Raw genomic sequence first — 1,153,433 nt, 5'->3', positions numbered from 1 at the left:
TAATGGAAATTTAAATCAAAACAAATACTGAAATAATTCGAACAATTTTTTTAACAATATAAAATGTCTACCTCCTCCATCTTTATTAGAGATACTCTAAGGGCCAGTTTGCTTTCAGAACCTCCGACCTTTAAGCCCGGTATATGGTTTTGGAGCCCATGGGCCACCCTCACATACCAGCTGGCCAACCCTTAGACATCAAAGTCCTGGTTGGCTACCAGCCGCAGCCCCTGACACTCTGGCTGCTTGCCTGGACCCTGACAGTCTGGCTGGAGGCCTGGAGGCCGAGCTGACAGCCTTCTCTGCAGTCTGATGAATGGTTTCTGGCAATGGATGGCTACCTTCTAACTGGCTGCAAGAGCACTGCTCCACCAAAACAATGAGAAAGCGCACACTGCCTCTCCCAGCCTGCCTGCGCCAGAAGTGCCTGGTGCTTCTGACTTTTTATACCCCAGAGGGGTCTTTATCTTCTTTTATAATTCTCACGCCCCCATCTTTGTCAGGGTATGAGGGGTTGGTGACAAAAAGGGTGCTCACATCAGCATTAAAGGGAATCAGCTTCCTGGGTACCCTCTGGTAAAGATTTGTTGCTGCCTATGGTTTGTGGCTCTATCCCGTGCTTCAGTTACGTAGGGCTAAGTCTTCCCATGACATTGACATGGTAGGAAGGAGCACAGAGGCAGAAAAACAGGCACATTCTTCAACTAGATGCTCATTTCCTGGTTCCCCAGAAGGATTTGTGTGGGATCCTTGGTTTACCCACATCTTGTTCTCTTGTTTTGAAATGGTCTTCAGTTTAGCAAGACTCCATCAGCACCGGGTCATGGATACATGGCCTTGCAGGAGGGCTGCCTTCCATTTTCTGACACGCGGATTTTGCTGGGATTATCAAGAAGCTTAAGGAGAAATTACTGTACTAAAACCTTCAATTATTAAAAAGTAGCAACAGTAAGTTGCTTTTGAAGCAAATTCCTGCTTGCCTTAGCCTTAGGATGAAGTTTTAGAAACAAGAATATCTAATAATAATTCTCATGCTGACTAAATATATTAATAAAAAAGGCTTATGGCAACATAAATGAAAATATATATATTTTCTGATTAGGCACATGATCCAAGCACATTTTTTTCCTCTGCCATTCATGAAAAGTTGCCAGGAATATCACTGAAGCCAAAGGAATGTACGTGGATCCCAGAAGAATGGAGAAAAATCCATAAGGTCAATCCACTCTGCCCAGAATTTCGCTGGTGTGGTTGATCAAAGACACATGATTACATTGATACGAGAGGCATATCCTTGTCTTGGTAGAAACTTAGATAAGAGAATCTCAGAACTGGAGTCTACACCTTAAGACAGTCTGGTCCCTGGCCTTGGCCTTTCTAAAGATGGGAAGAAAGAGGTTCCTCAAAGAGCCATGTTAAGATTCATTTTCCTGCTCAAGTGAGGCTCAGTCTGGTTTTAACTTCCAGTGTAATTTTGGGGGATGAGGTGGGATCTTGGCCAGGAACTGTTGGACACTGACACTTTAATAAAAAGTTCCACTCCTAGATTACCTTCTCTGTGCATCTTACAGGGTAACAGCTAATGTTTCCAGCTCATTTTTTTGTACTTAAGTTCTTTTCCTACATTGTGGTCAAGGCCTAACAATTATTGAAAGGCACTGGTTTGCAACATGTGATATGGAGAACCTGCTTTAGCTTGAGGATGCTTGAGAAAGTCCTGAGATATTTATTAGGAGTCTTTTCCATCTTTTATTCCTAGTAGCTTCCCAACCAATTTCAGCTATGAAATGATGCCTAGAATTTAAAGAGAAAGCTCTCATGGAGTTTTGAGAGGTAAAATAAACCCCCAAATAATAGCAGCAACAATTTACCTAACATAGCTGGTGAATGGTAAAGATGAGATATGTACTTAGGTAGGGTAGCTCCAGAGTTCACACCCTTAACTACAATTCTACACTATAGTTCTTTGTCATACTGGTCATTTGAACCCTAACTCTGTTTGAAATTTACTAACAATGATGCTAAAAATGAAAAGAACACTTTTTGTGGACCTACCATGCTTCATACTCTATTTCACACTATTGTCTCATGCTGGTCTCAAAACCTCTCAGGAAGGATGATATTTGTGTTTCTATTTAATGGATGGGCACAGTGAGACTTGGGGAGTAAGTGAACTTATTCTCAAGTCATATAACCCATAAATGAGAGAGTCAAGCCTGAGTCTGAAATTCACAATACTTAGTAATTTTTTCCCTCTACTACTGGAGAGAAGGGACTGATTTGTTAAAATGAAACCTCCCACAAGGAATGCTCATTGATCACAGCTGCAGAAGAGAAGGCTGTATTTTTTTTTTTAATCCAAGGAGAATGGGTTCTTGGACTAGTTGCATTCAGGATTCTGAGAGCCAGGTCTCCCCTCTGTTTACATGAATAATTGGATAATGACCACATAGTGTTAAGAAGCAGTATATATGCTGGTTTCTTACAATAATAGTGTATGTAGTGTGCACACTAGGTGGCATCAGAAGCTGCCTCTAGAGGCCATGGACATCCATCACCTATTCACTCAACCCATTTATTGAGCCCCTATTAAGAGCCAGGTACTTCCCAAAGAGCTGATACCATGGTGAGCAAGACAGAGAAAAAATGGTGGCTGGCCTCTTGCAGCTTATATCCTAATGGAGAGAGATTCTCAACTAATCTGGATAAAGGTCATTAAGAAAACTGGAACAAAAAGAATAACAGCCCACTACCAGCAAGACCCTCTAGCACAGATACATTTTCTCTCTTTCACCCTGTTTCCATCTAGATAAAGGGAATATTTTCAGCTTCGTGTTGTGTGTTGTCTCTGTTCTGGGCAATCCCTGCATACGTGGACTTATGTGTTTGAGAGTAGGTAAAACAAATAAGCAAAGAAAAAGAATTATAAAATGTGTTGAATCTATGGCATAGGGCTCAGCAGAATTTTTTAGTAAAGGGTCAGAGAGCAATATTTTTGGCTTTGCAGATTATTGTAGGGTCTCTGTCACAACTATTCAACTCTCATTGGAGGGTGAAAGCTACCACAGACTATGTAAGTGAAGTGACATGGCTGTGTTCTAATAAAACTTTATTTATAAAAGCAGGAACCCTGCCAGATTTGACCCTTGGGACATAATTATCTAATCCCCATTCTAGAAAATAACAAGATAAAAAGTGCACAAGATGATCTCCAGGGATGTGTTTTCTGTGGAGATTGGCATTTAAGTAGAGAGCTAAAGGAAGAGAAGTTGGTCATGGGAATACATTTCAGACAGAGGAATCATAGGCACCAAGATGCTGAGGTGGGACTGAGAATGAGTTTTAAAGAGTGGGAGAGACAGTTGTCTTAGAGGTATTGGAAAAAAAGAGGTGTAAAATGGATGGAATAGGTATGTAAGAGCCCCAGTGGTTTTATAGATCCTACATCAAAGACAGAGGCCTCTCATCTGTCTATTTTGATTGGGAGATAGGTATGGTCTCCTCCTTCTAGAGCAGGGGTTCCCCAGGAAGGTAGTCTGTCCACCTGTGGTTGGAAGGGACACATTCCCTTTCTTGGAAGGGTGATGTTAAGGGAGACTATGTCTTAGGGTCATCTGAATGAAGCTGATATTGCCTATAAATCCTCACAAAACTCCACAAAAACTGGTTATTTAGAGCTGATAATTGTGGGCAGATATTATTACCTGGAAAGAGGAAACATAGCAATTCACAAGCGCAGCTCATGTAAGTAATTTAATGTTTGGCTCCCTCATGAGCCAACATTATACTCTTGTCTTCCCACCTCCCCTCACAGCCATGTACTGGGCTACAAATCTCTTGGCCTCAGAACATTTATAGGGCAATTCCACCTTCACCAAATACCTGCCCTCTTCCTTCCACAACACTGGTTATCATTAGTATTTCTCTAAGATCTCACATGGCTTGGTCCCCACCTGGATTGCTCTGAAGCAGAGTTTCATACTATGGGGGAATATATCTAATCACTGGATCATTAGGATAGCAACAGACAAGCTTTCAGATCCTCAAGAACTTCGTTTCCTTCCCTAGAAAACACTGGGATCTTGCTTGCTTTCCTGCCCTTTATGATATTTCAGGGGATAGAGAAGATGGACTTGCTTAGCAAACATTTTCCAACCTCACATGTCCCATGTTCGTGACATCTGTCTCCTGTTGCCTGGTTATATTTTTTCTGGATTGAATAAAAATTTTGAACAAAGATTCCTGTTTTTATTTCCGGAGTTTTTGTGCGTCACTGTAAATCATATGTAATTATGTGTATAAGAACTAAAAAAAGAAATATTTGGGTTGGAACTCTGAATCTTTGATTTGGCTACTTTAACCAGTTAGAGCCAATTGAATGGAGTCATTTTCAATATCCACCAAAAGGTAGTTAAGTAATCGTAATGGAGCTTTACCAAGGGGCTTGAGGGAAAGAGTAAGGTTCATTAAGGAAACAAACTAGTTATCTTTAATGAATGGGTTGGTTCATGACAACATGATGTGAAAACCTTCTTGTATTTGACAAAACAGCAGAAGTAGCTCTCAAATGTTTATGTAGAAATGTTTTCATGTGAGTCAGCTTTTAAACTGTTTGTATGGAAACATCCCACGAACTAGGCAGGTGACATTGAGGCACAGTTAGATACCATCTGGCAGGAGGTTGTGTTTCCCCAGAAGGCACAACTGTGCACCCATAGGAGATGGGTTTTCACTACTGACTGGGTTAGTTCCCAGCTTCATGCTCTTGCTTGCAGTGATTGGAACCATGTCAGTGAAAGTGGAACTGGAGCATGCAGAGATCTTTTCTCCCTGAAGTACCTCTTGGTTGAAGTATTGCCTGCTAGCAAGAGAAACTGATTTGGGCTAACTGAAGTGTTGGGAAATTCATTAGGAGGCTATTTAGTAGATCTCCCAGAGGGAGGAAGGGGAGGCTGGAAAAGTGGCCAGTGTGAGAGCCAGGAAGACAAGAGGAGGAAGGGCAGGGAAGCAAAGCCAATAGCCCAGGCCAGACTCATCAAACAGTATTGCTGCTGCTTGAGAATCTTATCTCTTGCCCTTGAACACTAAGACCAAAGCCCAAAGTCCCAGGGTAGAGCCCTGCTCTGTTAATAATGATCTGTGAGAGACAGGTCAAGTTCTAACTCTGTCACAGAGAAAGTTACAGGAATTGTTACAGGAGTTGCACTCCCTCCAAGGCTATTCAAAATGGTGTCTGAAAAGAGGTTACTTTCTGGTATGATACCAGAGTAATTAGGAAATTTTAAAAATTGGAATAAAATGAATAAGTAGGCAGGGGTGGGAAGTTAAGAATTACTCAGCTAGTGTTACTGCAATGAAGTACCAGAGGTAGTTACCTTATACAGGAATTTGCTCAGTTTTGGAGGATCTCAGAACAAGATTGGGCAGCCCCATTGGTTTAGCCTCTGGTGAGAGTAGTGGATGGTGGGACATCCCAACAAGAGCATTTGAGAGCAAGTAGTCACATTTTGAGGCCACACCCTTGAGAAAGAGGATTGGGTGTAAGGCAGGGTGGCTCCTTTTATACCAGTCCTCTGTAGATAATGCAAGGGGTCATATGAAAAATACCTTGCAGCCCCAATGACCTACAGACCTCTCACTAGGCTCTGCCCCCCAAAGGCTCCACCACCTCCTAAACAGTGCCAACCTAAATACCAAGCCTTCAATCAAAATGAACCCCTGATGTATATAATAGCTATATTCAAACCATAGCAGAGAAAGTAAGAGAGTGAGAATAAAGGACAGATGGAGGAGATCTTTTGTATGAAGTCTTTATTGGAAGGACAAATGCTCATTTTTTGTACACCTTTATTATTTTATTTATTTTTTTTATGTGGTTCTAAGGATCAAACCCAGTGTCTTACATGTGCTAGTGAGTGCTCTACCACTGAGCACAATCTCAGTCCAAGGTAGAGGCTTTCTTGACTCAACACGCTGCGTCTCTACCAGACTACATTCCAAGTTCTAAGTTTCACAGTTTCTTTGTCACTCAGGGGTTTCCTATTCTACCTTTCCAATGGTTGAGGTTGGGATTAGGGAATTAGAAGGAAAGACTAAGGGAACGCAGATGAGAGTAATTTGTTCATTAATTTCTCAGACAATAATTCATTTTTTTGCTAAAACAAATAGTGTTTCCACCTTAAGTTCACTCTATTTTTTTCATGATTCTCTCTGGTCAACATAAATGAAAATGTTTTCATGTCTCATTTATTATTCAATAGTAATTTTATTTTCTATGAAACATTTCTTGACTACTGACTGCATAAAAGGCAACCTTCTAATATTCTTGACAAAGGAGCCATTAAGAATCCATGAGTTCACCTCCTTGAGGAGACATCAGATCTCCAATCAGCCATGATGAAAGGAGAGTGTAAGAAACAGCATACTACAGGGACACAGCCACATCAATGTTTATAGCAGCAGAATTCACAATAGCTAAACTGTGGAACCAACCTAGATGCCCTTCAATAGATGAATGGATAAAAAAAATGTGGCATATATACACAATGGAATATTACTCAGTAATAAAAGAGAATAAAATCATGGCACTTGCAAGTAAATGGATGGAGTTAGAGGAGAGAAGATAATGCTAAGGGAAGTTAGCCAATCCCCCAAAACCAAATGCAGAATATTTTCTCTGATATAAGGAGGCTGATTCATAGTGGGATAGGGAGAGGGAGCATGGGAGGAACAGACGAACTCTAGATAGGGCAGGGGAGTTGGAGGGGAAGGGAGGGGGCATGGGGTTAGAAATAATGGTGGAATGTGATGATCATTATTATGCAAAGTTCATGTATGAAGACACAAATTGGTGTGAATATACTTTGTATACAACCAGAGATATGAAAAATTGTGCTCTATATGTGTAATAAGAATTGTAATGCATTCCACTGTCATATATAAATAAAAAAATTTAAAAGGAGAGTGTGAGAAAAGAAAGAATGGAAGTAGGAGAAATCATGCCCTTTGCTCTTTTTGGAGAAAATCATGGAGGCTTCTCAGGGGAGGTAGGATTAGAAACAGGCTTTGGATAATAAATAAATCCACTCTTCAACCAGACTGGATGCCTATGCTGCCATGATGGAGATGTGTGTGTGTAACTCTACGTACTCAGGTCCATACATGCTTTTAGGGAGGGTGATAGTCAACACTTTAAAAATAGGACAGCAAACATACTCTGGTCACTGACCAAGTAGAACTTTCACTGGCTAGTCTAGCATACTGATGTGTAACAACTAAGCCAGCTCTACCTATGTGGTTAAGAGCACAATCTCTCTTCTGCATGCTGAGCTTGGCTAAATGGAGCCAAGCCCACCTGGATCAATTTTAAGACTCATTCCCTTCAATTGGGTTATGCTTTGGCATGAGATGAGAAATGGGAATGTGATGTTTCCTTCTTCTGTCTTCGTTCCCTAGTACATCTCCTAGTGTAAGCATCTGCCTAAGTTGAGAGCCATTCTGCTACTTAAAATTTTAGTGTTTAGGGCTGGGGATGTGACTCTGTGGTAGAGTGCTTGCCTAGCATGTTATGAGACTCTGGGTTTGATCTCCAGCCTGATAAAAACAAATTAAGGAAATTTATGGTGTTTGGAAAATATGCCTAATATATTCAAACCAGGAACTTCCCCAGGTATTCCACTGAAGGTACAGGGATCTCTTTCCTTACTGGTGGAAGAATTTGCTGTGTGGCACTTATGAATGAAGGTGTCTCTATACTCCACTTAATGGACAGTTTCAGGTATTTTTCAGGAAAAGTTCAACTCTTGGCAAGTTTTGCCTTGTTGACTTTAGAACCACACTCCTCCAATGTGAGCTTGACTGCACAGTCTGACACAGACATGCAGGTAGAATAACAATGGGTCATGAATATATACTAGAACTGTCTGCAATTTATGTGCCCCCAGTGGACACATTGATTGTGCATCATCTTGAACTTTCCAGCTATAGCTGGGTGCAATTACATGGCATCTTCCATTTGTCTCCTCACTCCTTACCACCTGGAACCATCTCTTTATCTCCACCCAGATCCTCTTCCTTATGTGACCTTATGTGACCCTAATGCTGATGGTGGACGAAGAAGAGAAATTGGCCTTTCATGGCCTTTTCAGGCCAGGTTTACAGCAACCTCTGGTTCTCTTAACCTCTGTACCTTATAGCTTCCTCTCAAACTCTGCATCCCATCACCTGGGTCAGGTATTAGTAAAAGAAATGCAAATGTCAGTCAAGATCTCTTATACAGTATGTATGTTTGATTATTCACAAGTGTGTTTGTTTTCTTTGTTCATTGCTGAATAAAGTCAAGTGGTCAGAGTTTAGACTCAGGAGTGAGATGTGAACCCTGGTTCCAAACTTTACTGGCGGTATGATCATAAGCAAACTAAGAGGGGGGAAAAAAACCACTCTGTGTCCCAGTTTCCTCGTTAGTGAATAGAGTGGAATAGTGGCACTTACCTAATAGGATTGATGTAAGGATTAAATATCAGTGTGTGTGAAGTGCTTGAAATGCTGCTGGTACAGAGCCCATGCTAACTGTGAGTTCTTGGTTTTATTGGTTTTATAAGTCATGGTGGCATTCACTGCCAATGATAGGGAAATAGGGGAGCTATTTGCCCCAGAGGTTCTGGGCAGAGTGTTTCTGGCACCACTATAGCAAGAAAAGATTCACCCTAAAAGAATCAGTGAATTTTCCCAAGAAGATGTTGTAACATGTGGAGGTAAGGTGCTAACCCTTTCCACCCATCAGCATTATAGCAATAAAGATCAGGGACCTAGGGTGGGGGCTGTAGCTCAGTGGCAGAGTGCTTACCTAGCATGTGTGAGGCACTGGGTTTGATTCCCAGCACCACATAAAAATAAACAAATAAAGGCATTCTGTCTGTTTACAACTACCAAAAAAAAAAAAAATTCAGAAACCTAAACAATCCTGGCCATTTCCTTCTGGGGGAAGATGTATTTAAAACATAGCTCTGTCAATCTACCAAGTGAGACATACTTGAACTTATGAATTCTATCTGGGGAGGTGATTTCAGGGACCCAGAACCAGGGTAGATAGATAACCTGACTCTATAACCCTGTACAGCGTCTAGGAATTGGTATTAGATGGTCCATGGATCCACTGAAATTTGTAAGCAATTATTTGTATATTTGGGTTGATTATCTTAAAAATAATTAAAAACTTTTTTTTTTAATAAGGAACTCTGTAAATTTAAGGTAAGGCCGCCTTTGGAGGCATTCTTTTAAACATAGTGAACAGCATTCTTTTTGTTTGTTTTCAAATGGCAAAATAACCTTGACTTATTCTCACCAAGCAGTGGTATTTTAATCAAAATTTTAGCTAAAATATAATAATACCAAAAAAATGTATAGCTGATATGGTGATGCTGATATGGTGATGTGGGAGGCTGAGGCAGGAGGATTGCAAATTTAAAGCCAACTTTAGCAACTTAGTGATGTCCTAAAAAATTTAGTGATACCCTGTTTCAAAATTAAAAATAACAATAATAATAAAAAGGGCTGGGGATGTGGTTCAGTGGTTAAGTGCCCCAGAGTTCAATCCCCAGTACTAAAAACAACAAAAAGTCTATATTCTTATTTTAAAAATTAGATAAGTACCATTCCAGTATTATTCAGGCTATAATACGTTGCTCTCCAATCTGAGTACAAGATAGCATATTTTTTTCTTGGCATGAAAACAATCATTGTCAGTTTCTGTGTTGCAATTTCTTATGGAATTCATCTTTACAAAGCACACATTTATCTTATTCAACTATTAGCACCAATCCATAAAATATCTTCCTTTATCTGCCTCCCTTCTACAGTCCTAGTTATCACCTCCACAAACACATACATATCTAAAGCTGAACTGCTGAATCAACATGTACAAAAATGTCTGGGAATTAAGGGTCATTTTATCTGCAAGCTTTCCCCATTGCTATTTGAACATTTCTTACTCTCTGATTATTACATTTAGTGGTTGTTTTAAATGACAAACAGATCACGAGAATTCGAGTAATTGCCTACACAAGAAAAGATCAGAAATCATTAGAAGGTTTCAAATTTCATTTGTACGCATGCAATTGAGTGAAGTCATACAAAAACAGGGACTAATTGTATGTCCTTTGCCCCTCAGTGTGAACATAGCTCTGGTTTCCAAATAGAAAATTCTTGCTTCAGAAATCACTCAATGGTTTCATAAATACTTGATTCAGAAGCTCAGTTTGAACCTCAAAGGGATCAAGTGTACAGAATAGTTTTGATTGATCCAAGAGGCCTCCAGGTCATTGGAAGGACGGAGGAATGGGAAGAGGAGGCTGACCAGTAGGCTTTCCAAATGCAGCTCCCCTTTCTCTTTGTGAGAAACCTGGCATGACTGTGCGCTCCAAATAGTATTCCCTTTCTGAAATGCAAATTCACACTCTTATTTCAAATCCAGGTGAAGACTCAGCACATCAAATGGCTTGTTTCAAGGCCAGGCATAGAGTAGCGACCTATCAAGTGATGACAATTTTTAGATGTATTGGGCCCTGAAAAGGTGTCTGAAACAAGAATCAAATTAAAAAATGAGTGGTTACACATGTGTAACCGACTCCATCACAAGCCATTATGTTGGAATGTGTGGAGGCGGCCATTTGCCTCCATTCCAGGGACCTGCTCGCTGTGAGCATGAAGGGACACCCAGTCATTTTCATGGCCGTTTGGAATGGGTAGTGTTCTGTTTGAATTGGGGGCAGGACTCACCTTGGGATTCAAGTCCAGGGTTCCTATTTGTGAGAAACATGATCGCAGAGGTAATTATTTGCCTGCTGAAACATTACTTTTCAAACTTGAGCCTCCCCTCCCCCCACCTCCTCTCTTTTTAACAAAGTCTGTATCTATTTTATCTAAACCAGCAGTAGTCATAACAGCCATCTCTCTTCTCAGGGAGAAATGAGCTATCAGTTTGTCTAGGGCTTGAGCATTCTCCCACCTGTCCTCAATTTAATGCACAAATGAAAGCCCATAAATCTTTGTGACATTTTGGCATAAAAGTACCTACTTCAGATGACTCCTTTAGGAAACTCTGAACCCAGGTGTTTGGTTTTTGCATAAACTCTGTGAAATGAGAATTGTAACACGACTGTGTGTACACACACGTGTGCATGCGCACACCCACACGCCCCTCCCACAGGGGGTGGTTGCATGTGAAATGTGGGCAGCCAAAGGGCTGTGGGTGGGGGGTTGGTGAATAACATGTGTGCAAACTTAATATATCTTTTCCTCACCTTAAGTTGGGCCCAGACAGTTAAATTATAATTACAGGCCCATCTGGAGGGGGAGAAAGTATAGTACTCAAGCACTCCACACCGCTTGGCCATGGGTACTTTCTCAGGTAAAATAAACACATGTCCCATTTTCAGCCTGGGGTCAAACTCAACAAAAGCCACACAACAGGAGACACTCATTAAGAACAAGGTTGTGAAATGGTCCAAGTGGCAGCAACAACAGGAAGCACAGGTAGAATGGTTGGTTACTTTTCCTGAGGCAAGTGGCTTAGGAAGGCTGCCCAGGGCTTTCCTGAAAGGAAGACAGGTCCTCAGTCAAACTCCTGGCGGATAGGTGCGGCTGCCTCTGTTGGTGTGGGAATAGGAAGGAGCCCTTCCCTGGCCAGAGAAATGGTTCTGAGAAGACCAGTGACCCAGGGTGAGCCACGGCTATTCCTTGAGTGTTTTAATGGGATCATCTTCTCCTGTCATGATGAAGTGAATCTGTAAAACTAGATAAACCTGGTGACCACATACCCTGCCTATGAAAGGAGCCAATCCTGGTTGTCTGAGGGAATAAAGGTGACATAAAGAAGAGCAGACAGGGGAGAGACAGAGAGGTCCTGGGTTGTTTGGATTCCTGGCTGCCATCATTCTTGAAAACAACTCAGGCCACTGTTTCCACAATTTGGTTAGAAAGACCAGTTAATTCTCTCTTTTTGCTAATCTATCTCTGAGTTTCCTTCTCTTGCTATTCACATGAGCTCAGTCTGGGCCTTCAATGCCAAAATGAAATTTGTGAATGAGTTAGGTTTGTTGAACCAATAGTATCAAATCTAGTAATAGTAGCTGCTAACACTTATTTAGGGTTTATTATGTTCTAAGCCCTATCCTAAGATTTATGTGTGTGTGTATGTGTGTGTGTGTGTGTCTTTTTTTATTGAATCCTCAAAACTCCATAAGGTAGGAGTAATTATGAAGAAATTGAGGCACAATAAATGTTAAGAGACTTGCCTAAGTCTCCACAGCTAATAAGGAGAAAACAGATTTCAAATCCAGGGCAAGAGTGCATTCTTTTAAGTAATCCTCTATAGCCTATATGCAAATCACAATGATGAACAGACATCATTCCAATCCACTTAAGTTTCTGATAAGCATCCTCCAGTGAGAAAGGGGAGGAGCTGAAATTCACGTGTCTGAAAATTAGATCTAAGTCTGTAAGATTTTTTCCTATGTTGCTACCCAAACTGACTTTTCTGACATGCTTTCAGTAGTTAGAGATTTAAGATTATTGTAACCTTTTATTTCCCCATAACTTTTTGCTTTTAATTCTTTGAAACTGTCTTAGGTGAAAGTATTATGTATGTGAGCACTGTATAGCATATGTATTCCAAGAAGATAGAGAAATTATGGCATTTGCATGAAAATGGATGGAACTAAAGTCCATTATTTTAAACGAAATAAGCCAAACTCAGAAGGAAAGGGTCACATGTTTTCTCTCATATTTGGAAGCTATAGAGGAAAAAGGAAAAGAAAATTGGGGGTTAGTGATCTCATGAATCAAAGGGAGATCCATTAGTAGAGGAAAGGACCTAGGGGGTGGCAGGAGAGGATGAGTCTGGGGAATGATATATAAAGTTATATAGTTATATTGTGTATATGTATGAATATGCAACAACAAATTCTATCATCTTGTACAACCATAATCAATCAATAAGAATGTGGAAAAAAGATAGGTTATGAATGGATGAATAGATAGATGGATAGCTAGGTAAAAATTGACCCTCAGTACTCTTCTCGGTGATTCTCACTGGTGATTTTACCAGTACCTTCTGGGGAACAAATTAAAGCAAGCATTGCTGTATTTCTGATTTGGTTGCTGAGATAATGGGACTAAACCGGGTTTAGAGAAATTGTATCTCCAAGTATGGAGAAATCCATGCTGCTGGTCTGGGTGCTACACGTTGAGAATTGTTGCTCTGTGGCACCTGCAGCTGACTGCTTTGCAAATGCACTTGAACAATTTAGCCAATTCTATAAAACAAATCAGCCAATTTGATTACCTGGTTCTGTTGCTTATAGTTTGGCCTAACCAGTGTATGTTCCCAAATGGCCACACCAGCTAGTCATAGTTCAAGAATACTAAGATTTATAAAATGGCATGTAAAGATATTTGGACATTTTCGTATAAAAGAAAATATTAAGTGACTATCTTTTTATGTAATTGTGTGTTACATGAAAATAACTTGAGATGGTATGTTGTGATTTGTTGTTTAATGGAATCACATTTCTTCATCAAGATGTGGTGCCAAAAGGTTACACAAATCTTTTGTATACACATATGTCCTAACATGTGATTGTGGACATATTTTCACTTGCAACTCATTACAAAAATACAATAAGGAGTGATCTCAACGTTGTCATCAGTTATGTTAACAGATATTTGCCATGCACACACGTTGTGGTAAGTGGGCTGAGGTCATTTTACTCTCTAAATTTTAATTGTTTTCTTTAAATGGACTGAAATATGGGTTTGATCAAAAAAGGAATTAGAGTTAATTTTGTTCTAGAGACACCAGCATATTCTTTGGGGGTATCTGGAAACCATAGGTACCTTATCTTTCATGCATGAATTTTAAAAATATGTTTTAACGAAAGATTTTTGATTTGAAAAAAAATCTCCTTTCCTGAAAGTTTTCTTTGAATAATCATCACACATGTGCTTACATTTTAACTTTACTGAACAAAATAGACTGAAGCAAAGGAATATCTTAAGAAATATTTGGGGTTTTGTTCAAGAAATTATTATTCCTTTTAGTTTGTTTATGAGAGAAACTGTTTTGTAGTTTGCTGGTAATAGTTTTATCATGTTTTGTTGTCAGGGTTATGCTGACCTCATAAAATGAGCTTAAAAATGTTGCTTTTCTTTAAACTCTGAAAGAGTTTATATAAGATGGCTATGATTTCTTCTTCAATGTTTGGAAAACTTCACTCATGAAACCATTTGGGCCTAGAGTTTTCTTTGTGGGAACGTTTCTAATTAAAATTTTGATTTCTTTAACAGATTTCTTATTTCTTCTTGTCATTGTTTTGGTAAATTGTTCTTTTCTTTTTTAACCAGGGATTTATCCATTTCATCTAAATTGTTGAATTTGTTGGCAAAATGTTACTCAAAATATGCCATTATAATTCCTTTTTTGGGGGGAAGAGGGTACCAGGGATTGAATTCAGGGGCATTCAACCACCGAGTCGTATCCCCAGCCCTATTTTGTTTTATTTAGGGACAGGGTCTCACTAAGTTGCTTAGGGCCTCACTAAGTTGCTGAGGCTGGGCTTTGAACTTGCAATTCTCCTGCCTCAGCCCCATGCACTGCTGGGATTACAGGTGTGCCCCACTGCACCCAGCCATTATAATCCTTTTAATGTCAATATGAACTGCAGTGGTGGGGGCCTCTTTAGATCCTAATAATGATGATGCTCCCCCTACCTGTTATGGCACTGGAGATCAAGCCCAGGGCCTCGCCCATGCTAGGCAAGAACTCTATCACTGAACCACATTCCCAGTTCTCTTAATTAGTTTTGTTAGGGGTTTATCAACTTACTCATCTTTTCAAAGAGCCAGCTCTTATTTTCACTGAGGTTTCCTCATTGAATTTCTGTTTCAATCTTTTCTTCTTTTTCTTTTTTTTGCTTCTGCTCTACTCGGTGTTATCTGCTTTTAATTTTCTTTGAGTTTAATTTGTCCATCTGTTGGGAGTTTATTGAGATGGAAGCATAGGTCAATCATGTTTACTCTTTCTTCTTTGCTAATATATGTAGTGAAAGCTACACATTTGCCTCTAAATACCCCTTGAGCTGTCTTCCGTACATTTTGATGTCTTATTTTTATTATTATCTTATCAGTTCAAAGTGTTTCTAATTTCCATTTTAATTATTCTTCAATTCATAGGTTATGTAGGTTACTTAATTCTAAACATTTAGAGATTTTCTAGTTATCTTTCTATGAATGATTTCTAGTTTAATTTCACTAAAACTTAAAAAAAATTCCTTTGAAATTTGATGAGATTTGCCATTTGTTCCAGCATATGGTAAATGTTCCATAGATGTATTTAAATAAATGTGTGTTTGCTCATTATGGCCCTAAGGATTCTAAATATGTTCCATTAGTTAAATTGAGAGAAAATGAGTATTTTCCAAAGTCCTATGGGTAAGGGAAGAGTCACACTTCTGAGTGTTGACTCCTGGAAATCTGACATCAAACTTTTCGGTATTAAGTCATGGCTATCTGCTTCCACCTGAATGCCCAGAATCTCTGCCTAAATGGGTAATGAGCATTTCAAATGAACATACCCCCAGTGGAGCTCCTCACCTTCCTTTCAGATCTACTTCTTTCTTGGTAAGTCCAGTAAGTGAACTCCAGGTGCTCAAGCTAAAAACAGAAGGAATACCCCAATTTTCTTTCCCTCATTTCATATTTTCTCTTTTAGGGAGTTGGTTTCTTCTTCCTTAATATATAGTGACACAGCCACATCAATGTTTATAGCAGCTCAATTCACAATAGCTAGAACAACCTAGGAACCAACCTAGGTGTCCCTCAATAGATGAAAGGATAAAGAAAATGTGGGATAGATACTCAATGGAATATTAGTCAGCTTTAAAGAAAAGTGAAATTATGGCATTTGCCAGTAAATGGTTGGAGTTGGAGAAGATCATGCTAAGCAAAATATGCCAATCCCACAAAACCAAAGGCTGAATGTTTTCTCTAATATGCAGATGCTAATTCACAATAAGGCAGGGGGCGCTAGGGAAGAATAGTATTACCTTAGATTAGGCAGAGGGAAGTGATGGGAAGGGAAGGGAGAGGATATGGGGATAGGAAAGATAGTAGAATAAAACAGACATTATTACTGTATGTATATATGTGACTACATGACCAATATGATTCTGCAGCATGTACACTCAGAAAAATGAGAAATTATATCCCATCTATGTATGACATATCAAAGAGCATAAATGCATTCCACTGTCATGTATAACATGACAAATAAAAAATTTTAAAAAATATTTAAAACCTAGTCTAACTACTCCCAATCCCCCTACTTCTGCCCTGGTCAAAGCCCCCGCAGTTTCTATCAAGGTTGCTATTATAGTAACTTCCTATAAAGAAACCTTGGTTTCTTTCTCCTCTCACTTTTCATGTCCAGACCCTCAATATCCTGAAACCCTGGAGGCACAAAATTCCATTTCTCCCATAATAATTAAGATTACCTTTTAAAAGAAAATCAGAGCAGTTACCTAATACACAAGGGCCTTTGGGTTTCATCTCCACCACTGCAGATAAACAAATGAGCAAACAAAGAAAAGTCAGGACTCATCACTCATTACTAAAAAATAAACAAATGCATAAAACTCAAAGGCTTCTCATCACACTTGGAATAAACTATAAAATTCTTACTATGGCCCATGAATCCCTAGGTTGTCTGGTTCTACCTCTCTCTTCAATCTCATTTTCCACCACTGTCCCTCTTGCTCCAATTGGGATGGCCCCTTGCTATTCCTAGGCAATGGCTAGCTCACCCTCACCTCAGAGCCCTGGCGCTTGCTGTTCCCTTTTCTAGAATGTTCTTACCCCAGATATTTGTACAACTCTGTTTTGTTTCATCTGTATCTTGACTGGCACATCACCTCCTTAGATAGGAAGATCCTGATCATACTTTCATCTCCTGAATTATCACCCTATCTCCTGAGTTATCACCTTTTCTCCACTTATCCTGGATAAAATTTCTTCATAATATTGTTATACTTCAAGTTATTTAAAAATTCATTTGTTTATTTGTGTTTATCTTCTAAACTAGAATAACATTCCATGAGGTCAATCACAGTGTTGTTTGGTTTGGGGTTGGATCCCAACCATGTGAACCAGCGGCTGGCAGTTGGCTTTCAGTCTGGTGGTTGGATAGATGTATAGATGGATAAATAGAAGATGCATATTTAGCTTAAAAATTAATTGTTTTACATCCATTTGTATGTATCAATCAAACTCATCCTTTTCTAGGTAGCAGTAGGTTATCCTAGTTTTAATTTGAAAGTTTGGTTACACAGCATAAGGCCAAACTTCTTAAAATAATCCAGATTATAATGTCACTAATTCAAGTTGAGGTTGTCATCAATGATTTTGAGTAGATCATCTTTACCAATGCAGAAGCCTCAAGGTTTCAAGAGACCACATATTCAGGCATTCATTTTGAAATAGAATTATATATGATAGAGACTCCTGAAAAGATCTATAGCATATATAACCAATCTTTGAGTAGACTGAACTGTGGGCATTTGGTACTGATGGATTAGGAGTTCGAGATAATTCTGGGAAAGATGAAGGGAAATCATCCTTAGATACTACTTTGGTTTTGCTTTTTAGCAGAAGTATTATATCTTTTTGAATTTTCATATAACACTATATATATACCTCTTGTCACCAATGAGATGGGCTAGGCCTTTATAAACATTATCATTAATAATTTCACCACAACTCTTCTAACCAGACATGGCCATTTCCATTTTCCAAAGGTGGAAACTGGCACTCAAGAAACAGGAAATACCAGATAAGTGGCTGGGATACCACAGAGTCAAGACTTTGCCTGTCATCTCCCTGTCCTCAAAGTTGATGCATCTTCCTACTGGAACACATACTGCTCTCATTTTCTGTTGACTATAAAAATTAATTCAATAAATAATATTCACATGTTCTCATAGACTGAATGTGCATGTCCCTCTAAAACCCATGTTGAATCCTTATCATCAATGGGATGATATTTAGAGATTGGGCCTTTTGGAGGTGAACAGGTCATGAGGTGTAGCCTTCACAGATGATAAGTACCCTTATAAAAGGGACTCCAGTAATGATACAGTGAGAAGACGGCCATCAGTGATCCAGGAGGTGGGTTCTCAGTGGCCACCAAATCAACCAGAGACTTGATCTTAGACTTCTCAGCCTCTGAAAGTATGAGAAATAATTTTTTGTTATGGACAAGTCACTTCATTTATGGTATTTGTGTTACAGCATCCCAAATAGACGAAGATGGCAGTTAAGGGCAAAGGATTTAGGGGTCTTATGTAATAACTTACCCACAGCTACTTGTTATAACCAGGCAGGTGTAGATGTTTCAGAATTTCCCCCCTTCGTAAGTCTTATGCCTCCTGGTTTTCTGTGTACCTCACTAAATTCTTGCCAGCCCAGTGGAAGAAATAAGATGTTTCCAGTTATTTTCAGCATTCTCATATAGTGGTGCAATCAACCGATCTTGCCTGGTGGTTTTTGTGTCACCGTGTGATGCTGCTTCAGACCAGAAAGCTCTTCAGAGGCTCCTCAGATGTTCCTGGCCCCTATCACTACACAGCTCTTAATTTGTTTGTTCCAATGTTTCCCCACAGAGAAGCCTTCCTGAAAACCCTTCCCTTGGTGCTTTATTTATTTTCTCACCTTACTTTGTTTGCCTTCATGTCTCTTATCACTAACTGATCGATCTCTCTCTCTCTCTCTCTCTCTCTCTTTCTCTTTAGAGTGGAAAGTAGAAGCTTTATTAAAGGACAGCAGAAAAGACTTCTCCCCGAGGAAGAAGGGGACCCAAAAGGTAAATCCCTAACTGATCTCTTAATACATTAAAAAAATAATAACTTTCTTTTCCACAAGAGTGAAATAATGGCCCTGAGAGCAGAAACTTGGTCTTATTGCCAGGGAGGCAAGGTTACACTGACTCCCTCTGAGAGATGGAAAGTGGAGGTCCTTGACTGTGGGACATTGCACATGATGTGGGATCACTTCTTGTTATACCTTCATGCTGTGGTCATTAATTGGTCTTTGTTGGTCAAGTTGAGGAGGAAGTCCCCTAATTTGATTTGCATTCTAAGCATAAATTCTCAACAATGTCAGAATAGATGAGGCCAATAATTCCCAAACCTTGCTTCAGTCCGTTGCTGGTATTAAATACAAATGGACCTAAGAAATGCTAATAAATTGTCATCTCTAAAATTGTATAGTGGTGGTCTTCTCCCAAAGTACATGATCAAATGGTAATGCACCAAAGACTTTTTAAAAACTACTGAGTGTTCCCTTTGCCCATAATTTCCTTTTAAAATCTGCAATACTGTCTACCTCACAAGCAGATTCAATAGTAGCTAACGAATTCACTGAAAGAACTCTGAAATGACCTGGTACACTGTTTTGGCCATATGTTGCTTCTGAGGATGTTTATTCAGGCCCTGGGAAGAAGCAGTGAATAAGACCCAGCCCTAGTCCTCGTAGAGATTGTTTTATTCTCGTGGGAGTAAAAGATTTTTTAAAAAGGTATAGTATTCACAATTGAGTTATTGACGTACATACTCATAAAAGAGCCATAGTTTTAGCTATAAAAGTTGTTGCTAGGTCATGTGCTGGGAAAAAAAATGTTATCAGTATTTCCTGGGGTTCTGCAGAGAAAACAAAACCTCCAAACGTTCCACCCCTGAGTGTGTCAAGGAGCCCTTGGGCTAGAAAATGGTCTTCAACCCTGGGGGCTCTGATCTAAGCCTGGTGGTTAGGATCCATGACATAGACCCAGCCATGGGTATTTTAGTTAGAAATGCATCCAACCCCCTGTTGCATCTATTTGTTTTCCCAGCCCGTAATAAATAGCTTCATCCACAGAGATTCCTTCTGAATACAAACAGTCCCAGCCTTAGAAGACTCTCCAACAAAGCTCTCTGAGCATGTGTGTTTGGGGGGGTAATCATCCCCAGGCGACACTGGTCCGCCCTAGAACTTGTCATTGCTGTCATCTTCCTGTGAAATTCTTCATCCTTTCTGAATGCTCATAAACGGGCATTTCCATACAGACTTCATCATTTTGAATTGAATTTCAATAACTCTTCTGGTGGCTGCCTGCCAGCCTGGAAATGTCCATGCTTGTGAAATGAGCCTCAGTGAGTCTCTTTGGAAGCAGCCTGGCTTTAGTTTCAGCAACAGACTAGGCCGAGTCCAGAAAATATTGTATGATATTTATTTTTATAGCATCAATGAGCAAAACATTCAAGAAAGTGCTGATGGGGGCTCTAATTCTCAAACTCTAGCTTAGAAAATAGAAATTCAGTTCTCTGTTCTGCCCCCTCTGCCAGCCCCACCCCATTCTCCACTTTTTCCAATGGGGGCTAATTTTTGCAGACTTTGGCAGAAGCAGGGATGTGTTGAAATGCTGTAAATTACAGTTAATGTGATATGATTCTGCTTATCCTTGTCCAACAGTGTTGAACCTACCAATTTTTCCCTTTTGGCTTCCCATGAATTAAGGCAACCAGAGAATAGCCAGTTGGGTGACTGGATCATTTTCTTTTTCAGTCAGAGTAAAAGAAAGGCACAAATGATGAATGCCAGCCCTAAAGAAAAGGTTTTTTGACTTTGATGAGACATTCAGAAAAAGCCCAAAACACTGCCCTATTTACTCGTGGAGAAAAAGGATTATGTTCTGGGATGTAAGGAATTGAAAGCATGATTCAATTTCCTAGACAAGATTCACACTAATAAAACTGAAATGGAAAATGCCAACAATCTCCTAGCTATGAGCTGAGAGCTAAATAGACAGTTTCCATGTTTGAATTTCTGAATCAGAACCGAGAGGATTACGCCAAGCAGAAAGTTCCTGATGGGGGTCTCACTGTTAATACCTGACTCATGTAAGAGCATTGTACGTTCATAGCAAACCGCTTGAATGCAAGTGACTCAGCTGCTCTGGTTGTCACAGTGCTAAATGACTAGTGTGACTAATTATTTAAATGCCAATCATTGGGTTTCTTGGGCAAGTGTGGTATTTTAGTCAGCTCTGTGACCCTGTGGCCAATATTCCCAACAAGAACAACTTAGGGGAAGAAAAGTTTATTTTGACTCACATTTTTAGAGGTTCAGTTCATGGTCAGACAGCTCCGTAGCTCTGATGAGGCAGAAACATCATGGTGGAAGGGCATGGTGGAGGAAAGCTGTTCAATACATGGCATCCGGGAAGCAGAAAGAGCTCTGCTCACCAAGGACAAAATATAAATCCAAAAATTATGGCCCCAGTGATCTACTTCCTTCAGCCATACCCTGCTGCCTACAGTTACCACCCAGTTAATGCATTCCAGTGGATTAATCCACTAACTAGGTTAAAATTCTTTTAATCCAGTCACTTTGCCTTTGAACATTCTTACAGTGTCTCAAATGTGAGCTTTGGGGGGACACCACGTATCCAAACCATAGTAGTTTCCCAAATGCTGTCCCAAGCACTTTCCAACTAGTCAGCCACCATAACCCTCATGACCAGTCTATGAGTTAGGTATTCATATTTTTGCTTTCCACAGATAAGGAAACAGAAGCATGCAGGTTTTAAATAACTTCATTCATTCATTTTAACATTTGTTGATTCACCCCATGCCATTATGAAGCACAGATTTCATACAAGGAGCTGGAGAAACAACAGGAGTTGAGGAGTTGGCCTTAGTCTCTATTTGGGGTATTTTTGGAATGGTAGAGATGTCAGACATCTAAAGAACTCATAACAGGAAATGGTAAGAGGGATGAAACTTTAGAAAAATTCCACTCTTATCCTCACTTTTAAGTTTTCATGGTTTCAGTTACCCACAGTCAACCACAATCTGAAAATATTAAATGAAAATTTTCAGAATATTCATCAAATTTTAAATATTGTGCTATTCCGAGTAGCGTGATAAATATCTAGACACCGTGTACCATCCTGCCTGGCACGTGAAAGCATCTCTTTGTCCAGCATATCCACACTGTATATGCCATCTCCCTGTTATTTACTCCATAATCATCCTTATTATCAAATTGACTGTCATGGCACCTTGGTGCTTGTGTTCAGTTAACCATTATTTTACTGAATAACTCCACAATGCAAGAATAGTGACATTGGAAATTCATATATGCCAAAGAAGAGCTACAAAGTACTCCTTGTAGGTGAAAAGATGAAAGTTCTCCACTTAAAAAATTATATAATGAGTTTGCTAAGATCTATAGTACAATAAGATATTGTAGGAGAGATCACATTCACGTAAGTTTTATTACAGTATAATTGTTATATTTTGTTCTATTTTATTACATTATTATTGCTAATCTATTTCCTAATGTACAAATTCAACTTTATTTTATATACACACATGTATAGGATAAAACTTAGTGTGAATAAGGTTAAGTTGTATCCAAGGTTTCAAGTGTCCTAGGATGTATCCTCTGAGGATAAGAGGGGTCTTCTGCCATGAATCATTAGCCTCAAGTGCCTTGTAGCCTCTGTGCCAGAGCCACCTCATGCATGATCTCATTTCATCCCAACACTGGTTCCATGGGTTATTCATTCTTATAACACAGTACTAGGACCAGCACTGTGACCACAGTTTTGAGATTAGATTCTTGTCATAGATACTGAAATTTATCAAAAAAAAAATACAAATGAGATGGTACAATGGTAAGTGATATTAAAGAAAAGACATGGAGCTAAAGGAGGGTACTGGGTTGGGGGGGGGATTCAAACTCACCAGAAAAGTCAGGAAGCTTCTGTAGCTGTAAATGCATGTCAGATAAAGAGGAGTTAAGCAGGTGAGCTAGGGAAAGGATCCCCAGAGCAAGGTGGTGGGTGGAGTTAGATGAACTCACTAAGCAAGTCAGGGGAGTGCAGTGTGAGGCTAGAAAGGAAAGTCAGGCCCACAAGGACCTTTCCTTATAAGCCACATAGGAGGAAGCTGTCCTCATCAAGCCACCCAGGAGCCATTGAGTGTGCAGCAGCTGGCAGCGCCAGTGTTGACTGGCACTTCTTGAAATAACTTTGGCTATGTTGTCGAAAGTGCATGACAAAGAGCATGAAAGTAGAATCTGAAAAACTAGATGGTTCTCCAGGAGGGATACTTGAGTGTTAACTGTGAAGATGTCCAGAAGGGAGGATCTGAGAGATAATTTGGGAGAGTTAAACTAACACATTTGCATATGGGGAAACTGGAACATTTTACAGGTGAGAAGTCAATAGACAGGTTGATTAACTCTCCCAAGGATACTCAGCTGGTAAGAGAATCATTCTTCATTAGAGCCCTTGAACTGCTAATCAAGTATTTTTACTTCCTGTTATGGTTTGGATGTGAGGTGTCCCCCAAAACTCTTGTATAAGACAATGCAGGAAGGTTTAGAGAAGAAATGATTGGGTTATGAGAATCCTAACCTAATCAGTGAATTTATCCCCTGGTGGGATTAACTGAGTGGTAATTAAAGGAGGGTAGGCTATGGCTGCAGGAGGTGGGCATTGGGGGTGCGCCTTTGAGGTATATATTTCATGTCTGGCAAATGGACTGTCTTTGCTTTCTGATGGTCATATGGGCTTCTTCCCTCTGCCACACTCTTCTGCCATGATGTTCTGCCTCACCTGGATCCCTGAGGAATGGAGCCAGCTGTCTATGAACTGAGACCTCTGAAACCATGAGCCATAAACTTTTCTTCTTCTGAAATTGTTTTGTTCAGATCTTTTAGTCACAGCTGACTAAAATGCTCCTTGTCTAGAGAAAAAATAAGAAGAAACCATTGCCTTTTGTTGAGGAAAATGAAAAGAGTTCTAAGAAGGAACAAATATTCTATCAGGATTTTGCAGAATGGTAGGTTGGGAAGCAAGCAGGAAATAAAGGGCATTTTGGAAGAGGAAATTACTATAAAGCAAGATAAGGAGACTTTCAGGGATGAAGGAAAGGGTAGTCTTGATTGTGATGGTAGTTATTAGAGTTTACACGTTCATCCAAACTCACTAAACCACACTTAAAATGGGCCCATTTTAATGAGCACATCTGGTGCCCACATCTGTGTCTCTAATGCTTTCACCTGTTATAAAGAACCAGGCTCCACAGAACAATGGGAAGGTGGGTTTGGGGCGAGCCTGGAGCATTTTGTTGTTCTAGAAAATAAAGAAGTGATAAAAGAAAGAGGGAAGGAAAGGAAAGAATTGAAGAAGGGAGAAAGAGAAAGAGAAAATCAGGCACATCACAAGGAAACGATAGCCAACTTGGATGAGTTCTTTTCTGGTCAAATCTCAGAAACTTTGTGCATCAAAATGATGAATCATATTAATTATTTAATTAGTTAGTATATTATATATAATTAGTAAATTGTTAACCATTCAGTAATGAGTTTCGGCCATTGAGAAAACCAGGAAACTGTGAGTCCATTCAAACAAAAAATAAATGAGGGAATAAGAGACGATTTTATCCACAGATAAGGCTGCATATGGACTGGTAAATGGAGAGAGTGTGCTGGAATTCAAATATTATCATTTTTCATTCATCACGAAGTTTTATTTGAGTAAGAATTATCAAAGGATGCTAAATTTTAATGAGTGGATATTTTAATGATCTCAAAGAGTATTCCCATGAATTGCTTAGAATTTATAAGGGAAAAAACAGTAAATGCACAGTTGAGAAATTGGGTAATCCTTGGAGTGACTGATGTTAGGGTAACCAGTGGAAAAGATGGCCATCCTGAGCCTTTGGAAATAATGCCCAGATTTATCCTTTCAGCTGTTCATTTGGAATAGAAATGAAAGAAAAGTGTTATAGTTCCTATGGTTTGGAGGAGAAATGGTTGGGGGCACAGCCTTAATCTAATCAGTGAATTGATTCCCTGATGGGATTAACTTGGCAGGGACTGGAGGTAGGTGGGGTGTGGCTGCAAGAAGTGGTTCATTGGGGGCGTGGCTTGGGATCTGTATTTGTATCTGGTGAATGAAGTCTCTCTCTGCTTTCTGATCTTCATGAGAGCAGCCTCTCTCTGACACACTCTTTTGCCATGATGTTCTGCCTGACCTTGAACCCTGAGGAATGGAGCCTGCTGTCTGTGGATTGAGACCTCTGAAACCATGAGCTCCCAAATAAACATTTCCTCCTCTATGATTGTTCTGGTAGGATCTTTTAGTCACAGAGGCGAGAAAGCTGACTAAAACAAAAGGTTATCAAGAGGCAGGTCTCAGCAGCAGAAAAATATGATCAATGGATTCGTTTATTGATTTATTTTTTAAAAGCTCACCTTAGTAATCAGGAAAATGCAATCAAAGCAAGGTGGCATTGATTTTTAAATTTTTCTTAGAGTCAAATTAATTAAATTATTAAATTTCTCATCCTACTTTCATTTTGCAAGGGCAAAGGAGAGAAGGAGGAACTTCCATACTGTTTGCATGATTGTAACCTGCTAAATAATTTTAGAGGGCACAGTAAGTGTAATTTATGTTAAATATCCTGGCTCTTGCTCTGAGTAATGCAGATGGAGGAGTTGATCCTAGAATACCGCCTGATCATATTCAGTGGTTCCAATGTTGCTCCTGATAGGAAGCAGTTGACAGCTGAGTCAGTCATCTGTTGTTACTTATTAAATTTCCACAAACTTAGGAGCTTAAAAAAACACATATTTAGCATCTCAATTTTCATGGCTGGAAATCTAGATGTAGCTCCTCTGGGTCCTCCACTTCAGGATCTCTCAGGGCTGCCATCAAGGTATTGGCCAGGACTCAGGACTCATCATCGATGCTGATGGGGAGGGATATACTTCCAAACTCACATGGTTTTGGCAGGATTTGGTTGCTTGTAGACAGTGAGGCAGAGGCTGCTCTTACTTCCTTGCCACATGGACCTTTCTATAAACTAGCAAGTGAGAGTCTGCTAACAAGAGGCAAGTTCTGATCTTTTGCAACCTGGTCTCAGAAGTGACATCTCATTGTCTTTGCTTTATTGATTAGAAGCAAGTCACTAAACCAGCCCACACTCGGGGAGGTAATTACAATATCAGGAAGGTATCACTGGTGGCTATCTTAGAATCTGCACCCCCACCCCCACCCCACAAACCAAATGTGCATCAAAAGAACAAGGTTAAATAGATTTTGGTAGCATCACAGCATAAAAATTTCTTCCATAGTTAATTTTAAAAAATGATGTCAATATATGTATTCCAGACTTGGCCAGATTTTATAAATCTATTGTTTTTTTAATAAATATTTTTTTACTTGCTGATGGACCTGTATTTTATTCATTTACATGTGGTGCTGAGAATTGAGCCCAGTGCCTCACACATGTGAGGCAAGTGCTCTACCACTGAGCCACAACCCCAGCCCTCTAAATCTATTGTTAGCTGAATAAAGCAAGCCAAGTATTTTGCAAACAATGCACACGTTGTGATACCATTTGTGTGGAAACAAAAGAGTTTTCTGAATGAACCATGTTTATATGCACATAAATATGCATTTAAATGCAAAGGAGAAAGATTGGGAGGAGACCTGTCCACTGCTTTGATCCCAGTTACCACTAGAAGGAGATGTGGATTTCGACTAGAGGTGGGGAATGATGAGCACCTTTCTCATTCTATTCTTCATATGGATTAATTTTTTTTAATAGTGGGAATATTTTTGTATACTATATTTTTTATTCTAAAAACAACTGAAACTGGGAAAGTGGGACTTGGATCCAACAGTGTTAGCTTTCAAAAGTATCACCTGCTATCCATAAATGTGTCCTGACAGTACCCATTCATTGTGCAGATGCTACAGGTTTGCTTGGTCTTCTGTCTCAGCTTTATCTCAGATGTTTCCAACTAGATTTGGAGCAAGGAGACCAATAAGGGCTCTGTTGTCTCAGACTCAGGCTGCAGGGAGCTGGCAGCTGGATACTATCGAACACCCCCCTTTCCCAGACACACAAGAAGAACCACAGTAGCCACCCAGAGTGAATCTTGTGCTGTGGGGCACTTCTGGGAGGCCACAGGAAGGGATGTGGGACAAATGGTCCTTTTTGTGGTGTGTCTTTTTGTTAGTTTCGTGACCTACTTTATCATCAGAAGATGAGCCCAGATTCCCACAGTGGAGGCGTACTTCAAGAGGCACTGCCCGCTGGTGACTTCGGGTGGGCTGCTTCCTCCCTCTGTGCTCCAGTCTACAGAATGGTGATGACTGTCATATCGCTGTTATAGGTTGGCTGCAAGGATTAAATGAGCTGATACAAATGAAGTACTTGGCTTAGTGCCCAGCACACAGTAAGCACTTCAGGAAGATTAGCAGCTGCTGCTGAAGTTCATGTTGTCTCTCTATCCAGGAAGGTTGGTGTTTACTCAAACCTTGCCAACTTCCTGTTCCCAGATCTGTGCTACATACTAATGTCCATTATCTTGTTGAATCCACCCACTTTGGTAGCTACTCTTAATCTTCCCAGTTTACAGACAGGAACTCTGAGGCTCAGAGAGGTTTGGTTGCCTGCCCAAGTTCACGAACTGGGAAATGATGCTGCTGACATTTTTACTTGGATCTAAGTGTCTCTGAAGCCATATCCTGTTGTTCCTAGTCCTTGACACCACATCACTTTGCTCTGAGACCAGAATTTCTACTGTTGCAATCATGGTAGGCAGAGCCTGTTTGTATTACAGCACTTTTGTGTGGATGTGTGGTGCTGGGAATTGAACCCAAGGCCTTGTGCATGTGAGGCAAGCACTCTACCAACTGAGCTCTATCCCCAGCCGTGTCACAGGGCTCCTTCAGCTCCATGGCAGGCAATGCCTGCTAGAACTGCTAGATTGTCCACTCTTGAGAATTGTAGTGGGCTAGATCTGTTTGGGTTACAGTTCCTCTTGGTTCCAAAGCCAGCAACACCTGCTAGGGTTGCAGCTTAGTAGTTCACAGTAGTAGTTCACAGCTTAGTAGATCACAGTAGTTCCTTTCTATGGTCTTGTCTCATGAACTTGAAAAATTAAAGCCATGGACGACAGAGAACGAGTGCAAAGAGTGGGATTTATTCAAGTGAGAAGAATTCCTTCTTTCATTCCTTCCTTCAAATTTGTGTCCTGAAACAAAGCTTTAGACTAAGAATTACGAAAAGCAGTCAAGGACAGTCACTGAGCGAAAGAGATCCTCATAGCAGGTTGCCATGCAAGTGTCCTACTCTAGGGTTTATGTGGTTGCCGGGAAGGGGCACTGCTCAACATTTATGTTAAACAGGTATTGGGAAAATGCCAAGGCTATTGGTCAGGAATGAGACATTTTGATTGTTTGTGTCCCTTAGTGGTTGAGTTTGAAATTGTCCATACTCTTTACTCAGGTCTGTCCTACTTTTTCTTTCACTTACCTGTCTGGGAAAAAGGAGCTTTTTTTTTTTTTTTTTTTTTTTTTGTCTTTCTAGGATAAAGGAGTCAGTTGGGATGTTTATAATGTTTCTGCAAAGCAGTCCATTTTTTTGGAGCAGACTGTACTTTCCATCTTACGGAGAGAAGCTTCTTTGCAAGCCCAACCCTTTAATTGTCTGCCTATTTTTTTTTTTTTTAATCTGACTAGCCTACCCATTCATCAAGATGTTGGGAAAGCACCATGAGGCATTAGAGGACTTGGGAATAAGCAGAGCACTTGGGATGGAACTCACCGGGGAGTGCTGTTGTAAAGGTATGACAGAAACACAAAGAAAAAGAGATGCATGAATAGTGTGGCAAACTGTGCTCAGCCTCCTCAGAAACCAACCAGTCGAGGAGATCACACGGTGCATAAAGAGAAATTGGATTTGACTTACACAGTGAACTCACTTCATGAGTGTGTGATTGTATAAATTTCTTTGTGCTCAACAAAGAACACTCATTCTTGTCACACAGGTAGAATAATTACAGAGATTGACCGAGACTTCCTTTTCCTCTGGTGGTGCACCTAGGGGCCCTGCACCAGAGCTACAGGACTGCAGGAGAATCATTCAGAAAGAAATTTCTGGAGTGCCCAGAGTGTTCCATGTGAATTGCTAGATATGTTCACAAACGTGTCCTGTTGGGTAGTAATAAAAAATGGAAATACCATTGAGAAGAATGGTATTTCTGAAAATGGAAATACCCATGAGAGCCCCAAGTTGGACAGGTGACGCTGAAGGGGACCATTTGCAATGCAGGGCACTGACATGGAGACCACTGGGCCTGAGCTGAGGCTCAGCAGCTCTTTTCTTCTGATGCACCTGGCCTTTTCCAGAGTCAGGGGTTTAATGAGAGGATTAGGAGGAAAAAGTGTCTTGAAGTAATTTTTCCAGGTTCCATTCCTTCCTTCAAATTTGTGTCCTGAAACAAAGCTTCAGACTAAGAATTACGAAAAGCAGTCAAGGACAGATGTTAATGAGGATGTGCAGAAACTTAAACCCTCTTTCCTTGCTGGTGGGAATGTATAATGGTGTAGCAGCTTTGGAAAGCAGTTTGGCAGTCCCTCACGATCTTTAACTCACTATATGACCCAGCAATTCTCTTCTAAGTATCTACCCATGACAACTAAAAACATATGTCCATCTAAAAACTTGTACATGAATTTCCTCTGCAGCATCCCTCATAAGTACAAACAAATGCCCATCTGCTGATAAACGGATAAAAAGGTATTATACCCATACAATGTATAAGACAGGATGAAATACTGATACCTATTTAAAAATGGGTGAACCTTGAAAACATTATTCTAAGTGAAAGAAGCCCATCCCAAAATGCAACACATTCTGTAATTCTATATAGAGAAAATGTTCAGAACAGAAAAAATCCACAGAGATCGAAAGTAGATTGGTGGTTGCCTAGGATTTGGGGTGGGTGGTATGGAAGTGACTGATAATGAGTACTCTGTATGGGGCTTCTCTGTGGGGCAATGGAAATGTTGTAGAATTAGATTATGGTGATGGCTAGACAACTATGAATACATTAAAAACCACTGAATTGTTCACTTTGGGCAAACTTTTATGGTATGTGAATTAAAACTCAATAAAGATAATACAAAAAAACAGAAGTTTCATTTCAGGATGCTCTACTTTTACAAACTGGGTGAAGGAATATCTGAAATTTGCTATGTCCTTTTCCACGTGCAAGTGTGGGTACCTGGGGGAGAAGACCTCCAGGAGGGAAATCAGTGAAGGTTGATGGCCATGGAATGTGCCTTAAAAATGAAATCAACCTGCTCCTAATAGAAGAAAATGTAGGCCCAACTCTCCATCATGTCAGCTTAGGAACTGACTTCCTCATGACTTTAGGAGATTCCTAAAGTGCAAGAAGTAAAAAAAAAAAACAAAAAACAAAAAACAAAAAAAACCGGGATGGTATCAAACTAAAAAAGCTTCTTCACAGCAAAAGGAAACAAATCATGAATGTTAAGAGAGAGCTTAGAGAATGGGAGAAAATCTTTGCCACCTGCACCTCAGATAAAGCATTAATTTCAGGTTATACAAAGAACTCAAAAAAACCTAACATCAGAATAAAACAACCCAATCAATAAATGGGCAAAGGAACTAAGAACTGAATAGACATTTCACAGAAGAAGAAATATAATTGATCAACAAATATATGAAAAAAATTGCAACATCTCTAGCAATTACAGAATAAAGATCAAAACTACACTGTGATTTCATTTCACTCCAGTCAGTATGACAATCATCAAGAATAAAGTAACAATAAATGTTGGCAAGGGTGTGGGGGAAAAGGCACATTCATACATTGCTTGTGGGACTGCAAATTGGTGCAACCACTATGGATAGCAGTATGGATAATACTCAGAAAACTTGAAATGAAACCACAATTTGACCCCATCATCCCACTGCAAGGTTTATAAAGCAAAGGACTTAAAATGAGCATACTATAGTGACACAGCCATATCAACGTTTATAGCAGCTCAATTCACAATAACTAAGCTATGGAACCAATCTAAGTGCCCTTCAACAGATGAATGGATAAAGAAAATGTTGTACATACATATTACTCAGCCATAAAAAGTAATGAAATGATGGCATTTGCTGGTAAATGAATGGAACTGGAGACTATCAAGCTAAGTGAAATAAGACAATCCCAAAAAACCAAATGTTGAATGTTCTCTCTGGTATGTGATGTTAACACACAATAAGAGGAGAGGGATGGAAGAATAGAAGTTCATTGTATTAGACAAAGGGAATTGAAGGGAAAGGAGGAAAGACAGGTATAGGAAAGACAGTAGAATGAATTGAACATAACTTTTCTATATTCATGTATGAATACACTACCACTGTATATGATATGAACATGATGTTGTACATCATGTTCAACCACAAGAACGGGATCCTAATCAGGATGTTGTACTCCAAGTATGCATAATATGTCAAAATATACTCTACTGTCAATGTATATCTAAAAAGAATAAATAAAGTAAAAATAAACAATGAAGGTGACTAAGGCATACAAGGAACAATGATATTCTACATGAGAGGAATCTTGTGAACAAATCTTCAGAAGTGAAAAGGCATGAATGGAAAACATTGACCAACCCCACCCTCCATAATTCATTGAATTAAATAAAGAAAACATATTGCATTTTAAAGCCACACTTAACTAAAATACTCATAGATGTGACTGTCTTTTAGCTGATTTTATATTGGAAGTCAAAGGACAAAATCCAAGAGACTTAACAGCAATTTACTTTGTAAGAAATGCTGGCAGGTGATCTTTACTCTTTCAAGCAAACTGTATCTGTAAAGACTTCCATTAAGAAATTTAAAATGGATCTGCACTTGCTAGTAACACTTTTAAAACTTTAACTGCAGAAAAACAATTTAATATCAGCACATACATTTCTGGTAATCATCTGACTGAAAGAAAGATGTCTTCCTCTTTGGTTAGATGTCTGATTCAGGGCGGTCACAGGCCAGAAAAGCTCAGCCCCATAAGGAGGCACCATTTTACTTCTCAAGGAAGACATTTGCCCTCAGAAATGAACCTACACAGGGCAGGTAGCTGAGTAGTGATGGGTTATTTGTTTGCTTTTATGTTTTTGTGTACTGGGGAGTGAACTCAGGGGCACTTAACCACTGAGCCACATCCCCAGCCCCATTTTGTATTTTATCTAGAGACAGGGTCTCCCTGAGTTGCCTAGGGCCTTGCTAAGTTGCTGAGGCTATCTTTTAGCTGATTTTATATTGGAAGTCAAAGGACAAAATTGCAATCCTCCTGCCTCAGCCTCCCAAGCTGCTGGGATTACAGGCGTGCGCCACTGAAAAACTTAAGTGGAAACAATTCATTCTAAGTCCAGGGCAAGCCAGCAGTCCTAGAATAGGAAGATACGTCAATAGGTTTGTGGGTCTTTCTCCTCCAAAGATGTCTCAGCAAGCTGAATATCCTTTTCATTTTCTACTTTTTGAGTCTGTGCTCAAAAATTCTAGGATGCTTTGTGTTGATCAACTAAACGCCTTTAATTGAGGAATGGGAAGTCTTAAAATCTCATTGCTTTCTTACCTTTCCATAGAACTGCAGAAAGCTCAGTAAGTAAAGATGAGTCCTGCCCCTTCAGAGGCTAAATCAAGAGAGAAAGGGGTCATTATTTTAAATTTTAAGAAGCTTGCAGGAACTGAAATCTAAGCTAATGATGATTATCTAATATTTAACGATGATAAACTTCAAACCTGCAGATCCTTCAAACCTGTGCAAACAGAGGAGTTTATGGGTGCTCAGGTGCCCAGACAAAGGCAGAATCAAGGGAGCAGGGGCACTCAGTAGACAAAGGCTGGGGATAGTCATAATGCCTCTCTCTGTCATTCTTTGTGAGAGTAGAGATTTTAGTTTCTCTGATCAGAGGCAGGGGCCAGGAAGGTATTTCAGGAAATTCTTGACCAGCCAAGAATTTGAAAAGGAATAAGAGGTACTATAGAGTTAAGATGATGTTCCCTGATGCCTGAGTTCTGCTTAGGGAACCAACACCCCATGCCCCTCCCACAGAAAACAGAGAGGGGGACTCACGGGGGAGACAACAGAGATTGACTCAGGTTTTAGATACTTATCTAGAATTTTGATATCAGAAAATGATATTTAAATTTGTACTATGGATTTCTTTTGTATAGCCCACACATGTGTACATACAGATATGGAGGTTGTGCTCATAGGTGTGTGGGTGTCTGTGTCTGTGGGCGAGTGTGTGGGCAGGAGTTAGACATCTGGGCGTGAGCATATCACATAATGCATGTGGATGGGTGTGTGAGCACACAGGTGTGTGTGGTCATGTGTGTGTTGGCATGTGCATAGGTATTTGCAGGTATGTGTAGGCATGTGTGTACTCATGTTGCAAATGTATCTGACAGAGTGTGTGTGTGTGTGTGTGTGTGCACGCGCGCACGCATGCGTGTGCACATAAAGGTCATAGAGCATGGTATACCTTTACTGCTCCAGTTGCTTAAGTCACAGTCTTGCCTGATGCCCTGCATTGGTGCTTCTGTGTGATTACCATCATGACTCAAGGTACTACCACTTACAGTGGTAAATTCCATTGCTTTCACACATCCTCTCTGAACTTTGTCACAGGCTCTGGATGAGGTTGGCTGTAGTAATTCCAACTCACAGCTAAGGAGCAGGAGGTCTATGGTCCCCTGGAGCCACCAAAGCCTTGCTTCCTTCATGGAACCAGGACACAAGGATAAATGACTTTATTGAGATCATTTGTGGAGGAGGAGAGAAGAGGACCTTGAAGTTGGAGGATACCCTGGCCAGAAACCAGCGGCCACGCAACTTTGCTTTGTTTTTTCTCTTCCAGGCCTGAGTTGCCTAGCTGGGCGGTGGATATGAAAGTGAGCTGTTCACCAGTAGCCCAGCGGCCCCAGTGCATGGAAGAAAGCGAAGAAGGATGGGGGTGGGGAGTAGAGTCCTCCTCCATCAAACCAGAGAAAGATGATTTTCTCCTGCTCCTGCAGACAGGTTCCTGGGGCTATCTGAGAAGGGGGCCTCCAGGCTGCTGATCTGAAATGCTTCCAAATGGATATCATGCTTCAAAGAGTCGGCCCCTGGGGCAGAAGCTGAACCCTACTGAGGAAAGGGACAAGAAGGGTAGAATTCAGGCCTTGCTCCCCATCCCCCAAGCCCGGGAGGGTTTGTTTAACCCCTCAGGGGTGCTGTGTGCCTTCCTGGTTGAGGTGGTTTGTGGCTTAGTGAAGCGATATTTATAGAGTGCTCTGTGATTCTTGGGTGAACATTCGTTTTATAAATGAATGATCAAATTTATTAGCAATGAGTAACTAACCTGTCTACATTTATTTTGTTGATAATACAAATTTACAAGGTTTTAATTGCCAGTTTTAAAACCCCCAAAACCCATACATAAATACATGGGTAATAAAATATCTTCTCACTGTGCCCTTGACTTCTGTCGTTACATGAGGGCTCACGGGAAGGTCGAAGGAGGTTTCGGATGGAATCACAAAACTTAACACACAGGGACTGAGGGCCAGAAGCAGTCTAATTCAAATCTGGCTGGTGGTAATTTCATGGGTTTTTTAAAAAAATGCTACTACTGATGATAATTATTAATCATTTGCTTTATCATGCTTATTAATGTTAATATATTCTCCTTTTATTCATATCGTTATCTCATTTACTGACTTCTGACCTTGCTGCTCCCCGTGAGGTTCCCCAGACCATAGGATCACCTGAGAGCTTAGTAAGATGGCAGGGTTTCAGGCCTGTGGAGCCTGAGCCTTCAATGAAAGTAATGACATTCCCAGGCGATTCGTGTGCACATCAAGTTTTCCATCTGATGCATTCAGAGGTAGTTTATTCTTCTCCCATTTCACAGTCAAAGAGACTGAGCCCCAGAGAAGTTCATTACCCTGCCCACGGACACAAGTCAAGCTGTATTTGGATCTGGTCTGTTGTAGTCAAAGCGTTCAACCAAAAGCCAGATGCTGCAGGTGCATGGAGTCCACCACAAGAGTCCAGAAACATGGACTTGTGAGGACAGTGATGACAGTCCTGGGCCCCCAAAGTAGTGACTTCACTGGGCTCTGGTCCAGGAATTGTATACTCAGCTGTTTGTACCTTCATCCTTTGGACCTGGTGTGGGGGAGACTCATGACTTCCTATCTCTACACCACACACCTCAGAGAGACCAAGGGATGCCTTGAAGTTGTGATTAATGGTGGTCTCATAATGTCTTCCTTTTAGGGTTGAAATAATGGTCTGTTTACTGCTAAGGAAGAGAATCACCTATTAGATTTGTGCTCTGAGTCCCAGAAAGTAAGAAAATGTCTGAGGCCAAAGTAAAGTAGTAACTTGAGCATCCCTATTACTAGCAACAAATATTTGGCGAGTATCTACAACATGCCAAGCATTGTCCTAAAGGCTGAAAATAGAATGGGGGTACAAAAGGAAGCCCCTGCTCACAAAGAGGAAGAAAGTCTAACAAGTAAAGATGATTTCAACCATCCCTGTGTTCTCCATCAAACTTCAAAGGAAGTTAGCTCAAATCTTGACCTACGGTATTGAATTGATTGATGCCAATGTCAAATGGAGCAGGGCTCATGCAAATTACACAAACTACCTACCTCCCTATTTCTCTCTCTATGGTGGTCTTAACCTGTTCTCACTCTGAAGGCCACCTGCTTTTTCCAGTATATGCACAAGAGATCTCCATTTGTCAAACTCAGCATTTTCTATGTCATGGCCAATTTCTAAGTGTGAAGAGAAAGAAGGGACCTTCAGACAGGGGGAACCTAGATTGTTGGGCATCTCTTCTAAAGGCCCCCTTCCAGCATCACACTCAGCAAAACCCAGTTTTCTCATGTATCAAGTGGGTGGGTAAGTGGTAACATCTCTACTAATGCAAAGGAATGTGTGATTTAGGCTACCCGAAAATATATAGGTGTTTAACAGGTAAATTGGCCTATATTCCTACACAGACTGCTCTCCTTTTTCTGAACTCTTTGGTAGAACTTTTTAAAACTAGTATCCACCCCCTCCCCTCCTTTTTTTTTTTTTTTTTACTTTGTTGAAAACACTGAGAATCTTCTGAGACCAGGGCCTTCTAAATTTATGATCTGCCATCTGGAACTTTCCTCTAAGAGGAAAAGTTCCTGCACCCTCTATCGAGGGCCATTTTCAAAGGGGCCTGGGGGAAGGGAGACAGACTCTTCTAGTGGAACCACAAACAATGGAATTTCCATGAGCCAAACCTCATCCAAGGCTCTATAAACTACTCCTGGAGGCTCCCCGAGGAGGGGGACAGACAGACAAAAACTCTGCACAATTGCCCTTTGTTTCTAATTTTATTAGAAATTATTGTGGAATTATTGAATGAACAGGAATTAAGGGATATGGTTTCATCTTTCTGGGTGTCCCTTTAATAGATTTCTGCATCCTCGCCCAACCCAGGCCACCCAATAAACAAGGCTTAGATTCTTGGGTCACTAACTGGCTCTGTTTTCTTTACTTTTCTTTCTTTTTTTTTTTTTTAATGGATTCAAGCAACATTATGGAGCTGACTTCAGTTTCAGTTGCTGAACTAAAAAGTGGGCAACTCTAATGGGATACCTGCCCTCAAGATGTCTTGAATAAGACCACTGATGACAAATAACCGACTCAGACATTAAGGTGGGCAGCATCCCCAAGGTGGAAACACGACATTCTGTGTACCTTTGTATAAAGGCTTTATCCTGAATGCCAGTTTCCTGGGGAAGGGCATTTTTTTTTTCCTGGTGAGACACATTTCCTAAAAGGTGTCTATACATATGACTTAGAATTTCTTACTGTACAGAGTGAAGGGATTTTTTAAAAATCATTTTCTTTTTTCTAGTATTACATTATCCCCATTCTAAGTAGAGATTCCCACACATTGGCTAAGAGGCATAAAACCAAAGCAAAATAAAACAAACACCAAAAAACTCAACATAACATTGCAAAATATGTATACCTAGAAATGGCCAAGGTACTGTTTCCATGGGTATTGTCTCTTTTATTGAACATTGTATCCTTCACATGTGGAGAACCCCCAAGTAAGCCCAAATCCCAGAGAAAGGGAAAGTCAGTGATTGGGGCTTCGGGCTGATACAGAAGAAGGAGATTGAGTAATTCAAGACTTCAACAGGGCATTTTGGTTGTTACCTGCAGAATCAGAATTGAGCTGAGGAAGTCACAGGGTAAATAAGAAAATGTGCAAAAGCCCTAAGTGGTGTCAGAAGCTGGTTGTTTTCTGAGAACAGCAAGATCAGTGCAGCTACAATTGCTGGCAGCAATTGTAGACCATCAGCAAGTCACCCGTGTGATCTGTCTCAGCATCAGCCCTTGTTGGTTGCATGAGGAACCACCTTAGGGACTGGTGTGGAAGCATAGTAGCACATAAGTAAGAAGTTTTCTGAATAGTTGAGATCAAAGATGCCCAGGCCATAATAGTGGAACTGAAGAGAAGCAATTCAAAATGTATTTGGGGTATTATAGTTAATAGGATTTGTTGATTGATGAGATGCTGGATGATGAGTCAAGGATGCTGCTGGGTTTTTAGTTTGAGGTCTTAGGTGAACGTGTGGATCAGTTAACTAAGATGAACTAAGTAAGATGGCAGGAGAAACTGCCCTGAGCTGAGGGTGGAGGAAGATGGAGCCCATGCTGGGAATTTGCTATCCCTGCCCTAGCAAATGTAGGACAGTGCCTGGATCTAGAACTTGGTGTGTTAGTGAATGTTGCATCAAGGCTTTCTCTTGCCCCACATTATTCTAGACCCTGTCAGGGTGTGTAGCGAGACTCATTGACAAAAGCTAATTGAAAGATTTCCTTCAGGTTTTAGTATAAGCATCAGAGCCCTGGGTTTGTTTCAGAGGGTAAGCATGCGGTGTGTGGTGACGATACCACCATCCCTGAGTGGGAAGGCTCAGGCCCACTCAAACGACTTTCAGGAGAAAGGAATAACCGTGAGAATTCTCAACCATGGGATAAAAATTCTATCCACAAATCTTCTTTACTATTTTAATACTTGACTAAAAGGAGTCATGGGTTTAGCACTTTGCAGGTTTCAGCTTTGGACTGCTAAGGCTGAGACTCTTTGAATGGGAAGAGGACCTCAGTCCAGAGTTCATTACCAATAGCACTAGGTCCAACACCAGGCGCCGAGTGTCATTGGCCGGTCACACCACACCGAGAATGCCCATTACAAACATGTCTTTATTGCATTTTTATCTTTTTAAAGCAGCAACATTTTTTTGGCAGCTGGAACGGCCTTCTCTGGATCCAGTTAGTGGCTATAAAGGAGGCTCAGGTTTCTGGCAGTCAATCAGAACACAGGTGGAGGCGGCCTGTGGACCCCAACAGCCTCTTGGCCTAGGCTAAATAGGGATTTAGTGGACCTCCTTGGGATTTGTCAGGGAAAAAAAAAATCACATTTCCAGTGGGAAGAAAGTAAATTCAGAATCCAGGAAGGGAGAGGCAGCTTATAATAATAGTCTCTTACCTCTGTGCTGGGATTTACATTTCACAAAGTATATCCATTATTCAATGTGCTTCTCTGACTCCCTAACCCCCCGCCCCTCCCACCGCCCCATATCCTGTGAATTAGACATTATTATCCTCATTTTGCAGATTTGGAAACCAAGGCTTACAAAGCAAAGGTGATTGACCAGAGACACAGACTAACAAATGGAACTTCAGTGCAGGTCTGATTGCAAGGCTAACCTTCAAAGGCAAGCTTCAAGGGAAGTAGAAAGGAATTAAAATTTATTGCATTTTATCTTGTGCCAAGGCACAGTGCAGGGCTGAGGGGCAGAAAGGAGAATTAAATATTGCTGACAACCTCATTTGTCATATCTGGCACCCCTCAAGAGAAGGCATGAGATTTCAAACAAACAAACAGATACATATAAACCCATGTCACAGGGATTGAAATGGAGCTGGAATTTACATGTGGCCTCCATATCTCAATGTGTTTGGTGAAAATGTGGGAATGATTTAGAGCAGGGGTCAGCAAACTATGGCCCACAGGCCAAACCTGGTCTGCCACCTATTTCTGTAAAATATAGCTCAATGGAGCCACCATGTTTGTTCATTTATGTATTGTCCACAGGGCTGACTAGGTTGAGATAGAGACTGAGGTACCCACGAAGCCTAAAATATTTGCTTTATTGACCTTTAGAGAAAAATGCCCCGGCCCCTGATTTTGAGACGATTTCTCATGTTGACTGGGAACATGGGTTTGTTCTTCAAGGTTTTTAAAAGTAGGAAGTGTAGTGAAGCTAAATTACAAATTGACTACAGATCTTTATTTAGTACATAAAGTCCTTGGAAAAGATCCCTGAGGTCCTTAGAGATGGTGAAGGTAGAATTGTTGAGCCATGGCATAAATGTTGATGAATAACGTAGGGAGAATTTTATCTGCAAGGTATTTATTAGAGTCACCTATTATGATGGATAATGGGGCAAAAGGGTGTGTGGTTCAGGGCTGGTTAACTAGAAACGATGCTCTTTTTCTGGCTCATATCACAGTCCACTTGGGACCAGCACTGCGATCCATGAAGTCATTCAGGGACCCAGGCACCTTCCTGGTGTGGCTTTACCATCTTTCAAAGTCTTGAGACCTCTGCTGGATCCCTTGTATCTAACCAGCAGTGGAGGGGTGGAGCTGGAGATTTTCGGGGTCATTCCTGTAGCAATAACTTTCTGAGAGCAATATAAGTCATGTGTCCTTGTTTATGTGTGAGGAGGCTTGGAAATGCACTTTAGAAACATGCCAAAGATGAAAGAAACAAGTCTTAGCTATACATGTCCCTGTCTCAGGTGTCTTCTCCCTCCTTCTGTGCTTCTTCCCTCCTTTTATTCATCTTTTAAATTTCTTGCTTCTCTGTCTTCCTTCCTTCTTCCTCCCCTCCCTAAATCTTTTCTGATCTGTGTATGGTTAATCTTGTCTGCTCCTTGGTCAAAAAGCCTTCAAGTAATTGCTAAGGTCTGGTCCCTGTTCTGTGATCTCTGTATATAGTTTCAGCTAAATTGATAGAGGAAAAAAAAATTTAGGGAAAAAGAATGGAATTTTTCTTCTACCATAGCAGCAACTAAAGAAAGGAAGCTTGGGCACTATGCTGTAACGCTGAACGGATTGGGAACGCTTGGCTTATGTATGTGTAAATTTAAAGCAGTATTTAATTAAAAAATTGTAAACTCAGGGAACAAAGGATTTTGTTCGGCTCTCCCTCATACAATCCCAGTTTCTAGGAAACAATAACTTGTGATTTATGGGTTCTCTTTTTGCAGAAGTATGGAAATTATATGTAGTCCATGTTTGAATGAGAAAAAAATAAAATTCCCTGATGGGAACTCATTATCTGTCTGGCTAACAGAGGACAAAGGACAAATCCTGGAACATCTTTCTTTGCCATTTTGTATTTATGACACATCCTGTTGGTTAAACATTATTCTCAAGGCAAGCTCTGGAATTTATTATTATTTTTTTCTCTTCTCATTCTTCATGACTCCATCGTTTTAAAAAAAAATGCTGGACCAGATGGAAGCTTTCTTCCTTTTGGGTCATCAGTGGAAAAGACTGTGTGAAATCATGGATGGTTTTATTCTGTGAAGTGCTTTTTAGATTTATATACATATATGTATACACATATATACATATGTGAGAGTATATATATATATATATATATATATATATATATATATATATATATTCATTTTGTGGTGCTGAGGGTCAAATCTGGGCCTCATTGATGCCAAGACATAGTCTACCACTGAGCTCCACCTCTGGTCCCTGAAGCATTTTTAAGAGGAAGATGGTCCTCTTAAAAATTTTTAAGAGGAAGATGGTCACATCTCTTTGTGGGTTTGATGTGGCCTATTGGAGCTTATTCTTAAGGAATGTTCTGTTTGGGAATACAGATTGTTTTAAAGGCGCTCTCTGCTTCTCTGAGAATCCTTCTTAGTCTCCTGGACATTTCACCATCTGGAATTATTTTTAGTTACACTGGTCAGTGTGTTTCATCTGTCTGCCCCAGAAAGCCTGCAAATACAGTAAGGGCAGGAGGAGCCATGTCCAGCTGCGCTGTCATTGTCTCCTGCATGTCTGCAGCAGGATTTGGCCTGAACTCTAACCATGAGGGAGAGGAGAAGTGGGTGAAGGAGTGAATGGTGGCAAAGAGTAGATGGCTGGCTCCCTCAAGTCCTCACACCCTGGGTATGTGTGAAATGGACCCTGAGACTTTGTGTCTCCCCTCGCTCGAGAACAGTCACTTCCCATGATTGATCGTGGTCTGTGAATTTGTCATCATTAAATCACCCTGTCACGTCTCCTCTAGAATGTAGGTGACAAAATGGTGCTCCATTGACTGACTCTGATGAGGACAAAAATCAATCCTGCCTCATTTGTCCCTGGATAAGAAGGGGACAGGACTGTTCATTTGGGGACCTTTATTGCTACAATTCAACTCTAGGCTAAGGACATTGGATAAGAAAAAAATTCTGTGGGGAAGGACATGTTTTTAAAAAGATATTTTTTAAAAATATACTTGTTCTTCCACATTTTAGTTATGACATTTCCATTTTAGTAGGAACCAGATCAGTGAGAAGTCTGAGAATGAGCATTTCTCTTTGCCCCATCCACCCCAACGCTGGCCTTTATACATCCACTGATTGGAGTCTACCCCACACTGATAAAGCCCCAGGACTCAGACAAGCAATCAAAATCTCTTCTTGTTCCTGTGAAGTGGGAGGCTCTGCATTTCATTCCTAGAGTCAGCAAGATATGGGTTGCCATCATCATTCATGGTAGAGGCCTCCTGGCTGGAATCTTAATCCTCAACACCTACCAGCTGTGAGACTTTGGCAAGACTCTTATCCTCTGATATCAGGTTTCTCATTTAGAAAATGGTGATCATGATGGTGGCTCTTCCCAAAGAAGCTCCATCTGACCCAATCCTCATATCTTGTCCTGTGAAACTCTTAGATAATGCATTAGGTAATAGTTTGCGAAGTATTAAGCATGACATGAGCACATAGTAGGACCTTAACTCATATTATTGAATGTTGCCATATTTGTTATTATTCTAGTACCATGGCAAGGCTGAGGATGGCTGAGTACATATAGAAGGTTACAGACGGGATTAAAATATCACATCACAGGTCAAACTAGACAGACTAGGATATCATCATTGCATCGAATCTATGTCCTTTACGTGTCTCTGACTTTCTGTCCCACTTTACAAAGGGTTTTGCTGAAAATTAGGCAATGTAAAATCTTCTTCTCCTAGTACATCTGAACAATCGTGAACTGTGGTATAATAAAAATAAATATTTGGTCTTTGTCCCTGGTTCCTAGCATTGTAGATCATGAATCCCTTGGGATTCCCAAAGGGAGTGCATCGTTTTGCTTTTGTTTCTGTTGTTTGGTGCCAGGAATTGAACCCAGGAGTGCTTAACTGCTGAATCACATTCCCAGCCCCCCCCTTTTTTTTTTGTTTTGAGACAGGGTCTCACTAAATTGCTTAGGACCCTCCAAGTTGCTGAGGCTGGCTTTGAATTTCTGATCCTCCTGCCTCAGCCTCCTGAGCTTCTGGGATTATAGGCCTACACCTGGCTGGCATATGGGTGTATTTTGTATGATGATGAATGACTGGTGGCTGGGGGTGGCTGGGTAGCTTCAGGACAAGAACTGATCGACCAAAAGACTAAACTATCTGATCGGAGGATTGGAACTTTCAGTACCACCAGTCTCCCAACTCTCCAGGGATGGAAGAGGGACCTGGATACTGAGTTCAGTCACCAATGACCAATGATTCCCTTAGTCATGCCCATAGAATGGAGCATGAAGTTTCTAAATGGGGGGTACAGATTGTTGGGCTGGTGAACCCAGTGAGGTACTGGAAGCAGGGCACTCCTGGAGAAGTCACAGGTGCTCCAACTGGCCCATCCATCATACCTTGTCCCAAGAAACTCTTCTTGTCTGGCCCTGAGTTTTCTCTTTTATAATAAATGAGTAAATGTAAGTAGGGAGTCTTTTTGAATTCTGTGAGCCATTCAAATAAATCATCCAACCTGAGGAGAGGCTGGGTCTGAATCACTCAGAAGGTTGGGTGACCTGGGGCTTGGAATTGGCGTCTGGAGTGGGGGCAGTCCTGTGAGTCTGAGCACTTAACGTCTCAGGTATTTGCTAACTGTGAGTAGAGTCAAATTTGAATTGAATTTTTAAACTTTTCTTTTAAAATTTTTATATGTTCTTTTTAGTTAAACATGACACTGAAGTGTATTTTTGACATATTATACATATATATAGTGTAACTTCCCATTCTTGTGGTTGCACATGATGTGAAGTTACACTGGTCATGTATTCGTTTATGAACATAGGAAAGTTATGTCCTATTCACTCTACTGTCTTTCCTATTCCCATCCCTTTTCCCTTCCTTTCATTCTTTTTTGTTTAATCCAATGAACTTGTATTCTTCCTTCCCCTCACCTTATTTTGTGTTAGCATCCACATATCAGAACATTCAACCTTTGCTTTTTTGGGATTGGCTTATTTCACTTAGCATGATAGTCTCCAATTCCATCCATTTACTGGTAAACGCCCTAATTTCTTTCTTCTTTTTGGCTGTGTAATATTCTGTTGTGTATATATACCACATTTTCTTTATTCATTCATCTGTTGCAGGGCATCTATGTTGGTTCCATAGCTTAGTCATTGTGAATTGAGCTGCTCTGAACATTGATGTGGCTGTGTCACTGTAGTATGCTGACTTAAAGTCCTTTGGGTATAAAGTAAGGAGTGGGATAACTGGGTCCAAGCTATCTGAGGAATCTCCATATTGCTTTGCACCAATTTGCAGTCCCACCAGCAATGTGTGAATGTAATTCCCCCTCCCCCACATCTTTGCCAATGTTTATTGTTACTTGTATTCCTGATAATTGCCATTCTGACTGGAATGAGATTGAATCTTAGTGTAGTTTTAAATTGCATCTCTGTAATTGCTAGAGATGTTGAACATTTTTCATTTATTTGTTGACCAATCATATTTCTTTTTCTATGAAGTGCCTGTTCAGTTCCTTTGCCCATTTATTGGCTGGGTTATTGTTATTATTTTTTTTAGTGTTAAGGTTTTTGAGTTCTTTATATATCTTGGAGATGAATGCTCTATCTGAGGTGCAGGTGGCAAAGATTTCCTGCCATTCTCTAGACTCCCTCTTCATGCTCTTGATTGTTTCCTTTGCTGTGAAGAAACTCTTTAGTTGGATACCATCCCATTTATTGATTCTTGATTTTACTTCTTGTGCTTTAGGAGTCTAGTTGAGAAAGTCAGGTCCTAAGCTGACATGATGGAGAGTTGGGCTGACTTTTTCTTCTAGTGGCCACAGGGTTTCTGGTCTAATCCCTGTGTCCTCAGTCCACTTTGAGTTGAGTTTGTGCAGGGTGAAAGATAGGGGTTTAATTTCATTTTGCTACACAAGGATTTCCAGTTTTCCCAGCACCATTTGCTGAAGAGGCTATCTTTTGTCCAATATATGTTTATGATGCCTTTGTCTAGTATGAGATAACTGTATTTATACTACAGAACTGTAGTAACAAAAACAGCATGATATTGGCATCATAACAGACATGAAGACTAGTGGTACAGAATTGAAGACACAAAGACAAACCCACATGAGTGGAATTTTTGAGCACCCAGTTGGTGCCTGCAGAGAATTCTGAAATTGGTGTTAGGAGGAACAAATGCCTGTCATTTGATGTCAGAAGTGTTTGTTAAAAGTAAAAACAGCACACTGCCTGTCATGCCTATTATACCTGATGGTATTGTCATATATCTCAGTGATTAGAGTGGCATCCTGTGAAAAGGGGGTAACAGATCTGAACATCGGCTGATGCCCGCACATCTAAAACATAAAGCAGACATTACTAATCAGTCAGACCACTTTTTCTGCCAAGCCCAGACACAGTTAAAAAAAAAAAAACCCTCAAAACCAAACCCAATCAATAAACGGGCAAAAGAGCTAAACAGACATTTCTCAAAAGAAGATATGCAAATGGCCAACAAATATATCAAAAAAATTCAACATCTCTAGCAATAAGGAAATGAAACTCAAAACTACACTGAGATATAATCTCACTCTAGTGAGAGTGATAATCATTAAGAACACAGATCATAATAAATGCTAGCAAGGATGGGGCAGGAAAGGTACCCTCATCCATTATTGATAGGACTGCATATTAGTAGAACCAATTTGGAAAGTGATGTGTAGACTCCTAAAAAGACTAGAAATGCAACCACCATATGACCCAGCTATTCCACTCCTCAATATTTATCCAAAAGACCTAAAATCAGCATACCTTTGTGATACAGGCACATAAATGTTTATAGCATAATTCATAATAGCTGAACTATGTAACCAGCCCAGGTGGCCTTCAATAGAAGAATGGATAAAGAAAACATGGCATGTACACAAATGAAATTTCACTCAGCCATAAAGAAGAATAAAATTATGGCTTTTGGTGATAAATGGGTGGAACTGCTAAGTGATTTAAGTCAGACTCAGAAAGTCAAGGACTGAATGTTTTCTCTCAAATGCAGAAGTTAGAGAAAAATAAGATTAAAAATGGGTGGTGGTGGGAGAATCCCACAAAATAGAAGGGAGACCGGTAGAAAAGAGGAAGGAGATTCACACCAGCATATGTATACATAATGTTAACAATGTTACCAAAATTCTCCTTAGGGAAGAGACTCACTTCTAAGATAAGGTACCCCTGGAGTATAAAAAGAGGCACTGGGTCAGGATCAGGAGAAACAGAGTGGGTGTAGAAGAAAGCTGTATTTCAGGTAGGAAGAATCTTGAGTTTTGTTGAGGGGGAGGGACAAGATTCTGGAAAAGGGATGATCTGCAGATGAAATTGAGCAAATTATGCTATGTGCGTATCTGAATATACCACAGCGAATGTCACCTTTATATTTATATCTATAAAACATCAATTTTTAAAAAAAACTACATAGAAGGAAACCCAGTATAGTAGAAGAGGAGAAGGAGGAGGGAAGGGAAATAGGAAATACTAGACACTGAAAATGAACCAATTAAATTTCATGCATGTATGATTATGTCAAAATGAACCCCACTATTATATATAACTATAATGCACTAATAAAATATTTTTTAAACAATGAACTCAAAGTGGGTTAAAGACTAACCATAAGCACTGAAACTGTAACACTAGAGGAAGAAAAAGGGAGGAAGCTCCATGCCTTTTGTCTGGGCAATGACTTTTTTGATAGGAATCCCAAAGTATAGGCAGCAAAAATAAAAATAGATGCACAGGGTTACATACCATTAAGAAGCTTCGGCACAGCCAAGGACCCAACGGAGTAAAGAAATAACCTATGAAGTGATCCTGACCCAGTGCCTCTTTTTATACTCCAGGGGTACCTTATCTTAGTAGTGAGTCTCTTCCCTAAGGAGAATTTTGGTAACATTGTTAACATTGTTAACATTATGTATACCTGTGCAGGTGTGGATCTATCTACCTGTGATCTCCTAATATCCATTCTCCATTTTTACTCTTAAATAAGGACCGGATTTTTACTCAGCACCTCACCACTTGGTTAAAACAATTGCTTTCCCTAGCCTATCTTGTAACTAGATCCAATCAAGTAACTGAATGGAGATTTAGACAGAAGTATTGCGCAGAATTTAAGGGAAAAGGGAAAGGTGGTCTTCTGCTCCTTCCTTCATTCTGCTGTCTGGAATGCTAGGAGATGTCTTGAACTTTGGCATCCATCTTGTATCAGGAGGGTCCTATTCAGCAGTGATGAAATTGATGGTGCCGACTTGTCTGCCTAGACTCTCTCTAATATCTTACTGGTTTGAAAATAAAATGTCTATCTTATTTAAGCTCTTTTTTTTTTTTCCCAGGATGAACTATGGTAAAAGATGACAGTTCATTATTTTCAAAACTTGCATTCTCAATCTTCTTTCTAGTTTTACTCTAGAGAACCTACAAGATGCATCCCTTTTTATTTCTACAGTTGAGTAGAGAAAGCCTCTCCTGAGACTTAACAAACAACTGGGGTGAACATGAGCTCTTTTGTCTCAAAGGTTAGAATAGAGGTCCTCTGGCAAGACACAAGAGTTCGGGTATTGGTGCAAAACTTGTGCCCTGTGGTAAACCTCTGACCCAGGCCACGAAGGTTCAGATGACTTCCAGAAGCAGTAATAGGCAGGGCACTGTAACACCAAGGTCACCCTTATAAAGAAGACAAATGAATGTGGTTCTGGGGAAGGCAGTGAACCCCAGTATTCCCATGATGGGCTTCTGGGAAAGCCGCAGACAGTTTTGTGGCTGGTATGACAGACATCACCCCAAAGTTGAGGAGTTCACATCAACTGAAGTACACATTTATGAATAATCAAAACATAAAACAGATGTCGGTATCAAAATTCTGAGTGGGTATTTCCAGAATTAAAGTCAAACATGAAAAATAAGTTGACCTAAAGCATCCATTCTTTCCTTTTTCAAATATTTTACTGCTTTTTCAAATGGAAATAGGGAACTTTTCTAGGAACTTGCCAGTATCCTGGAGAACCCACCAACATCTGAAGTCACACAGGATTCTGCTGTTGACTCTTTAATCTCATTCAGAGATACTTTGACTATTTTATGCCTCATTAGAGCTGCAATCAATTGATTATTTTTATTTGTCATTGTATGACAGGGATTCAGGTGCCTTCCGGATTTGCTGCATCCAGACATGATCATTTTTTTTGTGTGTGTGAGATTTCATTGTGTGTTTATATGGAAAAACATATTGCTCTTATTTAAAATTTTATTAATCACAATAATAAATTTGATTAATAATGATTCATAATGATATGGAGAATAATAGGAAATACTTCAATCTGAATAAATGCAAAGGCTTTCTTTTCTAGCACTTCTCAAATACAAATTCACTATGCCCTCTATCACAAATAATTTCTATACCTCTCAATACCTTTTGCATAATTCAAAAATTAAATATGTACATTTTTAAAACTTTAAAACAGTAAAAAGAGGGATGATGAAGAAAATAGAATGACCCAAAATCCTATTAAGTACAGAGAACTACAGTTCATCCCTGGCACCCATCACCCTAGGTGTGTGTTACCTGATCCCTTTGCTTGATGCTTTGCTTCTAGCCTCTTTGAGGGCAGGAACTTTCTCTCTCTCTGGTTTATCCCTACTTCCTGCGAGGCCTGATTGGGTGTCTGGCACATATGTATTCAAATACTTGGTTTTGGATTTATAATTTCACATTGTACATGCTTCTGGACATCTTTTCAAGTCAATAAGTGTAAATTTACATAATTTATAAGTGGCATGTATTAAATATTAGGTTTTGCTGTGTATACTACATGAGTGTGTTGTATCTTCTTAGAATCTCTCCTCATGAGTGCGGTTATTAGGTCACAGATCACACGCACTCATAAGTTTGTCAGAAGTTTGACATCAGCTGCCCTCTGGAAAGTCTTTACTGATTTTCATTTTCACCGTGAATTCAAGAGAAGGCTCATGGCTTCTCATTCTCCCTACCTGGATAGTGACAATGTTGTTGCCCATTTTGTGGCTAAAATATTATCTCAATGTTGGTTTGAGGTTTTTTTTTTTTTTTTGGTGGGGGGGAGTACCGGGGATTGAACTCAGGGGCACTCGACCACTGAGCCACATCCCCAGCCCCATTTTGTATTTTATTTACAGACAGGGTCTCACTGAGTTGCTTAGGCCCTCTCTTTTGCTGAGGCTGGCTTTGAACTCGCATTCCTCATGCCTCAGCCTCCTAAACCACTGAGATTATAGGTGTGTACCATCATACCCAGATTATTAGTTTTAATAGTTTAAATTTGTGTTATGTTTTGAGTATTGAGTTAGTTCTCCTTTGCTCATTGACTGGTTGGCTATCGGCTGATATATTTTTATGGGTTTATAAATAATGGGTTCTAAAGTCATGCATATCTTTCATAGTTTTCTGTTTTTCTATGCTATCAATTTGGTTTACCTTTATTAATCCCTCCTTTATATATCTTTACTTATTTTTATGATTCCTATATATTTGAGGGAATTCTTATCTTGCTATTTTTACAGTTTCATTTTATTAACAAATGTATGTGAGGATGAATTTTTCCCTTATTAGGTTTTGCAATTGCCTATAGAATTTTGGCAGAAATGTTCTTATTTTGTTTTCCATAGGCTTTGTATTTGTGGTACTTATGTTCTCTTTAATTTAGAGATGTAGAGATTCAGTTTTTTAACTTTCATTTGTTGGGCAGGGGTTTGTTGTTGGTTATCATTTGTTCTTTTGTATATTTTGTATTTTGTTTCATGTGATAAAAACTGTGACCTGTACTATCTTTCAGTTTTGGAATTTTTAAAATGTAATTTTAAATACTTTAGAAATTATTTTGAGTTCACCAGTGTGTATTCTTCATTGGGGGCATAGTATAAACAATAGAAAGAAAAACAGATATATAGATGGATATCTTGGTTTTATATCTATATATGTGAAATGAAACTCTTAATAAGCATAATACATAATATACTAATACTATATATAAATAAATAATACATAGATATATATGCATAATATAAGGCTATTAATGATATATAACTATATAATATATAAAATATAATAATATAATATATAACTATATATAATATATACAAATATTTATATATATATATATATATATATATATATAAACTCTTTATATGTGTGTGTATTGAATTAGTATAACCAAGAGATTTTTCATATAGACTATTGGATATATATATATATATATATATATATATATATATATATATATATATATACAAATATATATAAACGTGATATATACAAATATATCTATGAATATGTTTATATATATTTATATGTATAAATATATGTAAATCCAATAGTATATATGAAAATTCTGGATTTATATATAGAAAATTATGTATATAAGCATATATATGTAATATAGAGAGAGTGTGTATGAAAAATCTCTTGGTTACACCTTTTCAATCCACATCTGCCTTATCCACTTGTTTTCTGCTTGACCTGATAAATACAAGAGAGATACATTCAAGACACTCTCCCTGTGATATTTTAGTTTTGCCTCCTATTTCCAGCAGTTTGTATTCTGTATGTTTTGCTGCCTCTAGAGTAATGTCCTTGACTGTACTTTTAAAAAGATTTTTAACTTGTTCTAATTAGTATATATGACAGTGGAATGCATTTTGACACATACATAGATGGAGTATAAATTCTTAGTCTTCTGGTGGTACATGATGCAGAGTTACACAGGTCATGTAATCATACATGCATATAGGTAATAATATTCCATTCATTCCACTATCATTCCTACCCCCATGCCCTCCACTCTGCTTAATCCAAAGTACCTCTATTTGTCTCTAGCCACCCCCCCCCCTTTTTGTGAATTAGCATCGGCATATCAGAGAAGACATTCCATCTTTGGTTCTTTGGGATTGGCTTATTTTATTTAGCATATTCTCCAGCTCTATTCATTTACTACCAAATGCCATAATTTCATTCTTCTTTATGGCTGAATAATATTCCATTGTGTATATATACCACATTTTCTTTATCCATTCGTCTGTTGAAAGGTACTTAGGTTGATTCCATAGTTTAGCTATTGTGAATTGAGCTGCTATGAACATTGATAAGGCTGTGTCTTTGACTAGTATTCTGTCTTGTTCCTGTTCCTGACTTCTCTGGAGCTGGAAAGTCTGTGGTGGCTGATTTTATGACACTCATGTTTGATTTCACATGGGGAGCCCAAGAAGCAGCATGTTCAGGTCACCTGGCATTCATGCACAATCACGTGGTAAGTGAGCAGGCAGCCCAGAGTGCCCTTCCCTGAGGCCTGGTCCTTAGCATTCACACGTCATTTTTTCCCATGGCTGATTCTTACTAGAGATCTATCCAGGCCTCTTTTTGTTTCTGAAGCAACTTGTCTGGTCTACACGTATTTTTTTTTGAGTAATTCTTTATCATGTAAGCACATGGTTTTGTTTATTTTAGTTTCTCAACATCAACTGCTCTAATTTGGATCTTAGATCTTCCTCAAAGGGCTGTGCTGAAGGCTTGCTCTCTAAGGGGGCACCGATGGGATGTGGTGAGACCTTTAAGAGGTGGGGCCTAGTAGGAGGGCTTTGTGTCATAAGGGTGTGCTCTTGAAGGGGATGGGGGAACTGCAGTCCCTCATTCTCTCTTGTTTTCATTTCCCTGTCCATGAAGTGAGCAGTTTCTGCTCTACCATTTACTCCTACCATGACATGCTGTGCACTCCCATCCTGCCTAAAAGCAATAGGTCCACCCAGTCCTAGATGCAATCTCTGAAACCATGATCCAAAGTAAGCTTTTTCTCCTCAGTATATATCTGAAGGAGTTAAAGTCAACATTCTACAATGACACCGCCACATCAATACTCAATTCACAATCGCTAAGCTAGGGAACCAACCTAGGTGTCCTTCAATAGATGAATGGATAAAGAAAATGTGGTATATATACACAATGAAGTATTACTCAGCCATAAAGGAGAAGAAATTATGGTGTTTGCTGATAAATGAATTGATCTAGAGACTATCTGCTAAGTGAATAAGCCAATCCCAAAAAAGCAAAGGCCAAATGTTCTCTTTGATATGCAGATGCTGACTGACAATGAGGGGATAGGAGGGAAGAATAAAAGTTTATTGTATTAGACAAAGGGAAATGAAGGGAAGGGAGGGAGGATGGGAATAGGGAAAGCAGTAGAATGAATCAGACATCACTTCCCTATGTTCATGTATGAATACATGACCAGTGTAACTCCACATCATATACAACCACAAGCCTGGGATCCTAATTGGAATAAGATATACAACACGCTTGTATAAATATGTTGAAATAGACTCTTTTGTCATCTATAACTAAAAAGAACAAAAAAGTAAGCCTTTTAGCTTCATAAGCTTTGATTATCCAAGTTATTTGTTCTAATAGTAGAAACCTAACTAATTCAATATTGATCACTTTTTCCAAGGCTTATGAGTTCTTTCAATGTGCAAATTCCAGTTAATATATTAAATATGAAATATATACCTAATATACAGAATATTTGTATGTGCATGTGTATGTGTTTTCTTTGCCTCCAAATCTGCCTTTTTTTCCTTTAAAACTTTTACATTTATTTGTCCTTTTATGCTGCATTTCACATATTTTTCAAAACCTCTTCCCTATGGCAATAGTTACGCTTCCTGCTTTGATGGAAAGCAAGTTTAGGTCCTATAAAAGCATGACTTTTCTCCTCAGTGTCTTTCCCAAGCTCTGACAAGTTATAATTCATCATCTTATATTATTTTATTTATTCAAAGAAATATTATATTCGAAATGACCACATTTTGGCCATATTTCATCCATGGACTTAAACATTTATTTGTGAATTCAGGCTTGTCATCATTTATTTTTCATTTTCAATTGAAAGTCTCCTATAGTAATCCCCCTGCCTCTTTATGCTGCTATATTCTTTTACTTCTTTATGGAGAGGGGGATATAGACTGAGACATATCTTTCTTAGGTACGGAACAGGACCAGTTTTCTCTTTTCTTTCATTATTTTTCTTTTTTTTTAATTTTAATCTTTAGAATAGCAAATACTCTCTCCATTTTGCCCCCCAAACAATGTCCCCTTCAAATGTGTGAACCCTTCTTTTATGACATGAAATTTGGAGCTATATATTGGAAGTTCATCAGCTTCCCAGAAAAGGTGGCCGGTGCTATGGGTGACCTTGATTCCTTTGATTTCACCCCTGGTCTTGCTGAAACTCCTGCACCAGGAAGGCCCTCCCTGAGGAGGGTGGGATTCCCCCCATGGAGTGGGCATTCCAGCCATTTCACATTTTCCCCCCTGTGATGTGTGTGGGCTCCTTTATGGAGTTTGAGTTTCAGAGGAAACCTGTAGCTATTAGGCATTTGATTTGGTGTAGTCACAGGCTTTGTTCTCTTCTTAAAATTTCCCTTTGCTGCCAGGCCTTGCTGGAAACTCTTGCAGCTAAGATGTTATTACTCACTTGGCTTCTACCACCTCACAGACCATTACGGAGTTTACCTACTCCTGCAGCTCCACCCCTGAGGCCTCAGAACTTTTTATTGGTGCATTATAATTATACATAATAATGGGATTCATGAGGCCAGATTCATACATGCACATAACATAATTTGCTCAGTCTCTTTCCCCAGTATCTTTCTTTCCCCTCTCCGCCCCCTCCTCTTGATTTACTGGCTCTATTGATCTCCTGTCTATTATTATTATTAATCAGTGCATTATATATCTGTATTAAATATACATATAATACATATTATATATGTACTTACACACACACATATATATATATACATATATATAATTTCTTATGGCATACAAGGACAGTAAAATCGAGTAAATTTCAATATTGTTTATAGTGTGAATAAAGGAGCTACAGAAGGCACATTGAATAGCTCACCATAAAACCTTTCCCTATTCCCAGTCCCAATCGTTCATAGGTTTTTGGTTTTTTTTTAATTTTCTTGCTTGTTTCTAACCATTCGATTTATTCCTTCCAGAAGAAAACTCTGTTCTTATTTCCAGAATCTTTCTTACATTTTGTCCTGATAGTTTCATACCTAAAAGTTATATTAGAATATGTATAGCATCATATCGGGACCATTTCTACTATTAGTGTGAATGATAATTTCTTTGTTAATTTTTTAAAATATCTTTTTAGTTGTAGATGGACACAATGCCTTTATGTTATATTATTTATTTTTATGTGGTGCTAAGGATTGAACCCAGCACCTCGACACATAAAAATAACATAAAGGTATATGCAAAGAATTGAAGTTAAGCTCTTGACTAGGTGAGTGCTCTGTCGGTGAGCCATGACCCCAGCCCCTTCTTTGTTAATTTTACTTCTTCTAGTTAAATTGTATGAAGCTTGGGAAAGGGAAATTTTGCAACTTCCTAGGGTATCTTGTACCTCTCCCCCTGTTTTCCTTAGACTCTTTTTCCCCTTCTATAGCATTTACCCTTTTTAGCTTTATTTTTGACTGCCTTGCATTTTGGACCTATGCATATTAGACGAAGGATGCTCAAACTGTCTATGGTTAAGGATAAGTTGTTGTTACTTTCATTCTAATCCATTGTAGGCCCTTACATTTATAAAGTACATTAAGTATTAAATTTGTAGAAAATTAAGTGTAAACAGGACATAAAATGCAAAACTGAAATTTTCGATTCAACCCATGTAACATTCTTGTGGTTCAAGTTTCTAAATGATTACCTCCAATTTTCTCATTGTGGATGAGCCTTAAACAACCCACACACCAGGCACAGTCCCTTAAGCCCCTTTTAAGCAGCATCACTAACAGCCCCTCAAGGGTAAAAGATTACCCTCCAGGGTAATCTGCATGTTACCCATAGTGCCTACCTACCACTCCACAAAGAGCATCTGCTGAAACATAACTGTTGACTATATTGGCAACACAATAATAATCCAAGTAGCAAGTGCCTCTGAGGTCAGAACCCTGAAGTTTATTGTTGACCTTCACAACTTCCTTTTGCACAGGAAAAACGCAGGTGCTATAATTTGGATTTGCAGCCAAGACCCAGAGAAGAGTAGGTCTACACACACGAGGGCTTTTCATCTGTGCTGTTTTATTTGACCCAAGATATTTTCCCTCATATGCTGTTTCATGTCTCTTTGGGGAGTACCGAGCATAGTGTGAAAGACGAGGCAGGATATTAACCGGACCAGGGCCTGGGCCAGGTGTGAGCATTCTGTCTTCTGTCTGTCACTATATTTATCATCTTTCTCTGAGGACCTCTTGAGTGTCCTCTAACTCCCAGTCACACTCCTGCTTTTAAGAAGCGTGCTAAAGTGAAGCCCTTGTAGGGGGTAATACTGCCCCAGAACTAGGAAGTAACAATCAGGCCTGGATATTCTGGTTTTGTCCCCTCCAGGACATTGGTTTACCATCTTGGAGAGAGTGGCTCAGGAAGCATCCCTGTGTAAGACGTTAGCCCAGCGGAGTCCAACATCTTTAGTGGAGAAATCACAAAGATTCTGAGGGGCCTTCCTTACTGGTTGAATGGGTGAAGCTCTTGGACCAGGTGTCAGTGATATGCAAAGAATTGAAGTTAAGCTCTTGACTGGTAGGGAAGAAAAATCTGAAGGAAGCCCAAGATCAGGTCATGGCAGACTTCTAACCAAAGTTCTAGGATGATCCCTGCACTAGAGAAGGAGCATGGTGATAAGTAGGCAGAAAGAGGAGAAGGTAACTTAGAGCAAAAAGGACTACTTCATCGATTATTAAGCTATACTGCCACCCTAAGTTGTAGGTATGAGTGCAAAATATTTTATCTGTTGGCTCTTGACTTCTTAACATTCCTCTGCTATCCCAGGTAGTAGTCACATTTTTTGTGTATTTTTTCCTTATTTCTCATGATGACATTTGCAGCTTCCTTGCTGATGAAGTTGTTAATATAGACTTTTGATCAGCTTTGTGTTTGGCATACGTGAGATGCATGGAGGAGAACCTGGCCAAGCGTAGGCATTCAATGGATAGTTTTTCCCCTGCTCCTGGCTCTCCAGGAGATCTAGCTCTGTGGGCAAAGGCTGTCAATGAATGTCAAGTTGAGCTCCTGTTGATACGGAGATGAGAAAGCAAAACCCTGAACAGACAGACAGGTGATTTGAGCCCAAGAAGAGTTGACCAAATTGCCCAGAAACAGTATAGAAGAGTTGAGGTTTGGGCAGTTAAAAAATATTGTTAACATTTTTCCTTCTCTTGAGAGAGGAAAAAGGGACTTTGTTTCTGAGATGCTTAGGGTCAATCTTTTCCAAACCCCTTTAATCCCATATTGTTTGATAAACATTTTGTTGATTTCATGAATGAGCCTGACAAAGGCATTCTCATGTATGTCAACTTTGCTCCCAGAGGTCATTGGATCTGTTGGAACCTCAGAAATAATTTAGAAGGATTTGGTGAGCCTGCACCAGGGAAAAGTGTTAATGGATTCAGAGTCTTTTGAAAGCAAACTCGATTGGCAATAATCAGGGTGGCTCTGACTACTTTGGGTCAACTTTTACTCTAGGTTTTATTTCATAGCTGGACATGACCAGGGGTTCTCATATAGGGACACTTTTGAACATTTAATGATACCTGGAGATATTTTTGGTTATCCCCACCAGGGGGTGGGGGTGCTACTGGCAGCAGGTAGAATGATAAGATACTTAGAATCTTTAGAGTATACTAAATGTCTTACAATAGAGTGGCCTGTATCTTTAGTAGTTCCTGTGCTGAGTGGTGATGTGGTAAGGCAGAATATGAGATACTGAATACCTCTGGATACTAAATGCCATTAGATATTAAATATAATACACAGGACAGTTCCTACAACAAAGCATTATCTTGCCCCACATATCAATAGGACAAAGTTTGAAAAACTCTGTGCTAGACAATTTCCTAAAGAGTGTAGCTCTAGGGAAGTATTCCTTAAAGACTGAGAACTTAACAGTGATCAGCTCAAAGGCCCTTTTTGGACTCAATTTCCTATGTGACAGATGACCCTGGGTCTTTAAAACTATCTCTGTTGCTATGGTTACAGATTTTCAGGCTCCAGGTCATGTGTCCCCACTTCTACCCCCAACCCAGGTGTAAAGCAGGTGCAGGCCAGGTTGTTTACATCCTGTGCTTTGTTTAGATGTTGCCAAGTCTCAGACATTGTCACATCATAGGGCACTTAGGCACTGTATGGCAACAAGGGCAGTGACCTGAGTGGTCCCTATGCTGGGGGTGTGGTGTAAGGCAGACTGGTGGCATAGGCATTGTACATGAGGAGTGTGTAGGCTACCAACAAACAGCTCAGCTCTCTTCCCACCTTTCTTTCTGCCATGTGCTCCACGATCACACCCAGGGATTCTATTATACTGCAACTCCAGGCCGCTGAGGTTTCGTTCTCACAAACCTAAGGAGAGTGCCTGGCTTAGCAGACCAGTTTCATGTGGTCCTTTGCAGGTAGAAGCTGACTTCCAAACCATCCCTGAGATGCATGCTTCATTCAATTCTTCTCTAACTGAACCATTGTATAAAGCAGCTAGCATAAGGAAGGCTTTTACACCTGCAACTCAGAGTGCTAATCTCCAGAATATATAAAGAACTCAAAAAACTTAACACCAAAAAAACAAACAACCCAATCAATAAGTGGGCTAAGGAACTGATTTGTTAACCATTCATATTATACAGAAGTAATAATATGAATGGTTAACAAATATATGAAAAAACATTCAATGTCTCTAGCAATTAGAGAAATGCAAACTAAAACTATATTGAGTTTCCATGTCCTTCCCATCACAATGGCAATTATCAAGAATACAAGTAACAATAAATGTTGGCAAGAATGTTGGGGAAATGTACACTCATGCATTGCAGGTTGGACTGCATATTGGTACGACAACTCTGGGAAACAGTGTGGAGATTCCTCAGAAAACTTTGAATTTGACCCAGTTATTCCACTCCTTGGCATACACCCAAAGGACTTAAAATGAGCATACTACAGTGACACAGCCATATCAATGTTTACAATAGCTCCGTTCACAATAGCTAAGCTATGGAACCAACCACCATTTAACAGATGAATGGATAAAGAAAATGGATGGAACTGGAGACTATCATGCTAAATGAAATAAACCAATCACAAAACCCAAAAGCCAAATATTCTTTCTTATGTGCAGATGCTAATCACACAATAAGGGGCATGGAGGGAAGAATAGAAGTTCATTGGATTAGACAAAGTGAATGAAGGAAAGGGAAGGGGTTGGGACTAGGAAAGACAGTGGAATGAATCAGACATAACTTTCCTCTGTTCATAACATGAAACTCCACAACATGCACAACCTCAAGAATGGGATCCTGATTAGAATAAGTTATACTCTATGTATGTATAATATGTCAAAATACACTCTATTGTCATGTATATCTGAAAAAGACAACAACAAAAATTTAAAAAGAAATGGCTGAAGACTTAAATCCTAGATAATCAAACTTCAATTATTTATAAAGTAACAACTCCAGTCCAGTGAAATAATTTATTAACTCAGACAATGTTCCATCCAGAGACTTTTTGATCAAGGAGAGGAGTAATATAAGTACATTCATATTATTATCAATAACTACAACACCAGCACTGACCACGGGCCAGACCCTAAGGAGACATCTCAGAGATATCCTTATTGTCACCCCACTCTTCATGATGGACCTGACATGTCTGTTTTATCAATGAATTTTAATAAAGCCTGAGAGATTAGGGATAGAAAAGAATTGAATAGATAATTAAGTAGATATTGATCCTGAATGATCTGGAGCATTTTATTAGCTATAAGCATTTATAAGATAACAATTATGATACATTTATTTGAAGCTTTGAGGATGAATGCCATTGAGAAAGAAAAAATTTGGTAACAATTAAGCTATAATTATAACCCCCATAAACCACATATTTTGCATGTAAAAGCTTGGCGTATCTCATCCATCTAGTTACTTCAAAAACTCTGTTTATAGTCCAAGGAAAAAGGAGAGAGGAGATAAAAAAGAGTCATAAAACAAAGATTACAGTAGCCATAGTGGGTGGATGAAATTTTTCCTGTAGAGTTTTTCAATATAATCAACTGATCTTGGGTCCCACAGCCAGTGTTTGCCCTTGAAATTGAACTTACAGGAAATGGAAACATGTTAATAGTCACTATGTAGTCATTACTATTTCATTAATTACTCTTGTTATTAATTATTATCCACTCTGAGATTTGGGAGAGGTCACCTAATTTTATAAGTCTCCTTGCCTTACTTAAAAGACATTTAGAGGGCTGGGGTTGTGGCTCAGTGGCAGAGCGCTTGCCTTGCACATGTGAGGCACTGGGTTTGGTCCTCAGCACCACATTAAAAAATGAATAAACAGAATAAATATATGGTGTCCATGTATAACTAAAAGCTATATATTAAAAAAAGACCTTTAGAGTAAAATGATAACTACCTCAGTAAACGATAGGTATTCTGACTGAAACCTATCTATGTCGAGCTTGGCCAAGCCAAGACAAATGGATCCTCTCTCTCCTGTCTAACGCAGTGGAGTCTTCCTTTTCTTTCAGAAAGGGAAACATCTTAAAATTCTAAGTTCTATTTTGCTATATATTTGGGACAGCCCTCCCCTGCCCATAGACATTCAGATCCATTCCTAATATTTACTAAAGCAGTTATTTCTGGTCACTAATCTCAGTGCCTGGCTTTTCACATCCTCCTTCCTGGTCTCTCCTAGAGTCTTCATTCCCCTCTTCTAGCTCCTTAACCTCACAAGTGTGCTCTGATTTTTACCCGAACCCTACCCCTATTCAGATATGCAAATCTGTTACTGTTTGAAGTGGTGTGGAATCTTTTATTTTCTCCCCAAAGAAAATCTTATGCTGAGGACTTTGAAGATGGGGGGATGTGATCCCACATCCCACATGGATAGGGATCCACTTTATTCTCCTCTGCATCCCAGGGGGACTCAGAGGTATTCTTTAAAAAACATCTTAGAATTTCTTTGAACCCATCTTCGGAGCCACTGATCCACATGAATGAGATAACAGTGTTTGCTTCCCTCAGGACCCACAAGAAATGCGTGAGATGAAGTTCCCTGGTTTAGATCTGGCTGTAGGTGGAGTCAGAATATGCAGTTCAAGCACCCGTGTGTCTCAAATATTTGACGTGTCAGTATTGTGACATCCCTGCCATGGTCCAACCACACAACCTGCTTCACCCAGTGGAAGGCACATTTTCCATCGCCGTGTGTTGGTACTCTTGATTTCCTCCTCCTTCAATCATCTCCATACCTCCATTTCTGCCTGGCTGGCTGACTCGCCCATCCTCCATGGCCTTCTCCATGGGTTCTTCCTGCGGTCAGAGTTCTTTTCTCTTGTGTCTCTGTTCATTCTTGCCTCCTCCTTGTCTTCTGTCTCCCTCACATTTCCAGTCTACCTGTGGTAGTACAGTGCACACAGCAGCAAGACAAGTGCTCACCGAATCTGACTGACTGGGTGCTGTGTGGATCAAGCCTTGGGTCAGTGGCTTGCGTTTTTCCCTTGGAATCACTTCACGCGACAGGAACACTCCAGGGTAAGTCAAATCAGGAAAGGATCATTTAAAAAAAAAAAGTTTTCATTTCTAATTTTCTTCTATTTGGGTGTCAAGAGGAAATGGAACAAGATCTAATCATTCAGTTTACTTCTACAATTGCCTTATTTTTTTTTTTAAATCTTGATTCTTAACTTCACTTAGAGACTGTAAAATATCTTCTTGGAGGGAATCAATTTTCATGTCAATCCCCAGGGATAATAATGAATTGCTGATCAACTCTTTTTTCTTCTTCTTTCTTTCTTTTTTTTTGGGGGGGTATGTGTGTGTCGGGGGGTGAATACCAGGGATTGAACCCATGGACACTCAATCACTGAGCCACATACCCAGCCCTTTTTATTTTTTTAATTTTGAAACAGGGTCTCACTAAGTTGCTTAGGCCTTGCTAAGTTGCTGAGGCTGGTTCTGAACTCATGATCCTACTGCCTCAGCCTCCCAAGTTGCTGGGATTAGGGATGTGTGCCACCATGCCCAGGTCTTTTTTTTTTTTTTTTTCCTTGAAAGTCAAGTTATGATATGGTTTGGGTACCTCCTATCCATGATTCAGCAGATATTTTTAAATAACCCATTATATTTTCTGGGCAAACACTTTATTTTGGATATTTTGTTATCTCTTTCCCTGGCCATTGAAAAACTGTTATTTTATTCAAGTGTAGTGCTCATGGAGACTATTTTAATGGGACAAATTGTATCTACAAATATTTATTGAGAACTAACTGTACCACATCCTGTGCTGAATAATAAGACAAGAGCAAAGATAAATACCATGATCTAACAAAGGAGACAGAGCGCCTCTCCTCTTGATTAGCAGTTCAAGGCAAGAGAGGCTGGCACCACACTGACTAGAACCATTCTTTCGCTGTGTATTTCAAGCTTTGCATTAGGAATTTGTGGCATCTTATAAAGAAGCATATAATACAGGGAGAAAAAAAAAAGATGTAAAAATGAGCAAGAAAATGAAGGGCAAAGGGAACACCAAGATAACTAAAGACAAAATTGTGTCTGGTTTGTAAAATGTACTCCCCTGGATACTGTTGGAAAACAAAGGCCATTCCTGTAGTGCATAGAGAAACCCCCTGTGAGTGATAGGGTGACCTGCACAAAATAGACACCCAGTGGACAGTGGATGGAACAAGTACTGCAACTCCACTGAGGACACCAAGACCATGTTTGGAGAATCCAAACTTTGGGGCCATGTCCTCTGAGCCAGACCACATTGAAAACCTGGATGTTGGAGATCTTGCTGCCATACCTTCATGCTGGATGAATGTATTCTGTTTGAAGAAAGAGATTGGGGGAATACATATTGCAATTTTACTGTACTAGTTTTGTGACTATTATTTTTCTAATGTATTTCTCTTGAATTACATCCTTATTACATTTTATTTTGGTAATAGGTTTTCCCCCCCTCTCTCTGTTTATGGTTTTCTTTTTTCTACCTCAATGCACAGAGATGAAGTTATTCTTCATCCTTGCAACATTTTCTGCTTCTTGAGTATATAGCATGATAGTGGGCACTTAATAATGACTTCAGATTTCTTCTTCTAACATTAACAAGTGCTAATTCAGTTTGGTTGGGACTATATTATGCAAAACAAGAATGATATGACACAAAGCCTTATTTCTGACAGCTGAGAGGTTTCAAGAAGCCAGAGTGGCAGGGCATGGTGGCACACACCTGTCATCCCAGTGGCTTGGGAGCTGAAGCTGGAGGATCACTAGTTCAAAGCCAGCCTCAGCAACTTAGAGAGGCCCTAAGCACCTCAGTGAGACCCTGTCTCTAAATAAAATACAAAATAGGGGTTGGGATGTGGCTCAGTAGTCAAACAAACACCCCTAAGTTCAATCCCCAGTACAAAAAAAAGCCAGTGTGAATAAAAATATATCTATGTGAACTTGTATATTTGTCTTATTTATTTTACCAAGCACAGTTCATTCTTTGGCTGACTGCTTGTAGGTTTTGGAGATCCTGAGTATGAGTACAGAAAAAATAAGATGGGGGGTGGGGTGTAACTCACAAGGCCAGGACTGAGTGGATGGGCTGAGTGGGTTGTTGGATGTAGGTTCAATAGAGACTAGAGAAAGCAGCTTTTGAAAGGCCAGAAGTAAAAAGGAATAGAAGAAGCAGGGGAATTTTTAAAAGTAATAGCATGGATTCACATTGGGTCTTTAAAACAGACTCTTTTAAGAGACAAGTAAAGTTAAACATATGTTTTTAAAGCCACTATTAATCGTGGCTCCTGTTGCTACATTTGTTGAAATGAGAAACACACTAGTACCACGTTGTGTGTGACCAGGGAATTATCTAGGTCACAAGTGATCTATTTCTTCTTTAAAATGTACTCTGGGTCAGAGCAGTCCTAATTACTCACATAGTGAATTAGTAAATATATTGAATATCACTTAGTGAGACATTCAGGGAGAAGCAGAACAGAGCAAAACTCTTCTTGCACTATCTTGATTTTAAAAATAGAAAGTCATTTTTGTTTTTTGGTGGGGCTGCTGGGGATGGAACCCAAGAGCACTTAACCACTGAGCCACATCCCCAGCCCTTTTTAATGTTTTATTTAGAGACAGGGTCTTGTTGAGTTGCTTAGAACTTCACTCACTGAGTCCAGCTTTGAACTCACAGTCCTTATGCCTCAGCTTCCTGGCCACGGGGATTATAGGAATGCACAACTACACCCACCAAAAATAGGAAGTAATTTGAAAGCCTAAAAAGTGACATGTGACATATTTTGTCAGTCAATTAAAAAACAATGAGGTACTATTTTAACCTAACAAATTAGCAAACATCTTGGAAAATATTGGCATGTGATAAATTCTGTTGCATGTTTTTAATGCCCGACCAAAAACTGTTTAAAGCCTATACATTACTGGTAGGATTATAAATTGATTCAGAATTTTTGGAAAATGCTCTGTTTAATAATCTAAAGCCATATGTATGGTACAGTAATTATCTAAAGGAATAATGATGACATGATATGGAATATTATATAGTCATTAAAATCAGATTTTAATAAATATGTAAGATAAGTAAATATCAATATATGCATATGTATATGTGTACATACATGTGAACATATATAAAATAGGAATTCCACTTTGTGAAATTATGCATAGTCATTCATAAAAAAAGGATGGAAAGAATATCTCCAAACGACAGCTTTTACTGAACTGTTAGAATTATGGATGAGGTATTTTTCCTCCTGTTTCTAAAATAAAATTTGTATGGATGGGTATGGTTTTAATAATGTTATAAAAACTAAATATTTGGGGGGAAATAAAGAAACCAGTTCATAACCTAAGTCAGTCTCATTCACTTTGCCTAACAAAGGATTCTGTTAAATTTCTTACCAAAAAAATTCAACGTGCAGACCTATCAAATAGATTTGTCACTGTCTCTTCAAAGGAGGAAATTCTGTTTCAAATTCATCCTTAGCCCAAAGCAGCTAATTTGATTTTATCAGTCATCAGCAAAACCCTTACATTAAATAATTTATGCATTTTTTTTAGCTCCATCCCTACAGGGCAAGATTCAGTACTTAATAGAAACCATCACACTGTTAGCCCACTAGAGCTCATCTAATGTCATGGCTCTGAGAAGCCCCAAGCCTGAAGGACGGAGTGGTGATCTAGAGCCAGTGTGTTTGACCTGACAGCATTAGACTGCGCTCAAGAGAATGGAGATGCAGAAACGAGATGTGCATTCAGTAGCCCTGGGACAGTGGGCACCCAGATGAGATCTCGGGGCCCCAGGGGCAAATGCAGGTGCAAAGATGATTGATTCTACAGTGGATTTCCATGGATGATATATTTTCATTAAAAAATTATCTAATTGCCAATGCCAGAGTACCTCCTGGTTGCAAGATATCCCCGGAACACCCTCTTCTGGGCATCTGATGTCTAGGAAAGCCTGTTAATATCTGTTTCTCATTAATAGCCTACTTCCTCTCCAGTCTCATCTGAAAATCCTACCTGTGCTCACTCTTCCGTGCCTTTCAACTTGTCTTAACTTCTGTGACTGGCATTAGAACTTAATTCAGTTTGTTGATCGTTAAGAGTTTTTCCATCGCTACATTTTTTTTTCCAGGAAGTTCTGTTAAGTAGGTTTGAAGCATCCTGGGATGGGGCTTGTCAAGTGCTTTGAAAATCAATCTGGCCGTAAGGGAGTTGCTATGAATGGGCATCTTTGGCTCTGATGCAGGAACTGGTGTGGTTCTGAAACAGGTAGCCCAAGTGGGAGCCATTTTAGTTTTAGAAATATCATCTTGGTTTCATGCCTATTAGGAAGAGTGATCTAAGTAAATGTGCCGCAGGAACACCTTTCAAAGCCCAAGGGATGCCCTTGGGGACTGAGTCTGGCAACAGTCGTGTTTTAAGAGAGATTTTTGAGATGCTGGGATAACATACCTTTCTACAGAGCTGGTAGGAAGGGAAAGGCCCATTAGATTCCATCAAGAGTCATCTCTTGGGTCATCTGCATCTACTTTTTGCCACTTTGCCAAGAAGTATAAAAATAAAGAAGGTAAAACACAGTGTTCCACATCCTTGCTAGGTGAAGTGCAGAGGGCAGAGACCACAGCCGCCACCGCCCCCAGCAGCCTGTGACTGTTACCCTGCACCAGAAGCCACCTGTGCAATGAAACACATCATACAAATAAAACATATCATTGAAATATCAAACATAGAAATCATATCATATAAATTCTCAAATATCTGGAATCATTACAGAAATTCCTTCGATTGACAGACAGCCCATCCAGACTTTCCTTTGGCTCATCCACTGGTGATGGGACATGCTCCACCATATCTACATGGTTCTACAGCTTCCTCCAGGGAGACCAGCCCAGGAGCCCATGCTGTCAGCTAACACAATGTCTTCTTCATTAGTTCATTCACTTGTTTAGGGTAGGATTAAAAGGACAGGAGATATTACATTATTGTTGTTGTTGTTCTTGTTAGTGTTTCTCTTCCTCCTCCTTCTCCTTGTCCTCTACTACTTCTCCTACCTCCTTAAATGTGCCATGGATCTAGGCCAGGTAAATGTGATCCCTAGGTTCCCCAGTGAGCCAAGCCTCCATCTACCACAGCCATGGCCATGTGTGGGTAACACTCCATTACTATGATCCTGAACAGAATCTTCTCTACTGTGCATCTGGCCCAATGGTGACCTGTTCATAATGGTCTGATGTGGGGCCCTGGGGTCTGACTTCTAACAAGATTCCCAGGTGATTCTGATGCACCAAGTCCATGATTCACTCTGGAACCTAGGCATGGTGGTTGGTGACTTTCCAATCAAAGAACAAGGAATTCATTTTCCATTATTCTATTTGGTTCCAAAAGCATCTCACACCTGCCTATCTTGGGTGACTGTGTTCCACTCATCCTTTGGTGATGTTTTTATGCAATCACTACTCTCCTCAGACCCCAGGAAAAACTCATGGCCTTTCCTCCACCTGCACATGAACATTTAACAGGCACTGTGCCCTGCATGATGTTTCTGTTACACCATAGCACTTGGAATTTCTTATATTAAGCTGAAGAAAAGTAGGAACAGAAAGTTCTGACTTCAAAACTCAGATCTTCACAGGGCATGATGTTGCATGCCTGTAATCCCAGAGGCTCAAGAGGTTGAGACAAAAGAATCACAAGTTCAAAGCCAGCTTCAGCAACTTAGTGAGGCCCTAGAGCAACTCGGTGAGACCCTGTCTCTAAATAAAATATTTTAAAAGGCTGAGGATATGGCTCAGTGGTTAAGTGCCCCTGGGTTCAGTTCCTGGCACACACACACAAAAGGCCAAAACAAACAAAAATACAAAAACCAACCAAACAAACATAAAATCCTCAGTCTTTTCTCTTGTTAAAAGTCAGACCCCAGGTCCCCACATCAGACCAATTTGAACAAGCTGCCATTGGGCCAGATGCATTTGGGCAAGTCTCTTACATGTCTGTAAAATGGGAATTTGCAACATTATTTACCTCTTAGATTTATGGAGAAATATAAAAGCTAGTATATTCTCATAGTGGTTCAATGAATAAAAATCTAACCTAGTGAAGAAATTAAAATATGTTCATGAATTACTCTCAACTGTTGTTTAATGCAGTAGTATCTATTTAGCTTTTGCTGTGTTCATGATTGCTTTTGAATCACCCATTAGGGTAATTTTGTTTTTCCTTCTCTTCCCAGACAGAAGGTCTGCATTCACATTTCCTCTCTGCCTTCTTTGTCTCCCTTTGGATCATTAAAAATTGTTCTCATTTTTTTCTTCTATTTTTTTTCTTTTTCTTCCCCCTTCTAACCAGCATTTCCCAGTTTTTTTCCACAGGTGCAAGGAAGAGAACAGCAACCTTTAATAGGAAAGCAAGTGACGGGTGCAGAGTCCCTGCCATCCTTTCAGTCACAAGGTGTCCTTCTAATAGGGAGGGAGGTTGGCCACATACATGGGAGAGAAATGCATAGTTCTCTTTAGATTCTAGTTGAATTTTCTCTCCCCCAGTTTCACAGATGTTGTCTGCCACTTTCTATTTTGTTATCTTGTGCTTATGTAATCCCCATCCCCCTTTTTTCACCTTTACCTTCTCTATTGATTTAAATTAAGCTTGGTTGGTATTTCTTTGAAAAGAAAACACATGCTTGCTGGTTTGGGAGGTTTATCCAAGGCCTCTCTGCCCTAGTAAAATCCTACATACGTAGGTCCTGCAAACCAACATTATTTTTGCTGTAAAAACACCACGTGCATGTTCTGAGACCTGAGCCCTCTGTGCAAGATCCCTTCACACATGCGAACACAGCTGACATTTCAGCACTTCCACAGAGTGAAAGGAAAAGGATCCTGGTTCAGAAAGGTCAGGGCTGCCCTACAGGGTCTGTTACATGGCTTACCTTGACCTTCATCTCCAACATGAACCACATGCTTGCAAGTGCTCTGGTTTTATACTTTCCCAAACAAAAGCCTATTCCCAAAGATTCACCTCAAGTTTTGTATTTCCCCAATGGAATAATGTATTAGCTTTTCTACTTTTATGTAGTGCAATTACACAAACTTAGAGCTTAAAACATCACAAACGTAGCATCTCCCTGTTTTGTGGGTTAAGAGTTCAGGCATGGATCAGCTGTAGAGTCTCAGGGAATAGAGGGGAGGCTGTGGTCTCAGCTGAGGCTTGAGTGGGCAAGGATCCAATTGGAAGATTAGTTGATTGTTGCAATGTTGTTAAGTTGCTTTTTTTTTTTTTTTTTTTGGTACCAGGGATTGAACTCAGGGGTACTTAAGTACTGAAACACATCCCCAGCATTTTTCATATTTTATTTAGAGACAGGGTCTCACCGAGTTGCTTAGAGCCTCCCTAAGTTGCTGAGGATGGCTTTTGAAATCATGATCCTCCTGCCTCAGCCTCCACTGGGATTACAGGTCAGTTCCTTTAAATTGTAGGATGGGGGCTTTCTGCTGGCTGACAGTCAGGGGTGTCACCTGCTTTTATAGGGTGCCCTATAAATCCTTGCCACATGGAGTTCCCCAGAATGGCCTCTGGATTCCTCAGAGATAGGAATAAAGGGAGGAAAGGAGAGACGGAGAAAGAGAGCAAAACAAGTGTTACTATCTAATGTCACATAATCACACAATCATGCACACCTAGTGACATTCATCCTGTCACCTTTGCCATAGAAGCAAATCACAAGTCCTACTCAGAGTCAAGGATAGGGGTGCTGCTACAAGAGTCTATTTGTCAGATAAATGAACATGTTTCTTCTCTCTTTTTTTTTTTAGAGAGAGAGAATTTTTTAATATTTATTATTTAGTTTTTGGTGGACACAACATCTTTATTTTATTTTTTATGTGGTGCTAAGGATCGAACCCAGCGCCCCACGCATGCCAGGCAAGCACGTTACCGCTTGAGCCACATCCCCAGCCCCATGTTTCTCCTTTATTCTTATCATTATTATTAAAAAGATGATGAAGAAGAAGATCACCACATGCTAGAACTTTCCTAGACATGGCCTAAAGATTTGGAAGATAGATTTAAGTCTCATCAATTTCTCCTTTCCAAAACAGTACAAATACCTTCTTCTCAAATGCTTCACTCAACATTGACCTAATGAAACAAAATGCAGATCTTGGGGTGTAGGTCTTTGCCCACATAATTGAGACATTTTATCTATTCCATATGCTCAAGTTCATTTTAAAGTAACTAAGTGTCAGACCTAGAGTCTTTTTCTAAGGAAGGGAGTTGGTAAGTGATCCTGGATTTCCTGCTGAGTTCCCAAAAGGATATAGCAAAAAGATTACCAGTACACACAGTGTCACAGGACTTCTGCTCTCTTGGGATTTTTGCCCCTTTATGAGTGAACTGATACTTAATTTTTGTCCACATAATCAGTCAATAAGCAATACTGAGCTTATATTAGATATAAAGCACTCTGTTGAATATGTGGCACTGTACCAAAAGGAAAATGCATGCTGTGGCCTTTAGAGAGCTTACCTGAGTTTGATGAAATATAACACAATGGCATATGGTGGTCCGTAAAGCATAGTAGGCTCTGGAGTCAGACCGCCTAGGTTAAAAATTTAAATTAGTACAACTACTGTTATGGTTTAGGTATGAGTTGTTTTTCAAAAGTGCATGTATGAGACAATGCAAGAAGGTTTAAATGATTGGGTTATGAGAGTCTTAACCTAATCAGTGCATTAATCCCATGATAGGGATTAATTGGGTGGTAACTGCAGGCAGGTAGGATGTGGCTGGAGGAGGTGGGTCACTGGGCATGTGCTCTTGGATCTATATTTTGTTCATGCTGAGGGGAGCACTCTGTCTCTCCTTACTGGTTTCTATGTCCACAGCTGCTTTTCTCCTCTACAGTTTTCTGCCATTTTGTTCTTTCTCATCTTGGTCCCAAAACAACAGAATTACCATCTATGGGCTGAGACCTCTATTACTGTGAGCCCAAAATAAACTTTTCCTTATCTAAAATTGTTCTCATCAGGTCCTTTAATCACAGTGGCAAAAAAGCTGACTAAACAACCACTATGGAGATTAATCTGGGGTTCCTGAAAAAAAAAAAAAAACTAGAAATGGAACCATCATGTGACCTAACTATACCACTCCTTGGTATCTGTTCAAAGAATAAAGTCAACCTACTACAGTGGTGCTTATATACTCATGTTTACAGCAATACTATTCACCATAATCAAGTTCTAGCATCTACCTAGGTGTCCATCAACAGATGAATAGATAAAGAAAATATATGTACATAAGGGAATATTTCTCAGCCATAACAAAGAACAAAATTGTGCCATTTGCAGGAAAATAGATGGAACTGGAGAGCATCAGACAGAAAGTCAAGGGTCAGATGTTTTCCATGTGGACACCAGAGGAGGGGAAAAAAGGGATTTCATAAAAACAGAAGGGAGACCAGTCAAGTAGAGAGAAGAGAAAGGAGAGGCACAGGAAAATTCAATAGATCAACTTATGCTATGTGCATGTATGAATATATTACAATGAACCCCACTATTATGTAGCAGCAAAAAAAATTTTAAATGTGGTTCTATTGCATAATCATTACAGAACTTTGGGAAAGTTAGCTAAGCTCACCAAATCTTAGTTTCTGTTTAAAATACGTGTACTGATCATACCTCTACCCCAGATTGCTATAAAGATCACATGAGAAGATCCATGTTAAGTGCTTATCAGAAGGCTCAGCAATGTGCCCATGTGACCAAGTCATAGGAAGCCTCATTCACATGCAGTGGAATGTGGGTGGTCTCCTTCAGGGTTGTGCAATAGGGAAGCCATGAGTAGGTGCCTAATGCCTGTTCTTGGCTGTTGCCCACGTTAAAATTATTTCAAGGAAAATAGTAAACTCAGATATAATTGTATACAAGAAGTAAACTTGTATACAATTAATTGTCACTACTTTGCTTTTCTCCTGGTTGTTTGAACCCATAAGCTCCTTCCACATTATGGTCTTTGTGCTCCTTGTCTATGTATTGCAACCCCCGCCTCCACTTTAGTCCTGGGGGTCACTGCTGCTTCATCCTGCAGTCTCTTTTCAAATGGCCCTTCCCCACAAGGACTTCCCTGACTTCCACCTGAAGTCAGACCCCTTCCCAACACTCACTTTCTAGCAGATCACTCTGGTTTATATTCGCCCTTGAACTTCTGTCTCATGCTGTTAATGTTTGTAACTTTTCTTGTCTGTTTCTAACTAGAACTCAGGCTACATGACAGTGGGGCACTTGTCTCAAACATGGAACATTTTCATTTTGTAGCTTAGGGATGGGAACATTGTAAATATTTCAGAAAAATAGGAGGGAAAAAGGGAGAGAGAGAGTGGAAAAGGGAGAAGAGGAGATTTGGGTAGAGAGGGAGGGAGGGAGAAAGTAAGTTATGTGATAACAAAGCAGGGAAGGTGTTTGAGGAGCAAAGCCTGGGCTGTTGTCTCCAATAACAGATTCTGAGCCAGGAGGAACTTTGAGGATTTATCCTATTCTATCTGACATGCATTATCTAAGATGTATACCTGCTTTACAGATTAAAAGATAATAATGCCTGGCTTTGGGGGTTTTGGGGATAAATAATAAGGTAACTGAAAGTTTTTGTAAACTCTATAAATCACTTTCAGAATAAAAGTACTAAAGTTATTTCCATGCTTAGAGATCAGATGGAATATAATTTATAGCTTGGGCAAGGTGGTACATACCTGTAATCCCAGTGGCTTGAAGGCTGAGGCAGGAGGATTGCAAGTTCAAAGCCAGCCTCAGCAACTTAGTGAGATCCTGTGTCTAAATAAAATATTAAAAAATGTTTGAGGATGTGGCTTGGTGTTCAAGTGGCCCTGCGTTTAACCCCCAATACCAAAAAACAAACAAACAAAAAGGACTTCTATGTAAAGGAAGGAATATTTTAATCTACCTAAAAATATAGAAATTCAATTCAATTCAATCATTCTCGGATTCTCTAGAGAAATTTACAGTTCTCTTGACAATTATTTGCAGTCCTAGCCCTTCCACAGAGGTAAACAATGTGGCCATAGAGTTGTATGATTTTTTTTAACCTTTAAAATTTTTTGTGCATTTATTTGCAGATTTCTATAAATATATCTAAGAAATATTTCTAAAACCTGCATAAAAAAGTAACCAAGAACAGTTCCCAGAATTTCCTATGCTTTCTGTCATTGCAGTCTGAGTTAATTAATTTAATATTAGCCCCTTTAAATAAATATTAGGCTTCTCCATGAGAATGTAGCATAATGTGTTCCTTAATAAAATAATGATGTACTTCCACCAAAAAAGAATGGAAAACCTCTGCTTTCTCATTCAGAATTTAAGAGCCGTTGGGCAAATTAAAAATAATAATGAAAAAGATAAATAAATAAAATACTGATTTTAGGGTCCCTGTGAAACTTTGGGAGTTTATCCTGAGGAAATAATTTTGAAGGCATCAAAAATTTATGCATAAGTATACCTTTCACAGCATTATTTATTATGATGAAATATTAAAGCAATGCAAATATCCAACAAATAAATTAATCATTAAATAATTAAGCAACTACAAAATTAGAACATTGCCAAGCTACTGAAACTGGTATCTTTAAGATTTGTTTTAATATATGGGAAAGTGTATAATATAATGTTAAATATTAAAAGAAACTGAATGACTTGAAAGCTTTTTGATTTCATCAGGTTTATTAAATCAATAAGGATATAGAGGTTCTGAGAAATCCTTGAAATGAAGGAAACTATAAACCAAATTAAAAACTCAATATTCAGCATTACCAACAGATTAGATCACTTGGGAGACAGAACCTTAGACAATGAAGACAAAATTTTTAATCTTGAAAATAAAGTTGACCACAGAGTGAAGATGATAAGAAATCATGAGCAGAACATTCAAGAATTATGGGATAAAATAAAAAGACCAAATTTAAGAATTATTTGGATAGAGGAAGGTATAAAGGTACAAACCAAAGGAATAAACAATCTATTCAATGAAATAATATCAGAAAATTTTTCATATGTGAAGAATGAATTGGAACAAATTCTCCTCAAGTTCAAGAATCAAATAGACCACAACACAATAATTATGGGTGACTTCAACACACCTCTCTCACCATTGGACAGATCCTCCAAATAAAAGTTGAATAAAGAAACTATAGAACTCAATATCACAATCAATAACCTAGACTTAACTGACATTTATAGAATATATCAACCATCATCAAGTGGATATACTTTTTTCTCAGCAGCACATGGATCCTTCTCAAAAATAGACCATATATTATGCCATAGGGCAACCCTCAGTAAATATAAAGGGGTGGAGATAATACCATGCATTTTATCTGATCATAATGGAATGAAACTGGAAATCAATGATAAAAGAAGGAAGGAAAAATCCTACATCACATGGAAAATGAACAATATGTTACTGAATGATCAATGGGTTACAGAAGACATAAAGGAGGAAATCAAAAAATTCTTAGAGATAAATGAAAATACAGACACAACTTATCGGAATCTAAGGGACACAATGAAAGCAGTTTTAAGAGGGAAATTCATCGCCTGGAGGTCATTCCTGAAAAAAAGAAAAAAACAACAAATAAATGAGCTCACACTTCATCTCAAAGCCCTAGAAAAGGAAGAGCAAAACAACAGCAAATGTAGCAGAAGGCAAGAAATAATTAAAATCAGAACGGAAATCAATGAAATTGAAAAAAAAGAAACTATTGAAAAAATTAACAAAACTTAAAGTTGGTTCTTTGAAAAAATAAGTAAGATCAACAGACCCTTAGCCATGCTAACGAAGAGAAGAAGAGAGAGAACTCAAATTACTAACATACGGGACGAAAAAGGCAATATCACAACAGATGCTACAGAAATACAGAAGACAATTAGAAATTATTTTGAAAACCTATATTCCAATAAAATAGAAGATAATGAAGACATCGATAAATTTCTTAAGTCATATGATTTGCCCAGACTGAGTCAGGAGGATACACACAATTTGAACAGACCAATATCAATGGATGAAATAGAGGAAGCAATCAAAAAACTACCAACCAAGAAAAGCCCAGGACCAGATGGGTATACAGAGGAGTTTTACAAAACCTTTAAAGAAGAATTAATACCAATACTTTTCAAGTTATTTCAGGAAATAGAAAAAGAGGGAGCTCTTCCAAATTCATTCTATGAGGCCAACATCACCCTGATTCCGAAACCAGACAAAGACACCTCAAAGAAAGAAAACTACACACCAATATCTCTAATGAACCTAGATGCAAAAATCCTCAATAAAATTCTGGCGAATCGGATACAAAAACACATCAAAAAAATTGTGCACCGTGGTCAAGTAGGATTCCTCCCTGGGATGCAAGGATGGTTAAATATATGGAAATTCAATAAATGTTATTCACCACATCAATAGACTTAAAGATAAGAACCACATGATCATCTCGATAGACGCAGAAAAAGCATTCGACAAAGTACAGCATCCCTTTATGTTCAAAACATTAGAAAAACTAGGGATAACAGGAACTTACCTCAACATTGTAAAAGCTATCTATGCTAAACCTCAGGCTAGCATCATTCTGAATGGAGAAAAATAGAAGGCATTCCCTCTAAAATCTGGAACAAGACAGAGATGCCCTCTATCACCACTTCTATTCAGTATAGTTCTCGAAACACTGGCCAGAGCAATTAGACAGACAAAAGAAATTAAAGGCATAAAAATAGGAAAAGAAGAACTTAAATTATCACTATTTGCGGATGACATGATTCTATACCTAGAAGACCCAAAAAGGTCTACAAAAAAACTACTAGAACTAATAAATGAATTCAGCAAAGTGGCAGGATATAAAATCAACACGCATAAATCAAAGGCATTTCTGTATATCAGCGACAAAACTTCTGAAATGGAAATGAGGAAAACCATTCCATTCACATTATCCTCAAAAAAAAAAAAAAAATACTTGGGAATCAACCTAACAAAAGAGGTGAAAGATTTATACAATGAAAACTACAGAACCCTAAAGAGAGAGATAGAAGAAGATCTTAGAAGATGGAAAAATATATCCTGTTCATGGATAGGCAGAACTAACATCATCAAAATGGTGATATTACCAAAAGTTTTCTATAGGTTTAATGCAATGCCAATCAAAATCCCAATGGCATTTCTTGTAGAAATAGAGAAAGCAATCATGAAATTCATATGGAAAAATAAAAGACCTGGAATAGCAAAAGCAATTCTAATCAGGAAGTGTGAATCAGGCAGTATAGTGATACCAGATTTAAAACTATATTACAGAGCAATAGTAACAAAAACAGCATGGTACTGGTACCAAAACAGGCGGGTGGACCAATGGTACAGAATAGAGGACACAGAGACTAATCCACAAAGTTACAACTATCTTATATTTGATAAAGGGGCTAAAAGCATGCAATGGAGGAAGGATAGCATCTTCAACAAATGGTGTTGGGAAAACTGGAAATCCATATGCAACAAAATGAAACTGAATCCCCTCCTCTTGCCATGCACAAAAGTTAACTCAAAATGGATCAAGGAGCTTGATATCAAATCAGAGACTCTGCGTCTGATAGAAGAAAAAGTTGGCTCTGATCTACATATTGTGGGGTCGGGCTCCAAATTCCTTAATAGGACACCCATAGCACAAGAGTTAATAACAAGAATCAACAAATGGGACTTACTTAAACGAAAAAGTTTTTTGTCAGCAAGAGAAACAATAAGAGAGGTAAATAGGGAGCCTACATCCTGGGAACAAATCTTTACTCCTCACACTTCAGACAGAGCCCTAATATCCAGAGTATACAAAGAACTCAAAAAATTAGACAATAAGATAACAAATAACCCAATCAACAAATGGGCCAAGGACCTGAACAGACACTTCTCAGAGGAGGACATACAATCAATCAACAAGTACATGAAAAAATGCTCACCATCTCTAGCAGTCAGAGAAATGCAAATCAAAACCACCCTAAGATACCATCTCACTCCAGTAAGATTGGCAGCCATTCTGAAGTCAAACAACAACAAGTGCTGGCGAGGATGTGGGGAAAAGGGTACTCTTCTACATTGCTGGTGGGACTGCAAATTGGTGCGGCCAATTTGGAAAGCAGTATGGAGATTCCTGGGAAAGCTGGGAATGGAACCACCATTTGACCCAGTTATTGACCTTCTCGGACTATTCCCTGAAGACCTTAAAAAAGCGTACTACAGGGATATTGCCACATCGATGTTCATAGCAGCACAATTCACAATAGCTAGACTGTGGAACCAACCCAGATGCCCTTCAATAGATGAATGGATAAAAAAAAAATGTGGCATTTATACACCATGGAGTATTACGCAGCACTAAAAAATGACAAAATCATGGAATTTGCAGGGAAATGGATGGCACTAGAGCAGATTATGCTAAGTGATGCTAGCCAATCCCTAGAAAACAAATGCCAAATGTCTTCTTTGATATAATGAGAGCAACTAAGAACAGAGCAGGGAGGAAGAGCAGGAGGTAAAGATTAACATTAAACAGAGAATGAGGTGGGAGGGAAAGGGAGAGAAAAGGGAAACTGCATGGAAATGGAAGGATACCCTCATTGTTATACAAAATTATATATAAGAGGTTGTGAGGGGAATGGGAAAATAAACAAGGAGAGAAATGAATTACAGTAGATGGGGTAGAGAGAGAAGATGGGAGGGGAGGGGAGGGGGGATAGTAGAGGATAGGAAAGGTAGCAGAATACAACAGTTACTAATATGGCAGTATGTAAAAATGTGGATGTGTAACCGATGTGATTCTGCAATCTGTATTTGGGGTAAAAATGGGAGTTCGTAACCCACTTGAATCTAATGTATGAAATATGATATGTCAAGAGCTTTGTAATGTTTTGAACAACCAATTAAAAAAAATGAATGAATTGGAAAATTAAATCAAGAGGCTTACAAGACGCCAATTGTACAAAATCACAACAGATCTATACAAAGGCACATTATAATGAAAATGCCAAGCATACAGAATAAGAAGAGAATTTTAAAAGCCACAGGAGAAAGAAATCAGTTTAGATATAGGAGGAAACCAATTAGGATCTCTACAGATTTTTCAACCCAGACCCTGAAAGCTAGAAGATACCGGAACAATGTACACCAAGCTCTGAAAGAAAATGCATTCCAACCCAGAATCTTATATCCAGCAAAATTAAACCTTAGATTTGATGACAAAATTAAAACATGATAAACAAAAGTTAAAAGAATTTACAATTTGAAAGCCTTCACTACAGGACATCCTTGGCAAAATATTCCATAAGGAGGAAATGAAGAATCAGAAAAACCAATCAAAGGAGAAATCAAGTCAAGTTAAATTACCAAAAATAAACAAAAATGACTGGGAATACAAATCATGTCTCAATAAAAACTCTGAATGTTAATGGCCTAAACCAGCAATCAAAAGACATAGACTGGAAGATTGGACTAAAAACAAAAAAGACCCAATAATATGCTGTCTTTAGAGACTCATAGGAAAAGACATTCACAGACTGAAGGTGAAAGGTTGGGAAATAGCATACTATTCACATGGACTGCAAAAACAAGCAGAGGTATCTAGCTCCATCAAATAAAGTAGACTTTAAGCCAAAGTTAATCAAAAGGGATTAAAAAGGATATTACATACTGCTTAAGGGAACTATATATCAACAAGGCATAACAATTATAAATGTATATGCCCCAAATAATGGGGCATCTATGTTCATCAAACAAACTCTTCTCAAGTTCAAGCGTCAAACAGACCACAACACAATAATTCTGGGTGACTTTCACCACTGGATAGATCTTCCAAACAAAAGCTGAACAAAAGAAGTAAGGAACTCAATAATACAATCAATAACTTAGACTTAACAGACATATATAGAATATTTCATCCATCACCTAGTGAAAATACTTTCTTCTCAGTAGCACATGTATTCTTCTCTAAAATAGACCATATATTATGCCACAAAGCAATTCTTAGGAAATTCAAAAAAATAGAGATACTACCTTGCATTCTATCAGATCATAATGGAATAAAGTTAGAAATCAATGATAAAATAAGGAATAGAAGCTACACTAACACTTGGTGTAGACCAAATAATATGCTAATGAATGAACAATGGATTACAGAAGACTAATTAAAGAGGAGATTAAAAAACTCTTAGAGGTAAGTGAGAACACTGATACAACATATTAAAATATCTGTGACACTATGAAGGCAGTATTAAGAGGAAAGTTCATTGAATGGAGTTTATTCCTTAAAGAAGAAAATGTCAACAAAAAATGATCTTACATTACATCTCAAAGCCTTAGAAAAATAACAGATTAACACCAAAAGCAGTAGAAGACAGGAAATAATTAAAATTGAAGTTGAACTCAATGAAATTGAAACAAAAGAAACAATGTAAACAATTGATAAAACAAAAAGTTGGTTCTTTAAAAAAAAATAAACAAAATTTGATTAACCTTAGCCATGCTAATGAAGAGAAGGAGAGAGAAAATTCAAATCACTAACATTCATGATGAAGAAGGAAATATCATGATGGACACTACAGAAATACAGAAGATAATTAGAAATTATTTGAAAATCTATAGTCCATTAAAATAGAAAATATGGAAGGAATTAGCAAATTTCTAGAGTCATATGATTTGCTCAAACTGAATCAGGATGATATGCACAAGCAATGAAATAGAAGATACCATCAGAAGCCTACCAACCAAGAAAAGCCCAGGACCAGATGGATATACAGCTGAGTTCTATAAGACTTTCAAGGAAGAACTAATACCAATACTCCTCAAATTATTCCATGAAATATAAAAAGAGGGAACACTTCCAAACTCATTCTATGAGGCCAGTATCACCCTGATTCCAAAACCAGGCAAAGACACATCAAAGAAAGAAAACTTCAGATCAATATTTCTAATGAATATAAATAGAAAAATTCTCAATAAAATTCTAGCAAATCAAATAGAAAACATATCAAAAAGATAGTGCACCATGATCAAATGGGGTTCATCCCAGGGATACAAGTTTGGTTCAACATATGGAAATCAATAAATGTAATTCATCATATCAATAGACTTAAAGATAAGAATCATATGATCATCTCAATAGATGCAGAAAAAGCATTCAACAAAATATACCACACCTTCATGTCCAAAACACTACAAAAACTAGGGATAACATATCTCAATATTGTAAAAGGTATCTATGCTAAGCCCAAGGCCACCATCATTCTAAATGGAGAAAACTTGAAAGCATTCCTTCTAAAAACTGTAAAAAGACAAGGATGCCCTCTTTCATCACTCCTACTTAACATAGTTCTTGAAACTAGCCAGACAATTAGACAGATGAAAGAAATTAAAGGGACATGGATAGGAAAAGAAGAATTCAGACTATCACTATTTGCCAGTGACATGATTCTATAACTAGAGGATCCAATAAATTCCACCAGAAAACTTCTAGAACTAATAAATGAGTTCAGCAATATCAATGTTTTTAGCAGCACAATTTACGAGAGCTAAATTGAGGAACCAACCTAGATGCCCTTCAATAAATTAATGAATGAATAATCCGTGTTATATATACACAATGGAATATTTTTTTTAAAGAGAGAGAGAGAGAAAGAGAGAGAGACGGAGGGAGGGAGAGAGAGAGAGAATTTTTTAATATTTATTTTTTAGTTTTCGGCGGACACACATCTTTGTATGTGGTGCTGAGGATCAAACCCAGGCCGCACGCATGCCAGGCGAGTGCGCTACCACTTGAGCCACATTCCCAGCCCCACAATGGAATATTACTCAACATTAAAAGAGAATAAAATCATGGCATTCACAGAGAAACGGATGGAGTTGAAGAATATCATGCTAATGGAAGCAAGCCAATCTCAAAAAACCAAAGACTGAATAGTTTCTCTGATATGTTAATGCTGATCCATAGTGGGGGTAGAGGGGGAACATGGGAGGAATGGCAGAACTTTACATAGGGCAAAGGGGAGGGAGTGTCCATGAGGGGATATGGGGGGTAGGAAAGATGGTGGAATGAGATGGACATCATTATCCTAAGTACATGTATGAAAACATGAATGGTGTGACTCTAGTTTGTGTACAACCAGAGACATGAAAAAATGTACTCTATATGTGTACTATGAATGGAAATGCATTCTGCTGTCATGTATAACAAATTGGAATAAATAAATAAATTTTTCAAAAGTTTATTTAAAAATTAAAAAACTAGAAGATTATATTTGAGTACTAACAGTGGTAATATCTGATAATAAGTTGTAGGTAATTTTTGTTATAATTTTACACTGTATTCTCCAAATGTTTTCAATAAGTATGCAATAGGTTTGCACTTTAATGTTTTTAGTCAAAATCATAGTTGCATAGTTTATAAAATTAAATGGCATCACAAAGCTTTAAGTTAAAGGTGGCAGTTTCCTACAGTTCTCTTCTTCTTCCTTGAATCTGACTTCTAATAAAAACTATCTCTTCTGGTGTTCTAAATAATATTAATATAGTGATATTTCTTGATTTTTATGTTTTATATATTATTGATTAACTTTCTAGAATGAAATCAGTGATTCTCCTTCCCTTCTTACTCTATACTATGTATGTAATTTTTCCTCTTTTCAACACTCCAATATAGTAATATAAATATGGTTTAATAAATTTTTATTATTATAGTTGTAAATGCTGTTCATTGATGACTATATGTGATTATATGATGATTTTATACAACTTTTTGGTTTTCCTGGAGTTGATGCTCACCCCACTTTTTCCTATTGTTAGATTTTTATTCAACTAGCAAGAATTTATTCTTAAAACTTTTCAAGAGAAATATTTACTTTCTTTCAACATACTCATGCAATTTAGCAATGCTAAATTGTAGTCTAGTCCTCCTTTCTGCTTTTAGAAAACCAATGCCATTCTTACTACTGATTTTTTATTGAAAACTTTTCTTCTCTATGTAATTTTAGGATGCTTTCTTTGTTGTAGTGTTCTGAAACATCATGGAGATGTACCTAAGAAACACCAACAGACATTCAGGAATACAGGATATAATCATGTCGATTCCACATTGTCACTAAATGTCCCTGGATACTGTGTATCCTGACATCATTTTGTATTCATTTTGCTGGACACTTGGCGTCCCTGTAAGTCTGAAAACTCATTGCCTACACACCTAAGAAATTGTTCTTGTTATTGTTTGAAATTTTTATTCTCTCATTTCTATTAACTGACAAGGCTTTAGGGGTTTTTGTTAGGTTGATTAATTTAGTTTAGCTTTGCTTTACTTTTACATGGTACAATGAACATCTGTGGATATACTTTTTTGTGATCATTTATAAAATTTTCTATACCATAAATACCATACAGTCATTACTTAAATGCAAAGTAGAATTGCTACATCATAGAATTTGTGTAGTTTCAAATTTCATGCATGAAATGCTTTATTCTGATGTGTGTGGGGGGGAAGGGGTCCTAATATAAGTATATTGTTTTTCAGTGCTTAATCACAATATATACACACCTCAGTGACACATTTACCTTTGATAACATTCACTACTTCATTTTTAACACTGTCCTCCCCAGCCTGTTTCTGACTTTTTCTTCTATGGACTAAGAGATTATCGTATGATCTCCATTTCCTCATCCATTTGGAGTAAGGCAGCAATGCCTTCTAGACAGTTGAGTGTGTGGGACATACAGCAGGTATCACATAAATGCTTTAGTGATAGTCTGGCTTGGTGAAGGTAAGTTATTCTACCTCCTTTCCTTCCTCTTTCTCTTTGTGATATTGATTGACATGGTGATGCTTCCAAGGAGCATCACCATCTGTCCCATGCCACCATTAGGGAATGAAGTAGAGAGAGCATGGTGGCATCATTGCCTGTGTTTATGCTTTAATCTCTCCATCTTTCTCTGGACTTTTCCACCCTATCATGTTCACATGGCAACTGGCAAAGAAACCAGCTACCCTCTCCCTAGTTACATCTATAGTACTATCATTTATCCTCTTGTGCCAAAGTCATCCCTTCTGACATCCACAAGCCAATCCAGAGAACTTACTGTAGGAGTTCTGGAGAGGTCACAGGTCAGGATACACAGTATAGAGGGACATTTAGTGACAATGTAGAATTGACATGATTATATCCTGTATTCCTGAATGTCTGTTGGTGTTTCTTAGCCTAACAAACCTATTAGCATAACTTTACTATTTACATTGGGTATTTCAGAAAAAAAGTTGAAAAATAACTTAGTAAGTGAAGTTGAGTCTTAGCTCAGATCCTTCTATATTCTGAGTGAGTCATCACTTGAAAAAAATGATTGAGCAGCTACTCTGTGTCAGGCATTGTGTACAGAGCAGGGATCCTTAGCCCCTGGAACTCAGTCCTCCCTGATTCCCCTCCCAATCTCATAGTTAGTCCTATTTTTATTGCCATGTTAAGATTTATATTCTAGTATATGAAATAGTTAAAGATATCTGTTGAGCACTTATGATATTCCTGACACTATGCCAACCGCTTTGCCTACTGAATGTCTATTATCTCATTTAATCCTCATTTCAGCCCCTCAGGGCAGATACTTTCATTATCTCTATGTTAACTGGTGCAGAAGCTAAAGTGCAGAGTGGTTAAGTAACTTGCCCACAGCCACACAGGTAGGAAGCAGCAAGGTCAAGGTGGGATCCAGAATTTCTGCTTGTACTCTGTGCTTCTAGCTACTGCTTGACTCTCTCCTGCCTCATAAACACCCCAAGTCAGGGATCCTATTTCCCTTCAGCATTATTGACATTATAAGGATCTTACTTAACCTTAGGGATTCTCGCCTCTTTCCAGATTCTATGTGAGAGACACACTTCTCTCAGAATCCCTCTTCACGTGGCAACAACCTTATCCAGGTCGCCTCTCCTGTCCCAAGCTACTGCCTTCCTGCAAATGTGGTCTAAGGCCCATCTCTCACTTCCCCAAAACACAGCTAAGACCAGACCATGAGGCTTAACAAGAGATTATTAAAGTCCCTAGAGGGGATTAGAGTGCATTCACTAGAGCCCCTCCATAGATTCCTCACACTGACTTCTCCAAGCCACTGTGCTGAAGGGGCTGGCTCATCTCAACTATTGAGAACCCCCTAGCAGGCACATCTACCCTGGGCCCGTTCCTTGATACCTAGATCAAACCAACCTAACACAAAATCTTCTCTGGAAAGGAAGCCTAATCTACCACTGTGACTCCAAGGAAAGAATCGCATTTTGATCCAGAGCCCTGTATCTCCAGAGAGACTCCAAACATCTCACATCAGAAGTGGGGCTCAGGCTTCTGTTGCAGAACCTAAATGCCTTTTAAACTATTGTGTACCTCCCCTCCTGACCCAGATAAAGATGAATTTATTCCTGCTGTCTCTGGACTTAGAAGGGATCCAGCCTGAGCTCTAAAATAGACCAATTTCCCCCCTTTTTACTTATCAAGTGAAGAAAAACAAAAATGCCTGAACTTATTCATGAAGTGTTGGCCACTTTAAAAAACCACTGGCTGGAGTTGTGGCTCAGCGGTAGAGTGCTCTTCTAGCACGTGCAAGGCCGTGGGTTATATCCTCAGCACCACATAAAAATAAAATCAAGATATTGTGTCCAACTACAACTAAAATAAAATAAAAAATAAAAAACCATTTCCCATCCATTATCTCCTTGTATCTCAGAGATTATTTCTCATGCCTGGGGAGAACATTCAGAACTTTCCCTGTGTTGATACTAAGTTCAGAGTATGGGCTAGGACCTGTTTCCATGTTCCTGGGTATTTTCCTGGACTCTTTTCCCATCTGGAGTTATTTCTACTCCAAACCTCCTTGGTAAAGCAGGATGTTAGGCTGGGTTTTGGTGACTCAAGGAGATTCTTACTCCTAACAAAAACCAAGATGGTTCTTTATATAGGATTTCCAGGAACTGACCAACATCCTTTTGGTAATAAACTTTTTGACCACGACTGTTTCTGTGCAGGTGTGCATTTTTAAACAATGCACTGATAGTTTGAAATGGGTTTGAAACAACTCCCTCCCCCCCCAAGCAAGCATGATTTTACACACATCAAGATCTTGCTTGTTGTCTCTCCTCTTTGCTTTGTGTTGAATGAAAAGGCATTCGATAAATCACCCTCACACAAAGGGATGGCAATTAAAAATCACTCTGGTTCCTCTTGACCCTTTACTTCTTTTCAGGCAAAGAAAGGGAGAAAAGGAGGAGGAAACACATCACTGTGGGTTCATTAGTTTGTTTTAAGGGCTGTGAGTGGAAAGGCTTATCTCATCGATATGGGTAGGACAGAATGAAATCTGAAGTGTGATCTTCAGTCTGATCAAATGTCACACAGGAGCACATTATCCCCTCCTGAAGGAAAAATGTGTGCCCACCCTAAAAATGCACAGGATCTCTCAGGACGAATGTATTTTACAAAATATTTTATAAAGATCTATTTTTTTCCTCTTGAATGTGGGCCTGACTTTAAAAAGAAACAAAGCACATGCAAACAAAAGAACTAGTCATAGTTTAGAAGTGGTCCCAGCTCCATTTATCTATGGGATGGATTGAAGATGAGCTTGCCTTACTTATATACAGGATACTGGTTGTTGGTCTGAATTACAAATGCAGGGGGTTTTGTTGTTGGTGGTGGTGTTTGTTTATTTATCTATTTTTTATATCTGTTTTTTGTTTGTTTGTTTGTAGCACTGGGGATTGAATCCACGGGCACTTCACCATTATGACACATCCCCAGCCCTTTTAATTTTATTTTTTTATTTTGAGAAAGGGTCTTTCTAAGGTGTTAGGGTCTCACTAAGTTGCTGAGGCTGGCTTTGCACTTATGATCCTCCTGCTTCAGCCTCCTGAGCAGTTGGGATTATTATTAGGAATCCCTTAGCAAGCACCCGACTACAAATGCAGTTTTAACGTATTTGCCCATGACCATGGAGCCTGCCACTCTCTCTAAGAGCCTCTGTCTCACAGGAGACCCCATTTTCTACTTTTGAAAGAATAGATGTAGTCTTTGGAAATTAGCAACATAATAGGGTTTCCAAAGAGGATGTGAGTGTATACACACACACACACACACATGCATGCACAGATGTGTGCATGAATGAAAACGATTCTTTTCATCTAATAGCATAGCATCTTGGTCTAATGTTACCCATGTAGGGAAACAGGAAAGAAATTAATGGATGAATTTATTATCACAGTTATTATCAAGTAACCGCAAGCCCAGGTCTCATTTCATGACTAGCACTAAATCTGCACTTGGCAGAGTTTCATCACCAATAGGAAACCTGACAAGCAGAAAAACCAATAGGATTTTTAAATGTTTTTTGAATTACCCTTTCCTATTCAAAACCCAGTATATCCAAAACAGCAAATCTTATCTTCTGTATAAACTTGTACTCTCGACTTATTTCCTATGCACTTGGTAGATGAGCAAAACATGCTCAGAATTTACTGACCTTTAATAAAAATAAATTCTCCAGGGAGATGGGAGCCAGCTCTCCTTTTTAAATCCAGTCCTGGATTTCTTCTGGCCTGGGATCAAACTGGGTGCCTCTCACATTTACATGCTGTTGTATGTGAGGGCTGCTAATCGAGAAAATAAATCAAAGAAGGAAGTTTTGTAACAGTGTATAGAGAACCTGGAATTAGCATAATGCTGTACTGGTTAGAAAAGGAAAGCACATTTTTCCTAATTTTCTTCTTCTTTCATTATAATTTTTTCCCCCTAACCAAGTCTGGCTAAAAGATCTTCTTACACATTAAGTGAATCCTGTGGGGAATTAGTCTGGCTGGAATGCTTGCTGGAGTTTTGATAATGAAACCACGGCTGTGGCTATATTTTGTGAGTTTGAAGTTGCAACAAACTCAGTCACCTAAGGAAATACCTTTGGGCTAGCAATGCTCTATAAGCAAAGCACCTCACAAAACGGATCAGAGCTTGACATTTGCAGAATGCATTTGCAGTTGTTTATTTGAGTTTCTTGTCAATTCTCTGATGTAGATGCCCCAGGATTTGTTCTCCATGTTTTACAAGGGGAGACACTGACAGAAAGCAAGCGAGTGACTTGTTATAGCCCCACTGTACCAGTGGTGTGAGAATCACAGTGAGGACCTTGATCTTTCATCACAGATGCTTTGAACACACACAAGAGGCCTTGGGAATCCAGCAAGAAGGAACAACCATCTGTTTAATTCATCTTGGTATCCCCAGCTCCTAGTCTGGGATAGGTGCTCAGAAAACAGTTGCTAAGGAAATGCAAGCCCCAGCAAATTGAAAAAAAGGAAAATTAACTGGTCATGGCCTTAGTGTGCCACAGTCTTAGTTTTCGCCTCAGTCTATAGCATTCCAACCCTCTCCACCCACATGGCCAGTTTCAGAAAAGCATGAAGTGTTGTGGACTTTGTCACCAGAGACAGGCCTGCTGTTTCTAGACTTCCTTCCATGGAGTCCAATTCTCAGGCTTAGGGGTCTGTTCATTCATGTGTACTACATGTGAACCAAGAGTGACATGGACAGAGCTGGAAGCTGTAATTCTCATTAGCAGTACTTGGACAGCATTTGCATTCAGCCAAACAGAAGTGCTAAAACACATTTGCACCTAAATGACCATGGGTCCATTGGTTTAATGTCAACAGGAAGTATCAGATAGGGATTAACGTATTACCAACTCTAAGCCAAAAATTGTTCAGATTTCTTGAGGCTTTACCATGGAAGAGACAACAGCTATATAGATAGTTCCTAACTTATGATGGATTGACTTCTGATTTTTTTGACTGTATGATGGGACAAAAGTGTATGTATGCAACCAGATTCTGTTTTTTGCTTTCAGTGCAGTAGTCAACATTTTATATAAGATTCAATACTTTTATAAAGTGAGGTCTCTGTTAGATTTCACCCCACTGTGGGTTTATGTAAGAAGTTGAGCATGCCTAAGTAGGCTGGGCTAAGCTATGCTGGATGTATTAAAATTACTAAATGAACCAATAATTTTCCACTTATGATATTTCCAACTTACTTTATCATGGCGTAGTCCCATTGTAAGTTGAGGCACATCTGTACTCTGTTCTTACTTATTGTTCAACAGGATATGAGAAATGGTCTCATTTCTTGAAAGGGTCACAAGTCAATCACTCTGAAAACTGAACTTTGTACAGTAGATACTGTACTTGGCTGGGATTTTCCTCCTTAGTGCATTTCGTGTGGCAGGATGGACATCTAAAGGTTTTTACCTGATGTTGGTACCATTTTCATGAGTATGATTCTAACCCCATTAGCTAAGGGTAATGCTATTAGGTAATGAGCCATAAGTTGAAGGTGGGTTGTACAAATAAAGCAAGCTATCTAGAAGAACCATCCTACGTTTAAATACAAATTGAAACAATTTATTCCTTTTCTAAACCTGTAGACCACAGTCAAATTTTTTTAAAGTGGCTCATAACAAAAATTATTTGAAATACACATGTTCTTGTGCAAAGTCTAAAGCTTGGGCCATGCCACCCATGTATATGAATGCCCTGGATTCCAAGCATGAGCTAAGAATATTATAACACACACAAACCTCTGCCTTGCCCACTATTAGAATTTTAAGTCCCAGGTTAAGACCAGGTCTCTAGTTGAGTACAAATTTCAGTGGGATTTGGAAAAATCCTTTAAATAGATTTTTATTGGTTTTTAAGAACAGGGTTATTGTGTTAATAATGGGCATACATTAGGCTTTAGATAATTGCTTTATGTAACTTAGAGTTTTGGCTTTCAGCTAAATAAACACTCTGTGTGTTCACAGGTGTATTGTCCTCAAGGGCACTCTGCTTTTAAGGGTGGCAGCTGTTGCCAAGGTGTTGCTGATACAGTTCTGCGTATAATTTATTGGAAACAGGTGCTGGCTCATGATGAAGATAGACAGGAAACTAAAGCAGACAACATGTTTAACCACCATTAAAAAAAGTTCAGGTTCAGAGAGACAATGTGTCTGAGATGTTTGGGGGATGTTGCCAGCATCCCAGCGCAAGTTTAAAAGTTCCTGCAGATCCCCATAAGGAAGAAATTGTACATGAATTTCAAGCAGCCCAGCCTAATGAGTGCCTGATGCTATGCTGCCAGATTTAATTGATTACATGAAAATTTTTTAGTTTGTGTAAGGCTAGCAAAAAATCATAAAATACTTTTCTAAGCTAATTGTTAAAAATGACTTTCAAATGAGGTAATAACTGTTAGCTTTCAATGATCTGGACAGTGGATTATAATGTGTTTTCTTTATACTCAAAGTACTTGCTGCAGATTCTGTCTCAGGGTCCTTGGGTGCTGGGAAGAGCCCAGCATGAGTGTCCGCAAGGCACCGGTGCAGGTTAAAATGATGAGGCAGGAGATGAAACCTAGGTACAAGCTGCCTGGCTATTCCCGTCTCCCCACTGATATGGGAGATGGCTCTGCTGTGGAAGTGGGCAGCAGGCTCAGACGTGGCTGTTGGTTTCCATGTTTTCTGGGGCAAGGAGAAGTGAAAACAGGTTGGGACTGCTTCTTTCACTGGCCTCTCAACCTCACTCACCCTCAATCCCCAGTACAAACTCCCCAGTACAAACGAGGAGACCTATCAGCTCCTATGTTGACATTGCTAGGCATCCCCCTCCCTGTGAAAAGGCATTTGTATATTTTCCCAACTAATCTTGAGTTTAATCAGCATGCCACAGAATACACATGTGCAATAAATATGCATACTAAATACAGCTGAAAAAGAAGTTGTTAAAAGTGCGTGCACAGTTTTTCAACCTCAAAAACCTAAATATCTTGGCCATTTACATGTTTAAAAAATACCCAAAGGCATTAGACCACATGACGGACTAATGGCCTGCCAAATTTCATTTTTTGGGAAAAGAATCCACATTGGAGTTATAACACACGAATGTAAAAAAAAGCAACTGAAACAGCAAAATTGGGTTAAGAAACATTTTTGGACCCCAAGGCTCAGATACCGTGTGCCAAAAATGTTGACAAAACTTTGTACCAATACCAGCGGGCATGAACAGTTTAATATCTGCTTTATGTGAAAAATCATTGACAATTGAATGCCTGCATTAATTTGAAAGTATTTTATGCAGTAGGTAGAAACTTTTACATTACCATTCCTAATCTCTACCAGCCGTCCTGCTTCTCTTCCTCAAAGGGAAAGTGACTGACAGGGCTGAAAATACCCAATCTGCAGAAGGCCGGGTCGCAGCTGTCTTTATCACCCTTCCCATAGCCCCATCCTGGCCTGAAACGCAGGAATTTGGTTTGTGTGCTGCTCAGAGCCTTCAGCAGAGGGTTAGCATAGGAAAGCAAATAGCTGGTGTAAAAATAAACCTTTTATTTAAAAAAAAAAACTTTATAAGGCCCCTTTATTTAGAGGGAGACTCACTCAAATAAATACACCGTTAACAAACTTATATAATGAATAATAATATATACTGTAACAAGTGATGAAATGGAATCCCACAATACAAGTGCTGAAATCTGATGATTGATTATCAAACTTATAGGATAAATAAACCTTCTCCAATTAATAGCTAGTCATAGGGATGAGTTGCTAGAGAATTTCCCCATGATGAAAACCACCAATGGCAGAGGTTCAGGGAGAGTCAAATTCTGAATTTAGCTTAAACACAGACCTCTTTCCAGGGTGGTGATGAACTTGGGGGTCACAGCAAGATGAGTCCAATGTATCGAGGCAGCAATGTGCTTTCTCCAGCTGAGCAAATGGATTATCTGGGCCTTTTGGGATCCACATGTTTAAGAATCAGAAGAAGCTATTTTTAATTTATTAAAACGGGAATTGAGAACCAACCTGGTTTCCTTGGATGCGTTTCTTGCCAACAAACCAATGAAAGCAGCCATTCAGAGATTTTTTTTCTTTTCTAGCTTCAGTTTGCATCCTTATTCTTCTCTCTGAGTTGATGTGGATAGGCTGGTCAAAGGTTTCTTATTGATTTTGGAAGAGAGCTGACTTCATGTTTGCAACCAGCCACCCTCTGATGTCGGAGCGGCAGAGTTATGGGGAAAAACAACTAATGGGAAATCCCAGATGGTCAGCTGCATGCTTGCAACTCTCCCTGCACATCATTTAGCAAGATCTTCATTTTGAAGCAATGGAAGAAATAGTCTGTCTAGAGTCCCATGAATGCTGCTTTGTGACTGCTTTGTCCCTGTCTTGAAATAGAGAAGCTTCCATTGAAGCAACCATACCTGTTAGAGTTGTACTAGCTACATCTGAGAGAATAAGGTTTATATGTTCGTCGACTGATCCATCCATCCATCCATCCATCCATCATCCATCTGTCCATCATCATCTGCCCATCATCATTAATCCTAGTTGTGTACTGTTTTTCTTAGTTTCTCCTTGGAAGAACACCATACTTCTATTATCTTGAAAGTTGGTGTGTCCAGCATGTGCTGTATTTTGATGCATTGACCTCTTGGGGTCTTGCTGACATGGGAAAGGACTCCTGGAATTAGCTAATTCTCAGATAACAAAAATCTCCCTCTGGAAATGCAAGCCAAGAATAGGAAATTGTGCCTTAACTAACTTCTTTATCAGGTTCATATGTGAGGTCATTATCCTCTCACCCAATCACTTCAGAGCTGAGTACCAGACAACTGAGGGATAGATACTTCTGTCATCTCAGAGCCCACTGAAATGATTCAAACTAGCCAACCCAAGTCCTGCTTAGCCTGCTCACCCATTCCCACTTCACCCATTCCTTCTTGTGAGAGCCACAATAAAAGTTCCTGCCCACCCTGTCCCCTCACTCCTGTCTCCTGGCAAACTCTGGCGCCTTACCATGTGGCCTCGTGCAGCTTGGTGTGGTCCCTCTTCTTAAGATCTTCAAATAACAAACCATCTTTTCAGTGGTGACTGACTCCTGATCTGTTGGTCTCACCATACCAATGATGATAAAACCTATATTTTAAAATAGGCAGAATTTAAAAAAATAACCTTCCTTTTGAGACTCAAAGCAGTTCTGGTATCCCTGAAGTTGGAGGTCAAGGAATGTAGTCCACATGGCCAAAACTTTGCATCTTGCTAATGTTAAATTTCCACTTCCCTGAACATACACTGTTCCTATTTTATTGGATAGTTATAAAGGTCACATGAGTTGGAAATAACCGAGCATGCACTAGGAACAGAGTTAAATCTGTACCATCCTGCACTCATCTCCTCCTTCCTTCCTCACATTTTTTAAACACCACTGTAGGACACCTGTCCTCTGAGTAACCTCCACTGGGCTGGTGGAGACCATAGGGTGGGCCAATTTCAAGCTCAGTTTGAATAATATTGTGGAGGGTCGTTGCCAAGGAAACAAAAGTGGAGTTGGATTTCTTGGAGAGACTGTACTACTCAACTGTCTGGGCGGTCATAGGAAAATTATTTCATGTATCCTGCTGTATAAAATAGTGATGTTTCCCTACTTCATAGAATGGCTTTGAAGATGCAACAAGTAACAACTTTGGCAAATAGTGGGTGTTCTTTGAACATGAAAGAGTAGGAATAGTGGTAGGTGGAGTATTGGCAGTACCACGGGTGGATTCCCACAGGCTCCCTCCTGTGCTTCTCATGACTACCCATGTCTAGGTGCCATCTTGAAGTTGACAGGATACCATCTTTCTGGCCAGTGCCTGGTGGAGGATGGGGAGGCTACTTTCCCCCTAATCATACCTCTTAACTAAATCTCAAACAGGAATTCAAATATGCTGATGGAAATTCAAAATTATTTTACTGTTATGAATGAGATTTTTACAATCAGTACCAAATGCTGCAAGTTTATGGACTGTCTACCCTGAAACATCTGAACAGATTGTTACCAGCCCTGAGTTCTATCTGATTTCATGTAAGTTTACTTTGAGCCATGGGATTCAAGTGTCATGCCAATCCATTGGAGGTCAGAAAGGACAAGAGCAGAACTTCTGCTTCATTGCCTGGCTCTTAATTCTATTTCCCTTCCAGAAACTTTCTCCTGATGGATGTTTTCAGATCATGAGGGACAGTAATCGTAAGTCATTTTTTTAAATACTGGAATAATAACCAATTGTTAGATGATTAAAAGATATAAATGGGATGTAGCAGAAACCCAGGGACATAGGAGTCAGACTGACTTGCATTTGAATTTAATCTGGTTCTTGCACATAGCAGTTGTCTTTTCTGAACTGTATATGCCCATCGGTAGGATGAGAGTGACAGGTTGACTTTGTGGGGTTATAAACACTGGCAACATAGCAACGGTAACTATAATAATAGTAACCAATGGACCACTTTCCCCAGCTAGGTGACAAACCCACAATGTGATTCCTAGGATCACAACTTACAGATGAAGATGCCGAGGCACAGAGAAGTAAAGGGATGGTGGGAGCCAGGATTTGAACCCAAGACACCTGGTCTGAAGTTTGCATGTTTAACCACTATATCATGTGGTCTCCCAAGAATATTACCTCAGAGTTCTCAATGCACTTTTTCTTTATAATTTTAGTTTGCTTTGAGGTCTTTGGGACAAGGAATGTCAAGAATCCTCTCCCAGCTCAACTGCCCACCCACCCTGACCACCAAGCCCCTCTGTCACCAGCTCATATCTCTGCAAACACAAACTCCCTCTGCTGCTAAATTCAGTCTTCAGGAGCTGGTGGAAATGGGGACCAGGCCTCCGTGAGAAGGGGCCCATAAGGAAGCTTGGAAGCAAAGCTCACGAGTCAATCAGTCAGTATATTTATTTCATGCTAGGCAGCTCAGGGACTACAGGGAAATTATAAGACACCATCCAGTCCCTGGCTGGATTTCTGGTGATATTTTCATAAGAACCAGGCCTGGAGCTGGGGCCTGCCCAGCCCATGAAGACTGCCACAGCTTGAGAGACTGGCTGCCCACCCTTTGTGCAGAGTGGCAGGGAGTGGTGGGTAAGAAAAGGAACTGGGAACAGGCAGGATAAGTCCATGTCACACACCACCAGTGAATCCTACCCACTGCTCTGAAATTCGGTTTACCCAAATGTACAATGAGGACCTTACCAGCTGGTACATGGCCTGGTATTAGCCCAGGGCCTGGTATGCAGCATGCCCAACAATTGTTGGTTTTTATTAAGAAGCCTTGAATCCCAGTGGCTCAGGAGGCTGAGGCAGGAGGATTACAAGTTCAAAGTGAGCCTCAGCAATGGTGAGGTGCTAAGCAACTCAGTGAGACCTTGTCTCTAAATAAAAAATAGGACTGGGGATGTGGCTCAGTGGTTGAATGCTCCTGAGTTTAATCCCTGGTACAAAAAAAAAAAAAAAGAAAAGAAAAGAAAAGAAAAAGAAGCATTGATTGTGTCAGATGGCATAAGGAAGTATATTCTGTAAACCCTTGGTGTCCTATTTTGAATTCTCTTGAGTATGTTTTTCTGGAGCAGCTATTCAACATAGGCATATCCCAGAACCTCTCCCATTTGGCCCTGGATCTTCTGAGATAAGGGGTGGGGTGGGTGGGGGAGCTTTTGTAAATTCCCTTCATGAACTTTGGAGTGGGAGAGATGGGAAATAGAAAAAAACTCTTACCAGTAGGGAACAGAGCTGTGGGATACCTACTCCTCTTCTGTACTTCAGACAATTTATTTCCATTTTTATTTTTTTTAAGTACCAGGAATTGAACCCAGGGTTGCTTAACCACGGAGTCACATCCTCAGTCCTTTTAAATATTTTACTTAGAGAGAGGGTCTCACTGAGTTGCTTTAGGACCTCACTAATTTGCTGAGGTGGCTATGAACTAGTGATCCTCCTGCCTCAGCCTCCTGAGCTGCTGGGATTACAGGCATGCACCATTGTGCTGGGCTCAGGCAGAGAATTCTGAGGTGCGTTCTGTAGTACTCCTAAGAAGGAAGGTCTGTCTAGATGGAATGGAGCCCTCCTGTGCACACACCCTCTCTCCCTGTCACACCCCTCACTCTTTCCTAAGACTACTCCCCAAAATGAACTCCCATGATAAAAGTGTAAAGTGTCTGACACCTCTGTTTCATCATCAGTGAAATGGGGACACTTCCTGGTGGGCCCCATGTGTTTGCTTTGAAGATTAAAGGAAGCAATGCTTAGTCTACGCCTGGTAGAGAGTTTGGTTCTGCCCAAGCAGAACCTGAGAACAGGATTCATGTGAAAATGACTTATTGGAAGGGAATCCCAGGAAAAGCCAGAGGAAAGGGAAAGAAGCTAAGCCAGGACCACAAGCAGGTTACACCAAGGATAACTCTGACGAAATCTCCCAGAGGAGGCCTGGAAACAATATGGACATACCTCAAAGAAGTATGTAGACCCCTTGGGGCTTAGTGCATTCAGGCATGGTAGGTTCCAGAAGGCTGAGGACTTCTGCAAATGGAGACTTAGGTTCAGGCTGATGGTAACTCAGCTATGGTAGTTCAAACACTAAACTGTATGCAAGAAATGCTGAATGGGGCCAGGAATGGTGGTGCATACCTGTAATCCCAGCAACTTGAGAGGCTGAGGCAGGAGGATCTCAAGTTCAAAGCCAGCCTCAGCAATGGTGAGGTGCTAAGCAACTCAGTGAGACTCTGTATCTAAATAAAATACACACACACACACACACACACACACACACAAAGGGGGTGGGGCTGGGGAGGTGGCTTAGTTGTTGAGTGCCCCTGACTAGACAGGGCACTGACTATGGTATTCACAGCATTGTGATATTCCTATCCTGTGACATTCTTTTTTTTTTTTTTTTTTTATTGACAGACATACACATCTGTATAACCACTGCTGTAACATTCTTAAAAAAAAAAAAAGCCTTCTGTAATAAAAGAAAACCTAGTTTAAAGCATTCAAAGCATGAATTTGCCCAACTCCCTTGGGCCTTTCCTTCCTGGACCTATCTTGACTACATGTCCCATGGTAATGGCCTTTCTTCTACAAACCAACCTCCTGACATAAGCCTCCTGCCAGCAGCTCAGGGATTTCCCAGTCCCCCAGAGCCATCAGGAAAGCTGCCCCGTGGTGCCCTGAGTCATATGTGCACACTCTCTGAAGGTTCCAGATTTTCTTCATGTGTCTGGTGGAGTGGATTGGAGGAAGGGGTACAAGAAGGGCCTGGGAGAGGACAGGCTAGAGTTGGGTTGAGTGGAGTCTTTCCGTTGAGAGGCACCAGCAAGATGAAGAGTGTCCATGAGGCGGATCTGAGAGCTATTTGATGGCATGTTGGATATGGAAGCGGAAGCAGGGGACAGTGGGGAGGCCCAGCTGTCTCCCACTTGGACAAATGAGCGGCTGCCGATGACACGTGCTGGTTTGGGAAGGCGGAAAAGTAGTTCATGGTGAAAGGCAATCCCAGTTTGGGGCCTTTTCTGTGTGAAACTCAGGAGGAACAGGGAAATAAACCTGTCACTAGGCAGAAGCTCTCTGAGCCTGTAGATCAGTCCAGACACCTTGGTGGCTGAAGCTATAGACCAGAGCTCTGCTTTAGAAGAAGCTAAGCTAGGACCAGCACCAAGGAGGAGCTGCCCCATGGTACCATCAGGCTCAACGGTTAGAAGTTGAGGAATGAGCTCATGGAAAAGATGGCTTAGACTTATGTCTCTGTGGTCTAGAGCCTGCGCTTGTTCTCAGTGTGTTCTCTCCACTGTCCTTTCATCAGTCTTAATGCTCCTGGAAATGCAGTGTTTAAAACATTTTGTTGAAAGGGCTGCAGGGAAATCTGTGAATGTTGAGCTCCATCCACACTCCCTCATCTTCATCACTCAAAACGCACAGATCTAACTTCCAGTGGTCCACACCTGCGTTCCCTGGCCCGGGGAATATTCCAAGAGCAACTTTTAACCAATGGCTGAAGGTAGTTGGTGTTTAGCTACCGGGCTCCCTTGCTCTTTGGGTGGGATCCTCCTCAGCTGTGTGTCTGCCTCTGTCTCCTCCAGTTCCTCTGTTAGAGAGAGGTGCCATTGAATTCTTGCTTTGCAGTATGTTCAGAGGTTCCTGCTGGAGAATTTTAAGGTCCACCCTTCCTCAGGTAGCATGATGACTTCTCAGTAGCTTTGAATGTGGATAGTTGGCGCCCATCCACTGCTCAGCTGTCAGAGCCTCAGGGATCTTTAATTATGGAAAACATGGACATCATGGGAGATGTTTTCTAAGCCTTTCAAACTGTAGGTCCCATCTGGAAAATCTCAAAAAAGGTTGGCCATGTGGTACGTCCCACGTTACATAACCCATGCTTAACACTCTGCTCGTGTTCCCAGACGCTCTTCAAAAAAATTTAAAAAAAAAAAAAAAAGTTATTTATTTATTTATTTATTTTAGGGCATTTTTTTACCCCAAAGTATCTGGAGTCCTTATGGAGAGCCTTCTCCAAGTGTTCGTGTTTATGCCCAGTTGCAACATGTGAACCTTTTCCTCTTCGAACTTTCACGTGGGAATAGGATTTTTGTGTTCTCTGAAGATTCCTTTACTCTTTGGCCTGCCCCCATGTCAGGTGGTAATCGCCACTTTAAAACACTGAGATTAGTGCAGTAAAAAAGATTTATGAATATTAATTCTTTTTATAGCAGGTCATAATGTGAGCTGGAGAACAGAGTACGGTTTCATTCCAGTGCTTTACTGCAAACAAGAATGGGGTTTGCGTGTTGTGGAAAATATTAGTCGGAGATGCTGGTTTGAAAACCAATTTGTTTAGAATGGCTTTGGTCATAACTCGCCAGACACCCTGAATTTGTAGAGAGTCTGTTCTGGAGAATAAGGACCATGAATTTTATAGCTGTCATGTTATTCCTAATCAGCAGCATTATCCAAAGAATTTTCAAAAAATATAGTTAAAATGCAAACCACAAAATGCTGAAGTGGCTAGTCTTAAGAAGGAGTAATCCTTTTCAGACTTTCTAGGGCTAAAGTTTAAAAATGACAGAGCCTTCTCACTGGCTGGTCACTATTCTGCAGGCTTCTGTCTTAGCCCCTTCCCTGAAATGGTGTTTTCAGAAATCACAGGGGTGCTAAATCCACTAGCTTCTCCTTACCACCTTTGTAGAGTTTGATGTACTGGAGTCCTTAATGGACACTCTTCCCTTGGCATAAGCAAGAAAAATCCTGGAGGGCTTTATAGCTAACATTAAGGGGAAAGACTGACTTCATCCAGGTTATCAATGTTTCCACCCCAGCTCTGCCCCTTGCCTGCTGTGTTACTTTAGACAAGTTAATTAACCTCAGGGTCCTCATCTGTAAAGTGAGGTATCAATATCACTTACCCCTGGGCTGGATGTGAGGAGTGAATGAGTCAATGGACATCGAGTATTTGCAACAGGGCCTATGGCATAATAACTGCTCAATTAACACGTGATTTAATCAATCATTGCACAACCAAGAGGAAGTCAGCCTGTGCTTGTTAACTTTGAGTTTAGTGTACTTTTGAGAGCTGATGCTTAATTTCATACCTGAGCTGAGCCACCAGTTTTTCTCTTTAGACTTTATGTTGTAGAATATGATTAAGATTCCTATCCCAAAGTCATAAAGACATTGTCCATGTTTTCTTCATTAATTCCATACTTTAACCTTGACATTTTACTTTTATTTCATATGGAGTTAACTAAACACAACTTGACTTACCCTGGGATAATGTCCTGATAAATGAATATTGCAAATCAAAAAATGTACAAAATACATCTATCCTACTGAACACCTAATATTGTGCTAGAACATTTATATTAGCCTCCAATTAAGCATCATCAGAGAGTATTGTTCTACATATTGCTATCCCAGGAAAAGATCAAAATCCAAAGCACAGTTTCTATTGAGTGGGTGTTGCTTTCCCACTATTGTAAAGTCTAAAAAGTATAAGTTGAACCATCCTAAGCCAGGGACCATCTGCATTTTTATTTGGTGTGAGTTAGCAATTTAATTTTAATTTTCCATAGCGTGAATCCATTTACCAAATAGTCAGCTCTTTTCCCAGTGACTAGTGGTGTCTTCTCTATAGTATGCCAAGTTCCCAGAGGCACCCAGGAGTCTATTCGGCTTCTGCTGTTCATTGTCCTTCTCCTTCCACATTGTCTTAATTCCTACTGCTATTTAATGTCTTCACACTAGTAAGAAGAATCTCCCCGTCCTTCTCTTTCAAAGTATTTTTTGCTATCCATGGACCTTCATTCATTTATATGTATTTTAGGATCCATTTCCAGTAGGAAAATTATGCTTGAATTTTAATTGGAATTGCATTCAGTGTTAACTTAATTGGGGTATATTGATATTATTCTGAGGTTAAATTTGCCCCCAATCTTGGGAATGACATATATGTAAATCTTCTTTCATGTCCTAGAAAAAATTTTTTAAAAACTTCTGTCAATATCCTGTAGAGTCTTTATTAAATTACCTAATAAAAACCCATAGTATTTATTGCTATTATAAATTTTCTCATTTTGTTAATATACTTTCTAATAGAAATTTGCTTTAGTAGAAAATTGTTGTTGATTTCTAAGACTCATGATTCTTTGTGGTAGGCTTGCTGAGTTCTCTATTTCTAAAGGTTTCCCTTCAGCTGGGCATGATGGAGCATGCTTGTAATCCCAGCAGCTTGGGAGGTTGAGGCAAGAGGATTGCAAGTTCAAAGCCAGCCTCAGCAACGGCGAGTGCTAAGCAACTCAGCAAGAACCTGTCTCTAAATAAAATAAAAAATAGATCTGGGGATGTGGCTCAGTGGTTAAGTGCTCCTAAATTCAATCCCAGTACCAAAAAAAAAAAAAAAAAAAAAAAAAAAAAAAAAAAAAGCTAAAGGTTTCACTTCTTCTGGATTTCTGCATGATGAATATTTTATAAATTCCATTCCAATTCAATATTTTTTTCTTCACTTTTCTCATCTTATTGCTTTTCTAAATATTCCAAATAGTGTGATAGGGGTAATTCTTGCCTTAATCCTGACCTAACAGAAAACACTTCTAAAATATTTTATAAGATAAAGAAAAATGTCTTACATTAACTAATTTTCTAAGAAGTTCACTGCCCCCAACCTAGAAATGGATGTTGAACTTTATCATATGCTCTATTTCTATTAGGACCCTGAAATCTTTTAGTTTTAAGAGTTCAATCATATCACTAGGTTTTCCTATGTTGAACCATAAATAGGAAATACATATATAATATCTCATTTTAAACTTTAAAAATTAAGTTCAGAATTTAACTTGATATGCTATTATTTTTTGTCATGTTATATACTATTTCCTTGTGGTTTAGTTTTTAAATTATATCAGCCTCACAAAATGAACTGCCAAGGGTTCCCTCATTTTGGACTTTTTAGGACAACATGTACAAGATATGAATTGCACATTCCTTGCCTTCTCTATAAAACCGTTTATGCCTCTCATATTGGGGGTAGGAGCAAGTGATTGTCATTTCAGTTTCTTTAAAGTATACAGATTTATGCACATTTTTTACTTTTTTCTATAAACATTCATTTTTCAAATATATTGGCATATGATTGATAGTTTTTAATTTGTTCCCATTTTTTTAAATTTTATTTTTTCATCTTCTTGTTTTATGTATTTTTTTACATATTACCAGAGATAATTATTTTTAGTCTTCTTAAAAATATGATTTTTAGCTGGGCACTGTGGCACACACCTATAATCTAGCAACTCAGGAGGCTGAGGCAAGAGGATCACAAGTTCAAAGCGACCCTCAACAACTTAGTGGGAACCTCAACAACTTAGTGAGACTCTATCTCAAAATAAAGAAAAGAAAAGAAAAGAAAAGAAAAGAAATGGCTGGGGATGTGGATCAGTGGTAAAGCACCTTTGGGTTCAATCCCTGGTACCAAAAATAAATAAGTAAGTAAATAAATAAATAACGATTTTTATTTTGTCAAACATCCTTATTTTATCGTTATTATGTTTTTCTCTATTTCATTGACTTATGACTTTATTTTCATATCACCATGTTTCTTGTATATCTGACTTTCCCCTATCATCATATTCCTACCATCTTTAGACAACCATTTACCTTATTTATTTTTAGTCTTCTTTATTTTTAGAATGTATTTGAAGCTACACATTATCCTCGAGGTACAGAGTTATCTACATCCAGCAAATGCTGAAAAAAAAAAAAATGCTTTTGTTGTCCTTAAACTGTAAGAATAAAATTAATTAAACTATAATTTCCCCTCTCACTTTTTTTCTATTTTGCCCAAGGTCTACCTGGTAGTAGTAGATTTTGTTTTATTTTGTTTTCTTAATTTGTAGATATATGAATTTTTTTCTAACTAAACTCAATTTTACAAATTTTAGATTTTGTTATATTGAAGTCAGGGAATATTGTCTAATGTTGAAACTTAGAAATGTGTTGATAGTTTCTTCACATCTCTAATGTATGATCTGTTTTTGTGACTGACAAATGTTCTTCTAGGGAAAAAAGTGCATATTGTATGCTTGTATGCAAAATTTTATATAAATTTGCATGTATAACATTAATTATTGCATTGCCATCTCCCATATAGTCAAATTTATCTCACTCAATTTAGTAAATCGGTTTCTAAGAGCAATGATTTAAAATCTCCAAATCTTTTTGCTTTTCCCTTCCTTTCATTTCTATCATCAGTTGCTTTATGTAACTTGCTTTTAGGATTGTGATTGCTTATGGATTCTTATTTTATTTTTTAAATCTAAACTCAATATCTCTTTATTTCCTATGATTTTTTAATCTTACATATATCCAATTATCTTCTGACTTTTAGTTTTTCAATATATCTTCTTCTGTTCTTTATTTTCCTTGAATTTTATCTTTTTCAAAGATTATGTTATAGAGTCTCATTTTGGGTTTTTATTTTATTTTATTTTATTTTTGAGTCTCCGTCTTTTGATTGTGTTTAATGTATTCTATTTATATTCATTAAAATGTTGAGTAGATTGAGGTATATTGCTGGCACTTAAGATTGTTAATTTTAAATTTACTATCCCTGTATTCTGTGATCATTTTCTATTTTTCATTAACAAGTTTGTTAAATTATTAATTCTGCTTTTATCTTTTTCTACTGGTATGCCTCAAACATTTTGGGTTCATGTTTTTGCTTATTTTTTCTTATGCTTTCAGGTTGTGAATATTTATATCTTTTTAACAAAATTATTGCCATGCAGGAGTTTGAACCCAAGGCCTTGTGCATGCTAGATAATTGCTGTACCACTGAGCCACATATGCAGCCATATTCGTGCCCTCTTCTACTAGAAGCTAACGCAGTCTCACCTACATCCTTTTTGGAAGAAGAAATATTCAAATGAAAGAACAGCACCAGAACCCAGCTACATAAATCCCAGGTTGCAATTCACATCTCAGAATTAAAAACTGTCCTTTTACAATTAGCTATCAGGACTCAGAAACAAAGTTCTAAATAGTGGCTCCCTTTTAAAAAAAATTATTTGTTTTGGTTAGTTATACATGACAGTAGAATGCATTTATGCTCTTTGATGTATCATACATATATGGGATATAATTTCTCATTTTTCTGAGTGTATATGTTACAGAATCATATTGGTCATGTAGTCACATATAAACATACAGTAATAATATCTGTTTCATTCTACTATCTTTCTTATCCCCACATCCTGTCCCTCTCCTCCCATCACTTCTCTCTATCTAATCTAAGGTAATGCCATTCTTCCCTAGTGCCCGCTACCTTATTGTGAATTAGCATCTGCATATTAGAGAGAACATTCAGACTTTGGTTTTGTGGAATTGGCATATTTCATTTAGCATGATGTTCTCCAACTCCAACCATTTACTGGCAAATGCCATAATTTCACTCTTCTTTAAAGCTGAGTAATATTCCATTGAATATATATTCCACATTTTCTTTATTCATTCATCTATTGAGGGACACCTAGGTTGGTTCCATAGACTAGCTATTGTGTATTATGCTATTATAAACATTGATGTGGCTACATCACTATAGTATGCTGATTTTAAGTTCTTTGGGTATAAACCAAGGAGTGGGTTAGCTGGGTCAAATGGTTTTCCCAGTTTTCTGAGGAATCTCCATACTGCTTTCCAGAGTGGTTGTACCAATTTGCAGTCCCACCGGCAATGTATGAGTGTATCTTTTCCCCACATCCTCACCAACATTTATTGTTACCTATATTCTTGGTGATTGCCATTCTGACTGGAGTGAGATGAAATCTTAGAGGAGGTTTGACTTGCATTTCTCTAATTGCCAGAGATGTTGAACACTTTTTCATATAAATATATGAAAGGCAAAATGCTGTAAAAGTGACAGCCAGCCTAGCAAGACAGACCACTTCTAGACAATAACTGCTCTAGCCAAACATCACAAGGGCAGACAGAGGAGACCCAAGCCCATTCATGCCAGCAAAGACTGAGTAATTTCCCTAAATGCTTATAGGGCATAATAAGATACCTCAAAATTCCTGCTGGATGATGTCAGAGAATCCTAAGTAGAGAGCCAAAACTTGTGCTGATTCCTCTTGCTATCAGAAGAAACCATACACTGAGACACCATTACCTCTTACTACTAGAGTCATGTCAGAGGAGGCCTCCGAGAGAGCCAGATGATCAATTGTATTTCTTCTTCTGTGAAGTGTCTCTTCAGTTCCTTGTCCCATTTATTGATTAGGTTATTTGGTTTTTTGGTGTTAAATTTTTTTGAGTTCTTTATATATCCTAGAGATTAATGCTTTATTAGAGGTGCATGTGGTAAAGATATTCTCCCAGTCTGTAAGCTCTCTCTTCACATTGTTGTTTCCTTTGCTGAGAAGAAGCTTTTTAATTGTAATCCATCCAATTTAGTGATTCTTGATTTTACATCTTGTGCTTCAGGAGTCTTGTTAAGGAAGTCAGATCCTAGGCCGACATGGTGCAGATTTAGGCCTATTTTTTTTCTTCTATTAGCCACATAGTCTCTGTTCTATTGCTTAAGTCTTTGATCTGCTTTGAGTTGTTTTGTGTGTATTGTGATAGAGGTTTAATTTCATTTTGCTGCATATGGATTTCTAGTTTCCCAGCACCATTTGTTGAATAGGCTATCTTTTCTCCAGTGAATGTTTTTGGCACCTTTGTCTAGTATAAGATAACTGTATTTGTGTGGGATTTTGTCTCTGTGTCCTCTATTCTGTACCATTGGTCTACAAGTCTATTTTGGTGCCAATACCATGCTGTTTTTATTACTATAGTAGTATAGGTTAAGGTTTGGTATTGTGATGCCTCCTGCTTCACTTTTCTTGCTAAGGACTGCTTTAGCTATTCCGAGTCTTTTTTTTTTTTTTTTTTTTTAAGAGAGAGAGAGAGAGAGAATTTTAATATTTATTTTTTAGTTTTCGGCGGACACAACATCTTTGTTTTGAATGTGGTGCTGAGGATCGAACCCGGGCTGCGTGCATGCCAGGCGAGCGCACTACCACTTGAGCCACATCCCTAGCCCCTGAGTCTCTTATTTTTCCAAATAAATTTCATGATTGCTTTTTCTATTTCTATGAAGAATGTCATTGAGACTTTAATAAGAACTGCATTAAATCTGTATAAAGCTTTTGGTAGGATGGCCATTTTGACAATGTTAATTCTGCCTATCCAGGGGCATGGGAGATCTTTCCATCTACTGAGGTTTTCTTCAATTTCTTTCTTTGGTGTTCTGTTGTTTTCATTGTAGAGTTCTTTCACATCTTTTGTCAGATTGATTCCCAGTTTTGTTTTGAGGCTATTGTGAATGGAGTAGTTTTCCTAATTTCTTTTCAGTGGATTCATCACTGATGTATAGGAATGCATATTGTTGATTTTATATCTTGCTACTTTGCTGAATTCATTTATTTAGTTCTAGATTTTTTTCTGGTGGAATTTTTTGGATCTTCTTGATATAGAATCATGTCATCAACAAATAGTGATAGTTTCAGTTTTCCGCCTATTTTTGCTGCCTATTTGCAAAATAAGCCGAGAATATTCAAGCTTACAAAATCATCTGACAGGTGCGGTTTCGTTCAACTCAATTTTCTTTTTTCCCCTCTAGTTTTATCCAACTTAGTTTGAACATCTCTGTTGAAATGACCCATTTATTTGGTAAAGCAAATATGTCTCTTAAAACAAAAGCAGGACTTATATTTCCAAAAAGAGAGAATATAATGATCTTTTTACTATTTCTTCCATTGAGTACAAATAAGAACTCTAAAAATTACGTATAAAGCTAATATAAGGTGAAAAATAAAAAATAAGACCCTCCCCCGCAAAAAGCAGCTAGGAACCTGGAGTCCAAGGAATGACAGGATACTGTTTCCCCTGAGTTATCCCTTCGCCTTATACATCCCAGAGTTGAAGCTAAAGAATAAGAACCCTGGAAATATCAATAGGCACAGATTTTGAATAAAGTCCTAAACAAATGCTTGCTTTTTCAAGACAAAATGCAGTGAAAGTGACAGCTAGCCTAGTAAGACAGAACACTTTTAGACAATAACTGCTCTAGCCAAACAACACAGGGGCAGAGAGAGGTGACCCAAGCCCATTCATGCCAGCAAAGACTGAGTAATTTCCCTAAATGCTTATAGGGCATAACAAGATACCTCAAAATTCCTGCAGGATGCTATCGAAGAATCCTAAGTAGAGAGCCAGAACTTGTGCTGATTCCTCTTGCTATTAGAAGAAACCATACACTGAGGCACCATTACCCCTTACTACTAGAGTCGTGTAAGAGGAGGCCTCCTAGAGAGCCAGATGCTCATCACTGCTCAACAGTAATGAGGCCACTGGTCCCTGATGTCAGCAAACACTGCATGGTGAGCAGTGGTGACATCCTTCTGCTTCTCCCACCCAGGTACTATCAGCAGAGACCTAATGGGGAACCAAGACTACCTTATACCCCTTGCAGTAATGAGGATCATATCCCTTCCTCAGGTATCAACAGAGGCCAAGTAGGATTTTAGATTTCCACTCTCAGCTGACACTAACAAGGCAGTGCTTTTACTTCTACAGGAGAGGTGTTGCTGAAAACCAGCTAAAGCAGGAAGTATAAATAATATTGAAAGTCACATAATGTAATAACCTGGTTTCAATTAAAAATTATTCACATACCAAGAACCCAAAATATCCCAACTTGGAAAGACAATCAACAGATACCACTGTAGATCTGACTGAGATGTTAGAAAAGGTTATTATATAACAAAGGTTTTAAAGCAGCCATCATAAAAATGTTTCAAAGAGTAGTAACAAATACTCTTGAAAAAAATTTTCAAAAATAATATGAAAAGTCTCAATAAAGAAAGTCTCAGAAAAGAAATTCAAAATATAAAGAATGAAATAGGAGTTTTAGGACTGAAAAAATGTTATACCTGAGATTTTTAAAGAACAACTCAGTGAATGGGCTCAATGGCAGACTTGAGGACATAGTTGGAAGAACCAACCAACGTCACAATGAAAGAATAGAAATTGCCCATTCTGGAGAGTTGAGAGAAAATATGCTTAAAACAGAGGAGTCAGACTTCAGGAATCTGTTGGATTATAATTAAAGATCTAACATTAATGCCATCAGAATATCAAAAGAAGAATAGAACAGTGCTGAAGAAGTACTCAAAGAAATAATGACCAGTAGCTTCCTAAATTTGACATAAGACATAGGACTATAGGTTCAAGAAACTGAAAGAATGCCAAAAATAAAAATAAATAAATAAAAAGAAATTTACACTAGACACATGAAAGTTCTGAAAACTAAGACAAAATCTTTAAGGCCACAAACAACAGCAACAAACACTTTACCATTGATATAAAAACCATTCTTATGATTATAAGTTCCTCATCAGAATTCATGGAGGATATAGAAAAGTAGTACAACATACTCCAAGTTCAGAAAGCAAAGGTTGTAAACCTGTAATTCTACAACCAGCAAAAACCAATTTTTATGATTAGAATATGAGGTGTCCTCCAAAAGCTCATGTGTGAGACAGTGCAAGAATGTTCAGAGGGGAAACAATTATGATATTTGTAATCTAATCAGTGGATTCATCAATTGATAGATTGATAGATTAATAAATTTGAATGTATTAAAGAATATATATATATATATATATATATATATATATATCTTTTTTACCTCTCCTGTTTATAATCATCTTAATATAAGTATTTTAAACAATCCTTAACATATACTTAGAATCACATTGGATGATATTATAATTTTTCCTTTTTTGTAAATATAATTCATAAATCCAAGAGGATTTATGCTCCAAACTGCTCCAACCTATTGACTCAGCTGTAAGAGTCCTCAGCGAGTCACTCAGACTGGAGAGCATTCTGAATGAGACCTCTGCCCCGTTATGACTCAGTCTAACCCACTTAAATTAAGGGAATTAAGGAAGCTGACATAATCCAGTCTTATCAATTTGAAATGGCAAGTCATGCCATCTTTGATCAAGTAAAAGTACAGAAAACCATTAGTTTAAAAAGTCAAGGATATGAAAGACTAATAAAATGAAGAGAAGAATGTGAAAACAGTAATAATTCATTAAAAGGTATACTGGTGAGATCTTGACATCTGAAATTCTCCATTGGAGTTGAGAAACTTTCAGGAGCATTTATACAGAGCAGCCATTTGCAGCTGGAAAAAGAGGGCTATGTGAAATGTGCTAGATCTTCTTTGGATGCCTACCCAGCCTACCTTCTGAACTTAGCACCATGGGTCTCCTACCAATTCTTTATTGTTTCAAACCCATTTTGCAGGTATAAGTGTGAGGCCCTTTTAATGCAGTATTTGTTTTGGAGTCTTGCTCCTGGACAATGGGCCAGGTATGGGTTACCAGTACCCCTGAGTGTTCTGTCTTTATCTCTATGATCAAGTGACCCCTATGGCATGATAACAATTGGCTATTAAATCTAATGGCAAAATTTTCTCAACCACACTACCACATTTTGAGTTCCTGTAAGTAAAAGTTAACTTTGAAGGGCTGGGGAGATCAATTCAAAATAGTCAGATCATTTTGTGAACCCATGAGAGAGAGCAGTCAGGAAATTTAGAAAAACTTAAAGATATTTTGGAGGGTAGAACTGATACCCTGGGCCAGACCACTGGGAATTCTGATTGTAGTCATTTGGAAGTTAGACACACATATAACCCCGTTTTAACATCCCTGACTGTTCCGATCTTGGGCTTGATATTAAAGAACATGGATATTCTGCAGAAGTATGGGCATCACACACCTTAAATCTCACTTAGAAGTTGACAGATGAGGTAGAGGGGAGTGAAGGGAGGGGAGGGGGTATGGAGGTAGGAAGGATAGTAGAATGAATCGGACATTATTACCCGATGTGCATGTATGATTACATAACTGGTGTGATTCTACATCATGAAAACTAGAAGAATGAGAAGTTATACTCCATTTATGTATGATGTGTCAAAATGCATTCTACTGTCATGTAAAACTAATTAGAGCAAATTTTTTAAAAAAAGAAATTGATGGGACCAGTTTGCCCCCAAGGGAGGAGGGGAGAAACATGAGAAGAGGAGTTTCCTAAGGGTGGTGATGCTCCAGGAGGGAGAGAAATCCACATCTGTCCACTCCATCTTCCTAGCAAAAGAGAAGTGACATATCAGCTGGGGAATGACTGAGAAAGATTGCAGTAAACCCAAGCAGAAGCTTCACTTCTGGGGCAATAATTCATTGCAATTCTCTGCAGAGCCATGAACCCAAGAAACTCAGGTTATCATCTCTTTGACATGAAGAGATAACAAAGCCATTGCTTCCTGGATGTGACACCTGAAACCAATCTCCAAATGCCTACCCCTTCCTGCCTCTGACCAGAAAACAAAAAACAAAAAATAAAACAGGTCTTACTGATGGGTAACGAACGAGATTGTCAATTACAAGGACACTGATTCTAATCTATCTTGCCAGCTCAACCCAGACCAATTTCTTACTAAAATGGTTGCTCAGAAAATTGATTTCTTAAACAACTCCCCTAAAAGAATGATACAAAGAGTAGAGAACGAGGACCCCTCTTGCTAGTTTCAAGAGGGGAAGATTAGGCTGGGTGACATGTACTGTCTATCGCCAACCTAGAAGTGGCAAAATTCATTTAGCTTGAAATAAACGGTTACCATTTATAATTAAACTTTCAAAGGGTTGCCCACTGATTGAAAAACATTATCCCCTGCTCTTGTTTCAGCTGTATTTGGAGCTGATTGGCTCATTTAGAGGCAATACGCCTTTGATATTTGAGTCTGGCATTCACTTTAACTTTAAACAGACATGCTGGGAAGAGGAAGTTGGGCTGGTGATGTGCTAATTCTTGTTTGCGATTTACCCCCGAGGAACTATAAGAAACCTGCAACTTATTGTACATGAAGCATTGAAACTGGAGACGGCCACATCTGGTTTGTTGGTTGGTCCCCCTCCCCTTTTAAAAAAGAAGGCAACAACCAAAAATGCTTAGGCAAGATAGTTTGATTATAACGGTTAATTTATCAGGGATAAAAGGTTGGAGTCTAATGCACCCCAGAGAGAGAAGTTGAGGAGCTTTACAAGAGGGTTATAAGCATCCGTAAGTAAAGGGTAATTTTTAAGTATATTATATAAAATTTCAGAGACATTGTTCACTAATGCAAAGCTTTTAAAATGCATGCAAGTTTTTTTTCAGTTGGAAAGCCAAGTGCTCTGAACTGCTATAGGGCTGGCTTATTGATGGTATTTGGCCTCTCATGGGGCCCCTGGTCCTGAGGAGGAAGAACATGGAGTGGGCCATGTTGAGATAGGAAATAATCATCTTAAATAATGGCAGCACCAGGATCTTTGTGATCCTGCTGTCCCTTAAAAAAATTCAAATTTATATTTTATTAGGATTTAACATTATATATAAAGACATTTTAATCAATCCAGCCATCAAAATTAATATTTTTTTTTCCTTTTGGTACCAGGGATTGAACTCAGGAGGACTTGACCAATGAGCCACATCTTCAGTCCTATTTTGTACTTTATTTAGAGACAGGGTCTCACTGAGTTGCTTAGTGCCTTAATTTTACTGAGACTGGCTTTAAACTCATGATCTACTTGCCTCAGCCTCTGAGCCACTGGAATCACAGGCATATGCAACAGCACCCAGCCAAAATTAATAATATTTTAATGCACTATTTGGAAGGAGTAAAGATTTATGCAAAAACATCTTCAATGAACAAAATATCAACATTTTAAATCAAGGCATAGTCAGCTGTATGTCAAGCTTTCTGAACTCCCCTGCAGTTTCCTAAGGCTTCAGGGAACACAAAGAGAGAAGCATGTAAGGAGGAGACAGAGTCGGAGGCCTGAGTCCTGATTTCTAGTCCTGCCTCTTGCTTCGCCACTCAAAAGTGCAGGCGGGTTCAGATCATTTTGTACCTCATTACCAAGGTTGGTGACAGAGTAGCATAGTCTTCCTTATTGGCGGAGCCCGAAAGTTGCTTTTACATGGTGCACAGATGAATATTTTAAATTTGTATTTCATCACTCTGAATTTATTTCAATGTGTATTTAGCTTGCTGTAATTGTATTATGGTTGAAGATAAAAGTAAAAATAGAAAAAAAAAGTGGGTTAAATAATTAACCAGTCAATATCTATTTAAAAAAATAAATAACTGCTGCCAGAGATTCCCAAAGTGGTCTTCTAATATCTTCCAGGTAAGGCCACCTGAGATAGGGCAATGATTGAGGAAAGCAGAGAAGTTTGTGCAGGCTTCCTCGTCCAGCTCCTCCTCTCAAACTGCCTGGTCTCAGGCATGTCACTTAGCCTGGGTAAGCCTCAGTGTCCTCATATGTAAGGAGGTCTTTAATGACTGAATGAAGTTGTAGGACGAAATGAAACCAGGCCTGCAGTTCATGCTGCCCAGATGCTGATGGAGTAAGAGCACCATCATTGAAAGATCTATTGTTCTCATTTGCACCAACTTATGTATGATTTGATTTTTCTCCTGTGAGCATGCCTTGCCCATGTAGGGAGAAATAGAAATAAAGTTATTTTTGACTCCTTCTACCCCGAACAATTGAAATCCATAAATGGTCATTCAAGGCAGCAGGGATGAACTGGAAAGAACATGGGCTTTGGGATCAGATATGGTGGATAGGGTTTGGTCTTGGCTCTGCCATTTGCCAGCAAGGGACCTTAGATGAGACAGATTTCATCTCTAGCCTCAGTGACCATGTGGAAGTTAGGAAGAGTAGCAGTGCCTTCAGGAAGAGCTATTTTGTGCCGGTGAAAAAACAAATTCATCTCCCAGATTTCCTCTGGTCCTCTCTCTTCTACCTGCTCTACTCATCCTCTCCCATTCTCTCTCCTGCCTTCCCCTTCTTCTCCACTCCTTTCTGTACTTTTTTTTTTTTAATTTTTGGCTTTGTCTTTTCCTAACATTCTCCACGGTCTCTTATCCCAGCCACCCCAAATGCCTGCCTGTTCTTTTTTTTTTTTTTTTTCCCCTTGCCTTTGAGATGTTCCTTTGACTTTAATTAAACTCAAGAATCTGGAAAACTTATTCCATCCGGTCTTTAAAAAAAGTAGACAAGCATAATTTCCAGGCATCTCCTCTTTCTCAGTTCCTACACTCTTTGTAAGCTCTCAATGACTGTAACCTCTTCTTTCACACTGACTTTTCTTTTCCCATAGTTAACCAACTTGGCCTCAAGTCAATGAGACATTGATTTTTTTTTTTTTTTTGTAATGTTATGGATAACGAGGCTAGCTGAATGAAAAGGATCCAGTGGCAATTGAAATGCATGCCCCGACATTTTGAGCCCTTCTGAAAATGATTTTTCATTTAAGGGATGCTTTTGACACTAGTCCAGATCCAAACAAAGCAGAGTTAAAATTTCCTGAGAATTACAATAGAGTGAAGCCTGGGATTTGTCGGGGAAAATCTTTCATGATGAGATTTCCAGTTCATATTTCCAGGTGTGGGAAGTGTTTTCCCAGAAGTTTAATGAGAGCGCCAACAGGGTAGGTGCTTGCCTGATCCAAACAGGTAAAGAGATTTTGTGGTCTCTCATCACACGTGGGTTTCATTGAGTCTACTGTCGTTAGTGATGTGGGATTAGGAAGATGTTGAAATGAACTCACCATGCACGGGTCGCAGAGAGAAAATCCATGACTCACATGGATGAGTCTTAGTGAGTGAGCTTGGCTATAACGTACGTCTCCTGGGAACTTCAGAGCTTGGAAAAGAAGCTATTCCTAAAGAATAGGGGCAAAATCATTTATGAAAACTCTGGCCATGATTTAGGAGTATATGAGAAGATGGTAAGAAAATAATGAGATCCAGATGAAATGCCAAAGGAGGAAGTTACTTTTTTTTTTTTTTTTTGAGCTTCTACTGAGTCCTGGATACATCACCAGTGGCATTTCATTTCACTCTCTTGAGAGACCTGGCGGAAAGCTCTTCTCCCTGAGCATCCCCACTGCAACCTCTGCCCATTTTACAGATGATAAAACAAAGGTGGAAAGTCTAAACAACATGCCTTGGTTGCATACAGTTGGTCTGTGACCTCTCTGGCATGAGTTCAAGCTAGTTCTTCTAGCTCTTCCTTTTTGAAATTTAAGAGTAGAAGCCATTCATATTAGGCCTCTCAGCAAACTGATGTTCTATTTAAAAGGAGAAATGTTAACATTTTGTTGGAGACTCAGGGGCTGCTGTGGATGGTATGAAGCCTGGAGGGGTGGGCAAAGGGCATGCCCACAGCGTGGAGCCTGCTTCCCGCCGTGTGCTTTGGGAATTACACATGGCTCCTCCAGGCTCAGTGTTACAATGGTCACAGCACAGTCCTTTAAGGTGACTTAATATAACCATGACATTTCTGTGCATCCCTCCTTAATCAAAAGTAAATAGGAGGAAATTATTAAATATTACAATATCACATATGTTGTGTCTGATTTAGAATTCACCAAAGACTCAAATTGCTGTTTACGAAAATATTGTCTGGGTGCCAGGTACTTTCAATAAGATTCCCTACATAGAGGAAAAACACAATAAGCATGTTTTTCATTTGAATGCCAAAACTTGGGAGAGGTTACCTTATTAAAAATCCCAGTTCCCTTGTTTATATAAATGCCAGGTGTTTATAAAATATCATAGTTCATAAATATTGTTCCCCTTCAGATCATCATCTACTCAGCTTAGGTCTTCAACATGGTACCAGGAAAAGTGTCAGAACTTGCAAAACCACTTTGAATACAAGAAGAAAGTGTGGGTATTAAAAAAAAAAAAATCAATGTATAAACCCTCGAGAAAAATGGAGACAAGCCAAAGCCAAAGAAATGGACTTGACTTTTTAGGAGCTTCCAGTGAGGAGAAAAATCCTCCAGAGAGACTTCAGGCTGCATTACAAAAAAAAAAAAAAAAAAAAAAAAAATGGAAGCAAAGTTTAATTGCTTCTGCAGGAGGGAGGCCAGGCCTGGAAGATAAATGGAGTTGGTTTTTGAGTTGGAGCATCTCTACCAGAGGACTCTCATGATGTAGTATGGTGTGGTCCTCTTCCCACCTGGAATGTTTCCCGTTCCTGTATCTCACAAACTAATGCATCTGTAGGGAAGGGGAACATCTCTCTATTAAGCTTTGGGCCCATAAAGGAAATTGTACAAGAATAGGGTTATTCTGGGTTTAATTCCTGAAAAACCAACAAAGTAAGTTAAATTCTGTCGGCCAGAGGAGAGAAAAATTTGCTGATATGGAAATGATTCCATCATTCTCAAAGTGTGGGCCCCAGACCAGCAACTTCAACATCCTGTGAGAATTCTCAGGTCCCACCTCAGACCTACTGAATCAGAGACTCCTGGATAGAGCCTAGCAAGCTGTGCTGTATCAAACTTGCAGTTGATGCTGCTGCTGGTGCTGATGCTGATGCTAATGGACATGCATATCTAAGTTTGAGAACCACTGACCTCGTTCATTGGGTTATGGTGATGCACAGAATTTTTCCTTACTGATCTTATGCTCCCATTTATTGAACTCTTATTTATGTACAGTATTTAACTTAATCCTTGCAACAACTTTTTGAGGTTGACACTCATATTTTTCATTGCCTCATTTTGCAAATGAGGAACAGATATTCACAGAAGTTAGAAAGATTACTCAAGATCCCTCAGCTACCAAGTGTGAGAGTAAGGTTTAAGTTTATATCTACCTGATAATCCTCTTTATATGCATGATGCATGTCACCATTGGAACTCCTGTCCTACCAGAAATATCCTCCTCAAAGAAGGCAACCACATGAATAAATTAGAACTAACAGAATCTCAAACACCCTCTATGGCATGACCTGAGCAGGCTAAATAGATGCTGCAAATCCCCAGGCCTCAGTACAGATCCTCTGCCTAAACATCTGCCATCTACATCTCTTTCTTCAAGAATGACATCATGTCTCACTCCTAACAAAGTCACTGATAACTTGCAGAGCCAAGGTGAGGAGGACTTCTAAGTCTATGACTCAGAGCCCAGAGACTTCCCACTGAATTGGCATCGTTATTTGGCAATAGATCCTCCTTCCTTTAAAGGTCTCGTGGTGATATTGAATCCCTATCTCCTTTCCTTCTGCCTCTTTTGAGACACATGTCCTTCTGTGTTCTGGACCTCTCTAAACTAAGTAAATTGATACTTTCTAATTTAATGCTCTCTGTATTCACCCTCAGTGTTGGCATAGAAATCAAATTAAGCTTAGGACAAGGAATATAGCATAACGATTGATCTGTGATTGAAACCATGGTCAGTCCAGGATAAAAGGGGACTGGAGTTGTTGTTTCTTATTATTCATCTCTGTCATGTCTTTCTTCCATAGCTAGTTGCTCAGGAGATGGGGGGATAGGTCAGCTAACTTTTTCTGTGGATATCCTTGACAGTAAAGAATTGAGGTTTTATGGGTCATATAGTTTCTTTAGAAATGACTCAACACTGCTGTCACAGTGCAGAGACATCATAGGGAACATATAAACAAAGGTGATGTTTGTGTTTCAAAGAGCTTTGTTTATGAAAACAGGCTAGGGGCTGACTTTGGCCTTCAGGTGGTAAGTTGCCAACTCCTTTCTAGGATTTCACTTGGAGATGACTGTTGGCTTTGGGAACTCCGAACTCCTGGTATCCATGCTTCTTGGCGTCACGTCTGACAGATAGACAGGAATCCCTGGCACTATGATCATCTGACTTTTAGTTTTGCCAGATGGATCTCTGGGTTATTTGTGGGAAACTCTGCAGGTGTCCAGGAAGAATGACTCCAGTCAGCCAAGAAAATCTGTCCTCTTGAGAAATGTCTTGGTGGTGACAAAGTCAGTTTGCGGGAAAAGGAAAGGAAACTTGCCCAGTCAGTTGAAATGATGAAGATTAGTTCCCACAGCAAATGGCACATTAGAAGAGGTTATAACAAGTAGCAGTTTGTAAGAAGGAAGAAATCACATGTAGCTTGCTGGGTTTTCTGAATGGCTCTAAATTCTATTAACTGGGATTCATTTGTAGCCCAAAACCAAATACAGAAGCTGAATCAAATTGGGATTTAATATTAGTGTCCTAATGGGCTGTCTATATATAGCAAGAGGTTGGTAGTTGGTCAAGATTTCAAAGAACTTGGCTTCTCCTAGCTTCCTGTCCTGTGATCCATAGAGTGTAGCTCATGCTTTCATAGTCGCAAGATGGCAGCTCTGATTCCTTCCCAGAAATAGAGACTTCAGACTCAAACAAGGAAGAGAAGCAAAGCAGAAAGGGCCTTGCCAGAGATATCTGACCAAGGAGGCTTATACAGCAGACTTTCACTTGCATTTCCTTGGATTAAAGAGGGTCTCTTGGCTACCCTTAGCTGCAAGGGAGTCTGGGAAAATTAGTGTTTTTAACTAGACTCACTCAGACCTGAAACAAATCTTGGATTCCTTTGCTAAAAAGAGGAGGGTAGATTTAGTGAAACCAATAAAAATGTCTGCTATATTGTCCAAAATGGCAACTTGGTACTGCATGGTCATTGAGGGCAGGGCTCTAAAACTGGGCTGACCCAGCCAGGTTCCTTCATTTCTAAAGGAGGATCATATAACCTCTCTCATAGGGCTGTTCTTGGGGGTAAACTAATCCATGCAAAAGATCAGATGTTAATAGAAATCATTATTGTTATTTACTGCTGCTTCTCTTCCTATCCCCCTATCTCTGAAAGCTGCATTTTTCATTGAAGTAAATTATCTGATTCTGAAACAGCCACTTATGAACTCACCTAGGAAGGAGGCATTGCTGGCCTCACCTAAGCTCTTAATAATCATTACATTCCTATGAGAACAACAGAAAATGCTTGGAAGATTTGAATAATTCTGTCTGAAGCACCCAAGGGGATCCCTGAGTTTTTTTTTTTTTTTTTTTTAATGGATAAAAAGAACATCCGAAAGGACATTACAGAAAAGGGAACAACATATGTAAAAGCTTGGCATCCAGGAAGACCCTCCAGCCTCACTATGTCACCTAGTGGCAACTGGTGCTAACTGCAGGAATGCTGGTGGGATTTTTTTTTTTCCAAGGGTCCCACAGAAACACTGACCGTTCCACCATTGCAGGGGCTCCACAATCAAAGCAAGCTCTTTGTGAAACATTTATGTTTGCCAAATGGAGATAACAGGAAGGTTGGGGCTACCTGTTTGAAAGTTTCTGGACTGCATTTTATCTGGACTTGATATTCCTGTCCTGGAATATCATATTCACTGTTGGGGTGCCCCATTCTGATAGCTTTATGAAGTAAGTGTTATAATCCCCACATCATCTGTGAGCACACAGGAATTCAGGCAGGTTGAATCATTGTTCAAGTTCACCCAAGCAAGAACATTTGAACCTGCGCCCATTCTCTTAACCACGAATCTGTCATCTCTCTAGGCAAGCCGCTCAATCCTCAGTCTTTATTTCATCTTTATGTAGGAGATAATGGCCCTGTCTCTTGAGACTTAGAATTCTAAGGCTAGCAGGGCCTAGAGCTGTGCAGTTCAATACAGTGACAACTAGCCACATGTGACCACTCACCCTTGAACCATGGCTGTATGGCTAGTATAACTGATGCACTGAATTTTGAATTTTATTTAATTTTTATTTAAAAATTGACTTTAGTTTAAAAGCTGATACTAAATTCAGATACAGAAAAATTTTACATATATATAGAATAACTAGGATTTGAGAATATACTCTTGTCTATAAATTTTATAAAATCTAAGTATAGATCAATTATGTTTGATAAAAATTTAGCATCTGAATTGAGATGTCCTTAGAAGTAAGGATATACCCTGGATTTTGAAAATAGTACAAAAGAAAAAATGTGCAATGTTATTAATACATTTTTATATTGATTCCATGTTGAAAGAGTTTTGATATATTGGGGGAATGGAAGATATTATTAAAATTAATTTCTACCTATTCCTCCTTCTTTTTTAAAATGTGACTATTGGGAAATTTGAAACTAATGATGGGAACAACATTATATTTCTACTTAGTAGTATTGTTGAAGAGAACACATCTTACTTTTCAGATGAGGACATCTGGCTTCTCTTTGTCTTAGAGAGAACTTGACCACTGACTGGGGACAGACCCCATTTATTTTTTTTATCCCAAATGGCATGACCTTGGGAAAATCATTACATTTTCATGGTTCAGAGAAACTGGGCAGAATTCTTTCACCCATTCTATGATCCCACTAACATCTTCAGAGTTGCCAAAGATATTAATCATTATAGATATGTATGAAGAGGAAAATTGGACATTTAGTATGTAATAGAGCAAAATTGTCTGGTTATGAGTTGGGCTACTTTAATAACATTATATATTTGATTCAAAAGCTAATTAAGTTAATAATTATATCTAAGGATAAGATGTAAGTATGTGAGAGTATGTGTGTAGATGGCCCCCAATTTATATTGTTTTGATTTATGATTATTTTTCATTTTACCACGGTGTGAGAGTGTACCCATACAATCATTTGTTTTTCACATTCAGTACAGTATTCAATTACATGAGATAAATAGTCAGTACTTCATTACAAAATAGGCTTTGTGTTAAATGATCTTGCCTAACTGAAGGCTGATATGTGTTCTCAGCACATACAAAGTAGACTAGGCCATACTATCATGTTCGGAGAATTAAGTGTGCTAAATACATCTTCCAATTAGATATTTTCAACCAGTGATGAATTTATTAGGATGCAATGTCATCAGAAGTCGAGGAACATCTGTACGCATACACTTACACACAAATAAACATACAAATATACAACATATTCATACATATACTTATTTATAGGTACACACAAGATAGTTTTTTGGGTTTTTGTTTTGTTTTGATTTTGGTGGTGGTGGGGGTATTGGTACTAAGAATTAAACCCAGGGGCACTTAATCACTGAGCCACATCCCCAGCCTTTTTAAATTTTGAGACAGGGTCTCACTGAGTTGTAAGCAACTCTATGAGTTGCTGAGGTTGGCTTTGAACTTGCAGTCCTCCTGCCTCAGCATCCCAAGCCACTGGGCATGCGTTACCATGCTCAGCATAAGATACTATGCTCATATCCTTATTTAGTAGAGAAATGGATTAAATAACCTACCCAAAGTCACTTAGCTAGTAGGGGTGAAGCTGGAACTTAAGCTGGACTCATACCCACTCGCCTATAATGTCAGTGCTCAGAGGTTCTCTGATGGCAAGCCCCTTCAAAGTGCCCTTTTTAGTGGTCAGCTCTATGCATGGGCTAGTACTAGATCTGTATTAAAATGGGAAGCAATTCAAAATCTGGGTGCCTTGACATCTGCAAAAACTTCAAGAAACTTCTAGGTGGGAGGTTATGAATTAGCCTCCCAGACCAAAGGGAGTGCCTCCATTCATTAATTTGATTTTGTTTAGGTTACTGTACTATGATTCATCCTTAATTGCATTGTTTCAAATGACTAAATAGTCTAAGTATTAGCTAGTTGCTAAGTCGTTGCCCAGCCTTGGTTAAGTAGGACATCTTCAGTTTAGGAGTCATTAAAAAGAAAACACCACCGGGCCTCTGCTGGGGATGAGGTCATCTACCCATTGGCTGATGGTCCTGGGCCTGGCGGAACTCCAGCAAATGAGGAATGTACCCCTGTGTCCCTTGTGTTGCTGGGTGGGAATCGGACCCCACTTCCTGTGGGGTTGAACGTTCCCAGAGATGGAATGCCCCAGGAAAGACTAGGCTGATTCAACACACAGATCTTCCTCCTGACTGTGGATCTTGCATTGTGCACCAGAAATGTTTAGAAACATGATAAAGCATAGGAAGACTTCCAGGTTAATAGTGTTATTCTTAGAACATATTCCAATGGGACTCATATTCTTTATCTATCAAGTAATAGTAAAAATCTTAACTCTGCCTTTTACTCCACCAAGTATGTGAGCAGAGAAAAAAAAATGAGATGATGTCTCATAATGGGCTTTGGAAATGTTTTTAAAACAGCTTATCAAAATGTATAAGATGCTTGATCAAATGTTAGTCATTTTCTGCACATTCATGGCTGTTGTTAGAGTTTGAACATGGGGTGTATTTAGGTTTAACTCCATATCCCTTTTCTAGCCCTGTCTTTGAAATCAATAACACCAAAATATCCCAGCAGCTGTAAACAACTGTCAGAGGGCTGAGACAGGTTGTGAACTTGGGTTCCACTCAAAGTTTCCAAAGTTTTCCAAAGTTTCCAAGTTTCCAGAGATTTTCATGGGGTCATGCCTTTACCAAGTCAATGGGCAAACTTGATTTTAGCTATAATTTGGAGGTTCAGCATATCCCACATCCTAGACCAATGGGAAAACACAGATCCCTAGTCCCAATACCTGCAGACTCTAATTCAGCAGCTAGAGAAAGTGCATTTTTAACCCAATCCTTGTTGATATTGATGCTGGTGGCCCACAGGCCTCACTTTGAAAGAATCCTGTATCTGATCACAGCTAGTAGGACCATTCTAACCAGACCTAGACTCTCAGTATATCTGGACAACTTGCTAGTGCCTCCAAGAAACTCCCTCATCCAAGCAATAGCCCAACCCCAAACTCTCTATCTTTCCCATTCATCCCCAATGCATGCAATGATCCCTTGCGTATTCTCCCTGTCTTTGAATGATCATAGGACAACACATAAATTTGCTTAAAAATAAACATAGGCACAAACATGCAAGAATCCACTTACCATGAAGACTGACAGACTTCAAGATTATGTCCTTGTCCTACAAAGACCCCTTCCGCAGGATAGACTGTGGAGGATGTAGAGGTTGGATAAGTACATTTGCGAGTGAGAAGGTGAGAAAGGCATAGTTACTGTAGCCCTGCTCACAATCCTTTGCCTGCTCATTGGGAAAGGGGTATTGAGAGGGTACCCGTGAAAACATTTCTTTGACTCCACACTGAGCTTCCTGAGTCAGGCTAGCGAGATACAGACACATGAACCTTCTTTCAGACACAACATCTGTACAGGACCATAAAGAGATGGCCATGTATACTGGTGGCCTGCTACAGTTGTCTGCATGCCATGAAGATATTCCTTTCTGAAGCATCAGAGTAGTGAAATGTGCTCAATTTTCACATACTGAGAAATGTGCTCAAATTTCAGTCTGTAAACAGGTAAAATGTATTTGGTTTAAGGGAACAACATGATGACCTGCCACTGAGGGACTATGAAGGTAGGAGAATCTGATGAGGAAGGTGTTTGAACATTGGGGTTCATGGTTGGTGGAGATTTATTTGGCTATGATATGCATTAATTCACCAAAGTACTAATATGCACATCTGAGTTCATTCACACCCTGGATTAGTGCAGTATCTTATTAGTCTAATGTAGTATAAGCCTAATTTTAATATGCAAGTATTAACTCAGGAGATCTCTTTCATGAGAAGGTATTATTTCTATAGTAATTTAATGTTGTATTGGTCTAAGACAAGCAGTGTCAATTTGCTTCCCCTCCGTTAATCATATAGTTACCTTCTCCCTTTTCTTTATGGCTGGTATTTACTGAACTTCTACTAGAAGCCCTGGGGTGGGGGTCAGCTTCTATTGTAAAAGTTGATTTTTTTTCTGTTGTTTTAGAAGCCTCCAGAAACTAGGTAGGACCGAGTTTGAGCCAAAATCTGAGACATTCTTGTATTTGCATGATCCACCTGGATTGCCTTTAATGCTAACATAACTCAGCTCAAAGTCCAGTTCAGTCACTGGTGAAGGCTAAGGACCTCATTAGGGCTCAGGTCCAATTTTATGAGGTTGACCTAGAACCCATGAACACCACTGTTCAAAACTCCAAAATATTTAGGGTGGGTAGCGGAGAAGTTCTCTCCTGTGATGTGAAACTACCAGGTGTCTAACAATGCAAGGTGCCATATTTGGGAAAAGTTTTCTTATCTTTTCCAAAATTTTACCTCCATAGGTAGAAAGACCCAGTGATATTAAGGAGCCATGATACCAACATAGATGTATTCAAACTCCTCAAATCAGGGGTCCTGACAGTGCTGACCTGTTAAATCTTGTTGTCTCCGAAATTCTCTGTAAAGCCAAATCCTTTCCAGGTCCCACAACATGATCAAGGTCAAAATGAGATATTTCCCTAGATAGAGTGTTTTATTTTTTTTAAGTCACTTTCTATGACACCAGGAATAGAAGATTCTAGAGAATTGTTTCCCCTTACTTTGGCAAACTTAACAACCATTAAGTCAAACTAACAGGAATTGTGTTTTGATAGCATGAACTCTGACATCCATATTTATTGACACCACTCAGACCAGATGCTGCTGCGTGTGCTGGAGTCCTTGCAGTGATTCACCCTTGAAAAGTCTCAGTCCACCAAGAACTTCTCTCCACCCTGTGAATACATGCTGCAAGAGACATTCACATTCAGGATTTCCAGGAATGGGAAAAGAAGGCTGGTTTTGATGCTGTTTCAGTGAACAAAATGATAAGCCTGCTCCAATTCTATTTTTCACTGATGTGAAGTTGAACTTGCTCTACATAACCTAGCGTGACTCCTGCCCTCCTCACTTCTCCTTGCAGAATCTTGGACATCATAGAGTGGCTGTACTTTCTACCATGTGCAAATCATCTCCTCTGTTACCCTCTCTCCCATAAACCCGGTGTGTGAGCCCTCTGTGTGAGCCCTTCTGTGCTCTTCCTTAAACAGAGCCCCTCCTGTGGATGGATGTAATGGTTGCAATTCTATCCACAGTGTATTGCTAGTACATTATACTTGCTTAATAAATTCTTACTGGGTAAATGATCTGAATGAAGCTATTTAGAGAAAATCTTATAGAGGAGGAAAAAATAAAACTGAAGATCATCAAATTATCACTCAATTCCATTTCCCTGTAAAAGAAGAACAAAGAGCACAACACAGAAAAGACAAGAAATAAACACAGAAATTCTTCTTTACGTCATGTTCCTTTGGAAAGTTACTGGATGGAGCTGAATCTGCCGCCCTGGGTCAAAATCATCCTTTTGTCTTATGCATTTGTCTCATTTTCTGGACCAGGTTGTGTGTTCCTCAAAGTCAGGAATCAAGTGCTTCATTTCACCCACCGCACCCTCCCCAGGAGCAGGACCCCAAGTCTCCTTGCTACGGATTTCTTGCCCCCATCCGCTCTCCACCAACTCTCTCTGCACAAATAAAATGTGAATATTCAGTGCTTTGGCTGGGTTGACTGCGTGGTGCCAGGCAAATGACTTAGTGGTTTTTCAGTTTGGTTTGCCTTTTGTTCTCTGAATTTAGCATCATGTGAAGACAGAGCGTAGCCTCAAGGTGTACTTAAGTGTCGTCCTGTTTCTGAGCTTACTCAGACAGGCAATAGAAAATGGTATCCTTGATAATTAATGCCCTTAAAGAAATTCAGCCCAGGCGAGCAACTGTAAACCATTGGTTATTAGTCAGGGGAGCTGTTTGCAACATTGAACTTGGAAATTCCCCATGGGTCTTCTCAGGGCATGAAAGGAACAGCTCAGGATGCTCTGGCTAATTTCGTTACCATCTTTGCCTGGCCATTTTATACATAAGCAGACTGTTCATCACCATCACCCCAACCTCTCCTGCTAGCTTGAAGTACTCTTAATTCATTTATAAAAGAAAATTAGAGGGCTGACTGCAACCTGTAAAAGAAGTCTACATCTTTGTTTCATTATCGATTCTATATAAACTATTTTAGCATTACCGAAGGTATACAAAGGAGGAATAAAAAAAAGATTATGATCCTGTTAAAATGTCAACTAAAAACAAACGACAATTTTTTAAATGCACATTCATATCACAGTAAGAAAGTGGGTTTAAAACTCTGAAAAACATGAATGTTTTTTAAGAATGAGGCCCTGTGTGTTGCAGAAAGAACAAAATCAAACTGGTTGAACATAAGACATGAGTGGTTGAAATATGGTTTAATTTTTTTTCCTTCTGACTCTTTTCCCCTTTGGAAACTGATAAAAGATTTAATTTTTTTTAAAAAAATTGATCTCATTTTTAGTTTATTTTCTAAAACCAGAGATGTCTTTACATATGTTTGAAAGTATGTCTGTCAAACCTTTAGAGGACTTTTTCAGATGGAAGAAACCTACAATGCGTATCTTACTAAATCGTTTGGGGATTTTCCGCTTTTATGTGTTTGGGCATTTTTCCCTCTTAAACATCAAAACCTAATAATCGTGGCAGAAGGTTAAATATTTTCCATACTTTGTTTCTGAAATTTGTTCCTTACAAAGAGCAAGCATATGGGGGAAAGAAATTTACACACCCAATCTATTACCAAAGGTTCCCTCAGGGGTTAGGATATAGGACCTTGGCGTGGGGCTGGGGTTGTGGGGGGGCACACATTTCATTTTTCTCCATTTTTTGTAACAATAAAAGTGAACTCCTGTGTTGTTTGTAAAACTTTTATATGTACTTAATTAAAGAAAAAATTCATTTAGAGAAAAATATCCATTTGGTTAGTTTTAAAAGTTCGATAGTATTGCTAGTTTGAACTTTGCAAGTAGGATTGCCTGGGGAAGGAATAGGGAGGAATTATTATGTATTCTTCTGACAAATAGGGGAAAGGGGAAAATGAAGAATTTTTTTAAAAAATATTTATTTTTTAGTTGTAGTTGGACATGATACCTTTATTTTCTTTATATGGTGCTGAGGATTGAACCCAGGGCTTTGCACATGCTAGGCAAGCGCTCTACCACTGAGCCACAACCCAGCCCCCAAAATGAAGAATTTGATAGAATTTGATACACAGAATGAAAGGCTTCTATTGAGAAAAGTTTTAGAAATTAACAGTTTGATTCCTTATATCAATCACATTGAATTCAGTTTTCCTAATCCCAGTTGGCTTTACCTTAACATACTTTAAAAAAAAACAACTGTGCCCTCATGACATAATCAGTCTCTGCATCATTTCTTGGGGTTTTCCAATAGAAACTTAACATTTACATGTAACAATTAAATTCAAGAAAGCACCTGAAATAATTTGCTCTCTTTCCATTGAAACCCACAATCATTGCTTATGAAGTCTCAATCCCACCAGCCCACTCATCCCTAGCTTTCAGAATTAGAAGCTGATTTGAAGAATAAAGTCCAGTTTGCATCCCAGACCCTGGGCTCCATACATCCCATGCAGAATTGGTTCAGGATCAAGGCATCTCTGTCATTTTAGCTTCCAAATGTGGAAAGTGGAAGTTGAATGGGGTGGAGTTTCTATAATATATATATATATATATATATATATATATATATATATATATATATATATACATACACACACACACACACACACATATACACACACACACACATACATGTATATATATACACATGTAAAGCAAGGTGTGTGTGTGTGTGTGTGTGTGTGTGAGAGAGAGAGAGAGAGAGAGAGAGAGAGAGAGAGAGAGAAAGGAAAGAAATCCAATGAGTCCTGTCCAGAGCAAGACCTAAGTTTTACTCCATGAAAGGAAATACAATTGGTTCCACTCTCTGAGTACATCAAGAGGATCACTGGTCACTCACTTCTGGTGACCCCTGCTGGAGGCATGATGAAGCCCAGGAGAGGTGGTCCTTCCATAGGCCTGGGATGGGGCCTGGCTGGGCCAGGGAAAGCTCACACCTCCATACCCCCTTACCCCTGGAAGTCTTCCTGGATTCTGTCAGTGTTTGAATTCTGTCTTTCCCACTTTGAGGAGGATATGCGATGTCTCTCCAGGTCTTGCAGTCTGGGTTTGATTAAGTAATTATAAACTCTGAGCAGCAGATCTATCATTTATGTCCCTAGACATGCCAGTATGTGTCTTTTGTGGCCATGCCAGCCAATGATAAACCGCTCTCACTGCTATCCATGAGAACACAGAGGTTCGATGTTTGCGCTGGTTCCTGGATTTTGGCGATAGAAGACTGCCCAATATTTGCTGTGGGTGCCAGCATCACTACAGAACTTCAAAATAAATCCTTTCTGTATTTACTCAGCCCACCACTGTGTCGCTGAGATTGCCTTTTACAAGCTTTTGATCAGAGGCTCCCATTTTCCACTTTCCAGCACAGGGTGATTATATATTTTAACAGAAAAGACATCAAGACGTGCAGCAGGGCACAGTGACTGCGGGCCAGGGGAAGGCTGGGGATCAGGGGTCCAAGAGGGCCGACCTTTTATCCCACACAAAGCAAGCACAGAGGTGAGCCCTCTAATCCACTTGGTTAAATGCTTAAAAATTTCCACTTCCTCTACAGCAAAAGCCCAAAATAAAGTTGTCAAAATAAAGCAGTAATATTTCATATTAATATGTTGTGTCTTATAAATGCCCAGAAGGGAGAAGAAGGGGGATAAAGGGACACCATCTAATTGAGTTCAAAGAACATTTAGAGATATTTTTGGTTTGGGCCTTAATCAGGCCACAAATGATCTCTACATTGTCCCCACTTAAAGTGTATAATATCCATCATGACTTGGAAAATAACTGAAACTCCTGAATGAGAAGTCTTTTTATATATATATATATTTTTGTGTGTGTGTGTACAAGAATAGTCTCCCTAATAATCATTTACATGATTATGGAACTACTAATAACACAAGAAGAAACATGTAGACATGGAGACATATAGAAATTTAGCAATGAAATATGAACTATGTTTTAGAAAGAGAAAATGTGTCCTTTTTTTAAATTTTTTTATTTTTCATAGTTCTGTACAAAAGAGTTTGGAAAAAGAAGAGTGCATATGGTGTATGTGTGTTTTCATTTTCAAAAAAATGATCAAAGTCTCTCATCTATTGAAAGGATTACAATGAAATGAGATAATAAGAGTCAGTGAAAATAAACCCTATAAACTGGGCTCAGAGTATTAGAGTCCCAAAACAAAACACATCCATCAATTACTTTTCGTGTGCTACAAAGTTATTTCAGTCTGTAGTTGAGGTGTGAATCTTTTTTTTAATTTAAACTCACAGTCTTATTTTTTAAATACCTTTATTTAATTCTTTTTATGCAGTGCTAAGTGAAATGTAACTAGTGAAAGAAAATTTACTTCACACAAAGCTGAAGCTGACTGAGGATTGTGTGTGTTGATTTTAATTTCTCCTTTAAAAGGATCACAAAAATGTTTCCATAATGTAGAAAAGTTAATATTCTATCATTACAGAAAAAGCCTTCAGATGCTACATTTTATTTTTAAGAAAATGGATTTGAAAAGAATCAGCATAAAGGATATTAAAAGTATATAAAATTTGACATCATATTCCTGAATGAAAAATGAAAAAGCTTTTTAAAAATGTATAAATTGAATCATTGTTGCTTTGTTTTTAAGATTTGAGAAACAACTTCTTTTGGTATTATAGTGTCAGGTGACTCATCCCAACAACACTCAAATACTATTTTCGTGGTTCTGAAAACGAAGTCCGTTATTCTTTTCAATAAACCTATATTTAGCATAAGTCATTTCTAAATGGATCAACCCAAAGCTATGGTACCATTCCAGTGAGAATAAATCAAACAGGGAGAAAATGGATAATAAAGACGTTCCCGTGCCAAATGTGCTGTAATATATAATGACAGGTTCTTGGGGCGGGGGTGTTGTTAGGGGAAAATGGTTAGGAAAAAGAAAAGCCTTAAAATAGACCAAGTAGAAACAGAGAAGACAGTCTTGTTCTAACAAGAAAACAAGGGAAGTTATTGGTCACTGGCCACTAGGGGGCCTTCATATGGGGTCATTTTTATAAATGACAATGAAAGTGATTAATAACCAACTACAAAGATGGACCCCAATATTTTGTATCACACACATAGAATGAGGTGGTTAGGAATGGACAAAAATCCTGTCATGTGGTTATTCAGATAATATGAAACTATTGATGGATTTTTTTTTCTTCTTCACGGAGCAGATCTTTTAAAATTTTTTTTTAAATCAACTTCTAATATTTGGGGGTTTGCTTTTTAGCTCAAATAACAGTTGTTTTATCTACTTTTTAAGAACTCTTGTTTTAGTGCCCATATAGAGGAATAAGGAATTTAACTTAATCCAATGAGTGCACCGATTCATCTTGGAGGGAAAATCTGGAGCTCATGCTTGTCTCTTTGGACAGCAGCTATCAAAGTGTGCTAGCACTGAGAGCCAGTTGTGTCATGGTGGAGATTCTAAAAATGAGAAAATGGGTTTTAGAAGAAATAAATATCAACTAAAGATTTTTTAACGTGTAAGTAAATATAAATTTAAAAGACATTTGTGTATATTTATACATAACAGTTGGCATCAGCAGCGACAGCAAACCTTTATTGAGCATTTGCCATCTCCTTTAATGCTGTGCTTAGTGATGGGCTATAGCTGGAAAGCAGCTAGGGTAGCAGCCCTAGGAGAGACAGCAAGATGCAAGGTGAGCTGGACCATGGGTGCCAGGATGTTGATAGTATCAAGGAAGTTATTGGGCAGATTCCTGAGTGGTACCAGGATGGAAGTCATGAGAGGTGGAGATTCAGCAGGTAAGGTACAGGATTTATAATCAGGAAGCCTGGGATCAGCTCCTGCCTCCTTTATACACCTGCTGAGCATGAATTTGGTGAGTCCATGGGCATTCCCTGACAGAAATGTGTTCCTTTAAGATTTGGTTTTAAATAGAATAAGCAGCTCTTCCAAATGGCTCTGATTCTGCATTTACTGCTCATGAGGGTGAATTCTGCCAATTTATACCATCTTCTAGAGCACATATTTACAATATGGTGCATTTGAGAAGTGTTGCCAATGTTTTGTTGTCTCCATGACTTTGGTTTTAAGAGTCATTTTGTGCATCTCCACCTTGGTTTCATAAACTATGCAAATTTGACTTACCTACTTATTTTCTTTTTCATAGCTGCTTTCCTAGTGCATCTGTATTCAGAGATAGATCCCTAAAGGAGCAAATGGTCTGGGGTTGCTTTTTCTTTCAAACAACAAAATTGGTCTCCTATTGTAAGTGATGTCTCATGCTTTCTTTTCCTTAAGATCTCTTAGCAATGGTGGCTGAATAAGGCCATTCTCTTAAGGATTGTGGTAAGGGGGATGCCCCAGCTTCCTTCCTCTGTTCCTTCCATGTCAAGTGCCTACATTCCTCAATCTCTTGGCTTGGCCGATAAGAACTGTTAAAAAGGACCAAGTGTTGGGGTATGTCCAAGGATCTTCTGTTTTGGTTTGGTTGGAATGGGACAGTATGTACCAGCAGTGTCACTGCCCTCTGCCTCTGAGAAGTGGGCTGCTGATGGGATTCAGTGATGGTTCTGGCTTCTCTGGGTCCTAGTAAATAGAAGAACAAAAACCCAATCACAGGGAACAAGCCAGGAAGAGCTTCAAAAATTCTTATCTGTCTTCAACTAACACTGGGTGTTTTAATCATCTCATGTCACTGTGACCAAAGTTCCTGACAAGAACAACTTAGATTAAAAAAAAAGTTTACTTGTCCACAGACAGCCAAGTCCATGATTCTGGGCCCAAGGGGAGGCAAAACATCATGGTGGAAAGGCCTAGCAAGGGAAAGCTGCTCCGCTCATGGGGAACTCAGAAAGGAGAGAGAATGAAAGAAGGAGATATAGAAAGAGAGAGAAAGCAGTCACAGGAAGAACAACTCATCCACAGCATACCCCTGGACTCTAGCCATGCCCCATCTGCCCACCCCAGACTCTAGCCATGCCCCATCTGCCTACAGTTACCACCCCATCAGTCCATTCAAACTAGGATGGACTGGTTAGGTTATGGCTCTCATAATATAATCACTTCAACTCTGAACATTCTTGCATTGTCTCATATATGAGCTTTTGGGGGACACCACAAATCCAAAGTGTAACACTGAACTTCAATAGAACAATGATTGGAACATAGAGTTTTCTCTCAATGAAGGCAATTTCAATAGATCTAACTATCAAAGATATAAAAAGATAATATTTGACAAAAGATGTATCCAAAATGGCTGAAGTGGACTAGCTTAAGAAGAATGTCTATTTCCCTTATTAAGCTTCTTTTATATACAAGGAGATGAGTTAAAAAATAAACAAAACCCTGATACATCAGGAACTGATTATTGACATCATGGACAGATCTCCCATGAGCTGATTTAAAATGCAATATCTTACCTACATCCTTGTATTTTAATTTTTTTAAAAGTTTTCCCTTTTTGGTTTTAGGGAAAAAAGATTTTATTTAGGATTCTTGAATCATAAAATTAAAGAGCCTCATGTTCATACATCTGAAACCTCCCAGATAATATTTAGGGATTTAAAAGGATATCCTAATAGTACCAGTAATTTAAGATACTTTGTTTAAAAAAAAGTCAAATAATAAAAATAATGTAAAATTCATCACTGACAGTAAAAATTTTTTATTTTGTTTTATTTTTAAAATTTCTATAAGTTAGCAATATTTTAAATCAATGTAATACAGTTTGTATGCACAGTTGTACTTGCTTTCTATCCCAAAAACTTAGGAAATATTAATAAAAATTATGCTTTGGAGCTTGTGGAGACTATCATTTTTGAGTGCAGAAATTATATACATGTATTGTCAGTCTTCAGACTTTTCACACATAATATGTCTTATCAAAATAAAATATTCTGATTATTAACAATAGCATTTTTTATTTTAAAATCAGATGATATTTATAAAATTTATGCAAAAGACCATCTCTGAAATTTTATTTGATGAGAAAACAATTCTTTGAGCCAGAAAACTTTTGCCAAAAATAAGGTCAGATAATTTTTTTAAAAAAAATATGGGTTTTCTTTTGGACATCAATCAAAAAAGACCAAAATATATAAAGATATTGGCTTGATTTTTTTTAGTATCTCTTGCATTCTACATATTACACAATGAATTACTTATTTATAAGATACAGCCTTGGAGCAATTTATAGTTCAATTACGAATTTATTCCCCAAAATTAAAAATAGGGTTTCCTCTCATTTGGGCTCATCTGACCTCCCTACAGTTCCTAATTGTGTAATCTGGAGTTTGGGGACACATCTCCAGACCCTTGATTTGCCAAACTTGAGTTTCAGTCCCCTGGGGATTTGTATGTCACAGAGAATGCCTGCAGAACCCTGTCCTCACAGTGAGCTGAAGACACACGTGCTGAGCCATAGCCCACGCCAAGCTGCCCTTGACAGAGGAGGCTTAATGCAGGATGCCAAAGGCAGGATGGAAGGAAGAATCTGGAAAATGCTTTAGAAATGGCAACGTAGCGGACACAGATTCTAATTTTCTGTGTTTGTAGTGAAGGCCAAGTATCAGACAGGATGTAATCTGACATTTAGATTTAATTCTGCGCATGATTTGCGGATTTGAGAACATATTTCCTATAGGGTCCAATGCCATTGGGAACTGGCTCTACCTAGGAGTGGTACTTGCTTCAAAGAAATGAACTGTGGAACTAGTTTGCTATGCTTTCACACTTGGAGCTTCAAACTATCTCTCATCCACAGGAGAAAAGGCAGACCAACCTGGACTTTGTATCTACCGATGATGAATGAACTATGTAACCTAGGACAGGGGACCTAAACTCTCTAGTCCTGTTTTTCTCAACTCAAAATAAGCCTAATAAAAATAACAGTTATATTTATGAAGGATGTAGTTGAGCTTGGCATTGTTGTAGAAATAATTTTTTTTTTAATCTAAAAATCACTCTTCTCTTCTTTGTCCAGTTGAGAAAAGTGAAGTTGGATGGGTTAAGTGTCTCCAGCCTTCCAGCCAGATAGTACAAGGCCAAATTTCAGATCAAAATATCCATACAAGAGAATATTCTCCAACCCACAACACATGAGAGACAGAGGGACACAGCCTTTCTGGGTCCCCTTCAGGCCTTCATTACTGCAGGTTATACAAGCTTACCAAGCTATGAAGACTCTGTGCTTTACATTCTCACCATAAACGGGTGATAATAATGGAATCTGGCTCACAACATTGCTGCAAATATTAAACAAGTCAATGTTTGTTAAAAACTCAGAACATTTCTTGGTAAGAACTAGGTCAGTATTTAAATATGCTGTTATAATTATATTAGAACTCGTACACTTCAGTGATAGGGGTTGGGACAAAGATTAATGTGCATCAACTACACACTTATACATAGTAACTACCCAATAAATGATCCTTCCAGAAGACTGGGTATCAACTGTGAGGCATGATTTAGATGCAGGGGAGATCACAGTCCATGGAGCACCTACCATGGAGTGCACAGTCCAGTGGGGACAAGAGGAGCCATTTTAGTTTTCTCTTCTCCAGGAGATCAGAATGTTCTATCTTTAGCAGCTCAACACACAGTTATGCAACACATAATGACTTTTGGATCAACAACCACCAGCCCATAGGATGAAATGTCCTAGCAATGCATTTCTCAGACCAAATCCACATCATGAAGTGAAGCACAACCGGACATGATTTCTTGCCTGCCTATAATAATAGCTTGTGAAAGGGGATAAATGGATTGTGGGACATTCACCCAACCATCTCCTTCCCCAGCTGAGTGGAGAGAATCTCATGAGCAGATGCTCTGTATCTATTCCTTAGGCACTCAGTATCTGTGGAGGACCAAATCTGACTTACAGGTTGGAAGTGACTGCCAATTCTCTAATAGAACATCAAGTAAGAGGAATGAGGAGAGAGAAAAAGGCCATCCATCATCAGAACACAGTGGGGCGTGTATGTACATGTGCATGAATATGTTTTCTTGAGTGGGCTGGATGTGAGTGTATTGGGGACTGAGGGGTTCAGTGTGGCTGCATTATCTAGGGTACGTCTAAGAAAAGAAATAGGATTGAATGAAGCAGATAAAGTACCAGCATCTTTTTCCCTATCAAAATCCGGGAGCAAAGGAACTCCAGTTCATTCTTATGACTCTGAGTCACTAATTGTGTTTGTGCAAATTGTACTCCTTGGAGAGCAACCAGCCATGTGGTCTTGCAGAGTAAGGAACGCTTACAATTTGCTAGGCTCATTCATTCAATAAGTGCTGGCAACTTCTACCTGCCATTGCTATGTCCCCATAGCAAATGCAGTTCCAAACTTGGTTCAGTCTTGGGGTGTTCAGCCACCAGGTTGTTTGTGTCCTTTGTTGTAGGGATCCTGTGAGCTTTCACTGTGCTACGCACATGCTTCCTTCTTCAGTCTTGGATCATGGTGGCCAACATGTAGTAAGAACTGTTGATATCCTAGGCGACACACTATAGAAATACTAACACATAACCCAAGCACTAATGAGGAAGCACTGATCCCTGGACTTACTGAAGCCAAAATTTCAGGGGAAGGATCTGGAAATCTGGATTTCTAACAAGCATTGCATATGATTTTTCTCAGTCAAGACTAGACAATGCTTCTAGATGTTTCCAGTTTTGCAGTTGCACCCTACTCCATGTAGGAGAAGATGCTAAGTATCATTCATGGCTGGTGTGCTGGCCTCTTGTTAACCAAAGTTAAGGATGAGAGTTGAAGGCTCCTCTGAAGCAGCTGGAGAGAGAGAGCCCCTCTTCAATACCAATTGAGCAGCATCAGAAATTAGTATCTTTGAGGCCACAGTTAGTTCAGGCAAAGCAAAGTCACGCTGTAGATATGGATCTAGGGCAGAAGTTTCCAGTTTGCCCTCTCTCACCTCTTTCTCTGAACCACCCACCTGCTGCTTCTGGACTCACTAACCTTTTGAACTTCTGAGTTTGGGATATGATCTCTCAAAGTCACCAGGTGAGCTCAAAAATTTCCCAACAAAACATCTGAGTATCCTGGGAGGGGCTAGAGGATCAGAGTTAGGCCTTCTACACAGAGTGAATGGGGATTCCCTGCCTAGGTCTCTGGACTTCCCTTTAACTGTCTATCAGGCATGGCTACTGTACCGTTCTTTGGCCACCTAGAACAATGTGACCTTCATTCAGACATTATCTTCCAGGAGTGTGCCAAGAACCTGGGACTCTTCTTTGTATTTTTAATTGAAAATTATTGTGTGGTTTTAATCATTTTCTATTGCTGTGTAGCATTTTACTGCAAACCTAGCAGATCAAACAGCACACATTTATTGTCTCGAGATTTCTTTAGGTCACAAGTATAGACATAACTTAGCTGGATTTTCTGCCAGGATTCCACAAGGCTGCAGGCAGAAATTTGGACTGGGGTTGTGGTCTCTTCTGAGGCTTGTCAGGGGAAGAATCTGTTTCCTAGCTTACTCAAGTTGTTGATAGAATTCAGTTTCTTGCAGGTATAGGACTGAGGACTTCAGGTCTTTTGATGGTTGCTGTCAGAGGCTACCCTAAGTCCCTTGGTATGTAGGGTCTCCCAACAAGACCACCTGCTACCTTAAAGCAAACAAGAGAGAGAGAGACTCCAGCAAGATGGATGCTATATCTTACATTATATAACCATACCTATCATGCTCTCTTGGCCACATTATATTGTTTAAAAGCAAATCACTTTCCTCATCACAGGCCATGAACACCAGTAGATGAAGACTGTGGAGATAACCTTCTGATTCTGTCTGCCAAAGGAGTATTCACCAATTCAAGTGTATGCTCAATTCCCAAACAACACTCTTTCTCCAAGAACTGGGTTGGTTCTGGCAGCATGTGCTGGGGACCCCACATCCTGACCAGAGCTGACTAAGGAGCAGGTAGAGACCCATACCAAAGTCAAGCAGTCAAATTCTGCCTTCCAGGATCTTACAGGGGATAGATAGTTATTCTGGGCTACTTCCTTTCAAGGATGAGAAGATAACCATTGTTGAGTGACTTTTTCCCAATATGTGCATGTGCAACTGAGAAAATAAAGTTGATCTACAGAAAAACAATGGAGATTAGAGATGGAGAAAAAGTTCACCTGGATTTCCAACATCTCTCCATCCAGTTGCTCCTTCTGGTTTCTGATGCAACCCATAACCAGTCTTACATAAGATTTTCAAGTTCCATAGCTCTTTTGTGTCCTGAGAGTAAATCCTCTCTTTAGCTTAAGCCTGCTCAAATTGGCTGCTGTAACTTATCAGCATTAGGAAACCTGACAGAGTTGAGAAGTTACAGTGGGTCTTATTTGTTCTTCACATATAGCCTCTCTATCATCCATCCACCATGTATCAGTCTAACTAAAAAAAAAAATCTCAGTTCCCTGTGATGGTCCCAGCACTGTCCTGGATGCTGGGATATAATAACAAGCAAGACCCTTACCAACTCACAGTCTGTGGAAGTATTAGGCAGGTAAGCAGAGGTGGAGGTGGAAGAGAAGTCCTAAGGAGCACTGTAAAGGGAGTGGACCTGGTCCCAGGAAGAAGCCTACCAGGAATGCTTCCTAGAGGAAATGATAGTGACACAGCTGATAGCTACAGCATCATGGCTGGAGGAAGTGGGTCACTGGGGACATGCACTGGGGGATTGGAGTATTCTTGCCTCCTTGCATTCAAGCTCCCTCTCTGCTTTTGGCCACCAAGAGCTGAGCTGCTTTCCTTCATCACATCTTTCGGCCATGATGTTCTGCCTCATCTTGGGCCCAGCATTATGGAATTAGCAGACCATAGACTGAACCTCTGAAACCATGAACCAAAATAAACTTTTCCACTTTAAGTCATTCCTGTCAGATCTTTTGGTCACAGTAATGAAAAGATGGCCAACACAAGATATTCGAGTTTGTCATTTCGTGCTCATAAAGAGATCGACTCAGTTCTCACACCTTATTTCCCAAGAATTGGGCTCTTTGCTGAAAGGATGGAACAGAAAACTAGGATTATCTCTGGGGCACATCTGCCTTTCCTAGCCTTTTACTGTGGGGCTAAAAGCATGTGTTTCCTGGAGCCAATAAAATGTACCTTGTTCTCTAGACATGTTAGGACAGCTGGCCTCCAGGTCCTGTGATTGTTACATCTTTTCTGAGAAGTATCTGTTAATTCTTTTTAATCATCTTGATTTGACCATGAAGGTCATTATTTCTACACTGACAAATTGGGGAGTATTTTCATGTTGCTTTATTCCTGTGGTGTGGTGTAACTTTCTTTGTCATCAATACATATGTCAAAGCAGGCTAACCAGAGCATTTCCCCCAGCCAGAGCATATGGTTGGGTCATGCAAACAACCATCGTAAATCCTCCTTGACAGTGGCCCAAAATGATATCGTGACCTGGTCCCCATGGAATCCAGATTTATGAAGATCTGAATGTGAGAACTGAGTGTTAGGCACATGGGTTTTTAAAAATGTGCCACGTGAATACATCTGTCTCTTTCTATGGCTACTTGCCTCCATCTGTGGCAAATGAATGAAAAATATGTGCAGAGGTATTTGAAAAATTCCTGAGGTGCCTCAATAAGCTGCCTGTGATCCTGAAACAGAATAAGCACCCAATAAATATTCGTTGAGTGAGTGAGTGAGTGAATGGACAGATGAATGAAGTGGAACTCGGGTGAGTTATAAAGTCATCTCATTTTTCTAGAAAAGAACTCACTGCTTGTTTGAACGGTGCACTTGTCTTTCATATTACCTCTCTCCCATTTCTATTTCTGAATGCATGCCCAATTTTAGTCAGGAAACTTCTCTATCCTCAGTCCCAGGGGTAAATCTTACTTAGTCCAAGCCAATCAGAACTTGGCATTTTTTCATGGTGATTATGATTGGCCTGGGAAGAGGTATGGAATCTCAGATGGTCCAATCAGATTGAGATGAGTTCCTGGCTGGGCGAAATACTTTCAGCTTATTCCTAGGGAGGTAGGCAAGAAAGCGTGGCACCACCTTTTCTGCTCCAGGGCTTTCGCCCTCCATGCTGACAAGATCCCACCTGGGCTGCCCCCACTTAACCTGATGTTTTGAGGGGAACCAGCTTTGGTGTGAGGCTGGTGCTGTGCAAAACAGACAGCAGGAAAGAATCCTCTCTTTAATGACATTGTTGAGCTCCTGCACATTCCTAGAGAGCACCCAGATTATGGACCAGATTCCTTTCCTGCTCTGTAAAAGAGTAATTTCCTTGTCTAAATATCTAGAGTTGGAATTTCCATCGCTTTCCCATAAAAACAAAAAGCTTAAAGTAAAATTTGAAGCTAAGAAGAGCAATAAGAAAGACAGAAGAAGGTCTCATGGTGGTCTTGTGCTGTTAATTCATTAAGGGACGGGAGTCACCCAAACATCACTCTCAGATGGACCTGCACCCTAGGGAGACAAGGGCTGCCCTGATGGTTTTCATTCACCTTCTTCAGGTGCACATTGTCCATCTAGAAAAGAAATCCTCTTCCTGTCTTGCTAGAGTGAATATTTTTCTTCCCCTTGTTGACTTTTGCCCGGGTTCCCCTGGCAACACAGAGAAAAAGAGGTTTCTATTGCCAAGTTCTCTTTAGTCTTCTCATGTTTTCAGCCATCAGTCAGACCATTGTGACTCTCACGAGTCCATAAAATTTAGAAACCACCTTAGCAAACTTCCCTTTTGCAGTTACTATAAGCAGAGTGCCACCCAAGTTAGACAAAGAAATATGAAACGACTCTTGCCCTCAGAGATCGTAACCTCTAGTTGGAATGACAGGGTGCAGCATATTCAATAGTGATAGAGACTTGAACGAATAGAAAATCAAAACTGTGCTCACCATCAAAAAGTAGCGTGTCATTCATTCTTGGATGAAAGGAACATAATAACAACTCCCAATTCCAAACATTGGTTTTATCCCTTCTGCCATCATCTTCTTTTTGCCTGAGGACTGAAATGCTTCCAGATCTATCTGCTGCTGCCTTGCTTAGTGTCACCACACTAAAACTAAGGAAATTTGGTGAAGAAGCAAAGCCGACCATGCCACTCCTCTGCTCATCCTCCCTGTTGGGCCGACACTGCTTGGGCTGATCTCATGGCTATGTCCCATCCTCTTCTTTTTGTTCTTTCTCTTTGAAAAGTGTTGGTCCTACTCAGCCAAAGCCTTTGTGTGTGCTGTTCCCCTCCCTGGAACACCTTTCCTTCTCCTCTTTTAACTATTCAATACCTCCTTATCCTCCTAATCTCTCCTCCAGCACCTTATCCTCAGGAAAGCCTTTTCTCACTTCCCTGAGTAGGATAAAACCTACCTTAGACTCTCATAGCACTGAAGATCTTTCCTTTTGGTTTTTTCCAGTTGTAGTTCTCCAATTATTAGGTCATCATTAGAAATTTCACCTGTATCCCCCATGGCCACAAGATGGTCAGGAATTTTATCTGTGTTTAGTCATCCTTGCCTCTCCAGAGCTCAACAAAGTATCTGGCATATGGTAAATGCTAAGTAAATATTTATTGAAAGAAAGAACAAGGATATTAACATGTAATCCACAGTCACTTTGAGCCAGGCACCATGCTAGGAACCTAACCCCCTTGTCTTTCACTCCTTAGAACTCTTTAGTTCCTCTCTCTAAGAGAGGTGCTGTTGCTACTGCCCCATGTTATAGTTGGGTACACTGAGGCTTAAAGAGATGAAATAATATGTCTAAGGTTCCAGGCCAGGTAAGTGATAGAGCTTGAATTCCAGCTGGGCACATGGCTTCAAATTCCCTACTTTTTTTTTAAATTATTTTTTAGGTGGATACAATATCTTTATTTTATTTGTATGTGGTGCTGAAGATGGAATCCAGTGCCTCACAGGTGCTAGGCGAGCACTCTACTACTTGAGCCACAACCCCAGCCCGAAATTCCCTACTCTTAACTTCTGGCCTCTGCCAAATCTCACAGAGGAAAGAAAGTTCTGTCCAAGATTGCAACCACTAACCTCACAAGGCTATTTAAATTTAAATGAATTAAAGTTAAACACAATAAGATTTTTTCTCAATCATCCCATTCACTTTTTAAAAAATGTTTTAATTATAGATGGACAGCATACCTTTATTTTATTTATTTACTTTTATGCAGTGTTGAGGATCAAACCCAGTGCTTCACACATGCTAGGCAAGTTCCAAGGAAGGAGAAACTTTGTAAGAAAAGAGGAGTCTGGGCTTATCCCAAAAGACAAGATGGCTTTGTCTAGAATAAGGAGTAAGAAGGAGGGCAGATGCACGGGGACACTCCTTACATGAAGGCACCTTTCAAGGCTCCCCTTCTGAGTGGGTGAATTAGAAAAAGTCGGCCATTGCTCCCCAAGGAGGCAGACTCACACCAGGACACAGAAGTTGGGGAGCCAAGTGCTGGCTCAACTTCAGCTTCAACTTTAACCCTCGTCTGGGCCATTTTGGCACACAAATCACACCCAGATGCAGCATCCCACAGGAGCACAGGCCTAGAGGCAAAAATAAATAAATAAATAAAAGTGAAAAAATCCATTTGGCTAGAGTTGATGCCTTTGAAGGGAAATGCTAAGCACCTAACACTTGCTCTGTCCAAGATTGCAACCACTAACCTCACAAGGCTATTTAAATTTAAATGAATTAAAGTTAAACACAATAAGATTTTTTCTCAATCATCCCATTCACTTTTTAAAAATATTTTAGTTTTAGATGGACAGCATACTTTTATTTTATTTATTTACTTTTATGCAGTGTTGAGGATCGAACCCAGTGCCTCACACATGCTAGGCAAGCACTCTACCACTGAGCCACATCCCCAGCCCCCATTCACTTTCCAGGTGCTCAATAGCTACCTGTAGCCAATGGTTACATACTGGATAGTGCAAATAGAGACCATTTACATTACTGCAAAAGGTTCAATTGGACAGCTCTGGTCTGGCGAGCAAGCCACAGCCATGGTCTGTTAAAAAAAAAAAAAAAAATTCCTCAGGCTTTATGCCATAGACCATGAAAGGGTATGAGTTGAAATGGGCTGGGCACAGTGGTGCACATCTGTAATCCTCCACTTGGGAGGCTGAGGTAGGAGAATTACAAGTTCAAAGCCAGTCTCAGCAACTTATCGAAGCCCTAAGCAACTCCAGTGAGACCCTGTCTCTAAATAAAATATTTTTTAAAAAGGACTGGGGGCGCTGGGGATGTGGCTCAAGTGGTAGCGCGCTCGCCTGGCATGCGTGCGGCCCGGGTTCGATTCTCAGCACCACATACAAACAAAGATGTTGTGTCCGCCGATAACTAAAAAATAAATATTAAAAAATCTCTCTCTCTCTCTCTCTCTCTCTCTCTCTCTCTCTCTCTCTCTCTCTCCTCTCTCACTCTCTCTTTAAAAAAAAAAAAAAAAGGACTGGGGATGTGGCTCGATAGTTGAGTGCCCCTAGGTTCAATCCCTGGCTAAAAAAAAAAAAAATAGCTGAAATGGTGTGATTGAAGAATAGTCCTGAGAGTAGTAATAATTACCATTTTTGAGGGATTTTTGATGTATCAGGTAGTATGCAAATACTTCACAATATGATCTCATATAAAAAGCCTACAAGAAGCCAGATGTGGTGCCACATGCTTATAATTTCAGCTTCTCGAGGGGCTGAGACAGGAGGATCACGAGTTCAAAATCAGCTTTGGCAACTTGGACCAGGTTTCAATTTATAGGGGAAAAAAAAAAAAAGGAGGAGGGCCCACAAGGTAGGTGCTATTCTTACCCCCATCCCATAGGTGAGAAACAGAGACCCAATAAGGTTAAACAGCTCCTACTGCTCCAAGTCAGCCTGACTCCAGAAGGCTGTGTTTTAAACCGTGCTTCTACTCTGTATCCAAACTCGCATGGTGATGGGAATGAATTATTCAGCAATACAGACTGAGGTCACGGAGGCCCATTTGGCAGCCCCAGGAGAATTCTAGGCCTGAAATGATCATGGCTTCAAACAAGGGGGTCACGAGCTTCCTTTGTAGCAAGTTTCAGATGTGCCTCCTTCTTTGTTCCTGGCCTATAGTTTCTCTGTCTCCCTCCCTTCCTCCCTAACCATTAATCGCAATCGCCTGCATTTTCTTTGGACTCATCTTTGCTTATCCTTCTACTCCTCGTGTTGGTGTTTCTAGAGAAGATTGTGTTTGTATTAGGTTTTAACCTAATAAATTTTTATTCCAGGGAGGACGTCTCCCGCCTCATCCTGCTGTTAGGCCTCCCCTCTTGAGCTCCCTGGACACAGCTGGAGAGCTTGTGTGGGCCCCACCATGAGCCAAGCCTGCAAAGACCATCTGGAAATGTGCGTGGCAGAAGTCTTGTCTCTCCTCTCAGTTCCCCTGGTGAAGGGAATTGCACCAATGGATCCTGCTTCCTGCTGGGGGGCAAGTCAGATCTCTTTTGTTTCTCTGACCTCCAGGGGTTTGTAGGTAAACTTCCCTGTGGAGAAGCTTTATCTTTCCAGTATGTTCCAGCCGACTTTTAGTCTGTGAATATTTGGGGTTTGGGCAAAGTGGGACAAGCACCGAGGATGGACTGGTCCTCTGGCAAAGGAAACTGGCTTCCAGTATTTAGTTTCATAGATTTATGGACAAGTAGATTTGCATTAACCACCATGCCCCTACCCAGCCAAGGAAACGGTTGAATATCAACTTATGTGTGACAGCTGGGGAAACTGAGGTAAAGGAGGATGGAGAGGATTCCACATGCGTCAGAATGAAAGACGTAAGGAAGAAAACCATGACATCCAGGTTGGCTGGTCATGCTTTAACCACAACCCACACTTGCCTATTTAGTTACAACAAACACAAAAGAGATAAACATAGATGTAAGTTAGTCTAAACACCAAATTTTAGAAGTTTTTCCTCTGATGTCTAGTCAGCCATCCTGACCTTTATTGGAGGATAAACCAACTTGCAACAACAGCTGGGGACAATTATTTACTGTAAGTCAGAGACCAAAGGGCTTGGATAATGAAGTAAATTCAGCATTAGAAGGAGGGAAACGTGCCTGGTACCAGAAAAGTTAGCTGTTTGGTTGATTCCTGAATTTGAAAAAATAATAAAGAAAAAAAAATCAAGAGATGTCAAGTTTATGGCACAAAGAGATGCTAGAAAAATTGAGGCCAGGCTGAGTGGCGGGCGGGCTTTGCTCCCATGTGAGGGGTTTACAAAAATGCACCGTCACACCTGGACCTTCCTCAGCCAGGAGTCATCCAAGAAGATACTTTGTACAGATGCTACTGAGATGACACATCCCTTGCTGTCTATAAAATTGATCCACAGCTGGCTACGGAGTCACCCCAACATCTTGGTCACTCAATAAGAAACAGGTTTGGACTTCCTCACTCAGGCTGTCAGCTTTTACAGAGGCTGATGGTCTCTGGCAGTGTGGCCTCTCAGCAAGACACAGCTGAAGGAGGGGGCTCGGGAACCTTTGGCAGTCAAGGGAGTGACTAGGCTTTGCATAGTTCCTGGGTTGAGTTCAAAGCCAATAGCATTTAAATTCCCTCCCAGGTAAGCATTTGAAAAGCCAGTGAGGTGCCTTTCAGTCAATAAAGTGTTGTTACCTGTAAGCCCGTCCCTTTTGCCCTTCGATAACAAGGGATGTTTTAAAGGCTTTAAAATGCCAGCCACAATGTAAAACAAGATGTGTCGCCTCCACACTTTGAGCTGACCGAAAGCAAAGGAACCTTTGCTTGAAGATGATGCATTTCATTACAGTCAGACAACCCCGCAAGACCCCTAACACACACACACACACACTCTCTCTCTCTCTCTCTCTCTCTCTCTCCCTTACCCTCTCCCTTATCTTCATCTGGCTGCAAAATAATGGAATCTGGCCACCCAAAGTGTGCCAAAAATTTCTGAGCAACAAGGCTAATGAATTTCCTCTCTAGGGGGGCCTCCTGCCTACAGGCCAGCCCACAGGACAGGGGAAATTTTGCTATAAACACTCCCATGCTTTGAATGGGGTTCAACCCCCAGGATGTCTTCCAGAGCAAGGCCTCTGCGGAGGACTCCATGTTCTAGAATTTTAATTAAAAAGACCACAAAACCCACTAGCTCCCAAGTTGAATCCTGAGTCTGAATCTGAGAACAACTGCCGTTCTTAAAATATAAATGACAGCAAGCAGGGAAATGTCATCATTGTCCTGGGCAAATGAGTTGAGCACAGCCTAGAGACAGATTAGGATAAAAATTTAAAGGCACAGAGTCTAGGGCCAGACAGCTTGGGTTCAAATTCTGACTTTGCTGTTCCCTTGTTGTGTGACCCTTGGGCCTGTTTTAACTTGTGCAGTTGGTGAATCCTTGCAAGTTGGAAAAATGACTTAGAACTGGAGGTAATGCTGGAGACCATTATGTTTAACCATTAGACATGCATGTGATGATTCAATAAGAAGCCTCCAGAATTCCCAGGTCTCAACCTTTCACTGTTTTCCATGAGAGTGAACCAGGAGGGCATCCGCATGGCAGAGAGAAGAAAGGCAGGGAGATCTACTGCATCTTGTGCCAAACACGTTGGCCTAAAATGGAAAATATTTGAGGGTTTGCTGGATGAACAACAGAACTTCAAGCTTCCTGTGAACTCTCAGGAGGTCAATAGACAGCTAAGAAACACCTTCTTATCCCTCTCTCTCCAGGACCTACCCCTTCATTTCTGGACTGAGTCTGCCATACTGCATTCCATTGTTTCCTGTATGAGGCTTGGAGTTCACCCTGAAAAGATGATCCTTTCCCAACTGCCCTACCCTGCTTGTCCAGTCTCAACTCTCACCCCATGTATCATCTGCCCCCTAATTATGCTTCAATTAATGATGGACTATTATGATTTGGATGTGAGTGCCCTCCAAAAGCTCCTGTGTGAGACAATGCAAGAAGGTTTGGAGGAGAAATGATTAAGCTATAGCCTTAATCTAATCGGTGAATTGATCGCCAATGGAATTAACTGAGTGGCAACTGAATGAAAGCAGGTGGGGTATGGCTGGAGGAACTGGTTCATTGGGGGCATGGCTATGGGGTATATATTTTGTATATGGAGAGTGGAGTCTCTCTTTCTCTCTCTGTTCCTGAGTCTCATGTGAACTACTTCCCTCTGCCACACTCTTCCTCCATGATGTTCTGCCTCACCTTGAGCCCTGAGGAATGGAGCCAGCTCTCTATGGACTAAGACCTCTGAAACCGTGAGTCCTTCAATAAACTTTTCCTCATTTACTGTTGTCCTGGTCTGGTCTTTTAGTCGCAGCAGCAAAATAGCTGACTAAAACATGGACCTCATATGCACAGAGGCTCCCCTAAGACAATATTGCCTGGTGACGCAGTGGCCATCTTGGTTGTATAAGTGCACTCTACGGTTGCACAAGGACAAAGTTGCCTCAGTGCGTTTCTCAGAACATATATATTCCCATTGCAACATGATGCATAACTGCTGTGACCACACTGACCATCATTTGCTGCCTAACGTCACACACATGCATGACTCCAAGTTGAGACACGCTGTTCCTCCCCACCTCCCTTTTCAAATCCTTACCCATTCTCTAAGATCAAGGCCAATGTTAACTCATCTGTGAGACTTTCCCAGACATTATCACTGATTTTAATGATAGAAAAGTTGAGCACTGTGCCCAAAGCTCTTCATGATTGTCTCATTTCATTCCCTTAATCCTCACTATAATCCTATGAAGTAGATACTATTATGAGCCTTATTTTATGATGAAATGAAGGTTCACCAGAGTTTAGTAACTTGCCCAAGGTCACACAGCAGTTAGTGGGAAAGCTACTTTCATGTTCAGGCCCATCTGATTCTAGAAGGAAGTTCTTCCCCCAGGCTCCATACTGACTCTCTTAGTTTCCCTTTGTTAGGCTTTGTTTGTCTTATTTTCCTGATTTAACTCTATATCTTTCCTATCCTTTCTAAATTAAAAGTCAAATTGTGTATTATTCTCTTTTTCATCTCTAATATTTAGCACACTGCTTAGGCCATGATAGCTGCTTAACATAAATGCAAATAAATGTGCTGAATGGAGAAATATATTGATGCATGAATGGATGAAAGGAAGAAATCAAAGAAGAAATATCTGCTTCTTTAAGGTGCACACTATAAAATGAGCTAGCCTCTTCAAGTGCACCAAATATGGTGTTCCAAATAAAATGCTAATGCTGCTTGAAAAATGTAACTCGTTATCCAATACATATTTTATATTGACTCTGGCCCTTATTAATAGCAGGAAATTCAAAAGAATGTCAAGCCTATACTCCTATGGCCAGAGATGAGGAGCCTAAAAATGTTGGACAAAGCAGAGAACATCTGGTCCTGGTCATAACCTTTTAAAAATGAAGATATTATGCTTTCTGAGCTCAGTCTTCTTGCTTGAAAACAAAACATTCAAAAACTACCTTCTCATGTTTGGTACTTCACCTATGCTATGTCCTCCCTAAAGAACTTGCATTCATGGACTTCAAATAAGCTTGCAGCTGCTACAAATTCAGATATTTAGACTACATCAACTTGCTTTCTATAACAAATTGCTTATTAAGGATGCTAAAACATATCTAGAAAAAAAATGAGGATGGAACTTAGCTTCAGGCAAAAATATATAAGTTACTAAGTTGAGAAATCAGTATTTGTGGTTAAAGATTCAAACTGGACTGGCCAGAGCACAGGCCTCCTCCCAGAGCATATGGGTCAGGGCAGTTGCCAATCAGTGTATGCAAAGTGTATAGGTGCCACCTGAGAGACAAATGCCTGAATTTCCAGCAGGCACAGAGGACAAACCAGAAGCGACAGTGACATATTCAAATATAGTCTCTTGGTCTGCAAAGCCCCAATGCTTTGAAGCAGCATTGTTTCCAGAGCTTCTATGGGGCAGCCATGACTAGCTATAAATTGGTTCCTGTCTGGTCTTTGACAAGAGAACAGTTCAGTGCTTTGCCTCAGTTTGTTCTTGCTTTGGAGTCTGGTTGTTTTTTTTTTTTTTTTTTGCCTGATGGGAAAGCATTCAGGGGTGGGGGTTGGAAGCTGGATTCATTAGCAGCTGCTGACATCTGTCTTCAACCCTAGAGGTGCTAAGTTCAGACCAAGTCTTATGAAGAATCCCACAATCTAAGTTTAACAACACCTATGAACATATCAATAAATACTCTGGTCCTAAGCGTATCCCCTTGCTTTCTACCTTGATTTTCTTCAGTTTCATTTAAAAGAAGAGACTTAATAAATTATGCTAGTTTGAGAAATAATCATTACTTCCAGTTACAGAATGTTAATTATGTGAGAGATTCTGCCAAGTGCCTGATAGATGACATTGTCTCATTTAATCCTCACAAGGACTTGAGAGAAGAGGTACTTGCTTATCAGTTTTATGGAGGGAATAAAGAAACTTAGCCAGAAACAAGACTTCTCCTCAAGCCTTGCTTTAAAACCAAACTCCAAGACTGGCGTGGTGATGCCTCTATAATCCCAGAGGCTTGGGAGGCTGAGGCAGAAGGATTGTGAGTTCAAAGCCAGCCTCAGCAATTCAGCAAGGCCCTAAGCAACTTAGTGAGACCCTGTCTCTAAATAAAATATTTTAAAAAGGGCTGGGATGTGGCTTACTGGTAAAAAGGCCCCTGGATTAATCCCTGGTACCAATATATATACCAAACTCCACATTTATTCTTGCCACCATGCAATACTCCCCAGAATTTACTTGTATTCAAGTATTCCCTGGGTTCTTGATGACCAGGATTGTGTTGTACCCTTCTGTGGGCATCATAAAGCACCATTTATATACCAACAGTCAAATAGGTTGATGATTACCTTTTTTTTTAATGTAAAGGACTAATACTGAGGTTTTTAGAAGGTGAGTGTGATCCGTGCATGGAATCACACAGAAATGAATCAAGAGAGGAGAATGTCCACACAAGAGTGAACGACTCCTGGCTGCACTTGTGGTTGAAGGCACCATCTTATATTAAAGATTCTGTGTCCCTGGGAGCCAGACAAAGGGTACTTGTTGCTAGAGGATTGATGTTCTCTTCACTCTCGAATCGAGACCACTTCAAAAGAGATCATTTGTTGGTGGAGTGGGAAACTGTTGCCAAGGTGAAGAGTCCCTATGTCCCAACTGCCCATAAACATATCTCCAAACAGCAGGAAGGAGCCGCACTGAATGGCCCTAGTAGCCAGAGCAGGGGCCGGAGGTTCAGGAAGTGGATGTGTCTCCCTCAGTAGCACTGACGGAGCCAGGAAGGGTTCCACATCCTGACTGGCCAAGACAAACACAGCCCAGTGCTGACGGAGAGGCAGCCATCAGGGAACAGCTGAACCACCACAGTCACCCAGACTCCCAAAAGATTGTCACCGCAAGAGTGAAACCAGGACCTGTGGTTTCCTGCTGTCCTCTCTGGTACGAAGCTCGGGCTTCCAATGACTCATGGCCAATGGCGTGCCAAGATTTCACGTCCCATCTGCAATGGAGCCCAACCTGTGCAGAACCATGGCCCTTCCCACTACTTCCTCCTCAAGGAGCTTAGTGAGAGGATTAACGATAACCAGGATGTGAGTAGACATCTTCCCAAGAGCAGCCTGGCTGTAAAACTGGCTGAGACAGGCATGCCAGGACAAAGCAGGGGATCAGGAATCATCAGTCACTCAAGCCAATGCTTCTGGGTCTTAAGTCTGCTGGTTGTGTGGGGAGGAGGAAAGGAAACTAACATTTATTAACCTCAGGCCTCTCGAGAGATGGCACAGCTCAGTGGTGAGGAGTGTAGGTGTCGGATTGCATCTGGGCTGCCACTCACTGAGTGATCTTGGGAAATTATTTAGCCTCTTTGAGCCTAAATATTCTCAGCCAGAAAGAGGAAATAATAGTGGAATCTATCCTATCAGGTAGATTCTGAAGATCAAAGGAAGATTATAAATGTAAAGTTTGGTGAATGTTAGTTGTGATTCTTATTGTTTTTACTATCACTGATGATCAAGTTTAGGTGGGTAAGAGCTTAAGAGTAAGAGCTAAAGAATTGGGGAAATTATCTCTAAGGGGATTTGTGCCCATCAGAGAGTAGATCCTTTGCAGAAATTGAACACTGGACTCCAGTTACAAATTGGAAGAAAGCTTTGATGCTAATATATGCAGCATTCTGTGGATTAGGAAGCCTGAAGACCCTTTGGGATCCTTGTGTACCTCAAAAGTGGACTGACCAGGGGATGCATTGGCCTTTTCACCTGGTACCCTTATTAATCATCGAAACCCAATCACACACAAGCCTGCTCTTCAACTCTACTAAAGCTAATTGAAGGCTTGTCACATGCTACGTATAAAACTAGGCACCAGTGTGGAGGGTGGGGAATAGAACAGAGAGGAGCAAAACATCACGGCTCTTTTCTCCATGATGAGACAGACACATGTACCTTCAATTTAAAAGGGCAGACACGTCATTGCTCCAGTGCTGAGAAAAACTACAAGCAAGCTACATTGGAAGAGACGACCGGTTGAGTGGGGCTCCCTGGGAAGTGCTCTTGGGGAGTACTTGTTTTGAGATGGGCCTCCAAAGTGAATGTGAAGGAGGGAACAGGGGAGATAAAGGGGTCATCTTTTGCAAAAGCAGTAGTCTGAAGTGCAAGGGAGGGATACATTGGAAAATAAAGTTACTAAAAGTGGGAGAAGACCGTATTTTATAGTTTTGACAGTCAGGCTGAAAGATTCGGATTGTGTTATTTATGTTGGGAGGCAAGCTGCGTTGGGAGCTCAGGCGTCGACACTGACGTGAATTTGAGTCATGGCTCCACTTTGTGCACATGGACCTTGGAAGACAACTTCACTCTTCTCACTCTAAGTGGGGATCACCGCAGTGACTAACTCGGGGCCAGGGACGTGCAGACTGCTCAGCACTTAGCCCAAGACAGTAGACTCATAAAAATTCAGCTATCGTTATTATCATCAGCCCTTAGGGAGAAATGATGAGCACCTGGACCAGGACACTGGAAAGCAAAAGGAAGGGATCTGTGTGCCTTTCAAAGGCTGGATTGGGCAGTCAACAGCCTACTGGGTAAGAGAAGTGCAAAAGGAGTGTCAACAATAGTTTATGCGTTGGATCCCAGGAGACTAGGAGTCTGAGACGGTGTTACCCACAAGGTGGGATCATGGAGAATGACCTCAGTTTGAGGTGTACTGAATCAAAGGTGGGGTTGACCTGTGAATTCAAATGCAAAGGTTAAACTTTTAGTAAAATTTTTAAGAAAAAAGTTTAAATTAGAGGCTCACAACTAACATTCACCAATGGATGTATATATGAAAGTCAAACCTTTGGAAGTAGGTGGTCCTGAAAGGGTCTGTAAGAGAAATAACTTTGCTGGGAAATGGACATTACAAAATTTCCGTTTGTAAGAGAGGACAGGAGAAGGGAAAGAGCAGAACCAGGTAGTTATTGTGTTACAGGCGTCAAATGATGGCTTTTCCAACAGACCATGGGGGTCAGCTCAGCAGACAGGGATGGGGTGTAATGCAATGATGTTTTCCATGAGCACCTCAGAAAAACAGAGAGGTAGACAGGTTCTAAGGCATTAAGGAGAAAATAACTGGGAGATTGTGATGGGTGTGTTTCATTTGTAGTTCAGAAGTTGAATTTAAGAGAGAGTTTTTCCAAGGAAGTTAAAACACATCTGGCACAAGGCAGAAGTGTGTGTTTGGGGTGGAAACTATGTGAACACTTTGTAGAGTAGAAGAATATCCACTGGAGAAAAATTAAAAATGCATGAGAGGAAAAAAAGTTATTTTTGACCTAAGGAGAGCAAGGAGGCGTGTGAAATATGGCCTCAGAGGGATGCTGATTTTAGAGCAACCAAGAACCACATCTCACATGGATTTCAGAGGAAGGAAGAAAAGCTTTAATTCAAAGAATAATTATTTGGGTGATTGATGGAATTCAGGTTGGTGTGCCTTTATTTTCTAAAAAAATGATAGATTTTCATTTAAAGATTTCATGATAGGATTTTTTTTTTTTAAGCATGGAGTGGGATTTTTGTTCTGTTAATTCTCTTGAGAAAAGACTGAGTAGTGGTAGAGCAGGGATAACTTCACAAGAGTCGATTTGACATTAGCCATCCAGGACAGACCTACATCACTAAAACTCAGCAGTCTAATCTGCAAAAGGAGATTGTTCACTTAGAGGACAGACTGGGCTTCAAAGGAGATGACACACCTGTCTCTCTTTGTCACACTGACCTGGAATCCACTAGTTTGTTGTTTTAATTGATCACATTTATCTCAGTTTGTTCTCGAGACTGTTTTGGGAAGAATGTGTTCGTGATTTGAAGAGATGATGATGCCTGGTGCAAGAGCAAAATGGAAAGCTTGTGGTACTCCTTCCTAGGGCCCTAAGTGCGTGTGCAGCGGAAAGCATGGCATATCTGGAAGCCAGTCCCCGTCAAGTACTCCGAAAAATGTGCCACTACAGCATTGCAGGGGGTGGGACATGGAATTTCCACTAAGACAGGTCCCTTTTCCCCAAACGTTTTTCCAATGACGTCTCCAGCATGGTTTTGAGTGATTCAGGCTTTGGGATGCCACCACTTCCCTTGTGATGCATGTTTGACATTTCCCAGATTTCCTCACTAGGACATTTCCTGAAATCCAGTTCAACGTGTTCCTTTTTTTTTTTTTTTTTTTCGGATTTCAAAAGGGATTCTGTTTCAAGCTTCAGCTGTCAAGCGGGGAACCCAACTGTGAACAGTAGCGCATTTGATGGTGACATCAGAGTTTCCAATGGGAACCTGTCTTTCTACCCGGAGATCCAAGGTTCTCTTTGATTCGAGATTTAAAAATAATGCAGAAATTTCTCCAGACCTCACTGACATGCTGTGGTTGGAGCCAATAGCAGCAGGACCCCAAATCGCCTTTGAGGTTGGCAGTCTACAAGGACTGTCTGCCAAGAATCCCCTTGGAACCTCATCACCTTTCCAAGACCCCATTTTTAAACAGATCAAAGTATTTTCCTCATGCTGGTGAAAAGCAGAGGTTCAGGTCAAAGTGAATGAGTGTGGGATTCTGAAAGAAGCTGGCAGAAGATCAAAGGACATTTGGGTGGACCTGAGCCCTCTCCTTGAAAACTCTTTTCCATTGTTTCCAACCTTTTTCAGTCTGACACATCATTGAACTTGCCCCTCCGCTCCCACCCTGGTCTCCACAACCCCTATTCAGCTGCCGATTAATTCAATCATTTGATGCTCAAATTTCTTACCACATGTACATGTCCCAAAGCAAGTGAATATACAGATGGACTATCCTATGAATAAATGCACATGTCTAACCACACTTACCAACCTTCTTATCTTAAGCCTTGAACTTAACTTTCTTTCCTTTTAATCTGAAAGGACTTTGTTTATCTCTCATGATACTTAATATATCAGCACCTCTTGCACCAGATTATACACTCCCTGAGGGCAGAAACATAACAGGAATTCCTCAGGCCAGCACAGAGACTTCTGTGCTTGAAAAGTTTAATAAGTAGTTAGTGATCACTACAAATATTCTTCAACATCCTCCTTATTTTAACAAGTATCCTTCAGACCACAACAAGGACTTTTTTGGGAATTGAATTGTCACTCTTGGGGGCTCAGGAAAAAAAAGTACATACATATATGTGTGTGTGTGTATATATATATATATATATATATATATATATATATATATATATATATATATATAAACATACATACATACATACATATATATACATATATGTATTTTTATATAAATATATATAATATTTAAAGTCATGGTCATTGCTTTTTAATTTAGATGAATTCAAAACCAAATCTATATGAATATTATAAATATATAATGATAGTCATCCTAAATAATGATCATTAAACACCTGCTAGGTGTCATAGTTGTGCAACCTGTGCTTGGTCATGTGTCATCCTTTCTGATTCTTCACAATGGAGAACCCTGGGCTCAGTCCTTGTCCTCCATCTCTTCTCCATCTCTGTTCCTCTTGGTGATCCCATGTGATCTGTATGCCAGCAGCTCCCAGTTATATCAGACAAGACCTCTCCAAACACCAGACCCATACCCATGTCTTCCACCAGGATATCTAACAGATATGACAAATTCATTCTGTCCAAAACTCACTCCTAATCTGCCTTAAAAAGCTGCTGTACCTGCCAGCTTCCCCGACTCAGTCAGTGTCAACTCTGTGCTTTCAGTGGCTGAAGCCAAAATCTTGGAATCTTCTAAATTCTACTCCTTCTCTCTCATATCCCACATCAGACCTATAGGAAATTCTGCTGCCTTTCTCTGAAAGATAGATCCTGAATTCAGCCATTCTTACCTATTCCCAGGCATATGTGTGTGTATATATATATATATATATATATATATATATATATATATATATATATATAAAATTACTGGTATATTGTACTATTTGGTTATCTTTCTTTCCCTTGAATAATGCAAGCTACAGGAGAGTTCAATCCTTATCTCTTTGGCTGGGAAGTGAGTCTGGCTCCCATCGTAGGCACTCAGTAAACATTGCTGAACCAGTGCTTAAGAAGTAACAGATGCCCCTTGGAATCAAGATCCTCAGGCTCCAGGTCTCAGAGATCCAAGTGCCCTTAACACCCCAAGTGTCAGCACATTCTCACAGTCCCCATGCTCCATTTCAGACTCTGTCCACCCCCACCCCCCACCCCCCACCCCTCAGCCCCTGTCCTTTAAGTCCCATTTGGACAGCTATGACCTTTGCCTTGAGAAATTGCGCCGTCTGCAGAGAGTGACAGGACATCACGGTTATCCTGAGACAGACCCAATTACAGATGGGAGACTTCGTTGTCACTTAAGGCTGCTTGGTGGGAGGAAGCTTATAAAATACAGCCAGCACTGGCAGCTCTCCTGGTAACCTGTCCCTTCGGGAGAGAATTACAGCCTGTCACTGCTCCCGTGGAGCGATTTTTCTCTCCTGCCCTTGATGCTCTCTGAGGAGGAGGCTGGGCGTGGACTGTCAAAATTGCAAGGATGGCGATGAAAACAGGAGGCTTATTTGGGGATAAATGGGAGTGTTTTGCTTTTGTCAGGACAGGCACTGCTTCCTGTTTCATTAAGTACATCTTCATTAATTGGCCATGGTCTTTTGTAGAGATCTATGATAAGTAATATGAACTCGACTCAAAGATTTTAAACTTCTTCAGGATCAGTCTTCTGGTAAATTTCCCCTGTCATCGAGTGAAATTAGCATCTGAATTTCAAGATTAAAGAAGTGTCAGGGTGCAAATGGCAAACTCTCCGGCTCCTCCCCCTACTCCCACCTGAGCAGTTGCCGTTATCACCCCAATATCTTTCTTGAGCTTTGACAGAAGAGACTTGCTTATTAAGTAGCCTTAAGAAGAAGGACCACAGAACCCTGAGGAGAGTAGACCTGATCCTTGACACTTTTATCAGGAACTCCAAGGACGAATGAATTGACAAAGTGAGTTCATGGCACCAGGAGGGCCTAAGGTGGAGCGTCTTTCCCATACACACATACCCGGATGTCCAGATTTTCTATTTCTTCATATTCACTTATTTTATTAGTTCTCCTGGGCCGTTATAACAAAATACCGTAAACTGGGTAGTTTTTAAACAACAGAAATTTATTTCTCACAGTTCTAGAGACTGGGAACTCCAAGATCAAGGCACTGGCAGATTGGATTCCATGCCTGGTGAGGACCCTGTTTCTGGTTCACAGCTGGTGCTTTCTTACACCGGGAAAGAGAAGAAGCAAGTCCTCTGCGGACTCCCATAAAGGCAGGAATCCTGCTCATAAGGGTGCTACCTCTAATCCTCGGCACTTCCCAAAGACCCTGCCTATGAGTGCCATTACACTAGGGGATAGGTTTTCAATGTATGACTTTGAGGAGGGGACACAGCATTCAGTCAATGACACTTGTGTGTTGATGCTTGGTAGCAGCCCAGCTCTACAGGGTATGGGATAAATATTGGTTCCATCAAATCACTTTCTACCTAAAAGCAAGTTGTTTGTTGCAATCGTACTTTACATGCCCACTTTCTCTCTCCCACTTCTTCCTCCTCCTCCTTCTCCACCACTACCAGTACTTCTTCTTCCTCTTTCTCTTCTTCTCCTCCTCCTCCTCCTTCCCATACATAGTCCACTGGCTAGAAACTTAGATCTATTCTATAAGGCATCTTTGTCTCTTCCTTGACTATTTTTTAAAAAATGATACAACACACATATGTTTTTGGAGGGTGGGAATTATTTAAGGAAGGGGGGCATGAGGGACTTGCATACAAATTTCTCTTCTGTCTCTACAGGACCCTTTAATTGTAGGGTACTTACCACCTCTACACCTCAATGCTGGCCTCCTATATGTCTGATCTGCACATAATAACCAGAATAACATTTTCAAATTCAGCTATGCTTATGTCACCCCCATTGCTTAAAACTCTTTAAAGATGCCCACTGTTCCCATCCTCAAGGTCAATATATCTGATGCGTCCTCCATGGCTCTGGCCTGACACCTGATCTCATAACTCTCACCACCTTCATGTTTAGATTCATGAAGAATCCATGCTGTGGACCCTACAAGGCCTTTGCTAGGAACTTGACCTGTCTAATTCTCTATGTCTTCATCCTTCTTTTCTACATCCTTACCTAGCTGACTCATCTTAAGATTTCAACTTAGGCATCACCTTCTCTGGGACTCCTTCACCCACTGAGACCCTACTTTCCCCACCCACTACGAAGGCATTGTCTGATTGGGTACCATCTTGCTGTCAGGCCCTGCACCCTTGAAGCAATGCTTTCTACACTGTATTACATTCTTCTTTTCCCTGTAGACGCTGAGTTGTAACAAGTGTTTTTTTTTCACTGTTATATCCTCAGCCTAGGCTGTCCCTAAGAACATACCAGTAGGTGCTTAATAATAACTACTGAACAAATGAATTAATAAACAGGTGAATGAATAAGCAAAAATCTCACTGTTATGTCTTATTTCACAATTTAAGTTAAATGCGATCAGCATTGACCTTGTAAATGAGCAAATAATCTATAATAGTCTTCCCTTACCCATAGGGGACATACTTCATACTTAAAATCCCCAGCTAATGGCTAAAACCTGAGATATTACAAAACCCTATATATATACTATGTTTTTTACCTATAAATATATGTCTATAATATATGTTTTAATTCATAAATTAGGCACAGGAAGATATTAACAATAACAAATATCCAATATATAATATTAACAATAACTGATAGAACAATTATAACACTATACTATAATACAAGCCGTGTGAATAAAGTCTCTCTCAAAATATCTTATGTACTGTGCTCACCTTCCTTGTGCTGATGTGAGATGACATAATACCTACATGAGGAGATGAAGTGAGGTGAATTTATAGGCCTAGAGATTTAGTATTAGGCCACAAGGTGAGGGTTACTTGAACATAAGCACTGCCACACCATGACAATAGACCTGATAACAAAGACAGCTACTAAATGACTAATGGGAGGGTAATGTATACAGCTTGGATATGCTGTACAAAGGAGATGGTTTATGTTCCAGGCAGGAAGGAGTAGGAAGTTGTTAAGTTTTTTCAATATACTACTCAAAATGGAGAGCGATGTAAAATTTACGCATTATTTATTTCCGAAATTTTTCTATTGAATATTGAAACCATGGTTGATCAGGGGTAATGTAACTGATATCATGGAAAGCGAAACTGCAGATTAGGAAGAGGGAACTTCCATAGTAATATACTAGGCTAAGTTATGTTACAGTAAGGAACAACCCCCAAATTTTATGGCTGAGAACAATAAAGTTCTGTTGGGAATGTAGAACGGTACAGCAAGGTAGTTTCTTAAAAAAACTAAATGTGTACTTACCATATGTCTCAGCAATTGCACTTCTGGGCATTTACCTTCAGAAATGGAAACTTATATTCTCACTTGTGCGACTGTCTCCTTTGGTATGACTGGAGATTCTAGTCCATGTAGGTCACACAGCCTCTTAGCCTCCATATATATCTAGAATGTCACCAGTAACCTCATCAAGGAAAGGGGACTTGGCAAATTGCTCTTTCACTGTTGTAGGCTTCTACATGAAATTGACACATATTACCTCTATTCACCAATGAAAATTGGCCAAAGCAAGTTCTCTGGCTGTCCCACTTCCTCCATGAGGTGGGGAAGTTCAGTCTTGACATGTGTCTGGAATTGGGATCATCAAAATATTGGTACAACATCGTGATCAAAGCTGTTAGTTAAAATTATAAAGATTGTTAAATATTCATAATATATTTTGAACTTGTTCCATTGCTATGTGGCCAATAGAGTAATTGCCTTCCATTTAGCAATCCAAATCTAAATATAGGGAAACACAAAAATGAGTACAGCAGGTCCCCCTCCCCAATTCACAGGGGATACATTCTAAGACCTCCCCAGTGGATGCCCAAAGCCCATGGATAATACAGAATCCTATATATATATAGGGGAGAGTGTATATATATATATATATATATATATATATATATATATAAATAAATATATGTATGTATATATATATACTCTCCCACACATACATACCTATGATAAAGTTTAATATATAAATTAGGCACAATAAGAGATTAACAAAAATAATAACAAAATAGAACAATTATAACAATGTATTGAAATAATAGTTGTTCAAAACTTATAAATTATTTATTTGTGGAATATTTTATTTAATATTTTAAGGTCATGGTTTACCACAGGTACAGGAAGCCCCAAAATGAAAAGTTATGAAAAGTTTTATCATTGCAAATAAAACTTCCATTGAATCTGAGTTTCACTTTTCTGAAAAAGTGAATATTTTTTAAAGTATCATGAAAAGGTAACCATGCAACAAAAGAATTTCTCCTTGGCTTTTGCTCTTAGTTCCAAATGCATGTGGAAAATAACTGCTTGTTACCACTTCACAGAAGTGACCTGTAACCTTTCAGCATGAAGGCACAAGTAATTGAATTTACAATGCATCTCAGGTGTGCATTAAAGTTTCTAAATGTTCAGGGAAGCCACAGAGAAGGCATCAGGAAAAATAGACACAAGTGGATCAGACTGATGAATTTCAGAAGAGGTAAACATGAAAACATATTAGAATGGCAAGAAATTTGCTAAAAATAGAGAAACATGACCTCACTCATCAACAAATAACCAGAATGCTCTGGAAGTGACTAAATCTTGTGCATGGTAAAAATTAAATCAGATATCTTTCCATTAGGAAATATATCTGATATTTTATTTTAAACTTATACTTTGTCCAAATACAATCTTATTGATAATCTATATTGCTTCGGATAGGGGGCAAAGAGAAACCTGCTCTTAACAAGCATCCCTTGTATGCTTCTCGATTCTATGCCAGACAACTCTAAACTGCACCATTATTATGCCCTTATTTTAGAAATGCCTGAGAAGTCAGAGAAGTGAAGGTATATGTCCAGAGCTGCTATTTGTACCCAGGACTATCTAACTGCAGAGTCTGGATCTCTCTGGCGGACTGTGCCTTTTGTTCATTATCCCTTGGGGTGGGACTATGAACAAGGCCATCATGACTGGGCTTCAGGCTCCTTTTCCAGATTCTGTGCAGCTGCTTCCATGGCCCCTAAGCTCACCTATAAGACACATCTCTCATCCCCAAAGTTCAGCCTTCAAAATCCAACCTGTATATAGCTCTTGCAAATGCTAATTCTCCTGCCCTTCCTTCCTTATCTCTGTACCCCAAATCTTACTGCAGATACTAGCTAGCACATTGTCTCCTCCAAGTCTTCCTATGTCATTGCCTTAAAATATTTCAGATACAAGGCAAGAGATGAATGAATCCATGAACAGATGGACAAATGATGTCATCCCCTAAAATTGATGTTCTGTTCCTTCCTTCTCCCTATAGCATTTGGTTATTATGTTCTATTGGGGTTAAGTAGCTATTTCAACTCAATTCAGAACACATTCACTGAGTTCTTTCTATTGCCAAGTTCAATGCTGAGTAGGACAGAGAAGCTCAATGTTGAGTAAGATCCTGCCCAGCCTCTTTCGGTGTTCATAAACCCTTTCTTGTGAAATGCACTCTAACAATGAAACACTCCTGCCAGACTCTCAGATTCTTGAATGAGGAAGTGTATTTGCAGAGCAGGGACACAACCTCAAGCCTTTTCTAAGAGAAGTCTGACTCACATCATCCACATCCTTCATCACAAGGAAAGCCCAGTGCAGAGTGATCCCATTCCTGGCCAAGTCAAGACCCACCAGGCTCCAGGATATCCTCATTGCTCAGGATCGCAAATAGCCTATTGCGGCTTCAGCTGGTCCAAAATGATAAGGTTAGAAAACCAAACAATATTGTCCTGAGTGTTCATAAAAATAAGCAGAAATCAGAGAAGTCTGAGCATTCTGGAGAGTTATCATTTATTATCATAACCTTGTTCATTTCAAGAGGGATCCTGGAACATTTTTAAAAATTACAATAAAATAAGATGGCAACATAATACTACCATTTAAAATAAAATCCTAGATTAATACCAGAAAACTCCAGACTATTCCATTTAACTTCATGTAGAGGAGTCTTTGAAATTAAGTTAAGTGGCTCCAGGCTTTTTATTTATAGAAACAACTTGGATGTTGGTCTGTCTGAGAAGTGAGATATCCAAGTTTTCAAATAAACTCGAGTCACAGAGAATTGTAAATAATGAAGAGCCATGTGGATGCAAAGTAAACCTGTTAAATGCCCTCTCTAATTGATAGGAAAAGCATTTCATATTAGATAAAACCCAATAAAAAGATTTAAAGACAGGATATAAAAGTTACATATGTATATACAAATATAATCACAAAACCTGCACCACCATTCTGTACCCTGAGGGAAAAGAAGAAAAGAAAATGGGAAAGAAAGTTGTATTGCTAGTTTTTAAAAAAATAAAAGAGAAAAGAAAAGAAAATTCCATCCTCTCTTCACAAGAGGAACCATAGAGATGAAGTGTGGGGTGCCACCTGGCTGAGGGCCAAGGGAGTCAATGGTGCTCCTCAGTTTGAATTAGCAGAAGGCGCCCCCTCCGTGTGGATGCAGCTCTTTGAATACATAGCTTGGTATCTGAAAAGGCTGCTAAGAAAAGGAGTCTGGGACTCCCAGGAAATACAGCCTACCCAGGTGCTGGGCCTCAGCTCCACCCTCGGCTATAGAGTGTGAATTTCATAACTGACCCCACCTGCCCAACAGCATTCTGAGGGAAAGGTCTGGGGGAAAGGCACTAGATTGTAGTTTCCACTCTAATTTCAGAACTACATTTGGCCTTTCTGGGCTTAGTTTCTTTCCCTCCAGAATGCAAAGGCAATGCCCACTCAGACCTCTTCCCCTGGGACGGATCAGATGTGCTTGTCTCTTGGGAAAGCCTGGGTTTAATCGTCCATCATCGTGAAGGAATGAAACTCTCCTTAAGAAATATGCTGAGTGTCATTTACCTTTCAGGGAATCAAATGTTTTCTCTTTTTATCTCCTAATGCATATTTATTTATTTATTTATTATTTATTTTTCTATCTATCTATTTGTACTTGGGATTGAACCCAGGAGCGCTTAACCACTGAACCATATCCTCAGCCCTTTTAAAATATATTTTATTTAGAGACAGGGTCTTGTTGAGTTGCTTAGGGACTTGCTAAGGTGCTGAAGCTGGCTTTGAACTTGCGATCCTTCTGCCTCAGCCTCCTGAGCTACTGGGATTACAGGCATGTGCCACCCGCCCAGCCCTAATGGATTCTTATTTTGACTTTTTAAAGACAATTCATATTCTTATTTATCTTGATTCGGATGTTTCTTTAAGTAAAATCATACTACTAAAGGTGATAAAATGATAATATGCCAGAACACAATAATGATCAGTTACTGGCCACTTTCCCACACAGCAGACATTGTTGTGCCATACACTTTCTGCATCTTTGTGGTCTCCCATCATCCTCAGAAGCTCAGACTGTCATTTCCTCCATTGCACAGATGGAAAAACGGAGACCCCAATATGAAGTAACAAAATATAGCATGAGCAGGATTTAGATCTACATCGTTGGAAATCCAGAGCTTCTCCCAACAAATGTCTTGAGATCTGTACATGGCAGAGAATTTGAAACAGAAATGAACAAAGAAGAACATAATCGTTGCCTGAATCCCACATCCTCACTGTTCACACGATGCTGTTTATTCTCTTGGAATCATTCCAGCATTATAGGTGTGGGATGATCCCTTTTGATTACAGAGTTGAAAGAAGAGAGAGAATTTTTTTTACAGTTGAAGATTCAGTTATTAATAGCCAGCTTCCAATTTAGGAGGAAGGGAGAAAGACTAATATTGTCTACATGATAATTGTTTTCTTTTCACTTCTGAACACTGTCATTATTGTAATTCCTAACATCATTCCTAGAGTCATTTATTCGTGTTAATAATTGCAGTAATAACAATTCAGAATCTCTGCAGCGTTGGCAAAGGCTGTCGAGAAAATATAGGCTGTATTTAATTAAGTCTCTATTGAGAATAGTAGAAGGTGCTTAATCATGTGAGTCTGGAACTGCTCTCTTATCAGAGACTCCACTCAGGAGGCCTGTAGCTCCTTACAACTGACAGGCTACAAATCACACCCTGGATGTCACCACGGCTTCCTTTGAGAAATAGTACCAGGGACTTGTGCACCGCATGCCTCCAAACCTTAGACTCTCTTTATGGGATGCACTGTGGACAGATCATTCAGATGTCAGAAACCTTCCCAGTGGTCAGAATTCTCTATGGGCATCCCTCTTGGATTCAAAATGTTTGATTCTCATAGAGGTGAGCAATGTCAAGAGTTGCTTATTACAAAGCTCAGTTGCTACATCGGGTTTTTAGCTTGGTGATAACCCAGAGTCATTTTAAGACTTTACTATGCTCCAGGTAATGGACTGGGTAATTAAGAATTACTTTTTAATGTTCAAGAACAATCCAATGAAGTAGTTAATAGCCTCATTTAACGAACAGGCAATTGATCTTGCAATGATTAAGTATTTGTTCTATTTTTTTCAGATCACATAAGATTCGTGGTTGGTTTGACTCTAGTACATTTTTAACCATTAAGCAATACTAAGGTCAAGGCTTCAAGAGAATACCATGGCAGAGTCCCTGCTCCGTCACACTCTTCTCCCTTCTGCTGTGTCCAGTGAGTACAGCCTTCTTGGTTCTGTCTCAAAAAGAGCCAAAATCAGTCTATTGTTCAGAACCACATTTTGGTAGTTTACCATACTAGACCCAAGCCACAATCCACTCCTCCATACTATGTTCTGGAAACATTTCAGGAAGCAAGAAAGGATTCACAGAGCAACTACAATCAGCCCAACATGGCTTGTTGAATAAATGAAACAGCCTGGAAATCATAAGTGTATTTCCTTCTCCTCTTTATGGTTATGCACATCTCGGGAACAGCACCACAGAGGAAAATGGTCCCCAGCAGCAGTTTTCACCCCTGTACATCAGGGTAAGTTCCCATGGCACATGCACTTGAGCTAATCTCAAAGAGGACCCATCACTGGGGATTTTTAAATCATGTTTGCCTGGTATTTCAGCCACACCAGCAGCAAGCAGTGAATGGGTCCCTGTGGAAATTAAAGAGTTGGCAATGCCAGAAGTACAATAGATGTCATTCTCATTTTGTCTTCCACTAGCATGGGGTGGCTGAAGAAATACGACAGGGCCAGGTGTGGTGGCGCACACCTGTAATCTTAGTGGCTCAGGAGGCTGAGGCAGGAGGATCTAGAGTTCAAAGCCAGAGTCAGCAATTTAGTGAGACCTTAAGCAACTCAGCAAGACCCTGTTTCTAAATAAGATATATACAAAAAGAGCTGGGGATGTGGCTCAGTGGTAAATCACCTCTGGGTTCAATCCCTGGTACAAAAAAAAAAAAAAAAAACTACATTTGTCATCCTTAATTTCAAGAAAAAAAAATTATATTACAAGGCTATCTGTCATTTTGCAACATTTTCTCAGCGAAGGGAGAAGAAGATATGTTGAAAGACATAGCTGCCTGTGGACAGCTGAGTAAATTTTGGCCAGTTTGGTGTAGGCATGAAATGCTCCAAATATATGTATTTTTTTTAACTTGTTCAAGGAGGAGGGGAACAGTTCTGTACTCCATTCACAGGGGAAGTGCTGGACTTGACAGGAAAGAATGAAATCTACTCTTACTGCCATGCTCTAAAGTGTTTCCAGAAGCCCAAATTTCTGAGTGGTTACAAGTAATTTGCTTCAACTTAATTTCTTTCATTCAAATTTACAGGGGAGGGGGAGGTCTGTCATAGGCAATGGAAAATAATTAAGACATTAGCCCAGTGTTGGAATATTCAGGCGGCAAAGCCCCATTAGCCTACGTGTGCGCATTGAATAACGAAATTGCCAAATTCACAGGAGCGACAGAAGTTCTAGGAACGAGATGACCAAATGATCCCTGGTCCTATGCCATTCCTCGACCCCTGGCCTTTCTGCCCTGGCCTTCATCTTCTCCAGCACTCGGCTGCTATCTCCTGAACGCATTGGTTTTTGCCAACTTGGAGGATCCTCCTTGGTAATCTCTTCAATATGTGCATTCCCTTTGGAAGAAATACAGTAGCCTTGTGTGCGTTCCCTATCTGCTCCTCATTTCCTATACTGTGAATTATGTCATCTAGTGTCTGCACTGTTGCCAGGGGGAAAAGACTGTCGAGATCAATTTTGTCAGACGGCCTCATACCCCCAGGAACACCAATTAGATCACCACAAAGCTGACTCGCGCCCAGGAAGACCCACCCCACGTCCTCTGCTGGTCCTTGTTATTTAAAGCACTTAACCTTAGGAAGGCTCTTGGATGTATCACTTGACCCGCAGTGCTTCTGCCAAAACCCAGTCCCATGCTGGGGCAGGTTTGCGTGCATCCTGTGAAAGCCACAGAAATACACGGAGATACTAAATCTAGGAAGAGGTGGATTTTGACTGTGGAAGGTGGATTTTGAATTTGTGAAATGAGATTTTTTTTTTTTCTTGGTTCTCACCCTCCTGAGTTTCATCAGGGCTGCTTCAGAGCAAGTGGGAAACTCTCATGATTTACAGGCTGAAGTCATTAAGTTAGGATGGGAGGGGTACTGTAACACCCGTGTCTACACAGCCCATAAGGAGTAAAATTAACTTCTTGTCAAATTACCTGGATAATTATTTCCATTACTCAGATTGATGCCCATTGGGGAAAGCATGTAAATTGAATCTTCAGTGGGGTATTTTAATCTAACCTTGTTCTATTAGAAGAATCCATTTGAGGGGCAATTGGTCTCCCAAGGCCAACTCTGGACCTAAGATCCTGAGAAGCCTTGTTTATAATCTTTTCACACCATTCAGAAGATACCCCAGGCACAGGTAAGTTACATGAAATGTTCAAACATAGCTTTGCCTATGAAAGGTGTTCCCTAATCTTTGTCTCCCCTACCCTGCCAATCACATGATGAACCGATACAGGTCCAAAAGGATTTGGAGTTGTATTTAGAAATTGTTGAAAAGGAAAGGAGAGATATTTGTTTGTGGAGCAGGTCTCTGTGGAAGCTGGGACCTATCTGGAAAGGGGGGGTCACAAATGTGACTTCTTTATGTAAAGATAAATAGCCAGCATCCCGTACACCTCTGGGTCCCAGTGCCCCAGTACCAAGATCCTGGAGAATTCTATTCCTGGACACAGACTGCAGAAGGTCATGTCGTTGGCCTGGCTTGTGAAGGCAAATGGAACCAGAGATGAACAACTATAGCCTCATTCTTTAAAGACAAGTGTCTGTTTTCCTTTCCAATCTGATGGACTTCAGCTGCAATTGCAAGGAGAAAAAGGCATTTGTTCCTATATTATGTTCCTGGATATAATGCCAAAGAGCTGGATTATTTGGTTTGATTTGTCCCAAACACCTGATTTTAAGCATGCCGTGCTCTGGCTTTCATAGTCTCTTTGCTGCCTAACTTGGGATTTATAGCATTTGTTGGTTAAAGTATAATAAATTAAATTAAAGAACTATCACAGGTAAGTAGCTATCTGCATATTCCATATACCCAGAGAAGGGGAGGTGTCTAGAAAAACATTATTACCATGGTTTTGTTTATGCAATTTGTATAAATAAACAGGAGGTTTCTCAGCTCCATCCCCCAAGGTCAAATACCCAGGTAGAAACATTTCTGTGGATCACAGAAGTAGTAAGTTCCTAGAAACCCATAAATTGGTATATTCTTTTACATCAGGACATGATAGTGTGTGTTTTTGTTGTTACAATGGCATTATACATTGTATCAATTGATGCAAGCACATATAATACACAATTGAGACTTTCTTCACACTACTGGTCTCCCTAAAAACATGAATTTCCTTTCTTCTCAGGAAATAGTTGCTGTTAGTAGTTTGGGACATATCCTTCTAGAATGTTTTCAGTTAAGTCAAATAATTACCCATTTGTTTTTCTGTTTTGCATAGGTTTAGTTTACATATAACAGGTTAGCTTTTTTAAAATTAATATCTTTGGAGACTTTTCCATGTCAGCATGTATAAATTTTACTCCCTTAATAATCAGGAATCTACCTCCCTAATCTGTTTCCTAATATCAGGAGAAATGTTTCCAATATGGAGCAGTTAATAGCATGTCTCCCACTGGTATTCCTAGATTTTAAAAAATTCAATTAAGGAATTTGCCTTCTCTTTTTAGTTTGCAATTAGTTTTTAACATGAATAGACAAATACTTTTTTCATGCATCTATTGAGATGATTTAGTTAGTTCTTTGCTTTTTTGTTTATATCCTGAATTACATTGATTTATTTTCAAATGTCAAAACAATCTTGCACACTTAAAATACACCCCACTTGGTCATGCTACCTTATCCTTTTCACATACTACTGGATTCTATTTGTTAAAATTTTATAAAATTTTCACACTTATGCACATGAGAGAGGTTGTTATATATGTTTTCCTTCTTGTCAATCCATAGATTTTAGAACAAGCTTATTCTGGCCTCATAAAAAAGGTTTAGGCACGATTCTCTATTTTTTTTCTTTTTATAGAAGCATCTCTATAAGATTGATTTATATTTTCCCAAATTTTTGGAAGAAATTCACCAGTAAATTTAACTGTGCTTGGAATTTTGTTTATGGAGTTTTTAATAATGAATTCAATTCCCTTAATAGAAACTAAATAGTTCACATTTTATTTCTTCTTTTTTCTGTTTCCATAACATATACTACATTGCACATATTTATGTCATTCACATCTCCAAGTGCATTGGATACAGCTGTTTGATATCACACTTTTGGCTTTTTACAATTTGTAGGATTTATAGCAAAAAAAATCCCTTTCCTATTAGTTTCCCCTTTTTTCTTTCCTTGTTTAAAAAATTCCTTCTTGGTAAGGATTTACCAATTTTTTTTCATCATCTTGAGGAAATTTCTTAGAATTTGTTTATTCTATTGCATTTGGGTTTTTATTTCACTGATTTATCATATCATTTTGTGGGGAGGAAAGGGAAGTACCAGGGATTGAACCCAGGGGCACTTATCCATCGAGCCACATCCTTTGCCCTTTTTAATTTTCTATTTTGAGACAGGGTCTCTCTAAATTGCTGAGGCTGGCTTTGGAGTTGTAATCCTACTGCCTCAGCTTCCTGGGCCACTAGGATTACAGGTGTGCACCATTGTGCCTGACTAACATACCATTTTTAGAATAGAAAATCTTTTGACTTTTTAAACACAAAGAAATAATCAAACAACTCAAGAATATACAAAATCTATACACAGAGATTTTTAAAACAGAGATTTTATATATATATTTTTTCCAAACAGCATGAGCAGAAAAAAAATGAAAGCTATTTTCTTAGCTCTCTAAGTATTTCTCTCCAAATAAAACAAATTTTAAAATATTTCTTGAGATTCCATTCAGAAACTCAAAAATATTCTATATGTATATACCTTTACAGTATATGTGTGTGTGTGTGCGTGTGTGTGTGCATTCATGTGTACTGGATTCAATCAAAGTTGTGTGTTTATTAATTATTGTTTCTCTTGAGTTTCTTTTGATGTCCTGGGCCCTCACTACCACCCTTACTTCACTCTCCCAAGATGTTCAAACTCATTAAGAAGACCAGAATGCTATTGTCTTATAGACTGTCACACCTCCTGGATTTGTTTAATTGGTTCCTCGTGTGGTTAATAGACTTGTTCCTCTGGGCTTCTCTCCTATTTCCTCTAAACTGAAGGTTAGATCTAAAGGTTTTCTTAGAATCCCTTGAGTGCGTTTGATAGAAATAGTTTGTAAGTGATGCCAGGTACTTCCTACTGCATCCTCTTCAGGGACATGTCATGTTTGGTGACCCCCATGGTGACATATGTCAAGATGGATTTCTACTTTAGACAATGACAGCAATAGGTTATTCTTTTAAGAGCAGCAGGTGTCTGTAGAATAATAAAGTGACACCACGTGGGTATTTAGTTACGTCTGAAGATTTTTTTATATCCACTATTATTTTTTAATCCATTTTTTACCTTTATTTGTTTAGGACTATATCATAAGGGTGGCAAAATTTGATCCAGAGATGGCTCATGTCATGGGATTCATCAATTATTTTGCTTGGGGAACTAACTAATCTTGCTTCTAGTCCTGCTTCTCTGGGTGTTGTCTGGAAGGGGAATGTTCAAGGTTGCCAGGCCTCCTGTCCTTTCTTATAGCCCATGCACAGGCACACGCATGCCTAGCCAACAACTGAGCTTGTCTGTCGATCATTGACCGAGTCGTAGGCGTGAAGCCAGCTTCCAAGAGCAGAAGGTCTCCAAGGTGGCAGGAAGCACGGGGCCCCATGAGGCCTCCTCTCACACCCATGGCCCTGTCACGAGGGTAGTCAATTGCCCATCTCCTGTTTATTTTATGGGGATCACCCAGCCGAGGAGCAGTGGTAGGTAGGAGATTCTCGTGGTCCTTAGGTCACAAGTGAGGCAGAAAGTCCCCATTTGGCTCACCAGAGAATTCTTATGGCAACTGAAGATATTTCCAGGGAAAGGCAAAGAAAACCGAACCAATGGGTGGTTCGTGATATCCTCTGTGCCCTAGAGAGGTGGCTGCCTCCTCCTCCCGAGGAAGGCTCCCGGCAGAGATGCCCAGCACTCTCCCGGTGAATGGAGACTCTGTTAATTAAATACCACTATGTTTCCAGGAGCCATTTTCTAGGCAATTATTGATTCCAATTCAGCTTGGAGGAAGAGTTCCCCACATTCTGGAGAGAACACCCTGAGATTATACTCTTTCCCCAATCTTCTTTTTTTTTCTTTTACTGTTTTTTTTTTTTTTTAAACTTTCCTTGTACATTTGGAAATTGTACAATCCTCTAATAAAACCCAAATGAAAATCATTGGGTTCCTTGGTGGAGGCAAGCATTTGTTCATTTCCAAGAGTGGAGATGTTTTATCATTTTGGTTGCTTTTATCCCCTCTGTAAATTTAGATTGGATACCTACTGGCTGTTATTTTCACCAATCTGCCAACCGCTAAACAGCCACAAATACAGAGGATGCAGTTCAGGGGGCTTTCATGTGGCTCCTTCCTCTGGAAAACCACTGGCTTGGCCTCCTTTGGCTCAGCATGTTGGTCTGATGTTCTGTCTGCAAAGGTAACATTGTGGTTTAGCAAAGGCAAGAAAAAAAAATAGAGGGAAGGAAAATGGAATGCCAAAACTTCCGTGTAAAAGACTTGTTTTGAAAATCATTAGGGATACATCAAGGTTCCTGGGCGTCTTTGCTTTCAGGACTATGAACGGGGGTCCGATGGCTCACAAGCCCCTAAACATCATAAGCACTGTTTTGTGGGTGTTTGCCCTTGTGCGTTTTAGTGGAGAGAAGGGTTGTGACTTTCACCAGATCCTTAAAGGGGTCTGTGACCCAGCAAACTAATGTGATTTTCAGTGCTCAGGAAGGCACAGAAAGACACATCAAGTGAAAAAGAACTAAAAAGCAAATACACCCTGCTATATGACCTCCTCCGATGGTAGCCCTTACCCTGCATCCTGTATGAATAACGCCTCCTTTTACTCTCAAAAGGGTCCTCCCCAGGATGGTCTCTCTATTTATAACCCCTATTCTGCTCTGCTGGCCAAAGGTTCCTCCTACCACCTCTGCAATTTGCCAAACACCATTCTTCTCCCAATCTGTCTGCTTAGTGGGACTTTCTACCAAACACAGAGCATGTCTTTTTGGCTAAAGCTGTCTTAGAAATTGTGATAACACTCCAAATTATCAGATGATAAAATCTTGCAGGTAAATCACTCTCAGGACTTGAATCCTATGCAAGGCTCAGGGAAGACTGTTCCACAGGTTTTCCTGCTCTGGAACTCCCGATGGTAGAGTTCAAATCGGTGTCCCCAACATCCGTCGTGTGATAGGTAAGGGAGAGTGGGGCACAGAGGAGAATGAGGACATTAGCTTAGGCCTCGTAATCACAAAGACTCAGGTTTAGAGCTTTGCTACCACCATACTCAAATACAACCTCGGGGAAGGGGAGGTGGGTGCAAGCTGGATGAGAAGTCCTTAGGTACCTCGACACACTTCCTCCATCTACACAAGGAGTCCGAAAAATGAAAATATTACAGGTTGCTCTCAATCTCTGGAAAACCCTGGACCCAAGATACTTCTCCCGTCCATCAGTCGACCAATATTATCAAGCACCTATTATATGCCAAGCCTGGGGGAAAATTCGTGAGCAGAGGAGATGTTAGAACCTGCCCTCCTAGAACTCCAGGTGTGGATTGGTGCAGGGCTAAAAAGAGATGCTTCAGAGAAACTGCTGGATGCTAAGCCGCCAGCACATGGTAGCTCCTCCATAACAGTCATTGTTAATATTATACATTTCTGATATGAGCACAGACTGACTCTTTACTTTAGACTGGCTTAATTTTTTTTTTTTTTGCAACAAATAAACAATAGTTAATTGCCGATGTCAGAGAATTACAGTATGACTTTTGCTTTTGCTAAAATGATGCATTTAATAGATTGATTTCTGTCCTGTCAATATTCAGATAGATAATTGGGAATTAAGGAATATCTGTTAGCTTATTGTTTGGAATTGTATATGAATATACTATGTATTACCCAAAAAGTCTACTAACACACACTCACACACATACAAATAATAGATTAAAGGATAAATACACAAACATATTTTGCATGAATAATATTAACAGTAAAGTCTGTTTTGTTATTTTTTGTTTGTTTTTGGTAAGGGGGATTGAACCCAGGGGTGCTTAACCACTGAACTACATCCCCAGCCCTTTTTATTTTCTTATTTGGAGACAGGGTCTTGCTAAGTTCCCAAGGCTGGCTTTGAACTAGCAAACATCCTGCCTCAGGCCCCTGAAACCACTGGGATTATAGTCATTACCACCACCATGGGCTGCAGTCAGTTTTTCTTATTGAACATTACCATTCATGGACTTAACAATTACTATCATGGATTTAATTCATAGATTTCATTTGATTTTGTTAATAGTCAACAGGGTGTCATGGGTTTATTGTTTTGGTGGTACTAGGAATCAAACCCAGGGCCTTGCTTATGGTGGGCAAGGACTGAACCTCTAAACTATATTCCCCAGCTCCAGGGCCTTGCTTATGATGGGCAAGAGCTGGACCACTAAGCTATATCCCCCAGCTCCTGTGGTTTAGATCTTAAATGTCCCCCAAAGGCACATATGCTCATGGCCTGGCGGGCCAGTCAGCCTGTGGTGCTTTGGGAGGTGGCGGTACCTTTAGTAGGTGGAGCTTCCTTGGGGGAAGCATGTCACTGGGGGTGGGCCCTTGGAGGGAATATTTGAACCCTGGCCCCTTCCCCTCTCTACTTCCTGGCCCTCTGAGTTGGGTGGCTCTTCAGCTACCTTTTCTCTCACCCCGGTGGGCTCTGCCACATGCCACCACAGGCCCAGAGCAACAAGGAAAGCATTGATGAACTGAAACCTCTAAAACCGTGAGTCAAAAGAAGTCTTTCCTCCTGTAAGTTGTATATCTTAGTTATTTTGTCACAGCAACTGAAAGCCATCTAACACATTGGGGCCGCTTCATTAATTCTTCCCTCTAAAACCAGAAGAGTCATTTTGAAAAATGGAGGGAAAAAATTGGGGGGGGGGGCGGATATGTTCTTCTCCACCATGTGTCTTTCTCTTGGGTACCTAGTCACTTCCATAATAAACCCCAGCTGAAATGCGTCGTCCGTCTGTCCGCAGTTGGTGGAAAGCACTTTGGGGGTCGCAGATTTCACAACTCTCTAATCTCTGCAAACTGCCAGGTCTTTCCCCAGCTCAGTGTGATAAATCAAATTAACGTCTCCAATTACAGCCCAGGAAAACAAGAGACAATTGGTTGGGAATGAGCTGACCACTTTACAAATCACAACCTTTTTTATTTATTATATATATCAAGCCTGCCTCGTTAGGCATTTTTATTTGAGGTGTCTGTAATTAATGATATGGTTCATTAGTTGGAGAACAGCTCATGCAGCTCCGCGGCACAGTAGTTAACAGCATCGTGGGCTTAACTGATTCCACATGGCCCCAAATAGTTCCTAATAGTGCTTTAGTGGGAATATTTTGATGTGTACATAGCAAATGACATATTTCCAACCAAGAGCACAGAGTGGAGGTGTGGATACTGGACGCTGTTATTTTTGGCTGATGTGTAATTAAGATCACAAGCTGCTTCTAGGACTTCGCCTTTTACCTGCTTCCACTTTCATCAAACTCAAATGTTAGTATTTTCGGCTATTGATTAGAATGTTTGTGGTGTTGCACTGGGGTGGGGCTCAGTGGTAGAGTGCTTGCCTAGCATGCGTGAGGCATTGGGTTTGATCCTCAGCACCACATAAACAAATAAAAATATTGTGTCCACCCAAAACTAAAAAATAAATATTAAAAAAGAAAAAGAATGTTTGTGGTGGAGTTCCTGAAAATAAACAGAACACCCACATCAGTGTGAGAAGTGTAAAGTTAATCCTTTTCCTTTGTATTAAATGCAGCCCATGCTAGTTAGTCAGTTAGCCCTGACTAACCCAGGCCCCGTGCTGCAAGAGATCAGGTTTTTCTCAGTGGCTTAGGCTATACAGGAGAATCACCTGGAAATTGCTTTTAAAAAAAAACAAAGAAAACCTGGAGGGGTTGGATGTGTAGCTCAGGGGTAAAGAGCTTGCCTAGCATCCATAAGACCCTGGGTTTATCTCCAGATTTCCAGCTTCATCCAAAAAAAAAAAAAAAAATCTCAGGATTGAAAACCTCTGAGGTATCTTGTCTCCAGACACATCTTTCAAAACCTTCAGTTGTATCAGGGATTCCTTTTGTGTTTACATAGCCCCTAAGACCCTGAATGACTCCTGACTTGTCTCCTTGCCTCACTACCCAGGCTGAATTATTTATATTGTCACTTCAAGTCCCAGGCTCTCCTCTGCCTCCTATGCTCTTCTACCCTCTTGGCCTGACTTTTTTTTTCTTTTTTCTTGTTCTCATCCCAGCCTAAATATTACCTGGAAAGGATGACCTCTCCTCTCTCTCTCCTCTCTATCTAAACTATGTCTCCATGGGGCTCCTTGCAGCTGGTGACCACCCTCCTCACAATCTGCATTTGCTTTGATGGTTTCCTTTTTGTCCATGTCCCCTCTAGACCTGCGTTGTTCAATATGGTCACCACCAGTCCCTTGGGGCTTTTGTGGAAATGGCTTTCATGTGGAAATGTGACTGGTCCAGAAAAGGATGTGATACCAGTGTGAAATACACAATGGATTTTGCCACATTAAAAATTCTTATATTGATGACATACTGAAATCATAGTATTTTGGGTATTTGGGAGTAATAAAAGATACTGTTAAAATGAATTTCATCAGTTTCTTCTCACCTTATAAAATTCAGTATTGAATATGTAGCTTGCATTTTTGGATGCAGTTATTTCTATTGTCCTGTGTTGGTCTATAAGGCAAGCTGGATGGGGTTGGAGACTGGAGTCTTGTCTATACTATTTTTTTGCACATCAATTCGTACACATTTGTAAGTTCTAAAACACACTAGGGCCTGATATGTCTTATGCCTTCCATCTCCAAAACAAATATTCTGTTGATTAAAAAAAAAATTAACCACATCAACAGCCTTGTAAAATTCCTATGTGAGTCTAAATCTAAAAAGTATAAGCTTTTTTTTTTTAGAACAATTTATTTAGAAGATGTAGAATTTTTTAAAGTTTGTGTAGAGTGGCACCTATGGGGTTACCAACTGTCAAAGGCCTCTTCTGTGACACCAGAGAGCATGCATCCATGGTGACATTCAGAGAACAACCAGAAAACAAACAGCTTCCAGGCTCCCTGGATACTTGTCTACGCTCTTCTGAAAGTAGCCACAGGAGACTGAGAGAGTTAAGTTCTTGCTGTGGTCCCACTATGTATAATCTGGGAGTCTTGATAGGCTCTTTCTGGGCTAGTATCATAAACTACCAGCAAGAAGAACTGATTCTTTTACTTACTTTTTTATTCCTCTGACTTGAGGCCACAGCAAGCCACTTACCCTTCATGTGTTCTTCTTTCCTACTCCATAAAGGACATAGAAAAATATTTCAGCTGAATCCTTTATTAGGTTATTGTCAAACTCTAGTGAAGTGGTAACCAGGGTAAGGATATTTAAAAGTAACCAACATTCTCAGAAAATCAGTGAAAAAACCAAGGCAAGCTACCCAATTTCTTCAGTACTTAAAACCTTTTTTACACATGGAGAGTATATACAAAAGTTTTTCTCGGGTTTTCTCAAAACTTCTTCCTTTAAGGAATTATGCTTATTGTGGTTTATTTTCCCCATGATTCTAAGAAAATGCATTTGAAGTTAATTGTGTCAGAGATACCACCAGTAGCTCCAATGGACACTTTTCAGGAAAAGAGTTAGCTGGTATTGCTGTAGATGAGACAGTAGAAGAACCATGTGTTCTAGCTCCTTGCCAAAATGACTAGCCCCAGGTGGAAGCCACCAGGTGATTTGGATCTTGAGTCCTCAACCTTCAGCTTATTATACATATTCTTAATAGAATCCAGCTGTGTTTAACAAACAAGACAATTCACTGCTTTGAGGTTTGTGCTTTATAGTTCATTTCAAACACATCATGATATGAATGCATGAGAAAATATTGTGTTTGATTTTTGAGCCCTCAGATTTTTTGAATGAAAATTCATCCATGAAGATTGGTGTGCTTTCCCTGTGTACTCATGTTAAATTTGGCAGTAGATGCTCTTTCCAAGATCTTTAACGTATGTGACAAATTTTCAAGTTCCAAAGCCAAATAAAAATACATATGAAATATATATGAAATTTATATGAAAATGTGTGAATATATATGAAATATATGTGAATGCATATTATTCATATATATGAATATGTGAATGTATATTAATATATGTGTATATGAATATATAAATATATGTGTGGTATGTATATATGTATATCATACATGCACATATTTATATATTCATATACACATATTTTACATATATTTCCATATTGTATTTTCAAATCTGTACATGTATGTATATGTATGTAGTCACATAATATTCATCTGTATATGTTTATAAGTATGAGTCAGTACATATACACATACATACATGCAATTCTTTCCATCATGCAGATATTTTTTGCTCCAATTATTTTTGTTGATGAAGGTCTAATTTGCCCAAATATTCCATGAAAGAACACTGTATTTTCATAACCTTGATGAAGTATTTGCTCTTTACCTCCCAGTATCTGCACCGTCCTAAGTCTTCTCTTCAGTGAGAGTAGGAAGTATCTTTCCTCAGAATCTATAGCTGTGTTAAATGCAAAGGGAGTCCAGGCATTTTTTCATCTTGGATCAGAAGTTTGCTTGGTTGATTTATACTGGTGGAATTTCACTTAAAATCCTTGAGTGATTGTCAAAGTTATCTTTGGCAGTTAAGGATGTTGGAATAGCAGTGATAATGTGTTGGAGTGTCTCATTCAGGCACCTAAAACATCTGACTCTGATCGTTTCAATGGTTTAAGATTCTGTCAGACCCATTTCTTCAGGACATGGCTTTAAATGATATGTATTGATTGTATATATTCATAGAGTTCAATGTGATATTTCCATACTTGAATATACAGAATGTGCTAATCAAATCTAGCCTCCTTTCATTCACCCATTCTCCTCCACCCTTCCCAACCTCTAGTTATCACTATTCTACATTCAGGGTGACTTACTTTAGCTTCCACATATGAGAGAGAACATGCGGTACTTGTCTCTCTGCATCTGCTTTTCTAGCGTCCCCCAGTTTTTTTCATGTTGCCACAAATGATAGGATTTTGCCCATTTTTATGGCTGAATGATATTCCATTTCGATATATACCACATTTTGATTATCCATTCATTGGTGCAAATATAGGTTGATTTCATATCTTAGCTATTGTTTTATGAGAGCACTAATTTTAATTTTTGATACTTTTAAATTTTTTTTAAATTTATGACAACAGAATACACTATAATTCTTGTTTTTTTGTGTTTTATTACTTTATTATAACTACATAAAATAATTGGTTTAATTGTGACCTATTCAAACATGCACACAGTAAAATTTGCTCAATTTCATTCTCCAGTATTTCTTTTTTTTAATTGATTTCATTTTTAAAATACACAACAGCAGAATGCTTTACAATTCTTATTACACATATAGAGCACAATTTTTCATCTTTGTATATGAAGTTTGTTCATGCCAATTCATGTCTTCATACATGTACTCTTTTTTTTGCATTCCAATTCTTATTACACATATATACCACAATTTTTCATATCTTTGTTTATAAAGTATGTTGACACCAAATTCACATCTTCATACATGTACATTGGATAATGATGTCCATCACATTCCACCATCCTTGCTAATCCACTCCCCCTCCCTTTCCCTCCCACCCCTCTTTCCTATCTAGAATTCATCTATTCCTCCCATGCTCCCCCTCCCTATCCCAGCATGAGTCAGCCTCCTTACATTAGAGAAAACATTCGGCATTTGTTTTTGGGGAATTGGCTAACTTCACTTAGCATTATCTTCTCCAACACTGTCCATTTCCCTGCAAATGCCATGATTTTATTCTCTTTTATTGCTGAGTAAAACTCCATTGTGTATATATGCCACATTTTTTTTTATCCATTCATCCACTGAAAGGCATCTAGATTGGTTGCACAGTTTAGCTATTGTGAATTGTGTTGCTATAAACATTGATGTGGCTGTGTTCCTGTAGTATGCTTTTTAAAAGTCCTTTGGATATAGTCCTAGGAGAGGGATAGCTGGGTCAAATGGTAGTTTCAGTTCCACTTTTCCAAGGAATCTCCATTCTGCTTTCCATATTGGCTGCACCAATTTGCAGTCCCACCAGCAGTGTATGAGTGTACCTTTTCCCCACATCCTTGCCAACACTTATTGTTGTTTGTCTTCATAATAGCTGCCATTCTGACTAGAGTGAGATGATATCTTAGAGTAGTTTTGACTTGCATTTTTCTGATTGCTAGAGATGCTGAGCATTTTTTCATATATTTGTTGATTGACTGTATATCCTCTTCTGAGAAGTATCTGTTCAGGTCCTTGGCCCAATTGTTAATTGGGTTATTTGTTTTGTTCAGTGCTTAACTTTTTGAGTTCTTTATATACCTCAGAGATTAGTGCTCTATCTGATGTGTGAGGGGTAAAAACTTGCTCTCAGGATGTAGGCTCTCTGTTCACCTCACAGATTGTTTCTTTTGCTGAGAAGAAACTTTTTAGTTTGATTCCATCCCATTTATTGATTCTTGGTTTTAATTCTTGCACTATAGGAGTCTTATTAAGAAAGTTGGGGCCTAATCTCACATGACGAAGATTAGGACCTATCTTTTCTGCTATTAGATGAAGAGTCTCTGGTTTAATTCCTAAGTCATTGATCCATTTCAAGTTAAGTTTTGTGCATGGTGAGAGATAGGGGTTTAGTTTCATTTTGTTGCATATGGATTTCCAGTTTTTCCAGCACCATTTGTTGAAGATGCTATCTTTTCTCCAGTGCATGTTTTTGGCACCTTTGTCTAATATAAGATAATTGTAATTTGGTGGGTTAGTCTCTGTGTCCTCTATTCTGTACCATTGGTCAACCAGTCTTTTTGGTGCCAATACCATGCTGTTTTTGTTACTATTGCTCATTACAATTCTTATTACATATATAGAGCACAATTTTTTTTATATCTCTAGTTGTATACAAAGTATATTCATTCCAATTTGTGTCTTCATACATGTACTTGGGATAATAATGTCCATCACATTCCACCACCATTTCTAACCCTCTGCCCCCTCCATTCCATTCCCACCCCTCTGCCCTATCTAGAGTTTGTCTATACTCCTTTGCTCCCCCTCCATACCCTTCTATGAATTGGCCTCCGTATATCAGAAAACATTTGGCATTTGATTTTTTGGGATTGGCTAACTTTACTTAGCATTATCTTCTCTTACTCCATCCATTTACCTGGAAATGCCATAATTTTATTCTCTTTTATTGCTAAGTAATAATCCATTGTGTATATATGCCACATTTTTTTATCCATTCATCTATTGAAGGGCATCTAGGTTGGTTCCACAGTTTAGCTATTGTGAATTGATGAGGCTATGTCCCTGTAGTGTGCTGTTTTTAAGTCCTTTGGATATAGATCAAGGAAAGGGATACCTGGGTCAAATGGTAGCTCCAGTCCCAATTTTCCAAGAAATGCCCATATTGCTTTCCATATTGGCTGTACTAATTTGCAGCCCCACCCAAAGTATATGAGCTTACCTTTTTCCCCACATCCTTGCCAACACTTATTGTTGTTTGTCTTCATAATAGCTGCCATCCTGACTGGAGTGAGATGATATCTTAGAGAAGTTTTGATTTCCTTTTTTCTAATTGCTAATGATTGGGTTATTTGGGGTTTTTTTGGTGTTTAGCTTTTTGAGTTCTTTATATACCCTGGGGATTAGTGCTCTATCTGATGTGTGGGGTGTAAAGATTTGCTCCCAAGATGCTCTCTATTCACCTCACAGATTGTTTTGATTCTTGATTTTAATTCTTGCACCAAAGGAGTCTTATATCTTAGCTGTTTTGAATACTACCGTAAGAAATATGGGCATGCAGGTATCTCTTTTGTATATTGATTTCATTTCCTTTGGATTTTATACCCAGAAATGGGGCAACTGGATTATATGGTAGTGCCGCAGTCCGGCTGCAGCAGAATAAGCGGGGGGGGGGGGGGGGGGGGGGGGGGGGTGTGACGAATGACTTGTGTACGTTGATGCAGCAGGAATGGGAGCCGTTTATTGTAGGACAACCGAGGTATTTATACATTTTACACAGCTTATCTTAATTAGCATAAACTAGATACAGCAGTCAACCAATAAGGAATCTCCACACTTAATGGCTTGCTTTTGTTACTTCACAAACCACTCCCTCTGGCATTTGGCCAGGCGCCATCTAGACTTGTTTACAGACTAACATTTCTCTGGCAAAATAACAGGTGCCAATCTGACTTGTTTACATACCTTAGCATGGTAGATATATTTTTAAGTTTTCTCAGAAAACTCCATACTTTTCTCCATAATGCCATTATACTATTTACATTCCCACCAGCAGTATATGAGAATTCCTTTTTCACCACATCTCACCAGTATTTTTTTTCTTTTTTGATAATTACCACTCTAATTGTAATGAAATGATATCTCCTTGTGGTCCTTGTATTGATGTGCATTTCCCTAGTGGCTAATGATTGAGCATTTCTTTCATGTATTTGTGGGCCATTTGTATATCTTCTTTTCAGAAGTGCTTAAAATCTTTTTCCCATCATTTAATTGGATTACTTGATTTTTGTTAAGTTCTGCAGAGGCTTTAATAAATCTTAATGATTCTAAAATAATTGATATAATCCAAAACATACATTTCAAATCAGAGGAGCATGTGTCAGGATCAGACTTGGAAATTCTTCAAGTCTCTATGGTGAAGAGATGGTAAATGAACGTTTTATAATGCAAAAAATTTATGTTTGCTAAGTGGTATATGGATAATGTGCACTAGAAATTACAATAGGAATGAATATTTGGGGGCAATATAAAACTCAAATAAATTGACTTCAGGTTTTTTGTCCTTTGTTGCTACAGTTGCATTGTTCTTTGTATAAAAATGTATACAAATGCTAGAAATGGCTTAGTAAATACTTAATGAGTGAATATAAATGTATTACCCTTCCTCAGAATTGATATCAGACACCAGTATAGTACTGACCTCACGTTATACTTTATTTATTTTTATGTGGTGCTGAGGATCGAACCAGTGCCTCACATGTGCTAGGCAAGCGCTCTACCACTGAGCCACAACCCCAGTTCCCTGACCTCACACTATATAGTCACTGTGTTTTGAACAAGTGATCAAGAGGCTCCGATCATCTCCAACTGTGGAAAAAATGAGCATCTCTAAATCTGTGGGCATTTGTTCCAGGCAGATGACTCCACTGTTAGCTCTCCTGTGACCTTCACTTTCCAGTTTTGAAATCTGGATCTCTGCTTGCTCTTGCCTTAGCACAATAAATAGGATTTTTTTTTTCTCCTATACCCCAGTTTTCATGATGTTCCCAAATCTGGACCTGAGTCATGCTTTCTGTTTACACTTTCCTCTTGGCTATTTCATGGTAATTCCAAGGCTGCTTTTTTTTTTTTAAGACATTTTTACTGTCAATTAACTGCCATGAACCCCCATGTCATTTTTGACCCATTGACCCGAGCCAAGTCTCATTAATTCTTGGTCCTCCCTTTTCAGAGAACAGTGTTGCCTGCATTCCCTTTGGGGGTGGCTGCATAAACATGTGAGAAAGCTAGTTTTCTCTTAACCTTTACTTTGGAGGCTTTCTCTTTAGGTGACAGTCGTCCTATGATGAATATGCTCCTATTGCTGATGAAAGCTGGCTTCTGGATGAGGAACATTTGTCTCTGTTTCAAGGTTTCACACCCCTTTGCAGTAGCCTTTTCCAACTGAATTGGCAATGTTCTTATCGTCAATGAAAACAATAAAGATTAATCATTGGTCCCTTCATGGTCCTCGGTCCATCATTCATCAACTAGGGTTCTGCATTGTGTAGCATCGTTGGGCCCGACCCGACCGTTTCCAAGGGACAGATCAATCATTACTGCGTGGTGAGAGCACACTCAGTGTTTGCCAACAGCATGATCTACTTAGCCATCTGCCCAGGGCCTAACTATAATCTGAACAGTTTCTTTCATAGGAACTTTCGGCATAAAATAGAAAATACATACTTTAGTAAAGAATTAATGATACATACTCAATAGTGTTCAGCACCTGCTAATCTAATCTGCAACTGAATTAGGCTGTGTTTTATCGGTACTTTGAACGCAAATCCACTTGGCTTTAGGCCAATTCTATTCATTGCTAATAAGAGTGAAAAGAGTTTGTACTAATGGAAGGCTATGCCTTGGTCTTATGTACACATGTTGCATTTACAGTGTTTTTCTTTCTTTTGCTTCACAGTAGTCCTGTGGGGTGTTGGTGTTATCATTGTGCCCATTTTGAAGATAAGAAAGTTAGAAAGATAGAACAAAGTGATATGCTGAAGATCACTGTGCTCAAGTACCTGTGGCCAGTGTCATACCTGGGTACATTGAAAAAATAGCAGTGCACAAAGAAATTACAACTGACAGTGGATCTCCCGTGGACGAACCTACGTGATTAAGGCAGTCATGTCCCTCTCATCCAATCCTGCCCTCGATGCCCACCTTCCACTTTGAAATTCATAGGCATGGATTTTTATTCCTCCCATTAGTCTTGCTGGATATCCTACTTCTCAGCCAAGGATACAAAGCCAAATAACTCCAAGCCACCTGCTCTTTCAATTTTATCTATTGCATTAGCCAGAGAACTCATGTGCTACTGTTTCTCAGGACTCAGAATTTCACAGAATGCAATAAGTTCCGAGATCCCTTTAGAGCCCCTAATCCCAGTCATTCATGTACAATGAACATTGGCAATATCCAGCCCATGGGTGCAGCAAACTCAAGATGTCCCATGGGTTTCTTTCCTACTCATAAAAGATTTCATCTTTGATTATTTTAATATTGTAAATTTTTTTTCTTTTTCAAAGTAGAACTGGTAATAAAAAGCTAAAATGTCATCTAGACAAAATACTTTTGGGCTAGTCTTCAAAACCACCCAATAAGTTAAAGAAATAGTTAATGTATTAAACAGTAAACAGGAAGTGGACATAAATTAACTAAGTGTACTTTTATTTTTTTTTTAACTTTACTGAGTAAGTAAAGTAAAAAACCACATTATTACTGAGGCTGTGAGCACCCAGGAAAGAAAACAGCCTGATGGGATTCATTCCCCTTCACTCTAAGAGACCCCGTGACCCAGGAGAACTTAATTAAAGTATCTTGGGTTATTTCACATGTGCCAATGTCCCCCTGGCTCTGTTGAGAGAAGTTCTGCCCCAGTGATGGGTCAAGGCATGAGCAGGCATAAATTAAATGGTAAGCCAGCAGTAGCACCAGGGTGGAATGGGCCCTTGGCCCAGGTATGCCTCTCACCCTTGAGAATCCCAAGGACCATTCTGAGCCTCTCCTGCCTCTGATCCAGGAACTGGAGTCCAAGTGAGAGCAAGAAGAACATGAGAAGCCATGTACAAAGTTGAGCCATGGCCACTTCCAGCAGGCAGCCCAGGGGCTGTGTGCGGGAAAGGAGAGACATCCTTTTCAATGATAGCTTCTGAAAGTCATTGATGTCCCCTGAAAGGTGAGATATGGTCACAATAATGCCTTCTGAATTGCTGTTGTTTGGGCAAATCACTTTACCTCTCCATTTAACTCAACCTGGTGGAAACCCAGGTAGACTTCCTTTGCCCAAGGAAGACACCTGAAGCCACCTTAGAAGAACCTCTTTGGAGACAATTCCTGAAACTTATTTTAAAATTTTCTTTCTTTTTACTTATTTATACATTTAAATTAACTTTATTTCTATTTTATGTGTTTATATTTGTGTTGACTCTATTTCATGAATAATGCTCATTATGGAAAATTAGGAAGCTCCAATTAACAAAGTACATGAATACTCACCTCAGGTGCCACTGTCTCGTGGATAACCTCTTCCAGCCTTCAGTTGAATGTCTTTCATATCTCTTCGTTTTTAAATGGACAGGAAAGACACATCCACAACACACACACATGCACTCCCACACCCCTCTTTGCATACAAATTGGATCACAACCTTCAGATCTTTGTTTCTTTAATATATCTTAGAATGTCTCTTCATGTCGTTCAATATAGTTTTCTTCTAATTTTCATTCAGATGAAATTAGAAGGAGTGTTTGTGGACCTGAAGCTTGGTTTAAAAAGAGTACGAATGAAGGTTGACATAGCATATGTCTAAATGTTTTAAAGTTATAAAGCTGCCTATATAATGTTAAGTGATAAATACATTTTCAAAGTTATAAAGCTGCCTATATAATGTTAAGTGAGAAATATATTTTCATCTAACCATGATAAATATGACTTTATTACAACCTAGAGAACCAGGATCAAGTTTAGACTCCTTGAGTCTCTTGAGTGTCATGCTGGAACATGGTGATACAAGGTGACCTGGCCTCAGTACCCCTCTTCCCATCTTCAGCACTTTCTGCTAAATAAGGGGCTTCTCATGCATGGGGCAGGGGTTCCAGCCTATGTGCTCACAGTCTGTCTATACCACCTGCCAGAAGCTACCTCTCAGACCTATAAATAGGTACACTGCCATTCCGGTTGCCCTCAGGATATGGACCTGGGAGCTCAGAGCCACTTGCAAGTGCTATGCACCAGGAGCATGAGCCAGAGGAAGGGCTGCAGGTTATAGCACCCCCTTGGCGTGAGACTCATTGTCAAAAAGGGAAAACCTAGCTGGAGGCGGGCCTGGAAGGGACCTCTAGAGCAGGAGGCTCCAGGGAGTACAGGTGATCAGCACTCCTGTGCTGATTCGTTTACACTTACCTGGTTGTTTCCACAGGTTAAAAGTTCACTAGCTCAATCAAAATGTTTGACCACTTTAAGACTTTGGAACCCTAATTGTGAATGGCTTTTCTTAATATTGGAGCGGGCCTGGGATTGTGGCTCAGTGGTAGAGTACTTGCCTAGCACCTGTGAGGCTCTAGTTTCAATTCTCAGCACCACATAAAAAAAATAAAAAAAACAAAGATTGGAAAAAAAATATTGGAGTTACTTTATATCACATCAACAGTACAAGGTTCATGCCTAATAACAAATGCCATAAGCATGTCTGTGTGGAATAACCTAATTTTTCTTATTTATCTCCAATCTGGTGGATAAAAATGGCCTATTGCTGATTGAATTCACATCTCATTTAATATGAAAAGATCCCTTTGTCACATGAGTTTGGCTATTTGTACTGCATCTTCTATGATTTAACCACGTCCTTTAGCTTTCTATTAGGTGGGTTAATTTGTTCTCTATCAGTTCTTGGTCCATTAACGTTTTAGTGCTTTGGCATATCCATAAAAACCTTTATTCTCAATTAGATAAAAAAAAATTATTGTTACTTGTATGTTTTTATGGATCCTTTAACTCTCAAGAGAAATGTTCCCAAAATGGAACATTTTGAGAAATCAATAGTACTAAACTCAATGATCTATACATTCAGGTCAATTTGATTCAACAAATATTTGTTCATCACCTATTTGTGTTAGTCAGAAGGACAGATGGATCCCAACATTTGCATCTAAAATTACTGAGGTTCAATATTAAAATGGGATGAAATTAATGTTACAGGCACAGGAGACACTTCATAATGCTCCACCTACTTAGAAACAGAATGTATGTCTACATTTATGGAAATAGAAATCACAAAAAAATTATACTTCCTGTTTGGTATCCAAAGCCATGTGTGCCAAGGACTGTATACATGCATATTTATTTTAATTGGGAATAAAAATAGTTTCCCCCCTTATACTCATTTAAATTGTAATTCTATTGAAAACCCTTTTTTAATTGAGACAAAATATTTGTACATCTTATGGGATGCATTATGGTAATTCAGTACAAGTATACAATATGTAATAAATCAGGGTAATAAATACTTCCACCTCTTCAATCATTAATCATTTTTATGTGTTGGGAGTTTTATACTCTTCTAGACATTAGAAATATACCACAGGTTGTTTTAACGGATGATCACCCCGCTGTGCTTTAGAAAAAGTGAAATGAACCCCTCCTGTTTTTGATGCCTCCCCTTGCCTGCTAGTCTCTAGTGACGACTATTCCTTTACATTCTTCTATGAGATACTTTTTGGCCTCCACACATGAGCAAGAACATGTGCTATTTGTCTTTCTGAGTCTGGCTTATTTCACTTAATGTGGTGACCTCCAGTCCCATCCATGTTGGTACAAATGAGAAGATTTTACTCTTCCATGGCTGAATAATACTCTGTATACCCTGTTTTCTTTATCCATTCATGCCCATCTTGATGGGCATCTAGGTTGGTCTTATATTTTAGCTATTGTGAATACGGTGCTACAAAAAATATACAGTATAAGTATCTTTTTGGAATGATTTTTTTCTCCTTTGTCTATATAGACCCCATAGTAGAATTGCTAGGTCATATGGTAGTTTTTATGTTTCTGAGAAATATCTGTAATGTTTTCCATAATAGCTATACTAATTCATATTTTTAGCACAATATATAATAGTTCCCCTTTCTTCACCTCCTCACCAACACTTGTTATTTTTTTGTGGGATTTTTTTTTTTTTTTGGTGCCAGGGATTGAACTCAGGGGCACTTAACCACTGAGCCACATCAGCAGCCCTTTTTTTGTATTTGATTTATAAACAGGGTCTCACTGAGTTGCTTAGTACCTTGCTAAATTGCTGAGACTGAATTTGAACTTGGAATCCTCCTGCCTCAGCTTCCCTAGCCACTGGGATTATAGGCATGCACCACTGTGCCAGGTCCATTTTTTTGTTTTTGGTGATATCCATTCTAACTGGGTTGAGATGCTGTCTCACTATAGGTTTGATTTTCATTTCTCTGGTGATTAGTGAGATGGCTTTGTGTGTGTGTGTGTGGGGGGGTGCGTACCAGGGATTGAACTCAGAGGCACTGGACCATTGAACCACATCCCCAACCCTATTTTGTATTTTATTTAGAGACAGGGTCTCACTGAGTTGCTTAGCAGCCTTGCTATTGCTGAGGTTGACTTTAAACCTGCGATCCTCCTGCCTCATTCTCCTGAGCCACTGGGATTGTAGGCATGTGCCACCACACCCAGTTAGACTGCATTTTTTCATGTATTTGTTGCTTGTTGGCCATTTATATTTCTCCTTTTGAGACATGTCTACTTTCCTCTTTAGCCTATTTTTCAATTGGATTATTATTATTATCTTTTTTAAAGTGTTCAACTTCTGCATTACTTACATATGTACATATGCTAACTATCAATCCCTGGTTAGATGAAGAGCTTGCGGGTATCTTCTCCAATTTGGTAGGTGGACTCTTTAACTCTGTTGATTATTTCCTATGCTGTTCAGAAGCTTCTTAATGTGATATAATCCTATTTGTTTATTGTTACTTTTGTGCCCTGTGCCTTTGAGGTTTTTGTCTTAAAAAATCAATACCTACACCAAAATTGTCAAGTGTGTCTCCTATGTTTTCTTGTAGTGATTCATATTTTCAGTTTTAATATTTAGGTCTTTTAACCATATTGAGTTGATTTTGTGTATGGCAAGAAGAGATATGATTTCATTTTTCTGCTTTTGTGTATCCAATTTTGTAAGCACCATTTATTGAAGAGATTGTCTTTTCACCATTGTATGTTCCTGGTACCTTTGTGAAAAATCAGCTGGAAGCCGGATGTGGTGGTACACACCTGTAATGCCAGCAATTCAGCAGGCCGAGGCAGGAGGGTCTCAGTTTAATGCTGGTCTCAGAAACTTAACAAGGCCCTAAGCATGTCTGCTGGTGATGCTTTCCATTGAAGTTTTAAATTTGGTTCATTGATGCTTTCATTTTGAGGATTTCTGCCCCAGAATCTTTCTCTTTCTGAATGTGATCTTTCACTTCCTGTATTGTCTCTCTGATTTCACTCCTTACATCATCCTTTATCTCAGATTAGTTTAACTATGAACATTCTAAACTCCTTCTCTGACATTTCTTGCACTGGTGGTGTCAGTGGACTCTGTTATTGAAGCATCTTGGTTTATTTGGAGTGATTTGTTCCCTTGATTTTTCATATTGTTTGTGTGACTACCCATCTAACAGTTTGGATCTGAGGCAGTTGAGTTTCTACCCTGTAGACTTAGAGTGTCCCTGAAGTTTTCCAGTACCTCACCAGTTAGGGGGAGATAAATAATAACAATAAGCAATTCAAACAATTTGCAGCATTAAGCCAAATGTCTCCTGCTATGGCATCTACATGTTAATTATCACAATAAACAGAAATGACGTGATCGGTTATGGCCCACAGTAGTATCAGTAATCTTACAAAAGGGCTTGCAATTTCAAATAGTGGGCAGGGAAAGAATATAAATGATGTAAGACATGATGATTATGAGAGAGGAGGAGAGAAAAAATAGAAATAAAAAATTAAAACATGAAAGAGAGCACAATAGATTGCCTGTTAGCAGAAGAGAAAAAAAAAGGGAAACAGATAAGTGTGAGAAAATATATATACAGAAAAAAATTTTAAATTAAAAATAAAAGAATGCAAAACAAAATAGAAATATACTAATCAAACATCCCAGTCCTTACAATGCTGGTCCCTGAAAAATAACTGGCTTCAAAAATGCTGGAAATGAGAAAAAAAAAAATGTGAATATGTCTACATGTCCATGAAACATTCAGATCTTAGTTAAATAGAGAAATGAAAAAGGAAAAATTAAAAATGAATATATATAAATAAAGTTAAAGAATTGTTTCTGTTAGAGTTCAAATGATTCTTAGCTTCCTTTCTCAACAGTGTAACAGTGTCAGGTTGTGTGGCCTGGAGTGTGATGCCTGTTCCACCCTCAGGCTAGGGATTACTGGAGTGTAAGAGGAAATCTGATAGGCAGAACTCCTGGAGGCAGGGTTTAGGCTTAGGTAGTGTCTAGGTGTTTCCTTGAATGGTGATTGGTTTGAAGAGTTTATATCAGTTCACCTCCAGGGCCCAGCAGTTACTGGTCCACCCTGGAGACTGGACCCCAGGGATCTCCCCTGGGTTCCACTTATACGGTGGAGGAGCTGATTCTTAGTTCCCTCCCACCTGCAGACCCTATGTTTCCTTGTCTTTTGGGTTAAGTCAGTCTCCAAACTCAATCTCTCCTGCTCCTGCCCTTTCAAATCCCTGGCCAGTTTCATCTCTCCCAGCTGATCCTGCAAATGGCCAGATTTTAGGGGGAGAGGAGAAGCTGTGTGAGTTTCCATGACTGGTGTTCCCCTGTATGAACCCCTCTCCACATTTGATTTTCCCTTGGTCACTTAGGCACCCTCTATGTCATGCAGTGTGGGTTTACCAAGCCTGTATTGGAGGCCAAACTCGGGTTTCACAGGGATTACCTCTGCCAGCCCCCGTGCCACGTCTGTGAAATGGTTCTTTCCTCTATCCTCTGCATACAAACTGGAGAGATGTGGTTTGTTTCCCACATAAAGATATTGTGTAGTTTACTTTTTAGTTAGTCAGGCAGTGTCTTTGATCTCTCCATACCCAGACACACCTCAGGCCTCCTAGAAATGCAGGTTCCTTTAATTCCCTTATCCTTCCACTGTACTCATGGAGGGACCACTCTGGCTTCAGCAGCAATGGTCATGCTGGGAATTTCTTATTTTGCTCTTTCTTATTCTTGGTCTTACACCATGGAGCTGCCAGGAAAGCGACCTTCTCTATTTCACCATCTTGAAAAATCACATCTGATTTTATTTATTTCAGTCATTTTTTTTTCTTGGTTAGTCTAGCAAAAAGCCTGTCAGTTTTGCTTATTCTTTTATAAGACCAGCTCTTTCTTTCATTGACCTTTTGTATTTTTTTTCTTTCGTTTTGATTTTATTTATTTCTGCTCTAATCTTCATTACTGTTTTGTTTCTACTAACTTGGGGTTTGGTTTGATCTTCCTTTTTTAAATTCTTGAGTCATGTTGTAGATTGAGATGTTTTAAATGTATGCATTTATTACAATAAATTTCCCTCTTAGTACTGCTTTTGGTAAATCCCATGGATTTTGATTCGTTGTCATTTTCATTTGCTTCTAGAAAAAAATTGTGAATTTTTCTTTTAATTTATTCAATTACTTATTGGTCATTTAGGAGCATGTTTTTCAATTTCTATGTATTTTTATAATTTCCATTCTTCTTGTTGATTTATAGTCTTACTCCATCATGGTCTAAGAAGGTGCATGATATGATTTTTAGAAATTCATTGAGATTGATTTGTGGCCTATTACATGATTTATGCTGGAGAACATTTGTCTGCTAATGTGAAGAATGTGTATTGTGCTGATGTTGGATGAAATATTTTGTAAATATTTTTTAGTTCCATTTTTCTACACTATAGTTCAACTCAGATATTTCTTTGTTGAACTTCTATCTGAACGAGCTGTTCATTTTGGAAAGTGGAGTGTTGAAGACATCAAATATTATCTTATTGAAGTCTGTCCCTCCCTTTATAGCTTCAAATATTTTTATATTTTGGTAGTCTTGTGTTGGAGAGACATACACACACTCACACTCACACACACACAAAATTGTTATATCTTCTTGTCGCATATTCAAAAATATATTTCTAATTTGGTTCCCAAATGCATGTATATATACTATGGATTCTATACATGCATATTTATTTTACCTAAAAATAAAAATAGCCTTTCTCTTCCACTCAAATTTTCATCCTTTATCTTGTGACTGTGCATTTTCCATGATACACAAAAAAAAAGTGTAGAAGAGAACAGTACTAATGGGTATCCCAATCTTCTCAGAGGAAAATCTTTTAATAATTTGCTATTGATGATAATATACTTTATATGTTTTATGTAGATTCTTTGATTAGATGAAAGAAATTACTTTTTTTGTACTGAGGATTGGACCCAAGGGTACTTAACCACTGAGCCACATCTTCACTGTTTTGTTTTTGTTTTTTTTTTTTTTTTTCGTTTGTTTTTTGAGTATTTTTGAGACTGGGTCTCCAATCTGCTTAGGGTCTTGCTAAGTTGCTGAGGCTGGCTTTGAACTCACAAACCTCCTGCCTTAGCCTTCTGAGTCACTGGAGATTACAGGTGTGTGCCACCATGCCTGGCCATAAATTACATTCTATTTCTAGATTTCTAAAAATTCATGAATGAACATTGAAATTTATTCAGCATTTTTCCTACATATATTACAATACTCATTTTTCCCTTTATTTATTCAGTTAATACAATAACTATCATTGACTGATCTTCAAATGTTAAGACAGCCAAGAATTCTTGAAATAAACCAAGGTTGGCTGTGAATGTTATACTGCACATAAATCAGTAGCTTTGCTTTAGTAATGCTTTACTTGGGATTCTTATGTTTATGTTCATTAGAGAGACTGGCCTGTAATTTTCTTTTTAGTGCTGATACTAAAATTATTCTGTCCTGTTCTGTGAGTTATAAAGCATTCTAATAGTTTTCATTCTTTTTTTCAGTATCATGCTAACTATCTCAGGAAGCCTAACTTCCACCTCACTTTTCAGTTGTGTCTAAGATGCTATCAAACTCCTCTTTTCACTTGGTCTCTGGTTCATTTATCTCTATTTTATAATTGCCTATTTTCCACTGAAATTTCCAGCATTACCATCTTGAGCAAGACTGTGTCTGGGAATCCCTTTCCCTAATGCTCTCTGGATTTCTTTCTATGGTCTAATGCTTCTCTTGGCTTTTATTTTTACTATCCTGTCCCCTGCCTGGATAGACAGAGCAAGTCCCAACACCAGCCCTGATTCATGATGTGGAGAACTAGAGTCTATTGCTTGATGGAAAGAATGTAGTCACCTTATAACGAGAAAGGGTACAGGAAAGGGAAAATCAGTCTACCTCTTGAATTGGTTAATTTTAACTTGTGTTATGACTGGGTCCCTATTATTCACTCTCATATTACCCTCTGCATCTTCCTTGTAAGCACTTATCTCCATTACAAACTGTAGATATTTGTGGGTGAGTCATTGGTTAATATGCATCTTCAGCATCATCTCATACATTAACAGCATCCTTAATAAATTGTAAGGCATAAGAAAGCAGAGGCTGGACTAGGTTGCCTATCCTGTGTCCCCTCTCCTAGATCAGTGCTTGGTGTGTGTATAATAAATATTAATGGAGTGAAAAATAGAGCTGAATAGCCAGTTATATTATAAAGGTTCTACTACCTATTCCCATTTTTCAGATGATAAAATGAAAGCTCAGGGAGATAGCAGAGCTGTCACCAACCATCTTTATTATCTGATTGTAAAATCAGTGCTCTTGCTCTCTATATTTGATGAACCCAGATTCCACATGGGTTCTGTGTTTGGTAACACACACAGCAGGCATTTTTCACATCATGCTTAGGGTGACTTGGATCTTTATGGGACATGAGAGAGTTGCACTGTTGCTGGTCTTCCAACACAAGCCATTGAAATGCTTGGCTTTGTTTTTGCTAGGCAATACCAGCTGAGAGATAAATCAGATCTATTACTTTTGGGCACAGTGGCAGAAAATGGTCAACTTATCATCTATTTCCTCTTCTAGACTCCCAAATGATAGCATATGGCTGCTGGTGGTTAACATTTAGGAATTTCTCTTCCACACCTGCCAGGCCATTTTCTCAGGGTCATTCACCTCTACAGACCTCTACTATACACAGAACTGGCTCTTCATGCACTTTGTTCATAGGATAAAGTAAGGAAGAGGAAAGATGCCACTGTGTGGCCCAGTAGAGCAATCAGAAGATGACAGAGCAGCTGCCTGGTCCAGGCTTGATCCTAAGGAGGTCTGTGCTAGCTGGAAAGCAACCTTGACTGAAATACTTTTTTCACTGAGGTTTGGCTTTAGAGTAGAAAAAACAAGTGTGACCTATTAATTCATTTTTCTGAAGCTTCATTTTGTTATCTGCGAAGTAGGGAAGGATGGCGTACGTAATCGCAGACGATGAAGGAAGGTTCTTGGTCTAGAGGAGTGCTGCCTTAGCCAGACCAGTGTCAATTCCATCTTCTCTGGGGAACAACACCCCATCCTTTCTTTGGAAAAACTACCCCTTGACACTTAGACTATGGTTTCAGGTTGGCCTCCATTCATGGTTGCAGAATTAGAACATATGATTTAGGTCTGACCAGGTTTGTGATCAAATATAATTAGAATGATGCCTGGAGTTGAGCGCAGAAGGAACCTGTATGGAGTCATCATGTGGAACCCGACACAAAGTTGGCTGAGATGACAAAGAACCTGAAGATGGATAGCACCAAGTTCCGGGAATGTGCCACTTCTGAAGGCTATACCTGGATTGTTCTATCACTTAACCAACCAAATACCCATTTTTAGTTAAGCAGTTCCAGCTAAATACTTTTTTAAAATTTAATTGATTTTATTTTTTAAATACTTGACAGTGGAATGCATTATAATTCTTATTACATGTATAGAGCACAATTTTTCATATCTTTGCATATAAAGTACTTTCACACCAATTCATGTCTTTATACCTGTACTTTTTTTGCATTACAATTCTTATTACACATATATACCACAATTTTTTATGACTTTGTATATAGGTAGGCTGACACCCAATTCATGTCTTCCTACATGTACTTTGGATAATGATGTCCATCACATTCCACCATCCTTGCTAATCCCCTGACCCCCCTTTTCCCTCCCACCCCTCTTCCCTAACTAGAATCCATCTATTTCTCCCATGCTCCCCCTCCCTACCCCACTATGAGTCAGCCTCCTTATATCAGAGAAAACATTTGGCATTTGTTTTTTGGGGATTGGCTAACTTCACTTAGCATTATCTTCTCCAACGCCATCCGTTTCCCTAAAATGCCATGATTTTATTCTCTTTTATTGTTGAGTAAAATTTCATTGTGTATATATGCCACATTTTTTTTATCCATCCATCCACTGAAGGGCATCTAGGTTGGCTCTACAGTTTGCCTATTGTGAATTGTGCTGCTATAAACATTGATGTGGCTGTGTCCCTGTAGTATGCTGTTTTTAAGTCCTTTGGGTATAGTCGGAGGAGAGGGATAGTTGGGTCAAATTGTTATTCCATTCCCAGATTTCCAAGGAATCTCCATTCTGCTTTCCATATTGGCTGCACCAATTTTCAGTCCCACCAGCAGTGTATGAGCGTACATTTCCCCCCATATCCTCGCCAATATTGTTTGTCTTCATAATAGCTGCCATTCTGACTGGAGTGAGATGGTATCTTGAAGTAGTTTGGATTTGCTAGAGATGCTGAGCATTTTTTCATATATTTGTTGATTGACTGTATATCCTCTTCTGAGAAGTATCTGTTCAGGTCCTTGGCCCATTTGTTAATTGGGTTATTTGTTTTGTTCAGTGCTTAGCTTTTTGAGTTCTTTATATACCTCAGAGATTAGTGCTCTATCTGATGTGTGAGGGGTAAAAACTTGCTCCCAGAATGTAGGCTCTCTGTTCACCTCACAGATTGTTTCTTTTGCTGAGAAGAAACTTTTTAGTTTGATTCCATCTCATTTATTGATTCTTGGTTTTAATTCTTGCACTACAGGTGTCTTATTAAGGAAGTTGGGGCCTAGTACCACATGATAAAGATTAGGACCTACTTTTTCTTCTATTAGATGAAGAGTGTCTGGTTTAATTCCTAGTTCATTGATCCATTTCAAGTTAAGTTTTGTGCATGGTGAGAGATAGGGGTTTAATTTCATTTTGTTGCATGTGGATTTCCAGTTTTCCCAGCACCATTTGTTGAAGATGCTATCTTTTTCTCCAGTGCATGTTTTTGGCACCTTTGTCTAATATAAGATAATTGTAATTTGGTGGGTTAGTCTCTGTGTCCTCTATTCTGTTCCATTGGTCTACCAGTCTTTTTGGTGCCAATATCATGCTGTTTTTGTTACTATTGCTCTGCAGTATAGTTTAAGGTCTGCCATAGCAATGCCACCTGCTTCGCTCTTCCTGCTAAGGATAGCTTTAGCTTTTCTCGGTCTCTTATTTCTCCAGATGAATTTCTTGATTGCTTTTTCTATTTCTATGAGGAATGCCATTGGGATTTTGATCGGAATTGAATTAAATCTGTATAGTGCTTTTGGTAGTATGGTCATTTTGATAATATTAATTCTGCCTATCCAAGAGCAAGGTAGATCTTTCCATCTTTTAAGGTGGTCTTTGATTTCTCTCTGTAGGGTTCTGTAGTTTTCATTGTATAGATCTTTCACCTCTTTTGTTGATTCCAAAGTATCTTTTTTTTTTTTTTTGAGGTTATTGTGAATGTGGTAGTTTTTCTCATTTCCTTCTCAGTGGCTTTGTCACTGATATACACAAATGCCTTTGATTTATGGGTGTTGATTTTATATCCTGCTACTTTGCTGGATTCATTTACTAGTTCTAGAAGTTTCTGGTGGTTTTTTTTTTTTTCGTCTTCTAGATATAGAATCATATTGTCAGAAAATAGTGCTAATTTAAGTTCTTCTTTTTCTATACATATCCCTTTGATTTATTTCGTCTAATTGCTCTGACCAGTGTTTCAAGAACTATGTTGAATAGAAGTGGTGAAATAGGGCATCCCTGTCTTGTTCCAGTTTTTAGAGAGAATGCCTTCAATTTTTCTCCTTTTAGAATGATGTTGGCCTGAGGCTAAGTATAGATAGCCTTTATGATGTTGAGATATGTTCCTGTTATCCTTAGTTTTCCTAGTGTTTCGAACTTAAAGGGGAGCTGTATTTTGTCAAATGCTTTTTCTGCATCTATTGAGATGATCATATGATTCTTATCTTTAAGTCTATTGATGTGATGATGGATTACATTTATTGATTTCCATATGTTGAACTAATCTTGCATCCCTGGGATGAATCCCACTTGATCATGGTGTGCAATCTTTTTGATATGTTTTTGTATTCGATTTGCCAGAATTTCATTGAGAATTTTTGCATCTATGTTCATTAGAGATATTGGTCTGAAGTTTTCTTTCTTTGATGTGTCTTTGCCTGGTTTTAGGATTAGGGTGATATTGACCTCATAGAATGAGTTTGGAGTTATTGCCTCTTTTTCTATTTTCTGAAATAAATTGAAGAGTATTAGTATTAGTTGTTCTTTAAAGGTCTTGTAGAACTTGGCTGTGTATCCATCCAGTCCTGGGCTTTTCTTGGCAATCTTTTGATGGCTTCTTCTATTTCCTCACTTGATGTTGGTCTGTTTAAATTGTGTATATTTTCCTGACTCAATCTGGGCAAATTGTATGACTTAAGAAATTTGTCTGCCTTCAATGTCTTCTATTTTATTGGAGTATAAGATTTCAAAATAATTTCTAATTATTCTCTGTATTTCTGTAGTGTCTGTTGTGATATTACATTTTTCATCACGTATGCTGGTAATTTGAGTTCTCTCTCTCCTTCTCTTCATTAGTGTGGCTAAGGATCTGTCAATTTTATTTACTTTTTCAAAGAACCAGCTTTTTGTTTTGTCAATTTTTTCATTTGTTTCTTTTGTTTTGATTTCATTGATTTCAGCTCTAGTTTTAATTATTTCTTGCCTTTTACTGCTTTTATTGCTGGTTTGTTGTTCTTCTAGGAATTTGAGATATAGTGTGAGGTCATTTATTTATTGACTTTCTCTTTTAAGGAATGAACTCCATACAATAAATTTTCCTGTTAGTACTGCTTTTATAGTGTCTCAGAGATTTCGATATGTTGTGTCTATGTTCTCATTTACCTCTAATAATTTTTTAATCTCCTCCTTGATATCTTCTGTGACCCATTGTTCATTCAGTAGCATATTGTTTAGTCTCCAGGTGATGGAGAAATTTTTATTTCTTATTTTGTCATTGATTTCCAATTTCTTTCCATTATGATCTGATAAAATGCATGGTAATATCTCTACTTTTTTGTATTTGCTAAGAGTTGCTTTGTGGCATAGTATATGGTCTGTTTTAGAGAAGGATCCATGTGCTGCTAAGAAGAAAGTGTATCCACTTGATGTGGTTTGAAATATTGAATATATGTCAGTTAAGTCTAAGTTATTGATTGTGTTTTGAGTTATATAGTTATATAGTTTCTTTTTTTTTCTTTTTTTTATATAGTTTCTTTATTCAACTTTTGTTTGGAAGATTTATCCAGTGGTGAGAGAGGTGTGTTACCCATGATTATTGTGTTGTGGTCAATTTGACTCTTGAACTTGAGAAAAGTTTGTTTCAACACAGATGCATCATTGTTCAGGGCATATATATTTATGATTGTTATGTCTTGTTGGTGTATGGTTCCCTTGAGCAGTATGTAACGTCCATCTTTATCTCTTTTGATTAACCTTGGCTTGAAGTCTACTTTATTTGATATGAGTATGGAAATCCCTGCTTGCTTCCACAGTCCATGTGAGTGGTATGATTTTCCCCAACCTTTCATCTTTGGTCTGTGTATGTCTTTACCTATCAAATGAGTCTCCTGGAGGTAGAATATTGTTGGGTCTTTTTTTTTTTAATTTTTATTATTGGTTGTTCAAAATATTACATAGTTCTTGATATATCATATTTCACACATTTGATTCAAGTGGGTTATGAACTCCCATTTTTACCCCGTATACAGATTGCAGAATCACATCGGTTACACATCCACTGTTTTACATATTGCCATACTAGTGTATGTTGTATTCTGCTGCCTTTCCTATCCTCTAATATCCCCCCTCCCCTTCCCTCCCCTCCCATCTTCTCTCTCTACCCCATATACTGTAATTCATTTCTCCCCCTTGTTTTTTTTTTCCCTTTTGTTGGGTCTTTTTTAAAAAATCCAATCTGCTAGCCTATGTCTTTTGATTATTGAGTTTAAACCATTAACATTTAGGGTTACTATTGAGACATGGTTTGTATTTCCAGCCATATTTGTTTATTTTTGTTATTTTACTTGAATTGGTTTTCCTCTGATTAGTTTTTCCTTTAGTATACTACTTCCCTCTGCTGATTTTCATTGCTGTTTTTCATTTCCTCTTCATGAAATAGTTTTCCAAGGATGTTTGTAGTGCTAGTTTTCCAGGTATAAATTCTTTTAATTTCTGTTTATCATGGAAGGTTTTTATTTCATCTTCAAATCTAAAGCTTAATTTTGCTGGATACAAGATTCTTGGTTGGCACCCATTATCTTTCAGAGCTTGATATATGTTGTTCCAGGATCTTCTAGCTTTCAGGATCTGTGTTGAAAAATCTGCCATAATCCTAATTGGTTTTCCCCTATGTGTAATCTGATTCCATTCTCTTGTGGCTTTTAAAATTCTCCCCTTATCTTGTATGTTGAGCATTTTCGTTATAATGTGCCTTGGTGTGGATCTGTTGTGATTTTGTACATTCAGTGTCCTGTAAGCCTCTTGTATTTGGATTTCCAATTAATTCTTCATGTTTGGAAAGTTTTCTGATATTATTTCATTGAATAGATTGTTCATTCCTTTGGTTTGGACCTGTATGCCTTCCTCTATCCCAATAACTCTTTAATTTGGTCTTTTTATGCTATCTCCTATTTCTTGAATGTTCTGCTCATGGTTTCTTATCATTTTTGCTATGTGATCTATGTTCTTTTCAAGATGATTTATTTTATATTCATTGTCTGATGTCCTATTTTCTAAGTGGTCTACTCTGTTGGTGAGGTTTTCATTTCAGTTTTTAATTTGGTTTATTATTTCTTTCATTTCAAGGATTTCTTTTTTTTTTTTTAAAGAATCTCTGTCTCCCCGTTGGTGATCTTTTGCTTCTTGGATTTGTTTATGTAGGTCATTGTCGAAGTGGTCTTTCGCTGCCTGTATTTGTTCTCTTATGTCTTCTTTGAGATCCCAAAACATTTAACCATGTATATCCTAAAATCTTGCTCTGTCATTTTTCAGCTGTAGCTGCCAATACTTCTTCTAATGATGTGTTGTCTTGATTTGTTTGTGTTAGTTTCTTCCCTTGTCTTTTCATGTTGCTCATGTATCTTCCTTTCCAGCTCTGTGGATCAGGTGTGTTCTTGTTTTTACCCTATAGATTTGTAGTGCCCTTTTGGGTTCAAAGATCTCTCCTTTGTGGGAAGGACAATGTTAACAGATCCCAATATCAACAATGCATCACCTATGAATAAATTGTTATTAAGACATTTACAGTTTAGTCTCAATGTCCAGAAATGTTGTATTCAATTATTATTTAAAATATAATCAGTTTCATAAAAAGTTTATAGTTTCTGGTGGTGGACAAGAACTGGGGATCAGGCATAGGAAGATAGGCTGCTCAAATGGCAATCCAATCTGATAGCCACGCCCACCAAAAAGTGGTGGGGAAGATTTTCCAAAATGGAGTCAGTCTGCTGCCAGTGCCAGGGTGTCTGGTGAGATGTGGGGAGCTGGGCGATGGCCTTGTACCATGGATAGGTAGCAGCCAGGTGGCCTGCGGGGGAGCTTGGCCGTAGTCTGGAGCTCTGCAGAGGTGTTGATAGGTGGTTCTACTAAGCCACTTGTGAGCTGTGCATGAGCTAGAACTGTGGGCTTTGGTTCCAGAGTCCAGAGACTTACTCTATCCCAGAGGCTCCGATTTCTGTGCGGGTGGTCATAACACTGGTGATTTCTGCGAAAATCCACTGTATAGGGGTCTTCTCACATTCTCTGAGATTTTGTATTCCGTCTAGGCGAGACCTTGTGGAGAAGCTGCCTGTCTGCCTTCTTGGTTTCATGCCACAGAGCAGCCAGAAACAGGACTTCCTCTATTCCGCCATCTTCCCGCCTTATACCCTCTGTATCATACTCCCAGCTAAATACTTTTAAAGGAGATTCTTCCTATAGTATCCACATTTACAGATGAGAAGCTGAGATGTCATGACGTCCCTAAGCACTTAGTGAAATGTAAGTGGCTTGCAGAATCCTGGACTTAGCCATGGAAGGCCCTCTTCTCTTTCTGAACCCGCGCTTGCAAACGTTCCCCTTCCTTAAGTCCTTTTCCCTTTGTTCTTTCTGGTAAAATCTATCTTCCAACTTTGGCTCAAGACCCCTTCTCTCAGAATGCCTGACTTTGCCTCATGGCATGTCTCACGCAGAGAAGCCTGTTGCCACGAAGATACAACTTTCTCTCTGGCCTGTTCTGTCTCAGAAAGATGCCCAAGTCGCTCATGGGTACAAAAGTGATCTGACCATGGAGAGTCCTTTCTTTCTAATAGATGGAACTATATCAGTCACCCTTATTAAACTGATTTTTGACAAAAATAGTTGATTAAAAGTTAATTTATAGGGGCTAGGGTTGTGGCTTAGTGGTAGAGCGCTCACCTGGGTTCGATCCTCAGCACCACGTAAATGTAAAACAAAGATATTGTGTCCACCTAAAACTTAAGAATAAATATTTTTTAAAAAGTTAATCATAAAGAGCACAAACTCTTAGCACCATAGGGAGATAACATGTTCCTTCTGGTCTCTTTTCTACTATCATCATGATAGTTTCTCTTTCTTCTACCAGAGAAAGAGAAAATTGGACTTTGTTATGCCTTTTTTGACCCATAATTCCATAGAATTATAAAGTTTCTTTGTACTTTTAGAAAATATTAATGGCAAAATAAGATCCAGATGAATTAAAGTATAAAATGGAAAAAAAAAAACTATAAAAACATTTGGAAGAAATAAAGGTGATTTGACTTTGGGCTGAGGGACTTCTGCAACTTAGAGGGGGGATACACAAATCATGAAGACAACTGTATACCTAATCAGTTGCAAAAAGATATGTATATTAAATTGGTACATAAAAAATCATTATAAGCGGAAGCAAATGACAAAGACAGACATGTGACCAGTGAAGATAACTTTCCATGCAACCAGTTATTTTACCAATAGAAAATAAGGAAAAGACTTGAAAAAGGAATTACTTTGAAGGAGGCTGTTGATGGCCAATCCACAAAATATGTTCATCTCCATGGGGTCTGGATAAGCCCATTAGAACAACACCGTGTAGTCACTATTTGCCCATAACTGGTTTTTAAAATACATTAAAGTGATAGCTTATGGGTAACAAAATGCAAAGGAAAAAGCACCCAGAAATATTCCTGCTACCAAATATGCCTAGAGATTTCACAGTAAATGTTAACATCAGAAATGTGCGTTCCTTTATATCCTACTTTCTACCTGTAGAAGTTTATTCTGAGAAAATACTCAGATTCCTACCTGGGGGAATTTTTTTTTTAATCTTAGTCCTTGAAAATACTATAAAGTGAAAAGTATCCAATAATTGCACATTGATTAAACTATAATAGATTACATATCTACTTGATAGAATTATGAAAAACCATCATTTAGATCTAAGTCATGACTTAGATCAGGAAAATCACCATACAGATCTAAATCCATTGATTTAGAAATATGTTAACAATATAATATGACAAGTGAAATACAAGAAGCTACAAAATCTATAAAATCTCAAGTTTTTAAAAATATGCTTGTACTAAGTACCTAAAGAATGATGAACACAGATAATATGTTGGTTTCTGGATTGCCAGGATCATGGGCAATTTTTCTTGGTTTTTGCTTTCCCTTTGTTTACAAATTTCCATAATAATGTTTCTTTTTAAAATTATATGTATTTTAAAAATGTTAGCAGCATGGCCAGCACTTATTGCATCTGATGTCTGTGTCCCATAGGGAACATTCAATAAGGATTTATGTATCGCCATATAAATTATACATCATTGTATAAAATACTGCTTGTTTTACAAGAGTCACAAGTGATTCACCACCCAGCATATGGATCACTTGGACCTCCTTTTCTCTTTTTAAACCAGGGGACTGGTATTTTAAAACAGAGATTTACTTACACCCACTCCATCTATCCATCAATGGTCACGGGCACCATAAACATTGTCATTTCCAAAATGGAAGAAGGTACAGCTTTGAAGAGCAGAGTCTTTAATCAGACAAAACATCTCACTTTGCCCTAGTCATTAAACTGACTTCAGAGACAAAGGCCCAAGGCTTTGCAAGGCTTTGCATCTGTTTAGTTTGTATAAAGACAGTCAGCTGATGCGGAACTCTGGGAATACTGGGTGTTTATATTAGGAGTAATGAACTGAAAGCCGAGCATCTAACCCTTTCCTTAGCCAGGAGGTACTTGCAACATTTTAAAAGTCTTTTTTTAAAAAAAAAAAAAAAAAAAAAAAGAGTAATAGAACTTTATAAGCATATTGGTCCTTTCATCTCCCAGAAAGTATACTCAAGGCATAATTCAGACCTTTACATTAGATCGTATTAAGCCTAATTTGGTGCTGCAGCTCAGCAGAGCCCGGGGGTCTTCAGGAAGTCATAAGAGCCCTAGACGTTAAAGGACCTGACTTTTTAAACAAACATGCATCTTTCCCTTATGATAATGAGTGTGTTGAAGGTACTGCCTGGGGGGGTCTCGCCAACAGGCAGGAGGTTTCACCTCAAAGAAGAGTAGGTAATTCCAGCAACAAAGTGGTGTGAGGATAATTGCATAACCTGGCTGGTGTCTCCCGGTAGATTTCCGTTTTACCAGAAGATCTCATCTTCCCCCTTTGAAGTTTAACAGAAGTCATGCCGTGGTTGCCTCCGTGGAGTCAAGAATAGGTGGCAATGGATGGGCCCCCAAGTTCCCAGTGGGATTGCACCAGGGACCCAGCATTTGACTCCTAAACCAGGAGAACTTTCATCATTGTTTCATCCATTTCTGAGACTTCAGATGATAGTGGGGATTTGATTCTTTAAAAGAAAATTTCGTTGGCATAAACCTCACATCCTGTAGGCCAATGTGGCATAGTTAATTTATCAGTCAAGTTTTCAGTAGGAGAGTCTGGAAGAGTGGCCATGGGCCAGTCACAGAGGTGCCCAGATGGCAGGCTGGAAGCATCTTGGAGTGCCTTGCAAGTCTGTTGTTTGGAATCAGTTTCGAAAGCTCCTGTTAACTGTGTGCCTTGTTAATAACCTATAGAGTTTTGTTGTGACGACTGTTGCTTAAGTTCACAAAATCTGGCTGTTCTCTGGGACGGGGAATACTTTGCAGAGAGATTCTGTTGGCTTAATGGGATCCTCTGAAGGGACCGTGGCCAGCAGCCACCCCTGCCCGCCTCCCTTCCCCTGGCTGACTGCATCTCTTTGCATGAAAAATGGGCAGTTGATTGGGCTTCTATCATGTGTGAGTTGGCTGAGCTGAATGCAGATCATTTGTCTAGTGCACAGATTCCCCAAGCCAAGGGAGGGTTGCCGTTTTGTTTTGCGGTGAGGTCATCCTCCATGTCTGTAGCCTTGACATCCAGCTAACCAGGGGTCTCACCACAGGCTGCACATTCACAGATAAAATAGCCTTTCTTCCAGGAGTGACGGCCAACTTCGGGGTTTCCTTCTCTTTCCTTTTTTTCTGCTCTCTTGTGCTATGATTTCTGCTCTGGCTGGGTCAATGAGACCATTACGGCTCCAATGGAGGCACCTCTCTTGGCCCTGAGATGATCTTCCAAACCCAGGCCAAGGGGCACAGTTTTCTTTATAACTCATCTTGTTGCTATTTTTCATGTGGCATGGCCCAAGGAACACTTTTTTTTTGTTTTTTATTTCCATCAATGGAGATGCTTATGAGCTCTCAAATGTAAACACAAGATTTGCTCAAAAGCAGTGGTCAGCTATGGGCTCTCTGTTCACACCACATTCAGAAACCCAAATGTTCCTGAACCACTAAGACAGTAAAGCCTGGGATGTCGGGGTCTCTGAAATACCTAGTACTGACCCTACTGTTCTAACTCCCACGTCGAGGGCAGATTTATTGTCTTCCTACCAAGCCACCTTGTGTAATGCTGATCTGTAAATTTCACAGCCACCCCATGTGTGGGAGTTCTTTTTTCCCACTTTGAGGAACCTAAAGCCCATAAAAGAGAAGAAGCTTGCCTAAGGATATACAGCCAGAGACTATGGTGCCAGATGGACAGAGCCTCGTGACCCACACTGCTTTCAAACATTGTTAGGTTGCTCATTTATTCAGTCAGTTAACATCCACTGCGTGTTCTATGACCTGCATACACCCACATCCTAGGGGGAAAGCACTGAACATAAGAGGTCAATTCCTGCAGAAATGTACGGGCAGACAAATTCATATACATTTCATTTGGTGGTCTGGATATCAAAGCTCCTATAATAAGGTGATTTGATAGAAAAGAATGATGAAGTAGAGCAGCTTCTTTTGTGGGTATCAGGTGAGGGGGTCAAGGATACCTATGCCCAAGACAGAATAGTTGTTTGGAGTCTTCCTGAGAACTCCCCGGGCCTTTCAAACATGGCAGCGGGCAAATTGCCAGTGGGTGGCTAGAACTCCCCGGGCCTTTCCGATAAGGAGCCCCTAATACAACATGGTGGCAGGCAAGTTGCCAGGGGGCGGATAACAAGTTGTTTTGAAAATTTTCTAATTGGCCCTCCCGTCTTCTGCGCTCGTGGACAGTCCGTGCCCCCCATGAATCTTATGCAGGGCGGACGTGCGTGCACCATAAGTGACCTGACCTTTACTGTGATTGGCCCCGGGAGCTTCCTGGTTTAAGATAACTGACTCTCACTCTCTATATAAACTAGCACCAGCTTGCAGTAAAGTGCTTCATCTTTGTCACTGCTATCTGTGTGTGCATTTTAATCTCCGACGACGAACCTTGGCCTTTCAATAGTGAGAACAGAGCCATGTCACTTCTCGAGAGAAAGTCCAGTTAGTGTAGGCAAAGAACCAGGACAGGATAGATGATCTGTAGCAGGACCCAGTGGGAAGACATATATTTGGAAAAGTGAGCAAAGAGGCTGCATCATGGTCCTCTGGTCTACCATCAGGCGTTTCCATTTTATTTTGAATGGGATAGAGCACCATCTCGGGACTTTGGGTAGAAGACACTCTCTCATTTGGAAGAGCACTCCATCCATTCTCTGTAGGGACAGTGGCTCCAAATACACAGAGAAAAATAGAAAGGCAAGTGAGGGGTTTGCTGAAACAATTAACCAAAGCTTTTACACCTCATTTAATTTCACATTTGTGAAGCGATTTTGCTCTAAATATGGACATATATTTCTCTAATTTGGCTCAGTTCTTGGAATCTGTGTTAGTACATGAGTTTAACTCAGTAGTTATTTTAGTCAGCTTTTTCACTGCTGTGACTAAAAGACCTGACAAGAACAATTTTAGGGGAGGAAAAGTTTATTTAGGGGCTCACGGATTCCGAGGTCTGAGTTCATTGAAGACTAGCTGGCTCCATTCCTCAGGGTCTGAGGTGAGGCAGAACATCATGGCGGAAGAGAATGGTCGAGGAAAATGGCTCACATGATGATTAGGAAGCAGATACAAAATATATACTCTAAAGGTCCACACCCAGGGACCCACCTCCTCAGCGACACCCAACCTGACTTCAGCCGCCACAGTTAATCCCACCAGGGGATTAATTCGCTGATTGGGTTAAGGCTCTCATAACACAATCATCTTTCCTCTAATCTTTCTTGCATTGACTCTCACATGAGCTTTCGGGAGACGCCCAATATCTAAACCATAACACATTGGAGAAGGGAATGCCTGACTTCAAACATTCTCTCCGGACATAGAGGGTCACAGCTGAGCAAGGTGAGGATGGTGTCCTCATGTTGGGGTTGTCTGTAGAGAGAGGTCAGCATGCTGCTTTGATGCAGAGGACATCTGCACAGAGGGTAGCATGGTGTGAGCTGCTAGCACCTGCATCATCAGGGGATTGTCTAATGTGGCACGTGAGAGCATGGGCTTCTGAGAAAGGCCTTCACATGGAAGGACAGCTTGATTCTAGTGTCCATGCCTGAGCAAGTGAGGAGCGTGTCCTCATGGGTCAGCTTGGAGCAGAGCCCTGATGGGGTGAGGAGAGCAAGTGCATCAAGTAGGAGAGGACAGAGGCAGGAGACATGGGACATTGGCTCCACTAGGGATTAAATCAGAGAAGGGGGTCTCTGTCAAAGGAAGTTAGAAATGAGGAGGGGAGAGAACTCTAGGTTTCTAGAACCATGAACTCTGAGACAGTAGGTAGTAACTGAAGATACGAGAAGTATCAATTTATAAATTCCAACATAAAGAGGTAGATATAGAGGAAAAACTACATGTACATGCTTTCTTTATATGTATATGTATGTTCAAGCATCTGTAAATTATACATGTGTGCATAAGTGTATACATATGTGTCTGTATATACATGTATACACATGCATTCATATGCCTGCATTTAGTCCTTAGCTCTGACCACTGAGAGGTCCTGACAGCAACATCCCAATGAGCACACCTTGCACATAGATCTTGGCTTCTACATACCCTTCTCCCCTAAGAAGAATAGAGATCCTTGGAAAAATGATCAATTCATGGGTCTGGTCCAAGAAAATTTAAGATGACATTTGGACATTTCATTAGGCCAAAAAGTTTTTTAAAAAAAGAAAGATGGAGAAGGCCAAATGGAAACTGAACCAAACTTGAACTAGACAACTTTTAGGCAATTTGTATGTGAAAATAAGTAATCATTAGTAATTATAACCCATGAAGTTAAATAAGAGGCCATTATTCTATGCTGATAAAAATAAATGAATGCATTCAAAATTTGTTGAGAATTAGGCTCTTTACACAATTGTAGTATACCCTCTTACAAAATATTTATTAATTGAATATAATGGATAAATTGTTACCCTAATCAAGTAATCAATGTGAAATTTTTAAAACCTTTTTGTTATTTTAGTTATACATGAGAGTAGAATCTATTTTGATATATTTGTACAAGCATGGAATCTATCTTATTCCAATTAAGATCCTTGTCTTGTGGATGTACAAAATGTTGAGATTCACTGTGGTGTATTCATGTATGTACATAGGAAAGTTACATCGGATTCATTCCACTGTCTTTCCCATTCCTGTCTCCCCTCCTTCTCCTTCATTTCTCTTAGTCTAATACACTGAACTTCCAATCTTCCCTCACCCTCTTGTTGTGAGTTGGCATCCACATATCAAAAAAAACCATTTGGCTTTTGGTTTTCTGGAACTGGCTTATCTCATTTAGCAGAGTAGTCTCCAAGTCCGTCGATTCACTGGTGAAAATCATAAAGTCATTCTTCTTTATAGCTGAGTAATATTCCATTGTGTCTACTGAAAACAAGGCAAATAGAAATTGTGTGCCATCTGATAGGATGGATGAAGAATGTAGCCAAGATGTGTGACCTGCCAAAGATGTGTGACCTGAATCTGATCCTGATAGACCCACATTGAGGATATCTTAACATGTGGCTAGCCTGTGATCTTCAAAAGTGTCAGGGTCATGAAGACTGAAAGATTGAGCAGGTTTCCAGATAATTAAATTAACTCATGATGCTTAAGTCTGCATTAAATCTAAAGTAATCCTGAAATGCTTGTCTTCAATGTCATCGTTGGGGCCATTGGTGAAACTCAAGTGGGATCTGAAGATTGAATGGTAGTGGTTTATCCTTGTTAATCTCCTGCTTTCGGTGGCTTTATCGTGGTAATATAGGAAAACAACCTCAATTGTAGGAAAGATGCCACAGAGCAATGGGACATGAGGTTGGCAACATTCCCTCACCTGGTTCAGGGGACACACTTTACTGTACCTTATTTGTAACTCTTATTCAACTTAGAATTCAAAATTAGGAGGCTGAGGTGGGAGGATCACAGGTTTGATAGAAGCCAGCCTCAGCAACTTAGTGAGGTCCTAAGCAACTTAATGAGACCCTGTCTCAAAATAAGAAAAAATGAAAAGGGCTGTGGATGTGGCTCAGTGGTTGAGTGCCCCAGGTTCAATCCCCAGTTACCACCAAAAATAAATAAGTAAATAAATAAATAATGTAGTTCTCATTTCCTCAGATCCAAAAGCAAGCTGAATCTTAAACTCACTGATTGGAGAGTCTCAGTGGTCTTTCCCCTTTACGTAAGCTGGGCTGTTTTGACTTGGTTTTTGATGGAGGATGGTCACTGTAGGAGCACCTACTTGCCATTTTTCTATGGTTTTTACCTTATTAATAAAATAGAACTCAACTTATGTCCAAGGTAAGATAAAACCTAGAAAAGAAATTCTACAAGAAGTCAAAATGAGGATTACATTCCACAGGAAAAAAGCCAAGAACATGTATTATTAAATAGTAACATTTAGGCAAAAAAGAAAAAAAAATTGTAGCTTTCTAAACCAATCGGAACTCACTCCAGGAATGTGGACTAAAAGCCCTGGAGAGAGAGATTCTGACTTTTGTAGACTTGGAGAGGATTTCCTATGGGAAGGAAAATAATAATTGTCTTGGGACATCTGTATAAATGTGAGAATTATATGCTCAGTCTCTTGATAATTGTGGATTTTGAAAAGTTACAAAGAGAATTTTGAACAATATTTATGAGCTGGCTATCCCTAATTGAAAAAGAAAAGCACAATTAATTGCTTCCCTCTGTAAGTTAAAAACAACAGTCGGGAAGAGATGTGTTCTGACATTTTCAACTTCACCCTCCTGATAACTATTGCTAACTTTAGGCATTTTTATAAATAATTTAAAAATGGCATTAATCATGTTAAATTATTTATATTCGTTGAGTGCATATCCCCGTAAAATAGCAAACTTAACACACATGTTTGGATGTTTCTGTAAAAGATTATTTGGTCTATGGATCCCCAGATTTTAAGATTTCATGGATGAGAAATAATTCGGCAATTTAAGTGGAAGAGAACTACAGAAAGTTTGCAAGTGTTAATTTTGCCAATTAAGAGCAAAAATACAAGAACGAGTCAGCTGGGGTCCCTACAGCTCTGCCATCTCACCAAGGGCGGTCCTTTAAATAAAATAAATTGGACTTTATGAAAATACGAGAAGGGCCTTATTTTTCTTTCAGAATTGAGGACTGATCGATGTGTATTCGTTGACCACGGTGGTCTGCCTGACTAGAGTTTGGAAAAATCCTGTTCTGCCTCAGCTACTTCATTTTCCAGATGCAGGATTCAGTGTGGGGAAGGACTTGCTCAAACTAATGCTTCCATTTAAGGAAAGACCAGGGCCTTTAAACCAGGATGTTTGTCACTCTACCTAGCAGTTGGCTTTAACTAGCTCTGTCAGTTACATTTCTTTAGGCTACAATCAACAGAAAACTAACTTAAATTGGATTAAACAATAAAAGGAATTTATTGGCTCAGGTAATGGAAAAGTCCAAAGTATAGCTTCAGGCAAGGCTTAATCCAGGTGCCAAAGAATGTCATTCTCTAGGATCTCACTTCCTTTATATTTTTATAAGCCACAGTGGCCCTCTTAGCCATTTCTAGAGAGTCCTCATGTGGCGGCAAATAATTCCTGACCTCTTGTCGTTATGCCTTGAAGTCCTGGGGAATAGACATTGTCTTTGAGCCTTGCTCCTCCATATCCTGGAGACACTCTTTGCATTGTTAAAGCACACGCTTGTCCTTCAGTCCATCGTTGGCACTAGCATGAGTGCAGGAGATTGATGCTTACGCCAGTCAAGGCTTGTTCAGGCTGCTAGAACTAAATACACTGGACCAGGTAGCTTTTACATCTCAGAAGTTTATTTCTCACAGTTCTAAAGCTGGGAAGTCAGTACGTGATGAGGTTCCTGCCTCTGGTTTATAGATGGTGCCTTCTCTCTGTGTCCTCACAGGGTGGAAAGGGAGGCACCTCTCAGAGGCCTCCCTACTTGATTCTGTCCCATTAGGGACAGGGTTTCAACATGAGACTCTGGGGAGGGGGAGACAGGGACATTCAGACCTTCACACTGCCCAAGGTCAGACTACCCAGTTGACAATGGGATAGAAATGGCTTCTGAAGGAGACATTAGGATGCTGTTTGCATAGAAGAAGGGTGAACAGGTGCTAGATAGGTGAGACCCTAAACCTAGGTGTATATTGCCACACTCCAAGACTTCACTGCATTAAAAACTGCTTTACCCCAAAGGGCATGGGCTCCATCCAGCTTGTCTATGGCTGTGTCTTCTGTCCCTGAAGTATCATTGGCATGTAGGCCTTAAATAAAAATGATGGGCAAAATTATAAAATGAGGACAGAAGACAAAAAAAATGCAATATACCAAACTATGTTCAGAGTCCCATAGTCTCCAGAAATAATTACTTAAAATGTCAGTATAGTTCCTTTCTTGTTTGCTTCCTCTATAAAGATACATATAGTTCTTCACAATTGGAAAATATGTGTAGTTGATTGAATCTTGCTTTTATTTCTCCACTTAATATACCATACCCAATTCTCAATTTCAAAAAAAAATATGAAAACACAATTTTTAACAACTGTGTAAAGGATTTAGTATAATTTATTCAAACAATCCTTGATTGAGAGGCATTTAGTTTGTTTCTGACTTTTCACTATTATACATGATGCTGCAAGAACACATGCCTCCTAAATCTTTGTGTCTTTTTATTTTTATTTTTTGGGAGCTACTGGGGGGGTGAACTCGGGGGCACTCAACCTCTCAGCCACATCCCCAGCCCTATTTTTGGTATTTTATTTAGAGACAGGGTCTCATTGAGTTGCTTAGCACCTCGCCATTGCTGAGGCTGCCTTTGAACTCTTGATCCTCCTGCCTCAGCCTCTGGAGCCTCTGGGATTACAGGCATGCACCACTGTGCCCAGCCTTTATGTGTCTTTTTTTTTTTTTAAAACTGTGAATGTCAGGCATACTTTCTGTAGAGCATTCATAGTTTTTTCCTCCACCCACCTAAAAAATGAAAACACAAGGTTGTGGGGAGAGAGATTTGGGTGTGAGACTTATCCCTGAGGAAAATTCATGGTAAGTTTTGCTGTATATGACCGGGAGCAGTCCCCCTGTGCCATTTCTCCACGGAGTTTCAGAAAAGCAACACATCACAATCCAGTAGATTTTGGAGGTGGATGTGTTTTTCTTTTAGAATCCCGATTTTTACAGGAGATGAGGAAAGTGATGAGAGAAGCCCTCCCAGACCTCCTTCAGATGTTCTTAGAAAATGCTGTAGGAGTTGAATTATCAATTCAAAAAACCATGCACCTTTCCAAAGTTATTGTGACAACCAGAAAGTTGTAGAAATTTACCCTTCCACAAGCAAAGAATTAAAGATGCTATGTATGCTCTTTCGGAAGAAGCTGTTAATGTTTGGGGAAAACAAATGTCCATGTGAATTTCTTCCCAGGGATTTTGGTGTGGAGGAGGATGGACTTCATAGACAGATGGCAAATTCTGAAGTGGGGCCTCAGATGTTCTGGTGGGTCTTGCCCATCTTAGTTTGGGCCAAGATCAAGATGGACTGTCAAGAACATATTATGGTTTCCATAGTTGAGCCGAGTCTGGGCGACACCACTTTTGGTCGGTTGCATTCAACTAATTTTTATTTCCTTGGGACCTTTGGGATGATCTTCCTGGGAAGAACGGTATTATAGCAGCATCGGGGAAGTTTCTAGATGCAGTATGATATGTCCTGCCATCTGTTCCCACCATTAGGATGGAGGGAGGTGGGTGGCGTAGAGATTGTCCACCTGCTTGCTCTTCTAAGATCTAGAAGCACCATCTCTTGAGCATGCTCATGCCTTTGAAATGCAGGGAACCCCAGAGACCTACGGAAAGTTCACCTGGTCTCATTGTTCTGTTCCTTCCATGACCTGGTCTTTAGGAAACCCCAATACATCCCCGCTGGCCCAGGGGGCTCATGGAATCTCCTGTATTATTTTGAAAAAGGCCAAAGCAGGACAATGTGTTCTCCTTAGCAGCTTAGAACATCTGAGTCATTAAAGCTTTTTCTAAAGCAAAACTCCGAGGAGGAATGTGTGCCCCTTCTAATGTGAAACAGTCCCCGCCTCGAGGCGTCCATCTTGAGACAAAATGCTTTGGTGCTCCTGAAGCTCTTGGCCAGGGTTCTCCCCGAGACTGCTTCTGAACCTTGCTCGCTGCTCAGCGATTCTTGTAAAATACGGTAAATGGGGGGCCTCGGAAAATGCTTTGCTTAGGGGAGGGAAGAAGAAAGAGTTGTGCAAGATAGACAGCTGAGCACACCAAATGATTACCATATGGCAAAGAATTTCAAGCCTTTCAGATGGACTTGGGCAGTGCTTTGCTAAGTGTTCCCATAAAACAAGCGCTTTTATGGGTTTCTGAGGTCTTAGCAATGGAAAACACGGATTCCTGATCTTTCTCTATCTTGTTTGGCTTTCCCGCTCCTTTGTTCCAAGGACTTAGGGGGCTCTCTGTCTTTGGCACTCACCAGAACCTACTCTGGACCACGCAGTGTGGCTCAGGAGCTGCAGGGAAACATTTTTTACTTATGATATCCCCCCAATTTTATTTCCAGTTAAGAAAAGATGGGGAGATTTTTTTTTCAGTAAATCTTGGAATCCCCCGGAGTAGAAGCTGACAGAAATCATGACCAAATGAGTCCCTGTCCCACTTCGTCCTTTGTCTTCCCCTTAAGCAAGATGAACAGGTAATGATGATGAGTCAAAAAATCGTAGATGGGAGGGATGGACGTTTCCTTCGTCTCTACTCCTTAATCCTAAAAAAATTCCTGGTGAAACCTTTCTGATGCTATAAAATGTCTCAGCTGCTATATCTTAGGGAAGCAAAGATTCTTTCAGTGGTCCTGAGGAAGAGATTTCATGGAATTCCCTCAATCAGGGCAAGTGAATAAATGTTCTTTGTAAACTGTAGCTTTTCATCCAACAATGACTAGGACAGATTTTGCCTGGTATTTTACTGGAACTGGGGATTGAACGCAGAGGCACTTTACCACTGAGCCACCTCCTAGTCCCATTTATTTTTTTATTTAGAGACAGGGTCTAAGTTGCTGAGGGCCTTGTTAAATTGCTGAGGCTGGCCTCCAATTTGGGATTCTCCTGCCTCAGCCTCCTGAGTAGCTGAGATTCCAGGTGTGTGTCAGCATGCCCCGCAGCAGACTTTACATGTTTAAAGGAGAATCTTATCCTTCAGAAACATTGTTTCCCGGACTCAGAGGCAGAAATAAGAAAATGGAGACAAACAGAAAGATAGGCCAAGGAGTGACTGAAGTGGGGGTTTGCTCTTGAGGTGGCATGCTAAGCAGAGATCTCTCCAAGAACCTGGTGCCAAACTAAATCCGGAAAGGTGAGAATTGGCGATGGGAATGGCATTCAGGATAGAAGGAAGAGCAAGGATGGAATTCCAGAAGCCAGGAAGGGTTTGGCAGGGAATACAGAAGACCAGTGTGGCTGAAGCAGAGTGGGAGAGGAGAGGGAGAGTGAATATAAAGAATGACAGAGCTTCCAGCAGGTGAGAGCCTGCAGGGTCTTATTGGTCATGGAAAAAGTTTGAATTTCAGCAAACTATGCAAAGGAAAGCTTTCAGTGTAACCTGAGTTTGGAGTAAATCATGGTGCCTGGCATTCGGGAAGTCTTATGCCAATAAAAGGAGATTCACATCATGAGAAATACCGTAACTGTGAGTTTGCATAAGGAAGACCTAGCATAAAGATCATCACCATTAAAAATCATCTTCTCTTGTGTGACGTGTGACCATCTTTGATTAGCAGCATTTCCTATCCCAAGCCAACCGGTGAATATCTTTATTGTCCTGCCTCATGGTGATCGTGCAATGTCAGCATCAGACTGAACAACACAAATGGCAGGTCAACTGCAAATGAAATCGCGAACTCTGCAAAGGGTGTCAGAGCTCTTAAAGGTCCCTGAAAGTTGAAGAATCTAGTTAACAAGATCAAAGCCATGACCCAGGGAGGTTAGGACAGGGTTAAACCAGAAAGAGCAAATCGACTGGATTGAGGATGGAATGAGAGCTCTAAAAGGGAATGATTTGAATGGCGAAGATATAGAGGGGACTCGGGAAAATTTGTGAAATCCTTGAATAATGTTGAGGAAGAGTCAGACTTCCTGATTGTGCTGCAAAAGTTCAAGAGAAATCAAATTTTGCTATTTAATTTTGTCAAAGCAGAAACAAGTCATGCCATGTGCTTTCTAACAGGGCAACGTTTCAGTGGATCCCTGTATGGGTTAAATATGAAGTAAAATGAGCTGCTTATCACATTTGCCAGCCTTCATTATTTTAAAAGTTAAAGCCCAAGTCACTGGGTTTGGCTATTATTATTATTATTATTATTATTATTATTAGTTAACAGCTTATTTTGAAAATGGATTCGTGTTAAGTAGCATTTCTTTCAGCACCAAGTATCTTAGGATAATGAGGACCCCCTGTGTTCGCTCGGAGGCCTGAGCCGCCTCTGCCCGTGAAGATGGGAGTCCTGAGTCGCCCATGTGGGCACCTAGTTGCTTCTCAATGAGGGAGGTGATTGTAAGGAGCACTCTCTGCCTGGTCCCTCACCATGTGTGAGGGGCTGTCTGGGAAAGGAATAAAGCCTTAAACTGCATGGATTAAGTGGCCATCGTCCCTCCTGCAAAGGGACAAAAAGGACTACCCCCTAAGGAGAACTATTCTGCTGAGCAAGACCTTTCAGAAACTATATTCAAAATTTCCTGGTCCCAGGAATTTTCAGAGGTTTGGGTAACGATGTGAGGACTTCCCAGATGGAAGATGTATTCTGTTCAGGAATTATAAACATGAAATAAGCACTTGAAATTCCTTCCCAGACTGACTTTGAGGATGTCTGTCTGTGGACACCTCTTCAGAAACTTCTAGAGGCAGAGCCAAGAGCTTAGGACTCTGTGTCCAAGAGATTTGGGACCGTGTCCAGGTTTCTCCTCTGCCTGATTATGTGATCTTGGACAATAGACTTACCCTCTCATTTATCTCAACTATGAAGTGGGAGAATAGCAACATTAATCTCCTTCTAAGGCAGTTGTAAGAATAAGGGTCAGCAGTGCATACAAAGTGCTCAGCCCTGATGGTCAAGAGTAAGCCCAGGATGCGTATGGGCAGTGGCAGTGTAGCAACTGTGTGTGGACGGAAGTCATACCTGACACTTCTAAACTCAGTGTTACCATTTGGAAATGTGAAGCCTTATAAACGCTGCAAGGATTTTGTGGTCACGGTAGCATCTTTTCAACTTACATTGAAGATCATGGCGTAACTTACGTACCAAACCATACATTTCCACTTGATTTCATAGGATTAAAAAAAAAAAGTCCTTGGAAAAGTTTTTAATTAGTTCTAAAAAATAACTCTACTAATATGAGCTAACATTTACTGAGTGTTTATCTTCTGCCAGGCACCATTCGCATCACTTTTCATGTGATAATTTGTTTAATCCCCACACAGCCCCTAAAATGTTCATCCCTCCTTTTAAAACAGGAAGTTGAGAAGGAGGCTAAGTGGCGGAGCCAAGACCGAGCTAAGGAAGTATATAGTTTCAGTACCAGGGCTTGTAACCTTCAGCGTCCCCTGGGGATGCCATTACTGGGTTTGTATTTACAGAAGCAAGGGCATAAGTTGGGCTGTTGCAAGATTTCAGAAGAGAGGAGGAAGACATGGCCTAGGCTTTTCTGGAGTGGCGCAACATCAAAGACCTGAATGCAGGTAGAACAGATCATTCCTCAGTGCCTGGCAGAGCCTGGGGGCAGAAGGCACTGAGAACACAGAAATAGGAGGAGTTCATTGCTGTCTTGGTGGGCCAGTGGGCCAAGTAGGAAAGATTTATAGAGAGGCAGATCTGGCATAGTGGAAGGACGATGGGAAGGCCAGTTATAGAGGGGTCCAGATTTCTTGGAAATATCCACAGAGAAACATTAGGGAGATGCTGGGAATACTAGGAGGAAGCAACAAAGTTTAACCATTAAAAAAAAAAAAATCCAGAAATCCCACCAGAATGGGATTAAGTATTTGTAAATTACAAATCTAAGAAGGGGCTCGTAACTAGGATGTGTAAGGAACTGCTATGGTTCAACAACAAAGGCAAGTAAATATTTTTAAATGGCCAAAGAATATGGCCAGACATTTCTCCAAAGACAATGCACACACGGTCAAGCAAGCACGTGATGAGAAGCTCAACATCTTGAGTTATTAGGGGAATGAATATCAAAGTCACACTGAAATATTAGTTCATGCCCACTAGTGTGGCTATAATGAAAAGGAAAGGTAACCGCAGGTTTTGGCAAGGATGTAGAGAAACTTCAATATACACACAGTGCAGGTGGGAATGCTTTCCACTTTAGAAAAATGTTTCCTATTTCCTCAGAGTATTAATTATGGTGTACCCGTAAGATCTTCCCTAGGTGTCTACCCAAGAGAATTGAAATCATCTTTCCACATACAAACTTGCCCATGGATGTTCATAGAAGGATCATTCATGGTAGTTAGAAAGCGGCAATAAATCAAATGTGCATGACCTGCTAAATGTAGTTGTCATACATACAATGGAGTATTATTTAGCAATAAAAAGGAAAGAAGTACTGATAAAAACACAGCATGAATGAATCATGGAAACATTATGGTAAGTTAAAGAAACCAGGCATAAAAGACCATATATTTTGTGATTTCATTTATATGAAGTATTCAGAATAAGCGAATCTATAGAGATGCAAAGTAGATTGGGGGGTGCCTGGGGCTGGGAACTGGGGATGAGTGCAGGGGTGAAATGGGACATTTGAAATGACTGCTAATGGGTACAGTGTTGTTTTTTTTTTTGGGGGGGTGGTGATAATGGTCTGGAATTAGATTGTGATGAGCGTTTCTCAACTTTAAGAATATACAGAAGAAGCTATTGAAATAGATTTTGAGTGAGTGAGTTGAATGGTGTGTGAATTATATCTCAGTTGAGCTGCTTATAAAAATCAACCAGGTATAATAGAACCATGTATACCAGCCTGCATCTATAACTCAATTATGGTGTGTAGACTTGGATATTGAATACATTAAGAACAAACTATTTTCACCCTTTTTTGTCCCCCATCTGTATTATCACTTACCACCAATGTTTTCAGCAATGGATTACACTGAGTTCTACCCTATATTTTTTTTCAAATGAATTATGTAGACATAGGTGGAGTGTGTCTATAATCCCAGCAGCTCCAGAGGCTGAAGGAGGAGGATCGCGGGTTCAAAGCCAGCCTCCACAACTTAGTGAGGCCCTACGCAACTTGGTGAAACCCTGTTTTAAATAAAATATTTTTTTAAAAGGGCTGGGATGTGGCTCAGTGGTTGAGCATCCCGGGGTTCAATCCCCAGTACCAAATAAATGAATAAATAAATAAAACCGCATGAGTTGGTATATATGATTACAGAAAAACCTCCAACTCCCCAAAGTCACTGGCAACCAGCAAGCAAACTGATTTAAATTAATGTTAAACTAGCAATTTCAAATATTTACAAAATCTGTCCTTTAATTCCCCTTGTGTTTGGAAGTGGGGTTCTGAAGGACTTACCGAGTCATGATTGCATAAGAGATCCAAGCGTTGGGTTACTGTTAACTGGAGAGCACTCAATTCAAATTAATTCTAAAACCCCAGTCTTTGGAGTTTACAAATAAAGGTTGCACCGTAATTCCAGTGGGTTTTCAAGTTTTCTCCCAAAGGCCCTGTCCTTTCAAGGGTAATCACTGACACCTATCACCTTCCCCATGCCAGTTCCCTCACTGTTGTCAGATCTCACAATATTGTCATTCTTTCAAAAACCAAAAGGCAGTCCCAGCTCCAAACTGCGATTCATTAGGAGCGTTCCGTGGTGTTGGTCATGTTCCACTGAAGTCTGTGGGGCGATGGCCTGCATCCACTTAACGTGCCCACCATGTGGTTGGGAATTTCTGTTTGCGATCTGGAAGAAGCAATGTGAGGCTCCAGGGAGGACCTCTGTGCTCTCCCTGCAGAGTGTGGGATGCACTGACGGGAAGCCTGAGAGTGGCACGGCGGGAACCCCACTGGAAGGTGCTCTGGTGTGACCTCGAGCCAAGGTTTTTGGAGCTTCATTTGGTGGACATAGAGACCTCGAGGTGGCCAAAGAGAAAAGTGGAATCCCCCAAGAGGGTTCATTAGTCAATTCCTTTCAATCATATGGGACCTCCAACAGGACTTCAAATAGTGGGTTTTATTTGCAAGCACTTCCCGTGTGCCAGGCCTCATTCTTGACCCTGTGACCTCATTTACTGCCTATCGTCATCCTGTAAAGAGAACTTTTGTTGCCCCTGTAGACGGGAAAAGAACGCACTTCAGATATGGCAAGGAGTGGACACAAAACTTCTCAGTTAATACACTGCGCAGCCAGGGCTCAAATTCCCATCGATCCCAACACAAAGATGAACCCCAACACCCTTCCTACCCCAGGGGACCAGCTGTCCCTCCAGCAGGAAGCCATAAAGGCTCGGAACAGACATAGATGGTATCTGAGGGGCCAGCAGAGGGAGGGACAGAACTGGGTGATGGGTTAAGGGCCCCTGGGGTCTTTCTGTCTAGCCACCATCAGAGCCACAGGAATACAGAACTGGGGGTCTTCGCCTGCCCTCCAGGGACTTCCTGTCTAGCATAATCGGACAACATCAGAGCTGCATTCTCTTCATGCTCCCCGAAATGGCTGGGGGTGATGATGAAAAACTGGAAGAGTGAGTCACATTTTCTCTGGAAACTCGGTGTGAGGGGGGTAGATGGTGTTTTTTTTTTTGTTTTTGGTTTTCAGTTGTAGACCCATAGAATACCTTTATTTATTTATTTATTTTTCTGTGGTGCTGAGGCTCAACTCCAGTGCCTCTTGTGCGCTAGGCGAGCGCTCTACCCCTGAGCCACAACCCAGCTCCCCTGATGGTGGGTTTTGAAGTGAGACCAAGTGCTTCATGCCCTGCCCTTCCCACTGTTATCAGCCATTGCAAACCGTCAGTGTGTTTAATGACATCTCAGGCACACCGTTAACACCCAAGAGGTTTCGTCACTTGGTGTTATTCTCATGACTCCTGTCACTCTTCATACTCACTGGCCTGGGCAGATGTGCTTTTCATCGGTCTTGATTCCAAGCTGTCTTCCCAAACTTTCAGAAGCACTGGATCCTGGGAGGGAAGAGACTTCCTTTCAAACCTTACCTTGGAGACACAGGGAAGTTGTTTTGGATGTTTCCATTTTTTTTTCTGAGCCTTCATAGTATAGATTGTATAGATGGGTTAAAAAACAATACCAGGCGTGATTCTAAGAAAGGAGTAAACTGGCCGGGCAAGGCCAATGGTGAGGACCAAGATGGTGCAAATAAGACCCTGGGAGGAGGCAGAGCGCTCACACGTGCCTAGCACATGCTCTTGCACTCTTCCATGCTGACGGCACAGCACAGTTGGTGGCTGAGTGAGGAAGGGCCCTTCTAGACTAAGGATAAAGCAGAGCAGGCTCTGCTGCTGACTGGCCGGGGGGCCTCAGGCTCTGACTGCACTTCCATATGCCTTACTATTTCTCTTCAAGAAAATGGGAATAAAACTAACCTCACTGGGGCCTTTTGAGGCTAAGGTGGTAGACCCTGGCATGGTGCCTGGAGTATCATCAGTGTGGAACCAACAGAAACCAGGAAGATAAGCCGTTGTGAATGCAAGCCCTGCAGTGGCTCAGTCATGATGTAGCTATGGGGTGTGGACAGCCTTGTGAAGGAGCAAGGAGATGGAGACGGGAGGCTAAGCTGCTTGTGTCTGAGAATGTCCCCACTTATCTCACCGTGGGGACTCTTGTGGCAGTTATTGACTCTCAGGTGTGTGACAAGTGCTGGAGCCCAAGAGGAAGAGAAACCCAATTCCTATTTTTTTGTTAGCTGTTGTTTGTGTATAGAACAATCTAGAATGATTCATTTTTATTTAAGAAAAATTCAAATATCAGATTTTTTTCAGTAAATGATAGTAACTTCCATTCTTCTTGTGGAACCCTTCAAGATTTGTTCCTTCCTGACAATTCAAGATCCCTAGAACTATTAGCAAATAGATCGTCACACATTTTACATTTTCGGAGAGTCCTATCTAGAAATATACATGTGCGTTCATCCCAATGCATTCCTTTTTTTATTTGTTCTTTTTAGAAACATGACAGTAGAGCATATTTTGACATATTATACATGCACGGAGTACAACTTATTCTAATGAGGCTCCCATTCTTGTGGTTGTACATGATGTGGAGTTTGAAACTCCACTTCCTGTTTTTTACAAAACATTCTTTCTCGTTGGTGACAACAGACAATGAAGAAGTCAGGACAATGCCAGTGGCGGCCAGGGCCTTGGTGTGTATGAAACAGGGTCATGTGATAGGAAGTGACTTAGAGTGGCCCAGAAAGGTGTGGTCACATATCAGCCAAGCCCCAAGCAACAAAAGGGTACCAGGCAGGAGGAGATCCTGGGGAAGGGCATCCCAGGCAGAACAGCAGCCTCCAGGTCCTGGGGCAGGAACAAGGCCTGTGTGCTGAAGGACGGAGGGAAGCCCTTGGGGGGCGGCAGGGGGTAGGTGGGTGGGAAGGTAGAAGACATGGATTTTCAGAGCCCAAGGAAAGAGCTTGATTTTTTTTTCTTTGAGTATGCTGAAAAAATTTGTGTTTTTTGTTTTGTTTTTGTTTATGGTTTTTTGTTGTTGTTTTTGTACTGAGAATTGAACCCAGAGGCAATTTACCACTGAGCTCCATCTCCAGCCCTTGTTTGTTTGTTTAAATTTTGAGACAGTCTCATTAAGTTGCTTAGGTCCTCACTAAGTGGTTGACAAAGTCTGGCCTTGAGCCTGTGATCCTCCTGCCTCAGCCTCCTGAGTCAATGAGTGCTGACTATGTGCGCAGCTGGCTTATGCCACTCCATGATGGTACTAGGGTTGGTGAGGCTGTTTCCTGGGATGAGAAAAGACAAAGCAGGGTCAGAGATAAAAAAAAAGATATCTCTTTGGGGCATAATAAAATGGAGATACTTGAAGACATCTAAGTGGGTAAATCAGGAAACAACTGAGTCTGGGCTCCTGGCACTCAGCGGAGGAGTTGGGTCAGAGAGGTGAACCTGGGTGTCATGAGCATGTAGGTGGCTGAACAACGGAATGAGAGGACCTAGGGAGGGGGAGGGTAAATGGGGAGGAGCCGGCATCTCAGGAGCAAGTGCTGGGACATGCCAAAGTGCCAGGTGTACTTGGTGAGGAAGAGCAACAACCAGCTGCAGAAAGGGGAAGAGAACCTGAGGGGAAGAGGAACCCTGAAAGGCAGGTGCCAGGGGAGCGGGGCGAAGAAAGGGCCATGAGAACTCCTGGCTGAGGGGATGAGTAAGATGGGAATGGGCAAGAGGACACTGGACCTCCACGGAAGCCACGAGGTCCTGGTGCCCCAAGAAGAAGGATCTCGGGTGAGGAGAATGAAGTCACCTGGAATAGGATGAGGAAAGAATGCCACCAGAAATCAGAGATGGGAAGTCCTGAACGGTAGTCATAGAGGTTTCACGGTGCAGAAGAACCCAAATGGGGCCTGATTGGAGGAGGAGGAAGAGGGTCTTTTAGGAGCGTGGAGGCTGGCTGTGTGCCTGGGGATGACCCCAAGGACAGGAAGGCACTGTTGCCTCAAGAGAGGGAGATGTAAACTCAGGAGCAAAGTCCTTGAGCAGGTGAGAGAGGGTGGGATGTGGGCAGGCCTAGAAGGACTGCCTTTGATAATACAGGGACCCTTTGTGGTGGCCTCTGAGGAAGGGGCAGAGAAAATACCCAGCAGGGGAGTGGGCTGTTGGGTGGGAAGATGGCGGCATCCCCAATTGATGCTTGGGCTGTTCCTCCAGAGAGCTGAGCATATGAGTTAGGAAGTTGTGTGGTGGTGTTTTCGAGGCCAGAAAAGCCAGTGCCCAGGCGTATATGGAGGTCATCGTGTCGCGGGCAGTGCCATTATGTTGCCATGAATTTTGAAGTGGGACTGGTGAACTGGTTGTGTGTTTTGTTCAGCTGGTTGGAGAAAGGCAGAGAGTAAACTCAAATCCATGATCTCCCCAGAAGCTGGGGCTTACTCATGTGGGTATGAAGAAGTACAAGAAGGGAATTTGTGCATGATTTAATATAGTAGCAAGGGACCGCGGAAGATCGCCCCTGTGTGATCCTAGTTGACAAGTGGCTCTCACAAAAGAGACTTAAGCAGAGCTGGGGCTTCCCTTCCTTGAATTGCTGGTACCTATGTTGGGCAAGCCACATGGGAGGCCCGATCCTTACAGATTGTCATTCTTCCCTGTGAATGGACACTTGGAAATCCTCCCAAACTATTTTGTCCAAGCAGATCCAGAAAGTTCCTTTCCCCTCTGTAGCTAAGACTGGTGGGAAGGGTCAACCCAGCCCACCCACACGGTAGGAAAGGCATCGCCTCCTATCTAGGAGAAGTGGGACTCTGTTATGAAGATCATGGCAGCTTCCCAGCTCTCCAGGTGATTGCCACGGGCTCCTTGGGATTTTGCACCCCCTGAATAGGAAAGCTGCAGAATGTGCACACCCTCGCGGTAGCGTGCTGGAATACTGTTTGGCATTCAAAGGATGCGATGCCATTTTAATGGCTAATTGTGTGAGAAGCCAGTTGGATTGATGGATTATTTGTGTTTTTTCCTTTGCAAAATGGGAATTAATCTGCTCAGCATGGAGGGATGAGTTAAGTATGGTATGAGATGCAGACATTTGGATCAAGAACCCTGACATCATATTGTCCAGGTCTGGCCTTTGGATTGCAAATAATTGGACAAAATGAAGGCAAAAGTCTTATTCTTTGTGCAATTGAGATAATAGTAGCGTCTTCTAGGAAAGGGTTGCAATAATTAGGTGCATTGACTTAGCACTTGTCTTTAGCCTGTATTAACCTCTCAATAGTATTGTCCCCCCTCCTCTTTATCATCACTGATATTATTTTGATTATCATTGAATTGATAGTACACTAGCATCAAAGTAACTCTGATATAATTGACAGATGCACAGGCACAATTATATTGGGAAAACAAATTGTCCAAGGGGACTGACCTTACCAAATGGAGTTTGGGAAGATTTCTTAAGTGTGTAGAGGTAAAGGAGAATCCTCAGATGAAGGACAGCTCTTGGTGATAAAAGGTGTCATGGGCTGAATGTCTGTGTCTCCCTCCTCACAGAATTCATAGGTGGAATCCCTATGCCCCTGTGTGATAATCTTGGAGATAGGGCCTTTGAGGAGGAGATTAAAATCAAATAGGGTCATAAGGTTGGTGCTCTGATCTGATAGAACTGGTGTCCTGAGACAAGAGGAAGAAACATCAGAGATTGCCGTCTCTCTGCACACAAAGATGCAATGAGAGCATGGCCTTCTGCAAGCCTGGAGAAGGCCCTTCCCAGAACCCATACTGCTGGGCCTTAACCCAGGGATCTTAGCCAGAACTGGGAGCAAATAAATTTCTATTGTTGAAGCCACCTAGTCTTTGGTGTTTGTTGTGGCAGCCACAAAGATGAAGAGGGTCTCCTCAATGTCCATGCCAGGTTCTCTCCTCACCCTTCATGGGATAGATGTCCAAATATGGAAAGGGAGGCATGTGGCTGTGTTGTGTAAATGATGTATTGGCACCCCCAGGGAACACTTTCAGAATGTAGTTGTGATATATGGTAATGAGATCTATATTATTCATTGTGCTAACTAAGACCGAACCTACCCTTCGTTCAGTCCACTCCAAGTGGTGTGATTTTGGTACTGGAGAATGAACGCAGGGACATTTAACCAGTGAGTCACATCCCCAGGCCTTTTTATATTTTATGTAGAGATGGGTCTTGCTAAGTTGCTGAGATGGGGTTTGAACTTGTGATCTTCCTGCCTCAGCCTCCTGAGCTGCTGGGACTCCAGGCGTGGGCCACCATGCCCGGCTTTGATGTGGTGTTCTAAGAGTTGAAGCTGCTGGTGTTCTAAGAGGTGAATCACAGCTTCCCCTCTGCAGTCTTTACAACTGATTGTGTCTCTTTAGCTCAATGTTTATGGATTCGTTGGCTAATAACTTGTGCCCAATTTCGTCTTCATGCATTTTGCCTTCAATTCAACCTCAGCCTTGTGTATTCCTAGTGTTGTGCCTCAGCCATCTTCTTTTCCTTCTCTCTCCCTCCCCGCTTCTCACTTTTGCATTATCCCGCTTTGTTTTTCGATTGCTGGAAGATGTGCTTTCCTGTCCTAGCTATCTGCAGTCGGGTATTGTCAAGATATAATTTCAAGGAGGCCCTTCGTGAGGCCCACACAGACCAGAGGTGACCTGAAGGGCCCGCTTGGCTTCTGGATCATCAGCTGTGCCTCTTTCCCAGGTTGCTTAACCCCTTGAGACTCAGTGGTTTGTTTGTTTGTTTTTTTTTTTTCTTTTTTTTTTTTTTTTTGTTGTTGTTGTTGTTATCTTTGAGATGAAGTAATGGCAGGATCCTAAATTCATTGGGAGAACTCTTTTGATTTCACAAGGAGAGCGAGACTCCTGGTGACCAACAGAAGTGATGGATATTATGTGGTCTTAAGGAAATGCCCACCTATCTAGGAAGTACGATTTCCCTTTATTACAGAAATATTGTTTAACCTAAAGTATTTGCACATATGCATTAGTTTGATTCATCTCTCCATCATTCAAGAAAACGTGGAAAAATTGAAACCATATGCCAGATCAAGGTTACTTATGATAAAAGAAAATAAGTGTCTTAAAGAACTTGACAGTTGTAAAAGGGAACCTCCGTCTGTCCTCAGAGTTGTGGATTAACTGAGAACTTTATAAACCATGCCTACTTCTTCCTTGACTTCCCCTGGTTGATTGTGGCTGTGTCACCTCTTACCCACTAAACTCTTACTCTAATGAAACTCACTCAGCCCTGGGGCAGTGTGATTCAGTAGATTGGGGGTGAGGCTGAGAAATGTTGTTTTCTTAGAAGGTTGTACAGATGTTCTTGAAGTTCTGTTGCAAAAAATATGTCTTGTGTTTCTGGAGAGCTACAGCTTTCATGAAACTCTTCATGGGGTGCTCTACCCCAAGAGGGTTAAGAACACTTGTTGAAAGTCACTTGTTCTCCAACTTTACAGAACCTTTGGTTGCATCAAAACAGAAGAGAATGGGGGGAGTCAGTGCATCATGTGATGATATAGTATCTTGGCTTTTACAAAATTGGTGTAAGTAACTTAACTAGTAGCATATTGTATAGTGTTAGTATTTATAAGTAGTTTGGTCATACATGTATCATTGTTACCAGAATGAGGATAAGGTATTAACATGATAGCCAAAATAACGAACACAGTGCCAGCCAATAATTATTGAGCTTACCATACACGGCATCCTGTACAGCCTGAGATTTAGAAGATATTATGATTTAGATACGAAGTGTCCCTGAAAGCTCATGTGTGAAGCAAGAATTTTCCGGAGTGGTGAGAGCCTTAACCTAATTCAGTGCATTGATCCACAGCTATGGATTAACTCTTGGTAACTGGAGGCAGATAGCATGTGGCTGGAGGAGTTAGGTCACTGGAGGTGTGTCCTTGGGGTTTTCATGTTATCACTGGTTAGTGGACTTTTCTCTCTCCCACCCCCTCTGCCTTCTCCTGAGCTGCTTTCTTCCTCCATGATGTCCTGTCTCTCCTTGGGTACAGAGCTATAAAGTCAGCTGCCTGTGAGCTGAGACCTCTGAAACCATAATCCAAATAAACTTTTTTCTTCTCTACATTGTTCTTGTCAGGTCTTTTGATCACAGGGAGGCCAAACTGATTAAAACAGATATACTGTCTTATTTCTACCTTGGCAACCCTGTGAAATGGGTTCCATCATGAATTGCATCATATGGATGAGAAAAATTAGGCTTGAAACCATTAGGCTTTGACAAAATCATACAAGGAGAAAGTCTTAAAGCTGTGATTCAAACCAATGTAATCTGCCTTCAAAGAACCTTGCATCATATAATATTCATTATATTCTTTTTGGTAGTGTCAGAATAATACATTAATGTAACATACTATAGAGTAGCAATACCAAACTCAAATGATACTAATGAGAAATGAAATGTTACAATTACTGCTACAAATTAAGGAAAGTTCTGTGTTATATTTAGTGTCTATTGTTTGGGAACCAAATGATGCTAAAAAATGATATAGCTCCATTGAATATAATTGTTGCTATTCATTTTGGAGACAGCAATTTATTGTGGTATCATTGTTTCTAAAATTACAGCAATCAAAAAAAGCATAGTACATATTACTGTTTACCTTGGTACTAGAGGAAATATTTTCTAGTGGAGCTTTACAATGTTCTTCCTAATAATGTAAATGATGTTGCCATCTTAGCCCAATGTGCTATTCATGTATTATTGTAGTCATTATGAACTATATAACCTTTTGCATGATATTTATATATATATGTGTGTGTGTGTGTATATATATATATACACACACACTCCATATATAGTAAAAAAATATGATTGATGGTGTATAGTATATGATACGGGTAAATTTATAAATTCCAAATATTGAGACTTTTCTAATATATGAAGTCAGAGAATTGCTACACTAAACTAAAAATCATTATGGCATGTCAATACATTACATATTTTAATGGTGACTACTTGCTCTATAATATACAGCATAAGACAGGCATAGTGGCACATGCCTGTAATCCCAGCAGCTCAGGGTCTGAGGTAGGAGAATTGCAAGTTCAAAGCCAGCCTCAGCAACTTAGCAAGACCCTAAGAAACTCGGCGAGACCCTGTCTCTAAATAAAATACAAAAGAAAGCCTGGGTATGTGGCTTGGTGGATAAGCGCTTCTGGATTCAATCCTCTGTGCCTAAATAAATAAATATGTGACAATAAAGAGTCATAGTCCATAGTCATAGTTCACATTGCTTTTGAACAGCAATGATTCTTTATGTCACAGTGACACTCCAGTCACAAATGTGGTTTCTCAAGCATAGGATGGACTGTGACCTAGACCATCGGGCTCCGTATTAGCGCTTTTATTGTTGCTATGGGAACAGTGGGAGGCTTAGTGCCTGAGTTCTCATCAAGGAGTAAAGTAGGGCTGTGTGTAGAGAGGGCAGCATGAGTGTTAGGAAAACACATGCAGTGTAATGAGACTGTCGCTACCCAACTTGATGAGAGGTGGCATTGGTGTATCAGGCTGTGTGTGAGTAACGTCGCCAGGCTCTGTGAAACCAGCATATGGAATGCCAGAGTTGGAGGGCTGGTGCCAGCAGTTAGACTGAACAGTGCGTCCAGTACGTCTGAGTGGAATGCCTCTTCCCTGAGACTTAATAACAGTATGTGCATGGAAAGAAAGTGACATGGTGAAATCTGACATGGTGGCAAATTGAACAGAACACGGGCTCTGGGATCCATTCAGCTGGCTTCATCCATCACTGTCTGTGACTTGGCCAGGTCCTACAGTCTCTCTGAATCTTGGATCAGTCATTGACATATGCCTTCTCGTGGCTCCTGCCTGCTCTTATTGTGAGGAATAGGTAAAGATACTGCTGTGAAGTGCTTTCCACAGCCAGTGTTATGGTTCAGATGTGAGGTGCCCCCAACAGCTCATATGTGAGACAATGCAAGAAGCTTAGAGGAGAATGATCGGATTATGGGAACCTTAACCCAATCAGTGGATCAATCTCCTGATGGGATTAACTGAATGATGGCTAGAGGCAGGTAGGGTGTGGCTGGAGGAGGTGGGTCACTGGGGACAAGCTTTGGGGGTATATATTTTATATCTGGTGAGTAGAATCTGTCTCTGCTTTCTGATCAGCACAGGAGTCACTTTCCTCTGCCACTCTCTTCTGCCATGGTGTCCTGCCTTAATTCAAGTCCCGAGGAACGAAGTTCTCTATCCATGGACTAAGACCTCTGAAACTGTGAGCCCCCAAATAAACCTTTCCTCCCCTATAATTGTTATGGACTGTGCCTTTTAATCAGAGCAGTGAAAAAGCTGACAATCAATCGATGTCCCATCCCTAGCCCATGATGCTGTCTCCAGCCTGAAGATTTGTGCTGGCCTCGCTGAATAGTGCACTTTCTAATATGAAGACGTTGATAACTAGGACAGGAGGACTATTGAGACCACTGGTGAGAGATGCCCCTTAAATACTTCTTGCTCTTGACTGATTTATTAACCACTTGCAACTAGGATAATTAAAATATGGTGTCTTGCGTAAGATCTTGTGGATTTCTTAAGGTTCTCACGGCCTCGCTTGGTGGCATATAGCAACGATACGACACATGGTATTAGAGTGGAGGGCTGCGTGGCACAGCACAGGCTGAGAGGAGCAATTGTGCTTTGAGTTTGCCAGTGCTGGCAGCAACACTGTGATTGCATGCCTCAATTTATTACATATAATTGAGGAGAAAGAAATGATGATATACTGTGCTGAAGTGCATCGTATCAGCCTGTTGACATGCCTTGCAACTCGAGGCTAGCATGCTGAAATGAACTGTGTTTTTTATATCTGTAGTTATGTGGATATAAGGACATTAGGTTATACTAAGGTCCTTACAGAGTCTGAAATGATACTAGTTTATAGGCTGTTAAAGGAAAAATTGGGCAACCACAGTTATACTGTAGAAGCTGCCATACCCACAGCACCGACACTATTCTAGTGTGTGTATAGTGTCGCTAGGATATTCCTAATTCGTCATAATATGAGAGCTTCAAAAATTGGCAGCAACAACATTCAAAATGAGGGAGTTGAGACTAGGGCTCACACGTCCCATCTGGCCTGCTGCCTGTCCTGCACACTTGGTAGGCTAAGAGTGGTGTTGATATTTTTAAATGTTTGGGGGAAGGGAGGAGAATATTTTTTGACATGTGAAAATATGTGAAGTTCAGATTTCATTGTCCTTAAAGTGTTATTGGAACACAACTGCTTGTGGGAGACAACAGCAGAATCAGCTTTAATAGAGACTAAGGCCTGCAGAGTCTGAACTGGGTACTCTGGATCTTTATAGGAAGTTGGCTGACCTGTAGTGTAAGCCACCCAGCGTTGCCTGTCGTGTGTATGAGAAGACAGGACTGCTGTTGATGTCTTTCAGAGACACAAAGATTTATTTAGGAAAGCAAAGGCACATTCAAGGCAGACTGTGGGCCATCTCTAGAAGGCAGAGAAAGCCAAGAACTCTCTTTTGAATGTAGGAAAAATGTCGGCACTGGGCCACATTACAACATGCTGTGTCTAATCATAGCTAACAAAAGTATCTCTGTAATCTGCTGTTGCATATAGCCTTTGATGTGTGTGAGTGCTGCTGAATTATAACATCCTAAGCTAGAAAGTATTGTCATCTTGACTGACTTACTTACAGAGGGGACTGGTGTCTGCTGTGTTGTGGAACTATGGATTGTGGCCACACATTGCAACAGCCAAGGGGAAAAGGGGTGGAGTTGGGCCCTGTTTCATGCTCAGCAGAGCACCTTTGTGTTACCCAGTCAGCGAGCCTCAGGCTCCTCATCTGGTAAATGGAAATGATAGATAGGAGGTGGGTCACAGGCGGTCTCAAGATGAATGTGAAATGATGATATACAGTGCTCTGAGCGTCCCTTGCAAGTAAGTGGCTTTGGTCAATAGCATCGTGGGGTGTCTTATTCATTCGTTATTCAGTAAGCACTTCCTGGGTGACATTGGAGAGCTATTCCAAGCACTAATGGTATGGCAGCAAACACGGACAGGGTCCTACCTGTAAGAGTGTAAGGAGGGGACTCTGATAGTTAAGAAGAAAATGTCAGATTCTTATCAGTACTATGGTCTGAATCAAACAGCAGGCAGTGACAGGGTAATCCTGGGTGTTAGTGGAAGACTGAGGCTTGATGAAACGAAATTAGGCTGCCATCTGAGTATTTTAGGGAATAATGTATGGCTGTTGTTTTATTGAAATTGTAGTTCCCTATCTTTCTTTCATTTTGGGTTTTTTTTTTCTTGTTGTTTTTGTACCAGAGATTGAACCCAGGGTGCTTAACCACTGAGCCACATCCCCAGCCCATTTTACTTGTATTTTGAAAGAGGGCCTCACCAAGTTGCTTAGGACCTTACTAAGTTGTTGAGGCTGGTCTTGAACTTAGGGTCTTCCTGCCTCAGCCTCCTGAGCTACTGGGATTACGGGCGTGCACCACCGTGCCCATTTTAATTCAGCAACTTACACTCGTAAGGGATCTCTAGTGTCACTGCAGTCTACAAAATTCCTACAGGGGGCTTTGCAGGCACCATTTTCCTCTAACCCAGCAGTTACAAACTCTACATAGCATCTACTACAAGTTAGATCCTATGAGGCGAAGATTTGTGGCATCTACTGTTAATTCAGGAGACAAAATCTGTAATGATTACTAAAATATTAGAGCAGGGTTTCTCAATTTTGTCATTATGGAAACTTTTGGCTCATCAATTCTTGTGGCAGGGGAAGCTATCTGAGGCGTCGTAAGATGTCAGCAGCATATCTGGCCTCTGCCCATTCCATGCCAGTAGCACCGTCTCTCCCATGAAACTGTGACAATCAAAAATGTCACCAGCCACTGCCAAGTGTTTCCTGTGGGGCAAAGTTGTCCAGAATTTGTAACTACTAGGTTAGAGGAAATGGTGCCTGCACAGCCCCCTGCAGGAATTTTATTTGCTATGTGCTGGATGTCTGTGATGAAGTCACGCTGGTGGAAATGCCTCCAACAGGGCATATCTGTGCCAATTAGAGGCATCTCCACAAGGCTCCCAAATTGCAGACACAGGAGATGGCTCTCAAGGGTCCGTCACATTATTATGACCTCCAGTAGTGATGGTAATACAACTGTACCCTTCTGTCCGTAATTTTAATATATTCCTAAACTATAGTTGTCTATAACAAGAGCCATATCATCCTCTGCAGGACTGTACTCATAATTTAAATAATAATGCTACATTTCCTCATCCTCCACTACTTTACAGAGTAAATAGAGTTTTGTTACCATTATATTTTAGCATACTATGTTGTTCTACTACTATGTTCCCATTCAATGCTGATAAGAAAATATAGCACATGGAGCTTTGCAGTCTTTAAATTTAGGACAAATAAAGGTATCACATTATGTTGTTTATGGTGTGCTTGCTATTCTAACCTCAGTAAATATTGCAGTTGTATATTTTTGTAAACTTTGACTCATATCTATATGTGAAATGAATTTTATATAAATATGTATATATAGATACATATTAGGTATTCTACATTTTAGGGAGAAAAATTGCTGCAATGTACACTGTGATGAGCTACAGGTGCCTTCTAAAGTCATTAGTGATCAGATTGTAGGTCACAATGTGTTGCTTTTAGTATCTAATTGTGCTATATGATATACTAAATGACATCATAGTTAGTTTGTTAATTAGCGATAAGCTATACATGTTAAAGGCCTGTCTAATGGGATCCCTTTAGGTGTAGTTGTATTGATCATGTTAACATTGCCAACAGAAATCTACTTCAAATCCTAGCAAAGACAGTATAATATGGAATGTCCTTTGCCCTCGGCAGCCGGGGCGATTCCTGCAGCGCACCACAGGCTAGATGCATTTGCTCCATGGTGGCTGGTGGTGCGGCTCTTCCTACTACTTCAATGTTTATTGAGGGTCTGCTCTAAGATTCCTCTCACAGCTGGAAAGAGAGGAGGGATAGAACCAAAGTCCTTCTCTTCTCTGTGCTTCTATTTGACTGAGGAGAGAAATAGTAAACAATTCCAAAATAATTGCTGTGCAGCGAAACCTATCAGGGCAGGGGCGGGGGCGGGGGGGGGGGGAGGCATGTGGAAATTGCATTTGTAAAAAAGGGTTTAGGGAGCTGCTTGGGAACAGAGGACTGGAAGTGGGTGAGGGAATGAGGCACATGGGTGTGTGGAGGAAGACTGGCCCAGGCAGAGAATGGCAGGTGCAAAGGCCCTGCACTAGGCACCCTCCTACAATATTTGAGGAGTAGGAAGCTCATGTAATTTGAGTGCAAGGAGGAGCACGTGATAGCGTCAGAGAAGGGACAAGGAGAGAGTAGGTTGTATAGGGCCTTGTAGGTCATGGTCAAGTCAGTTCATTCATTATGATATTGTATTTTCCCAAAAGCATTTAGAAAATCGACACTTTATAAAATTTTTGCCCTGTTGCCTCACACTTTATTCAAGTCTTGCTTTTGTAGTGCTCTGAAGTGTGTGATTTGCAATAGTGGCAAATGGCCTGACTTCGAATTCTAGCTCTGCCACTTTCTAGCCATATGACCTTGGGAATAGGAGTCTCCCTCTGTGCCTGCATTTCTGCATCTGTGCAGTGGAGATGCTTCTCACATCTTCTCTCTGGGTCTATGAGCAGGATCACATGGGTTGAATGAGGAAGGAAGGTACTGCCTATAGCACCAGGCAGTCAATCTCAGCAGGGATCAGCTGCTAGGTTTGTCCTTGGTGGTGGTTTTATTTGTATTCTGTGTGCCGAGGAGCTGGTGATAAAGGCACAAAAGGTGTCAGAAAAGTCCTTGGTGTCATGGAGTTGCAGGAGAGTAGTCCCACCTGAAAATGGAATCATTCCAGATGCTGGGATAAGGGGAAAATCAAGCCAGAGTAGTGGAGCTGTGGGGGAAGAGCTGTTCCCAGGCTACCCCTGAGGAAGGGATATTTGAGTGGAGTCCAACGGTGGCTAGAAGGAGTAGCCATTTGAAGGGTCTGGGGCCTTTCGGTCTGGGGGCGTAGGAAGAAGAAAGGCCCTAGGGTGTGCAGCTGGCATTTTCAAGGGACAGAAGAGCAGTGCAAGGAGCCTGGATCAGATCAGCGCACAGCGGGATGGGAAGGGAGCAAAAGCCCACACAGGCCCTTGGTTCTCAAACTGGGCTTCCCAACAGTGTCACCCAGGAGGCCTGAAAAATGTACAAATGTCTGGGTCCTGGCCCTAGACACTCAAGATTTTTGGACGTTCCTGAGATGACTAACAGAAGACTTTGAGAAGCACCGCGGTGGCCTCTGTGTGTTCCGCTTGTCTTGTGCTAGGGTATGACTGGATGTTTTAAAAAAAATCGCTATGGCTGCTGCATGGAGCGTGGAGCTGGGGAGGTGTCACTGACAGTGGGAGTGACCACTGAGGATGTCGTCTGGGCTGGATTCAGTGACAATGGTTTGAAAGTAGATGGCCGCAGTGAGGGGATGGTGAGAAGTGATGGTCAGGTTTGGTGTGTGGAGGACAAAGCTGGTGAGACCAGCGGGCTGAGGGGGAAAGTGAGTGGGAAGCTAAGGGCTTGTTGAAAGGTGGGTAGACAGTCTACTTAAGACCCCTTAAGTTGGAGAAAATGATTCACCATCCTGGAGCTCCGTGGTATGGCCAGTTGCCTGGCGACATCTTGGTACTGAGAATATGAGGTCCCTGGTGCGTCATTCACAGGAAGGCAATGAGATCCTTACCGTGTGACCTCCATCATAATGCAATAAAAAGAATGCCATTCCACTGTCCAGAATGGGATAAGGACATTATATATTTTACATTTGATTATGGGCCATTGAATGGAATATACTTATTTTCAGTTCTTTAGAATTATCACATGACCCATCATTTCTCCATTATATTTTTGTTTAAAAAAAAAATCACCATTGCTCAGTGTAAATATGCCTTTTTTTTTTTGCTTGTGTAACAAATCCAGTTATTCGTATACTGATGTTCAGATGTGAACAATAGCAGTTCTGGAACCCCCTGGTTATTAAAAATCTGACCCTTAACCATCCTTTTACATGTTAATGTGGAAAACAGCACTAGAGGTTTAGTAAAGAAGGTGAAAAATGTAGTATTGTGATCCTATAAGTACTGAAATTCAGTGATTGAGCAGTAGGACAATTTTTCTGAAACATCGACAGGATAATGGGCCCCTTTTTTTTTTTGAGCTTAAGGGCCATTCACTGGGCGACTTCTGGAAGTGAGGCCTTCACCTAAGCATGGAAATGATTCCATTTTATTTGGTAACCACGAGCCAATGGAATCTGTATTTGGTTCAGGATCTGACCTTTTTGGAATGTTTACAGGTCTGGGGAGTATCACATTTTGTAATTTTTGAGATCTAATTTCATCTATTATTTATGCGGAAAGCCAAATGCTCCAGCAGTACGCCTGAAAGTCTTTCTTCTCATCCTCCTTCAAGTCTTTCAGAATAAATTCCTAGGATTTATGACTGCTTTATTTCTACTCTTAAATAGTTCCGCACTTGAATATCATGCATGCTTGTGTTCTCATCCAAATTATGATTTCTATGGAAGTTCCAGGATTCCATGTAATAAACTCTCCCCATGCAGATATTTTGATTTACTTGTATAAATATTTTTAAAACTGAGTGGACTATCTAGGCAAATATTTAATAATTGTCTAGAATCGGTGACTTTTCCCCATGCATTTTTTAAAGTCTGTAGTCTGAGCAATAAAATCCAAACAAGGAGATTATGATTTTAATATACTTTATTTAAAAAGTACAGTTTTAAATTGGTTTCAATGGGTTTCAAGCAGAAGGGACAGTGCCTGCCTACCACTTGCAGTCCCGTTTCTGATGAAGGATGATTATTGTGGGGCAAACTCACATTGGCATGACTGGCAAAGTAAAAAGAAATTTTTTTGTCAACATATCTTTGAGTTTATATCACGCACAGTTTAAAATCATGAGATGCTGATGGTTGGACTATATTTTATGTCTCCTATGTCGCACCATATTTGGGTTCACAGTTTATCCATGATTTTTAGCATGCCAAGAGAACATCTCAGTCAGTGTCACCTCAAGAAGTGTATCGAAAGCAGAGGGAGCAGGAGGGCTGTCTGGGCCTGGAGACTTGGTGCACCCCCACACTCCCTTGCATTCTCCTATGGGGAAAAGAGGGGGTTGGTTAGACCAAGAAATGCATTCCGGGACCTGGATTCATCGAAATTTCATCAAGTCAGAAGAATTTGATCCTCACTGAGAATTCATTACTCTTCAAGAATGTAAGTAAATGATCACTATTGAAAGGGTCTGATTATTTCAGGCACTCAAGAGTTTTGGGTGTAGGGGAGACCCTACTTTACCAAAGTGAAATAATTTCATTTGCTTTTTTCTAGAAATCTATTAACTGATGTAAATTGCACCATGATTCTAGTTCTTTCCTTAGTGATGGGCATTCATTTTGTGTTCTTTTCTGCTGCAAAGAGTGCTCAATGGAGGTCCTTATCAGTCAGTGGTCTTTGCCCCGGATGGCTTGTCATTTCCTATTAGTCCTTGGTTTATTTTTATTCATGGTTGCTTAAGTTATCAATTTAAAAGAGCTCTTTATTATTGATGTTTTTTCAAGTTCTATAAATTAGCTATTGACTAAGTTTTCTCCTAGATGAGTTACAAGTTTTGTGTAGGTAAATGGATCTGTTTTCTTCCATACCATTCGGGTCTTGGAGGCCTCTCTCATCCCTAGAGAGACTATTATTTTACCATGTAAGACTAATCTACATTCTCTTTGAATTGAACCTTTGTAGTAAATTTTTTATTCTGTTCCATTGACCTCATTTCACTATTCTAGAAACGTAAAACTACCGATTTTTGTATGTTTATCTTATATCCAATTACCCAAGCAAATCATCTTATTAACTACAGTAGTTTTTACTCTAATGACTTGATTGTCTAAGTATGTAGTTCCTGGTTTTAAGTGAAGAAGTTTCAGGGATTTTGGACTATTGTCTGTATTTGCATTTTTTTTATATATGGCTTTTGAGGTTGTGTCTTTTTAGCATACTGCTGTTAAATTATCCTTTGAATACAGAAGCAAACATTCTTAATACAATAAGAACTTGGTTAAATTCCAAGTTATTTGCTATTTAAAGGTGAAGCGAATGTGGATTTGGCTACAGTGACATTTTGAAGAGTAGATATACTTCCTATATAGTAATTTTCTTCAGTGGGGGGGGGATAGGTGTCAATTTTCTAAGTTAAACTTTTTTTTTTTGGCCTACAGCATTGCAGGAGATACTCCTACTTGTATCTGTGATAATCCTGAAAAGGTAAATTTATTTTTCCAGTTCCTTGGGTATAAGTAGAGTGACTTCAGGTGGCTGGAGCATTAAAAGGCTAACACTATACAGGGACATCAATTTAAAATAAGTACATGTGTAATAGATCAGATAGTAAAAAGTTTTTAAAAATCTGAACGAACATCCAGGGCCACTAGCCTTTTTCAGTTTTCTGAAAGGTTTTTTTTTTTTTTTCTCTTAAGTAAAATGTTCAGCTGTATAGTTCTTTGCCCTCAGTCACAATAAGAATCTCAAAATGGTCAAACGAAAACAATTCTCAGACTTACCTCAGGGTGGAAGCCATGGCAAGATTCCGGACGCCTTCTAATCTTCTGAGCCTTTAGCCGTTCACACTTCAGGGATTCATTATGTTGACTGTAGTTAAGGCAGGTTTCCAAGACTGACCTCTCCTACTGAATTTCAGAGGTCCAAACTTGGCATTAGACACCGTTAACCACTTCCCTCTCTCCAACAGTTGGAAGTAACTAACTTTCCTGATACTTCTCCCCCATGTGTCCTTACTACATTTAGATGAGATATATCCACAAAAACTCATGGGAGACAATGCAAGTGTGTTCAGAGAGAAATGATTAATTCACCCATTGGATTATAATTCTCAAACTGGGTAGTAGGGTGGAAAGTAGGTCACTGGAGTCTTGCCTTTAGTTTGGTGAGGAGAGCCCTTCTGCTGCCCCTTGGGCCCAGTTGGCTGCCTGAACCTCTGAAACCATGAGCCAAAATAACTTTTCCTCCTCTGCATTGTTCTTGCAGATCTTTTGGTCACAGCACTGAAAAACCTGGCTCAACTACTGTTGATCCCTCTTACCAGTTTCAGCAGTAGTGGCTGGACCCATACATAAAAGGATATACCTGATTTCAATGGGTGCCATGGTAATGGGGGCCACAGACTCACACAGGCAGCTGCTGTCTACCACCACCATGAACAGATTGCTGCTTGGGATTTGCTGGATAACAAAGGATCTGTTGGGACAAGACAATGAAAGGTAATGTACCATCCCTCAGTTGAGGAACTAAGAGAAAACCTTTTCTTCCAGGGGCACCAACTAATACTATTTCATAAAACAAGATTCAGAAACTGCTTTATGAGTCAAGATGCCACATTCTTTGAGGCTTTTTACTTACAAATACCAAGCTTTACTAATACAGTAACAACTTCATGCAGGTAATACAACTCACTTTGGAGAGAGTGGGATGTTATATGTACCCAATACAGTTCGTTATGTTTAGAAGGTTAGGATTTCCTGCTTCCAGAGCCTGATTATCCCAGGTTGCATTTGATGTCCCCTTGAGGTACAGTTTTCTTCCTCAAAGAGACTAAAACTAGCCTACAGAGAGCAAAAGATGTAAGGAACTTCCTTGACCTGTCCCCGAGTCGCTTTGCAAATTGATGTGCCCAGAAGAGAGGAAAGATGGTTTGAATGAAATCTATGCTAGGCATTAGGGAAGTTCCATCCACTTCAGATCCCAAGTTCTTGATAGAACAAAGATTGTACAGCAGCTCTGGTTGTACTGACGGATTTAGAAGGTCAAACTAAACTTGATGCTGTTACCATCTCGTAACCTGAAGGTCTTAAAGAAGCCATATTAAAGATCCTGCAGTCTGCTTGACCCAAACTGACTAGCACATCACAATTGTGGAATGTTATAGGTTGAGAACCAAAATCATCTTGGGCCATTGGAGGCCCCTTAACTTTTGTATTTGACCTAATGAGACTCGTAGGGAAACTACTCAGAGTGTGACACTAAGATGAGCAGAGCAAGCTTTCTCCAACCCTAAAGTTAAGAATGTTAATATCTGAAACCTGTCTATAGGAAAATGTCCTTAGCTTTACGGTAGCCCACCTACTTGATATATGCCTATCACAGTTTTTGTAACCTCTTCCATGTTAGAAGAAGTCATTCAGGTTACTTTGAATCCTTGTTCCAAGGACATAGTGATTGATATTTGACTCAAATTTATTTTCTAATTTATTTTAAAGCATAGTCATTGTTTTATGTAGACAGTTTTGGCACGCAATGTGGGGCCCCAGAGATGATCCACTTGCACCGAAGGAGCTGCTCAATGCCAGGTATAGCACTGCCCTCCTCTTCCACCATGATGCTTCCTTGAGTGGATGTTGGTGAGTTTTTCATGAAACTTTTTTCTTTTGGTCAACAATCCTTTGAGCTGGTTGCTGTATTTTAATAGCCTCTCAGTGTTGCAGAACACTTATTAGAACTTGGGTTTACTGGTACTCCTGCCTTTTTCCTTGCCCAATAAAGGAATTCTACAAGCACTAAGTCATAAAGATGCCACAGAGGAGAGATACTTATTCCCCCACAGGCTGCAAAAAAATAATCTCTTATAGAGATGTCAGGGGCGTCCCCAGGATGTGGTTAAGTCCGAAGGAACTTTATTAGCTCATGTAGGAAGACACACATCAGGGGTAATTACCCAGTGTTTTGGGCTCCCACATGTTCCATAATCATGTAAGATAAACCCAAGATGGAGAAGAATTGAGCTTGGTGTAGAAACTGAGGAAGCTATCCAATAGAAGCACAGGATCAGGTTAGATCCAAAACACAAATCCCATCAGTCAGCATCGATGGTTGCAATTTTGGGGAGAAGCCTCTGTGATAATTATGACATCTCAACTTGCAAGTATTTCGAAAAATAGGAAAGTTTAAGGATGAGTTGTATTTACATTTCCCTCAATGGAGTATACTTGGTTTTCCTGCCAGAGAGAAAAGGTTTCAAAATCTGGTTCTAGCTGCAATGAACTAAGTAGCACAATGGGAAATGCTCATTCTATCTCTAAGGACAGTCAATTAGGTTACTTTTTCTACAATTTGGAAACTTTTAGCTATAAGTTCATGAGAAAAAAAAAAAGATTTTCTTGGATGTAAAATGGGTCCTAGAGACATCAGCAGTGATAAGGTGAGCTGCCCAACTTGCTTGGCAAGGATTTCTCCCGTACTCTTTCTAAGGTAGTTAAGGCCAAAAGATGTTATCATGAACTCTTCTTGTGAATATCTCTATAATCAGCATTTAAGAATTATCCTCAAGTTAGCAATATAAAGATGACTTCTATTAGCTGGGACAGGCTGATAGAACAAAACTAAGAGGCAAATATCTAAATTTAGAGGCCCCAGATCCATTTGAATTAGGAAAAAAGGCTTTAAACCAAACAGTTTATATGGAACCTGTTTTGCCTGAAAAAAAAAAAAAAAAAAGTTCTTAGCTTACCCATGACTTACTCCATTTTATCCCTGATAGAATGCCTGATAAACCTATCACCATCTTGGTCTGTCTTGAAGCTCTCCTGCCACCACAGAGCTCCTTGAATCTTCCATAGTATGCTCTGAGGAGTCACAGGAGATCTTTTTTCCTTACTAATGCGGGCAGACATCTGGCTACTCTTTTCAGTTCCAGCAGTGTACGATAGCCTCCTTGGGTGATGGAGGAGATAATTGGATCAATAAAAGGGCAAAAATAATCTTTTTGGAAAGTGATGAACCTATAAAATCTTTATTTTCTGAGCACATTTTAATGTGTTGGGTGTTATGTCTGACTTAGAAATATATGTAGTACTTGCAAATTAAATAAGATGAACCCAAATACTTTTTAAGGTTTAGATGACTGGACAAAATCTTAAGCAGTTACAACTTAATAGTGTAGATGTAATAAAATGCAGCTGTGTCTTCTAATCAACAAACTACCAATGGCTTTAACTTTATAGAGCTCTTGCTTAACAGGTCCCCTTCTCATAAAAATGGTTAGCTAGCTTAAAAAAAAAGATTGTTTTAGTCATTATCTATGCAGGAGCTACGAACTGATAACCAACCCTAAACAAGGGAAATGACTAAAAAAAATACAGAATCTGCTCAGGGAAAAAGGTAAATGGGTGTGGTTTGAACATGGTGAGAAAGTTGTAAAAGGGTTTTGAGAAGGACTGGAACTGTGGAAGATTTTATGCATGGTCAGGTTGACAAAAACTATTTATAGGTTTTTCTAGAGGGTGGCCAAAGGTTTGTTGGTGCAAAGGCTAAAGTATGATTCCCTGCAGTTAAATGGCAGAGTTTTCCTGAAGCACTGATGTGTTCTTAGTAGCAAATGGTGAGAGGCTACTCAACTGCCTTCACAACAAAATCCAAAACTGCATATTCTATTACTTGGGCTTTAGGTCCTCCAAAAACCTTTTGGGAGGCTGAGATTATCAAACAGAAGTGACAGGAACCCTAAAGGACAGTCAGTAGGAAAACAACTCACAGCCTGGTCCAGGGAACTGATCTTGCAAGCACAAGGATCAATATGATCAGGGTTACTGACACTTTCACATCAGCAGGCCATGGTTCTATGTTAGTTTCAGTGCAATTTTGGGAGCTGACTGGTTCAAAAGTGATCCTGGATCACAGATAGAAAAGTCATAAGCCTCAGTACCACCCCATAAGACCTAAGCACTAAATATGGTACTTACTTTGGGTAGAAGCTTGTGCTTGACTGAAAACAGCCCTCTCTGCAGCCTCAGGACCAGCAGGTGCCCTGCCAAAGCCACAGGAGTGATAGCCACAAGGGCTAAGTTCTGCTCTCCAGCCCACAAACTTTCAAGTACAGCTACTGTTGCTAAATCCCAGATTCACCTTCAGGGGATCTCCTTCCCAGCACCAGAACTACTTAAGCCTCATCACCACCACATCTTGCCCTGTGAGATCTAGGGACATAAACCCAAATGTTACCAACGTATGTCCCAGAAGACCCATAGAACATCTCCGTAGATCATAACTGTTGGAGCCCAAACCTTGGAGACTGGAGAAGGAACATCCGGGTCTCTGTTCCACACAAATGGCCAAGAGTCCTCAGAAGCAATGACAATCACCTCAAAGGACCCAGGAGAGGTCCTATTTGTGTTCCAAAATCTTGAATCCAGTTACTGGTGTCGCTTATGCTTGCTCTGAGGGAGCTAGGGACAGTCTTTTCTATACCACTGAGATTTTTGCAGCTGTCACACACAGTAAGCCCAGTACCATCAGGGCTCAACTCTGTACCTTTGGAAGCCTAGGTCCAGTGCCATTTTTACAACTACTTTCCTGAACTTCTGCAAACTAGATTGATGTTAGCTATGTCTATCAAAAACAAAGCGGGAGAGAAGGAAAGATGGCAGATTGGAAGAAGGGTATGTTTTCTAATTATTCCATGGCTCAGTATTCAAGCAGAAGTCCATTTTCTCAGCAAGGTGGGTAAAGAGGAATTCACTGAGATTCAATATCAGACTGTAAGGGAACTATAGAGAAGGAAATTTTGGGTACATTGGAGTCTGACCAGAGGCACCAGTTTACCTCAGAAGGTAATAAAGACGCATGGGAGAACCTGTGGAACAGAAAGTCACTCTTAACAAGGTGGAATTTGAAAGGCCCTCCTTGTTTCTCAGCTGGAAAATGGAGAACAGAGGTAGGGTGCTACTTGAAGCAACTGTGCTGCACCTTTCTGCTGCAAGAGCCTGGGAGTTCATAACAAGCATTAGCAGACTTTCCCAGGAAGTGCTGCCTTAGGACCTAGAGTGGTCTGGGAGGAGCATGATTGACAGGCGCATTCTACCTGGGGCATTCAGGTTGGGGAGATGGAAGAAAGTATAAAGTGTTTTCCCTTTGGGCTGGCAGCTCATGGATCTCTCGATAATACCAATGTAAATGGTCATCAAATCTCCATTTAAAATGTGTTCATTGGCAGAATGGATTAAATAGACTCTCAACCATAGGCTGTCTGCAAGACACTTAGACTGTAGATGTCTTTGCTTGTAAGATGCAAATGGAGACCAAATCAAGCAGGAGTAGCTATTCTCATATCAGACAAAACAGATTTGAAGCAAAAATTAACAGAAAAGACAAGGTCATTACTTACATTTGGGGAATATTTACTAATTACATAAACAAATCACTTCTTGACATTAAGTCATGCTTTATAGTATTATTTAGGTCACAAGATGGAAAATTTAAGTAAATTAAAAATAAATATCATGGTTGCAAAATGCACATGTATCAAAAAGTAGATGAATCAACAAAAACCAATTTCTAATGAAATCAAGAAATATAAAACCCTTTAGTACATGGAAATTGAACAATTCACTTTCAAATGAGGAATATATCTAAAAATCAGAGGAGAAATAGTGTCCCACTGATTTTGGAATGTTGTATCACACTACCAAGACAGTTCTGAGAGGAAAGTATAAGTGCCTACATTAAAAACAGATTTCAAATAAACAATCTAATGCTCTCTCTCTAGGCCCTCAAAAAAGCAAGACTAATTCCAAAACTAGAAGAAGACAGGAAAGAATTAAGATCAGAGCTGAAATTAATGGAATTGAAAAGATTGGTTAGTTTGGCTAAGAACTTAGTGAAGACCCAAAAGAATGAAGTTAGATGTTGCTGAGGTCCAGAAGATTATTTTAAATAGTCCAATAAATTAAAATCTAGAAGAAATAAACAAATTTCTAGACACATGTGACTACATGACTTGATTCTGCAATATATACACTCAGAAATTACATCCCAGCTATGTATGATATATCAAAGTCCATAAATGCATTCTACTGCCATGTATGAAAAAAAAAAAGCCTTTCAGTCAGGCATAGTGGTACACACCTATAATTCCAGTGGCTCAGGAAGCTGAGACTGGGGGATTGCAAGTTCAAAGCCAGCACTAAAACTCAATAAGACCCTGTCTCTAAATAAAATACAAAATAGGGATGTGGCTCAGTGCCCCCAAGTGCAATCCCTGGTACCAAAAAGTTTTTTTTTTTTTTTTAAGGTTTAGTGGAATTCTGCTAACACCAATCCTCTTCAAATTATTCTGTGAAATACAAAGGGAGGAAAACACTGCCATTCTGTGAAGCCAGTTATGACCCTGATAACCAAAACCAAATAAAGACACATTAAGGAAAGAAAACTACAGACCAATATCGCTGATGAAGTTAGATGCCCAAAATACTTGATAAAATATTAGCAATTTGCATTCAAAGGCACATTTACATGATTGTGCACCATGATGAAGTTGGATTCATCCTGGAGATGTAGCATTGAATTAACTGTATACATGAATTAAATCAAGGACAAAAAAATGATTTTCTCAATATATGCAGAAGAAGCCTCTGAACTTACCTCAAACATTATAAGACCTCTGATGAACACAAGAAAAATTAAAGCATTTCTTCTAAAATCAGGATGTCCACTCTCACCACTCATTCAATATAGCTCTTGAAACTCTGACCAGAGCTTTAGTCAAGAAAATGAAACCAACCATTCAAATATTCTTACATTGATAGGAGCTCTGGGGAGATGCCTTATATACAGGCCATAACACTTAGATTTATTCCCAACTAAGGAGGGGAAAGACCTCCATTGAATAGATAGAATATTTTCAAAATGGCCATATCACCAAAAGTAGTTTACAGATTCAATGCAATCCCCATTAAACACCAGTGACACTCTTCAGAGAAAAAGATACAGAATAGACAAAGCAATCATGACCATTAAGAGTCCACATAATGCCTGATCTTAAATTATACTATGAAGCTATAGTAACTAAAACATCATGGCCCTGGCATAGAAATGCACTACAGTGATCAATGGAACAGAAGAGAGAACCCAGAAATGAATTCACATTCATACAACCTCATACAACCAACTGAATTTTGACCAAGGCACCAAGAACATATAGCAAAGTCATGACAGTCTCCTCAAAAAATTGTGCTTGCAAAATTGGGCATACATATGTAGAAGATACTGTACATACCCCAACTTAACATTGATGGAAAACCTAAATGTTAAACCTGAAACAATGAATTACTACAACAAAGGAAACGTATCAAGACACTAGTGTTGGAAATTGTTTTTTTCAGATAGAACCTGAAAGGAACAGACAATAGTGAAAATAGAATCATATAAAACCAAGGAAAATACAAAGGAAATAAATAATCCCCAAAAATACAGAATAAGAACATATTTGCAAACTATTCGTCTAACAAGGATTAATATCCACCCTATTTTAGGAATTAAAAAAGCCAAACATAAATAAGCAATAATCCAGTTTTAAAATGGTGTCAAGAACTAAAGAGACAGAAGAAGGCATACAACTGTCCAAAAGGTATGACAAAAATGCAGCATTATCAGGAAAATGGAAATCAAAATCATGGTGAGATACCATCTCACCCCAATTAGAATGGCTTTCAGCAAAAATTCTGGTGCTAATGTGTAGAAAGGATAACTATTATGAAATCTTGGCAGGAATGTGAATTAGTACAGCCATTATGGAAACCAATGTGGAAAGTCCTTAAGACATTAAAAATAGAACTACCACATGATTCAGAATTCAACTATCTATATCCAAAGGAAATCTCACTAGAAGCATATTTATACTTCCATGTTTTCTTCAGTACTTTTCACAGTAGTTAAAATACGGAAGTAACCCAGATGCCCTTCAGTGAATGAATGGAGAAAATGGGATGTATATGCACAGTGGAATATTACTCAGCCATACAAAGAATAAAATCATTTGCAGCAATATAGATGTAACCTCAGGCCACCATGTTAAGTGAAATAAGCCAGACACAGAAAGACAAATACCACATGTTCTCACTCATTTGTGGGAGTTAAAAAGTCAACATCATAGAAGGATGGGAAATTGAATAATACTCACTAGAGACCAGGAAGATGGAAAGAAGTTCAACAAGGGGCACCAAAACACAGAAGAGGGATTAAGTCTGGTTTTTTTCTATAGCACAGTAGGGGAATTATTGGTTTAAACAATTGATGATGTATTTCAAATTTCCAACACATAAAAATGATTAATGTTCTATAAAACAACCAAAAAACTATTTAAAATAAAGAATGTTTTGATGAGATGTAAAGGATTATTAGCCTGATTTGATTATTACACATTGTATACATGCATTGAATTATAATGTACCCCAAAAGATGTATAAATATTATGTCTCAATAAGTGAAGAGTGTAAATACATTGTGATTTATCAGAGAGCACACTACTGATAAAATGAAGTAACAATGTACACTGTAAAACAGATGACTCTCAAAACACCCTAGTGGTGCAAGCTAGACAAAGCGCACATTCATATATATTTCATGATTCCATTTATGTAAAAATTCTTGAAAATGCAAATTTAGTCTGTTGGCATAGAAAATAAAGCAAGGTTTTGTAGGAAAGGCAGAGGAACTAGGAGGGCAATGAGGGAAGTATTGGCAAAAGGACACAGACTCTCAAGAGTGACAGATATGCTTATTATTATTCTTGGTACCAAGGAATAAACCCAGGGGCATTTAAACACTGAGTCACATCCTCAGCCCCTTTTTATATTTTAAGACAGTCTCATTAAGTTATTTAGGGCCTAAGTACTGAGGCTGGGTTTGAACCCCTGATCCTCCTGTGTTGCTGGGATTATAGGCACGCGCCACCACACCCAGCATGTTTATTTTTATTGTGGTTTATGCATGTTTACGTATGTCAACATTATCAAATAGTATACTTAAAACATTTGCACTGTTATATCAATTTAATAAATCTATCACCTTGGTTTCATTTCATTATGACCCATTTAATTGTTTTAAATTTTTTATACACTTGAGAAATTCTAAAATTAAGTCTTTCTTGTAGAGAACTGTTATGGTAATAGATAGGAGGTATCTCCCAAAAGTTCATGTGGGAGACAATGCAAGAATCTTCAGAGATGAAATGATTAGATTATGTGACTTGTATCCTGATGGTGGATTAATCCACGGTTATGGATTAACTGGGCTGTACCTACAGGCAGGATTTTCTCTGGTAACTGGTTTTACTACAAATATATATATATATATATATATACACACACACACACACACACACACACTTCTTGCTTCAAAACCATGATAAAACTGGATTTGCTTTGTTATTATTGACTTTTATATTTCTACAGAAGTAGAACTCCTATATCTAGAGACAAAGAAGGTCACTGGGGTTGTGCCTTTGGGTTTTTTTGTTTGTTTTAAACCCAGGGATTGAACCCCAGGGCACTTGACCACTGACCCTGGCATAGAAACGCACTACAGAGATCCCCAACCCTTTTTAAAAAATAATAATAATTAATTTAGAGACAGTGTCTTGCTAAGTTCCTTTGGGCCTTACTAAATTGCTGAGGCTGGCTGTAATGACCTCATGTCCCCAAAACTCCTGCCTCAGCCTCCTGAGCCCCTTGGATTACAGGCTTCCACCACTGCCTAGCTGCCTTCAGGGTTTTTATTTTGTACTTGGCGAGTAGATCTCTCCTGTTTCCAGTTATCATTTAACTTTACAATTATGATAACATAATTATCATTATGACCTCCCTTCCTCTACCATGTACTTCTGCCATAATGTTCTCCCTCACACGGGGCTCAGAGCTATAAAATGGGCTAAATATTGACCGACCCCCTGAAACCGTGAGCCACAGTACTTTTCCTGGTCTACCTTGTTCTCATCAAGTATATAGGTCACCATTACAAAAAAAACACAAAAACAAAATCTTTGAGATTTTAAGAGGGCCTTGAGAGGGCCAAGGGACATATTTTTTACTTACATTTATATAAATGAATTATTAATGTTTCAGTTATTTAATATTCCTAGAAATCTGATACATCTTGATATTTGTTATCAGAGTTCTAATGTTAAATACAACCAACCAAATTACTTTGAGAATGATCATTAGGTCTTTAACCTTGGCAATTCTCAGTCTTTTGGATTCCTCTGTTCTTTTTTTGGTTAGGGGGAGGAACCAGAGATTGAACTCAGGAGTACTCGACCCCTAGAGCCACATCCCCAGGCCTATTTTGCATTTTATTTAGAGATAGGGTCTCACCGAGTGGTTTAGTAACTCGCTTTTGTCGAGGCTGGCTTTGAACTAGCAATCTTGCCACCTCAGCCTCCGGAGCCGATAGGATTACAGGCATGTGCTACAGTGCCCCTGCCAGAAACCACTGTTCTCTTAAATACAGTTTTCTGATAAAACTAAATTTCTTTTGCAAACAAACTGGTTTTTCTTTGATTTTCCCTGGTAACTGGTTTTACATTTCCTCAGAAGTACAACTCCTAACAACAATGCCGGCCTCGTGCTTTAGGATGACACCCATTGCATACAGAACAGATAAAACTGAACTGAACTACAGACTCCACATTTTCTCTGCAGTGAGCTCCCAGGAAAGAAAGAACAGATGACTAGGAGCTACAGCCTGGTGACTTTGTCTACTGGAAGAGACACTACATCAAGGACTGTCTTCAGCCTCAATGAAAAGCATCCCATCAGGAACAATGACCTCATGTCACCAAAACTTCAGAGGGTAAATGCTTGGTATCACATCTCTCACCTCAAATGGGTACCAGCTCCTACTGATGACACACCACTTAGACTTCATAAAAACTGGGTGATACTTGCCTTCCCCCATGTTGACAATTGAGAACCCACCAAGTAAAGGAACCCCCAATCCCTTCTACCCACTCTTTTACTGAATCATTATAGAACATTTTCTATTGACCTAAGTATGTTTAGAGAGATCTCTTAGAAATTGAGATATTTAGAATTTGCTTGATGTTTCTTCTTAAAAGAAAGTAATACCAAACTTGATTTTAGTGAAACTAAGAATGATGAGATTATGTCCTCTCATTAATCATTTTTGCTATGATGACTGCTTATCCAGACCTTGATCCAAACTGAATCCTCCTTCAGATTTTACACTGCCCCCAGAAAATAATTCTCTTATTCTTTGGTACAATTTAGGTAAAGAAAAACTCCAGGTTCCAGATTGGAAGAGTCTGATTTTAAACCTACTGAAGAAACCTACTTTTATTTCATATCCAAACCCCTGTAGCCAAAACAACAGAGGTTGTTGTTTTATAAGAGATAAAGGAAGAATATTAACCCAGTCCAACCAGGTAGACTACTATGTTTGCTACTGATAGTGGAGACAATAAGATTTCTCAAATTCCTGGATATATGGGTCAATTTGTTGCAGCTATTCTGACAAACATCTGCTCTGTGAGTGTGGCTGGGACCTGACCATATCATATGATCTCCATGAATTCAGATGATATAAATGCTCCTACCAGGCCCAGGAGACTATTTAGAATTCTACCTACTTTGGAGTCACTTCCATGCTGCAGACCCTTGTATAGGATGTCAAAAATTTTGGTTTGACTCTTCATATCCAAATTGTACAAAAGTGATTTGTTTCCAATGGCAAAAATAGTCATGGTGGATTGATCAAAATTGGCCAGAGACCTCACTGGTGATGTAGATACTTGACCAAAAATTTAAGGGCAAGCTAAACTGGCTATAAACAAAGACATTCTTTAGAAGAGAATATGCTTTCAAGATAATAGTACATGTAGTGTGAAAAGGATTGGAAATTTTTAAAAGAAAAGTATGTATTACAAAAAATGTACCAAAAATATTAAGCCATTTATACAGGACTGTTCCTGAACCCAAAGATGGGAAACAGCCTATGCTTCAACTCAACAGGGTTATTGACAATGTTAGTAGAGGCAGAATCTAAAGCAGCTATGAGAAAATGGTCAACACCTGTCAGTGCAAAGGTTAGGGTTAATGATTTATGGAAATATTGTACAAAGGATCAATTAGGTTATAAGTCCTGTTATTTTCCATAACACTGTACCTTAAAAGCTCATGTTCCATGAGTCTTTAAAATACCCATAGCTAGCACTGGAAAAATATTAAACCATACCATATTCTACCAATGGGAAGTAGATAGGTCTCAGTCAGAATTCTAATGTATCATTTTGTAATATTACCTAAGAAATGAGGTTGCTTATGCTCACAAGTCTAGCCTTTTGTCCCTACTATTACTAAAATATGTGGTACATGGGAAAGGAACAGTTTTGATGAGAAGCAAATAAAATTTCCTGACTTCTGCTGTAATGCGACTGCCCGCGGATTTCACCAAGATAATATGACAAATCAAATTATTTGCAAAAATAAGAGTTGCAACAATGTGACATTGAGGACCAATCTTTCTTTGAATTAGCTATTCCACACAAGGTAAATCTATGAGGTCAAACTGTCCATAAAAATTTGAATTGATATTTCATAAAGTACACATGACTGTAGACACAGGGGGAAGACATTATTATGATTAAAGGTATGATGCATGCAGAAGACTTTTTTTTTCCCCCTTAGTTGGGACACCTAGTTCCCTCATTACTATTCTCCTTCAGCTTGGTAGGATGATGGAGGTGGAGTTCAGGACAGGAGTCAAGTAATCACAATCCTCTTTGCCTTACGTCCCACTACCATGGCAACTCCTACCACAGGTTGGGTGTTCTAATTAGGTATCATAAAGTAACCAATGGGAGCAAAGTGGGCAATATTATAATTAGGTATCAAAGTTACCAGTGGAAAAAATGAGGCAGGGTCTTCAATCAGGTCCATAGGATGGAGGGAAACACCTCACAACTGTAAGACAAGAATCACCCAACATTGAGGCCTGGACCCTTTCTCTGCCTGCTCCACTTAATGGAGCATACTTGTCCTACTTCAATGACTTATTTTCTCCTTTACTAAATCTGTGCTTTGTCACTTCTGTGCATCTTGCTCAATTCTTTGTTCTGGAAGCCTTACCAGTAACAAGGCCACACTATGCTCTTGGTTCTTTTAACTTCAGGGATAATAGTGATATGTCATATGTAACTGTTATATCTGATACAAAGGACGGGAAAAGAAGCACACTCAAAATGAGTTCATGATGATTCCTGATACTAATAAAGCCTCATGACGTCTTCCTTAATGGCTTTGATAACTCATGCCTTCTTCTAAAGACTACCTTCTTACCTATTCAGCCTCTTCTTCACGAGCTTGTGAGAGTGAGCCTTCCTAGCTCCATAAGACACAAAACATTTAGCTTCTGAACACACAGGACATGGTGCTTGGCCAGTGGGGGAACCAGGAATTGAAGTTCTCTGAAGAAGCCACACTGATATTGAAGGTTCTGCATATTGTTTGAGGAGAGAGTCAGCATTGTAGACTGAGCGCCAAAATTCTCAGGGGCCATCTTAGGCCCATCAACTAGTCATTTAACTTTCGTATGTGACTTAACATTTTTGTTAACTAGTAGGGAAACTTCTTGGAATGTGACGCTAATCTTAGTAAACCTCTAACCTCTACCAACCCTAAAACTAAGAATACCATAAAATCATATCTAAAACCCACTTGCAACTTTCTTTTGTTCTCTATGAAAGTTCATGCGACCCCTTCTGTGGAGGAACCAGTCAGTCAGGGTTAACTTGAATTCACATTCCTGGGCTATGGTCACCCTATTGGCTAAGAATAAATCATTTTCAATTTTTCTTCAAACAGAGTTTTTAATTTATATCACTAATGTTATTACCCAACCCAGTGAAGTGACAGTTTCATTAAATCCAGTTACTGGAATGAAATAGAATTTAGCCTGACCAAATTGTCAATTTCTCCATAAGTTTTACATTAATTCACATTTCTTGTAATAAATTCGTTTATTCTGCAGAATGTGTTACCATGGTAAATTAAATTTATACAGTGATGAATTCTTCTGCTTTTTGGGCAATTAAAAAGAAAGAAATGATTTTTAACTATCTGTTATCATCTCTTATGTTGAATTATCCAACTATGTCTCTGATATTGCAATACAACCGACCTCCTTTCTACAAATGCCCACTCATTAGATGTGGATGAAGAAAAAGGGCATATTTGTTGGCTATAACAGGGGACCAGGCATGCCACTGCTCAAAGATTTCCTTGTTGCCAGAACTATGATCACGTATTTTGGAACACCAATCTCTTCTCCAGAACTAATCCCGAGTTCAGAAAACAAGCCATTTTATAAAATTCTCTTTGCTTGACCTCCTCCCTTTAGCACTAGATCCAATCTCATCTAGGCTAGAACATTATTGTTCCTATTAGTCTCTTTGTATTGGACCATGTTTACCAGCATAAAAATACCCCCCACCCCAAGATCACTGTTGATCGACAGTCTGAGAAGGGAAAAAAGTCAAAAACCAAGACCACATAAACTTTCTAAAAACAAATGGTTGAATCTACCAACTGCTTGATAAAGACAAATGCATAGAAGAACTTAAGGGAGAAAATATTTTTGGAATTAACCAAAACACTTCTTCATTGAAAGGGCACAATCAAGCTTGAGTGAAACTTGAGGCTATCAAAATATATATCAATTCTAAAGACTTCTCTAGAAGTAAAGGACTTTAAAAAGAATGACAATGAAATTAACTTCTCAACCCAAGTAGTGAGGATAGAGAAACAGAGCAACATAAAGTTTTGAGGAAATAGGCATAAGGAAGGCAAAGGCATAGCAGTGTCTGTAGAAAAATAGACTCTGAGCAACTATAAGCATTAACAGATGATTACTGAAAAAAATGATAACCCAATCAACACAAGAGAGCATGGTAAATTAAGCAGACACATGGATACCACTGTAAACTTAAAATTATTTCCATTCACTATAAATGTGAGGTTGCGAGATTCACAAATCAAAAGGCAGAAACTCTTCAATGGGGTTAGGAAAGTACTAGCATTAAACTATTTGCCACTGGCACTCCGAAAGCAGGATAACTTGGGAGGAGGAAAAAAACACATGAGAAAAAATGCTAACAAAAAAGAGACTAGTAATATTACTCAAATAGTCAGAGGAAAGTGTAATAGTTCATACTGGAAAATAGTATAAGGTGCTAAGAAGATATACAATGAGTTTTTTAAGAGTTTTTTTTTTTTCCCTCCATAGATGGACACAACAAATGCCTTTATTTTTTACGTGGTGCTGAGAATCGAACCAGGGTCCCGCCCGTGCTAGGTGAGCACTCTACCACTGAGCCACAATCCCAGCCCCAACATGATTTTTAATGTATCTAATGATCATAATAAACAAATACCAAAAAGGACTGGTTAGCACAAGATCTACTAAAAAAATGGAATGGAAACTCTTCCGACCTGAACAATTCACAATATATTTTCAAACACATGAGACTGCGATGCATTCCTAAGAGCAGAAAGCATCAATTACATGTTCTTTCATAGTAGAGTACAAATTAATAGCAAAAATATGTAAATGGTAAGGATTTAGAAATCCACATTTCTTCCATTCTTAAGAATTTGACAACAGCCCAGGCTCAAATTTGTGCAGTGTGACACATTCAACATTTTGAATGGAGGGGTGGGAGTGGAGGTGGAGGGGACAACCCTAAAAACCAAAGAAAGAGATTTTCCAGTAATTGACCCAGGTTTTCAAAGCAAGAAGCTTTGCCTCTATGGTGGTCTTCCCCCTTATTACAGGATGGAGCATCCGTGCCCCTCTCTAAAGCCCATCCCTCTGCTTCCTGCAGGGAGGCGACTGATGGAAGAGAAGACACAGATGAACACCACAGAAATAGTTCAACTCCTCTAGCAACCATTCCCTTCAGTGGAGAGAGATGCTGTCACATCTCCTGTGTCAGGAAAAACAACTCTCCTTGGGCTTACCTGCAGCTACCTTCTCCTGTAGTGTAACTCCTAAAAATACATATTAATTCTCTCTCCCTCTCTTTCCTCATGCCTCCCCCCTTTTCACAAGTGCACCCCAATAATACTGCAGTCCTTACTGCTCTAACTGGATCAGGACCTGCCTGGGACTAAAGAGCTCAGCTCTGTTACTTGCTCCCCTTTTTCCTGGCTGGCCCAGTTTCCATGGGAACAGGCTGCATTCCGACAGCCACATTCCCCCTCATCTCCAGCATGGGGCTGTGCCTGGGATGGTGCAGATTCCCAGTAAATATTTGTCAACTCAATGGCAGAATTTTTAACAATAAAAGCAGAAGACTAAAATGTAAATAAAACAGTGAAGAGACTAGCGGCAGAATCAAACTGATTTAAAGGAATATTGATAGAATCAACTTCTGGCACTCCAGATCAGGAAAGAAGTGATGAGGTAATTTAAAAACCCCAAACAAGAGGCATTTTAAGCATCTTCATTGACTATTATATATACCACTGTAAACGATTTGAAAACTTAGAGAAAACGCACCTTCCCAGATAAGTATAAAATATCTATGTTTGCACAAGCTATTAAAAAAATTATATATATGCAGACCAACTGCCATTAACAAAACTGAAATGTTCATTGAGAATCTACCCCCAGGTGAATACTACCAAATCACCCCAAGAACAGATATGGCTGTGTTCATAGAAAACCCACTGACCAACTATTAGAACTAATGAAAGAACTCAGCAAGCTGACTGGTTATATAGTCAGCATATAAAACCATAGTCTAACACTGTCAATAACCAATAAAAACCATTTGTGGAATAAGGGGCCATTGACAGTGTCAGTAATCACTATAAAATGCCCAAGAACAAGTCTAGTAAAGCATGTGCCTTTTATGCAAAAGATCACACTTGACTGAAAAATATAAAAAAGACAAACTAAACATTGGAGGGAAGAACAATGGCTGTAGACATAAACACTTGTATTTCAAAGGTGTCACCTTCCCCTTAAAATTATAATATTACTTTGAATTCCAAGTTTATCAAAATGGATTCTACTGTCATGTATAACTAAGAAGAACTGATAAAAGTTAAAATCACATTTGACACTTTTTGGAAATGTCATAAAAATTTGAGGGATTATTATGAAGTTTGCTGAGTAAGCTCTAACATTCTAAGATAATTTGTAATTATCTTGCTCAATATTATATATATAATATTATATATATATATTGATTTGATAAACTGGTTACCCAGTTTATTGAATTTTCATGAGACTGTAGCATATCTGAGACACAGGAGTGGGAAAATAACATTGTCAAACCCTACACAAAGTATGAGCAAGCATATTTACGAATATTCACTTAATATTTAATTCTGCCATAGAGAACAAGAAAAATAAATGGGATGGGTAAAATACCAGATGTATTTACATGGCAAATACATGATTCACGATTTATGTTAGACAAAGAAGGAACAGACTAAAGTAGAGCATTTGAGGACTTAAATAAGGTGTATGTATCTTCTAACAGATAAGAAGGAATGAAAAAAACAAGTAAAATTATTCCTAAGGCACAGACTGTCTCTGGACCCATAGATTTCACCCATCTCATTCTTGAGTCAACCCACTGGTAATGCCCGTTTCCGCCTGGGATGCCCAGATCAACACCAGGGCTGCTCAGCAGGTTACGGGCCAAACTTGCCCTTGCATTTCTCCAATCAAGCAAGTGTGCATTTCAAGCACTTTCTGCCTGCTGAGCCCCGATTCCCAGCCCTCAAGTCTGGTACTCCTCAGCACACCATCAGTGGGAGACGGGGAGAGGGTGGGGGAACCAAAATGAAGGAAGGAGAGAAGATGGGCAAGAGCAGAGATCACGTGAGCATTACAGCGTAACAGTGATAAGAGTGGAGTTCCCTCTTTCCTCTTGCTTCTAGCCATATCCTTTACATGAATTAGACAAAGCCACCCAAGATGGGCCTCTTGTCTGAGTCTGATTGCTCTGGAAAGTCTAGGGTGACTTTCCTGGTAAGTGAAATGAGGCCAAAATACGATACATTTCCTTACTTTCTTCCTCTAAGATATGCAACGGTACAAAATAAAAATCAGGAAGAGTAACCACCAAACCAACCACAGTGGCTACCTCAGGAAAGGAGGAAGAGGAAGAGGATGAGGAAGGAGGATCAAGGAACATTTGCTGTGAATCATCTACTTGAACTTACATTGAGGATCTTTATAAGGAAAATGTATTCATGCGTTCTTAAACTGTTTATAAAATGGCTGTTAACCAGGGGAGCAGCGAATACCGATTTTCTCATTTTCACGAGAGAGAATGAATTCAAGAACATATGTCACCTCTTATACTTTATAGTAACAGCATAAGATAAAATCCTACCCATTTTAGAGACAGGTAAACAAGAGGCTAAGTAACTTCCCAAAGTAACTGAGGCTGAGCTGGTAATGCATATATAAATCAAAACCAGAGCTGCAGACCTTCCAGGTTTGCGTGGCAATACTATACTACTGGGGGCAGCAAATTTTCCATCTTGGGTTACAATATTAGGGCTCAAGCAACTTGGGGGCAGATCCAGTGAGATCACCCAATACAGACACTTAATGACAGCAAATACAAGATATCGGTGTCTTTAACACAGTTCCTGGGAAGCCCTATGGCAAATTCCCCTCTTCCTTTCCCAAATCCTAGGAGATGAAAAGCCTGCACACAGCTACATTGAAGTAGAGGAAAACCACCCCCTACAAAGGCTTTGCTAGCGGAAAGATTAACTACTTTTCCATATTTTAAAGACTTACTGTCTGCTTATTAACATGGTGCCTTGGAGGGGCCTGGGCAATGTTAACTGTACATTTATGTGTACAAAGTGTATTTATGGCCCAGGGTGCAGGGTTGAGCTGCATAAAGAACACCTCCATCCAGCTGGGCCCAGCGGCCGGCTGACATCATAGTGCAGAGGAGCTGCGGCCTGGTGGCTCTGGGGGGGAGCCAGAAAGCTGAAGAAGGAAATGCTTCAATAGAGAATCACAGGGAGGGTTCTAAGCAGAGATAGGCCAAGATGCGTGAAATAAATTAGGTCCTCAAGGGAGAGGGAGTTGGGAAGAGAGAAGCAATTTTGATATGTCCATTGCTGGAACTGAAACAACCCAGTCCTCCTTTCCCACTCACTGCAGGCCGAGACAGAACTGCAGGAAAAGATGATACAATTTCAAGACCGCCTCAGAGAACCATCTGCCACACACCATCTTCTAAGAGGGGCTTTGCTGACCAAGTGACGGAGGGGATCACAATGCTTCTTGCCTTGAACAGACATGCAGGACGGGGAGGAAGCCAGGGATAAGATTCCCAGAGCAGCACAGGATTGCACATTTGGAGAATCCCGACAGCTTGCTTTTCATTAAATGGGTTCAGAACCAGGGCTTGAGAGAGAATTGATAGACTCTTAAAATGTTTGAAAGACTCCTCCTACAAAAGTCTTTTGCCCTTTGTAGATTGTTACCCTTTATAGACTGTCTTTCATCTTCTTGGTGGATAAAACCTAGACGATGAGTAAGTCATAGGGAACTCTTTGGATCTGGCACAGGTCCTCGTCTAGGTCGTACTACTTTCAGTTGGGCTGGATGTGTTAACTCTGGATTTCATACCAGTTCCTATTCTCTACCTGTGCCCCCAACCCCAACCCTCAGCATGCAGCAAAATGCCTCCCCCTGACCCAGGCCAGTAAATTGTGGAGAGCAAACATTTGTTGACCTCTAAAGTTAAAGCTAAAAATTAAACATGGCAGACATGTTCTGGAATAACTCTATAGTCACTGTGTGGAGAATGTTGGGAAGAGGGGAGCGGGAAAAGGAAAAGCCAGCACCTCTCCAAACTCAGCCCAAAGTACAGAATGGAGAGCACTGACTCACAAGATTACCCCAAAAGTGGGGAGCCCCATAATTTTATTGTTGAATCATCTTAGCATGTCAAGGCACAGATCACTCTAAAATATTTAAACTCTTTCAGAGCACAATGAGAAGGAAATGCCTTGGATTCCTTTTATGAAGAACAGATACAGATTCCCCAAAACTATCCCCCCCAAACTATAAATAATCTCTCCTTCTGATTACTGATATGTTGATCTTTAATAAAATGCAATAACTAGGCTGCAGGAGGACATTGAAAGTAATACAGAATTCTCCAGAGGATTAATTAGACATGCAAATCAACTAACATTATTCCCTTTGTGTTCAGCTCCACTCTTTTGAACTCCTGCTTTCTCGTGTCTAATGAGAATTTTATAGAAATTCCATGACCTTCTGATTACTTTAAGTACATAAAATGAGTTCAGTCCATTGAAATACCATTTCACAACTAGCACAAAGCTCTCTGCTGTTCTTCTGGGTTCTAGCTTCTTCTGTAGCTTGGGATCAGACAAATAGTAGCAAAATGGCAAGCATTTTCTACTCATTGGATCAAGGGTCACGACTTGCTTGTTTGTACCAACAGGCCTTTGGTGCCTGCTGTCCGGCCCAGCATGCAATGAAGGCTCTTCTGTGTTGTTCTCAGGGATAACCTGGAGCTGCTCACCATGGCCCCGACGTGACACCCGTGCAGCTCCTATCATGAGAAGTTACTCTCCCTTCTCTTGACACTGGAGTGGCCTTCACCTGAAAGCAGCCCTCTTGTTGGGTTTAAGCAAGATGGTGTGGGGTCAGCTATCTTCCATAAGGTCCCCTGGTAAGCACATGCATCTGTGGCTGACCCTGACAGATTGCACTGGTGTCACACCTCCTCAAGTCTTGTCCTCTTCCTCCACTCCTCTTTCCCCAGCCTGGAGAGGCATCTATTGCCCAGCAGGCAACCCACCAGTTCTGGGCTTCTCATCCAGTACACCCCAAGGGATCTCTTGGGGGCATTCCCCCATAGCCCATCAGGATTCCAGCAGGAAAAAGCATCTCCTGGATGCTTTCTTATGAGCACTGATGTTCTCATAGGGTCCTTATCTGTCTTTGCACGATACACTAGAGGGACTCAACTAAAGCTTGTGGGTGGGGCTGGGGAGGGCTTCCAACTCTAAATTAGGGCCAGATTAATGGCTGTTCTTTTCCTAACCCATGGTGCTCAGTGCCACTGTGTTCTCTTTCCTAAATCTGGGACTACAGGAAAATTCCCCACTTGACATCCAGTTTGCATCCTCCCAGTAAATTTATTCATGTAAGATACCCTGCACAGCATTGGAAAAGAGCCCATGCTGTGGGATCTGCTCATATGGTGTCTAAAAGACATTTGACAGAAATCCCATCTCCAAAAACAATCCTTGAAAGAAGAGGAATAGTGTGTGAATTAAATTTAACATCATGCTTCAGCATAAAACACTCAGCAGTTGGAAGAAGGCAAAGAGACTTATTCCCCCCTCTTTTATTCTTGTTCTGAAAGGGCCAGCCTATGCGATTAAACCAGAAAAAAAAAGGATTAAATATTGGACTAAAGAAACTATTCACAGTATCTGAAACCTGCCCCAGTCCCCAATCCCCAGAATTATTTTCCTATATAGTAGTTCCCCCTTATCTATGTGGGGTATATTCTAAGACACCAAGTGGATGCCTGAAACTGAAACTAGTACCAAACCTTACCTACAAGGACTAGGATGCCATTATAGTTGATCTGGTAATCGAGCTGGCCACAAAGTGACTAATGGACAGGTAGTATATACAGAGTGGATACACTAGACAAAGGGAGGATTTACATTCCAGGAGGAACAGAATGGAATGGCATAAGATCTGGCAAACAACCCAGAATGGAACACAACCTAAAATTTACGAACTGTTTCTGGACATTTCACTTTAATATTTTCAAACTATTATTGACCACAGCTAAGAAATTGTAGAAAGTCAAAGCATAGGTAAGGAGACACTACTGAATCTCTTAATGATATTACCATTTATCCTGTCACGCAGCCAGAGATGATGACATAATTCTCAAGACTCATCTCTGAACATAACCAGTCCCTGATTTGCTCATCTGCTCTATTTTTCTCAAACCCACACTCCTAGGGCCAGTCTTAGGGGCATATGACCTGCATATTTACACAGAGATTGGCACTCAAAAGTTTTTCATTTGGAGTTTACTGCTTGAAATTTTTATTTTATCTTCAAAACTTATGTTTTGGCTGGGCATGGTGATGCAAGACCCTGTATTAAAATAAAGGTCTCAGTGGTAGAGTGCCTCCAGGTTTTATCCCCAGTATCATACACAAAATTACATTTTATAAGTGATATCCACAGGACGGTGGAGCAGGCACAGAGGTGAGGAATGGTTAGTCAGAACCTCCTTTCATGAGCAGTCCCACCCGCTACTACCTCTCCTGGCAGAGTATGGGGACAGTACAGGCTTGGTGGTGGCTGGCAAGTACCACTGCACATTTGGTGACTGACTTAGCAGCATTGAACCTCTTGCCAAATCCAATCCAGTATAAACCCAGAAATCATAAATGATGTTAAAATAAAAGACAGTTTTCATTGGGTACAGAATAGATTTGCAAATCATGGAGCACAAGTTCAGTTAGAAACCAAACAAGTGGTCCATCAGGGGAAGGAAGATTTTTAAAGGGAAACAATGGAGTAAAGTAACTTGTGAACCATTTTTGATTGGCTTTGTTAGTTACTCAAGATGTTTTGAACAAATTTAGATGGTGCTGAAGGTCTGCTCCTACATTCAGCTACCCATGCTTGGTTGCCAGGAGCCATCTCCAGGGGCTCATCTGTAAGCACTAAGTCATTTGAGACAGCAAATCATTAGGAATCCCATGGGTGCAAACTGTCCCAATCTGGGATCTTATAAGCATGTTTCTTTCCAAACAGCATTCTTTATCCTGAAGTTAAAGATTGAGAACTTGTGTCTGAGGATCACAAAGAAATTCTGCTCTCTTGAACAAAGTGCAATCATCTTAATTTTTATGTGTATAGCAAGTATCAAATATTTCCTGGTACAAAGGCTTAAATTCCTAGGGGATTAGCTCTCCACCATAAGTATGGGGAGTGAGTTCCTGGGAAGGGAAGATCAAGTCCCCACCCCCATCCAGGACACTAGCACCTCCCTCTCCAGTGACTAGAAGGAAGGAGAAACCAGCAGCTGGTGAACCAAGCAACCCACCAAGTAACCTGTGCAGGACCCTGGGAGATGAGCAAGGGTCAGTACCTAACCAGTGAGTATCCTGCATGCAAGAGAACACAGTACCAAATAGCAAATTACAAAATCATGAGAGAGAAGATGATTACAAAAAGAAGGGGTAAAGTTTCCTTGGTAATTCTTCTAATGATACACCTTCCTCCTCTTGCCTTTTGAGCATGCAACTCATATTTTCATTTTTTACCGGGTCTAGAAAATGACATCATAGCCTGCCATGCTAACTGATCTCAACTTTGGCATGCCTTCCAGCCAGTCTCCCTGCCATGGCCCATCTTGAGGTGGTATAGAGTGTCCCAAGCACATCCCTTTTTTAATATTTTCCCACAGCCCTTAACATCTGCCCACTTGTCTATACTTAAAGGAAACAAAGGAAGTTCTTTATGATCCACCTGGCCCTTCCTCCAGTGGCACATCTGAACCCATAAGCCCTTTTCCTATACAATATCCAGGGATGAGTCCCAGAATGCACTATGCTTCTCCCACAGTGCCAGGATTCTGTTTCTTAGACTTCTCATTAAAGTCACTTGGGAAATTTTTGAATTGTTTTGACTTTTTTTTTCTTTTTTCTTCCAATTGATATCTGGGCTATACCTAAAACAAATTACTTTGGAATACCTGGGAAAAGAACCAAGGCATAAAATTTTTTTTAAAGGTTGAATAGCCAGGTATGCTATTGCACGCCTGTAATCCCAATAGCTCAGGAGGCTGAGGGAGGAGGACCATGAGTTCAAAGCCAGTCTCAGCTACTTAGTGAGGCCCTAAGCAACTCAGTGAAACCCCATCTCTAAATGCAATATAAAAAGGGCTAGAGATGTGGCTCAGTGGTTAAGGTCCCCCGAGTTCAATCCCCCGTACCAATAAATAGAAATATAAATAAAATGAAGGTTGTTGAGTGATTGCAACACACTGCCTAGGCAGAGACCAGTGGGTCTGCAATTGTGTTTCTCAAACTTGACATGTTTATCAACTGACCTGAGGACCTTGCTGACCTGCAAGTTTTGTTCGGTCCATCTCCCCTGCTCCCAAGTAATGCTGATGCTGCCGTCTCAGGGACCAGCAAAGTTCCAAGTTTGGACAGCATCTCCTTCCCATGCCCTTGGATGAGCTCAATTCAGTTCTTAGACACTTATTAAATATTGCTGTCTCCATGCAGCTCTCCCCCAGAGAAAGGCAAGTCCCATGGCTATTTATTTATTTATTTATTTATTTTGGTGCCAAGGATTGAACCCAGGGGTGCTTAACCACTGAGCCACATTCCCAGCCCTTGTTATATTTTGAGACAGGGCCTACCTTGCTGAGGCTGGCCTCAGACTCCTGAGCCCCTGGGATCACAGGCGTGCACCACCACGCCTGGGTCTGATGACAGTTTGTAAGTGTGTACCTGTGTTACCTATAAAAATTATACACGTTTTCAGGTACATGTGGAATCCAACGCTCGGGGCTGTTTTACTCTCCTTGTACCACTACACTGGAAGTGGCTGGAAGGACAGACACCAGCACCACAAGCCACCTTGAGGATGGTCTAAAAACTAAGCTTCAGACAAGGTAGAAAATTCTTTTTTTAATAATCCTGGGGAGCCTTGGGAGAGCAGCCCAAAGTGGGGTTTAACAAGAATCCTCTGTGGGTGTCAGATGGGAGACAGCACAGATCACATACATTCAGAAGCCATCAACCAAAGAAAATCAGTAACAGTGCTTGTCCACGTAGGAGCGCCAACCAACAGTCAGGAGGGCAGAGGAGCGCAATGGCCGCCATGCAGCTCCCCCTGAGCCTGTGTGGCTTACTCTGCAGGTGTGTGGCATTAGGACTTGACTTATTTAATAGCATAATACAGTTGATAAGAGCCTCTTCCCTCCCGTCACCTTTCCATAGATAACTAAAAAAAAAAAAAAAAAGTCAAGGCTGGCTGTCAATGGACCTGCATTGGTTATTTATATGTGGTGCTGAGAATCGAACCCAGTACCTCACACATGCTAGGAAAGCACTCTGCCACTGAGCCACAACCCCAGCCCCCAGACATGACTTTTTTAATGGGTGGGGGGTAATTTTGTCTCCTCGACTTCTGAAATCCAGGTCCAAGAACATGGCACAGACTTCCCTTATTTTTGTTTTCAATGCATCAGCTCAGTACTAAAGCTTATCGAAGAGCAATGGAAAAATTAAAAAAAAAATAAAAGCCAGGCGCAGTGGCACACACCTATAATCCCAGTGGTACGGGAGGCTGAGGCAGGAGGATTGCAAGTTCAAAGCCAGCCTCAGCAAAAGTGAGGCCCTAAGCAACTCGGGGAGACCCTGTCTCTAAGTAAAATACAGAATGGGGCTGGGGAGGTGGCTCAGGGGTCAAGTGACCCCGTGTTCAATCCCTGGTACCCCCACCTCCAAAAACATATATATAATTCAAACCAACATGAGTTCTCTAGCAAATGAGTTTTATAGAATACAGTACAAGATTTAAGCAGCCCAGAATTTTTCATTATTCTCACAACTTTTCCAGATCTAAAAACCTCTTTGCTCCTGGTTGATTTCCAAAAACGAGGTCCTGTCTAGAGAGTTCCCCACTGGGATTCTATCTCCTATCTTTTGGTACCAATATCCTACTTTTTGTGCAGAAATCTATCTTTCCTTCAGGCAGCCCCGTTGCTCTCAGGAGCTGGCCCTGTCCAGGCATGTCATCGATGTGGCCCTAACCTGAGAAGCACAATTCCTTCTCCTGGAAAAAGCTATATGGGTTCAGAGATGGGCTACACTAAACTAAACCTAAGTTAACTGCAATCAGACTTAAACTCGGGACTCTCATCTCTACTACTACAAAGAAGAATGAGGAAGATTTGAGACACCAGAAACCACTCTGTGCTCAAGAATAGGAAGCCTGCTGAGCAAAGCAAGGAGAAAACTTGGGCCTTGCTTGGTTCCGACTTCTTGGAAGCTGGAGTAAGCCTTACCTGAAGGCTACCTCTCAACTTTTCCCTTCATTGCTTAAGCTTGTCCGAGTTGAAACTTTTGTCATTTGTAAATGAAAGGGTACTAGGTGATATGCTCCTTAATTCCACATGATGGCCACTGCATTGCCTGCTAATCACCCTGCAGTTGAAAAACTTAAGTCCTAGGGAGCTAGGAACCACAAGCAGAGATTCTCACAGGAGTAACTTGGATAGTCTGCTACGAAACAGCCTGGTACAGGCCTCTCCTCCATTTCCCTAGTATGGGAGATAGGCCATATTTTGGGTTAAGTACTAAGATTAAATAGAACCAAATATATTCTCTTTGTTATACTTATTAAAAATTGTATACATTGGTGATATTATGGCATTCCATTTGAGACTTGCTGACAAGAAAGGGAAAAAAATTCCAGAATGATGTTCCTTCTGTATAGCAGTGTCCCATGGTGGTATTTATTATACTGCACACAAAACACACAAATAAGAGCCATCATGGGCTGGGGGTCTAGCTCAGTGGTAGAATGTCTGACTTGCATGCAGGAGGCCCTGGGTTCAATCCACAGTACTAGGGGGGTGGCTTCCATTCACTCATTCTTGGCCCACCAAGAATTTGAGATTTATGGTGTTCACCCAGAGCTTGGAAATAACTTGGGCATGAAAGTCTTTGGCATTATCAGTCCTAGGCTGGGAGTGAGGAATGGTATTGTGTGTTTGAAATAGGGGGGAAGCCCCCTAGAATGGAAAGAGGGATCCAGCGTTCTTCTCTCATTCCAGAGGAAAGGAATACCCCAGAAGAGTTGACAAGAAGAAGATATTTTCAAAACTTGGCTATTATTTTAGCTTTCCAAAATTCCTCCCTCCCCTTTCATTCCCTCCCCCTTTAGTACTAGGGTCGTTGGTAAATCCTCTTAATTATGATATGAATCATTTTCTTCTAATCCCTTAAGAAGGCTGAGGAATTTGTTAAATATTTTCACTGGTGCTATTAGCGTCTTTTCTTATAAATAATGACAATAATAGCTAACATTTATGGAGTGTTTACTTAGTGCCAAGCACTTTTATAAGAAGTTTTCCTTTAATCTTCACACCAACTCAAAGAAATATCATTATCTCCATAATTTATAGATGAAAACATTTAAGCTTTGAAAAGCTAAACAACTTTCCGAAATTAAAAAGAAAAAAAAAAGTCAAGTATTGAGGCAAGAATACAAAGCCAGGCCTGCTGAACTCTAAACCTTTGTTTCAGCGACTGCCCTTGATAATCTCTAATCACCATCAACACCACCTCCACCAGACCACCATCCCTGTCACTCTCATCTGCCACTCGCTGATCAGTCACCCTATGCAGGCATCATGGGCCAGTCTTTTACCTAAAACTGATTCATCTCACAACTCAATGGGGCAGGAAATATTATTCCTAAGATACAGAAGAGGTACCTGAGGTTGAAAGAAGTTAATGAATTAGGCCTCATCTTGGTTTAACACAGGTAACAGGTATCAGGATTGATCCAAGCTGTCAGACTTTAGAGCCTACCTCTTACCCATCATTCAGCAAAATCTCAGGAGGAAACTTGGGTGGAAGATAGCAATACAAATGACTCTGATAAGCCGAGACCAGAGAATCTGCGCCTAGATCAAAGGGGCAAAGTGGCATTATCTGGGACTCAGTTGTACTCTCTAGGTTTAGATCATCTTCTGCAGTCTCCAAGTAGATGGCCGAGTTTATTTAATAAAACAAAATAGAATCACGCTGAACCCAGGAGGTTGGAAGCCTGTGTACACTCAAAAGTAGAAAGTAGGGGCACACAACCTGTAATTCCAGTGGCTTAGGAGGCTGAGGCAGGAGGATCCCAAATTCAAAGCCAGCCTTAGCAACTTAGTGAGTTCCTATGTAACTGTAACTGAGACCCTGTCTTGACATTAAAAAAAAATTTAAAAAGGCTGGGGATTTGGCTCAGAGATTCAATGCCTGGTACCAATAAATAAATGATTGATAAATAAATAAATAAACAAACAAACAAACCAACCACTGGGAAGTTAAGCATCTACTTTTAAGTGATCTGACACAAGTCAAATTCTGGTCATCAATATATCTCATAGTACATGAAGAAAGCAATTTTTTTCCAGTATAATGTATTAAGGGCAAGACAACTATTGGGCTAAGTATGAGGCCAGTTTTTTCATAGAGAAAAAAAAAAGAAATTAGAAGTAGAGCAGAATTTAAATACTTCTATTATCCCCATTTACAGAAACTAGGTAACTTGTCCAAAGTTAGAGAATAAGACATTGAACTGAACATCAAACCTAGGCCATTGGGCTATGGAGCTTGAACATGCAACTTTTTCTGCCTCTTACTTCTGATTGATGGCATGGTTTTTACTTCATTCTTCAAACCTATTTTTCAGTTTCCTTCAGTGAGCAGGAATTACATACTAATAAGAATCTTGGAATAATTCATTCCTGTTTTTTTTATATTTTATACATATAGATTTAGAAAGCTAGATCATTCATGGAAAGAACTGGAATTACTTCCTTAATGGTCTTCCAAGTGCTCAATTTGATTGCCTGTCCTTTAAATGAGTCCCTCTGGAAAGTCCCTCTGAGGCTTCCTATAATAGAAAGCTGCACCACTGCCCAGTCTATAGTCAGAGCTCAACACGATTTTTTAAAAAATATTTATTTATTTAGTTATTGGTGGACACAACATCTTTGTCTGTATGTGGTGCTGAGGATGGAACCCGGGCCACACGCATGACAGGCGAGCGCGCTACCACTTGAGCCACATCCCCAGCCCGCTCAACACGATTTTGCTGTTTGAAATAAAAGTGAATGTTTTACTTCCTACTTTGATTCTAAGCTTCCTGAATATCTTCCGTGTTCCTCGGAATTGATGACCCCGGGGAAAGAGTCAGGATAATCACGTGGTTTGCTGTGTTTGTGGATCCAACTTCTGAAACCAATGTTGCTTACAGTTCCCACCCCTATTTAACAGTCCCTTATCACATAAGAGAAAGATCATTCACTTTGACTAGTGTAAGTACCAAGATTAAGACAGAGACAGCTATGGCAAAATTTCAAGAGAAAGACGTATTCCAGAGACCCGGGAATGAAAGGCAACATTTCAGGTTTTTCAAGTTAGGGTTCTCAGGTTTTTGTGAGAACTGGAAATATACTCCAACATAGGGGGGTGGGGGGGAACCAACAAGTATCAGAACTCTTCTCCCATTCTGTATGAATTTTATCTACAGAGATACTATGAATATAGATTAAAGGGGAAGGATAAGACAGGAGGTGGGAGAAGAGAGAGGTTCTGAACAAACTGCACCAGAAGTCAGATGGAGTTGAATCAAGCCCCAGGGAAACGATTGGGCAAAACTTTGAGAAGTGTCCTGTTCTCTCTCACAGCCTTTGTCTCCCCTCGTTCAGTGATTTCTCAGGTCCCTTCTCAACATAACATCTGAAAATGCTTGGGTTTTTCATCACCACTTCCTCACACAAAATTCCCAAATTTCTCCAGGCTGAGATAATAGGTAGGTGTATATTGGCTTCTCCTTCCTTCAGATCCCTCCATCGCCAACCCTTATGATTCATCATTTTTCACCTATTAACAACAACATCAAGGGAGAAAGGGAAGATGGCCACGAAGGGAGTGCAGTAACTCCGAGTACTGCGTCACTGTGAGGGAAAATGATGAGTTAGAACGGCTAAAAGCTATCTGGTTAGGAATTTCCAGCAAAATTGGGGTGCTCCAAAACCTAGTGGAAGGATTTTCATCGCACGAGGATCAGCTTCAGGGGCTCAAAAGCGAGCGATTTGTCCGTACGGAGCGCTTATTGTTCGGCAGATCGCCCTGCGGCTGGAGTCTGCGGAGCGCACTGGGAAACGACGGGCTGGTGGCGCAGAGATACAGCGATGCTGATTCTGCGGGCTCCTGCCAGCTAGGCATTTGCTGAGCTCGGAGCTGAATTCTGGGTTGGAGACGGGGAAGGAAACGGTCCAGTTCGGTTCTCCACACCGGTCAGACCACGGAGGAAGCCAGCGGCCACCATCTTGGAGAGCTGACGTCACCATCCTTGTTTTTGACTGATTGCAGCTCTTTCAGCTATAGAACAGGTAATTTCAGGCTGACAATTGTCTGCGTCTCACAGACAAATTGCTCAGACTTAGTGCTAAATAACACGCGGAAACTGCTTCTTGGAGCCTGCTCCTATCAGAACACGCACCGAGCCCGGAGCGGCTGAGCTCCGGCTACCTGAGCTGCTCTGGCCCAGGGCTATAGAACCCGCGGAAACTGCTTCTTGGAGCCTGCTCCTGTCGGAGCATGCACCAAGTCCGGAGAGGCCGAATTCTGGCTCCCGGAACTGCTCTGGCCCAGGGATAAAGAACCCGCGGAAACTGTCTCTCGGTCCGGGTCCTGCTGAATACTGTGAAGGCCAGAGGGGCGGAGCAGAGCCGCCGCCAGAGCCCGGAACAGGCACAGCGACCCGCCGGCGTGGTGTCGCGTCACTCTGGCTAGAGCAGGGGCCGAACAGAGCCGCCGCCAGAGCCCGGAACAGGCACAGCGACCCGCCGGCGTGGTGTCGCGTCACTCCGGCTAGAGCAGGGGCCGAACAGAGCCGCCGCCAGAGCCCGGAACAGGCACAGCGACCCGCCGGCGTGGTGTCGCGTCACTCCGGCTAGAGCAGGGGCCGAACAGAGCCGCCGCCAGAGCCCGGAACAGGCACAGCGACCCGCCGGCGTGGTGTCGCGTCGCTCCGGCTAGAGCAGGGGCCGAACAGAGCCGCCGCCAGAGCCCGGAACAGGCACAGCGACCCGCCGGCGTGGTGTCGCGTCGCTCCGGCTAGAGCAGGGGCCGAACAGAGCCGCCGCCAGAGCCCGGAACAGGCACAGCAATCCGCCGGCGTGGTGTCGCGTCGCTCCGGCTAGAGCAGGGGCCGAACAGAGCCGCCGCCAGAGCCCGGAACAGGCACAGCGATCCGCCGGCGTGGTGTCGCGTCGCTCCGGCTAGAGCAGGGGCCGAACAGAGCCGCCGCCAGAGCCCGGAACAGGCACAGCGACCCGCCGGCGTGGTGTCGCGTCACTCTGGCTAGAGCAGGGGCCAAACAGAGCCGCCGCCAGGGCCCGGAGCAGGCCCAGCGACCCGCCGGCGTGGTGTCACGTCGCTCCGGCTGGAGCGGGGGCCGATCAGAGCCACCGCCTGTGCCCGGAACAGGTCCAGCGACCCGCCGGCGTGGTGTCTCGTCGCTCCAGCTAGAGCGGGGGCCGAACAGAGCCGCCGCCAGAGCCCGGAACAGGCCCAGCGACCCGCCGGCGTGGTGTCGCGTCGCTCCGGCTAGAGCGGGGGCCGAACAGAGCCGCCGCCTGCGCCCGGAGCAGGTCCAGAGACCCGCCGGCGTGGTGTCGCATCGCTCCGGCTCGAGCAGGGGCCGAACAGAGCCGCTGCCAGAGCCCGGAATAGGCCCAGCGACCCGCCGGCGTGGTTGTCAAGAATCCCCAATTGGAGTAGGGGGAAAGCAGATCCTCCACCCGCGTCCGCAAGGTAGGCAGGCCTGTGACAGTCTGGCAGAACAGCCCCAGCGGCCTGCCGGCGTGGTAGACACGTCACACCACTTGGGGGAGGGGCAGAGCAGAGCCGCTCCCCGAGCCTGGATCAGGCCCAGCGGCCCGCCAGCGTGGCAGTCACATCACTCCATTTGGAGTAGGGGCAGAGCAGAGCCGCAGCCCGCGCACAGAACAGGCACAGCGACCTGCCGGGGTGGTAGTCACGACAACCCAATTGGAGAAGGGGCAGAGCAGAGCCGCCGCCCACGCCTGCAAGGTAGTCAGATCCGCGACTAACTGGTGGAACAGGCCCAGGGGTTCACGGACGTGGTGACGTGGTAGACACGTCACACCAATAGGAGGAAGGGCAGAGCAGAGCCGCTTCCCGCGCCTCCAAGGTAGGCAGACCTGCGACCGACCGGCAGAACAGTCCCAGCGGCCCACCAGCGTGGTAGACAGATCACCCCAATTGGAGGAGGAGCAGAGCTGCCGCCCGCCCCTGCAAGGGAGACTTTTCAACTATACAAGAGCAATATAAATATATAGGGGGAAAAATTTCAAAAACACAATAGTTTCACTAAGCAGAAAGAAACACGAGCAATATGAAAAGACAAGGAAAGAAAGGACCACAAGCAATGCAGGTCAACTCAACTTTAGAAGAGGTTATAGCTGCAGCAGATGGAATGTCAGATAAAGAATTCAGGATATACATGCTGCAAATGATCTGGAGTCTCAAGGAAGACATTAGACAGCAAAATCAGACAATGAAAGATCATTTCGACCACTTCGACAATGTATTACATAAACAAATCCAAGAAGCAAAAGATCAACTATACAGGGAGATAGAGGTAATAAAAAACAAACAAACAGAAATCCTAGAAATTCAGGAAGCAATAAACCAACTTAAAAACTCAATTGAGAATACTACCAGCAGAGTAGAACACTTAGAAGATAGAACATCAGACAATGAAGACAAAGTATTTCAACTTGAAAAGAATATAGATAGCTCAGCAAAACTGTTAAGAAACCATGAGCAGAACATCCAAGAAATATGGGATAATATAAAGAGACCAAACTTAAGAGTCATTGGGATACAGGAAGGTATAGAGGTCCAAACCAAAGGAATGAACCACCTATTCAATGAAATAATACGAGAAAACTTCCCAGACTTGAAGAATGAGACAGAATCCCAAATCCTAGAAGCATACAGGACGCCGAATGTGCAAAATCATAAGAGATCCACACCTAGACACATTATAATGAAGATGCCCAACATACAGAATAAGGAGAGAATTTTAAAAGCTACAAGAGAAAGGAAGCAGATTACATTTAGGGGTAAACCAATCAGGATAACAGCTGATCTTTCAACACAGACTCTGAAAGCTAGAAGATCCTGGAATCACATATTTCAAAAACTGAAAGAAAATGGGTTCCAACCAAGAATCATGTATCCAGCGAAATTAAGCTTCAGGATGGAAGATGAAATTAAAACCTTCCACGATAAACAAAAGTTAAAAGAATTTGCAGCTAGAAAACCATGTCTTCAAAACATCCTCGGCAAAACATTACAGGAAGAGGAAATGGAAAATAACAATGAATACCAACAGTGGGAGGTAGGACAGTAAAGGGGGGGAAAATAATCAAAAAAGGAAAACAAACCATGTTTAGTAACATAAATAAACAATTATGGCTGGAAGAACAACCCATATCTCAATAATAACCCTAAATGTTAATGGCTTAAACTCACCAATCAAGAGACACAGACTAGTAGAATGGATCACAAAACAAGACCCAACAATATGCTGCCTACAGGAGACGCATTTGATAGGAAAAGACATACATAGACTGAAGGTGAAAGGTTGGGAAAAATCATATCACTCATATGGACTTAGGAAACAAGCAGGAGTGTCCATACTCATATCAAATAAAATAGATTTCAAGCCAAAGTTAATCAAAAGGGATAAAGAGGGACACTACATACTGCTCAAGGGAACCATACACCAACAAGACATAACTATCATAAATATATATGCCCCAAACAATGGTGCAGCTATGTTCATCAAACAAACTCTTCTTAAGTTTAAGAGTCTAATAGACCAACATACAATAATCATGGGAGACTTCAACACACCTCTCTCACCACTAGACAGATCTTCCAAACAAAAGTTGAATAAGGAAACTATAGAACTCAATAACACAATTAATAACCTAGACATAATTGATATATATAGAATATACCACCCAACATCAAGCAGTTACACTTTTTTCTCGCAGCACATGGATCCTTCTCAAAAATAGATCATATATTATGTCACAGGGCAACTCTTAGACAATATAAAGGAGTGGAGATAATACCATGCATCTTATCTGATCATAATGGAATGAAACTGAAAATCAACGATAAAAGAAGGAAGGAAAAAACATGCATCACTTGGAGAATGAACAATTGGTTACTAAATGATCAATGGGTTATAGAAGACATCAAGGAGGAAATTAAAAAATTCTTAGAGATAAATGAAAGCACAGACACAACATATCGGAATCTATGGGACACATTAAAAGCAGTTCTAAGAGGAAAATTCATTGCTTGGAGTTCATTCCTTAAAAAAAGAAAAAACCAACAAATAAATGATGTCATACTCCATCTCAAAATCCTAGAAAAAGAAGAGCAAAACAACAGCAAAAGAAGTAGAAGGCAAGAAATTATTAAAATCAGAGCTGAAATTAATGAAATCGAAACAAAAGAAACAATTGAAAAGATTGACAAAACTAAAAGTTGGTTCTTTTAAAAAATAAATAAAATCGACAGACCCTTAGCCATGCTAACGAAGAGAAGAAGAGAGAGAAATCAAATTACTAGCATACGGGATGAAAAAGGCAATATCACAACAGACACTTCAGAAATACAGAAGATAATCAGAAACTATTTTGAATCCTTATACTCCAATAAAATAGAAGATAGTGAAGGCATCGATAAATTTCTTAAGTCATATGATCTGCCCAGATTAAGGCAGGAGGATATAGACAACCTAAACAGACCAATATCAATTGAGGAAATAGAAGAAACCATCAAAAGACTACCAACTAAGAAAAGCCCAGGACCGGATGGGTATACAGCAGAGTTTTACAAAACCTTTAAAGAGGAACTAACACCAATACTTTTCAAGCTATTTCAGGAAATAGAAAAAGAGGGAGAACTTCCAAATTCTTTCTACGAGGCCAACATCACCCTGATTCCTAAACCAGACAAAGACACTTCAAAGAAAGAAAACTACAGACCAATATCTCTAATGAACCTAGATGCAAAAATCCTCAATAAAATTTTGGCAAATCGGATTCAAAAACATATCAAAAAAATTGTGCACCATGATCAAGTAGGATTCATCCCTGGGATGCAAGGCTGGTTCAATATACGGAAATCAATTAATGTTATTCACCACATCAATAGACTTAAAAATAAGAACCATATGATCATCTCGATAGATGCAGAAAAAGCATTCGACAAAGTACAGCATCCCTTTATGTTCAAAAGGCTAGAAAAACTAGGGATAACAGGAACTTACCTCAACATTGTAAAAGCAATCTATGCTAAACCTCAGGCTAGCATCATTCTGAATGGAGAAAAATTGAAGGCATTCCCTCTAAAATCTGGAACAAGACAGGGATGCCCTCTCTCACCACTTCTGTTCAACATAGTTCTCGAATCACTGGCCAGAGCAATTAGACAGACGAAAGAAATTAAAGGCATAAAAATAGGAAAAGAAGAACTTAAATTATCACTATTTGCAGATGACATGATTCTATACCTAGCAGACTCAAAAGGGTCTACAAAGAAACTATTAGAGCTAATAAATGAATTCAGTAAAGTGGCAGGATATAAAATCAACACACATAAATCAAAGGCATTCCTGTATATCAGCGACAAATCCTCTGAAATGGAAATGAGGACAACCACTCCATTCACAATATCCCCCCAAAAAATAAAATACTTAGGAATCAACCTAACAAAAGAGGTGAAAGACTTATACAATGAAAACTACAGAACCCTAAAGAGAGAAATAGAAGAGGATCTTAGAAGATGGAAAAATATACCCTGTTCATGGATAGGCAGAACTAACATCATCAAAATGACAATATTACCAAAAGTTCTCTATAGGTTTAATGCAATACCAATCAAAATCCCAATGGCATTTCTTATAGAAATAGAGAAAGCAATCATGAAATTCATATGGAAAAATAAAAGACCCAGAATAGCAAAAACAATGCTAAGCAGGAAGGGTGAATCAGGTGGTATAGCGATACCAGACTTCAAACTATACTACAGAGCAATAGTAACAAAAACAGCATGGTACTGGTACCAAAACAGGCGGGTGGACCAATGGTACAGAATAGAGGACACAGAAACCAACCCACAAAACTACAACTATCTTATATTTGATAAAGGGGCTAAAAGCATGCAATGGAGGAAGGATAGCATCTTCAACAAATGGTGCTGGGAAAACTGGAAATCCATATGCAACAAAATGAAACTGAATCCCTTTCTCTCGCCATGCACTAAAGTTAACTCAAAATGGATCAAGGAGCTTGATATCAAATCAGAGACACGGCGTCTGATAGAAGAAAAAGTCGGCTACGATCTACATACTGTGGGGTCGGGCTCCAAATTCCTCAATAGGACACCCATAGCACAACAGTTAATAACTAGAATCAACAAATGGGACTTACTCAAACTAAAAAGTTTTTTCTCAGTAAAAGAAACAACAAGAGAGGTAAATAGGGAGCCTACATCCTGGGAACAAATCTTTACTCCTCACACTTCAGATAGAGCCCTAATATCCAGAGTATACAAAGAACTCAAAAAATTAGACAACAAGATAACAAATAACCCAATCAACAAATGGGCCAAAGACATGAACAGACACTTCTCAGAGGAGGACATACAATCAATCAACAAGTACATGAAAAAATGCTCACCATCCCTAGCAGTCAGAGAAATGCAAATCAAAACCACCCTAAGATACCATCTCACTCCAGTAAGATTGGCAGCCATTAGGAAGTCAAACAACAACAAGTGCTGGCGAGGATGTGGGGAAAAGGGTACACTTGTTCATTGTTGGTGGGACTGCAAATTGGTGCAGCCAATCTGGAAAGCAGTATGGAGATTTCTTGGAAAGTTGGGAATGGAACCACCATTTGACCCAACTATTCCCCTTCTCGGTCTATTCCCTAAAGACCTAAATAGAGCATGCTACAGGGACACTGCTACATCGATGTTCATAGCAGCACAGTTCACAATAGCAAGACTGTGGAACCAACCTAGATGCCCTTCAATAGACGAATGGATAAAAAAAATGTGGCATTTATACACAATGGAATATTACTCTGCATTAAGAAATGACAAAATCATAGAATTTGGAGGGAAATGGATGGCATTAGAGCAGATTATGCTGAGTGAAGCCAGCCAATCCCTAAAAAACAAATGCCAAATGTCTTCTTTGATATAAGGAGAGTAACTAAGAACAGAGTAGGGACGAAGAGCATGAGAAGAAGATTAACATTAAACAGGGACGAGAGGTGGGAGGGAAAGGGAGGGAGAAGGGAAATTGCATGGAAATGGAAGGAGACCCTCAGGGTTATACAAAATTACATACAAGAGGTAACGAGGGGAAAGGGAAAAATAATACAAGGGGGAGATATGAACTGCAGTAGAGTGGGTAGAGAGAGAAGAGGGGAGGGGAGGGGAGGGGAGGGGGGTAGTAACGGATAGGAAAGGCAGCAGAATACAACAGACCCTAGTATGGCAATATATAAATCAATGGAAGTGTAACTGATGTGATTCTGCAATTTGTAAACGGAGTAAAAATGGGAGTTCATAACCCACTTGAATCAAAGTGTGAAATATGATATATCAAGAACTATGTAATGTTTTGAACAACAATAAAAAAAAAAGAAAAAAAAAAAAGAAATTGGTACAATTAGCAGTCACTCACTTAATAGATTTAAATAAAGCCTTTTGCTTAAACTTTCCCCAAAAGGAGCAAGTGATAGGTTCTGAAAGCAGATATCAGGTGTTATCTTACTCTTTGGCCTAGCAAATTGAGTGGCTATCTGATCATTAGGTTGTCAGCTGATGGATAACCAATCAAAACTTGAATTTGGGACATGTAATCAAGAGAGGACTCAAATATTTGAGTGATGCTGCCATAATAAAACTGCTTCAAGTTCCATCTAAAAAAAAAAAAAAACAACAACAACAACAACATCAAGAAAGAATTGCTTAGACTCTGAAAGTTAAAATTCAAAATTTCACGAAAGATAAATGAACCTAAGGCAACACATACCATTGAGAGCTAGTGCAGAGAAATTCTATAAATGGTCAAGCACAGAAGTTTTAAGGATTTTAAGTCCTACATCCCAGAGTCAAAAATTAAATTTTCTTTCCAAACCCTAAAAATCAAGCTGCCAAAAGTGCAAAATGACTCACTGATAATTCAGATGGCTACTATAATAAAATGTAACATTCTCCAGAGGAATATAACAAGAGTCCTGGAAATCTATGATAAACTATTCACAATGGTCAGTGTATGAAAATTAGTACACATGTGAAGAAACAGTACAATATGACAAAATAGTCAAGAGAAAAATCAGTCACTAAAAACAGACCAACATATGTCCAGATGTTTCAATGAATATATAAGTATATATTAAATATTTATGTTACTGAGCCCAAAAACACATTGAGCTAAGAGTAATGGGAATTTCAGCAGAAATATGGAAATCATATAAAAGAACCAAAGGCAAATCCTAAAACAGAGGTCTGAAATTCTTTGATACCAGAAATTCATTGAATGGTATGTCAGATTGGACACAAAATATGAAAGGTCAGCAATGTATAAAAAGAACAAATCATGATCAAGTTGTTGCATGTATGTAAGGATGGCTCAACATTCAAAATATGAGAGGCTGGGAATTTAGCTTAGTGGGTTTGCACTTGCCTAGAATATTCAAGGCCATGTTTTTAATTCATAGCACTGAAAAACAATTTTTAAAAAATTAAATTTTGATGTAATATGCCATATCAAAAGATTAAAGTAGGAAAACCATACAGTAATTTTAAATAAAAATATTTCATCAACTCTAATGCCCTTTAATGATAAAATAAAATCTTAAAAAATTAGGTATACAGAGGAACTTCTATTACCTGACCAACTTTAAGTTCATATGTTACCTAATAAAAAAAATTCTAAAAGCTTTCCTTATGACTTTATCATTGGGAATATGACAAGAATCTGTTTGCAGTTTCCTATCCACAATCGATCTGGAGATCCTCATCAGTGAAATAAGTCAGGAAAACCATAAAACATTGAAAATTAAATATTATCTCAATTCACACACAATATGATTGGTCTACAAAGAAAATCCTAAGAAAGCTACAAAAAACAAAAGAACTAATAAATTGCTTTAGCAAGCTCCATGGATACAAGATCAATGTGCCCTCCCCCCAAAAATCATTTCTACATACTAGCAATGAACAATTGGTAATTGACATGAGAAAGTATCACTTATAATAGCACCAAAGAAACAGCAAACATGAAGGTATAATTCTGCCAAAATATTTGAGAAATCTATATGCTACAACAACAAGGAAAGAAATCAAAAGGCCTAAATAAGTGGAAAGACAGGCCATGGGTTGAAGACTCAACAATGTTAAGACATCAACTCTTTCCAAGCTAAGCTGTATAGCAACCTGATTCAAACAAAATTGCAGCATGTTTTTAAAAATAATAAATTACAACCTTTCAAAATTCATAAGGAAAGGCAAATGTATTAGAATACCAAAGGCATTTGATAAATAAAAATAAATGATTCTTGTTACCCAGTTTCAATACTTAATACAATGCCTCAACAAACAAGATAGCTTTAAATTAGAGAAATGATAAACATAGACCAACTAACTGGTAAGGAGTCCAACACATACATATAAAATTATTTTAATTCCTACAAAATACAGAGGCAATTTAGTAGAGGAAAAGTTTGGTTTTTTTAAATAAATAGTTGGATAACCATATGTAAATAATAAATAAGAATCTCAAGTTGTACCTTACATCATATATAAAATTCAAAATAAATCACAGATCTAAATGTAAAGCTAAAGAGAATAAAGTTTTTAGAGGAAAAGTATAGGGGAAGATCTTTGTGATCTCTGGTTTGGCAAAGATTTCTTAGATACAATCTGTTAAAAAGCCAGCCAATATGATTTCGATAAACTTCTTTCTGCTTTGTGAAAGCTAGTCCTAAGAAAATAAAAAGGCAAGCCATAGACCAGAAAAAAATATCTTCAAATACCTATTTGTACAAAAACACTTATGTCTACAATATACCAAAAAAATTTCAATACTCAAAATGCTCAGCACAAATAAAACTCAGTTTAAAAATTTATCTGACACACAACATATTTGTGGTGATGTTTTGCAAATTTCCCAATCTAAAAGGTAACCCAAAACATTTGAACAGAAATTTCATTTTCTAATATGTGGATGGCAAATCAGCAACTAAAAGGAGCTTAAAATCATTGTTACAGAAACACAAAACCACAACGAGATGCACTATGCTACTCTTTGGCTAAGATAACAACAAATACAAATGGCAATATTAATAACTGAAGAACAACTGGACTTCTCTATGCTGACAAGGCGGCAAAATGGTCCAGGCCCCAAGTAAAGCAGCTGGCAGTTTATACAATTTATACAGCTATCCCTCTTTTAGGTGTTCATTCAAGTGAAATGACAACTTCTGCTTTCACGAAAAACTGTTATGTGACTGTTTAGAGTGGTTTATTAACAATCACCAAAATTTCCTAATTTCCCAAAGGTCTCTCAGTTGGAAAACGAATAAACAGCCTTGATACACCCATACAATAGGATGCTATTTAATACTAAAATAATAATGGATACATCCATACAATAGGATGCTATTTAATACTAAAATAATAACAAGAACATGTCTTGTTAAAATAAGTTTGCCTAAAATACTCTATGTGGATAGTAGCATTAAACATATAAGCATAAGCATTTGTCCAAACTCTCAGAAGTCAAAGAGCAAACTTTATAAGTCAATTTAAAACGTGAACAAAAAATAGAGTATATACTCAAAGCAACAACAACTTAAAAGCAAAACTAAAGCATATCCTTTTTCCAAGAGAAATACTTAGACATTAAAAAGCAAAAGAAGTAGGGGGTTAAAATATTAGAGGAAGGAGACCAGTGGGCAGAAGGAGGGGAGGGAAGGAACAGTATTGAGGACTGACATGGAGAAAGATGTCTTATATGCCCATATGAATATATGAAAATGAGCTTCGCTATTATGTATATCTATAGAGTACTGAAAATGAATTTAAAAAACGGAAACTATGCACCATGTGAATGAGTGCCAAGAATAAATGTAGGTTGACTACACTAATATCATGGACAAGGACAGTAACCAGAAGTAAAGATGCCCACTTTCTATTCACAAAAATAAGGCAGCTAATCATGATTTAAAGACCCTTACTGTGCATGCACCTGGGAGCAGAATCTCAAAATGAAATAAAATTTACAAACCAAAGGAGAGTTACATGAATCCACAATCACAGTGGGAGATATCAAACTTCTCTCAGTACTGAATACCACAATTAGACCACAAATCAACCAGGATATAGAAGATTTCAAAACCCAATGTCTTGACCCAACTGATGTTGACAGAATACCCTAATCATAATTGCCAAATGCACATTCTTTTGAAGTGCATATTTGAATGTTTATCAAAAAAGCAATATACTCAGCAGTACAATGGACCTAAATAAACAGAAAGTATGCAGAAATGTTTTCTAATCACAATAAAATTGATGTAGGAAAATAGAGATATTAATATAACTGTACATATTGGAAAAAATAGATATTAATATAACTGAACATCTATATTTGGTACATCTATGTGTATATGTAGATAAAGATATGTACATATCTGTATAGATATACCAACTATCTTATTTTGTAATCCCTGGTGCTGTCTACAATGTCTGTTTTCCATATTGCACAGGGAAAAATAATTGGATAAATGCATATTTAATAATACATAAACACATGTGGAGCACTTTTCATACCTGTCAATGCATAGTCAAATGTGCACACACAGCATTTCCTGTCCTACCTGTGACAGTGTGGTGAATATATGGACTTGGAACACTTCTTAAATGTGATTGGCTCTTTGCCCTACTTATGCGGGACATTTTGCAGAATTACTGATCCATTAAAAAAAATTCAGACACACAATACCTCGAGAATCCAATCTAGGTTTTTGATATAAAAATTGTGATATCAAAGAAGGGTTAACTGGTGTGGCACATTAATAATCTAAGCCGGAGGGAATAAAAGGTCTAAAACAAAATTGGCACACTCGTGGACCTTAGTATAAATTTGAATGTTTATTCCAGTTACCATGGCCAAATTTTCCAACCATAATGGAAATTGGTTTCTTGAGGTTTTCGTGTTTTTTGGATAAAGTAGCACAACATCTAGAAGCAACTGCTTTATCATAAATGTGAGAGGACAGGAGAGTCCTAGATTTTGGAGGAAATAAATTGATAGGGGGATGCTTCCAGAAAGGCCTTAGATCTAGATCACAAACTCCAGAACAAGAAGCCAGTTAATCTAATTTGTAATCACTGATGATCATGACTGCCCGTCTCATGTGTACAGAGAATAGATAATTGCATAAATGGATATAATGAATAAATATATTTACTTTCGGTTAATGCTGTTAATGACTCCTTTAAAAAAAAAATTACTGAGATGGTAATCTGAAGAAATCCAGGCCTGTTTGCTTTATTCCTTGTCTAACTTGATAGCAAGGATTGGCTTACTGCATTCTGGCTTCAGTTATACTAGAGCTCACCAAGTCTTACTTGTTCTAAGCCCTAGAATACCAAATATGAAATCCCCGCTTCCAAAAGTGCCAGGGATGTCAGGAGTCTGTTCAGATATTCCCCAAAGCCCCCAACTCACAGTTCTGTTAGCATTATGCTTTTTAAATGCCACTCATTTTGCATGAACTCAGTTTTCAATGCCAGGTGGTCAGCCATCTTTCTCAGCCCACTTGTGCTCCTGGATACACAGCAGGGAAGCATCACTATGAGTGCCTTCTGAGTCTTTGGGGAGGGCGAGGAGCAAAGGAAACTATATTTGGTCTATCTATACTTAAAAAGGAAAAAGAAAGAAACTAGCTTTTGATAATGATGTTCAGGAAAGCCATGTCCTGTCATGTCCTAGAGATCCTGGACAATTCCTTGCATGGGTGTTCATCAGAGTCATCGCAAGAATGGCCAAGGTGAAAATTTTCTGCCCCACCTGCTGCTGCCCAAGATTGAGGCCCAGGAGTACACATCTTTACAGGTACCCAAGATAATTCTGATGGGCCTACTATTAGTCTGAGAGAAATTTGGGAACTACTGGTATATATTCTGGGGAAAAAAATAGATCAATGGCACTTTAAAAAGTAAAAAAAAAAAAAAAAAAAATATTTTGCTCATAGTATCTTAAAAATAAGAAACAAGCCAGGTACGGTGTGCACACCTGAATCTCAGTGGCTCAGGAGGTTGAGGCAGGAGGATCATAAGTTCAAAGCCAGCCTCAGCAAAAAGCAAGGCACTAAGCAACTCAGTGAGATCCTGTCTCTAAATAAAATTCAAAATAGGGCTGGGGATGTGGTTCAGTGGTTGAGTGCCCCTGAGTGCAATCCCCAGTACCAGAAAGAAAATAAATAAATTAAAAAAAAAAATAAAAAGCACAAGGGTATTCTAGTACTATGAGATGTGAGAGAATCTCAACCATGTAATTAGCCAGCTAGCCATGCTAACAACCAGTGCCAAGTGCTTTAATGAAACCATCTACAGGGAAAGAACTGCTATTACTTTTACCCTGTCAGTTTTCTTTTTCAAAATGACTTCAGGCCACTGTTTGGGAAATACGTGATATGATCAATGCTATCTACACAGCAAAGTGAAGGGAACTCAAGTTCAAGTGCATTCAAGACCTTTTTCTTCATCTTGATCACTAGGGTAAACATAATTTAACCCCCCCCCAGTCATCCATGAATTATCAGACGATTGTGCAAAATCATCACTTCATATAACGTGTACACACAAATTATTATTAGACATATCCTAAATGCCTGGAGCATTCAACACTTTGTCTTCTAGTCTGTTCAGAGTTTCTGAACTCAAGAAACAAGGTTGTGGGCTAGGGATGTGGCTCAGTGGTAGGGTGCTTGCCTAGCATGTGAGAGACACTGGGTTCGATCCTCAGCACCACATAAAAATAAAGGCATTCTGTTCACCTACAACTCCAAAAATAACTTTTAAAAAGAAACAAGGTTGTATATTATCTCTCTCTCCTTTCTTAAAAACCAATTCAATTTTTAGAGCGTGGTAGGCACACCTTTGGAATCCAAATCCTTTATAACAGAGAAGTGGCATAAGAATAAATGTGTAGGCCAGTCAGGAAATGGGTGGAACCAATAGTATTAGCATAATTCATTTGAGAGATTTATTGGCTAACTGAAATAACTGCTCTGGAGCACGCAGGCTTGCTTGGAACTGTGAGACTTTCAACACCCTGGGCACTTTATCCTGTTTTAATCAGAGTTCATTTATCTCAACAGTTTTTCACATTGCTTTAATTTTCCCGATTAGCTGTACTTATAACTGTGCTCACACATTCAAAACGTGTTTCTGAAGCTCATTTTTCTACAACCCCTCAACAAGCCTGTGTAATGTCAGCTCAATGTTGCTTATTATTAAGTTGAAATAATTAACTTGGCACCCTACTAGAAGCCAACCCCTTCTGTTAACATGGGACTTTTTTTTTTTTTTAAACAATAGGAGGAGGTTTATAAATAATTACCAACAAAAACATTAAATATATAAACCTGTCTGTAACTACTGTATTTTCTGTTTTGCTTACTGCCTTCAGCGGAATTACAAACAGGCTTCTTCTGTCCCCTGATATAGTTTATATCACTTAGATTCCACTCTTAGCTGGCACTCAATTTTTGAAAAATTATTTCAACCTAATATCTGTTCTTCATAAAAGTCACATCTCATCTCCCCAGATCGGCAACAGGGAAAGGAATCAGAAGAACCATAAGATGCTAAGATCTATACCACATAACTAATTTGTTTAGATTTATCTTAACCAAGAATAGTTCTAAACTATATGCACAGTTATACAAAAAGACATTCATTTATGATGGCATTGCTTATGTAGCAAAACATTAAACACAGCCAACATGGTGTTGGTTAAAGAAGCTAGTAAATCCACATACTGTGTTTAATTAAGTTGCAGAAATATTTGAAGGCAAAGAAATAGACTTTATAAGTTTTTTGAAAAAGCATGTTATCAAATAGTATTTGCAATATTATTCTATTTCTGGGGGGAAAATAACAAAAAATGAATAGAAGTATGACAAAGCTTTGTTCATTTTACTTTCGGGCGCTGAAACTATGGAAAATGCCCTCCATTGCTAGGTGTTTTGTAATGATAAAATAATTATGATAAGCTATGTTTCAATGCAGTACATAGGAAAATAGTTCATATTTTTACTACATAAGCTAAATTAAAGTACAAAAAAAGGTAGTCTTACACTTTCAAAGAAAAGACTAATAATGTAAGACTAACAACTGAAGTTGAGAAAATGAGTTAAGGACAATTAAAGTGAATGCAGAAAGGGAAATATAAGTGACTTTAAAACATCACATGTACTCAACATTGGTCAAAAAAGTTCAGACGATATTCCATTTTTTGCCTCTCCGATTGGCAAAAGGTAAACCATCTTGAAAAACACATGCATGTTGATAATAGTATAATTCACATATTATAAATTGAGAGAAATAAGGATTTAACATCTCTAGGTGCATTTTTTCAGAATCTATCAAAATTATAAATATGCATACCCTTCAACCCATCAATTCCTAGAGTTATTAATCAGAGATAAATTACAAATTAAACAAAATAAAACAATATTTTAGTGTAAACAGTCATAGTTTTGGAACAGCCCCAACATCCAATTCAAGTTAAATAAAAACTTCCACCAAAACTGAATTTCAGGTAATCATTAAACAAACAAAATCTAAATAATGAGGATAGTTTCAGATAATAGCAAATGAAAAACAGTAGTATTGTACGAGATCACAGCAGGAAAAAAAAAAAAAGTTTGAGACATACAGTGGACATTTGTGCTGTATTTCTATGAGCCACTCCAGGACAGAGGGGGGACCTAGGACCAGTGGCTATTTCTCTAGGGGGGAAGAACTCAGAGGGTTGAGAGACTTCACTCTCACTGCATGTCCCTATGTTCTATTTTGATTCCTGAACTTGTTTGCAGGTCCCACTTTTTAAAATTATGTATTCAGTTACTTGAAAGTGATCAGCGATGCAAAAGCAGCAAGAATATAAAGATTTCCTGAGGGTGGGCTGGAGACAGGGCTTCTGGGCAGCATCCTCAAGTCTCCTCTTCATTGGAACTCAGGCAGCCTCCTCCCTTCTTGGGACCACCTTCATCCACTACTAACGAAATCATAAAGCTCTTTCAGTTCTTAGGTATCTGAGCTTCTAGCTGTTTTCAAAACAGATACTTGTTTTTGAATATCAAATAAAATAACAGGTGTCTCAGCTACTAGAATTTACACTCACCCCCCCTTCATTCCCATCCCCTTTGGTCATACTTCTCAGGACTATTCTTTGGAGAAAATTAGTTTCCACCAATGGTTTTCTGGATAATAGTGTATATGCAAGGTCCTATGCCAAGTGCTATAAATCTAGGAATCACCATGACAATTCCACATTTCTAGTGAATTCAGTGTAAGACCTTCCAGCTATGGAACACCAATTAAATGCCAAGATAGCTGAAGCAATTTATGTAATTATACCTTGTAATAGTCCCACCAACCCACTGGAAGCACATTAGTATCCTCATTTCACATATAAGCAGAAGGGGATAAATTGCATGCTGACAGAGATCACCCACTTAGGAAATTATGGCATTAAAAAAAACAGACCTAAGCAACAGATAGGTGAAAAATGCTCAACATCTTTAGTAATTAGAGAAATGCAAATCAAAACTACACCAAGATTTCATCTCACTCCAGTCAGAATGGCAATTATCAAGAATAAAGTAACAATAAATGTTGGTGAGGATTCAGGGGAAAAAAGGTATACTCATGTGTAGCTGGTGGGACTGCAAATTGGTGCAACCACTCTGGAAAGCAATATGGAGATTCCTCAGAAAACTTGGAATGGAACCACAATTTGACCCAGTTATCCCACTCCTTGGCATATACCCAAAGGACTTAAAAACCAACATACTACAGTGATGCAGCCACATCATTGTTTACAGCAGCTCAATTCACAATAGCTAAGCTATGGAACCAACCTAGGTATCCTTCAACAAAGGAATAGATAAAGAAAATGTGGTACATATACACAATAGAAACTTTCTCAGCTGTAAGAAGAATGAAATGATGGCATTTGGCAGCAAATAGATGAAACTGGAGACTTTCATGCTAAGTGAAATAAGCCAATCCCAAAAAACCAAAAGCTGAACATTCCGATATTCGAATGCTAACATAAAGTAAGGGGGAGGGCATAATTGAAATTCACCGGATTATAGAAAAGGGAGTGAAGGAAAGGGCCAGGGCATGGGAATAGAAAAGACAGCAGAATAAATTGGACATAACTTTCCTATGTTCATATACACATAGGCATACACAACCAATGTAACCCTACATCACATATACCCACAAAAATCGGAAGTTAAACCCCCTGTATGTCAAAATACATCCTACCGTTATGTATAAGTAAAAAGAATTTTTTAAAAAAAGACCTAAGTTTTCATGACATCAATCCCCCCCCCACCTCAGTTTGGTGAGAAGGAAGACAGAGCTGATTAAACAGCAATACTGTGAGCACTGTGCAAATCCCCCAGGTATGTCTAATAGAGATTTCCAAGCAAATGGCATCCAGAAGAGTAGGGTTCTTGTCAAGTAAGTGTTTATAAGTTTCTTCCACAGAAGTAGTGACTCACAGGATTGTCAGTTACCAGGGCAAACTCTGCTGTTGAGGTGCACTCAATCCTACATGTGACTACAGAGATGACCATGCACCATGACAGAGGCATCCACCTGAAAGTCCATGGGAATTCCCTGTCAACCACCAGAGGCCACCAGAGCAGGACTAAGTCAACTCCAACACTGAGGTCTCAGGTCCCTCTTGGGGAAATATAGATCAAATGAAAAAATAGAAAGAGGGGCTGGGGTTGTAGCTCAGTGGTAGAACGCTTGCCTGGCACGTGCAAGGCCCTGGGTTTGATCCTCAGCACCACATAAAAAAAAAATTATCATTGTGTCCAACTACACCTAAAAAATAAATTTAAAAAAATAGAAAAAATAAATGTGGAAATGGACCCAAACTTTGTATTCATGAATTCTCAGATGCTTAGATCTACTGATATAACCCAGGATTCCACGGACATTTTAATACAAAAGGAACTTGAATCAGACATAACTTTCCTATGTTCATGTATGAATTCACAACCTGTGGAACTCCACATCATGTACAATCATAAGAAATGAAGTTATAATCCAAGTATGTATAATATGTCAAAATACACTCTACTGTCATGTATAAAAATGATAAAAATTAAAAAAAAACAATTTTTAATCCAAAAAAGAAATTATTTGTGAATTACAGACTTTGTTTTCTAAAAGTCAGTGTAAAAGTATTTTGTTTGAGAAGCATCTGATAATTCTAACCCAGTAATTTCTCCCATCTCCTTCTGTCTGTGATCTACACCTCTAATTATTCCAGATCATGGGGAGTCTGATCCTCATCTGGTACCCTCTCCACCCATTTTCTCCCAAATGCATTTGATCGCTAGCCAGTAACTGAAGTATTCATTAAGGTTCTTGAACTACATCTTCCTAGGTATGACAAACATATTGAAATCAATGCTTTCTTCTACCCTCGCTTGCCAAGAGGTCTTCTTGTCAAAATCTAGTGAGGTCCTCAAAAAGGTCAGAATGGAGGTCACCTGAAGAAAAGGGAAAATTCCATATCCCAAAGGAAGATTGATCAACAAAAAAAAAAAAAAAAAAAAAAAAGAACTCCCTTCCCAGGTATTACAGAACATCCCTTGAAAAAGTGGTTTGTGTCTAGAAATTATGTGTCTATATTCAACGCACTGCATTTCAAGCAACATTTCTGCTTTGATCCTTTGAGCTCCTTTAATACATCAGATGCGTTTTTAATACCCATAGGAATATATAAACTCTTTCCAAGCTAAACAAACGGAGGGCAAGCTGGAAGAGTCTATAAACACACATCTATAGGGTTTTGGCAACGTGCTAAGCCACTTCAGGTGCAGTACTGGGCAGACTGAGGTGGGAACACAGACCGCTCTTTGAGGTGGGGACGGCAGGAATCACAGCACAAACTACCACTAGGACAGAGACAATGCAGAAATACAGCTCCTCCATTCCACATGCAAATAAACATTCTAAAAATATTCCTTGGCTCTGCTGGCCTTCTACCCTCCGGCATGGAAGGGTAAAACCTCCCCGTCTTGTAAGCCCAGCCAAACTTCCATGTGCTCCCACCCCTCTTTCCCACACATTAAGAAATGCACAAATGGGAAATTGTGAGACTAATTCATGTCAGGTAGAGACCTGCCTAGTCATTATAGCCATGTGCCCCTCTTATTTTGCATCATGAACTCGGAAGGGAAAACAGTAATTTACTACGTTTCCTGTACTAAAACCTCTCCAAACACAACGTATCAAAGAGCAAGTAAAGATAGTGACACCTACACAACAACGTCTGTACTATCTGGATCTACAAAGTTGTAATCATCTGAAAACAGGGCGGGTTTCTCCCCACACTTCCCCCACACACACCTTTGAGCATCTGAGAAAGAGAATCAGTGAAGCCCTGTCCCTGGTTACATGCTTCACTGAACTGAAAGTCAGCAGGACTGGTAGGAAAAAAAAAATTGACCAGAAGTTTGAATCCTAAGTTTTAGAATACCTTTGGACCTCATTTTCTTCTTATGGCAATATTTCAACAATTCAAAATAAAGTTCCCAAGATCAGCATTTACCTCCTCCTCCCTTTGCTGAAAGTTTAAAGCCAAGACGTTTTTAGCAACCACAAGCATACAGCACTAACTAGGTTTTTCATTGTAAGAGCTGGCGTTGACTTATTCAAACTTGGCCCCAGTCCCATAATATAAAACGAAGGCAGACTTTTATTCAGGGTTGAGTGGCACAGCCTCAATATTATCTGACAAATTGTTGAAAAAGTTTTGGATTTGACAGAGTTGTGTTTTTTAATCTTATGATGAAAAGCCTTTTTTTTTTTTTTTTTTTTTAAACCAAGGATTGGACCCAGGGGCACTCGACCACTGAGCCACATCCTCAGCCTTTTGTTATATTTTATTTAGAGACAGAGTCTCACTAAGCTGCTTAGGCTGAAGTTTCTAAGGCTGACTTTGAACTCGCCAACCTATCTTAGCCTCCTGAGCTGCTGAGATTACAGGCATGCACCACTGTACTCAGCAAAGCCATCGTCTTTTTAAGATCAAGAAGTTACTCCTACCATATTTCTGAGATGCAGAACAGAAATAAGATGGAGAACAAGGAGGTGGCTTCTTCTCTACCAAATAGGTGTTATAGTGTAAAATTCAGAGAGGGGGAAAAAGTTTTATTTGGGTCCTGACTGCTCTGCACATTACCACTCAACATGGGAAGATATAAGAGAGCCAATAGCACCCAGGGTTAACATAGGGCAGACTAATATATCTATGCCTTGGTCCCCATAGGGAAGAATCTGACTGCTGGTACTAGTCCCCCTGCAGAGTGGGAGTGAACTCGTCTAGAAATTAAAGTCAGCCCGTTTGAAAAGGCCACTTCAATTGCATGGGAAATTGAGTCACATTGATTTATTCGGTTTCAACAAGATCTGAGTACAGTAATTTGGCAAGAATCTAGAGGGCAGGAGATACCAAAATATTTCAACAAATTAGCAGATGCTTGCAAATTAAGTGGTTAAAAACTGTTACACTTTAACGCCTACAAATCATATTATTCATGACACTAATGTACTCCCACTGGCAAAGTCTGAATCTAATTTGGGTAATGAAGTATCTGATCACTACACTGAATATGCATAGTCTCAAATTTCCAAATTTTTTTTTTTTTTAAATAAACCAAGAGCTCAGGAAGGGGCAAAAATCCAAGAGTCACTCTAGATAGAGTGATAGGACAATCTCAGAGCAAAACCCTCACCATCTACTTTTCCTGATTGAAACTATTTTACCTCTGGGTTGAGAAAGTGGAATCAGAACCTGACTGGAGTGCTCTGGTTTTCCTGCATCCCTCTCAACACAGACATTTGGTGGATTGTGCTCTATAAAAAGATCTCCCATGAATAAAGCATTTGCTCAATACTAGGTACTGTGCTAGGTATGAGGGTGGTAATTTAAAAAATTTTTTTTTGTAAATCCACAAACAGATCCCAAGAGTAAGATATTATGCCCCCCCATGGAGATGAGCAAACCACATCCTGAAATACCTGGCTAGCTGATTAGATCTCTGCACTATCAAATGTGGTTGCCCAGACAATAGTTTGGTCCCAGAGCCCATCCTCTCAGCCCTTCATTGAAGGAAAATGTCAGGTTCCCATTGTGAGATGGGTCTATTTATAGGTTTCCAGATGTCATGGTTGGTAGGATCACCTTCAGTGTTCTCAGAAGAGCCTGGTGCCAAAATAATATTTTCCCATTCACCATGAGACCTCACCCATTGAAGTCCTTTGTAAGAAAGTAGAACCCCTGAATTATGGTTTTCTGAACTGTCACCCATGAAACATGACAATATGGCTTTGAACCCAATTTCTTTCGATTTAGTGGATAAAGAAAAGGTATGTGGGGAAAAAATGAGAAGACCAGTGTAGCCACAGCTTTGGGGGGCTTCCAGGAAGATAAGCAGACCTTGAATACCAATCCCAAAATGAAATTGATAGCAACATGATTTTTATGAAAAGTGACACTATCAAAAAGAAAAAGCAAAAAAATATATAAACAAAGCCTAATTCACCTTAGAAGTTACCATCTTAGCCAGATGGGGTGGCACCTGCCTGTAATCCCAGCAGCTTAGAAGGCTGAGGCAGGAGGATCATGAATTCAAAGACAGCCTCAGCAACTCAGTGAGACCCTGTCTCTAAATAAAATACAAAATCAGGCTAGGGATGTGGCTCAGTGGCCGAGTGCCCCTTGGTTCAATCCCCAGTATCCTTCCAAAAAAATTAAAATGGGCTGGGATGTGGCTTAGTGATTAAAGTACCCCCAGGTTCAATCCCTGTACGAAAAAGAAAAAAAAAAGAAAAAAAATTACTATCTTGACAACAGTGAAATATGACAAAATCTTAAAGCTCTGGCCATGCACATTACCTGTTTTTTTTTTTAATTTTACTTTTGATGAATTATTTTTAACTGGCTATAGGTACTTAAGTTTGCAACTGATTCATCTACCAAGGATATCTGTGGATCCCTTTCTCAGCAAAAGAGGGAGGGAGAGGTTATCAAGAGGTCAAGAAACCTACTGGAAAATAGGGAAACATTACATTCTCTTTAGGCATTCGCTTTTGTAAACTTGTTGACAGTCATAAATGCCCAGAAAATATGGGCTGAGTTGTTTTCGATCACTGTTTGAATAACAGATTAATTTAATAATCAGTGGGATACTGAATGACAAAAATTATCGGTTAGAACCGCCAAACCTCTAACCCTAATGACATTCTTATGTAAATTCTTATTTTCTTTTAGGCTCCTGCATTCTTAATAAACCCTATATTTTTGAAAATCCTTTTTTAAACACTGCATACTGTCCCTCTATGCTATAATATATAATATATCTGTCTACGCTATAGGCAGATAAATGTCCACTTTTGGAGTTGCCAATTCGAAGGTTCTATTTAGAGCAACTGAGTCACCCACCGCTGGGTGAACTTTCCATATAACACCAACTAAGTGTTTCTACAAACAAAATTCAGAAATGCAATCAGGAGCAACCCCATCATCAGAGATCAGCGAAGACCAAGAAGACCACTACTCTATAGCTAGAGCCACCTGACATGGCTTCCCAGGTCAAGATGTTTATATAACCGGGTCATCTGATCTAAGAGATGACAGATCATTAATCACAGTCCCAGGGCAAATGGCAGCTGAAGCAAGTTCCCGTGGGAAGGCCACAGTTCTTTGAGATTGCTCTCTACAGTTTGCTATTGCTTATAGAAGAATAACTTCTGCCTTCAGACTGGTTTGTAATGGACACAGATTTGTATGTTCCATTGCGGAAGGCGAGATGTTTTTCTATGAAAAAAGATCTTAGTGCATAATTTCTGAAATACTATAATTTTCACCAAACTCAGTTTCCAGCTTACTCCTGGCCAAAGGCTGTAGAATTGTGTTATTTTTGAATGTCATTACTCCTGACCTGAAGTTACCTAGAAAGCTGGTCAAAAATTAGTAATTATCTTAGAGAAGTAGACCTAAAAAACAGTTTCTTTCCAAAGGTTGATAACAGTCCTATGTTAATTACATATAAAGCCTATGAGCAAATTCAGACTTCCATTTGCTATCAACAATATTGGTCATTGTATTGAACTAGCTATGGACCATCAAGAAAGGAAAGATCACAAAAAAATCAAACAGCATCATTTTCCTCCTTAACGTATTGCATTCTGGGAATGCAATGCTCAAACATATGTGAAATGACAATTCTGTTAATATTTTGATAATGACTCAGATCTATATCCTGTTAAAGTCTATTTCATAGAATAGAGCAAAAAAGGACAGAGAAAAGGATATGCAGAGAATAAAAGATCTCAGCTCATCAAAAGCATCCAAAAAGACCATTTAAGTCTACTTTTATTTTTTATAAGCATTTTGCTTTTTTTTTTGTGGGGACCGGGGGGTGGGGAGTTTACCAGGAATTGAACTCGGGGGCACTCGGCCACTGAGCCACATCCCCAGCTATATCTTGTATTTTATTTAAATACACGGTCTCACTGAGTTGCTTAGCCCCTCACCATTGCTGAGGCTGACTTTGAACTTGTGATCCTCCTGCCTCAGCCTCCTGAGCCACTGGGATGACAGACATGCTTGTCCAGGTTATGCTCCTGCGTATCCTCCATTCTCTAAACACAGAGCATTGAAACACGCCCAGCAGCATTCTGCTATCATTTTATAACAAAGCATCACAAAGATTTTTGTGTTAGGAAAAAAAGTCATGAATTGATTTTTCATTTAACTAGTTATCTGGCAATCTTGATTCTAATCCCTAAAAAGAGGGGGATGAGAAACAAAGTTTTGTGTGCTACCATGTGTGTGCTAGGGATGTAGGGGACAGAGGTGGGGCAAGTAGCCTGTCTGAATCAGGGGTTTCTCTTTCTAGAGCTCAGCAATATCACTGCCACTACTGTCACATTTCCCATCATTTGGATCTTTGGTATCAGGTCAGCATCTGAAGTCCTTTGAAGATTATCTCTCCTTGACAAGGTCCACGAGACAAAAGGATTTGACCCCTGCTCATTCCTCGTTTTCTGTGCCGTCTCTCCTCACCCCTAATCCTATGTTCCATCTTCTCTGAACTTCCAACGGTTTGTTGAAGCATCTGCAGTCTCTCTCCTCTCAATGCTCCCCCTTCTGCCTAGCTCTTTCTCCTGGTGGTCTTGCTTTATGTGCCACTTTTCCCCAGGGAGCCTTGCTTGTCCAAGCTGTACTCCCAGGTATCCTCCACTCTCTAACCAAGGTTCCAACCACCGAGCATTGAAACCACTGGTTAGTTGTCTGCAAACCCCCACAAAAGGCAGGAATCACGCAAGCCACATTTGTGGCCATCTCCTGAAAATGTAACCTGGTATCTAGGATATAACACACAATCGAGGAATATTGCTAAAACCTTGAGCTCTCATTTAATATGTTCCAAAGTCCCTATTTTAGGGCTAACTCCTTAAAAATCTGCTCCAATGTCATTTATCTATCAGTCTTCACACCTTGTTAATTGCCATCTCCCAAAGATGTAACACAGGCCAAACAAGTCCAGAATGATAGAAATGGAGACAGTGTCTACCTTATGGTATGCAGAGGGTAGGCCAGGGGCTACCAAACAGTTTGAGATGTTCTCTCATTTCTTAACCTGAATGCTGGCTACACAAATGTGTTCATGCTGTAAAAATTAAGCTGCAAACTTATGGTCTGGATGCTTTTCTGCATGTGCTACATGTCGAACAAAAGTTTCCTAAAACAATGCAGGTATGGTGGCATATGCCTGTAATTCCAGTGGCTTGGGAGGGTGAGGCAGGAGGATCGCAAGTTCAAAGCCAGCCTCAGCAAAATTGAGGTGCTAAGCAACTCAGGGAGACCCTCTCTCTAAATAAAATACAGAATAGGGCTGGGGATGGGGCTCAGTGGTTGAGTGCCCCCGAGTTCAATCCCCGATACCAACCTCCTGAAAAAAAAGTTTACTAAAAATGAAAGGAAAAAAAAAATCACAAGTTTTAGTTCCTCTGCCACTCAGACCTCCAAGTCTTTGTTTTTTTTACCTCTGCTGTGTGTCACTGAGTGGCTGGATGGTGCTCTTGAAAGAAAGCTTTGAAAGGAAAAAAAAATATATCTTCTAAAGCTTGGAGTATCTTTTCCCTGTTGCCAGCAAATTCTGAAGATCTCAATTCCCCAAATCTGAGTTTGCAAGCTATTCAAGATCTGAAACAGATGACTGCTGGGGATACCTTCAGCTCTGTATCTGTCTCTTCCATCTTTGAATTCCCTGAAGCATTAGCATAGTTTCTGAACCAAAGCAGGAAAAAAAAAAAAAAAAAAAATCAATGACCTCTTTCTTGAGTGAAAGGCAATCACATCTTTGCTTTGAAACCTTCAGGTCGTTTAACTAAACTGCATCCTTGGTTCCTAATTACAAGTCAGTCAGGGAAAAAAATCCAGCTTGACCTAGCAGTCCCCAATCTTACCCTACCACCTATGATCACCCATCATTTGCTATGAGATATTGGTCACGGAGTTTGTAGTCATGACGATGGAGCTTATGGTAACCCAGGGGCCAAAAAAAGATTTCTCAAGTCATTTTGAAATTGGTGGTGTCCATTTCACACAACCACAGAGCTATGAATGGTCAGCAACTTCTAAGTCATATATGATGGGTGATCTTCTTGTGTATCATTCTTCTCTCCTTGGGAAATGGTATAGAAGTGAAGTGATATTAGACTATGAAAAGTAAAAATCTGCATTTTTGACCCAATTTGAATGGGTTAATGCTTTGGAAATGTGGTATTATGTATCTCAGTTCATTTGGGCCACTTAACTGAATTCCTCAGACTGGGTCCTGTATAAACAAGAGAAATTTGTTGCTCATAGTTTTGGAGGCTGGGAGTCAGATCAAGATGGCACCAGAGTCAGTATCTTCAGGGGGCTACTCCCTGTGGCCAAAATGTCTCCTTAACTTGGTCCACACATGATGTCAAGCACAGACAACCTCAAGCTTCTTTGTAAGGGTGCTGATCCCACTATGGGGGCGCCTAACTTTCATGACCTAATCACCACCTCCTCTATTAAGACCATCTATCACATTGGGCATGAAGTTCTGACATAGGAATCGGGGGTAGGAAGACATAAACATTCTGACCACAGCATCCTGCATGCATCAAATGTGGCTGTTTGCTGAGTATTTACTTTGTTCCAGGCCTTGTGCTAAATTCACAGCACAAATAGTCTCGTTTAATTTTCACAATAGCCCCATGATAGTATTACTAGCCCCCAAGTAACCCAGAAAGAAGCTGAAATTCAGAGAGTTAAATTTCTCACCCAGTCTAGTAATTAATAAATCGGGACTCACAATATGCTTCCAACGCCCCCCCCCACTAAGCCTCTATTTCTTAGTGCTTTGTTGTGGTGACCCTAAGAGGTCCCCAGGCAGAAGAGTACACTATGACATGACATACGGGGCAAACATGAAAGCCATCCTGCTCTAAACAGACACGCTGGATGAAACAGAAAAATAAAACAAACATGTTTAAAATACAAGAGAGCTGACAAGGGAAAAAAACAACAAAAAACGAAACACTAAAAGCCAACTTGGACATTTACAGCCAAGTATAAAAAGCTGATAATCTGGCACTTTCTGAGGCTCTGACCAGGAAAAACAATATTGCCCATGAGAAATCCAACTTTAAGCCTAAACTACAAGCTACTTAGAGAAAATATTTACTATAATTATATGATGCAAAAACCCCTAAATATAAAAACTTATGTAACAATTATTCTCAGGGAGTCAAGACAATAAGGATACGTGAGAGAAGCCCCAATGCAAATCTACTGTGAAGAGAAACTCAAGTTCTAGTCTGTTTCTACAGAAATATTAATAGAAAAGATTAGTTTTTGGATAAAAGGAAAATTAACGTTAATAATCTATCATGAAAGAAAGAAGATGAAGATGACTGGCACCCTTCCCCAATTTAAACTACTAGAACAATCTCAAAAGACCTTTATGATTAATACAGAGCCTAAGAAGCCTCTGTATTTAAAAAAAAAAATCTGTATATTCTTTCAAAGAATCAAATAAAACCTGCAGAATGAAAGTCATTCATTATTAAAAACCCAATGCAGCTGGGTGTGGTGGCACAGGCCTGCCTGTAACCCAGCAGCTTGGGAGGCTGAAGCAGGAGGATCGAGAGTTCAAAGCCAGCCTCAGCAAAAGTGAGACCCTGTCTCCAAACAAAATACAAAATAGGACTGGGGGTGTGGCTTAGTGGTCGAGTTTAATCCTCGGCACCCACCCCTCCACCCCCCAAAAAACCCAGTGGATTTTTTTTAAAGTGGTAGGTGATACAGAAAAATGTCCATGAGTAAACTACAGTGAGTTTAAAGGTGTTGCACAGAATGCAGCGCATAAGTAAAGATAAATTTATATCTAGGATTGCTTTATTGAAACTTCAGAACCTTAGAGAGTGAATATGGTAAAAGCCATCAGAGAAGGGGAAAGCCAGGCTACTTACAGAGGTATAGAGCTGAAACTCAGTTGACAGTGGGATAATACCTTCACAATATTCCAGGTGAGATTCTGTGAAGTCATTGTTGCAGAGTTCATAGTACATCAAATCGGTCATTTTAGACAAAGAACGAGAACATCTGCAACTCCTAGGTCATTCCCGAAGAAACTTCTAAAATACTGTAATGTTTTTTCAAAGCAATGGTAAGCAAATATGATAGTGGAGATACCTATGTGATTTACTATATTCAACAGTAAAATTTTAGTTTCTGTTATAAGGGATTAAACCCAGGTGGGTGCTTAACCACGGAGCCACATTCACGCCCCCTTCTACTATTTTGAGACAGGGTATCATTAAGTTGCTTAGGGCCTCACTAAGTTGGTGAGGCTGGCCTCCAACTTGTGATCTTCCCGTCTCCTCCAAAGTCACTGGGATAAAGGCATGGGGCCACCATGTCTGGCTCAAACACACTAAATTTTAAAAGACTAGCAGATGATGGAGATAGTAAAAGTTTCAAATCCAACTATGTTCTATTTATAAAGCAAAATCCTAATGCAAAAAATTACAAGAGTTAAAAACAAAACAAAGGAAACTATTACCAAAGAAGAGCTACTGTACTTATGTGATTAGCAAATGAAACAGATGCTAGGGCATAAAGCACTTTCATGTATAAAGAGGGTTATTACCTTGTGATTAAAGGAAAGATTATTAGGAATCTGTTAGTCTTCACAGGGATGTCCATGGTAACATAATTTCAAAATATGGGAAGCAAAATGAATTGAATCATGAGGTAGTTGAAAAACCCATATTTCTGGTAAGAGATAAACTGACATCTAAAATAGACCAAAAAGATAATGAAAAGGGGAGGTCTGGAATACTATCAATACACTGGCCCAATGGAATGATAGGGAGCTCTACCCACCTATTAGAGAATGGAACTTGCACTTAGAAACACATGGATAAATACTATAATAAAAAGTGATTTCTGCAAATTCTAAAAAGCACGTGTTATACACGTCATAATGCCATTTAATTAGACATCAATAAGTTTAAAAAAGATAATCTCAGTGGGTACAATAGCACACACATGCCTATAATCCCAGCTACTGGGAAAGCTGAGGCAGGGAGATCACAAGTTCACAGCCAGCCTCAACAACTTAACAGGCCTCATCTCAAAACAAGGGTTTAGGGGTAAAATGCCTCCTGGGTTCAAATCCCTGTATTGGGTAAATGGAAGAGAGGTGTTCCCAAAATCCAGTTAAGAAATTGAGAACACTTTAACATTTACAGATCAAAAAGGTGGCAAAAATTAGAAAAATATTAAGAGTTAACAATGAAAACCTGCATGTTAAATTGAAGGAGATAGGCTGGAATGCAGAGAGAAATGTGCATGTGCGCACACACACACACACACACACACACACACACACACACAAAAGCTAAACATCAAACAAAATGCAAAAACCCAGTAAACTCAAAACATAGGAGACAGACAAAACAAATCTCTTTGGCATTCCTGAGAGGTACAGTGGGAAGGGAGGGAAGAAGACAGAAAGAAATGATTAAAAAATTGCAAACTTAAAAAGAGGGCAATGTACTGTATATTTTTTTTCTCAAAAAGACTAGAAGGATTTTTAATGTTTTTACCACAAAGAAATGTTAAATATTTGAGGAGATAGATGCATTTATCCTAATTTGAACATTATACAATTTATGCATGTATTAAAACATCACAGGATAGGCCCCAAATATTTACAATTTTTATGTATCGTTTACAATTTTTTTAAAAAAGGATAAAAGTCACAAAAATGCTAGCATTTTAAAACAAAAGTAAACACCATGTATAATGGCATGCAATAAACTTGGAAAGGAGGATGATGTAGACAATGTACTAAAATATTATCACATACCAAAAAAATCATTTTAAAAAGAAACAAAACCCAGAGATATATAACTGCACAAGAAACTAATTTGGTAGTTGTAAATTTACACATACACACAAATCCTATCAGTCACTGGTAGTTTTACAGGTCTTATCAAACCTACAGGAAACTAATATTCTATCTTACAAGAAATGTCGCAGATATCAGGGAATAAGGGAAACTCCCCAAGTAATTTCGTGAAAATAAAATGCCTTAGCAATAATGTCAAATGGTAACATAAGAAAAAATATAGCCACTCTTCTATTTGACCATAGATACAAAAGTTCACAGTACAATATGAATATGAACAAAACAAATTTAGTGACATGATTTTGCTATTCTTTAGTAATCATGACAATGTCAGTTTCATCCTGGAAAAGCAACTATGTTTTCACATTTGGCAACCTGTCTACTATCAAAGGTACTCATAGCATGTACACACACACGCACGCACACACACACACGGTCATGCATTTTTTAACACATATTAAAACATGTTCTGAGAAGCCTGGGCACAGTAATGCATACCTATAATCCCAGCAGCTCAAGGCTGAGCAGGAGGGTCATGAGTTCAAAGCCAACCTCAGCAACTTAGTGAGGCCCTAAGCAACTCAGCAGGACCCCGCCTCAAAATATATATTTAAAAAAAAAAAAAAACACTGGGGATGTGGCTCAGGGGTTAAGCACCCCTAGGTTCAATCCCTGATACCCCCCAAAATGAAAAAAAATAAAATGTTGCGAGAATTATTTCAGGTGATTTCTTTGTTGTGTGAACATCACAAAACATACTCTTAAATAAGATAGTTATGTCATCGTATAGTTGGTGCATCAACTACAGTGTCATTATGCAGCACACGACTGCATAAATGTGTGTGTTGTATGCAGCTTATTTTAATCATGACATGCACACATTTTGTGATAAAAATTTTAATTTCATCAATGTAACTCAATACATTGAAATATTAGAAGACATTATTTTAATAATGGATATAGAGGGCTGGGAAGGCAGTTCAGTGAGCACTTGCCCAGCACATCAAGGCCCTCAGTTCAATCTCTAGCACCACAATAAAATAAAAGTGAATGTAGACCAGGTGCATGGAGCATGCGTATAATCCCAGTGATTCAGGAGGCTGAGGTAGGAGGATTGTGAGTTCAGAGCCAGCCTCCACAATTCAGCAAGACCCTGTTTCTAAATAAAATACATAAAAAGGGGGCTGGAGATGTACTTCAGTGGTTAAGTGTCTCTGGGTTCAATCCCTTGTACCTGCCCCCTCCCCCCAAAAAATGAATGTAGAAAACATTTTTGATAAAATTCAACATCCAATTGGGCTTCAAGCAATAGCCATGATAACAAAAAGTCTGATAAAAGGTTTTTTTAACCCAATAAATGGCTAACTACCAAAAGCCATAGCAGTTACAGATGCACCTGCATTGTACACTTAAAAACAGGTAAAATAGTAATCTCATTTATATTTCACCATAATTAAAAAAAAAAACTAAGAAACATCCTACCTAATAGAACTTATTACAAGCAATTTCTTTACATTTGGAATGAGTCATAGTCACCTACTCTGATTGCTTCTATGAAACAACATATCATAAGTCTAGTGCAGTAAAACACCAAGTAATAATTAACATCAAGATATGTGTAATAAGAATTGTAATGCATTCTGCTGTCATATATAAATAAAAAAATATTAATACCTTTGGAAAAAAGATTATACAGGAAACTTTTTACAAATATTACTGTTCATGTTAAAAGCCCAACAGAATTCACACAAACTACTGGATCTACAGTGCATTTAGCAATCTGTTGGCAAGAAATCAATGATGCACAGAAATCAATGATGTTCTCAATCAATGAGTCGAGCATTATACACAAAGAGTTTTAAATATATTCCAATACAAAAACTAGATTTAAAATTTTATTTATATTAGATTTATAAGTGTACTAAAAGGCACAGAAAAAGATATAAATGTGCTTAGTTTATGAATGGGAAATTCCAGTATCATAAAAGTAGCGATTGTCTTTAATTTTCTCTATAAGCTACAGCAATTTTAATGAAAACCCTAGCAGAATTCAAGGAAATCTGCAAGCCGATTCTAAAACTAATATGGAAGAATAAAGAACCAAGAATGGCCAAGACTAGAAGAGGAATAAGGAAAGGTATGTATTCTCTTATAAAGCCATAATAATTAAGAAGTTATATGTACATAGTATTGGGAAACCATAAAATCTGGAAACACATGTATATAGAAGGGACATAGATGTCATTACAAACTGAAGGGAAAATAAAGACTATTCAACAAAAAGTGCAAGTTAAAAGAATACTTTCATAATATGTTGGAGCTGCTGGGTTCAATGTTTAGCAATGTGTACATGGGCGCACACACACAATGCAGGTTAACAGGTTGATTACATGACAAAGAAATGAATCAAAACCCTTCCTCATGCCACACACGGAATTCCAGAGGGACTTCAAGTTCATGTGAAAAAACATCACATTCAAGTCTTAAGAATAAAAATATAAGAATGTAATTTTGATATTAGAGCAGAGAAGAATTTAGGGCATGAAATGCACAAATCATAGAAGAAATTAGTGTTATAATACAAGAAAAATGCATCAAAAGACATTCATAGCACCCCATCATAATGCCCACCCACAAAAATGGAATCCTAATTAGAATAAGATATATCCTATGCTTGTATGATTTCATCAAATAATTTCTATTGTCATGTATAAATAAGAGAAACCAATAATTTTTTTAAAGTGATGAGTCAGACTAAGGAATAGGAAAGACATATGTACAAGCTACATAACTGTAAAGAAATGGTATCTGTTACATAGGAAGCACCCAAATCAATAAGAATGGATCCAACCACCCAGTAGGGAACTCAACAGGAATGAGAAGGTCAAAACTCCTAAATGACCAATAAAACTGTTAAAAGACACCCACTTTCATTAGCAGATGAAAATGCACACTAAACCCTGAAAAAAACATTTTCGTCACAGATGTGGTCTATCTCAGCCTGGAGCCTTCAATAAAGGCACCCCAAAACATTCCTCCAACTAGCAGCTGAAATTGCCAACTCTCCTTTGGGAAAACATCAATTAGGACCTTTTCCCCAACATCAACAAACTGGACCAAAAAAATCTCCCATATTCCAGGATGTTTTGTCACACACTTTGAATGTGTCTCAACCTCAAAATGATCTAACAAAACCGAATGGCATTTCTTCCAAGCTGATAGAAATACATCCCTCAGAGAAGAGAGCAGCCATATTGCCTGCTCAGTGTAACTGGATCTGTGCATCTCATTGGCCCATCCTAGAAAGTCCTAGACACTTACAGTAGATAGGGAAAGGGGTGCAGAGGAGGAGAAGTAGAGCTGGGTATAGCTTACTTGGAGCAGTCTTCACAAACAATATTCCCAGTAGTCTCCTTGATAGTTCGCTCAGAGACAAATGCTGGATATTCAGTATCACAAGGCTCCAAGGTCTGTTTTAATTTCTGGGCTGTAAAGGAGAAGGGGAACAGGAAAAAAAAATTAAGAATGCAATGCACAGACTCAATATTGTGACTGGCAGCCCACAGCAATTCAGAAGGCAGTTCCGTCTCTGCTGCTCTGTGATTTTTCTAGGCACAGCATAATGCATTATTTTCTAATTAGTCAGGCGATTTCATCTGCCAAGCAACTCTATAAGCTATAATTCCTCAAGCCGTTGTGTTGGCTTGATCAGCTATCATTTATGCATCCCAAGAATTCTACTTACTGGGACAGCATCACTCCCTGGGTCTCTGACCTCAGACTCAAACTTAGCAACACCACATATGTAGATCTGAACAAATATATAAAATGTAAGTTATACCATATTATTTAGGGTGAGACAAAGGTCATGATACAATTGCATGGCTTTACTATAGAAAGAAAATTGAAATATGAAATAATAAAATACGTAATGTCTTTGAAGCGCAGCCATGAACCAAATCCTACTATTATAAAGTCCCCCGTCCAATAATATACCATGTTAGTTTTAAAGTACTAAATAGCCCTGGTACATGGATGAACACATAGGAGTTCTGCAAAGGTTTGATGGCCGATTGAATTATTTAGACAAATTATGTCCAGTGGACAAGATCCAAACTCTTAAGTCTTGGTTTTCTTATTTGTTTTTTTTTTTAATTGGTTATTCAAAACATTACAAAGATTGCAGAATCACATCGGTTACACATCCACATTTTTACATAATACCATAATAGTAACTGTTGTATTGGTTTTCTTATTTGTAAACTAGAGATAATAAAATTCTCTCTGAGGCCGAGGTCAGAAGTAAATCAAACAGTACATGTTGAGTTTGTAATACAGCACCTTGAACTTAAGTGCTAAGTAAATGTCATGATAATAACAAGACAAAGATACGCATTCTAATGAAGCCACTGTGACATTCAAACAATGTCAATTGATACCGTAGCATAGTGGTTAAGAGTGATAGCTCTTGCATAAAAGCTTAGAACAAATCCCTACTCTGCTGCTTTTTAGGAAATCTTCAGTATTCTCATCTATAAAATGGGGATGCTAGTAGCTCTTGTATAAAAGCTTAGGAGAACAAATCCCTACTCTGCTGCTTTTTAGGAAATCTTCAGTATTCTCATCTATAAAATGGGGACGCTAGTGTCTGGAAGCATCATTGGAGGTCAAGCCATCAGCATTTTTCCCAAATAGATTCTTGTAGGTCTCCAATAACCAACCTTTGTACAGAGTTTTTGGCTGGTGCATACACAGAAAAAGTATTTATTTGTAATTTCAGATCGCAATATGATTTTAACAAAGCCATATGCAGAATACAACATCTCAAGTTATATTCCAAGTGCACCTGGTGGATGTCAGAACCACTATACTGTCCACTTGGGCTGCTACAGACTCAGAGCCATCCATGTGATCACCTGTAAAACCACTAGTCACCACCAACTAGATAACTGGTTGACCAGGAAACTGTTCCACCTCCTTGTTCTATCGAGTGTATGGTGCTGGTGGCTGCTACTATCCTGAAGGACAACAAGTCCCAGACACTATTTCCCTATGCCCTGCAGTGCTGGCCCAGTGAAGGGTCACTAAATGCTTGCTGAACACCCTCACAGGATTGTTTCTTGCAATAGGCTTTTTCACCGAGCTTTGCTTAACATAAGGAAATTGTTGGGAGCTCACGCACCGTACATTGTAATTTTTCTTATCTTAAGAAAGAGAAGTAGACTTATTCAGTTGCTTTGTCCAAGATGTGTGATTTCAGGAGCCAATCACCAACATGAAGAGGAGATGCCTATAGCAACATCACAGGCTCATTCTAAGGAGTAAGTATGTATCATTCTTATGAGACTCACCCACTTTGACACACAGCCTTCTTGAAATGCTAGTCATTAGCAAGTGTTACCCTCTCCATGCCAGAAGCTGGGATAATTGTGTAGTAGCTAAGGGCACAGACTCCAGGGGTTGTGAATCCTGCCACTGCTGCACAGCACCAAGCAGATTTTTTTTTTTTTTGTTTTGTAGATGGAAACAATACCTTTTATTTATTTTATGTGGTGCTGAGGATCAAACCTAGTGCTTCACACATGCCAGATGAGTGTGCTACCACTGAGCCACAACCCCAGCCCCCCCAAGCAGAGTTTTTAAAACTTTCTATACCTTAGTGCCCTCATCTATAAAATGGGAATAACAGCATTTATTAACATGATTGTTTGCAAACCAGAGAATACAGGGAAAGCAGACAGCACATCGCAGATGCTATTTATGAGTACGTGCTTCATGAAAACATGCTCCTAAAGCAAAACTCATAACGGCAAATGCCCTTTAGAATGGTGGGAAACTCAAAGCCTGGTATGCAAACAGGTCTGTGAAAATGGTTAAGTGAAAGAGTCGTTTTGATCATTGAGCTTTCTTAAAAGGTTTTATTAGCTTATTATTTCTTATACTCAAGCTAGTCAAAATTTTGGTTCCAACCTTTCTGAGCCCCCTTTATGGTTAGACATTTCAAGCAGGTGGTGCCTCCCCATTCCATTGGGTGTACAGTTCTGGTGGCTGCTACTCTTCTGAGGGTAACAAGTCCCAGACAAGTCTCCCTGTGCCCTGCAGAGCTGGCCCACTGAAATTGCTTTAAATGCTTGCTGAACATGTTGATTCTCCCGAATGGGCTTTTTCAAGCCATAAAATGGACAAAGAAAATGTAAGGATTTCAGTCCCCTGTGACAACAGCCTGCCTTTCAAATGAAAGGTGATGGGACTTTCCGCAGCCTAGGCCCATGTCACCCCCCAGAAGTTCTAGGTGGGAACCTCATTTTTCTCAGTTCCTTCTTCAATGCCCCCGTTTCATGGAGAGCACCATTGCTGGATACTAGGGTTCCCCCACCTTCTTAAGACCACCTTTAACTTTCATTTCTCCTCACCTTCCAATTAAGGGAAGCCAAATGCCAACTTCATAATATTTGTCTATGATTGGATAATCTTTTCTTTTCAGTTCATTCTAAATATGAACTTCTCTGTGAAAATATTCTGACTTTTCATTTAGGGTGCTTCCTTTTTAAAGTCTTTGATATTTCTAAAAATTTGAAGTATTTTAACTTTAGTTAAAACAATGAGGGGAAAGGGGTGTTATCATATATATGACTACATGACCTATGTGATTCTACGTGAAGAGTGAGAAATTATACTCCATTTATGTATGATATGTCAAAATGCATTCTATGTATAATTAATTAGAATGAATTTAAACATTAAAAAATGGGAAAAAATGAGGTGAAGATTAAGTACACCATAAAATAGATTACAAGTGGACAGGGCACCCGTCTGCCAGTGGCATAGAAACACCTCATAATATCTTAAGTTTATTCTAAAGTTGCTCTGTGCTGGATATTGTTCTGCTTTGTATGTATTGATTAATTTAACAGTAAAACATGGCAAAATTAAAAAAATAAACTGAGTTCAACAATTTTTATCTATGCTTATAGATCATAAATGGAGGCAAGACAATTAGACTAAATTGCCCAAGTTTACCTACTAAGTACGTAGCAGAGCCAGAACTTAAACTTGGTCTGGCTGCAGCATGTACCCCTTGCACTGCTTTGTGAAGTCGGGCCAGTGAAAGAAAGGACCTTGGGGGCAGGCAGGGATAGGCAGCATACGTGATTTAAATAAGCCTGGTAATTTCACCATCTCTCATCCTAATTGTCTGGGCCCAGTTACAATGGAATGATTCCAACACACTCAGTGGCAAAGCCCATTTGTCTCCAATTCTTTTTGGAGATTAAATTTTTTGTCCTTTGACAGTTGTAGGGTACCCATACTGATGTGATATACTGCTGAATCTGTTTGCAGCATGGACTACAGATTGGCTAACAATTATTTGGATGTGCTTTTGGGAACTGTGCAAGTTATCATATAAAACCATGCCCACATTTACTCTAAATAACACGAACCCCTTTTTGCCTAGAGTACCATGGAAAACAACACCTCTTTGCCAGGCACTACAGCTTATTCATCTGTGGAATTTCAAACCAATAACCAAGGCTGCCAGCCATCTCTTGGGTACCATTTTCACTCTCTGCATTGAAAACTCATAATACATAAGGATCACAGTGCTCAGCGAGGCTAGTTACTTCTTTTCCCAGAAGGGTCCACTGAGGTTTGGAAACCACACACAGCCTATTTCAAGTCCCAGAGAGCAACTCACCATGATCATCACTTAACATTTTTCTTCTCAGTGCTGGGGATGGAACCCAGGGCCTCACGCATGCTAGGTTAAGGCTCTACCACTGAGCTACGCCCGCCCCCAATCCACCATCATTTACTTAACTGCCAATTCCTTCACAGCCATTACTAAGCACTTACTACGTGCCAAAGACTGTGCTAGCCCATTTGTATGAATGAATCCTCATCACTACAGAGGGAGGAAGACTCTGTTGCTATCCCATTTTGCAAATGAAAAAAATTCAAGCTTGGAGAAATTAAGGTGCTCACCCAAGTCACAATGTCTTGCATGGCAGACTCCAGCTGTAAGCCTGAGCAGTCAACTCCTAGAGCCAACTCTTTGCCATCACACTCCTCTGCCTCCCACCCCTGTATGGCTATGTATCTAAAGATGACCTACTACTCACTCCCACTGGTACATCCAATAGAACATCCACACAATTGAATTTCTTTAATTTTCCCTTAGCAACAAATGTCCCCCGATGAGAACAACTGACTCTGGTTCACAGTAATTATGTGCCCACAATTGGGAATGAATAGATTTGCCATTTGAATAAGCCTTCCTCTTCTTTTGTCTCTGTGAATGCATCGCCATTCATAACTGGGTGCCAGCAAGCCCCATCCTTTGTACAACTTCACCCAAATGATACCTTTGTGATAATCGAGCAGAAATGGGCTTCCACAGTCCCCTTCATTAAGGAAATGAAGCAGATAAACAGTATAATTATGGATTCTATTTTTAGCGAAGGCAAAGATGTACGTCTCAGCTCGGGGTCTTTATCTAGTGAAAGAATCGGGAATTTAGAAGGAAGAAATCATGCAAGTCAATATCGTTAGTGTGCCTGAAACCTCTCCCTACACTGGGTTTAGGATTTATGTTTACTTTGAATAAGATATTCTGAAAGAAGCCTTGCAGATGGAAAAACTGATATTTGTGCCTAGCAGAGGTCAATGGGACTGACGAGTCAAATCATGTGCAGTACTTGGCTCATCCCTGGGCTCAAAGGAGGGAAGATGTGGTTCTCATTATCCAGGTTGCAGGCTTGGCTTAGGTCGCAGTCCCCTAGGTATCTGTCATTTATGTATTCATCTGTATGACTTAGGCGTTTCAGAAAGGTTTGGTGATAAATTCTAGCAGTGTCCACATCTCAGGTATGTTGAAGGGGTTTGAAGGTAATTTGAAAGGTGTTTCCAGCTCTGGAAAGGCTCATGCACTCTGTATCCCATATGACAGTCATGTCATTACTAGATAAGGTCTTTCTAGTCTATGGGAAGAAGGTCTCATGGACTGGTAGTGAAGTAAGATGATCTGTTAAGGGTCTCATTTAAAAGCTTCCCAAAAATAGGGAAAAAAAAAAAAAAAAGAACTAAAGAATCCCATTATTCCTCTTAACACCACCTCTCTCATCTTTTTTTCCCAAATTATGGGCAATTTTAAACAAAGGCACATTCATACTATAGGTAAAAATTTGAGAAATGGGAATCATCCTAACTCATTTGGACTCTCCGTATTTACTAAACTAATTACTGACCCCATTTTAACATCACATTCTCCTTCCTACCACCATTAGACAACTTTTTGATGTATACAGTTTTGATCCTTGGTTTTTGTTACATTACTTGATTTTGTGACTTTTGGGGGAAAGGTACAGGGGAACAGGGTCTTATTTTATCCAGGTTGGCCTTGAAATTCTGTGTTCAAATCATCCATTTGCCTCAGTCTCCTAATTATCCAGGACTACAGGTGAGCATTATGGTGCCTAGCTACATAAGCATTTTACTTAAAAGAAGTTTGTAGCCTGGGTGCAGTGGCACACACCTGTAATCCCAGCAGCTAGGGAGACTGAGACAGGAGGATCCTAAGTTCAAAGCCAGCCTCAGCAACTTAGTGAGGCCCTAAGCAACTTAGCAAGACCTTATCTCAAAATACAAAAGGGGGGGGGGGAGGGGCCTAGGGATGTAGCTCAGTGGTTAAGCACTTTGGGTTTTCTCCCCCTGCCCCCCCCCAAAAAAAAGAAGTTTTCAGAAATGGCACAATGTGTCTTTCTGTGGATGGATTGTAATTTATTTTAAAATACCCTTACTGTTAAATATTAAAGAATTAGGGGCTGGGGTTGTGGCTCAGTGTTAACGTGCTTGCCCAGCACGTGTGAGGTACTGAGTTTGATTCTCAGCACCACATACAAATAAATAAAGGTCCATCAACAATATATATATATATATAATAAATATATAAAACAAAGAATCACCATCACTTGCAATCAAATCTCCTGTTGTTGATCATCCTATCATAGGAACCTTGGTTACTAACCCATTTCCTTAGACTCAATTCCTAGCAGTGGGATTATGGGAACTCACTGCTTTCAAACTGGCACCAGCCCAGCAGGGAGTGGCAAGGGCCTTCGAGGGTCATCCCTGGCACGAAAAAGATGTGAGGGTCTTGAATGGCAAAGATTAAGTACCCACTATGAACAGCTTGTTACAGAGTGCTGGTTTTGTAGATAATCATCTATCAGAAACTGCAACTATCACATTATATTCCAGTTACTGTGGTCTGCCTACATGATTTTTTTCCTTCATCTTTCATTGATTTTATTATTTTTTTTAAATACACAATAGTGGAATGCATTACAATTCTTATTACACATTTAGAGCACAATTTTTCATATCTATGTATATAAAGTATGTTCACTCCAATTCATGCCTTTATACATGTACTTTGTTTTTTGCATTACAATTCTTAATACACATATATACCACTTATTAAATACACAATTTGCATGCTCCCCCCAAAAATCAATGTTATTCTTCCCATTGTGCTTACTATGAAACAATTGAGCCTTGAGATCAGGTGATTTGCCAAACGCCAGCCTCTACCCTTGCAAGCCTAACTCTACAGGGCATGCCTTCGGAAGTTCTCTGTTAACTACTACCCAAATCAAATGCCTTTTTTTTTTTTTTTTTTTTAAGCAGGGAGAATAGTGCAATGCTATTGAAATTTGATGAGGGTAGTGATAAAAATAGGATGGTTATCAATTCATTCAGCCTGGGACACAGGCGATGGATCTATTTCCCTAAGATTTTGGTCCCATCTACAAGCTTTCTGAAAATTTTACCTCTGCAATGTGTGACTTGGAAAGATCCAAGCCCAGGCAGCATGAAGCCCGTCCATGTGGCCAAATGGACAGCGCAGCACTCAGCACAAAGAATGGCTTTTTGCTGCCAGCTGAAAAAATTGTCACTGTGTCCCGGGTAGTTTCATGTGAGCCAGCCTGTCCCTGATGAAAAGTAACCAGTGAACCCAGGAAACTTTGCCCAGGAAATAGAAACCAGTTGTGGCTTACCTTTAGCTGTCATATCCGAATGCCACCAACTGCAGAGGTTAAATTCCACCAGAAACCTAGACAGATGGAGGAAAAGCCCAGAGTTACTTGGTCACTGGTCCTCTGATTACAACAGTTACATTCTGGTATTTAACATTGCTTACCTCGTTTGAAAGAATACCACCACCCTTGGGAGACATCTACAGGGCTGATGGAATGCCCACTGCATTCCCACCTGGCTCTTACTATGAAAGGCTACTTTATCCTCATTGCCAGCCTGACCCTGAGGCAGGTTTACCTAGACACAAGACTTCTAATTGAGAAATCCTGCTTTGTGGACAAGCAATATTTGTCTGGTTATTATCAACTTATTATTCACTTTTCTTTCCACATTTTTATTGGTGCATTATAGTTGTACATAACTGGTGGGACTTGTTCATTTTACATGCACACAGTATACCAATATAATTTGGTAACACTTACTTAGTATTTCCCCTTTCTCTTCCCTTCCCTGGTCCCTTTTCTCTATTGTACCAATTGATCTTCCTTCAATTTTCACCATCTAGTTTGATTCCACAATAAACAGTCAATTTCTAAAAGTTCTGCCCTGTCTAGATTCAGAAATATAAATATTCTCTACCCTGACAATAGTCTGCAGTAATGAAGGATGTTTTCAATATTTATACAGCAACTCGAACTTGTGTAACCAATGCCTGGGAATGGGGGCTGGGGTCCTTCTTGAAACTATGCCACAGTCCAACTTTAGGAAAAAAAAAAAAAAAAACAAAACTTGGACTGCTATTAACGAATGGAAAAATAATATTAATCTTCCTCCAAATGAATAGAGATGGACCAAATCCAGTTATTTTTCAGGTTCATGGCTAACATCTCTTCCAGCTTCCATTCAAAATCCTATTAGCTGTTAGTGTGCTTTCTGTCTCTTATCAATATAGAGAACATATTGCCTATTTTAATTTATAAGCTTTGTTAAATTAATATAGGTTACATTAAAGCAAAAAAAAAAAAAAAAAAAAAAAAGACATGTCTACTTATTCAATCACAAGGAATCTACCTTAACCTCACAGAATCAAAACCTTGGGCTGGGGAAAAGAGGAGTTGGTGTAACAGTTGATCTGGTTGAAATGCTTATCCATGAAATTCTTCCTATATGTGCGATAGTGTTCCAGTAATGTGTCCAATATCAGGTCTGTAAGTCAAGTCCTTCATCTTGACTTCCAGCCATTTCAAGACTGACTAAAGTCACAAAAGCATCCAGCATCCTCCAAAGAGGACCATAATTTGGCAAGATAAACAATTAAATTGCACCTGAGAAAAGCCCCAGCCCTGGCTGATGCCCACACCAGCCCCGACTCCCACATGAACGGAGACACCCGAGTAGCAGTGGACAGCCGCAGCAGTGTGTTCTGACCACAGCCCACCCAGGCTGCATTAAAAACAGCCAGACATCCATGTTAAATTTAATAGTAACCACAATAAATAAATTCAGTTTGTGTACTGCAAGCTGTTACTCTGCTAAACAATGACCTAAGGGGCAAAAGGAGTGATCCTGTATAACTTAATGAAAGGTGATTTGGGGGAGGTCTTGATATTCAATATTTTGAAATGTTTGATGAACCTATGTCAGTTTCGTGAATCTAATGATTATTGAAAGTGAAAATCCAATGAATGCAATTCATAAACCCCCAAAATAATACTTTTCCCCAAATTCAGCACCTTGTACTTACAAGACAAGTTCAGTCATTATCCATTTCACAGCAGAGAGGAAAGCATGATAAGGCTGAAAGGAAGAATTCAGTCCATTTAAAACAATATATCAAAGTTTGACGTTTAACTTCAGGCTTTACATAAAGACAATGTTATTCTTCCAGAGAGATTGATATGGTGTTAAACAGTGATGGTCTAGCTAAAGCAAGAAAATGGTTGGATACTGTATCCCAAAACTAACATGCTAAAACTTTGAACTCCCCTGTAGCGAGATGTGATTTACAAGTAAAACAAACAGGGAATATACAAGGGTTATCACTGGGAGGAAAGAGGAAGTTTAGGAAAAGATGCTTAAATCTTTACCCTCTGGAGGCTAATATTTCGCAGCCTAATGCTGAGGGGCTGAGGGCTGGAATCATAACTAATTTTAAATGGTAATTCACAGACCTCCCTTTTGGGAAGGTGCCTCTCCCTGTTCTCCATCACTGTCCGTCATTCATTGAAATCAGCACAAATTGCACACAATTGATTTTAATGCCTTCCATGAATTCTGTAGGATTTGAGCTGCCTTTTCTCACACTTACATATTTAGACTTGGAAAAATACATAACCATATAAACATGTGATTTTTATCCTTGCAGAAAATTCCTGTCACTTTATAAAAGAAGGCATTGACAGCCTAATCTTTATTTCAGAATATTTTAATTAAAAAAAGCAGTCGGATTGTTTACTCTGTGATATTTCCTATGTGGATAATTCAATTTCCTGTATTCTGGAAAATACCAAGTCTCCCCCTCAGTTGGTTCTTTGTACCTAGGTATGCTAGATATGTGAGCGGTGGGTGAACTTGAGAGACAGGCAGTGACATTGGCAAAGCCTGGGCCCCAGATGTCAGGTCCAGAAAAATCTCAGAACCTTTTGTGGTTGTCTGTAGGTATCACAGAATTAAAGTGCCTGCCAAATCTTGCTTTCTGAGGTGATTGCTACTTAATCCTACTTTCTGAGCACTTTAATTAGAAGAACTAGAACTGGGACTAGGGGAATTATCCAATTTTAAACAAGAACACAACACAGTTTTACTCCTCTAACTATTGTTGAAACTTTCCTATACCAGACCAGAATGTAAATGAGAACAAAACTAAACAAAACATCACCCCCAGCCTATACACATACACACACCAAACCACCATCCCATTGAAGTTATTCCCAGCCCATCCAGATTTCAGACTTTTGTGCATCTCTTGCTTTGATTTGACTGAGTGCTTCAACATCATTCCTGAAATAGAGGGCCTCGGAGACCCCAGGATTGGGGTCAGATATGTACTTTTAACTATTTCCTAAAACCAAATGCAACCTTGTAACTTCATGTTTTGTTTTTACATATTATGGCGGGGTGGGGGGGTGGGAATGTGAAATCATCTTTCTTTCAAAAAAAAGATCCAGATGGTCAGACCCTGGGACAATTCTGTATCTTTGTCCCTGCTGGGATGGGCTGAGTGTTTCAGAGGGGAGAGGCTGAATAAAGGGATTAGGAAGCCTTGGAGGTTTGGCACAGGGGCCAATCACCCAGAGGCCAGGGGGACAGGCCCTCAAACATTCAGGCACTGGTTCAATTGGAGTCAACAAAGGGATTATGCAAATATGGGATTATAACATTTAAATGCACATTATCAATCAAAAGGATAACACCGTGGCGCTTTTAAGCCTAATGATGAAACCATATCTAGGGAAGACTATGTCTAAAAATATTCTGGTTAAGGCTAGGGAAGTTGGGTTTAGGAAGAGTCTCACACTAAAGAGCAACATTTTTGCCCCCCCCAACCCACACCAAAAGTCCAATATCTAGTTGCCCCTCAGAAATTTTCCAGTTCTGCATCATGGTGGGGGTGGGGGGGAAGATCAGCAGCAGGATGACCAGGAGAGATGATCTGCCATTAAAATCTGAATTTCATTCATGGGCTAAGAGTTTTCTTGCAAACAAAGAAAAAATTTTTGTTGAGCAAGACCAAATCTTTTCTGTAAAAGTGAGAATCAGCCAAACAGCTCCCCTTTGCTATCAAAAAAAAAAAAAAAAAAAAAAAAAAAAAAAAAAAAAAAAAAAAAAGGTGCTACTGCATTCATCCAAAGACTCTGAACCCGTTTCTCATTCATATCACTAGATTTGGGTTTAAACAGAAGCAGGGTTTGTTTGTTTTAAATAATGCAGCAAGTCAGGAAATAGCTTTAAACATCTATGGTTTTGAGAAGAGATCGACTCGATTACTCCAAAGATGGAGATATGTGCTCAGAGACAAAAAACGTGCAACTGTTCCAAGGGATCACATTGGACTTACATCCAGGAGGCCATGGGCTCCATCACTGCTCTCCTTGTTGGCTCTACACATGGCTTGGTAGTCATAAAGCGTGATTCTACAGGAAAGAATGGAAAGGCACTTAGTTGTTAACTAACAACAAAATGTGGGAACCCAATGATGCTAATAGCAAGGTGAGCCGTCATTACTGTCAATTGTGACCATCGTAATCAATGGGTGCCTAATAGGGAGTGACAAATTGAGGAGCATGGCAGAGTCATTTATTGGAGAAAGTCGTGTTACCTCTTGTAACTTGCAGATCAAGGGGAATGAAGGTATTGGGAAGGGCAGAGGAGATGAGAACCCTCCTATTTGGGTCTTAAAACTAGGATGGTTCAATGTGGACCAATGCATGCCAAAAGGAATTTGCTGTTCTGAACCAATTTGGGACACTGGATGGAATCTACTGGACAAATGAAGGGGACCTTCCTGATCTCATCTAAGAAATGACAGAACCAGGGTAGGTCAGGGGTAGAGCACTTGCCTAGATTGTGTGAGGCACTAGGTTCAATTCTCAGCACCACGTATAAATAAAGGTCAGTTGACAACCACAACTAAATATATATATATATATATAACAAGAAAAAAAAAGAAAAGGAATAGCAGAACCACTGGTCTCTTTTGAGAAGAGATCGACTCGATCACCACCATAGTAGTGAGTTTATTAAAAAAATAAATAAAAAATAAATAAAAGAATAAAGTGGAGAGGAAACTCAGTTTTTAAAGTGAATGCATGAATGATCAACCCGCTACACAAATCTTATGATATATAACTGAGACAGAAGTGGTTGACTGCAAAGCACGACAGGAAGACTTTCTTATCCAGACAATAAGTTAGAGACATCACAGACACATGAGCCATCTACAGGCACCAAGTAGAAAAACTGGTCACATTTGACCAAACTGTAATAAAAGGCAGCTCCTCATGAGAATTCCTTGGGCAGCAAATCCCAAGGGTGCACCAGGGACAGTCTCTTCAAGGCCCCAAGGCCTCTCCTTAATCAAAAAATTTCTTCCCATGTCTGGTTTGTTTTCCTGATGCAGATCAAGAAAGTCACTTTGCTTATGGAAACAGACCAAACCAGACAAGCAATTAGTCTCATCCCCATAAAAACTTAACAGCAATGCCCGTCACTGTCACAACCTTGACACTCTCCAGTTGCTAGATGGGCCACAAAATCAATTGTGGACACAGTGAGCAACTTAAGTGGTCCCTGACCGAGCCCCTCTGCCACCATTCTGATGGTCACCCAGGGGACTCCTTAGAGGTGCCTCTGCAAGGGCCACCCAACTCCGTCTCTACGGCTATGCCTCATGCCAAAGCCAGGCGAGGGGAGCGTGGGGCTGAGAGGAATGTGCATTGGGAGCCTGGCAGTTATAGATGCAGGATGGTGTTGCAGTTAGAAGTTGGTACTGCTGCCATGTTCTAGGGGTGCAATGCCGAGCAGGTAGGTTGCTTATTTTCTTCTGTGGCTTCACTTTCTCACTTGTCAGATGAGTCAGAGAATTCTAAATACCAGGCTGTGAAGCATGCTGACCTCAGTAAAATACTGCAAAAAGCTTGATGTCATTCCTCATTAGTTTGGGATCTTAAAGTTTCACCGTTTGCAAAGGCCCAAGAGAAGCCACACTTTAAATGCCAAATCTGAAGTTAACACCCTGTGCTCAAATCCTAACCCATCATTGTTTTGTGACCCTCGGGTTCCTCCTTTTCCCATCTGGGAAACAGTGAGAATAATGGTGGTCATGAGAACTCAAGGAAGTTATCGGTGCTACATTTAGTCCTGTGCCTGGTACAGAGGATGCATTTAATAAAAGACAGGCTGGCGAGGCGCAGGGGCGCATGTATGTAATACCAAGGGCTCGGGAGGCTGAGACAGAAGGATCGTGAGTTCAAAGACTGCCTCAGCAGTGGTGAGGTGCAAGCAACTTAGTGAGACCCTGTCTCTAAAATACAAACTAGGGCTGGGGATGTGGCTCAGTGGCAGAATGCCCCCCCGAGTTCAATCCCTGGTACCCCAAAATAAATAAATAAAAATAAATAAGCAAAAGGCAGACTGCAAGTACTATCGTTACTAAGGTTTTCATTGTCACAATGAATTCATGGGATGATGTTTAACACAATGGGAACCAACCCAGGTTTTACCCACCTAACTGGGGGATGGAAAAATCTATTTTCTTTGCTCATCAGCAAATGCAACAGAGCAAAATTCAGATTCGTCTCTACAAAGCACCCTCAGAACCTGCAAAGTTTCTCTAGGAAATGTACAGGAACTTCTGTCTGTGGGCTTCTTAGTCAAAGACCATGATTAAAACCAGCTGATGTATGTAAGCAAGGTCTTCTGAACACACCCTTACAAGATAAATTTCAAGTCATCCTCATTTTACAGACAGGCAAACCAAGTCTCAGCTACTCAAAATAACATGGCCAGGTTCACATAGTTAACCAGGGGGAGAACCAGAAGGACTTGGGACCAAGCTGAATCTGCCTCACCTGCTTTCTATTCAGAATTTGGCTCTGGAAGATTCTCACAAATTCTTATCCAGACCTGTGCCCTATTCTAAGGTACGAATTGGAATGTTACAGGAAATTCTGCCCCAGAGAAGGAAGGGCTCACAACCAATGTCAGAAATCAACTTGTAACTCAAGCAAAGAGGCTGCTGGGTGCTCCCATCAGGCTGAACACAAGACCACCCTGCCAGGATTGTTGTGTGCACATTGCCATGGTAACCACCTGACAGAAGATGTCCGGAAACCCAGGATTCTCCTTGGATCATTTCCAAAAAGAACTAAATTGCTCTGGGGCAGTCCCGGGCCGGAGTTTCCATCTTTCATTTCCAAAAGAGGTTTTCTGACACTATTGCCACCAAGGAGGTTACAAAGCAAGCCCCCACGGTCGTCTCCACACTAGACAGGTTTAACTAGATGTTGCAGAAAGAGACTTCCAGATTATTACCCTTTGCAAAGTGATTTTGTTAGTTTTAAATAACTCCATTTTGTGGCTACCTGTATCCTGTTCAGCTGATTATAGTTAAAGAACATGATAATTACCTGCTTTCATTTGGCTCTAAAATAAGCCCCGAGAATCATGCCCAGCCCTAGTGTCGTGCAGTAGGAATTTATTCTCATTACAGATAGCATGTCTTAATCCCCATGACATCACCACCAGGCCACTTCAGCTGTGGTCGGTCTGCTGGGGAGACCTTATCATTAGCATCGCTGTGTTCCCCAGACAGTTTTCTTTGAAACCTTGACAGAAGGCAGATTTGGTCTCTGAAGCAGCAGCCATAAGCCATACAAACAAAGCCTGGACAGCCCTATGTGCCCCCGTGTTGGGGAGAACTTTGGCTCACAAGCTCATGATATTGGGACTTGTTTATAATCATTTTGCTGATATTATTTTTTTTCCCCAAATAGACAAAAGTCACTTTTTTCCCCCCCAAATTAGGCTGAGTTTTAAAGGCCTAAGCTCATCTCATTTAAGCAGGTTAGCAACTGTGGGGACCAATATTTATTAAATACCTACTGTGTGCCATGAGGCTGAGTCATTTACCTGTAATGACTCATTGGATAATCTCACTTTAACAAATGATTAGCCTAAAGCCAATCTTAAAACAGTTGCATATTTGCAAATACACACCCAGAAGCAGAACAAGGGAGGCATCTTGACATAAAGACTCACCCTTGGGACATAATTAAGCAATTGTGAATCTAAAAGCCTGAGAAGCCAAATGACTCACTGAGGTAGCATGTAAAAATATGCATTCTTTGAGGAGCTATAAAATATGTTCTCCGGGGGCATCTTTAACTCGAGAAATATAAGGGCCTACAGCAGGAACACAGGAAATTCTTAACAAAGGATAGTCGCCATGGGAAGTCCTAACTCTTACTTACATCTCAGAAAGCCAAAACTCTGGAAAGCACCACTGCGAACAGAGGACCGCATCTCTCGCGCTCCTCTTGGTCGATACTTTCTCCCATTGCAAACACCCCCACCCAAGAAAGCACTGTGCTCTCAGATCAGCCAGCATGGCCCAGGCAGGGAATTTATAGCATCCTGGCCCAGGTGCCTTTGATTCTTCTCAATGGAAATTAGTAAAAACAAGTTTAGTTGATGAGCCCCTATTACCCATCATTACTAGGGAATAAGCTTCATCTGGGTGCATAGGCCAAGCAGCGAGCCTATCAGCAACAAGCAACAAGGTCTTCGAATTGACAAATGCTGATGATACAATAAGAAACAAAGCTACAGTTGCTGGTCACATCAACATCTCACCCAGATGACATTCAGGAGATCTAGAGCAAACAAAGAAAAGGGACCAGGGGGAGGGAGGAGGTGAGGGGAAGGGAAATACCTGGGAGTGATTTGGGCCAAATCTTATTGTGTAACATTTTGTGCATGTATGAATAAATAACAAATCCCACCATTAGGTACAGTCATGATGCACCAATAAAAAATCAGAAAAAAAGAAATGATTATTTTCCATAAGAAATCGCCAATGTCAGGGGCATGGTGACATTAATAGGAGAGGAAACTAAGACTCAGTAAGGTGAGATCATGGCTCAAGGTTATTGCGATTCTAGACAGTAGGGAGGCTAGGTTGTCAACCCTGGTCTCTGGTACACTCATTTAATTTTTTTTTTCAGTGCTGGGGATCAAACTCAGGGTCTCACATATGCTAGACAAGTGCTGAACCACCGAACTACACCCCTGGTCCCTCCCATACTTTTAAAGCTGCACATCTAAACTGCTTCCCAGCTGTGGATTCCCGAGAGCTATTATGCTCCTGAAAGATCTCATGCGAATGGGAGCCTCATCAGAAGAATCTGGAATGCCTAGGCTCTCCCTAGGCATTCCTAGTCTCAATTCCTAAGGCCGTTTGTGAGTATGCAGGTTGGCGTTAGTTTAAAACACTGGTTCTCAATCATGGCTGCCCTGTAGAATCATGGGGGGGGGAAGTAAAATATATACTGGGGCATCACCTGCCCCTCCCAGGATTTCACTGCTTGGGGCTGAAGACCTGGTACTGATTAATTTTTTCAGTTGCTCAAAGAATGCTAATGACAAGCAGGGCTGGAACCCTGGATTTGAGAGTGTGGTGCCCTCCGCTGGCATTTCCTCATGGGTTGGTTTTTTCCCTCCCTCTTTAACTAGAAAGGACTGGACATATTTAGGAGCAATTCTTTGACCCATCAAACAGATGGGTGCCACCTGAGGACCTCTCCATCCTCCCCAGGGAGCAGCCCTGATTTGGTAAACAAGTGTGAGTGCCCCAGAACCCAGAGTGAATCATCAGAAGGAACGTGACCCTGAGAGTCTAGCCACCTGCCAGTATCACAACAGTCCCTGTCCCACTCAAAGCACTCTGCTGGCCTCCTCATCTGCTTCCCTGTGGATCAAATTCATTGGTGTCCAGAAAAGCTGTGAACCCAGATGTTGACTCAAGTGCCTCTTCACCTGGCTCTTCCATTGAAATTTACCTTTCCTTGTGAAACTGAAGGGGAAAATGGAATCACAGTTAATCCCACAGAGAAAATATCAATTTTCCTTTGCCTCTTTAAGTAGGCAATAGAAGGAAACAGAAGAAAATAGCTGAATTCTGCTTCGGGAATGAGTTAATGGGAAACTCAGGAAATGGGGAAGGATGCTGGGGAAGCATCCTTGGGCTTGGCCACATTCCTGAAGCCACATCTATACTTCATGACAACTATACCACAATTACGTGCTGTCTTTAGCACACTTCAGGCACGTCACTGAGGGGCAGTAATCATCAATGCCTGGGAGTGTTGGTGTTTTTCAGTGGGCATGGTGGTGCGCCTGAGCTCAGGCAGCACTTGGACAAGTGACTTAGTTGGTATCTATGACCATTTGTGTTCGAGACGAGACTGCAGAGGGTATGCAGGTTGTCGGGGAGACTATAAGCTGTGAACACAGCCCCATCTCTTGAGGATTTCTGAAATGGGTATCACAAGAAAGCAGGTTTGATATTTAGAGGAGGGTGGGGCAGGCAGGGTGTTGTAGAGACTATAGCAGCCTCCCAATATCTGTTCTTCTCTTCTGGCAAGCAGAATCCTGACTTTTAAATATGTACCTTGCTTGGTTTCTCTTTGTAGGAGATGAAGCAGTGATTAAGCATAAGTATTTTAAGAGTCTACTTAGTAAATTTACAAATTTATTAAAATAAATTTTCATCAATAAATTTGATATTTAGTCTTTTGGATCTCTTTGAATCCCCCTTCTGCCAGCCAGGATTGCAGAGATGATGGCTAGATCCCAGTAGCTATCTTGGACTATTAAGTAACCTTGAGTTTAAAAGCCTGCTTGGAGGAAGATAGGAGGAAAAAAAAAATTGTGGCCCTGGGTCTGTGAGGATTAAGAGAAATCCCCCAAGTTAGTATTTTCAAACTTCTTTCTCATAAGAATAGGACTCCTATATTCTTGAAGCTCTTGTTATTTTGGATTTTTTTTTGCTCATAGCAGAAATAATTCCAGATATATCAGACTCCAAGTTTGATGGAAAGATTCTCTCTTGAGGCAGTACATGCATGAATGTGAAGAAATACCTCTACAGAAAATTTGTTTTTAGAGGGAGGGTGATACAAGGTTATTGCGATTCTAGACAGCAGGGAGGCTAGGAACACTGGACCACTGAACCACACCCGCAGCCCTATTTTATATTTAGAGACAGGGTCTCACTGAGTTGCTTAGCACCTGGCTATTGCTGAGGCTGGTTTTGAGCTCGTGATCCTCCTGCCTCAGGCTCCCAAGTGGCTGGGAGCTCCCAAGTGGCGCACACCTGGAAGAAAATATTTTTGTCTGTTCCAACCATGGAAACAGATCCGTGGTGATAAGGAGAATATGCTCCAGAATCCAAGAGACACGAGTTCCAAATTCCACCCTCCTTACTCAGTCCAGTGGAGGGACCCTGACAAGGTATCAAAATGCTTGGAGCCCCCCAGTTCAGTTCCAGTTTTTGCCCAAATGGAAATAATGATAGTAGTTACTTCGTGGAGTGGTTGTGGGGATTCATTAGGGTAATGCATGCTAGCTGCCTGGAATCGGGCCTTCCCTGTGGTGAGTATTGAATAAATGAATAGCCCTGCCGTCATGATGGAGAGGAGGGCAGCCTCTGGGATGGCTGTAATCAGAATTCTCCAGCAGGAGCTTTAGGGTTTTACTGAGTGTTCCATTGGAATCTCCGTGTCTCTGCATTCCAGAAAGTTTGGCCCCGAAACACACTTGTCCAAGCCAATCCGTCTCCTTGTTCCCTTCAACGCCACCTCTGACAAAGCATACTTCTGTAGAAACAGTCAGGTCAACAGGAAGCCATTACAGTCATTACATGAGCTGCTGGGTATTAGACTGGGGTGGGGCGGTCGGCATTAAAGGAGAGCAGCCCTCCAAACATAACAGGCTTCTCCTTTAACACTCTCTAGACTCCAAGGCCAGGGCATTTGCTGAAATGTAATGTGATTACTCAAGACAGGAAAGCTCCCAGTCCCACCACAGAGACCGGGGTAGAAATGGTCCAAGTCTTGAATTCTACCTGGATGTGTCACCTTTGAGAAAGGTAATGTAAGCAGCAGAAGGATGTGCCACAAGGAACTTCACACAAGCCAGCCCTGTTAATGAACATGTGGGGCAGGGTGACGAGGACATTTTCCAGGCCCCTCAGGGAAAATATGGATGGCCTTGGAGGGGTGAAAGACCAGGCATGTCGCACCAACTCAAAGCAAAGCACAAAAACCAAAACACACATAGGCCCAAATGACAATTACAGGGCTATGTGTGCTTTGGTTTTTGTGAAGGGGACAATAGCCAAAAGACAGAGGTACTATTCATAGCCCCAGAGCAAAAACAAATTTTTAGCGATCAGTCCATTTCTCTGCAACCCACATTGGCCAGGTGTGCTCGGTTGGTCTTTCTGTCCTCATGAATAATTAATTATACAAAAGAATAAAGGAAGACCTCTGGCCTTCCCAGAAACCACAAGAACAACCCAGGGCAAACCCTCAAGTTCTGGGTATTTGATAAAAGCAATAGCATTCTTTGATCCTTTGTGAGGATTTATTTCTTTGCCTGTTTTCTGAAGGCCATTGACCTTTGTTGGGCGCCATATTGAACTCATTTCCAAGTTCTATCAACTTGGCTCAGAGGTCCTAAAAGCCATGCTTGTCCTTCTCATCTAACAACTGGAACTTTCTATCCAGACTGGGAGCCTGACTGAGTGGAACTCAGGTGGTGTCCTGTTGCTTAAAGGTGGGAAGGGTAGAGATGAAGCAGGAAGAGAGTGGGAGATCCACTGGTTTTCCAGAAGTCTGCTGAGCACTGTGCTCTAGCAGGATACCCTTCCTGAGACAGAAAGTGAGAACTGTTCTCGCTGTTTATATACCTGTTGTGTTCTAATATGGGTGGTGCCAGAGAATGCCCCTAGGTCTCCAGGAGGGTAAACCATCTCCCAGGGGTGGTTCTCCTCCCACCGTCTCCTAAGGGAGGAGGCAGGTGCTGGAAGGTAATCCAAAATGCAAACCTCAGCAGGATGGGCTGGGGGCCCTTCTGACTTGAAGGGGATCAGTTCGATTTTGTCTGCTTGAAAGTCTAAAAAGAGGCTGGAGAACAGAGGAAACAGAAGGAGGCAGATGTCCAGGGTCAGAGACTTGTCATGCATGAGCCCCCAGTTTTTGACCCAGCATGTCAGCTGATTGTGTCTTGCAAAGATTCTCCCCTACGTTCACACTTGGAGGTACCCTCCTTGTGCTCAGGAGGAGAGGCCACAGCATGCATGTACCCCCAAGATGGGGACACCAAAGATACATATGCTTCCATCTGACCCGTACTTGCCAAGTACATGAATATATTTTGGTCTTATTTTGCTATAGAAAAAATTAAAAGATAGTGAGTTGAAGTTGCCCCAGTTACTCCTAAGGGGACAGCAGCTAGACTGGAACCTAAGTGCTTTTAACTTACTTTTTCTTGATGCTGGCTGCATTTGAGAATGACATGGAAGCTTTTAAAATGTACCAATGCCTGGGCTCCATCCCCACACCCATTTAAATCTTCCTGAGGTGCAGCCTGAGCACAGGTGTGTTTTATTTAATTAATTTATTTAGTAGGTGGGCATGTGGTACTGGGAATTGAAACCTTGAGAGCTCTACCATGGAGCTACATCCCTAGCCCTTTTTAATTTTTATTTTGAGGTAGGGTCTAGCTAAGTTGCCCAGGCTGGACTTGAACTTGTAATCCTCCTGTCTAAAGCCTCCCGAGTAGCTGGCATTACAGGGATGCAGCACTGCACATGTGTATTTTAATCCCCCTCTAGGAGACGCCAATGCAGATGCACAATAGAGTCCAGACCCGCTTGTCAATCCAGATGGTAATGCGGTAACTTTGGGGCCATAACCATTTTCTGGATCATTAGTGATAAAACACGGGGAAAGGGAACCAAAAGGTCTCAGACATTTATAATCTTTATCCACAAATCTTATCTCCTGTTGACAATAATTTCTCAATTTTAAAATAATTTTTACATATTTTATAGACAATTCTAAGGTCTCTATTTCAGTGAAGAAGTAACGGGAATCAGAGAGGCTGAGAAATCTGTCTGAAACCATAGGGTTGCAAATCTGATGCTTAACCTGACTTTTATTTCAAAACCAGAGTAGGACAGAGGCCCAGCAGGAAACCTCCATCACTTCCCTGTGACTGGCTGCAATTGTTCCCTCTTCTCCTCAGGGGTCTCTGATGATACTGACTTTGCATCATGGGGAGTTAAGGTTGGGGAACAAATGGATCCTAACAAAAGGATTTGGAAATGGGATTTTCTCTCCAGAGCTGCAAGAGGGACAATGTCACAGTCAATGTCATAGAGTGTGGATTCTGAAAATAAAAATAAGTAATAAGTAAATAAATAAATAAATTCAAGAATTTTCCTAGATGTGAACAGGAGTGAAAAAGGAAAGTAGTTAGAAGGAAAAACCCTTAGTGAGTCACTACTCGGGGAATCTACTTTCAGTGATAAAAATGAAGAAGGTTCTCTATTTAATACACACAAAGCTGACCAAATGAGAAAAGAAGTGAAGTTGGGGGCCGGGGCGTGGGGGTGGTGATGTTGGTTAATAATTTGTCAACTTTAAGGAAAAAAATATCTGAGCAATCTTCTCACTCAGTGGGTCTCCCTTCTGGAAATTCTGCTACCCAGATGAGACGCTGCTGAACCAACACCTTCCTCAGCCCTCTGTCACCTGTCACACACAGTTGAAGGATCTCTCCACATCCAGGACTTAACTGTACCTAACACTAGAAAAGGGCAGGAGTTGCAAACTTCCATGTTCCAACTGCAGGATACTGGAGTCCAGTTCTGCTATGCAGAGATTTAGGGCAAGATCTTTCTAAGCCTTATTATTTCTGTTTGCAAAATGGGTACATTTATGTAGTCTGTTCATACCCAAGACTGGCTTTGGAGGGTGTGGCCTATACTTAAAAGAGCCCCAGTTGGTTTAATGTTCTGTTGTCAGTGTCTTGGAATTCTTGAGACTCTCTGAGCAAAGAGAGTCTCAGGGTTGTTGGTATACCTATAAGACTAGGCCTGTGCTCACACTGGAGGTATCCTCCTTGGGTCCCGCAATTCAGCCGCCTGGCCTGTGGTCAGGGGAAGCTCACGGGAGGTGGCATGGTCTTTATTTTCCCATTGCTGAAGCTCCTGCTCTTTATTTGGCTCCTGGACACCAGGCTATAAGTAAGCTGGGTGGACAGAGCCAGGCCCAGCTCAGCTTAACTGTCCAAGAGTGGCCTGCTTTGCCTCGTAGGCAGTTTTACGTGCTGCTGAAGGACTTTCTCAAAACTATCCTGACTTGCTTCTTTGTTCACAAGATTCAGTGATTTCCTCCCACCTGACACTGCAGATCTGGAAGTGGATGCTCTTTCCCTCCGATGGCACTGCCTGGTAGAACAGCCATCAGGCCACTGAGTGGTCAGAACAATCGGGGAAAAGGTCCACTGCCACATAGGAAAGTGTCCCTCACTTCCCTGCAGAGAGGACAGCAAAGACACAGCAGGTGAAGAGAGACTGTTGGGAGCTTAATGGAGGGAGATGCTGCTCTCTTTTTTGATCTCTTTTTTTTTTTTTTTTTTTTGCGAAGATGACTCTAGGACGCTTTCACATGAAACTTGTTTCTTTAAGACAGATGATAAGCTGACCAAATCAAGACATAATGGTAGTTGGCATGGTCCTAGATGCTGAGATGTCAACTCAGTGAACTGATCCCAAGCTACCTGGACTAACCGCACCTCCAAAGCAGCTCAGCCTCCAGGTACCCTGTGTTTGGGGATGTGGTTCATTTTAATGTGGCATGTGGCTTCTGTCCCAGAGTGCAGTTACTTCCAGCTACGTCTTTTCAGTGTTTCTGAAATACATCTCAGAAGGGACAGACTGTCAACCTTGTGCTCTCTGCAACACTGTATGTGTGACAGGGTAAGGCATGTGTACCCCCTCTCCACAACTACAGTCCTTCAACACTGGAGACCTATCACCAGATGTCATGGGTATGAGAACACAGAAGCCTCACCTGGTGCTAAGCAGAAAACAAAACTATGATTGTGCATAGATCCATGACAAAATTCACAGCAGCAGCTAGCAATTATTGAGCTCCCAATGTATGCCAGGCACTGTGCTAAGAAATGTATGCATGTTATTTCTCATTACCTGTAACAGCAATCTTCAGAAGTTGTTGTTATTAGAATCATCTTCATTTTGCACATAGGAACAAAGCTTGGGGAGGTAATGTGACTTATTTTAAGTCATGCTACTAGTAAACGTTGGAGCCTGGACTTGTTCTCTGTCTGACTCCCACACTTCAATCCACATTGCTTTCCTGGGTCCAGTGAGGGGACCCTTCAAAGAAACCTAGGAGACTTGTCAACTAGCCCCTGCATGATGGCAATTTCTGAGATAATTAAGTAAAGCCCCTGGTCTTTTCCTATTCTCAAATATGTTGGCTTGTTTTGTCATAAAAGAAAGTTCTAGATTCATGCCAACCATACTTTACCCATATGAAAGAGAGACTAGAAGTCTAAAATTCCATTACAACGCAACCTCTTTCTTCTTTCTACCATACAGTTCAAAAACAGTATCCAAGAGGGAATGGGGAAAAAAAATGGGTTTGTTAAAGGTTGTTGAAAAATACACTTTTGAATGAGAAACATGTGTGTGATGATTCTACATCTTTTGTCTCCTCCCCCCACCCTGTTGAAAACAAGTTAACATGGTACAAATGTACACATCCACCTTAAGACAGGCAAAAAGTCAATGGTGCCCTGGCTGGCAGACCCTCTGGGAGCTGCTGTCAGAAGCTTGAAGAAGTCAAAGTCAACCCCAGGGTAGCCCAAGGCCAGGTCCAAGCAGGGTTCTCGAGTGTGAGAATAAGGGTTCCTGGCAGAGAAGAAAACTGTACTTGGATTTTTAAAAGGGAAGGGGGCAGGGTAAATAATCTGCTACAATCTGGCCTGAGAGTAAGCCTGGGTGTCAGAGATTGCAGAAGGGATGGCCGCATGCCAGTTTTTTATATCATATCTCCCTCCTTCCCTCCCTTCCCCCTATCCCCCTCCTCTCCCCCCCACCCCCTCCCTCTCTCTCCTCTTTCTGGCACAAACAAGCTATGGAATTTCGAAAACTGGGTCATCATTTTTTAATTCCCTGCTTTCAGCACAGCACTCAGTTGGTCTTGTTGACGGGCTTAAAAGTCTGATTTCCTGAGCTCACACTTCCTAGCCATTCAGCTGCAGGGGAGTAATAAACCCGGGGGCCGCCTTTCCCCTGCAGCGGATGTGCAATACCTCTCACAGGCAAGCTGGAGGTCCATCCTTGCATTTCCTGCTCTTATATATTTAACAACATCAAATGTGCCCATTAAAGCTCCATTTCAAAGGCTGCCATTCTTCCTGGGAGGCCAAGGGAAGGGAGACAGCACTGACCTTCCTGGGAGACCTACTGACACCCTGATTTCAGGGGGTGATGGCTTTTCCCATGGGCTTTGGTGTTTCCAAGAGCAAGGCTGGCCTGCCCGGTAGGGATGGGGGACCAGGAGGAAGTGGTCCTCAGGAGCTTTATTTAGGGTCCAGGGCAGTTCTCACAAGCAGGTGAACAGTCCCTGCCGCCTAGGAAATTGGGTAGCATCTGAGTTTCCTTCCAATAGTGACTTTCATTTATCTCCGCCCGGAGAAACTTTGGAGCACTTTTCCTTGATTTTCTAAGTGAATATCAATAAGTTCCTAATGTCTTCCATGCCTGAGTTCCAGAGTCCTAGAACGCTTCCCTGCTTTGTCAGTGAGAGCAAATAATTCCTTCCTCCTTCTAGACCAGGTGGAAACTTTTCCTCCTTCTTCCCAGAGACTTTGGCGTAGGCCTGAGAGAATCCTGTGAGCTGCAGACTCCTACATCAGTATTGGCCTCCCATCCATTCCTCGCTGGGCGAACAGGAAACTCATTGTGAGCTGAGTTTCTAAGACTCTTAACACTCATGCGCGAGGCATCGAATTTCAGCAAGATCTTCCGGAGCATGAACACAAGTGGAAACCAGCTTTGGGGTCAAGTCTGGGCTTGCTTTATTTGACCTTGGTTTGTTTTATTTTATTTAGGTAAACTTCTTGGGGGGGGGGACCCTGGGGGGGCCATAAAATCCTTACCTTTTAAAGGAGCCCATTGTTAGCAATTTGTTCATCACGGCCCCCTCCACCTCGCCAAAAAAGTCTCCAGTCTGTGGGGAAGAAAAGAAGATAAACTAGGAAGAGTAGATCCATAAGGCAGCCACAGAGCAGAGAAGGAATGAAAACAGACGCTGTCTGTTTCCTGGAACTGACAGGAACCAAAGGTGGATTTTCAGGACCACAGTTACATAAAAGTGAGAGTCATTACTAGGCCTTATAGGGGTTACAGTGAGCAGATAGAAATATCTTCACAATACAGAGGGGGAGGGTCTGCATAACACATGCTGATTGCAGAAATGAAAACAGACACACACACACACACACACACACACACACACACCCCATTACCCTTGGAGACAGCAGGCATTAATCTGCACGTAATCCCTTGTGATTAAAATGCTACTTCATACAGGCAGAATGAGGCTGCAAAAGGGCTTCTTATGCAATAATGAAAAGAATTGTCTATAATTCCTAGGTGACCTATTTAGAAAAATATAGCTATGCTCTTCCTTGGCCCTGAAGATTTCCAGCAGTTGAGAACCTATCCTTTCTCCAGATCACTTTCTGGGGAACCCTCTCATTTTGTCCATAGGTTGTTAATGTGTTGACGGAGATTAAGATGGTCCAACCCCTTGTGGAGACTGAAGGGCCAATCAAATGCTTTAATGGCCTATCCCTGCCTCTCAGCTGTCTTCAGTTCATGGCTGGGCAGAAGCTTTTGCAAGTCTAGCTCTGGCTGCTGGCTGAGATTTCCAAACTTTGCATGGTGGAATGCAGGACAGATATCCTCATGCGTGCTCTCCAGAACTACTATGATGGAGAGGTCCCACGGGGCAGGGTGTATGTAACTGCAGAGGAACAAAGCTTGTGACAACAGCCACCTTCTGCCAACACCCTGGGATGAGCATAAGAGAACCGGCATCTGGACTCTGGGTACTCTGGGGACTTATAGCTTGGGAGTGGGGGCCAGGGGTGGGGTAGAGGCCATTACAACAAGAGTCTAAGTCACACAGTTTCCTTAGGCATTGTATTAACTCAACCCTAATTCTCTGGTGACCTGCTGAGTGACCTCAACCCCACTCCTGAGTTGTCAAGGCAGGGAGAAGGCATGGAGCAAGACTTCTGCAAAAAAAAGTCAGGACAAAGAGGAGGAAAAAGGAAACACCGTTTCTCTGACTGAATGTCAAGCACTTCCTTTTTCACTAGAAGGAAACTTCTGCAACCTCTGTGGGCGGGCATGTGCTGCTGCTAGGAGCAAGAAGGACATTTGTATTTTGTGTGTGTAAATATGCCAGTGTCAATGGAAGTGGTTGTTAGATGAAGAAGAATTATCCTAATTGGGGTGCAGGAGGCCACACGACATCAAACAAGCCCAGGCCGATTGGGGCTGGCAGGCTCCCTGGGCAATGCTGCAGGTCTGTTACAGCCAGAGATACAGCAGGGCGCCTGCGGGCCATGGCTCTGTTAGAGGATCTAGCTCCTGTTCGGCGATGTGTTGGTTATTCCTGTTCTCGACCCTGGAAAATATCCACTCTGTCTTTACTGCACCCCCAAGGTCAGGGTTCTATCTCAGTCATTTGTGGGTATGGCGGGAAGACAGAGCCCCACCTCCCAGAACATTAATCTCTGGAGATTCTTCTATTTCTCAGTGTTCCTCTTTCAAACCAACTGGGCATATTACCGTAGGCTGATGACCCTTTCTGTTGCCTTGGAGACTGGCCTTGTTTCAGGGACTCCTATCTTATGTCCACCAACTGTCCAATATGCAGTCATGTCTAGCATTGGAGGAGATGGTGTGGGGGCCTTTTGAGACTTAAAGGTACAGTTAAAATCTTGCCACATTCTCATGGATAAGAGGAGAAGTGGAAGCACAAATTCCTCAAGTCTCCCGAATTCAGTATGTACAAAGTAGCCAACCATCGGCTCAGATCTTAAAGAGCCACACTTAAGAATATTTTAACTTATTTATTAAGCATTAATGGACCTATCATATTAATGACTCCTAAAGAACTTGAAATTATTTAATAGAGTTCATTTTTTAAATATTTGTATCCTCAAATACAGAGTTGTAGGAAACACTTTGAACAAGACTCATTTTATAGAGCCTATAGGGAGGCTCATACAGGTTAAATAATGTGTCGATGATCCCAAAACTAGTTAGAGGAAGACAACTAGCACCAGAAAATCATTTGCCTTTCCTGCTAATATTAATTTGGGGGATGGGGGGGTTCTGGGGAGACACTGGGGATTGGACCCAGGGGTGCTTAACCACTGAGCCACAATCTCTACCCCTTTTTCCTTTTTTTTTGTATTTTGTTTAGAGACAGGATCTTCCTAGTTGCTTAGGGCCTAATTTGATGAGGCTGGCCTCAAACTTGCAATCCTCCTGCTTCAGCCTCCCAAATCCTTAGGATTGCAAGCATGCACCACAGTACCCATCTTAATATTAATTTATCATGCAGTACCACTACACTTGTCTGCACTGGACCGGATTTTAATATGCTCACTGGATTTTTAATTGCAGGACAAATTTGAAGGCAGAAAGTTTGAATGGAAATCCCTGTTCCTCTATTACAGTGCTGTTGACTTTAACTCTCATTCTGATTTCCAAATGCAGCGTTCAAACTCACAGCTTGCCTACCTACCGTCTGTCCCTCTTCCTCCTGCTCTCACACTGCGCAAAGGCTTTATCAAATAAACAATACATTTTTTTTTTTCTATTTCTGGATCCTGTTCTCTCAGAGTTGAGAGCTGAAGTTATTTTATCTTTGAACTTAGATGACTGATTTTTCGACAGCAACACCCAGATCAAAAGCCATATCCAACCACTATGCAGGAGTATGTGTGTGTGCGTGTGTGTGTATAACTAAAATATCCATAAAGTTGCCCAAACCCTTTAAGGTACTTCCACCCTTGAGGCAAAAATTCTTTCAGAGGCTCAGACCACTCCTCGGCTGAGTTCTATAAATTGAACATTTTATGAGTAAGAGAACAGACCCTGGGCTCTCTGCACCCCCACACCCACCCCACCCCATCAGGAGGCAAAGACTCTTTGGGGCCTGCTGGGAAGTAGACTGTGACATTCTTCAAAATCAGGTCTTATAATCTCCTGCTATTACCTCTTACTTAGAGATCACCATCGCTAAGTTTTAACACCATAATTTGTTCGCCCTGACCCAACTTATTCTAAGCTGCTCGTTTTGAGTTGATTGGAATTTTTCGCTTACCTGTGTGTAGTCTTCAGACACCAGAATAAACCCGTTATTGTCTATGAGGTAACAGTTCACAGTCTAGAAAATAAAAGGTTGGGGGGGGGGGGGAAAGGCACAATTTCAACTCTGGGTCCTCGGACTGCTTTTATATCAAATGGCGTGACTTCATCCTGAGGGAAACCCATTTTGGGGGGTGGGGAGTTAAATTCAGGGGATTGAGACAAAAAAGAGTATGTGTTAAAAAAGCGATGAGTTACAGTTAGTCTTGTTTTCTTGATTGGATTTGTTTTGTTTTGTTTTCTTTATGAGGCCTGAATATTTCCCAGGAACAAAGTGCTCAGAGGTCCCCAAGCCCATATATATATATATATTTTTTTTTTTGGTGGCCAAAGTGCTGGCTGTTTTGAAAGCGAAATGCCAGCACAATGTCATTACTCTAATGATGTATTAATGAAAACATGGTGTCAGCTCCGAGGACCATCAGGGGACCAGGTAATATTTTTAATTTGTTCATAGACTGAGGCAGGGGGGAAGGGGCAGCCTTCTGTTAAAGGGGCCCCTCAGGCCTCCTAAAGGTTTTCAAACTGTGTTTTTAATTGGGAGCTGCACTTGGGGGCAGGGCTGTTAGCTTTTGGTAGCTCAGACTTATAAATTGTAGAAAGCAAGGTAAACCCCAACCTCTGCTTCTCCACCCTCCTTTAATCTCAAGTGAATGATTTGCTACAGGCTAAGTTTTAATTACAGTGCTGTGGAGTTTAAACTTAAGGCTTAATTCTGTCCTTGATGTAACTCAGCTTCTATTTATTGCAGCTCTACATACCGACTGAAACATTTAATTTGTAACATATCTTTACCCTGAGCTAAATTCCGCATAGCTCCAGGCCACCGCAGGGTGGTGGTTTCTGGGACACTGGCCTCTGCATGGGGTTGGTTTTAGTCGGGTACCAAAGGACAGCAGTGCCTTGGTCAGAAAGGTCTGACCTTTATTTCTAGACAGTGATAGTATGGAATCGACAGAAAATTAAAAGCCTGGTTGGCACTTTTTATAGAAGAGTAGTTGCCTCAGAGCTACTCAGTGATATTATAACAGAGCTGTCTCAGTGATTCAGAGGGGACAGATGAATGACTTAGGAAACCTGTTCTTGCTCTTGCTGTTTGGAGAAGCTCTTGGCTTCAGGGACACGACTGGGGTCCTAAGGGGAGTCTTAATGGACTTCCTGCATCTTCAAGAGACAGCATTATGGAAGTGATCTTGCAGAGCTATGCTTTCAATATGGTACCCACTGGCTGTATGGAGATTTATATCTAATTTTAACTTGATTAGAATGAAAGACAACTAAAAATTCAGTCCCTGGGATCCACATGCCATCTCAAGAGTACCACATCTATCCGGGGTAAAGGATAGGCTTTTGGACACGTTCATGGTGGCAGAAAGACATTTTTGGACAGCAATGTTTTTGATTACACTAGGACCCCAAAGAGAGCTAACTCAGTCTATAATAGGAAGATCACCTTGGGTCAAATTAGGTAGATCTGTATCCTTACTGATTTGAATGTCATGATGTTCATTTTGTAGATACAGACACTAAGGCAAAGCTCTTGCCCTCTGTTCAATCAATACAGACATGTTGAGTATTGGAGGGACTTTCCATATTCAGATATTGACCATCTTATTGTTCCCTGTTGCATAGGGATTCAAGAGCCCTCATAGCCTCCTCCTCAAATTCCTAATTTTAAAATTAGTTCCTATGCAAACACATCTAATCAATTAGTATACTCTTGCAATGAGACCTATGTCTTTGGACAACAGCTATTTATCTGATGTAAGTATTGGGCAATTCAATGCAGGTACAGGGAAAATGAAAATCTTGATAAAGGTAAGATTTCATGAAATCCAAAAAAGTGATAGTAGAAGACAGCTCCAATCACACAGGAAGCCATTGGCACATTAAAATCAGTTAGCAGTAGATGTCTAAAGAAGGAAAAAATAGCCACAGATCAGACAGAAGTGTTTCCAAAGAGACTGATTTCAAAGCACAGGATGGAGACAAGCCCCTGGGAAAATCAAACAGAACTTTTACTCTATTTGACACTCTTTGGGATCACTCTGAGAAAATAAAATGTAAAGGATTCTGTATTGTGCTATATTTAATTTTATTAGAAGTAGAATTCCTAGCCCCCAAATCCCACTTTCCCTTGTTGGAAATTTATAGTATAGGATCTGGGCGCTGTGGCACATGTCTGTAACCCAATGGCTTGGGAGGATGGAGTAGGAGGATTGCAAGTTCAAAAACAGCCTCAGCAATTTAGCCAGGCCCTAAGTAACTCAGTTGGACCCTGTCTCTAAATAAAATATAAAAAAAGGGATGTGGCTCAGTGATTGAGCACCCCTGAGTTTAATTCCTGGTACCAAAAAAAAAAAAAAAAAAAAAAAGAAAGAAAGAAAGAAAAGAAAAAAGCAAACTCTTAACCCTTAGAAAACTAAGGATAGAAGTTGTAGCCACATGTTACCAAAAGATACTACAATGAATAGCAGAAAAGCCACCCAGACTGGTCAATTCACCAATTGTGCCAGGTATTCTCTATATGGCTAGAAACAAGCCAAAAGAAAAAAGAAAAAAAAAATAGCAAACTCAGAGTGACTAGTATTTGGGGTAGTCTGGCCAGATACTACTGACCCCAAGTATAGGTTTCTGGCTTCCTTGAGCATAAAAATTTCTTAAGCTAATATATGAAGCCAAGAGACTTCATCAGATGTCACTTGTGGGGGTTCTATGTATCCAACATGCAGCAAAGAAGAAAACAATAAGGCTAGTAAAGACTTGAAGTTAAGGCTGCCCTGGATGAGCCACTTATTTTGGTCTGATTCCTTTACATCCTAACTGGATGGTGATGGAAACAGAAATAAAAAGGGCTGCCAAGGATCACAGGGACAAATGAGCCTAGGTTTCCACTCCCCCCAGGGTGCCTTGCCTGTGCCCAGCATCATGGGTGAGCCGGGAACAGCATTTGTTTCTTCTACTGGCATTGATTTCTTGGACCACGCATCTAGTTAGTGTTTTCAAACTTCACCTTCTCCCCCTTCTGTTACCATTTCAGGACAGGAACAGGTTGCTGAGAAGAGGCCTTACTACACAGCACTTTGTGGCTATATTTGAATTCCAAGGTTATGCTGAGTATAAAAAGATGCAGTCACCTTTATAAGCAAGCAAGTAACAAGTAGTGACGACATTGGGATTGACAAATCACTGAGACAGTCATAGGTCAAAAGCAGGGTGTCCTGTCACGGATGTAGTTCACAGGTCACTGAATCTGAAAGGTGTCATTAAGTTTTCATGGAAAATACCGTGTCGCCTACCTGAGAACACCGAAAGGCACATGTCGTGGCCAGATGACTTCCTAAACACATGTCACTATCACCAACCCCTTGGATTAAATGATTGCTAATAAGTGCCAAGGAGGAAGTCTGCTAGATTAGGGGACAGAGAGCTGGTGCACAGTCAGGACAGAATTAGCCAGCATCCAGTCTGACCAATTGCTTTCTCTGTGACACTTCACAATATGTAATATTCCAGTAACATTCTTAGACTCCCTCATAATGGAAAAGGAGATATTTCCCCAGCTTTTCTTCCTTGTGCTATCCCACCCCCACCCCAATGAAGCCCAGCATCTTGAAAGACCCCTACTCCAACAGGTGCTCTAACAGGCTGAAGGACTTGAAGAAATAAACAGCTTCATGACATACTCTTAAGTGCCTATTCCACAGCCACCCTTGGCAAATCATCTCAGGTTGAGGTTGTTCTTCAAATGCAGAGATAAACTGGGTGTGGTGGCACACACCTGTAATCCCAGTGGCTCCTGAGGCTGAGGCAGGAGGATCATGAGTTCAAAGCGAGTGTCAGCAAGTCAGCAAGACCCTAAGCAACTTAGTTAGACCTTGTCTCTAAATAAAATATATTTAAAAAAAGACTAGGGATATGGCTCCATTGTTAAGCGCCCCTGGGCTTAATCCCTGGTACCAAAAAAAAAAAATGCAGAGATAAGCAATGGAGAGAGGCACAAAGAAGTTGACTAAAAAAAAAAGAAAAGAAAGAAATCTTTCTGCAATGATTTTATAGCTCAAGTTTTGCTTAGGGAAGTCTCATTCTGGTTCAAAAAGGTAGATTCCTGAAATTAAAGTTCCAAAGTCAGGCCTTGGAACTGGGTAGTCACTTAATGCAGAAGAAGGTGCTTGGTCACAGGGCCTATGCTGGTGTTGATTAGAGGGCAAATGAGCTACCCGCTTTAGAATGGAAACTCTGATGTTTGCTGTCAGTGTAGCCTTTGTGGCCTTGAGCAAAGTCTTGGGCATTCTTAAGTCTCAGTTTCCACCTTGGAAGGGTGGAGATAGCAAGGGCTGTTCACAGGTTTACTGAGAAGATTCAAAGGGAGGGTGGACATTATATGCTGAGCAATTGCACCCAGTGCCCCATAAGTCCCCAAAGAACACCAGCTCAGTCAACATCTGCAAAGCCAACGTTCATCTCTGATGTCATTTTATAAGCATCTTAATGCTAAAACTCTATAGTTTCTCAGAAAGGGAAATTGGTATGTATCTCTTAACAGGAAATCTTGGAGGTCCACTGTCTGAGCTTTGTTGCTTTTTGTCTTGCCTTGTGTTTTAGGGGGTGGCTTTTGTTTGTTTTGATGGATGAAACAACTCACTTAGGAATTCAGTATTTTGCTGAACATTGTCTTCATTTCAATGAGAGAGACCGAGGTTGCTGGGTTCTTTCATTGGGGTATGACACATCTCAGGAACATGAAAGTGACACTTCTATTTTTTTTTTTTCTCCAGGTTTTCCAACCCGATCCCTAATATAATAATTATAGAACAGAGTGATCCTTCCTGCGCATCAATTGCTCTATCTTTTCAAGACAGATCAACGGTCATATCAAAATAGTGGTTTATTTATTTATTTGAAAGCATGCATTGCAGAGGAGTCACTTTGGAAAGATGTGCTTGGTAGGAGTCACACGTGTCCCTCCCACAGTGGCATTCAAATGACCCTTCAACCTACTCACTGGCTGGGCTCAGTGCTTCCAAACATGGAGGTCCCCACCGGCTCCTAGCCCTGTCATAATTAAGGAGTCTTTCAAATGCTGAAGGAAATACCTACGGGAACTCAAATGTCTTAGAGATCAATAGCTATTGGTCATCTCTATTTCTTTAGAACAAGAGAGAGCCGAACTGAATCTGTTATGAAGTTTTTGATCTTTCTGCTTCCTCCAAATGCCTCAGTAGGGGATCACCCCCTCGTCTTCCACGGTCTTTGCAAGGGTGGCACTCTCAACAGGATATGGTGGTTGCCAGGCAGGTGAGTGGAAACAGAGGAAAGGACAGCTGGGTCAGGCTGAGATCAGAGGTAGGCCTGGCCTTCCTTCTTCCTCTCCTTGTCCTGAGTGGTGTTCTCTGCCAATAATGTGCTTCCCATGCTCCAGGCATTGTCTGCAATGTCATTTCCATCTCCATCTTCCACTGACTTCCTCAGAGAAGCCATCCCTGGCCTGCATGTTAGTTACTCCACAGCACTTGTCACAGTTGATCATATCTGCTGATCTCCTGAGCCACCTAGTGAGCTCCAGGAGTGAGCTGGGGCCATTTCTAACTCTCCTTCCCACTTGGTCCCTTGTGGTCAGCTAGGCACCTAAGAAGGCTCAGTAAACATATCTGGAAGGAATATCTGAGTGTATGAACCGTTAGCTCATGGGTCATGAAGTTGACATTTGCCTTGGGGACAACAGAGCTCCTTAAAAAATCTTCAGCCAGCCTCATGGCCAGGATCTTCAACCCGCATGGTGGATGGAGGCCCTGACTTGGATGTTCTCCTGCAAGATGGGAGGGCATCCTGCCTCACTGATCCCACCCACTGGCCCAGGGCACTCCTGCCAAGGCCCAGTTGGGGAGACAAAGGGGCAAGAGGGGACCTAAGGCAAAGCTTCTTTGATCAGTCTGAGAGGCTAGGCCAGCTCTTTAGGGCTGTGGAGAATCCAGAAGCACTGAACTTAATAGGCCCCCACAGCTGTTTGTGAATGGGGACCTGATCATTTGAGGGCAGCTGGGGAAGAGGAAGGACATGGTCTCACAGGAGAATGACACACGGAAAGAAGTCTGCTGAAAGACTGGCAATGTGCCTGGGTGAGGAAGCAGGGCTGGCTTTTCCATTTAAAACAATGTCAAGCCAGAGCAGTGGCACATGCCCAGCTACTGGGGAGGCTGAAGCAGAAGGATTGCAAGTTCAAGTCCTGCTTGTGCAACTTGGTGAGACCCTGTCTCAAAACAAACAGAAAAGGGCTGGGGATGAGGCTCAGTGGTACAGGGCTATGGGTTCAATCCCCAATGCCACAAAAAAAACCAAAACCCAAACCAAACCACAACAATAAAACAATTCAATTAGGCACCAAAATTTAAGGGTCAAAGAGGAAAGGGGATGATAGTTTCAAATTGCAAATTGAGGACATTTGAGCATCATTGCAAGTTCAAAAATCAGGGCCAATTCAAATCTTAATTTTCAAAGTAGGAACCTTTAAATGACATTCAAATGGGGATCATCCCAATGGCTGCTGAAGAAGGATCCCTGGAGAGAGGAGGGGACCACTGAGCTTACAAAGTCCCAGTGGACATGCCATTGTCATCTGAGGTTTCAGACCCAGGTGAACCGCTACTGAGGAAAGAAAAAGTCCTGACATTGTTGGTTTAGAGTTATCATTTTTATATTTATCATTTGGCGGAAGCCACGCCATGGATTTCTTCATACCTCTTCTCATTTGTTCTTCTTCCTCCATGAGGTGGATATTTCTCTTTCCATTGTATAGTTGAGGAAACAGAGGCACAGAGAGGCTCAGAAAATTGTCCAAGATTACTCATCTTATTATTGTCAGTGTCACAGTCTGAAGTTGGTCAGTCTAACTGCATAGCCTGTGCCTTTAGTCACATGCTATACCACCTGTGAAATCAGTCACTGAAGCAAGGTACACTCTACGTAGGGATCCATTTTTATGTTTTTATGTGAGGATGCACCGAGGCACTGTGAGGAAGATTGTAGGACAGTTATTCCCTCTGGCCTTTACTCATTAAATTATTTAAGCACTTATCCATCTACCTCACTAGTCAACCAACTAAACAACCATCCAACCAACCAAGCAACCATTAACTGACCAACTAATTAATCAACAATCCACTACTCAAATCATCATCCATCTCACCAGCCAACTAATCAACCAACATCCTCCATTACTGTAAATTGAGATTAGTGGTACAGGGCTACTGGTACCCTCAATTACTAAGGAAAGAACTTAACTCAGGGCCTCATGATACTGATTGATTGACATCATCCTTGAGTTGCATGTAAGTACAGCATTCCAGTGTGGCAATGCATGTCTTAAAGACAGAGGGCAGGTTTGAGGCCTCTGTGGCTGTCCTGTGGAAGTTACCCCTGGACTTACTGAAAGGGCATTGATCAGCAAACTTCATAGAGTGCTCTTTCCTAAAAGAAACCACTTTTGATCTAATGATCAGAAAAACTTGGGCTTCCACTGAAAACCTGATGGATTGGCTTTTACTCTGCATACTGAAACTTGAACAATGTTTGTGATTATGATTAATAATTTTGAGGTGCTGGGTATGTTGGCCCAGGCTTGTAATCCCAGTGACTTGGGAGGCTGAGACATGAGGATCACGAGTTCAAAGGCAGCCTCAGCAACCAAGTGGCACAACCAAGACCCTAAACATCTCAGCGAGACCCTTTCTCTAAATAAAATATAAAAAGGGTTGGGGATGTGGCTAAGTGGTTAAGGGCCCCTGGGTTTAAAATCCAGTACTAAAATAATAAAAAATTCAAAAAGAATTTTCATTTAAAGTTGCAGGTAGACCCTTGGGGACAAAGTGTATTGTTTTAATTTCATCCTTTATTTATTTATTTTCTTTTCTTTTTGGTACCGGGAATTGAACCCAGAGGCACTCCACCACTAAGCCACATCCCCAGCCTTTTTAAAAAATGTTTTAGTATTTTACTTAGAGTCAGGGTCTCACTGAGTTGCTTAAGGCCTCACTCAATTGCTGAGGCTGGCTTTGAACTCATGACCCTCCTGCCTCAGCTCCCCAAACAACTCGGATTACAGGCAGGTGCCATCGTGCCCAGCCTTGAATACTTTTTTGAAGTCTACTTCTAATCTATGTTTTCTGGGTTGAAATTATGTTTGGTTAGAATTTCTTATGTCCTTGTGGTAACCAGAAGGAAAATGAACATGATTATTTATAAAGTTCAGTTTATGTATTGATAATGTTTAGCTAATACAGGGAAAGAAGAAGCTACCTAAGTGTAAGCAGGAGGCCACCATGATTCTCCTTGCTCTAAAGCATGGGCTGGAGGGTGTACTAGTGGATTCTGTAAAAAATGTAAATTTGATGGACAGGCTCAGGGCAGCGGCACTTTTTTTCTTTCATATCTGATGGGTGGGATCTAAATCTCCTTCTTTTCTCCAAAAGAAGGAGAGAGAGAGGAAGAGGATTTGGGGACAAAAGCACTATTCTGGAAAGAAAAATTCTGAATTTCAGAGTTTTCAAATCCATATTTTGGGTTATGCTTATTGCATGAAATTAACTGAATCACTTAACTATTCCTAGCCTTTGGTTTTCTCTTCTGCAAAAGGGGTCCATAATTCCTACTTATTTCACTGAGCAGTTATGAGAATGGAAAGAAGAGAGGTCTGAGGGGAAAATCTTGAGAATGGTAATATGTGCTTCACAGAGTAGTCCTAATGGATATTATTTCCTACAAATAAAATGTCCAAATTCTAACAGTGCTGTCCATGGTATATTTAAAGTCCATTCCCCCAGCCCTTATAAACAAACTATCTGATTGGAGGGGGGAAATGGAAAAAACGAAAAAGAAAATATCTGCCCCCCGCCCCTCCTTTTGCTTGAGACTGCTCCAGAGTGACATGTCAGAACTGGCTTTGTTGATAGTGGCATTCTCTCTGTTAGAAACTGCCATCTATCACCTTTGCTTGGCCAGAAACAAGAGAAGGCCAGGGGTGCATCTTACCTCATCATCGCAGCTAATGGAGCATTTGCCATCCAGAGAGGCACACTGTATGGGGCAAGAACAAGGGAGACTGTGTTATTGGGATGTCCCTGCATCTGCTGTGGCTGCCACTTAGCTATTAAATTCAAAGCCTCTGATGCAAATCACCAAATTTCATCCAAAGAGAAGACTTCAAGATGAGACTTGGCTCCCCTCCCCAGAATCAATATCAACTCCAAACAGTCATAAAAGAGACATATAAAGCAGTCTGGGGAGGGCTGGCTTTTTTCCCATCTATTTTATGTTGTCATTCAATATGGATGATATCTTTTAAAGATATCAAATCTTTTGGTAACAAGACGTAATTATGTAATTATTTAATTTTAAATCAGTTTCCTATGATTTACCAAAATTCTTGTCTGTGTTCTTAGCATTGCAGTTTTTAAAGTATTTTAACTTAAGAAATGATATACCATACCATCTTCTTATCCATTCATCTGTTGAGGAACATCTAGTTGAATTCCACATCTTAGCTCTTGTGATAACACCCAAGGAACATGGGACTGAAAGTATCTCTTAGATATGCTGATATCATTTCCTTCAGATATATACTTTCAACATTTAGAATTGGGTGGGCAGAGGCAGTTTATCAGTATATCACTTGCCATTTGTGCTCTAAGCAAATATCATTAAGAATCCTTAGCAAAAAGAGGGGAAAGAATGTACCCAGATTCTCCAAGCAGAATAGCTCAGAGAAGTCCATTGACCAAAATAGGCAGATACATTAAAAAGAAGAAGAAGAAGAAAGAGAGAGAGAGAGAGAGAGAGAGAGAGAGAGAGAGAAAGGAAGGAAGAAAGGAAGAAAAAAACAAAACAAATTGGGCACAGTGGTGCATGCCTGTTATTCCAGTGGCTGGGGAAGCTGGGGCAGGAGGATCACAAGTTCAAAGCCAGCCTCAACAAAAGTGAGGCCCTAAGCAACTTAGTGAGACCCTGTCTCTAAATAAAATACAAAATGTGGCTCAGTGGTCGAGTGCCCCTGAGTTCAATCCCCAGTAAAAACGAGTCATGTGAGGGTCTTCTTTTTTTTTAAAGAGAGAGAGAGAATTTTTTAATATTTTTTTAGTTTTCGGTGGACACAATATCTTTATTTTACTTTTTATGTGGTGCTGAGGATCGAACCCAGCGCCCCGCGCATGCCAGGTGAGGACGGTACCGCTTGAGCCACCTCCCCAACCCCCATGTGAGGGTCTTCTTAATTGCAATAAAGAACTCTCAACTAACCAGGCATCACAACAAGATTAGGAGGAAGTCACTATGAAAGCCTAATATTAAAAGTTCCCAATAGTAAAAGAAAAACTTCTTACAGAAAGTTGGTATCTTGACCTTATAATTCAAACTGTTCCTAAGAGCAAATTCCCTACTTTGCTCAGCACATGGTGTCTAACATGTTGACAGCCCTTTATTTTGCAGTGAAATGAATGGATATCTGAGTAGCTGACAGTTTATTTTACATTCATCAGTAAACTGGCACTTTTAGTCTCCGGGTACCCAAATGTGAACACCTGTATAATAACAGTGTCGCTAATGCTTCAAGATGGTGATTATACCTTACCTGTCTGCTGGCAGTCCAGAACTTCCTTTGGAAAAACTCAAGTTTCATCTGAATGCCTACAGCTGGAACAAATTATAAATAAGACAGAGCATCAGAGATCCCTTTACATAATTATTTAAGATTATCCCTGAAAATTACCCATCAGGGCAAGATGCTGATACAAGCATATCCGAAAAAAAAAAAAAAAAATTTACAGGGATGCACACAACTTATTCTTCCAGATAAGAAATTCTCAAGGTTACCTCTACATACAGAACTCTTGCTAAGAACAAATAGAATACAATGCAGATGACTCTTTGGAGATACGTTACTTTAATGTTTCCAAAATTTATTCATATACTTGCTATAAAAATCCTCCAAACACAAGCTGTAATTAGATTTTTTTTAAAAAAGCATATTCTAAAGATAAGTACAGAAGGAAATTGATCAAATTATGCAATATATGTGTGTGTGTGTGTATGAATATACCACAATGAATCTATAAAGCAAAGATTAAAAAAACAATAAATGAATAGAAGGAAGACCAGTAAAACAGAGAAAGAGGAACAGAGGAGGGAGGAGGGGAGGGAAAGAAGAAGTACTAGGGATTGAAATGGAGCAAATTATATTGCATGTATGTATGATGGTGTCAAAAGGAACCCCACTACTATGAACAGCTATAATGCACTAATACAAACATTTTGAAAAAGATCAGTACTTCTTCAGGTCCACTTTCAGCTATGACTTGCTCTGTGGCTTTGGATATCTAAAACATGCATTTTGCCTGCCCTTTTGAGATATGACATTTGAAAAGCACTTAACACCAGGTTGGTATTTAGCAGGGAGTCACTTTGCTACGATGGGACTGAGCTTCACTGGCCCCCTAGTGTCCACATCTCAATACTCTTCTCTCCCCAGGAACTCTGGTGAGATTATATAACTCTGTGTCTGTGAAAAGCTCCCTAAAGCAATGGTGCATAGCCGCTCTTGTGATTGAAAGACACCAAAAGTGATCTGAAACCTGGGGAGGTAGAATGTAGCGAACTTCGGAACTCAAACATGAACAAGCTCATCATACGTCATCAGCCCACCAAGTCCATTTAAGCCAGAATTTCCAGGAGTGAGGGTCTCAGTCTCCGTGTTTCTTAAAGGTCCCTGGGTGAGTCTACTGTTCAGTAAGGGTTGAGGAGGTCAAGGTTGGTTGCTCTGTAAATTGTCTGCCATGGACCCACTAAGCACGATGTGAGCCACCTGGTCTGAATACATCTTGAGCTGTTCTTCCAGGCTTGAAGAAAATTTCTGTGAATACTTGAAGGATTTGGGAGTATGAGGGCTGTGTATGGTGCTTCCAATAAAGCTGGTCTCCATTACGTCGGACCAGATAACAAGGTGAGAACCAGGGTGCAGGCTGGGATTTCCTTAAAGGCACCAGCAACAGAGGTGAGTGCCCTGTGCTGAAGATGGGCTTGGAACAAGTAGCTCTGTTTTTTTAAAAAAAAGGACAGGGAGGGAGTTGGGCATGATGGCATATGCCTGTAACATCAGCTCCTCAGGGGGCTGACAATGGTTCCCTGAGAGAGTCCCTCCACCGTAGTCTTTCCCTGGTGTTTCCAGCTCTGACAGTCCACAGCTGCCCCTGGCTAACCTCTTACCTCTGAAGTTCTTCCATTAGTTTCCCAGGCCCTTTCTGAGCGCCCCCTTCCCATTCTTTGACGGGGCCCTTATTTTCACCTCCCTAACGAAGCTGGCTGCTGGCTCCAGGGTGTTTATCCATCTCACATACTTGGAGCCTGCTATCATCTGCCCCTGTTGGTCCTGTGCCCCAGCTCCTCAGGGCGCCGTGATCTTCCCTCATGACTCAGTCCTCTGTCCCATTAATCACTCAGGCCAGGTCTCTCTGATCTTTCTCCAGTAGGCTGCATCCTCTCCCTGATTCTGATGCCCTAACCTAGACACCACTTCCCCCACTTTTTCATTCACTCCCTGTCTGGGCCATGGGGTTGCTGAGCGAGGGCTCCCACGTAGATCTAACTGCAACTGGTCTGTTCCATTTCCACCTGGCTGTGTTCCTGCTGGCTGGCCCCAGGCCTCCTCCAGCAACGGTGGCCCTGGCTTCCCAGCACGCATTGGGGTTTGCAAGATTGTTCACCTACAAGTTAACACACTTTTTTTGTGATTAAGAGACTCACAGTTCCATTGGTGGGTCAGTGGCCTTCTCTGTGCTAAGCTGTCTTCTGGGTACTAATGGAAGGGAGACCCCACCATCCCTTGAAGTCTAGTTCAGAAGGAACTAAATGATAAAAATCTATATTAGAGCCATAAGTATAGAACTGTGGAGTATAGACAGGCTGACTTGGCCTCGGGGAGCTGGTGAGATCTTTGGTAGAACACAGAGCTCCAACTCATAGCAACATTAAGAACAAGGAGAGGATGGTGACCCCACAGGAGGAACCGTGTATTCTGGGGCCTGAGAAGAATGAGGACCTGCTTGTGTAAGCTGAGGTCAAATGGTAAGTGGTCTTAGATGTCTGGCCAAAGCATCTGAAGAGGATGTAGCAAGCCAGGGATTAACGTATTTTCTCTGGCTAAATCCAGCCTACTTTTATAAAAATTTCATTGAAACGCAGTGACAACCTTTAGTTTACATACTGCCTGTGCCTTCAATGACAAAATTGAGTCGTTGCAACAGAGACAGAATGGTTCACAAAACCTGAACCCGTTTACTATCTGGCCTGTAGAGAAAAAAATAAGCTGAAATCTACTTTACAGAAGTAGTAGAATCTGATTTCCGCTTCGTTTGCTTCTGAGGTCCTACGGATTGAATCTGGAGCCTTATGCACGCTAGGCAAGCCCTGAGCTCCATCCCAAGCCCTTCTGATTTCCAGACAGGGTCTTGTTAACATTTCCCAGGCTGGCCTTGAAATTGTGATCCTCCTTCCTCAGCCTCCCTAGTGGCTGACTGTATGTGCCACTGTGCCCAGCTCAGATTTTTTTATTTTAGAACGTCCAGTCTGAAAGCTTACAGAGGAAGTTCTAGGCAAAGGGCCCGGACAGTGGGAGACTGAGAATGAAATGTGTTTGCCACTGGTGCAGGCATTGAGCTTTGTTATTTCCTTAAGCATGAAAATGATTTAAACTACAATAAAACAAAACAAAACAAAAAAAAACAATAAAATTAAGAACAAAATCCCATCTCAAACACCACTATTTTCCTTTATTTGGTTCCACGTGGTTTTTGTTTTTGTTTTTAACCTTTATCAGAGAACACATTTTAACATCAGTGAGTGCCCCTCCTTGCCCCTCCCCCACAACCTAAATGGAACCTGAGCTATCTGTCATGCCTGGCTCTTCTGTCCTTTCCACAACATGTCAGGCCATAACACTGTATTCTGCTTCAAGTCAGTCTTGCTAATTTAATAAGGAAAACAAGGACAGAAAATGCTTTAGTGAAACCCAAGTCCCAAGGAGAGGGCAGAAAATAAAAACGCCATTCCTGGGGTTTGACATTTTTTAGACAGTCCAGAAAATCATGCACATATTTTCCCCAGAGTCTGCGGTCCTCCTCACTTCCATTATGAAAGCTCCAGGGCTCCCTGTGGGGAACCTCTACCGCAGGGCAGAGACCGAGTCTCCTTCTCATAACGGTATTTGGTGGAACCTTATCACCTCCTCGGAGCAGAACAGAACTCAATGAAATGATTCCATAGGTTCCCTCCCAATGTTTGACTATAAGGGAAGAGCCTCCCAGACCAATGACACCCCCCCACACACAAACACACACCCCTCGCCAAGATACTGGGATGGCCTTTGGAAGTCAGCAAAACAGCAGAATCACTGTTAAGAGAATTGCTATTGTTAAGAGAATTTTACTGGGGGCTGGGGCTGTAGCTCAATGGTACAGTACTTGCCAAGAATGTGTGAGGCACTGGGTTCGATCCTCAGCACCACATAAAAATAAACAAATAAAATAAAAGAATTCTGTCCATCGACAACTACGAAAAATAAAAATAAATGAGAATTTCACTGACCCAATTTCTCCTAGGGTTTAAATTATTCAGGTGACTGTTCTTGCAACTCATGTCAATATGCCAAGAAGGTCTGAGATTACATTCGGCTTAGGAACACATTTCACAGAACTTCAAGGGAGTGTCTTCAGATATCCTCTTTTCCCAACCTTCTAACTTTGTTATCTTTTTCTTCTCTTGTTCCATCCCTTTTCCCCGGGTTCATTGGAACCCCAGTGCCAGGTGGTATGTTGCAGTGACCAAGACAAGAGCCAGGGGCTACAGCCTGGGGAGGGCAGGTCAGCTGCTACAGGGGGTCACACTTCGGCATTCTTAGACTGAGAGGACATCACAGGGCACTGACCAAGCCCAAAACATACAGACTATTTGATTTTCACTCAGATTAAGGTGCATAAAGCTGAAACTTCCAGTGCTCTGAATTGGGGCTGTCCAAATTGGTGGCCATTAACTCCGTGTGGCTATGAAAGGTAACATTCAATAAAATTCACAGTTTAGTTCTTTAGTTGCACTAATCACATTTCAAGAGTTCAATGGCCACACAAAGATAGAGGCTACTGATCTGGACCATGCCAACTTAGACCATTTCCTTCACTGCAGAGTTCTATTGGACAGTGGTCAGTAATCACATGCGGGATTCCAGAAAAGAACTGAAGGAATAGTCCTTGAAGGAGTGAAAGTAAGGCTCTTTACAGATCAACAGTACCATCACTCCTAGAGGTGGATGGAATGAGGCTGACCCTAACACCAAGGGTTTGGAGAGCTTAGATTAGATTGAACTGCCACAGTGTGAGACAATTTGTCTCTGCAAAAGAAAGTCACTAGTTTGAGAGAACCCCAAAGAAATCAATCCAGTATGCTCCATGTGGCTACCGCCCCCCAAGATTTATTTATTTTGCTTTATAAAATTTGAGAATACAAATTACATTTCCAGTGCTATTATATTCAAATGCATTCAAGATGAAATCATGCATGCATCTCATATCACGTTAATAGACATGCCTTCAAGTGTAATCCGAAACTCACGAAATAACAATGTTACATGTAAAATTAGAAATAGAATAACTTTTTCATATTGTATTCATTTAGAAATAATTTTCTGTGGGCTTGGCCTCAACTTGCAACATACCCTTAGGAGCACAAATCCGGTTTGTAAAATAGCCCTCACTATGCCTGGCACGCAAGCTCACAATAACACCCCTACTTCCAATCTTGCCTAGTCCTCCAGTCCTACAACACATTCAGATATGCAAGGAGAACTCATTTGAGATGGAGAAAATCAATCTTGCCACCATGAAGGAATTCTAACCAGATTTTTTTTTTTTTAAATTGGGACACCAGGCTGTGAATCCTGTCCCCATTATTGCTGATATGCAATCTATCACTACTTTGTCTTCCTAAAGAGAGTCCCACAAGCTCTGGCTTCTGAGCAGAATTTTTGTGAAACAAGGATCCATGAGACTAATGAGCACGATGTGCAAATCATTCACATTATGATTTGCTTCTAGAACTTCCTATTCTTGCAGTTCACAGCCAATACACCTTTTATGCCAATGTGTTAAGACCAAGCAGAAAACACATCCATGATAGATCCAAACGGTTCACAGCTGGAAATGTTCTTTAGGGTAGGAGATATAAGTAAGTAAATGCTTTATAAAATCATGATGTCAACTAGCAAGCTCTTAAAATGAATCTATTCCCTTCAGAATTAATGAAAGGGGTGCTCCACTATTGAAACTCTCCCCCTTTCTGGAATTTTGATCATTTTTGCACTCTCAGGACAAGGCTAGACATGCCAGGGTACAGAGTGGAAGAGTACTGTCCCTGACATTGGTGCTATCAGGTCCACATCTCCTTGGCCACAAAGTGTGGTTCCATGGCCTGGCACTCGCAGGCAGAATGTGGACAAAGACCATTTGTTTCTGGTGCAAAGGCAGAAAGTCGCTTCCCGGAGTCTCTCTGCACTGACCTGTCCACAAACAGGAGAGTTTCCTTCTAGTAGATTCCATCCCATTGATAGAGCCTACAGTAGAAAACTATCCCTTTATTAGGGAAGACAAAACTACAGTAAGTAAGTAATAAATGCAATACCCGCTGAGGATTTCTCATGCATTTGCTTTCTTAGGAGTAGAACATTCTTTCAAATCCAAATTCTGTGAATAAATGCCCATCTGGGTTTTCTTCTCCAGAGAAAGACTGCTGGCTGGTCATATTTCTCAAGCAGGCTAGTGGTTATTTTTACAGAGCAAGGTAAATATCTCACACTGAGTCTCTTAGAGATGGTCTCTCTGAATTTTTATTTCTTGGTGCACAATGGCAAAGAATAAGCATAACAAAATGTGGCACATTTGGTTTCCAACTTGCCTCAATTAACAGTCAACCATAATAGCTGTTTGCCAAGCCACATTTGTTGAAATATTTTCTTCTGTTTGTTTTCAAAATACTTAATTGTTAAGTAGAACTAACAACACATCTGAATGTCACTTCTTTGGACTATTTTACAATTAACCCCCGGTTTGGAACCAAGTCACGGTTCTGGAGTGTTGAAGGAAAGATCCCTTCACCTCTCCTCACATCCAATGTGAGCCCATCCCAGAGGTCTGCTGATGTCCGGGAGAAAAGGACTTACCACGTGAATAACGATTTAAACCCGTCATGTGAATTATGACATAACTCATCTGTTAAATATTTCATGTGAAGATTTTAATGAATTGCAATGATGGAATGTTGGACCCAAAAAAAGGCAACTGAAATCCTGGGACTAATTTGGGTGAAACTGAGAACAGAGGATCCTCACAAAGATGAGTGGGGGAGAAAAGCAGTTGTCTTCCTGTCCCCCCTGGGTGTCAGGCTGGCAAAACCAAAAGCTTTCTTAAAAGAGGATAAATGGAGAGAAATCAAGCAGGGACAACCTCTAGAAAGATATTCAGAACAAAGAAATACATATGCGTGCCAGGCGCAGTGGCATACTCCTATAATCCCTGTAAGCAACTCAGGAGGCTGAGGCAGGAGTCTTGTGAGTTCAAAGTCAGCCTCAGCAACAGGGAGGCACTAAGCAACTCAGTGAGACCCTGTCTCTAAATAAAATTCAAAATAGGGCTGGGAATGGGGCTCAGTGGTTGAGTGTCCCTGAGTTAAATCCCTGGTATCCCCCCCCAAATAAAAAAAGAAATACATGTTTGTTATAATCTTGATAAAGCCTGGATGGTATTATTCCAGAAATTGGAGTGGGGGAGGGGGGGACCAATGCTCACAGCAGCAGACACACCTCATAATTCAACTGACGCGGAGAGAAGAATTCTGATGATAAAAGGGAACAGATATTTTAAATATAACACCCCCCCCCCCCGCCAACTGGTTGCATATTTTGCTTCTGAAGTATTTATTTCCTGTGGTAGGGGTGGGGGTGGTAATCTTTCTTATATGTACGCGCTTTTAATAACGAAGAGCTACATGATGTATGCTGTAGTGAGAGGGAGGGTGGAGAAGCAGGGCTCCCATTATCACCGAATTGACAAGGCCCTAGCGGGGAATTTTCCTTGAAGATGCATAGCTCTGGAGGCCTATTTTAATCTGGAAGCATCCCTACCTATTTTCTGTGCCTGGCTTCTGCGGACAATGTGGAGGAAGACCTGAGCCATTTGCTCACATATTTCTCTCAGGTTCACTTCAGCTATGTCCTGTCCCATCAGAGTTTCTTGGGAACAGTCACCTTGGGTAAAAGTCGAATCAATGACAATTAGACCTGTTTCCTCCATTTGGGGTTCTAATTACTTGACTGGATCAATGCTAAAAAGAAGGAGCAGAGCTGCGGAATGGAATAATAATTTTCTTTGGGCCCCTGAGGTATTTTGGAAACCGTTTTCTAGACCTCATCTGAAGAAACCTATAGTCCCCCAGCTTCCCCAGGCCGCTGGAGCTGGCAGAGAATAGGTTTTGTCAGATCATTTTATGCTCACAAAACTCTTCAAATAATATTATTTCAATAAATTTTCAAGCCAATACATTTTTAGAGTCCATTCGCACCCTTTCAACTTTTCAGAATGAAACACTTAAGCCTTGGGTTTCATTGTATTTTAATCAGGGCTGTACAAATCAATGTCCATTAAGAAAATTATAAGCTTTCCGATCATAGCTCCCTAGTTAATAATGTCTTATGAGGTCACTAGCTAATAACATTTACCAAAGAGATTATAACCAAACTGGGGGTCAAATGTCTAAAGGTTTCGAAACCCATAGTAGAATGGCCGCATGTGTTTGCCAAGCACCTCTGAGCTGGATGTTTGTGTTTATTTAATACCAAACAGCAGTAAAATATTTTCGTGGGCCGGTCACTCACAGAGCAGAGGGATGCCCCCAGTCCTTTGATCCTCAGACTTATGTTACTGGGCACCGCGAAAAAAAGGGACTTGACCAAGCGCACCCAGCTCACTGGAGGGACCCTGAGTTCATTTCAAAGCTGCCAGACTCAAATTCCTTCCAGAACTGGGTGGCAATGGTGGTGAATTCAGGATCCCCCAAGTCCAGCGCCAGCTAGAATATGATCTGGATACTCCAAGTTATTTGACACTGCAACAGAAGCAGAAATCTAGACAATAATATACAGAAAACTCAATGGAGGGGCTAGGGAGGTGGCTCAGGGGTAGAGCCTAGCATGTGTGAGGCATTGAGTCCGATTCTCGGCACTGCATATAAATAAATGAAATAAAGGTTCATTGGAAAATAAATAAATTAAAAATTTTTAAAAAAGGAAAGAAAAATAAAGGTCCATTGACAACTAAAAAATATTAAAAAAAAAAAAAAAGAAAATTCAACTGAAAAAATTTATAGGAATTGCCAGAGAAAATATTTTTGATTAGTTAAATGAGGCAACCTCTGGCTGTGGGTCACAGTGCACCATGACCCAGAGGGACCTCTGCTGCACACTCAGCCCTGGGAGGGCTAAAGTCTGCATCTGTAGCGTAATTCAGGCTGGGAACCAAGGCCACCTCCATCAGCTTTTCTGTTATGACTTCACAATGTGTTCCAGAAAGATCATGTCAGTAAAAATAGTTCATGAGAAATTTATTCCAAACATCGATATTTCTGAACAGGTCTGATCAAATAATTCTCCTTATTAGGATAAAATGGATCAAATAGGGAAACTGCCTATTAAATAATCAATGTTCAGCCTAGATTCAGGACAAGTCCACCAGTCTTAAAGGAGCCCAATTCCAAGCAGATCCCCACATTGTAAGACCACGGGAACGCCAAAGCCCTGTGAATACTTGACTTGCCTGGAGTCCTCTTATGGGGAGGCACACTGCGTGAGTCACTGCAGTCTGATGCTGTGCTCACTATGACGTCAATTATTTCTCTCTGGAGAACAACTTTTTCCACTGAGGTGGTATGGACCTTATCTTGAGAGCAGTGGAGAGCTAGGAAAATATTCTCTGTTAGGGGAAGGAAGGGTGTTCATATCTCACGATATGAACAGATCTGTGCTTTGGAAATGCCTAGGTGGCAGCCACAGGGTCCATATAAGGGGAACTGGGCAGGAGTGGAGAGCAGCTAGCCCACTGGGTACGAGCTGCTGCAAAGGTTTGATCCTGTTTCTGGCCCATCCTGATGGAAGGCAGATGGGAACTTCTGAATTTTGCCACAGCATGTCCAGCTCATGGACTTTGGGACAGACGCATCCCCTCCCCCACCCCACCCCAGCACACACACCAACCTCAAAGACTTCGTCCTTCTAGCATGGGAATTCATCATGCTTTTACTTTCAAATAAATTAATTCACAAAATGTTTTTCCCTGCTCGATAGACATGTCTCCTCATTATATAAGACCTAGTCCATAAGGAAAATTATTTTTTAGATTGGATGGTAGAAATGACGTCATGTAAAAATAATGGCAGGAGTTAGGACAATCATTAATACCATTTATGAAGCTCCTGCTATGTGCCAGGTATCCACTAGAGGCTTCAGATACTTTACTGCTAATTCTCACCACTCCCAGACACACTTGATACCTGAAGAGACCAAGGATCACAGGTGTCTGCTGTGGATCCAAACCTCCTGTTTGGAAATGACCTTCACTCTGGATTTCAACCTACACAGCCAAGCCAAGAGGCTTTCAGAACTGAGTCTGAGCGTGCGCTCAGTACTTTATTGCCGAGATAAAGTGCACACTTGGGGTTGCAGGATAAGTCACCAGCCATTCTCCATCCAAACAATCCAGAATATTGTCTCTGATTATCTGAATATTTCATTTTGGTCTGTCTTTTCCAGATAATGTGGACTGATTGACTTAGGTGACCCTAGTTACCTGAAGATGATTCCAAGAACTGCTCATCTAACCAGGAGGTACACTTAGGGAACTCTTCATTAAAGAGATAGGACATGTAGGATGAGAAGGAATTCACGAGAAGCTCATGATCAGAAAGAGGCAAAGAGATGGGGTTGAAAGAGCATATTAGCCCATGTGTAAATCCCAGGCTGGAGATGCGATTAAAGAGACTGAGAACTTCTAGAACATCAGTGTGGCGGATATATAAGTCAGAAAACTGAACTTCCCCACTCTTTATAAGATAAGGACCAGGACTTCACAAGCAAGTTAATTGAAACTGGTGATTATAAGGTCCTTATTAGCGTCTGAGTAGCCATCTTCAGTGATAGATGCCATTTTAAGGAAAAAGTTTCACTTTCTGGCCCAAGGGCCTTTCTGAGAAAGGCTCACATACCAACCCAACCCTTAACCACCCACATTAGGACCTGCCCAGCTCTGATTCCTGAGTCTTCCCCATAAAAAGTCCCAGAACTCAAGCCTGTCTTGCCTCTCTCTCCTCTAGAGAGATGGCCTTGATTTGTCACTTCTGACAAATAAATACAGGTGTGTATCTCTGCCTGGTCTCCGTCTTTCATTTCTCTCTTACCCTTCTCTCGTTCCTCTCTTTCCCTTCGGTGATCACTCTGGAGAATGCTCCCCAAACCCAGAGCAAAACTGCCCTCTGGGAGTGGGTCAATGAGATCCCCCTTTCCTATCTTTAACCATCACATTGAACATGGCAAGGGTGACTGTCAGAAAGAGCCAAGGGAAGAACATACACTTATGAACTGGGCCTGTTCCCTCTGGCCATCCAGATACTCCAAAGCGAAACACCTGGATGACAGATGTGTCCAGCTGTAGCAGAACATCTGTACACAAGGTGATTATGAGCGGGGAAGGAGGAGGGAACAGGGAAGAATTAATGAGAGAGGGGCAGACAGCGCTCTGGAGCAATCAAGCACATTGTTTTTTTCCAACCTCCTGGAATCTCAGTACCTTGGAATATTTGGGAATCAGCCCTGGAGTGAAGGATACCAGTTTTGTCCCAGAGTTTAATCAGGCAGATGCCGAGGCTTGGAAAAAGCCATCTTCTGTCATTACGTGATTGTTTCAAACACATGCTTGGCAGTACCTAAGACTCTCATCTGGGTTCCAGAACAGACGAGGCTGGTCAGATCTCTCAAGGGTGGACCGTGAGACAGGACAGGCCCTTCCTTTTTGATTTGGCATGCAAGTTCAGGTCCTTCTCAGCAGGACTCATGCCCAGGAGCCCACGCAGCCAACAGAGGCTTCAGTGATTAGCAGCTGCCTGGTCTCAATGTCCCTCAACTCAGAGCCTCCCCCATTCCTAGGGATCCCCTAAGCATTCTTGGTGCCCAGGAGTGGTGTTAAATAAAAACCGAATGGCTCAAGGGACAAGCACATGCACTGTACTCCAGACACTAGGCAGTTAATCGGCTGTCTCTCCAGCTTTCTTTGGAGGATAAGTTTGAAACACAGTTGTTACCAACATTCTTCTTCCCAGAGTTTCCTGGCACCCCCTGGCTCTTCTCCATTCCCTAAACTAAAGCATTCCAGGCTTATGGCCTCAGGGAAGGGAGGACACAGAGGAATTCAGAGAACAAAGGGGTAAAAATCAGGATTTTTGAGTTTCTAAAGCTGGAGCCCTAAGAAATGTCAGGGCAGGAAAGAAAATAGGGGAACTTTCTGGGTTAGTTCATTTTCCTCTACTTTACCTCCAGGCCCCTAATCAGATCACAGGGGAAGATGATCTGGATTGGAAAAGGAAGAGACTCCTAAGGCAAGTCAAGGTATTGGCAGCTCTGAGGGAAGGACACGCGTCATGATGGCTGGGCAGGGGTCACCTCCTCCCCTGGGTTGGTCCTAAGGGTTGGGTAGGGCTCCCAGAACAGATGACCTTACACCTATCTCTACTAGCACTGGAGAGTGTGGGGACCCTGGGTTCTCCTCCTCCATCCTCCCAGAGGCCAGAGGCACTGTAACTGAGCAGGAGGAGCCTCTAGCTTGTCAGGGCTAGGCCCAGGAGCTTCCAACTGACTCCAAGGTGACCTTCCTTTGGAATGAGGAAGGCATGGCACTGACCTGTGTAAGGACTGATGACAGAAGACCAGATGGCCCTGGGTGACTCAGGAAATGCCTGCATGATTACATGATTAAATGCCACCCCTCCCCCTCTTCAGCCTGAGATAAACCCTGGAAGAAAGCAAAGAGAGAAGCTAATAAATTCATTGAAAGTTCACACCCATCTAGACAATGGAGGCTCCTGATTCAGTTTCAAGTAAAGCTGCACTGATTCCCACATGGGAAATGTGAGTGTGGCCCAAAGCTCAGTCCTTGTCCCCAATACCAATCCAATAACAAGGACACAGTTTTGAGAACAGGGAGAAAGGAGGTTTACTGCTTTGCTAGCAAAAGATAAACACAGGGGCCTCCTGTCCCAAAGGCTGTGATTCTACCATCTGGAGGAATAGGGGACTTTTAAAGATGTCATTCAAAGGCTACATTCCACGGTTCTCTGTTGAAGTCATAATTCACTTGTTAATTTGGGAGACAGACATTTCTGAGATCTTTTGGTGCCATCCCCCAAGTCTGGATTACTTGGTTCCTATGGTGGGCGTGTGCTCAAGGACAGATAAACTTGTTTCCCCTGAGATTAAGGAGTATCAGGGAGAGAGGAAGAGAAACATGTCCATTTTTAAAATCAGTTGCAGTGTCAGAGCAGCCAGGGCTATATTCAAAGCATAACATGTTACATTAGGACTGAAATTTGTGGCCTTTACTTGTTTATGTCCAAAGAACTTAAACAGTGTAGCATTTAATGAAAACAGATGGCCCCAGGAGCATCCTCAGGCAAGACCTGGGCCTTTCCCATGTCCACTCAAGACTCATTCTGAAAAAGATCCCAGGCAGTGGAACCTGAGTTCTAGTTCCCACCAAAAAGTGACTCACATTGGTGCAGAGGACTCCTGCACTGGTGATACAGGCAGGTCCCTGAGGCTGGCCCAAGAGTCCATAAGCAAGGAGAACAACTGATCTATCAGCTTCACTCTTGCTTCGTTTGGCTGCTGCTTTTGTAGAAACTGGACCTTTTGACATGGACAAAAGGCTTCAAATAGAAAGAATCCTGGATGTCTGTGTTAGTCAGCTTTCCATCACTGTGACAAGATGCCTGACATAAACAACTTTAAAGAGGAAAATTTATTTGGGCTTACAAGTTCAGAGGGTTCAGTCCATTTGGTTCACTTGGCTCAGTTGTTTCTGGATTTGTGGTGAGGCAGAACATCATGGCAGAAGTATGTAGTAGAAGAAAGCTGTTCACTTTATGGTAGCCAGGAAGCAAGGGGGGTGGGTAGGTAGGGGAGGGAGGGCTGGGCTTCCAATAGACCTTTCAAGGGCATGCTTCCAATGGCCTTCTTCTTCCATACCAGCTGGGGACCAAGCCTTTAACACATGAGCCTTTGGGAAATATTTAAAATTCAAACCATAACAGATGTCCAAATCTGGCTTTGTAAGAACGGGACCTTCTGAGAGACCCATTGTAATGACTGGTGCTTTTTCTCTACTTAAAGCTTGGACCATCTGACCACTATGTGCTGAATCTTCAACTATCTCCTGTGATATTGGTACAACTTGAGTGTTCTAGGGGTGGGGAATTTGATGAGTCCTAATTCTTCTTCAAGTGAGAAGCCTTCACAATGTTATCAGGCCTCATAACTTGATCAGTGTCTTTGTTTCCATCTGTGTCTGTTTCCTTGTAGTTAGGTCCAAACTGGAAAACATCAACTGAGCATGGGTCTGAGTTCTGCCCATCTCATATATAAGCTGGATACCTTCAGGGTGGGTTTCCTCATCTGCACAATGGGTGTAGGAATCATGCACACCTTATGGATTTGTTGTGAGGCTTAAATGAGCTAACATATGCCAGGAGACTAGCACAGTGTCAGGCACCGAGTAAATATCCAATAAATCTCACATGTACATGTGCTTACATAGTAACAGCTATGCACATTTAATTTGTGCATTATTTTATACAATCCATATCCTGTTTTCCTCCCTGTAGCTGAATTTCCACTGATTTACCCCAAACTGAAAAACTGATATGGGTCACCAGTCTACATGCTAAAGACCTGAGGTCCTTCTACCAGAGTCCCTGCATTAGTCAGCTTTCCTTTGCTGTGACAAAATAGTTGAGGAAATCAACTTTGAAGAGGAAGGTATTAATTGGGCTCAGAGTTTCAGAAATTTCAGTCTATGATTTGTAGGCTTTGGGGTCTGTGGCAAGGCTGGGGATGCATGTCAGAACAAAGCTGCAAATCTCATGGCTGCCAGGAAGCAAGAAGAAAAAGAGGAAGAGACTAGGATCTCAAAATCTCCTTCAAGAACACTCCCCCAATGACCTAACTTCCTTTCATTAGGCTCCACCTCCTAAAGGTTTCATTACCTCCCAGTAGCACCACCAGCTGGGAACCAAGTCTTTAGCATATGGGCCTCTGCAGGACACTTAAGATCCAAACCCTAAGACTGGGGTTGTGGCTCAGTGGTAGAGTGCTTGCCTAGCACGTGTGAGGCACTGGGTTTGATCCCCAGCACCACATAAGAATAAATAAATAAAATAAAGTCATTAAGTCCATCTATAATTTAAAATATTTTTAAAAAATAGAAACCATAATATTCATCAAATCTGCTGGCTGGGGCCTTTCTCGGCTCTTTAGGAGCATTTTCAGATCTCACCCTCTGTTATAAGGCAAATGAGTTGGAACTAAGACCAGTTCCCAACACTGAACTCTGCTGAGAGTTTGTAAAACCTAAAGAGCCACCTCAATCCTCACAGGTAGGTGCCACCTCTGTTCTACAACTGAGAAGGTGGAGGTGTCTGAGGGGCTGAGCTGAAGGATGGGTAATTGCTGGGAGGGACCCTGCTGATACCAGAATTTGGAACTAGGTCTTACTGACTTCAAAGCAGAAGCAGATAACCAGTGTCTAAAAGGAATGAGCCTGCGAAGAGCCACCTAAAATTTCTTAGCGTATGTATTTACTGAAGCCAGCCCTGTAGGAAGAACTAACATCCATCTGCTTATTATGAGACTGACAATTCTGCATGCTTCCTGACAACTTTTTTTAAAAAACTTTATGTTTGATTCTTTATTTTTTTTCCCAGTGACTGTGAATTGATTCATTTTGTAGAGGCCAAAAATAGTTCTGAAGATGTTCACAGCACCTTACAAAGCCCTTCTGGCCCTCTGCGCTTGCCTTCTTATTCTACAGAAAGAAGATGAGGGAGGAGGCTCCTAGGAAACCTCAAGGGAGATTGAAAGCTTCAGGTGATGTGTTTCTGGGAACCCTGTGACCATAAGAGCACTGTAGAGCACAAACATCAGTCCTTGATCTCCAAGAAGGCAGGCTACACTGGCAAGAAATGGCCCAGGAGGCAGTTAATAAACATGGCAGGTCCTGATGGCAGGAAGCAGCAATAATTGAGGACCTACTATGGGCTGGGCACTGACCTGCATTAATTATATCATTCAACCTATCAGCAATCCCATAAGGGGGAAGATTTTTCTCTGTTTTAAATAAAAGGTGCAAGCTAGTTTGGTCGTCCCAGAGTCTTGGCGGGGCTGGGGTTTTGGCCTATAAATGCAATTCCCACGCCTGTTGCCCCTTGGCTCCTGTTCCCATGTGGTTCTCAGCGGGGCTGCATCACCCCCGACCCCAATCCCCCCAGGGAGCTGTTTGAGAGGTTTGCAGTGATGTTCTTCTGATTGTGACAATAACTGAATGTCCTACAACTCCTGGGCCAGCCAGCCCTCGACAATAAGCGATTCCATGTGCCTCACTGCCTTCAAGCCCTCTTCCTGGGATGGATGTGCTTGGAATCACGATCCACATCCATATCTACTTCACATCTAGATACAAAATATGTCTTGCACATGGAATTCTCTAGAAATGCAACTACGGTCCTGGGAGAGTGACAGAGGTGAATATATTTTGTTTTGTCTTTGTCCTCACCATCGAGGTGGCTGGATTCATGGACACAGCATTCAGAGGGCAGCCAGAGTCTATTCTCCAAGTGAAGCACAGGTTTCTGGAGACCTCATTCTGACTTCTCTAGCAGTTCCACCCAAGACATTTACATATGAAGACGCCCATTATCCTATCATAAACTACTCTTCTTTCTTTTTGGGGGGGGGCGGGGGGGGGGGGGAGGGTACTCCAAATTGAACTCAGGGTCACTCACTGGACCACTGAGCCACATCTTCAGCCTTAGTTTGCATTTTGTTTAGAGACAGGATCTCACTGAGTTGCCTAGGGTCTCACTTTTGCTGAGGCTGGCTTTGAACTTGATCCTCTTGCCTCAGCGTCCCAGGCCACTGGGATTATAGGCGTGTACCACAGTACCCGGTTTATTCTTATTTCTTGATGTTATAGTAGCTTTCCCTAGAATCTTGAGGGCAGCACATAGAAAAACAGGCTATATTTTCCATGAATTTCATTTTGAGATGATAAAGGAGATATTAAAAGGGGACCTTGCATGAGATAGAACTGAGTATGCTCCAGGCCTGAGATTCAGCCGGCATCCTCCTCTTTCTCCTCCCACCTCCCTTTTGTCCATGGCTCCTGCCTTGAAAACATTGATTTGGCTCAGGCCAACCTCGCATGTCGCCATGGCTTCCTCTGTGCTTCCCTTCCCGTTTGTTTTGGCCCCGATCAAGGTGCAAGCTATTGGTATCTGAGTCTCAGTTCAACTGATGGATTTCCCATCTCAGAGCTGGGCCGTGAAGGAACGGGATCCTTTTGTGCGAAGAGAACCCAGGTGTGCATAAGGAACCGCTTTGCTGGGGCTGCTTCATGGTGCGGTGCTGTGCGGGTCAGGGCGCTGTTCTTTTCTCCTATTGAGCAGGGCTGTCTCTGAATTGCAGGGGCAGGCTGGGAAAGGCTATGGAGCCCTGCAAACTGCTTTTTCCTGTACCAAGCATCTTCATTATAATTATCGTCAGCACTTAGGTCATTGCCTTGGGAGATGAAATGGGAAGGAGGGAATACTTTGCAGTTTCACAGCACACACCAGTTCCCCTGAAACCAGGAGGCGGGGAGACCAGAGTAAAGGAGCAAGAAACAGAGCCCCCAGTAGATTAAAAGGGGCCTTTGTAGTGGCTGCATCTGTACATTAAAATAAATCTCCCCTAGCACTAAAATAACATCTACATTCATTTGGGCCGGTGCCACGTTCAGCATTTCAGAAATTTGACAAAACCTTGCTGGAGCATGTTGGAGTTTGCCAGCTTCACAACAGAACAAGAAAGCCACCTCAGCCGCATGGAAATACTTCTCCCGGTTCCCCGCTTTTGCCACGACTCCCATTTTCCGGCTGCACTTGAAAGAAAAAAAGATATTGCCCTTTTTTCAGGTGCCAAGCACTTTGACGGCCCCAGAATGGGCAGCAAATTGCCCTTGGAGGTGGTAAGACTTCAAGAGGAATCTTTTTCTTTTCCCCCTAAAGGAAACTGCTAGAGACTCCGAAGGCCTGATAAAGCCTTTAATAGTTGGAGAAACATTATTTGTGGTGGCCCTTAGGTAGACTAGACATGAATAATACCTCGTAAAAATAATTACTTCTATCCAGAGCACACACACGGCATGAGTTTGGGGGGTGGGGGTGGGGGCTTGTTTGCAAGAGAATGGCAGGCAGATGAAATCTTCCATCCGGGCTCCAACAGGGTGGGGCAGGGCCCATGCTCAGGGCTGTGGAGCATGCACACCCCTTCAAAAGCAGCCCTGAAATTTTCAGAGACCTGGACTAAGAATGTTGGGAAGTTTGTCAGGCTGCTGTCCACTGCTTTGGAGCACAGCTAGGTCGGAAATAAGTTCACGTCTGCTTGCTGCGAATTTGATGCTAGGCCAGTGGATTTGGTTGTAGCATGGGCGGGGAGAACAGGGATGGCAAAGTGGGCCAGGGAACCCAACCTGTGCACTTCAGGAGCCTGTAACTAGAGGTCCAAAGGGGTTAAAGCGACTTGCCTGGGATGATGCCCAGTTGGCCTGGATCAATCTAACTCCAGCTGTGGGAATTCTGCACAGATGTTAACTTTGCCAGTGAGGCAATCATGTCTCCTTTATGGGTGAGGAGAGTCTCTTCTCTTACCCATACCCCCTTTAGGGAGCTGTCCTACCTCAAGTTGCAGTCCATATGATTGGCATAGGGCTAACTGCCCAGCTCCCACACTCCTCCCAGGATCAGGGATGCATCCTCCCATTTCTCATCATAGTGACAGGAACTGACTTAAGCTATTATAGGAACAAGCCCTATGAAACTTTGGGAGATGAAATGGAAGGACAGGAACCCTTCCTGCTGGATGAAGAGGGTTTGCTTAATAACAGGCCTGTCACCAAGAAAAGTAAGATAAGGGCCTGGGGCTATCGCTCAGTAGTTGTGTGAGGCATTGGGTTTGATTCTCAGCACCACATATAAATACATAAGTAAATAATAGAGGTATAAAAAAATACAACAACATTATAAAAAATAAGAAAGAAAGAAAAGTAAAACAAGAGAACCTTGGTGATTTCAGTTGAGGTCTAGATCCAACTGTACCTGAAGAAAGAGATGACACTGGACTTTTTATTTTATTTGTTAATTTTTATGTGGTGCTGAGGATCGAACGACACTGGACTTTTTAGTTACAGGAGACAGTTTCCACTTGCCTCAAACAATTCAATAATTAGCTTCCTTTCTTTGACTGACTTTGCTGAAACCAATTTGAGTTTTGGTTTGTGTTGCCTGCAATGGAAGGCATCCTGGCATCCTGACAGATGCAAATGTGGTCTGGGTAGGTGGCTCCTTCCTTATCTTCCTGTACAGAGTTCCACCCCCAAAGCTCTTCCTCTCTGCCCAGTATGGTGGCCGACAGCAGCACTGGTGTGGGGGGCAACTCTGGGCCCTTTCCTTCCTCATGTCAAGGGTCACTGAAGAATCCTGGTACTTCTCCCTAGGGGACCTCACCATCCTCCCAACACAAGACACCAGACAACTGTGGCTGTGTCCTTGGCACCCGGTTAGCTGACCACAAAGTTGTGCTCAGGGAGAAACACACATGGGCTCCTTCACTGTTCTAAGCAACTTAGTTCTGGCAAGAAAGCAAACATGGACATCCTCATGAAGGGCCTGGTTGCTGGGAGTATTTTTATTTCTTCCCAGAGACAATCATCTTGGCAATCTTCCCATTTTGACCGACATAAGGAGTGAGATGGTGCTGTGAGGAATCACTTAGTTTAATGGGCTCTCAAGAGGTCACTTCACCTGGAACATGGGGTCACACCACACCCAAACTTTTCTAGGCGTGGAAGTTTTCTATCTCATTCTCTAGCCAAGACAACAGGGTGGTGGATGAGAAGGAAGAGAATGCCATTGTGGCCTCAGGTCACCGGAGGGTCTAGGGCACTTGATGGGTGGTATTCAACTTGGCAGGACCACGTCCTCCATGGGAGTTCTGCCTGGCACTGAAGAGGAGAAGCCAGGACTACAGGTTAGAGCTGGCCAGGGAAGGGCCAGTACTAAACATAGAAGGCAGCAAAGAGACAGAAGCTGTGTTGCTTTGGAGACAGTTGCAAGTGGATGTGTTGGTAGAGCTGGGGTTTGAAGCAACTCCCAAGTGCGTTATTAAGAATTGCTTGCATAGATGCTTCCTAACTCACTTTTCAATGGCAGTCCAAGTTCCTACTTCCCCAAGCCTTTCCTCTGTGGAGTATAGACAAGCTTCTTTTCCCTGGACCAAGTCCTAACTGATAGAAGCAGGACCACTTAAGGGTATAGCCAAGGCAAAGATGTCCTTTGCCTCTTCCTAAATCTCAACTAGGTCCACATTGTAAGCCAGCCTACTCCAGGTACCAGGTGACAGTTGGTGGCGGGGAATGGGGATAGGGGGGCTTGTGCTTGGAATGTTCTGGATCTGTGCTGCTAGGCCATAGGCTCGGGATAAGCATCCAGCGCTCCCACTTACCTGCCACAGAAAAAATTTTGGCAAGTTATTTAATCTCCTGAGTCTCAAATTTAAAGCTGTGATGATAAAGTTAGATCAAGCTGAGTGTGTTGCACACAATTAAAGCTCAATAATTGATATCTTGGATATTATAGTATTTTCCTGGAATGGAAGGTCACTTTCTTCACAGGGTTCCAGAAAAAAATAATAATAACAATGACAAGCTGGGCATGGTGTTGCACACCTGTAATCCCAATGTCTCAGGAGGCTGAGGCAGGAGAATCCCAAGTTGGAGGGCAGGCTCAGCAACTTAGTGAGACCAAAAGCAACTTGGCAAGTCCCTTTCTCTAAATTAAAAAAAAAAAAAATCAATAAAGAAAAGGGCTGGGATGTGGCTCAATGGTTAAGCACCCCTGGTTTCAATCCCCAGTGCAAAAAACAAATAAAAACAAATTAACTAATGATGACCCTCTTCCAGCAAGGAATTTCTCAATTTCCTTTTCCCATCCCAATGAAATGTTCTCAACAGAAAGATCCTCTTAGAACAATACCTGTGTAGTTACAGATCTGTAGCTAGGTTGGTTCAACTTGCTTTCTCTTAACGTCTGCTCACGGCAGTCAACAGCAAAGAGTAGCCAATCTCCCGCCTCATGATTTGCAGGCAACTTTAACCATCTTAAACACAGGATGGACATAGGCAGTTTAATTTTTTTTGCAATGCAGATTAATTTTTAGCGACACAGTGTTATCATCACTGATAAAGGTCACTCATGCTAAATCTGTGTTTTAGAGAAATCTGAGTCAAGGGCTGGGATCGTTGGTCTCAGGGATTTTTAAAATAAACTGCATCTACTTCCAATGCTGCATTTCCTACTTTAAAAATTATTTTCCTCTGCTTCAAGTATTTAAGAAAGGACTGGGTTCGTCTCATCCAGTGGAGAAGAAAGCAAAGCAGCATGCTTTATCCATGTTGGGCAAAACATTTGTTCCCTACAGGCTCAGAGCCAGCTCCCATGAAGGCCCACCATCCCAGCCATTATTTAGCATTCTAGAACAAGCCATGGTGGGGGGGGGGGCAAGTGAACCTCCTTTTCCTCTTTGTTAGATCAGTCTTTCGATTTTTCCTACCCAGTGGAGGGGTTATTTTTAAGAAACCTCCCTCTCTGTTAGTGGCTCCCCTTGTTGCCTCTGCTTTTCTCTCCCTTCCTCCTCTCTATTCTCCCCAACCAATGAGGATTTTCTGAGCAGGGGACACAGCAAAGGATGTGACTGCTCACGTGTTCCCAGGGCCTACTCTCTTCAAGCACACAGGTAGTGTGCAATCAATGATTTCTGTAAGTGGTTAGAAAAACATGTGCGGGATGCTATGGGAAGATGAAAGGAGAACCCCAACCAAGTCCTGGGGGTTATGGGGGAAACAGCTTTGAATTTGTAGCCTGGAGCCAGGGTAGGAGCCTTAACAAGCAAAACAAAGTGGGGAAAGAACATTCGAGATTGCAACCCCGAGAAGGAGGTTGGCAGAACCGAGAGGCATTCGGTACACAGACTCCTGGGTGGATTGCTTTTTTAATTCTTTAGAAGCTTTGCTTCTACTTGTGGCGTCTTAGAATCAAGAGAATGTCAGCATGAGATAAGGGTTCAAGTTTTCCTGCTGTGTAGAAAGAACTGAGTGAGTGGGTGTGGTAAAAACCTTGTGAGTGTGCAGCAGGGGTTGGGGCAGGGCCAGGCCTCTCGATAGTACCAATGAGGGGGACCAGCCGGCTCCCTCCGGGCACCCTGGTACTACCCACCTGTGCTGCATTGCCCATTGACTGCAGCAAAGTAGCTTCTCTACACACTGCACACCCTTCTCAGGCCCTGTCTGATCCCCCCAATCCTCATAACCCCAGCACACCTGTAACCTTGAGAAAAGGGGAGGGTGGCTGGAGACACTTGGTGGGGTGTTGATATATTTGCATTTGATGAAAATGATACAAATGCATTTCACACCTGCAGTTGGTGGTGGAGATGGGAGGTGAGCATCCTGGAAGAACTTGAGCTTTGCTGTGGTTTTGGATATATGGTATCTCCTAAGAGCTCATGTGTAAGACAATGAAGAATGTTAAGAGGTAGATATTAGATTATCAGAGATGTAACTCAATCATTGGATTAATCCATTTGAATGGATTAATTGAGTGGTAACTGGGAAGTAGCTCACCGGGGCTGTACTTTTGGGGCCCATATTATGTCCCTGGCATCTCACTCTTTCTCTCTCTCTTTGCTTCCTGGATGCCATCTCCTGAGCTGCTTGCCTCTGTCATGATGTTCTGCTTCATCTCATGCCCAGAGAAACGGAGTTAACCAATGATGGACTGAACCTCTGAAATCATGAGCCAAAATAAACTTTCCCTCCTCTAAGTTTTTCTTCTTGGGTCCTTTGGTTCACAGAACACAGAGATGACTAAAATAAGGTTCTATTGCACTGGGCTAAGAGCAACACTGAAGTTTGGAGATGTTAAATAATTTGCCTCAGGTCACAGTGCTATTAAGTGGGAGAGCCTGGACTGGACTCTGGGCCTCCTTAAAAACTCTGTTTCAATCATTGCATACCCAAAAGACACAGTTTATGCTCTGAGACACCACAAGCACCCAGGAGAAAGAGAGATACACCTGAACTGGCACATGATAAAGGGGGTCAAAAAGAGAATATGTTAGGAGACAGGGACAATTGGCTCCATATGGCCATTTTCAAGATCAAGATTCCACAGAGTGATGCTTAGAGAGCCAGATTCACAGATAATTCTAATTACTGTCATGGCTAGGTTAAAGGGCACAGGACAAGTAGCCACAAACATCATGGATTCTCCTGCACATGTCACAAATAGTAGCTGAGATATTCCTGAAAAATGCTGTAGTCTGTTAGTGCCTCATTCTTAAATAGAACAAGGCAGCACATCTTTTCAGAGAGACTTCAACATAAAAGCAAAAGACAAAACTAACAAAAAATTAGTTAGTTATTGGATACAGACAGCAAAAGAAATCTCTATGATCAATGTACTCAGGAATACATTGTATCCTTGAAACAAGAACAGACTGCTGTAGAAAAAGAATCCTGGAAATTTAAAATAAAAGAGTCAAAACAAATAATTTTAAGAGTAAAAAGATACACATTTTCAGAAATGTGTATCTTATAAAACAAAATATCTGGAATTTTTTTAAGAAAATGCTCGAGAACTGGAAGACATGCATTTTTCTTTCATCAAAATACTCAGCATTACAGGGGCTGGGGTTGTGGCTCAGTGGTAGAGGGCTTGCCTTGCATGTGCAAGGCACTGGGTTAGATCCTCAGCACAACATAAAAATAAATAAATAAAGACAGTGCCTCCATCTAGAGCTAAAAATATTTTTAAAAAACACTCAGCATTATAAATGAAGATGACCCATAACAAGCTGGAATTTCTAAACACTAGAGACAATGAGCATACCCTGAAAGCTTTTTAGAATGTAGTATCATTTCAAAGGATGTGAAAATAGAATACTATCAGACGTTTAAGCAACAATACTGGAAGTCAAAATGTAGCCATGCCTTCAAAAGTCTAAGGGAAACTGATTTCCAGGCTAAAATTCTAGCCCCCTGCCAAATGATCACCAAGTCAAAGAGTAGAATCATGACATTTTCAGAACTGCAAGAATTGGAAAATTTTTCTTTCTCTTTCTGAGAAAACTACAGGAAAACAGTTTTCAGAGAAACAAGGAAGTAGGACAAAGGTGGGTTTGGAATTAGGAGAAAGTGGGATATGATGGAGGAAAAGGATGAAGGAAATCTTAGGAGCCCAGCTCCCCAGCAGGCTAGAGAACAACCAGTCCAGATGAAACAGGACCACACAGGGGGCAGGACAGAGTCGTCTCCACAGCATGAAGAAGTGGGTAGAAATATTGAACACTTAGAAAATCATAGTAGACTTTCAAGATATCTGATGAAACACATGGGGGGACAGTTAGGGATGAGTAGAAGAAAAAGTATGCAAATAAAAGGACAATGGGACGTTTCATTCCAGGAGAAGAATAGCATAAAAAAGGCAATACAAAATAGCAGACTATTTAACACAGTAGGGAATACACGTGGAATTGCCTTATCAAATAATCTCAGTCTAATTAGTCAAAACTATGAATTGGGCATACAGCTGGGTTGGTGGATGAGGGAGAAGACAAACTGCTGTAGAATGCCCAAAGCATCTTGTATTAAAGAAAGTAAATAAGTAAGGTCTAAAAGTAACTAAAAAGTAACAATCTCAACTTGCCAATGAGAAACAGAGATGCTAAGGGAATTAGAAGCAGTTGACTTGCTTTTTTTTTTTTTTTTTTTGCTTGTTTGTTTATAATTTTATTTAACACTCGTTTTTTAAAACCATGATCATATATTACTTTACTATGAAACCAATTCATATAGAAAGGGTTATTCAGAGGAGAAAGCACTCAGCAGACTCAAGTCCTGTTCACCAAGTCTGGTCTGAACCTGTTTCTCTTTGCATATTCCTCTTACACCGAGTTAGCAGGTGGCCTTAACTGGAGGGTGCAGTCCCCGTGGGAGGCAGACAGGAGACCATGGAGTTGGGGGTGGACATCAGTCCCTACTTCTTGAATCAGAGTTTGGCTCTCTGAGTTTTGTCTGACTCTACCTGTCGAGAAAGTGGGACTGAGCCACACTCTGTCCTTTAGGGTACCACAGGATGGTATGAGAAGCATGGACATACCTGCAGGTATGAAGCTGGTATGAAGTCAATCTACTGATGCTCTAAGATGCCAGGACCAAGGTAAAATGATGGTCTGGCTTGGGTGAATAATCACTTAATACTTTTTTTTTTTTTTTAAAGGAAACTGATACTCTGAGTACCACCTATGATCATCCCTGGGTGGATGCCTTCCAAATTAATGAAGAAAGTTTCCTGGAAGACAGCTGTCTTTGCCATTTATCAGGCTAAAGTTTATCCCATGGTGAGCAGTTCCCATTTTTACTACCACCCAGACAGGTGCAAACTGAGCTAAGAGCCAGGTGAAGGGAGGAGACCAGTGCATATGCCTGAAGCTTCTTGTCCCAGAGCTGAGGGACACCCAGCCCACCCTTGGAGGTCAGAGATGTCCCACGGTTAGAATCCCATTAGCAGGAAGACATGATGACCTGAATAAAACGTACCCGTGTAAGGTCCCACCAGCCATTAAATATTACGGTTCCTCTTCTCTTGTCGCCAAAGGCAATGAAAACAATATGGGGTGTTGTGTGGGGAGCGATGATAGATACTGGAAAACTGAAATGTCATCAAGACTATATTTACTGCTCACCCGCATAATCCCAGCATTATAAAAAAAAAAAAAAGGAACAATGAATGAAGGGGGGAGGAAAAAAAAAAAAAAAAACAGACAAAACCGGAGTCTCAAACTCCGTCCCTGTGCCAATAAGTAGTTTGAAAATAGCGTCCATCAGGATCCATATGTTTTCTGCATGTGCAAGAATACTCTTACACAGGGGGCTCACTTCATAACTGAGATTCTTTTTCATTTAATTCAGTCATATTAGATTATGGGGCTGATTATGATCATATCCACAAATCAGTGTTTTAACAGAGTTTCCATGGAAACACTATATGCCCTGTTTTTTAAGTTTTTGGACAAGGCTTTGCCTGTTTAACAACTTGAACAAGTTTGACGAGGACAACATGTTTTGTTTAAGTTACATTAACTGGGGCCAATATTTCCTAATTGCATTACCAGGAGAAACATTCATGGCATTACCCATACCGTGGAAAACCTTCCCGGTCCGGCGTAAGATTTGCTTTAATCACTGGACAGGAAACATACGAGGATTGCCTTGTCTTATCAAGTTTTAAATGTGTTAACTGGTTTTAAGTCGATGAAATAATCTCCCTTATTAAATGACAAAGTTAGTCTTGTTAAGAGGATCGGTATAGACGGTATAGACGGCTGTATCCATTTATCTCTCAAAATGCAAATAGATAAGTACCTTTGATTCCTGTGCCAGACGTAAATGCTTTTTTTTTTGCACAGGGGTTTCAGAGGGATTCCACCAAAAAAAAAAAAAAAAAAAAAAAAGAATCCCAATTGTCTCCCCTATAAAAAAGAAAATCCCTCAAATATCAAACACACATACACACACACACACACACACTCACACACACACACACACACACACACACACGTAAAAGGGATGTCCAGGGAACAGACTTTTCCTAGGGCAACATTTTTGTTTGTTTGTCTTTTTAGAGATTCACACTCACACACTAGAGACGTGTATTTCCAAGACTCCACAATTTGGAAGTAGCCTGAAGCAACCTTTTTGAAAATGCTGCACTATAGAAAGATATGGGGGTTGGGGTTTTACAGACTGATGTCAGAGTTCACCCTGACAGCATATAAAACATATGGCCTGAAGCTCTGTGAGATGTCTGTGTCTGAAATGCTGGTGGAGCTTAATAAAATATCGGCAAGGAATAGTTTAATTTTACAGCATTAGGCACCGAGGCAGTAATATGAGTGGGTCGAGCTGTATTTTAATACATCAAAGTATACTATACTACAGGGAAGTCGAATATATTTTTAAAAGACATATATTCAGAACTACTTGACTTAAAATCCTTCCTTTCTGACGGAGGATAAGTCAAAAACAGTCCCAGTCTCCCCGGAGCTACTTGTCTTCCTTTTTAAACTAGGCACATATCTCAAAAGTGAGTTCCTCTGTTTCCAGGCAGTGTCTTTTACTAGGGGAACAAGGAGGTGGATGCAGACAGGAAAGCTAGATGTGGCCACTAGCTCAGGTGTGGCCACTTTCTGTGCCATCCAGCAGGGATGTTATAAGGCCAGTTTCACCCTCTGCATCTTCTGTCCCTAATCTGAGTCCCAGATCTGAGTCCCGGCATCCTTCCCTCTGCATGGAGACCTGGACTTCATCAGGGTGGAGGGGACAGTGCTTGTCTCCTGTCTTCTGGGCATGCTCTGTTTAAGAACCTGCATGCTCTAAAGCAAACGTGGCCAATGGGCTTTGTTCCAGTGGTCCTTCAAACAATCATCTGGGTGGAGGAGCAGATGGAGGTCCACGGAATGCCCTGCTTCCCCTGCTACTGGTCTACAGATCAAAGGGAGCTCTCTCCTTCCTGCCTAGCAATGAAGAGAGTGTGGGCCTGTCGGGGAAGCTTCTGAACAGGGGAGCAGCCATGACCAATGCGTCCGAGATCTGACTGATAGCACCAATCTGGGGAATGGACTAGATTAGTGCTAATGCTCTCCAGCAAAGGCCCATGCTTTCTTCACCTCCGGTCCCAGAATGCTCTTCCCAACCCATGGCCACAGCAGACAGACAGCACCTTTCCTTTTCTCCCTGTGGTTCTTGGTCAGGGAAGCAAGAGACTCTGCAAGAACATCAGGGTGGATGTCCTCTGGGAGACATGTGCGTGGGTTATTCCACCAAGTCCTCTTGGCCTGGGTCAAATTTTTCTTTTAGGGCTGTTTTTGCTTTCCCCCAAATGCAAGGGGAAGATTTGGTGGAAATAATGTGTGAGAGAAAAGAACATAATAGTTCAAAGGCTTGGAAGTGAGGCAGATGTAGGTTCAAATCCCAGCACTGCCATACACAAAATTGCAATCTGAAGGGGAATCAACCTCACCTAGAATCCTTTTTTTCCTTCAGTAAGTAGTAAGTTGCAGAAGATAGACAGGGACAGTGGCACATACCTGTAATCCCAGTAGCTCTGGAGGCTGAGGCAGGAGGATTGCAAGTTTGAGGCTAACATCAGCAAGAAGGTTAGCAGGGCCCTAAGCAACTTAGCGAGGCTGTGTCTCAAAATAAAAGGGCTGGGGAAGTGGCTCTGTGGTTAAGCACCACTGGGTTCAATCCTCAGTACCAAAAAGAAAAAAAGAAAAAGAAAAAGAAAAAGAAAGAAAGAATAAGATACAGAAGACCAAGACCATGGTTTCTCTATGGCATCACAGAGGAGAGACAGGTTGGGCTTAGAGTAAAGCCCTCTGTATCCAGTCTAAGACCTGATTTTTCTGTAAGTCTTAGATGTTGTGATTTAACCCTGAGAATTGAAGGACTCACAGTGTCAGAGCAGAGTGAACTTCTAAAGAGAAGAACTCACCAAAGAATCAGCTGCTATTAACAGAGCCCCGTGGCCCAACACGGGAGCAAGTCTGCCGGGTGCTTTTGGTGCCAGCTCCCTATCTGACATTTGTTATCCCTTTGGATCAGCTTCCTCTGCTCTGGGCACTTCATTTCTCAGGCTGAGGGCCATGTAGTATTAGGAGAGGCAGCACAGATGAGACTCACAGCTGATCTGTCACCCTCCGCAACCCCCTGGCTAAACACAGGGATTGTCCTCATAACCCAAACTCAAAAGCACAGCATGCCTGGGCCATACCTGGGCTTTCTGTAACCACATTTCTAGTGCAAGTGCCAATCCATGAACCATACTTATTTTTCAACATGCTCTGGATTGAAGGCAATTTTGAAAAATAAAGAATTAGAAAAAATTTTTTTTTTCCCTCCAAAGGACAAGGACAAAGCAGCAAATTTACAGCTCCATGTAGAAAGTGGGGTGGGGGCAAGTGACCTAGATCAGTTGCTTCCAAGGGCTTGATTCCAATTATTCCCTCAGCAACATGGCAGTTAGCTTTGGATAATGGATTCTAGGGAAATGTAGAGTCAGACTCGAAAATGGTAAGGATGAAGGTCAGGAATGGCCCCTAGCATTGTTAGCATGGTACCCATGGCTGTCTGATATTGTCGGCTCAGCCACTAACTGGAGGGACTTCAAAGCCATGCATGGTTGGCCTCATGGGGCTCCTGAGTGAGGCTTTGATGAATCCACGCAGCAGGTAGCTGTGTGGCACGGGACCTCTGGGAATCACTTCTGCAATAACATAGGCAGGAACTCACGGGAGGAAAAGTTCCATTCCACCAGGGTAGCCTCGGGGACCAACAAAGCTAGCTCTTCTTCAAGCCCAAGGGACTCCAATACCCATGTGCCTAGGTGAGCAGCTCCTTTGTTCAGTACCCACAACTGCAAACTGTAGGTCAAATCTTGGAATCTGGTAGTCAGGTACTGAGATTCCCCTAAGGCAAAGTCATCATCTGCTCTACCCCCACCAAGAAGTGTTCAGAAGATGGTAAGATGATGTGGAACTGCCTAAGGACACCATGGGTGAAGTCACAGCACCCCTAAGGTAACTTATGGGACTCTAAGCCTGACCCAAACGCCACACAGCCTTGCAGACATGTGCATGGGAGACAAAGCTTTTCAGTATTAATTGCAATGCAAGACGGAGGGGGCAGCTCACGACCAGCTCCTACAATTCTTCTCAGTATCCAGTTGTCCAACCGTTTCCCTTGCCCTGTGCGCTGTGACCACACTGGCCTTCTGGCAGCCCCTAGGACATAGTACCTTCTTTTTGGCCCTTCGGCCTCACACACACCATATCTTTACTTGGAGGGGCCTTTTCCCTCCTGCTCTCTGTACTAAATTCTAGTTCATACAGAACATCCACAGAAATGCCTTCCCCCACTTCCCTTGTTAAATTTCATGGCTGCATTCTTTTTTTTGGTGTGTGTGAGGAGGGTACTGGTAAGTGAACCCAGAGGCACTTAACCACTGAGTCACATCCCCAGCCCTTTTTATATTTTATTTGGAGCCTGGGTCTCACTGAGTTAGTTAGGGCCTCACTAAGTTGCTCAGGCTGGCTTTAAACTTCTTATCCTCCTGCCTCAGCCTTCTGAGCCCCTGGGACATGGTTGCATTCTTACAGTACCACTTAACCCCTCTCCCCAGCAGGTTTAATGGCTGCGTAACAAATATCTGTTTCTGTTCCACACTCTATTGGTCATCTGGACTGTAAGTCTATTTATTTTCTCCCAAACCCAGAGCTTAACAGGCTAGGAGCTCTCAAGAGATGCCTCTTTAATGAAGAAATAGCATGCAATAAAAGGTCCAGAATCCAAGCCTCCTGGGTGCACCTGATTTGTATATAAGGGTGTTTTCACCTTCAGCAGAAATGCAAGACACTCATGAACAAACAGTCTCTGAGAGGTAAGCACCTGTGTTGCTTGTGCTCAAAAATGTCTCTGTAGGTCTATCTCAGCTCTTCCTCACACAGCAGGGTGCACAGGCTGCATTTCAAAGGTCTCCGTGGTAGAAGTAACTGAAGACCATGAGTAGAAACTTAAAAACATCAGCTGGAGCAGCAAGAGCTGTACATGAGTTTATTTTCTCCTCAGCCCTCATCAGAATCACAAATGAAATGTTGACAACATATGAAGGAGCCTGCTTGTCGAACACAAATGTTTCCACTCCTATCAACCTCCAAACTCTGATAGTCATGCTTCACGATGAAAGCTCAACAGCCCTGGGGAGATGACTACATGCATCCTCTAATTACACAGGGATGCAGAAAAGGGCCTCTCCGAACCCAGGATCCACTGCAGGAGAGATCAGCAGGGAAACTTTAACAAATAACAGTGTGAGCACAGAGGTGGTGGCCCAGCACGGGATTCTCAAATTAAGCGCAAGGACAAGAATGTTACTACTGTATCAGAACAGGAAGCTGGATGAAGGTGGCTGTAGCCAAGTCAGGGCAGGCCCTTTATTTTGCCAGCAAAAGTCCCACACAAATCCTCAGCATGCACGCGCGTACACACATGTTCTGCACGAAGATCGTGCTGGTGGTAGTTGCAAGATACCAACAACCTGCTTCCCTTTGTGGGGCTATTATGATGACAGGCAGAGAGATGTAGGACACAAATGCACCAAGTCTGCAACTGATTCTAGGCAAACACAAGTATGCATGTGCTTTACAATCTCTTCCCAGGGAAATGCTCCTTTGCACTGAACTTGCTTTTGTTCTAAGCAGATTAGTCAGGCAGACATAGCCCAAGTGCATAGTTGGTACGTGTCATACAGACATGATAATAAAGATACTAGATAATCTATATTACCAAATGTGAAGGTGTATTTTGTTAAGAGTCTTATATTAAAAATTTATTTAGGGATGGTAGCTCAGTGGTAAAGGCCCTGCCTAGCATGCACGAGGCCAGGGGTTCAATCCCTAGTACTACACACACACACACACACACACACACACACACACGATTGATTTGTGCTGGGTGTGATGGCACATACATGTAATACCAATGACTTAGAAGGCTGAGGCAGTAGGATTCACTCCCCAGTACTGCAAAAATAAAAATAAATAAATAATACTTAAATGTTCCCTACAAATCTGTGAGGTGGGTCCAGGTGATGAGACTGAAGATCAGAGAGGTTAAATAACTCAGAGTCACACAGCCAGTTAATGTCAGACTAGCATTTAAATCTACATGGTTTCACTCCAGATTCCATGTTTATAACAGGGACCCTCTTCTGAAATGAAATAGTAAGACAGATGAAGCTGGGTCATCACAAGGGACACCTAAAGTTCAGGATGTGTCATTGATGGGTTACAACATAAATCCTCCTTGAGACAACTGTGCTTTCTGGAACATGTTCCAGCTCTGGGTATCAAAGACCTAACAGAGTACATTTCAAAGAGGAAAAAGCAAGACACGGATTCATGAGAGCATCACAATGTACATACACTAAGCTCTGACTTAAAAATATGAAACACACATCATAATCTATTACAGAAACTGGACTATCATGTTATTAAAAAGAAAGCACCAAAGACAATAAAAATGCACCAAGAAGAATTGCATAAAACACTCATTTTATGTGTAACATGAGTAAACAATCAGACGTGAACATGAACTTGATTCCAATTTATATTCCTGGGGCAGGGACAAGAGTAGCCAGTCAAAAGATCTAAGTAAAACAACGTGTCAATGTGAGGCCCTGGCCAGGCTTCCTAAGCTGCTGTGTTTCTTGATCTTCTCGTTTCTTTCATTAGCTTTACGTCCACAGGCATCTGTCTGTGTTTACTGTACCAGCCACATGAGCTCACTAATTACCTTTAATCATACTTATCTGAAATGCATCTTTACCTTCACAGACGTCTTGTGTACAGGAAAAGTGCTGGAAGGCTGTGGTTGGGAAGATCTTGGGATGGAAAGTCTGTGTTTTCTCTAACCCTGACAGTGCAGGGAGGATGGGCTCCCCCCACTTCCAATAATGCATTTAGTTTGACCTTGGCTACCATCTTAGGATCCCCCAGAAAGGACTTAGGAGAGGTGGTTCTCTTAAGAGTTGGACATTCCGTATTACTCAGCCCTCAAGAAGAAAGAAATCATGGCATTTGCTGGTCAATGGCTGGAATTAGAGACTATCATGGTAAGTGAAATAAGCCAATCCCCGCCCCCCCCCCCATTAAAGGTCTCTCAGATATGGGGAAGTTAACACATAGTAAAAGGGGAGGAGGGAAGAATAGAAGTTCACTGGATTAGACAAAGGGGAATGAAGAAAAGGGACGAGGGATGGGAATTGGAAAGACAGTGGAATGAATGGGACAGAACTTTCCCGTGTTCATATATGAACACACGACCAGTGAAACTCCACATCATGTCCAACCACAAGAATGGGAAGTTATACTCCATGTATGTATAACATGTCAAAATACATTCCACTGTCATGTACAACTAGAAATAACAATAAAAAATTTTAAAAAGAGTTGTACATACCAACAAAATTATAAGCAGTCTTCCTGTGGGTAGCAGGTACAAACAAGGTGAGGAGATCAGTATCAACTCTCATGAAATGACTAAGCATTGCTAAATAGCACACACTGGTAAGTACTCTGAAGGCCCAGAGCCAGGTTACTATGTCTTTCCTAGACCCTGCAGCCCTTTAGCTCCACCTGGGACCCTGGGGACAAGTGGATGTTGAAAAGTAACCACTGACCAACATTACAGACGCTGCTTTCCTTAGCTTGAGGGAGAAGAGAGGTATGCATTTCACATGCAGGACTCTAATGACTTTTTTTTTCAGGTCCACTAATATGCTATTTTATCAGATAGCTCCAGGTCTGCTAAAGGGGGCTTAAACTCTATAGATATTCCTATGAAGGAAACTGAAAGAATCTTAGTATTTCTTGAGTCTAAATCTTCACCTTGTCAAAAGAGCAAGAAAAAAAAAAAACAGTGAGTGAACATCTCCTTCCACCTTCTCACTAGAGAAACCAAGTGGCAGCCTTGATTCTCCCCTGAACAGCTCAAAAGTAACTGTGTTCTCATCCTCTGACTCAGAATTTTGCAAGATCATTAAACCTGCAGCTTACTACCAAAAGAGTGTGTAGTACCCCCAAAGGCTTCAGATTTATAAGGAAGAAAATTATTGGTTCTATAAATATTGGACCAGACGTGGGTACTCATAGTCCATGTGACTGCCATAAATATATTAGAGACCCTGGGCAAGTGAGTTAATTTCTCTGAGCCTTAGTTTTGTCATCAATAATGAAAGTAATAGTAACATTCATTCATTCATTCATTCAGCATTTTTATAATGAGCTTGTGTGGGTACTGTAGAAACAAAGGGCAGAAGGAAAGAGTCATCTGAAGCTTAGGAGACCAGTGGGCTGTGCTCACCTTTAAGTGAGATTATGCAAACAAAATGGGGTGGAGTGGGGGTACAGATTGCTGCTAATGACCTCCAACAGTGATGTCTCCTCTTCTAAAGCACATAGCTAGACTACATTTCCCAGATTCCCTTGCTGCTAGATATGGGCACCTGATTTCATCCTGGCTAATGGAATATGAATAGATGTGGTAAGTGCCTTTTCCAAGCCTGGCCCACATCTTCATTTTCTTCCCCCATCAGCCAAACTGATAGAGAGGACTCTCAGAACCAGGAGGAGGGTACAGCCACTAGATGGAAGAAGCCTGGGTCCATGAAGACTGCGTGGACTCTATCAATCTGAATTAAACTATAATAAATGCAAAAAGATAAGTTGTTCTGTTAAGCCACCAAGAGTTGGGGGTCTATTTATCATAGCAGCTAGCATCTAGCATGTCTTTAATACAATCTGTAGCACTCTCTGGCCCACTGTGAGCACTAAATACATGACTGATAGGCTTGTCACTTAGAAATATATTCCTAGTTCCCTTGCCATATGCCTTAGGGACTAAATCCAAAGAGAGAAGGGACACAAACACATACACATATACACAGAAAATCGGGAAGGAGGAAGGAAGGAATAAAGGAAAGAAAGGAGGGAGAGCAGGAGGAAGGAATCCAGCAAGCAATACTGAAGCTCTGGGTAAACGTTCTACTTTAGTGCGTTTGGTCATCCACAATTCCTAGGGAAATATTTTCACTATTATCCACACGCCTCCAGATACCAAGTTGCCTCCATAGCCAAATGAAATTGCTGCATGGATATGTGGTACCAAGGGCCTCCTTCCCATTCTGGGTTGCAGCTGTCCCTGGACCTGGCTGCCGTCCCCCAGCATCAGATCACCAAGGCACGTACTCTGGATGGGGATCCTGTTGACAGGAATGGAGGAGACCTTTGCCATGATTTACTGAAGCAGACGTTAAACCGGGAGAAATGCTCACGATCGTTATAAGGTCTTGTCACAGGCAGAGACCCCTGGGCACAGAAAGACAGATGAGTCCTCTGGGGCTGATCCTCTTGGAGTGAGAGGAGGTAACTGGCAAGGCATGCTGGATGTACCCTTACAACTCAGTCCCTAGAGATATTGCCATCTGGATAGTCCAGTAAATGGAATGTGCCTTGAGTGCACCTACTGGACAAAAATGTCAGCTCTTCTCCTTTGCAGCTTTTTAATTACAGACGTGATACATGTTTGTTGTAGCAAGTTAAATATATGCAAAGGTATAAAGAAAAAGAGGTACGACAGAAAAAGTTAAGCTCCCTCTCTTCTTAAACTAGACCCCTGTCCTGTCAAATAATCAGTATTACCAGTTTGGTGCCTGCTTGAAACACCAATACACACTACAGGGTTTATTTCTCCACCTTTAACTTTTTTTTCTCAGCCTTGGGGATTGAACCCAGGGGTATTTTACCACTGAGCCACCTGTTTAGCACTTTCAATTGTTTTTTTTTTAGATAGGGGTATGGGGATTGAGCTCAGGGGCACTTGATCACTGAGCCACAACCCCAGCCCTTTTTATTTTTTATTTTAAAATGGAGTCTCATTAAATTGCTTAGGGCCTCACTAAGTTTCTGAGGCTGGCTTTGAAGTCATGATCCTCCTGCCTCAGCCTCCTAAGCTTCTGGGATTCCAGGCATGTGCCACTGTGTTGGCCTTTAATTAAAAAAAAAAAAAAAAAAAAAAAACACAAATAAAATTATATAACATACATTCCTATTCAAATTGCTTTACTTCACCTAACAACTTATTATGAATCTTTTCTGAGATGGACTTATTTAGTGCTCATTTATTTTCTTTTAGAGATAATATTCCTTGGAAGAAAGTTATTACATGCTGGATTTTAAAGCATCAACTTTAAGGGTTAATAATGGCTGTCGATTTTTGTTGTGGATGTTGTTTTTTCAGAAGAATGTGAAATGGTAACTCGACCTATTTATTTAGAAACCATTCTGACTTAAATTGGGCCACTGAGTGGGTCTCGGAAGGTAGGGAATTCTTGAAACCTTAGTGTGACAATAACCCCAATATTTATTCCAAGGGTGAATCTGCAGTTTGATTCTATGCAGGAAGCTGGAGTCTGGCTGGGTCTTGGTCTGGGGAAACCTCCTCTCTAAGGAGTGCATTTGGCCTGTGCTGACGTGTGACATCTCTCCTCGGTGACTCTGCATGCACAGTTGTTGCCACCTCTGAAAGCTGGCTCACCAAGGGAGGGAGGGAGGGGGGGAGCTGTGGGCATTAGCATGCGGGTCACGCACCCTCTCTTTGTTCTCTTGGCTGAGGTCGGATGGAATAAATCAATCAGCCTCCACATCCAAAGTCCTTCAGCGTGTCCTGGAGCCTTCTATCCGTGTGTGCACTGCCCATCTTTTAATGACCTGTTGGAGTCAGCAGGAACAAATAGAACCAAGAGCCTCCTGGGGCAGCAAGCAGCTGCTCCTGGGAATCTATCCTCTGTGGGATTCTCTGTGTGTTCCCAGTTTAGATGAGAACAGCCAGCTCAGACTCTTCTGAGGTCTGAGAACACGCACTGCTAAGAGGAGATACGGCTGTTGATTGACCAGATCTGTGCTATGCACCGGACAAATAGCACTTCATCTGTCCTGTCCCCTAGGAGGTAGGTACTATCCATACTCTACAGATGCAAAGCAAGACTCAGAAAAGTTGTGATTTGACCCAAACCACACAGCGTTAGGATCAATGCAACATAAAAATGGGCATCCTCATTAAGCCACACAGCCCAGTTGTAACTGGAGGTGTTCTTGGTCCTCTGAAGTTCCCTGCAAGTGTCCTGGCCTCCCATGCCCAATCATGCTCTCAGTGGATTCATCTTTCTCAGGCCTCTGAGTCTAAGAGATTCAGATTCTATTTGGGTTCTGCAAGACATGGCTAAATAGCTCCACTATAACCCAAAGAGATACACGCTCAAATTTTAGGTCCAACAACCCCTAAAGTTGGTGAGTACAGTGCCTTTGAAGCTCACTCCTGATTTTTGACCAGCATGACAAGGTTTTAGACATAAGCAAGCCCCAAAGATCATCCTATATTTTATGGAAGAGGAGAGAGGACAGAAAATGGATATGCCTGGTTGGGAGGTGGGAGTTGGGGGTGGATGACAGGTGGTGAGGTGACAGCAGTGGCTAGAGGGTGAGATAGAGCAGGGTTTGCAAACCATAGCCCACCGGCTCATCAGGCCCTTTACCTGTTTTTGTAAATAAAGTTGTATTGGAGCAAAGGCACACATATCCATTAAGGATCATCTCTGGCTATTTTTGTACTACGACAGTAGAAGAAGCTTGCATCAGAGACCAGAGGGCCCTCAGTGTTTAACATATTTACTGCCTGACCCTCCACGAAAATGTTTTCTGACCCCAAGGAAAGAGAGAGTCACATAGGTAGAGGGGTAACTTCCAAGTTCTTAAAGGGAACTTAATGTTCATAGGTGTTTTTTATGCTCTTATGAATTAATGACTATGTTACAGGTGAGCCACTGATGGTCATGTATCATGGAAAAGTGATTACTAGCTGGGCATGGTGGCACACGCCTGTAATTTCAGCAGTTTGGGAGGCTGAGGCAGGAGGATCACGAGTTCAAAGCCAGCCTCAGTAATGGCAAGGCCCTAAGCAACTCAGTGAGACTCTGTCTCTAAATAAAATACAGAATAGGGCTGGGATGTGGCTCAGTGGTTGAGTTCCCCTGAGTTCAATCTTGGTACCCTCAACCCCCCAGAATGGGCATCCTTATTTAGCCACACAGCATGGTTGTGGGAAGGGGCTTGGAGACAATAGTCCCCAAGGAATAGGCTATTAAGAATAGTCACTATCCAATCCTGTTCAGAGGGAGCTTCCTGCCTTTGTAGCACCAGGCAGGCTTCAGGGCCGGTCCCTGTCAAGACCAGGAGCTGGGAAGTGTTGCAAAGCACTCTTGCGGGTACTGGTCAATACTCATGATCATACTCTAGGTTGTGACATGTATTGCTTTAGGTAATTCTGATTACAATCTTGTGAAATAAAAACTACCATTATCCCCATGTTATAGATGAGATCCTGAGCCGACTAGCCAAATCCTGGCCCATCTGATTCCCAAATTCACATGCAAAGGCTCCACTTCACAGCTTTTGGGGCCAGAGATTCCAGTTCTTATGGCCTCCATGAAAGGCGTCCCCGAGCGCACTCAGAACATGTTGGGGTGTTGTAGGAGAGCCACCTCGAGCATCAAAACCCCACCTCGACAAGTGGCAGGGGAGTTGCACATTCAGAGACAAGAGTTCCTGTCCCTGGTGGGAAAGTTCCCAGCAGCTTCAGTTAGAGAACGTCACAGTTCATTGATGTCTGATGCGCACAGGAGGCTTTATTGTTTCACATGTGAAAAATGAGGAAAGGGCCAGACCCTTGGCATCAGGGAAACGGTGAAAGATTGAGATTTCCAAAGTCATGCTAACCAAAAGGTCAATTCAACTGGGGGCTGGGGTGGGGGGGCCGGGACGAGGGAGCCAGCAGGCAGCTGAGAAGTATTTGTGGCATCGGAGGGGTGGGGGAAGAGGTTGCGATGTCCACGCAAGGAAACCATGGCTATGAATTTCAGGGCATCAAGATCCTGTCAACACAGCTAATCCCTACGGATGTTGGCTGAATAAGCCTCCGATGACCAAAGAAACGCACTGTGGAAACCATGTCAGCCTCCAGCAGGCCAATTTGTCCTCATATTACACACTCTGCTGGCTCTGTTGCCAGACCCCCAGATCGAGCGTTTCCCCCCACCGCCAACCCGATGAGGTGGACACAGCATGGTTAATAAGTCAACAGAATTCAGAAGCCACGACCGGATTAAGGAGGCCGTTTTTATTTTGGTGCCCTGGACTCCAAGCAGATTAAATAATCAAAAAGGCCGAGCCATGGGGTCATGTTTGAATGCTACAGCTGTTCACCGGGATTTGACAAACATTCTTTACGCGCGGCTCTCGGTCTGAATGGGAAAGGCAGGGATGATCTCGGGGAGGTCGACACTTTAAGAAAGAAGAAGGGGACACAATCAAAAGATCCTTTTATGGAAACCGATCCCAGCCAGATGGAGACAAGGGGACAGGCTGCTTAAAGAAGTGGTCTTGTGAAAGCGACAACTGTTCTCAGCATCGAAGAAAAAAGCCCAAGCAGGATTCAGAAGAAGCGAGTGAAAACTCCTCCGAGTCCTGCCATGCCCTCGGCTTGTGGATCTGCACATTAATAAGGGTGGGCTGCGTCATCGACAAGGACCCTGGCCCCGTGGAGGCGCAGCCATGAGAGGTGAGCCGTGATGGATGAGTCCTGTCTCCCCTGGGAGGAGTTTTCCAATGGAGGGAGGGAGGGAGTGGATCCCCTCAGAAGGGTGTCCAGTGAAATCTATTTTCAAGTCGTCTTCCTTAAAAGGTGGGACATATGTAAAAAATATCTCCGAAGGGGAAGATTTATGTTTTCACCACGTTGGGTGCAGAGGAAGGGACTGGAGACAAAATTATGCGGCCATGATGTGAGTGTGCGCTGGGCAGGCCACGGGTCATTTCACAGAAAACATGGCGCCGGCAGTTGGAGTTCATATATTATTCCCTTTGGGGGAGAGGGTGGGAGCCAAAGGAAGAATGAACCAACTGGCTCCAATCTCAGAAAGACAAGCCCTTCATTAACGGCTCAGCAGATTCCGTGGAAAACATATTCTCTTATTTAAGAATTGATTTCCTGCAGCTAAGTCATGTTTGAGCCCCTCAGTTCCAGGGAGGGGTTTCTCACGGGAAGATCTTTTGGCTTGGAAAGGAGTCATTTCGTTTACCTGCAAAATTGGTGAAAGGAGAACAAGGGTTTTGGGCTTTTATGTTTGGGAAAGGGGAAGAGAATGGTGACATCCCACCTCTCTTGAATTAAGTTAAACAGAGCAGCTTCTCCTTCCCAGGGCCTCCTTCTTATGGGCCTGCAGCACTGTTAGCTCCAGAGAGAGGATTCAGAAGAAGGGAGCAGGCTGCAGAGCCTGGGAAGGCCACATTGTATATTTCCTTAGTTAAGCCTTCAAACAAACAAACAACCTCCATCAAGAACTTTCAATAGGAGTAGATCACTCTTTTTTAAGTTTCGAATATCATCATGTGGCCTTGTGAATTCCTCTACCAATTTGACAAAATGCCCTTGACAGATGTTTGCCATATTTTGAAATTTGAGTCTCAAAAAAAAAAAAAAAAACCCAAAAAGTGTTATAGCAACTTTGTAGAAGGATCTAAGAGAATCTAAGAAGAATATAAACTGGCATCCTCTCTCCCCTTCAAAGGACCCTCTCCCACATTCCCATATAGCCAAGGAGGGCTGAGGCAAGGATGCTTTTTGCAGCATTGTTTGTAATGAAAGGGGAACAAAAAATATCGCAGCCGCTCAATTGCCCCTCAGTAAAGGGATGAGTAAATATTGAATTTGAAACGATCTCACCATGGAATTCTCGATAGCAGTTAAAAGGAATGGATTATCTCTCTAGGTATCCTAGTGGCTAGATTAGCATGGAGGAAGAGGACAGACTTCAGTATGAGTCAGACTGATGATTCCATTTATGTGAATATTTAGAAACCACAAGGCAAAATGAGTGTGGGTGCATGAAACAGTATTTGACAGGCACTGGAGTGGAGCAGATAAGAACCCTCACACTTTGCAGGCAGATTGTCTGGGTTCAAATCATGGCTCCATTACTTACTGTCTGTGTGATCCTGGGTAAGCGATTTGGTGTCTCTGTGACTCAGTTTCCTCACTTTTAAAATGATGAAATTAGTACAACCATACTTAAAGATGTTACAGGAGCGAATTGATGTATATAAAGCATATGGAATGATGGTTGGCCCCAGATATCTGCCATTGTTAAATATTAATATTAAATATTTATAATTATTAAATATTGTTTTTTAACATTCCTGGAGTTATATATCAGTAATGGTGGGGGAAGGATAAAGTAAGTATGAAAATCTAAATGACAGGCACAACTGTTACGGGAACATGGATGTTTATGATACTATAATTTTTTTTGGTGCAAGGAGTGGGGTGGGAACCAGGGTTTGAACCCACGGGTGCTTAACCACTGAGCCACATCCCCAACCCTATTTTATTTTATTTATAGACAGGATTTCATGAGTTGCGTAAGGCCTCACGACATTGTTGAGGCTGGCTTTGAACTCATGATCCTCCTGTCTCAGCCTCCTGAGCCGCTGGGATTACAGGCATGTATCATTGCGCCCGGCCTGATTATGATATTATTCTTAATGCTTCTCTGTATTTTGAAAATCTCCTGAATACAAAAAGAGCAGAGATGATCACTCAGGATTACACTTGCCATGACGAACGTCAGTCTGGAAGAATGCTTTAGACCTGCCCTGCCCAACACAGTAACTACTAGCCATGGGGCACAATTTAAAAATTAATTAAAATGAAATAAAAATGATATTCAGTTCCTTGGATGCAGTGGCCTGTCACTCTTCTCCACATCTGGCCCCACATGATGCAGCTGTGTCCTACAAAAGGCATGTGTAACCAAAAGATTCTTTTTCACCTTTCTGTCTTTCCACCATTTGGGTACTGAAGCACTTGGAAAGTATCTTTCTCAAGGCTGCTGACAATAATTAGCAAGGTGTGAAATAGGATGTACTCAGCCTGTCCCGACCCTACTCAAAAGGTGAGTGACACAGCCTGTCATCTAGGTTGCAGGAGGTGTTATCTGGCTCAGAATCACATTACCTGTGAATCCAAAAAGGGACATACATGCAGATCTCTCTCCTTACACTAGCCCAGAGCCCACTTTCTTTCTGTTTGTCCTAGGTGAGCTGCTACTGCTTTTGAGTGTGATTTTCCCACCCCAGGGCGTGTGCGGCTGCCCAGAGAAGTGCTTCTGTCACTCATCTTCAAACTCTGTAGACTGTAGTCACCGGGGTCTGGCTGAAATCCCTCCTGATCTGCCTCCTCAGACTCTAACGCTGCTCTTGCAAGATAACCAGCTCCGCCAGCTTCCTGCTCACGCGTTTAGGTCAGTTCCTCGGCTCATGACCTTAAACTTGTCCAACAATTCTCTCTCACATCTGGCCCCTGAAGTTTTCCATGGACTTCGGCACTTGCGCATTTTAAACCTAACTCACAACTCCCTGCTTTCCCTGGAAAGCAGACTTTTCCATTCCCTCCCGCAGCTGAGGGAGCTCGATGTGTCATTCAACAACATCAGCCACCTTCCCACTTCGCTGGCGGAGCCTTGGGAGAACCTAACCTTGTTCGCAGTGCGACAGAACCAGCTCCACTATCTCGATCGCAGGCTCCTAGAATCCATGCCCAGACTGAGGCTGTTATTTCTCAAGGACAACCTCTGGAAATGCAATTGCCACTTGCTGGGTCTTAAACTCTGGCTGGAGAAATTTATCTATGCAGGTCAGTAATGTCTGTTTGGAAAGCCCCATCTGTGTGTCACCAGCCTGGGATGAACCTCATCTGTTCTCTGCATTAGCAGATACATTGAGGAGGGGGCAAGGCACAGTTTTAAGCTTTTTTTTTTTTTTTTTTTTCACATTGATGTCATTTCATGGTTTGGCAAAAAGGTAGTTGAGTCATTAGAGGGTATTTAAATTCAGGTTATTTATATTCATCTGCAAATATAGTGCACAGAGACAACGTTCCACTTCTCTGATTAATATAACATGAAGTTACCTCTCTGGCAGGTATGCCCATAGGAAGGAGGGACTTGAACTGCCACCTGAGTGACTGCTTCACCCCAAAGTGGCACTAAACTCTTATCTTCAAGTATGATCCAATTGGAGACAGGGTTATCACTCTTTGGGATATTTTCCCCTCTTTGTTTGCTTCTCCCCATTTGACAGGTGAAAATATTCCCTAAAAGAATCTCTTTCTGCTTTAGCAAATACAACTGTTATTGAACTTGGGTGCAATATGACCTCTTTCTAAAGTTATTCATTATTTCTTTAACCAGATGTCAAAAAGCAAAGCAAGAGATCCCAGAATATTAAAGATGGAGGGGGGGGCTATGGAAATGACCCAAGGGTTAGCAAACCACAGCCCTAAGGCCAGATTCAGTCCCTCTTCTCTTTGTGTAAATGCAGTTTTGTCAGCCACCATCCATGTCTATTCATCACGTACTGAGCAGCTGTTTTGCACTCTAAGGGCAAGTTTAAGTGGTCATGACAGACTGTTTGGTAAAGCTGATATTTATTATCTGGCTCTTAATAGAAGTTTGGCAAATCCCTGGTACCGATGGGAAACAGAGGCCCAGAGAGGTTCCGTGATTTGCCCAAGATCACAGAGCAGAAGCACAGAGGAAAACAGAAAGCTTGACTTTGGTTCTTGACCCTACATTCTTTTTTTTTTTTTTTTTGAGAGAGAGAGAGAGAGAGAAATTATTAATATTTATTTTTTAGTTTTCGGCAGACACAACATCTTTGTTTGTATGTGGTGCTGAGGATCGAACCCGGGCTGCACGCATGCCAGGCGAGCGTGCTACCGCTTGAGCCACATCCCCAGCCCATTGACCCTACATTCTTCTCTGTACCCCAATAGTGCGTCTCTGAACATCATTCATTGATTCCCACACTTCAATGCTTTTTATGTCCCAGGCACTGTTCTGGGCTCTGAGAAAAGGGCCGTGAACAAGAATATCTAGAGTAGTATCTAGAGTATCTAGAGTATCTAGAGTAGTATGAATGAATGTTAATTAAGACCATGAGTAACGATGCATGCTCAGGCGGCAGTGCTAAGACGACAATGAGGCAGGGGGAGCACAGGGAGCGTGAGGGGAGGGGGCCCCCTTTTAGACTGAACGGGCAGGGAAGACCTTTCCAAGGAGGTGACGTGGGTGAGAAGAATCAGAACAAGGAGGAATGAGCCAGGAGATGACTAGGCGAAGGACATCAAGTTTGGTGACAAGGAGAACCAGAGAGTAGCTAGAACAGAGGCAGGCTGTGACAGAGAAGAGGCAACGCATGTCCTCAGAGACCATGTCATGCAGGACTGTGCAGACCTCGGGCCTGGGATTTTATTTTAGGTCAGATGGAAAGCCCTTGCATTTTATTCAGGGGAACAATATGATCTGATTACAACTTAAAAGGTTACTCTGGTGAGTCTTGGAAGAGCAATCCAAAAGCTGCAGAAGAAGAGCCAGAGAGATATAAAAAAGAAGATGAATCCTGTTTGCCAGGGAGAGGATGATAGTGGCCCCTAACAGAGTGGTAAGAAGGCAAGGCTTTGGGAGACACCTGGAAAATTAAACTGCTAGCAATGGCTAATGAGGTTGAGTGATAGATGAAGAAAAGAGTCTAATGATGGGAAATTCTATTTCATTTTGTCATGTAGGGGTAGCCAAAGAAATGGTGATGCCTTTAGCAAATTGGGAGTCCGGGAAGTGAGGAAGGGGGAGGCATAGAGTCAAGAGTTTGTTTTGGGGCATGTTGGAGACACCCATTCCAAATCCAAGGGGAGCTCAAGATTTGAGCCCTTGCTCAAGAAAATATAAATCCTACAGACATGAATTAGAGAATCAATAGCATCTGGATTGCACAGACAAAGGCAACTTAGAAAGCAGCTTGAGTTCAAATATACAATACCGAATTAAGAAGCGTCTCAACAGTAAAATAGCAAATCACATCTCACTCACCAGCCAACATTCCAGTTAACTGACAACAGGAGCTAGAGCATGTGCCAACCTCCTTCTGATAGGAGGCTTCAAATACAACTAATTACAGCTGGGGGTAAGGAGCTTGAGCTATTGTATTCTGGATTAAATCGTAGGCATATACCAGACCATCACACAAGAGAGTTTTCATCAAAGACGAATATTTCTTGATTAGACTATAGAGTTCCCAGGCCCAAGATGTTAGAAGCAATGTGGGATGGAATGAAGTTCTCCTTACTCAACCACAAAACTTGCTGGTGGTCTTTGGGAAAATGAATATTGTTCCCTAGTGCTCAGTGTCACCAGATGAAAAGTGATAGTAGCAAGGCCCATGATGGTCCTCAGAAGCAGTGAGGCAGTTCGCCCTCCCTCGTGACAGAGCACAGGATTGCAGATATCAGCCTTGCATCAGAGGAAGGGAAAATCAACTGGGGGCACCGGAAATCTGGATGTCCCCAAATAACTAGAAACAAATCATATTGATACTAAATATGAAAGTCATATAATGAATGCATTGAATAAAGACAAAATAAAGGAAAAGATATTAATCAATATCCTTATAAACCAAAGCAATTCCAGAGGAATTAATTGATTTAACAGACATCCCCAGACTGTAGTCATTTATGCAAGAAAATGTCTGTTGCTCACTCATTTTAGGGTTCAAGAGAACTGGGAACTTGGTCTGCCTTCCATGCCTTGTTCAGGGATATAAGCCCCTCTTAGGTTGTGATGTGGCCAACTTCACCACACAATCTCCAACACCACCACCCTAAGGGACGAAACCCACGTTAGACCACGCTGGAGATGTCATCTCCTGGAAAGGGCATTCATGGGTTCCATTGGGCAGTTCTCAGTCACCTGGCCCCAAAATCACCCCAAAGAGTGCAAAAATTGAGTCTTCCTACGGGCCTAAGGGCAAAAGAGGTATGTTGGTGAATACCTAACCATATCTCCTCCACAGAAACGTGCACATAGATTCTACACTGACTATTCCTCTTTATTTACGAGTAAGCAAACCATCTTGGTGCTCATCACTGACTTTATTAAACACTGACTCTGGACTAGGTATGGTGCTAAATGCTTGACATGGTTTATCCAACTGAACCCACAGAGCAGTCGTGGGAAGCGAATTTCATCATTCGCCCCGTCTCTCACTTTTCAGAAGCACAGGTGGAGGCACGACATGGTCAAAGACCTTTTGGGGTTGTATAACTAAGTCATGTGCAGATTCGAGATCTGAAACCAAATTTTTTCCAAGACAGAGGTTAAGAGCCACTAGTGGTCGGGTGGGGGACAGCGTGCTCATGGCAAGCTGGAGCTTCTTGCCTTGTCGACTTATATAAACCTAGAAGCGGGTGAGCTCCTCGTGCTGTAGTCAGTTGTCTCTGACGTCATGGCCTCCGAGATAGGGGTGGCAGGGTGCGAGGGGGATCCTGGCTGGGGATATAGCTGCACAGGAGGCCATGTAGCTGTTGGGAGTCACGGCCCCTTCCACAGCCCCAGGCTCTAGTCTATGTATTCCCTTGCCTCCGTGTCCCAAGATGTGGATCCCATTCTAACACTGAACATCGAGAAGGCTGAAGCTGGGGAAAACCAGTTGTGGAGTCATTAAATAAATTACCTTGGTCTAGGTCTAAGTTCACTGATGGAATTGCTCTTGGCAGGAGACCTTTGTCCCCTGGTGGAAGTATCGGTGCTCTTTGGCCAGGTTAAATGTACTTAGTACTTCTCAGAGCCTTGCTCTTCATTTCTCTCTCTCTCTCTCTCTCTCTGGCCTTCTTCCTTGCAACAATCTCCCAGGGAGAGACTCTAATGGCCAGGTGCACAGAAATGCCATGATCTCTATGGCAAGACTTCAATGACAGTGCAGCTGGATGACACCTTGGGCCGCTACCCCGTACCTCTGGCCTCCCGAGAACCAACAGCTTGGAAAAAGAAGAAATTCCTCTTTTTACCTTTTTAGCTTTAGAGTCTCAACTCTTGCCTCAAGGGATCACAGAAGAAGCCTGGTGGCGGGGGTGGGTGGCAGGGGAGGCTAGAGACATCCTGGCGGTAGGTGATTCAGGTTTAAGCAATGGCAGCAGCAGAAAGGGCATAGGCTGAATTTTGCCATTGCCACCCACCCTGGTGTGCCTGGGCCACGTGACAACTCTTGCACTGTGGAGTGGTCCTATGTACTTACAGGGCCACTTAGGGCTTGCATTAAAAGGCTTAGGTAGGATGGATAGGAAAGCCTTCCCAAACTCTGAAGGGCTGTGTGATGGCAGGTGCTAATAAGTTGAAGTAATGACCTCCATGTGTGTAGGTCTGCTATAATTTCACAATCCACCAACCATCTGTGCGAAGAATCTTCCATCTAATTTGGCTAAGAGAGTCCTCCCGGGAGAGGTGTTTATAGCAGGCTGGGTAAACTGAGTCACAGATCACAGGAGAGTTTTGCCCCGTCCAAGGGCTTTATGAGGATTCTCCTGCCCACTGCCCTGGCCTCAGGATTCTCCAGAGAGGAAGAAGTAGAGCAGGACAGTGAGAGGGGTGGGGGAAACTTGAGAACGATGGGCAAGGACTGAGTTTAGATGTTGATTTGTCAGCTCAGGACCTGCATGAGTTTGCTTAAGAATTTCCTCTCTTAGCAGAGCGTAAGGACCCATCTGTTCTTTGTAAACTAACAAGTCGGATACAAATCTGATGCTTTTACGGTAGAGAATTTCGTCAAAAAAGTTCTTTTTCAGTAAATCAGTGATCAACCTCGTCCAGAAGGAAGTGTGTGAACCCAGCAATCTCTCTAGAGAATTCCTGAGCAATGGAACCCCACAAATGTCAGAAGTCTACACACCCGAGGAAATCAACTGCCTCGTGGGGAATGGAAAGTGCACTTAATAACCCTTTGGAAAATCCGGTACTCAAAGTAGTAAACTGTTTCGAGGCCTGAGGAGACAGGTTAATTATGCTTAATCCCACGAACGAAACCAATCGTATTGGCAAATTCCGAGATACACAAACCACTGAAAGGACCTTGCCACCACTGCCCTTGGCATCACTGAGGAGAGTTGGGAGACACCTGGCATCTCAGTGATCAACACACAGCCTCAAAACAATGCACATTTGTTCTGTGGTTGTTTTTTGGTTTTTTTTTTTTAGGTTTACAATAGGAATCTGGCACAAAGGATTTCTTGTGTGGCAGGGCTCGGGCTCGTTAGGGGATTGGCCGCAGGAATGCCGAGGGCTATGGCACCCTTGGTGTCGGGCCCCCGGAGTCCTTTCTTGTCAGCTTTGGAATTGTCTTTCCCCGTCAGCATTTATATGATGTAAAGGTGACTTGGCTTCTGATGAATTCTGGGTCATAAGTAATTGCCAGTTTAGTGTGTGGCATTTTTAGTATTTAGCTAATTTAGAAATCCTAAAATCATAAAGTATGATTGTTAAAATCTTTGACTCCAGGAAAAAAAAAAGTTTATAAAGATACTTTATAAATTCCATCTGCCTACCTTTTTTTTTTTTTTTTTTAAGGTAAAGATTTTGGACCACAGTTGTATCTGGGTTCTGTTATCATTCTCTGCTTTTGTTTTTTAAAGGGGGAGTAATGGATGGTGTCATCTGCGGGTCACCTGATATGTGGAAGGGGAAGGACCTCCTTAGGATTCCTCACGAGCTGTACCAGCCCTGTCCTCTTCCTGTTCCACATCTGGCACCCTCACAGGGTCAGCAGCATGGCACTGCCCACGGGGAGGTCCCCAAGCCTCCTGGGAACCGGATCTCTGGGGAGCGAGACCCTGTGACGTGTGAGGTCAAACCCAAGCCAAGGCCCACCAACCTGCGCCACGCCTTGGCCACCGTTGTCATCACGGGGGTTGTATGTGGAATCGTGTGTCTCATGATGTTGGCGGCCGCCATCTATGGCTGCACCTATGCGGCTATTACAGCCCAGGGCCATCGGGGCCCCTTGGTTCAAACCAGTGACTCTGGGAAGATGGGAGGAAAAGAGGTATTTGACCACTCACTGGCCTGAGAGCTTTCATCTGAAAGAGGATTGATCGCTGTAGACCAGGTGTCCGAGTGAGCCTATGTGTTCACTGTTACGGTCTGATTTTGCTTTTTCCAACAGAAACAGTAAGATGTGTTTGTAAAAAAAAAAAAAAAAAAAAAAAAAAAAAATATATATATATATATATATATATATATATATATATATATTTATTCCTGGGAAGAAATTTAGGTTGGAAATTTTTAAAATAGAGATGTTACTTGTACTCTGTGTCTGCAAAGTTATGACGGTGATTCTAGGCATTGGAAGACCATGCACACAGAAAGGGAAGATACCATCTCTTTCAGGTGCCCTTCCCTGGATTAAGTTGCTTTTGCAGAACAAAAAAAAAAAAAAAAAGTTCCAACATGTGAGCCAGTCAGCATTCCTAGGAGCTTTAGGGTCCACTGGAGAACTGCCCAAGTCTGAGTGCTTGGGACGAGGCTGGTGATCCTACCCGAGGGGCACTGAATGCCTCTATAATTCAAGTTCATGCTAGATCGGTGGATACTTTTAGATGTTGTGTATGTTATACATTTAATGGGAGCGTCTGTTGGTTGGGAATTTCGTAGCTTGCCACAAGAGTCAGATTATATTTAATTTTCTAAATCAGAAAACCATTTGGGGCTTTGTAGGGCGATGCAGAGGAAGAGGAGGGTTCCACATCTGGGTAATGCGACTCAGGCCCAGTGTCTGGGGAAGTTTCTTTTCTTTTCCTTTCTTTTTTTTTTTTTTTTTGGATGCAAAGGTAAAGAACACATAAGCAAATTCAGGGCAGAGATTACCAGAAGGCCCTATCCACCAGGAGACTAGAAGCTTCCATTTATAACTCTCACAGCAGGAATGAATTTAGGTTGGTCGGAAAGCGAGGGTAATGACTTTTGTGTATCTGCATCTGCCTGCGTGGTGCACAGAGGGCACAGGCTTGCACAACCACACGCAACCACACCCGTGCATAGACAGGACGTGAATGCATCTCTTCCCCCCCCTAATGAAATGCAGCCCCGTCAGGGTGGAAGCCAGCAGCTCTTGATCACCACCCAGATCGTCTCTCAACACTCTGGGAGAGGAAGTCAGAAGGAAGTCTTGAAGAGAGTGGGAATTTCCAAGAGGCTCCAGATAAGCGGGGGCAGCCATCCTGAACATTATTTAGGCCGTGGCTTCAAAAATAAAATAAAATAAAATAAAATCAGGTATAAGGCTGGCTTAGCTCACAGACGTGGTCCTGAAGAACTGCATGCAACGTGAATTTTTGTAAATTGAATCATCATTTTAATGCAGTAGGGGACCTCGCTATTTAAAGGAACCTTTCATGGAATCTTTCTGTAATGGAAATAATTGGCTCCAGATTTATGCCTTTTGTATATTTGCATTTTCTCCATGCTAGGTTTTCTTAAAGTGAAATGTACCTGTTCTCTCTCAGCTCCTACTTAGAGTCGCTTTTTAGGAGTAAGTTTATTTTACACAGGAAAAGAGTGCAGAGGAGTTAGGGACACGTTAAAGGCAGAAAACGGCATATATATATATATATGGCAAGCAGTCCCTGCAGAGGCCATGACAGACATTGATAATCAATCCCAGCACTCCTCCCAGCTGAGCCCCAATGAGCCACAGATGGTTTCTTAAGACAGCACTGTAGGCAACCAGAACTAATCAATTGGAATTGGTTCAAAGGATAAAGCACATTTGCCATTCAGAATACTGGCTCTACATTCACTCCTTAAGGCCATGTAAAAATTAGTTTGGATCCTAAGTTCACAGTCCATTCCTTAGCTGGAATGTGATGGAAGGTTTGCATATGAGCAGGATGGACAGACAGATATAGCCCCAGTCTTGCTGGACAGTGCCAAGAAGACAGGGAAACAGATGGATGAACCTACTGTATCATATGTGCAGGGGTCACGGGATGAATCTGTAATCAACTCAGAGGCAATCTACAACTGCCCCTGGTGTGCTCTATCTAGTATGAGCCCTGCTTACCCTCAAGCTAAAGATGGGCCATCTTTTGAAGCAGCGATTTTGCTGGTAGAAAACTTTTAAACTGGGAAGGTAAGGGTTTTTATATTTTTTTCTTTATCTGACTATTAAGATAAACCTGGTGAGACCCTGTCTCAAAATAAAAAATAAAAAGGGCTGGGGATGTGGCTCAATGATTAAGTGCCCCTGGGTTCAATCTCACCAGCAGGGAAGACCTGCTGTCTGGGCTCTATCCCAGGTTGTGGCATCTCCTCTCCACTTTGCCATATGCCAGCCATTCCAGTGGGCAAGACTGAGCACCCTGCTGTAAGGATACAGCAACTTCTTTCCAGGTAAAGAAAAAAAGAAAAACAACAACAAAAACACTGTCTTTTCATTGTCCTGGACTGTGAATTCTTAGCCAATCTGAGAAAGGAAGTTTAGAAGACCTTTTTATTCCTCATTCCAATTCTTACCAATGTTGTAAGAGCTAATGCTGCTTATCAGGCATGGTGTAAAGTGGTTCTTGTCAACATTCTACATGGAATCCTGACACCCACCCTATGAGATACTCGAATAGACACCACATAAGCTGGAAATACTGAGGCCAATAATGTGTGCTTCTTCTAACTGTGGTGACTGAAGACTGGAAGCATACTGTGCCCTGCCCAAGGTTTGGTGACACTGCAAGCCAGCCCTATCCCCTCCCTCACAGAGAACTTCTGCAGAAAACCCTAAACATAGCTAGCATCCTCACATGTCAACACCCCTATTCTATTCAATTTCTAAGTACAGATGTTAACTCAGACAAGCTGACTTCCGGCTTTACAGATAGTCTTTAAGAAAAAAAAAAAAAAAAGGATGTACATTCTGATTTCTATCTTTTGCCTACCATTACCACAAACAGCAGTTGGCAAGGAAAATAATTACTTACCCTGAAATGTCAACAGCTTCTCAGCACAGAAAAAAATATAAATCAAATTGTTTAGATTAACAAATGCAGAGTTATCATTTGTTAATATGAGAAATGAAATGTTTTAACTGTAAAAATCATTGCAGATGAAAGACCCAATTTGCAGGGTATTCTGCAAGAACCACAAATTATCTTTCACAACCACTGCAGCTCATGAGGGGTAATTTGCAAACGCCTCATAGATTATTTTCAGCTGTTTATTGCTGCTGTCCTATTCATAGATTCCCCTATAAAAATGTCTGTCCATCATAGGGCCATGCTGAAGGTACATTGAGGACAAAATTCATAATTCTTGTTGGTTATTTCTGAGAAAGCCACATAAAATATTATTTTTCATCATATTTAGTAGAACAGCATGACTATAGACAGGTTATTTTTTGCTTTGCCAGAGATCAAAAATTCATAAACAGATATTATAGCTGTCGGCAGTGATGCATAGAGGGAAAGGGTGGGGGAGGCAAGCTGCCAGAGAGACTCTGGAGCAAAAGATCTAATATCAAATCCGTATCTGAAAAGCTTTTATAATGAAGGCCAATTGCCCTGACCCTGCAGGAAGAATCTCGTGCTTCTGTTCATAAAATGCCAGTGGGTGACTGAAGGTCTTATTTTTCCTTACAAAAAAAAAAAAAAAAAAAATGTCAGACCAAAAAATGATTCATACGTGGGTTTGTTCCTGAAGCTTGATGAAACCTCAAACCTCATTGCTTAAATCAACCAAGTACCCATGAAAAACAGACACCTTTGTCTTAGACCTTAAATATCCAAAGAAGTAGCTAAATCAATTTCCAAAATAATCTGTCTGCAGCACACATTCATATAATTATACAACAGCTGCTAGAAACCTATAACTTTCTATTGTAGGTCAGGAAATTACTGTTTCCAGTTTGGTAAAACCCATCCTCCGTGTGTTCGCTGCTAAATGTTATTGACTGAAGTCTACCAGAAACTCATACTCCAAACCCACCTGGCATTGCTGGTCTGTTTTTCCTTTTGATGGAAATGCTTTATTTATTTATTTTTTTTTAATGTGCAAATTGCCATGAGGCCTCAAAGAAACCCTTGTCCCATTCAGAGAAGATAACCTATCCATAACCTATCACCCTCTTCTGGCATCTTTGACTGGACTGGGCACACCTACTTTCACTCTAATGATATTGAATATACATTTAGATGGATAAGATGTCTAGCCCTCAAAACTCAAATCAAGAAGACCCAAGGGGGTGGGGGGAAATCAAAGGATTTAGAAGCAAAGAAAAGCACTGAAGAACATTGAGTCCAGGCCTGGAAAATTTCAAAATAGCAGCCACCAGACTCTCTCTCTCTCCATTACAGGCATTGCTAATAGATCATGGCAAACTTATCTGCTGAGCCTCCATAAGGCCGCAGAATCCTTTAAAATCTGTTTTCCAGGTACCCACGACCGGTCAGTTGGGGTTGACATGAGAGATTAAACCTATTTGCTACCCTGACATAGTCCAGTGCCCTTATTTTACAGATAGGAAATAGAAGCAGGAAAAAGGAAAGGAACTTTTCAAAAGTCACACACATAAATTAACTGTATGCCTGATAAACTCAGTTGCATGGGGTTAGCATGAATGATACAACCTGCCTTAGCCAGCTTTTCTGCTGCTACAACAAAAAAAAAATGCAACTAGAAAAATTGTAAAGGAGGAAAAGTTTATTTGAGGGCTCATGGTCTCAGAGGTCTCAGTCCACAGACAGCCAGCTCCATTCTTCAGGGCTCGAGGTGAGGCAGAACATCATGGCGGAGAGTGTGGTGGAGGGGAGAGGCTCACATGGTGATCAGAAAGCAGAGAGAGACAGAGAGACTCCACTCTTTATATAAAAAAATATATATATATCCCAAAGCCACGCCCCCAAAGATCCATCTCCTCCAGCCACACCCCACCTGCCTCCAGTTACCACTCAGTTCATCCCACTGGCATTTAATTCACTCACTGGGTTCAGGATCTCATAACCCAATCATTTCTCCTCTTTACCCTCCTGCATTGCTTCACACATGAGCTTCTGGGGGACATTTCACATCCAAATCCTAACACAACCTGATGCCCACAATCCTTCATTCATTCCGTGGAGAACTGCAATATCTAGACTATGACATTATTATTCTAATTATTAGGAAAATGACAATTACAGCATAACCTTCAACCTTTATCGAGCACCCAATTTTGTGCCAGGTGTTTTCTGCATAATAATTGATTTTCTGTTGGCCTGATGTTGGCCAAGACTTGTGGGTATTTTACTGCCATGTTACGGGAGAAAGGACATGGTCAGAAAGCTCGGGTCATTTACCTAAAGTCACACCACCAGTAAATGGTAGAGTAGGAATTTGGATTCCGGTCTTCCCAGGTTCAAAACCTGGACACTTTTCAGGATGTCTGAAGAACTCAGGGTGAGGATCCTTTCCTGGCACTGCCAACGCTTACCACAAAACATGGCAGAGAAAAGGAATCTGGCCACCAACCAGTATGTCACTGCCATTAACTCAGGTTCCACCATTAATAGGAGGACAGCCGAAGGGGTCAAGGCAAAATGGAAAACTAGGCCTTTCACCGCCTGTGACTTGGATGGGCTGGAAGAGACACTCTTAGAAGGGAAGGGAAGAGACCCAAACTCTCTTGTGTTATTTGAGAAAATGATAAAATTAGACTTCAGATGAAGATGCTGGCCAATAAGTAGGAGTTTTCATTGTAATGCTCATTAATACACAGAAAAGGGAAAAACATAGAGCCCTAGAAATTAGGAAGACTGCTCATTGACATGCAAGTCTCCAGGCGGAACATCAAAGCAGAGCTATGACCCTGAGCCAGATATTGTTAGTCCACTGAGACACTGGGCTGAAAACTCAGAGGGAAACCATCCCCTTCTATACGTAGGGTATTTGAGAACAATTGTCTTCAATACCTCCCATTGAGACCTTGCTGGTTTCAACCATGAGGGATGAAGCCTCTCAATAATGTAGCATTTAGTGTGAAAAAAAAGAAGGAAAGATATTAAAATAAAAATAATCCAGAAGCTGTAGTTTTAATCTACTATATTAATTCCGTGTTGCTTTTAATATAATGAAATGCCTTAGACAGGCAACTTTACAAATAAAATAGTTTCACTAGACTCACAAATACCATGGCACAGGCTCTAGTGAGGGCCTCCCTCTGGCTGCACCACCTCACAGTGGATGGAAATGTTGGGAGGGTGTGTGCGAGCAAGACAGGAAGCCATAGAGCCTGGGTGGGGATGGGGAGCAGGCTCAGGCTTTGGGAACAATCCTCTTGCGAAAATAACCAGGTCCCAGGTACCTTTCAACAGATGAATGAATAAATAAAATGTGGCATATGTACACAATGGAATATTATTCAACCATAAAGAAGAATGAGATTGTGGCATTTGCTGGTAGATGGATAGAGTTGGAAACTATTATGCTAAGTGAAATAAACCAGTCTCCAAATAAATCATATTAGAATAAGTTATACTCTGTATATGTATGTCAAAATATACTCTCATGTATATGTAAAAAGAACAAATTAAAAAAAAAAACGGGTCCTATGAGAAGTGCCTTAATCTTTTCTGATGGCACGATTTGAGTGACCTAAAACCCTCCCAATAGGGTTCCCTGTAAAAGGTCCCACTCACCTCCCAGCAGCACCACCCTGGGGACCAAGCTTCCCACACATGAACTCTGGGGACACACAATAGCCATTTCATAGCACCTGCTGTTGCTTCCAAGAAATGAAAACGACAGACTACTTTGATTCATCTGAGTCATCAGACAACACAGCAACAGGAGGTAGCGACCCCAAACCCATCCTGTAGTACTGCAGTGATGGAAGCCATCTGATCATTGGACACTTGATTAGTGGCTGTACATATCAACTAACCCGCCACCTTAATCCCTCCAAGAGATCCTATAGAGGAAGCCATCTACCCTGCTCCTGGGCAAATCCCCTATATTTTAAGAATGATGAAACTGAAGAGAAAACTTGGCATCCCCTACAAGAGTGTTAAAAAAAAAAAAAAAAAAAGAAGGCAGACCTGCTCTCAAGATGCAAAGGAAACATGAAAGTAAATTCTAGAACATGTCCTAAAACAATTTTTAAAGTTTCTGGTGGAATTTCACGTGCTGTATGTTTGGTGTGTGTATGTGTATATTTTAACATACCTTTCATTGGCAAAAATCATGTCACATGGCCAAGTTCAGAGTTACTGAGGAGGCATACAGATCTGGCAGGATGGCACTGTGGGTGGCCTGGCCATGGGCGAGGACATGCAATCCCTTATAGGGACTAAAAGAGTGAATAATTGCAAATAATAAAAAGCAACGAGCTGGGCACAGTGGTGCACACCTGAAATCCAAGTGGCTCAGGAGGTTGAGACAGGAGGATGCGTAAAGACTCAGAGACCCCTATAAATTCCTTTTGAGGAAAACTCAAGACATTCATTGACAGAGGAATGGCTTAAAATGCAGGAGAGAAGGCATGGAGCCAAAGAATGTGGCAATGGCATAAAGATACCAGTGATCAGCCATAGAATCGGCTAAAGTCAGAGTTAAGTCTCCATGGTTTGGCTAACATGGTTACAAAACCATGCAGTTGGCCATTTAACAAATTTCTAAACACTTGCTGCAATATTTTCTAAATATCAAAGTTAAAAGAGTGAAAAATGAAGCACATGCCTCACAAAATGGGACATCTAGCCGAGGGAGAAGACAGAGGAATAAAAAGTATAACAGATGGTACAAAAGCAGTAGTGATAGAGAGTGCTGGGGATAGGGTGGAGGAAGGATTTCTATTTTGTATTTGGTGATAGGAAAGGCTTCCTTGAGAAAACATTCGAACAGAGACCTGAAGGAGATGGTGGGTCCAGTGGTGAAGATACTGGCAGGAAAGTGACCCAAAGAAAAGACATAGCAGTTGCAAAGGCCCTGAGGTACCAGCAGGTGTGGTGTGTTTGAAGAACAACCAGGAAGCAGTTGCTGTGGTTGAGTGGGCAAAGAGGGAACTGGAAGGAGATGAGATTAGAGACTGTCTAGGAGTCATATCATCTGGGATCCTACAGGTTGTAAGAGGTAGCTTTTAAGATGACTTGCATTGATTCCCTTGTTTAATTGCCTCTGCTTGGTGGCAGAGTGGATCCGGTGAATTGCTTCTAACAAAATGTAGCAAAACTGATAGAACATATTACTTCCAAGATTAAGGTACAAAAAGCTGTGGCTTTTTATCTTGCACACCCTGTCTTGCTCGTTCCGATGGAAGTCAACTAGCACACTGTGAACTGCCCAGTGGAGAAACCCACGTGACAAGATCCCAAGAGGAATCTCTGGCCAGTATCCAGGGAGGAATGGAGATCTTCAACCCAACAACACAGGGATCTGAACCCTGCTGGTAATCTGCATGCCTTTGAATGCACTTCCTTTGTCTGCTGAGCCTTTGGCCCCACCTCCGCCAAAGACTCACAGGCCATCCTGGGCCAAACCTTGATTGTGGCCTTTGTGAGCCTGTGCAGCCAGCTAAGGTACACCCACACTCCCTGGCTCCTAGAAGCTGTGGGAGAGTGAAAGCTTACAGCCTTACACCATTGGCTGTTGGCATAACTTGTTATGCATCAGCAGATAACATATGGTGTGAGAATTTTAGCTTTTAACTCTGAGAAAATTGGGAAGTCAGTGGAAAGATCTAATGGAGGAAAGACACGCCATTACTGGTCTTTTTAATTAATTTATTTATTTATTTATTTTTGGTATCAGGGATTGAACCCCAAGGTGCTTAACCACTGAGCCACATCCTCAGCCCTTTTCCCTAGGAGATGAGTGAAATCACCAAAGGACCCCCAGGAAGGGTGGGCATCAAGATAGGCAAAGAACCAAGAAAGCAATCAACATGGTCAAGCCTTGCTGGTGGACCAAGATAAAATGAACACGTGAAGTTCAATTCTGCATTCAGTAGGCTTGAAATTATTGCTGACCTTGATGAGAAATGTTTCACTGTGGATGAAATGGGATGGCAGTAGGTTCCAGAGAGAATAGAAGAGGGGATGGGAGAGAAGCATACAGCATAAAATAATGATAAAGAATCTAAATAAAATAATGCAATCATAAAATAATTTTGTCTTAAAGACTAGATCAGATAGATCAGATAAAATCTGGAGGCTGAGAGAAGAAGGCTAGAGAAGAAAATATACAAAACGATCATGCACTATATTTTCATTCCAAAATTTCTTTTTATTTCTAATTGATGGCCCATTCACCCCTGCCTGAGCTGGGTGAATCAATTGGCCTTGCAGAGGGAATGACATTCAGACGTGGATCCTGACCCCATTCAGATCCGTTCACCCAGAATAGATCCCAGGAGCTCTTGGTGACGCAATGGGAGTAAAAAGCCTTTGATCAGCACTGTCCTGGTCCCACCATAACCTGGCCAAAGCATTTGCATGGGCAACTGTGATCAGGAACTCAGAGTCAAAGCACTGACTCCCCTACCACAAACTCCACTCCCATCTGTCCCCTCTTCCCAGGGAGGTGAAATTAACATCCGCCATTAATCCTCTGCACACCCTTTACTTAGCATGACTCATATGTATTTCCATCTCAACCGAGATCAAAATCCCAACGAGGTCACTAGGAGATTTATTTGGATAAAGGCAGTTAAACAAATCCCCAAATCTCTTATGAGCCATGTTGGAAAACTAAAATCCCATAAACTGTTTTCCACCAAAGCATGTGAGGGCATTTCCAACACTGTACCAAGCATTATGCTGATTACACTGTTCAGAGGTTTATAAACTAGAGGGAAGATTAAGTAAATCGCTGTCTTGACTGACAATGAGAACGTGTAGTTTTAGAAAGCTTAGGATCTTTGATTGGGGTTTCTGTGTAACCACACATATGAAAATGTTAGGCACAATTGATGCACAAGTTGTGATACATGAAACTCTCTTCCACATCCCATTTGCATAACCTCTGATTTAAATATGTATTTTAGTTTTATAAGAACAAATCAGGTAAGTGAACAAATCTATGGTATTTTTTTCTGTTTTAAATACACAGGGTGACATATTTTCATCTAAATCTTTCTGTAAATGGCCAGGTAGTAAATATTTTTGCACTGTAGTCTATAAGGTTTCGATTCAGTTACTTAGTTTGCCATTTTAGCAGGAAGGCAGAACTAATAGTTGGACAATATGGGTATCACTGCATTCCAAGGCAGCAGAGATCCAACAAGGTACTTATTTCTAGAATATATAAAGAACTCTCACAAATCAACAATAAGACAGATAACCTAATTTAAATATGGCAAAGGATCTAGACAGATATTTCTCTAGGGATCTTATACAAATTGCAAGTGAGTGCATAATAAGATGCACTGCACAGTAAGTCATCAGGGAAATACAAATCATCTCATATCCACAAACATGCTAAAATTAAAAAGGCAGATAATAATAAATTTTGGCAAGGGTGTGGAAGAATTGGAATCTCCATTCATTGCAGGTGGATTGTAAAATGGCAAAACATGTTGGACAACAGTTTTGCAAAGTCTTCAAAATATCAAACGCAAAGATACTATAAGAAACTACAATTCCACTCCTAGGGATCTATCCCCTCAAAGTGAAAACATGTCCACACAACAACTAGTACATGAATGTTCATATCAACATTATTAATAATAGTTCAAAGTAGGAACAACCCAAATGCCTATTATTTGGTTAAATAAAGTGTATATCTATACAATGGAATTTTATTTGGCAATAGAAAAAAAAAGTAGAGATCCATGTTACATTGATGATCCTTGAAAATATTATATTAAGTGAAAGAAGTTGGTCATGAAGGGCCACACAGTATATGACTCAAATCATTGATCTGATTATATTAAATCTGGGCAAATCCATTGAGAAAGTAGATTTGTGGTCCTGGGGCCAGGGTGAGGTCTCAAGAATGGGAAGGGAGAATGTATATCATGGGTTCTTTTGGGAAAGTTGAAATAGTTCTAAAATTAGATTGTGGTGATGGTTGTCCAACTCTAACACACTATACTAGAAGCCAGTGAACTATATGCTTTAAATTGTTGAATTTTATTGGATATGAAATACATCTTAATAAAACTATGGGGGAAAAAAAAAGGTGGCAGGCTAGATTTGGTCCTGTGGACTGTAGTTTTCTAAACTCTGTTCTCAGGCATTGGTACATGAAAATGTAGTGTGTAGTTTTAATATGAGCCAGGTGCAGTGGCTCATGCCTGTAATCCCAGCAGCTAGGGAGGCTGACACAGGAGGATTGTGAGTTCAAAGCCAGCCTCAGCAACTTAGTGATACCCTAAGCAACTCAGCAAGACCCTGTTTAAAATAAAATACAAAGCAGGGCTGGGGATGTGGCTCAGTGGTTAAGTGCCCATGGGTTCAATCCCTGGTTAAAAAAAAGAAAAAGTTTTAATATGAAACATGTCAGGATACTATAATGATACTGCCACATATAAGGTTTTATAGAGAACAAAGAATTGGGAAAAGCACTGGCCTGTGAGTGGTTGATGAGTGTGACCTATAATAATTATTAACAATTGCTTACCAGCTAGGGGTTATTGAGCCACTTGACCGCAAGCATTTACCGAGCACCATATATACCAGCCCCATCCTTTGGAATTGATGAGTATTCTTCTCAACAGTAATCAGTGGGATCCCTCCAAACAGACTGAATTTGGGTGTCAGAGATGCTCCCGTACTGGTTAATAGCATTCCTTTTCTGGGGTGATGAAATTAATTTCCATCTTCAAAACACTAGGCTGTTAGAAATCCAACTTCAATACCAAACCGCCTTGATTTACGAATGTGAACGCTAAGGTCTAGGTGGGTTCAGGAGAGGGACAGGCCCTGGGCTCACTTTAAATACTTAGTTCACATTGACTTTCATGTCCAAATCCCACAACGACCTCAAAAAAGGTGGTTCGACTTGTCAGTTCAGAGACTGCAAGCCATGTGGTAGACAGAACCTGTAACCCTGAAATTCCGCTACAGATTTGGGACTGGAGGATGTGCTGTGGCTTCTGATGAGGTTTAATAAAGGGATGGTGACTCTTGGGAATGAGTGGCCCTGGAGAGCTAGCATAGAGGATCCAGTTTCTCAAAACTCTGGGCTATTTTTATTTTTGGAGCAGTAATCCTCCACATTCCCTGGTCACTGGCTACTGTGACTTGCATAGCAGCTGTGTTAATGGCCAGTTCTAACCCTTGATTTCTGTTACAGATATTAAATACAGCTCATGGGTAACTACATCACGAATCCATTTTCAAAATATTTCCTGTTGTCAGTTCTTTTGGTTTAAATCTGCTTGGTCTCAGCATCATACCCTTTTATCCATTAAAAAAAAAAAAAGTCAAACACAAAAAGCTTCTTCTCATAGCTGATCATTTAAGGCAAAGACTTGATTTGGATTCCCCACTTTCCCCTGTGTCATCTATCTATGGTCCATCAGCTCTGCTTTTAGATCCTGGTAAATGTCCCCCCAACCAAGAGACTCACATTTAGGTCTCGGAGTACTCATCTGGTACAAGAACACATGTATGAGGAATCCCATTCCAGATTCATTCAAAGTTTTAGACAGCTAGTTCCCTCTTCCTGGAATGATCTTCCCCCAGATATGCATGAGATGGATGCATCTCATCACTTCTGTTTCAACTCATTCCACTCCATTAGGGAGGCCTTCCCCATGACAGCCAACTTGGAAAGGCGTTGCCCTGCCACAAACCCATGCACACGTGTAGGGACTGAGAGACCATCTTTCCTGTCTACCTTGCTAACCACACTTCATCTCTTCATCTTGCTTTGTGTTCTAGGGAGCATTAGCCGCTACTGAAATGCCTTCCTTCCTCCCATTCATGCCAAACTTGGAGTTGTCTGGATTTCTAGAACAAATGAATGCTCCCTATTGGCAGCAGGTTGGCCATGCTCAGGGTTCTCAGCGGTGCAGCATCAGCTGAGTGGAAGGATTCTTCCTTGGGCAGCTGTCACTCCAGCCTCTGGGTTTGGATGGCAACAGCACCCTCATCTTGACATCAACCAACAACCCCCTTAACACACTCCACAGTGCCTTCTGGGGTACTTGTTCATTGGTGTATGCTCAGCGCTAGGTACATACTATATATAAAAATATATATTCATCAAATGGTTAATGATGATGCAAAGTTGTTTTTGCAATTAGCCTAAAAGTGGCAACAATGAATTGGAAAATGCCAAGAACTGAAGTTTGCCTGTGAGTTTAACCCAGGGTCTCTCAACCTTGCCACTGCTGACATCTTGACTAGATAATTCTTTGTCATGGGGGCTATTCTATGTCCTGCAGAATGTGTGGCACTGTCCTGATCTCTACCCACTAGATGCCAGTAGCAACCCTCCTAACCAGTGGTGACAATCGAAAATGTTTCCAGATATTGCCAAATACCTCCAAAGGGCAAAACTGTCTCCGGTTGGAAACCACTCATTTAGTTCATAAGCAGTAATTTTTGTAAAGATAAAATAGTTCCTTGACTCGGACTTAACAAACTAGATGTTTATCCATGCAGACTTGACACATAATTCCTGACACATGTATACCAAATATGTGTGATCTGACCAAAGGAATGTCATCAAGCTGAATGCCTGTCTGTAACACTTTGTCAACATTAGTCGCTGAACTCAAAGGCAGGGCCCATGTTAAACACTATACTTAGTTGAAATAGCACGTACCTGACAATGTACGGTCAATGATGTTAATTAATCACTTTCCTAATTAGCTGGTTAAAATAAAATCTTCTCCTTCATTTCACTGCCTGAAATTATGCAAACAAGAGCACATAACTCAGATTTTCAAATTTCCTCCCTGAATGGATCCAATATGATCTGTGTACTTTGCAAAGAAGCAAGTAGACAAATCAGGAACCCCTACACCAAAATTTCACAAAAAGTCATAATGATTTAAAATCAGTGAATTTTTGGCATGTCAATCACACTTCTGTAAGGCTGTTGGAAAAAGAGCTATTTCTATAAGAAACTAATGCTCTCGTGTCCATAATATTTTTCCCCCCCGAGGATGATCAGATTAGCTATTCCAAGCATAACATTAGATGTTCTGAACTCAGAAATGACTTTTAATGACAGAGATAATGCCTGGTTCAACACAGTTGCCATTGGAATGTAATATTAAAAAATTATTTTATTCCTTGAAATAACCCCCATATTATTATGTTATGGGCTGAAGTTAAGCTGCTGAGCACATCTCAGAGTTTTAGTCAAGTACAGTATTTCTATGACTGGGTCAGTGAATTTTGTGAGCTTTTGTCCCTGTATATAGCAAGTCTCAAGGAAGCCAATCCACCATGAATCAGTCATTTAAATGATATTTCTTTCATACTCACCATGCATTAGCCCTTGTACTTGGCACTGGGTATTAAAGGATAATGGAGAGAGTTCTTGACCATGGAGTGTTTACAATTATTTAAAAATCAAATTGGAACATCATTAGTTGCCATTTTAGATTCTGATACGTTAAATGTTCATTTTAAAGCCAATGCCACTAATATGTATTATTTTAAAAATCCAGAAGACTGAACTCTTTTTTTTAACAGAAGTTGAGATAAGGTATCTTGTGTGAATAAAAGGGAATCTAAAAGATGAGTCAGTTTCCATGAGTTCCATTCGATTGGTAAAAATCTTATTGAAGGTCAATTCACCAGAGTCCACACATAGAACTAACTACGCTGTGAGGGGCAGAAGGTAAAATGAACAAGATCCGTGACCTTAAGGACCTGCCAGACAGTCATTCAGCTCTTTAATTCACTGGTGCTTTAGAAACACAGCTTTAAAGATAGCTATGTTAGAGACCTGTGTGGGGAAGGAAAGGATATCAGTTTCTGATCCTGGTTATTTATTCATTTTTCCAGGTACTTCCTAGAGTACCTGGGAAAAGCGAGAGCTCATAGACTATTTGCTGAATGAGTGAATGAATCCAACTTGAAGATAAAAGTGGGTTACCCCTAAATCCTAGCATTTTTTGTATTTCTTTCTACACAGATGTTTCCTTGTTTGTTCTCTTCTATTATCTCTGAGTTGACACAGGCAAGGAAGCTAATAATCTCACCCCTATTTAAGTGGACCTGGAGACACTCCAAACCACATATAAGCAGAAAACCTATATGGGTTTTACAGATCAAGGTTTGCATTTTCAATAATAATAGGAAAAAAAAAAAAAAGGTTCAGGAGCCTCGTACACATAGAAGATTCCAGGGCTCTGGAGAGGTTGGGTAGGGAAAGTCCTGCCACTTCTTCCTTGGCAGTGGAAGCAAAAATAAATTTAAGCAAAAATAAATCTTGCTTAGTTAAATGATCTTGTCCCCCCCTTTCCTCAATGGAAAAGAAGTTGGGAAAATGCAGTGTGCTGGTGGCCACTAAGTGCTGGCAGGGTGACTCTCAAAGAGGACTGGGTGCCCAAGATGGATGGAACCTGTTTATGCACTGTGGCTGACCACCTTTGACTGGCCAAAGGACAAGCTGTACACCTTTTCTTTCAGACAGGTTTCCCTTTAACACAAGGATTTCACTGCGACCCCAAATTACTGCCCGTCAGCTGTGTCCCATCTGCTGTCTGAGGAACAAGCCCGCTCACACACTCATCTTCATCTGCCAAAACAAGGCTTCTTCCCCAATTAAAATGGCCTTTTGAATTTCAGAGCCGTAAACAATGTCTACTTAGTTTGAGGAAAAGACACCGAGGAATGTAACCCAACCTAATCACACCGTGACATGAGGGTTGAGTCAGTCAATGACACCTGGGGGACGTGCTGAGGAGGCTGCTCTGCTCTGGGAGAGACACAGGTCCTCTTTCGGTCACTGCCTTCATGGGGCTGCATCCATGGCAGCCTTCAAGATCAAAGCCAAGAAATTCTGTTGTATCTCATGTCTACCAGACGCAGTTGGAAGAAGAAGGGTTCAACCTCGAGACAGCTGCTTGAGGACTTTGCTTCTTGGTCTTGCTCCGTAATTACCTTCTGAAGTTGGGGACCAGTAGTGGACACAGTCTTAGAAGCAACAAATAGGAGGAGCCTGTCTTACACATTCAACGTGAGCCAAATCATCATGTCACATGACCTGCCTGAGGTCTATTGGCCACCTACGTAACTTAGTAAGACCAGCAAGCCATTTGGACAACGCACATTCTTCTCTAGGCTGGACACCCAGTGCTCTGGCTGACTCCACGTTTCACTGGTGCTCAGCCAAATAGACATTTATGAAGTGGAAGGCATTTGGCAACATTTGAGCATAGTTTGTAAACTTGTACAAAGGCCGCTGAGGTAAACACAGTAACTTTTGGGGTATACTCAGAGCATCCTTTATGATGACTGAATGAAACACCCATGGAAAGGGTTTTAAAGAGAAATTCTGTATCCGATAGACAGCTTTGGCCTGATCTGTCCTTGACAGCTGTTGCATGTGGCCCCAGCTCCTGGGAGATAACATGCCTCTGGAATTAGCTGGCTGGGACAGCCTGGAGGTAAGCAAGCCTGACCTCCTTTAAGCAAAAATAAATCTTGCTGAGTTAAATGATCCTGTCTCCCGCTTTCCTCAAGGAACGGGGGAGACACTAAGTGACAAAATTTGAAGACAGCAACTGTGAGTCCTTAGAGCCCATATCGCCTGGCTGATTAATTATAGGTCTGCCTAGTTTAAGATAAGCTGCAGGTCAGACACATAAGACTGTCTTCTTTGTCATATCCAATACCCCAAGAATCACTAGAGTGACTATCCCCAGATCTTTCAGTCCCTACTGACACAGTTATGATTCATAGGCTGAGTCAGAAATAAAAGTGGAGGGAAAGACAGGATTTCCCAGCCAAAGAACAACCACTTCAAACGGGTCTGCTCCATCTGCTACATTCGCATTCCTTTCCACAAATTATCACAGTGTGCAAAGATGTTGACGTTCAAAGTCACCCTAAAGTACAACTTAATGAGGGAGGCTGCCCCAAAACAAATGACTCCCTTTGGTAAACCTAGCCAGTATCAGGATAGAGCTTGAGTATATCACCCATCCATCAACCAATGGATCCAATAATTATATATCAGAAATAGACTATATGCCAGACATGCTCTCAGACCCTGCTTTTGTCAACAGCCATCCTCAAGGGAGGACTGGTGGCAGTTTCCAAGCCTTTCAGCCACTAATGAAGCCCCCAGCCAGCCATAGTCATCTACTCACACTTGTGAGAGATGAGATAAATGGGGAAAGCTAGAGACGGGGCTTTTTTTGGACAATTCAAGACTCACTGTTGTAAAATGCTTTGGCTTTCCCCCCCGGACCCAAACCCAGCACCTGCAGATACGTCTAACTCTAATTCCCCAGGGGGATTAGGGCGATGAAAATCTCAGTGTCTCTGGAAAAGGGCACATTTCAGCTGGTGTTTGCCTAAAACAGACCTATAATTTTCTTGTGTGCCCACTGTTATCCTAATGATATAAAAATCAGAGGTGTGGAATTTACTTTAAATGAGCCTGCTACCTGCTGTCAAGACATTCTCCATGACACATACCAAAGATGTCTTCCTGGCTCAGAGTTTAATAGAAACCCTTGAGAAAGCTTTCTGTTTTTGCATCAAACACCACCTGCTATTAGTCTTAATTTGGAGGAAATGAAACCAAGCTGAGGAATAAGTAATTTTCCATTTTTTTTCCTCCTTTGGAAACCTACTTTTTGGAGAAAAAAAAAAAAAGCCACACAGAAGCAGTTGACCAGTCAGGTGAATGGATGCCATAGTCACCGAAATCCATTGTTTACCTGCCACCACAGGGGATTTCCGCTCATCCAGGAGCTGGATGGAGGTACTTGCTGTCACTACGTTGCTTTTGTTGACTGTCCCTGTGCAAAGAAAAATCACCAGGAGAAAAATGGAGATAGTTAGAGTGTGCACATTCAGAGAATAATCATATTGGCCCATAGCCACCAATTCTGCAAATGATTCTGGGGCTCTGTTCCCAGAATCCAGAGTCCTTTGGGCTGTGGACACTCTGCCTGTTCTGTCAGGCCATTTGTGCTGTAATCAGTATACTGAGCCCTGAGCACCTGCACTGGTGAATGGCCAGCTCTTCACATCAAAATCAATGGCCACCACGGAGGGACCACATGTTTAAGTCATCTGTGGTTACTAATTGCAGTGTTTACTTGTGTCCGTGGTCATATTTATACCACCTCTCTGATCAGAGCCATGAAGAGCTACGTGAAACCGAATTTTGGAGTTATTTTACAATAAGTTGGCAACTGTAGCTCTGATTCATTAGATAAATCTTAACTGATCTACAAGATTCTAATTTTAATCTCAGTGTTTCTGAGAAGAAGCGTTCTAAACAGAGATAGAACTGGAGTGATATCTATACTCCAAGCCCTTTATTAGTGCCGTAACAACACGGCATTAGTATTAGGAGGTTTTCTATTCCTAACGGTGGTTCCAATACTAATGAATTCAAAGATGTGGAGCACTCATAGGTAATAACTGTTAGTCTAGCGCCCCCCTCAGGAAAGGTGCTCAATGTGTGTGCATTGAATGGAATCCAGTTGAATCCAGAAGCTGGGAAGGCAAACCTCAACTTGAATACACTCATGACCAAAGCAATTATGAGTTTTCTTCCTGACCCAGCCCAAGCAGTGATAAAAAAAAAAAAATCGAAACAACAACAACAAAACCAGCTTCTTTTCAGTATTCAACACACCGAAGAAATGAGGAGAAAGACAGTACTTGGCCATAATGACTTGTGCTTGGTCATTATTTTAAAGATTTCCCTTGTCCACAGAAGCCACGAACACATTAAATTCCTTTTCATTAGATGATTTATGTTAAAAGTTCAGAGAAAACTGTAGTTTACAAAGACCAATGCCACAACAGTTTTAATTAATCTATTTTTTGTGTTTGTTCATTTGGGTACCGGGGATTGAACCAAGTGGCACTCAACCACTGAGCCACATCCTCAGCCCTATTTTGTATTTTATTTAGAGTCAGGGTCTCACTGAGTTGTGTAAGGTGTGGCTAAATTGTTGAGGCTGGCTTTGAACTTGCAATCCTCCTGCCTCAGTCTCCTGAGCCTCTGGGATTAAAGGTGTGTGCCATTGTGCCAGGGTCAGTTTGTTTATCTCACACATGATTCTTTTAGGACAAACAGTGAATTACAAAGCAAACTGGCACTAGGGTCTATCACAGTCAATTCTATGTATCCAGAAACCAGTGAACAACTCCATAGTCCCTCCCTGTACAGTGTCAAGCAAAAGCCACTCTGTCACAGAATGCACTCCATGGTCAGAACAGCAAACTCAATTTTACTTTTTTCTTTTGGGGACTGTGAAAAAGGAAGTCTCCTGAGAGAGAAAATGTTGTTATTGTTGCTAGGTGTATAGCAAGATGAGAAAGTTCACTATGTCTTAGTTCATACAGAACTTCAGACACTTGAAAATTTACATATGGGGAAGCATGCATAGGAGCATCTGTCCACAGAGGACTTAAGCCAAAGGGCACAGATTCAAAGAATCTCAGACAGGAAAGGAACCCAACAGATGATGTAGCCTGAAGTCTCACCCAGAGAGAGAATCCCAGGAAGGAGAGTTTCCCTTAGGGTGGAGTTAGGAATGCTTGGAAAGGATTAACATAAAAGGGCCTGATGTAAAATATAACTATCAACTGAACTTTCCAGAGCAATGCAAGTGTAGAACTAAGTCTCATTCATCTCTGAAGCTTCTAGAACATTCCATATAGAGCCTTACTCAATGAGCATCAAAAGACAATGGATGCAGGACATAACTTAAAAGCATTTCAGCATGTCTTGTTTCTAAAACAGCTTTCCATTGTTTCTGGGGGGAAGTGATTTTCTGTCCCCCCATATTATCCTAACATGTCAGGACTGGTAAAAACCATCAGCGACAGGCCTCTCGTTGGTCACTGCAGGCCTAAGTCAGGAAAGCCGCAGCTATCCAATGTCTTGGTTCTTGCTTTTGCATATCAGTTTAGATCAGTTCAATTCTGAGAGGGAACGGTGAACCTTTGAAGTGATATGACTCATTGAAGGTTCTGGAGAAGTTTTCTTTCTTTAAAATGGAGCCACAGTGACATTAAAAACAAATCAAGAAAGAAATCTTCACTCAAGTTCCAGAAAATACCAGGCCTGCTTCCTGAAATGTCCTTTGGACACTGATTAAGGAAAGCCTTCATTTTATTTGGGGCTATTTCTCTTATGGAGCACATCACTGGTTCGGGGCTGGCCCGGTCATCTGCTTGGGCTCTGCAGGTTGAAGTTGGCTCCCCTCAGCATTCAGGCAGCTAGCTCCCCTACACTGTCTGCCCAATGCTCTGGCCAGCAGGGACAGACAGAGCCCCGTCTCCCTCCAACAGGGACACCTACCTGTGCTGAATGGGATAGAGTAGACGAAACTCCCTGGAATCTGCTCAGCAGCTCTTCGGTACCAGAGAGGGAAATGGTCAGCATTAAAAATGTTCTCTTTGTCTCCAGCTTTCAGGAAGTCCCTGAAGAGGAATAAGAAGAGCAACACCCACTCAGCTAGGTCCAGAAGAACATGGTGTAGCCACCGACCTTTATCAGGTAAAACCAGGATTATCCTTTAGAATCCTCACTTGTCATCTTGAGTACAAAGGGGTCCCAAGTCAACACTGTGCACCCCACATCTCTCAAAAATATCTTGTAGGGCTGAATGCAGTGATGCATGTCTGTAATCCCAGAGGCTCAGGAGGGCAGGAGGATTTCAAGTTCAAAGCCAGCCTCAGCAACTTAGCAAGACCCTATGCAACTCAGTGAGACCCTGTCTCTTTCTAAAATATTTTTAAAAAGGGCTGGGGATGTGGCTCAGTGGTTAAGCACCTCTGAGTTCAATCCCCAGTACTAAAAATATATATATATATATATATATATATATTTTGCAGTGCTCTGATAGTCATATTAAAAGAGGGAAAATAATTTTTCCTAGTATATCCAGCGAACTAATCTGACAAGGGTAAAGGAGGTAAGTCACTCTTCTTAGGAAAAGTGGGGAGTAAACATGGGCCCATACCAGGACTCTGCATCCTCCTTCCCTCACCCGGTCTTCAGGCAGACCAGGGACTGCCCACCTCATTCTGGATCCCTCCCCTCCTGGCCTCCCTGCCTCCTGCCCACAGTCTGCACTTTAACCAGAAATCCCCCTGCGTTTTCCTCCCCACTGAGGCCCTAAGCAACTCAGTGAGCAGCTCAGTGAGATCCTGTCTCTAAATAAAACATACAAAAGGAGCTGGGGTGTGGCTCAGTAATTTAGACTCCTGGGTACCAAAAGAACAAACAAACAAACAAACTATTCTTTTAACAATTTTGAAATATACAATACAGTACAAAGTGCTCATCCACATACCACCCACCTCATGAATCCACAGCAAGTACAAGCTCTCACCCCACTCCAGGTCCCCACAGCCTACCTCACTGTCACACAGCCTCCTTTTCCTAGACCTTATCCACACAATGGTCATGTCCCTTCCCCAAACTTTTCAAGATCTCTGTGGACAGCAGCTTTGCTCACATTGTGCATCCCTCCATGGAGCCTTAAACACACAGGAGTCTTTCCTTATCTGTAGTTTTGCTTTCTATGGTTCAGAATCTGGTAGTCAACCACAGCCCCAAAACACTGAATGAAAAATTGCAGGAAAAAAAAAAATTCATGTTGGAAATCGTGTGCTGTTCTGAGTATGGTGATGAAATCTCTTGCAGCATTCCATGACAAAGAATCACTTTGTCAGCGTATCCATGCTACCTATGTTACCTGCCCATTAGGCGCTCAGTAGTCACTCAGTCATCAGCTCCACTGGGGTGGTGCTGCAGTGCTTGTGTCCAAGTGACCCTTGCACAGCAGCCTGATGCTTTGTCCCCATGCCTATGCATTCCCTTCACTTCATCTCATCACCAAGGCATTGTGTCATCTCACAGCACCACACAAGAATGGCGTGTGTGGTACAATAAGGTATTTTGAGAGAGAAAGCACATTCATGTAATTTCTATTATAATGTGTCGCTGTGATTGTTCTGTTTGCTATTATTGTTAATCTCCTACTGTGTGTGTTTCATTAATCAGACTTTATCACACGGATGTATGCATAGAAAAAAGTAGTGTATAGGGCTTGGTATTCTCCAGGGTTTCAGGCATCCACTGAGGGTCTGGGACTTATACCCTCAGGACCAGGGGCACTGACATACCGAAGTCCCGATGAGTGTTTTCTGACGTGACTCACCTCCAGAGAGCCACATTTACTCCCCAGCAGCCTTATCTTGGTTGATAGGGCACAACTCAAGGGGAGGAAATGACTGCCTGGTTATTCCAGCCTGTGCAGGGAACTTTCAGAAAAGGAGACCAATCAGGGAACAATGTGTAGGTAGGAGAAAGGCCCTCAGTTGGACCAAAAATGGGATGACTTTCAACACAGCAGTTTTTAGCATGGAGTTGGATCATGTGGATCAAGGAGAGAAATTTTTAAGCCAAGTTTAAATTAGTTGGTTTCATAAACTTGGTATCTAATTTAGAATAGCATTCTGTAGTTTTAGGGTGTTATCTGGACCTTAACCAAAGAAGTAGAACTCACTTCTACAAGAGGAAGCCTATGTCTTTGGAGTTCACCCTCAAAATTCTCAGAGAGCTCGGAAGTCTGTCACCTTGCAAAAGTTACATTAGATTGCCTAATTCTTTCCTGAGGGCAAAGACTTTATTCTTCTCCTTGGGGTAAGGCACTCAATATATGTTGAGTGATCACAGGATACATAAACTTAAGATCCAGATAAGAGCTCCTCAAACATTCGAGACAATCTCCTATATCTCTTCTGTATAATAGTTTCTATTTTTTTTTCCAAATCCCCTCAGCAGCCTGGCCACCTTCCTATGTAAATGGTCTTCTGTGTTAATAATGCCACAAAATTTTATGCTATTAGAGCTGGCGGTAGCAAACCAAAAATGGTATGATAGACCAGAGCTTCTCCCGTTCATTCACAGCCCTCCCTAGCAAGCTTCCTCTCCAGAGGAAACCGGAACCTTTTTTTAAAGTTGGTAAAGGTGCTCTCCTCTTATTCAGAAGACCGATTTTGGAGTCCAGAGCAAGACTGAGAAGGTGCTCAGATCCCGGTGCTGTGCAGAATGCTGTATTTACAGACTTCCAGGCTCAGCGTAATAGGTGAACCCTTCCAGGCACTGCTTCATTCAGTGGTAAAATCATCAGGTTTAACAAATATTGACATTTCATCCCTTTTATTTCTCCCTTAGACATGAGATTCTTCATGAACCTGACTTGGATGACTGGAGGGAGGGCTTCTGTTGTCCAGCCCACAGCAGGTCCAAACAGCTGCCATCCACGTCAGACTAAGGGCCCAGCCACGGCTGAGCAGAAAGTGTGTACACTCCCCCCGGGCCCGTGTGACGGCGAAATGCACATCGCCACAGGTGGCAGGTGCCCTTTTCATGCAGCAGTGGGGGCTTTTTCCAGAGTCATGGAAGATGGGATAAAAAGCGTGGTTAGAAGGTGTGATGGTGACAGTCGGCCTTGGGGGAGGCAAGGAGACAGGTCTGGAAAGCTGCACCCAGCTCAGCAAGCAGGAGCCCAGAGGTCTCAGCCAGCTCTGGTATTCCTTGGGAAATCTGGGAGGTGCTGGCCAACTCCAAGCAGTGATTCAAGAGGAAGCAGAGATCCGATTTTGCAGAATCCCACCATTATTCTTCAGAAGGAAATATCCTTCTAAGTAAAGGGAAATACTCCTCCTGGATTCCAAGGGCGATTGTGGAGCTGTATTAAGGCAGGTCTAGTTCTAGGCAGAGCCCAGTGACTTTGGGTGAGTAACTGAGTCTCTGAGCCTTTGTTTATTCATTACAGAATGGGAATGATAGTGACGCTCCGCTTCCCAGGACACTGAAAGCACAGTGTGAATGCCATGAGTGAAAGGGCTGGGACCCGGAAATGAGCGCAGAGCATGTATGAAGCTCTTAAAGCCCAAGGGTTCCTTTTTTTCTCTGTGGTTCAAGTGGAAAGGGTGAAGCAGTCCTCTGTTAAACTTCAGGCTGTGGAGGAGACTGATAACTACACCACGAAGGAGAACGTCATGAGATGCTGTGTGCTTGGTGATATGAGAGGTCATCTGAAGGCACAGAATATACTGTTAATGTTAGGGTTGATGGCCGGGTCACAGAGGCCACGAACATAACCCACCCACTTCCAAATGTAGGAGGCGGGGCCAGGAGTTGTGGTCTTAGTGCCCCGACTGATAGTGGTGCAAGTTAATTCCAGGCTGGGAACTTTGTAAGATTCAGTCCTCTGTCCAGTATTTTAAGAACTTTCTTTCATGCCCTTGTCAAAAGCAGAAACAAAATCTAGAAATTCTAAAATCTTTCCAGCCATGGTTTAGAGAATATATCCAAGTCACTGAATCTCAATGAATACCATTATATGGGGAGGGACAGGCAGGTAAAAGACCCTAAGACAATAGATGTCAAGGTGCCTCCATATGAAACAGTGATGAGTTTCTTGAAGACAGAAGAGTCATTCACCCACCCGGACAATTGCCGAGCTTACATTCTGGGTCCCAGCCATGCCACAGAGAATAGACCTTATAGTTGTAAGTACTGTTCGCTTCCTAAAGCAGTTGTCTAGCCACAGTCCGTCTGCCCACCTGCCCTTCCTTCCTCCCTTCCTCCCTTCCTTCCTTCCTTCCTTCCTTCCTTCCTTCCTTCCTTCCTTCCTCCCTCCCTCCCTTCCTTCCTTCCTTCTTTCTTGCTTTTGGCACTGGGATTGAACCCAGGAGTGCTTTATCACTGAGCTACATGCCCAGCCCTTTTTATTTTTTATTTTGAGAAAGGGTTTCAGTAAATTGCTGAGGATGGTCTTGAACTTGCCATCCTCCTGTCTTAGCCTCCTGAGCTGCTGGGATTACGGGCGTGCAGCACTATGTTGGGGGTCCAGCCATAATTTTTTTTTAAATCTTCACAATAATCATAGGAAATCATAACCTTACTTTTCAGAAAGAAAGCACAAGAAGCAAGATGGGTCAGATGCACATTCCAGATTCCCAAGTGTGATCCTGTCATCTTTCAAATCCAGCAAAAGAGTGCAGCTATCAGACCTATAAGGTACCATGTTTTGTTTCTGCTATTGGTTTTTGTTTTGTTTTTTGGTAATGGGGATTAAACCAGTGCTTAACCACTGAGCCACATACCCAACCCTTTTTTATATTTTATTTAGAGACAGGGTCTTGCTGAGATGCTAAGTGCCTGGCTAAGTTGCTAAACCTGGATTTGAACTTACGATCCTTCTGCCTCAGCCTCCCAAGTCACTGGGATTAGAGGCATGTGCCACCACACCTGGCTGTTACTGTTTTTCTATTAGCTTGTTGTCATCTTGGTACCAGAAACAGCCTTGTGAGCATGAGATAATCTGGTCCTGTGTCTCCCTTTGCTCTCTGAATCCTAACAATATGATATGTGGCTCCCTCTGCCTTTAATCATTCTTAGAAACTGATCCTCTGGAAAAAGACTTGTGCAGGGGTCAAACAAGCTAAAGAGGCATTTTTAAAAATCAAGTCACAATGATAGTGAACTTCATAAATGATAAACATCAGATACTGAGAGAGAAAATTCTTGGATTGGGAGTTCAAAGGTGGCTTTCCAAAACATTTAAAAATTGATCCGTCTGCTATTTGACCAGATTTAGTCCTATAGGTAAGATTCTCTGGTTGGTGTCAGGGTCTCATCTAACAGAGGTGCGTTCAGTGCTGTTGAACTGAGGCTGGAGGGGTAGGGAGCATCTCCTCCTTGGGCCCCTGATGGGTCAACCCTTCTCAATGGTCAGGGTGTGTGGGGTTTCTTGGCAACCTCTGAGCTCACACACTTATTTTACTCCACCTTTCTGAATCTTGGGCTCCATTTGTCCCTGGCCTAATAATGCCTCTCCTATGGAGAAAAGAAAGTGGGAGAATTTATTAATGGGATCAAAATCGATGTCAGATTATCTACTGGCTCTGGTAGAACGCCCATTTGGTGACTGAAGGGCCCTTGGCTCTCTGAAGACACAGGGGCTGAAGAGTGGACTCAGCCACTCTCAATCCACTGTCCCTTGGGATCTTCTTAGAAGTGCAAGGAGAGATCGTCAACCCCAGTGCCTCTAGAAAGTCCACCGCCGGCTGTGCGGCTCTGCAGACCCTCATGCTAAGCACAGAGGCTCAGAGGTTTCTTAAAACATAAACCAACCAACAAACAACAGATTTGAGGTACAGGCAGGAATTCCTCCCCATCTCTGCAGAACAGCTGAAGGCCCAGGAGCCACTCCTGAGGAGACCAGCGCTTCCCCCCTCTAGCTGATTCCGACAGCAGCAGCAGCGGCAGCAGCATCTCACATTTTCTAAAATGACTCACCAGGCAGGAGAGAACTGCAGATGGTGGACAGAAGCCAACAAGCACGAGGAACAAAGTGTCGTAGAAAGGCCAGCCGGCAGGTGAACACATGCACTGAGGCCCCCATGGTAGAACAGAGAGGAGAAATAGTAGCGGGCGCAGGGGGGGCCTGAACTTTGTTTCTATCAGTGGTAGAAGCAAGAATCGAAAGAAGCTTCCCCTTGAATTTTGCATTTCAGGAGCTCACTGGGCATCTGCAAAGGAGTCCTCCTACTTACTGATTGGTGAGCTGCTCAGCCCCAACGAACAGGTTGATTCTTGAGAGGCCCGTGCGGGTGCCTAGGAAAGCCACCTCTACGCCCTTGTCGGAATTCCTGAAAGAGAACAGCCGACGTTAGAGAGTTGCTTCTGGATAGTGAGGAGATAATGGCTTTTGCATTTCAAGACTCACAGAATGTTTTACAAAATAGCAGCTCTGAAACCTGAACTTTCAAAGAACTAATAGACTCACACATAGGCGTGCCCACATACATGTACCAAGTACAGAATGCGATCTATGATCCCTTACAAAAGGCTTCATGGTGATACCTGCAGGATAAATGAAGAACTTCCTGTCAACATAAGGTGCCTAAGAAAAAATGTGCTTCTGTTCATAAACACAAAGTTCTGGGTCCAAGCCGAGTGCTGGGTGTACACTTGTAATCTCAGAAGCTCAGGAGGCTGAGGCAGGAGGATCACTAGTTCAAAGTCAGCCTCAGCAAAATCAAGGTGCTAAGCAACTCAATGAGACCCTGTCTCTAAATAAAATACAAAATAGGGATAGGGAGTGTGGCTCAGTGGTCTAGTGCACCTGAGTTCAATCCCTGGTTCCCACCCCCTCCAAAAGAAAAGTTCTGGGTCCTGGTTCAGAAAGAGAAGCCTGACGGTGAGAAAGCTTTAGGAAAGAAAAAAATGTTGAGGGATAGATTTGTTGCCTCAATGCTACCAAGTGTATTCTTGGTCTTGAGACCATTAGTGGAATCTGCCATGAGAGAGAATTAACAATTAATAGAGCCACCGAACCCAGTTTGCAGCATCCCACAGCTGGAAATCCTACATGGTAGGAATAGGCTCTGACTTCTGCGGAATTTTGGCAGCACCAACTTATAACTTCGGCCAGAGCATGGGTCTTCTTCTTGCCACCAACCCAGAAGTGATAAATAAAAGAATGACTTCTTCCAATGGCCTTGTGGGGTGCTATATAGCTTCAACAAGGAAAAGTAATGTGCTGAACACAATGTTTCAACTTCCAAGGTCAACTTCATGTTGGAGCAGGGTCTTCAGGAGATTTGCAATGTTCATTTTTTTCCAATGAAAAAAAGCAAATGGCTTTTCTCTACCAACAGAATTTTATCCTACACTCAAAGTGTGACGAGAATGCCAATCTTTGAGTTTGCTTCTCTGTCCCAGCAGCTGGTAGCAATTTGATTCAGAGCACTATCCATGTTGTCTTTAGTATGAGATCATTTGGTCACTTGGGAGTAGTCGAGGTGGCCAATACCTGTAGGTATCTAAGGGGTGAATAAAAACCAACACAGTACATTTGTTTCTGCCTATAGCCTACTTTAATTTGGAAAGCTGGGCTGTCCAACCAGACACAGATGTGGACTACAGAGTGAGCTACCATTTTAGAAATCTTTAGCATGTGTTAGAAATGAATCAGCCGTCTTTACTCAAGATTTTAAGTTTCATGAAAGTCTGAAAGAAGCACTTCCACATTATTCAGAGGGGGAACAAATATCTTTGGAAATCTTCATTTTCTTCTAAACCTCCAGGATCCATGCAGGTAAGCAAGACATTCCAAATTACAATGGAAATGGCTGTCTGTCCTTGGAGATCCAGACTCACGTGTTAAATTTCCTGCCTGATATCTCTGCTTGGGACACTTCCAGCTATCTTGAATGTTCATGCCTAGAAGGGACCCTGGCCACAGGGAGCCCAAGCCTGCTCCTCGTTCTGTGTCTTCTGTTCCAGCCACAGCACCATCTTCCCAGGCACTGGGGATGTAGACCTAGGAATGAACTTGAAGGCTCAGCTTTCCTCCTTTCAAACAACAAACCCACCTTCGTGTCCTTGGGGTCCTCCTTTGACGCAGGCCACAGGTGGCCCTCTTCTGTCTGTGTCCACTGTTCTGTCCAAGTGGTAAATTCCTGGGACTCCTATAGGAACCTGTACTAGGGTTCTTACCTTATTACACTCTGGTCTCCGTATAGCAGTGAGAGATTTATTTATTTATTTATTTGTTTGTTTGTTTCTTTAATTTGGTAGCAGGGATTGAACCCAGGGGCACTTAACCACAGAGCCACATCCCTAATCTTATATATATATATTATTTTTTTTTTAATTTAGAAACAGGGCTTTGCCAAGTTGCTGAGGCTGGCTTTGAACTCACAGTCCTTCTGCTTCAGCAATTGCAGGCGTGCCCCACTGTGCCCAGCTGAGAGACCCTTTTTAAAAAAATGCATTTCTGATCCTATTCTTCCCTTTCTTAAATCCCTTCAGTGATTTTTCCAATACTTGGAATATAAAATCCACAATCCTGAACTCTCCCCCATCCCTGAAGTCCTGAACTCCTTGGTCTTTCTGCAGCCTCATCCTTTAACATCGTCCCTCCTGCCCTCCACATTTTAACTCTGTTGACCTTCCTTAAATTCCTCAACTGTGTGGAGTATTCTCTCACCTCAGGGCCTTTGCATCTCCTGGAATGCAGACCAATTCATGAACTAGTATGCGTTTCCCCCTGGCACTCTAGGTCTTGTTACTATCTACATAGACTTACTTTTCCTTCAAAGCAGTTATTGCAGTTCTTAATCATACAGCACACCATAGACACCTAGGTACCATGATGGCAAATGTTCCTATCTGGTCACCTCCACTTCTCTGATACCTGGTACAGTGCACACCATAGGTGCACCCTCCTGATAAGTAAATGAATGAAGGAAGGAGTGAAAGTGAGAACAGAATGAATGGCAGTCGGGGTAGAAGGGAAGTTCAAACAAAGGAAGAAACTAATGAAGAATAAGAAAATGGGAGAACCAAAGAATGCATCCCACCCTAAGGAAAAAGGAGTGACTTTTCCTCTTATTTCTACTCTTTAGTGGGCTATTTAAAATAATAGTAAAAAAATTAAGAAAATAATAAGAAGCTGGTAACGCAGTTCTCACCCCAGTCTTTGATGTCAACTACCATTGACTTCCCTCCCGCCCTTTCCCTATCCTCTACTTCAAACTTAAAACCACCGGGTTATATCTGACACCCCACTGAAATAGAGCCCTCCTTTCCCTGTCCGACTCACAACCTAGCCTGGCCCAGATCCCAAGTTCTCTCAAGTCTGTGAAGTTGAGGGAGCCCAGGCAAAGGCAGGAAACGGATGCCCCTTTCACCCCCGCCTCCTCGGAAGTGTCACCCTACCTCAGCAGACCGAATTTCATGTAATGTTAAGACTCAAACAAATTACACTTCAAACCCAGGAGCTCGCCCGTCCAAGCCCCTGCCACTAATCTCCTCTAGCTCTTGTGGTTTGCAGCTTTGGGGAAAATTAAAGAACTTTAACACCAGGCTCCTCAAACAGTTTAGTTCTTTAAACCATAACCATATTTTGGAGACATCGGGTGAGGAAATGGCCATGAAAGGGGGACACGTGTAGCCACTTACTCAGATTTGTTGAGGGCCAGGCTGGTCCAGTAGGCTTCAATGGGGGCACTCACCACTGCATCAAAAAGGACTTCTTGGATCAATTCTTTATCACCTGTAGGAGGGACGGAAGAGAAGATGGCTTTGGCCAGGTCCCCAAGAGGGGCACAGAGGGTACTCAATAGTCTTTTGGTTTGTTTGTTTGTTTGTTTTTGTATCATAAATTGAATTCAGGGGCCCTTGACCACTCAGCCACATCCCCAGCCCTATTTTGTATTTTATTTAGAAACAGGGTCTCACTGAGTTGCTTTTGCTGAGGCTGGCTTTGAACTTGTGATGCTTCTGCCTCAGCCTCTTGAGTTGCTGAGATTCCAGGTGTGTGCCACTGTGCCTGGCTCCATAGCTCATTTTGCAGTATCCATAGCTACTTTTTAGTACTCACACTGTGGGTGCATTGCTTTACGAGTTAACTTCCCACCAGCTGAAAATATAAAATGGTTCAGACACCTGATCAGGCAGAAATACGGGGGCCCGTGAAACATTTGGACTGGATGTTTTTAAGTTGAGAGGCTGCGTGGTCTCACACTGCAGGTTCTACTGTCTCTCCCCATCTCAGAGTTCATGCCATGGACCAGCATGCTGACTCCCAGACTTGGAGACCAGAAGCCGGTGCTCCTTGGAAAGTTGGCTCTCGTCATCCCTAATCTGTCTTCTACTACAGCCTGCCATTTTTGACCATCCTGCTCTCAGACAATTGGAAGATGGGAAAAGAATACCATGACTTCAAGCTATAGGGACTCTATTTTTTTTTAACTCCATCCATTTAAGACTGTTAAAGGAGGCTGTCTATCCCCCTCCAAAGGAAGAGCTCTGGGAAAGAGGTCAAGGAGTAAAGGGAGATCATGAGTCTGGGAGGGGGTGTTCTAGAACTCTCTGATCCCTCTGCAAAGGACAGCACCCAATAATCTCAGGGGGCCGGCAGTCTTCGTCAAGGCTGGGAGCCAAAAAGATAAAGGAGCTGTGCTTTAAAACAAAAATCGGAATCAACTTCAATCATCATCTAAAAGACAATGGATAAATTGTACAGTTATGTAATGGATTTCCACACAATAATTAAAAAAAAAAGAATAGAGATAAAAGAGCAACATGAATAAATTTTAAAAACATGATGCATAGAAGCAAATATATGTATTATAACTGTATGTAGTGATTCATAGAATATCATACCATATACTATAGATACAGATGAAATATCACTTGTCTGAAATGATTGGCACCAGAAGTGTTTCAGATTCCAGATTTGGGGAGATTTTAAAATATTTGTGTGTATATTATGAGATATCTTGGGAACAGAACCCAAGTGGAATCATAAAATTTATTTATCTTTCATGTGTACCTCATACAAATAATCTGGATATCATTTTATGTCACATCTTTAACAAACTTGGGAATGAAACCAAGTTCCACAACGTTATTTTCCACTTGTGGCGCATCACATGGGTGCTCGAAAAGCTTCAGGTTTAGAGCATTTGGGATTTTAGATCTGTATAAATGTTTAATGTGAAAAATAATGAAAATAGTATATGTTACTTATGAACATCTTTCTGTGTACTAAGAGCATAAAGTACATGAAAATGATGAACAGGTATGGAAAAGCCATTGTTTCTGGGAGGGAAACAGGACAGGGCAGGGAAGGGTTATACAGGGGCTTCAATAATTGGTGATGTTTCATTCCTGAAGTATCTCAACTTTCCTGTGTTCATATATGAATACAGGACAAGTGTATCTCTACATCATGTACAACCACAAGAATAGGAAGTTAGACTCCATGTTTGTATAATATGTCAGAATACACTTGACGGTCATATCATCTTAAAAGGAAAAATTTTAAAAATCCTACATCAAGCAAATATGGCAAATTATTAAGAAAATGACTGGCAACTAAAAATTGTACTTTCCACATTATCTTGATGCTTTTGGTTTTGAAGAATATATCATTAAAAATTAGAATGAAATGAAAAACTGAACTTATCCGAGGTTCATCTGGTCCTTTCCCTCCCAGAGCACATCCCCCCAAATAAACCCATTCCATCCCATGTGGTTTAGTGTCTGGAATTGCTGTGGGGATCGCCTAAGATGACATGTCATGCACTTTTCATTATTGAATAAAGGATGTTTGTGAGAGGGGAACAGGTGCCATGCTTATTTGGGGCCGGGTGGGGGTGGCTTCTCCACCCACATTGCAGCTGCTGGGGCTATCTTGTGATTGTACAGTGTCTACTCCTGTCTTGGGGGAGCATCCAGACCTGCTGCTTCTCCCCTCTGCCTCTGGGCACAGCCATTGGCCACCTCTTACCCACCCACCCAGCTCCCCAGGGGACACCTGGTGGAGGAGAAGAAGGAGAGCGTCTAGCTGTCATGACAAGCAACACGGGTGGGTTGTAGCTGCCCTCTCAAGAGAGCAGGAGACCTAGATTATGGATTTACAGGAAATAATCCTATTTCCTGCCTTGGTTTCTCATTTATAAACTAAGACAACTGGCTGAGCACCCCAACCCCACCCAACGTCTGTCTGTCTGTCTCTCTGTGGTACCCTGTATTTAACTCAGGGGCCCTCAACCACTGAGCCACATCCTCAGCCCCTTTTTTGTATTTTATTTAGAGACAGGGTCTCACTGAGTTGCTTAGCAGCTAGCTAAGTTTCTGAGGCTGGCTTTGAACTCGAGATCCTCCTGCCTCAGCCTCCTGAGCCCCTGGGATTACAGGCGTGCACCATCGTGCCGGGGCAGCTGAGTTGATCTGATCGTCCCCTCCCGGGTGTGATATTTCCATCCCATTCAATTGTGGAGACAAACTTCATGCAAAGAGTCAAACCAGGATTAGGAACTATGCCACCTTCATTAAACTATAGTTTTCCTCCTGCTCCTACAGAAAGCAGATACCTGGCTGGGTTTAATGTGACTGGGAGTCCATGCCAAAGCACAGCTTCGCTGACAACTGAGGCAAGCCATGGTTTTGAGTTCAGACCCCATCCCCTCGCACCCATCCATGCGCGTAGTGGGTGTTTTGAATGCGCACTCACATTGCAGCAGCGGCTCTTTGCCTTTGAGGTAGAGCTTGATAGCTTCTAGTTGAGACAGGTGGCGGTGCTCCGGGTGCAGGTCTGTGTTGCAGTAGGACCTGAGAACATGAACAAGCGCACAGGAATAGTCACTGCTTCTTCCTTTGGCTCTGAACCAGGACAAAAAAAAACTAGAAATCAAAGAAAGCAACAGATAACAGTTGCCCAATGAAGAGGAAGGACTGTTGAATTCTCACCATTCATCTGCCAAGGACACATCGGGGTGTTCCAAGTCATGAAGGCCTGGAAGTCAAGGAGAAAGGGCTAGTGAACAAGCCAAGTCCCCTCTCATCTTCCTGTGTGCTTCAAATATTTTAAGGGTAAGGCTATGGGGTGGGGTCAAGGGTAGACATCAACTCCCAAAAGTGTCTGGGAATGGGGATTCCAGACAAAGGGGTCAAGTTAGAGAACTTGTCCAGGCAGCTCTCTCTCCCAGTCTCCACATTGCTCTGCCAGTACTGCCACCTTCCCTGGTCACACACCCCAGGGAAACCTTAAGGCCTTAAAGTGAGTCCCAGGAGGGAAGCTTGACAGGCCAGCTTAGAGTCACCAACCCTGGAGTCCCAGGCAGTCCCAGGAGGGAAGCTTGACAGGCCGCAGCTTAGAGACACCAACCCTGGAGTCCCAGGCAGTCCGAGATGGGAACTGGCTTCCGCCACTTCATTCCTCTGTGATGTTAGCAGGTGACTGTATTTCAGTAAATGTTCGTTTCATCATGTGCAAAACAGGAATGATAATAGTCCCTCGCTGATGGCTACCCGTGAGGGTGAAATTATAGGTTGAACCACATGAAATGGTCACTACTCAACTGCTTTTGACCAGCAAAAAATTGCTAGTTGTGACAGAATCCTAAGTAGAAGTGAGTCATATGTCTAGGAAGGTAGTTAGGGGTGTTGGGGTTTTCAGGGAATCCGGAAGGTTTTATAGAATGTTCCAGACCACCTTAACTCTGTGCTATGGTTTGTCCCCCGGAAGGTGCATGTGTTGGAAGCTTGGTCCCCAGTGCACTGATAATGAGAGGTGGGGTCTCGTGGAATGTGATTAGATCATTTGAACACACCCTCAGAGGGATTATAATGTAGTTCTTGAAGGACTGGGTTAGTTCCCACAGGAGCAAAGACTGAGCTTGATCCCTCCTCCTTCTCTTGCTTCTTCAAGTGCACAGGTGCCCTGACTGCATGTGTGATTCCCCTTTCTGCTACTCGGCCATTTTATTTCACAGCCAGAAGGCCCTCATCAAAGGAGACCACCCAATCTTGGACTTTCAGTCTCCAAAACTGTGAACTAATAAAACGTGTTACTTCAAAAAGAGCACCCAGCCTCAGGTATTCTGTTATAGCAACATGAAATGGACTAGGATGACACATTGTGAAGTCCCTGGTTTTATCTGCATCTTCATGGGCCTTGATTTCAATGGGCTATCAGCAGACTTGTACTTCTGAGTGACACCCTCAGGCACTTCTACGATGCTTATAGCCTGTTTGAGGAAGCCCATTTCCCAAATGACCAATAGTATCTCACCGCTCTCAGGTCTCCAATTTCCTTCTCAAATATATATGCAGAAAATAAATAGTGAAATACTTGACCTATCACTGTACAATCCCACTTGATATTTTCGAGATTTACTTTTTTTTATTTTAAATACTCTGTTTTTACAAATTAATTGTCAATTATTTCCCACTTGATTTTAAGGAAGTGGATAATAATAAGATGGAACATCAGGCTTTAACACAAACCTTGGAAATGTCATATCAACTCTGATTTATATCAACTACACGTCACAGGTAATATCACGTAACTCATGAACTCCACAAGACAGTTGAATGGGACAATAGTGGATCCCAAGGACAATCCAGCCATCCAGATATCTTTTCTTCCCTCTCTGGTATCCTTCTCTCCTTTTCTTTCTTCCTTCTTTTCTTCAATATTTTTACACCAGATACTATTCTAGGCCCTGAGAATCTATCATGGAATGAAACAAAAATCACTACCTTAATGATATTTAAAATTTAGTGACAGAAAAAAAGATAAGTAGATAAAATTGAGATTAAAATATACAGCAAGTCAGCTGGTAGAGTCAGGGATATGAAGGAAAAGAGTGTATGGGATAAGATAAGAAGGGCCACGGGTTGACAAGGTTAAAAGAGAGTGAGTTCCTTTTTTGATTGTGGTGACCATGGAAGGCTTCCCAGAGTAAGTGACTTTCAAGCAAAATCTGAAGAAGGAGAGAGAAAGACATATGCAGACATCAAGAAGACAAGAAGAATGCTTCTTAAAGGAATAACAGGTGCAAAGGCCCTGAGGTAGATCTATTCCTTCCTGGAATATTTCTTTTTCTTTCTTTTTTTTTTTTTCCTTTTGGTACCAGGGATTCAACTCAGGAACACTTTATTTTATTGCTTTTCCTCTGAGTTCCTAGGCACCAAAGAAATGTAATTGTTCTCTAATTCCCTCACTTCTGGCTTCAGTCCTTCTGACAACATCATATCTGCTGATGATTGCTACTATCAACCGTAACGGCATAAGCTGTAATTTGTTAAAAACACTTTTTGTGTATAATGCACATAAAAGATTTTTAAAAAGTGTTCAAGGAGATCCAGAAGAGACCCTGTTACCACAGGTGGATCCCAGTGCGCAGCTTCAGGCATGGTCATGACCCCACAGACTTTTGAGCCAAGTCCACCAAGGCACCATCTTGGTGGAATCTGGCCTTGGCAAGGCACATGGAAAATTCCTACATTCTACGGGGAAGCGTGCCTTATGGAAGAACCTGTTCCACTGTGGTTGCCATGTCCAGAGAACTCCTTCCCTTTCCAAGAACAGAAGAGAACACTGGTCATGCCATGGCTCTTGGAGATTATGAGACCCTCTCCTAGTTCGCCTGAGGGGAAGCAGCTCTCTTGGAGTCTGTTACTCAGCCAAGTTGGCAGGGTTGTGCGTCCTGTATTTACAGAGGACCAACAGAGAGAGGAAGATCTATCCTCATTTGTGTGGATAACCACTCTCCCCCTTGCTGAGGAGCGTTCATGCACTAATTTCTTGCATGGTGGTTAGAGTTAGCTCTGAAATCCTCTCTGTGTGTCCACACAGCTGAACAGCCATGGAACATACAGGAACAAGATAGTGACCCCCCAAAATGATCCAAAAGACAATGCAAAACAACTGTGTCTGGGGGGGCATGGGGGAAGGAGAGAGAGGATGAGAGACCGGGAAAGGACTGGAGAGGAAGGGAGAGAAAACAGAGAAAGGAAGGGAGGGACGGGACAGGTCCACATTTTTCAGAGTGACTAAGGGGACATTTAAGATCCACGTCATCCGTTAGCGACCTCTCCTGTAGTTCCGACTGCGAGTTCTCTCTGTTTTACCTCGGATGGCTCAGATATGAATTTTTGTGTTTGTTGGGTAGTGAATGTCCACAGAGCCACACAACTCATAAAGCCAGAAAATTCCAAAAGTTAAAATATACGCTTCCTATAGGGTATCTTGCCCAAATGACAAAGTTGCCTGTTTCTTCTCCGGAGTCTCTGGGAAGAGAGGTGTTATGGTTTGGATGTGAGAAGTTCCCAAAAAGCTCATGTGTGAGACAATGCAAGAAGGCTTAGAGGGAAAATGACTGAGTTAAGAGATTCTTAATTCAGTGAATTAATTCAGGGAGTTAATCCCTGATGGGATTAACTGAGTGGTAGCTGAAGACAAGTAGGGTATGGCTAAAGGAGGTGGGTCATGGGAGACATGGCTTTAGGGTATGCTTGTAGCTGGAGAGTGGAGTCTCTCTCTGCTTCTGATCATCCTGTGAACCGCTTCCCTCCACCACACTCTTCCGCCATGATGTTCAGCCTCATCTCAAGTCCCAAGGAATGGAGCCGGCTGTCTATGGATTGAGACCTCTGAAACAGTGAGACCCCAAACAAACTTTTCCTCCTCTACAGTGGTGCTGGTCAGTTCTGTTACACACAGTAGTGGAAAAGCTGACTAAAACAAGAGGCCACATAATTATCTCTGTGGTGGGCACAAACTGGGTTCTGCCCCGTGGGCTCCTCTACTCTGGAATTTTCACTCTGTAAGATCTCATGATCACCAGGGAGACAAAACCCAACACCTGGGAACGTTTCGGGGACAATCGGCAGGAAACCAGAAAGCCACCTATGGAATTTGGTGTCTTGGGGACCCCCATCTTCCCTACTCCCTGCTCCATCCATCGTCTGAATGAGAAATTTACTGCACTCATTTGCATGCAGTTCTAACCAATGCAAACCTGGCTTGGACCTGACCTTCCTATTCCTAGCCTCCCCTGGAACCCCCAGAAACCTTGTTGGTCTAGTCCGAATCCTTCTCCATGAAGATTCAAGGTCTAATGCTCACGCTGGGCAAGTGACTCACTCAGGGTCCCTCAGGGAGCAGAGTCCTCCAGAGCCCATGTCCAGCCCTCCCCACATGCTCATGATCATGGGAAGGTAAACTTTTTTGAACTCGTGGGTAGTTGGGAGATGAAAAGGACAGTATGCACGTGGCAGCGATTTTACAGTTTACAGAGCTGCGACAGCTGCTACTGTTTACCGGAGTCACTGTGCACTAAGGCTTCATGGAGACGGGAAGCTCAGAGAACCACAAGGTGCTACTTCCTCTCTCTGCATCTGTAAATCATTCCAATGGTCACATTGGCCTTTGGGCCAGGGCTGCCATGAAACTCAAGTGAAATCTGTGGCTTAACTGCATACACCTCTGTTCTCATGCCCCCACACCCGCCAATCAGGGCTTGAGTTTTTGCATTAATTTCTATTGCTCCTGGCACTGATCTTTAGGGAAAATATAGCTGGTGAACAATCCTTGTGAGTTGCCCTCACAACTTTGTGAATTCAAATAGAACCTAGATCAATTGCTAATGGGCAGGAAGGCCACCCCTCTATGGGGTTCCCGCCCATTCTGAAATCGAGGAGATTTTGGCAACAATGGCAGAGCAACCAGTGAGCAAAGGTTTGAGTCAAACGCATAAGGGATGAGGCAGAGGTTTGAACCATGAACAAGTTCCTCAGCTAACTTGTAGCTGGCTCCCGACCCTCCCTCCCTCCCACACCACGGAATAAGGCCAGCCAAGGCAGTAGTAGCACATTACCTTCCTCGATGGTCACGTTCCCCCGAAAGAAATACTTCCCATGGCCTCTGGAGAGCGCCACACCTAAACTGTGCAGAGAAACAAAGCAGACCTTGAAGTCCATGGCATGGACCGGAATAGACTTGCGGGCTAACATTTTTTTTTTTTTTCTCTCTCTCTTTTTTAATTTTTTAAATTTTCCATTTTCACGTTTCCATTTCATGTTCTGTAAACAATTTTTCCAACAGTTTACTTTCAAAAACCTCACTGATTATAGTGGGTGTTGGTTTTTCTTAGGTTGGAGCAACTGCTTCAAAGACATTTCTGATTGGAAATGCCAGCAGCCATTGGCCGCCTGGTATTTTCAAAACGTGTGGCCAGCAGCTCACCCCTGGGGCAAGTCCTTCTCTGGGATGTCCTCCCAAGGGCCACGCAAGGGCCACGTACCCTGCTCCTTGCTACCACCTTATACTCCCAGGCCCTACGTGCAGCCAGAGATGGGTCTTTCCAGCACCTGGAAGTTTGGGACTAGAAAAGATCAACCCTTTCTCAAGGACAAAAAGAAAAGTCCTTGTTATTGCTAATGGGCAGCCACATGATTGGGCTGTGGGCTTCTGTTCCCAGGCCTCCCTCTGGGCCATAAGCTTTCCACACTCTCCTTGGCTCGATTTAAGCAACTTTCTGTTTTTTGCCTAAAGTCAGAGACTCTGTTTCAGAAACACAGTCTCTTCCTTTGGCACACTCGCTTAGCGGCTCATGAGTTCCCTGATTGCTCTAGTTCCACATGGAACCCGCCCTTGATCCTGGGCAGCCTGTGACAGTGATGCTGGAACTTACTTTTCAGATTACTCTATAGAGTCAGTAAACTCTTTCTCTCCTTAGCTCTGCCACATACCAGTGCAGGAAAAAGGAAAGAGCACGGGTGAAATGACTTTTTTTTTTTTTTCTTTTTACAAACTATGTCACAACACCAAGTTAATAGTGGCGGACGACTTTAGACTTTAGAAGGCTTACATATGCATCTGAAAGCAGGCAATGAGGCAAAACCAATTTTTTTTTTTTTTTCAGGACTGTTACAGAGGGACAACAGGAATCAAAGGTAGACGAGCAACAGGGGGACAGTTCAGAGAAGTCAAAACAGAAGCACAACATGTACGGATGAGATGCTACCTCTGGGTTTGAAGGATTGTCTTTGAGTCATGAGAATGGAAGGCAAAATTGGACCCAGGAGGCAGCGAGTTAGATGGTGGAGGACGTTGATAACCCCTCTGAACTGGTCTCCACCCTTCATGGGAAACCCCAAAGCTTTTTTACTTTTTTTTTTTTTCTTGCTCAGTAATGAAATGCAAAGCCATGACCAATCGAATGTGCTCTCCTGGGTGAGCCTGAACCATCTTCCCCCTTCTGGAACATAAAGACCAAGCAGCCTGGGAAAAGCCCCTTCCTCACTCTTTCCAGCCTTTCGGCAGGGTGTTTGTTATCTTCAGATGATGAGCTCTGAGAGCGTCAGCAGGTTTTGTACAAACACACTGATGGGTCTGATGGAATGTCCATGTATTATGGTCAGCTCTACCTGAAAGGGGTACCCTTGATGTCTGTATAATAGTAGTCATTTGTCATCACCAAAACCCGTTTCTAGATTGAAAGAAAACAAAAAAAAAAAAGTCGTAGAGAAAAGAAAAACACGGTTAGTCAGCTAGGTGACGGTTTTTTTTTTTTTCAGAAATCAATAAAAATAAATGGACACGCTATGATCAGGTTAACGGTACTACATGAATCTCATCTGAGATAAGTAAAGACAAGAGAAAAATGATCTCGGCGAAAGATATTTATTCCAGATAGAGCTTTCAAAGCTATTTTTTTTTCCACAGCGGTTTGTTTTAAATTAAGCAGCAAGAATGTTTGAGAAAAATGTACCCCTTTGTCCACTGTCTTCTTCACCTCCATGGAAAACTTGCCCGTCTTTCGATTCACCATGGCGTTTCTTAACTAAGAGGATAAAAGGAAATCTGGGTGTTAGTTCTTCCCTGGGTTGTGCACACCTCGAATCCTTAGTTTGAGCACTTTTGATGGCGTGTGCAAAACAGAGATGAGATTCCCACTCTACCTGGGGTGCTTCTGCCGATCTTTAAAACAGGACAAACACCCTTGTACTGCCAGAGAGTGGCCAAAATCAACGAATAAATGACTTTCAACTTCAATTTGGGGTCCTGGAGGGAACCTCAGGATAGGGAAAAAAGAGCCCCTGCCAGGCAGGTTCATCCCAAGAGAGCCAAAGAATGGACTCCCAGCAATCTGCTAAAACACTCATGCAAGAGCATCCCTGGGGACAAGTCCCATTTTCACAAAGGGTACTGAATAGTCATGAAGAAATCATTTTTTTTTCCAAAGATAATCAAGTTAAAGACATTTTCCTACCCAGTAGTTTAAGGGAAAAATAAAAACAAAAGACCCATCATTTGGAAGACAGGGATTAGCTTTTTATAGCATGAATCATGTTCAAAAGCTGGCTGAGAAATCCCAGTCAATTAATGGCCTCGCTGACAGCGCAGTGAATGGGGGTGGGGGGGCAACCCCGTCTGTGATTTTTGGAGGTCCCATCTAGGAACAGAGAGCCAGGTTGTCCTCCCCCACCCCTGGCTGACCTCACCTAATTACGTGTGGCCCTTCCAGGAGTTCAGAGGAGGACAGCAGACGCCAGGATGAAAGATGTGCCGTCGTGGGCACCAACGGGACCCGACAGGCAAGGCCATTTAATGGGACAGGAGCAAAAACTGACAAGCCACAGCCCGCCAGGAAAACCTCTTTCCTAGCATAAGTCTCAGTCCTTTATCCTTTTCCCCTCTTTTCTCCTTTGAGGAGCTTGAGTTAAGATCTGGCCGATAGAAAACTGCGACGTTTGCAAGACACCTAAATTGGATTCGGGGCTGTCTAGATTTGGGTTCACATTCCCCCCCATCTTCTGTGTGAAAGAGTAAAAGCATAATTTTTCGCTGGAGGCATGTATAAAATAAAACATATATTTGACTCTAGATATTTTTTTTTTTTTAACGACACATAATGGGCATTTCTGGAAATATTTTCCCATTTTTAACTTTTTGTGGTTTTGGATGGGGAGAGCTGGTCCTAATTAAGTCTACTTTCTAACTTTTTAAGAATGCCTCGATTTATCTTTAACATGGTTTTCATTTCTTCTCTTTCTTGGTGCCTGCCTAAAGCCATTTGGGACCTTCCCCTCTCAACATTCCCCAGGCGAGTTAGAGATTAGGTAAGCCCCTCTCTCTGTACAGCCCCAGCCCCCCCACTCCCAGTAGCACAGAACAATTGGCAGGCGGCCTAGGAGGGCCCAAGGTCAGGGTCACAGTCCCGCTCTTGTAAAAAACAATCATGAAAGCAGGTTATCCTTATTGAATATGTAGTTGTGAGACACGATTGCACTGTAGCTTAGAAATGGACCGTGCAGCCAGAACTTTATGATCTTGGGCAAATTACTTACCTTGTCTGTGCCTCAGTTTCCCCTTCTGAAAAATGGAACACAATGACAGCACCCATCCCATTATGTTATAGGGAGGATTAGATGGGTTGGTATTTAGAAGAGTTCCTGGTAACATGCTAAGCGATCAATAGATAGTAACTACTCTCCATCATCATCATCACCACCATGACCAGCAGATACCTTTGCCTTCTTCCTTTAAGTCATCATCCTCCTCACTCTCCCCGTGTGGTGTTAGACCCCTTGCCATAGCTTAAAGAATAGGATTCAAGCACCCGTTTGATTGGCACAGACACCCAAGCTCTAACCCAATGCTTTTTAAACTTTTGTGACAAGACCCTATAAGAAATACATCCACGATGCCCTCTGCATCTCCTGTTTCAGCAGGTTCCATTGTTTTTCTCTGCTGCTGCTCAGTAACCACTAAATGGATTTGGTGACCTCATCCCTAACTCCCCAGGTTGAAAACGGCTGCTCTTGGCCACCTGGGAGTTGACACAGACTGAGAAGGAGAGAGCCAACCCAGAATAGCAAGGTTCAAGTTTTGCCACTGACACATCCCAGCTGTCCTCTGACCTCTCTACGGCTCAGTTTCTTCAGCTATCCTTCATTCTGTCAAAGGTGTCCCTGAGCGAAGATTCCCAGACCACAGGGATCCTAGGGTTCTCTTAAAAGCTGTGGTCATCAGATTCTCATGGAGCACATGTTACTGAGAGAGACTACTTCCTGAGATCTATGTGTTGGGTTCCATTTTTAAAACTTGCAAAATTGTCTTAATTATTATCCCTATTTGACATGGGGGGAACCTGAGACTTGGGTTAAGAAACTTGGCCCAAACTTTGAGCCCAAACTTGTAACCTCTGCTTCTCAAATCGGGAGAAAAAGTACTTAGGGAAAATTACATATTTTGACGTTAATATAAAAAGTATCTTATTGTTCCTAGATTTTTTTTTTAATCAAAGAAAAGTTTTAAAAATTGATCATTCCCTAGTCTGTGGTTTTAACTTCCCAGTAGGCTCTTCCATATGCTCCAAGTCCTGTGGATCCAGGACTGCTGGGAAAGTGCTTTTCTTTCCTTATTGCCAGAGGAGGAAAGCGGGGTTGGCAGATTTTCAACAGACTGCCTGTGAAAATATAGCATTGTGAGATTGGAACATTCTAGAAATGTCCCTTTTCTATCTGAGGGTGCTGGGGCTTGAGAAGAGGACCAGTTGGCCCAGAATTCCATGGTCAGTCAGTGGAATCCCTGTATTCCAAGAGGGCTCTGGCTCCCAGGGGGCAGGCAAGAGTGATGGAGAACATCAACACAGTCCATCCTCACTAAGGGGAAGAAAAGCACAATTAATGGTGCTACTCAGGGTTGTCTGAATATCCTTTGAACTTTCCACTACCTGGATCTTCAACAGGGCACAACTGGAAAAATCAAATGTCCTGGCAGAAGAAAATTGCCAAACGAATTTTGGTGTGTCCATATGTTAGCATACTATACAGTCATTAAAAAATCACATGCACAGATGTTCAACTTCACATATAGTCAAAAAAAAAAAAAAAAAAAAAGGCAAATGAGGGCGTTAGTGATACCGGGTAGCTTCATTTTTCCCTGTCAGGCATCAATCACCAAGTGTGATGACACAGTGGATGTTGAAGCATCTTTTGCCACAGTGTGGTCACCGTTAAAACCTCCTCCAGAATGGCAAACTACCTGCATGGTCAGCTTCCTCAGTCTGGGCCCCCCACCTTTGTTATCCAGTTCTGATGTCCTTCTCTAGAGCCCCTGGGGAATCTTCGTCTCCATCAGACTCCAAACCCATCACAGCACCCATTTTTCCTTGCAGCACGTTACAGATGCAGGCTGCACTCGGGTTCCAGTGTGAGCCTTCTGCCCTTACCTCCCAGGCAGAGCTCATTAGGGGAGCTTCCCTTGGAGAGCCAATGGCCACCTTAGGTTGTGTGTGTAATTACATAATGATAGCTCCTTTTCCTAATGGTGGCTCCTGGTCCACATTAGAACAGGGGCCTCACCCTTCCCAGTGCACAGGCAGCCTGCACTTCCAAGCCCCTAATGACATGCCCCCCCTGGCCAGGCCGATAGATTAAAGGGAAGGGAGATGCAGTGGATAAATAGCTCTGTCATTCTCAAGTAAGTATTCAGCCAGCACATGGACACATACATGGATGGGCATGGGGCGCCTCAACCACAGAATTGCCCCATCCTGTATCAACCTGGGTTCTTAGGGTGGGCTTTGGTTTGGGTGTCTAGGGCTCAAACATGAACCGCAGAGACACTGGAGAAAGTGTGTAGATAAATGCAATATGCCCCGGAAATATGCCTCGGAAATATGCCCCAAGAGAAGAGGTTTAAGGGACTTTGGGGGGAAAAAAAAAAGAAAAACTTTCCATGAGAGCCATCATGGTAAGAAGAAGTGTGGGTTGACTGGGGAGTAGGAGGAAAAGGCTTACGACTCAACTGAAGGGACTTCAGGCAGAATCTGTGGGGCAGAATTCACAAAACCATGTGGACACACATTGTCTAACAGCCACAATGTGCAAGGTCCCATATTCTCTGCATTAATCAGGGGACAAAAACCCATCTGCCATGAGGTACTGAAACACAAAGACTCAAGACTCAAGGGCTCTGTCTATGGTGCAGTCATGTCAACAGCACAACTTTGAGGGCTGAACTGCCTGAGCTGGAATCCATGTCACGTCCCCTGGGACCACTGCACCAATTGTCTGTCTCGGGTTCCTTACCTGTCAGATGGAGATAGCAAAAACACCTACTTCCTAGAATTGCTATGAGAAATACATGTGTTCGTGCATCCATGGTACTTAGAACACCACTGGCCCATAGCTATATATGAGTATTCTCTATTTATAGAAATGATCATGTTCACTGTGGAAATGTTGGTAATGACTAAAATGTAATGCAGGGAAGTGGGGACACCAAACCCATCCTTAATTTCTTCAGCCATGACTGGGAATTTATAACCAAGGATAAACACCAAAGATAATTTTTCTTTCCAGAGGTGATCTGCACTGGTGATTCAGACTGGAACATGCATGTCTCAAGGTCCCCTGCTGACTCATTGGGTCCCCCAAAGATCTGTCCTACTTACTGTATCGTTAACCCAGCACCTGACTCATCCTGTGAACTGGGACAGAAGTCCCGTTCATACCATTCTGCATGGGCTTTTCTTTTTTTCTCTTCTTTTATTATTTTAATTTTAGCCAGTCTACTTTGCACATGCTTAACAGTACATGTGATCTTACATCATTTTTGGAAGTATGCAGGATCTATGCTTAAATGTGGTCATTAAACTCAACAAGAGCCTAGTTGTCCAAGAGGAGTATAATTCTCCTTCCAGGTTCTCTGCAGCTGGGCAGTCTCTGCTGCTTCTTCCTCAATGGGCTCTGCTTATATGCCTTTTCAGATCTAGGCCAGCAGACACATGAGGGATTCTGTGAAGACTTCCCAAAGATGCTTCCTATAGATTCCAAATTTCCCCAATCATCAGGGTGCAAATTCCCAAGGGAGAAATGTTGGCTTGGGTTCTCCCAAGTCAAGCTTTCTGAGAACAAAGGAATTCACATTACAAATGTACCATGTTCCCAAGATGACAAGACACAAGGCCCGAACCAAAGAGTTAATTAAAGATCCGTTTATGCACAGAGAAAACCCTGGGCTGGCTTGAGGTGTGGGCACTCTGAGAACAGGCCATTGAGAAACTGACGCTTGCAGTTCCAATGAGAAAGGAAATTGGAATGAGGAGATCAAAAGCTCTCTGAACCGTGATTAGAGAAGGGAGATATTAGCTCACTGACATTTTTCTGGAGTATGTAGGTGATTACAGCAAGCCCAGTCAAGTGTGGGACTCTGAAGCAAGCATAAGAATAATCAAGTTTGCCTTCTTTATTGACTAAAATGGAAAAGAAGACAGGATGGGGGCAGCATGCTGATAAGATTCAAGCCTCCTGGGAAAAGAAAGCAAAAGGATCCACTGAGGTCAAAACAAACCCAAACTAAAGCAAAGGCAAAAGTAAAGATAGAAGGAAAACACACACACACACACACACACACACACACACACACACAATGGACAGTATTCTTCAAAGACTCACGAGACAAGAAGTTAGGAAGTGTAAGTCCACAGAACAATGTGGACTTACACTTGATTCATGCGAGGGTCACAAGAGAGTTAATGAACAGGATGAGGATATTACCAACCATGGTGGCTGCTCAGAATGCTCACCTATCCATGTAGCAGGGTAAGCACATTTATATCTTCCAAAATGGTAGTAGAGATTATCATCATCATCTCATTTTCTTGGGGATAATTCCACAATGAACAAGAATAACCCTGAAGGGCTGAGGTCATAGTCACTCACTGGAGACAAACAGCAGCAGAGGTGAGCAGACGCCTAGCAGCCTGCATCCTCCGCACTGCTGAAGCAGGGTGTGCACACTTGGATGCAGTATGATCCAGAGAACCTGCCGGCATCCTGGTAGCCATGTTTAAGAAACAAGAAGATCTCAAACTCTACTAGGTCTCTGAACTGACATGATGTCAGAGCCCTGGCATGTTACTCTGTCTGAATGTGGAAACTAGATTTAGTATAGATGGAGAAGAAAATGGGTTAAATTTCTAAAACAGACACGACTTACATTCTAGAGGGGAGAAAGAAAACCGGGCATCCATGCTAGCTGAGGTGGTTTAGGGAACAGAGGATGTAAAAAGACAGAGAGCCACAGCAAGAGAGATGTGAGGCTGGCCCGGCTTCCAGGCAGCGTAAGAACCCCGCCTGGGATTTCAAAGGGTTCTCCTCCACATTGCAACGGAAGGCAGAGTGGGAGAAGGACTGGATGCTAAGTCAATGATGAGGCTTAAGGAAGGACCCCACACAAATCTGGGACGGTAGGACAGAGAAAAGAGACACCATATGAAACAGGGAAGCGGGGAAGGCTTCAGATGGTGACACCTGGGAGATGATGATTGAATTAAAGAGAGTCGGCCTGGATTCACACCAAGGCAGCTGCGTCTAGCACATCTGATTTATTGAGAAAGTAACAAGAAGACTTGACGGGGTTAAGGCAGAGGCATAAGGGAAACTTTTGATCCAGTACCAGGCTGTCTGTGTGTGGGGAGGAAGCACTGTGTGCTGTTGCAGTGTATCTGCTGAGAGCAGGGAGAGAGGCCAGGGAGGCTTGGGAAAAGGGGGGGCGGGGGCAACCACGCAGGAGGAAAGCAGGCCTGCAAAACCCTGGGCTGCTCTTCAAAGAGAAGGACTGAACCCATGAAGTCCTGACAGATGGATTCTGGCGGCCTAGGAGCCTGCCTGCTTGGCCGTAAGCATCCTGATTTTGTAGCGGGCAAGGTCTCCTGTTGCTCAGCCAGGCCTTGCCTGAGATGGCAGGTGTCATCAAGTGCCCTGGGCAGAAGACTGGATTTATCAGCAGCAGAGGGGAACAGAGTCCAGCAGGAAATAGTGTCCGCAGACTGCTCAAGCAGGTGGGTGGCTGACCTGTCTGCCGTTGGTCCAACGAACCAGCAGGAAAGTTCTAGGACCCCAAACATGATAAAAAGGATCCACGGTCTCCACATCTCTCTGATGGCCAGGTATCCCTCTGGTGAGTCTCTTGTCCAGCTTCTGGGATAGCCTCAAGTCAACAGAGCTCCCTCCCCCGGTGGCTTCAAAACAGATCACTTACCACATCATCTCGGTCTTCCCACTCCACCTCAGAGAGGTCCACACTACTGTAATTAGGTTTCCTTCGCTTTTTGCCTTCTTCATACTAGCATTGGGAAGAAGAGGGAAAAAAAAATCTCCATGAAATCTTTAGCCAGGGCAAACTTTATCTTCCCAGCTCTGTTGCCTAGATGGGGACGATGAGTGAACAGGTGTCACAGGGAAGCCTTGCAGGGTAACAGGACTCAGGGTGTAGTGGCAGGAATGCCAAGCTCAGATGACTCTGAATATTTCCTTCAAGCCAGGGAATAAAAAAACCAACTCTTAGATATGAATTTACCTAGCAGACTCCTTTGTTCCCAAAATGCCAGAGGCAAAGGAAAGTTCATCCCTCCTTGGATGGGGTACGTAGGGAATGGAGAGACACTTCCCCTCTATTCCAAAGCTTATAAAACGACCCAGGAAAGGACTTACAAACATCCATCCAAAATCTAGTGCTACCACTTATGTTTTATAATCCTGCCGTCTCAAACCTATCTCCAAACTCCCTGGGTGGGAAGAAAAGACACCAATCCTCACAGCAGGAGTTGGACTCCCCATCCTGGTGATATTTTGCAGACACACCAAACCTTCCATTTGCTATCACCCAGGCCACCACGGTGCTGAACTAAGCGTGGCTACTTTGCCTGGAATAGATGTGGGTATTGGGAATCGCTGCCAGATTTAATGGTCATTAGGGAATTTCTCTGGAAAACCTGACGAGTGCATTAATAACCGGGGAAGTGGTTTTTGTCTCCCCCTGCTAAATCACTAGTGTTAGTCACCCTGCCAGCCTACCATTTTATCGACCGGACATGCTTGTGTCTGGACCTTCATGCTGTCTCGAGGCCTTTAATGTTGGTTGTTGGGGTGATTATAAGGTAGCAAAGTCTGCCCTCTGCTGCAGGCTATGTATAAGCAACCCCTTTACAAGTTCAGATGATAGGACTAACGGTGTACTGGAAAAAATATATATACATTTTTTTTTTTTTGTGGGGAATACTGTTTTCTTTTTTGTTCTTGTTTCTGTCTCCAGATTGGTTATTTTTTTGATTGAATGGCAACACTCTGAGATGCAGAGTTAGTCTAAGTATTTTAGGACCCCAAAGCCACAGGCTGCCTGATTTTGGACACTGATTGGCTACTGTGGGTACACTTGCTGAAGGCACCCAAGCAGGAAGGGGAAAGTATCGCCAATATATAGAACTGAACAAGTCTAACCCGGCCCAGAGCGGAATGTAAGGGACAGTGGCCAGAAAGGGGGCTCTCGAGACACTGTAGCACTAACAGGGCCAAATGTTTTCCCACATTCTTCTTCCCTGTCACTGCATTTCAGGAACTCTGAGCCATCTTTGGAGGGTCAGAAAGGGGGTTGCCCTACTTGCCCTACCTGCCTCATAGGGCTCTCACCACCCCAGCAACCACACTTCCAGTCTCCTCTCTAAAGTGTCCAGTGAACACATGTTCATGGTCGCCATAATGACATCAGATCCACTCCAGATGAAGAGGAAGGGAAATGGCTTCACTGTAAATGATAACAGCAGTAGATCCTGTTATGGAAAGTTCTGGTGTGAATGGAAGCCCTGGCCGTTGGAGAGCTAGGCTTGCTTTCCCTCTCTGAGGAGGAATGGGAGGTCACTGAGAAGAGCTGGCCTGGGTAGGAGTGATGACGGAGGGCAGCTAGAGTCAGTCAGTCATTCTGGACCTCTGCTGTCACCTGTGCCAATGGCTCCCATTTTCCCATGTAGTCAGAAGTATTTCTGACAGCTATTGGGCACCTCAGAAGTGCCCACAGCCCATAGCTTGAACGTTGAAGGCAGAACTTTCACGGTTCCTTGGGTAGCCAACTGCTGGATCTCCAATGTTCATTTATTCATTCATTTTGATGGAGAGTTCTTCCTTTGGCCATTTCAAAGTCTCCTTTGTTCAATACACATTTATTGGAAAGCTCAAAGTGCTAGACACTACGCCTATAAAGTCAATTAAACAGTGCTCCGCTCCTTCCCAAGGACTTATTTGCAGTTTATCATCCTTAATTTTGCCTTTGTTCTTGCCCATTATTCATATGGGGAAAAGGGATCTAGCAAACTAAATAAGATCCTATAGCCAGTATGAAGACACCTCGCCCATCACTAGCCCATGGCTAAATTTTCATGTCTAAGCCTCAAGTGATTCTAATCCTGGTTCAGGAAATTTAAAAACACCCCAAGATCTAGAACACCAAGTGTGCCTTTGTCCTCAGAGAAAGCACAGACAAGTTTTCGTGAGAAGAAAAGAGTATGGGGGCCCCATCACTTCACATTGCCCATGTCATACTGCGAGTGGGACCCTAAGCAAGGTGCCAAGCTCCTCTAAGCTCCCTTCCTCAGTTGCAAAGTGGGGAAAAATAACAGGACCTCCGCAGCAAAAATAGGAACGTGAGGGTGAAATGAGATATTGTGTGTAAAATGGCAACGCGTTCCCAGGGACAAAATAAACTCTTAACATGTGGCTAGCACGATTGGTGAGAACCAGGCGCTTCTTGGGAAGACACAGGCTCCTTGCAGAGTCATGGCTAAGATCACATTTCCGTGGAAGGGGGAGGCAATTTGCTAATTCTACAAGCCACTCTTCTGCAAAACAGACAGGCAGGGGATGTTTGTAGGAGAGGATGTGTCGGGCAATCACAATCATCTGTGTCCTCCTGGTGTATATATTACAGGTTGAGACTTAAGACTCTCCTGGCAGAAATCCGGACCGTGCTAAAACACCCAGCACCTTTTAGATGGCATTTGGCAAAAGCCAGTTGCAGAATCTTGACTTCTGACCATTCCCAAATGTCTGTATTTATTCTTTTTAAAACCATTCAAGAAATGCAATACATTACACCAAAAAGTTAGTCTAGAAACTTGAGGTGATTAGAGAGGGATGGAATAAAACATTTCCCAGCTCTCTTGTCCGGGAGCCACCAACGCCTGCAAGTCTCTGTAATTTCATTTCACTGACCTTCCACACTGTCTGTTTAACCAGTATGCACAATGGGTCTGAAACACTTTCCATCTGGGTCTTAATTAACAGCTGGGCTCCTTTAGACTATACACATTAATGAAGCAGAGTGATTAATTTGGGGAGAGAAGAAAATTCAGTGGACTATTGTATAGATAAAACAGACCAAGGCCTGTGAGCAAACTGTAGCATTCTGAGTGTAGATCTGCCTAGATAATTTTCCCTCTAGCAAAGCATACTGATCCTGGATCTGCCTAAATCTTTTCCCTGTAACACACCATATTGAGCCTGGATCTGCCTAGATCTTTTCTGCGTTTAGAAGAAGACCAGGAGGAGGAGGAGGAGGAGGAGGAGGAGGAGGAGGAGGAGGAGGAGGAGGAGGAGGAGGAGGAGAACTTAACCCAAGCCAATTCCAATGAGACTCAAGATACAACTGGGATGCTTTGCTGGACTGATCTGGGGGAAAGGGGTTCTCCATCCATGGGCACAGCTAAGGTAGTTGTATGTGAGCCTGGAACACTTTATGGCCATTTCTATCACAACTTGGAGACCGTGTTTCCAAAAATGAAGCCAGTACAGAGAAAGCAAAGAAAAGATATGAAAAAGTCCTGAAAATAAGGTGTGCACACCTGGATCAAGCTATGCCTGACCTGAAATCTTTATACCCATGGATATTACATGTATCAATACATCCTCCCCATGTTATCCCCTTTTATTTTTAAAATATATTTTTTAAAGGGAGGTGGGGCTGGGAATATGGCTCAGTGGTAGAGTGCTTGCCCAGCATGCATGAGGCCTAAGTTCAATACCCAGCACCACACACGTACACACAAGCTGGCTTGTGTTTTAAGCATTAAGAACTCAACAGAGTTCCAACTTGTATATATTAAATTCCTCTATTGATTTTCTTTTTAAATAAACTGATTTTAAAGTCCATTTTATGTGCAGTATTCACAAACTTGGGTATTTTAATGATTATTTGGGAACATGTGATTTACAAAACACCCTCGGCTCCCCTGGATACACTACCGTGTCTGAGTTGAGCTGATCTCCTCTATGTCCTTCCCACCCCCAGGTGACAAGAAAAAGAACTAACTCAACTCTCAACTCTCCAACTCCCAGGCCAGCTCTCCCCTCTCCCAGGCAGCTTTGGCCTGGGACAAATCCCAGGTCCCCTAACTCCACAACTCCCACGTCTTCCGCGTAAGGAGCTCGTTATAGGGTTGAGGCATTGTGTATGGCAATTGTTAGTGTATCTATAATCTGTAACTTCCTTTGAAAATGTGATTAACGAATTGCAAACGGTTTCCAAAGGTTTATAAACAGACTTTGAGAGCCACAGGTAGGTTTGTAGTTTTGGGGGCCTGTTTTTATGAAAAAAATATGTAGAAGAGAATTTAATAAGGAAAGATATTCTGTGCTATGAAGTACTGGGAGGTGGAGTTTCAAATAAAGGCCAGATGTGGCGAACACACAAACAAGCCCGTGGCCTAGCAGGATGGGGGAGAGAAGGCACCCAAGCTGGAACCCCCCTGAGGGTTTGCCCGATATGCCAGAACATTCTTAGCAGTATTTAATGGTCTGAATACAAGTACACTTCGGTGTCACTTGCAGACGGACTTTGGGAGGACAATGGAGATGAGCCAAGGTGATGGTCACATTGACTTTAGAAAATAACAAAGCCCTTGCTTCCCCTGTGTTCCGTCAGAAAGGCCAGGGTGGTGGTGTCATTTGCACACATGCCTGTGCTCTCTGGAACAAATTTATGTGTGCTCCTCCTTGATAAACTGTGCGTGCCCATTCTATGCCACCAACAGGAAGGAAGGAGATGGTGGGGGCGGAGGGCACGGCTAGAGAGGAAGAAACCTCACCCATGGTAGTGCCATCTGGAGGAGGGGAGGCTGAAGCCCAGGCCCAGGATGGTCTGGGAAGATGCTTCTCTTCCCAGGTAGCCATGGGCCTCCTCCAAAGCCCTAGTCTCCTCTTCTCTCTAAGCTTGAGGGACCATTTCATAAGGGACATACGTGATCTTCTCTCCTGTACACTCAGGGGATAGGACCTGAGAGCTATTAGCCCTTCATTCCTTCACTCAGTCATCTACTCATTCCCTGTTCATTTGTGCATCCCCAAATCTTACTGAACACTAAACACTTTTCAGACCCTGCGCCAGGCTCAGGCAAGCTTTGGCAAAGGCATGGAGAATCCACTCTGGAAAGATCATCTCCCAGTCCTCAAGTCCCTGATGGTGATTTACTACCAGTGCTTCACGGCTGGCTCAGGGGAGGCCAAAAAAGAGGGTGGTTCAAATGTAGGGTCCAGATTCTAATCAGGTTTATGTGCTGGGTGCTTTAGGGCTTGCTTTGTATTTCTCTGATTTTTATTTTCCTCTTCAGTTGAAGCTAACAGTGCTCAGCTCAGAGGAGAAGTAAATAGGAATAAACACCGTTGAGTTTAGAGTCCACCAACTCGTAAGTCCTAAAAACCACGGCCAGAGAATCTGCCCACTCGGCCAGTTCTAATGACTGCTGCTAAAGTCCCCAAGATATGAAATGTGGCCACACCTGCCTCTCGGAACTCATCATCAGGGAGAAATTAAGTTCAAAGGATAAAATGATTCTGAATAGCATTGCCCTTTATGAATAATCTTCTTCCTTTAAAGCAGCCAGACTCATAGCAGGATGGTGCTCCAGACACTAAAATCTGAAAGTTGGATTCCATTTTGCCAGTGGTAATTAAAGGTCTCTGTGACAGATCCAGAGGAGGTGGCCCTTGGGGGGAAGGGTGTCCCTTAGACTCCAATCAGCCCCTGATCTCCTACTGATCAGCAGCAGGGGCTATAAGTATCACAATCAAAACGACTTTGGTCATTTTTTTTTAATCCCCCCACCCCACTCCCCGATTATTCATGTAGAAAATCTGGAAAATGATAAAAAGCACAAAAAATGAAAAGGATATTGCTGTCACTACCACCACACAGCAATCACCGCCTGGCACTCGGCTGTCTTTCTCAAAGTAAAAGTACTTTGAAGCAATTACCGCTTCCAGTTTTCAAAGTTCCTTGCTTCTCCACTAAGGAATTTATAAAATGTAGCAACTGATCTGCTCTGTTTTCCAAATGACTGCCTTTAGGGAGAATATAAATGAAATAAAGCACATTTTTTTTTCCTCCTTGCTGGCCAGCTTCCCACTTACCTCTTTCCATGCTTCAGTGTTCTTGCTAAGCACTGGATGCACCTTGTTGGATGCTCACAGCACCAAGTGAGGGAGAAGCTTTCAAGGATGGGCACATGCAAAGCCCAGAGATGTAGGTCCTGGGGTGACATGGCTAATGAGCAGTGGAACCGAGATCCAGGCCCACTCTGCCTGCTTTCTGAGCTGCCTTGAAGTGGTCTCTTCTCTAATTCAGGCCCTCCGTTCAGATGACAAGAAACGGCCCGGACTTGGACACAGCGGTGCCCTACATAGCAGGCCTATTCATGGTGGTTGCAGAACCAGGCTGGTAGTCACATCCAGAAACCAGTCATGTTTTACTAACATAACTCTTTGGGGCTGTCCTGAAACTGACCCTGACAGCTAAGGATGGGAGAATCCGTTTGAGGTTAGGATCCACTGTTCAGACGGTAGACCAGGGGGGCATGGCGGAAGGCTAAGGATGATGCCCCAGGCCCGGTGTGCGACAGCCTATTTCCACCAAAATTGTGCTTGGCTCTTCTTGGCTGTGATTCCACAGCCACCCAGACTCTTCTAGAAAAGACTCATGCCTGGGTGACACTGACAATACGCCCAGAGAAAAATTCCGATGAGTCTGTGTTCGAGAAGAAATCCCACATGTCATGAGAAGATGAGAAGCCCAGATACACCGCAGGGAAACAGGGCCACGGGGGTGTGCCCCAAACCAGTAAGAAGGTGGGAGAGGAACAGCGGGGCATGTCGAGACAACCTGCTTTTTCCTTTTTTCTAAAAGGTATCCTGCTCTTATTAATTAATGTTTTTAAAGTAGTCTCAGAGATGAAAAGTTCTATGGGCTTTCCTGGTATGATTACAAAATCCTTTTGATCGCTGTCAAAGTCAAACAGCTTGGGTCTTAAAAAAACAACAACAACAACAACAATTAACAGGCCACTTTGAGAACCCAAATGACCTTTATCTTCATTAGTGTCCTCTGAGGGGCTGTGAGTCACATACTGTGTGTGGGGGGAGGGAGGAGGTGGCCTGGCCCTATCATCGTTTTAGTAGGTCAATTGTGGCCTGGGACACCCGAGCTGGCTTTAAACTCTGATTTTCAAGATGCCGGTCTGTTTTGTAATAGCCAGTTAGTGATAGAAGTTAAAATCGTGCCGAATGGCTGGGGACAAGGAGGAGCCTTTCATCCTAGCAAAGGGACTGGGAACATAGGCAGCAGGGGGCAGCGGCAATGCCAGGTCTACTGACCAGGTAGAGGGCAGTGCTGAGAAAAGATTGCTGTTCAGTGGGGGAAAAAGAGGACCGCACAAGGGTAGCATCCCAAAGAGAGATGTACTTGGACCCCATTCCTGTAAGTTAGAAGCCTGGACACAAAAACCCAGTCCGAAGTCCCATGGACAAAAGTTAGATACAATGCAGCCTTCAGAATGAATTTGAAAAAACTTCAAATAGAGTTGCCCTGAGTTCCTGGGCATGGATACCTGCTTCATCTCCCAAAGCCAATTTCATACAAGGTCTAGATACCACCGTGTCATGAGGAGATAATATCTCAGATGAAAGAAAGCCTCTGTAATTTAAAAGTTTATCAGAGATATCTGCCAAGCAACCTGTGGTTTTTTTTTTTTTTCCTTTAAATTTACAGAACTTTATTTGGCATTATTGCATTGCTCAATTAACTGGACCAGGCAACCCGAGGGTACGTGCCACCGTCAGACCCTTTTAAATAGGGGGTACAATCAGGCATGACAAATTGATTCTGGTTTTGAAGCTGCACAGACAATGGGTTTCCTTATTCATTCAAGTGAATCTGAAAACAGTATCAATCCACACTACAGCAAAATGCGCTAGCTGTCAAAAGAGGTTGCTATGAGCCCTCTGTCTGTGGAAAGTCAGATCTCTGTGCTGTTGGTTTCCCTCCTGTGATCATACCCTGTCACCCCCATTCCCAAAGCCTTTCCCCAGCTCCTTCACTGGGAAGGGAACTCTAGTCTTAGCATCTCAGCATGGGAGGGAAGGCAGTAAACCTTCCAGAGAAGAAACAGAGGGCTGCTGAAAAAAGAGAAAGGAATCCCTCCTTCCAGACCAGCCACCTCACCTGATACCTACAGCCTATATCAGCACGCTGAGCCTCTGTCAAATGTATACATATGTAGACATATGTGTGCTTGTGTGATTTTTGTTGTTGTTATTGACACTGGGGATTGAACCTAGTGGCATTTAACCACTGAGCCACATCCCCAGCCTTTTTTTATATTTGTTTTAGAGACAGGGTATTGCTGAGTTACTTGGCACCTTGATTTTGCTGAAGCTGGCTTTGAATTCACAATCCTCCTGCCTCAGCCTCCCTAGCTGCTGGGATTTCAGGCATGTGCCACAGTGCCCAGCTGCCTGTATGATTTTATTTATCCATGCAGTCCACTGGATTGGTGACTCAGTAAAATATTTAGTATGGTGTGTTTTTTTTTTTTTTTTTTTGGTGTGTGTGTGTGTGTGTGTGTGATTTCCAATTAGAGTGATGTATCTTTTAAAAAATGTTTCTACATGCACGGTGGTCTGAATATAACCCCAAGGGACTTTTGAGGTGATCCATGACTCACGGGAAAACCCAAGGACCCCTGTAAGGTTGACTGAGTTCTCTTAGTCTGATTGTTGCTGTGGCCATGGAAATGTGGGCAAGGGCTGGGATGGGTGAATATAACCAGAGAAGGGGCCAGTGGGCCAGCAGAGCAACCGGGGCCCAGCAAACTGCCCCATCTATTGATTGCTTCTATTTCTAACTGTCTCGAAATTGAATCACATCAGTCTTGCCACTAGCTTGGTGTCACTCTCCATGATACCTGTCCCCTGGAAAGCAATCTCCCCAGCTTCCCACCTGAACTCTGCGACCTCCAGCCCACTGTCCTGCATCCAGCCAGAGAGATTCTTCTACAACCCAGATCAGACCACAATCACCCCTTGGCCTGAAGTCCTCGTGGTTCTTCAAGCACTCTAGGAAGATGGCCAGAATTCCACAAGTCCCATCTCTTGGCCTCTGCTTGCTGTTCTGACCTCTCTCTCACCACTTCCTGTCTATTACTGCTCTCTCCAGATAAACTGAGCTGGCTGCTAAAAATGTCATCTTCATTTTTGTTGTTGGGCCTCTCTGCATAGGCCACCTCAACTGCTCTTAACATCCTTCTCCTCATCTCAGGGTCAAGAGGCCAATCAATCCCTCTGACCCCTCTACACTCAGCCGAGACATCAGCTGCTCTGGCCTGCCCAGGTCGGGCCAGCCCAGGGCCCGTTCTCCTCAGACTCCCCTGGTGGCTTCATCTCCCCACAGCAGTGCATATTCGTGGCTTTCTTGACTGCTTTCTACACTAGCTCCTGAGCATCTTGGAGAAAGAAGCTATTTCTTGTTTCTCATCAGACCTGCCGAGCCCAGGATAGTGCCTGGCCAAAGAGGCTGTTCCTCATGAATAAGTAATGAACCAATTAGCATATGCATTCATTTCATCGAAATGCACAAAATAGGAACTATGTGCCTGACCTGGTTTGGCATCCTGTGAGCATTTACTCATTTAGTCCTTATCAAAGTCTCCTGCAGTAAGGCACCATTTTTCTGTCCTTTGTTCGGTGGAGGGAAACCAAGGGAGATTCAGTAATTTGTCTGAGATCACACAGTTTATAGTGACTGAGCGGAGGTTTGACCCCAGACATCTCCGAGGCCTCAGAATCAGCTCAGCTCCATTTGGACCTCATGATGACCAAACTACTCTGTAGTTAAACTGTTCTGGAACTGCCAGGTGCCTGCCTGTGCTGTGTCCTGAGGCCACAGGAAGGACCTAAAGGCAACATGCCCTATGGCCATCTGTCATAGCCCTAGAATTGAGCAGGGTTGAGTTTCAAATGATCAACTCTCAAAGGAACCTTTCCCTTAAATATATAAGAACATAATACATTTATATATGAGTGTCGGTGAGCAAGGACTCCATGTAAGGGGCCTCCAGACCTCATGAGTATCAAACCTGCTGCAGCTCTGGGTGTCAGAGAATGCTGTCACATCTCCCTATCACCTCCAGATCCTCTTTCTGGGGTGTCACCAACAAGTCTGAGGCTCCAGGAGAGCCCTCCGGGGAGAATTCCAATAGCTTAACTGATTCTGATATATTCAGAAGACATTTCTGAAATCCCTACATTTCTCTGATGGGGAGAGACAGTGATATTTGCTGATGGTTTTGTGTTTTAAATAAATACCCTGGTCTGATCTCTCTCTTCTTTTTATCTGTTTATACTTCCCATCCCTGAGGAATTAAGCTGAGCTCGTTGGGCAATCCTCTCTGTTCAGGCACAGTTCTGCCAAGCCAAGTCCTGCCTCAATTTAAATCTGCCTTGAACATTCTTTAGCGGAGGGGTTCCTGGGCTTTTGATGTAATTTGGAATTGTGTGTGTGTGTGTGTGTGTGTGTGTGTGTGAGAGAGAGAGAGAGAGAGAGAGAGAGAGAGCCTTCCTTCCAGCTGATATTCTAGATTTAGTACTTGCTGAGTGGGATTCAGCTCATCCTGCTCTGAATTGTGTCCCTTGAGATGGACTTTAGTTTGGTCATCATGAGGTCCAAATGGAAAACGCTGTGTGACTATGCTAACTATCCCCTTGGCTTGCTCCTCAGCCTCCCCTCACCCTTCCAGGGAGAAACAGGCACAGAAACCACTGGATTTGGGACCCAAACTCAGAGCCCCCAGGGTTGGACTGGCAGTCCAGTTCATTTGAGATTTTTGTCATTGGACAGATGGTGCACAGATGTAAGCAATCCAATGAAATCTATAGCTACAGGCCAAAGAAATGCCACCAGGTATAATCCTATCATGCCACCTAATGGAGGAAGGGGGTCACTGGGACAAGGATAGGGGCAGACTCCATTCCAAGAACAACTTTCAGCAAACGCTCTGCCTGGTGTGGCCAAACTGCTTTCTTACCTCAATAATCTAAATGATTTGGCAAACATCCATACATAATGTGGAAATGGCACCTGAGACATGTGTTTGGAAGTATATTTGCTTATCACGCATTAACAGAAGCTGAGAATAGAGCATAACAGCAAGAACTCAAAGAGGTGTGGTGGTCAGTCCTGTAGTATGATGGGAATAAAATTATTCTGCCCAAAAGCCCATGGTCTTGACATTTTTATTTGCATTCTTCAGGTCTTATCATTCAGGATTATGTAAAAATGACAGCTGCTCATAATTATTTGGGGGTTTGAGCTGCAATAATTAAAAACATCTGCCTTTATCTTACCGCTACCAGACTTAACCCTGCGAGGGCTGGGTCTCCTGAACTTCAAAGAGGGAAGCAAGAAATAAAAGAAACTCCACACATTACTAACAAATTTCTAGTGATTCATTTAAATGTATAACCAGTTATTCCAACAGCCTTCAAACCCTTCATTATCTTTTAAATATATATAATTTGGTACTGCTAATTAGATAGCAATTTAATGCTCTCATGGGGATTCAGATGCAAGGTCTTTCAAAAATGTAAACTCAGAAGACTAATCATTGGCATTCAAATGATTGAATTCTTCAGTTATTCAAATGAGTGTGGGCATTCACACAGTTGGGATATTGAATATTCTGCTGTGAGCCCCAGCTGTAGGATTTCACAGGACCCTTTGGTTATCTTCTAGTTCATGTTCACCTCCCTGGACAGAAGCAAGATCCTCTTAGAGACCTATGGCTCCATTTCCTATTCCCTTCCTTCCTTCCTTCCTTCCTTCCTTCCTTCCTTCCTTCCTTCCTTCCTTCCTTCCTTCCTCTCTCTCTCTCTCTCTCTCTCTCTCTCTCTCTCTCTCTCTCTCTCTCTTTCTCTCTCTCTCTTTTACCAGGAATTGAACTCAGGGGCACTCGACCACTGAGCCACATCCCCAGCCCTACTTTGTATTTTATTTGGTTGGGGGGTAGAAACGGCAATGGTTGCAGGGGGTAAATAAATGATTACTAATAGGGAAGAGCAGAGAGGAGAAGAAACAATACTTTTTTAAAAGTTATACACAGCAAAAGCAATATGATTGGCATAATTTCATCTGGGTAAGAGTATACATTTTAGGTGGACAAATGCATTAAAAGATGCCTGAAAGTATGGAGAAAATGTTAACAGTGTTACATAATTCAGATAATCTTTACTTTCATACTTACATAAATTGCTGGACTTTTTCACAATGAATATTTGCTATTTTTATAACCAGACAGGTAAAAAAGTCATTGGTATTCTTGATATCTTCCAGATCCTGGCAGTGAGTCTTGCTGATTTATTTGTGTTTTTGGTTTTGTTTTTGTTTTTTTGGCATGTGTGTTGGTGTTTTGACCTAGCATCCATGAAGAAGGTAAAATCCCTCCGTGACTCTTCTTCCAAAATGTCAAAATCTGACCCTGACAAACTGGCCACCATCCGAATAACAGACAGCCCAGAGGAGATAGTGCAGAAATTCCGCAAGGCTGTGACGGACTTCACCTCAGCGGTCACCTACGACCCTGCCAGCCGAGAGGGCGTCTCCAACATGGTCTCGATTCATGTTGCGGTGACAGAGCTCACCACGGAGGAGGTGGTCCGCCGCAGCACAGGCATCGATACTGCCCGCTACAAACTGTGATTGAGAAATTTGCTCCAATTCAAAATGAAATTGAAAAACTAAAGATGGACAAGGAATATTTAGAGAAGGTTTTACAAGCTGGGTCAGCAAAAGCCCAAGAATTAGCCTATCCTGTCCTCCAGGAAGTGAAGAAATTGGTGGGAATTCTATAGGAAGTTTGAACCAATCACAAAAGGCTTTTGTATCTTACAGTCCGTGCATTTCAACAAAGGCAGCTTTCTTTCTAACAAAAATAATTAATTAATATAAATTATAGTTTGGGATATTTAATTTGATATAACTGATTATTGTCTTCATTTGATGACGATGCTTTGTAGCCCTCAAATAGAGCAATGTTCCAAATCCCAACAACAAAATGCTGTGATCAGAAAAACAAAAACAGCAAATCGTGAAAGGAGGTATAGCAGTCTGAATCCCCAGCTATTTGAAGCACACTCCTTGGACTGAAATATCTGAACAAATGTGATTGAGGTGAGCAATAACCTGGGAAATGAGATGATTTGTGCTCTTGAAATTTACTGTAACAAGTGTTCATCCCAACCCTTTTAAAAAGCAGCACATAAAGGCCTTAGATTTATAATCCTTCAGATGCCAATTGATACAGTTTGTATACAGGGTCTCATAAAAGTAGGTTGATTATTATTATTAATCTTTTTAATTTTTTTTCTTTTTCACTACTGTACTGGGCATTGAACCCCAGGCCTCCCACATGCCAGGCAAGTGCTCTACTTCTGAGCTACACTCCCAGCTCCTGAATTAAGTTATTAATAAGTCCCCTCTTTTTTTTTTTTTTTTTTGCATTCCTTGGAATTAGACTCATCAACCCCCTATGAAATGTATAGGAAAGGAATTGCCATTTTACACATGAGGAAAATGAGGCCCAGAGAATACAATAAACTCATACAGTATTACTCAGAAAGAAGCAAATCCAAGAGTAAAACCTTTTATAAATTTTAAAATAAAAGAGTAAAACCTTTAAAAAAAAAAAAAAAAGATAGGGTCTTACTGAGTTGCTTAGCGCCTTGCTTTTGCTAAGGTTGGCTTTGAACTCGAGATCCTCCCCTCTCAGCCTCCCAAGCTGCTGGGATGATAGGAGTGCACCACCCCACCTTGCTCCTATTTTAAGGAGGAGCAAAGTTTCTTGGAATTTGCAGTTACAGACACCTTAGTGCTTGCTTCTCAGGTTTTCTCTTGTTGGTCTGCTTGTTATCGTCTGGGTAGTTAACATTCTAATTAATAACTCTCCCCCAAAAGCCTGCTGCAGATGGAGGAGGTGAAGAGTCTCATTCTGCCTTGAGCTTCCCCTTCCTGTATATTCCCACCCCCATCGCGATGGCCCTTTAAATTATATAAAGATGTGCATCGCATGGAGAAAAGCAATTGATCAATGAGATGACACTGGGCAATGACAGAAGCCAGCACTCATGGCTCAGCCTCGCAGTCTGGTTAGGATTTGCATTCCTGAGCCCGGGCTAGTAGCTAGCAGCTGAGGCTCATTTCCCCGAAGCGGGGAGGGAGGGGAGGTGCCGACAAATCTATAGGAATTTTTAAGAGATCATTATTCAACACATTGCCTGTAATTACATTTTGATGAGCTTTTTATTGCTAATTCATCATCCAAGATGGGGCATTCTAGATATGAAATTAATCTAGTAAAACAAGGGGTCAGAGTGGGTCCAGAGAAAAGGAAAGCTGTTCTCATCCAATCCTTTCGCCAAACAATAAAGCGACAGAGTATTCCTATCTCTAAACCAAACATCCTTGCAAAACGCCTACTCTGGATCAAGAACAGCAGAAAGCCATGCTTCCCGGTGGTCCTCAGCACAGATGTGGATTCTCCTCCGAGCAGCCCAGTGTGACAGAGATGCACACGCAGGGGCCGGAAACTGAAGGGAAAGTGAGCCTGATGCCATCATGTTAAAGTCAATGTCTATGTGGGTGCACTCACGGCTGTTTGAAAGCCTAGTCTAGAGCAAACCATTTTGCAGAGAAATAGTAGTCCAGCTCTCTCAGAAGCAGGTCCCATGACCCAAATGCCAGTGCAAGGTTTTTATCAGAGAGGGGTTCCCAGGACAGACTTGCAGACACATGGCATCCCAGGGATGGGAAGGCAGAGAAGAGAGGATGCATCATCACGCATACTGCCACTGCAGGCAACTGGAGCTTCCACCCACCGGGAAAGCTCCCAGAGAAGGTCACACGCCTGGGAAATAGCCCACCTGAGAGGCGGCAGCACTCATCAGTCTTTGGTGGATGGATGCTAATTCCTTGGCGCATCTGGTGGCTGCATGCCTGGGAAGAGGGACTCCAGAGCCTGAGCCAGGGGCTGGCAGCTTTGAACCAGGCTGCACTTGCAGGGGTGGTGGGGGCTGAGAGGAGGGGAGAGCGAGCATCAGCAGTGACTGCTTTGCTGAGTGCAGTACGAGCAGAGGCTTGTCAATAAAATTCCTTCTTTGAAGGTCTTGTCCTAAATCTACGGGCAGATTCCCGCGCTTGGCATAGTGAACATCTTCAGGCCCCAGGGCTTTGCACAAACTGTTCCCCCACCCTGGACCAGTCTCCATAATCTGCACAGAGATTTTTTTTTTCTTTCTTCTCATCCTTCAGGGCTCAGTTGAAACCACCACTCCTCGAAAGGGCTCTCCCTGAACATTCAACTACAGGAAGTGCCACTTCTTACTTTTTGTTTTCTCATATCCTTTTGGAGAGCTTATCCATAGTATGTCATGCTTTTTATTTATCCATTTATTTATGAACTTAAAAAGAATAACATAACAGGTGCAGTGGCGCACACCTGTAATCCCAGTGTCTCAGGGGGCTGAGGCAGGAGGATCATGAGTTCAAAGGCAGCCTCAGCAACTTAGTGAGGCACTAAGCAACTCAGTGAGACCCTGTCTCAAAATAAAATACAAAAAAAGGGCTGGGGTTGTGGCTCAGTGCTAAAGTGCCTCTGAGTTCAATCCCTGACACCAAAAAAAAAAAAAAAAAAAAAAAGGAAATGAGCAATTTACTCATCCAGGTCCCCTGTCTGTGTTCCCAAATATGCTAGACTGTATCAGAAGTCATGACCTCAGGCTTATAGGAGGTAAACCAGCATGCAGCAGGGTTCCCAAGCCACATGGTACACAGTTAGACACCAAGTGCTTTTATAAATTCTACTTCTTGCCAGTACTTCCATCCATGGAGCCTGATAACATGGTATTTCATGGTGCACTCAATTTCTTATAAGTGGGTCTTCTCTCCCCATTCATCTGTCATTGTACCTCCTTCACACCAGGCCCTGGATATGCAAGAGTGAGCAAAATGCAACCTGACCTGCATCTACAGGTTCCTTGCAGCACGGGGAAAGACCAGTTCTGCAGTGTACTAGGGAGCCCAAATTCAAAGGCTGGAGTGAGAATCCTGGTGGGACAGGGGCATATTTCTCTGGGGCTGACATAGGGCCAGGCAGGGGAACAAGGAAAGAAATTTTTGCAGAAAAGGAGTGGGTTGGGGATGTTGGGCTGTGAGCTTCCTGAGTGGAGGGATCACAGTCATGCCCAGCCGTGGTTCCCAGACTGTGGGATTCCGTCGCTGAATCTGTCAGGTTGTTTTTGTTGTAAGCCATAGATACCAACTCTTAATCACTGAACAAAAGAGGAATGGGTTGGAAGGGTATATGGAAATTCTCCACTGTTCAGACAATGGCTGCAAATAAATGAATTATTGAATGAATAAGCAAAGGAACTCCCTCTTTCCATTTTCCGTTTCCTTCCTTCCATCCTTCTTTCTTTCTCCGTGCTCTCTTCCTTTCCTGGCAGAGTAATGACTGAAGAGAAATAAACCTCCCGTCTCCTCCTACCTTGGTTTTAGTCCGAACCCCAGCAGGAAGTTCATGGCACAGTCAAGCTGGTTAATTGAGGAGGATTTAAGAAAGAAGCCAACGTGAAGTTATGGGTAGGAGGCAGAAAACTACAAAAATGGTGCAGTACCCCGAAGCTGGACGCAGTGGGGACCTTTTCTCCCACTCTGCAGGAAGGGACAGAGGAGGGGCAGATGCGTGAACCAGAGCAAGAAGGCCACAGAGACAGGCAGGCTTATGTGACTTTAGGTTGGGAGCAGCCTGTCCCCGAGGACAGGAGGATGAACACATGTCCTAACCCTCATCCTCTCTCCATTTCTTGTGGGTGTCCCCACAAACCCTGCCCACAGTCAGACTGAGGAGCTGCACCCCAGGTTGCATGCAGATCAGGATCCAGGAGCAAGGGGAGAGGTTTGCAGAGGCTGAGGGAGGCCCCCACCTCAGAGGCACGTCCTCGGAGAGCCTGAGAACTCAGAACTGGGGCAACTTCTTTCCACTGAATAAGTTAATAAGTTAAATTACATGTAAAACCACTTTGTCAATGTCTTTCTTTCTTTCTTTCTTTTTTTTTTTTTTTTTTTGGTGAAGAATGGCCCACATCTACTTTATGACAAACACATTCATTGACTAAAGCATCAGGTACCTTTTCTGCCCCTTCCTTTATACATATACCTATTTAATTTAATTAAAAAACATATTGTCTATGGACCAGATAAGCACTCACTCACGTACAGGATGCTATGACAACATACAAGACATAGCATGGTAGGGTGCTCAGCACAGAGCCAGTCCCTTAACACCATGGGTAGCAAATGCATTGTCATTGCTGATCCCCTACACACCATGTCCAGCACCCAGAGGATATCAGTAAAGTACACTGAATGAACGGAACTGGCTCTCCTAGTCCATCTGTTATTCCCAGAGAGTCCAAGCACACACCTCCTTACAAAACACAGAGGCATGGCTTTCTGAGGTTTGCAGAACCCAACATACATACTGCCGACAGAATTCCAAGCACCTACTGACTTCCCTAGTCCTCAAGAACAGGAGGTGTCACTTCCCTTCCCAGAGCTGACATGCTGTCACTCAAGGGTCCAAACTGGGCAGTTCACACAGTGCTGTCAACAATTTCAGCAAGAAGGCTGCATTCAGGGCTCTTGGCTAAATGACGTATTTTAAAATTTACAGGCTCATTCCAATGGGGTCACACCATCTTATTTATTTTTCCTCAGCGAACACACTCCCCTGAAAGATACACTTATTAAATATCACTTAATTCTTTTTAAACAACGGGATGGATTCAGATCAGACCTAGGCAGGGTCACCTGGGCAGTTCAGAGGCTGCATGAGGGCTGGCCAGTCGCCGGCTGGCTGCCCGGGACCCGTGCGTGGCGGTACCTGTGCGCCACCTACTGGGCAGTTTCTTTCAGTTCATTAGCAACCTGAGAGCTGAGGGCGAGGAGGCCGAGAAGGGATTCCAGTAATTGGGAACCTCTGGCATCAGGTCCCACCCCATACTCCCTGACAGAATGCGGAACACATGGTTCTGAGACAAGAGACAAAGTGTACCTGGTCCCATCTGAGGTCCACAGTCCTAGGTAAGTAAGAGTGTGGAATCTTTGATGAATGAGAAGACACATCTCCAAAGTAGATGGCCCGAGCAGCCCTCCTCCACCTTCCCTGGGAAGCCTCCTGTGTTTCTGGGCACCCTTCCTTGAGAATGGCAGATGCTTCTTCGGTGAGACCACTGCTCTTCCTGGCCCACCTCGGGGAAGGCTGGCTTTGTGCAATGAGCTTCTTTTAAACAGAGACTTCCTCTACCTGCCTGTAGGTCTCTGTTAGCTAGCACGGTGCTTGAGGCAAGGAACCACCTGATGAATGTTTGCAGGCAAGCAGGAGGGTGGCAGGCGGGGAGGGGGACAGAAAGAAAGGTGCCCCTGACATAGCAAGAGCTCCATATATCTTCGATGAAAGAATGTGTGGCACCTGCACCTCTTATGTATTGGAGGAACTTGGCACCCAGGCTCTAATCGTCAGGTCCAGTAAACACCATTGACATAATTCTAGTATTTACTGACTACCCGCTTTGCATAGTGAAGTCCCACAGCGTGTAACAGGGAGAAGTTAAGCACCTAGGAGTGATGAGTGACCCAAGGAAATTACAGCAGGGGACATGCCAGAGGGTGATGAGGATAGAGCATCGCTACTCTAAGGTGACAATTGAGCTGGGAAAAGACAAGCAAAATGCAGTCATGGTGCATCTTCTAGAGGAGAGCCAGCACAAGTATTCGAAGCAGGAGACAGCTGAGAAAGGGGACAAAAGGGCCACCGTGGAGGATATCATAATTATACAAAGATCCCATTCAGACCTCAAATCTAAAAAAAAAAAAAAAAAAAAATTGGGGGGGGTGAATTATATAGAATCTGTTAACATGACCCACTGTTCAAACTAAGTCACCTTGATTAGGCAAGAATTCAGACAGTGCCCCTACCTTTTAAATTCCTATTGGTGTTTGATAAGCAGTCTCTGATTATGATTCAACAGATATTTACATAGACCCATGGGAATGTGAACTTAGTGCCACATGAGAGGACTGAAGCATGGTATGAGTATATTTCCATTGATTAGCATGTCCATGTGTCAATCAATGTATTTGATAATCTTCTACAGGGCCCATCTATAACCAATGTAGCAAATGGGGCACAGAAAAACAAAGATCAACGATATGTACAAGAACAAAGAAGTAGAATTAATATATAGGGGCAATCAAGGAGTGATGTAGAGAAGGGTCAGTGGTGGCTGGAACAGCAGAAGCATAGGTAGATGCTCCAATGGGTTCGGAAGATGACACCATTATCTGCAGATAATGGCCTCGTTAGAGAGTTCGCTTGAATTTTCCAGAACGTCAGACATGGCTTTGATGTCTGAGGATCCTGATCTAGAGGACTTGAGAACTCAGACTTCCCCTGGCTAATGCTTCCCACCTGTTGGCCTCTGAGGTCCAGTTTGTTTAGGAGTTGAACCTGGCCAGGAGTGGTGGTGCACGCCTGTAATCCCAGAGGCCTCAGAGGCTGAGGCAAGAAGATCGCAATTTCAAAGCCAACCTTAGCAGCTTAGCAAAGTCCTAAGCAACTTGGGGAGACCCTGTCTCTAAATAAAAATGCCAAAAAAGGTTGGGGAATGTGGCTTAGTGGTTAAACATCCTTGGGTTCAATCCCCTGTACCAAAAAAAAAAAAAAGACGGATCTGTTTTATAAGAGAACCCACATGACTGAAGTGGCCCGAGCTTCCCAGTCAAACTTGGAAGCCCATCTGCCTTGATCAGGAAACCAGTTTCACTTCAATTGGAGACAACCTCTCATTCTATCCCTTGGGGCTGGAGAGGCCACAGCATGGAAGGGGGCAGTAGCCACAGAGGAGGAGGTTGACTGACCACAGACTATTAGTACAGACTTCCGGGATAACATAAGTGACGGGGCAGCAGTGGTGTTAGTAGAGTTTATCCTACTACACTCTAAGGAAAAAGAGGTCCTGTTATCTATTTTATCTAGAAAGATCCAAAGTGTCTGGTCACAATCTAGATCTGTGTTGTCCCTTACATAGAGCACAGCCACATGTGGCACCTGAGAACCTGAAATACTAGTCTGAGTTGATGTGTTGTATTTCCACCAGACTTCAAAGATTGGTATGAAAGGAATGCAAAATATCAGTCAGGCATGGTGCATACCTGTAATCCCAGTAGCTCGGGAGGCTGAGGCAGGAGGATAGCGAGTTCAAAGCCAGCCTCAGCAACTTGGCGAGACACCATCTCTAAATAAACTATGAAAAAGGTCTGGAGATGTAGTTTACCGGTTAAATGTCTCTGGGTTCAATATTTGGTACACACAAAAAAAGAGTAAAATATCATATTAATAATTTGTATATTGATTATATTTTGAAGACCAATATTTTGTACACCAATATTTTATACAGAATAAAATATATTCTTAAACTCAATTTCACCTGTTTTTTTTTTTGTTGTTTTTTTTTTGTTTTGTTTTTTTTACTCTTTTAGATGTGGCTACTAGGAAATTTTTAAATTACACAGGCAGCTCAAGTTTGTGGCTTCCACTGTGTTCTCACTGGACAGTGCTAAGTCTAGACAGATTCTAACTATAACCATCCCAGGATTGTCCTGGTCCTCAGCCATATGGCTGCACAGACCAGGCATCTGGGTGGCCCCCACCCTTCCACCACTCTCCTTCCCACTTTCTAAAGAGCCAGCATAGCAGAGTGAATTTAAGATGTCTCAACTGATCTGGGTGAGGGCTCCTGGTTCTGGTATTTTACAGCTGTGGGATTTATAGAGGTCACATTTTCATTCTGTGCTTCGGCTTCCTGTCTGTAACATACTGACCTTGCTTGGAGCACCCCAGGTCCTTAGCTTGGCACTCACAGTTATCTGAGCTGCCTCCTAGATGGGGCTCCTCCCATGCCTCCCTTCCCTCTGTCCTTCCCTGAGCCGCTGGACTTTTCTGAGGCACCTGCAACCTAGGTTTCCATTAGTTAATGACGCAAAGCATTAAAATACGGACAACACTCAGTGGCTGTCCCATGAAAAGGGGTCAAGGAAGGTTTGAAAAACATAACAAGATCCACAGCAGTGACGAAAAAAAAACAAAACTGCATCTCCTTAAACTCTTAAACTCTTATCTTATGCATTCCTTTCGTTTTTTACTTCTTTGGGGGCACATCTATATAACCTCTGTGGGCAGCCTGCCCAGGCCCAGAGCAAAGTGAACACTCAATGAATGTCAAAGGAAGGACTATAAATCCCCTCGCTGTCATTGCCACCTCCCATCTCATCACACAGTGGCCCATGTGACTGTCAGACTTTCATTTCAAATGGAATCCCTCCAGCATCTTTCGCCGTCTCCTGGGCTTGCAGGCACAGAGAAGACAGCTTTGGGCAGATTTCAATGTGGGCTTTGTGGAAATGAGTCCTAGATTTTGACTGTCCAAGGATCCCAGTGGAACCCCGTGACAGCTGGAAGGGAATCTGCTTTGTATTCTCCTGGGGAGTTTGACCAGGTCCACATTTCTGGCCTCCTTATTGGGAAAGACCTCAACGTAGATGTCTTTTTGTTGTAAAAGGGAGGGGCAGATAGAACATCAAACAAACAAAAATGTAGGTCATGATAAAAGTGGCACCTTCCTAGTCCTCCCCACCACTTCCCCAGGCCCCGTTGGGCAAAAGAAAAAGACACATTCAGGGCTCTTTGAAAAACTCATAACGCTCCAAAAGATGAAGGATAAACAAAGACCAAGAAAATGAGGTGTACACAGTCACCATACCCTGAAATATCTTTAGCCTGACTGTTAGAGAATGGTACAGATGAAGAAAAAATTTCCAGGTGCGTCATAACTACTGTTAATGGTTTGGATGTGAGGTGTCCCCCAAAAGTTCATGTGTGAGACAATGCAAGAAGGTTCAGAGAAGAAATGATTGGGCAGTAAGAGTCTTAACCCAATCAGTGATTTAATCCCTTAATAGGGATTAACTAAGGGATAACTGAAGTAATAGGGGGTGGCTGGAGGAGGTGGGAATTTGGGCATGTTATCTGGCAAGTGGAGTCTCTCTCTCTCTGCTTCCTGACCATGATGTGAGCTGCCACCCTCCATCACACTGTCCTGCCATAATGTTCAGCCTCACCTCAAGAGCCCTGAGGAATGGAACCGGCCTTCTATGGTCTAAGACCCCTGAAATTGTGAGCCCTCAAATGAACCTTTTCTCCTCTCTAATTGTGCTGGTCAGATCCTGTTAGTCACAGCAGCAAAAAAGCTAAGTGTTCGCTTCAGAAGCACGTTATGCTAAAATTTGAACGATTCAGAGAAGATTAGCATGGCCCCCATGCAAGGATGACACACAAATTCCTGAAGCGTTCCATATTTTTGAAATACAGATCAAAACTACTCTAAGATTTCATCTCACTCCATTCAGAATGCAGCTATTCAGACTACAAACAATAATGTGTGTTGGCGAGGATGTGGGGGGAAAAGGCACACTCATACATTGCTGGTGGGACTGCAAATTGGTGCAGCCAATATGGAAAGCAGTATGGAGATTCCTTGGAAAACTGGGAATGGAACCACCATTTGACCCAGCTATCCCACTCTTGAGTCTATACCCAAAGGAACTTAAAAACAGCATACTACAGGGGATTTTTTTTTTTTTTTATAGCAGCACAATTCACAATAGCTAAACTATGGAACTAACCTAGATGCCCTTCAGTGGATGAATGGGTAGGGAAACTCTGGCATATATACACAATGGAATATTATTCAGCATGAAAAGAGAATAAAATCATGGCATTTGCAGGTAAATGGATGGAGTTCGAGAATATCATGCTAGGTAAAGTTAGCCAATCCCCAAAACCAAATGCCAAATGTTCTCTCTGATTTAAGGATGCCGATTCATAATGTGGTGGTGGGGCATGGGAGGATTAGATGAACTCTAGACAGGGCACAGGGGAAAGGGGGAGGGAGGGGAAGGGAGGAGAAATGGGGGTAGGAAAGACGGTGGAATGAGATGGACATCGTTCCCCTAAGTACATGTATGAAGACATGAATGGTGTGACTCTACTTTGTGAACAGAGAAATGAAAAAATTCTGCTCTATATGTGTACTATGAATTGTAATGCATTATGCTGTCATACATAACAAATTAAAAAAAAAAAAAAGCTGACCAAAACAACTATACAAGAAAGTTTCCTCGAGGTGTAACTTTGATCCCACTTGCTATGCTAAGGTTCCATTCCCCATCCAGAGAAAAAGTGCCAGCCCCTGTTCATGGAAGGGCTTCCTAGCCCACCAGAAAAGGGCTCAGCTGCCTCAGCCCTGAGTCTAACACAGAACTGCTCACATCAGGACATTCAATAGCTCATTGAATGGACACGGGTGGATCTATCAGAAAGTCAGAAACTGGTGGCAAGGACAGAGTGACTGGGAAAGAGTTGGAGCAGGACTATGCAGAGGCTGGTTACCCCAGGAAAGTGGTCCTTGAGCAACTTTGCGGTTTAAACCAGAGTGGGTCTGCTGAGTAAGGTTCTCATGTCTGAGCTGTTTTTGGAGACACTTCATGATTCACACCCAAGTCATACAAGACGAAAGAAAATCCTGGAAGAAATCAAGCCAAACATTAAGTTTTGGGGAAAGATTTTTATTGGACAAATTAGAAAAATATTGGTATTGTGCTTCAGAGAAACCCACTTCTTTCCTCTGGCTGCAGGGGCAGAAACAACTTCAGTGGCAGATGGAGAGGGAACATGAGTTGTTTGAAGTGAGCTTGCTCCATCCTCCCCAGGCTGGCCGCAACCCCATGCTCACACCCACCGTGCTAATCTGGCAGCCTCGGCCAGAACCAAGGGGAACGTCCATTGGTAGCAAGGATTCGATTATATGGCTGAGCTATGGAAGAGGCAAGCGGGACTTGAATGGAGACTCAGGGAAGCTGCCTGCAGTTAGCTGTTCACAGCTGAGCTCCAGAGTTTGGCCACAGTGGATTTATGCCCCTTGTAGATATCATCTGCTAGAGGAAGCCCAGAAGGTACTACCACCCTCCAGACGAAGCCAAAGTGACCGTGTGTTCCAGTCAGCTTTTTCACTGCTGTGACGAAAGGACATGACCAGCACGATTGTAGAGGAGGAAAGGTTTATTTAAGGGCTTACAGTTTCAGAGGTCTCAGTCCATAGACAGCTGGCTTTCTTCCTCAGGTCTCCAGGTGAGGCTGAACAACATGGCGGAAGAATGTGGCAGAGGGAAGCAGCTCACATGGTGATCAGGAAGCAGAGAGAGATACCTCCACTAGTCCAAATACAAATATATACCCCAAAGCCACACCTCCAGTGCCCCACCTCCTCCAGCCGTACCCCACCTGCCTTCAATGACAACTCAATTAATCCCATCAAGTGATTATTTCACTGATTGGGTTAAAGCTTTCATAGCCCAATCATTTCTCCTCTAATCCTTCTTGCATTGTCTCATACATGAGCTTTTGGGGGACACCTCATATCCAAACCAGAAAACAGTGAAAACAGCGAATCTGAAGGAGCCCTTCAATTGTTCATCTTCTGAGTCCCTAACAGGTGCTGAGTGGATTAGCAGAAAGGGAAGAGGGGGAAAGTAGAAATAAGTGATGAATATAGGTACAAATTAGCAGCATGTCCATCCATGCTAGGACCTGGAGGAGTATCCATGCAAACTTAGTCTTTTTTTTTTTTTTTTTTTTGCTACAGGGGATTGAACTCGGGGCACTCCACCACTGAGCTATATCCCCAGCCCTATTTTGTATTTTATTTAGAGACAGGGTCTCACTGAGGTGCTTAGTGCCTTGCTTTTTCTGAGGCTGGCTTTGAACTTGTGATTCTCCTGCCTCAGCCTCCTGAGCCGTCACTGGGATTATAGGCATGGGTCACTGTGCCCAGTGCAAACTGACCCTTAAGCATCAACATTATTCTTCAGTTTCTATGGCTATTCTAATTATTCTAAAACAAACAAACAAATAAACAAAAAAACCAATTGTTTCTTCACATAGCAAGGCTCCCATGGAGCATCATAGTACAGATGTCTATTAGTGGACCGGAGTGGGCCAAGATTATTATAGAACCACACCTGAGACAGAGATATGGGAAAGCCAGGCTTAGACATAGTCACAAAAGACCAAGATTATTTGCTTAGGGCAAACCATGTGACTCTAGAGACTCTGTATCTACACACATGTGTATATGCACACATACCCATGAGGCCCTTGCCAACGCTTATTATAGCACTCTACACCAACTGAAAAATCCAAATGTGTCCTTTAGAGGTTCCCTAAGCATCCTTCACCACCACGTCCTCCCAAGCTTTAGAGTGACTGAATACCGTTCAATACAACCAGGATAACACACACACAACGTGCCCGAATAACCGCCACTGACCCCGAGGTGTCTTGGGGTCTGCTTTGCTACCCCAGATTCTTGGCTTGCATTATTCCATTTATTCTAATAACCAAGCAATGAAACATACATTCTGATTATGGCAGGTTTATCAGGGACAAATGATGCTCAGAGAGACTGTGTAACTTGCCTGAAGTCATAGAGCGGGGATATATCAGAACTAGAGATTAAGGATGACCAATGTGACATTAAAGTTGAGTTCCTTCCACTTTGCTAAAGTCTTTTGCTTAAGAGGAAGATGCAAAACTTGGAACAGAGTCAAATTACACTTATTGATCATATTCAAGTGGGCTAATTCATATAATCCCTGTGGCTGATATCTCTCCCTAAACACCTGGTGGCTCAGAGTAGAGAGGGTCCAGATGAATGGGATAGATGGTCCATTGGCCTGGCCATTCCTTATCTTCTTGTCATGGATCAACTGCAACAGGTTCATCCTGTCATCTCACTAGTGAGATGTGGGGCATTTTCTTGGGCCTCCCCTCCCCATATATGGCACCTTGACCCTGGGTATCATTTTTGGTGAAGCCACTCAGGTCAGTGTATGAACAGTAATAAGAACTGAAATGACTTGAATGTGCATTTCTACTATCAAGAGATGAATAGTATCAGTTGAATGGCCTGCTTTTTAAGGGACCTTTCAGAATCCCCTTAGTCGTCACAACTCTGGAAAGCAAACCAGCTGGTCTAGCGATAAAAAGCCATTTGCTTCATGACCAGAAGATGGAGATACAAAGACTAGACAGACAGTGTGAATAGGCCGTGCAGGGGGCAGCCGACCATTTCCATTGCTGCAGAGAGAGGGAGCTACCTGGGTGACTTCTGACATCTGGTTCCATTTCATTCCCTCTTTAAAAGACAATAAATAGGAAGTCAATTCTTCACTGGAGAAGCTTCAGGTTTGATTATTTCTTTAACTCGGTTTCATTCCAACTTAGAGTTTAAAAGCCTGGGAGCCCATGCTTAGCTCACCAAACACGTAACTCCTAAACAACCCCAAAAAGGCAGCCTAGACATGGGTCATGTACCAAGCTGTTTAGATACAAATATGACTTTAGATTTATATGTGATTTAAAAATCGTCGGTCCTTTCCATCAGACTTTTTAATAATTCTAAGTTACATTTGAAATGAGCTAAGGAGTTAATTCAGTCTTTTTCTGATAAAAAAAAAAAAAGACTGTTGCAATTAAATGTTACCATAAGACCCGTCGAGAAGCATGCATATGGGATCCACATGATGTGGTCATGACTCCATTAATACCAGCGCGATTAGAGCAAAGTTGGATGATGATGGAGCTCTCACATGAACTGTTTCTAAACAATGATGCAAGCGAGAAGCGCATTGGTCCCCAGAACACTTTGCCAACAGATATTTGCATAGCAGGCTCTGCTGCTATTTTCTAATTCTGATGAAAGGGGGAAAGACGTGGGATGAACAGTATGTGTGCATTTATGAACATGCGTGTATGTGTCTTTGCTAAAGAAAATGACTCACACCTTCTTTAAATCACTGTTCACTGTATTACTCTTCATACTTTTAGATCTTCTTTAAAATTAAATACACATACACAAAACCAGAGGGATGTCCTTTTTGCAACACATTGTACCTAGTCCCAGGATGGCAAGCCGATGGCACCCTTGCTGCCAATGTCCCTCCAGAGTCCAGAGGAGATCCTGCCAGTGGATCTGACCCCTTCCCTACAAGCTGAGCTACTGTCTGACATTTTACTATCTTCAATTCAGGGATCTAGGGAGCCTCTATCCAGGGACCAGGGTTGCTGTCCATGGGCTAACCTAAATTTGGCCTAACCCTGCTCTCAGAGAAACTGAAAAAGATGTGAGAGAAAGAAAGTGGTTTATATACCAGGTCACCAAACAATGCTACTAGGCACGATAACTTAGGAAGGAAATGGAGAACATCTTGCTTTCAACACAAAAGGTGTTAAATAGCTTCTATGAATGAGGCATTGGGTTTAAACAATGTAATTTGGAATGAACTTTTAGGAATCCTGAGGTCCAATTTGTTGTATTAAGTGCGACTTATAATAGTGGGTCTGAGGCTTGAGTATGAGAGTCCATTTATTGTATAAAGAGTACCTATAATAATGGATTTCAAGCTGTCTAGGGTTAAACAAAAATTTCCAGATATTCACAGATCATTATTGAAATAAATACATAAATGCACTTAGATAGATGTGGCTTTATAGATAAAAAGATAATAGGGAAAATACTTATCCTACGTTATTGACATGTGTCAAAATACTAGTTATAAACTATTAACCTTTACAATATTATGAATCGAGTAGTTTTAAAGGGAAAATTGCCGTAAAGCACCATCATCGTAGAACTGAAGAAAGTCTCGTAAAATCACAAAAGGGAGAAATGCAGACACGAGTATTTCTCTTACCAGAGGCCTGAGTTCTGGATGTGTCAGGATATATCCATTATTTGTGATTGCAAAGGCATAACCGTGAATCCCCAACTGTAAAGAGGAAGCGAGAGAGAAACCTTCATTAGCTTGCTCCCTGGCGAATTCACAAAGCAGAAAGCAGCCCGACATTTAGTAATTTACAGCTTAAACTTGGCATTCATAACCCTTATCAGCACAATATTTCATTAAAATGAATGCAAGGCACTGATCCTTGACATTTGGTGGAAATGAAGACCTGTCACAGGATAAGCTCCGTAAATAGCACAATTTAAAATGTCACAGTCCCACGTTGGCATCCGAGGGCTTGATTTTGATTTATTTAAAACAAAAACAATTACTTTTTTTTTTTGTTAACAACCAACTGGCTAATGTTTCTGGAAAGACCCTAGGTCCAAAGTGAACAGCGCTTTTTCAATCCAGCATTTTTTTTCTCTACATAAAATAAAGAAGGGGTCCTCACCCTGCCTCACTTTTGGGTTTCCTAAAATCCCAGACCCTTAGGAGCCATCTCAAACACACTCTCCCCTGGGCTGTCATTTTCCCTAATTCTTCAAGGATAAAAGTGTCCCCACCAGCCTCTATAGGAGTCTGCCAACCCCTTTATATCCTTTCGTCTTTAAATTGTGTGACTGCCAACTCTTTCTTGCATGCTTCGACCCTCACAAAGCCTGGGTAATTTTCTATGCAGAGCCTCACTTAATTTATGTTTTCTGACTAAATGGGACTATGGGAAATAGTTTGTGAGCAATGAAATGTTTTATTAGCTTAAAAAAGTATGTAATCAAATTTAACACTGCACTTATTTAAATAATAATCCCGGCTTTTTGACAATATTTCTATTACACAGTTGACTGCACCCATTGGCTACAATAAATTTACCTACAAATCATTCATGTATTAAAATGGCCTCTGGCATAAAACCCATACTGATCTCTCTCTCCAATAAAAGAAAATGTAACCCGCTTTTTCCAGAGCAGTTTAAAGGGAGAGGAAAATAAAAATTTCTCTCTCTCTCTCTCTCTCTCTCTCTCTTTTTCCCCCCAAGGAGAAAATCTGAGCCCTCACTATTATTTTGCTTTAAATTCTCTGCCACTCATATTCTTGGATATGATACTATTTAAATGATCCAGACAACAGAGTTTAAAAGCCAGGAGTGACCCTGTCTGCTTGTTAGCTTAACGTCAAGGTGATGTGAAATTAACTTCAGAGAATTTAACACTGCCAATTAAAAGTTTCCGTTGCATTACATAAAGCAAACATGCACGTGGTTGTCAAGGGCGACAGACGTTTTTTTCTCCTGGAGTTACCTTGCACGGCAAGTCTTAATAAGATTCTACTTGACTCTAATGATAAAAGTATATTTCATTATGCTGTGAAAGATAAACTAGAGATTTCCTATCCTTTGAGATGTATATCGTCTCTTTTCATCTTGTCTCTTGGAAAAATGTCAGACACAGTCAACACTGCATTAATTACCATGATTATATTCTAGTTTAATATGGGCTGGGAGGGTCAAAAAGGACTCTTTTGAGAGTTTGGCTTTTTCCATTCAAGGTAAAGGTGGTACTTGATTGGAAATTCAAAACTCAACATCAGACCAAACAAATGGTATTTTACAGTCAGCTTATGTATTCCGTGTGTCCTCCTGTTCGTGACTCTGGCTCTTGTTTTGCTGGTGAGAAGGTGGAATCCTCACCCATGGTCTGTACTTTTCTCATATAGCATTTATCAGAATGATCGTAATCCATTATTCGCGAGGTTGATCTTAAGTAATCAAGGCATCAGTCAAGGTCTTCAATGGCTTAATACCCGCCTTCTTCTGCCAGAATCAAGTTCCATGAGGGCAAGGTCTTACCATGTGGTGAAAATATATATTTTGATATATATGGAGGAGAGGTTGGGATGGAGGGAAGTGGAATAGGACTTCCCTAGGAGAAAAGAAAAAAAAAAAAAAAGGGAACAAGCCTCAAACGTAGCACCAATTCTACAAGGTGAAGCTCCACCGTTCCCTCTCTGGAGTGTAGAAGAGCCGACCTTCCTGCCTCATGTCCCCAACTCGCTGTCTCACTTCCATCTCTGCTTCCTCAACACCCTTTCAGGCCTCAAGCTACTACACCTGCCTCTGCACCCCTGCCAACCCTCAAGATGCCACCCAAACTCCTCTCTCTTCAGTGGCCAGGGGCCTCCTAACTGTCTAACCCTACAGCACATTTTTCCAGAATCTTCCTCCCTGACACTGTTCCCTGAGCTTCCAGTCCCACCCTTCTCCTCTTGTAGGATCTTCTCTGTCCCTTCCTGAAACTCATTCTCCCTCAGTTTCTGTCCCCAGGGCTTTCCTCTGTCTTACTCTGTACCTGTACAGGTACAGAAAAGCTCCCGTCACCCATAGGCTGCTACCTCCCGTTCTCTTCTGCCTCCCTTGTCTCCTGCTGGGTGTTGGAGCTCTGTTCCTGGCCATCCCTTGGGCACCTGGGTTCACCCAGAAGGACAGAGGCTCCTTCCCCTTCCGGTCCGGTCGCTGGCCCTACCACCCACCCAGATTCCCCAGCCTCTTTTTGCTCTTTCATCTCCAACCCCTTATTCCAAATAACCACTGAATGTTTCTACTTTTTCCTTCTAGATATTCTTCAGATTCACTCCTGGCACCACAATGTTAATTCAATTGATTTCTACAATGGGTCTCACTCCTCTTCCTGCCTGAAACACTAAGTAACTCTGACCATGTGGCTCACCTGGGCAAAGCCCACAAAAGTCTCTTTTGTATGTCAGGTAGTCTCTGTGGGTCTGTCTATCGGGTATCCCTGGAGTCTGTCCCTTACCTGGGTAACCAAACTGCCTCTCAGGGCACACAGCAGTGACACCACCTGCAGTTACTTCTCCCACCAAGACCTGTTCTCACAGCTGCCCACATTCTCACCATGCCACCTGCTTAGCCCCAGATCCATGTTCCATGAAAAGTCTCTCCTGACCCTCTCGGCTCTCTCCTTTCTATACCTTGTTCCCATAAAACCCTGAACAAATTCTCATTACTACCTTTACCCTGTTGTATAAAAATGCTGGACTTTCTTTCTTGCTTCCCAACCCTAGCTACTTCTCCTTCCTTCCTCTGGCTTGTTCTAGAAAGCACCCAAGGACAAACCTCTTCTTTGTAAAAGTAAGCCACTTCTTTCATCTTGGATGTCTACAGCCCCTAACACAATGGCAAGCATGTGGCAGGTGCTCAGTTAAAGTCTGCATGTATTGTAGACATTTATCACATCAGTCAAATCTTATCTCTTTCATCTTGGAAAGTTCAAACTGGAAGTCAGCATTCAAAAGGAAGCCAAGGAAGCTGATCTGCTCTGGCACATGCAGAGCCAGACCTTCTCCACCTTGTACCTGAGAGTCTTGCTGACATTTAAAACCATCCAGTTAAAATCCTTCCCAGAACATTCTGAGAAAATGGCATCAGAATGTTCTGTCTGTGGGTTGGTGGCACTGAGGTGTTATCTGATGTAGGTGTTAAGAAGAGAAACTCTGCAAACCTCTGTATGCATTCTGTGGATGAATCTGTCCCAGAATCAAAAAAGCTCATAATATGACAATGGCCAACCCTTGGGTTTGGCCACAAATCAATACGTTGATGAAATCCCAAACTGATGTTTCATCCAAAATAGAGCCAGTCTTCCTGTCCATTCTCATGTGCAGTCCCGTGGAGTAATAGAGAACAGATTGGACACAAGGCCTTCCAGCACAGGGGGCTGCCAAATGGGCCCTGAACCTGAGGCCCGCTCCCCTGGAGGCCGGGAGCCGCCCAGACCCCAGCCCAAGGAAAGGAGCATTTCCCTTCCAAGAGGAGGGCCTTTGGGCTAATGAAGTGAACCCAATTATAAAATGGCTCGTTATGGTAACAGAGGCCGTGGTGTCTGGAAATTATTGCTGGGGTGTCTGGAATTCTTAATAAAAATTACAGGAAGTCTGATCGCTTGTGGGAAAATCTATGAAGTTGAGGGAGAAAGAAAGAATTCTATCTTCTGGGAAAACCCCAAGAGCCAAGAACTGACTCATCTTTACAAGGTGTTAATGAGAAGGGCAAGGTCCAGACCAAACGCTGCTCCCTGGAGCTCTCCTCTCCTGGCTATCCCTGGTGGACATGCACACCTTTCCCAAGGCTCTCCACGGTAACCACAGGAGGGAAGGATGTCTTAGGTCCATGCAGGCTATTTCTGGGTCTGATTTCGAGCCTGGCCCTTGGGAAAGCATAAAACTCAAGTGCTTGGCATTTCAAACCCTGCCGGTTAATTTCCTGTAGTGAACCTTCCCCTATTCTCTTGGTATGCTTTGTTTCATTCATCTTTTACTAGGTGGGCAATGTTAAAAAAGTCATTTCAAGTATCTTCAAATAAAAAGGAGACCAAATGGTACCCACTTCATGGAAGTGGAATAAGGATTCAAATGGGAATAATTCATAGAAAGTACTTTGGACAACACCCACTTTGCAGAAAGAAGTTCAATAAATGTTCTATTTTACTTCCTGCTACAATTTTATTTTAACTTTTTAACTATTGTTCTAACCATCACAATTATTAATGTTCTTACTTTTCTTAGTGGCACCGGGGTTTTTAGAGGCTAAAATCATGCATGGCTTTTCCACCTGCAAGCTGCAAAACTTGGCAAGGTATTGAAGATTTCTATGCCTTAGTTTCTTTAGCTGTAAAATGGGGGTAAAATAATATCTACCTATTATGAAGACCTAATGCTATAAAGAGCTTAACACATTGCCTGGTATTGGAAGCTTTGAAAAACTGACCCACAAAGTAATTGCTAATGTTTCCATATTATATTTATTCTTCCTTGATTTATCAGGCACAAAACAAGGTGAGTCTACAGTCTTTAAAGGTAACTGAGTCTCCCCTCCTCCCACCCCTGGCTTTTAGTTTCTGGGTACCTACTGTTTCTGACACTGGATGATGTAGGTTTTGATCAACCAGAAGTCTTACATGCATCTGGAAACTTAACTCCAACTTTAAAAGTCTCAGTAGATGAAACTGGCTGTCACTGTTTGACAGAAGGAAAACAAAGAGTTTGTGGGAGTTGTCTCTACCACTGCATCCACAATAAATCTGGGAAATCTCCAGAGTTGCCACTGTCTTCCTCTACCTGAAGACCAGAAAGGCTGATGGGCCTCACTACTAAGATGAAATCAGGTCTCAGCAAATAAGGCAAGATGGCTTAGGAAGGAGCCCCTGGCAGCCAACAGTCCCAGATTCCTGGCCGTTCTCCAAATGGAGGCAAAAGGAACTCTCACTAATCTGTGAGTGGGCCCCAGATGGGGATAGGCCAGCTGGTCATCTTGGTGCTGGGGGAGGAGGGAATACATGTGCTTTCAACTGGTGTCCCTGAGTCAGTGCCACTCAGCCCATGAGCACTGGGGGTTGTGCTCTGACCCCTCTCACACTCCCATACTGGGACATCTGTGCCAACCACACCCATACTTAGAGGGCCCTAGGGCAGTCCTAAGTGCCTGGATTCCACCTTAAGGGAACGCTCCTTCCCGCTTGTTGATCGGCTTCCCTCTCCACTAAGGGATTGACAGAGTTCTCTGCATGGGATCCAGGAACTCTGGGCTGTCTTTTTGCAAAGCAAACCAGTCACGTCAATACCGTGTGTATGCGAGAAAAATACAAGAGTGTGTGTTGGGGTGGCCATGGTTGATGTTTGATCTGAGATGCTGCCCTTCTTGGCTAGCAACATTTTATGATTTCACATTGATTTGTTAATACGAGGTTAAAGGAGGTAATAAGGAAAAATAGGGGCATTTTGACTTAAAAAAAAAAATACTGGTTAAGTAACTTTGCAGTTGGTCCAAGGTCAAGGCAATTGGTTATGATGGTGGCAAGAACATACTTGAAAGGGAACTTTGGAGCCTTACTTCTGTGGACAGGAGGCTCCTGGCCCCTCGTGGCTCTAATTTCCTTAGTTAGGTTGTGCGTTACCTTATATTTGGGGATGGTCTTCAGCAGCTCTTTCACTGGGACATCTGTGCCAACCACACCCAGAAGAATGCCCTTGGATCTCTGTGGAAAACATGGAACAACAATAACAGCAAGTTAACTTGGCAAGAGAAAAAAGGACCTTGTGACGAGACCCTTGCCATGGATCGCTGTCCAGCATCTCAGATCAAACATCAACCATGGCCACCCCAACACACACTCGTACCAAGATGCTCTGTCCCCTCCCTTTCCTCCCTCCTGAAAATGAGAAGTTGACGTGAAGAGGCACCCCCGGATCATCGGTTAGAAACTCTCATCACGAACTGGTTTCCCTTACGAAAGCTTTTTATGACACAGACATGATGGCGGTAACTGCTTTTTCAATTTACACTGCCATCTGGTGCCTCGGAGAAAGATGCTCAATGGCCTGGGAGAGATATAATAACCCCAAAGATTTTATCAGCAAGTTGAAACCGAGGACTGAGGTGAAGGAATAGGCCTCCAGGGTCCTAGCTTGGAAGGCCGGGAGCTGCAAGTGATTTGCTGGAATGTCCAATGTCGGAAGGGCCATCAGGAAGAATAAGTAAATTGCTGTTGCCCATTCTTAGACAGGGTCTCGCTGAATGGCGTAGGGCCTCAATTAGTTGCTAAGGCTGGCTTTCAACTGGCAATCCTCCTACCTCAGCTTCCCAGGCTGCTGGGATTAGAGGCGTGCACCACCACACCTGGCCTATTCTTTCTTCTAAGGGTTGAAGTGATTTGAAGAGTGCCCCCATAAGTTCAGCCTCTCTTAGAACTTCAGAATGGAATGCTATTTGGAAATGGGTCATTTGCAGATGTAACAGTTAAGGATCTCAAGATGAAATCATCCGGGGATTTAGGGTGGATCCTCAATCTCATACCTGGGTAACTGGTCTCTTTATAGGAGAGAGGAGACAGAGACACGTGAAAGATGGCCACTTGAAAACAGGCAGAGTGGAAAGAAGCTACCACAAGCTAAGGGCACCAGGGCCCACGAGCGGGAAGACACGAGGAAACAGGTTTCCCTAGAACCTTCGGGAGAACATGGCCCTGCTAACACTTGATTTCAGATTTCTAGAGTCCAGAACTGTGTGAGAATAAATTTCTATTCTGTATACCACCCCAGCTAGTGGCACTTCATTTCCACAGCCCTAGGAAATTAATACGAAGTTGTTGACTATACATCCAAGAGAAGTCAGTCCATCATAATCCAGGGTCCTTCTGGGCTTCTCCTCCTCTGGTCTTTTAACACATTTTGGGGAAGGGGCTGAGGTGCTACCAACACTAAGCTGATAGCTACTCCAATTCCTCAGGGATGTTGGATTTAGAAGTTCTCCGGGTAGGATGAAACATTAAGAAACAGTTGTATACCCTCTATCCTTAGAGGGGGAAAAAATCACCAGAGCTTGACTGAGAAGTCAACCTTCTTAGCAGCAAGCGGAAAGGAGGGCCACCATACTCACGGTTTCATTCTGCTTACTAAACACGGGCATGGCCACTGTGGTCATCAGGACGAGACCCTGATCATCAGCAAGCTGGACGGAGAGAGAAAAGGTGGTTACTGAGAATCTTCTGGAAACCTCAGTGTTGGAGGCCATCCTGTGACCATCACATCCTGCCCTGACCAGAGGCTGTTGAGAACGGGCCAGCGCCCACCTGAGTCTTAAATAGAGAGAGAGGACAGCATCTTCCTGCCTGATTTGCAGATGAGAGGCTGGCCCCCCCACCTGGGGCATGGCGTCAGTCACTCCAGCCGATCTGTTGTTCTCTGAGTTCCGCCATTTTGGTTCAAACAAAGCCTTGTCTGAATCACAGTGATCTGTTTTGTTACAACAGATTGATTTTACTGTCTTACTTCCCATATGTTTATGTTCGATATGTGTGTCAACAATGCTTCTCTTTAATCTAAAAATCAAGGATCAGAAATCACAAGCTGAAAGGGTCTTATAAGCTGCCCTTGCTGGAAACCACAGATTCTGTAAGCATTAATTCTCTCCAAGGTAGGTGGGTCAATGTCCTTTTATCTCTATAGAATCCCAGTCCCAGATGGAAAACAAACAAAATAAAAAGATTACTTTATCATACAACCCTGACACTCATGACTAAGAAGCTAAACACACCTGGATGAATGACCCATGAGATACGGCACATGATACGTGTCTGTCACCCTGTGAACTGTGTGCAGGCATGTACTGTGAGGTGGCATGTACTTTTCACACTGTGTTGGGTGGCAGGGAGGGAAGAACATCTCCTATGCCCCAGTAACAAATAGGGAAATGGAGTCAAACGTGGTTCTAATTCTCAGCTTTGAACCTTTCTTAAATGCACTAGCTAAGCCTCATGGAATAATGCCCATGATTCCCCAGCATCATCCTCCTGAAGATAAAACACAAAGCCACCCAGCAGGGTACCTAGCACATGGAGGTGCTCACAAGTCCTGCTCTCCTTTCCCCGCCTTCAAGGTCACACAGTTAGTAAGAGGCAAAGTCACTGCTCACAGGTAGAGATTGGCCTGCTAAGTCCAATAGGAGAGAAATGCTTTCTGGTTTCAACAGCCTGCCCAAGCCCCCAAAGGGAAGCACTCCATGAAGTAAATCCATCATCTTTAGTCTAGAGGGTTTCTGATGCTTCTCAATTCTTCCATAATTTTAGAACCATGGGATAATCAGGTATTGCTCTCTCAAACTTCTTGGGAAGAGGTATCATAAATAATAGATCCTGAAATCTAAATGATTGATCCTGCCTGGATGGGGCTGGTTTCTTAAGTAGAAGTCATTAGACTCTGCTCATTTTCTCCCGTGTTCTTCTAATGCATTCTTGAAGTTACAGGACATCATCACTTGCAGTGTGGTGCATGGGACAGCAATACCTGAGTGCTTGTTAAAAATGCATAATCCCAGCCCCCATTCTATACCCTCTGAATGTGAATCATTATTTTTAGCCTATTAAAGCTTGAGAAGCATTGTTTTAGGGCAATCATTTCTACTTCATCTCCATCAGTAATCGTGATAGCTAAAGAAAAGCTAATAGGTGTTGGGGAAAAAACATCCCAAGAAGAAAGGAAGGAACCTTGTTTTATTTTATTATACATTAATATCTAGATGGGTCTACCCTCCTTTGTGAAAAGCAAGATGAGGGAAATCTCATTGTCCCTAAAGACCAGGAACTCAAGGAGTCATGGTTAATTCTATGCTTATCTGGGATAGGTCACGGTGTTTACTCATCTGATCAACCACTGTGCTAGGTAGTTGCTGGGAAGGTCTTTTTTTTTTTTTTAAATATCACAGAAATTTAAACTAGCACACTTCAAGTAAAGTAATGCATGTAGGTCTCACCCAGTCAGTTGAAATTCCTAAGAGAAAAGACAGGGCCCAAAGAAAGAGGAATTCTGCCTCCAGTTTGCCTTCAAACTCAAAATGGCAACATCAACTCTTGCTGGGGTTTCCAGCTTGCGAGCCTGCCTTACAGATTTCAGAATTGTCAGACTCCACAATCACAAAAGCCAATTCTTGAATACAAGTCCATCTGTCTGTTTCTCCCTATAAATATATATACACATATAAGTGCATATGCACAGACATACATGTACATATATACACATAATACAGAGGTTCTACATACATATATACATATGCATACATATGTTTCTCTCTCTCTCTCTCTCTCTCTCACACACACACACACACACTTTCTCTGACTAACCCTGATTAATATATACAATAATCATATGCATGATTACAATAATCATTAGACCAGATAAAGAAATTTACCTTATCAATATTATCAAATATTACCTTGTCAAGAATGTTAACTATGAGAGAATGTTATTGTTGCTAGAAACCAATACCTATAGTAAATATCAGTTTATGGAAACACAGTTCCAACATCTTGCTAAAAATACATAAAGTATACTATGGCCACCATTGGAGGTAGGAAAGGCCCTTTTTCAAAGGCAGAATCAACTCATAACAAACAGCTCTCTTAGAATTAAAAGTCCTCCCATATTCTGACTCCTTGATTAATCCTTAATGCTATACAGAAAACTGATTTGAGCTGATCCATAACCCTGGACAACTTCCACTTTGCATCCTAAATCAAAATTTCAACCAATGCCAACATGTATCATGGATGAAGTCAAAACATACCATTGACAATAATGAAAAATGAAGCTTTTTTCCTGCAACCAGTAAAAAATCAGTTATAAATCACTAGTAATTGTCCTGGCACAAATGCAAGATCATGGGAAATGAACTTCCAAATATTAAGCCAGAATATAGTATCAACTTCACTCAGGGGCTAATTCCAAGTGTAATTACTACATCATTACTTAAGAAAGAATTCCTATAATATTGCATTTGTACTGGAACCATTCATTTGTAACCAGCCCCAGGTAAACAAAGGAAATGCAGTGAGTCCAGTCTGGCCAGAGTTCACATGCGGAACTATAATCTCACGCAGTCCTCTCCTAGGGGCAGTTCTGGCCCATATTGGAACGGGCCAGAACCTTAACCTGCAGGTTTCCCACATATACCAGCTCATCACACGGCCACAAGGGCTGGCAAGAGCCCAGAAACAGCACTTGCACAACATTAATACCCTCGTCTGCACCCACCAGCTCCATCATCCCCACTCTCCACAGGTCTGTACTCTGTGAATCTTAAACATTTCACGGAGAAGGAAATCAATTTGAAAGTTCATTTGCACCGTAAGCACTTTATGATCAAAAGGCATTCTGTCCTCCTGCATTAGGAAATAGCAGCTAGTGGCAAGAGTTTTTTTCCCAGACCACCAAGCAGAAGTCATGCAGCCAACCATGGCCAGACGCTCTCTGTCCCCTCACACACACTAGGGGACCCCTTGCTTTTCTGTGGTCCCCAACCTATAGCTGCTTCTGAGGCAAGAGCACCACTTAGGATTGATTCATGCATGTGGCTTCCAAGAAAAATGCAGACATAGAGTCAACATTCATTTTCCAAAGGGTAGAAGCAGGAGATGGGGGTCACCATGGTCCATCTGGGCAAAATCCCATTAACTTACGTCCAAGTGGGAACGTTAAAATGAATGGCTGTTCAATTACACTCGCACGGGCTTTGAACAGGCCCCTGAAAGGCTTGGTTGTGGTGTTCTGTTGTATAATAAGTGTATATTATTCCATATCCTTCATTTCCTATGCTACATAATGGGGACCGTTCTGGTATCAAAGGAAATGATGAATAATAATACTGAACATCTGGTTTATAAAACACAAACTTGCTCAACAGATCGACTGCTTCCTGTCAGCTCCCCGAGTTAATCACGCATGGGGGCTTATATGAATATGCATTCGGACTCATGTGTGAGGCTTGTGCAGTCACCTCGGGCCTTCACTCTTAATGCTGGATCAGTTTCCCACTGATGACACTGGTGGGCCATGCCACCGGCCCTTAGGTGTGGCCCCAGATAGTATAGAAACAACAGACGGCGGGGGGCTGGTACACTGGCTCTCATCTGTGAGCACAGAAGCCACCTTCTTCAGGTCTAACTTGAACTAAAGTAAAAATGTCTGGCATTTGTTGATAGCTGTCAGTCATCAAATGACAGATTCAGAATGTTCCGACAAGCAATTTTAACAACCAGGAAGAAGTTCACTGCTTCATGCTGTAAGCTTTATAGTGAAGATATTTACAAATGAAACCATGTAAAGGTAGACTTTTTTTTTTTAATGCCCAGTGTCTTTCCTTTTCTTCTTCTGCAAACAACTGTCCCTTCCTTCAAAGATAGCCTCATCATCTCCTCCAATCACAATGTTTTCCTAGCAGCTAACTCCCCCAATCTTGAATGCATGACTAGATTTCCAACCCAAGCTTAACCAACCAGAGGGCTTCACACTCACGTGCACAAAGGCACACCTCCTCTCGGCCACATGATTTTGGCACATGATTCAAGCTAGATTATCTGGGATTTGTTTATTTCTTGAGCTGATAGCAAAGATTCCCCCCACTTTGTGGATGGTTTTAAGAATATAATCTTGTGTGTGTGTGTGTGTGTGTGTGTGTCTGTGTGTGTTGTTGCTGGGGATTGTACCCAGGGCCTTGTGCATGCAAGGCAAGCACTCTACCAACTGAGCTATAGCCCCAGCTTAGAACACAATCTTGATGGTCATGTTCCCTCATAATTAGAAACATAATTAGGCTAAAAAAATAAAGAACCTCACTGAGGTGTGTGTGTGTGTGTGTGTGTGTGTGTGTGTGCGCGTGTGTGTGTTGAAGAGGAAGTGAAGAGGTAGGGAGAGGAAGGGAGGGACCAGTCTCTGGATGCCTTCATCCCTGCTGTCAACTCCAACAATACTTTTTTTCATTATTGGGTTACTCCAACCAATACGTGTTTTCTCTCTCTCTCTCTCTCCCTCTCTCTCTCTCTCTCTCTCTCTCTCTCCCTCCCTCTCTCTCTCTCTCTCTCTCTCTCTCTCTCTCTCTCTCCCCCCCCCCCCACCCAAATGAGCATGAGTTGGATTTGTATGGCTCAGACAAGCCCTGAATCACACAGGTGACTGGTCCATAAATGACTTAAGCAGCTCTAGATACCTATTGAAGTGACCCCAAGGGCCACATACAACCCAGAGAGACGAATTTCTTTGGCTAGGAAAGTCAAAGGGAAAATGGTCCCAACATTCTCAAGAGGGATGGTTGTCTGTCTTTCCCGCAAGGGAAGAAATTTCGGTACCCCCAAAGTAGCCAGATACTGAGTGGTAAGAGGCAGAATTTGGGAAAATGACCATTTCTTAGGATGCTGTAAAAACCTGCTGTCATTGGGACTTTTTTGAAAAAATCTTTATAATGAAATAACAAAAGTTTGCCTGCTTTGAAAAAGGAGTCTGTGTGAGAAGTTGTAGAATCAGTGTCAACCTTTGGCCTTACCAGGATAGAGATGTGAACACCCACAGGTGAAGAGGACAGGCCTGGAGACAGGTGGAAGGCACATGCCAGTCCTCCACAGGGGGCCTTGGACTGGGAATAGTGATGGCTACCGTGCTGCCTGGATAGGCTCCACTTTGGAAGGACATCTGTTTTACTTGCCTTCTTCACATCTCCATTCAGAGGAAGCTTGCCAGGGCTAGCGGCAGGATCCACTGTTTCTCCTGCAGCTGGGAGCCCTGGGGGGTGAATGCCAAGTCCCAGAGAAAGGAGGCAAGCTGGGCCTGGCCCAGAGAAGGCATTCAAGCGAATTAAGGGCAGCACGCTTGGCAAACCATTAGAGGGCTGCCAGGTGGTTTTCAGTAGAGTCTGCTGCCAGATCTGCTCAGCCCTGGAGGCTTGGGCTCAAAGGGAAGGTTGTGCACAAATGGTGAACTCTGCTGGGGAAGACTGGCTGTAATCCAAGAACAAAGGCTAATTCACTACCGCTCCTCAAATATCGCTTTTCTGCTATACTTTGCTTTTCTTATGTTTGTATGTTTTTCTTTTCTTACTAAAGTTGATCACCATATTGACTATATTAATGGAGTACATAATACCAATGGATAATGCTATAGCATATAAATAGCCTCTCTGTGTATATAATTTGTAAGTATGCAGCTGCATTTCCGTTGTGTTTTCCTTTCAAGCCTGCAATGAACTTCAACCTGCACTCCACGGAATGGCACTATCGCCATCTGGTGGAATCCAGGGTGAATTGCAGGCACAATGCCCTGGGAGATAAAAAGTCATTTTCTTGACTAAGAGTTTTTCCAGTAAAAATGTATTTAGGTGGCAGCCAAAGTCACTTAGATACGTAACCATTTGAAGCACAGGCTGTTTTTCAACTATTAGTTCTGTCAATAACCTTTGCCTTGACAGAAAAATGAATAATGATAAAAGGTAGACGAACGTAGAATAACAGATGAGACATTTTGAAAGGAGAACCACTGATTCTTTATGATGTGCGGGATCTGGAAATGTGATTGGAGAGTACATGAAGGACGACGTCCTTTCAAACCCACTTTCTTAAGTGCTGCTGGAGCCGAAAGAAGCCAGATCCTTGGCATCCCCTCCTCTGCCCATGAAGTCTACACGAATAACCTCAGAATTCCCAAAAGCCACAATAAGGAGTACTGGGGACAGGAAGCACATATCATCTTTGTCCTCCATGTGATACTACTCTGTGTCAAGGGAAGAGCAAGGTGGTACTGGAGTAACCCCCTGTATAAATTAGTTAGAAAAGCAGTAAGAGGAAAACACAGATCCAGAAAAAAGGAACCTGAGCAGAATACATGGCTATGTGGAGATACTTTAGACCCTAAATACCTTAAACTTTCCCTCTCACCTCCAGCCAACCAAACCATCTGTACCTAACCTTTTTCAATGGCCATCTACCCTTCAAAATAGCCCTCCTTCTCACACCAGAACATCCATGACCCTTAGTACTAAGCAGAGATATCAGGGGAAGATTCTAGTAAAGGTACACTGAGGTATGAGTAGCAAGCTGATTTCAGGACAGACACACCCCTTACTGACTTGATCTTCACATGACAACATGAATAAATCTCAACCTTTGGAGAAAATAAAGCAAGTTGCAGACGTACACATGTAGGGTGAAGTTCTTTAGGCAAAAATTTAAACAACAACAACAAAAAAAACACAATGTTGTCTGGTGGGGTATAGGTACATACACCTGTTTGTAAAATTTCATTAACATGGGATACAAACTCTTAGCTATCAGGTTCCCATGTTAATCAAACAATATGCTCAACATGAGTGATCTGAGGAAAGTTTAATTAGGGGATTATTTGCAAAGATGCAACCCACCCCCAAAGAGGCAGTGCAGTGCCTGGGTCCTAGGAATAGGGGCAGTACTCCTACACAGCAGTGGGGAGCAAGGAGCAGTTATGCACCACCTGCTGACAGCAGTCAACTCCCATGGGATGACAATCAGTCCACACAGCCCTGTCAAAATGCAAAATGTGCAGTGTTTCACTTCATAAAAAAATCATTTGAAAAAACCTGAAGTGCATATAATAGAATATTTATATTACTTAAATCTGGATGATAGGTGTATGGGTTTTTTTGTTTGTTTGTTTCTTTTCTACATAACTGAAACTTAAAAAGAAGACTGTCTCCATAAATTCTCATCTGTAGAAAGCAGGTTATAAATGAAACCACCTAATAGCAGACACTTGCAATGAAGACGAATGCTTGAAACCAAAAATAAATGTAAAAATAATCACAATAATAGTTATACATTTTTTAAAAAGTTTTCTTTAAGAATATTTTTTAGTTGTTGATGGACCTTTATTTTATATTTGTATGTGGTGCTGAGAATTGAACCCAGTGCCTCATGCATGCTAACACTGAGACACAACCCCAGCCCCAATAATTATACATTTTAAATATCCCTTTTTACATATAGATAAAATAGTCCTTTGAAAAAGCCATGGTCATGCACTAATATTTAACAAAAAATCCCACTATTTTATACACCTATAATGCACCAATAAAAGATGGGGGTGGGGAGCCCTGGTAATACTTAGACATTGCAAATCCTACCTGAGTAAAATTTTTACATTCTGAGTTACACATATTTGAATACCAGTATTTGGGGTTTTCTTCATAGTGAAGAATTTAGAAAGAACAGGCATTATTTTTAATTGAAAAGCTGATTCTTTCATGAAAGCAACAGGAATGATCTTTTAAGACATTGTTGAGATGAAATGCTTCCCTTTAAAAATCTAGGCTAATTTAACACCAATCATTGTTTGGATGTGTATTGTGCACTGGAATTTTTCAACATTTTTCAAGGTGCCTGAAATCTAAATAATATAAGTCTCCAAGAAAATGGCAGTGGACCATGAGAATAAGAAGTAAGAATAAATACTCCTTTTAAGAAATGTTTGCTCTTATTGTGCCTTTGATCATCCTGATAAAGTATAGTCACTCAATCCAAGAGAACGCTACATAAATGATATTTTGCTTTTGAACAAGCCATTTTCTCTTATTCATACAGAATCATTATTACTTGCATCTGAGATTTGGAAATCCTGAATTCTTATGAGCCTTTTTCTGCATTTTAAGTTGTTTACATAGAAAAGCAGACAGAGTTTCCTCTTTGAACTTTAACTGCATCGTGCAGAAACTGGATTGTTGAATTTGTTTGTTTTCTCTTTTTAACAACCTGAAGACAACTTGGTGAATGATAATGCTGGCTCAAGTTGGAACATCTATATGAAAATCTAAAAACAGCTTTCTTCTAATAAAACAGTTATTATTTAGGGAAAAAGTTAATGTTTCCCTTTTTTTCCAGTGATTGTAAGATATAAGTCATTAAGCAAGGAACAGAGCTGATGGGTAAACATCTCTCTAGAGCAGGAGAAGTGTCTTCAACTAGGAACACATATGCACATAAATCCAAGGTCAAGAGAATATTACTAATAAACATAATATTTCTGATTAACATATCAGAAACCCATCTCGGAAGTGCTTTGCTTATTAATGTACCACCTGCTTTGTTGATTAAGGTAAAACCTACATTTTAAGAATGCCCAGTAATAATCACAATGAGAATTACCAGGAGACGCTGGATTTGGACCAATACTCACGATGAGCTCTGTCACATAACTGACCCCCTGTTGTGGCCGAACATTCATATTTTCACAAACATTGTTTAAACACCTCCCAAAGAGGTGCCTGAAAACACAGCCAACTGTCAGAACCGGAGCTTCAGGGGCCTTGGGACAAAAACCTTCCCCTTGTTTAAAGACCCCCTGAAATGCTGCTTCCTCCACAAAACCTTCCTTAACTAAGTGGAAATGGGAACCAGATGTTCTCAAACTTCACTACAAAGATAATCATATTTACTCTACAACCAAAGATACCATCTAGGCCCAAATTTGTGCAAACTGTTAATGCAGCAAAGTTACTGAACACTGTGGCTGAAAGAAATGCTGGAAATTGGGCCGAGCCTGTAAACTCCAAGGGCAGAATCTAAGAATGAGTCCTCTTTTTAATCCAGAGCATTTAGCACAGAGCCTGGTCCATGGGAAGTGCCCAGTAAATGATCCTAGAATGATTTTACTCCAATACCATCCTTTTATTTATTTTATGAAGGAGGCCCAGAGAAGAAAGGAGAGGCAGAGAATTGGTACCAGAACTCAGACAAGACTCTGGAGCTCCTTCTCTTCATGCCCTTGCATATCGTGCCTCCATCACTGTGGTTAGCCTGAGACTGGAAGGAATTTCTGAGAAGCTAGTGCCTACGTGCTCCTGTTGCTAATAGGGGGACAAGGTTCATGATGTCCAGCCAATGTCACAGCGATAAGGAAAAGGGACTGACTGTCTTTTAAACAGCTTAGTTGAACGCTGTGACTTCCAGCAAATAGACCCAAATTAACATCGCAGCAGATTCAACAAACTTGGTCAGTTGTTTTTATTCATCCATCCACCCTTCCTTCCACCCATCCTTCCTTCCATCTACTCAGCTCTATATCTACTATGCATATCCACTGCCAAGCATGCTTTGCTATTACCCAACAATGCTTGAAATGTTTCACATTTACGTAGCCTTGCATCTAACCCTGGCACAGACCTTGTGAATGGTCTTTGTCCACTTAACAGGTAAAAGGATTAAAGATAAAGGGGCAAAGTACCTTGCTCTAAGTCACAGAAGGCAGTAACATGGAAATTTGAGCCTCAGCCTACCCTAATGAATGCCAGAGTCTGTGTGCAAATCATTATGTCCTCAGTCTCCTGTTTTGAAATGCAAGGACAAATGTCACTTTCTGCCTTAGGTAGCTTAGCATGCAATCCAAGAGGCAACAAAGTAAATCACCCTTAAATTAAGAATAGCCCTGTCAGGCATGGTGATGAATGCCTGTAATCCCAGTGGCTCAGGAGGCTGAGGCAGGAGGATTGTAAGTTCAAGTTCAGCCTCAGCAACTTAGCAAGACCCTCAGCAAGACCCTGTCTCTAAGTAAAATATACAAAAAAGGGCTGGGGAATGTGGCTCAGTGGTTAAGTGCTCCTTGGTGAATCCTGGGTTACAAAACAAAACAAAACCAAAAAAAAAAGGAATACCCCCAAGAGTACTTGGAACAAGTGGAATTATTGGGAAAAATACCTCATATAGTGCCTGGAAAATCTGAGAGAGGCAATCAATCTCATAGGGATGGTTCCAGTATAAGGTATGGTCCTCTGGGCTTCTTTCCGGTCCACTCATTACCAAGTTTGAAGTTCATCAGTCCCTCCATCTGACTCACATAAACATAAAAATATTTTTCCTTCGTCCTATGAGAGACCATTGTGGCCTTCACAAATGTGTTTCAGAAAACAGTCAGGATAGTTAATCATAACTGTAGCATCTTATTAAAAGAGGCTGGGGACACATAGCAAAGGAAGCTGTTATGGAGGAAGAGAATCAGGAAGAAGGGACAGAAGCTTCAGCAGTGCCCAGTCTCCAAATCACCTAATGGGTTCCAGGCCTGGGTTAGTAGGGACCGGTCCAATCCAAGCACACAGAGCTCATGATTCAGCAAGTGGTTCACTTCTATGAGTCATTTCTGGAAAAAAAGAGAATCCATACCATGGCATTAGGCCTTGCCTGACATTTTTCTACCTCATGAAACTTAGTTGGGTTTTCCAAAATCCTTCTAGTTAATTAGAAGGGATAAACATCTAACTTTCTGTTTTTGAACTTCTTCGCAGCATCGCCATACAGGATTGCACAACTGCTCCAGTTTACCCCAGAGGGTCATTTCAGTTGGATCCTGTGGCAAGATCACGTCTGGTGGGTCACAGAGCCATCGATTCAGTTCTCAGGGACCTGGGGCACATGGAGGTTTTCCATGAACATATACACACTAACTAAAGTACATCTAGTGGGTGGGGGTCTAACATGTGAATAGGATGACAGAAAAAAGGACCAGGCAGCTGGAACTAGGACCAGACCAATAAGTATATGACTCAATTTAGCGATTAAAAACTGAAAGGTGGTTGTTTCGTTAAAATGATGAATTCTCCAATGTTAATGTGCAGAAACCATTTAGGCAGATAAATTCTGTCAATGAAAATGAGCCTTGTTGTGTATCAAAAAAATTTTGTTGCTGGGTGTGGTGGCGCCACACCTGTAATCCCAGCCACTTGGGAGGCTGAGACAAGTTCAAATCCAGCCTCGGCAACTTAGCAAGGCCCTAGGGAACTCAGCAAGATCCTGTCTCTAAATAAAATATAAAAAAGGACTGGGGATGTGGCTCAGTGTTTAAGCACCCCTGGATTCAACCCCTGGTACCCCCAAAAATTATGTCAAAAAAAGTAAAGAAAGAGATGCCTATGAGTTTATAGTGCATGGGTGTTTTGGACACTTATCAGTTTTAGCTCTCACACAGGAAATCCCTTCCTATGAGGACCAGTAAAGTGAGATTAAAATCACTGATGGTGATTTGACATCAATTTGATACATGATTGATTACATTTATATCTGGACAAAGGTTTTTTTTTTTTTTTTTTTTGATCCTGGAGTTGAACCCAGGGGCATTTAACCTCTGAGCCACATCTCCAGCTCTTTGAAAACATTTTATTTAGACAGGGTCTTGTTGAGTTGCTTAGTGCCTCACTATTTGCTGAGGATGACTTTGAACACACGATCTTCCTGCCTCAGCCTTCTGAGCTGCTGGGCATGTGCCACCATGCCTGGCTCTGGAAAAAGATTTGATTTTCAAACTAGTCACTGAATTGTACTGATTTTGATTTGCTCCTGTGTAGGAATGGCTGTCTTTATATGTTCTCTCTCTCTCTCTCTCTCTCTCTCTCTCTCTCTCTCTCTCTCGCTCCCTCTGTCTTGCAATTTAAAAAATGGATGTCTGACTTAAGTCGATGTATTTGGGGGTATTTGATTTTTAAAATTTCATTGCAATATTGTGTTTTAATTGTCATGTAAAAGACATATCTTTCAGATCCAGGATTATAAAATTGTAGACTTGCAAACTGTTTATCAGATAACACATCTAGTGTATCAAGCAAGGGATACAGGTGTCCTAAGTCCACCATGAAATACAAAAAAAGACCTTGAAATGGCAATCCAGTGCTTTGAGTTCAAGATCATCTTTGGGCCAATAAATATGACTTGCAGAACTGCATCTTGAAGCAAGGGAATCAGAAATTTGGGTGTCCTGAGATGTCCCCTTCAATATTGTCCCCAAGCTCAATATTGATTATGATAACATCAAGACCATGACATCCTGATTCACTGAGCTTTTGGAAAAAAATTTTCTCTGTCCTCTTCCTTCTTTTCTATACAGAAGAAGGGCCCTTGTATTCCTCTGGGATATAAGGAGATGAAAATAATTTTTAAAATTCTGTTGTTTTTATTGTTTAGACTTTCTAAAGGAAAGGCAGTTTCTCTTTAGCAATGTTATGAGTTGTCTGAATTGTTTCAACACCTCAGGAGAGCCATATTTTATAATCGGCTTGATTTAAATAAATAGAAAACATTCATGTATCTTGAATAAATGAGAATTTTTTTGAAAGGAGATTTTTGAGTTCCTAAGACATTAAAAGTTAAGTCTGGGACGAGGCAGCCTTGAGACATTAGAGGTTTTAAAGTCAATCCTTGGTTTACAGCTTTATAAATACCTAGTTCTTTTGCCTACTTTTTTTTTTAATATCAGATTATATCAGTGTTTCAAAACCACTTCTCTCTTTGCTTTATAAAATTTGTCTGTGTTCAATAAGGTGCAATCAGGAAGGTCAGTGCTCTTGCCACAGATCACTAACAGAATAGCTGGTACGCCATGCTCTGGACAAGCCCTGCTCCCATGTCTCCTCAGAGTCCTGTACAGGATGCTTCCACTCCAGTAGGACAATGAGAAAGCCAGGGTCCAGAGTAAAGGTCCTCTACACCCGAGGGGACAAGGGCAAGACAGGGCCTCCGTTCTTATCTCCAGCTGAATTGGAAGTTGATCTTTGCAACCTCTGGGCTGTCTGTCTTGCCCCTACTGTGGGACAACACCTCCCTCCTAAACCATTCAGTTTAACACTCTCCAAACAGAACCCTGGTTCCAAACAGAGCTCCATGTCCCCATTAGCCCTCATGGGGACTGAGCTGGAAAAGCTTCTGCTGCTTGCTGGGAGTCCTACATCAGTAAGTCATGCACTTCAAATCTGAGGATCTCACATTTATTTATTGGTCAAATTCCAATCCTCACCCTGTTTTTTTTTTTTTTTCTCACCTTTCAGCCAAGGTAGCCCTTCCTTCCACCCAGAGGTGTAAGACAGGCAGCCCTTACCAACTGAGACACACACGGGCAGTGGACCCCAGAGTTGAACCACACACCTATCAATGTTGTCTATTTTCCAGACTCAGATCAATGCTACTCTAAGCAACCTGACATGGACTGGGCCTTTGATTAAAAGTACAAATGGCCTCTCTTGCTATAGGAAATAAAGATTATTCAGAAATAAAGGTCTTTTAGACTTGTCCTGTGCAAGACAATCTGCTATTTATAAATCTTCACCTTTCTGAGTATTGCTATCTGTATGAAGAATCAATGCAGATATATATATATATATATATATATATATATATATATATATATATGTATGTATTTGCACAACTAAGTTTGGATTTCTATTTTATTTGTTTCTGGGGAAAGTTAGTCTGAGCAAACAACTATTAGGGGAACCCTTTTTAGTCTGTTCCATTGAATGCAATTATGGGTAATACAATTAGTTCATTAGTATAATTACCTATAAAATGATATATGCTCATTATATAGAATTTGAATGATGCAGAAATGTATTAAAAGAGAGAACAAAATAAATACTTTTTCTCCTACCATTAGGAAATAGTCACTATTAAACATGCCTATTCACTTCTTTCCAGTGGTTTTCTGTTTTTGTTTTATTTTGTTTTTTGTTTCAGTGTTGGGGCTTGAACTCAGGACCTCATGCATGCCAGGCAAATGCTCTATCACTGAGCCATATCTCCAGCTCCCTCTAGTACATCTGTTTGCTAACACATTTACATATGCAAATGCATGTGCTTGCGCGTGCAAGCGCGCGCACACACACACACACAGCATAATCTTCATAGAATGTTATAGTCTGATTTTTAAACCTACTTTATTTTCTTACATTATTAAATATGCTTTTGACCCTTAATTTTTAATGATTTTCTAATATTGTGTCTTGAAATTCTAGTGACTTTTTGCAACCACTTTTCTATTTCTTACTATTTGGTTGTTGTGAATCACTGACTCGTTTAAGCTAGATTCTGCAAAAGAGATATCAGGTCAAAGCGTGCAAGTGTAAAAGTTCAAGATTTGCACCAGCAATGGTTCCTTGAAAGTTTGAAACAATTTTCATGCATTACAGTATAAAACTTTATTTTTTCATAATTAAATTGCATCTCCTGATTTTACTTTGCTTCTCAATTATAAAAATAGTAAATTAATACTTCCAATGTTCCAATAAATATAAAAATGGATAAAGTCACAAATAGACCCACATTATGAGGTTGTTTAAAAGTAATTTTTTTTTTTTCAATAAGAAATGGAGGTAGCATCCTGGTTCCAAACAGAGCTCTGTGTCCCCTGTTAGCTCTCATAGGGATTCAGCTGGTGTGCCTTCTGCTGTTCTGCTGGGGGTCCTGCATCAGGAAGTCATACACTTTGAATCTGAGTATCTTTCATTCATTTATTTATGGTCTCACACACAGGATTTTTAGATGGGAGCATGGAAAACAGGTAGCCAAGACTCACTTAGGCATGAAACATACTAAATTCACCTGCTTTCTCAGCAGCACAGCCTATCTGGTTGCCATAGACACACTCAGACAGAACTATGGCAGACATTTGGTTATGTGACTATCATTATGGTTGAAGGACATGCCATCACTCAGATTTCCATGGAGCCCGTCACACTGGCCACAGGAAGAGCTAAAATGATTGGCCTTGTTCTTATTTCCACGTCCCCTGCCTTACTCACAAAATAGATTTAATAATTCAAATTTAAATCCACTGTGTTGCTACCAAATTTCATACTGTGAGTATATTAATCTTAGCAGCCCTAGCTTGGGGATGCATACGATAGGGGGCTGTGTATGTTCCTATAAAATAATAAGTGATAGGGAAAAGACAAAAACATCCAAATAAAAAATAATAGTTTATATACACAGCAGGTAGAGGTAAAAGCAAACCAGTCACAAATCAGAACCAAATGCAAATAGTTATCACCTCTCAGCTTTCAGTTCATTTGCATCAATTTAGCTGGTTATGTAACTGTAATGAAACACGAAAATCACTAGAGCTGCAGTTCTAGGAAAACAGTAGCTTTGCAGGCTTTCAATTTTCTCTTTTCAATGACAGTTAATCCAACGGTTCAAACTACAGAAGTTAACCGAGGTGAAGAATGATAGATGATGTCCCACAATTGCTGATATCTGATTACACTGAGATAAGAGAGGCCAAATTCTACTTGCAAGAGTTGGTACCTAAAGAACAAGATGGAAAAAGAGAAAGAAATGGGGGGGGGGAAGAAAAGGAAGGCGGGCATTTCTATATACTTCAGATATAGAAATGCTTCCATTATTCCCTCAAAATATAACATGAACAATGAAACAAAGAAAATGCAAATAGATTCAGGACCCTATTTACACTGGGCTAGGGGGAGATTAATAAAACAGTCTCTCCTGCAAGCAGCACCAAAGATCGACCTCAGTTTAAGAAGTGAATTTATGTGGTCCTCCGTTTAAGAAGTGAATTTATGTGGTCCTGAGTCCTCATACAAGTTAAGCAGCACTGCATATCGCAGCAGGCATAGAACAACAGATCTTGAACCCTGCTGTGTTTGCTCAAGAAGGCAAGTTAAGCTATTCCTAACAGGAAACAAAATACGCGGTCGGGCTATTAAACAGGGATCATTGCCATACTGTGCAACCCTGAACACATCAATTGCTGCTCCAAACAGGATTAGAGATGTGGTTTGCTTTAACTATGGTTTTGAGAAAAATGCTTCTGCCTTCTCAGAATGCTCAGGCTGATTTTAACTAATCGGATGCCAGGCCAGGCATGGAGCAGCGAGGAAACTGTCAAAAAAAGGGGCCTTTGGCAAATTCCAAAGTTGTGTGAATACAGCTAGAAATGAAGGGATAGAGTACCAGCATCTGCACAAGGTAGCCCAGGCAACTAGTCAGATCCAAAATTCCCCGAAAGGTATTCCTGACTAAATATCCAAGGCTCACTTCTCATGGATTCAATCTACATCGATGGAATTAACCCCGCAGTAAACAAAGGAAGCCTAGTTCCTATAAACAGAAACTACGTGAGAAAAAAATGCAGCTAAAACATAGACTCCTATATTCAATAGTCAGCATTTGTAAATGGCTTTGGGTAACGTGGCTGGCTTATCCTTCTAAAATGAAATCTCTTTTGTAGAAGTCAAGAACTGCCATGTAAAAGAAAAAGAAGAAAACCTTTCTTACATATGGGCATCGCTTCCTTGAATGCAAGGACAATCAATCCACTACGGAAATCAGTTCAATTTCCACTGAAAAGAATGTGCTTGTGGGCTGGGGTTGGGGCTCAGTGGTAGATGGCTTGCCTGGCATGTGTGAGGTCCTGGGTTCAATCCTCAGCACCACATAAAAATAAATAAATAAATAAAATAAAGGTATTAAAAAATGTGTTTGTGATGACTTGAAGGCATGGGGACTGAGTTGCTGTGTGGTTTTTTAGCCAAGAATTCAGGACACTGCAGCTAGTGTCACACCAATATTATATCAAGGGTTGAAATCGATAGAGCCTAGGGATTATCTCAGAGATGCTCTCTCTCTAATATTAATATATATATATATATATATATATATATATATATATATATATATATATATATATATATTTTAGAATCATGAAAACCATAACTTATAGACAACAATCATTAATGTCTGCTGTGCATAAGAAGGACACCCAAGTGGGACATTTTTAGTTGTAGATCAGCCAAGAGATTAAAATGAGCATGTTTGCAGAGACATAACCATTTAAAATATTTATAGAGAAAACAGTTGCAGATGATACAAACACAGATTCCAACAAAAACACAAATGCAGACACCATATGGTCCAATGTATGCGCTCATGACCTCATGTGAAAAGTAGGCCAGAGACACAGCAGCTGCGGATGCCTCCCTTTTACCCCCAGAAAAGCAAACTCTTGGGTTTAGAAGGAACTCATTATAATCATGTCCACGGATGGCCGAAATCCATGGGTAATGTCAAAGGCACTGGGAAGAAATCTTTCAAAACAATTGTCCTTCAAAGTCTTTGCTTTGTTGGGGTTTCAAGTCCAGGCTCAGCTTCTTTCTGACATCATGGATCTGGTGGGGTCAGTTAAGGCAGAGTGACTCAAGAAATAGGCGGAGTACCACCTACCTGCCAGGCTCTTTGGTCATCTCTCAATTATTTGTTAGGTTTCAGTCAAAGCCACAAAACACTGAGCAGAAGTTTTGGACCCCCCACCCTCCGCAGCCACATGACTGCTCCTTTGATCTGCTCTGGAGCATCGAGGCACCGCCAAGCCAAATGCTCAGTGGAATTCTACATTTGGAGACTGTCCAGCATAAGTCAGGCTCTGTGCTAGGCACAGGACAGAGAAATAATTCTCAGAGATGGAAAGGTAGTTTTTTTCATTCTCATTAAATAAATATGAGCCCTCCAGGCTCAGAGGTTAAGTGACTTACTCATGGTCACAAAAGGAAAAAGGCCAAGAAGGAATCTACCGTGGTTCTTCATTGTTGAACGGCAGGACAGGCTACTTGAGGGGAAACTGGGACTTGTGAGAACCTTATCCTTCTAACAAAGGCCTCTACAAGTGTCAGTAAGGGACCGGGGGGAAGGACAGTGAGGGGAAGGGATGCTGACACATCACCAAATGGAGACTTGGAGTTCTAGAGGAGGTCATCTTCAATCTGCAGTGTCCCTCTCCTCAATGCCCCTTGCTTTTCGGCCCAGATACCTGAGGTTCACATTCAAACTCCTTCTCTAGAGCTGAACTGCCCAGAAGCTACCCACAAAGGCTTGTATTTCTTTCTCTTTTTATTTTTTTTTGGAGGTAGGATCTTGCTAAATTGCTGAGGCTGGAACCTGTGATCTTCCTGCCTCAGCCTCTCAAGCCACTGGGATTACAGGCATGCACCACTGCACCTGGCTCCCTAAAGGATTCTGAAACCACATGGGGATCTTCATATTTTTAAGGTTAAGTATCTTCTCTATTTTAATAGGAAAAAGAAAGTTGTAGACATGATAGGAACTGGAGGCAGAGCTCTTCCTTGTTACACAGAGTTACAGATTAACTCCCTTAGACTTTGAGACATCTTCTGGAGACCAGGAAATAATTAGGAAACCAACGGAGGATGCTTATTTGACTCTGGATTTGCTATGACCATAGGAACCTGCTCCACATTGCAGGATGAGTGACATGAACCCACTCCATGAGGATAGACAGAAAAAACGCAATGAGGTAAGGGCTTTTGGAGAGTCACACATTTCCAGCAGCATCTGTTCTTACCCATCTTCTGACTTGGTTTGTTTTGGAGTTTGTTTTAAAATTCCATGGCTGACAGCACCTCCAATTCATGAAGAATCTTCAACAACAGGAATGCTTTTGTATATGGATCAGTGGAAATTTGATGAATAAATGCCAGTAAGTTACAGACCCAACCAGTCCATGTGGGAGACTCGATTTGTTAAGTCTCTTCACCAAAAAAAAAAAAAAAAAAAAAAATTCCCCCCCCCCCAAAATTTCAAACATGGGCAATTAAGAAAGTATGTCCTATCAAAGACATCTAGCCTTCCAAACAATCTGGAATTCTGACCATATATTTACCCTGGACGATGTTGCTATCTTCGAATATTTTAACTTTTAATGAAGTGTTCAGCCCTCTTGTGATGGCATTGAAGTGTAATCAAACATTACCACAAGCCAAGTCACAGACTAGTGCGTCTCGCCTTGTTTAAATATCTCGAATATATTTGAGTAATTGTGTAATGATTTTGAGGCCTCTGGTTGTCCATATGGAATGAACAGACTGTCTTTTGTAGAGCAGTTGTACTCTCTCTCTCTCTTAACGAGAAGGAACCAAATCATCCCTGAAGTGGAAAGCCAAAGAGATGGCTGCTTAAATTTCAGGGTGGCGTCATACCTTTGCTCTTGAAATGAAACTAACTCACATCTGGCCCCCAGAAATTGCGGTGTAGTCCAGAAGTCTTGCTTATGTTTGGAAAATATACGATAATAATACATGAGGCATAGCGTGACTTTTTTTTTTTTTTAAGCATAACTGCCCTTAGGAGACAATGATATGTCATGGGGACAACACAGCAAAGCCGCCATTGCAACCACATGGAGTCTTTCTGTATAGAAAACATTCTAGATGGTGGAGCCAGATCATCTCAGATGGACAATGAGGACCAGTGAAAGGGTCCGGCTGTTGGCAAGAACTCTGCTCTAAGGTTATCTGGGTGACAAGACAAACCAAGGGGCTGCTGGCTTTTAAATTAATGAAACCAAAGGGGAGTTTCAGAGATCTGGATTAGGAAGCCAGGATTTTAAACATGGTCACTAGGACTTACTAGCTCTTCACATTATCGGTGAGACTATTCCAGGGAAGGCCTGAAATGTCTTGTGTGAAGAAACGTGCCGAATTTACTCTTGATCTGTTATTTGAGAATTTTCAGGAAAATGGCTGGGCAAGGAGTTGCCCCTCTGTCACTGGTCATTACAGGGTTCTCTGATGGCACTCACATGGCAGGGGACAGGAGACACTGAGTCTACGGACTGCTGTGTTCCTGCCCTACCTCAAGTTTCTGAAACAGGGAGAGGAAAACCATTTCACTGGTCATGAATGGGGACAAATGCACAACACCATGGAGTCATGCATGATCGTAGGTTCAGACAATGACTGGGATGTGATGGATAAGAGTTTACCTTTTGAGCCTGAGGGAGCTAAAAAAAAAAATAAGGGGAAAAGGAAAAAAAAAAAGAAAGAAAAGAAAAAAAATACAATCATTATATAAGAAGTTAAGGTTAGCCATAAAACTTCATTTTGCTGCCATTGTCAAATGCAAAAACCAGAATGAGGAGAAAAAGAATGAACTAAAAATTCAACCCAAGTCATTTTTCTACATAAAGCTACAGTGTGGCTGATTCAACCTGCTGTTGGAATTTATGGTCTTGACAGATACACTGAGAGCTTTCTTGCAGGTGTTTTGGGAATCACTGTGCCCAGAGCAGTTTGGTAATATCATGCAAAGTTGGACCCGAAGTTCTTCTGTTCAGTGGCCCCTAGAGCACAGCTCCATGACCCAGTTCCTTCTTCCTTCAGTCCAGCAGTTCTCAGCTGGAGGAGGGCACTCTAGAGGCACTCAGACTTGTCACAACTGGCAGGGGATAGGAAGAAACCTATTGACATCAAAACATCCTACAACCCACAGGACATCTCCCACAACAATGTTATATACATTATGTCCCATATAACAGCTTTCCCAATGCCACACAAAAAACTGAAATTAAGATGTAGGTGGAATAAAAGATGAACATTTATGAGACATATTTGTTTGTCTATGTTGAGACTATTAGGCTATCACTTAATGCCACTGTGCTGTCATTGCCATTGTACATACAGGGCATTGAAAGGTATTTCTCTAATCTGGAAAGGATTTAACATTATCCATGTATTCAATACTCAATCTAGGAATTACGTCATTAGGAAGACCTGATTTCTCATCATAACACCTAACATTTAACGAGGGAGAACTTGCCACCAGGCTGTGACAAAGTAACTACTGTGTATCCACTGGGTTAAAATCCTTTATTCCCAATATTCCATTAAATCACAGTAGTGTAATGCTAGGTACACTCCATTTGACGGACGAAAAACAAAATGGAACTTAGAAGTTAAGTCATGATACAACAGCCCATAGGTAATAAGTTGTAGTTCTGGGTTACCTGACTTTAAGATGTGCAGATTCAACTCAGCCCCTAAGAAATTAAGGCTGCAAACATTTGGGAATTGTGACTGCAGACATCCTCCCCTCCCACTACTGCTCAAGGTCTTCTGAATTCAGAAGGGTTAGAAGATGCAAGACAACTAAATAAGATAGCCTTGGGCCCCCAGTTGGATCTTCTGCCTTTTCCATCCTTTTCGTTGTGGGAAGAATGCTCTTTTTCATATGAGCAAAGATCAGGGCTCCCATAGCCTGTCTCAAGCCCTGGTCCCTGTGCCTACCAGAGAGTAGAAGGGAAAATCCAAAATAGTAAAAAGTCTTAAATTTCAAAGTTATCACCAAAATGGTATTGAGAATGTCCATGAAAAGCGATTCCAGTTTCTCCACACTCCAAATATTTTTATTCCAAAGAGGTCTCCCCATCTAAGAAGAAAGGGCCCAAGCATATTTATTTATTTATTTTTTTCTGATTCTTTCCTTCTGGTTATAGCTACGACTATTCAAAATGGAACTTCACAAGATCCTCCAGATTTCACTCAAGAGTTCAGAAAAAAAAATGTATGTAGAGGTTAGGAACTGAGCCTGAACCCAGCATTCACTTAAAGAAAAGTTCCTGAAATATACAACATTTTTTTTTCATACAACAGAGAAGATACACTGGACGCACAAATGATGTAGAATTAAAAAAAAAAAAAAGTCTGTTTTCTTAGAAAAGCTTTTGTGTTGAGCCATGGTCACGTGAAATGTATAGGGGACCATTGAGAATTCCAAATGTTTGATGAACTGCAAAATAAATAGCTAAGTTAAGCCTTGCACAAACTGCCAAAGGAGAGCCATCCATGGCCCTTCTGTCTCTCTTTCTTTCTTGAAGTCTCATCTTGGTTGGTCAGGAAACAAGGCTCAAAAAGACTTCCCCATTTAAGCACACAAGAAGAAATTCTAGGCAGGAAAATAAGAGGCTAGGCCTTTGTGGTGATGTCCTCAGTTTAAAACTGGCCTCAAACTCTCCACAAAACATGTACTTTCCTCAAGAAGCCACTCATGAGAAGAAAGAGCAACTTTCCTATTGGAGCTCTGAGATCATGTAAATTACAGCTTACAGCACTCTAAACAGGTTGGCCCTCGAGAAGGAGCCTCAGAATAGAACATAACAAATTTAGATCAGATCATCTGCAGCCCACAGATGCTACTGCTTGGGAGTAGGCTTCCCCATACATTATTCCCTCAATATTTATGAATGGTGTGCAGAGTCCTGAACTGGAAGCCAGACTATCCCTGTGAATGGAGCCCATCTTAGCCTCTGGATGGAGTCCTAAGGCACATGTCTTCCAGCCTTTGCCTCACCATACTCATGCATAAAAAGAAAGGGTAGAGGGAGAGCTGAAGAACAGGCCAGATCCTGGATGGTTTTCGAATTGAGAAACAACTCTTCTTGATTAGTAATGGTTGCCCCCAGACCGTGTTGATAAGAATTCTAAAGTTTTATCTGATTTCATTAGAAAAAAAAATGTAATATCTAATTAGCAACATTTGCTGTGGGCTAAAACATAAGGAAAAACATCCCTGAACATGATGATCTCCCAAGGTCTTATTTTTCTTTGTAGTTCTGAGCACATCCATTACTACTATGTAGTTTATTTGCTTAATCTCTCTCTCCTCTACTAGGTTACAAATTCCATGAGAGCAGAATAGTTCTCTGCCTTATAGGTATATCTGACATTTTTTAGTCTAGTACTGGTGCCTTCCTGGTTAAATCAGGTAACCGCATTACTAGAGTGCAGTAGATTGAGGCCAAGGAAAGACAACTGGGGTAACTGCCTTGAATCTGCATTCTTCCCACCCCACTTCACACATCATGCAGATAACCCAAGCTGATGTTTTTCAATAGGAAAATATCTCTGGTAGGAAAGATATGAAAGTCTTGGATTCCCATATGACAGGTATAGACTTCTGTATATGTGTGATTGTCTCACTGACTTGTGAATGTGCATAAAATCCAGCCTTGGAGCTTCACTTCTGTTATAGTTTGAACCTGGAATGTCCCCCAAAAGCTCTTGTGTTAAAGGCTTAGTTCTCAGTGAAGCAAGGCCCTACAGGTGGGCTTTTGGAAAGTGAGTAGATCATGAGAAATGTAACCTCAAGAGTGGATTAATCCATTTGATGGATTAATGATTTGAGTGGACTGCTGGGTGGTAATAGATCGGTCAGGCATGGTAGGAGGAAGTAGAAAACAGGGGGCATTCTTTGGAAGGGTTTGTCTTTCCTCTGGCTCCTCCCTCCCACTCTCTCCTCTCTCCTCTGCTTCCTGGCTACCATGAGCTAAGAAGCTTTCCTCCACCCTGATATGTCTGACTTGAAGCCAGCCAACCATGGACTGAATGAAGCCTCTGAAACCATAAGATAAAATAAATCTTTCCTCTTCTAAGTTGTTATTCTCAGGTATTTTGGTCACAGCAATGAGAAGCTAACATATCATCATCACTGGGCCTGAGGTGAGGTGACTTCTCTTTCTTCCCACACAGTGGAAACCTTTTCTTCTTCAAAGTCACTCTGTCAGGCATGGTCAGCCAGATGCCACTTTCCTGAATCTATTTCCTCACCTACAACCTGAGAGTCTCAATGGGCAACCTTGGGTCCCTTCCAGGTCTAACACCCTAGATTGTATGATTCTAAATACAACGGTGTATAGACATTTTCAAGTCATTTTTCTAAAGAAAAGATAAAGAAGGAAAGAAGTTATGATTTGCTGTGAGCTTTTCCCAGGGAAAATCTGGATGCAGGATGCACTTCATGTGAAACATCATGTTTGAATAAAGAAAGAATGAGCTGGGCATGGTGGTGAATTCCTGTAGCCTGTAATATCAGAGGCTCAATAGGCTGAGACAGGAGGATTGTGAGGTCAAGGCCAGCCTCCGAAACTTAGTGAGGCCTTATGCAATTCAGTGAGACTCTGTCTCAAAATAAAAAATAAAAAGGGGCTGGAGATGTGGCTCAGTGGCTGTACCCTGGGCTCAATCCCCAGTACCAAAAAAAAAAAAAAGAAAGAAAGAAAGAAAGAATGTGTCAATATATCATTCAAGAGATTAAAGGAGAAGAAAGGGATAAAAATGGGGTGACAGCAAAAAAATGGAAATAATTAGTGCATACTGAACATTCCATGGATCAAGTACTTGGCTGAATGCCATCTGTGGCTCTTGAGTCCTCATATTGCATCTCTGAGTCAGAGGTCGATATCATTCTCAGTTTCCAGATCAGGAAGAAGAAAATATTTAGAATGGCCAAGTGTCTCATCCAAGTCACCCAGACAAGGAGTGTTCAAGTTCAGATCAAAGTCAAGTCTCTCTGTCACCCATGTCCACTTCAACACTAGGGTCCACTTCAAGCTAGGCTCACAGTGTTGCTTCTCATGCAGAGGAAGTGGTACTAGTACCTACACAAGCCCCTGAAGGTTTGGGAAACCTCATGGGCCAATTCACATGAGTATCACCCATCAGCAAAAAGAGGAGTGAGGAATCCTGGCAGCACTTGTTACACAAGAGCCTCGACCTAGACCAGCGTGCTTCTCATCATGTGGCATATGAGGTCCAGGGCAGCATGCGTATATCCATGCTCTCTCCTGTCATGAAAATTTGTACTTGCTGTCCCCTCATCCTAGAACTCTTTCTCAGACCCTCCCTCCTTTCCAGGAAAATACTTACTCCTTCAGTCAGTTGTCTCCGTCTTCAAGAAGGCTTGTCTAACTTCTCATGCCATATGCCCCCATCACACCAACCACCTCCCATTCATATCCTCATTGCTGTCAGCTGCATTAGCCAACATTCTGCCCTTCTGTTTTAGTAACTCAAACTCCATCTTTAGCCAGATTTAGCTAAGAGATAGACAAGGCTACACAAATTCAGATACGGTCAGCAAGAAGTGCTTGGATGGTTTTTCTCCCTCTGTTCTGCTGCTGGGAAGATAGACATGATGGGAAGAGCCCCAGCAGGCATTCTGACCTCTGTAGTTACCTTGAGGATGGAAAAACATGTGCTAGGATGTGCAGGGCAGCAGTAATGATGGGTGATTACAATGGCTATGATATGTTATCTGCCACTCAAAACTACCTGACCTAGGTGAACTTACTGAAAACTCACAGCAAATGTATTAGGTAAGGGCATGATTACCCTGATTTTGTAGAGGATGAAACTATGAGGTCACACAGCCAGAGAGAAGCAAGGGCAGAACGTGTGAAGTGGGATGTGGGGGTGGGGCAGCCAGGTGGATGCTGCATGATCTAGATGAAAGCTGCTTGAGTCTGGACCAGGGTGCTAGGAATGAAGATGTCAGGCTGTGGTCTGGCCCCAGGTTGGAGAATAGAGATAATGAACGGATGATGATGCCGCAGTCTCTGGCTGGGCACAAATCACGAGTCTCCACACAGCTTGTAGATTCAAACAGCAATTCTTTATTCCCGAACTCACACCGGCCGTCTACAAACACGTTCTAGGGGAATCCACGTTCTCTGCCCAAATCCACTCCGTTCTCTGCCCAAATCCTCTCCTGCCTAAATCCCCACCGCATGGGCTTCTGTCTCTCAAAAAATACTGTCTGACCCTAAGCACTCAAGAGGAACTCAGCAGCAGGATACGCCCTATTCCAAAAGAGGAACACCCTAATCTCCTATTACTAAACTGCCCTATTCTAAAGGGGAAACACCCTACTCTCCTATTATGCTAAACTGCCCTATTCTAAAGGGGAAACACCCTACTCTCCTATTATGCTAAACTGCCCTATTCTAAAGGGGGAACACCCTAAACACGGATCCTGCCCTGGTCCTTGAGCAAGGTCACCTTTCAGAAGTCCTTCCACTAGACAGCATGGGAGTAAGCTGGCAAGGAATTTGTCATACCTACTTGGCTGATGGCTCCCAGCATGATGATATGAAAGAAGAGGTATCAAGAATGCATCCAGGGGCTGGGGTTGTGGCTCAGTGGTAGAGCACTTGCCTAGCACCTGTGAGTTTTCTGTGGTTTGATCCTCAGCACCACAGAAAAAAAAAATAAATAAATAAAGGTATTGTATCCATCTACAACTAAAAAAAAAAAAAAAATTAAAGAGAGAATGCATCTAAAGTTTTGGAACTATATAAATATAAAACTGGAACCACCATTTACTGAGATGATGATGACTGTGATAAGTTTATTAAGATGTCTCTCAGACTTGCAGGCTGAGGTAGAGGTAGGCGGCTGGATGTGTGGAGCTTGGCTACCACCAGCATATGCATGAAGTCACCTCACATAGGCAGAGGACTGGATGTCAGGGCTGTCCACCAGTTAGAGACCTGCGTGACTAAGGGGATTCAGTGAGAGGAGGGGCACAGGGGAGGGAGTTGGAGCTCGGAATCAGTGGATATAAGCGGAGTCCCTCTGCTATGATAATGAGAGTGTTTCCAAAAGAGACACTTTGTGTCCCAAGGGATGGGAGTTGTTCAGTCTCTCCTCATTGACTTCATATCTATGTCAGCATTTCACTCAGAGCCACAGGGGTGACTGAAGGAACATCTACTGCTCCAGCTCCATGAAGTCCCAGAGCCAAGTGACCAATTTTTCAAAAAAAAAAATCAAAGTCCAATTAAAGATCTATTGATCAAAACAACACATTTCCCTATAAAATATGTAAAACCCAAGTAGGAAATAAAGCATTTTCCTGCCAACTGTGTAAAACAAAACAAAACCAAAAAGCCTGGCCCACATATGCTTATCCCATTTGTAGACCTGGCCCTGTGCCTCAGGCTTTATGAATGGAGAGCCACAATCCCTGCTATTTGCAAAGGATCCTTGTGTTCATTTTATTTCCTTATGGATATTCACCTTTATAGTCTTCCATCATTCTTCATGAAACAAGGTGGATAAAGATTCCCCGCTCCACAGAGAAGGTTCTGTAGCCCAAACTCCAAGCCCAGGCCAAGGTGGGAAAGGTGTCCCAGGAGCTAGGATTCAGGGAGGGAGGTCCTGTCCCACTTCTTTCCACTCAGGTCAACCCCCTGCTGCTGTTCATCTGCATTCCTTCCCCCCCACCCCAATCCCATCTCTTCTCTGCATCCAGAATGATCCATAAGTATCAGTAAGGCGTTGGGTAAGCTTGTTGTTCATGCCTTACAGTCTTCGTGTACCTCTTTCTTAGTGTGGCTGAGCTGTGTCCCATGCCCATGTCAGTTCCTGGACGCCTGCTTGAGTGGCCCCCGTCCCTCTGTCAGCCTTTGGCTCTCCCTGCCCCACTTGGGACAGGATGCCCCATCTTCCCCCCAAGTGTCCTTCTAGAGCATCACTTGCTTGCTCGTGCCTTAGCATGTACTGCCTTCTGTTCCCTCACTCACTTTCCCATGACCTCTGCACCTAAGGGTTCATGATCCATCCAGGGGCCATCTTCCTCCTCTTCATCCTCATAGCACTAGGGACTCAACCTGTGCCTGCCCCCCCCCCCCCCCCCCCCCCCGGGGAAGATTCAGTGCATTCCTTTCTTAGAGGAAGGCAAGGGCAAAGGAAAAGAGGAAGAAAAACTGTGGGAAAGAGGGAGGAAGAAAAGAAGGAAGGAAGAGAAACAAAGGAAGAAATGCAGGAAGGGAGGGAGAGAGAAAGGAAGAAAGAAAAAAAGAATGAATAAAAACAGAAAGATTGCCAGCCACGACATCTTGGGCAACAATAGGTTGTCTCTGAGCTCCGGATTTGTCATCTATAAGACCATAGTAATAATGCTGTTTCATGGGATGAATTTGAGAATTAAATGGAATAATACATACTGAGTCTGTACAAAAGAAACTGGCCCTTGATGGCTGCTGTTTTATAACACCATTTTGACTTTGTAACCTCCCACAGCATTTTGACCTGTAACCTCCCAAAGTCTCAACCTGATGGTGTGTGAGAAGTTACCATAGTAACCCTCTACCTTAGATAATCGCATCGACCTGGACCACGTGAACTACAGCATCCCAGGTTATCATGCATGAGGCCATCACTTCTTGATAGAGGGTTAAGTGAAGAAGTGACGACACCTGAACAAGGCACATCCATCAATGGGTGACCCTTGTGGTGGATACATGTCACCCTGTGCCAAACCCTTTCTTTCATAATGTCCCCATGTTCTAGGTAAGAGGTCAAGCCCCCTGATGTGAACAGCCACCAGCTTAACCCAAACAACTCAGCAACTTCCCCTGGCCACAGCAATTGGCTCTGGGTGGCTATGTGACCTGAAGTCATCTAATCAAGATTTTTATAGAAATAACCAAGAATGAACTTCTATTCTTCCCCTCCCCCACCCTCCCTTGTTGTGGGTTAGCATACTCATAACAGAAAGAAAATCCAGCCTTTGATTTCTTGGTACTGGCTTATTTCACTTAGCACAATATTCCTCAGTTCCATCCATTGACAGGTAGATGCCATAATTTCATTCTTATTTATGGCTGAGTAATATATTCTATTATGTATATATACCACACTTTCTTTATCCATTCATCTGTTGAAAGGCACCACTACATTGCTTCCATACCTTGGCCCTTGTTAATTGAGCTGCTATCAACAAAGGGGGAAGGAGAAAAAGGAAGAGGAGGGGAATAGAAAGGGCAGTAGAATAGTCAGAGATAACTTTCCTATCCTTGTATTTGAATACACTACTAGGGTAACTCTGCATCATGTACAATGACAAGAATAGGATCTTAATTGGAATCAGACTCCATGTATGTATAATATGCCAAAAAACACTCCACTGTCATGAATATCTAAAAAGAACAAATAAAAACATTTTTTTAAAAGTAACCAAGCATGAAAACCCTCTCCCTTCCTCCCCTTCCTTCTCTCCACTAGAATGTGAGAGGATCAATCACACAGGCCCAAGAGGGATGCCAATAACTTGAAAAGCACAGCAGTCAGACAGACAGAACTCAGTGCCCCTGATGTCATGTGAGCTCACAGCTGTCCACTGGGACTTAGCTTCTAGGGGCTTCTATCTGAGTTTGAGCCCTCAGGGCCACCTAAGAGAACTGTTTTCCCCGTTCTTCCCATAGGAACTTGCAGCTAGTCATCTCTAGGTACATACCATGACAGATCATGTTAGATTTTACTTTCACACATCAAAGGATTCATCAAAATACTTCCATTAGCTCTTGGTCAGCTTCAAAAATACTCAGGGGGTAATTTCCTCAAAAGATTTCCAATGCTATGCATGAAATTTCCTTACAAACACATGGGGCATCATATTTCTCCAAAGTCTGGAAGCTATCCTGGTCTTTATGATAATTCTGGATAAGTCATTAGGCAAAAGGGTATCCTTCTGAGCACTCTGCTGCTTGGAATGGCCACCCTCTCCTCCTCTGATTTCACATCTTCTTCCTCTACCCCATGTCTGTTCTCTAGCTTCTTAGCTGTGGGCAGCCCATTGCTGGTTCTACAGACTCTGATTAAGGTGACTCCCCCTGCATGGCTTCAAGTAACCCCTTGTCATGTGTTAAGGAGGAAGAGGAGGGAAGAGGAAGACAGATAACACTGCATAGGCGAAGATAAAAATAAAAATAGGGTCCATAGAAGAAAACAAATACAGCTAACCTTATGCTTTAAAATTATTCAAGTCTCCATTCCAATTTCTGGCTGCTTATCTCTAAGTCCTTCAAACACTGTTGGAAAGACTTGTGGGGGAAATGGGAACTATGTACTTCAAATGTTCCTGCTTTTCTGAGTTTGGGTAATATCTTACCAGACCATATATAATTTAATAGTGACTTCTCAACATACAGTTCAGGGCTCAGATGGAATGTCATTTCTTTTTCTGCTGCTATGTTTAAAAGCAATAACAAAATGGACAGAAGGATCCTTCTAAGCTACATATAGATTTTTTTTAGAGTGAATCTTTGTAAGAATCTCAGCAATGCATGTTCCTTGGAGAAAACAAGGTGTGAAAGATGGGCAAAAGAAGACCGTTAAAGCCATGGATGATGTCAACATCCATTGTTGATTTCAATTTCATAGTAAATGACTGCACAGTGTTTAAATCACTTAAATATAAAATAAATTACTTACTTAAATAACTAATATACTATTGTTTTTTTTCTCCTGTTTATTTTTTCTCTTTCTTCCTTTCTTATTTTTGATGAGTTCGTTGCAATGTATGAGATATATATATATATATATATCCCTTATTATTGGTTATTTGGGCTGTTTGACATGAATGACACTGCAATAAACATCTTTGTAGTCAAATTGCTACTCACACTCCACTTTTCAAAAACTTGTTCTCTTGATGGAGGGGAATTGATGCACATTTCAGGCTAACTGATAACCAGAAAAGTGGTCCAGATTCATTATGACCAAAGTTCTCTCTTTCACCACCCACAAGTCAATATTATGTATCACCTTTAAAAATCTTCCTGCAATTTTTAAAATACAGATTAAATTCAGGAGTCTTCCTCATGTCCCAAATGAGTTAAAGACAGAATATTTAACTTTCAAACTCCCAATGGCCAACTGGCTAGCTCTGCTGTAGGGCTACAGAGGAGACCACGCTGCCCACCATAAAGAGCCATACCTGCTTATTTAGAAGAAAAGAAGTGGACTGATCACTGAAGGTCAGATTTTTTTCAAACAAATTTCAGATGAAAAGATTTAGGGGTTTTGTTCTAGGAGTGAAGTCCCGCCTAGATGAAAGGAAAGACTGCATAAATTATTCATTTGATTGAAGACATTTTGAGGGATGCTGGAAAATGTGGATTATTAATGGGCAGACCAGAAAAATTCTCACATTACATTTAGCCAGGACTATCAGCAAGGGGAAAACCCCAGACATTTTGCTCATTATATTGTTCTGAAAATTCTCACAATAAGAAATCATTTCTCATCAGGCTTGAACTCTGCATTTTATCAGGAAAATAAGGTTCCAATTAAAATTGTCATTCTTCTGCTTTCTTTTGGGTGGTCAGTCATTCTGCTGAAAAGTGATCTGAATCGGAGTCTGGCAATGCGGGGGAGCTCAAGGTCCTGCCAGTGCTTTGTGAGAACAAGGGTCCATAGAACCAAATGGAAATTTGTCAAAGTTCAGAGAAAACTAACCGCCATGATACATTAGCATTTCCCGCTTGGAAATCATAGTGGTCTACTCAGCAGTCAAGGGGTTAGTAGGCAAGAAGACATCAGTGGAAGACAGCAGTAGGGACAGAGAAGGGTCTGGGAGGGAAGGAAGCTCTTTTCTGCAGCTTTCAGTTTGGAATAATCCAAACAGGATACAAACCCACCCAGACCTTGTCCTGACTCCCACCCGACCAGTGTCACTTTTCAGCATTGTGACTGCTTCCAGTTGGATGCTCAGAGCTGCTGGTTTTAATTAAAACTTAATTTGCAAAAATGTCTCATAATTTATGCATGTCATGTAATTCCTCCGAGATGATGAACCTGGAGCCAACTCAGGGCCATATAAGGAGACACTGTGCAAGAAGATTAGGGGAGGAACCGTGTGGAGCAAGACAAGAACCAACATGGGCGCAGCCGAGGAAGGCACTGATACTTTCTTTCAGCCTCCTGTCACTGGGATCTGCAGCCACCTGGGAAAGACATGCGCTTTGTTGTCTGAAAGCAGAGAGCCCATTTGGCAGGCCATGTATACATGGAGAAGCAGAAGGGTCAGCAATAGCCAGAATGGCTCCCCAAGGAAAGACTAACCAAGGTGTAGGGGAGCCAAAAAACTTGAAACCCTGCAAAATAGATGAATGGGTTCCCTTCCTCCCTCCCTCCCTCACACACACACACACACACACACACACACACACACACAAAAAAAAAACTCTCAGAGGAAAATCAATAAAAACTCAAGAGTCTGCACCAAAATCATTTCTTTGCTCAACAGATGTCCTCAAGAGAGACTGTGCAGAGATCTGCCTAACTGTTGAACCACAGAGAAGTCTGTGTAGCAACTTAACTAGATATACTGGCTCCTTAACAAAGGTGACCAGAAAGACACCCCTACCCCAACTCATCCACTCTGTTAATTGTAAGGTGAATGAATCTCCAATTATCTTCCATGTTCACAGTGGGAAGGATATAGAAGACAGTATTTGTCACAGAACAAAAGTCAAAGGGGAAGTTAAGGGAAAAACTACTCAGTCTCAAAGGCTGGGACACAACATCGGTGCCTTTGCTCAGGGGAAAATCAATGAAAACTCAAGAGTTGGCCCTGAAATCATTGTTTCGCTCAATAGTTGTCTTTAAGAGAGATGGTGCAAGGATCTGCCCAATTGTTGAACCACAGAGAAGTCTGTGTAGCAACTTAACTAGAAATACTAGGTCTTAACACTTTATAACTTTATTATATAGCATTTGAAGTGAGCAATATTATTTAAGATATTATTGTCATATTTCATGAAATTTTCAAAGTTGGGAGGCACCTTGCAAATGTTCGGGAACTGACAGAATGAACTAGGTCTACAAAGCAGACTAGGGGTTAGGAGGCAAGAAGATTTCTGTGGAAGACAGTAGTGTGGACAGAAAGGGGTCTGGTAGGAAAAATAGCTCATTTCTGCAGCTTTCAATTTAGAATAATCCCTACAAGATGCAAACCCAGAACCTCATCCTGAACTCCCACCCAACCAGTGTCACTTTTCAGCATTGTGACTACTTCCAGTTGGATGCTCAGAACTGCTGGTTTAAAAAGCAGACCTTCCAGATTTCTCAAACAACCTGTGGGAGTCTATGTTTGCATCCTTATTTGGGTTATTCATTATTCATTTTTGTTTCTTAATAAGAAAGCTCAAAAACCCACTTGATGTTTCCTTCTTTCCAACAACTCTGAATGCTATTATCACATAATGACTGAATTAAAGCATTTTAATTAGCTTTTTTTTTAGTCACTGTGCCCAAAACACACACCAGGAACAACTCATAGGAGTGAAAGTTTATTTGTAGCTCATGGTTTCAGAGGTCTCAGTCCATAGAGGGTAAACTCCATTGCTCTGGGCCCATGGTGAGGCAGCACATCATGGAGGAAGGGTCCAGGGGAGGAAAGCTGCTCAGCTATGGTGGAATCAAGAAGGAGAGAGAGAAGGGTGGGGAAGGGGCTTCAGGGAAGATGCACCCTTTTATGGCATGCCCCCAGTGGCCCACTTTCTCTAGCCATGCCCCACCTGCCTACATTCACCCCCGACAGTCCATTCAAACTAGGATGAGCTGATGATATAGCTCTTATGATTTAATCATTTCACCTCTCAATCATTTCATCCTGCATTAACAGGATCTTTTAGGGGACACCTCACATCCAACCACAACTGTAGGCTTCTTAAAAATAGTGGCCTTGAGAGGCTTCTCTGAAGATAGTCAATCACAGTGACATAGTCTTCTACTACCTACTGACAGAGCACAACAGAGGCCAGACACAGCAGGGGTAAATGCCAAGTTCATCACTGTGTTCTTCCTTGTCCTTGGTCACAGAATCACTGTTACAACATTCCTGGATACAGAGAGATCCGTTCCTGGGAAACACTGTTCTAGTACATTAAAAAAAAAAAAGGAAAAAAAAAAAAGACTTCCTTATGTCTCATATTGTTCTAGGACTTTCCCCCTAGAAGTCAAAGAAGCAAAGCACTTTAGCTAATTTCGGTATGACACCAAGGGCTGCTTTCATGATAGACAGTATCATTTAGCAGTCTTTGAAGGGGCAGATAACAATAGCCCATCTCCTAAGGTCATCAGAAAGATGGCCTTAACGAATCCCATGTTAGAAGCCTGGTTGCTATACCACAGAATACTTTGGGGCAAATTCAGAAGACGGCTCTGGAGGAGTGTTTCCAGAATGGCTTTTATGATGCTCTGGAAATAGCCAATGAAATGATGTTTTCACTGAGCAGGGGGGTTAGCCATGAAGAGTGGATCTACCTCCAGTTCTATCTACCTCATCTCTATCTCTAAGTCAAAGGTTCAACATGGTCCTTGCACTTCCTGCCTCCTCCGAAATAAACAAACAAACAAACAAATAAATAAAATCAAGTGACTATGAAGTTCTTTCATCACCTCCTCCCAAGCCTGTATCTGCCATATGTGAACACATTATTCAGACAGTGGAGGGTAGCAGTGTGAGCTCTGGGTTCCAATCTTCTATTTCTGTTCTTTATTAGGAAATTTTTCTGGAAACTCTCACATTAGTGATTCTAGTTTGAAAAAGCTGTGATCATAGTTTAACAAGCTATTTTCTATATTTTTTTAAAAAAATCTATGAACATTTCTTTCTCTTACATGTTGTTTTTATTTTGGACCATCAGTGAATATATTTTGTGTTCACTTGGAGAAAAAACTACCAAAGCCATGTGTTGCATAATGTTAGCTCTCTTTTACATTTAAGAACTTCCCAAGTAAAGACTGGATCAAGGCAGGCCTGGAGCTATGAGTTCTGAATACATCCTCAAGAGAGAGCCCCAAGACAGTTTTATGGTTCAAATGTTATCAGAAGATAACATTTGTTATGTACATGTGTTAGTCAGCTTTTGGTCACTATGACAAAACACCCGAGATAAACAGCTTAAAAGGAATAAAGATTTGTTTTTTCTCACAGGTTCAGAGGTTTTAATCCATGGTTATCTGTCTCCATAACTTTGGGCCTGAGGAGAGACAGAACATCATGGTGGTAAAAGTGTGGTAGAAGAGTCAGCTCATCTCATGTCAGGAAGAAGAGAGAAAGAGAAAGAGAGAGGAAAAGGGAGAGGAAGGGGGTAGAGAGAGAAAGAGGGAGGAAGGGGCCAGAGACAAGATGTACTCTTGCAGCTCATGCCCCCTGTGACCTACCTCTTCCAACAAGGCCCCACCTCTGACAATTTCTACCACCTCCTAGTAGCACCACCATCTGGGGACCAAGCCTTAAACACATGTTCCTTGGGGAGATTTTCCAAGTCCAATTGTAACTATGTCCACGAGAAAACTGTGACTGACTCCAAAGTCTGTTTTCTGACCTGATAGCACAAACAAGTTAAATGATACAACTAGTCTTTTCTAAAAAGCTTTAGAGCAACCTGGTAGTGGATAATAAAGGGACTACAAAGGAAAAATAAAAACAAAGTGGTCGGCTTGCCTGTAGACTAGAAGAGAACTTTGTCATCTCTGGCCTGCTGACCCACTGACTACCATATTACTTGAGGCTTAGTTTGGTGGTGCTTGGAAAGGAGTCTGTTAATATGCTGGGACTGTTGATTCTCTCAAACTATGTTTAACTCCCTGTAAGGCTGGGGTTTGGCCATCCTCAAGCACCCTTTGCCAAACACATGTTCCCGTAATTCTGAAGTCTATGTGTATTTTCAGTGGAATTTTTCTTATGGTCATGATTAATTTAATCACGAAACAGAATGACTCTTATCAAATATTTATATTTCCTGATGTCTTATTGCCATTTTCAAGAGTGTTTTCTCTTAATATAGAAAACCAAGTCTTCTCAGTGGCACTTGGGCCTAAACCTCAAACAGGCAGATTTGCTTCTGAACTTCACATTGAAGGACTAGAGGAATTCCAATGCCAGGAATTGAGCAGGAACAAACTCTCACTTTTTAAATAAAATACATGTTAGGCAACATGGGATGGGTCTCTCTCCAATAAAATTAATCTACACTCAATGTGTTCTATTACCTTGCACATAAATGAACAAATGGAACCATTTGATTAGATCATCTTTAAGCATAATAATGATAGACTATAATCTTGAGATTTCTTCTTATGGTCACGGTGGAGTGAATACTACTACATTAGCTCTCTGGACACAAACAGCTACTAAACTAGATGGGATACAAAACACAAAAGTTCACTGGCCAACAATTAGCACTGACAGTGATTCCCAAAAGAAGGGGGAAACCTTGGTGGGTGAAGTGATGCACACCTGTAATCTCAGTTGCTCAGGTGGTTGAGGCAGGAGGATTGCTCGTTCCAGGCCAACCTGGGCAACTAGTGAGACCCTGTCTAAAAAAAAAAAAAATATATATATATATATAAAGGTCTAGGGGTATAGCTCAGTGGTAGAATATATTGAATTCAGGAAGAATTAATAAGAGTTCATAGGAGCTGAGGCAGCTGGAATTTATAAGGTAGATAATGAAGGAAAAAAAGCCATACAGAGAAAGATCCTCAAAACTTACAAAGAGTTCTTCTTAAGTTTTTGATTTAATAATAACATAAAGCATGGGTAGAGTGAGACTCCATAAGGCCAGGCCAAGCACGATTTTTGGAGGGAGGAGGGAAGGATATTTAGTAAAGCTGTAAGCTGGAAATAAAAAGGAATGAGTGTTGGACCTCAAACAATTGAATTTACAAGTTTCAACCAGCCAGAGTAGAATACTTTGTTAACCACCTGGTATATTCAGAATGAACCTGAGAAAGGCCTTGATTTAGAACTAAAGTATCTCTGGAGTGAAATATTTATCATACTTTCCTAATCAAAGCTTACAAACAAGTTTTGAAAGGGCAAGCTGATAATAGATAAATTGACTGTCAGATCAAAGCTCTGCACGCCTTAACAAAGAAAATGAAAACATTCAAAATAATAATGCCCAACATCATGTCATTTTTCTCATCGTGCACTACAGATCACTAAATATGGAAACAGGAAAATGTAACTCATCAGAGGGAAAAACAATTACTAAGGTATAGATACACTCAGAAGTGATACAATTAGCAAGCATGGACTTTAAAATAGCTATAAAGAACAGAATAAAAGATTTAAAGAAAAACATGAACACAGCAAAGAAATAAATAACTGAAACCAAAATCAAAACTCAATAAAAAAGAAAACAAAACAGGACTCCTAGAATTAAAATATATATATATAAGATACTCAAAAATTTTAATGGACTTAACAGCAGATTAGACATTGCAGAAGAAGTGATCAATGAATCCAAAGACATAAGAGCAATACAAGCAGTACACCTTGAAGCAAACAGAGGAAAAAAAATTTTTGAATAAGAACTTCAGTAACTAGTAGGATAATTTGAAGCAGATGAATTGATATATGCTTGAAATTACAGAACAGCCTAGGAGCATGATTTCTTCAGAAAATATATCTGAAGTTAAAATATCTGATGAAATGACTGAACAATTCAAATTTGATAAAACTATAACAATCCCAAACACTTAACAAACCTCAGACAAAATAATGAAAACAACACAATACTAAGGCACTTCACAATAATATTACTGGAAAACAAACATAAAACAATAAAAATCTCAAGTGTAGCCAATGAAATAAAGGCACAAAGATATAGGGGACCAAGGGTAATAAATGTCACTGACTTCTCATCAGAAACAATGCAAGGCAGATGATAATAGAACAACGGCTCCAAAGGGGGAAAAAAAAATTCTAAGCCTAGAATTCTGTATCCAGTAAAAGTATCCCTGCAGAGGAAGGCAAAATTAAAATGTTTCAGACCAAAAGAAAAAGATTTCTTTTTTTTTTTTTTTTTTTGCGACAACTCTCTGAGCTGCACTGTAGGAAAGATTAAAGGAAGTTCTTCGTGCCGAAGAAAAATGATTCCAGATGGAAGCCTGAATCTATACAAAAGAACAAATAGCACCAGAAATGGAAAATATGTGTATAAATAAGAACTTTTCCCATTTTTGAATTAACTGTTTTAAACAAAATAAAAAACAATGTATTGCAGGGTTTATGACATATGTGGAAGCAAAAGACATGAGAGCAATGACACAGAAAGGCAGGGGCATGTGCAGGTACCCTGCTGCAGTTTCCCTCCTTAAGAGGAAGGCAAAGGGGAGATGTTAAGGACACAGTTAAGAGAACAGCACTTGAAAGACTCAGAAGAGATAGAGCCAACAGACCTGTGGTGGAGGTAAAATGGAACAAAAGTCACTCATTTCAAAAGAAGGCAGAAAAATAAAAGGACGGAATACATAGATGAGTGTGTGTGTGCGTGCACACGTGTGTGTAAGTCTGTTATCTGTATGTGATATATATATGTGACTGGTTATTTTACACACCATTTATATATATGTATAAATACATACATACACATACATTCACATATATAGTTGTAACAATATGGTAAAGTTAAACAAAAAGAAAAATAACAGAACAAAATATATATGTGTATATATACATATATAGATTTAATATGTATATGTATATACAGATATATTTGATATATACATAAATTTAATAATTACATATGTAAAATCTGTTCTATGATATATATATAATTTATAAATAGATATATTTTTATATAAGAATATATAGTTACCTATAATACTATGATAAAATAAAGAACAGAGCACATACACACACACACACATACACATATATATCTTTTATAACAGTATTATAGACTTAAAACCAAGCAATGTAACTGCATTAAAATTTAGATGGATAAACACACTATGTGGTAAAGATTTTCAGCCTGAATAGAAAGAAAAAGAAGATTCATCTATATTTTGTTCCCAAAAGTACATCTTAAATAAAAATATAAATAGGCTAAAAGTAAAAGAATAGAAAACATAGATGGGAGAAGAATAATCATAAAAATGTCAGGGTAGCTATATTAATATCAAGTAAAATAGACTTCAAGACAAAATACACATTAAAATAAGAAATGTGAAAAAATAAAAAAGTCACTTCAAAAAGAGAGGATGATCTTCAATCCTGTGTGTTCTAACAGGGCTTCAAAATGCATAATATAAAAGTTGGCAGAATCAAAACAAGAGATTTATAAATTTAGAATTTTGGGGCTGGGGATATGGCTCAAGCGGTAACACGCTTGCCTGGCATGCACGGGGTGCTGGGTTCGATCCTCAGCACCACATAAAATAAAATAAAGATGTTGTGTCCACCGAAAACTGAAAAATAAATATTAAAAAAATTCTCTCTCTCTCTCTCACGGAAAAAAAAAAAAAGAGAGGATGATCTTCAATCCTATGTGTTCTAATAGGGCTTCAAAATGCATAATATAAAAAGTTGGCAGAATCAAAACATGAGATTTATAAATTTAGAATTTTAGTTGGTGTCAACAGTTTCTCACGGCAATTGGAAAAACAACTACACAAAAAAATTAGTGAAGATACAAAAGATTTGAATGTTATCACCCATTTTTAACTAATTGACATTTATAAAACAATATACTCAGTAACTAAAAAATACACATTCTTTTCAAATACATATGAAATATTTACCAGGGAAGTTCACATGTTGAGTCATGAAACAATTCTAAAATGACTGAAATCATATAAGGTTTAATTCTGAACACTAGAGTCTAATAAAAAGTCGGTAACAACAAAATACCTAGTAAAATCTACGAATATTTGGAAAATGATACACTTCTAAATAACCTACATGTTAGAGAGTAGTCGAATCATAACGGACATTAGAAAACATTTTGAATGGAATGAGAATGAAAACATATCAAAAGTTAGGAAGTATAGCAGAAGCAGTCCTAAGGGGGAAAAAAAAGCATGGCTTTAAATGCTTATAACAGCAAAGGAGAAAGGCTTAATATTAATAGCCAAAACTTTACCTTAGGAGGTTAGAGAAAGGACCAAATATAAGCAGAGGGAATTAAAAATTAAGAAAAAGCTATGCAACAGAAAATAGACAAACAAGAGTCGGAATACTGAAATCAAAAGCTGGTTCTTTGAAAATATCAATAAAATTGAAAAATGTAATAGACTAATCACAAATTGCCCATCTCAGGAAAGAAAGAAAGAACATCAACATAGATCAAAAAAACATTAAGGATAATAAAAGAATATCATGAACAGCTTTAGATCAATAAACGCAACAGCTAAGATGAAGTGGACAAATTCCTGATTGCACAAATCAGCAAAAAAGATAGAAGAAAAATAAAATCTAAATAGTTCTATATCTATAAAAGAAAATGAATTTGGAATTAGAAACTTCCCCATCAAGAATGCTCCAGGCCCAAATGGTTTCATTTGTGAATTCTAACAAATATCAAGGAGAAATATAGAGATCTTACAAAAAACTTTTTAGAAAGTAAAGGAAAAAGAAACTCATTTTATTGGACCAACATTATTAAATCCTGACAAACAAATTACAAGAAACAAAAGTACAGACTGACATCTCTGAGAAGCAGAGAAGAAAAATCCTTAATAAAAATGTTTGAAAATGGAATTCAGCAATATGTAAAAAGAAAAATACATCATGGCCCTAAACTGTTTATTGCAGGAAAGTAGGGTATTATAAGATTTTTATAATTGATATCCATTGGTACAATTTGCCACATAGGATGGACTGCATTTTCCAAAGTTGGCAACGATTATATTTCCCATGCCATGTGTTTTAGCAATGCAATATTGACTCTCGAACAAAGTATTGGGGTCTCTGTCCCCTGCCCTTCAAGTTGGGAACATCTTTGTAATTCCCTCAATCTACAGAATTTGGGGAAAGTGGTACCATGTGACTTCCAGAGACAGATTACAAAAATGTCATGTACTTCTGTCTTGTTTTTGGAATCTGACTGTTGGGCAAAGCAAAACCTAGCCCACATGGAAAGACTATGGATATGTGGCCAATGTGGGCATCCTGATGATATTTCACCTGAGGTCCTTGTCAATAGCTGGTATCAAACACCTGTCAGGTGAGTAAGCAAAATGCTTCCAGGTGATGCCAGTGCCTAACCATCAAGTCACCCAGACTTTAGCACAGGACCCCAGACATGGCAGAGCAGAGGCAAGCCATCCTCAATATTCTTTGTCTAAATTCCTGCTGTAGCATTTATGAATGTGCTGAATCGGTTGCTTCACATCCACATGCTTTGCAGCAACAGTAATCATTAACTAGCAATATTAATTAAAGGGAGATCTCATGGTCTTTGTTTTACATTGGGGGAAACTGTAGCTCATGAGAATGACTCGTGTAAGGTGGTGTGGGTGCCAAGTAGTAGCTCACTCTGCAAAGAAATAGACAGAGAGTCCTGGGTGTGGTCTAGCTCAGAGCTGTAAGAATCTTCCACCCAACTGTCGACAAGAGTGAATCGGGCTCTAACTTGTCTCCCCGTTGCTCCATTTCTTTCTAGAAGACACTTGAGGTCAAGATTTAAAAAAAAAAAAAATGCCTGGGTCACAGCATCAAAACCATTTAACTATTAAACCTTTAGCACACAGATATCCCCCATGTCTACATTTACAAAGCTCATGTAGCTCAATTGGCCATGAATTCTGGGCACTCAAACAAAAAAAGTTGGTTGAAACATAAGCTTCAGTAACTGTTGCCAAACAGTTACGAAAAGCAGGGAAGTCAAGGAATAAAAGGAGATTTTGTCTTGGCTCCCATTTCATAGCATCACAGGAACTATCAGGTGGTGAACCAGTGAGTATTTGTGATACCAGGATAAACATAATTTATTCCTTCCCTTCCTAGAAAGACGACCAACCTCAGGGTAGGTGAGAATAGTTTGGCATTTTCTCTTTTCTGTTGTTTTCTCCTCTACTGTCCCTCACTTCCTAATATTTCCCCCCTTTTTACAAACTTTAGTTTTATTCTCTAAGAGGTAAAAGCCTCCTCCACCAGGTTTGAACAAAATCTTCACAGGTACAGAAGAAAAGTGGGAGGATTTGTGTAGATTCATAGGCTGTTATATCTTGAAGGGAGCAGTAAAGAACAGCTGTCTCTCCTTTTGGCAATAGCTTTTTGATTAGATTCTGAGGCAAAAATCCATCCCAGATGTGGTGGGTGGACTGGGGATGATTTTGCCCTCCTGTTAGTCCAAGGGGAGACACGTGACTCCCACTGGCCAATCAGAATTCTTCATCCTTTGGCCAATGAAATTGCTTCAAGTAGAGGAGCAAGCAGTAGAAACCCAAATCATCAGTACCAGCAGTTTAGCCAGAACCATAAGGAAGGAGAATATTTTTCTTTCAGGAGCAGGGGCTCCATTGGCAGAATTGGAGCTGTTGGTGACTGAATTGCCAAGACAATATATTATCAATTATCTATACCAGTGGGGTTCATGACTTTGCTCTTTGGAGGAAAAAAAAATTTATGTAGCATAGATAAATCAAAGATTGAGTGGGCCCTCTGACCCAGTTCCATCACAGCCACTGTGCAGGAGGGTCCAACGTGGACCTCAGGCATCAGTTGCCTGCTTGCTCTTCGGTGCAGAGATACACACCTGCTGTACCCTAGGAAAACACATGGGTATCACACTCCCTAGACAGCATCACAAACCATGGACGTTCAGGGAATCGACCAGTAACCCAGACAATAACTTCCCAAGAATGTGGTGGGCCTCACTCCAAGAGCCTTTTTAACATCATGAATGGTATCACCTCCAAGAGTATCACACTGAAGCATCCTTTATAGACCACAGTACCATGTTGCTTTGCTGAGAGTCATCTCTTGGTTAAGGGCTGGGCTCAGGAGGAAGTCCCCCACTGTTGCTGTCTGCCAGAGAACACACTTATTTCTGTACCAACTGCCTGTCAGAGTCAAGGTCAGAACTTCTTTGCAATCTCTAAAATAGTGGTTTAGTTTTTGAAAAGATGTTTGGAGTCCATTCTCCTTAAAATTAGGAGGGAAAAAAAAAAAGAAAGAAAGAAAGCAAAATCTGGTTACTTTTGCGACAAGTTAATTAAGTCCCATCTGTCTCAATGTGACTGCCCTCTATTTTGAAGTGGAAAAAAAAACAGAGAATCCAAACTGGCAATAATGTCCTTTTAATTGAATAAACCAACAGTTTTCTCATTCTAATGAGCATAAACTGTTTACAGAAAAGATTTTATTTAAATTACCCAGAGTGATTATTTTAAATGCACAGTTTGGTTAAAAGCTACAGTCATAAATAATTAATTTTTCTCTTTAAAAGATTTATGCAAATGTAAGCCATGAGGCTAAAAACGGAAAGTGTCTAATCCCATATGAATGGAGTTTGCATTTCTCTTCCTTGCTACTTCATCTCCATATTTCTGTTTTTGCACCTACCCTATATACAAACCATATCTGCCCTGACTTGCCCTGGTCTGGCCTAGTGTCATCATGATCCCCACTAATTCTTACTGAACACTTTTTCCCCCTAATTTTAAGAACAAGAAATAATTCTTAAATGGTTAAAACAATAAACAGTTTTTTTTTTTTTAAGTCTCCAAATAATGCCACATTGCATGTGAATGTTAGCAAACTCTTGGCGATGGAAGACAGATTCCATCAATCAGGCCATGGGCAGGCATTCTGCGGAGTAAGCAGAGCTCATAGAAACAAACCCATTGGGAAATGTTATGGTTTGGATGTGAGGGGTCCCCAAAAAACTCATATGTAAGATAATACTAGGAGGCTAGAGGAAATGATTGGGTTGTGAGAGCCTTCACCCAATCAGTGAATTAATCACCTGAAGGGATTAATCACCTGAGAACTGAAGGCAGGTAGCGTGCATTTAGAGGAGGTGGGTCCCTTAGTGTGTCTTTGGGATATATATTTTGTATCTAATAAGTGGAGTGTCTTTCTGCTTCCTGATCTTCATGTGAGCTACTTCCTTCCATTATACTCTTTCACCATGTTGTTCCGCCTCACCTGGAGCCTGGAGGAATGGAGCCGGCCGTCTATGAACTGAGACCTCTGAAACGGTGAGCCATCAAATAAAATTTGTTTCCTCTAAAATAGTTCTGATTGGTATTTTAGTCATGGCAGCAGAAAAGTTCACTAAAACAGGGAATTTCCCCTGACTGTCCGTAACAGAGAGATAAATAAAACTACAAAGGAGGTCGTACATGACAACACAGGCAAAACTTCAGGCAGCCTAGTCCAGCAGGCTGGTTAGTGGTAGACAGCAAGAGACACCACAAAGCCAGGATTTCTGATGGTGGAGGTGGGAGCATTTCAGGACAGACTCAAGCTGAAATTCCACAATTGCTTTCACAAGAAAGCATCAGAGATACCCCCAAGCACAGCCATATAGGAGAAGCCCCTTCTAGATGATGGGCTGTTGCCAGGGATACAAGGGCATGCAGAAGCAGTGCCAGCTCAGTGACCCTGGGAACCCAGGGTCACAGAGACCATGAACCTGAAGGGCATGCTCTAAGTAGAGACTGCTATGGTTTTAGCTGCTGGAAATCCCAGGTACAGGAAGAGAGGTGAACAGGGATAAATAATTTAAGAAAGAAGAGGATTCAGAAGGACAGAACATGAAGGGGCAAAGGAAAAGTTGTGCATGGAATAAGGAGTCCCTAGCCCTTGGCAGATGATGCCTGCACACTGTCACTTGGCCTTGAGGTGTTTGTAAAGTGAGAGTAATGAATCCCAGTAGATGGTGCATGCATGCTTGGTGGAGATCTCCATAGCTCCCCTCCCCTCCAGTCCCTATGTTCTCAAACCCAGTCTTCTTCCACATTTGCACTGCTGGCCTGCACACATTTCACTCTGACATGGAAGATGAACAATATGCAGATGTTAGATTGTTACCTAGCAGCAGCAGCTGGCAACCCTACCCTACTTCAGCAGCCACAGAACCAGGGGATGAGAGGGGAGAAGGCAGGTCCCGGAGGCAGGATGCTACATCAGTTACTCTGACAACAGCCCAGCTAGGCAGAGCTATCATGATCCCCGCTTTCACATATGATGAAATAGAGGCCCAGGAGTGCTTAGCCAGCAGTTCCAGCTCGGATAGCTGCTCACTGACAAATTGAATATTCAAACCCAAGTGTCTGACTCCAGAACCTGTGCTCTTAACTAGCACAGGACATCCTTTCCAACTTCATTAATGGTATAAACACCATTATGGGAAGAAAAGAGAAATCACTCCTCATTATTTAGAAAAATTTTTTGATTCTTTAAGACTTACATATTGCAATTTTGGGGGGTGACCAAGAGGTGGATCTCAAGACAGAGAAATGGATTCTGGCCCCGGAGATGGCCTATGCCAGCTGAACTTGCTTGGCCTAACAGTACCTGGCCTGAGGTACTATTAAGCCCCGGCTCACTTTGAGCTTGGGCTCACTTTAGATGTGAGTGGAACTGGCCTCACTGATGCTGCCATAATCCACATCTGCTTTAGAGGTGCTTTGGAGAGAGCTTTAACAGCTCATGCACCTTGGACTAAAGCAGTTCAATGGGTAATGAGCAAATGAATCAGAAGCCCAGATTAAATGTGCATCCAAATAACCACAGGGTCCACCAATAAGAGGGCAGAGGGCACTCAGCAAAAGAGTCTGATTTTGGCCTTGATCCCATAGACTTTCCTAGAAGACTTACTGAATATGAAATAATTCACTGGTTTGATTTTTTTTTTGGGGGGGGGGACAGTGTTTATCAAGGATTGAAATCAGGGGCACTTGATCACTAAGCCTCATCCCCAGACCTATTTTGTATTTTATTTACAGACAGGGTCTCACTGAGTTGCTTAGCATCTCATTTTTGCTGAGGCTGGCTTTGAACTCGTGATCCTCCTCCCTCAGTCTCCCAAACTGCTGGGATTATAGGCATGTGCCACCATGCCCGGCACTGGTTTGATTTTTAAACATTTATATTTTACTGCAGAAAAGATATTGTTTGTTTGTTTTAAGCAAATTCCTTGAATGGATATTTTGAGAGTTACTCAATGCCTCAGTTTTATCATCTGCAAACAGATGTTTATACTTTTTAAAAATATTTATTTTTAAGTTTTAGGTGGTCACAATATCTTTATTTTACATTTATGTGGTGCTGAGGATCGAACCCAGTGCCTCGTGCATGCTAGGTGAGCACTCTACCACTGAGCCACAACTCCAGCCCTGTTTATACTTAATGATAATTTAATTTTCTATTTAAATAAAATGTTCATGTTACATTTACTTAGAAATATGTTTGGAACTGTTCCTGGATAATAGTAAATATTGAATAAATCAATAATTGTGATTATTATTATTATTATTATTTTGAGTTACTTAATTAGTAATATGGACCCAGAGACAGGTATGTTTTCTTCACTCAAGAAAAGCTATTAATGTCTCCTGCATACTAGATGCTGAAAATTGATGGAGAAATCTTTTAGAACTGAATAGGTGGGGATACCTGCTCTGGGAAAATTCAGATGAGTTATGACTGCCATGGTTATTGTAACACAGGTATTTTTAATGCTCCATAGTATGACCACCTTAATTTGAGTTGTCCATTACAGTTTAGGATCTGATCTGATAAGAAAGGGAAACTGAGGCCTAGAAAAGAGTAGATGGCTAGTACAGGGCAGAGCAAGGAGATGCAACACATTTTTCAAGCTTCCTTTCTCAATGAATGTTCATTCAGTTCTAGGGCCATACTGAGAAGCAGTGCTTGAGGAGGTCAAAGGTCAGTCTCTTCGTGTTCCCAGGATCCCCATTCCTCTCCTTTGGGGTGTTTACAATGTGATATTTGCTTCTCCAAATGGATACTAAGAAGAAGGCAGTTACCACCAAGAGACAACAGGAGGAGGCTTGAGGACACTAAAGTGTCTGGCTACCCTGTTGGGTTTCCCTGATGCTTGGCCACTGAGCACTTGGGCCATGGTAGGACCTTCCTGAACAATCAGGCCAGAGATATCAAGAAAAACCAGCTGGGGAAAGCAGTCAAACGTGTTCGCCTCAACAGATGGTGGAGGAGTGGTAGAGAATGAATCACAAAACTGAGAAGCCACCTTTCTTAAAATCACCCATGTCCAATATTGGTGCAAAACAATAACAGCGTCTCTAAAACCACAGCTGTGTGGTGACTGACAGACGAATGATGGTTAAAAGAAGAAAATATGAAGTCCCATAATATAGCAGGATGCCAACAGAAGCCAACAGTAGAAAAAAAAGGAAGAAAATAAAAAGTAAAGGGGTTCAGAAAATGCTACCCCCAAATGCATCACTTTGGTCTATGGATTATTTTGAGCTGAAGACAACATGGACTTGGGTCTCTTTAGCAAACCTTACTAAATAGCCCTGGTCACTCACTAGTTTCCCCCATATATTCACATCTTCACAATTAATCACCCCCTTTTCTTTGTTCTGTCACTTCTATGAGGCCCCCATATGCATATGAAATAAACCTTTTCCCATTAATCTGTTTTTTTAAAATCAGTTAATTCACACGCCCCAGTTAATAACCTAAGAGAGTAGATGAAATGATTTTTTTTTCCTTCACTACAATAGCTACCTTCCAGTTTAATGCATAGAAATCAATTGTGCTTGTGGCTCATATTTTTAAGAGAAAAGGAAAGGTTCATAGTGATCTAGATTAAAAAAGAAAGAAAGCAAAGAAGATCCCAGCAGTGCCCTGAGTTAATATATGATAGGGCTTTGAAAGGTTTTATGAAGCAATGAGTCTGAGCAGATAAGATGGCTTAAACCAACAGAATCAGTCTGCATTGTTACCTTGATGGCTTGTTATCCATATCCAACTCAAATGAGCTGTTTCGGAATTCAATTGCTCGGAAACTCAAGGCAATTGTCATTAAATGTGTTGTGAATACTGCAAATGCACTCAAGTCTCTGTGTACAGGGAAACACCCACCAGAAGACAGAAGTTCTGAAATGTGTGGGCATGCAAAATTTGGTTGTTTTCATCTTTCCTTTTTGTTGCTAAGTGAAATTATTGAGTAACCACTACGGAGTCCTTCGTAGCTTCCATATCTGCATGATGGACAATGTGAAAATCAAACATAATAAAAGAGAGCAAGTTTAAGCCATACATTCATAAACTTATTCACTCAGTCACACGATGAATTTGAGTCTTGAATATGTAGGCCACATGCAAAGATAAATCAGATACAGACTCTGGGAGGTGTCACTATATGTGTTCCCTTTTTCCAAATTCCACATGTAAAATTGGTTGCTTTTTTTTTTCTTTTTAAATCATGGATGAATCAGATGGATGTGAAATTCTACACTGTCAACTTGGTAAACTCATGGCATTCATATTTTTTCCAGTTTTAAACCTATTAGAACTAATAATATCATTCTTTGCTATTAAAATTTAGATACTAAATATCTAAACCATTGTCCTCTGGGCTAGGCAAGAGTTGTAGACATAAGAGACTTGTGCATGACTGTCCTGGAATGCTGCAAAACTGGAGAGACACAGGGTAAAGATAATCATTGAATATGATAACTGGGCCATAGAAACAAAGCAGTGCAAGGTCCCCAAAGAAGACAGTACTTAAAAGACTTGAAGGAACATTTAAATACTAAGCAAATCAATGCAACTATAGAAGAATAAAATAATAATTGGCCAAGTGGAGACTGTTTTACCATTCATTCATTCATTCTGCTATTTGTGTGTATGACGTTGTGTGTACCATGTTGGGAATATCATGATTTAAATAAATACAGCCATCGGTGTGCAAAACTTAGAAACATGATTTTAAAAGGAGGCCAAGAGATATGTGATAATAAGCTGTAATGGAGAACAAGACATGGTTCTAGGAAAGGGTGACAGGTGATCCTTTTTTATTTGGAGATTCAGGGAGGAGATTTTTAATTTGATAAAGGGGGTGGATGGTACAGTGCAAATGACAAGAAGGGAAAAGATTGGAGATGTATTTTGAAACTGGAATTAATAGGACTTGTGTTTCCAACCCAATGGTGTAGGTGTCTCACAAGCAGGGTTCTGGGTTACTCTTCCTTGGTACCAACCATGGCTGTCTTCAGTGGGCCTGTCTTTCTGTTAAGTCACAGGACATCTTTGATGTACAATAAGATAGGCAGTGTAGGATCTGCATGTGGGCTTGCTTGCTTCTGAAAGTTCCGATCGCCAATGATGTATGTGTTTTGCTTGTCAAAGGTAGGTGACGAGAAGCAGTTTACAGCACAACAAAAAGACAAGCCAGGCCCACAAAGCTAGACTAAACCTAAGAGATCTAGACCAGTCCTTCATAATATTTTGGGGAATGGTGGGCTCCTCTATCAAGGAAATTCATATTCATGCATAAACAATTGTTTTTTTTCCCCCCTGGTCTGAAATCAAATTTATTGATCCATTACAGATGTTAGCCAGAAAAAAGGACCACTCATGGGACAAATTCCAGAAGCTTCCAACAGTGAAGCTAGGAGGCGTAGGAAAAAAGTTTATCAGATCTAAAAAGCTGGAGTATCTTAGAATGAAAATTGGAAGACTGGAAGGTATAAGTTTTTTTGACATCGAACCTATTTTGGCTACAGACCAGAGGGACAGGATTACACCAACGGGTGAAGGCTTGGAAGAGAGCCTTGCCCTTCCAAGAAGGATACCAAAGCACCTAAAGGGTCTGGGTAGAATTCATTTATTAATTTTTCTTTGTTTTTTTTCCTGCTTCTTAAGAAATTTGCTCTTTTTAGTTATACATGACAGTAGAGTGTGTTTTGACATATCACACACACATGGAGTCTAACTCCCCATTCTTGTGGTTGTACATGATGTGGAGTTTCACTGGTCCTGTGTTCATATATGAACAGAGGAAAGTTCTGTCCCATTCATTCTCCCATGATCAAGTTTTGATGGGAGAAATCACAGGCTCCTTGAAGTGCACACATGGCTGGTGCATTTCATAGACTTGTACATCTCCCCATCTACACTAACCCTTCCATTCTTCATTGGGAGAAGCCAAGGAGCAGATGTTATGTAACACAGTAGAAGAGGAAACCCAAACTGACATCTCCTGATGCTTTTTCCACATTTGAAAATTTATTCCACTTCTAGTAGAAACACGTTTTTTTTTGGCCAGGATATTCTGACAGTGAGACTGAACTGTAATCAACCCACCCCACGCAGAAGGAAGCTCCACGGTTCTGCTGGTGGCTTCGGGGACTCTGGGGAAGGATGGTGCTTTCAGGCCTCCAGCCAGCCTCGGTTCTGCTCTTGCTGAAATTTGTTCTGCTCCTGAACGTCTTCAACATCCTAAACGCACACTTACAACTCCCTGCCCAAGAATGCAGAGATGTACAGAACTAGAGCTTTCCCAGGCTTCCCCCCCTCCCCCCCCCCAAAAAAAAAAAAAAAACACTCTTCAAGGACTTTGGGAAAATGTAGTGGACTTTTGGCAAGATGCAGGTGTTTCCATTGTAGCAGAGCAAATAGCAAAAACTGAATAAGAACTCACTCAGTCTTGAAAACGTGCTGCCACATTGTCATCCCCTAGTTGCTTGGTTTGCTGTTCCTTCTTCTCTCAGGGGGGAAATCTGCATTTTTCCATTGGTCCCATACTCTTCACAGAGCAATTCCATTCTGTTCTCTTGTTCTGCATCCTAACAGCCCCAAATCATTTCCCTGAGGAATTCCAGCAGGTAGTCTTGAATACAGGGCTGATTTAGAGACGAACATTTGAAAATGATTGAGCACAAGAGAAGAGATTAAATTTTCCCATCTTTTCTTAGCAATGATAACCTAAAGTTCATAATGTGAGGGGAAAACAGAGGACAGTCATCCAGGTGTAGAGTGTATGCATATAATCCCAGTGGCTCAGGAGGCTGAGGCAGTAGGATTGTGTTCAAAGCCAGCCTCAGCAACTTAGTCAGGCCCTAAATAACTCAGTGAAACCCTATCTCTAAATAGAATACAAAACAGGGCTGGGGATGGGGCTAAGTGGTTAAGTGCCCCTGGGTTTAGTCCCTGGTACCCCCCGAAAAAAATAAACAAGCCAGAGTTTAGTTAAGAAATGTCTAAGAATGTCACTGTTTCCTACAGATCCCATTTGAAGCATCATATACAAAGGTGCCCCCCAGATGAACTGGACAATGTCCTGGGACATGGGTGAGCCCCAGATACCAGCATTAATGTATGAGGCAAGGATTTCCTAACTGCTCATCCTGATCCAGTTCTGAGGTTTTTCTACTACTACTACTACTACTACTACTTTTTAAATTCATTTTAAACTTAGTATTAAAACTGGACATATCAATGGAATACTGTATGATATTTGAGACATGTATTTATCATGTAATGTTTAGATCAGGTTAAACATTACTTTTTTCTCATACATTCATCAATTCTTTATGGCAAAAGTTTCAAAATCCTTTCTTCTAGCTTTCTGAAATATACAATACCTTATCACTATCTGAGTCACCCTGCTATACTACAGCACACCAGAACTTCTTGTTCCTCTATAATTATGACCTAGTACCCATTTCTCAACCTTTCCCCCCTCACTACTGTCCTCTCCCCAGCCTCTGGTAACCACCATGCTACTCTTCAATTACTATATGATCAACGTTTTTATATTCCACATATGAGCGAGATTATGTGCTACTTGTCTTTGTATGCCTGTCTCATTTCATTTAACATGATGATCTCAAGTTCCATCCATCTTTTCATGACTAGATTTCATTCTTTTTCGTGGCTGAATAGTATCTCATGATGTAGACATACCACATTTTCTTTATTCATTCATCATTTAATAGATACGTGGGTTGTTTCCATTTCTTGGCTCTTGTGAATAGTACTGCAATGAACACCGGAGTGCAGATATTACTTCAACTTACTGGTTTCATTTCCTTTGGATATCTACCCCCACAGTAGGATTGCTGCATCATATAATTCTATTTTTAACTTTCTAAGGAATCTCCATACTGTTTTCCATAATGGCTCTAGTAATTTACATTCCCACCAACAGCACACACGGGCTCCCTTTTCTTTATATCTTCGCCAATCCTTGTTATGGTTCGTCTATTTGACAACAACCATTTTAGCTCAAAAGAGTGAAATCTCATCATGGTTTTGAATTGTATGTCCCTGATGATTAGTGACATTGAGCATTTTTTCATGAACCTGGTCTTATTTTGAGAAATGTCTACGTAGGTCTTTTTTATCTTCCTGTCCTGGCCTGTCTTCAGGTCACCTTGGGCTTGTTCAACTGAGCCTCTGAAGTCTTGACCAACTTGTTGACCCCCTGCTTGACTTGTCTGACTGCTCATGGAGGTAGCCAGACTTACCATAAAAAGTCATTAAAAAGCCCCTAGTAAGTTAGATTCAGGATCCTCAATTTCCTTCAGAAAAGAAACTATGTGTATCAGGAATAGCATATGATTTCTGACATAGTGACAGCAGTTGGAGTTATACAAATTATAGGATGTGATTACAGTGTTTGCTGTGATAACACCATCAAAATCCTTTTGTGATGTCTAACACATTCAAAATGCAAATTCCAGGATATTTAAAGGCCCATCAAATAGAATTGTTATGACTTGAGATTTAAACCCAGGAATGCTGGGGTTTCTTTTACAAGTGTGATGAGCCGAGTTTTCCTTCTGTCATTTAATATAGCACAGAGAATGCTCCATGTAAGAGATCCATGCTGCCAAATTTAACGTTTCCTATCTTGGGTTGCCAATGCTATGGGGAACATAATTCAGGACAAGTTGGGCTCCAGTGTCTTCGTCTCTTAAAGCAGGCACTGTGGGAGTTTTTCAAAATTAAGTAGAAATGATATCACTCAGGCTTGTGAGAATAGAAACCACATTTCTAAGCTCCCCCAGCAATCTGGCATTCTCCAGACTATGCACCTCCAGTAAGCAGTGTATGTCTGGGTTTACTCCCTATCAGAGCAAACCTGTGTATGTGGGAGACCCGCCAATTGTGACATCAAATCCAAGAGCAGTCTCACACTCATGCAGATGACCTGGAATTGAGTTCCATTGGTGCCACTCATTACCCCAACTCCTTGGACAAATTCCTCAGTCTCCCTAAGCTTCTGCTATATCATTTGTAAAGTGAACTTAATAGGACCCACCCTTAAAGAGCACCCACCCTGGGGTGCACTTTACCTAGTCCATGATGGTAGCTCTTAGCACCCCAGTTATCCTAACGATGCTGTTCAGGCAGGGCCCACCTGACTGCACTGGTGGGGAAGGATGCTTCTGAAGAGCACCAGCGATTTCCACAGCTCGGCTTTTCCTCCAAAGCCTCCTGGTTCCAACCTTCTGGTCCCAGCCCAAGACTAGGAGCACAAAATTAAAACTACACTGAGATTTTATCTCACTCCTGTCCTAATGGCAATTATCAAGAATACAAGTAACAATAAATGTTGGCAAGGATGTGGGGGAAAATGTTCATTCGTATATCACTCATGGGACTGCAAATTGGTGCAACCATTCTGGAAAGCAGTATGGAAATTCCTCAGGAAACTCGGAATGGAACCACCATTTGACCCAGTTGTCTCACTCTTTGGCATATACCCAAAGGACTTAGAGTCAGCACACTAAGTGTCACAGCCATGACAATATTTATAGCAGATCAACTCACAATAGATAAACTATAGAACCAACCTAGGTTGCCCTTCAATAAATGAATGGATAAAGAAAATATGGTATATATATACACAATGGAATGTTACTGAGCCCTAAGGAAGAATGAAATTACGGCATTTGCCAGTAAATAGATAGAACCAGAGACTATGGTGTTAAGTGAAATAAGCCAGTCCCCCAAAACCAAAAGCTAAGTATTCTCTCTGATATTCAGATGCTGATTTACATTAAAGGGATGGGAGGAGTGGGAGGAAGGAAGGGAGGATGGGAGTGGGAAAGAAAGTAGAATGAATCGGACATGATTGTCCTATGTTCATATATAAATACACAGCCAGTGAAACTCTGCATCATGTACAACCACAAGAATGGGAAGGTATATTCCATGTATGTATGATATGTCAACATACATTCCACTGTCATTCTAATACATTCTGGCATTGTAATTACTCCATACTGTAGTCATTTCCAAATGTATAGCCATAATGACTCCCAAGATAACAAGGGGCGATGACATCCTTAAACCTTTGTTTGATGTTTACTTTTTCTTCAATCCTGAGCCTGGCATGGAACTTGCAGGCAGCTAAAGGTAGACACACCCCCTGGATCAGAGGCCTTCAGGGGCCAAGAGGGAAGGTGACTCTGGATGACTTTCTGCCTGGGAAGTAAGACACATACATGGTCCAATCTTTTTCCTTTTCTTTTGGAGAGTGTCAGAATTTGGCCTGTCTAAAGTAAAAGAAATGCAGAATTCCTTCCCCAAGACTCTGTGTATGAAACAACAAAATCACATTGTTATTCCGGATTGTTAGTTGATAATGATTAGCATTTATCAAGAGCTTGCTACGTGCTGGGCAGGATGCTGAGCAACATTATCTTTCTTAAATCTTCACAACTCAATGAGATCAGCACCATTATTATTCCCACTTTACACACAACAAAAGAAATCTTGAGAGTACATAATAGCACTGATATTGGTATGCAATTTATTGTAGAATGCTTCAGTATAGACAGTGTGATAGAAAAGTAGGTGCTAATTTTAATCTTTATCTCAGAGGTGGTCTATTGCCCTCATCAGGAATACCCTTTACGACTACTATTTAATCAAAAGGCTTCATTTCTGACCAACACCAGAGGTTGTTAACAACCAAAACAGACAGTAGAAATGGATTCCAATGGGTAAAATTGGAGGTGTCCAATCTATATGGGTTCAATATATTGCAGGGGTCTTGCCTTTCTCTGAATGAACCTACATAAGGACTTTGGGAGCTCTCTCTTTGAAAATAGTGCCCCAGCCTGATTTTTAAATAATGTTGCCTTCAGCTGTTGACTCAGGCCTGTAGGTCACTTGAGTCCAAATAGAAGGTAAACACACTGCTGCCAATAATCCATCTGCTCTGATGCAAGGTGTCATCAGAACCCTGAATAGAAGAAAGGACTGGGATTTGGGAATTTTCAGAGCATGTGGCTTTTGTGTATGCTTGCTCATACATGTCTGTATTGATGGCAGAATTGGCCTGGGACTTCTTTCCTGATGGCCTGGTAATAAGATTGTAAGGGGAATAATTAGAGCCTTGTAGCTAAATGCTGGCTGATGCAAAGAATGGCCCCAAATTACTTAACAATTATAAATTATCTAATTGGCTTTGATTGATCACTGCAGGAACTTCAGCTGTATTTTTAAAAACTGAAAATTATGACACCCTAGTGCCCACTATAGGGACTGATCCTGAGCATAATAGATATCTGGTCAATAGATAACAAGGTCATCCTACATCTGGTTCCACAAAGGCCACTAAAACAATGATGGCTAAAGAGTAGGCACACTGGTTGGCTGCCCAGCTGGCAGAGAGGGAATATAGTCTATCTCCATAAGAGAACCACAGAGTCCGAACATTCAGCCTTATGTTGGTTTATCATCGCAAGAGAAATGGGAAATTGACAAATTCAATCTAGATTCCATGAAGTCTGGGGAAATCACTAGACCTTACAAAAATGTACATCTCTGCCAGTATAGCAGAGGCTGCCGTGAATGTGTGTACTGTGTCCAAGGCACAGCCCTCTCTCAATGTGTTTCTGCATTCCCAGCCACCAATTTTCCTTTCCAAGTTTGTTCTTGTTTGCATTCTGTTGTTCTTGGTTGAAAAATCTGTTCTTAATCATATTAATAGCTAAAATTAAGATTATTTTAACCTTTAAATAACTTGTGTTTAACAAAACCACAGTTCTTTCTAAAAAAAAAAAACCCACACATTTTAATAACAAAATAGTCAGTAATCTCATTTTTCCAAGTTTATTTTTAACACAATACAGTTTTGTTTCCTATGCATTGTCATGCAGTGATCGATATTTCCTAACTTGAGAATTCTATGCTTTACATAACAGAAAACTAAATAAGAAGCAGATTGTCAAGTGCTAAGATGGCAGACAGCTGCCAAAATTCTATGATTTCACCCTAGCGTGGGTCCCTTAGTATTCTGTTGCAAAAATCAAAATATTAATTCATTAAGGATTGCTTAGCATCTTCTTCAGGAAACGCACTACCATTCTATCATAATATCAGACTTTATGGGAATTTTCCTTTCCAATCTGACCCAGCGTAATTGGCTTGGCCTGAATAAGGACGGTAATTAGAAGCAGATAGCATTTATATTTTTTGGTGGAGAACTGAGTGCTAATGTTAAAGAAGCTTCATGGATCTAAATATTTTTCCTGGCCTCTCCCAATATCAAGTTTCTTTGGAGTCTACGTAAATTACGATGATGCCCTACCAGGAAAAAAAAAAAATCACATTCCACACTTCATCCATAAACCATATCTTTAGCAAGAAAACCACTGTTAGGAACTTTTCCATCAGCCCCAAGTACTATAGCATAAACAATATGCCTTAAGCAATCAACCATTTCCCAACATATTGCATATAACAATAATGCATAGAGAAAGAGTGTTGCAGATATCTGGTTCATTCCTAAAGTTTTCCCTGTTTTTCCATCTAACATCAGTGACTGCTACTCAGTGGATAAAGCTGGCAACCATACAAATCAGTTGCTTCAGACCTGAACTTGATCACTCAGCTAAGTTTATAAAAGGAAGGACAAACATGACAAGATTTTGGACACTGTTCTTGGTGCCATGATTGGCCTCATAGCCAGTATTCTTGGTTACTTCTCTGATTCTTGGGTCTTGTTGTATAATTGTAGGAAAAGTGTAAAGGGAGAGCAGGAGAAATAAACCTTAGAAAGTAGCTATCAGAGACAGAAGGTGAGGTGAAGCCTGGGTTGCTTGCTTAGCTTCTGTGAGTTCACACTAAGTACCAACCATGTGGCAGACACAGTTTTAGGTTCTAGGGTTACAACAAGACTTCGCCTTACATTATAACAGCTTCTATTATTCTTGGTAAGAAATAAACAAGAAAATAATTTTTAAAGAGGGGGAAGGCACTTAATTAAAATAATGGTAAATGATCATGATTCCTGCAAAGGAAACTCACAGAGATCTGAGACAGAAAGTCAAGGGGCACAAAAAGGGTTGCACTTTAGCTGCAATGTAGAACATGGGCAATAGCCTCTCCCCAATATAGGAGGAGGGCATCAAAGTAGTCATTCCAACTGAGAAGGAGAGGCCTGTAGAAGAGCCCAGAGAGCCCAGGGAAAGGGAAAAAGTATGGGGTGTTGAAGCAACTAAGAAATTACCAGTATGGTATGGGGTGAGGTGGCACTATAATCCCAGCAGCTCTGGAGGCTGAGGCAGAAAGATCACAAGTTCAAAGGCAGCCTCAGCAAAAGCAAGGGGCTAAGCAACCCAGTGAGTCCCTGTCTCTAAATAAAATACAAAATAGGGCTGGGGGTGTGGCTCAGTGGCTGAGTGCCCCCTGAGTTCAATCCCCATACCTATTCCCCCTCAAAAAAATTACCAACATGGCTGAAGTTCTGAGAGCAAGGCAGACTGGATGGTGATGGTGGGGTTCTGTTGACCATGGTAAGACCCTTGGAAGCAATACACAAAAAAAGTACATCAAAAGCCAGGAAATGCAAAACCTATATAAAGATTAATTTCAAGGATTCCCTAAATGTCCATTATGTATCCAAAACCAGGTATGATTCCAACAATGCCAAACCCTTTGAAAACTTTCCCTTATAGTTAACAATGGACAAAAGTATGATTAATTTTATCTTAACAATGACATGGTCGGTATGAAGTCACCTTTGCTCTTTAGAATGCCACTATCTAGCTCCTCAAAGCATGGACACATGAATTCAGGCCTTCTTAATAGTAGCCAATGCTTCCTGAGGTTAGTGGTGATGGGCACTTGAAAGAGTAGTACTGTCACATGGAGAAGAGGAATCCACTGACTGCGCATGTAAGAAAGAAGGCCTTGAGCAATGTGTGTGATATGTTGGAGACGATGCTACTCTTACCTAACAGCTACAAAGTGCAGATATTTTCAGATGCTCTTGAACTTTAAGATCTCAATTCTATGAAAGTTCATACATCCAAATATATAGGTACACCTACCATGGTGCCTGGCTCTGTATTGCAGATGCTACATTTGAAAACATGTTCCCTTTCCCCTCTGTATTGCAGACACCATCCTCCTCAAGGAGTTCATAGTTCAGTGGGATAAACAATACATGCAGATTTCTTGATAGAATACAGAAGTTCTAGGATGGTGCTCAATGTTAGGAAGCCGCGTGAGGGCTCCATTATAGATTTGGGGTCCATCTGAGGAAGTCAGGAAGCATCTGTGTGGAGATGATAATGACATGGAGAGCATAGGATAAGCATAGAGCCTTCCAGATGGGATGAGAGGAAGACGCTGTTTCTCGCAGCGGGAACAGCATGTGCAGTGGTCTGAGTAAGAGAGAACATCAGGCTGGTTCTTGAGACCACATGAATATGTGACTAGGGCCAAGCTGAATGGGAGCATGGAATGAAGAAAGGCCATGTTGAAAGAAGCAATGTGGAGCCTGGTTATCAACTGCTTCAAATGCTTGGGACTTAGGACCCCCTGGAAGGTTTTGACCCAGTGGTTATCATACCATACTTTAATTATCCTCTAATTTATAAGTTGACATTAAAAATAACTCAACTGGAGGGAGCAGTGGTGCATGCCTGTAATCTCAGTAGCTAGGGAGGCTGAAGCAGGAGGATCACAAGTTCAAAGCCAGCCTCAGCAACTTAGCAAGGCCCTGAGCAACTCAGTAAAACTTTGTCTCTAAATTATATATAAAAGGGGCTGGGGATGTGGCTCAGTGATCAAGTGTCCCTGGGTTCAATCCCCAATACTCCACTCCCCCCAAAAATAGTTCAAGTGTTTATAAAGCTCTTTCAAACTAGGTTTTCTAAAGCTTTTCAGAGTCAGAGAGAAAAAAAAAATCATTTAACTTGATCTCACCATGACCCTGCCCTGATAAAGTACAAGGACAGTGCTTCCCATTGATTTGATTCCGTCCATTGGAATACCAGGGGAGATTCACTGATAAAAGGTAAGTTTGAACCCTGTCTTTCTTAAAGGAAGGACCCTTCATGTGGAAGCAAATGCTGCTTTAACAGTGGGCTCAGACAGAGAGAAGCAGGCTGTGGGGTGAATACCCTATCCTTGCTTCACCTCGGGTCACTTTTCATTTGATCCTTCAGAGAAACAATCAATGACAAGAGTATTTAATAGTCTGTTCCAACACCGAAAAGATGTTGCTATTCCAGGTTCTCTCATTAAACATAATGGACATTGATTTGAAAACATATTCCCTTTCCCCGAATAAACTGCTGTCCACATTTTTCCTCTTTTTGTTCAGAACAAGAGAGAATTTTCCCTGAGGAACTGGCACTGAGCATCATGTTTGGTTTGGACATCTAATGGGAGTGCACATCACCAGCAGAAAATGGTTAGAAGGTGCCTATGATTGCCATACCATACACGAGTGGCTTTGAAAGCCACCAAGACAAGAGCAGGCAAAGGAAACTTGTAAAAAGAAGCAGGTTAAGACCCTAAGGCAGGTGAAACAGTCTTGTCCACAACATCTTTGAGCTTTGGCCTCCGAGATGATACACTTATACTTGGCACATCAATTCTTTTGGAATAAAAGACTTGAATATTTCACATGGAGAAAAATCTTGTGTACCACAAGAGAGGAGAAACTGGCAGCTTCCATCAAACCACAGGCTGATTCTCTGGGATTATTTTAATTGTTCTTCATGCTGGTAATAAGAGGAATGAATGTGTTCATTTCGATCAAAACCATGTCAAAGCATGAGAATCAGCTCTGAGAATCTAAGCTGCCCAAATATCTGGGCCATGAAGAGGGAAAAAAGCAATACAGATTTGGTTGTAGATACCTCCCTTAATTTTCCAAAGGCACTGGGAGAGGGGTTCCTGCCACCCATGCAGCCAGGATAGTATATGTAGGAAAGTCAAGGCGGGTAGAGGAATGGACTGGGGTCAGGGGCTCACTTGTTGCGAAAACTTGGGCTAAAAAGAGGCTTTGACCTCAGAGAACAGGTGAGAAGATATGCTCCTGAAGATTAATGCTAGAGCCTATTTGGGATGGAACTTGCAGAAGCTTGCCCAGAAAAACAAAGGTCTAGAAATGCCAGCTCCTTCAGATTCCAAGCATTGTCTCTTATCCATACATCTTTCTTACAGAAACTGTTATGGACCTTCCTGTCTGATCTATTTCTATCACATGATCCTTCCTGAAACACAGCTGATTAGATAAGAAGTAGACTTCAGGGGCCTCAGTGGAATCATGGGCCATAGTATATGATGCAATTTGCTCAGAAATGTAAATTCATATATAGAGAGTTCATCTCTGTCGTGTTTGAACCAGACATCATGAAAGGCCAGGGCCTGGAGGAAATCTTTTTTTTTTTTTGCACCAGGGATTGAACCCAGGGGGTGCCTAACCACTAAGCCACATCCCCAGATCTGTTTTTGTATTTTATTTGGAGATAGGGCCTCGCTGAGTTGCTGAGGGCTTCACTGAGTTGCTGAGGTTGGCTTTGAACTTGTGATCCTTCTGCCTCAGCCTCTTGAATACCACCGAGGGATTACAGGTGTGTGCCACTGCACCTGGCTAGGAAACCATGTTTTACACACGACTGACCTGTTTCGTAAAGAATTTAAAAATCACAGCAGATGCTTGAGACAATGTGGCTCCAGAAAGAAAGAACAAAGAGAGGGATCATTTGCTCTTAGCAAATGCCTACTCCTTCTATTCCCTCTCCCTGCTGAGGTGCCTCTGTATCTGCCCAATCAATCTCTCCTAGTTTGAGTGGGTTCCTTTTCCTAGAGCTTGTGTTTTCTAGGATATAAGTACATTTTGAATGACCTGAAGCAGTAGTGAAATACAAGGCAGAGATATTATAAAACACTAACACAGCCAGGTGTGGTGGCACATGCTTGTAATCCCAGCAGTTTGGTAGGCTGAGGCAGGAGGATGGAGAGTTCAAACCAGCTTCAGCAACTTATCTAGGCCTTAAGCAATTAATTGAGAATCTGTTTCTAAATAAAATATGAAAAAGGGCTGGGGATGTGGCTCAGTGGTTGAGTGCCCATTGGTTCAATCCCCAGTAAATAATAATAATAATAAATAATAATAATAATATGATTATTAGAGTAGCCTTTTGAACCTGGCTTTCTAATATAGCCAGTGACATAAGCTCCAAACTTCCACAATTATCTTTCCTAACTGGACCCAACCTTGATGTAAACACAAGGGTAAAGCAGACAAATCCCAGTAGCACAGACCCACACTGCCATTAAGAGAGATTGACATGTGATGTCGCAGAATACCACCAAGGATCTGCAGTGACAAGAAGGAGCCAAGAAGTGCTTCAGAGCCTCCCTGGGCCCTCAGGAGGTAGTGAAGCAAATGGGATTCCATGATCCCTTTCCCCAATATCTACCACGATAGTTCTGCTTCTCTGAATTTTATGCACTAAGGATCCATGGAAACATTTGACCAGAAAACGGAATCATTTGCTTGAAAATATGATAGCATAATGAACACTGTGCTGGCATGACACATGATCTCTTGGGCATGGATGGTTCGACTTCTACAGACAAGTTCTGTAAAGGACTCTACTTCTCAATTCTCCCTGCATCAATTTCCTTGAGGACCGGTTTTGTCCTACTTAGTGAGAATCAGTCCGTCAATTAGTATCTCCATCTCACCTCTCAGTGTGGGGATGTGAACCAAACAGTCCTCTCTATCATCAACTTGGTATACACGCTGAAAGATAAAGGGCTTATAAACATAAATGAAAATCAGGGGACAGTAGAGGCAATATAAAGAGCGCCTGCCTGGAAATAAAGTCAACTAGTAACAAGGAACAAGTCAAAAAAATATGGAATCAAGCTGGGTGCAGTGCATACCTGTAATCCCAAAGGCTTGGGAGGCTGAGGCAGGAGGATCACGAGTTCAAAACCAGCCTCAGAAACTTTGCAAGGCCCTAAGCAACTTAGTGAGATCTGGTGTCTAAATAAATTTTATTTTAAAAAGGGCTGGGAATGTGGTTAAGTGGTTAATCACCCTGGGTTCAATCTTTGGTATCAATAAAATAAGAAGTATGGAATTAAGTCTAGCCTTGCCTCAAGACATAACTACAAAGACATCCTGGTTCTAAGAGTCAACACATACTCTTTTTGACTTTTGCTACTTTGAGTTGGGAGTTACCCCTTGTAGACAAAGAATACTGAACAATCCAGGGCTTATGGGTCTCACCCAATTCTTTATGGCAGAGAACAGAATCTGGTCTTTAATTCATTAGAGACCATTGCAAGTCACAGAAACACAAAAGTGGAAACAATAATCCCCAAATCCCTAAATCTCTTTCATATTTAGCCCTAAGCTTTTGCACTAGTACACAGTCATCCATATAGAGTGTTAGAACATCGTTTCTATTGATAGTATTTTTATACCATTGGTTTGTAGTTTTGTAACACCAACACTGAGGAGAATAGAAAAAAAGGTTGAGCTCAGAATTTTAAAAAATCATTTAATAAAGAAATCTAGCAGCAAATGGAAGAGGAAAATATTTGCATGAATGTAACTAGTACCCCAAATCAGGAAGACACTCATATTTTTAGCATCAGCCTCTCCTGGCAAAATATAAGTAATTATAATAGTAATCTGTTTCAATGGAAATAAAGTACTGTAATATTTATAGTCTGTGCCAGAGTTATAATGACTGTGGGGCCAGAAGTGAAGTGTCACAGCATGCTCCACATGTTTTTAACACGGTTTCTAAAGGCTCTGGAGGCTATTAAATTTAATGAACCCATCTGCTATGAAATAGAGGTCCCAACATAATCAGTTTCTGCCATGCCATGTAATGCCGATGGCATTATCTGTTCCAAACCCAGCAGGACTGTTTGTGTTTCTCTTTACGTGTGTCTTTTTGTTTTGAAGATGGCAACTTCTTTGATATGCAGCGGTGTCTAGGGAAAATACTGTACATTCAGTTTCCAAGCTCCAGCAACATTGCTTACCAGGCCTTCAGCCCCCCTGAGTAATTGCTTCTAGGCTGTATGAGGTTGTAGCTTAACACAATCACCCAAATGACTCCTAAATGGCCCAGGTGCCATGCCTGGATGGGAAACCCAAGCAAATGTACCATTTATCAAATGCAAAGCATTTTCTCCAAGTTTAGACTTGGTGGGGGGTGAGGAGGAGGGAATACACGTCCAATTTGCAAATGCAACTAAATTGGTTTGGAAGTTCCTACAAATTGCCTTCCGAAATGCATTACTAGCAAATGGGAGGGGCAGCAGGGCTTGGTAATGAATTCTCATTATTTTAAATGGTCACATTCCTACTGTTTCTAAAAGATTTCTTTGCTTCCCTTCTGTGTGTCACTGTGGTTTGTGCAAACCTCCCCTGGAGGGGGTTGATCAGGCTGTGGATGCTTCCTGGGTTAGATACTGCTTGTACCCTGCAAAGCAAGTCGGGGTAGCAATCCCAAGCTGATTGAATCCCAACCGCCACAGCACAAGTCATTTGCTTACCAAATGGAACAAATTCCATTGTTAATGATTTCTATTGCTCTGCACCTAAGAGATAATGACTGTGCATGACTTGTATTCAGATAAGAAGCCTATGAATTTCAGAATTCTGGTGTTTGCTGTTTTGTCAATTAATACATGAGATCTTATTAGGTTAAACATAATTAATGTTGTTAACATTAATTCATTTATTTGGTCTTCACCAGGAAAGCAAATTGAATAGAACAGGCAAGCCAGAAACAGAATATTCTAACAGACTGGTAGCAATAGGCCAGGAGGATGGTCCCTAAAAGGAAGTTTTGTCTGCCTGATTCTAGAACCAGGCTTGATCCAAAGCAGCTTGTGACTCTCATGTGCAAGAATCCAAATTCAGCTTCTGTTCACAATTCAGCTTTTTGTTGAACTTGTCCAGACCTAGAACAGTATGAATCATTATATAATTAATAAAAAAAAAAGTGCTGTACTCATAGGTCCTTTTAATCTATTCATTGAAGTCTTAAATCAATTACATGATTATATTTGTTGCTGCTAGATTCAACGATAATAACTGATGAGTCAAACAAGCAGGAATCCCTTTTGCCTTAACTACCCAGATAATTAAGGATAATGAAGACTTTACATCATATTAAGCAAACTTAAGGGATCAAGTGTTCTACTTCCTTAGTATTTGGTAGAAAGAAATCAGTAGCATCATAGGTCTTCTGATTCTGAAGAAATAAAAAACAATTTCAGACTATAATGTAAGGAAGAGATCCAGACTTCTGAAAACATCAGGGATGAGCAGAAATATTATGAGCTAGTATGGACACAGATGCTCTAAAACTTTATCTGAACTTTATTTTATTGTTGTTGTTTTCTCTCTTTTTGTTTGGTTTTCATACCAGTGATTGAGGCCAGGGAGACTTAACCACTGAACCAAATCACCCAGCCCCTTTTTGTATTTTGTTTAGAGATGGGGTCTCACTGAGTTGCTTATCAGCTTGCTAAATTGCTGAGGCTGACTTTGAACTCGCAATCCTCCTTCCTCAGTCTCCCGAGCCACTGGGATTACAGGCATGCACCACTGTACCCGGCATTATTTCTTATTTTGAAACAGGGTCTTGCTATGTTGCTTAGGACCTCACTGAGGCCCTAAGTTGCTGAGGCTGGTTTTCAACTTGTGATCTGCCACTGCATCCAACTGGACAGAGAGTTTGCAGGAGGAGGTATGGGTGCATCTTCTTCTGGTATTATCTCTCTTAACCAGAGCACAGGGACAGAAGCTGTTGTAGTACGCAGCATTCTAAAATGGCCATCACTATTTCTGCTCCAACAGGTACATTCCCATAAAATCCCTTCCCCTTCAGTGTACATAGGATACTGCTCCCATAATTAGATTACTAATCAGCTGACTGCAAGTTAATGAAAAGAGAGATTAGGCCAGGTAGGTCTCACCTGATGGAAGAAACCTTTAAAAGGAGGTGAATCACCCTAGAGAGACACTCTGGCTAGTCTAGAAAGCAAACAGCATTTCATGACTATGTCTAGGGACCACACAGTAAGGAAATGCAGGTAATCTCTGAAAGTGGTTCCCAGTGAGTAAGAAAATGAGACCTTGGTCCTCAACCTCAGGGAACTGAATTCTGCCAACAATCTAAGGGAGCTGGGAAGAGAATTCTGTACTGCAGAGGAAACCTGCAGGTGTTGTGGTATGAACTGATCAATACAATCAGTTATAGGTATAGGTTATAGACCATAGGAATAAGATTTTGATAAGTGAGATAACAGAAATGATAGATAAATATGGGTGTGTAGGCCATAAGTTAACTAGAGTCTTAAGTAAGCATTAAATAAGTTACTAATACTGGTTTTGTAAAGCAATTGCTGTGGCAACACTACCTGATCACTTGTAACAGTTCCCTCCTTGCTGGAGTAGAAAGGATGGAGTCACTATGGCTACATGAGCAAACAGGTATGGCCATAGGGACTCCATCTCAGCTGTTCTAGACTCCACCTTAGTTTTTCTGTTACTGTCCTGTGAAGAGACAGCTGCAGGACCCATTTCTGAGAAAACAAGATGAAAACTGTTTGCTGCTAAATTCAAAAAAATATATTGTCTTCTGTACTTTGTACCCCACAAAATGTACTCAACCCAGGATATGGTGGTTTTGGTGACCTATATGACTTTGAAGTAGATTCTTGCCCCAGATGACCACTTGCTTGACAGTTGTGTAACAGCTGCTTAACCCAAGATGCAGGGGCTGGGGATATAGCTCAGTTGGTAGAGTGTTTGCCTTGTATCCCCAGCACCACAAAAAAAAAAAAAAAAAAAAAGAAGAAAAAGAAAGAAAGAAAAAGAAAGAAAGAAAGAAAGAAAACCAAGATGTGGCCAGGAAATACTGCTCTCCCACAGAGCATCATTTTCTAGGGGTGACAGTCCCTGGCCAGGTAAATAAAGCTCTCTACTTTGTTTCAAATTCGGACTCTGAGAGTTTTCTGCGTGGTCTCCCTATAAAACAAGGAGTCAACCTATAACGACCTGCAAGTCACTAGCTAAGGTTCAGCCATCCATACTGAGACTCTAGACACTCTGTGTTGTCTAGAGCAGGGCCGACTGGTTAACTGGCCATGGAGAATAAACACAGCTCTCTGGTGATGGTGAGTGTGTCTGTGGTCCTAGCTAAAAATCACAACTCTCAGATCCAATAGTGGCCCTCCATGTGGTGTCTGGGAAGACCATTTTCCCTCCTGGAGCATAGAGCTCTGGGAAGCTACAAAGAAACAACAGGACAGGAAACAGATACTAATTCCAAAAAAGGAGAGTCTGTTTAAAAACTACCCATAGCCAAGAACATAAATTCACGCTAGATTTCCAGAAGGAAATAATGATAGGTAGCATTTATTGCTTTATCACCATTTATAGGTGTTCGGCTCTTTGAGGCAATTCTGGAAGGCAGGTTTCATCCCGATTTTATAATGCAGAGAACAACACAGATGTGAAGTGACTAGCTTCAGGTGACAGAGCTGACATGGAATAGATGTGCATCTCAAACCTAGGCTTTTGTTTTAACTCTAAAATCAGTACTGTTAGCTCACAATCTAAGGTAGGTGTCTAAATATATATATAAAAAAAAATCCAGCATTACCAATAACACCAGATTATTAAAATGAAGTTTGTTTTACTCAGCTTTTTCACTCCTGTGACTAAAAGACCTAATGACCGGAACAATTATAGAGGGGGAAGAGTTTATCTGGGGGCTCACGGTTTCAGAGGTCTCTGTCCATAGACAGCAGGCTCCTTTCCTAGGGGCTCGAGGTGAGGCAGAACATCATGGCAAAAGAGTGTGGCAGAGGGAAGCAGCTTACATGAAGATCAAGAAGCAGAGAGAGACTCTAGACTCTCCAGATATAAAATATATACCCCAAAGGAATGTCCTCAATGCCCTATCTCCTCCAACCACATCCCACCTGCCTTCAATTACCACTCGATTAATCCAATCAGGCGGTTAATTCACTGAATGGGTTAAGGCTTTCATAACCCAATCATTTCTCCTCCAAATCTTCTTGCATTGTCTCGCACTGAGCCTTTAGGGAGGAACCTCACATCCAAACCATAACAAGATTGGCCACCAGCTTCAGTGTTAGGCACTCCAATCTCTTCTTATTGCAAGATGGGTCACACTAGGGCAAAGCTTGTTTGGGACAATCCTGTATGAGTCAGGACAGTGACAAGCTCAAGTCTTAGTCTTCTATTCTGACCCCAAACCGGTTGATGATAGATAGGTGGAGGGGTCCTGTAGAACCTAGGCCCAGAGGGGGACTTTGTAGAGATTGTGGCTTCCTGGTGAGAAGCAGCCATTGGAGCAGCCTTCTCCTGGGTACAGAGGAGGAAGGACCTTCACACATCCCCATGAACCCAATGCGCTTCTCAGCTTTACTGAAATGAGAAAGACTCTCAGGAAATTCTACCCAGGGACTTATCTGTCAGTTCTGTTTGCCAAGAGACAACAACAGATGCTTGGAATGCACAGCGACCATGCTATTTTGGGGGTAACCAGAATCTGAGGTTTAACCTTTATGAACATCAAAGGGTTCTTGGAGAGGCAAGATAAATGAGCTTTGTCACCTTGGCTTACCAACTGTACTCAATAAGGAGCCCCTTAAAACATTATTTTATCTTAAAGTAAGTAAAGGTGATTATGACATAGACTATAAATTTCACATAAAGGTTTTACCAAAACACAAGAGCTCAGAGGCAGCTCTTATGACCCCTGACCATTGGCCTCGACTCTTGCTGTCAGAGACTGTTTAGTGGAAAAGCTTGAGTGGTGGTGGTTTCTCCCTCTCTAATAATTGCCCCCATATAAACCCAGGCCTGTATAGAATTAAATCAATACAATAATTGAGTTCAGTGATTAACATAATCTCAAGCAAGACACTGAATTAATATGAAGCTTTACTTCCTTATGAGCTTATGTTCAGCAGGAGCCTCAGGTCCTATCTCTTTAGCCAGAATATCATCTATGAATGACAGACACATCCTTCTCTGCAGGTGTAGGATGGCATCTGCTTCTCATTACTGATGCTAATTTCGATGACCTGCTCAAGATGTTGTCAGGATTCTCCCACTATATACTATGCTAGACAGTGTAGACAGGATCCTACTGTACACCCACACCCCCACAGTTAACACAAAATCTCTAGGAAAGCTCTTTGAGATCCCCCAAAATATCCTGCTCATCATCAAATGCTCCCCCTAGATTTACCATCCATTGATAACCTTTGCCCTAAATTAGATTTTGCTAAAATGGTTACAAAATGGTGATTTTCTAACTCTTGATTTTCTAACTCTGGATGGCATGTCACACCCTGTTCTTTCCCACCCAATTCTCCATTAAGTTCATCTTTTTTTGAGTTTTATTTACCTATTATCAGTAAGAGCACATCCATTTCTATTTTATTCAACAGGTTATAATCCATTGTTGTCATTCTTCATTACGAGGTATAGCTTGTCCCAGATTTGATCAGCGAGAGACCCTTTATGATGATTCCTCTGTCGGCCATGTCCTTTTGAACATGACCACATTATTTTCAGGATATCCTTAGCTTCTGCTGCAAAATACTCCAGTCTTTTTTCTTATTTTTTGTGGGGGCAGGTTGCACTTTACCTAGTCAAGCCCTGGCATTAGTAGTTTCTCTGAAGAATCCTGATTCCCTTTAGGGAAGGATAATCTGGGTCTCGGATGAGTTAATTGCTACTTGGGTGCCATGGCTTCTGGCTCCTTCCAACGGACAGAGTTGGGATTTCACTCTAAAACCTTCAATCCAGTCTAATCTCATGGGAACCATCTGCCCTGTCTTTACCCATTTCCACAGTTGTTCAATCTCAAAATGCTCATGAAAGAGGATTCAGAATTGCTAAACCCATATTACTACAAACGAAGCCAAAAGAAGTTTAAATTTATTTGCAGTTTGTTTTGTCCTCCATTGATTGAGGGGTAGTCAGTGGATGTATTGTGTTCAAGATGTCTGAGATATCGGAATTTAATATTGTTTATTATTACATATCAAAGATTAATTCCAAAAGTTAGTTTCTTGTTTTGTTTTCTCTTTTTCCCCCTTTTTCTGGATAACTTTGTTATTCAATTGAAATATAGTGGCATTTGTGGTCTTATTTGCATTTAATTTTTAGATTTTCCTTGATTCTTGCTATCTAATTTTAATTTTTGAATGCACAGAACACATGCTTTCAAATGTCAAAGCTAAGCCAGACATAGGAGTACACATGTGTAATCCCAGAAACCCAGGAGATTGAGGTAGGCAGATCACAAATTTAAGGTCTCAGCAACTTAGCAAGAACCTCAGCAACTTGGTGAGACACTGCCTCAAAATTTTAAAAGGACTAGGAATTTAACTCAGTGGTTCAGTGCCTCTGGACTCAATTTCCATTACACTCCCCCACAATAATGGCAAAAAGTACATTCAGACCTGTGTCAATTCTTTCCCAATTCCTTTCCTTCTGTACCACTCCTTCTTCTTCTTCTTCTTCCTTTTTTTTTTTTTTTTTTTTTTTTTTGTCCCAGGGATTGAATGCAGAGGTTCTTAACCACTGAGCCACATTCCCAGCCCTTTTTAAAATATTTTATTTGGAGATAGGGTCTCCTGAGTTTCTGAGGCTGGCTTTGAACTCGCAAACCTCCTACCTCAACTTCCTGAGTTTCTGGGATTACAGGTGTGCACCACCACACTCAGCTCCCTACTACATCTTGTATGTGACTAATTCTTTTGGTTTCTGATTTATCCTGCCTATCTTTCTGAGAAAACAAGCAGATACATATACAACTTCTTATGTACTCCTCTTTCTTATAAAAAAGGTAGCCTGCTATACTTATTCGGGCATTTTACTCCATCTACTTAGCAATGTATCCTGGAAATCATTCCTTATGAACCAATGGAGGCCATTCTCACTCTTGGTTTTAACACTGACTCCGCTAGGGGTAGGTTTCAGTTTATGTAATCCATCTTATATGTTTGAACACTTAGGTAGCTTCCAATATGTGGAAATGACAAGCAATTCTTCAATGAACAAATCTGTCTGTATGTATGTTTTATATTGTTAGAGGTTCATTGTCAAGGTTAATTCTGAGTGGAATTTTCTGGGACAAGGGCAAATTAAAATCCTCCCTCCCCCAAAATGCCCCATTCTATACTATAGCACGTACTAAAGCCTCTCTACCCCACAGCCTCACCAACACAATGCATCAATAAGTTTTTAATTTCTGCCAGTCTGAAGGGTGAGAAATAGTATTTTACTATAGTGTAATTTTTATTTTTCTTACTGTGAATGAAGTTATGTAGTTTTTCAAATGTTTAAATGCCATTTTTATTATCTTTTGTGAATTGTCTTTTTGTGTCTTTTGCTCATTTTTTCTATGGTAATATTTGGGGTTTCCCATCAATTTTTTAAAGTTATTTATATAATAGGATTTTTAATTCTTCCATGTTGCAAATATGTTCTCCCTTTTCACTTTGCTTCGATACCCTAGGGCATGTTTTGACTTGCCAAAGTTGCTTTTATGTTTCGTTTTGTTTTTGTTTTAAGTAGTCAAAATTAATCCTTCTTCTTCTTGCCTCTAGATTCAGAAATCTTGGTTAGAAGCCTTTTCCCAAATTGAGGGCACAAAGGAATTCACCCAGGTTTTCTTCTGGTGCTTGTATGGTTTAATTTTTTACCATTTATCTCAGGATTTCTTTCCTGGATAAGCTGTGAATATTAGAATTAATTTTCTTTTTCTCTAATGGCTACCCAATTTCTACAAAGACATTTATTTATTGCAAAGCCCTTCATAGCCCCATTGATCTGAGATGCTGCCTTTATCATACACTAAATCCCTGTATGTAGTTCCGTCAGTGTTTGGACCTTCTATTCTACTGATCTGTCTCTCTAGATCCTAGTACCAGAATGCTTGTTTACATCATGTTATAACATAAAATATTTATATTGATAAATAGAATGACCAATCTGACACTGGGTTTACATATAAAAACCAATGAGCAATTCAGTTGCTTCAGTACTGGTCAGCTGTACTCCTCTTCCTTCCGGATTTTTATGGCTCACTTGATCACAGCAAACAAGAGGAAAAACTATCACTGCTGTTGTTATTGTCACTATCAGTAATACAGGGCCACCACAAATGGGACAGCTTAGCTATTTTGTTTCTATGATTCAAAATCAAACTAGGATTAGACTCTCAAACTGATATGAGTTCAAGGAATCCCCAGTTACCAAAGGGGTACTCTGCATTTACCTGTGGCCAGGTGCCTCTCCTTGGGGAAGGGGTGCATCTTCTTGACCAGGAGATACCCTTAGCTTGGAGGTCCTACTGTGTGTCTGAGGTAGCTAAGCTGCTGTGGCCTGGCTGGGGTCGAGGTGTCCCCAACATGGGTTCCCATACACTGTTCCTGCCCTTGATTTGTCTGCAGCTATCAGAAACGTGGCAGGAACACAACATCCCAGGGAGAGAAAAGCTGGTCCCTGGCAGCCATCAAGATCCCTCCAAGGACAGCTGTGTCTGGGTTACAGTGATTAATGTGATGTTAATCCCAACAAAAATGACAGCAGAGGGGTCCTGCCAGAAGGTTTACAATCAGCAATTGAAAAACGCCTCTCCCATCTGACTCATCATCCCTGTGAAAAAATCACCCTGAAATACCAAGAAGAGTGGCCAAGGAGCAAAGCCCCTCACGTTAAGCTCCTTTAGCCTCTTCCATCTTCTGCCTGGAATTCAGCTTTTGAATGAGCCCCTGATCAGAGCTCACACGGCGATGCTTCATCTCAGGAAGAAGACGCGACTTCAACCTCTGTGGTAGCTCTGATTTATTTTTGGAACCAACTGCATTCGCCTTCCAATTGAGACCTAAAGATGCATTGCCAGGCCTGGGCCTCACATGTAATGAGGGCTGAATCTAAGAACGTGCTTCGAATCTTTGCAGAAAGGAGGGGGATTGGTGAACAAGAAAGGACACATGCCAAAAAGTGACTTGTCTGAGCTGATCAGACACCTTTAGAAGCACATGTCACATTCTCAAGACATTGGTCACCAACCTTTCTTGCCAAGGCAAACAACACAAACCGTGCATCCAAACGTGGAAGATGTCATCAAACCCCATAATTGAGGAAGAATGATACAATAGCTCTTCTCTGAAATGAACACAGGGAAACTCTCTAATTGTGAGATGAAGGCCAACCCCAGCCTCATTCCCAGGGCCCAAGAACTCACGGTGCTGTCGATGTAAGCTTCGGTCCACACCACGTCATGCTCTTGGTCTATGACTTTGGGCCTGCTGAGCACATGGAGGTACTCCATGACATTTTCCTGCACATCAGCCAAGGTGGAGATCTGGGTAAAAAATCCTGCCAAAATCCAAGGGAGGACATATTTAGTACCACATAGGAAAGCCTGCAACAGGGAGCATGCATATGGGGTGCCTTCATGCCCTCTGGCTAAGTTTTTCCTTTTTAAAGTGCTAAATCTCCATATCCACCATCAATCCATTCAGGAGTAGTATGTTCATGTTAAAAAGTGTAATCAAGCTGGGTGTGGTGGTACACACTTTGTAATCCTCGCTACTGGGAAGGCCAAGGCAGGAGGGATTGCAAGTTTGAGGCCAGCCTCAGCAGTTTAGAAAGACTCTGTCTCAAAATTAAAAAAATAAAAAGAGCTCAGGATGTAATTTAGTGGTAGAGGCCCTCTGGGTTCCAACCCCAGCACTGAAAAAGAAAAGAAAAAAAGGAAAATATGGTCAAGCAAAGAGAATAAAATAAATCCACCAGAAATCCACCTCTCAGAGGTGGGGGCACTCTCCAAATACCATTTTGTAACCTTTTTTTTTTTTTCTTCATATTAGTGAACTCATTTCCCAGCCACAAGTATTCAAGACTATCTCATTTTTTGTAATTTTAACAAAAATAGTTATGATAAATTTTTGAGTGCTTACTAAATGTCACAACATTTGCTAAACACTCATTGATATACTTTGTCTTATTTATTTTATTTTTTTGTGGGAGGCGGGGAACTGGGTATTGAACTCAGGGGCACTCGACCAGTGAACCACATCCCCAGCCCTATTTTTTATTTTATTTAGAGACACAGTCTCACCGAGTTGCTGAGCGCCTCATTAAGTTGCTGAGGCTGGCTTTGAACTTGAGATTCTCCTGCCTCAGCTTCCCAAGCTACTGGGATCACAGGTGTGCACCAGCGCTGCCGGCTTCATTTATTCTTGATGACATGACATAGCAGAGATGACTGAGCCCATGATAAGGGTAAGATGACTGCGGTAGATGGCAAAGGATATGTCTTTGGCCCATGTTTCACCAGCGTCAAGCAGCAAAATACAAAAAGTGAACACAGGCCTAAGAGTGGCTTCATCTTTACCCTTTTATTTCTAGGAATTTTGCCCCTTGTATGTTTGAGGCTGAAATTCCTGCTCGAACCCTGATGGTCAGACTTGCCCTTGAATATGCTGGGTAGACAAGGTTTCTAGTCTGAAGAGAGTTCTCGTCCTGCAGAAGAAAATGTCACTGGGCTCCCGAGTGACGGGGCCCTGCTACATGCCTCTTAAGCTTGGAGTTCTATGGGCTTTTGCTGTGGGATAGGAAATGTTATAAAGGAGAGGAAGAACTGAGCACAGGCCTGGATCCCTGGGAGGGATCAAGCTTTTATGGAATATTTTCTCCAGCCTAACACTGGAGGAGGGGGGAGTAACAAGATGAGCAAGGTCCCTGCCTTCTTGGGGCCTGGCAGATCTGCCTAAGCAGTAACAAAATAGAACAGCACACATTAAACTAATGCACACAGCAGGGAGAGCCCATTGAATTCGGTTACCCTGAGCCAGGGTCAGTGTAGCTGAGAGCTGAGGAATGAGGACCAGTGAGGTAGAAGAGGGACTAAGGAGAAACCAGGAGAGCCAAACCAGAGAGGTCAGGCCCTTTCTGGAAACTGTTTTTAGCTCAGAATAGCTGGGGCAAAAGAGCTCAACAGAGGGTGGAAACAGGGTGTTTCTACATCAAAAAATGAGCAAGGGATTGGCATGTCCGAGCTTGGGGAAGAGTTGAGACTGTGTCCTAAAGGCACGTGATCATGAAAGGACTTTCAGCTGGGGACACCAGATGAACACAGATTCACGTTTCCTCCTCATGCAGCTAAATAAGGACCATACCTGCTCCTGCTTACCAAGTTAATCAGAAAGAGTACATGTTGCTGTGAAGCCAGATCTGTCACCGCACTTTGCTACAACATTTACAGAATCTCTTTGTGACTAAAACAAGACCCCGAGTAAGGAAACACCAGTCCTTCTGTTGTCCAGGAAGGGTCGAGACCCTCCCGGAGTATTTCCAAACAAAAGCCAGCTGGTTCGAATTGAGTGTGCCAACCCCAAACAGGTTGGGACCATGTGGCTTCAGGGTTCCTGCTGACAACTCTGCACAGTGCTCATCAGCATGCATTATCACTCCTCCCCGCCCCACCCTCCTGCACGGCCTGAGCCTGGCCCATTGCAGGGAAAAGGAGGCCCCCAAGGAAGACTCTCTGAGCGCCTGTTCTAGTTGGAGACCTGGAGGGAGTGAGGCCTATGAGTGCCCTTCTTGGGGCTCCCACAGTGCTCCTCTCTGGTCTCTCTTATAGGCCTGGGGAGAAGGTTTTTCAAGGGAGGAGAGGTAACCAGTCACACCCACAGGGGTCATCTTTCCATGCACAGCAGCTGCAATCAGTATTTGAATAAGAAAGAAAATATTTTGCCTCTTCTTTAGTAGGGAAACCTTGGGCTCTAAGCGAAGAGTCCTGACACAGAGGACAAGCTAAGTTGGTAAGAGGAGGAGGTGGTTCCATAGTTTTGGAGGAGGGGGCTTGGAGGCACATTCCACATGGTGGAATCCCATTCCTGTTTGGGATTCCACACCAAGGGTGCCGTGAAAGCAGCATCTCTTAGATGTTTGTCCTGGTGGTCTCTGCTTTTATATCTAATCCTCAAAGCCCACAGTAAAACTCTCGGATGCAGGTTTTCCAAAACAAGACCGAGAGAAAAAAGGGGATGGGAATAAGAAGGAGAATGGGAGGGACAGATCATTGGCAGAGAGAGACAGTGGGGAGGCAAAGCAATCAGACATTTGGAAGGCAATGGACTTGAGAAATCATTCTTACCAAGCTTTCTTCATCTTAGTCAAAGTTCTGAAAAAAAGTTACAGAAAGCTGAATTCCCAGAGCTACAGACCCTTAACCAAATGAGTTCCTGACCCTCCACGGGGATCACAGGAATCTCAAACTGACACATTCAAAAGCAACTCAAGGCTATCCCTCTCTGAGTTGGTCTTCCCCACCTCAGCAATGGCACCACTGCCCAGATAGATGAAAAGCATAAAAAATTACCTTGATATCCATCATGTCCTCAACCTGCCCCCTATCTCATTGACCAGTATGCTTCTTGGGTCCCATCTCTAACACGTATCCAAAACTCACTTCCCTCTCTCTCTTTCCACCACTTTCTCCCTACTCAGATTCCACTGTGCCTCACCTGGAGCCCAACAAAGCCATAGTCCCTCCCTGAACCATTTCCTTGTCTAAGCTCCTCAGAGGAGAGAGGGATCCTCTGAGAGTACAAAGCAGATCACTATCTCTGGCTATCCTCCTCCAATGACTTTTATTTAGAGTTAGAATAAAATCCAAATGACATGCTCCGACCTCCAGGACCCTCCCTCAATGAGCCCCTGCTTACCTGGGAGGACTCAACGCCTCCCTCCCTCCCCCTTATTCATGGTTTCAGCTTGTTTCCCATATTTTTTGTTCCTCTCATTTGCTAAGATCATTTCCCCACACAGGGTTTTGGCACTCACGGTACCTGCCGCCCAGAAGAGCCTTTATCCAGCGTTTTCTGAGGATGGTTTCTTTTTATTACTGCAGATGCAGTTCAGAGAGGCTCTGCCTGACCATCCTGGCTGAGCTCACTTCTTCTCACTTCACCCTGCCTCCTTTTCTTCAGAATGTCCATTCGTCGGTTGCTAGACTCGGACTTGCTTGCTTACTGTGTTCTCTGTCACTGGAATATTAGCTCCGTGAAATGTTATGAACAGCTGGTGCTACTCTTATATTCCCAGAATGGGGGCTTTGGGTACGGGGTGGGGGGCTCTAGAGTAATGCAGGAAGCTTCACGCAGGTCTTCCTGGGATTCACCTCGCCTATTTGCACTGGGATCTCATAACTGCACAACTCACTGTACTCAATGTATAAGGGAGGAAAGAAAAGCTCAGTGAGTTAGTAATGTATCTCAGGTTCAATTTGAACCCAGGTTCTTGGCTTCCAGAGCCACCACTGAAGGCACTGGCTCTTCCCATGATGAGAGAAGATGGCACCTAAGAGTGCCTCCTTCCCCAGGAGGGCGCCTCTCGTGGGCTATTTGTGTACTGCAGCTGGAAAGAGTTGAGGATAGATATGAGAAAACAGTTGTTGTCTGGGTTTCCTTAGTGATGTACAATAGTTAGCACCAAAGGTCTACTCCAAGTCCAGGACATAGACCATGGGTGCAGATGTATAAAAGGTAGGAAAAGCTGAAGCTATAAAAATGATATTAATAACATATGCTGCAAAGCTTACACAAATTTGATCCTGATGCATTAAAATGTAAAATGTTTCTGAAAGAGTCCCTATTTTTTTGTTTTTAAATGTTTTCATATAAGTTTTAGTTAACCAATGTATGGATGTAGTTAACGAATGATGGATAATAGGAAATCGCTAAGGGTTGGAATCTTTGGCTGTAACCATATACACTTCCCTTGTTTTCTCTGTGTGTTCTCTGAGTTGGCCCCTTTCCTCCTCTTTCCTTTCTTCTTCTTCTTCTTCTTTTTTTTCCTGTTAAATACTAGCTCTTGAATGTTTATTCTCTTCTCTAATGTGCCTTTTTGGACATCATATATCATGTAAGAAAATAGAATCAGCAATTGTTCGGTAATTACCAAGGAGTAATTAATGCTGAAATTAGCCACCTATTACAAATGGTCTACTCATTTTTCTACATAACATCAATTTATTTACCTTATTCCCTTGCAGAGTTCTTTCGGTGAACTCTGGGTTACAACGACTCCATGTGATAAACCATATGCAGCCTGAGACTCTGATGGCTGAGAATCCACCACCCTGACTTCAACATTTCTTGAGACCCTTGCCTAAAAGCTGCTTTGGCGTGGGATGCCCTGTCAACACATCGTTTGATACTCCGCTTTGAAATGACAACAGATTTGAGGACTCCCAGAGTCTGTCTGTCCTCAGCGAGTAGATCCTGCTGTCTACTCACATGGCAAGGCCCTCATTCTACCTCTGGTGTGAGGGATAGAGCTCCCTTTGAATGCTTGCAGAGACTTTTCCCCTTCTTGAGCAAGGCAGGCTGAAAACCAGAGAGCCTGTGTGCAGATCTCAGCCTCAGGGCCCCGAGATGGAAATGACATCCACAGGGACAGTGGAGGTAATACTGTGATTTTGCTGGTTTGTATCCTCTACAGTACTCTTGAAGGACTGTCCCACTGTTACTTTTCCTCTCCTTTCTCTCTGTTAGCATCACACACACTTATGACTGAAAAGCACTTCTTTGCTTAGAAAGATGGGCTATTAGTAAACAGCTTTCCACCTCCATATATTTTTTGATCTTCATAAAGAACAATCAAGGCCTTTTACATCTTGGGAGCCAAGGACCCCAAGTCCATGTTTTTGGAAAGAAGAAAGCAAGGAGAGAGTGATAGCTAGGCAGAGAATCTTGTGGTCTCCATGGGAGAAAGAACTGGACTCCTGAGTAAAGCTATCAGAATCAACTGGAGCTCAGATCTGGGCACAAGTCTTTCCCTTTGTGAATATTATTACATTGTAATCTCTAATTACTCGGTAGAAATGATATTAAAAGATAAAAAGAAAAAGTCAATACTTGAGAAGTTCTGTTGGACAAGTTCTCTAACTGTATCTCCTCCTTAAAATGGACACATTTTCATATATTTTTCTGATATCAAAGTTAATTATATAAAACATATATACAAGCATTAAAGAATAATCAATGGATGTACAATTCCCACATTCAAAAATAGAAGAAGGAGGTGGAGAAAGAGAAGGGGTGGGGGTGGGGAGAAGAAACAAGCAATCTAAGGTACATGCTTGGGGAGCTAGCAAGGTGGGCTTATTCCTATAGCTCTGTGGCTGTGCCTCCGTCACCTTAATATTTCCAATTGTCAAATGTTCAGAACTGAACAACAGCAATGCAAGGTGAGGCCATGCCAATTCCAGAACACACCAGCTGGGGATAAATCCCAGCTCTGACTTTATTAACAATGGCATGTCAAAGTCTTTCTCCCCCACTAGTTTTGTTTTCTTAGATTTTCCCTAATTAGGGGAAATCACCTAAGAGTCCTCTGTAAATCACAACATCTTTTTCTCCAAGGAAAGGCAGCCTCACCTTCTGGCTAAGAATTCAGGCTGAGGCTTTGGGTTGCCTAGGCCTGAATCCTCACTCTGTTCCCTGCTCGTTGCTAACCTGGAGCAACTGAGGTCCACTGAGGTCCACTGGCTAGTCTCCCGTGGCCTCACTTTCCATCTCTTTATATAGAGATGATTCTAAAGTGCACTTCATAGAGCTTTTACAAGGCCTAAGGAGACATGACACAAAGGTACTTTGTACCCTGTCTGGCACTTAGTAAGCAGGTTGTCATCCTTAGTTACCATTAACAACAATAACAGAACCATCTTCATCCCATTCAAATTCCCACGTTCTAAGGAACATAGACAAAGAACTGCTCAAATGTATCTGAATAGCTGCCATTTTTGCCTTCATCCACCAGTTCTGAAATAGCTACCACTTTTCTTCTACCCTCACCTACAACCATTCTGTCCTCAAAAAATTTGGAGTTATCTTTCAAGGAATGTTACACTTAGTGTGATTAAATATATATATATATATATAAAGGTTGGGGACCTGGACTTTCAAGGATGGCTCAGACCACCAGTTCTCTTTCAAATAAGGACAGAGTGACCTCTAACCCATCGAAAAGGAATAAATAAGCTCAGCAGACAACGAAAAGAGACTCGTGCACCATTTCCACTGGACCTATGATGACTGATTGGTTGAGAACCCAAACACAGAGCACCTTCTTTATTTGCACAGCTGGAAAACACTCTATTAACTGTGATTTTTGAAGGAGGATCAGCCAGTGCTTGTTTAAAATCTTGGCACACTGAACATTAGAGAAGGTCATCATGGCTTTATGAAATATATGGTCTAGTTGGCCCCTCTTTTCTGTTTTCCCAGTTCCCTAGCTTATGCAATGGTATGGATGCAGCACTTTAAATTCCACAAGCCATTCTACAGTGACAGGGATTATTTTAACATATTTAAAAGATCATGCTGTTTTGCCTCATTTGGGTTGGTTCCCTCAAGATAGAACCGACTTAATGCATAAAATGAAACAAACAGTTGAGCTCCAGGCCTCTCTGGATTTTGCTAGCGGATCAGAGGAGGCAGAAAACTCCTGTTAGGGGTCTGAAGGCCCCCCCCCCCAGATGCCCATTTCCACAGGAAAGCATCTAAGTCCGCTGGCTGGCTAATGATGTTTCCATGGTTACCAGAGTTCCAAGAAAGAAATTCTGCACAGACAGCAGGTCCTTGACCACTGATCCAGGGATGCCACAATGGCTCTAACCACTCTTGCTCCTTCCCAGGGTCGTTCTGTGGTCAGGAAGCTCAATCAGTCAACAGGTTTCTACGTGGCCTCTGCTCTGGTCCCTGAATGCTGATGCTTCATTTTGCTGAAGACCATGACTGAGTCAGGGGGAAACTATGCGAGGGATGGGGCTCTGGACCTCATGTCACTTGAGATGAAAAATGTTATGCTGCCTCTGTACTCTAACAATCTGAGACTATAAACAATGACTTAATTAATGACCAGGGGCGAATACTTGCTTACCGATGTTACGTGGACAAAACCCCATAACTGATAGAACGTGAAGCCAGGGTTTACACGGGCACAGATGACTGGAACCGAATATTTGGACGGCAAGTGCCACTTTGAAGAGAGTCAGACAATGACATTCTATTCCCAACACCCTTTAGAAGGAAAGCAGAGTAGGGAAGGTGAAAAGATTGAGAGGGACTGAGTCTAGGAGGGAAGGAAATAACTGGATTTGGACTGGAAGAAGGGACTCGTTGGAATTCAATGGCCCATCCAGCCAAGCAGTTACTATTACTTCCTTGGATTTTCCAAGGCTGTCCTCAGAGCTTATGAATCTTAAAGGCTATATTCTATAGCCAGGCCTTGAGTTGGCTGAATCGTCTTCAAAAGGATGCTTCGAAGATTCTTATAAACAATGACTAAAACTAAATTGTGGTGTAATATTAGTTGATTAAGACAAGACTTCAATTTGAATAATTCTCATCAGCCTGACATAGGCAGTGGTAAAAACAACAGCCCATGACTGACTAAATGCAAACCAGTTGATGAGAAGGGTTGCAATCTGGTGTGGCAGGAATAACAACAAAATTTTTCAAAATTAAAAAAAAAAATGGAAAGGAACCTTTTTTTTTTTTTTTCTCTCCCAAGACCACAGAATCAAGGAAAACTATGGGGGAAAGTGTAGCTCACTCAAGGTTTTCAAATGCCAAAGTTCCCCAGTTCACACGAGGGCCTTGTCACCCAAAAGAACTCTGGGATCTACCCAGTCTCTCCATCCCTTGTCTGTGCTCCTCCTATAATTCCCCCTGACCTGAAGCCAAACACATTACTCTCAGACAAACAGAATTGTTGATACCTTTCCTGGAGCAAAGCAACTAATAAAATAAAATAATTGTAGAGTGTGTTATCTTAGAGCTCCAGGGAAACATTAATAACCTTCTATGCAGTCCTTTGTTTTTAAGATGAGGAAATCCAGACGTGCTCAAAAGACTGTTCCAAATAGATGCAGAAAATTAAAGATAAAGCCAAGCGAAAGGCAAGATGGGCACAGGTTGACTCACCTGGCTCTGCACCTGCTTTCTGAGAACTTCCCACCCACCCCATCCATAGTGCTGAGCCCCTCAAGCACCTGAGGTTTTTCTCTGTGAGTTTACCATTGCCCTCACCAGATGTGAACTGGCCCAGGCTGGGAGATATTATCATTTTTGAGGGTGAAGAGGGAGACTTGAAGTCAAAACTTAGATTCGCTGGTCAATCTGAAGTGAAGGAAACATCAATTCTCCTTTCTAACAGTATGCCCTGTCCATGTGTGTCGCATATAGGATGGGTATGTACAACATAGGGTGACCATTTCTGGCTGCCCATGTGTCAAAGTAGGCAAGGCTTATCTACAGAGAAGAAGAAGAAAAGTCAAGAGGGAAAAGAAAAACAAATACATCCTCCTTGTCCTTCCTGAGACCAGAGTTTCTCTTCCCACTCAGGGTTCTGAGCCACTCCCTTCTCTTTCCAAAATATTCTTTTTTTTTTTTTTTTTTTTTTTGTAATTGTAGGGAGCAATTTGGGTTGCTTGAAACTAAAATAACCTTTTCTTAAGTCACATCTGGAGCTGAGATCTGCAAACTCTTTGCCCCTAAGTCTCTTTCTTCTACTAAAGTTCAACACTAAAACTTTCATGAAGGATGGTTTAGGAGACCTATACAAGACTATGTAAATGCAACAGGACATGTTCACCTTTATTAATAATCATCATCAATTTACTTATTTTGCAAACATCAAAGGAGCACCTGCTGTGAGAAATGTATGAGGCCAAGCTCTGTCAGAGCACACAAGGTAAAATTAGAATCAAAGGCTTCTCTCATGGAGCCTGTAGTCTCAGAGGGAGAGAAGACAGGTCCACAGATCTTACAAAGCAAGGGAATTCTTGGGGACACTCAGATACCAAGCACTGCCTACTCGCTTCACTTGCAGGGTCTGATTTCATGCCTCCAACATGTGTATTGATAGGACAGGATTCAGATCACAACTTATATATATCTGGTAGATGGCAGAGGCTAGATTTGAAATCCAAGAGTCTGGACTCTACTGCCATTTAGCCTGTCGTGCTTTGCCTACAATAAGAAATGAAAAGAAGTCCTTACTACACCATGAAGCCCTGTTAATTCTCCCCATAATCCCCAAATATTATTTCTGACACACCATAGGGAACTCATAAATATAAAACTCTTAACAGTGGTCATTGGGCACTTATGACTCTGTATTGAAGTAGGTTATTAAATTAACCCTTAGTTAATTTAATAAGAACCAAAAGAAGAACTGGATACAAAATTTTAGTCAAACAGAAGGAATCTATTTAAGAGATCTATTGTAGAACATAGTAATTATAATTAGTAAAAATAAAAATGGACTGTATACTTGAAAATTCTTGAAAATTGCTGAGAATAGGGTTTTTGTTTATTTGTTTTGTTTTTTGTTTTTATTTATTTATTTATTTATTTATTTTTGCTACAAGGGATTGAATCAGGGATGCTTAACCACTGAGCCACATCCCCAGCCCATTTCATTTTTTTACTTTGAGACAGGGCCTCACTAAGTTGCTCAAATTGGCTTTGAACTTGTGATCCTCCTGCCTCAGATTTCTGAGCCACTGGGATTACAGGCATGTGCCACTATGCCCAGCTGAGAATAGATTTTAAGTGTTTCCTCCACAAATAAAGGATATGTGTGTGAGATGATACATATATTAATCACCTTGATTTAGCCACTCCACAATTTATACATATTTCAAAACACCAGAGTGTATACCATAGGCATATACGATTTTTATTTGTTAATTCAAAAAATCTAAGAAAAATTATTAACGCATCTATATTTCCAGTATGAGAACACCAAGGCATGTTAAAATTAATTAATTTATTCATGTAGGCAGTTATGCCATAAGAATATATCTGACTATAAATCTGAATGACTCAACAAAAGTTTCATTTGTCACATATACTGTATGTCTAAGGTACTCTGGTAGGTAGCAAGGGCTAGGGGGAAAGGGCACCTGCTCCATGTGATCATTCAGGGATCCAGTCTGATCCACCTCTTAAATCCTTCAGCCAGAAATGGCTTGGGTTGGTTTCCCTCACAGCCCCCCAAATTGTCCAGAACCAGTTTTGAGCTCGCAACTCACAGGGCTGGGAATGATGAAAGGACTCAGGGGTATAGGATGTCTCTGCTATAGTGATTCACCCACAGTTACTCAACATAGTGAGTGAGGAGGCTGAACCACTCCACTCAACTATCTTCAAAATCCATCAACTATTTTGGGAGAAGTTGTTCTACATCTATTAATAATTAGAAACACCCAGAACTTAACCTAAATCTGCCTTCTTATATAATTTCATATGTAGAAGCTGAAATAGTCTATTTTATAGAGATGGGGTTATAAAATAGTCTATTTTATAGAATAGTGATTATCAGAGGCTGGGAAGGGTAAAGGGGCATGCAAAAAGGTTGGTTAACAGGCACAAAAATATAATTAAAGCCAGGTATGGTGGTGCATGCCTGTAATCCCAGTGATTTGGGAGGGTGAGAGAGGAGGATGGCAAGTTCAAAGTCAGCCTCAGTGATTCATTCAGGCCTTCAGCAACTTAGGAAGACCTGTCTTAAAATAAAATATTAAAAAATGGCTCGGGATGTGGCTCAGTGGTTAAGCGCTGCTGGGTTCAATCCCTGGTTACCCCCCCCAAAAAAAAAAGAAAGAAAGAAAGAAAGAAAGAAAGAAAAACAAAAAGAAAAAAAATAATGTTTTATATATATATACATATACACAAATATATATATATGTAAAATTAGATTGGTGGACTAAATTGTAGTGTTCTGTAGCACAGTAAGTTGACTAGACTATACTTAACAAAAATCTAATTTACCTTTTAAAACAGTAGGAAACAAGATTTCAAATGTCCCCAACACAAAGAAATGATAGATGTTTGAAGCAACAGATATGCTAATATCCCCAATTCGATCACTGCATGTTGCATACATGTGCCAAAACACACGCTGTACCCCGCAAATATGTGCAATGATTATTTGTCAATTTGAAAAATTGCAGCCTTGTCTGAGAATTCGCTCCTTTCTCTAGTGTGCTGCACATCCACAGGGAGGTGATCCAGAGCGCGGCCCGGCGGGGAGACCCACCTTTGTTGGCGCAGGCCATCCACTTGAGATTGTCTGCAAAGGCGGCCTCTCGTCCAATGAGGTAGGTGAAGATGCGAACCTGAAGGGAAGACAGACACACAGGGCTGAGCGCCACTCGCTTCTCGCCATCCTGTTTAGGCCGCGCGCACGCCGCACACACATGGGGCTCACCTCTTTAATACTCCACGCTTCCCATCTGTGGGAACATATTTAAGACATTTGAAGTACAGTCCATTAGAAATACATTCAGAACTGGGGCCTTTGATCTTTTGAGCCATATGGCACTGGTGGTAGTTGTGTTTTTCTGCGTGCAGCTCACGGCAGAGGAGAAGGGCTTGAGAGGAGAGACAGGCAGTGTCACAGATCCGGGTTTCCTCCACATGTGGACAAGGATCATGTGGGTCTGGAACGCATCCTCAGTCACTTTCCTCCTTCCCATAGGAAACTCAGGGCGTGCCCTTCTCGGGAATAGGGAGGACACTGAAAAAACCTTGACGTTTCCCCTCAATGGGGAGCACGAACTGCAGGCACCCTCCAACCATCTGTGGTCCTTGGCCTGATTTTAGAAGGTAATTAACTGGGGGCAAGAGTCTCAGTCTGTGGCCAGAAGATGGATGGTGACTCTCTTTAGTCCCTTTATCCTTTGGCTTCCAAAGAACCAATGTAAACCCCTGGACTCTTGTTTTCTAAACTCTCTCTCTCTCCCGAGGCTAGAAGTCTTTGGAGGGGATTCTGCCTGTCTTGGAAACAAGGCAAAGCAAAGATCCTACCTCATACAGACAAAACTGGTTGCCACAGGCTGCCCCCTTAGCTAGAGTTATTCGCTTTCCCTGTCTGGCTATTGTCTATATTCTGCTGGGCAACTCTGACTTAGGGGAAAACTGAGACCCAGTTCAGTAAAGTGATTTGTTAAGATGCATCAAGGTTTGATCTCAAGACCGAGGTTTTCTGAGATCCAAGGATAGTGTTGGGGCCTCCTCTAAACCTCCCGGAGACACTGGCTCTTTCAGTATAGATGATCCCAATCAGTTCCAATTCCCCGGGGACAGCATTCACAGAAGCCAGGAACTGAGTCCAATCTCTCAAGATCAGGCCCAGACTTTTTCATAAATCTTTTTTTGTAAATCTCAAAATGAAGCTCTTTAAAGGGAAAAATACTAGACTGATAAAACTTGCATCCCTCCTGGCTCTTAGCCAATGCAAGAAAGCATAAGAAATAGTTCTTATGAAATGAAATTAAGAGTCTATCTCTGTAGGCAAAGACCCAAGATAAAGTAGCCCATTTGTTTCTGAGTAAAGGTAGCTGTATGTGCCAGCCTCCTCTGCTGTCCAGATGAGGAGCCTTAGCATAAACTGAGATCTCTCTTGGAGACACAGTTAAAACCCCAGAAAATGCTTTGAATCACTGGCAAAACTTCTACAATTCTTGATTTAAAAGATGGCAACCTACTTGGAAAACCAGAAGGAATGCGCCAAACTTCAGATCAGACACGATTGCTCAAGAATAATTGGGCTAACAAAACCCACAATAATGAAAACCAGCACCATGACCCCCTACCATTATGACTATTATGGCTTCTACAATCAGTGCCATCCCGTGGGTCAGGTACCAGGCTAAGAGATTTATAGGCATTATGTTTATTTTGTTGGTTTGAGTTTCATTTTATTACATTTGAAGGAAGATCAGGATCATGCTTAATATTTCCATTTATGTACATTCCAAGTCTTCCAGTGGACTGACCTCCTTATCTGAATAGAAATGGTGTGGAAATGACTTGTTGCATCTCTGCCTATAAAATAAACATAATCAAACAGAACTGCATTTGTGCCCTGCGTTTTCCACAATAATGCCTTTCAACTGACCACAAAAGAAAAGGGATTTTTTTTTTTTTTACTTCAAAGTGGAAAATATTTGGGAGAGCAATTGAACAAAATCTATAGCATTCTATATTTTTAAAGTTTTGACCCAGAAATTCTAGTTCTAGCCATTTATCTGTAGCTGGGATTACAAAGAGCCTATGAAAACCCTTATGGTTTGGATCTGAAGTATATGCTCAACAGCCCGTGTGTTGAAAGCATGGTCCCCAGTGCTCAGATGAAGCTTTTAGACAATGATTGGACCAGGAGGGCTCTGACCTCGTCAGTGGATTGATCCACTCCATAACTGAATGAACTACTGGGAGATGGGACCTAGCTGGAGGAAGCAGGTCACCAAAGACATGCCCTAGAAGGGTTTATATTCTCCCTTAACCCTTTCTTTCTCTCTCTGCTTCCTGTCTGCCATGAGGTGAGCAGTTTTTCTCCACCATGTCTTTCAGCCATGATATTCTGCCTTGGAGCCAGCTACCATGGACTGAGACCTCTGAAATTGTGAGCCAAAATAAATTTGTCCTCCTCTAAGTTTTTCTTGTCTTTTCTATTTTGGTCACAACAATGAAAAGACAACAGAGACTAACCGATGTCAAAGATGACATGAGGTGGTACAAATATTGGAAAATGCATGACTTCTGGAAGCCCTAGAGTTCATATTTTAACATTTTTGCAAATACACAATGAATAAATCTGTAAGGACATAGGATGAACACATGTAGGAGTTAAAACCAAGCCCATAAGAGATGATAAAAGTATTAGGGTGTTTCTTAATAGCTTATTGGCTAAAAATTTAAGGTGCATTCAGGTGGTGCAATATCATGTAACCCTCTGTTTCCCCCATTATGAATTGGCAAGGGGAAAAAGGAAAGTTATAAGATATTGTATAGCAGAGAATTTTATTCTTTTTCTTAAAGGGCATTTACACTATTTATAATCTTTTATATTATTTGAGAGATCGGTCTTACAAATATATAAGCATTGCTTTAATGATGAAAGCTCATTTTAAGTGAAAAGAAAGCAATGGCCCTGCAATTTCCTGAATAAATCTGTCAGGACCTAGGAAGAACACATGTAAGAGTTAAAACCAAACCCAGAAAGAGATGAAGATGTAGAGATGAAGTCCTGGCCTTTCCCATTCTAACAAATGAGAAAACCTCTATGAGTAATACAAATGGCTCCCCGTTTCCCTCATTAACAGATTCTGTAACCTGATGGATTTTATTTCCAACCATTGAGGTTTCTTTCCTAAGAAGTGCCACCAAACCAACTTTCAATGGTTTGCCTTGAGGCTAACTGCTTTTCTTCTGTGGCAAGGAGGCTTAGCAGAGCCTGACATGGAGGAGTCCTGAAAACAAAGGTGCACAGCACAGACAAGTATGGGCAAGAGCCTCAGCACAGTTCAGGCCAAGACAGACATCGGAACACAGGAAAGCACCCCAAGAACCAGCCAGATCTTTGTACTCTTCATCCGCAGCCCCGCAAGGCACCACATTCATTAAACGTTGCTCAAAGGCAGGGATGAAAAATGTCTGCATCCACCTAATTAGTTCATTTCAATCTTCCATTTTGGTTTGGATGGTCTTTCTGTGTTCTACAAACCCAATTAAGCTTAATAAAATGTTGGGATGTAGACTTTCAAAGTTCAAAGTCATTTACTTTAATCTATTTAGGATAAAATTTCCCAAATGAGACAAACAAAAAACTCAATCCAGTTTTCTCCAAAAAGCAGATTACGCTGCTTATTAAAGTAGAGGCAGTTCCCATCAGAAACATAGAGGGGCACCATTCCCCTCAACCTATAGTGAACACAGAGGATGAGCTTCCCAAGTTAAAGAATCAGAGTCTCTCCTTTTTGCAGCCATTAGAATAGGCAAGGGAAGCAGGGTGCGTGTCCCATGCCTGTAATCCCAGCAGCTCAGGAAGCTGAGACAGGAGGATGGTAAGTTCAAAGCCAGCTTCAGCAATTTAGGGAGGCCCTAAGCAACTCAGTGAGATCCTTGTCTCTAAATAAAATACAAAAAAGGGTCTGAGGATGTGGTTCAGTGGTTAAGCACCCCTGGGTTGTTCAATCCCTGGTACCAAAAAAAAAAAAAAAGAATAGGGAGAGGGAAGTGGCCTTGAATGGGATTATAATAGGACAAATGCTTGGTCAAGGGAAAGGTGTTGTGGTCCAGGTGGCTGCCTTCCACAAGGAAGATAAAATCTGTGAAAGGGAGGAGCTGGGATCTGATCAACTAACAATGCAGGGGAAGTCACCAGTGAAGAGGAGGAGCCTCCCATCAACTGTCTGTCCAATGTCACTTCTGAGTGCCACATTAGGGACCATTCCATGAGGACAAATAGATTCTATCCTCATGGAGTTCATATTTTCTTGGGAGTGAAACAGGAATAAATGGCAAATTCATATTCAATATTTATGTGTTGTACTAAAAGCTTATGAAGAAAACAAAGCAAGAAAAGGTAATGAAGACTGGGTTGAGTTGGGGGAGTGGGGGTGCTGCTCTTTTAGAAGAGAAGAAATGAAGGCCTTCCTGACAAGGTGATGTTTGAGCAGGGATCTGGAAAGAAGCAGGGTGGGGAAGAGGGGATACACCATACTGGGAAAGAGCATTTCAGGGGAACAAAAGGAATGCTTGAAGTAGAAGTGAGGGTGCCATTGTGAATGGAGAGGGGTCGCCTAGGAGAGGCTGTGGGGTCTGCAGGCCACTAGTAAAGCATGGAGTAGAAACACAGAAGGGACTGAGCAGAGCCTGGCATGGGCTGACACATGACATAAAAGGGTCACTCTAATTGCACTGGGAGGCAGAGGCCATGGAAAATTGTGCTCAGCTAGCAGGCCACTAGATTTCCCTGATGTTCTTATAATTCTGACCATCTAGGTCCTGGTCAAGAACATTTTCATCAGAACTTCTAGAGGCAGGGCTCAACCTTTAATCTCCCAATGGAGATTCCACCATGCTGCCTGCCATGTTTGAGAACTGCAGTCAGAAAGACAAGGATTGAAACAGAGATACCAAATAGGAGGTCACTGCAGTGTTCTTGGCAAGAGAGGACAGTGGCCCAGGCCAGAGCAATGGGATGAGGAGTCTCTGGGCGTCAGAATCACCAGAAGTCTCAAATCACAGGTTACAAATGGAATCCCAGGGACCAGCCCTCCAGAAATTCAGAATAAGTAGGTCCAGGCACTTATACTCCACCTCCATTTTTTTTTTTTTTTTTTTTTAAGAATTGTTTTGGTTGTAGATGGACACAATATATTTATTTATTTATTTTTATGTGGGGCTGAGGATTGAACCCAGTGCCTCACATGTGCAAGGTAGGCACTCCACCACTGAGCCCCAGCCCCAGCCCCACCTCCATTTTTTTAAATTGCGCATACATAGTGAATGGGCAATTAAGACCACCTTAGAACACAGGTGGTCTAAGCCCAGCATTTTGAAGATGAGTCCTGAACAAAGGGAAGTGGGCCTGAGAATTTAAAAAAAAAAAAAAAATCACTGAAGTTATTTCCCCAGAAAGCTGTTTCTATAGATACTTAGAATTGAGGCAAAACTTTAAGAAATTTATAATCTAGTGGGTGGTTAAAAAAAATAGCCAAGCTGGAACAAGATGACATTTTTAAAGAAGCTGTGTCAATCTAAGAAGTCAGGAACATCAGACACAAGCCAAATTTGGCAAGTAGGGTCGGCTAATTGCACTTTTTTCTTTCCCAAAGAAAGGGCAGATCTACCCCCAGCGCTCTGCAGCTGCTAAACTAGGTCCTCACACCTGCAGTAGCTGTAGTTTCTCCCTAAAATGTCTATAACCCGTCCTTCTCCCAGATGCAGGGGAAACTGCTAGGGACAGGACTCTCAGGAGATTTCATACATGGTCTATGCTTTTAAACAAAAAAGAAGGCAGTGGGGTGTGGTGGTATGTGCCTGTAATCCTAGAGACTCAAAGAGGCTGAGGCAGAAGGATCGTGATTTCAAAGCCAGCCTCGGGAACTTAGAAAGGCCCTAAGCAACTTGGCAAGACCCTGTCTCAAAATAAAGCATAAAGAGGGCTGGGGATGTGGCTCGGTGGTTAAGCACCCTGGATCCAATTCCTAGTACCAAAAAAAAAAAGCAATCTTTTACTTTAAAACATAACTCCAAATTCATTATTTCCATGCTTTAAAACATGAAGTTTATATGGATTATATGTGCAAATGACAATTGCCATAAGAATCCTCTTGTACCCCTGGGTGCTCCCACACATGGGTTCTAAAGTTTAATTCAGTGAAGAGGAAGCCTCTGCATTAGGCATGTGGAATTGCCCTCAGGTCTACTCACCTGCTCAAGTCTTTGGACTCACTCTCCAGCTCCATTTATTCCCTAAAATACCTCCAGGATTTCTCAAAGCAATGAATGAGTTCGGTTGAAAGAAAGAGGTCCCCTGACATCTTTCTGTCTTAAAGTCAACTCAGTGCTACTGAATACGTTTTTCATCTATATCTCCCCGAAAGACATTCCTAATGAACTTCTATCGTCATTTGGCTGTTTCTATGATTTCTGGTGCAGGAAAGCATTGCAGAATAAAATCTTTAATCTCTAAGCAGAAGTGGAGGCCTGAAACCTGATTATTCACACACACACACACACACACACACACACACAAAATGCTTCATAAATCACTGCCAATTCTTATCTTCATGAAAATGCCAGAAGAGCAGAGATGGGCTCAGAGAAGGTTGACTCCACAGGAAACTGTTTTATTGAGCAGGCTGCTTTAATCTAGCAGCCATCATGCTCATAATAAAAGAAGAAACATCCTTATCCAGAAGGATGAGAGAGACAACGAAGGTAACACAGCCCTGAGCAGCAATAAACTGGGATGAATTGAATTAGATTACAAAAGTAATAAAGTTTCAACCAATGAATATCATAGATCATTATGAGAAATGAACTGTCATTTTGGGGATGCTCCATGAGTCTGTAGAATCTTTTTCCTCTCAAGCAAAAATGCCTGGTAGCTCATGTGTGGTATTGAAAATATCCCATTTCTGAAAAAATAAAATTGTCATTTGTAATCTTCTGGCCAGAGGGAAGACAGTTTAGTTTCCTGGCTTTGGGTTTTGTCAGGTTTTGTGAAGGAGATAGGTGTCTCTTGGCCACCCAGAGGCAATGCCCTGGGGTTGATAGAGAATAGGTGAATAGCTTCAGAGGTGAGTGATACACTTTATTGATTGCATTCCTGGGGCAGAGACAGAGTAGTCACCGTTTTAAATTTTTCTGTATTTTTAGTGCTCTGATATCTGGGTCCTTGCTGATCTTGAAAGAAATGCTCTTCCCAGAGTGGGCTAATTCCCAGAGAGAGTAGACAACTTGCCTACAAGTGCACCTTTGAAAGGCTAAATCCTCCACCATTCCTGCTCCCAACCAGTCATTGCATCAGACTCACAGTAGTGGCCATTACCCACTGCCTAACCACCCCAGAGCCAGGATCCGACAAGGAGACAGCCCCTGTACCCTGGGGCTGACATTACTCAGACAAGCCAATCCTCAAACTGCTCTCCTTGGTTCATCTTTCTCTTCCCTTGGAAACCACAATAAAGTCACCAGTCTTCTAGTTTCCTGCCCACTCATCTTGTCTCTGTGCTTCATGTGTGACCCTTCATGGTCTGACTTGACTTCTGTTCTTGGAAGCTATGAACATAATAAACTGCTTCCTTATGGCAGTCCTTTGTGCTTTACTGGCCCTGATTAAACACATTCTAGATACCCCTGAAACAAGCAGCAATCGGGAGTCCAGGACTCCAGGTGGGTCCGATGCTGCATTTACTTGCTAGGTGATCTTGAGAGAGTCATTTAAGCCTTTTGAGCTGTGCTTTCAGCACCCCTAATGTGGATCACCCACTGTAATCAACAGCAACTAAGATATAAGGGGTGAAAGGACAGCTCAGAGCAGTGAATGTCAGTAAGCTAGTGGCATCCCACCTGTGTATCAGGCAACCTGCTGCAGCAAAACTAAACCAAAAGTCATCTATCCATAGACACCTTTCTCACTCTAGCCAGAAGTATGGTTGAAAAGGAAATTGACTCTTGAAGGCAAAGAAGGGGATTTTTCCCAAGAGGAGGGGTTAGCACTGATGTTTGCCATTATCAGGGACAACGGGATTATTATTATTCCTAACACAGAGCAGCACTGCCGTTATAATGATCACGACTTTTATTAACCTCTGGAGAGTCCCAAAATCCAATGAGATTTTGGCTGAAGCTACAGATCCCTTCTTCCTCTCTGAAAATTCTCAAGGTTACACACAATTTCAGATGATTCATGAGGTTTGAGGTCCTCTTCCACCAAAGCCCAGCCCTACATTCTCTAGAAACTCTGGATCCCAGACTAAGAATCCTTATGTCTCTTATATCATACTATAAATTCCTCAAAAATAAGTTGTGTTCTTTGAACAATCAAGATGGGCTCTCCCCCTACAGAATGGGAGAAAATCTTTGCCACCTGCATTTCAGATAGAAAATTAATTTCCAGGATATATAAAGAACTCAAAATTTTAACACCAAAAAAAAAAAAAACCCAAATAATCCAACCAATAAATGGGCAAAGAAACTGAGCAGACACTTCCAGAAGAAGAAATATGATTGGTCAATAAATATATGAAAAAATGTTCAATATCACTAGCAATTAGAGAAATGTAAATTAAAACTGCACTGAAGATTTCATCTTATTCCAGTCAGAATGGCAATTTTCAAGAATACAAGTAACAATAAATGTTGTCTAGGATGTAGGGGAAAAGGTACACTCATACATTGCTGGTAGAAATGGAAATTGGTGCAACCAGTCTGGAAAGCAGTATTGGGATTTCTCAGGAAACTTGGAATGGAACCACCATTTGACCAAGTTTTTCCACTCTTCAGCACATACCCAACGGACTTAAAATCAGTATACTACAGTGACACAGCCACATCAATGTTTAAAGCAGATCAATTCACAATAGCTAAACTATGGAGCCAAACTAGGTGCCCTTCAACAGATGAATGGATAAAGAAAATGTGATAGATATACACAATGACATATTACTCAGCCATAAAGAAGAATGAAAATATGGCATTTGTTAGTAAATGAATGGAACTGAAGACTATCATGTTAAGTGAAATAAGCCAATCCAAAAACAACAACAACAACAACAACAACAACAACAACAACAAAAACAAAGGCAGAATGTTCTCTCTGATAAGCAGATGCTAACATGCAAGTGGGAGGGCTGGGGGGAGAGGGAAGAACATAATATTCATTGGATTAGATAAAGGGGAATGAAGGGAAGGTAAGAGGAATGGGAATAGAAAAGACTGTAGAATGAATTGGCCATAACTTCCCTACATGCATAAATGAATATACCACCAATGTAACTCTATATCATATACAACCACAGAATGGGATACTATACTCCATGTTTGTATAATGTGTCAAAATATACTCTACTGACATGTATAAGTATAAAGGACAAATAAAAAAATAAAAAGTTTTAAAAAGATGGGCTCTATCATGGAAAGTGTTCATTGAATTAAGAAAGAAGTTCATTTTTTAAATTTACGTGACCATTCTGTGATGATTAAGAGACTACCAGATATTGTTTACCCATGATCAGATCCATGAAAATCACATTGGCAATGAGTACTCAAAAAGGAGGTGATGTCAGGAGCCTTGAAACATGATTGTAGGATGTACATCACATCAAAGGGTTTTTGTGTGACCACATTAATGGAGCAGGGATGGAATGGACAGGACTCCCATCTCGTTCATTTTTGAAATTCACAGAATCCAGCACACAGTTTGGCTCAGAGACAGCATTCAAACTCTTGTTAATGTCTCAACAAGCCAATCAAATTCTCCTTCTGTTGATACTAGCGATTCGGAAACATCCTCCATTTCCAACCTTCATCAGCTACTCATGACCAGCCTAGGATCTGTATGGCTAGGAAACCTCAGAAGATCAAGCGACAACAGTTCTCTGTTCAAAGATATGCCCCTTCTTCCACAGAGGCTTACAGATTCAAACCCCTGAAGCTTGCATGTACAAAGTGATCAAAGTAAGCAAAAGAGATCAGAAAGTTCCTTTATATAAAAGGGAAACTCATTAATCCACAAACTTGGATGTCAACAGTTCTCTTCATGAGACATCATGGGATCCTGTCACTCCTGGTTAGAACCCTCCATTGCTTTCCCATTACACTCGGAATATATACTGTGTTCCATTCTCCCAACCATAGCTGAGATGCTCTGGGACACCCAGAAACATGACAGACCTGCTGCTTTGCAGTCACCTTTCCCACTATCTGGAATGTTCTTTGCCTACAGTTGTGCGTGACCAACTCTCTTCCATCCCAGTCACCTCATCCTCCTCATTTCTATTTTGTTTCCTTCACCTTCATGACACTCAATATATTTAGAAGTTATTTTAATGATTTGTTTGACTATCTGAGTTACATCTATGTCTCCTTCTCAACAGAATCACAGGTGTGGTGCAGGCAGAAGAAGCACACTATGCTCAATTCAGTACCCAATATGTAGCAGGTTCATTTTGGGGGGGTACCAGGGATTGAGCCCAGAGGCACTTAACCATTGAGACATATCCTCTGCCTTTTACATGTATTTTATTATTATTATTTTGAGAGAGAGTCTCGCTAAATTGCTTAGGGCCTCACTATGTTGCTGAGGCTGACTTGGAACTTGCAATCCTTCTGTCTCAGTATCCCTTGGCATGTAGTAGATTCTTAATAAGTATTAATTATGCATATTGACTCCATTTCTTTTCACAAACTTGGAAAGTTAAAAAGAAGTCAGCATGGAACACACTTGAATTTGTAAACACTGGAGCTCTTTCCTTCATTACCAACTCCATTTAATTAATACCTTCCTGTTTTTCCATGCTGATCTGCTATTAATCAGCTAGTTTTACCTTCCTGAATCTCAGGTTCCTTAGGGATTTTTTTAAACAGATTTTATATATACTTTAATTTTATTTATTCATTTTTATGGGGTGCTGAGGATCAAACCCAGTGCCTTGCACATGCTAGGCAAGTGCTCTACTCCTGAGCCACAACTGCAGCCTGGATTTTTTTTTTTTAATAGTGATGGAAAGTGATAAAATATGAAGAAATCTCTGGCCTTTGCTTTTGTCTATCTCATATCAACAGTCCAGAAAAAGGGTGTCTTAACCAAGGCCTCCCATAGTGAATGATGAGTTTTATAATATATTTCTTCCTGGAGTCTTCCCTTGATTCTAGATGGAAGCTATACAAAGATTGAAGCAAATTATATTTTAAATAACTGCTTCTTTCAGGGATTACCCAGTAAAGATCAGACACTACACTCGAAGCCAAGCTCTTGTCCTGGAGCTGAAAAGCAGTTACCCGCCAAGCAAGTGTGAGCTTTAGCACTGCAGCCCTGAATCTCCAGGCATTCATTGTCTGTCCACCTGGATCTTCTGGGAAGCTGGGAGATTACAGGCCAGATTGAGAAAAAAGAAGTGGGGCAAACCTGAATGGAAGTTCAGGCTCAAGGGTCAACCAATTGCATTAGTGCTCTCCCAAATCCTGATGAACATAAATTTGTACCAATAGCGTTGACCCAAGTGCTATATAAACCCAAAGAGGAGCACACTCAAGCAACAACCTGCTACCTGGTCACCTCTCACCTGTGGGAGTTCTGTTTCTATTCATACTTGAGTAATTCCTATTCTTCCACTTACTCATTCTCGTCTGTGAATTTCACTCTTAAGAATTCAGAAAGAAGAAATTGCCAATGAGCTGCTGTGGTTTGCTGCAACACTGAAGGGCACAGCCCACCGTTAGGAGCTGTAACACATTTCTTGGATTCAGAGGGCTGCAGTTCATGCAGACGCACCTGCCAGCAGAAGAGGAGAAACTCCAGTTTCAATGATACTCTTGCTATTCCAAGGGACTTTCACTGGAAGTCTCTCCCTTTGCCCCTATACTTTGTAACAGCGGATAGATGTCACCGTTTCATGGGAACATGGGATGAGACGGTGAATAGGTACGCAGAATGCAGGGTTACAAAACATGATTGAGAATTGGATGCACCTATTGTCAGAACAGAGAACTTTTCCCAAATGAGCTATGGGGCCTTGGGCAAGTGACTTGACCTCTCTTCATCTTGTTTTCCTTTCCTGGAAATTGTTTAATGTCATAGAACTCAAATATAAGAGCTGTTGTTAAACTCATCAAATAAAGTAAAATGTTAGGGGTTGGGAGGATTAGTGCCACAATAAGGAAATAGTTCTTTCTAAGAGAAGATCTCTGAAGGCTGCTCCTAAGAGAGAAAAATGAAATTGGGAAATGACTTAAGGGAGGCTTTTTTTTGGGGGGGGGGGGTACTGGGTATTGAACCCAGGGGTTACTAACCACTGAGCCACATCCACAGTTCTTTTTGTATTTTGTTTAGATACAGGGTATCACTGAGTTGCTGAGGGCCTTGCTAAGTGGCTGAGGTTGGCTTTGAACTCCTGATTCTCCTCCCTCAGCCTCCTGAGCTCTGGAATTAAAGGCACGTACCACTGCACCAGGCTGGGGAGTGAGTCTTGAACTTGGGTGGATTACTCTGAACTTCAGAGGAAAGCTCCTCTTTAACATTCTTCTCTCCCTGTGTTCGTCTCCCAAATTGGGGTACAGGATCAAGACCCATGTGACTATTGGTGCAAATGGCATCCTGGTGAGCCTTCTATTGGGATTTTTGGGAGATGAGCACAGCAGCAGGGTACAGGTCAAAGATTTAGGAGGCTGGAATTCTTCCCAAATCATTCTCAAACTCATGAAAACCAACAACTGTTGTGAATTCTAAGATCGCACAGTTGCTCTCTCCCAAGGTTCTTGTCATTTCTATTTTCCCAACTGATCCTTCCTGTCACTAAGAATTAGTCTAAAATAGCAATTTCTGCTGTCACCTCACCTACGGCCTTCTGGGACTTACTGTCAGTAAGAAAAGTCAAGGATTTGTCAGCTGATCTCAAGGATATTGTTGAGGACAGTGTGCATGCCATTTTACCAGTGACACTCCAAAAGGTGAACAGGTAGGGACACAGCTCTTTGTGGAGGGGGCAGGGAGAACTGGGGTTTTGGCAAGCTGTACATGCTTATTATCTAACCTCTTCCTCCTCTGAGAGTCTCCCAAGACTCCCAGTTCCCACTATGGCTCACTGTAGAAAGCTGCTACTTTGACATCAGTGAGCAGTGGTCTCAGGTGGATGGAGCAGGAAAGAGGTCAATGCTCCTAAGTTTGGAGTGGGGGCATGATGTTAATTTTGAGAAATCTCAGGGAAATTTAGTTTTTACCCTCCATCAGTCAAAGATAAATTTTATCCTAAGCAATTCATATTTTACTTCTGTAGACCATGGGTCTTACAGCTGTCCAGGGTTTCCTCTTGTATTAGCAGAGTGGCTCAATCAGAAGACTCAAACATCCTATGCAAAGACCAGGTGTTTCATGGCTCCCTTGACTTTGGTCCCACCCCCACCTTGTCCTTCCTATTGACTTCTAATTTGCATTATTATTTCTATTGGATGTTTTCCACCTGTTTACCCTCCCACCCTTCCTTCCATCAAGTATTAACTGGATGCCTGCTTTATACAATCATTTTCCTGCAGGCTGAGGTGGAACAACCCATGTGGTCTGAGAAAGGCAAAGTGATATAAAAAATTAGACATTATATATAAACATATTATATACACTATATATATAAAATCAAGATATAGAGAGAGATATAGATATATATCCATATGTAGGTATAGATATTTAGAGAGATGCCTATCTCTCTATATATAGATAAATATGAAAGATATATAAAAAAGATACATATAAAAGATAAAGGTAGAGAGTATATATATATACAAAGAGAGTGGGGGGAGAAGAGAAAGATCTAACTTTGTCATTTGCACTGGGACATGCACCTGTTCTCTCTTGGCTCAAGAAGCCTCTGATGAAGCTCAGAGTATCATCTTCTAGAACTGTGTCACCACTACACTCACTACCCACACGACATAGCTTGGTTTCCCATAGATGACAAATGCATTCTTGGGCTCTATGACCCCAACTCCAGTTGATAAGGAGGGTCCTATAATTGCAAAGTCATTCTGTTCCTTCTCAAAGCTTCGTGCATTGTGATACAAACATTTGAAAACAAAAGAATACTTCCTGATCTTTTCCCCAAATCTTTATTCCACCAAATGGTCCTGTGGGCGATCTCCTCAATGCCCTTTCCCCTGATCCCAAGATTATAAAAGTACAAAAAGGTTAAGTGGTATTGGTCATATAAATAAGTTGGTAGAAAAGGCACAGTGTAATGGTTAATTTATATTATCGACTTGATTGGATTAAGAGATGCCAAGTATTAAGAAAATTATGGGTGTGTTGATGAGGGTGTCAAGGAATAATTGACATGTGGAATAACCAACTGAAATGGAGATCTTCCCTAAGTGTGGGCAGCATTGACCAATAGGATGATGACTTGGATGGAATAAAAAGTTGGAAGAACAAAGAAGCAGCAGCAGATGCAAGCTCAATTCTTCTTGAATGGGTTCTTGACTGCTGCTGAGATCACTTGAGGATATCGGATTCTTGTTTCTTCATTTTTCCAAAGCAGACTCTGACAGTGATTCTCCAGAGGGCTTAGGTCTCCGACTAGGGTAGCACCATTGATCTCTCTTGTTCTGGGGCTTCAGCCTCTTGGACTGTGCAGCTAGTGGTTCTCCCAACTCTCCACTCTGCAGACTGTCATTGTGGACTATCCAGCTTCTGGTCATGTAAACCAATAAGAAGTCCTCCTTTTGTAATTATACCTCCTGATGATTCTGTTCCTCTAGAGAAACCTGACTAAATCACACAGTAACAAAGAAGTACTGTGGAAGATGAGGTCACATATAACAATAAATCATCCCTGACCACCAGGAGTCTTGCATCCAGTGGAAAAACTATGTAAGAAGAATTTATATGAAATTCACAGGGATGGTGGGAAAGGATTTCACGGGAGGCAGCAAACAGATTGGGGAAATGCAAACCAAGAAGAGGAAAAACATAAATTACAATCCACTCCACAGTCTACAGGTAGTCTCTCTCTTGTTTCTTTACACTCATGGTTTTCTTCACTTGGTAATAGTTTTTTCTAGAGTCAGGATTTTTATGGTGATAAAGAGAAGGGATAGATGGCTACTGAGCATTGGAGTTGAGCTGACTTTTTCAAAATGTTTCCCTCCATTGGGACCCTGGAGATGGGTCAAAGTCATTGGGCCTAGTGGTTGCAGGAAGTTCACATTCTCCCAATGGAAACATCATTTGCTGGGAGATTGGAGCTTTTCTTGGAGGAATAAGCTTGAGCACATGTCTCTGGTACCCCACAGCACTAGAGGGGAGGAGTCAGAGCATTAGCCACAGCCTGGAAATGCACTGTTTCAAACCCACTCTGGGGGGACTTCCAATGGCAGCACGTGGGAAAAGCCATCCTACCTAATGGCACGGGGAGGGAAGGAAATAACTTATTGGGAAGCTTCCTGCCAAATCAATTCTGGTGATTTTCATCTCCTCCACCAATACCATGGGACAAGCCACCACAGCTTTTCACCTGTATGACCAGCTGGGTCTCCTACCTAGAGCACTTTCATTATTATCCAGCCCCAGAGGGACCCTTTCACAGGGGGAATCAGAGAGCATCCCTCCTTTCCTCAAAGGCCTTCCCCTTCTTTAGGACAAAAGTCTTAAGCTCCCCATGCTCCGACTCTTGAGCTGTTCTACAATCCCATCTCAAGTTGAACCATCTACCTCACCCCAAATGCCAAATTCCCACTTGCATCCTACCTTTCTCAGCTGGCTCTTTCCTAATCCCTCTAAAACCTGAAGCTCTCTCCCACCACAGGGTCTTTGTACATGCTACTCACACTGCACTGAAACATGTTACCATGGCTACCTCCTTTTCATCCATTAAGTGTGTTCATAGAACTTTCTACCTCCAAAAGGCCCTCTTCTTTTAGATCCCCACCCCCCGCTTTTTTTTTTTTTCTATCTTGGTCCCTATTGGCTTTTTGCACAGCACTTGGTAAAATTTAGAGTTTGTCACACACAGAGAATATAAGCTTCCTGATGCACATATGATATCAGTTTTGTTCATTGTTTTTTCCCACCAAAATCTGAATCCAGTACCTGACCCATGGGAGATACCTTCAACTATTTGTCAGATAGGTAAACTAATTTGGTTAGTGCAGACAACTTAAAATTATAAACATGGCTGAGAGGGGATAATACATTGTGATATATGGAGTAAAAACGGGCTAAAAGAAATAGAAGGATTAAATGAGCACTGAGTATTAGAAGGATGTTGAGCATTGTTAGTCCCATGTCAAATATGATTGCCTTGAGGAGTGAACAGTTGAACCAACTGAGGTTTGGCAAGAGTGGGAACCTATTGTCGGTCCCACAACAGGTAAGTGATAACTACTGAACTCTTTTAAGGCATGTGAAATTTCAAAACTCCTATTTTTCATTCCTGAACTATGACATGAGAACACTTGTAACAGGCAAAAGACATGAACCAGCAGAATACAGAAGAAGAAATATGCACAGCAACAAAAAACAATACAGAGAAAAGTGTTCATCATCACTCTGAAGCACAAATATAAATAATAAGAGTTTGGGGTATTTTTTTTATCAAATTGAAAATGACTTCATAACAATGAGAATGTTGGGAAATAGTTTTTCTGCTGGTGGGAATATAAATTGGCAGAAACTTTCTGAAAATAACTTGGCCATATTTAGCAAATATTGAAAATGCAGATAGCCTCTGACAGCAATCCCACTTCTACAAAACCAAACCAAGGAAGCAATCTGTAACGAATCAAAGATTTAACTTAAAGGATATGTGTTGCAGTAATTTTCATATTAGAAAAAGTTGCAAGGACCTACACACACCACAGAAGATGATGACGTTCATTCACAAACTTTCATAAAACCCCTACAATTAATGGAAAAGTTGATCACTTGAAGACTTGGAAAGACAACACTAAGTAAACAAAATAAGTTCCAAAATGCCATACACAGCTTGATCCCACTCACTAACTAATATATCTATATGCATGAAAAATAAAGAAAAGATAAATGCAATAGTGTCCAATGCCGTAATCTTCAGAGGCTGGATAAAGGTGAGACTTCTTCCCCATAATCTGCACTTTTATAAATTTTCTACAATTAATATATAATACACTTTTTATAAGGAAAATGGTTTTAATTAAAAAAATTTCCATTCAATTCCACTCAACAAATATTTCCAGAATATCTGCTGTTTGTCAGGCTCTGGGCAAATCATTAGGGATCCAATGGTGACCTAATCACTGATTCCACACAGTGACATGCATATTGGAAGTTGCACCACTTAGGGCTTAAGTATAGATTGTTAAGAATAGAAGCACAGACTATAGAAATGCTATGATATGAAACACATGTGTTTGAGTCAGCTTTTTCACTACTGCAACTAAAAGACCCAACCAGAACAACTGCAGAGGAGAAAGTTTATTTGGGGATTCACAGATTCAGAGGTCTCAGTCCAAAGACAGCTATCTCCATTCCTCAGGGCTTGAGGTAATGCTTAATACTATGGTGGAAGAGTGAGGCAAAGGGAAGTGGTTCACATGGTGATCAGGAAACACAGAGATTCCACTTGGCGGATACAAAATACATACCCGAAAGTCATGCCCCCGATGCCCACCTCCTCCAGCCACACCCCACCTGCCTTCAATTTCCACCTAGTTAATCCCATCAGGGGATTAATTCACTGATTGGGTTCAGGCTCTCATAACCCCATCATTTCTCATTGAAGCCTTCTTGCATTGTCTCACACATGAGCTTTTGGGAAACACCTCACATCCAAACCATAACAACTTCTCATGTTCTACTGAAAATTCATTAGAAGCAGGGCCATCCCATAGTTCATTGACAATGGATTAGGCCAATAGCTCTGCATGGAGGATCACCTTGGGTTAATGAGAAGTGTCAAATTCCCATTTATCTGTATGCTTGTTGCTGAAAGCTTTTTTTCCATGGGACTTCAAACTTCAATTCATTTCCTGCTTCTCTACTTTGGAAAGCTTCTGGCCTGAAAGATGTTCTGAGATCAATGTGATGGGTCAATCCTAAGAATAAATGAGGATGTTTGAGATGTTGTGACTGATTTTCTCAGTGGCCATACCTCCTGTAGGGTCATCATGCACCTCTATTGTCCTATGAGAGCTAAAGAACAAAATGTAGACTCACAGGAAGTGTTGGAAGGATCCATCAAATTCTATGCTTATAGAAGATAGGCCGAGTCTGGTCTGCCATTAAGAAATCTAGAAAATGATTAAACCCACTGTAAGACAACTTTGATGCAGACTCTGGTTCATTCAGTCTATCTTGATCCTCTTCAGAGGTGATAGAACAAAGAAGAATGACACTGTGCTACCTGTAGGTCTCCATGCTAAGGCAGAGAGGAACTGGAGGTAGTGACTTAATGGTTTCAACTCCAGCCTTGCCTCCCAGGACTGAGGCCAGCCTCCTGACTTAGCAGATAATGAGTTTGGCAATCTCAGATAGTCTTTTCTGGATGTTAATCCCCATCACAGAACTTCTATAATGCTTGATATAATTTAATACACCTGACAGACTCATCATGAGTTTGTTCTTTTGTTATGTAATAGCCCAAAGTGAAGTCGAGGGTGGTTAATGCTCTGACAATCAGCCATTATCCTCAATAGCAGGCATTCTCAAAGGATTATTGCCATCAGAAACCATTTCGTAATAACTGGCAACTGGAAGCCCATGAAGTAAAGTAAGATGGTCTCTGAGAGTTACCATTTACTTTGCACAGATCTGTAAAGATGCTTTGAGAATCCCCAAATGAAACACTTGGAGTGCTGAGGTATTCATGAGCCTTGATAATCATGTTTGAGCTACCCCGTAGAGTCTTCCTATTTTTATAAGGCTTTTCGTCTTCTTGCCTCATCCTTGCTTTTTATATTATTCTAGCTCTTAAAAGCCAGCTTCCAGGTGAGTTCTCCTAGTCCCGGGAGCTCTCCTGTGAACAGATTTCACTGTAACCATGCTCATTCTGTAAAGCCCCAGCGGGAAGGAAGAGCCCTTAGGAGACTGAATCTGAGGAATTTCTTTTCTGATATGCATGTCCTGGCTTAACTGAATTCCCCTTTAGGAAGATGATTTGAGTTGGGTATGACAAGAGAAAAATGACTTATTGTCCTCTGCATGCAGGAGTCTAGCATCAGTCTACGGCAAAGGCAGATTTGGTTCGAGGCAGTGCTACCTATTAGTGAGTCAGCCCAGCCTCCCGGTGGGGAGATCTCTTTCCAGGGAGCAGTTTTGTTAGACACAAATCCTCTCTTTAAAAACAGCCTATGAATGAAATATCTCTTTAGGATACTTCTCAGAAAAGCAATCGTGCCATCCAAACTCAAACTCCAAATTCTGAGACATCAAGAAGGTAACACTTTTTTTATGTCGCCGCTCTGATAAAAATCATGGGGTTCTTTGTACTTCATGCAGATTGCATAAATCCCAGCTGTTTGAACTCGGGCAACGTGTTCACTGATGAAATTAAATTGACATCATCTTCCTTTATCTTGACAGTTCAGATGACTGCAGGCAATTGCTGCTCTGGTGGTTGGGTTAGGATAGTCAGTGCTAAAATTATTATACTGCCTTTAAGTTTATCTTTGATTAAAAATTAAATTTAACTTCCCTTTATCATTCTCCATACTCCAACAACACGCATGTCTTCTCCAAGTTAAATCAAGATGGACTAAATATTTAAAACCCTGTTCTAATTAGCTACAACTGTTACCTGATTTCTCTCTGTAAATGAATGTGAAAGGGCCCGGGAGGCCTAACGTTAACCTTCATCCACTCTCGTTATAGGAGAGAAATTACAGACTCTAATTAGATGCTTCGAATTGCAAAGAAATAGAATTTTCATAACCAGCTTATTAAAATCCTAGGGCCCCTTTGGGATAGGGCAAATTGCTTCTACCCTGAGCTGCTTATCCTGGTACAACACCATACAGAAGACTCCCGTTGTCTGCCTGACACAGCTCAGATTTCTCCCAAATTAATGAGTACGCAAATTATTCCAGCTGCCCTCTTGGCACAAGGAAAAATTGAAAATCTATGACTGCCAAGTGACGTGGGAAACTCAGCTGCTAAATAAAATCCGCTTACGGGGACACAGCTGCTAAGGTTCCTATTTACATTAAAATTACTAAATCCATGAACACAGAACAAATGTCCCAAGATAGTTAAGCAACAGTCAACACTCAGGTTAACCCTTTTCGTGTTCCAAGGCCCTGAAGGCACAAGTGTCTCACACAGTAAGCCAGAAGCATGAGGATTTTACCAAATCATCTCTTTAAAAACAGCCTAGGAATGAAATAGCTCTTTCGGATACTTCTCAGAAAAGTGGCATTTCCCCACTCCCTAAGCATCAGAGTGGGAGAGCCTATGGGGATAGGTCACCAGTCGGTCCCCAGTCTGGAAATTTCTGATCAGTTTTACTTCCACTGATATCTTAGCATCGGGCAGTTGAAGCTTTCATTCTTACTGAGATGAAACATGGATGTTTGATTGGAGTTGGACCTTACATGGATCTTCTGCAGGATTCTATCTTAGGGACCCTGACCTCTTGTTCTTCCAGGGTCTGCATAAAACTCTTGACAACTTAGATGTGGAAGCCTCAGGAGATGGTGCCCTACAGGTCAGCAGTCAATGAATGGTGTCTGAAACAGAAGCACTTGGCCATTTGGTGGGGCTTCTTAAGGAGACCCCTGAATAGCCCCTTCAGATGGAGAGTGTGGAGAATAAAGAATAAGAGCCAGGAGGCATTGGGGAAATGGCCCAAGAATATAGTTACCCCTTTAACACTCATTAACATGAAATTAATATGATCTTCAATTTCCCCAAATTCCAAATGTTAAGAAATTTTGTTCAAATAATTCTGAAATCCCAGATTCTTATCAACGACCTTGTCCAGATCAAAATTCTTAACCCAAAACACAAAGGCTGAACTCCCATCTAGACTCATGTCTTAGGCACATGCAAGAAATGAAACCACCAAACTTATTTCAGAGTCAGTCAAAGAAAGTGTCAGCAAGGACCATCTTTTCTTGCAGGATCTGTACGTGAATTTAAAAAAAAAAAAAAAAAGAAATCATGAGTTATAGCCTGGATTCTCAGGCTAATCACAAAAACCTGTTTTGTTTGCCATCCTGAACATCCTGCATTGTCCAAATCATGTAGAATTAGAGAATGATGTCATCCAATAGATCAGGCTCAGGAGAAACAGATGACGACTCTATAAACACTTTTCACCCTTCAACACATAGCCTAAACAGAATACTTCCTCCCTCAGCAAGAGAAAGATGGCAACAAATGAGATTTAAAAAACAGAATGGGGACGTGTGACCATCAACCCACAAACATTTGAAGATGATTAAGGAAGTACAGACATAAATGAAGATAAGAGGCAAAACTCTGGTCTCAAAATGGAAAAAAAAAAAAAAAGGGACCTTGACATTGAAGGAAACCAGTACAAAGTCAATTTCAATTACACGGTGATGCTGGTGATCCACGCCATTGCCCTCCACATTTCGGCTTGCATTCAAGTGTCTGTCTAAATACCTGAGTGGAAATATCAGCTCCCTTTCAGCAGTGCTGCCTGGTTTAAAATCTTAGGACTCAGATATTTTAACATCTAATCTTGGAATTCTGGGTCCTGCTGAAAACCCCCAATTTTAAAGAGGTGGGATTTGTAGGTGTTTCTCAAAGAGGTATGTCCTATTGTCCCAAGAAAGACAGAATTCTCCCAAATCTTTGCCTATCATTTTCATCATGACCCTTCTGAATCTTCTAGGACCAATAGGAGCCATGGGCAGGTTCTGGATCAAAAGCAAAATTAGTATAATGTGCTCTTGAACAAAGAGTGGAAGATGTAAATGACCATGACCTGGAAAAAGCATGTTCACATTTTATCTTGCCTTTGACAATTGGAGACATAAACACAAGTGGTCTTCAATAGCATTGGGGGTTACACAGTCTTTAAAAAAATAACACTAATATGTGGGGTCAGGAGAAACTATTGGATAATAAGCACAGAATCAAATACCAATTATCCATTCTAATAAGAATAGTTATATGGTGCATATAAAACATCAAAGAATCTTGCTATCCATTTCAGAAGGTGGTGTGAGTTTGCATGATGGCAAATCTTTCCTAATCTTTTAGAAGCAATGTTAGTCTGGAAATGTAAAAAAAAAAAAAAAAAAAAAAAGTATATACAGACCCACACCCCCCCACCACACACACATATTTACCTTAGATAATAACCACATAAAATCAAAAGACAGAGTCACATGCAATCACTGACTGACTCTCTGGATTCTTTTAATAACCAACCTAGCCGTGTATAGTAGATCAAATAGGCTGACAGTCTTTAAAGCATAGTTCCCTATCTCTCATTGTAATGACATTAGTACTTGATCTCTTGACAGTTTAAATTTAGAAAATCAACCCCAAAGATGTGTTTCAAGACAATTTTAATTAATTTTTTTCGGTAATGAAGCGATTCTTTTCAAAAGGTGTGACAGTGCACAGCCAAGAGTCAGCCTCACTCGGGGTATATTAAATAGTCTTTTTCAATCTAGTTTATTCCCAAGAGAAGGTGAAATATTCTATAAGGACCGCTCCCATTAGGCATGCCCTCCTATTGACATGGTCTAGCTAGCCTTTTGAACAATCGGTGACCACTGGAAGCAGAGTTAAGACCCAGCGGCTCCAAAGATACAAATCTAACTCAGGGTCACACAAATCTAATTCAGGGTCTCACAAATACATTTTCTGTGCATGGTCACAGCTGTTATTGATGTGGATTCCATGGGCAATTTCAGTGCCCCCAAAGGATGTTTCCTATCTTGTTCATCACTAAGCTCTCAGCACCTAAAGAGCAAAGTTGAACATGTGTGGAAGATACTGATCTAGGTCTTTAATATGGTAATATTGTGGAGTATTCATTTTTTTGGGGGGGGAGGGAATGAAGACTAAGGCTTTCTAAGCTTCCCACATATGTAAGTAAAAAAAAAAAGATGAAATCAAAAGCCTCTATGGACACTAATTTTTAAAACACAGATCACCTTTAAAATTTAGCATTTATGGAACTACACACTCTGGGAAGAAATACTTCATGACTGTACTGAGATAGAGGTGGTACTCCTATTGATTACACTTGAATGGAGGAGAGTTGGCCTTTCTGGGCTATGCATTTTATCAACAAAGCTATATCTCAATGCCAACTACCACATGGTGACTTCAGCAGAGGGCAATGGCAGATGGAGTCCAAAGTCCAGAATAAAACAACTTTTATAGCAAAGTTAAAAAGTGCTACCTGGAGAAATTCTAGATACAGTGGGTTTAGCTATGGTCAGATGAATCCTAACATCGAAAACATCTATCATCATTACCTTTTAAGTCTAGATAAACTACATATGCACATATTCTCTCTCTCTCTCTCACACACACACACACACACACACACACTCACACACACACAGAGAGCGTCAGACAATCACTGTGGCAACCAGTAATTAAGGCATTGTTTTTGAGAGTTTTTTTCACTTCTGTGACCAAAAGATCTGCCAAGAGCAATTTTAGAAGAAACATTTATTTAGTGCTCATGGTTTCAGAAGTCTCAGTCCATAGATGGCCAGCTCCATTGCTCTGGGCCCAATTGAGACAGAACATCATGGTAGAAGGGAGTGGAGAATGAAAGCCGCTCAGAACATGGTAATCAGAAAGCAGAGAGAGAATTCTGGCTCACAAAGGTCAAAACGTAAATGCAAGAGGCACACCCCCCAGTGATCTACCTCCTACAGCCACCTTACCTGCCTAGAGTTACCACCCAGTTAATCCCTATCAAGGGATCAATCCACTAATTAGGCTACTGCTATCATCATCTCATCATTTCAACTCTGAACCTTTTTGCATTGTCTCACACATGAGCTTTTGAGGGACACCTTACATCCAAAGTGTAATAACAGGCACCAAGTCCTAGTGTGAAGAGAATTACAAGGAGCAAAGACCTATACCCATCATAGCCTTTGCCAGTATATGAAAACTAAAAAGAAAACAGTAATATAGAGTTGGTAGCAGTCTTAGTAGGGGAGGGAGACAAAAACTGGGTTTGGGGATACAGAGAAAATCAAAATACCTGATCCCCCAACAACATCATCAAAAAAAGAGTGTGTGTGGTGGTATGGGGCGGGGGAATCTAGAGAACTCAGTCCCTATTTTGCAGGCAGTTCTCTTAAGGCATTTAGTAATGCCCAAGTTGTGCCTGTGTTAGGTTAAGTCTTCATCAAACTGTGCAGAAAGCAGCTGTTTGAGATTGAAAAGGAACTGGCTTATTTCACTCAGCAAGATAGTCTCCAGATCCATCCATTTGCTGGCAAATGTTCTATAATCATTCTTCTTTATGGCTGAGTAATCCTCCATTGTGTATATACACCATATTTTCCTTATCCATTCATCTGTTGAAGGACACCTAGGTTGGTTGTGAATCCCACTATCAGGTATGTCCATCATAATGGGATTCTAACTTGAATAAGATATATTCCATGCTTGTATAATTACCTCAAAATGGATTCTGCTGTTATGTATAACTAAAAAGAATAAATAATAATAATAATAATAATAATAATAGAATGAAATGTTGAACAGAGAATCTGATAGTCACAAAATGCTTGAAGGCAAAATTTGAAGTTAAGGGATCACCAAAGAGGAGGAAACAAAGAAACTCTGGGCTTTTGACTGAAATTTCTTGAAATGCTTATGTGTTAACAGGAAGGACACATTATAAACAAGTTGTCATTGGATCAAGACACTCTGCTTGTACTCTATCTCCTGTCACCAAATTTCTTTCTTTCAAAAGGAAGATAAGAAAATCCAAATCCTGAACAATTCTTCATATGGATCCTCAGGTAAATGATCAAGAATTGCCAGGCACCAAAAAATAGAGGGAAATCCAAGAAGGAAATAAATCGAAGTGACAATAGGTTTACAGGCAATCCAGGTATTATAGTAATTCAGCATGAACTCTAAAATAACGACGATTACAATACCACAGAAAACAAATAAAACACAACTAATGTTAAAGAATTGAATGGAATTCGTAGAATTGAAAATAGTAACTATAATTAAGAAGTCAACATAGAGAATACAGAGAATGCTATAGAAGAGAATATTAATGAACTGAAGGAGAAATTAGAAAATATTTAGATTGAACTGTAGAGAGGAAACAATGGAGAATAAAAAAATGAAAAAAAAAATGTGACCCAATCAAAAAATCTGATATGTAATTGGGATTCCAAAGAAATTAGAGAAAAGAATGGAGCAAGGGCAATATCTGAAGCCAAACTTTTTATGTAACTGATGATAATCATCCAACCACAGATTCTAGAAGATATACAAACTTCTAATAGAATAAATTTTAAAACCACCTACATATAGCATAACAAAAATTCTAAAACTAAGGGAAAAAATCTCATAAAGACAACAAAATTTAAAAAAAAAAAGATAGGCCTCATTAATAAGCAAAAATAACACTGATGACTGAACTTATCAATAGAAATAGTAAAAGGCAAGAGGCAATCCGTGGGCTGAAAGAGCATCAGTCCCAACACAGAATTTGATACCTAGTAATTAACAAATTAGTATCTTTTTATTTTTTTAATTTATTTTTTAAATTTATATATGACAGAGGAATGCATTACAATTCATATTACACATACAGAGCACAATTTTTCATATATCTGGTTATATACATAGTGTATTTACACCAATTTGTGTCTTCATACATGTACTTTGCATAATAATGGCCATCACATTCCACCATCATTTCTAACCCCATGCTCCCTCCTTTCCCCTCCCACCCCTCTGCCCTATCTAGAGTTCCTCTATTCCTCCCATGCTCCCCCTCCCTACCCCACTATGAATCAGCCTCCTTATATCAGAGAAAACATTTGGCATTTGGTTTTTTGGGATTGGTTAACTTCACTTAGCATTATCTCCTCCAACTCCATCCATTTACCTGCAAATGACACAATTTTATTCTCTTTTATTGCTGAAATTCCATTGTGTATAAATGCCTCAGTTTTTTAATCCATTTATCTATGAAGGGCATCTAGATTGTTTCCAGTTTAGCTATTGTGAATTATGCTGCTTTAAACATTGATGTGGCTGTGTCCCTGTAGTATGCTGTTTTTAAGTCCTTTGGGTATAGTCAGAGGAGAGGGATAGCTGGGTCAAATGGTGGTTCCATTCCCAGTTTTCCAAGGAATCTCCATACTGTTTTCCATATTGACTGCACCAATTTGCAGTCCCACCAGCAGTGTATGAGTGTACCTTTTTCCCCACATCCTCGCCAACATATATTGTTGTTTGTCTTCATAATAGCTGCCATTCTGACTGGAGTGAGATGATATCTTAGAGTAGTTTTGATTTGCATTTCTCTGATTGCTAGAGATGATGAACATTTTTTTATATATTTGTTGATTGATTGTATATCCTCTTCTGACAAGTGTCTGTTCAGGTCCTTGGCCCATATATTGACTGGGTTATTTGTTTTTTTGGTGCTTAGCTTTTTGAGTTCTTTATATACCCTAGAGATTAGTGCTCAATCTGATGTGTGAGGGGTGAAAATTTGCTGCCAAGATGTAGGCTCTCTATTCACCTCATAGATTGTTTCTTTTGCTGAAAGAAACTTTTTAGTTTGAGTTCACCCCATTTATTCTTTATTTTAATTCTTGAGCTACAGGAGTTTTATTAAGGAAATTGGGGCCTAATCCCACATGATGAAGATTAGGGCCTACTTTTTTTTTTTTTCTATTAGACACAGGGTCTCTGGTTTAATTCCTAAGTCCTTGATCCATTTTGAGTTGAGTTTTGTGCATGGTGAGAGATAGGGGTTTAATTTCATTTTGTTGCGTGTGTATTTCCAGTTTTCCCAGCACCATTTGTTTTTCCAGTGCATGTTTTTGGCACTTTTGTCTAATATAAGATAATTGTAATTTTACGGGTTAGTCTCTGTGTCCTCCATTCTGTATCATTGGTCTACCAGTCTGTTTTGGTGCCAATACCAGGCTGTTTTTGTTACTATTACTCTGTAGTATAGTTTAAGGTCTGGTATAATGATGCCACCAGCTTCACTCTTCCTGATAAGGATTGCTTTTGCAATTATGGGCCTCTTATTTTTCCAGATGAATTTCATAATTGCTTTTTTATTTCTATGAAGAATGTGATGGAATTTTATTGGAATTGCATTAAATCTGTATAGTGCTTTTGGAAGTATGGCCATTTTGATAATATTAATTCTGCCTATCCAAGAGCAAGGTAGATCTTTCCATCTTCTAAGGTCTTCTTCGACTTCTTTCACCAGGGTTCTGTAATTTTCATTATATAGATCTTTCACCTCTTTCATTAAGTTGATTCCCAAGTATTTAATTAATTAATTTATTTATTTATTTATTGAGGCTATTATAAATGGGTTAGTTTTCCTCGTTTCCCTTTCTGAGGATTTGTCACTGATATACAGAAATGCCTTTGATTTATGGATGTTGATTTTATATCATGCTACTTTGCTAAATTCGTTTACTAGTTCTAGAAGTTTCTGGTGGAACTCATAGGGTGTTCTAGGTACACAATCATATCATCAGCAAATAGTGCCAGTTTGATTTCTTCTTTTCCTATGTGTATCCCTTTAGTTTCTTTCATCTGTCTAATTGCTCTGGCCAGTGTTTCAAGAACTATGTTAAGTAGAAGTAGTGAAAGAGGGCATCTCTGTCTTGTTCCAGTTTTTAGAGGGAATGCCTTCAATTTTTCTCCGTTTAGAATGATGTTGGCCTGGGACTTAGCATAGACAGACTTTATGAGGTTGAGATATGTTCCTGTTATCCCTAATTTTTCTAGTGTTTTTAATATAAAGGGGTGCTGTATTTTGTCAAATGCTTTTTTTGTGTCTATTGAGATAATCATATGATTCTTATCTTTAAGTCTATTGATTTTATGAATTACATTTATTAATTTCCATATGTTGAACCACCCTTACATCACTGGGATGAATCCCACTTGATAGTGGTGCACTATCTTTTTGTTATGTTTTTGTGTTCAATTTGCCAGAATTTTGGCATCTATGTTCAGTAGAAGTATTGGTCTAAAGTTTTCTTTTTTTTGATGTGTCTTTGCTTGGTTTTGGAATCAGGATGATATTGGCCTCATAGAATGAGTTTGGAAGTGCTGCCTCTTTTTCTCTTTCCCAAAATAAATTGAAGAATGTTGGTATTAGTTCTTGTTTAAAGATCTTGTAGAACTTGGCTGTGTATCCATCTGGTCCTGGGCTTTTCTTGGTTGGTAGGCTTCTGATGACATCTTCTATTTTGTCACTTGAAATTGATCTCTTTAAATTGTGTATATCATCCTAATTCAATTTGGGCAAATCATATGACTCTAGAAATTTGGCGATGCCTTCAGTATTTTCTATTTTATTGGAGTACAAGTTTTCAAAATAATTTTTAATTATCTTTTGTATTCCTGTAATGTCTGTTGTGATATTTCCTTTTTCATCATGTATGTTAGTAATTTGAGTTTTCTCTCTCCTTCTCTTTGTTAGCATGGCTAAGGGTCTGTCAATTTTATTTATATTTTCAAACAACCAACTTTTTGTTCTGTCAATTTTTTCAATTGTTTCTTTTGTTTAAATTTCACTGATTTCAGCTCTGATTTTAATTATTTCCTTTCTTCTACTGCTTTTGGTGTAGATTTGTTCTTCTTTTTTCTAGGGCTTTGAGATGTAATATTAAGTCATTTATTTGTTGACTTTTTCTTCTCTCAAGGAATGAACTCCAGGCAATGAACTTTCCTCTTAGAAGTGCCTTCATAGTGTCTCAGAAATTTGGAAAGTTGTATCAGTGTTCTCATTCACCTCTAAAAAATTTTTAATCTCCTCCTTGATGTCTTCTGCAACCCATTATTTATTCAGTAGCATATTATTTAGTCTCCAGGTGTTGGAGTAGCTTCTATTTCTTATTTTATCATTGATTTCTAATTTCATTCCATTATTATCTGATAGAATGCAGGGTAGTATCTCTACTTTTTAATATTTGCTAAGAATTGCTTTGTGGCATAATATGTGGCCTATTTTTGAGAAGGACCCATGTGCTGCTGAGAAGAAAGTCTACTCACTTGTTGAAGGATGAAATATTCTATCTATGTCAGTTAAGTCTAAGTTATTGATTGTGTTGTTGAGTTCTATAATTTCTTTATTCATCTTTTGTTTGGAATATCTATCTAGTGATGAAAGAGGTGTGTTAAAGTCACCCAAAATAATTATGTTGTGGTCTATTTGACTCTTGAACTTGAGAAGAGTTTGTTTGATGAACATAGATGCTCCAGTGTTTAGGGCATATGTATTTATAATTGTCAAGTCTTATTGGTGTATGGTTCCCTTGAGCAGTATGTAGTGTCCTTCTTTATCCCCTTTGATTAACTTATCTTGAAGTCTACTTTATTTGATATTTGATGGAAACCCCTTGCTTCTGTAGTCCATGTGAGTGGTATGATTTTTTTCCCAACCCTTCACCTTCAGTCTGTGGATGTCTTTTCTGAGATGATTCTCTTGGAGGCAGCATATTGTTGGCTTTTTTTAAAATCCAATCTGCTAATCTGTGTCTTTTGATTGATGAGTATAGGCCATTAACATTCAGGGTTATTATTGAGACATGATTTGTATTCATTCATCAACTGCAAAATGCACTGTGTTCACAGGTACTCAAGGATCATTACCTGAAGCATACCCCATACTCATCTATAAAGCAAGTACCTGGAAGGATGGAGATTGCACAGAAAATATTCACTATCACAGTGCAATACCCTAAACATCGTAATAAAATATGAGCTAGAAAGTTTGGAATCTCAACTGCTTCACAATTAAATCACACACCTTAAGCAATGTGCTGGAGGAGGAAAGTCCACAATGAAAATTCAAAAACCATTGGTGATGGGATTCAGCTGTGAGGTGACCCCCAAAAGCTAACATGTGACACAATGCAAGAAGGTCCAGAAGATAAATGATTGGGTTGTGAGAACCTTCACCTAATGGGATTAATTGAGAGGTAATTGAAAGTAGGTGGGGTGTGGCTGGAGGAGGTGGGCATTGGGGACATACCTTTGGGGTATATATTTTGTATCTGGCAAGTACAGTCTCTCTTTCTCTCTCTCTGCTTCCTGATCATCAGGTGAACTACTTCCCTCCACCATACTCTTCCACCATGATGTCCAGTCCTACCTCCAGCCCCAAGGAATGGAGAAAGTCTATGGACTGAGACCTCTACAACTGTGAGCCCCCCAAATAAATTTCCTCCTATACAGTTGTGCTAGTTGGGTCTTTTAGTCACAGTGGCAAAAAAGCTGACTAAAACAGTTGGTGTTCAATGATAATGACAGTATGATATCTAAATGTGAGCCTCCACAAAAGCAACTAGAGGGAAAATGGTACTTCTGACTTATATGATACAAAAGACGGAAGAGGGAAAATCAGTGATCTGAGGTTTAATTTTTACAAGACAGAAAATGTCAAATTTAACCCTAAGGAAAGGAAAGGATGGAAATAAAAAAATAAGAACAGAAATCAATGACAGGAAACAGATGTGCAATGTCAAAAATTAGTTTTTGAAAAATCCATAAAATTGATAAATCCTTAGCAAGATGAATCTGGGGGAAAAAAATGAGAGAAAATACAAATTAACCATTTTAGGAATGAAAAAGAGGACAGCCCTACAGAATTTTTACATATAAAAAAGAAGATAAGGGGACTTTAAAAACAACTTTTGGAAAATAAATATGAGAATTTATAAGAGCAGGACACATTCCTCAGAAAGTACAATTTACCAAAACTGATTCAAGAAGAAATGTAAAATCAGTATAGTCTTCCGTCTATTAGAATAATTGAACTTATAGTAAAAAAAAAAAAAGAAGACTTCTCCAAAAGTAAACTATAGTCCCATCTTACATGAATCCATCCAGAGAATGTAAAAAGAAGAAACACTGCCCAAATCATTTGGAGGCCAGCATACTCTAATAAAAAGCCTGAAAAAGGCTTTACAAAAAGAAAAATTCAGACCATGTTATCTCTTTTGACATAGACATAAAGATCTTTAAATCACAGCAAATTAAATGTGGTGAAACGTGGAAGTTTAATATATTATGAAAAAAATGGGATCTGTGCCATAAATTCAAGGTTATTTCATTTGAAAATGAAACAATGTAATCTCTGGCAATAAAAGAAAGAAAAATTATATGATAATCTTAATAAATGCAAAAGCAGTTGATCAAATTCCAACACCCACGCCACAAAATTCTTTCCATACTAGGAATAGAATTGCACTTCCTTAACTTTAGAAAGGATATGCATAAAGTGTTAGACATAAAAACCTAGAGTAGGACAAGGCTTAATGGTAAATCTGCTTAAGGACTTGATCCTGAGGTCAAGAATGAGTTATCTATTAAACCCTCCCATGCAGCATTGCCCTGGGCACAACAAAGTGAAAAAAAAGAAAAAAAAAAAGAAGCAAAGGATATGCAAATTGGAATAGAAGAAATAAAAGTGTCATCATATGATTATTTACATAAAACATAAAACATATGCATGTTGTGAACAGTTATTATAAGTAAACTGAGCAAAATCACTGGACGCAACCCTAACATAAAAAGTCGGGGGGCTGGGGTTGTGGCTCAGCGGCAGAGCGCTTGCCTAGCACGTGTGAGGCACTGAGTTCAATCCTCAGGACCACATACAAATAAATAAATAAATGAAATAATGGTATTGTGTCCATCTATAACTAATAATATATTTTTTAAAATCTATAGTTTTCATATATTAACAAACAGAAAATTAAAAATTTAAGGGATGGACTCAGTTCATGGATTAGAAGACCCATGACTGTAAAGACATGTCAGTTCTCCTCCAGTCAATTTTTATGTTCAATTCTGTTCCAAAGCCCCAGCAGATTATTCTGTAGAAATCAACAAACTGATTCTAATATTTTATGGAAATGCAAAGGATTGTGCAAAAAGCACAATTTTGAAGAACAAAAATAATGATGCAGGATGAATTGTACCAGATAGCAAGACTTAAAAACTCAAAGAATTGAAACAGAGCGAAATTGAAACAATGTAATCCGTATAGACAAATAACACCAACAGTGTAACATCAGAGTATCTAGAGGGAAAAAATACTACACTTATTTGTAAAAAGTACCATTATATACAATGAGAAAAGAGTATATCCTTTTATAAGTGGAGCTGGATCAACTGACTATTCATGTAAGGAAAGAATAAGCCATAATTAATTCCAGATGGATTTAATAATAAATCTTAACAGTAAAGCTTCATAATAGAGCCTTGAAAAGACAGTGTTGGAGATTCTGCTTCTGGCTATGGAAATAGGTCTTGAACCATACATAAAAGAGTATTATCCATAAAGAAAAAACAATACATTAAACTTCAATAAAATTAAAAGTCTTCTGTTTATCAAGATATAGAATTAAAACATAAAGGCAAGCCACAAGATGGAAGAAGACGTTTGCAGTATATATATCCAATAAAGGACTAGTATCTATAATTAATTTAAAAACTATTATAAATCAATAAGATTAAAAAACCCTCATACCATCAAATATGTTCAATGGGCAAAATACTTGACACTTCACAAAAATGGATTTCCTAATAGCCAAAGGACATAGAAAAAGCAGTTTAATACTAATCATAGTGAAAATGCAAATTAAAATGACAGATACTATCTGGGTGTGGTGGCTCATGCTTATAATCCCAGGAACTTGGGAGACTGGGGCAGTACAATCACAGGTTCAAGGCCAGCCTCAGCAATTTAGCAAGGCCCTAAAGCCACTTAGCGAAAACCTGTCTCAAAAAATAAATAAATAAATAAATAAATAAATAAGATTTTTAAAAAAAAGATAATCATAGAAGTATACACTTAAGCTTTGCATACCTATCATCACACATATTGGTGAAACTTTCAATAAAAAAGGTCTTTAAAAAGTAAATTAACCGTACTGGGGCTGTGCTCAGTGGTAGAGTGCTTGCCTAGCATATGTGAGGCACTGAGTTCGATTCTCAGCACCACATAGAAATAAACAAATAAAATAAAGGTACTGTGCCCATCTACAACTACAAACATATTTTAAAAAGTAAACAAACTATGCTTATATAATATTGTATCACTAGGATAAAGTTGGGAAAAATTACAAAGAATACTAAATTATTTTTGCTCTTATTGTGAGCCTAAAATTATTTCAATTTAAATTTTATTTTTAATTTAAAATATTTAACTGACAAACATTGTATATATTCAAAGTATACAAGGTGATGACTTTATGATTTGATAGACATATATATTGTGTAATGAGTATTGTGATCAAATGAACATATCCCTAATAACCCATGATATACATTAAGATTCCCCAGAACATGTTCATCTCATAACTGAAAGTTTCCACCTTTTGACTCACATGTCCTCATTTTTCCTACTTCCCTGTTCCCTGGCAACCAACATTATACTCTTTGCTTCTATGAGTCTGACATTTTTAGATTTCACCCGAGTGAAATCTAAGAGATCTCACAATGCCATTTTGTGTCTAGTTTAGGATAACATCCTCCAGCTTCATCCATATTGTCATGAATTGCAGGATTATCTTACTTTTTATGACAAAATAATATTCCATAAACACACACACACACACACACACACACACAAGTACACAACTTACAATATCATTATCCATTCATCTATTTGTTGATGGACACTTAGGTAGTTTCCTCATCTTGCTATTATGAACAGAGCAGCAAAATGAACATAGGAGTCCAGGTATCTCTTCACACTGCTGATCTGATTTATTTAACCCAATGTTACCCTAACCTTATGACTGTGTGCAAACAACCCACAGGTAAGGAGAAACTGTGATCAAAATATTCTTGCCAAGAGTGTGAATGTCTCAGTTGACTTGCAAGATTGGCACTGGTAAAACATCACTGATGTCACTGGTCAACCCACAAATCCAGCCTCCTCCCCATCAAGACGATTCAGAAGTTATTATCATCTATGTAAAACTCTAGGTAAAATCTACTGACCTTACCAATGTCCATTCTCGAAGCATGACCATTGCTCTCACTAAGGATAATCTAAAGAATCTTGGATTATATCAACCCCTGAAGGAACCCCAAGGGTTCCTATAAGGCAGAAAAAGGTAAATGGACAGGGTTATTCCTGAGAAGATGGCTGGCTCTGAAGGATGCCTTGACCACGCAGCACAGCTCCACCCTGCACCACCTCAGAGTCAGTACAACGTGCTTGATAAACAAAAGAGCTTCTGCTTTCATGACTTCCTTATGAACTGTAATCTCGAATAAATTAATGCCATTCCTATTCTCCCACAGATGAACAAAGGCTGTCTGCAAACAATAGCACCCTTGTTTCCAGACTCAGGGACATTAAAATATCATCTTGTCTTTCATCATCTTTGTCTTTATCTCTAGTTATTCCCACTGTGGGATGAAAACAACCCAAGACAAGATTATTTCGCCTGCTGAGTCCAAGACCTGCCACATATTTCTTTCCAACAAAGAAATCACAGTTCTCCACTGCCTGTCCCTTGGTGCACGAGCCTCAACCACCTCAACCAACAGATCCAGCCTCCTCCTCACCAAGAAGATTCAGAACCCATTATCACTTATGTAAGTCTTGAACAATGGCTGCATTCTCCAACATTTTCATGTAATGATTACATATGATGCAACCTGGAGGGAAATTTAATGGAATAAACATTCACTCCAAGATTTAACCACACAAGAATAGGATTTGAAGATGTGCACATACTCTCTGGCCCGAGACGAGCAGGAGCATGGCTCTCTTCAACTGTAATTATTTTCTATGAGGACCTTAATGGGTACCAAACATCCCAGAGCTGTCCCTGACCCAGCACTTCCTGCCAGGCCCCCCCTGTGCCAAGAACTTCAGCAGGGTTAACTCATCTAGTGCTCACCTCCCGTTGAGACAGATACTGTATTTATCCAGACCTGACAAATGGGGGAAACTAAGACTTGAGTTCACTCCGTTGATGAAAAGAGAAGAGAAGGAACTCAAGCCCCAGAATCTATTATCTTTTCTACACCCTGAACTCCTTCTCTTACATGAACTTATAAAATGGGATCCAGGGAAGAGTGGCTTGTAACTTCTTTCTATTGGCCATTTTTTCCACGAAGGTAATGGTATCTGCTTGGATCCTGCCCAGTTTGTTTCATTCTTGTGACTCATACTTTGCACAAACCACATGTTTGCTGTGGAGGATCAGATAATTCCAAAGGCATCTCAGACCTTGAGCTTTGGCTTCAGAAAGGAAGGAGGAATTGGCTCTGACTTATCTGGATCCTTTTATCATCAGTTCTAGGAGTAAGCAGGGTAGTGTCAGGTTCTTCCTCAAGACAGAACTTTCAGTGGCCCCCTGCAAACCAAGCCTATGGAATGGCAAGACATAAGAGGGTCACGGTGGACACTTAATTGAGCATTTGCTTATGCAACCGGCAATGTCATTATAGGAGTCATCTCATGGCATTCCGACAGAGTAGTATGGTAGGTGAAAATAATGCATCTCAATCCCCAGTGCCCTGTCTAGAAATTTGTGATTATATGGTTCATGACAAAGGAGCGTTGAGATTGCAGATTAAATTAAGATTATTAATTAGATGATCTTAAAATAGGACCAATAATTCTTCTGGACTACTGCAACCATAGGGTTATATAAAGTAGAAGAGGATTTAAGAGTCAAAATATTGCATGTGAGAAAGACTCATCCTGCTGGCTTTGCAGATGGGTGGGGCCGTGAGCCAGGAACTGCAGCTAGCCTCTTGAAGCTGGGAAGAGCTAGGAAACAAATTGTCACCTGGAGTCTCCAGGAACCATTATGGCCCTGCTCATACCTTGCTTCTAAGTCAGTGAGATCCACAGCAGATGTCCAATCTGTATAACTGTAATAGGATAAATCTGAGTTCTTTTAAGTCACTACATGTGTGGCAGTTTGTTAGAACAGAAATAGGAAATGAATACAGGTAGATTTTATTAAGATGAAGATCCCCAACTTAAAGATGGAAAAATGGATGCATTGAGAGTTCTGAAACTTTTCCTGAGGTCTCCTTACTAGGAAGTGGTAGGGTCAGAATTTGAACCATGCTCTCCAAAACCCTTGCTCTTATTATATGTTCCTAAGAAGGCAGATATTCCTCCTCTTACTCGTTGCCGTCAGGTCTTTCATTAAAACAAAGGTTCCATTGTCTAAGTTACTATTCACTTGTAGCATTGGAAGGGGAGGGAGGAGAGGGAGACAAAAAAATATATAAAGCACACTTTTTCTGAGTCAGGTGCTTTATATTTCTCTGAACATACCTCTGAGGGAGTTCTCAAGTGGCAGTCCTGTCATGAGAGTTTAGGTGGATTGGCACTATCAGGTGAAGAGAGCCAGACTCCTGACTTTCCACCCGACATCCTTCCCTATCTCTTCTGGCTGCCAGCTGATGCTCCCTCCCAGGTTCTAGTGAGGAATCATGATTGTTCTTAGTCAATCATGGGAATTCCATTTCTTTTGCCAGTCATTGGCTCTGGAATGAATATGTGACCTGTTTCAGGCCAATGAGATCTACAGCAGTGCTTTCTTTATTCATTCATCCATTGGTAGACATCTAGACCAGATCCATAACTTGGTTATTGTGAACCGTGCTGCCATAAACATGAGCATACATGTATCATTCTAAGTACATACAGCTGGGGCTACAGCTCAGTGGCACAGTGCTTGCCTAGCGTGTGTGAATCACTGGGTTAGATCCTTAGCACTGCATAAAAATAAACAAAGTAATTCTGTCCATCTACAAACACACACACACACACACACACACACACAAAAGAGCTATATAGGAGGTGTCTGTTGGTGGCTCCTCCAACTGCTGCCACCACCTAAGTCTATGATGCTGTCACTATTTATATGCTGAGAATGGTGGAGAGAACATCAGCTATAAAGATTCCTCTGAGCTGTGGAATTAGCTAGCTGCAGAATTGCTTTGTTTCCAGATGACAAACCTTTATTTTTCCTTTGTACCTGGGATTGATGCCAGAGGAGCTCAACCACTGAGCCACATCCCCAGATCTTTTTATTTTTTATTTAGAGACAGAGTCTCGCTAAGTTGCTTAGAGCCTTGCTAAGTTGCTGAGGCTGGCTTTGAACTTGTGATCCTCCTGTCTCAGTCTCCTGAACCACTGAGATTACAGGTGTGTGCCAACATGCCTGGCTCCAGATGTCAAACTTTTAAGGTTAGTTCATCCTACCTGGAGCGTTAGGTCTTTCTTGTGGGTGCTTATTACTTTGTTACTTACTGAGCCAAGTACCCAGTGAACAGTAGCAATTATTACTCACAGGCTGATTAAAAATCCAATATGTACTATGTGGGTATGTTTAATCTCCTTCTTGACACAATTATGAGAAACTCATTTTGAAGTTGGGGCTGCCAGGGACAGAAGGAGGCTGGATCTTCACCTCCACCTACCTCACCTTGTGATGTAAGAAGAAATAAAATACAATGGAATGGATCCAACATGACTTTCCTTTGTACGCAGATGAATACATGACAGTGAATCTCCATATCATGTACATCCACAAGACTGGGATCTTAATTAGAATAAGTCATACTTCCAAAAAAAAATAAGTCATACTTTCTGTTTGTATAAATATGCCAAAATATAGTAGACTGTCATGTATAACTAAAAAGAACATATTTTTAAAAACCCTTTGTTTGTGTTAATTCATTAAATGTGCTCTTTGTCACTGTAACTGTTAGTGCAATGTAGCTCAGCCAAGCCTCATTAATACAAGTCTTTCTTCAGGAAATGACTTTTCTTTCATCACACTAAAACAATTTGCTATTAAATATTTCATTTGGAGTTGTCTTATTCATTCCCTGACTCCCCAGTAACTACTGTTCACCTATGTTATCGATCGGCACTTACTCAGTGCCTGGTACACAATAGATACCCCACAAATCCTTGTTTGATGCAGGAATAAATGGAAGCTTACAAAATGAATGAATTCCCTCTTGTGTTTCTGTTTCCCAAGTCTCTGCCTATTTTTCTATTCTTTCTTTCTTTTCTTTTGTGTGTGTGTGTGTGAAAGTCAGACATATTTTCTTCTTAGAAAACACAGGTGGTAGGCATTGGGTTTTTCTTTAAAGATAAGATTTTGAACAGTCTGCAATCAGTTTTAAAATCAGGATGGGTGTAGAGTCAGATTTTAGAGTTAATGAACAGATGTAAAGAATAGTTATTTAAAATTGGTCTCACCTCATCATACCCATGTCCTGGAGGAAATTCTAGGGTCTCTTAGGATTGGGGCATTTAAATTATGGTTTAACTTACAAACCTGCAGCAACAGCATTCTCCTCTAAAAGATCTAGTTATTTCTTTCCCAATAGCCCCAGTCTTCTACCTCCCACATCCTTATGCCAAGGTGGGAGTATTCTGTGCTAAGATTTAGCTTTCATGCATCTCTGCTCAATTAACATGTCCAGTTTGGCAGTAATCCCAAGATCTCCAATCAAGAGGATCTTGTTCAATTCCATCCTTTCAAAGAAGCATTTGGGTTATTTTTCCATCTCTTTGTCTTTGGAATCTCTACAGAGTGAGACATACATGATCTGGACCTCAGAACTTATCTCACAGAATGGAAACATCCACACTTTATTAGGACATGGAAGCAAAACCATGATGGCGGCCTTCTATCAGATTAAATAACACCGTTGGGTATAAAAAGTGATACCATCCAGCTCCTTCTCCTTCTCAGAAGTAAGATCAGAACCAGGCACTGTAGCTCGTGTCTATAATTCCAGTAATGTAAGAGGCTGAGGCAAAGAAGATCTCCGTAAATTAGCAAGACCCTAAGCAATTCAGCAAGACCCTGTCTCAAAATAAAATGAAAAAAGGGCTAGGGATGTAGCTCAGTGGTAAAGCACCTCTGGGTTCAATTCTAATTAAAAAAAAAAAAAAAAAAAAAGATTACAATCCATGAACAGGAATCGGATATTCAGTTACAAATCTAAAAATGTTTCCCGGATGATTTTATATGTTTTTCGTTTAACTAAAGACCAGGAATATAAATTCCCTGGATTTCTCTTTCTGTGTGTGTGTAGTAGGTTAAGGGGGGGGGGGGGGGGCTGGGGATTGAATCCAGGGATGCTTCACCACTGAACTTCATCTCCAGACCTTTTATTTATTATGTTTTATTTGAGGCAGGGTCTTGCTAAATTACCCAGGCTGACCTTGAACTTGCAATCTTCCTGCCTCAGCCTCCAGAGTCACTGGGATTATAGGTGTGCACTGCCCCATCTGGTGTATGTCATCTACGTCTCTGAATTTGGGTGTTAAATAAAGAAGCCTTGTTATCCCATAACCCTGTGTCCATTGTCCAACATGGGCAATACCTCAAAAATCCCAACAGCGCATATCCACGACTCCTCTGAGAATGCACTGGACATGAAGTCACATATCCAAGACTTGATTATTATAATCATGATTGAGCTCCAACAGGAAAAAGGCGATGGAAACAGGTTTTGGAAGATCCTCCCCACTAGATGAACAGATCTCCTTATGGGCAAATAGAATATGCCATTCACTTTCCATTTCTCTGATGAATTGGGATTAGGCAAGCATGTGCTTCATAATCTCCCCATCCCTCCAGCAGTGAAATTCTGGAGTGGGCAGATCATGGAAATTCAACCATTAGCAAGAGCCTATGGACCACCTGCCTTCCATAGGGCTTCTCCTGCTGTGGGCTTCTCAGTAAACTTTGGAGATATTAGCCCCACCCTGGTGCTAATACTGCAAAGAAAATTCTACAGAGGAAAGGCAGAGAGTCAGGATCCTCTTCCAACCAACAAAACCAATGTCAATCCTAAGCCATCACTCAGGATCCTTTTTCTATTCACAACCCAGGTTACTCTGTGAACCCTTCTCATATCAGAACAAGGGTATAGATACGTTTGTCATGGAAGCATTGGACTGATGGCAGGAGGAACCAAAGTTGGCCAATTTATCTGACCTTTGTCTCCAAATTAAAAGGCAATGGGCATTTCCAATGCATGCAATGCACACACTTGAATCGAACATGCAGGAAACATACACGACGAGCTTTAAATCAAACTTCTCCTCTGACCTTGAAAACACCAAGAACGCCCCTCAGAACTGAACTGGACCACAGCCAACTAGGTCTGAATTCCTCACATACATTTTGGGGGATGGAGCTCTTGTCTGCACGCACCCTAATGAACAGTTCGGCCTCCATGGAAGTGCTATAATGACAATAATTTTCAGGAAGTTGCTGTTTCTTGCTTTCTTTCATTTGCTACCCCTTAATACACCTTCTATGCATTACTTAGATTAAGGATTTTGTAAAGGAGGCCTTTGTAAGTGAAATAACTCGGGCAACAGTGCATCAGAGCATGAAATTCCAATCTGGATGGTTGGCTGCTTTGTAAAATTTGTCCAGGAACAGAGAAGCCAAAAACAGAGGTAGGGAACAGAGTGGCGGAGTTCACAGTAGCTGATGGAAAGTTTCCCAACCATATCATGACAGTTGGCCTATGCAGGGCTCCGAATGAAATCCATTATGTTGCCCACAGAGCATGGGATTCTGGCACAGTCAGTGCAAAAATGTTTCCCTCTGTGAGCTTTAAAAGTTATCAAACAGCCTCCCACTGCTCCTCACCCTGAGAGAAAGGGCCTGAAGCTGGAGAGCATCCATTCCCACAGAGACCCTGACAACCAGTTACAAGATCATGTTTTTGAAGGGAGACAAACACATAGTACTCTAGTGAAAGGTATGATCTACAGAGGCATTGCCTCTCAAGGACAGCTGATGGCAACATGCTACTCATGAAAGTTTAAGCACCCAAGTCAGAGAATAGATACCATTCGTGGTAAATATAGATTCTAATTGTACTGCTAATAATGGGACCCTACCCACATTCATCCCGAAGGATGTTCCTAAATTAAAGGGAAAGGAGTAACTGGAGCGTAACTCGGCCTCATGCATTGCTTCTTTCGTTATAGACAGCATTAGAGAACTGCCACTACTCTGGAAACCCAATGTCCTCGGTAGGGGTAAAAGCACCCTATAGTTAAACTTCTGTTAAATTTCAGGAACAGAATCGATGGGGCCTTTCTCAAACTCCATCTTGATGAAGAAAATGCAGAAAGGTATCTATTTATGTTAAAAGTTGGTGCTACCTGGATAAGACAAAAGAGCTCATTTCTGGGTCTCCAGGGGTAGGCATCTAATCATAGGAATGCTGGGGCTGTGGAATCCCATGTGGGGATGAGGCTCTAGCTGATGGGCTTTATCGTGTTGGAACAAGATGGTTACTAACATGTGTGAGCTAGCTATCTTACAGGAGGCAGAGAAACCAGAACAGATTTGTCTATCCCTTTATAAGAACAAATATCATCTCCAGCACCACTTTATGAGAGATGAGCTTTAGTATTACTGAAGAGTTTACTGGGGACAAGCCCATTTTCAGGTATGTAGGAGACTAGGCTTGAGACACACAGCTTTATACCAAATAGAAATTCATTAGGTTAGGATCAGCACAGCATTTGAAGCCACTACATAGTCTTCTAACCAGGAACATACTCTATTATTTTATAAATACATCTGATAATGCAAATGAGGTTAATTCAAAGGTTTTGGTTATGAAAAGGCTGTTTGAGGGGCTCAGACTGTTGAATGAAATGACTGTATAATCCTGTGCAAAAATACTCATTAAAAACATTGGTCATCAATGAGAGCAAGAGACTGTCAAAATGTTGTCTAAAACCCTTGAGTGCTTTGATTTTTCTACTAGGGAGCCATGCACTCACTCAAAACAAACAATAATAACAACAATAAAAAATTTAAAAAAGACTTCCTTGAGTTTTGCAGTAGTGCTAGTCATATCACCGGGCCTGGGGACAACCTCTTATAAAAGGCAAAGTTGGTGTTCTCAAAAAGTGGGGACTCTAAAGGGGGCGATAGGTAAGTTACCTTAAAACTCTAGTTTGATAATATCACTTCTAAGACACAGAGACCAACAGCAGCATTTGGAAACACGGAGAGCTAACTCTGCTTGGGGAAGAAAATCATGTGACCCCCAAGAGAAAGAAAAAAGCAACAAGAACTTAGAACAAAGCCAAAGAGTCGAAATAAATATGACAAGATGTGAATACTAGCTAATACCAGAGAGTGGGTATTTGGTGCTTGAGATTTGGTATTTGAGATATTCCAAAACTTAAAACAATACGTTTCATCTTTAAGAGATTGAGCCGTTTTTAGAAATAATCAAGTAAGAAGGCCCATACAGAGGATAGTGCTAGGCCACTGTCTTTTTTTCTTTCTTTCTTTTTTTTTTTGGTAACAGAGAAAGAACTCAGAGGCACTTGCCCACTGAGTCACATCCCCAGCCCTTTTTTACATTTTATTTAGAGACAGAATCTCACTGAGTTGCTTAGGGCCTTGCTAAGTTGCTGAGGCTGGCTTTGAACTCAGGATCCTCCTGCCTCAGCCTCCTTAGCTGCTGGGATTATAGGTGTGTACCACCACGTCCAGCCACCAACTGCACTTTTGGAGTCCCTGGTGACCCTGTGCCCCACAGAGCTCAAAGAACACAAGAAGCCACAAGAAATGTTTGTAGTTTCACTTCAATTCACTCTCCATTCCCTATACTGATGTTTCTCATTTTGGTCAAAGAAGAAAAAAAATGTACAGGCCTGGGGCTACGGGGGTGGGAAACTGCTGTTCGCACGCACATTAATAACTGGACTTGCATCCTGCTTTTCAAAAGATAAAGAAGCCCTGGGTTCAAGTCCCAGCTCCCCAGAAAGGGAGTCTCACATTTGGGTCACTGCCCTACATGAGGTGGGTTTTGTTTACATCTCTTAGCTAAAAGGTCACTTGTGAAAGGAGTTCCGCCCCAGAACAACCACATGCTACTTCTGATCACCAACATCTGAGTGAGGAAGAAGGCCGTTCTCCACCACGTCAAAACAGAAAATAATTAGCTCAACAAATTTTTATCAAGACACACAGCTCTCGCAGGTCCCTGAGTCTGTAGTAATCAACAGGAGGCAAAGGCAAAAATCCATTTGCCAGTAAGGAAAAAAAAGAAAAAAAAAAAAATGGAAACTATGTATGGACTGGGGAATCCAGTGTCCCCCCAGTGGGAGATTTTAGCTGTCCTTACAAAAGTCAGTTAAAAAATGTTTAAGGAACATACTTGGACTGCAGCATTTCTAATGCGGCTGTCACACTACATTTAATGCAGAAAAGATGTATTTTTAAATGATCCGGTTACTCCGAGGGCTTTGGCTTATAAAAGCCTTTTTTATTGAGATTCTAAATTCCAGTCTGAATAACCTTTCAATTTGTTCCAGTCATTTCCCCCCCCCCTCCTGCATTTGCATTGGCAATATAGCTGGAGTCATTTCAAAGTGGGGCCCTGAGCACTGAGCCCTTAGTACCAAGTCTCCCCCCTTCAGCAGAAGACTGTGGGTGCCAGATTTGACATTTCTATGAAGCTGTTTGCACAAGAAAAACCACTTGCTTTTCAAAGATCAAGATTAAAGAGAGCTTAGGAGAAAAAAAAAAAAAAAAGAGCATGTAGCATTTTTCCTCACTCCTGTGATTACCTGAGGGTTGAGGGAGGGGTTTGAACTGAGAATTAAGTCACTTCAGAATTCCTCGAGTAGTTAAAAGACCGGCACAACACCAACAAGGCTCTCTGTTCATATCTTTGGTCTACATCCCAAGTTGCCTGTTTCATTGTCTCTCTGTCACTTTTTCTTTGTGCTCTCCCGTGAGCTGACTACATTTTCCAGCCTGCCACTTTGGGGAAACTCACTACAGAACACAGGAACAAGGGACAAAGGACCACTTTTCACAAAGCATGTTCTCCCTAAACACTGACAGGGAAAAATACTTTGCCAAGATGGGAGAAAGAGGGGCATCAGGTCACCTCGATAGGATGTCAGCAAATGTTTATTAAGCTTCTACTACATGGCCAGCATGGAACAAGATGCTCTCAGGAATACTATTTGTTTTTGAAAGCATTCTCTCTCTCTCTCTCTCTTTTTTTTTTTTTTTTAGCCATTTATTTTTGTTTGTTTATATGTGGTGCTGAGGATTAAACCTGGTACCTCATATGTGCTAAGGCAAGTGCTCTATCACTGAACTACCATCCTAAACCCCAGGAATACTTTTGTCCAAAACAGAACATCTGATAAACAAAAATTAGCCACCAATCCAATTATTAGGACACTGTTTATGCTAAAGAAAATCTGATAGCATCCAAGGATCTGGAAACTACTTTTAGATTTAGTTTTTTGAGTAGGATTAGGCCTGTACATTTTTTTTTGTTCTGTTGTTTTGTTTTGGTTTGGTTTTTGTGATGGTGTCTCGCAATGTTGTCCACTCTGGCCTCCAACTCATGAGTTCAGTTGATCTATCAGCCTCAGCCCCCCCCACCCCCAGTAGCTGGGACATCAGGCATGCACCACCACATCTGGCTGGGCCTGTGAAATTCTTATAGGTTAATTCTTAAATTCTTCTAGTCCCAAATAGCTAAAATGAATCTCATGTAGGTTTTGAGCAATGTCGTCTTCATGGCACTTTGTTCAACCTAAAACTTTTATAGGGAACAAACATTTACAACAGATGTTGGTATCTTTTAAGACATCTTTGTGAGCAGGAGCCAGGAATACCAGATTCAGAGAGCTAGGGGAGAGACTGCTGATAGAATTCCTGAAATTCTATACAAGTAGCTTCTGGGCGTCCAGCACATAATAGGGCTCCTTTGATTTTCATGAGCATCACTGGTTTTCCAAGCTCTAATGACAAACTAGTTTCTCATATAATTTGTTTCTGATGCTTTTTTTTTTTCCTTTTCTTTCTTTTTTTCTTTTTCTTCTTGTACCAGGGATTGAACTCAGAGACATTTAACTACTGAGCCACATCCCCAGCTTTTTTTAAAAAAATATTTTATTTAGAGACAGGGTCTTGCTGAGTTGCTTATTATTTCAACTCATGATCTTTCTGCTTCAGCCTCCCAAACCTCTGAGATTGCAGACATGTGCCACCTCACCCAATTGTTTCTGATGCATCTTTAAATGTCTCTTTTGATGGCCCCTCTTAACTGGTAGAAACTAAGACAACTTAGGACCAGGGATGATTTTTAGATGCTTAGAAGAAAATTTCAGTAGAGGCCAAATTTTTCTTTTAGGATTCAGAGGCACGTGACAAGCACTAAGAACAGAATCTGACTTCTTTCATCCAATATGGCCCAATTCCATTCAAATTCAGAACAGAGAACTCTGCTGCCTCTGTTTTTAGAATAATTACTGGTAGCTCATCCTTTGAGGGACCATGCTGGGCTCTTGGGGGAAGAAGTACAGTGACTAAGGGCCTTGACTGTGGAGTCCAGTGCACTGGTATTAGGTCTTTGTTTCTTTACAGAACACTTCTGACACATGGGCAAGAGACTTTCCCAACCCTGCAAAATGGGTCATTCATGAGAGTGCTGACCTCACAGGGCGGCTAAGAGAATTACAGAAGTCAACTCATGGAGCCCAACACGTAAGACAAAGTCCTCTAAATAAAATTTTATTTTATGTTTTTACTAGTATAACTATTTGCTAAAACTAATCATATAACTAACTTCTACCAACTGGCTCTTTATGCAATGTCTCATACATTATAAAATACTAAGGGTATAACAATAAGCATTTAGCATCTTGACTATTAACTTATTTTAGGAATTCTCTGGAATACCCCTGGTCAACAGGACTTTCTGCAACAATGAGAACATCCTTGTGTTAGTAGGGCAGCCATGAGCTAAATGGATGTGTGAAATAGAGCCAGTGCAACTAAGGAATGGAATTTTTGATTTTATCTAATTTTAAATAAATGTAAATTAGAATGGCCACATGTGGCTTATGGCCACCATATTGGACAGCACAGTCAGCTCTGGAGTGAGAGAAAAATTACTTAGAGAGCCAAAGTAAATAAATAGATGTTGATAGAAAAGCCATTTATAGATGAAAACAATTATCCAGTCCTCATCCAGCAAATATTTGAGATTTCGTACAGAGATCTGAACATGAGGTTGAGTTAACAGTGAGATTGTCCTGAGTTTGAATTCTGCATCCCTCACTTACGATCTGTGTGAACCTGGGTGAATTCACTAGCTTCTCTGAGCCTTCATTGCCTGGATTAGGTCATGCCTGTGACTATTAGAAGCTAGGAATGGTTTCTGCTCCTTACAGAAACCATTAGTGATCACCTTGTGTGCACCTGAGCCACATGCAGGTCACAGACACGCAAGCATCCACACAAATACATAATTTGAGCTCATTGTTCATCAGGGGCTTGGGTTGGCATATTTTGGGTCATTCATTCAATGAAGATATCAACTGTCAAATAAATACCCTTGCTGTGTGGTGGGACCTAAAGGGATGAAGAAAAAACTAAACTCCCATTATTGAGCACATACTAAGCACTTTCCCTACACCCTGTCCTTTAATCTCATAGCAGCCCAAGATGCAGTCAATACTATTATCCTCATTTTATGTAGATGACAAACTGAGACACTAGGTGGCTAAATAGCTCACCCAAGGGAATGCACAGGAGCAGGAACCCAAATCCTGCTTGATCAAGTCCCAAATCAGAAAAAGCTCTCCGGAGAAAAGCAACATGAAAGAGACCATGCCCTGAGAATAAAATGCTACTAGTCGAAAAGGGAGAGTGGAACTTAAACACACAGCAGCCCGACATGAAGAAAAACACCATCAAAGTGAAGTGGAGAGGTGACGTGGTCAAAAGGAAATGCTGACTTCTGAGCAATTTGTTAGTGGCTGTGGGGGCTAGCAGTTTGCTCTCCACAGGAGGGAAAGATGCTGGTTAATAAGGACAATGTGGGGCGCTCTTCTGCACCATTCAAGGAGGAGCTTGCCTGCTCTCCCCCTGCTGAGACTGGAGAGACCTCAGCCCTGTCTCCCTCATTCCTCCAGCATCCTGCCCAGGATGAAGAAAAACACCTCTCTTGCCTGCTCCTTTCTACCACGCAGCCTATCAGAGACTGGCTAGCATGAACTCAAAGCAAAAAAACAGGCTGGGCACAGAGAAGCATGCTTACAATCCTAGTGGCTTGGGGGGCTGAAGCAGGAAGATGGGTGAGTTCAAAGCCAGCCTCAGCAACTTAGCAAGGCACTAAACAACTCAGCGAGACCCTGTCTATAAAGAAAATAAATAAATAAATAAATAAAAGGGCTGGGGATGTGACTCAGTGGTGATGGGTCCCTGGGTTCAAATCCTGGTGCCAAAAAAAAAGCAATCAAAGAGCAGTTTTCAAGATGCCACCAGTTATCTCCATCTCCTTAGAGTTACTTTTTTATACCACTGAGTTTTGTCGTTCCTGATTCTTACTTTAATCTTTTAGGCAAGTTATTGGGTCTTCTTCCATGTTCCCAATGAAGCATACTGTCAGCCCTTGGTAATTACTAAATAACAGCTGTAATTATACCCTCCTGACCTAAATGCCTCCTACGATTTCAATAATCGTCCACTCCAGTTAAAATGCTGGTTGCGTCTCATGCGTTTATGCGGTTGTTCATGGTTTGTACAAGCATTTTTTTCTCACTTTCCCAGAAATCCCCATACTCTTAGCAATGGTAATATTTTTTTTAAAAGAGAGAGAGAGAGAGAGAGAGAGAGAAAGAGAGAGAGAGAGAGAAGAGAAGAGAGAGAGAATTTTTTAAATATTCATTCTTTTTTAGTTTTTGGCGGACACAACATCTCTGTTTGCATGTGGTGCTGAGGATCAAACCCAGGCCGCACGCATGCCAGGCGAGCGCGCCACCGCTTGAGCCACATCCCCAGCCCCATCAATGGTAATATTTTTGGGGAAAAACACATGGGTGGGAGAAATATATATATGCAGACCTTTGCCTGTGCCTCAATTTATAAAACGTGTCACAGGAGATGAAATGTGGCAGGGAAATGTACTTATTATTTCTGTGTTGTTCACATCTCCCTCGGTCACATCGCATCTTCTTCTGCGAACATCCTCGTCATGTTTTCTTCTGACTGTACAATTCTGCTACAAGAACATTCTCATCTCTTCAAAGACAGTCATGGGTGGGAGGCATCCAGTCTGAATCCTCCGCTGGCCCTCCCTGAATGTCAAGTATTTGTGTTCAGCATTTTCAACATCAGTAAGGAACCCAAAACCTATCAAAATGAATATCAGATTGTTCAGAGCCGAATCTTAAACATGCCTCATGTTTTGCTAAGGCGAGTTTTAAAAAACAAGACTGGCAACAAAGCAAGCGGAAAGTTTATGAAAACAGACAACTCGGGCTGTCTTCGATTTCCCTTTGTCTGGAAGCCAGTTCTTTTGAAAGAGTTCAAAGGAACACTAACTGGGATTCCTCTTCTAAACAAACAACACGGTCCCTGCACGTCACACAGAGTCCCTCCATCCCCCGGATCCTGATGTCCAAACCCACTCCCTGCAAATTTGCCATCCACATTCCTGACACTGTGCCTTGGTAACAACGATGCTGTGGGTGCTATTAAATTCTGTATCCACAGGCAGTTTCCCCGGGAAGCACCCATGAGTAATCAATTGTCGCTGCGATCTGACAATAGCTTGAAAATATTATTTGGATTGTGTGCAGTGGGTTGTTTTAAATGAAAGTAAGGAGAGACAGCTGCAAAAAAAAAAAAAAAAAAAGAGAGAGAGAGAGAGAGCGGAGAGCTCAAGAAAGGGACAATGAAGATTATTTTCTGTTTGCAGGAAGTGTCGCTAGGATAATGTGTGGTGAGTAATTTAAAAAATAAGACTGAATGACAGGCCAACCATGTAGATTGCCATGCCCACTGGCAAAGCAAAACTGGACGAAAGAAAGAAAAAAAAAAGTCTGGCTAAGGGAAAATGGAATTAACTGCTCCATCTTAAAAATATTTAGCAAAGATTCTTGCTTCTTCCCTCCCCCCGCCCTTCCCAGCAGTGGATTTGGCATCTATTAACATGGATGATTTGAATTCATGGAAGGTAGTGAGGGAGGACTGAAAGTATCTGCCTACAGCACTCTTGCTCCAACTCCCTCTCTCTGGAATGCATGAAAAATACGTTAAGTGTGCACACTCCCTTCCAGGCCACAGGAGTGGGGGCACCTAGCAGCCAGGAGGGGAAAGAAATGGGAAAGGGGCCGACCAAAGGTGGTGACCATGTATTACTATGAAAAGTCTCATTCAGAATGGCCAGGCAGAGAACCTTCCCCACAAACTAGGATTTTTTTTATTTTTATTTTTTATTTTTTTGCTTGTCCCTGGTACCTGGTGGGTAGGTGTAGGTGAGGCTACTGCTCCCCAAGAACCTGGGGAGAGAAGAATGTTCTCAATCCTGTAGAGCAGAAGGAAATTCAACGGAGGCCATGAGTTTCCTGAAAGCCCAGAAATTCCCTGTTCCTCTTGGAATCTTGAGAGGGATTCATGAAGATTCCAAGGCATTTGGGCTCCCACGTGAGGCACCTCAGTACTTGTTAAAATCAGAGCCCATCTCTCTGTGAAGCTATCTCTGTACCTGTGTCCCTCATCCCTGGGGCTCAGCCCAGTTCACGTGGAGAAGGTGAGAGTAGAACTGCACTGGCCAACAAGGTTGAACCAGTTCGTTTAGGGGAACTGGCCCTTGAGTTTGCTCCACATACCCTAAATGCTGAAAAGAAGCCTAAAGGGAAGAAGATTGAGACTGAGAAATTACCACACTGCCCAACCCTCCTTCCCTGGTGAGCTTGTATCCTTAGACCCTCGTCACCCAGGATGCCACGTATCACCCATCCTCTCCAAGAGGGCTTTCTAACTGGGAAGCAGTGGTGCCACACAGAAGCCTCAGAGTGAGACAGACCTCCTGAGTCTGAAGAGGTTGGAGGGAGACACTGGAGGTTCAGGTGGGGGAGTCCTGTCTTTGCTCATTGTTTTAATCAGTTAGCTTTTTTACTACAGTGACTAAAGGACCTGACCCAAACAATTGTAGAGGAGGAAATGTTTATTTGGGGGCTCATGGTTTCAGAGGTCTCAGTCCATAGACAGTTGGCTTCATTCCTTGGGGCCAGAGGTGAATCTGGACATCATGGTGGAAGAGTGTAGTGGAGGGAAGTGGCTCACATGATGATCAGAAAGCAAAGAGACTCCACTTATATATGCCAAAGCCATATCCCCAGTGCCCCACCTCCTCCAGCAACACACCACCTGCCTAATGTTACCACTCAGTTATCCCTGTGAGTAGATTAATTCACTGGTTGGGTTTAAGGCTCTCATAACCTAATCATTTCACCTCTGAATGTTCGTGCATTGTCTCACACGTGAGTTTTTGGGGGACACCTCACATTCAAACCATAAACATAGTCCCCAACTGTGAGCCAATGAGGATGAAAACCACCCTCTAAAAGCAGCTTAGCCAAGAAAAGAGGATTCTATAAGGCAGGGATCTAGGATAGTGCTGTGGACAATGACCTTAGGTGCCTAATAACATGCAGATGGCCAGGACTGATCCCAGAACCAGAGTTAGAAACTGTGGGGATCAGGTCAGCAACCTGATATGAGATCCTGGAGTCTCCAGAGCTGATGGCCTTAGAAACAGTGCTTCTCACCACTGCCCTCCCTGGACACAAGAACTCTGTGCACATTCTGGGAGCTGCAGGAAGTAGGTCAAGAGACATGGAAAGAAATGGTGATTGTGTGTGTGGCGGGGAGCCGGGGTGGGGGGGGGGTAGTACTAGGAACTGAACCAAGGGGCATTCTGTCACTGAGATGCATCCGCAGCCTTTTTATTTTTTATTTTGAGACAGGGTCTTGCTATGTTACCAAAGCTGGCCTCAAATTTGTGATCCTCTTGCCTCAGCATCCTAAATTGCTGGGATTATAGCATATGCCACCATGCCAGGTAAGAAAGAATCATTTCTGATATCATATTTCCAACTGATTTACAAGAAAACCTCATTTTAGCATCCTTTGACATGTCTTCTGGAGTATTTAGTGATAGGGTAGAAAATAGGGTCTTTGATGAAGTGGAGCTGTAGGGAGAGGGGGGTCTGCTAAGGAACATTGTGACAATGGATACATATTCAGCCACTGGCCATAAGAAAGAAGAAGGGCATGTGGGGACAGTGGAGCTAAGCCCCAGTCACTTGCCACCCCAAAACTCCCTTTCTGCACACCTCTCTGAGGATACTATCCTGCACAAGAGCCTACTAGGTGGGTCCTACTGAAGATGCCAAAGCCTCTCCTAAGGATGCCTTTTAGGGAAGGAAGACAAATATCATGGATCACAACATCAGCTCATGCATGGCAGAGAGCAGCATGTCTCACAAACACTTGAAAATCATTTCTTAATGCCAGTGCATCAGGAGCAGACTCCTCCTCCCCTGCCACATGGAATGTCACTGCTGCTGGATGGGGACCTGCTAGTCAGCTACCTCAAGATGAAATGTGAAGGCTGCAGATCCCTCCCCAAGCTGATGACTTAGGGAGGCACTGGCCCAAAGCAGGGATAACACCAGTAATTATTTGTGAAGTTACAGCTGTCAGCAGCTATAATTGAACCTACTAAGAAGATTTTTATCTGGTTATAATGATAGAGGTAGTAGAAGATAGATGAGAACACATCCCACTTCATGACCTTGGCCATGCTTCCCCTAGCCCTTGGATCACAGTGGGGAGAAAGTGGAGAAAGAAAAGACAGAGAGATGCAGAAGGAAGGGGAAATATGAAAGCAAAGACCTTTTCAGAAACAAAACCCAGACAGGATTTAACCGATCATCTGACTTGAGAAAAATTTCAAAATTTTGACACATCAAAAACTACCATTAAAAAAAAATCAATACGTGGGCTGGGGTGGAGACTCAGTGGTAGAGTGCTCGCCTCGCATGTCTGAAGCACTGGGTTCCATCCTCAGCACCACATAAAAATTAATAAGTAAAATAAAGATATTGTGTCCATCTACATCTAAAAAAACTTTTTTTAAAAAAAAATTAATTCAATAGGCAAAACAAACAAAAAATTACCACCCCCTCCAAAAAGTAAAATGTTTATGGACCATAAGAAAAGTTAATATCCTCATATAAAAAGATCTTTTACAAATCAAGGATAAATGTGTATTCCTGGATTTAAAAACAAAAAGAAGCAAAGGGTTTGATACTCATTCACAGGGAAAGAAATAGGAATAATGACCCAATCTGACCAAATCTGACCAGGGATCAAAGAATTGCAAGGAGGGTGCCTGCACTCTGCAATCACAAGGGCTGAGGTTTTGCAAAGTTCATCTCCAGGGACAGCTAACAGGAAATGGTTGTAATAACAGAGTTGGTGGAAGTCAGATGGGAACAGCCCATTCCCTGTCTGGCTCCCACTAACTCTAGCAACGCAGCTGGTGGGGATGGGCTCAGGCGGGCACCCCCTTGCAGGTTGCAGGAACAGGTGTGCACAGCCTTAAATGTCCTTTGCTTTAGATGAAGTCATGGGCTTCTAAGTATTTATCCTAGACACAACTGGAGACTCTGTCATTGAAACGGCTTTTTCCCACAATATTTCATGGCATGACAAAGTTGTAATGACACAACAGAAAGAGAGGAGGGGTCAAGATTCAAAATTATTTAGTAGGATCCTCATTTCACAAAAATCATGCATAGAAAAAAAAAAGCTAAGATTTTCGCTATGGATCCCTTAAGAGGTACTTTTACAGAGTAGTTTTATTTTTTATTTTTCTCTGTATATTTTCCCAGAGCAAAAGAAAATTTTAACAATACCAAAATAAGGAAGGAAGGAAGATATAGAAGCAGGTGGGCAGTATGGACCGTTAAAAGATATTTTGAGAGAAAGGCCACATTCACATAAGTTTTGTTATAACATATTGTTATAATTGTTCTTTTTACTATTAATTATTGGTTTTGATCTCTTACTAAGCCTGACTTCTAAATTCAGTTTTATTATGGGTATACATGTGGCTCTAGTTTGCATATAAGGTATCCCCCCAAAAGCTCAGAAGACAGTGTTACAATATGTTCAGAGGTGAAATGATTAGGAGAGCTGTAACCTCATCAGTGGATTAATCCATTTGGTGGATTAATAATTTGAAAGGACGCTGTACTGGATGATTAACTGTAGGCAGTCAGGGCATGGCTGGAGGAAGTAGATCACTAGGGGTGTGAACTTTGCAGTTTATATTTTGTCCCTGATGCCTTGCTCATTCTGTTTCCCAACTACTATGAGCTGAGCTGCATTGTTTCTGTCAGGATGTTCTGCCCAGAGCAATGGCACTGGTTGGCCATGGTTGGCTATGAACTGAGTCCTCTGAAACTATGAGACAAAATAAACTTTTTTCTCCTCTAAGTAGTTCTTACCAGGTATCTTGATCACAGCATACATGAATTGGAGAAAAGAGTACATATGGGGTTGGTACTATCTGTGGTTTCAGGTGTCTACAGAGGCCCTGGACAAGGGAAACTAGTCCATTTGAATTTCAGTATTTGGAGTATGTTGACCACAAAGCATTCCCCAACTGTCTTATCATTGGATATGAATAGTAGGCTGGGTGGACCAAATGCTCTTGTTAACTGATTGAGAGGCCATCAAATGTGATCAGGCAGAACAGTCAACCTAGAAGAGCATGTCCTCACCAGTCGAAGCAGAAATGAGGACAATAACAGGAGTGTGCCGTGTATTTATTCAAAGGATCATCTTTTATTCTAAGATAGTAATCTTTCTTCATTTTAATGTTAAGACGTCCAGGACTGGGGCTGTGGCTCAGCAGTAGAGTGCTCACCTGGCACGTGCGAGACCCTGGGTTTGATCCTCAGCACCACATAAAAATAAATGAACAGAATAAAGATATATATATATATATATATATATATATATATATATATAATGTCTACTCTTCTGTAAAATGAGAAGATAGTGGATCATAGTTGTTCTGTTTGATGTTCTTAACATCCTGAGTAAGCAAACTACAAACCTGCCAACTCCTGCTATTGAAAATATATATGTATGTGTGTGTGTATATATATATATATATATATATATATATATATATATATATATATATATATATATCTTTTCTTGTCCATGAAATATAGCTCTCTGATAGTCAATTCTACAATCCATAAGCCCAAATTAAGGAGTTCACCATTTCATGAATAGGAGCAAATGTAAATTTATTTTTTATTTTATTTTTTTTAATTCTTTGGGCCCTTTCTAGGTAAATTCTCAGAAGAGGATGAAAGATAACTGGTTTGAGAGGAACAGCTGAGTCATCTGTAGGGTAAAAGCACTCTTTTCAAAACTACAGAGGACATGCAAATCTACCTGCAGAGAGAAAGAACCCCGAGCCTGGGAGCAGCCCTTACTGCTCCTGGTGAGCTGAAACCCATAGTGGGGCTGGAATCCACCCTGTTTGCTGATGAGTTGGGTCCCCAGAGCGGAGGCTTGGGAGTTGCTAAGAAATGATAGTAGAACCCAGAGCTGAAACAGAAGCTCCCTTCTAACTGCTATCTGCAGAGTCCTCTGACTGTGACATGGAAGAAAGCAGGCAATGGGCAGCCAGCCTGTGGCCTGAGGCCGGGTCCACAGGTCACATGTCTGGCACAGATGCCCAGCAGACCCTGCTCCCTCTGTAGGCACAGGTCCCAGCCGTGTTGCAGACTCACCTTCCAAGATGTTCTCCCGGCTGGAAGGTGCTTGATTTACAAGGAATTCTTAGAAGGAATTCTTAGAGGAGAAGAAAAAGAAATAAAAACAAATCTAACCACAGGATCAACTGGAATTGATATGCCTAATGTCTTTAACCAGTTATCAGTCACTTGTGAGGAATGGTATTATGGTCATTTGTGGTCATTTGTGGGCTATTCATAGAGTCAGAATAAGATAAAGAAAGATTAATGGAGACCTCCATTAGGATTTTCAATCCTAAATCAGCTCTTGAGCAGGGAGGAGAAAAAAAAAAACAACCCACAACCCTGCAAACGTGAACATCTTATTAAGCACCCAGTAAATAACTCAAGAATTATGTCCTGTAGGAAAACGGGGCTGCTCATGCCCACTCACGCAGGCCCTGGAGCTGCCTGCCGGCCCTCCCCACTGGGTCTGAAGGAATTGAGCAATTGCTCATTTTCATGTTAATAAACTAAAGACTTTGAGTTGGAGATTACTATAATTACTTTTCTTCCTAAACCTACTGCTGGGAATACTCTTCAAGTCTTTCTTTGGCATTCTGATAACCTCTGACGGGTGAGCCATCTAAATGTGGCCAGGCTTCCTCCACACACCCTTCTCCTCCTACGAACCGGACAACGTGGGGGGCAGTGGATCAGGTGGGTCCCTCAACACGTTGCCTTTCTGATTCTACACATTGGACTGTTGGTGTGGAGCGGGAGAGCCATTGGAAAGCCACCTGGCGGCAAAACACACAGCACAGCTGCTGCTGGAGTCTGGTCAGGGTACTCTGGGGTGGGGGACAGAGGAGGAACCGAGATCCTGGTGGGATCATGTGGTCAGGCAGGGAGGAAGCTGTTTCTGTGGTCTGACATTTATTTACTTATGAGCATCTCAAATGCTCTGTGACCCTGTGGCATCACAGGTGGCCGAGGGCTGTGCTGGCTGGAATTCTGTTCTCTTCCTAGGAGCTGACAAAGCTCAACCCCATCAGAGTAGAGGGCTAAAATCTTAGTAAAGACATCTTCAAACATATACAAAGGAAAGAAGAAAGGGAGGGAGGGAGGAAGAGAGAAGAAATGCAATTTGGATGTTGAATGTCCTCCAAAAGCCTGTGTTAAAGACTTGGTCTGCAGGGTGGCACTTTTAAGAGGTAGTGGAACCTTTTGAGATAGGACCTACCCAGAAGGGCTTAAGTCACTTGTACTGTGCCCTCAGAGAGGACTCTGTGACTCTGGCCTCTTTTCTTTCTCTTGTTCCTTACCATGAGGTGAGCAGTTTGTTCTACCACTTGTTCCCTGACTCATCTCAGGCCCAGAGCAATGGATCTGCCTAATTTTGAATTGGAACCTCTGAAACCATGAGCCAAGCTAAGCCTTTTCTCTTTATAAGTTAATTATCTCAGGTATTTTGCTATAGTGACAAAAAATGACTAATAGGGGAAAAAAAAAGCGGGAGAAAAGCTCAAGTGACAAACTTTATCCTTTCTTTGTAGGCCATGAAGCATAACATAGAATAATAAATCTTAGATTGAGAAAGAAGCATAATCCTCATTTGAGTGGGACTTCATTACATTATCCTGGAATGATAAGTTTTATCCAGAAGAGCAGCTAAATTGCCTGCCAGGCACAAGAACAAAAGAATTTTCTTCATGCTCTCCTGTGTTATGGTTTAGATATGAGATGAACCTCAAAAGCTTGTCTGTGAGACATGGAAGAGGATTCAGAGGTGAAATGATTAGATTGAGAACTTTAATCTAGTAAGTGAATTAATCCACCAGTATGGATTAATGAGTAGTAACTGTAGGCAAGCGGGGTGTGGCTGGAGCGGGTAGGTCACTGGGGGCATGTCTTTGGGGTTTACATTTCATTCCTGGTGATGAAGCCCTCTTTTTCTCTTCCTGGTGGCCAAGTCCTGAACTGCTTTCCTCTGCCATGCCCTTGCACCATGACCACCTCACCTCGGGCCCAGGGCAACAGAGTTGGCCATTTACGGAAGGAGGCTGGAACCATGAGCCCTAAATAAACTTTTCCTCCTCTCTATTGTCCTTGCTGGGTCTTTTGGTCTTTGGGTCTTCAGCTGACTAAAATACTGTAGAAATGAGGAGGGGGGGATTATAAAGGAGAATAACACAAAATTTTTCACCGTATCTTGGCAAATATATGACATTGATGAAATAATACTTTTCCAAGTTCCTTGATTCATACCTCTTCTTCATTCAAATACAGCTGTGCTATCCAGTCATGGGACACAAAAAGAAAAATGTTACTCAGTTTAATGAACTGTTCAAAAATAATAACCATTCAATATTAATATCGCTAGCTGTATATCATTCTCCATAGAATGTTCGGCCAGAAGGAACCTTCACATTAGTGAGATGCTACTGCTGTTGCTACTGATGATAAAGATGGTGGTGATTCATTCTACATATATTTATGTAACAGTTATTACGTGCTGGGCATTCAGGATTCACCAGTGAATAAGTTACAAAGATCCCCATCCCTGTAACATTAATATTGTATGGCAAAGGGCCACACAATTTACATTAAAAATAAATAAAGTCTAAAGTATGTGAGAAAGTAATAAGTAAAAAATACTACGGGGATTAACTAAACCAAATCAAGAGGTCTTGAGAGTTTTTCGGATAGAGTCCCTATGGAGATGCAATATTAAATAAGTGGTCATGGCAGGGTTTCTGGAGAAAGTGACATTTGGGCAAAGACTGAAGGGAGGTAGGAAACTTAGTTGCCTGGGAGAAAAGCATCCCAGGAAGAGGGCACAATCAGCGGGGGCAAGTAAAGAGGTTGTTCAGTCTGGAGGCACATGAACAAAAGAACAAATGATAGAAGTCAGCCATAAAATAGGTGAGTGAAGCAGGGTAAGTAGAGATGAGGGTACAATATGTAGAATTGTTTTTTTCTATAAGAAAGTGGGGGAACATCAGAAGACTGGGGGCGGAGGAGAAATGGGAACTGGCATGTGAAAAGAATCACTCTGGCTATTGGATTAAGTGGAAAGGGTAAACAGGAGTGGAGAGATGAGTTGGGAGGCTACTGTAGGGGCTCAGATGACTGGCTGGGCTGGCCAGGGCAGTAGCAGTGGAGGCGGAGTGTGTGCGTGAGAACAGCATGGCTGAAGGCAGAAGCCTCAGAATTCCCTGGCTGACTAAAGGACGGGTAGGAGAGCTGAGCTAGGGAGGCATCTAGTCTGACCCCAAGCTTCCTACTTGTGCATCCAGAAGGATGGTGTTATCAACAGACCTGATGGGGATGGGGAGCAGGCTGGGGAGGGGGATGAGAAGCTGAGCTCGGATGCCTCTGAGAAGTCCAACGTGCCCATTAGACATGCAGGTAGAGATGTGGGGGAGCAGCTGGGTGAAAAAGTCTGAGCTTCAGGAACGAAGTCTACCAGGAAACGCATACGTGCTTGGAAGGCGTCAGAGTGCAATTGAAATTGAAAGATATGCACCTGGTAAAGTCACCATCCAAGGAAGTGAGTTTTTGTAGACAGTGGAGGGAGAGGAGCAGCACCCAGCACTACACCTGAAGAAAATGCTCAACAAAATGGGAGGGAACCAGAAGGAGAAACTGAGAAGGTGGAGGGAGAGGCAAAACTAAGACCCTGGCAGCCAAGTAAAGAAAACACCTCAAGGAAGGAAGAGAGCAAAAGAGAGAGACTATGTCAAATGCTGCTGCTAAAACAAGCAAACCCACTGCTACATTCAGCAACCATCTCTGTCATCATGGGCATTCATAACAGCAGCAATGGCTTTTGAGCTCTTCTCTGTGATCAGAAGTACGTCAAGTACTTTATGTATATGACCACGTTCCATCTTTACAACCAGCCAGGGAGCCCGTTCTATAGTCTTCCATAAAACAGAGCTGAAAACTGAGGTTTGGAGAAGGACAGTGTACTCAGCAAAGCACAAGGAAACAGATGCAAACGTCAACCCCACTGAATCCACCCAGCTGCTCTTGACGGCCATGCACCCTGCCTTCCTCCCTCCCGTCCTGCCGTGACATTCATAGAAAAGTCGACAGAAGGAAAGGAAAATGTGAAAAAGGCAATCCATCAAAAATGAATATGGAAAGAGGGACAAAGGAAGAAAATAAATAAGGTTTGCCTTATGGATACAAATGGCTTCTATTTGGGCTAACATCAGCAGGTAATTGGGATGACACAGGATATTTTTCATGAATATCTGACCAATTAATACGAAGGGAGGAAGACGAACTCCAGCTCTTGGGGACCAAGAGTCACATTTACAACTCATTAAGGATTCACCTGCTAATCCTTTTCTTCTGCTTTTCAAGGCTTTTAAATAAAATCGGAAACAGATGACGTTGCTTGCACAACAGGAACGGTAATAATACTGGGAGAGGGAAATCAATGTGGATCATGGAGCATGAACATTCTGGTTAATGGTGATGCAGAGGCAAACCGATTTGCAGTTTTTCCCACGGATTACAAAGAAATCCATTGGCAAGGTGTCAAGACAAAGGGTACCTGGAGCGGGTCCGCACCTAGAAGAGTCATTCTCAGCAAGAAAGGGACTCTGATAATTATGTGTGTGCACACTGTGAGTTTTTTGTTTTTTTTTTTTTTTTCAGAGAGAACAGTTTGCGAAGTGTTGCACTGCAAACCTGAAAATCAAATTCAGCCAGGTACAAGGGTTTTGAAAGCCAAGTCACTTTGTCAATAGGATTCCCATAGTGATTCCTGCAATCCCAAGCCTCTCTTTGCAGTGTCCGATCTCTAACACCCAGCATTTAATTGATATTTACTGCAGTAGCTGTACCGGATGGCTTCTTTTGGTTTAGATACCCCATTCCAAAACTCCTCCACGTATCAACCACCTAGGATTGAGATGACGCATTTCCCATCTAACAGAATTTTTATTTCCTTACAAAAAAAATAACTTGGGAAAAAATTCTCCCCACTCCCAAAATAAAGATAAGTCCTATTTGGACATCAGAATATATTGAGTGATTCTTGGCACTCAGATACACCACCTGCAAAGACCAGAGCATCCAAGACTTTCTCACAATGACACTGGACCAAAAGAAACACCAAACAGCCCCTTTTATTAAGTCATTGTGTCCTAACAACTTCTTAGGTATCTGAAAAACTAATATCATGTGTCATTCTTAAACAACCATATTTACACCTGGTGGGCCAGGCACAAGTTCTTAAGCCTTGAAATCAGAATGGATACTAACCCTCATTTCCTATTCCTCATTGATTTTCACAGGATATCTGTTTTTTAAATCCAAGCAACTTTGAAAAGATGTGATGTTACTTAAGAGTCTGATCCACTGAAGCTATGAGTTGCAGGCACTGTTAAACAGTGTTGGAAATTTTAAATGCAGGAAAGATATAAAGGGCTCATGATTTTGCAGCCACACCCTAGGGTGCCATGTGCAGTTTGGAAACTACAGCCATATACTTGAACCCTTTAATAGAAAATTTCCTCTATTTCTTTTAAGTTTGAGGATTAATTTTTTTCCACAAGGGATTGAACCTGGGGGTACTTAACCAATGAGCCATTCCCCATCCTTTTATTTTATGTTATTTTATTTTGAGACAGGGTCTTGCTAAATTGCTTAGGGGCTCACTAAGTTGCTGAGGCTGGCTTTGAACTTGTAATCCTCCTGCTTCAGCCTCTCAGGTAGGGGGATTACAGGTATGAGCCACCATGCCTGGCTTGTAGATTCAATCTTTTTTTTGGGGGGTGGGTGGAGGAGATGGTGCTGGGGATAGAACCCAGGGTCTTGTGCATGCACGGCACTCTACCAACTGAGCTATAGCCCCAGCCCTAGATTCAATCTTAAAATTACTTTAACATTTGACCATGAATCGTGGGACAGACTGACAACTTTATACTTTTTCTACATGGGATATGGAAACATCTGCAGCTATGACAGTGTTAGAATACTATTGAAGAGTTTAGTACAGGATACAACCAATGTTTTCTATAAATATTTAGGCTTTGTGGGACATATGATCTCTCTGGCAACTATTCAACTCAGCCACTTGTTGAGAAAGTAGCCATAGACAACAGTTGAATGAATGAGCATGGCTGTGTTCCAATAAAACTTTATTTAGAAGAACAAGGAACAGGCTGGGTTTGGCCCATAGATTACACTTTGGCAAACCCTGGTCCAGCTAGTTAGGGAGATTGCTCTATTTGATGATTTGAATGAACACAGTCCTGTATAAGAAACGGGAAAATTCAAAACATGACACTAGAAAGCATTTCCGTAATAGCCAGGTAATCTAGCAAGCAAGCACTGATCACTGTTTGGGGCAGATGATGGGGTGGGGTACCTAGACATAGGACAGCCTTTGCCCATTAGCACCCCACAGTCTACAAGGAAGCACATGTAAAAGTTAGGAATTATCGTCTAACTGCACAGAAGAGAGAGTAATGGTTTTCACCTGATGAGACAAGGAAGGAATCAGGTAACAGCATTTAAAAAACAACAAAACCCAGAAACCAATAAAATAAATGAGCAGGAATGCCTCTATGAAGAAGTTTTCCTGCCATTGTCTGTAGTAATAGCTAACAGCCAATAGCTGTTATGTAAATACCTGTGAGTGGACCCCATGCTAAGCACATTTAATGTATTGTGGAATTTTCTCAGGTGAGAAAATAGAGGTCAAGGTTATGTTGCTAGTCAAGAGAAGCAGAGGAATTTGAAGTCAAATGTTCTTGCTCCAGAATCTGGCCATTAATGTACATTTCAGCCTTTTTTTAAAAAAGGAAATCAGAAGAAAAACAATAAGATTGAGTGATTCATTCCAGGAGTTAACAAATGGTGGCCCCAAAGCCAAAGTTGGCTCCATGCTGTTCTTGCCAATAAAGTTTTATTGGAACATGGCCCTGTTTACATATTGTCTATGGCTGCTATCATGCTGCCATAGCAGGGTTCAGTAGCTGAGACAGAGACTTCAGTGGTCTGTAGAGTCTAAAACATTTACAGTCTTGCACTTTGCAGAAAATCTTTGGGGACGAATCCTGATTGGTTCATTCAATTAAAGGGTTTTTCATTTTTTTCAATTGTTTTTGATCTTTCTTTTTCAGAGCCTGTCCATGATCTCCTGGCCTCCAAAAATCCATCCCTCTGTACTTTAAGCTGCTGAGTGGTCCTCAGAGACACACTTCTCAGGACTTTGTCCTCTTAAATATTGTCACTTCCCATATTTGGCCTGGCCACCAAGATGCACATGCAGGCATTGACAGATTATAACATGACATTTCAGAGTTCTCAAGTCTTGCTGAACTTGAAGGTAATCAGATGTCTCTCCAGAATCCTGCAATCCAAGCAATGGGATGCTTGCGCCAAGCAAAAAGAAGGACCTGAAGGACCAGGAGACTTTGTGGTTCCTCCTCTTATCATGCTGAGATTCCCACTACCAACACTTGCCCCATCACACTGGACCTCATGGGCTGCTCTCACCAGTTCTGTGATCAGCTGTAAGTTTCTAAATACACAGAAGATTTTTGTGAACATGACAAACATTTAATAATGGTTTTCATTTTGATGTGCCATCTTCTGGGCCTCAGGGCGAAATGAGAAGGGTAAGAGGATCTCCTGCCATCTGATCTGATATCTGTAATATCTATTCAAACCACGAACTGTGTGGACAGAAACAAAGACAGGAGAGGTCCAGTGAAGTGACCAGGCAAATGTTAGCACTGTTGGCCATGTCCAGGCAGGGGTGCAGAGAAGACATGGCAGGGCAAGGCAGGTGACCTCAGGTGTGGTCCTGATCTAGGATAAGAACAGGACTTCCTCTGACCTAAAATAAAGGTGGTGCTTATTGTGAGTTGGGTTGCATCCCCTTCTCACCAAATGATGAAGTCCTAACCCCAGGACCTTTAAATGTGGCTTTAGTTGAAGGCAGAGTCTCTGCGTATGTAATCTAGGTAAGATGAGAATATACTGGATTAGAGTGGTCCCCTAACCCAATGGCTGGCACCCTTAGAAGACAGAAAGTTAGGCACAGATGCATGGAAGGAAGACAGTCACACGAAAGGAGGTACCTGTTGAGGTTATACTGCCCCAAACCACAGATCACCAAGGATTGTTAGAAGGTAGGACCAAGGCATGAAGCCAATCTTCTAGTACATTCAGAGAGGGCATAGCCCCGCCAACCCTTGGATTTCAGACTTCCAGCCTCCCAAGCTATGAGAGAAAATAAGTCTATTGTTTTAGGCCACCCAGTTTGTGGGACTGTTGAGGTCAGCCCTAGGAAACTAAAAGCATCCAGGGTGGTGGTCATCAAATAAGACAAAGAGGAAGAACAGTGGCAGACACAGAGGGATAGCTTTCCACGTCCCAAGCACCATGCTAGGTGCTTGTGTGTGCGTGGTTTTAAGGCCCACCATCTTTAAGTATTGGTAATTTCCATTTCCATTTTATAGTTGAAGAAACTGCTTCAGGGGAGCTTGTTCAACACCATAGGCCCAATTAAAAGCAAGGTCTGGATTCAAAGGTTGGTACATTGCACCCCTAATCCATGCTTGTAACCAATGCTTCATACCATTTGAGCCCATATTGAAGGATTTTGTGTGTATGCTATTTTTTTTCCTCCCAAATCTAACAAGCTAATACATAAAGAGAAACAGCTTGGAGGACAGATGACTTAGAGCTAGTTATTGGAGCCACCACCTTGGACAGGTTTTCTCGAAGTAACTTGAGGTTGGACGAGGCAGGTGGAGCTGAGGAGGCTCTCGAGGCCTGAGATTCTGAATGTTTCATTTCAGAGACACATTTTCAGTTCCCTCTCTCCCCTTCTTATTCCTGTCAGTGAGAATCACTATGAAGGGAGTATGAATGAAGGCCAAGAGGACACAATCTATACGGATTTGTTTATAAGAACCTTTATCTCGTCGCCTTGCAAGATAACCAGAATTCAATTTCTACTTTTCACATTTTCACTGCACCATTTTGTCATAAATTTAATCAACTCACAAGCTAAAATTAATAACTCAGCTTCAAAAATGTCATTGTGGTGGACTAGAACAGCTTCAGGGAAGGCGATGGGTCTTGGGGGTGGTAAGGAAACATTCAGCCTAGCCTCTACTCTCCCCATGCAGTGTCCGGGCTGAGCCTGCTGCTCTGGAATCCCCATTGATGACCTGTAAAAAGAGGAAGCCTGTATTTTCAGGTCTTCCAGACATATTTATGAAAAGAGGGTATTATGGTTTAGATATGAGGTACCCCCCAAAAGCTCATGTGTGATTAAGAATTGTCAGAGGTGAATGATTGGAAATGATTAGATTATGATTACTATAACCTAATAGGTGGATTAATCCACTTGAACGGATTGACTGGGTGGTAACCGTGGGCAGGCTGATTGTGGCTGGAGGAGGTAGGTCACTTGGGCATGGCTTTAGAGTTTACATTTTGTCCCTGGTGACACAGCCCTCTCTTTTCTCTCTCACTGCTTCCTGGCTGGCATAGCCTGAGCTGCTTCCCTCCACCTTGCCCTTCCAGCATGATGCTCTGCCTCACCTTGGGCCCAGAGCTATGGAGTCAGCTGACTGAGGACTGAACCTCTGAAACCATGAGCCAAAATACTTTTCTTCCTCTCTGTTGTTCTCATGAGGCCCTTTGGAAACAGCAATGAAAAAGCTGACTGCAACAGAGCCTATGGTGAAAGACGTTCAGAAAGCACAGGTCACGATCACGTTTTGAACTTCTTCAACTCTGTCCCTTATTGATTTTATTATTAATGCCCTAACAACATAAAATAGAATAACTTTGATCCTATGCTTAATTATGCATCTCTATTTCCTTCTTATATTTATGTTTAAACATTCTTCTTTGCTATTACAAAAGTATTAGGGTTGGGGGGTTTTGTGTGTGTGTGTGTGTGTGTGTGTGTGTGTGTGTGTGTGTGTATGTGTGATGTTTTTGTTTTGTATAAATGAGACATAATAGGAGACAAAATGACATAGTAGAAACCTTAAGACTTGCAATCACGCCAGTGTGGATTTAAATTCCAAGTTTCCCACATATTAGTTCTCTGAGCCCAAGTCACTCAACAAGAAAAGCTTGGAACATACAGACATTGAAATGTTAAAACACTGTCCCTAGGCTGGGGTTGTAGCTCAGTGGTTGAGTGCTTGCCTTGCCTGTATGAGGCCCTGGGTTCGATCCTCAGCACCACATTTAAAAATAAATAAATAAAATAAAGATATTGTGTCCATCTACAACTAAAAAATATTTTTAAAAAAAACACACTCTGTCCCACTGAGCCAACCTTCCATCTTCTCCAATAGTCATCGCTTTGACCTCTGTGTAGTAAGTTAATCAGCATTTCTGTCCATACATAGGATGATATGGTCTCATAGACTTCACATACATGTCACCAGTAGTTGGATTTTTTTTTGTCTGTCCTCCCCCAACCTTAGATAGTTTTTTTATACTAAAATAGAAAGGAACACTTTAAAGATAGAAAAACTCCATATAGTACAAGATTTTAGAAAATAGAAATCATTAGATAATAATTGAAGATCTGTTCTCTCTTGATAGCAGAGTTCTCACACCTAGAAGCTACCCTCCATGGATCAGGTGTCCCCATCTCCCCATGCAACATCAGCCACTCTGCTCCCCCAGCCTCCCCTGGGTCAGCCAGCACTAGGCACATGACAGCGAGTACTCACTACATGCTTGGGGGAATGACTGGCCCAAAGAAAGAATGCTGTCACTTCTTTCCCTATTATTATTGTATATGTCATAGCTCCAGTTTAAAATGTAACAAAATAATAGTAACTCCAAAAAAACTCCCAAGTTTCAAAGGGTTATAAAGTCAATTTGGAAATGAAAAAAATATTCTTCATAAAAGATAGTGCAATGGGATTGCTCGTGGAGGACCACCTCTACGGAGTCAATTCTTTTCTTTTCTTGTGGTACTAGTGATTAAACCCAGGGTTACTCTACCACTGAGCTATATCCCTCTATTTTTTTAATTAATTTTTTTAGTTGTAAATGGATACAGTACCTTTATTTTATTTGTTTATTTTTATGTGGTGCCGGGGATCAAACCCAGGGCCTCACGCATGCAAGGCAAGCACTTTACCACTGAGCCACAACCTCCTAACTCTTTTATAAATTTTTATTTTGAGACAAGGTCTCACTAAGTTTCCCAGGCTGGCCTCCAACTTGTGATCCTCCTGTCTCAGCCTCCCAAGTAGCTGGGATTACATGCTTGCACCACTGCACGCAGACTCTACTGGGTCAATTCTTGTCAGGGAAGGAAATAACCATCAAAAGAGTCCAGCATCTCATGGTCCAGTCAGTTTACAAATGTCTTTTTTTCCCCTTTTGCAATATTTTAATTGTAGTATAATTATAAGGGAAACCTGAAGATACTCAGAAAGTAGAGTAAGTTTCCTTAGTCAAGACCCAGGCTGGGGGTGGGGGCAAGTTAAGAAGCTTAAGCACATTTTTACTATCTGAAAGCTACATATAAATTCAATAAAAACTCCATTCATCAGCACAGCCTCAGAAACTTGCAAACATATAAACACACTCAGAAAAATCAAAAACATCTGGGAAGTCAACAGAACAAAACCTTTTTAATAAAAAGTAAATACTGAGCTGGGCAAGATTATCAGCTTCTCCTTTTCCACAATTATGTTAGTACATATCTTTGGAAGTATCTACACTTTTGGTCCAGGGACATAATTGGTGATTTTTTCCCCTCCTAGTAAACAAATTTTTAGTCCCTAAATGAATTTGGAAATATTCTAAAATTCCAACTTCTCCCAACCACCTCTATAATTCATTCTTAGATAATTTCCTGCATGAGGAAATTATCTTTTGTTCCTATGTGAAAGATAAAGAACTGAAAGCATCTCTTTCCACTGTTAGTTTTCATGAAATATAGACTTTAAAAGTTAAAGTAACAGTGCCAAAAAAAAAAAAAAAAAGTTCAGATTTATCACACTGGTTTAGTGTCAGACAAGAAATAAATGATTGTCTTTTACATTTTAAACATTCCCAACTTTTAGTCCAAATTTGGCAATTGCCAAAAAATGTAATTTTATTCACTAAAGGAGATATTTTATGGTAGGTCTGTCATCTTATTTAACAGTGAGATGTGGTTTCTCCATTGAAAACGATTCGCCCATTCAATGCTGATTTGGTCTCACATTTTTGTAGACCTTAGACCTCATGTAAAGGGTTATTTTTGAAGTTTGGTCTGCAGGGAAGTCTGAATCCATTTCCTAAGTTAGCAACCACTAAAGACAAAGGCACTTCTGGAGCACAGCTTGGAAGGGTGAACAGGAGTCTGACAGAAAGACCAGGAAGCATCCTAGGCAGAGGATCTGGCAGTGAGCAAAGTCATGGAGCCATGTCACATTTTGAGAACCTATAAGGGACATGGCCATGGGTGGACCTCTCTCCTCTCCAGTTTCTTCAGGGACTGATTCCCATAGAAAGTCTGGTTCTGGAGTCCTCAGTCTCTGGATCAAAGCTCCTAAACATCTTCCAATTTCAGGACTTCTTGTATACCCTCTTTTTCCAATTAACTTCTTCCTCTTCTTGCACTCTTCAATTCATGTGTCCCTTCTTGGCACCTTCTTCTACATGGGCAGCAAACTTGAACTCACACAGTCACTGATTCTTGAGCAGAAGATACTTGATCCCTGCCGTGGCTGGACCACTTCATCCTTAGAAACCTCTGGCTGAACCAGAAAAGCCCACCTAGGACAGACTGTGTGAGCATTAGCTCAGCTTCCTGTATCCCTCCCCAGAATCGGAGTCCCTAGAACTTTCTCTGGAACCCATGGACACAGAAGTCTTCAAAAATGAGATCTATTTATGGCACCTCCATCCACCTTTTGTACCTTTTAAAAAAAAAAAAATTGGCATTTTGCCCTGTGAAATGTTCACCTCTTGCTAAATTTACTTCTCTCTCATCACAAATTTCTCACTTAAGTTCCAAAGGTAACTCAACATTCCCTTCTAAATAGCATCATGGCCCATTGCCCTTTCTCTGTCTCTGATGAAATTGTGTTTTTGAGACTAAAATTCCTCTCTCTTTGTCTCCTCCTTCTGTGGCCTCATCAATCAAACTGCACTTCTATGGTCTCTATAAGAGGATTCCAAAATTCTCTTTGGTTTAGAAATTTGACGTTTTCCCCACCTACATAATGAATAGACTGAGGTAAAAACCACAATATTTTATAATAATGAAACACGATCTGTAACATATTCCTGGAACAGAAGAGTAGAAGAGAACATGCTTTGGCCTTGAAAGACAACTCTAAATATCATGAATTTAAATGTTTTAAACTATTAGTTGACTTTTCATCTACTCACTCTACACTACCCATAATTAACACATTGTTTTTGAAATTATGTCAAATCCCAAAGCTATTTGGAAGAGAATTTCAATCTGCTTGTCTTAAAATGGAGGCTGAGTCTTTTTATGGAAGAGTACCATTTGCGAACTCAGGTGATGAGAGCTAATTTTTTCCTTTGTTCAAATATCAACACCATCTTGCCATTTTTAACTCTTAGGTCATGAAAGAAAGCAAACTTGGAAGGCATCACAGATGTTCAGGTCTGCCGTTCATTTTTAGAATGACCAAAATAGACTTCCTTGCATCAAACAAGCTGGCTGAGTTTACCTTCTGGGAAGTGGCTGTAAGTCCTAGGGTACCAAGTACTGTCACCTAAAGACACACGATATCACAATGGTTTTAAGTTTCAGATGCAAAGTTATGTGTTGGGAAGACACACATACACACACACACACACACACACACACACACCACAAAAGGTTAAAAGCAAATCAGATAAATGTTGTTATTAAGACAATATCTGTTTATTTAACTGGGGAACTATACTCAAGGATATGTTTATATCAACTCCGTTTTCATTCTCAAATATCACACACTTCATTCATGTTTAAACAGAGAGGAGAAAAATGCACTAATTACCAATTCCCTAAATGTGCTAAAGCAATATGGATATCCCACTGTCTACCTAATACTAAAAAAAAATTAAAAAAAAAAATTTTTAAAAATCTCTAGTTTCAATCACTTCAGGGATCAAAGTTGAATGAAAAAAAAATATGGCCTCAAAATTCTCAGGCCTGGCCAATCCATCTTCCCTCTGCCTACAAGAGCAATTCCAATCGAGGTTTCCTTTTTGGTTTCATTAATCCCCTCTTCCCTCTCTCTGGCAGGCATCCTGCAACCCCCTTCTGACCCTCCTTGGCTAACAGCCTCAGGAGTGCTCTGTGGAGAAAGCAGGTTGGTTCTCTCCATTGACAGTCCAGTCAGCCCATGAGCCCATGGGAAGGATAGTCCTCATGACCTAGGGAAGAAGATGCAGCAGAAGGGATTTTTCTTCCAGATTCCAACCATCTAACTCTTCTGTCTAGACCCTTCTATCTTTAAATATCCCATCAGTGCCCCCCACGCACCACTAGACACCATTCCACAATATCTGTCTTGAGCAACCCAACAGTACTCAAGTACATAGTCAGGTTATATTAGGGTCCTGTCAAGACTCAGACATGGTAGAGATCACTCATCTTGTGCAAATATAAGCTGACAATGAACCAACACATCCACATTCCAGACGCCCATTTACTATTCTCTCAATCAGTTCTGTCATATGTAAAATGCATGGTTCCTTCAGCAGACAGAGTTTGCAATTTCAGTTTCAACGTCCAGATATGCAAAGAGCTGCTGCTGGGAAAAGGAGAGGATGGGGACTAATGCTTACTGAGGAGCTACTATAAGCTAGGCATCATGTCACGTCTTTCACATGTGTCAATATACAATTCCCACAACCACCTGTGCAGCTGATGCTACTACAGGTGAGGAACTAGAATCTCAGGGAGGTAAGGGATGGGCAGCTGGTGGTCACACTGGGATAAAAACCCAGAGCTTCCAAAAGCATGTTCCACAGAAGGCTATTTCTGCTGAATATCAGTAGAGTTCTTTAGAACAAAGGAAAAGTGACCCAAAGTCTAAGCTATAACCATAGGACTAAGTGGTTGAAGTGGGATATGGACAACATGATTGAGAAGGAAGATGTTTGGAAAATGTGGAGGTAAACGGACCTAAGTGGGTATGCCCACTGGGGGACTCTCAGAGTCTTTATTTTTTCAGTCACCAGAGGGGCACACTAGAGATAGCGTCTCCTAAACTTCCTTGACCTTTATCTCAAGCAGGATGTGCCCAGGAATAAGAAACACAAGGGCTTGATACTGTGGGGCTCCTTCCTCTGCCTCAGGACTGCACTGAGCAGAATTTAAAGGCACTTACAGAGTCCCAGCCTCACCCCTAACCACTAATTAAGCCACAAATTTTAAAAATATTCTCTGAAGAGGAGTGACTGTCCACCTTTCCCCAAGAAAGAGCCACTCATCACTGTTCTCAGTCACCAGGAAAGGCCAAGGCCTCAAGTTAGACCTCATCGCTCAGATCCTTAACTCCACATGGTTTCCTTGTCCATTCTTTGCTTGGCCAAGTCTACCCTCTCGGCTACCCAAACTTCTTGTCTGTGCCTTCTGCAACTCTTGGTCTAATATCAGCAAAATGCTCCTTGTCCTCAAGTTCTTCTCTCAACATTTCCTTCACCTTGGTGCTCCATCTGTCTGTCTCTCTGAATCTTCTTCCTCCTACTACTGAATAATGGCTCTGTATCTCTTATACTTTGCATACCATGAGGCCTAGAAGTTTAGTAGGGCATCCTCCTGGTTACTTGTTACCAAATCCCAAAATGTCTCCTTCCACTCAAAAAAGCCCACATCCTTTGATGCACTTCCTGTCAGGTAATGCCATTCACTTCTTCATGTTGCTGCTATCTACTGATACCCTAATCATTCATAAGTACCATTGGGCTTACTCTTCACCACCACCATTTTTTTCTTGTTGTCACTTTTGGTGATGTAGACATCCTGGCCTCTGAATTCCTTAATACCACCCTTTCCAACAATGACCTCCTCCCATGGTTACAACCTGGTCTTTGTCATTGTCTGTATTAGGCTCTCACAAAATCTTGGAATGTGGAATGCGAAATGTGGATCAACTAGCAGATCACCAGTTACTTCCCCCCATTGTGACCTCAGAAGAGATTCTTCTCCACTGTCACTTCCCTCTAATTCTCACTTCCTTCCTTACCTACCTCAGAATCCAGGGCTCATTCCCTTTGAATCCACTCTCAATTCTATTAACTCCCTTCCATCCAATTTCATATTCCCAGCCCTAATTAAACCCAGATTTCCATTTTCTCTGTGCTTATACCTCATCAACTGTATTATACATGGCTGGAGGAAAACATAGCACCTATAGTGGCCAGTCCCACTTTAAATATAGAATTAAATTTCTCAAGTAACCACCTCAACAACCTCCCCGTGGCTGGACATCCTTTTACTGTTCCCCAGTTAATTTTCTCTACAACTCTTCTGAGACAACAATTACACCATTTCTTTCCTCAAACCTCCCCAATCCTTCCCCTTCTCACTCCTGACCTCCAACACTCTCTTCTCCCTTTAACTCACTTGCTGATGAGAAAATGAGTGAGTTGGGCCCATGCTCTGTAGGATTTCTTTGGATTAAAAAAAAATGTTTTATATCACACATTAAAAAAGAAGAACACTGAGGATCGCATCCACATTCCAAGCATGTTCTATGCTTTCAAAACTGGTTAAAATAAAATCCTAGTTACTAAAGTAATTTTAGGACATCATTGCTATCAAAAAACTGGTTTCAACAAGCTTCAGAGGTGACGACTAAAAAGCCAAGTGAAGAGGTATCTATTAATCACAAGTGAGAAATCAACACAGGCCTTTAGGTTTCCAATACCATCTTTGCTGCTTCTCTTGCTCTTTCTCCTCTGCCATGAACACACAGACAGAGGCAGGACAAGTGCAAGGATAAGCTGGGCTTTCCTTTTCCTCTTCAGCAGCTTTGACAGTCTAACAGGTGACTAGAGTCTAAGGAGGAGAGGAAAGAGTGAAGTGCCCACATATCCCAGGTCCTAAGGTGCAGACAGTAAGGAGGAGGCTCTGTCCCCAAAGAGTGAGTCAAACCATCAACCATCTGCCACTGAAGCTGGCATGTGAAATGAAGGGATTATTAGAAATGCTCAGGATTCATGTTTTACCAAATGTTATCTTCCATAGTTTTCAAAATTGTTCTAAAAAAAGAAGATATGTCAAGAGCTTTGTAATGTTTTGAACAACCAATAAAAAACAAAAACAAAAACAAAAACAAAGAAGAATCATCATTTTAAGTGTGACCTTTAGGAGTTCCATTTTTGATAAGCTGTGAAAAGTTCACAGTGAGGAGGGGCATTCACCAAATGAGCTGAGCTTCTGAGACTCATAGATTTTGAGAATTGAGAGAGGAAAAAAAAATGGACCTTGGGAATTATCAAACTTCTCAAAGTCCTTCTGTGCAGCATTCGTCTCACAAGTTGCTCTTTGAAAACAAGCAACCAGGCAAGTTTGGGGAGAAGGATATGTTTTCCTCATGGAATTTTCAAACACATTAACACATGCTGTAGAGTCCTACAATGAAGAAGCCTCTTATTGGCAAAATTCTGTTGTTATATCATGTGCACATATGAATATGTAACAAGAAATCCAATGATAATGCACCAATAAAGAATGTGGGAAAATTAAATTTACAAAATTAAATTTACAAAAGAAACCTGCCTTGACTTGTTAAATTATTTGCTACATTTCTAAATCTCATAAAATCATCTTTTTTGTTTGTTTGTTTGTTTTTGTACCAGTGTTTGTAACCCAGGTGCACTTAACAACTGAGCCACATTCCAGATCCTTTTATATTTTATTTTGAGACAGGGTCTCACTCAGTGGCTTAGGGCCTCACTAAGCTACTGAGGCTGGCTTTGAACTTGTAATCCTCCTGACTCAACCTCCCAAGATGCTAGAATTAGAGGCATGTACCCGTGCCCAGCTAAAATAATCTCTTCTACCTCTACCTCTAACGATGTCAAAGATTCAGCTGAATACATCTAAGAAAACGGATTTGTCCCAACTTTCTTACTTAGTGAGTTTTAAAAAATAGATTCTATAAATAGGTGGATTCATCCTGGATTATGCAAGTGTTTAGGATGGAAGTAACACTAAAGGGATGATAGACACACGGTGCAGGTGCCATCACCTTTGGTTCTTTCTCTGAAGGCAGATATACCCATTTGATACTAGGGCTCTCTCATGCATTCAGATGTGGTCCAAAATCCTGCTCAATACAGCATCCCTTCCAGAGAGGTTGGCAGGTGAGACTAACTTTACATTACATCCCGAAACTAGCTTCCACATGTTGTGACTATGGGTTCCCAAAGTGACAATGTCACCATCATTACTATCACAGCTGTCCTTTATTGAGCACTCATGCCAGCCACCAGGCTAAGGGTTGACATGCATTCTGCTCTCACCCCTGCAACAAACCTAAGAGAGCTCATTTGGCTGTCCCTAGTGCATCTTGCCCAAGGGTCTCCCAGTTTGCAATTTTGGCTTAGCCGTCATGTTGGCAAAGGCAACATGATGCTGAGTTAAACACCCAGCATGCCCAGGCCTGCCTGAGCACAGGCTATTTCCAACAAACCCATTTTGTCTTAGTTTTATTCTGGAAATGACCCATAAGATGAGGCCAGAGTTCCCATCAGTGCATGTTAGAGAACAGAAATGTGGATATAAGAACAAGGTCTGAGGTCTACCCAGGAGGATCTCAAGAGGGAGGGAAAGGCCTAAATGGGGTGAGGACTTGCACTGTAAAGTTAGAACACCGCCCTGGGTGGATGAGAGCACTCAGAGCCTTGGCTTGTTTTCTCAGCTGGTGTCATGCCCTAAGACACACAGCATTCCTGCTCCTCTCTGGACTCTCCTTCCAAGGACCTTAAAGCCGCCAGTCTGATTAAGAAACTCTAACCCATAAAAGCACCTCAGGCTCCAACTGCAAAGGTGCTAATTATCTGCTGTGGCTCAGCCAGTTTCAAATGGAAACCTTAAAAAAGCAGCCATGTGCGTTCAACATCCTGTACCAAATGAGGTCTCCAGATACTCACTCACCTGCTCTACCCCAGAGCAAAAGTTCCAAGCAGGGCAGGTGTCTCCTTTAGTTCTGGTATCTTGATAATGCGGGACAATGAGAGGACTTTCCGAGTTTACTTGAAAAGTCCCTATGAAGGGTAGACTCATTTTTCCCTTGGCAGAGCACAATCATCTCCGTGAACACATTATTGTCCTTTGGTGACCCCATCAAGTCTCTCTGACTTCTCCATTACAGCAGGGGCAGACGGGCAGACGGGCAGACCCACTTGTGGTCCATTACTAACTTCTCCAGGATGTGACTTTCTCCTGGAATCTTGGGGTGCCGGGTCCTTTGCAACTCCCAATTTGCAAGCGGCAACTGGCTTTGAGTCTATATTTCCAGAGCTGCTTCAGCCAGCAAGTGGCTCTTCCCTCCCACTGGCCGTGGACTGCTGCATAATTCTGCAGCAGTCTAAAAGATTCTGGGACAGAGCCTAAAAGATTCCCAAGTCAGCTGGAGCAGCTGGATTTCCCTGCAGCTCACCTGGCCATCTGCTGGGGAAAACACTGGAAGGAGAGATGCTATGCAAATAGGAGTAACTGAGGGATGGTTCTCCCTGTCACTCCTCATCAGTTGCTCATTCCCTTACTCCCTCACTCTTCTGCCTTCCCAGCAGCACAGTGATTATGGACAAGACACCAGTCAAGATTTTATGCAAAAGAAATAGGCCCATCTACTTTCCAAGCCCCCCACCCCCACACCTCTGGGTGAACACAGACAAGCAGTCCAGGCACCTCCAAAGCGCCTCCACAACCCTGCAAAGGGCAGGGGCACAGAGCAGCCAACCTGCAAAAGGACAGAATCAAGACCTAGCATCTCAGCCTCGCTAGATACAAAACTTTCCCCAATGCCAGGAGAACCCAGCTACTAAACAAAAAGAAACTAATCTATAACTGCTGACTTTCAAAACAGGGTGTGAGCTTTCTGGCAAAAATGCATGAAGCACCCCAAAACAAACTCTTTGATTATCTCTAGGTGCTGTTTTTAAAAAGCACCCTCTGATTTTTTTTTTTTTTTTAAATAATGGTCAATCTGCACCAGAGACAAATTGATTTCTTAGTCAAAGTAATTCATTTCTGTTCATCAGCACATCATTAATAAGAATTTCCATATTTATTGGACTTTGATTATACATTTTTCCTTTTTTTTTTTTTTTGCTTTTGCTCTGGTCAGGGAAGGTAGGGAGAGAGGGGTGATCTGGGGTGGATGGACCGAATCCCTCTCACTCTGCTAAGCAACTGTTCTCAGTTAGCTGAGAGTGGGTCTCCTCGTGGCAATGGAAACTAGTGCAAATCAAAGTGAACAGATTTACACCCCATGCCGAGAGCGTGTGTCCGCTCACACTGCTGCGAGACAGCAAACGGTTCTGAAAATTAAACGTGAAAAATCCCAAGACCAAAGACCGTAGCCCATCACAGGATGAGAGAACAAGCCCCTGACAGTCCAACTAATGCCTATAATCACAGTGATAAAGGCTCATAAATGGCTTCATTCCACCCTGTCACTCACAGCCCTGGCTGCCCCCCTTATTCCTGCTACCTACAATGACCTCTGTGATGCTTGAGAAAACAGCTTCCTGCTGTGAGTTCTCCCTCACAGAGGGGCCAGATGGGGAGGTTTTGCTCCATTATTTGCGCCTGTAAAGGGAAAATGCCAACAGAAAGATTCATTACGATGCAGCCCATCTCTGCAAAGCTTCTCTGATTTATTAGGGCATAAACTGCTGTACAGGCTGTAATGAGACATAAATGTTCTGGAAGGCCTATGAACTCCAGGAGGAAACGCCTAGCCATCACACTTCTGTGCACCTAATTTATTAACAGCTTGAGCAGGCACAGCCTGGAAACTCCTGCCAACTTCACAACCTGCAGGCGGCAGTCACCTTTGCAGTGGGCCAGGGGAGGGTGGGAAAACCTGTCCAACGCAGAAAAATGGCAGAAAACTTATGGGCATGCTGCATAAAAACTGTGGAAGTTGCAAGTTTCTGTATGTGCTCCACAGCAGGCATTTGGCTATGCTTGCTGCGGTGGAGAGTAAGGGTCCCCAGTTACGTGACAGGAGAATCAAACTGGACTTTTTGTCGTTTCAGTGTTCCCTTGGACTTGAACGAATACAGGTGAGAGAGTTGGTACTACTTCAGAAAAGTCCCAATCACTGTCTAACTCCCTCTCTCTTTTGAAAGACATTTTCAGGATCCCACGCAGTGGTTACCCTAACTCATTACAACAATCTTGGTGGGACAATGAACATTTTTGCCTTTCAGTTCTAAATATAGAACAGAAAAATTAACAACAGACTGGTTCATTTTTATACTTCCTGGAGTTAGCAACCCATTCTTTTTCTTAGATCATACTATGCATGTCTCTCGGATTCGATTTTGGTGGCGTTGGCCAAACTTCATGAAAAGAACGAGAACAGATCGTCAACTGCTAGGAAAATATATAACATCTTGACCTGATATTATGTATTAGCCATTTTCCACTTCATGCACTAATGAAAAGAGATTACCTTTTGTGACTGAGCCTTTCATTCCCACAAGGCCTCTTGAGCACATTGTGTGTGCTGGAGATCTAACTAGCAACAGAGCTGTGCCTTAACCTAGAATGGACTACGTGATTTGTGGTGCAAAGTGGAACTGTGAAAAGTATTAAGGATTTCAAGATGAAAATGGCAGAGCGTCATGTCAAGCACTGTTATGGTATGAATTGATCAATACAATCAATAAGTTATAGGTATAGGCATAGGTTATAGACTATAAGAATAAGATTTAGATAAGATAACAGAAATAAGCAATTGTAAGACATAGAATTTAAGCCATAGGCAATAAGTCATAAGGAAGAAGGGAATAGTCTGCAGGTGTAGCCACAGTGACTCCGTCTCAGCTGTTCTAGATTCTACCTTAGTTTTTTTGTTACTGCTCTTGTGAAAAGACAGCTGCAGGTCCCATTTCGAGAAAACAAAATGAAAACTGTTTTCTGATAAGTTCAAAAAAATATATTGTCTTCTGTATTTCGTACCCTACAAAACGAACTCAACTCGGGTTATGGTGGTCTTGGTCACCTATATGACTTTAAGTAGAATTTCACCTCCGCTAACTACCTGCTCAACGTTGTCCAACCCCTGCTGGGACCCAAGATACAGTCAGTTGAGTTGCTCAGCTAACAGCCTTTTTGCTTCTGTAACTTGCTTGCTTGCTAACCAAAAAATTCCATAGGATGTGGTTTTCCTCCTTAAATAGCTGATTTCTCTCAGAGGGGGGCTGCTGTTCTTTCAGAGAACCACTTGGACTCTGTCAGACACAGCCCCTGCCCAGGTATCATTGGCAAAACAGGTAAATAAAAATTCTTTAATTTGTTCAAATTCGGCCTTGGTGTGTTTTCTGAGTGGTCTCCCCACAACAGCACGGAGTCTTTCTGAGCATGGAGCTGTGTAACTGCCCAGTGGCATGACCATGCCAGCCCTGATGGAGCTTACAGCTCAATGAAGGAGTCGAGCAATAAGACTACACCATTAACGAGAATGTAAGAAATAGAGGTAAATGCTCAAAAGGCAAGGAAGCTGGTCCATATGAACCTGTGCCAAGGAAAGAGGATGGTGTCCTGCAGGCAGGGAAGGTGTGTCCAGGAGAGTCTGGCAAGGGATGGAGCAGTTTATGCAAATGACCTCTGGGGAAGAAAGCCAGTGTCCTGGTGTCAAAAAAGCCCGGGTTTGAGGCAAAGCATGAAAGGCGCTAGAAGCCACAATTCTGCAGGGCCTTGCAGCTGCATGTGGATTACAGGCCTGAAGCAATGTCTGCAGCCAGCGCGGTTTATCAGTTACATCCCTATCCCTCCTACAGCTCTTCTTCTAGGATCCTGGCTCCAGGAGTCAAACAGCTGAAGCACAAACCCATTTACCACTAGAGCCATCCACCGCAGGTTTGGGGAAGATATTTACACTGTAACACCAGAAGGAACAGAATGAATTTGTTTTTAATTTAAAAGACTAAGAATTCCCGGTGTTGCAAAGCAAATGCCAAGAGTGGGCTCTGTGTGCATTCCACACCTGAGCAATAAGCCTGTGTCAACAGCGACGGAGATACTGTCGCTGTGATCAAACACGGAGAAAGGCCAAGGAGGCTTCTTGGAACAATGATGGGGCCTCACTCACACATTAACTACGTGGCTCCTGGTCCCCAGAGTACTGGACCCATCCTCCTGACAGCCCTTCTCTTGGCAGATCCTGACCTCCTGGACTCTGCCAAGCAGTTTGTACTTGATGAAATGTTATTGTGTAAATGGAGAAAGAAGGTTAGGGTCTTTCACCTCTCAGCCACATGCTAATGACAGTTTGGAAAAATAAAAGGCCTTCAAGGCATTTTATGGTTGATTGGTCCGCTTCTTTTCATTAGACCTGATTTATTACTAATATTTAAGGCACTGTCTCCCTGCTCAGAGCATTTGATGTTTTTTTTTTTTTTTTTAATTTCTTCCCTAAGGTCTACCAATGATATTTGTTCTTAAAACACAAGCTCTCTTTAAACACAGCAATGTTTATTAAAAAAAATTCTATTATCATTTTCTGCCATCTCAAGTTGATACAAAATCAAATCTGAAAATGTCTATTTTGACTTTTTTAACATGTGATCCAACTATTTTTCACCTTTCAACAAATGATTCTATATCCATGTAACTCAGACAAAAAAGGGTCCATGTGATGGTAGGGAGGCTGTTTTTAAATAGAAATAAATTTAAAATATGTTTGTGGTGAAGCAAAATGGGAACGTTAGCAGTTTAGGAGCTGGAAGACTGGGATTCTGCTCACGGACACACAGAAGGTCTGCTTACTGACATTTAGCCATAGAGGCTTGCAGTGGCCAACAGGTAACGTGAAAAAGATAACCACAGTAGTAGAAGTAGAAAACAATGGGACACAACAATCCGCCTTTAGGTTTGGAGCAGTAAAACCCTAATCTGCACGATCTAAGGGTCCCTAGGCTGTTGACAAGTTTGTGCCTATGTAAGGAATGTATAATGCACCCTCCAAAAGAATTGCACCAATTCCCTTGCCTTGATGTGTTGAGAGCCACAGCAGAAGGGGCCCCAGCAAACTTCCAGCTGCCAGCTGATGATTGGCTCACAGCGGCCCCAGCAAACTTCTAGCTGCCAACTGATTGGCTCCTCTGCGGTGATGCTCATTGGGCTAATGAATGCCGTTCTTAAACGACCATAGAGGGTACTCCATTATCAAAAAACGAACAAGGACCAGGTGTTTATCCACGATATCTTGGAGAAAGGCATCAGGCTCCGTTGCCAAAAAAATGGACAGGGGGGCCCAATGCTCCGGGGCCCAAGACCACAAATATACGGAGCACTGGAGGAACCCAGCAACCCCACCAAGGTAGTGCCCAGGACACATTGTCCATTAGATCTCTCATCAGACAAACCAGAGGGAGCGCAGGGTTGGACATCTGCGCCTCCGCCAGAGTAGTACTAACTCCAGAGATAGGAGTTCAAATCATTCCCACAGGGGTAAAAAGACCTCTTCCCAAAGGAACAGTAGGCTTATTATTGGGACGCAGTTCTTCTACTCTAAAAGAACTTATGATAAGTCCTGGGGCAATTGATCCCGATTATGAAGGTGAAATAAAAATTATAGCCAGTTCTCCAAAGGGTATATCAGTAATTTCACCAGGAGATAGAACAGCACAGTTACTAATAATACCCAGCCTACATGATAAATTTTCCAGTCGTACTGTAGAAAGAGGTTCCAAGAGATTAGGCTCCACAGGTGTAAATTGGGCTATGCTTTCTTTAAATTTAGATTCTCACCCAATGCTAAAACTAAATATTCAAGGACATGAATTTAATGGGCTACTGGATACAGGTGCAGACCTTAGCATCATCTCTCATCAAGAATGGCCAAAACATTGGCCATTACAACAAGCCACTCAAATGCTTCGAGGCCTAGGAGTGGCGACTAATCCCCATAGAAGTGCAATGGTATTAGATTGGAAGGATCCTGAAGGATGTGAAGGAACTATACAGCCATATGTATTGGATCATCTTCCCGTAAATTTATGGGGACGAGATGTCCTAGATCAATTAGGTTTGACATTAACAAATAACATCAATCAAAATGCACCCACTATTATGACTAGACAAGGTTTTAGGAAAGGAAAAAGATTAGAAAAACAAGAACAAGGTATAGCAGCACCAATACAAATAGATCAAGAAACAGACAGACATGGGTTGGATTTTCAGAAGGGACCACTGAGACAATAAAAATTACTTGGAAATCAGAAAGACCAGTATGGGTTCTTCAGTGGCCCCTGACTAAAGAAAAGATACAAGCAGCCCATGACCTGGTCAAACAACAATTAGCAGAAGGACATATACAACCTTCTGTATCTCCCCATAATACTCGCATTTTTGTCATCACAAAGAAATCTGGTAAATGGAGATTATTGCAAGATTTAAGAGCCATTAATAATTAGATGGTTATTATGGGACCTGCTCAATCGGGGATTCCTCAATTGTCTGCTTTGCCAAAAACCTGGTATGTTTTAGTTATAGATATTAAAGATTGTTTTTTTTTCAATTCCAATTCATCCTGACAATAGTCCACGTTTTGCATTTACTATCCCTGCACTGAATCATGAAGGTCCTGATCAGAGATATGAATGGAAAGTACTCCCTCAAGGGATGGCTAACAGCCCAACTATGTGTCAAATTTATGTTAACAAAGTAATCCAGCCACTTAGAAATCAAAATCCTGAACTACAAATATTTCACTATATGGATGATGTATTATTAGCACACAAAGCTAAAAACACATTGCTAGAATGTTATGCCACACTTACAAACTTATTAAAAAATTATAATCTAGAGATAGCAATAGATAAAGTACAATTAAATTTTCCAATTAATTATTTAGGAGTTCTATTATCCTCAACCATGGTCCGTCCACCAAAAATTCAAATACGAGTAGATCAACTCAAATCACTTAACGACTTTCAAAAGTTATTAGGAACATAAATTGGATAAGGCCTTATCTAGGTATACCAACAGGAGAGTTGGGACCTTTATTTGATATCCTAAAAGGTCCATCAGATCCAAATTCACCCCGAATGTTAGCACCTGAAGCAAGAAAGGCATTAAAAATCATTGAAACATATATGGAAAATATGCATTTGGATAGAATTGATATAAGTTTGCCTTTATTATTTATTGTACTACCAACAAAAAATATTCCTACAGGAGTATTTTGGCAAGAAGGTACATTATTGTGGATACATTTATCTTATTCTCCTAACACTATTCTTACTAGGTATCCTGAGGCTGTAGGACAATTAATACTCAAAGGAATAAAAGCAGCAAAGGGAGTGTTTGGAATTTCTCCCAATAAAATTATTACTCCATATACTATGAATCAAATTGATGAGTTAGCTAATGAGTTGAATACTTGGGCAATAATCATGTGCAAATCTAATGTTTCATTTGATAACCACTTACCATCTAATCCTTTATTGTCTTTTTGGTCATTGCATCCTGTAATTTTTCCAAAAATGACAAGAAAAACACCTATCATGAATGCTCCGAATATATTCACTGATGGGTCAAATAATGGTACAGCAGCAATAGTTACACCTGATCGAACTTTTACATTTTTAGTACCCAAACAATCAGCTCAAAAGGTAGAGCTTAATGCAGTATTACAAGCTTTTGTGATGTTTAAAGATTCTGTATTTAATTTATTTTCCAATAATCAGTATATAGTTAATGCTATAGTATCCCTTGAAGATGCTGGTAGGATTTCTCCTTCCTCTACTGTTTTCTCTTTGCTTTCCACTATACAAAGTCTAATCTGGGACAGAAAAGATCCATTCTTTATAGGACATATCAGGGCACATACAGGATTGCCTGGAGCCCTTAGTTTGGGCAATGATTTAGCAGATAAAACTACACATGACATACATATTTTCTCTACACTAGAAGAAGCTACAAATTTTCATAAAAAGTTCCATGTCAATGCTAATACTTTACAAAAGCATTTTAAAATAACTAAGGAACAAACTAGACAAATAATAAAACAATGTCAAAATTGTATGACCTTTTTACCACAAGTTAATCTTGGAATCAATCCTAGAGGACTGATACCTAACCATATTTGGCAGATGGACGTCACACACTTGCCAGAATTTGGAAAATTAAGATATTTGCATGTTACAGTTGATACTTCGTCCGGATTTTTGATGGGCTCCTTCATGCCGGAGAAAAAACTAAAGATATTATAGCTCATTGCTTACAAAATTTTGTCACTGTGGGTGTTCCAAAACAGTTAAAAACAGATAATGCCCCTGGTTATACTTCTACCTCTTTTAAACAATTTTGCTCATCATTTGGCATTACTCATATAACATGAATCCCACACAATCCACAGGAACAAGGCATAGTTGAAAGAGCTCATCAAACTATTAAAATGTACTTATTAAAGCAAAAAGAGGGAATTGGGAAGGAATATATATTCCCCAAAGATAAACTTAAAATAACCCTTTTTACTCTAAACTTTTTAAATTTGGATTCATCAGGACTTAGTGCTGTGGAAAGGCATATGTGTCCAAAAAATGTACATAAGCCCAAGGTACTTTGGAAGGATATTCTAACAGGACAATGGAAAGGTCCTGACCCAGTAATTGTCTGGAGTCGGGGGTCTGTTTGTGGGTTTCCACAGGGAGAACAGCAGCCGATTTGGATTCCAGAGAGATTAACTAAAGCGATTTCTACAGACCAAAAAGAAGATGATTTGGCTCAAATCCATAACAGCTGATATTCAGAACTCCGGTTTGGCTACCTTTACATCTGCGACAGAACCAGATATCTATTTTATTATTACCCTTTCCCACATCATGAAGTTCTATTTTGTTTTTTGAGCTCATACAGACCTAGGTTAATGTTTTGCTGATCAGTTCTATTTTTTGACTATAGAGTTCTTAAACATTGCAATGGAGATTTCACCTGTAAAAAGTTATAAGGCCTTTACTATTATGTTATGTTTTGTATGTATTATATTATGTGTGCACACTTGTGTTTTATGTTGTATGTTTGTATGTACATATGTCCATATATCATATATGATGAACGCTCATGAAAAAATGGATCCAAATATTTTTTTTATTCACGTGATTTAAATGGTTTAATTTAAATTGGGTAAACAGCTGTTGAGGATTGTTTTAATATGTGAACAAAAAGAAGGTTAACAGATCTGTTTGTTTACTTTCACCTTTCCTTTTCATTATATTTAATAATTCTGTTCAAGATAATGTAAATTGTTCAGAAAATTGTTTTCTTTTAATGCCTTCTGGAATGTTACATAATTTTTTCTTTAGCCACTATTGCCAGAATTCCTATCTTCATCCCAGTGCTGGTGAAGACAAAGATAAAACCAATCTACAGCTTCTGCAATAGCTATCACTGAACTGCTTGCAGAACTTGCCTGGACTATGTATCACTTGTATGCATTGTGAACTCACTTGTATGCATTGTGAACTACCTGTTGGTGCAGTGACTTGTGGTAGTGTTGGGGTATTTTTGCTGATGGTGTCATCAGTGGTACAATTTTTCCAAAAGGAGCCGTCAGTTGGCTTGGTGTATCTTCCTCACTTCTGCTTGTCATGGTCGTTCAGCTAAAATTTGGGGGCCAACAGAGGTGAGGCAAAGAACCTTACCCCCCCCCCCCGCTGGTACAAAGACCTATCCACAGGTGTGGCTGTATGCTGGACCTGTAGTCAATGACGGGTAAGATCCAATTGCAATGGTACCAACCTAACACAGGAGGCTGACGCCTTGAGGTCATGGGTAAGGACCATATGTAGTATTGGACAACCTAAGGCAGGCACGGTCCCTAAGCCACATGCTTGTTGTTTAAACAGAGAGGGGGAGATGTTGAGAGCCACAGCCAAAGGGGCCCCAGCAAACTTCCAGCTGCCAGCAAACTTCCAGCTGCCAGCTGATGATTGGCTCACAGCGGCTCCAGCAAACTTCTAGCTGCCAACTGATTGCTCCTCTGTGGTGATGCTCATTGGGCTGTTTCCCCGCCCTTTCAGACCACAGAGCTGCTCATTGGGGGACTTTTTTTTGGCTCTGCCCACACGACCCAGCCAATCAGCCTCAAGAGCAGGAGGAGTGGGGGAGGTTGAGAGGCTTGTGGGAAGCCGGTGGTGGCAGTTGGGCTCTGAGGGTTTTTCCTGAGGAGCTGTGTGGTGCGGTGTGTGTGTTCTAAAAATAAAGTTTGTTTCTTTTGACAAGTGGCTCCTGAATTGTGCCCAGCCAGACTGTGGCATTAATGTACCCAAAACTCACTTATGTATAAAAGTAAAAGCCCTGCTGTGTTTGGGGCTCAGACTTTGGGAATTATCCCTCTGGGCCATGGCACCACTACTAAAGTGTTTCTTCCAGACCTCGGTGCCCTGACCCTCATTTCCCACTACATGTTATTTTAACCACTCCAAGTGGCCTCTGGTTTACTACTACTACTACTACTACTACTACTCCTCCTCTTCTTCTTCTTCTTCTTCTTCTTCTTCTTCTTCTTCTTCTTTTTTAATTTGTTCTAATTAGTTATTCATGATGATAGAATGCATTTTGACACATACATAAATGGAGTGTAACTGCTCATTCTTCTTGTTGTGCAAGATGTAGAATCACACCGGTTGTGTAATCACATACGTACACAGGATAATAATGCCTGATTCATTCTACTATTCTTCCTACTCGCATACCCACTCCCCTCCTTTCATTCCACTCTGCCTAATTCAAAATACCTCTATTCTTTCCTAGCCCCTCCTCTTTACTGTGAATTAGCATCTGCATATCAAAGAAAAATTTGGCCTTTGGTTTTGGGGGATTGACTTATTTTGCCTAGCATGACTTTCTCATGCTTCATCCATTCCTGAAAATGGCATTTAAAAAAAATTTTTTTTAAGTTTTATGTGGATACAATATCTTTAATTTTTTTTAAAGTGGTGCTGAGGATCGAACCCAGTGCCTCATACAGGCTAGGTGAGCACTCTACCACTGAGACACAACTTCAGCCACCCAAAATGCCATTTTTTCATTCTTATTTAAGGCTGAGTAATATTCCATTGTGTATATATACCACATTTTCTTTATCCATTCATCTGTTGAAGGGCTTCTGTTACCACTTCACTCTAGCCTCTGTTTTAGATGATGGTTACTGATAATGCATTTGACCAGCACAAAACAAAAGTGACCAGCAGATTTCATAACCTAGTCTCAAAAAGACCAATTCATGTAATTTCACTCTTTTAAGGTACCTTCAAATCGTGAGGTTCAAGGATTTCAACTTTATGTTTGAAAAACAGTTCAAGGGAGGGTCCCTTTTCTGTATCTTTTCTAATCAGGATGTTTTGGGAACAGTGCACATGCAATAATTATGTGCACCAGCCAGAATGCAGATGAGTGACTCACAGGAGGGGACCTGATCTGGCAGTTGAAGCTAGAGTAGGCTGCTTCTGCTAAAAACAAGAATAAACTAACCCTTCGTCAATCCAGTGTGTGAACAGCTCTTTTAATGGGAGGAAAATCCACCCCTAGAGCCAAAGAATTGCGTGCAGATGCTCCACTGGATTTCACCCACCAAATACAAAGACAGGTTCTCATAAGGATTCTGTTGCTGCAAGTACTGGGCCAGACAGAAGGTGTTTGGTGGCACCTGGCATTTCCACCCCATGGGGATAATGCTATTTCTAGACTCCCTTCGTACCACCAGGTAATCCTCTAGGCACCCTGAGTCACATGGCACAAAACAAGACTGACCTTCTGTCTTGGGAAACTTGGTTTAACATCTTTCTAACCTTTTCCTTCTGTATATATTTCAAGGGATAAATTTGGAAAGAAGGTAACTTCACAGCAAAAATTACTTTACTATCTGCAGCCATTGGAAGGGATTCAGGAGACCTTGTGTAGGAGGACAGAAATGAGCAGGCACCCCTGACTTTCTTAACTGTTGTGTTAGCAACAGAGTGGGGAGCTCTCCCCCTCACGTGGAGCATCTGTGTTGGTGGATAGAGAAATCGAGGCAGCCACACTCCATAAATGTCACTCTGAACAGCTCCTTCTTGGCTTGGCTTCCATTCGCTCATATATTAAGGAACAACCTACTTCTAAGGGAAATACAAGCTTAGCTTTGTTCTGATGTTACTTGGTTACCAATGACTTATTCATAAAGAATATATTTTATCTTCTATTTTATACTATTAGAATATAAGACTCTCTCTGACCTGTTTTTTCTCAAACACATGTTCCTCTAACACAAATTTCCCTCTCCCTTTATAGTTACCTTTCAGCACTATCTATTGAGAAATTGAGTCTTAAATTTCCCTTTAATAAATAAGGAATTATTAAAAGGAAAAAAAAAGAGAACTTTTCCTCAACATTTTCTCCAGCAATAAAATACAGAATAACATATCAAAGGTAGATTTTTCTGAGTTTTAGATCTCTTCTATCTATAGTCTTCCCTGACTAAATATCCATCCATTCATTCAAATATCCAGCCTCAGTCCCATCCAACCATCTACTCACCCACACATCCATCCATCCATCCCTCCCTCCATCTAAGTACTAACTAGTTACAGTTTATGAAATTCAGTGTCGAAGAACTCATTCCCTTTGGTCTTTGCCCATAATCTCATTCTATTCCTGGCAGTTTTGTGGTATTGAGGGTCTTACTAGTGCATTGCGGGGGTAATCTGGTCATTTTGGGATCAGTACAGCTAACTTTACACTTGGGTACTCACACAGCATGCGAAGCTCAGGAAAAGCGGTTTTCTTAGAGGGAATACAAAAAAAGAAGTACATCATAAAATAATTTTGTATTTCATTTCCAAGTTCTGCAACTGTAAATAAAGCTTTGCTCGTTGAGCTAGAAGGCGAGCCCCCGAGGACTGCCTCGGAGCTCCGAGCTAAGTGACAGACGGAGCACGAGGGAGATGAATGCATTTCATTACCTCCAGCTGATACCATAGGCATAATTAGAACTCCTCTGAGAAGTCAACTAATTATGGAATATCCAGCAAAGGATGTGAGGATTTCATTTTGGCATTAAACAGAATCGATCAAGCTCCCTTTTAATGTATGATTCCCGAAGGGGACCGAATGGACAAGCGGTTTCCACGGCGATGGTTTCCAATTAGAACCGATGGCTCACATAAAGGTAGAGTATGGATCATCACCTCAGGGCTGGGGAAAAGGCAGCTTAGATCAGCTCAGTATATTATTAGATGTCCCTAGAATCAAGGCTGTGGGCATATTATTTCTGAATGGGACAGTGGTAATGCAAAAAAACCAACAGAGGCAGCAAATGTACAACCTTTACTACCTGGCTGTGGTCCCTTCTCGACACTGCCTAGGTGGAGCAGGGCCACCTGGTCCCCACATCAGAGGTTGCAGCTGAAGCCCTGGTGTTCCAACTCACCGTGACACCTCCATCTGCAGCCGCTGAAGGCTCCGGGCTTCTCCCTCCTTGCAGAACTTCTAAGTAGACCAGGCACTTCCTTCACCTTGCATACCTCCTGCTGAAAACACGAGTCTCTGGACCCTCCCACTCTGCCCCTTCCATCTCCAGTGAGTTTCACCTCCCAGTCTAGGCCTTGGAAATGGCCTTGGTGCTTTCCAAAGAATTTATCCAGTGTGTGCCAACAAAGACCAAAGAAATGGAGGAACAAAGGCATTCTTCATCCAGAGGAAGTGAGAGGCACAACCAGGCAGCTTTGTGCACAGGCAACTTGTAAAACAAATGGTGACATTCCCTTCACAAACCCCAAATTACTCTTGGATGAATGCGCCTCCAATGATGCTTCAGAAAACCAGTGAGGAACGAAGCAATGCAGCTGCTTGCTCTCTGTCTACCCAGTGGTCAAGAAAATGGTACAACGTTTTTTTTTTAACATCTTGAGCGACAGAATATGTTGGCACATGTAACTGTGCATTTCTGAGTTCAGAAAGATAAGGTCGGGCCTTTGGGATAAGAGAAAACCTTGCAGGGGGACAGAGGGTTATGAACCTGTGGCACCAGGGCCACCACAGGCTTTGCTGGCCAGGGCAGATTCTGCTCTCACTGGTTCGTTTTCCAACTACACTGGCCCTCCAAAGCTTTCCCAAGGGAGTGCTCCAGAGAGCCAGGTCCAGAGGCCTGAAGCTGGTCCTTGGGATGAAACCTTATCTTCTCAGATTGGGTGCAGCCCAGCTGGAGGTAATGAAAGAGTTGATAACGATTTTCCACTCTCCCCATTTGCTTGGAGGGATACTGGTGAGAACGGGGCTGGCTCAAGTCATCTTGATAGAATGGAAAAAATCTTAACTCCATACGCCAGAAGGGCAGCACAGAAAGGAATCTTGGAGGGGAATGATGGACAGGCTGAACGTGACTGTACCATCAACCGCAGGAAGGCGAAACACAGGCTCAAGGAGGACAAGAGGATGTCAGGAGGCAGCCATCGTCCTGGCTGCATGAGGATGACCCCCTTGCTCACTTGTCCAGACCCCCATCCTTAGGGTGCAAGGCTCTGGGACTGGTGTGCACATGGCAAGGAAGGGGCTCGGCCCCTGTTCCCTTATGCATCTCACAGATGTGTCAGCTGGTATGAGTTAGGCCAGCAGGGACCACATTTTGGGGAGAAATCATCCATTGATTTATCACCAGGGGCATAAATCATAAATGCATTTAGTTGTCTTCATCGCCTTTCTTGTCATCCTGCCCCTCTGAAGTGAAATTAAGAGGCAGATGTCTTATCTGGGATCAATTCCAGATTCCATTTGTGTTTTTAAAAAAGAAAACCAGGAAGGGTTTCACACAAGCCTTCTGCCACAGGTTGATCAAAGTCTCGGTGCCTTGAAGACCAAGTCACCATGCAGATAACCTGAGAGGCCCAGGGATGACACTTCAGTTCACATGGTCCTTGGGGTTCCCAGATGAGGATAACAGGAGGTCCCACATGGGCTCTAAAACAAGCCAACTAGAGGCCCACAAGACACCAAGGCCCGCAGAGCTTCCTGCACATATGGGAAGGTCCCAAAGGCCGTGTGAGAACAAAGCCTGGCCAGCCACGGCTGTAAATTTTAAAATTTAAAATCAGCCACGGCCAGGACAGAGAGAGAGAGATCCTTCCAGAAAGTTCTCGAGAGTCCTTCTTAAACATTTTCATATTCTCAGGGTGTTACTGGAGATTCTAATTCATTCATCCTGTTCTCTGGCCTCAAGATTTTCTTCCCATTCCCTTTCTGGTCGGTGGATCAAATGGTACTACCACATGCTTTTGTTTTTCTTGCAACAGAACTGGGAAGGATGTATTAGCAAGGCCATTTAACAAGTCAGAAGTTTAGAGACAACGGAGTGGCTTGATCATACAGTTGAAGGCTAAATTGCACAACACACTCTGCTTTTGTCTCTTCAAACTTCAGACTCTAATTCTTGGTTACTCCTATTAGGTTTTCACTTTGGAAGGAACAATGAGAAATTATTTCCTCTGTCCCGTCTCTTCTAAATACTCTTGCACATTCTGCCACAGACATCAGTCCGGTGGCAATGGAGGAGAGAAGAAAGTGTGGCAAGCTCCTGGCCTTGAAGCTACAAGGCAAGAGAAGCAGTGCCCACGCTGGCCTGAGCCTGAGGGTGCAGGAGGGCCTGAGCCATGGCTGGAAGAGGTGTCTAGAGGATGAGGTCCAGAAAGGGATGCCAACCCCTAAGGGAACTCTTAGCTTTCTGTCTAAGAGGCCTTCCTAAGCCCTTCACATCTGTTCCAGGTAAGCACTTAGTGCCTAAACCCTGCTGGATATCATGCATGGCATTTAGGCTATTAGCAGACTCCCTTTACATTCTTCTTTGTTCTGGTCAATAAGCCTAGCCTCTGGGGATCACAGGTGAGCCAATCAAGGGGATGTCAGGCCCCACACATGATGGTTTGAGTCTTTTCAACCCTAAAAGCACATGTTTTGTGTTCAGTATTCAGTGGTACAGAGAATTCATCTCATTCCCATATCCCCCCATCCACTTATCCACACCCTACTCCTCATTCATGCATTTACACACACATGCATGTGCATGCACACAGGCACACACAGACACACACACACCCATTCATACACACACATGCAGACATGCAGTTTCGTATTAAGCAGCTACTAAGTGCTAACAGCTAAATGCAGAGTATATATTGATGAATGAGAGGGACATGTGTGCATACGGTGCACAAAGAGTTAATAACTGGGAGAAACTTCAAGTGAATATCTGACTTTAAACATAAATGATGGTGTCTTTAAGGAAAATAGCAGGTGGAGCAGGGCGCGTGGTAGCGCATGCCTATAATCCCAGCCACTCGGGAGGCTAAGCTGGGGGAATTGCAAGTTCGAGGCCAGCCTTAGCAACTTAGAGAAACCCTGTCTCAAAATAAAACATTAAAAAAAGGGGGGTGGGTGGGGATGTAGCTCAGTTAGCTCAGTAGTAAATTGCCCCTGGATTCCATCCCTCATATCAGGGGGAAAAAAATAGCAGGTATGATAAAAGTCTATGGCAAGAAGAGAAACTGTGGTCAGGGGATACTTTGCTGATGATATATATACACATATGTATTATAAGTATCTTAGTATTGTGGGAATATATATGTGAATATGTACATATATCTTAAACATACATGAATATGTTAATATATACATATTTCTAAAGATATGTGAATATGAATATATATTAAAAACATACTGTGCAGGTCCAAACTTTGATCTGTGAGACAACTCTGTGAGCCAAACAGCTGATCCTTTGGGAATGTCCTGGAGGCTTGGATGGACCACTATGTCGGCTCTTTACTTGTGGTAGTGAATCTGTAGCACCAGTTCAGGGATCTCTAGGCATTCTGTCTACAAGCGGCAGAAGCAGAAACCTGTACCTTACAATCTTAACTCCATCCCTTTCTCCTTCTCTCAGGGATCCAGCTGTCAAACCCTAGCTTCACAGGACTCCCTGGATTGTTTTTGTTTTTTTCTTTTTCTTTAAGGAGGCTGGAACTTTCATTTAATAAGGAAAAGCTCATTAAAAAAAAAAAAAAAAAAAAACCTTTCCTAAGTCAAGAGGAAGGGAGGGAACTGATACTCTAGGAGACAGGGTAATTATTCTGCAGGGAGAAAACACATTTCAATTCGTGTCTCCTTGGCTTACATAGACATCCTTCTGTTCTGAGTTCTGATACAGAACAGTGTCCTTTGAAATTCTAAATTCATCACTTTCTTTCTCTGTCCTATTGAGGCTCAAAACAAATCACGTGAAAGCAAAAAAACGGAAGCAATCCAAATCTTAAAAACCTTGCAGTTTCCATGAGTTCGAGGGTCAGACTCATAGAAGCAAGAGTCAAGAGGGCCAAAACTTCAGGCTTCTGACCCTAAGGGCTCCAGATGCCGGCCTCCAGCCAGGCTAGCATTCCCTGGATCAGAAGGCACTTTGAAAATCTGTTCCCCGGCTCTGAGGGGGCCCCCCCGGGAGGCTTCCTGGCCATTAGCTAAACCTCCCTCGACAGCTCACTTTAGGTTCACATTCCAGCGCGGATTTCCATGCGGGCCTCTATTCTTTCCAAATACGCACGTCAGGCTGCAAAATTCATGTCTGACAGTGAACATGCGGCTCATAAGAGTCTCCCCTAAAGAGGCCCATTAGTCACTGCCCTCTGCTGTTTTCTTTTCTAGATAGGAATCCCCAAGGAGGGAAGAGAATAGAATAAAATCTATTTTTATGTTATGGAAGAGTGAACAATGAACCAAACTCAACTTGTATGTGAAGATCCCAGGAGAGGGCGTAAAGGCTCTTGTGGGAGGCTCTGGGCTGAGCAAAGGGTCTGAAAGGAGCCAGGCACAGAGTGCCGGGCTGCAGTAATAGAACACACTCACAGAGCCCTATAAATCTGTTCCCTTCATAGTTTTTATAGAAATGATCGAGGTAAGAGTAGCCGGCTGCATAACAGGTTGATAACCAAAATATTTGGCATCAGGAGCCTTAGGTTTATACCCAGATGTTTCAAGAGGGAATACAAGGGTCAGTCTATGGAGGGTATCAGATTTCTCAGAATCTACTAGAAGAAGGAGCTTCATTTATGAGGCATAAAGGTAATTTCTCTATCAAAAATGTTAGCTGAGGAAGTAGAAGTCTCCTCTGGGATGAAGATCTCACAATGTGGAAAAAGCATTAAGTACCAAGAGACACAAGGCTCATGGTCAGGCTTTGGGATTGGGAATCCTTCCTGATGCACTGCTGGAATCTGGTTCAAAAGATAAATCCTATCTCTCTGTGCATATAGCATTCATTCACTGCAGCAAGGATGCAGAAACTGTCCCTTGACCCAAATCTACTTGTTCTTCCTTGCTTCCATAAATGTTTACTAAGCACCCCTACTATGTGTCAGACACAGGGCTAGGTATTATGTTTTGTGGGGGAAAAAAAAATCAGGAACCCATCCTTGGTGAGTACCAGGGAAGACAAATGCTGCAGAGATTATGATACCAATCATCCGTCACCACCATGATCTGTGCTATTAGAGGTGGTAAGGTGCTGGGAAATCCCCTCCCTGGAAGACTTTACTGTCCAAGATCATTCTGTCCAACCATGGCAGTGGTCCTAAAAATTAGTCCACCACCATTTAGAACTCAAAACACACTTCTTGGCACTTGTCATCCTGTCCCTGGGCACTCTGCATATCCCCAAGAGAGCTCAACAGGGAAACCCCAGGCAGGCCCTGTCCACCCCAGGGTCTCAGACAGCAGAGGAGCTGGGGATCAGGCTATAATACCAGGGCTTTGGGAGTCAAGTCGATTAACCTGCTCTCAACTCCCTTTTCTCGCCTATAAAAGGGACAGACTGTAAATATTTAAGTCATAAAAGTGCTGCCAGGATCAATGAGGTGATGCTAGCACGGAGCTCAGCAAAGTACTCAGCTGCCATTCAGGAAGGCTCCCTGAGGCTCCCTGTGTCCCTGGTCTGTTGGGTCACAGGAATAGACAAAGCAGAAACCCTGCCCTGCTCTCAGGATTCTGCTTCTGGTGGATGAGAGGACAATCACAACGTAGTTCTTTAAGATCTCTACCTAACACGCTACAGGTGAAAAGGGCCATCAATAACTGGAAAGCTGGGAGACAGCTGAGGCCGGGAGCAGGGGGGACCTTAAATCAGTCAGTTGGGAAAGAAGTCACTGGAAAGGCAGCATCTGAACCAGGGCATGAAGGAAATGAGGAGTGAGTCAATGGAGAAACCTACAAAATCCAGGTAGAAGGAACAGGAAAGCAAATGCCCCAAAGTAGCCATGACAACTGCGGGCTAAGCAGAGGGCAGGACAGCGCTGAGAGACAATTCAGATAAACCAGCACCCATGGAGCTAGGCCCTGTTGACCAGAGATGGGACTTTGCCCTGAACTCAGCACAGAGTGGGGAGCCAGGGCAGGATATGAGAGGGGAGGATTCATTGGTACCATCTGCTTTCAGTTTCCAAAGGGTCTCTCTCCAGGTCCATAGCTGGCTTTGTCATTTATTGATTGTTTTCCTTTTGGTACCAGGGATTAAACCTAGGGGTGCTTAACCACTGAGCCACATCCCCACCCGGTATTTTATATGTGATTTAGAGACAGGGTCTCCCTAAGTTGCTTAGGACCTCCATAAATTGCTGAGGCTGGCTTTGAATTCATGATCCTCCTGCCTCAGCCTCCCAAGTCACTGGGATTACAGAGGTGTGCCCAGCACCTGGCTGGTTGTTTTATATGTTGTAACAAAAGCTTTTTAGTTTGATGTAGAACTACTTATGCAGGTACTACTATTTATATTTTTATTGCTTCTAATTTTGGTGTCATATCTAAGAAAATCCAAACCATATCTATTTTTTAAGAGAGAGAGAGAGAGAGAGAGAGAGAGAGAATTTTTTTAAAAATATTTTTTAGTTTCAGTGGACCCAACATCTTTATTAAATTTTTATGTGGTGCTGAGGATGGAACCCAGTGCCCCGCGCATGCCAGGCGAGTGCATTACCACTTGAGCCATATCCCCAGCCCCTCCAAACCATATCTACATGACAAACAAGCCACATATCTGATAAGGGTTTAATTTTCAAAATATTATCATGAACTAAAAAAACTCAATATCAAATAATATTCTTATTAATATAATAATAAAAGCAATCAGGAAAATGAGAAATTATACCCTATACATATATATATGATATATCAAAGTGCATAAATGCATTCTACAGTCATGTATAACTAATTAAAACAAATTTTTAAATTAATAATAATAATACTAAACTTAATTAAGAAGTAGGCAAAGGACTGGAACACACATTTCTCCAAAGAAGACATATTCAATGGCCAAAAGGTGTAGAGATTGCTAATCATCAGAAAAATGCCAAACCCCACAATGAGATATCACCCTATACTTGTTAGGATAGCTACTATTAAAAATGAAATGGGAAATGGATGTTTTCAAGAAAAGAGAACACTTGCCCAGTGATGGTAGGATTGTAAACTAGTACAGTCATCATGGAGAAGCAGTATGGCAATCCCATTTCTAGATATATATCCACAGGGATCGAAATCAGGATTTTTTTTGGGGGGGGTACTGGGGATTGAACCCAGGGTTTCTTAACCACTGAGCCACATCCCCAGCACTTTTTATGTTTTTTATTTAGAAACAGGGTCTTGCTGAGTTGCTTAAGGCCTCGCTAAATTGCTGAGCCTGGCTTTGAATTCGAAATCCTCCTGCCTCAGCCTCCAGAGCTACTGGGATGAGAGGTGCACGCCACTGCACCAGCTGAAATCAGGATTTCTAAGAGATGGCTGCACTCCCAAGTTTGGTTCAATATCATTCACAGTAACCAAGATACAGAAACAACCCAAATAACCACAGGCAGAAGAATGGACAAAAAGAAAATGTAATCTATACACACAAGGGACTATTATCCAGCCTTGAAAAGAAGGAAATCCTACTATTTGCAACAACTCCAAAGGACCAGGAAAACAAGTGAGATTTGTTCCAGAAGAACAAAGACGGCATGATTCCTTCTACATGTGGCATCTGAAATAGCCAAAGGTATAGAAGGAGACAATAAAATGGGTGTTACCAGGGGCTGGTAGAGGGTGTGACTGGGGAATTTTGAATGGGTTTAAACTTGTGGTCAACACAAGAAGAGTTGATTGCAGGAATGTCCTGCACAATGTAGTGCTTCTCTAGTTATAACAGTAAGGTTTTGGGCACTTAAAATTTGGCAAGAAGGTGTATCTCAAGAAACTTTTGGTGGAAATGAATGTTTCTTACCTGGTTTGTGGTCATGATAATGTAAGTGTATACATATGCCCAAATACACCAAATTAGGTCTCTGACTGCTGTGTGGGGAAGGGGGCCACGAGGTGCCTGCTTCTGGCAAAACACATCTGAGAATAGGGCAAGAATGGGGTTTGGCTGCAACATCAGCTGGGTGTGGCTGGGTGGAGAAACTCAGCCGGCTGCCAGGCCTATGGGCCTCTGACTCCCCCCACACCAGGCATGTTCCTGACAGCCTGTGTGTGTCAGGGAGGGGTTCTTCCCTCACTTGCATCCTACTCTCTAGCCTGTCCTACCAAGGAAGTGGGCAACTAGTCAACTGATAAGATAATGAACACAAATGATGGCATAAATGAGGTGGCTGCCAGCACTCCTGGGTGGTTGCTGGTTCATTTCTGGCTCCCCAAAGCAAGGCGTCTCTGGAAGAGCAGATCTCCTTGACTTGGGTCCAGCAAGTTCATAGTCCATGTTCTCTCGCTAGGTGAGGCTTTCTGTCCACCTAGGGGAGAGCTTTGCCAGCAGAGCAAATGAGGTAAGAAAACAGTGTCAAGCAGCTTAAACCAGTTACCTGCTTTGAAACTCACCAAGTGTCTCACTCACATGTCCTAACCTCTTGTGCCCAGTGTGCACAGAAGACATCCTGTTTCCACAGCTGCACAGGTGATGAGGCATTTTACTCAGATGTACCTGCTGAGCTTGGTCCAGGATCCTGCAGATCATAATCCTCTTCTCTAAGGACTTGTACATGTGCACCCCCCAAGACCCCTAAGAGAGTGCCAGGGTTCTTACTCCCCAACCCACTTTCTCGATGAGGAAACTTCAGCCCAAGGAGATTAAATCACTAATCCAATGCCCCAAACTCAGAAATGGTAAAGCTTGGATAGACACCCAGGCAATCTGAGCCTTGACCACCTCTCTAGAAAAGTGATAAGTGACACAGACACGATACTCCATGTCACATATCCTTTTTATATTTCACTAATCCCAAAGGCTCATCTTCCCCACCACTCTTCCAAATTGATGAACATTAGGTACTATTTATCATAATTCGTAATACTTGAATGGTCAAATATTTCCCACTATATTTTGCCGAGTGCCAGAAGTTTAGATAAAAAGGTTACTGCAAGTATTTTTTTTTTTTAATTCATGTAACAGGTATAAGGAAAATCCTGGAAATGTTTTGAAAATGCAGCTGAATACTTTAATCTTCTTATAAGTCAACCAAGACACCACATAAGATTAATCCATATTCAGGGATAAAAGAGTACTTTCTATTGCCCACATCTGAAAAAATATTGCTACACCATCTTGAATTCATCTAGTAAAATAGCATTTTAACTATAACAGAGGGGGGTTGAGCAATGAAAGTAGCTAAAAATCATAGTAATAACACCGAACGATACAGCCATTGCATATTGTTCATCATGTGTCTATTACTGAGCTTGGTAACACACCATCTTATTTAATCTTTTTTTAAACTTTTATCTTTCCTTTTTAATTTTTTTTTTTTTAGTTGTAGGTGGACGCAATACCTTTAATCAATGTATTATTTTATGTGGTGTTGAGGATCGAACCCAGTGCCTCATAGGTGCTAGGCAAGCATTCTACCACTGTGCCACAACTCCAGTCCCTGTCTTGCTTAATCTTAACAAATCTGCAAAGTGTGCATAATTACCCCCATTTTATAGATGGAGAAATGTGTCCACCCTTTTTCCATTAGGTAGCACTGCCCTGTCACCCCCACCCATACCGAAAGAAGCCTACTTAATAGTCCAAGAGGAATAAAAACCCAGGAAATAAGAACTTGACATATGATTGGCTCACAAATATTGCAGAACTTATTTGGCAAGCCTCTAGCTATTATTGGGTGTGCCAGCTAATAAGCTATTGTGTTTTGGCACCAAATCCTGCAGTCTTTGTAAGGTGGGGCTGGGGCCAGGGTTGTGTGAACCACATTTCTGCTTGGCCAGCTATTTCTGGCTAGGATCTGCCCCAGGGTCTGACCAATGGTTGGGGGGCGGGTTTGCATTCATGGAGGAAGGCACTCCCTGTTGGCTCCTTTGCTCTAGCAAACTCGGAGAATGAATCCAGGTGGTAGTTATCATGACATGCACAGAATCAGATCCATTGCATTCTTCTCAAAGACCCAGCACTCTCATCTCAAAAGTGTGGTTTTTCAGTCTCAAAGGACCCTCTTCTGAGCTCAGATACCTCAGCACTTACTGGCTACCAGGCTCTCCTTAGAAGTCTGTGCCCCAGAACCACAGCCATCTTCTCTTGGCATCCAAATGTACTTAATGACCTCTTCCCTTCATCTTTCCTGTAGGCACTGTTCCCTGCAGTTGCTGCTTCACAACATCTAGAGTCCCCTAGTGCCCCTGCAGTCCTCAACACCTGCTTAACAATGCTTAACGTTGAACTCTCTGTGCTCAAATAATGGGTGGCTGTCTGCCCCTGACTGGGCCCTGCCTGACATAACTTCCCAGTGGCCTTTCTCAGGTACTTCAGCTTGACCAGATGCTCCTTGCTGAGCCATAGAGGGGACGCTACAGCCTGCATTAACTCGGGAAATATACTTTAGGAGCCACCTATTAGCATTCAGATTTCAGGATTCTGACTGCAAGGAATGGAACCCAAGAAACATTCTTAGAAAGTTCCCCCAATCACCAATCCCCGGGGGAACTCCGATGGGTGGCAATGTGAGAACACAGGGCACAGACTCCCTGGTCTCATGCTCTGGGCTCTGGGGCTCATTCTTTCACCTGTACCATGGGAGTAGCCATGGCAATGGAAGTGCTGCCCACAGGGTGGAGCTGAGTCATAATGGATTGTGAGCTAAGAGGGTGTGACTCTTCCCCTAGTGCAGGGAGGCTATTTGCACAGGCATTTTCTGGACGATGATGGAGGTGACCTGGTGGGAAGGTGCACCGTTCCATCACCTGCTTTCTGAAGACAGTAGCACCTGGCTGGAGGCCAAGGTCCCAGCAACCAAGTCCAGGAAGAGAAACAGCAGCTGTCGCAGCAGGGAAGGTGCCAGTCAGCTGTCTCCAGCCCCTGCCTCCATGTGATCTTTCAGTAGCTGGCAGCGGCCACGCCTCAGTGGGCCTCATTTCGAAACTTGTCTTGTCATGTTCTTCTTGCTGGAGTCACAGGATGTCTAATATCGCAGAAGTAATTAAAAATGAACCAGGAGACAATGAACCATTTCCACTCTCTCCTCAGCTGCCGGAGCTCTTCCCACGGTGACTGAGAATGCCTTCTCCCTGTCACACCGTTGACTGACCATGAGAAATGAATGTTCTCCATGTTTTCCCTAAGACGGCTTTAGGATTTATCACTCTTGGAAAAAAAAAAAAAATCAAGTAACAGCAAGGACTCACCCCAAACTCGTAGATCAGAATGTGCTTCCCAGTCAGGGAGAAGGAAAGAGGGAGTGGAAGGGAAGGAAAACAAGAACAGAGAAAAATCATCTATCTATCTATCTATCCATCCATCTATCTATCTATTTATTTTGGGTACTGGATATTGAACCCAGGCTCCAGGGGTAATTCACTACTAATCTATATTCTATGTACAATTAAATTTTTTTTTTTTTAATTTGAAGACGGTGTCTTGCTATCTTGTTGAGGCTGGCTTCGAACTCACAAACCTCCTGCCTCAGCCTCCTGAGACGGTAGGATTACAGGCATGTAATCCCAAGCCTGGAAATAAAATAGCCACTAGAAACAGCAGCGCCCCGGGAGAGTGACTGGAAGTAAGAATCTATGACCTAGGCCACCACCCAGCCTGAAGTCAGAGAGGAAGATGGTTAGGACTAAAACCATATGGCCCAGTCCTAATCTCACTGACTGATTCTCCACACAAAGGCCAGAAAGAACTTCTGAAATTCACATCTCTCCCCCATTCAACAGCTATCCCCTGGATCACCATTATCCCTGGATCACAATCCCAGCTCTTTACTGTGCCCACCGAAGTCCAGAGGAGGTAGTCCCTGCCTGTCTTCCTAATCTCCCAGGCTCCAGCCACCTGCTCATCATCCAGCTCCTTACTCCTGACTTCTCCTCATCCCCCCTAGCAGAACACTGTCTGCACTGGGGTCCCTTCATTCATATATGCCACCCCCCGCCCCAAGAGACTTTCTTGGTCACCCTATCCATAACAGGTGCCACCACAGCACTCCCTGATTCACACTCACATTTGTCTCATTCCGATTTATCATAGCAGGGTGTACTGGCACATGCCTGTAATCCTAGCATCTCAGGAGGCTGAGGCAGAAGGTTTGTGAGTTCGAAGCCAGCCTCAACAAGACAGCAAGACACTGTCTTCAAATTTAAATTTTTTTTTAAATTACATAGAATGTAGATTAGTGGTGAATTGCCCCTGGAGCCTGGGTTCAATATCTAGTACCCCAAATAGATAGATAGATAGATAGATAGATAGATAGATAGATAGATAGATAAATGATTTATTGTAATTTCTAGTTAACTGGCCTTGTCACTTGTCAATTACTAGTATTCTGTTATTTCTTTTTGGTCTCTTTGGAGGTGTTTTATTAACCTCACACTCCTGGGCTCTGTTACAATAGCCTGAAACACAATGACACCCCAATAAATCCCTGTTGCGTGACTTAACTACCTGCATGATGATCCCCTTCCCTCTATTTCCTCAGCCAACAGCCCCTGCCATCCTTTATTCTCTATATTCATGTGGTTCTATGTGATGAACAATAGACACAGTCAATGGGGGAGTATGGGAGGGGCATTTTGAGTACACACACACAAGCACACACTATCTTAACTCCTTCTCAAATTGCCTGTGGTCTTGGGCTAGTCCCTTGTCCTCTCAATCTGCTCAAAGGAAAGCAAAAAAAGAAAAAAAAATGATTTGTGAAGAGAACAATGTAGTTGGGGTCAGGGGCAGGGGACCCTTCCAAATTGCTTAAGATTGTTTAAGGATTGGGTTCTTAAAAGGATAAGCCCCAACCCAGCTCAGAAACTCTGCTTTCTAGGATGGCAGAGTTGGAAAGACGAGGAAACAGGATTCCTAGGCTTTGCAAAACCACCTCAAAGGCTCTGAGGCAGAGCTAACCTTTCAGCACCATGAAGGCCACTGGGCCAGAGCTGCCTTGGCCTTGAGGCTTTATCTTTACAATTATGTCAAGGGAGAGGCCTGCCTGGGCAAACCCCCAGGAGAGCCCATCTAAGAGATATACAGGACATAACTCAAAGTTCCACCATTCCCAATGGGGTTTTCAAAAGTGCTCCAAAGCCACAACCCCCAAACCATGCTATGACCAGGGGCTTCCCTTTATTTCCAAACCAAGAGCTGCTTTTGTCCCCTCCTTGCAGGCCCCACCAGGTGACCAAGGATCTTCCAAGAACCCTGAGCCCTGGCATGCTCTAGAAGGACCCCTTGGCTACCATCATCTTCAGAAAATTGATAATAAAACACAGCACACATAGCTGAAGTAACTTCCACCTTTGAAGTTCCTGTCCTTTTAGAAGAGGGAAATCACACCATGTCTGGTCCTGAGGCCATGCAATTTGCTCTGTGCCTGCAGCATTGATGGGGTCCTAGATCACAGAGTCCTAGACTCTGATCATCCTGTACTTGGGAGCAAGAAGGCCAAGGAAATGTACCTATTGCAGCAATATATACCACACGGACACTCTGACCTATGATTATTTTATTTCACTTCACTCTCAAGATGTGCACATCCTGCTTTAAGACACAGGCTCAGCATTTGGCTGTGGAGACCTTTTTGCCCAGTTCCTCCCAATACACAGGGTGGAACTCTGAATCAGGTATGAAGACTCCTGGGGCCTCAGTTCCCTCTTCTGGTAAAAAGAAAAGAGAGAGAAAGAAAGGGAGGGATAATAATAGTTCCCATCTCATGTGGTTTCTATGAGAATTAAATACACATAAAGCATTTAAAATAGTACCTGACTCTCAGCATCCAGAGTTAGTTGTTATTAGTCTATTTCATAAATTTAGGATATAAAAAAATAAGCTTAAGCCAGGTGTGGTGGCACACGCCTGTAATCCCAATGGCTTGGGAAACTGAGGCAGAAGGATGGCAAGTTCAAAGGCAGCCTCAGCAACTTAGTGAGGCCCTAAGCAACTCAGTGAGACTCTGTCTGTAAATAAAATATTAAAAAGGGCTGAGGATATGGCTCAGTGATTAAGTGCCCCTGGGTTCAATCCCTGGCACCAATAATAATAATAATAATAATAAGCTTAAAATATTATCTTATTGAACAATTTCAGGAGAATGGAGAGGATGAAAACAGAACATTCTAAATTGCCTCTCTTGCTCTTCATAGAACCACATGAAGGTTGGATTGTGTGGTGATCTCTAGGAGGTACAAATGGGTCATAATCCACACCACACATCAGACAGTGTGTATCCCCAATTTACCTACAGTAGAAACGAGTTAATATGCCATCTGTTAAATTGAGAGTTACAGGTCAAATCTTACCCCCTGAAGGGTAATGCAAACCAAAATGAAGTTTATTAATCCATGGGTAAGTTGATCCTGCCCCCACAGTAATAGGAATTACAGAGATTTTGATTTATTTGTGTTCAGGGAGTGTTATAGACTGAATGTCTGCATCCTCCCCATATCCAGGTGCTGAAATCCTAGCCTGCAATGTTGACAATATTAGGAGTTTGGGCCTCTGGGAGGCGATTAGGGTAAGATGATGTCATAAAGATGGAGTCTTCAAAAATGGGATCAGTGCCCTTTACAGAGCCACAAGAGAGCCTTCCCCTTCTGTTTTCCACCACGTGAGGATGCACGAGGTCAATAGTGTGCACACCGGAAGTGGACCCTTAACAAAACTCAGCAATGCTGATGCCCCGATCTCAAGCTTCCAGCCTCCAGAACCATGAGCAAAAATTTCTGTTAGTAACAAACCACTCAGTCAGAGGTATTTTGTCATAGCAGCCCAAATTAAGATTGGGAATCTCTGGTTTCCTGGGTCTTGCAAAGAGGCTGACTGATTCTCTCCAGGGTTTTCCCTCTGTTCGCCCCGTGACTGATGCCTATGACATTCTGCCATGCACCCAGGCCACTATCAAGTTCAAAGGGCAATCAAGTTTAACATGTATAAAGATCCTATCTCAGGCCCTGGGTTCCAGCTCAAGGCTTGGGAGCCTGCAGCCCTCTCCTCTCCTACACCCATCACCCAGCCCTGAGGGGTCTGAAGGAGACAAGAGGGGAAGGGAAGACTCAGTACAGAAAAAGTAGCAAAAGTCACTAAGCACTTGGGGGAGAGTAGCCCCAGCATAAACAGAACTATTTGCATGGATCATCCACCCCTCCACCACTTACTCTGTGGCTAGTGCAGTTCAATCACATAGAAGAGATGGAAAGAGAAATAGAAATTGTCACTGCTCTCTTCCAGTACATTCAGCTGATGCATAAAATACTGCAGGTGATTCAATGACCTTCAGCCACACACGGGTTGGTCTACACTTCTTCAACAATCCCTTTAGAACAGGAGTTGGCAATATCCTTAAAGGGTTGATAGTAAATATTTCAGGCTTAGCAGGCTAGGCAGCCTCAGTCACAGCCCCGCCATCAGCCACAAGACAATACAGAAACAAATGGATGAGGGCAACGGTGCTAAAATAACATTATTTATAGACACTGAAATTTGAATTTCACATAATTTTTTTGTGTCATGAAATCTTCTTCTTCTTCTTCTTCTTTTTTCCATTTAAAAATGTACAAATCCTTCACAGTCCACGGGCAACAAAAACAAGTAAAGGTCATATTTGGCCCATAGGCCATAGTTTGCCAATACCTTTTGTTGTTGTTGTTGTTGTTTTGGAACCAGACATTGAATCCAGAGTGCTTAACCACTGAGCCACATCCCCAGCTCTTTTTATTTTTTTATTTTGGATCAGGATCTTGCTAAGTTGCTTAGGGCCTCGCTAAGTGGCTGAGGTTGGCTTTGAACTTGTGATCCTCCTGCCTTAGCCTCCCAAGCCACTGGGATTACAGGTGTGTGCCACCATGCTAGGCCCCAAATCACTTCTTCACATCACGTGATTGATTACTTTCTTACCTATCTATCCAGCACGTGTCTCTTATGCACATTAGAGGGGAGGAAATAAGTAGTAAGTAATTCCATGACTTTCTTCTTTCTAAATTAGAAGAGTAACTGTATGGTGGCAGGTACAGTCATTTTCCTTATTTAAATATATGCAGCTTTCATTCTTGAGCAGATCCTGGAATAAGCGCCTTTCACATAGAGGAGTTCATATTTTATTCCGAATGTGTAAGAGCTACCGTTAAGCCCCTAACCAAAATGGATATTAAGCAAAAGTAAATGGTATCCCATAAATGAATAAAGAGCTCCTCACTTCTGCTCTCAGAAATGAAATGCTGGCAAGGGACACATTGCACAATCACGAGGCCGCCTTCATAGACTTGTGATCATGCATTTCCTCTTCCAGCTCACTCTAAAATGTTTTATTAAGCATTTGCCTTCAGCAAGGCCCTGGTTAGGAGTTTTTAAATATGACACTCACAAGTGCTCCTCCGGCCTGATTCCCTGACTTCCGTCTATTTTTCCTTTCCTGGAGCCCAGCTGCCTTAGTATAAGGAACCCAGGCCACTGTACTAAGGGCTGGACACAGCATTGTCCTGAAGAATTAGAGGCCACATGGAGAAAAGGCCAGTCCAAGGAGAGGGAGGCAGCCTGGCCAAGTTCCCACCTAACACAGCTTCACCTTCAACCTCCCCTGATGCCTCATGGACCAGAACCACCACCCAGTTAACCCAGAGAATCACAAGCAATAATACATTATTGTTATTTAACCCAGTGAATTGGGGATATTTTATAGCATTGCTAAGTGTTTTTCTTTCCTTGCTTCTTATACTAGTTTTTTTTTTTAATGGCTATTTAACAAATTACCAAACAGGTAGTGCTTCAAAACAATGCGCATGCGTTATTGCACTGTTTCTGTGCGTCATGAATCCAGACACAGCTTAGCTGGGCCCTCTGCTTGCGGTCTTAGGAGGCTGCAAGCGAGATGTTGATAGGGTTGTCTTTTCATCTGGAGGACCCACTGGCAAAGACTCCATCTCCAAGCTCACTTAGATTGTTGGAGGAATTCATTTCCTTGTGGCTGGAAGACTGAGGGCCCAGGTGTCTTTCTGGCAGTTGGCTGGAGGCCACCCTCAGGTTCTGGGGCTACCTGTAGGTCCTTGCCACATGAGCTTCTCCAAACAACTGTGACTTCATCACCAGCAAAGAAAGTGTGTCTGTCCTCGGGGAGACTCCAGCCTCTCTTTCAAGGGTATGAGATTAAAGATCACACTGGACACATACCCTATGGGGGCAGGAGTCATGAATCACCCATGCTGGCTGAGTCAGAAGCCCCAGGGTGGGTGGGACCCAGCAAGCTGTATGGGAACATTTATTATATAATTACAATATTCCTTTTCATTAGTCAAGGATCAACTACCAGGGAGAAAAATTCCCTCACCTTCACAAGATTTTATTGGTTAGATGTAAATCACAGGTTCTGCCTACACTCCTACAGGGCAGGAGTCATGAATCTTCCCAAGGCTTTCTACACCACTCCTTGGCAGGGCTGGGATGAGTTGCAAGGTGTGGGAATTGTTTAGAAAGAGGGAACCTATCACAGATTCACGAAGAAGAAGAGGAGGAGGAGGAGGAGGAGGAGGAGGAGGGGGAGGAGGAGGAGGAGGGGGAGGAGGAGGAGGATCATCAGAGTCAGGCCCAGAAGCACTGACAGTATTGGATACAAAGTTATACCTCCCTTAAGACAATTCCTAGGGAGTCTGCAGTTTGGGATTGGGGCAAGAATATGGCAGGTTCTGGCAGGAGGAGAAGAGGGAAGACTCAGGGCCAATGTAAGAGAAGGGAGCAAATCTTTGGTGCCTAGAAACACATGCCCTGCTTGCAAAATGGTAAGTACCTGTTAATCAAGAGCACTGTTCAGGGACTTCACACCTATGGGCAGGTAAAGCACGTGAGTGACATAGGCTGAGAGGAAATGATGGGGAGACATGAGGATCAGGACCACAAAGAGTGGTGCATTGGCTGTCAAAGGGGAACAGCTGTTTCTCAGCTCCAGTTACTGGTTGCTTTAGGGAATGTAAACCTCAAAGTGCCAGCTGTACCCCATTATGAGAGAAACTAAGACATTAAATTTTTATATAGTATCTTCAGGTTTGTAAATGTTGACCAGCAATTGACAGTATTCTAAACAGAGTGTGGGCCAAGAAACGCACACCAGTGCCCTAGGTTCGACCATGGGAACAGGTCTTTGCAATGGTTAACAGAGCGAAGCAAGAATGGCAAACCCCATGCAAGACCCAAACCAGATTCCTTGGGCTATTTCTTCTGGCAGTGGTTCTCCAAGTGTGGTTCCCCTATCAGCAGCATCGAAGTCTCCCAGAGACTTATTAGGAACCCAGATTCTCAGCCCCACCCATGCTGGCTGAGTCAGAAGCTCCAGGGTGGGTGGGACCCAGCAAGCTGTATGGGAACAAGCCCTCCAGGTGATTACCAAGGCTCATTCAAGTTTCAGAACCACTGTCTGATGGGAATCAGATTCCATCCTTAGAAGCTCTTTTTTTTCCCTCCCCTGAACCCATTTCCTGTTTTTACTTTACAATCTTGAGATTGCCAACTACAGCATGTCAGACACGACCCCCTACTAAACTGCTAACATTCAACATAATGGAGAAAGATGACTGCCTGGGCAATCCCCATCATCTCACTTTATCACAGTGCTAAATCATATTGGGTTTTTATGCAAATTTATTGCCTATGCCCTCATGGGGAAGTTCATAAAGAAGAGAATGGAAGTGTATATGAATGTCATGGAACTCTCCAGGATGGGGCAGAAGGGAAGGAAGCATGCTATCCATTTATAATAATAATAAAAAAAGAACCTCTTGCTACAGAAAGAAACCTATTTCTGCTTCATAATATTTTATAAGCAATGAAACGGCTTCATTTCTAGAACCCTCGCTCCACTTAATCCAAGAACAAACTTGGCCTAAAGTCAATATTGTTCATCTGGAAAGACTTCCTGAAATTTGTGTTTCATCTAAAGATTTAGAACTCTGCATCCCCCAGTCTATGCCTTTCTACAAGAACAGAATGTTTAAAGAGCAACATTTGTGGGAGATGCTGTCCATCCAGTATTATCAAATGGGAGAGATTCATGGAATAGGCATGTGAGATATGTGTGATATAACACATTTGTTGTTAAATGAATTGTTTATTAAAAGGTCTCTTCAATTATTGTTCCCCCCCCCCAATATAGTCCTAAATGATGCAAAAGACCTTCACTGTGCTGTGAGATGTCATGTTACCTGTGAACATTCTATTTTGGCTGCAAAATGTCCACAGCCCTCTTTTTGCTTTCTAGTATCAGGGTCTCTCACCTAGTCTCCTCAGTCACTAGGCCACCCCACAAAGCTGCATATTAGAATCTGCCACAAACCTGGAACTGTGTTATGAGGTGCAGGAATGCATGTGTATCCAGCATCATTCTCCCTTCACATCACAAATGCTTATCAGGAATTAATTCTCGCCCCTGACTGTCCCTGGGGATCATCATTCAAGATGCTGCCAGCATTTAAAATCACCTTGTCCAAGAGTGAACCTCCACCTTATCCAAGGTCTGTGTCCTACACTTAGTGCTCATGGAGGGCCACATTTAATCCTGGTTGTCCTTTGGGCAGATGCCAGGTCAACATCCTGAAGACGTTTCAGTAAGCTCAGCCTAGCCACATTCCCTCCAGCTTCAGAGACAGTGGCCATTTCTAAAGTTAAACACCAGGAGAAGGAGCTGGATCTATTTGGGGACCATTTCGTACAAAATATATATAGTTCTAATCACCAGACTTGCTTATAGTATTGGATACAAACATGCTTTTGTGTTCTGTGTTATCAGAGACATGTGTATCAAGAATGACTAAGGGAATAAGGAGCCACATCTTCCATCTCATGTTCCCTGGATACAGCTGGGGTGCAGCTATCATTTGTCTTCTGTTTCTTTTTGGACAAATGTGTATGGTTAGGTCAATTCTCAGAAAATAAATATGCAAAATAGACAAAGCAGAATATGCTTGACCTGGACTGAAATAGTCAGAAAAATGGTAATATCTCATGGCACAGAAAAATGCACTAGTGATACCCCAGAATGACATCCATGCTGCCTGGTCTCTTCCCTCTGTTAAAATTCCACCATTTAAGTGAAACAGTGATGACCAATTGCCAACTGACTGGCCTGTGCCTACTGGTGGAACTCATTAAAACAAGGATTACAGCATCTCATCTCCAGAGATAATAGTTCCACAAGTGTGGGGTAAGAGCCAGACCTTCATAATGGTAGACATTTCCTCAGGCAGCTCAGACAAGCTGACAGCTTAAGGAACCTCTGAATTAGGGCACTCGGAAATATGACTATCATCCAGGGGTACCATGTCATGTTACCCCAGATAAATAAATATGTCCACTTGGAAACCAAAGAAAGATTAGAACAGAGAGCAGAAGAGTTTTGTAAAGAGGCAGAGGTGGCCTTGAGAGATGGAGAGGAGGTTCCATCTAGGTGGTCCTGGGGGTGGAGGAAGGAACGATAGAAACACGATTCATAAAGGAGACATTTTCAGGATCATCAGGCCGATGTCACCATTCTGTAGGTTCAGGGTCAAGCAAGCAAGCAGTTCCGCTTGCTTGAGAAGGGCTGCCCGATTTGAACAAAGCATTCTTCACAGTGAATCTTTTCACTGAACATGTTAAGCATAATTTTACGGGTTTCTTCTCTCTTCCCAAACAGTTTCATTTTGAAAACAAGGAAAGCTATAGTATTCTGCGTTGGTCAACCAAAAAATGCAGGGCTGAGAAACCAGAGGCCATTATGAGATTAAGCCTACAAGGGACACTCATCTGAAGACAATCAGAAGGTAATGATAAAGACTCCACCCTGGAGATGGCGCTGGCATCCACTTACCTTCCGGTCCGGCCAGTTGTATTTTGCAAAGATGGTATCATAGGTGTCCACTGCCCCATCAGTTATGAGCATGATGGCCTGACTGCAGATACTTCCTTGTCCCGTGTGGTTGAACTGCAAACAGAAATAAGCTCAAAATAAAATACACATCAGAGTTGTGGGTACCTTCAAGACTTCAGGGGCACAAGGAGGGTTTGGGAAACCTCTCAGTGCAAGAGCTGGTTGTGCACCACCCAGAAGGACCCACAGGATAAACTTTTTGGTATGGACCACCATGGTTGCTCTGACAGATTGGAACTAAAGGCAGACCATGGAAAGATTTCTGAAAAATTGTAGCCCGGATAAATTCTCATATCTTCAAGCATGGACCACTTTTCAGAAAACAAGCCCAAAGGAGTTGGCACAAGGAGATTTAAGGGCATATTCTGTAGGCAGTAGGATGTCAGAGAGGCAACATATCTTCCAAAATCTAAAGGAGGCTCTTTAGAGTTGGTCTGACGGGTAGACAACATGCCATAAAATAACATCAAGAACAAATAGAAAACAAATTCAGGAATAGAACGATTTATATGAGAAGCTTTAGCACTCCTTATTTAAGGGGTTGTTAATGATATATGTTATTCTTATGTAACATTTTGTATTAGTTCACTTATTGGTATGTATGGGATGCTGAAATTCCAAGATTGTGCAATGGTGTGCAAAACCCTAAAACTTCCACCTTTCCCTAGTGTCTTAAAAGTTCCTCATTTTTTTGAAGAGGATCCAGAGTGACCAAACATAGCTGGCTGAGTAATGTGTCCCTCCCTTGAATCCGAGGTGAAAAATTCCTTTAATGAATGCTTTTAGTGGTGCAATTCAAAGTAACACCATGTCCTTTAAAACCCTACAATTACATGATAACGCTGAGGCCTGGGGAACACAGAGGAAATCCTAAACCTTCAGGAGTGAAACTCCCTTCTTTATAACCCGAAAATTTTATTTATTTGTTCTAAAAGGATTTGCTAAGTGCCCACATAGGGCTGGGGATAAAACACACACAAACACCTCTTCTCTCCTGCAGCTTCATATTCTCTTTGGAGAGTCATACAAGAAACAAGATTAATAAATAAACCATGTTGTATGTTTGATAACAATGACACTAAGGAGGTAAAAGGGGGGAAAGCAGAGGGAGATAGGAAAGGGGAAGGGGGAAATTTTTTAAAAAGTAGTCAGGGAAGAGCTAGGGTTGTGGCTCAGTGGTGGAGCGCTTGCCTAGCATGTGTGAGGTACTGGATTAAATTCTTAGCATCACATAGTAAATAAATTAATAAAATAAAGGTCCATCAACTATATATATAAACAATTTTTTAAAATAAGTAGTCAGGGAAGACTTCACTGAGAAGGTGACATTTGAATAATTCCTAAAGGAAGTGCCTACATGGGAGAAGTGGGAAGGAAAGAGGTCAAACTCTTAAGTGCAGAGGTATCAAGGGGGAGTATGACCAGTGTCTCAAGAGAACAAACTGTAAGAGTGAGCATGACCTTTAGTCTTGCTCTGGCTTCCAGTTTCAAGATGCCATCTTGAAACTGTACAATCTTTTGGTCATGACACAGTGGAAAGACGGAATGTACTCTTGGCCTTGCTGGCTGGCCACTAGTAAACCAGAGAGGGGGGAAAAAAGCATTATGAGTTGAAGTTATTAGCACCCAGTGTTCATGCACTTAGAAGTCTGATGTGGAGTTGGACTATGAATAACTAAGTAATTAGATGGGTAGGTGGGCGGGTAGATGGATGGGTGAATGAGTGGATGAATGGATGGGTGGGTGGGTAGATGAATGGATGAATGGATGGGTGGATGGGTGGATGGATGGGTGGTGATTGGGTGGGTGACTGGTGGGTGGATGGAAGGACAGATGGATGAATGGATAGGTGGATGAATGAATGGGTGGGTGGGTGGGTGGATGGATACATGAAACTGCCTCAGGACAGAGCAAACATGCATGGTGTGTCATGGTATAATGAAAAGCACACAGTTGTGTGCCTAGCATAAGATCTTGAGTGTTCATTTCTTCATTTATAAGATGAGAATATCATCCCTATGTGGCTGTGACAACACAGGTTAAATGCTCCCTATATGCTGGGCTACAAGTATGAACTCAATCCTTACTATAGTCTCCGAGATGGGTACTTTCATCATCCCCACTTACCTGTGGGGGAAGCTGAGGCACAGAGAGATTAACAAACCTGCTCAAGGGTGCACAACTCCCACCCAACATAGCTGGGATCTGAATTCAGGCAGACTGGCTCTAGCAGACTTTCCAGCTCAGCACTTTACAGACTTTCAGCAATGGCATGAGGTCTTTGAGCAATGGTGTTGCTGTGATTTGGATTTGGTTTGAGTGTGTCCCTCAAGGATTCCAGTGTTGGAGGTTCAGCCTCCAGTGTGGCTATGTTGGGAGTGATATGGATCTAAGAGGTGGTGTCAAGTGGGAGGTCCTTAGGTCATTCGTTGAGGGTCTGCTCTCAGTCAAGAGGCTAAGGCAGTTCTCAAGAGAACAAATTGTAAGAGTGAGCATGACCTTTAGTCTTACTCTGGCTTCCAGTTTCAAGATACCATCTCTTGTTCTCACACTTTTGCCATGATGCCATCATCTGTCATTAGACTTTCAACAAAGACCAATCCAATGAGGCCCCTAGATCTTAGACTTTGGGTCTTCCTAACTGTAAGGTAAATAAAACTCTTTTCTATATAAAGTTACCCTGCCTCAGGTATTTTGTTATAATAACAAAAAAGAGACTAATGTGGTGTGCTTGGTAGGGCTCCACAAATGTTAATTTCCTTCTCCTGCCTCTTCCTCTCTCCATCCTTTCCAGAGTTCCGGAGTCATGTGTCAGTACTATGGCTACAACCTTGACAGTGACTACTCCTTCAATTCTATGTATTAGGCACTTGCTTCACTTTAGTCCTGGCCATAAGAGCCACTGCTATGACTTATACCAAACATATACCCTGAATTATCAGCACACAAGGCTTATGATGCCACCATGTTAGTAGATAAAAATACCTGGAAACCAAAGCCATCACTTGACAGAGTTGGCCAATGACTTCCATCTACTGTCTTTATCACCATGTCTTACTATTCCACAAAGCTCTTCCCTGGAAGATAGAAGTTGCAAATAGCTGCCCTGCTTATTCCAGGAAGTTCCTGAGAAATGTATCAACTCTTTGACAGAAAGCAGCAAAGGAAATTTACATCCTGAGACACCTTGAATCCCTACACTCAAAATCTTCCCGTGTGTCCACCAATCCTCCACAGTAATATTACAGGGCTTTTGTTTTGTTTCATTTTGGGGGTACCAGGGATTGAACTCAGGGGCACTTGACCACTGAGTCACATTCCCAGCCTTATTTTGTAGTTTATTTAGCGACAGGGTCTCACTGAGTTGCTTAGCGCCTCGCCATTGCTGAGGCTGGCTTTGGACTCCAATCCTCCTGCCTCAGCCTCCCAAGCAGCTGGGATTACAGGCATGCACCACTGCACCTGGAACCTCATCAAGACTCTGCCCTCCCCTCCACACTACAAGATCCACCTTCAAGCAGATGTCCAAGTGTCAATAAACATCCCACCTTCCTTTCCATGAAGACTCTTGTGGTAATGCATTTTATTTCTTACTGCAGTAAGAAAAAGCCACCTTGTAACCCGGCCTTGGGAACAGGTTATTCTGGAAAATGTTTGGGGAGGCTTCACATCACACAGGCTTCACAGCAGGGAATAAGCCCCACAGCAAGTTACTGAAGATAAGTGATGTATGCTCCAGGTTATATACCTCAGGAGGAATGAAAATCAGAATGCCCTTCAGCTGTTGTTCATACAACTCATTTGAGAACATTCCGGAAAAACTTTCCCAAACAAAGGGAAAGAAAGAGAGAGAAATGAAGATATCTGAATAATGCAGAATAGAAGAAAGGGGCTGCCAGGAGCTATTTACTTTAAAACATTACTGTCCTCTCTGGCTGGTCCCTGGTATTTTCTGCTGCAATCTGTAGCTGGAGAATTTTGAAGAATGCAATTAAATTCAAATGCTTTGATGAGTAATATCTCTTCTCTTCATATTTGTCTAGAACTTTTTTTTTTATTGAATAGCGAGAGTGATGAAAGTGTTTTCCATAATAATAACAATGACAAGGGCCTGATGATGAACTACAATTAGCTCAGTGATTCATCAGTTAGCAGGGAAAATTTCAATGCATCCTGACATTTAGAGCATTTGGTTGTGATTAACAGTCTTTGAAATGTCACCGAATTTTATTTAATTGGCTAAGAAAAATTTTTTAAAAGGTAATCACTGCAAAGATCACATTCATCGCCAAAAAAGATAATTGCAGTTGTCACATGACAAGGTAGATGCTAACTGCTGTTAGCAAACTGGCTCTGTGTTCTCACAGCATCTAATGAATGCAGAGGAGATCAATAGCTGGAAGGGGCTTAGAAGTTTATTTGAATGCTCCTTTCAAAGCCACTGGTATCAACAACTGCAAGCCTTTAAGTCTTGTGAGCAAATACCAAAACTGAAATGTAGGTAATTGTAAGACAGAATTAACTCCATTTAATTATCGTAACCTCTGAACCATTCTAAACCTCAGCCACAGTCACAATAGCAATTCTCTCTGTGTGTGTGTGTGTGTGTGTGTGTGTGTGTGTGCACGCACGCACACATTTTGCAAAATAGCTTTCTTTCTTGCTTTTTAATTTCATACTGGCTTGCAGAGGCAGACATAATACACAGGAAGAGAGTTATATCACTTAAAGGTCACACTGATGAAGTGGAAAATAGATAAAGTGTCATTTTCATGGGAGATTAACCATCCCCATGTTTGTTGAAGAATTTGACTATTAAAAGCCCAGTGGCAAGAGATGGGATGGAAATGTTTCTCTCTCTGGGATCAATGTGCGCTCAGAAGAACATGGTGCCAGCTGGCACCTGTATCAAGAGGGACCTTTTATAACCTTTACTGATGCCTCAGTTTCTTGCTGTTCAGAATTTACGCCTCAGCCCATCTGGGTTTCTGATTTGGCAGACTCCACACAGGTTTTTACACATGAAGGCAGAGCAGATAGATATGTGGAGGGTTTCTGTTCAAAAGCACTTCTTCCCACACCAGGATTCAAGGGGGAAAAAAAATCCACTCGTTATTGGTGGTTTCTTTGGTCTAGGTGGTCTCTGTGGGAGTGTGACTATGACATCTTGGAAGATACACAGAATACCCCACCTGACGTGTGCCCAGTGAGCCATGGCTCCTACCAGATGTCAAAACTGAGTTTATGATAATTATATAAAGTGTTCCTGAGCCAGTATGTGTGAGTACTGGTATAAATACTTTTTTGCAAGGTCTGCTCCCTCCAGAACTTCTCAAGGTCTTTAATACATGGGAGTGCACCCTGAACCAAGACAAGGGAGGCATCTCCTGCCTTGCCCTCAAACCCCACGGTGGAGATCTTGGCCAATCAGCATTCACCTGGGTATGTCACTGGCTTAGGGTGTCCAAAAGCACAACTGAGGAATGGAAGGAATGGACAAAGAAAAAGAAAAGAGAGCAGGGTAAAGTGAGGGTAAAGCGAGTTAGGGAAGGAGATATTCACAGACATGGGTATAGAGTAAAGCATCTGGGAGTGGGCGCTGCCTCTAGAGCAGAGTCGAGGATGAGAGTCGAGGATGGGTGGAGTTGTGTCTAGAGCTAATGAGAGTAGCGGCTGCCTCCTGTCTCGGTGGTCACTGTGATGGCACACCCAGACCACACAACTCTGCTAAAAGCAACCAGGTATGACGTCATCACACCGAACTCTCACCCCCTTCACACAAAGGGTCTCCCAAGATGGGCTTTGCAGGCACACATTGAGCACAACTGCCCACGCTACAGCCACACGTAGCTCCATACCTGATGTGACACTCTGTCTTAAAACTCTTTGTGAACCAGGGTCCCTGTGTTTTCATTTTACACCGCGCCTCACAATTCCTGTTGGCCAGTGCTGGGTCTAATCCTGTCCCCATTCTACACTTGAGGAAAATAAGGGTGAGACTGAGAATCATTTTCTCAAGGTCACACAGCGAGCCTTGACTCTCAGCTCAGCAAGCCTGACCCCAGAGGCCACAAGCTTAACCCCACATAATCTTCAACCCACTCCTCCATCGCTGAGGCCAGACAGCAGGAAAACAAAAACCCACTGCAGGACAGACTTCCAAAAATAGATCCTCCAGTTCAGAGTAAACTCCCCCTGCCCTGGCCACTAGGTTTTTGAGATAAAAAATTGGGTGAACTTTCAAAATTGTGATAAGGTTTTTCAACATTACCATGTGGGAAGAGTCTGCTAAGATTCAGAGCTCCGCACCCCCAGGAAGGCACTCTCCTAGTGTTCAAACAGGAATTTAAAGGGGCAGCCTGGTCCCCTGCCTCATCCAGCTATGTTCTAAACCACTAATATTCTCTTACCAGAGATGTCCAAATACAAATCCAGCATAAATGTTAATCACCTTGGAGGAAGGCAAGAGGGAACAGCCTTAGGTTTACACTAAGGGGACTGATTGTGGCCCCTGCCTTTCTAGTTTTCCTCTTTTCCTCTGTAGTGATACTGGCTCAGGATGGAGGTGGAACTGGCCTTCATTGGGCCAACAGATGCGAATAAAAGAGACTCTAGAAATTAAAAATCCCAAGATGGGCTTTGGAAGTCAGCCGTAATTACCTATCACACACTGAGTGAGAGACTCATCCACCCTGAGCCTCAGTTTGCTCACCTGCAAAATGGCACCAGCCTTCCCTGCACAGCTACCTGGGTTCTAGCTGCAAAAGGGCCTGAATAACCTCTGGCTGGTTCTCCAGCTCCGGCTCAACCCCTGCCATGGATGTCACTCCATGTGTGTGCCTGTTTATACTCAGAACACCCCCAGGGCTTATAGTAACAGCAATACACAGTTACTCTTTCAGAGATGAGAAAAGCAAATCAAAGAGGAGCTTACATCACTGAGAATGTTGAAGGCCTCGTTCAGAGCTATATCCAGCATTCCAATTCCTTTGGCAAAAAGCTTGTCCAGATGCTCCCTGAAGTGCTGAAACAACAAGGCAGAAAAGCCATTAGTGTCCATCCTGTCACATGAAATGCCAGCCTTGAGTGGACAGGCACATGTCACAAGACCGATGACACTTAGACCCACACAATCAGAGCTGTTTTTTTCCTTCTACATTCAAAACATAGGAATGCATTGGATATAACATTTATCTTTAATATTCACATTTTAGCTTTGAATATAGTTTAGGGAAAACACGGAATCTCGTGAATTTCCAAATTAACTCTCCAGTTCCATCTCCTGGGACTCTTGACCCATCCTGACCACTTTAGGACTTGGCACATGCCCATCCTCTGGCTCCCCTGCCAAGCTCTTTCTCACCCACTTTTGGGGTCTCAGTATGGTCATCACCTGCTTCCTGCCCCAGGAGGCATTCCCAGACCAGTCATCCCTTAGAATACTTCCCCCCATGCTACGCAGATCCACCTTGCACTTTGTTTCTCCTCCACAACCTGAACCAAATCAACAGCCTGGTCTTTGGGACTGCATGTAACCCTCAGCCCACTCTTCTACAAAACTAGCTCTTGCCTTCCAGAGAACTATTTCCCATGATGTGACTTCCACCAAGAAACTTCCACACTGTCCAAAATGGAAGCCATGAGCCAACTATAGCTATTTACATTTAAATTCAGTGCAATTACCCTACATTAAAAATTCTGTTTCTCAATAGCACTGGCCACATTTCAAGTGGTCATTGGCCACATGTGACCAGAGGATACTGCACTGGACAGCGCGGATGAAAGAACACCACCATTATCATCGTTGCAGAAAGTCCTGAATAGCACTGACCCATAGATGCATTAGTCATTTCTCCTCCTCATGCCAGTGACTAACGATGAGTCAGAGGAAGGACTAAGGCCTGTACCAAGTGGATACGTGGGATTCTTGCCTGGTACCCATTCCCCTTCTGATTTTCCTTCTGTCCTCCTTGCTCTACACAGTCGGGATGAGTTTAATCTTTCTCCCTTCCGGATGAATGGGTGGGTCCATTTATCAGGCCTGTCCGATCTGTGAATTCTACCCTAAGGGCCAGTCACAGTCACACAAAGAAACTGACCCCATCTCTGGACTTTTCCTGGAATACAAGAGAAAATTCTCTTTCCAGCTGAATTGCTGAGGAGTCAGGGAGGGAGCAGGGGTGTCCGCAATCACCTGCTCACACTGCAGGGAAAGAGCTCACCTAGATGAAGGTGGTAGCCAAGGACGGTAGAGCCCACAGTGCAGGGGCTGAGATGGGATCTTATAATGACATGACCTGAGCCCCTCCATCCAGGCCTAGCTTCTTCAGATGAGGTAATCAGTAAATTTGCTCTTTTGCTTAAACCAGTTTTAGGTGGATTTGAGCCTCTTAATTGAAAACATCCCTGCAGTTCCTCTGCAGGTAAGTGAATCAGTAAATTTGCCCTTTGGCTTAACCAATTTTAGCTGGATTTGGGCCTCTTAATTGAAAGGGTCCCTACAGTTATCTAAAACATCAGGAAGATCCTGGATGGTGAGACACCATCTCTGATGAGCTTTCCCATATAAAAATGATCCTCCTCATCTCACCTCTGCACCCTTCTCCTCTTCTTTGTTCACTGGCATGGTGGCATGGCACTGTGTGGCTCACTGAGGGCCTGGGCCAGCCACAGCCAGGCGCTTCCTGCACAGCAGGCTCTCGGTGTTCACGTGCCTAATGGCTTAGCAACCACTGCTTTGGCTGCCAACAGCCAGGAATCATCTGTGATGATGCTAAAAGTGAATCCTAGCCACGGGCACCTGAAGGGCAGTTCCTGGAAGGAAAAAGAGCCACCTGCTGACTGCCCTGCATCTCTCGCCACACCACTGATTTCTTCTCCTCTACTCCCAATTGTTGCCACTGTGAGATTCAGAAATTGTTGTATTTTCAGCAGCTTGGGAGGCTGAGGTAGGAGGATCGAAAGTTCAAAGTCAGCCTCAGCAACTTAGTGAGACCCTGTCTCCAGGTAAAATATTTTTAAAAGGGCTGGGGATGTGGATCAGTGGTTAAGTGCCCTTGAGTCCAATCCCCAGTACAAAAAAAAAAAAAAAATTACATTTAATGCCATCTCATTATCATTGTTGTAGATAAGCAACTGGCAGAAAGACCCTGTGGGGTCTGAAAAAAGAAAAAGAAAGAAAGAAACCGAGCTAGGAGTCAGGAACTGAGTTCTAGTCTTAGCTATCCCATCCACCTGCTGTGCCCCATGGCAGGCAGCATGAGCTCCAACCAGGGTTTTGCCCTGGGGAGTGGGTGTGGGTAGCACCACCTTAGGAGTGGAACAGCAGGTAAGAAATGATTCCCAATCCCCCTCTACCTTTCCAAAGCCTGAAGGAGACACCTCCCTTGTCTGCACCCTCAATTCCCTCTTAATGCATAAGGGTATGGAGCAGGAAAAAGCCGCCATCCAAGAGAACTGAGTGAAAGAGAAAGATGAGGCTGTTTTCATTTCACATTTCACACTGAAAGAAAAGACTGTTCCCCCAGGGTTCATGGCAGAGAAGGAAATCAGTGTCAGAGCAGCAACTGAGTAGTCACCACAGGGAAAGTGAGAGTGGCGGGTGCTAGCCATCTTCAGAATATTTAGTTAGGGTCCCATTTGATACATGTAGAAGTGATTAGAAGAAAACTAGGGTTTTGCAGATGGGGGCTCTGCCCAGGTAACATCACCCATTATATTGGTGAGTCTGTTACTGTCTCATGTCCACACTCTCTGGCTTTTGTCTCAACCTGTATCATTGCCTCAAACTCCGTTATACATACACGATACCATATAGGTGTATCTCCAAGTTCACTAACTCATTAAGCCCCAAGTTTTCAATTCTGCAGATCCATCAATGAAATTGATACAGATGCATTAAAATAGGTTGGCAGTTATCGCCTAGAATTTACTAAAATTTGTTATCATTCCTAATATTAATACTATCAATAATATGAATCAATATTACCACTAATCATGTACCTATTCCTTTTCTCAAAAAAAAAATAGAACTCTAAAAAAAACACAAATATGTATTTCGAAGTTATCATGAATGATGCATTCAGTGCGCAAGTTGTTTTAGATGTTCCATGTATGGGATGATGAGACATCCTGGGTTAAAAAGTTTTAAGCCTTCCACAAAAGAGAAAGGAGGAGGGAGGGAGGAACTGTCTTCAGTATTTGAATACTAAAAAAAAAATAAATAAATAAAATAAAAACCTAGAAAGCTTTATTCTTCAGACATCTAGGTCAACTTCCTGATTTGCAACTATATAATCTCACACAACCTGGAAAATGACTTACTTTGCCCTTCAAGGGTCAGGTTGTCCAAGTGGATAGGAACAAGGCTGATTGCACTGACTCCAAGCCCCGAGTGTCCTCAAGAGGCCAGCTCCAGGACAGAAGGCTCAGGACTGGTAAGGGGGAGCTGCTCAACAACGCTGCGCCAGAAGGTGGCCAGTTTTCACCATCTTTCTGAATTAAAATCAACAGTTTACTGGAAATGGTGACAGTTCCATTTTATTCTGAAACCTCCATAACAGAAGAAGAGGGTGGCTTTTTATCTTTGCTCCAGGCGACTCATGCAACATATGCTGCTGCCCAGGAAAAGGCCTTGCTTCCAAAGCAATTAGTGTAGCTTAACGCCTCGGGAGATGAACCCGCACGCGACATGGCTGCCTGTGCCCAGGAGCCAGCAGGCACCGCAGAGCCCGCTTATCTCTGCCAAACAGTCGCCACATCCAGGCCAGTGCAGGATCCCGGGGAAGTCACCTCTCCTTCCACCACCAGCATTTGATTTAGTTGAATGATACTGATCCCTCTTTCTGTGACAACAGTGCTTATATTTTCTCCCTATGTGATTATAATAAATGTCTGAGTCCTCCCGATCCAAAATGGGGGAGTCGAGTCCAATGTGGACATCAGGAGACAAAACAACCCCTGCTGTCCCCAGATCCCTTATAGCCCATGGTCCTAGCTGTGGTGTACAGACAGATTTAGTGGGAATGAGAGCTAATGGCCACCTATCTGTGATACCCATCAGGGTCGCTCAAGAACTGCAGACCTTAGGAATGAAATTCATACCCATTAGGACACTTGGCCACGGGAAGGTTTCTGAAATTGCCTCACCACGTCCTCCAACACCAGCCAACCCTAGCATTGTGACCACCTGCATGCCAGGCACTGTGTGTTTTTAATACGGTATTTCACCTGATCCTGCTAACACCCCTAAAAGAAAGGTCACAGTCCTATTTTATACATAGGCTAAAGGAGACTCAGTTTGGAGAAATCATTTGCCCAAGATGGCACAGCAAGTATAAAGCTGAGTGGGTTTCAAAGTACCAAGCCCCATACCTACAGCCCTGTGCAATAGAGCCCCCCTTAACACACACAAGACACAGCTGTCCCTTTCCATGAAAAAGTGAAGCATACAGTAAAACCATGATCCTGTCCAGGGCTGATTCCATGAGTATGTGACCTACTCAGTGACCCAGAACCCATGCTGAGAAGGACCCCATGTGCGGTTGCATGCTCTGCTGCTGCTGTTTTGAAACTGTTAATAAATTTACCTTTGAATGTGCTGTCTGTAAGTGAAACCCAATGGAACAATGGAGCAAATATGTGATCCATGGAGATACGTCGCCTGGGTGCCCACTACGCCATTCACATACGGCATTTTTAATGTCCCAGAAACATGGACTTCTGTTGGGCAGCTCCAGGGAAGGTATTTTTTTTTCTCAAATGCACTTGACTCCAGTGAATAACTGTGCCCTGTGACTGTCAGGTGGCTCAAGGTATGCATTCATTGACAAACTAAAATTAAGGCATTATAAGAGAGCCCTTCACAGCCTCTCCAATTTCCAGCTCTATCAGAGCTGGACAGTACCAGACGTGGTACCATCTGCCTTTCCTAAAAGAGGAATGTGGTTTCCACGAGTCAGGTCAGGCTGTGTAGATGAGCAGCGTCCCAATGATCATTGTCTCTTTCATGCCAACCTCCTTGGCAAGATTTCCAAGTAAGCCTTCTGATAGTTCTGCAGTGCAAACTTAGAGTGCAAAATCCACTCATCAGAGACCCAGAAGGTGCCCACACCTGTCTTCCAATCTGACTCGGACACCATTGCCATGAGATTATTTAATGTAAATATGGGCTCCTTGTCCTGATGTAATTCCTTCTGACAAAACACCCCACAACCCTTCCCACGATTTCCCCCATGTTCCCATTTAGCCCGTGAAATCCTGAGGCTGAATTTTGCAGCCTTTTCTTAGCAATTGCTAAGGTGTAGGGCCCTGCACAGTCAGTGCCTTGTACAGGAAAGGCACCATCTTGTGCTCTGGTCACCTCCAAGCTCGGCCTCCCATAAATCAGACTGCCACTTGATTCCAGTGGGGTCGTGGTGTTTCTCGAAGTTGAAAAACAGAATGTCCCAAGAAAGCTGGCAGGAGAGAGTTAGGACCAACCAGCTGTTTGCAATTTGGGGGAGAAAGTACAGACACTGATAGAACCGTGTAGAAGCCATTCCCCATTTCTCCTTCCCGTTGTGTAGAACAAATTGAAGTGTCTGAAGGGAGCAGCTGTTTAATGGCAGAGCCAAATTAGAGACAAGATAGAAATCCTGGATGTGAACAATGAATGTTATTTCATACCAGGTACATCAGACAGATTAGCTCCAACTTCATTTCAATGGCAAAAGCACCAATTATTCCATGCAAGATGATGGTAGTGAGCTCAGAATTGGGGATCCTGTACAACTGGGAACTCTCCAAAGCAGAACGGTACCCCACCTAGGTAATCCACATGCCCACAGAACTGCTAAGAGGGTCATGCTAGTGACGATGTCCAGAGCAAGACTGCAGCCTTTCATGAGCTCATGGTCCTCCTTATGGGGTCACCTGTACTTAGAAGAGCACCTCAGGATCCAGGCTCTGTGAACCTGCAAGAGATGGAGGAAAGCCACACCCCATAGGTTTCCTGGGACAGCAGCACCTGCTTTGTCTCAGCAAGGTACCGTGGTGTGTGTGTAAACAGCACGTCTTTCTGACATTTCCAAAGGTCCAAGTTCATCCTTCATAAACTTCATGAAAACCTTGATTTGATTTGAATTTGTTTCTCAGGAAGAATGCCCTCATCAGCTGTGGTGTGCGAGAGCTGACAGAAGTCAGAGTTTCAGTTAATTCCAAACATGGTGCCCAGCTCTGCGGATGCCTCTGCTCTGAAGCAATGTGTTTACAGCCGGCATCCAGGGAGCATGTGAAGCAGATGCGGCTCTGTGGATGCCAATAGCTCATCCTCACCAAACCATCCCATACTGTCATGCTGACCGCCCTCTGCACCAAACTCAGAGCTGCTGCCCAACGAGGCAGGCGGGTGGGTGCAAAGACCCAGGGCAGAGCCGCACTTGCTCCTGGAACGGTGGCAACATTCATTTCTGGGGCATATTTTGGCACAGACAAGTGACCCCAGGAGACAATTAAATTAAAAGCCTTTGGGGTATAATCACTTGGTAGACTTGTGTAGCTTTACAAAACTTATATTCAATTAAAACATGTTTGTTTCAATGATCCCTCTATTTTGTCAAACTTAATGGGAGTATTAAACTTAATTTTCTCAATCCCTTCCATTCTCATTCAAGTCTGAGAATAAACAAATAGCTTGTATGACACTGTACTTTTTAGGGACATAAAACATTTATTAGCCTAGGCCCCGACTGAGTATTTAGGTTCCTAGGATTTGGGTTTTTTCAACCATTACTGTGGTGAACGCCTTTGTGCCCACATCATAGTAAATATGTGTAGTAATAATAGTTTGGCCACTTCGTAGTTTGGCCACTTCGTATATACACACACACACACACACACACAGAGCTACTGTGGCATTTAATAAGGTAATGAAAAGTACTTAATGCTAAGTACTGTAGGCATTTAATAAAATAATACAGAGTACTGTGGGTATTTATTGAGGTAATACAAAGTACTTAATGCAGAGTGAGCATATAGCAAGCACCCAGTAAGTGCAAGGTCTCATGAGTAGGACCCTATGACTTCAGAAGACTGGAGCCCCCACCAACATGTTGATGCAACCTCATGAGAGACCCTGAGCCGGAACAACCCAGATAAGCTACACCTGGACTCCTGACCCCTGAAACTATATGATAGCATTGCATTTTGAGTGAGGCTTTTTAGCCCCCAAATCAAAACCCTAAAAAGGAACAACAAATGTCACCACCCTCCTCCCTGCCAACTTTTCCTACAGAAGGAAAGTCACCAGCTGATATAATGGGAAGTGCAGGAGAGCAGTCACCTCAGCACAGGGCCTCAACGATGCTCTCGGGCCTGCGTCCCTACTCCGTCTTCTGGCTCCCCTTGGTTTCGTTCTGCAGCCCACATGGCCCATCTCACACTCTCCTAGCCTAGCCTGCCTATGATGCCCAGATAAAATAGAGAATGCCCTTTTGAGGTTCAGATAACACCGTATCTATCTACTATATCAACAAATAATGCTGTATCTTCAGTTTATCTGAAATTCAAAGTGAACTGTGTGCCTTGTTTATGTGTTTTGTCACAGTCTGGCAACTCTACCTAAGACCAAATGAAGCAATAGTTCTAAAAGAAAGTCCCTAGAAATAAATACTCATGAGCTCAGTTGTCTGAGCCCATCAGGAAGCCAGAGAATGGGACCCCTGAGGTCTCCAAGCCTGGATCACGTGCTCTTTTCAGAACCTAGGGTGACAGTCCAAAAAGTGGGGAAGAGTCTCACCCAGATTTCACCAAAGGGGTTTTCTAAGGACAGAAGGATTTCATGGGGATAGGTGGGGAGACAGGATGCTGAACAGATAAGAACACTCAACTTTTAAGCAGTTTCCTGGGGACACAGGACACATGGTCCACATTCTCAGAGCATCAGCACTGGTAATACAAAGTACTTAATGCAGAGTGGCAAAGCCATGGTGTAGCTTATCTGGGTTGTAGAGGACAAAGCCATGGCCAAACACACCTCCACACTGAGACATGCTGTCCACTGCAGCAGCCTGAGGAGGGGGCTGCCCACGGGGAGGAAACAAGAAGGAAATTGTAGGGAAAATCACAAACTTCTAGGAAATAGGTGGTCCTGGGATGGGCTGAGGCTTCGCAGAGTGTCGGAGACTGAAGAGAAGATGATATTGCCAACAACTAATATATATTGGGTGTCCTGTGCACCCTAGTCCAGCTCTGAATACTCATGAGTTGTTTCTCCTTCAAGCCTCATGATGAACCCAAGAGATAAGGAAGGTGCTCTTATGACCATCCTTTACGTAAGGGGAAAACCACCACAGCACTTGAGTAGGTCTCAAAGCTACTGCATGGCAGAGCTGGAACTGAAGTCCAAGCATTCTTACTTTAAAATACAAATGTGATCCCCAGAAACCTTTTATAAGATAAAATGTGTCTTATCAACTCATGACAATCTTGTCCTATCCCTATTCCACCACCCTCTACTTCCATCTCCCCCATGGTAGCCAGTCCTCTAGATGGCCTCCAACGATGCTCACCTCCTGGTATTCACACCCTGGTGGAGGGCCTGCCCACATTGCACCAGGGTGGGACCCTGTGACCTACAGAATACAGCAGAGGTGACAGTATGCCACTTGCAAGATTAGGTTGTAAGTGACACTAGTTCTTTCATTCTGCTTGGTCTTGTGATCTCTGTTGGATAATTCTTTCTGAGGCAGATGAAATGCTGTGTTGGCAAAAGCCCTATGGAGGTACCTCTGGAATGAGAAACTGAAGCTATCAAGGAACTGAAATCACTTGCCATATCCATAGGAATGAACTTGGAAATGGAGCTTCCATTACAGCCAACCTTCAGAAGACTGGAGCCCCCGCCAACATCTTGATGCAACCTCATGAGAGACCCTGAGCCAGAACAACCCAGATAAGCTACACCTGGACTCCTGATCCCTGAAACTATATGATAGTAAGTGTTCATTGTTTTGAACTATTAAATTTGTGAGTGTTATGTGCCACAACCATAGATAACTAATACACCCCCACCTAGTTTATTTTGATACACATTATATTAGTTCATCTATAACTATTCCACTGCAATTTATGTGTCTGAAATAAAAAGACTTTAACAAACAAGACCTTAATACACATGTTATATAATGTCAATCAGAGTCACATAGTTTGAATCAGGATCCAAATGAGGTCTGTATCATTGTGATCAGTTCAGAGAGGTCTCTTATGCTAGGGTTACTTCCTCCGTTATTTCTCCTCTGATTTTGTTGTTGTTGTTGAACAAATCAGGTTGTTGGTCATGGAGAATATTCCAGAGTTCCTATTTTACTGATTGTTTCCTTGAAGTGTCATTTAACAGATTGTTAGATTTAGCAGCTTGATCAGGTTGCAGTTGGGCCATTTATTTATTTGATATTGAACGTCACTCGTGGTACTGATGTTTCCTCAGACAAGTATTTGGTGGCCTCCCTGCATTGATGGAAGCCACTGATGCCTGCTGCCTAGATTCGTGAATGCATTAGGGGTGTGACATGGTGGGGTATTTTAATTCCATCACCCCTCCTCATTTATTAGATGAAAAATTTGCAGAAAAAGAAGCTTCCCTCTTGAGCTATTTAGTTATCTGACAAATCACTTGGCTGGGGGTGTGGCTCCGTAGTAGAGCACTTGCCTGGCAGGTGTAAGGCCCTGGTGTACCCTGGGTATACCCTGGGCTCAGAGATCCAGGAAGGGAACAACTCTGTTGGAACTTATAGGCATTTAGAGTTCATGTTCAATAAATTGTGAGCCAGAATGGTTGTTTAAGGATCAAGAGGCCTTCGGATTCAGAACAAAGATTGAATATCAGGTTGTGTGGTTCATGATATGGGACAGATGTGCTGATCTCAGAGACCCTCAGATAAGCAGCAGGTGGGCCATAAATTAAACAGGAACACGGACCTCAAAACACAGGGCCATTTACATGCTATAAACAAAACAGTGGTAATCCACAGGAAATTCAACCACAGGACATGAAATCCACAAAGAGCTTTATAGACAACATGCATGCTCCTATTCCAGAAAATTAAGATTTAATCACTGGTGAGGGAAATAACAACTGAATAATCTCTCCCAGAAGGAATCTTATGACATGATGATAAAGGAAAAAAACAATTTCTGTCTTTTGAACTCATTCTTGAAAGATTAAAGGTATAGTTCTTTTAAATATTCAAGTTGTTTTTCCAAAGCAAAACACCTGGTTGTAATTATGCAGTCGACCTGACAGGTAGACATATAAATTAATAAATACAATGTACCCTCTAGAGGCCTCACGGCTCAACTAAATATCCACTGTGCTAAGTTCTGCAGCACGGGTCCTCTTTGTGGGGAAGCCTCATGACATTTAGAATTTCTGCCCATCTGAGAATGCTGTTCATGTAGCGCTTCTTCTTGTCCCCGGGGGGTGGTCCATTTTCACAGTGGTCCACTAAGACCTCTGCCTCTCAGATCCAGTAGGACCAGGGGCCCCTCCTCTGAACACAGGTCACTTATCCCAGCAAGGCGGGATTAGGAGCAACGAGGGGTCAGGTCTTGTCTGCCACTGTGGATTGGGCCATTTTAGCTGGTTCACAAATCAAGTTCTCATTTGGTGCTGAATAGCCTGGCAACGTCAGACTAAGAAACAGGACGTTTCCCTTCCCAGAGTTTGGGCATCTTCCCAATGCTCTGGAGGTTATCTGTGTTTCAGCTCGGAAGGAAGGGGTTTCATGTGTTTAATTAACACATCTCTTCCAAACTCTTAATTGAGGTGAAAAGGACTTCAGAAAGAAAAGAAGAGAAGAGAAGAAGAAGAAGAAGAGAAGATTTGTGGCCCAACAAAGCTTAGAAAGGACAGATTTCACAAATCTTAAAATTTTTTGCGGCAGAACTTCTCAGAACCTTAAAAAGCTCACAAGCTCATTAAGACCCTGTGTCTAAATAAAATATAAAAAGGGGCTGGGGATGTGAATCAGTGGTTAAGTGGCCCTAGGTTCAATCCCAGGTACCAGAAAAGCAAAAAAGAATAAGAAGCTCATAAGAGGAATGTGCTGGTTGTTGTTATGCGGCCAATGAATGGAAAATATTAAATGAAATAAAGAAAAGAGAAGGAAGGGTGGGAGCTACAGGAAATGGACAAGTAAGAATAGCAGCTGATCCTTAGACAACTTGATAAACCCCTTCTCACAATTTGTGCTGTGATTTTGCCTTCAAATAAAGATAAGGAGTGGCTGGGTGCAGGGGTGCACTCCTATAATCCCAGCAGCTCAGGAGGCTCAGGCAGGAGGATCACAAGTTCAAAGCCAGCCTCAGCAACTTAGTGAGGTCCTGAGCAACTCAGTGAGACTCTGTCTCTAAATAAAACATAAAAAGGGCTGGGGATGTGGCTCAGTGGCTAAGCACCTCTGGGTTCAATCCCAAATACCAATACATACATATATACATACATGCAAAGAGGACTAGGTGACTTCAGCTAGAGACCTGGGCCAGACTCAGGTCTCATCTCATTTTAGAATTAAGATGCACTTTATTCTGCTAGGAGAGGATTCTGCATCTTAGTCTAAAGTCACTGCAGAAGACAGGGTCACTCAAATTGAGCTACAATAAAGTTTCACCCAGTTCGGATAAAATGGCTTCTACTGCACAACTCACGATTCTAATTCTGATGGGCTGGGATTCACCAGTGTTCACTGCAATGCTGACACTGTCCTGAGATCTTCACATACATTTATGAGCATCTGGATAGGCACTGAGAGAAACAAACGAGGTCTGGGGCCTCTTGGAACTTATTTCCTATTGGGCAGGGGGTGGGGCAAGATAATAAAAGAATGAATGAATGAATGAATGAATGTTGAAGGTGCAGGAGCTTGTAGCAAGTGCTCTGGATAATGGGTTTGGTGAAAAAGAATGATATAGAGAGCCTGGGGTCCCTTGGTTGGATGGTCACTAAAATGTGAGTATTCAAGGCATAGAGGGGCAAGTACTAGGACTGGAAGGACCACTGCGCATCTGAAACGGTGGCCCGTGGCCCTCTGAACAACAGAGGCTGGCTTGCAGTGGGGTTAGAAGGTGAGTCCACAATAGGACAAAGGCCACATCACTCATGCATGGCAAGAAACTGGAAATTTCTCATAACCATCATAAGCAAGTAGGTTTTGACCTGCGATATAGGTTGAATTGTGGCCTAGAAAAAGGATGCACCGAAGCCCTTACCCTCTGACCTCAGAAGGTATCCTTGTTTCGAAGGGTCCTTATAGATGTAATTATTTGAAGTAAGATGAAATCCTACTGGAGTCTGGTGGACCTCTAATCTAATAGGATGGTTTTGCTTATAAGCAGACAACCAGGGGAAGAGAGACACCACCACAGGATTGGAGCGATACATCTATAAGCTAAGGGACACTAAGGTTGGTGGCAAGCCACCAGAACCTAGAGGGAGAAGAGGAAAGTTCCTCCTAGCCATTTTCAGTGGAAGCAAACCTTAGTGAATTCTTGCCTCTAATGCTGTGAGACAATATATTTCTGCTGTCTTCTGCCACCCAGGCTATGGGACATTACTGTAGCATCCCCAGCATGGCTCAGGCTGCACAGTTTTCAAGGTCTTGGTGAATTCTGCCAACACCACAGGCTTAGACTCCCCGGGACTGCGAAAATCATACAGTTTGCAACAACCCTGTCACATTCCTTAGCAGTCATCTCCTAGTTTAGACCATGAGAGGCACAGGTCACCCTTATTATCCAGGAACCTCACATTCATGAACCCAATAATAATTCTGGGCAAGGAGCCAGAGCCCGTCTCTCTCCCCTCCAAGAAGCCATGCAGATAAGAGCCACACTCTTACTGAAAACCTTGCAGATTTCTAACTTATGAAAACATTCTTTTGCCCAGGAATCAGCATTTCTTTGGTTACAAGCAGCAAAAATGCAGTGTAGCTTGCCATCCGATGAGTTTTCAAGTCAATGGCAAGATTCGGGGCACCAGCTGCAGGCAGGTGCCATAACTGGAATGAACAGGCCTCTCGCAGCTCTTCCCTGTCTTGGATTCTCAGAGTCCTCAACAGTCAGTCTTCGCTGACCTTTTTTGTGAGGGGCACAGAGGACCTTGATTTATTAACTAATGGTCTCATCAAGATTGTTAGTAGTAAAGGTGCTACTAGCAATAAAAGACAGAGATGGGTGTAGGTCAGCCCAGCATCCATAAGCAACCAAGATGCAGACTGTGACACTATAACACAAGCCATGTGACAGACTGAGTCTCTATGGCTGGTGCTCTATACACAACAGACTCTGATAATGCCATTTTTGGGGGGGGGGGGGCACCTAGAGGTGCTTAACCACTGAGCCACATGCCCAGTGCCCAGTGCCCCTGCCCCTTTGATGTTTGACTTAGAGACGGGGTTTTATTGAGTTGCTTAGTGCCTTGTTTTTGCTGAGGCTGGCTTTGAATTCACCATCCTCCTGCCTCAGCCTCCTGAGATGCTGGGATTACAGCTGAAACTAGTTTTGAACTCACAATCCTCCTGCCTCAGTCTCACAAGTTGCTGGGATTGCAGGAATGCACCACCATGCCCAGCCTGTTACTTATTCTTAAAGTTCAAAACTCAACTGAGTAAAACATATTCTTAAGATTGCCCTCTCCTGATGCCATCCTAGACCTTCAACATCCCATCTCTTCTCTTCTTCTGAACAAATATTATGAGTCCTTCTGTAGGGGACTCTCCTTGTTTTCAGGTCTCTCCTGATTGCTCCTCCACTCCCAGGAACTGCCCTTGTTGCCTAAAGTGGATACCTTAGACCACTTCAGAACCCATGTGACTAGCCTTCCTGGGAAGAAACCAGGAACCCATTCAGGGCAGCCAAGTTCCGGGGCTAATCTACTTACCATGACATTAGTCAGTATGTAGTCACATGGTACCTTGCATCTATAGCATATCCTCATGTAGCATATGTGTGCTGTGTAGTGTCTATCCATGCAGGATACACACATGGACATGGGCACTCGCACATGCCACCACCAAATTAGCACTTATCCCTCTGAAGAGTACATAATTTCTTTCCCTCATTATCCAAATTCAATGCACCATCAAGACCTACCATGTCTATTTCCAAACATGCCCTAGACCCATTCACTGTTAGCCATCTCCATTGTACCATCCTAGCCCAAGCCGCTGTTCTCTCATACACCTGGACTCTGAGAAGGACCCAGATCTGTGGTCACAGCTCCTAATCTGACCTTATGTGCTCCATTCTCCTCGTAGCACTCAAAGGATTTTTTAAAATGCAAATCACATCATGCCAATCCTCAATAGGAGGTATTCTGATGACTTTGAAAAGTTTTTCACATAGAGCATGACCGCTTCAGAATGGCCCAAGATGTGCCCTCGGCCCACCTCTGACCAGGCCCTGAACAAGGCAAGCTTGCCTCCTGCAGGTCTCCTTCCATCTGGCACCTGCTCAAAGAGGTCTTCTGGAACAGTCAACCCGCCCCACCAAGTTGCTCTCTGCCAACTAAACTCAGTTTTACTCTTTAAAAACTCAGCTCTTTCTTCCAATCTGTTGGATTCCCTCAACAAGCATTTACTGAGTACCTGTTAGGAGCCCTCCTGGAGGTCATATTCCAACGAGTGAGGAAGCCCATAAATGACAGAGGACAGGACATCACTCAGCGTGATAAGCATATGAGACAAATGTCACACAGGGAGAGGATGGGGAGGCTACAGTTTTCAATGGAAAGCTCAGTGACAGCACCTCTGAAGTGGTGGCATCTGGTCAGAGAGACCTAAGGTAGTGAGAGAGCCAGATCCCTCCACGCAGAAGGAACACAAGTGTCAAGAACCTGGACTGGGGCAAATTCTGTGGTTTCAAAAGATGGATGGAAGGCGGCATGGCGGCAGCCCCGTGAGCAGGAGGCAATGGGCAGGGGTAAGACCTACATTCATACAAATGCTAAATTTCTTTTGGCCCAATTTTAATTCCATACATTTATCCTAAGGAATTCATAAAAAAAAAAAAAATACGTACATAAAGATGCTCATCCCAGCCACTGTTTATAAAAGCAAACCCAGTTGAAAGTAAGCTACCTTTTCAACAATAAGGAGGTGGGAATGAGGTGTAGTCATCTAAAACGTTGCAGAATGTTCCAGGTCTATAAAGGTGATCATAACTTCCTGTTACTTTTAAAAGGCACATACACTTATGTAAGTTACAATTCAAATTTTCCTTTTTAAAGCACAAGAGCATCATATATTATGACCTTCCAAATAAACACAGAAATATTGTCGTTGGTTCATTTTCATCATAGAACTACATGTAACTTACAATTCTATTCCTTTTGCTTGTTCATATTCTTTTATTCTTGGCTATTTTGTGGATATTTTTTCTTTGTTCGTATGTGGTGCTGAGGATCGAACCCGGGCCGCACGCATGCCAGGTGAGCACGCTACCACTTGCGCCACATCCCCAGCCCCAAACACTAGTTTTTAAAGTGACTATTTTTAAACTATCAACACTTGGGCATGGTGGCTCACGCTTGCAATCCCAGCAGCTCAAGAGGCTGAGGCAGGAGGATCTTGAGTTCAAGCCAGTCTCAGCAAGTTAGTGAGGCCCTCAGCAACTTAGTGAGACTCTGTCTCTAAATTAATTAATTAATTAATTAATTAAAAATAAAAAGGATAATAAAAATTGGGCACCTTAAACCTCAGTCTCTTTACCTTAAAACAAAAAATAGAAAACTTTACTATGATTTAAAACTCTCTTCTTCCATTATTATTTAACTATTTTTCCAAAGGCTCCTCTTAAACAGGTAGGAAAGAAGAAATAATTTATTATCAGAGCTACTAAAATTGAGTCCAAACCCAGGACAGGGTTGGCACCATGGCAGTGTGACTTGTGTAGTAACAGGCACCCTGTGCTCAGAAGGGCACCTCATTGAATTCATGGCCTGCTCTTGCTCTGCTGATATTCTTAAAAGTTGTTAAACAAGAAGTTTTACATTTCAGTTTATATTGGGTTCTTTTCTTAGTCTGTTTTCTGTGGCTCTAACAAAATACCTGCACCTAGGTAACTTATAAAGTAAAGGAGTGTATTTGGACTCACAGTTCTGGAAGTCCAAGCACATGGTGCTGGTATCTGTTCAGCTTCTGGTAAGGAACTGGAATGGCTCCGTGCATGTTGGAAAAGCAAGCAGGCAGGTGTGTGCAGACCAGAGGCACATGTAAAAGAGGGGACATGCCAGCTCACTGTAACGACCTGCTCTCTCAAGAACCAGTCAATCCCATTCATTTATCCAGTCTTTCTAGAAAGACACCAAACCTTCTCAAAAGGTCCCGTCACCTCTCAACACCATCACCCTGGGGCCAAAGTTCAACGTGGAATTTTAATGGAGAAAAAAATATATTCCAATCATAGCATGGTTGCAGGCACTCCTGATGGCACTGGGGCTTAGCGTAGACAGGGACAGGAACTGGGCACCTCAGCAGAGCACTGCTCCTTTTTATGCTTTTTTTTTTTTTTTTTGTCTCTGCACAAATGCCTACCAGTGTTCATCCATACCCAGTTTTATTTACTAGTGTCCTAAAAGGCTAAAATGAAGAAAGAGTATTTTTCTTTTCTTAGCTGATAACTGGGCAAAGAAATCTTCACATGTGTTAGATTAACATGCCAATGATTTAAAACTAGCCAGTGTTAAAGAACAGGCGGAAATGAATATATTTAGAAGGCAACCCCTAACCATGAAACATATTTATTTATTTAAATTTTTTGGTACTGGGGATTGAGCCACATTCCCAACCCTTTTTATTTTGAGACAGGGTCTCACAAAGTTGCCGAGGCCGCCTTGGAACTTGAGATCCTCCTGCTTCAGTCTCTGGAGTTGCTGGGATTATAGGCACGTACCATTTTGCTTGGCAGTGTATTTAATACTGTAACTCTCTAAGTGAGTCAGACATTTCAATCTGTCTGACAGTAATAATAAGAGACCAGAAATGCGTGGAACTTCCGCATTCAAACAAATCTAAGGAAGAATGCTAGAGTTTCTTGTAGAGTCGCTTGAGTCTTCGATTTGGAGTTGTGCTGGACCGCAGTGGTGGCTAACAGTATGTTGATGAACAGACTGTCAGGACTTCCTGGAAGCTAATGAAAACATCAGAGGGCTCCAGGCTGAGGGGTTCTGATCCAGTGAGCTTCATATGGACCCAGACATCTATATTTTTTTAAATGCTGTTCATGGAATTCTTAGGCCCAGCAAGTATTGGTCATTAGAATGCCCAAGTCTAGATGCAGATAATCAAATGTGCCCAAGTCTCATGCAGCATGACCTGTCTACAGTGAAAATGTGGTAAGTGTGTAGTCTTGGGCAATCACTTAGGATCATGCAATTCCTTGTGCAAGACTTTGGACACATGATCCAGATGGCGTGCGTGCGCGCACACACACACACACTCTCTCTCTCTCTCTCTCTCTCTCTCTCTCTCTCTCTCTCACACACACACACACACACACACACAAATGGATTTCTATGAAAACACATCAGAAGTGAAGAAATCTCGGGGCAGGGAGATGAAGCTTAGGTTCAGGGAACGTAATGACAGGGAGGCTCCAGTCTTCAGCTCCAGGCTGTACTCGGGGGAACTGCTCCATCAAATACCCACATCTTCCACTCTCGGCTCATTAGACACATACACAATGAAGCCCAACGTAGGGGGCTCTTCACAACTGGGGAGGAACAGAAGCCAAAAACAAGGACAGCAGGAGGCTGGATTTATAAGTCAGCTCCCTCGTGCCTCACAGCACACCACATCATCTTGGTTACTCTGCAGCTGGCAGATCCCAAAACTGGTCCTTTCACAAAAGCTGGGTTTGGGGCTTCTGACCCCTGCCGTGGAATGATAATGAGAAACCAGCTCCCACCAGGGCGAGCTGATGTGTGTAGGATGCGCCCCTTCAAGACTCAGCTGGCTGCTAAATGAGGTCAATCCAGCTCGACCCAGCAAGAGTTTGAAGTAAATACCCATGAAAGCTGCTAGACTTCCGACAAATCTTTTAAGTATTACCAACAGAAGAACATCTCTCTCTAAAGATAAGAAAGACAGCTACCCAAGTGGAAATACCTTCTGTTTGTGCAGCGGGCATGTTTAATGGAGAAGAGGCTCCTGAATTAGCAGCTTGGCCCAAACACAGAGCCAGGGATGCTCCGAGGTTTTAGGAGAGAGAGAGCAAAATCCCAGGTGGTCTTTTCCATTGTTCCAAGGCCCTACCCCAGGAGGTGACAGGCAGCATCACTGGTACCTTATTGGTGAGAAAACAGCTCCTTCCTGGGAAATGCTTTCAGGACCAACTACGGATCCTGAAGTGCTTCAGGCTGCTATGTGACTGACCATTTGGGGGCCATGCCCAGCTTGTGCCAGCAGCACAGGGTCTGAGCCTGGCATCTGGACAGTCTTCCCCAGGTTCAGTGATCACAGCTGAGGCAGAGACCCTGGCAGTGCCCCTCCTACCCACAGGCTCTGCCATGTGACTGGGGGGCCGAGATGGGAGGATGAACCAGACCTGAGGACCTGACCCAGACCTGAGGATAAGCACAGAGTGAAATCACTCAGCACTGAAAGCTTCAGTGATTTCTCATAGCTCATTTCAAGCAGGATTGGCAACAGGCTTAATTCTGCAGAAATAATTATCAAATTAGAAGACAGGCCACAAGGTTGTTTTTCAGCCTTGACGGAATAATCTGCATATGAAAGCCTATTGTTTGGGCTGCCAACTTCTTTTTTTCTTATTAACAAGTTACTTTATTTACTTGAAGCACCAGGAAGGAAAAAAACAAAAACAAAAAAAGACTCATGTACATGCACATACAGCTCCCTACTAATGGAATCCACAGCACGATCAATCCAATTGTGTTCCACATGATATCACCTCCCATGATACAGAGTAGCCATAGCCACATCAAATAGAAACCCTGAACTTGCAGGCTGCTCTCACATGAAATTGCTGACATTTGACCATTCTGGGATCTGCAAAAATAGCAACTTCATATGCTCCCTCCTAACACCTTTGTATTCTGAGCAAGTCACCCTGGATTCATTTCATCCATTATCAAATATGAGCTCCAAGGGTCTGATTTCCTCTCCCACAGAGTCTGTGATGAACAAATGAAAGGAGAGATAAGAAGAGGCTTTGGAAAGCAAGGAGCTGCACCCCAAGTGTAAGGGGATGGCATGCGTGTACTCCTGTTATCCTCATCGCATTTGCAATGTTCTTGACGGTTATAAATAGAACAGCCAAGGCAGCTGCACCTGCAAAGTTAACTCCATGGGGCAGATTTCAAAATGCACGGGAGGGCACCTCTTGCCCATCGCACTTTCTTTGATGTCTTCCTATCAATGACAGCTGCCAGATAGCTAACATACAAGAGCAGAGTTTCTGACATTGGATGCTGGCCACTAAAACCCAGAGCCTCCTGACCACAGGGGCAGCCCCTGTTCTGCTACAAGTCCCTGGTGTGATCTGTGGAGGGGGATGGGTGCTGTGCATCCTGCAGCCACATTCTGCTCAGAGATGGGTATGTTTACTGATGGCCAAGGGCATATTTGTGAATCAAAGTGCTGAGCTATTTCTGTGCCACTTTGTAAGGTGAAGATCCACTTTATCCTTAGCTAAGTACTTGGGAAATCATGAAAAGCCTGTGTTGCCTAGTAGAATGGATGTTTCCATTATATCTGTCAAAAGGTAGACGACTCGTCTCCATGGGAAGGATGCCCTAGGAAGTGCTTGTCTGGGAACCTGCAGCTTGTTTGTTTGTGCCGTAAACCCAGGGCCTTATGCACGCAAGGCAAGCACTCTACCAACTGAGCTCTATCTACAGCCCCTGCAGCTTGTTTTTTTATACATTCTCTCTTTCTATACCTTAGCCATTTGGGGGTAAAAAATACCTTTTAAGAAGGCACTAATAGGTCTGGGGTTGGGGCTCAGCGGTAGAGTGCTCGCCTTGCACGTGCGAGACCCTGGGTTTGATCCTCAGCACCACATAAAATAAATAAGTGAAATAAAGGTATATATATAAAAAAGAAGGCACTAATAATCATTATGGCTTAAGTTCATAACTGATCCCTGGAATTCATTAAGTTGCAAGGAACTGGGAAAAACACTTCTAAAGCTGATATCTCATGATTCCCCAGAACCCCTGTGTGATGGATATAAAGGTGAGGTATACCGATCTTCATCCTGTGGATGGGAAAGGCTTGCAGAGGCTCAGAGTGACATACTACTTGCCTCAGAGCTGCTCACCGTAGCCAAGACTCCAAGCTACACGAACCTGATGGTAGGCACTTTCACTTCTAAAATTACTCACCTCCTCCTTCCAAAATAGGACCTACTGATGAGAATTTAAATTCATCCCTAAAGACTCAAAATTGTCAGGCTGAACTGGAACTCCAATGGGATACGCATATGTCACTATAACTTAACTCACAAGCCTAGAAATGCAGGCTCTAGGGCTCTGAGTTTTCTTTGGTAATTTTATCTAAACATTTTTTCCTCTCCCAGCCTCAAACATGAGGCTACTAGCCCCCATTCTTTCAGCTCCCAGCTTGCCAACATCTTGTTCTTCCTTTGGTCTTCAAGATCATTTTAAACAGTAGCAGGATAAGAAGCCCATTCACTCACCCTATGCAGTCAGTGCTGTCTGTCTACCTGGAGGTCAGGAATGTAGGCATCTCTGCCGGAAGGCCACTTCCCCAGAGATGCAGGGGAAGACCACCATGATGGGAAATGGGGAGGGGACAGCTGGAGCCAAAATGAGGGGAGAGGTCAGAGACCATGGAGGAGGAAAAATCAGTGGGACCTGGACACTGAGGGAGAGACCCAAGATGGCATGCAGGTTTAGGTTTTGGGTATCTAGGTAAGTGGAAGCACCCATTCTTGAGATGACAGTGCTGAAAAGTGTACTTATTGTGTACTTATTGCCCCCCACCCCCCCCACTCTCCACCCAGTTGCTCTCCCATCATAGTTAATAGCCAAATTGGTTAAAATCATGTATCAGGTAAGAGTAATCCTCACTGAGGGAGGGTTCAAAGGCTCCATCTCGAGTAAATAGCTTTGCTCGCCCATGGTAGTCCAGGCAGTGAATGGCGGCATGAGCTCTGGGTAAAGAGGCATCAGCCTTTATAAGGAATGTTGAGTGTCTCTGGGAAAATGACTACTCCCTGGGGTCTCAAGTTCTGAGCAGTTCCATCAGTGCTACCTCGACATGCCATAGACATTGAGACATCAAGACAGGGCAGAAACCCTGGGAAGAGGGCAGTTTGTGTGTTTGGCCAGATGCCGAGGTGAAGCTCAGGCAAGCAGCTGTCCCAGGACACACCAAAGCATGGTCACTGGAAGCCTGGGGACCGGAGGCAGTCTCCATCATGTTTCCTGGCTTGAAACAGGAAAATGGCAAGAGTACATCAGATTTCAGCCAGGCAATTCTAAGATAGATTTTTGCTTGAGAAGTCTCCGCTTTTACTGAGTGGTAGAACCAAGGAGGACCACATACCCACCCACATCCACAACCACACACACACACACACACACACACACACACACACACACACAGAGAGAGAGAGAGAGAGAGAGAAGGAGAGAGAAAGAACTTGCCAGAGATCTGTCCATGTGCAGACCTAGAGAAGTCCAAGTTCAAAAAATCTCAATGAATTCTCATATAAGTGGAAATGCATAATGATCAATATTCTATGTTATTCTTCACTTTAAGTTTCATGCAAACGACAATTGTTCTATCAAGGTTGTATAAAGATACTGTAGCACATAAATACCCCCCGTCACATCCTATTTGAATGTTACTCTTTTAACACATAAGTTTGAATTAGGGTTTACTCAATGGGGCATAACTTTAGAAGACTAGGAGAGTATCAAACCATGTCAGAAAGAAAATGCTGCTTGCTCAGAGGGCTAGGCCAATAGGAGAGTATTTGGAATCTTAAGATTAGTGTTAGGGATGTAGTTCGACACCTGCTGATTATTTTTACTTGCATAGATCATTTAAGCATTTCCATGTATCCTTTCATCTGCCGATTAGCTGAGACCAGGACTTCAAATGTATAAGTTAGAAATCATACTGGTAATCATGAGTATCGAATCAAGAGGTATTTTCTCAATTGTAAAATGCTATCTTTATTACTGACATTATTTCTCATATCTACTTCTATTGACAACATATATCCATGTCTTCTTGCCTGCCAGTTAAATTCAGATGAACAGAGAAATCATAAATCAATTAACTGGTAAATTTATTACAGATAGATAGAAATTCAAATCCGAGGTCAAAGTCCAACCCAAATCTTCATTTGCCAAGAGTTAAAAGAGTGAAGGAATATTACCCAACCTAGTCATACTCTCAAATACTGATTTCTGTGTGCACTTTTATGAAAGATAGTAACCAAAGGCTGATGTAAATACTTTATTTAATAACAGACTTCTAATCTTTTCTGCAGTCTGGACAAATGATTGGCAAATTGTGGCTCATGGGCTATTTTTGGCCCACTGCCTGTTTTTGTGAATAAAGTTTTATGGGAAGGTGGCCTTGCCCATTCATTGATGTGCTATCTATGGCTGCTGTTTGGCTATTATTATAAATTGAGTAGTTACAGCAGAGACTTCATGGCCCATAAGTCTAAAATATTTACTACTGACTTTCAACAAAAAAAGTTTGCTGACATCTAGTCTAGACTCAGAGAAGGAATCACACTTATCACACTAAAGTGAACTGCAGATTAAAAAAAAAAGAATCTGCACCATATTGATGGTTTTAATACAAACTATACATTGTCACATACTGGCTAATCTACTGACTAATCTAGATAGTTCTCCAATCGAAGCTTGGCTATGGTCCATTAAGTGAAATTTATCAAGTGAGTATAAAGAGATAATACAATATAAAGAAGGCAGTAAGTGAACAGAGTTCCTGGGACATATCTCTCATAGAAACAATCCCCCAAACAATCATTTTGATAACTTAAACTCAGCAAAGCTATCCTTCAGGAATTAGCAAATATTTTGCATTGTGTGTCATTCAAATCGCTATAAGGTAGTAGCAGTTTAATTAATTTAAGCCCACGGATGAAATGAATTTAAAATGTGGCCATCTCTCTTAACCTTTTTAAGCAGAAATCAGCTGTTTTGCAAATGGAAAAACCTATCTGAAAATTAGTAGAAAGGACACCCTCTGTATCACAGAGAAACCACTGGGTTTATGTTTACAGTCCTACAGAAAAAGTTTATTTTATTGTGGTATTTGCTGGTGAATGGATGGAACTAAAGACTATCATGCTAAGTGAAATAAGCCCATTCCCCCAAACCAACCTACTCATACTACATTCTCTCTGATATGCAGATGCTCACATACAGTAAGGGAGTTGGGAAGGTAAAAATAGAAGCTCATTGGATTAGACAAAGGAGAATGAAGGGAAGGGAGGGGGAATGGATATGGGAAAGACAATAGAATGAACTGGACATAACTTTCCTATGTTCATATATGAATACCAGTGAAACTCTACATCATGTATGACCACAAGAATGGGATCCTAATTAGAATAAATTAGACTCCATGTATGTATAATATATCAAAATACATGATACGGTCATGTTAGGTCTAAATAGAATAAATTTTAAAAAGTGAAAAAAAAGAAATACTTTATTTTAAATATTTGTTTTATTTTCAGTAATAAGAACTAATTATTCAATATTTTATTTCCCATTGCAAACGGATTTTGGGCTCAGAGCAGACATTCTAAGAATGCAGAAATATATCATGTGTACCTAGTGAATTGTCATCTTCATTCCTTCCTTCCTCTTTCCTTTCCTCTCCCCTTTCTTTTTCTTTCCTTCTATCTTAAAGCAAGTAAAATAGAAACTACAAAGAATACTAATTGCGATTTAGTTTTATTCTAACCCAACTAAACACCATTGTTACTCTTTCATAGAGATAAATATGTATATATGTGTATGTAAACACACACACACCCTTCATTTCCTTATTTTTGCTTAGAACTATATTATGTTAAATTATTTAAATTATTTCAAATCTAGAATTTATTTTGGTTTTTCTTCACTTTTCTCTGTGTAATTTATTTCTTACACAACATTTAAAAAGCAATGCAATTTTTACTACCGTTTATTAGTTTTGAATTGAATAAAGTGGGTTAGCATTTGATCCTACCACATACTTTTTCTCCCCTGCTCTTGGAGCCCAAAATGCTTCCTGCTATGCAGAAGGCCTACTTTCTGCTTATGGCTCATAAAACACCCCTTTATTGTTGGCAAACCACATTGTATGTCCTTATGGATATGTAAGGCAGACCTTTTACAACCTCGATCGCCTCCTCTGACAAACTCAGGCTGAAAGAAACAATACTGGGGAAAATCCAGGAACTCTGATGTACTTTTGTTAGTCCATGAACTTCCGCGTCTCCTGGTCTCACAGGAAAAGATCAAAACTACCAAGGAAAATGAGAGTTACATGGGTCTCTAGGATCGGCGGGGTTGGCAACAAATATTCACAAATGAATCCTAAACAGAGCCAGGAAATTCAGTGGATTTCAGAACATCTTCATTACAAAACCAGAGAAAAACCATATCACTCTCTTTCCTGCCCCTTCCCCACTCTGCTCCCTGCAGAGAGACCACAGGAGGTTCATTTTAAGGTCTGATGAATGGTTCAGAAGGTCTGAAGTAGATTACAAGGAGAGTTTACTCATTTGGATTCTATATTTGAACTCCAGGCTCACCCAATTTGTCATGGTTTCTTTTTTCCTTAAAGAAAAGAAAGTCAGTTGTTTGGTATATAAATCAGCAAAGCAAAATTCTCTCCAGACAGTAAACAATATCTTGAAAAGACAAAACCCAAAACTTCATAGAACCAAAGGATCCTTTGTCCAGGGATGAGTTGCTGTGGGCCATTTCAAGATAAGTAACAGGGAACCTGTGACCCAGCACAACCCAATTTGACCAAGACCACCATTTTTAGTCTCACCTTGTCTTCTATATTATACTGAGATCCTCTCACTCCCTTTCCACGTTTTGAAAATGAATTTTATAGAATGTTGTTTTAATTAATATGACCTAGCTTCAGTCTTTCAGGGGTTACCTGAAAGATTGGTGAAACCAGAGTTGGGTGTCACTTGTCCAAAGGTACACGACATAATCGTCTCAGATCTCCCTTTCTTAAAGTCCCTTTCACGCCTGTTATGGTTTAGATGTGGTGCCCCCAAAACTCACGTATGAGACAAGGCAAGAAAGATCAGAGAAGAAATGATTGGGTTGTGACAGTCTTAACCCAATCAATGGATGAATACCCTAATGAGATTAACTGAATGATGACTAGAGGCAGGTGAGGTGTGGCTGGAGGAGGTGGGCATTGGGGGCATGTCTTTGAAGTATGTATTTTGTCTCTGGAGAGTGAAGTCTCGCTCTGCTTCCTGATCATCATGTGAGCTGCTTCCCTCTGCCACACTCTTCCTCCATGATGTTCTGCCTCATTTCAACCCCTAAAGAATGGAGACCTCTGAAACCATGAGCCCTCAAATAAACTTTTCCTCCTAAAATTGTTCTGGTCAGATCTTCTAGTCACATCAGCAGAAAAGCTGGCTGAAACAATTCCCCTTCAGTAACTCGAAAAAAACTGTACGGGACCACCAATCATAAAATAAAAAGTATGGGTGGAAAGAATCTTGTATATTGACTGCCATTAGAACGTGTCAGGTCACACATTAAAGTTTTGATTAAAGAGTGAAACATCCGGAAGAATTTGGCACATTCTATTCAAAATTACTTAACTCAGAGGATGGAAGGCTAACACCTACCGTCACATGGTCAGTTCTGTATCAGTTTCTACAGAATTTCATAATCCTCCATCCCCATCACACGAATGCAAAAGAGTGGCCTCAAAAACTGTCATTTAGGGTAACTGGCCAGAAATAGATCAGAGAAGACTGCCAACCCTATAACCAGATAATTTCACCCACAATCTCATTCAAATTGTCTTGATTATATTAAAATGTGTTGGGTTTCATGCATTCATTTTCAATGTTTTGTGGATCTTTTATTGGAATGAAAGAAAAGAAACTTTTTTTTTTCCAACTCTAAGCCTCTCTCAGATGGTTCATCTATTTGGCCATTCATTGGTGTTCCTACGGACCATCTACCTCAGAGGCCCTGGCCTGGTTTCACACAATCTTTTCTTCCTGGATAACCAGATAGTCTGCCAATACAGGCCTGTCTCCTAGGTACAGGCACAGACAGCTGAAAGGCATGGAAAGGCAGGCTGCTGACTGGGCTGCCCTACTCCTCACACAATGAGGCACCTGCCTTAGCAGAATCAGAATTTATGGCAGACACATAGGAAAGATACTTAGGAAAAGGAACAACTCCTGACATCAGGTCAGAAGCCCTAGGTATGGGTCTTCTCCACCAGGAAACTGCAGTTAGGAAAGCATATCTAAATCTGAATTTTTCTTTTTATGGATTTGAAGATCTCTGTTATGTTCCACCGAGTAAGTGCGGAATATATATTCCCTACCATCAAATTGTTGATAAAAATGGAAATCAGTTCAGGTGAACCAATGGAGCTCACCTTTATTTTAAAATGGCTCTGAGACACCAAAGAAAAAGAAGTGCTTTGTGTGCTGAGATTTTTCTGCAAATAAAGATACCCACAAGTTCAAACATAGAAACTTGTTGCCACTGGAAAACGAAATACATTCAATACCTTTAAATTACAACTAACACATATTACACAACTGTTCACTTTAATTTGATATAATTTCTTTTAAAAGAGTTCTTCTCATACTTCTGATTATTTTTTAATTATACTTTGTATTTGGAAGTGATTATAGATTCACATGTAATTGTGAGAAATAATGAAGAGAGATGCCACATAGACTTTACATGGTATTTTCTAATGGCATGTTGCAAACTATAGTACAATGTCATAACCTGTGTATCAGCATTGATATGGTCAAGATACAAAGCAGTTGCTCTTTTATAGCCACACTAACCTGTCCTTACCCTCTCCCTGACCCTAACAACCACTAATCTGTTCTCTATTTCTATAATTCTGTCACTCAAAAAAAGTTGTATGAATGGAATCATACAGCATATTTTTAGGATTGGCTTTTTTCACTCACAAAACTCCCCAAAGCTTCACTCAAAGTGGGGTGTATCAATAGTTTGTTCTTTTTTAAATTGGCAAATCACATTCCATGGTATGGATATAACATAGTTTGTTTAACCATTCACCCACTGAAGGATAACTCAACTGTTTCTAGTTTTGGGGAGCTATTGTGGTAAAACTGCTATGAACATTTTCATATATAGGAATCTGGAAGAAGATTATGGTTGAAAAAATGTTTTTTTGTTCTTTATTTCAATGGAAGGTCCATGAAACGTTGAAAATAAATGTTCACAAATGTACCAATAAGTTTTAATTTCTCTGAGATAAATGTCCAAGATTCCAATTGCTGAATCATATGACAATTGCATACTTCATTTTGAAAGAAATGGCCAGACTATTTTCCAGAAGGGCTGTCCATTTTACATTTCCACCAGCAACGTAAGAATGATTCCATTTCTCCATTACTTCATCATTATTTGGTGTTTACTGTTTTATTCATTTTATATTCGATTACAGCCATTCTGTTAAGTGTTCGTCGTGGTTTTAATTTGCATATCCCTAGGGATGTTGAATATCTTCTCATGTACTTAATTTCCATCAGCATATCCTCTTCGGTAAAATTTTTCTTTGTGGTTTTTGTCCATTTTCCAATTGGGTTGCTTATTTTTACAGTTGATTTTTGAGACTATCTTCTATATTATAAATTTGTTCTTTACCAGATATGTGGTTTGCAGATATTTTGCCGCAATCAATAGCTTGTCTTTTCATCCTCGTAGCAAAGTGTTTCACAGGCCAAAAGTTTTAATTTTTTAAACAATCTTTTTCAAATTTTCCTTTTATGAGTTGAAAGTTTGGTGTCAGGCCTAAGCATTCTTTGCCTACCACTAGATCCTGAAAATATTCTTCTTTGTTTTTCCAGAGAGTGTAATAGTTCTGTGTGTGTGTGTGTGTGTGTGTGTGTGTGTGTAAACATATATACTTTTTACATTTCATTTAGGTCTCTAATCCATTTGAGTTAAATTTTGTTCAAATTGTAAGATTTAGATCAATGTTACTTTTTATTTTTGTTGATTTGTTTTTATCTGTGTATTTTCAATTGCTCCATTGACTTTTAGTGGAAAGGATATCCTTCCTCCCTTTAATTGTTTTTGCACATTTGTCAAAAATCCTTTGGGCATATTTGTGTGAATGTTGGGTCTGTATTCTCTGTTCTAGTCCATTGATCTACACTTATATTCCTCCACTAATGCACATTAACTTGGTTACTGTGATTATATAATAGGCTTTATCATTGAGTGTTTTTTTTTTTTTTTTTTTACTTCTTTATTTTTCTTCTTCTAGATAATTTTACTTTCTAGGGTCTATACCTTTCTATGCCAATTTTAAAATGTTATTTTCCATGTCTACAGAAAATTCTGGGATTTTGACAGCAATTGCATTAAGCTCACAGATCAATTTGAAGAGAACTGATGTCTTTACAATAATGAGTGCTCCCATCCATGAACATGGTCTGTCTATTTATTTAGGTCTTTGATTGCTTTCATGAGCATTTTGTAATTTTCAGAATACACAGCCTATGCATGTTTGTCTATTACATTATAGTGACAGTAAATAGGACTGCATTTTAAATTTTGGTATCCTTGTGTTCACTGTTAGAACAGGTTAAGTGTTCCTAATGCAAAAATGTGAAATTCAGAATTCTTCAAAATTAGACTTTTTTTGAGATTTTGGAGCATTTAGGATTTTGAATCTCAATTTAGAGATGCTCAACCAACAAACTTATGTAAATATTTTAAAATCTAAAAAAGTACAAAATCTGCAATACTTCAGTCCCAAGCATTTCAGATAAGAGATATTTGACTTATATATGGAAATATGATTGGATTTTCTGTATTAACCTTCTACATAAGGCTTTGCTGAACTTACCTATCAGTTCTTAGGAGATGTGTGTGTGTGTGTGTGTGTGTGTGTAGGGTGTTTGAAATTTTCCATATATACATCACATTGCCTGAAAATATAGATAATTTTAATTCTTCTTTTCTGAACTGCATGCCTTCTATTTCTTTTCTTAGAACAGCTAAAACTTGCATATTGAATGAGAGTATGAGTGCAAATAACCTTACCTGTTCCCAGTCTTAAGAGAAAAAGCTTTTAAACTGTCACCAAGTTTGATATAAGATGTAGGTTTTTGTAGATATTTATCAATTTCAGGAAGTTTCTGTCAATTCCTACTTAGAGATGTTTTTTTTTTTAAATCATAAATGCATGAGTGTATACTAGAATTTTTATGAATTTTTTTCTGAATCAATGATATGATCATATAATTTTTCATTTTTAGCCTGTTGATACAGTTAATTACATTGATTGATTGACTTGCCACTGATATTAAACTGGCCTTGCATATCTGGAATAAGCCATACTGGTGATGGTGAATTACTCTTTATATACATCATGGGATTTTATGTGCTAATATTCTGTTATGGATTCTTGCATGTAAGTTCATGAGGAATATTGGTCACTAGTTTTCTTTTTCTGTACTGTCTTTGGTTTTATCAGAAAAATACTAGCCTTATAAAAGGATGCATGTGGGGGAGAGAATTCCATCTTCTATTTTCCTGGAAGACATATACAAGAGTGGTATTAATTTTTTTTAAAAAATGCTTGGTAAAAATTTTCCATGACACCATCTGGGCCTAGAAATTTGGTGGGCGGGGGGTGGTTGCAGGGGAGCTTTAAAATTATGAATTAAACTTATTTTAATAGTTATAAAACTATTTCAGTTATCTATTTCATCTTGGTTTGATTTTGGTAGCTTGTGGTCTTTGAAGAAATGGTTCATTTCTTCTAAGTTACTGAATTCATGAATATAAAGTTGTTTATAATATCCCCTTATTATCTTGTTCATGGCTGCAGGACTATATTGATCCTCATTTCTTTTCTGATATTAGTTGTCTTCTTTTTATTTTTGTCAGTCTTGCTTGAGGTTTATCAGTTTTATTAATTATTTTTTTAGGGAGCAGTTTTTGGTGTTATTAATCTTTCCTCTACCATTTTTCTGGTTTTGAAATTAATTTATTTCTGCTCTTATGATTTTCCTTCTGTTTGCCTTGGTTTTATTTTGTTCTCCCTTTCCTAATTTCTTGAGGTAGGAACTTAGATTATTAATTTTAGAACCTTTTTCTTTTTAATGTAAGTATTTAATGCTATGAATTTATCCCTCAACATTGCTATAGCTTTGCTCCACAATTTTTGGGGGGCGGGGGGAGGATTGGACTCAGGGGCATTCAACCACTGAGCCACAACCCCAGCCTCACTATTGCTCAGTCTGGCTTTGATCTCATGATTCTCCTGCCTCAGGCACCCGAGTGCCTGTGATTAAGTCTTATGCCACCGCACTCGGCTATGTTCCAGAATTTCTGATATCTGGTCTTTTGTTTATCATTCAGCTTTATACTTTTTAAACTTCCTCTTTGACCCTTAAATTATTTATTAGTTTATTGTTTAATTTCTAAGTGGAGATTTTTCTGCTGTCTTTGGTGTGGACTTTTAGTTTGATTTCACTATTATTAGAATAGATACAGTGTACAATTGCAAATCTTTTAAGTGTTAGAGGTTTGTATTATGAACCAGGATATTTCTTGTCTTGGTTAACTCCATGGGTGCTGGAAAGGAGTCTGCTTTGGGGGAAGGTATTCTTCAAAATGTCATTGGATCTTATTGGTTGATGGTGTTCAGATTTCCTATATCCTTGATGACTTTCTGTCAGGTAGTTTACCAAATGCTGGCTGTGGAATTCACAAGTCACCGATTATAACATACATTTGTCCATTTCTACCCTCAACTCTATTAGTTTTTGCTTCCTGTGGTTTGCAACCCTGTATTTTGATTCAAGCACATTTAGGTTTGTTGTGTTTTCATAAGGAATCGATCCTCTTATCATTATGGATTGCTCCTCTTTGTCAATAGCAAATTTCTTTGCTCTGAAGACTAACTGGTATTAACATAATTGCTCCTGCTTTTTAAATAATTAATGTTTATATGGTACATTTTCTCTTCCTTTAACTTTCAACATACTATGTTACTGTAATCTCAAGTGAGTTTCTTGTAGTTCAGCATATGATTGGATCATGTTTATTTGTTTGCATTTTTTCTAAACCACTCAATAAATCTCACTCTGCCTTTTCACTAGTATATTTAGACAATTCACATTTAAGGAAATTAATGATGTATTAAGATTTAAATCTTCATTTTTTTCCTATTTATCCTGTTTCTTATTCCTCTGTTTCTCTTTTCTGACATTCCTATAAATTAGTATTTAGATATACTTCTTTGTATTGTTTCTTAGTGATTTCTCTAGGTATTACAATATAAATATGCAATTTATCTTAGCATACTGTTGTCAGCATTTTCTACTTCCATTTACATGTAGAAACCTCACTTCTATTTTGTTCCCTTTAACCCCACTCTTTTAAAATATAACTGTCTGAATTATTTCCCCAACAGAGATTGGCACCATATCAGTGTTATTTGCTTCAACAATCAAATGTGATTGGAGAATCTCCTGAGACTTATCATTCTCTATTTTAAGTTTCCTTGTTTTTTTTTTTTCTTATTCTACTATTCTTTCTAAAGTTCCAAGCCTTCTTCTGTTATTTTCTTTCTGTTTCAAGTACTTACTCTAGACATTTTTTTAAGGGTAAATCTGTAGGCAACAAATTCTCATAGTTTTCCTTGGTTTGAAGATAGTTTTAACTCACCTTCATTTCTGAAGAAGAATTAAATAATTAATTTGAAAGACAGCTAAGAATTAATTCATTCTTTAATTAACTTGTTATTAATTATTTAATATTATTAATTAATTTGTTATTACCCAGTGACAGATAGTGCCACTGGTACAGAAACCTGGATTGGTCATTCTTTTCTTTTGGAACTTGAAAAATACTACACTTCTTCATTCTGATCTTCATGATTTCATATAAGAAATCTTCTGTTATTCAAATTGGTGTTTCATATAAACAATGTGTCCTTCCTGTCTGGCTACTTTCAAGACTTTTTGTCTAATTATATTTATGATGTGTGTTGGCATGGATTTACCTGGGTTTATCCTACATGGAGTTTGCTTAACCTCTTGAATATGTATATTTATGCCTTTCACCAATTTGGGGGAGTTTTCAGCTAATATATCCTTAAATTCTTAATCAGTCCTATTCTCTGATCTCTTAGGACTCTGATATTATGAAGGTTAACTATTTTGTTATTGTCTCACATGTCTCTGAGACTGTTCATTTTTTCCCAGTCTATTTCCTTTCTGTTGTTCAGTTTGGGTAATTCCCACTGATCTTTCATGAAGTTCATTGATTCTGTCTACTGTCATCTTCACCACTACCAAGCTGATCCAAGGGTTTTTCATGTTGGTGTTTAAACTTTCCATTCAATAATATTCATTTAGTTTTGTATTGCTTAGATATTCTGTATTTTCATTTGTTTCAAGAGAATTCATAATTGGTCTTGAAGTAATTTTATAATCCCAACATCTGATTCATGTTGATATGGGCTTCTGTTACAATTCTCTTTTCTCATTTATGTCATGATTTTCCTGATTCTTGGGATGACTAGCAATCCTCCTCCTCCTCCTCCTCCTCCTCCTTCTCTTTTGTGTTTCTGAGCATTATGGATTATGTACTATGCAACTCTGGATCCTATTGAGTATTTTTTCTTAGTCAATCTGTTGAGGTACAGCACAAGGACCAAGGACCAAGTGTGTGTGTGTGTGTGTGTGTGTGTGTGTGTGTGTGTGAGCCAAAGATCGATTTGCTGTTCAGTCCCACAGAAACCAAGGAGAGTTGATCTATGGTTGTTAACTGGTATTTGGCTAGAGTGTGGAAGGTATTGTCACAAAGATTTTTGTGGTCCTTTAGCTAGGGGAAACAGGATTTTCTTGGAGGTTTTTGTTTTTTGTTTTGTTTTCGACTATGCCTGGTATTGATCCACATGGGGGGGGGGGTGTCTCTAGAATGTTCTATTTAGGATATGTGGAGGTCAATAAGGAAATCAGGGAACTCACTTGCATGTTTTTAAGTCCAAAGGCCCCTAGATAGATCATCTTCTCTTTTCCATCTTTCGGAGTCTTTCCATACTTGTTTGTGGCATTATGCCCAGGGTTTTACTGTTATAAAGGGAAGGACCTGATTGACATATGGCTGTCCCACATTGGCAGAAGCAGAACTCTGGATTATTTTTTACATCCAGTACTCCAGTGCACAATAACTATAAACTCAAAGGAGATTTTAAATAAAATCTTCTCACTTCCTCTAACAAATTGCTTAAATTAATAACACTTCATACCACCAAATATCACACTACCTTTAGTTCTTCGAGGAAGCTCCCTGAAGAAGGCTTGGATCAATTAAGTGTCTTTTCTGTTTAATTTTGAAAACAGTGTTTAAAACATTGGAAAACGGGTCCTTACCCAGGCAATGGCCAAATAACAGAAAAGTCTCTACAGAAACCTGATTTTTCCTACCTAAATCTAGAAAAAAACTACAAATCAACATTCCCAGGATATACTTGTTCTTTGAACAACTATGCCCTTGTTTCTGCCTCCTAAAAGTAAAATTTTCAGGTGTCCCCCCCATAAAAAAAATTGAAGCTCAGATGTTGACTCTCACTCTGTGTCCAAACTAAAATGAATTTCTCCTAATTCTCCTTTGTTCACTTCCTTAAGAGATGCCCAAAATAAGAGCTTACAGCTAAGATAGCACCAATGCTATCCCTCAATTAAGCCAGGGGTTCTCTCCAGTGCCCCACAGAAGCCTACCTCAGTCAATGCCCTCAGCCCCCACATGAATGGGGAGAAAAACCCTATGTAGAAAGTCCAGTGAAATAATAAAGATAATGGCAGAAGTGAGTTCCATGAAGTCTCATAGGTTACAGCCACAACTATACACCCCACCCAAACTCAGTTGGCCCGGTAGAGGCGGTTCAGTGGGGCTGTAATTGCTATACTGGTAGATTTAAATGTGGTTGAAGGGAAAAAGGATTTATTTCATAGAAATGGATGTTAGGAATTTTTTCTGGAATGCTCTTAACGGCAAGAGAAACTCCTATCCCATTTCTTAAGATTCTCTTCTAACATATCTTGCTTTTGTAACACATATTTATAGAACACAGGATTCACTGAGGACACAAGTAGTACCATCCTTTTTCTTGTAAAGCTTACCCCTAATCAAGGTGAGTTACTCCAACAACTAGCCCAATGATGACTTAATCAATTGTAACAAGTACAACCATGGAAATAACAAGTAAGTTTGATTTTCTTTGAAATCTTAGCAAGAATTATACTTTTTCAAGGGTGTCATCATTGGTGTCAAGGAGACATTGCATGTGCCTGGAGCAAGAGCAAGTATATAGGTGCAATTGTTCCCAAACTAGCAAAGGTCTGAACTCAATGTAATTATTTTAGCACCATTATTTTTTTTAGTAAATACTCTTAGTAAATACTCTACATCCTAGAGCTCCAAAGGCCACAATGATTGGGTAACACATTGATGAGATTTCTAAATTAAGCCAGATCTATTGGAAACAATCCCTGTTGTTCCCAGTGAGGAGACAGGGGTGTTCAGTCCCCTGATGTTCCTGCCCAGTAGCAGCCCCTACCTCCTTGTTTGTCCTGTCGGCTTGCACCAAAGTTCCATTCAGGCAAGGTTCCACGTAGTGAAGCTCCTTGTTATACTGCGAAGGAAAGAAACAGCCAAGAGAAAACATTTAATTAAGGAATCAAAGGGTCCCAGTTAATAATTGAAGGACACACCAACACCAAAAAAGAGCAGCCCAATTTATTCACATAAAATGACTTTCCCATGGGCACCCCATGTAACTTACGGGCTCCAAACAAACATCTTTCTTTGCTTATTTGAGGAAGAAGCTTCTAGAGCCCATGCGAGAGTATGGGAGGTTCAGGATGTACGCTGTTAAACTGACCATCTTCCTAGGGTGGCCCCAGACCCTGGAAGTTCCCTGGGCATGGCTGACAGGTGGGATTTAAAGACCACTCCAAAGCTGGCCAATACAGCTCTAACTCCTGTCTTTGGCTTCATGGAACAAAAGGACACATGCATGGGTCACACATAAGTGGGGACAGAATAGAGGAAAGGAGAGGCCGTGAAGTTCTCCTGTTGCTCTAGAAGAGCATGAAAGCATTGGTCATGGCATGGCTTTTGAACAGTGGTGCCCCCTACCCTGCCTTGCCAACCTGCCTTCCCAGCTTTTTTGACTCCGGACTCCCTAAAATATGAATCCTTTATTTCTGTCTAAACATTACAACTGGGAGGCAGAAATTGAAGTGTTCTTATCTTTATTTCTTTAATCAAGCTTCATTCTCTGCACTGTAGCTAAGACGGTCCTTCTGATAGATGGATCTGCTCATGTCACCTCTTGTCAAACCCATTCATAGCTTCCCCATACCCTGCAGATGAACCTTCCTAGGGCCTTGAAGATCATTATAGCATCTTTATTCCTTAGCTCTTCCCCCAAACATATTCTGATCAGCCCTAATTCCCTTCCTATCCTATGACAAGTCCTATCCTTTCCTTCTGACCTTCCAGCACAGGGCCCTCTGCTTGGAGCCCTGTCTCTGACATCATCCCTCTCTGACTAACTCCTGATCATTCTCTGGGTCAGCTTATTCTCACCTCCTCTGGTCAGACACTGGTTTAGGCCCTTCTCCTATATACTCCCTATAAATTCAAATTTCCTGTTGCCTGCATTCCCTACCAAAAGGTGGTACCACATCCTGAGGGTCCATATTTGGTCCCTCGGTGTGTTCCCTGTGGCACAGAGAGGGCTGGTCCCACAGGAGGAGCCCACAGACCATTTGTTTAATGACAATATCATAGCATTTCTACTTTATGGGCTAACAGAACCCAGAGGGCCTGAAGGAAGAGGCCAAACCATCTCTCATAGGCCCAGCTCTTGAACTAAGTCTGGCTAAGGAACTTGGCTTTTTGGACTATGGTCAGCAAGGATCATGGTGGGGCTGTAAATAGGAGTTTGTAAAATAAAGGGTGAGCTTGGGTGACATGACAGACAAATTTGATTGCAACAGCCGCTGGGATCATTGGCTTCACGTACAGAGGATTCCTAAGCCAATAAGAGCAGGGACAGCATAGGGAATAAGGAAAGGGTAGAGTCCAGATTTGAGTCCAGGTGCAAGTCCAGGCAGTCTGACCCATAGGATCTCAAAGCCCAACATTTCCCCTTTATCCTTCCAGTCTCTGTATTTCCCCATCCATTTGATTTTTACACCCTTTCTAATTTTTGTTTCTGGTTATATGAAAGCAATTTAAAATTTTCATCTAAGTCTTAGGGCTTAAGTATCCTTTTATGAAGCATAGAGGAAAAACATGTATTTATGCAGCTGAGTGTGGTAGCACACACCTTTAATCCTAGCCACTTGTGAGGCAGAGACAGGAAGATTCCAAGTTCGAGTCAAGTCTGGGCAACTTAGTGAGACCCTGACTCAAAAAATAAAAAAATAAAAAGACTGTAGCCAGGTGCCATGGTGCACACCTGTAATCCCAGCAGCTTGGGAGACTGAGACAGGAGGATCGTGAGTTCAAAGCCTGCCTCAGCAACTTAGCGAGTCCCTGTCTCTAAATAAAATATAAAGAAGGTCTGGGGATGTGGCTCAGTGGTTGAGTGCTCCAGGGTTCTGAAGCCAGAATTAGATAGGGAGTCAGTATACATAGGTAAATCTAGTCAGGTTGGATCAAGGAGGCCAATTTGAGGAAGTTGGAGACTGCCCCCTGAGGGATTGAAATGCCTTCAGAGCCCTTCCTCCAGCCTTATCAAGATAACCTGCCCCTGCTCCAACCTGTTGCTAAGGAAACCTGCCCAGGAATTGTCCCTCCCGACAGGGAGTTGTAAAAGTTGTTAATGAATGTGTCCTGGGCTGCTGCATCCAGCTTTTACCCCTGACCATCTGCTTCACACCTTTTGGCCATCCCACCTGAACATCTCCTGATCTAGTCATGTATGCAGAAAGGAGAGAGAACAGGGGGAAGAGAGGAGGAGAACAAAGAAAATCTAGGACTTATAAAAGAGACAGAAGACTTTCACTTCTTGGGATACGGGGATACTAGCTATGGCCCCCTTCTCTCTCCTGGGAAATGTTACCTCTTTTCAAATAAACTGCTGAACTGCTTTATATGCTTCCCTCGTCATGCTTCTCTCATGTTATACTTCAACATGTGAGGGAGCAGAACTTGTCACCAGTAAACTGTGGTATCAGTTTCATCCCCAATATTAAAAAAGAAAATACTGGGGCTATAGGTCAGTGGTAAAAATATCTTGGGTTCAATCCTAAGTCCTGCCCCTGCCCCCCGCATTGCATATATTTATGCAATTCTGAAGTTTGCCATTGAGAAGTGAGAGTTGTCCAATAAATGGAATGTCATCGCAGGTTCCCAGAAGCATTTGTGCAGATCAACGTGAAGGAGAACTTCTCCACAGTTCTTATCCATATCAGACATACACTGGGAGTTGTGAAGAACCAACCGTTCCCCTGTCCTCCATCTCTTTTGCTGACTGATTTGGTTCAGGGTAATGGTACGCCCTTTCCTAAAGGCCTGAAGCATCAACTGATTCAGCCAATTGTCTGTCTGTAGGTCAGGCTTCCTGGACTTGAACCTGGACATCACCAGCTATCTGTTCAGGTGACAGGATCCCAGCCAGTGAGACATCAGGGGAAATTTTCTGGGTGCTTTCAATCAAACTTTGTCCTACTGTTAAAGAAAAACATATATATTCCTGCCCCTTCTTTCCTCCTTGATACACTATTGTGAAATTGCAGCAGCCATTTAGCAAAATGAGGTGGCAGGAATGAAAATTAAAGCCCAGGGAGGAAGCCAGAAGGTGGAGCCAGCAGGAGTCCTTGATGACACCACCGAACCACTGTACGAAGACTGAAATTGCTTCCTCCAGGCTCCTTACACGAGATTATTAGATGCTCGCATGCTGAAGCAAACTCTGTCCAGCTGCTCTGTACCTTAGTGCCGTAACTTTCTTAATGGAGATTTCCTCTTTGATTCTCCCTCCTCTTATTCTTCCATTTTTTCCAGACAAATTTTAAAACCTCACCATATTCTATCTAGCACACACTCTCAAAGTTGACCTGTGCAGTTGTACACTCCGAGTTGGGGGCTTAGGATACCTGGGTCCAAGTCCTTCCCCAGCCATGTGGCCTTGGGGGAGTCACTAAACCTCTCTGATCCCAGAGAAGGTGTCAAGTCATTTTCTGGTTAGCCCCTTAGGGCCCCTGCAGGGATCCATGGAGACATCAGATCTGAAAGGACTTTGCTAATGCAGATGTCTGTATATATGGGGGAATCACAGAAGGGGGTTAGAAGCAAAGAGGACTGAGAGGTTCTTGCCCTCATCAGGGAAGTACATGTGAGGTAATCAAAACCAGGCTTGCTGTCACTGAGCACACCATGGCCACAGGAGAGGAATCTGCTCTTCTGAACCCCAGCCAGCTTGTTAGTGGCACCATCGAAGCTTGCAGTTTCACTAATTTCCCTGGACTGCATGGGGAGAAAGCTATGCCGAGCAATCTGGTCTGTTTCAGCAAAGGGAGCAGGGCTCCGCCACGGGTAGAAGAGAGCCCTGAGCACCAGGCAGCTGCATCTCAGAGGCCGGCTGAGCATGCACATCACACTGCCCCTCCCTAAGGGACACCAAGAATGCCCTGCAGGTGAAGCTGCTTCCAGATCCCTAGCCACTCACCATTTGGAAACCTTTGAGCTTGTCCATTTTGATGAATGTTGCCCCAGATTTCTATTTGGTGAAATACTGATACAATGGCTATCTCAATATACAACTAAAGAGGGCTCACCTCTAGCCCGAAGACACATAGGCCTTCTAAACAAGACTCTTTCATTCCTACTTAAGTAATCTGATATGAGTAGTCTCAGGAAGAAGAAGCCTCAGTGGACGTCCCCACTGGCTAGATGCACTTTCTTCTGTGATTTTCTTTTACTTCCCTCCCACTGAGCCTAAAGAAGCACTCAACCTTCTCCTCCCACCCCCACCAAGGTAGTTAGTTAGTCCTTCCTGCATATTTCTGGGAAATAGGGAAAGTCTTTTGGCAGGCAAGACAGGAGAGGGTCCAGACAGCCCTGGAGAAGGTCCAGCCCAACGCACCAGCCACGTGCTGAGGGTATAAACAAAGAGCTTCCACCACTTACAGAGCTTGGGAACTGCCACCTGACACACAAGGCCTGGGCCCAGGGTCAGCTTTCTTCCCCCAAGCCCCGGTTGGATTTCCTCTTCTGACTCACACAAGGGTAGCACAGTTGAGCTAAAGCAACTGAGGCAGACAGGCCCGGTTCCAGCCCTGGTGTTGCCTGCCACCCACTGGCTGGGCGACCAGGGTCAAAGCATCTCAGCTCTTTGCACGTCAATGTTTTTGTGCTGGGGAAACATGGATTCTCATTGTTCCTGCGTCAAGTGAAGATGAGATGAGATCATTTGATAGTCGGCATAGGACCCACCTGTAGGGAAGAGAAAGAAGGCCACCAACTGTGCACACAGGGTGCTCAGAAAAAGAGACTAGGTGGATATGTGAGCCGTGTGTGTAAAGAGAGAAAGGCTGATAGATGACACCCTCCAATGCTAAGGAAGAAGCAGGAGGGGTGGATAGTGGTAAAGTGACCCACTTTGGGGAACATGGGGTCACATGCCTCCTCTGGAGGAAGAGACAAGGTGCTGCTCTGTTGGGCACAAGTGACAGTCTAAATGCCTGAGGCAGGAACCCAGGGTGCCTGGGGCACAGGGTCCTTCCCAGGGATCAGGTCTCTAGCAGAGGGTTTGCTTCCAAACCCCCCTCCCAGGAAGGAATCTGCCTTTATCTATTCACTGAATATTAACGAATCACCTACTATGTACCAGGGAAGAAAAACACTGGCTAACTTTGCTCATGATCCTCATCATGGAGTGATTATAAACCAATTTTTTTTTCTAACTTTCATTAACAAATCAATATGCTCATTGCATCTGAAGGTAATATCTGTTTTTTTTTCTTTTCATGATTTAAAAAAAGGGCTTATCTGGGATATCTACTGAGGAGTAAAACCAGGCTTGATTCAAACCCATGGTGCTCCTGGGTTTTAGACTACATTCCACGACCCTCTTCTTTAGGGAACTCTCACTCTCCTCCCATCAACTATCAAACTCTGTGATCACAAGGAACCCATCTCCAGATTCCTTTTCCCCACTCCTGCCCACGACTTCAAACAGTCCCTGCATCTCCTCTTTTATGAACACAGCAAAATCCTCAGTGAGGAGGTCAAGGATGATTTAAAAGAACAACGGCAAGTTCTAACTTTCATTCAATGACTAGCCTGACTATCCTGGAGCCCAAAGACAGGACAGTGAAGGACAGGGACGGGATGTTGGATTTGGGATGCTACTGAGGAATCTGAGCCCTGCATAATGACACATGCTGGACTTGATGGGTGAAAACAATTCAGCTTTCAGGCTGAACAGAAAATCATCAGTCCCCTAGAAAGACCCAGCTAGGAAGGGAGAGACCGCCAGGAGGGTCTTAACACATCACCCTGAAGCTGACGCCTCCACGTGCCTCCATGGACCCCAGATGGTGCCCCAGTTCCTCCTTGCGGTGGACCAGACTTGTCTGATAACCTGACTCTCAGTCCAGTCTCACTTTTTTTTTACCATTACCCCTAGGACCCCCTACCCCATCCACATTCACCTCTACCCCAATATGCTCCAGACACAAGGCACTTCTTCAAAAGGAAGTAGAGATGGGAGTTCCTACAACCTGCAAATGGCCTCTGGCTCCTCAATCCCTGACCCTTTCTGCTTCCCTTCCTGACCTAGGTCATTGAACAGGCCTAATACCTACTTAGTTTGAAGTGTGCACTTGGTCAACACTTCTTCCAAAAACCCACTGTTGAGTTCCCAGCTGGTTGCATGCTCTGTCTCTCTGTCCCCTTCCACCCTCTCTCAGAGACTGCACTGGCCACACTGCATCTCCATGAGCACCTGCTTCCTGGCCTGGCTGCAACAGCACCTGATACCCCCACCCACCCACCCACAAAACCCCCAAGGGCCATGAGAGTCAACCCAGCTTCACCATTTACAAGGGCAGCCCCAGAATACTTCACACAGACTACTCAACAGCATTTGTTGAATGAATCAATTAGACTAAAGAAACAAAAGGGCGGCTCAGGAGGCCAAGGCAGGAGGATCGCAAGTTCAAAGCCAGCCTCAGCAAAAGTGAGGCACTAAGCAATTCCATGAGACCCTGTCTCTAAATAAAATACAAAATAGGGCTGGAGATGCAGCTCAGTGGTCAAGTGCCCCTGCGTTCAATCCCCAGTACCAAAAAAAGAAAAAAAAAAAAAAAAAAGAAATGACAGGGGACAATTGTAGAAAAGATCACTAATGGGAAAGACTAGGAACAAAGCCAGGAAAAAAATAAAAGTTGGCACAGAGACAAAAAATAATATGAGAATCTCTACCCCTTTCAAAAAACAGATAAATAAACAAGAAGAAAGTAGGTACGTTATAGAGAATCCAAAGTTCCACAAAAACCCCATGTTCTTAAAATGTTGGCATGCTCGTGTAATGTAAGAAACTGATGCAAAATGGCTGGGACTCCATTAAATATTTTTATGGTTTTACTGGTGCACTTTTGATTAAATAACCTTTAGAAGGAAAATGTGTAGGGATTATGTAATGAAGCAGATGAGCCCACACCATGCTCACCAACACAAGGCATGCTGGGGATCTTTTTGCATTACAAAAGCTTCTTATGTAATTTGAAACATGACTGGACGTAATTAGTAGAACAAATGAGCACTGAAAGAAAATACCATCCGCATACTTTCAATACGGAATCGATTACTTTAAAAGGCAAATCCACAGCAGGCGAAGCACTGGAGAAACAGTTCTAAAGAAAATTCTGCAAATTAAAACCAGGGCACCAGAAAGTTCCGGGATGAACTAACAAATCATGCTCTTCTCTCTTCCACTCTGCACAGGCGCGGGCTGCAGGAGGCATTTCAATTGATTTCACGATATCAGCCCAGTTAATACTGTGTTCATTTAATGCACGGCTTAGGCTTCTATGAAATCATTTTCCAAGTGTCAGTATCAGAATTAGCACCCTCATTTTTATGATAATATTGTTCATTTAATGCATGGCTTGGAGTTGGACTTCAAAGTGAATCAGAAAAATATGCCTTTTCTCTTGTCAGAGACATCTCTTTTCATGCACCAGTGGTTTGACCTGAAATCTTAACTTCGGACAAAATCGCTCTCACATTTCACCTATTCTTTTGCAAGTTCAATATGCAGTCAGTTCAATAGCTTTAGATGGATTTTTGTAATACCCTGCCCATCAAAACTAAAACAATTTTTAATATTATCCTTTTTATGTTTATTCTCTGGAAAGATCTGGATCAGAAGATTTTCGGCGTAATATATAAGAGGGGCTTCACGATGAACTTAACAAAATGCAAAACTGAAAGTCTTTCCCTGCCATTTAAATCTCCCTCTGGCCTCCTGCCTTATGACAATGAATATCAAATGACAATGACAAATTTGATTTGTACAAACAAAAATCTACAGTGCACGGGGGCTTTTGACACTGAAACCTGATTGCTGTCTTTACTTTTATCCTAAAACACTGAAATGTCTCCTCAAACATCTACCAGCAAGCAAGGGAAGATTGAAGGGATAATGAAAAGCGAAGTGATGATGTCCCCTCCTGTGAATGGAACCTAGCCCACAAGAACAATGCACTCAAAGAGATTTGCAGGGCATTTGGGATGAAACTGCAAATGTTCCATCCTTGAGCGCCTGCAAGAACCTGCAGTGGGGTCAAGCTTTGGACAGGAAGTGGGTGACCATGTTAAGCAGATGGAATCATGATCCTCCTGTCTCAGCCTCCCCAGCTACTGGGATTACATACCATTCTATGAGAGTGGTTATGCACGGTAGAAACAGGAGGAAGTAGGGGAGGAAAATAATAGAAGGAAAAAGGGGTGAGAGGCACTGAGGGTTGGGGGAGATAATAGGAGGGAATATAAATGAAAACTTGCTAAGTAGGAATCTACTCTTATTTAGGACCCTCTAACTGCTGGAAAGTGTGTAGGCATTACACCCTGCTGATGAACATTCTGGTAAACTTCAGGGCATACCCTTTGATGCAGCAATGTCACTTCTAGAGTTTATTCCATAGAAGAACCCTCAAAAATATATGCATTCCAGGGGGTCGGGTGTGGTGGTGCAGGCTTATAATCCCAGTTGCTCAGGAGGCTGAGGCAGGAGGATCTGAAGTTCAAAGCCAGCCTCAGCAACTGAGTGAAGTGTTAAACAACTCAGTGAGACCCTGTATCTAAATAAAATATCAAACAGGGCTGGGGATGTGGCCCAGTGATGGAGTGCTCCTGAGTTCAATCCCTGGTACCAAAAAGAAAAAAAAAAGTACACACACACACACACACACACACACACACATTCCATTCAGTGCATTCAAATAATGAAAAATCTGTGTACTGCAGCTCCCTTGCTTAGAAAATAGATCCATTACAGCACAATGTTCAGCAAAGGCGGGCTGGTTCGTCATATGATGCCCTGTATATGTGATGAAATGCCTTGCTATTCAGACACATTTAATTGCTGTAAGAGTATAGAGGCAATTTGCAGCATATTCTCTAAAGTATAAATCAATTTTTGAAGAAAAATGTGGGTTTATATATAGAGAAAAATTGGGAAGAAGCTGTGCCAAATGGAAGGGAATTAAAAACATTTCTGACTTGTTTAAAATTTTTTACATATGGCGGGGCGCAATGGAGCCTGTAATCCCAACGGCTGGGGAGGCTGAGGCAGGAGGATCATGACTTCAAAGCCAGCCTTAGCAACTTAGCCAGGCCCTAAATAATTTAGTGAGGCCCTGTCCCTAAATAAAATAAAATTTAAAAAAATAAAAGGACCAGGGATGTGGCTCAGTGGTTAAGTGCCCCTTTTTTACATATGTTACCTACATCAAAAAGCAAACCATGTGAAAAGTTACTACAAATTAATGGTTCCTTTATGACCTTGGCCTTCTAATCTAAATTCACTAAGATTATCAGGTCCTTTTCCTTTCACATTAGAGGACAATGTTTATGATTCTACTAGTGATGCTTCAAATAAAAGAGTTCAGAGTGTCTTTTGGTTGTCACAATAATTATGCGAACAGTCTTAAATTGATTACTTATGTTGAAAACCAACAGATGCACTGTGAAGGTTAATGGGACCTCCAAAGAGTTTCTTTCTTTAAAGGGCAATTCGGGGTAGAGTAAAAAAATAAAATAGAAAATTTCTTAAGTGTTAGCAAATGACTGGCATGTCTACTTTTAATTATCTTAATCACCCTCTCTTCATTATTGAGTTGACACTGTTTGTATATCTTAATGAACTTACATAGATTATTTCAATCGATTGGTTTTGTTAACGGAACAATAAATCTTGACTGATAAAGGGTGCCCAATGTAATTAGTTAACTCTTCTTATTACATGAATTTCTGATATTTCTGTAATGAGTAATTAAAGATTAATAAGAAAGATAGTTTCAAATTAGCTGCTTCTTATCAGTAAATGCTTCAGGATGTGTGGGAATCAGACCACATTTGCATATTCGCCAGGCTGGCAAATAAAGTCACTTTTCCTGATTAGAAAACCCAATATTCTCACTACCTGAAAATCTTCTTCCCAGAAACTATTTCCTGGGACATATCCCTTCCTAGTAAGATGCCCACAAGGACCAGCCACATCCTTTTACTTCTGCACATGAGGCAGTACCCCATAAAGCCACGGCTTAACTATGCTACTTTTTCTGGCTGTGTGACCTCGAGACAGTCATCTCTGCTTCTTCATGCCTCTGTGTCCATGCCATGCAGACATAGCTGGGTGAAGAGTCAATTAAAAAAAACTGCAGAGGACCCTTGGCAACAGGTTTTGCACAGTGGACACTCTGGGGAAGGCACCTACTGTTATTTAATCTACAGATATGGAAACTCCTAAAAACTGTTCACCAGGCACCTCCTACGTGCTAGAAGTACATCCACTAGTGAACAAGACTAACCTCTACACCCAAGGAATACAATATTCTTCTCTTTCTTTTCCATTTCCTCCCGAGGGTTTTTTAAAATCTGAAGCTGAACCAGTAGCAGTGGCGCACTCCTGTAGCCCCAGAGGCTGAGGCAGGAGGATCGCAAGTTCAAAGCCAGCCTCAGCAACTTAGGGAGACCCTATCTCCAAAGAAACCATTAAAAGGTCTGGGGATGTGGTTCAGTGGTTGAGCACCCCTGGGTTCAATCCCCAGTACCTAAAAAAAAAATAAAATAAACCTGAAGCTGTAAATCCTGCTGCCCTATGGCTGTGCCCTTTTGTTCTGAGAGTCTTATTAGAAGAGAAATGTAGGCAACCCCTCTACAACTTTAATGTCACTTCAATACCTGAGCCCTCTACCTAGAGAATACAGATGGGTGCCATGCCCATGCAGGAAGCTGTCCTGACATTGGTTCCATGATGACACACTCTGCTCAAGGATCTACCGTACAGACTATGGGAGCAATGTTCCCAGAACACCCCATCCATCCTATCCTACGGTTGGCAGAGAGTCCTGTGCAACAGTCTGATACAGGCTCACAGGCTAAGGCAATCCCAACAGCACCCCGCCCCCGGCAATGTGAGTATACTCACTTCACAGGGGAGGAGCGCATGCTCAGACTAAAGCTGTATGTCCAGAAACACACAGCTGTATACAGCAGATCTGCATTCCAAACTCAGCTTTGACTCCAAAGCAAAGCTCTGTACCCCTCACCATGATGCCTCCATTACCTCCTGCCGCCACTCCATGTCCCAAACAGGCCATGACAAAGCACAAGTACCAGCCACACACGAACACCCAGTTAGGTACAGAAGGAAAAGAATAAAGCTCTCTGGATAGAGAGAGGGAGGGACATAAGGGACATGACAAGAATGGCACCAAATAATGGGCGAGAAGAAGAAAACAGAGCTGTGAATATCAATCTAGGTAAGAGCTCCTTCCCAGGCTGGTGTTACCGCCCGGCCTTGGTTTGCTTCCTGCATCTTTGATTTCCCAGCACTGGGACCACAGACAAGGTACCAACCCAGCTTCATCAGCATCTCTATTTGAGAATGTGCCAAACGCAGCCCCTCCCTCCCAGCATTGGGGAGGGGAGCGAAGACAATGCAACTATAAGAGGAAGGCACAAGCAGGCACTTCATAAATGCCACCTTTGTTTCACAAGCTGAGATAAAGTGCTGCGAGCTGGAAACTGCTCTCCACATTCTAGTCAATTCTTCCTCGCTTTTATTACTCTCATTGTCATCAGGCTAATCCGGCTTAAAGCTCATTTCCATGAAAGAAATTCTAGCAGTGCAAGAAAGATCTTGCTAGGTCCCTTCCCCAAGGTTCTGGAAAGGCTGGCTCCTCAGGAGCACCCGATCTGAGATGAATATTGGGCTGGAACAGGGGACGTGCTCAACTTCATTCCCTGTCTCTGAAAGCCACTCTGTCCATGATTCAGCCAGCGCACAGGGGACTAACCAGCCCTCATTTTCTAATCTCTGAGGCACTGTATATACAACAGGGATAATGAGGTCACTTTCTTGCTGCTAAAAGAGCTGGTGAGGACTGGGGATATAGCTCAGTTGGTACAGTGCTTGCCTCGCATGAACAAGGTCCTGGGTTCAATGTCCAGCAACACACACACACACACCAAAGCAGGTGAACCCCAACTGCAAAGAAAATATAAAACATCTGGGTGCAGTGGTACATGCCTAAAATCCCAGGGACATGGGAGGCTGAGGCAGGAGGATCACTGGTTCAAAGCCAGCCTCAGCAACTTAGTGAGACCCGTCTCTAAATAAAATATACAAAAAGGTGTGGGATGTGGCTCAGTTGTTAAGTGTCCCTGGATTCAATCCACATACCAAAAAGATAAAAAATAAAAACTCACAGCAATGATGTTGAAGAAGTCATCATCCCCCAGGGTATCCAAGATGGATGAAACCGTTTGCTTCGCGATTGTGAGACGGAGTCCTTTCATGCTGCCACTGACATCAACCAAGATGACCACGTCTTTTGGAGAAGTTGCCGCCTGTATGTACCTAGGGCAGGGAAAAATTAAGGACCAATAAATCCTGACTTCTCTACAAGTGTTCCTCTAAAACAATAAGAGATTGACCGTTGCCTACCATTTCCGGTTCCTGCAGTCAAAGGCAATGACGCCATTCTCATCTGGTTCCCATTTAATCCCTAGAAGAAAAACGGGGTCATCAGAAACTTCAGATTTATTCTTTGTATTTCGAGGCTGCTCTGACTTTACTGTGTGAATGGACAGGGTGAAAAAAATCACAAGCAAAGACCAACACTGGGGTTCATCCTATGCCACACAATCAACTTTGGGAGAGCACCCCACCCTTTGCCTGAGACCTTATAGAGACACAATCCAAGTTCAGTTGCTACAGAAACCTGCTGGAGAGTGGAGACATCTTTACTGCCATGCTGACCATCAAGAGAGGCTGTGACTCCAGATGTGACCTTGATAATGGTACTCAAGGTCATTTGTCACTGTCTAGCAAGTTGTTGGAGCTGGTGGCATCATTCATAGATCCCTAGGCAAATCTAGTCCCCATCCCCGGACACAGGTGAGGTAATGTCTATAGCATGGGGGTAGAAATCATACGATACAATGTTTCCATCTTAGAATATACACAGGTCTGTTCCCCTCCTTATTCCTGTTTTTAAAATCAAGAATGTTGGCCTGACTTTCCACACTGAAATGAAATAAAATGGCTCTAATTATGCCACATCATAGAGTTTGAATTTCAGGTCCTGCAGCCTAAGGAATTTTCTCCATGAGTAAAACCAGATCCAACATCCTTAGTCTTGTGGTTTGCAACTAGCTCAGGATGTATCCAAGGGTGACAGCATTCTTTATTTGCAACTTATTTTTTTTTTTTTCAAAATAGAAGTTTATTTAAAAAGAAGGCATTTGCTTCAGCGAACACTCTGCCGGACAGTGGGCACACAGAAGTAACAGAGAAAGATGGACCTGGCTCCTGCCTGCCTTCGGGGAGCCTCACATCTAGCAGGAAACAGACACAGGCACTGGAGGGGTCATGAACAAGAAGTGCTGGATGCTATGTTAGTGTTTAAAAGGTGAGTCTAATTCCTGATGGGAGGAGGCATCCTGGAGCCATGACAGAATGATAGTGAGCTACTTTGCTGCCACAATAACAGACGATGGGCTGGGTGGTGTGCACCTCTTGTTTTTTGTTTGCTTTGTTTTTGTTTTGTTTTTGGTACCAGAAAATGAACCCAGGGATGCTTAACCACTGAGCCACACCCCCAGCCCTTTTTAAAAATAGCCAGAGACAGGGTCTCGATAAGTTTGTAGGGCCTTGCTAAGTTGCTGAGGCTGGCTTTGAACTTGGGATCATCCTGCTTCAGCTTCCCAAGCCACTAGGAATATAGGCAAATGCCACGGCACTTGTTGGGTGTACACTTCTTAACAGAAAAGTATTTCTCTCAGTTCTGGAGGTGAAATATCCCAAATCAGGTTGTCCATGGGGTTATGCCTCCATTAAAGGCTCTAAGGAAAACTCTTTCCTTGCCTCTTTCCTAGCTTCCTGTGGGATCCCAACAATTGTCAGTGCCCTTGACTTGAGATGGAGTCTGCCTCCATCTTCACATGGTCATCTTCCCTCTGAGTTGAGGTATCCTCTCCTCAACTTACAAAGACACCAATGATATTGGATTCAGGACCAACCTAATCAAATGTTGATCTTATCTTGATTTAACTAATTTCCATTGCTAAGACTCCATTTCCAAGAAAGGTCACCTTTGGAGGCTCCAGGTTGACCTGAATGAGGAGGGACACTATTCAACCACCACGTACAGGTAGGACCTCTTAAGCAAGAATGGGGGATGTTCCATAGAGAGGAACATCCCAGGAGGGAAGCACAGATGTGTGTAGGTCCTGAGGCTGAGAAGAACATGCAATGTTCAAGGAACAGAAGGAATACTGGCATGGCTGCGCTTAGAGAAAGCCCATGCCAGAGAAGAGATGTGCAGCAGAAAAAGCACAAGACCCAGGCCTCTTGCCATCAGGACACGAGGTATGCATGAAGTGTAAGTGAAGACAGTACCTCCAGGCAGTTCCAGGCACAGCTACCCTCACTGTAACAATTAACATCATGCCATGACCTCAAATCAGGGCTGGCTGAGTCCCATTGGGTCACCCTATCCAAACCTGACGTTTGAGCTGAAATCTTCCAGTTTTCCTAATGTGTTCAGATAGGACAAGACCTGGTCACCTCACTCCAATGCCATCATTCTCTTCCTGACATCAGCACTTCCATGAGGTGTGTTCCATGAGAAGTTGTGCATGAGTTCAGTGGATAAAAGCAAAACTGGTTTCTGCTTCATGGGACAGTCATCTGAGGACCTTCCATCATCGCTCAAATGCATTCTGAATCTCCATGACAGGGACATCGGTGGCAGCATCAACAAAGAACATTTCCACCATCACATAAATTTCTTTGGGACAGCATAAATGAGTTATCATATGTCCATATGGACTTGTAGAAGCCTACATGTGAATCCCTGCCCTCCGTCAAATTCTAAGCCAATCTTTCAATTCCAATGCCAGAATTCTTTTGCCTCCAACCCAGAAGCTGGGATTGGTGCTCCTCTCAGTACTCCTCTAGTACCTTTTATTTCTGCATCTTAGTATGAAACACACTGCACCATGATAATCTATTCATCTCTCTTATCTCCTGATGGTGGCCAATATGACCCCTTCTTTGACGATCCACTCTAGACAAGGCATCTAGAGTGGATGCCTTGTCATCCTGACAGGTCTCCATGGTTTTAGATGGCTCAAGCTATCCACTATCCAGTCCCATGGCTTCAGTGGTGGGCATGTCACCCTTACCAGGCAAATCCTTGGACTTTAGTCCAACCTATTGGGACATGTGCTCTGTCTTCTCCTGGGACACTCCTTGAGAAATCCTGCAAGTCTACAACCAGTGTTCCCTCCCCATCCCTAGTGAAATGCAGCAGTGCTCCAAAACAGCACTGAATTTCAAGTCCCATGAGCCAATACACATGTTTCTTGCTGGAACTAACTGGCACTGGGTTTCTTTCACTTGCAACCAGAATCCATTATAAGTCGTATTTATCTTTATTTGGCTTCCCAAGAACAGAGGCCTAGGAACTAGACCTGAGATTTATTCTGCTTAAAAACATGCGGATCTACCACCAATTCATACTATTATACTATTCTAAAAATGAAAAGAAGCATCCTGATTTAAAAAAAAAAAAAGAATTCTTGACAGGTGTGGTGGTGCCTGCCAGTAATCCCAGCTACTTGGGAGGCTGAAGCAGCAGGATGGCAAGTTCAAGGCCAGCCTCAGCAACTTGGCGAAGTCCTAATCAATTTAGTGAGACCCTGTCTCTAAATAAAAAGAGATATGGATGTATGGATGTGGGTCAGTGGTTAAGTGTCACAGGGCTTAATCTCTGGTTCCAAAACAAAAAAAGAAAGAAAAAAATGCAGGAAGGAAGGAAGAATTCATAGCAAAACATGTTCATGGTCACTCTTTCTAAGCATGTTATATTGAGGAGGTGTGCTCTGTGTTTAGAATGAAGCACAGAGTTGAGTAACCACCTGACGTTTATCACGACAACAGAATACCTTTGTAAGACTGTGCCCCATGCTGACTAATACAGTAAAGATGCAAAGTCAAAATCTTGCCAAAAAGTTCATAAACAAAAAAACTACAAGCATTTTTGACTCAACTGCTCTGATAACATCCTTATACATAAATTAATCTCTCCCATAACATAAACCAAGGTACATAAACAAAGGAATCATTTTGTTTTCCAATGTCTTCCAAAGTCTTCTTCTTTAAAGACTTTTTGCTGGTGGAGGGAACAGATGATTTGTAGTTGCTACGATCTGTTTCCCCCTTAGCCAAATGCCACAGGGTCAGATGGCTATGTGTCCATTGGCTTGCTGGGCAGGCCAGCCTCCCCTCCATGCACCAGTCTCACAAGATTTGCATCAAATTTGCTCTCTGTTGAGTGCATCGAGGCAGATTGCAATTTGCCAACACTGAAACTTTAATAGTCCACTGTTTATTATAATGTTATCTTTAATAGGATGCTTATTGCTTAAATTTCCACACGTTCCAGGAGGAAGTGTGTATTCCCTGCTGAACACAGCTCTCAGGAAATGTCGACTAATCTGGCAAAGCAGACACCCCGGCAGGCAAGTCTTGGGGCACAGATGCTGTGTGCAGGGCTAACAGCTCCTGGCGGCGAAAGCTGATCATCTCTGTGCCACAGAGTGGGAAGCCATCAGGTGCCTAGTCTTACTTAATGAAAACATAAAAGACTCCACTTAATTGCTCCAAGATTATGCAGGGTGTTTTTTTTTTTTTCTATTTCTTTCTTTTTCTTTCCTTCTTTTAGGTTGAGCTTGTTAATTTCTACAGCTGTGATGTTGGCACAATTGCAGCCCCGAGTCCTGCTTTCACAACTTGTAAGCAAAATTAAAACTTTCCGTTTTAATTAAAATTCAAACCAAGCCAGAATTAAAAATCCTATTGCAAAGCAGAAGCCTGGGAGAACCCCCGGAAGGAACACCTGTTACACAGGCGTGAGGGACAAATGCTCACACACGCACTGCTCGGGGGTGTCATTGGGGGGCCTTCCGGGAGGGGTTGCAGCCATCTGTGGTGCTTTGACCATTTCAACCTCTTCTTCCAAGGGAACCAGCTCTGGGGTGGGGAAAGCCAAATTCAAGTTCAATCTCTGACACCTTTTACTCAGAATTCGATTCTGCCCAGGAATGACTTGCTCTTTCCCTTAATAACAATTATCATCATAATGGCCCCAAACACTTACTCAGGATGATTAAACATGGTACATTTCACCCCCCATCTCTGTGACCTGAAGTTGTGTCTGTTTTGTTTTGTTGCCACACTAGGGATGAAACCCAAGGCTGCATGCCTACCAGGCCAGGGCTGGACCACTGAGTCACACCTCCCAGCCTGGGTGGCAATTCTATGAATTACTCTGTTCAGAAAGATGCTAAAGCCACCTACACCCACTGATGTCACCTTATCATTCCTATCCCAAACCCTGACAACAGAACTTAACTCTTTCATTTTCTTTAAGGGGAGGGAGAGAAATTTTAACCCAGATTGGGGAAGAAAAAAAAAAAAGTATTACAGGATCATTCATCAGAAATCATAATTATCAACACAGCAATACTCACCAGGATACTGTCTAAAGAAGCCCTTTGCACTTCCAAAGTACTGCCATATGAGAGATGGGTCACGGTCAAAGTTATCGACAAACACTTTGTTTAGGGACTCCGACCAGTAAACCCCATTGACAATGGCAGGATCTGAAAAGAAAACAGAGAGGATTGTTAGCAACCACAGTGAGGGAGAAGCCCTGGCATCCCAGGTCCTGTGGCAGCGGCTCACAGGCCCACCTTGCAGGTGGCTGCAAAGAAAGTCCAGTCTCCTGAGAGACTTATGTCCTGGGAATCCCGGACTATCAGGTTTCTCCTCCTGAGTGAGCTGTGAGCTCTACTCTTAGCTGCTTGCTGGAAATGTATGTCCCTTTATTTCTAACTTCCAATTTCATATAAACCATTGCTCTTAAAAATACAAAAAGAAACTTTCTTAGCAATCTTTCTTGCTTTTCACCCAGAACTTTTAGCATTAAAAACAGGAAAAATGTGTTTTCTCTCACGGTAACAACCTCAGCCAACACAGCCCTGTCTTCATTCTCTCCGCCTCTAATGTGGAAGTTTGCTCTATATAAATAAGTGAATTGGGATGATGTAACTGAACCTCTCCACTCTTATTCAGAGGAGAGTACGCTCCACCCAGGCAGAGACCACCTCTAACGATCATCTTCTGTACTTTTGGACCAGCACATGGCAGAAATCCCAAAATTTGTATGGCTGGATGGAGGGCAGGATGGAGGGATGCACAAAGAAAAGTCAGGTCTCCAGAAACCAGACAATCATTTTCTCTTCTGCATTCTGATCCCATTAGCAAATCTCTTTTCCTCACCCTTGGCAGCTCAGAGATAACATTTTACCTTTTGTTCATGGATTTTAAAAAATAATAAAGACCAAAAGAGAGGGAGAGAATCAATATTTCTGGCATACTAGGCAGAAGCAAGGTGATTGCTGAGGATGCTCCATGACCGTCTACCTTTTATTGGTTTATTTTTACCTCTGAAGACCCTGCTTCAAACTGATGCCACATTTAGCCACGTTCTGTTCTACGAGGGCAGAAAAGTGTCAAGTCCCAAGATGACAGGGGTGAAAAAGACAGCAGGATGAGCATATTAATCATCTGGAAGAGAAGGCAGAGACCCTCATTGAGCCCTCCTGCAGTGGGGGCACCCTACTCACTTCTTTTCCTGTCACTTATAACAGAACACCTGTCCTCAGAGCACCCAACCAGAGAGCGAGAGGCAAAGTCTCTGATGGTACTTCGCTTATGTGCAAAAGAAGGATAAAAAGACCCGCTCTACAGATCTATGTGGAAAGTTCAACAAATTCAATAGGAAAGAGTTACCAGCAAAAGGCATCCACAGAGCCAGTGAAGGAGGTATTCCGTTGGCCAGGTGTTCAGACCCCTCAGTACTACATACACAGGGAGCACGAGGACAGATTCCGTCACTCCAACCCTCAAGTTGCATTGTCAATCAAAAGAGAAAAAACAACACTAGAAATGCCCATAAAAGCAGGTGTGCAGACAAGAAAACTATTGGTCCCTCCATGCCTCGATACACACTTGTCCTCCCCTCCGACATACGGCCGCCCTCCTGATGTCACCTCCTGATGTCCACCAAATGGCACCTGACCCAACTACTGGACATGGGTCTTGTCTGACATCCTGCCTTATTTTATTTTTTTAGATTACTTAGGCCACCAGGATTCTGACTTCCATCTCAAGGGTAAATGCTCTAACTCTTGACAACTATAATCAACCACATCATAGCCCGGGAGAGTGAAAATGACCAATTCAACCTTGTACCGCAGAGTAATTTTGAGAAAGACCTTATCCTCCCAATCCTGGAAAATGGAACCCTTGATTGTTCTTGTCCAAGTTTGACAGTAATTATTGTGACTCACTCCTACCTGCAAAGCCACTTAAATAAATCCACAAAGATGCAAATACAATAATAACGATGAAAAATCCATGGTTCTTGGCCTCCTGTGAGGCCTTATTATGTCGGCCTCATATAAAAACCTTCCAGGATGAGAGGCGAAAATTCCATTTTACTAGCTCACTGCCTTAACATGCTAAAGAATCCAGGGGTTTTCAATTAAACTATTCTTTTTTATTCAGTGTGGTTACTGGGATTGGTCCAGTTAGACAATTCTGATTCCTTTGGGAGCAAAAAAAAAAAAAATAATAATAATAAAGCTGCCCATCCTTCTAGGGGATCCTAAAATCCAAAGATTTAACCTGTGGAACTGTGCGCTCCTTCAGAAACACAAAAGGAACCGTGTGGTCTGAGGACATTTTCACCCACTTTAACTGGACTCCAAATCTGAAATTAAGCTTCTTCAAGAAAAGGAGGTTTTCAGTTTTCCAAGGTCATGGTGAACAGAGAGAAGCTAATCACTAAAAGATACAATCTACTTAGCATGGGGGCTGTGTTCCACACACCCATTGGATCAAATATTTGAAATAACACTTCCCCTGACTTGTAAAATAATCACAGCGTATTGATTTCACAAGCTTGCTTAGCAAGCACATTTAATGAAAGGGAAAAATCTTGAATGGCAGCCTATTGTTATTGTCATTTAAGAGAAAAAGATAGGAAAATTACATGGGCATTCATCTAAGTAAAAAAAAGGTATTAAGTTAAAAATAGTTTCCCAACATTATCGACAGACGCTAGAAGTCAAATATGCAAAAGGTGAATCGACACTTCCTATCTCCCTACTCACCCAGGACTCAAGCCCCTTCCACCATCCAAATAGGAGGAGGCAACACCATGCTGAGGCTGAACCATCACAACAGCTGGCTGCTTCCTCTACAGTAGTGATCTTGCACAATCACCTGAAAAAATGACAGCATCTTGCCAAGCAGCAAGTCTAGCCTTTTCTTGTTTGTGCTTTCTTTCAAAAATAGTTCCAAAGCTCCCTTTGACTGAAAATTGACACAACCACTCCAAAAAGTAGTATGGCAATTTCTCAGAAAACTTAAAATGGAACCACCATTTAACCCAATTATCCCTCTCCTTGGTATATAACCAATGGAATTCAAAGCAGCATATTAAAATGACTCAGCTACATCATTATTTATAGCAGCTCAAATCACAATAGCTAAGCTATGAAACCAACCTAGGTGCCCTTAGACAGATGAATGGATAAAGAAAATGTTGTATATATACACAATGGAATATTACTCAGTCATATAGAAGAATGAAATAATGGCATTTGCATGTAAATGGATGGAACTGGAGACTATCATGCTAAGTGAAATAAGCCAATCCCCCAAAACCAAAGGCTGAATGTTCTCTCTGATATGCAGAGGCTAATACTCAATAGGAGGTGGGGGAGGGAAGAACAGAAGTTCATTGGACTACACAAAGTGAAATGAAGAGAAGGGATGGGGAATGGGAATAGGAAAGACGGTAGGATGAATCGGGCATAACTTTCCTGTGTGCATATATGAATACACCACCAGTAAAATTTCACATCACGTCTAACCACAGAATGGGTTATAATATAATGGGTTATTCTAATTAGAATAAGTCATACTCCATGTATGTATAATATGTCAAAATACACTCTACTGTTATGTATATCTAAAAAAGAACAAATAAAAATAAGAAAAAAAAAAGCTCCCTTTGTTTCATTTAGGCTAGTTTGGGCTTCCATCTCCACCTCTGATCTTTTTACAGTCTTTATATCTGCCTCCTGTGAGTGCTATGACAAATTACCACAAACTGGATGGTCTAAGCAACAGAAATTGATGCTCTCGAAGTTTTGGAAAATTCCATATTCAGGTGTCATCAGGGCTGACTCGTTCTGGAGACTCTGAGGGAAAGACCATTCCATGCCTCTCCCCTACCTTCTGGTGCTTTCTGGCAACCCTTGTCATTTCATGGCTTGGAGACTCATGACTTCAATCTCTGCCTCCATCTTCACATGACCTTCCTTTCTATGTTTCTCTGCACCAGATCTCCCTCTATTTTCTCTCCTAAGAACAACAGTAGTTGGATTTAGGGTCCATCCTAGATGCAAGATGACCTTGTCTAAGGTCCTTAAAGACCCTATTTCCAAATAAGGTCACATTTTCAGGTACTGAAGATTAGGGTTCCAACATATTTTCTTGGGGCCAGTCGTCAACCCAGTACACATACAGTCTTAATTATTCTGATATAGTATACTCATATTTCATGGTTTGTACATATTCTTTTGTTTTGTTTTGGTGATGCTGGGGATTAAACCCAGGACCTTGGACTTACAAGGCAAGCACTCTATCAACTGAGCTATATCCTGAGCCCTTGTACATATTCTTTTAAAGTTTGATAAGTACAGGACTTCTCCCTCATGAAGGAGCTTTAAAAGTCTTCACGCTTTTCTTCTTTATGGGAAGAATTCAGATAAGAATCTGCATATTCTGTCATGGAGAACATGCATATGATATATTCTGTCATAGAGATCTGCCTGTAAGGCACTACAATGGATTAAAATTATTTTTCTCAATATCTAGAGTGTCAATAATCCCAGCCTGCGGTCAATGAAATCAACTCCCAGACAACGTGGTCATTTCCCAACTGTTCCTGTGTAATCCACATTAACTGAGTATCCATATTGGTTCCCAAGAAGCCCAGGAATAGCAATGATATTGTTCCCTCTATCTTCTGAGCCATTATCCCAATACCAGTCAAGAATTTATCAGGTAATTTAGCTTTTACTAAAACAGACCACTAGCAGATGTTTAGAGAATAAGAGTCCCGCACCACTATTGTGATACATTCACAATTTGTATCCAAAGAGCATCTTGTACATCCCTGGGCTCTCTTTGTAACATATCACATAATCCAAGAACAAATAGCTTTTGTCATCCCCATCCTTTGATTTCCATTCAAATAACTGCTCTCTCCCAAGCTTTCCCCTCAGATTTGCATTCTGCTGCGTGGGTCTCCTGTGTGACAGGTGGCTACACACTCTTGCCCACCTTTTCACTTTAGTTCCACATCTTTGGATGATGGCCCCAGTTAAGGCCACCTTTCAATCATGAGTTCCATCCTCCTGAATCCTGCCTCAGAAGGTCAGCCTCCTTGGGTCCCAGCCAAATAACGCACATAAAGCACTTAGCACACCAATTGGGAATCACAAAAGGATTCATGAATATTGGCTGTTACTTACTCTGACCATGAGAAAAAAATAAATGAATAAGGTCCAAGAAAAGCTCCCAGCGTTCACCCCTATTGTCTGCATGGAGTGTTGCTGGGTAGCACAGTGGAAGGGTCTAGAACGTGGGCTTTGGTGTAGGGTCCCAGGTAGAGATCTCACTTGGCTCTTGTTAGTCTTGGATTTGTGACTTAACACCCCAAAGCCATGGCCTCTTCCTCTGTGGAAGAGAGATGACAGCAGTCCTTCCCCAGAGGCTGGGGGAGAACACCAGACATCACTCAGGTACATCAGTAGTGTCTGTACTGCAGTGAGTCCACAATTCCCCACCCGGAGGAGTTTGGCTGTCCTTAGACGATCCAGGTAAGACTTTAACAAGGTCTCGTTCTCCTTTCCTTATATTAGCAGTGCAAGACACTCTGATGACTCTCATTCATTTGTTCATTCAACAGGTATTTATTGAGCATCTACTCTATCGGGCATGCAACAGTGAACCAGACAATGAGCCAGGCATTCCAGTCTGAGGAAGAGAGTCACCAGGGATGATTGAATGAGAATTCCCAATAGAAATAGTGTGATTTAAAAAAAAGAAAAAAAAAGTAAAATCCGGGTGTGTTGACCCACGATGTAATCCCAGTGCTGGGGAGAATCAGGAGGATCTCGAGTTCAAAGCCAGCCTCAGCAAAAGCGAAGCACTCAGCAACTCAGTGAAACCCTGTCTCTAAATAAAATGCAAAATAGGGCTGGGGATGTGGCTCAGTGATCGAGTGCCCCTGAGTTCAATTCCCAGTACCAAAAAGTAAAATGGGATTGATCAGAAAGTCACGGTGTAAGGGGGAAGGGAGTTTCTTACTTTGGGTGGTCAGAGAGTGTCCCACCTCTGGGACACTAAGCCAGCAAAAGCTTCACAGGGGAAGAAACAGCAAGTTCAAAATCCCTGAGCTGCTAAGAAACAACGTCTCAGTGACTACCAAGGAAGCCGGGGTTGCTGGGGCTAGTGAGGGGAGAGGGAGGTACCCGAGGAGGCTGGAGGGGTAGGCAGAGTCCGGTAAGGACTTTAGCAGATCAGCAGTTCCCTGCCAAGCATGCGTTTTTCTCATGGACCGGACCTGTACTCTACTGGCACCAAGGCCCATCATACCTTTATGCATGGTTCCAAAATCTAATTTCTTTTGTGCAATCTGTAGCAAGCACAGTGACTTCCTCTTCCTGGAACAAGTCATCAGACTCCTCATGGCTGTCTTAGGACTTGAGTTTCCTCTCCAGGCCTCAAAGTTCTCTGACACACTCAATTTTTTGTTGTTGTTTCAATATCGTTTATTCTCCAGAGAATGAGTGGAACTGAATGAATCTAAACTTTCCATTTTCTTCCACAGAATTTGTGTCCATTTCTTGGGGATGTGAGTGGATATGAACAATTATAAGCACATCTAGAATTACAAATTACCATTCCCCCAAAACCATTGTTGGAAGGGAAAGGCCTGAGCTCAGACTCCACGCACGGGTTGTTTAAAGTGTGGAAGTGCAAGGAAGAAGGTATTTCCTGCCTTGATCAGGACTGGAGGGAGGAGCTCAGGCTTTCCTGAAGGTCTCCAAGGCTGCGAACCTCCCAGATGTGAAATCACAGGGGGCTCAGGAAGCCGAAAGGGCGGGGCCGTGTGGAGTCCACACTCAGGCTCCCTTCAGAGCCACGTGCTGGACGAGATTGAGAACAGCTGGAGAGTTTTCCTGTCTCCCATTTCAGCAAGTAAATGACATCTCCTCCATTCAGTCTAAATAGATCACAGATTAAATAATGGAGAGTTTCGATGCTAATCATCAAGCACTTATATCTACTGGAGAACACAACTTAATGCGTGATGAATTATAAAATAGGTTTATTTGCCAAACATTTACCCTCCCTTGAAACTAGAAATACGTTCAATATTAAATGCAGGTTGCTTTTCACTCACACACACACGCACACACACAAAAAAAAATTAGAGCTAATTTCTGGCAGTCCTGGGACCAGTGGGACAGGAAGATGTTTGTGGCCCAATGCAGAGCCAGTCTGCATGGAGGTGAGAAGCAAATCACTTGGCTAATCCCAGAGAAGTCTCCAGATTCTCTGTGCCTGCTGCCTGCCTGTGCTGCACTTCAAGGATACTTCCTCAAGGAGAATTCATTTCAATGATTAGATTTCTGTTTTTTCCTCTCTTCACATATTTTCCATTTTGTGGAGAAGCTTGTATTCCCTCCCCGTCTTCTCTGGGCATAAGCCATTCACAAGACTTTGTCAGAGATATTAAGAAAGATTGCAGGATAGAAATCAAAATGATGGTGATGGTGATGTTGATGACTATGAGGATGCTGGCAGCAGAGAGGGGCATTCACAGACCACTCACCACGTGCCACACACTATGGACATAAATATCTTTCCTACCCTTCCTAGCCCCATTTTATACACGAGGAAACGGATCCTCCAAGGTTTGAAGTCCATTGCCCCAGTACATCCCATTACCCAAGGTAGAAGTTGGCAGAGGTAGTTCCTTTTACAAACTGCTGAGTTCGTGGATTGAACAAACACTTGAATGCCTACTGCATGCCAACATGTGCTAGGATTGGGGGATAAAGTGGTGGGCAAAACCAGACATAATCTTTAAAGCAGCAGAGACACAGTCTAGTGGGAGAATTGGAATTTGCAGAATGAACAGGTACTTGATGGTGAGGGGTGAGTATGCAGAGTGTTCCTGGCAGAGCCAAAGCAAGTTTAAGTGCCTAGAATTTAGGAGACTGGGTAGTAGGAAGTGGGGAGGGGAGCCAAGGGGGCTTTGAAGATTCCAACCTGCAGTCTGGTCACATCTCAAAGCAGTGGAGGCTCCTGGAGTGTTTGGAGTGAAGGTAGGTACACACCTTGGCCATTCAGGAATAAGCAAGCTTGAACTGGTATGTGTCGGGAGGTGGGGCAGGGGAGTGCTTAGAGGCTCCTGCACTGGGGCTGCAGAATCAGAGAAGCCAGTCCAGAGAGGACATGCTCATTGAACAAATGATGTTCCAGCAGTTGAAGAGCTCTTCTGCCTCATCCCAGGATCCAAGCAGGAAGTGCCCAGGAGTGGGAAGGTTTAACATCACCATACTGCAGAGGAGTTACACTGTGGGAAAAGGCCCAGGGAGCTGGCATGCTCCCTACATCACAAACAAATGGGAGATTCTATTGACTGTGGCCAGGGTGACTTTGTTCCCAAACAGCTGGACTGTCACAGATTTTTCAGACTAAAACTGATTTCTCTGTGAGAACAGTCCTAGGAATGCAGAGCAAGCCACTCTTCTAGGGCTTCTCCAATTGGCATAAGTTAATCATAAGCATCATGAAAGAATGGGAACGATAAGGAAGCCTAGACCACCCACACTGGGGCATGGGAACCCCTCATGGAGCCTCTCTGGGTGGGTGCCGCTATGTGCTCACAGGACATGGGCTGCCCTAACCTGCAGCCACCATGCTCTCACAGGTCCTGGGAAGACCTGTACCATTTCTAAGAATGCCACTAGGTGGATGGAACTGGAGAATAAAATGCTTAGTGAAATAAGCCAGTGCCAAAAAAACCAAAAGCATATCTCATTCTCTGCTATGTGGATACTAATCCATAACAAGGGAGGGAAGATTAGAAGTTCATTGGATTAGACAAAGGGGAATGACGGGAAGGGAGGGGGAGTGGGAATAGGAAAGACGGTAGAATGAACTGGACATAACTTTCCTATGTTCATATATGAATGCACAACCAGTGAAACTCCACATCATCTATGACCACCAGAATGGGATCCTAATTAGAATAAGTTAGACTAATTCTCTGTATGTATAATATGTCAAATTATACTGTCATGTATATATAGAAAGAACAAATAAGCAAAAAGAAGAAAAAAGAAAGAATGAGGGAAATTCTGGAAAGGGCATTGCCACACAGCCTGTGAGGAACTTGGACTCTCCTTTCATGTTCCCTTCAATGGAGGACCATGTGGGAGACAGGGATGGAGGATAGGGTGGGGCTTCAAGCCATTTAACCCTTGACCTCTGTCCTATCCTTTCTCCCCAAAGTAAAGTCAAATAAACTTTTACCCATTCAGTCAACAAGGGCTTAAAAAATATCTATAGTATTTGAAGCCCTGTCCTACATCCCAAGGGCAGTGGAGGGAGGGTACAAAAGAAACAACCGCAGAAAGAATTGATGTTCTGGACAACATCCAGTTAGAGAGTATATAGCTGTCATCATTTAGTAAGAACCCATTTCTGATATTCACTCAGAAAGTCTCCTCTCATTTTATTTAACCTTTTGGAAGAGAAAAAGAAATTCAGACCTTCCTTCCATCTTCCAGACAGGCCTGGCTCCCAGTAAAATATGATTTCGTGAGCCTGCCATTCAGGCTGATGTTATCAGCCTTTTATTGATATTTAATATAAACACAGCCCCGAGGCTAGCAGGTACCCTGACAGGGTCTGAAATATAATTGCCAGGGAACTGTACAAATGCATGTAGCAATTAAGAAGCTGTCAGGGATATGGCTGGTGCAAAGATATAGAGTTGCAGGCTGGACAAAGGCTGGCTAGTGCCGAGTGGGGGCAATGCATGAAGCACAGGGCTACCTCAGGAAACAGGCAGTAGAACTTCCTGTCACCACTGCAGCCTGAGCCCCCTCAGGCCCAGAAAGCCCAGGCAGGGAGATAAGCGGATTATGGACATTTACAAAAGGAAACAGGGCCAAGTTTAATTTTGCTGCTTGTTGTCAACACCCAAAGGCCTGACTCTCCTGCTCCCGTAGAAAGATTTATAATGGAGAGGGAACGTGCAACTCTGAGTCTGGCTTTTTAAGAGAGGTCAGGGTGGGGGACATGGGGGCAGGGGAAAGGAATGCATTTGTTTGTTTTAACACTTTTATTGAGGTATAGTTGGAGTTTGGATTACGCATCCTTTTAACAGCTGTCACAGTGGTACCAGCCTAAAAAACGGGAAAAGCTGGCAGTAACCACACAGGTGTTGGGGCAGCAATGGATGAAGTCATGACTATGGCCAAAAACACCTGGGGCTGGGGAAATGCAACTGCAGTGTCATCAGCTCCTCCCACAGTGTCCTTCTTGGTAACTCCACTCCAAACCTTAACAGTATCCAGAACAATGATGTGGGATGGCAAATAATGAAAATTATATTCCATATATATATATATATATATATATATATATATATATATATATACACACACACAATGGACTTTTAAATATAAAAATGTAAAGACATCTTTATGTCTTCCTGCTCTGAAACTGACAAACTGCTAGACAGCAAGCCTCAAGAACATGAAAATGTAGATGTGGTCACACAACAGGCGTAAGAAGTAGTCCTGGGAAACTTTGGAAAGATGTTCCAAGAAGTAGACAACATCTTTTTGTGAGCAAATCTCAGGAAAGACCCCCCACCCCCACCCCCGCCCCAACACACACACACACACACACACACACACACACACACACAGCTCCGGGGTGAAAGCCAATTTTGGGCGGAGGTGGTTTTGATGGACTTGGCGCCAGGATCTGGGTTCGCATGGCTAGAACATTACAAGTATTTGCTTCTGGTGCCCAGTTTCATGTGAGGATCTACAGGCTGTAAACCCCCTGAACTGTACCACCGCAAGTGTAAACTGCTTCCAAAGACCATGATGTGCGCTAGGAGCAATGCCAGCTTCCAGCAATGTTGGCCAAGAACCATTTATAAGAAGACTCCAGCCGTTTTTCCACTGGACCTTATTCACCCTAAAAATTCATTTTATCAGCTATTTCTTTGGCTTGTGGAACAGCAGCAGTAGAGCCAAATTAAATGAGTCCCAACAATTCTGTTTATGGACCTTCCCGAGCACATGTACACTAATTCCTGAGTAGCGGGGACAGGTGCTCGAAGGTCCCCTCCTCTTAACATATAAATGGCCTGTGAAAAGTCAAAAAAAAAAAATAGTAAGTTTAATTCTGTTAAGTGATTTTTGTAACTAGGATGATCATAAATTCATCATCCACACTGGATCACTGGGAGGAAAAGAGGGTCTTTTTATTAGTATATAAAAATAAACTAGTATAAATCAGGTTTATCCTAGACTAACCAAGATGGATGGGCACCCCATTTGTATAATCCACTGCTTTCACATAGAGAATGGAAATAATTGACTGTGTGTGTGTGTGTGTGTGTGTGTGAGAGAGAGAGAGAGAGAGAGAGAGAGAGAGATTCTTAGATACAATTGGCTGGCTAAGTAAGTAAACAGAATTAGAATAAGGAAATACTTTTATAAAAACACATTAAACACCTTCTTCTTGACACTTGGCTGGCAAATCTTCATAGGTAGAACCATAGCCTTTTGGCTACTGGGGATTGTTTTCTAGCTGTGGGCATTCAGTATACTCTAAATACCACCCAAGGTATTTTGTTGATGAGGTAAGAAATGCAGTTCACTAATTAATCCACTAAGTTGCTTAAGCCAAAGGTTTCTTAGAGACGTTTTCCTGTGATTACGTCAATGCACTCCCAGTTGCTTCAAGCTGGGACTCTTTCCAATCTAGAAAACCCGTAATACCCTTAAAAACTATTACCCCTTAGAAATAAACAGATGAGGGACAGGAATGCTTGAAGGGGTGGGATAATCTAGAGACTGCCCCAAAAAGCCTGGTTTCTATCTTTCTTTCCATTTTGTATCTTCAGGGCTGGCTCCATCCTCACTCCTTTCCTTTCATACACCCTAGAGCCTGTGACCTGGCATCTCCAGCCTTTCTCCTCATAGGACAATAGAATTGCTAGAGGACTCACCAGCATCCCATCATTCCCCAGGGGCAGAATGTGAGATCTTCAGATTGCTCCTCACTTTTCATTGACTTTCACCAGTGTACTCCCAACCCTGGAGTAGTTAGCACAGAAAGGAGCTAGGATAGGCTAATCTGAACCAGGCCCAGCTGCCATGAAAGATGAATTCCTGAAAACAATTCAGGATGCCACTAGCAGGAAGAAAAGACACTGACATCAAACCATAAACATCTCCAGGTGTCTAGTATAGCTACAAACACCCAAAGAGTCATCTCAGAGGCCACATAATTCAAGTGACCTAAGACTTCAGCATGCCACTAATTCAGTTTAAGAATTGAAATTTGAAATATTATTTCCCAAGTGAGCATTTCCTTACCATATTAGTATACAAGTAATTGGTTAAGCCTTTCAAAATTGTGTAGCAAATAGAAGGAACTTCATCAATCACCAGGAAGGGAAGTTCAATGCAAAAACACAGATCTTTTGGGATACAAAGAAATTGAAGAGAGAAAGAAAGGCTCTGTGGGAAATCATGCTGCAAATCCAGTAGATTACCTGCTACAAATAACAATGAAAAAGAAGAATATTGCCAGGTGCAGTGGTGCACACCTATAATCTCAGCAACTTGGGAGGCTGACTTAGGAGGATCACAAGTTCAAAGCCAGCCTCAGCAACCTAGTGAGGCCCTAAGCAACTCAGCAAGATCCTGTCAATAAATAAAATATTTTTTTAAGAAAGAGAGCTGGTGATGTGACTCAGCAGTTAAGCGCCCCTGGGTTCAATTCCCGCTATTAAAAAAAAAAAGAAGAAGAAGAAGAAGAAGAAGAAGAAGAAGAAGAAGAAGAAGAAGAAGACTATGTTATTGCTGTGAAAATTAAACTAATGGGATGATCCATATTTAATAGCAACTGCACGAAGACAGGCAGAAGCCAACTGCTACAAAAATGATATATGACAAAAACAGGCCTTTGGAAATGGAAGTGGTGCTCCAAAAATCTTCAAGGACAGAGCTCCTTGCACATGTGACCAGCATGGTTTAAACAAGAACATGCTTGTAATTCAAGGTCTTGGAAACAATTTCTCAAAATATGGAGTAGTCCAAACTTTATTATTTTTATATGGATAGAAAAAAAAAATGATTCAGGAAGGTCTCTTAGCAAAACAGATGCTAAACTTTTAAATCATGATGTTGACCTGCTTAATCAATTTCATTAGTTTGGAACATATTTCAAACTGCTAGAAGCACAGGGTAAATGAAACCTCTGGTCACATTTTGGAGCCCTAACACATTTGATGAGCAATTTTTTTTTTTTTTTTTTTTTTTTTTTTTTACAGAGGCTAACTAGAAATAAGACATGCTGTTTATGAAGCCATTTTAATTGAATCTTCCTTGAATTTGCCCTTTGGTCCATTTGTTTAGCGATAAACAGTGTACTTTTATTTTGAATGTGAAATAAAGGATATATAAATTTAAATAAAGTTGTTGCTATTTAAGTAGTATTTATATGATTAGAATATAAGGAATTTGGGGCTGAGGGTATAGTTCAGTGGTTAACTATGTGCTGAACACACATACACACAAAATAAAGGAATAATAAACTTAGGTAAGAACTGAAAGCAATGTTACTCCAAAGTTGTCCTACAGTAAGAGCCACCCGTGATACCAAATTGAAGGTTAAAGACCAAAATTAAAAAGCTTTGCTTGGTCACGATGAAATCAGAAAAGAGGAAAGAGGGAGAAACAAAAAAATAGCAAAAGATGAAAAGATTAAACAAAATCCTGTATCAAAACAATAGCCCATCATAAAAGGTAAAACTATTTAAAAGTAAATGTCACTTAAAGTAGATGTTTAATCTAATTTAAGTTGTTCAATATTAGTTCTCTAAAACACAGTCTGCATTTACCAGGTATATATATAGAGAGATCTTATCTCTTAAAATTGAATTATGGATAAGACATAGTTAATTAGCATATGGGATCAGTAAAAATCATACCAGAGGGTTGACCCAACCCTCTAGGATAACTCAAATGTTATTTAAGAAGAAAAGGAAAAGAGAAGAAAAGAAAAAACTGAGGGATGGGGGGAGTTTTTGTCTTGAAAGCAACTGACTTCGGCATGATGAGGGGGTACAAAAAATTAATAACTTTCTAAGTTCTTAACTTTCTCCAGACATTGTCTTTAAAGCAAGGGGAAAAAATGTTTAGAATCTCTCCAAAACTATTAGGAAAAACAATATGGAAATACATAACAGATGCACAAAGGCATCTCAAGATGAATATATTAAGGACCCACAACTGCAAATTCTAAAATCTATTTAATTGTGCCAAAGAGAAACACAAGAAAGACCTTTTGATAAACAAAATGCAGACAGTATTAAGGGGGAAAAAAACCCAACTTGATATCTTAAACCAGAGACTATTCCTCGTTGGCTACTTAGACTGACTAGACCACCAAAATATAGGCTGTGCTCTCCCACTGGCCACCTCCAAGAACAGCAACAGAAGCCAAACCTTGGTCCAGAAGTAGAGGGAGGGTGGATTGTTAAATGAATTCTGCAGTAAGTTTCCACTTGTTTTTTTTTTTTTTTTCTTAATCTTAAACTAAACATGGAGCTCTTTGTGGGGGAACAGGGAGCAGGGAGTAGAAATCACCTCTAAAGATAGATTTATTTTTCCCATTAAAAACACCTTATTTAATTAACAAAAATATTCTCTCTGTGTATTTTTTAAAAATCAAAAGATCAGAAAGGAAATTAAAGTCACCCTAATCTAATTGAGCACCACTGTTAATATCCTGGTGTAAACACCTCCATCTATGGAAAGACAGTGGTGTTTGGATGAACGTGGATAATTCTGTGGGCAATAATCTCATTTACAACCTAAGCTCCTTCTTTTTGTTCCACGTATCAATTTTCCAAATAACCTATCTCAGACCTATCATAGCAGTGTGGCATGCCATTTCAAGGAGTAAGGAAATAAAGCGGTTGCTTTCATTTTTTTAGGATATTTAAAGGAATCTGTCTTTACATAAATAAATAATTATAACTTACTTACAGGTCAGGTATAAGGAAGAAAAGAACTGGTGAACAGAGAGACAAAAGTCTGTGACTTCAAAGAAGGTCACATGAGCTATCTGGTCATTTGCAATATGTCCAAGACAAACCTGTCCCCCCCCCCAAAAAAAAAAAAAAAAAAACACGCACCTCTTTCTCCACCATCTTTCTCCTATAAATAAATAGTATCATTATTTTAAATTTGCATTATAAAACAATTTCAGACTTCAAAAAATTTGCAAAAATTATTTTTTTAAAGTCCCATATACCCTTCAATGAACTTTCCTAAATGTTCACCTCTTCTCTACCCACAGTCCAATAATCAATCGGCAAAACCACAACACTAACACTGATATAATAGCCTTGCCTGGCCTTCAAACCTTATCTAAATTTCATCAGTGGCCACATCCATTGCTTTGGTCTGGGCATGGATCCAATGCAGAATCAGATGTGACTTTAGTTGTCCTGTGTCCTTAGGCTGCTCTGATTCAGCACAGCTTCCTCAGTCTTTCTTTATAGCTCTCCACTCCTTCCTCAAGTCTCAGATCAAGTCACCTGAGAAGAACTCTGACTAGTCATTTTATATAAAGTCCTATTTGTTTCCTAGGATTGTCATAACAAGCAACCACAACTGGGTAGCTTAAAAAAGGGCTGGGGAATGTAGCTCAGTGGTCAAGCACCCCTCAATTCAATCCCTGATACCAAGAAAAAAGAGAGAGATGAGAGCTTACTTCTGTGATCTCTGCCATGTGCAGACAAGAGCAAAAAGACAGTCATCTGTAAACCACAAAGTGCACACTCACCAGGACCCAATTATGCTGGTTCCTGATCTTGGACTTTTCAGCCTCCGAAACTGAGAAATAAATTTCTGATTTTTAAGCCACCCAGACTATGGTATATTTGTTATAGAAGCTAAAGCACATGAAGACAGTCACAGTCTAAGGTTCTGAGCACATGGGAATTTTGTGGGGAACATTATTCAACCCACTAAAATGCCCTCCCAATTCAGTGATTTTAAACTGTACATTACTGGACAAAGCCTAGGTTATAAGTCTTATTAGACAATTTCTTGCATTAATTTAATACAGCATAAGTAGGTAAGAAATTATCTTTTTAATCTGAAAAAAAAAAAAACAGCACCAAATTCAAAACACCCATGGTATCTTGGGGAGGATAATGACAAATTATATTTAGTTTTATAGTTGGTATTTCTATTATTTAAAAAAAAAGTACTCAGTAGCAGCTTTCCAGTTCACTCCTGGTTTTTATTCTAGTTGAAAATTACAAGAAATCAGTCTGTTGACCAGGGAAGAAATGCTTTTGCCCAGGAAGGCATCAGAGGTTTGAGGTTGCTTCTGAATGTGATGTTTTTGCAAGAGGTCATTATTTCCAAGAACCGCCAAGATTCTAGCTCTGCCTCACAGGCCAAGTGAAAAGGACAATTGGGACAATCATCATGTTCAATAGCCCAGCCGACACTTGATTAGAGGAGGAGATGAGGTTCGCTTGGTAGGGTTTGTTCTTTGCAGAAATTCTCCCAGGGAGAAACAGCAGCTTGTCCTTCCCCAGGCAACTGCAAATTGAGTTGGTGAGTATTTCCCTCTGCAGGCGTCTCAGGCTTACCTTTTTCCCTCCTTCTGAGTAAACTGGGTGGTGGCTCTTCTCCTCCATTGCAACAGCAGAGTCTGCTGTCAGCAGGTTTGCAAAACCAGTTCTAAGATGCCAGCCACTGGTTGGACTGCTTCAACTCTGAGCATGTTCATTGACATACTTTACCAGTCTAATAGTTTAATGCATTTCTTTGCAAATTTCCTTACTTGACCAGAGAAGCCTTTCATGCACATAATATATAAGCTGCCTGTCCCAGCCTTGAGTTTACCAATTTTGAAATATAAAGCTTGGAAAAGAGATGTTCAACAACACACACACACACACACACACACACACACACGCTCTTAACCCATGTAAGTATTGTCAAATGTGGCCATGAAGAGGGTAACTTGAATTGCAAAGTCCTTGGTGAAGGAAGGCAAAGTACAGGAAGACAAAGAGGTACAGGTCTTCAGATGGAAACAAGGGTGTGTACTGCATAGACACCCAATGGCGCACACACACATATCCACTCAAAACACAATATGGAAGACTGGGGATATAGCTCAGTTGGTAGAACACTTGCCTTGCATGCACAAGGCCCTGGGTTCAATACCTAGCACCAATAAATAAATAAATAATAAAGTTCCATCAACAACTAAAAAAAAAATTTTAATGCAAAAAAAAAAAAAATTAGAACATAAGCAGTTTGGGAGCTGGGGTTGTGGCTCAGTGGTAGAGTGTGCACCTCGCACGTGTGAGGCACTGGGTTTGATCTTCAGCACCACATAAAAATAAATAAAGGTATTGTGTCCTTCTACAACTTAAAAATATTAAAAAAGAACGTAAGCAGTATGGAGGGTCATAGATGAGATGCCATAAGCAATTCACTAGGCTTTATCTGAATAAGAAATAACACAGGAGAACAGAAAATTGGCTCTATTTCAAAAACATGTCTCCCTAGAAGTACTAACTCTGGCCATGCAAGCAGCCCCCGCCATTCACTCAGCTGAGCACTGCTCCTGCTATGGCCCCCTTAATCTTCCAACGCGTAGGTCCTACTATGCAGAATTACAAATGAAGAAGCTGAGGCCACAGAGGGCTTATGGAATTGGCCCAAACCAACCATTAGAAGGTAGGGGAACATGAACACATATAGGCCACTCACAACGCACCAGGGGCTATTCTAAGACACTTATGAATAGTAACACATTTAAATAAATTTAACTGTAGGGTGAACATTAATGTAACCCACCCCCCTTTTGTTTTCGTCAGTGAGAATTGATCCCAGGAACACTTTACCACTGAGCTACATCTCCAGCCCTTTTCAGTTTTTTGAGACAGGCTCTCACTAAGTTGCAGAATCTGGCATCAATCTTGTAATCCTTTTTCCTCAGTGTCCCAAGTCACTGGGACTGCAGGTGTGAACCACCACACTTGGCTATAATTCCTATTTTATAAATTGGTCAGCTGAGAGTGAGCTGCCCTGGTAACATGCCCAGGATCACTCGGTTAGTAGCAGATGGATTATTAGGTAGATCCTCTTGACCCTGTTGTATTGATAAGAACCAATGCAAAAGCAAATAAATAAATTCCTGGGGCCACATTCCCTGAAGTTCAGAACTAAAAATAAATTAATATTAAAAAAAAACATGGAGCCTTCAAGTCCTGCAGCCTTAAGAGAGATGGGCCTGAGATCGCCCCCACACATGGGTGTGTTCGGAACAGAACAAGATGGAGGTCCCAGAGAATTCTGCACATACTCTATTTATGTAGGACGTGTCAGAATGCATTATACTGACATGTATAACCAATTAGAACAAAATTTTAAAAATTAATAATAGAGTAGCCTTCAGATCTATCAGAGCAAAAGAAAAGAGACTGAGAGAAAAAGAGACAGAGGAAAGGTCCTTCCCAGATATGCCCAAGGTCCTCATCCCCTGTTCTTGGCCAGGATCTTGATCCCTGAACATGGCATTCTGTGATTTAGGGGGCTGTTAGCCATGGAATAGGGCCAGCCTGCACACTGGCCACCTACCCAAAGCTGGCTCACAGAGCAGCTGCAAAGCAAGCCATGGAAATAAGAGTGACATCAGGATGTATGGTCACCCCGTGGAGGGCACATTTGTTCATTATGGGTCAGAGCATGGCTGATTTTTTTTCTTTTTTCTTTCTTTTTTTTTTTTAAGTTGTAGTTGGACACAATACATTTATTTTATTCATTTTTATGTGGTGCTGGGGATCGAACCCAGGACCTTGCACGTGCTAGGCAAGCGCTCTACCGCTGAGCCATACCCCCAGCCCACATGGCTGATTTCTAAAGTTTCCATCAGAAAAGCCTCAGAAAGTGGATCCCAGCTAGCCTGAGATCATCCTGTTCCCCATGAGCATTTCTCTGTGCATAAGCACACAGAACGTGGCCCAGTCTAACGGTTAATATTCCAAACACATCCACAGGTTTTTACAAAGGTTCACAGTAGAGGATTTAGAGAGTACAGAAAAGGACAAGGAATAAAAAAAGAAAAAAAAATACAACCCATCCAAAGATTCAGGATGCTGATCTTTAATGCTGATAGATGCCTGTCTATTCTATAGTCCCCTAACCACCACCACACATAAGGATCCATTTGGTACATACCAACATGGGCTTGACAATTTTCCCTAACTAGCGAGGTAGAGGCTGAACACTGAATGCTTTTAATAACTTTCTTTTTCTGCTCTAGAGTGATTCAAGTGGAAAGCCCACATTTTTCAATGGATTACATAAAGTACAACCGCAAACACTCAGGTCCAAATAGCTTTTAGCAGTGAAATCGCCGAGAGGTGCTCTATAAGTTGAAACTTCCAATTTTCCATCAAATAACCTTTTAGCCTCTTTTATTCTGGGCTGTTCCACCTGGTGGCCACTTCATCTTCTCCAGACAAGAACGAGTTCAGGGTTGACACTGACAAATTGACCAGCAGAAGCTCTGGTCACCCCAGACATTACTCAGCATCCTGACGGGTGACCTGTCCAGCGTGGAGCTTCTACTTTTGAGCTGGGCAGTGGAGCTGATAGGAAGCCCAGCTTGGGTCATTTCACCAGCTCAGGACACAGCCTGCCATCATATTTTTTTCAGTGGACATTTGGCAGCACAAAGTGGTACTTCTATAATTATTGATAATTTGTAACAATCAATATTTTCTCTGCCCAATAACAGCCGCTATCATAAGTGTAAATGATGAGAGGAGATAAGGGCTTAGCACCCCTATAAGACAAAACAGGTAACAGAGGCAGAAAGAAAAAAAAAATAGAAGTCATATTTTAACCTTGAGTTCTCACACAGTCCAAAACTGAAGCATAAATGTCTCAGTGAAAATCTTACTTTTTGTGGATTGGAATTCTAAGGATCTGAATCACAAAGGCAACAAAAAATGAATATTATAACACAGAAGGACATAAATATTTGCTTACTCATTTAAATATTTCTTATAATTTGCCTTCTGCAAGGCACTACTTGAAAGCAATGGTTCTCAAATTTTGAAATGCACCAGAATCAGCTGAAGGACTTTGACACAGATCACTGGGCCTCCCTCCAGGGGACCTGACTCACTAATCTGAACAGACAAGAACTGTCATGGCTTTCTTTCTGCAGTACTAGGGATGGAACCCAGGGACATTCCAACACTGAGCTTCATCCCCACATCTTTGTACCTTCTTATTTGATTGATTGATTGATTGATTGATTGGAATTGAACTCAGGAACACTCAACCCACTGAGCCAGCCCTATTTTGTATTTTATTAAGAGACAGGGTCCCACTAAGTTGCTTAGTGCCTCACTTTTGCTGAGGCTGGCTTTGAACTCGAGATCCCCCTGCCTCAGGCTCTACAGCGGCTGGGATTACAAGCGTGCACCCCTATGCCTGGATGCATGTTTTATTTTGAGACAGGGTCTGGCTAAATTGCTGAGGCTGGCCTTGAACTTACGATCCTCTTGCCTCGGCCTCCCAAGTCTCTGGGATTACAGATGTGAACCACTGTGCCTCGCAAGAATGACCATTTCTAAGGAGTTCCCAGACATTACTCAGTCTGATGCTGTGGGAAACACGATGTGAACCACTTCTCTAGGCTATGAAAGTCCAGCAGAAGATGAATCCAAACCCTTCTCCCGTGGAGCCTGCACTGGACTGCCGTGACAATGATAAAGTCTAAAACAATTTCAGTTGTGGTAAATTTGTTCTTTCTCTGAAAATTGCATTCAGAAGAGAACTGAAGATGATGGCGGAAACAGGGATCATGTTTTCCAAAAAGACATTTGGAGGAGGCATCTCTGGGGGTGGTAATAGAATGAAGTGGGTGAGTAAAGAGGAAGAGAGGAAGCCGTTCAAAACCAAAAAGAGAGAGTTCCAGGCAAAGAGAAGCACCCAAGGGGTCCAGAGCGCCCAGCATCAGGAGCAGCAGGACCAGTCTAAGTAGAGCAGAGAGCAGGGGAGGAGCCAGTGCCAAGAAGACAGGAGGGAGACATACTTCCTAGTGGAAGGTCAAGGTGACAGGCAGAGAAGTGATGTGAGCTGGTTCATATTTGAAAAAGAGACCACCGCTGCTGTTTTAATTTGCAGAAAAAAAAAAGACTATTCAGAGAAAAAGACAGAAGCAAGAAGAACCGTCAGTCAGCAGACCATCGTGGCTGACTAGGGAGGGAAGATGGCAGGGTGGTCGTGGGTAAAGAGGGCAAAGAGGGGCAGACACGAAAGATGCTCTGTAGGGGGGGCTCAGAGGCAGCCAAGGGGCACAATATGTGGGTGTGTGGGTAGAGAGGGCTCCAGGACAAATGCAGTGTTTAATAAACATGTTCTTATTAAAATAAAATGGTTTATTTGAAATTATTCCTTTTTTTTTTTATGATACTAGGGATTGAACCAAGGGGTACTAAACCACTGAGCCACATCCCCAGCCCTTTTGTTTTTGTTTTTGTTTTTGTTTTGTTTTTAGTTACAGAGTCTCATTAAATTGCTTAGGACTTTGCTAAGTTGCTGAGGCTGGCCTTGAACTTGCAATCCTCCTGCCTCAGCCTCTCAGCTGCTGGAATTACGGGCATGAGCCACCACACACATTGAAACTATTCTTGAATAAAAATAGCACAAGAACACCTTCTTTTGCAGAGAAAAGACTGTTCAGAGAGAAAGACACTTATATTGCTTTAGCACTTATATTCTCTCTCTTTCACACACACATACACACACACACACTTCTTTTCTAAACCACTTGGGGACAAGCCACACATACACATCATAGCACTTCCCCCATACACCTCAGTGCCAGCAATGTTCAAGCCGGGCAGATCCAGGTGTATTAATGCAGCGCTTCTTTTGAGAGGGTGTAACGCTGGAATCAATGGAGATCCCGTCAGCTCCTGGTCTGACCCAGCTAGGAAGTAGCACGCTTGAACTCCAAACAAGTCAGGAAACCCTGGATTTAGTATTCGAGAGGCTTCTGGGCATGTGGCAGAGCCTGGAATGAGAATGGTGACTTTGAAAGTGGACAGGATGTGCATGCAGAGGAAAGAATGGATGGCACTCCAGGCAGGCAGATGGATAAGTCTGCAGAAAGTCCAAGGAGAGGATGGGTGTAGCATATGAAAATGAGAAGCAGCAGGCCAGAGGTGGCAGAGGGTACAGAAGGAGGTCAAAGTGCAGGACTGCAAAGAGGGAAGGTGCTAGCTTCCAGCCAAGCATGGACTTAGAAAGGGGACTGGCTCTGCTGGCTCTGCTAGTTCTGGCCACTCTGATCACCTGTGGAAGGAAGTGTGAGTTTTGAACAAGAAACAAGCCATGGCTAGTGCAATGACAATTAGGCAAACAAGAGGACCAAAATCCTCTTCCTGTACAACTTTGCTAACATTGCAAAATTTTAAAGTTATATTCTGTGCTTCAAAGTCCTCCTGAGGAGGGCGCCACCCAGGCAACAGCCCCCCTCCTTCCAACCTTGAATGGTGACATCTGACATCCCCACCTTGGATGTCAGCGAAACCAACTTAACTTTGCTTTTCCTGAACTTGACAGCACACCGAGGGATGTCACCCTCATCGGAATGACATTTCCGTGGCCAGACTCTCACTGGCAGGCTCGAAGACAAGCACTTTCACTGTGAATAGATAAATGCAGACTGTAATCAAAAGTTCTGCTTGCACAAGGGGAAAAAAAAAATCTTCTGAGGGTATAGAGGCAGCTCAAAACGAGATTGAAATGTGATGAACCACAGCCGTTTTTTTGATTAAGTAGGGTTTTTCAATTTGCCACTAAAAGGAGCTGTGAATATCCTCCTGTCATACGTCCTATCAACCTCATCCAAAGGCAGCCCGGCCAAGAGCACCTACAATTCTGAAGCACCAGAAGTCTCAGCCCCAGGGAATCCCTGGTGGATGTGTGCAAATGATAATCCACAGCCAGTAGGTGTGTAAAAATCCTCTTCCGTACGGCAGCAAATGCAGAAACAAGAATCAGAATGGCTGCTCACCCTTGTCATCTGTTCACATGACTTCTGGTAATCCATCCTTGATGCATTTTAAATGCCACGGCAGGTGCCCGCCTATAGTACCGTAGCCTCTCAAAGGTCTTTCATGCTGGTGTCCTGAATTCTGTGTCATTTAAACCAAAGGGGACCCATCTTCTTAAGACTACAGCCTAGATGCAAAGTATTTTCTACCTGTTCAGTTCACCTGGGCACTGGAGAAATGAGCTGACCAGTCTTAATGGTCTGGAGTGTGTATCTGCGGGAGAGTCTGTAAGGGGACACACCTCTTCCTTACTCAGGTCAGCCAACGCAGCAAATCTTCCAAATATTCATCTCCTTCAGAGCATTTCACAATCAGGCAATATTGCATATGATTGAATGGATGACTGGGCTGTGTGACCTTCAGCATGTTACTCAATGTCTCTGAGCTCCCTTCTTCATTCATAATATGGGAATAATAAAACAGAGCAGATCTTCAGAAGCCTGCAGCAATGATTAAAGGAAATTATAGATTTTAAAATATGCAGCCCAGATCCTGGCAATAGTCACTGCTTCAAAAACGTTACTTAAGCCCAATTTTCCTCTCTTACTTTGAAGACACATAAGGCCCCGTCTGGGATATTCCGCGGAATCGAGGAAGGACGTCCCTGGATTTGCTTCTGATTCACTCCCCACACAGGCAGGCTCAGTGTCCTCCAGGGTGGAGAATGATACTCACTCCCTGAAACCTCATCACATGTGTAGAGGAGGATCAGCCTTTTCCAGGGGCTCATCACACTCCCCGGTATCTTTCCGCCTCCAACTAAGGAGCATGGCCGAGTGCAAAGCTCGGAAGGGTCACCCTGCAGAAGAGACGGCGGAAGAGACAGCCCCAGAAGGGACAGCCTAAGGCACTCACCCAGCATCTGCAGGACGCAAAGTCTCATGTGTGTGTTCAGAAAGCTACTCCTGGTCAGGTGGTCAGCAGGGAAACTGCTGCCTGAGAACGTCTCCTTCCCCAGGGTGTTGACCTGGGCACGGTCAGGCCCTCCCTGGAGGCTGCTCAGAAGCCAGGACCTTACCCTAGGCCGGGAGGCCAGGTCTAGACGAGACAGCAGAGGGAGCCTGGCAGCCGCTTTCCTTTTTTGTCCAACCCGGAGATTCCTATAGCCACAGAAGCCAGCCACCTGCCCATTCTCTTGCTATATTTGCCCAAATATACACCTCTAAAATTCCAAATGGCTACTTGAGAAGTTAAGATATCCAAAGTAAAATGATTTTTAAGAAAATATGTCACTGAGATTCCATTAGTAAAGAAAAAAAAAAAGAGTCACAAACTAGGGAAAATAATTCATTATGGAAATAGGGTCTTTTGTTGTTTGTTTTCAGTACCAGGGCTAGAACCTGGGTCACTTAATCACTGAGCCACATCCCAGCATTATTTTTATAGATATTTTATGTAGAGACAAGGTCACCCTGAGTTGCTTAGGGCTTCACTGAGTTGCTGAGGCTGGCATTGAACTAGCAATCCTCCTGCCTCAGCCTCCTGAGCCACTGGGATTACGGCCCGCACCACTGCCACTGCACCCAGCTAAGGTCCTTATTTCTTTTTTCCTTAAAATTTACCAAATCCAAAGACTAAGTATATGTAACAAGTGACTGGGCCAGCCTAGGCAGTCCACCTGCAAACCCCTCAGGTGCAAGATCCCTGCTCACAAATACTTGAAAACTCACAACGCTTGAGAGGGCCACTGTCCCCACTTCTCAGGTAAGGAATAGGAAGGCCAGATGTGAGATGCATTTCCCAGGCCATCTGGCTGATAGGAACATGCTAGGGGGTCACAACCAGTCTTTTGGGTCCCAAAGCTCTGCTCCTCACCGATGCAACATGGTGCCTCATGATCCTGGTCCCAACAGCTGAGGGAGCCAGAATGACTTATCCAAGGTACACAGGCTATGAGTGACAGGTACAGCACTCCACCCAGAGCCTGTCTGCATCCAGGAACTGCATCCTTGCTGCTACCTGGCAGTATAAAGAAAGTCAGAAAGGCAGGGTGGCACACTCCTGTAATTCCAGTGGTTTGGGAGGCTGACACAGGAAGATCGCAAGTTCAAAGCCAGCCTCAGCAAAGGTGAGATGCTAAGCAACTCAATGAGACCCTGTCTCTAAATAAAATAAACAATAGGACTGGGGATGTGGCTCAGCAGTTGAATGTCCCTGAATTCAATCCCCAGTACCAAAAAAAAAAAGGAAGAAGTTGAAGGCCACTAACATGAATACCTATATTTATAAAGTGTGCATACCACATGAGCCTACTTGTGTTGGAAAAAAGTGAATGTCTATGAATTGGAAACCCTGGAAGGAGCTTAGAAGAGGGAGCATGGACCCCTGTGCTGACATTTCAGGACTGAGTTCTGTCACTGTGCTGGCTCTGTGGATTTTCCTTTAGGGATTTTTTTTGCTATGTTTGTATAATGAAACCATGAAAGTGAGGAACAGTTGGGGGTGAAAGGTGAGAATTGAACCATTCTCAATCTCAATTTCCTTCTTGTTTTGTTTTGTTTTTTCTTGTTGTCGTTGTTTTTGTTTTGTTTTATACTGATATTAAACCCAGGGCACTTTACCACTGAGCTACATCCTTAACCCTTCCTTCCTTCCCCTCTCTCTCTCTCTCTCTCTCTCTCTCTCTCTCTCTCTTCTCTCTTTCTTTCTTTTTTCCAGACAGGGCTTTACTACATTGCCAAGGCTGGCCACCTACTTGCAATCCTCCTGCCTCAGACTCCTGAATTGCTGGGATTACAGGTGTTTGGTACTCTCAATTTCTTGATTCATAGATGATTCCGTGTCCAAAACTTCAAACTGTTAGACATTGGGGCTAGAACTCATATCTGAAGCAATGAACTCACATTATAATAGTGACCCTAACCTGGCTGCACACCTAAACCTCCTGGGTCTTTCCTAGTCCTATCCACATCTGGGACTCAGTGGACCTGGGCATCCAGATGTCTAAGACGGCTCCTGAGATATTCTACTTCTGGCCTGAAAACACGGAGGCTCCACTGATCTGCTCCCCAGTGAAACTAGTGAAAATCATTTTTTAAAAAAATCATCCATTTCAAGTTTCTGGGAATGGTCATAAGAGCAAAGGAAGACACATTTATGACATAAAATATGTAAGAACCAGTGAACAGGAAGAGACTGTGGTGTCTGAACCAAGAACTGCTCTTTCCTTTGACCCTTCAACCTCAACAGAATACAAACTCCACTCCAGATGGGAACCAAGAACCCAGGGCTGTCCCCTCCCCAAGCTCACGGTCAAAAGGCACTTATCCCAGGAGGGGGAGCACATCAGTATTTCTTTTTTATTTTTTTATTTTTATTTATTTATTTGTGTGTGTGTGTGTGTGTGTACACCACCACATACTAAAAGAAAGGAAAATATTTTATTAAAATATCAGACTCAGGCATGCATAGGGTTGGGACATCTTATGGCAGAGAAAAATATCACCTCCCTAGTAAAATACATATTGTTATGTGTGTGCCGCTCCATACCACTTTGTGCACATACAGGAGTTTTAATCCAAATTTATCAAATATTTCCAGGCCCTGGTTAACATTAATCTTGGATCTCTTGTATCAGAGGTGATCACTGTACAAAGCAGCCCGGTTATCTCCTCGGCAGATGTTAACATTTTTCTCTTCAAGTTGATTTACCAGGAGGACACGGGCATTTCTGATCCTGCCACCAGCGGCCCACTGCAGAGGCCATGTTCTGGGTGAACAAAGCTGAAGGGGGAGGACTCCCCTTCTCCACCAACCCTGCATTCCCTGGATGAAAGTCCCCCCTTGGTCAGGGCACACTGAAATGACGAAGACCCTGATGGCTCTTGCCTGACGGTGAAGGATCCATCCTGGCAGATGCAAGCCGAGAGGAACTGATGCATTCAGCTCCTAAACATGTGTCACTTAGAATAGTGTCATTGTCCCTACCTCTGGCCCCAAAGCTATGGCTCAGAGAATGTGCTGAGGCGAGCACGGGAGGAAACAGATCTTACAGCAGTGAGTTCAAAAATACGTTCCCAGAGATCTGACTTTTCATTTGCAACAGGGTGTGGGGAAGTTCACCCCAAATCAACTTCAGGCAGTTGTGGTGAGAGACAACTAGAGGAGACATGAGCCAAACTCCTGGCTGGCAGGTGGGTAGAGAGAACCATAGCAAGAGGCAGCTGGGAAGAGAGCAAATCTCAAACAATTAGTCAGGGAACTATCCCTTCAAAAGACACAGAGTTAAACCATAGGGCACAGTGGCGCATACCTGTAGTCCCAGAAGCTCAGGAGGCTGAGGCAGGAGGATCCCAAGTTCAAAGCCAGCCTCCGCAATTTAGCGAGGCCCTATGCAACTTAGAGAGACTCTTTCTCAAAATAATATAAAATAAATAAAAAGGGCTCCGATGTGGCTCAGTAGTTAAGTGATTCTGGATTCAATCCCTTATACCAAAAGTGTGTATGAGGGAGACAGAGAGAGAGAGGGAGAGAGACAGAAAGAGAAAAAAAATGATGGGATTAGAGCAATTTATGCCCCAGGGGCATGCATACGTGTGTGTGTGTGTGTGTGTGTGTGTGTGTGTGTGTGTGTGTGTCTGTAAAATAAAGAGATTAACCAGCATTTACTGGATGCCAAGCACTGGTGTATCCATGGCCAGGGAAAGACAGAAAGGCAGTCACAGGCAGTCCTATCCAAATCACTGTCATCTCAAGGAAGTCTTTAGGGATATCCAAAGCATTAACAAGGGTATAAGGGTATCACACTGGTTTGGACAGAGAGTAGAGACTTCAAAATAATCCAGCAAGTCAATAAAAAACAAATGATAAGATCCATGTTGCTACAATATATTATCTAAAAATGTTTAGCTTCCAACAAAGCAAAACATTAAGACATGAAAAGAAATAGAAAACTATGCAGTATGTACAAGATTTTTAAAAGAAGGTAAGAGAAAATGTATGTGAGAGTGTGCAGAAATGTATCTTTGTTCGACAGAGAAAGACTCCACAGTCGCTATAATAAACATGCTCAAAATACTAAAGGAAACCAAACCCTTTAGTTTTTGTTTCCTTTAGTATTCCTTTACAAGATACAATGGCAATGTCACATCAAATAGAGAACTTCAAAGACACAAAAAATATTTAAAAAGAACCAAATGGAAATGCAAAGAAGCCGGACTCAGTATCGTATGTTTTTCTCTCCTATGTGGAATCTAGGAGAAAATAGAAAAAGAAAAAAAAAAAAAAAGATGCAGGGATTGGGAACAGAGAGGAAGGGTAAGGGGGACCCATATGATCAAAATATGTTATATGTATGTGCAAACATGCCACAGTGAAACCCACTATTCTGTATAATTAAGAAGCACCAATAAACAATGCTCAACTTGAAAATATGATAACCAAAATAAAAATTCACTAGATGACCTCAAGAGCATATCTGAAGTGGAGGAAGAAGAATTTGAATACATATTGATAGAGATTATGTCATCCAAAAAGCAAACTGGAAAAAAAGAATGACAGAAAATAAGCACGGCCTCAGATAAAGATCAGACATCATTAAGTACACCCATGTATAACATAGGTGTAAGAGCAACACCAGTAGAGAAAAAAAAGAGAAGGGGCAGAAAAAAATATGTTAAGATATAAAGGATGAAAACTTTCCAAATTTATTTTGAAAAAATAATAAACCTAAATTAAAACAAAAAAAAAATTTAAAAAATAACCTTCACATCCAGGAAGCTCAGGAAACTCCAACTAGTGTAAGTGCAAACAGATCCACAAAAAGAGGAAAAAAAAATTCTAAAGGCCAAAGACAGGAAAAAGAATTGAAAGCTGCAAGATAAAAAATAACTGGTCACTTAAAAGTATTACAAATGAAGCTATGTGTCATTCAAAGCTGAGTTCTCAGTAGAAACAACAGAGGCATAAGGCAGTGGCATAACATATTCAAAGTAGTCAAAGAACGAAACTGTCAATCATGGATTCTATATGCAGCAAAGCTATCTTTTGAAAATGAAGACAAAATAAAGATATTGATATATTTTTAAAAAACTGAATTTGGGGACAGCATACCCTCCTTACAAGAAATACTAAATCCACTAAAAATCTATTGCAACTAATAAGTTCATCAAGGTTGCAAAAAACAAGATCAATATATAAAAATCAATGGTATTTCTATATCTGCAATAAACCTGAAAATTAAATTAAGCAAACAATTTCATTTATAATAGCATCAAAAAGAATAAATACCTTGAGATAAATTTAACAAAGAAGCGTAAAAGCTAGGCTTACTTTGAAATCTACAAAACATTGCTGAAAAAAAATTAAAGATCCCAGTCAATTGGAAACTATTTCATGCTTGTAGGTTTGAAAACTTGATATTGTTTAGACAGCAATACTCTCTGAAGCAATCTACAGTGTGAATGCAATATCTATCACAGCCCTAGCTGACCTCTTTGTAGAAACTGACAAGTCGATTCAAAAATTCATTTAAAGTTTCAAGGCACTAAGAGTAGTCAAAACACTTGAAAAATGAGAATAAAGTTGGAGGACTTACGCTTGCCAGTTTCAAAACTTGTTACAAAGCTTCAACAATCAAGACTGAATGGTAGACATATAGATCAATGCAATAGAACTGAGATTTTGAAAATAAGCTGGGTATCTCTCATGAGCTGTTTTTCAAGGAGGGTATTTTGGCCAGCCATAGAGGAAAAAATAGTCTTTTCCACAAAAGTAGCTGGGACAGCAGGATGAAATATGCACATGCAAAAGAATGAAGCTGGACCCTTGCCTCACACCATATACAAAAGCCACTAAAAAATGAATCAAACCCTAAGTATAGGAGCAAAAACGTTTTAAATCTTATAAGAAAATAGAGCGCTAAATCTTTATGGCCTTGAGTTTGGCATTGGACTCTTAGGCTCTAATACCAAAAAATCACAGCTACAAAATGAAAAATTTAGGAAGTTTGACATCACCATAATTAAAACCTTTCATTTGTCAAAGGATAGCATCAAGAAAGCAAAAAAAAAAAAAAAGAAAAAGAAAAAGAAAAAGATCCACAGAATGGGAGAAAATATTTGCAGGCTAATTTATGATAAAAAAAACTTTTGTCTTGAACATACAAATAACTCTTCAAAATTAATAATAAAGGGCTGAAGCTGTAGCTCAGTGGAAGAGCACTTGCCTAGCACATGTGAGGCGCTGGATTTGATCCTTAACACTGCATAAAAACAGATAAATTAAAATGAAGGTATTTTGTCCATGTACACTAAATTTTTTTAAGAAAATCGATAATACAAAAATTAAAAAGACAACCTCATAAAAGCACAAAGGATCTAAATATATATTTCCCCCCCAAAGGTTACAGATGAATGGCCAATAAACATAAAAAGATGCTTGAAATTATCAGTCATCAGAGAAATGTAAATCAAACCCACAGTGAAATACCACTTCTTACACCTCTGGCAGAAAGTCAGATAATAATAGAAGCAAGGATGTGGAGGAAATAGAACTCTCCTAAATTACTGATGGGAAATGGGAAACAGTCCAATCGCTTTGGAAAATTCTCTAGCACTTCCTCAAATGGTTAATCATTGAGTTACAATATAATCGGGCAATTCCACTGCTACATAGATAACCAAGAAAAATGAAAATATATGTCCACACTAAAAGAAAAAATATCTGGATGTACACCCACAAAATGGGGTTCTAGAATAAGATATATTCCATGCTTGTATAATTATATCATAATGGATTCTACTGTCTTGTATAACTGAAAATGAAATGATGAAAGAAATAAATAAAGAAAGAAACCCAAATACAAAAATACTTTGTATTATGATTCCATTTATATTTATATCCAGGAAAGAAAGAAAAATCAGTGGTTAAACAGGGCTGGGAGAATCAAGGCTGGGGCGAGATAGCTAAGGGGGTACAACATTTCTTTTTCTTTCTTTCTTTTTCTGGTACCAGGGATTGAACTCAGGAGCACTCCACCACTGAGCCACATCCCCAGCCCTATTCCGTATTTTATTTAGAGACAGGGTCTCACTGAGTTGCTTAGCACCTCGCTTTTTCTGAGGCTGGCTTTGAACTCATGATCCTCCAGCTTTCACCTCCCAAGCCACTGGGACTGCTGGTAAGTGCCACTGCACCCAGCTGTTTCTTTATTGAGATGATGAAAATGTTCTAAATTCAACTGTGGTGATGACTTCACATGTCCGAGAGCTTTAAAAGCCATTGAATTAGACGCTTTCCATAGACAAGCTGTGTGGTATGGGAACCATGTTTCTCCATAAAGCTGCTAAAAACCATGAAGAAGCTGAGTGATTTTGATCAGGGAGTGGACTGCCAGGAGAACCATGGCCCAGCCCACGGTGCCCAGTCCTCCCAGGCCATGTCTCTACAGCACAAATCGTTACCCGCTCCGGATGCTGAGTCAGGTCTAGGTATTGTGAACTGATCACGTTTGGGACGAAGATACTGACAAATTGCTGTGTGCTAACCTAGCGTCTTCCTCTTCTAAGAGGACACAGGAGGGCAGCCTCCCCACCTCTGGGCCAAGATACAGAACCTCAGGTGTCAGGAATGGGAGATGGTCCGGGCCAGCACTGCCTGGGCTGCCTCTTCTTGGTACCCCTGCATAGAGATCGTGAGAAAGCCTGGGAAGAACTGCACTGAGCACTTGTAAAATTCACCTGTTGCACCTGGAATGAAGTTCAGTCCTCTTAAATGTCTATGCAGAGGACACTGGAACCACCATGAATTTAATGTGAACCTCCTCACAGCTAGCCATTGCAGCTTCCATAATATTGCAATCTGCTTTTGTGTTTTCTGGTCTAACCCAGACATGCCAAGACACAGCAGATGTGTTCGAACTCTTTGCTTCACTTCGTGACAGGCCTTGCTGTGGCCCCAGTGGCCATGACTTGAGCCGTTCAGTGCCAGTATACAGTTGCGCTTCTCATTGTCCGAGTGAACGAGAGCACTATCCATTCAAAATCTGATCTTGGTCTCTATCCTTTGTCACCAGGACACTTGACTTAGAGTTCTGTCATTTGTGCTAATGTAAACCATATCCGTACAGAGACAGAGTGTCTCTGAAATGACCCCTCCTAACTTGGCCATCCTTTATACAGAAAAAGACGCCACAGGCCTGGAAATGAGAGATAAGGCTCTTCCTGGCACAACCTGAAAGTATATGACTTATCTCTTATGAATAAGCTATTTATTGGGAAAAGGGGCTGCTCGAAATGGGGAAAGCATATTATCCTTGCTGCTCCCTGTCCGAAAAGGGGCAGGACTTGGAACACACTCCCTACCACACTGCTCAGAAGTCTGACTTTGTCTCCGATTCACGCTGGTGTGGGTCTGTTAGTTGCCAGGTTTTGATTCCCTGCAGAGACCCTCCCTGCCTTCTTGGTATTGCCAAAAGTTGCATGAGATCATGGAGGATAAAAAGAAGCATCCACTGGCCTGCAGCAGGGCTGGAAGGCAGTCCAAGCCCAGTCACCTCTCCTGCCTTGGCAAGAGTCATTACTGTTCATAGCAAGAGACTGACCTGCAAGCTTATACCTGGCCCCTGGGAAGTACCTTTCTCACAAAAAAACTCAGCAAGTGGGAAAAGACTGTCATGCTGTGGATTTCACCCAATGGCACCCATCTGTCACCTGATGACACGGGCTTGCACCTATGCAGTGGCACCTCCCAGGAGACACAGTTCATTGAGCCTCCTTGTCACCATGCCTTCCATGCTCAGGTGGCACCCTGGACCCCACACCCCACGAGGTCCTTAAGCTTCCATCTTCATCCTCCAAGTCTATTATTTTTTGCTCAAGTGACAAAGTTCTTGTTAATTTCTAACATTAGCTAATAAATGTCATTCTCAGATGGTTTATGCAGAATCCACATTTAAAGCACAAAGATGGCTTTTTCTGTATGAGTAAAAAATAACCACCAGTCTTCCCTCCTTTTTTTATTTACTTGACTGAGACTTAGGAGAGGGGGGGGAGTTGAAAGTGTCAAAAGATATTTCATATCTTGACACTTGAAACAACTTCTGGCTGCATCATCTTTGGCTAACTCCTCAGAATAAGCAAAGGGGAAACAAAATCCACAACTCCAAGAGGAAATGTGTCAGGATAAGCAGTGAGCAGTTCTGGGGTCAGGTTATCAATAAAATAAATAAATAAATAAAAATTACTAACCCAGGGGCTAAGACGAAGAGGAGCCAGGTATGAATACAGATAAAGCTGGTCCCAGACCACAGAGGTCCTGGTCCCACAGGTGTCCGCTTCATGAAAATTCCAGGTCACATTAGCACTTCTTATAGCATTGGTTTCTTTGACACAGGGGGACATCCAGGTGTCCCCATGTCAGCCCTCCCCAAACCTAGTGCATTCCTCAGGTAACTTCTCATCTTGCCAGGGTCCCAGGTCTTATACAATTCACTAACTCACAGAGACGAGCTGCCTCCTCCAGTCGAGAGCCAGCAGGTGGAGGAGCATGGCCTAGATGGGCACCAAGCCTTGCTGCACTCAGCACCACCCTGCTATGTAGCAGTGTTGGGCCTGGCTCTCCACTTAGTAACAAATGATTCCACTGTGCTCCACTTTAAAATAAAGAAGCTTCTGCAAACCTGGTTACCCTCAGAAAAGATTTATATAAGACAATTCTGAGATCCCACCACGCTTCATTAGAAGGGAACCAGGAAGGTCCAGTCCCAGAGTGACACCTCCAGATACCGAGTCCACTGGCTGTGTGAAAGCTCCAGAAGCTTCCTCAGCCAGCTCCGAGGGTGTGTGGGCTGAGTAGGGCAGAGCTGCTGGAACAGGAGACCAAGGCCAGGCAGGCAAGGGTGCATCAGGAGAGACAAGGCAGAGGCTAGACCTTGTGTGGGGCTCAGGATTTTCTGTTGACGTGAATTTAAGTCCCTGTGAGGGAGCAGAGGAAGAAGACACACACTTATCCTCTGCTGAGGTCACTGTCGATGAGCCATGTTAAATTGTAGCTGAAGGAAGTCAGCAATGCTACATCTTGGCAATGCTCAGGGCTCGCAGCCTATGTAGAAGGTGCTGACCAATTACAGTGGACATAAGCCTTAGCCTATATTGACATTTCCCAGCTATGGAGAGGGTCAGGATGGACAGCACACTGGGAAGGATGCTGGATCTGTGTTTGTTAACTCATCATACACTTTGTGTCAATATTAGAACCATCAGCATATCCACCTGATGCTTCCTGGTTGAGGTCAGCTCTGACTGCAGGAACAGTCATTGAGAACCAGTCATGCTAATACTCCAATATAGTTCTGACCTGGAGAGTCAGGAAAACCTTCCCTTGTTGTCAGTGAGGAGCTGCGTTGGTGCTGGGCATCTCCTAAGATATCTCTTTTGGGGAGACTCTTGGTGAGCACTAAAGCTTGCTGGCTAGGACAACAGGCAGACATGCCTCTAGCCCTTTGTGGAAGGCATGTGTATGAGTTAGCTCAAGCTGCCACAACAAAATAGCACACGCTGATGACTTCAACAATAGAAAATCATTTCCTCATAGTTCTGGAGACTGGAAGTTCAAGATCAAGGTGTTGATAGGTTTGGTTTCTCCTAAGTCTCACTCCTTGATTTGTAGAAGGCCACTTTCCACTGTGTCCTTGAGTGGTCATTTCTCATGTCTTATGCATTGTCTTTTTTTCTCCTCTTATAAGATGGAAGTCATATCAGATTAGAGCCTCACCTTAAGGGCCTCAGTTTTATTTAATTATCTCTTCAAAAATGTTATCTCCAGCTAAGATTATATTCTGAGGTTCTAGGGTGTCAACAAATGAATTTTTTAATATATTTTTATTTGTTCTAATTACCTATACATGACAGTAGAATGCATTCTGACACCTTATACATAAATGGAGTATAACTTCTAAATTGCCTAGTTGTACATAGAATAGAATTACACAGGTCATGTAATCATATATGCACATAGAATAATAATGTATGATTCATTCTACTATTCATACCAACTCCCTTCCCTTCACTCCCCTCTGTCTAGTCCAAAATACCTCTATCCGCCCCCCAATCTTATTGTGAATTAGCATCCACTTATCAGAGAAAACATCTGGCCTTTGGTTCTTTGGGATTGGCTTTTTTGCTTAGCATGATAGTCTCTAGTTACATCCATTTACAGGCAAATGCCATCAATTCATTCTTCTTTAAGACTGAGTACTATTCCATTGCATATATGTATTATAGTTTCTCTATCTATTCATCTGCTGAAGGGCACCTAGGTTGGTTCCATAGCTTAGCTGTTGTGAATCAAGCTGCTATAAACATTGATATGGCTACGTCACTGTAGTATGCTGATTTTAAGTCTTTGGGGTATAAACCTAGGAGAGAGATGACAGGGTCAAATGATGGTTCCATTCCAAGTTTTCTGAGGAATCTCCATATTGTGTTCCAGAGTACTTGCACCAACTTGCAGTCCCACCAGCAATGCATGAGTGTACCTTTTCCCCACATCCTCATTTAACATTTATTTTTGCTTGTATTCTTCATGATTGCCATTCTGACTGGAGTGAGACAGAATCTTCGAGTACTTTTGATTTGCATTTCTCTAGTTGCTAGAGATGTTAAACATTTTTCATATGTTTCTGGATCAGTTGCATTTCTTCTTCTGTGAATCATCTGTTTAGTTCCTTAGCCCATTAATTGATTGCACTATTTGGTTTTTGTTTTTGTTTTTTGTTCTTTGCTTCAACAAATGAATTTTGAGGTGGACATAAATCATTTCATAATGGAGAGCAAACCAGCAAATAAGAGAATAATGCCCTTATATTAATTGACCCACTAAGACACACAGATATTACAGAAGGCAGATATTCCACTCCCAATGAGTGAAGGGTAAAAATGACCCTGAGACAAGTACTGCCAATGGGAAAGACAAAACTCAAGAGATAAGAACAGAGTATGGAATCTGTTCTTGACATCCAAGGGAGTGTTCCAGGAAAACCACAAAGCCCAGTAATCAAGCAGCCAGCCTGTAGACACTGTGGAGTCCGGTCTGTGAAGAAGCAAGTCTTCATGCACAATTTTGTGTCAGCATTAAATAAGCACAACCAGATCTGGCCATTGCTCAGGAATGGGGAGCTACTATTGCCCTAGTGTTGGTCCATCACAAGCATCCTGAGTGGTCTTGAGCTGGGGGAGCCCTTTATCACCTCTTCATCTGGGTTCCCCTCTACTCAGCCTTTTTGTAATATGTGTTTTTTTAGTTGTAGGTGGACACAATACCTTTATTTTATTTTTATGTCATGCTGAGGATTGAACCCAGTGCCTCATGCATGCCAGGCAAGCGCTCTCCTGCTGAGCCCTAGCCCCAGCCACCCCAACTCAGCCTTTGAAAGAAGGAGTGAAGAACATGAAAATCCACCCCAGAATAGTCTGTGAAAGTCATGTCCAGTCCAACATCCTCCACAGTCAGCCCTGAATTCAGGAGTAATTTGAATTAAGGAGACAAGAGCAAAGAATTGGCTGTGGGGAGATGCTCTACTTCAAAGCTCTAGTGGGAAACCAGAGATTTGGAGCCAAGACTCATCTCCAGTCTAAGTTTCACCATGCAGTGCTAGGTGCCTTCCATTTCTCTAAGCTATTTTATTTATCTCTATGATGTGGATTAATCCACTTCCCAAAGATAAAATAACAGCAGGTGGTACTTTTATGCACTTAGAGATATGCAAATGTCTATACCAGTGAGCATGAAACAGCACAGCAGATTTGCTGAGGTGGAAACCACTCAGGAATTGTTCTATGGCTGTCCAGTGAGCAGAATAAGAGAACAAGATCAAAAGATGTCCAAAAATATCTCTTCCACTTCAGAAGAGATGATGGTTCTTTGCAGATTAGAAAGTGGAGATGTCCACTGTGTGCATCTTATGAAGTCATGAGAAAGAAGGAAGGCCACCAAGTCTTTGATACTAGAAATGCACCCAAGATTATCTAAGACATGGACTTTTGAAAGCTATCTTGAGAATCTGGTGGTCCCAAGCAGAGAATGTACTTGCAAGTGGGCACCCTAGCCCCCAGCCCCACCTGTGTTGATGTCAAGCATTCTTCAGGTACGGAAGAGGGCCTTCTTGGAACCAGGTCTCCTGTGACACTTGTCCCTAATGCAGTCCAGGCTCCAGGATGTGGCCCAAAATGGTGGAGTCAAGCAGAGAGGCTGGGCTGTGCAAATCCTTGGCCACGTTTGCCCTAGGCCTACGTCAGGCACCTCCCTCCCCACTAGAGGGTCCCTTAGGGCTCAGATCAGGTGCTTCAGAAAAACCTCTTGCAAGTTACCTGATCCAATGCCAAGGAGAATATTGGACAAGACTGCACAGTCACTTCTTGAAACTAGAAAGCCCCACATCTGATTCTGATTTCGGCTTCCTGTCTGATCCTTGGAATACCTAACATAGTTCAAAACGGAAAAATGTCCTTCCTGGTTGAGGCAAGGCATCCCCCTGTCTGCAGCAATCATCAGCAGAAGCATAAGAGAATCATTTTAGAGAAAACCATTTCTCTTTTTCTAGGCCAACATAATTTGTCCTAAAATAACTATTTCCACCCTAAGGACACAATATGACACTTCATACAATCTCCTGTGAAGGCAGAGTCCACACTGACTCTTCCACAAAAAAAACTTTCTAGATGGTTCTCCTACCTCAAACTATCATCAAACATTTCCACCACATGGCAGAGAGAACTATCAACTGGGAAGCCATTAACAATTTACTTGCGCATGTGGATAAATATGTCCCCTGAAAAAAAATTTGTAGATGTGTAGCTTTGTACATTTAAGTTCTTTTTTTGCCTATCTTTATAATTACTAAAAAAAAAAAAAAAAAAAAAAAAGGCCAAACATGTTCATGGTAAAACACTCAAACTGAACAGAAGGGCAAAGTAAAAAGTAAGCACTAGTAATTCCCTCCAGAAATTCTCTGTATATTCAATCATTTATATCCTTCACACACATACACACACACACACACACACACACACACACACACACTCACACACACATACCACACACACAAGGAATTTACTATGCATTTTCTTCTATAGCTTTTCTTCTGCATCTTTGTTCCTTATTGGTGCACCTTAGGGACGTCTCCCCTGAGTGCTGGGAGCTTTAGTTCAGCAGTCTCCTGGTCCCAGTGGGACACCCATGCTTTCCACAGAGTAGCTGCTCATGTGATAAAAGGACACCGTATTCAAATAATCAGAGAATGATTCATGCAATTAAATGGTTTTCTTTGCAGTAGAAATTGGTATTCCAACCAGGCACAGTGGTGCACAGCTGTAATCCCAGCAGCTTTGGAGGCTGAGACAGGAGGATCACGAGTTCAGAGACAGCCTCAGCAAAAGCGAGGCACTAAGCAGCTCAGTGAGACCCTGTCTCTAAATAAAATACAAAATAGGCCTGGGGATGGGGCTTAGTGGTCGAGTGCCCCTGATTTCAATCACCAGTACCAAAAAAAAAAAAAAGAAAAGAAAGAAAGAAAGAAAGAAATTGATATTCACACACAGAGTATATCACCAAATCTGGCAGATTTGATATGGCATCTCCCTTCCTTATTTCATCTCAAAACATATTTTCAAGGACCATGCACGAACCTCTCGTGTGATGTGTTTTCTCTCACTGCAATACTTAGCCCCTTAAGCAGGCCCCAGCTGTTGCCTAAATCCTTTGGACAGTGACTGAGTTTCAACTTCCTCTTGAAAATGGCTTCTGACTATGGCCAACCCCAACTCTCGTTCAGCCCGGGCTGTTTCTCTGGGATGTGCCCTCACTGTGCTATGACTCCTTCCTCCTCTGTATACCTTTCTGGGTGCTCTGGAGTCTCCAATATGTGGTTACTCCTACCTGGCCCTCCCCTCATCTCTGAGCTCCCCAGAAGCATGGCGTGAGCACCACCTTGCCCTCCCTCATCAGGCTGCTTCAACCCATGCACCTCAGAGCACCCTGCAGATTCCAGCCCTGAAACCGGTCCAGTTGCTACAATGGAGGAATTCATTCTTCCTAAACACACTGCAATGAACTTTCTGGGGAGGTAAAGTGCCTTTTTGCATTGTGAATCCTTACCTCCTGGAACTTTCTTGTGCATATTTTGGGGTTGGCAAGATTAAATGAAGAACAGAATCTTATCTCCAACAGAAATATCCCCTACATGTGAGCGGTTGGTGCCCATTGATATACTGATGCAGACTTTGCTTTACGTTTTTAAAAGACTTTCTGCTGCAACATGATTTTGATGAAGGGAAGAGATTGAAAGTATTTATGTAAAATATGACTAGTTTTCACTTACGATGGATTTTCACATGCTGAGGGGGAAAAATAGCACAATTTGACAAAAAAACAGGGCAAACTCGTTGCCACACATATAGAGTGTGCATGTCAATGGACAGGACCCAGCTGGCTGAACACTTTAATTGTGGCCTTGGGACGCTGGGTACGGTGGCAGGTAGGACACAGAGGGAGAGGAGGTGAACCCTGGTGGTTCTGAAGTCACAGTGTTGGGTCTTCTTCATGCTGATTGGCTTATTTACTTATTTGAGTAACTCTGAGCAAGTCTCTAAGCCTTATTCATCTGTAAAATGAGAATAATGGTTCCTACTTCAGAGTCATGCATAGGATTGCTCTGTATTCAGTCATACTGTGGGTGGCACATGGTAACCACCACATAAATGCTATGGTATCAGTGGACACAGGTGTGTGTCTCCATGGACAACAGGTAGACATGTTCTAAACAGCAGTTTCCATTAGCTTGGTAGAGTAAAAGAATGCAAAAAGTGAAAACAATATATATATATATTGTTATGTTTCTGCCAAGTCAAGTGCCACTGAAAGGTCCCAGACAAAGGAGAGTAACGTGCTACTTGAGGCCCTGAGCATGTAACCGACAATGACACCAAGGGTCTCAGCAGCCCTGTGGCCCCAGCAGTAGGCCCTGAACTCAGAGCTTCCCCATGTCCCAGCAGGATAAGCAAATGCAGAACAGGGGCAGGAATGGGGACAAGGCCACTGGAGGAAGGGGCTCATCGCCCTCCAACATCTGCAACTCTGGCTCCCCACAGGATTGATCATTTCCTGAAGTTCCTCAAGTACATCTGAAAGTGATCAAAGGGCTTCCAAGGGATAGGGGAGAAAAGAATGTCACCCGGCTTAGGATCATTGATATTCCTGGGCACAAGCCATGCCACCGTGGGCTTCGCTATTGTCATTCTTACAACAATACCAACAATCACGATGGTTGGCAAGCTCTTACCACAGCAGTCACAGTGCAAAATGCGTCCCGTGTATCCTGTCATTTACTCCTCACAAACCCCATGAGCCAGCTGCTATCACCATGCCTCCCGCAGAGGTGAACAAGCATCCTGCCTGAGCCTTTTGTGGGACAGGCTTGGCACTGAGCAACAGGGTTTATCACACTTTAACTGCATGCCCTGAGCCAGTCCAGGGCTGATCACCTCAGACAGTGCTGCCCAGGAGGCCTGGGGGCCACTGGTATGGCCATCTCCCTATGTCCACTGTGCTGCTTAAATCCTCTAGGGCCCATCTGAATTTCCTCAGCAAAGCAGTGCCTTTTGCATGGGGCAGGGAAGACCTGTGGCTCATATGACTGGTTGAGTCAGTTTAGGAACAGTGGCTCTTAATTTATTTTCCCCACTGGGGCACACCCGACTGTCATCCCAAGCTGCAACACTCACTGGTACAATTTCCAGAGTGCTCAAAGTGGTTCCGCCTCTCCGTCCCATTCAAAACTCAGACCAGAAAGTGCCTAAGAGAGATGTTATTGTAGGAGTGACCTTGAATCCTAAGTCATTCAAAAAATTTTAAACGCGAACCACCTACAGTCTCTGCCTTTCTTACTATTACTGTGATGTTTTACATTTTATTTGGGCACCAGGTGAAATAAAATACTGTTAGCACTCTCTCTTGCTCTCTTTCTGTCTTTTTCTGCCCTGCCCACTTCTTTTTTTAATTTCTATAGCCTGTGCCCAGCTCCCTCCAACTGCAAAACTCCATCTTGATTTGCATTCCTTTGGAAAAAGACAGAGATATATTAAAATCAAAACTTTGGTAGATTAGAAAGGGGAATGAAGGGACGGGCTGGGGGATAGGAACAGGAAAGTCAGTAGAATGAATTGGACATCACTTTCTTATGTTCATATATGAATACACAAGGGTAACTCCATATCATGGACAACCACAAGAATGGGAAGTTAGACTCCATGTGTGTATAACATATGTCAAAATACACTCTACTGCCATGTATGTCTAAAAAGAACAAATTAAAAAGGGGGTGGGGATAAAAATAAAAATAGGAATTCAAAGATCCTGAAATTGGGCTTACCATCTTAGGCAGACATCTAAAATTACTATCTTCAGAGTTAAATAAACAGTCAAACCAACAAAAGCAAAATTTGAACATAGATCAGCAGAATAATAAATAACAAGCAGACAAAACCATCATCCGCACAGTTCAATCCAACAGCATCTGCGTAAGGTCTTTGCTATTCCAGGTCCTCTGAGAGGTCCCCAAAGGAATGAAAAGACACCGTCCCTGAACCCCAAGGTCAAGGGAAGACGAAACCAATGAAGAAGAAGCTGCTCTACAACAGGATGAGTACTCTAACAGAGCATAGGTCAAAACATGGTGGGGACATAAATACCAGGGCAGAGTGCAGCTCTGGAGAGCGAGACTGAGATGGGAGAGGAATCCAAGGCAACGCTGAAGCTGGGCTTCAGGACAGAATAGGGTGAAGAAAGAGAAGAAAGCCTCCTTGGATGGAGGTCAGAGACATCAGGACAGGAAGTCTGGGGACCTGGGATCAATCAGGAGCAGGAAGAAGGGGAGCAAGTTAGGACATGGGTTTGCTGGAGCCAGTCTGCAAGGGTGTCTGTGCTTTATCCTGCAAGCATTGCTGAAGCAGGGGATTCTGGGTGTGAGTGAGCATCCCTTGCAGGTTTGGGCAGGGCAAGGCTGGGAAACCTTGAGGTTTACAGGGGCCTGGAAGCTGGTGTGGAAGGTGGGGGTGGGGGGGCCCATGAGCATCTTGCTCTCTGTGTGGGGGGCATGGTGCTGGATGCTGTGTCTTCCCCTCCTCTAAAGCTCAACATGACACTTTATACTTGCAGGTGAGGAAACAGGCTCAGAGAGTGAATTGCTTTCCCCAGCCCTCCAATCTGGTACTCGGGTACACAGAATTGGTGCCAGTCCCCACCTGCTGCTCTCCAAAGAGTCCCAGATGCCTCTGAAGAGTCCCACAACAGACTAGGATGGAGACAATGAGGTGCTCAGAGCAGTGGCTTGGATAAAAAGGGACCAGGGGGACAGGAACATTGTTTCAGAGGTCTTTGTGTAGAAATCCAAACGCTCTTTCCACTTGTATTTTGGGGAACAATTAACTAAAAGGAAAAGTGATGTTTGGAAACTTGCTCCATGTCACCTCTCTAGACCTGGAACCAGTACAGAGGCTGATGTTGGGTGCGGATGTGAAGGAGGGTGGTCTCCACTACTGCCTGCACCCTGCACCTCACAGCTAAGTGCATGAGCATGGCTCTAGGTAAGTAATTCACTCATCCATCTGCTCATTATCCATCCAGCCATTCAGGTGCAATTTCTAGACTAAACTTGGAGCTGATGGGCATGAAGGGTCACTTGAAACCCATCTTTTACTAACAGCACGTTTAAGTAAATACCAGCACAAATGGACGCATTTATACATACACCTTCATGCAGACCTACACCTGTGTGCCAGAGTGCACACATTCGGAAGTGAAGGAAACGCCATTAGAACTTGAATCAGGCCCCTCAAACTGTGAATTTTTACTCTGTGATATAAAATGACCCAACCCATAAATGGGCTAAGGAACTGAACCAACATTTCACCGAAGAAGAAATTCAATCGATCAACAAACATATGAAAAAATGCTCAACATTTATAGCAATTAGAAAAATACAAATAAAAAAATCTCTAAAATTCCATCTCACTACAGTCAGAATGGCAATTTTCAAGAATACAAGCAACAATAAATGTTGGCGAGAATGTGGGGGAAAAGTTTCATTCATACATTGCTGGTGGGACTAATGAATAGGTGTGACCACTTTGGAAAGCCATATAGAGATTTCTCAGAAAACCTGGAATGGAACAACCATTTGACCCAGTTATCTCACTCCTAGGTTTATACCCAAAGGATTTAAAAATCAGCATATTACAGTGATGTAGCCACATCAATATTTATAGCAGCTTGATTCACAATGGCTAAACTATGGAAACAACCTAGGTGCCCTTCAACAGATGAATGGATAAAGAAAATATGGTATACATACACAATGGAATATTACTCAGCTTTAAAGAAGAATGAAATGATGGCATTTGCCAGTAAATGAATGGAGCTGGAGAATATCGTGCTAAGCAAAATAAGCCAATCTCAAAAAACCAAAGCCAAGTATTCTCTCTGATATGTGGATGCTAATTCACAATAAGTGAATTAGAACAGAGGTACTTTGGATTAGAGAGAGGGGAGTAAAGAAAGGGACAGGAGGGGGTATGGAGATAAAAATGATAGTAGAATGAATCAGACATTAGTAATATGATTATATGACTGGTGTGATCCTACATCATGTACAACCAAAGAAAGAGAAGTTATTCTCCATTCATGTATGATGGGTCAGAATGCATTCTACTGACACATATAGCTAATTAGAACAAATTTTAAATAAATACAATATCATTTCCAAACCAGAAGAGAAAGACTGTGGGAACTTGAGGATGACACAAATGTGCTGTCACTTCAGTGACTCTATCTTACGTGTGTCTTACCACACACCTTAATCCTCTGTGCTCATGTTGATAGACTAGGGACTCCTGGAAAAGCAAACTGTGGATTAGGAAGGTGCGCTGGGACTTAGTGAGGACTGTGGTCACGCAAAAAGCCATGGGGTGGAGGGTTTTGACGTTTTTTGTCTAGAACCAAAGCACAGTGTCCTCACCTGGAGTCTCTGACCTGGCCTCCCAGTTCCAATTTTGGGCCATGTCATATTTACATTCAGGTAGGGCTGGAATAGACCAGAGAGCAAGCTTCAAGCCTACAAATGATTCAGTTCAGAGTTCCAAGGAGAAGGAAGTCATTTTGAGTTGGAATTTGTTTTTGACTCCCTCGAGTCAGTCATTCTTTCTTGTGCATTCTCTCTCTCTCTCTCTCTCTCCCTCACACACACACACACACACACACACACACACACACACACGCAAAGGAAAAATAAAGCAAAAAAAAAAAAAAAACAATTAAGCAGCTTTCTAAAAGGTTTGTGCAGCTTCTTGCACGTCAAATGGCTCTTAGAAAACAACATTTTAATGATTTCCGTGTAGACGAATCAGAAACATATGGATTAAATTTCCCTTAAAATATACACATGTAATTAAGGAGAAAAGTGCTTGGCAAAACACATTTTGTGTGTTTTATCAAACCCAACATTTGAAAAATAGGTTGAGACATCTAACAAATCCAAACCCAGCGATCCTGCCTGTCCTCCACAGCAAGCGCATGCGGCTTCTAGGCAGGGGCCCCAGTTCCGCCTCATGGGACCCTCGCTCCTTCCCTGGGCTTTCTAGAAGAACACATTGGGTCCTAACAGATAGAGTGATTCCTTGGGCTCTGCCACAGGGGTTATCAGCCTTCCTTTTCCCCATGCTGTTTTCATTTTCTGGGGCGGCCCCCAGCACAGCAGAGGCTCCCAGCGCATTCCTGGCCACCCTGCTGCGGAGTCCAGCAATGGTCTGGGCTAAGCCTGCAAGGCACATGTCCCCCTTCCCTTTGCTGGACACTCTACTTCTCCCAGAGACCTTCCAGTGCCCCACAAAGGAAGAAAGAAGAAACAAGTTTAGGTTACTTCCGGTGTCTTTGTTGTTGTTGGTATTGGGGATTGAACCCAGGGGCGCTCAACCCTTGAGCCACATCCCCAGCCCCTTTTTAAATATTTTATTTATAGACAGGGTTTTGGCTGAGTTGCTTAGGGCCTCGCTAAGTGGCTGAGGCTGGCTTTAAACTCGCGATCCTCCTGTCTCAGTCCCCTGAGCCTCTGGGATCATAGGCGTGCACCCCCATGCCAGGCCTGTGTCTTTTCTTCATCTGTGGTATGAGGACAAAGTGGAAAGTTTAAACAAACAAAAAAAAAAACTGCAGTATTTATTCATTTACCCACCCTGCAATGGGTACTTACTTTGTACCTACTGTATAAGGGGTATTATGCTGGGGCTCCTGCCCTCATGAAACCAACATTCTTTACTAGGCCTTGTTCTCTGGGGTCCCAGGCCCTGGGGCTCCCACCATAGTCATCCAGGCCTCGGCCATGCACATGCCTCTCCTCTGGGCTCCTCCTCCCTCTTCTTCAACGTGATGGGGGTCCCTGGGTTCTAATGCCCAAGTCTCTCTGCAGCAAAGCTGTGAACATACTCTGCCTATCCGCTTGGTTTCCAGGATCTCCTGATTGTTTTCACAACCCCCCTCTGCTCAACCAGCCCTCCCAGGCTTCATGGCTACTTTTCTGAGTTCCCATAGAGCAATGGCTATCCATGCTGCTGCTGGGGTCCAGCCCACACCGCCTGCTCCACAATCCCCCATCCCCAGCAAAATGCTTCTCAGGCTTGGAGCCCCAGCACCTAATCATCTAATCCTGCTTTCTAACACCATGCCCTGTATGATCAGGTTTCAACATACGCGTTGTGGAGAGAAACACACATTCAAAACAAAGCACTTGCACACTGGGTCACCATTATGTCCAGGCATCATTCTACATGCTTAATTCTCAACGCCACACCAAACAGGCCACCATGATTGGCAGCTCCAATTTATGAGGGAAGACAATGAGGCACAAACATTTTACACAGTCACAGATATATTGGTAGGGCAAGGCTTGGTGGTCCTCTCCAGACTGGTCCTCACTAGGCTGGATATGAGGGAGACTCTGGGCCCCAAGTATCCTCCCTCCCGGCCATCTTCCAAGTCTTCTTCTTCTTCTTCTTTCTTGAAGAGTCTGTGAACCACCCAATGTCTTTTCACTTCAATTAGCCAGGGTATGATTCTGTTGTTTGCAAGCACCAATGGGAAGGCAAGGGCTGTGGCTGACTCTTCCCAGCCCGGGAGGCACAGACATCAGGGTGGAAAACACACTATGTAAGGAACAGAAAGCCCAGGGAAAAAGGAGGCGCAGGGCTGAATCAGTAGGCTCCCCGCCCTCAGAGAACTCCAAGTGGAGAAGAAAGCAGTGCCAGAACAAAGGCACAGAGAAAAGCCACTCAGTAACCACACGCTGAAGGAATGAAGGCTTCTGAGCTGCTTCTTTCTTTTTTTTAACCAAAGATTGAATCAGGGGACACTTAACCACTGAGCCACATCCCCAGGCCTTTTTTATATTTGATTTAGAGACAGGGTCTCCCAGCATTGCTCAGGGCCTTGCTAAGTGCTGAGGCTGGCTTTGAATTGGCGGTCCTCCTGCCCCAGCCTCCTGAGCCCCTGGGATTACAGGCATGCGCCACCACACCCAGTTGATCTGCTTCTTAAGAATGGACATTTGGATAAGAAGGGACAATAGGCATGAACGTTCCATGAACAGAAGGGATTTCACCTGAGTGAACACAGGTGGAAAGTGAGAAGAGGTTTGACTGAGAGTAGAGCCCATCTATTTCTCTCTCTCTCTTTCTCTCTCTCACACACACACACAGAGATACAAACATACGCACAAACACATACAGATAACATATAATATGCATATAAGTGTGTGTGTACATGTGAATTTTAAACAATTTCAGCCAAGAAAGTACTTAAAAAGCGGGGGGAGGGCTTGGCTTTATGTGCATCCTCTGCCAGATCTTAGCTGTTCTCACAGAAGCCTCCTGTGTCTCCTGGTGGAAGACATGGAGTCACACACAGCTTTGAAGGTATCAGCCCTCAGTCTTTAAAGTCTCCCCTGGGAGCCGGGCACAGTGGCACATGCTTGTAACACCAGTGGCTTAGAAGGCTGAGGCAGGAGGATCACAAGTTCAAAGCCAACCTCAGCATCTTGGTGAGGTCCTAAGCAACTTAGCAAGACATTGTCTCTAAATCAAACATAAAAAAGGGCTGGGGATGTGGCTCAGTTGTTCTGTGGCCCTGGGTCCAATCTCTGGCACCAAAAAAAGAAAGAAAGAAAAGTCTCCCACAAGGAGTATCTGTTGTAAATAAGTTGCTGCATCTATCAACTGGGCACTTGAGAACCCTTTAAAATGCATTTCTAAAGACCCTAAGACTGTAGTTCTTGCCCAGGAGCCACCACCTTTGAAGCTACAAGTCTCTTCAGTGTCTAAGACAAAAGCAACCACAGAGGCAGGTATTGACCTAGTAGCCAAGGAAGCAGAACATGGGAGAAAACAGGAGTTTACCAGCCAGTTCCATCTAGAGCTGAAATTATGCCCAAGAACATAACACACAATAGCTCCTAAGAAGTATCAACCTGCTCTGCTCTGTGCCCACAGGGTCCCAGCTGCTAAGAAAGAATGACCTTGTATTGGTTTCCTTTGTTAGTGGGCAGGATCTCCAGGAACCAAGCTTGGAGCATGTGTTTTGAGTACATGTCATCAATAACTAGATCTGTGCTGGAGGGCTTTCTAAACATGAAATGCATTTCTTCAGTTTGAAAAGAGAAAAGGCTGCGGGGCTGGTTTGAATTAGATAGAGTGAAGACAAGAATTTTCCGAAGTTCCCTTCCCTCTCCCTTGGGCAGCTGAGAGAAGATAGAGTACCTGGCTGACCCTGGTCCTTGCCTTACAGCCTGAATGGGTGGCGATGGAATCTGGGTAGAAGATGATGGACAGGTCCCATGCAGGCTACGGAGGAAGACATTAAATGTCATCCCCTACCTCCCATTGCTCAAGAGACTGGAACATTAGGACTCTGCCTCTCGATCCTCACAAACACAACTCAACAGCCTGTGTGATCAATGGTGGCTCAGGTCCCTTGCGTATTGCTAACATTGGCAGGTACAATTATGCCTTTAAATCTCAGGGTGCAATTAAATCTCTATAATGGTGCTAATGGCTCAAGCAACCTTGAAGCAGCTGTCGTTTTTTAAAAGATCATTGTGAATGGTTTTATGCGTAAAATTGCTCTGTAAAATCTTGTTAATTTTTCATCTTCTGATGAGAATGTATTTAATGCTAAGAAGATGGCTTGCTTCCAGCCACAGTGCACAGAAAGGGACAGTTTCATTTAGGTCTTCATCAGCTGACAAGATTGCCTTAAAGGACTAAGCCCCACTGAACAAAGCTGAACTCAGCCTTCTGAGATTCACTTCCCTTTGTCCCTTAAGGAAGAGACCAAAGTAAAGATTAGAGCACAGGACATAGCCCTGTCCAGAGTCCTCTGATGGCTATTCAGACTAATATCAATTCTCCAAAGGGGAGAGGGGGGGGGGGGGGGAAAGGTCTATTTGTGGCCCCACCCTCATGAGCAAGTGGCAGGTCCCCTCCTTAATTTTCCCACTGTCCCCTGGCTTTCCTTTACTGTAGCCAGTATATGCCACCTGGTGTTCTGATGATCTCATTACCTGTTTGTTCCCAATTCAACTGTGAACCCCTTGAGGGAAGAGCTGTGTCTAGCTCACCACTGACACTATGACAATAACTGTTGGAACAATAAATGAGAGGAGGGACTTATTTCCCTGAATCTTAAGGATGGGTAACAGGTAAAGCAGGAAAGGGAGACAGTAAGGATACAGCCATAAAGAGCAGGCAAAAAAGAAATGCTTCAGAAACAGTGAGTTGGAAGCCCTTTCATTATTGATTGAGACCCTTAAACAGTGACCTAGAACAAGTCAGAAGCTTGATTAATAGTCATGTTATTTCCCAATAATAGCAATGATAGGTAAAATGCACTGAGTACTTTCTGTGAGCTACTGCTGCGCTAAGGGCTACACACGCCCCTCAACAACCCTCTGAGGGAGCTGGAATCCTTAAGCTCAGGAGACAAAGCACCCAGGATCACACAGCCTGTACAAGGAAGAGCAGGGTCCAAATCAATAGCCCTTGCTCTCAACTACTACACACTTAGAATTCTGAAATGGGATGCTGTGATAAAAACTGCTGCTGATATCTTTGAAACCTTGATGGCAGACAACGGGGTAGATTTTTCCTCTAAAGACATCATGACTTTCTGACTTGCTTATCTCAGGAAACATTTGTTTAGAAGACTCCAGGTATGACAAAGCAGAGCAAAATTCAAATGAAGAATGGTGAGGGTGGAAATGTCATCTCACTTGGGCTTCCCAAAAGCCTCAGGAGGCAGACACTATTATCATTCACATCACAGAGAGGAAACTGTGATGCAAAGGGATGAGGGGACACACCCTAGGACACAGCCAGAAACAGGTGGAAGGCAAGGTCCCCCCAACCCCCGCCAGAGGCCACAGTCCAGTCTTCAGCCACTAAAATCCCAAATTGAGTGGGTAGATGAGAATTTCTGGAAAAGAACTCGAGGGGTCTGTGTGAAGACTTGAGGCAAGGAGTCACAATCCTGGAGACAAGGACCTCTGCTACAGTCTGTGCTGTATTGTGGTCTAAGGAAATACTGCAGCTGATGCAATCGCAATCCCTGAAGCTCCGGGGCCCTGCCCTGACATACCATTTCAGGGATCAGAGCAAGGCTAATGCAGGGCTCAGTCAATCAGAGCCTGCAGGTGAAATCCAGTCATGCCTACTTGCAGATAAAAAGTTGTCCTGGAACACAGCCATGCCAGCTAACTTACCTATTGTCTAGGGTTGCTTTTGTGCGGGAACAGCAGAGTTGAGCAGTTGCAACAGACAATATATGACCTGCAGAGCCTTCAGTAGAAAAAAGTCTACCAATCTCTAGACTTTATGTGAGGGGTTTGTTGGAAACAGCAGTCCTGCTTCTCTAAGAAGAGCAGGCACAGGGCTTCACCTACCCAGTTGCTGCTTGACATACTTGGCTTATAATTATATTTTTCAAAAAAGAAAGAACAACAACAACATTATATTCCAAACCCTTGCCTCTTAAGCCCCCAACTCTACCTCTACAAGGAACAGTAGCAGGGGCTCTTACCTTTGTTGTACATGTTGGTTGGCACTTGGACATCACTCAGACTGATGTTCACAGGCAAATTATTAAAATGGTCATTGGGGGCTAAGATGAATTCCTTCCCCAGTTCCAAAAAATTCCCGTCTTTGTCCCTTTCATTGATCAGCACGGCATTGAAGTATTCATACTGAAAGAAAAAGTCAGAAAATGTTACACGCAGCTCAGGGAGGAAGACTGTGAACTCAGACAAGCCAGAGCATGGGTCATGTGCCCTACTCTACTCCTGTAATCTCTTCAAGTCTTAGAGACCGTCTGTGGCTTTGTAGGCACAGGTGTGATAGCACTATATAAATATTTGCCAAAATCATTAGATATTCTTGAAAGAACATGAATTTAAGGAGCTGCATGGTACTTTCTTATGTGAAAATAGAGAAAAATCATCCTAAAATATTTTAATTCTTTAATTTGGGAGATAAATCCTGCCCTAATGCAGCCTACATCTAAGTTGGAAGAGGCTTAAAAAATCAATAAAAAAAATAATAGGTATATCTACATTAAGTCATCCCTGTTTGCTATGGAAAAATAACAAATCAGTAAGGGGAAGAGCAGAAGGACTGTGGAAGGACTATGCTTTTACATGTAGCATGCTACCATGGTGACATCTGCACAGGGAGGAAGCCAGTTGGCTGGGCACCTGGAAGAAGCATCCCAAAGAGAGCAAGAAGACAAAGGCCCTCACATGGGAGTGTGTGGGTACCTTTTACAAAGGGCTGTGTCTTCATGATCTAACCTACATAAAATGTCCACTTGGTGCTGAAAGTTATTCTAAGCTTTTCGGGGCTAATTCATTTGGTTCTTCTTGCCCAGCTCAAAGATTTTTTATGAGATTCCTCACTTCACAAATGAGGCCACTGAGGAACAGAGAATTGATGCACCTTGCCAAAGATTACACAACTGATAAGCAGAGCCAGAATTCAAACCCAGAAGAGCTGTATCCAGAATTCGTGTTCTTATGTTCTATGGTATTATTGAAAGAGAGTCAACTACAGCCACAGCTGGAATTAACAGATCAGGCTATGATTATATGATTAATATGATGAGACCATTGATGGAAAAAGTGGACAATATGCAAAAAACACATAGATAATATAAGCAGAGAGATGGATATATTCAACAAAGCAATATCAAATGCTAAAAAATAAAAAAATACTGTAACAGAAATCAAAACTGCCCTGGCTCATCAGGAGACTGGATACAGCTGAGGAACCAGTGAGATCAAAGACATGTCAATAGAAGCATCTCAAACAGAAGAACAAAAAGGAAAACAAGGAATAAAATATCAAAGAATTGTAACAATTATAAAAGGAGTAAAATAAGTAATTAGAATACCAAAAGGAGAAAAAAGAAAGGAAATCAAAAAAATATCTGAAGTAATAATGGCTGAGAGTTTTCCAAAATTAATGACAAACACTAAACCACGACCCAGGAAGCTCAGAGAACACCAAGCACAATGAATAATTCAAAAATCTACACCTATGCATATCACAGTCAAGTTTCAAAAATCAATTTTTTTTTTTGAGGAGGGTTCATGAAATTGGATCCATGGGCACTTAACCACTGAGTCACATCCTCAGCCCTTTTTATTTTTTATTCTGAGACGGGATCTCACTAAGTTGCTTAGGTCCTGAGGTTGGCTTTGATTTTTCAATCCTCCTGCCTCATCCTCCAGAGTTACTGGGATTACATCTATAAGCCACCTTGCCCAGCTCGAAGATAAATTCTTGAAAGAAGCTAGAGGGGAGAAAAATATTACCTAGAGGAAAATAAGGATAAACATCACATCAGACTTCACTTCAGAAACTGTGCAAACAAAAAGAGAGTAGAGTGATTATAGTTTATGGTAAGTTAAATGAATAAAAGACCAGAAGGAGGAAAGGGGAATATTCTGTGCCATGGTTTAAATGTATCCCTTCCAAAATTTAGGTGTTGGCAAAGTGATAGTATTAAGCAGTGGGGCTACTAAGAAGTGATTTTGATCATGAGGTCCCTTCCTTGTGAATGGAATCATATGTCCTTATAAAAGGGTTTGATAAAGACAGTTCATCCCCTTTTGCTCTTTTGCTTTCTGATCATGTAAAGATACAGTGTTTCTCCCCTCTGGAGGATGCAACATCAAGGTGTCATCTTGGGAAAACAGTGGCCTTCTTCAGATACTGAACCTGCTGGCGTCTTGAACTTGGACTTCCCAGCCTCCAGAACTATGAGAACATGAATTTCTGTTCTTTATAAATTACTCAATATCAGTTACCCTCAATATCTGAATTCTGCTGAAGCAGTACAAATGAGTTAAAACAAAGATCAATAGAACTGCAAGGATAAAGGAATAAATTTGCTATTACACTGAAGTTTTCAACACCCCCTTATCAGTTAGTGACAGATTTAGTAGGCAAAAAATGGCAAGAATCTAGTCAAAATGAACAGTACTATCAACTGGATCTAATTGACATTTATAGAATATTCACCTAACAAGAGTAGACTACATTTTCTTCTCAAGTGCATGAAGATCCGACTTGAAACATTCACTAAGACTGGCCACATTTGGGGCCATAAAACATAACTTCACGAGTTTAAAGGTACTATTCATGAAGTGGTAGAGGATTACTTGAAAGTGAACTCAACAACAGGATGGTAAGTTAGTACAACTACTATGGAAATCAGTACAGAAGTTCTTCCAAAGAATAGGATTGGAACCACCATATGACCCAGCTATACCACTCCTCAGTATTTATCCTCAAGAATTAAAGTCAGCATAAATATAGTGATACATGCATACCCATGTTTATAGCAGCACAATTTACAATAGCCAAACTATGGAACCAGCCTAGATGTTCATCAATAGATAAACGGATAAAGAAAATGTGGCATCCATACACAATGGAATTTTATTCAGCCACAGAATGAAATATGTCATTTGCAGGAAAATGAATGGAACTTGAGAGCACTATGTTAAGCAAAATACGCCAGAGCTCAGAAAATTAAGGGTCATATGTTTTCTCTCAGATGTGAAAGCCAGACAGGAAAATGGAAAATAAAAATGTGGGGAAGGGGAAATCTCATGAAATTAGAAAATGGATCAGTGGAGTAGAGGAAGGGAACCAGGGGAGGGAGAAGAGAATGAAAGGGGAGGTAGTGGAAAATGAAATATACCAAATTATATTACGTGCATGTACAAATATGTCACAATGAATCCCACTATTATATATAGTTATAATGTACCATAAAATATATTTAAAAAGGAAATTAAATTACAATAAAGTCTTAAAATTAAAACTGAAAACTGTAAATGTATATTAAAAACTCCAGAGAAATTATCAAAATAATTTTTAAATGAAGTATAATTCATGTGCCAAAAGAGGAGAGCAAATTAAATTACATAAGGATGCTCAGTTAAAACTAGAGAAGGCAGAAAAATAATAAAAGACAAACAAAACAAAACAAAAAAAATAAAGGCAGCAAATGGAAAAGTTACAAATGTGGTTCATATTAACCTTACTATACCAATAAGTACTTTAAATGTTAATAATCTGTATATTTATTCATTTATTTATTGGCACTGGGGATTAAACTCAGGGCTTGTTCACTACCAAGCGACTTTCCCAGTCCTTTTTTTTTTTTTTATTTTGAGACAGGGTCTCACTAAGTTGCAAACTTACGACCCTCCTGCCTCTGTCTCCTAAGTCACTGAAGTTACAAGTATGAGCCACTGAACCAGGCCTAACAATACAATTTAAAAGAAAGTGATTGTCATAATAGATTTAAAAAAAAGAAAACACTCAAAACGAGACCCCACTATATTTTATCTTTAAAAAATTTACACATAAAAACAGGTGGATTAAAATCAAAGGGATGCAAAAAGATACACTATGCAAACACTAATCAAAAAGCTGGAGATGCTACATTAATTCCAGACAGAGAAGATTTTAAACCAACGAGAATTATCAGGGGAAAAGATGGGCACAACTAATCATAAAGAGGTAAATCCCCCAAGAAGATACAACTACCCTTAAAAATGTGTGCAGGCAACAACAGACTATAAAATTCATGAAGTAAAGATCAATAGAACTGCAAGGATAAATGAATAAATTCACTATTACTCTGAAGTTTTCAACACCCCCTTATCAGTTAGTGACAAATTCAGTTGGCAAAAAATGGCAAGAATATAGTCAAAATGAACAGTACTATCAATTGGATCTAATTGACATTTATAGAATATTCACCTAAAAAGAGTAGAATACATTTTCTTCTCAAGCGCATGAAGATCCAGCATGGAACATTCACCAAGACTGGCCACATTTGAGGCCATGAAACATAACTTCAGGAGTTTAAAAAAAAAAATGAAAGTGATACAAAGTCTGTTCTCAACTAGAAATCAATAACAAAAAGTCCCCAAATACTAGAGATTGAACCACAGACTGCTAAATAACACATGGATCAAAGAAGAAGTCTCATGAGAAATTCAGAAATGAAAATACAACTGATCAAAATTTATGGGATGAAGTAAAATCAATGCTTAAAGGGAAATTTGTAGCACTGAGTATATATGTAACAGGAAAAAAACCCCTGCAATCCATCATCTAAGTTTCTGCTTTAGGAAACTAAAAAAGATTGTACTAAATCCAAAGTAAGCGGAAATAAAGAAATAATGTGTGTGTGTGGGTTTTTTGTTTGTTTGTTTATTTGTTTTAATTCTCAGAACTGAAATCAATAAAATTGAGTATAGGAAAGCAATAGAGAACATCAATGAAACCAAATGTTGATTCTGTTAAAAGGTTTATTGCACTAAAAAAGAAACAAAGCAAAAATCAGCAAAGGAAAGAGGTAAATTAGATAAAGTCCAGAGGAATACTGTTCCAAGTTTCCAAAAGCCTGGCCCCAGTGCAGTCACACAACTAGCACTCAATTCTTCCATTAAGGAGTTCAACAACCTTTTACAATGGTCTCTACCAGGGATGCTCATCAGAGACTCAGTGTTCAGGATTTTTCATTGGGGGTTGATCAGGTAGCAACACTATTTGCCAACTTCACCTAGTTGATATTTATTCAACTACACACCTAACAACTGGGCAAAGCACACATATTATGTCAATATTTTAATAAAGAACAATTGGAGAGGCTGGGGTTGTAACTCAGTGGTAGAGAACTTCACTAGCATGTGTGAGGCACTGGGTTCGATTCTCAGTACCACATATAAATAAAGGAATAAAATAAAGGTCCATCAACACCTAAAAATATATTAAAAAAAAAAAAAAGAACAATTGGAAACTGAAATTGAAAACAATAGCATTTACAATAGCATGGAAACATAAAATACTTAGGCATTAATTTTTAAAATCTGTGAAATGCCTGAAAAATATAGAATATGTCTGTGAGAAATTAAAGAAAATTGAAATAAATGGAGAGAGAGACTTTGCTGAAGAATCGGAAAATGCTTTACGAAGATGACAATTATTCCCAAAGGGACCTATAAATTCAATAAACTCCCAATCAAAATAGCAAAAAACTCTTTATAGAAATTGCCAAACTGATTTTAAATTTTATATGAAAACAAAAGGTAGCTAAATAATAAAAAAAAAAAACTAAGAATAAAAAATGCTAAGCCTCGCATCCCTGACTAATTCTTAATCTAATTAATTAAAACAATGTAGTATGGGCATTAAAATAGACTAATCATTGGAATGAAAGAAAGTCCACAAATGAAGCAACACATATTTAGTCAATTGATTTTCAATAAAGATGCTTAGATAATTGAATGGGGAAAGTTTGGGGTATTTTGTATTTTTTTTTTTTTTTTTTTGTACCAGGGATGGAACTCAAGAGTGCTTAACCACTGAGCCATATCCCCACCCCTTTTCATACTTTATTTTTATTTTGAGACACAATCTTGCTAAGTTTCTCAGGGCCTTGCTAAATTGCTGAGACTGGCTTTGACTCAGGATCCTCCTGCCTTAGCCTTCAGAGCACTGGGATTACAGACAGGTATGCGTCACAACTCCCAGCAATGGGGAAATTATTTTCAGCAAATTGTACTGAAACAAATGACTAAACATATGAGAACAACATCGTCAACTCCTAAGTCACATCATATGCATATTAATTCAAGGAGGATGATACGACTCACATGAAAAAGCGAAACCTATAGTATTTCTAGAAAAAAAGTGAAAAATACCCATGTGACCTTTAGGTAGACATTGATTTCTTAGGATACAAAAGCATTCACAATTTTTAAAATTTATAATTTGGACTTTAGGAAAATTCAAAACTTCAGATCATTACATTTACCATTAATAAAACAAAAAGAAAAGCCACTGCTAAGGAAAAAGTATTTATAATACAATAGTCTGACAAATGCCTTGCCCTCAGAATGTGTACTGAACTCTCACAACTTATCTTAAAATGTAAACCATAATATGGGCACATGTTACAAAGGAAGGTATATTAACGGCCAATATCCAGACTGAACTGTGTTCCACATCATTAATCAACAGGGAAATGCAAAATAACACCCCCCAAAACCCCAATCAGATGCCATGTCATACCCACAAAATAGCCAAAATTAAAAATCCTTATGATGTTAAATGTTACCTATGATGTAGAGTAACCAGAAATCTCATATACTGCTTATGAAAATATAAAATGTCTATGAACACTCTGGAAGAACATTTTGCAGCTTCTTATAAAGTGTTTAGTACCCCTTGACCCAGCAATTCCACTCCTAGGTATTTACCGAAGAGAAATGAAAACATATGCCCACAAAAATATTTATGTGAATATTCATGAAAGGCCCATTCATGATAGCCAAAATATGAAATAACCCCAAAATCCATAAACAGGTGAAATAAAGGAATCTATGATATCCAAACAATGGACTATTATTCAGGGACAAATTACTGATACACTCAAAATAGGAATGAATCTCACAAACATTATAAGTGAAAGAAACCAGAGACAATAGAGTATGCATATGTGAGTCCATGTGTATCAAGTTCCAGAGCAGGCAATTGTGATGGTCATCTGGTAGCTTCTGGGTGGCAGGTGGGGGTCTCCTGGGAGGTACAAGAGAGCTCTGGAGCGTAATAAATATTGTGTCTTGGTGAAGCCTGTGTTATTGGGTATATCCATTTACCAGTATTCAGTGGATTTTATGCTAGAAAATATTCTATTTTACTTTACAAATTAATGTCTCAATTTAAAAAAAAATGGAAGTCACAAAACAATCTTTCAATTCTTTCTGAATTATTAAGAACTTTACAGAGGGCTGGGGTTGTGGCTCAGTGGTAGAGTGCTTGTCTGGCACATGTGAGGCACTGGATTCAATCTTCAGCACCATGGAAAAATAGATAAAGTAAAGGTATTGTGTCCATCTATAACTTAAAAATACAAAAGAACTTTACAGAGATGGAAATCAAGTGAATGAATTCCAAATTTAACCATTTTGTAAAGCGGAATTAACCATATTATAGCATCCAGAAACAAGAAAAAGCCTGGTGGTCTTCCTACTGAAACACCAACCCAAGGAAGCACCTTGAAATGCAGCAATACCCTGACCAACTCCAGAAGCGCCCAAGGCCAAGGAGACAGTAGTGAGGGCTGCGCCTTCCAGAAATCTGCTTTCTAGGAATCACTGCAGCAGGCTTCTCCCCCAAGCACAGTGTTAAGTGAAGTCTTCATTTTCCATAGAAGCTCTGCACAGATTATCAGCACTTTCCCAAATCATCACCTCCCTCCTCTCTTAGAACTGGGAGTTGCATTAACAAAACAAAGCTTTGGCCTGCTGGGAAAAGGACAATGAAACCATGGTTCACCCAGGGCTCTCTGGAGGCAGCTTCTAAATTGTCTTTTAATTGAATAATCCCCACAGACCAGAATGCAAATGAAGTGAGGACAGAAAGGTAGGGGAGCAGGATTTGGTTTACTGGCTGTCATCCTTTACTGGGGACAGCTGTTATATTCTTCTGGAACTTTGTGTTCTATTTCTCCTCCCCAAATCCATTTGTTTGTCTGTATTGATTTTGAAAAGGCTGATTCCATTAAACACTAGAAGAATCTTTGGCAGGCTTTGGAATGCACTGGTGTCCCGAAGAGGGTCAAAGTGGTTTTGTCCCTAGGATCAGTGGAGGAAAGGATGTGTTTAGCCAAGTCACCTCAATATTTCTGAATCCTTGTCTGATATGGGATCAGAATAAATTAATCCTTTTGTGAGTATATCTGATGACCTACTGAGTGGGAAGAGGACACAAAGGAAACTAATCCAGGGGATAAAATATGGCACATAAAATACCAGGGGCAACGTGGCCAGTGTGCTGCCGTTCACAGAACCTGACCCATCTCTCATCTCAGAATGAACTGGTTCCATGAAGAAATGGCTGAAGTCATTCAACAGGGCAGGGCTGGGCGAAACTTTTCTGGCAAAGGTCAGACAGTAAATATTTCAGGCTATGGAGTGGATTATAGGGTATTTATGGCAATGATTCAATTCTGCCATCACAGCTTGAGAGCAGCCATAGACGGCACCCAATGAACAACTCTGGCTGTTGCGGCAAAGCTTCAAGTATCAGAAATTTACAAAATATTAGGCCTTTGGGATAGAGCTGACCAATCCCTGCAGGGTGCTATAGGATATGTGAGAAGCAGAAATTTAAAACAACAATAACATTTTCTCTGAATAAAAGGATCTTCAGCAAAGATGCACCAGGACCAAGCCTTGGCAGATGGGGTGCCAATAAGATGGGGAGAGAGAGCAGGAATAAAAGTCTGGGAGCAGGCAGGCAGGAAGGGGACAGGCAGGAGGACCTCAGAGAAGATATCAGAGTAAAGAGCAAATTAGAGTGGCAACCTCTCTTTCGGGATTCCAGTGGCTCTCTCGGCACAGCATGAGGAGTGGCACTTCTCTGCTGTGTCCCAGAGCAATGACTACAAATTATGATCTGTGAAACTCTGAGCCGCTCCATAGAACGCTGACAACGAAAAATCTTTGAAAGCAGCAAAGTTTGGGAAACACAGGGAGAGCTGGGTTTAAGGAAAAGCACAGAGAGTTCCCTCACTGCAGAACTTCTCAGAGCCTTCAACTCATTCTGAGAATGAACACTGTACACTTTAAGTTTGGTGGGGAATATTGTAGGCAGAATTCCCCAGATTTAACTGACATGTAGCTGTCCATGAAGTAACAAGGGGGTCATTTACATATGCTTGTTTGACAGTTTTAGTCACACACAGTTCCCCCCATAAGAGACCAGCTGCACAACCAGAGTTGTGCCCATGTTCACTCACTATTGTATCCCCAGGCCCTGGCACAGAGATATCTGATAATCATATGTTGGTTGACAGACCAAATGACCATGTCCAAATCCATTTGGTCCAGGTCTATCACAGGATCTGCTTTCCATGAACCCATCTTCATAGTCAACCCCTGGCTCTGTGATGCCCAGGAAAGTGACCGGGCAGGTTAGGAAGACCCACGCTGTAGGCAGTGATTCCCATGGATTCAGGAAAGTGAAAGTTGTCGGGGACAAACTCACATAGATGCACGGGCCTCTGTCACAAATATGGAAAGAGGGGTGGGTTCAAAGAAGTGGGGCAAAGGTGAATTGAGAAGGGACCGGAACTGCTGGGCTGTGCTGACCTCATAAGATGAAGAGAACAAGGCCAAACTCAGCAATACTGTGGCTTCCCCAAGGGCCACCAGGGCATCCTATTGGCCACCCACCCTTTCAATGAACAGTCACAGAAGGTAGCAATTTTCACTCCCCGCCCCCCGCCCCTATGGTGCTGGGGATTGAATCCAGGGCCTTGTGCGCGCAAGGCAAGCACTCTTCCAACTGAGCTATATCCCCAGCCCCAACTTTCACTTCTGACAGGGGTGCCAGTAGGTCCAGTTTCAGATTCAGTAGAGTCACTAGATGGTGAGAAGGTTTCGTTTGTGTGCCTTCTCTGCTGGGCTGGGGGTAACAGCCTGTATGTGTTGAGAAGGTGAAAAACCAGCCTCTATCTCAGAGCAAAACCTGTCCAAGGAAGGGACATGACCTTAGTCCTTGGAAAGACCCACAGAGCACTCCTAGGCACATTCCCACCCTGCTAAGTTGTTTATCTACAAATAACAGGAGAGATCTGCTGCACCAGGTGTCCCTGACTCAGTCAGGCTAGGTGGGGATTCATAGCAGCCTCCTAGCAGCCACCAATCAGCATGAGACAGGGAAATACCTGGGAAGCCAGATGACGCTCCCAGTATTTTATGGTGGTTGATAACAAGTTGGGAAACCATGTACTTCAGCACGTACACCCCTCTTGGCTCAAACCAATCAGTTCAAATGAATACCCCTTTTGTACTGACCAATCACCCCTACCCAACTTGTTCCCGCCAGTGAATGTGCTAATCATGTTTTAGAGTTGTTATTTGATTTTCCCGCGGTGTGTGATGATTTGCTAAGGGATGCTATGATGTATGTGAAGTCCCTGCCCTCTCCAAAGAATGTATAAAACTGCTGCAAACCCTGGGCTCCGGGCCTCTCAGCGTCACCAGTTGCTGTGTGTGTGCGCGGAGGACGGAGCTAGCTCGCAATAAACACCTCTTTGCTGTTTACATCGATCTTGGGTCTCTGGTGGTCTTTGGGGGTCCCGAATTCGAGCATAACAAAGGCTTCTGAGGCAGTATCTCAGCCCCAGGAAAGCATGCCATCCTCTGACTGGTGGCCCAGTTTTTCCCACACCACCCACATCCTTGAAAACTCATCACTCCCCAGTTTGGGGGTTGGCAAACTTTTTCTGTAAAGAGCCAGATAATAAACATTTTAGGTTTTGCAGGCCAGACAGTCTCTGTTGCAACATTCAATTTGGCTGTTTTAACTGAAAGCAACCTCATTGCAATACATAAACAAATGGGTGTGGCTGTGTTCCAATAAAACTTTATTTACACAAACAGACAGCTGGAAGAAGAGAGTCTAGTTTTTCCTGAACCTTGCCCTGGTTCCCTCTTCACTCTTTCCATGTGACATGCACCTAATCTCATACATCAACATGTCCTGAGGCAGTGCTTCTCAACTCTGGCCAAACCTCGGTGCAATTAAATCTGAATCTCTGGCTGAGACCCAACATGGGGATTCTTTTGGTCTCCCCAACTGATATCAGTGTGGGGTGGCCACTGTTTCCTCTTCCTGCTGGGTAAGTCACATCACAGAGCTCCAAGACATGGTTGCAAAGAACCTGCTTCATGGAGAAAAAGTATCTGCTCCGCACGTTTTGGCTTGGAAATTGAATTCTGCATTGAAAGTTCTCTAATTACTTCCTGTGTGCGCTTGCTGCAGAGACAACCTACCGTGAACTCCCTGAGAGGTGGATCTATGCTTCTCCTCAGGTTCACTCACTACTGAACCTGACAACATCACAAAATCCATCCTAGAACTGGTTCCAGGACCCATGGTCAGCAGCAAATCATGTGCCCATTCAGTAAGTGATTGCATTAGTCAGGGTCCTCCAGAGAAACAGGAGAGATGATTGAGAGATAATAAGATATTCATATCTAGGATAATCAGATATTTGTATTTTCCTTAGAGCACCTCAGTCTTTTCATCTGTAAAATGTAGTAACTGGGAACTCTACCACTGTAATCAGCATCCAACATGATATAGGTAAGAACTCAGGCATCCATGCTGAGTAGCTCCATTGGCCTGCAAGGCTTGGACTCGCCCACTCCCCCAGAAGCCCTTCCCCTTCTCAGTGGATTCTTTGGCCCTTTTCTATTCACCCCAGTGGAAATCCTCAGAAGGTGTGTTTTGTATGGTGAACCTCTAAGAGCAGGCAGAAACCTTGGGTTCCTGGTCTCCCGGAGCATCTGTCCTTCCCAGAAACACTGGTCTCTGTCACCGAGCCCAGGGCCTAGAAGCTGTCAGTCAAAGGCAATGGGATGAATAACTAGATGGATACTATTTTTCTATACTACTTAGGGAACATTTTTATGTTTCACTGTCAGCCAGGAAGACATGTCCCTCTCTGCAAATTAGTTCCCAGCCAAGAGAGGAATCTGAGACACCTCCTTCTCATCCAGAGCCTCTCTCTCTGCCTGGATTTCACTCCATATTCCATCATGAAGTCAGACACCACCCTGGTCTGGCCACGATTGCAGGGACTTCAGGGAAGTCACCATGTTTGCATCCTAAAACATCTAGCATCCTTCTGACCCAAAGTGGGAGTGGTAACACCTACCTCTTCAGGGCTTTCTGAGGATGGAATGGCAGAAAATGCACAAATGTAGCGGGCAAAGTGCCCACAGCAGGCTCTTAATGGATTTTGGTTCTCTCTTCTTTAGTGCTCCCCCCGCCACTCCTGCTCTGGGATGATGGCCAGCTTTTTACAACTTAGATTAGAAAATAAAAATTAATAGGAATATTAGTTCCAAATGAGCCAAGCAAAAATCCAACTCCCCATGCATGTGTATCCTGCACGGAAGTGACATGTACTAGCTACTCAGGCGAGCCCCTCGCCCAAGGTCTAGTGCCGTCTGGTTACTGCTCAATAATCTCATTTTCTCTTTATATGTGAAAATTGATTTTTAAATGATCTGTTCCAGAATATTTCTAGGTATTAACATTACATTAACTCACTTATAATTCCCCGAGTGTCACAGTTCCTTTTTTAAAAAGCAGATAATGAATGTCCCTTTCCCAGCCATCTGGAATCTCTAGCCTCTGAGAGTCCTCAAGTCCAAGTACTAACAGCCTCCTTAACAAGCCACTTAGGCAGGCCTTGGACGGCTGCCTTCTGCAGGCGAGCTGGCCACTTGGCATTTCATTTCAAGAGCCTCAGAGTAGAGTGTTTAACTTCAGCATGCTGGGTTCAAATCCCAGCTCCTCTGCTGAGCCAGAAGCTGCTATCTCATCCCTAAAATGGGTTCACAGCTGCCCATAGTATTGTGAAGTTGTCTTGGAGAATAGATGATTGCCAGGCGTGGTGGCACACACCCCCATAATCACAGTTGCTCTGGAAGCTGAGGCAGGAGGATCCCAAGTTCAAAGCCAGCCTTAGCAACTTAGCAAGGCCATAAGCAACTCAGTGAAACCCTGTCTCAAAATAAAATATAGAAAAGGGCTGGGGATGTGTCTCAGGGGCTAAGTGCCCCTGAGTTCAATCCCTGGTACCAAAAAAAAAAAAAAAAAAAAAGATGGTTATAGGTTAAAACGCACTTGGTCAGGGACCTAACACAGAGTACTAGGTTTAACGGTACAAAACACTGCCTTTTTGTATATGTGTGTGGGTGGTGCTGAGGGTTGATCCAAGGACTTCAAGCATGCCAGGCAAGTACTCTACCACTGAGCTACACCCCGGTCCTTTTTACTGAGACAGGGTCTCACTAAAGTTCCCAGGCTGGCCTCGAACTTGTGATCCTCTTTGGCCTCCCAAATAGCTAGGATTACAAGTGCACACTAACACACCTAGCTAAAACTGACTTCCTTGTGTGTCAGAACGGTTGTATATTGGCAATTTCGTAGGGTTCCACCTGCTAGGGTTTCAACAAACGAGAGCAGTTTCTGCTGTGGTGGTGCTGACAGGCAGGCAGAAGGTGGAGGGAGATGTCTGAACAGGTAAGATGAGGAGGGCCTCATCTTCCACACCTGGGTCCTCTCTAACAGGAGACTGAGCTTCCTGAGTGAGTGGACCACCAGCTGCATGCAGTCCTTCAGGGGCTTCCCACTGCTCCTAGGACACAGGAGCCTTACCAGCTCAGGCGGAGGAGGCCCTGCCCTCCTGGCAGCCACACCTAGCACCACCTCCCTCTCCACCCTCCACCCAGCCACCCTGATCTCGGCTGGTCATCAGTGCTTATGACCCTTTGTCCAGGCTGCTGCCCCTGTCCAGAACATACTCTCCGGCTTCTACTTACACAGTCCTCCTGTCTCCTCAGACCCACGTCCTTGGGACAGCCACCTCTGCCTCCCTGACTGGGAGTCACTGTGGGGTGCTCCTAACAGCTTCACAGCCTACCCTACATAGTGCTTATCCTAGGGGTCATTGCCCACCCATGGGAGTGCTTATGGAGCTGACAGGCCCTCTTCTCTAAAGGATGAGGTTATAAGTGTGCAGGAACCACAGCCATTCTTTCCTCTGACACTGCAACTGGAGTTCAGACACCATGTGGTACTGAACTACTGGAAGAGTTTGGAGGCAGAGGGGAGTGAGGATTGTGTGAGCATTGCTGCCCCACATTGGTCCACAGAGCACAGCAGGAACTCAGAGTGACTAAGGAGGAGCCAATTTCTGACTTAAAGAGATAGGAACTGAACAGAGTTCGAGGGTCTAGGCCCTCAGGGCTGCTGTTCAGTCTCTTGCCATGATGGGTAACTTCACAAAGCAGCTAGAAAACCCTCCAGGTGCTCCAATCAGGGCCCTAAAATCCCTCACAAGGAGATTCAAGACTAATGGATACCCCAGCCTGGCTGGGCTTTCCATTCATTCTTTTGTTTATCAAGTGGTTTCTAAAGGCCTTCAATATGTGGCTTCAGTCCTTGTGCCCCAGCAGCCAGAATGAGCCTTTTAAAATCAAAGCCGTTGCTGCTTTGCTTAAACAATGATTTTCCACTAATGTGGAACAAAACTCAAGGTCATACTTAATCTAGCTCTTTGCTGCTTCTCCAACTCAATCAGACACACTGGCCATCTTTGGATCTTCAAACAGGTACAGTTCATTTCCACCCCAGGATCTTTGCATTTGCTATTTGTTATTAACAGGGATGCTGTTCCCCACCAAATCTTCACATGGGTGGCTTTGTATCTTAATAAAAACGCCAGATTCACAGTAAGACCTTCCCTAAAACCCCCTAGGGTATGAGTCCAGCTGCTGCTATGCCCAGCACCATCCAACAGGACTTCATATGATGATGGACATGTTCTGTGTCCATACAAATGTAGCCACCAGCCACATGTGGCTATTGAGCACATGAAATGTCACTTGTGCGACTGAAGAACTAATTTTTAAATTTTATTTCATTTTGATTCATTTCAATTTAGCTTTAAATATCCACAAATGGTTCATGGGTACAATATTGGGCAATGACAGACCCACTACCCAGTTTTATTTTGTTTATTGCACTCTGTATCTGAATTTTTTTTTTTAATTGATTCAAAAGTTACCTGTATATCTCCCCATCAGAAACTTGAGCTCCATGTGAATACAGAGAAATTTGCTGACTTCTTCATGGCTGGGACCCCAACATGTGACTGTCAGGAAGCAGTTGAATGTGATTTCAATAAGTAGGCTTCTGTCAAAACCATGTTGACACATTACCTTCATAACATCCATCCACAGGCAGAGGACTTGTGCGCCCTAGCAATTGTGACATGTACCATACATGTCACCTCTTTTTATTTTTTATTTTGGTATGCGTGGATGGACAGAATGGCTTTGTTTTATTAATTTATTTTTTAAAATGCAGTGCTAAGGATCGAACCCCATGTCTCACGTGTGCTAGGCAAGCCCTCTGCCACTGAGCTACAGCCCCAACCCCATACAAGTCACTTCTACTGGTACAAATACTCACCTTTGCAAGGGACTCTCTTTTCTAATCAGGTGGGTTTAAGGTTACCTGAATAATAAGCTTGTGCCTGATTGTCTGTATCATTTTATTTTCTCAAGAGGAAGGAAAAGGGGGTGGCAAGTACCTGAGGACATCAATGCATACATGTATGTCACACACGTAAGCATCAGCTGTCACTTTCAGCAGATGCTGTGGATAGGTGGCTTTAGCATCTTCTTTCTTGTTTCAGTACCAACACCCAGATTCTCCACTACTTCCAATCAAGGGCTCCTATGAGCCGCACGTGACCCAAGCTGGCCAATCAGAGGCCTTGTTCAGGGAATGCTGGGAGACAGAGGTGCCTACACTCTACATCAAGGGACCCAAGATGTGGTGTTGCTGCTTGAGCTGGCTATGGCCATCTCGCTCCTCACATGAAGATCATGCTTCCACAAACAAAGTCAAGCAAAAGCAAACAGAGCTACGAGCTAGTAAAAAAAAAAAAAAAAAAAAAAAGTAAAATGCGATCGATCGCATGGCTCTGGCCAGATCCTTAACTGGTCTTGTTGAAAGACGGAGCCACACCTGGGAAGGCCCAGGTAAGTAGACATTTTAGGCAGCTTTTTCACTGTAGTGACTTCAAGACCTGACAAGAAAAACTGTAGAGGAGGAAATGTTTATTAGAGGTCTCAGGATTTCAGAGGTCTCAATCCATAAATACCAGACTCCATTCCTCGGGGCTCAAGGTGAGGCAGGACATCATGGAGGAAGAGTGTGACAGCAGCTCACATGATGATCAGGAAGCAGAAAGAGAGGTCTCCACTTGCCAGATACAAATATATATATACCCCCAAACCAACACCCCAATTCCCACCTCTTCCAGCCACACTCTACCACTTCAGTTACCACTCAGTTAATCCCTACCAGGGGAGATTAATTCACTGATTGGGTTAAGACCCTTACAACCCAATCATTTCTCCTCAGAACCTCCTTGTACTGTCTCACACATGAGCTTTTGGGGGACACCTCACATCCAGATCATAACAGTAGGCAACAATTCCCTTTTGGTTTCTAACTCTAATTTGATGTGAGTTTCTGGAGACCTGAGGGAGCATCCAGAAACACATGCAATAAGGTTTAGCTCCCTGAACCTCAATTTTCTTCACCCATGAAAGCAGGACATCAACACATATTTGTGTTAGTTGTTTCTTTAATGGAATTCATCTTAAAAGGTGGGAGTGATGGATGGAATTCAAAGGGCTGAATGAAGCTGGCCTCAGACGGGTTCTGGAAGCTGAATCAAGAAAACCATCAGGATCCTGGGGAACATTTTCTCACTCTTCCTTGCTGCTTATCTCTAAGTATTTGCCCTGGTTTCCTCTCTGCAGACCGCCTTTCTTGGCCCATGAGTTCACAGAGCAAAAAAGAAATACAGCTTCCCCATATTTACATCTTTCTGTTCAGAGACCAGTGCAGTCTGGTTGAGTTTTATTAACCAATTCTTAAATCCTGGGAGAGGGTGAAGATTGTGGGTAGACACAGATGGGAAGCAATGCGGTCAAGCTGCACAAATATGGTTCTTGGGGGCCTAATGAATGAAGGAGCTTCTGGGAGTTATCACTGTTAGTCTATCAGAGACCCCAAAAAGTATCTACTACACCATATGTATAGGGTTTTGTTTTGTTTTATTTTTTGGGGGGATGTTTGTTTGTTTGTTTGTTTGTTTGTTTTGGTACCAGGGATTGAACTCAGGGGCACTGTATCACTGAGCCACATCCCCAGGCCTTTTTATATTTTATTTAGAGACAGGAGCTCACTGAGTTGCTCAGAGCCTCACTAAGTTGCTGAGGCTGGCTTTGAACTAGCAATCCTCCTGCCTCAGCCTCCTAAGCCACTGTGATTACAAACATACAGCACTGTGCCCAGTTTATATAGGGTTCTGATAAGGACTTTCTGAGCAAACACAACATATAAGAAATCATCAGTAAGAATAAACTGATTGTGACATGACTTATACCCAAGAACCACAAGCTGAATCTAAACATGTGAATTCCATGTACAAGTCACAAAACCAGGCTACAAAAGTAACTATTCTATAATGAGCACCTTTAGGTTCCTGACTGCAAGTCAAAAAAAAAAAAAAAATCTGTGAATTTGATTCCAATAACTGAGTAGCAAGATGATAAACAATAGGACTTGACTAGTATACCTGTTTTGGGGGTTTTGTTTTGGTAAGTTTATGAGTTAAATATACTTGAAAGGGCCCTGGTGTGTTTTTTTTATTATTATTATTATTATTTGCTTGTTTGTTTTATTTTTCCTTTTTAGATATACATGACTGTAGAGTGTATTTTGACATATCATTCGTACATGGAGTATAACTTCCCATTCGTGTGTTATACACAGTGTGGAACTACACTAATTGTGAATTCATATATGAACATAAGAAAGTTATGTCCGATTCATTCTACTGTCTTTCCTATTCCCATTCCCTCTCCCTTCCCGTTGTCTAGTTAGAGCATAATACTTCATGCATGACAATAACTCTCTAACCATAAGGCAAATCCATATTTGGGGTGCTGCACATTAGCAGTAGTAACTCTATTTAAAATTATCTACCTAAGTTGTTTTTCTTCAAAGGAACTCTCACAATTTCCAATCGATTAAAAAAGGGTTTCTTCACAAAGTGCAATTTAAGTAAGAATAAATCAACCCCTAGTTTCCACATCATAATAACTTTGCCATTCTCACTTAGAAGAGTTAAGAAGCAATTAAAAGATAGACACGGAATATGTGGCCTCATTATCATGATTATTATTGCAATTTAGAATGTTCTAGCACTTAATATCGTAGTGGTCCAGTTGCTCTGGTGATTTATTCCAGCATTTCTCACAGGATGCTAATTAGGGAAAGAGACAACCAAGGCCACAGCATGCACATAGCAAAAGAACATGACGTCCATCTCCGGTTACCAAGGTAACAAATTATACTAATGTCTTTTCTATCACTCCCCAGCATCTTAAACACAGAACTGCCTCTCTAATTAAAACAAAACACACAAAAAAGTGATAACTCAACAAATGTAATTACCGCTGGTATACCTAAGGAGTGCTGGATTTCCAAAAGGCTATAGTGAATATAGTTTGAGAGGGGGTGGGAGAAGAATTGAAAATATGAGCTTGTTTAGAAATGCCAAGACACTGAGGTTTGATAAATATCCCCCAAGAGTCAAGTGTTAAAGATTTGGTCTCCCTATGGCGCTACTGGGAGATGGCAGAAGTTCTGAGAGGGGGGTACCTAGTGAGAATAAGTTAGGCACTGGAAATGTGTCATTTAAGGGCATATTGGTGCCCCTTCCTCTCTCTCTCTCCCTCTCTTTGCTTCCTGGCTGTCATGAGTTGAGCAGCTACCTCTATCACATGTTCCTGCCATGAGGTGCTGATGCATCATAGGCCCAAAAGAAACAGGGCCAACTGGCCACAGACTGAAACCTGAAAAACTAAACCTTTCCTCCTTTTCAATTGATTCAGTCAGGTATTTTGTTACAATAACAGAAAACAGAATAACACACCAAAATATTTAATTTTTTGCAAAATCTAGAAAAATATTATCTAATTTTCAACACACAGTAAGTTTTGTGTCATTTTTAAAAAATGCCAATGCCCAAGTTATCATGAGGGTGATATGCTGGAGTATTATGTTTCATTGCTGAGGACCTAACTGAAACCCTCCTACACATCTCAGCCTATGAAGAAATTGCAGCTCAGTATGAGTAACTGAATGTCCTATAGCTAGGAAGTGACAGGATTTACACTTGAATCTAATATGAACAACTCCAGTGCTCACTCCATCTTGATTGCTCTGAGCTGCTTTTCAGGATTGCAACTTAACAATATTTTTTAGAAAGGTGGTCATCTATTAAAACATACTGACATCATATATTGTCATATTTAGTGGGTTCACTGAATATGTTTGAATGAATTGCCCTATTTTCTGAATCATAATAATGATATTATTTGTAATATATAATATAGAAATGAGATGTCAGGATTCAAGAAAACAAAAACAAGAAATTATCATACAATGACATAAGTTATGGATTTAGCAACAACTATTCAGGTAGAAGACTATCATGAAACTATATTTTCCAGTCTTGGCCCTCCCTATTTATTTTGGGGGTTGTTATTTTAACTTCAAATGATAATAAATAAGCGGGATAGAAAAAACTAAACAACAAAATAAAAAATAATAAGAGAACGCAAATCCATTTAGTGCCTTGACACCTCATTTGAGAAAATGCTCTGGAGAAAATGGATGACTCTTTCTGTGCTGACAAAAGAGAACTGCTCTATGGTGAGAGAAAATGATAGCAATTTTGTCTTGTCAATGGAGGTTACGTTCTGTGTAGCCTCAACAAGTTTCACTCCCACTATGCAACCTTTCTTTCGAAGGCTCAGAAGCACTTCCACCTAAGACACTGTGAAATGCTATTTGCTCTAGGAGCCTTTAGGATCCGAGAATGAATTTCTTTTCAGGTTCTATGTGTCAGAATCTTGGAGGGAAAAAAAAATAATCACTTTTGTAGCATCTATCTTAAGCCAGCAACAGGACCTTACAGATCTGACGACGGTGCATATACACACAAAAAAACCTTTAAGGTTAATATTCTACTAGCTACTTTTAACTTCTTTTTAATCAATTTAAAAATAGTACTGAATACCAGGCTCTTTTAAAGGAGTCACCATTCATTCATTCACTCTCTCATTTAGCATTTACTGGGCACCTGTGTTGAGTGGCAGAAATGGTAGCACTCACTACAGATATCATGCAGTCTCCTACATTTCCCAGCATCCCTTGTAACTGGTGTGGGGCATGTGAATGGTTTGACCAATAAGTTATGAGCAGAAGTGATGTGTGGCTATGAGTCCCCTCACTGGCTTTCTCTTGAAGCAATTCCAGGAGCTATATTTCCCAGATGCCATGGCTGTATAATAGAAGGTTCCTGGATCCCTGAGTCACCCATTGGAAGGGAACTGCCCTGGAGAGCTACCAAACCCAGAGTGGTACTTCCACAAGCAAAGAATAAGCTTCTACTTGATAATTCTCTGAGGTTTCAGAGCTACCCTGTTTCATGCAGTTGCAAACAGGGCTAGATGTGTGAAAAGAAGACAAACAGTGTAAATCTCTGCCCTAATTTATTCACATCAAAGAAAACTGAAAATAAACATAAATTATGGGTATTAGTCTTTTTATTAAACTGTTTTCTTAGATTGGTTGAAACTACCTCAATTCACATCTCCCTGCTTGCTAGTAATGAAGGCATTCTACTTGGTTAAAAGCCTTCCATTAGTTTAAAAGCTCCAATTGTTGAACCATCAACATCTATAAAAGTGTGATAAAGAACAGAATAACTAAGTGTTATGTGAGCGAAAAGCTGTAGCCATATTAACAGTCACCAGTTTACTTACTGCAGCTCCATTTATAATCATTTAGAGATTAAAAATACAATAATAAAAATTTCAGCTTACAGAGACTACAAATGCTGCTCACTCCCTTTTCCCTCCACAAGTGAGTCTGGAGTATCAGTTTCATTTCTGACATCTCAATTCTGGTCTAATTATTATAGGAAGGAGCACTCTGGTACAGAGTTATCGAATAGAATTTATTGGGAATTTGAATTGTTAGGTACATATTTATCAATACATGTTTCTTCCAAGTGTTACCCTAAAAAGGGAAAATATGTTGATCTGCCAATGCAATCCAAAGGAACATAAATATCTCAGTGTTCAAGAAGAAAAAAAAAAAAACTTGCTTTATAGATCCCCATATGCATCTTGTAGCACCATTTAATGAAAATTTTGTATAAACTAATAGAACCTCTGCAGCAATGTGGTATGAGTACATTTGCACTCATAAAGATCCACTTATATAAACTAACACAGACATCACTTAACTCCTCAAAGCATAACTTCCTCTTCCTCCGAAAGCTGCACATTAATTCAAATTTATTCACTTCATAAGGTCTAAGCAAATCGAATTCAGAAAACCCATCTAGCAATAGAGTTGCCTGTAGTCGGGGGTGGAATGAAATGAGAATACCTATTCGCTTTCCAACCACTCTGAAGAATGAATGCCATGTACAATTTTTTTTTTTTTTTTTTTGAAAAAGATGTAAAACCTGGACTTGCAAGAACAAATAGCTGTGGAAGCACTGAGCACAGTACTGATGGTCTTAAGTTTTGATCTCTCCCTGAGAAGCCATGGAAGCCAGGTCACTGAGAACCACCCTAGATTCCTGGGCCATGGTGGAGTTTGAGCCACAGGCTTTCCTGAGGGTGGGAATAGAGACCCCAGAACTCACCCATGAGTTCTGAAGGCATCCTAGGAACTCATTGGAAACACAATTCTGCTTTGGATGTGCAAATAAATCATCAGAAGGAAGTGAAGTTTTGCTTTGGAAGTCAAATGCATGTGTGGCTTTTTGTCACATGTCCTTTCTGTTTCATTAACCCAAAGGCAGCCCAGACAAAGGCCACTCTTTCATGTTTGACCTCTAGCTTCCCCTTCCTGGAAACAACAGACAAAGTGCTGTCTGTCCCCAGGGCACAGTCCAGGAGGCCATACGGAAGTGAGCATCTCTAGAATATTGCTCAATCTCCCCAGAAGAGACAACCAGGGAACACATAATGAGAAAGTGATCCAACCCAGGAACCTTGTGCTCATCACAGAGAAGAAGAATGTCGGGCCCACAAGTCAGAAGACTTGGACATTCTTGCATGGATTGTTTCGTTTCCAGGACAAATCTGCAACTTTCTTATTTATGTATTTATTTGTTTGTTTGTTTGTTTGTTTTTAGTTGTAGATGGACACAATACCTTTGTTTTTATTTATTTATTTTTATGTGGTGTTGAGAATTGAACCCAGTGCCTCATGCATGCTAGGCAAGTGCTCTACCACTGAGCCAAAACACCAGCCCTCTGCCACTTTCTTGGCCTCGGTTTTCCCAATTGTCAGCAAGGGATCTCCACCAGATGACCCTCAAGGTTCCTTCTCAGCTTCCGTGTTTCAGATTCTGGAGTGTATTCGTAGGTCTTCTGACAATGAACATCATTTATTACTCTGGTATATCCCAGTGCACATTCATGTTTTGTACCAAAGTGGAAATGAAGAAGAAAGTGAAGTATCCTTCCAAGTCAGGAGGCAGCCCGAGATGGCCAGCCACAATCATTAAATTACCAAAAGGTTCATGTTTCAGATTAAAAATTTCATGCACATTTTTTTTTGCTTTTTTTTTTTTTAATATGTGTCTGTGTGTGTGTGTGTGTGTGTGTGTGTGTGTGTGACTCCTGCTTTTATGGGTTTTCTTTCTGTAAGAGTCTCATTTCAGCAACTGAAACATATTTAATACCACCTAGGAACTGGAGATAACACCAGTGGAGGGCTAAGGCATTGAAATGTGATAAGAAAGCATGATGAGGTAATCTAAGAAGCAGAGATGCTTTTGATTGTGGCATGCAGACGCAGGCACTGCTCTGGTACCCAGCAACAGTCTCAGCTAAGGCATGTACTTTGCAAAACCCAGAGAAGAGGCATGAAGGAAAATCAAAGAAAGACATTCTGAGGGTCAGCAATCTCAGTGTAATTGTTTTAGGAGGAGTGCTGGGACTTTGACTTTAGGATTAGGAGGCAGTGTCAATCCCTAGGGTGGGTTTGTGCGGGTATATGACATTAAGGAATAAGCACTCTGCTGTCCTTCTCATATTCTGGCTAACGATTATAGGAAGAAGCAGTGCTCCTGGATTTTCTGCTGTTGTGGTTTGGACGTGAGGTGTTGCCCAAAAACTCATGTGTGAGAGAATGCAAGAACATTTGAAGGAGAAATGACTAGGTTATAGCCTTAACCTAATGAATGAATGAATTCCTGATGGGATTAACTAGGTGGTAACTAGAGGCAGGTGGGGTGTGGCTGGAGGAAATGGTTTATTGAGGGCATGGCTATGGAGTATGTATTTTGTATTTGGAGAGTGGAGTCTCTCTCCTCTCTGATCACCATGTGAGCTTCTTCCCTCTGCCACGCCCTTCCACCATGATGCTTTGCCTCACCTTCGGCCCCAGTGGAGCCTGCTCGGTGGATTGAAACCTCTGAAACCGTGAGCTCCCAAATACACCTTTTCTCCTCTACAATTGTTCTGGTTGGGTCTTTAAGTCACAGCAGGGAAAAGCTGACTAACACACCTGCTCTGCTAAGCAGAGTTGGATTTCCCAGTTTCTGAAGATGGTACAATGTTTGATGGAACAAATAACTGTAAAAATCTTGCCGAACAGCTGCCTACTGAGCCTGCATGACTATAAAATCTTTAAGTATATCATGCCATCATTTGCTTTCAAATGTTTGACCACATGTTTAATAACAGTGCTCAAACAATTTCTTCTTTCAATGAAAATGTTTAGTGAAATACAGTGTTTGTCAATGACAGCTCTGTGGTAGCAGGACTCGTGGGCATCTTCTTTTCTATCAGGTTGTGATGTCTCTGAAAAGCCAGGGAGACAAGGGTGATGGTGACAGCACTGTTCAGGACCTCAAGCAATTTACAATGAGGGGACTACACGTTCCAGGATGAACTCTCATAGCATTTCCCAAATTCTCCTTTTCCTTGTGTCATGAGCTTTTAGAGTACCTGCTTCGTTCATTAATTAATAATTGTAGAATACTGTTGTTTTTAAAATTTAAAGATAATCTTTTTAAAGGAGAACTCTGTATCACAACCAGAAAGGGGAAGACTGGTATGGGGAGCCACGAAGTAGAAAGAAATCATTAAAATGCAATAAAAAATAAACAATGGTATTAAATTCTAGCTAACCACAGCTGTTTTCACTGTCTGGGTTAAAAATGGAGACAAGCCCAAATTAGAAAGATGCTGGAGACATTCAAATACTGAACTGAGACTTTTTTTCTGGAGGTTGTCAGAGGGATTGATTGAAAGGGAGCAGCTCTCTCTCTGCTGGTTCAATGTCCCTGTGAACGTTCCACCCAATTCAGACTCTGGAGTGTGTCTGGAGGGAAAGGCCTCTGTACCACCCCTAAGTGCATGAGAGGGTAAACCACAGGGGAAACAAAGACAGGGAGGAACCCACGTCTCTAGCTTGTATAAACAAATGGATGGTGGGAGTGTTCTCAGAGAGGGAAAGTACAAGATGAGAAACAGGCTGGGAAAGAGGAAGGAAAAACTATTGGGTTTAACGAAGGCATGATGGGAAGCGGTCTGGCATGGTAGGTAAACTCAGATGCTCCAGAGTCAGGCTTCAAAGCCCTCTTGGTCACCTCCTGGGTATTGTTTATTATTGTGATATCCATAGTGGAGCCACTAATCCATTCTATGTCTCAGTTTCCCCATCTTAAAAATTAAGAATAGTTCTTTTCTCCTAGTATATAGGTACTGTATGCCAGCTACCTATCTAGTCATTGTACAGGGGAGCTAATAAGCCAGGGGTATTAGCTACTGGTATCATTCCTAGAAGCCCAAATCCCTTGAGAATATATGCTGGTCAACAGATATCCCCATGATGACTGAGATAAGCACGGCTCTAGACTGGTCTCTGCTGACCTTCCTCAACAGACCCCAGCCTCCCCTTGATACCTCCTGATGAGGGTATCCAACCACTAAACTGCCATGGTGTCTACTACTTCTGAACAACCAGACTTGGAGGGTCCAGGTCCTCTCTAACCACCGCCTCAGATCTTTAAGAGAGACAAAAAGTAATTAATGCTTAAAAAAAAAATGTGAAAGTACCTTCAAATCTAGGCCATACAGCCAATAAAGGATTAACATCCAAAATATATAAGGAACTCATACAACTCCATAAGAAGGAAACAAAACCTGATATTAAAATGGATAAAGTGACTGTATAGAAATTTTCCCCAAGAATATATAAAATAGCCCACAGATATATGGAAAGCTACTCAACATCACTAATTATAAGGGAAATTCAAATTAAAACCACTGTGAGATATTGTCCCACAAAAGATAAATAATGTAGTCAAACAGGTGGGGGAAAGGGAACCCTTATATACTGTTGGTGGGATAAGGATTATGATAACCATCATGGAAAACAATATGAGGTTCCTCAAATAATTAACAACAGAACTATAATATGATCCAGCAATCCTGCTACTGGGTTTATATACAAACAAAGTGAAATCAGTATCTTAGGGACACATTTTCATGCCCTGAAGATATAGCAGAGGCTACAAACTTCCATTATAAGCTGCATAATTTCTGGAGAACTCTATTACAGCACAGAGATTGTACTTAATAGTGTATAAAACTGACTTATCTAAAAACTATTGATTTCAAGTGTTCTCACAACACACACACACATACACACACACACACACACACACACACACAAAACATGGTGACTTTGTGAGATGATGGGTATGTAAGTGAGCTTAATTGTAGTAATCATTACACAATGCATATGAATGTCAAAACATCACAGCATAGACCAGAATGTATTCAGCTTTGGTTTGTCAGTCACACCTGAGTAAATCTGGGTTTGGGGAAAAAAAAATGTAGGCAAAGAGTGTATTTATAAACTAAGAATCCCTCTTTTCATTTGGTTTGATTCTTAAAGGAAAGTTCACCTGAAGACTGAGTTATAGGTAGACAGATTAATATTAGATAAAGGGATCTCAAACCCTCCCATGACCCCAAGAAGATCCCAGGAAACTGATGGGGCCTCAAGAGGATGTTGGCATCTTTCTTTCTTAAAAGGAGATTTCTTCATTTGTTCTGAATGAATGGAATTCAGTACCCAAAACTCAAAGCAAAATAGTCCTTTATTCTTGTTTTTCCCCTTGCTGCAACTGAGACTTTCCACGCCATTTGCAATTTTGCCCAGGGAGGTAATTCAATTACTTTCTTCTCCAAAAAAGTAGATCACTAGCAAACCTTGGAGATTTTTCTGCCCCAGATTAAATCAGGACTTTCTGCTACACAGAGAGAATGTTCTTTCCCTTGCAACTCAAAAAAAAAAAAAAAAAAAAAAAGTGGAACGGGGAATGGCTGCTGTGGTATAGAGTTCATGAGAGAAACTCGGTGCTGGGAGAGAAGCACATTCTAAATCTTGGTCTCAGGTTCTGCCAGGATAATCTCCATGTCCTGAGTTGCTTCATTCATCCTTGAGTTGCTTCACTGTTTAAGCTAATATTTTGTTTACCAAAAGTCTGTGTTCAATCTGGAAGAAATGTTTGGTGCCAACATCTTCAGTATAGATTAAATTTGTAAATAGAAAGGCCAGCAGCTTTACAATGACTTCTCCTGCTCCACTGCATTACAGAGGCATTCTTTTTCTGTTTGTTTGTTTTAATTAGTTATACATGACAGTAGAATGCATTTATTCACTTTGACATATCATACATAGATGGGCTATAATTACTCATTTTTCTGAGTGTACATGTTGCAGAATCATATTGGTCATGTAGTCAGATAATGTTTTTTCATTCTACTATCTTTCCTATCCCCATATTCTCTCCCCTCCCCTCCCTTCACTTCCCTCTACCTAAACTAAGATAATGCTATTCTTCCCTAGTGCTCCTCCACCCGCCACCTTATTGTGAATTAGCATCTGCATATTAGAGGAAAACATTCGGCTTTTGGTTTTGTGGGATTGGCTTATTTTGCTTAGCATGGTATTCTCCAACTCCAACCACGTATTGGCAAATGCCATAATTTCACTCTGCTTTAAAGCTGAATAATATTCCATTGAGTATATATACCACATTTTCTTTCTTTTTAAAATATTTATTTTTTAGTTGTAGTTGAACACAATACCTTTATTTTTTTAATGTGGTGCTGAGGATCGAACCCAGGGCCTTGCAGATGCTGGGCAAGCGCTCCACTGTTGAGCCACAACCCCAGCTCCCCCATATCACATTTTCTTTATCCATTTGTCTTTTGAGGGACACCTAGGTTGGTTCCATAGGCTACCTATTGTGAATTGAACTGCTATAAAGATTGATGTGGCTGTGTCAATATAGTATGCTGATTTTAAGTCCTTTGGGTATAAACCAAGGAGTGGGATAGCTGGGTCAAATGGTGGTTCCATTCCCAGTTTTCTGAGGAATCTCCATACTGCTTTCCATACTGGTTGCACTAATTTGCAATGCCATCAACAATATATGAGTGTACCTTTTTCACCACATCCTCACCAACATTTATTGTTGCCTGTATTCTTGATGACTGCCATTCTGATAGGAGCGAGATGAAATCTTAGAGTGGTTTTGATTTGCATTTCTCTTATTCATAGAGATGTTGAACACTTTTTCATATATTTGTTGACCAATTGTATTTCTTCTTCTTTGAAGTATCTGTTCAGTTCCTTAGCCCATTTATTGATTGGATTATTTGTTTTTTTGGCATTAAGCTTATTGAGTTCTTTATACATACTAGAAATTAATGCTTTATTGGAGGTGCATATGGTAAAGATTTTCTCCCAATCTGTAGGCTCTCTCCTCATGATATTGTTTCTTCTGCTGAGAAGAAGAAGATTTTTAGTTTGAATCCATCCCATTTATTGATTCTTGATTTTACTTCTTATGCTTTGGGAGTCTTGTTAAGGAAGTCAGATCCTAGGCTGAGGTGGTACAGATTTGGGCCTATTTTTTCTTCTTTTAGCCATAGTATCTCTGTTCTAGTACCTAAGTCTTTGATCCACTTTGAGTTGATTTTTGTGCAGGGTGAGAGATCAAGGTTTAATTTCATTTTCCTACATATGGATTTCCAGTTTTGCCAGCACCATTTGTTGATTAGGCTATCATTTCTCCAGGGAATGTTTTTGGCACCCTTGTCTAATATGAGATAACTGTATTTACGTGAGTTTTTCTCTGTGTCCTCTATTCTGTACCATTGGTCTACAAGTCTATATTGGTGTCAATACTATGCTGTTTTTGCTACTATAGCTCTGTAGAATAGTTTAAGGTCTGGTATTGGGATGCTTCCTGCTTCACTTTTCTTGCTAAGGATTCCTTTAGCTATTCTGGGTCTCTTATTTTTCCAAATAAATTTCATGATTGCTTTTTCTAATTCTATGAAAAATGTCCTTGGGAGTTTAATAGGAATTGCATTAAATCTGTATGAGTCTTTTGGTATTATGGCCATTTTGACAATATTAATTCTGTCTATCCAAGAACATGGGACATCTTTCCATCTTCTGAGGTTTTCTTCAATTTCTTTCTTTAGTGTTCTGTAGTTTCATTGTAGAGGTCTTCCACCTCTTTTGTTAAATTGATTCCCAGGGTTTTGTTTTTGTTTTTATTTTTGAGGGTATTGTGAATGGAGTAGTTTTCTGAATTTCTCTTTCAGTGGATTCATCGCTGATGTATAAGAACGTGTTTGATTTACAGAGGCATTCTTGAAGCTACCGTGGCTGGGCTCTTAGAGTCTCAATCAAAAAACAGAGAAAATGGCATCTCAAAGGAATGTAGGCAAGACAGACTTCATCATGGGGCTTAAATTATTCTTCTAAGTGCACGGACTCCAGAGACCTAGACTACCTGCCTTTTGCCTTCTTTCTAGCCTCATATTCTCCCTCCCCCCCCCCCCACACCCAGACACACACACACACACAAACGCTTTCTTCCATCTCTCATTTCTCTCTCTTACTCTTCCCTTCTCCCTTTTTTATGAACATTTTTCATCAACTGTAACTAACATTTGCCAAGGACTTGCTTGCCACATGTCCTGCCAATGCTTTTTATGCACCACTTTATATAAGCTATCAAAATAAGTGGTACTTTTATTATTATCCTCATCTCCATTTTGCAGATGAGAACACTAGGCTCAGGGAGCTAGTGTCTTGCTCAAAGTCTCACAATTTGCCCAAGTCTCATTCAAACGAAGGCTGGAAACCCAGTAGGGCTGACTCCATAATTATTACTCATCAACCACAGAGCTTCATCCTCTCTTCTTCCTCTTCCCTTTCCCCTTCCACAAGCCTAAGTGGGTCAAGGCAGCGTTGATGTATTTCCAAGACTCTTCCTGGTTCCCTGGTCCCACTTTATAGTCCAAAGCACAGAAGGAACCTATGTGGGCTGTCGAGAACTGCCCACAGAATTGGTGCCTCTTGCCAGTCTCTGTGGGTTAGACCCCCATTCAGACATCATTTGGTGCCTTTCTTTGAACTCATTTTCCTGGAGACAGATCAACAATGGTCTATGTCGTTTTCCAAGCCAAGGCCCCTATTGTTTATTTAATATGGAGAGAATCCTGCCCTGGTCCTCTCAATAACACATAAAAAATATTAAGTTGACTTTTTTTTTTTTTTTACTATTGAGAACTTTATGATGCTTCCAGAGAAAAGGCTACAAGCCATACAGTATAGTGGAACCCACCACAACTCTGAACTTCTCTTTTTAAATGATTCTTGTTTCTCAACCCAAAGATAACACCACAAAATGATGAAGCAAACCTTTCAACACTGGATTGCCTACAAAATCCCAACCAACTATCCCAAACTTTTTAAGGACACCCACTTTTCTAGCTATACTTATAATTACGCAGTATGCAACACAGCCCAGAAATCACAATATTATAATAAGGTGGGTTGCTTTTTTACAACTATTTTATATCAGCCATACTAATCTTCTTCTTTTAAACTTTTCCACGTGCTTCAATCAGGTTTTTTTTCTTTAAAAAGAAATAAATAACTTTGTTGCTTAGGCCCCCCCAAAGAAATAAACACTATATATGAATAACATTTGTAATGTTACTAAGCAGCACCAGCCATTGAAGAGAAAAAGCTGGCTCCAATTCGTGAGTTTCCCTTTCTTCCAAAAATAAAAAAGGCAACAACATCAGCATAATTACTGTTTTTTTTTTCTTTTCTTTCCTCTGTTAGCTTATGGTTTTCTTTACAACAATGGGCTGGATAGATAGCATTGCAATGACATCATATAGAAAGAATCCTGAAATGAATGGTATCAAAATATAATAATCAATCAATTGGAAACTTATTTCTCATGTTTTCTTTCAATTCTCTCCTTGATTCAATTTAAAATTTTTTTTTTTTACAATAACTACTGAGATACTCAGAATTCTAAAATGGCCCTGCTAAGGTTCCTGTCCCTGATTACTCCAGTGGTGATGTAAGTACTTGGCAGATGGTATTTGTCTCTAGTCGGTTGAGTTGGACCTGACTCAATTAGGTGACCTTTTAGTATACATGTGGAAACTGAAAAATCTAAAAGGGGTAGTGCCATGGGGTTGCATTATGCCCCACTGCCCCAGCAAAATATGCTGCAGCCCTAATCCTGTGATTGGGACCTTTATTGGAAATTGGGTCTTTGCAGATAAAATAAGGTAAACTAGTATAAGGTCATGCTGGATGGTGGTGGGTTCTATATCCAACATGGTTGATGTCCTTATAAAGAAAGGAGAAGACAGTGACCCCACACAAAAGGAGGCAGAAGTTGGGAATGAGGGTGCTGTCAGCAAAGGCACACCAAGGACTGCCAGTAGCCACCAGAAGCTAGAAGAGGCAAGGGAGGATTCTCCTCTACAGGTTTCAGAGGGAGCCTCACCCTGCAGATGGATGTCTCAATTCAGCTTTCTAGCCTCCAGAACCCCGAGATAATAAATTACTGCTGCTTAAAGCCCCAGCCTGTGGAACGGAACTTTGTTGTAGCAGCCCTAGGAAATTAATACAGGATTTATACCAGGAATCAGAGTGCTGCTGTAGCAAGTACCTCAAAATGTGGCTGTGGCTTTGGAATTGGATAATTGGTAGAGAAAAGAGAATTTTTAGATATGATAAAAAGATACATATAGCCTTAGATGAATTAAAGAAGTAGATATATAGACATTAGAGGAAATTTCAATGAGGGGTCAGAAAGAAAACTGTAAATCCACCACCACCACCAACAACAACAACAACAACAACAAAAAGCCTCTATCATCCTTCAGAATACATACAGATATCATCATCTACAAAATGGTGTAAGAAATAGAATATTAAAGGTACTTCTGGTGAAGCTTGAAAAGGAAATTATGAATATGTTTCTGGACACTGGAGGAAGGGACACATGGTATTTGATATTGGAGAAAAGGTTATTAAACATTGGAAGGCATAGGAGAAAAGGACACTGGAAGAAATAGTACAGCTCAGAGGTAGATACTTATTTAGATATGGAGTGACGTAAAGTTGGCAGAGAGATTATTATGTGCCTTGTTTTCCAAAGGCAGACCCCTGGCTCCGTTATGTTCTACCATTGGGTGGAGAATGCAACCGGTATGTGATGAACTTGGATATTTGGCTGAGGAGAGCTCAAAGCCAAGTACACAAGGTGCAACCTAGTTTCTCCTTGCTGTTATAGTAACACTTAAAAGGAAAGACATAGATCAAGAATAGGATTGCTAAACAAAAAGGAAGCAGCATTTGATGACTTAGATATAGGCTACAAAAATACAAAGAGAGAGAGAGAGAGAGAGAGAGAGAGAGAGAGAGAGAGAGAGAGAGAATGCACCCTGGGAAAACATGAAGCATGTGCCAATAAAAACGTCAGGTAAGGATATTAGCATGTGATTCATGAATCCATTCAATCTTCTCAGCAGAAACCAGGGATAGAAATAGGATCACTAAGGAAGAATCTATGAAGAACCTTTCTGTCTAATGGCTTGGATCCCCTTGAATGCTGGCAAGGTTTTAAAAATGACTATTTTACCAGAAACACCGTCGGAGACAGAATGAAATGAAGGAAAAATGACCCTAAGGACAGAGTTACAGAATCAGAAGGAAGACAAGGCAATGAGAGCAGGAAAGTAGAATTGCCTCCTGATACCAAAAAGGTGGAATCTGGAGTGATAATTATTCTCAGCCCTTGATTTTTTTTTTTCTTTGTGGTACCAGGGATTGAACCGAGAGGTGCTTATTCTCTGAGCTACGTCCCCGCTTTTTTATTTTGAGACAGGATCTTGTTAAGTTGCTTAGGGTCTCACTAAATTGCTGAAGCTGGCTTTGAACTTGCAATCCTGGCTCAGCCTCCCAAATCACCAGGATTAAAGGCGTGAGCCACTGCACCCAGCTCAGCCCTTGATACTTAATGGGATTTGCCGTACTAGGGGTAACCAGGACCCATTTATTCCTTCCAGTTTCTCCCGTTTGGAATAAGAATGTCTATCCCATGTCTGTATCACTATTGTACTTTGGAAACAGAGAACTTGATTCTCAGCTCCTTGAATGAAGAATAATTCTTTTTGCAGGATATACTACATATCCCGAGTCTCACCCAGCCTACTTAAATGATTTAGAAAATGAAATTGGGATCTTTCAAATTTGACTATATTCAGATGAGATTCTGTACTTACACTGAATACCAGAATGGGTTAGGGTTTGGGGGGAAGGTCAAGAAGGGGTTGAATGTATTTTGCACATGAGAAGAAGATGACTTCAGGAGAGAAGGGGCAGACTGGTGTGGGCTGATTGAATGGACTGATATTAGCATACTAACCCTGGGGACCTCTGAATATGACTTTGATTCTCTAGAACTATGAGATAATACATTTTTGTTCTATCATGTTTCTTTGTTATGAAAGCCCTAAAAAACTAATATAGGAAAAGCCTTACACAGCTCTGCAAAGCCAATTGGTGGCATTCCGTGAACTGAAAATCTGATTTGTATGATTCAGCCCATAAAAAGGGAGAAAGAAATCACATAGGTAAATATTATAATAACTATTTCTTCCACAAACAACGAGTGGTTCCAATTATTACAATGATAGATAAAATGCCCAAGAGAGAAGGAAAAATCATAGAGTTGTACTATATACTTATTTAGATACAGAATGACATAAAATTGGCACCGAGGTTCTTACGATTCTTCACATAAAGAAAAATGAATTTGAAAGAAAACTTGAAATACCAAATTAGCAAATCCTTTTCATTGAAAAAAAAAAAAAGCAAACACACTATATTCCTTAAGTAGAACAAAATTTGCCTTGCCCTAAATGCTCAGCAACACATGGAGATGAATTCCTGCACTTAGCCAATTCCTCAATATTTGTCATCAAGAGCAATTCTCTTCTTTGATACTGTTTCTATCAAAAGAAGCCAGCACTCAGTCTCCTGTGTTTTGCACTTAATATAAGAGGTATTAACCAAGTGTGATTAATAAGAGAACCCACACTGAATCATACATCCCGCTTCCCGGTCCCGTTATTCCAGACTGACATGCGCAACTCAAAGATTCAAAGCTGCAGTTTAACTGTGACATTAAAAAGTAGTTTGTTATTTCTTGTCTTCCACCAAGAGGTTGATGGAATACTATTGACTACCCTAAAATAAATAAATTCAAAACAATGTCTCATAGGGTTCCAGAGTACTCATCACTGAATTCATCCTGAGTCAGGCTGAGATGTGCAGAGGCACGAAATTACACAAAATGAACCAAACTCTGCATAAATGAATTATACTCCTCTACCAAATGTGCCTCTGCAACTTGCCTCATGGTTGAAAAGAATAAGATGCAGTAATGAAGAAACGATGTAGGAGTGAAGAACCTATCATGAGAACCAAGTTCTGGGCCTTAGAAGCGCCTGCTGGTTCTCACACACCACAGGGGTTTCAAGTGGTTTGATCCATGGTTCATTGGTAATTAAAAAAGTAAAGTCAGCAGGGTGCAGTGGCACATGCCTATAATCCCAATGGCTGGGGAGGCTGAGGCAGGAGGATCATGAATTCAAAGTCAGCCTCAGCAAAAGCAAGGCACTAAGCAAATCATTGAGAATCTGTCTCTAAATAAAATACAAAATAGGGCTGGGGATGTGGCTCAGTGGCTGAGTGCCCCTGAGTTTAATCCCTGGGACCCCCACCCCTGCAAAAACATAAAAAGTAAAGGTGGATCACACTAATGAGAACATGAGGACTGCCTGCCCATTTTCTACTTGTTCATTCACTGGCACTTTTCTGGGAGGGACATTTGTACATTTGAGTCTTTCTGTATTCTTGGCCCTATTTCTTGTTTCATTTTCCATTGGTTTGGGTGGAAGTAGGCCTCTCCTACTTTCATTTGGGGACCTGGGAGAGGGGCATAGTTTATCTGAAAGTGAAGACCACACAGGGGAAGAAAAAAACTGAGAGAGGAGAAAGACAGAGTGGACAGATCCTAAGGATACTGCTCAAATTGCTGGACCAAATGGGTGTAGGACATGACTCTACAGGAGATAGCTCTTCTCCCTGCTTCAGGAGAGGGCTCCTGATCCACGTCTTGGCCAGCAACACTCAGTGATTAGCTCAGAGCTGGGCCCACAAGGGAAGCAAAATTTGTCAGGCTGTTCAAAGGCAAACAAGCCTCCGTTCTGAGACCCTTCTATTGAGCGGCCAAAGAAGTGGTCTTCTTTTCTGCTGGGCTTGACCTGGGAGGATGTGAGGCAGGTGCTCTGGCACTTCAGCCTGTTTGAGAATGGATAGCCAAGCATTGAACTACGGCTTGGGGAAGCAGGGTTCTGTGTTCTTATGACCTCATGTGAGCCCTGGATTCAACCTTGGTTGAAGACAGATCTCTCCTTGAGCCTCTTCAAAATCCCCTATGGCGGGCTGGGGCTGAGGGGAGGCTCGGTGGTAGAGCACTTGTGTCGCATGTATGAGGCACTGGGTTTGATCCTCAGAACCACATAAAAATAAATGGATAAAATAAGGCATGCTGTCCATCTACAAAAGAAAAGAAAAGAAAAATCCTTGTGGTTATGCAGCTTGGTGTGGCATTTTCTGTCATTCGGAACCAAAACTGATATTAATATCAAACAAGGCCTTTTCTCTCATTAAATTCAGCCTGAGCTAATTCTTTCTGAAAACCTTCTTGCAGATGGAACGCTGAATGACTTGGATCCATGACCAAAATTCCAGGGCCAAGATTAGAATGAACCATCCTGGAACAACCAGAAATATCATCTAAAAGAGCCAAAGATTAGTTCCCAGTAGCATATGCCATTATAAGAAAGATAAATCCTCAGAGCATTCTTTCCCCACCACCAAACTGTCACTTACAAAAGCACTGGGAAGTCAGGCTCTCTGGCTTCTATTTGCTCTGACGGACCAGTGTGGCTTAGTACGAACCAAGCAGCGTGACTGTTGCTTGAGTGTCGAGCAGGAGCGACAGACAATGTCCTCCAGTCATCATTCAAGGCCAACCAGAAACTAAATAAGCCAAAGCTCTGTACAGCTCCCAGGCCACAGAGGCCCCTCCACACCACATGAGAGGCCACGTCTGTGGTCTGGCCTACAATCCCTGTGTATGTGACATTTGACTGACACAAAAACAAAACACTGGAAATAGTTCCTTTTCTGGAAACTTCCTCTCACAGCCATTTGAGGTTCTTAGAATTGAACCAGTCCTGAAATAGCCTTGAAATGATTGATGTTCTCTTCAGACAACTCACTTTTCCAAGATGTCTCTCTCTTTCTCTCTCTCCTTTTTCTTTTTATATTTTCCCAATTTTATTGTTCATACATTCACCCATCACAATGCAATTTATCAGATTTTCTTTCCTTTAAATAAGTTTTAAGGAAAACCTGCAGCTGCCATTCATGTGGTGGTTTTCATCTATTTTGAATTGGAACCAATTAGTGTCCAGAAAGGTCATGTAACAGGGATCAAAGCTCAGAAATGCGTGGTTCACATTTTAAAATAAGGACAGTCTTGTTGGAAACGAGGTCAAATAAAAAGGGTGCCTTTTGTGTCATTAATGAAGATGCCAATGCTCAGCTTAATAGAATACATTCTTCCTGGGGTCCCTTCCTCCTTGATCTGAACTGGAAGAGGCCTCATGGGTCCAAGAGCTCAGAGACGCTCACTCAGTGCCGCATATGCCAACTGCCTTGTGGATTCCAGGAGGGCCACAGACACACAGAACTCTCAGACCAGGTAGGTGCTGGGGAGGGTACCCGAGGGCAGATATGTCAGATCCCATGCCCTGCAAGCTCCCCTGGCACTGTAGGCAGGATGGAAAATGTCATCCTCAGGCTGGATTCTGAGAAGGCTAAGACTTCACTGTCTCAGTGCTTCTTTAAATATCACCATTTAGAAATCCCGTCATTAGAACCTCACCACAAAATGATCTGATCAAAGAAGAGGCGGGACTCCTGAAGGACAGGACACACAGGGACACACAAAAACACAGAAGTGACAAGTGGCAAACTTCAATCAATTCTGGGAGGCAAACTTGGTGTTTGTTAGAGTATTCATTGTCCCTTTCTGAACACTTTAAAAGAAAAGGCAATAGCAGAAGCTGGGCTTGGTGGCCCACGCCTGTAATCCCAGGGGCTCGGGAGGCTGAGGCAGGAGAATCATGAGTTCAAAGCCAGCCTCAGCAAAAGCAAGGCGCTAAGCAACTCAGTGAGACCCCTGTCTCTAAATAAAATACAAAATAGGGCTGGGGGTGGCTCAGTAGTCAAGTGCCCCTGAGTTCAATCCCCCCGGCACATGCCCCCCCCTCAAAAAAAAAAGGGCAACAGCATGGTATGGGAAGGAGTCTGATCTGGATCTTGGGCCCACACACATGGCTCTTTGCCTTCTCTCTGCCCCTTTCCACCCACAGAGTCTTGTCTAAGCAAGTCTCTCTCAAGGGCCCAGTGGTCTCATCTGTGCAGAAAAAAGTTGTTTCTTCTCTATGCTCTGTGAATTCTTTTTTCCCCCATGAAAGTTCTGGATCAAATTGGCCAAAGCTGGGGAACCAAGACCCTGAACAGGTGAGGATATTGATATTGGAGGATGTTAAATAAATATTGAATTCATGGAAGGATGTTAAAGAAGGCAGGCAGCAGAGGCACTGAGAGACGTTGGAGGGCGTCAAACTTGAAGCCTCTGTGAAACTGCAGGTGGGCAAAGATATCTTCTAGCAAGACATGGGGTTGTCTCCTTCTCTGTGAACGTGGGCAGATGAAATGCCTAGTCCAGACGACTACAATGAACACAAGCAGTTCCCACCTGCTCCTGTTGCCATAGCTACTCTGTCCACCTACCTCACTCATTTGTTCAGTCCACACAGTGCTCAGGATGGTCACCTCCATGCCTGAGGCAGCTTCTGTGGTAAGTACGGAAGATACAACAAAGATAAGGTGACTCTGCTCTTAGAGAGCTCTGAGACGCACAGGTGAGTGTGCTCTTAAACATACCTCCATCAAACCAGGGGGTGACTGGCAGACACGGCACTACTGGGCCCTTCTCCACCCATTTCAGTTGTGTCATTTTTGTTTTTTTCCTGACTGCCAAAATAACACATGTTTGTAACTAAAGACTTATACACTACAGAAATAAAATGCAAAAAAGTGAAAGTCCCTCAACACTCTCCACTTCCTCCATTGCTAGATATAATTACTGGCAATAATGATGTGGATTCTGTGTTTTATTTTCTCCCCATTCATAACATATGTGGGTATTTATAAATATACACATACATATATATACACCACTTAGAAATAAGGAATATGCATAAAATAAATATATATACATACAGATATATGCATACATACATACATTTGTTCTACAAATGCTCTCTGTGAATTTTTTTCCCCCTGTGAATTAACATAGCTCAGACCTGGTTTTCTTTTTAGGTTTTTTTTTTTTTTTTTTTTAAACACTGAGCCATATTCTCAGCACCTTTTTTTATATTTTATTTAGAAACAGGGTCTCGCTGAGACAGGCTTTGAACTCAAGATTCTTCTGCCTCATCCTCCTGAGCCACTGGGATTACAGACATGCACCACCATGCCCCACTCAATCCTAATATTCTAAGAGAATCAGAGGTCAAATATTCTTAAAATCTTGGGCTAAATTCAGTGTACAGGCATGTTTTGTTTGGCCTGAGTTGTGAGCTGAATGCACAGTGTTTTGAATTTTAATTAGTTGCCAGCATTTGTTTAATTGGATGGCTCACATCAAAAAATGATTTTCCATCTGTGACCATGGTGAGACTACCTTTTGCACTGCAGCAATGGCGACCCCCTTAGAGGAATGGCAGCCCCCTCAGAGCAGTGGTGGCCCTTTTAGAGTGGGTGTGTGTTATGTTTGTCTCAGTCCCATCCCTTGCCATTATACCTTGACCTATGTCTCGGAATCACTGTCATTTACCACCTGACACCAGCTCAACTTGACTGGCATCTGCTCTCTGCCTGCCTCAGGTGGTGGATTCTGGAGCTTACATTTTCTGGTACCTTTAGTTCTGAGAGAGTCTCCTTCATGGTAGGCAGAGCATTCTGCTGAAGGAAGTATAGGGAGAGGAAGGAATGAGGAGACCACGGTTTCATGAGGAAAACAGAATATGAGTTGCACTAGGAGAGGTAGCCTCTTCCCCAAGAAAAATATCTCTAAAGCAGTAGTAAAAGGGATTTGCTAATTTCTAATAAGAAAATCATAGGAGTAGCACTGAGTGATAAGCCGAGCTCTGAGTAGGGACTCATTCACTCTATGGCCATGTTATTCAGAAACAGATAGCTCTGGGGACTTCAAAATCTAGGCAGGCCAGCCATTGACCAAACCCAACAGGAACAAGAGCACCAAGCTGCTGGCATGTCTTGGAGAGAAAGAGAGAGCACGGCAGGCCCCCGACTCACATTGTTTGGTCTCCTTGATTTGGAACCAAATCAGGAGATAGTTGCCCATGGACAAAATGAGACAGAAAAATGTGAGAGAAAAAATTGTCTTGTTTAAGAAAAAGGCCACTGAGTCTGGCAGGATTCTATGGTCACATGCAAAAGATACTCTCTCTGGATTTTTTTTTTTTTTTTTTTGAAAGCATACAGGGGATCTCCCAGAATCAAAAGAAGGAGGAGGAGGAGGAGGAGGAGGAGGAGGAGGAGGAGGAGGAGGAGGAGGAGGAGGAGACTGGAGAAAGAAGAAACTAGATTTCAAAGGGTTGATAAATAATGTCTGGGATATTCTGCTCCAAATAAAGTCCTAGGGAAATGCGACAGCTCAGGTTTGGATCAAGCTAAGAGGAAGCTGAGCACCTTGGTTAGTGTTTCCAGTCAAAGAAATTTATGGGCAAGTATTCAAAAGAAGATGGGAATAGAAAAAGGGAGAGGAGTGCCCTACGCATTACCTTTGTGATGTCATGTGGTTCGGGACCACACTTTCCTCGTCTTGCTGGGATCCCCTGGGCATCATGATGAGGAAGTCCAGAAGTAAAGAGGATCAGAAGAAATCAAACCAAATCTTTATCCTGCTGTTTTTGACACAAAACAGTGGCATGTTTTGCAATACAACATCTTTTGCAAAGATGACTTTGTGGGCACTTTGATCTGCGACCCATGACTCAGATCAAAGAAAGAAACTGTGAAAGTCATTCCCCTTCCCTGCCTTTCCTACCTGTCTGAATTAAAAACAAGATGGGGCAAAAGACAAATGGAAAGGCTGAACACAGTGTAGTTGACCCTGTGGAGGTGCTGGCGGGGGCGGTGGAGAAGGCCAAGTCCTCGCCAGCAGCAGGTCTGCACCAGTGTGAATCTGTCACTGGTCCTCCAGGGCAGACATGTCTGGTGAGTGGACAAGCATCCATCCTCACCCAGGAGATCCTCTGCTGCCCACTCCCCAGCTTCCTGATCCTCCTGGGAAAGAATCCTCATAGAATTGAACAGCCACAGACAAAGGTCACCTTACATGGGGATCCAAGATACAGAAACTAGAACCTGCCAGTCATGAGTTTTGCAACAGATTTGTCTCAATCTAACAACATGCTGCCCAAAGTGAAGTGTGTATCAATTTGTGCCCACAACCCTTCCCTACCTCCCCACCACACACAGATGCACACGCTTTATGGGACAAACCCAAACAATTATAGGAGAAAGCAGGTGGCTGGTCTTATGGAAGAACTCCTGGTCTAGTCTGAACTCCCCAGAGGCGACCTGTGGCCCCTATCATTTGGTCCACATGTAGTCTCTTTCACCAATGAAATGAGAGTCTTATTCATAGCGTTGTCCTTTAGCAATAGTTTCCCTTGATCACCTTCCATACTTTTATTTAGCACCTACTATGTACAAGGAGTGTGATATATATTACTTCTCTCAATGCTCCATCCAGGCCTTTCCTGCAGGTAGATACTAATCAACCTTTCTACAGACAAGGCCATCTCAGAGAGAGGTGGGTCACATTCACATTCCCAAGAAGCTACCAAATGGGAAGACAGGTTTCACAACCAAAAGGCCGGAGCTCTTTCCAGTTGTCTTCTCAACTGCAGCTCAGAAACTGACTGGCTACAAGGAGGACAGGACCATGTGTCTCAGAGACCTGATCCAAAGCTGTACATTCAGTGAGTCCTTGCCCTATTAACAATGCTGAATGGACACACATAGATGGTTGAAGGGATTGATGGATGGATGAATGGATGATTAAATGCTGACTTTGGGAGCAACCAAATTAAGCTATGTGAACCAAACAGCATGAATGGCCAGTCTTCAGTTAAGATTTAATGCCAGTCCATTGATATTGCCTTCAGCTACAAGAAACAGAAAAGCTGCCCAATAACAATTTCAATAAATAAGTCTTTGATTTTTCTAATGAATAATAATGTCCAAAAGTAGGCATCATTCATTCTTAGTCTGGGGCTTTTGTCTTCATGGTGGCAGAATGACTGCTGCATTTTCATTCATAGCATTTGTGTTCCAGGCAAGAAGAAGGTGATGAGAGATGCCTTCTCTAGGAGCATCTGCCAATGCCCTATTGGTCAGAACTAGGTCACCTGGGCATTCAGAGATGCAAGGGAGGCTGAGAAATCAAGGGAAGCAAGATGGGGTGTGGAAGAGGCATTTGAACTATCCTAGAGAGGCAACATCCTGGGTTCATTATTTTAGACCATGTCAATAGCTTAAGCATATTTGAGCAAAGGGAACAGATCTTTGTGGTTTTCTTTGTTCAAGAGCCAGTACAAAACCATGCATAATTAGAGATTTGAAAGTAAAGGTTTCTGTGCCTTTACTATGCCGATCAAATACATCATCCTTCATCATTTATTCACCCCCAGGCCCTTGTGGGGTCAAGGATAATCTTTCCAATGAATGATATCTGGCACACAAAGTGAACTTAGAAATGCTTATTGAGCAGGATTCCATTTGTCTAATAATGAAAGAGAAATGTGTTTCCTGAGCGTTGAGAGCCATGAATGTAAAAGGAATAGAAGGTACCATTCCTGCCCTGCAGGAGTCTGCAATCCAGGGAGGGAGCTCAGGAAAGCCAGTGCCTTTGACAGAGCTGTGCTGCTGAACTGGGGCACTGAGACAAAGGCAGGGGGAAGGTAGGAAAGAGCTGCCTAGTGAGGCTGAGCTTCCTGGGGGCAGGGGCAGGGGCTCCACTGGGTCCATATGAATGGACACCTGCTGATGCTGATGCTGGCAACCCTCCCCACCTGTCAGCCCAGCTGGGAAGGTCAGAGCTGGCTGGTTTCCCTAGGAATGCCTCCAGGAACCTTCGACTCTTTCCCCTTCAAAGGGTAAAGCCCATTTCTTCCGACTGAGTGAAAATCTGTTCCTAGAGAGCAGAGGGGGGTGGGTGCTCCAGATGGGGAGCGGACAGGAGCTGGTTAAGCAAAAGGTCAGGACATCAGCCAGCCCTGCTGGTCCCCAGGGGAGTGCAAATGAAACTAGCAGACAGTCAGAGAGACCTAGGAAGGCAAGGAGGAGGCTGGGTGTGCAGGTCTCAGGGTGTCAGAGAGACCCCAGCTGAGTAAATTGTGGCATTGGAGAAACACTTCAGTCATGTGACCTGGAATGGGGGAGGGGTAGATGAGATGGGAAGAAAATGATGAGAGCTGCCTTTCCATGGGTCTCCCACGGTGAGCCAAGGGTCCATCCTGGAGGTAAAGGGCACATGGACCTCAGGGAATTAGCTGACACCAGGCTCCTCTGCCACTGCCTCCCCTTTGACATGGCTCATGGCACAAACCAGGCCATGGCTTCTTTTACCAGGGGCACAGTGAAAACACAGCCACTGTTTCTCCCCATTAGGAATCTGGGATTGGCACTCAAACCCTTCAGGCCATTAACGGCCAGCTCTGACCCCAGAAAGGGACCGTGTTCCTGGCAAAGCAGAGACACCAGGTTTGCAATGCCAGAGGGAGAGAGGAAAGCATGAAGTGCTATTGTAGGAGATGGGGACCTTAGTTGCTGTGAACCCTCTGCCTTCCTGTCCCCGGCCCTCAGACAAAAGGATAGTTATTCTGCTATCCTTGGGTCCATGAGCTAATCAGTCTGGTTTCCATTCGGCAGGCAAGTCTGGGTGGTTTCTTTCATCTGCAAACACAGAAACCACAAGAGAAACAAGAACATTGCAAAATAAAGCATGAGGTGACCCTAGGAGAATAGTGTGGTATCCAGAAGATGGGAGGAGGGCACCACAAGTACTGCAGGATCAAGGTGATGGAGCCATTGTCATAGGTGCTGATCCTGAGTAATGGCCAAGCCAAGGTGACCATTGCACACCTGCTCATCAGACTGACACAGGCATGCCCATGAATCTTGTGCAAAGTCAGAGGACAAGCACCAAATGTAGGCTTGTTCATTCATTCCAATATTCAATTCTTAACAGAAGCTACCAATAAAACAAAATGTATAGTCCACCAAAGTAAAAATGGCAGATTAATCTCTTTGGTGTTATGTAAAGCTTAGATCAAGTACATCATTTGTAAAGATGATCACCAATCTATTAGGGCCTCCCTTAATGATTGTTAAATTACCCCTTTAATGGATAATTAATGCACTTAATGTCTCTCACTATTATGATTACTTTTATGCAAATGTAGAATGATAATAGCTGACAAACACAATACTCTCTTTATCATAATTTAGCCATCTAAATGCCCTTGCTACAAAAGACAGGTCACCTTCCATGCTTTTAATAATAATTCAACTCAGTCTTTCTTTGAAACAAAGAAATGTGCATTAATTCTATTTTGATTTCTCAAAGAGCTTTTCCATCTCTCAGGGAGTTGCTCTAAAAATACAAAGAGAGGTCATCCTCGTTTCCCAAAGCAACGGTTTTCTCAGGAAAGTTTTCAAACTGATAATTATTTGTAAAAGTCTTCATGGTCCTTATTTGGAAACTGATAAAGGTAAATCACACACCCTAAAGATAGCCATGAAACACAAATGAGCAACTAAAACCCTATACACAACCGCTTTCAAATTATCTTACTCTCTAATTTTATATATATATATATATAATATATATTATATATATATATATTATATATATTATATATATATTATATATATATGTGTGTGTATATAAAACTTTAGACATTATTTTTAAATAAATTACTTCACATTTAGGAAGTAATCCACAAGGAAGTTTAAGAAAAGTTCCACTTAGAAACCAACAAATTTTTCTCAAGCAAAGAGAATCATAGGAATACAGAGGTGACTCTCCCCTTCTATAACCCTTCCCATGTAGTCAACAAAACCATTATTTTTCAGAGAAATTTTAGTCATTCAATCATCATTAATTTTTATAACTCTATTTTAGTCTCTAGTATTTTTCTTAAAACAATCCTCTGCAGAACTCATGTAGACAGTATGTGCAAGAATCACACATAATGATTGCGCCATCCCCCATCCCACCAAGGACCTGCAGAGCATCCATAAGGTCTGTCCTCTCCCAGCCAAGAGTGAAGGTAGACCACCCTCTCCACCAAGAAGCATCTCTCTGCCTTGCTAACTGAACCCAGTGGTGCCACTTCTGGCCACCATTCATTTGATTTCCTGACTAGATATGGTGAACCATCTTGGCTGACCAGAATTCATGCCAAGTGTTCCTATCCAGACGTACTGGAAAGAATCAAGAAAGGGATAAAGGAAGGATGGTAAAAGTCTATTTTTCTAGTGGCCTAGAAGAAAAGGATCAGAAGGTAATCAGGGATCCTGACATCATGAAAAACATTTCTTGAACATCCTTGTGGTCTATGAGAAATGACTTGGCACCATCCCTTGGTTGAAGGCCTACTGTGGTGCAGACATCTTCTGCCTCTACTAGGGTCTTCATTTCCAAGAAAGCTATCCCCTGCTAAATGGGGTCTGCAAAAATCTGACTTAACAGATGGGTTAGAATGAACCAAGGAAACAATATGGGGGAAAATACCCAAGGGTATTTATTTTAATTAGAAAAATTTAAACAAACGTGCATGCGCATGCACACACCCACACACACACACACACCCCCACACACACTATCTCTCTCCCTCTCTAAAAAGCATATCCATTATGCATTGCTTGCAATGGCTAAAGTGTGGGAAAATGTCTTGTAAAAAACATCTCTCAATAAAGGAACAAGAAAGAGGTGCATTCACTTCTAACGGTAGTTAAGAGGAATCATTGTCAAAACACACTGGATAAAAAAGCAAAGTTCAGAATGCCATGTACGGTGTATAACCATTTATGGGAAGTCCTCACTAGCCAACACTCTGCACTTTGCAATGCATATGCATATATTCATCTATACTTAGGTGTATCACCATCATGCTTTGAAAAGTGCCAGGAAGGAGAAATGCCAATTGGAAATAGTGGCTGCTGTAGGTAATACAATATATGTGCATAATTTACCATAGTCCACAGATAACATCTGCTATTTCTAGTAAAGCATATAAACCTTATCTGCAATTAGGACTTTTTATCCTCTTCATTTTTTATGTATAATCGTCATATTTCTTCTACATACTTTGAATACCACATTAGTAGGTTTTATAATTTTTATCACAACCATCAATCATGATTTAAGAAACTCATGAAGGTATTGCACTTAATAAGGTGCATTATATGCACCCCTTATTTCTACCCATCCTGATGGTCTCTCCTTTCTGAACTTCCAAGCCTTCTCCTGCTACCATTTCCTTTCTGTTCAAGGAGCAAATCTACAAAGCTAGACCAGATAATAACAAATTATCTTAGTATCCCATAGTCTGAGAATATCTTTATGTTCCCTCCACTTGTTCCTGGAAGATCTTCTCATTGCAATTGACAGTATTTTTTTTTTTTTTTTCAGTACTTGGGCTGGGGTTGTGGCTCGGTGATAGAGTGCTTGCCTAGCATGTGTGAGGCACTGGGTTCAATTCTTAGCACCTCATATAAACAAATAAAAATAAAGGCCCATTGACAACTAAAAAAAATTCAAAAAAAGAAAACAACCACAATAACAACAACAAAAAGATGGACCACTTTTTCTACCCACCATGGTTTCATAGGACAACTCAGTCGTCATTCAAATAGGTGTTACCTGTAATTAATAAGACAGTGTGTGTCTCTCTGGCTGTTTTTAAGGTATTTTTCTTTGCCTCTAGTTTTCAAAAGTTGAATTTTGACATGTCTCCGCATCAATTACTTTGGGTGTATCCTATCTGAAGTTGATTTACTGTTTTGAATCTGAAGGTTTACATATTTCACTAAATTTTAGAAGCTGTCAACCATTATTTCTTTGAATGCTTTGTCAATCTCACTATCTCTGATCTCTGATGATATGAATGTTAGTATTTTGGAATTTTTTTTTTTTTGGTCTTGTTTCATTTTTGTGTTTTGTTTTTGTTATTGCCCCCACAGACCCTCATAGGTATCCGCTTGTTTGTTTTTTGCTTTTGTATTTTTGTTTTTCTCTTTGAATCGGTTTCTCAGACTGGGTAACTTTTTCCGATAATTTCGAGTCCTCAAGTTCACTGATTCTACATTCTAATATCTCCAATCTTATTATTGAGTACATCCAGTAATTTTTGTTTGTTTCTTTGTATGTTTGTTTTTTTGGTAATTATGTTTCTCAGTTCCATAATTTGCACTTGGTTCTTTGAAAAGAATTTCTATTTGTTCCTGGACAAATAGACTGATTTAGCAGGCATCCCCCCTGCTAAGGTGTGGCCGGGAAGTCAAGTGGGTGTGTCCTTTAGCTTCCCACTGGGCTCTCAACACTATCTCAGCACAGGGCAGGACTGGTTCACACTGCTCTGCTGCATTCACTTACAGAGGAAGTTCAGTTTTCCTTGGCCTTGCTGACATCTTCCCAGTGAAAATGGGGCTTTAACATATTAACTTGTGCCTGGGAATGGAAGTGTAAGGCTAGCTCCTCACTGTATCCCATGCCACTGGTGGCGTGGGGCTGGAGAAATGACACATTCGTCTTTTGCTGCAGAATAAACATGGAAACTCTTCCTTTTCCTACGGAAGTACAACCCTGCTAACTCCTACTGACCCAAGGGAGAGGCAGCATCTTGGAAGTTCCCACCACCTTGTCCTGCACTGATAATGCAGGGAGATGTGAAGGTTCAGCCCCACTCATGCTGGGGCTAGAGAGACTAGATTCAGACCAGCCCACCTCACACCACCTTTGTGGTATTCTGCAGGAGACATAGCATGTCTGTAAGATGAATGATGGCCATAGGGCCCATTCAAACATTTCACAAGGCCAGCACTATGTATTACTTAAAATATGATGAAATGTGAGCTGGGATTTCCAATCCTACTCTGGGGATTATTGGGTCTCTAAGACCATAGGACCTAAAACCTCTGGTTGCTCTAGAGATAAGGCCACCTCAGCACAGATGCAACTTTCATGAACCTTAAAATAAAGATTAAGGGCTGGTGGTGTAGCTCATTAGTACAAAGATTGCCTAGCATGTATGAGATGCTGAGAAGAAGAAAGGAGGGAGGGAGGGAGAGAGAGAGAAAGGAAACCCTTGTAAGACTAGCTCTCCCTTAAGAAAGAAATGCTTGATAATTGACTCAAACTGAATCCAGATACAAGAGGGACAGAATCCCCCAGACTCTGAAATGGTCTCCAGGCAGAATCCCTCCCAATCCATCAGTCATCTGACTCCTACCCAGATCTGCCCCATGCCACCACCTGCCCCTGCTGCCTATCTTGTGATGCTGTCTGCGAGAATAAACTGCCTGAATATCAAATAGTGCTCAGGACTTGCCATGGATGCAAACTGGACCAAAGGGGAAAAGTCACCCCTGGGGAAAGTGCTCAACTGAGACCACCCAAGAGCCCCAACCCACAATATTGATCAGTCTCACTGACACCAGATGGGACCCCACTGGCTCTGGTGGGGATGTGGGCTGAAGCCAGCACAGAAAAGCTCTCCTTTATAACATCCATTTAGTCTCATTGCTGCTGGGTGTGTGGAGGTCTCCACTGTGGTAGGAGAAAGTAGGATGCTGAGAGTCCCCAGCTGCACTTCTCTGTTTAATCTTGTTACTGAGTAGGAGTGAGAGCTCAGCTCACCACTGGCCAGGAGAAAATGAGTGCTGACAATTCCCAACTTTCATTGCCTTGTCCCTTCTTGTTGGGCAAGGGTGGAGGTTCATCTCACTAGTGGACCTCGCTGACAGTAGTACCCTGACAAGGGAAAAAGAGCACTGTCTTGCTCCCACCAAGTGGGAGATGGAAGACCAGGTCCCTGCGTGGTAGGAGGATCTGAGAGTACCTGCTTCAAACAGGCAGGGATTGCAGGGTTAGCTCCTAGCTCAGTTCTGTGGACACCATCAGTGGGGATTCCAAAGCACAGCTGCCTCCTTCTGCTGGCCGTGGGTAAGGGGTAGAAAATCAGCTCTCTGCTTTAGCGCTGCTGAAGACACGCAGGGGTGAGGAGTTGTTTTTCCATTGGTATTTGGCTGGTGTAGGGTGAATATTGACCAAAAAGGTTTTCTGCTATTAGGCTGCCTTTTCCCCAGTCCTTTGTCTAAAGTAGACAGGCTTTTCCTGCAATGTGTGCCTGTTGGAGAACCAGGTGGGAGGCTTCTGGAACACTCTGTTAATGATGTATGAGAAGTAATGAGGAAACTCAGGGGACCTACAGCCATGTTGTTCCTCATGTCCAAAGGTCCTCAGGCCATCTGTCTTCATCTTTCCACCATTCAAAGTCTTCCTACACTCATTAGTTATGTGATGTCTAGAGCTTTTTAGTGGTAACAGGAAGGACTTTGGTGTAACTCTATCTTTACTTGAAATGGAAATATCCATAATGTTGCAATGTTTCTCTAGGAGGGTAAACTCAGGTATTATGTGGTACAATATCAATTTTAATTTTACTAAAGCCGAAAGAATATTTGGTAAAGAAAAAACTACCACCTAACAGAAATATCTGAAGGTGATCACATTTTTTTTTTTTTTACCTTTTCCAGAATATTCTCATTCATTTGATATTTTTATGTACTGATTGTCTACTTAGCGGCAGGCACGGGGCAAGACCCTAAAGTTACAACCACAAAGAAACAACTGATGCTGTCTGTATCCTCAGAGAAAAAGAGATAGACAATGAACAATTACATAAATACCCAGCTAGTCACAATGGCAATAAGCAAGTCCCTATGAGCTGTATTTTTTACTTCTCCTTCCTGTCTCCAAGGTCAAATTACACTTAAGGAGAGTCACTTCAATCTTCATTTCACAAATGGATTTATGTTCATTCTTTTGGTTTCAATTAAAATAATCATTTCCATAATATTCTGATTAAAATGTGTTAACCTACCAAAATGTAAAGCTTTGGTTATCTTTTAAAAGACTCCACCACTTAAGTTATTTTGAACCAATTAAGTTATTTTGAACCATGGTGTAAAAGTCCGTGACATTAGCTGAGTGCAGTGGTGCACACCTGTCATCCCAGCCCCTTGGGAGACAGAGGCAGGAGGATCACAAGTTCAAAGCCAGCCTCAGCAAGCAAGGTGCTAAGCAACTCAGTGAGACCCTGTCTCTAAATAAAATACAAAATAGGTCTGGGGATGTGGCTCAATGGTTGAGTATCCCTGAATTCAATGCCTGGTACCCCCCACACACCTCAAAAAAAAAAAAAAAAAAAGGTCATGACATCAAGCAAGACCCATAACCCTTGGACTTTATTTAAATCCTTCATGAAAACTAAAATTCAGAAGATAGGATGCAGACAGCACGTGAGGGAAACTTCCCCACATGTCAACCTTCACTCCATTCTCATTTTATATTTTAATTAAAATAAATTGAATCCAAGCAACTTTTCTTAAAATTAATGCCTAAAGCAATTTAGAAAAAGAAAAAGAAAGCACATATAAACAGCGGTAGTGATATGCAAATGAAGCTCCACATTCCTTACACATTTGGAGTGTTTCCATAAAAACTTAACAGAATCTTAACCAAGGCCAAGTGGGAAAAAAAACACATCAAATGGGTCTGCTGGCACTGAACACCCATAGAACGTGATTTTAGTGCTTTTGCTTTTAGGGTAAAACTCACAAATAGGGAGAGAGTATGCTTCTACCATTCTCCTTCTTTCAAATGAATTACAGTATTTTGGAGAATGACATAGTAGTCTAAAGTTCACTTCCCTATAGAAATTCAGTGTGGAGGTAGGAAGGACAGTAGAATGAATCAGACATTATCACCCTATGTGCATATATAACTACACAACCAGTGTGAATCTACATCATGTACAACCAGAAAAAGGAGAATTTATACTCCGTTTATGTATGACATGTCAAAAGGCATTCTATTGTCATGTATAACTAATGAGAATGTCATGTATAACTAATGAGAACAAATAAAAAAAATTTAAAAAAGAAATTCATCTGCATTTTTTTGATCTAGTTATATTTTGATAACACCCGAGAGCAGGGTTTTCTGGGTTGACAGAGCTGAAATGAAAAAAAAAAAAATCTGTTCCAAACAGAAAAGAGCGTCCTTATTTATTTTCAGTTAATAAAAATAATATAATTTATTCATAAAAATTAGAAGGCACAGAAGAATGAAATTTTAAAAATAGCAATATTTCTATCATTCTAGTGATCTGCAGTCTTTAGATGCATGTCTATGAGTACACACTTTATAAAACTGAGATCACAAAATAGAGAGCATTTTGCAGTTTTTATTTTATTTTGGTTTGCCTGAGAATGTAGCATAGCCTTTTTCCCACATTAATGAACACAGGTAAACTCAGTTTTTGTAGCTTGAATTTATCTACGGGGCCCCCGTGGATGGATTAGGTTTAAACAACGTACTTTTTTCAATATGTTTTATGAGTTCATACTTTGACAAAACTACAAGCTCATAGTTTGAAATAACTATACAAATTAAGCTGCATTTTCAGAACAATACATTTTAAAAAATATGTTAGTTATTACACTAAAGAATTAGTTGTCAAGCAAATTTCCATAACAATAATCAAATAAATGTAGAGAAACCCTCCATGGACAGGGTCTCCATAGATATAAGACTGAAAATGCTGATCTTGCCAAATTCATCACAAGTCTAGGGTGAAACTGATTTGGGAGCTTATTGCAGGGTGCGCCCTGGGCATATTAGAGGGACTCAGAATACTCAACATCCATCAAGAAACCAAACTACATCTAGGACTGAGCCAACTTCTTCATATGTTGAGATGAAGCTTTAATCAAAGATATAAAACATGATTTCTTGATTGTGTAAATTCCAAATGTCAGCTCTGGAGAGAATTATAAATCACAGATAAATACACTGAGATATTCTTTTTCCTTTTTTTTTTTTTTTTTTTGGAGGGTATACTGGGGATTGAACCCAGGCAGGGGTACTTAACCACTGAGCCACATCCCCAGACCTTTTTAAAACTATTTTATTTGGAGAGAGGATCTCACTGAGTTGCTTAGGGACTCACTAAATTGCTGAGGCTGGCTTTGAACTCAAAATCCTCCTGCCTGTGCCCAGTTTGAGATTCTTAATAATATCTGTACAAAAAAAATTCTGAAGAACCCAACAACCCTATAGAAGTCATACTATTGACCCAACCCAAATATTTTCAACATTTTGATTGAAGAAGAGGTAAAATATCAGTACTTTTTCTAAAAGAAAAAAAAAAAAAACTACATTTTGGTACATCTACAGAGAATAATTCAAATTAAAAGAGATACATAGCATATCATCACAGATTCACATACACATGCTCATTGTGCAATGTGCTTAGGGCTTGGAAATGTTTTCACATTTTCCCACAATTTATACAGGAAGTCGTTGTGTAGCAAGAACATAATTAGTATTAAATATGATGAATGCACACTGTGGGGAAACTCAGGAAGTGTTTTGTGTTTTCATGCTGCATTGCAGCTTCTTTTTCTCCTATCTCCATCCATAGTACTGTGAAACAGATATTTCGAAGGTATTTATCCTCTGACACAGATTACAATCAGGAACGTGGGCCTCCCTGCTCCCCAAAGACTGGGAAAGAATGCCAACTCTCTTGTGATTACATTATCCTTATTTCATGGGAAGTTAAATTTTCTACAATATCATGAAATCCATAGACGACTACTTTAAAAATCATCTCAAGCCAATGTGCTATACATACCCAAGAAAATAAAAAAAATCCATGGTGAGGACAGTTACTTTATATTTTAGGGGCTCTGTATTGCAAGGTGACAAGGGTAGGCATGGGAGCTGAGTGGAGTCTGGCAAAGTGCCACTCATCATACAGGTGACTATGTAGTGGGAACCCCAGGAAAACCATGATTCTCTCAACCCTTACTGAAATCTCAGCTGCAGCGGAACAGACCATGGTTACAGAAGCACTGCTGTTCAGGGCTCCCCTGTGAAGTCAGGATCCAGAACAAATTTCCCATTCTAATACAGAGACCCTTGTCCACGCTTTTCCAAACCCCTGTGCCAATCAGGTGGCTTATTCTTTGAAAACTGAAAGACTTCTTTTTCACAAGGAAAAAAGAAAGAAGGGAGGGGTGGAGAAAAGAAGGAAAGAAGGAAGAAAGGAAGGGAAAAATCGCTTGCCGTTACTTTCCGTGGGTCGCAAGCTTGTCTGAAAATTAGTTTTATGATTTTTTTTTAGTTGATTAAAGCTAACCTTACTCCCTTTTAACATTCCTTTTTAAATTTGAGGATCCCATCCCATATTAGCCATGCTCTGGGGGAAAAAATGTAGCTCATTAGAAGTGGAAATCTATAGCAGCTGCCAGTCTTTCTGATTTTGTTGCCGTAGCCTTGTGAGAATTTATTCTGTACACAGCAGAGGACTGGCTTCGAAACCCCACACTGCACCATCTAGTCTTCCTGCAAGAGCATCCCACCAGGTTGAGTCTTTAAGCCAATGTGGCTTGGACTACAACAGCATCTCACCTGGTTGAGTTTTTAAGCCAATGTGGCTTGGACCACTTCAGGCATCTGATCCCTTCTATTGTTAAAGGTAAAAGGGTAAAAAACAGATTTTTCCCCCTTTCTCAAAGTAAGCCAACCTTAAATCTGTAAAAAGGAAAATCAAACTTTACTGGATATAGAAAATTCACACTAACTAGATAAGTAATATTAACTAGACTAACCAAATTCTTCAAGGAAATGAAGTCTGAGGAATTTCTACAAAATATTGGGGAAAACAGTCTCACAAAGAGTAAGATGGTTTGAATAAGACTTTGTTACGTTCGGTCCCTGTTCTTTGTTAATTTAGAAAGATACCAGCAAGAGGAGAAACAAGGCCTCTCTGGATGAACACAAAGAAGATATTAAAATGTAAAAGGTTCGAAAAAGAAGAAGTACGTGGAAGTCCCAGATTTTTTAAGTTGCCTGACATTTTTAAGGACGTTTTCAAACTTCCACAAAGGGGCTCCCGGCTGCACTGGTGTGAATCACCAGCGACATCTAGTGGAAGGAGAGATTATGGCTTCAATTCAAATCTGATCTGGGACCTCCGGGTCTCACCCAATCTTAATCTTAATAGTTGGCAGAAAAAAAACGAGGTGACCTTCATTGACGTTAATTCAGCAAGTCGGCTGACTTTCGTCTGAAGATGTGATCATGGAAGAAACCTTGAAGTCGCTTAGCCAACCTGGCAACGTTGGCGCTTAAAAGAGGGCCAGAGAAAAGTTTAAACGGTGCTGGGGCTGAGACCCAGGCTGTATGAAGTCACATTGTTGCTCAGATTGATTTAATTCTAGTGGAAGAAGAAAGGGCTGCTCGGTAAACAAACACCGAGGTAGTAATTACGTGACTATGGCCAACGCTATTTCACTCCTGTCAAACACATTATGCTTGAGACATTTTTCAAAATGACTTGACTTTTTTTTTTTCTGCATGACATGTTTTGGGTTTGATACAGTGAAAACAGCTGGTTGCCTCCTGCTGCCTGGAAAATCCAGCAGTGGAGAAGTAATGTTAAGGATCTTTTAAAAACCTGCAGAAGAAGCTCCTGGCTGCCACAATGTCAGTTGGGTGGAGGGTGAAGCCAGGGCTTTGTAAGCAGAAGGATTTAAGATCCTGGTTCTGACTCTCTCTCTGCCCCCACCCATGTCCCAGCTGTCTGGCCTGGGAGAGGTTATTAACCTTTTAATCTTCCACTGTGATTTGCAAAAGCACCACCTACTTCCCGGGGACGTTGTGATATGTTAAATAATTAGCCTTGAGCGGTAACCTGGAGACAAGTCCCTAGACCTTAAGCTCCAGGCTAGCAGGGCGCATGGCCTCCTGTGTTTAGGACTACAAACAGGGTTGCCAGATTCAGCAAATAAAGACACAGGATGCAGAGGCAGATTTAAATTTCTAATTTGACTGGATGTCTTCTATTTTATCTGGCAATTCTACCGTTTGACTAGGGTAGTCCTGGCTAACTGCTCCCGTCCAAGAAAAATTATCAAGAGCTTCTCTTTCGCATTTAAACATATCTTGATTTGAAGATAAATAATCATGAGTCCCATGATGATTTTGGAGCCCAAGACATGTATGATGCCCAGCATGTAAGAAACCTTCAATATACATCCAAATGAATAGCTATTTTCTGGATGGTAGGCTCAAGGGGAAGTACATGTGTCTAAGATGTCTGCTAATTTAAAAACTGTTTTCTATTAACCTACTTTGAAAATCCTAATTTTATGAATAATTTTATTAGTCAACAACTATGTACTGACCATCTGCATCTGCATCTGCAGGGTTTGCACTCCAAAATGCCACATGACCACACAGAAAGTATTTCCAGTTCATCCTGGGCTAGGTACAACATAGACCCAAGTAAACAACTTGATTTTTATTCTGCGTCACCCATGGAGAGGGGACACAGAATAAAATGAAAGGAAGAAATGGTGAGGAAGAGAGAGGGCGGGAAAGAAGGAGAAGAAGAGAAAACACAGTAAAGAAAGAATAAACGTAGACACGATCCAAGGAGACCCATTAACGGGAAGCCATGCAACATAATATCTTTGAATCTAGAAAGAATTTTCTGATGTACCAGGATGGAAAGAAATCAGAGAATAAGATTTTGCAAACTGACGTCACCATCAAAGGTGGTTAAAGATTATTTTGTAAAATGGAAAAGAAAAATCAAAGCATTCACTTTCACATACAGAAAACTATTAAGAATTCTGATTTGACAGTTGACAAATTTATTTATTCTTCAAGAAAAGACACAGCACCCATTCTCCACTGGAGGCACATAGATTTCATTCCTCAACCGATTTCACTCTGCACACTAATTGGGGCTGGTATTTATGATGGGTTAATGACAGAGCCAGTCAGGAATGCTGAAACACTATTATTAATATCACCAGGGAAGAATGGCTCAGCAGGGAGGTGCCTCGTAATTAACGTCACCTAAGAAATTATTTTCAATATTCAAAATATTTAAGGGAAGAAACCGTGGAACATTTAATGTGAGAAACAAAAGCACTGTGTAATTGATTCCAAAACATCCCAACCCATTAAAAGGAGTGAAAGGCAAATATTGTGACAGATCCGTAAAGTGCAGTTTATAACAAAGATGTGAAGATGAAGAACGCCAAAATAATTTGAAACTTTTAGAACTATTGATATCTTATGGCAGCCTTAAAAAATAAACACACTTTTAATTAAGAGTTTGGCATATGAAGTAAACTTTGCAAACATCCTGTAACTTTAGAATACAAACAAAAATGTATCTACCAGCAATCTCCTGTTGCCCCTCACCTCTTCTCCTACCTACAATAAATCAGAGATCAACATCTTTCTGAAACAGCATGCAGGATTTACGCGTAGAGATCCAACCAGAACTCAACTCATTAAACCACCCAATTTCTAAAGTATCCTGCATGTGACTAATTTCTGTCTTCTAGGCTAGGAATAGGCTAATTTTTTTTTTTTTTTTTAATCAGGTATTGAACCCAGGGGTGCTTAAGAATTCCAATTTGACAGTTGACAAATTTATTTATTCCACTAAGCCACATCCGTAGCCCTTATTTATATTTTATTTAAAGACAGAGTCTCCCTAAATTTCTTAGGGCCTTGCTAAGTGGCTGAGGTTGGCTTTGAACTTGTGCTCCTCCTGCCTCAGCCTCCCAAATCACTGGGAATACAGACTTATGCCACCCTACCCAGCAGAATATGCTAATTCTAATTGTGCTGATAAAATCTGAACTGCTAAAGAGCCCAGCTGTCCCATCACATCTAGATCTGCGGAAAGGCAACAAGATTCCCCCATTGAAGAGGTCTCCCAAAAACTTGACTGAGGGGACCCTTCCTGTTGGTTAACACACAGAAGCTTATCAAGGAAAGGGAGGACGGCACCTCCCACTGCTCCCTGCCTCAGGGTTCTCAGAGCTCCAGGTTAGTTCCATGAAATATCAGGGGATCCTGCCCTTCCCCACAGAAGTGAAGTCAAAGGAAAGGTAAGTACATTCATTTACCTACATTTTGGAGGAAAACCCCAACCCCCTCTGCCTGAATCACTTTGGATACACTCAGAGATGTTTCATGAGGGCTGTTCTGTGGGGGGCAAGCGGATGACCACGATACTGTGGAAAATTCAGAGGGAGAAACAGCAGAGTGAAAAGGTGCATAAGCAATTTGGAGATTGGTGCTTTGAATGTCTTTCTCATTCAGTCCTTAACCTATGGATCAGAGGAGTTAAGTAAGTTGCCTAAGAATTTGTCCAGCTGTTAAATGACCACCTGGGCTTTGAAATCAGATCCTTCTAACTTCTAAATCCAGGTTCCGTTGTTGGCTGGGGCTCCTTGAAGGAGGAGAAGGAAGCAGCTGTGGGTTGTTCCTCTCTTCCTCTTCCTGTACCCTTAAGGCCATCTCTGTGAGCAAGACAGATGGGATGCAGAGATGGAGATGCAGAGATACCAGGATATGGGATACAGATGCTGCAAGGGATACAGGGGATGCAGGGACATGGAGATGTGAGGGATGGGGGAATGCACAAATGTAAGGGATGCAGGGACACGAAGATGCAGAGATTCAGGGATGTGAGCAGAGGATGGATTAGTCAGCAGAGGCAACATGATGAAATCCAAGTAGTATGGAGCGTGGTGGACCAGAAGCTGCGGGGATGTGGTAGACTGCCTCCCAGCCACTCTCTCTACCCACAGGGTGCAGAGCCCACCCCAGGTCCTGGCTCCCTCTGTATTTCTTACAGAAATGCAACCCAGGATCATCCAGCCATAGAAGGAAGGCTCCTCATCTCCCAGAGTCACGCAACCAGGTTGTAAAGCCTTCCTTCACAGAGACAGCCCATCAGGAGATGCAGCTAATGTACAGCCATAAACAGGAAGAAGTGGTTGCTGCCCTTAGGGCAAAAACACAAACAGATTGCCCAGGCTCCTCGGAGAAACACAAAAGCCCTGGGTGTCCTAGAGAGCTCCTTGGATTACGTCCACTTCAGATCCCTCTGCTTCTCATAGAGCCAGAGGCGCCTCCTCTAGCCAGGATCCAGGGGTCCTTGGCTCTTCTCACAGCCTGGCCCAGGGCAGGCCCCACCAATCACTCTAACCAAGACCAGTTACATAATCAATAGGGTCTAGCAAATGGAAATTTACTAGAGCCTCATTTTCAAACATTATTAAGAATTTGAATATAGGAACAGTACAGTCTTTAACCAAGTAAGGGGACCTTCTGCCTGTGAGGCGTATGCACCTGCATATATTGATGATACATTCTGGTACTAATGCTCCAGGTTTTTCCAGAGAAAAGCCACAGGGCTGGGGCATGGGAAGCCCCGGCTCCACACAGGCTGAGCAACTTTCCACGTAGAAAGACAAACCGAGGTTTATTTAAAATCCTGGGCTATGAAGAGAGTCCATTCTCCAGAAGCAGAAGCCAGAGGGCACCTCTGACCATAGGCAGATGAAGATTGTACACCAGTTACACCACCACAGCCAATGTCACAAACTAGTCATGTGACCTCCAAGTTCAGTGACAATTCAGCGTACATTTTTACCAGTACCAGCTCTATGCCAGGCACTGTGCTTGGGCTGAGGGCACACAGGATCTCACTCCATCTTCCCCCAGAAGCCCTGGAGTAGGCAGGACCCTGAGACTGAATAAGAGAATGGAAAGGAGTGTTCACCAGCCCCTCTGTCAGGCGCTCTGATCTCTGCCTTCCCTCTGAGGCAAGCAAGTTGCAGACACTAATGAATAATTAATTACCTTCTAATTCATTACTTTTTATTTTTTAATAATTTAATTTAATTCCTCCAACTAATTTCCTTTTAGAAATCTAAGCATGTCAGGTAAGGTTCATATCCTTTAGACACCCCAGCCCTCCCCAGATGTCACCACAGCTTATTTTTTTTCCTTTGTAATAATAGAAAAATATACTCACAAAAAATAGTAGAATTGTTTTCATTTTAAAAAAATTATTTTGGTACTAGTGGTTGAACCAAAGGACAGTCAACCACTGAGCCACATCCCCAGCCCTTTTTATGTTTTATTTAGTGACAGGGTCTTGCTGAGTTGCTTAGGGCCTCGCTAAGTTGCTGAGGCTGGCTTTGAACTTGAGATCCTCCTGCCTCAGCCTCCCAAGCCAATGAGATTACAGGCATATGCCACCACGCTCAGCTTCATTTTCATTTTTAAACTTGAATTATACCATATGTACAACGAATTCTAAATGCTCCTTTTGAAAATTATCTATATGTGCTGGGCACTGTCCTTGCTATTACCTGTGAATCTGCTTCATTCCTTTGGGCTCCTGATTAGAATCTCCTTTCATGGATATGCCACAAACTCTTTGATCTTTCCCACTCAGGGAGGCACCTAGTGTTTGATTTTTTGCTAAATCAAACGGTGCTGCATTCTGAGGTACATGTGCTAGGGTTTCTATAAGCAGACTGCAAGATGTGGAGCTGCTGGTTCGTGAGAGCTGTGCACTTTTCAGCTTTACAAGCTTCTACAAAACTGACCTGCAGTGTGGCTGTTCCAATAAGACTCCCATTCCCCCTGATCCTTACTGCCATTTACTATTATTGTCATCCTCCTCATCATTATTATATTTTCAGCTGATTGGTAAAAAATGGTATCTTGCAGCTTTAATTTACTTTTCCCTGATTTCTAGTGTAATTAAGCATTTTTTCTTTATCCACATAATTCCACTTCTGCCCAGTGACTGTTTGTTTCGTATCTTTTGTCTATTTTTCTGTTGAATTTGTAATAGATTGATCCTGAGAAATTTCTATTTCAATACATTAGTTTTGAAAATGGAAGGGTTCTTTCTGTATCATAAGTACTAGTCCTTGTCTGATGCCCATACTGCAAAATAAATAAATAAATAAATAAAATTCTTCAATATTTTCAAACTAGAAACATTCTTTTCAAAAGTCCCTAGCGCCAGAGATGGGTGCGAATGCAGCAAAGGTTACTGACATTACTGCAATTGGGGTCTGCAGAACGGGAACTCCAATTTGCTGTTGCCATTGCCTTTTGAAAAACTGTCATTGTCTCAGCACACTAAATGTTGGAAAGGACCACGAGGGATGATGCACAGGGATCAGCACAGCCCCAGGGGATTGCTGACAATAATCGTTACCAGGTTCAATTAACTGCTTTACAAAAGCAGGGCTCGGTTCTCTGTCTAGCCAGTGAACCCTGACATGCACACACTACAATTAGAAGGAAAGAATAAATTAGAAGCACGTCCTCTCTACCGCATGCAATCATGAGCACAGGGCAGGCCTAATCATATTTTTTAAGGCGATAAGTGAATTACAGAAACAATGACAATGGACAAAACCCGAGAGGCAATTCCTAAGGCTCTCAGTGGGGCGGAACGCCCTCCTGCTGTTGGAAACCCAGTAAGGACACAGCTCTCATCCCAAAGCCCCTTGCAATCTTTTCATCCATGATGGTCTGAAATTTACTCTCTTAAATATCTCTCCATCCTGAAAAGAGAAGTGGCCCAGGGCGCTATGCTGCTCAGTGGCTTGCATCTCCACTTCTCATATGTATTCATTAAATCCTTATCACCAGTGCACTTTGGTTCCCAATCCTCAACAAGATAACCAGGCAGCAGGCACCGGTTACTTCACTGCAAATAGGGCCACAGCTGTTCAGCAACACCACCCCAAGGAGTCTTGGTGAACCTTTCAAATCCAGGGCTGGTTGCTGTCACATTGGAAGGATATACATCAACAACTGGTCCCATCAGCAGATAACTCTTAAGTGATCCTTCAGAACTTTGCTGCTCAGGAGAAGGCCCTGACTCTTCTTTTTAGTCAATTATATTTAAAGATAATAGATGAAGGACAAATAAAGGAGAAAGAGAGAGAGAGAGAGAGAGAGAGAGAGAGAGAGAGAGAGAGAGAGAGAGAGAATGCACCATGTGTCTGATTCATTGCACCGGAAACCTCCAGTTGTTGTAGGCTCCCTAGCTGCTTCTAAAGTGTCAGTGGAGATATTCTAGAACCTTTCCTTTACAGGTAGATCCAAGTAAATAGAAGACCAGTTTGCCTACAGAAAAAGTGGTCTTCTGTAATAGGAAGCACCCAGAACTCTTGGGCTAGAAAAGCAGCCAATTATAGATATGTTCCCACAATCCACAAAGAAGTTACTGCACCTCATCAATTAGCAGAACCCTTTGCATGTTGCAAAGGGTGGCTTCAGGAAAGGGGAACACAGCATTAAACTACTATGGGAGATATGCTGTAACCCAGCAGAGCAAAAATATAGATACCCCACCCATAGGACTCAGCTGAATTCAACATCAATCTTTTCTATCTTTGTTTTCTGAATTCAATACAACTTCCCATCAACATAAGTTAATATTTATTCACAATCAGAAGTTGCTTCCTGGAAAGCCCTAGTCAATCCCCATTCCTAGAATGAAAACTAAGAAAGTTCTGCCATTCTTCCCAAGTGACTCTGGATCACATCAGTTTCATCATTCATAAAGTAAGTTTAATAAGAGTACCTACCCGTCCAGGTTGGCATGAGGATTAAATTCAATGATCATAGTCTTCAAAATGCCACCTCACTGGATAGTCTGAAGCATAAGGCATACCTTATGATTCCTATTCAAAGGTCCTCTAACTCTTCTCTGAGGAAGAACCAAACATGTGCACCTGCTGCTAAGGATGTGACTGACATTCAAGGTCAAAACCCAAAGCTGGGGTTGGAGCACATGAGACCTCTAAAGCCCAATATGACTCCAATCTAAGGAGAAGTTTTCTGATTGGAATTTAATACTTAAGGTCATCTTTGAAAACTGAATGAATAAAGTCCCAGGCTCTGGACATCTGTATCTGCTCAGACATTTTTAAGAGCATGGAGGTGCTCCCGGAAATTTAAACAAGAAAGCAGGTTCCCAGACCACCTGCCCTACAGCTAAGTGTCACTTTTAATTCAGAAGTTCCCAGAAAACTTTGGCATGCAGAGCCAAAAAGAAGTCTAGACTATAATAAATTTAATACTGAAGACAGAATACTTAGGCAATTACAGGAGAGATTTCCCTTAAAGGCACTAGTGACTTTGGAAAGGGAATATAAAATGTGTACTAGAAGCATTTTCTCATTCACGTTTCTCTTCTGATATATAAAGAAACCTGTTTACAACACGAAGCAAACAAAGTAGAAGTGTTTGGGAACAGACAAATCTAAACGGTGGGAACATGAGGTTAAGAGAGTAGTTCTATCAAATGGGCCCACGGTGCTGACCCCCACGTGCTTTCTTGTCCAAGAAGCAATTTACCTGCAGCCCTGCCTGGCCTCAGCAAACAGGATATGTCACATTCCTCAGCAAACTACCTGTTCACGGAAGGAAAAATGCAGGTCCAAAATAATGTTGATAGGAGGAACATTAGCCTGAAAGAGGAGACTTTTGTGGCCAGATCTTGAAACTCTGGGAGATAAGGATAATTTCTCCTAACCATAAAATCTGTATGAATGTACAGCTAAGATTCCAATTAGAACCAGTCAGCATGGGCCAAGGTGACTTAGAGTTGCCATGACAGTGGAGACTTGAAAATCTGATGTCACCCTGCTGTCAGTCAAAAGTCAAGAGGAAGACCTGGGCAGGACTCTCCAGAAACTTCTCTGGGATCCCCAATCAAATTGGAATGCAGGAGAGTCACATTGTCCCTCTCCTCTCTGAGCACACCCACTCTCTTCCTTGATGGTATCTCTTTCCCTTTTTCCTATGCCTTCAATAAACTCATTCCTATTACTCTAAGTGACATGTCTGAAATCTTTCTGACTTGATGATAAGAATCAGGATTTGAAGAGGGGGTCTTTGTGGTGCCTCAGTTTCTCAGAAGGCCCCAGCTCTGTTACAAAAGGACTAGCTACCCTGAAGCTTCCAAACTGACTGATGGAAATGGTTCCAGGTCTTTGCTATATCTGCCTTCATCTCTTGGGGCCTTTTGCCACCTGTCACACATGCCCAGGAGGGTACAGGTATGGCCAACAATAATTTGAACACAGTACTTCTGTAGATAAAAGACACCTGATCCTGTGATCCACCATTGTCCCAGAAGGGCTTCAAGTGGCTCTGCCTCTGAGCCTGGGCAGCCCTCTTGCTGCAGAAGTCACTGCCAATTTCTGCTAGGAGCATTATCAACATTTTATCTTCAGCAAAGAGTGTTTTTAACCCTCTTCCTAATAGGTATCTGACTCTTGAGAAGACCCTTCATTTCTTTCAGTCAACTGTGCCCTTCTTCAAGTTTTCATTGAGTGCCAGCTCTATGCCTACACTAGGATGGCAGTGCTGGAGAACAGATGTGGTCCCTGTCTTACAGAGATCACAGAACCCAAAGGAGGAAGAGAAGACACACACCATTATAAATGCAATCAACTTCTTTGCATTTCAAGGATCTTGGTCAGAATAATCATCAGAATAATTAGAACAGTTCCCCCAAACTGGGATCATCTTCTGCACCAGACATTATGCATGTCAACGAGCCCCAAGAAGCCTAACACCCTGTCGGGAGGAAAGCATCACCCTAATTATACCAGTGGAGAAATTTAAGATGCCATGAGGCTACAAAACATTCTGTGGGGCTCCCTGCTAGGAAGAGAAGAAAAGAAAAAAGAAAAAACAGGATTCAAATCTATGTCTTTTTGTCTTCAGAAGACCTTCTACCAACAGTAATAACTGCTTCATCCAGAATGTTAACCAGCGAACATAAGCACACACAATGTATCCTCTTTTATTTCCTTATGATCAAAGAAACATTTTAACCAGACAAAAGGTGTTTGTGGCTCATGGTTGCTCTTGGCCCAGATTTCAGAAAATATTGCTATGAAGCTGTCATCCCTCCTCCTCCCTAGTCTTCCTCCTCTCAATCAGAGTGACATTTCCACCAATCCCAAGCAGAAATGAGATGACGAAAGGCTTTAAATTCTAGGGGAAAAAAAATCTTTTTTTCATGCGGATTGTGTATGTTCTCAGACACTGACGCCTTTGAGGAAGAAGTATAAATTATGAAGACATTCATATACACAGCATAATCATTTCCAAACAAGTCAAAGCAAAGGTTAATTTGGTTTTGAATATCCAGCTGTACAGCAAACTAAGGTATAGAATAGAACAAGTCATTTCAGTTCCAGTTAAGTTCTATTATAAATACCCCTGAACGTGTTTTTTTAAATCACTTAGAAGAACCCTTTTAAATATAAAATAAAATTATTTATAAGGGGGCTGCGTATGGCCTAATCAAAGTAAACATTCCTTGAAATTCCTGTTTCTGTTTTATAATAGGAAATCTGTATCTATTTGTGTGGGTGGGAGACTAGAGAGAGGAATATTTTCTCAGAGATTATCCTTTAGGATAACTCTACATCTCTAGAAGTTGCTGAATTTCCTGAAAGAATAAACTCACGCCCTAGAGAAATTCTTTTCATATTAAAAAAAAAATCATAACTTTACAAGTTTAATTTTAGATCAAGAAGGAAAATCAAATGAGTCCCAAACCCCTCTTTAGCTAGGATAAAGTGAGTTTGAAAGGACATATGACTTGCCCAAGTTCACATAATTGATTGACAGAACTTCAGGGCCCCCCAGTACGAATACCTTCAGGGAGAAAATTAATTTTTTCCCCTTCATTAATTACTATCAGCATGAGAAAGGCTGTTTTATTCTGTTATCTTCACCCCCCCAAGTTTTATTGTTTTATTTTGCAATGAACAAGTGAAATGTCAGTTCTGTGAGTTTCCATGACAGGCGGCTCATGGTATTTATTTATTTAAAGGTATTTAAAGGTATAGTAAGAAGATGATAATGTTAAATGGTTACTTTCTTGTAGACACAAAAATTCCAACATGACCTCAAACCACATATCTTCCCTGTGAAACATCTGTCCTGCAAAGCTGATTGTGTCTCTCCCCAAGTATCTGCCCCAGACATACAATGTCTGTAGCTCTGGATGGTGGGTGGGAACCTGCCCAGGAGAGGAGACCTGAGATGTAACACCAAGTTTTCCCTTCAATTTTTAAAAATGTTTTCCCTATAAGCCCAGAACTGTTTAGTAAAGTAACCTGATAAATATGCAGTTAATATAATATTCATTAAATATCAATTATCTTGCTTATAATTAATTAGTATAGTCAATGTTTGTAACTGCATATCAAGTGGCAGATAAGTATCATTTGAATGAGAAATATTAACCAACACATGAATTTATTAAAGTAACAAAAAACTTGTTTCATTAAAAGGCCGCCGTTAATATATGAAAATGTATTTGAATCTTTCAGCAATAATTGAATCAATCACCTCTGGTTAAGCCATGAGTAGTAATTTTAAGAAAGAATTACCCTTTTCATTCTCTCTTTCTTTGGCGGGGGACGGGGTGGGGGAGTGACTGCAGATTGAACCCAGGGGCACTTAACCACTGAGCCACATTCCCAGCCCTTTTTATTTTTATCTTGAGACAGGGTCTTTTTTTTTTGCCAAATTTCATGGGGCCTCGGCTAATTTGCTGAGGCTGACTTTGAATAATTGCCTTTTTCTAATTGAAATAAACAGATGACAAGTTCATGAAGTAACAACAATTCGCATCTCTGGTGATGACCAATCAGCTGTGGCCTTTAGTAATTGTATCACCATGATGGATGGCAACTAATTCTAACAAATATTTGTGGACATCTTATAGACTCCAGGTGTCTGTTCTCATGGAACTTGAATTTTGCTGGAAGAGACAGAAAACAAATGGAAAAAAAAATAATCTTATCGGAGGTTCCACGAAGAGAAGGGAATGAGATAGTATCATTCAATAGATCGTTCAAATAATCCATGATAAAATTCGTCTTAAATTTATTTCCTTGTAAAATGTTGTCTAGTGCAAGTTAAGGACAAAATGTTACAACTTGTGCTCCTATGAAGCAATGTATCATATCAGTCTTTGGAGCCAAACAGGCTTGGGTGTGAATTTTGCCTTTTCTACCTATTGTTATATAACCGAAGTTCATCAGTTGGCTTCTCAATCTTCAGTTTCTCCATATGTAAAATAGAGAATTCCTATCTCATAAGGCTTACAGGGAATCTGGTTAATGAAATAATCTCTTATTATTATGCCACTGCCTGTACTTGAGATATTTCTGATAAGGGTGTCTATTACTCTTATCATGGTTACTGTATTCCGTTAGTATGAACCAACAAAGAGAAATAATCTTAAGTCATTAGTCATAGAAGATTTTTAATATGAATAAATTAGGATTACCATAACAAAAGCCTATGCTTGGAGCTATGTAAATTATGAAAACCTCCATCACAAAGTAATCTGAAAGTATATACAAGATGAGAATGAATTTATCTGTGTATAGGTGACGGTTTTAATCACAGACTTTACTGGGACTGGAAAATTTCTTCTAAGTTTTCTACCTTCTGGACTGCCACCCGATTCAAGATTTACTTTAAAAATTCAATAGCAGTTGGCAAGTCCTAGGACCACAAGATCCTGGGTGAAAAATCAGCAACCTAAGGGCATTCCTGTTAATGCCAAAGAATTTGCTGGAGAAAGATTGTGAGGTAATTTGGGGAGGTCTGCCAATGACCTCTGCTGTCAGCCATTCTTAATGAGAGACATTAAAGTTTCTGGAAATGTACTAAGAGACTCTGAATTATGATGAGCAGAACTACAAAGTATTTCTCTCACATGGTGAGAGATATGCCAAGAAGGCCCTGGTATCCCCAAATGTCCCCCTTACATGCTGCCTGACATCTGAAACATCACAATCACACTGTGAATGTGGAAGCAATAAAACTGAACTTTAAAAGAATTTGAATGTTTAATAAAGTTTGAATCGGTGATGTATTCTTGTGTTTAAAATACATGATTTCAAACAAATGAGCTTTAAACAAATATTTGTTTAAAAAATAAACATCCCCAGGATTGAGAAGGTCCAACTGAGAAAGCCTAAGAGCAAAAGGAATTACAAAAGAACCAAATACTCTGGAAGGAAAGATGCTTTCTCAGGCTATTATCACTGTAACCCACCAATTAAGGCATGCACAGTCATGATAGAAAAAATAATGTTTGCATAAGATCAAGACAATGAAGTTTTACCAGGTTGTTTATTCTTTTTTTTTTTCTTTTTCTTTTTGGTACTGGAGATTAAACTCAGGGGTGCTTAACCACTGAGTCACACCCTAGCCCTTTTAAAAAATATATATATTTTATTTACAGACAGGGTCTCACTGAGTTGCTTAGGGCTTCAATAAGTTGCTGAAGCTGGCTTTGAACTCACTATCCTCCTGCCTCAGCCTCTTGAATTGCTGAGATTACAGGCGTGTGCAACCATGCCCAGCTCAGATGGTTCATTATTGATGCAATTAGAGATTTAAATAATAATAAAAAAGACCCATGATTTCTAAACACATAAGTAGCAAAATAAAAAAGAGGTTCACTGATGCAGAAACATTGCACAAGCAAATTAAAGGTAAGTTTGAAAGGAGCAAATTTCCCTCTGAATGATAAAATGGTTGTTTAAACAAAACCAGATCAAGTGTCACAGCTTCAAAGTTTTCTTTCTGTCTTTAAACTTGTCAATATAACATCTTTATCTAGATTTAGAATAGGAAGAGGTACTAACATAATTAAATGGTACGAATTGTAGGTTTTTGATAAGCAAGAGTCTATCACATTCTAAATTCACTTTTCCTTTTTTTTTTTTCAAATGGAAGCTGGCCTTCTGTAGTTCTTAAGAACAAAGAAGACAAGGCTGTGCTCACTGGTTATATAATGTTAGAATGTAAAAGATCAAATCATGGGAGGCTGCTCTGCTAGGTACGGTATATCATGGTCTGCTTTTCAACTCTTTTATAACCATTTCCTCATACAAATTAAATTGTTCTAAATATATTTAGAACACCTCCTATATGGATGGAATGATATTAAGCTGCAAGAAGGACTTTTGTAAAAACCAGTGAAACACATCATCACAATGCCCAGCAGATAATAAGAAATTACTAGATGTATGAAGAGGCAAAAAAAAAAAAAAAAAGTTAACTTAAAAAGAAAAAGAAGAGCCAAAAGAAATATACATGGCCCATATGGAACTATCAGAGAAAGAATTCAAAATAGCTATTGTAGATATTTTAAAAAACTTAAACCATGGAAAAGGGAAACCCTGTCTCAAAATCAAAAAATAAAAATAAAAAGGGCTGAGGATGTGGTTCAGTGGTTAAGTGCACTTTGGTTCAATGCACAGTACCAGAAAGAAAAAAAAAAACATAGAAAATTATTAGTAAATTGATGGGAAATTCTTTTTTTTTAAAAAAAAGAATTTAACAACAACAACAACAAAATCCTGAAGCTAAACATCTAATATATGAAATAAAATATTCCCTGGGAACGTTTATTGGCAAAGGTAGAAACTACAAAAGAGAAAATTAATTTATATATAAATTATAGGTTGGAAATAACAACAAAAAGTTATGATGATCATGTTAAGCAGTCTAACAAAGATGGTATTTAAGTTGAAAAAGTAAAGGAAACAAGGGAGGTAAAATTCTAAATAAATAATATAGTCAGATTATTCTGCAAACTCTAAGCAGAATAAATACAAAGACCAATACATCTAGGAATGTCCTTGATGCACCACATAGTGTAGTATACTGAAAATCAAATCTTAAAAGCAGCAGAGAAAAATGACTCACTGTATGCAAAGGAACAAAGATACAAACGCTTGCCAACATTTCATCAGAAGCATTGAAGATCAGAAGAGAATGGAACTATCTCTTTAAAGTGTTGTAAGAAAACTTAGGCTGTCAACTCAAAATTCCATGTCCAGTAAGATTATCCTTCAAACACAGAATAAACATAAAGATACTTTAGATAAACAAAAGCTGAAATAAGATCAAGTGATCAGACCTGCAATGTAAAATAAGACAAGACAAACAGAAAACACTAAGAGGTTCTTCAGGCTAAAGAGAATGATAACAGATGGAAACTCAAATTCATAGAAAGCAATGAAAAGTACCAGAAAGAGCAAGAAAGTGAGCACATTACCATCTTTTCTTCTGACATTAATTTCATTAGAAGACAGCTGTTTAAAACAAAACACACAAACACACACAACAACAACAACAACGCTATTTTCTTCTGGGATATATAACACATATAAAATACACTGATAATGTATTTTACTGTATCAGTAAAATACACTGATAATGCCACAAAGGATGGTGCTAAGTGGAATTACACGGATGTAAAGTTCTCACATTTTAGTAAAGTGGTAGCTCACCTATTTAATTAACTCTAGAAACACTCTACACTTAAGAATGCTGAATGTAACCTCTAAAGCAAAGCAAGCACTAAAAAAAAAAAAATTAATGTAGATTAAAAGCCAACAGAGAGGGGCTGGGGTTGTGGCTCAGTGGTAGTGCGCTCGCCTCCTATGTGCGAGGCCCTGGGTTGGATCCTCAGCACCACATAAAAATAAATAGAAAAATAAAATGCATTAAAAAAAGAATATATATATTTAAAAAAAAACAACAGAGAAACTAAATGACACACAAAAATATATTCAATTAATCCAAAAGAAGATAGGGAAGAAAAGGAACAAAAGGCAGAGAGAAAAAAATAATAAGACAAACACAATTATATAAAATATTATATCAAATATAAACAAACTAAACCATTCAAAAGTGGAGGTGAGAGGAATGCAGGGAAAATATTATTCAAAGGGAGACAAACAATATGCAAAGTTTGTATTAAAAAAGAAGAAGAAATCCATGCAATATTGTGGACAAATCTCAGGCAGAGGTTGTTGGACCGATAATAAAACAAAAAAAGCAAAAGCCCGATATATTCTACCACTATTGTGACTTAAAGACAAAGATATTAAATGTACAAGAAAAAATAAATAACTATGTTAAAAGGTGGTGTATAGGTGGTAGAGCTCTTGCCTCTTATGTGTAAGGCACTGGGTTCGATCCTCAGCACCACATAAAATAAATAAATAAAATAAAGGTATTGTGTCCATCTACGACTAAAAATATTTTTTAAAAGAGCAGGTGTGGGCATGCGGCTGGGGCTCAGTGGTAGAGCACTTGCCTAGCATGTGTGAGGCACTGGGTTCGATCCTTAGTACCACATAAAGAAAATAAATAAAAATAAAGTAATAAAATAAAAAAGCAGGTGTACTATATAACAAAGAATAATAACATCAATAAGAATTTTTCTTAAAGATGTTCCTTTCACCAAGAAGACAAAACAATCCTAAATGTATTACAATAGAGAGCTTCAAACTACGTGAACAAAAATCCATCAGAACTAAAGAAAGAAAGAAGCTAATTCACAATTTGGAGATTTTAACATCACCTGTTAAAGAGGCTTCCATTAGAAAATCCTCTGAAGTGAAAGACAATGAAGGCAGAACATATTAAAATTGGATGTGAGAGGAATGCAGGGAAAATACTTTTCAAAGGGAGACAAACAATATTGCAAACTTTATATTAAAAAAGAAGAAATCCATGCAATATTGTGGACAAATCTCAGACATTGTGTTCAAGGAAAGAAACCAAACCCAAAAGAATATGTCCTATATTATTATCTTTTTAAATAAAGTTCAAGAATATACATAACTGATTAATGTAAAAAAAAATTAGAACAGTTATTTCCTATAGAGGCAGATGGCAGTTAAATGCTGTTATAGCTCATGTGTGAGACAATGCAAGAAGGTTTATAGGTGAAATAATTGGGTTAGGAGAGCCTTAACTTTATCAGTGCATTAATTTCCTGATAGGGGATTAGTGGACTAACTGGTTGGTAACTGTAGGCAGGTAGGATGTGGCTGGAGGAGGTGGCTCACTGAGGCTGTGCCTCTAGGGTTTGTATTTTGTTTGCATTGAGTGGAGTTCTCTCACACTCTCTGCTTCCTGGTACAACGCCCTGAGCTGCTTTCTCCCATTACACCCTTCCACCATGATGTTCCGCCACAAGGAGTGGAGTTGGCCATCTATAGACTGAGACCTCTAAAATTATGAGCCCCAAATAAACTTTTCCTGCTCAAAGTTGTTCTTGTCAGTTCTTTTGGTCACAGCAGTAAAAGAAAACTGACTGAAACAACTGTAAAGGGGGAAGAAAGAAACTTTCCATGTAAAGTCAAAATTAGGAAGTTTTAAGATGTATGATTGCATCACATGTAAATTTTGCATTATAAAATTAAAAATAGGGCTCATCACAATTGCCAGCAGGCAATAGTCTGTGTATTATATGTCAATAAGGGCTAAATTCCTGGCTCTTTTTTGTTTTCTGTTGCATTTGGATTCTTCTATCCCATACTTAACACAATACCTGGAATACAAAGTGTTCCATGAACATTTGTTGGGAAAATAAATGAATGAATGGGTATTGAACACTCAGTCCTGTACTTGCTGAACTCAGTATGGTTTTTGTGGGATTTTTTTGTTTGTTTGTTTCTTTCTTTCTTTCTTTCTTTTTTTTCTTCTGGTACTGGGGATTGAACCTACAGGCACTTTACCACTGAGCCACATCCCCACAGCCCTTTTTCACATTTTATTTAGAGACAGGGCCTTGTTATGTTGCTTAGGGTCTCGCTAAATTGCTGAGGCTGGCTTTGAATTTACAATCCTCCTGCCTTGCCTGCTTTGCCACTGGGATTACAGGCATGTGCCACTGCCCCTGGCCTTCACATTGTATTTTAACTGGCCGGCTCCTCTCCATATTTTATGGTAGCTGTCTGCCTCTTAGTTCGTGAGAGTCTCATAACTTAGAACAGGACTTACCATACACTGAGTTCTGCATAAATGTTAAATTAAGCAACAAATGCACACTTATGTGAATAAAATTAACAGGATAGGAAGTGATAGGCATCATTAAAGAGGCAAAAAGAAAGTGTCATTAGAGTTGTCAAAAGACAAAAATTACAATAAATTTGGTTATCAAGCTAATTGCTTTTTATTTGCAATTCATGAATTGAAGCAGCCTCTGTTCTACAAAACAAAATGAGAGCTTCTATGGGGAAAGGGTAACTGGGGGTTTGTATGACAGGAAACAGAATAATAGGGGGGAAATCTGATCGGTTAACATCAGGTTCCTACAGATATATTTTTTTAAGGATTAAAGCAAAAGAGTTTCCTGATAATAAGAACTCAAGAACTCAAAAACTCATGTAGGCTGGAATCTCATGGGGCTTTTTGTTTGTTTGTTTTGTTTTGTTTTGTTTTGAAAAAGTGGTCTGCTTTTGGATCTCTCCGCTTCCTTAACGCTTCAGTTTGAGCATATAGCATATAGCATGAGTGACTCCATTTTGGTTTGGTCTGGTCTGTTCAGAACTAATATAGGAGCTCCCCAAACCATGACCTCACAGAAATAAGAAAGATTATTTTGTAGAAAACAGATTTTTTAAAAAAATAGGTTTTTATTTGTGGAAAAGAAAGATATTATGGGTTCTCTATGTTTGGAGAGATTTCTTCTAGCTATGTTGGAGGTAAACCTAGACTTTCCACTCAATCCAGATTCACCCTGCTTTGGAGATTTGCTCCAAGGTGTTCTGAACTTCCAGACTAGGTGAGGTTTCCTCGTCCTGCACTATGATAATCCCCTTATTTCTCTTTCATGTCACTTATCATGATTGAAATTTAACAATATGTCATCATGTCTTCAGCATCTGTCATTCTCATTAGATGATAAGTTCCATGAGAGCAAAGACAGTGACTACCTGTCTAGCTCATGGCCTTGACCATGGCACAGAGCCTGATGTGCAGGAGGCACTTGACAACTGTTGGTCAAGTGAATCTCAGCATCTGTGATACAGATGAGGTCTTAGGTATCTTCTAGATATTACAAGCATATCCTTTTATGGATGAGCAAAGAAGCCCCAGCAGAAGATCCTCAAGCACATAAATGTTGCAGCTGGGATTGGAACTACTAGAGTCTAAATTTCCAGATCTCCAGACCAAAGCCGTCTCTGTTCAATCAAGCTGAGGTTCCACCCAGTGCCCTTTCTTCTACCTGCCTATGACCAGCACCAAGGGTCAGGAACACAACATGGGAACACCAAAGAACCGATGAACACAAGGCTTAAATTCACAACACTGGCCTTGTTCTAGGTGACAGTCCATGTCAAATACACAAAACCAACAGTGTGTGTGTGTGTGTGTGTGTGTGTGTGTGTGTGCAAGCGCGTGCGTGTGCGTATTTCCCTAGGGTTTGTGTGTGTGGGTAACAACTGAGAAATGACTGATTTTAAAATGCTCACACTTACAGATTTCTTGGGAACTGCTCACATATCAGACTTGTGAATTGAAGACATGAGGCAAGTCCTGACTAAGAAACACCTAATGGAAGATCTCAAAGTGCTGAAGATTAACTGTGACTCCCTGCTAAGCTGATAAAAAGAAAAAAAGAAAAAAACAATAGACATGCTTTCATTAGATCAGGGTGGGGGGAACTGGGCTGATTTTAATTTGGAATGTGAAGTTCCCATTTCTTTTGATTTGTTGTTTCTTACCAGGGCACAGGACTTCTCTATCTTTCTAGGTGACTGCACAAAAGCCAATTAGCTACCTGGATGAAAAACACCATTTCTATTCTGAGTCTGGGTCTTCCTGGGCCCCTGTCCCACCCGCACCCCAGCAAAGAGCTCAACCCTTGCTCAGTCAAAGTTTTTGAGAGGAATGATGAATCCAGGCCTGGCCAGCACACAGGAAAACCCCCTAGAGGGCAGTTATTTCCTCTGCTCAGGAAGCACTTCTGCTGAAGCCTTCCTTCCCTCTTGTTTATGACACACAGTTTTTCCCCAGGGCAAGAGCTTCACTTTGCAGCAGGGAAACCGCTGTCCTGTCAGGATGAGGGATGGCCCTGCTCTGCTGTTTGCTGCTCCCCTGTCCTTTCTAATCCTTTCCTCCAATCTCTACCCCCACCCTCCCACACACACCCAGAGGATGATGTTGGAAGTTCTAAAGTGGATTCTGGACTCCTAAGCCACTCCTTTTCTCCTGGCCTGGGTTTCCTTCACCCAGAGTTCCCAGGGCAACAGGCAGTGGTCAGCTGTTGTGCTATCTCAGGGTCTCTGCATCCCTTCCACTCCAAGCCCCTCACCCCCAGTTTGAAATCAGACCACCAGGTCTATAAGACAGACCCCTGCAGTGTGGCAAGGACAGGAGGGGACTGCAGGACACTGTATTGTGTCCCCACCCGGGGTCTTTGTGACTCTCATGCTTGTCATCCCTCTGAATGTCACCAGGCTTTTTATTTTTATTTTTTTCCTATTACTTACAAAACAATAAAGAAAAATTATGATAGAAAACTTGGTAATGGAAAAAGCTTCTGCAAGATACACAATTCTAAACCACATTTTTTTTTTCCCTCTGTGCACCAGCTCTGTGCAATTGGCACTTATTGGAGACAGCTTTCAAAAAAAATATGTTTGTGGTTCAAAGATAAGCAGGTTTTTAGTAAACTGTCAAAAGGACTTTTTTTCCTTCTCCTTCGCTTGCCAGCAGAAAAACTCAGAAAGAAACTGTAAGTGGAGGAAGACATGCTTTCTGAATTTTCTAGATGTATAAATCTAGTTTTCAGAGAATTATCAATAGGTGAGGTATTAAGGCGAGGCCCCCCTCACTCCTCTCCTGAATGGGATTTTGCTATCTAAATAATGAAGGTAAAAACACGAAAATAATCACACATGGTAACGAGATGGGCTTTTTAAAACTATTTTCATTATAATTATCAGTCTTTTAATAAAAGCCTATGTTAATTCACAGGATAAAAATTTGAAAAAGGGAAGCGTTGTTTTAACAAGGCCTCTGAACATCAGTCAGTCATGACTGAAAATTGTCCCCTTAAATAAAAACTAAAGGAGGGAATTAAAAACTAAAGTAAGAGAAGGCCAATTTAGAACTCATAGGCCACCACAAATAGGGACAAGCCAAAGGGCCAAAGGGACACTGATGTCCACAAGGAAGTTACCCAGCCATTGAAGATAAGGCAGACCTGGTTTCTATAGAGGACTCACATTTTGGTTTCTTTACATGTTACCTACCAGAGACTGCACTTTGCCCCTTGTCCCAATATAGTTTTTATAAAGAACGATCAAATGCCATAATTAAGGGCCTTAGAGATGTCAAGGCCAAAAGCCCATGGTGAAAAGAGAAATCTCTGAAAAGACTGTGAGAAGCATTTAAATGTAAAATAAAATCCTCAGAATAAAGGAGGCATAACTTTGAGGGTTGGATAGCTTTTGATGATTATACAGATAGAAAACAAATTCTTCATTTTTAAAGCACATGAACATTGGAATTATGTGAGGACTTTCATCTACAGCAAGAGAAGGTACAGATACATCATGTCTTTTCTGTTTGGAGCACAAGGAAACTAAGACCTCTGGAACTTTTAGCTATATGGTTTAGGACATTTCACAAAAATCCTTTTTTTTTCTCTCCCTGTAGGAAAACAGACCTTCAGCTCCCTCTATTCTTCCCTAGCTCACACACAGAGCAGGGTCCTCCTCAGCAATATTTCACGGTGAGCAGATGGTAGTCTGAAATTTTTTGATAAAAACAATCCTCTGGCAGAGGTTGCTGAGAGGTCAGCAGAGCCCAGATTAACAATTGATCAGCTCTAATGGACCATCATAGCAATAAACGCAGAGCCGGAGCTCAAGCCTGCTACCTCAGTAATGGCAGCCGGCCTCACACCCTGGCTGTTAACAGACTTGCACTTAATAGCATAGAAGCTTCAGCAGCTTCGGAGCCTTCATCTAAGCAGGGATGGGCTCTTCCATGCACATCTGTCTTATCAAAGAAGGGCCTCTCTTTTATAGGTTTCCTGCCAAGTGCACAGTGTGGACTCCAACCCAGAGATGTCACCTAGGTCTGAGATCCAGGTAATGAGTGATGCTCTGTAATATGATGGGTTATTTCAACATCTACTCTTGTGTTCAGATCACAGTGGTACCCTCCAATATTCTTCTGCTCAAGTACAGAAAGGGTGACTGAGGAGGACATATCAGACTACCCCTTCCTGTTCACAGGAGAACAAAAACTAAAGAATTGTGTTCTTGGTATCATTTATTTTTCCTTGAGAGAAAGACCCCAAAACTACATTTGTGTTACAGTACCACACTTGACAAGGGGAATCAGCTATGTGATGCCAGAATTTTATTGTAAAGTTTCCATAGTAGGAAACCAGAAATAGTGATAGCCTAGAAATAGTGATAGCCTCAAGCCAGGCGTGGTGGCACATGCCTGAAATCCCAGCAACTTGGGAGGCTGAGGCAAGAGGATCACAAGTTTGAGGCCAGACTCAGCAACTTAGTAAGGCCCTAAGCAACTTGGTAAGGCCCTGCCTCAAAATAAAAAAAAAAATAAAAAAGAGCTGGGGATGTGGCTCAGTGGTAAAGCATCCCTGCATTCAATCCCCAATACCAAAAATAAATAATAATGATAATAATAACAGCTTCAGATGGACAAAAAATGATATCTTTATAGTAGCTGAACTAAACCCTTGGACACTTTTCTTCTGCTAAAGGATAAATAATCCCCTAAAGTCAATCAAGCCAGTCACACCACCCGCCTACACCAAGCTCTGCTACACTTAGTAGAAAACTGACTTCAGAGTAAAACTGACTATAAAGACTAGAGCCATAAATATCAGATTTTAAAAAACAGTATTGACTTCAGCAATATTTTTTGCTCCTGTAAATTCTTTTCTTCCTATTGGATCAATGGATTCAAACACTTGGTCCAAAAAAAAAAAAAAAAATCTCAGTACAAGGACCAAAATCAGGCAATCCAACATGAACACAAAATTATTATTTAAGGCCGGAACATGTTCAAATCTTCCTTTTTGGCTCAAGATCCAGCCTGGGATCCCATGCTGCACTCAGTGGTCACGCACTGTTCATCCCTTCACTTGGAACAAATCCTCAGTGATGACTCTCTCAACCTTGACATTTTTAAAGATGAGTGGAGCCAGTTACTTAGCAGAGTGTTCCTCCATCTGGAGTTATCTGATGTTTTATCGTGATGATATTCAGGCTACATATTTGGGGCAAGAATTCCACATACGTGACATTGTGTATTTCCAGATCATCACATCTGGAGATATTCAGAGTCACTTTGTCTCCATTATGGTTTCCATCGAGAATGTCCCACTCATATGGTGATGTCTTGGTCCCCAACTCAGTAATGTCAAGAGGTGGCCAGCAAACGGCCACCAGGTCTTCATGGGGACACCATGTGAGGATAGAGGGAGGAAGACCAGGTTCTTGTTACATTCTCCATTCTGTCCTCTGCCCCTTCTCTTATATCTTCGCTCAAAGAGCTGGACTTGCTTCTTACTTTTCTCTCAATGGTGCCAACAGTCCTTGGTACTTCTTCATATCCCCCTACAACCTTGTATGCCTGTCTATACTTCTGGCTGTATTTCTTTCCTGTGTTGGATGTTATGACTGAAAATGACCCCAAATTGTGGGATTGAAAAATGTTGGCCCCTATTCTTCAACTTCTCCACCCAGCTTAATGACTCAGGGGGCTGAAATTACTTCAACTCCAACATCAGTTGGATTCTGCCATGTTGGGCAAAAGATAAGAAAGCAGGAGAGGGTTATTGGGTCTCTTCTCTACAAATCCCACCCTTGCCTGATCACCATGAATGGCTATACTCCTCTATCAAATACCCTTGCCTTATGGTCACATTCTCTGGTTCTAGAAACCACTTACTTTCTCCTCTTACTTCCATAGAAATATGGTTAGCTTTGGAGTATGGCACCATCCCTGTTCCTTTCTCTCAATACCATCATTTGCTTGTTTCTCTCAATCTGACCACACATCTGTAAATATTCCTCCTATTAAACTTTCCTCAACTACCCCCATTTGAGTGTGCACTCTTTTACCCATAAGGAAAAAAATATGGATGGAAGTGATAACAAGAGATGCATCCATGGGAAAGAGACAGCCTTGGATTGCCATCTTGTTGTGCTTAAAATTTTATGTCTGGCTTTATATTTTCCATATTAATGAAAACATAGCAAAATAAATACTATTTCCTAATTGTGACCACATGCCACTAAAATGATATATCCTAGCAAATAGCAGAGTAGAAGATTATGATTTGTTCCTTCTGTTTTTCAAGAAGAGAGAAAAGGCTACAAAACTCAAAATGACAATTCAGATAAAATGTTCCTCCAGAAGGGACCCCCGCCTCCAAATTCTAAGTTTCAACCCAATCACTTGTTGCCTTTTACCATGTTTTCTACACACATCAACATCTAAATCCTTCTCAACCAAACACAGGTGTGCCATGATCATACAAGATCTCCTGCAAGAAATTTATTAAATAGATGTTTAAGTCCCAAGTATGTAAAGCCTTTAACTTTTGACATGTGATGTTCAGTTTTAACAACCAATACTAAGTATGTCAGATCCATTACAACATTTTCAGTCACTTGTATTCCAAAATGCAGACCTGGAAGTGGGATTTGGATATATTGCCCTATTTTATCAATTTATCATTGATAACTCCGGTCAGTTGATGGACCTAACTCCCTACACATGGCAATCTGTTTACATACATGTGAGTGTGTAGTGTCACCCACTGTAACTGTCATTGGTGGAAGGTGGTTGAGGATTGCTATCTTACCCTGCCAAGACAGAGGCACATTCATTCTGACTCCACACCATCCTCCCAAAAGCCTCTTCCAATTGTTGAAACCCACAAAGCCACATAACTCCAACTGTAGTCAGTTACCTGTAAGTCTGCGTCAAATTCGTGTTTCAGGTGTGCCTCTTCCGCAGCCTCCACGAGACGCTGTGAAGACAGAAGGTAACATTCAAGATCAGAATTGTGGCCTAGACTCCATTTGTACAACATGGAAAGTCTGAGATTCAGGATATGCATGGAGATCTGGAGGCTTTGCTCCGGGGAAACTGGAGATAATTATGCCATTGGCCAAATTTAACCTCTGCTTTCATTATTCAACTATAACTTCTCCACTAAACACTTATCATTATTTATATCTACAAATACACATGTGTTCTGCACTCATTTTCATAAAAATTCAAAGATACTGGCTCTTAAGACCCAATGCGGATCCAATACCTACCTAGAACAGTACATTCTGTAGGTGTAGAAGGCCCTTAGTCAAGATTTATTGAGTTGAACTGAGTCCAACTCTATGTGAGCTAACATTCTTCCCCTCTGGTTTGGAAAACAGCACTTATTTTAATTTCCCCATTCAAGGTCAATTCTTTTGGCACCCAGTTCTACTATACAATTATCAGGTGATAGTTATTTGCATTTTATGGTACACAAATGCCATTTTAGCAATCTGCATCCCAATAATATAATCACTGAAACTAAATCAATAACAGGACCCATGAGAACACCATACTTAGTATTTGTCTTATCCAAGTAAATTCAACAAATTCATATTCTTATCAAAACAATTTCATGACATGTCCTTATTTAAAGAAAATCCGTCAACTACCAAAATCAGCTTTATTTTAATTTGAACTTACCAACCAAAAAGATATTTCCCATCATGAAAATACAGACTGGAGGATATTACAGAAAACTCATTTAGTGAAATAATATTTCACTAAAATTTCATAGACTTGAAAAATGAAACCTTTAGAACTAAGTAAAAATTCAGCCACTTTTATTTTTTTCCATGGTTACTCTTGTAGCCTATGCTGTCTTTATTTTTTATTTTATTATTTTTATTTTTGGTATCAGGGATTGAACCCAGGGGTGTTTTGAGTCACATCCGCAGCCATTTTTTTATGTTTTATTTAGAGACAGGGTCTTGATGAATTGTTTAGGGCCTCACTAAGTTGCTGAGGCTGGCTTTGAACTCGTGATCCTTCTGCTTCAGCCTCCCAAGCCGCTGAGATTACAGGCACGCATAACTGCTCCCGCCTGCCTACGCTGTCTTGACTTTGCTTTTTCTTGTCATAACACAGACCTGAGTTTAATAGGCCATGTTTGAAAGATGGTGACAGTAGTTTTAAGCTATAAAGGGTCATGAATAAACAGATAAATGTCCCAGGAGTACCTGGGTGTTTGAAAAGTGTAATTTTAGGCAGCAGTAAAGAGCACCAAAACCCTCTTTCTCCATGGGACTTACAAAGAAAAGGGCCAGCAGAGATAGCGATCCCACAGACAGGAATCTGGAGGGGTGGGACTCTGGTTTCAAACACTCCCTTCAGTTGGTCAGAAGGTCAGGAAAGGCCTCTTTTTCCCTGATCAGACAGAGAACAGATCCCAGAAGATATTCCAGAGCCAGATCCAGAAGACCCATTCTTTACTCTAGCCCAGATGCCAACCCTCTTTCGAGGGATCTTGGGACACGCCCAGTTGTAAGATCCTGGGACAACCCCTTTCTCTCTCTGGGTCTCACTTTCCTCATCTGAACCACATGAAGAAGTGACTGTAGAGTAGGGGTTCTCAAAGTATAGTCCCCTTCTGCAGTATGGGTTTCACTTGGAAACTGGCTAGAAATGCAAACTCTCAGACTGCATCCCTGTCCTGCCAAAGCAACAGGTCTGGGGGTAGCCCCAGGTTAAGCCCCTCCTCCGTGTGGTTCGGATGTTGCTAAAGTTTGAGGGCCACTGAAGATGGCATTCACCCCATGCCCTTCCTCACCCAGATGCTTTGATGAACGGGTCTCACCAACCCTTCAAGGTTTCTTAATTCTTATTTGTCTTTTTAAAACCTGTTTGCATATATACTTTAATTTTAAGACATCGAATTATTTACAGAAAAGAGACATGATAGAGAGGGTAAGAAGCAGAAAAAAAGAGAAAAATAGGAGCAGACACTGTGTGTGGAAACTGTTGGCCCCACGCTCTCACTGGCTTATCTTGGAATCATCCTAGTCAATGAAGTTTGGCAGGCTTCCAGGATCACATGGTACAATCTGCAAAGGTATTGATATGAATCCTGACAGATGAGTGACAGGCAGCAATAGAAGAAATCTATGTTCCTGAGAGCTTATTCTCTTAATCTTTGTAACAGATTTAGAATTTCTCGGCATGGATTATGAAATCGTTACATATTGAGCTTTATAGAGTGTGTATAAATATTATGCATGTCTGAAAACTTACATTATCAAAACAAGTCATGCATTTTGAGCATTTATTTACTTAAACACCTTAAAAAGTTTTTCAATGGATTCTGAGAGTCCAGAGGGAGAAATAAAAACATCAATGAAACAGCCAATTGATCAAAAGATAAGAGCAAAATAAAACTTCACAAGATCCAAGACAGATAATTTGGAGAGAAATTACACATGTGTATGTATATGTTTATATGTCTATGCACATCATACAATCATACATACTCTTTAACATATTCCTGGATAACACCACACGAAATGTATTTCAACCACAAACACCACAACACAAGGGACAGGACTCAGAAGGAACACACTGGAAATAATTCAATAATACTGTCTTCTCTGCTTAGAGCAGCCAGACACTGCCTTCCATGCTGAGCACAAAGGACACCAGACTCTGACTTCTGATACTGCTGACGAGTTTTGTTGGATTTTTTTTCTTTTGTTTTTTGGTATTGGTGATTGAACCCAGGGATGCTTTGCCAATGAGCTAAATGCCCAATTTCTTTTCTTTTATTTTTTTTTAAATTTTGAGGCAGGGCCTCACTAAGTTGCTGAGGCTGGCCTTGAACTTGTGATCCTCCTTACCTCCCAAGTCACTGGGATAACAGGCATGCACCACCACATGTTCAAGTTAAATTTGCTGCACGCCTGTCTTAAACTGAATTTCACTCACATATCTTGTTTCCATGAAGGTTATTTTCCCATCACGTTCACTCCAGAGTTTTAGGGAATATGATTCAAGAGAAGATAGTCGACTGGCAGCTACATGTAATAGTTACCTCGCATGAAGCAACTTAGTACTTTGGAACAGTGCTCTCTGGGAAGATATTGCCTAGACATGGCCTAGGCTGATGGGAGACGGGCCTACACTTTCTAAAAGGATACAGGGGAAATCTCCCAGGATACACTCTTACTGTGCACAAGGGGCACATGAAGAACTCCACACCCTGCAGGAGCAACAAAGGATAGTTGACCTTTCTTAAAAGAAATGTTCTTTGAGAAGGAAACCATGTGCCATAAATTTACCTAAAATAGACTCCTGGGGACCAAAGTTTCTACCGTTATCAAATAAAAAGTAAACTGAATCCTCATCCAACAAAGTCAAGGCCATTCAGCTTCAAATTCTGACACTGGCTAGTAGAAAATAATAGCCCATAACATCTCTTCCCTGAGCAAATATCCTTATCAACTTCGTCAAAAGAATGTTTTAAAAAATAAGTTTGATTATCATTGGCAGGCAAGAAAAATCCATTAAAATTTCTAATATTTTAGTGATTATGTGAGGAATCACCACAGAGCCTGGGGAAAATGATTATTCTATTATATCTATTAGAAAGGCAATGTATTTTAATAATAATAAGTTGATTTTCTCTTATATGAATTCCCTTTTTGAATCTGCAGATGGGATTACAGAATTGTGAATGTGGTTTTTAATTAAAATTGAACACTGGAAATAAAAATGGCTTTGAAGACTCCAGTCTTCAGACTGAGCTCTGAGGTACTAGAAAACAGCAGTTTTGTTCACGGATTGTTTTTTTTTTTTTTTTCCTTCTTTAATGCCAAAGCATTTCCTTACTCAGTAAAAAGGATAACAATATAGTAAAATATAAATCCTTTGTACAGAGTACCCACCAGCTAAAAGGTTGTAATTCAAGAGTTGATGCACATTTCACTGACTTTTTATATTTCTACATAACTCTTCCCTTTTAGGGAAATAAATACAAACAAGAGCTATCTTTATAAATAAGAAACACAAGACTCCATGGACCATGGAAAGTATTTACAGCTGTGGTGAAGGCGAAGCTGCTAAGGGGAACAGAGGGGATATTAAAGCATTTCATTGAAAATCACTTCTTACTTCTTGTGACAATGACCCCATGTATATCTGAAGAACACTCGGAATGCACAGCCTCCCACTTCCTCCCCAAACACTTAAATCAACAGTAGGGTTAAAGCCACTGGAGAGGTCAAACTTGGTCATGGTCTAGAAGAAGGAAAAATCAGACCAAGATTGCATCAAAAAAAAAAAAAAAATGATTCTCTCTCTCTCTCTCTCTCTCTCTCTCTCTCTCTCTTCTTCTTCTTCTTCTTCTTCTCCTTCTCCTTCTTCTTCTTCTTTTTTTTTTTTTTTTTTTTTTTTTTTTGTGTGTGTGTGTGTGTTCTGCTTGCGTTTTCTTTTCCTGGTCATTTTTGACTTAACAATGGGAGAAAAGAAAGAAACATTCAGTGAGACGTGGGAAAGAAAATGGAAAATATGATATCCACCCGAAGGAACTTACTACTGAACTCCTACCGATTCCATCAGAATGAACAAATTGGGGACCAATGAAAATAAAAAGTTAATAAAAAAAAAACCCTAAAACAGTGGGAGGGATAATTACAGATGAAAATCCTTAAAGCAAAACAATACTATAAAAACCATATGGAAAAGCAAAGTAAAAAGTTACTTTTATTTCTCCTGTTAAAGCTCAAAAGCTTTGGCTTGTAAAAGCTGTTTCAATGAACTGTCTGAATATAACAAAGATTTCAAAGCACTTAATATGTTTAGTGGTTTTCATTCAACATTCTGCAACAACACATATAATACTCATACCAGGGTTTTTATTGCCATTTTTTTTTTCTGGAATGAATACATTATTCTTTCCCAAATAAGAATTAAGTTCAAGTGGGGAAACTTTAAAGAAAGTCTGTGGTCATTAGATTTGGGCTGCATCGATGATTAACTTGGAGCTAGTTAATGAATTGTCATCAGAGCTAGATATTACATGACCCTGCCTTCATGTCAACAAGGACTAAAACAAGCAAACATAGTAGTTGATGCTATGCTTTGATTACTGTGTGCAACAGTACGCAGTGTGGCGTGGTTCATATTTTTCTTACCCTAGATTCGGTGGCTTTTTAAATTTTTCTTTCTTTCTTTCTTTCTTTTTTCTTTTTCTTTTGGTACTAGGGATAGAACCAAGGGGTGCTTAACCACTGAGCCACATCCCCAGCCCTTTTTATATTTTATTTAGACACAGTGTCTTGCTTAGGGCTTCACTAAGTTGCTGAGGCTGACTTTGAACTCACCATCCTCCTGACTCAGCCTCTTGAACTTGTGGGCTTACAAGCTTGCGCCACGGTACCTATCTGTGGCTTTTGTTTTAAGGATTTGAGTTTGATGGAAAAAGAATTATAGCTTTTGTCCATCAATTAGAATGTGTACTCAGAACAAATGTTACTCACTCTCACATGACATGGCAGAGCTGGACAAGGAAATGCCTATAGTCCATGAGTGAGGATAGAAGAGACCCAGGTCCTCTCCTCACCACTTCAAACTCAATAGATACCAGAAACTAAATGAAACATCTCTATGCTCAGTAAGGGTCATCAAAAAATGTCTCTAGGAACCCAAACAAAATGAGATTGCTTCGTTCCTATAATTCCAAACACTTCTATTGTGTGTCCAAGGTCAGAAGTTATCCCCCTCCAGAACCATTACACTGGAGACATAAAGTAAGATGTTCACATTTACATTTTCATTCCTACTGGTGTTGCTTTTCTTGGCATACAGTTTTCATTACTCTGTAACAGTGTAGATGAATCTTTGCTACTTTTATTTATTTTGTTCCTAGGATTGCACACAGAGGCACTTAACCACCACGCCATATCCCCAGAGACTTTTATATTTTATTAGAGACTCACTAAGTTGTTATATTTTATTAGGGTCTCACTGAGTTGGAGTTTCTTAGGGCCTCACTAATTTGCTGAGGCTGACTTTAAACTCTCGATCCTCCTGCCTCAGCCTCCCGAGTCGCTGGGATTACAGGCTTGTGCCCCCACCCCCCGGATTTTGCTGTTTTTGTAGCTAGAATCATTAGAAGATTATTTCCCAAAATGTGGGACTGTTTCTCTAGCGACCCAGAAGCATTGTGAGGTGGTTTATAGGAGAGGGAGGGACCTACACAAGGAAAAATAGCTATTTTAATATAAAGGAGTAAGTGAAAAAAAGAATACTGCCAGGAGACCAAGGAAGCTTCCAGGAAGGAGTGACGTTTAGCTGAGCTCTGAAGGAGAAAAGAAAACACCTAGGAGAAAGACATCCAGGTGCTGAAAGAATGTTCCAACCAATATGAGAACATTTCACACTTACTTTTGGAGGTAAGAAAATGTTCTGCAAACAGCAATTAGAGAAATGTTCTGGAAACAGCTAACACTCAGAGAGACCTACACAAAGGCCATGTCAAGGACATCAGGCCATAAAGCAGGACAAAAGGAAGAACCTGGAGAGATGGATGCAGTCAGACAAGGAACAAACTGGGGGGGGGGGGCATTGGCCCCTCCCACCCCACAAGGCTGCAACTCAGTCAGAATCATATCTGAGAGCTTGATTATATTCCGTAATCCTTATTGATACAAATGTTTTTACTTTTCAATTCCCATAGAAGTGGCACATGTAAATCACCTACTATCAAGATGATCATTTCTTTAGAGAAAAACAGCTTTTAAAGAGGCCTCATTATTTCTTTGTTCCTGTAAAAGAAATAAGCTTTGTTGCACACGAATGAACATTTTGTGTAAAATGACCTTCTGCCTGAAAGCCGCAAAGATTGCTTCTGCTTTAAAAACGGCAAAAACATTTTCAAAGTGGATTATAAAAGCTCATCTATAAGGTTTCCAGAGAAAGCAGGTAACCGAACAAAAGAACAAACACACCTCATGTGTATGGAGCAGTCTCTTTCCTTTCTTCCCTCCTCCCCTCCCCTCAGCCCCCTTCCTGTCTCCTTCAGATCCTAGAAAGCTACACCCGCCTTTTACAAGACTAAATAAGCCTGTGGTTTACATCAGGAGACACGATCACAATCAATAACAAATTATCTTTGTTTCCACAGGAGATGCCTGTTATCAATTTGAGGCTGATTAAATTAATACCTGTTATCAACGTGGATGGCCAATTTCCAAACTAAAGTCATCTCATTCTATAATCGAAAGAAGGCTCCCTGTGCCAAAATGGAGCTTTTTGCAAAGGTGTTGAAAATGGAACCAGCCAAACTTTGCTTAAAAGGGCTGCTCAAGGGCCCAGGCAGCGAGGGGAGCAGGGTTAGGAAGAGGAGAGCCAGTCTGCTTTATATTTCAGCCCAAGCAATTTTCAAAATAATCCAGCACTTTTAAAGAAGGCCCTCTGCTTATACCCGCCCTGGGAAGGTTTTTAGGGTTGATTATCAAAATCAAGGCTATTTATCCACAAAACTTGAAAGGTCCCCTCCGTACATTTCAGTTCAGGGGGTAACTGAGCTATTTCCTTTGTGGATAATAGAACTGTCTTTAACTTCCTGAGAGAATGAACAGGGACTATAACGTTACATGACTTTCAGGAAGAACATTTGTTTTGCACAAGGAATGGAAACCACCCTTCCCTAAGTGTTCTGACAATGGTAAACAAAATTCCATTCCAGCCCTTCATTACAACCTTTCCTGGGTTTACTCAGAAGGCAGAATGGAACCCAGGGTGGCAGAGCATTGAAGATACTGCCCAACTAGCCAAGCAAGACAGGAACGTCAGTCCCAGATGAGTCTAAGTCCTGGCCCAGGTATTAGAGTTGGTGAGAGCCCTGTTGGACAGTGTTCTTTCCTGGTAGTGACCTTCTTTTTTCCATCACTTCTGTTCAATTTAGTTTAACAAGTATTCATTGAGAACCTACTAGGTCGTCAGGACCTGTTAGGGACCCCCAAGAAATAGGTGATTTCGTTTCCAGTTTCAAAGATTTTGTTCACAGGCCTCAGAACCCAAAAAGACAAGGTATTACGGTTTGAAGATGAGGTGTCCCCCCAAACCTCAGGAGTCAATGTAGCAATGATGAGAGTCGAAATGATTAGATGGTGAGAAGTGTAAACTCATCAGTGGATTGATCCGTTTGATAGATTTATAATTTGAAAGGACTAACTGTACTGGATAGTAAATGCAGGTAGGTAGAGTATGGAGGAAGTAGGTCACTGGGGGCATGTCTCTGGGGTTTCTATATTGTCCCTGGCCCCTCATCTCTCTCTTTCTCTCTCTGTTTCCCATCTGTCATGAGCTGTGCAGCTTTCCTCCACCACATCTTTCCACCATGATGTTCTGCATCGCCTCAGGCCCACAGCATGAATTGAACCTCTTAAACTGTGTGTGCAGATAAACTTTTCCTCCTGTGAGTCGTTCTGGTCAGGTATTTTGGTCACAGCAATGAAAAGCTGACTGATATATAAAAGTTGGAATCCAAGTCTTCCTACCCACTGGCTGCTTGGCACTAGGCAAATTTTCATTGTTTCTGAGCCTTGTCTTTCTTCTCTGATGAACTAAATCCTATCTTTGGCCTGTCCCTCAGCATGAGAACCTGAGAATGTACCCATTTCCTAAAGGATGCTGTTGTAGGCAAGCTATGCCAATAATTTAGACTGGACATGTCTGTGTCTCTCCACAATGTCAGAATAACTAACAATAACTTATTGAGTAACAATAAATTCCATAAGCTACATCACTTTCATTGGCTTTCATTCACCCAAAACACTCATGGTTCACTTGGTGTCATGACTGAGGCAATCGCACATTCCATTCCCACCTTAATTATTAGTATCTGTAACGCTAAAGTCACACTTCACACTTTTAAGGTTTAAGGTGGCCTTAGGGTTTCAAGAGGCTTCCAGAGCAAAAAAAGTAGAGAACAGATAGAAATATAGAGTCACTGCTGGTGGTCAAACAAGTTTTCCAACCAGGTGAAGAACTCGTTCGGGGTGCAGAGCTTATAGGCCAAGTTCCCCACTCAGGCAGTTTCAAAGTGGGCCACATAAAAGAGGGAGATGGAGCTGAGTTGCAGCCCCAGAGACAGAGGCAGGAGCTTCCTAGCCTCTGGACTTCACAGCACATTCACTGGATGGTCTGCTCACCGGCTGGTGTGTGCTGCATGCCACTGTCTTACTCAAGGTGGAGTAACTCTTGTCCAGTTGCTGCTTTATGAAATGGAGTAACTCAGGGCTAAGCCCAGTCTGAGACCTGCCTGCTCTCCACATATTCCACTCAAGCCTAAGATGCCATCAAGATGAGGCAGAGCAAGAGACAAGACTTTCCAGCATAAAACAGCTTTACTGGAACTGGGAACCTTCGCAGAGTCTGTGCCTCCCACGCGTGGCTCTCACATATGGAGAACCTGGAGCAGCTCCCCAAGTTCACAGTCACGTGGAGGTTATGTGAAAGTTAATTCTGCTGCCAGGGAAAGGACTGCAAACCTCACGTTCAAAAAAACACAAGGCTGTGCACCTGCTCCTTAAGAACTGATTTTCAGAACCCACCGCTCCCTTTTTCAGCTTCACTGGTGAAATCTGGGATCAGTGGAGCTGAAAATGGAATGAGGCAAAGGCCTTTATTGAAAGCTTTGACTGATGTCCTGGGAATGGCACAAACACAGAAATTAAGCTGTTTGCCAAAGCAAGCTCCTTTGACGGATGGCACCTGTGAGACAATGGACGAACAGCTCCTAGCCCCCGGGCTCCAACCATGGCCAGGGAAGGGAAATTTCCTCTCTCCTTGAAAATGGAATAATGCAGAACAACATCCATGTCCACTCAGACTTCACCTTGACACAGATGGATTTTGAGATGCATGCGATGTGGGCGAAAAACCTGTTCCTTTTAGTTCTTTCATCCTATCCATCCATCCAAATGCTTACCAGGACAACTTCAGTTTGGGATTGAACATGTGTTGGCCCAGAGTGCAGGCTCTTGGGGTCAAGGCAACCTGAGTTTGAATCCTGGCTCCAGCAACTTGATGATAGTACTCTGAGCCAAAATTTCTGGCACAGAGTAAATGCTCATTTATGTCAGCTGTTATTGAGGCCACTGCTGCTGACAATGACGATGATGATGAATTATGTGGGGAGAATCGTGCGGAGGGCTTAGGCTCTGAGGACGTTGGCATGATCATACTTCAGTTGGGAGGAGAAGCAAGCAGACATGGTGGCATGGCTGATGACAGGAGGGCCACATAAGGTGAGAACACCCTATCCATGCACCAAACTGCTTCAGCCAATAGATCCTGGCTGACTACCCCATGAAGGGAAACTCTGACACCATCCCAATTTTACACACAGGAAAACCAAGTGCAGAGAGGTTTAAGTACTGTTAAAACTCAAAGCAGGAAGCAGAGAGCTCAACGGGGTGGCACATGTTATGGTTTGGATGGGAGATGTCCCCCAAAAGCTCACACGGGGAAACAATGCAAGAAGATTGAGATGAGAAATGATTGGGTTATGAGAGTCTTAATCCAATCAGTGAATTAATCCCTGGGTAGGAATTAACTGAGTGGTAACTGGAGGCACGTGGGGTGTAACTGGAAAAGGTAGGCATTAGAGGTGTGGCTTTGGGGTATATATTTTGTATCTGGAGCATGGAGTCTCTCTCTCTCTCTCTCTCTCTCTCTCTCTCTCTCTCTCTCTCTCTCTCCATCCTGATCACCATGTGAGCTGCTTCCCTCTGCCACACCCTCCTGCCATGATGTCCCGCCTCACCTCGAACCCTGAGGAATGGAGCTAGCTGTTTATGGGTTGAGACCACTGAAACTGTGAGTCCTCAAATAAACTTTTCCTTCTCTACAATTGTTCTGGTTGGGTCTTTTCGTCACAGCAGTGAAAAAGCTGACTAAATCAGCATGCCAGTGTGGGAGGGCTTTGTAAATAATGTGGTATTGAGCTAGAGTTAAAGGATAAGTGAAGTCAGCCAGGGAGCCAAGATGGGGATTCAGTGGCAAAGGCTCCAAGGTAGGAGCCCACTGTGTCTGCAGAGCAGCAGGGTTGGATGGGAGGAAGAGCAGGTGGAGAAGGGTGCAGGAAAGGCAGGGAAGGGGGTTCAGGTGAAGGTGAGCCAAGCTAGAGAGCACATGGCCTGTGCCCGACCAGAGGGCCCACTGGGTATAAGAGCATGGTGATCAAACCTGAACTTCCATTAATCTTTGAAGTGAATCTGGTATCAGTCCTGAAAGAAAGATAATGAAGTAGAAAGTCCATTTCCTTTAATGCCATTTATTCCACAGATATCTCGGTCCATTAGTGATCATTCCCGTGGGCTCTTCCTCCTAAATACGCCTCCTGTTGCTCTGCTTCTGTCTTTATTTCCCCTCTATAATCCCTCATGAGAGCCACTGTTTTAGTCAACTTTTGCTGCTGTGATTAAAAGACTAACCAGAACAAATTTAGAGGAGGAAACGTTTATTTGAAGGCTCAGTTGCAGAGGTCTCAGTCCATAGACAGCAGGCTCCATTCAACAGGGCTCGAAGGGAGGCAGGACATCATGGAGGAAGAATGTGGTAGAGGGAAGCAGCTCACATGGTGATCAGGAAGCAGAGAGAGACTCCACTCTCCAGAGACAAATATATACCCCAAAGTCACGCCCCTGGTGACCCACCTCCTCCAGCCACATCCTACCCCGCTTCAAAGTTACCACTCAGCTAATCCTGTCAGGGGGTTAATTCACTGATTGGGTTAAGACTATCATAACTCAATTATTTTTTCTCGGAATCTTCTTGCATTGTCTTACACATGAGCTTTTGGGGACACTTTATATCCAAACCATAAAAGTCACAACCCTCTCTTCCCTGGAGAGCCCTGGTGTCCTAACAAGTCTCCAGCTTCTACTCGGTACTCTACAGTCCATTCTCCACACAGTTACCAGATGGAAGCTTTTAAGAATAATTACAAGGGCATTGCTCCTGTCCAACACCCCTGAGTTGATCATGCCCATCACCATGAGTCCTTCATGATCAGGTCCAGCACCCTCAGCTGCTCATATCCCCAATCGTATTTCTGACCCCAGACAATCACAAACTTGTCTCCATCATCCTAGCTCTTCTCCCTACTGAGGATCTTCCTTTCGGTGCTTGCCTTCTCTTCCTCCATCATCTGTAGCTCAAATGACTTCTCAAAGGTATGATCCCCAGCCCACTGTACTCCAACCAGCATTGAGCATGTGGCCAATGCTCAGAATCAGTGGTTGGACAAATTAAGTAATATCTATAATTCACGCTACTGGGTGCCAGGTGCAGTATTCTTCTGAGAATGTAAAGTTTATAAGACACAGTTCCTGCCCTGGAGGACATTACAGTCTTGGGAGAGAGAGAGGTACACAGACGAAATGAAGACTCCAGCAGGAGGAAGCAAGGGATTCTCCAGAAGGTAGGATCAACGAGACCCGGGGTGGATAGGCACAAGGAAGCTTCTCATCTGTGATACAAAAGCCTTGTCTTCTATATTGGAATCTGAAAGAGAAGAGCTGGAGCAGGAAACAGAGGAAGGAAATGCACATGACATTTCCTTAAGCAAAATGTATTTCCTAAGAAAAATGGGGCATGGTCTATTCAGGCAATTACATTGTGGCATGTGGAGGGGGAGGGAGTCTAGAGAGTTTTAAGCAGCAAATATTATTGATTATGGAATATTACTGATTATGGAAAGCATCTACATTTTTTAAATGATCAAAAATTACTCAAAGCAATAAAGAGAAAGATTAAAGAGAAGGCATTTGGGAGCGATTTAGGAAGAGAATCTATAGAACATAAGAGGCCAACAAGACATAGAGAATAAGGTAAGGAACGGAGTAATGTCAACTAGCTTGGGACCCTTAACCACTATCCATTATTGCCTCCAAGGAGGTATCCAGGAATGGTCAGAAGGAAGCCAGGACTCAGAAGGAACATCTTGCAGAAGGGCTGGCAGATGTGGCAAAATTTCACAGTAAGACCAACTGAGACAAGGATAGGAAAAAAAAAAAAAAGTAGAACGTTAAATGCATTCTATTTGATGATTAACGGTGTGCGGAATAGATAGTGCCTGCTGGTTCTCAGCACCATCTAAGCTAGCTCTTCCGTGGCAGGGCTAGAAGTCTACCAACTATACGTCCTGGTTCCAGGTGAGATTCTTAAGAGATTTGCAAGCTAAAAAGGCAAGAAGTCAACATTCTCCAGATGAAGTTGTGGGCACCTGCAGATGGCAGCTATGTTCTGCCAATGTCATCCATCCAGGTACCCTCCTGAGGATCAACTGAGATATTTGTGCTGCTGACATCTAGGGCCCTTCGTGGTGGCCCCATGATTCCAGCACTCTGACTCTGTGAACTCAGACCACACTTGCCCTGGCCCTCAATCTCTTAGCTCTTCCAACCATCAAAGGAGTCTTCATCCCCTATATTAAATCCCTGCTTACTTGGAATACATCGAGGGTTATTGGTTTTCTGATCAGACTTGACTGAGAGGGCCAGGGGATAACTATAAGAACCATTTGGTGGCAGAGGTAGGGGGAGGGGTCAGCATGTAGAGAGCTGTTAAAGTGGGAGGAGGGGTGGAAATTTGGGACAAGAGATCCAGACCCCGGTAACAGGAAGGGAAGAAAGGAGGGAGAATGGGGAGAGGGAGAAAGAAAGGGGAGAAGACGGAACCGGTGAGAGAGCAAGAGAGAGAGAGAGCAAGAAAGGAAGAAATGAAGGGGAAAATTATAGGAGGGAAAGGGAGAGAAAAATTGGGGCTCCTAGGAGGAAGAAAATGCAGAGGGAGGGAATGTTTTAAAATGAAAACACGCCCTTGACCTTAAAAGCAATAATAACTGTTCTGGGAAGCTCCCTGAAGACCCAGCTCAGGGTAACTCCATGATCCTTTCCAGGGGTCAGACAGCCATTGAGCCCAGCTCTCCAATTCATAGAGTCTTAACCTTGGAAGAGTTTCCACATTGTCTCCTAAAGAGATTACAGGAAAGTCACAGAAATTCCACGGCAATATTAGAGGTGGATATGGTTGAAAGCTGAATCTCTTTCCTGGGCCTCACTGCCTGTGCAATACTATAATTCCTTTTTACTGTATCCTTTTATGTTCTTGGGAAGTGTCCAACTTTTTTGTATAGGCATTCTTTATTAAAAAGCACTAATTTGTTAAATGAAAATATTTAACATTGATCACAATTTTCAACTAAGCTTTATCATTTCTTCATTGGCTTGAAAAAAATAATAGCCTGTTTCACTCTCAACTTTTTTTTTTTTTTTTGGTACTGAGAATTGAACTCAGGGGCACTTAACAACTGAGCCAATCCCAAACCTTTTTTTTTAAAAAAAATATTTTATTTAGAGACAGGGTCTCACTGAGTTGCTCAGAGCCTCACTAAGTTTCTGAGGCTAGCTTTGAACTCATGATCCTCTTGCCTCAGCCTCCCAAGCCTCCCTGGGATTACAAGCGTGTGTCACTATAAAAGTCACTCTTGACTTTTGAAGGGCCCTTGGTTATAGAGCCAAACTGCTTTTACTCTCTAAGGTAAGTCTACCATATATACCTGTATGTGAGTTATTTCAAATGAAATCAAGAATGAATAATGAAAAATAAGACTATTTTGATGACCTTGGTCCCCAAATAGTTTACACAATTCCTTTGTTTAATACCACAACTGGTGACTTCAGAATCCTCAGAAAATGCCTTCTTTCCCCAAAGTAGAAACCCTGAGGCCAACACTCTGAACCTTGTCCAACACTGTCAGGAAAATGAGTGCTCCAAATTAAAACTGGAGGCAATGACAGGATCAGGGCTGGTGACACAAGGAGATGTGCATGAGTTTTTGGGTCTGGTGGGAACTGGGGAAACCAAGGGCCTGGTCTTTGCATGAAGTGTGTGTGTGTGTGTGTGTGTGTGTGTGTGTGTGTGTGTGTGTGTCTAAACTCACTCTTTGTTATTTTTCCCTTGTAATTCTCAAATGTGCTTCTTGCTTTCAAGAAATGACATTTTCACCCTCTGGAACCAGATTTAGCATTTTTAAATTTCCAAGGATAAGAAGGTAGCTTAAAGGATAAGCCGGCTCTCCCTCTTTTAATGCCCAGGTAATGAACTGAAATGACATGCAAGGCTTGAATTTTTATGGAGAGTTATTCATGCACTCTACCCTCCCAGCCTCGACTCCTTTCTCCTTTGTCAACTGTTAATTATAACTTTATATCAAAATGACAAAGAAATAAGCAGATATTTGAATAAATGCTAGTGATCAAAGATTTGAAGATTTTTCTTTTAATGAGGAAAAGACAAGAATTCATGAAGGATAGACTAAGTCCATTTTATGCAAAAGTTAACTATGATCAAAAACTTAAATTCCTCATCTGTACCCCATGCCTGCTCCTGAAATTCATCCTGTTTTTCCCCCACATTCTCCTTCTCACCTCCCCCCACTCACTCCATGACCTGGACTCTTACAACTCTCCAGGGCTTTTTTGTGACTGATCAGAATGGAGCCTCGTTTTGGCACGACATTCCATGTTCATCTTTCTGCTGCCCACCCTCTTCCTTTACTGTGAAATAGACACATGGAGAAATAGTAAGTCCAACCACACAAAACTCCCACTTTGCAATTTCAAAGCTGTTAAATATTAGCAACTCCACATATTTGAGTTAATTCATGAAATGTATTTAGACTTCACTGGTTTTCAAATGTCCCTTTTACATCCCCAAGGACTGGAAGAGATATGAGCACATTAAGAGTCCTAGGAAGATGTAGAGGATGGGAATGACCATGGTCAAGGCCCTTCTCCATGCCTAGCACTATACAGACATCCGTCCCTCTAGGCTTCCCAATGGGCCTTTGGGGAGCTACCACATGCTTGATACACAAATGAGAAACAGCCTCAGTGGTAAAAGGTCTTTCCAAGATGTCATGGTTTGGATAGGAAGTGTCCCCCAAAAGCTCATGTATGAGACAATGCAAGAATGTTCAGAGGTGAAATGCTGAGATTGTGAGAATTGTAGCCTTATCAGTGGATTGATCTATCAATATGGATGAACTGGGTGGTAACTGTGGTAGGCTGTGGATAGAGAAAGTAGGTCACTGGGGAGCAGAGGGTGCTCTCTCTGATTCTTGGTAATCATGTACTGAGCAGGTCTCCTCTGTCATTTGCCCTTCCACCACGATTTCCCATCGTATCTCAGGACCTGAGCCATGGAGTCTGTCTTCCATAGATGGAACCTTTGAAACCATGAGTCCCAAATAAACTTTTCCTCCTCTATGTTGCTTTGGTCAGGTTTTCTGGTCACAGGGAAAACTTTGACTACAACACAAGCCAATACAGCCAGTGAATGGTGGTGTGCAGAATGGAATTGAGGGTACTCTCCCTTGGTTAGACAGTTATGAGGACTAGGGCCATGTCAATGTGAACACCCTTTGGAGTGACAGGGGACTATGGAGCCTGGCTACTAGCAGCTGCCTCACCTGACTAGTAAGTCAAGGCCTGCAAAATCTCACAAGCCAATCAACTAGGACAAGATGTCTTGATTGGAGCCCTCCTGTCTTCAATATTATATGTGTAAAACCAAGTATAGGCAGAGTTGGGAAAGAGAACTCTTTTGCAGTAGGTAAGAAAGACTGGCTGCCCACTTGTCACCTGAAGGGAGAAAAGAGATGAATTTTCTGATCACCACTTACTTCCCATCTGAAGAACATGCATGAAAATTAATCTGTGAGAAAAAAAAAAAAGAGAGAGAATGATCCCAAGTCTTGATTGTCTAATATCTTTCACTGCCAAGCAATCCTCCCTCTTGGGTCTGGTGACAACTTAGAGAACTTTTTGTCTCTATATCCACAGGTATGAGAGGTGGACACAGAGTCAAGAGCAAATATCTAGTTTTTGGTGCACTGGAGGGGTCTGATAGAAAGTCCTCCTCGGCAGCACTCTGGAGGTCAAGCCAGCTGGATGCCACATGAGAGCCAAGAACTGTCAACTCAGAAGCCAGGGAGAGAGAGCAGGGGCAGGTTGCTGCCCCTAGGAGGTAAGGTCTTCACACTGCACTGCCCACTGTCTGGGGAGCAGCTCCTCAGTCACCCCATCAGCCAGGATTCCCAGCCTCTTAGGGCTCATGTGGAAGAGAAAGAGACAACAAGCAAGGGAACAAATTGTTTAGATCACAGCTGATGAATATAAGTGCCATTTATGAGGATCATAAATCAAGGGGACATAGTAGGGAGTGACAGGGGCATGAATGTTTTGGGTGGTCACAAAAGGGATTCCTGGCACACGCCTGTAATCTCAGCAACTCAGAGAGGCTGAGGCAGGAGGAGCTCAAGTTCAAAGCCAGCCTCAGCAACTTAGCAAGACTCTAAGCAACTTAGTGAAACACTTGTCTCAAAAGAAAAAAGAAAAGAAAAGGACTGGGGATTTGGCTCAGTGGAAAAGTGCCCCTAGATTCAATACCCAATACAAAAAAAAAGATAGGGTATCTCTGAAAAGTCAATTCCTGAGTAAGAACAAGAAGCCCAGAGGACACCTAGGAAGAGCTTTCTAGAAAGAAGAACAGCAGGTGCAAAGGCTCTGAGATGCTGGCTTCTAAAACCAAACATTGGTCTACATCCTTTGAGGCCTGGTGTGCTACCCTAGCTCAGGACTGTTTGAATTTGAGAAAGGTCAAATGACACATGTTACCATCCCCCGTGAGGCTGGAGGCAGCACTCAATAATCTCCATAATCAAATATTAATATTTCTATAGTAGATTATGATCATTCACGTTCAGCAGAACAAATAAATATTAGTCATATTCACATGTCATTTCAATCAGGTTTTTCTACCAAATGAGTTAAGAAAAAAAACTCAATTTTTTTTATTATTCCCTATTTCAGAATCCAAGAAATGGGACTGTGACTCTCTTGAGACATGAAAAAAAAAATTAAAGTGATAAAGTTTCTCAATCTTGTGCTTGCTGACCACAAAGTTTTCTCAGCCCTTTGACTCCACTGCTGCTTGAGCTAATGAATCACCTCATTCAATGAGTAAGGACAGATCAAATAAATGGTGGTAGGAGGAGGACAGATCTTGTGTTATTTTGTCATTTTCTTCTTTTTTTTTTCAGTACTGGGTATTGAACCCAGGAATGCTTAACCACTGAGCCACATCCCCAGCTATCCTCCTTTTTATTTTGAGATGGAGTCTCACTAAATTGCTTAGGGTGTCACTAAATTGTTGATACTGGCCTTGAACTTGTGATCCTCCTACCTCAGCCTCCTGAATTCTTGGCATTACAGGCTTGAGCCACAGCACTCAGCTCATTTTACTAGTTTTTTTTTTTTTTTTTTTTTTTAAAGAACAGGGATCCTTTGTAACGTCTCAAATCTGAAACACACACACACACACACACACACACACACACACACACACATAACCACTCTTTCAGAGACCCACCATGACACTGAGTTAGTGATCTGTTATAAGTGTACATACCTATAGTTATTTCTGTAATGCTAATTGTTTCTATATTTGTGGGGATTATAAATAAGGTGATGAACATAGCAAGAAGTATAAGTTATAAGGGAACCTCGCCCCCAAATATTAGCTCACTCTAGGACACATATTCTGATTAATAAGATGATTTTACCACTTATGCTGGTTATATGCCATAAATTAAAGTTTATATGAACCAGACTGGCTCAGTGACTTACCTGGGATTTTCTTCTCCTTCTCTGTCTCTGTGTCTCTCTGTGTCTCTTTCTCTCTCTCAAAAGAAATTAAGTTCAACCATAGTTTGCTAAGCAAAGATTAATGGGACATAGTCCCTCCCTTCAAGGATTGCACAAAATAGGAATGGAGTAAATATGTAATCAAATAAGTAGTATTTGATCTGATGCATGTTATAGGTAACTCAGATGTGAGAATCACAAGTATTCAGATAACAACTGTCAATAAAATAAGCCAAAATAAGAACACTAACATCTGCCTATGCATTCTGTCTAATAAAATCTTACTCCTTATATAATAATCCACATTTACCAATATGGCACCAGGACAAACCACCTCATTTATATTCTTTAACAGCCACGGTTTTCAACCTACAGGTACTCAAAACCATCAGTGCATTCTGTTTTGCTTCACTTTGCTGATGACTAGCATTATAAGCAACAGACATAGAATAGGTGGTGAATCCCAGGACAGACCAATACTAGAAGTCAAGGTGGGAAAGCATCTAAGCCATGCAAATGGTAGGTAATGTTTTATAATGTTTTATAAGGTCAGAAAAACCAGGAAAGAGCAAAGGAATATCAAAAAGTCCAAGGGGGCCAGGCATGATGGTGTATACTTGTAATCCAGTGACGGGGGAGGTTGAGGCGGGAGAATCATAAGTTCAAAGCCAGCCTCAGCAATGGTAAGGCCCTAAGAAACTCAGCAAGACCCTGTCTCTAAATAAAATACAAAATAGGGCTGGAGATGTGGCTCAGAGGTTGAGTGTCCCTGAGTTCAATCCCTAGCACCCCTTCAAAAAAGAAAAATAAATAAAAAGGCTGGAGATGTGGCTCCATGGTAAATGCCCCTGCATTCAATCCCAGTACCAATTAAAAAATAAACTAAAATTCAAAGGGCTGGTGGGAACGGAGCCTGGGAAACCTTGGGATGCTCAGGCAAGGACCCGGCCCCATTAACACACAGTCGTGCAGGAACACAAGTTAAAGAATCTTGGAGAAGAACTACCAAAGCCTGGGTTGAGCCCTTCAGAGCACCAGGTTAAGGGACAGAGGCAAAAGCCAGGCCTCTTCCATGCTCCGTCCACCTGTGCTCCTCTCATGGCTGCATTCCCCAGACCCCTGCACTGCGTTCACCCTGAACTCAGAACATTTTACAACTGTTTCTTGAGATTAAATGACAGGTGGTCTGAACACTCTTCTGCTTCCCTCTCTAACTGGTGGCTCAGAAGGAGGCTGGGAACAAGCTCCCTGGAGACAATAAGTTGGGAAGCACCTCAAAGGAGAGGGCATTTGAGACCTGGTCAGGGCATGCCCAATGCCCTCAAGGAGTTGGGAGGAGAGCTGACATTCACAGCAGTGTTCTGCATTTTGTGATTTATTCAATTTTGAGAAAGATCGTCCTTGGTGGAGAATTAAGTAAGTAAGTCCATTGAATGGATTTTGCACTGAAACACTGGTTAATCCTATAGTTAGAACAAAATACAAAACAAAAACCAAAAAAACAACTTTAAACAATGTGACAGGACAGATGTGGGAATAGAAAGCTATTAGAAAAGGTAAGTTGGTACTAAGAGAATTAGACTTGGCAGTTCATCAAATGTGAGCAGGTGAGAATGGATGCATTCTAAGTCAATACGCATTTTATCACTCCTAACAACCTCCACCTGGCAGGTGCCTGGATTCCCGCCACAACGTTTACTTGCAAAATATGTTTGCACGGTCTCTCCTATTTTGGAGAGACTCTTTGCTTTGAATTCATAGCACCCTTTTCTTTTAGGGTGATTTTCCTTTTTAGAAGCAGCGTACCCTCTCCTAAAAAATCTTAACCACCAGATTGGGATTCACATGGGATCATGTGAATATGGATAGAAAGCCAGGCACAGGGTGCACACCTGTTACCACAGTGACCCCAGAGGCTGAAGCAGGAGGATTGCAAGTTCAAGGCCAACCTCAGCAACATAGCAAGGCCCTATCTCAAAATTTGAAATAAATTTTTTTTTTTTAAAGTGCTGGGGATATGGCTCTGTGGTGGAGTTTCCCCTCTTGGGTTCAGTCCCTAGTATAAAAAAAATGAAAAATGAAAAACAGCAAAGAGTTAAGCACACAGTTATCCTTTTCTTATCAAGAGGCATTGGGGAAAAGGAGGAAAAAGAAGGAAAAGTAAGAAAAACTAATTCCCAAACCCAGGAATCATGTTGACTGAATATGTAAGCTAGTGGTTTTCAAAGGGAAATGCTTAGGCCCTTCTCAAAGATTTCTCTACTGGTTTTTCATTATAAAGAAATCTTACTCTATGGGCACCGTGCCTACATCATTTCTAGACAATAATCTAGTACATATGTGGAGCTGGCACATCTCCTGTGATTCCAATTTGAGCCCCTAATCTTTGCATCCTAATGGGTTTAAACATTTTCTAACCAGGGGGAAAATGTATTTTCCATTTGCTTTCCAAGTCTCAGAGCAAACTATTTTCCAGCCCTAGGGTTGTTAATTCTCCAAAGGAAAGCTTCACATCTCTTTCATTTTGAGAGCTTTTCTACATGAAGCATAATGAGAAAATTAAGCCCCATGCCCTCATCACCGAACATGGCGTGTTAGTCATCCAAACCAACAACAGGCAGAGGTCTCTTTTGCACATGTGGCCCTTCTATCCAGAACTCATTCCATCCCTGTCCAGCAAGCTCTTACTCCTCCTTCAACACCCTAAAAAAAATATCCCCTGTTCTATGAAACTTTTGCTTAACGTCACAAAGCACAATGAATGCCTCCTTAGATTGGTGACCCCTCTTAGAAACTGTAACATTTGACAAATCTGTGTCGAGCTGAGAGAGGTAGTTCATCTGTATTCACTGTAAATAACTGCAGAACAAATCCTTCACTGCTTTTGTCCTTGGAAATTGTGGACTCAGGTGAGAATCCCCTCCTAGTGGTGCTCTGTGTCTCTTTGACAATCAAGGTCCCTTTCCATCTTTTTCTGGTCCCTCCCTCTTCTGTAAGGCTAAAATCTGTGGTGGCAGTCTGCCTTATCCAGCTTGGATTTTTCCAACCTCTGATTCAGAGTAATTACTTGGTGAGAATAGGCTGACTGTGTGAGTAAATGATAGAACAAAACAAGAAAGAAAAATAGACAGTTCCTAGTCTCCATCAGGCATTGAACACATGGATGAATTAATGGTTCACTTTGTTATCTGCTTATCTCTCACATCACTCCTCATTTTCTGTCTTGGATTCCAGAGTTGTATAGACACTGCTGCAGGAATAGAAACCTTCTGAGGTACTGAACTGTTTTTTAATATATATTTTTTTAGTTGTAGATGAACACAATACCTTTATTTTATTTATTTTTATGTGGTGCTGAGGATTGAACCCAATGCCTCACACATGCTAGGCAAGCGCTCTACCACTGAGCTATACCCCCAGCTCCCAGAACCTCCTTGATTGTCCAGGGCACATAGCAGAGCAGCATCAGCCCCAACATCACTGAAATGTCTGTTGACTCAATATTAGAATTGTAGGGTGTCAGAGGTGCCCCCACTTGTTCAAAGAGGAAGGTATAATTTGTGAGTTACATCAAAGGTTAAGTCGACCCAGGGTTGAGGAACACCAGTTTTACTATCCAATTCCAGATCACAGAACTCAGCAGTTTCTGCCAGCCATTTCATTTCCCCATTTCTCTCCTATCAGATAGATATAACACAAAATTTATCTTTAACCTATTATGAAAAATAAGGGAAGAATGCATGTTGCAGCACATATGAAGAAATCTAAGTTTCTCCAACAGGAGCAGTTCAATATGTAATTAGTCAAACCAATGCTTAGAAAAGCTAAATATGATTATTTACTTGATGTTCTTCATGGATGTCAAAGATTCCACTGTTCATTTACCTCTTTTCTCATTCCGCTTGCTTGCACTTATTTTTAGTTTAGAACAAGCCCTGTTTATAAGTTATGATCTATATTGTAATAAACAGCTGAAGAGAGCCACTATAATCAAGCAAAAAGTAATCAATATTGGGAAATGCAAAGGTCTTACTTCAAAAGTCTACAATTGCTGTCTAATTGGCTTTCCTCCATTTGCCATCGTTTTTTATTCATGATTTTTTAGACTGAAGGAGTAACTTGACCTACATGTGTTAAGAGGGGGGAAAAATCACTTAAGTAGCAGCAAATGAGATACTATTATCACAGTTCAATATAAAATCACCGTCCATCATTTAAACAATTTGATCTGTGGCAGGGACAGGAAATTTCCACAGACATTCTTAAAGACTACAAAACATTTTTCAAGCTATCAAATTAAGAGGCACGGGAATAATTAGATGTTGCTTGAGGTCCTTCTATTCTGAAGGGACAGATTTTTCAGGAAGATAAAATTGTGTGTCCCTGTTGTTTCGATATCTGGTCTTAATGAAAACAGAACTATGTTTCAGGCAATGATTGAGCTAGACAGTGTCAGAAAGGTCTGCACTAATTATTATTATTATTTTTTTAGGAAGCTAATCAACATGCCTTACATGACAAGAATGCTAATGTGTCCTCTTGAGAGCAACACACAGGATAGTTGAATAGACATCCTGGAGCACCTGCCCAGATCACTGGGCCCCCTCTCTGAGAACGAGCTGAAAACCCACTGGAAGAGACCCAGACACCATATCGTCCCCATCCATCCTGTTCTCAAGAGCTGACCAAGCTGAGATCCTGAAATACTGTTGCCTGAGGATTTAGAATTGGAAGTTGGAGCTGTTCATCGGTCTCTGTGGGGATATTTTAAATGAGGGTCTTTGAACCTGGGAGAGGGGTGGCAGCCACCACTGGCAATGGTGCAGGGAGACCCAGAGAAAGCCAGGGTGCTGAGAGAAGGAAGCCAGCTGAAGAACAAAAGGGAGACCACAGCGGGCAACTTCCTCATAGCGTGGAGCTGCCGAGGCCCAAGCTCACTCCCCCAGGCTCCATCAAACACACACATGCTGCTTCACCACCAAATCCTCTAAATTGCCACTAACACAATTTGGGTGATTCGACACCAAAAGAACCTCGAGACAACTTTGTCAACCATCCTCGACCTCTTGGCAAGCCAGGCAGACAGCTTCTCTATAAGCTCTAAAAACAATCAAGAATATCTCTTGGGAATGTATGAATATTCTGATTGAGAAGACATCCAAAAGCCTTAGAAAATTTTGTGAAAGTGTTTTCAAGCTTGGACTAGCCAAAAAAAAAAAAAAAGTGTGCAAGATCAACTCAGCAGACAAAGTTGTCAAAGGCCTCAGCTACTATTTTAACTCAGGAGGCCAATGTGGTGATACTGCCCAGGGGGAGTCCACATCCAGCTCTACACTATGTGGCACGGAACCCTATTTATGACCTCAATGCTAACCAACTGTGCTCTACGCAAAGTAAATGGTGAAAAGCCAGCTTGTGGGTTTTGTTTTTTTCTTGTTTTGTTCTGTTGTGTGTGTATTTTCCAGTCCCCTGGAGTCTAATTCTTTTGTAAAGCCCAGAAAGTATAACGTGCTTGATTGTCACAGCAATGTCACAGTGTTATTGTTATTTCTAAATACACAATCTCCCTTCCTGTTCTTATGTCATTGCCTAACAAACAGTTCCTAGCTGACACCTGTCCGTGGCCAACATGGGAGAGCTCAGGTCTACACTGCAATCATCTCAAGGCTTGATGTGCATGACTGTTCACCCAGAGCTATCTGAAAGACACTGTGATAGCCCACCAGTATAAAATGAAGGTGTACAACGTCTAGACAGCAGGTAGTAATCAAATCTCTGCCTGTGGCTTAGGAAGGTATCTCCCTGAGGATCCTACCCATCTACAGAAGGGGTCACAGTAGACAGAATTCTAAGATGGTTCTGTAAATTCTCCATGCCTAGTCAACACACTCCGCATAATCTTCCTCCTCTAGAATGTGGCCAGGGCCTGTGAATATGAGATAACCAGTCCCCTGATTAGGATACACAATATACTATATAAGTAAAAATGACAGCCACTGACTCCCTGCTGACTTTTTTTTTTTTTTTTTTGGTACCAGGGTTTGAACCCAGGGGCACTTAACCACTGAGCCACATTCCCACCCCTTTTTTGTATTTTATTTAAAGACAGGGTCTCCCTGAGTAGTTTAGGGCCTCACTAAGTTGCTGAGGCTGGCTTTGAACTCACGATTCTCCTGCTTCAACCTTCCACTGGGATTATAGGTGTGCACCACTATGCGTAGCCCCAGCAGATTTTTAAGAAGCTTCTGTACAGTAAGACAGCCACATGGCTAGGACCTGAAAACAGCTTCTAGGAACAGAGATAAATCCCCAGCTGAAAGTCTTTAAGAAAACAGGAACCCCAGACCTGTAAGCTCAAGGGACTTAGTTCTGGGAAGAGGACTCTGGACATCAGACAAGATTATGTCCCTGGCCAACAGGGTGGTTCTCCCCTTATCAGACATTGAGCAGGAAACCTAGCTATGCTGTGTTGGATCTCTGACCTATAGATACTAATCATAAATGGGTGTTGTTTTATGCTGCTAAATTTGTGGTAATTTGTTATGCAACAACAGAAAAGTGCCATACCTACTAGTAGTGAGGTTGTTGCAAGGATTTGAAATTATTAATGGGAAGTGCTGTGCATATCCACCAGAATCACTCAATTCACAGTAGCTTTTATGTCCTTGTTGATAAGTAGTTTTCATAACCCACACAGGCCTATTTGCATGTTAAGTAAATTGTATGCATGTACAAACACATGTGTTCACACACACATAAAATTCCACCAGGGTTCATGAGCCCTCCTATGGAGAGCAATCTATCATTTTCAAAAACTGGCTTAAATTTCTTAGATCCCTCTCATGTTTCTCTTTTGATAAAACAGTCTAGGAAGTGGATTAAAAAAGAATTACTACCATTCCCATCATACCAAAGAAAAATCTGAGGCTCAGACCCCAGTCAAGGTCACATAGCCAGTTTGCTCATGGCAGAACCAGCCCATGACAAGCCTTGTCTTTTAAAAATAAATCTACAGTACCCTCATTTTTTAAAATATAAAGCTTTCTTTAGCTGCAATAAACTACCTCATGCAGTTTCAAACAATAAATTTTACAGTGAACATCATGGATGTCATTGATTGCAATGCAGGTCTCTGCCTATCCTGAAATCAACAGTATTTTCTAACTCTCAAATGAAAAAAAATAAATAAAGTGAATATTCCTACAGGCAAAATCTTGGAAACAACTGGGCATAAAATCCATCATTCTTAGACACTGTCTTTTGCAATAAGAATTTAAAACCAGGCCATGAGTGCTGAGGATATGTGCTGTCCAGATCTGCTCTGGACATATCTAGACCTGGACGCAATTTTCGAACTTTTGGTCAGATATGTCATGTTTTCTTCTCAGGCTCCAAAGTAACTTTCAAATTTCATTTTGGACTATTTTATAAGCCATGGGATTCTTTTGTTGTTGTTGGTATTGGACTTTGCATGAATAGAAATTCAAATCATGATTGGCTGGTGAACATTTCCACTGTCAGGTTTCACAGCTAAAAAACATTACATTTTTATGTTTTGTGCCCAGTTATCTGAAACATTTTTTAATTGCTACCAAAAATAAAATGATAAATATTAACAATTTGTATAGGTCCACTTTTTAAAAAAACTAAATTTCCTAGACTTTCAAACACATTAATACCATAGAATAATACATTTTTTAAATGTTTGAAAACATGGATGACAAAAATAAAAAATAAAAATAAAACACATTCTGATACAGGGCAGCCCAGGTCCTGAATGGACCACATAAATTCATCTTCTAGGAGTGATGGAGTTGAATGGTTCCACTCTACCTTGTGGGGCAACCACATACTTTATCCCTGTAAGATTTTGTAGTATAACTGGTATATAAATATATGTGACCTAAGACATATGTGCAGAAAGTTACTCTCCAATGGAGAGAACAGAAAATCTCTGCCAGTATCAACAGTGTGTAGAGGAAACTGAGTTCAGAGGAACCAGGAATCACAGTCAGATCCCCAGGAGGCTGTGACATAGCCCAAGGCCCTGCCAAAGATAATGATTGATTCAGGACCTGAGTGGCCTCTCAGTGCCCTCACAGCCAGGGTCCCACCACTGGGAGAAACAAGAAATGAAAGAGGTTTTCAGTTTCCTCTAACATCCAGAGCTGAAAAACCAGATGACAATCCCAGTTTCTGTCACTTTTATTAAAAATTCAAGTCATGGGGCTGGAGTTGTGGCTCAGTAGTAAAGTACTTGCCTAGCACATGTGAGGCACTGGGTTCGATTCTCAGCATTACATAGAACTAGATAGATAGATAGATAGATAGATAGATAGATAGATAGATAGATAGATAGATAGACAGAGATAATCTGCCCATCTACAACTAAAAAAATAAAAATTAAAAAAAAATTCAAGTCAAGGCTGATTCCTAGAATTTGGCATTTGGGATTTTGCTTGTGTATTTATTTTTTCATTCATCTGTTTGAAGAAACTGGAGTTGAAAACACAGATGATTCTCTTACCTTAGCTGCTGGGTTGGAAATCTATCCAACCAACCAGCTACATCAGGGGTCGGGCAATGTTTCTATAAAAGGCCAGATGGTAAATATTTTTGGCTTCGCTGGCCATATGCTCTGTTGAGACTACTCAACTCTGCTGTTTGAAAATAAAGATAATACTTAAAGGAATGAGTATAGCTGAGTTCCAATAAACTCTATTGCAAAAAGAGGTAACGGATGGCTCAAGGCCATCATAGTTTGCTGTCTACTGACCTTTGCCTCTGGAAACAAGCCCAGGACCTGATAATTAGTTTTCACAACCTTTGATTTTCTTTTTATTTATTTATTGTTTTTGGTACTGGGGATTGAGCCCAGGGGCACTCGACCACTGAGCCACATCCCCAGCCCTATCTTATACTTTATTTAGAGACAGGGTCTCACTGAGTTGCTTAGCACCTCACTATTGCTGAGGCTGGCTTTGAACTCACCATCCTTCTGCCTCAGCTTCCAGAGCTGCTGGGATTATAAGTGTGTACCACTGCTCCCAGCCCCTTGATTCTCTTAATTGCATTCCAATACATGTCCTTCCCTACTCCATTCTCCACCTGCCACCAGATTTCTGACAGTGGTCTGAGCACATTTCTTTCCTGTCAAATCTTAGATGAGTCCACGGTGGCCAAGAGCCGTGCCCCTAAATCTACTTCAGAGAGACTCATTAATTCAGATGATCATGAGCAATTTACATGACACACCTGCTGAGGCCTCCACCCTGTTTGACAATGTTACACCATCTTCAAATACCGTGTGTTTGGGAAATGTCAGCTTCCATTTTGGCATAAAATTAAGCAAATTCCCCTTTTCTTTTTAAAGGATTTTTTAATATAATTTTATTTTTTAATTTATTTTTATGTGGTGCTGAGGATTGAACCCAGTGCCTCACACATGCTAGGCAAGTGCTCTAGCACTGAGCCACAATCCCAGCCTGGCAAATTTCTTTACTTCAGGGAATCTGAGGACCATATGCTAATGGCACCAGGTAGCTATAGAGAAGGAACAAGAATCATTTCTCAAACATGGATGACCATGGAACTCTTAATTTCTGCCAAAAAAAAAAAAAAAATCACTTAGAAATTATGTTCCAAGAGAACTATCTTGGGGAATTCCCAACATGATACATTCCTTACCACACATAAATTGCCCATTATGATCTAAACTCAAACTCCCCATAGTTCTCATGCCCACTGCCTCACGCATTTGAGCTATGCACAGACAACTCTTCTCCCTTAGTACCAGCACCTGCTGAGGCCTCCACCCTATTTAGCAAAGTCATGCCACTGGGGTCAGATCAATGTTTAAGCAGTCTCTCCCAAACGTTCTTCTACAAGCCTTTGTGTTCAGAAAATATTTCAAAGGGCATCTCAATGAGCCCATGCAGTTTGATTTATTTCTAACATGATGGCAAACAACACACAACTTTATGAATTCTGGATCACCATATAAAGAATTCCTGCGAGAAGTGCTACTTCACTTTGGAATTTATGACCTTGGATAGACCTAATTTGAAAACAGCCCCTGAATCTGAACCTGCTTCCCACTCCTCTAAGGCAGTGCAATATATTCGGTTTCCTAAGAGGCGATGTCTCACGTAATGCCTATGTTATGAATGTCCTAAATATACGGCCTCATCTCTCCCCTTGCCCCATATTATTTCTTGGGGACTCCCGAGATTACGTGAAAGGATTGATGAGTGGAAGGATTTGGGAAGTGTTTACGGAAGGAAATAAAGAAGGGTGGGAGAGAAGGAAAGGATCCCAGACCATGTCCAACAAACACCAAGCATCAACTATTAAAATTGATTATTGTATTTGCTTCCCATACACTTTCCCTTTATATTTTGACTTTTAATAGCTGAATACTGGTCTTCCAGCTTGCTTCTGGTTGATACCCAATTTGCTCTGTTGTTGATTCACAGGCAATTTTACACACTAAGTACCAGAACAGGAATTACAGAACCCCCAAGCTGGAGGGAACAACATGATCATTTTTTAGATAAAGCACCATGGGCTAGCAGCTTAAGGGCTGTGAGACGCCCCTCTTGTCCTTCCACAGGCCTCTGATTGTAAGTATTCTCAGGCATTATCATCCTAATTTTACAGATGATGAAACCAGGGCATGTAGAAATTGAGTGGCCTGCCCAAGAGGCTCACTCCAACTCTGAATGCTAATGCCAAGATGTCACAACCCATCCTCTTCGAAGTCAGAGGGAGAATCCTTCTTTTCCTTAAATTAAACCACCACATATTCATCTTTACCAACACACAACTTTATGAATTCTGGATGACAATATAATGAATTCTTTTTTTTTTTTTGATAAATCCAACAGCAAAAAGACAAGATTAGTTCCTTCTTTGCCATCAATTTCATGTATTTCCACAGCAGAGCTCTTGCCTTCTTTTTAAATTGACATTTATATTTTAGGGTAATTATAACAGAAAACTGAGATGAAATACACAGAACTCTCATATGCTATGGCATACTCCCATCTGAGCCTCCTTGCACACAATTTCCACTTTTTAAAATTTGTTTTTATTAGTTACACATGACAACAGAATGTATTTTGACATATTATACATGTATGGAGAACAACTTCCCATTCTTCTGGTTGTACATGATGTGGAGTTACCCTGGTTATATATACAAATACAGGCTAGGAAGTTTATGACCAATTAATTCTACTATCTTTCCTATTCCCATTCCCCCTCCCTTCCCTTCATTCCCCTTTGTCTAATCCAAAGTACTTTTATTCTTCCCTCCCTTCCCCTGTTATTGTAATCATGCTAAGTGAAATAAGTCAATGCCAAAAAGCCAAAGGCTGAATGTTGTCTCTGATATACAGATGCTAACTCACAATTTCCACTATTTTTAACACCTGGCATTAGTATGATACACATGCTTGAGTTGCTGAGCCAGATGTCATTATTAACTAAACTTCCTAGTTTACATTAGGGCTAATGCTTGGTGTTGCACAGTCTCTGAGTTTGGGCAAATATATAAGGACATGCATTCACCATCACAGCAGCATACAAAATAGTTCACGGCCCTAAATATCCTCTGATCCATTCAGTCCTCCCACCCCTAAACCTCCTGCAACACTGATCTTTTTGCTTCCTGCACAGTTTAGCTTCCTCCAGAACAACACAGAGCTGGAGTCACACAACCTGTAGGCTTTTCAGATTTACCACTTTAACTTGGTAACAGGCATTTAATGTCCTTCCTGTTTTTCCATAGTTTGACAGCTTGTGTCTTTTTTACCACTGAATCTTATTCCATTATATGGGTATACCACAGTTTGCCTATCCCATTGTCTTGGTTACTTCTAAGTTTTGGCAGCTGGGGACAAGACTGATATAAACATCTGCGTTCTGGACATAAGCCTTACATTTATTTGGGTAAATACCGAAGAGTTAAATTGCTGGATCATATGATAAGAATATATATTGTTTGTAAGAGACTGCCAGGATGACCTCCAAACTGGCTGTGCCATTTTGCATCTACAACAGCAACTGATTGAGGTGACAACTACCACAATTGATTGTCACCTCAATTTATGACAGTTTTTATGAATTTCATCTGTTGCATACCAAGGGGAAAGATCCGACATTCAATATACTCAAATCCATGCAATGATAATTTGCCTATTAAAAGTTTTTACAGGGTTAACTGTTCTCACAGATCACACCTCATTCACTTAATAGATATTCACTGAGCCTCCCCTCTGCACTGGACAACGTGTTGGCATCCAAGACAGAGTTGTGAGCAAGACTCATGGTCCTGGCACCCACAGAGCTCCCAGTGTGGCATACATCACCGTGTGGAAATTCATGGTCATGTCATATCAGGGAGAAACAAAGTTAAGGGAGGAGCCAAATGTGAGCAAAGGGTCCTACATATATACCTAGGATGGCAAAACAAAGGCCCTATACTTTCTGCAACTCTGCTTTTGCCAGACTACCAGGAAGAGCTGGTCCTTCAGAAACCTCTGGGAGAATGAAATGACACAGGAGCTACAATAATGGTAAAGGTTTCTGAATTACGCCTATTTCTCAATCCTCATCATGCTTCAGACAACCACTAATGATGCAGAAATGCAGATTTTCTTAAAATGAATACCACTGTTACAGACTTTATCAGTTCATATGGCCCATTTCCAACAAAGTGCACTAATAAAAATTGCTCAACATTTGCGAGGAACTATTCATCAATGTTTAACACTAGACACTCCTTATATTTTTAAGGTCATCATCCCATCTATTCCTCCTCCAAACTACTTGTAGGCTGGGGTGCGCCAGCAGCACCTCTGAGCCAGCCCACATTATTTACTAAGGGTTTCACAGGAACAGGAATGTAGTGCCTGTGAGTGGTTGCCAAGGTGTAACTCACCCCGCTGTGTCAAGGTTAGACCTCCATGCCAATAAAGATTCATTAGGTACAAAAACCTGAATCAGCAGTGTCTTTGCAGTGACCTGAGCCCTCCCGTTGGCACAGAGCTCTGGAAGTTCTCAGCGGAGGGGAAAAGCGAGGTGAAAAGACAGCTTCCAACTCACCTACAACATGGTAAAGACAGAGAATAGCAGTCCTCACACACAGTGGTGATCAAACAGGGAAACTAAAATGACTTTAAGGACTATCACAACCCTCTATCTTAGCTCATTCCTTCCCGAGTTTTCTCTGGGGAATGATAACTGACCTACACTGCTGACCCTAGCCTTGCAAATAAAAAAAAAAAAGAATGTTGTCCAGATTCCAACGGGGGAGCTGCCCCCAGATCTGGACACTGGGGATCTCATTATAGAGCATGTTGGTAGATGACCCAGCAACTTGTAAGGAAATAAAACTAGGATGTAGTTGATGCAGCCAGTCCTTGTGGACCTCCAAATACCCCATCAACCAAGAACTTACCAATTCTACAGTCACTGGCCTCAGTCTTCAAATCAGTCGATGGGACCAGACCAGTAAAGAGTCTGTTTAATCATTTGTACAACAATTTCCCAATGAACAGGATTGGCTGAGGTGAAAACAGTTAAGTAGTTCACCTGGGCTCTTTTCGTCTCTTCCCTGTCTGTAGACTCTTCCCAGGAATATGACTTCATGAGATTTAAGACCCTTATGTCAATCCTCCCAACTCTCCATCTCCTACCTTGTCTCTTGCCCCAGGTTTAAGCCTCATGGAGCCAATGGTATCTTTTACATCTCCACATAATGTGCACTAGACACCTCCTCTTAACATGCCCAGAGAGCTGGAGACTACAGAGCAAGGTTTTTCCTTGAACCCTCCCCCACACATACTCATGGCCTACCTAGGAGCAATTCCTGATGACTCTGACTTCCAACATACCCAGACTGCGGGGCTTGGTAGCGCACCATCTGTAATCCCAGAAGCTCAGGAGGTTGAGGCAGGAGGATCACGAGTTCAAAGCCAGCCTCAGCAACTTAGTGAGGTTCTAAGCAACTCAGTGAGACCCTGTCTCTTAATAAAATATGAAAAAAGGGCTGGGGATGTGGCTCAGTGGTTAAGTGTCCCTGTGTTCAATCCCCAATAACAAAAGTAAAGAAATAAAAACAAAACAAAACAAAAAAACCACCCAGATCATACCTTTCTCCATCTCCACAGATGTCTTCAAGGTAAATGGAAGAGACCCTTCACTGGCCTCCATCCCCACCCTCACCCCTGCAGGCCAATCTCCAAGCAGCAGACACAGTGACCAAAGCAAAACTGGATTATATCTCTTGCTGCTTGAAACACTTCAAAGGTCTTTAGTTAAACTGTAAGATTTATGTTCCCAGCTGTAGCCTCAAGAGGCTAGTGGTCCCCACTTGGAAGAGGCCACCAGCCAATCCCTCCCTCATAACTTCTTACTTTTATTCTCTTAAGTACATGTATCAACACATTTTTATACCACCGTGCATACACACGCACACGCGCGCACACACACACACACACACAAACACACGCACACACAACTACAAACTTTGTTTACAGTGGAATCTCCAGCACCCAGAAATATACCCAGGACAGAGAAGGGCCTTCCTAAATATTTGGTGAAAGGAAAGAAAACAAATTAGCCATCACTCAATAAGTCCAGCAGTCATTTTCCCATCTGGTATTGCAAATGATTTTGGGTCTTTGTTATGATTGATGAAAAGATGCCTTTGTTGGCTTACTTTTATAAGGACCATGTTGTATAAAAGATATTTATCAGTAAATACCGGAATCCTACTCAAGCTTTGAGAGACACACACAAGAGCCAAGCAGCCCAAGAACCCAGTTCTTAGATGCAAGCTCCATCTGCTAGAATTAAATTTAATATTTAAATAGTTTTGCCTACTTTTTTTTTCTTTTGACTGATTTTTGCATTAGTTAAATGGGCTTTGCTGAGAAGTAAAAGCATTGGCAGAAAACCCTGAAGGTACAATAATGAGACTCAAAGACACTCTGGGGGGCCTCCAATGGAAACCACTGCAACCCCATTTAACTTGCATTCACCACAGCACTGTTTGTCATTTTTTATTATACTTGCATATTTTTTTTTTTTTGTGTGTGTGTGTGTCTTTTTTTGGTTTTAAGATTAAAAATAAAAATAAAAAACCCTTCAAACTTAATAAGCTTTAAAGTAATGGAAACACTAGTCTTTGTTGACTTTTGCCCATGCCTCAAATTCAATTTTAAAGAGATATCATCAGGGGGTCTAAAAGGCCCTGGGCTGTGCTTAAAACAATAGTAAACTGAATCATGTCCCCTTAATTCCCTGTGTAAGTGTGTCTGTGGCCGACTTATAAAGTGCACACTGATGCCAATAATTCTAAGGAGAAAAATTCCTCTGTTTCCAAGATCTGATCCAAAGCAAACACTGCACAGCACGTATGGGTAGGTGTTGAGGGGCTGGAAGGCTGAGATTTATGTGCAAAGATGAAAAGACCTTGACTGTGTATAGCTTGGCTAGGGAGACATGATAACTGCCCTTAAATATTTGACAGAGTAAACACCAAAGGGGAAAGAAAATAACAGCCAAAGCTATACGAAGAAGGCAATTAGGGGTAATGGGAATCTTGGGCAAACACGATAAGAAAACAGTCCTGGCAGAAAGACCTTGTGGATGGAAGAATAGTTCTCCTTTAGTCCAGGACCAACTGCCACCCCGGGGGTCCTTCCTAATGCTCCCCCACCTCGCCTAGAGCAAGGCCGAATGACCTGACTTTCACACCAGGACAGGATGGCAAGAAGCCCAAGTCTGCAGGGAGGTGGTTTGGCCAACTACCCTGGCATCTCGTCTCCCCACTCCATTGCCCTCGCTGAGGCCTGCCAGGGGAGAAGGAAATGTTTCTTACGAGGTCACTTCAGGACCTGGAGTTGGAGTTAAGGCTGGAGTGCTCATACATTAACTCAAGGCTACTATGTGGACAGGACAGGGCGGGAGCAGAGGAGAGGGGTTGCTAAATGGATCATCAAAATGCCCTGGACTTCATGCTACCTTAATTGAGCGCTGAGGTTCCCCGAGTTCTATGACAGTCAAACCACCTGGGACATGGGGAGGGGGGAGTGGGGGCTTTATAAAAACACAATTCCAGAATCTTCCTATGACCACATCTGCTGAACCAGGGCCACACTGCAGGTAGAGGGCAGAGGTGAGATCCGAATCGGACTTGATCTGGCTCAGGGACTTTGCACCGGTTGGGGACAATGAAAGATTACTGACTTTTCCCAAGAATTCCAAGCTTTCATGTCTGTTTCTTGTAGAGCTGCACAAAAAGTCGGCCCCTGCTAATCATTTTGCTGTTTCTGACTTTGAGGAAGTGGTTATATCCGTAAATTGACTGCATGACTTAAATCAGGCAACCAAAAAAAAACCCACCAAATTTATTGGCCAGAACTTATCAGGATTTACTACCACAGTTGTATCTCAAAACTTCTCTAAGTGACTATTTCTAACATTTGTGGGTTATTCCCTAGAGTAAAATAAATACAACTGCCTGCTCACTCACACTTGAAGGTGGCATATTTGGAGGTCATGCTGTAACTTCTGGAAGAACCCCAAATTGCTGGAGCTGTGTGCCATCAGGCATGGATACCACTGTTGCCCCAGAGACAAGGAATCCAGGTGGGAGGAGCCTTTGCAAACCTTAGAAGTTGCTGCTTTTCTGTTTGAGGCTTTCCCATGTTCTGGCTTATTCATTGGTGACTCTGTGCGTTATCATCAACTTTCTCCAGATATGTATCTATGACCAATTTGTTCAAATTACTTTAACAAGTATTTGTTGAATATCTTACAATATAGTAACGTTATTATTATTACTATATATGGTGATACCATGCCATTGCCTTTAATTGTACTGGACCCTAGAACACTATCTTTACCACAATCCTATGAAGTAGATGCTACTACACTATTATTTTGTAAATGACTCATTAGAGGCTCATAGAGATAAAGTAGCTTGCACAGCAAAGGGCAGAGGTGCAGAGCCAGAACTGGAATTCAGGTACGCCTGCTATGCTTTGACCCTTTTGCTTTCTGACTTTTCATTGTGCCAAGTGCTAGAGGATTATAAGAACAAATAAGAATGCCCAGGGCTGGGGTTGTAGCTCAGTGATAGAACGCTTGCTTAGCACATGTGAGGCACTGGGTTCAATCCTCAGCATCACATAAAAATAAGTAAATAAAACAAAGGTATTGTGTCCATGTACAACTAAAAAAAAAAAAAAAAACATTTGTGGGTTATTCCCAGACTCATGAAGCACCTGTCACCAACTGGGGAAATAAGACAAGCACATGTGTCCATCTATCCATGTAAAACAGATCACCAAATGCTAAGCACCAAGTGTGATAGAGACCAGGAGGGACACTCAACTGCAGGCTCAGGTAGAAGTACAGATAACAGGGAAGCAGACTTTAAAGAGAACTTGTTCAAGATGAGTTAAGATGAATCAGAGGAGTAGCTTGGGGCCACTGTGTAGAGATCTTTGAATAGTAAAATGAGGCATCTGCATTTACTCATGTGGCACTAAGAAGCTGAGAGCTGAGCAAGGGATGATATGACTCGAATGTGCTTTAGGAAAGTCACCTGGCAACAGGGCACAGCCTTGACCATGGAGTGGTAGACAGAGGGGCCAGTGCAGAGGTTCTGAGAAGCATCTTGACAAAGGATAGTAATGTGCGTGGTGACGGCAGCTGGTCACCAACAAGGAGGCCACCAACTGGCCTGTTGAAAGAGTTTCTCACCTTATAACAGGAGGTAGAACCATACAAACTGTTGAGATTAATCCCTCTTTAAAATGATGATACTACAGTCAGGCTCAATTACCTAGAACCTCCAAACCTGGAGACACACCTGAGAATGACAGAGTGAGACACTGGCCTTTGAGCAGGGAACACAGGTATGCAAAGACATTTTTTTTTGAGGGGGGGGGACAGGTACCAGGGATTGAACTCAGGGGCACTCAACCACTGAGCCACATCCCCAGCCCCATTTTTTGTATTTAGTGTTTTAAGACACAGGGTCTCACTGAGTTGCTTAGCACCTTGCTTTTGCTGAGGCTGGTTTTGAACCCATGATCCTCCTGCCTCAGCCTCCTCCAGAGCCACTGGGATGACCACGCCGGGCTGCAAAAGAAGACCTTTGACTCTTAGTTAGAACAGCATTCTAATAGTCTTTGTTTATAGTCCTTCAAGTCACAATGAATTTAGAAGCAAGAAAACTGTGAGGCGTAGGGGGAAAAAAAATGAGTCAACAGGAGCCAGAAGCCACTCATAGCCACCTGACAAGAAAAAATGAAGAGAGAAAATGTTTAAAGCTCAGACTCAGGAATTCAAAATCTACAGTAGTCTGGAAACATCTGACCCAGAGGCAAACAGCTCCTGTATTCTATTTATTAAGTAACTGTATCACAAATGGTTGTTAAATGTGATAAGACAGGCCACAAAGGAAATGTTAAATTATAATGCCATTTGTGTTGGCAGACAGGTAGAGAATACAGGGAAGACACATGCCCCACCAAATTCACAACATTTTACAAGGTTGATACTTTAAGTATCTGGAAAGCACTCTTTCATGGAACGAGAGGATAAAATATGCTAGCATTGATAATGGAACGGTTGGGCTAATCATCCAGGAACCTCTAGATGTTTCTGACTACGCTCCAATAAAGCAGGCACAAAATGTGGTGGTGCGAACTATTTTGCAATTAGCTTAGAAGAACGTAAAATAGGACACACCTCTGCAGTAGAACCTTTGAATGTTAATCCTGATGCATCCAATGGTCCCCCCACCTTGTCCTGGCACCCACACCTTAAAATCAGCAACAGAAAGACCATGCCTATCCTGCTCACTTCTCTGTCTTGGGTCCTGGCACAGAACCAAAAATATAATGGATGCTTAATAAAGGTCCGATTAATAAAAAGAATTAAAATACGATGAGCCTCAATTAGGAAAACACGACCCTCCACTGAAACAACAATAAGAACTGAAGTCACACTGTGCAAAAGGGAAACCAGTCGAAGTTTCTAGGAAGAGAGTTTGACATTTGAACAGCCTTTAATATAAAAGCAGGGAAAGGTGTGCACTCCCTGGTAAGAAGCCTTTGTCTTTATGCCCTCCCAAAACAAGTTCAGAAAGGACAGAAACTGGACTGGGAAGGGAAAGGGATACCACCCATCATGTAGATCAGCTCAGTCTTAAAGAGCAGCCAAGAGCTACTTTGGTCATTAAATGTTAAAAGAGGCAGTGATAGCTAAAACACAAGAGAAGTGCCTAGACAACATATAAACCAAAGGACTCTTCGCCCAAGGAGTGTGTTAAAGAGAACTTGCATTTACAGACACTTTGCAGAAGGTAAGGAACTGCTCTGGACAACCAGTTAAATGACAGACCTCCGTGATGCTTAGACATAGGGTAGCACAGAGGTTGGACACTGAGGTGAGACTCTAAAGAAGTCAGAGTTGGACAAAGCAGGACATCCCTAAGAAAGTCAAGGCCCAATAGGTTGGGGTCACACCTGACAGGTGTGATTGTTCAAAAAGCTCCTTGGACAAAGCCAGCTTAAATCTAATTAAAAAAAAAAAAAAAGCAGCTCATTGGTGATTTTATACATAAGGAAGCCAATAATGAAAAGTTAGACAGACAAAAATCAAAGGAGCAGAATGAAATGAAGATAAACACAGCCATGCTCCAAGAAGACAAGGAGCAAACAGCTTGGCACGGAGTCAGGGGAGACCTTAAGGGGCCAGGCGAGGAGGAGTGACAGATGGGGCTGGTGCTGTGGATGGGCTCTGTGAAGTCTTCACTTCCCAATTCCTAAAAGGAGCTGCCTCTTAGGAGCGTCTCCTAATGAGAGATTCCTAATGAGAAAGCCAACGAGAAAGAACGAATGGTCGTGGGAGGCTGGGCCCTGGGAAGATTCAATCCACAGTCTCAGCATGCGTGGGGTGTGTGGGCCCCTCTTGCTTTGCTTCCTGCATCCTCCTAAGTCCCTCTTCTGGAGTCCCGCAGTGTGACTGTGGAGCTAAGAGCTGCATCTGCAAGAAACTGCATCTGCTCAGAAACTCAGCACCCCTATTCCCCAAATGTCTTTCACTGGGGGGTTCTCTACCAATCTCACCCTCACCAGGATCCCCTCTCTCCTTCCCTCCCTAGGACAGAGCCAGGAGCCTCTCACTTCCTGACTGCAGGACGCTGATCTGATGATCAGAAAAGCAACCATTGCAATTAGGTGTGTTTCTAACACAAGAGTCTCTTCCTGACAGAAGAGAAAGATGAGCAAATAATTTTAGTGCCATTTGCAATAATCCCCAGAATGAGAAAAAACTTGAGTTATTGGCAAAGAAATAGCAGCATTTCTTCTGAGAACAAGAGATGTCTGATAATGTGCCTTGAAATTTTCATTTAAAAAGAAATAAATGTCTCTCTGAGTTTATAGAATCAAGCGTTCTCTAACTAAAACATAATATTGTAGATATCAGAGCATCAGCAATAAAATTACCAGAAAATTACCCATTTTGACTTGAGCAGGGAGAGTCCGTCAATTAAAAATTATTTTATCTCGTGGTTAAAATGTCACAATGAATCCTGGATCACAGCTCTTTCAGTCACAGAGCCAACTGATGAAAGCAGCACTCCATCATCACGTATCAATACAGATAGCCCTTTCTATAGGTACTCAGATAATAAGGCAACAATTATGAAAAAAAAAAAAACTAAAATGGCTGGAATTTGGGTCACTCCAACTCACTTATTTTACTCTTGGGGAAACTGAGACACACCCTCCCCCTCTGCCACCAGAGGAAAAGCAATTTTTGGTCACAGAGGGAATAAGCACCTGAGTTGACCCCCAAAGGAGACCCTGTGAGTCTGACTCCCTCCAAAGAGAAGTTCCCTGAGGAATATAAGCCTTCTGGCCGAAGGATATATTACACAGAAAAGAACTGTAAATGATTTATCATTGCCAAAACATAATTTGTTTTCCTTTATGGGTCCCAGCATGCCAAGAACAATGACGGAAAGCAACGAATAGAGTTCGCTTTCCTCCCAGATTCCCTCATTTAGTCACCAAGCATTTGGGGAGATAGGCACTGTGGGGCAGGACAAGATGCAAGGCTGCCTTAAGAGGAGCTGGCCCCCCCTCAGGAATCTGTGATCTAATCAGACTTGCAGACACAGGGTAAGGAAGTACTCACTAGTTGCTGCAACCCCAGGGAAACAAGCCCCACAGCCCTGGAGTCAGAGAAGGGAGCATGGGAGGGCAGGGGGAGAGAGAGAGAGAGAGAGAGAGAGAGAAAGAAAGAGAGAGAGAGAGAGAGAACGCAAGAGAAAAGAGAGAGATTATGACATAATTCAGCAGCCCTCTTAATAATAACGCCTGTCAGTCACCAATAATAAGTGAAGTGTGCTGGGCATGATGGCACATACCTGCAGTCCCAGGGATCTGAGAGGTCAGGGGAGAAGTATCTCAAGTTCAAAACCAGCCTCAGCAACTTAGCAAGACCCTGTCTTAAAGTCAAAAAAAATGCAAAGGGGCTGGACATGTCAGTTCAGTGGTAAAGTGTTCCCTCAGTTCTATCCCTGGTACCATAAATCAATCAATCAATCAATCAATCAATCACACAAAAATAAACAGAGTGTAATAGACTATTGCTGAGTCCTCTAATTATTTGTAAGTCCACACTATTTTGGCAAGATAAATCCTAAAAACTTCCTTTAAATGATCTGTAAATTTTTTTAAATGTGTATTCCCATCAGCAAAATAAAAGGATGCATGTGCCTATAAACAGGTACATTTATACATGTATCCCACTGTTATGGACATTATCATAATGTAGCATTGCTCTACTAGTATATACATTATCAAACAGAAACAAAAATTGATACCTTAAAAGAGGCATTCCAATATTTCCTCTCTGAACTGCTCAGGAGCATCCTATATACATACCTTTCTTTAGAAATTAGTAGTGTCCGCTCAAGTCTTCTCAACAAAAGGTGGGGACTGGTATCTGCAGGGGCCTGGGGGTGGGGCTTAAAACAGCTCTAAGGTCCTCCTTCAAGTTTACTGAATCAACTCTCCAGGGTTGGACCTGCAAATCTGCATTTAACAGTCTCCTCAGGGGAGCTTTAAGCTCACTGAAGGTCTAAAAGCTCTTTTCTGGATTAAATTTTCCCAGGAAGAAAAAAAAAAAAAGTTTAAGAACTTCCTTTCTGCCATAAATTGGCTTCAACTGCTCACTATCCAAGAGACCTCCTGAGCAGCAAGAATGATAAACTGTTTTGCTGTGTGGGGATGTCTTTCCACTCACAAAAACATGCAAACTCTTTGTGGCTACACAGGGAGACAGACTGGGGCAGCAGGTTCTGCAAAGAGAAGTCCACCCCTCAAATTCAGACAGCCAGAGAGCTATCCAAGGGTAGATCCCCTCCCAGATCAGACTTAACATAGCACCTCCACACTCTGCTGGCAATAGGTCGCCCACATGCAAACTCCAACTTCAAACTACTCCACGTCCACCACCTTACACGTTTCTCTTTGTTGATGTTAGGTTTGTCTCCTGGGCCCCAGGTGATGTTTTCAGAGCTTAAACTGATCAATAATTCTTTCAGCACCGCTCTTCTCAGTGCTTTATCTTTGAATCTATTGGTCTGGAGAAGACGCAGGCTTCAGGTAATGAAGCATCAGTGACATGTCTGGCTTCTAAATCTGGGTTGTACTGTTCTTGAAGCCATATTCCCCCTTTCCCACTCCACAGTTTTCACCTTCTGGGAATCTCTAGCCAGGCTACCTCTATAACAGTGGTTCACTTTATGTGTTGAATGTAGCCCTTGCTACTTTGCTACTGCAGCTGATTTTTAAATTGGACATGATTCTTTCTCTTCCTCTCTCCATGTTCCTCCCTAATCTCTTCCTCTCCCTAATTGCAGGGGACACAGGATTACCTTTCTTCTGCATTTTAGGCAGATTTATGTGTCCTTGAGTACACACCCACCACAGGAACAAAGTAATTCAGACTTTGGGAATGGCATCAGAAGATCTCAGAAAAGACTATCTCCCAAATTAATAAGTGAATTACAACACCAACAGAGAACACATGGAATGTAGCTTTGAATCATCTCTTAAAAGTCCCCTATTCCTGCTGATGGCCCAAATCAAAGTCCTGGGACAGGAGTCCCCTGTGTTTCTCCTTTGCTAGCAAAGCAATAAAACAACTTTTCTCTCTCTCTCTCTCTCTCTCTCTCTCTCTCTCTCTCTCTCTCTCAAAACCATGTCCTCGTTATTGGATTGGCATCAGGGACAAGGACTGAGCTTTTGGTAACACCCCTATACAGTCAGCTCATCGCAGAAACCCGCCTGCACACAGACCAGTATCATTCCCCATCTCCCATATATTTCAAAAGAATATTAAGTCTTTCTAATAGTACTCATTCCCATCACCTCGAAATGAAATCCACACATAGTTCTGTGGATTTCAGAGCTGTGTTTGGATTTCAGCACTAGCTCTAGACTATACGTTTCCCTGATCTTGAAGTGCCCTTTCTCCATCTTAAATTCCTCTAATGCCTACCATGCCTTATACAAACAGGGTTCAATGAAGGGTTCATGAATATTAGGGCATTCTAGTGTTAACATCCTAATATACCTGTAGGTGACACAGGAACGTGAAACCACTCCTGTATTATTCTTACATATTATGAAAATAAATATTATATAGATATCGATGGGCTCAAGTCCAAGTTCACCCACTTGCCAGCTGGGTGATCTTTGGCAAGAAACTTAGCTCTATGAGTCAGTTTCCTCTTCTACAAGAAAGGAAAATAGAAACATCTGCCCCTTAATATCACTGTGAAGATTAAATAAACTTATGCATGTAATAGGATTAGAACCATGCCAGGCCAATGGAAATACTTAATAAATGTTATCTGTTAGGCTATTAATTTGACAATGATTGACTATCATAATTGACCCAGGCATTATGTTAGGAACCTAGAATATAAATGAATGAATGAATGAATAAAATGAAAAAGCCTCATTTTAGCTCAGGAGTTAGAAGGAGTAGAGTTAACTGCATACACTAGGCAAGTTCCATAGTACTGAAATGAACCACAAGGGTCAGCCAGTGGCTGGATGGAGAAAATTCTCAATACCTAGGAGATATCCGTTGCTGCAGATGCTACTAACTCTTGCCAGCCTCTCAGGAATTGGGGCTCCCACAGAACAGGAGGCTAGTGGTAGTAACGCCAAACTTTCATTCCCAGGCTTTAAATTCCCTGTGTAATACCAACCTATCTGTTATGGTTTAAATAAGAGGTGTCCCCCAAAAGCTTATATGTGAGACAACGCAAGAATTTCAGAGGTGAAATGATTAAGTTATTAGACTTGTAAACTAATTAAAGGATTAATCCACTGATTTGGATTAACTGAGTGGCATCCTAGGCAAGTAGGGTGTGACTGGAGGATGTAGGTCACTGGGGGGCTGCCTTTGGGAGCAGAGCTCTCTGTTTCCTCTAGACATGTGCTGAGCCTCTTGGCTCCACCACACCCTTCCACCATGATATTCTCCCTCACCTTAGACCCAGAACTGTGAAGTTGGACAACCATGGGCTGAACCTTTTAAACATCTCTTCCTCTAAGTAGGAAGAGGCATTTCATCACTTTTTCACAGTGATGAAAAATCTGACTATAACACCACTCGTGTGTGCCAGATGACAGGTAAGCCAAATTTCCTGGCCTTGGTGAGAAGGCAGGGGTGCTGCTACTCTGAATTTTTCAATGCCTCCAGGTCCCAACATGTCTGCACATAATCTCCCACTACATTACCATCAAGTTACCCATCTGGGAGTCAATATGGGCACTACAGCTCAGAACTCAGGGACTAGGTCAAGGAATCTATCCTGGGAGCCTCTACTGCCTGGACAGCCAATTAGCCACTGGTGGAGTATGAGTCCTGGGAAACTTGGAGGACAGACAGAACAAACAAAGACAGCAGCTTGAGCAAGTGCCGCATTTCATCTGAACTTCTTCAGCAGTTAGGAACAGCAATTTAACTCAAAGGTACTCATGAAACAGGGACTGTGCTAGCTCACAGGGCAGAACCCGCCTGGGATGCTATCTTAGGACAGCCAGGGGAAGTCTCTTTGAAAAATGACATTTGTATAGAGATCAGAATCAAGTATAAGGCAAACTGCATAGCTATCTGGGGGACAAGTGTTCCAGGTAAAGGAAAGAGCATGTACCTAGGTTCAGAAGTAGGGACAGGGAGAAGAATCAGTAAAGGAGAAGATGGCAAGAGGCAAGTTCTGATTGGTGATAGGGCCAGAGCAGCTCGGACCTTGTACCCATGGTAAGGAGCTAGAGACCAAAGATCAGATATGCTCACACCTGGTGTCTGCTTCATCCACACCCAGTGGACCAGGGACAGCGCCTCATGGAAAATCAGAAAGTAGAGTAATGCATTCTCTGTACAGAGGGGAAATACCACAGCACCTATTACCAGAAAAACAGAAATCTGAAAGCTTATTTCTCTTGCAGAATTTCTCCATTGAAAAGCTGCAGTTCCTCAACATATTAGAACTGGATGTCCATCAATTGACGAATGAATAAAGGATGCTGCATCCATACATCAGGATACCATCCAGCACTAAAACATCCATGCACTTTCCCTCTTGCAATTCTTATGAAATCTATTAAGAAATATGCTTTTCAGGTTATTTTATACTGATTTCTTTTCAAATATATTAGACATATAGATTAGCCTGACTTTTACAAAGCATCTGTTTCTTTTTCAATGACAAAGGAATTGTTACTATCAAAATTGTTACTAACAATTATATTACTAATGAATTGTTACTGTGGTCTCTCCAGGCTTAGTCCTGGCTCCTTGGAAGGCTGAGGCAGGAGAATTGCTGGAGCCCAGGAATTCAGGGCCAGCCTGGGCAACATAGCAAACCCTAAGAAAAGAAAAAAAAAAGAAAAATACCAACAAATCTGCAAGTTATTTGAAATGCAACAAAAATAAAACATATTAATGGATGGCTAGAGGGATAGATGAACAGAGATGTGATGAAAGAGTATATTTAATATCATTCATACAAATGAGTAATGATATCTGCAGTAAGACTGTTTCAATTTACCTGTTTAAACATTTTCATGATAAAGTGATGGGAGGATAGAACATTATCATCTGAAGCCTAAATAAGTTAATTTCAGTGGAAATGATATTTTTAAGTTTTTTTAAAAAATAACCAATAGGATTAACATGCCTACAATCTGAGTTTTCTAAAATCATTTCTCTCTCAATACTGATACTTTTCCTTGCCCTTTGTTACTCTTGAAAGTGAGATCACTGTGACTCAGAACCTTTGGAGAATTTTTTTCCTCCAAAGAACATTCCTCCAGCATCACTAAATAAACGCATGTAAAAATCATAATTAATTACTCCATAAACATTTACAGGTTATCAGTAATTATACTCTTTAGCATCACAAGGAAATTAGGGTTTAAGAGAATCACATTCAGTGTCACCTTCCACCCTGTTCAATGAACAGGTGCTGATGGGGTCCAGATTAGGAGCTGTCATTCCACCTACTAGAGTACATCTTACAACTCTCCTGCAAAGAACAAACTTGATAGACTGATAATTCATGAGAATTTACCTTTATCGATTGAGTTTACAATGGGGGCGGGGTAGTACTGGGGATTAAACTCAGGGGCACTCAACCACTGAGCCTCATCCCCAGCCCTATTTTATATTTTATTTAGAGACAGGGTCTCACTGAGTTATTTAGCACCTCGCTTTTGCTGAGGCTGACTTTGAACTCGAAATCCTCCTGCCTAAGCCTCCTGAGCTGCTGGGATTACACGCATGTGCAACCGTGACCGGCCTTCCCATATTTTTTGTAGATAAAATATTCTGACCAAATCCCTAACACACCAGAAGAATGTTTAATCATTTACACATTTTGAGCTATTATTTTGAATAATTGTGGTGCTGAATGACCCAGAGACATAGTCTTTCTCCTCATGGGGTTCAAATTCTAGTGGGAGAGGAAACTAAACCAAATACATTAATAGGTGCCACAGCTGGAACTGGGAATGTCCCTCAAGCACCTATGTGTGAATTAAAGGCTTGATCCCCAGCATGGCATTATTGTGGGGTGGTAGGTTTTTTAGGAGGTGGAGCCTTGTGGGAGGTCTTTAGGTCATTGGGGGTTTGCCACTAAAGAGGATTGTGTGAGGCTATCACTGTTTCTCTCTCTCTCTTTCTTTCACATCCTGGCTATGAAGGAAGTAGTTCTGCCTCTCCACAGTCCCAAAAGCATTGGGACCAACTGAACATGGAATGAACTTTCAAAACCGTGAGCCAAAAGAAACCTTTTCTCTTTATAGGTTTATTTATCTCAGGCATTTGTTATAGTAGCAGAAAGTTGACTAACACAAAAGATAATTTTAGATAGTGATGAGTTCTATGACAAAAAAAAAACATAAGGCATAAACAAGGTAACATGAGAGAAAAATGATAGGGCAAGGGTGTGGTGAGAAATATGGAGGAGTGGTGGTCATGTTTGAGGGAAGAGTAGGAGGAGCTCTATCTTAGGCAAATTGACCAAGGAAGGCTGTCCCCAAAAAGAAGAACCCTGAATATCAGAGGGACCAAATTTTAGAGACAACAATTGTACTCAGAGAGTACCCCATGCAAGGGCATCAGAGAAAGGTCTGTACACTTAAGGAGCTAGAGAGAAGTTCACATGGAGCTCAGCAGCAGTGGAGGGGCTGGGAGAGGCGGGGAGCGGGTGCAGAGTCATGCAATTGACTTGCCAATGAGTTTTGGTTACACTGTAAATGAAATGAGAAATGATGGAGGGCAATAAGCTTCCTACAATAACAGACTAAGCTTCTGGAATAGAACGTCTCATTTTTAAGTATAAAATCTAAAAACTTTGACCAATAACTACAAGGTCAGTGAAAGTCACATAGCTGGGGGATAATGCTGGGGTATCTGTGGGGATGCACTAACAGCTCACACAGTGGTAACTAGAAAGGTCAATTAATGAGCACTTAGTGTGTGTGCAGAATGTACACACCTGTGTGAGGGGCCATTTAGTCCTCTTGCCCCATAAGTCAGCTCGGTCATGGCCCTCGTTTGACAGTTGACTATCCTGAGGCTCAGAGAGAGAAATGAATTTCTCTTAGCCACACAGTTCTCAAGAGGCAGAGTCGGGACTTGAACCTGGACCCAGAGGATTCCAAAGCCCATCTTTTTCACCACTGAACCAAGCAGCCCATCATTGGACAAGCCCTTCAAATAGCACACTGGGCAACTTCAGAAAGATGGTATCTGAAAGCTGGTCATCACTGGGTACAGGTATTTTCTGCTTCATCTTCTCTAGCTCTTTCTGGCCCAAGTAGATATAAACAAAAAGATTGGAGGAGGGGAGATGGAGAGAAGATACAGGAAGAGGAAGAACATAGCTGGAAGTTTTCCTGTGACAATAGCAACATGCTCACAACCTGCTCTTAAAACTGAGAACACATGTCAGAGTGGACTGTAGCACCTATTTTCCTTTTTGGCCCAAGGTAGACACCTTGCAGTGTTTTATTCCTGCGTACCCATCACCCAAGCCTTAGGAAAAAAACATCATTCCTGAATGTTTTCTGACTGCACAGCCTTTGTGCACCACCAGTGATTGCTGTAATTTAACCTCCATAATAAAAGAGAATCATCGCTGGAGACAATTCATAGCACAGTTTCAGAACTGTTTGCTTCTTCTATCAAGCTCCGTTGTGATTACGATTTACTGGTGTTGTCTGCCTTCGGGAAGCACCTGCACAGCCCTGCCCATAGCCAGACAAGGCAGGCGCTCACTTAAGTCACCCAAAAGTTTTGGATGCCAAGGTACATTTTAATGATCAGCTAGGGTCCAGGGCTTGATCCAGCATGGACCATGAAATAAACCATAAAGCACTCCAGTGACCCAGCTGTCCATCACAGAACTGTGCATCTTCTTGGTAAGTCATTTTGAAGACACACGTAGAAGCCCATTGTTTGTAAGAAAGCTATTTGATTGACTGGTTCGCGAAAGGAGGAGGGGAGGAAGTGGCACTGAGGCAATACTGCAAAATAACAAAGGAAGGAAAAAAGAGAAGACGTGGGACTTGAGAGACATGAAATCAGGCATCAAGAAGGGCAAAAGGGCTGCATCCACCCAAAAAGATACCACCTAGTCTTCCCAACAGGACATTTAGCTATGATGGAAAGACTCAGTTTTCAGCTAAGGTGGAGACAGCAAAACTCAAGTGATGTGAGGATTAGCCAGGGCGAGCCAGGGTGTTAAAAGCGCACCCAGGGCTGAGGTTGTAACTCAGTGGTTAACTGCTTGCTTAGCCTGTGTGAAGCATTGCATTTACTCTTCAGCACTGCATGAAAAAGAAATAAATAAAATAAAATGTATATTAAAAGATTCATTTTTTTAAAAAAGTGCATCCGTTTTAAAGGAATCCTTAAGATAAAGGAGGTTTACAGCAATGTAGGATGGACATGGTCTTTGGAATCAGATAGACTGGGTCTGTATCTGCTTTGTCTTGCCTTGACCCTGGAGTCCTCCTCTGTCAAAGGGGTGATGATATCACTGCTATGGTGTGAATGAACCCCCTCTGCAAGTCAGGGGTCGCCAATATGATACTATGAACAGGGACCTTAGGAACGGATTAGGCCAGGAGGGCTCCTCCCTTGTGCATGGGATCACGGACCTTCTCCCTTATCCAGGGGCTTCACAGAGGGAGTTGATTCTCTTGCTCTTCCCCCTGCTGCATGAGAGGACGCAGTTTGAAGGCCCTTACCAGATGCCAGTTCCTTGACCTTGAGTCCAAGAACTATAAGAGACTACATTCATGTCGTTTGCAAATTACCCAGCCTCAGAAATTATGTTAAAGCAGCACAAAACAGACACCAGGAAAACTGCCACCTTCCTAAGGGTGGTTGAAAAAAATGGAATCTCATAATATGTGTATAGCTCAAAGCCAGAGGCCAGGTATGAGGAATGTACTTAAGAGAAGTTCATTATAAACGTTATTGTTCTATCTTCGCTTTCTGGCCAAGACTTCAGACACTTGGATACCAACATTACCATTCACTGTGTCAGCCTGCCACCGGCATGGGTCTATCTATCTCTCACTCAGTGTATATACAGAAGGTCGAATAATTCCAATTCTTAGCGCACTAGTATGTTATCATCCCTGGTCCATGCAAGGCCCCTGTTGACGGATATTTTCCCCTTCTATTATGGTTTGGATCTGATGTGTCTCCCCAAAGCTCCTGTGTTAAAAGGAATATTCAGAGGTGAAGTGATTGGATTATGAGATCTGTAACCTAATCAGTCCATTCTAGTTAGAATGGACTGACTGGGTGATAACTATAGGCAGGTGGGGGTGTCCTGGAGAGGGTGGGTCACTGGGGGCATGTCCTGGAAGGGTGCATCTTCCCTGTGGCCCCTTCCCCTTTCTGTCTCTGCTTCCTGGCTACCATGAGTGAAGCTTCACTCCCTCACTGTACCCTTCTGCCATCACCTTGGGTCCAGAGCATTTGAAGTCAGCCAACAAGGGCCTGGAGCTCTGAAACTGTGGAGCCAAAATAAACATTTGCTCCTCTACATTGTCCTTTTCAGGGCTTTTTGTCACAGTGATGAAAAGCTAGCTAACACACTTTCAGACTGACCTTCATCCCGATTCCCCTCACTGGCATTTTCTCTAATGGATTTGATGGACTTTTTTAACTATGCATGTGCTGTTACCAAATGCATGGTTGTTTGATTTGCTTTTTAATTTATATAGAAGCTGGGCTATAAACCCTATTTTTCATGAATTATTTCACTCAGAATCAACATGGTTATTACATGTGCTTCTAGTTCATTGCTTCTTGTGGCCTCATCTAGCACATTTGATCTGTTTTTCCCTAATGAAGGGGTTCTAGGGAGTCTCCAGGCATATCATATAGCATCATGTAGCAGCTGGTCTCCTCACATCTTCTGTATTTACCATATTTCTTTTTTCTTCAAAACAACTCACATAACTTAAATTTGTTTTAAAGGGTAGCTAAATTTCTTCTAATGTGGATTAAAATGCATATATATAAAACTATTAAAATTGCCTGGCAGTTACAGCTGTATAGTTCCTGGGCTTCACCCCATTAGAGGCTGGCCTGATGCTTATCCACATTGGAAAGCACGCTGTGCTAACTAAAGGGCCAGGCCCGTGAGCCCAGGTTTTCAATCTAGCTTCCTTATCTAAATATTCCTTGATTTGCAGCTCTGCCTTCCCTTAAATAAACAAGGGCAATGAGAGTTGGCTGTGTGACTCGTTCTGTCTAAAGGAAGAAGCGGTGGCCTAGCTCAGGGTCCAGGGTCTGAGCGATCCAGCCCCAAAACCTGTCCAACTCTGGTCCTGAGGGTCATAATGCCCACCATGTTATTATGTCCGTTTTATAAAGCAGAAAACTGAGAATGTGGCTAAGGTCTAACAGTCAGATGGCTAACCTCAGGTCTCCGTGGCTCCAAAGTCCAGTCATATATACTTTCTCCCAAAAAAGAGATGAACCATCTTCCCAAGAGCTTACTGGATATTAAAGTGCATCAAAACTCCACAAGCAGCATGTGTGAATCCCTGAGTCCAATCTCCAATGATATTTTTTTAATATGTTTATTTTATTTTTATGTGGTGCTGAGGATCAAACCCAGTGCTTCATGCATGGCAGACAAGCATGCTACCACTTGAGCCACATCCCCAACCCCATCCAGTAATATTCAAAAAAAAAAAAAAAAAAAAGGAAAGGAAAAAAATCTCTACAAGCAAAACAAATGATGTGGGCAAAGGCCTTGTGTGAAAGGTTGGCCTCCTTAAATCGCTAGGAACACTGAGACAGACTAAGGGATAATGCGTAAAGGAGCCATTGCTAAAAGCCAGCAAATTACATGCTGTCTCCTTGTAACTGTCTTCAGAGAGGCGAGACCCAATGGGACGCAAGCTCTGGAATTAACGGGTGACTGCCCCTCTTAGGTTGGCCCTTAGTAGGTTACCTCCACCCACTTAAAATAGGAGACTCCCCCCAAATAGGACAATCCTGAACTGGTCCATCTGCTAAATGTAACTGAAAATAAAATAAGATCCTTTTGTGTCCACTGAAAACAGACTTCTGGGGGTGTCTCCCAGCACAATGAAGGCTGCTGTGACCCTCCTTCCGAGTGTGGCCTGGGGCTCCACAGAACAGATCCACTAAGGATCCACTAAGGGTTTGTTCTCTCCAGTCAGTCAGCAGGGAGCCAGGGATGGATGGGCCACAAAAAAAAAAAAAAAAAAAAATCGCCAGGACCCCCACTGAGATTTGGAGCAGCCATTTCCTAACTGCTGCCTCTGATTACTGAGAGGGCAACAGGCTTTTCTGAGGAGAGTGACAGGTGGAATATGAATCAAATACCCAGAGAAAGGCAGGGAACATGGCAGTATTGTCCTGGACACCAGGGGGAAAAGAGACAACCAATGAGTGATACAGAGACACAAACACAGACCCTCCTCTGGCTGCTTCCTGCCTCCTCCTCCGGCTGATATCCCCAAACGCCTGTGAGTACCCACTGTCTGACAAGCCAGGCAGTGGATGTGAGGTATGGAAGCTAATGTGAGGAGTAAAGTGCTGTCCTGGGGGCCTGAGGGAAACAGTGCACACACAAATGCTCCACTTCTCTTCCCTGTGAGTCCCCACCTAGATTACAAGACCCTTGTTACGGTTTAGATATGAGGTGTCCCCCACAAAGCTCATGTGTGAGCCAATGCAAGGAGGTTTAGAGGAGAAATGATTAGGTTATAAAAGCCTTAACCCAACCAGTGCATCAATTCCCTGATGGGATTAACTGAGTGGTGCCTGATGCTGTGGGGTGTGGCTGGAGGTGGGGGGGTGTTGGGGGGCGTGGCTATGGGTATATATTTGTATCTGGCCAGTGGAGTCTCTGCTTTCTGATCATCCTGTGAGCTGCTTCCCTCCACCACATTCATCCACCATTTAGTCCTGACTCACCTTGAGCCCTGAGAAATGGAGCCATCTGTCCATGGACTGAAACCTCTGAAACCGTGAGCCCTCAAATAAACTTTTCCTCTTCTACAGTTGTTCTGGTTGAGTCTTTTAGTCACGGCAGTGAAAAAGCTGACTAAACCAAGCCCTCCCACCCCACTCCATCTTCCTTTCTACTTCCTCCACTTGCCCCACTCTGCCCCGCTCTAGCATCTAACGGGAGGTACTCCCTTTGCTTTGCCATCTGCCAGGCCCTGGTGCATGCTCACCCTTCCTCCAGGTCCCCTGGGTAGGCACTTCCCAGGGAACACCATTCCCTGTATCATTGCCTTCCCCACCCCTCTAACTCCTGACTCAGGATCTGTCTCCCCAGTGGCCTGTAAGCTCCATGAGGGGAGAAGCCAGCACTTCTTCCTTCTGGCTATCACACAGTCAGCAGTAGCCCCAGACTTTAGTCTAACAGGCCACTGCTTAGGTGACTTGGTCAAGGAAAGGCAGGACAGGCAGGAAACATGAGCATCCGCCCCTCCCCACCCCCAACACACGCAGGCACGCCATGGACAGGGGTAGCTTAGGTCAGGAAGAAGATGAATTGCTCCTTTTCTCTTTAGGTTTTACTTCTCTTCTCTCGAAATGACAGGAATTCTCAAAGGACCATGCACTTCATCTCACTCCCAATAGGCATTGGTTCAAAGCATTCCTGGACCATCCAATTCCCAGCTGTGGTTACCAGATAAATCAGAGAACCTGAACTTGATGTACACGTCGAGCTGTGTTGTAAAGCAGCAGCATAAGTAGACCCACGTGCACGCCCACGTGTCTTCTACATGCGTGAATTATCTTTTAGTAAAGCTGCTGAAAAAATTGCAAGAGTAACTGGGTGCTGTGTTTTCGGGGTTGGGCCAATGATTAGATAACTGTTTTTTAAATGCTAACAACTCAGTTATTAAGACAAGTTACACACATGACAAACATCAGAGAGGAGATGTGAGAATCCAATTTAAAGTCATTGACTATGCAAATGTGAAATTTCAAAATATGTAAATGCACCACGCTGTGATAAAAAGGAAGGATACATGGGGCTAATTTCTTCCTGTTAATTCAGCTAAAATAACTCCTTTATTGCCACATTCCTGCCATGGTGAGCTCTTTATGTTGTTGTTGATGAAGGCTTAATGCTCTTCTTTTCTACAACCAAGTTTGATGAATTATTTTTTTTCTATAAGGTGCCTGCACAGAGAGATAAGTGCCACATATTCAAATGTAGCCACTTGGTGCATTTTTCATTTCCTTCTCCACTTGAGAGATATGGCCTCAGCCATCATTCTAGAGGAAGAGTGTGACTGGGGAGGGAGATGGGATATCTCTTTGGCTTTTGTTTCCCAAGTCTGTGAATGACCCCAGACTTGGAATTAGTTACATGGATCAGGACCTCTTTGAGATCTAGAGAAAAGAGACAACAAAAAAAGGAGGAATTAAAAAAAGGGGGGGTGGGGTGGAGTTAAGAACCAGAAGTAAAGACTAAAATTGTAGAATGTGAAAGGTGAAGAAATCTCAAGGAAAAAAAATGCAATCCAGTTGTTATGGTTTAGATATGAGGTGTCCCCCAAAAGCTCATATGTGATTCAATGCAAGAAAGTCCAGCAGTGAAATGATTGGGTTATGAGAGCCTTAACCTAATCAGTGCATGGATACACTGACAGGGATTAACTGGGGATAATGGTAGGCAGGTAGGGTGTGGATGGAGGAGGTGGGTCACTGGAGGCCTGCCTTTGGGGTTTATATTTTGTCCCTGGTGAGTGGAGCTCTCTCGGCTTCCTGAATGCCATGTGCTGAGCTGCTTTTCTCCTTCATCTCCTTTCACCCTGGTGTTCTGCCTCATCTTGGGAGTTAAGCAATGAAGTTGGCTGGCCATGGACTGAGACCTCTGAAACCCTGAGAACCAAATAAATTTTTCCTCCTCTGAAATTGTTCTTGTAAGGCTGTTTGATCACACCAGCACAATAGATGAACTACACCAGTAGTTCACAAACTTAAAGAAATACCCTATGTTCCTTTATCATGCTTTTTTATCCTAAGTCCATTAAATGACCATGTCTCCACCACCCCAAGAAGCCCTTAAATCTAACTTCACAGGGATGTATCTTTTCTTTCTTTTCTTCTTCTTCTTCTTCTTCTTCTTCTTCTTCTTCTTCTTCTTCTTTTGTACTAGGGATTGAATCCAGGGGTGCTTTACCTCTGAGCTACCTTCCCAGCCCTTTTAATATTTTATTTTGAATCAGGGTCTCATTAAGTTGCTGACTGTCTCACTAAGTTTCTGAGGCTGGCTTTGAACTTGCAATCCTCCTGCCTCAGTCTCCCGAGTCTCTGAGATCACAGGTGTGTATCACTGCACCAGACTAGGGTTGCATCGTTTAGATGAGATAAAACATGTAAACCATAGCACAGCATTTTGGCAAATGAGAAGTGCTCAGTAACATGAGGATGATGATGTCAATGTCTATGACAACTATAAAGATCACAATAATGATGATGCCTCCAGCTTACTTTCCACAGGGGGAAATATGAAATCCCTAAGTGTCCTTCAATATGAGCTCTCAATGCAAACTCAATATTCTCTGGGGCCGGAGTAGCAACATAAATCCCCGGGAAGTTGCATGGAAATTAACAAACTGGGTAGTTCATGCTAAATGTTGCTATGTGGGAATGGTGGTCCCAGATGGATACACTTCTCCATTTCTCAAGTTTTAAATATGGATATTTTTATATCACTTCATATTTTTATATATGGCTCATTTTTTCCCCTTAAAGCCCAAGCAGACCAAGTAAAACAGGATGCTGCACAGGACCAGTGTGGGGACCATGGGTGTACAATTCTGGTGTTTACTTTTTTTGTGCATCCTCCCTCTACTGAAGCAGTCCCTGTGAGAGTGACCCCCTGCCCTGAGGATTACACACATGTGCATGCATGCACCCCTCCCTCACACACACGGCTTTAAGTGAACAACCATGGAATCCATTCTATGTTCATTTTCTCCAAGTGATGGTTGAACATTCTTCCCTAGAATTAAATAATCTCTACCACATCTGGCCAGAAGTCAACTCTGATGTCCCTTGTGGACCACAAGCTTTGTGCACTGTCCCAAGACCATGTCTACCATGATTACAATGAAAAACTGCCCTCAGAGCACGGGAAGGGGTACCCAGTAGAGGCCACCATCCAGCTGGCCAAGAGCTGCCCGCATGCTCTGCTCCCCTAGAAGTCTGATGCTTCCATCCTACTCTGCAGCTGGTACTCAGCCAATTTTCTTTTGGTAAAAGTATCTTTGCTCAGCCTGAAGCTTCTACAGACACCTGCTTGAGGTGATAGACTCCTCTTCATTGGCTGGAGTGACAATTTTCACAAGCAATTGCCAATGTGACCTAGATGAGGAATTCTGCTTTCTGACATTCGCCGGGGACTTCTAGGAAGTCCAGGAGAGGTTTCTCTCAAAGGAACCCATCAGACAACCAAATGGAATGCTCCAGAGTCACTGGGTGCCAGGGGAGAATCTCTGTAAGTATATTCCCCAGGATCTGATTTGCCTCCCCGAGAGACAGATACATATATATATATATATATATATATATATATATATATATATAGAGAGAGAGAGAGAGAGAGAGAGAGAGAGAGAGAGAGAAATCAATTAAAAAGCACAAGAGAAAAAAAATTCACATTCGCCCCTGATAGTACAAAGCATTATGTGCTGTCTATTCAAACAGCAATCAAGCCTGAGATGTACAAGAAATGATATCCCAGCTGATTATTAACAAAGACTCTGATTACTCGCAAGGGATGTCATCTCTCTCTGCTGAATGCAGAGTAAATAAAACACCAATGAATTCCTAACTACCTTTTCATTTTCCCCTCATAACCTAATTTAGAAAACATAAATAATTTCACTATGTTTGCAGGCCTAGTTGCTCCTCACCTCCAAATGGGAAACCAAGTAAAGACCAGAAAGCTAAAACTGACGTCACCAAACATCCCTTGTTACACATATTAAGTATGCATTCGAAATATTTCCGAAACTGTTAATTTCTTGCTAGTAATTTATACAATTACAGCCAGTGGTCTTTTATTATCATTATTATTATTATTGTGATTATGGCTTTATTCTGTCATTTGGCTCTGTTGATGGTGACACCTCAGTGATGCACCATAATTTCCTCCTACTCACAAACCTTTTAAAATTTCTTTCACCTCGACTGAGTATAAATTAAGTGGCATTATTTTCTACCTGGCCCAGTGTGTTGAAACAACCACATAATAATCTGAAAAACCAGAACTGGAACAAGCCTCTCGGTACAGTATTGTCATGTCAGCCTCAGCCCACCCAGCCCATCCCTCTGCTCAGATGAGGCACCATGCAGACATTCTACCTGCAGACCAGAGCCTGACTCTGCTGGTGACATCAGCCAGGCAGGCAGAGAGCACAATGGGCTCAGACTGGTGTCTCCACAGGGCCTTCCTGTAGAGCAGTGACTACTCTGGCTAATGATGAGAACTAGTGATGTAATTTCACATGGGGCCTCCATGGTCAAAAGCCTCTGTTTCCTAGGCTGCTTGGCCCACCCTGGTCTTGATCAAAGCCACCACCGGGAATCTTTGAAAGCAGAATTTTATAAATGGAGAAAAAAAAAAAACAAGCAATCAAAGTGGAAAATACAATTTTGTATGACATTTCACTTTGAATGCAAAGGGAACTTTTGTTGTTGTTTTACAACAGAAACCAAATCCAAAGTCCACTTGGGTGGGGAGGAGGGGGACAGAGTGGGCACAAACACATAGGAAATGCTGAGGCTCGTACCCAGTCCTCTGTCGGGAGACCAGACAGTCTTCCCCAGCATGGAATGCTCATGCCCATGACATGACCTGTGTGGCAAATTCATTCGTTCACATACACTAAGCACCTACCTTGGTCCTGGGGAGATAAAGGGGATATAACTGTCAGGGTCCCACCTTCGTGGCACTGGGATTCTAGTAGTTTTTTTGTGGGTTTTTTTGCCCTGAACTACTAACCAAGGATGGTTTGTTGGCCTCAACAAAATTGGCAAATGCAATGCAGATTGATGCTAGTTTTTAAGTTTCTTGTGGTATGAGGTTTCTTGTCCAAATTTTCTTATGAACTCTTAGAGTTTCAAAGCAATCATTCCTTGGTATCTGGAGGTGATGTGCTCCAGGACTGCCCTCAGTTTCCAAAATCGGCAGATATTCAAGTCTTATGCAGAATGGTGTAGCTATCTTGCATGTAACCTACCCACATCCTCCCATATACTTTAAAGCTCTCCAGATTACTTATAATACCTAAGACAATGGAAATGTAATGTCAATATGGTACTATTTAGGGAATCAGGATAAGGAAAAAATCCTACACTCACCCAAAACAGCACTGACAAAATTTTCTTTTCCAGTGTTTTCTATCCACAGTTGGTTGAAACAGTGGATACAGAACCCAATTTGAAAAAAAAAAAGATTCATCAACATAAAAAATAATCATCCTGTGACTCAAAACAAAATTATTTTTTCTGAAATAAATTTACTCCTCTTTCAAGAAACAAGTTTTAAATTTTTGAGATAACATCATAAATGAAAGGGGTGTCGCTTGGTGGTTAACTGTGTGCTTAGTATACACACAGGGCCCAGGATCAATCCTTAGCACCCTGCCTCCCACTGCCACCCCCCCAAAAGGGGAAGAAAACAAAAATCTGTTAGATCCACTCAATTGCATCTATTGCATGAGGACTACGGGTGATTTTAGTAATATTTGATTACATTCAGCTCCTGAGAATCACTGTAGCTCATTTTGGACTTAATGGCTAAAGAAGAGAATCACCTAAGAACGTCTCCTGGGAACTCCTGGTGTAGCTCTGTGGTAGAACACTTGCCTGGCTCATACAAGGCTCTGCCTTCAATCCTGTACTACAAAATCAATCAAACAACCACCACCACAAAATCCCTTTTCTTAATTTGGAAATCTCTAAGCAAAATTGTTAATTTCATTTCCACTTTAATGGATAGCCATTGAGGAGTATGACTTACCAATAATCCTCACAATGTCTACAGAGATCAGTTCAGGTTTTTTTTTTTTTTTTTTCCAGTAGAACTCTTTTTTTAAAAAAAAAAATTTGTTCTTTTTAGTTATACATGACAATAGAATGTAATTTTGACCTATCATGCATACATGGAGTATAACTTCCCATTCTTGTGGTTGTCTGAGATGTGGAGTTACACTGGTCATATATTCTTATTCGAACATAGGAAAGTTATGTCTGATTCATTCTACTGTCTTTCCTATCCCCATCCCTGATCAGTTCGTTTTTTTTTTAAACCAGAAGTATTCATCTGGTCCCATAGCCGATAATTCCTCATCTAGCTTCTCTTTTCGGCACAGTCTGTTTAACCTTGGTGCATCCTGCTCTGTGTGCCTCAGTGTATATATTTACATAGGAACACAGATGTGTTCTATAGTCATACACATGTAGACATGCAACAGTCAAAAAAAACAGCAAAAGAAAGTTGCTTTAATAGTACCCTCTAGCTTTTTGAAAGATTGGCATAAATCTCTCAGCACAGGAAAAAAAATGCATTTTTTCTGAGAAGGTAAATGTTTATTAAATGCAAATACTGATATTTGTTACCTAGGAAAAATGTCTCACTGCATGTGGAATTTCTCGATAAAAAGCTTTCAAGTCCCAGGTTTCTCCAGATAAGCCCCTATCGGTGAACTGACGCGTGAATGCACTGAAATTGAATTACTGTACAACAGCAATTACTTTCCATGGTACAGCTATAATGGGAATCAGTTCCGCAATGAACAGCAGGTAGCTATAGGAAAGGGAAAAACTTAATGCAAAATCTAGTCTCTCTTAGCTCTTCCCAAGAAGTAAGAGTACTTATTTTTAAGCAAAACACTTTTCCAAGTGCCTGATTTATCATTTTTATCAGTATAAATCAGAAAAGAAGTGAAATGGGATTAAGTTTATTTACAGGTAAAAGCTTCAGAGTGTTTTTGAAATTTTATTAAATATCTTATCTAAGGTTGAAAACAGCAAACTCTTCATGAAGTTTAGCTACAACTTGTTTTTCATGTCTCTTCCTAGACTTCACTAAAATTTCTAGACACTTCAAATTAATTGCTTTGGGGGAAATTTTGAATAGCAAGTAAAATAAACACTTAATTCTTTGTTTGCTATGCTACCAAAACAGATACTACGTTAAGAGCTCCCCCCATTCCCATCTCTCCCCAGATATTGTTTAATTTGTGGAGGTCTGAGCTCTGCACAGCCCAGCATTTAAACACACATGCATCAGTGCCTACTGCTGAAATCAGAAACCCCTGGGAAGATAGGGGGAGTCTACAAGTCTGCCCAAACTTTGTTGCAAAGGTGTTACCCCTTCGCATAGACTAGATCCACAAAAGGGCAGAAACCATAGGAAATCAGCCTGGAAAATACTGTCCTTCTTTTTGTCATTTTTCAATTTATCTATTTTTCTCAGATGGTGCAGTTCCTGGTCAGTTAAAGGGACCATCTCTAGATAACAGGATCATGACATCCCCCTGTCTGTGCTGGAGTCTGTCCTAAAAAATAGATCCCCCTTAACCAGAGATGTCCACGGTTATTCGGAGTTACTTCCTACAGACTCTACTCCACCTGTGCATTTGGCTGCGCCTGCTAGGGGTTCCCTCGAATTGCAGTTAATGCTTTCAGGTATTTGAGTCTATACTACTCCTAATGAAGGCTTAGGATTTGAAGACAATATGAGGGCAGGCTGTCCACATATCCAAGACCATGTAATGAACATTCATTGCTGTTTCCTCCCCTCAAATCAGGGCACATTTTTCAACATCAGCAACTCAGGAAAAAAAGGGAAACTGTGCCAAATTTGCCTTCTGTCACTATTTCAGATGGGCTTTGACTCATGTCACAGATAAGTGTCTCCAGGTATCACTCAGGAATGGCCCAAGGGGAGTCTGCCATTGGCAGAAAATGGGTCCATATCTTCTTCTTCACATCTAGCCATGTGAAATACCTCCCTGAAAACGTCAATGAACTAAAAGCAAATGGGACTCCATTCCTTGTTCCCTTCAAAGGAACTTAAAACGTGATAACGGCTCAACAATACTAATTGAGGGCTTGGTAGCAGGAATGTGTTTGAATAAAGAAGTTGGGAGATGGTGCCTTGGGCACAATTACTATGCATGAAAGCAAGTGGCAGCATTGCTTTATCAAACAACCTAGACCCAGCCTCTGAGTGGATCTGAAAAAAATTAAACCATCCATGGCATTAAAAAGTGCTAGAAAATACAGTTAAGAAATTCTGCCATATGATGGCACCATTATGTTAATAGCAATTATGGAAGCTGAGGTTATTTATAATTTGCTAGCCTGAAAAAAAAAAAAAAAAGAGTTACATGTAGTCCATTACCAACCCGATGACAGAGGTTATGTAATGGGCAGGCCACTTTAGGTTTCACATTTACCTCAGACATCTGACGGGGAGAAAATAGGACTTTCTCTGATAGGATAATTGCATAGTGGAGAGTAATTCAAATAGGGATGAGCATGATAAAATCACTCTGATTCAACTAATCACTGGGAAAAGTGATGGAGGAAAATGATGAAATCAAGCCAGAAGAGACAGAGAAAAAGATCAACATTGTTTAACAGCCAAGAGATGACAGGCTGTATTAAAGGGCTGGGTTACCACAGTACTTACATTTTCTTCCCCCCAGCATGAGCTGAATCCACCTTCACAGATAAAAGATGTTGTTATTGTGGTTTTCTAAATTGCTATTGCCGGTCTCATGGATATTTTATACATATCAATGGAGATTTAAATCATCGGCATTGTTTGTGAGCCAGGTTTCTCATGCATATGTTCTTTTGCGTGTATGTGCGTGTGTGTAGGGGGGTATCCAGTATTGAACACAGTGGCGCTCGACCACTGAGCCACATCCCCAGCCCTATTTAGTATTTTATTTAGAGAATAGGGTCTCATGGAGTTGCTTAGGGCTTCGCTGTTGCTGAGGCTGGCTTTGAATTCGTGATCCCACTGCCTGAGCCTCCAGAGCCCCTGAGAGCATATGCTCGTGAGGCACACTCATGAGCCACACAAGATTGGTGGGCACTGGGCACCGGGAAGGCAGGAGGCAAGGGCCCCAAACCTCTGACCTCACTCGATTGCAGGGGACACGGATGGAGGCTTGGAGTAGAGTGGTACATCAGGTCAGCAGAACCAAACCTAAAACCCGTGCTGTTCCTGGGCCATGGGCTGCTGGGTGGATGGCACAGGAAAGGGACCTGCCCGTTTCACAGCAGTGCATTCTAGTGCAATGCCACAACTAATGACTCCGCCGCAGGCCACAGGCCAACTTGGACTGGAGGTCTTTGCTCTTCCAATGCTCACAAATCCCACAGGCAAACAGCAACCTTTCCTGCTGGAGAAGTGAGGTGTCATTATAATATGAAAAGAGTCACAGTCACCACTCCTCTGGCTTGGGTATAAACCAACATTTCATTCCAAATGCCACATGGCTCCTGACTGCTTTCAATGGAGCTGCCTGGCTCACCATGGGGCCAGGACCATCTCAACTGTCTCCAACAAAACTCCAACTTGTTACCAAGACACATAACACTGGATGTGCTCCCTGGATGTCACAGTACCCAGTGTGCTCACACAGGCCCTGCACCTCTATTTTAAAATACACTTCAAAGGACCCTGGCTGCCTTGATTCTGGAAGCATTTCAATTTAAAGAGCAATTGCTTTTTTTCTTTCTCAAATGAACCACACTAACCATATCAAATAGTCTTTTTTCTTTTTTTTTTTTAATCTCACCAATTTAAAGCAAAAGGGTTTCAAAATTAGGCAATAAGAAGAGGTAGAACCCAGTTCGTGTTCCCTTTTGTCATTATCCAGGTGCTTCCTGAATCTGCAAGACTCCTTCCTTCACTATTGAATGCATAAAAAATGGAAGGACTCTTAACTGGAAGTAACAGCCAGCATTCACTGAACTTTGGTTTGCCAAGCTCGGTGTTGAGCACTTTGCACAGATACACGCAGGGGTGCTGCACTCTTACCATCAGGGTGCACAGACATACTCCTCTCAGCCCTGCCCCTGTCTAGGCAAGTGACTTCATTCTGCCAAGCCTGACAACTCCTAGGAGCGATGCTAGAATTAGATGAGATGATCTACCAGCACAGGACCTGGTGCGTCACTAACTCAACAAATCATAAGCACATATGAAGCCACTGAGTCTTCCTAATACATCAGGAAGATAAATGAGGAAAAATAGATCCACAGAGGTCACTCAGCTGTCCTCCCTGTCCTCCTACCTTTGGGTAAAACTGAGATCTGGAACAGTACTTCTAGAGACCATGTCTCAGTCATTCTGAGGGACTACTGCCTCAAAGGGACAAGATCTAAGATCTGGTGCTGGCTGGGCCTTTGTGTCACAGTGACATACTGCACTCATGTCCCTCCAGGCACCCCCAAGTTATAGATGCTAGGGCTTCTTGACTATCTGTTGCAAAAGTAGAATCAAAGGATATTTATTTGCTCTTCTCATTGTGTCACTCACAAAGACATGCAAGTTAAAACAATATTTAACCCTCTCAAATTGACAATGTTGTCACAAATTATTTAAGATGAAGATTAAAGACTGGAAGGGAAGAAACACAAGAACACAAACCATAGTTTTCTGCCAGATGGTGGGGATTTTAGGGGATTTTTTTTCTTCTTCCTGCTTGATATTTTTCAAAATATTGTGAGCGTTTAATCAAAGAAGTGCTCATTTTTATAAATAGAAAGTAGCAATTACAGTGGGCTTTTTATTATTAACATAAATATATTTGTTTTGGTTTTGGATCAGGGCAATGAGCATCCACATCCCATTCCTGCTAACAGGGTTATGAACTGGCACAAGCTTATCCGGCAGAAATGTTTTCATAAGCAAGAGGAAGCTTCAGGATTGGTTAGAGACTCTGAGCTGTTCTCCAGGTATTGAAATTCATATTAAGGAGACTAAAGTGTTCTCAGGATGCTGGGCTGTCAGAGCAGTGAAGAACGTGGACTCCAAGGGCCTGGAACCTATTTCTTGCTTCTCACGTGACCTCCTCAGAGAAGCTACCTAACCGCAGTCTTTCCATCTCCTCTTTGTAAAACAGGAATGATGAGAGTAACCTCCATCATGGGACTGATACAAGGACAAAAGAAGTAGGGACATAGGAAATCCTCAAAAGAACACCCGACATGTAGTAGGTGCTCTGTCATTTGATTTATTGATGTACCAGAAGATTCAATGCAGCAATATCTACTTCAAAACTTGCAAATAACCTAAACACCCAAATATCTAGGAGCAGCAGGATTAATGATGACACACTCTTAGACTGAAATGTTACACAGCCATTGAAGAAAATCACAAAATACAGTGGCCCAGGAAAATACACTTGAAGGCTAGAAAGATGCAATAAGAAGTTGGGCATAAAAGTAAATGGGAGGCTGGGGTTGTGGCTCAGAGGAAGAGTGCTCTCCTAGCATGCATGAGGCACTGAGTTTGATCCTCAGCACCACATAAAAAAATATAAAAAATAAAGGAATTGTGTCCACCTATTACTAAAAAAAAATAAAAATGTTATTAAAAAAGGAAATAGGTACCATAATTGCAAATATGAAATAAGGAAAATGCACACAAGTACACATATAGCAATGCAAACAGAAAAGGCTGAAAGGAAAGAAACACAGAAGAGCACAAGCTATAGTTTTCAGCCAGGTAGTGAGGATTTTAAGAGATGCCCCCACACACACTTGATATTTTTTGATATATTCTAAAAGTTCCATGAAAGAAGTGTCCATTTTATAAGCACAAAATGGCAACGACAGGGGGATTTTTAAAATTTATAATTTTTTTTTTTTAACTTCAGGGCTCTGTTCTTGAGATTTGAACATCCACCAGGTTTCCATGTTTGTGAGGGAGACAATCTGCTTCAAGGAAGTGAAACAAGGATGTGGCGGAAGCCACCTTACACCTTCCACGCCAACAATCAGCACACTATTTTTGCAGAAGATAAAGGTGCATTTTTTCTTCCATGGTTTCCACAAAGAAGTCTCATCTTATTTAAACAATAACCCATAGTTGTGCAGCAGCTTCAATTCATTAGCACTGGTCATGTGCAGCAACTGCTCTATTGGCTCAAAAATCATAATACGGTGTCTGATCTCTACACCCCTGGCCTGACTTTTTCCCATTTTACAGATAAAGAACCTGAAATTCATAAAGACTGTTTCACTGAAGATAAAAGCTTAATTGACAATGCTCTCCTTCCCTGAATCAGAATAGTACAAAAAATGTTTTAAAGACAAGCGAAGGTGTGGGCTTACCAGGTCTAAGGCAGAAATAACTTGAGGAAATTTGGTTTGGCAAACCAGGTAAGAAGAGCTAAAGCAGAAAGTGGTCTTTTATAACAAAAAGATTCTGGAGAAAACTATTAAGACCAGAGGGTAAGCAAACTGTACATTAGAAATAAAGAACTCTTCAGATTATTATTTCTCCTATAGTCGTGGGCCATTATAACATTAATATAGGACTGTGTATTCACCTGTCCTACGCCAAAAATGTATGAGACCTTGTTTGATAACAAGCAATGAAGTCTGAAGCCATCTTGGAAACCCAAATTAATACACCTGTGGACTGCATTTCCATTCATTCAGCTGATAGTATGAAACTTATGGAGCTGTTACTTGGTCAACCAAACACCTTAATTATAGTAATGTTCTAACAAAGATCAGGAAAACCTCCAACTTCTTCTAATCCTCATTTACCCCACTGAGATTTTTCAATTCCACATTTAGACAAGCATGGCTTACATTTTTATATTTGCTTAATTGAAGCACCATGTACCCTTGAATAATTCTAGATAATTAGTGGGTGTGTCACACAGGTGGAGGCCCATCCTCTACAGCTGTATAGTTAGTGGCATCTCCGCTGAGGCATAAAATCCTAAGAAGAAAACGGGTCCAGAAACCCAACCTGTAAAGTCCCTGTTACTGCTTTTCCTGGTTAACCAGAATGAAGAAATAAAAGTGCTCATGGAAGAGACAACTTTTATCTTTGCGAGTTGGGCTCATCAGAAGGCCTTCAAGCTGAGAGACAGCCACTCGGAGCAGAAATTAGGAGACTTACCCGCACTGCTTCGGACTTTTTGTGAAACATCTCCTCCATGTTCTTCGCCAACTTTTTCACCAATTGGAGGCCGTCGATTTCTTCTATGGCCACATCTTTCTCGTACTCTTTGTATTTCTGTAAGGAGGAAGGGCAACATTAAATGCACATGATACTAAAACTCTGTGCCTCTAACAATGAGAATTTTAAAATATCTAAAATCTTAATATCACTGTTTCTGTTGGATTTGGGGATATTGAACTATGATTTTTTATTATTAAACAAACTATGGGAAAACATGAAAATGAACTCTGGTTCCTCTTGGAAACTCAGCTGGTACCTAGGATAGGAATAAACTGAAATGTTACATAGCCCTTAAACCAAATATAATTTGTCTGTTGATAACAGGATTTGACCCATAGTCCCCACACTTTCCCAATTAAAGACAAATTTTTTTTTCATTTAAAACCTATCATACACTCCAGCAATTTATCTATTTAAACCAGCTCTTCAACAAATGGTGCTGAGAAAACTGGAAATTCATATGTAGTAGATTGACATTGAGTCGCTGTCTCTCACCCTGCACAAAACTCAACTGTAAGTGGGTCAAGGTCCTAGGCATTAGACCAGAAACACTGTGCGTACTAGAAGAAAAAGTACGCTCAACACTTCATCGTATCAGCTCAGAAACAGACTTCCTCAATAAGACCCCTAAAGCACACAAAGTAAAATCAAGAATCAATAAATGGGATGGCATCAAACTAAAAAGTTTCTTCACAGAAAAGGAAATAATCAAGCACATCAACAGAGAGCCTATAGAATGGGAGAAAATCTAACCACCCACATAAACAGCAGCTCATGGGGGGTTTTGACTATTTTGTAAGAATGGAAAGTGGTCCTGAGACCAAAGAGTTGGTTTAACTCTTGTTAAAGATTTTAGTTAGATCTTAGATTTTGTTCCCACTGGAAAAAAGAATGTTTCTTAATAGGAATCTTCCAAATGGAGCTCAAAATGCTTTTCCCATCAATATAAATCCATTACATTTATGAAGTTTTTAAAAGACTGTAGAACTAAAAATATTCTGGGGTTATATGTTTAATTTGTGGTGAAATTGTGAATTAGTTACCTACCTCTCACCCCAAACTCCTGCATAGAAAAAATAGGGGTTCACATCTCATCTTGGCTCTGGGATGTCTAGAGTATTTTTTAAAGTGGAGAATATTAACAATTCTTTAACAGCAGAATAATTTTTGACATATACATTTATATTTTCTCCTTATTCTCCCACACCTTTACCTTCAAAAATGTAAACTGGAAAGGCTCTCTGTTTTCCTGGTCAGCAGAAGCCATCTTACACCCAAGACTGAGCTTGGAAAGGGATATATACATCCCTTCCCAGTTCATATTTCCAAATCATTTGAAGCAATAATACTGGGTATTCCAAAAGGAGAAGGTTAGAGTTTGTGGACAGAAGGACAAACTTAAGGAAGGGAAGAAAAGTAAAGGAAGAATTCCTCAGATTCCTAAGACTAAAAGGAAAATCTTTTAGAGCTCAGCCGGGAAGCTGGGAGATAGGGCTTTGGGTTCTAGGAGCCACAAGATCCCCTTCACACTGGTACAAGCAGGTGGGACCCTACACATGGAGTTCTCATCCCCCATCACCAGACACTGGCAGAGATGGAAGGGTGGAAGGGACCCTTGGACTGAACACTGGAGTCTCTGACCTGAATACCAGGCCCAAGGGCTGGGAGTTTTTGAGAATTAAGTTGATCCTGTAGAAATAAACTAAGTGCTGTTACTGAACCACCTGAGTCTAAACCGAGATAAACATCTGCTATTATTTAGTGGATTCTGCACTGTTCTGTGTGGTCCCATAATGTCCCAGGAGCTGTATAGTTTCCTACTTCTATCTGAGAACATTCATAAAAATCATATGGGATTTTCTGAAAAGCCTCTCTCTTTCATCTCACCTGCAAATCATTATTCTTTCTCCTAACCTTTTTCTTCTTCCCCACCAATGCTATCTTGGTTCCCCAAAACAAGGAGGCAGCTCATTCCATCCCAGGGCCCAAAGAACTCTGTGCTCATCTCCCCTGGTATTATAGTTGGTGTGCCCCCCCCCCCAAAGGCAAGGACAGACTTTCGTAATCACCACACCACCCACAAAAGACACTTGCAAGATTTCTCTGGATGAAGCTTGTTAATACAATGATATATAAAGAAGAGGCAGGTGAGGCAGGTGCATTGTCCTGGGGCTCTCTAAGGGGGGCCTCTCCAAGCCTCCAGGCAGTGAATGGATTGGCCTGGGATGTGGAATACTGGCCAGCCCAGTCCTGGCTTAAGCTAACAGCGTCCTCTGGTGTCTGGATAAAACTTCAATGACAGTCACTGGAAACTTTCCATAAGTTCGAACATAAGCCAATATATTTGGTGCCAAAAATCCCGGTTCCCTGCTGACTGCCAGATGTGCTCCAAAAGCCCACAGCAGGGGCCAGCTTATACCCAGGGCTGATTCACTACCCCAAAATACAAAAACAAAACTAATGTCAGCCTCATATTTACAATCAGTGAAATAAAATCTCTGTCTTCAGTGACTCTGTGACTTCAGGTGATCTAGATGGAGGCTTAAAAGAAAGATATATAAAATGGTTTTCACAGTGAACCTACTTGACTTTTTTGGCTTTTATATTGGGCCCCCGTATTCTGATTGTATATGGTATTTGCATGTGATTCTCTTCCAGTACATTTCTGGAAGGAATCAATTCAACTTTAACTTCCCACATCTGTCCTCTGAGTCTGCTCTGTGAAAAGGAGCCGCTGACCTCACAGAGTGTGTTAGTCTCCCAGGACTACTTATGCCTATGTCTTAGTGACAAATCTCAACATGAAACTGTCTGCCAAACAGAGGATTCCAGATCGGGGCAAACTCAACAGTTTCCTGGTTCCGTTCCTCTTCTAAGCCTCAGTCCTCTCCTTCAGGAGGTGCCAACAGGTCTTCTCTGCTAACAGGCCAAGTATCCATTACTGTCCTACCTCCTGGGGAAGTTATCCCACACCTAGATAATACTCTGCCTTTTCAAGATATGCTATCACAGGCTGAAATCAGGTCAGAACAACATGATGCCTTAGTCTTTCCAAGAAATGTTTCACTTTGCTGGAATCAAAAGATTTTGAAGAACACAGAAAGTAACCCAATGAAACTCATTAATCAATCACAAGTTCTTGGTGGCTCAGAATGGTAATACAGATCAGAGCCATTAAAAAGGAACCTATAGCAGAAAACCAAGCCATCTGACCGCCAACTTGACAGAGTGAGCTACAATGATATAACAGAATTCCATGCAGCCATCCCAAACTGTCAATCAATGCAGGAAACATGCACAGTATGTTACAATTTACACTAGATAGTAATTGATGGCTTTTTTCTTTTAAATCACTCATCTGCATACACACGCATGACTTAGAGGATGTAGGCCAAGTGTTCACAGTTGGCTATGCAATTACAAATGATTTTTTTTCTTTCATCTTTTTGCTCACCTGTTTTTTCTAACGTTTACCACAAATATGCTATTTTTAGAAGACAGAAAATAGGAAAGTTGTGGTTATATGTAAAATAGAATATGGCCCCCTACTAAACAGATTCCTCTAGGGAATGTAGTCCTCATCAGAATCTGTATAATTAGTCAACATGCCCTCACTGGCAGAGTCTAAGGGAGTCAGTAAAATTAGTCCTACACAGCACAGTGCTAGAAACTTCTTGTACATTAATTTGTCCAATCCCCACAACGCTCCTGAGAGGTGGTATGATCCCTGCCCTGCAGGTGGGGAGCTGAGGCATAGAGAGCTACAGTCAGCTGGAGAGAGGCAAATGTTCAGAGACAAGTTTAAACCCTGGAGAGGCCAGACTTCCCACTGCTCAAGGTTTTGAACGTTGAGGGTAGAGGGATAGAAGACTGACAGCCCAAGTATTTGCAAACTTTTTTTCCTAAGGCACTTCTTGCTGCCATTAAAAAAAATTAAAAAAAAAAAAAAACTGTTTCTTTGAAATTGTAGCCAATAGTGGCTCAGACTCTCCAAGAGAGTCAAATCCCGAGAAGTGGAGACATGGCCAGTTGACAAGGGCTGCAGCTGCTTGGAGAAAGCAAAAGCCTCGAAGCCAGGGCACAGCTGAGGTCAAGCCGTCACCTCTGCTCCCCCCACAGGGCCACTGAAGGAGAGCTTGGAGCAGGGCCACAAGGCGTACATACAGCTCTTGACAGTACCAATACCTGCAGGGAGCGGAGAAAACGTGTCTGGAAGGTGGCCCTGGAACCTCTGTGAGAAGTCCACTCCAAGGTCCTATATGGGCCACAACATGGCTTCCGTCCTCCAAGCTGCCACAATCTGGAGGAAAGTCTGGCACTCCTCCACTCCAGCAGACCTCCCCCACAGCTGCACAGGAGGAGAGTTTTTTATTTGCTCTAGCTTCAAGGACTGCACTCTGAATTGCTTGTTTCATGTAAATCAGTCTTCCTTCAATTGGAAAAAGGAGTTAGGAAAGTGTGAACAGGTCCGTGTGTTCACACAAAAGGAAGACACAAGAAGGGGTCACCAATGGAAGAGCCGGCCATGCCCCCAGAATAAAGACTAGAGTCATTCGGCCTTGGGATCCTGTCTCCAGCGTTCTTTCTATTTGTTCCACAGACTGTATTTTGTGTCTCTGGAGTGCCAGGTGGGGTGCTAGACATCACACACAGAAGGAGTAGTACAGCAACGTTGGAGGAAGTGCTGGTCAACACATCCTGAGGGGCAAAGGGGCAAAGACACATGGGGGCAGTCAAGGTAGGGACTCCCATCTTGCTAGACCCTTTAGAGATGATAAGGCTGGAAATGTGGGAGACTCAGTAAAGAATGAACAGCAAGTAGAAAGGTCCAGAGACAGGAGGCTCCTAAGCAACTCAGTGAGACCCTGTCTCTAAAATAAAACATAAAAATGGGCTGGGGATGTGGCTCAGTGGTTAAGTGCCCCTGGGTTCAATCCCTGGCATGACAAAAAAAAAAAAAAAAAAGTGCTATGATTAAGAGTTTGGACCTCACCCATTCTTGAGCAGGTGGGTATAGGGTGTGGAGACCTGTGACAACTGGAGCTATTGAAAGGGTTAAGTCATTTGTGTTTTGAAAAACCTTAATGTACAGAATAGAGAGGAGGGAAGCATGCCTCGGGGGAGTGGCCAGGATTCAGGCCATAGGGAGAGCCTAAAGATGCAGAGAAAGTACAGGCAAAGTTCCCTGGGAGTCAGAAAGAGGGCTGGTGGTCAGACACAGCAGCAGTTTGGACTGGCTGGCTGTTTCACTTTAAGAATGTCATTTGACCTTCTAGGGCTCAGTCAGAATGCCAGGGACAGTAACCTCATCAGGAGCACATCTGTGAAAGTCCCCCAGCACAATGCCTACTCCACCTCCAATCCTACTGCTCCCTTGCTCTTTCCTCTTGGCACTTCTGCTGCAGAGGGTTCTAGTAGGTGCTGTGAGGGGTTGTCACATTCTGCCTTCTTGAAATGAAGCTCTTTGAGAAACAAATTGCAACAGGGTGGCTGATGGTGCCTGTGCTCCTGGCTCTGCCCTCCCCTGGCTCCATGCAGGAGCTACAGATGCTTGAGCAAGGAAGCCTGTGACTTTAGCCAAGGGTCTAGGCAGGACACAGCCCTTTGCAAATTACCTCTTAGCATTCATGACACAGAAGGAAGGCAAGCCTGAGAAACTTTGCATTCCCCTGTCGCACAAGAACACCCAAAGGCTTCTGTTTCTTCTGTTAGCAGGATCAGCATTTGGCAAGAAATCCCATGATGAGCCAAGAACATTTATCACTTGAGAAGGGAGACACAGAAACGCATTATTTCTGCAGCATCTATTTTGCCAGATCATTTCACACAAACACCAGGAAGAGAAAAGCACTACTTCACTGTCAGGACACTTAATGTTGCTCATACACTTGGGTCATTTTTTTCCCCCTACACGATAACTGCATATCTAGGAGTGAGTCACCTGGAACTGCCCCCCAGAGAGGGAGCTCAAGTCCAAGTCGGGAGACTTCCGACCAATCACAAGTAATTGGGATAAAAGCTGAACACGGAAGAGGGGTTTTAGATGTGCTCAGTACCAGGAAATAAAGCAGAGAACAGACACAGAGAGTATCATGAGCCAAAGCCACGGGTGCATTTTAACATGTTCTCTTGGCTAAATTTTCTCATCAAAACTAAAATTACATCTTTGGAGTGGCCATCATTAAGTCATGGCATGATGATTGACAGAAGGTCCAGGGGAGTAGAGGGTATTGCAAGGACCTTCTACCCCCAACTGAGAATCTGGGGAGTCTGCCTTCAAGCCCGTGACTTGACAGCAACAAGTCTGCTTCAACAGCCCTCACCCAAGTCTTGGCACTTCCCTTGAAATCCCCCAAACCCAGATGCCCTGGGAAATCCTGTCACTGGGACAGCAACCTAGAGACAACCCAAATCCAGAATCCTTAAAAGTGGTTTGCTATGTAAAAGTGAAAGAGCCTTGTGTTCCCATGTTGAGGCTCAATCTTTTGTCTTACTCTCATTCCTTCAAGCTCTAAAAAAGCCACAATATAAGACAGAAATTCATTAAGCCAATCATATAAGTAAGGATTACCCCACCAAACCAAAAAAAAAGAAGGAGCTTAATGAAATTATTACTATTTTCATTCATTAAACAAATATTTACAAATAGCCTACCACGTGTCAATCTGCAGGGTGTGGGGACAGATGGGTTACCTTGGCAAATACATGTGAGTCCCTCTAGTTATGACATGGATTCTTTTTGGTGCATTTTGTTTAAAAATAAGCAAAAAATAAGTTGGAACAGAGCTGCATGGGTCATTTTGAGGGAGATGTAAAAAGGCTTACACTGCCAGGACAAGAAGCGAGTGAGGAGGTCTCAGGCAGGACCAGAACTAAGGTCAACTTCCGGCTTGACAAAAGTGCTCATAGACAAAGCAGGGACCCAATCAGACAGATACTTGCTCCTAAGAGGGGAACATGATTTAAAAAAAAAAAAAAAAAAAAAAAAGCTAAAACAGATGTGTGGACAGAGGGGATGCCAATCAATAATAGTGAGAAGCACATGGACAGGGGCAGAGAAAAGGAAAGTAGAAAATTCCAGATTCCAAGCTCTGGTGCCCCTTTGGTGAAATCTCTCTCTCTTTTGCTACTTCTTGCTTGCTATCTCTGTGTCCTGTTCTTCAATTCTTTGCTGAATGGAGACAATGAATCTGGCACCCCTAGACAGTAACAATTTCCACCTAAACCTACACCTTCATATCCCACATAGCCGTCTCTATATGTCTCCTCCAGTGCACATGCCTGACATGGCTCCTCAGATGTCAAGCCAAACAGCCAGCCTACTGGGCCTGGCAGAGAAATGGCAGAAAACTGATAGAATGGCGTGGTGGAAGGGCAGCCTAGGTAGGTTGGAGCATGGTGGCAACATGGCCTGTGGCCCCATAGCCACGTGGAGCCCACCATACAGGTACAGCAGGTCCAAGACTGGTGAGCCAGCAAGTAAGCTAAGGTACTTCAACCTTTTATCCTTTGGTGGCCACACCTGGGCATGGTATGGACGGCTGCTGCAGAAGCCCACTCCATGGAGCGCTGTAGCCCCATCTGGCAACCTCAATCTCCTTCCTGACTTGTGGCAAGAAAATGGAAATGGGGCAGACCTGAAGTCAGGAAATTGGGACTCAAGAGCTGACCAATAGTGTTAGTATGTTTCCAAACCCTAATTAGCATAAGTTTGGACCAATAGCACTGGCCCATGTGCTATATAAACCCCTAGACTAGCATCCTCAGAAGGAGAAAAACCTTCTACAGGGTCCTGTCTTTCCAGCAAGAGTTGTTCCTTTTTCTATTCTTCAATAAATCCTTCTCTTACACTCACTCACCCTGGTCTATGGATTTCATTCTTCCAATTCACAAGATAAGAACCCAGAAAGAAGAAGAAATTGATGGTGAGCTATTGGGGTCTCCTGCAACACTGGAGGGTAGGGCCTCCACTAAGTGCTGAACACTTCTCTGCTGCAAAGGCCTGTCACATTATGCAGACCCCACCTGCCAGCAGCAGAAGTGAAAATCAAGTTTCATCTCAAAACTTGGGTCTCACCTGTTTGCAGTGCAGGTTTGTCACTACCTTTGGATGTGGGATGATATTCTGATCAGGAAAAACTGGTCATCCCAGCCCCCAGGTAGAAAAGGGGCCCCAGGAAGGATTGTAAAATGATGAATTAGCCAAAGCTCGCAGAAAAGGGAATGATTGTATAGCATATCTAATTCCTGGGAGAGGTAGTCCATAAAGGACCCTGTGAATGTAATGAGACAGTCAGGAGCCATCCCTAAACAGCTGGTAAGCAGATTCATGACTTGATTGGCAGGGAAACAAGGTGAGATGCAGAAGGTAAAAAGAGGAAGAGGATGGTCCCTTTAGGCTGCATGCAAAGCTGTAAGCTTATGTCCTTACAGTGGGACAGAGGAATGCAGCTCCTGCTCTGTCTTTTCCATTATTCCCAGGGAAGACAGCTGATTGTGATGTTGGTTAGAAAAGGATATGTGCCAATTTTGCTGCAATGATAATGATCTGGGGCCTGAAAGCAGGATCCCACTTGCTTAGAATCATTGTCCAGAGTTCCAATCAGAGGAAGACCATCACTGTATGCTTGCTGGGCCACCTGGTTTGATGCTAACACAGCCAGATGTACCAAGTTCAAGTCCTTTTGGCACAACTTACTTACTCTGTGACACATTTTCTGGCTTCCACAAGACTCCCTTCCTTCACATTCAAGTGGATACACATACCATACTGTTCTTGGAATAATCAGGTGAGAGGACGCATGTGCAATACCCAGCAGAAAGCTGGACAGAGCGTAAAATACCAAAAACATGATGGGAGCAATAACAGGGGGCACTAAATCCCAACACTTGCTCTGAAACTTCTAAAAATGGTCCTTCTCTTTCTTCAACAAGAATAACCTGCCAAGCAACATTCAGAACCTACCAGACCAACCAGCTCCAAATGCTACTCTGGGCAGTGGGCATCCTCTGGATGTATTCACGAGGCTCTCATGGGTCTACAAAAGTAACTCTTTGGGGGATGGCTCTCTTATGGCAGAAATTGGTTGCTCAAAGTCTATATTTGTATAGGGAATGACAGTTTTCAGATATGTTACTGAAGATGTTGCCGTAAAAACTCATCTACAATTTTTAGGTCTCTGCTTATAGGCAGCATCATTTTCTTATTATGACATAAATGTACTTAGTATTCCTCTCAAACTCAATTATTGCATACAGAAGTGCCACTTCAACACACAACACTTCTAAGCAATTATGTTTCCAAGTAAACACACTTCCAAATCTTTTAAACTGATGTTAGGAACACTGCCTCTTAACTGTAACAACAACAGAAATGACTGACTTCGTGGGACTCTCAGTCACGGAAGAACATCTTTCTGTTAAACGTGGAAAATGCCATATTTAGATGAATAATTCTGTTTCCTACAGGTACACCAATCAAGTGTCACCAAGGTTTAAAAAAAAAAAAAAAAAAAGCAGCTGCTATTAACCTTGCCCTCTTTCAGATCCAGTGAAGTTTGAGGAAAATCCTTGAGGAATGCAATTTTTCTCTGTCAAAGCTACTAGAACAAGAGGCAATGCATCAGAACAAAAGAGCCTATGTGGAATGAAGAGGAGAGAGGGAGACAAGGCACTGACTTGCAATCCAAAGAGCAAGCAGAGGGAAGTCAAGAAGGAGCTTGGCTCCCAGTTCTGCAGGGCTGGACAGATGGGCCAGAAGAACAGCATGGAACTGGATCAGCGGTGAGGGCAGTAGGGTCTCCTCGACATGTTGGTTTTTTGTTTTGTTCTGTTTTATTAATTCTGGTACCAGGGATGGAACCCAGAGCCTCACACATGCCAGGCAAGTGCTCTATCCTGAGCCACATCCCAAGTCCTCCTTGGCAGGCATTTAAGAGCTCCCAGCTAGGAAGAAATTTCTGTGTGATCTCAATGACTCCTCAAGGTGCTTTCTGGTGTGCATCTCAAGAAAGCACTGTCACGAGAATCACCAGGGTCCTCTGCTCCAGAGCCCAGGACCTCATGCTCCCAGCTGGTTGCCTGGAGTACTTAATAGTCACAGAGTTCTGGGGAGGCTGGCCCTCAGAGCACTGGCTGTGCAGTGGGTGATCTCTGACAGATGTCTGCCACCTCCAGACTGTCAGCTCCTGAATTAAAAGATGGCTATCTCTCTCCTTTTCTCCCTGTTTTAATGTCTATGCTCTTCGCCCCCCCCCCCCGCCCCTTTTCATCTTGATAAGTCTCATAAAGCTTTTACTGCTCAACACAATCAACCAGATGAATGCCACTGATAAATGGTGGTTCTGGGATTAAAACGGAGTGTGAATGTTGAATTCTCTCCTGTTTTATATAAGGGAAATCAAGTCAGAGGCCACCACCTGCTGAGCCGCTGACAGAACCAGCCTTGTCCTGGTGTGAAGGTATACCATGGTGCTTTACAATTGGGGACTTCATCTGTCTCCTGAATAAGATCAAATGGCCTCAAATGGTTATTTAAAAACTCCATTTCCTGGGTGTTTTCAGGATTACTGCATGGGGATCCAAGGCTTTGAAATGAGAATATTTATGCTGAGCAAACACCTCACAACCCCACAAGTCAGAGCAATGATTACAGGCCTGTGTGTGTCAGAGAACAGAAATCTCACCTCCTCTTAATATTTACGAGTGGCTTTTATGTCCACCAACAAATTTAACTACAGCCAAAGAGCAAATGGTAAAATATCACTTTGCACAGCCTGCACTGCTTGATACGGATTGCTTTCTGCAGCCTACTTCTTCCAAACACATTTTCTGATATTCCAATTGAAAACAATTCATCTTTCCTGTTCCCTGAGGACCAGAGGGAATAACAACAACAATGACTTATTATTAATAAGAGCAACCAGCATCTACTGAGCACTTATCCTGGATCAGGTTGATATTATTTCCCCCATTTTACAGGTGAGGGAATTGAGGCACAGAGAGATCAAGTAAATTCCCCAATGGGTGACACCACTAGCTGTTATTTAAAGGAATATTAGCTGCTATAATAAAAATATTACAAAATCTCAGTGGCTTAGAACAACAGCAATATATTTCTTTTTTTCCTCTTTTTTATTTTCTATTTTTTTTCTTCCTTTTTTTTTTTTTTTTTTTTTTGGTACTGGGGATTAAAATCAGGGGCACATAACCACTGAGCCATATCCCCAGCCCTCTTTTGTATTTTATTTAGAGACAGGGTCTCTGTCTTTGCTAAGTTGCTGAGGCTAGCTTTGAACTCATAATCCTCCTCTCCTACCTTAGCCTCTCAAGCCTCTGAGATGATAGGCATGTGACACTGTGCCCAGTCAGAAATATATTTCTTATTCACAAACCCATCCCGTAGGGGAGTCCTGGTCATTAGACTTCTTCCACACAGTGATTCAGGGGCACGTGATCCTTCCATCATTCAGCTCTGCTGGCCCTGCTTCTTGAATTCCTTACCTTGGAAGCGATACGGTTGTGGTTTGGATGTGAGGTGTCCCCCAAAAGCTCATGTGTGAGACAATGCAAGGTTTAGAGGAGAAATTATTGGGTTGTGACAGCCTTAACCAAGTCAGTGAATTAATACCCTGGTGGGATTAATTGTGTGGTAACCAAAGGAGGGCAGGGTGGGCCCGGAGGAGGTGGTCATTGGGGGTGTGGCTTTGAGTATATATTTGTGTCTGGAGAGTGGAGTCTCTCTCTGTGTGTGTCCTGAGCTGCTTCCCTCTACCACTCTCTTCTGCCATGATGTTCTGCCTCACCTTGAGCCCTGAGGAATGGAGCCTGCTCTCTATGGATTGAGACCCCTGAAGCTTTGTGAGCCCTCAAATACACTTTTTCTTCTCTAAAATTGTTCTTGTTGGGTCTTTTAGTCACAGCAGCAAAAAACTGACTGAAACAGACATTTACCAACTCTGCCCACATTCCAAGGGCTGTAAGTAGACACATGACCCAAGAGCATATAACTGGGCCTGAGTCATGGCTGGGAACCGTCGTTCGCCTTCAGTCAATACCCTGGAAATGGGAGTATAATCCATGCAGGAGCTGGAATTTGAACCCAAGCAGCATGGTCCCAAAGCCCAGGCTCTTAACCAGCACACTTCAGTTTGAAAGCTTGATAAACCATAGCTAGATAAAACCTTGAGTTAAAACTTTCCTGGAACCAATTTGTGTGATGGATACTTGAGAGTGGGTGCAATCAAGTCACAATCTACAGGAGGAATAACGTGACCCAATCACTTGTATGTGTAATTATGGTCAGACTCAGATGTGAAAGGCCAAGATACTGCAACACGGAAAGGAACACGGTATAAACAAAATCTTAGACCTTTTGTTCTGATTTCCTTAATCCCAGCACAAATAAAACTGCTATTTGAATAACATCAATGACCTTCTCGAGCACACAATATTAGTTGCCCAGGCGCCACGAAAGTTAATTGGCTTAACTAAAGTCTTTTTAATTCTATATCCAAGATGTCCTGGAAATCGAAGGCAATCAATGAATGAGTCCGCAAGGTCCATAACAAGCTTAGAGCTAATACTATTTGCAGCTGCTCAAGTGGTTTCTGTAGTTACAGAGCCAAAAGCCAGAATGAGTGTTAGGACCCTGCATCTGAATGAATCTTTAACTCCATCAACTCCAAAATGAATCCAGAGACTCCAATGGATGTTAGGGCTGGACCCTAGCTTCCCACTGTGATTATACGGAGTCATGGAGAGGTCATGTTTCATAAATGCTTATCAATCCATGCTCCCTCCTATTGAAAAGAAGAGGTGATAACTGAAACTGCCTGCTCATACCGGGAAGCCAATCCTGTGAAAACGCTGGGAGATTCTGATATAGAATCCCCTATTGCGATATCAGAAGCCAAGAAAATGGTCCATGGCATCAGCATCCATCATTAAAACATCTCCTTGCTTCACATTGTCCACAGAATCCTCAGGTCCTCTGGGAGTTTGCAGCAGGAAACCTTTCAATTTTACCCACAGACCCCCCAAACAAGGGTACTACATCAGAGTCTCCCTTACGCTGAGATGCAAAATCATCATCTAAATCCTCTAAAAATTTAGGTGTCACCAACTTCAGAATCAAATGATTTTTTTTCTGACAGACTTCACCAAGCCCAACACACAGGACCTTTTCCTAGTATCTTTACAATCATGGTGTTAGAATGTAAAGGAATCCATTTCAGAGCCATTAATGCAAAATCTCCAGAGACCGGACTGGCCATATGAGGGAAGGGAATTGAGCTACCTTGAAATATGCAGCAAATAGCAGAGCTTCTGTCCCATTCTAAGACATGGGTCATACATGGCTTCTTCTGATCTTTGTGTTTGGGGGCGAGGGAAGCACACCATGGTCACTTAACCATTTGTTAAGATGAGCCTGAAATTTGTGTTTTTAGTTAAACCTTTCACTGAGATTTTTTTTTTCTTTTTTAATATGCTGGGGCTCAGATGCAAAAATGTCTCTGAACATCTTCTTCCTCATTCATCTTCATGTGAAGGAATCAAGACACAAAACACAGAATAACACATGCATGTGTCTCTCAGAAGCTGGTGTAGTAGTCAAGGTCCTTAGGCAGTGTGCTGACTGCTTTCAGGCACCCCAAGATCTCCACTAGGAGGATGACTATACCCAGCGGGCAGCAGGCAATCCAGGCCCGTGAAGGACAGGCACAGGATTACCAAGATCCCAGCCCAGGAGGACAGAACCAGGGTCCTTCTCACTGTGCACAGCTCCTCAGCCATGGAGGGACTCAGAGCATGAGGCCACTTGTCTCTACAGATCCTGATGTATGACCAAAGCCCTTGATACCTCACATTTTGGGGGTTGTCAGTCATGAAAATGAGACCCTGAAGTTTCGGAATCACGGCAAGTTAAGTGAGGTCCATACTTTACTCTTGAAGAAGGGTGGTTTGAAGAATTCTAGACTACTGGGAAATTTAACTCTCTCTTACACACACACACACACACACACACACACACACACACACACACACATAAAATCACTATGCTACCAATATTTTTTCCTCCTAAGGGGCATTTAGGAAAATAGAAGGAAATGAACCAATTCATCCCATTATTCTTACTATGCCTTTAAGATAGGAATTTTAAGGGGATGGCATGCCCCAGGCTTCTCCCATATACATTCAGTCTATGGGCCCCTTCTCAGAACAATATTATAACCGGGTGCAAACATAAGAACCCATAAGAAGGTTCTGGGGTTGTAATTTAGTGGTAGAGTGCTTTCCTAGCATGTACGAGGCACTGGATTTGCTTCTCAGCACCACATAAATAAACACATACATTCATACATACATACATACATATATACATAAATAAGTAGCATTATGTCCTTCTACAATTATTTTTAAAATGAAAATAAAAAAGAACACATAAGGAAGAAACCAATTATACTAAAATTCCATTTTCAAAATGGTTAAAATATAAATTTGTGATGTGGAAATATGGTGTGACTTCGTGCATTCAATGACAAGATCTAGTGGCGTCTACAGTCACCATCATCAGCAGGCTACAGGATGAGCAATAGCAAGGAGACTTCTGCATCAGCTAGGTCTTGACACAGAAATATCTGTGATTCCTGTTGATGACAAAGTCATAGGCACTATTATGGCCTGACACCTACATTTGTAAGATAAGAAAGTAATAAGTTTTGGCTTGCAGTTAGTGAAAATAAAAGATGTCATTATTTTCCCAGTCTAAGTTCACAGTCCCCTGAGTTCCTTCCAAGGCGTAGGGACACAGGTTAAACTGTATGTTAAGCTACCCAAGAATACCAAGAGACCCAGAAAAGGTCCCCTGATGTATGAATAGTGACAGGGATCAGCCCACTGTTGATGGCTGGCCTGTGTCACTACATCATGCATAACGTCTGATCATTAGCATCTATTTATGATATGATTTAAGGTCTCTGTATCCTATTAAGCATATATATCAAGCTTGGGGCATTTCCCAAAACAATTAATTCTTCTCCCAGATGGCTCTGCTGTCTATGTGTGGGTAAATTGTAATGTGTGAAGTTTTCTGAGTATTCTGTCAATAAATGATGATTTCTCTAATTAATCAGGGAAGGGTGAACACTAAACCAGAAAGAATGTTATCTGAGGTCAGGGTCATAGAGTAGAATTAAAAGACATACAATTCTTCTTTCTGTATATACCACTGGGTTATTGGAATTGTTCACAAAGAGCACGTGTTCATGCATTATTTGTGTGATTAAAAATGTATGAAGTGTCACATTCAAAGAAATTTAGTAATCACTGATAGAAAACTATGATAAACATCTCAGGATGTACGAAGAAGAGCGTGACTAGCTCAGGTGTCTGCTCCAGACATGAATTAAATACCCCACTAAACAAGCCTGGCCTTCGTCCACAGCTACTACATTACTATGTCAGAAAGCATCTCGAGCAATGTCTACGCAACTGTGTACAATTAGAGATATTACTCTTGAAATAATGCCAAGATGCATGTTATATAGTACAACATGTTTAAAATAAATCCACATAAAAAGAGAAAGCCTCAGATGCTGAGAAAAAACACAACAAAATTCCATTCATCAGGCTGGATGGGCATGGCAGCAGATTTTTAGATGAATTTTCTGTTTTCTACATTTGTCGTGGGATATTGTTTTTCGAATGGGAAAAGTAAAGTCTAAGTTGAGATAAATAAGTAAGGGCAAGACTCAAATCCAGGCAGGTTGGCTCCAGAGCTCATGTCCTGACCTCTGCTAATAAACCTCCTACAGTACTTGGTGATAAGATGAGATATTTCTTTTTTCCTTACTAGAAAAGCAAATTTTGCAAATTAAAAAAATAAAAGCAAAGCAAAAATGGCTCATTATAAGGAGAATAATCAAATGGTATATATAAACAAATAGAAGCGGGAGGACCTTAATTATATGCCCAGTATCACATTTTACTTCTTGGTTTATTTTCTTACAGATATTTTTAAAATGTAAGATTGTAAATGTAATTATTTCTGTACAATCAAGGTGAGACTGTCTTATACATGCCAATATGAAGTATTTTCAAAATATTTCTTAAGGAAGCTCAAGAACAAAGTTTTTGTCCTTCAGACCACCAAAATGAAGAAAATGAATCTAAAAAGGTGAACAACCCAGGGTCCTCACATAAATACACTGGGACCCTGGAGTGGACATGGTCAGAAAGCAGGGTACATTCACAGTAGTCAGCCATACTTAGCTAGGAACTATTTGGTCCAGCAGGGACACCTGGCAGTGTGTGGAGACATTAGGAGTCTTCTCTCTTGGCGGGGGCTGAATCTAGTGGGTAAAGGTCAAGGGAAGCACCAAAGATCCTACAAAGGGCAGGGCAGCCTCCCACAATACAAAATCACCTGACCAAATATGCCAATAGTGCAGGGGTTGAGAAAACCTGGGATAGAGAATCATTTTCATACTGAATACATATAACACAGATGTTTCTGGTCCTTGAGCCCAGTGCTCCTTCAAAACTGCTTAAGGCATCTCCACAAACAACCCCTGGGCTTTTCTATGGAGAGGCTATTGCAGCCTCATGAGGGAGCCCATCCCATCGCTGGGTAACACTGAGCATGGAAAACATTCTCATCTGAACTCTCTGCTTTGCTGTAACATCTGCCCTTAGAATGCAGCTATGTCACCCAATCCCACTCTACCTTACATATTTTAAGAGAAAGATGGGGGGGTGGGTCATGGTGCACATAGTCTGAATGTGATCCCAACCCTAAAACTGGCTCTCCTTGACTCTTTGGAGAAACTGTCCCAGACATCCTCTGCTTCCATTTCCTCACCTGAAAAAAAATGAGGGTAATGATTACAATTACCTTATGGGATTGCTCTACAGATTGTATGATTTTCTCTATCTAAAGTGCTTAATGAGGTAGCTGGTGCCATCTATTACACTGGTCATTATTTTTTTTTTTCCCGGTTAAAAAATCCCCAATTCTTCCCTCTGGACCTTCATATGATATGAACTCAAACAGGGACACCCTGTTTGTCCCTGTTGCTGCATCTTCCAATCACATTTCTCTGATTTGGTTTGATCACCATGAGGCCCGATGCAGCTGCTGTGTCTTGGTGCTCCTCAATGAAAGCCTTTCAGCAACCCCTGGTGCAGGTCTGGAGCCGCTGTTGGTCCCACCAAAGAGTTGGTGGCCTCCTTCCTTTTATGACTCCATGATAGCAACGAGAGGGAACATCAGGAAGCAGGTGAACTGCTGAGGACAAGGATTCAAGACACTTCCAGTGACAGGTAAGTTATTAGTTCAAGCCTTCTTATAGGAAACCCTTCAGAGGGGGTATTACACTGAAGACCGATGAATGGTGGGAACAAAGGATCTCTGGAGCAGAGAATGTGAAGTCACAGCAGACGAGTGCCCAATCAATCACCTAATCAATCATGATAACAGCTAATAACAACGGAGCCTGTCCTCTGAGACAGGTCTCCTGCTAAGTGCTTTCTTGCATCACTGCCTTCTCACGATGGAGCCAGAGATTGACACTATCTTGACAGGAGAGAAGACCTGAACCTCACAGAGCTAAGATCCAGGGTTTGAGTATCATGCTTTGGGATTTTAAAAACCACCACCAAACTGCAGAGACTCCAGCAGGATATCTCATAGCACAGTGCCTATACGTGAATACACTCCGTCATGAAAATTAGGCTTCCAAAGATGGCCCCGATGAGAGATTGCATACCTGATTCATTCAGCAGAACAGCAAATTCTCCAGAATTGATTTCTCCTCAGTACACAAACCAACAAAAACAACCTTCACTGACAATGAAAACAAAATCGTCCCTTTTAACCAGGGCCTGACATTGCCAACAAGCCTAGAGAATCAAGTCAGTCAACCCCTGAGGGTCTCACTCAACAATTTACTTATTAAATACCTACTGTGTATCAGATCCTGTACTGAGTGACAGGACTCCTCCAGAAAGCACAGATAATAAACATCTTCATGCATAAGAGTTGAGGTTCTTCTGGGGAAACATTAAACAAATAAAAGAACAGACATTTGCATTAGTATACAATGTGACAAATAGCACCAAAGGCTGTGACTCCTCAATGGAGACCCAGAGCCCTCTCTGAAGAACTGCTGTGACATCAGAGACTCAAACATGAGTAAAGAGAAGAGGGAAAGACAGAAGGGAAGACACTGCAAGACTTAGGAGGATCAGGGAGAAAAGGCAACATGAGAATGAATGAGATCACCCATGATAACAGAGGGAAGGAGGCAAAAGAAGAAGATGAGGGCAGAAGAAGGAGAGAAAAGGCACCCCAGGATTAAACTGGGTAGAGAAGAAAAATGAAACAAACCAATGAAAGAGGAATGGACAGGAGGAGATGAAGTCAGACAGATGAGCTTCCAAAGTCAACCCACCCTTCATTCATTCACTGGGCCATGGTCATACATTCCCCATATCTAATTAGACTTTGCACAAAGTAGTCTCCTTCTGAGAATTTAAAATTATTCAGAGACAATGAGAAGGCGGGCGAGTGAGGGGAAGAGGCATGCTGAGCTGCAGGGATGCTTCTGGCAAACAGCCCGGACAAAACAAACACAAGATCAAGAATTAGAAGAAGGCCCACCAAATACTCTTTCTCTTTTATCCTTGGGGTCCTTCCAAATTCTTCCATGGGAGTTTGGTAATGTGCAGAAAGATGCATTCAGCTGCAAACCCTGCCTTCAAATGCCTGGAAAACAAGGTGGAAAGTCCTCTCCACAAACAGGAGTTTTTTTTTTTTTTTTTTTTTTTTAAATAATAACTTTATTTTATTTATTTGTGTATGTGGTGCTGAGGATCAAACCCAGTGCCTCACTCCTGCTAGGCAAGTGCTTCACCACTGAGCCACAACCCCAACCCCAGAAGGGGTTTTTAAAGCAGACTCCTGAGTCTGTAAAAAGAAGAGGGGAAGACAGAAGTCACTTCCAAACCTCCCACCCTTACCTCTGGCAGATACAAAGCACCCCAGAGGCCACACACAGTATTATTGCACTTGAGAGTTGGTAGAATCACCCTCAGAGGAGAAATAAGAAGGATAGAAGCCTTGACTGAAAGGTTTTACTAGGAAAAGAAGAATATGTTGTTCAAGTACCTGGTTTTGGTATAAAATCAAATACAATACTAATAGCTTTTAATAAATCTGGTCTTGGTGCTGGAAAAGGCCCAGACTAACTTGTAGATGCTAGATTGGAAAGCAAAGAAGTGACAAGGACAGGCAAGAACTGTGCCTGCGTACTTGTTCTATAGGTTTTTGTGGTTCGATTACAGAGAAGCATTTTATTTTACTTTCTTCTCTTAAATTACATATTCTGGAATGTACCTCAAATCTACATAAGGAATCTTAAACAACAGTCAGGTGGGAGACATATGTCTGCCTAAGTCATGATTCATCTTTTCCAAACATGGGTTGATCCAAAAGCAACACAGCTCCAAGGGAATTATCTCTTCTCATTTTTCCCTACCCCCTGCAAAGAAATGCAGAAAGTGTGTGTGTGTGTGTGTGTGTGTGTGTGTGTGTATGTGTGTTTGTATGTGTGTGTGTCCATTCATGTGAGCATGCTCTGTGTCATGGGGTAGAAAGAGATGAATCCTGGGAACAAGGAAAACTACAACAAGCACAGGACATTAAGGACTAATTCAATGGTTTAAATGATCAAATTTTATTTGGAAATCCCTAATTAATAATGGCAATACCTTTAAAATTTTAATGGTAATGAATTATTTCCTAATAAAGTTATTATCTGTTTGTTAAACATATTTGCCTTTCTCTTTTATCCTATCTTTAAAAATAAGTATGACTTATTTGAAAGAGACCCAGTCATCCAATGGACCATCAAAAATAAGAATAGGTCTGTGGGTTAGGGATATACTTCAATTGGTAGAGTGCTTGCCTAGCACCACCCAATAAATAAAATAAGGTGGACAATGACATATTATATTGGTCATATTATTCCCAGAAAGCAACATAGTCAAAAGCCAAATATACAGACTTCTGTTTTATAAAACCCACTTATCTTAAGAATGGATGGAAAGAGGGTGAAAGAAAATTGAATAGAAAAATAACATGGGAATGGTGGCACAGGCCTGTAATCCCAGTGGCTCAGGAGACTGAGGCAGGAGGATCCTAAGTTCGAACCCAGCCTCAGCAACTTAGCGAGGCCCTGTCTCTAAATAAAATATAAAAAGGACTGGGGATGTTGCTCAGTGGTCATACACTTCTGGATTCAATGCCCAATATAAAAAAAAAAAAAGAAAAGAAAAGAAAAAAAGAACATGGGAGGGATTAGTTATGTGGGAGGTGAACAATTTCTTTCCTCTCTCCATTCTTTGGGGCACAGACCATCACCTAGAGCCAAAGAAACCAAGAGATCATCAGAAAAATCAATAAACCTTTGTTAATTAATGAGTCAAACCCAACCCAACATCCCTGGAAGGGTCAGATAGAGGAAGTCAGGCACAGGGTCATTTCAGAGAACAGACCAGTGGCAGAGATTGCCTGTGGCACTTCAACATCAAGAGCATCACCTGGTGACAGGACATCACAGCCTATAAAGCTTCCGCCAGGTAAAATGCCCCATTATGCTGTCCACAGACAAGATGAGTCCTAGGACATGTCTTCCAAAATGTAGGTGAAGCACAGAAAAGTAGAATGTGAAATGAACAAAAATATAATAGGATGCTTCTATTAAAAAAAAAAAAAAAAGTCCCCCGTATAAAAGAAGTGATTTTAGCTTCTGGCTCCAAATTATTCTCATTAAGTTTTAAAGTAACCTCTTTGCTTAGAGTAAAAAAAAAATCCTTTGAATTACTAAAGTGGGAAGTCATGGAACTGAATATTCAATGTTGAGAGAGTAAAAGGCCCATAGCCTTTGGGTAGGGTCTGTACCATCCTGTGGTCTCAGCTCTGAGATCCTCACCGCGCCAGCTGAGCTTTGCTGTGAGAAAACCAGCAACAAAACACTTACAGGTTTCAATTACCAAATATTTATCTTCCAAATAAATCTTGTGTCTTCTAACCCTTACAGAAAATCGATTTGTTAATTCACTTCTATTTCATTCTCTAATATCTCCTTTTGTTAATCCTCTTTCCCTAGGCGACTCTTTTCAAATCTTGTCACTAATCCTTGACTGAAAAAGTTCCCTTTTCTGAATTCAAGGTGAATTGTACTTAATAAACAGGCATCAGATTTATCTGCCTTTCTCTGCATTTGTTCTGTGTTCCGTGGGCTCTTTCATTAATTGGATGCTTTTTTTTTAACTTTTCCCTTATTATCAGCATGCTTCCTTTAATCCATTCATCTTTCATTAAACACAGCAGTGGACTATAAAAGGTTAAAAAAAAAAAAAAAAAAGAAGACAAGGGAAATAAAATGGAAACATCAACCAAACACAGAATGTGAAAATTAACTTTAAAAAATGTGATGTATGTAGTACCTTGAGGTAAGGAACTTGGGTGCATACTATCCTTGCAAACAGAGAGGGTGTTACTCTACCTGGGGAATGGGGCTGGAATACCCCAGGAGCTGTGACACTACTGTCCACAGTCCTGCCCCAGGAGTTGCTGTGAAGGCCTGTGCCCTTCTCCCAAACCCTGTTATGTTTCAATTCGGCCATAAAGCACTGATTTTGAAAAGTATGGAACCCGCCACCATGAGATAAAGAGGCATGAATTTCACAGGTCTCATTACAAACCAACCAAGTTTTCCCAACAAGCCAGTGAAGTATCAAAAGTTACATGTCACCAATAAAGCCACAGGAAATCCTAGAGGCTGCTAACAAACCCATGTTCTTCTTACAAATGGCAGAGAATAGGTTCAGGCCCAGAGGAAGAACTTCAAAAGTCCATCCGTAATCTTTCCTTCTTATTCCCAAGGAATTAATCTCAAAGTTCTGTGAACTCATTGCACAATAGTAATGCCTCTTATCTATCTTATGAATCCATGTTTCATGTACCAGACTTGTTTGAAACAAAATCCATCTGAGTTATTCAAAAAATTATTTCACATGATCCAGCACATGAAACATCACAGGGCTTGACATATTTTAATCTGCATATAAATGAGGAGTTTTGTTAAAAATGAAGATTCTGCTTCAGATCTGAGATGTAACTGGAGATTCAGCATTTCTAACAAGTTCTTAGGTAATACTGATGCTAGGGTCCCTGGGCCATAATTTATAAATTCAGGAAATCATAAACACTAAGAAAAATAAAAGCAAGTCAAATTAATTTGCCATGATTAGATTTGTTCTTCCATCTTTTTTTTTTTTTCTTTTAGAAGTCCTTCTTTCTACTTGCTTCACTCCACCTCTTCCCAGACAATTCCTATTCCTGTGTCAATACCTAGGTCAAGAGTCAATGTCTACAGGAAGTCCTATTATTCCCTAGAGTGAGACTTTGGGCTCTCTCACTGGTATTTACTGTATGGATTATTCCATCATCCCACTGAGAATGAAATATCACATAGCTTGACGTATTTTAATGTGCATATGAATGAGGGGTTTTGTTAAAATGCAGATTGGGGGCTGTCTCTCCCTCTGGAGATAGCTTATATTTTCCCTTAAATGTGTTTTCCTTACTACTCCAAACGGGTCTCTCTGGTGATTGCCACCTTTAAATATGTAGTCCCTTTCCTCAATAAACCTCGGTCTATGCCTTTGAAAATAAATAAATAAATAAAATGCAGATTCTCAGGGCTGGAGATTGGAAATTTCTAACACGCTCCCATGGACCACAATTTGAGTTTAAAAAGAGAGAATATGAACAATGATACATGTTGGAGAGGATGTGGAGAAAAAGGAACACTTTTACACTGTTGGTGGGATTATAAATTAGTACAACCACTATGGAAATCAGTATTCAGTCTTCAAAGACGAGATATGGGACCACCATATGACCCAGCTATCCCACTCCTGGGTATATATCCAAAGGAGTTAAAATCAGCATACAATAGTCATACATGCATACCCATGTGTACAGGAGCATAAATCACAATAGCCAAACTATGGAACCAGCCTAGGTGTCCACCAACAGAAGAATGGATAAAGAAAATATGGTCTATATACACAACGGAGTTTTATTCAGTCATAAAGAAAAAAGAAATGATGTCATTTGCTGGAAGATGGATGGAACTTGAGACCATTAAGTGAAGCCAAATAAGCCAAACTCAGAAGGTCAAGGGGTCGAATGTTTTCTCTCATATGTGGAAGCTAGAGAGAGAAAAAAAAAGGGGGTGGTGGGGGGATAGCTCAAGAAAATCAAAGGGAGATCAGAAGAACAGAAGAAAGAGACCAGGGAGGGGAGCAGAGAAAAGGAAAATACTGTGGAATGGTTTTAGTCAAATTGTTATATTGTGTGCATGTATGAATAACTAATAAATCCCACCATTATGTACAACTATAATGCTCCTGTAAAAAATGTGGGGAAAAAAACAGAGAGAGAGAGAGGGAGGGAGAGAGAGAGAAGAGTGAGAGAGGGAGGAGGAGGAGAGAGAGAGAGACCAACTATAGGTTTCATCTCCATATTTCCCATACACAGGACAATTAGAAAGGAGGGGTAGGGTTAGGGTTAGGGAATAAAGAAGATTAATTCCTGCCTAGGTAGGCTAGGAAAGCTGCTGAGTGGTACTTCTATTTACACACACACACACACACACACAAACACACACACACACTCTCACGCTTTTTAAAATATCCAACATTAAAACACAGTGCCCCTGTTTTGAAAAAGTGTCCCCAGTCATAAACCAAAGCCTCCGTCTAAATTCAAAGCTATATCCCAGTGCACTCAGCACACTCAAACTAGGAAACCATCTTCAGCATGTCAAGGAGCTCAGAAGTTCACAACAACAGGTGAGAAAACACAACATTCCTGGGGAAAATAAATGAGGTTGTCAGTGTTCTCTGTAATTTATGGCTCCAACATGCCGACTTGCTTCCCTTCACTATGGACTCGGTTATGAAATCACAATACTGCATCTGTCCCTAAACACTCCACCAGGACTCTCCCTCAGGGGCTAATGATAGGAACAATAAGAACCAGAGGCCCTGCAGCAACCTGAGCTCACCCTGCCTGCCCCATGCATAATCCCGCAACAGCCCCATGGAGTAGCCACTACCATCACCTCTGTTTTACCAAAGAACAAATCCAGGTTGACAAGGCACGCTCTGGTTAGCCCAGATCACACAGCTGGCTCATGGCAGGACAGGATTTGAACTCAGGCTGTCTTGACTCCTACGGATGGATGCATGTTTAACGGATAGGCTACTAAGGTCATTTCAAGGTAGAGTGAGTGGGAAGGTGTCCCGAGGGACAAATTCTTGGACCTGGGTCAAAATCTCTATCTGGGAAAGGATACTCCCCAGAGTCTGCAAAAAGGTCTCCCTGACCTCCAAAGATGCAGAATTCATCACGGACACCAGCCCAGCCCTGGCGAAGTCAGCTGGGGCATCAGGGCATCACCACTAATCACCCGTTTTACTTCGCCCCTTTAGTTTGCATGGAACACATTTCTCTCCTTTTCTTCCCCACAATACAATTTGTCTCTCTTCTCTCAGTTGGCTTTTTAGTTAAAAACAAGAGAGATGAAGCTTGAAACCTAATTAAGGAAATGGCCCATGTACAAAGAAAACAGCCAGGGATCATTATTCAAATGGCAGCCTCTCTTTTTATTTTTGAGGGAAAGCTAATGACTGCTCTGCAGCCCAGTGGCCTCTATATCATATCGGGTACACATCCCGTTATTAGAGGATAATGTGAGCAATTGGAAAACACGGTGAATAAAAGCCTGCATGGATCCCTGCTCTCGCTTAAATGCTGTTTTGATGATTTAAAATAAAGACAAATGTTGTCCTGGGAAATGCAGAACTCCCTGTGGCCAAACCCATCCATCTTGTGTGGGTAAGATTCCCTCCCTTGCAGACCTGGGTCTATGTGACGGGGCCAAGGGCAGACAGGAGGAGGTGGCAAGCCCAAGCGTACCTACCTAGGCATCAGGGTATCTGGGAAGAGAGAAAAGGAAGAGGAGGGAGAGGAAGAAAGCAAGAGAAATCCTCTGGGAAAGCTCTGTCTGGTTCTACTCCCTGGATTTCTGAAATCTATTGACTTCTATCCATTCTAACTGCAAAGTTCAAATCACACCCTCATCCCAATGCCCCAGGCACCTTCTCAATGACTTATTAGCATTGCCATAACCAGTCCTTGCTCCCCATAACCATTTTAATGTGCACTGGAAAGTGAGTGACCTTCCAAGGCTAGACAGAGGAAGAGGAACCCTCTTTCACCATTATGATGTTGTCCATCATAGCCTCACATAGTTTCAGCCCTACTGAACTCCTCTACCCACCTCCCCACCAAGGCCTGGTCACTTCTTAAACTCAAGTGGGGAGGTGTGGCAGGGTCCACTGGAGCTGGAAAACTGCCCATGTCGCACAGTCCGCGTCACCTACCTGTCTCCTACGGGGCCAGGTCTACCCTCTTCCTTTCCAAAGGCCTTCTGGGCAATCAAGGGACCACAACAACTTCTCCCATCATGCTCCTTGCCCCCTGCCAGGGATTGATAATTGTCTTCCTCCAGAGTGCTCCTCTTCTCTGTAGCATCTCATTCTCCTTCATCACCCACCCAACACTCAACCAGGCACAATAGATTGATGCTCCATGTGGATAAGAATGAATTCAACAGGGGAAAAACAAAAACTGGAAGCCAGGCAATGACCTTGCTCTCAGTCAAGGTGGAAGAAGAAGCCGCAGACTCCCCCAAATTTAAAACCCCCGACTTCTCTCTTCAAAACAAGAATGCAAAGGCCACCAGGGCTGGGCAAGAACGGATCATCTCCACGATCCTTGGCAGACCTGCTGCCTTCCAGCTCTACCCATTAGCTGGATTTGGTACTTCCCTAAACTAGGACCACCCTGCCCTGGAAATCCAAGGAGCTTGATTTGTAGAAAAGGAACTCGGGAGCAGAAAGCATGTGAAGTGGCCCAACCCTGGATCCTCCTATTGGTGATGTTTTTTTAAAACTGATCCCAGGACCTGGCGAAAACATGGGGGACAAGTTCACACATTCCCCATCCCACTGTCTTCATGCACAAAGCAAGGTTTCCCTCTCCTGGCCCTTTTTCTTTGCCTTTTTGATTCTCTTCCCTCCCACACTGGCTGCCGCAGAGAATGGAAACCAAAGGATGAGCAATGACCCAAAGAAGAGGGACAGGCTGGTGGGCAGGCAAGGGCACAGAAGTCTCCTGGTTGTCATGGCAGGGCCTACATAGAATCGGTGCTAATAGATCGTCTTCTTGCACAGCCACGATTGCACAAGGCTGCTTTGGAAGTCTGCAGAAATATTTTCATGGGACTAAGTGTAAGTCTGTCCCAACGAATGGCATCCAAAATGAAAGCACCAGGTGGCAGAGGTTATCCATGTGGGGCAGATGGTTGTTTAGTTGTCCATTGTTGCTCTTTCCCTTTAACTCATCCATTCCCAAAGGCATGAAGTCTTCCTTGGTTTCCCTTGTTACTAAGTTAAAAAGTAAAGCTCAACTTCCTCACTCCCTTGTTTCATGGTGCGTTGGAATTGTGGCATCCGCTTCATCATGATGTAAACAGATTTTTATAACATCTAATTTTAAAAATAGGTATTAGTCCTCCTATCCCTGCTTTTTGTGGGGCAATGCTTTCCTGGTCTTCCCCCCTACCACAAGCATGCATTTAAATTTATTTTAGCCATATGCTCTTCGGAGTGTACCATGTTTTATGAGTTTTGATAGATGTACAGAGTTGCATGACCACAGCCGTCATCCAGATGCAGAAAATTCTGTCACTCAAAAAAACTCCTTCAGGCTGCTCCTTGGCTGTTAACTCTTCCTCCAACCAAACTTCTGGCAGCCATAGGTCTCTTTTCTGTCCCTAAAGCTAAGCCTGTTCCAGAATGCCATATATATAAAATAAAATATGTGGACTTTTGGGTCTGGCCTCAAGTATGCTGCATCTGAGAGTCAGTCACGTTGCTAATAAAAGCCAATGAACTATTCCTTTTTTTATTAGAAAAACAGTATTCCACTGCTCGGATGTACTAGTTTGTCTGTTGAAGGGCATTTGAATTGTTCCCAGTTTCAGCCTATTATATAGCTATGATGCCAGCTGGGTATAGGTCTTTGTGTGAACCTAAGTTCTCATTTCTCTTGAGTAAATATCCAAGAGTGAAATGACTAGGTCCTATGACAGGTGTACATTTGACTCATAAGAAACTGTTTTTCAAAGTGGTTGCACTATTTCACAGTCCCACCACAATATGTGATAGTCCCATCCACTCTGCATCATCACTGACATTGATCAGTGGTATTTTCAGAGTTTGGGGTTTTCTTTGTGGAGAGAGAGGAAGGATGTTAGACATTTGCATAGGTCTGTAGTAAGGTCTCACTGTGTTGATTAGCCTGTGTTTTTTTTAATGGTGATGTTAAGCACCTCTTCATAGGCTTGCAAGCCACGTACATATTTTATCTGGTAAAATGTCTGTTCGAATCTTGCTCAACTTTATTGGATTCTTCATTTTCCTCTTCTTGGGTTTTGAAAGTTCTTTATATATTCTAGATCTGTGGCCTCTGACACAGGCACAGCAAGTATTTGTTCTAGTTTGTGGTTGGTCTTCACTTAATCATTTTTTAAAAGTTTGTTCTAATTAGTTATACATGTCAGTGGAATGCCTTCTGATACATCCTACATAAATGAAGTATAATTTCTTATTCTCCTGGTTGTACATGATATAGAATCATACTGGCTGTGTAATCATATATGCACATAAGGTAATAACATTTTTTCATATTTTTTAAACTGTCTTTCACAAAGCCAACTTTTACATTTTTGATGAGTTATAAATTTAGACTTTTTAAATAGGTCATGTTTTTTGTTATGTCATATATATGTATACATACACATGTACAAACATGTATACACACACACACACAACACATATAAATTGGTACTAGTGATTGAACCCAGAGGTGCTTAACTACCGAGGCACATTCCCAACCCCTCTTTTATATTTTATTTAGAGACAGGGTCTCACCAAGTTGCTTAGGGCCTCGCTAAGGTGCTGAGACTGGCTTTGAACTTTGCAAACCTTCTGCCTCAGCCTCCTATGTCACTGGGATTACAGGTGTGCACCATCACACCTGGTTTCTGATGTTATGTCTTAAAACCTTGGCATCTAATCTGTGATCACAAAGATTTTCTCTTATGATATTTTGTCTTAGAAGTTTGACAGTTTTACCTTTTATGTTTAGTGGATAAACATTTCAATTTGGTTTTTATATAAGGTGTGAAGTTTGAGTTTACTTTACATTTCAGTATCATTTTTTCATCCCCATTTGAATGCATCTGGGGATGGGAGGAGCTTTAAATTTTTTTTAGTGTTAACACAATAATATCAACAGTGCCTTTGTGTTTTGTTAGAAATTAAAAATAATGAAAAAATCATTGCCAAGAGATTAAACATATAGAGTAAAATGAAAGAAATTGGGTCAAAATTTTGTCTTGGGAAACATAAGCCTTCCTCATCTTAAGAGAGTTATTTATATATTATTCTTTCACTGTGGTCAAATATGCATAACATAGAATTTTCTTTTTTTAATATTTATTTTTTAGTTTTTTAGGTGGATACAATATCGTTATTTTATTTTTATGTGGTGTTGAGGATTGAACCCAGTGCCTCACGCATGCTAGACAAGCATTTTACCACTGAGCCACAACCCAGCCCCTAGAATTTTCTTTTTTAGCCACCTTTAGCATACTATTGGTGGCACTGAGTATTGCACAATGTTGTATAACCATCACCTGGATTTCCAGAAAATTTCCATCAACTCACACTGAAACTCCATACCATTTGATAATAGCATCTCATCTCCCCTCTGCCTGGCACCTGGTCTAACTTGTGTCTCTATAAACTCATCTATTGTAAGTACTTCATGTAAGCGTAATATATGGTAATTGTCCTTCTCTATCTGGCTTATTTCGCAGAGCATAATGCTTCAAGGTTCATCCACATTGTAGCATGAATCAAAATGTCACCTCTTTTTCAAGACAATAATATTCCATTGTATATTTATACACCGTATTTTGTTTATCCCTCCATCTGTTGATGGGATATCGGGGTTGTTTCCACCTTTGGGTTGTTGTGAATAATGTTGCTCTCAACACTGTTGTGCCAGTATCTGTTTGGGTCCCTTCTTTGAATTCTTTTGGGTACATACCTAGGAGGAAAACTGCTGGGTCACTTCATAATTCTATGTTTAACTTTTTTGGGGAATTACCAAACTGTTTCCCACCAGCAGTACATGAGGGTTCTGATTTCTCCATATCCTTGCAAACACTTATTATCTGTTGGATCGGTTATTGTTACCCTAGTTTATGTGAAGTGGCTTCTCATTGTGGTTTTGATTTATATTTCCCTGAAGTCAAATGACTATAAGCACAGTCTTTAGTACAATGTGCTGCACATATCAGGAACTTACTCAATGGCTGAGTAAATACATGTCTGAATGAATGAAGGCAAGTGTGCCTTCCCTAGACATCATTATGAATCTGTCCAACATTCTCATTCCCTTTAGCCATCTACACCAAACACCCCAGTTCACAATTTCAGTTTTAGAAAGGTCAGAAACCTACCACTACACCTTATCAAGGAGACAGAATATATTAAGAGTAAGAATTTTTAAGAAACCAACTGCTCTGGTCAGGTTCTGCTCAGTGCCAATGGGGAGAAGTGCATGGTCCACAGTCATTACTGTTTACCATTTATTTTAAAAAATTACAGACTCAGATAACTTAGTAACACAAAACACCAGTGGCAAAAATGACAGGAGGCTCTATCAACTGTGAATTGAACTTTTAGAATGAAAGTCAAAGGAACAGACAAAAAATGATATGTTTCAAGAAAATGGAACCTGAAGGATTATTTTTAAGGGAAAATATTCAAACAATGTCAATGTATGGACAGGCTATTTTAACCTGAATGATAAAAGGAATATGAATCATTTCTGTAATTGCTCTTTAAATTTGCATGGAGATGGTAGGGACACTATTTTTTTTTTCTTTATGAAACAAGAATTACACATTCATGGCAGGTAAAGTAGGACATTGATATAAGCAAAACAAAAATAAGAATCATTCATAAACTTGGAGTTGTGCATGCCTGTAATCCCAGCAGCTCAGGAGGCTGAGGCAGGAGGATCACAAGTTCAAAGCCAGCCTCAGTAACTTAGTGAGGCCCCTAGCAACTCAGTGAGACCTTGTCTCTAAATAAAATACATAAAGAGCTGGGGATGTGGCTCAGTGGCTAAGTGACCCTGGATGCAATCTGTGGTACAAAAATAAAAATCATTCATAAGCCATAACCAAGTTCAATTTGTATTTACAATGTTTTCTATCTTCCTATTTATGTAGGTACATGTCTGTGACTTATTTTTCCCCCACATCAAGAACTCTATTAATGTGAAATATATTGGGCACCATCATTGTTGTTAATGTTTAGCATTCCAGGAGATTGAAGGGCTGTTATTTATTTATTTATTTTTTATTGATGTTCAAAACATTACAAAGCTCTTGACATATCATATTTCATACATTAGATTCAAGTGGGTTATGAACTCCCATTTTTACCCCAAATACAGATTGCAGAATCACATTGGTTACACATCCACAATTTTACATAATGCCCTATTAGTAACTGTTGTATTCTGCTACCTTTCCTGTTATTTATTTAACCAATCCCTTCTTTCAGAACATCCTTTATTCCCATAAATAACACTGCAAAGAACATCCTCCTGATTCTTAAATCAGGAAAACTAATGCAGAGGCAACCTGTTGACCATTTCTATTAAGAAGTGCCTTTCACAGTTCATTCTCACCCTGAAGTTGTGCACCAAGACAGAGACGTTTACTGCTTAGGACATATTAGATATCGACTTTAGAATTAAGACATTTTGCTGGGCATGGTGGTGCATGCCTGTAATCCCAGCGGCTTAGGAGGCTGAAGCAGGAGGAGAACAAGTTAAAAGCAAGCCTCAGCAATTTAGCGAGGTCCTAAGCAACTCACTGAAAACTGTCTCTAAAATACAAAAAAGTAGAGGAGGGAAGGCTGGGGATTTGGTCAGTGGTTAAGTGCTCCTGGGTTCAATCTCCAATACCAAAAAAAGATTTTTTATAAAATTTTCCCTTTTCATTCTCTTCTGAAATAATTTTACATTTACAGAAAAGTTTCAAGGGAACAGCATTTCCATAGAGCCAACTTCCCCTAACGTTAACCGCATAAGCTGCTGTGTACTAAAAAATTAACATGGGTACAACATTTAAGTTTTAACAACCTAAGAAGAAAAAAGGAAAGTGTTTTCCTGCAGCAGACATGTATATAGATACATACTTCAGAATAGTTTCATAAACATAACAAAAATATGGGCAGCCTCTTCCTCTAGGAATGTAGTTACATATAGAAATCCCTCTGGTGTCAGAAGATCAAGAACAACACTCATTACCAGTTTTTTGCAGTGTACAAAGGGAGTGAGACTTACCAGAGACATAGTCCTGCTAGTGGAATCACTAGCTACGCTACACTTGCCTTTTGGGAGTACTGACGAAAGGTACCGTCCCCCACCCAAAGCAGCTACATAAGCAGGCACCTAAGCAGCCCCCACCCTGTGCTAAGGACACTTCCTGAAGAACTTAATCTACTCTTATTGTTTATGCATCTAACTCAAAATACTGATCCATTAGTATGTGGATACAAGAGCCCAGAATCCCAACTTTCATCTTATATTCTGTGACTAAAAACACTAACCAGTATCATGGGCTACCTACCAGTTCAGGGAAGACCCTTAATGTCTACCTCTCCAGTGCAGACAGAGGATTCTGACCCTAGAGAAGAGAAGGGTTTTACCCTGGGCAGCCAACAGCTGATGTACCTCCCAGGACTGGAACCCAGATGCAGAACACCTGGACAGGCATCTTTTCTAGAACACCACTCCACCAGCCCCATCGATTCTCTGTGGGCAAGATGACTTCTCAGATTTTACAATTTGTATCCTGTAATTATAATCACACTTCAAAGTCCTGCTAGATCAAAACCCAAATCAATCTCCTTTTTTTTTTTTTTAGATAAAAATGACTTTAGCATCATGTAAAGCCACATTCTTCACCACAAAACTGCTTCATCACAAGGTAAATTTACCCTCAGAAATAAAGACATATTTCTCCTTTATATTGCTTCCCACTGTTTGATAAAAGGTTTTAATCCACAGCACCAACAATGTTAACTACCACAATAAAGTTTGCAATCAAAATAATAATGGCAGTATTTAATGACCAAAAAAAAAAAAAAAAAATCCCCAACTGAAAGTTTGAGCTCATCTTAGAGGACTAATTTATAGAAAAAGTGATACCTTTTATTTTCTCACATTGCAACCCTGGTGTCACTCTTTTTCCCCCCATAACACTTAGCACAATTTTTAATATAGTCACATATTTGTTTAATGTCTTTGATCCCATTACACTGTAAGTGCCCAGGGATATAAATGACCACTACACACCCAGGATGCAGCACACGAACTGGCAACTTGAGAATCATGTGGACAGTAACAGCCCTCAGCACAGGGGCCTCTTCTCCTAGATCAGTCTAGATGTCTAGAAATGCACATGAGACTTCCAAGTGCAATGGTGCATGTCTATTACTCCAGAGACTCAGGAGGCTGAGGCAGGAGGATTATAAATTTGAGGCTAACCTGGGAAGCTTTGCAAAACTCTGTCTCAAAAGAAAAAGAGCTGGGATGTAGCTTAGTGATAGAGCACCCCTCAGTTCAATTCCTAATTAAAAAAAAAAAAAAGATATAAAGAAAAGAAAAAAATGTACATGACATGAACATAAAGACACCTTGGCTCCCTCAACTCTGGGGCATGTATGACCACTTACTGTGAGGGCATCTGAGCCCCAGAATGATCCACTGAGGACTCTTGCATTTCCATGTTGACACAACTGTTCTGCACACCAAATGGCTTGTTATATAACTCATGGCTACTATCCAGAGGGACTATTAGCATGTCAACTTTGTCTTATTAAATGGCTTCAAGAGCTCATATTTACTCAACTACAAAGCCTAACTATCTACACCTATGCTAGTTCATTTTGAAACTAATAAATGTTCATTGAAAAGAAAATAACACATATTCAAAGCAGAAAATTCAGGAATAATTCCATCAATCCACCATTCCCAATAACAACAATAACAATAAATATAACCTAACATTTGGGTGTGTAGCCTTCATTTTTTCTCTAGGTAAACATCCATTTGAACAAACTGGAATTATACCATATATTATGCCACTTTACAAAGTACCTTTTACGTATTATGTGATGAGAAGCTTTCTGTGTCAATAAATATCTGCTGTCATCATTGCTTTAAGTTGTTTTGATTCTCTGAGGCCACTCTGGTAATAAATAAATTTTTTTTTCTTCTTTTTTTTGGTACCAGGGATTGAACCCAAGGGCATTTAACCACTGAGCCATATCCCTGGCCCCTCTTTTATATTTTATTTAGAGACAGGGGTCTTGCTGAGTTGCTTAGGGCCTCTCTAATTTGCTGAGGCTGTCTTTGAACTCACAATCCTCCTGCCTCAGCCTCCCAAGGTGCTGGGATTGCAGACATGCTCCAATGTGCCCAGCTGACACTATCCTTTTAATATTATAAAAGTCAAGAGAGATAGCCATGACTAATCTACTTAAAACCTGTAAGGAGGCTTCGACTCCATGGTGTTGGCTAAGCAGAATCAATCACTTCAGGATAACATGGTACAAAGTACCCTGGAAAGGGTCACATGAACCCCACTAGGACTGGAACCCATTCCTAACTGCCAGGAGTTGTTATTGATTCCACCTGGCTTCCCTCCTAACAGGCTGCAAACAGAACTCATGCTCCTCACTTGCAGCTTTAATTCCACACAAGGAAATGTCATTCATTAATTCCCACCAAGAATCTGCATGGGAGGCAGCCATCAATAAAACATAAGTGCGCTGACAGGACTTTTCATGCGTCCTCTGAGGTCTGCAAGGCCCCCATGTGACCACCACGGGCACACATCTGTGCGTGCTGTTCTTGCTCAGCAGTTTGAGGAATGAAGAATCACCTCATTACAGAGCTGCCACATTTGAGTGCGCTCCAGGGTCTGCCTTCCGCCAGGAGGCTGGTCTCTCCTCCCCTGGTGGCCCACTGTGACCCTGGGAGGTAAAGGGGCAAGAGTAGAGTACCAGGCCTTCCCACACCCAGCAGCCTCCTGCTGCAACACAGCTTGGGAGCCTGTATATTCTGGCTACCTAGATGCACAACAGGAAAGATTATGAATCACAAAATGTGTGTTAGTTTACATCAAAACACAGTGATGCCCTTCTTGTTTCCTAAATCGTGGCTTAAAACCACTCCAGGGGGAGGGGCAGACTTTTTGATGCAGTTTTTTCCTATGGAACTTTATTCCTCACTGAGAGTAGTGGATTATCTGCACACATTGTCAGACTTCCTGTAGCCCCCAAGGTGGCACCTTCCTCGTCTCTGCTCTGTCATTCAGGAGCCAGCCCCAGCCAGAACTCATCCGTGGTGCAGTGTACATTTAATAAACACTGGAAAGCGAGGCAGTCTCTAGGGTAGATGCTGAAGATAGAGAAATGAATGGGAAATCCACAACCCTTAGCTTCTGGGAGTTCACATTCTCATAAAGGAAGAAAAGAGTGAGCTCAGCACCTTGATAAGAGAAGCAAGGGATGCGTGGGCAATTTCTGGGAGTGGCACCCATCCAAGATCTGAGGTTCCCAAAGTGAGAGGCTGCCGGGCGTGGTGGTGCATGCCTATAATCCTGGGGGTTCAGGAGGGTGAGATGGGAGGATCATGAATTCCAAGCCAGCCTCAGCAAAAGTGAGGCCCTAAGCAACTCAGTGAGACTCTGTCTCCATATAAAATACAAGATAGGGCCGGTGATGGGGCTCAGGGGTTGAGTGACCCTGAGTTCAATCCTGGGTACCAAAAGAAAGAAAGAAAGAAAGCTGAGAAGCCATCAGCTAAGAAAGCAGAAGGTGCAAGGGAATGAGGGGATGATGGACAAGAGGCAGAGCACAAAGGGTAAAAGGCCAGATATGGAAGAGCACAAGAGAAAAGGGAGTCTGGGAGCCTGTCACTGCTGATCTCCTGGGGAAGCTGTCCTGTGAGGCAGGCACAACTCAGTCTGTGGTGGGAATCCAGGCTATTTCCTTGCTGAGGCCTCTCTGGACTCCCTCCCCCAACTCTCTCTCAGTGTAGTATTCGTAGTGTCTCATCCTCTATAACTAACCATTTACACCTGACTCCCTTCCACTAGATTAGAACTTTTTGAGTTTTTCTCTCCATTGAACACCAACAAGCAGTGAATCTGGTCCCAGACACACAAGTCACACAATAAACAGTCATCTTGGTTGGTCTCACTTAGGCTGAGCTGCGGCATTAAAGAAACCACTCTTGAAATTCTCTACGGACAGAGCTGGCTTTGGCTTGCTTCTGTGAGTGAAAAGTCCAGGTATAAAATGTAGTTTAGGGAACAGAAACATGGATGCTACAGCCTGGACCAGAGCCACCCACCATCAGCCCCTCAGCCACACCCCAGCAGAGCCTACTGGCCAGACAAGGAAGTGTCAGCTACTCAAAGTGTGGGTCCCCCTCACCAGAATCCTAAGTCCTCATTCTGTGCACAAGATGCTAGCACCTAAAAGAGTTTTAATTGTTAGGACAGACCCAAGGTTCAACTCAGATACTCAGGCCTATAGGGAAAGAGCGAAGGACACTACCCTCTAGTCTCCTGTGGTAAAGTCAGGGGGTGCAGAGAAGGAAAGTTCTTGAAAATCCAGCCTCCTCATACCACGTGAAGACAAAGCCTATGTCTGAAATGTGTGAAAGCCCCATTTGCAAAGTCCAAGCTAAGTGCAGTCTCAGCGTAGCCAAGGTCATCCCTGGACAGGGCATCACACTGGAGAGAGAGCAACAGGAGAAAGCTTGTCAGGATTCCAATGTTTCCTGAATCCTCCGTCCCTGGGGAAATTACTCAGCCGCCGGTGTGTATGCATAATAGCCCATCCCTTTCGGTGCACACTCCTGCACACATAGCGAAGGTCATCCCCACCCAGCTGCCCGTGGTCGTGGGTGTCAAAGTGGTGTCCCTGACACAGCCCTGAGCGTTCCAACACATTTGAATCAGCACCTACCCTGGCTGGGGCTTGTGCATTCCACTCGTGTAACTGGGAATTAAATGAGTCATCAAAGTGACACAGCCAATCTCTTCATCCAGGGAGTCTAGGAAAGGAGGGGCCGGGCTTTGGGGAACGAGGAAACAAGTCCATTTATAGCTGTGAATTAGATATCTTTGCAGGATCCGTGTACATTAAAGAATGCTAATTTGATTCTTGTCGGCTTGGTAGCTGGGCTGTCGATGCCAGTGGGTTTTTAAAAGGTAAAAAAGGGGCAGAAGTTTTTTTGGGGTTTTTTTTGTTGTTGTTTTTTTTAAATGGCAGGAGTACAGTCCTGCAGGGCAGGGTGCTTCTCCTGGACCAGGGCTCTCAGGGCATGGCATGAGGACAGGGATGGCGTACTGGGTCTTTATGTACCACCTCCATGCCATGGAGCAGAGCCCAGGTAACACAGTCTTGATAAAAGAATCAGACCCCAAATGTGTAAATGAGCTGCCCACCACCAGGCGGCAGGCTGGACTGGGTCTCCATTCACATAACTAAGGACAGTACAGGGTTGTCAGTGAGCAAGTCCATCAAGGAAAGCCCTTCATAGTCTGGTTCTGACCTAGACTCCGGTGTAAAGACACAATAGTTGGGTAGCTATAAAATAAACAAATCTGAATTTTTACCTCAATCTCCCAGAGGAAAACTTCTTTAATATTGTGTGACCCCATCTCTCTCACATTGAAGCCCTACCTCAAAACACGAAAGGCCCACAACACAATCAACATGGATCCCCTATGGCTTGTCCTTTCTTTATTTGCTTATCAAACTGTTCTTGATTTTCTCTTGCATCAACCACATCTGTCCAGTGTGAGCCGTGCTGGTCATTCTAGTGCCACAAGAGATCAGACAAAAACTCACTCACCTGGGAGTGGTGAGATGCCCTGGGGAAGAAGAGGGGGCTGATGGGCACACAGGGTAGCTGGCCCTTGAACAGGGATTCTTTTCTTCTTTTTCTTCTTCTTTTGTACTAGGGATTGAACCCAGAGGCACTTTACCACTAGGTCACGTCCCCATCCCTTTTTTGTATTTTGTTTAGAGATGGGGTCTCACTGAGTTGTTTAGGGCCTTGCTAAGTTGCTGAGGCTGACTTAGGACTGGAGAGACTCCTGCCTCAGCCTCCTGAGCCTCTGAGATTACAGGCATGAGCCACCATGCCCAGCAATAGGGGTCCTTAATCAGGGGTTCACGGTGCCAAAAAAAAAAAAAAAGATTAGACCTTGACTTTCCCTAACCTCTTAGTAAATTTTAGTATTCCCTTGAATTTTAAAAGTAAACAAATACAAAATGTATTAGAAGAACCTGCAAGGCTATCACCAATTGAAATCAGATATTTTCCTATCACATGTAGTTGCTGCTAGTACCTCGAAATAGCAGTTACTTTCAAGGCTATTTTGAAAAGAAGCCTTCTGCTGGTTTAGCTATTTAAGGTGTTAGTGAAGAAGCATATGTATATTACTAGATCATAAATTTGAGGGTTTTTTATATATTGACAAGGAAACCCAATTATAATTAAATGCACTTATCATTCTATGCGGTTTTCATGTATTTGAAAATATATTTCCCCTAAGGAGTCCAAGAAGTAGATGATGATGTAAAAGAAGTTAAGAACCCTCTGCCTGGAAGAAAGGTCCGTACACAAGTCCTAAAGGGCTCAGAAGCATGATCCAGCAAAGGTACAGAGGTGGGTGAGGGTAGAGGCTGCTAAGTGGGCACATGCTATGAAAGCCCAAAGTGGGTACAAGGTTTCTGAACACTTGCAGAGGCATGACACCGCATCCAACTCAGCTGCAGAGGGAAGAGTGTAACACTGAACCAGGCAGGGCTCTTCCCAAGATACCACACAGTTCAGTACAGAGTGATAACAGGCTCCTGAGCAAGCTTTCTGTGGTAACACGTCCTAGGAAGCCCCCGCACCAGCCCCTGCCCCCTGATAGTCATGCCTTTGTGTAACCTCTTCCCTTGAGAATGGATTAGGCCGGGTGACTTATTTCCTGTGAATAGACTATGACAGAAATGAAGCAATGTGCCTTCCAAGATTAAGTTAGAAAAGGACCCTGACTTGTATCTTACTCTCTCACTGGCTCCTCCTGCCTCGCTGAGAGATGCTCCATGGTGAGGCTCATATGGCAGGGATCTCAGGGAGCCAGCAAGGAACTAAAGCCCTCAGTCCAACAGCACATGAATGAGCACAGCAGAAGGTCCTTCCACAGAGAAGCCCTCAGGTGAGCCCTCAGATGAGCCCACAGCCCAGCCAATGCCTCGACTGCATCCTTCAGGAAATCTAGTCAGAGGACCTTGATAAGCGGTGCTCCTGCTCCTGGATCCCCCAAAGTAGGAATAATCAATGTCTGCTGTGCTCATATGCTGCATTTTGGAGTATTTTGTGAAACAAGAATAGACAAACTGATACAATGACCAGGAGCACAGGATGGTGAGCAAAAGCACCAGTGTTCTGGGAGAGCAAAGGAGAACACTTTCTCTGGAAGTGTCTGAGGAGGCTTGAACTTAAGGTGAGCCTCAAGAAATGGGTATCACACAACAGAGTCATTGGAGAGTTGCAAAAGGAGGCGGTGGAGCAGGACAAGAGAAGAGGAAGAAGAGGAGAGGATGGAGAAGAAGAATATAAAGAATCATAAAAATGGTGATAGCCAGATGATAAACTTACAGGTTTGTGTTTTCTGCCTCATACATTCCTGGATTTCCTGTGTATTTCTATTGAAATATGTATTTGTATATGTTATGGTTTGAATGTGAGGTGTCCCCCAAAAGCTCATGTGTGAGACAATGCAAGAAGGTGAAATGATTGGGTTATGAGAGTCTTAACCCAGTTGGTGAATTAATACCCTGATAGGATTAACTGGGTGATAGCTGAAGGCGGGTGGGGTGTGGCTGAAAAAGGTAGGTCATTGGGGTGTACCTTTGGGGTATATATTTGGTGAGCTGAGCTTAGTCTCTCTCTCTGCTTCCTGATCATCATGTGAGCTGCTTCCCTCTGCCACACTCTTTCACCATGATATTCAGCCTCACCTTAAGCCCCAAAGAATGGAGCCTGCTGTCTATGGACTGAGACCTCTGAAACCGTGAGCCCTCAAAATACTTTTCCTCCTCTACAGTTGTTCTGGTTGGTCTTTTAGCAGAAAGCAAACAAACAAACAAAAACTGACTAAAACAGTATATTTTCTACTGTTTATAGATACTGCTTTTTAAAATTTTTTTTTTTTTTTTTTTTTTTTTTTTTTAAGAAAAGGAATGGAGTAGATTTTAGACTTGGGGGTCATACAAGATGGTCATTTCCAGCAGACTGAATAACACAAAGGAAGAGAGGACAGTGTTCTACAGAAACATCCGGAGGCTGCACGATTGGTGGTGGCCATGAGGCACACTCTCAGACATTGCACAGGGCTGACACAATGTGTCACTCAGTGCTGCAGTTTGGATCCTAAGTGTCTCCCAAAGGTCCACATGATAAAGGTTTGATCTATTTGGTGTGGCATTATTTGGGAGTGGCAAAAACCTTAAGATGTAGGACCTACCGGGAAGTCTCTGGTCCCTGAGGGTGTGACCTTGAGGGTATTGTGGGACCTCAGTTCCTTTCTCTTTCTCTTTTATATCCCAGCCATGGGGCCAGCAGTTCCACCTGGCCACACATTCCTGCCATGACATGCTGCCCTGTCAGAGGCCCAAAAGCAACACAGCCAACCAGCCATAGTAGGAAACCTCCTAAACTGTGAGCCAAAATAAACCCTTTCTCTTCATGAGATGATTGACTCAGGTATTTGTTATACCATGGAAAACTGACTCACAGAAAATTGGTTCCAAGAAGTGGAACTGAGATGATATGGAGAGGCCTTGGGAATTAGTTTATAGAAAATCATGGGAAGGTTTGGAGAAACTGGCCAGAGAAAGCCTGCTTAATATAAAATAATGATAGAAGCTCAGAAGGCAATAGGAATACAGTAAAGGTTATGCTCATGAGTTTCAGTTGAAAATGAGGACTCTATTGGGAACTAAACTAGAGGCCACCAACATTTTACCATGGCAAAGAATTTGGATGCATTTTCTCCACATTCTGAGACTCTGTGGGAGCTTAAGAGTGACGGATTACTTTACCTGGTGGAGGAAATTTCATGGTAGCAAAGCACTAAGACTGGCTGCTTTGAGTCAAATTCATAATGAGAATCAGAGGCAAAAAGGGTGCATAATGGGAAGATTTGAAAAACGTGCAATTGGGCCAGAAAAAGGAGCATGTTTAAAGGTGCTGCCAAGGAGGGCACAGCCTTGGAGAGTGCTATCATTAGCCCCCATAAGATGAAGGTAAATGCTTTGTAACAGGACAATAGGAAGGATGTCTCAAGGGCACCTCAGGAATCTGCAAGGCCAATTCACTTATCCCAGATTCAAAGGTATAAAAATGCAAATTTGTTTCAAAGACTTTCCAGGGCAGAGCCTTTGGAGAAGAGTCTCCCCAGGGCACCCTGCTGTCCAAGAATGTCTAGGGAACCTTGCCTAAAAGGCATTCAGAGGCTGCTGGTACTAGTGGACCCAGGTACAGCTAGGATTGGTAGAAGACCTTGGCCGCATCCCTGTGGTGCTGGTTTTGCAGACCTGCAGAATTTTCAAGAGTTATGTGGTCATGGAGGCTTCCAAGGAGACTGCAGAGGAAAGTCCAGGAAGCCAGGCAGGGCACTGAGTGGCCAGAGTCTCAGCAAACAGCCCACGAAGAGCAATGCATGGAGCAGTGACAATGAAGCCAAAGCTGCAGTGGAGACCCCAGGAAGGAAGAGATGCCAGGAACCTGGGATGACTGCCAAGGGAAGCTGCAGGCAGTATGCAAAACCTGCCTGAGAGAGGCCAGCGAGGCCATAGGAGTGGGGCTGGCCAAGCCCTTGGGAGCCCAATCTTGTCGCAGTGTGCCCCAGATGCTAGACATGGAGCTATAAGATTTAATGTTTTCCCTGCTGGGTTTCAGTGTTGCTTTGGTTAATGCCTCATTATCACTCTACTCCTTTCTTTACCCTGGGCCTGCCCCACCATTGTATCTGGAAATTATATAACTTTATTTTTTTGATGTTTTTACAGCCAAGTATGCCTTGAGTCTCAGAAAAGACCTGGACTTGGACTTTTGAGCAATGCTGAAACAGCTAAGACTTTGAAGTCCTGAGGATGGAATGAACGCATTTCACATTGTGAGAGGTACATGAGCCTTTGAGGGTTAGGGGTGGAATGCTACAGTGTGTATGTTAGGTGTCCCCACAAAGGTCCACCTGGTAAGGATTTGGACCCTGGCCTACCACTATGGAGAAGTGATGAAACTTTAGGAGGCGGGGCCTAATGGGAGGTCCTTAGGACTTTGGGGGTGTGTCCTTGAAGGGGATTGTGGGATTCCTTTTCCTCTGCCTCCTTTTGCTCTGCATCCATAAGATGAGCAGCTTTGTTCCACCATGCACTCCCACCATGATATGCTGCCTCACCACAGGCCCAAAATGAATGGGACCATTCATCCATGTTTGATCACCTTTAAAACTGTGAGCCAAAATAACCCTTTCCTCTCTATTAGGTTAATTATCTCAGGTATATGTTATAGTAATAGAAAGTTGACCAGTTCATTCAGCAATATGATGCTACCTGGCCTGGGTAATTCCAACCCTGGTTCAGGGATTACTGGGTCTCTAAAAATCAGGACCTAAAAATCATGGGCCTAGAGATAAGTCCACTGCAGCACAGATACAACTTTCATGAACCTGAAAACAAAGCTTATCCTTTCAAGAATAGCTTAGCCAAGAGTGGTGGTGCACACCTGTAATCCTAGCAGCTCGGAATGCTTAGGCAGGAGGATCTCAAGTTCAAAACCAGCCTCAGCAACTTAGTGAGGGCCTTAGTAACTCAGTGAGACCCTGTCCCTAAATAAAATGCAAAAATGGGCTGGGAATGTGGCTCAGTGATTAAGCGCCCCTGGGTTCAATCCCTGGTACTAGCTTAAACTCCCTTGATGAAAGAAATACCTGGTAAACTGGCCCAGACTGAATACAGGTAGAAGAAATCCCCCAAATAAGAGAGGTCTCTAGACAGAGACTGTCATCAGCAGTCAGTCTTCTAACCCCTGACTGTTTCTGGCCCATGCTACCAGCCTCCTTTTGCTGTTCATCTTGTAAGAACACTGCCCAAATACACAGTCTGAATGGAACAGCACCTAGGATTCACTTTTAATGTAAATTGGACTGAAGGGTAAGTGTTGCCCCCTCGGGAATGGTCCACTAGGACCACCCAGGAGTCCTTGTGGACACTCTGTGGGGGCACAGAGAAGGAGCAGAGGATGGCCTAACATAGCTGGATAGCTGAGAGTTAAAGAAAACAGTGGGATACAAAGCAGGGACACTCTGAGACCAAAGGGTAGAGAGGCATGTGAGAGACAGGGAGAGACAGACAGACACAGAGAGAGAGAGGCAGAGGGAGAACAGTTTTCCTTTCCAACTGACAAAAAAAAAAATAAGAAGGGCCCGGCAGCCAAGAGTAATGAGATGAATCCAAAACCCTTCTTCCCAGCCAATAAGCACAGCTGGAGGAGAGGAAAGAACAAGTCTGGGGCCTTCACAATACTCCACAACAAGTTTCCTTCCCGAATGATATCCCTGTGTTGGGCATGTGGAACCACAAAAATCTGCTCTCTCTTTTCAAGCGACATGTTTACCATGAGTGAGAGAGGATAAGAACTGAAAATACAGAGGAAGCCAAGTAACATTTTAATCTATTCACCAAGAGGAGCAGTTGGCTGTTCTCATGGACCTGGAACAGAAGGGTCCAAGGCTTGGCTCTTAAATTTCTCAAGTAGGGGGCTCAGGGGATAAACCAGGCCTGGGAAGAGGAGGAGGGTCAGAGGTCTGAAAGCCATGCCCTCTCGCTCACCCTTCTCACCAGGGCATTTGGCCAGAGCCAGACTACTGAGAAATGCTAGAGAGTGCTCAGAGGAACCAAGGAGCCAGACCCACATCTGACCCTAAGAAGGGCCTATGGGAAGGAACCCTTAGTCCTCACCACCTCCCCCTTCCAAGTCCAGAGATGGAAACAACAACAAAAATAGGTTTTAAGGAACCAGCACCTATACCTTCTGTTCTTAAAGCAGATTGGAAAACCAGTGGGGACCCACAGTCCTCCACCACTGGTCCACGAGATGCTGCTACGGTTTGAATGTGTGTCCTCCAAAATTCATTATGAAGCATAATCTCCGATGCAATCATATTAAGAGGTGTGGTCTTTGAGAAATGATGGAGTCATGAGGGTTCTGCTTTCGTGAATGAGATTGGCACCCCTGAAGAAGATCTCAGGGTTGTAGGAAATGTTTTCTTTTTCTTCTACCTTCTGCCAGGGTGATGACTCAGCAACACAGTGCCACCTTGGAAGCAGAAAACACCTCTCACCAGACACCGATGTCAATATCTTGATCTGGGACTTCCCAGCTTCCAGAACTGTAAGAAATGAATTTCTGTTCCTTATACATTACCAGTCTCGGGTATTTTGTTATAGCAGCACAAACAGTCTAAGAGAACAGCTAAACACATGTGGGGTAGAGGTGGGTTGATGACCCATAGACAGCCTCATGCCCTCCCCAATCTCAGAGAACTAAAAATATAACAGAAGTTTCCCTCACTGGCTAGGAGCAGCCTGAGCCAAGCACAGAGAGCTGGCACACCTGCTCAAGCCTTGCAGGCAGGATAAGAAAATGCAGGAGCAACTCAAAATGAATCAACAACTGTGGCAGTGACTGGTAATGCTCAGCTAACATCCAGTTTCACTTCCTACACATTTTCCAGCTTCCTTGTTATTATGGTTTAGATATGAGGTGTCGGCCAAAAGCTCATGTGTGAGACAATGCAAGAATTTTCAGAGGTGAAATGATGAGATCATGAGAGCTTTAACCCTTTAACTGATACAGATTAATTCAGTGATATGGATTAACTGGGTGGTAACTGTGGGCAGGTAGGGTGGGGCTGGATGAAGTAGGTCACTGAGGGCATGTCTGTGGGGTTTATATTTTTTGTCCCTTGTGAAGGAGGTCTCTATCTGTCTCTGCCTCCTGATCACTGGGATCTGGGCTGCTTCCATCCATGATGCCCTTCTGCCACGGTGTTCTGACTTACCTCAGGCCCAGAGCAATGGATGCAGCAAATCAGTGGACCGAATCTCTGAAAATGTGAGTCAAAATAAACTTTTCCTCCCCTAAGTTGTTCTTGTTGGGTATTTTGGTCAAGGCGATGCACAAGCTGACCAACACACTTACGGCTGGATGGAGCCATGCATCCAGCTCTGGCCCATAGATATGGGAAGGCCTGTGGCTCACCAAGACCCATGCACTTAAGAGCCACCAAATGACCTTCCAGCTCTCTCTTGCCTTCCTTCATGACTAGAAACTTTCTGCTAAAAAAAAAAAAAAAAGGATAGAAACACTGGCTTCCTGATCACTGTAGAGATGAGAGAATCCCTGGAGAATTACCAACCCCAGGCCTAAGCAAGAAAAGAACTATATACTGTTTGAGCCTTTATGGAGGACAGTCTAGCTTCTCCTTAATAAGCCAAAGACAACTAGAAACAAGGATGTCACCACAGACAGGTGACAGTAGAGTGCAAGAGGACCTCACCACCATGCCTTGGCTCTGCGTGTGATCTTGAACTTGGATACACCCCAGGGAGAGCCGAAGGGAGCACCACAAACTAACTGGGATTCCATTTTAATGAGCTGAGAGCCAGGGGCTCAACCTAGAAATTAAGTGCAATTAGAGAGAAAGAAAGTTGACTTTTCCTGCACACCTCAATTTGTGGCTTGAAAACTGAGCCTGTTCCCCAGATGTCTGGGGAAGCAAAGCAAAGCAAAGGCCAACTGGCTCTGCTCTGGCTACGGGCAATTTGGCCAAGGGAGGTGATAATTTCTCATTTGAGAGAGTCGTTGCATTTCAGGATGAAATGAGACCTCCAAGTGCTGGGATGACACACAAGTTTCATCTCCAGTGCCAACTCCAGTGGCTTGGTGGCGACTTCCTGGAGGGCCGTGTCAAAAGGATTCTAGGACCGCGTCCAGGCACAGTGGGGAAGAGTGGGTGGCTGATTAGCCAGGTCTGCCAGGGGAAGGCAGAATGAGAGCACATAGCAGGGGGGAAAAGAGGAAAGAAAAAGAAGCTGACCCAAGAGCCCAGCTGTCTCATTTTATAGGTAGTGAAATCCAGGCCCAGAAAACGTGCCGAAAGCTCCCCAGATGCTTGGTCCCCAGAATCAGGACTTGAACCCTAGTCTCTCCATTCTAGTTCGCTGTGGATCTGTGACTACCAGCTGTCACTGAGGAATAATTACTTCTACAAATGCAAATGAGCTGCAGCCTTCCTGCCCCTCTGCAGTGTCTCTCAGTAGCTTGCCGTTCCTGGTTTTATAGAGAAGCAATACATACAACTAAATAATCTCTCAAAGGCAGAGAATTTTCTCTGGTAACAAAAGGGTAAGGCAGAGACATTTGAAACTTGAGAGGGACTCGATGCCCTATTGCTGGTTTTGAAGAGGAGGAGGCTATGGGAGAAGAAAGGGGGCTGAGATTCCCTCCATAAAGGGGGAAGAAAGAGACTTTGATTCTACAGCTGTAAGAAGCAGAGCTCAACCAGCAACCTGAAAGAGCATGGAAGAGCATTCTCCAGACTCCAGATAAGAGCTAACCTAGTGATACCTTGAGTTCATGCTTACGATACCATGAGCAGAAAGCCAACAGAGATCTCTTGGATTTCTGAGCTACAGAACTGGGAGATAATAAGTGAGTGCTGTTGGCGCTGTGGCGCACACTTGTAATTCCAGTGGTTCAGGAGGCTGAGGCAAGGAGGATCGCGAGTTCAAACCCAGCCTCAGCAACCTAGTGAGGCCATAAGTAACTCAGCTAGACCCTGTCTCTAAATAAAATATGTTAAAAAGAAAAGGCTGGGGATGTGGCTCAGTGGTTAAACATCCTTAGATTCAATCCTTGGTACAAAAAAAAAAAAAAAAAAAAGTGAGTACTGTTTTAAGCCACTAGAATTCTGGTTAGGTTAGAAAGCCAGCATAGCCAATGGCAGCTGAAATGTGTCTCCTGTGGATGGTTGACAAAGACATATTGAGAACTGTCATCAAGATGTCACTTACTGATGTGGCCAACTGAAGGAGAGTGGCAAGTGAATGGGTGGGCCGGGTCCATAATTTCTTTCAATTCTCACTCTACAGTATTTCTGTCCTATATTTAAATCAAGCAAGGTTTGCCTGCTTAGAACAACAAAAGCTAAATAATCTCCAGAATGGAGATTATCCAACAGTTTTGTCTGTTAAACAAAACAGAAAAAAAGAAACTTTCACTCGCATTTGCGAATTCAGCACATAGATAAGTTTGCTAAAGCCTGCTTTAACAATCTAACAATCGAGTGAGCTAAATGCAGAGAGAATAAAGCAATTTCAAAAAAAAAAAAAAATGCTTTCAAGCTCAAACATCCCAAGATCTGAATTAAATGGTGTCCACTCATGGCTGTGTCCATCCTCAAACTCAGACTTGAAGCTTCAGGTTCTGATACAATGAGCCAAGGGAAGCTTTTATTTGTCAGTTCTTTAGGCCCAAAATCTGATGATGATGATGATCATCATCATCATTGTTATTATTATTATTATTATTAAATGATGACAACACAACAGAGACCATGTACTGAAGTTTTCTCAGGGGTCCATGACTTTCTAAAGCACTATATGTAGTTTTAAGGGTCTCTCACCAATATTCACGAAAAAAGTAAAATATAAAATTAAAGGCTGTTATAGTCTATCCCTGAAGTGTCTGCCTAAACTAACACCCCCAGATCCTTTCCTGCCAGAGCAACTTTGTTCATCTCTGAGCGTAGCACAGACAGCCATTGCCCTACATCTTGCCTGGTCACTGTCTGCACTCCCCGCCCCCACTCCTTCCCGGACTTTCTTTCTGGGCTTTGCAAAGCATTGGTGGCTGGCCCTAGCATACCACCTACATCAGTCAAGTGTGGACACCTCTGTCTTCCTTCCTGGAATGTGTCCTCTCAAGGGGTGGGAGGGCAGTGGTGAGCCTTTATATCTCCAGCTCCTGGAGGTAAGACATAAAAGGTAACCTTTTTATTTTTTTTTTCTAATCTTACTCTTCTCCATAACACAAAACACAGGGAAGCAGTAAAGAAGTGGAAAGTGGAGAAAATAAGAGGAAAGGATGGAAAAGGCTGTAAGAGATGGAGAGATAGCAAATCCTAATATCCAAGAGGGACCCCCATACAAAGAGCTCAGAGATCCCACAGTTATCTCCTCCTCTGACAATGTAGAAAAGCAAGATGGAACAGTGGCCCTGAAATACAGAAGGCTCCCCTCATGGTGTTCCAATCCAGGTGAGGCCTCTTTCAGCTGCACCTATCAGGATCCCTCACATTCAGGTCTGGCTGCTCCAATCACCACTCCGTTTCTGAAGGAGCCCAACATGGAATCTATCAGAGGTGAAGAACCAAACCAAGCCACAGTAACTCTAGCCTGGTCTGAAAATAAGGAGAGATCTAAACTCACTCCATAGGTTTCTCCATCCACTGATTTTCTTTCTGAGGCTACGTACTTCTGGAAGATTCTCTCCGTATTAAGTTTGCAGAACCACTGTCTCCTAGGTGACTGCTCCCAAGTGCTTTGCTTCCTTCGTCTCGCTACATAATGGACTACATTGGCTCAAGTCCCAACATCGCCATTCACTAGCTGGGTGACCTTGAGCAGATCCTGTTTCCTCTCCAGACCTCAGTTTTTTCATCACTGAAATGGTGACCATTATTATCTCTAATTCATAGGAACATGGGGATGGCAAAGGGAGACTGGGCAGACCCATCAGTGTGGAGGTCAGAAGGTGATAACACCTCAGCTATGGAAGCTGCTGGCCATGATGTCTGCAGAGCTGGGATGACCCCCTGATGGCCACTGCTTGAAGACCATACTGCCCAGAACACAGAAGCAGTCGTCCTTACACTCAGCTACAGCTGATTTCCCATTAAAAATTTGTCACATGAAGTTTTTCCTTTCTTTGTCAAATTTCCATGCCACAGCTCAGAATATTAATATTTCCTCATTGCCAAAGTCAGAATACAGCTCTGATTCTGAATATAAACAAATATCAATCCTAGGTTTCAGACCATTAACTTCTTTCCTATTTCTTCTTTTTATCATTTCTAACTTGGAGCAATCAAAGGGATTTATATTTTAAATACCATAAAAACATCCCCCAAACATCCCTTGCTTCTGGGCTGAAATCTTTGTGTGCCATTAGCATAAGCCCAGAAATCGTTACATGGATGAATTGCAAACCCCTGAAAATTATGTGTTCAGGATGGAAAAAATAACTCAGAGCAGTGGACTCTGAAAAAAAATCATTCACCACATCCTGTCTCATTGCCACCAAAACATTACAGGTACCTAATTTTCTATATCTCACTTACAGAATATTTGATATTCACTTTTCAGTCATATATAGCACAAGAGAAGCTTAAAACTAGGAGGGATTGGGTGCCCTTTTCCTATTGCATCAGTCTTCATCAAAAAGCATCAAATGGTTTTGGACTCACATCCAACCTTGGATGTGAAAAATAGCAGCTAAGTTCTGTCTGATTAAAAAAGAATACTTTTTTATTTGTTTGTTAGTTACTTAACCACTGAGCTATATCCCCCGTCCTTTTTTAAAAAATACTTTATTCAGAGATAGGATCTTGCTAAGTTGCTTAAGACCTTGCTAAAGGTGAGGCTAGCTTTGAAATCGTGATCCTCCTGCCTCAGTCTCCCGAGCCACTGGGAGACAGACATGCATCACTTCGTACGATTCCATTCATTCTTTTTTTAATTAATTAATTAATTTTAATTAGGTATATATTACAGCAGAATGCATTTTGATTCATTGTACACAATTACAATGAAACTTCATTTGGGTGGTTGTACGCTATGTACCGTTGCACCACATATGCAGTCATACATGATCCTAAGGTAATGATGTCTATCTCATTCCACCATCTTTCCTGCCCCCATGCCCCCATGCCCACTTCCCACTTTTCCCTTCCCTTTGCCTAATCAGAGTTCCTTCATTGTTCCCATGCCCCACTCCCATTATGGATCCGCACCCATAATCCACTTTGCCTTTCCATTCATTCTTTAAAAAAAAAGAAAAGAAAAAGAAAATGATGAAGTATTGGTATTTACTGCATGCTAACCATGAATCTAAAACTTGCTGAGCTCACATCCCAGTGACTGAAAGATAGAATCTACCCTGTATCTCCAATGGAGAACTAAAGAAAGGCTTTAAAACCAGGTATTTAAATTGGAAGGCATAACACACAAGAGGAGGTTCTGGTTGGTCATTGCCTTCTTTGTGACTTCAGCAAGCCATTGTCACCATAGAGCAGTTATGATGGGTTATTTAAGGAGCTAGGTATACATCCGTACCTAATACAGCACTTTGCAAGACCCAAGCTGGAAACTGTAACAAGTGAGAATTCACTGAGCTGGGTGCTGAGGGAGGGATTCCCAAGCTTCTATTTTTGAGTGGCACTGAGTTGAACGTCACCTGCAATGTTTGTTTTTTAATAAACTCACATTTTCTTCTGAGCCTCCTCCTTAAGCCCCAACAACTCTCACACCACAGTTGTGCAGCTGAATGCCCTATACTATACATAATCATATGTACAAACTATTGAAACTGAAGTGTCTGTGGTCCCTAGGGGTTCAGGGCAAAATTAAAGTATGTAAAGGAACTGAGAAACTTTGCTAAGGAAGAAGCTGCTGCCTCTATGCACTACATTATGAGGCCTGCTACCATCCTTTACGTGCCCAAGTTTCTGCATATTGGGTTACTAGATGCCAGCAGTCACCTAAGTAACTGTGGAGTATGCCAATCATAGACCCACAGTAACAGAAAGGTGGGAGAAGCAGGCTATCATCACCTCATCTTTTGGCCAGTGGCATCCCTTCCCAGTTGGAATCTAAGGTAAGGAGGGCCATGCACTGACTGCCAACATGGCTCCATGTCTCACCTTGAACTCTGCTCTTTAAGCATGGACTAGACAGTTACTGTGATCCTTCATTTGCTCACCAGCAAATTTCATGAGTAGATGAAAGGTTTCTGTGTGAAAATGGAGATTCCCAATGCCAGCTACCTGGTTGCAAGGCCCTATGAGCCACAAGAGTAAGGAGTTGTGTTCCTGAAGAGTGGGCAATGTACAGGGATCCCTCTCTTCTCTATAAACTTCAGCCAACCTCATTCTCTTCTGAAGGGCAGAGGTAATTTCAGGGAACATTAAACTCCAAAATCCAAAACATGGGAACGATGCAGGAAATTGGCCCTCTTGCAGAGTTTAGAGAGCTCTGATAAACCATCTCATTTCTCTTAACCTTTTTTTTTTTCCATTTCAGTTATCTGGAATAATAGCCAGAAAAATAGTAGTAAACTTATTATTGACAGCAGTGAGCACACTATCCTATTCCAGTTATCAGAAGCATCACCAAGATTCATGCTGTAAAATCTCTTGGGTTGTTTCATAAATAATAGACATCACAAAAGGACTTTTTCACTTCTACAAGGCTTGGGCCAAAAGGAGCCATTTTCTGTTTGGCAACAACCAAAAACTTCCAAGTTACTGATTTCCTAGGCCTAAGAACTTTTCCACTGCTTTTAAGTATGATTATATGTAAGGAAAAATTGGCCCATATTTTTCTAATTCCTGTGTCCTTCATTCATCAAATGCTTTCTCTGAGAGCTATTTGATATCCAAGAAGGCTTTTGAGCATTTTATAAGTCTTTAAATTTTTCCTCCCTCTTTGAACTAGGAAGCTGCATTTTTTTGCTAAGAGCACACTAAACTCGAACCTCAAAAGATGTTAGGTCAGTCTGAAATTTAACACTCCTCAAAGTACAAGTAGATTCTAACCTAAGAGGAAAAAAAAATGTTTTCCTCTTTTAAACTTTTTTTTTTAAATTATTTCTTCTTATGCATACCAAAAGGAGAAAGATGCTATTTGAAAGGATGATATCTCAGTCGAAATGTGGTCTTTAAGCAGTGGAAGAAAACTCAGTAGTTTTTGGTTCAACTAACTAAAAAGTAAAGACATAATTTAATTTACTCAGTGTTATAAATAAATAAATGAATAACCACGTACCGCTACAACAGCTTATATAAAGCCACTAGCCACATTGAGACCATCAGAAACTAAAATACTGGACAAGAATTCTGGTCAATATCACCCACCATGGGTTCCCTCTTCATAGATGATATCTAGAAAAAAAAAAATTTAAGAAAAAAAAAGAGAGAGAGACATCAAACATTTTGCAGTCCTAAGATAAAAGATGATTGTGAGCCCAAATGAGGAGAATGGCTGAGCACCCCTTTCATCTGAGCCTTCAGGACAACTAACAAATCTTAGAGTTCAAAGCCAAGTGACTTACATTTCCTTCTGTCCTTAACCATTCTCCTGATTTTCAAAGAAAAAAAAAAATCACAGACACTATGATTATCTTTCATCACTTTACAAGATACATTAAATACAAGAGAACCTTTCCATGACTTCACTTCTTAATACAAGAGCAGCAAAATCAGCCCACAGAAGTGAGATGAGGACAGGAAGTAAGAGCAGTTTCCTGAAATGCTGGGCTGCAATCTTTGTAATCAGCCAAGGACACCACCCACCACATCTGGGTGGGCACCAGAGACGATTATGCTAATGATGATTGAGCTGGATGAATAGCAAATCTGTCATATTGTGACTGGGCAGCAAGTAGGGATAAAACACCGGCATTGAGGACATGCTGCTGGGTGGCTTCCTTCCGCCTGTACAGACATAACATAGATGGCAACACTGTCATACAGAACAGTTTATCCTCTGACTGTGCTGATGGACTCATGTTTATAATGCAGTTTAGCCAGTGCCATCCCACATGCAAGAAAATGAAGGAAAACATACAATTCCTGCTCTCCCAGGTTACAAACCTCATGCATGTGTTACAGAGGTGGTCACTCAGCACCACCCTCTCTCACCGTGAGTTCTATTCCACATCATGGCTGTGCCACTGGGGACCAACAGAGAACCTGGAACACCAAAGGTGCTCAATAGGTGTTTGCTGAATCAATGAATTGACAGATGCACAAATGAGCTCCTTACAGAATCAGGTACTTTTCTGTCTCTTGCTGCCTCATTGATTGTATTTAGCATATGAAGCCCCCCCACCTCCTACATCAGAGAGGCTCCAAAGAACCAACAAACTTTGGGCACTGGCATTGTACTGCCATCTGGCTTCAAATCTTGCATCACTTCCTCTCTCTGTGACTTTGTGCAAATTATCTTATCTCTCAGTGCCTCAGATTCCCTTATCTGTGAAGTGATGATTGAGGCAACACTAACCCCACTGAGATGTTCTCATGACTAAATAGGACGATTCATGTGAGAGACTAAGAATGGCATATGGCAGGCTGTAAGCACTGGATACAACTATTATAGCCAACTATTCCTACCTACTATCTTTACTATTCTGGGTCAGTAGACAGTCACCAAGTTACAAGCTTCCAAGGAGAATTAACAGTAAGCATAACTTTTAATAATTACAATTAACCAACTACCTTAATAGGTATGGGTATGAATTGATGTGAAAATACACTAGAGAATAAAATAAGCAAGTTGCACAATGATACATGCATAGCATGTATTGCATTTGTGTTAGAACCATACATAGTAGGAGTCTTCTACAGCTGTGTGCACACACCACAGCCATGCGGAAGTATAATTTTAAAAATTCTCTGCAAAAGTCACACTGTAAACCTGTCAGAGTATTGACCTGGGATGGTGGCTGTGGGACAAGGAGGAGGGCAGAGCTTAAGCTTTGACTGTAATGTTCTAATTATAAAGTAAGTGGATTCCAGAAGTATTTAACCTAAGTTATAGTTGAAAAATTTTAAACCAGCATTAAAAAGATATAGCAAAAAGGAAAAGGAAACAAAAAAGGAACATTTTCTTTGCTCCCAGGACTGGACGGGATTTCAACCATACAGCTACTAAAGGAGGAAACTGTAAGGTATAGATGGTCCTCAAATTAAGATAGTTCCATTTTTTACAACAGTGCAAAAAACAATATGCATTAAGTAAAACCACACTTCAAATTGTGAAGCTTGATCTTTTTCCTGGAGTCACCACATGAGATATATAATCTTCTCTCCCCAGGCTGAGTAGTAGCAGCGAGCCCCCACTCCCAGGCAGCCACTAGATTAAGAGGGGAAGAAATTTACACTCCAGAGTATTGTGTTGCTAAGCTCATGTCTGGGAGATCAAGTGCAGCAAATGAATCTTCAATTCACAACACTTTCAACATATAAGGATGTGTTTATCAGGACGTGGTCCCATCGTAAGTCAGGACCACCTGCACATAAATAGATGATAAGCTTCCTTCTATCTGGACCACAGGTCCTTCTGGCAAGGAAACTGCCTGCCTTTGCACTACTCCTGCATCCCCACCTCCATCACAATGCTTCTCACAGGATGTGACACACAGTGTGTGCTTAGCAAATATCTTTAACTAAATAGGTGGATTGAAAAAAAAATAAAAAAGAAATCTAGCCGGGCATGGTGGTGCACACCTGTAACCACAGGTGCTCAGGAGGCTGAGGCAGAAGGATCACAAGTTCAAAGTCAGCCTCAGCAACTTAGAAAAGCCCTACCTCAATAGAAGAAAATTAAAAAAAAAAAAAAATTTTAAAGGCTGGGGATGTAACTCAGTGGTTAAGTGCACTTGAGTTCAATTCCCCTGTATCAAAAAAGAAAAAAAAAATCTAAAATTCTTTAAGAAATTTGGTAAGGACACTCATTTTTCAATATTCCTTGAAAGTCTACATACATTGAATAATTTAACTTTCAGACTATGAAAAAACTGATGAGTTTTAGCCACTATGTTTACATTGTAGGCATTTATGGTGCTGGGGAGTGAGCATGTAAGCCATCTCATCATAGGTCCACCACGGGAGGAAATGCCCTTTCATCTCCCTCTTTCTTCACTTTGGGTAATTCTTTCTGCTTACACGGTGCTTCTTTTATTATGACTCCCCCTTCTCACATCGTGACCTTGGAGACACAAGAGCTTTCCTTCCCAGGTCCCACCGCAGCCTGTGATATGATATGCAGACATGCTCCACCGAGTCCTGCAGCCGATGCAAACACGTCAGCAAATCCTACCCATCGCTGCTATAGATTTATGTCGGTCCAGCAATTACGCAGCCTGTCACAGGTTCTAGGAATATGCTAAAGTGAAATACAGAAGAATTCCTTGGAGAGTAGCAGCAAAAAAAAAAAAAAAAAATTGAAAAACAAGCTCCCTCCTTTCAGCACACCACTTCCCAAATGGGTTCTCGGACTCCTTATGCAGGAGAACCATGTGGACTGCAAAGAGCTGCTGCCTTAACGGCTTATCAAGCACCATGGAGGGATTTGTTCATGGAGGGAGTATGGGGACCATGCATCCACTGTTTTCCATGTCACCCCTCAAAGCACATTTCTATATGCTGGACCAAATACTTTCCCTCTCCGCAAATCTGAGTAGTGTGGGATAGAATCTAAGACAGTATCACCAAACACAGAAAACCCTAGTTCTTCTTGTACTCTGGCTGCCTTTGCAGAAGAGGAGACAGATTTTTTGTCTCTCTTGATCCTCACCAAAAAACAAGAAATTGTAAGGTTCTTCCAGCCATGATGTAGCACCTATTCCTTCAGATAGGGACACTGTGAGTTTGCAAAACCCTGTGTCCAGACCAGACAGAGTGAATGGTGCAGCTGGGAGCCTCTCAATCCTTAAGACTGGCATCCACAATCAACCAAGCGCTCAATCAGCCAGGAGCATTTGGCAATGATTAAAGCAGCCCTAAGACCAAGTTTAAAGGTCTGGCAGAGGAATAAGGTAATTAATAAACCCGCCATCATGAATTCAGTTCATCTCCTTGGTGCAAGTGTCAAGAGAAATCAGGATGCCTAAAACTGAAAGCACCGTTGATATCTAAAGTTTTCACAAGGATCAAATGAGAACCAAAGCATCCAGTTTAACGTGACTATCCCATTCCACTTCCCTTTCCATTTTGGAGAAGCTGAAGAGTGACACTAAGATAAACTGCTTAACTCATTTGAATGCAGTCATTCTCAGAACAATGGGTAGGCTACTTAGCTGTTTATTCTTACTAGAAATATTACAGGGCATCTACTATATGTCTGGACACAGGTGCTAAAAATACAACAGGGAATAAGACAGATAATGCCCTTAATTTTCTGACACTTACATTCCAGAGGAAAGAAAAAAAAAAAAAGCAGCGGACAATGAATTCAGATTTCAGACAAAGTTATTAGGGAGAAAATGAGGCTGGGATGCATAATATGGAGTCATTGGGCAGAGGGTTTAGATTGCCTGGTTGGTGCCAGCTCCTCTAAGGACATGATATGAACTGAGGCTTAGAGATAAGCCTGGAGTGTCAAGAAGCCAGAGGTGGAAGGCATTCAAGGCAGAGGGAGCATAAAAGTCAAGGTCCTGAGTAGAAAGAGTCAAGTTCAAGAAAGACAAAGAGGACCAGTAGGGTTCAGCCTTGTTGAGGACCACAGAGAAAGACAGGAAACTTGTAAGCCAAGGAAGGAATCTGAGGCACTCAATCTAGGGGTCTGGTCCCCAGAGGAAAAAAGAGATCAATAAGGGAGGTTGCAAAGAGTGACATCTCCACACAGTACAATAAATACAATATCTGTTCAGAAAGCAGAAAAAAATGTGCCATATCCTATTCCATAGAATAAATGGCCCAAGTAGCTAAATAAATTGCTGACTCCACATTTACCAACACCCAACATTACTGGGCTCGGTTGTTAGAAAAAACTAGAAAGCTGAAGATCCTGGATTCCCAAGGAGCAGGAGGAGGAAGCATGTTTATTCAAGACTCCTCTGCCCATATATTACCCAATCTTAGCTGAGCAGCTGGTCCATAAACACAAGTGAAAATTCCTGAGGACTGCAAAAGCTGAGCAGCTAGAATGCAGGGCTCTGCTACCGCAGCTGTAGACTTTTGTCCCTCTTCGCAGAAGTCTCTGTTTTGCAGCTACATAAATGTATTCGCAGGCTTCTGTTTCAACTGAACGCGCTTTTCATTTTGTATGTTTCCTTCACATAAAAGCTTCAGGATATATATTTATGATACTGTCATCATAAAAGTTACTGAAGGGGACTCCTCCAGTCGGGATGAGTGCTTCCAGAGGTGATGGCATGACCCCTCGTGACCTGGGTCCCCACTCCACCCTTTTCCCCAGAAGAGTTCTCTTCCACCTCACCACAATTCTCAGATCTGCCTGACTTCAGGTCATAAGTCAGGCCATTCCAGGGACCAGTTAGGTGGATGTCACTCTGGCACCCTGATAAGAATATCTTAGCTCCAGGACAGAAATTCAGGAAAGATTCTGGCTGACTTAGCCTGAGTCACAAGCCCATTTCATGTATGTACATATACATATACATATGCATATGTTAGTTGTACGTGAACACAATACCTTAATTTACTTATTTATTTTTATGTGGTGCTGAGGCACCACCCAGTGCCTCGTATGTACTAGACAAGTGCTCTACCACTGAGTTACAATCACAGCCCCATAAGCCCATTTCTGAGCCAATTCTATGCCCAGGGGATCTGAGACCTTGGTAGGAGTGGGCATAGTGTGGACAGGAGCTGAAAGGACCCTAGCATCAAGCTGAAGGAGGGAGAAATCCCTAAAGAACCCAGAAAATGGGAGGTAGGAAATCCTGATGGTCAGGTTAATACATTAGCTATCTCGGTCTACTTTCGTGGAAATGTGAGTTAATGTGGTTACAAGCTGCATCTAATCGTGTGACTGAGTAATGTAGCTCTTCCTCCCTAGCCAGTATCATCTGGGGCTTCCAAACTCTCTCCAGTTTTGCTATCATAGGTCATTAATTATTAATCACTTCTGATCCCTTCAGGTGTTACACAAGAATTCAATCAATACTTTCAAACACTTACATGACTGAGCAGAAACAGAATCGCTTACCTCTAAAACCATCCCCAATATTCTCAGCTGGATATTTTATGCGGGCTTTTTCTCTGCCCCGAAGGCCGATGGCATCATTATCTCATCCTTTCAAAGCATAACGCAAGAGCTGTGCTACTAGAACATCTCAAAGGCAAACCAAGCTCGATGCAGAAGGTGGCTTCAGGCCCATAAGTGGGATTGGAGTCAGGCCTATCTTCCCTACTCTTTCCTGGCCTTCATTTTCCAACACTAGCCAAGGTTGCCATCTTCTGCCATCTGTCATCCCTAATGCTATCAGACCCTGTCTTACATATTTGGGCATAAAGCTGTTGTCTATCTTCCCAAGCTTCCCGTAAGAAAGTAAACTTCAGGGGTCCAAGGTCTCATTTATCTGGGTCTCCCCCGTGCTTACACATAGCAGGTGCTCCATCAATCCTGGTTGGCTGTAGGGATTAACCGTCCATAGAATCACTTCTTTTCTCCAAAGTCAATGCTCATAAGAGCCAATTGGGAAGTGCTATCACAAACAACTTTTAAATTAAAAAGTACTGGCATGCCTAGAAGCACTAGAACACTGACTTCTGACTTATTCCTAGAATCTACAAATTCCCACCTCTGATGTGATATCCATCCAGCCAAGAATTTTAAAAAACCCTTACAGCCATGAAGGTCACTGTGCTTTGATGTCCCTCTGTCTCTATAGCCTTTTACCCTTCCTGCACCAGATGTGAACCTGTGCACTTGCCTTTCTTATAAAAATATTTCACAACACCTCTTGCAAGTTTGACTGAGGTCTTGATTTTTTTTTTTTCCCAACCTAACGATTAGGTTGTTGATGAGAACTGAATGCCCACTTTCTAGCTTCTTCAGCTGTTCTTCTTGATATCCTACCTGGGTTTCCCTGAGTGTTTCTCCATCAATGTGCCTCTGAAGCCCACTGTGTGCAGGAACAAGAGGATTGTACTTTTTGAATCAGCCTATGGCAACGGTGGAAGAACCACAGGCCCAACACCATTTGCCTGATTTTTTTTTTCTCTCTCTCTCTTTTCCATTCATTCAAACACTATCGAGGTCTTTTTGCTTTAATGTTGGCCCACAAACCTCCTTTTATGAATAAGCTTTTCAGATGAGAAGTGTACACCAGCTGCAATCAACCTTGCTAGAAGGAAACCATTCTCTCTGACATGACAAGACCCACTGGAAAAAAAAAAAAAAACAGCAGAAACAGCATCTGTACAACACTGCTGACACCTAAAAGAGTAGGGGAAAAAAAATAGCTGGTGGGGGAAAAAATAAGTCCATAAACATTGCAGAGAGGAAAAGCTCCCCCAGCACTCACGCTACATGCGGCAACCAATTACTCTCTCAAAAGAAGAATGCAGGTCTTACATGAAGTGGAACAATTAATTTCACGCTTGTCATCCTGGCCTCAATAGTAAGTTGATTTGAATCAGATATTTGCGGTACATTACAGTTTGCAGGGGACAGTTCTGGTGCCTCCTGAGCTGACGGACTGCCTTGATGGCTACCATTGTAAAACAATCCATCAATAAGAGTAATTATGGTATTGATCAAAGCGGTTGGCTGCTTCAGATTGGAATCAATTCTCTAGAGTTGCTGGGAACAGAAATGTCTAATGGACTATTCCATCACTAGCCACTGCAGCAACTGAAACAGCTAATATTCTGGAAAGTTCTTAATAATTACTCATTGAATCTGCATTTCTGCTTCGGTGGTCATAACTAGACCCTGCTTACTGTAGCCTGAAAGTCAGTCCAAGTGGAGGAAGGGAAGGGTCAGACACAAAATTTATAAAGTGCCAGGCATTAGCTAAAAAGAAAAAAAAAAAAAAACTAGTGGAACAAATAATATAGAAAACTATCTACAATAATTTTATTGTGAACTGTTAATCTGAGAAGCTCATTTTTTTTTCCTACAGAGAGAAGAAGGGGCTAAGAAGAAGACTGCATGTTTTGCAGAGGCTGTTCTTAACAGTAGTCACTAACAAAAGAGAAAAAATATATATTATTTATTTCAGTGTTAATGACATCAACAAGAGAGCACAATGCCCTTAAAGAGAAATTCTCACACGTGTGTCATTCACCTCATTCTAGCTCATACAGAAAAATCCAGATTGTCTGGGAAGTAGCGTAAACTTGGGTAGATCCACAAAATATGCAAGCCAAATAAACCTACTTTCCTTTTCCCTCACTCAAAGGCCTCTTGAATTATGAGCAGTCTCTATCATATCTGAGGAGCCCCTAAGAGACACAAGAAGACCTAGAAGTTGCCCATCAGCCCCTTGCTCAGCCCAGTCAGAGAAAGGGTGGCTGTCCATCTTCCAATAATGACAAGACCTGGCAGGAAATTTTTGACTGCACACCTCCCTCATGACACCCAAGAGTCTTCCTTTCCCAAACTTCTTTCAGGATACAGTCCAATGGTGAGTGCTTGCAAAGCCAATGTTCTGTCCTAGAACTTCACAATGACACTCCCGTTGCATTCTGTTATTTCATCACCCACCCCAACTGCGACAGTTCATGAGTGTGTCACCTTCGTGTATCCATTTCCACTTCAATACATGAGATCCTCTTGCCTCAGCCTCCACAGCCACTGAGGATGACTCGGATGTCATCCCCAAAGAGATCCCTGGAGTAAACTTGGCTGTGGAGGTGAGGAGGGAGCTCTCTGGCAGAGTGAACAGCGTAAGTGAAGGCCCAGAGGCAAGAATCTGAAGTCAACCTTGGCTGAAAGGGCTGAGGAACACAGGTTGCCACAGCAAGGCGGGAAGCAGACAAGGAAAGGACTGAAATACAAAGCTTCAAAGGCTGTGCTTCCATTACAGGCAGCAAGAGAGTTGTGCTAAGTAAAAGAGGAAGCTGATCAGAATGCTGTTTTAAAACTGCAGCCTAGCCGGGCAGGAGGATCACAAGTTCAAAGCCAGCCTCAGCAACTTGGTGAGGCCCTAAGCAACTCAGTGAGACTCTGCCTCAAGATGAAATATAAAAAAAGACTGGGGGTTTGGCTGAGTGGTTAAGCCCCCCCTGGAATCAATTCCTGATAGCCAAAACAAAAACAAAAATGCTGCCCATGAATTGTGGGTAATTTGGACACAGTTATGAGGTTACTCAATCATTCAGAGGAGAGAGGATGCTAAAATGCCGAATTCTTTCAAAAATGAATCTCCAGTAACTGGGACATTATTTCAAACAGCAGGTTAATTAATACCCATGCAGACATTTGCCAAAGCAAATCCTAGTGCAGCGTTTCGTTCGTCATTTGCAAGCTGCAAGAGTGGCCGCAGCGTTATTAGGAATTTACAGGATCATTACTTGTCCCTCCTCTGATATATCAAAGCTCCACAAGATGCCTGAGTGAATTCCAAGTTCAGTTTGGAAAGTTTCACGATAACAACAATATATTTATTTAAAAGGCTTAGCAAGTTTTAACGCCAGAGTGGCTCTTAACTCTCCTCAGCTCTATAAACATTACCATTAAATCAAACCCGATTCCATTTTTAAAGGGGCGGAAATAGGGTTTAAACAGTTTTTAACCAGAGGAAAAATGTGGGCTCTAGAAACCAAACAGCCATTCCACGTGGGAAAAGTTATAGATGCTTGTCTTTCCTCTGCAACCAAATATTAATTTCACTGATGGTGAGATTAAGGAGTCAGACCGTAGTAAACTAAGATTACTCCAGTGCTTTTATCTGCCTTTGAGCTGAGCCTGGAGATGTCCTATAAATGTTCTTCACAGGAGATTCCGTTGATAAAGCCTCTGCTGGGCAGATAAGGACTGCCTTCGCACCAGAAATGGACCCGGCTCCCTTCAAGCATGCAAGCTGCTCTGTATAGTGTTTTCTCCTATCTTTCTTCCTTGTTCACTCCTATGAATTTCTGACAAGTTTCATTCAGCCAAGTTAGTGACAATAGTAACAGCGCTAATAGCAACTGAGTCTCATCTTTGTCCATCAAGACACACAGACGTGTATGTGTAACCCCAAAGAAGTCGGTCCAGCAATTACGCAGCCTGTCACGGGTTCTAGGAATATGCCAAAGTGAAATACAGAAGAATTCCTTGGAGAGTAGCAGCAAAAAAAAAAAAAAAAAAAAAAAAAAGTCGCTGATGAACAAACTAGAAATTTCCCTCCCTAGCTTACATTCCATTCTACAAAAAAAATTGCATAATATAGATAAGCCTTATTTACACTATTTTCTAAATATCTTTGATCTTTCCACTGGCCTTACTGTCATCTCTCTCCTGTGCTACTACATACCACCCTAATTTACCTCCTTGCATACACCTTGTCCCTTCCCTACTTTGCCTGCCCACCTCTTCAATGTCATTTTTTAACCACTCTCCCCACTCTAGCATTTGGGGGATACCTCATGGCCCACCTATAGAGTAAAAATGTCATTTTTTCCAAAATGCAACAAGAGTTTATAAGAAACTAATTGACTGAGTTCCCACTGGTCCCTGAGCTACTCTCTGTCTCCCAAAAGGAGAAATGGAAGGGTGGGGAAGATGCAATGGATTGTGAGATAACAAGCCTCTTTTCTCCCAGCGCCCTCCTTGGATATGGAAAATGACCCTCCAGGGATCAGACAAGCCCTAGTCAAACCCAAACCTCTCATTTGATGAAAAGGCATCCTTCCTTAGAGCAAAGATTGTCAAGTGATCGAGGGAGATGGGAAAGTCATTATTTCTGAGCCCACCTTAAAGCCTCATCTAATCTCTTCTTGCTACCCTTGGAGTCTTCCAAAAGGTATCACCCCTGTGCATTCACTCAGATGTCCCAGGACAAATGAGCTGGGGGTCACAGTGGGCCACAGGGAAGCTCTGGTCCCTGGTGAGGACAGCCCAGAGAGCAGAGAACAAAAGCAGTTTTCTGTGCCATGGTGGGCAGCCTACAAAGAGAGGCCAGAGACAGAACAGAGGCAGCAAAACTCTTCGTGCAGAATGTGCCAAGTCTCATTTTAAGGAATTGCACAGTCACTAGCCAATTCAAGTCTTAAAAAAAAAACAAAACAAAAAAAAAAAAACACTGAAACAAAGAAAAAAAGAGTAAAAAAGAAAACCTAGAGGATATGATAGTACAAAGACATATATAGTCAGTCGAATGTCCTTGACCACAGAAATGAGACACAACTGATCCTCTATCACAATAATGTAATAAGGAGGGCTGACATCACCAACTATTAAGCCAATGTATGTCCGCAATAGAATTAAGTTATTCTCAAATAATTTGTGGTGTGAAATGCAATACAAGAAGTCTAACCTAGATCTAAATCTAATCTTCTGACAATCTCATCACCAGACCATCCTGCAAGAAAACAGGGGTTTTCCCTTTCCTTTAGAGAACATGAAAAGGGAATTTAAGAAAGAGAGAGGGGACTATAGCAAACAGGCAGCTCTGTAAAAAGGTAAATCAAACCACCTAGATCCAGGTACTTAACATAGTGGTTATCTCATGAGCCCAATTAAGGAATATTTCTAAAGAGATTCCTGTATGAATAAAAGAAATACATAAATACATAAATACTAGAACCAAGCAGATTTCAACAGGAGGGCTGGAACAATAAAACACCAGGGTCTCGCTCTAACCCAGCAGGCCTTCAAGTTTCACATTACTGTTCTGTCTTGTAAATGAAATCGTTTTATGACAATATCATTTGGAGGGTTTATCTGACTATCCCTGTGGAACCAGGTGACTTGACACTGAGCCTGCTCCTTATCAGTTCTATGTTCATGTTCTATGGGAATCATATTTAGATTCAAGAGAGAAGATACAGATTTCCAGGGCCAGAGCAGATGTAAGGCAAACATTGTTTGGCAGCCCAGCGGGGGGAGCAGGGTGTGCAGTAAAGTTACTCCATTTCTGAAATTAACATAAGAGCTAGATGAGATGGAGTGGGTGCAGAGGGAATGCTCTCTGAGAGCCCTTTTGGATCAAGAGGTTGACGTTTGAGATTCCCACTCCCTCTCATTGACTGCAATGCCACAGTCTACAGATTCTCAACCAACAGGGCCAGAAGACAGTAAAAATGCTTCCACAGAGAATCCTGAATTTGTCGTCTTATTCAATCCTGAATCACCTATGATTTCCAGTGAGGATGGCTATGCAGATATATTTTCTACCACTGAACTTCAAAATGCAAATCCACTAACTTTATGAAAGGGACAGAAATGCCCTGCTCCTGTGTGAGAGGCCAACTCTGCCCCTCTCAACTCTGGCAAAGTGGCCCGAGGCTGACTCCCTTCAGCTCTTGCAGAAACCTCTTTCTTCACTACTCTTCTAGTTTGCTTCTGCCCCACAAGACCACTTCAGCCCCCTTCTCTAAATACTGGCCATGCAGAAAGCCCTCTGGACTTTCTCTTAAAGAGGGATGTTCTTGATCAACCCTACTTGATCTTCCCTACCTGATGGGACCCTCCCGAAGTCACCTGCACAACCCCTGGTGATTGTTCCCTAAAGTCTATGGCTAAGATGATCTGTACTCACAGTAGCTGTCTCCTCCCAGAAGGCTCTTCACTATTTTCTGTCATTAGATTTCAAATTAAATGGTATCTTCATCATGGATGAAATGCCTTCCCTGGCCACTCAAGCCCAATCACACCTGGTTGCTGTTCAGCAGGTATCCCATCTCTCTGCTGAGCTCTTACCCCTGTCTGATCTTTTCTCCATTTTTTATCTCTCTCACTGCCACTAGACTATAGGTCCCCCAGGAATAGTATGCTTAGCCTTTGTAAATAAAATGGATTTAGAGTTCTGTCTAAAAATTTATTTTAATTGATGATTAAAAATTTTATGCATGTGTGGTGTGCAACATGAGGTTCAGATATATGTATACACTGAGGAATGGCTGAATCAAGCTATTTAGCAGACACATTACCTCACAGACTCATTTTTTGTGGCAAGAATACTACTCTCTCAGCAATTTTGAAATACACAATATATTATTGGATTTATAATTCTATTTCTCACCTATAAACCATTGATGACAGCAAACGGAATTCTATCCTATCCCCTTCAGCCTTGCCTCACCTGCCTAGAGTCACCATCTAATCTGTCCACTCAAACTAGGATGTGCCATTTAGGCTACAGCTTGCATAATCCAATCATTTCACCCCTGAATAACCCTGCATTAAGAGAAGCTTTGGGGAGTCACCTCGTATTCAAACCATAACACTCAAAGAGCTCATTGACCATAGCTGCCTTCTCTCCTGCTTCACACTTCACACACACACTGTATCCCAAGAGCACATAATGATTCCAAGAAACACTCTTCTCTGAGAAACCCTACTAGATGCATTTGCCCACAACATTTCCAGAGATGTTCCAACTGTTCTGCCACCATCTGAGAGCTCAGTGGGTTCCATGATAAACAAAAGCTTCAAAGCTTCTTTGTCAAACAACAAAGAAGCAGAAAGAATCATCTACTTGTTTATAATCCCTGTGAATCACTTTTATATTATTGAGACAAAAGGAGAAACAGTCCCACTACTGATCCCCCCCCCCAAAAAAAAATCCAGAGAGTTTTGGTATGGAATGTTGACTTTGTGTTAATCAGTGTTCTCCAGAGAAAAAAGAACAGCAGAAAAGAAAGAGAAAAAAAAAAAAAAGAAAGAGAGTCAGACACCAAGGGAGATTTTAAGGAATTGGCTCTCCTAAGCATGAACATTTGACAAGTTCAAGTTCAAATGTGGGCTGCCACTTGGAGACCCAGGAGAGCTGGTGGTGCTGATAAAGTCTGAAGGCAGTATGCTGGGGAGCTCCCTCCTGCCCTGGGAAGCCAGTCTTTTTGTTTTATTCAGGCCTTTTATGGACTGGGTGAGGCCCACCCACATTATGGAGGGCAACCTGTTTATTCAAAAGTTCACCAATTCAAATGTCAATCTCATCCAAAAACACCTTACAAACTGACACAAAATTAACCATCACAAGTCCTGGCCAACATGGCGCCCATACGCATCTCCATAAGCCATGCTTATTCTCCACAAAAATATAATAACAAGATCATAATTAAAACACACAAACCCTTTCCCTAAAAGAAGGTGCAAAATCTTGAGATGAGGTTTACTTTTCTCCGTGATATACTATGACTTCAATGCCATGATGTAACATTACATATGCCAAGGATACATAAATACAGTGCTGTAAAGTCAACACATCTTGTGTTACAAGGAGTAATAGAGGAGAAGAAAACTAAGATATTTGCGACACAAACACACCTACCCCTTATGCTATGACTTAGATATGAGGTCCAAAAGCTGATGCATGAGAAAATTCAAGAATTTTCAAAGGTGAAATGATTGCACTGTGAGAACTTTAACCTAATCAGTGGATTAATCCATCGATATGGATTATTTAGGCAATAATTATAGGCAGGTGTGGTCGGGCTGCAGGAAGTAGGTCACTGAGGGTATGACTTTAGGGTTTATATTTTGTCCCTGAGGAGCAGAGCTCTCTCCGCTTGACTATCAGGTCCTGAGCTACTTTCCTCCACCACACGCTTCTTCCACCATGATTTTCTGCCTCACCTCAGGCCCAGAGCTTTGGAGTCAGTCATCTGTGGACTGAACCGAACTTCTAAAATCATGACCCAAAATAGAATTTTTTCCTCCTCTACACTGTTCTTGTTGGTATATGGATCACAGTGACACAAAGAAAGGAGGAACTACTTGTAACAAATACAGTCCTCCTTTCTATAACCGGTCATTTGATCAGGTCTGGTATCCATAACCACCTTCTTCTACTACCCATTCTGTGTCTCCTTTGCCTGATACAAGCAACATAGCTGGTCACGATGACCCAGATCTTCAGATCTATATTATTCAGCTAGGGCTACCATAACAAAATGCCACAGACTGGATGGCTTCAATAGCAGAAATTGATTTTCTCAATTCTGGAAGCTGGAAGTTTGAATTCAAGGTTCTAGCAGGGTTGATTTCTGATGAGGCCTGTCCCCTTGGCTTTCAAAGAGCCACCATCTCAAAGTTGTCCCTACATAATCTTTTCTCTGTGTCTCTATGCAACATCCCTGGTATCTGTTCGTCTTATCATCAAGACACAAGTCCTAGTGGATTAGGGCCCCACTCTTACAAGTGCATTTCATATTAATCACCTCCTTAAAGGGCCTATCTCTCAATACAGCCACAGTGGTAGTTAGGGCTTTCACGTGTGAATTCCAGGGAGGGACATATTGAATTATTGCATTCCGGGGTAATACATAGCAAATGACAGTTAAGGAAGTTATTGCATTGTCTAGACATTTTTGGACACCCTTTATGAAGTCACCAAACATTAATACATTTGGCCAATAGCTGAAACACCTTTCATGAGCAGGTACTGCACTTGCCAAAGCAGACCAGAAAATGAGCAGTGGTGAGACAACACCAAAGTATATCTTGGGTACTGTTGTTGTGGGACACTATTCTCAGATGTGAGGTCCCAATATATGAAATTCCAAATTCTTTTCATTTCAGGCATTTTTTCTTGAATAAGAGATTCAGCGTTAGTTCTGTTCCTTGCTTTAGTTTTCTTTTCCAGGGGCTCCTATTAGTCATGTGTTAGATCTCTTTTGCCCATCTTTAGTATCTTGTCTGATTCCTTTTTCTACTTTTTACATTGAAAATGTTCCTAAGTTTCACTTCCTATTTTTCTCAAGGCATTATCTGCTGTGTGTATTTGTTCTTGGGTTCCTTCAAGTTCAATTTGTATTTCTAAAATACTTTTTTCTTTTACTTGCAATGCTTTTCTCGATTCTGCCAAGTTCTTTTCTGAGATTTTTTTCTTTTTTCTATTTTGATTGATGTTGTATTCTCAGATCTTGTATCACTTTCCTAATGAATTTTTAGTTTGTTTTGACAATAGTACACCATATTTATAATGTGTTTTGTGAGCTTGCTTTTGTTTTGGTGTGCTATCTGTAGACACATTACTCAGCTTCTTGTTATTTTAAATGTATTTTGTCTTTATGTAGGATTTTACTTCCATTCCTTTTTGTCACTTGTTTTTTTGGGGAAATTAATTTTCCTCAACTTTTAGGAGGAAGCGTGGTTCACAGCAGCGTTTCTAACTTCAGAGCTCCCTCTCCTGTTGTTTTCACGTAGTGCTAAAGAAATACAAATGTTGTTTCCCAGATATCTCTTGGCTCCTTTTCTACTCCCATGTCCAGTTAGATTACTAAACCTTAAAAAGAGAGAAGAAATTCTTTGAGCATCTGCGCAAAAAGAAGAAGTGACTTTCAAAGGAAAAAATATTAAAATCAGACATTAAAAGCAACAATTAAGGCAGAACAAAATAGAGTCACCTAGTTAAGAGTCTCAAAGAAAGAAAACATAGGCCAAGGAATCTGAATCATTTTCAAGCACACAGGACACAGGCAACACGAAAGAACTCAGAGACTATTGTTCCATTGAGCCATTTCTGAGCAATATAGTAGAGAATAAGCTCAGATAATTAAAATATCTAAAGGGCAGAGATTAAGACTGTTGGCATAGTATGACATCACAAAGCATTTTACTTATTTATTCATACACACAGAGATACACTCAATGGCCTTATACCAGCCAGTTTTCAGCTTGGTCCCCTATGAAGGCCTAGGACCATGACTAACCAAGAACATCGATCACCCCCAGCACCCAGACTATGTGGCTTGGCATACTACATCTCACTAAATAAAATTAGAATATCTTACAGAAATGGCAGATTCCAGCTCTGGGGTAGGCAATGTGTACAATCAGCCTGGGAAATCTTGCCCTTCCATCTAGTAGGGAAGCTATCAAAGACTCATAGGGCCATGTCAATTGGAGCCACATGAAGTGGTTCTCCCAGAAAAAGGGGTGAACTTGAATAAAGATGATAATGGCAACTGATGAAACTACATAAAATATGTGTGAATCCATTTGTTCATCACAGTATAGAAGAAAAAAAACTTGTCAGTGACTTTCAAAGGATGATTGGGAAAAGATCCACCTTGAACTTGGTGAACAAAAGCAAAAAAAAAAAAAAAAAATCAAAGATTTATCCTGCCCCACTTTTATGGACCATACTGAACAAGAAACCAGAGAAGAAACAAAGTCAACTTCCTTTTTCAGAAGTAACCCACAGATGATAGAATCAGAAGGTCACCACTTTGCCACTGCAGTGAGTTCATGAACTTAGGCACTGGTAAGCATCAATAGCAGCCAAGCACACTGACAGGCAGGGAGCTGGAGGTCCCAGGTGACTCCAGTGAAAGAACACAGGGGCACTGCCATCATCCAGCCAAGGAACCAAATCAGAGTCCATTCATCTCAGGTTGCAGCTTCCAGAGTGCAGAACATTTCAAGCACAGAGGAATGGAGGGCCCCACCACAAATGAGCAAATTGCAGACTTTAGGGGGCTCTACAAATTAATTTGCCTGAATTTTTAACAGATAAATTATAAGGGGTAGGGGGGATAGAAGGATGGTGAAGAACCTGCAGACTTTGGGAAGGCTTAGTCATATGAAAAGAACTATAGCATTTGGGGAAGCACACTTGAGAGGTCAAATCACAAAGAAATGCAAACAGCAATTAAAATAGAGAGGATATCTCTGCCTACATGGAGCTTATGTTCTCGTAGGAGGATACAAATAAAATTTAAAAAAGAAAAACACTTAAACCCCCAAAGCAATCAGGTTTATTGATAAAGATTCCCGGTCAGGAATTATCAGGCTATAATGACAATAGAGAAACAAGTCCCAAGCTTTCCAAGTGGATAAAAGTATCCATTTCTGTGCTACATTTCTATAAGAGATGACAATTTCTTATGTTTAGATGAGGCTGTTTTCCATATTCAGCATTCAGCACGGTCAGGGGCCAAGGAGACTGAGTGACCTTCTGGGTAGATTCTCTGTTTCTCAAACCCTCTCCATCACACCAAGCAACAATTGCATTCTCTGGAAGGTCAAAAGTCCAATGGTAGAGATTGAGCAGCAGGGAGAGAGGGGAGGAAGGGAGAGGAATACAGGGGGAAATGGTAGAATGATATGGACATTATTACCCCATGCATGGGTATGATTGCAAGAATGGTATAATTCTACATCATGTACAACCAGAGAAAGGAAAAGGTGTGCTCCATTTGTGTGAAAAAAATAAATTAAATTAAATCAGATTTTTAAAAAGATGAATGGTGGAACCCATGAACCAATCCAGCATGCTCTTAATGGAGCGGAAGGCCATCTGATACCCACGACTGGGGGTGGAGGTAGGAGGGCAGGCCAGGCTGGAGGTCCAGCCAGGGAATCTCTAGGGAATGATCCTTCTGTCACACATTGACTCTCACACAATGTTTAGGGGGGGAAATGTTTTTCCCCCAAAGACACTGTGAGAGTGAAAAGAAGAGGCATTAATAATTGTGCTAGACAAGGTGATTCAGGACAAAAGATGACCCTAAATCAGACTAATCCAAAACACCTTAAACCATTCATATATCATCTAAGTCTTCCCAGAATTCTTTTCAGGTCTTCACATAAAAGATAGAGGTATATAATTCTCAGATCCTTGAATGGATCTCTAAGGAGACCAAGATATTAGGAGCTACGTGGACAAATACGCACTTTTTAAAATTTTATCAGCTAAACATTTAAATGTGGATTTAATGCACATATAGGTAGCACTTTGAACACGAGTTTAAATATATTATTGCTTACAACAAAATTAAAGTTCTTACTATTGTTATTAATTTAAATTTTAAAATGTTTGTTTAGCCACTCCTTGAGCAGGCAATCCTGCTCAAGACTGGAGGTTGATTGTGGTCATCAACTTTTGATAATTGCTGGCATAGTCAATAAGTGTTTCTTCTTTTTGTTGTTGTTGTTTTTCCTTCAGCCAATCACCAATAAACCTTACTATGAGCCAGACATTGACCTGACCTAGGGCGTCTGGGGACCCTGGCCCCTTCCTCAGGGAACTCACTAGCCAGAGCATCTTCAGCATGGATGGTGTGATTTTTTTAAAAAAAGTTAATAAAGCATTTGACAGTTTGATTTAATAACAACAATTATATACTGTATTCACAGTAGACAGTTTTCACACATCCAGGCTTACTCAACTAGTGCTTTGAAGTCTAAAGGGAGATGTTCTTTTTACAAGATCACTTCCAATGCCAGCTGCATGCAATTCCTCACCTGCTCTTCCAGGCCACAGTTTTGCCCATCAGTAGGGAGGCAACAGATGGGTTGGGCACAGCAGCACACACCTATAATCCCAGCTACTCAGGAGGCTGCAGCAGGCAGATCACAGGTTCAAGGCCAGCCTGGGCAACTTAGCTAGACCCTGTCTCAAAATGAAATTTTTAAAAGACCTCTGAGGATGTAACTCAGAGGTAGAACTCCCCTGGATTCAATCCCCAGTAACAAGCAAAGACAATGGGCAGAGATGCAGCAACCAGAGTTTGTTGCACGGCAGGCAGTGAGGTATGCTTAGAGTACAGGGCTTCTGATTGCTCCCAACAGCACTGCAGGTTGACAAGGAGTGAGGGGCATTATGGGCTCTGGGGAGAAGAAGGTGCTTCAATTTGTTAGGTCACCTATGTCTTCCAGGAAGTGGCCAGATCCCCTAAAGAGCGGGGGCAGAAGCTTCAAACTAGTATGGTACCGCTTGGGAAGAACCTTCAGATATATCCTAGTTTCCATCACCTTATTAATCCAGCAGAAAAAGCAAGGCAGGGATCAAGTCACATTCAGAGCTAAGGAAAACGAAACCTAGAGGCATTGGTGACTCACCCAAAGTCACACTGTTCCCAAGTGCCCAAGCTGAGGTTGACAGTCAGTTCTTCCTGCTCAGCTACTGTAAATCTAGAGCTTGGAATCAGGTAACAGGGTGGCCAAATTCCATGCCTTGACCTTCCTGAGGGCTTTATGTGAGGGGAAGTGGAGGTGCTGTGTTTGGGGGATGTTTGTTTTGTTTTATTTGATTAATTGATTTTCCCCTTTCAATTTCCCTATTAACTGATCTTTTTACAGAAATAACTCCAATGTTTCACTGGCCTTAACACTGAGTATCCTGAAGAAAACACTATCATTTGTGCTACATCATCAAAGTCATAGGAATGATAGCCAAGCCTTCCGTGTTTTGTCCTAGTCCCACATGGTTTCCAAGCTGTGGAGATGTGTCAACAACTTGGCCTTTCAAATCAGGAAAGTCATGACTAGCTAAGGACCAAAAAGAGTGCTGAATGTGTAAGGACAGGATCTTACAAATAATTAAATCTGAATATCACCAAGAGCACCCATTCCTTGTTTGGCCAACTCTCTCCCGTATCAGCTGGTACTTGCCAAACATTGGACAGTCCCCTCCATCTCAGACCTCCCATAACATCCCTATCTTTCTGGGTAGTGAACCCTTGTCCCAGTAAGATATGGAGCTACATGCAATCCTGCTCCAGAAGTGCTGAGCAGTTAGGTTCCCAGGACTCTGAAAGAACATGGGATAAAGGGAAATCACTGAGGAGCTGGGGACAAAGGATATAATCTAGGAGGAGAACAGATATTCAGCTTCCGGTTTCTGATCTGAAATAGGAATTCAGGCTAATGATAGAAGAGAACTATACGATGCACCTAGATCTCAATCCTCTAGACAGCTCCACTATGGAAAAGAATATGTTCTACAGCACTTCTGTTATTTTGACAATTCGCAAAGGTGCTTCACTATTTATCATCTTCAAAATTCCCTCCTTGCCTGAGTATCAACAACAAAAACAAAAGAAAGCACCTCAGCTGGGCATGGTGGCTCACACTTGTAATCCCAGTGGCTCCAGAGGCTGAGACAAAAGAATCTCGGGAGTTCAAAGCCAGCCTCAGCAAAATCGAGGCATTGAGCAACTCAGTGAGACCCTGTCTCTAAATAAAATATAAAATAGGGCTGGGAATGGGGCTCAGTGGTTGAGTGCCCCTGAGTTCAATCCCTGGTACCATCCCCCACTCCAAAAAAAGAGAAACCACCTCCATCATTAAACTTGCTGTGTACTAGGTCAAGAGCTAAAGATTTTATTTTATTTTCTCTTAAGTTAATCTTCACAGCAACCTTATTTCGTGGGTATTCTTATCATCATCATATTTTACAGGGGAAAACTGAGGCTTTGGAAGTTGAAGTAACTTACCCAAGTTCACATACGAATCAAGTGTTGGAACTATTCACCAGTGACCACTACCAATAAAAATCAGCATTTGGAGCCAGGTGCATGGAGCTCCAGTACCCAAGCTCTTAATCACTGCCCCCCTCTGTGGCACCCGTTGATATAGGAGCTACTGAGATATTGCCAGCCCCGTATTTGCTCCCACCACCCCCACGGCCTCCATGTGACAACAGAAAGGAGGCCAGGATGCAAATCCTACACCAGCCAACAGTGACTTGCATGGCATCTGAGTTGGACATGTCTCCCTTGGCCTCCAAAAAGCCCATTTTGCTCAGATCCTGCTCAGTAGGTCATGTCTTCATTTCAAATCCCCTTTGCCCCTAAGACTCCTAGACCACAGACTCTGGAGCAGGGGCTACTTACAAGCTGGATGGGCCCAGGAAACACACTCACCTCCCTGAGCTCGCTTTTCTCACCTCTCACATAGGTAATCATGTTAGTGACAGAACCCGCCTCTCAGTGCACCTTGAGGACTCTATCAGTTCTGCCCCAAAAGAGCTTTCAAGAGCGCCTAACAGGCAGAAGCCCTCAGTCATGGTCACCCAGACAACAGACATGGAGATGTTCCATATAAATGTTTGGATTTCTCTTAGCAATGGCATGTTTGGCAGAAATAAAAAATCAAGACACATTGTGACCCCACTGGGGCCAGCTCTTAGGTCTCGGGCCCATCTGCCATTGGATTCAAGTTCCATTTTGAGGTCAACCAAAAGAAAACAAAAGTGGATAAAAGAAGAAAGACTCTAATCTATTTTTAGTGGTTCTCCCCCCAGGGAGTTGCATGAGGACATATTTTATTTTTACCCACTGGCAGTGGGTCTTAGGGTATTTGCTTCCTTGTGCTATGATATTTCCCAGTATAATGACACCATGCCCCAAAATTCTAAGGGAAAAGCCAGGCTTCTCTCCCCTGTGATCCCTCTAAGCACATCTTCATAAATCTAGCAGTTGAGAAGAATTAAGAGCCTGGAGTCAATACCGAGAACCACATCATGACCCTGAAGCAGGTAAGTCAGATGCTTCCTCCTACACTCTTCTCTTTCTCCTCAGCGCTTACTAGAAGGAAATGCTCAGTGGGGCTGCAGATCCCGTCTGTCTTTACTTCACCCAGTTAGCATTCCGAGTGGGTGCCTCTCACGAGGAAAATCATCCTGAAACTTCTGTCGTTCTGATTATGCTGAAGCAGCAGAGGGTTTTTAGTAACCGTCTTTGACAAGCATTATTATATCTGGTAATTACTATTCTCTTGGGCAGGTTGGAACAAAACTCACTGGCTTATCATCACTGATCTTTCAACCCCAAACCACTGGGTGTTTGACCTCCAACAAGCTACTGACAACATCTGCCAGCCCTTTCGCAGCCTCTGTCTGGGTTTGTTTTCACTTAAAAGGAAATAGAATGTCCATCTCATGTGACCATCACTAGCCAGTTCATTTCTGATAAGTTTATTAATAGGCTGAATATTCTAAATTCTGTCTTACCTAAGGGTCCCTTTAACAACTAGGACTACCCTAGGGAATGTTGACATAAATGACCAAAAAAAGTATATTTTATGTTTTAGAATGAGAAATAAAGTTCTTTATCTAATTCTATTCCCTACTCCGAAAACTTTGTTCCTGGCCCCAGATAGGATTCCACCAATGAGTGCTCTTTACCATGATTATTATAGCAGGTGATATTTAGTGAGACTTGACCAAGAGGCTAGTGTGCAGTGGCCTGATGTAAAAAATATCACCTAATTTTATTCTCAGAGAAACTAGATTGGTAATTATTATAATTATATTTTAACTAGACCTATTATAATGATTAGTGAAGTGAGGAAATGAGACCCAGATAACTTTATCCCAAATTCCATCTATGTTTGATCAAAAGCCATGATGCTTATCCGCCATATTCTATCACCTCCTTTGTTGATATTTTGAGAAAGACTTACACTGATTGCTTTCCAGAAGTAAAGTTGTGATTTCAACCATGGTAGCCAATACAGCCACATTTGTCCTTCCCAAATATTTTCAGCACACAGTGACCTGCCTTTCTCTGACCCAACACTTTTAGCCTGGACCCCTCTTTTGGCAAAAGAAATCACAAATAGACATCTAGTCTTTTTCAGATGCAATTACCTGAAGCTGCTTTTGCATTCTTTGATTCTTGAATTGACACTGGACTTTGCCCATCACTTTTTATTTACCTCCCCATCTGAATTATAAAATCTCTAACAGCTCAAAGATTTAGGTTCAGGGCTCTACACCCTTCCTTATGATAGCAGTTACCCTATAAATACTATCTGATGAATTTCTCCATTTAACCAATACAATAACTACATTCTTGCTTCCTCCTAAGATTGAAAGCCAAGAATCTAAAAAATTCAATCCTTGATTTTTCCCATTATTCAAGAGCCTGTGAAAAGTCTGACCACACTCCAAGCCAAGGGCCACCTGGAGGGGTGATTTAGCTAATGCAATCATTACTGTCCAATGCCATCTGATGTCTTCTATTTTAGACACAGTGTCAGACACCCATACCTTTTTACATATCAAATATTAATATTTTGACAAGCATTAGGAAAAATGACTGATAACTAATTTATGAACATCACATCCACAGTATGTTTACATTTTACAACAATAAACACATCTGTTGGTTTGTGTGTTGTTAATAAATAAAATATGTGAAATGATCTAAAGACCTCAAATGAGTTCATTAGTGCTATGGTTTCTGTTTTCGGTAAATATCACTTTCAGAAGCATGTACAAATTAATTTCCTTGAACCACAGGCAGAAAGAGGGTTGATTTAAATCACTATGCCATGTCCAGTTGGCCCTTGGGATAGGCAGCTTAGACTGCACCAGAGAGAGTATTCCCGTAAGTTTAGGGATCTTCTTAGCAGCTCTTGCAAGATATTCTCTCTCTCTCTCTCTCTCTCTCTCTCTCTCTCTCTCTCCCTCCCTCCTCTCTCTCTCTCTCTCTCTCTCTCTCTCTCTCTCTCTCTCTCTCTCTCTCTCTCTTCCATTATTTAGACTTAAAGTGGGGATGACCTTTTGTGTCATTTTTCCTTTTCTTGGGGAAAACAGAATGTATTTACTTAATTACGCCCACTTTTCCACTGGGTACCATCCTATATAAAAACTGAACCATAAAAACTGGATGACTTGGGATTAACTATTGTATCCTCAATATTTAGAAGCTCTATGATAACAGAAGGAAAATATCTCAGCAAGCAAATTATTCTTTCAAGTTTTTTTCTATTAAAATTAGCCCACACAGTGGGACTGCCATAAGAAAGCAATTACAGAACCCAAATTGGATTTTTTTTGCATAATCATTTGAGGTGATTTACTCTACCTCTGGGTTCAGCAGCAATTTGCTTGTGCTTCCTTAATATGCACAGGTGATTGACAACCTACTAATAACTCAATGCCCATACAGGAGATTATGTGACTAAAATAAAACCCAAAGTTCTACAGAATTTCAACTGTTAAAAATATTACAAACATATATTGCCGAGGTGAGGAGAAATGATAATGGAGGGAAAATTTAATAACATGTCAATTATGTGGCAGATAATCGGTGGACACAAGAAAGGCAACTCTGATGTGTGCGGAGAAATTGGAAAATAATATAGAAAGGGGTGTTTCAAACGTACATCTCAGAATACTAATCCCTCAGCACCAGGCTCCAGAGCCACTATGAGAAAACAGGTTTTGTGAGAATTCAGAGATGAGCCATACCCCACCCACTCTCAGAGACTCAATACACATCAGCAAAATCAAGGCTCTGAAAAGTCCTGCAGTAAAGAAGGCTGCTTAACTTGGTTTCGCTTTGTATTTCCTAGATTTATTTACCCTTGGAATCATTTTTTTAACCTAATTAACATCTATTCAAATTTGGTACATTCATGTAGCTTTCCATTTTGCAGGGAAATCCTGCAAAAGATAGGGGGAAAGAGGAAAAATACAGCAAAGTAGGAAACTGAGCCCAACTGAGCTTGCTTAGCTATAGCACAGACTGCCACCAGAAATGCTTGGATTTTCAATCCGGGTAAGTGATGTTGATTTAATAATTCCTAGAGGGAGAAAAAAAGGGCAATGAAAAAGTTGAGCACATTAAATGAAGTCTCGGTGGGTCAGCTGGTGTTCCTCTTCATAAAAGTCAAGTTCCAGAGATCCAGCTGCTTTGGTAAAGATTAATCTTTAACATACAAATCTGTAAAAAATGCTTGTGACTTGTATTTAATTTGTGCAAGTAAATGCACACTGTGTGGAGCCTTAGATAAGCAGGGAATATAAAATACTAACTCTTCTTAGATAAACAGCAACTGGGCCATCTGTGGGCAGAATCAAGTGGATTGGGGAAGCAAACAGGTCACTCCATTATCTCCTCTGAACTCCTCTCTCCCTCTCTCTGTGCCCCACTGTTCCATGACAAACCTCATAAACCCTTCCAAGTCAGATCTGTGATTTCTCCTAGGGACATGAGAAATTGAGAAAGTTAGGACACAGTTTAACACAACTTATTTAACATAATTTTTCTAGGTGGATCTGGAAGTAGGTGTCCATCAGCTTTGCATCATCCTGACCAATATACCTGACAAGAACAACTTAGAGGAGAGGAGGAAAAGTTTATTTTGGGTTTCAGAGATTCAGTCCATGGTTGGCTGGCTCCAAAGCTCTGGGCCCAAGATGAAGCAGAAGATCAGAGCAGAGCAGCTCAAGACATAGCAGCCAGGAAGCATGGAGAGCTCCATGCCCCATGGACAAAATATAAACCCCAAAGACATGCCTTTGCCCTCAGTGACCTACCTCCTTTAGCCATGCCCTACCTGCCTAAAGTTACCACCCAGTTAATCCATTAAAATGGATCAGCCCCTTGTTTAGGTTATAATTGTCCTGATCTGATCATTTCACCTTTGAACATTCTTGCATCATACATGAGCTTTTCGGGGAGACCTCATGTCAAAACCATAAAAAGGTATCAATAATACATATTTTGTAGTGGAAGAATGTCCTGCTACCCTTGAAATCAAACCAAAGTAGCCATTGGCATCATCCACTGCCAGGAAGCAGAATCATAAACCTGTGTTCATGAAGGGCCTTTCACATGCTGAAAAAAGAAGTTCTCATCAGCAAGAATATCTTCCATTTGGGGAACAGCCACTAGGTACCAAGTACTGTGTTCAGTGCTTTCCAAACACAATCACCGTCATCTTACCCTGGAAACTGCCAATAATGCAAATAGGCCACGATGTTCATTTCATTGACGAGGAAACTAAAGCTCAGAATGTGAACCACTTGTACAAAACTCTCCTAGTGAGTCTGCCACAGGGCTGAACTTGAACTTTGGAAAATGGGTTTAGCCACTAAGTCCTATGGTCTGTTTTGTTGGGCCCACATACAACAATGGGATGGTATTTTGAATGAGTTCTGCATTATTTAAAGAGTCATCAGTTGACCTTGAAAAAAAAAAAAAATGTTCCACATCCCTGACAGCATCATGCACAGAGTTTTTATTTGCTGAGCTAAGTTCTTTCAGCCACCCCTCAATCTTCATCCATAGAACACATATTGGCATGTTGACTCAGCATCCCTCCATCCTCTCAAAAGCAACAACTGTTCAGAGTTTGGTTCAGCAGGCACTTTTGAATACATTTCTTCTCTGAGAACAGTTTTAAATTTGGTTTTAGAACCATTGCTAAGAATGATACAGAGTTCCAGTGTATTCCATGGCCCACTTCCCCCTATTGCTATCCACTTGCAGGAGCCTGATACCTTTGTCACAACACAGAAACGAATATCCATGAGTTATTATTAACCAAAGTCAATACTTTATTCAGATTTCCTTAGCTTTGACCTCGTGTCTTTTTTTGGTTTTTTTTCCCTCTGCTCCAGAATCTCACCTCGGTGACCACATGTTTTCCATCATCATGTCCCCTTAGGCTCCTCTTGCCCGTGACAGCTTCTCTTCCATTTCCCTTATTTTGATGAATACAGTTTTGAGGATGACTATTCAAGTAGTTTTATAAATTGTTCCTCAAATGCCATTTTTCTCATAATTAGCTTAGGGCTTATGTGTCCGGGGGAAGAGGACCACAGAGGCCAAGTCCCTTTCTCACGGCAACTTACCAAGGTTGTATAAATGAGTGTGACTTGCTATAGGAACTTTGGCCACCTGGCTGAGATGGTAGTTGTCAAGGTTTCTCCTCTATAGAGTTTCTCTTCCCCTACTTCCACACCATGCTTTTTGGAAACACTTTAGTAGGAGGTAGGCTCCCCCTCTTTAAGGACAGAATAGCTACATAAATTGTTTGAAATTCTGTGTGAGAGATTTGCCTACTTGCCCCCATTCATATATATCATGAATGTTTATTTTATACTTCAGGTTATAATCTAATACCACTTTTTAAATTTTTTTTTCTCATTCCAACTGCTCTAGCTTGGGCCATTAGGAGCTGTTTAGGTTGACTGCAGTGTCTCTCTAGCATACATTTATCATTGTGTTTTTTACTGTTGGTTAAGCACTTCTTTGCTTTGTGGCACTACAAAACCTCCAGGCTCATCTTTTGTTTTTTGTTTTGTTTTGTTTTTCATACGGGGTATTGAACCCAGGGGTGCTTAACCACTGAGCCACATCCCCAACCCTTTTTTATATTTCATTTACAGACAGGGTCTTGCTGAATTGCTTGGGGCCTTGCTAAATGGCTGAGGCTGGCTTTGAACTCACAATCTTCCTGCTTCAACCTCCCAAGCCTCTGGGATTATAGGCATGCCTCACCTCGCTTGGCTCCAGGCTATTCTTAAAAATTCCTTACCCCAGTCCTAGAATCAGCCACTTTTCCAAATATCCCTGATCTATGTTCTCAGAAAATGGTATTAGAAATCCAGATCTGGTAGAGTAGGTACGTTTTAAATGTTCATGAAAAGCTGCTTGGTTTTATTTTCTCAGTAGCCCATCATTTGTCTTCTAGATAGAATCAATTCCTGTCTAATGCAGGCCTACAAAACCAGTGACCAAAAAAACCTGTATAATAATCAAACAGAGACCTTAAATTTTCCATGCTCAATGATTCCCAACTTCTCTTTGTGCAGAGAAGGGATTCAGATCTGATACTTGTAGACAGTTCCTTCTTGAATTACAATGTCAAGAACTCTGTTATGTCCAGATTGATCATTTTCCCAATGCTGTAAGAATTTTGTCCCAATGCCAGGCATGGTGGCATGCACCAGTAGTCCCAGCTACTTGGGAGGCTGAAGCAAGGGAATCACTTGAGACCAGGAGTTCAAGGTCAGCTTAGGCAATATATTGAGACTCCATCCCCCATCCCAAAAAGAATTCTGTCCCTAAGAATGAATGTTCCTAAGTTTCTTTAGAAAATGGGGAAGACCCAATATGATTCTTTCTCATTTCTATGATATTGGATATGTTTTCAAAGGTGTAGAAGGCCCAAGGAGTGAAAATGCAAGGCAGCCATTAAAAATATATGCTCAGGACACATCCATCAATGGTGTCTCAAGGCTTTGTGCCTTGGATGAGCTATACTGTGGCATGCACTGCCCTTCTGTACCCTTTGTGTGGTGCTCACCCCGTCTAGCCAGTAACCTCATCTGTAGTCCACGGTCTATGGAGGAATGGCTCCCAGTTAATGGCTCCATCCATCATTCATTTGTTCCACACTGCACCAGGCTGATCTAGGCCCTGGGCATATAAGACTGAATGCTAACAGATTAAGCTCTTGTCCTCTCAGAGTTGAAATGGGGTTGGAGGTGGAACAGAAAAATATCAGATAGTGGTGTTAACAGGAAGATTGTTTGAGAAAGGGGACCCCCTATTGGGTATTTCCTTATCAGAGGGGCTGTCCTGAGCACATCCCACTACCCCCCCTCTCCTTAGCCCACTGGATGAGTCTTTTTAGTCCTATTCACTGTGGTGAGTATAATTCATCATCTGTCTGTCTGTCTCCCTGAGTAGATGCAATTTCTTGGGAATAGGAATGGGTTAGATTTATCTTGTCGGTATTGCATTTTACTATAAACCACCACCTAAGCCAGGCATGATTACAGGCACACGCCTGTAATCCCAGTGGCTCAGGAGGCTGAGGCAAGAGGGTCGCAAGTTCAAAGCTAGCCTCAGCAAAAGTGAGGCACTAAGCAACTCAGTAAGACCCTGTCTCTAAATAAAATACAAAATAGGGCTGGGGATGTGGCTAAGTGGTTGAGTGACCCTGAGTTCAATCCTCAGTATCTCTTCACCCCCACTTAAAAAAAAAAAAAAAAAAAAAAAAACACGACCTAGTGAGGATCAATCAAACTCCAAGACAATTGATTGGTATAAGTCTATAACTTTGTTATAGCCCCTTGTGCTATCATAAATCAATATGCCTGTGTTCCATTTCTGCAGTCCAAGGTAAGCTGTCCAATATTAGAAAATGGCTAATGAAGAGACACAGAAGGAAATATCTAAGCTGATAAAAAAGAATCAGATATTAGAAGCATGATGGGATTAGGGAATGTGTTCAAAGTAGGTGTGGGGTTAGGTTAAAACCTTGGCCTTGACAAGACCACTTTATTGCTAATTATAATGTCTGAGGAAACCATTTGCTCATTCAACAAATTTTTCTAAAGCCTAGTACATGCCAGGGACTTTATGACACACTGAAAATGCATGGGTGAACAAACTAGGGGAAAAAATCCCTTTTAGCTACAAGAAAACCTTCTAGCAAAATCTGCAAGCATCCTGAGAGGGTGACATCTCTACAAGGATAACATTAGTTGTATATAAAAGGCTCCTCAACTTACAATGAGACTATGTCCAAATGAACCCATTATAAGTTGAAAATACTATAAATTGAAGATGCAGTTACTACACCTCCAGAGCATCCCAGCTCCCGGGTTCTTGGTACAGCACCCACTGTTTCTCCTCATGATTCCAGGGCTGACTGGGAGCTGTGCTCACTGCGGCTGCCTAGCATCACACTTCTTGCTAGCCCAGAAAAAGATCAAAATGTAAAATCTGAAGTACAGTTTCTACTGAATGCATATGGCTTTCACACCATCCAAAAGTCAGAAACTTGTAGTTGAAAGAGAGCTCTTTGCTTTTACCTCATAAGATAAAAACAAGTCTCACTGCTCCCATCTTACCCTTGGTGGTTCTATGGTGACATGTAGTTAGCTGGCAGAGTAAGGACCAGAAGGGTAGGCTTCCTAATGCCTGCTTAAGGCTTTCCTCTACCCAAGCAAGGTATAGCACTGGATTTCACCAGACAGAAACCCTTCTCAATACCCAGATATTGGGTAGCTATCACATCAGAGCCACCTATTTCCTGGAGACCCTAGACCCAGCCACTGAGCATTGCCCTTGGTCCTCTCCATGTACAGGCACCCTGAAGGCATCACATGAAACTGCTGACTGCTGAGCTTTGGCTTAAACATTAGCAGAGTAGAATATTTTTTGTAAACCACAGCCGGTGACCAGCACACTCAAGCAGAACCCAGAATGGAAACCATCCAAGTCACCATGTGTGCCCATCACCATCTATCATGTTTACCAGAGCCAGATATCTTTTGGCAACAGATTCTACTTACGTGATTAAAAGAAAGCTTGGAAATTTTGGATCATTTAATTAATCTTTACGTATTTTGTCCTATTAAGCAGCAGAGAGAAACGTTTACAGCTCAGTTGAATAAATTAGCATTTATAATTTTTTTCCTTTGGCAAAGAGATGTATCTACATCTACCTATATAATATACTCTTGAAATAAAAATGTCAAATCTAGATTCCTTGGCAAGATAGGAAGAATTTTATAAGACTGTGGAGGTGACATGTGGCCTGAATAATCTCTCATACAAATTCATTGCGTTTCTCGAGCTGTAAGTATAACATGCCTAATGAAGCTCAACATTTGCAACCTGTTCCCCACAGAGTCGGACAGAGTTTGCCTTCAGAATCCCCTGTGCCCAGCTCTATCTTAGAAACTATTCACATGCTAACATGAGCCTCTGATTCAGAGGCCATAATCAACACCCTTCAAAATTATCTACAAAAGTTATCACACCTTTTCAGAAATCAATGACCCTCACGATTTACCAATTTAAATATATAACAATTTACCAGTTTAAATATATATTGCCTTAAAGAATTCTTCCAAGATTTGGGAAATATTCTCTTGGATTTTAAGAAAGGCAAATTCAGGAAAGAGAATTTCACACCCTCGGATCTTTATCTTTTGGGGAGGCCAAAGAGGATGCCAGGAAATACTTCACCCACAAGATAGAAGGAGGGAAAAATGAAATCCAAAAAAATTTCCCTATAATGAAAACTATAGGACTTTTTAAATTCATGTCTGTTTTAGAACCAGAAACTGGGAACACTAATAGCCTTAAAATAGTTAAGCCACAGGGAGAAAAGTAAAAAAGAAAAAATAATAATAATAACCCACACAATTAAGCCGACTTACAGTCAGCATTGTGAATAGGTTGGATATTTTCATTCTTTCTTTTCTTTTCACTTAAAATTAAACTTACCTTTTTCAAAGTTTCCCACTTGCATATTTTACCATGACTGTTCTTGGGGTATTTAAAAGTATCATATGTTAAAAAGGAGGAAAAGAAATTATGAGATAAGAAAGGGAAAGAGCCCTCTATAATCTGCAAGCATCCAAATGATTAAAATTTTCCTTTCTGCTCTGAATAAGATATAATAAAATGGGTCCCAGAACAGTAAATTTGGTGCATTATATACAAAGCTTGCCAAGGCAACTGATACACAGGGAGAAAACTAGCATTTTTATAAACTGGGTAACTGCCTTCTGAGCAAAGCAGTATAAGAAGAAAAAGAGTGGGAATGCATAAAGGTTTCAAATTTCCTTAACAAAATCTTTCAGATTCTGCAGAAAAATCACTAGCCCTCAGGCTTTACCAAGAAAGGAGAATCAATTATCTCGGAGCAAAAGACCCCCAAAAAGAAAGAGAAACCAATATCCCCATACTGGATGCCAGGGTTGGAGCCAGTTTAATTCCTGATACTTCTTTCAGCCCAGCACAAAGGCAGTTCTGACACTGGGGCCCTGAAAGACAAGGCCTTGGAGGTGTCCATGCCACACAAATCTGCAGGTGCAACTGGCCTCCAGAAAGAACTGATTCTTCGGTGAGAGCAAATGTGAGCTCCTAATGGTGAGACTGGAAGCTGGGTGCTATGTTGGGGTATCAACTTGGCTCTGGTGTGTCTGCATCCAGATAGGGAAAACCCAGACTCATCTCCATCCCTCCTTGGTGAAAGTGAGTCTGCACTACCCAGTTCACACAGCAGGAATGCTACCACAAGAGCACCTTGGGAAGATGGTGGAGGTGCTGACAGCAACAAAGAGACAGATGCAGTTACAAGAGAAACAGGCCAGGAGGGGGGTCTCTCGGTTCTGGCTTTAAGGTCTGAATTTCAAATGTGAAATAAAAGGACTTGAAATACAAGCCTAGAATCCTTGGGAATTTGCTAAAGAGATCAGTGCCAGACTGAGGCTACCTCCTCAAAGATAGGACCCACGCTTCCCACAGGGTGTCTGGCCAGGGTCAGTAAATAGTTGTTCAATCATTTAGCACCCTTCCATGATGTCCTAGGCTAGGTGATTTTAAATATATTTTCTCTAATTCTCATTGCAAGGCAGGTAATATTTCAGTCATACAGGCAATAAAATTAAAATTTGAGAGCTTAGATTATTCCCTTCCCAAAAAAGATCAAACCAGTTAATTAAGCAGAAGAGTCAGGGTTTGAACCCAGGTCTCTCCTACACCATCCTGCTAAGGAAACTAAACTAGAGATTCAGACTTAAGGTGTAGATCTTTGAATAAATGGCCTCAGTCTTCTCATTTATAAAACCAGAGAATGAATAAAATTTTTTGTATCCTGATCTGAAAGTCCATGATTCTACTGGTATCAGAACTACAAGGCAGAAAACTGGAAAAAAAAAAAAAAAATCACACAGTATCACCTAATCACATAAATTTTGTTTGTTTACTCAGTTGATGCCAGAGATTAAACCCAGGGCCTCACACATGCTAAACGCATGCCATACCACTGAGCTGCACCCCTGCACAACACCCCCCACCACCACCATTTAAATTTTAAATTGAAATAAAAAATGATCCTCCAAAGACTTACTGGAACAAATTCAGACCAAGAGGATGCAAACTGATTTCATTTCATCTGAGCTTAGGTGACTCAGAAAAACAACCCTGAGGAGATAACAAAAGATCCTAGGCAGATGCCACCTCCTGATTTGGCTTTGTTTTGTCCCCTTACAAAATTCCTCCAGTCTCCTGAGGATCACTAAAAACCCACAATTTTAATCTGTCAAAAAGACTAAAAATGTGCCTTTTCTTCATTATTTTCTTTGTGTGTGTCCCCAAGTCAACAACTCCAGGGTCAAATGAAGCAACTGCAAAGTGGAAAAATGAATAATATCTGAGGTTGGTAAATGGAGCAGTTCATTCCCAGGAAGAATTTATCCCAAGAAGTATGCATAAAGGAACCTAACCGAGCAAGTGCCCAGTACCAAACACCTGAACCCCAGAGAAGAGACCATAGCCACCACTACACAGCAACATATTGACGCTCCAAAACCTTGGTGTGTTCCAAAACATTTGTACAGCTCTACTCACTTTACTGTCAGATTTTACATATCATCATGCCCCCTAGTCTTCACATAGAATCCTGGAGGTCCTCCAGAGCATAGGAAATAAGCTCCACATTTCACTTGGCTTCAGAGCTCTCAGATTTAGCTGCCTCCTACAAAGATTAAATCTATCCCTGAATTTTGTTCCCTGCAATGACAAAGTGGGTTATAGCACAGAAACACTACAGAGGAGAACAATTTTAAAAGCGAGATCATGTACAAATAGTATTTGTTTAGAGGAATTACACACCTACCAAGGCAGCAGGGAGTGGAGAGGCCAAATCTCTACAAAGAATGGAAACACCCTGAGGTGAGCCCGACATTCTGCACTGACATTCTTCCTCTTGAGGAATTAGATAACTCGAAAGATGAACATAGCTTTCAGCATGGTTGTAGGGCTACGGGGACTGGGGAGGTGGAAATCACAGTTCAGAACTACCCAGACAAACAGGAAGCCAGGGTTCAAGATCCTCTTAAAAAAAGAATTGCAGAGAGGATAACTTGAGAGTCTGAGCCACTTCTTTTTTCCTGGGGTTTGAAATTTAACCTGGGTAAGTATCCTGGGTAGAGAGGCAGGAAAGCTCAAGAGAAAACAGCTATCAGAAGGCAGAAAGGACTGAGGGTGTAGCTGAGGGTAGAGTACCTGCCTAGCATGCATGAAGCCCTAGGTTCACTCCCTGATACTGGAAGAAAAGTAGTGGGGGAGGGGAGGCAGAAAAGCTTATTAAAACTATTATCCGTCTCCCAGTGCTGGAGAAATAAATCCTGGTAAACACTCCAGGCTTTCAATATGGACCAAAAAAGAAGGACACCCTTGGAATAAAGCACACCAGAAATAGACTGCATGGTACTGGAATAAAAACAGACCCACAGACCAATGGTGCAGAATACAAGACACAGAGACAAACCCACATCTGCAGCCATCTGATCCTTGACAAAGACTCCAATAATATGCATTGGAGAAAAGACAGCCATTTTCAATAAATAGTGCTCCGTATACTAGTTATCCATATGTAGAAGAATGAGACTAGATCCCTACTTCTCACCCTGCACAAAAGTCAACTCAAAATGGACCAAAGACTTAGGAATTAGACCAGACACTATGCAACTCCTAGAAGAAAACATAGGGTCAACACTCCAGTATACAGGCACAGGCAACAACATCCTCAATAGGACCCCTAAAGCTCAGGAAATAATATGAAGAGTTAATAAATGGGAGGGCATCAAATTGAAGTCAAACATATATATAAATATAAATAAATATATAAAGAACACCAAAAAACCAAATAACCCAATTAATAAATGGTCAAATGAATTAAATAGACACTTCTTAAAAGAAGAAATACAAACAGCCAACAAATACATGAAAAAATGTTCGACATCATTAACAATCAGGGAAATACAAAACAAAACTACACTGATGGAACTGGGGATCTAGCTCAGTTGGTAGAGTGCTTGCCTCATAGGCACAAAGCCCTGAGTTCAATCCCCAGCACCACCACCAAAAAAAAAAAAAAAAAAAAAAAAAACCCTACACTGATATTTCATCTCACACCACTCAGAATAGCATTCATCAAGAACATAATAAAAAGTGCTAGAGAAAATGTGGAGAATAAAGAACAATTTTATATACAGGGAAACAATAATTTGAAGAATCACAAATTTCTCCTAAGAAACTATGGAGACTAAAAGACAGTGGCATATCTTTAATGACATCTCTCCCAAAATTGCATGTCCAGTGAACTATCCTTCAGTGATAAAGGCAAAATTAAGACATTCACAGCTGAAAGGAAACTAAAAGAATTTGTCACCAGTAGACCTACTGTATAAAAAATGCTGAAGAAAGTCCTTCAAGCCAAAAGCAAATGCTAACAGAGGGAAACTTGAATCTTCAAGTGGGAAGGAAGGACAACAGATATGGTAAATAGCTGGTTAAATATAACAGACGACCTTTCCTTCCCAAGCATTCTAAAGTATGTGTGACTATTTAAAGTAAAAATGAGAACATCATCTGCTGGGGGTTTTGATGCACATAAATTCAATACCCAGGACAACTATAACATAAAGGTCAAGAAGTAACAGGATTTATATGGTTACAAGGTTTCTACATTTTACAGGAAGTGGTACAATATTCACTCTAAGCTGACTGTGAAAGGTTAAGTGGCTGTTCTAGGAATTAAAAAATGCATGAGTGAATAAGTGAACCAATTCATAAGAGAAAATGCTTTCTTCCAGAATTATAAATTGTTAAATATGTCAATAGCATAGCTTTACAAAAACCTTGCTAGTGAAAAATTCCCAAATATAAGAAGATCCTAGTGGTATAGTTCGGATCTGGAATGTGACCCACATGTTCAGGTGTTCAAGGCTTATTTCCAACTGCTAGTGTTATGAGGAAGTTGTAGAAACTTTAGGAGGTGGGGCCTATTTGGAAGAGGTGGGTCACTGAAAGCATGACTTGAATGGGTCCATTTGGTTCCTGGACCCTTCCACCCCTCCCCATCCCCCACCCCTTTTCTCTTCCCTGCCAAACCTCTCCCTCTCCCTCTCCCTCTCCCTCTCCCTCTCCCCTCCTTCTCCCCCTCCCCATTCCCCTTCCCCTCCCCCTCCCTCTCCCCCTCCCCATTCCCCTTCCCCTCCCCCTCCCTCTCCCCTCCCCATTCCCCTTCCCCTCCCCCTCCCCATTCCCCTTCCCCTCCCCCTCTCCCTCTCCCCTTCCCAGCTGCCCTTAAATGAACAGCATTTTTCCACCGTGAGTTCCATGCCACAGTATTCTGTGTCACAACACCACAGACCCAGAATCACCAGAACCCAGTGACCACAGACTGAGACATTTGAAACCATGAGCCAAAACAGGTCTTTCCTTCTTTCAGGTGATATTCTCAAGTATTTTGTCATAGAGATGGAAAACTGACTGACACAGCTAATTTATAATATGTTAATCCCATAATTAAGATACTTAAGTGAATTGCAATTTAAATTAACTCTCATCCAGATGTAGATATAAATTTTTACATTCAAGTAACCTCTAATATTTCTCATTAAACTATGATTAGAAATTCAATATTAAGACAGTACCTAGTGAAAAAATCCAATTGAGAAAGAGTCTAACTTAAGCAACTTTAAATATCTAGAGAATAAACTACAATCATATGAGGGGAACATTCACAAATTTTTTTCTCAGCATAAATAATTCAAAAACAGAATTTCAATAGAAAAAGTATATACTTTAAATATCTGTTATATATATTGCAGATAACTATTTTATATATATATATATATATATGTACAAATGTCTATATTTGCATGTGTGTATGTATACGTTCATGTGTACATACATAATCATGTTAATGTGCTTAAAAATTAATAAATGCCTGCCTCCTGCTAAAAAAAAAAAAAAAAAAAAAAAAAAGATGTCTTGGTAATCTGAAATAGAAACTACACGCCTGATGGAATTTTTAGGCATGGCTGTACCATTCTCAAGACCTCACACTCTTCTCCTACCATTTGAATATTTTATATTGTTTTATTTTGGGGTGTACCAGGGATTGGACTCAGGGGCATTCAACCACTGAGCCACATCCCCAGCCCTATTTTGTATATTATTTAGAGACAGGGTTTCACTGAATTCCTTTACGCCTTGCTTTTGCTGAGGCTGGGTTTGATTGGCAATCCTCCCGTCTCAGCCTCCCAGGACCCTTGGATTACAGGCCTGGGGTGGCACCACATTCAGTCCATTTGAATATTTTAAAGTCTGTGCTGCTTGAAGTCCAGGAGTCATTGATTTTGATGTCTGTATCTCCAGAAAAATGTCTGCCATGTGGTAGGTGCAATATTTACAGCATAAATTAAAGTAGCTCTCAAGTTGTTAGGAAAATGAAATGAGGAAATGCATTTCAAGTGCATCACTGATGTCTACCACAGAACAGGTGGGAGGAATGTGGCTGTGACCCAATAGGAAACTCTTCCTCACCTCCAGCCAGCCACCCATTCTTTCACTGCCTCCATTCCCACTCAAGCCCTGAGGTCAGCAAGGAGAAAGACAGTTACTCCACCACTCCCCCAATCAGTGTTCCCCGAGAACCTGCTGGGTTCAACAGCATTACTGAACAGAAAGCTCTCAGCCCCTGAGAGCCCTTGCATCTTGGGGACAAGATGCAGAAAGGGAAGTAGCCCAAATGTATTATGGTTTTAACCAGAGGTAGAGAGGACAGTTGGCATGGTGGTCAGGAAAGCTCCCTGAAACAGGGCCATTGGCAGCTGATACCTGAGGCCAGGGAGGTCCCTGTGCAGACAGCTTGTATGGAGCTTCCAGGGATCTCAGCCTGGAAGAGGTCACAGGTCTATGGGAGGAACACCAAGGTAGAAGTCCACATGCCTGTACCCTGTACCTTGTCCTCCAATAAGGCAGCCCTTTTGGACCCTAATGTCATGTCCAAGGGCACTTCCATTTCCCAGTTCTGTCATTCTTTAAGTTCTATATGAGTATTTTATCTTCTGTAAATTCATCCATATTTTGGTCAATCTTCATTTTAAAAAAAAAAGTGTTTAAAAAACATTCGATATACAGGGAATATTAAATAAACACTGTGACCTAATTAACATGGTTTTTCTGAAAACCTAACTGATAAGAGCAGTTATGTGTCAAATGCACTTGCAATCTGTTAGAGGAAAATACGGGTCCTCTCAGAGGAGACTCTGAAACAAAGTTGGAAGACACATTCAGAGCAGCCACGGAGAAACAATTAACCAGTTAATGACATAAAAGGGAAAATCTGCAATTTTTTTTCATATTTTAGATAGCCCATTGTGTGGAAGTTCTCCATCAAAACGTTGCTTGAAATTCCATTAGAAAAAGGGAAGAGCAAACACAATTTTCGAGATTCAAAAGGCACAGTTAGCACAATAAATGCCAAGTGCAAAAACATGCTTGAAGTTTTAATAGAATATTTTTATACAGAAGACTCTTTCAGCTACTAAGAAAAGATAGTTCTTTTTATTAAGAAGAATTCTTAATTAAATGCTACCACCTTGTTAGCATGCTTCAAAATGTGCCTTATTCTACCAGGCTCTGGGGATTATTAATGAGCATAATCACCAAGTTTTCAACAAGACTGCAGCTGCCAGATAAGTCTACAACACACGTCTATCAGTGGCCAATACGGAGAAGGATACGGAGGGTCCTCCAACATTGAAAAACACAGGAAATAAGCCCAAATATTTATGGAGGTCAGAAGTCATTTGTTTAAGGCCAGCAAATATTTAATGTTGCCTGTGCGTAAAAAGGATGATTGTGATGCCAGCAAGAAATGAGAAAATTTCTCCCAGCTTCCTTTGAAGGAAGGGAAACACCTAAAGGGTACATGGTTCATTATCCAAACCCAAATACAGTTCAGATGGATGTTAGTAACAGTCTCCATACCACGATGTCCTTAGTGCTTCTGAGACAGGAATATCCATCTTCCCCAAATGTGGGATGATAGGCCCTAGAAAAAAATGGATAGGATGTCCCAAAATATAGGAATCCCCCTTGAAGTCAGTGGTGCACCTGGTAAATGTTGAACATACAGGTCTGTGGGACAGAAAGTAGGGGAGAGGGAAGAATCACTGACCTGTAGCATTTGCTGATTTACATGTGTAAATACCCTCACTCTGGCCAATTTCAAGCTCCCAAAGTCAAATCACCAAAGGCAGCAGTGGAAAAAGATAAGCACAATCAGCTCTTGAGAGCTGTTAAGAGCCAGCTTCAGCACAAGCCAGGAGTGGGAAGAAGACAAGGGCTTTGCATATTTAAGGAATGGAGATCTACAAGCAAATTTTTGTCACTAACTGTGGAAAGCATTATAGTGCCCCCCACAAGATGTCGACATTCATATCCCCAAAAGCTCATGGGTGGGACAGTACAAGAATGTTAAGAATGTTTAGAGGTGAACTGTTTAGATGATGAGAATTGTAACCTAATCAGTGGATTAATCCACTTATGTGGATTAACTGGGTGGTAACTCTAGGCAGGTAGGGTATGGCTGCAGAAAGTAGGTCATTGGGAGCGTGCCTCTGGCATTTACATGTTGTGTATGGGTGAGCAGAGCACTCTCTCTCTCCTTCCTGGCTATCATATCCCGAGCTGCTTTCTTTTGCTGTGCCCTTCCACCATGACTTCCTGCCCACCTGGGGACCAGAGCTATGAAATCAACCAACCATGAATTAAACCTTTGAAACCATGAGTCCAAAATAAAATTGTCCTCTTCTTTATTGTTCTTGTCAAGTTTTTTTGTCCCAGGGATAAAAAGCTGACTAATACACATGGAAAAGGAGACTTTGCAGAGGTAATTACAGATCATTGTGAGAGGAAGGATTGTCCTGGATTATCTGGGTGGGCTAGTGTAGTCACAGAGGTACTTCTAAGGGATCAAGGGAGGACAATGAGAGCAGATGTGACAACAGCAGCAGAGATGAAGGAATGCCACTGTTGGAAAGGGGCTCCAGGATCTAGAAAAAGGCAAGGAACAGTGGGCCGGGGCTGTGGCTCAGAGTTAGCACACTTGCCTGGCATGTGTAATGCATGGGTTTGATTCTCAGCACCGCATATAAATAAATAAAAGAAAGGTCTATCAACAACTAAAAATATATATGTATTTTTAAAAAGCAAGAAATAGATCCTCCCGAAAGCCCTCAGAAGAAACCCAGCTCTGTCAATGCAGCAGAGCCCCTTTAAAATTAAAAGGAACTTCCTGATAACTGTGCTTCTGCATCCCCAACTTCCTCATGCTGAGAATGGAAACTACACACTGGTCCAGCTGTCTGAGCTGCAAGGAAGCTGAAACTGAGATAGGTCTCCCCGGTTTGATCAAAATGCATTAAATTCATTTTCCTTTTTCCTTTTTTTTTTTTTTTCTTTGCTTATTATGCAGGCAGGCAGCCAATTCCAGCCAACCAGGCAGCCAATTCCACCAGTCAGGATCCAGGCAGGCTTTCCTGCTTGACAGCTGGTAACACCAACACCTGTATTTTAGCTTTAATCTAAAATCTTTTTTGGACTTCTCACACCTAGAACTATAAAATAATATATTTGTATTATTTTAAGCCACTATGTTTGTGGGATTCGTTATAGCAGCAATAAGAAACATACACTGACTAAAAAACCCTCATCAAGACTCTCATAAAAATGAACCATGGAAGTTCTTCAGGAAACATCTGGGATACTACAAGCTGCAAACAGAAATTATAGAATAAAACCCTTCACCTCACCCTGAGATTAAATCAGACCCAGGGATTTAAAAACTTGAACCAACTTTTAATACTAGGAAGTCTCATATTTTAAAGCTAATCAGCATTTTTCAGTCTTGGATGGGAAAATTAAGACATCTGACCACACTGATCCCATATCCCATATCCCATTAGGCAACAGCGGCCAAGAGGAGGTGCAGTTGCCCAAGCCACATGCTAGTCTAGGTTGATAATTTCTCCCTGCCCATGGCTCTCATCCACAGGGATGGCCAATCAATCAAGTGGGAGAGCCACATTTGATCTGAGCAGACAGTCTCACAAAGTGTAGGGCGTCTGCCACCACCATCAACCATCCCTCCCCTTCCACCACCACACCTCAGGGCAGAGATTGGGGAGGTCAGAAGAGAGGAGGTAGCACACCTCTCCATCCCTCCCTTTCTCCCTAGGACCTATATTAGTTTCCTGTAGCTACTGTAACAAATTACCATAAACTGGTAGCTTAAAATAATAGAAACTGACTATCTCATAGTTCTAGGGGACAGAAGTCTAAAATCGAGATGTCAATAGGGCCAGACTCCTTCCAAAGTCTCCCTCCAAAGGAGACTCCATCCCTTGCCTCTTCTGGCATCTGCCGGTTGTTGGCATCCCTTTGTGCTCCTTGGCTGATGGTCACATCACTCCGGTCTCTACCTCTGTCTTCACATACCCTTCTCCTCATGCTTCTGTATCTGCCTTTGTCTCTCTCTTAAGAGAATTGTGGTGGCATTGAATATCCTGATGTGAAAGTTCAGGGCAAGCTCATCTCAAAATGCTTAATGACATCTGCAAAGACCCTTTTTTTTTCTAAATAAGGTAACAATGACAAATTCCAGGGATTAGAACTTGATGTTTCCTACTAATCAGTATTCAGCCTTCTACAGTGTCCATTTGATCCCTAGCCCAGGACAAGGTGTGAGCATGAGAGAGGAAACCACCATGGGCTAAGGCTGCAGGGACAAGGAGGCCACTGCACCCTAAAACCCTGCCCATCCCGTTAGTCACTACACTCTTGAGAAGTCTTCTGGTTACTTTTACATCACACAGTTCCCATCTCCAGCCTTCTTCCCCAGCCTCTCTTACTCCAAGGGGCTGGCTCCTCCTTCCTGGAGCTCAGAGGATCCCTCCTGCATCCAATGGACCTCCCTTCCTCATTTTCATTTTCCTGGTGGCCCTGGTCACAACCTGGAATTTCTCCTCCTGTTCGATTTAGTTCTTTCTTGTCTCCTGAAAAACAAGGACTTTCACCAGCCTTGTCTTCACAGCACCCTTAAAGCACACACACAAGTGGATGCTCAAAAAAGTAACAATTAGCCAGGTGTGGTGGCATGTACCTGTAATCCCAGTGGCTTGGGAGGCTGAGGCAGGAGGATCGCCAGCACAAAGCTAGCCTCAGCAACTTCACGAGGCCCTAAGCAACTTCACGAGACCCTGTCTCTAAATAAAAATTAAAATGGGCTGGGGATGTGGCTCAGTGGCTCTGTGGTTCAGTGGTTAAGCATCTCTGGTTTAAATACCTGCTACAACAAAACAAAAAAAGTAACAACTGAATTCTGGTTTACTGATTTCTCACTACTCTAATGATTTTAAATCCTGCCTGGGTACTATTGTCTTCCACCTGGCCTTATTTTTGAAAAAAAGAAAAAAAAAATAGTTAATGCAATATTCCTGGGTTCCTTTCAAACATGTTCAGTTAAATCACTGATGTTAAAAAGCTTTTCTAACCAGACAATTATGTTGTGCTGCCTTCCAGCTGGAAGTGCAAGAAGCCATTATGCTTTCTTTGAAATGCTTTTTCCTTACCTAATTAGTTTAAAATGTTGATATTAATCCAGAAGTTCGATTGTAGGCTTAGCACTTTAGTGTTAACAGCCCACCCCTAATATTCTTGGGAGAACAGCTGGCTGACTACCTATGCTTGCGAGTTTTAAAGGAAAGCAGGCTATTTCAACAACTATACAAATATTGGCTTTTGTTTAGTGTTATATAAAGAACACATATATTTGGAATATTCACCAAAACATGAATTTTTAATAACTATTGAAATGTGAAGAAGTATATCATTGCAAGCAGATTGATATTCAAAAACCTAGTAGTTCAGAATACAAAGGCTCCCATCTCTCAAAGCCTCTGCTCCCTCAGTTTGCAAAAAGTGAGGGTCAGGCTTCTTAAACTGTGCCTCTGCCTTGTCCCCCACCTCACACTCTCACGGACAAGTGAGTGCAGGTGGCACATAGGAGTATAGTCCACACCTCTCAAAGGGTTGGCAACTAAGAAAGGCAAGAGCCACAGACTGTTGGATTTTTATTTAACAAAGCAAGGATATTAAAGAGGGAATACGTCTCTGTAACATAGTCATGCACACACACACACACACTATTATCATGATAAAAGAAAGGATATTTTATGTCAAAAAAAGAAGAGGGAGCTCAGAATCAAAAGCTTAACTGTTGAATGGGATACATTTACATGTATGAATGCTTCCCTGCATTAGTTTTATTTCTCTTCAGTCAACTGAGACCAGAGGAAATAAATTTCATACCCACAGGCTCCAGGGTGAGATTGTTAGCTGGTGGGTTTAGAAATTACATGTGAAAGCCTTGGTCTAAGTAGTAATGCTGAGTGATAGAGGGGGAAAAAGGATGCACTGCTCCCCTGCATCCTCCAGGCAATGCCTAGCAAACCCAGACAACATAGACTAGATACACCTTGGCTTCTGAAATCAAAAGACCAAGCCCGCATGTGCACAGGAATATTTTCATGGGGTGGTGTAGATTGGTAGATATCGCTCAAAAGGTACAAAGCTTCAGTTAGGCCAGGCATGGTGGTGCACACCTATAATCCCAGCTGCTTGGGAAGCTGGGGCTGGAGGACCACAATGAGTTCAAAGCCAGCCTCAGCAAAAGCAAGGCGCCAAGCAATTCAGTGAGACCCTGTCTCTAAATAAAATACAAAATAGGGCTGGGGAGGTGGCTCAGTGGTCGAGTGCCCCTGGCTTCAATTCCCGGTACCACCGCCCCCCAAAAAAGCTTCAGTTAGGTTGAATAAGTTCTAGGGATCTTTTGTACAAAATAGCAACTATAAATAATACTGTATCATGTGCTTTTTATGTACTTGAAAATTGCTGAGTAGATCTTAAATGTTCTCACAACCTTGAAAACATTAGGTGTATGAGGTGATGAACAGGTTAATATCCCGACTCAACAATTAAATATATATATAAATTTTTGTCAATTGTACTTTAATAAATCTGTGGGCTAAGAGCATTGGAATGTAGATAATGTGGCTCTGGCCTCCCATACCTGTTCTCATGAGAAACTTGCAGCATCTATAAGTGGAGGACAGGGAGGATGGAAGATGCAGCATGGGCGCAGTAGGGCCACAAGGGGACATGGTGAGGTCATATCCACATCTGTGCTGTCTCATGCTTGGAAGAGGACATATCTGAGCCTCCCTCCTCTGGGTACAGGTTGAGTATACTGTTATGGGTTAGATATTTAATATCCCCTAAAAAGCTCATGTGTTATTCAATATGGGAATGTCAGAGGTGAAATGATTAGATTATGAGAGCTATAACCTCATTGGAGGATTATCCATTTGATGGATTAGTAATCTGAATGGACTACTGGGTGGTAACTTCAGGCAGGTGGGGCATAGCTAGAGGAAGGAGGTCATTAGGAGCATGCCCTTGGGGGTTATACTTTGTCCCTGGCTCCTTGTAAGCTCCCTCCCTTTGTCTTTCTCTTTCTCCTTCCTGGATGTCATGAGCTGACACTTTTCCTTTACCACATTCTTCCACCAGGATGTTCTGCCTCACCTCATGTCCAGAGCAATGGAGTTCACCAACCATGGACTGAACCTCTGAAACAGTGAGCCCAAAATAAACTTTTCCTCTCTAAGTTGTTCTTACCAGGTGTCTTGGTCACAGAAATTAAAAGCTGACTAACATATATCCCTTATTCAAACACTTGGAGTGAGAAGTGTTTTGGATATTGGATTTTTTTTTTTTTTGAGATTTGGGAATAGCTGCATATACATAATTAGAAATCTTGGTGGCAGAACACAACTTTAAACACAAAATTTATCTATGTCTCACATACATCCTGGGCACACAGATTGAAGGTAATTTTATACAACATTTTCAATCATATTTTGTATGGAAAAAGTTCCATGATGTGGGATTTTTTTCTCCTTGTGGTACCATGTTAGCACTCAGAAAGTACCACTCAAGATTTTGGACCATTTCAGAATTTGGGTTTTCAGCTAAGAGACTCTCAACCTGTATTGTATTTGGTTTTGCGTTTGATTCAGCACTACCTTACCTCATCGGGCTTCTTGGAAAGACTCCAGCCAAAGGACAAAGGGTCAGTGTGCTAAGCCTCAGCCCTTGCTGGTGTCAGCCTCTAAACATTGAGTGATGAGAACCATGGTGGCCACTTTTCACACTTTCCTTGGAGTTTCAGATTTTCAGGACATAAAATGCCAGTGTTGCCATTTTGATGGGGTGTTGTCCCCTCTAGACACTGACGTGGAATGTGGATACATCATAGCTGCTCCTTGCTCACCGTGGCAGGGCATCCTTTCAGTCTCTGGCAGGCTGCATCAGCACTTAACTGTGCACTGTTTAAATCAACAGGAGCATCAGCTACCATCCCACAAAAGCAGGGTTGGCCCCAGTGGGCAGGATCCAGCTGACTTCTGTGACCCCTTCTCCAGGCATTTCCCTATTGAAGGAGGTTATAGTAGCAACAGGTGCTGGAGACGGAACCAAAGCCAGAGGTATCAATAACTTAAGCTTACCTTTTCTTCCTGAAATTCAAGTGGACACCAAGAGAAATAAATCTCCCCTGTTTAATTCCAATTTTACTTCTGTCCTACTGCCTATATATAATTAACAAGAGCCTCCAAATCTATCTATTCCATTACCAGAGGAAACCCTGACAATTGCAAGCTGTTTTACTCTATCACAGAGTATTGATGTTCCTGGGCACTGGGGCAGGAGGAAAGGTCTTTAATAGCTAAAATCCATGCTGGTAAATAGCTGCCTTAACATTACAGAAATATACAAATTAATATAAGCACAGAGGGCCTGAAGTAAAGAGAATTTATTGTTCCTATTTAAATTATCCCAATAACAGCCTTTCAAAAGGGTTAAAAAAATAAAGTTTTTGGGAAGCCCAAAACCTGGACATTTTCCTAAAGGAAGCAAATTTGACCCAGTTTCAGTGACCAAGAGCCATGTGTGGAAGCATTTGCTAGTTCTGGGCACTGTTCCCAGCCACTGAAGTGGGTCATCTGGAGGCTTCACAGTGGATATTCTGACCTTGGGTTATCAACTCAGGAGCCCAAATCATGTGCACAGAGAGTGGCTATTTTGGAAGAGCCATGAACACACACAAGCTAACATGTTAGGACGGGTGATCAGGATCCCTAGAGGGCCTCTAGAGCCCGGTGCTGTGCTAACCATGTCCCTCACGGAACAACCTGGAAGCCCATGTCGGCATCCTCACTGCACAAGTGACAAAAGAGAAGCCTAGAAGCTGACATTCCAGCCTCCCTTTCCTCCACAAAGAAGTTTCTTCTTCTTTTGACAATTGGTGAGAACTTTTTTCCATCCTCTGAGTTTTTCAAGTAAGGTTCCTCCAGGTGCCTGGGAATTCCTTGAGGAGAGGGAGGAAGGTGAAGTTATCATTCTGTAGCCTTCCCTGCAATCTCACCTGCTAAATAACCCCATCTGCTTGAGATCTTGTTTTTGCTTCATTGTGCATCTTGCCCTCCATTTTCTAACAAACACAATACCTAAAAACCTAAAGTATATTAAAAAAAAAAAAAAAGTCTTGGGAAAGAATGAAATAAACTGTGTTTTACAAATACATTTATTATAAAATAATTCCTAAGTGTCTTTAAATAACAGTTTCTCTTGTGCTAATTAGGCATTAATTCATAGATGACTTTCCACTTTGGTAAAGAAGCTAATGACAGAGAAAATTAAAACTATTGAGTCACTGTCAACTAAGACAGCAATTAAGAACACCTAGACAGTAGGAGGAAAGTATTTCATTTATTAAAAATAATGTGGGGGCTGAAGGTGTGGCTCAGAGGTAAAGCGCTTGCCTCGCATGCATGAGGCACTGGGTTCAATCCTCAGCATCACATAAAAATAAATAAATACAATAAAGTTATTGGGTCCCTTTACAATTAAAAATTATTTTTTTTAAAAAAATAACATGAGTCTGAGTTCTGTAGATAAACGTAAGGAATACAAGGAACACAGGGCAGGCTGTGGGGTTGTGCAGGGGTAAATTTCCCTGGGCTAGGAGGCTGTTTTTCTGGTAGGATGCAGAGAAACTGGCAGGCCCACAGGCACAAGTGGACTGAGAAGTTCACGAGCATGCTATACTGGCAAGACTGTGGAGAAACAGGTAACATCATTCATGGCTAGTAAAATGGAAATCAGTCCAAGCCCTATATGGGTCAGTTTTGTAGGATCCATCCACATTACCAACACATACAGCCTTTATGCCCACATTTCCACTTCTAGGAATTTATTCTGAAATAAAGATGCCCTCATGTGAAATGATGTATGCAAGATGGCGGCACTATGGATAATAGCAAAATACAGGTCCCTCAATGTACTCGGTTAGGATTCTTATGATCATTCCTACAATGTCCAACTGTGCAGCTATGGAAGGGACCAAGCAAGTGTTTGTGTTCTGGTAAGGAGAGACTTCCAAAAAGCATTTGCTATTGTTTAGAAGTACCCTCAAAGGCCCATGCATTGAAGACATGGGTCTCCAGTCTTTGGTTCTATTGGGAGGTGGTAGAACATTTAGAAGGTGAGACACAGAGAAAAGAAGTGAGGTCACCTGGTATGTGCTTCAAGGGGATATTGGGACACCTGTCCCTTCTTGTCTCTCTCTTTTTTTTTTTTTTTTGCTTCCCAGCCACCATGAAGTAAGCAGCCTCCACTACCACATGCTCCTCCCGTGATGTACAAAGCAACACAGCCAAGTGACCATGGACTGAAACCTCTGAAACCATGAACCAATATATATATAATTCCCCCTTTAAAGTTGTTTATCTCAGGTATTTTGTCACAGAGATGGAAAGTTGACTAACAGCGTTCTTAAGTGAAAAAAGAAAAAAAACAGGGCTTTTAGAAACATATACAATGCTCTCTTATATAGAAGGAAAAGAAAAAGAAGAATATATATCAATAGTGGTTTGTGCATGCATGAACATATATCTAGAGGGATAAAAATACTAATATTAGTTATTACCTATTTGAGTGGGGAGTAGGAACTGAAAAAATAGAAAAGAGAGGTAAGAAATAAAGTTTATTCCTTTAAATTCTTTTTTGATGTCTGAGTCATATCTGTATACTCATGCTAAAAGTTAAATAATATTCAATGTATTCTGTCATTATATAACCAGTTCAGTTACTATACCCCTCCATTGAAACATTAGAACCAAGGTCCCTTTCTCAAGATGCAGCACACTGGTCACTTACACACTGCCAAGAAGCACCAGAACTCACTAGCTTGCTCCTCAGCCTGATTCAGTCTCAGCAGAGGCTGGGAGGCATGAGAGGAAACCTGGATGGGCATGGGAATGGGCATGTACCAGGAACAATGGACACCAGAAGGCCCCAGACTACTGAATGCCAAGAGGCTTACTAAATCCTCCCTGGGGCTTGCATGGATCACCACAAATCCCAGTGCCTCCTTCCAGGATGCCATGAACTATATTTCACAAGGTGATTTTCATATCCACTACCTCTTTTACTCTTTTAATACCCATTCCATATCTAACAGATGAGGAAACTCAGTTTGCAGAAGTGACTAACCAAAATTCACAAGTAACTCTAGATTTACACACACACACACACATACACACACACACACACACACACACACACACACTTCCTATTTCCCCTCTTAGGCCAATATGAACTGTTTTACACCATTACATACATATTTTTGCAGGATTTCTACATTTTTAAATAGCTTTATTAATTTTCCTCAAATAAGCATATTATTAAATAGTCTAGTGTAGTCAAGCTTATAGGACAATTAAAATCTAAAAATCTACCCTATTTCTAAAACCTGAAACATCGAGCAGGAGGTATACCTCAGTGGTAAAGCACTCACCTAGCATGTATGATTTCCTGGGTTTGATCCCCAGCACCACCAAAAACAAACAAACAACAACAAAAAAAAATCCCTAAAAAGTCCATTTCTCAATATCCTGATTTTATATGATGAAATGCTGAAGGTAGGCAAGTCAGGCCTAGGTACCACCTCTGGAGTAGTAAGTTTCTTTCCCCAACACCCAAACATACTTTTTACCTCTCTACTTTTTTTCTGCCTTCAAACAAATTTTTTTTTTATTATTTATGCTTTATTTTCTGTTTCCTCCCACCATAGTAAAAGCTCATCTGTGCATGGCTCTCCACTTCTGTTCACTTAGGGATCCCAGGGATCTGCCTAGTATACAGTAAATGCTCAACCAATACTTGCTAAACCCATCTCTCCAAATCCAATTATCAAAAAGCCTTATTAAAAAAAAAAAGAGATACATATGCAACATTCATCTCTAAAGGGATTTTGATTTTTTTTAAACAAACTGCTTAGATATTTGATAATGTGATAAAGGTAAAAAGAGCTCAGAAAATTTGCACGGCAAAATGATAAAAGTTTAAGATCAAAGATGTTTAGAGAGAGTTAGCATACTTTAGAACACCCTCTAGAGGAGTCTATTAAGATTATGTTCCATTAATATGATCCAAGAGAACTGCTTGAATCCAGGTTTTAAAAAAATCTTTGTTCTTGGAGCAGACGGTAAGATGAGAGATTCTACCATTACTGACTAGAGCGCCTGTCTTTCTTCCATCAGAGTTAAAAGGCTTGCACATTATGCTTTCTTTAAATAAAGTTGTAAAAGAGCATACGTTGGAACAGAACTCTGAAAATGTAATTTAATGGGTGAATTCCTTTCCGTCTCGCTCAGTACAGAATAGACACACGAATAATTACTTTTGACCTCTATTTCCATTAGTTAACAGTTCTGTGGAAAGTTCTCTTGGGTCCCTTAAGACTCAACCCCAGTAGGAACTTCCATCTGCAGCAAGGTCACCAGGTGCAAGCAAACAGACAGCAGGGTGGGATGAACAACTGACCTTACTAAAAGACTCCTTTGAAGGCCCAAATTACCTCCCAGTCTTGTCTCGTTATATCCTTAGGGGTCTCCAATTATTTTTAATGCATATCTTGAAATACTCTTAAAAATCGTGAGTCCTTGATGCAAGGTGGTATACCGAACATTCACCAAAATTTCCCTTCCCACCTCATTCTTCATGCCAAATATATTGGGGAGAAATTTCAGTTTTTAAATTGCCACCTACACAGCGATTCTCTAAAAGAAGAAAGGGAAAATTGTCTAGATCAGCACTGGATATGCCTGTGCAAAATGAAAGAAAGAGTGGCAGGGATTTGAGAGGATGGATTCACACCAAGGCAGTCATAGCCAGCTGGGCTGTAGATCACTCTTCTAGATAATGGATAAGTGTCATGAGAACAGATGTACCCAGGAAAGCTAATCCAAAGTAATCTAGTGGAAATGCTTTCTGTCAAGCAGGGCAGACTCAGGGTCCCAGTGATGAAGCTACAGAGAGAAGAGATCTGTCACTTCCCCTCATGCCATCAACACTCTCTAGTGCCATGCTCCATGGCCCATTTTCCACAACGTGGAATGTGCACTGGCTCTGGTCTCTGATGATCCTAATGTAACTCGAACAAATATAAGTTTCCCCTCTCTGATGGCCTGGAAGATTGCCGTCAGGAATCTTAGACCAACTTCCATTCATCCAGGAAGGTTAAGGGCACGTTTGTGCAAGAGAGAGAAATGCATCGCTCCAAGCTTCAGATGCGATATGGAAAGAACACTGTAAGAATGAGCCCAAGAGAGATTTTTCAACTTGGCCTTAAATTTGCTATGATGCTCCTTTTCTTAAATAAATTATTAAAATGCAAGTAGAGGACCACTTAAGACACAGTGGTGCCGGCTCTATCACTAGCTATCTGTGTAACTTTGATCAATGGTACTCTCTGAGCTTCACTTCCCCGGAAAGATGAGAACCCTAATACAAGTCTCCAGGATTAGTGATACTATGCATATAAATGGCTTAGTCTGTTGACAGGTGAACGTGAACACTTAGCACACATGAACTCTTGTGATAGATGCTGCCTAGAGGCTCAATCTTCTTCCAGAAACTTTTTCTTCTTTCCAGGTTCCCCAAAAGATTACATTTCCCAGCATCCCTTGGAGTGAAGTTGGCTCCACAGCACTAGTGAATGGCCAGTGAATGGAAACATAGACAATGTCCGCCATGTTCATGCCTGGCTCCTCCAACATGATCTTCCATCCTTACTCTAATCAGTTTTTCATGACCAACTGGGATAGAGAGACCTGCCAGAAGCTCTAGGAAGTCCCTAGGGAATAGTGCAGCTTCCAAATGAGAGCAACACAAGCCCCCAAGTCAGTCATTCCTTGGAAGAGAACTGCATCAGATGATTGTAAGAATGAAAGTTGTATTATGGTAAGCACCTGAAATGTAGGGGTTACTTCTTTTAGCAGTGAACATTAACTGCCCTCACTAATTCAGCTATCATATGGATCTTCATTTATTAGAAACAGCCCAATCCCAAAACAGAACCTGTATGGTCCAGAACAACATGGCGGCTTTATAGCTTAGTAGTAGTTCTGCCCTCTTGATGCTGGGTAATAGCAAAGTTTCACTGTTTGGGTTTTCAAAGCCAATCAGTATGCCTCAGGGAAATGAGCACATAGGAGAGAATGACCATCTAAATAGAGAAATGCCAGCAGTAATGAGACCTTCCTTCTTGAGCTCAGCTCAAAACTTTCCTTGGGTTAAATCTCTCAGACCTTCCTTCCAAACACCCAGGGAAAACTGCCCCTTCTAAATGCCTGATTGTACTAAGAACTGGCCTGGTCACTGCACTGAGCCCCAGTCAGCAGTGCCATGGACCAGAATTTTCATAACTCTTTCTTAACTGCCCCAGTTAATTTGTGCTTGCTGTAAAACATTTAAATATACAAATGCAAAAGGAGAAATTGAGACCACTTCCCTTTCCCCATGACACACCTCTGGGGTGTGTCATGGGGAACATGACATGTCTTTTTATGTCTAAATTATTACAGATTCTATTTATTTCTCTCAAGGAAATACATACGCATAACACAGATAAAGAATAGAGGATTCTCCAGTGGTGCACGCCTATGGTTACTAGCATATAGGAGAATGAGGCAGAAGAATTGATTGAGTCAGAGAGTTCAAGAGTTCAAGACTAGCCTGAGCAACAAAGCAAGACCCCCCGCCACACCTTGAAAAAAAGATTATGAATTTCAGATAAACAACAAATATATTATTAATGTAAGTACATCTCAAATATTGCATGAGCACACTCAAACTTTTAAAATGTTTATCTGAAATTTTAATTTAACTAAGCATCCTACAAAACCATTTTGACTGTTTAAAAAAAGATCTTCCACCATTGTCTTTTTTTAATTCCATTTCTGTGCCCCCACAACCCCTGCCAACCCCATTTAAGCTCCCAAAGTAAACACTTTCAACTTTTAGCCCTTAGCTATATATGATTAATGGAAATATAGCATATCATTCATTGCCGACATTATCAATTGATTGCTTGTTGTGGTAAATGAAGATTGAGCTATTATCACAACCCTCTAACTCCCCTCTATCTATAACCTTTAAAACATTCAGTAATGTAAACACTGACCATGAACTCAATGTTCACTGCTGAGCCAAGGAGCATACCATCATTGTATTTCCTTTCTTGTATACCCTTGTTTTCCCTAGTGTTAGACTCTGCCTTGTATTCAGCCTTTCTAAATTTTGAGACAGGGTCTTCTTGAGTTGCTCTGGACCTTGCTAAGTTGCAGAGGCTGGCTTTAAACCTGTGATTCTCCTGCCTTAGCCTCCCAAGCCACTGTAACTACAGGCGTGGGCCACCACGCCTGGCTTGTATTTTCATTTTCTAACTGTACATATTCTATCATGGATTCTTCTGTAACAAATCTATCAAAACCCTGCAAGTATCATTGCTCAAATACAGCAGATAATCAACCAGTTCTATTTCCTTGCTCCTGGAGACCCCATCTGCTTCTGCCTTCCCTCCCATTCTAGCCGGAATGGAGCCTGCTGCCCAGCTGTCATCCTGGGGACTCCCTGGAGCCCACGTTGCACGACCTGTGTCCTAGATCCAATGTCCCCCTCTTAAAGAAGAAGAAAAAGGAGAAGACACTCATGCTCTGCTGCTTCAGTGACTGAATTCTGTCAGGCAGAATATTGACTGGGAAATACCTCCTAGATCTTCTCTTAGCTGCTACAGTACTCTTGAAAACTTTAATGCTGATTCAATTCCTAATCCTTTCCCTGAAAGCCTTAGGACAATCTTTCTATCCCTAGTGTTTTGAGTCTTAGTACTACCTGCCTACGTATGTGGTATCCCCACATGCCTCCACCCATTATGCCAGGTAAGCCCTATCCATCTTGACCTTTCAGATCAGCAATAATTTCCACAGTAGCTGGGGTTGTGGCAGTGGTAGAGAGCTTGCCTAGCATAGGTGAGGCACTTAGCTCAATTCTCTGCACTGCATAAAAATAAAATAAAACAAAATAAAAATAAATGTCCATTGACAACTAAAAAATATTTGAAAAAACAAAAAAATTATTTCCACACCTATTTTTATTGTAGAGGTGTCAGCCACCCAGATCAGACTCTTGGCTTCTTATTCCTGGACCCAATTCTATGTTTTCACTATTTTATTTTACTTATGGGGAATATCCTTAATTTTATCATCCAAACCATCTTCTCAATTCCTTATTTTATCTCTCACTTTTCATTTTTAGGTAATTTTTTCTTATTTTCCATGTTTTATCTATCTCTACTCTTGCCTTTTTATCTGAGATGTATTCTTTTTTTAAAAAAAAATTATAGTTGTAGATGAACAGAATGCTTTTATTATATTTGTTCATTTTCATGCAGTGCTGAGGATCAAACCCAGTGCCTCACGCATGCTAGGCAAGCTCTTAGCCACTGAGCTACAGCCCCAACCCTGCAATGTATTCTTTTATCTTTGAGAGTTCTGCAGGTTTTTAAAAATGCTTTCTTGTCTTCTGTGTCTCCCTTTCTCTGGAATTCCTCTTTTTCTGGTTGTTCTGACTTTGCTCTTTCACACTGGTATCTTTTTCAAAGTCTGCTTACCTTGATGCCTGTTCATAGAGGATTGCACTAGTCAGGATTCTCCAGAGAAATGAATCAGAATGCCCCCCACTGCACACACACACACATACACATACACAAAGAAAATCTCCAAAGGTATATGTATATATACATACACACACATTTACACACCCATGTTAACAACATGTACATGTGTGTGTGTGTGTGTCAAGAGAAAGACCCCATTAGTGAGGGATTGGCTCATGTGATTACAGAGATTGAGAAGTTCCACAGGGTGCCATCTGCTAGCTGGAGACTCAGGAAAACTGATGTAATTCAGTCTGAGTCTAAAGACCTGAGAACCAGGGGGAGCCAACAGTACACAGGCTGGTCCAAGGGCTGGAGACAATGCTGTAAGATGCCCCAGCTTAAGGAAAGAGGCAGCAAAAAGGAAGGGAATTCATCCTTACTTTGCTGTTGTCTTACTCAAGCCTTCAGAGGATGAGATGATGCCCCTCATTGGGGAGGGCAATCTACTGTATCCCCTAATCCAATGCTAAGCTCATCCAGAAACTCCCTAGACACATTCAGAAATCACTCTTAATCTGGGTACCCTGTAGCAGGTTAAACCAACACACAGAACCATCCCAGCACCACATGTGACTAGGAGCTTTTCCCAAGTGTCACCTGCCAGCTTCCCAGGAGCCTCTTGTTGTCCTCAAAGAACAACCATCTCACCTTCTACCCTGTGAGCTCACTCTCTGCACTTAACATCCACCTTCTCCTGAGCCTAGATAGACCACATAATTCCCTTTCCAAACAGAGACTCTTTGGAGAGTAAAGTCTCAGGTAAAGGAAAGACACCATAATAACTATGATTAATAATTATTAATAGCCAGGACATCAAGCATAAATTGGGGACTGTCCTGGGACATAGTCTCTTACCTCTATCTGTTATCTACAATTTCCTGGTTTTCTGCCAGGAACTGGGAATCAGCAGAACTCTCACTTTGTACATATTGTTTTTTCTTTCAACAAACATGTATCTGTGTGTTAACCGGATAATTAAAATACGTGTCCTGATGAAGCTTGCTTTCTTATTAATCACAGTAAACAGACTGCACACATTTTTCTACTTTCCTTGAAATGGCTTCAAAAGACAATAAAGGAATAATGTGGGTTAATAAACTCACAGTGCAAGAAGATGGGGAGGGGACCACAACAAGAAGATTACTGCATGTTAGAAGCCGGCAGGAGAAGACAAGGTAACTGGGACTTAAGGCTGATTCTTCTGGTCTGTCCCCTGCCTGCAGCATGTCAGTCAGCTGATCTTGCAAAATCCTGGACAGGCTTATGGCACAGAGGTGCCCTGTGTTCAAGGAGCCTGCAGTAAGGTGCATGGCTCAAAGGGGGCCAACTGGCTGAATGCCTGCTTGCAGGGCACTTGGACCCCATGTTCCTTCTCCACCAGGTGCTGTCACAGGACTGCATAACTCCCAATTCTTCCTCCTGCATATTCCCTGAGATTCCTAGGCCTACAGTTGCCAAGGAAAAAACACAGGATGCTGAATTAATTTTGAACTTCAGATAAACAACATTTTTTAGTAAAGTATTACATGGAATATGTTTTTACTAAAAATTATTTGTTGTTTATATGAAATTCAAATTTAACCAGGTGCCCTATTGTTTAACTTCTTAAATCTGTCAACCCTACTAAGGAACAGAAGACTGCCAGGAATAAGCCCATTTGAATTCACAATGTTCTGAAATGCATTAAATATCTTTTTTCCCCCCAGAACTTTATTTCTTCAAGGTGTCAGGAATTGCAGAGGTGGGTTCCCTGTTTTTGTTTTTTTTAATACCTGACTTGTTCAACTTTTAACATTATTAGATTTCTTCTTAAGGAATGGAACTTGATTTCTCTGCTGTCAACCCGTTGTTGTTGTTTTTTTTTTCTTTACAATTTATTCCACTATCTTTATTCCAGACATCAAAAACACATTTCATTAGAGGATGGTTACAGTTCTTTGCAAGCGTTTCCTATTTTACATTTATTTTCTTAATAGATGGGAAGATTATTTGGGGTATAATCTTAAAATCTCAACCAATTAAAAAACAAAAACTTCCTATTTCCCCAAGTATTTGCCTAAAATGTGAGGGAAATGGGGGAACATGAGAAAAGTCTATGGGTCAATAGAATGTTGAGGCTATTCAATTCTAAGCAATCAAATGGCATGAAAGAGAACACCATATCATAGTTCTCTGTGCAGCATTGCTCTTATTCTGGCAGGAATAGATCTTGAAATGAGAAAATCACAAGTATATGCTAGAGATGGTTTGCATTTTATTTTACTTTGATGCTTTCCTCCCAGCTGGAAACTCACCACTAAAGCTCGAGATGGAATTGGTATCACAGAGTAAAATCAGTCTGTGTTAGGAGACTCGGTATCTATTCTATTTGGTGGTAAAAATTCAACTTTATAAATATCTTTCTTCTGTTAAATTACTTTCCTATTAGTCAACATCACAATTTAAGGGGATCAGCCACAGGAACTTAACAGGGAGCATTTTGTGTGAAATTATTTAAAACTACAAATTATTTCTGCTCTCGAATAACTACCAGTGTGAGATCTAAAGCTATGAGAAAGACTTAAAGATGTTAGCATAAAGTCTGGGGCATGACGTTATGTGGTGGATAGAGGGTAGAAAGTCCAGGGATGGGAGCTGAAAGAACTAGGCTGCAGGATGAACTTCCCACCCGACCCTACCCACCCTCTGCATGACCAGGGATAACCTCCCTTCCCTTCAGGTGTGAAGCAAGAAGTTGGATCTGATTGGAATCTTGCAAGCTTCAGCCGTTTATGTGCCAAGATATGTGTTCTGTGCATAGACTTTGTATGTTTTGTATATGTTTAAAGATATCCATAATTTAAAAGTCAACAGCAGCAAAAATAAAATAAAATAAAAAGATTATACCAAAATAAAGCACACAGGCAATAGTCTTAGGAGGAGGAAAGTCAAGGAGAAAGGGAAGATGGAAAATCAGAAGCGTCAGCCAGAAAGAAAGGAAGAAGACAGGAAAAACAAAACATAAAGAGGTAGGAATAAGAGAAATGGAATATGTTTCCTGACACCAACAGCATTCTGTTCCACGGTTAATACAAGGAGGAAGACACTCGAAGCTCCTGGCAGCCCTCAGTACAGAAAAACCAGCCACAGAATGAAGTCTCTGGCAAGAGGCCCCTGTGACAGACCTATCCTGGGGGCCTAGCTGCAGGGAGGCCTGGCCAAGACCTAGGGCTGCACCTGACACCAGGAGGCACACCCTAGAGCCACTCACTGTCTGTGGCCTGAGGGCAGCAGCACAGCCTTGAACTGACAGATAGGAAACCTTGAATTCCACTGTGCCCCCAAGCTGAGCATCTTCCTTTTAAACAATTCCACAAGAGGCTCAGTGCCAAAAGGAGAACAAAGCCGCTTAATGTGCTAGAAATGGGCCAGTCTGAGTTCATTGTCCAAACGTACTGAACTGAAGCATAAAAAGTGGACAAATGGCATAAATTAACAAACAGAGCCCCACTGTGCGGCTGGCCCGTCAGTCTTCTATTGCAGTAGCCTGGCCAATAGACTCCAGCTGGCATGCAGAAATACCCAGGGCCACACAGGAAGGCAGAGGCTCTGCCTGTTGTCCCTAGTTGGCTCCTGAGCAGAGGGTTCAAGACACATTAAAATGCTTTTGGAAAGGCGAAGCTGGCAAACTGGTCAGACCTTCTGGGCCTGGTGGGTTCACTGTGTCAGGTCTCTGGTCCTCAGATTGCAAGGAGCCTGTTGGGACAGGAACACTTTTAGATATTACAAAGACAAGGAACACAAAGACAGGGGTCTGATCCCTTCCGTGTTATGCACGGGTAAAGAACAGAGCCAGTCTTTTAGATCTTTTAGGTTAAAAAAAGAAAAATCTGATAAGAAAAAAATAGCAGTTTGGCCTCTGACTCTCTTTCCCTAGAACTTTACCCCTGCTGTTCTGGCTTCCATCCTGCCTGTGTCCAATGAGACATATAATACCACTACCCTAAATCAAAGCCCAGGCCACAGGCTGCTGCCTTACCAGGAAGAGAGCTCCCAATGATGAGTTGCAAACAGCCAAAGGCTGGAAACCTATAACTTCAGATTGGAGATAGGATACAGGGAAGGAAGACTGTCAGACAGAGCCCCCCAAAGAAAGCTCGGAAAAGCAAGAAAAGGAGGAGCAGAGGTGCAAAGGATCCACTTAGTGACCCGCTACCATTTTACCTGGTGCCCCTTGTGGCCTGTAAACAGCTCCTAGAACAGAGGCTCAGAGTTGCTCCAGTTCTGAAACTGGAAGATCCTAAATGGGCATAAAATACTGCCCTGATGAGCAGTCAGGCAAAGTCGACACACACACACAGCTCAGGAAAGGCATTTTATCTGCATGCAAAGCCTCCTGGCTTCCCTCAAAAAAAAAAAAAAAAAAAAATCAATTCAAAACCAGAGAAACAACACGACACTGGAAAAATATAAACAAATAGAAAAACACACTTCTCGTATGTTTTGATATAGGAAAAAAAAATTACCTGCATTGGAGTCAGGACTTACATATTTTCCTGGGATCTGAGAGGTGACAAGGATGTGCTGTCCAAGGCAACATCTTCCTGCAGACACTTAAGTAACCATGGCTGGCACCAGGTGTTTGAGTCAGTCTTTTCACCACTTTGACTAAAAGATCTGACCAGAACAATTGTAGAGGAGGAAAGTTTGTTTGAGGATCATGATTTCAAGGGTCTTAGTCCATAGACAGCTGGCTCCATTCCTCAGGGTTTGAGATGAGGCTGAACATCATGGAGAAAGAGTGTGGCAGAGAGAAGCAGCTCATATGATGATCAGGAGGAAGCAGAGACTCCACTCTCCAGATTCAAAATATATACCCCAAAGGCATGCCAATGAACCACTTCCTCCAGCCACACCCCACCTGCCTCCAGTTACCACTCAGTTAATCTCATCAGGGATTAATGCATTGATTAGGTTAAGGCTATAGCCCAATCATTACTCCTCCAAACCTTCTTGCATTGTCTCACAGGAGGTTTGGGGGGATACCTCACATCCAAACCATAACACCGGGAGACATTCCGTGCCTCAACTTCTCCAGGGCACCTGCAGGCCCACTGGCATATGCCTCCTAACATTTTTTAAAAGACCCACTCAGCTACCTGCAGAGCTCATGAATGGAGATTAGAAAAATCTAGACTAGAGATGCTATTTAAAACCAAGCCCTTAAATAAATTTTAAAATTGTTTACTAACAGGTCCTATTACGTTTTTTTATATAAACATGAGTGGGGAAAAGTGAAACACGTTTTACGTTGGATCTCATAAATAATGCAAAAGGTCTAATTTACCATAATCACACCTGGCATTTATCTCCAGTCGATAATGTATTGGGCACATGCATTATTTTATATAAAAGCGATTGCAGGGCAGCAGGATCACATCTGTGTTCAGAATTCAGTAAATTCTGATGCCCCTTGAGCCCATGTGCAAAATCTGCCATCTCCAAAGACGTTCACCTAGGCAGAGGATGGAAATGTCATTATTTTCTATGTGAAATTAAGTGGGAAATTACAGAAAATGCAATTTAAATGAGGAATTTCTCTGAGACATAAATATTCATAACTTGCAAACTGACAAAGCCCTGCAGATACCATAGGAACCACTTTATAAGAAGAGCTGATTCTCCCAGATTCCGTTTGTCAGTGACAAGATAATTTTCACAGCAACAAATTAACATCTCAAAGAGAACTGGGAGGGCTATGGCATGTGGGCAGGAGGCAAACTGAGGTCTAGCAAAGGCGTTCCAGACTCCAGTTTTAATTTAACAACTTCCCTGGGAAGATCTACCCATTGGATGTCCCTCTGAGAACTCACTGCCCTCCTGCCCCTTAGGAATTTTGTGCAGTGTTTGTTGTTCTTAATCTAATGAGACAGACTTTGCAACCACCTCTCTAAACCATCATTTTGTGATGTCTTCTTCACTATCCTGAAAGGAAACTCAGTTATATAATATAAATATCATTTTATATGATATAAAATATTATAATATTTTTATATCTCTATATAAAATAGTATGCCTGACATATAACACAAAACAGAATCAAAAGCAGACAGCTTATAATAAATTAACATTTCAGTAGGTAAATGCTTAGGACTAATGCACTAAAGGCATAATGAGACAGAGGCTTGTACCTGCACAGAGAATCTCAAAGAGCTACAAATGCATACAGAAGGCTATTAATAGTGTCCTCAATGATGTGACTCCTCCATACACTGAGTAACTGAAGGAGCAGACCTGCTTTTGGAAAACTTGGCATTTATTATAACCATGAAATTTAAAAATGTGTAGTTAGGTTAGATTCTAGGCTCAAATGATTAAGAAGTAGCCTGCATGAATGTCCAGTAGGATATCTCCTGGTCTTGAGAGGGTAGAACAATTCCTCCACCAGTAGGACTGAAAAACACACTGAAGGATGCCTGTCATGCCTGAGCCCTGCACACTGAATGCCAGCAACGCCCACCAATCATGTGATAATCCAAGCCAGCACCACAGAAGTCCAAGGGAAGGCACCATCGCTACCAGCCTTCACCCAGACACCACGACCTGGACCGGACCATTCAAACAACCCCTTTGGCTCGCTAGTCCCGGTACCTTGGATGAGGTACTCAACCTCCTTGCACCCCACTTTCCACGACTGTAAAGGTGGGGACCACAAATGTATTGCCTTCACAGAGTTATAGGAGCCAAGGTCATAATACTCATGAAAGCTCTGACCAGCGCACATAAGCCTTCAGTGACTACCAGACAGCAAGACACGTGTGTCTACCCGGAGTCTGCATTGTCAATCTCTCTTTGAGTTAAATCATAACACAAAGAAGCCAGGTGAAAGGGAATCAGAGATGGCAGTGATGAGCTTGAGCCAGAGTTTGGTGTCCTAGGAAACAAAGCAGCAGAAATAAACCAGGTAGGGGAGGCATGCTCAGAAACTTGGACTTTATCCTCACGGGTCAGTGTCTTGCCCCAGATCACATGCATCAGAATGGCCTGGGATGATGGCCAGACAGCTGATTCCTGGGCCTAACCCAGACCCAACAATTCTGACTTCTGTGGGGTGGGGCCCCAGAATGTGCATAGTCGGCAACTTCTCATGAATGATTCTGAGGCTGAGGTTACAGAGCATCTGGAAACAAGTGACTGGGAATCACCATTTTAACATGGGGATGACCCAGTCAGAGGGGCTTTGCTGGCAATCAAGCCAGTGGCCATGCAGAAAACGTATGGAAAGCAAAGCCGGGCAGGAGGCCAATCCAGCTGCCCTTTTGTAGAAGACTTGAGTACGAATGGCATTGCTGTGTCAGAATGTGTCCCCCAAAATTCATGTGCTAAAAAGATAATGAAGCCCTAGGCAGAGCCCTTTGATGAGATGAGGACCTTGTCAATAAATGGGCTTCAGCTTTTCCTAACCATTTGAGTATACCCAGCCTACACCATTTTGAGGAACTGGCCTTTACCAGACACTGAACCTGCTGGCATCTTGGCTTAGACTTCCTAGTCCCTAAGGCTATGAGAAATAAATTTCTATTAGTTACCTAGTCTTAAGTATTTTGCAATAGCAGCACAAATGGACTAACTTATGTCCATCTGCATAGTGACTAAGTGAAAAGAAAGGGATGATCAAGAAGAATATTCCAGAGAAAATGCTGAAAAGATGGGGAGAAAGGAGAGAGAATTGGTGTGGATTTCTGGTTTGGGCTTTAGGAAACATTTCCTCTATCACTTCCCTGCTCCTCCACTGTGAATTCATTGACAGCTTCCATGGAACAGGGAGTCAACTGTGAGGCCTCAACATCCCAAGGAGGTAAAAAGTATTCTCTCCTTTTACGGATGAGTAAACTGAGGCACAGAGAAACAATTACTTGCATTGCTACATGGTCCACAAGTGGAGGAATCAGAACCCAGGCCAGGTAGCCAATGTGGACAACCCACTTTAATTCAGCCTTGAAGGAGAACATTTTTCTTGTGACAAGTTTGTCCAGGTTGGGAATTTCTCCTAAGAGGGGCACAGCCAAGTGGCTATCAGTGGGAGTTCTAGAGACAAGCTGTCCATGTTAGATGGCCAACCACTGGTCCCAAGACTTCAGTCAAGTGATTCAGTTTCCTCATCCGAACATGGAAATCCTGCCTGCTTAATTAGGGCTGTTGTGAAGTTACATGAGACAGTATCTGCAAATACTTTTGACATGTGCCTAGTAAGCAGGGTTGAAATATCTACTATCATTATGTGATCTAATGCTACTCAGGAGCACGGGAGAAACCCTAGTTAATTCCAGGCAAAAATTTTTTAAAAAAGACCCTGGCTACAACATGCAATTTGCATGAAAGTAAGCAAAAAAGTCCTCTGCCTGCTCTCTCTCACTGAGTAACTGGGCCCAGCATGACTCTGCTTCTGGTCACCCAGAGCATCCTCGAGCATCCCATAGTTAAAGCCATGACCATGGAGGATAAGGACAAAGGATGCAAAGTTCCCCTACTAGGGACAAAACGATGCTCTGATTGGCCACTTCCTAGGGGAGTTGTTTCTTCACTGTACAAAGCTCATGCCTTCACCTCAAAATGGGGGTTGTGAGAATTAAATGTGAATCAACCGGGCATGGTGGTACACGCCTGTAATCCCAGCCGCTTGAGAGGCTGAGGCAGGAGGATCACAAGTACAAAGCTAGCCTCAGCAAAAACAAGGCCCTAAGCAACTCAGTGAGAACCTGTCTCTAAAGAAAATGCAAAATAAGCCTGGGGATGGGGCTCGGTGAATAAGTGCCCCTGAGTCCAATCCCCGGTACCCCCCCAAAAAAAGTGAACCATTTAGCAGAGTACCTTGCAAATGTCACATGCTGAATAAATGTTAAGTATAATCATAAACAGCAGCCTCATCCCAGTCACAGGGGAACAGACAGTTAAAGGGGCTATAATTGACATTGTTTCATTGCTTGTCATTCTTAGATTCCTCCTCCATTGTGGGTCTCTGTGTTAGTTAGCTTTTTGTTATTGTCACCAAAATACCTGAAAAGAACAAGTTACAGGAGAAAAAGTTTATTTGAGGTTCATGGTTTCAGAGATTTAGTCTATGGTAGGCCAACTCCAATGCTCTAGGCCTAAAGTAAGGCAGAGCATCATGGCGGAAGGGTGTGGTAGAGGAGCACTACTCTATTTATGGCAAGGAAGCACAGAGGGCGTGCAGAGAAGGGGACATGGGAAAGATGCACCCTTCCAGGGAATGCCCTCAATAACCCCCTCCTCCAGCCATGCCCCACCTGCCTACATTTACCACCCAGTTAGTCCATTCGAAGTAGGATAGATGATTAGGTTCCAATATTTCTGCATTAATTTCTGCATTAATAGGAACTTTGGAGGGACACCTTATATCTAAACCACAGTAGTCTCTTACAATAGCCTGGTTCTCTGAAGGCTGAGCAGCAAGGCCAGTTCTGCAGCAGCTGCTTTCCCCTGCACCAGCTGCAGCACCACAGGGTGCTGTTGGCACACCACTCGCCCCTCATCCCTTTGTTGGGCTGAGCTACCCAGTGACAGCATCAATTCCCCAGAGAACAGCCAGCATGATCGGGGGTGGAAGAGCAAGTGAGGGCTAAAGATGCCACATGTCTCTCCTGCTCACTTCCTATTTTACAAGAAAAGAAATGCACCTGGTAAGAATCATTTGTCCAAGACTGGGGCAGCACTAGGACCTGAAGGTCAAGTACCCAAAAGCATGTGCTCACTTGTGGACTCCTGCCTGCTCCTTGAGGTCTCTGGTTTTTAAGCACTCCACGAGTCTCTTTGGGTACTGCTGTGATTTCCATGTTTTCACCAAAGAATAATTTCTGTATCTCACTATCCCTGCCTCAATCACAAGCTGTTGTTCACGGGTTGCACGGCAAAACTCAGGTGTCAATGCCATGTTTGCAAAAGGCAAAATGAGCACTGTTTGTAACAGCGAGCATTTCCCCTTTAGCATCCACTCACCATGGAGACACATTATTGTCAAAACATATCATTCGTGTTAAAAAAGAACTTTCTGGAAGTGGGAGGAAGAAGGGCCACCTACTCTTAAATCACTTTGCACTGCTGACAGAATTAAAAAAAAAAAAAAACACTGTGCCCCTGGCACATTATTAAAGATGGCATAAGACATTCTAAAGAAAACCTTCAAGGAGGGCACAAACAAGCTAGGAGGTAGCTACCAGTTTCCCCCAAATGGATCCAAATCTCCTACAAGCAAACCTCTTCAATGTGAATGTATCCAAGTTCAAGATACACACAACAGTTAGGTGTTAGTGTACAATATTATCAGCAACAACAGCAAGTGTCCATGGATCCTCTGGTTGCCCATTTGGTCTGGACTCCACCTATGCCCTGTCTTATTCTTCACAATAGCTCTGTGGAGATAGATTATTATCTGTCATTATCTCCAAATATCAGAAAACGGAGGCCTGGAGAATTGACATAACATGCCCCATTTGCATGGCCCTGACATCCAAACCCAATTCTGCCCATTACCAAGCTAAGTTCCTCACAGCCAGACTGTTCATGGGGACAGTATATGCCACCACCACCCCCCCACTCCTGATACCAGGCACACACAGGAGCAGAGAGCATATATTCTCAGACTTTTGTCATCTGACTGGGTCAAGCTTCATATACTGATTGGGTCAGTTCTATATGAAAACACAGAGAACATCTCCTTCCAAGGAGATGTACCCGACTACAAGGTTCATTTAATTATTTGGACAGCTCAGTATGGCTATAAAACTGCAGATGATGATGATGATGATGATGATGATGATGATGATGATGATCTGAGGGGAAATAAAAGGCATGGGAACATTAAGTGTGGCCAGAAGGCAGAAAATACCCATTTTAAGATTATTAATTTGATGTGATCTCCCATCACAAAAAGACACTGAAGGGCCCATGTGCATCCCAGATCTCTGACCTTGCTTGTGAAGGCTGCTTAAGCCTCACTGCTCTTAGCAGATGGAAAAGCCTGCAGCATGAAAATTTCCTTCACTCCCCAGAGCAGGAACGTGTGTCAAACCCATAGAAGTCCTTCAAAACTTTCTCTGAGTGGGTTTGCCATGACTGAGTAAAGCAAATGCAACTCAATGAAGGCAACGTTTTCTCAACTTCCACCAGCAGCAGCATCTCAACACTAGATGCAATGCCAGGTTGTGAAATCATCCCACTCGATCCTTGCTACAGTTGTTGGAGAGTTTGCTTTTTTTTCCTCTTTTTTTTTCTTTTTTGTTTCTAAACAGAGTTTTTCATTTTACAGTTGAAAAAATGGATACCCAAAGAGGTGGTATCTTTGGTCCAAGAGCCTATGGTCACCAGGGCAGAGCTGGGAGAAGAATCCAGCTCCACAGACTCCAGCCTCCTGTTCTGCCCAGTGGACTTCAACATTCCTTCAGGTACAACCAGGGCTGTACAATGTATCTGGAAAATTACTTAAAAATTTCATAAGAGCAGTTTAAAGAAAGAGATTTCCTTTCCTTGGAAGCAGCATGGCTTATTGCAATGGTGTCCCTAGAAAAGAGGAGATAAGAAAGCACGCTGTGAGGTGCACTTTAAGGCTCACATTCAAAGGTCTCTGCAGATAGAAATTGTGATGGTGACATGCTCAGAGATTTAAGCCGGAACTAGAAGTCAAAGTTGACGATGATGTGAGGTTTCAAATCTCTAGATTCAGGGGAAGAGGTGAAGTGGTATGTGTGCTAATAACAGGGGTAGGGTGTCACACACCTGGAACAAAAGTTTGCTAGCCAACATCAATGAGTCCTAAAACTTATATTCTCCCACTTATATTCTCTCTACCTCCTACACAGGACAGAGGATTTTAGAATCATTCACTGTTTCTCCCCTCACCTGAGGTTGATACCTTGCAGTAACTCCTCCTCCAATGAGTAATACTAGGGCTACAGTCTGTATTTGAGTCAGATTTTTTGCTGCTGTGACTGAAGGACCCAACCAGAACAACTGTAGAGAAGGAAAAGATTTGGGGGGGCTCATGGTTTCAGAGCTCTCAATCTACAGACAGCAGGCTCCATTCCTGAGGCTCAAGGTGAGGCAGAACAGTGTAATGGAGGGAAACAGCTCATATGATGATCAGAAAGCCTCTAGTCACCAGATACATAAACCCCAAAGCCACACCCCCAATGTCCCACTTCCTCCAGCCACACCCCACCTATCTCTAGCTACCACTCAGTTAATTACATCAGGGATTAATTCACTGATTAGTTGAAGGCTCTCCCAAACTAAGCATTTCCCCTCTGAACCCACTAGCATTGTTGCATATGTGAACTTTGGGGGAACACCTCACATCCAAACCATAACACTCTGTTTGTTCCCTACAAAATTCATATACTGAAATCCTCACCCCCAAAGTAATGATATTAGGAGGTGGGGACCATGACAGGTGAGGCACCGGAATTAGTACCCTTAAAAGAGAGACCCCAGAGAGCTAGTTTGCCCCTTCTACTATGGCTAGAAGGCTCCATCTATGAACCAGGAAGTGGGTCTTCACCAGACACCAAATGTGCCAGTGCCTGGATCTCGGAATTCTCAGCCTCCAGACCTGTGAGAAATAAATTTTAATTTTTCATACTCAGTTTAGGGTGTTTTGTTACAGCAGCCCAAATGGACTAAGAGAAATGAGTAAATAACATTTCTGAGGGTGGACTGTTACATATGAAGATTAAGAACAGCGTGTGTATGCATCAACTTATATGAGAATAAAACATTCTCTTTGCAAACAATCTACAGCAAAGACACAGAAGGCTGAGTTGTAGCTAATGGGGAAGGAAGGGCTGCCTGCAGGGTCTGTCTGTTAGCTCCAGGCCTCAGGCCAACCTGATTCAGCCCTTTTCCCAGCCAGGTGTAAAAGGGCTTCTAGCAGGTCTCTCCAAACTATCAGAGCTCCAGAAAACTCCTCCTGAAGCTAAGCAAAAAGCATCCCTGGTCCCAGTGACATGCTGAATGGGCCTGTCAACCTGCTCCACCTCATTCAAGACATTCATCTAGCATCACATATGAGGGCTATGACACCCTCCTTGTCACTTCCTGGGGTCTCAATGTCGGGGGCAGGACAGGGAAGAGCATGGAATAAGACTGCTTGGAGAGATACAAGACCACCTTCTGTTTTTGTGTTTGATTTTGGTTTTGACCTTGGTTCTGTCCCTAACTGGCCTTATGATAAGTATCAAGTGCAGAGGAAAGTTATACAACCTTAATTAATGGATAGGACATCTACTAAAAGTCATCATACCTTCTATGGACTCAGGCAGAATGCCTTGAATCTCTACAAAGTTCCTATCCTCTGTTTTGTATTCTCTTTGCACAATAAATTATTTCCAAGAATGGCTACATAAATATCAGAACTGAGTGCCACTGAGTGGATATCTGGGGCCAACTCAAAAATTATTAAAAATTTCAAGATGCATTTCAAGATGAAGATAACAAGACCATTAATCCAAATTCAGGTCCTCCAAAGCATGAGGCCCTATGTGATTGTGCAAGTGACATACCTATGAAGCTGACCGTAATTATGCCAAACAAACCCAGTAGCAACCCAGAAAGGTCCATGAGCCCAAGTGACTTTAGTGAGTTTGTTTGCAAATATTTGTTTTTGTTTTGTTTTGTTTTGTTTTTGCCTAAGCTCTTTCAGAACCTGAGACACCACACACTGCATCTGTGATCTGGCTTCATGGAAAGCTTCTGCTTAATCCTCTGGCTGTGAATACACAAACAAATATGAATCTCCACTGGGTCCCCTTGGGGAACAAAGTCCACATACAAAACCTTCCCAGTCAGTCCCTGGTCTAAATCGGAATGGAAAGGTCAGGATTTATGATCCCCAAATCCAAGAATTCCTTCAACAAATTTAAGCCTTCATTATCATAGAACAGCAGTTACTTTAGCTAATGTTTGCAATAAAATACACAAAGTCTCTTGTGTGGCTCATATATACCATGGCCTCCTTTCAGACTGAGGCTGAACATATTGTGGAAGGGGTGCTGGGAAATTCTATCAACTTTTCCCAGTCAAAGGCCAAATCTATCATCCTGAGTTGCTGAGGGACAAACACTGCAAATGATATCAGAGTGGCTTGCCAAGGATCAAGTGAGTGACACTTCTCATTCTACTGAATTTGGCAGCTAATATCACAGCCAATGTCACTCTAATGATAAACCACAACAACAACAACAAAAGAAAGAAAAGAAAAGAAAAGAAAAGAAATCCTAGCCATTTTGAAACTCTGGGATCTTTGGGTCTATTACAGAAGGGGTCCTTGGGGTCATCACCAGTGACCTGGAAAATGAAAAGAAAAATTCTCATCTGCAAAGGAATCGGGAGTAAAACCAGAACCTTGGACCAACTGTCCAGCAAGATGCCCAACAGTGCCAGCTCCTTTTGATTCAGCAGCAGTAAAAATCCTTCAATGTGAGTACATCCCCAAGTGGCTATCACAAGGGAACATGCACGTGGTTCCCAGGCAAAGATCACTGTGGCCTCACCCAGGACAGCCAGTCAAGCTCAGCTTGGGTGTAGCCCCTGAGGGCATGGTGAACACAGCCTCTGCAGAGAACTTCATTCCTTGCACATTCAGCCCTCAGTGCAGGAACAGGATTTACCAGGTCCTGGAGTAGGTCAGGCCTGCAGGTCGCTGTCCGTGGTGCTGAACAGTAACACCTCTTCTTGGCTGCGCTGTGTCTACAGGGTAATTCTTGTACAACTTCTCTGGCTATTTGGGTTTTTCTTAGTTCATCATTTCTAACTTGATAAAACAAATGTGGCAATAGAGTAAACGGAACAAACACAACCATGACCTATGTTTAAAAACCTACACTGATGAATTCCGTACACATGTGTTCACCAGCTAAGGTTTTCTTCTGAGCAGCTAGTTGGGGGAGCAAATACCCTGTTAACCCTGACAGTTATTTGGGAGTTCAATTCTCTTTGTTTGGAATGCCTGTAATCCTGCCTTCCTATATGGTGAGCTCCAGGTCATCCTTTAGAGCCCAATTCAATTGCATCTCACCTGGGAAGCCCTTCCTGACTGCCAAATTCTCCATTACAGACAGACAAGTAGGCCCCCCTTCACTATGTCCCCCATCCTTGCACCTAAGTGTTTGTGTTTCCACTTTCTTTCTTCAGATATGTGCTCCCTGAAGGAAGGGTCTGTGTTTTAACAAAATTAAGAACATATGTGGTGTTTGATTATTGTAATTGTCACGACTTTAAAATCTCTATAGTTCCTGTCTATCTACTTCCTACAAAAGCAAAAAGCAAAAAAATAAAAAAAGGCAGGCCTGGTGGTATTTAATATTCAACTAATAAGTGACACTTTATTTGCCAACATCTAAGACAACCCAGGGGGCGAATCAATCACTCCAGACATGGACAGAGTCATCGGGAGGCTGAAGGCCAAGATATCAAGTGACTCTCTCAAGGTCACCCCATCCATCAGCAGTGGCACATAGATAGTACCTGGTCTCCCTTTGAAAGTCACTATGCCCTGAATTGCTCCCAGGGACAGCAAGAGAAGGGGGTCAAATTGCTGAGAGGCTGTAAGATTCCAAGCAGTGATTCAGAAAAGGTCATCTCAGGGTCCCTTCTAGATAAACACAGTTTAGATTTTCAGGAACAACAGGCCAGATTTCCTATATCTCCTTACTAGGCCCACACAGGATCATGGCCATACCTGGAGGTCAGGATCATCAAGGATACAGGCCCCTAGGAACAGGTCCATCCTGGCAACAGAGATGGAGAGGGCAGCTGTAAATGAGCATATGGGTTGGATCGGCGATTTTAAAGGCTCATTCCCTTTTAATTCCCCTACTTTATTTTAATATTAACTCAGTTAAATTTTTTCAGAAGAAGTAAGGAAGGAGAGATATCATAAATCCAGATATAGGAGAGGGCACATTAAAAATGCAGTTCTATTATCTTAAAACTGGAGATGTAATTATAGTAGTCATGTAATATGAAGAAAAATTGCCAGAAAAAAAATTTTAAGGGCCTGGGTGAAAAGAGGAAAAAGGTCTACACCATTTAATCTCTAATACATAGAGAAAGGAGGGGGGAAATATGCCTTTGGGTCTTTCAAATACTTCCCCATTGCCCCCTAAATTATCATTTTTACTTGACTTTTCTGTTCCACATGCATAATTTACCACAGTGCACAGTAGTCTCATTTCTTCCTTTCTTCACCGGAGAATAATGTATCTTGGGAGGATTGTAGAATTCATTTCCAGAATTATCCAAATCAACCATGTCTTTGAAATATTTGAAATTATTATTTGAAGCATGCATTTCCTCCTACTATACTTGCTGTTAACTCTAAGAGTTTACCCCAACAAAGCATAACACAACACAGTGTCAGGTAATGATGATGTCAGAGTCATTCAAAGAGGTCCCTGTGAGCTCCAGGTACACCATTCTTATCCTCGGGGATGGAGATCCAGACTAGGAATAATGTCTCTGCCTCTGACAGCTCATAGTTCAGGCAAGAACAAGGAAGGAAATGAGTGCTAGAAGCCCAGTTGTTTAGAGCGAAGACGGAGGATGGGAAGATTAGAGAGCAGGATCCCAGGTGGTCCTGGGAGTCCAAGAAGGCCTTTGGTGGAGGGAATATTGAAGCAAAATTTTGGAGGATAAGTAGGAGTTACTGAATAAAAGGAGGGGGCATGTATTACACTCAGAAGAATTAGCAAGAAATATGCAGGAAAGTGATCATCAGAGCAGGGATCTAACATAGGGTTGGCAAACTATGACCCATAGACCAAATCCAAACTGCCACCTTGCTTTGTAAATAAAGTTTTATTAGAACACAACCATGTCCATCATGTACATATTGTCTACAGCTGCTTTCACTCTATGGTGAAAGAATTAAATGGCTCATTTGAGACCTCAGAGCCCCCAAAGGCCAAAATATTTGCTTTCTGGCCTTAAAAAAAGTTTGTTGATCCTTGGTCTAAAAAGATTTGGTATTGGATCTATAGAAAAATATGCTCATAAATAGGTATCTAATCTTTAGATTTCATGTAATTGACCCCTACAGACCTAATGCACCATTTCTAGAAGTGCACCATGGGCAAATTGAAATTTTGGATGCCAAATAAGTTTGGGAAAATGCCAGAGTAAAATCAAGCAAGTTTATTTCTCAAGACTTCTCAGAATCTTAAATGTGCAAATACACAGTTGACAGGAAGACAAAATTAAGTGGAATTTTCCAAATTTATTTGTTCCAAAATCCCCTTTCACATGAAAAACTCCTCTTGTGCAATAAAACCAGACAATTCTAACTACTTCAGTATTTCTTTTTTGTATCCTGAAGAGTTTATATCTCAGGGGAAAGTAGAGCTTGGAAACCTTCGAATTCTATGAGTCAGCTCAAAGAACCAAAAGCTGAAAAGTACAACAATCACAACTTCATGGTGCTGCAATGGGTTTTTCCATCATTTCACCTTCAAACCAATGGGTTCATTACTGTCTTGTCAACAGAAGCATCCCAGTATTTGTGAATAAAACTTACAGGAAACATACACGAACCCCTCCTGCTTCAATGCAGCAGGCCTGTACCTGTGGCCCTTGAGCCATGACACAAGATCACATGAGTTCTGTCCATTTAGGGCTTCTCCAGCTAACCAAAGTTACCAGTGATTCAGAAGTCACCCTCCTCACCAGAACTGGAAACCATTGGAGCTCTCATCTCAGAATGTTCCTAACAAACTGCAATGTTCTGCTATGAGCTCCAGAAAACTCTGGAACCCCAGCTCCAGAGGAAAAAACCTCCCTCCTTCTTTGCCCACACTGACTATTCTAAAGCAAAAGAAAAACAGAAGTGTGGGCTGTAAAGGGAAGAGACCTTGAGAAGTTCATCTCCCAAAACAGACTCAATTTCATCAGGTACAATAACAACCTGGATAAACCATGAAGTGCTCATTTCATGCAAGCATCTGCCCTGACAGTAAGGGAAAGCAAAGACAAGGCCCGGGTTATACTAAAACCTACAGGTGGGCTGGGGATGTGGCTCAAGTGGTAACGCGCTCGCCTGGCATGTGCGGGGTGCTGGGTTCAATCCTCAGCACCACGTAAAAATAAAATAAAGATGTTGTGTCCACCGAAAACTAAAAATAAATATTAAAAAAAAAAAAAAACCTACAGGTGCTCCTGGGCAGGACATAAATGTCCTGTTCTTCTATAGCTGGTGTTAGGCATAGCCTGGGTTCTAACCTAGACTTTGGGATCCCAGGCTTGTGATCTTGGGCAAGTGACCCAGAGTCTCTATAACTTATTACATCTCTAAAATTAGGGGTGGGTGGGCAGGTGATAGGCCTTAGTATAGAGCTTGGCGCACACAGAACAATCACAGGAAGTAGTTGGTGTTCAGTTAATTATATAAAGAATGCCTACCACAGCCAGAGGACCCCGCAATGAAAAAGAGCCTGCCCTTGAAGGTTGGCCAGATGTGCAGCAAATGTTCAGGTGGAATCCTTCATGCTCTGGCTTTCCCCAAGCAGCCTGAGCCTGTAGCACTCTGTTTCCCCAGCTCTATAACAGCACTCCGAGAAAGAGACAACTACCCTGCCTTGAAGCTTGACCTCTGATGTTTGGGTTTCATCTAAACAGACCTTTGCAAGTGCACAGGAACAGATGCCCTGAAAAAAAAAAAAAAAAAAAGCAGGTGATTCCACCATGGAGGCAATTCTATGTTTCTTTAAATCGAAAGGAAATAAGTCCAAGGCGAGAAAGCAGCTCCCATCAGTCACTGCCAAAGTCCCTGCTGAACAGTCATTTATTTCATGGCTCCTCTTAGGTGCAGGCAAATGTGAACCTGGAAATTGAGAGGACACAATAGACTGAGAGATTAAAAATAATTAAACAAATATATGGGATTCCTGAAAATCAAGTTTTAAAGGGGGGGAAAGTCACCTTGGCAAGCAGTCTCCCACTGTGTGGGTCTGGAGGCAGATTTAATCTTGCCACCGACCAGCCATGTGACCCTCGACAGGTGACCTCATCTAAACAGGTGCCCTCTTTCTCCACAGGCTCCAGTCTCCTCTCAGCCAGCAAGGAGACAGGCCACCATCAACTCCACAACTTCCCACCACTCTCAACAATCACATCGCACCAGGAGCCACAGACAAGTGCAAACTGCTATGGAATCATGGGATTTCCTTTCACCTTTTTCAATGTATCTTCTGAATAGCAAAATAATGATTTATTTTTTTAAAGCCCTGATTCTCCCAAACTCCATTCTACTTCCTTACCCACCAGTAACTGTGATGGTTCTCATTCCCATTTGGTCGAGGTCAAGTAATTTACATTTCACAGTATACAAAAATGTTCTTGAGTGAGGGACAAGGTCAATTTCAGAGGGAAAAATAAGTTTGTCTCTGATTATTTCCCATGACACTATGTAGATTATATCTTTTAAATGGAGATGAATTGTGATTTAAAGAAATGTTATCATAATGTGCTATGAAATAAACTCAGAAATAGGTTTCCATCCAGTGCTCGACAGATTAGTTCCTCTGCTTGTTAACTATTTGGGCCTCAACTTCTATTTACCACTCTGATTGCTATTTTTGAATTGTCACTTGAGCTATGTTTCCAAGATTTATTCTCTGCACAATGCCATAAGAAGCAGATACTGTCATCCTAATGGAAATCCCCATCTAGAAATTGACTACCACGTGCACACATTGCCAATACCCATCACAGCATGTGTAGATCTCAGCCACCAAAAAGTAAAACCCAACCAGGATTAATTGTTACAATTATCAAATGTGCATGCCTGAAATCCCAGAGGCTGGGGAGGCTGAGGCAGGAGGATCGTGAGTTCAAAGCCAGCCTCAGCAACAACAAGGCAGTACACAACTCAGTGAGACCCTGACTCTATATATAATACAAAATAGGGCTGGGGATGTGGCTCAGAGTCCTCCTGAGTTCAATCCCTGGAATACCCCCTCCCCCCAAAAAAATCACATCGCACCAGGAGCCACAAACAAGTGCAAACTGATATAGTTGCTTTACATCAAATAAGGTGTTAGATTTTAGTTTCTGTCCACAGAAGAAATGTTAGAGATGAAAATAAAGTCATTCTATGAAACTTCAAAGGCAGCAAGAAATTTCTTCAAACTTACAATCAACAGCCTCTTCCCCTCTGCCCAGTAGGAAGGAATATATTTATTTATTCCAATGAGTGACTCCTAGCATAGATTTTATTTATTATACTATCTCATTGCAGAAAACCATTTGTTACCTCTTTTTTACCACTTAAAATAAAGGGTGACAATATTTATCAAAAAACTCATTATTAGGTGAGACAAAATTGGATTTTTCAAAATAAAAATAGCAATCAAGCAAAATCTCATTTAAAGCAAATAGACATTTCCATCTGACAGGGTCTGTGCATGCTGATGAGTTCCTCTCAGTGAAGGCTGGACAAGGTTGAACTGCTAAGTGGCTTACCCAAAACACCCTCATTTTTCATCAGTCTTGGCACAGAAAACACAAGTATTTGCATTAAAATTACTTTATAACTTCAGCTTTGGGGCAATCTAAAGACTAACTTTGATAAATATTGTTGCCTATAAACACATTCCCAGGAGAGTGTATATATCGACATTTCAAGCCCAGCGGATTATTAAAACCAGTTTCCAAATTTAGGTATTTTGCTTTAAACCATTAAAAATATGATTTTAAAAGTAGTCCATATGTTCTGACAGGCTAACATGTGCCAGGGTTTCATTTCTCCCTTACAGTGGTACCATGGGAGGCTCCTACCACCAAAAAACTGGGGTGGCAACAGGGAACAAACTTCAAAGCCTATGTCAACAGGTGACATGTTAATTATTTAATAAGATGCCAGTGTGACTCAGGCCAGGGCACAAAACTGCTTGGAAAGTAAATGAAGCATGTGTGAGGCCCTGGGTTCAATGCCCAGGCTTGCACATAATAATAACAACAATAATAAAAAGAATTTCAATATAACCCAAAGCAAATGATTAATTCTCTTCCAGAGAGAGCCTAAGGAGTGATTTTTAAAAAGAATAAATGAAGTAGTGAATACCAAATCACTTTTTTGAAATATAGGTAATGACTTAAAATCCTGACTCTTCCCCCTAACAGAAGGGGATCACAGAGCAAGTCTTGTAATGCTCTAAGCTCGTGAAATAAATTTCTTAAGTTATTTAATGGAGGTTTAGCTTAGAAAATATTTTAGTAGGCACATACATTTTAAAACCCAGAAGTTATTCGGCATTAACTGAAAATAATTGGCAATGTCTCCTTATGCTGGTGGGCCGGATTATTGTAAAAGTAGGGTTACTGCTAACTTTTTAAAAAGTCTAGTTTGTAAACATTCAGTGCTCTTAATGGGAAGTTCATCACTGAGTGTTACAATTCATCTTTGGGGAAGTTTATTTATTTTTTTCAATCCCTTATGGTCTCTGTTATCAGTAAATATGAATATCTTGATTAATAGGAGCAACATAATTGGTGTCCAAATCTATTCATCACCATGGCTCAATTTCTTTATAAAGTACCTCCTTATATAATAAATAGGACCTTCATGTTCTACCTGACAGCTTGATTAACAACGCTACAACTAAATCCTTTTTCACAGTAAGTGAAGGGTGAATATTGTAAGTGTCAGCTGTTCTGCTGTTTCCACTTAGGCTAGAACCTTCCACCTGGCATAGAGAAGAGGGGAGACTGCTGCCATCTATGGTGGGGAGCTGGCCCTAGGAGCTTTGGTTATTACTCACCACAGGGGCACCCACAGAGTGGGGCAGATCAGAGATGTCTATCAAAGTTAGTATCTACCGAATGCTTACTGAGCACCTACCGAATGCATAGTGAAAGCTGTAGGTCTTGCTTTCAAAGACCTCCAAGGCGGGCTGGTTAAGCAGAGAAGTAAGTCTTAGTGCATGCAATATACCCAATCATGGGGTCGCTGACCAAGGAGATCCTAGGACATCAGCAAGGGAGCAACCAGAATGACCTGTCAAGAGGCAGGCTCAGTTCTTGAAGGACTCCAAGAAGGAAGCCACATGTGACCTGACCTCAAGAAAGACATCTAGCTACTACAATGGTTGGGGCTTGGAGCAGCAGCAGTTGGCAGTCAGAGGCCTGAAGCCTGAGACCTGATCCTGGCTCTGTGGCCAGGGCCTGGTTCAATCAAGGGAATCCTGGCTGGGACTTTAGCTTCCATAGTCAGTTTATATGTCTCGGTGACTGGGTTTTGAGGGTCACAGAGTTGGGCAGATGTCAGTCACAAGGCTCATTTTTCTTTCTGGGAAATGCAGGTTGTGATGCTCATTTGCTTGGCCAGCAGTTCTCTGTAGTGTGCCCACTCTGGGTCTGTCTCCCTGGCCAGTCATGAGGATGAAGAGAGGTCAGGCACTTGTTGTCACACCTGGAACAAAGCAAGTGCACAGCCAATGGGCCTGTGCGTGGTCCTCACCTAATAAACTGAGAGCCTCAGGTGCTCTACTCACTCTAGCACTGTTGGTCAAGGGTCTGAGAAATGAGGTCAAGCTAAAGCCATTCATCACATCTGAAAGACTGTCCTTTTCTTCTCCCAAGTTAAGTAAGCCAATCCCAAAAAACCAAATGTTTCTCTGATATAAGGATGCTGATTGATAATGGGTAGTGGGGGAGCATGGGCGGAATAGATGAACTTTAGATAAGGCAAAAGGGAAAGAGGGGAAGGAAGGAGGCACAGGGGTAGGAAAGGAGAAGGAGATGGACATCATTACCCTAAGTACATGTATGAAGACACAAATGGCATGACTCTGCTTTATGTAAAACCAGAGACACGAAAAATTGGGCTTTATATGTGTAATATGCATTGAAATATATTCTGCTGTCATATATAACAAATTAGAGTGAATAAAAATTTTAAAAAAACAATAAAGGGTAAAAAATACCAAAGGTGTGGGGTGAGGGAAATGGACCTTAGTTAAGACAAGAAATTCCATACAGACAGCATGGCCACAGAGAGGTTTAACCCAAAGAGCCAACTGAACAACACTGGGAGATGTCTTAATTTGCTGCTATAACAAAACAAAACAAAACAAAATGGCTTAAACAATAGACATTTATTTCTCACATTCTGGAGGCTGAAAGTCCAAGGTCAAGATTAAGGTACCAATTGATTGTGTCCTCCTAGCTTACAAACAGCCACCTCCTTGCTAGGTCCTCACAGATCTCTCTTCTTATTAGGACACCAATCTCACCTTGAAGGCTCTGCCCTCAAGACATAGTCACCTCCCAAAGGCCTCACCTCTAAACACCATCACATTGAAGATTAGACTTCAACATACAAACTGCAGGGCGGGTGTGTGTGGGGGGGGGGTGAGCATTTAGTCTATATCAGAGAATCCCAGAAAAATTCTGTCAGTGTGGATTTCTTCCATCAGGTAAGAAGGGTGGAGGTGTAGACAGCTGCCTCAGAATGTCACCGTGAAATATCCTAGAGACTCAAGAATCAGCCTGGGTCAGAGGGGAAACATGATGGACAAGTGCCCAACAGTAGCAGCCAGATTCCCATAGAAGGGACTTCTATGGGGAGAACCAGAAGACAGCAAGATTGCCTGAAAATCTGCAAGGTAATTCTCAGGCCACTACAGAGATGCTGACAGAAATTGCAAATAGCTGCATTAACCCTCAAACAGCTTATGTAACTCAAATGGGTTAACCCTTGACGGCTTTTTGGTTAATTCTTGTTCCCTTTTCTCTTTTTTTCCTCTTTTAAAATCAAAGAAGGGATGAAATTTTACAAATGGTCTAAGGACCATCTCAGGATGAGTCAAGGGCAGTATCTCCAGGTGCAGCTTCAAGCACAGGTACCTCTCCCCTCCCAAACAGGACAACAAGGTGGGCAGAGGCCGTGCCGGGTCTCATCAGCCATCATCTCCAATCTATAAATGAGCTAAATTTTAATGAGCTAAATTCACATGCATGCCACGTGAATGAAGCTTCAAGACCTTTACCTGAAGTTCACCTAAAGTACTTTCCAAACAGAGGCTACCTAGACACATTCCATAAACTGCACGCTCATCACGAAGCTTCACCTACAAGGATGTCCCAGATTCTGTCCTTTGGTGGCACAGAACCAAAAGATCCTGAGGGTGAGGAGGAAAATCCCAAACACCCCATTTCATCCTTGTTTATTTTGAAACTACTTTCTTCAGAGGACATTGTTTTTTATTTTGACAGATTATTTCTGTTAATGGTATCAATTAGTCAGCTTCTGACCAACTGTTCTGTTAAAGATGCAGACTGATGGGATTTAAGTAAAAGCATAAGGCCAATTTCATAATTTCCAGGCACACAACCAAGACAGTCCTCAGAAATAGCAAATCACAGTTCAACTGGTGACCATGCCACTTGACCTGGCCTTTTTGTTTGTGTGTCTGGATATCAAAGCAGGTAGAAAATCTGAAAGTTTCTGCCAGTGTATGGACTCAGGAAGGCTGGACCGGCAGATAAAGGCCACCTTTTCTTTTCCTGCCCACCTTGGAGACCAAAGACACCAAAACTGCCAGGCAATCAGTACTGGATTGTCTCAACAGCTCTGGAGACAATTCTACAAAAAGGCAGAGTGAGGTATCCAGGAGCACTTGAGCTGTTATCTGAAGCCAATTCTAGAAAACAAAGATGTGTGAAAAACAGCAAATCCTCCCGTCTTAGCACAAGGACCATTTTCTGAGTATTTACTCCTGAGTTCCCAGCAAGTCTGAGCATCACTGAGGGTCCATGACCAAACAGACCCCACGGTTAGTCCCAGACAAGGGAATGGACTTGGTCCACAGGGCAGATCTCCTGCTCACTACTGCATGGACTCCTTTTACCTCTTCTTCCACTAGCTTTGCTCCCATCTCTATGGAAACTGGAGCGGGAATCAGGAGAGAGCCTTGAAAATGATCGTCAGAAACCATCTCCTAATTCTATTTCCATGGAAACAGATGACAGATCCGTGGAAATAAGGTAATATTTTTAAATGAGGTAATCCTTTAAAAAAAATTCTCCTTACCTAATTTTCCACCAATTTTTCACAGAGCTAGAATTTGAAAGCGTATATTGCTCATAAGCTACAAAAGGAGCCACATTCCCTTGAGGTTAAAGATAAATATATAGGACAAATAAGTAAGAATCCAACCACACAGCAAAACAGTGAAATTAAGGAAACATCCTCTGGGTGGCAACTGCAAGAGCCTAAAGTAGAGCATTCCACAATGATCACACAGCATTTGTCTCAGGCCCTTGACCAACTTTTGTAATAGCATCAACCTTCATATCGAATGGTTTTTCACTGCAAAAAAAAAAAAAAATCAAGATATTAAAAAAAAAAAATCTCAACTCATATGGAAGCTTCACCATGTAAGGATCAAGCGTGGGGACAGAATTCTCCCAAACTAGCTAGTCCATGGCACAACAGGATTGATAAGACTCCCACCCCCACGGGCAACAGCCTGGTCACGGAATGTGACTGTCACACCTACTGTTTCTGTTATTGCAAGTGAAATTGAGCAAACTAAAGATGACCTGCCAGATCTGCCTTGTGAAATAACATTGGTCCAAGACCGAAAATAGTGAGCCACATGGATTAAGAACCTGAATTTGCAGGCTGAAATTGTAACAAGTCACAGCATTTCGGGTCAAAAATAGACCAGGCTCGTGAGAGCTGGCATATTCAGATAGATGGTATTGTACTTAAGTAGATAGGAGAGGAGGTCTATTTACAATCTCTGGGAGGTACATGCTCTTCATAAAACCCCCTCCCAGTGAGGTATTCCGTCCCTGAGTTGCAGAGAAAGGGCTTAGGGCTTCAGGCTCCAAGTCACTCAGCTGGGGGTTGAGGTCTACACTTAGAAATTCAGGCCCTTCTGACCCACTTCCACACATCACTGGGAACAGTGCCTGTAACAGTCACTATAGACACCTCCAGAGCACTCTACCCCAACTGAAGGAGAAAGCAAACCTCTCAGGGCCATGCTAAGCAACAGCCCCTGGAAACGAATGGAGGATGTGCATCGCCCACTGAAAGCACTAGACAAGTGTTTTCTGGATAAATGGTAAAAAGAATTTGGAAAGAAACAATTTTATAAAAAACAAAAGTGGGGGGCTGGGGCTGGGGCTTAATAGTAGCACACTTACCTGGTATGTGTGAGGCACTGGGTTCAAGTCTCAGCCCCACATATAACTAAATAAAATAAAGGTCTATCAACAATTAAAAAATATTTTTAAAAAATGAGAAATGACACAAAAGAAAAGCAAAGCAAAAATGCTCATATTTAAAACCATACAAAAGGCAAGTTTGGGGTTTGGTTTAGTTCTGTTTGGTATTGGGGATTGAACTCAGGGGTGCTTAATCACTGAGCCACATCCCCAGCCTGTTTTATTTATTTGTTTATTTTATTTTGAGATAGGGTCTCACTAAGTTGGTCAGGGCCTTGCTAAGTTGCTGAGGCTGGCTTTGAATATACAATCCTACAGCCTCAGCCTCCTCAGCTGTTAGGATTACAGGAGTGCAGCACTACACCCAGCAAAAGGCAAGGTTTTTAAAAAATGAGCAACCATCAACAAGGGGAGGTTTGACATCACCTTGTAATGAATGAATATTTTGAAAGTGGATATAAATATGTTGAAATGAAAATATTCTTGTATTGGATAACAGTGAAATGACAATGACCCCACAAAGCTATACAAGCTGCAGCCCAATACAGACTCCAACCATGTGGGAAATGGATTTTAAGGCTGAATCAAAGAGAACCACTCAGATGCGCATGACATCGGGTTTCTGATAATGCTTCCATGAGAGCACAACTGAATTAAAACATTATCAAATGCACAAATTGGCCACCATCATTATCCCTTCACAAGAAATCAGAAAATAAGATAATAGCAAGGGACTGCTATGACAGGAAGAGAAAAAAAGCTTCAGGGACCTGAACAGAAACACATTCTGGAGGCGGTATTGGTGAGGGCATGCATGGCTGTGGTCCAGGGGAAGCGTGTCTCCCCTAAACACATAACAAACTAAGCAAACCATTTCGAGAAACAGAATATTGGGATAATCTACTGGGATGTATACAGTTAGGACCAAGGAAGTGGTGCTTGTTGTAACACATGCTATGTAACACATTCTCTGAAACTTACCATGAGCGCTTCCACAACAGGGCCCCTTCCAGGTCAAAAGAACCTTTAAAGCAATGAATTAATTATCTATGAAGAAAGTAACAGAGGCTTTGCTATCATGGCATTTGAAAAAGACAAGAAAAACTCCTTATTTGGACTCTTGAAGAAGAGTATCTACATCCGGTGAAGTCAGAGAGATAAGTACAAATGCAACAGCAAAGATGGGGACAAGATTGCCTGACTCCTGAGGCCAGGCCCAGGAGACATGGCTAGAATTCAGTAAAAAGAGGCCCAAAGCCGTGCATGGAGGGAAAAAGAGAGAGGGGAGAGAGGGAGAGAAATAGTAGCTAGCAAATCAATAATAATAATAATAATCCTCCACCACCACCACTATCAAACCTCCGTCTCAACCTTCACGGAAAACCTGAGTTTTTTTTTCCTTCAAAAAAAGATTCAAGCTCATCATCTCACTATTATGATAGCCCCCAAACCAGGAAATCGCTTCTTCCACAATGAAGACAAGTGGCAAGGAGATTCCCAGCCCACTTTGAAACTCATCTCACAAGTGTGGTGACCAGGAGAACGGTTTGCCATTCAATCATTCCTTCCCCCAACAAAGGCATCTTCCCTTTCCCCCTATCTTCAGGAGGGACTAAAGGCAGTATTTGGCTGGCAGGTTGAGTTTTGCACAAATACCTTTGAAAGCAGAAGTCTCATTAATTGGGCAGCACCATTAACCCAGAGCAAGGATCAGTACATTGTAACCTGACTCAGAGGCTCTGGAGGGAGGACCAGGAATCTGCATTGTAACATGTTCATAGAGGTTTATAAACCGTACTGAGACTTTATAGGTTTCAGACATATCTTTAATTTTTTAATTAACCATTTGTTATAGTATTGAAAAATGATTTCCTTCCTTCCTTCCTTCCTTCCTTTCTTCTTTTTTTTCCCCCTTAAGGAAAGACTCAAAACCTGAGCTTCCTAGACTCTTTCCAAATGGCGATTTTCAGGGCCTGGAAAACGTGCAAAGGCCAAACAACACCTGTTCAATCTTTTTAGGCTTACCTGTGCTTTGCAAAGATTAATCATTTCCACTAAAGTTTGCTCAGCCATGCTCTCTAATTATGAGCAAGGCACAGTTCTCAGAAGAAGGAGACCATTTCTGTTTCCATAACAACTTGGTTCAGCCTTCGATGCAAAAAAAAAAAAAAAAAAAATCCTGCACTTGCAGAAAGAGGTGAGCAACCAACCCAGCTCTGTGTGTCAACCAGGGGAAAAAAAAAAAAAAAGCCTCGCGGTAACTCACGACCTTCCATAGCACATTAGCAACCTTTCCGGAAAACCTTTTAATCCCCAAATTACATTATTATTAAATCTTCTTGTGATGGGCTATTTTAATACTAATTGTTGCTCAAATTATGGGTAAGACTAATAATATAAGGTAATAATGTGCACTTCAGGACAGCAAAGGATGCAATTTTTCACCAGAGGACAAAGAGGGGAGAACCCAAAGATGTTCTCAGGATGTTAAGCATAAAAATGTGTTCCAAGGTCAACTAAGTTAGAGAAATTATAGTTAAACAAATTAAACAGCTTTCTCCACTCTTAGACTCCACAGAGCTTTTACCTGCCTAATGTGTTTCTTGTCTCTTCCTGAGTTAGAGGAGTGAGCTTCATCTCCAGTCCCAAACTACCTCAATGGCAGGGCTGCTATTTAGGTAGAGAACCTTAACTATCCACCTACATACCATTCCCTAGGTTGAAATGGTCTCATTATACCTAGGACTTCAGGTGCAAAAATTAGAACAATCCTGGGCCAATTCAGGTAGTTGGTCACCCTGCCCTACCCTCAGCACTCTCTGAGAGGCTTCTCGTGGAGCACCTGACATTTATATAGGAGTTGGTCAAGTGTTGGTTTTCCTGGTAAGAAAACAGAAAACAGACTTAGTCTTTCTTTGTAACCCCAACATCTACGAAAATGCTGAGCACAGGAAACATACTCAATAGATATACCTTGAATTAATGACATAGAAAGTAGAGAGTCTTTTAAAATAAAGTCCCTTCCTCCTTCTGCTCATTCAATATAATAGGATGAACTTTATGAAATTCCCTTTTGTACAGGTTGAAATGACCAAATATTGAAAATTCTAAGCTTCAACCTAACTCACATACTTTTATTCTAGAACTGAGGTTTTACTGCACAAAATATGTTAAATAGAATGAGTAGCCACCTTCTCCACGTATTTTACATCAGGAACTAAACCCATGGTAGGTGCCACAAATCTTGCCCAACTCATTTTAGATCACCCCCGATCCACATTTAGTAGGTCATTCATAAATCCACAAAGGACAGAGAGTGAGCCTTTACAGTTACAAAGGGAAATCTCCCCTCCACCACCATCCAACAATTCTGACACACTCAAGCAGCTTGTGCATAGTGACCAGGGCTTGCCAAAGATGACATGTCAAAGGATCAGCAAAAAACAAGCACACGGGTCCAATATGGGTAATGTGGTTCCTGCCAAATCAAATGAACACCTTTGAATGGGGATTTACATTGGCAGCCCAGGGAGAGTAAAGAGCATCCCTGGGTTTGGAAGGGAAGAGGAGAGGCAGAGGATGCCTGAAGAGAGGCACTGGAAAGGCAGACTGTGGGCAAACATCGCTTTAGACCTCAGCTGTGTAAATGAACTTGGCAGTGAGAATGTCTGATGGACCAATGGGACTTGCTCTTAACAGAGGCCACTGGTGGAAACCAGAGAGAGCTTTCTCCTTGGATTTTAAAGGAGACAGCCAGAGGTCTTGAAACTGGCAAGTACAGAGAACGATCATCTTAGGACTCTGACAAGGAAGGAAGGAAGGACAGCCAAAAGCAGAAATGAAGGTCAGAGAGCAGACAGATAGGAAGGTGGACGACAGAGAGAAGCAAATGGACAGAAAGAGAGGAGGAGCAGACAGAAAGATATAGAAAGAGATGGAGGATTTCACCCTCAAACAATCCAAAGATCAATGGAAAAACACCCCATGGACCTAGATGCCATTCTTTGAACAGATGACAGTCCTCAGCCAGGCTGGCTCAACATTTGGAACTGAGGAGAGAGAACTCTGCTCCTCCTCACATTCTGGCTGGCAGCTCCAATGTTTTCAGCCTATGATTTGAAACAAATGACTTGACCTAGTCATTTTTGCTTTTAAGTCTCAGAAAACTTACAAGTTTCTCTGAGTTTCTTTAATCAACCTTATTATTCATTCATTCATTCATTCATTCGTTCATTTTGGTCATCACTTCTTCAATAGTCTCAAACACAAAACATTTCATATCTGGAATTGGGGTTTTGCAAACAACCTGCCCTTTCTCCATAACAGTGATTCACTTACGCATCAGGATGACCTCAGGCAGCTCCAGCTGCAATCCAGGGTGAGCCCTGTCACCCAGGAAATTGTGATCACAAAGCACAAGGCCCAGGATTCACCCCAGAGCATTAAGAACCTCTAATATAGAATTATCGATGCTGTTGCTTGGGTTCCTCTCACAGTAACTGATTGAGATTATGGTGGCGAAGAAAATTAATTGATGCCTCATGAAAAATAAGGAATTTTAAAATTCCTTAAAATAAGGAATCCTCAAAGTTTCAGATTTATAAGATCCCCAGGCCCTCCACTCCCACAGCCAGACTGATCTCTGCTTAACACAGAAGGAGGACTCTGGCTATTCAGTCTCACATTTCTCACAAAAATTACTCGGTCTATAATATTTTGTTAAGCTTAAACATGCTTGAAAAGGCCTAAAGAAAGACTGAAATCTGCTGACATGGCAAAATAGTAAAATCTATTCATCTTTCCAGCCAAGTTCAAGTTTGATGAACATTTGTTTTGTTAAATAGAAGCTTAAAAATATACACTTATTGGACTTCATTGAAAAAGCTTTTACTGAACAAAATTGATTCCAACAGAATATCTGTCTCTGGTTGATATTTCTGAATGGAAAAGAAGAAGAAAGGAAGGAAGAGGGAAGGAGGGGATGGAGAAAGAGAAGAGAGATATTTTCTGGCTTTCCTAAGGCAAATTATGCACACAGATGAGGTCCACAGCAGCAATATCTTACAATTCCCAACTCGTTCAGAGTGCCTCAAAATTTGTCCATTAAGACTTGTCTGAATAAGGAGTATTTTAACCATATACATTCTTTTATTTTTAATTGTGCTCTGGATTTTATTCAATTCTGCTTTGTACTAGGAACGGGCAAATTTCTGTTCCTATTTAGTCTGATATGGAAATCTCAACCTCAGTGGTGACTGGATCCAGGGGGCAAATGATTCTGGTCCCATCCTCACTGGGTCTTTAGCAAAGACACCTGAGTACTTGTCGCCGGACCTGTCTATTCCCAAGGCACCTGCTCCCTTTGCTCTTGACCTTCTTATCATTCTAATCTCATCTGAAATGTCAGAGAGAAGTCTTCCCTTTCTGCCTTCGATAAGAATCTAAGATATGGGGGCATCCAAGATGGCAGACTAGAGGGAGACAGCATTCTGTGTCACTCTGTGACCTGGGACTCAAGTAGTGAGAATACTGCTTCTCTGTGAGTGATTTTCCTGCTCCTGTGCAGGAATCACAGCCACCGTACCCGTCCAGGGCTCCAGGCCTCAGCATCAGAGTAGGTCTCCCAACTACTGGCCCATGCAGGACTACCAGATACCCGGACCATGGGCATCAGCACCAGCCCAGAACTTTCAGCCACCCACCCAAGCAAAAATCACAGACACCGCTCCCACACAGAACACCTGGCAATTTCTCATGCACAGGAACCCCAGCTGCCACTCCTGTGCGAACCCTCATCTACCAATGTGGGGCTCCCCTGGTTGCCTCCATCTTGGGACTTTGCAGCAGTGTAGAAAGTCCCCTACACGCAGTAGCCTGCCTGTACCCAGGAACTTCACACAGTCTCTGAAATCAGACAACAGCCATGCACTGTACACCACAGAGTTGTCTCTGAACTCACTGTCCAAAGCCATCACCTGGCTTCCCCTACCCAACCCGACATCCCATCGCTGAAAGCAACCACCTCCATCTTTGGTCACCTTCATCACCATCTTTAGTGGGGAGCAACTCCCAGTTTGGAACTCCCCCTCTCTCCAGCAGCTGCTAACCAGGCACAGTGAGTGTCCAAAACAAAATAGCCCTCAGCAGGGCAGGTGCGCAGCACACCCAAAGCACCATGCTCAAGAGCCCCAGAGAGAAAGGTCCCTCATTAGGAAGGAGTGAAGGGAGAGGGTGAGTGTGATACAGTTTAGAGACTAACACAGAGACCAGGAACTGGGAGGTCTTCAGACAAAAGAAAGACCAGGTGCTCACATCACCCAAGTGGGCCCAAAAGGAGATCCCTGAGGTGCAGTCTCCCTCCGGGAATGGCGGGTCCCACACCCCACTTCCAGGTGCCCTCCATACAGGACCAACCCTCCCACCCTGGTTACCATCACCATCCTAAGGGCAGAGATAGCAGCTAACAACAGACCACCTCACTTATTGGATGAGAAGAAAAGCAGGAAAGATACTGATCTCCAACCAAATCTCCAACAATCTGTTTCTTCCTGCAAGATTCTTTTTTACTTCTCCCTCTCTATTCTCCCACCCTCACATCCCCAACATATGTGAAACCAAGTACTTTGTATGAATTAGGATTTTGAGGACTGGGACGTCTGAATAGTATATTGTAGTTGTATTGTATACATATTCTTTATTTTCACCAATTTTTACTATTTTAACATTTTTTATTTTTCTTAATATATATGTGTGTTTGTTTTCTGTATTGTACTGTCTTCCCACTTACTTGTCTACTCAAAATTACTTCCTCTCTCTTCTCCTGCTACTAATCTTCCTCTTTAGATTTCTCTTTCACACTTCTTAAGATACAGTAACTCTATCCTCACCTCCTACCTCTTCAGCATATTATCCTACTCCTTACCCCAGTTCTTTGTCCACCATCAGTAACTGTAAAGCCTTTTACAAACCTACTAAGTATTGTAGATAATAATTGAATTCACCATTTCTGTACATTGTAACCAAACTGTAAACATCTTAATAGAAAACATTTGTTTTTAGGTGGTATATTGTTTATATTGGGATCTGATAACATTCTCCTTCACCTCAAAGGAGAGGTATTGGATCCCTACAGGGGCACTATAAGCCTACAGGGTAAAAACAGTAATGCCTTAGATCCACAGTGCTAGAAGGGAAGACACACAAGCAATATAAAAAGACAAGGGAAGAAAGTGCCCCAAACAATTCAAGATACCACATTATTAAAATCCATGGCCAGCACAGCAGAAGAAATTATAGAGAAGGAGTTCAGCATGTACATAATTTAAATGTTCTGTGAATTATAGGATGATATAAGAGAGCAAATACAGGCAGCAAAAGATAATTTTGACAAAGACCTACTAAACAAATACAGGAAGCAAAAGATTACTTCAGTAGGGAGATAGAGGTTCTAAAAAAAAACCCTTGAAATGAAAGAAACAATAAACCAAATTAAAAGTTCAATTGAAAGCATCACCAACAGATCAGACCACTTAGAAGACAGAAACTCAGACAATGAAGACAAAATATATAATTTTGAAAAGCATGTAGACCACACTCTAAAAATGGTAAGAAACCATGAGCAGAACATTCAAGAAATATGGGGTAGCATAAAAAGACCAATTTTAAGAGTTATTGGGATAAAGGAAGGCACAGAGTTCTAAACCAAAGGAATGAGCAATCTATTCAATGAAATAATAGCAGAAAATTTTCCAAACATAAAGGATAATTTTGAAAACCTAATTCAAGAGGCTTGCAGGATGCCAAATGTACAAAATCACAACAGATCCATACCAAGGCATATTATACTGAAAATGCCTAACATATAGAATAAGGAGAGAATATTAAAAGCCAAGAGAGGAGGGAACCAGATTACATATAAGGAGAAACCAATTAAATTATATGCAGATTTTCCAATCCAGATCCTGAAAGCTAGAAGATCCTGGAACAACATATATCAAGCTCTGAAAGAAAATGGTTGCCAATCAAGACTCTTCTGATTTGATAATAAAATAAAAACCTTACATGATAAACAAAAGTTAAAAGAATTTACAACTCAAAAGCCTTCACTACAGAATATCCTTGGCAAAATATTCCATGAAAAGGAATTTTAAAAAAAACAATGAAAATCAGCAAAGAGAGGTATTACACTAAAGGAAAAACTAATCAAAGGAGAAACCAGGTCAAGTTAAATACCAAAAATAAACAAAAATGGCTAGGAATATAAATCGTGTTTCAATAATAACCCTGAATGTTAATGGCCTAAACTCACCAATCAAAAGACATAGACTGGCAGAAGGGATTTTTTTAAAAGACCCAACAATATGCTGCCTCTAAGAGACTCATCTCATAGGAAAAGACATCCACAGTATGAAGGTGAAAGATTGGGAAAAATCATATCAATCACATGGACTGTGGATGCAAGCAGGGATTTCCATCCTCATATCAAATAAAGTAGACTTCAAGCCAAAGTTAATCAAAAGGGATAAAGAAGGATATTTCATACTGCTTAAGGGAAACATTCATCAACAAGACATAACAATAATAAATTTATATTCTCCAAACAATGGAGCATGTACGTTCATCAAACTCTTCTTAAGTTCAAGAGACAAACAGACCACAACACAATAATTCTGGGTGACTTTAACATACCTCTTTCACCACTGAATAGATCTTCCAAACAAAAGCTGAACAAAGAAACTACAGAACTCAATAATACAATCAATAACTTAGACTTAGCTGACATATATAGACTATTTCATCCTTGAATGAATAAATACACTTTCTTCTCAGCAGCACATGGATCCTCCTCTAAAATAGACCATATATTATGCCACAAAGCAACACTTAGCAAAAAAGTAGAGATACTACCCTGCATTCTATCAGACCATAATGGAATGAAATTAGAAATCAATGATAAAATAAAAAATAAAAGCAACTCCAACACCTGGAATCTAAATAATATGCTACTAAATGAACAATGGGTTGCAAAAGACATAAAGGAGGAGATTAAAAATTCTTAGACATGAATAAGAACACCAGTACAATATATTGATATCTCTGGGACACTATGAAGGCAGTACTAAGAGGAAAGTTCATTGCATGGAGTTCATTCCTTAAAAGAAGAAAAAGTCAGCAAATAAAGGATTTAACGTTACATCTCAAAGCCCTAGAAAAAGAACAAATCAACACCAAAAACAGTAGAAGATAGGAAATAATTAAAATCAGAGCTTAAATCAATAAAATTGAAACAATTGAAAAAAATTGACAAAACAAATAGTTGGTTCTTTAAAAAAAATAAATAAAATTGACAAACCCTTAGCCATGCTAACAAAGAGAAGGAGAGAGAAATCCCAAATTACTAACATATGTGATGAAAAAGGAAATATCACAACAGATACTACAGAAATACAGAAGATAATTAGAAATTATTTTGAAAACTTGTACTCCAATAAAATAGAAAGTATCAAAGGCATTGACAAATTTCTAGAGTCATATGATTTGCTCAAATTGAATCAGGATGATATATACACAATTTAAACAGATCAATTTCAAGCAATGAAACAGAAGATACCCTCAGAAACCTACAAACCAAGAAAAGCTCCGGACAGATACACAGCCGAGTTCTGTAAGACCTTTAAAGAAGAACTAATACCAATACTCTTCAATTTATTTCAGAAAATAGAAAAAGAGGGAGCACATCCAAACCCATTCTATCTGATTCCAAAACCAGGCAAAGACACATCAAACAAAGAAAACTTGTGATGGGAGGGGAGGGGAGGTGATGTGGGGATAGGAAAGATTGTAGAATGAAACAGACATTGTTATTGTATGTATATATGTGACTACATGACCAATATGACTCTGCAACATGTACGCTCAGAAAAATGAGAAATTATACCCCATCTATGTATAATATATCAAAGTGCATAAATGCATCCTACTATCATCATGTATAACTAATTAAAACAAATTTAAATTTTTTTTAAAAAGCAAACAAAAAAAAAGAAAAGAAAACTTTAGACCAATATCTCTAATGAACATAGATGCAAAAATTCTCAATAAAATTCTGGCAAATTTAATACAAAAACATATCAAAAAGAGTGTACCACAATCAAATGGGGTTCATCCCAGGAATGCAAGGTTGGTTCAACATACAGAAATCAATAGATGTAATTCATTGCATTAATGGACTTAATGATAAGAACTACATGATCTTCTCAATAGATGGAGAAAAAGCATTTGACAAAATACAGCACCTCTTCATGTCAAAAACACTAGAGAAACTAGGGATAACAGGAACATATCTCAACATTGTAAAAGGTATCTATGCTAGCCCCAGGCCAACATCATTCTAAATGGAGAAAAATTGAAAGCATTCCCTCTGAAAACTGGAACAAGACAGGGATGCCCTCTTTTACCACTTCTATTTTTAACATTGTTCTTAAAACACTGGCCAGAGCAATTAGACAAATAAAAGAAACTAAAGGGATATAGCTAGGAAAAGAAGAATTTAAATTAGCACTATTTGCTGATGATATGATTCTATACCTAGAAGACCCAAAAAATTCCACCAGAAAACTCCTAGAACTAGTAAATGAATTCAGCAAAGTAGCAAGATACAAAATCAACACCCATAAATCAAAGGTATCTCTGTATATCAGTGACAAATTCTCTGAAAGGGAAAAGAAAAAAACTGCCCCATTTACAATAGCCTCAAAAAAATAAAATAAAATACCTGGGAATAAACTTAACAACAAAGGTGAACGACCTCTATAACGAAAACTACAGAATGCTAAAGAAAAAAATTAAAGAAGACCTTAGAAGATGGAAAGATCTCCCTTGTTCTTGGATAGGCAGAATTAATATTGTCAAAATGACCATACTACCAAAAGCATTATACAGATTTAATGCAATTCTAATCAAAATCTCAATGACATTCATTATAAAAATAGAAAAAGCAGTCATGAAATTCATCTGGAAAAACAAAAAACCCAGAATGGCTAAAGCAATCCTTAGCAAGAAGAATGAAACAGGTGGCATCACTATACCAGACCTTAAACTCTACTACAGAGCAACAGTAATAAAAAAACAGCATGGTATTGGCACCAAAGTAGACTGGTAGACCAATAGTACAGAATTAAGGACACAGAGACTAACCCACATAAAGGCACCAAAAACATGCACTGGAGAAAAGATAGCTTTTTCAACAAATGGGCCGGGAAAACTGGAAATCCATATGCAACAAAATGAAATTAAGCCCCTATCTCTCACCATGCACAAAACTCAACTCAAAGTGGATCAAGAACCTAGGAATTAAACCAGAGACCCTGCATCTAACAGAAGAAAAAGTAGGTCCAAATCTTCATCATGTTGGATTAGGCCCCTACTTCCTTAATAAGACTCCTATAGCATAAGAATTAAAATCAAGAATTAATAAATGGGATGGATTCAAACTAAAAATCTTCTTCTCTGCAAAAGAAACAAACAGTGAGATGAACAGAAAGCCTACAGATTTGGAGAAAATTTTTACCACTTGCACATAAGATGGAGCACTAATCTCTAGGGTATATAAAGAACTCAAAAAGCTAAACACTGAAAAATCAAATAACCCAATCAATATATGGGCCAAGGAACTGAACAGATACTTCTCAGAAGATAATATACAATCAATCAATAAATATAAGAAAAAATATTCAACATCTCTAGCAATTACAGAAATGCAAATCAAAACTACTCTTAGACTTCATCTCCCTCCAGTCAGAATGGCAGCTATTATGAAGACAAACAACATTAAGTGTTGGTGAGAATGAGGGGAAAAAGGCACACTCATACATTGCTGCTGGGACTGCAAATTGGTGCAGCCAATATGGAAAGCAGTATGGAAATTCCTTGGAAATCTGGGAATGGAACCACCATTTGACCCAGCTATCCCACTCCTTGTAAAAACAGCATATTACAGGGACACAGCACAATTTACAATAGCTAAACTGTGGGAGCAACCTAGATGCCCTTCAGTAGATAAATGGATGAAAAAAAATTGTGATACACACACACACACACACACACACACACACACACACGGAATATTACTCATCAATAAAAGATAATAAAATCATAGCATTTGCAGGAAAATGGATGGAGCTGGAGAATATAATGCTAAGTGAAGTTAGCCAACCCCAAAAAACCAAATGCTTAATGTTTTCTCTGATATAAGGAGGCTGATTCATAGTGGGGTTGGGAGGGGGAGCATGGGAGGATTAGGCAAACTCTAGATAGGGCAAAGGAGTGGAAAGGGAAGGCAGGGTGGGGAGGGGGTAGAAAAGATGGTGGAATGAGATGGACATCATTATCCTAAGTACATGTATGAAGACACGAATGGTGTGAATATACTTTGTGTACAACCAAAGATATGAAATATTGTGCTCCATATGTGTAATATGAATTATAATACATTCTTCTGTCATATGTAACAAATTAGAATAAAAAATAATAAACTCATGATCAGTTATTATTGCATCTTTTCCTGACCACAAGTTTTGAAGCTTAAAAATTCACAGGCAATTTTTTTTTAATAAATAGCATGTTAATGTACAAAAAAAAAAAAAGAATATGAGATATGTTCCCTCAACTCACCATCACCACTGCCCCCCCAACACTGCTGTCATTAGTCCCCTTTTTTAATTGCATTTGTCACCAAATTATTTAATTATTGATTTATTTTCTGCTTTTGGCACAGAGAATAGAACTGCAATAATCAACTATAAAATAAACGCATGAAATGGACCCAGAAATGAGTGTCCGTGGCCCACTGAGAAAAATCTAATTTGGTTCCCTTGACCTTTCCATGGACCATGAGATAATATATTCCATCTCTGGAGCCCAGGTAAAAGCTCTGCATCCTCAAACACACAGTCCCTTTTCGGGGGCTGTGTAGACCTATGGTCTTGCCTCCAGGTGCCTGAGAACAGCCCTAAGCTGGGTCCAATCCCTGCTCTCAAAGCCCTGTGATTTCCTTACAGGTCCACATGCAGACACTAAATCTACTTCAGCCTTGATAATTTTGCTGAAATCTGGAAAACTGCTTGATTTTTTTTTGCTGTTGCATTATTATTATTATTATTATTATTATTATTATTATTATTATTATTATAGTTTTTCAGTTTTGTTTTCTTGGGAGAAAGGGAGGATGTACTGGGAATTGAACCCAGGGTTGCTTAACCACTGAGCCACATCACAGCCCTTTTTTATATTTTATTTAGAGACAGGATCTAGCTGAGTTGCTTAGGGCCTCGCTAAGTTGCAAAGGTTGGCTTTGAACTCTAGATCTTCCTGCCTCAGCCTCCCTAGCTGCTGTGATTACTGGCATGCGCCACTACACCCAGCTCATTTTGCAGTTTTGTGTTTGTAAGATCAGTGACCCCTGCGGGCTCTCTTGTCACAATGCATTATCAGCCCATCACTAATCTCCTATGATTAGCAATTTCCCTTCTGTCAGTTTTGATGACACATTTTATATTCCTGACTGTCCTGAAGCATCCATTTCAATCTCACCATTTTGGGCACCACTCAATACATATGAAACTTAAGGGGGGAGATTAAACAGGGCCACATAGGGAACCTCAGGCCAATGTTTAGAACTCCTTTGTGGGACAGTGAGAGCTCAGGGACAAACCCTTGTGACGTAGCACTCACAACATCAACTTCCCTGGAACTGAACATCAAGGTAAGAGAGGCCTTGCTGTTTGCTATGATGAGCTTTGCACTCCATGGAATGGAGGGAGCACTGGCCGAGACCACCTGGAGAAGCCTTCAGTCATCTCTCATTTGCATCAATCTGTGAATTCATCTGCATAAGCAAACTCCAGAGAGTCAGAGATCCTGCTCTAAAAGTACAGCCTGCCTGACCACAGGCTCCTGGGCCAGCCACAGTAACACAGGCATGAGTGCTGAGAAGGCTGTGGGACTTGGCAAATAGGCCTAGAATCTCTTTGGGATTGTAAACAGAATTAAGCCAAGCTTCATATGGAGACTTTTTGGCATTGCATCACCATGATAAGTGATCAGCCTTGCACTCCAAAGCTGGGCTACCCATTTAAAACTGCAAACATCCAGGCATGGTGATGCATGCCTATAATCCCAGCCATTTTGGAGACTAAGTAGGAGGGACAAAAGTTTGAGGTCAGCCTCAGCAATTTAGCAAGGTACTAAGCAACTTAGTGAGATTCTGTCTCAAAAATTAAAAAAAAAAAAAATGTAAAGGACTCAGGATGTGGCTCAGTGGTAAAGCACCCTCAGGTTCAACCCCCAGTACCAAACAAATAAATAAATAGATCTGCAAACAAACCCCCTCCCCCAAAATCTGCCTAGCTTATTCAACATCACTGCTAGATTGTTCACTCATCTTTGCACTTTAAAATATAAGCACCCCAATCAGGGAGAAAATTCCAAGGATATTTTTGCATGAATCAACAAAACACAACCCACCACCTACCATCACATGAATACGAAATCATGTTAGCTCAAATCAATGGAAGTTACAAGTTTATTCACTCCAGAAGTATCTATGGAGAACCTACAGCTTCCCAGACTCTGTGCAGGTGGCTCCCACTGACCTCATTGTTACCAATTTACTCTTCCTCTCCTCAAGATCTCTTCCTTCAGTCCCAAGGAGTCATACATGACAGCCCTGTGTTTGCTCTACTGAAGGGCTCACTAACAAGCAAAATCTAGGAAGATAAATATAAATAAAAAAACAGAGCAGAACAGAGCATGGGAAGGGGCTCAGATCAAAAATGATGAATGTTGGGTGCCATGGCACATGCCCCAAATCCCAGTGACTCAGGAGGCTGAAGCAGGAGGATCACAAGTTCAAAGCCAGCCTCAGCAATTTAGAAAGCCCCTAAGCAACTTAGCAAGACCCCATCTCAAAATAAAAACATAAAAACAGCTGGGATGTGGCTCAGTGGTTAAGTACCTCTGGTTTTAAAAAGGAAAAAATTAAGAAGGAAAAAAGGAACCTGGTAAAGAGAAGGGACTGCCTTTTACAGTGGAGAAAACAAAAGCAAAGATGAATAGAATCCATAAACACAAAACCCATCCCCATACTTAGTCATTCACAAGCTAGACGGGGCCCTTTGAGGTCCTCTGCACCAATCGCCCCAGACTGCCTTGACACAAAGTCTCTTAGAACAGTCACAACAAATGAGCTTCCTTCCTCTTCTACCTGACCCTCTTCAAGGACCAGGACCTCACTCTCCCATCAGGCAGCTCTGTCCACCCCAACTGCCCTGCAGGTCCTTTTCCTCCATGCCCCAAGGGAATTAAGGTGGTAAGCAGGATGAGCTCTAGGCTCCATTCCATTCCCCCTGCACTCCAACTCTAAAAGTTACCTCCACACCAAATCAGAAACCCACTGATCCGAACGTGGTCCTCTCTGACCTCAGCAGGACTCCACTAGGGTCCGCCTACTTGAAAACATTATCTCAATCCTAAGCTCAGTCATTGCACAGTCTCCATGGACTCCGCTATGTATGACAATGACAAATGGCATGGCAGTGTAAGGAACCCACTGGAAGATGCCATGTCTTGATAAGAAGAAGGCGGAAGGCTGGGGATGCATTGTCAGAATTGGAGGATACCAAATCCAATCAGAGCCCTACCAAGGCCAGGGAAAGTGTGTGTGTTTTCCTTTAAACAAGCATTTACTGAGAACCATCTACTGTGGGTCAACTCTGTGCCTGGTTTGGGGACATCTAAACATCCTGGAAGAGCTCACAACTTAATGGTGAGCTTACTCAGTACCTTAACAGAAAAACTCAGTCCAAATTCAGAAGGAATTGAGGAACCAGCAGTCACAATGTAAGCAGAAACTCTCATTCTGCATAGGGAATGGGAGGAATGTCCTCCCCCAAAGACCAGGGCTGAATCAGAATCCTTTCCCCAAAAACAATTTCATTGGACTTCTTTTTTTTTTTTTTTTTAATTCAAGAAAACTTTAATCCAGGTAATATTATAGCTCATAAAATTCCCTCAAAATATTAAATTTCATCAGGATATCTTTGATAGGAGAAATGACCTAAAAATTTATCATCAGTAGATTGTAAATAAAGATGTCATAATTTTTCAGACCAGTAAGTCCACAGTCTTCATCTCTCCACACTGAAGAAACACACAGAATATTGCCACGGAAAGTCTAATAAAAACTCACTTAAAAAGTTCCAAAATGTTCATTAAATTATCTGATAAATACAACAAACTCTTCTAAATTCATCTTCTTTAAGTCAAGGATCACAGAGGTATTGGTTTTACTAAAAACTTTTTTAACTAAGATGCTTTGGGGGAAAGAAAAACCTTCCCCCAAATTCCTAGATTTAAATAATTTAATTAGATGAATATCCAGGGATAAAACAAAAACAAGCAACAGACTTGGAGCAACAGACTCCAATGCCTTGAAATTAATAACACCCGCTGTATTCTTCTACCTTGTATTCAATTAATAAGGAGCTCTGGACAGTAGGGTAATTTTCTTCTTTATTCACGAGATTTCAAGGTGAGCAGCTAATAACCTGCAGTACATGGCTTGCTTAAGATTAATGGGATGCAGCAAGGAGCATTATAATTTAGAGCCATTGACCTTGGGCGAATAAATGAGAGGAGGGACATGATGGACTTGGGCTGCAGTGGTCCTCAGGACCACAAAGCACCAGCTGGGGAAGAAAGGTCCACATACAAACTCCCAACCTTGGATCTCCTCTGAAATGCTGAGACAGTCTGAAAGTAAATGCAGCCAGCTCCACACCAATCCACATGGCCCATTTCAAGGGCTTGAACAAAGTCTCTGCCCATCTCCCGGGTTCTTGGCAAACAGGACCACAAGGATCTACAGTAGCTCAGCTGCAGTTTTTCTATGCCTGGCTCCTATTTTCAGAGTGCTCCAGACCCCTCCTTCTGGGACTCCTTTTTAATTTTTTTTCTGGGGCACACATTCCAAGTCACACTACTGGAGGTCAAATGTATTTTTGGTGGCTATATGGTCACCTGTCCACTGTCCCAGGAGGGTATCATATATCACCTGTCAAGAATGTGACCAGGAGAGAAAGAGGGATGCTGGGCACAAAGCCAGTTTTGCTTCCTCGTGCTCACAGGCTGGAAGCCCTTTCCTTCTTCAGGACACGGAGGCCAAGAAGCATCTAAGCCAGAGGAAAAGCAGCTACCTCAGAACCACCCGGGGGCCCTGATAAACGGCTCCTCCTCCAGTGCCCTTCTGGGTCCTCCCTCCACTCTTTCACCAGGATGCCAGGCATGAGCGGAGGTCAGGTGGTGCTCTTCAGTGGTTCTCAGCCAGGAGTAGTACCTTCAACACCTCACAGGGTCACTTGGAAAAAATTGGTGGTGGCGGGGGGTATGCTGTTTGGGAGTTGTAACAGCTAGGGGTGCGTTTTAGGCATCTTTTTGGCTACTGTGATGAAAAGATCCAACCAGAACAACTTTAGAGGAGGAAGAATTTATTTAAGAGCTCATGGTCTCAAAGGTCTCAATCCCTAGACAGCCAGCTCCATCATAGCGGAAGAGTATAGCAGAGGGAAGCAGCTCACATCATGATCAGGAAGCAGAGAGAGAAGCTCCACTTTCCAGATAAAACCTATATACCTCATCGCCAAGCCCTCAATGAACCACTTCCTCCAGCCACACCCCACCCTTGCCCCCAGCCGCCAGTGAATCCCATCAGGGACCAACTCACTGATTAGGTTAAGACTATGACCCAATCATTTCTCCTCCGAACCTTCTTTCGTTGTCTCACAGGTGAGCTTTTGAGAGACACCACATCTAAACCATAACAGGTTTATGGGAGAATTGCCTGTTACTGTAGACACAAGATAGTATCCAGTCGCAAATCCATCAAAGTTCCTGATCTAAAAGACTGGTCTTATTCACTGATCTTGTTTCATAGAAAAGAAAAAATGAGATTCAGAGAAAGTGACCTCTTGGCCAAGTTTACCCCACTGATGAGGAGGCAGAGCTGGAAGCCAGGTTTTAATGGCTGCTTCTCTACTAAAAGAAAAGATAGAAGTAGCAATAACAGGGGTGAATATTGCTTCTTGAGCCCTTCCTGTGCCCCAGGCAATGGGTTAAGTGCTCTGAGTACTACCTCTCACTAAAACTGCGCAAGGACCCTGAGAGGAATCTAAGTCGCAGTAAAGGAAACTCTTTGTGAGAAGCCACACCGTCTGGGAGGGGCAGGAGTTCTCACTGAGGTGGGTCCTGCCCAGGAGAGGGCAGCACTGTGCATTTACCTCACCAAGGAATGGTGGGAAGTGAGGAAGGGACAGTTAAGAACACACCAATCCATCTCTCCCTCCGCCTTTTGTCACAAAATACTAGCCAGGCATGTGGCAGTCACCTGTAGTCCCAGCTACCCAGAAGGCTGAACAGGAGGATGGCTTGAGCCTAGGAGTTCAGGGCCAGCCTGGACAATATGGTGATACCCTGTATCACAATAAATAAATAGATAGATTGATTGATAACCCTCCTCCCAGGGTTTGGCAAAGTGAATTATCCTGCCCTCCCCTCCTAAGCTTTATCATGACCTAAAATTTGGTCCCAGAAGAAAAAGTTTCTCCCAAGGCTTGGCAGCTATCTGGATGAAGGCCAGATATAAAATACAAACAACATAGGAACTGAGGAAACCAAGTGACAAAGGCAATTTCAACTGAATCCCCATGATGGGGAGAGTGTGGGTAGAAAGTCCAAGACTTGGGATGAGCATGGCTGTTATTGTGGGGGAAGCCCTGGCCACCCCAGGAACTGGCGGTCCCACCTTCCACAGGGTAGGCAAGATTCTTAAGGTTGAGATGCACAGATCAGATTCAAGGCATGTGGAATGGGGATGCCAGCAGAGATTCAGAGCTCCTAGAGGCAAGAAGAGCAGGGGAGTGTGCAGGCAGGTCCAGTCATTAAGGCAGGGGATACCTGGGCCTCTGCCCTGATTTCCCTAAATCACAGAAAAGGTGACATGAAGGCATCCTTCTCACTGGGGACCTTTGCAGTTACAGGACCCTCTGCCAGGAACATCCTATCACTCTCTCTCCAGCATCTCTTCTTTACCTGGCTAACTGATGGTGAATCTTGAACAAGAGGCCATCTCTTTCCTGGCCTTTACAAATTGGGTTAAGTGCCCCTTTCCATGAGCTGCACAGCCCCTGAGCAAAAACCCATCCAGAAACCAACCACAATGTACTGAAACTAGCTGTTCACTAGCCTGGTCCCCAACAAGACCATGTGGTCTGTGTGGGAAGGGACCAAGCACCCCATGTTGCACCTGATGATGTGCTTATGTGCCAGAGGTATGGAAACTTCATCCTGCAATTTTCCCATCACTCAGGGGACCACCGCCCTCTCCTTTCAGGCTGATCTTTCAATTCAAAAGTGTTACATTTGTTACTTCAGGGGATCTTCTAAAAAGTAAATTAGGTCATGTTATTACCTCCTCAAAAAACAACTGTAGCTCACAAGTAAGAGTGTGTTGCTTGTTCATAAATGTTTTCTATCCCCATTTCAACCCTATGACTTATTTTGGTCAATGAAATGTGAGCAGAAGTGACATGTGCTTTATAACCCCATCTTGATGGATTCCACCATTGCTTCTTCCTTCTGCCACCAGGACAGCAATCCCTTTATCCTGGGATAAAGAGGAGGTGGAACAAAGCCATAGCTGATTCACAAAGGTCAGGTCATCGTCTATGATTTGATTAAAATGTTTGAAAGGTGGACTGCAGCCATTTCTTTAAAGTCTACCATGATATTTTTCTTATTACAATTAGTTACTGCACAATTAGTTAGTGAGATTTGGTTATTACTGCAGCATAACCTAGCAAAAGCTAACTATTAAAATCTCCATTGCACTCAGTATCAAATCCAAAGTCATCACCACAACCTACATGGCTCTACCTCATCTGACACCTGAATGCTCCCCCAACCTCATTTTCAATCACTTTTCATTTATTGTCCTCAAGTTTTACTGACTGACAAGTATATTTTTTGCCTCTGGACCTCATGCTTGTTCTTCCCTTGGCCTAGAATGTATCCGGTGAGTGAAGTCTTCTCTAACAGCCCCATAGGAAGTAGCACTTCCTATCATTCTCTGTCCCTTTACCCCATATATTTTTTCATATCACTTACTATTCACATTACATGATATGTTAATATAACTATTCCTTTACAGTTTCTGCCTTCAGAAATCTTCACCACTAAATATCAAGTTATGCCCAGTCTTCCCTTCCCAGATGAGGTTCCAGTAAACACATGCCCACCCCTGCCAAGTCCAAATTCCTGACCCCAGAATCCCTGAACATGAAAAGCTGGTTGGGTTTTAGCAGGGATTTTTGAGGTATATTGTTATAAGTCCATATAATTGAAACATCTCTTAACAAGTCTTAAGGAGAAGCACTGCTCTGAGTGATCTGAGTGATCCCTTCCTGGATTCCTGGAGCTCTATTCAACGCTGAAATCCCCATGACCATGAATGTGAACCAGATGATTAGTTTGTGAACCTCTGCAGCATGGCTGGGAAGACATGCAAACATATAGTGACCACTCTCCAGGGGCAATCATCTTAATATCAGGTAATGAGAAGACTCAGAAATCCTAAGTAGGCTCTGCCTTTGCTGTATTTCCTAAAGGACTCTTGTCAAGTACGCAATGGAAACAAAATGGTGCTCCAAGATGGATGTTTTTCCATATCATGATATTGTGTAGACCACGAGGCGATTACAACCATTTCTAATACCATAAAAATGGTAGCAAAGGCACCAAAGTCTGCACCGTTTTCTAAGGTCCCTGGGCTGGAACTTTGTCATTGGTAACTCTTTCATTCCCCCTTAAGCCTCAATTTTGCAAACACACGTGTAGTCAGTTACGAATTTATGTATAAAAAGCAAAGACAGGGCAGGCATGGTGGCACACACCTGTCATCCCAGCAGACTGGGAGGCTGAGGCAGGAAGATCTCGAGTTCAAAGCCAGACTCAGCAAAAGCAAGGCACTAATCAACTCAGTGAGACCCTGTCTCTAAATAAATACAAAGAGGGCTGGGGATATGCCTCAGGGGTCAAGTGGCCCTGAGTTCAATCCCTGGACTCCCTCAAAAAAAAAGCAAAGGCAGGTTAGCTGTGACCCACCCCCCCAAATACTCAAGCTTCAGGTCCCTCACTTATATGAATTCCTCCCAATGGGGACATAACATGTTCATAAGGCATATATTTTAGTAATATTAACAAAAGCAAGATATTTTAACCTCAATTAGTTCAGAGTCCTATCTCCCTTTTCCCAACTTGCCTTCTGTCACCTTCCTCTTTGTAGTAGATGGCATTCCTGTGGCCGTGGGCTGTGCAGAGACTTGGTGAAGGAGGAGTTGGGTTGTGCCTTAGGATTACATGTATGCCTTGTTTCTGGGCATAGGCAGTGCTGGTTAGAAATATTGGCAGATGGGGTTGGGTTTGTGGCTCAGTGGTAGAGCACTAGCATGTGTGAGGCACTGGGTTCGATCCTCAGCATCACATATAGATAAACTAAAAGATAAAATAAAATAAAGGTACATCAACAACTAAAAAATAAAAATAAAAGAAATATTGGTAGAGCTGGGATTCACAAAGCTTTGCCAGGCATCTGAAGGGAATAAATAACTTAAATGCTGCATGATGTGTCTATCATGTGCTCACTAATCCCTTAAGGTAATAGCAGTGTGTCCATCCTCCAGCACTTGTCAGTAAGTGGCACTCTCCCACCTGCACACAGGCCCACTTGTCTAGCAGCATCTCCTGCAGCTACACATTGCTGTCTAACTACACTGGACTCACGGGCCAGATTTCACCTTTGCTCATGCTCCTCTCTGTGCAAAATGTCCTCACACAATCCCATTTCTTCAAGCCATATAATTTCATAGTCCTTTGACACAAAACACTGATCCCAATTTTTAAAAATAACATAAAATTCACAAAATGCCTGGAAAAGGAGAATACTAATTGCAAACTGGTTCATGACCATCTTCAAAAAAAATTAAGATTAATTACTGCACAGAAGAAATAATCCTAAAATCTCATGGTTCATGTAGGAAAGAAAGTTGATGAGTTTTTCAGATTTGACAACAAGCTTAATACTGTGTATGCCAACACCAGTAACAGACAATCAATTAAAAGGAACTTCTCTAAGCCACCAGTAATAAAAATCAAATTTCCAACATCCATTCTGGAGCTGTGGTTTTCACCAGTGACTTTCCAAACTACTGATGACAGGATCCCAGAGACTCTGACTTAGTGGGTCCAGGGAGCATCTTTAGCATCAGAATTCCTAAAAGTTCCCAAATATTCTACTACACAGGCCATGTGGGAAATGCCTGCCAGCAATGGATGACTCATCTTTCCATTTTCTCCATAGAAAACAGTATTACAAAAACATCCTTATATGAAAGCAGATGAACAAGCATTTAGCCAAGAACTATAAGAAAGAAAGAAAAAGAAGGAAATAATATTATAGAGCATGTCATGCAGTTAATTAAAACAAAATTTAAAAAGAATAATATAATTCCATGTTATTTTCTATATTTTGTAATGTCTGTGGTTATGTTTGTTCTGTAAATGGCACTTTAAATGTTTAGATTGAATAACGTGTTGTGATTTCTTTTTATTCGTGATTTTGTGTTCTTTTTCATAAAGTATATCTCCTCCAAATTGTATAAGCTTGCGTCCTCTCCAGGGAAAAGAGCAATTTGTGTATGTTGTTACAGGTACAGTCATTAGTCAAATAAGATGTGGAAAAAATTTTGTGGGTAAGAAACTCATGCTAGTCCCTAGAGGATGAGATATAGAATCTACATTTATCAGCATCAAGCCCATGGGAATTTGATAATTCTGTTATATTTGCTTCCATATCTGGCACCCAGCACTAGCCTGGCACATAGGATGCACTGGTCAGGGATTTATGCAATGTGTTTTTCTTCATTTACCCCCTCCTCTACTACTGGATATATTCCAATGATGCAGAATATATGTTCTAAGATATTAAACTTATTCCACAGCTCCTTATTACACAGTCACTAAAAGAATGAGGACTACAATAACACCATGAACACCATCACATTCAAGAGACAGGACCTAAAATTGTATATAATGAGTGACCGCAACCAAATTAAAACAAAACCTGCACTGAGCAAAGAAAAAAAAATCTAGAGAAAAAAAAATCCAACAGCTTATCAACAGTAGTGGTGTTTGGGTCTAAAACTAAGGATTATATATTTTTTTTTCTCTTCTTTCTACATTTCCTTATTTTCCAAATTATCTTGAATGACCATGTACTGCTTTTATGATGGCCGGATCAATCAGGATCCCAACAGGAAATAAATGACACAGGCAAAGAAGGTCAATTTGGAGATGATTGGTCCAAGGGATGATTTTAAACCGGAGGTGGGGACAGAGCTTGGATCATCTGAAAAGCAACTGCAATCCTGCTTGATCAGACCCGGGACTTCAGGAGCTTCTTCCCAGAAGTGACCCACATCAGCTCCACTGTACTATACTGGCCAGGGCAAGACATACAGACACACTCAATTTCAACAGGACAGGAAGTGTGATTTAATGTGCCCAGTGGTAGGACAGATAGAATCTTTGTGAACATTACTAGTGAAAATCACAGGGCAGCCTGTTTCTCTTGCATGTATGCAAATGGGAGGGTTGGACAGGCAGCTCTAAGCCACACAGGGTCAAGATGTGCTTGCTGGGTAGGACAAACGAACACAATTCCCCCAAGAGGAAGTGCCCTCTCAGTACTACCTCAGGGAGCAGTGTCAGGTGGGAACTTAGCCACCAAAACAACAATACCGATTCTGGAAAACTGAGGGTGGCCATCTGCTTCCAAGAAGCCAGACCAGCATCAATCTGCACTGCTCTTGGTATAGAAGAGATGAGGGTTTTATGTAAAAAAGGAAAAGTTGGTTTATCACCTGGTGTGAACCTGGTAGGGGTGGGCTGGATGTGGGAAGCCTACCACAGGCCACTCTGACAGCTCACGGTTGGCCCCTTTCATCCCACCTTTTCTCTGACAGGCAGTGAACTCCGGTATATTGTTCAAAGAGAATCGATATTGAAAACATTTTCAAGTCAGTCTGGGACAAAATGTCCACAGACGGCATCTGAAATAAAATAGCTGACAAAAGAAGCTAAATTAACAGGTATGGGGATCCGGCTGCACCCAGGGTGACCTCATAGCTACTGCTGGAAAATATACCCCCTACAGAGGCCAAATAAAAGGCCACAGAAATACCTAGCCAAGGGGCTCCTAATACCTCCCCAGCCCCTGCCAAAGAATCACAAAGCTCTAAGTAGCCAGACTGCAGGAACCAAGGCCAGAGATGACAGACGACGCAGGAGATGGGCAATCTTCTGTGCTTCTAGCCCCAGGAAGCTGCTGTGCCTCCCACCTTGGGTGGCAATTTCCTTCTGAAACAGTGCTGCTCCTTTTTAAATTATATGTTGCTTCTCTCCCCTCCCTAAGAACTTCTGACTGTAATGATGACAAGAAAGCCGCTCACTACAAAGAATCTGCGTGCTGAGAAATTCTCCCCCTTTCTTTTTCCTGTCCCCACCAAAGTCACATCTTTGTTCGGCATTATTATTCCTTGCTTGAAGAGGAAATGGCCCAAGCGCAGGGGTCTGAAAGACCGTAGGGAACGAATGCACGGAGTGAATTGCGTCTTCCCTTATCCCTAAATTCATATGTTGACGCCCTAACCCCCCATGAGACAGTGCTGGAGATGGGGCCTTTGGGGAAGTAGTTACAGTTAAATAAAATCAACAGGGTGGGGGTCTTAACACAGTAGTCCTGATGTCCCTAGAAGAAGAGGAAGAGACACCAGAGAGAAATCTCTCTTTCCACAAGCAGAGAGGAAAGGCCATGTAAGGATACCGAAGAAGATAGCTGTCTACCAACTGGAGAGAGTCTGCATCAGAAACAAACCACGAGGGCACCTTGAACTTGGACTTCTGGCTTCCAAAACTGTGAGGAAATAAATTTCTAGTTGTTTCAGCCAGTCAGTCTACAGCAGTTGTGGCTGTTCAAACAGACTGTTACAGAGAATGTATTAGTTACCTCTTGCTGTATAACCGGTCACCCCAAATCTTTGTTGCTTAAGACAGTTATCTCACAAAGTGTTTCTCTGGATCAGGAATTGAGGAAAGGCTTAGCTGAGCCACAAGAAGGAGTGGCTTCTCATGTGGCTGCCACCAAATCTCAGCAGGGTGCGCCATCTTCTGAAGATTGAACTAGTTTGGAGGATCCACTTCCAAAGTGGCTCATTCACAGGGCTGGCAAATCAGTGCTGGGTGTTGGCCAGAGTCTTCAACTTTTCACCACCAACGGCCTCTGTTATGGTTTGGATGTGAGGTGTCACCAGAAGCTCACATGTGAAATAATGCAAGAAGATTCAGAGAAGAAATCATTGGGTTATGACAGCATTAACCCAATCAGTGGATTAATACCCTCATAGGGATTAACTGAGTGGTAACTAGTGGAAGTGTGTGGCTGGAGGATGTGGGAATTGGGGCGTGACTTTGGGGTATATATTTGTATCGGGCAAGTAGAGACATCTCTCTCTGCTTTGATCTTCATGTGAGCTGCTTCCCTCTGTCATACTCTTCCGCCATGATGTTCAGCCTCACCTCAAGCCCCATGGAATGAAGCCTGCTGTTCATGGACTGAGATCTCTGAAACTGTGAGCCCTCAAATAAACTTTTCCTCCTCTACAATTGTGCTGGTTGGGTCTTTTAGTCACAGCAGTGAAAATTCTGACTAAAACTGCATAGAATGGTATCTGGCTTCCTGAGAGACTTAGGGGGAAGCCAGTAAAGTCATGCACCATCACTTCTACCAGGAAGGGCCAACCCTGATTCTGAGTGTGGGAGGCCAATATAAGAGCATGAAGACCTGGAGGTGATGGGAGCCATCTTGGAATCTAACTCCCAGGGAGTCAGAGACTGACCCTTAGGAACTATGGGTGTATCAGATGCAATTGATGTATCAGATGCAACTCAACTTCCAACTGAACAGGAAGTTCTGAAAAACTTCTTTCCAGAAGCCCTCAAATGTCCACTGATAGGCATTGGTATAAAAGTGCTCCAGCTCCTTTGCCCCTTGAGGAGGATAATTCCAAGGTGTGTATAATACACTGGCTCCCAGAGTTCTTCAAAAACGTTTACTCTGGTTGCCCACAAAGGCAACTGGCTTGGTGACACCCTTTGCTGCTTGTCTCCTTGTCCCTGGATCACTTCCACACTTCCCTGCTCTTGTACCCTGAGATTTTACCCTGTAAATAAACTACTGGTACTCAACCAACTCAGCATTTGCTGCTGTGCTGCGCGCCCAAGCCAGAGTGATTTGGAGACTGAGAAATTTCTTGTCTTCATAAAGCTTTCTTCTAGCCAGGAAGACATAACATATGCACATAGAGAAACCAGTCTGCATAGCCTCAAAAAGCCAAACATACAGCAATATTAGTATGTTCCTAAACAGAATAGTATATTTGGCAAGACCTCAGTTGGCAAGGTCTTGTGAAAAATAGAAGATTGGTGGGGTCACAATAAAAGAAACATTCTATGTATTTTTTAACTACAGTAAATAAAAGTTCTGGAAGCTAAATGTTTCCAAAAAAAATACTTATTTAGGTTGACTATGTGCTCCAGGAAGTTGCTGTCTCCTGAATGACCTTCCTCAATTGTCCCATAGTCATTGCTTGGGGTGCCCAAATCTGCCAAAGCAGGGGGGTTCCAGCACACTGGACACAAGAGATGATGACCAAGGGTTCACAGACCCAACATCAAATAGCATACATCCATAACCCAAGGGGGTTTTGTTTTGCTCACGTTAATTAAGGAAGAAAAAAAAATGAAACCTCAATTTGTATTTAAGATTACCTTTAATCAAATAAATACCCTTGTGTTCCTATTTATTTCCTAACCTTCCCTGATGTTAGCCTGAGGCCACATACCTAGTTCTAGCCAATGGATGTGGGAAGTTATGTGTGTCCCTTCCAAGCTGAGGCAGGTGAGGCCAGGGAACATTCTCAACCTCTCCTTTTCTGCAGCCATCAGAAAGACCATGTGACATGGTAGAAAGCCCAAATGGAGGTGGCTTACAGCCCTGGGTGGAGACCTGTCCAAAATTTCTATGAGCCACAGGTTAAGCTTTGTTAGGTTAAGTTATGAGATTCCGGGAAGCACAGCCTAGACTGGCCTGACCAAGAAAATCAAGGTCCCTAAAAAAGAGAATAGGTCTCAACCAAAGAGCCTTCACTAAGCAAAGATTACCAGCTACAATCTAACACCAGTGTTTTCATGGCCGTTTACCTCCACAATGGCAAGCGATAATGCTTTGTTATTTATTTGTAATACCAATACAAGGTTTCCATTTAAATAACTGTATTTTTTTTTAAAAAAAGTAAGTCAATTTATAGAAAAACAGTAAAGACCAAGCAATGCCAGGAAAGTAAAACCAAATGACTGAAATGCAGAAAACAGCATCGACCTCACCGAGAGAGAAGCAATCAGGCTGGCAGGCTCTTTTGTTTGACTGGACTGAACTGTATGTCTATGAGAATGTGGATTTTAAGATGTGGCTGCAGAAATAAGGCCACGTTATCGCGAAGTCAGGTTGGACAAAACCTCACTTGACCAGACTCTACAGGGAAGTCTGGTAAAACAGGCCCAGAGGATGGATCAAAGAAGAGGTGCTTAGACAGTGATGGCTGTCTGGGGACAGGCTTCCTGGAACATAAATGAAACCTGCATGTTGCTCCTGTAGTAAGGGAAACAATAATCATTCGGGGGGGAAAAAGAATAGGGGTCATTGGGGGCATAAAATAGACCATTTAACATACTGCTAGCAAATCATGCAATTTAAAAATAGGTTCCTAAGCCCAAGGGCTCTGGGTTCAAACGTGACTCCATCATTTAATCTTGGGTACATCAGTTAACCTCTACAAACCTTGGTTCTCATTTGTAAGACGGGAGTAATCATATTGCTGTATTAAATGAGTTGTTACATTTAATTGCTTAGATTAGGGTCCACCACAAAGCAAATGCTAGACATTTTGGTTTCCCTTTTTGTAATGGGAAGCAGGAGTTTAGCAAGAGTTGTTTGAATTTGCATGAAAGAAACTAGGAATTTCATTGTTCATTTTGTTCATGTACTCTACGGTGCTAAAAACACACACCCTCACCCCAGCAATCACATGCGAAGGCAAACACCCATATTTTGCAGCTAAAAAGCCAGGACTAAATCTAGAATTCAGTATTTGATTGCAGTCTACCACATTACTTAGCCTCTAATTCTTCACTGGCTGAGTGCCCATGCTGCCCAAGAGGGAAGCTCTGAAAGATTTTTATATTGCATTTCACTTTATTGGGAGAAGTGCAGCAGCTAAATCCCAGAAGAAAAGGTTAAGTATTATTCCATTGTTCTGCAGAGGTTTTTAGACTGCAAGTGGCGACCCAGTATTAGACAATAAAAATTAATTTAGTGGGTTGGAATTCCCATTTTTTAAAAAAATAGAATAAAAATTATCAGTGCAATGCACATATTAGGAAAAACAATTCACACACACACACACACACACACACACACACACTGAATTGCTATGCAAATACATTTCTTATTGTGGGTCATGTTAAAAAGTTCAAAATATGGACTAAAAAACCCTTTTAGGTTTCTCTTCATTAGTCAATCTCTATGTATTTGTTTCCTGGGCACCTGTGCACCCAGCCCCTCTCCCAAGTTGAATTCCTTGAAGCTACTCGTCTTGTTTGTCATTCATAAATAATAGCATGAGCACAGTGCCCGACACCTGGTAGATACTCAATACATGATGATCAAATAAATGAGATACGATTTATTCCAGAAGCCCCACAAATCGGGGGGCCCTCTATTTCTCACTTAACATTTATTTTTACTACAAAATAAATACATGAGCATTTCTCCTTTCCTAATGGTTTCCTTTGACTGTCTTCCACTGAGGGATTAGGGGAGGCCATTAGACATTGATTTGTTGATCCATCAAGTGCTGTGATGGACTTTCCAGACAATCCAGGAGAAAGAACACTGTCCTCTTTTTACAGATTGTAGACACTCAGGCCCAGGACAGTGACTTAAGTTGCCAAAGGTCACAGAGCTAAGTGTGTCTATGACCCCTTCCCCTGCCCTGAGAGGTCTGTAGGTCCTTAACGCAAAGGAACCCATGTCCATTCTCCTACAAAAGACGACTGGTGTCTAAGTGGACCTGTGTCCTATTTATACAATCCAATGAACTCTCAAGAAAAGACCCTAGATTCCTGCCTGCATCGCTAGTGTCACCTATCTGGTTCCATCTTAGAACAAATTCCTTTCCAAGAAAGAAAGCATTCTTCTTAACAGGGGTCCCACTGTCCCGGGTGACCCTACTCACTGCCCCAGCACTGGCAAAGCAAGAAGATATATGGACTTGGGTGAGAGAGTAGAAAAACTGCTCAGGAAAATGGCCAAGAATTCCGAGGACCCCGAGAATAGGAGAACACAAAGTTGTTGGAAACATCTATTTATATTCAGAAATTCCATCCCTCTCTTGCTCCTTCCATCTCCTCGTTTATCTATCAATTCACCCAGCTACCTAACTATTCACCCTTCCATCCACCCATTCACCTATCCATCCACCCACCTACCTACCTACCTATCTATCTATTCAACCCAACTATCTATTCAGCCATCCATTTACTCATACGTCCGTTCATCCGTCTACCCATCATGTATGGAGCATCTATTCTGCAGCTACTCCAATATTTATCTCCTCTTAGAATACTTCCCATTCTACCTGGCTGAATTATAATTACTTTGTTTATTAAATTTTTCATTTTAGTATATGAATTATGCCTTTCCAAGGGTACTTTGATCAGGGCTCCAACATAAAAGGGAATTAAATTACAGTAATTATAATGACAGAAGCAATCATGACATTACCATTATTGAGAATTTACCATGCCCCAGGTTATTGGATGAGTCCTCATAATGGCTCCCAGCAACCTTCCCAAGCTGAAACTACAAGGGTACACTGTGCTGAAGAAGCAGGGCCAGAATGGGGTGCCCAGGCCCACCAAGTTCCTCCCTCTGTTCTCGGGAAAGGGACAGGGGCTGAGGAGCATCTGAATCTCATTCATCCCTGTTCTCTTCCTGTCCCTGGAATAAGATGGCCCTCACCTGCCTTTCACTGTCATTATAGTTCTTCAAAACCTTCACAGCATTTCCCTAAAGCTTAGACCTTTACCACCTAAAGTAGAAACTGAAAAGGAGAAAGCAGAAAACAGCAAATTTGGTTCCCAGCAGGCAAACTGCATCTTACCTCACTGAAATTTTAGGGGCTTTTCCTATTTTTGTTCTTGTTTTTATCTCCCTAGGGACTAGAAGTTCCTCCCCGCACTCTTTAGGGAGAGAAGTAGACACCCAAAACTGAGCTTCCCCCCAAAGAGGCCAAATCTGATACTACATATGTTTATATGAGAAACAGAGATATAGACTCTGACTGGTTCCTTCGGGAGAACCCTCTCTGCCCTTCAAATAATATGAAGTTCAACACTCATTCAAGAGCCAGACGCCATTTACCTCCCCCTTCACTGGACTTCTGGTAAACCCCAGAGCACCACGAGACACACCAGGATGTCCTGCAGATGCCAAAAACTCAGTAAGTCCAGGATCAAGTTGGTCACCCTCACCCTATAAATTATTACTCTTCCTGTGATCCTTGTTTGACTCTGAGGCCAGTCAGCCACTGAACACCCTATCCTGGGTCCTAACCTGAGCGTTCCCCCTAGCCTTCATCCAGTCCTGCCCTCCCAGAAGGAAGAGGCGTCTGCGGGCCCCAGAAGATGTGCCCAACCAGGCCGCACTCTTGTCCCTCTCCTATTATTTCACGTTGGGTACCTGGGATCCTTAAATTCCCAGGCCAGATACCCTGAGCCCCCTTCCACGGCCTGCACTTGCCTCCCCGCTTGGTCCTGCAGAGTGACATCACCACAATGTGGGTAACCCCAGGCCCCAGGCAGCCAACAGGTGGCTCATCATGGAGGTAACAGCGACACTCAGGTTAGGGTTTCCATCCACAGATGTGCACAGGACCCCTCGCCACGCAGATAATAGTCAAGAGGATGGGCAGAAAAAGGAATCAGGCAGGGGCAATCGATTTTTGCTCCCCCCCTCAAGCCCACAAACATCAGGGAGAGGCCTGGATTCTGCCCCCAAAACATATCCTGAGTGCCCCTTCTCCAGTTCTCGTTGCCCTGGTATAAACCTTCATCACAAGATGTCCTGTCTCCCTCTGGACCCCCACCTTTTCCTGTGACCTACACTGGTTGGTGCCTGAGTTGTCTTTTTTTGGGGGGAGGGGGGTGGGTACTAGGGATTGAACTCAGGGGCACTTGATCACTAAGCCCCATCCCCAGCCCTGTTCTGTATTTTATTTAGAGACAGGGTCTCACTGAGTTGCTTAGGGCCTCACTTTTTGCTGAGGCTGGCTTTAAACTCATAATCCTCCTTGCCTCAGCCTCTGAAGCCGCTGGGATTACAGGCTTTGAGTTGCCATCTTAAAACACAAAACTGGTGGGATCCTGCCCTCCTTCTACACCCAGCCTACAATAAAAGCATCTTACCTAATATTGAAACCATCCCCCCACCCCACCCCCCAATAATCTTCTGGTTCCTGCCAACACCAACAGCTCCGTTTCCCTTGTTTATGCACCTATATGTAAGAGCAGGCCACATCAGACTCCGTCCTCTTCCCCACTGCTCCCATCAACATGTCCAGGCTTCCCTCGGCCTGGGCCGTACCCTCTACTTAACAAGTTGATTCCCAGCTACCAAGTTCTAATTCAACAGTCTCCTTTTTGAGGTCTCCTGCACCCCAAAGCCTCCCAGGAAGGTTTAAGCAGGTGGCTCCTCACTTTCTGAACCCAGAGTGCACACTGAAAAGTGTTTCAGTCTGTTCTGTCTTGTGATTCTAGGTCTACTGTCCCTCTGCACCATGAGCCTTTCAGGGAAGGGACTGCAGTTTTGCCTCATTGTCCCAGTACCATGTGCAGCACAGGGGGACAGCAAGTACGAAGCAGACATCTGAGGATGACAGTCACTGGGCACCCACGAAGCATCTTTGGACTGTCATAGAAACCAACAAGAAAAGAGCCTTCTGATTGCCAAGAGCAGTGGTGCAGGCCTGTAATCCTGGTGGCTTGTGAGGCTGACACAGAAAGATCGTGAGTTCAAAACCAGCCTCAGCAACTTAACAAGGCCCTAAGTAACTCAGTGAGACTCTGTCTGTAAATAAAATACTTAAAAGGTTGGCGATATTTCTCAGGGTTAGGCACCCCTAGGTTCAATCCCAGGCACCTGATCATAACTATTTCTCTAGAAAGGCCCACCTTGACTGTCAAACGGAAAGTCCAGCAGGACAATAAAAGTGAACATAGAAACAGCCATCACCATGTTCCAGACTGTACCTGGACAGGACACCTAACCTGTTGATCCAAACAATCTGAAACCTGAAATGTTTTAAGCATGGGCATGATGCTCAAAAAATTTTGGATTTTAGAGTATTTCAGATTTGGGATCTGCAGATAAAGGATGCTCATCCTATAAAGTCTATGCAAATTTTCCAAAATCCAAAAAAACTCCAAAATCTGAAACAGATTTTGGATAAGAGATACCCAGCCTGTATTAACTCTGTAATCCTCACAGAAAAATCTTACAATTATCCCCATCTTACAGATGAGAAAATGGAAGCTCAGAGAGGTTACATAACTTGCCCAGGAGCACATAGAGTCTGCAACAGTCAGGACCTGAACCCGGGTTCATTTAGAAACCATGCTCCCCCCCAACACCCCATCATTTGCTGGTTCCTGTCCAAAGCCTGTTATCTTTTCTAACTATGGGACAGCACTGACAATAGCTGGAAAAGATAAAGAAGGAAGGCCATCTCTTTTCATTCCTTTTACCAACAATGACTAGGGAACTCTCCAAGCAAGGGTTCCTCGGCCTTCTTTTCTCTGCTCACCTCATGTTCACCAAATACAGGTTTCTAAAGAAGTAGATGAGCTATGTCAAGAGATGGTCTTAAATCACACATTCCTTACCTTTCATAGCAGCCTCATGGCATGGATGATGCTGAAATCCCTGTTGTACAGATGGGAACACTAACACCCTGAAGGGCAAGGCCACATGCCCAAGTCACAGAGCCAGGAGATAATGCATTGGGTGAGACACAACTGTATGCTATCCCCCAGTTCTTCCTCTGACATTTATTTTCCACTTTTTTGGTTTCCATGCACTCTTTCTTTGGGTTTTGATGGAGAAAAGGCTAGTTAGAAATCAAAGAGAATTATTAGCATTGTTCACTAAAAATTCCCTCTTCCCTGAACCGGCAGTGCAGGCAAGAAAAGGCCAGGCATGACGCTGAGCTTCCACCATGGCCTTGGTTGGGATGTCCATCCCCAGCTTCACAAGAGGCCCGGAGCGGCCAACCCGGCTCTGTCCACGGCTCTGACAGAGCTGAGCCGCAGCCTCCGCATCTGACTCTTGCTGCCACCCTGTGACGAACTGCAGCAATCGCAGGTGGGGAAACACCAGGCTGAAGAGCAAGGGGGGGACAGAGAGACCCCAACCCTGATACTCCAAGGAATCCTTCAGAGTCTTCCCTTGACACTTTCTGAGCACAGGCAGCTCAGAAAGGCCACATGGATGGGGCAGATCCTGGCCACGCATAGGAAAGCCACATGGCCAGCTGGGTGTCGGGATCAAAGAGGAAAGGGTGACAGATAGGAATAATGCACCACAATGGCCCCACAAATGCCTGGCTGCTTCGTTGGGGCACTCAAGCTCCTCATGCACTTAGTGGGGAGAGCCCCGAGGTTCCCAAACAGGCTTCTGAGTGCAGATCCTGCCATGGAGCCCTCAGTGACATTGATGGTTTCTGTCACATCCTTGCCAATCCCAGTGAAGAGTGAAGAGTATACCTAGAAGCAGAGGTGTGGCACGGAGTTGCCCTCCAGTGAAGCCACATCCTTGCCTAAAGAGGATCAGGGATATGAGATGAATCTGATTATATGCACTCAGAGCACAGAGCCCTCAAGGACTAGGAAAGGTCTTGGTATTGACCCAGAGCAGCAGAGAGAGGGGGTCCCTTTGGGGTTGAGCAGATCCAAGTACACACCTCACACTCTGGCAGCCAGGAGCCTCCCCGAGCACTGCTTTTGGTCTGCATGATGGGAATGACCCGGGAATTATTGTACCTGTTCCCTCTACTTCCGTAGTCCTCAGAAGCGTCTGTCCACACCACGGGCTCTGATATCATGCGCTGTACTTATGATTACCGCGTCTTGCTCACATCTCAGGTTAAAGCTAATTAAGCTCATCTTGTCTCCTCCTTTTCTCCAAGAGCCCTTTGCTGACTATGGGACCTGGAGCAAGTTATTCAACAGCTTGTGCCTCAATTTCCCCATCTGTAAGGCAGGTGTAATAAGAGCACACAATCTCGGAAGGAGGTAGTGAGGCGTTTAATAAAACAACATCACACTACCCTGCCCAGAGAAAACTGTTCATTCCAATGGGAAAACTGGTGTCTCTGGAATATAGGGTGTGCAGAGGCCAGAGCAGAGGGACACGAGCCCCCACACCCCTTCAACCGGTCAGAGGAGCGTGTCAGGCCAGGTCTTCTCAACACTCCTCCTCAAAATTCCTCTGCAGAGAACAGGGACTCCAGCTCCCTGTGTACTCCAAAAGGGTTCCCACCCAGAGAACGATGGCATCCTCGATTTGTCTTCAGTGGAAGAAAGGAGCACAATCTCCCTGTTAAGTTTCTTTCTCTTTTATCTTAGCGACATTTAATGAATAAAGGGGACACTTCTCTAAAAGAAAAAAAAAATGCAACTATTTACAGTGTCTGGAGGCCCCTATTTTCAAGCTCTCAGTAAACAGTTTCTAGTTTGGCATCTGCCACGTTCCAAAAGTCCACACAGAGGCAGCCAGGGTATTTTCATTACCAAAATGCAATGGCTTGGGCCCCAGACACTGTGTGCCGCTCAGATTCACATCTGCAAATATTTCTCCCTTTGACTCTGGAGTTCAGACACCATTGCATAATTGGCAACTTACCTCATTTTAATTAGCTGTTGTTAATTCCTATTATTACTGTTACCCTTAATTTATTTGCCGGCTAAAATGACTGCATTTGGGAGCTAAAGGAGGCAGTTTGCTCTCCCCCAGCCAACTCTGAGATCTTTTTAAAGCCAATCTTTTTAGGGTAGGAGCCAATCTAAAATCTCAAAACTATAGGATGCTTATAAGTGAATATTTAAGGTAAAGTCTGAAAACTTAAGACCTCTCTCTAAACACACAGAGTAGCTAAAACAAACATATAACTGATCTCCAGAATATTCTAAAGTTCTATTTGTATGGGCAATATATTTAAAAAAAAAAAAAAGATCCAAATTCCTATAGTCTTAAAGACTAAAGTTTAGACTAAACCATAAAAATAATTAAAATATCATTTGCCATTACTAAGCACTTCAGTTCTATGCTAAGTATTTGGCATGTATTATTTCATTTAATCCTCATAATTACTCCTATAAGTGGATATCATTTTTCCATTAGCAAAGTAAACCTCAGAGAAGTTGAGTCACTCGCTTAAGTCCATACAGCTAATAAGCAAAAAAGCCAGTACTTGAACCAGGTATGCCTAGTTCCAGAGGCTAGTATCAAGCCCCATATTAACCATCTTGCACCTGTAAGAAGTGGCTTGCTCGGAGTATAGGTGAGGGTTAAATGAGTAATTAGGTATTAGGTCTTTTGAATGCTGCTTGGCTCCTGGTAAATGTTCAAAGGAGTAGCATGTTATACTCAGATTTTGCCCTAGGCAACGACAAGGAAGACAAAGATGAGAAGGAGAAAAGAACCTCAAAAAGCTTGTGGAGCTGAGGGAAGGACCTAAGCATAGTCTCTCAGTAATTAGAAACCACTGGAAACTATAGTAACCGCAAGTGAGGTGCAGAAGGCAAAGAGGAGGAGATTAGAAAAGGCAGCAGCACCTGAGAATCTAACCCAGAGCCCCAGCCTCAGCAACTCAGTGATGCCCTAAACAACTCAATGAGACCCTGTCTCTAAATATATTTTTTTAAAGGGCTGAGGATGTTGCCCAGGGGTTAAGCACCCCTAGGTTCAATCCCTGGTACAAGAAAAAAGAAAAGAAGAAGAATTAGCCTGGAATATTTCAAACTCAACAAGCTGCTAAAGGGATCAGGATGAGAGTTTGAGGCAATAAGAAGAAAGAAGCAAAAAACAAAACAAAACAAAAAAAGGTGCAGGGTGAGTTCCTGGGACCCCAAACTCATGCCAGGAGCTAAAGCATAGGCCCAAGTGGAGTGTCCAGGATGAAGCTGGGCCAGATGAGTAAGGAGGCAACAGAAATGGTCCAGGGTCCCCTCGTCCACCTCACTGCCATATTAATTCCTACCATCCTTCAGGTCTAAGTGAAAGTCCACCTCATTGGCAAAGCCTCCTTGGACCCCACACCAGAATAGGTCCTCAGGTCACCTGCTGCCAGCATTCCTTCATGGCTCCAGCAGGAGACTCTCATGCACCAGTCTAATTATTGGAGAAGAGCCTGATTCCTGAACTAGAGTGTCATCTCCATGAGGGTTCAGGCTACATCTTATTTTGCTTGTCCTTAGAATCCCGGAGCCAGCAGGATGCCTGGGACAGAGTAGCAAGATGCAAAAGTGTTTGTCGAGTGATGAATACATGCATGAATGAAGGAACGAAGGAAACCATCAAGTTCAGACTCTCTTCTTGTGCTCCTGCCAGGGACCAACCATGGTCCAAGGCAGCAAAGTTCTCTCTGGGGATACCCTCCACCTTCTCCCTATACCTGAAAAGGAGAAATGAAGAAAGAATGTGTTATTGATGTATTTTGACATCTTGGACTAAAAGCTGCTACACAAGAAGCAAAGAACTAATAGTCATCATCTCTCAAAATGATACTGGGCTTTTCGAGAGCTGATTTCAAGGACTTTTTAAAAAGAACAAAACAAGCCGGGCACAGTGGTGCACGCCTTTAATCCCAGTGACTCGAGAGGGTGTGTGCGGCAGGGGGATCTCATGTTTCGAGGCCAGACTCAGCAACTTAGCAAGAACCTGTCTCAAAATAAAAAGGGCCGGGGATGTAGCTCAGTGGTAAAGTAGCCCTAGATTCAATCCTTCGTACCAGAAAAAAATAAATAAATAAAAGGACATGCTCCTCTTCACATCAGCCCCCACCCCTCCTTCTCCTCCTTATTGGCAGTGTTATCCACTAAGCAGGACCTGAGAAAGAGGCTAAACAGGGCAGTGTCACAGCCCACTGCAAGGAGAGTGTGAGGGTCTGGGAGGGGCCAGTGGGGAGGCTTATATTGCCATTGTAACACCCTAGAGAATGATGATACATACAGAGGCAACTCTGTAGGGAAAGGTTTCCCTTACCAAGTCCCTCAAGAGTGGCTTTGATGAATACAGGTTGTTTCGATTTCCCAGAGATGTGTGGTAGTGAGGTCAGAACCTAAGAGTTTTTAGGGAGCTTCTCCCTTGAGGAGCAAAGGGTTACCAGTGTCTCATGTCTCCCAAGAATGAGAGCTGACCAAATCCTTTGTTTCTAAACCATCAGGATGCTACATCTAATCCAGGACATCTTCAGAGCATGCATTTGCAGGCACATGCGCCCTCACGTGTACACAGTTCACCTGAAGATCAGAAGGGACAGAGGATGTCTCTGTGGGAATTTAGGTAATGAGCCCCAAATAGCTGAAGGTCAGAGCTGAAGACAGGGGTGAACCTCTGTCCTCTCCTTTATAATCTCACTCGCCTCTCTCAGCCTCGGTTTTCTCAGTCTGTGGAGTTCATTCATTCTCCACACTCACTTATTTACTCCACAAGTATTTCCCAACAGAGACCATTACAGAAGCCAAAAATAGTGATGACAAGCCAGATAAAAATCTTGCTCTGGGTAGCAGACATTCTTGAGCTGAGACAATACCACGGACCTGAGAGGGTGGGTACAGGACTCAAAGATAGTAAAAATTAAAATAATGGTTGCTGCCATTGATTGAATTCCTACAACTGCCAGACGCTGAGCTAAATTTTATACTTATGATCTAGTTTCAACTTCAGAACAATTTGATGAGACTGGGATCATGAAGAGGAAAATAGAAAATTGAGAACTGAGAGACTGCTCAGGTCCATACACTACCCGCAGGTGGACCCAAGGTTTGATTCCACAGATTCCAGTCCCAGGAATCTCACCACTCATGTCCCTCCCAGGCAGCGAATGCTCCTGGGGTACGTATGTCCCCATCCTCTGAACCAAAGAGCTTACATCTTAGACTTCCCTCCCCAGAGAGACCTCAGCTCTCCTTCCCTGGCTCCAGCCTGGGTTGTGAACACAGCTCACTTGTTGAATAAATGTTGGCTTTCTTTCCTTTTTTTTTTTTTTTTATTTGGCAGTTTAAAGCAATTAACGTCATTTAGTCAAGCGTGTTATTAAGTCAACATTCAAGGGAGGGTGGATCAGGGGAAATGAATATACTAGGTTATATAAATACCAATTTACTCACTGTCTAAAATATCACAGAACTTCATCATATGTCAAATATTTTAGTCCCTTTTATTTTTGCCTTTTACATTCAAAGATGATTCCATCTCCATGCACCACTCAAAGAACGAGTCTGTACTGCAAGGTCTCTTGGGAGAGAACGTTAGCAAAAATGTAGAGAAGAATTTACCAAAGTGGGAAGTCATTTCTGCCTTCTCTGACATTAATGCCGCTTTCATCTTTTCTTGGCCCTTCAGCTGAGTCCTGGTGTGAGTCTGCTGCCCCTGCTAAAATGCAAATGGAGGGACAGCCCGCAGCATCTCTGTGCCTCCCTCCACCCCAGCAGATGCCGGCACAGTCAAGGGCAGGGCAACAGATGTTGCACGATGGACACGGGGACAAAACAAAAAGTGCAAAATGCCAGATAGGACACATGCCTGTAATCCCAGCAGCTCTGGAGGCTGAGGCAGGAGGATTGCAAGTTCAAGACCAGCCTCAGCAACTTAGCAAGGCCCTAAGGAACACAGCAAGACCCTGTCTCTAAATACAAAAAAAAAAAAAGGGCTGGGGATGTGGCTTGGTGGTTAAGTGCCCCTGGGTTTAATCCCTGGTATCACACACACACACAAAAAAAAAAAATAGCCAGAACCAAGTGCCACCCATCTCACAGCCAGTAGATTGCAAATGAGGCTAGAATTGCCATGCTCTGAAGCTGGGCTGACTCCAGGTCTTGGCATGCCCAGAAGGACCAGGCATCATCGTTCCTGGCCTCAGAAAGATGACTTCTGCTCAGAGAAGGATACATGCAAATAATTGCCCAGCAGGTATAATAACAATACCAGATGCAGTGGGTGGTCTGAGGAGGAGGCGGCAGCCAGTATAACACAGATTGGTAACTCCTATAAGGTGTGAAGCAAAATACCAGATGCGCTCAAGACCACTGCTCAGCCTGCTGTGCTCCCAACCATCCCTCCTCCCTTTTTCCCTCTATCTCTCCCCTATCCTCCCTTGTCATTTCACTCCAGTACTACCTCTAACTGGGCCTCCCACATTGCAGAGCCCAGTAGTGATGTTCTAAGTCAACGAAGGTAACTGCTGGAAATAGGATGAGGCAAATGTTGAGAGTACTGATCGGCTCACGATGGGGTTCCACCTGATATGTAGGACTATCACTAGCTCAGGAAAAGACCAAAATTCGAAACTTGGGCTTACAGTTACTATGAAATGGATAATGCTTTCCCACCATCATGAAGTCGAAAACGTGTGAGTCAGGAACCTTCCACACAGACCTCACCATTCAGACAGCCCTAGGTTCAAGAATCAAAGACGCCACCTATCAGCCACACGATCTTGGGTAAGTCATGTCACCTCCCAGAACTTAAGTCTCCTCCTCTAGAAAACGTCGCTAGCTATCAGAGTACCTATCTCACGGGATTATAGGGAATGTGAAATGAAATTTATATGGAGAGCTTAGTGTTGTGCCTGGCTGAGAGTGTTAGCTGTCACCACCCATCATTATTATTGGAGAAAACACAGCTTTCGTCCCAAAGATCAATGCTGCATTTCCCAGAATAAAATTGAACTAGCCTATAATTTATCCTGGTAACGTTTAAAGCACTGTTTTTTAACACATTTATTAAACTATGAAGTCAGTTTAATGGTCAGAGCCACCCTTCCAAAATGAGTACAACAAAATAAGAATTGTATAGAATAGTGTGGAATAAAGCAGAACAGAATCAAGTCGAACGGATTAAAATAGGATATAGCACAAAATACAAGATTGTACTGCAGAGGCCGTGATGTTTCAGAAAATACGCATTTTTTGAGGCTAAGTGTTATGAGTTGTAATGAAACATGTATCTTTTTCTTTTTACTTTCTTTCTTTCTTTTTTTTTTTTTTTCAAGGGATTGAACCCAGGGGTGCTTAACCACTGACCTTCTTCCCCAGCCCTTTTTATATTTTATTTAGAGACAAGGTCTTGCTGAGTGCTTAGGGTCTCCCACTCAGTTGCTGAGGCTGGCTTTGAATTCACAGTTCTCCTGCCTCAGCCTCCTGAGCTGCTGGGATTATAGGCATGGGACACCACACCCAGCGAAACATGTAGATCTTACTGTCAAAAACGTCTGAAAGGCACTGACTCAAAAAAAAAAAAAAAAATGCAGTTTGGGCCCAACAGGACTGTAGGGGAGCAATTCATATACAAGGGTGATTAGGAAAAGCCTTTTATGGGAAGCAGATGGCACCTTTCACACTGATGTGCACCAAACAATTTTCTGTTAAAGGGCTGGAAACTGTAGGTCTCCATAATCTATTTGGTAAGAAGAAAAGCCATCAGTGATAGGTCAACAAATTTCTCTCTATCTCACAAATTGGACAGTGACTACTTCAACTGTGCTCGGTGATTTCTAAATAAACTGCTTCAACAATCAGACGTGCACCTGGGTACCTTTTGACTTAAAAGATGCAATGTCTGACTTGTTCCAAAGCTCTCATTTCTACTACAAACGAAAATTTCATTTGTGTTATCCACACTGAGGATGGCTGTATCCAGGACCAGCCTTGGCTTTGGCCTTGGTTCCAGGACAGAGTAGCCACCACCACAGCCTCTGGCCCAGGGAAACACAGACTACACACACACATTCTCACACACACTACACACACACACACACACACACACACACACACATTCTCTCTCTCTCTCTCTCTCTCTCTCTCTCTCACATACACACACATACACACACACACACACATATTCTCTCTCTCTCTCTCTCACATACACACACACACACACACACACACACACTTAAGCAAACCTCAGCAGGAAAATTTGCATAGGCCAAAAGAGAAAGGAGGAATAATGGAGTCCCTTAGGGGAACCCAGAAGTCTTCCCCTAGGTGAAATGTACTCAGTGCTCCTCAAAGCCTGGTCCATGGACCACTATATCAGAATCAGCTGAGATGTTTGTCAGCATGTGGAGTGCTCAGCCCTACACCAAGCTTACTGAGTCAGAATTTCTTGGGTAAGACCTTGAAATAATGCACTTTAATAAGATCCCCAAGTGATATTGCTGCATGCTAAACTCTGACATCCTGTAGAATCAGGCTCAGCAGTCAGACAAGGGCAGCAGGGTCAGCAGGGGGTGGGGGATGGTATGGTCAAAGACACAGAGGCATGACGCATTTGGGGAATCTGAGCAGGGCACTGTCACTGAAGCATTCAGGGTGAGGACTGAAAGGTGGCCACAGCAGCAAAGGGACTCTGGCACCCAACACAGCTCTGCATGCCTCATTGAGTATTCAATGGATGTTTTCTGAAGCAGGAAGGAAAGAAGAAAACATTCCCAACATTTAGCCAAAAAAGCAAATGCATTCTCATGAGTCTGTTAAGACAGTTACAGGTTTTTATAAACCATGATATTCTACCCCAAAAGAAGTGCTGGATCATTTGAACTTCAGTTGTGGGAAATGAGAAGGTTGGAGGCCTCTGGTTACCAGATGGATTACCAGTATTGAATAAACATTTGACTCATTGTGCTAACTCCTAGCTGCCTCACTTATACAGATAGTGTTAACAAGGGGACTGCTCCCTGATGATCCATGAAGACCAAATATTTTGGTTGTTATGAGGTACCTTGGGAGAATATTCTCTCCAGGTGAAATTCAAACTTAAATGTGATTTAACTGAGGACAGGTTGTAATCGTTTCCTTTTGCAAAGTCAAATAAAGCAGAATTCCAGGCAAGGCCAGGCAGGGAGCTTCAGAAGGGTCCACAGAGCAGGGAGCATAGAGGTCATTGGCTTGGGGCTACCTCTCTTTGTCATCCAAGAGGCCCACTATGTGACATGGACCCCTTCCTTTCATCTGTGGTCTCACTGCTCTGACACTAGGCCAGTGGCCAGGGCTAGGAGTGTCAGGACCCAGCAGTCTGGGTCTGGACTATTCCTGATTTCCTGCAAGATCCAGGGCCTGTCACAAATCCTTGTACAATCATAGCTGTAGGGGCCAGTTCCCAAGTGGCCAGTTCCCCACTCCAAAGTCCTCTCATTCCCTTCTCAGTGAGTTGGTCAGGCTCAGGAGGAAGATGGAAGCTGAGCACCAGATTCTGGTCACTACAGGGCCACATGGGCACGCTGCTGTGCAGACATCACAGTCACCAGAAAGAAATGTTGTGTCTGAGAGGAGATGGATGCAAAACTCCTCCAAAAGCCTCAAAACACAGTAGTCGATTGAGTCTCAATATCTGGGGGAAGTAGAGGCTGGAATGAAACATCTTTTGGCAAAATCGCCCCCCACTAAATCCATATAATTTAATTCGCACGTCCCAGCCAGCTGCTCACCCTCCATCTCAGAGGGTCTGCGCTTGGTGCCGGCTCTCAGAACTGCACAGGCTAGGCTATGGAAGAATACAGACAATCGCACCTGCAGGAAGCAAATGCCAATAAAAATAGCCCAAACTTGCTTCAGGGCCTCTCATGAGACTCCTCCCCTGCTTGAAGAAACCGGAAACCCAGTCCACGTGTGGCGGGCACTGCCGTGAGGTCACCCCAGGAGCATTCCACGCTAGTGGTAGGTATGCACGGCAGGTATGCGCAGGAGCAGAGGAGACACAGCTCCGGACAGCCTGCAAAGCACAAACTCAGAAATCTAGTCCCAGCGATGTAAACAACAAAGGGAGAAAAGGAGAAGGCGAGATTCAGGCTCAGCACACACACCAGGCACACAACTCGAAGCTGGCAGGGCCTCGGAGAAGGCCAGGTGAAGTCTGCAACCCTGTGAAGGTGAAAGGGACAGAAATTAAAATTCACACTTCTCCCTAATGTCACTGGGAATGTGGCATTCGAGCGCTTTATGGAATTAGCTGCAGCAGCTTCCTGATTGCCTTTGCCGAGTCGCCTCCCCCAGGTTGATGGTGGCGGCTGCCGCGGCCCCATCAGTCTCGCTTGGTGCTCCTCGTGCACCCGCCCGGCACTGCGGTGCTCCCGCGGCAGCTGCTCGGCCTGGCACTGCAGAGGCTCTGAGACCCCTCAGCCTGGATGGATGCTGCCGAAGGAGACTCAGTGTGTTTGCAGGGTGCTGACCCAGATGGACAGGGATGATCCCAGGGGCAAGGAGGGGGTCGCCAGGCTGGGAGAAGTGAGGACCCTCTGGCTCTGCTGTCTGGCAGTCCCTGCTGGCACTGACAAGGCTGTGGGTGAGGGACCTGCCTGCAGGGCTTCAGAGCTGGATTGCTGTAGCTGGAAGGCAATCCCCAGTTTTTGCGGCATCCATGACCGAAGCTGGGGATCGTAAAATCCCGACATGGGAGAATAAATGGAGAAAAGAATGGAAGGACTTCATTCTTCGCCTGGGCTCCATGGTGTTCTTATTTGCATCACCGGTTTGTGAGGACAAGGAAAAGGCTGGGCAGGCAATTCTTTTCTTTGTTTATCTGAACATTCATGCATGCCACAAGGAAACCCTGAAGCCCACCCCAGAGACCGCTATGTGCCAAAGCGGGGTCCTCTCTCAGTCATAAACAGCAAGCCTGCCCTGGGTGAATTTAATGTCTAGCTTACCAACCTCCCACCTCCCGTTCCCCCCACTACCACCATGCAGGAGATAAGGGGTCCTCAGGATATCACACATCCCCAGACCTGCCAAGGGCATGGACGGAGCTGCTGGACTCATTCCATGCAAAATGAAACTGATCCTAGGGGTTAAAGGGCTGAAGCCTTCAAGCTAGCTGTCAATTGTACAGAAAAACAGAACTGGGGCTTCACTGAGAGGGGAAAAAAAAAATAAGCACCAACAAACATCCAGGAAAGGGAGACAAAGAACAGGAACAAAACTAACAGAGGAGATAAAATTGGACACTTCCCCAGTGTCCAACTCTGGGCTAAGGCCATCATAAGCCTCAGTACCTCATCCTCCCATGACCTCATTTTACAGGTAAGGAACCTGAGACCTTGACATGCGGCTAAGTGTCAGGCTGGCTCTCAAAGCCAGACTTGTCTGGTTCCAGGGCCTCAGAGCCCAAGCTGACTCTCCATCCATTACCTTATACACAAAGGGAAGCTTTACCAAATCCAATTAGATTCTCGGAAAGACTTCTCAGGAATCAGACCTAATGAGGGGAAAGCTGACCCTCAGAGGAAACCAAAAGTCAAGCAACATCATTTTATTATAATAAAAGGAAGAACTACAGAAAGCTAAAGGACTGACTTACTGGCCCTCCCCTCCTTCCAGCTCTTACCCCTTTTACATTCTACATTATGCAAGCAAATGACAATGCACCCAAGCAAGGAGACAAATAATTCCATGGGGAAAAGACTAAGGGCAGGGAAGCAGTGTCCATTAAATGCCCCTATGAGTCAATAACATGCATGGACCAAAGCAAGGTCCAAGAGGCTGATCTTAGGCGATGCCCAAATGCCTCTCCTTTGACCCCATGCCACCCTAGGCCCCTGAGATGGGATTCATATGGCCCAGCCTCAAAAACTATCTTTGTCTCTAGAGCCTTGGGTAAAATTACATTCTCTGTCTTAGTTTCTGCATCTCTAAAATGGAGATGCCAACAGACCTTGGGGGTGGTTATATTGAAATAAATAAGCACAAGACACAAAATAGAAATAAAGCACCTGCATCATCAGTATCCTGGCTTTCAAAGAAGACCTGAGAGGGCCCCACCGTGGGCAGCTTTGTGAAGGTCTCCAAATGAGGCCTCCAATAGCCATATGTTAACTGCCCCCTCAAGCAGACAAACTGCTGTCTTTAGCTCCCAAAACTTCCCAGTATGTGGAAGCAACTGGAAAAACACTCTGACAGCAGCCCATCTTTTCCAAACATTTTCCATAAGCTACTTATTGCTAAGTATCCTGTATGCATCTTCTCATTTGTGCCTTTCAACTTAGAAGTTAATGCCACTGTGTCCATTTGATAGATAAGAACACCACGGAGGTTCAGCCACTCATAAGCAGAAGCATCTAGATTCAGGAAGGTGATGCCACAAGGAAACCCTGAAGCCCAAGAGACGGCTATGTGCCAAAGATGGGGTTAGACACGACTGGCTAAGCTCAGATTCAGACTCTCAACTCTATACAGGTCTCTCTTCCCAAGACCAACCATCTCTCTTAAAAGTAGATTTTTAAAAGTCAATCCTCTGATTTCTTTCAAAGTCTCTGTGTATTTCCCATCCATCTTAAGGCATTTGTTTCCAGCAAAAAAAAAAAAAAAAAGGGAAAAAATCTTGCTATTCAAGTAGAAAATCCAGCTATGTCTTGATAATTCTGAAATTCCTGTTCTGGGAAATGTGTATCATTGGTTTTTTTCAAAAGATTAGTGAGCTATGACCCTCTCCTGAGAGGATTACATCTTATTTTAGTATGACCAGGTGACTCCAGATATTCTGAAATACTTGAACTTGGGCACAGACCTTTTGATTTTTAAATTAGTTACGAGTGTTTTTGAAGAAAGGAAAACAGCACATGTTCATAAAACACACACACACACACAAACACACAAAAGCCCTTTATTGGTAGCCTGTTAGAGATTTGCTTCAAGTGTGCCACTGGAGTCAGTGTACAAATTCTGAATCATGAAAGCAAATGACAATAGCATTCCAACAGAGGCCCAGGCCAAAGCACAGAAGAAAGAATACTCAAACTTCAGCTTTACCATCCCAGAAGCCAAATGACTATCATTTATGTCCATGGGGCAAGCGTCTACGCCCCTTGAGCTGTTTGTACATGATGTGATCGTGTTGTGCTAATAGACATTTCACTAATAATGGAAACCGGTAGGAGGTGGAGAGTAAAGCTGTATGTTATGACTCCAGGCTGAAAACTACATACATCCAATGGATTTACTGCCTCCCACATCTATTGTTCTTTTTACAATATTTTTCCACCTCTGCCTTAACAAAGTACCATGGAAAAAGCATTTCGGGTGGAAGAGGTACAAAGAGCCAAATGTCTGCCCCATATTTCTGATTTTCACCTTGCTTTACAAATTATTGTACAATGTTACAGCAAGAACAAACTTTAAACCCACGACTGCCCACCTTCACTGTGCAAGGAATGAGATTAGGAGGATTTGGGAAAGCAAGCAAAAAAAAAAAATCAACTCCCCCCCTGGGGACATAATACATACTTTTCTCTGTTACTGTGCCCTGCTCACATTAAATGTGCATGACATATGTTGCCTTCATTTTATGAATTCATCATGCAATCAAAGTGACAAAATTCCAAGAGTCTCTCTTGTTCTTCACTAACAATAAATCAGGATGATATCAGTGATAAAGTAACCAGAGAACTAAGGCTTTCCATGTGCCATCCACTGTTCTAAACAGCTATTATTTAATCCTTCCCAAAGCCCCATGACACAGGTGGTTTTATTATTTGTTTCACTTTAGGATGAGCAAATCAAGGCCCAGGGCAGTATTGTTAGTGATTCGCAGGACAGAATTCAACCCCACAGCAAGTGCTCTTTTGTAAAAATCTCCTTTTCTCCTGTGCGTCGTTCTCTGGAATAGAAATTTAGACCATTCTAAAACCGGATACTCTGTTCCCTCCTGGCAGCTGAGAGTTAGCAGTTGTCAGAAAAATGAAGAAGGGATTGCAGGGTCCAGTTTTAAGCAAGGGGGGCATCTAGATTTGGGAACTCCACTTGCCAATTATTCCTTTCATTCCATTTGAAGGGGCATTGAAGTCTCAGGAAAATAAGTCACCAAGTATACCATGTGCTTAGCAACCTGAGCAAACAGATGTACAGCAGGTTCTACTTTTCAGGGAAAACATGAGGGAAAATGCTCTCTGGTTTTTGCAGAAAAGTTGAGTCTTCAAGTTACAGCTGAGATTGGCTGCTGGTCAGGAGCTCCACAAGGTTATTCTCTTCTCTGGCAGCTCCACCTTCCAAGCTGAGGACAGTGGTGGAGGCTACCTGATACCCCCTTTTTCCCTATGAACTAGGGACCTAGCAGTCAGCCTTTCCATCCTCTATCAGAAATCACGCACACCCCATAGCAGGCACAAGCCCACAGTGGAAGTTGTACCCAACCTCATAAGGGCTCAGCCACCAACAAAGCTGGTCTTCACTGCCAGAAGAGCGCGTCTGGAGGTTCTTACCTAAGAGTAGAGCATCTGGGGGAAAAACAGCAAGGGTGCCCGCATCCCAAACCACCCAGCCTTCCCATCTTTCGTGAGTCCCGAAGATGAATCCAATCATGTGCCAGTGGGATGGGCCAAGCCAGCAGCACATACTGTAGAGAAAACTCAGAGGCTTGAGGGTTATAAAAAGAAAAAAAAAAATAGGTATCCGTCCCAGCCCCACTATGGAGCAAGCTGTCCCACCTCCCTAAGACAAGACCCATCTGGGAGGCAGCTAACACAGGTCTTCTCCCAGGGAGGGAGCCAGATCAAATTCTGTACATCAGCTACTTCCATTCAAAGAATGCTTTGCTCATTGGAAAAACTGAAGAAAAAAAAAAAAAGTCCAGCTCCAACCCACTCTCCTACCTGAGAAGGTTATGACCATGCACACACTTGGTAGATTGTGGGAAGCCCCCCAGGTAAGTCAATCTGACAATATGTAGAAACAAATGGCTCTTGGGCACTTTTCTGACTATTGGCCTAAGTGGAATCACCAAAGCTTGGGCAGATTTACTTTCATTACTGAAACTTTACTAATGTCCAGTGCTAATTACAATAGCATTACCCACTCCCATGATTTCAAAGTGTTGCTTTGTTTATACATTGAGGGGTGGCCAGTTTCACTCACTCAATCTCTTTCAGGAGATCAGCACAGGGCTGCAGACGCTCAAGGCCAAAACACAACAACATAGCTGCCAAAAAAGCTCTAGAGAGGAGGACAGAACCAGTGGGAAGAGCCAAGGAACACAGGATGCCCTTCGGTGCCTCCTGTGGGTGGTGACAGATGGCTGTCCCCACATATGGCTTCACCTCCCTGCCCCTTGAACTGAGGGAAGATGGCCATGCCTCAAACTCCTGATGGTCTCCAGCATCACTCCCCATAAAGTTCCTGGGGAACTTGAGTTCTCCAAGGCCTTACAGAGCCCGTTCTCACAGGAGAAAATGCCTAGCATGCTGGCCATGAGGACACTTGGATTAAGGAATGTCCGCAGTGGCTTCTGCAAAAATCTGTGTGGCAGAGTCTATGACCAGAAGTGCTGGGCTCTCCTGTGGCTTATGGGCCTCTCTCTGGGCTGTGGAGCAGACAATGGACACTTCCTCAGCCTGACCCACTGCCCACGTGGCAGGAGGAGCAACACAGGAGAGTAAGTAATCCAATTCCTGGTGGCAAGGGACAGTTTTCTCTGGGTATCTTCCCCTTCCCTCAGGTAGGAGAGTGCTGACCTCACAGTGCAGAGAACACACCCTGACAGAGGCTGTGACTGCTGCAGCCCTTCCAATCTAAGGTCCTTGGTTCTCTTCCAGGCACCAGGTAGGGATCACCTTGCTACAATGCCAACCCCTAGCCCTCACTCACTCATCCACCCACTTGTTCACTCACTGAGCCAACAGATATACAGGCCCCACAATTGCTCAGCAAAGATGACCTGAAGACCTTGTATTTATGCTGCAGCTAATAATGACCATGACTCACTGACCGCGGAGCCTTTGATGTGCCAGGTACTGTGCTAAGGGCTTTGCATATTTTATTTCATTCAATCTTCACCACAGCCTGCAAGACAGACAATTTTGGCCTCCTTTCCCATTTCAATGTGCAAGTTCAGAAGTGTCACTTTTAGAAGTGACCCAACTAGGAAATGGCAAATCAGAGTCTCAAATCCATGTCAATCTAACTTTAAGACTGTCTTCTCAGCTGTTAACCCAGGCTTTAATTGTTTCTGATGTAATTTCCCAGATGTTATCTCCCTTAATCCTTCCAAACACTCCTGAGAAAGAGTATTCTTCTTCTTTTTTTTTTTTTTTTCCAAACAGGAACTGAGGTGGGAAAAGATAACACAAAAAATGAGAGAGTGCAGTTCCATGGCCAGGTATGCAGATTCCAGATGAATCTCAGTCACCTTAGGGGGGCTGCTTCACTTCTGCAAGCCTCAGCTTCTAAATCTGTAAAGTGGGATGAATGACACTCTCGGCCTCAATAGGTTGTTGAGAGAATTTAGTGAGATAACAGGACCTGGAATAGAGAGACTGCACAGTGAATGCTATCTGCTTTTACTATTAGATGCAACCATTTACCCAAGGCTACTTAGGAAATGCAGATGGAAAAGATAAGCAGACAGAGCTGCTAAGCCAGTGGCCTTTCCTTCACTGACAACATTGAATCTCCAAGGACGGGCATCTCTGGAAATACCCCAAGCTTTCCACCTATTACCACATAGAATTCCACAGACTGAACGGGGCTGAATGGATGAGCTACAAAGAAGGAAAAAACAGAGCACCAATCTGAAGGCAGCCTAACCCACAGGGGGCTTAGCCAGGGCCTGGTGGACCCCACACTTGGTTTAATGCTCTACTGTCATCATCTTGAGATGCTAAATAATTTTTTAACATGGAATTCTGCACTTTGCAATGGGCCGTGCGAATTATACAGCTGGTCCTGATCTCAACAGGTTCTCACATTCCAGCTGCATATGAAATCCCGCACACTGGACAAATCTAAGCCTGGGGGACTGGGTCACCGGGTTCTGTCCCAGGACCCTGGCTCACTCTCTCAGAACAACCAAGAGGACAAGAACAGGCTTCTCCAACAACAGGCAGCATCTGGCACATTCTGTTATGAGCAGCCTCCACTTTTATTGGCACAGGCGCACGCACTCGCAAAAAAAACTTAATAATGATAATGGTAATGGCATGTTCAACCCCCAGAATCGATGGGGAGTTGCTTGCCCTAAAATGGATAACCAGAGGTCCTTTGGGTGAACCCACAGCATTACAGCCCTGCCCAACTTGCCTGTTCAGATTGCTTACATGGATAACAGCTCTTTTAACCTTGGGAGGGTACTGTTTTCCAATAACGGGTGCCAAGATAAATACTCTGAAGTGCACAGAGTGAAGCAACCACCATCTATTCCTTGTCAAGAGATAATGCTTTCTTTCCCAATACAGCCTTCGAATGCACACTAACCGTTTGGCTTGTGGGTTGTTTATTTTCATAATCTTGATTTGGGGTAACTGAGGAGCGTTGAAACACATACATTTCATACTCCTTATAAATGTAGTACCTTATTTGAACTTGTTCAAAGCAGATGAAAATTGAAATGCTTACCACTTGGTAGAAATATATCAGACCCTTTACAGAGTTTTGTTGTAAAAAAAAAAAAAAGTAACTTGACTCTAGAAAGCAGCTGGGCTGGCTAGATACACAGACACCCCCTACAACATGTTAGCCTCACAAATGCCCAACATACCCAGGGTGGTGGCAAGGTTGGACTCCTCTGGAGAGGGTCCTGGAAGTGCTTCATATTCAAGAGCAACTGCCTTAAGGGAATCTGCCCATCATTAAGTATTCAGGGAAATCCCACCCTCCTCTTCCTCACCATTTTATCTTCCTGTCTTGAAGGACAGGCTAAGTCCTGTTTAATGGACTGAGAAGGACAGCCGAAGATCACCAAAGCCTGACATTAGGAACTCTTCCTCTCATTGAATGATACTCAAAAGCTTCCCTTCTGCCACTCGAGGTGAAACACAGGCCATTATGTCTCTTTGTGTAAAAATGACATTAAAATGGGGGGTCTCATCTGCTAATTTTTAGCCTGGCATTTTATAACATCTATTTAATTTCTTTCTCAGTCTCGGCCACTGCAAAACCTCTAAGTCAAACCACCATGGCTTGGGGAACTCACAACCTGCTAAAATTCTCCATCTAGAAGACACGGGAGGGCTCAGCCCCGAGGATCTTTCAACCAGCACTGTGACTATGAAAGCGGGGGCGGGGGGGGGGGGGGGAATCCAGATCTAAATGCTGCTCACTGCTTGACAGATGATGTGTGTTTGGATAAAGCAAAAGTCTATTTGTTGGCTTCTATGATAGCAAATCTGGATTAATGACAACCCTGAAACAAAGGATCCTGCTCATGTGAGAAGGTGCACTTCTCTAAGGTAAGCCCAGCACACCAAGTCATTCATTGATCATCCTAAATGGGAACACTAAACACAGACTGAGGATCAATCAAAACCTGAAAAAGGCTTAAAATCCCAACCTAGCCCTCCTGTGAGTATGTACTTCAAATTGCAAGGAAACGAAACACCTGAAAGAGCTGCAGGTATTGGAGGTAATCACTTCACAGTTATTTCACTTCTGTTCATTCTAATACATAGCTATGTCTTCATCAAAAACTGGAAGTTTTAATTGTCCTTGCCCATGCCTGACAGCTCTCATAATTGTTAGGTGGTTTGGAATTCACATGTTTGCCTAAAATCAAACTGGTATTAGAATAAACTAATTAATAATTAATTAAAACAGCATTCAAACATCATATAAAAACATCAAATCTAAATAACCACATTGGAATAAATATCTGAAGTCTGCCTCCAACAAGAAAATCATGCCTTTATTTTCATTTCCCTTTATTGTGACTAGCATCTGTAAAATCACCTGAGCAAATGAAGTAGAATGTATCTGATGGGAAAGGAATTTTAAAAAAGATTTAAAAAAAAAAAGAAAGAAAAAGAATGAATGAAAGAGGTGCATGAAAAAACTTACCAAGTGACCAACTATGTGTGAGTTTGCAAGTGTAATTGGATATTTGCCTAAAATGCACATCCTAGTGATTGGACTACTAAAACCAATCAACTGTCCAGAAAGACTGAAAACTGTCATTTCAGAAATTTCAAGGCTTTAAAAAATAATCTGCAGGGGAAAAGTCGAGTCACTTGAAGTGGTGCTGTGAATTAAGCCACCGGCAGCATAGGCCAAATGCATTTCTCTTTTGGGATGGGAGGTAACTGTGTTTATTCAACAACACAAATGTTCCACAAAATAGAGCCTTCTTCATAATCTGTAATGTCAGGCTTCCTACAGGCAGCTACAGCACCGCTACTCAGGTCCTAGTGCGTGAATTATTCCTTTTTAATTATTTAAAAGTCTATCGATTTCCACATTGATGAAAAGTCATAATTATAAAAATGGCTTAAGGAATCAACCTTTTACTTTGCTGACTCTGTCCTGTGGAAAGAGACATCAAGTTTATGTATTAAAGCCAATCTCTCAATAAATAGTTGATAACACAAAATCCTGGTTGTGCATTCCAAGAAGAGCGTGCCTGGTAAGTGCTGCAGGAGGCATCCAAGGCAAATGTCAATTCTGCTCTGACTTTAATGGCAGAGACGAATATTACCTATATTTCTGTTGTGTATTTATCATCACGATTCTGGAAAATGTAATGGGAACTCTTGGTCCCCATGAACTTTCACTCCTGCAAATGTAAGCCTCAACAGAATGAAAAACTCAGTTCCTACCAAAATCCCCCTAAGGAGGATGAAATGAGAACCATGCAGGCTAGATGTCTTTTAGTATGAATGCTAAAGGTGCAGAGCCTATGAGTTTAACAACCCAGGTTCACAGACTTACTGGAATGTTTCTCACTGAATCCCAAAATAGCAAGGTGATGAAACCAGGCCTCCCCCAAAAGAACCCAACAAACAGCATTCTTTGGGGAAAATGGGGAGAGAAGTCATAGACTGAGATGGCCAAAAGATGCCTGCACTCCTAATGCTGGAGTGAATGTGTGAAAAAAGAAAGTTAATTACAAGTTGAAGTGAATGGAAACCCCTGCAGGATCTGCCAGCCAGGCACAGAGCAGCACACCAGTACTTTTTACCCTTCCTGGGGCTTACTAAGCTCTAACAATCTCGAAACCTCTTGAGATTCACACCAACATTCGAGTCCCACTATCTTCTACTGTGTTCAGAAAATACATAACTTTGCACAAATATGCCTTGCTGCATTTTATAAAACCAAAAATACTCCCTTCATATAGTATTAATTGGTTGCTATTTCTGTGCTCAACTAAGACAAAATATATATATATATATATATATATATATATATATATATATATGAGAAAGTCTGGCATTGAAAACCTAATATATTGTTGTAATATAAAGTAAAAAAAAAAAAAACCCACAGTATCAAACAGAAACAAAGGAGAAAATAATTATCCTTTCTAATGTGATAATGAAGTATATTGCTAAACGTTTGTGTTTACTCTGATGAAATTAGCAATAATGCTACCATCTTAAATTATAGTACCTGATGAAAACATGTTACCCAAATGGCAGTTTTCCAAGTCTTCAAACACCTTAAAATAGATGGCCAATTCTTATTTAACTTCTATTTACAATAGTTACTTTGTAAAGTTTAGGCCTTACTGCAAAAATTACTAAACTCACATTTTAAAATTGAATATACTCCCCTGAATCACAACATGAAGTGTCGATTAAAGAAATTACATAAAATACGTACAATTACAATACATAAAATTACATAGCGGGTGTATATTACAACTTTCTTAACTGAAAATCAAGTTTAAATGTCCATTCCTTAAAAGTGCAATTATAGTCTATTATAGAACATGTTATTGCCACCTTTGAGTTCCCTTAATACAATGTTGCATTTTCTAATCCAGTTTGCTAACTTATTTTGAAAGCCTCTTAATTGGTAAGGGTTCAGTGAAGGGATGGATAGATGCATAGAGCTTTGGTTTAGAGGAGTAATTCCTTGCATGAGTGGCCAAAAAACTTGGAAAAAAAAAAAAAAAGCAAGAGAGGCAACTATTTTCTTGCTTTTTCAAATGATGTTAGACCTCCCACACTCCAAGCATCTCAGATCTTTTCCCTTTCATATCCTGAACTCTCTATACCAACATTCTTTGCTAATTTTAAGAACACAATCATATTTGGGAAGTCATAGACTGAGATGGCCAAAAGATGCCTGCAAAAATGTTTCCCAACTTGTCTAACATATCTTTCCTAACACTCATGAAAGTCCTTGCAAAGCAATCTGAAGCCATGGGCATTTCAGGACCCCCCAGAGCAGATGATTGCCAATCAAGTGCTAAAGCAGATACCCATTCTGGAACTTCATGCTGAACAACACCTCACCTGCCCCTCGAATCAGATCACAAAATACCAAGCAGCAGCAAGAAATGACAACAAAGCCATAAACAGCTGGAAATAATTTCACAATTGTCAAGCTGCAAACATGACAAAAGCAAAGCAAGGCTAGTGAATTCAATATCAGAAAGGATGCTGATGAGAAGGTAAGAGAAGCATTTTAGCTGTTTCCAATCTGCTATTATAGAATAACCAATAATAGGGTTGATGGGGTTTTGTGCAATCTGTGTGTGCGTGTGTGTGTTTTAACTTCAGAAAGGAAAAAAAAATCACATTTCATAGACTACCACCAAATGTGAGATAGAAAATATGTGAGGGGCAGGGAAGGAGGCTCTGAAGGGATTCTTTCAGAGTTGCTACAACTAAAACATGCAGGTGAAAAAATATTTCTTTTAAGTTATACAAAATTTTCTGTTCTTTAAAAGCATAAGGAAAACACACAGGCAATGTCACAGTTCAGAGCTCTTCACATACAATGTCTGACAAGTGGATAAAAAGCCAAAGCAGAGTACAGACTGGGTCTGGTCCAAAGGACAATAATATAAGGGGAAAAGGCAATTCCTGAAAGGAAGACCACAGGTATATAAAATATCACCTTCTGTAAAGGCATATCATAGAATCAAGTTTATATCAGCTGACTATTGAACTTCCCAAATTACAGAGGTGAGCAAACAATTTTTTCCAATGGTTTCAAGGAATATGGGCTACTGGAAATGTTTAAGTCCACATACCTTGTCATCTCACTGTGGGGTGATGCTTTATTATGATATTTGGATTTCATGGGAGAAACTGTTTCATATAATGTCCCCAAAAATGCTACTCTCTGAAATGGAATGCCATAAATAAAATACGTACTTGGTTACCAGGCAGCATGCACAACACATATGGTACGTTGGCCCAAAAAACACATTTAAAAATGCTTAAAAGTTAACTTAACAATTTAAGCTGTTTGTTCTCATTTTCAGAGAACTATCCCCTCAAGGCCAATTTTATTTTCTATTTGCCAGGAGAATATGTGGATTAATCCTTGTTGATTTGCTAACTTGAAATTCTCTTAAAGCTCTCTATTCTGTCTTCACTGGCCCATTCTTTTTCTGTATTTCTTGGAGGGGAGAACCAAGTACCATGTATCTCACAACGTAATTTTAAGCATAATGCTGCCTGCTTGAATTAAAATTGATGCAGCTTCTGATAAAAGCCTAATAATCAATTCTCCGTTCTTATTACTCTCCAGAATTATATGGACACAGACCAATTTCTTAAGTTTGTGGACTACTCTCATAGGTTATTACTCGGCAGTGCAGCTGAGTGGAAAGATAACCACATTCATTCTCCTTATCTGTAATGATGTAATGCATCCCAGCCCCGGGTCTATGATTGGGGAATAATGGGATTGTACAACTGCAGGGATGACAAACAATAGTGCAGCGTCTTTCTCTGAACCCCACTGAGCCTCCAATGCAAGGTGAAAGACATCATAAAACACGCACTGGTTCTGCCTCTTGGATGAAGTTAGCATTTTTTTGGCCTGAGGAGCATCTGCTCTCACACTGAAACAGCAATACCGACACTGAGAGGAAAGCCATGCAAAAACACTCAATTTCCAAGCCCCAGCCAGGACAGTGCAAGTGAGTATCCTGCTTTTCTTTGTGTTTAGAATCAAGTGTCATCTAAAAATAACCGGTTGGTAGGGAGAAGTCACTGCACAGTACAATGCCAAGAAACCGGGATCAGAGACTCCTCTGATAACTGATGCAGCTCGGGGCTCACGTTTGTTTGGAAAACTAAATCTGCCTCCATTTTCTGTGCTGGAAAAAAAAAAAAATCATCGCTTCCTGCCACCACGGAAACCTTACCTTTTGCAGAAGCTGGGAACCGGAGTACTTAGCAGCGATGGATTTTATCTCTCCACCAAAAGCGGAGGCCCACAGCTTCACCCTACAGGGAGAAAGGGCACAGGATGAAATGTAACACTCGTGCCACAGTCGACACGCACGCACACACGGGGCTATGGCTGAAAGAACCCGAGCAATGTAACATTAAAGAAAAGGGGAGAAAAGCTAGAAAAAGCGCCCTGGCAGAAACTACCGGTGCCAAACTGCAGAGCACAGCGCGGGAGGGGATACGAGGGGGGTCACATAGTTCAGAATGCGCAAAGTCTCCCGGGCTCTCCAAAAAGCCCAATGGGTTTTATTTGAACAATTACCTGAAGACTTGATCACCCAAAATGGGCATCGCTGGACAGATACTAGTCCGAAAAAAATCCACCGCCCATCCCCCTTCCCACAAAATAAGTGAGATGACAAGGTAGCAAAGAAGGAGGTAATTAAACGGCCCATGGAAGTTGGAGTCGGTAAACAGGCTCCAAACTTGGTGCTGTCACTTGAGGTGAGCCTCTCCAGGTCTCACTCGCCAACCCGAAGGAAGGGCTGAGAGGATCCCACCCCAGCTTCGCCGCCTCACGGTGATCCCGAAAGGCAGGTGCGAGAGGCGAGGCCGGCGAGGCCGGCGCCCCCGGCAGGTCCTGTCCAGCCGCACCTGCAGGCGCCCAAACTTGGGCACAGTGGGTTGCGGGCGGCGGGGTCCCCTCCCCGGGCGGCGCAGCACCCGGCACTTACACAGAGAGCGGGATCTGCTGCTCCGAGCGCACCACATCCCCCAGCGCGGCGTAGAGAAGCGCGGCGGCCAGGAGCGCCGAGGCCCCCCGGGACGCGCGGCGCTGCGAGCCCGGCCCGGCCATGCTGGGCTCTCTCCGACGCGCCGGCGGCGGCGACTAGAGTGGCCGCGGGGAGCTGCGCCGGGCGGGCGGTGGGCGAGCGCGCTGGGCTGCCTGCTCTGCTCTGCGCCGCCCCGCCTGCCTCTCGCGCGCCAGGCTCACTTGGGGAGCAGAAAAAGGAGCGGGGCGGGGGGGGAGGGCGGAGAGGAGGAGAGAGGGAGAGAGGTGGGAGGGAGGCGGGCGCGGGAGGAGGCAGGGAGACGCGCCTCTCGCAGCGGCTGCCGCCCGGCCCCGCCTCAGCGGCCCCGGGGAGTCCGGCGGGCAGCTGCGGGAGGGCGCGAGGCGCCTCGCGGGCGGGGACTCGCAAACTCCAGTGTCCTTGGCCGCGGCCGATCGCGCCCTGCCCCGCCCGGCCCACTGCGGCCGCGAGTTCTTTACAACTCTGCAGTCCGCCGCCGCGGGCGCGACTCTAGGACTAGCCCCGGGGCTGGCCTCAGGCCCTGGCGACCCGAGCCGGGGTGGGGGTGGGGGCGCAGAAGGGAGGCCCAGGGCCCGGCGCCCCACACTTTGCCAGTGACTGCTCTCGGACTGTGCGCCGCGTGCTCCGACCGCCTCCGGGCCGGGCCAGGTTAGGGCCGGCGGGGTCGAAGTACGAGGAGCCTAGAGGTGACGCGACCCCCACCCACGCCGCTCAATTTTCCGGGTAAAGAATCAGAAGTGTGAGAAAGGTGCCGGCTCGAGGCGACGGAGGGGGTCGCACGCGGGGCGGAGCAGGGTGGGGATGGGACTGGGGGCTCTGTCTAGGGCACCGCTGCGTGGCCGCCCACAGCTGCTCCTGGGCCGCGGCGCCCGACTGGAGAAGGAGCGGAGGGAGGCGCTGCGGCCGTGGCGCGGGCGCACGAGCGCAGGGCTCTGGCGTTGGCCCGCAGCGCAGCCGCCCCTGGCGCTCCCTACCGTGGGCCCGGGGCTTTCGGAGCTGCCCTCGCACCAGCCGGCTGAGGCCGGGGGTCAGCGCCGTTGTGGCAAGTGCCAGCAGCCGGGGTGTCAGGGCTGAGAGGAAGCAAATGCGGCGCCGAGTCCATCCTGACCCGCGGACACCCTTGATTCCGGGGAGGAAAAAGATTCCCCACCGGCTTCTCACGCCAGCCCCAGCCCTCTGGACAGGAGCCGCGGACCGCCGGCTGAGGTGCAGTGTGGCCGCCCGCAGAGGAGGGGGCGAGGCAAAAGGAAGTCGGGGAAACCCCTGGGCGCCCGGAACCAGGTTTCCCCGCGGCTCTTCCCATCACCTCCCCCACCCCGGGACCCATTTCTCGGAGCCCCTTGTCCCTATTCGAGGTCTGGGATGTGACTAGGAACTTTGTGGAGCCCTCGCGCGGGCTGGCGGTAAAGACCGACCCGATTGAGGCTGAGTCATCCTCTCCCGACCGAGCGCAACTCGGGTGACCCTGGCAAGCCGCGCGCTCCTGACGTTGCCGAGTCTTCCAGCGCTCCCGCAGCCTAGGTTCTCCTTATTTGCATGCTTTTCTGCAACAGGGCCCTTTCGTTCCACCCTGTCACCTGCCCTTGGCCTCTGCACCCTCAGGTTGCAGGGAAGTAAGGGTGGGCTCCAGTCTTCTCTGAGTGTATTGGGCTAGGATCCAGGCCGGCTTGCCTGCCCAGCAATCCCTGAAAAAAAGTTAACCCAGCGGATATTGGGATTGATATCAGAGTTGGCTGCAAGGAGCAAAGGACCACCGATGGGCCATAGGAGCTTTTTCCAAGTGTCAGCAGACCCTGGGCTCTGGTGGGCTTTGGCAAGTCGCGCTCGCACCTAGGGGAGCAGCGCAGGGAACAGGCTCCACTGGGGGAAACGCCAGGTGCGCTCCGCCCACGGCAATGTCTACAATCTCTTCGGATGACTAACCGGTTATAATGAATTCTCCGCTTCTGTGCACACCTCCCGCTTCTGAAAACGTGCCAGTCCTTCCCAAGCCGAGCCAAGCACGGCCTGACCCCAGGGCAAGCGGTCCGGAAGGCTTTAACACTCAAATTGGGGGCTGCAAGAAAATGAATTTTCCTGTCAAAATGCAAGAACCTTCTTTCTAAATGAATGTGTGAGTGAATGAACGGGTACTCGTGCTAGCCCTTATTTGTAAGACTTCATCCGTTTTCTCTGTGGTGTCTACATAAACAGCCCTTCATGCACTCACCCGTTGTTCATCCACTCAATAATGACCTAGCATCTTTTACATGACAGGCACGGTTGGACATGCTGGGAAACTAGAGGTGAACAAATCAGGCTATGTGGTGGTTGCACACTAGGAGGGCAACAGGCTGTACCCCAAAAGGCATAATGATGACTGCATAATAATACACTTTGACCAGCCACCAACAATAGTATACATGAAGAAAAAGTGCCAGTGACACTCTTACTATTGTTATATCTATTAACTGATGAAAAAAAAAATGTAGGCACAGAGAAATGATACAGCTTAGTCATGTTTAAACAACCACCTGCCTGCTGGAGTACACCGAAGGCCAGTAGACACCAAGGTCATGACATTTGATAATGAAGTCATTATGCTCTGCCAGCCTGACACAGGTGAACTCTGAAGTTGTTTCAGAGCAACTAAAGTGTAAGAGAAAGGAGCCTGGGCACAGGAGTTGCAGCTCCAGGAGTCTAGCATTTTGAGCTTTTATAAGGATTACACACAGTCCATCTTAGGCAGAACATGATTTGCATAACATTTACTCTGGATTGCACAAAATGTTTCCTACTATATCAAAAAATTTTTTAAATTTATCTGATATTTAAAATTTTCAGAACTCGAAGTGTTGTGGAGATTTGGGGTCCTACCACTTGTATATAATCTATCATTTCTTCCAGAGTCACAAAAATCAGTGTAGAAAGGGATCTCTAAGCTACATGGTCCTAGACTCTTATTTAACAGAGGACAGTGAAGCTGGAATTTAGTTGCTAGTCCAAAAACACACAGCTGCTTAAAGAAGGTGACCACCTGATTTCAGATCAGGGGGTTCATATAGCCACAGCCAAGAACACCTTCCAGTATACCAAATGCAGCATCATGCATCAGATCCTACTAGCCATCTTCACCCAGAAGCATATATCCCCACACCCAGCTCTCAGTAGAACCTGAATCCAGCCAAATGAAACTTTGACTGGCTGACCAGTACACCCCATTCCCAATCCAGCCAATGATGATACACTGGCTGGTGGGGTTTGAACAGAAATGAAAGCTGAAACAGGTGAATGTTTTAAAAACGTTCACCTGGTCCCAAGGTATGAAATGGATTCCCCAGGAAGAGCCCCTTCCACCCCCAGCAATTCTCAGGGAAGAAGAACATTGCCCCTGCCCCAGGGGCATATTGAGCAGTTGGGGCTTCTGTTTGCCATAACAACTAGGGATTATATTGGCATTTAGTGGATAGGGGCAGGACAGTCAAAAGAAGGAAGAATTGTCCTGTGCCCCACAAGGCTTATAAATGTCCCATTGTACATTCAGGTAGGAGAAAAACACACTTGCAACTATCTGAATCCAGAACTTAAATCCATTTTATATATAAGTACAAAGAAGTTTTTGCATGGTTTAAATAAACACTGAATTTTCCAGGAATTAAAACACTATGAAAATAAAGAAGTTTGTTGTTGTTGTTGTTGTCGTTGTTTTTCTCAGATCCTTACCAAGAGGTTTTGTTTGTTTGGTTGGTTGGTTGGTGAGGGGTTTTTAGTTTGTTTGTTTGTTTGTTTGTTTTTTAATTGTTTTTGTTTTTTCCATTTGGGAAAGTCACCTCCCCCAACAGTACAAGGTTATACAGCTTTTTGGGGTTTTTCTCTGTGGTTTGCTCTTCACACTCTGCAAATAAGACTTTGTTATATCTTGCACTTTTACATAGTGAAACACCAAGTATTTTATTATAAATTACTTTTATTTTATTTCTGTTTGATATTGCCAGATAAGGCACCATATTGATCTTGTTTAAAAATTCTGATTTAGAGTAGGGTGTATTGTGATTTCCTTGTCAGGATACTTAAATGGGTATAGAGACAAAATGAACCAGTAAAGATCTACTGCTCTAGATTAGAAAGGGACACCAGTTTAAAGCCTGTGATGCAAACTGTTTCACCCTAAACTACCAAAATGGCAAACACTTGAACCTTTAACACAGCAATTCCTTTTCTGGGAATTTACCTTACAGTAAACTAAATGATGCAGATATACAATTATTCATGGTCACATTATCACCAAAAGAAGCAACCCACCTGACTATCAGTGTATGATTGGTTTAAGAAAATAGTATAGCCATACAATGGATACTATGCAGCTTTTTTTTTTAGAGGGTGCTTTTCACATGGGTGTGAAAAGATCTCTAGGGCATATTAAGTTATTTTAAAGCAAAGAATATAGTCATGTGTATGGTATGCTACCTTTGTTAGAAATGGGAAAAACAAGAATATACATTTGTATTTGCTTGAGAAACAATGAAAGATACATAAGATACAACTATTGGTTATCAGCTACTCAGAGATTAACGGGAAAAGGATGCATGAAAAGAGAAGTGAAAGTGACATTTCACAATATATGTATCATGTCTGCATCATTTTAGTTTGGAACCATATGAACATATTACTTATTCAAAACAACAAGAATAAGGTTCACGTAGCTTCTGTAGCAGCTCAGATAGTGGGGCCTAGGCTAATGCCGAGGGTGCAGATGTTAGAGTGAAATATAAGAAAAACTAAAATCTTTAATGGTCCTTCCAAAGTGGCTCTTAACCCCCCTCCCCCAAGGTTCTGATCTAGGAAGCCCACATTGGGGCCTGAGGTGGAGGGGGAACTGCATTTCTAACAAGCTCCTCAGAGGATTCTGATGCCATGGAACACTTTTTGTGAGCACTAGGCTTCTCTCACATGAAGGGTAGTGTTTCAGTCAGCGTTTGTACTGCTGTGACTAAAAGACCTGACCAGCACAATTGTAGAGGAGGTAAAGTTTATTTGGGGGCTCATGGTTTCAGAGTTCTCAGTCTATGGACAGCAGGCTTCATTCCTCTGGCTTTGAGGTAAGGCAGAACATCAGGGTGGAAGAGCTGCAAAGGGAAGCAGAGAGAAACTCCACTTTCCAGATACAAAGGCACATCCAAAGGCATGCCCCTAATGACTCACCTCCTCCAGGCACACTTTACCCACCTTCAGTTACCATTCTGGTATTAATACCTAGTATCCCACTAGGGTATTAATTCACTGATTGGGTTAAGACTCTCAGAACCCAGTCATTTCTCCTCTGAACCTTCTTGCATTGTCTCACACGTGAGCTTTTGGGGGACACCTCACATCCAAACCATAACAGGTAGGTAGTGCAGAACTTGATGGCATTATGGATTTCAGGGTCAAACAAACCTAGGTTCAAGCTGTGGCTTGCTCCCTTACTCGCTGTGAGACTTTGGGCAAGTCATCTAACCTCTCTGAACTGCTCTTTTCTCAACTCCCAAAGTTGGATAATGACAGAGCCAACTTTGCAAGGACTCAGTGAGGATGAAATGGGATAATAAACCTAAATATTCAAATAATAATGTTACTACTTTCATCCTGAAAACCCAGCAAGTCCTTCCACACCTGGGTACTTCTCTGGTTCTCACTTTGCCTCACCTACCAAAGCCACTGGACCCTGGACTGAAGCCCAGCTTCTTGCTTCACCATCACCACACACATGGACACATACACACACCTTTGCATATATAGAATCTTTCCCTCCATCCCCATCTCCCCTGCCTGGATCAGACATATGTTTCATCCCTAAACTCATGTGACTGACTACTTATGGGTCATCCCTTCACCTTTGCCACTTTAAACACATCTTTTCTCCCCATTGTAGCCAGAGCCATCTCCTTAAAAATAAACATCAGACCATAAGCATTCCCCTGGTCCATATCCTTCATTGGCTTCTATGTTAAAATAAAATGCACTTCTCACCAAGGCATTCAGTTTCCTGGCTCCCCCTCCAGTCTCCCTCTCCATCCTTCTCCCTGATCACTGTGCTTTAGCCAATCTCCTTGGAGTTCCCACAAAAAGCCAAGTTTGTTCCCACCTTGGGCCTGTGCATGCACTGTGCTTGCTGCCTGGCGGATCACTCTTCCTCCATTGCCCCATAGCTATTTTTCACTGATGTCCAGTCTCTTCTCAAAAGTTCCCACTATGGATGGTTGAGTTGGTGCACCCCTGTAATCCCAGCAGCTTGGGTGGCTGAGACAGGAGGACGGCAATTTCAAAGCCAGCCTCAGCAATTTTGCAAGACCCTGAGAAACTCAGTGAGACCCGCCCCCCCGACTAAATAAAAATATAAAATAGGGCTGGGAATGTCAAGTGCCCCTGAGTTCAACCTCTGGTACAAAAAAAAAAAAAAAAATTCTACTTACAACACAGCAGGGGTGCTGCTAGCACATGTGCGGGTATGTGCCAAGGTGACTGCTATGATGGCAGAATAGGGTTCTGCAGTGAGGAGCAGTGTGGCCACATTTGAAATGCAGTTCTAGGAAAATATGGACCTGAGGACAGCATCAGGTTTACTGTGTCAAAGCTCCCTGCACGGAATAGGTATTAAGGCAACTTCAATTGGATTCAGCCAAACATGACGATCCTTTCAAATTTGCTGGGTCTTCCCTGAATTGAAAGAAGAGGGCCCTCAAATCAACAACACAGGAAAAGACCATGAATAGACACGCAGGTACTTTGTACCAGAAGTGACCCCTCTATTTAGGAACCGTCCCAACTCTGAAAAAGCTGACCAGGTGCAGAGGCACATACCCACACCAAAGAAGGACTTGGAAGCGTAAGCTGGCCCTGGAGCAGCTCACCCAAGCCCATGGATGTTGACCAGAGGTTAGAGCCAACTGGTCTGCCTCCCAATGCAGGGCAGGACTGAGTTTGCCGGGCCATGTGCTCCTCCAATCTTCCCCTGCCCCAGCACCAGATCAGCACACTGACCTTCATTTCAATAAAGTGATTCTGTATGTGAGTCCACATATGTGACTGTGTGTGAGTGCCTGTATGTGCACGTGACTGTGGGGGCGTATATCTGTATGTATGTCTGTGTTCAAGTGTGTAATTGTGTATAAGTGCATGTGTGTTTGATAACTGGATGTTGTGGTTTTCCTCTCTGCACAAAGCAATCTGTCCCAGGGCCTAGAGTTCAACTGAGGAGAATTCGTGAACCTAACTTCAGCTTGCCACCTCATTCTCTGAACAGTGACCACACCACTCACATAGCCATGCTCACCTAAGCAAGGAGGCAACTGCTCTGCACCCATCCTCCCTGGTCAAGAGAAGAAAGCTCCTGGGAAATGAGAAGCCCTTAAATGAACAGTAGCAGCGTATGCTGATGTCACTATTCTGGTTTTGTTTCACATTCAACACATCAAGCCAAATGGAGAAAGAGAAGGACATGTTCACACACCATGCACCTTCTAATTGTCTGGCTATCAAGTTGCCTATTTTCTCAGAGGGCAGACTGCCTTCTGGGGGTGAGTGACTAAAGGGAACATCTTTCTGAGATGACATCTATTCCTTTGGAAATATTTTAAGAAATGTCAAGGTTCCCAAATGTCCATCAAATGGGAACTGGTTAAACAAATCCCACTTTTTCATATAATGGAATTTTCATAAAGCCATTCAAAAGAAAAAGCGAGTTCTATGTATTGACATGCCCATATGGCAAGCTGTCTGTAAGTGAAAGTGTTAAACAGAAAAACCACGGGTTGTAAAATAGTATGTGTAATGTAAACCCACCTGGGGTTATATTAAAAACATGGGTATGTGTATAGGCTAAGTATAGGTATAAATATCTACTGAATATCTTCTGAATTGATAAAATGCAGCAAACTGGAAAGTCACATGCTAAACTCTTAACTCCAGTTACCTTGAGAAATCAAACTGAAACTTTCACTTTTTACTTTCAACACCCTAGGACTGTTTAAATCTTTACAAAAAGCATGTAGAATAGAAGATGGCATACCTGGGGGTGTTAATAAACAAAGCATTCAAAGAGATGTCCCAAAGGGATGATTTGTGTATAATTGCCTCTTTCTAAAACCATGGTATGGGCTAGACTCTGTGGTGCACAGCAGCTCGTGAGGCTGAGGCAGAAGGATGGTGAGTTAAAAGTCAGCCTCAGCAACGTAGCAAGGCCCTAAGAAACTCAGTGAGACCCTGTCTCTAAATAAAATACAAAAAGGCTGGGAATGTGGTTCAGTGGCTAAGTGCCCCCAGGTTCAATTCCCAGTACCAAAAAAAGAAAGAAGGAAAACCAAACAAACCAAAAAAACATGATATGGTAGGAAAGGAAACCCATCAGTGGTCATAAGTGAGCAGGAGAAGAGGAGGTTGCTCCTTGGGGCTGGAATGAAGTTCTGTTGGGAGGAAGCATCAGTTCAGAAGCATAACCATGTTAGCTTGCTTAGATTGGGCACTGTGGCCTGAGAGGGCTCCCCGAGTCCCTGTGAAGGGTACATTTGTGGAATTCCCCCTCATTGTGTGGTTTTCACTAATAACTACTATATTTTAAATACTGAATTTCAATACTACATGTATCTATTACACAGTAAAACCTTTTTAATGGCTGTGTTTGGTGGGGTAGCATAGGGTATCTTAACTCTAGGAATATTAATAATCAAAAAAGTAAATTATTTTTCTGCTATATTATTTTTGTATAAAGATAAATACATTTAAAATGTATGAAATGGTTGATATATATATATATATATATATATATATATATATATATATATATATATATATATATATATTCACACACACACACACATTATATATTTCCTCTGGAGTCAATTTTTGAATCATTCACTCTCAACTTCATTCTCAGCTTGCTTCAGGTCAGTTTCTCCAATGCCACTCAGTAACCCTTCACACATTCAGTAGGCTACACTTGGGAAAACTGAGATTGAAAATGATCTATTTAAACACATGCACATTCCAAAAGCAAAATACATTTAGATGAAACTAGTCACTGTTTCTTTTTTTGTTTTCCTTCTTTTTTTTTTTGATGTGTATATGTATGTTGCGTTTTTTTTTTAATGTATTTATATTGTATGTGTGTGTGTGTGTGTGTGTGTGTGTTTACTGGGAATTGAATCCAGGGGTGCTTTACCACTGCACTACATCCCTAGTCCTTTCTTTTTTGGGGGGCAGGGTACCAGGGATTGAACTCAAGGGCACTCGACCACTGAGCCACATACCCAACCCTATTTTGTATTTTACTTAGGGTCTCACTGAGTTGCTTAATGCCTCACTTTTGCTGGCTTTGAACTCTCAATCCTCCTGCCTCAGCCTCCAGAACTGCTGGGATTACCGGCTTGTACCACCACTTTTATTTTTATTGTTATTATTATTATTATTTTATTTTTGGTCTTGCTAATTTGCCCAGACTGGACTGGAACTTGTGATGTTCTTCCTACCCCAGCCTTCCAAGTCTAGGGGATTACAGGTCTGTGCCAAGCCTCTGTTTTCAAATGTTCCTCATTAATAATAGTTCTCTGTCTCTCTTTTGCATAGAATAAATTGACAGGAAAAAACAAATACAATTTTCTGTGGTGAAAAAAGGAATGTAAACCCTTGGTTAATTTAGAGAACACAGGGGTTCCCCCATTGTGTGACCACTTCATATTGTAATGATTTTGCATCTTTTTTTATAATTTTGCATATATATATATATATATCATGAATATTTATATGCATATATAAACATACATATATATGTATATTTCCTGTTACATGAGTTGGTAAGGAGAGGAGACTCATGGCCTAATTATTCAAATATTCTAAGTGGCCAAAATAAACAGTGGCCATTTTTCTACATTCTAGAGTACTAACAATCATATATTTAAGAGATATGTTTGATCATAAGAATATGGAGCCTAATCCAGACTCACCTGGACAATTAAAATTAATTTGACAAACTCGTTCTTTTTTACATGAATTAAAACAGCAATATAAATTAATAAAAATTATGCAAACCCTTTGCAAATGTTAATTTTAAAACTTTATCTCAGGGAAATAATCATGAGCCTAAAATGCCTCACTATAAGTACATTTATCATAATATTATCTATAATAGAATAATAAAACAATTGCCTACCTGAAAAATTGGTTATTGGTTAAGTGAATTTTGATTGATTCAGGTAATATTATGCTATTAAAAAGTATACTGATGCTACCTTAACTACAAAAAAACCACAATGACCAAAAAAAAAAAAAAAACCTCATTAATATATAATATAGATTTGTATAATAACAATCCAATGCTTTAAAATAGTTATTACCAATGAATACATAGAAACCACAAAATCACTCAAACATCTCAATTATTGCAGCACTTTCTGTGTCATGCAACCATTTCTTTTGTAGAAGTAATATGTGAACATGATTGTTAAAAGAGTTCATTCAGTACAGAAAAATAAAAGAAGAGATGAGATCTCTCCTTTTTCCCCAAAAGAAATGACTGTTAACAATTTCTGGTTTTAGTGTATTTTGTGTGTGTGTGTGTGTGTGTGTGTGTGTGTGTGTGTGTTATCATTGTAACTTTAAATAATACATTTAAATTTCTGCTTCTTTATTATTTAGTCGTCAACTTAGAACTTCTTTTGTTCCAGAACTGGGGACTGAATCCAGGGGCTCTCTACCTCTGACTTGCATCCCCCGCCCTTTTTATTTTTAATTTTGAGACGGGGTCTTGTTAAATTGCTCAGGTTGGTCTGGAGCTTATGATCTTCCTGCCTCGATCTCCCAAATTGCCTGGATTACAAGCTTGCACCACCATGCCTGGCCAACTTAGACATCCTTATAATTCCACCCCCCACCCCCCGCACCCCACCCCCCCACCCCCCGCACCCCACCCCCCGCACCCCTACCCCCCCACCCCCCCCCCCCCGCACACCCCCCCCCCGCACCCCCGCACATGAGGGTGTGAAGGCTTGTGAAGTAAAGTTCCTGCCCTCCTAGAGATCACAGGCCAGTGGATTTATCAACTTCATTCTATGCTGCGCTAGCAAGTATTCTGGGACTTAAATGAAAGAAGACATTCAAATTGTGTATTTACCCTCCCTTCTACACTTTCTCTATTTCAAATATTAACATTTGGCAAAATATATAACAATTTTTTATAAACATTATCAAGGTTTATAACATTTATATTTACTTTACTTTATAAGTTAATCTTCCAGACTTTGTCTATAGATGCACTATAAAAATTGAAACCCCTATAGTCACATTTGATAAACTCTTATGTACTTGTTATGAGACTCTGTGAAGCTGTGCAGGTTGACTAAGACCCACAGAGAACACACAGACTTCTGGTATAAACAAGTTTCTTTCAACTCAGCCTTTTCTTCCTTTCTCAGTGAATCTTAAAAAAAAAGAAAGAAAGAAAGAAAGAAAGAAAGAAAGAAAGAAAAGAAAGAAACATAAAGATAGTTAAAAATCTTCACATTCCATTTTCACCAAAATTTGAGGGCAGATAGAGACTGCAAACTACAAAAAAAAAAAAAAAAAAAAAAAAAAAGTAAAAGCTTCCCAGAGGAACAGGTAATACAGAAGCTTTCATGAGGATGAGTGGATGGAAGGACAGAGGGTATTGAGGGTCTCAGCATTAGCACACTCCAGAAATCACAGCTTCTGGGAGGTCAGACCTCTCCCTGAAGCAGATGCGCTGTCTCTCATAGCAACAGTGGATATAGGACTGAGTTAAGCAAAACAGGAGATAGAAGCCCTCCAGGACCCAGAGTGGTTCCAGAAGTAAAGAAGATGGTACTACACAAGGACTCACACAGCCATATTAAAGGTAATAGTTTGTCATTATCACAGCAGAAGAGGAGAGAGCCTGTGGACTGTGGAGGCAGATGGGAGGAAGGATTGATCAGCTTATCCTAGCCCTGGGCACACACTTGAAGCTCCTGCAAATAGTGATCTAGGGAATCAAGCAATTCAATGATGAGAAGAAGAAAGGGAGGAAGGTGGAGAAGCATGAAGATGAAGAAGAAATAGCAGGAGGAGTAGGAAGGCAAGGATAGAGGAGGATGACAAGGAAGAACAACTGATCCAGGATTAGTACCAAGAGTTTATTCTCAAAAATGTGAAAAGAGGGCCAGGGTTGTGGCTCAGTGGTAGAGCGCTTGCCTCGAATGTATGAAACCCTGGTTTCCATCCTCAGCACCATATAAAAAGGAGTAAAATAAAGGTATCACATCCATCTACAACTAAAAAATAAAATAAAATTTAAAAAAAAGAGTGAAAAGAATATTAAATTTACCAAAAAACAAAGTACACTCACACACACAAAAAGAAAGACATTTTGTTAGAGATCAAGTAAAAACTGTTACCACCTGTTAGAGTCTGTAAACAAGTCAGGATGGCACCTGGCATTTTGCCAGAGAAATGTTAGGGTCTGTAAACAAGTCAAGATGGTACTTGTCAAAATGCCAGAGGGAATGGTTTGTGAAGCAATGTCATCAAGCCATTAAGTGTGGAGATTCCTTATTGGTTGACTGCTGTATCTAGTTTATGTTAATTCGATAAGCTGTGTGGAATATATAAATATCGCTCCGGTCCTACAATAAACGGCTTCCACTCCTGCTGTATCAATCTACACAAGTTGTTCGTCACCCCCCGGTTAGTTTGCTGCAGCCGGACTGTGGCAACCACCAATTTTAAAAACATAGGAAGTAATGCCCCTTGGTGACAGCATCACAACATAGAAATGCAAGAAACTCAAAGAGAAGATGAGGCCATGGGAGGGGATGGAACATAAGCTTGCAAAATTCCAGAAAGAATTAAAAGAAAAAAATAAAACCAAAGAGAAAGATAAAATTGAAGGAATCATAAGGAGAGAAAAGTACTGTAGAAAGCAAAGTAAGGGACATAGAAAATAGGAATTATAAAAGCAAATAAAATAGTAGTAAAGAAAGAGTTAAAATATTAGCTAGAAAATGAGATATTGATGATAGGGCCAAGATGATCCAATAGATGCATTATTGTAGTCTTCAAAGAAGAAAACCAAAACAATGAAAAGAGAAAAAATATTTAAAGATATAATTGAAGAAAATCTCATGTAAACATAAAATTTGATCAAAATTTAAAAAAAAAAATCAAAGGCATACTGTACATTCAAGAAAGAGGATCCTGAATGTTGAGCCCTGAGACACATCCTGGAAAAGGAACCAGGTTTGTTTGTTTGTTTATTAATTTTTATTTGTTCATTTTGCTTATACATGACAGTAGAAGAACCAGGTTTTATTTTTATTTATTTATTTTTTGGTAACAGGGATTGAACACAAGGGCACTCAATTACTGAGTCACATCTCCAGCCACCACCATCCCTTTTTTTTTTTTTTAGAGACAGGTTCTCTCTGAGTTGTTTACAGGGCCTCCTAAATTGCTGAAGGTGGCTTTGAACTTGCAATTCTCCTGCCTCAACCTCCCAAGCCTCTGGGATTACAAGGCATGGTTTTAAATATAAAGCAAGTATCCTTTGGATAGATAAGCAAAAATACCACCTTGTTTATAAGGAGGAAGATTAGGCTGGCCTCAGATACCCCCACAGCAACATTAAAGAGCAAAAGATAATGAAGCAATTTCAACAGGGCTTTTAAGGGGGAAAGTGTGGTCAAGTATTTTTATCCAATCAAAATGACTTTCTACTGTAAAGGCTACATACAAACAGCAATGAACAAGGAAAACTTCCAAGAATACTATATACATTAGATCTTCTTACAAAAGCAACCAAAACACAGATTTCAGCTAAACAAGAGCTACCTAAAGAAAGAATGGCTAAAAAACTGTAGGTGAATGTGGAATATATTTAACTGTAGAACTAAGATTAAACAAATGTGGATCATTTTTATAGGAGTTGATAAACAGATTCTTAAATTTATAGAAAAATGCAAAGAACTTAGATAACAATGATTTTGAAAAAAAGCAACAGAGTTGGAGGATTTATAAGATCCAACTTTAAAATATTATAAAATATGGTAATAAAGACAATGTTGTATTGCTACAGGCATAGACATAAAAACAATGAGTAAAGAGTTTAAAAATAGACCCATACTTAAAAGGTCAATTGATTTTCTTTGAACAGTGATCCCAATTCAATGGGGGAAAGAACTATCTTTGAATAATTGTGTATCTGTTTTGGAAAAAAATAAACCCCAACCTTTTTGTCATGCAAATTAAAAATTTTTGAACACACAAATTAACTGAAATGTATTATATGGGTATAAGCCTAAAAACTAAAACTATGAAACTTCTAGAAAAAGCATTAAAGAAAAATTTTCATTACCCTATTGAGGCAAAGATCTCTTAGGACACAATAAATGGTAATCAAAGGGCTGGGGATGTGGCTCAAGTGGTAACTTGCTCGCCTGGCATGCATGCGGCCCGGGTTCAATCCTCAGCACCAAATACAAACAAAGATGTTGTGTCCGCCGAAAACTAAAAAATAAATATTAAAAAATTCTCTCTCTCTCTCTCTCTTTTAAAAAAAATGCTAATCAAAAAGGAAGATAGTGGGACTTGGGCTGTAACTCAATGGTAGAGCACTCACCTGGCACATGTGAGGCACTGGGTTTGATTCTCAGCACCACATAAAAATAAATAAATAAAATTAAGGTATTGTGTCCATCTACAACTAAAAAACATTTTTTTAAGAAAGGAAGATACTTGGAATGAAATTAACCAATTAGATTGTGTGCATATACAAATATGTAACAATAAATCTCATGATCCTGTATAATTATAATGCACCAATAAAAAAAATTATTAAAAATAAACAATTCACACATACAGGAAGATACTGATAGTTTGCACTTCATCAAAATTAAAGACTCCTGCTCTTTTAAAGCCATCTTAAGAAAACAGAAAGACTATATCTAATGAAGACTTAGTTCTAAAATATATTTTTTAAACCCTACAACTCATTATTAAGAAAATACGTAATTTACAAACAGACAAAGATTTCAAAAGACACTTCAAAATGAAGATTTTTGGATGGCAGCTAAAGCACATGAAATGATACTTATCATCAATAATCAAAAGAGAAATGCAAATATAAAGCTGCAATGAGATACCATTACATGTGCCTGAGTAGTTTAAACTGAAAAGCTAGCGTTGGAGAGGATATGGAACAAGTGGAACCCTCATGTACTACTGCTAGGAGTACAAAAAGTATAATTTTGGAAAATACTAGAGAAAGGTCTTATCCATATAGGTCTACTCTATAACTCAGAAATTCCTCTGTATTTACTCAGGAAAAATGCAAATGCATGCCTACAAATTATATGCAAATGCTTCTAGTCCCTAGTTGAAAACAACCCGTGTCCACTAACAAGTCTTTGGATAAACAAGATGGTGGTCTACTCAAAGGAATAATATGCTATACTAAAACAAACTACTAATACATGCAACAAACAATATAAATGAATCACAAAAATATCATTTTTGAGCAAAAGAAACTGAATACAAGAGCATATTCTATAATTCCAAAATATGTGAGGTTCAAAAACTAATCTGGATGTGGTAAATCAGAAAATGTTCACTCACTGCTGGAACACTGGATAATTGACTCTAAAAGGAAAAAGGACACTTTCCAGGGCGATGCAAATGTTGCAAATTTTGTTTTAGGTGATATATGCATAGGCAAAAGCTATAGCCAAAAAAAAAAAAAACACTTAAACATTCTGCCTTGATTTAAAAAAAATTATAGATATATTTGTACACTGACTGTACCCAGCAATAATAATTATTTTTTCAAGAGATACTGATGAACTGTCTTGCTTTGTTATAATTGCCCTTTTGTATTATGACTATGTCACTTTATGGGGTCTTCATAAATGTGATCAATTGCAATAATAAAGTTGTGAAACACTTAAAAAATGACAACTGGCAGACTGGGGAAACATTTGCAACTCATCTTTCAGACATAGAACTAATCACCCTTATGTATAAGAATTCCTAAAATCTTTAAAAAAAAAATAGACCATAAATAGCCAAAGGAAAAGCAGCTTTGCTCTGAGAGTAAACTGGTTTCATTACAAGTGGATTCCACTCTTGGGTGTAGCCACTTTTCCTGTTTCCGGTTTCATTTTCACTTCTAATGGTGGTGTGGAAGAAAGACACCCGGGAGGGACAGAGAAAATACATAGATATATGCGGATACTCAAAAAAGTACTGAACAGAGCTATACCAGCCTAACAGTCACTCTGGGTGAAATTATGGGAGATGTTTCTTTCTAATGGATTATCTCTGTTTTCTACAATGAACATATATTACTTTCTTCTCATTTATAGCAAATGCTGTAATGCAAATGAGAACTATTTCTGGTGAGCCTATTATACTTACACGTACTTTAAATAATTTTCATGGAGTTCAATTTATGAGTCAAAATTTATTCCTTCAACAGGCAATGGTTTTATTATTCATTTATCCCCACCCACAGAACATGGATGAATTAAGAGAGCTTCATGAACTTTTTACTTATAAATGCTGCATAATTCCATATTCCAAATAGCTAAGAATATTTTTAAAGTTCATTTGAATCGACCTAACTTATATTTGGAGTTTTCTTCCATAGTATTCATCAGAGATGGTATCCATATTGGTTCCTAAAAATAGATGAAGAAAAAGAATTCACTGGCAATTTATTTATCTTTAAAAAAAACAACTTTGTATTATTATAAAATGCTCCAAACATGCATAAAAGTAGAGAGTTGTTTGCTTAACCATCATCTAGACTTAAATATTTTACCATACTTACTTCATCTATTTAAAAATAAATTAGACATTATGACATTTCATCTCTGAACACTTCAGCATGCATTTCTAAAAACTAAAAACATCTTACATAATCACAAAACCATTTTTACACCTACCGAAAGGAACAATAATTTCTTAATATCATCTAACACTTCAAACATTCAAATTTCTTATTTATCACCAAAATGTATTTTTGTAGTTATTTGTTCAAATGAGGATCCATATAAGGTCTGAATGAACTATATCATTTCTCAAGTCAAATCTTTTTTTAATCTAAGAGTTTCTATCATCATCACCACACTTTTCTCCTCTTCTTCCTCTTCCTCTTCCTATTCCTTCTTTCTTAAAGTTTTGACCTAAAGAATCTGGGTTCCCTATTTCATAAAGTGTTTCCTGGCAGTTTAAAGAATGACTTGAGAACACCACCAAAGAATTTAATGCAAAAAAAAAAAAAATCAACATCTCCTAACAACATGACATTTCTATGTCAATATCAAAATCTTACAGACCTTGATCATGGATTTCAAAACTGGAGTATGGGTGAAGGGGCAGGTAGAAATATTAGAAAAATACCATAAAAGTAGCATATAAGTAGACTGATCTAGATCTCATTATTATTATTCTTACTTGCTTTATTATTAAAGTCCTGATTTTAAGAAAGCTGCCTTATCTTTGAATCCTCTTAACCCAAAAGAGACATCACAATTTCCTTTCTGACCTAGAGGAACACAAGCTTATATAGCTCTCAGAATGCCTGACCTCACTGAAGTTTAACACCCCTAGAAGGAGTTAAAATGTGAAAGACAGGCGCCCCATCGGATCACAGACAACAGGGATAACAGAAAACACTTTAAGCTAATGACATTTACAACTAACCAGATCTGGCTGAAGCCAATCCACTGGACTCTGATTTACAAGTCTCATTTCTTCTAAGCTCCATTTATTTTAGACTGCTCAATCACCAAGAGTACACCATCTTTACATTTCCCTGAATATTAAGCTAGACAATGAATTCTTCTCCCAGCTGATTAACTATCTTTAACCCCCAGGCTGTTTGAATATTATATGTGTGTTAATTCAACTCCATTGCAAATTCTCTACTGTTGAAAAACAAGAGAGACAAATATTAACTATAATGGACAGGATGTTGCTAGGGAGATTTTTATACAAATGCAACCAAGACAGTCTTTTTTTTAATATATTTTTTTAATTTGTTCTAATTAGTTATACATGACAGTGGAATGCATTTTGCCACATCATACATAAATGGAGTATAACTTCCCATTTGTCTGGTTGTACATGATATAGTTACACGGGTCATGTAATCATACATGCAAATAGAGTAATAATGTTCCATTCATTCTACAGTCATTTCTACCTCCATGCCCCTTCCCCTCTCTTAACTCTCCTCTATCTGGTCCACATTACCTCTATTCTCTCCCCTCCCTTATTATGAATTAGCATCTGCATGTCAGAGAAAACGTTTGGCCTTTGGTCCTTTGGGATTGGCTTATTTTTGCTTAGTATGATATTCTCCAGTTTCATCCACTTACTGGTAAATGCCATAATTTCATTAAGGCTGAGTAATATTCATTGTGTTTATATACCATAGTTGCTTTATCCATTCATCTGTTGAGGGGCACCTAGATTGGTTCCATAGTTTAGCATTTGTGAATTGAGCTGTTGTGAACATTGATGTGGCTGTGCCCAGACAGTTTTCCATAGTGTAAAGGAAGAATTCTCAAATCATCCAATATGCAGTTGAACATCTGCTGACTGGCTCAGCTGCTGACCCTTTCCTATGCTGGTCACTGGGGTCTGGAAAGGATGAAGTTTTCCTTACCAGACCTAGGTCATACATTCATCCCTGAGGTCAGAGGTCAATTTGACTTTATCCCAAACTAAATCTAAGAGTGGTGAATAGAACATTTCCCAAAGAAATCAGAGAGCATTTACCAGGAAGTATGCCGCAAAAACAACAGATGGGCATCCACAGAGCCAGGATTAAGTAAAATCAGAGTTCCACATGCATAGAGTAGGGGTTTTCAAGGGTGTGCATTCTCTCTTCCCATTCAGTTTCAAGGTCCTTACTACTTTTCAACTAACTACTTTTCAAGGTCCTTACTACTTTTCAACTAACCTTGACCCTTCTTCTGGTAGGATTCCATTCTCAGGACTCTGGGCCCATCAGGTCTGCTGGCCTATCAGGCAGGCTTCCTACTATATCCTGTATCCCACACAGAAATTCAGCATCTCCAATTAAGTGAAATTTTCTAAAGTCTTTAATTGAATGAGTTTTGTGTTCCCAAACTCTGGGAACACATCTCAGTTCAGTTATCTAGGTGTCGAGTCAAGCCTCAGAGGGGGAAAACAAACAAACAAACATGCATTTCTTGATTTGGTTCTTTTAGACATAAAAAGGCAACATAAGAAGCTATTTAATTTTTTGGTAAAAAAGAGGCAAGGAGTCTTCAAATCGCTAAACAGACTTGTCGCAAAGGGTCTCTTCTCTAAGCTCTGCTAGCCCAATGAGGTTTCTTGGTCTTGCTTTGTGACTCTTGCTTCTCTTCCCCTTCAGCAATCATCTCAGAAGCAGAGGAAAAACTCCATAAACCTGAGCCTAAAATGACACCAGGATTCCTCTAGGCCTTCCAGAATGACTTTGAGCCTTCCGGCGAGGGCCATGTGTAGGCATCTTTTAAGATGTGCAACAAATATTAAAGGATAATAAATAAAAGAATAAAATAAAAATGAGCTATGTTTGCAAGTGAATTTATGTTTATATAAAATATTTGTGGAAACAGGCCTTTCCACTTTGGAGATTCTGCTAATCCATCACCATGACACTAATGTTGCAAGAAGCAAACCCGTCAGGCAGTGACCATTACTTTTTAATAGACCACTCCATTTTCAGCAATCACACTAACAAAATCAGGACAGTCAAGTCTGCTTGCAGGATATGCAAACTTGCAAACACTTTGCAAAATACTCCCTCTATGTATGCAGGCAGGCTCCCTCACAGGTAGTAGGACTGTCAAGGAAACATCCTATATGCAGACTGTTCCAGAGCCTGGCTCACATCTGTGTGATGCCTGAACATCCAGTGCCAAGTTTGCTTTTGTTTTTCTGAAAGCTGTTCTCATTTTGCCCAGAAAGGCTGTGCTTGAGGGCTGGGTAGATAGCCTTGGCTTTCAGCTTACATAAGATGCTAAAACACATGGTCTGTATCACATAGGCCAGAGCGTGATCTTAAAACTGCTTACCAAAAGGGACTAAGAGAAAGCTTTCTTAAAATCATTCTTTAAGTCTCTGATGCATTTGTGACTGCACAAGAGCACAATTCATTCATTTGTTCCTTTGATGAGTACTTTCTAGATGGTGGGGAACTGTGCCTGGTGTCACAGAATACAAACATTTATACATTCTAGTTCCTGCTCTCAAATGAGAAAGAAAGACACAACTGACCATTCTAAACATCAGAACTCGTTAGTGTAAAATCACAAGAACAAGTAAGGAGTTATGGGAACATAAAGAAATAAGTGGTTTATAAAACTTCCTGGGAATGAAAAAAACTTCAGAAAAAAAAAAAAGATTTTGGACCTTGACCTTGAAAGAAAACTAGAAGTTATTCTTTTACTACTACTATTAATACTATTACTACTATTTTCTTTTGTGGCCCAATTTCAAAAGTAATATATTTGTATTGTAGAAAGTATTCAAAAGGTCACCACTCAAGTATAACTACTATTCATATTCTGATTTTTTTTGAAACATGATTTTTTTTGCAAAATGCATTAATATACTTATGACACAATTATAATCTGTGTGTGTGTATGTGTGTCTGTGCACACATGTGTGCACACACATGCACATACAGGCACCTAATATTATAACAGAAACTCTGTCAAGTGACGTAATCAGAAGTTCTATGTAGTTAGTAAAAAAAAAAAAATTCAGGTAAAGCAAGGAATTATAAAATATAATAAAGCTAATGTGTGAAAATCTTATTTTGACCTAAAACCATGTTTCCTCGCTTACTGTTCTTCTGTTTAGGACCTTCTCTTTGGGGGTTGCATTGTTAAGAAAAGCATTCCTAAATACAAGGGTAAGCCGTCCTAATGCATTACATAGAAATACTAGTTTCAAATTCTTTAACATGGTATAAGAATTTAGAGATGCTTGAAGAGTAATCTGAGTGTAAAAATCTTACAATTCTTTTCTGGTCATTTAGTTACCTCATCCACCTAATTGCATAGCATTTTACAGTGACTATCATGTATCCAGTCTTTCCAGAGTGTTCAATTCCATCTTTACAGAAAGCCCTCTTCAGTTTCACTCTTTTATGTCCCCTATGGACATAGTACTCAAATACCTACAAACAGGTCATTATGGTAACCAACACAACTAGCCATCAGCATATTTGGGAGTCCATGACAACCAGCTAAAGCAAAGAAGATAGGAGTATGAGTTGCCACCAGCCAAAGCAGCCAGGCTACATGGGATTCCGTCTGAAATTGTTGCACATAAAATCTCTCAAGTCCAGAAAGATGGTTAAAAGTAATTTCTACTGTATGGGACAAACATTTTTCTATATGGCTATATTAGTTTTCTATTGTTACTGCAACAAATTACCACAAACTTAACAGCTTAAAACAACACCCACCCTAAACCCATAGTCCTATAGATCACAAGTTCAATTGGGGTTCTCTGCTTAAGATCTCACAAGGTCAAAAATCAAAGTGCTGGTCAGTCAGGCTATGTTCTGATAGCTACAGGGAAGAATCTATTTCCAAGCTTTTTCAGGCTGTGTGTCCCTGGTAGAGGTTTGAGATTGCATTTTCCTTGCTGGCTATCAGCAGAGGTCTACTCTTAGCTCTTAAATTCCTTGGCATGTGACATCCTCCATCCTCAAGCTAGCAATGGCATATCAAACCCGCCCTTGCACTATGACTTTCCCTTCTGTTACCAGAAAAGAAAACTGTCTTCTTTTAAAAGACTCCTATGATTGGGACAGGCCCACCCATAAATCTGTCTTGAAGCCATGTAACAAAAGCACAAATTGGGGAGTGGTAGCTCATCAGATCAATGGGTCTGGAGGATTAGAGCAATGATGCTTAGAAGCCAGTTTTAGAATTCTGTCTATCACAGTCATTAACATGGGGACAAAGGGGGAGAACTTGCCAGGATAAATAGAGAGCATTAGCAAAGACATATGGGAATGAAGGACATCATGTGAAGAACTTGGGGAACAACCACATTATAACTCCCTTCAGTCCCAGCTGTGTCCCCCTCTGCTTCTAATGTCCCAGCTAAAAACAGACACAAAAATAGTGAGGAAACTTGGAAACTAAACCATGCTAAAATGTCTAAATAATATTCCTTGAACTGCATCCTAATTATCCTCTTAAGAAATGATGAGTTGAGAAGCCCAAGTGTCACCACATTCTTTCCCAAAGAGATCAAGAGCAAAGACTTGAAAATAACTTCCACTTGTCTATTGACAAAGAATAACATAATGACATCAAAATGTACCTCCTTTCTAGCCATTCAAAATTAAAGTGAGAATTCTCAATGCTAACTGATAGAGTCAGAAATTGCAGTGTACATGAGTAGAACTCAATAAGGACCACAAGTTTGTAATGTGCTAAAAAGGATAAAAATATTGATACTTTTTTTTTACCTCACCTTAAGGACTTTATACCAAGGACATAATCCCAAATAATTTTTTAATTATGCAATAAAATGTACTTTGCACCAAAGTTCATATATGATTTTTATCCATGTGTTCATAATGAAAATTTGTTTGGCAAATTGTGGTCTCACCATTCAATGAAATATTATGCAGATATTGACATTTTAATTATAAAGAATATAATGGAATACTTTAACATGTGTATGATTCCTTAAGTTCAGAAATAAAATACATAATCTTCTCTATCTTACTATTACAACTGTGTAAAAACTGCATCAGTGCATAAGTGAGATTTGGGAGAGAGACTGAAAAATGAAAACAATTTGATTAAGATTATAGATGAACTTTTTCCTTCACTTTGATTTATATTAATAGTATTACAAGGTTGTTTGTGCAATAAATAATAATGATAGTAAGCTTTAAAAAAAACTCCTAAAGATTCTTGCTGCTGTGAATGTCACTGCACTCTCACTGGTTTTAAAGACACCAGGGACAGTTAATCAAACTAAATATAAATTACAAGTCAAGGCCAGTGTAAAGTGAGCCCTCACCTCTGAGCTCAATTCTCAAAGCAGCCTGACAAAAGAGAATCACAAGTACATTTCATTCTATGCCTTTTTCATGTTATTTTTAGGAAATAAGCGAATGTGGTATTGGAAATTGTATCCCTTCACACGTGAAGCAATGAAGAACAGGAGGAGGTACAGAGAATCAATGCAGTCCACAAGTGCTGGAAAGAGAAATAATACTGGGTTATTTGTAAGCGTGTATTATCAGAAAGAGGAGCTAAAGCCTGCTTCATCAGCCCTACCATCTCCAGAATTGGTAATTAAAAGTGACTTTGTCCCAGAGGCTCAGGAGGTTGAGGCAGAAGGATTGCCAAGTTCAAAGCCAGCCTCAGCAAGGGCAAGGTGCTAAGCAACTCAGTGAGACCCTGTCTCTAAATTAAAAAAAAAAAAAAAAAACTTTTGTCTTTCATTCATCGTTTGGTAATTGTATAAAATTTCTGCTAAATGAATTAACATTCCTCTCTGGAACCGAGCAGATATTATATTCAATGGCTGGAAAGTGATTTTACAAGCAAACAAACTCAAAATTACAGCACTTCACCAAAAAGCTGAGGAGAACTAACCTGTTCTCCAATTGTATAAATTTTACTATTGGAAAATACGCAAGAGCATCAAACTGTTCTATTCTCAGATGAAAATTGGTTTTGTTCTGTTTCACTGGTTGCTGACTCTGTCTCATTATAGGACGTGTACTGCAGTGCCCTGAATCTGGAGTCTGGAAATCTACCAGAGAACCTGTTACTGTGGAGAGAAGATCACAGTCCCCATGAAGGTCTGCAATGGATCCAGTGGCATTGACCTGGGTCACCTCCAGGGGCTTCTAATTCCCCCTGGCTTCATTTCCATCAAAGAAGCAAACATTGTAAGGAAGTAGTTCTATTACCATATTTTAAATTTCTCCACTAGTCAGCATCACTCAAGAAAAATTCATGTCTCTCCAGCTCTGGGGGATCCATTGAAAATCCTTTAAATTGTCATATTATCCTCTCATTTGCTTCTATTTTAGCAAAGCAAATGATTAAAAATTAAACTTTCATTTAGAAGTATAATTATTTCAAAGGATGTCAGGGCTTCATGTTAAACAAATTTAACTCAGCAAATAGAATAAGGATTTGAAAGTTCGATTGACATGTTAATGAAATAATCATAATTTGGTTAGGCGAATCAACCTACATCCTCTTATTTATCTAAACAGATTTCTCTCCTTATTTATTTAGTTGTCATGTATGTAGCTGCATTATTTACTCCTTCATTTCTTATCTGTGATTCAGAGTGTATCAGAGACACTTTTGTTCTAAGTCAGGAAGAGGATTTTCTATATACATGAAAATGAAGATTAATGAATGTGTGTTCCCTCAAAGAGAGTGGGAATGTATTAGTTATGAAAATAACAGCGATACTAACCTGAATTTCTAATCCTTAACAATTCCCCAAGTAACATGAAATTTTGTTCAGAATAACTGAAACAAACAAGCATTGAGTTGAACAAGGCCAATATCGAGCCCAGTGCGTGAAGAGCTCTAGATCACATGAAAGAATGAATAAATTACCTTCTAACAGCCTTCTTCTATTGCTTCCAGTGATCCCTGCCTCTTCTGTAATCCCCTTCCCTTGGATGTGGGCTGAATCTAGTGACTTGCTCCTAAAGCGTTGAATATAGCAAAAGTGAAGTGATATCTCTTTCAAGGCTAGCTAACAGAAGACCATGACTTCATCTTGCTCAGAATCCTTCTCTGGTCTTCTCTCTTGCTTGCTCCATGTTATGGTTTGCATGTGAGGTGTCCCCCAAAAGCTCATGTGTGAGATAATACAAAAAGGTTCACTGGAGAAACGATTGGTTTGTGAGAGCTTTAACCCAATCAGGGAATCAATCCACTGATTGGATTAACTGAGTGGTGACTAGAGGCAGGAGGTGTGTGGCTGGAGGAGGTGGGCATTGGGGGGCGTGACTTTGGGGTCTATATTTTATCTGGAGAGTGGAATCTCTCTCTGCTTTTCTGATCACCATGTGAGCTGCTTCCCTTCCCCACACTCTTCTGCCACGATGATGTCCGGCCTCACCTTGAACCCAGAGAAATGGAGCCAGCCACTTATAAACTGAGACCTCTGAAACTGTGAGCCCCTAAATAAACCTTTCCTCTTCTACAGTTGTTCTGTTCGGGTCTTTCAGTCACAGCAGTGAAAAGGCTGACTAAAACACTCTGATGAAGCAAGATACTACTTTTTGAGCTTCCCCTATGAAGAGGAAAGGAACTAAGAGTGTCCTCCAGCCAGTAGCCAGAGGGGAACTGAGATTCAGTCCATCATCCCATAAGAAAATCAATCCTCTCAGTCATGTGAGTGAGTTTGGGAAGTGAATTCTTCCCAAGTTCAGCCTTGAGATGACTACAGTCCTGATTATTTGCAGCCATGAGATTCTAAAGCAAAGGATCCAGCCAAACTGGCCTGGATTCCTGACTTACAAAAACTATGATATGATAAATGCTTTTTTTTTTTAATTTGGGGAGGGTGAATAATTTATTGCAATGCAATAAAGAATACACTGACCAGCATCTCTCCCTGGACACATTCATTTTGAAATGTCTGGGCTCTATCCAACTGCTGGTTCAGAATTATTTCAGATGATATGGTCTCCATGCTAAAGTATATGCTAATCCAGTCAATTGTCCAGGTAGCCCTGTCCTATGGTAATGAGTCCAAGAACTGGTGGGAAGAGAGGCCCTTGTGGGCATCGTGATAAACATACAACAGAAGTTCTACTCCTTTATCCCTTTTACCTTAAGATTGTACCCCACCAGCAGCCCAGTAGACCCACTAGATTTTATTGGGGGAAGGTGGTTAAAGAGAAGGTGGTGAGCAAGTTGGACCCTGAACTTATAGGGAGGGACCAAGTACACAAATGGAAGCCCATATATTCCATGTCTAAATATTTAAAAGTTATAGCAGAGCTAATCCACAGCAAGGTACATGGTCTCACTGAGAGCTACCTAACTTCTCACCACACAGACCTCCTCCAGGAAGCCAAAGAAGTCCGCTCTGTGCTCCAAGGCCAGACCTTATGCCACGGGACTGAGAAGGAACATGGTTATACGACCTAGTCTGGCCAAGGAGAGATGAGAAGCAACTCAATCACGCTGCCCACGGAGCCAGGTCTGGTGGAGCAACCAGCAATAACTCTAATGCCGAAAGACCATCTAACCCAGGGCTGCCCCACTGTCAGCTCAGGAGGTAATTATGCAAAGCCTCTAGCAATCGTTAGCAAAAGTGAAGCAGGTCAGATGAACTCAGTCCACCCCACACAATCACCATGCAATCATCATCCATTAGAAGGCCAAGACTAAAAGGAAAGATTTTACTAAGCAGCAACCAGTTGCTTAATTTTGAAAAAAAAAAAATAAAGCAAAGTGATTTATAGTCAACTGTGTCCTTCTGCTCCTATCAGGTCAGTGTACTGAAGAAGCCAGGCCTCAGAACCTCAAAAGCGGCCGGCACCACAGTCTACTTTCATTCAAAAGATAGTGGGCCAGGTGTGGCATACTCCTCTAACCCCAGCAGCTCAGGAGGCTGAGGCAAGAGGATTACAAGTTCAAAGCCAGCCTTAGCAACTTAGTGAGGCCCTAATCAAATCAGTGATTTGTCTAAGTTAAAAATATAAAAATGGACCGGGGATATGGCTCAGTGGTTACACATCCCTGGGTTCAATCCCCGGGATTAAAAAAAAAAAAAATCACTGTAGTAACAGCTAATGTTCACTGAGCACTTACCATGTACTGAACACTATGCTGTCTGCTTCCTGTGGTGACCTCACTGAATCTTGGGGACAATCTGTTTAGTGGGAACAAGCACTATAAGAGGAGGAAGCAGAGGTGCCCAGGGAATTCAGCATCATGCATCAGTGTGTGCTCTTGCTCAGGTCCCTTTGGCCATTCCCATTCTAGAATCAAGTGTCCAGCAAGGTTCTATCCTCAAATGGAATAGCCTAAATCCTAAAAGGGGGTGGACCTTCCCTCAGTCGCTACTTGCCATTCTCTTTTCCTTCCACTACTCCTGTGCCAGTCAGGTCTATTGTGATGAATCCTTGAAACTACCCAAAGCCCCCTTGATAGCCAATGGCCTGAGAAATCTTAGAAAAGTTACTTAATCCCCTCTTCTTTCTCTTTCACATTTGAGCACCAAAAACATAGAAATCCTATGTAAGATACTGACTCATTCAAAGTTTTTGCATAAAATTTATTGTTTAGCACAGGCTGCAGTCATAATATACAAAAGGAATCTATGACAAAAGCATTCTCTTTCCTAGAAAAAAAAAATTAATAGAGGGGGCTATAGTTTTGCCTAACACCTAGTAGCCATTCACTTAATGAATGAAAAAATGTTAAAGTTGAGATTATATACTAGGATCTATTTTACTACATAGGCAAATGTGTAAAATTTCACTTGTTTTAATATCTACATAACATTTGATTAATACCACTGTCCTCTACTAAATTCTAAGTTCCATCAGGGACTACGTCTATTTTATACACCAGGACTTAGAACAGTGCCAGGCATATAAAACCTCAATAAATACGCACTTAAATATTTATTGAAAGTCCCCAAACATCAGACACAGAGCTCTGCCCTCAAGTCCTATTATTCTAATAAGTATCCCCCCCCGCCTTTTTTTTTTTTTTTTCCTCAAGAGGAGGTTAATGAAAAAGACACTGGGCTAAGAGTTAGCTTAGATTCCCCCATACTTCTGCATCAGCTCTGTGGCCTTGGGCAAGGCCCTAACCACTCTGAGCTTCAGTTTTCTCATCATTAACATCATTTAAAATATTGCCCTGACTATTTCATGAAGGTGCTATGAAATCAAAAGCAATCTAATAGAGTCTTTTTATTTTTACTATGTGAAATGTCTGTGTCCCCACTGGAATATAGGACTCATGACCTCAGAGATTCTTTTCTGTTTTGCTGACTGAGGAATCCTAAGCACCAAGAGGTGTTGCACCTCAATGACAATTGAATGGATTCAATAGATGTGACCACAGTAGAATCCAGCATCAAATCTACTGGGTGTTGTAGCATTAGAGTGGCCACTCCAAGAGAGCTAGAGGCAGAAAAATTTTTATCCCCAATAGATCCTTGATAATATGCCCTTTCAATAATTAATGTTTCTACCCACCTCAACAGGTACTATTGACTCACCTGTGAGACACATACCACCTGTGAGATGATTCTAGTAGAAGACTGATACATTATTAAATTGATTCTCTTTTAAAATTTAATGTTACTCATGAAGAAATTCTCATTTTTAAGGATTTAAAGAAATTCTCATTTTAAGGATTGTGTTAGTCAACTTTTCATCTCTGAACAAAATACCTGAGGAAATCAACTTAGAGGAGGAAAGGTTTATTTGGGCTCGAAGTTTCAATCCATGGTCAGCTGGCTCTGTGGTTTCAGGGCCTGTGGGGAGGCAGAACATCATGTCAGAAGATCATGGCAAAGTAAAGCTGCTCACTTCGTGGTAGCTAGGAGCACAGAGAGAGGAAGGGACCTGGATAAGACGTATCCCCAAGGGCGTGCCCACAAGGACTCTCTCCCTCCAACTGGATTCCACCTCCTACAATTTCCCCCACCCCCCAATAATCCACTCAGTTATGAATCCCTCAGTGGATTAATTTGCTTGGCCAGAGCCCTCACAATCCAATCAATTCCCCCAATCCCCACCTCCGAACATGGCTGCTTTGGAGAACAAGCCTTCAATAGGTTCATGAGTCTTTGGGGGACACTGCCTCTCCAAAACATAACAGAAGCAATAGTTGACAACTTTCTAATAACTTGCTAGAATTTGATTTGAACAAAGAAACAACAAAATTTAGGCTCAACAACTGTAGCCTGCCACAGGATAAATCTAGAACTTAATAATGTGATTTTATTTTCAATATGCTTATTTATGGCAAGCAATGCCATTTTGCCGTTTATGATAAGGACATAAAATTTCCTTCCATTCAAAAAAGTAGGTGACTTTGAATAAAATGATTAGCCCCGTGCCTGCCGTCTACACCTGGCTTTTCCCCTTCTCCTCCAGCTCCTGGTCTCTGTGTCCTCAGCGCCATAACCAGTTGCATCAAGCAAAACTTCTTCCTCCCAACTATAGGGCCACTGTCCTGGATCTGGAGGGCTGGCCACAGTGGTGGTGACTTCCCTGACTTAATCCCCATGGTGGTGGGTTGTACTTGTGGACTTAGGTCATCGACCCCGCCTCCCAGGCATGGGAATGAGGTCACTCGTACCCAAACCACACTGAGTAGAAGTAAAGCAAACTCCCTAAGGTGAAAACCTGAGGAAGGATAGCCAAGGCAGCCCAAGCAACATGAATTCTGTGTGTGACCATGATAGGGGATACTCCTGAACATGCTGAGCCACCACTGTCATTTATAATAAGGATATTTAAATTTTTTTCTCACCCCAGGTGGCGGGGGGGCAATTTCTCTACCTCCCTTGTGAGGTGGTTTATTTGTTTGTTTTGTTTTGTTTTGGGGAGATTGAACTCAAGGGCACTCAACCACTGAGCCACACCCCAGCCCTATTTGTATTTTATTTAGAGACAGGGTCTCACTGAGTTGCTTAGCACCTGCTTTTGCTGAGGCTGGCTTTGAACTCCCGATCCTCCTGTCTCAGCCTCCTCTGAGCTGCTGGGATTACAGGAGTGCGCCAGCACACGGGCTCCCAAGTGAGATTTTGCAAATCAACACTCCTTAGGCCAGCATGTAGAACTCACTTCAGAGCTCAGCAGTCCAAACCTGTGCAACATACGTGCTTAGGAAGAATGTGTTCAACCCCATCAAGCGGGCATAGTTGAATAGTCAGTTGAACTAAAGCCCCAGCCTGAACCCCAAACTGGGGCGGGACCAGACTCTCCCAGGATGTTCACTGCCACTTCCCAGGACTGCTCTGCCCAAGGTGCACTGTAGCCCAGCGTGGCCTTGACATGACTGCTTGAGCACAGTTTGCATGCATTGGGTTCTGCTGGACTGCAGTGTGCATGTCATAACACCCTCCTGGGGAACAAATGCAGAAGTGGTGCAGAGGGAGTTGGGTGGTGCCCTCAGGGGAGGGGTGGTAGGCTCCTGCAAGGATCCCAGATGGTGCAGGAAGAAAAACCATTAACCAGAAAATGAAGAAAACAGCAGGTCAATTAGTGGCAGGCTTGTGACACGAGGGGGCCACAAAAACCGCAGAGTCAGAGACATTGTGGTGCCACCCCTCATTGTGGTGCCACCCCAAAATCCTAGGGTCCCTGATCCCCAGTGAACTGGAAACTACTCATGGACTCCCAGACACAGGGCGAAATGTGTCTTGTCTTTGAGTTGCTGGCTCCCTGCCATCACAGACTAAGGACCTGAGAATCCAGTTTTCTTTTCTTTTTCTTTCTTTTTTTCTTTCTCGGCAATCTGGAGCTGGTCAGCCTGGTGCACAGCTTTTCCCATTTTTTTTTTCAATGTCTTTTTTATTGTATTCTCCTTTACTCCTGCCCCCAACGCTCTCAAGTGCAGTTAATTGGAGGAAAAATTGACCAGCAGAAGTCTCTGCATTGCACCCAAGACAGTATTTGAACTTCCTAATGAACCTAGGAATTCCCTCAGGACCCTGCTTCTAATAAACCAAGCCTTGAGAGTAGCAGAATCACTTTCCCTACCTGCCAACCCTCTTAAAAAATGTGACTCCATGGTCGAGCCCTGCTTAGACTGTCTGGCTCACAGCTTTGCCTCTCAGGCTTGGTCTCGGGCCCTCAATCACCCCTAGAAAGGGAACAAAAGGGCACACCAGCTGCCACCAACTAGGGCCAGGCCCTCTACAATCCTGTACCTAGGGACCATTATTAACTCATTTTACAGAGAGAAATTAAGACTCCTGGGAATGAGTGACATGCCCATGGCCTGTACTATTTGAATTGTAGACTCAGGCCCAGAATATCACGTGTTCACCTTACAGAACCTGTAAGGTTTTTCACTGGGCCATCAGCAATTTTTGTCTCAACTCCATTTGGTGAAATCAGCTGCAAAGTAACTATTATTTTCAGGCAATGGGTGTGTTAATCATTCACCCTTGTAGGTCACTGGCAGGCAGTTGCAGTTTTGGAAGGTCACATAAAAGAAGATTCTATTTCATTTATTTTCCTCTCTATGGCAAAGGGTTGGGCAGTGGTAAGGTTTCCTACAGTCTAGTAAATCTGGATGCTGTCTGGCACTCAAGTTGGACATACCTTACATGGAAATGCATCTGCCCACACCAATGTCAGCATCCCAGAAAGTTTAGCCTGGTGACAGCCCTATTTCTTTGCTTACTCTTTCTACTGCAGATTTTCTCCTTCTGAGTGTCCTTGGGGTTTAAAGCCTTCATAGAGCATTGCATTCTAAAGTCACAACGACAATGTACATTTCCTTTGCAAATGTGACAAATGAGAAAAGCCACCATCATAGATGAATACTCTGGAGGCTTAAATGGAGCATCCTTCCAGGTTGGAGGCAGAGCAACACCTTTATCACTTCTTGAGCCCTCTCCTTGAAGAAAATTTTCCATTCTCCCCAGACCTTATTATGTCAGAAAAAAATTCACCAATTTCTTTAGCTGCATTTCTCCTTTGTTTGGCCTTGATGATGTGGGTAAAAACTAATTGTTGCTAATAAAGAAAGATCAAGATGTCATAGAAGCAAGGAAAAAAAAAAAAACAGACTGACAATCTAAGGTTAAACATTACATTAAAATAAACCCATATCTCTAGACCATAAATAATAAAGTTTTTTGCCTTCCCAGTGATTAATGAGGATCTGTCATGTGCAGGACTGAGGTTCTAGGCACTGGTGAACAAAGCTGACATTGTCCCTTCCTTCACGGTTCACAGAGTACTAGGGAAGAAAGGCATCAACCTACTGGGTACATATTATTAATTAAGCCATAAGGGAAACTATGGGGACAGCCTGGGGTCAGGGAAGTTTCCCCAAAGAAAGAAGAGTCCCAACTGAGTTTTAAAAGAGAAAGCCCGGTAAAGAATGAGCAAGGTCAACCAGACCAAGAAGAGAATTTGGGGTGTGTGAGCAGAAGGGAAGGCCAACAGGTGGGAAGAACTGAGAAGATTCCAGAATGACCGGAAGGTGGGATTAGGGAACAGAGCAGTGCCAGGTGAGGTTGCAAAGGTCCTGACCTGTCAGTGACATGGTCTCTGCCATCCCAGCAGTGTATACCACCCAACAGTATAGACCACAGAAGGTAAGCTCCAGGAGAACAGGAACCAAGCCTGTTTTTGCGTGCCAGGTTTGGTATATTAGCTAGCCCAGCACTATTGCATAGTAGGTCCTCAATCAGAGGCTGTTTCTAAATCATTATTATAAGTCTCATGCACGATAATCCCCCTTTCTCTCCATTTCCTTCCCCCATAACTATACATTGTTCCTGTTTCTTGCATTTTCCTTGTCCTGATTGATTCTCTCTTCCTTTCATATTCTTTCCTATTTTTCTTCCCATTTTGTATGTATTTTACATCTCTCTGCATTGCCAAATAGAAGGGGGGAAATCATCCAGTCAGATCGTTAAGGGGGGGAACTAATAACCAAGGACAGCCTGGCCTTACAACTACTTACTCTGGCGTGCTTCAAATCTGAAAAGGGCTGGTGGTAGCTATATCACCAACTGGCAAAACGAGGAGGACTTTCCAGTCTGTGCTTTAGGCAACAGGTAATTTATACCTGAAGGGAGAGGTGTGGTTATCAGTAAGCTCCTTTTCATTGATGACGAGGCCACAGCTTGAGGTGGCATGCCGAAAATACTGTGTGCCCCAAGAGCCAAATTGATCCCTCTGGGCCTGGAAATGCAATTTAGAAACCATGTTCAAGGCTGATGTACATATCACTTTGAGTCACCAGAGCTCATCTCTTTACTGTGGCAGAAACCACCAATAGTCTTGGATTCATTAAAAAAAAAGGGGGGGGGGGCGGGTGATGGGGAGATGGCACAGATTACTCTCCAAACACTCATATGCATATCCTGCATTTTGTTTGCAAGTGATTTGGATTCTGGGAGATCTGCCTAGAAATCTCCTTAGTAAGCAACTTGTTCTAAGGGTTAATTTGAATTTGTTTATTTGAACTTCTTAGCCTTCTGGTGGCAGTCACCCTTTGTTTTAATACCCAACTGAAATGACTCATCATCCTCAAAGATTCTCCCAGGGGATCTAAGACACAAGCCTCTGTCTTTTCTTGCTTTAAGTTCCTCCTCACGCTGCATCTCCAGTTCCTTCTGAAGATTAGTAAAGCCACCCCCATTTCGTTCCCAAGGGCCACCATGCCAAGGCTCTGCATATAACAGACCTTTGCAAAATCTGGCGTGAACAGAGGGCACTTGCAGCACAGAGCTGAGAGAAAACTTCAAACTGAATGCCTGACATGTGCAGTCACTAAAAATATGCCAGCTATTCTTGATGCACAGTGTCTCTGGCTGGTTGTAGTCACCATGGGCCCTTAGGTCATTGGTCCTATCTCTCTGAACTCCCAAGAGCTTCTCTCCCTCTTTATTTTCCAGATGAATTCTCTTACTCTCCTGGAAGTCACAAGCAGCTATAGATATTTCATGTTCACAAATAGCAATTGTTTCTTCCCTGTTGCACATACTGGGACCCTTCAGGAAGAGGAGCCTCCTTTTAAAAGTTAACATCTGCAATGTCCACTTAAAAATTCAATAGCTCCCTTAGACTAAAGTCTTTCTGTCCCTCCATATCTCTCACTCCTTGACAATGATATTTATAAACAAGAAATGGCCCTCAAACTACCATTTTATAAGCACTTTCTGGGCACCAGATACTTAACAAGCTTTATTTCATTTAATCTTTGTTAACAGCTCTGTGATCAGCATCCTTCTCTAGCATTATTTCCATCCATTTTACAGATGATAGACACCACAGAACTAAGATTGGTTGAGCACCTACTCTGTGTCAAGTTTTAGGCTAAATACTTCACATGAATCACCTTGCTGAATTCTGACTACTTTATAACAGTGGGACCATTAACACCAATATTTCACAGATGAAGAAACTGAGGTTCAGAGAGGAGAAATGATGGGTTAGCAGCATCCAAACAAAATTGGAGCCCAGATCCCCAAGACTCCAACAAAGAACTTCAGTATAACTGAGCTCCTGACATTTCAGGAAAAATCCCTTAGAAGATCACAAACAGCTGGGCATGGTGATACACACCTGTAATCCCAGCTCCTACGGAGGCTAAGGCAGAAGAATCAAAAGTGTGAGGCCAGCCTGGGCTACTTAGTAAGATCCCACCTCAAAATAAAAAATAAATGGTGCTGAGGATATAGTTCAGTAATAAAGTTCCCCCTGAGTACAAACCCAGTTTGAAGGAGGGAAAGGAGGAGGAGAACAATGGCATTTATAAGTTAGCTCTGAGCGAGCCCAGGGTGCGTCTTGGAGAAGGTTGTCCAAAGAATACTGCAGAGACTTCCAGGAGCACCATTCCTAGTTAAAAGAGCTTATTCCTCATACTAGGTCTTTTCTTGGTTATCACTCAGTGTCCCCTGAGATGGCTCCACTGAGGGAATGTCCATTAATTAGGGAAAAGCATTCTTGCTCAGAGTTTGGCATTATATTTTAACGTGGAGAAAGAGGGAGAATGTACTAGACTTTATTTTCTGACAAAACTCCTCCCAGTATCATCCCTGATTTCCTTAGATCTCTGGAAAGTATATTGGACGGCATGATGAGATGGCACTACTGTCACTGAAAGACTGGGAAGTTCCCATGTCTCTCCCAAGGTATCCAAGGAGACCTGTGGTTGAATTCTCCTTTTGTTCCTATGCTGTGTCAGGAGCCTGGCATCCTGAATACTCAGGATGGCCTAGGACACAAGGAAGAAGGAGGTCATTCTCCTGGAACGTGAAACTGGAATGGTGAGGTTCTGGGCCCCTCTGTACTCAGAGGCTGAATTCCTAGAGAGAGCAGCTGCTATTTTGGTCTGACTAGAGCCTCTCTGAAAAGGGAACAAGAGAAATCAACATGAGCCCTCACCAGACATGCAGGCAAATCTACACCTCCCCAGATCTTCCAATGGCAAAAAAAAAAAAAAAAAAAAAGAAAAGAAAAGAAAAATGATAGGAAGAGTGAATAGCAGAAATCAGATTAGCAATATGGGTCACAGAGCTTTAAAGAAATTAATCTCATTTGACTCTGCATTCTACATTTAAGAACTTATCCAAAGGAGCTGGGCATGGTAGCACATGCCTTCGGTTCTAAGCAACTCTGAGATCCTGACTCTAAATAAAATAGAAAAAAATAGAGCTGGGGATATGGCTCAATGTGGCTCAATGTGGCCTCTGAGTTCAATCCCTGGTACCAAAAAAAAAAAAAAAAAAAAAAGGACTTATCCAAAGGAAATTATTTCAAATATGTGAAGTTTTAGCTGTGAAACTGTTGGTTCCCAGTGGTGGTCCATAATTGCATGAAACTGGAGTCAATTTAAATGTCCAACAAAAGAAAGATGGTTCCATAAATTTTGGCTCAGGCCTACAGTGAAATATTCAGCATCTAGTAAAACAATAATGTACATTTTTCCTGATTGGTGTGGAAAGCTGTGACATAATGCTAAAGTAGATCAAATCAGAATGGTTCCATTTGAACATGTTGTGTGCATGTATGTGTTAGCAATGGATCATTCTTGGTGGTGGTCTTTTGAGAGTTTGTTTCTTCTTTATACTTTAATGTATTTCCATGAAAAACCTTAGTAAGTCAAGAAATAGGATAATTAGGAGAAATCAATCATGATATGTCTATCACACCAAGAGGAACTTTCTGGAGAAACTCAAGGTCAAAGACAGATTCCAGGAAGTTTCCCTAAACCAAATGGATAGAAACCAAACTACTCCTGAAGGATCATTCAGAAGGGAGTTTGACCTTGGACTCTTGAATGGTAAGGCATCCTCTCTCCTGCAAGACCATGCATTCTGCATGAATTCTGGGCTCAGGTCTGTGTCTTTCCATTTTTCTGCCTTCAGCTCTGGTTCAGAGGGTTCAGCTGCTCCATTCCTCAGTGTCACCCCCTCCATAAAGCAATGCATCCTTTAAGGATTTACTGAGCACTCCTCCTGTGCCAGGTGCTGAGCTGAGCACCTGGGATTCAGAGGACAAGCAGTGATCCTATGACCAGAAGAGAAGCTTTCCCCTGGGAGTGAGAGTTCCTTGCAATTCCTTTAGCTTCTATCTGCATCTCCTGGAACACCTTCCTTTTCCACCTGCCTTACCCTTGCATTCTGCTTCAAAGCCTCTTCCCATCAGGCCATCTGTCCCTTGAGGACTGCTCTGAATCTCCCACAGCTTGTAGTGGTATGGATGGCCATAGCATAAGCTCAATAAATATTTATGGAATGACAGACTGAATGTAATGACTACCAGAAAAGCACATTTTTTCTTTATTTAGATTCAGGGGAGTATGTTATCTAATATTCTGTGTCACTTAGAACTATTTTCAAGTGTGACAGAAAACACAACCCAAACTATCTTCAGTGAAGGATACACTGTCTCCTATAATGTGAAGATTATAAACATAATTTCGGCTGGATCTAGGGAATCAACAATACAGATTTCTCTCTCTCTCTCTCTCTCTCTCTCTCTCTCTCTCTCTCCCACACACACACACACAAACTTACCCATGTTATCTCCATTCTCAGATTCTTCCCTCATGAAACCCACGTGATTTCCAACAGCACCAGGCTATCACAAATCAAAACTAAAAAGGAGGTAAGGGTGGGAAAGAGCGCATCTCCAAGCAGAAATCTCCAGAATGGCTGAGCAGTTCCTTTTGCTTAGCCTGGGTCAAGTACCCATCCTGACCCAATTGCTGAGTTTGGAGATACATGTCCTGACTGGCCAGGGCTGGATCGTGCACTTCTGTCTGCACTAGGGAGTCAGGGAAGGCTGGCTCCCCCAAACAAAATCTATGTGTTCTTACAAGAAGAGGAGAGGGACATCAGGTGCATTGGCTCAGGAGGCTGAGGCAGGAGGATTGTAAATTCAAGGCCAGCCTCAGCAACTTATTGAGACCCTAAGCAACTCATCAAGACCCTGTCTCTAAATAAAGGGCTGGGGATGTGGCTCAGTGGTTGAATGTCTCTGAGTTCAGTCCCCAGTCCCGAGAGAGAGAGAGAGAGAGAGAGAGAGAGAGAGAGAGAGAGAGAGAGAAGAGAAGATCTAGAGAATACAATCAGAAAGCATATCTTGCCCAAATATCTTGAGCTCAAATGCAAACCATTGCCTTTAAGGCTAAACATTTCTGATCTTTCCCCATGTTTGAGCAGCAAAACCAAAGTCCCCTTTGGGACAAAATAACTATCTCAAACTAAACCTCCTTGATGTAGCCAGGTGTGACCCATGGATTTATGTCTGTATGACCCAGGGCAGTCATCCTCCCCCAGTCTCACTGCCCAGGGAGGAAAGGATGTTAAATAAGCAGATGCCTGGGTATGACACCCCCCACGCCCAGAATTCTGTCTCATTCTGGACAGGTCTCCACGGTCACCTTCTTACCTCTGCTGTGAATTACAGAGCAGCAGAGGAAAGACATCCTTGGTTGACTTTGAGAAAGAGCTGAGAGCAAGACACTGTCCTATCATTAACCTTAAGACAGTGGGCAAGCTAGCTGTCCTTCAGAGGCTCACAATCCTCATCTGTAAAATGGGAGCAATGACTTCTAGTTTGCAGGGATGCTGTGAGGATCAAATGAGATAAGGCAGACATACTTCAGGTACTAGAAGATACATAAAAATTCTTAGGTGCAGGTTCCAAACAAGATTGCCAAGGGGCATTTATTGCTCATCCCCGCAGAGCAAACCTTGCTCTGTTCCTAATTCACTTGTTTTTCAAAGGCCAATCATTCCATGCTTCACCAAAGAGGAGCAATTTGTCAGAATGCCTAATTCAAGTAATCCCTCTTAATATCATAATGTAAAAGGAGATATATATATATATATATATATATATATATATATATAAAATTATATATATATAATTAGCATATGCCATGCTCAGATAGCATGAAGTACAAAAAGAGATATGTATATGCAAATTAACTTTATAAAACAGGTACTCCAAAAGCATTTTCTGAATAACGAATGGTGAAATTGTTGGTCACCCAAGCACCAAAATCTGTTTCAGACACTTCAAACATGTGTTTTCTGTATTGTTGACATTATAGGAAAGAAAAGGTCACAGGTGAAATGTAAAGAGATTTTACTATTTGAAACTGTTGCGAGAACAGCCTCCCTCTAGCATAGGAATACCTAGAAGGGTTTAAATGTCACCAACAGTTTCAAAGTTATTGCAGTGGATTTGCAGGGGGAAAAAAATAGGATATAAAGGGCCTTTTCATTAAAAATGTTCTTTGATTTTCAGTTGTAGCTTTGGCAGAGTTATTGGCAAGGGAGCGATTGTAGGGGAACATTGCTCAGATGGTGGAGGGGGACGAAGGCATTTGTGGCAGTTTACACATGAAAGGAGTTTTGCCTCAAAGAGGAAGTGCAGACCAGGCAGCTGAGCCCACTTGTAGTCATTAGGTTAATTTCTCCAAGGGAAGGAGACTGAGCAGAATCCATTGGAGCACTCTCTCCCATAAGGCTGGAAAACACTGTTGACTACCACATCCGGGTTACAGAGGCCACTCGGCTCCTTTATCTCCAAAACATTGATTGATGCTGTGTGAGCCAGGCTTGGGCGGGACCCAGGATTACAGCAGAGAATGAGGCCTTCAAGGAGCTCAAAGTCTAGAGGAGCCTATGAGGTCAGGAACTTGAGGCCCCAAGGACCCTTGAGTATAGGGAGTGCCAAGGACTGAGGATACACCCATCCTGGCCAGTGCACTAAAGCCACACTCCACTGATAGCAAGGCAGTAGGCACCCTTGAGCAAGAGGATTCTGCAACTCCTCTGATGGCCTACTTGGACTGGAGGACGCCCCCCACCCTCCTTTAGCATGGAGGTCTAGACAGCTTCCACCAATCTTTCTCTCTCCTTCACATGGGATCAAACCAGCCTCATCTCTGAAGCTGTTTCTTGAAAAACCTGAGCTAGCTCCCGGCACCAAAATCAAGACATAGAACAAAAACCCAACTGCAGAAGGAAAACACAATCAAAGGAAAATCTGTGCCAGGCCCTGTTGAGCGTTTAGCACCCCCCTGGGAATAGACATAGCTTACAACTTCTAAGGTAGATACTGGTCACGATTCTTTGGGATAGAGGGGACACATGAGGCTCCAAAATGGCAAATAACCAACCTGTGAATAAGCGATAGCCCCAGGGTTTGTTCCCAGGCACCTGGTTCCAGGGCGTGGATATTTAGCTACTTCATCATAGCAGACCATTCCAGGACTACCATGAAGCTCTGTCACCTCCACAGTGTATCTCAAGAAATCAGAGTCCCCACTGATGTACTAGGAAGAATAGTGAGGCCAGAGAGGTTAGTGGGAGGGGGAGGTTCCTAGCTGCCCAGGTGGGATGAGAAGGGTTCTGCTTATGCCTGGGGCCCACCCAGAAGCCAGAAGGCAGACAAAAGCCATGCATCAAAGAGCCCACTGATGCAAAGCCCAGGAGGTTCCAGGATTTGATATGAGACAACCTTCCACCAACTCCCTATTCACTGGGCTGGAAACAAAGTGAAGGCTACCACGCGTCCACCTCTTTGACTTTCTCCTGCCTCAGTCTCCATCTGGAGACTTTGATCTCTCCCAGTGCAACCCTGTGTTTTGGGTAGAGTTCAGTCAACTGCTGATAAAACAGGCCTGGCATCAAGTTCCCTTGGGAGAAATAATTTATAGGGCAGGGGAGGGTACTAGCCATTGAACCCAGGAGCACTTTATCACTGAGCTACATCCCCAGCCTATTTAATTGTTTATTTGGCACTAGGGATTGAACCTAGAGGCACTCTACCACTGAGCTACATCCCGAGGCCTTTTTATTTATTTTTTTAAATTTTGAGACAGGGTTTCCCCAGGTTGCTGAGGCTAGCTTCAAACTTGTGATCCTCCTGCCTCAGCCTCTTGAGTTGCTGGGATTACAGGCATGCTTCACAACAACTGGCAGAGAGGGATGTTTACTGCAGAATAGGCTTGGGAGTGGAGGCAAAGAGACATGGTGGGACTTCTGCAGAGACTATTGAGTAAGAAGATGGCCCTCCTTTACCACTGGGATGAACTTGCCATGGTACAGACCTGGACTCATGGACAGTGAGTCATCTTATCCAGGAAGGAAGCCAGCACATATAGAACTGAGAAAGGGGAATATCGTTAAACACCCTGGATCCAAGTGAGCCTGAAATCGGCACGCCAATGGATTTTTCAGTTATCTCAGGCAATAAAGCCCATCTGATGCCACAGGCAGGTTGAGGTGTTTTATTTACTATAACTTGCAAAGAAAAACCTTCCGACTGTCCAAGGCTGCTCTCCCACATTTTATCTGTCTCCTAGCTTTCCTGCCAGACCTCTCATTCTGGCCACACAATTAAGATCTCAGAGTTCCCTTTATCCTCCTAAAATCCTGCATGTTTGTCTGCAAGCCATCAGAGTCGGGACAAGCCACAGCACCTCTGGGAAATGCTTGCTGACCGCCTTTCAGGAGCTGCTATTACAGGAGCCCTGTCCTGCCAAAGGCTGAGACCCGGTGGTAAGACTCAACATTCTGGCCCCTTCCTTAGAAACTTCACTTGGTACTGGATAAGAAGAAGGCTGCCCCAAGGCTTTATAATGGCAGGCTGTGTGGAGGATCTTAGGACTGTTAACTTGCAGCCATGAGGGGCAGATGCAATTGCAAAGCAAGGGCCACATGCTGGGCACTAGCCTGAGCTATTATCCTTAATGATACCCCGTGATGATGGTGCCATTATTACCCCCATTTCACAGATGAGGTCATGATATTTAGAGAGGAGAGAGATTTACAGACTTTTCTCATCCTTTCCCCATTCCATTAAAATCAGGCAGCACTGTTGTTTTTCTTTTTTACCTTAAAAAAATGGGTAATATAAAATTCATGATCTAAAAATTTCAAATAATACAAAAGAATTCAGAGGGAGAGTTCTCTCTTTCCCATTCCTGTCCCCTATCCCCAATATTTACTGAATGCCTATTAAGTACTAAGACCTCTGCTTAGCTTTGTTTTTTTGTGGTGGGGGGGGGAGGTCATGGATTAAACTCAGGGACACTCAACACTGAGCCACATCCCCATCCCTCTTTTGTATTTTATTTAGAGACAGGGTCTCACTGAGTTGCTTAGGTCCTTGCTAAGTTGATGAGGCTGGCTTTGAACTCATGATCCTCCAGTCTCAGCCTCCCAAAGCACTGGAATTAGAGATATACACCACCACACCTAGCAGCTTTTTTACTTTTTTATTTGTTCTTTTTAGACATACATAACTGTAGAGTATATTTTGACTTATTATACATATATGGAACCTAACTTATTTTAATTAAGAAGCTTTTTGCATTCTTCATTTAATCCTCAAAATGACCCTATGTAACAAGTGTAATTATCAACATCCCTTGTTAAAGATTGTAAAATTGAGGTGGGGTTAGATGGCAAGGATAAGCCCTAGATGCCCACTCCAACTGTCGGCCTCCAAAGCAAAGCAAAGCCCCCCACCTCACCTGTACTCTGGAGCCCCTCCCACTAGGGCCAGGATTTTTCCACTGCAGACTCTTTGTTTGCAAAAGTTACTTTCAAGTCTCAAAGCTTGAGAGTCACTTGTCTTCTGTGGGTTTATTTCAGAAATAGAAGCCAATTGCTTCCCCTTGTACCAGAAAGATCCCCGTGTAATGCTCTGGAAGCATTATTGACCATTCCCAGTTCTTTACTATAGGCCACAACTGTGCCCTTCCCCAGTGCCTTCTCCCAGCTCAGGGGTGACTGGACACACAGCAGCAGTTTGCAGTTTCCCTTGTTCATCGCCCAGGAGAAAAGAATGGTCTGCAATGAAAACTGGGGTCTTGTTTTCAGGCTGCTGGGTAATCAGTGATCTCCCCCGACTCCAGCAGCACAGATGTGGATATTCCAATAAGCCAGTTAATTAATATTCTCCATGACAGTGCATGTAATTCCATCCTATCCGTCTGGGTAGAAGGGGCCAGCAGGTGATTGCCTGCATCCTGCTGGTTCACAGTTAGCAGGGCAGAGAAGAGCTCTCAGCACTGCCTTCTCAGTAGCAATGAGAGGAAGTGTGGAATTGTTTCTCTGCAAAGCTCAGTTTGGTCCCCCACGCCACCTGCACTTAGCAACTCGCAGCCCAGGCCCTAAAGACTTCTCTGCTTTCTCTGCCTACACAGAACCTCAGGCAAAGGAGGAAAGACTACAGAGAGAAGGGTTATCCTGACTGCTCCATACTAATTGAATTGTAAGGAGTTAAACAGAAGCAGGGGGCAATGGTGTGCTCCTGCAGGCCCAGCTACTGGGGAGGCTGAGGCAGGAGGATTGCTTGAGCCCAGGAGGACAACATAGTGAGAACTTGTCTCAAAAATAAAAAAATTAAAAAGAAAATCAAACAGGAATGTAGAAGGATAATAGGCCTGTGGGTGGTAAAGAAGAGGATCTGCCTCTGAGGTTCAGGCTCAGAAGCCTTTCCTGGGAGGAAATTGTATTAATAGATGAGTGATAAATACAGAACAGCTTCCAACCTGCAGACAGGCTGCCTGCCTCGCTGGTGGAATGGAGCATGGTACTGTTCTCTAGCAACACACCTTCAGTAAGCCTGGCTTCCCCCAGTGCCTAAGGGCAGTGGCCTGCTATTAAATGGGTAACAGCCAATTCTCAGGGGAAAAGCTCTGTTACATTTGCTGACTTCTGAGGGGTAAATGCTCCCACCATATCTGATTTCAAGCTGCCAAGCAGAAGTCACTTCATAAAGGTGGAGGTGGGAAGAGACTGCTGTAGCCCATGATTCTCTAGCTAAAATAGATATAAATAACCTAGAAATCATTGATACATAAAATAACTAGGATGAGATGAGTATCATCTCAAATGAGCTTTCCGCACATTTCTATACTTTTTTTTTTTTTTTTTGGTACTGGGGATTGAACCCAGGGGTGCTTAACCACTGAGCCACATCTCCAACCCCTTTTTTTGTATTTTATTTAGAGACAGGGTCTCACTGAGTTGCTTAGGGCTCGCTGAGGCTGGCTTTGAACTTGAAATTCTTCTACCTTAGCCTCCCAAGTTTCTGGGATTACAGGTGTGCACCACCGTACCCAGCTCCATGCTTTGTTGTTATTATAATTCATTTTATTGCTTATGTATATATAATTTAATGTTTGGTAATGCCTGTGCTGAACTGCTGTCTCACAGAATTCCCCCAAATACAAGTCAGTTCTTGGAGCCAGTGTGAGCCATTACACCGCTAACTAATCAGGAAAGGAAATCATATATGAATCATTCCAATTTCAAGGGAGAGTCTTAGTGATGGGATTCAGTGTAATGATGCTCTAGGAAGTGAGCAGGCCCAAGATGCTCCAGCACAGGCCTGGTGGAGAATTGGGATGGACAGTTTGGCACGGTTGTAGACACTACCCAACTGCAGCCCCACGCTGAATATTTAATGTTTTGGAGCACTCTTGTTGGAGATCTTGGGATCTAAGACACCAACTGACCTCCCTTGGGACCAGCCTATATCAGCTTGGGCCATTCTCCCAGGACCTTGAGGTTATGCCCGGAATTGCAAAGACTGGAAACCAAAGACCCCAAGCCCAAAGAGTCTCTAGGGTCCTTTCCCTCTGGATGTTCTATGACATGGCAGACTCTGGAAGCATCACAGATCTCTGCTGAGACTCCATCTTGTCCCACTTGGGAAGAGCTACGGGGCCGGCCCTCCTGAAGGACTATGGTTTATGTGGTTTCAGAACCGAGATCTTCATTGCTGAGTCCATGGGGCTTCTGGTGCTTCTGGATCCACTACATCCTGAAGCTCCTGGCACTTGCAAAGAAGTGCATTGATTCCAGTCACCACTCTGCTGTGGGTGGGAGTAGAAAAGCACCACCTTTCAAGTGAGAAGCTGCTGCCTCTTTCCTGTCCCTGCTGCTGGGAATGCCATCCTGCTCCTTCTTCCCCGCTGCTTGTCTCTCAATGAACTCCTATTCACTTTCAGGGGGTTGGGCTAAAATCAAAAGCAAGAGACAGCACAATATGCAAACCAGGATCTCAGCTTTGAATAAGCCCTCACACATACCAGACGGGACGGGGAGAACATACGTGCATCCCTGCAGGATTTTTTTTCCCCATGTTTCTTCCTGCAGTCTATATATTTCCTCTACATATATTAATGTTACCAACATGGCAGGGCCTCTCCTCGTTTTCTCTGTGAAGTCTCTCCTCCCCCCCGCAGCAAGCCAATCAGTTCATCTTCCATATTCAGTCTCTATCTTGTGCACCATCTATTATTGGATGTACCACAGTGGGTTGCAATTAGCCTTATATTTCCTCCTATTTTTTCCACTAGACATGAGTCCCTCAAAGGCAAGAGCTTGGCATGTCCCCCACCCCAAGCATGCCCATCCTCAGCTTCTGACGCCATGCCTGACATCAACAGGTTCTGTGAAAATGGCCTGGATCCCACCCCAAGGATCGCAGGGTGTTGAATCCCACTGCGAGGAATTGCTTTGACCTGCAGGAAGGGAGGAAGTGGTTATCTCTGACCTTCCAGGAATATCTGCCAAAATATAAATTATACAATATTGTCAAGGACAGACCTCATTCATTTTTCAACCTTTTCATCTGGGTAACCATTGTAGAGATGAGAAAACTGAAGTTCAGAGAGGGACTTTCCCAAATCAAACAGCTAGTCAGTGGTAAAGTCAACTAGAAATCCATGTTCTTTAAGTGCTAAAATTTTCTATTTTACCACCTGAAAGTACAGAGGGAAAAGCAGGAGGTGCTAAATAATGATAAGAAATGTTAATATTTATCAAGAGCTTTCCTGTATTACCTCATTTAAGCAATACCATCATAGATTGGGAATGAAGGTACCACCATCATTCCCAATCTACTAATGAGAAAACTAAGGTTCAGAGAGCCTGGAAAAGCCTCCCAAGGTTGCACAGCGGGTGCAGCCAAATCTATCCTCCATCCAAGCCCCTGCACTATTAGTGACTAATGAAACTGAAAAGCCAGAACTCCCATTTGTCTAAAATTTTTAGGACAGGAAAACATAGAAGCACTGCCTTCAAGGACGACTTGGGGCCGCTGGAGGCTGTGTTAAGATTAGGTTAATGACAGTCAGACCCGGGGATAGCTGGGGAGCAAAAGGCTGCTACACTGAACCAGATGGCTCAGTCACATTTTTGACTGACAGAAAGCAGCTGAGAGGATCCAATTAAAGCTCGTGTTAAATGCTTTCCTTCTTGGGGCCTCCGTCCTTGGCTTCAGCATTTTGCTTTCCTTTACTCTGAACCCTTCAGGGCTGGCTTTCTCCTCCCCTAATGCCACAGAGGTCCAGACGTGGGGCCAGGACTTCTTGGTCTCTGCGCTGAGACCACGCCTCCTGCGTAGGGTGCCGTCCCAGGGTGGGGCTCCTATGCAATTGCATGTATCTCTTTCTTGCTGAGCCTAGGTTTCTTTTCGCTGTTTTTCGACCTTGGACTTTAATGGAGATCTGAGCATCGGTAGCATCTCCTCGTCTATATCGAAGCTATCTTCAATGGCAGCTCCCAGGCCCTTCTTCCTTTTGCTAAAATGACCCTCTCTTTCCATGCCTATCCTTGGGAGCTCAGGATTCCAACAGCCCCTGTCATCTTCCCTTTAAATCCTTATCGTTTAGGAATCTTTGTGATTTGGTACGATAGTCATACCAGAAGCATGCCTAACCTTGCATATAATCAAGTCACTCCAATTTTACTAAAGTTTTCAGGGGCGGGGGGTGGGGATGCCCCTAGAGTTATTTCTTGGCACAAAAACCATTTTCAGTATTTAGGAACTTTTTTCAGATCCTTGTGCCCTAGATAGAACGGTCCCTACCCAATGAGGCAGTGCGTCATACTGGCAGTTTGACAGACCTGGTTCAAAACCGGGTTCTGCTGCTTCCCAGCTGTGTGACCTTGACCTTAAAAGAGAACCTGCTTCTCTGTGTTTTAATTTCCTCCTCTAAACAGCGAAGGCAATCATCTCTGCAGGGCAGTGTGAGGACTAGAGAGAATGCCTGGCACATAGTGGGCGCTTAAGTAGAGCTGGTCTTGGCTGTAATCCCAGCTTCTCTGGAGGCTGAGGCAGGAAGATCAAAAGTTCAAAGCCAGCCTCAGGAACTTAGCAAGGCCCTAAGCAACTCAACGAGACCCTATCTCTAAACGAAATACAAAAAGGACCGGGGATGTGGCTCAGTGGTGAAGCATCCCAAGTTCAATCCTGGAAGGAAGGAAGGAAGGGAGGGAGGAAGGAAGGAAGAAAAAAGCTATTCTTGGTACATTCTCACTCCCAGCAAGTTGGGTGGGGTGGGGGCATAGGGCACCGCCTTATGTCTGTCCTTAGGGCATCTTCATCTCCATTACCCAACCGTAGGCCCATGAGAGTTCAGTTGCAGAGTTCAAAACAGGCTCTAGCAAGTTTAAGCTGAAGGCGTTTAGTTCAAAGTAATAGATGGCTTACAGAATCTTTAGAGGCTTGAAGGAAACAACTCTAGCTTAAATTTTCTAGAATGGCAGAATTGGACCACCCAAAAGACTGGATGCCTCTTCTGTGAAAAGGATGATCTAGAAACTTCCATCACAACTATCCGCCCCAGAACTATGTAATCACTACCATGACCAGAGAGCCACTAAGGGCAGGGAGCCCCCATGGTAGGAGGTCTCCAGGACAGCTGCCAGCTGTACATCTTCACAGCCTGCTGCCATCAGCAGCTCCAAAATGGGTCCTCTGAGAGTACACTGCCTCCTGATACCCAGAGAGCCAGCAGTGTAGGGCTGTTCCCCACACACAGCTCTGCCAAGGTCGCTGCCAGCAGAAGCTGAGGGAACATGGCCTCTACCACATTCCCACCCCTTAAGTCCCATCTGAGCTGGTTTCCCGTGGGAGCTGGAGCTCATCTGGAAGTCAAGCTGCAGGGGAATCTAGTAAATTCCATCTCTCCCTTTCTAGCCTCTGCTGTATGGAAGACATACCTGACAGGGAAAGAATGTGCTGGGCACCAATCTTCATTCCCTTGACACTCTGACGGGTGGGCTAACGGCATGGCTCTGGCATGGCTCCCTGGTGCAGCTGATCTTTCCCTGATGGTAACAGGACCTGGGCTGGGGTATAGGGACATCACCCTGGAGCACTGCCTGCTTCTGAAATCCAGTCCCTATTAACATGGCTTTCCCACAGTTCTTTAGGCGGGGACTGCTTTAAGTTCAAAAGTGGGGTAGATATCCTTTTTACTATCCCTACTTTGCCCAGACATATTCTCTTTTCTCTCTCAAACATCTCAGTCCCTGTGAAGTCCACCCCATCCTTTCCTTCTCTTATAAATGTCTTAAATTGCTTAAACTCTATGACATTGTATCTTATTCCTGCCCAAAAATTTCCCCAGAAAATTTGTTTCCAGTCTTGAGACTATTTTCATAGTTTCTCCTTTCTTTCCTGAACATCCCAGTCTTCTATGTTTCTCTGTCTCAGCTGATGACTATGTTTAGAAAAGAGAACCCCTTTATACCCATACCTAGAACACCAATCTTGTTAGCTAGACCATGCACACAGCTTTCCTCCTATTACATGTCTAGCCTTTCCTTCCTTTTACTTATATGAACTATTTCCACTTCCCCACTTCTGATCCCGGGAGATCAGAAGGAATCTCTGAAGACCATCCAATCTCCTATTATTCTCTATTTAACTCACTCCAGGACAGAGTGAATTGCATTAAATCTACTCTCGTTGAAGTCACTGGTGGCCGCCATCTTGATAAGTCTGATGATGCATTCCATCTATTCACTGTGCTCACATGACAATGGCATTCCTGCCCCCCACAAAGCCATAACTTCCCTGCCCTAGAGGATGCTTCCTTGCTGTCTAACCTTAGGACGGTTATATTAAATGGGATACTCCATCACACAGCCCTACATTGCTGGCCCTAGTGGATTCCAGTCTCTTCAAGAGTGTCCTGTGGTAGGACTAGAGGTGGGGACAATAAGTTCCCACTCTCTGGGAGTCTACCAAACCAAAGTCCCTCTTTTGGCAGGTATAAAGCTATCTACAAACAAAAGGACTTTAGAAAGTGGAAACTTCAGTGACTTTGAGGATGAGAAGGAATCTCTGAAGACCATCCAATCTAGTCCTCTCATTTTGCAGAGAAGGGACTTGAAGCTCTGAGACATAAGAAATTTAGTCAAGGTCATATAGACAAGGCAAGGTGGCACTGCTTCAGTGAGAAAGGTCCCTTCAGCATATCAGTGAACACACTGAGAACCAACTTAACATAGTGGTTGTCTTTGGTTTGGCTCCCTCAAAGCAGAGTCTGAGCGGGGATCTGTGTGAAAGTCATTGTTCAGGGAGTGTTCTCAGGGGAAACCCCAGTGGGAAGGCAGGAAGCAGAATAGGGAAGAAGAAATTAAGCAAGGACATAGTTTAGGTGAAGTATAGCCAGAGGCTGATCTTTCAGGGAGCTGTAGCAGAATTAGAGCCATCTTAAAACAAGGGAGCTGGGTCTTTATACTTCACACCATCTAAATACTAGCTAAGTGCTGCTGCAGGTCAGGGATCGGTACTTACTGTTAGGTTCCTCCAGTTGTAAAGTAGCTCTAGTTTCTGAAGTGCAAAACTCCTGAAAGGTTTCAGGTGTAACCTACTAACAGCAATGTCTCTGGCATTTGGCAGATGGATGCATTGCATGGTAAAAGGGGTCCCAGGAGATCCAGGGGGAACACCTGCCCCAGCTGCTACAGGAATTAAGAAAAAACTACCTGAAACCCAGCACAACAACTGGGATTCAATGTTACATGAGGGACCTCGAACAAGTCACTTTATCTCTGTTTTGGTCAGCTTTTTCATTGCTGCGCTAAAAGATCTAATCAGAACAATTTAAGGAGGAAAAGTTTACTTGAGGGCTCACAGTTTCAGAGGTCTTAGTCCATAGAAGGCCAGCTCCATTTCTCAGAGTTTGAGATGAGGCAGGACATCATGGAGGAAGAGTGTGGTGGAGGGAAGCAGCTCACATGGTGATCAGGAAGCAGAGAGAGACTCCACTCTCCAGAGACAAAATAGAGATCCCAAAGTCACGCCCGCCCCCAATGCCGCCTCCTACAGCCACATCCCACCTGCTTCCAGTTACCACTCAGGTAATACCCTCAGGGGATTAATTCACTGAGTGAGTTAAGGCTCTCAAAACTCAATCATTTCTCCTCTGAACTCTCTCGCTTTGTCTCACACGTGAGCTTTTGGGGGACACCATATCTAAACCTAAGCTTCAGTTCCCTATTCTGAAAATGAGGAAAATGATACTCCCTCTTACAGTTGTGGTGAGCACCCCAGGAGTTGACAACAAGTGCTTAGCCCCACAACCTCCTTCCGCAAGTATTATTGCAATTATTAGTAGTTATTATTAATAACTAGATTGCTATAATTGTTGTAAATAATTATAGCGATGATAAAAATGAACAACCCCCAGAAGTGGAGCCATCTGAAGTTATCATCTATCTCTTATCCTCCGAGGGAACCAAATAGATGTGCATTGTCCACGTCTCTCCAACAAAATTGGGACGATCCAAGGAGTAGCATTGTTTTTATCCACAGTGTGGATGTAAACGTGTGCCTGTGCTGCTCTCAGCTCACCACTGAGATAATTAACCAGAAGCAATTACAGTGCACTTGGCAAATTGCAGCTTTGCCCTCTTTGCAAGAGACATGTTTTATTTAGACTCCCTCCCTTGTGGCTTGTTGATTGATCACATTCCAAATCCAATATTTAAAGGTGAGCTGCTGATGCAGACTTCACCTGGATTTCCCTCAGGGCTCACACACACTGGGGTCCAGGCAAAAAAATGTCCTCCTGACTTAAGGAACAAAGTCATCTCTCTGACCTATGATCAACATACACTCTTGGCCTCCATCCGCAGCCTCCACCCCGGCCACAGATGTGGGTTCCTCTTCTTGAGCATGACTGATGAATCAGGGCCATGCCCTAGCTGGACACTCATCTCCCTAGTGCAGTCTTTTCCAATTTCATAAATACAGGAAACCAAGGCACTTTTGGAATGTTGATTTCACAGAAGGCTTTGGAAGCAGGACATTAATGGTGGAGATCCCAGTAATTCTATTTCTGGGAATCTGTCTGTAGGACTTAGCTTAGAATGTGGGTTTGTGCTAACATGTGTGAGATGGTCATCAAAGCATTAATCCTAATAATAAGAGGTAGAGGGAAACGAAATGACCTGATGGTTTAAGGTTAGATATGAGATGCCCAGACAGTGAGATAGTAATATAAAAAAAAAATTATATTAACACCAGACCATGAGATAGTAGGTAGCCTTAAACATAATATAAACAAAGCATGTTCCCTGTGTCCTTAAGTTTACGGTTAGAGGCAAATAAAAGCTAATGATTTTTCTGTAGAAAAACAGATTTCATCTCTATCTCCCAAACATCACCATGATCATTCACATTAGTATTTTTATTGATTGAAGTTTGATATCTGTTCTCTGCAACCTAGTGAATTATTAGTATTTTAATACATAGTAGTCATTACAATAAACAACACTCTTCAACACATCTTCAATACATCGCAGGTTTAAAATGCATAAACTCTTGAATTTCTTAAAAGGACATCTGTATATATATTTTTTTCATTTAAAAAGACCCAGAAAAATATTATCCATGAGAAACTACACACATTGATTATATTTTCACTTATCATTATAATCTATAGCCATAGCTTTCTCTTTTCTTAGAGGAAAAAATAAGACATCTACTTCATGGAGAACAAAGTAAGAAAAGGAAAGGAGGTGCCCAATTACCTTCATCCCTAAAATCAACCCCATGAGATCTACCACAATAGTGTGGTAGGTCCTCATTTAACCATTGGGTATCACAAACTGTCACCACACCCTCCCCACCCTCTGAATTCTGAACACCCTACTCCACAGTGGTATCAATAGTAAAATACCATTACCGTCATTCTTTTTTTTAAAAAACAGAAAAAGATTGTCTTTATTTAAATATCTTCCAAGCAACATCAATTTAAACTCTCTAATGTAAATCTTAGCATGTAACTCTCTAGAGTTTCACTATCATTTTTTTTGTTGTTACTTTATTTTTTTATTTTTTTTCCTTTTTTTTTTTGTTATATGTGAGAGTAGAGTATAATTCCAGCTATCTATACAAAAATGGAGTACATCTTATTCTAATTAGGATCCCAAATACCTGGGAATCAATCTAACAAAAGAGGTGAAAGACCTCTATAATGAAAACTACAGAACACTAAAGAAAGAAATTGAAGAAGACCTTAGAAGATGGAAAGATCCCCCACACTCTTGGGAAGGCAGAATTAAGATTGTCAAAATGGCCATACTACCAAAAGTGTGTTATACAGCTTTAAATGCAATTTCCTATTAAAATAAAAATAGGAAAAGCAATCATGAAATTCATTTGGAAAAATAAGAAGCCCAGAATAGCCAAAGCAATCCTTTGTGAAAAAAAAATGAGGCAGGAGGCATCATAATATTAGACCTTATATTATACTACAGAACTATAATGACAAAAACAGCATGGTATTGGCACCAAAGCAGACATGAAGACCAATGGAACAAAATAGAAAACACAGGAACAAACCCACACAGATACAGTTATCTCATGCTAGACAAAGGTGCTATAAACATACATTGGAGAAAAGATAGTTATCATTCTTTAATACTTTAAATAAATAAGGATAAATACTTTATATTTTGAAGGTTAAATTTTAGCTTTATAGACTGGCAATCAACTTCTGTTTAAAATCAGCTTGTCACTCGCTTTTTATTTAGAAATTATTGAGCACCTTACACATTTCAGGCACAATATTAGGCCAGGAAATAAAATAGTGAAGTGATCTCTGCCCTAAGGGAAGCCAGAGTTAATGGGGAAAGGGAAAAAAAAGAGTCAAGAAAGACCTTATTAGATAAAGACTAAACACAAACATGCTAGAAAGAAGAGGAATAAGGGATTTGATCTGATCAGAGGAAATGGAAGCTGACCTGCAATTGATAAGTAGGAGTTCACTAAGAAATGAAAGAGGAAGAAGCAGGAAGAGGAAACAGCATGTGCAGAGGTCCTGAGGTTTAGAATATGATCTATAGAAACTAGAATCAAGGCTGGGGATATAGAACTCAGTTGGTAGAGGGCTCGCCTTGCATGCACAAGGCCCTGAGTTCAATCCCCAGCACCACCAAAAAAAAAAAAAAAAAAAAAAGAAGAAGAAAAAAAAAGAAAAGAAAAGGAAAAAAGAAAGAAAATAAGCTAGAATCAAGAAAAATGTTGGGCTGGGGATGTGGCTCAAGCGGTAGTGCGCTTGCCTGGCATGCGTGCGGCCCGGGTTCGATCCTCAGCACCACATGCAAACAAAGATGTTGTGTCTGCCGAAAACTGAAAAATGAATATTAAAAATTCTCTCTCTCTCTCTCCCCCCCTCTCTCTCATTCTCTCTTAAAAAAAAAAAAAAGTGAAAATGGAGGACCCTGGTGCAAAGTGAGACTGGAGATGTGGATAACATAGACAGGGGTGACATTGTATGGGGCCCTTTTATTGGATGATGTTGTATGTCCATGCAGCATCCATCCCCTATTTCCCATTAGAATCCCAATCTCATGTACACATTTGACCCCCTCCCCCATACAATCAGGTGATGCAGAAGTGATGCCACCCTTAGCTCCAGGGATGGGTCCCAACAGATGAAGTCAATCCTTCCAGTTAAACACTGCATGAGACCACTGCTAATGGTGCCAGAGTGGAAGGGGAGGCTAAATAGGACCCACCGGGCTCCCAAGCAATGGGAGCCTTTGATTTTACATGGAGGAGAGGTCTTTCTTTCTCCCTCTAGGCATATATAAAGAAGCTGATTGATCAGTCATGGGACAAAGCCAACTGGTGGTCAGCAAAAGAAATGGGAAGAACCTTGGTTCTTGAAGATATTATTGTGCCACTAGATCAAGCAATGTGAGATGAAAAATGTCCTTACCATTCAAGCCAGTGTGAGTCGAGTTTTCTCATCCTTGCTTCCAAAAGCATCCCACCAGATTAATCTTTGTGAATCAGGACTGCTTTTGCCTTTATCCCAAGCAGAAC

The 1,153,433-nt window shown here is 41.6% G+C and overlaps 2 protein-coding genes and 1 non-coding gene across 3 annotated transcripts; 2 read left to right on the top strand and 1 right to left on the bottom strand.

Moving 5' to 3' along the window:
* Positions 1 to 229,187: 229,187 nt before the first annotated feature.
* On the bottom strand, positions 229,188 to 1,100,109 carry Cacna2d3 (calcium voltage-gated channel auxiliary subunit alpha2delta 3). Its single transcript, XM_076868261.1, has 38 exons — positions 1,099,988 to 1,100,109; positions 1,099,226 to 1,099,307; positions 910,426 to 910,542; positions 845,270 to 845,329; positions 767,386 to 767,548; positions 717,158 to 717,289; positions 712,065 to 712,125; positions 711,827 to 711,977; positions 699,429 to 699,503; positions 664,511 to 664,600; positions 657,517 to 657,630; positions 549,243 to 549,321; positions 537,367 to 537,500; positions 485,445 to 485,462; positions 464,986 to 465,057; positions 463,505 to 463,585; positions 457,506 to 457,580; positions 429,471 to 429,554; positions 422,188 to 422,259; positions 421,844 to 421,905; positions 420,292 to 420,359; positions 415,376 to 415,421; positions 415,140 to 415,237; positions 412,079 to 412,172; positions 408,664 to 408,759; positions 402,386 to 402,507; positions 399,780 to 399,860; positions 333,477 to 333,538; positions 331,883 to 331,927; positions 322,812 to 322,874; positions 319,564 to 319,634; positions 305,864 to 305,939; positions 303,551 to 303,603; positions 301,827 to 301,882; positions 294,145 to 294,256; positions 231,334 to 231,446; positions 230,753 to 230,835; positions 229,188 to 229,292 (listed from the first exon to the last, which is right to left on the bottom strand). Exons 1-38 carry the CDS (start codon positions 1,100,107 to 1,100,109, stop codon positions 229,203 to 229,205), a joined length of 3,273 nt encoding a protein of 1,090 aa, XP_076724376.1. The 3' UTR covers positions 229,188 to 229,202.
* Positions 372,587 to 382,028, top strand: Lrtm1 (leucine rich repeat transmembrane protein 1). Its single transcript, XM_076868275.1, has 3 exons — positions 372,587 to 372,639; positions 375,175 to 375,771; positions 381,595 to 382,028. The coding sequence occupies exons 1-3, from the start codon at positions 372,633 to 372,635 to the stop codon at positions 382,026 to 382,028; spliced, it is 1,038 nt and encodes a 345-aa protein (XP_076724390.1). The 5' UTR covers positions 372,587 to 372,632.
* LOC143384548 (U6 spliceosomal RNA) lies at positions 451,948 to 452,055 on the top strand. The gene has a single exon (XR_013089359.1). It is a non-coding gene; the product is annotated as a U6 spliceosomal RNA (small nuclear RNA).
* Positions 1,100,110 to 1,153,433: the final 53,324 nt, after the last annotated feature.

This window comes from Callospermophilus lateralis, chromosome 1 (assembly GCF_048772815.1).
Source record: "Callospermophilus lateralis isolate mCalLat2 chromosome 1, mCalLat2.hap1, whole genome shotgun sequence".
NCBI lineage: Eukaryota > Metazoa > Chordata > Mammalia > Rodentia > Sciuridae > Callospermophilus > Callospermophilus lateralis.
This window is presented reverse-complemented; position numbering and strand designations above follow the sequence as displayed.

Coding starts and splice junctions, on each gene's coding strand:
- Lrtm1 (XM_076868275.1), top strand. Junction 375,772..381,594: donor GGAGAAATTTATCTATGCAG/GTCAGTAATGTC, acceptor TGTTTTTTAAAG/GGGGAGTAATGGATGGTGTC.
- Cacna2d3 (XM_076868261.1), bottom strand. CDS start 1,100,109: ATGGCCGGGCCGGGCTCGCAGCGCCGCGCGTCCCGGGGGGCCTCGGCG. Junction 294,257..301,826: donor TTCGGATATGACAGCTAAAG/GTAAGCCACAAC, acceptor TCTCCTTTACAG/CCCAGAAATTAAAACAGACC. Junction 231,447..294,144: donor GTTTGTGAAGACTGCTCCAA/GTAAGCTATACC, acceptor TTGTCCCAACAG/ATCCTTTGTTATCCAGCAAA.